The 904,574-nt window shown below is 39.9% G+C and overlaps 14 protein-coding genes and 1 non-coding gene across 31 annotated transcripts; 5 read left to right on the forward strand and 10 right to left on the reverse strand.

Annotated features, from left to right (window-relative positions):
* Positions 1-2,548: 2,548 nt before the first annotated feature.
* On the reverse strand, positions 2,549-6,661 carry FOXI1 (forkhead box I1). The gene is made up of 2 exons (XM_003210262.5): positions 5,202-6,661; positions 2,549-4,237 (listed from the first exon to the last, which is right to left on the reverse strand). The coding sequence occupies exons 1-2, from the start codon at positions 5,773-5,775 to the stop codon at positions 3,684-3,686; spliced, it is 1,128 nt and encodes a 375-aa protein (XP_003210310.1). The 5' UTR covers positions 5,776-6,661; the 3' UTR covers positions 2,549-3,683.
* A 9,763-nt stretch (positions 6,662-16,424) lies between these two features.
* Positions 16,425-175,174, reverse strand: DOCK2 (dedicator of cytokinesis 2). Its single transcript, XM_010718884.4, has 52 exons — positions 174,925-175,174; positions 166,269-166,352; positions 162,703-162,743; positions 162,067-162,122; positions 161,824-161,920; positions 159,468-159,616; positions 157,637-157,772; positions 155,328-155,482; positions 153,816-153,897; positions 153,228-153,363; positions 152,613-152,688; positions 151,533-151,609; positions 151,003-151,128; positions 149,990-150,114; positions 146,036-146,134; positions 145,240-145,312; positions 145,062-145,165; positions 143,977-144,160; positions 143,780-143,877; positions 142,636-142,725; positions 142,279-142,379; positions 138,458-138,592; positions 136,232-136,340; positions 134,040-134,110; positions 133,427-133,533; positions 121,932-122,074; positions 118,243-118,338; positions 83,609-83,707; positions 82,229-82,323; positions 69,571-69,649; positions 58,146-58,246; positions 57,984-58,042; positions 56,142-56,290; positions 48,372-48,457; positions 44,690-44,846; positions 42,992-43,032; positions 41,221-41,311; positions 40,058-40,177; positions 38,502-38,591; positions 38,037-38,141; positions 35,998-36,139; positions 34,608-34,689; positions 31,858-31,942; positions 30,852-30,938; positions 29,383-29,559; positions 27,951-28,034; positions 24,443-24,580; positions 22,777-22,904; positions 21,113-21,293; positions 19,700-19,820; positions 18,606-18,748; positions 16,425-17,243 (listed from the first exon to the last, which is right to left on the reverse strand). The coding sequence occupies exons 1-52, from the start codon at positions 174,962-174,964 to the stop codon at positions 17,169-17,171; spliced, it is 5,505 nt and encodes a 1,834-aa protein (XP_010717186.3). The 5' UTR covers positions 174,965-175,174; the 3' UTR covers positions 16,425-17,168.
* On the forward strand, positions 84,854-113,709 carry INSYN2B (inhibitory synaptic factor family member 2B). Its single transcript, XM_031555669.2, has 4 exons — positions 84,854-85,031; positions 103,543-105,666; positions 107,470-107,544; positions 111,605-113,709. The coding sequence occupies exons 2-4, from the start codon at positions 104,267-104,269 to the stop codon at positions 111,789-111,791; spliced, it is 1,662 nt and encodes a 553-aa protein (XP_031411529.2). The 5' UTR covers positions 84,854-85,031; positions 103,543-104,266; the 3' UTR covers positions 111,792-113,709.
* A 1,731-nt stretch (positions 175,175-176,905) lies between the features above and the next one.
* On the reverse strand, positions 176,906-196,999 carry SPDL1 (spindle apparatus coiled-coil protein 1). Of its 5 annotated transcripts, XM_085236756.1 has the most exons (13): positions 196,876-196,984; positions 195,341-195,504; positions 193,521-193,697; positions 191,299-191,475; positions 190,557-190,751; positions 190,153-190,302; positions 189,433-189,531; positions 188,516-188,626; positions 186,012-186,152; positions 185,138-185,247; positions 184,781-184,968; positions 183,707-184,052; positions 176,906-177,735 (listed from the first exon to the last, which is right to left on the reverse strand). In XM_085236756.1, exons 3-13 carry the CDS (start codon positions 193,677-193,679, stop codon positions 177,585-177,587), a joined length of 1,827 nt encoding a protein of 608 aa, XP_085092882.1. In that variant the 5' UTR covers positions 193,680-193,697; positions 195,341-195,504; positions 196,876-196,984; the 3' UTR covers positions 176,906-177,584. The 5 variants fall into 5 exon arrangements, with proteins under 5 accessions (XP_085092882.1, XP_085092878.1, XP_085092879.1 ...); XM_085236752.1 differs by lacking the exon at positions 176,906-177,735 and having other exon boundaries at positions 183,487-184,052; positions 196,876-196,986; XM_085236753.1 differs by lacking the exon at positions 176,906-177,735 and having other exon boundaries at positions 183,487-184,052; positions 195,341-195,501; positions 196,876-196,933.
* Positions 197,000-252,135: 55,136 nt separating this feature from the next.
* Positions 252,136-253,041, reverse strand: LOC146543320 (uncharacterized). Its single transcript, XM_085236883.1, has one exon. The coding sequence runs from the start codon at positions 253,039-253,041 to the stop codon at positions 252,136-252,138; it is 906 nt and encodes a 301-aa protein (XP_085093009.1).
* Positions 253,042-257,770: 4,729 nt separating this feature from the next.
* Positions 257,771-258,849, reverse strand: LOC146543321 (uncharacterized). Its single transcript, XM_085236855.1, has one exon. The coding sequence runs from the start codon at positions 258,847-258,849 to the stop codon at positions 257,944-257,946; it is 906 nt and encodes a 301-aa protein (XP_085092981.1). The 3' UTR covers positions 257,771-257,943.
* Positions 258,850-260,842: 1,993 nt separating this feature from the next.
* On the reverse strand, positions 260,843-261,748 carry LOC146543322 (uncharacterized). The gene has a single exon (XM_085236973.1). It carries the CDS (start codon positions 261,746-261,748, stop codon positions 260,843-260,845), a length of 906 nt encoding a protein of 301 aa, XP_085093099.1.
* Positions 261,749-263,750: 2,002 nt separating this feature from the next.
* LOC146543323 (uncharacterized) lies at positions 263,751-264,656 on the reverse strand. Its single transcript, XM_085236856.1, has one exon. It carries the CDS (start codon positions 264,654-264,656, stop codon positions 263,751-263,753), a length of 906 nt encoding a protein of 301 aa, XP_085092982.1.
* A 4,908-nt stretch (positions 264,657-269,564) lies between these two features.
* LOC146543324 (uncharacterized) lies at positions 269,565-270,470 on the reverse strand. The gene has a single exon (XM_085236936.1). The coding sequence runs from the start codon at positions 270,468-270,470 to the stop codon at positions 269,565-269,567; it is 906 nt and encodes a 301-aa protein (XP_085093062.1).
* Positions 270,471-281,641: 11,171 nt separating this feature from the next.
* SLIT3 (slit guidance ligand 3) lies at positions 281,642-765,856 on the forward strand. 5 transcript variants are annotated; one of them, XM_085236326.1, is made up of 37 exons: positions 281,642-282,008; positions 282,347-282,596; positions 310,037-310,108; positions 314,006-314,077; positions 338,046-338,117; positions 539,424-539,495; positions 563,524-563,595; positions 583,956-584,027; positions 588,318-588,481; positions 601,028-601,169; positions 614,352-614,423; positions 620,377-620,448; positions 630,409-630,480; positions 641,780-641,923; positions 644,191-644,354; positions 656,802-656,952; positions 657,866-657,940; positions 662,068-662,211; positions 665,251-665,394; positions 670,388-670,551; positions 672,714-672,846; positions 680,969-681,037; positions 682,354-682,425; positions 682,598-682,669; positions 688,583-688,654; positions 693,302-693,465; positions 698,048-698,172; positions 713,380-713,477; positions 719,931-720,070; positions 731,850-731,943; positions 736,517-736,654; positions 742,850-743,090; positions 743,639-743,769; positions 756,232-756,386; positions 758,786-759,071; positions 761,126-761,334; positions 762,140-762,387. In XM_085236326.1, exons 1-37 carry the CDS (start codon positions 281,711-281,713, stop codon positions 762,172-762,174), a joined length of 4,722 nt encoding a protein of 1,573 aa, XP_085092452.1. In that variant the 5' UTR covers positions 281,642-281,710; the 3' UTR covers positions 762,175-762,387. The 5 variants fall into 5 exon arrangements, with proteins under 5 accessions (XP_085092452.1, XP_085092451.1, XP_085092455.1 ...); XM_085236325.1 differs by lacking the exon at positions 762,140-762,387 and adding an exon at positions 762,421-765,856 and having other exon boundaries at positions 281,648-282,008; XM_085236329.1 differs by lacking the exon at positions 762,140-762,387 and adding an exon at positions 762,421-765,856 and having other exon boundaries at positions 281,865-282,246; positions 282,349-282,596.
* A 4,029-nt stretch (positions 765,857-769,885) lies between these two features.
* PANK3 (pantothenate kinase 3) lies at positions 769,886-784,646 on the forward strand. Of its 2 annotated transcripts, XM_085236563.1 has the most exons (8): positions 769,886-770,021; positions 771,981-772,333; positions 773,776-774,029; positions 774,627-774,803; positions 775,627-775,750; positions 777,442-777,567; positions 778,432-778,492; positions 781,958-784,646. In XM_085236563.1, exons 1-7 carry the CDS (start codon positions 769,994-769,996, stop codon positions 778,480-778,482), a joined length of 1,113 nt encoding a protein of 370 aa, XP_085092689.1. In that variant the 5' UTR covers positions 769,886-769,993; the 3' UTR covers positions 778,483-778,492; positions 781,958-784,646. The 2 variants fall into 2 exon arrangements, with proteins under 2 accessions (XP_085092689.1, XP_085092688.1); XM_085236562.1 differs by having other exon boundaries at positions 778,432-784,646.
* Positions 784,647-787,573: 2,927 nt separating this feature from the next.
* On the forward strand, positions 787,574-787,645 carry TRNAD-GUC (transfer RNA aspartic acid (anticodon GUC)). The gene has a single exon. It is a non-coding gene; the product is annotated as a tRNA-Asp (tRNA).
* Positions 787,646-794,634: 6,989 nt separating this feature from the next.
* On the forward strand, positions 794,635-828,650 carry LOC100540450 (rho GTPase-activating protein 7-like). Of its 6 annotated transcripts, none has more exons than XR_014886562.1 (12): positions 794,635-795,021; positions 813,759-813,830; positions 814,246-814,327; positions 814,907-814,970; positions 815,498-816,825; positions 817,485-817,655; positions 818,009-818,165; positions 818,389-818,587; positions 819,030-819,249; positions 820,487-820,601; positions 822,369-822,511; positions 822,791-828,650. XR_014886562.1 is itself a non-coding variant. In XM_085236701.1 (11 exons), the coding sequence occupies exons 1-11, from the start codon at positions 795,649-795,651 to the stop codon at positions 820,917-820,919; spliced, it is 2,442 nt and encodes an 813-aa protein (XP_085092827.1). In that variant the 5' UTR covers positions 795,568-795,648; the 3' UTR covers positions 820,920-822,508. The 6 variants fall into 6 exon arrangements, 1 of the variants encoding a protein (XP_085092827.1); XR_014886563.1 differs by lacking the exons at positions 794,635-795,021; positions 822,791-828,650 and adding exons at positions 795,568-795,664; positions 820,902-821,797 and having other exon boundaries at positions 822,369-822,508; XR_014886565.1 differs by lacking the exons at positions 794,635-795,021; positions 822,791-828,650 and adding exons at positions 795,568-795,664; positions 820,902-821,684 and having other exon boundaries at positions 822,369-822,508.
* On the reverse strand, positions 822,755-837,760 carry RARS1 (arginyl-tRNA synthetase 1). 2 transcript variants are annotated; one of them, XM_085236703.1, is made up of 16 exons: positions 837,623-837,723; positions 836,435-836,534; positions 833,967-834,101; positions 833,300-833,488; positions 830,106-830,217; positions 828,997-829,097; positions 828,476-828,597; positions 828,037-828,157; positions 827,656-827,785; positions 827,223-827,327; positions 826,090-826,268; positions 825,465-825,574; positions 824,631-824,736; positions 823,679-823,851; positions 823,183-823,430; positions 822,755-822,912 (listed from the first exon to the last, which is right to left on the reverse strand). In XM_085236703.1, exons 4-16 carry the CDS (start codon positions 833,450-833,452, stop codon positions 822,803-822,805), a joined length of 1,770 nt encoding a protein of 589 aa, XP_085092829.1. In that variant the 5' UTR covers positions 833,453-833,488; positions 833,967-834,101; positions 836,435-836,534; positions 837,623-837,723; the 3' UTR covers positions 822,755-822,802. The 2 variants fall into 2 exon arrangements, with proteins under 2 accessions (XP_085092829.1, XP_085092828.1); XM_085236702.1 differs by lacking the exon at positions 836,435-836,534 and having other exon boundaries at positions 837,623-837,760.
* An 85-nt stretch (positions 837,761-837,845) lies between these two features.
* WWC1 (WW and C2 domain containing 1) lies at positions 837,846-900,947 on the reverse strand. 2 transcript variants are annotated; one of them, XM_085236700.1, is made up of 23 exons: positions 900,808-900,947; positions 873,505-873,614; positions 868,565-868,768; positions 867,033-867,109; positions 866,050-866,129; positions 865,039-865,168; positions 864,394-864,540; positions 863,468-863,541; positions 858,718-858,960; positions 857,206-857,295; positions 854,389-854,927; positions 849,499-849,607; positions 847,708-847,788; positions 846,745-846,831; positions 845,715-845,907; positions 844,487-844,639; positions 843,775-843,875; positions 842,823-842,970; positions 841,208-841,372; positions 840,831-840,923; positions 840,104-840,334; positions 838,977-839,098; positions 837,846-838,477 (listed from the first exon to the last, which is right to left on the reverse strand). In XM_085236700.1, the coding sequence occupies exons 1-23, from the start codon at positions 900,924-900,926 to the stop codon at positions 838,411-838,413; spliced, it is 3,363 nt and encodes a 1,120-aa protein (XP_085092826.1). In that variant the 5' UTR covers positions 900,927-900,947; the 3' UTR covers positions 837,846-838,410. The 2 variants fall into 2 exon arrangements, with proteins under 2 accessions (XP_085092826.1, XP_085092825.1); XM_085236699.1 differs by lacking the exon at positions 900,808-900,947 and adding an exon at positions 899,255-899,421.
* Between the last annotated feature and the right edge of the window lie 3,627 nt (positions 900,948-904,574).

Consider the following 904,574-nt stretch of genomic DNA (forward strand, 5'->3'; position numbering starts at 1 on the left):
TATTTCCTGTATGTTGATGGTAACATGAGATTTGGCTGATCTCATTGTTAACAGCTCTCCATTCCTCATCGTTATGGCAAACTATCACTAATGCTGCTCCTCTGTCTTCAGAAGCCTCTTCTCCTACACTGTCTACAATTGTCTGATTATCTGAGCAATGACCTGGTTTGGATTTGGCAGATGAGTGAGTCTCTGATTTGCAGATTTGCATTACCTCATGACTTCATTTCATTTAGATCTAGTAGACTGCCTTTTTTTTTTTTTTTTTTTTAATGTTTACAAAGATTGTTCATTACAAAACATTTTTTCTGCTATATACATCAAATTGTAGGTGGGGCTCTACTGGACTGCTGGGGAATGGCACTGCTGGACTCTAGGGTTTGCAGTTGATCCCATGACAAGGTGAACAACACTTTCTGTGGGAAACCTCATTGCCCAGATTTCTGCTGTGAAGCCCCAAATCTTCAACATGATTTGCAGCTCAAGTCTATAATGAAAACGTGGAAATGAGAACTAATACTAGAGCAAACTAGAGCTGAAGTGTTGCAGACTGCAGATTCTCCTGCTGCAAATGCAGAACACAGAACCATGAAACTGCAATAAGAATCCAGGGAAGCTGTTTCTACCAAAGTGAATGAAGATGAAACTGCCCAAGTGGTTCAGCAGCTTTGGTATACCTCAACTATACCTCAACTAGGAACCTATTTCACATTACTCAAAGCACACTGTCTGCCACAGAAGGCTTCTGTCTTTGTAAAAGTTTTGTGATGACAGATGGAGGAGAAGTAAGAACTTATTCTGACCACTTCTGGCTGTGGTTTGGTGGGACAGGAGCAACCTTTAACAGCTAACATTTACACCATTAACAAATAATTGAAGAATCAAGGAACACAGTGCCCATATTGGAATGTGAAGATGGCTGCATTTCAAAACAAAACACAATTAGAAAATAGCAATCAATTAATCAGGAATCATCACAGACCAAACTAATGAGAGTCATTGAAGCCCAGATTATATTTTCAAGCAGCACCAATCAGTAAATGTTTGTACGATAGCATATAACAACACATGTTGGTAATATAGTGTAGTTAAAAACAACAACAAAGACAAAAACACTAAAGACAAACAACAGTAGAGATGCTTTTCATTCCAAACCCCATGTAATTACCATACTGGCAAAATACATGAATAGGAGCATTACCTTAAAAAGACCAGTGCTGCTGCTCATACAAGCACAACAGTTTCCTTGCAGGTGCTAGACTGATGTGCAGTAGCTCCGGGAACCTATCAGTGTGACTGGTTGTCAAAATCAGTTCCCTCTGAAAAAAAAAAAAAAAAAAAAGCAAAAATAAAAAAGAATGTGTATATTTTATGTTACAAAGATTTCTGCTTTTAGGAATAATAGTTCATGTGTGCCATGCAGATGTTTTTCCACTCCTTCCTTGAACAGCAGGTTCATCACCGGAGTTGGTGCATATCAACCTAGCTGGAGGGTCATCAGAGAGCTAACTAACCCCTGCATGTAGGGCATCCTGTAGGAAAAATACCTGTGCCTATGAAGAATCACCGTGTTAGAAGTACTTCCTCACTACTTATAGGCAAAAAGTGGTATTTGCTTAATAGCACCTGGGAAGCAATGAGGCACAAAGTCTTGTCCTGTTGGAACCACACATTAAACGCAACACAAAGTGACGAAGGAGCTGCTTCCTACCACCTGCTATCCAGCAATATCATTCTCCTTGGCACAATTTGCATTTCCTTTTTCCCACACTTTTGCTCCGTAAGTCTACAATGGAACATTTTGCATTTAAGGAGCAAAGAAATCACTTTCCTCTGTTTTCTGAACTGTGTATTCCACAGGAGTTGCAGTTTTGGGCAGTCTGTTGCATTTTTACTGGATCCCACACGTAACAGTGCTGACTCAAGGCATTTCTCAGTTGTCACATGAGCAAGTCTCTGCAACAAATGCTGCTGGCTGCTGACTTGCAGGGCATTCTAGGGCTCACCTGGGCTGGTACTCGTGGAACGGCTGTAAAATCCAGAGGGTGGAGGCTACAGCTCAGGCCTCAGTACAGCCTGACTTCAGAAAAACTTACAGTCATGGCAGAAGGGCACTGCCAGAAGGTTATTTTATTTTGTTATTCGAGCTGTTAGCCATGGATGGAGGTTTCAGCTTCCAAATGAGAACTCATAGTATTGAGTGAGCTCAGTGAACAGTCATAAGGACAAAATGATAAATGAGAATGTAGAAATGATTGCAGTCACTCTTTGGCTCATTAGCATGTGAAAATACAGTCTGGTTTCTGAAACGATTGGCACCACTTAGCTCCAATAGGGCAACTGTAAGGATTATTTTTCTTTAGTGAAAGTATTTTGCATAATAGCAGCCAATTGTATTCCTCAGGCATGCAAATTTTGATTCATTAGACATATACTGTCTCACTTTCTGACCTTACTTGAATATTTCACTAGGTTTTCCTCAAGCTAACTGGACAAGTCAAACTATTAAGGAGGCTTTTAAAGATGTAAGAAGTATAGTACGCACACATTTTTATATACAAATTCTTTATTAAAAATGTTTCTGGGATGGCCTGTAACAAAACTGTATCCATCTAGAGTTTAAAAAAAAAATAAATCAAGACAAAGCAGTAGCTATTACAGTGCATTAATATGTTTTCCATCATTCTGGAAGTCTGATCAGTGCACAGCAGTGTAAAAGCAAATACCAGTAAAACATGGTACCTACATATGTTGCAGGCTCTACAGTCTGAGGTATTATTTTACATAAATATGAAACTTGATTCAATTATTGGTTTGAAAAAACTTCATTTATTTTAATTTTTGTTTGTGGTTACAGTAGAATATAAAAAAATAAGAATTATTCCTAATATTTACACAATGACAAAACAATTGCATGGACTTCGTAACAAAAAGAAAGAAAATATATAGTACAGAGACATTTTCCACAAAATTTGACCCCATACTCAGAATTTAAAACACAAAGATCCAATTGCACCAGCAGAAGGCAACTCCATTATATTTTGTTATGCTTTGTTTCAGTTTCAAAATGAATGTTGTGTCCCTGATTATGCTAGCCTGCTTCACAACCACATTCCCCTTAGGGGTGAAACAGCATCAGAGTTGAGGCAACGTATGCTCTAGTACTAGAGAAATTTAAAGATGGCATTCACTCATCCCTGCTAGTTATTACTCACTATTTTGCTGTGGATCCTTCAGTGTCTCAGAATAGCTTTGTCCAAATAAGAATTTACCAATAATCTCTTATATAAGCAAGAGAGGTAATTTACAGATATTGCCAAATGCATATTAGTGCTTTAAAAAGCATCACAGCAAAATCAGTACCTTGCCAGAAAGTTTCATTCCTAAGGTAAACAGTAATTCCTCTCAAGGATGTCCATAGGGGACCATGGTTGGCAGCAGTACATACACAATCTCCAGCAGACCTCTTCACTATTCTTGCTATTAAAATCCCTCCATTTTTATATGGAGCTGCCAATGTGGAGTGCTTGTGACTTGAGTAAGGATAACAGCTAAAATGTTTGGGGCTCTCAGAAGGTAGGACACAATGCAGGTCCTAGAGACAACAGACTAACAGTAATCACCCACCCACCGGTCACTCCCTGTCATAAATAGCTATATATTGATGTCTTAAGATCTCTTATTTAAACCTCTGTCCCCTCCCTGGAAAACAGAGTGTTATTTGTGCTGATACTGCTGTAAAAATGGGTGTTAAACTGGTTGAGCACTGAGTTGCCATAGCCGAGGTGACTGGGAGGCATAGAATTGGACCACTCTCCCACAGCATGACTGGGGACGTTAGAGAGTGGAGAGTAGGAATTTAAGCCTACCATATTCTGTCCCATTTTGTCAGTGGGTTCAGCATTAAGTCCCAGTGGCACTGAGCGGCCCACTGAATTAGAGCCGTTAACGTATGCAGTCATACTGGAAATGAAATTATTAAGGCATGGACTGCTGGAAGATGGAGGCGGAGATCCTTTATCGGGTAGGTTGTCAGTCCCAGATGATGAGTTTTCCAAAAGATCCTGATGCTCTACAGCTTTGGGGCTGCCAGTCAAGGAACTGTCCTCGGATTTCTCAGATGTAAGATGGGCAGAACTAGCCCCAATATCAGATTTCCTTTTCCTCTTCCTGCGAAAGTTGCCATTGTCAAACATCTTTTCACAGTTTGGGTCCAGAGTCCAGTAATTCCCTTTGCCTGTCAAGGATGGACAAACACATATTTTCTCTTTTAAACTATGCCTGCAGTCAGCAAAGAACAGTTATCTTTGACTTTTCAATTATTTTCACAGAAACAGAAAATTTGTGTGAGCAAAAAATACACGTGTTTTGTAACCACACAAAAGCAGAAGTCTGCTGAATTCTGAAAAAATAATTAAGTTTTCTCTCATGTCCTGTAGCCCTGACTCTACACACAGCTAGAACTACAACTGGAGCCTCTAGAAGGACTAGTTAGTTTTGCTTTTTGTTCTTCTTGGTGGGGGAGTAAGGTTTTCACTAAATAACTGGTCCTCCAAATTTACAGCAATAAGTAATCAAATGCCATAATGGGTTGCTCCTGCAGATTCAGTGGGGTAGGATAGTTTACCAATGAGACAGAACCACATTTTTGGCTCACTCTGGCAACATAATTGAGCGGCTTATAAATGTCCCAAAAGGTTCTCAAGGGCTACTGACAGGGGAAAAAGAAAAAAAAGAGAAAAAAAAAAAAAAAAGGAAGAATCTGATGACATTTCACCAGTGGGTTGGAAACAGCCAAAGTGAGATTCCAAGCAAAACAGTGCTTGAAGTAAAACAAAAGCTGCCTGCTCTCCTCATGATAATTACTGTTGATTCCCTAAAGCTACTGGACTTCTGTGACTAGTCTGAATTTTCTTTATCCTCTTTCCATGAATCCTCAGTTAAGTTAGATATAATTCATATGCATTACACCAAATGATTTCTGAATATGACTTCCTCACGCTGATCCTGTGCTTGGTTCTGAGGAAGATTTAGCGCACTAAAGAATCTCTTTCTCTACAGAGATTTGATAAAGAATACTTAATCAGAACTCAGCTATGCATGCTTGCCTTCTAATGCAGCCCTGTGAAAAAAGAGAAGCTACTATGTGTATTAGATTAATCATGTTTAAATAGAGAGGAGAAAGGTAGGGGGAACTATACCTGGATCATCTTCATCTCTAGGCACCTTCTTGAAGCAATCATTGAGAGACAGGTTGTGCCGAATTGAGTTCTGCCATCCAGCTTTGCTTTTGTTGTAAAATGGGAAGTTGTCAGCCACGTACTGGTAGATCTGACTGAGAGTCAACCTCTTTTCTGGTGCTCCATGGATAGCCATGGCAATAAGCGCAGAGTAGGAGTAAGGTGGTCTAACCAACTTCATAAGCTCTTCTTGGGATGGAAGAGGAAGCCAGCCAAGATCAGTTCCTCCCAAGCCGTGCATGTTTGGCAGGAGCTGCCTTTGCATCCCATAAGACTGAGGAATGAAGGGACTGGCATTGGATCCTGGGAGATACGGCGGTGGAGTAATGGAAGGTCCGTTCAGCCAGAGGTAAGGATTGGGTGTGCTGTTGTAGTCCGTTGTCTCAAAGGTGCTCGGTCGCTGCGGACTAGGAATATTTTGTGGATGGAAGAAGTTCTCGTAGTAGATATTCATTTCTGGAGGTTCTTGACCAATATTTGGAAACTGTGGGCTGCAGCGTGGTGGAGAGTGCGTTTGTGGATCAAAGGAGCTCATGCTCTAACACAGGCAGCTGATAAGTTATGACACACCTGTGCTAGTGCTCCTTTCCTGAGACAGGTGCATCACCTGTGCCCTTCCCTACTTACTTATGCACCTGTAAGTGTTTTGGCTTGGACTGCAGGCTCCGCCCCATGGCCCTGAGTGGCTGCAGATTAGGATGATATCCCTTTTGGAATGCTGGCAGTCCCAGCCAGTCATTGATGTCACATCAACCAAACGTGAAATTTACAACTGTTTATCTTCTAAAATGAACAAAGGAATTTTCCACTAATGTGATGCACGTAAAGAAAGCCTAAGGTACCTTGCAGTTACAACCCCTAATCAGACATCCACCTCTTTTTACCTTTTACAACAAAGATTTAGCATGTAGCTTTTGTTTCTTTTTAAATAAAAGCAGTTTTGTTATCTTGCTAGTAGCACTTAATAGTGCAAAAGCTATTGTCATTTGTCAATGAAACAGCAGGCATACTTTAAAAGAAAAGAAAAGAAAAAAGAAAGGAAAGGGAAAGAAAAGGGAAAGAAAAGGGAAAGAAAAGAAAAGGGAAAGAAAAGGGAAAGAAAAGGGAAAGAAAAGAAAAGGGAAAGAAAAGGGAAAGAAAAGAAAAGGGAAAGAAAAGGGAAAGAAAAGAAAAGGGAAAGAAAAGGGAAAGAAAAGGGAAAGAAAAGAAAAGGTCAGACCTCCTTTTCCTTCTGTAACTTTAATTGCAACTTCCTTGTACTTCCCCCTAGGCAATCACAGTACTAGAGGCAAATTCTGCAACAGGGTACTCACGTGAGTAATCTTATTGATGTAAACGGATTAATATTATGAGAAAAAAAAGCAATCAAGCTTAATAATCAAACCTTTCATTAGAGCTTAAATAGGTGAACTGAAATGGGAAATCTTTTGTTTTTTTTTTTTTGTTTTTGCTGCTTCCTCCTTGCTGCAGGACTGGTACAAGAAAGTCACAAAACCACTTAGCAGAATTTCCAAGGAGGAAAGATGTAATGCTTTTCTCAGCTAATTTCCAACTTCATTCAAGCTACGTAGACAAAAGTAGTAAATACTAAAATAAGCAGTAATTAACAAGCAAAAACCTCCAGCCTTGCATGGCACCCAGCACTTACAAATGAGAAAAAGCAGAGATTCAACCTCATTAACATCTGCCTCAGAATGAGGGCAGCTCTTAGACTGTACAACTGCACAGAATGCTCCACCACAGTTAAAAGCATACCTGCAGCTCTCTTCAGACAGTAGAAGTGATATCTGTGGGGTTTTTTTCTGAATCTAAGTGTACATATATACATATATTTGGAACCTGACTCAGCCTCAATAACCAAAAAAAGTCCCCAAATGGCAAGAAAGTCTGTAAGATAGTTCTAGTCCCATAGATTCTGCAGAATTGTGAGCTCTGATCTGTAGATTTGAATCCCTGGCTGAATCAAGGACTTTTTTAATTTGTCACACATTCATCATTTCACTTAATGATTTGTGCTGCAGCACGAGATTCCACCAAGATTCCCTGCTCCCTGTGACAGTGCTGTCATGTTCATATTGTTACTTTGAAAGGCATGAATTACAACTGAAATATTTAGTACAGGATGACAGAGCCAATGTTCATGCTCAGAAATGCCTCTATAGCTGTTAATTAATACACACACTGCACGTGAAATCATATGCACTACAGGTATGAATGAACAAATTGGTATTAGTTTGTGAATGCTAACTAGGCTATGCAAATACACATTAAGGAGACAAAAACTTTGTGGAACATAGTGGTGATGATTTATTTTTATGTGGCAACCACTGAACAAAAAGTGTGGCTAGGACAAAAAAGAAACAATGATCATTTTTCAGGAAATAACAGTGCAAGCACCTCTTTTCTCCAAGCAGTCTGAAACCAGTTTTCTCTCTGTGAGAATCACAGTTACACACATGTGAAAGGCTGAGCAACACTGCATACAGCTTCATAATTAATGTACTAAGTAAAGGTATCTTTTAAAATTTTATCTGCAGTCCTCAAAATACTTTTATTATAAATATTGCTATTAAAAACAAAATCCAAAACACAAAAACCTTTCAGTATTTACAGAAGAGTCAGTGGAATAACATTTTTAAGAAAAACTCAAATGAGCAAAAGCAGGAGTCAGTTTTAGAGTGAGCTAAGATACACAAGGTGGTGTGAAAGAAAACGTAATAAAACATTGCCTTCTGAAGAAAATACGTTTTTGCCACCCCAGCTTCTAAAAAAGGAAAAAGGAAAATAAAATAAAAAGGAAAAGGAAAAAGAAAGAAACTTTGTTATTGCTTAGGGTTTATTTGTATCAAGAAGTAAAAATTCAGCACGGATTTTTAGTTGCATCATCCAAATTGCTATTATCAAAGCTGTTCTGCATGCTTTACATAAAGTTAAAATGCACTGAACTGGGAGCTGGGTAAATACTTTGGCAATATGATGGGCTTCACAAAACAATCACAGAATCATTGAATGGCCTGGGTTGAAAAGGACTTCAAACATCATCTAGTTTCAACCCCTTTACTATGAGCAGGGTCGCCAACCACTAGAAAAACAAAACAAAAAAATGCCATTTTTGCAACCAGAGATTAATGAAGGCTCTAAAACTTCCTCTGAAAATTAATCATTACAAAGTTTTGATGCTCTTCATTTTTCAGAGGTCAGCCCTTAACTGTGCTATGCCAGTGCCTGAGAATCTGCTACTACCAGACCTACCTTCATGTGATATTCGAGCAAAGTATAGCACAGAACTAAGAAAAGCAAGCCCTGGGGTGAAGAATGGCAAGTACTGCTTTTAGAGCAATGAAATACAATGACAGTTGTAAGGTTCTGCCTATGTAGCTCTGGAAGTGCAAAGGTCTGATCCCTCCCCAGCAAGTGCATGCTGGCACAGCTTCTGCACAGACGTGATTTCATGTGCAACATTTTTCTTCCAACTGACTGTGCCTGATTTACTCAGAAAGAAATATAAACAACACCTGTAAAAATGGTACTTTGTCAGTACTATGGGCACACCTTACTGCCTGAGAATCACTGCAGTATTGCACTTCAGGTGCAGATGTTCATATGCAGGCAAAAGGCAGCACGGAAAGAGTAAACTTTGTTCAAGCTATGATTGCTCTCAGCAGGGCTTGTCGGAAGTGGAGTCAGTTGACCATAGCCAGGAGCACTGCCCTGGGGTCCTCACCACTGGGCCTGCTGTTCTTGGCAGGGCTGAGACAGGGTGGCAGCAATTTCAGACGTAAGACGGGAGAATGAAACAGTGAGCCTTCCATGTAATGAAACTGGGAACAGGTAATATGCTGGCATAGGTATTCTAACAGAACATGCTTAGGGCTGAAAAACACTAAAAAGAAAGGTGATGTTGGAGTCGTAATTTAGTGATCATTACCTCTAAAGGTCACAATGCATTGGATTTGGGGAGGTCTTTGTAGGCAGGATGCATCATATTTTTAATATTTAATAATTTTTTACTACACTGCAGTACTGCACAGCCCAGTGTGCACATGACTATCAATCATCACTCTTGATCAAACAGATTGTTCTCAAGTCTTATGTTAAACATAGATTTTCTCCTCTAGATTTCTCCAAAATGCAAGATTGAGGCCAACCCTCTGCAGAACTCTTCTCTTTGCAGGTTTTTAAGTCAGCTCCTATGTACTCATTCTAACTGCCAAAAAAGGTTAAAAAATTCATAGTAGTGACTTCATCCTGACAAAATTTGTAACATACTGTGTACTACTTCTTCCTCCTATAGCCATTATAAAGCAGCCTATGACATCTACTGTAGCTAATTTTCCAAAAATTGTTCACAGTTGGTCCAGATCAAAGTACCTACTGCCAGATAATCCTCTACTGCACAAATGTATTAAACTTCAGGCTGTATTATTAATATCGTGTATAACCCCAATCCTGGTGTAGCATCAAACCTTAGTGAAGAAAAGTTGATGTAAACTATTCATGTGGACACAAAGAAGGGGAAAAACTCGATTTAAGAAAAAAGAGATTACATCTACAACTCATTAAACCTAGCAATGCAGCCTGTTTCAAACAATTCACATATTGAGTTCAGAAACAATTCAGTATCCATCAGTAAGACATTTTTATGTAAAGACACTTGTCCATATTCTTATTTGCCTCATAAAGGACTTGTAGAAGTTTTAAACTCTTACTCCAATAATCATTAGCCCAGTGTATGCACAAAATAAACCACACCATCAGGAGAAACAAGATGCATCAGAAAAATGACGCATTGAGACCATTAAAAAAAGAACAGGGAATGCCAAGCAGTATTTTGAACCAAGAGAACTGAGCTTAATTTCTAGAAATACTGACTGAATATTAAATTAATGGAAAAGGTGTTGTTTAGGTCAGTGCCATTAATGAAGTAATGCTAGAATGACCTTAAATTTTTAAAAACTTATAGAACAAACCCATGGTGGATTTTTCATGCAACTTTATAACTGGAATTTTAGAAGACTTTAAAGCTTGAAGTGCTACTAGCTCTTTTCTGACCATGAGGACTTTGATAATAAGAGTAGTCATAACTCCTGCTTCAACAAAGACCTTTCACCATCTTACCAATCTTACAATATGGTACAGGGTGTTAGGGATCACCTGATTAATGTATTATCCATAACAGGCAGCGGAGAGCAAGAAATGCAGGACCTCCATTCAGCTGCCTGTGGCTCCCTTACAATCTGCTGCATTTACATGCACAACTGTGAGGGAGAGATGCCATAAGTTTAACCAGAGATGGAGAGTTTTTGCAACTAAGTTGTCTCTCAATTTTGGGAAAATATTACAAAGAGATACTCCAAACCATCACATTTTGAAAACATCACTGTTCCTACCAGCTTCCAAACAGCTGAATGCTCACCTCTTTTAGATTATCTGCTTTTTTTCTATGCCTGTCACTCAAAATGTTTGTTTTTGTTACTAGAGGTAAATGGTCCTAAAATCCAATGAGATGTATGAACGTCAGCTGTGTTTACTGAGCAAATTAATCTGCACACTTTTCCAAAAGCTTTCAGAATTTAAATTCCTGTGCAAGAAAATATTAGTAACATCCTAAGCTAATTCTGGCGAGTGAGATTTCACCATCAATTTGTATAGATAAGGCAGCTTCCCCTCACTGAAAAAAACGTTTTGGAACCAGGGTTTGTTTTGTTTTGTTTTGTTTTGTTTTGTTTTTTAATATATATTCAATTTTTTAATGTTTTATTTGCAGTGTCCTCTATGCCTGTTGGTACTGGCACAGCACACACACTTGGGGAAAATTAATTAGCAACTAAAAGTGCTAAGTGAATCGGTACAAGTAAGTGCAGTGAAAAACTCTATGGACACACCCAGTTATAGATAAACTTTGTTTTAGTTTAACCGAGATTTAACTGCAGTAAACTAAGATCATCTAACCTGTGAATAGGATGGTTTACAGCGTTGTTAATCCTTGCACTTCCAGTTGCTCCACTTTGGTTTTCCGGCAGATCAATAGTTTGTTCTGACGTCCGGGCACAGTTTGCAGCCACCTGCTTCCCCCTAGTGACAAGTTTTGAGAATGTATTGAGTTTAGAAACTCTAGAAGCAGCTTTATATGTTTCTATACTGTGACCACTACCTGCTTAGCAGTATTACATAAACCTAGATTAATAATTCTGAGACCCATAAAACTAACAATTGGTAAATGTTTTCAAAAATTCCTATTAGCATTATTGACTTGTCTGGTGAAAGAAGTCTAAATGCACTTGTTGAGAAAGACGACAAATTCAAGCTTTATGCATTAGTACTGCAGCACGAATCAAAGAACTCTGAAGACTGCAAGCAAAAGAAGTCACGTTGTAAAGATTTCACTTTCCTAAATATCTGTTAGAGAACCGGGGGGCTCCAACTGGAATGTGCTTTATGGTGTGACAACCACACCCACTAAAAGAGCAGTATCTAAAGCAGCTTGATCCAAGATTGCTTTCTTATGTATAAAAACTTAGGAGCAAACTTCACGTGGAAAATCTTCCCTCCGACTCTGTCACACTTTTTTTTTTTTTTTTATTCTTGCTGTTACAAGAATGCGAGACCTCTACTTCATGTAAATGTCTGTTCTTTGGCTGCAGGCCTGGAAACTCATGGCACAGGCACCATAAAAGACTGATTTCCTATGAGTTTCCTGTGCCTTTTCAATCAACCACCTCTTAAATCCCTTCTAAAACCACCAATAGCCACCTACCATCAGCTGAACTAGTCAAGTATTTGAGTTTATGAGCAGGCCTGTAAGTGTTTCTTTCCTGTTAATGAGGTGGGTTTCTGATAGAGGCATGAAGAATCTGTTAGGAAAGGCAGGCTGAATATCCACATGCATAATGGTGTGTATGTGGCTGCAGCACACATTAACAATCATAAAAGAAATCTTTAACACACAAACAGTACTTATAAAAGCATGGACACTCACAATGGCTATTTAATTCTAGGGTCTGAAATCCATAAGATCACTCATGGCACAGAGGGCTTTCTGCTATCCTGGAAGACGGAAAAAAAAAAAGTGCATAGAAAGGAGATAATTCTATCCAAAACCCAATCAGATGAAATTATGATCACATTTATTTAACATTTTAAGGTTATGAAATTCACAATCACTGCAGATTTGTTTGCAGAACAGTTAGTTATTCCTTTACAGTGTTAATTTTTAGCACACACTGCATTATGATGGCAAATCAGAACAGAAATTTGCAGATTGAGTCAGTAAAACAGAACTACTCTCATCACCCTATAGCAGTAAATGCTGTCAGTGCTGAAGTCCTTATATCTCTTGGGCAGCCCCAGGCATGTTGCCCAGTGTTCTATCAGGACCTTGAATGCTCAAGAGCAAGTTGGAATCAGTTCAGGAAGCACAAGTAAATATTCTAATATCAGTGGCTACTTCCAGGAGTTAAGGACAGGAGATGGCTGGCAAGTATTTTTCATGGATTCTTCTGCATCCTTGGGAAGATAGAGATATGAACCTCCAAACCTTAACAAGATAAAGGATCCTTACATTATTTGTCCTCTCTGGTCGTAAGGAATTTTAAAAAAGAGATAACTCAAACGACAGATGGGTTTTAAATTAGCTGAATTCTGTTGATTTCTACATGAGAAGAAATGCGTTTGGATAAGTAATTCCTTTTACTTTCTTACAGTCTGTATAATTGATCTGGGACATCTTTACAGAGAATGGCCTAGGGCTATATCATTTGTATTGATGTCAGCACATACAGAACAAATTTTTGTAGTAAAATGGCTGCTGTCTTAAAACACTGAGGACAATATATCAGTTAGTGCTAAAAATTCCCCTTTACCATTCAGCTTACTTGCTTACAGATTGGGAGAAACTTACCAGTATTATTCCCTTACAGCTTCTGTGTCTCAGAGACTGTGGTCATAGATAGTCTCTGCATTTCAAATCTCATGGAATGCAGAATATTCCAATGTGTTGATTTTACTGAGCTCTGTTCTTCACAGGCCAGGATGATCAAGCAGTCATCAGGCACCAATTTAAACATGAAGTAAGACGTATTCCAGACTGTGTATTACTAAGGATATAGAGTTCATGACATTAATTAGTAAATACATCTAGGCAAACCTACTTACAGTCTTTTAATGTTTTTAGTTTAACATATTGTTCTAACTTAACTTGTTGATGATTGCTGTGTCCTTTTATCAACTGTGAACTGGCAAGAAAAGGAAAAAATATATATTCATTTAAAATTATGGACTTTTGAAATTATGAAAAAATCCAATCCTATTTCCTTACCTTGCAGGACTGTGGCATCCCAAGACAGACACTGAGAATCCTGAGTTAACAAGTATTAGGAGAAATGTCAAGGAATTGATTATACCAGTCTGACAATTAGAGTTAGAGCCAAAAGCCAGACCAAACAAGATCAACAAGGAAAATGAAACGAGAAGTCCAATGATACCTAATGTATCTGTGGACTCAGTAGTGAACAAGTGATATGGCACATTATGGCAATTCACACATTAACTCTTAGTTCAAGAAAAGAGTGTGTTCTTGGGGTCTGTAAAATCTTTAATAAAACAAATTCTCACTGTTCAGAAATGTGGCCCTTGCTGCCCTACATTCCGAACACCTTCTGCCACATTACCCCAGCTAATTGTTATTGACATTTCAAGAGCATTAAATTCCCAAAGAACATGAATAATTCAGCCATAATTAATAATGAGAACGTGGACAGAATCATTACATAGAGCAAAGAAGGGCAGATTGAACACCTAAGCTAGTGCCAAATCATTTAAAGAATATTCTGGATTATCTTGATATAGCAGAATGCAAACATTTCCCTTGTTAGACCAGACCTCATTTTCCATTGAAAGCAGCTCTTCTGGAGCCAGACCACTATGAAAATAGCATTGCATTCCGTAACAGATAAAGCTTAGGTGTCTGTGTCTAAAATTCAGACATCTAGTACCTAAACATAAGTGGCATGCAGCTTAAATGCATCTTACATGGTTTGCAGCATAACAGCTTTCTGCTGGCCTACACACAAAACCTTAGCTGTACATGCAGTCTTTTCTATCCCATGCTAAACAAGTTATTACAGACTCACATTACCCAATGGTTACCTTAGTGCCAAACAATCCTGAAAGCCAGGCTGTTACTGTCCAGACTATCTGAAGTGTCTGAGGGAAATGAAATGCACTCTGCTACGAGAAGTACATGCAAACCTTGTTGTCTAAAGAAATGCTTTTCTGACCTTGCATGTTGAGAGGTGGTGGAGCCATACAGGTTACAGGTGATGTTACACATGCTTCATTAATTCCTTGGGACAGCAGCCAAGGCCTGATCCTGTACTGGAGTTGGGTTCTACCTTTTGAGCTTCATTTCTAAACAAACCATCAAGTTGGGTTCAGTACCATCTGAGTACACCTTCCTCTGCATATGCAAGATAAAAGCCTGCTCAGATTGTGACAGAAATGACAATAGTTAGTGCTGATTTATGTTTTTTTTGTTGCCAGGTTGCTGCACTTGCACCTTATTATCCCATACCATCACTTGTTGTTTATTTGGACTAAATGTCAGTATATACAGTTTCTGGAAACTTATGAGCTCCTACATGTCAAAACAACATCTTTTAATCCCAGTTCCATGTATACTCCATTCTTTCTTGACAGTTATTTTTTCTTAGTTATTTTTTCTTTTCTGCTCAGAGTTGATTTACATTATTTCAAGCTTGGAAGGCATCCAGAATCAGACTAGCATAGAGTTTTGAATCTGTGATATTGGACAATTAATGTAAATTCACTAACACTTCATCAATTAAGAGTGAATCTAAAACCTTGATCACAAATTACACAAACTGAATCAAAACACAGCCATGAACCTTAAACCACTACTTAAACAGTCAGCATCAGAATTGATTTTGACATCATGCTTGTGCTTTGCTGGTATTTGTCTTTGTGCTCTTCATTTCTTTCTACTCTTCACCCATTTCTATTTTGAATCACTGTATTTACTGTTCATATAACAGCTTGAGCTAATAATCTGTTATTCCATTCTCACATACAAGCATAGCTACAGGATATAATAGGCAGAAGATAACATTTAGTGTCTTTGTAAAGAATAAATGGATACTGACTCATCCTTTCCTCATTCCTTAGAAGTATAACTAAACTTTTTCTTTAAAATAATTTGATTTTGTGATATCAGTATTTCTTTAATGTATCTACAAATAATAGTGAAGGACAACCTGGGCATCCTCTTCCTTCTTCCCTCGGGTTAGCAAGATGCAAAAGATGCACCCCTCAGCCTTTCACTTAATCCCACTGAGAGATAACAACTCTATTAAACTGAGCTTGATATTTTTCCTGTATGCTTCCTCAGAAGCATTATCCATCAAGTAGCTGTGAAAAGAAAATGAAGCCAAAACAATACATCCGATTTCCATGCCAACAAACCCTGTAGTTAGTGTTAAAGCTAGACCCATTTTGGTTTTCTGCCTTTGATCATTTTCATCACTTAGAAATCTAGTATTAATGAATCCTGCATTTTAGTGCAGCATTAGCTCCTATGGCAAATATTTCAAACTTTTCACAGAAAACAATTGCTAATTATTTCTGAAGAAAACAGCTTCACATTGACAATCTGCAGAGAGTCCAAATTAATTAAATTATTCATGTAGAACATAAAATTGTTTACAGGCACAGAACAAACTCAAGTTGCCTTTACACTGATTCCACCACTTAGCAAGGAATAATTTTTATCTCTTTTTCTTCCCATATCCACATAAATGGCAGTAAGACCAGCCTCCTATCCACAACACTATAAATGTTTCTATTTTTGACAGATGCCTGAAGTATCCAAGTGCATGTGAAGGAAATCAATTATTCTCCTTGAGAAATTTTTAATTTTGGACAAACTACTTACCTTTAGAAAGAACTGTCAGGTTATTAAAAAAGAAAAGTGAAATGCTGACCTGTGTTGCTGTATAACTTCATGCTGATTAGGCATTAACTTCCAACTCTACCTCATCAACTGTAACCACAGAAAACCTATTTGGGATGCAGAAGCCTTGGGCTTGGATAGTTCCACTTGCTGTCAGTAAGAAGCTATTGACATATGTAACAAATATAAATATTCCAGTGAGAAAGGTTCAAGGCAAGTAAGGTTTTAATATTTTATTGATAAACAGCAGAAAATGCAACTTTTGTTTATCACACCACTGGTTGTCACATCCACTTGTACACATCTGAGTAAACTTTTGCACAGCTTTAATATAATAGCTGCCATTCTGAAAATAACCTGATCATACAGTGGCACAAAGACTCAACTTTGAGAAAGATACGAGGACACAGGTCAGTGTGGTAGGAGCAGCAGAAGAACTTGAGGACTGTAAATCCAACAGCCACAGAGTATAATCTTAGTGACTGTTTTGAACTGAGCCATCTGTTGCCTTGACCACACTGCCAGCAGTAGTTTAAAGGTAACCAGAATGTGTCTATACAAGCTACAAGATAGCAGAACTCACATGCTCTTTGAAAAGAACAGGACTTAAATGATATATATGGTAAGCACTGCAGATGACCTTTTAGCATCTTTCTTACCATGAATGAGTTTTTTAGCACAGGGAAAACACAAGGCTCTTTGATTTGTATAACCAGAGGCTCAATAAACTCCTGTTCTGTATCCCAGTAAACCCATCCTGTAATATTTGCTTTAGATATTATTCCTGTACCTGTATGGTGTAACTGTTATCAGAGCCCATGAATAACTTTGTTCATACTCTCTAGTAGTCACCTATATTGTTGGTGCCCCTCTTTACAGTAGACAGTGGTCCAAAATAGGATATATACACATATGTATATATAATTATTTTTGTTTGAAAAGTGGTTATTTAACAGAATGCATTATAGGTCTGTAGATGAAGATTTGAAATGCTGCTCCACAGGCTGCTTTCCATCTTCTAGAACTCTGGAAATTCGCTGCAAAAAGAGAGGAACAGAGTAACAGGTGTTAAAATGATGATTATATTGGGTTCAGTAATACCAATTACTAGCTTGTGCCCATACTCTGTGGTTAGAGAAAAAAATCATTGACCAAATTTTCATAGTTTAAACTCATTTCTCTATCCTGCAGAACCATAAATCTATATTTAAACCTGTTCACAGTATTTCAGTGATACTGTGCAAGCAGTATATTAGTAAATTTTAAAAGCATTCTTATCAAGTGCTTTTTTAGATTTGAAAAAAAGGGACATTTTGTTCTAATTTCATATGCAGTTTACATTTGAACGTGTATGGATGAGGTCATGTTGAAGAGTTGTTACTCCTCAGCCTTAAAAGAACATTACCTGATAAATTGAACATTATTTACACTCTACAAGCTTCAAATTAGGAGTATTTTTGTCCATACCAGAAATAAATGAGTATGGAAACATCTAACTGCTGAATATACTAAATATTGTTCTGGAAGCATCTACTTTCATATATATCTATATATAAACTGCATGAATTAATGGATGGACATGAAACCTGTTCACCAGAAAAAAGAAAAAGAAAAAAAAAAGAAAAAAATCAACAAAATACAGAAATCAATCTTATTTGAAATATCAGTAGGGAGGTAACATGTAAAACATTACAGATGTCACAGAATGCTTAAGCACTATGTATGTCAATAGCCACAAGCATCTGTGTGTCATCCTCTCCTACCTAAAAATAATGGGATAACTCAAAAACCTTTGAATCTTGATATCTGCACTGCATACTTTTTCTTGTTTCTCTCACACACTGCATTAAATTCAGTGGTGTTTAATCTTCTGAAATTTCCACACAAGTCAGAGAAAAGTTTACTACTTAGAAGGAAGGGAAACTCTTTCCAGACACATTTACTCCAGCGTAAGCCTATTTCTTCTTTATAACAATTATCTCATACAGCAGAAACTAACTCACACTCCTCACATTTGCCATATATGCAATGATTACCTTACTCTGATGCTAGTGAAACTGCACAATGTAACTCAACTGAACAAGAAATTACTGGTTTTGCTAGTGTTATATATATAAGTCAGAGAAAATCAGCAGGTCAAATGTGACCTCTTGTGGTACAGGTGCAGAAGTGCACATCTGCGCCTTTATGTTAAACGTATCAAGTACATCCTAACTTCAAAAAGCAGTCAGAGGCAAATTTTTGCTTACCCATAGAGTTTCCACTTCTCTCTCTGATGAGAGAAGCAAAAAAGATAACGGTTTAACTTAAAGTCTCATGATGTTTTAAAATGACTTCATTTTCGTAGCTTAGAATTTTTAAAGAGGCAGCTCTTTTTACCATAAACACACAGAACTTACCATTGTTTTAAACAACTGATTCACCTTCTTTTTCTTGACGGTTTTCTTATCACCATCTGAAGTGGAAGGAAACACTGGCTGACTCAGCCTGTGTGATGCAATTGTTTCATCAGGTGCCACAGAGCTGACAGACAGAGTTAATCCTGAGAACAGACCGTTGTACAAAACAAAACAAAAAAGGAGAGTCAGAGAGACATAAAGCAGAATTTGAAATATCTAATGCAATTATTAGAGAGAAAAAAGACTTTTGTAATCTAAACTTACTCCTCAGAATACTGAGCTTCATTGCATTCTAAATGAACAGTGAAAAAAAAATCAATACATTTGATTCATAGATTGAGTCTGGATAGGAAACTACTGTTGTATTGTAATAAATGCCTGTTGTAGCCATATAGAAAAGATAGGGACAATGAGAGGGTTAGATGAAGTGCAAGCTAAGAAGCCAGATATGGTATGGAAGAAGCATGGGGCAAAGGACACTGAAATTTTGTCTGTATACTCTGGCCTAGAAATAAGTTTAAGTTATACTTTTCCCTTCTCTATTACACAGTCATAAGTTTTCCTGTGGGCAGTTGTGTTACTTCATTTCCCCTTCCTCTTTCTCAGAGGAAGGCTTATAAGATTATTCTCTAAAATGAATAGCAGAAGTTGACAACGTTACTATTGGGCAATCTCTGGGGAAATTCACCTGCCAAAGCAAGCTACAGAGCATTTCTTCCTGCATGAAACCCTCTGATACTGTGCTGACTGAAGACTAGAGAAGCCCTTGCTTCTGCAAGTGATGCCCTATAGATCAGAGAAGATGAATAAACATTGCCTTTTTGAACACAAGGGAATGCTCATACCATACAAGGAAGCAAGATCCTGAGCTCCAGAAAGATTTTTAGAACTTGTATGTTAGTACTAGGTAGTGGTGTTATCAAGCAATAGTCCAGCCTCACATGCACAATGCACACTTAAGATGTAATCTTTGTCTCAGAAGCTCAGGGCCACGCACAGATAGCTGCCTGCTTCTGCTCAGGGCAATCCCTTCATCATTTTCTTAAGTTGCCAAGAAGTGCAGAATGCTCACAGTCTTACCACAAGGAGCTTACCTGGAATTGTTGGCATAGAACGACTGACAGAGCTCATCTGCTTGAGAACAGATGTTTTCTGAGGTGCCACTGCATGTTCTGAGAGGTTGGTGTCGCTCATGAATTCGTATTTCCTTGACAGCTGTTTTAAAATAGTGTAATGCTATTAATAATGAAGTGGGATATAAGGAACAAAGATCCAAGCAAAATAATGTTTTGTGATAAGGATATGAGATATGTCTGAAAGGAGGTTCTGGCAAGGTGGGTATCACCTCTTCTACTTAACTAATGATAGGACTAGAAGCTTGTCCTGCTTCATTCAAAATTTTCTCAACTGTGAAATCAAATGTTGAACTTGATAGCCAATCAGCCAAAAGTCAACCATTCTGCAGTGAATCGAGTTTTTACCTTCCTTCCTTTTCTATCCTTAAGAAAGAATGGGTCAGTGTAACTTCCTGCAATGTACCTTTCCCCCTTATTCTTTTAGGGATCTTTGAACTCATAGGTCAATAAAAAGAGAGAAAACTTTTTCAGACGTGAATTTAACTGCTTGCTAGTTTCAAGTTAATATGTAAAGATAAAAAACCATCTCTCTAAGACTTGATTAGAATAGTTAGAAGAGCTCTGAACTAAGATACTCATCTCCCAAAAGAATCTTAGCTTTCTATTCAACTCACTTTCCCTTTGATGATTCCTCCAAAATTTTTTATCAAATGACTTGCACTCTTTTTCATTCAGCAGTCATGCAGTGCCTGATATTTTAATTTAGATAGGGCTTGTCTATCAAGAGGACATCTTTGAGATTTTTTAAATTCTTTTTACACTATATGAAGTCTCCTGAGGACTAAAGTATTAAAAAAAAACCTCAAACACTGTGTGCATTATATAAGACATTCAATGATCTATTAGTGTGATAAAGGCACTCAGATGATCTGTGAAGTGAGAGATACCAGTGCTTCCAAACTTCAGTCTGATACCATTTGAGGAACACTGTTTGCAGTCTTGCAGTTTTCTAACAGCTGCATGTTCCATAACAAAGTACAAGAACTACAGGACTCATCACTTTTGAAATAGCCCTGACTACAAGGAGCTGCCATGAAGTGTCAGCACAGTGAATTTCCTCTCAACAGGAAAGCATGTTTAACCCTCACAATATAGTACTCCATTTTAAGTTAAACAGACTTTGGAATTCTGCAGCTATAAAGCTATGCTATCTGTCATCATAAACATATAGAGAATATATCTGATTTTTCCACTGATTTGTTTCTTAGTATCTTACAAACCTCATTCACAGCAGGTCAGATTGCCTCTCTATCCTGTGTATTTCCTTTTATGACAGCTAGAGTTCTATGTGATATATATATTTTTTGGATAAGAAAAGGATTGATTTCCTCTTTTTATGGATTATAAAATATGACTGAATCAGTAACATACACATTTCATATCAGAGATGGAAATATCAGGTGCTGTCTTCTCATCAACAAACACCACACTGCTTCTTTTTGTTCTTTTTTTGGACCTTCTCATCTTAACTTCAGGGTTAGGATTAATTTGTGGAGCATTCTTCTCCAATTCTGACTTCACTGGTTTCGGTAGCGCTACTTCCAGATCAAAGCTGCACGAGCAAAGAAGAAAAAACAGAGAAGTTGCTGAATGATATTTTCAAAGCCACTTGTATTCTGACATAATTTCCCCGTGAAATATAAATGCAGGTCATCCTTTCCCTTGACTTTCTAACCACTGGCAGAAAGTACGTGATGTGTTTCAGCTAGCAACTGTAGATACTAATAAAGATGCCTGCCTTTCAGGAGGTATTACAATGTCTTCAAATGTTGTAAAGATTGTAAAACAGTAGTAAGAAGCACAGATCTCTTTTTGAACATGTGTGCATTAGCTCAAGTACTCCTAGAGAAGATGGGGTGAGATCTCATAAAGAGGATTTATGTGGGGTGATGGTGGTGCTGGAAGCAAGACCTGTTATTGAACACAGTGGAACAGGAGTAATACTGTCTCTAATCATGTTTTAAATGCATCCTCCTTTTTATTTCAGCATATGCGACAACAGTGCATGTAGTGATAAAATCTTCCTCCAACACTCTTAAAATCTTTATGATTTAAATATTGGGCTATTTTTAGTTTAATTAAAAAAAAATATGAAATGAATGCTAGCTTTATTCCCTCTCTGCTGATGAAATTGAACATGGGGGCTGATATTATTTTACAGCTTACAAACAGGTAAAGCAAAATACGTTACTTTGCTGAGCCATCTGAGAGACCATATCATGAGAAAGCACAACAGGTGCATGACTCAGCTGCTTAGATACAGTTTCCTGGTTACATATGAGGTGCCCAGCTTTGTTAGAGACATGAGTTGGTAGATACGACACAAATCATGGTTGTGTGCTACACACTTAGATATGAATGTTAGGAAAAAAACCTCATAAAGTGATACTATGCAACTTTGTTAGAAAACTCAAACCTGGGATCATTTAAAATTTAATTAAATTAAAAAGGGTTTAACACTGAACTGTCAGTCAAACATGCAAGAAGATAGGCAGATCTTAGGCAAATTGACTTCCAAGTTACTGTCATACACCTTTAGACCTTCTACTTTTCATAAGCCAAATTCTCAAAAAAAAGAGATCAGATGTTAAAAAACAATCACAAACACTGCACCATTTTATATATGCTTTGCTTGTGAAGAAACTCTGTGCCCAAAGGATCATTTTTTAAGCACTCAAAACAACTTGTGGATGAAAAACTAAACAAAGATATCTACAACTGTTCTTTGGAATTCCACAACTTTTTTTTCCAGAGTTGCAGTTAAAAAAGTATAGGAGGACACCCGTCCTTCTCCCCATTTCTTTATGTTTTTCAATTAATTATTTTGTCATTCAGGTTGTTCTGAAGAAATGTCTTCCTGAGTGAGACTCGAGTGTTGTTTGGAGGAAATGATAACGAAAGTTTAAATAATTTCTGCATAGCCTGAAGAGACTGCTAGTGGGCTTTAACCTTGAATGCCTCTTTATTCTTCTAGTAAATCTTTTAGTTTCATCCCATAAAACTGGCTTAAAAACAGGACTCAAAGAATGACCAACCTTTCTGGAGCAATTTTGTTTGGAGTGGTGCAGTCTGAATTCATGGAAGTCATTGAAATAACCGACAGCTGGCGATAGGATCTCAGCATTGATCTTGGCCGTCCCACTCTCTTGTCATCAAAATCTGGCTATAAGATGAATAGAGGAATATTTTCTATCAAGCACGTTTGGGTCAACCTTATTTCATCCCTTTTCTCTAGGTTTAAAGACAGCACAGATGTTTTAACAGTTGGTATAAGTGAAGTTATTTGCTACCATTAATTACTGTGATTGTTTCCTCTTCCTGGATACACTCCTAGGGTCTTAACCTAAGACCTCTCAAGATCTAAGTTACAGTGAGTAGCTAAACAAAATGCAATTTATAGCTTTAGTTTGTCCTTCCTAGAAGACTTTAATCATGCTCTGTCTTCAATACAACAGCTTCTGCCATCACTGCACATTAATATAGCCTTTTTCATTATATGTTTGCTGACGAAGACAAAATTGTTATTTCCCAAATAGCCAGACAGGAAGAACAGGAGGATTCTCCATGTTCTCATGTATCCATCTTGTACAAAATCATATGTTACACCACATCTCTCTGCAAAGCATGAAAATATTAATCAGCTTGATGTTGACAATTATTTATACTTTGCAGCCTGATACCAAATTAACTGAAAAAAATCTGATATATTTCCAAATGCTTTCTTGTTCCTCATTGCTAACAAAGCAGGGACAAGAACAGCACTTCTAGAATTGTTTTCTTTCTTCAGGACTGACCTCTGGGATGCAGAATTATAGTGTGCTCTGTTCATTTCTTGGTCATATATTTCTGAGATGAGCATGGCAGCCTTTGGCTCATCACTGCATCATGAAATAAGCCAGATTTTTGAGCATTTCCCAGTGCACAAATACCATAAGTTACTTTTCCAGGCTACTACAGTTGATCACAATTTAAACATATCTACTACATTTTAAAAACATTTCAGACTAAAACACAGGCTTTTTTTTTTTTTTTCTCCTCATTATTCAGAAAGTATTTGGCTTTCCACATTGTTTGTATCAAGACTGATCTTCACAAGATTTGGAAACATATTCAGTGCCAAGAACTATTTTCAAGGTTTTTTTTTTTTCTGCAGAGCTTTCGTGCATTACTTTTCCTTCTCTTTTAATAAAAAAAAAACTTGCCAGCTATCAAAGAGAAGTAGACATGGCAAAATGGCAGTAATGCCACTATTCTCCCGTATTTCTTTTTAGTATCAACTAATTTTTTTTAGTGTTACTTACATTATAGATTCTACTTCACAATACAGCTGAAGTAGTTAGCACAGGAAAACGAATTTCAGATCAAAGCTCTAAGATACTGTGAAAAACTAAAAATCTGAGAAGCACAAGAATTTGCTTTTACTTCCTTGTAAGGAAGTAGAAATACTATAAGGAAGCAGAAAAGAATTGTCATTTTAATATAAATAATAACATACTCCAAATCTTTCAAAATGAGGAATGCTTAATAGGTCAGATGATTCATCAACTATCTGGCTAAAAAAACTCAGGTCTTATTACCTTCAGATCACAAGATAACTCATGAGAAACAAAAATTTAGTACATGCTTTTGTTTAGAAGAGAAGAACATGATATGTACTAAGTAAAGAAAGTGGAAGAAAGGAGTTAAAAAGGACACCAATACCAATTCTCTGGCTCCGTATTGTTTTTCCACTTTCGCTTTTAAATGCTTGAAACATTCCTCCATTCTGTCATGGAAAGGACGAAGGTTTTCGGAAACTCTTCTTTCATGAATTTTAATTCCAGCCCCCAGGAAGGGTATCTTGAAGAGGGCAAAAGGAAGAAAAAAGTGAGAATATCAACTGAGTCTGACAGGTCCTCTAACTCTATTTCGATTATCTGCTAAATGAACTACAAAGCTGTTACTGTGATTGATGGATAGATTTATTAGCTGACGCTGAGGTGACCAGGAGTGATGTTGCTGTACAGGAGCAGCAAAGAGGCAAATCAGTACCAGCTGGAAAGGGCTCTAGAAAGTGGACTTGTTCAGTCATAGTGAATTTTTTTTTCTGTACTTTGCATTTAATGTTAAAGTCTTATGAAATGAAACATGTGAGTTTAAAATAAGTAAGAAAATCTTTAGATACCTGCTCTTGAAGATGCCTGCCGTGGTTTATAAGAAATATGGCAGGGATGAAAATTATCCACATGGTCTCTCAGCAAGTCATTTCAAACTCTTTCAAATAGAGGAATAAGTGGCTCACTGAAATCAGTTACTGGAGGCTTAAGTGTGTGATCATTTTGACAATTTTTGCAGCAATTTAGCATGCTAATGCCTCATTACTGAAAGGTGACCTCTTCCTTTCTCCTGGAATTTATTCTGCAGATTTCCTTTGCATTATGCACATCTCAAAAATAAATCAGTAAGTTCTTCAGTACAGAAAGAACGACTCAAACCAGAAGCAGTTTTCACTAACCAAACTGACTACATTGTGTTACCCCTGTGCTTCCCTTTTCTCAAACTCATATTTCAGGAATGTTTTAGGAAAAAGTATTTCTGTATCAGCTAATGAAACAACTCCTTCTACTTGAAATTTCTTAAAAATCCTCGCCCTTTGCCAGATGGAACAGCTTGCTTGTCAAATAAAAAAATGAAGTAAATGTATAGTGAAGCAAGTATGATAGTTACAGTACTTTTCTGTTTTCTCTTCCCTAAAATTCCTTTCATTGCTTTTATATTGCTACTGATATCTCTGCTATATTAATAACATCCAGTTAAAAACAAATAAAAAGTATCTTTGAAGATGGTGGATGACATACTTTTACAGGCTGTTTAATAAGTGTACTCATGAAGACAAAATTGTGGTGTTTCTCTTTAAAATAGAATGACTTTTCATTACTCTTCAGTCCTTGAAAATGGTGATTCATGAGATTTGTGCAACAGACTTGTCTACCCTTCTGCAGGTAACACTTCCTAACTACTTTACTACAGAGCTTTAGCTACTTCCCAGTAAAATTTTTTCTTGTGTGTTTTGTTCTGTGCTTTTTTTTTCAAATCCACTTAGATTCCTTTTTGAGTATTGACCATATAAGTGCAATTAATATTGTATACATCACTCTTCATTAACCTCCTTGTTTTTTATTGTAGTTCAATTCAATGCACCTTTTAGAAACATGGTATTAAAAACTTATCTATTGAAGACAAAAGATCTATCTATACTCCCTAAGAGATTTACCAAGCCAGGTCCAGATTACTATTTTACTTCCTCATGCTACAACCATCAATTCATAGCACTGCATCCACTGAGTACTTCTGATGTTCAGAAAATGAGCCAGTGTTGGCCAGTGATACAGGAGAAAGCTGTTAAGGTTGGTGACTCAAAGAAATCACCAAACGGTGAGGAATTAAAATGAGATGGGAAGAAGCATCAAAAACTTTAAGAGAATAGTAAGAGATTCCTTTCAATTAATAAATTTTTCAAATAGTTTTTCAAGGCTGCAAGAGGAACAAAAGGTTTCTTGCTGTTACTAGTCCAAGTTTTTAAAAGGATGGCATCAGATTAAGCCAGCAAGAAGGATTTATTTTTTTTTTAAATGAGTCAGATACTACAAAGAAAGAGATATGGAACATAGAAATGAAATATGTTAGGCCATACACTTCTGATAGTAACATTCCAGATCTGCTCACATTATTTCATTACATGTCTCTTGCAAGGAGATCACTATATTTTAGTTTGATACAGCAATTGCTATGTATATTAATTTACACAGCAAACAGCTCTTTCTCATTTAAATCATCTAGGTTTCAGAAGACCTCAGAGTTTTCTTAACAAAATATGTTGTGCAAAAGTTAAAGTCTCCCCTCATAGTCATTCATTATGCCATGTATTGCTGTCAATAACTTCTGTTTGGATGAGATAATGCAAATAGAACTGAGAATTTATGAGGTCATGTTTTCTCTTCTCCATTATCATAGGAAATGCTCATGAGAAGAGTTTTTTCCCTTAATTCTAGCAGAAATAGAGTTTTTTTTCTTGCTACTACCTCGTGTAAGTACATTCTTATCTGCAAGGACAAAAGAGCTCTGCAGGTTAGTTGGCTTAAAAACAAAACAAGAAACAACCTCAGTGCTTCTAGTATAGGCAGAATATTTTGCTTTCCCCTGGAGATAAGATTTCAAAATATTCGCTAGCAGTATTCCATGCTGTTTGCCATAAAACAAACACGTAGCAACAATCTTGAATGGTCACTGAGTATGAAAATAAGTGCTATGAGCAACTAGCATTTCATTAAGATTTCTTAAGATTTCTCATGTAAAACAAACCAACCAATCCATAAACAAACAACAATAAAGAAAACCCCCCAAAAACAACAAAACAAAGCTGCCTCTAGGAAAGAGCTCAAGACAATTCATGCTTGCAAATGCTTGTTTTCCAATCACTTCATGCAGTCCTTAAATATACAACCTGAGTTTGAAGTCTTGAACCTTTTAACCACGAACATAGCCTATTATATATACATTTTGATAAACCATTCCAAATGGTATTTTCCACAAAGTACTTAAATTCTTTTCTGGCCCACTGCTTTCCCCAGGCCATAGGAAGCTGGTATAGGTAATTCCCCTGATTCTGGTAGCATTATCCTGAGGAAATAAGATGTAATTTTTGGAATTAAGCCATTTCTTCTATTTTTCAGATTAAAAAAAAACAAACAAATCTGAAGGACTGGGCAGTTTAGATCCCCAAGAGCATTGCAGCAATTTATGCTACATCACATGTTAAAGAATTACTGTCATGCTGTTTTATCAGTGATCTCAGGGGATTTGTAACAGAATTCATGCTTCCTACTGGGCTTTAAACTGAAAGGGTTTAAATCCTTTTCTCTTTTTAGCAGAAATCATTTGTATTTAAATAAGATAATAAATAGGTAATGCTTTTAGAACTAAACATATTCTGAAACAAAAGGTATAGAATTTCTAACCAGAATCTAATTCTTCTATTCCCTCCTCACAGTGGGGAGTGAAGAGTGAAGAAAAAAAAAAATCAAGTAAAAGTTTGGCATTGGTACAAAAACAGTAAAATTAACAAAGTCCTCTAAATGATGCTACACTGTCCTGCTAGAAAGTCATAGAAAGAAAAAAAAAAAAAAGCAGCTGAGGAAGCCTTAGTTAACTGCTGATAGAAAGATGTTACCTGCCAAGCAATTAGATCTTTAAGTCTATTTAGCTTTTCTTGATCATCTGGATGGTCTCTGATATATTCTTCTGTAAAGAAAGCCTGAGACAAACAAAAAATAATTCAGTCCATCATTTCAACAAATAAAGAGATCAGTGATTGGTTCAAAGACTCTAACAGGTTACCATAATATTTGTCGTTAAATTAAAAGACATATGCATGCTTCTTAACCAGGTGCTCCTATAATTAATTGCTATATAACTTGAGAACTGAGGAGCTCTGTTAAGATATTCATTGTTCATAAAACACTTCTCAGCTTGAGACACTTACTGTGGGAAAGAAATTATTGTTTGTTTCGTAAACTTGCATTGAAACTTAAAAATGCACAAATTTGGAGAGCCACATGATTAAAATCAGAAATTTATTGAAGTACCTTACACTAACATTATGTAATGTTATAAAGAAAATGTTGTCATACTTAAGCAGAGCTAGGTACTACATACATACTACCCTTTTCTGAACAAAAAACGACTTGTCTTCCACACCCCCACCCTCCAAGTATGAAGGAAGAATAGTTGTCTGTAACTGCCAACTATTTGAAGAAGTGATACTTTATGACTAACATGGCATAAGTCACAGTCCATCAGAGTAAATCATGCTTACTGAAAGTATTTTATGTGTGTGTTCATGTAAATATATATACCATCCATTCAGCATGCTTGCAGCCCATCTAGCATGCTGAGCTTACTGGCATATACGTTTCATCAGGAAATGGCAGGCAGAAATAATAAATCTCTACAGCTATGGAGTAGTTTTACATTCAATTTCATCGTAAACTTTAATAATTTAGAATTCAATCAAAAAATGAATATATGAATTATTAAACATTCCTGCCTTTTTTTCTTTCTTTTTTTTTTTTTTCCCTCAACAAAGTGGCCTCAGGGACAAACTTGCTACAGTTTAGTTCCTCAAGATGTCCAATTTTCCATGTATAGCAGAAAAAGATATATTTGTGTTCTAATTTTTAACAAATACTGCTCTGCAGAAAGACTGCAATTGCTCAGAAACACTAATAATAATGTAACACATCTAAAGCCTACAGCCCTACTGCTGCATAAACTTGATTTGCTTATTCCAGAGCAAACCTTTTGATGTGTGAAAGCCTTTTTCATTACATTTTGTAGAAAATGTACACACATATATAAAATATAGATTATTCTTTTAATTGCTATTAATATTGAGCTTATTACTCTCCCAGTATCTATGTTGGACCTACGCTACTTTCTGCTTTGAATGACTCCTGATCAGAGGTGACCAGCATACAAGAATCTTTTAACTGATGAAGTTGTGGCCTTCGTATTCCCAGCTGAGTCTTCACTGCTACTTGAGAGAAAGTGTACCACCATCAAGTAGGACCAGGATGTATACATCTAAAAATAATCTCTCCTACCTTCTCATATTTAGCAAAGCCACCCATAACAGCTGGATCAACAATTCCGTTCAGAAGCATCGAAAGTGGATTGATAGGAAGGTTTTCATCACTCTGGTATTGGTTAATCATCATCAGAATTTTTTCATTTGTCATGGACATAGTCTCAATAGCGTTCTCTAAAGGACTAATTGTAGTCTAAAAAGAAATAAAAAAGATGAAAGATATATATTAAATCTCGACATAGATTATTTCTAACTTTATCCAGATAAATAAATAGAATTGCACATTTAGATATGTTAGATATGTTACTTATGAAAATTAAAGTATTTTCAGCTGAAAATCTCTCATTTGTAAGAATTCATTTTTTGTAGTTTTTATGACTTGAATGTTACTTGTATTTCAGTAATCTGTTACACAAAGGAAATACAATTCAAAGACAAGTATTTGGTACTATGTCATTTTGACAGTTAAATCAAATCATTGCTATTGATTATGCCATTTAAGTTGTAGATAGTGTATTTCAATGCATAGAAATAGAACAAAGAGCCAGTTATCTTTATTTCCATCTTCTAGGCTAGAATTTGCATTAAAGACATCTTAGCTATGTATGTACAATAACAATTCCTATATACTTTCTTAAATGGCTCAGAAATTCAGCAGTAGAGTTTGGTTTGACACCACCATAATCATATTTCAGAATGAGGTGTAAATGGTCTTTGTGCACACAGAAGCACATCCTCTCTTGTGTCTGTGAAATGCTGCTCTAAGTGCAGGAGAGATGCTGTGAAGAGGCAATCCCCCAAATGCACCACCTGAACCAAGTGCAAGGAGCAGCAGACCATCCTTGGGTGTGTACCTGTCTGCTGTTCTGTGTTCTGATGCATTATAATATAAATAAATAAAATATAAATAAAGGCAAATAAAATGCCTGTCTCTTTATTCATTCAATGCCTAATTTAAACCAAGAGGTTATGAGAGCCAAGTGGATTTCTCTTCTAAAAGTTTTATGAGAAACTTGGATGAAGAGTCAATAAATTCATCTATGAATGAATGTATTCATATTCAAACGAATGTATTAATTCATTCAAATTAATTCAATTCAAATTAATTCAATAAAATGAAATGACAGTATCACTGTAACAGAGGAAATACCTAACCTCCGCTAATGACTTTTAAGCTCAGTACAGAGATAAAATGGTCTTTTTAGTTTTATAAAACTGTGTGTATGTGAATAACTTATAATTCAGTAGAACTATAGATTTTTTCAAATCTTTTAGGACTTGGTCGTAAAACCATAGATCAGATGAAAGTTATATTGATCAATATGTAACTATCACAGTTGTAAAAAAAAATAAACACTACCAGCTTGTACATATAAAAATAAGTGACAAGTCTGCCTTCTGTGACAAATTCACAAACTATTCTGAACACGATTATTCATTTATATTTACAGAAACAATGCAGTTTCTTAGCATGTTAATACACACCTGTGACATGGAGACAACTTCAAACCATCGTAAAATTCCAGGAAGTTTGTATGCTGTAATGAATGATGTTCTCTCAATCCACATAGACTATTAAAAAAAATATATAAGGGAGAAAATGATACTTCAGGATTTAAACTTTAATCTTTTCTGTCTTCTGAAACGTCAGATTGAAGATTCAAAACATGCATATTTATCTTTGCATGAAAAGACACTGCAAAATGAATCTATCATAGCTATTTAAACAAATTGTTTTCAGATTTCAAATTAGATCTTCTTCAAACATTAGGCCTGCACAAAGCACAGGAAAAAGAAAATTATCCTTTGGTCTTTTAGTATCTATTCCTTACTTTGCCATTACACATCAAATAACTGGGACTAAATGACCTCTACTTTCAAAATATGTTTTTGCAATTAAAAGCAGTAATAGCCCTAAAATAATATGCCAGCATCCTTACTTCCCCTTCATGCCTTCTGAAGAAGACTAGCTATCAGTATTTTAAAATGCCTCTACTGCATTTGCTCTACCACTCCTTATTTTAGCAATATCAGCTTAAATAACCTGCCACTAGTGAGAAATGTAACAATGAATGCAATAAAAATGTACTCCAACCACACTCATTTCCATATATCTGAAGTGAGCATGGACACTGTCTATTGTTATCAAGAATGAAGACATTAACCACTTAGTTATTTGTAAAACAATTTATAGAAATGTGTATAAATATTTTAAAAACTCTCCAGCTTGGAAAGGAGCCCAGTGCACACCACCGATGTTGATAATACAGCACATAGCTGGGATGTCAGGGTAGATCAGCATCTGAATTATTTAACAGTAGATAAGAAGCTCCTTACGTGAAACAATTGACACTACTGATCATCAGCATGCAAATAACATTTTTTTTTTGTGTATTTTTGCAAGGAATGTGTAGTATGAGGCTAAGAAAGGATCAGAATTCTGTCAGTCATATCTACCAGAAGTGCATCACTCTGTCATTTGCTTACTTACAGCAAATTCATTTTCAGGGTCAACAGATCCTTTTCTAACAGGTCTTGAATAGTGAAAACGGTGGACATTGTTGGACTTATAAAAGCTGAAAGATTTAAAAAAGAATTTTGTAAAATACAGAGTTCACATATTTATTTATCTTGTTATCACAGTGAATTATTACAGCTTGAATTAGTTTTAATTAAAAGGAAATTTAATGGGAAGAAAAAAACTCCATGACTGAAAATTCTTGAGACAGCTACTTTATCTATAAATGATGATTGAGTATTTTGCAAACAGGCTGCTTTAGCATGGGACTGGGTGCACTTCTGAGGTACGAAAATTCTACAACTTCTGTAACTTCCAGATTAATGTTAGAACCTCCAGAAGATGGCTTAGAGAAGATTTTTGCTTTCCTGTTCTGTTACTGTGACATACTCTCTGCTTTTCTTCTAAAAGGAGTATGCTTTTTAAAAAACAATTGAGTGAACAAAAAGAATATATTTACTTTGACAGAAATACACGTGATTTTTCATTCGTGTACCATCACAAATCATTTTAATCCATTTAATCTAAAAGTTCTACTCACAATACACAGTCATTCAATAAGCTAAATATCTGAGGCCATAACTAATAATTTATTGTGGCAGATAAGAAAATGTATATAAACACCTTTAGAAGCAGACATTAATATAAAGAAATCTATGCTATGGTCTATCCTATTTAGTTAATGCATCATTTCAATCACTGTGCACGTGCATTCCCATATAACCAGTCACTCTTTAGCACTTGCTACAGTTTAGGCTAAGTGTTCTGCTTCAATATAACCTCTCTCTGGTTTCCAGTAGTATGATCAATTTCAAGCAATATAAAACAAAAGGTAATTTTGCAGAGCAAAACATGTCTCAGAAAGCCATGTTTTGGAAGCCTGAAGGAAACAGACCAATAGAGACCCAACCAGCTGAGATATTCAAATTAACAAGATTATCTTCATCAATAAATTAATGAAAGAGGAGAATAGTGCTGTACCTAGCTAGATCACTTTATGCCATCCCATCTGAAAGGGCAGATATTTTAAAGCTTTTTGATAGAATAAATGCATTGCCATCAACTTATGTAACAAACAATTAAATGCCTAATTAAGTGCACTTATAAAAATAAATATTTCCTCTAAGGCCAGATTAAATTAACAGCTTGGCAGAATTCTGCAGCTGAGACAAGCAATTACAAAATCTCCCATATGACAGAACATTGCACTTTATGTGGAGCACTTCACTAAATATATCTATTGTAAGTTCAAAATGTAGCTGGCACTACAGTGAAGTCAAGTCAAACATAGCAAGTTTTGTGAGATCATGATTTTAAAATGAGTTCCAGTTGAAATTGGGACCATATAATTTATTTTATTTTTTATATCATTTATTTTACACTACAAAACTTGTGTTTGTGCCTACTCTATTTATCTGGGCATGTGTTGTAAGTACTGGAGTTAAAGCAATAATTTATTATGTTTTAAAAATGTTTTTTGAAGTAAAATTAAATTGTGCTTGACTTCTTAAGTTTGGCAAGCTTGAAAAAAAAAATCCCAACAGCAATTTGAGGACAGATTCTGCAGATCAGGCTGCAGACAGAGGTGAAAGCTGGTTTGAATCCAACTGTGGAACAGTCAGGAATTAATTCATATCAGCTGATAAAAAAACAAGCCCCTCTATCTTCAGCCTCTTTTAGGAGGGCTGAAGCTGCGTGTTGTGAAAACATTTATATTTGCTTCTTATTTGTCTAAGTGTGGAGGCATTGCAAAGCTTCTGTTGGATTAAAAAAAATGCAGGTGCCACAGATTTGCTGGAAAACTTCTAGCTTAAGAGGCATGTTTCAGCTGATTTTAGTTAGGGAGATGAACCTTGCGCTTTCACAAGGTACTGACAAGAAAAGGTAGAAAATATGAGCTGCCTTTAATCACAGCCTATGTACTTCTTGCTGTCTTTATGTTACAAGCTAACAAACATTATCTTGAAATTTTCCACTGAGGTGCTTGTGATAAGCAACAGCTTTTATTAATTGTGTTTGCAAACATAAGAACCCTTATGTTCCTTCCATCATCTGACTAGGAAGCCTCCTCTGTTCTGCTTTTTTTCTGAGACTGCAAAATTTCATCAGCTTGAAGAGATTTCAAGCCAAAATCTCACAGCCAGTACTCCAGTAGGTACTATATGCAGTTTTGGCATGACCTACTGGAAGGAACCATCACTAGCCAAATGCTAGTCAAAACAATTAGAAGGATGAAGTATGTTGAACATGTTCAGCATTGAATTAAGAATTTGGAGGAGTTAGGCAATCATTTCTCAAAATATTTTGGACAATTCAATTCCCTTATTTCTTTACACAATTCTGATTGTACAACTACAACCAAGTTGCCAAAAAGCACTGTGCACTTTGCAAGTAAATCAAAGATTTTATGTGTGAGAGAGCCTTCAACTCAAAAATGCTCATACTGTCAGTTACTTCTAACTCTCCTCTCTTCACCACTTGTATTTGAAGCTGTGTTGAAAACTCCAGAACTTGAACCCAAAGCATGGATTCTCTCGTGCCTCATAACCACATGCCATTCCTTTAGCAACAGATGTTCTTTCATGAACTGCCTAAGAAATACATCAGTCAATGAACACAATAGAAGCTCTAAATCTTGGCAAATGGCTGAGTTCACAAAATAATTGTTGTAACTTCAGGAGTATGGACTGAATTCCACTCAATTATTACAGAAATTCACTTACTTTATAATTTGATCAGGTACTGCTTTATTTTTGAATCTAGGTTGCTCCTCCAAGACTGGTTGCACTGTAAAACACTGTATGTCTGAAATTGTGAGCGTCAAGGTCATATTATTAACAATCAGCATGAAATAGTTTATATGCTGCTGTGAAAGAAGAAAGATATCCTGATGAAAAATCTGCAGGGTTTGGGGTTTCATTTATGGAGCTTTCTTGGCAAAAAAAAAAAAAAGAAAAAAAGGAAAAAAACCTACTAGAGTACTAACTAGCAAAAATACATTAATTTTGAACTGGGCATTTTTATTATTTGCTGAACTTAAAAATTATTACCGTAATTTATCACACTGACTCATTAATTAAAATCTTAAAGGCAACTTACATAAATAACATCAACATCTGATGTAAACAATTTTACTATTCACCTTTAAGCATGGGCAATGTCATGATGTTTAACACTCTGTTTTAGAAATCTCACTGAGCAGCCCATCTACCTGATATTTTCTTTTTCTACTGAAGTGTTATGATTTAGTCTGGCGTGATCTGTAAATGTATCACATGCAAATAGGCTTCAGAAAATTCTACTTACAGAAAGGACTGAAACATATGATCCCCCCAAAATAAAATGTTTTAAGACATAATGAAATTTATGAAATCGTGACTCTCAAACATAACGTCAATTTTGGACAAGTTTGTAATGCTTCATACTTCAGCCCTTTGAGTGTGAAAAGAAAGCAGCACTCCTACAGTTGCACGAAAATTAACTCAAGAGAGCAAACAAAGCATTAGAAAATTTCCTTGAAAATTAATTAAGGAACAACAACAGTTGAACAAAATTCTGATACAATGAAGTGATCTCGTATCTGATCAGCCAGTCATAATTTGAGGCAGAATATGAAGAAAAAGATGTAATAATTTAGGGTATTCTAGAAGGTGTGGATGTGCCAATTTTCCTAGGAAAATTTCTAAGAAAATAAGCCATATTCTTGTTGAAAAGAAATACAGAAGTGCAGTTCCAGACAAAACAATGTTCAAGGAAGAAATTAACATCAAGTCACAAAAATGAGGAATGAGAAGTAATAGATAAGTTGCTGCTTTAACCTCAGCAAATTTACATGTTCTTCACTGATTTTGCCACTCAGAGACAGTAAAGTTAAACCATGCATGAAACTGAACAAATGGAGAAAGAGACAAACATCTTAGAATTGTTTAAGAAACAGGAGCAAACATCTTAGGAAAAGTCCATTAGAAACATTCAAGATATAATAAAACTGCAAACTGAACTGCTACTACAATAAGATTTAGAAAATGTTTGTTGCACACAGTTCAACTCTTGCTAGGAACAGGTTTCCCCAAACCACTTTCATTCCATGGCCTCCTTAGTGTTCAAGGATACATTGACCAGGAGAGTTTTTCACATCCTCTCCAGGAGCTGAGGTGGTGTTCATCTTCTCTGCACTGGGAAACTGACTCATCAGCTGAGCCTGAAAATCCTCTCTCCTCTCGTATTCCTTCCCACGATAGATAAATACTTTGTTCTGCAAGGAATAAATACCAGATTCCTTGAGCTGTATGATGCTGAGGCAGAAATTGCAGGTGTGTGTGTTTATCACTACGAGGATACCATAAGGTCACCAAATTTTTAAATGAGCGTTGCTGATACCTGAATACTAATAACTATAAAGAACAGCTGACTTTGTCCAGGTCATGAAGTAGTTTGCTGACTCTCCAGAGTCAATACTTTTGAGCATTAGAATGAAGATAAACTGGCATCATCACTGAGGATGCTCCTGGTAGAGTGTAATAAAATCAGAATGGATGGGTAAGTAACGCACTGAAATTTCTTTTCTTCTTGTCTCTCATGTGAAAGGATTTTCTTTCAAACATGATCTGGGTCCAAATTCCACAATTTCACAGCTTTCTAATAATAGTATATAGTTCTACTGTGCTTGCTCCTTCTTCTTGATGTAATAGAATGCCCTAATTTACAATAGAGTTTATCCCCAAGTGTGCTTCTTTGTGGTTCCTTTTACTTCACTTAACAGGATAGTTATGTAAAAGCAGAAGAAAAAGTTGCCACGTTAGCATGTCTTCCAATTCTTTCAAGGAACTTTGGCCTTCAAGGCCACAAAAGAGGAGTCTTCTATTTCTTTAATTTCCTTGAGCACTAAGAAAGCTACCACAGTCATTGTATTCAGTATGATTTTTTTTCTTCCTAAAGAAAAATATCAAATATTTGATTAATTCTCCTTTTTGAAGACAGTCACTACTGGAGTTAAAGCAATAATATATTATGTTTTAAAAATGTTTTTTGAAGTAAAATTAAATTGTGCTTGACTTCTTAAGTTTGGCAAACTTCTTCAAAAAAAAAACAACAGGCCCTCCAAGTTCTTGATTTTCTCACATGGTAGTCAAAAATGGAGAAAAATAAAAGAGAGAAAGTACGTTCAACAGCTGGAGGTCTGTTCAGTGGAAACAATATGAACTTGAGAAACTGTTCTAAGATATGTAAGTAGATGCTACAGGAAAAAAACAACAACAGTGTAATAGAAGATGGTTGGGATGAACATTTCAGCTCACTGAATATTAGAGATCTGAAATTCAAGAATTGAGTGAAAACAGGAAAACAAACAAGAAACATCAAAATCACAATGAATCCACATTCAAATGCTAGGTATACTCTTGTTCTGTTGTCCCATGAACTAGAAAATTTACAGCAAGGGAACCAGAATGTACAAAAATAAGGAAGGGCTCCTGTGGAAACAATATTTAAATGAACCAAATCTTTAAAAGAACAACCCATCATGAGTGGCATGAAGAAAATGATGAAAGAACAATTGTTCAATCACTCTCAGAAAGCAAGAACTAGTGCACAGAAATTACCAGGTGATCAGAAAAAGACAGCAGTAAATATCCAACACAGTGTTTTAATGATCACAGTATGTTTTGGGGGACAGTCATTCCGAAAAAAGATTGGAAACATTCATTGTAGAGTAATTCATCGTGTTCCAATAAAGAACAGTATAACCTCCAATACAGGAAACCCTTTATCAGCTACATAGGGAATATATACCAGATCAATAGCACCATACACACACCGTATATATCTTACTCTCTCTTACTCTAGCTCTCTATTATTTCTTGCTGTTAAAGACATAATGTTGGGTCACAGAGAGCATTGGTATGATGCAAAAAGTATATCTGTGATATACAATGGTTGCCACAAAAGTAATGCCTCCTATTTTATTACATTAGCCCTTGATGGCAGAAGCAGATGTTGGAGGGATGGCAGTAGATGTTGAACAACAATCCTGTATCCCAGCAGAATTAAATTCCAGTCAGATATCCCCAGTGACTTCTTTGCATTAATATACAGTACCATTTTATAAGCACATGAAAACAGATTGAAAAAAATTAAAAATGAAATAGTTTTACCCTTAGAAATGTAGGAAATCCTTGGCCATAATATCCAACAGCAAAATAATCTGGTTTAGGCCTCAGAATTTTCATGATGTTTTCATAGAACTTTGCTTGTTGAACCTAAAGGCAAAACCAGTCACAATAATTACTTCAGGTTTTTGGTTTTTTTTTATTACTACCTTCTGCAGTAGTACTATAGCCATTGATTTATACATCACATTTTGTTGCACAAAATAAGAACATGGTTATCTCATCTATAGTTTCAAAATACTGTAGTAAGTAAATGTCCATATAACTTTATGAAATAGTTATTTATGAATCTCTAGCACTGGAATTCTGTAATACAACAAAGCAACTCTTCAACAAATTAAATAAAAATCAATTGTGGACTACAAGTCATAAGTAGCTCTATATTTTTGATAGCTCTAAACTGCTAAATTCTGTGATGAAAATAATTTGAAGATTTGTATATAATCTTACCAGATTTTGACTTAAAAGCTCATAGTCGAAAACTTCCTTTTCATACTGCTCTGCAAGTTCTTTGCATAACGATATAGCTTCTTCCCACATCTGCAACGTACCCACATATTCAAAAAGTAAATCCAATACTAACAAACATGTCTTTAAAACATTACTGTTTAACTGTAATTGCACTGATGATGCCATCTTTAAATTGCAGTCATTTATCAACCGTATATTTAGAATGAAATAGCCCAGGAACCATAAACTTTAGGAAAGCAAATTAACATGGAGAATAAAAGTGTTTACAAAGATGATTTACAAAGGGAATAAATCTACTTTTTTCTTTGGCAATTTTCTATTGCCAAAAATCACCTGAAATTTCAGATATAATAATCAAGCAGTAAGTCATCAAGTTAGATAGCATCTAAGCACAGAGCAGCATATGAGGCAGGACCTCTCTCAAAACCAACATTTCAATTTTCAAAAAATTCAAAAACATACATTTTTCACAAACAACCTGGCATTGACAGCTTTCCTGGTTAGCTAAAAACTTACAACGCTTAGACTTAAATTACTCCTTGCTTGGAAACACAGCTTGTTTCTTTCCACACTACCTAACAGCTACCTCCAAAAATTACTGTAAGGAATTACAAAACTGCACTGAAAAACTAGGACTACTTTTCTCTGCTAAAGGCATTTTCTGGTTTGCAGCACAAGAGTGGTCCTAAAGCAAATAGATATTCCCACTCCTGAGGATATTTCTCAAATTCTACAAGTCTTGTCTCTATTCAGAATAAAGGAGACAAAATAGTTTTTCTGAGCCTAACTCTTTACTGATGTAAGGTTACTACTGGTCATATGCATTATCATCATTTTTACAGAGTGCTATGTACCCCTAGGCTAAGTAGCTCTGAATTTGAGAGGGGCACTCAGCTGCCTGCAAACCTTCTCTGCTCTATGTAAGGAGAACCAGAAGGCTAGGCATAATAGAAATCATGAGGATTTGGTTATTCTTATACTCTGGGGGGTAACTGCTATATCATAGTTATTTCCAATGCAAATTAATAAAACAGGACCTTATGTTAAATGACACTACGTTTCCTGCACAGATTTTAAAGAAACTGAACTAGATCCAGGTGTTGAACATCAAACTACTAGTTTTTTAATTTTAGGATGTAATTCTAAGACTTCTCTGTAAAAATGTGCCCAGTTTGAACTCTGTTTTTTGGGGGAGATAATGACTGAATAGTCTAGAAATACAATCTGTGGTGTCCTTATTATTTCCCTAGCAAGGGAAAGTACACTCAACATTTATTTTATTACTGCCTGACAGATACTTGTAATTACTGACCTCTTTCTTTGCAAATGTGGTTATTGAAAGAACATGTTCATACACAACAGATGTACCCTGTGAACAAGCCTTCAGGACAGAATTTTTAGTTGACCCACATTTCAAGTAGTATTTCCTACACAATAACGAAACAAACATTTTCTATGGAGAATAGTCATTAAATGTTACTATACAAAATAACACAGTAAGAGATTTTTTGACAGAGAGAACCCCACAACTCTACCTTTCCTTTGTCAAAGTATTCTATGATTTTCTCATACAGATTCTCTTTCAAGTGTCGATAGGTCTGTGAACACTGGAACTCCGTTGACATGACCTGGGGTGCACACTGCTCATCTGACCACTGAGGATTAAAACACATTAAAATAAGCCCTGAATTTGGAGTTCAACATCTTGATCCTCAACCTCCACCAAACCTGAGCTATTCCAAGTTGTTTTTTTCTACTTTTTTTTTATCCTTCCGCAGTGATAATAGAAAAGGCACTGGGAACATTTTCAGCATCACTTCAAACAATGCTGTACTTCATGTGATAAACAGGAATAGACATAACATTTTTTAACCATCTTCCTCCCTGCTCCTCAGCCCAACAGGCTATAGAAAAAAATCTAAGGGGGCAAATTGGTTGATTTTATTTCAGTGGTGACATCTTGACTGATATGTTCTTGATTTTTGTATTAAAACATATGCATAAAAAATTATTTTTGTCTACACAAACATACAAGAAGTACCTTGAAATTTGGCATGACCAGAAAAGTCAAAAGGAAGGTTAATTAAAACAGCAACATGAAAGGCACAGTTTAGAGGGTTCTACCCAAAAAAACAAACCAAACCAAAACAAAAAACAAAAACCCTCAAGGAATTGCACACATTTTTCCTTTTAAATTTTGAATTTTTCCTTGAAATGGAAAAGCATGTTACTGGCCATTTCTACTGCTATTGTCAGTTACAGTGAGAAACATTAGCTGTAGTGAAAACAATTACCAAATATGAAAGAAAGGAAGCATAATTTGGAGTGTGATACATACTACTTAAAATGGAAAGTTCGATGGAAATTTTGATACTTATTTATATTTGTGATAGGAAGAAAGTAGCATAACAAAAAACACAAGGAAGCTGAATGGCTTCTCCCTACTAAGTAAAACTATTTTTGCAACAATATTTTGAGCTTTACCAGCACGTGACATTGAATCATTCATTGAAAAAAAAAAATCCACGTTTAGAGTTAATTTTTTATTACCTACCACAGTAATTGCAAGTATGAACTTGAATATCTCTAAAGAAAATAACTAATATGCAGTAAATTGGAGATTAAGATTAGCACTTCTTATTTAAAAATTTGAATTTTGCAAAGGCTTACTTATTTATTAAAGTTAGGAAAATCTGACCTTCAAGAGCCAAGTATGGAGTAGAAGGGTGTAGGCAGCTTCTGTGTAATTCTCACAGTCCAAATGAAGATCTCGCAATTTATACAAATATCTGTTAGAACAGAGGACAGAAGTTAGTCTAGATGCTGAAATGACTTGAATTCTGTGTTATAAGCATTCTAGATAAACTCTAGATAATGGAAACTTGAAAGATGTTATGCAGTCACTACTAAAAGAGTCTTCAAGGACAGTGAGTGAGGTTAAAGCACTGTACATTTACTAAGACTTTTTCTGTATTTTTGTATATTGGAACATTGTGCACAAAAGGAGGAGAAAGACCTAACCTACTTCTGTGAACTGCTGTTAACTCCACTTTTAGGAGGAGCAAGAGCTACTACTCCAACTTGAGTTCTAAGTCAGACCACTGCATTCACTATTTCTGACAGTTACTGTCAGTTTTGTGCCTCTCACTACAAGGATACTGAGGTGCATAAGCATATGCAGGTAAGAGCAACAAAGCTGCTGAAAGAACTAGAAATGATACACACAAGGAGTGGTTGAGGGAACTGGGTTTGCTTAGTCTGGAAAAAAGGAAGCTAAGGAGAGAACTCATCACTCTCTACAAGTACAAAGAAGGAGGTTGTACTAAGAAGGGTGTCACTCTCTTTTCTCAAGTGAAAAATGATAAGACATGAGGAAATGGCCTCAAGTTTCATGAAAGGAAGTTTAGATTGGATGTGAAGAATTTATTTAAGGCAAAAGAGAAAAGGGTAATAGCGGCCCAGAAAGACAAACCAGGTCCCTATACATCTTGACAAGGTGATAAGGGAGGAAGAGCTGTTTTACATTGTCAGTATTCTTCTTGATCCCTAGAACATCATTGCTGTTATCATCCCTGTCACTGATCACTACATGACTTAAGTCACGTCTCTTCCACCAATCAGAGAGAAGAAGGCATTCCAACCCCTTCCATTCAACAGGGACTTTTGACAGAGAACTAAGACATACCCTGCTGAAGCATTTCAAGCTGTTACTATTCCTAGATCTAAATCCTAGTTAAAATGTAACTCCCCCAGCAATACCATTCAGAGAGAGCATTATTTGTCCCCATCCACTTTAGCTCACAGCTCCACACTTAGCAGTGTAGCACCTTCAGTGCCCAGCTCAGCTGAGATGCTGGTCTTTGCACTCTAGAAGATAAGGTGAAGGTGGTTCTACAGTTTTTGCAGAATGGTAAGAGAGGCAGGAAATAGTTAATTCTTGAACAGAAGATTTGCTATAGCCCATGTGCAAAATCCTTAGAGACAGTAAGAGGCCATGTCAAACAAGAAAGAATTTACCAGGATAGCTATAGCTCTTAGGGAAGAATGCTTTACTAGTAATTCTGTATTGCATGTAGTGTTGCATATTTAAAGAGACTTAGGAGACTGCACAATTCTAGATAACCTCCTTTTTCATGCCATTCTAAATGTATGATGCAACCCCTACCAAACCTCAAGTCTAGCTACATTTTCTTTATTTTGAAAAATAAACAGCGTTGAGTGATTTGATCAGTTAGAAGTTGATGCTTGGGGAAGAAAATGCAGTTTATTAAAGCATATGATAAACTCAAAATTGCTGAAAGCTAAGTGAAAAATGGATTGTAAATATGAGGCCAGGACGACAACAGAATCATTGTGGATGGTAAACTACCATTAAGCAATAGAAATTCAAGTACAATGATGAAAGCAGAATTTTTTAAAGAAGTATTATTGTCCTCTCCTAAACACATTCAACAGAGCATCTGCCATACCTGATATACATTCCTTCACGGTTAATGTCCTTGTAGAAGTTCTAGGGACATAAACATTTATAAGTTATTTCCTAATTTCTTTCAGTAAAACATAGCTTAAAAATAGATATGCTGAGATATTGTTTTTCTTGTACAAGCAATATCTAATAAACAACGAGGGCTGCTCCAAAAGTAATGTCTCCTATATGTTGGTCCATAATAATATGTCCTATTATGTTGGTCCATAACATCAGAGGCAGGATTTGGTGGGATGGCAGTATTGAATTTTCCTGCCAATATTCCATTACATTTTATTTCTGTAAGACAGATGGCAGCAGAGGTGTAGACTGACAAAATGGGGTGGGACATGAAGTGCACATGGAGCAAAGGAGGAACTGAATTTAATTTCTTAATGTGGGAAAAAGTGACATTCAACAGTGCTTGCTGAGTATTCATGGGGACCAAGCAGTGGCTGTGAGCACAGTGAGGTGGTGGGTGGTTTGCTTCAGCAGTGGTGAAATATCGATTGCACTGGGGCAGATTTTTGTGAGTGCAGCATATGCAGGCTATTGGTCTTGGCTGGAAGAAATGCATACCTAATGGTGGTGACTATGTTGAAAAATGCTGTTTTGTAGCTAAGAATTTTCTCTATCAAACAGTGTTCTTGTGCTCATTGTATCCAATGTAGTTTTCACGGGGGGGGAAAAAACAGGAGGTATTACTTTTGGAAGAACCCACATACCTTAAGTTTAAATTTGACTATACCACTGCTTTAATTAATATTTTAATTAGTTACTACTGCTTTTACTTCACATACACAATATATATATACATTCTTAGTTCATTAATGAAGTCATTTGTGACTTTTTTTTTTCCTGGAGGAAAAGAGGTAAATATGGATATCCAAATGCATTAACATAAACTACATATTCTGTCTACATATGGTGCCCAGAGAAGAATCTGTTATTTAGTGAATTTGGTATAGGCAGCATTGTTACTCAGCATCTCTAGAGGGGATCAATATAGGAATAAAATTCGTTTTTCTCACTATGAGGCTTTAGCATGTATATGAGGTGCTAAGCTGTGCAAAACATGCCTCAAGAATTGCCTCCTTGAGGGTTGCAAAAATTTATACAACATTGCACAGTGATTACTGAGGAACAGAGAATATGTGCATGTAGATATTTATCATGCTTTCTTTTCCACGCTTAAATTTCATAAAGGTTACTCTGCTCCTCAAAGGAAATTTCCTGGTGGTAAAATATCTTCGATCTATGTGGTATTCCTCATAACAAAAGAGTAATAGAAAAAAGATAGCCAGAGACTTAAAAATTTTTAGCAGCCCACTCCAAGCATATCTTTTATGCTTCTTCTCCAGATTTAAAAATCAGAACCGCAGCGTTGGTAAAGTAGCAAGCGGGTTTGTTTCTTGAGCAAAACTTTATTCTGTAAAAGCCAATTGTTACAGTAAGCCTACCAAAACATACACTGTATGAGTAGTGGACTACATAATTTATCCACAAAATCAAACGGGATAAAATATACAAGTAAAACCAAAGAACCGAGTGGATGTTGCTTTCAGGTTTATGCATATATCCATGCAAATGGATGCAAAAATCTATTGCCTCAGGCTCTGAATTATTTTTCAAGCATTGCAAACTAGTCCCTTCATTTTTGGTAAGTGAAATTCTCACACAAGAACTACAAGACAGAACATACCAGTAAGTTCACCGTGCAGCTCATGCGATTGTCCTTGCTTTCATCATTCATTACAGTTCGGTAATCCAGCAGCTTCTCCAAGAGACCTTTAACTAGGCTGACAAAGCTTTCTATGAGGTTAAAAATGGCAGGATACTGACTTGCACACTCCATAAGACTGCAAACAGAACAAATAGATTTTATGGTACTATCAAAATCAGTGTCCCATCAGCTGAAGGTCTGTTAGGAGCCAAGGCAAAAATTACATCAGAGCTAAAGTAACTACGGAATGAATTGTAAGTTACCTATGTAGGTTGGCAATCTTGGCAGACAGAAAAAAGATGAGATATAACTCAAATATATAAATACATACATACACACACTTTACTTTTCTCGCCCAACAATTATTGCAAATACAAAGGAATAGCCAGAATTTCCAAATCAAGTAGAAGTACATCTGTGATACGGCATGAACTCAAATCTCTTTAGCGCCACACTGTTTCAATAAACATAGAATTCACTTTCCTCTATTACCATGGAAGATAAAACATGATTATTCCCTTCTCTTTGTACCATTCTACATGCCAGTAGAATGTTCAGAACAACAAATCCAGATTTTAAGTCAAAAAGGAAATTCACTAACAAGACCTCACCAGAGCAATTTTCCCTTTAGAAATAAGTAAAACCAAACAAACTTTCTGCAAGTTCCAAAAAAAGCAGTCGTCTTTTGATTAAAAAAAGATATATATATCTTTTAGATAATAAAAAAAAGATATAGATATAGATAGATATAGATATAGATATAGATATAGATAATAAAAAAAGATATATATACCCTTTTTATATTTATCTTTCCCTATATATCCTATATATATATAGGGAAGTGAGTTTCTATAATATCAGCATATTCCTACTTATATTAACAAAATATTAGCATAAGCTGAGTAAAAACACACCTAATATTTATTACTTTTATTGTATGGGTCCAAGATAGAGTTATTTTCCTGAAAAGGCAATGATGGGGAACTGGAAAGCTTCCAAATGGTCTTCTTCTTCTGTGCCTACATCAGTAAATAAAGGTAGGCCAGTGTTCATTATCTGAGCTCGAGGATGAGTAGTGCAGCACTTGAATTCACACAGCTAAGTTCACCCCCATTTCCCAAAAGCAGTGTCTATTCTGCTGATAAAGAACCACCTCTCAGCTGTTCCATATTATCCCAGCTCTCCACAGACATAACTGGGTTAGCACTGTGCATGCTAACATTCAGGGTTACAGACAGCAGCAATAAGGCAGTATTTAAATTTCTGCTGGCCCTGTTTAGTTTACTTGGTGTTGGCAAGTTTCCAGAAACTAACCCATGTGGGTAAATGTTGGTTGCAGCAGTGAGCACCAACACATAAGCCAATTACTGGGTTCTGCTGAAAATGTGCCTTTTGGGTGAGAACTAGAATAGTTACAAGGAAATTATCTGATAAGAAAAAGACCAAAGGAACATCTAGAGCACAGTTTAACTAGGTTTGTATCCAGTGGGAACAGGAAGCTGGGGACAGAGGTTTGAAGCAGATGTGAAGACAGGAAAATTAAAATAAAAGGGGCGAACAGGGTCCCACCACAGATAGGTCACAAACTTCTGCTTCAACTCTCTCTCAAGAAGCATCATTAGAAAATTTCAAGGGTGGAATAAAAAAACTGAAGACAGTATGAAGTGACATCTGTAGAGTTTTAGAAATCTTTAAGCATCTGAAAGTATTATAGTGTGTGAGAGAGTAAAGTGGAAAATAAAACCAGAAAATTCTTTAAATGGTGGATCAAAAAGAAAGAAAGGTAATTTGGAAAAGCAGGAAGGTCAAATGTTATGTAATATATGTCTGATGAGACTTATCAACTCCATTGCTGAAAAACTGAGCGTAACTGGACAGCCACCAGTTCTCTAGAAAAAAATATTTGAAAGTAGGAGTAAAGTGCAAACATTAAAAACAATTTTACACAGCTCAGAAAAAGTAAATAGTTGTCAAAAGTCTAACAAATGAGATACAAAGAAATATTTTTCTCTCAGTATTTCTAATGCCTCAGTTTGAGTACTCTCTCCAGCTCTAAGGCACTGTAGTATTTTTAAACAGCTGTAGATGTTTTTGGAATGTCCAGAAAACATGGCATATGATAAAGTGAAATATGGGGGCTGCTTAACCTGAAGAGAAGACTGAAGGAAACTTGGCATCAACCTTCAATTCTTCTAAAATCTTCTACAAAAAGAAACAGAGTAAATGGTTCTTTATGTCCCCTGTGGCTACAACAAGAAATAACCAGCTTAGACTGAGGCAAGGAAGATTTAGTAGAGATATTTGGAAGAAAGCTTACTAGCAGCAAAGAAAGTTAAGCACTGCAATAAATGTCCCCTGTGTCTGCTGAATCCCCAGTATTAGAGATGATGAATTGTAGCAACAGTTTAGGGAGGCAGCACAGTTCAGCTTTTGCTGCACTGTGCTCGAGAAAACTATCCACTTGCAGAGCTGTTCTTGGTCATACTGAGAGCTAGCCTGTATATCTCCTAAGACTAGCAGACAAAGAGTAAACATTCAAACTCAAACAATAATTTATGGCTTTCTGTTCACACAGTCATTGTATGTTAGGAAGTGAAAGTGACATTTTAAAAACATCTTTCCTTGTCAACAGGTGTATCAGTGTAGTTTTACGTTGCTCAAAGAAGTGTTAGCACTGTTTTAAAGTCTGCCTCTCCACCCTTTATCTTTCTCTTCATAGTAGACAAAGTAAACTAATCTAAATGTCCAAACGATATTTTGTTTAAATGAAGATTCCATCAAATTAGATTATAATTAATTATTCTTTAATATTTACATTTTATTTGCTTAAATAACACAGTATTCTTTAGAAAACTGAATACAGATTTTTTCCTGTTGTGGTGCACACAAGAATTTAATGCACCACTGAAAGGGATGTGAATCTGTGAAGACTGCTATGCCACTACACAAAAATACAATTACAAATTAGCAGGCTTTGAGAGCCTTTCTCTCTATTACACTCTGTAATCACAAGGCCGTGAACTAAGTCTCAGATCCTAGTGGCACAAGGGCACTACCACAGCCCATCAGATCAGAGCTCCTAAAGAAGATACACAGCTATTATACCTGAGAAGAAAAAAGAACAACATGGCTGGCCAAGAGGAAGATGCTCTATTTTATAAATTCTTTAAAATATTTTTCTTAAATTGTAGCACTTCACAATATTGTCACAGCTTTGCAGGGTAGTCACCTTATGTGAGTTATAAAATAATCTGGAGTCCAGTCTAGACACTGAGAAAAGCAAGACAGACCATTGAAAATGCTTTTATTCCTATTAGTGTAACACATAAAACCAAGAAAGGTTACAATGAAAAATGGGGAAAAGAAAAAGGTTGGATTATCTTTGCTTTGAAGTTGGGTAGTGAAAAGTAAGTTAAGTATAATTTCTTTGTAATGTAGATGCAATACAAAGTACAGAAAAGCAGCCATGCAAATACTTTCAGTGGGCATAACTACAATTCAAACCAGATTTAATGAAACAGCATGCTATTTCCAATCCCTTGATGAAAAAAAAAAGCTGCTTCAATTTGACTGTATTTTAAAATAAACTCAGCAATTTGAGAAGCAGGAACAATAAGATAAAAACACATCCTGAAGGCATTTATTCTCATGCACTACTTACATTGACTCGAACAACTGCATGTAGAGTTCATCTCCACGTCCTCCTTCCACCTCATGGTCCAACTTCAAAATGATTTCATTTTCAAACTAAGAAAGGAAAAACAAATCTAAACACGGAGAAGATATCTAGAGGTCAAACACATTTCAAACTGGCATCAGAAAGATATATTTGCATAGCTATATCACAAACACCCAAAAGTTAAACGTTTGAATATATTCCAGTTGAATAATAAGACTATCTCCAGATACAAACTGATGAAATAATCCGAAGAAATAGACCTACAGTTTCTGTACTGAGTTTTCATAGGACACCTCAGATGTGAAATGTGAGATATCAGAATGAAATCAAATTACTTTCACCCACACAAAATATGAATGAAGATGCAGTGCCTTATCTAACTGCTGTTTGTTAGGTCTAGCTATATCCTAATTAGGAAGCAGTGACATATAAACTATCAAAGATAGCAAACCAGGGATTTCTGTAGCTAAGCCCAATTCCTTCCCCTCTAGTGAACCATTTCTTCAGTTTCAATTTACAGTTATGACACTTTCATTGGGAGCTGCCAGCAGCCTTATTTCTTTGCCTGTAAAGTCAAAAGTACCTTTTTCAGCTCTCTGACTTGAAAAATCTACACGTGTAAAAAAGAGAAAAAAACCTGTTAATATTTCTCTGCTGGTTACACCTTGTTATCTGTCACTCATCAGCCTGCCTTCAAAACTCAAAGTGTTCTAAGTTTCCTTCTACCTCAAACAGCTTTCAAATAAGTATTCCATCCAAGTCTGCACAGTTAACATTCTAACTTCAAGCTATCTACTAGGCTCAGGCATTGCTAAAATAAATTCATTGAAGCTGGACATCTGAAGCTGTTACCTACATTATTTACTCTTTTTTCCTCTAAAATCTCACGTATATTCATCAGGTAGCTTTACATAATTAAGCAAAGGATCATTATCTTTCATGATGTTTAAAAAAAAAAAAAAAAGATGAAAAACATGCTTTCACAGGTTTTCACATAGATAAATAAAATTATATCTGGAAAACTAGTGATAACTTGTAAATGCATTGTTACAAATCTGTACTCAAATTGCCAGAGCTGCGGCTTGCCAACTCTGAAGTACCATTACCTCCAACAAAATCTCTGGAGAATTTCTTAGTCAGCAGTACACTGTTATCTCTTAAAGAAAGGGATGTGTCAGATTATACTTTAATCCAGCCTTTGCTGGTCATACTTTAATTACACAAAGCCTCTTTAAATGGCATTGTATTGTTTCAATATGAATATATAATTGTGAATTGTCATTTCAAAGTCATTGCAATAGGTTATACACAGAAAACTGCCTTATGATTTTGAAAGGGTTAATCCAGTCTAACTCATCTTTACATGAGAATTTGGAATTATTTTTTCAGGCCTTTGCCATATATTGCATAATATTGTATTGAGAGCATATGATACATGTATATGACTTAACTGGTTTTTTCCCTCCTCTCCAAGCATATTAAAATATTAAGATTTACATGTTCAAAAAATATCCTCAGAAGTTTATATTTATGTATCACACTTGCAAGAGAGATGAAAAAGATAAAACTCCTCTATGTGTATGATTGTGAAAATGAAAAATACTAGTGGATTTACTATTTTTTTAATGTAACTTATGTGTGGAAACACGCTGGGAGAGCATTTAAAGAAAAATGTACCACTGTTAATACAGTTCTGTGTAGACTCTGGTGTCTTGTACAAAATTGCTGAGTGCAGTGGCTCACTGATGTCCTTCAGACACGATCTAAAACAATTCAAATAAGATTAAGTGCTCCAAAATGCTGGGGAATTTAAAATAACTTTACTGATATATGAATCTGGGAAAACAGAAGACTAATTGTAATTAATGTAATACATAATACTACATGGCAGAAGATAATTCAGTAAGCTTAGCAAAAAGATATAATATTAAAATACTACAAGGTTCTCAGTTATTTATTAATATATATATATATATATATATAAAAATCACTAAAAGCCAGTATATTTGTACGATTTTTCCCAGGCCTCAATATTGTAATGAAACAGGTACCTTTTTGCACCTGTAGGCTGAAAAGTTTGCACAAATGTGAGTGTGTGGCCAAAGGAAATCCTCTTCAGGGAGAACCCTCCCTTTATTAAGCAATTTCTAACTAGATTTAATTGCAAAGGGAATACTTTTTATATTCTCTAATTACCAAAGTTGGTTTGATCTGGTTTTGTGTGTTCCTTCCTACTAAGACTCCTTCATGACTTTCCTTTGATTCTTCATTCTTTGACACTGTTTTGTCTTGTTATATTAAAACCTTAGAACTTATAGAAGCATTCCAAGATTCACTGCCATGATTAATAGTCTGAGCTTTTAGCTGAAAGCCTCCACATACCCTCTCACTAAGCTTCTGCTGCATTTGTGTATGCCCTCTGAAAGGTGTGAGACATTAATATCAGCTCTTCTATGATCATTCTTTGTTCTCACCCAACTAACTGCGTTATGTTCAGGTATCATGTGAGAAAACAACCTAATATAAATTTATAAAGAATCTGTTAGAGAATTACAAGTTTTATAATGCTTGTAAAAAACTTTTCTAAAATGGGTGTAAATGTCCTGTTTACACAGTCACTTCTTTCAGTTTCCTCATACCAGAGTTTTCCTAAAATTTTTGAAAATCAAATGAATAAATTATCAGATCTGGCAAAAATTCATTTCGAATATTAGATAGCCCTCCTTTTTTTCTCCTGAGATTCAGTTGAACAGGACCAGTTAATGGCAAATATCAAAGTCATTCCAGAATATAAGCCAATCAAGTGATTCTGTCTATAAAAATGAAGACATACAATTATATTAAAATAACTTCTTAGAAAGGAACAGGCTGATTAAACTACATAAGACATACAAATCTCTATTTGAACATCCTTAGAACTGCCCTTGAGGACATCAGAAAATCAACTTCCTATTCAAATTTAAATTTTAAGCTAATGTAAAAATGTCACATGCTCACTACCTACTTACTGTGGAATTTAACTGGTTTCACTTCCCCAAAGCAACAAGTACAATCCCATTTCTACTGAGACAGTAGAAACAGCAGGATTACTCAAGCAGTATTCATCAAAACGGCAGCAGGAAGCCATGCAGCCAGCCACAGATCAGCTGGTCTGATTCTGCAGACTCTGGGGACATAAGATTGAAGTGGGCTGTTGCTTCTCTCTAGGAGCTTTGAAACAATGTATTGAGTGGCCTGTCTTCTACACTCATCGTGCAAAAAACAAAGTACAGAAAATTAGGCAGTACAAATGTATGCCTCTTTTCTTTGAGAAGGCAGTAGGGGAAGGAGGAATTTAAATGCTTCATAACAGACAAAGGGAAACCAACAAAACCACAGTTAAAAACACGTGAAACCAAAATTATGGTATCTAATGCAGCATCTGACAGACACGCTTTAAATAGAAATATTTAAACACTTTAGAAGGAGTTGATGTGATTCGCAAGAACTTGGATATATAGATATAGATATATATATATATATACTATGTACAAACTGCACAATGCCACAAACAGGCAACATCACCAGCTCAGCACCAGATATAGCAAATTTTGAGATGACTGAGGAGAAATGTAATGCTCATGAGAACGTGAATTTCACTGTTCAAGTTGCACTTCTATATGACGCAGTTAAAACAATCTGGATGAAGGCAGCAAAGAAAAGGTAAAACTGAGAAAATACATTGCTATGTACAGTCAGTGAAATCTTTATATAAAAAAGGTCATGGCTGGATATGAATTCACAAACATGCATAGTATTTGTATAGCAGCCCAGAACTAGCTCCAGGAGAAACGAGCAGCATACAGCCATCCAGTGTCACAGCACAAGTTGGAGTAAATATTTAATCTCTACAGCATACTGAAAAGGCTATGCTGCTTCCCAAAATAATTAATGACTTCAGAACTCAGAGGCTCCATTTAAGAGTTACTTGCCCTACGGTTCTCACAGAAAATGGAAAGAGTTTTGGTTTGTTATGAGTATCAACACAGTGTGATTCAGAAACAATCATTTGACCTCTCTGTTACTGGTAGGTTTTGCTATTCTCAGCTCTTTAAACATCATTCACCTCTTAAATCTTTCCTCAGTACTTATTCAGCAGGCAGGGAATTGATGACTTCTCTAGAAGGTAATAATCTCACAGATTCTGGACCTGAACAAAAACCCCTTTCTATGCATTTTTTTTCCTGCAGTTTGTCAACTGCAGCTGACTGCATGAACCAGCAGAAATTAAAAAGCTGGCAGAAATATGGAAGAAAGTTGTAATGAGTCTGTGACAAAATTCAGCCCTAGTAGGCATATTTCTCATCTAATTTAAACAATGTGCCTAATTGTAATTAGTATTAATTTTGCTTTAAAATCACTTGCTTATCTATCTAGTAGACTGAATAAATCCTCATAAAGTGTCAATACCAAACACACACTCAATTTTTTCTGCATGGATTGGTCTGAAGAACTAAGCCATCTAAAGCTGATTCCTGCCAGTGGAAGCATTTCATGCCTCTGAAATCCTTGAGCATAATACATTTTCAAAATTTCAAGGAAGAAATATGGATAGGAACATCAATTACAAAGCACATGTGCCAGAGGAGCTTGCTAAGAACACTTCCACTCACTCATTTAGTAACCTCTTACAGCAGTTAGCTCAGAAAGCTGCATGACTCTAACAAGTCCACGTAGAATAAACATTTATCCTGTAAACTTATCAAAAACTATGAAAGCACAAGAACACAATCAATCTGCACTATTTGCTCTTTTCAACAAAGGTCAGGAGGGAAAGTAATTATAGAATACCTCCCCAGATGGCTTCAGCAATTGGTAAAACTAAAAGGAGGTATTTTCACTTTAAAATCAAGCATGAATAGAATTATTTATTTGAAAAGAAATCTAAACACAGATGAATTAATCTTTCCTAATCCAAGCTAAAATCCTTAAGAGAACATGAATCCATGTTTATTTAAATAGTAATTTATTTACTCTTAAAAGAGCTAGTCTTTAACTATTTTTTTTTTAAGTTAGCCTTTTCTAACATTTTGCCTCAAATTTTCAGTCAGAGCAAACAAAAGTACTTTGCTTGATGCTTGATAAGATGTACAACCTAATATTTCAGGGAAAAATGGGCAATCAATACTTGCAGGATGAGATTCTTTTAACTTCATGTGCCCAACAGACACACAACTAGCTTCCCTTTGTAGATGAAGGAGAAGGGAATATATCTGAAGGCCCAAATCTATCCATAGACACCTCATGTAAGTTGGATAAACAGCCTTTCCCAGAGATCAGATCCCCTATCTAATGCTAGACAAAACCCTGATGCTTAAAATTACAAGCTTATATAACACTTCTCCTGAATGAATGGAAGTTATATGTGCAAAGTAAAAAGAAGAATCAAAAAGAAAATTCCTCAGTATGCCATATATCTCCATATTTATTGCTATTAAATGTAAGCATAGTAGAATGCTATTTTTGAGATAAACAGAGGTGGAATTTTGTTTTCTCTGGGGCTAGCTGATTTCCTAGAAATAGCAAAAATAAAGTAAAACTCCTGATTAATAAATTTGAATAACTTCATATTTTTTTCCTCATTTGGTGTATACATTTTGAAAAGAGATGAATAAAAGCACATATACTGTATATGTAATGCAGAACACAGTCTCTTGAGACAGCCTAACACATATGCACACACAAAGAAGTGCTGTCACACATCTCAGCACAATACCACATCAAGCTAATGAAATCAATAACTTGGGGAAATCTTATTAAATGATTTAGCAGGCACCACTAAAGCTCTAGTTCCACTGCCAATGCAGACTACTAATAAAGCTGTCTGTGCTTTTTTCCCTTTCTCTCATCAGAAGTGATCACAATTCATCACAATTATGTTTTCAACTGAACATCAGTGTCAGTCCAAGCTCCTACGTAAGGCAATGTTGAACTGAAACATAGTAATTTTGAAAAATTTATGCTAAAGCTTTATAAAAATATTCCTCATAAAACAAAATGCTGATTTGAATATCAGAAATGTCAGCTAGCAAAAGGTGGAGTTTACATTTACACCAATATTTCATTCATATTAATTCTTTGCCTTTTCTAAATAACATGGTAACAATTTTAAGTAATATGACTAAACGTGTATTTCTTTATACAAAGCTTGCCAGAATTGCTAGACACAGAGAAGCAATTTTAGAAATTTATCTTAATTACCTCATCCAGAGGAGTGGAGAAAATTAATATCTGAGTTCTTGACTGGAAACAGTCCAAAACAGAATATTGTAATCTAATGACACTCAACTGTTAAATTATGAAAATGTTTAAGTGCCATCTGATAAAAATTAACTATTATTCTTACACTGTAATAAAATGAATACCCCTGATCCTCAGCACTGAAAATTTATAACCTGAAACTAATCTATATTAGCATAACGAGTGATTCAAGGGTCAGCAAAGTATCTAGCATCATTGAGGCACTTAAGCTGCTATTCTTGTCTAATCAGCCAGTTTGGCTGATGAGTTTCCAGGATTTTTGGTTTGTACAGATCTCTGCATCCCTCCCAAGAGATGCAGTATAAGCCAAGAACAGAAAAATATTTTTAAGAAGGCAAATGTAGAACTACTAGAATATGTAAGGAACAGATGCAGAGAAGCAAGTGGTTTTTAATCTTGGCCTTGAACCAAAAGCTTTATATTCTGGAATGCAGATCAAAATCAAAATTCCATCTGCTAGTTTGTTCCACACTTAGTTGACACAGAAATGCCCCATATGATTTAAAGTATTAAACATAGCTGAGTTTGAGTGACAGATTTGTATTTACTTTTCTACGAATGTCTAAATTATGACTTTTTTTTTGTCACTTACTGTTACACAGATGGTTTGGAATTAACTACTTGTGCAATTACAGAGCCTGAAGCTCCAAGTTAAAATCTACTGTGAAAGGCAGTGTGCAAACATAGAATAAGACAAAATTGTGCCCAAAAGAGCCTGCAGAGAAAAGTGAGGTGGGAGAGAAACTGATAGATGCCAACTGTTTGACTACACACTGCAAGCAGTGGCAGGAGATCTAGTTTAAATCACACTCCCAAGTGTCCTATACTATTTCTTTTCTGTCAAGGGTATGGAATACTTCTGATTTAAAAATCCATTTTGTTTGCAAAATTCCTATAGAAAACCTTTTTGAATGCCAGCTCTTCTTAAAGATTATTTTTTCACAAAGCAGATATTTAGAAAAGTTTCCTGAAAAATCTAATAATGTGCAATTAACTTCAAGCTATTAACTGAAACTTCTGTTGGATAGTATGTATTAAAAGTTAAAATTTCTAATGTATAAAGATCTATGCCACATAAGGGTTTTGTGAAAGATTAGTATTAGAAGAGACCCCTAGAAGACCCATCTAATTGTACTCCTACTTAACAGGGTTGACTTCAATGTCATGTCTTTTGTTCAGGACTTTGTTCAGTAAGATTCTAAAAATATTCATAAAAATTCTCTATCTCTCTGGGCTCCTGTTCCAGTGCCTTATAGCTGTCATTGTGAAGGATGTTTTTCTCAAACCCAACTAAAACACTTAATGCCTACACTCTCCTGTGTAGGAACCCTTTTTTTGTTCTTATTCTTTTGGATTTTACTTTCTGAAAGCATAGAAATCCACACAACAAATGTTTACCAAAAATAAACTGGTTACAAGACCAATGAATTTTCCAACAGTATTTTTAATTACCTTTTTGAATTCTCCTGTCCTTTGGTATTCACACAGTATCATGTCAAAAAATATTGGAATTGTAGCTTTTCGCAGTTCAACCTCTGGAATGAGAGTCATTTCCAAGATGGGTCCAACCATCCCTGGTATAAAGCAGATTTTATTCTGGCCTAAAACAGAATGACAAATTAGATACTTCAGAAGAGAAAAAAAATTGTTAGGAAAACATTTAGGGCAGGCAGTATTTTAAAGCAGTGTTTTAAATACCTATGCTGGTAACAGTCTTAGAATTTAGACATTTATCCCCACTCCTTCTCAAAACCTAAAAGAATGTTAATAAATATGCTCTCATATCAAGAGGCCAGCATTCAGTGCCAGAAATACAAATGCATATCAGCTGAGTTAACATTTTCAGTCATTATTTCAGTTTTTCAGCTTTAGACATCTCCTCTCAAAAATTCTGAGAAGAAAGCAATCAGAAACACTAATAATCCCCCAAATTATCTCAGTAGGACAGTGCCAAGAGATGCTTTCTAGATTTTAAAGGAGAAACACATTACTTGCTATCAACTATGAATAACATCAAACATTGTAACCAGTAAATCAAAGTAATCAATGCACCAACCCTTGCAACCAGTAATAGAAACAACGCCTAAAACCCCACAATATCATCTTGTAGCACAACAGTTGTGCACCTGTGAAAGAGCCTTCAAGTCTGCAAAAAACTTCAGCTAGGTTTGAGGTATTCTTCAAACACTGCTTGTTTCTGAGCAAAAAGAAAAAAGTTTGATATGTGGTCAGATTACCATCCAAGTCCAATGAATCTGCCTCAGAATGTCAATACTGCTGGTAGCTTGTAAGGAGATTAAAATATTATCATAAACAAATATGACTAGATTTGTTTCATTAAATAAAAGTAATCTGATTCTGTTTTTCCCCTCATCTGGCTGCCATAATGTTGTAACTTTAAGCATAACTGAACAACTTCAATAGTTTTACGCAACATTACTTTTTCTTCCAGTCGTTTTGATTAAAAATATTACTAATCCTAGAAATATCAGTAATATCAATAAGATTCAAAAGACTCTTACAGTGACTGAATCACTTCCAATATTTATAGGCATAAGACCCTAAAGATCTGAAATTAAAACAAAAACAAACAAAAAAAAAAAAAAACAAAGGAATTAATGTACTATGTAAATATTTTTTCACCTCTAAAAATGTTCATTCTCCGACAGAAGGCTCTTATGCAAGTAAAAAATAAGAGAGACTTTCAGCTAAATGATTTAAATACATACTGCTCCACCGATATAATTAAAATGAAAACTTTGAAAATTTCTGCCTAATAATATAAAGAGAAACTTCCTCAATCAACTCACATACAAAATGATTGTCACGTAAAACCTGTTTCACTTGTATGCAGTTATCTGCCAAGCAGATGCTTAAGTTCAATAAACTGAGTAATAAGCAGAACATGAAGAACTGCACAGTGGCACTCTGGGATAAATATTTTGCCTTTACCTTCACATCCAGCCAATCACATTAAATCTTGCCTTATGCTCCTGAAGATCCCTTTGGGAGGGATGTAAACAGCTGCAATAGCTTGACATTCCAGTTTCAAAGCACCTACTGTATGTTCAGTAACCAAAAGAGTTTGTCATGACTATTCTCTACCTTTAAGATACACACCCTTAACATGAATCGGAAGCCACCTATTCTTGGAAAATTTACCTGGTTCTCAATTTCTGCATAATAAAGTTCAACCATCTCTAAATTTTAGAGAAGTTTCATATCAGATATTTCCCAGTGAGACATGCAGTGTGCGACGCATTCAGCTGTAATTAAATTCATTTGCCTACTTACCAAGTTTGTACCACATGTCACGGATAGCAAAGCCAATTAAACGTCTCATATCTCCATATCTAGTTAAAAATAATAAAGTTCAGGTACTTTTAATCATTATTTCGTTATAAAATTATATTGTTAAAAAATTAGACAAAAGCTGAAGTATACGTTTTTGCTTACTTGCTCTGGATCTTGTTGTACTTTGCATGGGAAAAATTTTCTAGTTGTAGTGAGTCTTGGGTAATAAAAGCCACAGCCAAATGAAAATAGTTGTTCCATAGCTGTAAATTGAGAATAAGGAAATTATAACAGTTGCCAGCAAAGCTGGAGTAGTACTAAAGCATGCATAATACTGAATTATTTATGAAACCAAATGATGCAAGCAATTTGAGATCTTTATATTAAGCTATGTTGTACATCATTAGTATTATGCAATTAGGAGAAAAGCAAGGAAGATGAATTTTAATAATCACTACTACACATTTGTTCTTAATAATACAGCAGTTGAATAAATATTACTAGGATGAATTTATATGAAATTCATTAGCTTACAACATTAAATCACGAACCATAGCAGGACAAGTGGAATACATTACAAGCCAGTTAATCTTAACAACTTGGAGCTAAAGGCACCCGATGTAATTGCATTTTATTTGACACCTTCAAAAAGTATCTACTGCCTTCTAAGTTCTAACTCAACAACAATTTGTGTGAAATTCCAGCGTATTTTCTTAAGAGCTGTCTTCATTAAACAAGGACAAAATACTGCCTTGAATGGTTACTGTTATTACTTAGTCATGCTCTAGAACTGAGAGAATAAGGCTTTTATTTGCAGCTCGCAGCCCTGCCTTTCTGAAAGCAGATTGCTTGTCCTCTAGGTGATCAAAATAAAATACTTCTCTCATTCTAGAGATGGGAGGGAAAAAAGAAAACACAGTAGGAAACAAATTCAAGGAAGTAAATACTACCTCAGGGAGCTTCTTAACAGTTAGCAGTAGTTACAGATACTTCTTTAAAAACATATTTACAACTAAAAATATGTATATCAGTGAGATAGTAAAAAGGAAACAGTAGAGGTATTCAGCAGTAGTTTAAAGGACAGAAATAAAACATTATTTAAAAAATTCTAAAAAGCGATTACAGAGCTTTTGATTACTTTTGCATGTGAAACACAATCCTATTTTGGGAAGCCACACTATTGCTCTTAAAATCTAATGTCTTCTCAAAAACTTAAGAGATGTCTGTTCTTTAGACTTTGAAAAATCCTCTTGCACTCTAGTAACCATACAGAATAGATACCAACACACAAAAATACACACAAAACCACAGGTGATTAATAAATAAAAATCTCAAATATCCTCCTTAAGGCCAAGTATCCTGTGTTAAGTTTATTCCTCACTTAGGGGCCCACCTAAAGCTCTCCCTAGCAGACCTGCTTATCCAAAAGCCCTTAGGAAGGCTGTTGCTGTCTTTAAGTATTTGTGGTCCACAGAATCGAATTTCAGAAGAGCTGGGGTACGTGGGGAAATGGCCTCAAGTTGCACCAGAGTAAGTTGGATATCAGGAAACACTTCTTTACAGAAAGGGTTGTTAAGCAGTGGAATAGGCTCCCCAAAGAGGTGGTTGAGTCACATGCCTGGATGTCTTTAAAAACCGTTTGGATGTGGTGCTCAGGGCCACGATTGAGCAGAGGGCTGTTAGAGTTAGGGTAGGATGGTGAGGTTGCAGTTGGACTCGATGATCTTTAAGGACTTTTTCAACCTGAGCAATTCTATGATTCTATGCACAGACTCAAATGAAATTTTATTGGAGATGTTTGTTAACTTGTTATATTTTGTACAATTTAAAGATGGTCTGAATTCATCCAAAACAATCACAGCCATATTAAAAATCAGGCTTGAATATTAGCACTTGTAAGGCAGTAGCGTTTTTCTCCCTTACTACAAATATTTAAGCTATATTTATATCTAATATTTGATAGTACACTAATACCACATGCTAAGTCATAGTATTTTTCCCAAGGATAAATGTTATTTGTGCTCTGAAAAGTCTCTACTTCCCTTTGCCAAAGATTATTAAGGATAAATTTGATCCATTTAGAGTCCATCAGTTTGCATATGTCAATTACACCTGCAAAATGGAAAACTTCTCAAATCACTCCTAATTATAGAGAGAAAAAGGAAGCGTTATTACTGTAGTTAATGGTCTATTTATTCACATAAAAATTCCAAGCTCGATGCTACCTTTTTCTGAAATGTAACCTAAGGAATTAATCCTTATTTAAGAAAGAAATTTCCTTTCTTCCACAGAATACTTAATGATTGCTGAAAAATTATGACCCTCAAATTATGACAGTGTAGCAAGACAAGAACACACAAATAACAGTTTCAAATAACAAAACTAACATTAAAACCCTGTGGAGCAAAGTAGCGTCTCAGTAATGTAAACGACACACACGTTTAGATTAAAAATGAATGCAAAAAAAGTTATTTATAAGACAAGCTTTAATTTCTTTTAAACACACAACAACATTCCAAGATGTGCTGTATTCAAACATCAAGCTATCTAGGAGGTGGCAAGGCTGAAGAAGCACAGAGAAGAGGATCAGAGCTGCTGTGCTGAGCAGGAATGCTCATGCTTTGCTGCTTCCTGTTGACATGAACTTCAGTGATGAGCTGCTGGCAGGGGACAGCAGCTTGGAGACAAAGCAAGAGCTGAGAAATGTCTCTTCTCCATAATTAGTCATCATTTTTCATTGCAAATTCATACTGACATGCAGCATGTGACTGCAAGAGTATAAACCAACTTGGTGTATTTTAACACTGCAAATTATGGCAACTGAACAGGCTGAGCATGGCATTAATCGCACACACTGAGAGGGCTTCAGAAGCAACAACACCCTTGTGTATATAAGGGCTAAGATAATTAACTTAAAAGATTTCTCATTCCCCTAGAAAATGTGACAGCTGCCATTTTGGAAAATGTGGAATTAACTTAGCAAGAGATTTCTAAGGATTTCACAAGGATGAGATCTGGATGATCTTCTCAGGACAGTTACCAGAAGTAAACTGAACCCTGCTGCCTCTTCCTGCATACATGCCTTTGAAATCAATGACTCTTTTTCATTGATGTCTACCTTTTAGTCATTGCTTCCTCTATGGACTTTTTTTTTTTATAATACAGCCGGGGCATGGAGTCTTTGGAAGATGAATTTCTGATAAATTATGACACATAAATTGTTTTCCAACATTTCTGAAAGTTCAACAGATAAGACTGCAGTTTTTTTGTACTTTTTTTTCCTTTAGAATATTATGACAAAAGAAAGCCCAGCCCCTTGAGACCAGGAGACATAATACATAGCAGATAGACACTGGCTTCATTGCTTTGACTTTGTAGAGAAACAGTCACAGCTGTTGTGCTAAGTTAGCTAAAAATAAGCTTCTTTAATTTTAAATTAATATTTGTAAGGAAAGTTTAATTTACTTTCAGGATTTATGATATAACAAAAATGAGATAATTTCATCCAATATCATTCCCTTTCACATACTAAAACACATTTCTTCATAACTTAAAACTAATTCACTGAGAACAAATTCCTATTTTTATTATTTTTGCGAGTCATGTGAGTTCTAGCAGATTTAAACACATGAACAGCAAATTGTGTGTGTTTTCAAATAAATAGCTCAACTGCATACCACAATGCACAGATAATAACATTCAATTACTTGCCCCAAGAAGATAAAGTACTACAGGATTCCATATTTTGTTTAGAATTATATGCAAAAAAAATCAAAGAAAATTAAAAATTCACTGTAGGAAAAAAAAAAAAAAAGGAGTATATTTGATTGGGAAGGGAAATACGAGAAATTTTTCATTAATCTTCCCTAAAATAAGTTAATACTCACAAGCACATCAAGCAGCACAAGAATCCAAGCCTGCATTTATGAAAATTATTCTGCCCTTATTGTAGAATATCACACTAACAAACCTGCTGAGCAGTGGCCTGAGGAGAACGTGAAAGATAAAATTCAGAATGACTCACCAACTGATAAGAACTGGGTGAAGCAAGCATTCTCTTCTGCTCAAGTAGAGTCTCAAAAAATAGCAACTTTAGACTTACAACTCACTCATAAATTCTGTAAGTTGCAAGTACAATTAGTAAGGGCTTATTCCTACAGTACGCAGACTGGTTCATAAAAGGTACTGTGCTTCTTCTGAGGTGAAGAAGAGAACATTATGTAATTCTAGGTAAAAAAATACTTTTGGGGTCTCTGCCAACTGTTCTTTGCAATGATGATGTATTACAGAAGGACAGAACAAAAGTAGAATATTTTCAGGTTAATGAAAATAAGTTTAAAGAAGCTCTGATGAAACATATTATGTCCTTTTGTTGTTTTAACAACAAAGGACTATTGTTCATTTTTAATGTTAAAGATTTTCACATCATTATTTCATTCCATTCTTTTGTCGTACGCTCGTAGAATGAAGTAATTTATGTGAAATTCTTGCACACGTTTTCTAGTCCAAGTATCTAACATTCCTGCATTAGAAAACATGCCAAACTTTCGAAATAGCACTCTCAAATCTAGAAAATGTTAGGTTTATTTGTGTCACATTTTTGAAAACTTATTTTCTGCATATTTCTTTCCATCCTGAGCAATGAGTCCAATCTCCAAAACAATCTAGATGAATGTAAAAAAATAAATAAATACATCAATATCTTAGCATTGGTCTACACTAATACATAGCAATATCTTAGAATCAGAGAATGGTTTGGGTTGGAAGGGACCTCTGAGATCATTTAGTTCCAACATGCCTGCTATAGGCAGCGACACCTCCCAGCACAGCAGGTTGCTCACAGGCAGATCCAGTCTGGTCCTGAACACCTTCAGGCTGGGGGCACTCACAGCTTCTCTGGGCAACCTTTTTCTACATCTCATCATTCTCAAGCAGAAGACGGATCAAAGAGGAAGAATATGACAATATATCTAATATTTAATTAATATGAATTTAATATAAATATAGCAGGCGTAGTTAATAGAAATAGAGAACTTTCTTAACAGTTACTAAAATGAAGCACTAGTGCCTTTTCTCACCTCTTTAGTATCAAACAATTTTCAAGGTTTTCTGCAATGTCTATATTATGTATATTTTTGCACAATATAACATGCATTTATTCCTGTATATTTGTAATGCAGTGAAGCTTTTGATTTTGGAGTTTCTAACTGAGTATTTAAAGATAAAAAAGAATAAGCACACAATTTCACTAGTGATGCTAAAATACATTTCATAGTGCTGAGTTGATAATGGTGCTTAGTGCACTAAAGAAAGGCAGGGAAAAATGAAAAGATTAGCTTTTTTTCTTTTTTTTTTTTTTTAAGTCAGACTGCCATTATAACACTGTGGGGACTATGTCTTTTGCAAAAAAATTGTGCAGTAGGTATATAGATGAGTAATACGAAATTATAATTGCTTTAACAGTACAGATTTAGCAATATAATCCTTTCTAAAGCCCCATTAAAACATACCATGAACAGAGGGGAAGGATAGGAAGGAACAGAAACCAACATTCCACAAAACAGAACTTAGGATAGCTATGCTTGAGTATACCACAATAAAGCATTTCTATGTCTTTAATCTTCCCTGTCCCTAATACATCAGAAGCTGACATTTCCAGATGGAAACATTACAAAAGCCATGTTGGACAAAACCATCACTTCATGGAATTAAGTGGCATTAATTGTGGCAATGGATGCTGACCACATTTTTTCCTATAATAAAAACTGATGGAAAAAATTTAACTAAAAGTTTGAAAGGAACCATTAGAAATAATTACTGTTATCTTTATTTTACTGTTACTGGAAGACTGGCTTATGTTTTATCTAAACTAAATTAAATGAAGAATGAAAAAAAATATGACTTACAATGTAGAAAAGGAATTTCTGCTGAAGTAAACAAAACAAGACAAAAACCATCAATTTTTTCCCTTGTCTTCAGTGATAAAAATGAGTAAACTGCTGACAGTTGAGACATGCCTGATAACTAGGAATGTCGTTTTATTTCTTTCGACTAGGAACAAAAAAAATGTTAACTTGCATTTGAACTTACTTTTTTCCTATACCTGCATCTCTGTACCTGTATGGACAGATAATGTTTTGTATCAATACTGAACTACTTTCAAATATTTGCTTTCTTTAAGATCGCTGTGAATCATAACTGTCAAATCTAACTAGCTGCATGTTAATTGCTATAAAACAGAAACTGGCAGACTTGTTTGATAAAGGCATTTAGACTGCTTGTGGAAAGTCATCTTATTCCCTTATTATTCAGACTTGAAAACCCTGGACGTTACCTTTGAGATAGGCATGTAGTATCTGGTTTTGAAACACAGAGGTTTTCAATCGAACAAAATTAGCAAGTTTTGATTAAGATTGCATAGTTACCATAGAAGGTAAATGAGAAGTGTACTGAAAACTCCCCATATTCTCCCATTACCACAACTGAAATAAACATTCCAGACATGTTTTGAGGGTATCATAAATACATATTTTGCATAACTACAGAGCCATACACAATTTTTGCTAAAATTCAATTTAAGAAACCAGGCTGCCTTTTCAAAATTTGTTCTGTAATTTTTTTCTTCATTAAATTTCTTCTGAAGTGCTGATCGCTATCTGTCCTAAATCCAATGCATACACAATATTACAGAAAGGGAAGTGGTGTACTGTTCTTATACCTGCAAAAGTCCAGCTATGAAACAGTGATTTGTACAGGCTGTCTAATCACCACATTTTAAATTGGCAAGTCCTTAAAAAGTTAATACTCAATGGAAAACACCTGCAATGGCTGTCTTTCCAAAGAGAAATTGTCTTTTCTAGCAGAAGCTGGTTATCAAAATGAAAAAGAGCAATCCCCTGCCCACAAAAGAAAACAGAGATGCAAATCACAACTACATCACATGGTGAGCACAAATATGGCAAGATGGTTGGCTCGTGAGACAGTTCTGCATTCTGTTAAGAAAATCCTTATGAATATGGAGGCAGTTTTCAACTCTGCTGGAAACAGCACCCCCTGAGCTGCAGAAAATATGACAGTTTACCCAGTATTCACCTTTAGGATAGAAAGTTACCCTGGTGTCTTAACATTTCTTTCCCTAACCCCTCTTTTGCTTACACGGCAGTGTCCTGGTGCCATGCTCTAAACCACAGCTGTCCTGCAGTCAAAAATAATACTCCCTATAAATTTTCCTCCTAGTGAGAAGTAAAACAGTCCAGAAACAGAACTGAAAACATGAGAGGACACTTAATCTAGGCAGTAATTTGCAAGTTATTCTGAATTTATGTTTTATATATATAGTCCAAAGAAAGAATGTACATAGAGGCAATCTAAAAGCAATGGATATGAAGTTTGCAGAGGATATATTTATTTGTCACAGAACGGCCTTAAATTTACACCTCAGTAGTCACACTGGAGATTAAAAAATAAAAGAATGATTCATTTTAGAAATGTATTTAAAAGAAGTGAGAATTCAGGCAGTATTCTCCACTGAAGAGAGAGTCCAGTGACTGAAAGCTATGGGTAATGCAGGAACAGAATCAACCAAAGGGAAACAAAGCTGTTTTTCAGAAGTATTTCAACTTCCACTGTTGTCTGCCTCACTGTCAGCGTATGTTCTGCTGCTCTTTTAGACAAGACATGCTAAATAATCTCATTTTGCAAAAGGCAAAACGGATCATTAATCACAAAAGATTCACTTTGAGAAAAGGATCAGAAAAATCTATACTTGAGCTAGCATTGCTTTATTTCTTATTTGGCTTTGTATGCCTGTGACTGACCAACAAATCTCCAACACAGAAGGAAGCTCAGAGGAGACAGGCAAGCACGACCTCCTCATGAAGCTCAGGGGATCAAAGCATAACTGAGCAGAACCATCGTGAAGGAAGCTGACTTTACCTTACCACAAAGGGGACCAGAGCACAGCTTCTGCTTGGGATAAATAACTATCAGATGAATGGGTCAATGACTGTATTAACTGGTAGTGTAAATATTTTGCCCTTGAGTTCATGAAAAGAATTTGAATGTCTACCTGAGAATGCCAAAGCAGCATAGGGACTACAAACGTGGCTCAGCTCAAAGTTGAACATAAAATCTAAACCATTTAGAAAAGAATTCTCAAAAGAGCAACAAACCTGAGCTTTCATCCTGCAGATTCCTTCTTGAAGACAACAAGCTGGGAACGCCCAGCTTTATGACTGTGAGTGTATTACAGAAAATGGTACTGGAAATCACGTTGGTATTGCAATTTAACAGCAATTGCTGTAGTTCCTTAGTAAAACGTCCATTTTTACTGTTTCCAGTTTTGCTGTGCGAAGTGAAAAACCTCATGTAACACTGTCAATCTTCAAATAAGTAAATTTGATATTAAATGTTACACCCTCTGCATGTGGAGTTAAAAACCTGGCCAGAGGGTACAGAACTCTGACAAAGCATTTATTGGTTTTATTTAACAAACCAATTTACTTTGTAGGAAGTCTGCAGGCAATGGCTTTACATTGAAGAACATTAGCACAAAGTACATTATCCAAGAGTTATTACACAGGTTAAAATGAATATTTAGATCTTCTAATGCATTGAAATGTACACTCTAAAATAATAAATGACATAAAAATGAGAAATTAGCATAAGTTTGTTTAGTTTCAATTCAGTCTAACCTACAAGTAATCCCTGATGAAAGCATATCCAACCTAAAAGATTCCTCTTTGTGCACCACAGTTGGTTTTTTGTTGTCTTTTCTTTTCAAAAATATACATACAAAAAAGATTTAAAGACTGTTAAGAATTCATTAAATTTCTGAGCTACCAGTGATCTAAATAAGTACAGATAGTAGTGGGTAAGGAAATTTTAATTTTTTAATGAAATAAGAGCACAATAGTAAATATTCTGTAACAAATGCCTCTTAGTAATTTCTTCCTTTATTCTAGGTTATGTTCATTATCAAATGGATCAACATCTCTTGCATGCAGCCTCTACTTTTGATTCTTTTACTGGGAGTGCTTAAAATACTTTTGAATACATCCAGCACATAACCTCTTAAGCAAAACTCAAAACCAAACAAATCACCAACTCCCCATGCTGGCCTACAATCTCAGCCATCACATTACTTCTTCAGTTACCTCTAAGAGTCTTATATGATGATTCTCAAAACAAACATCAGCCCTGGCATTTCCTGCCTTACCACTGCCAATCACACTCAGGTTATTCAGACGTACTGTAGGTGTGAGAGCATTGAAATTTTAAAAAGGGCTTTCAACATAAATGGACCCCATAGACCCCAACATGTTACAGGATAAGGCAGAAAATTTATGTTGAACAGCATATTGCTGCTGTTCTGTACATAGTTTTTGTATGTGTCTCTAAGGTATGTAACAGCTTTACCATTGAATCTGAGGTTTTACACTTAAGAACATTTAAGTTTTAAAGATTAGAACTACTGTTCTTCAGATATATCACAACCTCTCATGGCTCCTAAATGATACCTATTATTTCCTTTCTGCTTAGCTCACACAACGAGTAAAAAAACAATTCCGCTTCAGAAGGAAGAAAAAGGCTAGGCGCCTCTTATCCTCCATCTAAAAAACTTCAACAGACTAGCAAAAATTTCCACACTGCTTTTGCTCTAGATGTATTATTTATTATTTACTCAATTACTTCACAGTCTACTTGTTTTGTTTAGTTAGGTTGTTTGCTACACAGTCATGTCATCACTCTGCCAAGTGAAAAATACTCAGATACACTCCTGTTTGATTTAAATGACTTCAACTGCTACTTCTAAAGTAATATTTATCTTCAAAAGATAGTAGTCAGATTCTGCGCATAAGAAAATACAACCCTACAAGCAGTATAAATCATTCACTCATTTACTAAGAATTAAGGCTGTAATATTATGTATTTTTAATTTTTAACAATGTGCATCTTTATCTTTCCCGTCCCAGCATACTCCATTCCTATATTTTAAAATACCCTTTCTCAGAAATATTAAAACAATTGCCTTTGTTTCAGCTTCTACATTCATCAGACGTTGTTCTCAATGCATATTCTCTATAAGGATCTGAACTGTAAACATCTCTTGTTCTTTGAAACTAGAAATCACTGCTACGTATATCCATAACATGAGAAAATTTAGCCCAAAGGCTGCTGCATAATGAGTCACTGACCCTTGAAAGTCTTTGTTTTGGGCTTTTTTTTGCTCATCTTTTTTGAGGAGAAACCATTTGTTTCACATAAACTGTGAACATAAAAATTTAATGAAGTTTTTACATCTGTAGTCACTAATGCAATATAGCATTCAGCTTCTTTCAAAAGTTTGATATGCAATATAAATCAAGAATACATGAACGTACTGCTTGTTTTCTCAAAACAAATGTTACTCTAAAATTCCTAAATTTTATTTGAAATATGGACACCTCAAAGATATCCCAAACATTTTCACCCCCATGAAGGAAAGGCACTTCAAATTTTAACTCCAGTTTCAGGACCGTCCAGTCACGAAAGTCTGAAAAGAGGTAATGGTTAAATAATAACAAAAGAAAGCTTGATTTAGAATTTTCGTTTGCAAAACAGCAAGTAAAACAAAAGCTCCCTGACACTAATCTACTTGTACCTTAATAGCTAAAATAAAAATATACAAGCACTGCAACAGCTACACAGGATTGCTTGTTTGTTTTTTAACTAAAATACTCCAAAACAAAAGAGGAAAACCAAATACTAAATCTAGAAATATTAACAGTTTTAGAAGGAAACTCTAAAGGGAACTATTTTATGAATTGTGGAAGTATCCCATTTATTTTGTTAGTCACTGCTCATGCTTGCTTACAGCCAAGACATATTGATACTAAAAAGTTTGAAAAGTACTCTTTTTTTCTTGCATTAACTCATTTCCTAAAAATAATGAGATTTTTTTTTTGTAATTGTGGCAAATATGTCCATCACCTTCACTATCTTTGATACCCACGCCAGCTCTCTATGCTGTAAGTATCTGCAATCCACATGAGAAGTGCCACCCCAAAGAGGAATCTTCCAGTAGTCAGAAATAGGAGACATGGACTTCCACAGCAGAGCAGGAAGATTAAAGCTATGGCATGAAGTAAAAAGGTTCTTTTTCAGAAAGAAAAAAGATCGTATTTCTCTTCGCACTCCTTAGTATTTCTACTCCTTGTTCCTATTCATTATGCCTTAACACTTTAAAGCATTTTAAGAAAATTTTGTAATTTTAAAGATAACCTGATGCATTTCAGAAGACGACATCAAAGCTTTTGAATAGTGAGGCATATTTTTTGTTAGAAGTATTTTGGAAAAAGTTTGTCCACTGAAAATGAAGAAGGTCCACTTAGTCTTTGCAGACTGGGTAGCTGCAATACAATTAATCTATATGTAAACATTTTTTCAAAAAATGTAAATATGAAAAACTGAAAATAGCCTAATCCTGCAAAACTTAAATCAATAGTACTTCTGTTACTGATAAAGTATCAGAAGGGGCTTTGACAATCCAGAACAGAAGGCCAGAATGCATGAACTACTTTATTTAACTCAAAAGCTTAACACTTACTTGTACTTCAAAATTCATATTCTCCAGAAATTTTTGGTTCATTGTTTCTGCAAATTTGTTGATGGCTCTCAAGAATACTCTGGAAAAAAAAAGAGAAAAAAAAAGCGATATTGATTAATGCATGTATTCTTTGGGATTCTTTTCCAGCCCTGTGTGGTATTGAAAACATATTTTAACACTGGGCAAGCTAGAAGAATCCAAGTTTACACATATATGAACAAATTACTTTGTATAATGTCATGTTACTTATGCATCACCAATTTTAAGCATAACTGTCAGTGTCCTGATCTTCACTGAAAATTCACACAATGTAAGTTTCTTTTTTTTTCCTCCAGTGCACAATACATTATGTTCTTGAAAAAACATACTGTGTTTTTAAACACAATTTCACCTTCTGTGTGACAAAGTGGTTCATTTATAAGTATGTTACTGCCTCCTCCTCATGGGTTTGACAGTTGAAAATTCCTGCACTTACTAGTTAGAAGCTGACACTTCATTTTCCCAATTAAAAGAAAGCTTTTTAGTTTTCTCACAGGTGGCTGAGGATGAAGACGACATCTCTGACACCTCAAGTGGGTTATTAAAATGCACTCAAAGCTGAATTAATACAGTTATTTGTTCCAAGTGGAAGAGTGTAAACATTTAGCTTGAAAAGCAGCATATATTGATGCTCATTACTAAAGCAGCAAGATTAAATGACATTTATAAGTCAGACTTCTTTGTCTATCTTTGCAACAGTGTACATTTGCAAAACTAAAATCAGTGGTATTTTTGCACATTTATTAAGTTTATTAAATAATTTAGTTTCATTGCATTTACTATTCAGAAAATAAATCATCCATATTCCTCTACTTCGTAGGTAAAATTAATGAAGTTTTATGTTGAAATACTTTGTGGACAAATATTATTGCAATCTCAAAGACATGAACACAAGTTGAAAAATAATCCTAAATGCTCAGGTACACTCACTAGCTGTTACTGGTGAAACAAGGAAAGAGCAATGCTAAGTACTCAAGCACAACTGTTACCAATCAGGAAAAAGATCTAATACTTGCAAGAAATGAGTGAAAAAAAATCCATAAAATTCTATAAAATATAATCCTAAATAAGCAATGTAGGTTACCCTGAATGCAATGCTTCCTATTCATTTACATGGAAACTACAACAGATACAAAGAGGACAGTAACACTACCTGTTAGAGCAAATTCTCAGCTACAAAACATAATTTTTCAACACACCATCATTAGTTATTAGCATTTTCACCAGCAACGAACAAGAGCCTGCATGTCATGCTCATAAAAATCTGCACCACTGGAGGTGACCCACTATTTCACAGTTGCTAAGATGGCATCATTGTTAGGAAAATACTGCCTGCTGCAGTCCATTTTTCAGTGGCCCAAAAGATGGAAATCAGAAAGTGCCAAATCCAGACTGTGTGGTGGATTGTGATAGGACACTCCAGCTGAGACTGACTGCAAAACAGGGCCTGGTGTTATTGTGTTGCAAGAGAAAAACTGTCATCATCTCTGGCCTGACTGTGGAAGTTTGAACCTTCATCTTTGTCAGCATTGCAATGTAATGGTCAGTTGATGGTATGTCCAGGTCCAGAAGGACCACCCCTTTCCTAAATCCCAAAATACAGTGCACTTTACCCACAGAGGGCTACATCTTGAACTGATGTTTTGACTCTGGCATGTAGTGGCAACATCACATTTTGCCACAGGAAAAGGTCACTTTCAGCTTCATATTGGTTCAATAGGTCCTGACAAACTTGCATACGGTGTTCTTTCACTTTCTGCCTGAGCATTTTTGGAACTCACCTTGCACAAACTTTGCAATATTCCAAGATTGCCACCACCTCTTCTAACACATTGAAGCCAACATTCAGCTCCACACACAGTTCCCTGGTCATACCCCATCTATTCACGAGGATGAGCTGATTCAAACACTCTTCATTTCCTGGTGTGAGAGCTGTGCGTAGCCATCCAGAACGTGGCTTGTCTTTCATGTTGCTGTTATCACTACTGAAACATACCACCACCCCTCACTGTGCTCACATTTACTGTTTGGTCTCCAAAAATGTTCAGCAAGTGTCAATGAATGTCAGTGTGTGCAATTTTTTCTACATGGAACTCAATCCCACCACTTTACTACATACACACTTCCATGTCAGAAGTCATTTTGTCTGATTGCCCCTTGCTGACACCTGTCACAGGGCAACAAAATGTAAGAGACTACTGGTGGGGAGATTCAACCTCTGTTGCTTTTGCACCTCTGTATCAACATCTGCCTCTGACATTGTGGGTCAGCATAATAAAATAGTAGGCATTACTTTGTAGCAGCTTTCGTATCTTCTGTGAGTATCTCTTTCATTCCCACAGATATTTTTATCTGACATACTGGAATTACACATTTTCAAGAAGCATGCAATACTTCCTGACTGTCAGGTTCCAAGTATTTCCATGCATTTGTATTTTGCCTAGAGGATGTAACTATTCCTGTCAAGTCTGTAAGTCAGTCAGGCAGTAGGCTTGAATTCTATTCCTGGCGCCTGTCAATGCCATGCTGTCCTACCTCAGTGACTTGATATCTATATGCTTCAGTTTTCTCCTTCAGAAGAAGGGCATATTAACTAGCCACACATATGAAGCATAACAGGTGCCTAGAAATAGATAGATTTTGATGAAAATAATATGAAGCATAATATTTATTACTGCTGACAGAATAATCCTAAAGAAATAAATATTGCTCTAAGAGGAGAAACTTGAAGTTTCTTGAGTGCAGAAACCATTCTCGTTACATGATTATTCATAATGTAAGTTAGCCACTGTAACAAACATAATGGAGAAGATATAGATAGAAAAGAGATTGTAAAAACACTGGACTCCAGAATGGTTCTGAAAAATGCAGTATGTACTACCCAATTGAGTAAGAAGTTATTTAGAAAAATTACTGAAATAGCTTCTCACAGCATATTTTCCCCTTACTTCCATAGTTGATCACTGGAGTTTACCTTTTTGTGGACCTTTGGGAGATATGCTCAGTTCTATTTTGCAAGTCGAGACTGATCTAGGCTGATCTAAGGACAGGATCCTGGTTTCTCATACTGATTATGCTATTGGACAACTGTTTTTTTCCAACTGAATTTCTCTTGTCATATTTTCTCTAAACTTTCAAAACTACACAGGGCAACTAATATTCTGTTTTAGGTGTTCAATTACAAAAAGTCCTCTAGAATTACCTGAGTAATATGGAATCTAGTTTTGTATTGGTTGAAATAATTTTGATCTAAAATTGATTAAATTTCTCTCCCCACAATAATTTCCATTATATTTTCTGAGTTTGTATCTCCCTACAATAATTTTCATGATATTTTCTGAGTTTACAGTCATTGATTCTTCTAATTTACCAGACTCTTGGGCCTGAAGATTCATACATAATATTGAAGACCAAAGTCTCTCAGCTTAATCTGAGTACAGAAAGGCAAAGTTTAGGCTTAGAACAGCAAAAGGATTGTCATGGTTCATCTCCTGCTATTTCCTTTACCCTTCTCAGTGTGGTACTGCTTTTGCTTTCCTTTACTGTACTAACAAAGAAATTGCTTCCTATTTTTCACTTGCACTATTAATAAAAATTATTTATATTAAAATGCATAGAACAGAATCCTACACAACTGAAATGCAAGTACTTGTATATTTTAAGGCTAGAATGGTACAAATATACAAATGATCTAAGGCAAAAAAATGTTGAAAACTTATATCAGGCTAAGATAAAGATCTGATTTCAAACTGTCAGGTAAATTAAAACAGAGAGACTGAGCTGGAGAGAAGATGTTAGCATCATGACGTTAATCAGAGTAAGATTCCAAGGCTATTCTTTAGAAGATGGTGACTCTCTATTTAAGTTACATAACCACAGGTCTGCACATTGTCCTTGCTTTAAAAGTGCAAATAGGTGATAAACCTAAAATACAGATCTCCAACTCCAAGTTATTTTTAGCAAACAAGTTAGAATTAGTGCATGAGCTCCTTGCAGCATGAAACAAAGAGATAATTACCTTAAAATATAATAAGGTGGACTTTAGCTGACTTTGTACATGGAGGTGAAGCCACAGGAAACTCTGCATTAAAAAAATATTTTTAAATAATGGCTGCCAACTGCAATCTATCAGCTTAAATTGGCATTGTCTGTTCTTCTGTGGCTTTGCAAAAGCTGGTCTTTCTCTGCACTTAATTTCAGACACAGAACACTGCAGCCAACACAGCTGCAAACAGTAGTCTAATGCCCCTTTGTTTTTAAACCATGAATAGATAAAAGGGCTTCAATTTGCAAAAAAAGCTGAGCACTCAGTACCTCTCCTTCACATTTTAAACTGGCTCTTCACTTAGCCCTCCACATACAATGTTTTGAGTACCTAACCTAAAGAAAAAATAAGTCTGGAACCACACAATTTTTTGTAAGAGGTCTCAATCAAGTGGACAGTTATAAACCATAAGCATGAGTGCATATTCCTCCTGACTCTCACACGAATTCTTCTAAACCAAAGGTCCAACAGCAAGGAGATCCTCTTTAGTGTCTTTTCAAGTTCGTAATACTATGAAAAATTTGGATGTTTATCTTTCAACTCTAAGGTGGAGTTCAATTCTTGCACTTAGGTATCTGTGAGCATGAACTCAAACTCATGTTTGCTGAGACTTCTAAAGCTGTGATTACACTGCAAAGACAGTAACATCTGCAAAGAATTAATCAGTTACAGACAACTGGATAATCAGACAGAAAAAGAAAATAAGAAAAAACAAGCTTGAAAACATTAGCTCCTATGCTGCCAAAATTCTTAATCCAAGAAAATATTAAAAGCTGGATTTTTAGTACCATATCTGAAAAACAATGAAGACTTGAAGAGACTTAAAATTCAGTATTCTTCCCAAAAATCCTAAGTGCTTTTCCTTCAGAGAATTTGGCCCACAAACTAAAGTCAGGAGGAGCTGCACTAACTTCATCTTGGCAGGTTTCTTTCTGTAATCTACAAAGGTTGGACAATCAGCACTTTCATTAGTGAACTCTATACTGGAGCAGATGAGGAACATGAAAGGAATTATTTCAAAGTCTAGGAGATGCATCAATCTGTTCTGACTTCTGACAGTCATAGTCTTGCCATTATACAAATTGCATGAAAACTTGGGTTGGAGATAACAGAATCAAAGTAATGGTTCAGCTTAGTTTATGACTACACTTGACAGAAGCATCCTCATAGAAACACTCTGCAGAAGATACTTTGTTTTTTTAACATGAAGCAAGTACAAAGGAGAAGCAGCTACTAAAGTCAACTGATTAATTCGTGGGCCTCTGTAATCTTTCCTCTGCCTTCATGTGTGCAGAGCATATGAATTGGCATATGAAATCAAGAATAGACTTGCAAAGTGGGTCAGATCCAATGTCAAATGCTGATCATTGTCAGTGACTGAAATAATGGCCAGCAATTATAAACTGCAGGTGGAAGATGTAAAACATAGAAAAGAAATCAGATAAGGAATCAGCGTGACACAAGAGATTAAAAACACACATTCACTCTTTTAGTGACCAAAACAGCAGCAGGGAAAGCCTAAGAAAACAAGTGAAGAGATAAAAACACAAAATCTTCACAGATTAACAGTACAAATATCTGCTAATAAAGAGACAAACTATCACTGATTTAGAAATGGAGGGCAATGCAAATGAAAATACCACTTAAAAATTTTGTAGCCAGTGAAACCTTCTTCTTAAGAACATAATTATGGCAACACTTAGGAAGCAATTCACTTCCACAGTAACTGGAAAAATACAACTAGTGGTGCAAGGAAAGTAGAATAATTTAATCATATTTCTCTTTGTCTCAGTTCAGTATCACTACAGACTGAAGCATCTTTTTTTTCCATTCAGATTAAGTTCTAATAATATAGCAATTTTCATTTTCCTAAAATCTTTTTTAATGTATAACAAGAATATGCAAACAGCATGGTCAGAAAACAACTGCTTTAATGTAGCTGTTATTCAGCTGTTATTTTCTTATTGTTTTGTACAATTAATTTTCTTTATTAGTAGAGTGCTTGTTATTTGAAAATTGACATTGAATAGCTATGCCAAGCATACAAAAAAAACTAGGTGCTACCATATACCAGAGGTAATTTGACAGTAATACAAAAGCAACACCTAGAGAAGTAGTAATTGCCTTGCTGCTATAAAATGGCAAAAAATAATAATTTCATTCATATCTCTTGATTTTGCTAGCAGCCTGTTTATCTGCAGCTTTTCATCCAGCATCCATAAAAGCATGTTTTAAAGACTGCCTACCTCTCATCTAAGATACAAAATACATTCTTGAAATTGAATATTAATTATACATTTATGCTGAACTCTTCTGAAAATAAGCAGGTAATTCCATAACATGGTTAACAACAGGCAACATACAGAGACAGTACAAGCAAACATACTGCAGTGTTAGTAGGAAGATGTGAGTGATTGACTGGAACAAGCTCGAAAGATGGGCCCATGTCAGTCTACTGAGGTTCAACAAGGCCAAGTGCAAGGTGCTGCACCTGGGTCGGCGCAGTCCTGGATATGTATGCTGACTGAGAGAATAACCTATCGAGAGCAGCCCTGCAAAGAAGGGCTTGGCAGTTCTTGTAGATGAAAAACTTAACATGAGCCAGCAGTATGCACTTGAGGCCTGAAAAGCCAACAGTATTCTGGGCTGCATCAAAAGAGGGGTGGCCAGCAGGGACAGGGAGGTGATTCTTCCTCTCTACTCTGTCCATACGAGGCCCCATTGGGAGAACTGTGTCCAGGTCAGGGGCCCCCAGCGCAAGAAAGATGTTGAGCTGTTGGAGCAGGTCCAAAGGAGGACCAAGATGTTCAGAGGGCTGGTGCATCTATTCTATGAAGACAGGCTGAGGCAGCTTGGTTTGTTTGCCCTAGAGAAGAGAAGGCTTCAGGGAGACCTGATAGTGGCCTTCCAGTTGTTTAAGGGAACTTATAAACAGGAGATAAATCAATTTTCTACATGTGTAGATAGCGATAGCACAATGTGGAATGGTTTTAAACTAAAACAGGGGAGACAGATTACATGTCAGGGGGAAATTATTCTCTGAGAGGGTAACGAGGTGCAGGCACAGGCTGCCCAGAGAACTTATGAATGCCCCATCCCCTGGAGGTGCTCAAGGCTGGGCTGGATGGGCTCCTGGACAGCCTATCTAGTGGTTGGAGACCCTGTCTGTGGCAGTGGGGTTGGAACCTTATAATCTTTGAGGTCCGTTCCAACCCAAGCCATTCTATGAAATGGCTCAGTTGGCCACATCAGCTGCAGCTGTAAGTGTACCTTTCCATAGAAATTATTATAAAACCCACAGTGAAACAACTGACCCTAGTCTTTATTTACCTTATCCTTTTTTCCCAGACAAACCTTGTTCTATTTCCCTATTACAAGTAATCAATTCTGTGAGAATTTGGAAAGCCATCTAGAAAACACATGCCTAGATTTAATGGAAAGAATGTGCAAATCTGTGAACCTCGTGACACTGTGCAGCAATTAACCCACCAAGAAGAAAAATATATTAACAAAAAGTATGTTCTTACTCTCTGGAAGGATCTTTTTATATATTATGTTTATGTTATCCATACATATAAATACACTCATGGGGAACTGCATTTAAACAAGGACATTTTTAGTCTTATAGAAAAACATACCATCTGAGCTCACATCTTGTTATTATACCTGACTGTCTGAACTTGTTATATTCCATTTACCTTTCTGTTTACGTATGCATAAAGGGGTATTTTCATTAGACATTTGTACTTGTTCTTAGAATAATTTGTCCACAAATTTAATTAAATAAGTTCAGCAATATACCATGAACAAGTGTGTAATTGGTTTCTGACATCTTGAAAATTCAAGCACTTGAAAAAAACAATCACATTTCTATCAAGCCTGCTGAGGCCAGAGGTTTCCACAGGAAAATGAGAAAAAATTACTCATACAACAGATCAACCTTCCAAATTGTCTTATTTGTTTAAAGTAAGCCACAACACTGCCATCCATTTTAGTTAAGTAAATTAAACCTAACACCTGATATATTTGAAAAGAGCAAAAACTAACCTAAACTGCTAAACTGCAGTTTTTCCCCTCTCAGGAATAAATAAATAAATGCCCTTCCTTTCAGTTGCTAGCCACCCTAATCCTTTCTTTAACTCTTTGAATCTCAATCCTTGTGCAGCTCGTGATGACAGTGAGGTATGGCAATCTCCTGTAAGGAATTATGTGTCTCTAAATTAAAGATATGAATAAAAAAGACAAACAGGCCATGTGGTATTAGCTAAGCCTGAAAATCATTTCCCTACAAATGCCATACACCTAGAAATTACTGCTTTTAATAAGCTAATACCCAATAATCTACGTACCACAAATGGAATAAAGTACACACACAAGCAGTGGCAACAAGCAAGTAGTGTGCAGTAAGCAACTCTCATCAGAAGTTAATTAAATCTCTTATGAAGGATCACAAAAATAACTCAGATATTATATTCTCATGACCTCGGTAAGGATTTTACTATTTCCCAAAGTGTTCTGTTGCATCTAGCGTGACATGAAAACGAGCATCCTTCCCACTTTGTTGTTAATGGAAGATAGAAAGAAAAATAAAATAAAAGAGAAAAACAAAAGTACTCTGTTTCTGATTCTCAGTTGCTAGTGGAACAGTTCAGCTTTGTCTCCTTCACATTCTGATGGGCTTTGGAAATAAGAACATGCTTTGAAAGCACGCAATACATCAATTTTAATACTGATTTAAGAAATTTGAGTTGGACTATTCCATCCTGATGTAGGTACAGTCTGACTAAGTTTACTCAATTAAATTTCTACTCCCACTCTATGAACTTTCTTGCAACAGTTTAACCTGGGCATAGAATCACAGAATTGCTTAGGTTAGGAAAAAAACCCATAGGATCATAAATCCAGCCGTCATGTAACAGGATTTAATACTATGGCTTACTCTGAGCATAATTTGAATTGCATTACCTTACGATTTTTCACATTCTCTGCATTAGCAGAATGTGTCCATTCTCCCTTTCTTTGGACAAAGGCTTCTCCTTTCCCAGAAAATGCTCTTAAAAAATGTTTTCCTCTTACAATTTTCCAGTACCTTTTTAGTTCTCATCCACTATTTTCCCATTATCTGCACCAGACATACATCGTTTAGTCAAAATATCCCCATCATAACTCTGACCTGTTTATGTAGAAGAACAATTATTGTGTCCTGCTCATCAGGAACACCTAATGCCTACAAACAGGACTGATTTTGTGGTACTGGTTGTTCTGTTCACTTTCTCCTGCCTCTATTTGCACTCCAATTTTACTTTTCTGTAGTGCAATATATCCTGCAGTGAAATCCATCCAATGTCTACTTCCCTGCAAGGTACAAAATGCAGGAGAGCATCTGGGGGAGATTGTGAGGGTTTGTTGAATGCCCATGTGGAAGAAGTGCCAACCACATTCTGCCATTGGCTGTGTTACACTATGGAGATGCCTTACAGCTTGCTTCTTATGTTTTTGCAAATTCAAGAAGGGGAAATTCTTAAGGTAAAACACGACCCTCAGGGCTTAAAGAGAGCCTGCATATAATTCTGCTCAGAAGAAGGGAAATTAAAAGTGCAAACTTTTAGCTGTACTAACAATTTTTTTGTATATATATTTTTTCTCCTATACAGGGAACTCCAGTCTGATCTCTTCTTTTTCTTTGTTACTTTTCTGGTAAAGCATGTCAATAAGACATCTAAAAATCTAATTTAGGCTTCAATTTAATTCAGAGAACAAGTGACCCCTCAAAAAAAATTCCATAATGACTAATAACAAAAATCCCTCCCCTCCCTGATATTGATATAACATAAAATGAAAGCATTAAAGTAAGACTCATAACTCATCTTACTTACTTAACCTTAGGAAAAGCAAAGGTGCCAAGTCAGTTTAGGTAACCAGTGTGTTTACATATTACTGTTAAGTCACTTAGAATCATTTTCTTAATGCAAGATACTGCTGGATAAACCCCCAAACCCATAAATCATCTTTTCTGAACAGGATTGATGGTTCTTTTCCACTCTTTGTAGTTAAAAATCCTCTACTTGTGAATAAAACAACTGTTAATAGGAATTTATAGATTTTGAAATTATTTTTTACACACACACACACATAAGAGGTTTGGTATGTGTACATATATAACAGAAGTCTGTTAAGTTACTACACTACTAAACATGTTTTTTAAGAATCATCATCAGTACATTAAAAAAACTTGCAAATTTCAACAGCAGCTTAACAACCTACACTGAAATAGATCTTATCTTTCTAGGCCAAAGACTGACTCAGATAGGGGATCTGGGTTGAAACTGCTATTACTTACACAATAGTACACGAAAAGTTACCTTAAATGAACACATCAACCAGTATATATGCCCCTGTCCCCCTCAGAAGAGGGATTAGAGATCCCTTTAAAAATTAGTGTACACAAGTGACATAAAGTGACGGTTAGGCATTCAGGCATTTGAGGCCTCACTGCCATAATCACTACCCACTAGAGCAATAATCCTAACTTTGAATCATAGAACACACAAAAAAATCTTTTTGTTAATGTTGTTTCATTCAAATCAACAAAAAACAAAATACATCCAACATCCAAACAGTATAGTTTGATATCATAATGCTGCAAATTTTCTAATGAATCTTTTCCTTAAGACTAACAACTCAAAGGTGATTATCAACATCATTACATATTTGTTCTCTTCTTGCAATCCAATACTAGAGGATTAAAATTACTTAATTGTGGAATATTTCAAATTAACATCATCTATCGACACGTGAGTTAGTTGGAACTTTGAGAGTTAGTTGTTACTATAGTCTCTATGATTTCTAGAAAATGAAAGTTTATTTTCTCTCTACAAAATAAAAATAATGACAGCACGTTATCAAAATCTAGCTCTCCAGAAGAACTCTTGCTGGGGAAAAAAAAACAAAGCACATACACTTCATAATTCTTAATTCAATTTAACATGGAACACTGTGGTAGCAATGGTAATGGGAGGATGATTGGACTAGATGATCTTGCAGGTCCTTTCCAATCTTGTGATTCTATGGTTCTTAATGTGTTTGTTGTCAAGAGACATTTTCCCCAAAATCCAGACCCCATGTTAGTGAGATTTATAGCAACAGCTTCAACTAAATTGTGTGAAAGGGAGGAAAATCCAGCAAATAGTAAAATCCATGAGATAAGATGGTCACATGCTCACAGCTCAATTTTTGTTCAATTTCACCTACAAATGCAGATAGTCTTGATGCCTCTAATGCTCAAATTTTGAGGAATCTCTTCCTCACCTGCACGTTCTGTAGTCAGACACAAGAACCAACAATGCAATAAGCAATCATATTTTACTTTGCAGTCCTTAGACTGACACAAAAAGAGTATCTCAGAATGGCTAAAAAAAGTTTTTAGAAAATAAATCCTCTCATATTCCACCCTGCACACTTATATACTAGACTTTCCTTATTGCCAAAAACTTTCAGTTGTAACTGATGCCCATAATAAACAACAAGGCTCACAACTCAAGGGAAAAATATTCCTTTCTTCTTCAAACAAGCGGTATTTCAAGGATACTCAGGAAATTCATGTGTGATACCTTGAACCAAACTAACTCTCCAGACCTGCTATCAGTGTGCAGGTACACAAACATAACTTTTCTTCTTTCCAATTCCATATCACATGAAATCAAGCTACAAATTGAAAAGAATTCATGTGGTATCAAAATCTATGTGATGTGACATTTCACTTTCACAGTGTGAAATCCTACTATCAAGATCACAGTCATCCTATGGCTTAACAAATATTGACCAACACCTTGTTTATCTCATCATCATTTATTCTGATAAATTATAGGATGGGGTTAAGGTGTACAATTTGCACAGTTTAAGTCCACAAGGTATTTCCTTTAGTCAGTTTAATCATGTAGGAGCACTCAAAGATTTTTTTTTATTAATAGCAAGCTCTCAGAGTAAATAATAGCAAGTATGATAAATGTGAATGTATGAGCTTTTGGTTAGATACTGTCTTCATCGAGAGAGATAACAAACCTGTCTCAACTAATCAATCATGAACAGATGATGCATACTATAGCTATAGCAATACACTTCCTCAAGTACATGAGCTATAGTAAGCATCTTGTACTCGGCCCTCTCCTACAAATATAGAGATGTACTCAAAGACATGGTCTTCATCATTTTTCAGCTCAGGAAGAAAATGGCATTTGCTAACTTGCATCACAGTGAACTCACTGAGGATGTTCTAAATCTGTGTAGAAACTGTGCTGTTAAGATTTAACAAGACTTTTGCTTCTTTTGACTGTCAACATACAGACTAAGTATATAGTTCCACTTTAGGGTTATTTTTTTCCCTTTCTTTTATAAATGGACTTACTGCATAAGCAGATAAACTATTTAATGAATTATTTTAGATGTTGACTTTTTGGCATCAAGCAAGTTGGAATTATATTGTCATCTTAGCTGGAAGGGCAAAAGTTCACTTTTTAGTAAGATATGAAACGAGTTCCCTTTTCACAAGCACACTGAATATGAGCACCTTTTTACCTGTTCTGCACCATGCTCATAGCCATCCAGTCTGAAGGGTAAACATTCTTTCCAATGAGATCTTTGAACATTATGAATGTTTCCATCAAGAAATCCTGGAACAACAAAACACAATAAAACTGTGACTGCTAACACAAAGTTTAAGTGCACCTGGTATTTCAAGTATACTGCATACATGCAGTTTTAACCTTGAATTTCTAAGCAAGTCAGCTAAAAGTGCATGAGGCTAGTGAGCTGAAATGTCATCATTTATTACCAAAATCTAGCAAGCAGCTCTCTGAAAAGACTGTACTTTGTCAAATTACTTAAAGAGAAAGAAATGCTCTCCACAGTACTGAGAACAAATCTTTATCATCTTCAGACATATACTTGTACTCCTGAAAAAACGACAAGTCAACAAACCAGTACCTCTATAAACAGAAAAAAAAAAACAACAACCATGGTGTATTTTGTTGTTTTTGTTTAATTTTCTCTGAAGAACTGTTCAGGCAGACGAAGTATTCTGCACTTGATAGTTTTCACTAAAACTTCTATTATTTTCCATTATTATATTATCTAGGATCAAGTACCCAAATTTCTTGGAAACTGAAATTATTTTGAAAATACTCATATGTTTTCAAATAAATTCAAGCAGATGAAGAACTGCAAAAGCTACCCATGATTTGATCTGTTAGCATTTCAATTATAGCACAGCACTGACTATACTAAAGAAAGTAAAGCAGACAAACCTTCCCAAGTAAAAATATTACTTCCATGCAGAAACTGTAGATTATGTAATGAAAACCTTACCCTACACCCAGCTTATTTTGGAGTTATGTCACAAGTACAGATAAGGGACAAAACCAGTGATTACTGATACAAATGAGAAAAATACGGCAAATATTCTTCATTTATGCCAGGAACAACTGACACAGTACGCAGCATCAGAAGAGTAAGGCATTTAACTGCATTTAGCGTGTAACATTATCTTGACCAGCAGTGAAAAGTGGAAACTGATCACCATGTGCAAAATGGGAATGGAAGGTTTGATTAATTAAGGGTTGTTTTGTTGTTGCTGATTTTCTGTTTTGTTGATGTATTTTAACTTGTTTCTCCTCAAAACAGTACATAACGAAGATCCTCTTACTTAATTCTTGATTTCTAAATTATCACCTAAAGGTTAGATGACCTCAATCAGATCACAGGTTTCAGATCACAGTATATTGTCCAAGGACACCAGCAGAAGAGGGAGGAAATAAAATGACCTAGAGGCAAAAAATTTGCAGAAATAGACTTCATGCTAGGAAGAACCAGGCAAAATACTAAACAACGCTACCAATGATTCATAGCTTATAAAATACTAAAAATTATTTATCATATCCATGTTTATTTTATACTCACCACTAGTTCTGAACTCGTCTGAAAAGTTTCAATGTAAACTGAGTAATGCTGATCATTCATCTGGTTTAAGATGGCTGTCATGCATGCAACAAAATGACTCTGAAAGAAAACAGAAAGCAATCAATAGAAAGGTAACAGATCTAGATTACTTTAGATATTGGATTGTAGTCTAGATCTGAACTGCTCCAAATGCCTAATAAATCTTTTTATGGATGTTAAAATAAAATCAAACGCAAACATTCACAAACTCAGATGAAAGAAACATACTGTGAAATCAGAGTTCAAAAACCACCCTGGTAGTAGGCCATCTCTGGAGAAAAAAAGTGGCATCATTTATAAAAAAGTACTTGGAAGCACATAGTCTGAGCTGTACTTACATATAAAGCGCAACTAAATATTACCCAAAAACTCCTGAAAAGCAGGTGATATTTCCTAGGATTCTACCATTATGAATTCAGAGGAAGAAAAGAATATTGTGATCAAAAATTTCTAATCACTGTAGAAATAAAGGCTATGGTATTGTACAGGAAGAAATACTGCAAGAAAGGATGAATTTTATAGGCACTGAAGGAACTATTACTGAACTCTAAATCTTTGGTTGAATACTTTTCTCTCTCATAACTTCTCTCAAACTTCCTCACAAGTAAATGTTTTATTTCCCTCTATTTCTAAAGCTGAAACAATGCAATATATAAAATTGATTCATAAGCCTGGGTTTTCACTGCCACTGACTGAGACTGACAAAGATATTTCTTATCTCTCAGTAATTATGCATGCTTAATTATTGTTCGTTTTCCTTTAAGACAGTGAAGAATCCTCCTTACGGATACCTTTTAATTTTCTTAATTACTGTTTTAGGAGTGAATCTGCTTACATGCTTTGATTCTACTAAAATAAGAGAATCTGAAGGAAGTGAGCATGCAAAATAGTTTTCTAGATTGATTTGACTTTGATTCTTTTCATCATGCAGGCTTAGAAGTGTCAGCAGTGACTCCCCACAGTCCCTCTGATTAGAAGCTCATTTCTCCTTCAGGTCAGATTCTCTGTTGAACTCTGCTTTGCTTTACATTTCTGCTGTGTCAGAAAGTCAACAAATACATACCTTACCGAAGTATCAAACATGCAGACTGCTGTCCACAACCATTTTGTCTACTAAAGAAGGGAAACCTCCTTTAACTTCAGGTTATGGCCACTAGAGGTCTTTTACTTTCATGTTAGCTGCTGTTCAGTTTGTACTGCCTTTTTTTTATTTATTTATTCCTGCGTGAGCAGATCTAGTACACTTCTTGCATATAAACAGTGACAATTACAATATAAAAGACCTATTATACTTTATCTTGGAGTAACATTAGAGCTAGTGAGAGGCTTATCTACTTTGTAAGACTAAGAAGACATTTCCTGTGGGTACACTCAAAGATTTCAGGTAAGGTATCGTGTGTTCTCGGGTATTGATGCTTTTTTAAAAGGAATGCTGATTTTCCTGCAGTAGAAGTTCACGTTAACAGTTGTGAATCAGAAAAATGTTTCCTGTGATGTTAAATTTATAAGAGGAAATAATAATGAATTGCAAAGGATGCAGAAATGAAACTGTCATTTTTTTCTTTTCGATGTCTTGATTTTGGAAAAAAAAACACAAACAAAAAACCTGACAGAAGTTAGAGAATATTGTACATTTAAAACAACCTTTATTTTTATTAAACTTACACAAAATGCCTTTCTATACTCATATTAAATAATCATTTATTGAAATAAGTAGGATTTCTTTACAAGCCTTGAATAGATCTGTTATGTTGCTTAAAGACATAAAGACATGAAGAAGGTTATTTTTTGTTGCTCTTGTAACCAACTTCTGAAATGTGTCTAGCTATATCTGTTATTATGGTACAACATGAATGCCTAATCTTAATCGTCATGTATTGTCATTTTATAAGTAATGATCATATGTTTTGATTACTAAAAAAAGCCAGAAACAAAGATCACACATTACTATACAGGTACTTTGCACCCACCTATCAAATTCATATTAGTGTGACTTAATGCTACATTATAAATAAAAAGGTGACAGCTGGTTTGCTACTAAAACTTACTCCATCATTTCCAGACATCTGTAAAGCACAAAAATATACCAATACAAATTAATCTCTAATATTTTTCTTGCCCACAATCTCAGCTATTAGAAATTAATTGCCTGCTCCTTCCCAGGTTAAATGCATGCCCCTCCCCTTCTAAAACTGAAACACCAGCAATAAACATTCACTTCTCAGATGCAGCCTCGGATTATTCAAGTATTCATGCTCTCTCAGCTTCACCATGAAAACAGCCTCATTTAGGAATATAGAGAGCTGTGATCAAATCTGCAAATCTCTATGCTCTTAAATTCTCCCATGCTGTTTAAGTACCTGCTACTAAAATATGCAAAGAATATGAAATGCTTGAAAAAAGCTATTTTCAGTTCTGCACAGTAACTACCTCTCACACTTTGAATGAAGAATGCAAGCTCACTAGATAGAAGGCATTTGGAATCAAGCACAGCCTACAAAAACAATAGTCTAATGCTGAGGATTTAAAAGTTTATTTAATGAAATCATGTATTATGTGTACAGATTGAATGGTGTAAAAAAGAAAAGAAAAAAAAAGGTTGCACAAAACAAGATGAAGTTCAAGCAGAAGCCTAGAAAGTCATTTCATCTGTGTTTAGGATTTATCCAAGGAATTAAAGCAGAGAGGCTGCTTAAAACTAGGTCAAATGTGTTAAAAAAAAAAATCAAACACTCCGTTGATGAGAGAATACTAAGAATAATAAGAAAAATTATCACAAACAACACTGGAATATACTGTACTTCTTCAAAGAGATACAATAAGAAGGATGTTTTCCAATTTTAAAACATTCATACACATTTAGATATAAAAGAATCCAGGAACAGAAGCAGGACTGAATTCTAATTTTGAATTAATAAATCAGTTGATATGCTTTCAAAAAGCAATTAAAGAAAAAATACGAGTAAAGAAATAGATGAGGAAATAAATAACATTTCGAGCTGGAGTAGGAATGCAAAGTAAATGGGAAGTCAAATGAAAATAAGACACAGGAGAAAATGTCTCAGGAAATAATAAAATTTCCTGTCCACTGAAAAAAAAAATAAGAAGCAGCAGCATTATTTCATTAAATTCATCAAATTTTAATGAATTATAATGCTGGCTTCCTTTACTGTAAGTACTGGAAAAGTTTAGCTAAAGTAAAAGAAATTGGTTCTTAAGGTGAATATGTGAATATTAGCTCTGGATACAACGTGCACAGAAGAAGCATCAGAAAAATATTAGGGTCATATGAGTGAGACAACAAACTTCAACACCTAGCAACTAAATCCCAGCATACTTTATAATAGCAAATGGTGACAGGTTGCCGTAGTAACTTCAGATAATACCAGCACCACAAGAATAAATACAGTAAATGCACCAGGAAAACAAACAGCAACAGAAGCATGGTAGAATGAAGCTCCACTTCAGTACTAATGTAAAAGTGCTTCAGTGGCTATTCTGAGAGTAATTTTTGTGTAGGTGGACTTCTGCAGTGATGAAGGAAGACAGTGATTAAAACACACTGGATGATATTTACGGTCACTAACAGAGAGATTTACCAACACAGAGTGTAAAGACATAACCCTCATCATTAAAAAGCAAACAAAATGTAAACATGAATAATTTCTAATAATTCAAGTGCTTTTGATGGCCAAAGAAATTGCAGTTATATTTACACCTGCTTTTTAAGGAAGCTTGATGCTTAAGTGTTCATTTTGCTTACATGGTGTTTTCTTTGTTCAATTATGTTCTTCATTCATATAATGTAGCCAAAAGGACATGCAACCGTGTAAGTAGTAGGTTATCAGATGGAAAAGTGCAGGAAAATTTTGTAACACAAGGAAATGGTAACAGCACTGCTCTGTAAGATTTAACAGGGAGTAAGCTAGACAATCAGGGCAGCTCTGAAATTATTTCATTTGACTTTCTCAAACATATATAAAAGCACTGAGACAAAGTTTTATGGCATGACAGCAGCGCGATGTTTTTAGAACATACATCCTTCAGCATTTTGCTTTTACTCTTTTTCAAAAACATTTTGTTGATTTCCCAACAATATTCAAAAATAAAATTAATTCCATACAGTTCTTTCACTGCAGCTGCAATTTGTTTCTGCAAATCCAACCCAGAATTTCTACAGTCCATAGCTAGAATAGACTGCAATTGATTGATCCTATGACTAAGTCTGTATTGAAAGTACAGGATTGTAAAATTTACTGCTTTTCCCAGACAGTATTACACAAAAACATCTAAAACACACACAAAATACAAGCTGTCAAAGAATAAGATGAGCAATATTAAGTTTTTTTCACATTCAGAAAAAAATTATTTATTGTACTAAAGTTTGGTTGGCCTTTTGCAATTGGTAAAAGGATTGAAACAAATAAAACAATGCCTGGGCTGTGCAGGATCTAGTGCTCTAGAAATGTAACAGCAGGAAAAAAAAACAAAAACAAAAACAAAAACCAGTAACAGGGTATTTCCAATTGTGCAGTACTACAAAATAAAGCACACAGTCTGCAGTGGAGATCGACAACGAGGCCTAGAAGATATGGCTTGAATTAAGCAATTTATTCCAGCGTGTACAAAAAGTTAAGCAGAGAAAGAGCAATAACATCTTCTATTTCTAAATCTTTAAATCTACACATTTTGAGAAGACAGATGTCTTAAACTGGTGATTCACTTCTTTAAAACAGAATAGAGCCAGCTCATCTGTTCCCAGAACTCAGCCACCCTTTAATTCATTTTGTTCCTTTTCAGCTGAACATAAGACAAGAACAGAAAAATTAAATTTAAAACCTCAACTGCACAATCACAGATGATGGTACTACAATGTATTTTTGAATGGTTAAAGTAAGGCTTTATCAGAAAAGTTACCCTTAACATTGTTAGAAACTTCAAAAACTTGCCTCTTGCTTTAAAATAATCTTACAGAGAAAATCAGGCTCAATGAAAATAGCTCTCCAACAACACCTAAGCATTATATTAACAAATCTAGAAACTTGCACATAATTACAATTAATAAATAGCAAATTTCTAAGAAATGCACTAATACATATTATTGTTAATTAAATAAGGTGGGTTTTTTAACCATATTCAGTAACACTAATTCAGTAAAAGTACAGCTCTACTTGAGCTTCCTAAGTGCAACAATTTTTATCAAAAGTCCATGAGAATCACACCAAATCCTGAAGCCATTAATGGAAAGAGACTTGAAGTCTGTATAACAGCATACATTACAGCTGAAGAAAAAATCTTAGTTTTCCCGAGGTACACAAACCAGTAATGAAACATTAGCAGTCACCAATATTTAGGTTTCTATTAGGCTGGGATTAAAAACAGCACTGCCTTCCTTGCTTGGATTAATCCTTTTGCTAGATCACAGTCTGCCTTTGTAAAGTCTAGTGCTGTTTTGTCATTAGGTATAGCTAAACTAGCAAGAAGAATCCACGCTACTCCTTTTCTTTTTTTCTTTTTTTTTTTTTTAGCAGCTGAAACACGGAGATAAAGTCAAACTGCTGTAGTGAGGAGCCTGGTGCTAGTTCCTGATATTTATGTGTATGCTGCTGTCAAAGTGCTTTCAGTTTGGCAGCTCTAATTGTCATTTGTCCCTTTCCAAATTAAGAACACTGAACTGGTACTCTGGTAACCAGTTTAACTTTGTAAAATGAGCAATAAAACCAGGTTAGAAATTGAAAGAGGTATAACACCATTGTCTTTATTGTTTTTGTTAAAGAAGGAACATTTGTCTTTATCTCCATATTTGTTACGCCTCTGATACTATCTGCATGTGTCTCCTGAACAGTTTTACAAGGATTTTTTTTTTATGGTTGGTTGCTGCAATAAACAATGTGTGGGAACATCAGTATATATCTAACAAAACGTACAAAAGGAGGGCTTTTGAACTACTGCAACCTACACCTCCACTAAACACAATTCCAAATACTATCAACTCCAGTATCAGTTTCAGAACTAAACTACTGAAATTTGTCATGGTATATAGGATGTAGAAGTTACATCTGAAGCTATGTCTGAGGAAATAAAGTAATAATTTTAAATTAAAAAAAAAAAAGCCTATAATTTTGTGAATATAACCTCAGAGTCACTAATGTGATGTACTGCTTGTAAGGCATAAGGAGTAAAGGAAATAACTGCTATAAAATTACTGGCAATGCTATGAAGCCCCCCAGGAAGACATCCCAGAGATACAAAATACAATAAAGGTGTTCTTCATTCCTGAAACACCAAAGTAGGGCTGGCCATATTACATACAACACCTTCACTTAATATGCAGACTGCTCTTCTCAGACTCACTAACGATGCCACAATCATGTGAAATACTCATTGCATAGGCTGTTCTGTATTGTCTTTAGAGGAGTCTTGGAAAGCATAGAGAAAGAGATTTTAAGACAGTTACTTAAAGTGATTAACTTACAGACTACTTTTTAGGGATTTGCCATCCTATGAGGAACACGATTCTCAGTTTATTTGTAGACTTTACTAAGTATATGCTATCTTCCTGTCTCCTTTGAAGTTTATTGCCTTCCCACGTGGAAAATTCATTTCAGACTACAAGGTATTTTTGAAAACACTTATTTCCACACAGTTGTTGAGTATGCATATTTCAATCTTCACAACTCCTGGACACCTTCAAAATGTGAGCCTCAGAACAGTCTGAATTTCAAAACAAACAACACTGAAAGACAAATCAGTGCCCCAACAACTCAGGGCAGTGCAGATTTACTACAGAAATGTTTATCAGTAATTACCTTCTCTAAAAATAACTTTGTTAACTAAAGCAAAATTTGCATTCATACCAGTTATAAAAGCAGATGTAAGCTATCTGATATGAGGCAAAGAAGTTGTGGTGGTTTGGGATGAGTGTTTTTGCCCTTGACATCACTTGGACATTTGCTTATGTTGCCCAGATAAATTACATGTTAACTTCTTCAGCAAGACTCAGTGACCTTTTTGTTTATAGGTTTTAATCTCTCCTTTAGTGACCACATCAGTAAATTATAAAAGTGTGATCGATATCCTTTGTGTTCTGTCACCTCAGAAATGCATTATCAAGACAACAGTAAAATGCTCATCTACACTTCTGTGATTTTTTTTAAAAATCAGATTGCAGCTCTCCTCTCTTAAAGGACTTGAAGACAGACTAGGCACAAGGCCTGCTTGATTCTAGCTGCCTTCAAAAACACATATTGAAGTATCATCTCACCTTCTTCCTGCCATTATACTGTCTTCTTCTTAGTTTTCTTACAGAATTTATCATCTTGTTAAATGCACCAGAAACAACTCATTATCTTACTGCACTTTATCCTCCTAAAGTATGCAGCTGTACCTTTTCTTCCTCTTGCTTCTGTAGGCATAGTACATAGCATGCTGAAAGATCCATAGTTACTGAGTTTCTGCCTCAGCTTTAGAGCTCTCTCATCTCAATGAGATTCTCTAACTGTAGTCTCCCTTTATTTATGTCAGCATTCTAAAACTAATATTAAGAGATTTTGCAAAAACTATCAAGATTCAGAGCTGAACGCATCGCACCACTTCGTTCACAAGCAGAGGTACAGAGCAGGCAGAAAACCTGTAAATCCACCTTCGTAGTGTGTTTTTCACCTTGTCACCCTCCGCACTTCAGTCATTAAGAGCCTTTGGGTTCCAGCCGAATGCCCAGCCCTGTTCGACTTGTGCCTTTTTCATCTTACTGAATTCACAAATTAAAAAGCTGTCAATAAAAATAAGCATATTTTTTCCTAAATATCATGGGGCAAAGCACTTATTTTTGTACACTTAGAAATTGTTAGAACTGACACAATTTAAAACTCTCCTTACCTGAGTCAGCAGAAATCAAAGGATAAAAGAATAGTATTTTATTAAAGTGTGAAAAACAAATCATCCACTTGTCTTACCCCAGTGGGACCGAATATGAAAGATTTGCCATCCTGCTGCTTTGAAGAATTAACAATACTTAGCCATAAATATTTTGAAATAATGCTGCACATGGCAATAATGCTATAACTTGGAATTCATACCTCTAGCAAACTGAGTTGCAGCACAGCTTACGTTCAGCGCCTGGGGCTCTTAATAGTGGGTGTGCTGGAAAGCATACAGAGCAATTGCAAGGCTGCAGTACTTTCTGGCTGCAAAGAATTAACTGTAGTGCTTTATTTTCAAGTCTTCTCCTACCAAATATTAAGTAATCGGGAGAACAGCTTCTCTCTACCTTTAGAAAAGATAGCTAGGCAATAACTACAATTTATTTTTAAAGGGACTTGTACTGCATAATCTGGACACCTCACAAGCAACGTTGAACTATATATAGGACATTAAAATAAAAAGGACAGAAGTAGGCTATAAAATGACAGAATAAAATCACAGAGAACTGAAGATACCAGCTGGTGAACAAAACTGAAAGCATGACTGTAAAAATTTGTCTTCAGAGTTCTCCTGAAAGCCTACACCATGGACAGCATGAAATAGATATTGAAATCTGCAAATGCAAAACCAAAGGAAGGGAGTTACTAAGGGCAAATAAACAAGTAACAGCAACGAGTTTTCTATTACGTATTGCTTGTTATTTAACTGTATCCATCATCATATATGCCAAAATCATCACATTGGTGCATCTTGAGGTAAAATAACTCATAGCAGATGCAGACAATAAGGAAAGGTTTCCCTCTTGCTTTCTGTTCTCTCCAATTCCTCTCAAGATTGGATAATTCCGGCTTATGATAGTTGAGTGAAACGAAACAGAAGTTTTACATGAATCCCAGCTGACAATTACATCAACACTTGTATCACTTATTCATTTCACAAAAATTGAAAGAGAAGGCATTCCAGATCACTAGATTGTTTTAGCAGGCTGCACTAAGATGGATAAAACTTGAGAAGAGATTCCTCTGATACTGAAAAGCAGCCATGATCATAATTGATACCAGATTTTCTTGGGAGGCCTTCTCCACCTGCAGCTTTTCTCATCAAATAATAGAGAGGCTAACAGGAAATGCCCTTCTCTGTATATACCTGCCAAAGTCAATCAGTATAATTTCCATACCTCCAGCAGTAACTGTCAGCCAATTTCTGGTAATCCAGTCTCTAAACTGCCATAATTCAATTCCCTTACACTGAAATATTTTTCAGAACCAGAAGGTTAGAAAGATCTACAGCAAGGTATATTTAGCCTAGTACTTAAAAACTGCAACTAATGAGAGCAAAACATACTGTCATTTGCATTTCTGATGTCACCCACCAGCCTACATGAGTGGAGGTAAAAAAGCCTCAAGATGCAGACTTGAAATTCCAGGTGTGTTACCGCGATAAGACACAAACTTTCTGCACAGGTTTCAATTCTTTCACAGGAAACCCAGAGTTGTGGGAGAATGTATATGTTATATTATATAATATTATATATTATAATGAATGTTTAAGCAAGAACCTGCATGCTTTTTTCTCTTACCATCTCCCATATGCGGGATGTTTAATATGTATGTGACAGTTGTCTCTTCCATATGGTTCACTGATGGCAAAAAAATACTGTAATGACAGAAACAATTAAGTGCAGAAGTAAGACCAGCAACTTCCTTCTCTTTTTAAATGACTTAAGTTAGAAATAGTCTTTCCTCAAATTCAAATTTCATGCATGCATCCCACATATGTATAGTTCAATATACATAGTAGAAATATGCAGTTTCATTATGGTCTTTTCAAAATCCTGATGCGCAGCAATGACAATTCTGTAAAGTTTTCATAGAAGGAGGCTTTTTTTTTTCTTTCTTTTTTTTGTTACATACTTTGCCTTACTGCATTCTGCATGGTTATCTTTTCTCAAGGGCACATAATCACTCTCATAACCATTAATTAACTGAAATTTAACATAATATGCAATATTATTTTCCTACTATTTGAATTTTAGTTTTAGAGAACCGTATATATTCCTACCTAAAGGTTCTGCAGCTCATAAATAAACACAAAAGAATCCTATTCAGTACATACAAGTGGGACAGAGATCATGTTTCCTTTTTGTAAAAGGAACTTTACATACATCAAGATAAAAATAATCCCATTAAGGGAATAATGGTTTCTGTTTGTCCAAATCAGCAAGACTGAAACCAAGAGACACCTACTCTCAGTGTGCAAAGAAAAGGAATTCAAATTTAAATAAATGTTGCTAAAGTTCAACTGAATGGATATACTATGCAACAACAATCTGAGTTTTTGTTTATCTGCCTCTATGCAGCTGGACTTTCAGTGAACATTTACCAACTACGTGTTGAGCCATTTTACGTTACCCCTGCATGCTACAGCCAACATGCAGATCTAAAGGTGGGCTGTAAGAAAGGACAGATTCTTCAGCACGGTCTGTTGCAATTGCATTAGGGGAAATGGTTTCAAACTAAAAGAGGAGAGATTTAGACTGGATATAAGGAGGACATTTTTTACAGTAAAGGTGATGAGACATTGGAACAGACTGCCCAGAAGTGTGGGGATTCAAAGTCAGGCTGGATGGGGCTCTGAGAAACTGGATCGAGCTGTAGGTGTCCCTGTTCACTGCAGGGAAGTTAGGCTAGGTAGCATTTAAAGGTCACTTCCAACTCAATTCTAGGATGATACAGATCTCTGCAAAACACAAGATTCTCATGTTAAATGAATCCCTGAAAAGATCAGTGTGTAACAAGGACTCTGAAGAAACATGAATTTCTTAATGAAGTTATCCATTGTAAGAAAAAGTTCATCAATTTTTGTTGCTCTGAGGATAGTAAAAAAAAATCCAGAGGAATGATGGGAAGGGACTGTGCTACAGAACCAGCATAAGACACTTGAGATGGATTGGGTTTACTCTTCCCCTGTCTAGAAAAGTTGTAGACTAAGTAAACAAGTTTTGCAGACACTTTATAGGAAGAAGTTCAGAACAGAAATGAAGGAATGTTAACCTTAGGAAATAAAGTTTTGAATAAAACAAGCTCAAAAATTCAGATGAACTTATGACTTTGCAAGATGCTGCTATCTTTTGTTTAATACTCCACTAGTTGAAACAACACACACTAGACTGGCAGGGAAATAAAAAACTACAAAAACCACAGGAGATATAGAGAAAATCATTTGGTAATACATGAGAAACTAATATTTGAAAGAACAGCTAGACCTCAGAAGTTATCAATTAAGGTAGTGGATATGAGGAGAAAGGTGCCAAAGCCTTTTATTCAATACATTATATACATAGGTCAAAAGTAAACCAAAGACTGCCTCTGTTCAGTATATGCTGAAAGAACTAGGTACTGCTTATTTTGTAGGCTCAAAAGGCAGGGAAAATCACTGCAGAGTGTTTGTCTAAGTGGTCAAAATGAGACTAAAAATCTCCTGAACATTAAAAAGTAAAGCCTCCTATTTATTTCCATGGAAAATGCAACAAAGAATGCAATAACATTAATTGATAAAGAACATTCTCACCTACAACAAAACACTCTTTTTCAACAGTCACCACTATTAGCTATGCATTTTTTGCCAGTGATGAACAAGAGCCTGTGTGCTGCACTCATAAAAATCTGCACCTGTGGAAGTGAACCACAGTTGCAACAGCTGAAACACACTACTCACCTCCTCTCTGTGCTCACATCTACTGCTTGGTCTCCACAAATGTTCAACAAACACTGATGAATGCCAGTGGGTACCATTTTTTCCACATGGAGGAATTCAATTTCACCTCTTTGATTCACATGGACTTCCACGTCAGAAACTACTGTCTCAGACTGCCCCTCTCTTCCATCTGTTGCACACCATCAAAATGGAATACTGGAGGGAAGGTTCAACCTCTACTGTCATCCCACCAATATCCATCTCTGACACAGTGAGCCAACAGAATAAAACAGGGTGTTTCCTTTGGAGAAGGCAAACTGTGACCTCTTTTAAGTGTAGTTTTAGATTGCTGCTCAGGAGATGTACTAAGTTTAGTTTCTGGATTGCTTGTTAAAGCTACCCACTGAAGAAAAAGGTCAAAAGACAAACGTTATTAATGACAGTGGCTCTAATCAAAGTATTGAGGTCTGCAAAGCAATAATCTCTGAGGTGCATGTCTACCTACACACAGGCTATCTGTACACCTATGTCTACATACAGATACACATATGTTGGTGTTTTATAAAGCCTGGATGTAAATGTACAGTAATTTAAGGTGTAATACGTATGTCTACACTTTTACACAAACAGAAAGTATTTCTAAATATTTTTTCAATGAACAAGAAAATAGTAGAATATCATATTTATACAAGAAAAAGCAGTGGAATTTTATGATATGAACCAGCTATTTGGGCACTTTCCAACTCACCAACCTGTCACATTGGATAACTTCCATCTCCCCGTAAGCACTCAAGCATTTCTTCAAGAGAAATTTCTGAGTTTTAAGTACAACTACCTCTGAAAACACTGCCAAAAAAAAAAAAAAAAAAAAGGCTCCTAAGCTGTTTATGTAGGACTGAATTTATTCACTTGTTATCAGTAAAACTTTGTTTAGATAATCTCCCTACAATAAATTTTGAATTGACAACTACTAATATACGCTCCAAAAGAGCTTTTTATAATCTATGAAATCTGTGATTTTTATAATCTATGAAATCTTTTATTCCAAAACACCCAATGGGTTCTATCATCTCACGTATTCAGACGAGGCAGGTTTGATATTTTTTCTTTTTTTTTTTTTTTTTAAGTAAAAAACAGAATTTCAAGTAACATAGTAATGAAAATTATCTTAACAAATAAATGAAAATCCTGTTTTTATTTTTCACTGCATCTTCAACACTTCATGCAGAAAGGCATCACGTCATCTCAAGTAAAGTATGGCCAAGCCAGAGCCCATTTGTATTCCTAAAACTTGCTCAGCCAAGACCAATTTTTTTTTCCAAGGGTAAACACCATAGCACCTTCCCTACCTTGTCTCACCAGTCTGAAGTAATCTTCAAACCTTGCTGTTTTATTCCTCAGAGACAAAATCCTATAATCTTTCCCACTGCTAAAAGCTTCTTTTTGAAGTTAGATAGTTGCATCATGTATTACTGATCTATAGTAAATTCTTTTCTATATGCATCCCAATCCCATCTTCAGGTGGTTCACAAAACCTGCTAGCAGGATTTGAATAAATAAATAAATAAAACTGCAGTCTTCGGTGCTCAGGTAAAGTTTGTTCAGCATTACTGAAACCACTGCAGAAGGGAACCTTTACACATATACAGGAATACAAGCAGAGATCTGTGGCATTGCTCACAGTCAGAACTAGATTTTCTATGTATTCATCAAAAAGAATAAATAATAAAATACTACCCAAGACAACATATGCACTGGAGAAATCTCCAGACACAAATTATTTCATCTCTCTCAATAACAAATGTATTCACCTTCATAGACAGCATTTTGCTTTATTCTGCAAGACTCAAAGAAATAAGACTCCTTGCTTGACTGATGAACATTCCTGTACACGTAGAGGTCATTTAAAAAAAATCACTCTAGGCAGCTTCATGTTTCCTCCTTTCTGCCAGCTTTTTCCGGTATTTCATCACAGTAGGCAATTTCGTACTGTAGGGAAATTGTTTTTAATTTGTAGGCTCTGCACCTTTCATACATTTTCAGTTGAAAATACTTCCCTCACAAGCCTGCTTGCAGCTTGTCAGTACTCTCAGTACATCTTCATCCATGTTCTTATGGAAGAAGCTATGTAAAATATTTGTTAAAACTTCTATTCTTAAAGGCTTTTTCGGGAGAGAATTTCAATTTCAATTCAGAATTTCAAGAGAATTCTTTTGTTTCGATCCCAATGAGATACTGCAAGCAAATGTTGTGAAAGCATTAAGATCTGCATACAAAGTTACTCACTGCATGACAGACATGACCTGGTCATGTGTAATTTTTGCAAGCAACAAATATTTGCTTTCCACATGCTGTCTTTGAGTATTAACACCACAAAAGAAGGAAATTAAGTCTAACTTGAGACTCTAATTTCCTCAGCAGCTTTTGAACGCCTGCAATTTGAAGGAAAATTATGACTGGAAAATAATGAGACAGGGATATTTCATGTTAACATCAGTCCTTAAAGGTGGTGACTGCCTCTGTTCAGTATATGCTGAAAGAACTAGGTACTGCTTATTTTGTAGGCTAGAAAGGCAGGGAAAATCACTGCAGAGTGTTTGTCTAAGTGGTCAAAATAAGACTAAAAAATCTCCTGAACATTAAAAAGTTGTCATTTCAGAATTCTGCCATTTTGGAATTAAGACTGAAGCTCTAACTGAATAAATATGGGTAACTTTTAAAACATTAAATTAATTGATATACTGTGAATAAAATCACTACAGAAACATAGAATCACTATATTTAGGGAGGCTACATCAAGGAAACTAAAGTTGCCTTTGGCTGTAATTTGCAGGGTTCAGAGGCTTTTCTGAAAATGCTGATGTTCTGGCTTTGTATGTGTGATTTCCAAAAGCGAAGCTATCAAGCACAGCAACACAAAAGGAGGCCACAAACGTTCTTTGGCTTTCACTAAAATTCCCAGTCCTACTTCCTTTATAGTTTTTAAGAAAGTTCTATGAAACTCCTAGAATTTGTACTGATGTTAGAGACACCTCCTGACAACAGTGCTTGTTCCACCATTTCCTCTCTTCTTCTGACCAAAGAGAAATAAATTCCAATCAGTATAAGCCTTTTTTTTTGTCCCTTGCTAATTTCACAAACAAATTACTCTGCTAAAAGATCAAGTCAAGCATTTTGCTTAAGCAACAGAAAGCAAATAGATCCTTGAACAACCTGAAAGCATCACTAAAGTCTTTCAGAAGATCAAACAAAATAATGAAGTTAACAAGCCAAAGATGCCCCTATCTGAAAGGAATGGCTTAGCTGAGAAATTTGCAGTACAACGATAACAAATTAATACAACTAAGAGTCAACTTGACTTTCACCATTAGCTTTAGTAACTATTAAATATATTTAAACTACCTTAAGGAATATAACTCCTATGGCAGGTAACTGTGAAGTACTTTGTCCCTTTTTCTTTTTTTTTCCAAACTATAAATGAATGTTCTCAGGCATGACAGAATTTGTCTAATAGTACCTTCCAGCAAATTCTGGAGTAAACTTTCCAACAGAATTGTAACACTGGACTTGAACAGCACCCTACATAGCTAGGCAGCTAACAGCTTATACCTGAAGAGAGATATTTCAGCTTGGGTCGGTACTCAAGCTGATCCAAGTCCATGAAAAAACAAATAGGAAAAAAAAATTAATCACACTAGTTTAAATTACTAATTTAATTTATTAGTAGTTAGAAGTCCCAACCAGTGTTCATCCCGTTATACTGCTTGTACCCTAACTACTTGCATTGTGTGCACATAGTTAGGGTACAACTCTTTGCCTAAAACATCAAAATCCACCACTTGATTTTAACCATCCCGTAAAAAACATATGATGCAATCCGTCATAAAGAAAACAAATATTCTTTTCCCAGATATTTATCCACCAAGAAAAGCCCTTCTAATGAAGATCAGTATTGTCACATACTTGCAGCTGCAGGTTTTCACCAGTATCCTAATATAACAGGATCAATCAAAACGAACAAGTCTCTTACACATTATAAAGCATTCTGTATAAAACATCAATGTTGCGACTTCACACTCTTTCAAAAAGTTTTACTATTCAGATGGGTACATTTCACACAAAATGTGGTGTTACACACTAATGACATGCTCAGCCCGATCCAGTCAAGTTCTACATAGAACAACTGCATGGAGAGTTCTTCCTAAACCCTAATCGAGTCTAAGTGGAAACCTGGCAGTGAGGTGTTTAACTGAGCCAACAGGTCCTTTCATCAAGCCATGAGCAAGTCCCAGCTCCAGCTGAATATACACAAACACTTTTTCACATCTTAGCACATAAATGCTTCAAGAAAGCACTATTTCCTAAAATCCTATGAAATTCCCTTTGAAAAGATGGTAAGATTCAGACAAGAAGAGGATGAAAAGTAACACATCAAGGAAAAGATGAAGCACATTTCTTACACTTCTGGAATGCCTGTGGTGCTAAAAGGGGCACTGAGAACATGAAAAAAATAACAGGAGCATTAGTGTTTCTGAGTGCTGAAACCAGGGATTGTAATACATGATCTGACAGTTCTTGTGGCTACAAAATGTTGCAGCATCCATAACTGGGAAAAAAGTACACTCAGATATCTGAGGTCAGCATTTATTTTCAAAATACTTGACAGCTGTTTGTTGTTGTTTTTTTTCTTGTATAATTTGCAGAGATTGCTACAAGATGTTCACATAATGACTTCTATTATTCTATTCTAGCCTTGCAAAATCTCCTGGTAACCTGATGCTACTATAAAAGAGCCTGCTATAAACATGAAAATGACATTAAATTAGAGGTGAAACTATTAAAAATAATTCTGCAGCCCACTGGACTGTGATGAATTTGTCTCTGCCCCTTACTGAACATAAAAATGCTAAAAAAATAATAGCACCATAAACTCCACTGGGGTTTCTTATGTAATAAAAATTAAATCTGTTCATTAAAATTCATCCTAGAATGACTTACTACAACTGTTGCCCTGTTACCTTTGAGAGAAATCTAAAAAAAGAAAAAATGGAACAACATTAAGAACTTGGAAAATTAAATAACGACTAACTTTCATAGGCTGCTCCAAAAGTAATGCCTCATATTTTTTTCCATGGAAAATGCAACAAAGAATGCAATAACATTAATTGATAAAGAACATTCTCACCTACAACAAAACATTCTTTTTCAACAGTCACCACCATTAGCTATGCATTTTTTGCCAGTGATGAACAAGAGCCTGTGTGCTGCACTCATAAAAATCTGCACCTGTGGAAGTGAACCACAGTTGCAACAGCTGAAACACACTACTCACCTCCTCACTGTGCTCACATCTACTGCTTGGTCTCCACAAATGTTCAACAAACACTGATGAATGCCAGTGGGTGCCATTTTTTCCACATGGAGGAATTCAATTTCACCTCTTTGATTCACATGGACTTCCATGTCAGAAACTACTGTCTCAGACTGCCCCTCTGCTGCCTTCTGCCACACAGCAACACAATGCAATGGAATACTGGCAGGAAGGTTTGGTTCAACCTCTACTGCTATACAACCAACATAATAAAACCGGAGACATTACATTCAGAGCAGCCCTTGTGCTTTGTACTTTTAGATTTAAAATTTTAATTATACTTTGGATAAAGGATTTTTCATCGAGCTCTGAGATTTTAATGTAATAAAGTGATGAAGCAAACAAAAATATTCCTCTAGCAGTATATTACAGAAAATAGGTTTTACACAGGATTAAAAAAATCAAATATGACAAAGTCACTCAGTCACTACAGCTCTGTCAAGTATCATTGTATCGGAAATGCTTAAATTCGTCTGTTTAATCTTTGGTAGGTAGACCATCTCAAAATGGCAAAATAATCTAGAGTGAACAAGAAAGTTTGAAGTGCTGGTGCTCAGAAGGAGGATGATTATACTAATCATTTTCTTGCCCTCATAAAATGCTTTTAGCCTAGTGATTTACTTTGCTTCTTAAGAAAGTCTTTTGAGATTCCTTTTCCAACAAACACTATAGTAGAATACTACTGTCACACTGTCATTAAAAGAAATAAAAAATATTTTTTAAAAAGAAGTCAAGCAAAATGGAAAATTAAGGTGTCAAACTATAAATGAAAGAATTTAAAAACCAGATAAAATATTTTAGTTTTCCCTCAAACTGCAGCCAGTGAATGAAGAGATTGGAAGAAATCCACTGTTGATTCAGGAAAAAAAAAAAAAAAAAAAAAAAAAAAAAAAAAAAAACAGAAAACCACCAAACAATTCAATTCAAAGGCATTTCCCGAGATCTGATGAGCAGCTACCTGAGGAAGGGAAGGAATAGGAGAGCTGAATGCAAGCTCAGTCATGAAAACCTGGCATCCATTAATTTAATTGGGAATTAAAGTAGTCTCACATTAAAGTAGTCTATCTGCCTGGAGCAGCTGTGGTGGGATGTAGGGAATGTTACTGCAATATTTGGATAGATTCTCAAATAAAATTGTAAAAAGGGGCCAGTAATTATAAACAATATGAGAATTCAGATCTTGGCACTAAACTTTGTTTGCAAACTTGATGTTTTTATTGCATTAACTTGTTTAAACTGAATAAGCAGCATGGCAATTTAAGGTACTTGGTATCATGAAAGTATAACTTGTATTAATGTACATATTTGTTTACTGATATCTTATGTGACATTTGTCTCTGCACTGAAATCATCTGATACTTTCACTTTCTTCTAATGCTTCATAATAGAATGGTATTGTATTATTAATTTGCTTAAATTATATTGCTTGAATTTACGTGGGGCTACATAAATTTGTTGATTACACTGTAATAAAATACCTTTCCCAATACATCCAGCTCATTAAGTCCCCTGTATGGGGCTGCTGAATCACAGCCTGAACCTTTGATTGATCACCTGAGGCGAGCAATGAGTCAGCCACAGGAGCACAGGTGAAGGCAATTCACCTGTGCTGCAGGAAGGGGTGGAGCCTGGCTGCACCTCTCCTAGACCCATTTAAGAGCTGACTGCCAGTGGGGAAGGATCTCTCTGGAGATCTGTTCCATCAGGAGTTAATCTTGTGAGCCCTGGGACAGGGTGAGTGACTTTCTCTCATTTCTCCAATATAAATTATATTAGCCAAGCTCCTGGAGATAGATAGATAGACAGACATATACACACACCATCTGTATACCCATTGATTATACAGTCCCCTAAATTAAAGATGGTAAAGTTTGTGCAATGCTTAAAGAAAACATTACACTAAGACAATAAAAGTACAGGTAATTTAACCACCAGTTGGACACAAACATAATTTCATGCTGGAATTTAGACACAATATTAAGCATCTCTGTAATTATGGAAGTAAATCTCATTGGATTATTAGAAATCCTGTGGTATATTTCCCACATTTTGCACAAATTTATTTTATTAGCCCAATTCTATTCTATTCCAGCAGCTAGGTTAACAGTCCATCATTGTTTGTTGCATATTCTGAATTTCAGCCCAAAATGTTGTGGAGAACTCACATTTAAGAGTAAGTCCATAGCACACATTATTTTGGTGAGAATCAGCAACAGCTGGAGTGAAAAAGTGCCGACTAATAAGCATACAAGTTAAATATACATATTTTGATCAAGACAATATATGGTATACACTCACCTGTATGTTCTAATTCAGGGAGCCATCACGATTCTACATTTGTAACAATAGGGTTGCCAGCAAAATTCTATCAAATTATCTTACATTGCTAAAAATATTCAAGTAACAAGATTCCTCATGGCCTACATGATTGCCAGCTATATGTGAAAGTGTCTGCACACGGAATGAAAAGTGCAAGATAGTTTTTATGGTGGGTGCCTTTATGTTCCCTTACTTCAGCACTAATACATCACACATTCATTAGCAATGCTGTTTTACGTGCATTTCTCATACCATAATGCACCACACATCAGTCACCTCCTCTTAATACATGGCTCACGTTCTTGGAAGGAAACAATACTCTGCATCCCTTCAGCCACTGAAGCATGTATCATTGGTGTATTATAGTGTGACTGACTAAAAGGAAACATGAGTGTTTTGTATCCATTTTTGGTTGTTTTATGACCTTTTATATGAGGTGCTCCAAACTAAAAAAAAAAAATTCAGTTTCTATTATAAATCTCACTGTTAACGTTACAAAACTACAGGAGGTTGAGTTGTTAGAGACAGTAGAACAAGATCATATCTGGTGATTGTTCATCTACAACTGTTGTCTTTCTACTTTCAGGAAATATTTCATGCTATTCTGCATTTGCTGGTTATTCAGATTGGACCATCTTCTGATGTCAAAGTATTTACAAGATTTTCTCAAATGACACAATACCTCAGATACAGTTGGCCTCCTGTTCGCATGGACTGAAGTAACAACTACACATAGTAATGCTATGTTTTTATCTGGTCACAAGTGGCTACGTTATTTTGAAATGTTAATTTAACTTTCAACAGTAAAAACACGGCTGAAGAAGAAAACTTTCTTAAGAAAGCAATTCAGTTTGTTATTAATTAATATAATTTCATCAGTAAAACTATGCATTGGAAATGAAAGTGCCCCCAAAAGTTGCAATGTCTGTTTAGTCAGGACGCATTTAAGATGTGTGACTGATCTGTCATATAAAAAAAAGCTGGATTGCTAATGGAGAGGTGACTGACAAATAAGAGCCATCGGGAAAGCCATAAGACACAGTGTGACCTTTAAATGAGTTAACTGTAAGCATAGCTGTCTACTGCAATTCTGTAAAATGAAGAATCATGTTTGCTTCAGAAGACTTTCTGCATTTTCCAGCTACAATAAATCTTTCTTTACATTTTATATTTAATATCTTTACCTTAGTGTTCAGTCTAACGAGCAATTAAATTTGAAAAAGAACAACAAGAAGAATGAAATGCTTATCTTGTTCATTAGCAAGGTGTTCATTTGAATCTAAGGTATACAATCATATGACAGAGTTCAAATGACAAATGTAATGTGCTTCTTTGCGACCCATTACTTGCAGACTTTAAATTGTGATTCAATGGCCCAGCAAAACATGAAAATGCGCCCGGTGCTACTGAAGAGAAACAGTCTGGATTCATTTGATTTTATGAGACAGCCACATCACCGCAGAAGCAAATCTCAGCAAGTTCGTTTCAAGGATGATGGTATCAACACAAAGACAGTGGATGTCACTGAACTGGATAATAATCCTGCCCAAGATATTGCATTAATGATAGAAAATACAGAAATATCTCAACAACACAAATTTTTGTTACAACCTTCATCTTTTCCAAAGGCTCAGAAGGGGCTTCAGAATATTGCCATACAAACATCTCCTAGCCTCAGGAAACACTTCCCTGTTTTTAGAAGAAAAAAACTGTTGGTAAGCAAATCACTAACAGAAATGCCAAGTGAGCCTAAAGACTGCATTCCAGTAAATGACAGTCTTTCTGAACAAGACATTATGTCTTCAGACTTCTGTTACTTAAGAATAAGTAGCCATTTGGAAGATGGATTCAGGAATATTCAGGTGGATGGTCAGTCAAGTCAAAGACTGCCAGAAGCACAGAGAAATGGACATATCCAAATCCATGATTCCTCAGTAACAGAAAAGACAACTGCTTCTACACAGGTGCCTGAATACATTCATGTGAATTTTCCACAAAACACTGATACTTCCGTGGATGCATCAGACACGAACATGAATTTAAGTAATTTACTGCATTCTTCTAATTCTTCTACTATCATAAATAGTAATGAAAACAATGAAACCAGCATGCTGTCACCTATTTCTGAAAAAATATGCCCTTGCCTAAGTGATTCCACTAATGGCAAAGATTGTAATCCTCATTCTGACTCTTGTGAAACAGCTAACAGTGATTCTGAGTTGCTTGTAGTCAGCAAAGATACAAACAGTAAAGAAACTACTCCATTATCACCTCCATCAAATCAAAGTTCATCTCCTTATTTCCTCAGAAACTACTTACAGACAGTAGAGAATAAAACAGATTCCAGCTGTGTGACAGTAACAAATGATGATCACACAGTAATGTCATCGACCAGCAGTAATGCTTCAAAATCTGTTTCTTCAGTTAGTACTGAAACTGAGAAAAATTCTACTCTGTCTGATGTTTCCCAATGTAATGGCTCTTTAGAAGGATTTCACACGGAGTCTTATCTGCCAAGGAATGAAATAAAACCACACATCAACAAAGAGATTAGTGAAATAAATCAAATTCATTTGACACATGGTGAACTATGTGCTCTACAAGGCAAGCTGCAGTCTGTAGAGGAGTCGTTGCTGTCAAACCAGGAGAAGATTAAAGTCCTTTTGAATGTAATTCAAGACCTTGAAAAATCCAGAGCCCTCAGTGAAGGGTATGGTGCATTTTAATATCACTAATTCATCAAAAACCTGAAGCAGATGTTATCGCTCTTTTAACCTTTGCTACTATATTTTTTTCTGTGAAATACTCAAAGATGAGTTCGCAAAAATAATCTCATTCAGTTTTTGAGGAGTTTGAGCCTTTACAGAAAAGCAAGTCTCTTTATGGGTTGCTTTAATTATCACTGCCTTTAGTAAACTGAGCGAGAGACATACTTTATTAGCACTCTTTGTTATTTAGATTTATGTTATCAGTTACAATGCCAACACACAGCTGACAGTCTCCATCTAGCTAAAATCTCTCTGCAGCTGAACAACAAAACCCAACAGTCTAATGTACTAAGTAATATAACAAATCTATGGCAAGTCAGCTTTCTCTATCAAGGTCAGATATGCATTTAGTGCCAGAACAGACCTACTGCTGAAACAGTTCATATCAGCAAAACCATGCTTCTGTTCAATATTAATTCTGCTTTAGTGAGTGAGCAAAAAAATTAGTGGCCAGTGCACAACATCTGCAGGCTTTCATTGTTGGGACTATGTTATTGGTTACGTTTCGTTGTATCACTTATAACACATCCACTTAAGGGGAATGCCTTTAGAATGGAAAAAGGCAAAAGACCACATTAATTTTTTGAATTAATTTTATTAATTTAATCTTCAGTGTGTCAAGAAATCTTTGCAGGAAGTGAAGGTCAGGGCTTAAAAGTTATTAAAGCTATGAACATAGAGCATATGAAGATTGTTAGCAAGACTCCTAGGAGTCTCATATTTTAGAATGACTGCTTTCTTCAGTATCAGTAAGAATGCATGATCTGTATTGAGTTTTAATGAACAGTCTCATATCTATTAGCCAAAGTCACAAGATTATTTATGTAACATATTCACAAACTATAAATAATATCCATACTACCCACACAACTCATGCCGGAAGACTCAGGAGCAGATATATTCATATGACAAAATACAATATTAAATATTTCTGTGGTCAAATTACATATTAAAAATATACTATTAATGCTCTCCAAACCATTAACAACAGTTTCAGCTTACAGTAAATGTATCCTAGATGCATTTTAAAGTTGTCTTTTATGGTAATGTAGTATTTCCATCAAAGAATTTTTATTTTAGGGAAAAAAAAAATAAAACAGCCAATGTATCTTTCAAAGAAACAAGCAAACAAGAATTTTGTTTGCTTTTTAAATAAAACAGTGTGCAGTCTAGGTTATCACACATATAGTTTTAGACACAACATAACTGGCTTAATGTGCTGTGCCTGGATGGGATGGAATTAACTTTTCCCACAACATCTCTTATATTGCATAAAACAGCAGCACTTAGACACGTAAAGTAAATCATTTGTGCACAACTGGCTTGTGCATAAAACTGGATCCCTCATGTTAGCATTGCATTGTGTGCATCAATAGTATTTCCTGACTACAACCTGGTAAGCTTATTTTTGTCTGCAACATGACAAAAAGGCTGCCTTGAGATATTTGTGCAGGTTCAATTGCACATAACAGTCCGGAACATGACAAGGACTTACCCACTTGACGACAACCCAGGTCTTTGCACACATTTTCATGTGGGTAGAACAGGTTTGTGTGGCTATTCAAAAACTTAGCAGGATATGACTGATTGTGGTGACAATCACATATGTCAAAATTTTCTTACAAGAAAAAAAAAAGCTATTTTCAAAGAATGCTTGAAGGTTTCTTAATGCCTGGAAATATTTTATCAAGAAGTCTGTCAATGTACTTACCAACACACATTACATGAACAACTGTTTGTTACAGGCGCAACTTCTACCACACTGGTCAAGACCTCAACAACTGCAGCACGTGTCAGAACACCGCGTGTATAATTTACAGGTACCATGCCTTGCACAATTTTCTATTGACTGTATATCTCTCACAAATGTACAATACAATGTCCTGCTCACAGCTGTAAAAGGTCTGTTATCATTAACCCTGTTTTTTAAAAAAGAAAAGGGAATATGAAAGGAGCTTTTGTTGTTTCTTTTCTCCCCAGGTAAAGAGCAATTAGCACTGGTGTTATCAGAAGATACTGCACTTTTGGAAATTCAAACAGAAACTTCCATCAAGGTTTCATAGCATTACTATTATTATCATGCTTTGAAAACCTTTGAAGCTGTTTCTAATTATGAAATTCCCTGTATTAGATTTTTTGAGATAAAATTTCTGTCATAAATTTGGATCTTGGAAAACATAAGCACAACATTCTCCAAATACCATTATGCACCAGTTCTTGTCTGCGTGATGCAGAACAATGAACATATCCCCCTTCTTACTTCAGCAAAGGCTTATTTATTATTATTTTGAGACAAAGTACTTTGAGTCTAAATTACTTTAACATAAACTACACATGAATTTGTACTCGGATGAACTTGGTAGTACTGTGTTCTAGAAACTATACCAATTCCAAGTGTTACATTCACATTAACACAGAAAGTCTTTGGTTTTCTGCCCATTAGCAAAAAGCGAGGAAGTACAAAGTCTCTGTAATACTGCACAAGTAGCTGGTCCTCTCAGCAATGGATTTTCTAGGATCTCAATCAATTGGTAAACACACTATCCAGTCAATGCAAGCTCTATTATAAATCAGAATACAAATCTTAAGTTGATTCCATAATATTGCATGGACTCTTCAAAGAATGCTGAACAATTGCAGCGTAATCAGACTGGGAGCCCACATTTCACCATTCCAGACTCCCAGTACTGATATACTTTGTAGACAGAAGAGAATGAAAAGTAAGATGTGTGTATAGTCAAAATTTACCATATTATTTTTTAGGCCTCAAATGAAAAGATAACAAGTATGTATTCAAATCAAATTTAGTGGAAAAATTACAATGCCACTATTTTAATCCTGTATTTTGCATTTATTTTTGTTGTTTAAGGGGCATTTTAAAGCATGTAGCAGCTGATCAGCTAATGAGACAATGGCACTCTACTGAAAGCACATGCCAATTTTACTTTTTTTTCCTTCATAATAAAAAAAAAGCTTTGATACACACATCACATTATGGCATGTTGTGATGTTTTTAAAATTCATTTAAAACAAGAGAAAATAGTGGAAGAAGAATTTGCCAGAAATTTATTATGAAGATCAAGAGTTGAAGTCATACAAGACACAAGTTAACAAGCAAACTTGATTTGAAAGATCTCCCAGCATTTCCTTCTCTTTAAAGATATTCCTGTGTTCCAGTGGTTCTACATATTTGCTTGTTTTCATTTAAAGAAATAAAAGGTATTCTGTTTATTTCAAAGAGTATTGCAGGCTTTAGCTTTTGCCACCTTGTGAGCACTATGCTTTAACTTTTTTTATGGATATAAGCAGTAAATTATACCCACATTGATGTGTTTTTCACACCACATTTTCTACATAAACCCAATGTATTAAAGAGCTTTATTTATTAAAGAGTTTAATATGCTTGTTCCATAAAGTCAGAATTGGACACAGCATTGGAAATTATTGCTCAAAATATAGTTCACTTGTGTGCTGAAGCCTTAAACCTTTGGTAGTAAGTTTAATATTTGCTTTTCTCAAAGCACTTGACATTTCACAAATACCACAACTCTTCTGAGATAAAAATTTCCAGTGTTCTCCACTGTACACGTTGTTCCAGGAAGTTACATGCATTATCCAACAATATGGACTCACTCTGTATAAAAAGGAATAATCAGAACAATAAAGACTTCCTTTATTAGATCAGTGCCTTTGAACACCCCTGAGCTGACAGAAGATACAACTTTTTGTTGGATTCTGCAGGAACACACATTACATAGAAATTCTGTAGAATTAATATAGAAATATCCCTTTACCACAGGACATCTTCTCTCTGCAGGAGAATAAACTATGCTTCTTATGCTGCCTTTTCAGTTTACACAGTTGCAATACAGGAAAGATCTTGAGTAAGAAGCACAAATATATGAAGTAAAGAACAGAAGAAACAGTTGAACATTGATGTGTCTTTTGGTTTAGTAGGTACTTCTTAATGCTAAGATTGCCTGGAGGCTTATAGAACAACACTTAGAAGAACACTAGCAAGAACACAGATCCTGCCTTTGAAGAATTATTGGTTTTAAGAGAGAACATAAAACAATAAAGAAATGTAATCATTTCCATTCTCATAGAAACGTCTTATAAGAAGCAGTTACAAAAAAATTTCTGAGTAACTAATATCTGATGTTCATTACATTCTGAAGGAAGTATTTGCGTTTATCAGGTTTATTCTAAACAAATCCGTGCAATGGGTTTTGTGTAATCTAGAAAAATTCCATATATGTATTTTTTCTATTTGCAGCATGACTGTTGTCTTTGAATATAGAACTAAATGTTTCATCTTGTGCTCTCTTCTCCTGCTCTTCAGCAACCTAAGTCAGTAGTGATTCAAACACAGCACAATGATGTGTTAGTGTCACTGAATCTTCCTTATCATACACAGCCTAAGGCAGTCAGTACTAATCTGTATCTGTTAAAGAGTTGATTATATGAGTTACTGAAGGAATGAAGAACTTTTCAGTCTTACAGCAGAAGCAAATTTAGACCAGACTGTAAGTTTACCTTCATTACCTAATCAGCAGGGTTAGGTGAAGTACCCTGGGACTTCCAATCTAGATCATATCACACAAATGTTTTTATTATAATAAACACAGGTGGGACTGAAAACAAGCAGTTACCTCAAAAAAAAAAAAAAAAAAAAAAAAATCAAGGAAAGTTATTAAATAGAGACTGAATTGATCTCTAGAGACAGTTTCTCCAAAATACAAATCTGAAACCCTGAAGCAGGGAAGGAAAAAGGAACAGAGACTTTCCCTTTTTTTTTGTTTGTTTGTTTTGGTATTTGTTTTTATAAAATACCATTTCCTTCTCTGGCGTTCCTGACTTGTGACTAGTGAATAATACTATGTTTCAGCCCAAACCTGATAAAACTGAACAGATGCATCTGATAATATTTTTTTCCTCTAAAAATGCTTGTATTATGAAAAATAAAACGAAAGGCCAGTTTCTTCTTGCTTTCCACTCCTCCAGCAAAAATCTATACTGCAGATAGAGCTGATATAAATCTCATTCCTCTTCCTAGAAAATGTGGAGATAATAAAGAAAAAGCACAGAGCGCTGACTCCTTTTTTGTTTGTTTGTTAAATTATACTGGTTGCATCAAAATCCTCTTTTCCACATTGATACTTTTGAGCCTTACTTTTCTTTCTGTGCATATACTTGCTCTTATCATCTTAACTCTCATTTTACATCAATAATAGTTATGGGCTTCCATACAGACATTGTGAGTAGAGTTCTACTTCCTATTTCTTCCATAATTCATACCACTTATCTCAAAGACTTATGTATTTATGTTATTTCATACATATTTTAGTACTTACTGGAGATGAACTTGTCACATTTAAGATGTGAATGTTTTGAATTCATGACAGATACATGATTGAGTTAGGTAACAGAATTGAAATCTGAACATTTAATAAAATGCACTGAAAGATCAACAATATTGGAGTTCTTATCTCATGTAAAGAAAGAGGATTTCTTCAGAAAATATTAATAAATAATCTTATATTCAAGGCAGCAAAATACACTGCATTTTAACCAGGCTCTCATATTGAATGCCACATTATAACAGAACCACAGAATCATAGAGGTTGGAAGGGACTTCTGGAGATCATCTAGCCCTATCCCCCCCCTGCTAACACAGGTCCCAGGTTGCAGAGGAAAGTGTCGAGGAGGGTTTTGAGCATTTCCAGAGAAGGAAACCGCAACTTCTTTGGGCAGCGTGTTCCACTTTTCTGTCACCCTCAAAGTAAAAAAGTTCTAATGAAGAAACAATCTGTTCTAATGAAGTAAGCATTTAAAAAGGGAATTATTCACTTATTAGCTCACATCTCTTCATTTTTCTAGCGTAGAATATGACTTCAGACAACAGGAAGGAAGATTTCAACAGATTTTGAAAAGGCTGGATCATGCAGAGCAAAATCCAGCTTCAGCTTCGCCTCAGAAGCCATCATTTGATCATCCTCTTCCCGAGAAAAAGGAGTTAAGGAAGAAAACAAAAAAGGTGAAAAAAAAATGCTTCTGGTGGATTTGACTTCCTTACAGATCTTAAACTAAAACAATTTTTATATTTCAAAAGACAATAGAGCAAAAAGAGGTTTGGAAGCACAGAACTGAAAATACACTATTATGAAATCACTAAACTAAAGAATATTTAATTGAGTATCAAATCAGAAGAATTGATTTAAATTATATCACTGAATAAAGACACATGAAGAGACTGTTTCTGAAAACGAAATTTAAGTTTTCTTTTTTCTTCTTTTTTTTTTTTGCTCCGGTGATCCTCACATTCTTTGTAAAGACATTTTTGTTCAAGTTTCAAAAAAAAAAAAAAAAAAAAGACAATGGTAGTCAAACCTGCAGACTTCATTTCATATTCTTAAGCAACATGAACTAAAAAGAACTTCACTGATCTTTGAACAGACTGCATAATCAAATAAAAGTTCAGGGGAATCTCCTCAGAGGAGCTAATTACAATTATTTCACATCTCCAGTGAAATATATTGGTTGTTGTCATCTACGATTTAACCATAATGAAGAATTTCAGGTTCAAGTTTTATTCTGTTCTTATATCAGTTCAATTTGAAAATGAATTATTTCGAAGTTTCTCATTTAATAGACTTTTGTTAAGTATCTTAAAATTTAAAGGAAAAAAAAAGGATATCATAGTAATTCTAGATCTAATTTCCTTCCTAAATGAGGTCCAATTAGATCTTTTTTAGTTTTAAGCATCTCCAGTGATGGAGAATTCATAACATCCAAGGGCGGCGCTTTCCAGCATTTGTCCATCTCCACAATGAAAAGAACATCTGATTAGATTTTACTGAATTCTGACTTGTACTCATTACATCTTGCTCTATCCCAATGCACCTTACCCTGATGAATAGAGAGGAATAGCCACTTTTGCCTCTGTACTACTAAAACACTCACCTAATTCTTCCTCATTGCATTTAATATCTGTATTGCTAAATCAAAACATTCTAAGGTGTTTGTTTATTTGTTTTGGTTTGGTTTTTTTGCTTTAGGAGGGTAAATGACTTTATTAAATACAACATAGATAAGTGAATATTAAAAAAATTTGTTCTGCAGAATTTTTCTTAAACTCTGGTTAAACAGTTCAAATGATGCCAGGGTCTTCAACAGATTTACCTTTAGATCCTCCTTTTTTATACCATATATTATTAGTTCTGTAATATTAGTTAAAAATGTCTATTCTTTTTGTACACTTCTGTGTTTCTCCAGTGCTTAGGGTTAACCAGACATTTGAAAACACCTTAAAAACAATTATGCATAGATGTCAGAAAAGACCAAAGATTACAAAAACCAGTCTTCATTTACAGTGATGCTATGTCATATGGCTTAATCATGATTATCATGATATTAAAGGACAACAGTTTTAAAAATAATGTTAAGTACAATCCATATGGAATTGACAGACATAGAATTATCATTACTTTAAAGACCTTTTGAAGGGAAAGCTGTACATGCAATGTTACTAGCAAAGTATATGCCTTTAGTGAGCCAGAAAAGTTTGTCAATAATGGTTTGTGGATATAGTAGGCACCAGAATTTATTAGATAAGAGTATGTAATTTTATCACACCCATCTACACATACTGCTTATGCTGGCATTCCAACAGCATTCCTATTTTGCATTACTGTAATTGATACACTGAAGATCTATTAGTGTGCAAAGGTTTCTTGTGTATTAAAATATCACTTTAAGATGAATATCTCTGGGGGACAAAGGTACAATAATAAGCAATACCAATAAAAGCAATACCAGCAAACCAGTAAGTTTTTTCTTGTACTAAGCTGATTTTTAATGACCTGCTATTATGTGAAAGTCATCTGTTTGTCCTTTTTCTTAAATAAGTACAACAAGGCTCATTTTAATGTCTGATTTTGTTTTTGCATGTATCCCTTCAATAAAGACAAATTATTGAATTTAAACCGATCACAACATTTTGATTTTCCACATCACACCAATCAATTCCTGGAGTAAGTAAAACTGCACAAGAACACAAATATGCTATTTACTTTAAGAAAGTCCGTTCAAAGAAGAAGGGCACTAAATCCTTTCTTATGACCTGAACAGACACAAATAATTCTAAAAAAATGAAATATACTATTTCAAATGGTTTCTGTTTTTTTTTTTGTTTGTTTGTTTTTATATTTTAGTGTCTTATTTTGATGAAATTAAGAACTACAGACAATTTTTATCATTAATCTCCCAGTCAAAATGAGTCTTTCCATATTTCTTACTCAGTTATTTGTTTCTCCCTCAATTAAAAAAAAAATGCTTTATGTATCCATGAACATGAAAATCTCCTTGTAACATCATGCAGAGCAGGAGGTAGAGAAGCACTTAAACTACCCAGGCCAACTGGCTCTCAGCTCTCAATGCTGCAACTTAAAAATATGAACGTGTCTTTCAGACTACCTCTATGCAGCACTTTCAAAGTCACTTCCTTTATGACACCTATTTACATGGAAAGAAAATATGAAATCAAGAGTTCACCTAAAGCACTGTCCTTCATAATGCTGAGTTGGCCCAGAGTTGTCAAGAAAGCTTATTTTAATAAATAAATAAATGAACACAAAGCATAACATAAGAATGCGGATAAGGTAAGAAACCATGTGCTATGAGAGTCAGCAGGAGCCACTTAAAGAACTTCCTACCCAAACAGCTTCTAGAAACGTGCATGGACAGAACTCATCTGGCTTCCAGAAGCTCTGATACTATGAACAAAAAGCCCACAACAATTTACTTAAAATGAAGTAAAGTATGTTAGAAATAAATTATTTGTACAAAAGATTAAGCATCATAGTTTCACAATAAAACCACATATACCAAAGGCAAGAGGTTATTACAGTGAGTTTTCTCACTATATCACACAACAGACTTAGCACAGAAAATTTTAAAAACAACATTGGAGCAAAAAAAAAAACAAAAACCCTACTGGTTAAATTAAACAGTAATAGTGAGAAGACATCAGCACAGCATGATAGCAGGATTGGAAAAGCAATGGAAAGGGTAGATAAGCAAATAATAATGGCTAAAGGAATTTTCCTGACTTAATAATAGTGTAATGCCTGAAACCATCACCAGAGTAGGAATTAAATGTTAAAAATCAGAATAAATAAATTAAAAAAAAAAAACAAACCACAGCTAGGTGATAACGCTTGCATACAAAATACTTAAGGTTTTTCTGAAGACGTTTAATCAACAACTACAATATGCAATGTATGAAATACTGTACAGCACATATATTCTAGAACTACTTTAGTTCAAATTGCTGTTTTATGGAGTCAACCTAACTTTCCTTAAAAATTCGAAATGTATGAGAGGAGTAATGATTGCTTTCTGTCATGTACTGTCAGGTCATGCAGGGTTTTTTGTAGTTTCATGTAGCTCTTCTGAAAAAGTCACAATACTTAGTAATTATGCTATTTTAGATTCAGAATATCTTTCTAATGAAATATATCACCAAATGTATGTTTTGTAAATCTTTATGTTCTTTAAATGGGGTGCCATCTTTTAAAATAAAATCTTTTTCTTAGGTTTCAAGAGTTGATAAATAACAAACAATATTTTGATTTCAAAAGAAGTGAACAGTTGTTCTTTGGAAAGAAAAAAAAAGGGAAATGAATAAATGTTTTTTTCACAAAATCACTTTGCTGTTTTTCTAGGTAGAGAAAATGTCTGAATCTGAAAACTGAACAAAAAAGAGGCTTTAGCCAGTCCAATTTTAATATATCATTTTTTCTAAACATGTCAGCTCCATAAAATGGTTTTTCTGGTCATGATCTCCTAAAAGAGTAGTTCTGGTTATTAAAGCACTGTGGATTTTTTGTTTGTTTTGTTGTTTGTTTGGTTTTTTTAATCCTGGGAATTTCCTTTGAAATGTTCGTTGTTTACATCCAGAAACTTTACTTTTATTCATGTCCACGGCAGAAAAGTAATAAATATAAATCTCTGCCTGATTGTTTTTTTATTTTCCAGCAAAGTCTTGATTTGTACAGTATCTTATACTAATGTTGTCAAACTTTTCTTACTAACAATTAAACCCTCTTGACCTTTGCTTAAACTAACAACGTGATGAAGATAAGCTTTGGACTACCAATAGTGACCTTTAAAATGTCTACCATGCAAACAACACAAAAACAATGTTTTGTTTCTATAAACAAGCTGATACAGAATTAAGTACTTCCCTATTCTACATGCTTCTCTATATTTTGCTTCTTTAGTTACGTCCATGGAACTTCATTGCACCACTGTGTCCTTTAAGTAAAAGTCGAGATTCACATCAAGAGTCCAGTACAGAATGAAGAGTTAATCTCACAAATAAACTCCTCCTTCCTTATTACAAACTTAAAAGCACTTCAGTGATAATCACTAAGGAGACTTTTTGTTTGTTTCTTTTTCATATTTTAACTAGTGGAAACAAAGCAAGACACCATGATAGCCTTTAACCACCAAAACATCAAAACAAAGCCTTCAGTGCCATTTAAGTGTCTTCCCTGCAGTAGCTGCAGAGAGCTGAATTACTTACCCATTACAGCCAACTTCTCCTGAAGAGATCATGTCCTTCTTAGTCTGACCCTTTCCAGTAATTGCATGAACAAAGCTCACAGCACCTTGTTACCCGCTGTGCACAACGAAGAGCCTTCCCCGTGGTCAAATGGTGTTGTAGCAAGCAAAGATCAAAGCTAGAAGTTCTAAGCCAAAAATCCATAGCTCCCTCTCTGCTAACAATCTAGAAGGTTACAAAAACCTCCTCATCTCTGACAGAAGGCAAATAAATTTTAGCAGATTTAACAGCTGCAATTATTTAAACTTGCAAAGAATTACAGGTCTTGTAAACTGTAAACCTTGTCCAGCTGCAGCTATTCTGTGTCCCACCTACACTGACAGAGCACATCATGCTTTTAGCTACTTGAGCTCACCTAAGCATTCTGCAGAAAGCCACACTTCCTGACTATCTGCCTCGTTTCTGAAAGATTGATCAGTTAGGCTTTAAAGAAGTTCTGCCTATCAAGAGTTTTGCCCATTAAAGCTAACCTGCAAAATAAGTAACTGAACTGAAGGCAGTATGCAGAACATGAAATGAGCTTGTTTTCACTTGTGCTCCATTTCTGACTGCAGAGATTAATTTGTTCTTCACAAAAAAAGAATAATATATACAAAAGATTATCCCATTATCCCATTATGAGGTCTTGCCTCAGCTCTAAAAAATCCTTCATTTTTGCTCTGAGAAACCTCTATAACGTGATACACACATACACATAGGTGATGGTGAGCATTATTACCATTCAGACATCCGCATGCCTAATCAAATTACAGAAGATGTCAAAAAAACCCTAAAATACGTTAGTTGACTGTAAGCAGCTTGTTTCTTAGTGTTTACTAAGTATTATGATATTTTTTGTAGGATTAAAACAGTTTTATTTTGCTTCTGCATTTACTATTCATGGTATGCATAAATACTACTCAGTGGATTGCTTATGTCATCCATAAAACTCTCATGATGTTTTCTTTGTAAGTACAGAAAACATTTTCAAACACTAGAAAACTGACAGGTTCATTGTCTTCTCATTCAAAGCCTCCTCCTGTTATGACTACATAAACAGAACAGAACAGAATTCTGATGCACAGAGAATAAGATTTCTGAAACTTGCAGATGTAACACTTGGGTATTTCAAGCAACCATTGGCAAATATCCCTGAAGAACTCAGCTATTAGGAGGCTGATTATTAGGAGAAAATTACACTCTGAATGGCTCAAAAACTGCTATTTTGATTTTCGAGATCAAGAAAATACAGAACTCTTCCAAAGACATGCAACACATCTCTTAAGCTGAAACAATCAAGTAAACGCTGTTGATGATTTTGCAGAATAATGCAATTCTCTAAGATTAAGATACAATACATATCTTCTCTTCAGTGCACAATCTGAAGGACAAGTTCCAGAGTTTCTGCAGAACACAACTGGCTTGCATTCTCAGAAGTAGTCTAAGTCAAGAGAACTACTTGTGATGTAGGTACCTAAATCTAAATAAGTTGTAGAATCTATCCTGGAATATAAGCCACAGAATACCTGCAAATATCTCATGCAACTGCTCTGTTTGAGCACATCTCCACATATTTTTCCTGTGTGCATTAGGTATCAACAGGAAGAAATGGAGCATCCAATTGAACTGTTTATATAGGAAAGCAATTAACTTTAGATGTAGAGGTTTTTGGCTTTGATTTCATTTGTTTGTTTTTTAAAGCTCTAAGCTCACCTGTCAGTGCTCAACTAAAATTTGGAAGACAGTAAAGTTGAACAGTGGAATCAAAAAGAGAGCAAAGCTTTTAGATCTTTCATTTTAAATCTCAAAAATTCCACAAATAAGGTCTCTGCAAACATTGTATTTGTATTTTTACAGGATAATTATTAAATAATCTTGAAAATATTAAAAAAAACATTAAAATATTACTCACAATTAAGGAATCATCTCGTCTCATTGTAATAACAGTTTTGTTCACTGTGCGTAATAACTGTACCATTATTTCTTGAATATGGTGATAAGTTGATGCCTGAAAACAACAAAAAGTAGTTTTCCAGTTAAACTCATATGTCTTGTAAAACATGAGACCAATTATTTCCATATTGACAGTTATTTAACTACACCGTGGAAGGAATAATACTAACTTCTTGTTCCAGTAATGTCAGTGGAATATTTATTTCAAATGGTGCAATTCAGTTTTAGCCCTATCCATTACAAACCCTACTTGGTTTGAAATTGTCACTTTCCATCTCTCATCAAGGAACCTGTGTGTTTTCCCAATGAGTTGTCTATAGCTTAATAGCAAAGCCCTGGCAACAGGTGATTGAAGTGAACTGTGACACTCTTCACATCTGTCAGTGGCCCTCAGTACTGTTTAGACCTCAAGAATAATCTCAGCTTGCACTCACAAAGTATATAATTACTAATGGAAAAAGTTCATTTCACTTTACTGCTTTATGAAGACACAAAAAGAGGTCTCCATTGCCTAAGTACTGGTCAATTGGGCTGGGACTACATAGAGACCCACTACAGGTCCGTACCTTGTTTTACCAACCATTCACCGACTTGAATCAAGTGACAGGTAGCTTTGCCTACCTATTCTGCCAGGGCAAAAAACTTCACAAACTAAAAATGGTGTTTACCTTCAGACAGTGTTCTAACACTACAGCTCAGAGCATATCATTTGCAAAGAATACTTTCTTTTCACCCAGAAAAGATTACCTTGTGACAACTACAACACTTAAATAGTTTCTTGGTTAGAACCCTATTCCTGCAGCTATCAAATGTAGAGATCAAAACTGGCAAGTCAGTTGGAACTGTTACTTACTGTGCTGCAATAAATATTCTATTATTTGGCCTCTTTTGCAATGTTTTCTTTAATCGTATTATCTTATGATACTTCCAGTATAAAAAAAGTGCAGAGTTGTAAAATGTCTCACTTAAATCACAGTCATCCTTTCGTGAAAAAAATACAGCTTTAAATTTAAATACCTTTAGAATGAATTAAGTATTATAATTGCTTGAAGACGTCAAGACAATACAGAGATGCTTGGATGTACTAATGAGCAACCCTTTAAGCAACTCTACAGTTTCTACTGGATCTGCTTTTAAAATCATTATTATTTCTTCATTTCTACATGGAATTGTTAAGCATTTTTCTAAAATGCTTTCTTTCATGGAATTCTTAAGTATACTCTCAATCTCATTTCCTGGAGACCTCTAAACTAATTTTCCAACCCAATTTAGTAGCTTTCATTAAATTACTAGGGCTTGAGTACATGCCATGTTTCCAAGAACTGTACCAACAGTTTTATCAAATTTCAATCTTGCTTAATTGCTTGACATGTTTATCCTGTATAAAAATAAGTTCAGTTTAATTTTTCATGCCTCAAGAAAAACATACAAGGTATGTAGAAACTACTAGAAATCACGTGAGATATTTTCCTGCTATATTCATGATGTATCCATGCCTTTTGTCACTGTTTGCTCCTAGCCTCAATTGTAACTTACTTTACTTTTTAGAAGGCACATTATTTTTTTTCCTTGAACAATAAACACAGTACATTTGTTGAAACATTAACGCTGTACAGTATCACAAGGCCATGTCTAACAGCCTATTGTATAGTTCCATCTTAACCACACACTTTACTACAAATAGAAATTTTCTTTGTCATTTGGAAAAAAAAAAAAGTTACCTTCAAGTTACTAGATTTTTTTTTTTTTTGAGAATCTCATGAAATGGTTACATAAACACTTCAGTCTATGTAAACCAGAGCAGGATATAGAACCAGTTATGCTTTTTGTTATTAACTGCATATGGAAACTAGAAAACTGGCAGAGCAACATCAAGACAAGAACTGCTTAAAGATATTTTTAATTCAGTTCAGCAGAGTTGAAATCTGGAAGTAAGAAATAACATTTCTTACATTTCTAAATGTATTTAGAGTACCCTGAACATACACAAAAGAATAAACAGCCCCGAACTGTCAAATATGTAGCAGCACTTTGCACACTTTCACACTTCCCTTTGTCACAGGGAATTCACTTGTTTACTAGCTCACTTTTATTGTTTTGTTTTTTTTTTGCTTCAACCCAAAGACAAAGGATCTTATAATCCATGATCTCTTTTTTTCCATGTTTTGGTATATGCTGTACCTTAATTACAGTTCAGACTATTATATCATGGTTTCAAAATTAACCATAACTCCATCATTAAAGATGAATTCTATTCCGAGTTCACAAATAGTGCATAACATACCTTTCCTGGGAAAAGGAAAAACATATGCTCAAGTATTTAAAGATTATTTTCCACTAAGTCTTTGAATTTGCAGGGACACGTTAGCACATGCATTAAAACAGTCCATCACATTTCTACATCATTCAGGATATCTCAATTCCTACTCTTGGAATTCCTACTCTAAACAATATACAAGCTACACAACAGCCTTCAGGCTGCACTGAACCACATATATGCATACCAAGCAGCAAGACTTTGATTTCTTCAAATTGTTCTGCATGCAGCAATTCTTGTTCACTCATGGAAACATGAGCTACGGACCCAAACTTCCAGGAGCAGCTTTGACAATGAACAGTAACCGCAAGATTGAAAATAATGTATGTCGTGCACATGCAGCAAGTATTAATCTATAGCTCATCATATACATTAAAGGATCACCAGGGAGATGGCCTGTGCAAACAGACAGGACTTTTCAGTTGTAACTCACAAAAAAAATTAAGAAGTCACACACCACACTGCAATGATTTCATTATTAGAAAAAGTATGCAATGACCCATAGCAAAAGCTGGAATAAAATGAACTTGCCTTTATCCAGAGCCTTCAAAGTTTGAAGAAATACAAAGCCCAGAATAAAATAAGCATCTGTTCGTGGGAGGAACTACAATTTGGCTAATGCCATTATGAGCTCTTCTCAGAAAAGCTCCTCAACTGATCGTGAAACTTTATTGAATAACTTTCTACTCATTAAAGGATGAAGGACTGAAAAGTCAACTAGATATTCTCTCAAATAAGGAAAGCAATCACTCAAACCACAATTTCTACAGTGCTCCAAATTACAGGAGCCGAAGTGAAAAATTACAGTCTCAAAATGAAGTAGAGTAAAGAGTAATGTTCTATACACACACTGCTGAAAGCAGAAAGCAAAAGTTGCAATATTTGTGCACTGAAAAACATTTCTCTTGAGGAACAACAAGATTTTTTATAAAAGGAAACAACATGAAATTTGAAAATTATTCCAAGTACCTATAAGAACACTCCATTTCAGTAGTTACACCATGGAACTTTACCAGCCCAAACTAGACAGAAGCTCTGCTAGGATAAAATCAATGCTACCTCTGCTTCTAATCATACTATGGTGATTTACAACTGCTGGCTACCTAAGGAATATAAAATTCGGAAAGAAAAGAGACAGCGTAGATGTCAGCATTTCACCTTTAATACATCAACTGCTCTAAATGAAGTTTGTGAAAAATAGGAAAATAGTTCAATTTGACACTAGCTTGTATTAAAAATTTAAATTAGATTCATCTGCATCAATAATTTACCACTTGATCAGCTCATCCTTACTGCAGATGTGAGCCACCTACATCATCATCAATACTTACAGAGTCTTGACAGCTCAGAACCTCCAGGATGCTATTGAGTAATTCAACACAGTACTTCTTCTCTTGGACCTGCTGATCATCTTTCTGTTCCAGTAATTCCTTCAGTTCTTTAGTAATGACAGGAAGCAGGATGTCCCTGCATTCTGAAAGAAAGAAAAAAAAAAAAGTGTCTTAAGAGCAAATATAAATCAAATACTGCTTGCAAATAGATCTTCCTCCAAACAATGAAGCAAATACCTTTAACAACCAATTGCAATGTGGAACAGTGTCTCAGGGTTACTCTTAAACTTGTGTGATATTTTTCCTAGTTACCAATATTTCTTACATAAAAAAACAAAATTTTGATCAATATAAATTGCATCACTGAATACTGAACACTGCTTAAGTAGTCCCAAACAACTAATGACAAATGATTCAATTTCTACACAAAGGGACTAGAAATACTCTATTTTTAAGTAGTGACATGACTTTAATGAATAAAAATAATTTTAAAATTATCATGTCAGAAAATAAGATGCAAAATAACAATTATTCTGTATGCATCGTTTTGAAGCATGACTTCTAAGAACACATAAAAACGCAGATAGCAAAAAGATTCTTATGAAAGGATTTTAATGCCTACAAAGAGCAAGAACTATGCATACATGTGTTCTTGATTAAATATAAGGAAGATGACAAACTAATTACACTGTAGTCTTACATATATTGAGATAGAGATCCTTATTGAAATGCTAAGGGGACAAAATGCACAAATTTTAAATAACTTCAGAGAAGGCACTGACTATCAAGGAACAAAAGGTAAATTTTTTTTTTTTTTTTGAAATGTATGGACATACTGTGAAGTGATTTAAGTAGCACTTTATTTGTACATTATGCAATTAAAGAATACAAGGTGACAGCATGAATAATTCTGAGCAAATACTTCTAAAACTTCATATATTTATGAAAGAAAAAAAAAAAAACTGAGAGAAAAGCAGAGCTAAATGCAGACTGAAAGTTTCCACTTCAGAATAAAAGGCATTTCCAGCAACATATTCAATTAAGAAAACATTCTAGTGACTGCTAGACAGCTAAGGTTCTTACTCCCATAACTTGATTGAAACCTTATTGCTTAAAACAGTCTACTTGTTGTAAGCATTATGGAAAAATATACACCATCAATTGGTTACTATTTTCTATCAAAACCACATAACTAGAAAATTTCTCTATTTCTATAAGCAAGAACATTCATTTAAGAATTATTTTAAAAATCCACACCCAGATATTCAGTATTGTAATACACTGACAAACACAGTGTGAGCCACAGCAGTATATACAGTGAGATTTAGAATCAAGCCAGGGACACAGAATCCTCATTATGAGAGTGTCAGTAACAAGAGGGGAACAGGGAAAGAAATTAAAGGGTGAAAAAAAATTGGAAGATTTTTAATTGCTGAGTTTTGTAGATGAAACAAGAGAGATTATCATTGCAGATTATTTTTATTTCAATTAACAGCTCCTAGCCATATAAGCCAGCAGGATTTAATTGTGTCTTAGGGGCAGATTCATTTCTTTCCTAAGAAACTACTTCTCTACTATTGATAATGGCACGACATGAATAAAAAGCAATGGATCTCATATTCCAATAACAGTTCTTCCAAGCTACAAGAGACATTTAATTTGGTGAGTACAGTACAAACCCAAAAGTAACACAGAACACTGTATTTCCTGTTCAGAGAGTAACACAGAGAATTTATGCAACTTGTGTTTCAGGGGGAAGATTTCCACTGAGGGGGAGGTGAGGAGCAGGCACAAGTTGCCTGGTGAGGCTGTGGATGCCCCACAGGTGAAGGTGTTCAAGTGCAGGTTGGATGGGGTCCCCTAATTTAGTGGTTGGCAACCCCGCCTGTGGCAGGGGGATTGGAATTTGATGATCCTTGAGGTCCCTTTTCAATACAAGCCATCCTATGATTTTATGATTTCCACCCAACTGCAACAGCCTTTAAAGACAACTCAACACAGATGGTAAGGAGATGGCAGGAAGGATGGCAGTTTTAAATGCTAGCTTTTTTTCTGCTTGACAAATGAGGTAATGGGATGGACTGCCAGCAAAAAACAGACATACTCTTTCTTAACATTAAAATCTGTGAAAAAGAAACAAAAACAAGAACTGCTTAACATTTTACTGCCTTCTACTTTTTAGAAACCAGAATAAAACATATGTTGCCTCAAACTGTATGTGAACACGATACATCACCATACAGTGTGAACCTCTTGCATTTATTTCATCAGCATCTCCCAGAATAATGTTCTACATACAGATTAGCCCCAAATTCCAGCACACTTCTCAGAGGGAAGTTCCCTGGTAAGAGCTTAATGAATAAGGTTCATTCAGGTAAAAGATTAAGTATAGCTGCATGTAATTTTGAAACTCCTCTTTCATCATATTCTTCATATTTAATTATTTCTCCTGTGTCAGGTAAGTGAAATTCAAATTTCAGGTCATTAATGCAATAATGTCATTAGAAAAGACATTTGGGTCTCCTTCAGCAAAAACCACAGATGTGCTTCATTCCTGACTGCCTCGTATGTGCAGCCAAAATGGTAATAAAAATTTAACACCACTTTTGTCTCCCTTAGGAAACACTACTCTTGATTACCTGGCAAGACTACAGTCCCAGCCATCTGTTAGGATTGTTTCATGCCCACTTACACTGGCATGCCAAATTAGTGAGGACATAGATGTCATCTGAATATAGATTTAGAGCAAAGCCTTAAAAATAAAATCAGTGAACAACATCCTTTCAACAAAGAGAGACTTCTGATGGCAGTCAGTACACAGTTTTGGTGCCATGCTTCTTCACAAAGCACATCTGTTCATAACTGCATGCATCTTTCTACTAGCAGTCTTCCCTCTCCATTATTTGACATCTAAATCTTTGTTAAAAGAGGGATGAAGTTAAAATTCTATATATCTTTTTCACAGGCAAATCCAAATTTCACAGAAGAGCCAAAGAGCAGAGAGGTGCTGTAGGGTCACCTACAGACTGACAGCACTCTAAGTGACAAAGCCTTTGTGTGTCTGTAATTCAAAAACTTACACAGGAAGAAATACGGTGGTGGATCTTATGAAATCAGCACATATCACTGTATCATATCAAGCTGGTCATTCAAAACAAATGTCAGCAAGAAAGGTTAGATGGCAGAATAGATACAGTCTTAATGGTCACAGCACACCATCAACTCCAAGCATAAATACAGTGGAATGCAACCACTTCCCCACTTCAAGGGATATCTTCAACTTTCTTGAAGGAGCTGAGTAATATCACTTACTGGAAGGCAGCCAGAGCAGCAACTAACACTACTATTGCTGTAGCCAAAACAACATTCTGAGCTCTCAGTGTCTTTTCCAGTTTGCAGTCACTGCAGTCTGCCAGCCTGACACAAATGCTTGTCAGCATGTCCTCTCTGGCAGATTTAAAAGTTTGCTTTCTGTTTGAACAGTGGAATATTTACGAATTCTAACATTTTGTTTTATTGATACACCAAATTTTGCTAAAATAAGCAGTAGCTTTGTGCTGACTTCTGTTATATATCTTTCTTCTCTGTATTCCACTTAAAGGAGTTAGAAAAAAAAAAATCAGTATTTTAAAATGTAAATTTGTAAGTTAACTGTTAAAACTAGTTCACCTAGCTAGATTTGGATTTCCCTCCATATGACATAGATTTCATAAGTATAGTTTTTATTCTTAAAAACCTATTAAAGGAGGTCAAGACTAGGAGAAGGTTACAAGTAACAAATACTTAAGGAAATGTCCAGCGCATTACATATTCCTCAATAAACGGAAGAAGTTAAAGGCTTTAATCCTGGTGTGTCACCACAAATGCATGAGAACAAATGCCTGTAGGTGCACATATGCCTTCCTTGTCCACATCAAGCTACTTCAGGAATAAAACTGGGAAGAAGTGAATACAGTATTTGAAAAGTGATGCTTTAAGGGTAACATAACACTAAAACTACTACTGAATATTAACAAAACGAAGAAAGGAAAAAAAACACAGAAGTATTTCTTAAAAGAACTTTTTTTAAAACTAGAGTAATCAGCATAAAAATGGATCTACTGGAAATGCTTTGTTTCACTACAGAGCCATTTTTAAGGGGTTTATGAAAAGTGAATGTTTTCAGGTTTTTCCCAGTAGCTAAAAATGGGAGAGTGAGGTGCATTATCAAACTCCTACAATTATGCATTTTAAAATGTTGGAAGTTGTGCCAAACAGTGCAGGAAAACAGCCACAGAAAATGAAAAACAGAAGTTCTGCTTAAGTACTCATATCAATAGGAATATAAGTTGTTGTGAAAATAGTTTAAATTTTTATTCATAACTCAAACTCTGGCAATAATAAAACAGAAAGATGTTTATGTCAAATTACTATTAATAGTTCTACTTTTCTTTAATGTGCATTATTTATTAAAAAATAAATCTCAGATCTGACTTAAATCTTTTCTAGATCACTAATTAACACTGCATTTAACATTAGCATTTAACACTGATACTTTTTGAGCAGTAAAATGAAAACTTCAGAACATTCCAACAACACCAAAATTTGTAATATTCACATTAATATTAGGAAACCTATCTAACTGTTGACATATGCAAATACACATTTTGTTTAAACAAAGTGTACAGTAGAAAGACCCCTTCCATTAGAAAAACAACTACTATCATTTCAGCATTCCTTCTGGCATTTGGCAGATTAACCACTACAGATAACATATGTCTCTAGCTGCTGCTCTTCCAGAAATCAGCAAGTCGTTTGCATATGCTGAACATGCAGTAGCTGTGTCTACAGCTAGTGATCAGAGGCTCTGGATTTTGGGCTAAGAGACAGAGGCTCTATTCCCAGCCCTGCTGGTGACCATCTGTGTGACCTACTTAGAGTTTATATTCTTTGGAGTAGATCTCATGGTGTTTTGCTACAGAATAAACTCTTAATCAGGAGTGGACCTCTAGAGAATACAAAGACAAAAGCAGCAGTGTGAATACAGACACACTGTATTATTCTTCTAAGCACTCCATATCGATTTCACACCAATAAAAAAGCAACTCTCCAAGGCTGATTTACAAACTTCAACAAAATGTCAGTGAATACTACATGATTAGCTTAGAAAAAAAAAAATCTATTTCCAAATATTATAAGCTCATAAGTAGTAACATTATCAAAAAATGCAAGCAATTTGTAAACAACTACATCTAAAAATGGTGACTCTCAGAAACAGGCGTTTTGAGGGAAGAGAGATTATGGTAACATTCATCCTATCGTGTCATAGGACCATGTATCCTACCTGACAAAAGCACTCAGTTTTATGACCAACAAGAGAGAAAAGTTTTGAAAGCCTAGAATTAAATACCAGTGCATTCACCTTAATCTCAAGGCTTCCAACTTCAGGCTCATATGTAATTTAATAGAACCAAATTTCACAGATTCTTTTTTTTTAGTTTTTGAAAACATATTTCACTGTTTTCCCAATTCTACTTCCTTAGGAAACATTATGAAAGTCAATGGATAAAGGAAGAGAAATACCAGTATATGAAATCTAATTAAATTTAAGATCTATAGACAACACCACTGAGAGTAGAAGTAAATGAACTTAACTAGAATTCTAATGAACTACATGGAAAAAGATTAAGTGCTAAAGCCTTGAGGAAAAAAGGATAATCTGAAACATACAAATTAATATACTTCACTGTAATTGGCAATTTAGTTAAGTATATTCCATATTCACAGAAGAACACTACTTCTAGATAAACGTGAACTTTAGTTAATGATATTGCTAATTATCATGTGGATCCTATTTTGCGATACACTACATATGCTTCTATTCTTGTTAATTACCTTCCACATCGCTGCTTCAAGTAATGAATTAGACATTGCCTATACCCTGCAAACGTTGTGGTAAACATGGTTAATTTTAGAATGAATTGTATTTGGTGCAGACCACTAAAAGATGGTTTGGGGAGTTTTATTTCTTTTTTAAACCAAGTAATACACATGGAGATGGATTTGTTAGCTCTCTCTGTGCACTGTAAAGAAATATTTTTCATGCTTCTGTAATATCAGTCAGAGATAAATCATTTTGTATTGGTCTTTTCACATTTTGCAGAGCAGGTAATTAAGCATGCTGGGGACTTTTCCTTTCTACAACTTGCAGGTTAAACCCAAACAATGTGAAACCACAACATACTGCAAGTATTAAAATATCAGTTACAAATAAAAACATCCTGCGGTTACATCAAGATCGATTTTCTGCCAGTAGAAACTTACAGGCAGATCAGGTGAAAAAAAACTTTAGAAAGAAAACCATAATATATTTAGGTAATACTATTGGAGCAATACTGACTTTGTTAGCTAACCACAGTCAGAGGGATGACAATTTCTCCACATAATGGACTCACAGAAAATAAAACCTATTTGGGAGAGCACCTCATTGGACTTTATCAAGGACAGTGAAAAGGTATGTCCCCCCTTCTCCCTCAGAGAAGGGAAATGGTGAGGTCTGGATACATCCAGGTTTTGAACTCTACAAAAATGGCAAGAAGTTTTATTCTCTCACTTAATCAAAATATTGAAATACAAAACCTTTTGATTAATATTCTTTAGTTAAAGCAAATATTATCTGATTAGCAAGATAATGCTAAGATAAGGAAGATAACAGTGCACATCTTAGCTTTCTTTTAAAAGGGCATCTACCTCATTTCTCTGTTTTAGCAAAGTTTCTTCAGAATATTATCTTTCATTTTAAACTAATAATTAAACACATAGGTTGGTATTTCCTGAGGCTCCTCTACAAACAATATAATCTAAGCATTGTTATATAATAATATATTGCATATTGGTAACATCATCTTAATGTAGATCTTGCATGTCATCAAATGGTTTGGGGTGGAAGAGACCTTTAAGATCACCTAGTTCCAACTCCCTGCTACAGGCAGGGACACCTCCTTCCAGACCAGGTTGCTCACAGCCCCATCCAGCCTGGCCTGAAATGCCTCCAGGGAGGAGGTATCCACAGCCCCACTGGGCGATCTGTTCCAGGTGTCTCACCACCCTCACAGTAAAGAATTTTTTCTAATATCTAGTCTAAACCATCATATTTAGACAAGCTATTACTTTACATATTAAAAATGCACAGGCTTTTGCTCTCAATTATTGGAACAAGTTTGAATCAGTGACTTACTCTGCAGATATGCAAGATTTTAATCACCAGTGTAAAGACGCTAGGCTAGTAAATAGCTTAAATAAGTACTAAATGCTATATTTATGGTCTTAGCTGACTAGTTTTCCTGTTAAGTGTTTTATATTAGCAAAAATTGCACATTGAGATTTTGTACATTAAATTTATAACTAGAATTCAGTGAATCCAGTAACTACTCATCTAGGAAAAAATAAAATGCACCAATCATCTGATCAGCAGTACAACACAGCACTATTTGTCATTTTTTATAAAAGTTCCTCAGTATTAGAAATCTTTTTAGCAAAACTTCCTACTCATTATTACTCTGTAAACTTCAAAATAGAAAATACATGCCCTTTTAACAGTTTGCAACATAATCTGAAGTTGACATTTTGTATCATATACCAGCAACGTATTTCAAGACTTCAGACAAGCAGCATTTAAAATCAAGCAGCAATCTATTACTATTATCTGCAAGCAGTAAAAAAAATGAAGAACTAGGCATTAACAGACTGTAGCTAAAGCAAAGGCTTGTTAAACCCATGAAAGAAATCCCTCCCTAAACACACAATAATGATAACTTACTTTGAATCTCACTAATGGTTGAAGAAAGACAACCTTAACAACTGGGAAAACACTGGTTTTGCTTCTGAAAACTTAGCAGCAAATTATCAAGAAAAAGTGTAAAAACAGCCAAGCATCAAATTCAGTTGCTTCCTTATCACATGGTAAGTAAACCTGTGCCTCCTGCTTTGAGGACCATGCAGAATGGAAGGTTCCTCTTATTTGGAGCTGGCAGTAAGAAAACTACAAACAGGGTTTGGGAAAGGAATAAGACCAAAAACTGAAGGGAGAGGAGGTGTTGGTTTTGAGATGATAAAGAGCTAAGTCAAACATTCAGTTCTGACTGCTGCCGCTAAAGAGCTCTTGGAAATTAAAATTCTTTATTACCTGTTCAAAATCAGCTGAATTGCATTACATACAGCTTCTTTATGGACTGTTGCAGATTGCTTGAATATGTATGACAATACTAGTTAATCATATGCAAAAACAAATGGCGCTGCCCAAAGTATGTACTTCAAAACAAAAATTTCCTGGTATGATGTTTATGTTTAAAGTCAACCTAAGTTGTGAGTCTTAAACATTCTTATCACAGTGATTTTGATATCTCTAATATAAAGAAACACACAAATATTCATTTGCAACAAGACATTAGCACTGCTTCATTATCATCTGTATGAGTGCTTTTGAAGTGACCTGATTTTCAGCTAATGTGATGACATCACACTGGGGACTGTTGCCAAACATCTTCTACAGACCTTAAGCTGAATTCCAAAGCTATGCTTAGAATGAGATGATGTTCATATAGCTATCAAATAGATACATCCAAACGAGGTAAAGTAAATACAGGACATTTTAAATTTAACTTGGATAAAACAAGAAGGAAAAAAGAGCTGCCAATCTCTATTCCTTTCAAATAGAAGCAATTACTTAAATAATTAAGTAATAAATAATTCTACAGTGGTTGCTCGAGACAGAATAAATTCAGAAATGACCTATTAGAATATCACCTAGGGTGAAGGACTCCCATTGAATTAAAAAACCTCAAAGTTTGCAGAATGGTTGGATTCCCCGGAGAAACACATTTCTGAGATGTTAACATATTTTTCAGTATCGAGCTGAGAAAAAAAAATATACTTCTACACACTCAGATAAAAGATACAGGTACTTTTACAATACAGTACCACTTCAGAACCAAATAAGACATTTAAGAAAAAAGGGCAAGTATATCTTCGGACAAACTGCAGATTTGGAGGGAGAAAAAACAAGCAGCATGCAGCCTGACGATAAAAGTGTGATATAAAAAAAGCAAGTAGCTGTAAGAATTGGCAAGGATGACTGAATCACTAAAGACTCACCTAGAAGAACCATAAATTGTCAACTGCACTGATTAAGGGGGACATCTGGTTTTGTCTAGCCAAAATTCTATTTTTGTCCCCAATTCTTCCCCCCCTATATGCCATACATTCCATTTCCCTTTTTCTCTCCTGCAGATGACCATTTAGTTATGCACTTGATGCCAGTTTATTTCCAGTTTAAATTCAATTTTAGCAAATCAAGTCAGAAAAATATATATATATATATGCAACTCAGTGGATCCTAAACTCAAGGCCCACTGGCACCAGACTGTTAGCTTAAAACAAAATATTTCCATATCCCTTTCAAAAACATACAGTTTGTGAAGTTAGACCTAAGGCAAAACTTTGGTTAATAACCAGCTTTGAAAGTATTAAATATTGAGCATTTATGAAGGAAAAGATAAACCATACTCAAATGGCAGCTGCAACCTTAGGCAATACTGTGCCTGTGTCACACTACTGCCTAATGGGAGGAGGCTCTCAAGCAGGATGATGCTCCTAGAACTTGTCCTCTGACAATTAGCACCAGCTTACAGAATGCTCCCAATTTCACATAGTACCTCAAATATTCTATATTTCAAGTGCTACATGGATATGTTAAGATTACCACATACATTCAAGACCACTTTTGTGGTCTCTATATGCATGCTTACACTTCTGTCACAAACACTCCATACTATGAATTTGCTCAAAATAAATGTTCTGTTTTGAGAACCAGACACTGCCTTCAGATCCAGATCCATAATATTTGCACGCTCTCTGAACAATTCTTTGTGAGAATGGTGTTCTCAATACTGGATTAGAATCCATCTTCTAGTTCTTTAACAATTGTGTACAAAAATCTATTACAAGAAAAATTACCATGTTGTTTCATCTCCAAAATAAATGCTTCTACATATGGTCTTATCATGTTGTAAATGCACTCATGATAGCATCTACCCCTGGGGTAAATTAAATATCTCCCATTACCACATAACATAAATAACAAAAAGACACAGATAACTCTTCACCCTGCAGCCATTTCTGGAAACACATGCACTTACAGAGACTACATTAGGAAGAGAACAGCTCTTCTGTCAATTTCATCTGTCTCCAAGTACCGCAAAGGGAATCTTAACCCTCCAGTTCAAATCCACGTATCCAACTCCAATATTTACTATTACTTGATGTGAACACCCCTCTTGCTGGTAAATTTTGTTTTTCAGTAATTAACTGAAGTCACATATTTCTAACAACAGCAAGATCGTAGTCGTTCACGTTTGTCAGTAAAGATGTTGACTAAATAACCAAATTAAGAAACAAAGTCCCAATCTTCAGTAAGAGGAGTATCAGCATAAAAGTCACAGCATTTTTACTGTATCCTTCTCTGTAACTATATTGCAGTACTACCTGCTACCACTGTTGCAACTGTTGAGTTTCCAGAATTGCTATCTGTGAACTGTTGCTAAGCTACATGACAGCGCACTTACAATTTTTCCTACCCTAGGTAAAAGTCTCACATATCATCAGTTGTCTTCACAGGATTTCACTTTATATTCCTACTTCACTAGAGTGCTTACAGAGGGGTTCAAAGAATAGATATATATACCATTATTTTAGGGGAAAAATATAAAATTCTTTCTCTGAAATCCATGTTCCTTCTTCTTTGGCAGTACAGATGCTTTGCACAATTGCCATGAGATAAAAGACTCGAAACCCTCTCCATAGGTCAGGGTTCTGGAACTCACGCTCCCTTAGAGAATAGGTTTATTATCCTTGTCATTTGAAGTGCTTAGAAAAACAGTTAAGAAAATTTAAGAAAGGAATAGTAACCCCCTGGTTACTTCCTAGAACATAATATTTCTTCAGAAGTTGAATAAACAAACGTTGACTTTACCGTTAATCTTGATCAGTTCAAGAGAGACCCATCATGGAGCAGAAAACCCCAGGCATGCTCAAGCTAAACTTAAAAACCAGAGCCACGAATTTATTTTTCATATTGATGGAAAGGTTTTTACAAATGGGAAAAGTGTCAGCCTTGAAAAGGCACATTAACAGGGACATTATTCTGTTGCAACGTTTCTGCTTGAGTTTACAAATATTTATGTGTGACAGCTGAAGTACAGTTACCTAAACAAGTTGTTTGAAGACACACAGAAAACACTAAACCAGATTTTCTCCCACAAAGCCAACAGCTCACTCTAACCACTGGTCACAGCTATGACTTAAGAGGACCCAGCAGTTTCTTTTTGAAGATCTGAAGATTCTGATGGCAAATCATGGGGATTGTTAGTTCTACTAAGTTTCAAACATGAATTACACAAAACAGAAGTCAACATTTTCACTCTCGTTTATTTTAAGCCCTGAAGGCAATCAGTACTTACCTTGCTTTTTAAAAAGGTTGCTGCGCACTATTTCCTTCATGGACTGCACCTTCTGCTTCTGGAGTTTCACTGGCGGAATACAAGTGTAAAACTCATAGAGCAGTTGGCTGCATGTAAAGGATAAGTGTCATAAATACATGTGCCACAGTTTAATAAAAAAATAGTAAGAGCAAAGTGCTATATAGTTCTAAACATTTATTTCTTTTTAAGATTTTGACTTATTTCTCATGTCACGATCACTTAGAGCAGTGTGAAGTTAGAAAGATTATTTTTTTCTCCCAATGCAATAAAGATGTTTTTTTAATGTATTGGAGGCAATTCATCTTTGACAAATAAAGGTAATCATTTCAAGCTGCTAAAATGAGATTTGGTTCTCTTGAATAGAATTTATTCAAGGAGAAAAAAAAAAACCAAACTGATAAGTTATTCCACTTGGACATTTCATTGAGTTATTTCTTAAGAATTGTACCTCAATATTATAAACCAATTAAATAAAAAAATCAATTCATAGTAATTTATTCCAGGTAAGAAAAGTAAGAATTAGCATTACGTTGTATACCATGTTTACACATGACCATGTGATACATTTAGGAAAGGTTCAAAATCAGCTCACCTCAGTAACTTGGCATCAAACACCATTTCAACATCATGAAGAACGGATGGTATGTACTTCAAGGCAGCAACCTGAATCAAAATACAGATTGTGTTAATTTTGTAGGTTTATCTGTGTGTAGAGCAAACACAATACAAAGCACTGAATAAAAGCACTGAAACAGAAACACATAAAACAAAGTGACAAATTCAGACTTCTGTCAGGCTGAAATTTTGCATGACAATTTAATACAATGTCATCATGAAGTGCTTTTTATTTTTTAAACAAAGATTCAGTCACAATGCAATAGTTGGTTGACAAGAGAAACACCAAGAGATAGTCCTTTCTCTGAAACAAATCAGCTGTTTTCTGTCCCTACTTCAGATGAAAACTGGAATTTCTTCCTGCCACGTGCATTTGTGACTATCAAAAATAAGTCCACAGTATGAATTTTTTGCTTACTGGGTAAAAGCTACAGCTAGTCTGTGCTGCCATTATGAACTTCTGCTTGCAGCCTGGTCTAGTACTAAATGTGGAGCTTGGTGGCCCTTCCTGAGACAGGGGGCTTGGAGCTTGATGATCCTTGAGGTGCCTTCCAATCCAAGTTATTCTATGATTCAAGAAAATGCCTACAAATAATAAATCACATTTGCATGCTGCTATAAAGTGAAGTGAAGAAAATTAAGTACATTAAGTTTTTGTTCTATTAATCTCTGCCTGGTTCAGAGTAAAAGAATTATAAAACTAATAGCAGCTTCAGTTCATTACACAACTCAAAGGTGTAACTTACAACTAACATTCTGCTGGGAACTAAGTTACTGAACAGTTTGTTTCTGATATAGCTTTAATTTTTTATAACAGGCCAGTTCCACCTTTGGTATATCCTGGTTTGTTAAATGAAGTAGGAACAAATTCCAAAAATGTGGATTATGTGAAGTCTTACTGTCTTTTCTTCTAGGTAATATGGCGTACCCAAAAGACAGATTAAACATATTATCTAGAAAATGCATGCTGAAATTGTGTGTTTTACTTTACTGAGAATAGTGGAGTTTATTGCCTACCTTGCTAATAGACACAACTCTTGCTTTAGGTAGTTTGTTTATACCTAACATAAGAAGTAACTCAAGAAGGCACTTTCAGCTTTACACAAAACCCAGATACATTTCATTAATGCCAAACAGGAGGGTTTCCATTAGGTCCTGAAGTCCACACATACCTGAACTACAACAATTTACAAACTGAATTAACTAAAAAAAAAAAGTTTTTAAATAATGAACTACTACCACACATCAAAGGTAGTCTCAAAACACTGTAAACAAGGAACCAATGGAATCTTGACTATTTAAGTCTCTTAAACTCAGTGTAAGGTAATTGAAATACAATCAAAGTAGCATTTATGCTTAGTTCTTTTGCAGGCACATATAATTCCAGGCAAAGTGTCAGAGAATACAACTCTCCAAAAGCTCAGCCACCTGGAACATTTATTCAGAGCAGAAAAAAATCCACTGCCTTCTACTTCCTAGTAGGTCTCAAAACAAAAGGAATCAAACCATAAACTCAAAAGGAAAATTCAAGCCCAATACAACCTGCTCATAGCAAAGAATGTATGAAGCACCAATATTGCAGTTATCCAGTAAGATCTGCTTTCTACTTGAAGTGCACAGCTCTGACAATTTCCTATTTGAATGCAGAACTACATATCAACTATTTGATAATTAATGGCCCTAGTAGCTCCTCCTCTTCCTGTTTTCTTAAAGCATCCGCTGCAAAAATTGAGAATAAATAGATCTGACATGATCCTGTTTTCAGATGGTTAAATCACATATCTTCAAAATGTCAACACCATGATCTTTACTTTTCACACTACAATGGAAGAAATTCCTGTTTAGCACTACCTGAAGAAACTCTCAGTGGAGGCCACACCTTCCTAGATTCCTCAAGAAGTCCTAACATCCACATGTTCGTTTTTTTCACTCCAGGACTGTGTGCTAAAAATGATGTAAATGTATCTTCTCTTGGCCTTTTGTGCATCAACTTTATTAAGAAATTTTGTCTTTTGGTAAAGGACAGTTACAGAAGAGAGACAGACAATAAATTTACCTAACAGTGTCTTACCCTCAATTTTGATAAACAAACAATGATCAAAATACTGTAAAAGAACATATTATAAAAATCATAAACAGATTTAATTTGTTTCAAGTACGCACACCAACCTGCAACAAAATGGTAGTTTTATGTTGGCTTTTCATCAAGTTGTTTATGGATTCAAACAGTCTCCTCATAGATTCTTCAAATTCTGTTTGTTCTTTGCCTTCATATAATCTGTTGAGACAGACACTAGGTTATCATTTCAGAATTTAAAAAAAAAAAAATAAAAAAATCATAGCTCCAAACGTGCCAGGTTCAATATTAACTTAAAAATACTTTTTAGAAGTCGGTATAATATTACATATATTGATATTTCAGCCACGGGTTTTAACTGTTATCTGCTGTATTGAGTAGGTGTTCTTCAGCTTGAGCACAACATAATAACATTTTCAAAAAGTTGTGTGTATTTTTTGTTATTTGTGTTGTTTTTTTTTAAAAACGGCTGTAAAGAATGAAACCTCTCAGATTTGAAGTCTCTAAAAAAGGTAAAAAGAGTTCATTTCACTTACCAAGAGAAAATCTATATTAGCTCTATTAATTCAAAATATTTATCTCTGAGATGTCTTCTCTCAGTCTTTGACAATTAATTACTTCAATTCTAAATACTAACTCTTCATGGGAAGAAATTAAATTAATCCATTTCTTCCAGATTTCCTTCATTTCCACTCACTAGTCAGATGCTCTTGAAAAGTTCAATCACAACAGCTAGAAATGGGTATACAACATCAAATGAGAGTGTTTACTGTTTTCCTGGTTTAGTCGATAGCTAAAGCTAAACAAGAGCATTTACTGTGTATACTAATAATTGTCGGACTGAACTTGGAGTTTCAGACCTTCAGTTAAGGTAGTTACAAGGCAAACTAGAAGGTGTAAACATGTATGGCTAAACAATGGAATATGCACCATATTGCAGTAACCTGGTTACCCACAGACTGTTCAATGTACGCATTTATGCTGCTTGCTAATACTAAAAATTAAGATGGAGACTAAAGCTTTCCAAGCAAAAACAAACATACAAACAACTCTGGCTTCTGTCCTTCAGCCTTGCAACAATAGTCCCATTACCTACAAAACACTTCCTCTCACAAGGCTCTCAATACCTGTTTTTTCTAGGACATCTATTTAAAAAAAAAAAAAGAAAAAGTTTTGGAACTACTTTTAAACTTCTATTCTCAGGAGCACCATTTGTTTTGTTTATACAGCTTCGCATCTTGTTTGCGTGGATCCAGTTAGAAATAGGAAGTTCTTATGGTCAAGAATATTTCCAAGGGACTACATACCTGCAGCCCATCTCTTTTAAATCCACTATTTTGGCCAAAATTTCACAGTCCATCGCACAACATAATTAATTTCACAAGACAACAAACTTACATGGATTTTTTGAAAAAATGAGCATTAGAATAACAGAAAAGCTGTATTAGAGCTCCCATTGATCAAAAGGCAGATAAAAATGGCACAGATCTCCATTCTGTTGGCTGCCAATCACGAGCATAAGACCAACCACTGGGTTACCCACAAACTTGATTTTGCCATTACATATCATCTGGCATTGCATACCTTTGGCACATGTCAGGGGGGTAACGGAACGAGTTGTATGGGGAAAGCAGCTGAACATAAGTGGAAAGAGCAGAAATGAAGTGAGAAAAGAAGACGTAGAAGGGATCTGCGGGATATGGATACAGATTACAGACTGTAAGGGCTAGTGGAGGAAGTAGAGTTTATCAATATACTGTGGTGTAAGTTTTCTACTTCCACTTCCTTTATTCTTCTCTGCTCTCTTTTTCCTATGCCTAAATAAAACTCATAAACAATATGCTTCATCTATTTGCTTGAGTCTTTCCTATAAATTCCAAATTGACTCCAAATTACATTCAGTTGTACAATAATTACTGAAAATTACCTTGTACTATGCACAGTCTGAGCTGCTGAACACAGTTATCTCAAGAATAAACATCCAGCTTTAAGTTATCTGTCACAACATTTGGCCATCCATTGGTGTTAGGCCAACACATCTGATACAATAATCAGCCTTTCAAACTGGCTGTTACTACATACCTCTGGGACTTACACTATATCAGACAGCAATTATTTGAGGGTTGCCACTCCAAAAAAAAATGTTATTTCATCAAAGCCTGTGTCTCAGGCCAGTCACAGCATCAGAAAGTTTTTGTGGTTTACTTGCAAAAAATGAAAACTATAGTTCTATTTCCCAGTCACCTTTTTCTGATTGATAAGTCTGTTATTCTGTGATATTGTACTGATAGTTACATGGCAGTAGCTTGCGTACTTACTGTGAAAATAACGTTCTGGATCTAACAATGAATTTGAAAACATATTCTAGTGCCTTCAGAGTTCTTAAGATAGGTTCACATTGCTCTCCACGGCTAGAAATATCCAAGTAAGTCTTCAGAACACTCATCAGTTTCCTGTAGTTAAGAAAAACTTTTTAAAATAACCTCTTTTGACAACTCTGTGAATATTTATGCTTAAGCTAGCACACACATAACATTTATTTTTATGTTTATGTCACAGAAATTATATCAGTACAGAAGAAATAAGGAGGAAATTCTTAACTGCACAAACAAGAAAGCAATCTGAAATCTCATACCAGCAGCATAATTCAAACAATCCTGGAAGCATCTTTAAAAATGCTTTAAATGATGTAATCTTAATTCTAATGTGGCAATAAGAAGGACTGAAATAATAGCCATAGTTGTTGTTCTGTTGGTTTAATTTTTCCCCATAGATCAATAAAGGGATGGGAACATACTATTCCCTACCATAAATAAACAAAAACAACAACAACAAAAAAAATCAAACTAACACTTGCTTCTTGAAAAATTTAACAGTTCACCAGCTCTGCTGATGAAACTTCATGAAGTGAATTACTGTATTTTGACATTTTCACATGGAAATAACAACTCCAATAAAGCCTAGCTAATGCAAAGAATGTACATATATACATGCATTTATGTGTATATAACAGTTAGACACAACCTCAGCCCCAGTGCACCATCTTATCTCCAGCTGCAGGACTAAAGTTTCATAATCTCAGCCTTTCGGGCAACTGTAGCACAATATCCATTGTATTTTTCTATTTATTCCTCTGTATTGCTTCTCCGAATTCACAGCTCTGTACTGAGTTAGAATAAAATTTATCTGGCTTATGTGCAATGTCAGTCCACGCAGGTTTCCTCAATTCTCAATGTTAAGTCATCCCAGAACTCTATAAACAAGGTACAAATGGATGACTAAACATAAACAGAAAGAAGATATCACAGTTTGGCCATAAGATTGTATCATCTCATTGTCTGTTTTTTTGGCTCAAAGTTTGCTTTCCAAGGCATTTCTTGCAATAAGACTCTGACTTAACTAGGAGATGAGTAGTGGATGTTGCTGTGTGGCAGTTGAACATCATTGTGTGGACAGTTCTACATTTGAAAGCATTTCTTTGAAGCTGCTTGCCTCCGGAAGAGAGTGCTCAGGGCTGTTTACTGGTGGAAGATCTGGTCTGCAACCAAATAATTCTGGCTTGCTATGGAGAGTGGGGAATGATACCATTGTATCCTGTGAAGGCAAGATACAAGTTGGCACCTCCATGCTCCCTCTTATCTGCTGGCAGGGCCCAAGGAGCTGTCACTCCAAAAGGAGCTGACTCAACAGCTTTGGACTTTGTACTGCCTGTGGAAAGAGTCTCCATCATCGCTGTCAACCAAACAACAATCCCTGACAACACATCACTACTGAAGATTAATGTCTGAACTATGAACCACATTGTTCATAGGACCCATTGTGTTGACTATCTCTCTCTTGCTTCCTACAAAGACTCCTTGCTTTTATTTCCTCTCTTTTCTATCGCCTGTCTTCCCTTCCCCATCTCCTGGAACAACTAGGATTTGTAATAAACTGGTTGGGCTAACATCTGACCCATTGTGTCTTAATCTTGCCATCAGGCATACATCTGTTAAAAGAAGCTCCTCTCCCTCCTATAAATTGGAGCGAGACACTCTTGGAGTCAAAAAACTTATTTAGGAATGACTTTCAACAGAACTTCCTTTCTTGGCTGAATGAGAGGTTTAACTTGTCTAATCAGTAGCACCTGACAAGGGGTCTGTAGACACTGGGTTCTGACTACAAGCTATGACAAAACTCTTCGAGTTACTCTAAAGTGAAGATAATTAGCAATGAATCATTGCTAGCAGCAGAAAATGCCTCGATGACAACTACTTCTGTAGGAAAGCTACTGATCAAAGTTAATCTGTTGCTGAACTGGCAACATATTTCCACCTACTATCAGCTGTCCTACCTCACATCCAAAGCTTTTCACTATCTGCTCAAATCTCTAGAGGCATAAAGCTCTATAAGATCTTGTGTTTCATTTGGACACTGGGCATGAATGACCAGTAAGGAAAATCTGAGACAAGGAGAGCTAGTCCTTTGTTGATAATACTTCACATAAAGTGCTCCTATAAAAATCATCAGATCCATGTTTGATCACAAAATAATTATCTACTGTCTAGATCCAAACAACTGTAGCTACAAACCACCGGGGATAAAAGTAGTGTCCTACAGTCAATTTCTTCCCACAAATCTAGGGACACATTCACACAGAAGAAAATGCAGTTGTTGTATATCTGAGGCACAGTGTCTCCTTTCTAACTATGAATTAGGTCATATACAGTTATCTCTATGTCATAAATTCTGTTTTAAAAACAATTTATCTTCCACATGTGAGGAACCAGTGATGCCAAGGAAACTCAAGATTTTTGGAACAATCATAATATGATTTTAACTCCATAACTTTGATTAAATCATAAGAAAATACCAGCTGGAAAGTCTTATGTGTACGTTAAACAAATTAGGCTGACCTGAGAAGTTCCATATCCAACCTCCTCTACTTCCACAACAGTAGAAAGCATTAAATTGCATATGCTACTTACAAATTATATATAGAACAAAAGACAAGTAAAGACCATGTAGTTTGTTGCTTGAGCTTTCTAAAACCAATAAAGCTGACCCCAGCTTTCCTAGAATGTGAGAAAGGAGTGATTGTGCACGGCAAGCAATCTTATGTTCCAATATAACATCTGAGGCACGTTTCATTCTGAATTGGAACTGCTGAATATCCAGCACAGAACAGAACAATATGTTCTCAACTATTCCAAGCTTTCAGCTAAGATCTTTCATCTATTATTCAAATCCTCAATTAGAGTTCTGTTTCAATCTGTCACCCCAGTGAATAGTCAGAACAAGACTTCAGGCAGATGAAAAATATCTATCTATTCATCCATCCTGGTAGCACTTCCCAGAGATGAACAGAAACTTATGGCATCATCTTGCTTCATAAGACAAAGGAATTTTATCCTATCATCACCTGAAAAAGCATAATTAGACAAAGGAATCTAGTATTAAATTTACTGCATAATGTATGTCTACTGTTTCTGATCTCTACTAATATTAGTCTTCCCCTTTGAGTATTGTCTAGAAGCTCCATAAAATCCACAAAATTCTGTCCCTGACTCTACTTCCCACTGGCATAACCACAGTAAGACCTTCAGTTCACAACAGACAATGTAGCAAAAAAATAAAAAAATAAAAAAATTCCATTTCACTGTGGCTAAGAATTTCTGGTGCAATACTGGACAGTGAATTGCATATGAAGAATTGACAGTTCACAAACATTTTTTTTCCCTATGGGTTTGTTTGCTGTAAGACAAGATGTGGAAACACACCTAAGTGGATAAAGACATTCCTCACTTAAAACACTTCAGATTACAAACAGGAATGCAAATGGAGAGGACCTATAGCACAGCATCTTTTGACAAATTTCACAGGATATAAGGGAAGTACAGACATAGCAACACAATCCAGACAAGAGAAAAATGAACCTCAAAAAATTATTTAACTCCAAGCTCATCTTTTTGTTAATTAATTTTACTTATAATCTGTAACTATTTATCATAGCCTTTCTGTTTCCAGATAAGCAAACAGCAGTATCAATATAACTGTTACAACTGCATCAGAAAATCCACAAATAGGATTTACTCTCCTTAATTTGATTGCAGAGATTTTAGAAGAAATAAAAAGGAAAACGAAAACCAAAACAACTTACTTGTATGCCAAGGTTGCACTAAAATGCTGTTGAATATATGCTTCCAAAACAGTGTTAAAATGTTGAAACTTACGGTCTGCAATGAGTCCTATGATATATATCTAAGTAGAAGGAGATACAATTAGCATTTTCCGTAAAGTTACAGTTTAAATGAAAACATGAAGTCTCCTGAAGCATTTGTGATAATCCACCATTTTAAAAGTTTCATAGTTTAAAAGAATTGTTTACCAAATAGTAATATCCTGTTATCTTGTTGAGAATTTAAGGCCAATTTCTTGAGATAAGTAATTTGATATTCATTCACATTCATAGAGTTTTTTACTTTGACAGCTTAAATCTTTCATTGTCGGTTCTTACCAGTGCATCAAAGACAAGGATATCATACTCATTACTGTGGGAATGCTCCATCATGATGTTAAACAAGGCATCCAGAGTATCCTGGAGAAACTATAAAAAACATTAAATCATAAACTGACAACCAGTTCAGCTTGAAAAATGCAAAACTGAATTCATAGACAGGCAATTTTGTGTTCCCCAAGTCGGAATTTTTAGAGAGCTTTGCTGAAACACCAGATAAATTCAGAACACACTTCTGAAGATTTTGGCTCTAGTTTCTTTAAATGATAAACTTAAATCCTCAGACGTGAACAAGCAAGAATACACACTTAGCTCAAAGCTTATGGAATTCAGCTAAAAATATTATATGAACTACATATAGTTACCTAAAACAGCATTCCTACTTCCTTAATGGTACAAATTAGTAGTTGCTATTGTTACCTACAGAAGGTGATTAAAAACCACACTTCTAACTTCTGTGGCCTGATTCAAAAGCCTTTAAATCAAAGGAAGGCTCCTCAGTGATTGGACAACCAAATGTTTATCGGTTTTTGTTTTTGGCAGGTTTTTTTCTGGGGTGGAGAGGGATAATTTGTGGGTTTTTGTTTGTTTTGTTTGTTTCTTCTGAAGTAAATTCACCTTCCTCCTAAAGAAACTCAAGAGAGATGTCTGCTGCTTTTATTTAAAAAAAACAAAAAAACAAAAAAACCAATACTCCTAATCTGAACACTACATTCCTAGTTAGTTTGATTAAATCTAACAAGGACTACTTATTTGTTCCTATCTCATTTCAGATTTGAGAGCAAAACTCTCCTTTCAAATTTATCTTATAATCAATTTTGGTCATTTTGGAAACTGCTGTTTCTTTTTCTTCCTCTATCAGAATGGGGAATTTATCTTAAATAGGATCATTTACTCCTGTTTCAGAAATGTTTAGCGTATTTCACAGCAGAATACAATTGATGCTGTCTTGTGGCAAAAGTCTGTCTTTATCAGTACAATGTAAGCTTGTGATCATGTGTTTATACATACACATCCACATACAGAGCATAAAACACTAGAGTAAGTTAAAGAAAGAGCAGAAAGCTAATATAAGCATTCAGAAAGGAATCCAGTATTGCACTGTTGCCCAGTATTTGCAAAATACCAACAACAAAAGATATACTTTCACAACTTCTTCTCCATCCACAATCTTCAGTTTTTCCAGGTTCTCCTGCAGCAGCTCTGGCTTCATGCGCCACTTCAATAGACCTAGTAAGCCCACTATCAAAAAATAATTGACAAACATTGAAATTCAAGATGTGATTTTTCATTTGTGCAGAAATGTTCTTCCTAAAATTTCTACCTTTAGAAGATACATACCATTCTGAGTTAACTTTGTAGAACAAACAAGAGTTGAAATATAAAACGCATCTCGTGAGCTTACTGAGAGCCCACCTACAATACTTGAGTTTCTCCCTAGGGTTGCTGCTTTATTCTCTATATGTAGACGTGTAGAAGGCAAGGTCAAATATGCACTAGCATCCTCCATTTTTTTACTGTCACCCTGAAAAATAACATAGCTTTTATCACATATTTAATGCCATTGAATTTAAAAATAAACTTACTTTGTACTTCCTGCAAAAGTAAACAAAAAGTAGGTTTCTATGGCCTTAATTAAAAAAAAAAAATTATGCAGGAATTAATTAGATGAAGCTTCGTAACCAACATTAACTAGTCATACAATATGGTTACCACACTACTTTGGTCTAAATATTTGCCAATTTGATCTGTAAAAAGCAAGTAAATAACTGTATACTAGCATTATTTTTTGTTGGAGTATGTAAACAACTTTCAGTTGTATGCATCTCACTTGCTATTTGGTATGGCAAACTAAGTTACCGAGAACAACCTAATCCATATTAAAAAAATCATGTATATTAGCACCAATCCTTGGTTATTAATTCCCACTTCTGCAACAAAAACAAACAAAAAAAAAAAAAAAAAACACGAAGTAAGAAAGAATCTCAAAACATCTGCTCCTTGTTTCAAATTACAAAATCAGAAATGCTACCTCTGTTCAATCAGGGTTACTCAAAACAATATTCTTCATGTCAAAATCAAAGCAATTTCAAACCATTCCCTAAGATTATGTTCCATGAAGGGAGGAATCCAGGTACTTCCAGGTACTAAGTTTTCATATGACTTTCTTTTTAATTCAGAAGGTCAAAATCAGATAAAATCCAATAAAAATAGAAGGAAGAGTGTCTCCCATTGTTCTTCCATAAACTCTTTGCAATTAAAACACAGTATCATGTTTAATAGCCGCAGGAGTTGCACTACTTTTGTTTTTAACAGATAAAGAATGTTTTTGTCTTAGATAGAATAATAAAATGCAGTCAAAGACAATGTATTTTTAAAATAGTCTCAGTCAGGAAGAAAGGAGAAAAAAAAAAAGAATTCAATACCTTTAGGACCGACAAATCGTGGATGCCATCTTGAAGAGTTGTTCCATCCTCCTTCATTAGCCTTATGTAGGCCATTGCAAAATTCTTTTCTCCTTTATCTTTAGCTGCAAAACCAATATTTGCAGTTGACTATCAATCAGTTAATCACACCTCACAAAAGTAAAAAGTCCCTACTTACACTCTTGAGATGACCTGTGTCTGAACATGAAGCGCAGATGCACCCTTTGCATGTCTTCAATAGGAACTGCTACCTTTAATAAAAGCAGAAAATAAATTGTGATCAAATTTTTCCATACCCTTGAGTAGAATCTCAGAATGACTGCCTTATTTTTTAATTACCATTCCTACTTATGACAACAAAATACGCAACAAGATGCCAATTCTTAAAATAATACTAATACTATCAAGCTAATAATGCTAAAACTTCAGACTTGCACTCCACTGTGCTTATTTACAACTCAATTTCCCTTTAAAACTCTGACTAAATAACATTCTTCACATCAACCACGCTTTCCGAGGGGATCTACTGTTAGTGATTCGACATAACCTATTTCATATAAGGGCGGAAACACAGATTTCAACGTCTTTCTATCCAAAAAATACTTCCATTCCCTCCTCATGCTCAACAGCGCAGACAGCTGTAACAGCAGGCTCGCTGAACATGGCAATATCACCTTCAGCAGATGTCTTTAAAAAGTCATCATGCTTGCTATCAAGCCTCAGACATGCTTTTTAAGAACTTCTAGAAGTCTCTGGGCATTTTCTAGTTAAAGGTACTAAAGCTAGATTTGATAACTATTAGCCGATACTTAAGAGATGCAAGAGGGTTTTTGGTTTTTTTCTGTTGTTGTGGTTCAAAAGAATATTTTTTAGTTCATTATTATTTCCCATGCAGCTGAAGTTTTTGCCCCTGTTTTATCCTCACACGAGGCAGCACCAAGCGAAGGTGCACAGCGGGAATGTCTGTGCTCTACCTTTAAGGTCTCCATCCAGCGCGGCTGTTTGACCTGGTAGTAAAGAACCGATCGATATTCACTCACGGGTTTGTCCCCTGCTCCCAGGCAAACAGCGTTCTGACAAAAAGGAGGAAACAAACACTCTTTAGCGGCTCGTTAATTTCTGTAAATCACTGTGACTCGTGCAAAACCAACGAACCAACCAATCCGCCGAGAGAAAACCTCTCCTCGCATCCCGCTTCCGGGCAGCAGCTTTTACCTCAGCGCGAGGCGGGAACGGGCGCGAGACCAGCGGCCATGGTCCGCCCTGCAGCCCGCGCTGGGCGCGCTTCCCGCCCACAGCCACGGCGCCTTCCGTGCCTCTCTGGAGTTCAGCGTGAGGAGTCAAGATGAACCCTTACCCACTGAGCAGACTCCATGGTTAGGGCTAGGCCGCCCCAAAACGCTGTTGGGCTCCAGCTTGAAGCCTTTTGGAGCCTGGAAAATGCAGTTCGTGAATGCTTCATGTACAGGACTGGCATTGGTCACGGGGCAAGAGGGACCGTCTTAAAAAGAGCATTGAATTTGGGCCTGGTGTCATTCACAAATTAATGATGACATTGCCAACAGAAAGGAAGCCTTGACAGGAAATAATGTTTTCCAAGCCTCCAAACGCAAGAAAAACAAAAGTTTCCCATCTTTATACTGGCCCTACCACTTGATGGCACTATACAGGGTTACGCCATGTGAGAGCAGCGAGGTAACAAACAGAGCCTGCGTTTCTCTCCCAGCCAATGAGCTTAAGTAATGAAGGTGTTCATCTCTGTTATCAGGGGAGGTACACAACGCAACAACATCCCAGCTTTAATTTTTCCATTGAGTTCTCCCCTGATTTTAAAATACTCAATTCTAGCAGAATCACAGAAGTATTTGTCTGTGTACCAAAGGTGATTTCTCAACTAGAAGTTGTAGATGCACCAATAGATGTTTTAATTTTTTTTTTCCCCTTTCAGCCTAATTTCTACATTTCCTTTCCCTATAGCCTATTCTAGATCTCTTTGCCAAAAAAGAAAAGAAACAAAAAAAAAAAAAAAAACACAACCACTTTAAAGACACCTACCCTCTGTATTTTCACTTGCAATTCATCCCGTTTAGCTGCTCATTTTGATAGAATCCCCAAAGATCCCCAAATTGGAAGAGATCAACAAGGATCACTGAGTCTAGCTCTTTGGCTCCACACAGAACCACCCAGAATTCAAAAACTGTGCCTAAGAGCATTATCCAGGCATTCCTTTCGGCAGCTCAAGGCCATGCTCACTGCCTGGGGAGCCTGTCCCATGTCCAACCACCCTCAGGTGAAGTTTTCCTAACACCCATCCTGACCCTCCCTGACACTACTCCATTTCTCATCTGGTCAAACTCCACAGCACAGATTACTCTGCTCTAATGACTGTCAGAACCAGTACAAACCCAATTTAACTTCCTATCAAGTTTAAAAGGGAATCTGTGAAGAGTCTCAATGTACTTCCATCTTCCCTGACTGATTGCACGTGCAGAATAATCACTAATGGTGATAACATAGGAAGCATGACCATTGACATCTCACAAGCAATCGTATGTGAAACCTCCTGACAGAAGCAAATGCGCTGACTTTGTTACTGAGAGCACAGATGAAGCTAACCTTACAAAGGATACACTAATGCAAAGTTGAAACTTTGGTGCTAAAGGTTTGATGAATGTTGTAAATCTTCAAACACCAGGGAAGACATCTGGTGACAAGAAAAGAAATGTGCAATTCTGATACAGGAAGGTTTCTAAGGCCTGGTTTCTGCAACTTAACTATAAGTCTCATCTCCACAAAGGGAGATTTTTCTAGGTTTATGTACCCACTTGTTCAAATGTGTTCTGTGACATTTACTTAGTACAAGAGGCCTTTTATTCATAACAGTAAATGTCCTTCCAGCCCTCTCAATTGAAATTAATTTGATGCATAAACAGAGCCCACAAATTCCATGTTTAATGAACATAAATTTGTTTTTGTCTGAATGATAGATAACAACAATAAGAAATATTGAAGTTTTTATAAATTCATAGATTTGGAAGTTTACTGTTACACATTTCATTTTGGAGGCTAAAACAGAACAACAGCTGCTTTCTTTATTACTTGTATTTATGGTATTTCAATCAACCCTGGAAAACTTGCTTAAACATGTGTGATGCGTATTGCCTCCAGAAAAGAGGCATTTTTTGAACATCAGTCAGTTCTCAGACAAAGGGACAACTATATTTTCTGCTAGCATTTGGAGAAAAAGTCCACCTATGGAACTAAACGTACATAACACTGAACTGCAAGATTTAATGCATGGTATTTAAAGCATATTTTCTGTGACTGCAACCAATAGAATTTAATGAAGTCTATTTCACAGCAGTAATCTCCTGTACATGCAAGTTCTATAATAGAATGGCTTAGGTTGGAGGGGACCCTAAAGATCATCCAGTTCCAACCCTCTGCCATGGGCAGAGTTGCCAGCCACTAGATCACACTGCCCAGGATCCCACCCAGCCTGGCCTTGAATGCTTCCAGAGATGGAGCATCCATGTTTTGGTGCAACATGTTCCAGCACATCACTACCCTATGAGTAAAAAAATTTTTTTCCTAACACCTTGCCTCAATCTGCCCTCTTTTAGTCTAAAGCCATTCCCCCCCAGGTCCTGTCACTATTAGACTGTGTGGAGTCATTCCCTTCTGCTTATAAGCACCCTTCAAGTGCTGAAAGACCACAATGAGGTTTCCCCGGAGCCTTCTCTTCTCCAAGCCTGACCTTATTTAGTGCCTGACTCCCTCAACCTTTCTTCATAGTGGAGGTTCTGCAGCCCTCCTCTGGACCCACTCCAACAGCTCAACATGCTGCCTGTGCTGGGTAGTTCAGGCTTGGGTATATTACTCCAGGTGGAACCTTAAAAGGGCAGAGTAGATGTGGACAATCACCATCTCTCTGCTAGCCATCTTTCTTTTGATGCAGCCCAGGATACCATTGGCTTTCTGGGCTGCAAGATCACACTGCTGGCTCATTCCAGCTTTTCATCCACTAGGACCCCCAAGCCTTTCTCCATAGGGCTGATGGCTAGGTGTTCTCAGAGGTATGCTTTGTGATCAGGGTTACTAGTTCTTGTGTGGATCCTAGGTAGTACATGTGTTTAGGATTTTCTTTATTCAAGCTTTGAAGCTACTTTTTAGGTCAAATGTTTAGCTGTAATTCATAAACACATCGACATTTCAGCAACTCATGAAGTACAACGAGCTTTTCTAGCTTTATTTTATCTCAGGAAGTGTCAGTATGATTTCACCCTCATGATTTAAAGAACAGTATGAAGCTCATAAGGTCGAAAATTCCCCTGAATACTGAACAGGTGTTAAACTGTCTTTAGGAAAAGACAAAAATTCATAAAAACAGAAATAGACTAACAAGAAGACACTGTAAACATTCATGCTGTGCATGTGACCTGTCCACACTGCTCTGTTCTCACTTCTTTTTTTATTTGCCACATACTTCACTTCACAAGGAGCAGTTTTCCTGGCACAAATCCAGGGTTTGTGGAAAAAAATGGTACTTCACACATTTAAATGCACAAATATATTCCCTCCATGAATTCCCACCAAAAAAAAAACCCCTAGGAGTTATAATGTAGTAATTGTCAGAAACAGCTTTTAATCTGTTTGCTCATTAGTCATAGCTAAAATAGGTCATTCATATTTACTTCTCTCCAGCAGTTTTACAGTGTTATGCAAGACATTTATAGGATTTGAATAGATCTGTTACAGTCAACATCATAAAGTTCACCTATTGAAAGATGTCAAGTGTGGGAATAAAGTTTTTGTATAATGGTATTTCTTAAGAATTTGTAAGACTTATTTCTTTTTAAGGCTTACTTCCCTAAAGTACTTCATGTTTATATGTCTATCATACAGGGAATAAACACAAAAGAACTTACTGGTATGGTTTTCCCTTCTTCATCACAAACACACATTATTACTTCCACACTTCTCTGAGTTGTTTTATTGTATTTATCAAAATCTCCATACAGCAGTGTAATATAAATGTCATTTCTTATGTCTCCTAAAAAAGAAACAAAAAAGTTATGAATGAGAATGCTGTGAGAACATAGAATCAAATGACCTTCACAATAATTTTTCAACAGTAAAACGTGCTTCCATAGAAAACGTCTTATTTTCCATCGGAACTTAAATTTTCAGCCCTTTTATTCTTAGCTAAGATAGTACAATGAGCTATGTGACGGACTGAAAACAGCATTCCTAAAAGCGGCTTCAATTTACTCTCGTCCTGCACTGACACCTGCTGGTGAGATGACAGCAGGATGCCATTGCTGAATTCTGGCCGAGTACACTGATGTCATTCTAGAAGGAACTTCATATTTTAATTGTTTTATGTGAAGAAATTTAATGTTCTCCTGTTAACAAGATTTAAAAGTACCTACATGTGAACATGGTTTGGAGGTTTGTCCTGTTAGGGAGTTAAATTGGTTTGGTGGTTTTTTTTGTTTGTTTGTTAATTTTTTAGCACTGTGGATAGTGAATTTAATTGGCAACTATATAGTCACAAATCGACAACCAAGAGTATGTTATCTTATTTTTTTCTAGTATTATGAATAAAATACAGTGAGAAGTTACAATAAAACTGAAGTTAATTTAAGATTCAAGTAATCATACACAGCAATCTATTTAGCAAACAAAAAATCTATGTTGAAGAAACTCAGATTATCCTTTTCTATCTTTTTTTTTCTGTTTAAGTATTCTGTAACACTTTCCAAAGATTTCACTGTTTTACATAAACCTCTAGTTTTGAGACAAATTCAACATGTAGAGTGAATTTTAGAGACTGAGTTACCTATTACAGGTATCAGTAATTAAATAGTTGATGTTCATTAACGTAATGACCAAAAAAAATAAATAAATAAACTCCCTTATAGAACAAAGAACCTCCTACCTGGCATGATTATTTCAGGAAATCCTAGCTTTCTAGCAACAACTGTTGTTCTGTCTACAAGATGTGGATAGTCCTTCCTTGTTTGAATCACATCTCCAACAAGCATTTTCACAGTTACCCAGAGACCTATTAGGAGGGAGAGGAAAAAAAGAAAAAACAATAAAAAAAGTAAAAGACTGCATTTATACTAAAGGAAAGGAAAACAACAAAACTACAAACCCACCTATATTCAGATTATGTTCTCTTCTATTGACCAAAATAATAAGAATTCACTTCTCCCACTTTCCTTCACTGGAAATAAATGCTTATAATCCAAAACACTATCTATTAATTTAATAGATTAATCTCCTACAATCTCAACACAGTCATGATTCTTCCCCACCAGCTTGAAAGTTCACAATATCCATGGTGTTACAGTGATAACATAGAATCATAGAACATAAAAGCCTTACTCTAAAATCTAAACAGTATAAAATGAAGTGCCACTGAAATCACTTGTTACTTGATTTAAAAAAAAAATTGTACTTCACCTTGACCACCACTGTCTCCTTTTGATGCTGTGATTTTGCTTAGGAGACTGTGAAGAAAGTCACTCTCTGCCACTACCCTGCAGGAATAAAAACAGTGACTACTAGGAGTTAAGCAATATATGTCAGAACATAGATGAAGAACAGCCTCAGTTCTCTTTGCTGTATCTGACATTATTATGACACATTCTGTAATTTCATCATCTCTCAGACCGAGTTACAGAGACCATTCATTCTAAACATATAAGTCAACTAAAGTGAAAAAAGATGAAATCAACAACCTGAGGGACTGTGGTTTGTGGCATGCTGACCAAATATGAAAGCCTGTCCTTTTGTAGCACAACACGATCTTAATGCACACAGCAATATGCATGCCTAGCCCAGTTTCCATAATGAAGAACCTGACAAATACACTTCAAATTGATTTAAGTGACTACTGAAATTATGAGCAAATTCTCACATAACAAACAACTTGGATCAAATTATAAACGAGTGAACTAGGCTGGAAGTTTGACAAGCTGATTTATTTTCAGAATTAAATTTATTCTCCATAGCACATAACAGTGCAAATACATTTCCAGTGAATACTGACATCCATCCATTTAATTTATGAGTATCACATTTTTAGGCAGCTGGTGTCTGCCTATAATCCCCAAATATTTCTTTCAAGATAGCTAATGTATGACCATCCCACTGCTTTACTTCACAACTCTTACTATAATTTTTCACAAATTTAAAACAGAATCAAGCACATAAATTACTAATTATTCAAACTTGTAAAGATTACTGCACTGGATATGTAACAATTTAGCTTTTGTTGTTGTTGTTTTTGTTAAACAAGACATGAGACCAGCTGACTCACAGAGAGCATTTGTAGCAATCTAGGTTTATTTAACTTGCTACAAGACTCTGTCAAGTCTTAAATGCCTTTTAAAGTGATACTTAAATAATTAACATTACCACAGCATGAAAACATTAAAGGGGGAAATTATTTTCTCTTGAGGCATTTCACAGGTCATTTTGCAGCCAAAGATACGTTTTAAGTTTTTGTGTACAGCAATAGAATACTTATGACTATCTTACGGATGAAAAGGTATGAAATGTTGCTTTTCTTCATCACTTTCCGCTTTTCCTTTTATGATATCTGTAATATCCATGACTAGAAAAGTAAAAGAAAATTATCAAAACATAGAACGGCATTGCTAAATATCTTCTCCTGTCCATTAATACAGTATGTTATACATTCTTGTTTCTCAGAGTAGATATAGATTTTCATTAGCAAGCAGTGTAAACAAATAGGGGTAAAATTGTGGAGCAGAGCTTCTAATGCAATGTGCACTCTACAAACATGAGACTATGTGAGGACAGAATTACTTCAGTTCTAGTCTGATCCTGTGAACCATGTGTGTGCACATTCACTTCAGTGGTGCTGTTGGCACATCATCAGCGGTTTTATTTCATCCACTCATTTCATCTTACTACTACTCTAGTACTTAGGAAATTAAATTCAAAAGCACAGTTCTGACATGGACTAAAATGCTAATGTAGATTCAGCCTTTTGAGACTTCAGCCATTAAGGATGGAAGATAGTTGATGTGGCTATTTTAGATTCTGGAGTGCTGTGGTAGATTCTACTGCCCAAGTCTAATAATTATCAATTAACTCCTCTTCAGACAGAGCACACAAGACTTCATTCACCTGCCACTCCAAAAGGCCTCCTTAGTCCTTGTGTGTACTTCTTTGAGTTACTATCTTTAAGATCCATCGTTCCAACTCGGACTATTTGACAAACCAAATAAACTTTATCTCTGCTAAGGTCTTTATTTCCAAGATCCTAAGATTTAAAAAGAAAAAAAAAAAGAGAGGGAGATAAAGTATTATTTGGAGAAGAATTAGATTGCAAAATTTAAGAAGGACCTTCAGTAATCACGAGTCTAAATAATCAGAGGAAAAAAATAACACCACAACAACATGAGTTCACAGAAAGGATGAAAAAGTCTGACACACTAAAATTTAAAGCAAATGTAAACTAAGATAAATAAAGAAGCAAACAGTAGCTATAGCAGATAAAATATCAAATACATCAGTAAATTAATGAGGCAGACATTAGAGAAAATGTACAAACAAAGGACAAAGTCGCTGTCATAAAGCACTCAATGACTGGTCATTTTGCTCTAAGATAACTTCTGTTTCCTTCATCATCTTGCACAATCTTCTGATAGCAACCACAGAAAAGAGACAGTCTGATTTGAAAATAAAATATAAGGAAATCTGAAAAGCACTTACTGTAAACACTACTTTCAGATTGTTGAGCATATCAATTTCCTTTGGAAAACCTTTACTCCCCCATCTCACCAAGTAGTTCTCACTGTTGTGAAGAAAAGTTTCTTATTATCATGCGATTTTAAAAGTCTTCAAAGTATGTTAAAAAGTCATGTAACAGACAATAGCATGTGGTGATTGTTTGAAGCTAAAACCAGACTAAAAGACAGTAGTACTGTACAAAACACCACCAGTAAACTTTGAAAATTGAAAATAACTTGAACATTAGACAAAATAGCACCCTTTTTTGAGGAAACAGACACTATGAGCTGTTTGATAGAGATCATCAGCAATTCTTATACTTCCTTTTAATGTATGTATTCTTCACGTTTTTATCTCTCACCTCAATTTTCAGCACTTTATTTCACATACAACCCAACATTCCCCCCATCAAGAAACTTAAGTGATCAATCCAGTGACATCCTAAGTCATTCTTCCAGTCACCTATTGTTATAGATGAAAACGGTTTTCATTATTGTCATCTGTACAGATTGTCTGCCAAAACAAATCAAGATTCCAGACTCAGACCTGGAACTGACAGTTGCCAGAAGACAGTTTCAATCTATGACTACTTCCTCCTCATAGAGCCAAGGAAGGTTACAGTACTTCCCAAGTACACATAGAGGCTATTGAATCTCCATCTTTGGTAAAATTGCCATGACTGGACAAGGCCTTGAACAATCTGATCTAAGACAGCCCTGCTTTGCTAGGCAAGTTGGACTAGGTGCCTCCAGAGATTCCTCCAATCTAATTCATTCCACTTTATGGAGCTATATAATAGGAACGACAATCCAGTTTTGTATTCTGGCACACTAGTGCACTTTCACATGAATTATTAAGGAAGCAATCATACTATATTTAGAAAGGCATGTTTCCACAAAAGAAGGATCCCCATCAATTTCTCAAGACAATCTCAAGGTTACCTTTCAGTTACCAACAAGGACAGTCATCTCTGGAGTTTGCATATTTCCCTCTTTCACTTCTCCTTTTAAAACCAATTTAACAACCGCCTCAGACTCTGCCTAATATGACTGCTTTTGGCTGGATTGGCAGTCTTATAAACCTCAACATGTGATGGCTCAGTTGCTATAACTACCATGTGAAGTTTCTTTCTCCTAAAATCTGTAAAAGCTTTAGAGGAAAAAAAAAAAAAACATTGTCTTTACTTGTAATAAAAATCCCACCAACAGTACTGCAATAATAAGTATTATTTCTAATTTAGAAGTCTGACAATTCTCCAAAACTCTGAAATGCTTATTCCAGAAATTGGCTTTCAAAATATCTGGGATCCCTTACCTCAGAGTCTTTGAGCAACCAGCAGCTAAATCTGTCCACACTTTCCCTTTTTTCCCCCTGATTTTCTTCCTTTTATTTATATATCCTTTTCATTATTGACATGCTGGCAACTATTGTGCTTCTTGGTGGACAGCTTCTATCACTATTATTTTTTCTTACATTAAAAAAAAGAAAACTTACCTTATAATTGTTAATTTCTGTGGATCATATAGTGACATAAAGAGCTCTGCATCCTCTCCAATTCGGCAAACAAAATTCCGCACAAAGACATATAGACTATGAGTGGGGGATGAAGACATCCGGGAATATGATGCATAATCTGGTTGATCCTTTGACTACTCGAAAGAAGAAAAATCATTAGCTAGATCCACAAGTTGAAGTGATAAGATACTAAAAGCAATTACGATTTACAGAGTTACAATTACATGCAGCAGTTGGTCTTCAAAAATCAGCACATTCTGCTCACTTAAAGAGCACCAGACAATGGTATTTGAATTAAAAATGCTCGTCTTGTACCAAAAACAAACAAACAAACAAACAAAAAAAAAAAACCCACTATCCTATATACTCCAGAGAGAGTTTTCTTAACAACACAAAAATGACCAGCAAACTAGTTTCTGATACTTCTCAGTATTTTACCACCAAATCAAAATCCTTTTGTACAATGAATCAAGAAAGCTAGCAGGTTAGTTAGAATGTGTAGAAGTAACATAGATATGGAAGATTCCTTGCATCCCATTCTTCCCCAGAGTCTTCAATGTATGTAAGAAGATCAAGAGTTCAGACTGAGTTCCTCAAAACACTGATCAGCCTAGGGAGCTATCTCAGTGTGCAAATAATGAAAAATCTGACTACAGAGTTTCCTTAAGAACACCTTTTGCAAGACTTGGAGGACTTAGTGGGAAACTCCTTGTATCAGATTCTAAACCTACCCTTTCCAAAAGTGCACCTACTTGGAAATGGAACAAGTCTCAATTTATTTTACGAATATTTCCAAGGAACACAACAGTTATGCTGTTTCTCTTTCCTTTTTCCTTCACATCCAGAAATCTCCATCTTGAAAATTTTATACTTAATTTCACAGAGGAAATAAGTGCCAGATTAAATTCCTCTTCTATGTATCAGTATATTCAAAACCTTAGCTAACAAGAAATCAGGTTGCTTTCAATGAAGCTGTTCTGAAGTCCTTTACTAAAATTTTAGTAAACCATGCCCATTAACCACGCCCAAAGGATTTCAGAATATTTTTATACGGTTGTAAGAACATAAACTCCTTTAAGAAAAAAAGAGTAACTTGACTTCAATACCCAATGCCAATTCTTTAGCCACAAGGCAATGATATAATATATAAAACATTACTGCCACTTCTTAAAAGCAGATGAGAAAATATCAAGCTTTCACTACAGAGGCAAACAAATCTGCACAAGATGAGTTTTGAACATGACAGCATACAGCAGAAGACCAGCTGTCTGCAGCTGCTAGAACATTAGGAAGACAAGTACAAGTAAAAAACAAAAATAAAACAAGGGCATATGCAGAGATCAGGACATATCTGAGAAGGATTGCCATCTCAAAAATAGGTACGTAAGTTCCAACCACATCTTGTTTTAACCACCAAAAACACCCATTGAACAGATGATGGCCGAAAGCTCTTTCTACCTATAAGTCAACATATTCTATTGCAGAAAACCAAGTTTTATTTTATATGTATCATCATTTAATTACATGTTCATATCTAGAAAGCAAGATCTATTTAATAATGTTGATGAGAACAACTGATAAGGTGATTTCCAACACAGGCATTGTTAAAGTGTCATTGTGGTAAAACTTCTTTTGTCGGATGTTTTATTTCCTTTATAGTTATTTACTTTCTCATAAATGAAGACTCAGGTCTCTAAACAGACTTAATATTTAAGAGGAAAAGGAAGTATAGTCTCTTGCATTGCGTTTTAAAAGATAAAACCTACATGCCCTTTTAGCCCTTTGCTTAGACATGCTAGATATTGGTGACCACAATTCTGACCAAACTTCATTAGTAAGTTTAAATTCTTCAGATTCTCCAAAATAACTAACAAGCTGCAATTTAGAGCTAGCAACCTGTATTTTCAGAAGATGGTCTAAAAAGATGTTTGGTTAGTCACAGTGTACTCCTAGTATCTAACTACTCACTATGCAAATCAGCCTATTGAGTAGACCGTAGGTGGGTTTAGGAGGTTTTTTTATTTTATTTAGACATCTGAGAATTGATTTAGAACCAGCTTTAGACATGGGCTTTCAGTCTAGCTGACAGATTAAATCCAAAGCACAGATACAACTAACTCAATTCAAGGTTTCACCATATTTATAACACATGAATGTGAATCCAATATTGTTAGGGGCAAAAGTTTTCACCATCTTTTTTTTGGTAAGTTGTGTCCTTCAATATGTTTTTTTTTTTTTAATGTTGATTTTTAGCAAAGGAAGCGTTAAGTTTGTCCCATCATTCCTACCATTTCCTCTTTAATTCGCTCAGTGATCTTGTTAGTTGCTTCTTCATGTGCATGAAATAGGCTGATGACACTGGTTTTATCTGGATCCAGGATATTTCCATCTTCATCTCTAACTATCAGATCTAGCTCAAGTATCCTGTGGAAACAGACAGATCTGGTAGTTTTATCAAGTTTCCTTCTATAAAAACACAGTTTAGAAACGTAATTCACAAGGATTTTCTTCAAGTTTTAAAGTAGTAAACTTAAATAGATACAATAATATTTAATTGAAAAAAAAAAATAATCCAAATCTACAATTACATTTCAAGCTGTAGTTCAATATTTACCACCACTTCCTTAAAACAGATAATGTCAAAGCATTAATAGATTTGAGTGTAACCCCCCTGCATTCCATACATTCTTATAGGGTGGCAAGGTGTCAGTCAATAGGTATTACTTGTCTATCCAGGATCTCACTACTACATCTCCCTCTAACACTGATCTACTTCATCTCAGACTATGCCTGTTTCTAAAACATCTACCCTTGTGTCACTGCAAGCATTGTTTGAATCAATCTGTACCACCACTCAACATCTTGTGTCATCTTTCCATAACCTCTCCCATTTTGGTGTTGAACCTCCTCTCTCACAATGATCACTCAGCTTTTATTCTCATTCCCTTTCTTCTTTCCACACAGTTTCCTTCATGTATCACAGCTCTTAGCACCACACTTGCAGCTGCTTACAAATAGTTCCCACCTGGCACTCTACCTCCATCCAGTTCCAAGCCATTTTAAACCCCCTCTATCCTTATTCCTCTCAGCTTAGAGTAAAGCAGCTTAGTGTCTCATAGTCTGACAGCAAAGAAATGTTAATGTTCTTTTGGACACAGCTGAGATGCTTTGACTGAAGCATTTCAAAGTCAACATTTATCCTGGAATGACCACTCAGTTTCTACACAGCATGTCAAGATATGTGAATTCCCATAGCATGTTCAGTAGGAATACAACTTATCAGAAATCTGTGGATTCAGATCAGTGAACAAGATAAGAATTTCACAACATCTCAGGTCATTGCTTGTGTCTAAGCCATGAGTAACTGAAGCCTTTCAACTGCGTGTGGGCTTCTGTGCCACAATAGCAACTCATTTTCAGTAGCTTAGTACAGATCATTAGCAGATCCCACTGCATGTAAAATGCCTACAGTGAAGGCTGGTTTATCAAGCTTTCCTCTCTTTATCAACCCGCATAGCAGCATTTTTGCCAAAAAACATGTTGTTCTGCAATAACTTTTCATCAGCAAGTAAGACATTTTGTCTATTAACTATTCAACCTACAGTAGTTTCACTTCTATTACCAGAACTAAATTTTGCGTGGAAATTCCCTAGTAAGTTTGAAAAGAATTGCCTTTAACAATGGCACTGTACACTTCAGACTTCTGCTATTTATACACCAGGTCTTTCAACACCACTGCTCAAGTGGTTGCATAACACTACTAGAAGTTGGCTGTGTTTATCAAGGGATAGATGAGGTTCTGGGCATGAATACACTGATATTAAACCAATATAAAGACTACTCTAATCCAACCTCAAGTGATTACAGTTGACAAGTTGATACTTCCATAATTTACAAATAAATTAATATTTTGAAAATGGTATTTGGCATGAAAAGTCTCAACGTGATATTTATTATTACTACAACAGTAACAGAAGTTTGCAAAGAATGATTTACAATTTCCACATCAAGTATTAGCAACCTAAAAAACTGCAACGAGGAAAAAATTCTCATAATCTTTTTTCTAGCTGTGCACTTCAAAATAAATCATGTTTTTCAGAAGCAATGTAGGCTACTTACTTGTTACCATAGTCAATTTTGGAAGTGACTTTCTGTTTGAGTTCTTTAAGCTCATCTTTTGGCAGAGTCCCAGACAGAAGCTGTGATCTCCACTCCATTAAGTCATACATCATAGACTGTACCTGCTGAAACCTCTCTTTCTTATTTGTCTGAAGTATAGAAGAAGAAAATAGTTTTTAGGCTTTGTAGAAAGCTGAAGTGAAATATTGGCTTTGATAATTAAAGGATGCCTTATGTCATGCTGAACAACTGCAGGAGCAAAAATGAGAAAAAGTACCCTGCTAATCAAAGTTCTCATCTTTAGTTCTGTTCATTTCTCCACAAATCTTTCCAGACAGTCTAAAATCACTAAACCTGAATTGCTTCCTGCTCTGATTCAAGAATTTTTTTAGGGCAGAATCTCCAGTGTGACTGCAAAAGAACAACGTGAAATTTAAGCATTTTGTATGGGAGTAGACACATGATTTTGGTTTTATGTAATAATACTGTTTTGTGGACTGAAATTCATAAAGTCTCATCTAAAGAAATGGTTAGAGAGAGGTAATTCATTTTTGTATAATACACTGACAAAAGCATGCTGAGAAAAACATTTGACAGTGGTATTAATACATTTAAAACAAAGCTGAGATAACACGCAGAAGTCACTTGAGCAGTTCCAGCGTCATCCACTGAAACAAAAAATATTGTGAGGAAGATGGAAGTAACTGCTTTCAGAAAATGAATGTATTAGCATGGAAAAACTACACAGTAACATTGGTTTCTTTGCAAGGAAAAATAAAAATTCAGTAGTAAGGAACCTGGAATAACTCAGTCAGTGCAAATTGTTGTAACAGGTTGTCCACTAGAAGAGACTACTCCGGTACGGGAGAATTCACCATATTTTGATGTGTTTCTTGTCAAATCTTTATGAATTCTTGGCAACCAGGTTAAAAGTATCACTGGCATCAGTAGAGATGGTTGTTGTGTTACAACATGCAAATATCTATGACTTCACAAACGTGCAAATTAGCCTGCTATGCTTAAAATTCAGGCTTTATATCTAAGTGTCTTATAGGCATTCTGCTCCCTTCCCACCCACCCCTCTGCAACTTGCTGACAATATTCTAGGTTATGCTGGCTCTCTGGGTCCACACATACTTCTTCTCTATAGAGCTCAAATCCCACCAATCATCAGCACAGGTAAAAAATTATAAGAAATATTTGGCCTCTATATAAAGGGTAGTTGAACCTGCCAGAATATTTCAGGTTCAAATAAAAAAAAATCAAATTTATGAATCACTTCTACAGTTCTACTGATTTTCCCTCCTAAACTAAACATTAGCTTTCTTGTAACAGAGCATTACAAAGTGGACATAAGAGTACCATCTCTAATAGTAGCTTTTTTTTTTTCCTGCAAGGAACAGATGCTGCAGTGACTATTCTGACCTATTTCTCTGAAATCATTATGACTATAAGGCACTTATCTCTAAGAAATGTACAGTTAAGACACTGAAAGTGAGGAATAGGCTTCTGAAAATTGTTAGTTGTTAATAGCTACACACTTCCAGTAGAATTCTAGCATCCCAGTAATATATTGAAGCTTTTTCTAATGCATCTTAGTTACATTTAGTACTCCTGTCTTGAAACTTGTACAATCCACAGAGAACAAGAATCTATAAAGTACATGACACTGAGAGTTGAAACTAAACGCATGAAATGATGCCACTCTTCAGTTTTAAGTGAAAGTTTTTGAAATAAAGCCATTGAAGAAAGTGGTGTGATGTATTCAGCCATGAGGCAGTCATTTAACAATCCTCCCAAATCCTGCCCTACATCTATGAAAAGACACTACTTTGAAGAAGACCTCAGTATACACCAACAAGACTAAATGCAAGGGCAGCTCCAAAAGCAATGCCTCCTATTTTATTATGTCAGCCCAAGATATCAGAGGTGGAATGGCAGTAAAGGATGAACCTTCCCTCCAATTACATTTTATTGCTGTGTGACAGATGGCAGCAAAGGATCTGTCTGACAAAACTGCATCTGACATGGAGGCACGTAAGAAGTAAAAAATGGCACTCACTGGCATTCATTACTGCTTGCTGAACACTTATGGAGACCACACAGTGGTGCATCTCAGCAGTGCATCACTTCCACTGGTGCATTTTTACAAGTGTGTCATGCAGCTCTTGTTTATCTGGTGAACTGGTGAAAACACAGCCAATGGTGATGACTATGTTGAAAAACAGGGCTTTGTAGCGGAGGATTTGATCTATCAGAGTTACTGTGCTCTTTGTATCTATTGTAGTTTCCATGGAAATAAATAGCAGGCATTACTTTTGCGGCAGGCCACACACATCACACCAAAATGTCATACCACATAGAGCTGTTTCCAGATGCTTCCCCATTCCCAGAGTGTAGTGGTAACTTCTTGAACTAAGGGAATTTCAGCAGGTATTACATTTTCTGTATGTCTAAGAAATGGAAGAAATTAAAACAACAAAAATTTACCAGTTTTTCGTAAGTTTATATTATAGTTACTGTGTTTAAGGCATATAAAATGTGTTATAACTCATCATTTAGCAGACAAGATGCTTAACATAAAAATTAAATTCAGTACCTTTTCTTTTCAACAGTAACTTCCTTGATGCAAATAAAAGATTTAGGAAATATTCCCTGTAGATAGAGGGGAAAAAAAAATTACAATGCAGTCTGTTATCATTTTCAGTATCTGATGTGTCCTGGCTGTACTACAGCTAAAACATTTTTATTCATCCTAAAGAAATATTTGATTATCAATCAAATAATTATCAATCATGGCAAACCTTATGTGAACTAACATATATAGGCTTAATAATTGAGCTAAGATAAATTTTTCTCTATGCAGTAACTGAAATTCATTCGTGGTACAAAGCCTGGGATTAAATGTAGCCTTGAAGGCCTTTATGAAAAAAGTGCAGAAAGATTTTGCAGTAAATTAACTCAAACGTTATTTCAAGTGATATTTTGAGCAGCCCGTTAACCTGAAGGCATAGCTCTTATTTTTTCAACACTTTGTTTCAAACAATGCTTATTTCTAATATTTACCGCCATTGTTCAGTATAAACACTGTTCTATTCATCTTGAAAGGAAAGAGGATAGAGATGGCAGACTTCACTGATCAGAACAGAATCTGGTAAGACATGCTAAAAAGAAGTATCACTTAGTCAGTTGATTCCTTAAGAACAGTCTCACAGGAGTGAATAGTGGAACTTACCTCTGATCCTTTATGTCTTACTAAATATCCCTTGTACCAGTCTAAAAGAAGGGAAGAAAGAGTACACTCAGTATGATAGAGCACGTACTTTAAGAAACATACAAGCCTTTATTTTTTTCCCTCCATGTGAAAGCTATCTGGCACAGGATGTTTAAAAAAAAAAAAAAAAAAAAAGGTTATTTCCAAAAAATTCAGAAAGACAAATGAGTAGCAGGAAATAGTCAGCAAGGCTTATACACGGGCAAGTATGATCTGCTTTCAAGTCTTGCACAGAAGGAACAAATGTTCTTATGCAGAATATAACACCCCCACACTTGCACAAAAAAAGAGGATAAGTATTTTTACCTTATGTATGTAAAGGTTTATACACTTATATAAGTTGATAAAGTTTGATAAAAGAATACTTGTTATATTGAATAGCTCTTTAAGCTCTGCTGATTGTGTTCTAGGTGTTAAGCCAAAGTAATACATGGCTTAACTTACACATACAACTTGCCAAGTCTGGGAAGAAAAAACATCTTTATGCCACAAGGAACATCAGCTTTTGGACTCAACTCAAATAAGAAGCTTCCTATTGCAAAGTTCAAATAGAACCTCATAAATAAATGAAGAACTATTATAGGGCTCTGGATCATCAACTAGAAATCTCTATTGAAAAAAGAAAAAACAGTATTGCAGCAGTGGTAATTAGAACACTAATTCAGGCTATGTTCCACTTGTGCCTGCTAAATCACAATAAAATTCTATAAAGATGATAAAATCAAGAGTTCAACCTTACTAGATTAAAAGCTAAATTAGAAGCTATGTTCACTGTATACACATTCCGTCATCACATCTTACCTGCACAGCAGAATTATTGAACTTTGTATTGGCAACTATTTCATTCCTAAGAAAGCTTTTCAAAACCAAAAGCTTACTTTTTCTGACTGTAATTTCTTCAGGAGATTTTAACTCTTCCCTATCACAAATGTCCACAAAGAAAATTAGAAGATTCAGATAAACAATTGACCTCAAAGAAACACTTGGGATAGACTTGGTTTCTCTATTTTTTTAGCACTAGGAATTTTTACTAGCATCTTCTCAAAAATAATAGTTCCAAATCACTTCTAGAGTGGAATTATTTCCACATCATCACCAATTTTCAGCAAAATGTGTAAGATTTACTTCATTCTGTTTTCTGTGACTACATACAAGCTCTACATGCGTGTTTTGCATGTGCGAAACAAAAATGGCACAAAGTGTGCCTAGAAAAAACAACTACCATTATTCTTCAGCTGCAGCTGGCAGCATCTTTTTAAGGCATCTAATAGAAGATCTGCTTCCTCTTGCCACTTGATGGCAAGATGAAAGTTGCCACTTCTTCACTGGTAAACATAATTCATAAAGCAAGCTATGACATATCTTAAGACCAGAAAATATGTAACAGACATTTAGATTAAAAAAATGACCCTGTAAAATTACCACTTCCTTTGCCAGACTGTAATGACAACTTCTCTACGACTTCAGCATATTCCAGGTCAGAAACCTGAGATGGTGGTTATTTCTGCAGTTAAGAGAGGCCAAAACATACTGAGTCTAAAAAATTACATAGATTTTTTAATTTTTTAAAGACTGCAAGAATTGTTACAGATAGCTTTGAGAGATGCATCTATTGACTGTTAAACTAATGACTTTTTTTTTTTTTTTTACAGCAGTGCTCATAGAGAGTGGATTTCTCTTACAAATCCAAAAACCCCACAGTTCTTGTGCTCCAAAACATCAGAGATGCATTTTCTCAGATGCTCTTTTCTCAAAAAACTTGCTGTTTCCAAAAAGTGTAGAGGTCTGTGCAGTAGAACAGACAGGGCTCAGCTAGTCTTTTTGCAAACTGATGTTATCTCCAATATTATTGCATTTAATAAGATACAACCTATAGTGCAAAAAGGATGAAGATAGTATTATAATTAGGTTTGCAAAGAGGCAATTCATATTTTTAAGGATAATTTTGATGTTTTACCTCATCTACTATATTGTTGACAAAATAGGAAGGGGATACGATCTAGAGAGACCTGGACATGCTTGAAAAGTGGGCACACAAGAATCTAATGAGGTTAAACAAGGATGATTGCAAGGTGTTAAACTTGAGTCAAGGCAAGAACACATTGAGAATAGCCCAGCAGAAAAGGATTTGGGAGTCCCGGTGGATGAAAAGCTGGACATGAGCAGCAGTGTGATCTTGCAGCTCAGAAAGCCAATGGTATCCTGGGCTGCATCAAAAGAAAGATGGCTAGCAGAGAGAGAGAGGTGATTATTCTCGTCTACTCCGTCCTTTTAAGGCTCCATCTGGAGCACCATGTCCAACCCTGGGTTCTCCATGACAGGAAGGATGCAGAGCTGTTGGAACAGATCCAGAGGAGGGCCATTAGGATGAACAGAGGGCTGCAGAACCTCCACTATGAAGAAAGATTGAAGGAGTCAGGCTTATTTAGCTTGGAGAAGAGAAGGCTCCAGGGAAACCTCATTGTGGTCTTTCAGCACTTGAAGGGCGCTTATAAGCAGAAAGGGGAATGGCTCCATCTCTGGAAGCATTCAAGGCCAGGCTGGGTGGGATCCTGGGCAGTGTGATCTAGTGGCTGGCAACTCTGCCCATGGCAGAGGGTTGGAATTGGATGATTTTTAGAGTCCTCTCAAGCCTAAGCCATTCTATGATTGTATGAACTATATGACTGCAGATTGTAAACAAAAATAAATCAATGATTTTTGAAAAGACAACCAACTTTTAATAATTGCAACACTGTTGCTTTATACTAGATGAAAACTTCAATCAGTTTGATGGATGCAGTATATAATGCAGTCAAAACATGAAGTGTAAACCAATAAGAACAAATATACTATTACATTACATATACATTACATCAATGAAATCAGCTTTACAAATCTACAGAGTTGATGTTCTCTTATTCTTCTGCTACTTGTATTTATTTTATATTTATAGCAGATGGTCAGATATGTCAGCTCTGTAATCCTAGGTCACCATGTTGAATATTTATCATGCAATACTCAACTTGGACTTCTACTTTTTAACATATTCAATAAGTTGGATGATTTTCAGAAGTGTTTCTATCGTGCTGACCTAAAGAACATTTTGAACAGCTAGATTTCCTTTTCGTACTGTAGGAATACAGCAGTGCCGAATAAAAACCATTATGTAGCATCAGTACCAAATGTCTAGCAATAAATGTTTAGATTAGAAGCAAAATCATAATCCCCTAAGGTTTGCATCAAATGTAGTGTAGCTTCGATCAGGTGCAGCCTGACATGAACTTCACAAATGATATTTACCTTGATGGTTTCCTCAGTTTGTAATGGCTTCTCAAGGAAACCACACGTCCTGTAAATTTTCTGCTTTTGGCTTTCCAAAAATGAGTAAGTTCTTTCTTAAAAAAGTAGAACACTGTCACCAATAATACAAATATATACCAAAAACATAATTAGACAGCTACTTATGTAACATAGGCAACCGGTATGTAATAAAGGATTAAATTATTTAAACAAAGGAAACTATACCTTTAAGTCCACTGGCTTACCTTCACAGGACTCCAAGATGTGGACCACATCACCAATTTGCAGAGGTAGCTGTTGTATTCCTGAGCCTTTGAAATTGTATATTGCTGAAAATTTAGAGGGCAAAAATACTGATTTTCAATACAGCCATACATTATATTTGACTGATAAATAGGCACTTATTTGAATGCTGATACTAGATAAATAGACATGAATAAATAAAGAAATACATGGAGCTGTAATTCCATCAGTGAGCTTCATCTACTCTCATTACTTTGGCTCTTCTGAAAATGCACTTGTGCTGAAAAAAGTGCAGGAAGAAAACTAAGCCATTTATAGCAATTACTCTACTATTACATGGAATCATAGAATTATTAAAAACACCAAAAAAACCACCGAGATCATCAAGTCCAAACGTCAACCTCATATTTAAATGCAGATCATACATATATACACACACACAGATACATGTATATGTTTGCTGTCATGTGGATTTGTTAGTCTGCTGGTCTGAATGAGCACACAATTTACATGAAGTAGTTGTGATGCCAGGGAGAATGGGCACAGAGATTTGTGCAATGTCAATTTACCAAATTTTTCTGAAGATACTTCATCTTAACATGAAATGTTTCATTTGGAACCAGTAAAAAAAATTCTTATTTTTCGATATTTAATTACTCTGAAAAAGAGAAGTGGCAAATTTCAGAAGTCTTCTAATCAGAAGCTTATCTGTATGTTGTTTGAGAGAGAAAACAAGAAAAATGAGCTTCTTTACTTGTTCTTATATTCTCCGGCTGCAGGATGTGGGCTGCTATGGTAAGCATTTGTTTCTGTATTTTTTTCTTTGTGTGCTTGTTTATAGACTTCCACAATAGTGTTAAAGATTAGAAGTGGTTACTGGATCTATTATCACTCAGGGAAACTATTTAAGATATGTAAACCTAAAACCACAATTAAGCAGTACAAGTAGGAACAGCACATTAACTGCGACCTCTGTTGTGCCATAAGGGTGGTAGTGTACAGGGCTCTCTTCCTTTCTTCCCAATCCATCCATCCATCAAAAGCATCCAAACATGCAGTATTTTGAGCCATAAAAATTCTTCTAGAAAGGTCAGTTTCCAGTCAGCATATTCCTATGTATTTTTGGTACCCTTCTCCCTGGGGCTTCTAAAGCTGCATGTTGATTTCTGCTAGGCCAAAATGTTTGTCAACGACACATTTTGCTTTAACATTTAATTTAAAATTACATTTAAAGTCTCAAATGAGCTTTTCAAGTTTATGTCCAAGGTAGAAGCATAGAGCTAAAATATTTCCCATTTATCTTCCACTGATTGTTTCTTGTTAGTCTATACTTCATTACACTTTTACAACAAATTTGTAGGAAATTAGGAGCCTTATTTAACCAAAAAAAAGTTCTTTTTTCTCCTGGTTGTATAGATGAGAAATTCAATTAATAAACACAAAGAAGAAAAATAGCAAACCAAATAAACAAGTTGAAGAGACTCTGCTTTGCAGATTAAGCCATTAATTCAACCAAATCTTGCTGAACTGACCCAGCTAAACACAAAATTAAAGTAGTGGATGTATGACTATGTTTAGATTAGCTGTCTTTTATAATCTTGAAAGAGAATTCAGTAAGTTAAGATGGCAAGTAACCCTCGTAAGTACATAAAATATCCTTACATTTACAAGTACTTGCCATTTGTTTCCATCAGAGTGTGTGTGAGGGCTGTGGAGCAGAGGCTATTGCTGTTTTCCTGAAAGATCCACACAGATTCAGATGAGTGTTGACTAAAATACACTTCATATTTCAAAACTTGCACTACTCTACTTCCATTTGCATTTCTCTCAAAATGTAGATGCAAATTACTGAGTCATATATTTACAGTGCACATTGCTTTTGCTCTCTGCTAATAACACCACTTAATAACAATTTATATATTGAAAAATGCAACAACTAACTGACAAAAGGAAGTGGCTTTACCAGCTAAGACTTTTCTATATGACTAAGTAGCAAATTGATTGGCTTTTACTGTAGCGTTCAAACTTTTTTTTGGTAGGAAGTACTTAACAAACTCCTATTAAAGGTTTTGAACTATAACATAGGGGCTGGAGGACACAAGGAATTGAGAGCAGACAGAAAGAGGACAGCTGACCTAAACTGGCCAAAGGGTTATTCCTTCCCATCTTGTGGGGAAAAAAAACAACAAACAACAAAACTGAGGGGAGTTGGCTGGGGAGCAGCTCTGAAAGATACTGTCCCATTTCAAAGCAGGACTCTGAAGCGGTAGAATAAAAGAGTCACAAAATGAGCCATGCCAGCAGTAGGTCAGTGTGTGGTGAGCAATTGTTTTGTGCATCTCTTGTTTTGTAAATATATATTATTATCATTACTATTGTTTCCTTTTATCTTCCTTTTCAGTCTTAGTAAATAGTGTTGTATCTTAACCAACAAGTTCTACTTCATTGTTTTTTCCTGATTCTCTTCTACCACGGGGAAGGGAGAGTGAATGAATGTGTGGTGCTGAGCTGCCTGCTGGGATAAAGCACAGCATAAATACAAGTATATCTGCTGTTAACTTCAATTAATATCATTCCTATCCAAGTGTGACTCTCTTTCCTTAGATCACTTCGCAGTTCACCAGCCAAGATTCCTTCCCCTCCACCTTTAAGATCTTCATATGTGCACGAATATTTTATGTTTTATTTTGCTTTTAAAAAGTAAAATAATGTTAAAAAACAAAACTGCATGGATTTGAAAATTATTTACCTAACATTTACATAAGAATGATTACAATGGGATTTTAAAAAATATACTCTCGGAAACTGAGGTCCCTTCAAATCACTCTGAAGAATGCTGTCCTCTCCACTCACTGGCATCCTTCATGCCAGTCATAGAAGGTGGCCTGCTTGGAGAACTCCATGTTCATTCAAAAACACAGTATCAAGCCCAGAAAATACCAGGTCAGAGTGCTGACATGAACATTTTTCCAAATTTAACTCTGTTCAAGTACAAGTGGGCATCTTTGGAGCCTGTCCAGATTATCCTTTCTTATCATACAATATAACACACCCTGTAAAGACAGTCTAAGAAGTCAGTGTCAATTCTGACATCACTCTCCCACATTCAAGCACTCAGAGAACAAGTAAAGATATCTAATGGTGTCCACTCCAGTATCAAAGAAAAAAAAATGATGTGAAGGATAAATAAAATATCCACGTGTCTATTAAAGTCAGAGCTGTTGAGTATGTTATTCCACATAAATGGCAGTGTGCGACATATGAACATTCCTCCAACTGGATATATATAGACAATACATGCATATGCTACTGTAAATATATGTATATGGCTGTACAATGACATATGTATGTACGTGTACCAAAACAACCACGTGACTCTGTACAAAACTTCATTTACTTACAAAAAGGTAAATAAATTACCTTACAAAAAGGTAAATGAAGCAGGTGCTTTTTGTTCACAGTAGGATTCCTGTTTAAATATAAATTCCAGGAACAGCTGATTGACACAGGGACAAGATAACATTATTGAAATTAGATTACATTCTCAGTTTCAAAGATGAGCAGCCAAGTACTTGAAAAGCCCACGTCTTTGGTATTCACACAATTAGACTGTAAGCTAAGGCAAGGCAGGATTGGTAAGAAAGGAGTAGTCCATGAACCTGCAACACTGAAGCCATTTATTAACCTAATCTTCCTGTCTGTCCTCCTACTTATTTTCCTTCGCATGAACTCCTGCTCTTTAAAAGAAACGTTTCGATTAAATTGCTTCATTTGTGAGTACCACTTTTTACTAACAGCCTTCTTGGTTGATTTTCTTGGCTTGACTTTCCTCTCTGCCATTTAAAAAGAATTTGAAAATAATTTCTCACGTACAGTTTTACTGAATCAGCTCTTAATTTCACTTTACCATAGTGGAATTATCTGCAATATCTATGTCCTAAATCGTGGAGCTCTGCTGCATATTCCAACAGCCTTAGTGGATAGCCTCAGCCATCCCTTGCCATTTTATTTTGGGGGATATTACAACTCTACTTTTATGAGAGGTAATGTTAAAGTATCACCTTCTCTCCTGACAGATCTATTACTTGTGCTCAGCTACCACTTTTTTCCTCATAAAAGCCAGTATGAAATTACTCAGCTAGGACACTGACAAACCTTGTATAAAAGTATTACACAGTCCTAGCACGTGTGACTTGTGCAAAGAAACCTGTAAATTTTGTGTTCTAGTATCCTGAGCAAGGGATCAGTCTTTAACTCCCACAGAACAGGTCTGCTATAATAAATGAAACATGGATGAAGTTCTAATAAAGATTCCATAGGTCCAAGGTACTTAACAAACCTCAAGGATTGGTTTGGCCAAATTGACTTACGAGCTACTGCAAAGTAAAGGTGTGTGAATGTACATTTTTTCACGTATTTTATAGCCAGATTGATTTTTTAGGTGACTTATTTTTTTAGAAGTCGTTATGAAGAGAAGTATTGGGCCAGGCTTTATCATTTTCTTGAAAGATTAAGAGATTGCCTTCTCAGCTTATTTTTCATCTTGTTTCAGTTTGCTTTTTATGGAGAGCTATACTAGATTGCTGTTTCCCAAGCAGCTGCAGCACTCTGCTGTGTTCAAGGTCTGCATTTCACAGAGCAAGCAACATGTTCTTTTTTCTTATACGTGAAGCTTGTTCTTATAGCATGCCTAGCATAAATGTGCACTACTTCTGGCTGGAAGTCAGCTATCTGGCATATGCTACTTAATTCACTAAAATAGCAAGTGGACAGGAATCTCAACCAAGACTTGGGGATCTTCCAGATGTATTCAGAGCACTACTGCTGGCTCCAAAGCAGGCTGGACAAAACAGTCCTGAGCTGAAACTCCTGACTGGGCAATGAACTGCAAACTGTTAGGGATGCTGTTAATAAAAGGCTTAGAAATTCAATATGACAATCATTCCCCAGAGACTTGAAAACAAAGGCTTCTGAAAACACAGAAAACAAAATAGTCTGAAGTGGTCAAAAAGCTTTGTCTTTATAACTTGGGATCTTCGCCAGCTTTAATGCACTTGGTCTCTGTGACTCAGTTGGTCTGTTTTTCTTGATTTATAGAGACTACAGAAATATGCTTACAACACAGCTGTTAAATTCCGAAAGCACTTTGTGACTGCACTTATCCTTAGCCCACATCCTAGGCTTCAGCTCTGCTTTAGCTTCCCACTGGTAAATTTCAGTAGCTACACTATTTTCTATTCAATCTGTAAAAGCATAAATGTTATTTAATTTTCAAACACTTTTCTCAACACTCTTCCAAAGAAAAAAATGCCTGTACCTAAATCCTCAGTGTGACCATTTCCCTGATTATTTTTTCTTGTTTGTTTTGTTGCTGAGCAGGTTTTAAAAACTGTTTGGAGTCTATTCTCATCTAGTTACGTTATGAAAGAAATAAAAGAAAATACATTTTTAGTTTCCCATGTAAATTAAGGAAAACCAAATAAGCTGCGAGTCAACAGCTAGCATGGCTAAGAAAAGGAAGTTCTGTATATAAGCTGCAGTTCTTTTTCAGCCTTGCTGACCTTCCTTGAATGTGCAGTTTTCTATTAACTTAAAGTAATTGTGTGACAGCAGAAACTGTGAATAAGACCAACAAGAAAAGATTACATGCATTTAACTGGTATTTCATTATTGTTGGAACATCCATTTGACTATTGTATTCATTTTTCCTGTTCTGTTCTGTAACAGAATAGATTCAGACATGGATATTGTCACTGTTTGTGACATACAACCTTAGAAATCCTTCATGTCATGGTGTCTTTAAGATCTGATATCTGCCAGCAATAAATGTTACAGACTCAAATTTAAGGTAAGCCCCCAGAGATACAAAACTTTAAATAGTAGGTTTATTTCTCTGTTGGCTCATTGATAGTCCAGCTCAGACAAAGCCACAGAATTTTTTCTTGAGCAAGTTAGTCTGTAGCTAACTAGGTTTACTTCTTTCTGCCCTACCAAATGTATGTACCAAAAAATTCCTGAGGTACCATCCTCAGGGATTATGATAGTGCCAAGCATAAGTCAGACTGCTTCTTCACAAACTTGGCACATAATTTCAATAACATTTATCAAAATTATCAATCTGTTGTCTGGTTTTGAACACAAACAAAGTTCCTTAAAAGTATGACATAATTCACTGCACCATTTCCCATTATGCACACCCCCTCATCCCTTTTCACTGTTCCTGTGTTCCGTTGAGTTTTAGACCAACATTAGCTGACTGATCCTTGAACTAAACTCAACAGCAGTTCAAGTGCTAACTGACTTCTAAATTGGCAGCAGGAAATTTGCAAATAGAAGGAAATACAAATGTTTGCTTTGTCCTCATCTTCACTCTTTCTGACATGATGCTACCTTCAATGACCTGAACACTTGTACGAGAGCAAGTCAGTCTTCCCTTAGTGCTGACTGCTACCTGACAAGCTATGTTGGATTGTTGGCACTTGAAAATTTCCCAAGTTCTGAAGACTCTCGTCCACCTTACGATAGAACAGATTGCAGCATTCATGGGACTAATATGAGTAAGACAAACTGTGTCTTTAGCACATCAGCTAAAGACTTCTTATGGTAATAAATCATTTTCATACTTTCCTGGCTCTGTTTTAAACCTCAGTTATCAGATTCGAGGAGACAGCAGTTACCAGGGAGATGGGTGGGAGGAGTAGCAGCAATATTTCTAGCACACATTTCAGAAAATGGCACCTGCATATAACTGTAATTGCATTGATAGTGCCCTATGAGCTGCACACAGTCTGTACTCTAAAAAGGGTGTGCCATGGTTAGAGCTGATGACCACTGAGAAGGCAGCAAGAGCACAGTTCCACTGCTAGGTGCAGTAAAACCAGCCCTTCTGAGTTTTACAATCCCCCACTGTTTTCTCCATAGTTGAAACAATGTTGAAATGCTGTATGTGTCTTCTGTTACTTGATTGATTCTTATGGACCAAAACTAAAACACGCTAAGTGATTTTAGCTCATCTTGCTATTTTGAATTAAATAGTCTGAAACCAGAGATAGATTGGACTACTGCTATACAAAACTGCTTATTCTGAATACTGAATTTTAAGCAAAGTAGCATTCAATCAACATGCATTGTTAGCCTTTATGAAAACAAACATCTCTGCATCTAATTACTAGTTTATGAAATAAAAAAGTTTGTGAAAGACATTAGGTGTTCTTTACTGCAGCTCTCAGATATCACAAGGACTATAAGGTCATACCAGCTTTTTATATACTCGGCGATCACACTGGCTGTGAAGTGGTAAACTGGCAAACTCTCCCTGCTACCAAAGCCCAGCAGAGTGACCATGGCACAAACGTCAGCCATCAGAAGTGCAGACCTCCTCAGGAAATGTGCCAGGCTGCTGCACTGGGGCAGTGTGCACACAAAAATCACTGAATCACACTGAACATTGTCAGGCTACATAATGGTTTCCCGTTCTGTTAAAAACCAGTGCAAGAAGAGCTAGACTTTTCTGTAATTATGTAAATCATTCCAACCCAAAAATAACTCCCTGTAAAAAGCCCCTAGAAATGAAACTTGTTTTATATTATCCTTACATAGAGCTCAGTATACAGTACTCCATCCACATTCAAGATACTCCATCGCTAGTAGACAGACACAGATACCACATCCAACAAATCCATAGTCCTTCAGGTCAGTAACTTTTAGGAAAAAAGTGCTGAATTACATGAAGTACGTGATATTATTTGTAAAACTCAGAAGAGCTTTACACACATTCATTTTCATATACTGCCAACCAGAACAAGCTACTTCTGTTTCACAGTTTTGTCACTGCTGCACATGGTAGCTGAACAGGAAGACATTCTTTTCCTCTTATTAATTCCTTGATTCATTTTATTTCATGAAGCCATTCTGCTCATGGTTTTAATGCATATCAAGATATTACATCCTCCTTTAAATGAAAAGATTTTAGAGTAATTTGGGGATTCCAGGCTAGTAACTACACACTAGCATGTAACAAACTGTAGAAGTATAAGCTAAACTATGTTCCGTACTGGAAACCTACAGTTAACTTCAGCAAAGAATTAGCTTCGAGTGCTTCAGTGCTGACTGCTAATTTTAAAGCCTTTTTTTTTGTTTTTTAACTGCAATTCAGTCCTTTATGCAAATTAACATTATTAATTTTATGGAAAACTGCTATTGGAAAAAGACACTCCTTCCAAGAAGTATTAACTAACTCGTATGCACGTTTTTCAGTAATGCTAACCCCAAATGACAGACTTAATGATCTCTGAGGAGAACTGCAGGATTCCCCTTTCCTGACATCTGTCCACTGTACCCTCAAGCTGCTCCTTATTGAATGAGCAGCACATTGTTCCATGTGTTTCTAAAACACAGAGGTAGGAAAAGCTGCATCACTGTGGTAGTTCAATATTTTAGAGCAGTGAGAGCATGGTAGGGCAGTATCTCTCCAAACTGGCATTCACACGCTTCTTGTTGTTCTCTTCGGAAAATTAAAATTTGGTATGAAATTGATCATTTCAGTTAAACCACCGTAGTAAAGTGGAGGGTGTTCTCACACCAGAGATAACACCTACCCACATCCTGCTCAGAAGTTATGAGGACAAAACTCAGAAGGCAGCTCACTAAGTTACATACCCACGCCGCTCTTCTCTGTCTTGTGCCACGTTGCCATCATGCATCAGTCTGCGTGGCTCCGCACGACGCCCAATGCCGAGGAAAACGAGGTTTGTACAGTGCAGGTTTTAAGATGGACAACCAAAAAAAGGAGCTGGAAGCAAATCTGTTTCTTAGCTGCTGTTACTGATGACGAGGACAAGACTGAAGCTGGTCGAGGCAGCTGTATGGGTTCTGCGAGATTTGCTGCTCTTCTGAGCTTCCTTCCTCTTTTCTCAACTTGAGATATTGTACCAAGTGCTGTGGGGGAGGGGAAACCCATACTGGGTGTTTCTGCTGCATGACACTGGCTGTAACACATCAGCAAGCAAAAAGAAACAAAACCACCACACTTCTCTCCTGCATGACGCCTAAGCTCGCATTTCAGTGGAGGGGTACTGTGAGCAAAGCCCCGCCACCAGAACAATACCTTCATGCTGCCAAGGAGCTCTCGTCTTCAACTAAATCAGAAACATTTGAAATCATCCGACTCTACAAGACATCTTAAAAACTACTTTCTTTTAACCTGCTCTGGAAAGAGGTTTAGTTTTTATGTTACAGCCACGTTTTCACATGAGAAAAGAGGCGAAGACAAAGCCACATTTCAAACTCCACCCGTCCCATCTTGCAATGTTACATTTGCAGAGTTTGTCTTTATTCTGTGAACAAAACAGCACTAAAGACTCATTATCTAAACAAAATTTTAACTAGTTTAATACAAATATTTACAGCCTCTACTTTCACACAGGCTGCCATGAAAGGTAACCTACATAATGACATTTTGGGTATGCAGAGATGAAGTACAGTTGTTCACTGTCTGGATTACATACAACATACAGGATAAGAGATATGACATTCATTCATGTTCTTTACTTGCAGTTTAAAACATGTGAAAACAAGAAAATACTTATATTTTCTTTCTCTCCTGCATGGTACAACAAACCCATATGACCATCCTACCCTCAGGCTATTACAGAATCGCAGACCTGTATTGTTTGCAGGGATCTCCAGAGGTCCCCTAAACCAACCCCCTGCTAAAGCAGTTCCCTGCAGCAGGGAGTGCAGCCAGGTGCCCAGACAGCTCTGGGCAACCTGTTCCAGAGCTCCATCACCCACACAAGAAAGAAGTTCTTTGTATCACAACAGCTTCACAATTGTTCTTTAGATGAACAGTTTTAAAACTGCTGTGCTACATCTGTCAGAAAATTTTTGATAACACAACATGCCAGTTCTCAGTTTTAATCAGCAGTCAGTAGAAGCCCCAGCTGCCAGATTTCTTCTCTGTTACACAAGGTACCCCAAAATACATTTCTAGGGAGAATAAAAAAGCCTTCATGATGCGTAGTAGAAGGATTTGCTAGTAATCTATGAGAAAAAAATAACTTGCTAAATAAATGCATGCTCAAAATAAACTGCAGCAGGGAAAGTAAAGCAACACTTTTTCGGGGTAACTGGATGATCCTATGCAGTTTGAGCCATTTGTTGAAATAACATCATCGTTTTGCTTGTGACACTAACAAGTTACTTCAGTTTATGGACTCAGCTGTCACATGCTCAGTAGTTCAATGTAAAAGTAACTGCCCTGCATCAATCTACAGTGCAATATGCCCACTTAAGGCACACACATGCACAACCTACTTAAGGTTTCCTCTAATTGAAGCTACCAAGTACTCTACTTATTTTATGTTAATAGCATCTCAGTGTGTAGTAACAGTAACCAAAATTAATCCTTTAACCATGTGGAAAGAAATGTTTTCTTCTTGTACTACGAGAAGCACAGTCTCCTCCACACGGTGTTCATACGTGCAGCCAACATCAAAAAGAAAGAACTCTTCCCTGGGTATCTGCTTACCTGCTGGAAAAAGATTATCAAGAACTAAGATTCTCAGATTACACAGACATCATAGATAAGGCTGAATGTAACAGTTCGTTTCCTAAGAATAAAGACACGGCACACACATCATGATTTATCAGCTTTTATTAAGTTGTATTTCTTAAACAAAATGCTTGCTATCAAATCTCTCTCAAAGAAATGGCAGTTTCAGAAAAAAATATTTTGTCTCCAAAGCAACAGATCAACTTTTGGAAGGAATAAAAAGTAAAAGTTTATTTTTACTGATAATTAAAATAAAGTTTCAAAATAATACCATCTCACAAAATGCGTAAAGAGAGTTTCCACACATTCAGCTCTCAGACCTCACTGTGAAGGTGCAGATACATATATTAGGGGGGAAAAAACAGTAAGAAATCTGAATCCAGGAAATGGAAGAAATTCAGGAGTAATTACAGTTTTGCTTTCTTCTAGTCACCATTGTCTACCAGGTATTGCTTGGGGTTAACCCTCATTTATCACAGTAGGTGACTTCCATAGCAAGTACTTATCTTTCAGAATGGCACTGACTCAAACAAACAAGAACCAACAAGTGCTCAGAGTCTTAGCACCACGCAAGACTTCAGGTCACGCTGCTGGGGAACTTAGCAGGGTCCTCTGGGAAGTGAAGTCAGCAGATGTGCACATCCATTAATGCAGCCATACTGTTCATTAAACAAGGCAGATCAGTATCAGGAACCTGCATTTATGTGCAAGAAGTATTTCCTGCTGAAGCAGGACTCCAAATTATTCAGATTCCTTCCAGAAAGTTTTATTGCTGAGCACACTGCGTTTCAGGAGTTGGCTTAGAAGACACATACAATGTAGTGTATTTTTTCTTTTGTGTTTTCTTCTTGGTCGTGATTACATTTTCCTTCTTATCTTCGGTTTCTGTAGCTTCAAATCTGGATTCAGTTGTTAACCTATAGGCAAAGCAACCATTCTAAATACATATTTACTTAATAAAAAACAGAGCTAAAATAAAAGATTAAAGCAAAAATGAGCAAGCCAACCAGGATAGAGAGCATCCACATGCAAATACAGAGCAAGCAGAAAACAAGAGGGGAAAATATTGTTTATATAATTCCTTCTCATTTGGTAACTTTTTTTTTTTTTTTTTTTGCGCCTCTTGTCTGTTACAGTATCTGGCAAATAAAGCTTACTGAAAGTGGTGAGTGGTTGGGATCAGCCTTCAAGAAAAACACACTAATTGTGCCACGTATGCAAAGGAAATCACATCACATGAACAAATCTCCAAGTGAAAACAAGTGCCAGCAACATCACACAGTGATAAAGTTGAGCTTTTGTATTAACAATACAAAAAAAGAATTCACAAAAAGCAACATCCTGGTTTCCAACCAAGGTTTGCATTACTACCACTTTATCTTTGTTCCTGAAGATCTGAAAACACGAAGTGGGAAGTTTATCTTCAGGCTCAACATTGCATCATTTGTCCAGTGATTTGTTTTAATTCTGTTATGAATGTAGGTGGGAATACAATGGCAATTGCCACAATGCTGTTTGAGAGTTAAAAAGCATTCAGACCTCAAAACTATTTGACGCTTTAGTTAATAGGCATACAAATGTCATTAAAACTAATTTGTAGCAATATTTTCTCAATCTCCTACAAACAATTGGCTATTATTGTTTCAAAAGCAAAACAATTTAAGGAAAGTCACAAATTAAACATCACTTTACATGTCAGTACAAATCTAACTTCTCATCCCTGCACATTATTTTCTATAAGCACTGTCTCAATACAAAGCAACTATGGTTTGTTGTGCATCTCCCCTAAACCAGCTGTTTGCTCTGGGACTTACGTTGTAAGAAGCCCACACCTGTAATTCTGATGGGTAACCCATCTATTGTCCATAATCAGCTTTCCACCAGCTGCACTCCATTTTAGATGCGCTGCAACTTGCAAGTGGCCAACTAAGTCACGACCACAACAAGAGCCTCCAGTTCAAGGAAGGAGGAGTAAGCAGAAAACATACCCTGAGTAATTATCTCTTGGTTAGTGTTGAATCTGCACTTCAGTCTGTGCTGTGCATTTTAGACTGTACTACGGTCTAGCATCTGTATTCAGAGATAGGTACTTTCTGACCAACCCCATTCCTATGGTAGGTGCTCTTCATTTGCCACTCCTCTCTTCCACCTGGAAGGATCTCTGCCCAAAGCCCACCTCCCACCTTCCCCAAGCTGTCTAGCCATCAGAATTTCTAGCAAGAAACCCCTATAAGAGGAAAAAAATCCCCAAAACCAACTACCATGCAAATCAAGTCTTCAAGCAAATAAAAAGGCCATATAAAAACAGAACTGTAAATAGGTTCCAAAGCTGCACAACAGGATTTTAACAGAATTGTCTAATAAATGCAGATGGAGTGAAATAACTTTGGAAATCCAATTCACAATGAAAACATCATACTGCCTCACAATAACACTGAACAGCTGCTTGTTTGAACAGGAGAGAAAAATGCAGCTATTTATACTTAAAATGCTCAGCTACATGCACAAACAAGTTGTAATAGATATGTCTATGGGCAGTACAGATCGTGAGAAACAATGATTAAATGTATTCAGTTAAATTCCAAAACTAACCAAATAACAACACTCAGCTGTTAAGGCTTATGGAGTTAGAAAAAAAAAAAAAAAAGCTATTTTTTAATTTTTTTTTATTATTATTAAAAAAAAAAAAAAAAGCTTTGTTTTTTCCCCCAGCAATCTTCCAAGTGTAACATTTCACACCACCATCCCTTTGGGGACTCCCAGCTTCAGCATTTTTGTTTGTATTTGAAAGAGGAAAAAAAAAAAAATAAAAAAAAAAACAACTACAGCCTCACCACCCGATGTTCTCAGAGGGTCAGAATCCCTTTTTAGGGTTTGGAAACAGAAACCAAGCAGCTAGGTCAATTCCCCCATGTGGTTCACTGCAATGCCAATGCAACATCAAGCCATTACAGTGTCTGAAGCAATGACTACCCAGACTGGCAGTGATATTGGAAAAGGTACTTTTGCAAGGAACATAAAGAACATGAAGACAACACCAGTAAATATCTCTGGCATCCCAGAAAAGTCCCCTACTCTTTCGATACACTGAACCATGACTGCTACCTAGCATAGAAACACCTCTACTGCTGTTACCAGGAGCCTAAAATACGTTTAAAAACCGTATTTGATACTTTTGAAGTCCTCCACTGAATACCTCACTTAAGTCTACACTGAAGACACATCTAGGAATATACTTCAGTCAGAGAACAAGTAGGGCACGACGTTATGTATTCATCACAGAAATCCATCCATTGTTACAGGCAATTACAGGCAAGAGTTTTTTTCTCCACTAGAGGTGGAAAAAAAAATTTATAGGAATTGCATTAATTCAGATTTCAAGGGATATCATCTTCATGGATAGAACTCTTAATAGCAACATTCTCATTTTAATGCCTTGACATTACTTCTACACAGATACTCTATGTTCCTATGGTAAATATTAGAAAGCCATTTAAAACAACCTTGAAACACACTTGCTAAGATGAAAAGCAAATGAAACGCAGTTTAAGAACAACCATTCAAAATTATGTAACCTACCAAAGTAGAGACTTCGCATTCCCTTAACCAAGCCCCTGTTATACCAGGATACACGGAATGAGATTGAGATTTTTAACCTAAAGTTTTAGAGAAAGCTAATGCTCTCTGTAACCTGGGGAACAGCTGATGTCAGTTCAAAGTTACTATTCTGTTCTCAGTTTTCCTGAAGATACAAACACAACTGCGCATTCACATGCAATGAGCCGATAAAAAGTAACACTACTCAGCATATGCTCTCCTGTACTTCTCACCTGGACTGTTCTGCTGGCTGCTCAAGTCACCAAATGCATTGGGAATTTGGCCTAGCAGCTTCTCAGGAGCATAACAAGACATCTCTTATTTTTCAGTTCTAACATACAGTCCAATTCTTGTGCTCGAGTACAGAATTCAGTGTTCCTCCCCCACACTTCCCTCAAGAAAGCTCGAGTCATATTCTGAAGATTATCTGGTACCACAGCAGTTTAGCTGCAAGTTTCACAACTGAGTCACAGGCCGACTGAAGTTTATACTTAAAGTGTTACAGCATAACATTTTATTTCACAAACCACTATAGTAGGTGTCACGGTTTTGTGTTTTTTGGTTTTCAGTATTCCACATCATAACATCATGTAGTGCACTGGGAGTTAAAGTGTTAATGCTCCAATTCCAGAACTCCATTCCATGCAGCTGTAACACACACTGCCACATTATTGCACAAAAAGGTCTGCCCACACTTTTTGCCCCCTTCCATTTAGCAATGACCCCATGTAGGGTTTTACCCACATGCATCACATAACAGCCCAGGGATTCTTTATTTAAGAAACTAGCTTCTCAAATACCCAGATTTTATCAAGGTTTCCTACTTAATATAGCATAAAATGTTAGGGTTTAGGAAATCCTCGATGGTAACTTATCAAGATGATTAGTTGAGGATTTGCTATTTTATTGATATGACGTCAAACATGCCCAGAATCTTCTTTCTTGATTTATCCTTTACTCACTCCACTATCATTTCAAAACAAGATGTGGAGGTGGATTTATGGAGGGTTGGAAAGGTGTTTCCCCCTCCCCTATTACATTTTATTCTTTACGTGTGCAAGATTAAAACCTTTGTCTGAACTATAGCTTCATCCTCTTGCACTTCTCCTATACTTCCAAAACATCAGTGCCATAAAACATTTTCCTTTCCTCAACCTCCCTCCAGCTCAGAAGAGGTTTACCTCCTCAGTCCACCTAACCCTTTTCCAACAATTTACTGCTTGCAGACATTTCATCTTCTTCAGAAAAATATGCAAAAATAAGGTTACATTTTCCTGCCCAGTTCACACAATTGTTCCTTTATGCATACAGAACACCATAAATCTCTCCTCTCAACATTTTGCACCCATGCCTGACCTCTCTGCTCTTTCCTCCTCAGGAAGGGTCCCTGCATACACTGTTGTAGCTAATTCAACTGCTGGTTCACTCACAGTTTATGCAGACTGCTACAGAAGACTACAGTGTGCAGTTCCTTTAAACCACTTAACTACATCCAACCGCCATGAGCAATTGATCTGAGTCAAAATAATCAACTACATCTGAATGCAACTTTGGATCTACTCTGCAGAACTCAGGCAGCAAGCTTTTCTCCATCTTGGAAGCTGCTGTCAATCTAGATTCCACTGGTCTGAAAGGTATTTGTTGATATGACCTGAAATGTTATTCACATGAACATTTTCCCCTCAACATAAGATACAGTCCTACCCTAAACAATCTTTTAACTTTCTTCAGTTTTGTTTCAAAACTGAAACACGTTTCAAACCATGTTTCAGGCTGTTCTGGAACAAACGCCCTCTGAATGTTGAGTATCAGGACACCGTCTCTCTCAATCGACATTTAAACCCCAACTCAAGTTACACTGCTATTTTTAAGAATGTTAGGAAACAGTTTCTGTTAATACTGTTAAGCATCTCCAGTTTGTCCCCTAACAAGTCACCTATCAAGAAAGCTTTTTGTATACTAAACACAAACTTAGTATCTATAAACAAATAGATGAGGCACATCTCGGCCTCACTGGAAGGTTCATGAAATCTAGCGAGTAAAAAAGCTACTGCTATGGAGAACTCAGTAAGGAATCTTGTAAACAACAGCCAAAATACACATTAAAGGAGGGAGACAAAAAAAACCCAAACAAACAAAGAGTGGAAGCTTGATTGTGTGGGACAGACAGATAAAACAGAATTCTAGACTGGGATGTTTTAGGCTTCAAGACACTCTAGATTTTCAAGTAATTCTTTTATCTCCAGCCTTGTATTGGTGTTACATGAAAAGCCAAAGAAAATGAACCATAAGGAAGCTGCATGAAAGGACCTTTTTTTTTTTTCTTCTTTTATTTATCAGTGTATTCCTGATGAACATTCTATTGCTTTCTCCCTGAATGATAACTTAAAGTTCTTATGTGCTCACATTAGAGATGCACAATGACAACTTAAAAGTTGAAAAAAGCTAGGGAGAAAAGGGGTAGGAAACAAGGGAAGCACACAAGTGTTATTTTTGCTACCAAATATTATCATTTCATAAGCTCAAATTATCTAAAGTATCCCAGAAATTACCCTCAGAGTACAATGATGTCTACAAATTGGAGACAAGAATTGACAGGGAAAAAGAAACAGCATTCCTTCTATCAGAATTTAGATGTTCACTAATTACTGCCTAAAGTCACTTTAACAAAAAGTAACCTTTTTCTCCATTTATAAAACAAACTTAATCTTAGTTTTAACAGTTACATTTCAAGTTATTATGCATCCAGGTTAGCAAAGTCAGTGACCTGCTAATATGAACTCATAGCACAATTTATATATAATCTTGCATACAGCAAATTCCGTTAGCTTTATTTGGATTAAGAATTACTCTTTTTTTTTTTTTTTTTTTTTTTTAGGCTTTTATCTCAATCTGAAATTGAAGAAGGCTGGAATAAGGTATGAAACTGAAGCATGATACCTATTGTTTGGGTTTTTTTAAACCTTAAGATGCAATGCAGTTATATGACAAAACAGTCTGACTTTCAAAAGAAAAGCAAAACAACTGACTTGTAACAATATTTACACACCTTTAACCTTAACATTATTTCAAGAACGGTTACAGTTTCAAGAGTCCTTTTCATAAGCCACCATTTTAATCTTTCTAAAAGGTTTTGAGAGGTTGAAGGTAGGCAGCCGAAGCTTAGGAATTACACTGCATGCAACACTGAGGAAACAGATAAACAAGTGGATAGCATAGTTCATGCAGCGAAAGAAAAGAGATGCAGGTCTGTGCTGATTGCCTTGACCATACACAGAAGCTGACACTGACCTGGGGGCACTTGAAGTCAAAAAATTACTTCCGCTTCTGCTGTATGATGTGCAGGTGTCAAGACTGTCATCTTTAGTTTTAACTCTCTTTCTTTCTCTTTCAGGTTCTACTGCTTTGTCCATTGATTGAAGAGCTACATTTATTGGTGATGCTTCAAGCGCTTGTTTTTTGGATGAAGAATCAATTTGCTCCAAGTTATGTGAAGTCATCTTAGCTTCCTCCTTACTTGGAAGATGAGTGAGAGGAGCCTCATTTCCTGAAGTATTTTTGCTGTCTAAATATTCACAAGCAGCATCCACTGGAATCTTCTCCCTTTTCTTTTTAATTTTAGTGACTTTAAGTAGCTCTAAGGGAAAAAAATAGAAGAGCTGTATTTTATGTCCACAAACAAAGAGAACTTGTGGCTAACTTGTCTAACATGACATTCCTAACAGCCATTAAAGCCAGTAAAGAACATTTCACCTGACTTGAGACCTCACAACAATTCTCAAGAGACAACATACATCCCTTCCAAAGAATGCATTCTCTTAGTAATATTACATTACAATGCAGAGCAACAGAAGTAGGCTTGCAAAACACCAGATCTACTGTTCTGGAGGCTGCTGACATAAGCTTCCACAAATACAATAAAAATTAAAGCCTTTGGGTTTGGACAAGTGTACTAAAACAATTTGTCCAGCCAACTCCTCACTCATGTTCCTCCAGAGACTACAAGTCCTTTGTTTCTGCAGAAAGGCAGGCATCAGATGTTTTTTCAGGTGGGCCTCTTGTCAAAGCTTCATCTATAGTAACTTACACTCCTGAACAGCTTTCCCACCAAGAGTTTCACATACATTACAAAGCTCAGATTAGCTGCCTGCATTGAGCAAGCTGATACTTCTCATCAACAGATACCTACAACTACTGCTGTACATGTATCATAGGATCATAGATCATCCAGTTTTGGACCAGGCTATCAAAAGGCTACTATTTAAAGAGTAGTGTTTTACTTCCACGTATAAACAATATTGGACAGGATGGTTAAGAAAACCAAGTTGTTTTTTTTTTTCCTCTGTATGGAAAATAACTTTTTACCTTCAGGTTCATATTTCATTTTTAATTCATCCAGCATAACTCGCAAATTCATGTTCTCACTCTGACAAGCTTGCAAATGCCTCTCATTTGTAAAGAGTTTTCTTTCAACTTCCAGAACCCTTTGGCTCTCATACAAAGCTTTCATCCTCTGCAAAGATAGTTCATTTTTCAAGGTTTCAGTTTCCTTGCTGGATGGGGAGAAAATATAGTCATTTAGACATTCTTTTTCAGGCAGCAGGTACAGAGTCAAGTACACATTCAACTGCTTCAAATAAAATTCAGATTTAAAATTCACCAGTAGGAAGACAAAAAGGTATCTTCCAGTGCTATTAAAGTTTCTACCTCAATTTGACTTACTTTGAGTTGTCGAGTTTCATTTGCAGCAAGTCAGCGTAGTAACCGTCTTCAGACTCTCCTCCTTTTGAGCTGCTACTAGCTCTACATTCTTCCATATTCTCATATAAAGTCTCATAAAATGAAAACAACAAGCTGTTAACTAGTGAACTTTCAGAAGTACATTAGCTTAGTCCTTGGGTCAAACTCTCTGTGCATCTCTCTATTGAGGCCTCATTGTAGAAACATTTAAACACGCAAGAATGCTCAGAAGAACTTGCTACAAGTGTCAAACTGCATTGAAACTAGTAGTTCTCTCTCACAATGAAAGGAGAGGAAAAAAATTAAGCAAGCTCCCAAATCCGAAAGGTTTCCAAATAGAATTGTAAAACAGCATCGCATCTTCCTCTTTTACTTGAAAACACAGAACATTTAGTTTACCCTTGAAAAATCTGCTTCAAGTCTTTATTTCTATGCTTCAACAGCTGGACACTCAAAGGTAAAGGACAAACCATGTTACCCAATAGCCAAAGTCATTTACAATTTTTACATGAACGCTTTACATCACACTGAAGACATTACAGGTGCAGCAAGTGTTCAATAACATACATCAGTATTATGTTACATTAGGCTCACCTCTTTTTTGCTATTTGAAAATGCTACTCAGATTTAAAACTGTCCCTCTACACATCTGAAGATCTAAAACAAATCTCAGAAGCCCTTATCAGTCAACAGATACAAGTACTTGATAGCTATTTGAAACAATCTTTTTCTTTCCTGACGATTTATAGTACAGAAAAAAATAAATACCTATCAAGTTTACATATGACATTTTTTCATAGTTATTCTCATATGTTACTCCCAATTGTGTGACTTCACTTAATCACAGACCACATACCTTGAATTTTTCTAGTTGCCTCACTTTCACAAGAAGATCTTCTATTTCACCATTCTTTTGCTCCAACATTGACTGTAAGCGTTCCAGCTGCTCAAATTCTGCCTGAGAACCTTTCATCTGTAGCAGGGTCGCCATTTGCAGCTGGAAAAAAGGGTAATAAATCCTCAGAACAAGCATTGGGTTAAGTGACAGAAAATATTATCCTCTTTCCCTGAAAGCTTAGGATAGCCAAGCCCTGTGCTGCTAAGTGTGAATACAGAACAGCACTGGATGCTTAAATGCACCTCTGACAATTAAACAGTGCCAACCTAAGACAATGCAAATACTAACAGTTTTCCAGACAGAAAAGGCCTTCCTGAAATCATTATGGTCCCAAGGTGTTCTATCTTCCTCCTCAACTACTAAGGAGTCCATAAATATGCTACCAAAGTTGTACACAAGACATTTCACAGCAAACTTAAAGTTCATGGTAAGAAAAACCCCACTACAGCCCAGCCTCTTGAGAGCTAAACATGTCTATGAAGAATTTCTCACTTAAAATACTTCAACACCCCAAAAAGTGAAGAAAAAGCAAACAAAAAAGAACATAACTCTTTTTTTGCATTTCTAATTCTGAGGAATAGATGGTAATTTAAGTTTATATTCTGTAATACTTATCCCAAAATGTAACCCTTCCAAGTACAGAAATATCCTTTCATTACAAAAGGAAAAGCATATCCAACTCTCATATTTACAGCAGATTATTCTGACACTTAGTATCACAGCATCACGATATAAGGTCCTTAACACAGTCAGTAATAAATGGCACAACAGGAATTCAAACAGGAAAAGCACATGCAGGCATGTACACATGCAACACGGCGTTACTGGGAACTGCAGCATTCTCACCAGACAAGTCAACGTGGATAGAACAACACTGAAAGACCTTTGAGAGAAGTCCCAGGGAAAGGATCAACTGAAGCAAGTTAGATTGCAGATTAACAAAGAAAACTGCAGAACATTTACCCTACACCATCCTCTACATTTCAAATAGAAAATAAAGGATATTAACGGTTACATGTTCAAACTGCAATGAAAAACAATTCTATCTCCTCCTTGTAACTTGTACAAGAGGAAAGGGGAAACAACATTTTAGTTCCCACTGGCTCACTAGAAGCATACTTATTTTCTGCCAAAGATGTAGAATCGTGATGTTTCCTCTTCACTTAAGTGCTCATTTGCTAACTGTCAAAATTGACACCTGCAGTTCATCTACAGAAAAAAACAACGAGAAAAACTAAGAAACTGGAAGGGCTACTGCAAGTTATGGGAACACTCCAGACATGAGGAAACCTCTATGGGATTAGCATTTGCAGATCCTAAGTCAGATCCTCACAAGCTATCAGCCAATACCACATTCAAATACTCTGACAACAAAGGCTCAAACAACACAATTAACTACAATATTGGAGTCAGCTACTGAACAAGTAGAAATCAGCTAATTCAACACTGAGTTTTAACACAGCAGCACAATGCAATGCAAAACAGAAGAGATACTAAAAGGGATCTAAGAAGGCAGCTTGAGCCATTGAAATTACAAATACCAACATTAAGAGAACAGGGATACCACTTTACTTCAGTTCCAGATAAAGCCTTTGAGAATATAATGTTCATAACTGGCTGACTGGTTGTCTCCCATACCACACAAGGAGGAAGAGAGATTCTAAATAACTGATCTTACTCAGACATTTTACTTACTTTCAACTTCAGTTAAGCTACACAGCTATGCAGTGCTACTCATTATCATCACTTATGTTTCAGCACTGTTCTCAGACAAGATGCATGATCAAACTTGAAGAATCCACTCCTGTACTGTGAGATTAGAAAGCCAACATGAGAACAGATGGCAGTTTTACAAGATAATGTAAATGGGATGCTGCAAAACAGCTTCTGCTAACTAGCTTTCTCAACAATATTTATTAACTTACAAGCTGCCAACCTAAGAAAACAGGCTAACTGAAACAGTTGTGAGAAAAACTTAAAACTCTTGCTCTTGCATTGAGTATAGGGAAAAGTAGGAAGAAAACAACCAAGAAAGCAACTCAGAGGGAAAAAGGTGTGATCACAGGAGGAAGTGAAGTTTGCTTACTCCTAATAACCTCAATTAAAACACAAATAAAGTTATTGACATACTAACAAACAAAAAACAAAGCAACAGGCAAGACAAACTGAAAGCTGGTTTGAGTGACAGAAACTGTTACGCTTTACCCAGTAAACAACTACTGCTCAAGTAAGCACAGCTTCTTCAGTGCTTGGCATTCTAGAATAAAGTAGTGGCACTGGAAAAAGACTGATGCACTCTACTTGAGTTGAGTAGCAATGACATGTCTTCTGTTCCTGCCCACCCATCCACCCAGACTGATGTTACCACACTTGAAAGAGAATCAGACCTCCTAGCCTACATTCTAAAGCATTGTCTTTTCAGACCCCAAGGAAACCCTGGAGCATTACAGTGATAATCATACCTTCATTCTTTGCAATTGTTCTCTAGTGAATGCATGCTGTTTTTGTAGTGACTGATATTTTATTTTCACACTGATCAGCTGTCGTTCCATTTCTGCCCTACGGTCCTCCACCTACAGAACATTTTTCACAATTATTACTATGAAAACAATAACATATTGTCATTTGGATTCTAAGTTTCAAGAGAAGGTGCCTAGAAATTGATGTTGGTCTGAAAATACTGCTTTCACATCAGCAGTGTGCTATTAGCATCAATTTTGTGATAAACAGTGAGCAGATAGTGCTGCAAGCAGCTGAAGGCCATTGGTAAAGTATAAGAGATTTCTTTGAGCTTTTGATACTGGAATAATATTTTAAAAGCATCAGCTTTACTACAGATTTGTTCTGATTTAAATTGGAACAAGCAATTTAAAATAAATATGAACAGTGCATCAACTCAAGCCATTCACTGAGCACAGTAAGAAAAAGCTGGCATTCAATACCAGCTCGACTCTTACTCAAAGGCTAGTTCACAAACCCTGCCAAACGCTCCAACACCCAGCCATTTCTCAACAGCTTTAAAAAAAAAAACAAAAACCACAGTATTTACGTTTTTCAACATTTATCTTCTGCATTAAAGAAAGATTACCAGCTGAATAAAACTCTTCAGAGCCAAGAGCTGCAGACTGCCGTCTGTCATCTTGACAACCAGTCAACTTTAATGACTTCACTCCCCAACCTTAGAAAATGCATAAAAATTCTTTTCTACAGGCATTCCCAGACAATTCAATACTGAAGGATTATTTGAAGAACAGATACTTGTGCCAGACAGATCAGTTAAAAATAATCAGGTGTTGCACTGAAAACAAGTTCCTATTCTTATGATGAATTTTATCTTCCATCCTCTGAATATTCTCAGATACCCATGGCATAGCTGTACCTCAGCAAAGAGAGAATTGCCTTTACTTGTAGGGTCCAAAGATTGCTGCACCACATGATCCAGCTGAACCTGAAGCTCTTGATTAACTTCACGAGCTTTCTAGATTTAAGCAAAGAGAGCATTACTTTAATATGCAATACATCAGATCCATAATAATTTAATCAAGTTGTTTTAATATGTTAATTTCTTAGGCATTTAGCACAAGTTACCTCATATCGCAGCATTTAGTTGTATATGTAGTTCTAGACACAAAGACTGTGGAAGTTGTTTCACTAGAAGGCCTAATATTCCACTTGCTCTTCCAGACAAGAGCTTCACTAAACCCTTGATAGAAAGACTCAGACCTTTTTCAGTTGGAATGATGATGCAGATACCAGCCTTTCTGTGATACTGAGTCACATACCTTCTGCCCCCTAGGCATTCAGCAGGAATGTGAAATAGAAATGGAGATATGTGACCTGTTACAAGTTCCTCTTATGAGGCAGAATATTGTAGTGCAAAGGATCTTCACAGATAGCCTTCCACAAGAGAACATCAGTATAGAAATAACTTATTGACAGGTAACATTGATCTACTAAGCATGATTAAGCCAATACATCCTCTCTCTTTCCTCCCCCCTCTCAGAACTCCCCTCAAGGCTCCTCATCCTATTTCTGTGACAATCTAGCACCAGCTACTCGCTGAACTCAGGGATTATTCAGCACAATTGAATAAAATTACCTCTAGTGCATTACAGTAAGAAACAACTTCTTTTTCCCTCTCTTCTTTTTCTGCTTGTAGACGCTCCAGCTGATTACGTAAGTTACTATTGATGAGTTCTAGTTGTTCTTTGCTGTACTGCAGTTCATTCAGCTTTTCTTCAACACTGGCCTAAACACAAAAATCAAGCATGAAATAAAAAACTTAAACAGTTTTAAGAAAAGTAGGCCAACGAGCCAAACAGGTTTGTTGCTAATAACTACCATTAATGCAAAAATATTATGTTGAAGGGATTGTATTAAAATATACTTAAGGCTATCGTGCTTTTTTTGTGGATAATTTCTTACTACAAGGTCAATCCAACTAGCAAAATATACACAGCAATAGCTTACATCCCTGTTGATCAATTGCTAAATCACAAATACCTTCACACTTTCTAGTTCTGTGAGCTCCATCTGAAGATTGAGCATTTCTGAAGACATGGTTTCATGCACACGTTCAGACATCATGTGTAGCTCTTCTGTTTTGGCAGCAATTATTTCCTTCTGATGGTCCACTTTGTGTCTCAGTTGCTTTTCAGATAGCCGAGTTTCATCTAGTTCTGCCTTCAGGTTCTCCAACTTAAAGACATTTAACAACTAAGTGAACTCTTTTATAATAAAATAGTCAAAAGCACAATGCTTCTGGCTTACGTTCTAATTGTAGAAATGCCTTATAAGTACAACTTAAGGATCAGCTCTTAAAAATAAGCCTTAAAATCAGATGCAATTCAGTGTAGCTATGTTGATTTGTTTGTTACACATCAACTAAACGAGCTCTCATCTTAATGCCAATAGTTTAGTTCTGTGGCAACATTCTTTGACAAGTTGAAGAATGCATTTACTCCGCTCTTTAATCAACAACTTCAGCCTTATTTTCCTGAAGTGTTTACTCAAGTTTTGATTTGAATAAAAGTCATCATGATAATTTTAACTCTTTTGTAACAGAAGCTGAAAATAAAGCATAAGCTCAATTCAGAGTTTAACTGCTGAACTTACATGGCAAACTAAAGCATGACTACACAATACAACTGTTAAATTCGTCTGTCCACAAGTACACACTCATGAGTATAATACTTCTTTTCCAAGTGCTATTAGCAACATTTTCTCCGTATATTAGATACCAAACCTTGTATTTAAGGTCATTGACTTCTTGTCCATGAACTCTGGTAAGTTGTTCTTTCTGTTTATCCAGTTGCACATTTTGCTGTTGTTTGAGGGCATCACATTCAAAACTCAGGCTTTCCAACATCCTATTCTTAAGTTCGATTTCTCTCTGAAGAGAATATTTCTCTTGTTCAAATTTCTGAAAGAAATAATGCGCTAATAAGTCTAGACAAAATGTTAATGTAGAACAATTCATTGAGTAAAGGTTCTACATCAAGACCCCAGCTACCAAAAGCCCATAATTCACTCAACCTTTTGTTGAAGTTCCATTTAGGGAATTCTCATGCCCTACTACCAAGGAGTAGCAAAACTCAACCCCCCACTCTGAATTTTTATAATTGAATCGGTAGTGGATTATGTAATATTCTCTCCTCTGTGGAAAGTGTGTTTCTTCCTACTCAAAATAGTCTCAAAAACTTTGTAGTTTTATTTTTGGGAGGGTGGGGGGAAGAGAGGGAGAGGCTTAAACAGAAAACTTTAAGTTCACATGTTGTATTTCTACCACTGATGGAATCCAACTGCATTAAGAGCTGTTATGCTACACTGAATGTTCCCCCTGCTGCAGAAGAGCTGGGTTCTATGCCTGGTAAAGACAAGATTTCCTAGTGTTATAAATGTGATAATAAATAGTGATAAGTCCTATGAGCCTGTCCAGATTGAAAAATGCCTTCCTAATTGCCTTCCACCTCTATGCAAGTTACAAATATCTCCTTCAATGTACTCTTCCTTCAGCTAGCCATTAAGCAGGAGGAGAAGAAGACACTAACGTAGAAAAGATAAATCACCAAGAGAGTCTGCAAGTGCAGTATGTTTTATTAATAAATAAAGCTTAAAGACAAATAACAGAAGATAGAAGAACATAAAACTGAGACCTGTCAGGTATGAAATCATCTCTGCACCCTAGACACCTGCTTATCAAGGACAGATTTAACTTGAATACATAGAACAAGCTTCAACAAAGACAAAGTGTTTGGCAATGCACTGTAGTGCAGACCCATGGAAAGCAAGAAGTCTACTGTTATCAAATACCTAAATGGACTTGTGCAGAAGTGCATGCAAACTTTTTGAAGAATCTTGTAGCTATTGTTAAAATTCACATTTGTATCCATAAATGTTGTTTTGGTTCTCAGCTTCCATGGGTAAACGCAGAAATCATTCACTAAATTATCTGTTGGATAACCACAACTTTCACACATTTTTGTGCAGTATAAAAGCAAACAATTTCCTTCTTCAGCCCTTGAAATTGAAGTCCCCTATTGATCTAGTTCACACAAGCCTAGCTCAAATTTGCTCAAGTCTATAGTGGTGGAATGCAACCCACAGGTGCAGCTTCACAACAGAGCACTACCACAGCAGCCTGCCTGCACAGAAGGATCATCCTGTCATGCCTTCTTTATCACTTGTAATTTCCAACTGCCTCTCTTGCACTAAGCAGGCTAATGGCAAACCAATCAAAATGAGTTATTAGTCTCCTCCACAACAGCAGGGTGCTACAAGACAACAGTTGGCCTAGAGATAAATACACATTTTAGCTCTAGCACAAGGGAAGAGACAGCAATGCACAGCTAGGAGCAAATAAAGACAAACAGAAGATTTGAAGTTTAGGCTGAGAATAAACAAGCCAAAAGTAAACCGTTTAACAAAGTGGAAAAAGATTCCTTACACTTCAATTTTCTCTCACAATTAAGACTGGAAGAGTAATTAATATTGCTATATTTTAACATTTAGCTACTTCTAAGCTGTAAAGAAATGTACTAAAATTCAGAGTCCTTCCGTATTTAGAAAAGTGTGTACAGCAAACAAAACCAACTTCATCACCTTGCTGATCCAAAGCCTTCTTTACAGCTTTAAGCAACACAAAGATTGCAAGGCGAGCATAACATAAATCAACTGTTAAACAGACCCAACACACACTCACTTCAGCGACTACTATTCATTTTAATAAGAGGTAATTAATTCTACGTGGTACTGAGCCCTTGATGCAGAACGAGCTCTGAAACCATGCCCAGCTAGATAAAATTGTGCTCAGTATCTTAAAGCAACGATCAAAAACCCTCCCAATACTTAAAATAAGGAGTTTAGTTAAAACCCATCTGGAAATTCTAGAAAGCATTTAAAACACTTGTGACTTTCAGAAAATAGAAGTGACTTCTTAGTCTTTCCCTTAAAAGTTAAAAGCTTCACCTCAGTCTTCTCCGTTAATTCCCGACGCATTTGATCCAACTGATTTTGAATTTCATTTTGAGACTCCAACAAGTGTAAGCCATATTGCGCAGCCTTCCTTCGCTCGTTCTCCGCTTCTTTGAGTTGTTGTCTAAGATTTAAAATGGTCTCTGTCTCCATTTTTTCTTCCTTTTATTACTTCAATTTGAAAAGAAAAAATAATTACAATAACAGCAAGCTGCTACAGCAGTTCAACTGAACAAAGTTACTGTATTTCCATGCTTTATTAGGTGTATGTTTGCATCAGTACAAGACAAAAACTATTCAGATTTCTAATAAGCAGTCCTGTGAACAATAAAGTGATTAGTTTGTCAACTTGGTCATGACTACAGAGCAGGAATAGCATATGGTGGAACAAGCCCTGCATACCCTAGGGCAGTTCCTGACAACACAGCAACTTCAGCAGTATCAGAGATACCCAACACATAGCTATCTTGACAGAGAAGGCTAAAAACAATTATTCATGTGATTGATGTCTTCCACATTATCATAAATAAAACCATGTGCACACAATAACACTTAAGACACATGCAGGCAGTTGTATTCGTAAATGTTTTACTCCTAATGACATCAAGTAGGACGTAGAAATAGGCAGAGGCAGTTGAAGGAAAGTAAAAAGTAAAGTCCAGATTAAAATGTATGGAATTTTAACACAAAGATTTTTATTTAAGTGCTTAATTTTGTCTCTCATGACTGTTATTAGCTTTAAACTGAAGTTATTTCAGGTAACTTACTTTTACTAACCATCTGTCACAAGTTTCAGAAAATTCATTTACTTTTTATCTTCATATCAAAACATAAGAGATAAGTAAAGGACTATTTTTCAGGAAGAAAAAAAATGAATCCAAGCAAAATATTTAAAAAACAAAGTTCAGTTCAAACTTGCACCAATTGCTTGCATGACTGCTTACTCCTAAGCCTACTAAATCCATGCAGTACAAAACAATCCCATTAAAACAGAAATCTCTAAGTAACTCGAGCTTCTGAACCATGTAAGCTAAGCATTTTCTCAGAAAGCACACAGTAACAATAATACAAAAACTACAGTCAATTTCGCAGAGCCAACGTTCCTGATTTTTATGTCACTTTTAAAAAGGCATATTGTCCTTCATTCCTATTGGCTGACATTCACAAAGATATTCTATGGTCTTTATGTAGAGCAAATTTCACTTGTGAATACAGTAAAGACTATAGTTAAGTTTTCAGTGTAATGTCTTCATTCTTTGCAAGCTGTACCAAAAATAATCCCACTAAAGTTCCTCAGCTTCCCTTATAAGATACCATTTTAACAGACAGAAAACCACTGCATCAAAACCCTGTGAGTTCCTTTCACAAGAACAAGATGGAAATCAGTGTTAATTTTTCCTGATTTCTTTTTTACGTTAAACTCAGAAACTAAGTTTTCATGTCTACTTATTCCACACGTCTACTTGAAATAGTTCCACACCCTTAACCTGAAATAAATCTTAAAAGATACAGATTTGACACACGCATAATAGGTAAGAAGAACCTGTAACACTCTATAACACTGTAAGCACAAAGACACACACACTGCCTAGAATTTAATCTTTAAGTAATTCGTGTAAAAGGCAAGAAGGTAGCATAAGTAAAACTAGACAAAACTCCCTGCAGGCATTTGCACCAAAGGGCACTAATTAATTCTTACCTAATAAACAGAAATTAAAAAAATAACTTATTTGCTCCAACAGAAACATGTGAAGATTAGAGATAATTTAATTGCCCATGGCTTACATTAAATTTCAGTAATATTTTTAACTCACCTTCAAAAGTCCATTTAAGCTTTGCTTAACCTTTATACCCTGGAGAACAAACAACAAACGCAGCTGTCCAGTCCAGATAAAGTACAAATTGCTGATACCTTCACAGCAGTCCTTGTCTTAAGAGCTCAATGACCGCGGCTGTCTCATGGAAATGAGATCACCTGCTAAAACCCCATAGAAAGGCAAATCTTACTCAAACCTTTGTTGAGACAGCTGTCAGATAGTAGAAGAACAGCTAAATCAGGCACTGCTGCTGAAGGAAAGACACACTGCAATTGTTTTCCCAAGTTGGGAAGCAGGGCTACACTCAGGGCTACCTTTTTTCAGCACCAATGGTATTTCTAGGGATCACATGTGAATTTGCTTTGCTACCATCCATTTCTTCAGTCTCTCCTCTGATATTTCCTGCTTCAAAGTTTCAAAGACAATTTCTTTTGGTTGTCAATAGATCATTTACTGAATAACACCAGAAGGATGTCATGAAATTAAAAAATGTTCTAACTGAAGCTTAAAAAAAAAAAAAAACAAACAACATTTGTTCCCTATTCACAAATTTCTTGCTGAGTACAAGGAAGAAAAATAAGCATGTCTTCGGGATAACAAGGAACCTCAACTTTTCACTGTCTTATTTGGGATGAACTCAGCTGGACCAGGAATTGTTGTTCATAAGGCTATAGTGTGGTACGGGGAATAGACTGCTACTTCATGTTCTACATGAGGTTAAGGGAATTGATCTGAAAAGATTTTCAAATTGAATCAATAATTAACACAGTGGGCAGGCAAGAAGGAACAACAGATCAGTCCCCATTTACAACCTTACAGGAGTCACTTACTTTTGGCTACATTTTATTACAGATTCAGTGTGGAAGTGTCCAGACACCCATTATTCAGCCATTTAACCACTCCTTACAAGAAATAACAGGTAAGAGACAAAAAGGCACTTTCCTGGCACTTAAACTTTTCTCTTCCCTTCTGTATCTTCCTTCTATTTTCACTGTTAACCCCACGACTCACACACAGCAGCCACCTAAGCACATACCCAATCAGAAGTACTGATGGGTGTTGGACCACAGCTGTAAGATCCAAGGCAATTTCTTGCCTGTGAGGTCTTCCCCTTACAGATCTTCCAGGTCTTCCCCTTACAGATTGCTTTGGTTATATGAACAACTCTACTTCACCATCCACCAAGCTATTCGCAGGGCTGTGCTGGCTTCTGCCATACACATTGCTGGGCAGACAAGTATTACGAAGACAAAAGATAGATCAGACTGCAATCTGACCTTTGAGCCGGTCAGCACCCGGCTCCACGAACACATCACCTCAGCGACCGGCCCACCTCAGCGCTGTCTCAGCTCTCTTAACTCAGGCCGTTACGTTACGTTACGTTACGTTACGCTAACTATACAGGCAGCGCGCAGCTCCGTTCACTCAGCATCCCCGGAGCCGCCGGAGAACGCAGAAGGAGAATAACAAACAGACAGCAAAAGTCTCACATAAAATGACAGCCCCGCACCCTGCCGCTCCCCTCCGGCTACCTCAGCCCCGCGCCGCCACAGCTGCCACCATTCAAACTCGCCTCCGTCGCCCCGCCTCAAGTATCGCGAGAGCCGCCCCCCCCCCAGCCACGCTCTGCAGAGAGCGCGCGTGCGCGCTGCCGCCTGTCCGCTGAGGGCAGCTGCGCTTTGCGCCTGAGCGGGCGCGTGCCCGCGGCGACCGTTATGAGTAGCGTGGGCGGGAAAGCGTCTGTGAGGGAGTGGGTGGTATCTGCGCAGAAGTGCATTTGCGCAGACGGAGTGGGAGGTTCTGAGAAGTTAACAGCCCTGTGGTTCTTTAGCTGTGCATAGCTGTACAGTATCCCTGTGGCTCGTATTCACCTTCAAAGCTCCATGTGGCAGTGCCTCGTTTAAAGAGCACAGAGTAAGTGGTGAGATACACAAACCGCTGCAAATCATCTAGGAGTGCTGCGAAGTAGAGGAGCAATCTGTTCTACCTCGCAGTATTTTAGAAGGGAGTTTTTGGTCTTGACTGCAGAGCACATGAAGAATCTCCTCTGGACCTTGTTAAGAAGATGCCATTCTTCACCAGGGACTGCTGTCCTGAGGAAATGCTACAGCCTTCTAATTAACTAAACTGTGCTTTCCCCTCTGTGGAACTTATCCTCAAAATTCCTCTGAAGTCTGAGCAGCAAGTGGCAGAGCTTATAGCACAGGCATTAACTACACTTGTCCTGCTTGTTCCTTTCTCCCTAGCATGTACTGGGGTCTGCTCATCTTCCTTTGCTCCACCAGACAAGGATGCCAGGCAGGCATTTCATAGTGGTAGGTTGCCTAGAATTCATAATTGTGACTAATGTCCACAAAAGAGCAAAACTCATTAGCTGGACTGTTCCATTGTGTGCATTTCTGTTGGTTGAGTCGAAGCAGCAACAGTAAAACATGGGCATCAGAGCCATTTCCTTTGCTCTAAAAGGAAGCCTGAGGAATGTTCATCTTTAAAGCAGTGGTTAAATGATAAATTCATATATGCTTGTATCCCCTCTAACAACATCAGTGTGTATGGAAGATGTGTTCTCATATCTAACGTAACATACACAAAAAAACCACTACATAGGAACACACTGAAGCAAATTCTGCCTTTAGGGATCTACGCCTCATGTAACATAAAGCTAAATTCAAGCAACAGGCTGTAAGTAGGTGCATGGGTAACAATCCTATTTGCAGGAACCGAGACAAAAATAGATGTCTTATGATAACTGGGGCTTGGAAAATAAGCATATGGTACAGAACTCTACAGAAGATGGCAGTAAAAATGAAACAATCAGAACCATATATTACTATATATACTTCTACTGTTTAATCAAAGCATGTGGGTCTAGCTTCTGTCAATAGAAATGGGATTAATAGTTAAATACAGAATGGTCTAGAGAGGCAAGAATGCCAAGTTGATTAGAGCGGGGTCAGGAAGCAAGAGATTCCTCTGTTCTAATCCTGATTCTGCTGCATTGGTTGTGTGATTAGCCACTCCAAATACCTATGGCTCACCCCCCTTGTTTTAGAACAAGGATAACAGTGACTGAATTAACAAGTCCATATAGTTCTCCTGGCAGTTATTTGAGTACAGCCTTGAAAAATACAGAATGCTACATATTAATATGATTACTCCATCACATCAATTATCCAACATTAAATGCTAAATCACCAAACAATTGAAATAGATGCTGCTTCTCCCTCATTTCAGTCCCACAGCTATGCTTAGCAGCTGATATTTAAAACAGACACGGACCCTATATAAAAAATCATTTCAAACATTCAATTACTATCAGAACTTCTCTTTTCCATGTTGAATTAGCACCAACTAGGATACTGTTTGATTCTGTTTTACAAATCACATCTATTAGTTATGAATATAAAACACTTGCACCAGTTTGTTGCTAATAAGTTTCTTGTAATACGGATTTGTCAAATGGCACAAAATTTTTGTCATAATACTGCAAGATTTTTCACCAGCATTATAAAGGATCTAATAGCTGCATAATAACAGTATTTAGAGCTTGGCTACATACAAAGATTCCTTGAAATGTGGGAGTACTTAGCTTGTAGGAAACTAGATTTTACTTGTAAGTGGTTGTAGAAGAGCATAGAAAGACAAGGTCAGAGAGTTTATCTTTTGTAGTGCATATAGTTTGATAGATTCAAATACTTTTGTCCCACTTCGCTATGAATTGAAATTGTACACTACTGAATGTATAAAATGTAAATGCATGTCTTCTAAGTCTTATCTATGGAAGCAGGTAAGTATTCTGTGTTAAATAATGAAGTAATTACAAAAATTGTTTATTCTGAAGAGGAGGCTTTATGCCTTTATAAAAACAAATCAGGTTAAATATGCCTTAATCTTTACCTACTAATTGCTTAGTGAATCTCAACAATATAATGTGAGCTGACAACTGTTTTGCTTCTATGCTCAAGATCCTGAATGCTATGGGAAACAAGTGACTAATAGCAGCCTACTGAGAATTTGATTAGTAGCTGCTTAATTCATTTTGGGGGGTTAAGCAACGTAAGCATGAGGATTGCTTTTTTGTTTGTTGACATATTTCTACTCCTCATTTCAGAACCCTATATTTTGTACAATCTGAAGACACATTATGCTTGCTGGTGCAACATCTAAAAGAGGAATTTAAATCCTGTGTTTGTAAGTTGATATCTATTACTAAAGTGTTCTGCTTTTCTTTTTTTTCTTTTTGAGATGAGGCACTTTCACCTTTAAGTGTATAGAATTCACAGTCTCTGGGTTATTACTCTGAATTCCAAGTACAGCGGTGCTTCAGTTCTGTTGCAAAGAACTCACGTAGTTCAGTAATTACAGCAACAGATTGAGGGCCAGTAACATGCTGTTTCTAATCCACTCTGAGCTATTAGTGGCTGACCTCATCCAAATCACTTCATCACTGTTTCAGACATGTTAGCTAAACAAAGACATCTTTTGCAGTTTTCTTGCTAATTTCATGTTAACTAGCCTTTGGAGGCTTTGCATGGTTACTTGCGGAACATAAATAGGTAATCTATCGAGAGTCTATTTTAAATACAAGATACTCCTGTATAAAAGCTGGTATTTTCCATTACTTTTATTTAGATTTGTCACATTGTATGCTATTTATTCAATGGTCTGGGAGATTTAGAATGAAATTCCTAGATACATGTAATGGGTAGGGATCCAGTTATGGAGATGTACAGACTCCAATGGAGATAGGTGAAGAAGTTCAGAACTGAACTGTGGTGAAAGTCACACCATAAGTAGGCTAGCATCTTGTAAGCCATGTTGCCTTCTCTTACTTTTCATTCTTACTTTAAAACTTCAAGTCAAATGGCATGTTTCTTTTAAGCCTTCCAAACATCTACAATTAAAACGATAATTACAAAATAGCAAATGACAAAAATTGCCAGCTGGTAGCTCAAAATTTACAGCTGGTAGCCCAAAATTTCTGTCACTCTCATAATGACTATCAAAATCCTCATCAACTCACTGTTTAACAGAACAAAACAGTGTTCTGCAGCTCTAATTTCATCTTTTTTGTTTTGAGCGGCACCAAGAGAAATCACTTGTACTTTAATATCAATTTAAGTAACCATTACGTTGAACATGTAATTGAACACTGGTCCTGAACCTTTTTTAAATTATTTTTACACACATTATGAATTAGTTATGTGACATTAGTTTTTGTTTAAATCGTTGCACTGATATTTAATTAATGCAATATTTCAGTACTACTCTACATTTAACAAGAAAACAGTTCAGTAATAGTATCAAATAAATATCAAACTTTATGTTTTGTGACATGAGAATATACAAATATTGTCATTAGCATTACCAACTGCCCCATAACCTTTTTGTAACTGCTACTTTTTGTAACTCATGCTTTAATGGACATATTTATCAACAACAGTTGCTGTCTTTAAAAACAAAGATGCTAGGAGAGCTGGCTGCTCTTCAGTGACGCCTTCCTGAGAGCACAAGAATTCTCCATCCCTCTGAATAAGAAAGTGGGCAGAAGAGGTAGGAAGCCAGTGTGGCTCAGTAAGGACCTACTGGGTGTGCTAGGGGTGAAGAAAGGTGCATATGAGCTCTGGAAACAAGGGCATGTCACCTGGGAAGAATACAGGGATGCCGTCCAGACTTGCAGATGTGGGATCAGGAACACCAAGGCGCAAGCGGAACTGAACTTGGCGAGGGACGTGAAAAACAATAGGAAGACTTTCTGTGGTACACTGGCCAGAAGAGACAGGCCAAAAAGAGTGTACCTCCTTTGGAAAATGTAAAAGGAGAACTGGCTTCAATGGACAAAGAGAAGGTTCTGAATGAGTTCCCCTACAAAGACAGGCTGAGGAAGCTGGGCTTGTTCAGCCTGGAGAAAAGAAGGCTGCAGGGAGACCTCATTGCAGCATTTCAATACCTAAAGGGAGCCTACAGAGGGGAGGGGAATCAACTCTTTGAAAGGGTTGATAACTGCAGGACAAGGGGAAATGATTGCAAGTTGAGGGAGGGCAGATTGAGGTTGGATGTCAGGAGAAAGTTCTTTACAAAGAGAGTGGTGAGGTGCTGGAACAGCTGCCCAGAGATGTTGTGGATGCCCCGTCTCTGGAGCTGTTCAAGGTGGGATTGGATGGGGCCCTGAGCAGCCTGGTCTAGCATTGAATGGGGAGGTTGGTGGCCCTGCATGTGCCAGGGGCGTTGGAGATTCATGATCCTTGAGGTCCCTTCCAACCCTGGTCATTCTGTGATTCTGTAACAGTACTGTCTTAATGCAACCGTGTCCTTTCAAGCATCTGTACCGCCGCGATAGTTACATAACACAGCGTTCTCCAGCAGCGTTGCTTTTGCAACTTTTTCAAAACTCCTCGCACGGCTGTCGCTCGTTGCCCGGGAGCCGTGAGCCACCAGCACCACCTCGTGGCTGCCTGCCTGACTTACCACTTACCACTGCTCTCTGTTATTGCAGCTCTACGAATCTCTTCCGTGATAAACAAAGCTCAGATAATAACTTTTAAATGTTAAAACAGTTTTGTTTAATGGAGCTTCGTTTTGAAAGAAGATATAAGATTCAAGAATAGATTATCAGAATAGGCTATAGATTTTCTGAACAGGAATTATAGTACTGTTACTGTGCATTTCAAGTAGTATAATCAGCATTCCAAGCTGGAAGTCATTAGCTTTCTCACAATCAAAGCCAATTTAGCTTTCACCTAAACCCCGTTTCAGGCCTACTGTAAAACACCTTTTTTTTTTTTTTTTTTTTTTTGTCAATGTAAATGTTGATCATCAATGCTAATCCTTGTACCTTCCCTTTTTGAAAAGTAAGCAATTAAATGGTTAGCCAGTTTGTGGTGAAGTTAATTGGTAAATTTTTATATTGTTTGAGGTTAAGCAAGCTTACTCTGAATTTAGGGGTGTATAATGTGACATGAAACTATAGGAATTGGATAAAAACTAATTTTTTTTGAAAGTTCATCAAATTAGCAGTATGTGATACCTCCCAGCTAAAAGGCAGAATCTAGAAACACTTCTAGATTCAAGGAGCTTTTAGTTACTTCATGCAGTAACAGATTTTCTTTTTTCAGCTGCCTGCCTGCTTTCCAGTTTACAACTGTATCATCAATGGCAACAAACAACTTCATTCTACGACTGGGAGGCCGCAGAGTATTTACCTGCAGAAATCTACGTATCAAGCAGTCACAACGCATTATCTAAAACCTCTGAAAAAGGTTAGTAAATTTTTTTTTGTTTGTTCTCTGATCCAGTGAGCATTGGATTTCTCCTTTGGAATTGTTTGGTCTGACCAGCTGAATACGTTCTTTGCATACCTGCATACCATAACCTGATAATATGCTTTGACATTTCTAGTTCCCATTTTTATTTGCTACATAATTATGATAGTTGATAGTTTTAATTGCAAATCCACAGCTTAGAGCCTACTTTCAATTCTTAAGTTCTAAAAATAATTGAATTGTATATCAGCGTTAATATTTGTGCTGTATCTCGGTATATAAGAACTGCTTAAGTTTTGAGTGCAAAATCTCACAAAAGGCCTCAATGTGAGCCTTGGTGAACTGTAACCATTTTTTCTGCTTTTTGTTTGTAGTTATAGTGTCTTTAACAATACAATAAATCTTTTTACTCAAATTACATTGAAAAATGACTTGAAAGGTTGTCAGTAGTTACAGTGTTTCTTCAGCCAAAATTAGTCTAGATGTTCTATTCCAGCTTAGGCAAATTCATCTTTTATCTTGTTTTTTAGGTTCAAACATATCTATTCAGAAAGACTATATCTCTATGTAAAAATTACAATATCATGCTAAAATATCAATATTATGTATATGTGAGCGTGTGTGTATATAGTTAAAGTTGTGTGTGATGAAATTCAGTGTGATGTAAAACAGTAGTTTGTCTTGAAATGTTCTCAGTCATAATAGAATCATTTGAATTGGAAGGACCCTTAAAGGTCATCTAGTCCAACTCTCCTTCAGTGAGCAGGGACACCTACATTACATCAGGTGCTCCTCAGAGCCCCGTGCAGGCTGATCTTGAGCGTATCCATGTATGGAGCATCCACCACCTTTCTGAGCAACCAGAGTGCCTCACCATCCTTATTGTAAAAACTTCTTCCTTATATCCAATCTAACTCTCCCCTGTTTTAGTCTGAAACCATTTCCCCTTGTTCTGTCATAGCAGACCCCACTAAAGAGTCTGTCCCCTTCCTTCTTACAGTCCCTTTAGATACTGACAGGCTGCTGTCAGCTTTCCCCAGGACTTTCTCTTTTCCATGCTGTACGGCCGCAGCTCTCAGCCTGTCCTCACAGGAGCGGTGTTTCATCCTTTGGATCATTTTTATGATCCTCTGGATGTGCTCCAACAGGTCTACATCTCTTCTGTGTTGAGCACTCCACATCTGGATGCAGTATTCCAGGTGAGGTGTCTCAGCTCAGAGCCAGAGAGACAGATCCCCTCCCTGCCCACTGTCCACGCTGTGTTAGATGCAGCCCACAATACAGTTGACTCTGTGGGTTGTAGGGGCACATTGCTGGCTTATGTCCAGCTTACCATCCACCACTACCCCCAAGTCCTTTTCAACAGGACTGTGCTCTATCCCCCTAGCTTGCACTGATAGCAGAGTTTGCCTTGGCTGAGGTGCAAGACCTTGCACTTGGCTTTGTTGAACCCCATGAAATTTACTCCGTCCCACTGCTCAGCCTGTCTAGGTCTCTCTGGATGGCATCCTGACCCTTGAGTGTGTCAACCACACTACACAGCTTGGGGTCATCCGCAGAATTGCTGAGGATGCACTACTGCTGATGTCATGGATGAGGGTGTTACAGAGCACTGCAACCTCTGAGAGACACCAGTGACAGGGAAGCTAAAAACATAACTCAGATCAGTTGTGTTGTTTGCTTTTTTTTCTGTTTGATTCACTTAATGTCCTGATTCGCATGGGTTATCCTGTTCTCTTTATCAGGGAGGATTTTTTGTGTAGCTAAACAATTCATATATTCGTATATTTTTTCATATAATACATACACATGAAATTTAAAGCAGGAGTTATCATAGACTGTTATGTAGGTTTCATTAAATAGGCATTTCTTCTTGATCGTAGCAAGGGAATACAGATAACTTCTGTTAAGACTTTGCAATCAAATGCTCTGTACTTTGTGTTAGAAGTTTTATTTGTTTCTCACAATGATAGTACTGAAGAATAGCAATACCAAGATTGCAATAAACCTGTTGATTTGTTTCTCTATATCCTGTGGTATGCTAAATGACCATATGATGTCTCAGGGCCTGTTTTAAATTGTGTGCACTGGCTTCAGCAGCTGGGATCTAGATTTGGTTTTAATTTAATAGGACTTAACAAATATGTCCAAAAGCAGCTATTTAGAAGTATGCCACTGATTAAGTAATGTACCACTGGATATCACTGTCTTTCTCCAAGTGCAAAGCTCAATTATTTTTTTTTAATTTTTATTTTTTAATAAAGTAAGCAATTAGAGTTTTACTCCTGCCATAAGCATGACTTTAAGCACAAAGGGGCTGTGAAAAGACAGTATGGTTATAATGGTTACAGGCAAGGTGTCTCAGTTAAAATACTGAAGAACTGTTTGTATTCTCTGACCTGATGTGCTCAATATATAGCACTTCATTAGGAGACTAGAGTCTGTGTAACGAATAGTGGGACATATTCCTATTACAAGCCAGACTCCTAAACTGAAGCTTACCTGCCTCCATTTTTCATATAAGCAATCTACAAATAGAATGTGATTACCACTCTGTTTCACTGTCTGCTGAAAACTTAGTTATATTTTATCATTAATATTTTTGCATATATTCAGTTCATAATGAGGTTTGCACTCAGCCTATCTACTTAAAATTTTTAGTGTCTTTTAAAACCTTATTATTTGTCACATGTTTGAGACTATTTAAGTTAACTAACTTATGTCAAGTTTGTGTTTTGCCTACACGTTTAATTTTATTTTGTTCAATTATTCAAGGTTGAACAGTGGAAATACTGCATTCTGTCCGTGTGCTATTATGCTGCTCAGTTTTGTAGAATGAAAATTTCTCGTAATAAAATCCTGCATAGGCAGCCTGTAGATAGAAATGAAGTCAAATCTTTTCCCAATAAGTTAGAAATGTATCTTATTTGATAACACTAAGAAATTGCAATCTGAAGTCTTATTACAGTTTAAGTGCAGACGAAACAGAAATAATTATGTAGGATGCTGTATGGGGCTGCTGAGTCATGGCCTGGACCTCTGAGTAATCACATGAGGTGAGCAGTGAGTTAGCCACAGGAGCACAGGTGAAGGCAATTCACCTGTGCTGCAGGAAGGGGTGGAGCCTGGCTGCACCTCTCCTAGACCCATTTAAGAGCTGACTGCCAGTGGGGAAGGATCTCTCTGGAGATCTGCTCCATCGGAGTCTATTTCGTGAGCCCAGGATAGAGTGAGTGTTTTCCTTTTACTACTCCAATGTAATAGTTACATCAGCCAAGCTCCTGAATATGCCATACCATCTGTATATTCATTGATTGTACACTGCTATACCATAACATTAGTATATTTGTAAATTCTACAGATGCATCAGATGTGCTGTTATTTTTCTACAAAGTATTTTGTGCTAGATACTGAAACAGATGTGTTTTACTCAGATTTCAGTGAGGTTTGGCATATGTTGAACTTCAAGCCGGAGATACTATTTGTTCTCAGCTATGAAAGTATGACTGAGGTCACTGGGATGAAGTTTAACAAGACTAAGTGCCAGGTCCTGCCTCAACAACCCCTAACTTGAGGTAGTGGCTGAAAGACTGTGGAAAAAATGGGCCTTGGAATGTTGGTCAGTACTCAGCTAAACATGAGCTGGCAGTGTGCTGAGGTGGCCAAGAAGGCCGATAGCTTCCTGGCTTATAACAGAAATAGTACAGCCAGCAAAAGCAGGGAGGTGACCACTTCCTTGTACTTATCTCTGGTGAGCCTGCACCTTTGGGCTCAGGTTTGGTCCCCTCACTATGAGAAATACATGGAGCACCTGGAGCATGTCCAGAGAAGGGTAATGAGGCTGATGAGGGGTCTGAAGCAGAAGTCTTAAGAGCAGCAGCTTAGGGAGCTGGGATTATTTCCTCTGGAGAAGAGGAGGTGCAGGGGAGACCTTATAGCTCTCCACAGCTACCTGAAGGGAGGTTGTGGTGAGACGGAGGTTGGCCTCTTCTCCCATGTAACTAGCAATAGGGTGAGAGGGAATGGCCTCAAGTTGCCATCTCCAAGGGGAGATTCAGGTTGGACATTAAGAAATACTACCTCTCCAGAAGAGTGGTCAGGTGCTGGAATGGGCTGCATAGGGAGGCGGTGGAGTCACTGTCCCTAGAGGTGTCCAAGAAATGTTTAGATGTTGTACTGAGTGACATGATTTAGTGGGAAGCTATCAGTAGTGGGTGGATGGTTGGACTGGATGATTTTGGTGGTTTCGTCCAACCTTGGTGATCCTATGATTCTGTGACAATGTGAATTAGTAGAACTGGTACCATGTCTTGAACCCGCTTAATTATGTTCTATCAATTACATTTATCTCCATTAATCTTGCGTACTTTCTGTAAGCACTGCTTAGCTTCATTAGTGTAACTATCTTTTAGCCTGCATTTTGTGTGTGTGTGTGTGTGTGTGTGTGTGTGTGTGTGTGTGTGTTTATACATATATATATATACACACACACATATATATACATATATATACTTATACATACATAGGAATAAATGTGTAATAAATGCAATTTGGATTGTATTCATGTTCTCTGATCAGCAGCCAGCATATTCCATCTGTCCATAGTTGTTTTTTGATTTTTTTTTTTCTTTTCTGGATCCTTTTAGATGCCAACAACTGCAGATACAAAGCCATGTGATTTGCATGAACAACAAAATTCATGAACTTCTATTTCCTGTGTGTTGATGATTCCTTATAATCTTTCTCTTTTTACTGGTCTGCTCACTGTGGCTGTAGTTGTCTGTAGTCAGTAGATAAGGTGGGGGAAGTACAAATGCTCACGCTGTGATTCTGTGAGCAGTTTAATTCAGCATAAGACAGTGATGCAACTGAAAGGTTTTTTTTTTTTTTTTTTTTTTTCCCCTTTCCCTGCCTGCTGCTTCAACAATGCTACTAAAAATGTTTCTATAGCTTTGGTGAAATTAGTTACATTAACACTAATCTGGCCTGAAGTGGTAAGCATGACATAGTGTCATTTTCTAGGTAATTGTAATGACTCCTTTTTTTTCCTGATTAAATGACTAATTGCAAAGATTAAGTCTTTCTGGCTAATGCCTTTTTAAGTTGTACCTTCACTGCGTTATGATTTAGACTTAATTAAAAGACTTGTGGGAATTCAGAAGAATGCAGTCCACATGGTACATATTAAATAACTCCATATTAACTTATTGGAAAACTTTCCTTTGATTTTTATATTCTAAAAACGTTTTGAGTGAATACAGGCTTCAACAACAGAAGATCAAAGCTATTCCATACAGGGTCTGTATTCTCTGTTAATCCAAGATGTGCAGAATAACTTCCCTCAGCCATTATTCGCAAGTACTCTGTATGAACTGAGTAATGTTCAGTGTAGTGTAGCAGAAAATTATTTCCTGCTGTGATGTTGGAGCTTTTATGAAACTGAACTGCATCTTATCAGTTGAAGAGATTTGTTTACAGTTAAGTTTTGCCATTCCAATATGCTCACTCGTTCAAAGAGCAAACAGATGTGCATGAGAGTCTAAATTAACCAGAGTAGAACCAGTCCTTTATGAGAGTAAATTTCTCCATAGACCAAACCTTTTAAATAAAGTTGACTTGAACTTCAGCTGTATAGAATTACATATGGTTCAGAGTTCTGGAAAGGTAAGTTCTTAACTTTTTTTCCTGTAAAGGCAGGAATCTGCGGAGTTTAAAAAAAAAAAACAAAAACAAAACAAAAAAACCCAACTGTATTCATGTCCTTACAAAATACTTGAAAACTTATTATTCATTAGCGCAGAATGTTCTCTAAGTAAGCTACTTATATTAAAACTAAGTTCCATGTCAAATTTTGATGGCTTCAGCCAAGCAAATAGGGTGTAGTTTTACTATAGTCTAGAATGGTACCACTGATCTTTCTTAAACTTTTCTTTCAGTCTGACCAATGTAACACATTATCTAGTGAGATTTTTCCTTCTATTCTGGAAGTAGAAGGGTATCGGTATAGGATGCTTGCTTGATCCAAGCTTTTGAACACGGGTTGTTTTAAAATAATCCCTTTGCTCCATGTTTATGGTTAGAATTGGAAATAATTGCTGCAAATACTGTCAAAATGGGAAATGAAGAACACTACATGAGTTTACTTTCAATATCTAGGATAAAAAACTCAGCAATATTCTCCTTTAAAATTATGTAGGACTGGAAGGGACTGGTGAAGATCATTGATTCCAACCACCCTGCTAAAGCAGATTGCCTGCAGTAGATTGCACAGGAAAGTGTCCAGGCAGGTCCTGAATATCTCCAGAGAAGGAGACTCCACAAACTCTCTGGGCATCCTGTTCCAGTGCTCTTTCACTTGCACAATAAAGAAGTTGTTCTTGTGTTAGTATGTAAGTTCCTATGCTCCAGTTTCTACCCCTTGTTCTTTTCCTGCATGCCACCAAAAACCATCTGCTCCATCAACGTGGCTCCTGTACTTTGGATATTTATAAACAATGGTGAGATCCCCTCTCAGCCTCTTCTTCCCCAGACTGAAGAGTCCTAGTTCTCTCAGCCTTTCCTCCTACAGAATGTGCTCTAGCCCTAGTCATCCTTGTGACCCTCTGCTGGGCTCTCGAAGATCTGTCTTTTTTGAACTGGAGACCCCGGAACTGGACACCATATTCCAGATATGGCCTTATCAGGGCAGATTAGAGGGGGTGGATCACCTCCCTCGCTCTACTGGCTCTTCTTGATGCACCCTAGTATAGCATTAGCTCTCTTGGCCACAAGGGCACACTGCTGGCTCATGCTGCTGTAACCACCAGGACTCCTAAGTTCTTCTCTTCAGAGCTCATTCCCATGAGGCCATCCCCTAATCTCTACTGGCGCATACTGTTGTTCCTCCCCAGGTGAATACACTTGTTCTTTTAATATTACATTGTCTTGAGGTCTTTACTTCATCTAATGAAAGCTGATAGATTTTTGCTTTAAGTTTTTCAGCAAGTGACTATTGAAGTATACAACAGTTTACTTGGCATAAAGGTACATTTGTTCATTAGCTTCACTATGTAACTCGTAGTTGCACCATATATTGGGCTGGCTGTGCCTTTTGTCTTGCTGTGTGTAATTTCCTCCAAGGTGTCCAATTTCCTCTTTCTGTCATTACTTTCAGCATGTTGTCAACCCTTTTGCTCTCAGCAAAATCTATTTTCCTATTGGTAAGTTGTCCTTTTTAAAATCTTAAACGCTTTTGTTATTATCCATTCTAACAAGTCTTTGCACGTTTTCAGTATTTGACCTTAGCAGATCTTCTATCCAGAACTTTCTTACTATTCAAAAGTAATTATTAACACAGAACCTGTAACTCTGAATTTAAAGGAAACTTCAGCAAAAAAGCAGATATATAGATGCATATACTTTTCACTGTTAAGGTGTGTAGTCTGACAAATTTATTTGCAACTGACTTATTCCAAAGTTCAATTTTCTCAGGCTACTGTGGTCTGCTTTTTTGAATTGCAAGAGTGCAGTAAAGAGTATGAGAGGGGAAAAATGCACCCTGTATTAAACAACTACTACGTTTTTTATCATTTCAGAAACACTTCATAGCAAAGCTTTCTTCCTAGTGAAATAATGCATTTGTTGCTTTGAGGTTTGTTCAATGATATCAAGTATTACTGTTTTCTGAACTAAAAAGCAACGTAATAATGCTTCAAATCTTTGATTTTTATTATTTCCAGACCTCAAAATGAGTCTTTAGTATGCGTCTCCTATGAAACTGAGCTCTAACATGTTTCTTTAGAGGTTTGCTCAATCCTAGAATACTAATCTCTGAGGTCAGTCAACCCTGTGTGAAACTGATCAAGTGGAGATTTGATGTATGGTTCCCACTTATGTCCTGTTGTGTCAATGCCCTACCAAATAAAAGAATAATGTTAACTGCTTAACTCTGAAGTGAACTCTGAATGTCACTTAAATCCTACCTTAAATTTAACAGATTGCTCGATCTCAGGTCGTTTGCAGAAAGGGCTTTTAAATTATTTTTTTAAAAAACCACACCCTTCTAGCACATAGTGTTTTGGCAGTCACTTCTAGAACGCAAACTCCAATTAAGGCTTTTCTTTAGGCAAACTTCAAATGTGATGGGAGGAGTAGGAGGAATCATCCACTGACTCAGTTGCTTACCACAGGTTTTATTTTATTTCAGTGTGTTTACATTGACTTGTTATATACCTTTGCAATGATAGTTGCTTTACTCTTTTCCTTCAGGGGAATAGAATGAAATGTGTTTAATTTTTAGGTGTAAAACTGGCAAAAAATTATGTAACTTGTACTCCTTCCAGCAGGTTGAGGTAAAATGGATTTGAGCACATTGGGTTGAATATTTTTGGCTGGCATCTTCAAATATGGAGTGCTAAGTGGTTATGCGTTGAGCACCTGCCTCTCCTCAGAAGCTCTGAAGATCTAGCATTCAGCATACTCATGACAGATCCTGACATATCTTGTTTGCTAGGCAATTTGTTGTTTTCTGATCTTTACTAACCTAGATCCTGGAACTCATATTAGCTCTCAGAGCTGTGTGCTCCTTTGTCTTTGCATTTAGACATCCAGTTTCTGGAACTGCAGGTGAGTGAAGGAAATTGGATAAGTACAATGTGAAAAGCAGCCATTAGTGGTGGATAGACTAGCTTTATTAGAAACTTTCTTTCCCTTGGGAGTAGGTCCATTGAGGACATTTATCTCAAAATTATTTAATACAGCATTCTTGTAAAAGGCATTTAGATCATTAGTTGAGAATGAGCAAGAGAAGAATTTGTACTTAAATTACCATTCACAATATGTTATACTGTTGGGGTATTTTGTTTTGTTTTTTTTTCAGTTACAGAATTTTTTGTTGCATTAGCACAGTTTGGAACAAAGTTATTTGAAGTGACTGAGATCTCCTTTAGACTGTAGACATTTGGGACAGTACTGAGAATGATCTGAATGTGGTGTGGTGTAACTTCAATAGTAACCTGGGAAATAATGTGCTTAAATGATGTAAAGCATAAGTTGGTCTGATGACGAGTGTGTTCACACAATAATTTCCACAATAGAAAGTGAAATACTTCCTAGTGAACAAGGAAATAGTCATCAGCTGCCCAGCTGTTTTCAGTCAGTCTGTAATTCACTGTCTATTCTATAGAAAGTGGTATTGTTGTAGCAACTAATATTAAATTAAAAGTCCTGTAGAACTTTATACTTTGATCAGACTTTCCTAAATACCTGATTTAAAAACATCTATCAATACTAAAAGTGCAAGCAAGGCAGTTATTTTAAGAAGACAAAAGAGACCATTTTGTGGCCAGTAGCATTGAGCCGCTATTTCCTTTTTGTTTTTAATTCTTTACCTCCAGATGAAATATCTTTGTCACATATTTGCGTGCTCTATTGCTCTCTACTCACTCTGATTTAGTTATGGAAAGTAGAAGTCTAAATCTGAAAGTGATATCTGTTATTGTGTGATATGTGATGTCATATTTGCTCATCATATTCTGAATATGCAGATAGTGCAGTAACAAAATTTTAGTACCATTTCATTTTTTCACCAAATGATATGAATAAAAATCAAATTAAAATGTTCAGAAAGCTTTCTTATTCTTTTTTTTTCTTTTGTTGTAAAGTGGCGGCTGTCTGCCAAGTGAGACCTTATTTTATTAAATGTTATGAATCTGCTAAAAAGAATCAGTTGTTAAAGAAGGTAGGAGAGGAGTGGTAAAACTGATGTGATGGTCACTCTTCCTCTCTATCTGCATGCCCTCCTTTAGCAGTAAAGCATAACATCTTCACTGCACAGCAGAACCTGATCTCTTGATTTCAGGAAATGAAATAAAAATATCCATGCTATATTTTTAACTATTTTCAATGAAGTTATCTGATTTGGAAAGATGCACAGGACTCCTGGAAGGCAGAATAAGCGCTAAAAGAGTTCAGACGTTTCTTATCAAGATAGGTTGCTTTTTATCCCTGGGCATTTTTACATGGAATGTTATGTTCTGTGTCAAGCGTGGCCATGTTAACTGACTCGCCCTATCTATTCATATAACAGTGTTACAGTGGTATTGGATGAAGCATGCCTTAATGTCTTAGGATATTCCTTGAATCCTTTATGGTCATCCATGTATGCGTTATGAGAACTTAAGAGGGTCATTTCATTTGTGTCTCTCCAGTAAGGGGAAGACTGTTTTTTCCCAAAGCTGTCAGTATCGTCTGAGGACCTCTTCAAACATGTTTCTTTTTGGTTATCTTGAATTTGGCTTCTTCAGCAGGAGGCCAGCAAGAGCCACTGAGTTTTGTCATTGATAAGTTTCTGACCTATCTAAATAAGGGTAGCCAAATTCCTGTCTCAGTTGAAATAAGCTTGAATGCTGAGCAGCAATTGCTTCCTAAATACAAGAGAATTCAGTCACAGTGGACAAGTTGTCATCATGTTTGCACATCTAATAATAATACTGACCATAAATATGAAGAGGAAAGAGAGATGGTATATCCTACATCATTCCTGAGAATATTCTGTTCAAGGTGTTCAGAGACTTGTTTTACTGTTATATATCATTAGAGAATTTGTGAGAAGAAAGTGGTAAAATCACTTCAGATATGGGAGATAAAACAGAAAAGCCTCACTTTTTTTGTTACCATCATGATGCGATTTCTCCTTGGTTCCATGAAGTGTAGTTTCCAAACTAGAACATAATTACAAAGAACGTCGACCTCTGTGTGGTGTAACTGAAAAATAAATCACTAACAGCTAGGTTTCTTAGCTGTTGCTTTGAAATTCTTTAATTGGATTATTAGCAGATGGTGCCATTTTTGTTGTCTTTTCTCACAGCAGTCTTTTCTGAAAAAGGAATTAAAAAGCACTTTTATGCCTAATTAGTGGACTGTTTCATCTGGAAAATGTTGCCTTTAGTAATATGCTTCATTGCTATTGTCAGATAATTGTAGATGAGATAATTCCACTGATTCATAGATCTTAGAGAATAAGTATTGTAACCTGTTTAGAGTGAGAATTAAACCAGATGGCACCTTTAAGAAGTTATGTTTCTCAAACCCATATTTGCACTGAAGACCCTTTTGACTTCTTTGACTAAAATTTGAAATATTATATTCACTTTATTCAGTGACAATCTATTGTCACAATGAGGTTTGTATCATTTATATTTTTTTCATTTACTGCACTAACAAGTGAAAACATGCTTTTGGGTGTTGAGGCATAAGCTATGTGCCAAATTCAGTCAGGAAATAGTTTAAACAATTTCTGCTTCAAATTATTTACAGGCAGGAGTTCTACTTGTTACTCTTTAACTGTTCACCTTGTCAAGTTCATGAATTTTCCTGAATGCTATTTAACTAATCATTTGTTGCTGGCCTATAAAGAATCAGTTCTAGCAAGCAGAGCGTAACTTTGCAATAGAACCTGGTTATATCCTGGGATATAAAGGAACTTAGTTTTCATAGGACAGGAGCAAACAAGCAAAAATTTGGCCCTAAAGTAATTGAATTGACTTAACTCTAAATCATATTTAAATACAATATTAACTGATCAGTTTAATTCACTTTGCCCCGTAAGGTCTGATTACTAAACGTCCAGGTCTAGTCCAGGTCCAGGTCTAGTCCAGGTCTAGTCCAGGTCCAGTATTTTGCTGTAAATGTCTAGACTCTAAGACTCCATTTAGAGATCAGCTTAAGGATCAATTATGGGAGGAAAATTTTCCTGTCCTTGTGTGAACTTCTTGTAAATTCTAGGAGAATCTCACCTTTGTGGGAAAAGTTTCCTAAAATTTCATCAGAGACAGGAGACGAAGATTTACAAGAGAGGGCTCATAGTTGCCACCTAGCGGAATAAAGTGCGAGCTGCACTCTTGCCCAAATCTAAAGCTGTCAAATTATATATGTTTACTAACTGTTAAGGTTTCTAACAATAAAAATTACTATCTGATGAGTGTCTGTCCAGTAATGTATGTAAATGGAGCCTCTGGAGTCTTCATGGCATGTAGCAATTTACTATCTGTCTTGTCTAAGCCACTTAAGGATTTACAACATTCAGGTGCCTATTCCAGCATAAACTGTGTGCAGTGTGACCTTACTATACGAAAGTTTGTGGTTGCACCTATTCTTAGTTACAAAATAGCTTGGATAATGAATACAGATTTTTAGGCAGCTCACCTAAAGTTGCTTCTGATTAATTTGGAGATTTGACACAGCTGTTTTCTGAAGAGAATCATTTTAAAGTAATTTCGTGTTTAGGCATTAACCACTTCCGATTGTATTTGCTCACCAAAACAGTTAACTAAAAGATGCAAATATTTGCACAGAGTTGTATTTCTTAAATCTAAGGACTTGAACCCACTATTGAATGGTTAAAGTGTACCCACAATATTTTAGACTCGTATACAGTTTGAATTTTCTTTAATATATAGGAAAGACATCTTTTAATCATGTCTTTTTTTATATTACTTGTGTAGTTATATGTTGCAATGGAAAATCCAATGTTTCAAGTTGAATTTGTTTTCTGAATAATGAAAGCATCTGTGATAAATGGAAGAATTGTAGGAAGAGGAAGAGTGGTAGTAAAATTAACCTTATTAGAAGTGTATCAAGCAGTTTGCCATCTGTGGTATTAACCAATAAATAATGAAATCTTTTTTAGGATTTGTTACAGACTCCCAACATCTCATCCTATACTCTCTAAAGGAATCATGACTATTTCTTTGTTAATTACTTTCCTGAGGTCCCTGAACTATTTAGTCTCAGTATAAGTGATAAAATAGCAATTACTGTCTGTACTCTGGTTTTCACTGTAGAGAGATAGTGGTGTCATGTAAATTTTCTTTTTTGCCTTCTACAAGGAGATCTTACAACAAGAGATATGCTTCCTCAAAAGCTTTCTTATGTCTTGCCTCCATATGTAGCTGGATCACAGGGCCTAATCTATGCAACATATACATTATTGGGAATGTACTTGGCTGAGTCGATTAGCAACAATACTGAACATGATAGTAATAGTGCTCAGAATGATTGAGGCAGAATGATGAAATGCCACATAGTTTCGCCTAAGGAAGGCAACAGAACTTTGAAACCAAAGATTTAGAACTCAGATAAAAATTACTTAGCTGTTTGTTGTTGTGAGGTTTTCACTGTTTTGACTTAAGAGCTGCCCTAGTTTTGTGGTGTCACCTGGTCACTTTTGAAGGAAACATTTGTTTTGGACAGCTGTAATAGTGATATCATTGCTACAGGTGTTTGTACAAATAGACTTGAAACCTATTATGAGGTTTTTATGCCTTGGTTAACTATGTGAAAGGGTACAATGGGTTTCTCTACGGGAAAAAAATCAATCTCAAGTTTTTCAAGTTATCCAACAAAACCACAACTAGGAGTTTTCTATTAATCTGTGAAACAAATCACTTTAGTCTGTGTAGGGCATTACCTCCTTTTTGCAAAGCAGTTGTCAAAGTTCATGTATCCCTGGCATTTTTCATTTAGAAAACTTTTCTTCAGAGTTGCAGCTAAGAATTTTATTTCTTCCACAAATGATTTTAGTCATGTGCGTTTGAGCATATTAGAGCTAGTAGTTCCCAGCAGAATATTTAACTTGTACATACATGGATGTTCTGTATAAAAATAATATCTTTAGCAAGCTACCTTGTTAAATATTTCTTATGACTATTAGTCATTATGAAGTGTCAGTGTGTATGTGCTGTGTTAAAGGTTTCTCATGTCGGTTCCTGCTAGGAGGTCTGAAGCTCAGAACAAATACCATTAAAAGAAATATAGCTTTGCCATTGTGTCCACACGTCTTCATTGTGTGGACACAATTAAAGAAGTGATCTTTGTACCATTTTGGAGCACTGTCTCTTCAGCCCCCCAGTAGCTAGTGGTTTGAGGGCCACTTGCACTATTTCTCCTCTCTGTACAGATAGTCTTAATTTGTCTTGGCATTTAAAAATATAGAAGATCCTTGCCAAAAAAATCAACCAGTTTTACTGAGTCACTAACAATCAGAGGAGCAAAAACAGCGACTTTAATCTGATGTGGTACTATTTAGACTTTCACCATGAAGAGATTGTGTCCAGGAAGATCTCCTATGTATGTATTAAGACAAGCATTTAGTTGTACCCTAGTTATTCTCCTTATGGCCATATCTTTAAGGCACATTCATCCATCTTAGTTGTTGCAGGACTGAACACCTTCCTAAATGTGTTCATGTGACACACAGTGTATGATTAAGCTGATAATCAAGTTCCTGGTATATACGGAATTTGTTTGTTTGTTTATTTTTCTGCTGCAGCAAGTTGTGAAGTAGCTTTCTAGTTTCGTTAAAGGGTTAGGTAGCCACCGGGACTGAAGACCAATGTGACACGCTACTGCAAGCATTGCTAATAACATATAACTGAATTGAAATAGCCTTCTGAGCATTTCAACTTCATAAGCAGATTGTATGCTTACATAAGGGCCAGAACAGGAAAATGTTGTTCAACTGATAGAGTGAATGGGTTGTCAAGATATCTGTCTCATACCTTAGCTAATGAGTTTATTGTCTCAGCTGCTTACTTTAGATACTAGTATAAACATTTCAAGGGTTTGGCTTTTTTTGTTTTTGTTTGTTTGGTTGGGTTTTTTTTTTTTTTTTTTGGAGCATTAAAACAGAACTTCAAAGAGTTTAAAAAAAAAAATAATAATACATTTGTTATTCTTTATAGCTGTTGGCATGAAACACATCCTAAATCTCCCAGAGTTGTTCTAATATATCAGTCTGCTGTAGCGGTGTCTGTGCTGGTTCAGGGTCAGCTTAGTTTCCTGGACTAGAAGAAATACAGCTGAATCACGCTGGCTCTATTTCTCCTATGCAGTGTGAATAACTAGTACACGATTATGACTGACGTTATTTCTGTATAGCTGTTCCTGGACCATGTAAATACATCAGTTTTGGACTCCTCAGTTTTCAGGAAAGACAGGGAACTACTAGAGAGAGTCCAGTGGAGTGGTACAAGGATGATCAGGGGCCTGGAGCATCTCTCTGAGGAAGGGCTAAAAGACCTGGAATTGTTTAGCCTGGAGATAAGACTGAGAGGGGATCTTATATCAACACTTAGAAATATCTAATTTTCAAGAGGATGGGACCAGGCTCTTTTCAGTGGCAGCCAGCAACAGGCCAAGGGGCAACAGACACAAACTGGAATAGAAGAAGATTCATACGAATATGAGAGAGAACTTCTTGACTATGAAAGTGACAGACCACTGGGACAAGCTGCCTGGAGAGGTTGTGGACTTTGCTTTTCTGAAGGTCTTCAAAACCTCTTGGATGCTTTCCTGTGCAACCAACTCCAGCAGAGTTGCATTAGCAGGAAGTTGGACTCCACAGCCTCTAGTGGTCCCTTCCAAACCCTGTGATTCTGTGCCCAGGCCTTCTAAATCTTCATTTCAGAAACATTTCATGTTTTGTAAGGATCCAACAGTCCTGATTTGACCTGATAGAACTGGCTGTCTATTCTTGACAGTTCACTTCATTATGTCTGGTATCCTTTACTGAGTCTGATATAGATCTGGTGTAGATATTAAGGGGTTGAAGTCTTTTTGCCTGGGGGTTTTCAGTTATTTGAGCCCTTAATGTGGTGGATTTTTTTGAGATATCCGTACGATAAGTGCTGGCAGGTGAATATTAGACAAGTTGCAATTTCTAAGACAAAGACAGGTAAAGATAAAAAGTTCTAAGACAAAGGCAGGTCAAGATATGAATATGTGCTGAAGTGGAAAATTCTGCTTAAAGCTAATCTTTTAGCTTCTGTTCAACGAAATTCTGCCAGTAACTTGTAGACAATGAAAGCTAATCTTCCAGCAATGAAGTCATATTACTATCCTCTGGAAAAAATTACTACTTCAAGATTCTGGAAGTAGTACTTATTATGCTGCTAAGTTACTGAAAAGCTGACATTGCAAAAGTAAGGTGTAATAATTGATCAAGTAGTTCATTTACCACATCCTGAACTGAATAAAAGTGTTCATGTCAGCTCTTTCAGTAGTTGTCTTGTTTGCAAGCATGTGTAGTTATGGAGAAGCTGTTAGTGTAGAAAAATGTGAAGATGACATTGCTAGCAGAAAAATTCCTTGTAATTGTATAGGTACTGTTTGTTTATGTGGGATGCCAAATATCTGACAGTATTTTTAAAGTTAAACGAAGACTGAATCAGTACTATTTAAATAATTGCTGATGCATCAGCAAATATCTCCTATGCTTGCCCTACACTCTGTGCTTCTCTGTGATTTTCTTTTTTTCTTACCACAATCTTTTTCATTCAAGTGAAATTCACAAAAAATGGTGAACTAGTTAACAAGTCAGTTTATGCTGTTATTATAATTACTAAGTTTTGTCACTTAATTATAATCTTAGATCACTTATAACTGTTAAAAGGAGATCTTTAGCAGTTCTGGAAAGTTCTGCTTCTCTTGTTTTTTTAGACAGTATTCTTGCTTTCTGATCACTTTTTCATGTGATCAATATGTGATGATGTGAATGCCCTTCACACCTGGTCCTTGCAGGTGTTCAAGGCCAGACTGGATGGGGCCCTGGGCAGCCTGGTCTGGTATTCGATATGGAGGTTGGTGACTCTGCATGCAGCAGGGGGGTTGGAGCTTCATGATCCTTGAGGTCTCTTCCAACCCAAGCCATCCTGTGATTCTACAAAACTGTTGTGCAGAGTATGAAAAGGCAAGCTGGAGACACAAGGTCTTCTGTGCATCTGAACTTTGTTTTAAAGTAAGACTTGATAGATAGCAATAGTTATGCTTTTGCTGCTTTCTCTTGCCCAGTTTTGATTGGGAAAGATAAATTATTATTTTTCAATGCCAGAGATCCAGTGACTTCATTCTCTAGGAGTTAGGGGGAGTTTTTCTAATTCTTTTCAGAGTTTTTACTCATAACAAGTGAAAGTCTCAAATATGATACAGAAGTGTTCTAATGCTTATGAAATTTTAAAGAATTTGCCTGTGAGTATGCAGCTATGTTTGTCATCTCCTGAGTTTTCATACAGTTTTCCTTTACTGTTAGTGGGGGAGGTCCAAATCCATTTGCCTCTGTATATCTGTGAAAGAATGCTTCCATTAGAGTTGGTAGCTCCCAGTTATGTTGTGTAAGACTGAAGCTTTGAACACATGCAGAATTCATGCCATACCTCTGGACAGGACAGTGATGTAAAGCAGTGATTTTTAGGAGCAGTTGGAAAATGGAGAGGTATCCTGGTGATAGGAAGATGAGAAAAAATGAGAATTAAAAATCATCACTGAGAGTAGTAGGAATTGTGCAAAGCTGATAACAAGTCCTTTGTCTCAGAACCGTACGAGGAATTTCTCATCAGTTCTCCAATTTCTATTATTCCAAACTGGGCGCATGCAACTAAGTATCAAAATACACGTCATGTACCTCAGTGTAATTACTTTAAAACCATGTCTTCTGATTGTGTTTATTCAAGGCAAGTTTTTCTTGTTTATCAAGAGTGGATTTGTACATGGGGAAAGTAGTTAAAAATAGGCAATTGATGAAATAGTTCAGCACATTATGTGTGTCCTCTTAAGTATGTGCCAATGTGACAAGATCTTTTAAGATAGATAGATTACATTACTCTTTACGTAAACTCAAACAAGCTAAGTTTTTTCCTGAGTTTCTGTTTCAGGCAATGAAATGGATATCTCTAGTTCTTTAACAAATATTAAACTCCATGAAGGAGCAAAATTTCTTTTCATCTATTTAATATCTGTACAATGAGCTTGAAATCTTGCTAGTACTTACCTACCAGTCTTGAAAGTATTCAGACTCTCAGCTGCTGTGTATAGCTTTCTTAACAGGTGTGACTCACTGGCATGATGGATGAGGTTAAAATAGATTGAAACTTTAAAGGCTTGCTGTTAAGATAATAAGTTAAAATCTTGTGTTGTTAAAAGTCAGTAATTTGAACATAAGAAAGGAATGTATTATAAGAAACAGCAGACAGTTGAGAAACAGTGGAAGAAAATAAGGACATTAGTATTTCCACTGGATATTGTCAGATATGAATTATTGATGTCCTGTACAACACCATAATGATTAATGCTGTTCTTACAGTTCCTTGCCAAGTTTTGTTCTCAAGCTAGGATTAATGAGAGTGCCACCAAGAACTGTAGAGATTAAGCAAAGTAATTAACCTAATTCTCTTTTACAGATGTGATGGAACTACAAATGTCTTTTTTTTTTTTTTTAGCTTTATGAATTCATTGCCCTGACTGTAAGCCACCTGTTTTCCTTTTCTTTGTACTGAGAAAACCAGGATGGGAGGGTTTTTTTCTTTTTAAGGATGGAAGTGCTAGAAATGGTTGGTTTCATTAGTGTCTTGCTTCTTTGTTTCTGTTCAAAATCTCAAATCTCTTATGCTTCACATATGCTTTCTCTTTGCTATCCCTAGGTGTATCTTGTAGGCAAGGTAACCAACCCAAAAGCTTGTTATTGCTTTCATTTTCTAAGCAGAGCAAACTGAAGCATGATCAGTAAGGGCACTGGCTACTGTCTACAAGTACTTGAGTGAAATGAGGGAAGAAAGGCATAAAGTCTATATCATGTGGATATAAACTGTCCATCATGTGGATATAAACAAAAAAACTTAACGTTATGAGATGATTTAGAGTAGACAACTTTTTAAACCTCCAATATGACTTTTGGGATTCAGACACAGGATGAATGAATTATGTATACGTCTATAATCTGTTGGTAATCTTCAATGTTGGGAAAATAACTAAAGAAAAATGAATTTCATTTAAACTCAGTTTTGTGCCTAGTTTCACTAGAATTTTTATATAACTTTCCTTCAGCTAGACTGATCAGCTGTTTTTAAGTTTGCTCTGATATTTGCAAGATTTTTTTTTAGTTCTGCCAAGTTTTCCCGCACTGGATATACATATAAAATGAGTGTTGTGGCTTAATTACCTATGACTGAGTCATGACAAAAACTAAGTTTATATTAGGTGGATTGGACTCTTGCAGCATGTCTACACAGCACCGCTGGCACTGAGGAGGAGGGTGAGTCACTGGTGGTGTATAATGAATCCTATCAGCCAAATGATTATAACTAAGTTGCTTTAATAAAATTGTAGAGTTACTTTGATCTAAAGTTAAGCCATATTTCTAAATGAAATTGTTTTATCCAGGCATTTTGTTAAACATAAGTCAATGAATCATCTTTATTGCTTTTCTTATAAAGAGGTAGATTTCTAATTTGAAAGAGAAAGTTCAGTCATGGGTGGTAGGGAGCAGTTCTTTATAGCCTCTTGCCTGATGTGTTGCTGGTCTCAATAAGCTGAGCTTTTTTTTTCTTAATCATGGCATGCTAGTGTGAATAACAGAATGTGGACAAGTGTGCTTAATGAGGACAGTTCCTACCTACTGATAGGAACCTTAAGACAACATTGGTCTTATAGTGAGAGCCTCAATGACATAACATCTCTACATTACTCAAGAAAAATATATTCCGAAATAATGTAGCTGACGTATGCCTGACATCTTTACTGTGCAGAACTTGTTGACCATGATCAAGATTTTAAAGCATGGGGTACCTCAAATCAGGATATTCAAGGAACTGTTTAACTGTTTTTTGACAGTTATCCTTTATTATGAAGTTTTTGCAAAATACCAGTTAAATCACAATCCAGACTGTCTGATATATGATACAAGATCTGAATTTCAAATGTAAGGCGCTGAGCTTATTTTTTCATTTGTTCTAATTAAAGTCTCCAAATCCATATCTGGAAAATAATCATAAAAGTACTTGTGCACAGCTAGCTGGACTTTGTGAAGAGTTTTGTTATGGATAGATGTTATCTAATATACCAAAGTACCTTATCTGAAACTGGTGTATGTTTTACTTCCCACTTGGCAGATAAACTTGGGATAGTTAATAGCTAATTGCTTTAGTTCTACTCTTCAATTTTTAACACCTGTCTTCCTCCTGCCAAAAGAGATATTCTACTTTAAACTTCTTGTTGATTCCAGTACTGGAGGACTGATCCCAAATTATTTGTAAACATGACTTAATTGAGAGTTGAACTTGCTTAGGGACAAAAGAAAATTGAGGGTGTAATTTTTCAGCTGCATTGTCAAGAGGAATTTGCAATTCAGAGAAATATTTTTCTTTAATCTTTCTTGCCTCAACATGTGCCTTATTCTCACCACCCCCATCCCCACCATCAACTTTTGTAACCCTGATATATGTAATAGAGTAAGCTGTTAATGCGTTGAAGTTCTGATGAAAGGAACTCGTGCACATAACAATTTGTTTTGGCAAGTGTGTCAGAAGTAAACCTTTCCTTGATGTGTCAATGTAGAAATAAACACTAGGAGGAAAATGCTGTAGAAACAAATACAGATAGAGATTGGACATAGAAACTCTAGGTTTACAAATAGAGTCTTGATGTTTGCTTGATAGAAATTAAACCCAAACAAACAAAGTTTCTCAAATACTTAAAAGGTCTCCCTAATAAGCCTTAAAGTAAAACAGAAGATATAGAACTGAAGTGATGAGGTGATTGCTTCCCTTCACAATTTACCTTCTTTTAAGGCTCTAAAATATGAGAATTCTTCACACTGAGGTGGCAGGTCTTTGGGATCCCGTTTAATTTTTGGCCCCAGTAGTAACTGGAAACACAGCGATCAAAATCTTTCTGTCTTGACCAGGCATTAAGTAACACTTTGATTTGTGGAATACTTGGAAGACATGATTTGGCTGCTTCATATCACATCAAGCCTTGACCTCATACGTACATAGCTTTCTGAGACTGAGTGTCTAGTCAATGAGAAGTAGTAGCTTCCAGGACACAGAATTACTCAGATCACATGAGGCTGTCTGTCACCAGATCAACCGATTTGCCTGGAGCAATCTTAGTGCAGGAGGTTGTCAGGAAGTGATCACTGTCTGAATTATTCTGTGGTAAGCCAAACTGAACCGTGGTCTGAATGTCCTCATCTGCCTTATGCTTCACAATTTTCATGTATATGGAGCATTCTTCTAGCATGAACTATAGCAGAAAACAGTGCCTCTGATCATTATCTGTCTTGGGTTGGAATGCACTGTGTACTATTTAGATCCTATTCTATTCTATGATTCCATGGCAGATGACTAGGTGAAATGCTAATAGAAGTCTGCCCTACTTAGGACAATAGAAAATACAAGAAGTAAAATTTTATACCTTGCTTTCTACTATGCAGCAATTTTGGAAAAGACTAAGTTTTCTAGGTGTTGATTCCTTGTATTTAAAGATTTTTTTATCTATCAGAATTGTGCCATAAATAAAACTGAATAACCATTCCACTTCTTTAGGTGCTTACTAATTTACTGCTTAGTTTAAAAAAAAAAAACAACAAAAAAACAACTGAAAGATACAGAAATTGCCTGTAATTTAAGCACTATGGGTATATGGATTTTTTTTTTAAATAACTAGAAAGTAGATAATCTACTGGATCAGCAGATTTTATTTCCTTGTTTATTGGATTTATTTCTTACAGGAACTAAAACAAACACTCATTAGCAAACTAGTTTTCTCTGTGAGAAAAGTCCAGAAGCTGCCCCGTCTTAGAGAAGAGCCGTTTCCAATCAGCTCAAAATTAACCCTACTGAAGCTGCTGAGGTTGAAACTCATAGAGTCTGAGAGTCTGAGAGTCATAATCAGGTTTTTAATGGAAAATAGTTGTTTTCTGTGCTTTGGTTTAAAACATATGAAGCTAACTTACTCTGAAGGTACAGAATGAAGGCTGATATAAAGGAAACTATTACAGAGAAATTGATGAAAAACACATTGGTATTGGAGTAGAATAACTTCTGGATCTTCTGAGTATTTCTTTCTTTTTTTATTTACTTTCCTTTAAAAATTTTTTTAGTAGTACGCCCATTCCCAGTCATCCTAGACTTGGTCTTGCAGTGGTGATAGTGCTCTGGGATGTGCTCAGCACTTGAATTCTTTGCTAATTTCTTTACATTTATTCTCGATTCAGTAGGGAGAAAGCTCTACTGCTATTGCTAATAAAAACAAGAGAATGGTGCTTATTACAGGAGAGATAAGCAACTTGACCATAATGATTTGTTTTCTCCACAGAAATAGTGCTCTAACATGAAACCAATAAGAAGTAGTTAAATTTAATTTGCCTAACAAATATACTGAAAATTGTTGTATCCTATATAATTTTTTTAATATGATGCCAATTTTTCCAACTTTGAACAAATAATTACTAAAAAAAATATTGAATCTTTAAAGCAATGTAAAATGCAATTTTTTCTTAAGACCAAAAAATAAGAAGATTGCTTTTTGTCCATACATTGCTTGTGCAGTGCTATAACATGACTGAATTGGCCCTGGCTCAAATTAGGAAAATCACTTGTTAAGCATTTGTTTATTTCTCAAATGCTTTGAACATCTCTTTAACTCCAGCATTTACAGCATGTTATCCTTTTTGGACAGGCACAATAAGTAGTATTAACTGCTAGATGGCCATCATCCTTAAGAGATTGGATGTTTTCCTTTGCAGATCAGTTTTTATTAAAGCGATTGCAGGTATATAATAGAGATCCATTCACCTCTGTAGTTCAAGGAATTGACAGGTTTGACACTGCTTCTTCCCACCTGTAGTGTTATGTTTGTTGTTGTTTTTTTTTTTTTTGTGAGGGAGTGGAGAGTGGGTGGAAGGGTAGAAAAGCTCTGCCTTTGTTCTACACGTTTATTTTGATGATCCTGTTTAAGCCACCACTCGTTTCTGCTTGAGAGGAATGTTTAAGATGTTCTCACTGTACTGCTTTTAGGGTATGCACTGCTTTTAGGGTAATTATATTTCTAGGAAATGAATCAGGCTGTTTAGCTAATTTAGATACATGGCTCCTTGGCTTACTTCTTTTTGAAAGTGACTGCATATTTAGGTGCTCTCTTCTGATCAATACCACTGAAATTGTTTCTCTTTCCTTAGGATCTGTATGACATGCAGAACTTAGAACAACAGGACCTTCAGGTATAAACTTCTGTGGATGTTTAAAAAAAAAACTTACATGAATTGTTGTTATCACTGAGCAAGGGAGAAATTGGTACTTGAGGGTTTTGTATGCATTCTTGCATAACAAATCACAAAGCAGTTAGCATGTCTCTCCCTGAAAAAAACTGAACTCAAATGATTCAGTGAAGAGAATGCAACTGCAACAGTGGAACCCTTGAGGACATTCATTCTGGGAGGTACTATGTCAACAGAAGAGATGCGAGGTTAACAGGAAAAACTGTGGCAGTGAGGGGCCCCCAGGATGGATCCAGCAGCCCATAATCACACCTCAAGCAAAGCTTTTCAGTGTAACCTTCCTTCTCCACCCTTACAGCACTTCTCTGTGCCAAAAATAAGAGTTTTTTGGTTCAATATCTTAGTAGAAGTGGTTTGGAACTGTAAATAAAGATTGCCCTTTATGATTTCCCCTATGTTTAGGGAAATATAATAGTGCACTATAATTATAAACAAAGAAGGTGGCATCAAAGATGCCAGACTCCATTATCTTCCTAGTTGGAACAATGTGTAGGCCCTGCAGTTCTTGGCTTAGTGGGTTAAAAGTGTAGTGTCTTGCATAAAATCTTAGCCTAAGGAGTTCTTGTTCCTTCTGATAATCAGTAATTTAATTAACTCAAATATCTGAAAACTGATGAAAACCAAACAGATCTATTTAATTTGCCACTCCTTTAACTGGTGTAATTGGAGCACACTTAGTTCCGTTGCAAGATGGAACATGTTGACTTGGGCTATGTAAAGAAAGCAATCATTGTTTTAGATTAATGAGAATCTTTCAGCAGGATAACAGTCCAAGGATTTATCCAGTGATGACAGTGAGAAAAATAAATAATACACCTGTTAAAGCATGTAATTTCTCTTTTTAAAGTTTTTATCTAGAATCAGTCTTGTGCTGTTATGGGACTCCTATTGAAATTAAAATAACAGTTGACCTAAAAGCTGTCAACAACTGACTGGACAGATTTACATTTGAATGGATTTTCCTATAACAGCTGGGTACTGGCTTATTATAAAACAGTGATTTACTCAATTTGAAGAGTTTTTCTGTTTCTGATAAAACCGCGAATGATAAAAGGAGATTTGAGATGATGCATGTGAAAGAATAGGCTTGAATTACTCCAGTCATTGACTTGTGGAAAAGTAAGACAGATTTTTGCTTATTTTTGGTTTTATTTTGAAAGTCGCTATATTAAAAGTTCCTGATGCTTCAACATACTTCTATACTTGCAAAGTTATCTTTTCAGCAATGGAAAGAAAATCTATGAACTTTGTCCATTAGATATTATAGTTTGATTTAAAATGCTCAAGAATTATGGTTTTGAAAACTGAAGTTCTTGTTTTCCCTTAAGTATTGAGCATAATAAAATGAAGACAGATAACATTACAGAAAGATAGCAGTTGGATAATAGAAATTATCCTACTTGGCTCAATTAGTTGCTTTTTTGTCTGAAAATTGACCATTCACTGATCTTACCAAATCATTATTATTATTTAAAGTCTTTTTAATGTTTATTAAACATTTATGTGCATGGAATATACATGTACATAATTATGTTCCAGAATGTGCCATTGACTAGATCAGATATCTTTGTTTTACAAGGCCAAGATTTATATTTTTGCACTAAAAATTAACTAATCTGCACTGGAGTTAGTTTCTGAAGATATCTGCTATAAAAATGAGATGTTATTGACTGCTTCTGTTATGTCTGCATAACTGAAACTTCTTTGTGGAAAGCATAGGAAGGGATGATTTAGTTCTACCATCCCTACCTACCTCCTTTTCATCTGTGCTGGTGTCGTTTATAATTATAGTGCACTATTGTATTTCCCTAAACATAGCAGAAATCAAGAAGGGCAATCCTTATTTACAGTTCCAAACCACTTCTAATAAGATATTGAACCAGAAAACTCTTACTTTTGGCAGTGAGGAGTGCTGTAAGGGTGGAGATGGAAGGTTACACTGAAGAGCTTTGCTTGAGGTGTGGCAAATGTTCCCCTTTCCTCTTCGCAACTAAAACAGCATCTGTGTATTCCTTTATTTTTAGGCTTCCACATAACATTCAGCACTGGATCTTTATCTATTACAACGCATGTCTCACAAATGGAGGAAAAAAAAAAAAAGTTGTGAAAAATGGCATAGAAGCATTTTATAGTGGAGTTAAGGCTTTAAAAAATTCTATCATAGGAAGTTATTCTGTGAAACTAGCAGTACAGTTTAGGAATTATGAAGCCTAACTTTTAATGCTGAAAGTAATAAGTGACTATAAGTCTCTACATCAGCTGCACTCAATAAGTTGGGTGAAATCATAGAATCGTGGAATCAGCAAGGTTGGAAAAGACCTCCAAGATCATCCAGTCCAACTGCCTACCTGTCACCAACAGTTCCCACTAAACCATGTCGTCCCTCAGGATATCTAAATGTTTCTTGAACACCTCGAGAGTCAGTGACTCCACCACTTCCCAGGGCAGCCTGTTCCAGCACCTGACCACTGTCTTGGAGAAGTAGTATTTCCTAATGTCCAACCTGAATCTCCCTTGGAGATGGCAACTTGAGGCCATTCCCTCTCACCCTATTGCTAGTTACATGGGAGAAGAAGCCAACCTCCATCTCACCACAACCTCCCTCCAGGCAGCTGTGGAGAGCTGTAAGGTTTGTCCCAAGCCTCCTCTTCTCTAGAGGAAACATGGGAAGCAACTGATGGAGCTGGGATTAAGACTTGTGCTCCAGACCCCTCACCAGCTTCACTGCCCTTCTGGACACGCTGCAGAGCCTTCATGTAGTGAGGGGCCCCACACTGAACACAGAACTCGAAGTGCAGCCTCATCAGAGCTGAGTACAGAGAGATGATCACTTCCCTCCTCCTGCTGGCTGCACTATTTCTGTTACAAGCCAGGATGCCATTGGCCCTCTTGGCCACCTGGGCACACTGGTGGCTCATATTCAGCTGACATCAACCAATACCCCCAGGTCCGTTTCCTCTGCACAGTGTTCTGGCCACTCTGCCCCAAGCCAGTAGTGCTGCCTGGAGTTGTTGTGGCCAATGTAAACAATTATTTTTTTTATAGATTCTCTAGGGGTAAATCATCCTCACATATCCCCAGAGTACTTACTGATGAAATTGGTTTTTCTACTTGATCAAAACCAAAACATTTCAGTCAATTTTCAGGGAAGTATTTATGGACTATATACCACATGTATTGTATTCACGGATTATAACACTGGCAACTCTCATGTCATAGAAGTTTCAAATAGTGATCCCTCAAGGAGTCTGCCACTGCTGGCTCCTGGCAGCATCCCTCGATTCCAGTACTGAGGACTATGCTTCTCTGCAAAAGGGTTGTTTGCAGTCTTGTCTTCCTTCATCACCTTCAACAAAATAACTTCTGTTCCAGGATTTTGGCTGTGCTTCATGGTTGTGTCTATTTGTTTTCTTACAGTCTGCCACTCAAATATGTAGCACTTAATACAATTTTTAAAAATGGCAGAAAGAAAAATACTGTATGTGAAAAGTAGGTAGACTTAGCAAAGGTTGAAAAACTAAGCTGAGCAGATTCTAAACTGAATGTATATAACTGCCAGCAGTGACTTGAATAAATACTAGGGATCTGAACTAGTACTGAAAGCTGAACTTTCCCTTTGGACAGTTCTTACAAGGTATATTTGAATGATAGGCTCATTAGAAGAAACCAGGAATGTTCTTATCTGTCCAGATGTGAGTGTTTCTGCAATGTCAGGGCATTCAGATTTGTTTAGGAAAACTGGGAAAATTCTCATTTTCTATGATTTTTTTTTTACGTGCCGTACTTCCTTACAGATTAAGGAAAAGCTGTGTCTTTGAAGATTAAGTGCTTAGCATAAATATTTTCATTTACTTCATTGTTTTACCATGTTTAAATCAAGCTTGTCACAACTTAGAGCATAAGAACAAAACAAATTTTTTTAAGCAATTTCAATCCAGTTTATCATAAAAATTCCAAGTTAATTCCAATACACTTCACCAATGTTGTAGCTCTTGAAACAGAGATGTGGTGTGAAATAACAGAAACAATAATCTTGCTTATCTAAGGTTTATAAGATTGTGCTTGTCCTGCTTCAATTTGCAGGACTATTAAAACAAAAATGATAACTACTCCTTTTCTTGTAGCTTCAGAGAGTTCATGTTTTGTTATTTTAAAGATGAATGGGGTGGAGTTGAAGCCCTCTGTACAACATGAAGACTGCAGCAAAATAACTTTAAGGTTGTTTTTTTGTGTGTGTGCATTTAAAAGCATCTGCAAAATATCACTGCAAGGTGGGCAGTGGAAAGGCTGTTTTCTTCAGCACTAAGCCACACTGACATACTCAGATGTCTTAAAAACATTATTGCACCCAGTTCTGCAACAGAAGCATGGTAAGAATCAAACGTATTATGATTTTATGGCAAAAGGGGAAAATAACTTTCAGTATAATAAATTGTAAATTAAGAAAGAGTAGGGGCTTTAGCGATGGCAAATCACTCAAATCAAACAAATGTAGTTATTTATTTTCTTAAATGCGAGTCAAGAAACCGGCTCTCAGAAAGCTAGATCTTTCTGATAGCTGAGATCCTGCTCCTTCTACTTCTATTATGAGTATTTCTTTCAGTGAGGGGCATTCTTAGATGTCTCTCCCACTCCTGTAACTACTTTGATGGGAAATCAAATTTTCCTGTCCTATAAAGTTACGCTACAAATTTTTTTTGACTTCTAATTTAGTGATCAGGTTTTAATCCATATTGGAACTCCAAATTGTATGCGCTTACTCCCTTCTGGGCATTGGTACTATTACAAATCAAGGTGAAGACTCCATGATTCTGTTTGTTAAAGATGAAGTTCATCTTTCCTTACCCTTTGAGATATAATATTGCAGTCAATACCAAGGCAGAGAAGTAGTGACTCAAATGAAACAGACATAGGTAGGTTAAGAAATTACTTTAAGATAACTTGGATATGAAGAACAATCTGAAATGTTTTCTTTGTAGGATCAGATATCCTGATTTCTCAGGTTGAAAACTCATGTAGCTCAAGTTTATCAAGATCTTACTGTATGATGGTGATTGAGAATAGATGCAGAAAGCTGAAGTATGAAATAGGAAGTCTGATGCTCAGACATCACTGTAGTTGAGATTTCTGTTCAAGACCTCAGACAAAGCTGCTAATTCCCTGGGTTTCAAACTGCTTGATTTAGTAAAAATGAACGTCTGTTTTTGCTCTTTGAATAGTGGTGCTGTTGTAATCCTCCTTGCTTTGGTGTTAAACGATCTCATGTACTGAGGAAAGCAATTTCAGATAGCACGTAACGTGCTGTCTGCTGTGGCATTCAACTCTGGAAACTCTGACGTTTGGTTATCACTTAATAAGGCCATCTAGTGATCAAAGCCTACCAGCAGCCCTGCTGCAGTGACAATCTCCAAGTGAATGGGCTTTATGGAAGGCGCACATTCATGGAGGGTCTAGTTCTGTTAGATGTCTACAAACCTAGAAGTTACCATAGATTGTGATAGTGTCTTAACATTAATAGTACCTGGTCTAGCTAAAATAAGAAAATTGTCACAGAAATGTATTAGGAACTCTTCTAGTAGCAGTGGAAAGCAAGCTGCGTACTCTGTCTTGTTTTTCCTCCTTTATGTTGATGTTTCATGATTTTGGTTTTGGACTGGGGAGAGATTTGCTGCTGTAATCAGAAAGTTAAAAATATACCTTCTGCTGCTGTAAAATGTGCAGATGCTTGCAGTACTACAGAAATGGCCTATGCTTAAACTGATTTCCTTTTTTTTTTTTTTTTTTTCCTTGTCTACATCCATAAACCAGAAGTTGCTGAATAGTTAACAAAAAGAGATTATTTGAGAAATCAGCTATGAAAGGTTTTGCATACTTATTTCATGGTCTCCAGCTGGTGGAGACTATGTTATGTTTGGATCATTTAAAATCTGCTTTTAAGCCAAAGTGGTTAAGTGTGATTCAGTAGATATGAAGTGCAAGCTGTATAGTAAATGGGTAGAGGCACTTCCGGAGGAAATTGGCCTGAAAATGGATAAGAGTTCGTCACTCAGCTTGATCTCTGTGTAGGCTTTTGTGATCTGTCTGTTGTCTTGAGTGGAAGCTATGTAGCCATGGGTAGCACAAATCTGAAAACAGATCAGCTTTGCTCACAAACCCTGTTTGTGCTTGTTAGCTGTGCTTGGTGTTGTATTAGCTGCAGTTAAGCAGCCTTTTCTTGAGTCAGATCAGAAACTGAGCTCAGCAGAAGATGAGATACGAACTGAAATAATTTGCTTAATTGAAAGTTAAATTTCAAAATGCATTTGAGTATCTGGGACTAGTTAAAAGAGATTTGCAAAGATACATAGGAGTCCAGAGAGAGGCTTTTAACTATCTTTGTAAACATAAAATTTCTAGTATGGAAAACTAAATGCTTAGCAGCTTTCAAGAAAACTTTACAACCACAGTGTTTGAAAACTCAGTTTCAGCATGGTGTGATTGTCTCATATGAGAGCTGACACATTAAGGAACCAAATTTCTTTTGCTATGATAGGTTACATACATGCATGGTGTGGCATTCAACTTTTTTCTTTCTGTGGTATTAAAGACTCAGTGACTTAATGAATGAAATATAACAGCCAGTACTAAACACAGAGAATTATGAGCCTTTGCTTTTTATAAATAATGGATAATATTTGAAAAGCTAATTTTTAATCCACTGAATGTTGGTGCTAGTAATATTAATTGGAGTTATTGTCTTTATTAAAATAAAATTAATGGTGAAAACCATTTGATCTGTATATATTACCCTGGCAGAAAAAAGGTTATTAACTAATCCCCATCGTTGTTTTTTAAATTATCCTTATGTTGTTAAGAGCTTCTATGCTTGCATTAGTTTGATCTTACCAGTTATTTTAAGATAAATAGAAAGCAAGAACTCTTTTATGAGACTTAGCTGAAATGAATGGATTGCCCTGAACTATGGGCAGCTTAAAAGGCACCAACTGAGGCCTTACAGTATCTAGCTAATGCAGCTTTTAATTCAAATGTCATTTGACCTAGACCTGCACAGTTGTTGAAGTAACGGACCTGCTTCATTGAATAAAAATGTTTAAATCAAGAACTTCTCATAGACTGGAATTCTATTAATTCTATATTTGGAAAACAAACAAACAACTCTTGAACCCTAACCATGCTATATGTGGGATTTTGCCAAATACACATGGCTACATGGGTTGGGCTGTCTTCGAGATGACTTCAGGTCCCCTTTATTAGCACCTTGTGCTAATACCTTATTGGAAGTATTTACCAATCCACTCTCAATCTGAGTGTACAGGAGAAGGTTCAAACATACTGCTTAAGTTTCTATCTACCAGTGCTGCCGCGTGTATCAACAGCTCAGAATTGTCACCAGGATTGTAGGTTAAGGTGACCTCGTGAGATCACACCCAGTGGTATATATGCCTTGTTATGGTGACATAAAAGAAACACTTTTTAATTAATTAGTAGATGCATTACATTTGACTATTCTCATGGGTTTATCAATTCTTCATGTTAAATATTTAGGATTTATAAGCTGCAAATAAGCTGGTGAGATTTTGTAGAGATCGACAGTATTTTACAATAAATTTTCATCTGAGATGCATCACTTTCTAACTTGTATTTTCACATTTTTGTAGATTTTTTTTCAGTTCTCTCTGACTGATATTTACTATTTCATTCTGCCATATCAGAATAGCTATGTATGTACAAGAAGGGAGCTTTGCTCATCTGCACGATGAGATTTTGTATCTTGACCTGACATGGCCTAGCAGCTGTACACTACCTGCAGAATTCTGAGTAATTTGGCTGCATTCTCTTCTGGCTTTCTTGTAAATAATCCTTGATTAAAAAATGCTTAACCTTTTCTTCACGGGTCCAATACTCAGACCAATTATCCTATTCATAATGTCCTCTAATAGGGCAGTCTCCAGTTTAAGACAGCAGTAGCTATCAATTAAGATTCCTGTATCTGCACGTGACATTGTGTCATTACAGCAAAGATGTAAATACTGTGCTTGAAATCTGTCAGATCAATCCCATTTAGCAAAGCAAAGTGTCCACAAAATAGTTACTAGCATAGTAGAATAGATCACAAAGTTAATACAGATCAAATTTCAAAATATTATCAAATTATTTAACTTAGGATTTGGTAAGCAATGTGAATAAGTAGCTAGCAAATGCTGTGCCAGAGCTGCTTTTTTCATCTGCTGTGGAGATTGTTTTTTAATTTGCTTTTCCATCTTCCATTCTCAAAAAGACTTTATTGTAACTATCACTGATGTAAACGATGACCTAAGACTTTGAAATGAATGTTAAAATATAAAAGTTAAAGCATCACTAAAGAATAACAAAGCCCAACCATTTCTGATGGCTAAACCAGGCTCCACTTAGGAGATAACAGATGTTTTTTTCATCTACCATAATTTCAATTTTTGGTAAGACTCCAGGAAGAACAAACTACGTGTCTAACTTCTATCTGCCAGAGATGAAAAACTGCTTTGAAATTGTGCCAGGAAATTCAAAACTAGTTTGTACGACACATGGATTCTATGGGTAAAAATTACATGGTGCAGCCATGGTTTTTGGACCTTATTTCCTTTAGCTTTGATTCTACTTGTTTATCTGTGCATAAATGTACACAGTGCCACTTGGGAGGTCTGATTCCAGCTTTATCTCAGAAGGTTTTAGGTAGGTTTTTCTGAACTTAAAATGCAAGCCAAATGTTTCATTAAAAAAATACTTGGCCACTTCAAATACCAGCCTTTTTTTCCCATGTTGATGTTAAATTCTGGATGTTAGGGGAAGACAAAGAATAAACTTAACATTAATTACTGCCTATATAAAAATGACCTATGAGGAGGGGCAAATTGGTCTTACAAGTAGTAGAGTGTTTAATTCAGCTGAATTAACCAGGTTGCTCCAAAAGTAATGCCTCCTATTTACAACATAATGGCTGTTGTAACAGTCATTGATACATTGTCAATGACAGTCGAGAATGGGCTTTCCTCCCTTTCCTCTTCATGTTCCGTCAATATTTAAAGTTCAGTATGACTGTTCTTTTTCTCATTAATCATTATTAATGTTCACATTTGAAATGCTGTCAAACTTCACTATACATCAGTGGCTGGCCATGAAATATTTTGCAACCATCTATCTGCTACTGTCTGTTTTTGATGGTTACTGACACAACTAGTAACCTTGCTCACATGTCTGCCAATAGTCATGTTTCTGCAAATAGACTAAATATCTTCCAAAAAAATTTTAGTGATTGAAGAATAAGAAGGGATAAACTCACAAGGTGACTTTCCCAGATTGATTTTTATTTTTAAATTCTAAGTATCTAAAACAGTTTACAAATGTAAACATAAACATGCTGTCACTTTTGAGGTCCCAGGATTTTGGTGAGTCTGCCTGGATTAGAACAGAATTGACTACCAAGTCAACTAAGAACTGCTGATTTGTTTAGATTAGCTAATCCAGAAATACTTGATGTTATTACTGCTTTGAGCAGAGACCACAAGAAATGGATATCTGAACGTACCTTAAGTTGTCTATGAAAAAACAATTTGTTAATCTTTTTATATTTGTTTCTATCAATTGACACAAATCCTACATCACAATAGTGAGCCAATAACTCATTAATGGCTTAATTTATTTTGGTGTAGTTGTTTTTGTTAGTGACAATGCATTAATACAAATGAAAAGAATTATTTAATATTTTCAGATCTCTCAGCTGTGTCGGAGTGAATCTGTGACTCCATAGGGTGATACTGCTGCACATGGTAAAAATGTCTGATGATGCTCTGTTTATTCAAAAGCAATTAATTTTCGAGACAACAAAACGAAGTTGTAAACTCAAAATGAATGAAAGTATTGAATAACTGAATAAAAGGTGGTTAAGTGATTTTGTTATATAGCAAGAGCAAAAAATGTATGTGCATGCACACATACATCTCAAAACAAGTATTAAATTAAGTAGTTAAGGAAGTTAAGACAAAGTGTTGGAAGACAAGTGAAATTGCTGCAGCAAGCTGGCATGTATCAGGGAGGAAGGAAACAATTGGCCTAGGATCAAAGTTTCTGAAAAACTGTTACCCTAAACTGTCAAAGAGCCACAGGAAAAAATAAAGTGTGTGAATACCTTCAGGATTTAATATTTTTAGTTGCTTTCTTATTTTTCTTGACTTTGTAGAATTATTATCCTGGAATTGATATAAAATCAAACTGCACTCTGGTTGCTATTTTTGGACATAGGATTGCTCTGTTTTTGTTGCTGGAAAAATGTCTCCCAGTGTGGAGAAATGGTCTGTAACATATGTGTATGTCAGTCAAAAGATAGCATATTTAAGTTAGGTGTACCTGTGTAGAAATCTATATTTTTAGCTAATGTTTTACTCTTAAAAAAGCCATCATTTTTTTCATCCCTGTGGAACATAAGTTTCATGCATCTGACTTGGAACAGCAGCTTATGAGTTCAGAGCTGAATAAAGGAGGGCATCTTGTTAAATTCCCAATTACAGTAACAGGTAAGGAAGCATACATCTTTACAACATTAGATGGTCTTTACTTCACAATTACTACAAAAACCAAAATCACTATGTCTATTTGAATGAGAACTAAACTGACTGTTCACATCAGTGCAAGAAGATCCCATGCTGATCTCTGAATCAGCAGTGGGTGTTAGCTGTGATGTAGTAGCTCAATTCTCAAACAATTAACACGGAATTTTCATTTTTGTTCAGTGAAAACTAGGAAGCTAACAAACAAAAATAATTGAAATTTAGACTTTGTCACTTGTTACTCCTGATAATTTTGTGTTTCAAAATTGGGTCGTAATTGTTTTAATCAAGGTTACTTTTTAAAATTTCTGTAGGAAATTGCTTTTGGTTGTGATGTTAAACTGTCACTGATTTTCTACTTTAGCACTCCATAAAGGAAGTAAATGTTTGTCTTGTAACAACTAGCGCGAGTTTGTGAATGCCAGCTGGCTCTTCTGGGAGCTCCTCAGAAAGGAAAGGGAACTTAAAAGAAACAAGACAATTTTATTTATTTATTTATTTTTTAAACCAAGATGTACCGGTAACAAGCTTGCCAGTAATTAAAGGAATGTAATGATCTGCGAAGTTCACTATTTCACCTTATCACTAAAGGTGACAAGAATGGTAGATATCTCGAAGGTATTTCCAGTTTATGAAAGAACTAATGTAATGACCATTTCCATTGAACTGTAAATGAGAAACAAGAATACAAAAACTACCAAAAGAAACTGACACGCTGTGAAAGCATGAATCTGGTTAATACCAGCATCAGTAATGATGAGCTAAACCCATGTGCTACCATGCTTTCTAAAAACTGTTAGAGTATCCATTCTTAAAGAAGGTGCTCCAATTTTTTTCTGACAGACTGCGTGATGTGTGACTGAAATGTAGCCTCCAAAATCAAACTATGGTGGCTGAGGAGAAAGTGTAGGAGCAAATCTAAATACCAATCTGTCAGGTACATATCAGTCTATTTTAGTAGCATTCAAGAGTCATGACCATTCTATGACAGTAAGGCTTCAGGTGTAGGGAATTAAATTTATTTTTTTATTGGAATTCCTTTTGGGAAATTCAGATGTAGTTATAGTGTATATATATTTATATATATACAGTATATATAGTGTATATATATTTATATATATTTATTTATATATATATATTTATATATATATTATATAGTTATATATAACTATATAACTATAATACTATAACTGTAATAGACAAAGGGGAGGAGCAGGCATGGTGTGAAGTGCTAGGCTGGGATTTAAGTGCAACATCTTATGGCCATTGCTTCTAATATGGGACACATCTTACAAGCCAGTCATGGTTCTGGGATGTTAGCCAGTCCATGAAGCCACGTGCAGACCTGTCGGACATGATGTGAAGCAGGAGTTTTTCAATCTGGGAGCTCCTAAGCTGTACAGGCTTAGCCAGAAGAGAGAAGAAAGTCTGAGTCAAGTGATAAGCGAAGAGAAACCTCTGAAAGGGCTGTGCCAGTCAGCTATCAACTTGCATGCAGAAGATGTATTTTGCTAACACCAAATTTGGATTCTTCTGGGTAAAAGTCGAATTTCATTTCTTATTATAAAGGTGAGAGTAGAAGCACAGAATGCCCAAGAAGGAGACTTAATTTTGAAACAGATCATCGGGTGTTTGAATTAGGTACAAACATAAATATGTAAAATACATATAAATATGTATAAGAATCTTAAATATATAATCATAATATGCAGAACACATCGGCACCCACTTTTCATGTCTTGTATCACTGTCACCAGCTGCTGTAATCTCTGATTTCAGCATCTCCGGAAATTTGGGTCTGGAATTTTTTGGGGCTTCTATCTCTCCTTATTTTCATTACAGGTGTATTTTTCTGGCACTGCTTACAGATAGAATAGACAGCTATTAATGATGTTACTAGTAAGAACTGAATGAGTACTCTCAATCTTGGAGCAGTAGCTCTTGCTGTCGCTTTTCTTTACAACCTTTTGGCATAATTTCTCTTAATCAGTACACTGTGAAAGCTTATTGATAGTACCCATCATTTATCACTTATTTAGGTACAATTAGATGTTTTGAAAGAAGTAGCTGCTTTCCCTACTAATTAGAATGTATTTAAATCTTAAAATGGAGGTTTATTAAGGTTATGTGTCCAGCAGCGTGGCAAGGTATTACTGATGCTGTAAGCAACATCCAGTCTACAGTAATCTCACTGGTTTTAATTTGAAGATGAAATTTTAGTGTATTAAAGCTCTGAAAATATAAAGGCATGCCAAAGATGCACTTGACTGTTCACATAGATGTCTTTCCTTAAACAGTGCATCTCTCTCCACCAATATGACAAGAGTAAAACTATTATTTATTAAGTACACAAAGTATTTTCTGGTGCAAGAAGGGACAAATTCTTAATGAACATCTAATATAACCATATGTTCCAATGGTGGTGGTAGCAAATGATCTGACATTTTTCACAATATTTCACACAGGAAATGTTATGCGTTAACAAGAAAGCATGAGAACAGCGTGGTTTTTTTTTTTTCAGGATAAGAAATATGGATTATCACGTAAGTGTATGTTGCATAGACTTTGAAATAATTGTTTTGACTTAGTGCGATTATAGGCCAAGACACATGCAAGATAAGAAATGTTTCCCATCCCTCAACTCCTTTTAATAACAAAACCTAAGACGATGCAAACACAGTTTCTATTTAAATATATTTCATGATTTTGAATGAGCTGTTTTAGGGGATGAAGTCTGTTACCTTAGTGGCTTAATAACTGGCTTCAAAAGGAAAGTCAAAATATTCTGACAAGTTTGTCCTTTGCATAGCAAATGTGTGTACCCTCTTCTTCCTGACAATGTATATTTTCTGTCTACTTCATGGGGATGTTCCTGGAATGCTTCCCAGTCTTGTCCTTCTGATACGCCTGTGGGTTGTCAGTAACAATTGAGATTTCATGTATATTGTTAAGTCTCATCGGAATTGCAAGTCTTGTTTTGATTGTGCCAAATAGTCATTTATGACTAGGAAAAAAAAGTCACATCTGAAATTAGAGAAAAGGAGGGAAAAACTTTTAAGTCAGGTATAGTGTATGAAGTACAGTAGCGGCAGAATTGATTTTTTGTAGCTAGCTATTGGCCACGTACTGGAATATAACTGTGATTTAGCAGTTTCAATTTCTGGTAGCCAAACTCAGTACAAAAGAGTTATGTATAATAGCACAACTGAGAGCAGCAGGACTTCTGCAGTTCCATCTAGTAGCTTTGATCTAAGTCAACACCAGAACTGATGTTCTTCCTAACACTGGCTATTTTAGTGGCAATAATATTGTCTCACAAAAAGGTGACAAGTTGCCATAAAGTGTTGAACACAAGAAGTTATTTCCAGGAAAAGTGCACAAACTCAAACGTTATTGAACTAAAAGAGTGCCTCATGGGTTTGTCAAAGCTGCAGGTTTTTCTTTTACTTGCATATTAACTCAAATTTTACAAACTTGAAAGCTAGATAGTAGGGTAACAAAAAACCAAAACGACTCACCCCTCAACCTCTCTTTTGGTGTAAAGTTTTCTTCCCTGATAAAAGCAAGACACTTTTTTCAGGTGCCAATGAATATTCAGGACAAGAGGAAATGGTTTTAAGTTGAGGGAGGGAAGATGTAGGTTGGATGTCATGGGGAAGTTCTTTATTTCAAGGGGAGAGTGGTGAGATGCTGGAACAGCTGCCCAGGGAGGCTGTGGATGCCCCGTCCTTGGAGGTGTTCAAGGCCAAGTTGGATGGGACCCTGGGCAGCCTGGTCTGGTATTAAATGTGGAGGTTGGTGGCCCTGCATGTGTCAGCAGGGTTGGAGATTCATAATCCTTGAGGTCCCTTCCAACCCTGGCCATTCTGTGATGCAGGGCATTTTACACATTATTGATGGCTCTGTGTAGAAAAATTCCTGGTGGTTTAGCAAGTAGCTTCTGGTGGAATACTTGGCTGTGCTGCAACTATAACTTCAGATTTATGCTTCAACTTGAACCTCATAGACTGTGCTTGAGAGTGAGCTGATACTGCTGTTTTAAAGGCTTTCTAAAATTCAACAATTTGATTGAATTCATGAGCAAAGACAGGGAGAGGTGCGTGTGGTCCAACTCTGTAAAGTTTATAAATTTAAACTTTGAAGTGGCTGAGCAGGAGGCCTGATCCAAAATAAAGGTAAAATCACAGAATCACAGAATTGTAGGGGTTGGAAGGGACCTCTAGAGATCATCGAGACCAACCCCCCTGCCAAAGCAGGTTCCCTACACCAGGTCGCACAGGTAGGTGTCCAGGCGAGACTTGAATATCTCCAGAGAAGGAGACTCCACAACCTCCCTGGGCAGCCTGTTCCAGTGCTCCGTCACCCTCACCGTGAAGAAGTTCTTACGCACATTCGTGCGAAACTTCCTATGCTGCAGCTTATGTCTGTTTCCCCTCGTCCTGTCTCCACATACCACTGAAAAGAGACTGGCCTCACCGCTATGGCCGCCACACCTCAGATATTTATAAACCTGGATCAGGTCCCCTCTCAGTCTTCTTTTCTCAAGGCTAAACAGACCCAGTTCACTTAGCCTTTCTTCATAGGGGAGATGCTCCAGGCCCTTCACCATCTTTGTGGCCCTCCGCTGGACTCCTTCCAAGAGATCCCTGTCTTTTTTGTACTGGGGAGCCCAGAACTGGACACAGTACTCCAGATGAGGCCTTACCAGGGCAGAGTAGAGGGGGAGGATCACCTCCCTCGACCTGCTGGCCCCGCTCTTTTTAATGCACCCAGAATGCCATTGGCCTTTTTGGCCACGAGGGCACACTGCTGGCTCACGGCCAACCTGTCGTCCACCAGGACGCCCAGGTCCCTCTCTGCAGAGCTCCTCTCCAGCAGCTCATCCCCCAGCCTGTATTGGTGCATGCAATTATTCCTCCCTAGGTGTAAGACCCTACACTTGCTTTTGTTGAACCTCATCTGGTTTCTTACTGCCCAGCTCTCCAGCCTGTCCAGGTCTTGCTGAATGGCAGCACAGCCTTCAGGCGTGTCAGCCAATCCTCCCAACTTCGTATCATCAGCAAACTTGCTGAGGGTGGCCGCTATCCCCTCATCAAGGTCATTGATGAAGATGTTGAACAAGACTGGACCCAGCACAGACCCCTGGGGGACACCACTGGTTACAGGTCTCCAGCCAGACTCTGCACCACCGACGACGACGCTCTGCCAGTCAGCCAGTTCTCAACCCACCTCACTGTCCACTCGTCTATCCCACACTTCCTCAGCTTTGTTCTAAGGATGTTGTGGGAGACAGTATCAAATGCCTTTCTAAAATCAAGGTAGACTACATCTACTGCTCTTCCCCCATCTACTCAGCATGTGACAGCATCATAGAAGGCCACCAGGTTGATCGAGAACGACCTCCCCTTGGTGAACCCATGCTGACTACTCCTGATAACCTCCTTTTCTCCCAGTTGTCTGGAGATGGTATCCAGCACAAGCTGTTCCATCACCTTTCCAGGGACAGAGGTGAGGCTGACAGGCCTATAATTACCCGGATCTTCCTTCTTGCCCTTTTTGAAGACTGGAGTGACATTGGCTATCCTCCAGTCTTCAGGGACCTCCCCTGTTATCCAAGACCTCTCAAAAATGATGGAGAGCAGTTCGGCAGTGACCTCCGCCAGCTCCCTCAGCACACGTGGATGCACCCCATCAGGTCCCATGGACTTGTGGACCTTAGTACTTTCAAGTGCAGTTAAATGCTGTCTTACAGAGAATCTTGTAAGACAGATGTTCTCAGAAAATGAATGAATTTGCTAGTCTCTTGTGCTCATTTATTATATTTGGAGAAAAAGTTGTAACTGTACTCATTTCACTTACCACAGTGAATTCAGCATGCCACCATAGGGGTTTTCTAGTATTAGCTGGAAGCAAACATATCATGGGTCTGTACTATATGTTTTAATATAAAACATTTTGCAGTGCAAAGAAGAAAAAAAATCTTTGAATCCTTTCTTGGTGGAAGAGATTTTTATTATTATTGGTTACTACCATTGTTTTGTCTTTCTTAGTATGGGAATGTGGCCTCCCTAGATTTGTTGATATCATCTTGTGTCTGACACTTCTCATAATATTTTCTGTAGTCTTCTATTGAATTCAGTCCTATCAAGTTACTATGTGCTTGTGTGCATAGCTTTTTTGCTCTCGTTCTCAGGTAGGGAACCATATCTCTTCTCAGCAGAAAAGACTGTCCTTTTTCTGTGATTATGCTCTTCCTCATAAAAATCAACTATTCAAGCAATTTGATTATTTCCTTATGGGAATGTTTTGGAGGTTATGTTGTCCCTCTTTGTGAAAATTAAAAAAGTGATTGTTCTTTAATCCTCCGTTCTCTCTACTTGTAACTGGGTTTTTTTTATGCAAGTGAAGTATTATCCTCATACCTCTTTGCCATTTTCTACTTATTCTTAAAGTTTTCTGCTAGTTAGTTATCTTGCACATAGAGCACTGTATGCACAAAGTTTCAAGATTAAACGTTTATCTTAATACTGAATATAAAATGATGGCATAAAAGAAAACAGCACTCTGCTATGAAAACAAGCAAAAATGAAATATTTCCACTAGCATAGAAAATATCTGTGCTGTGTCAAACCTGTTTAAAAGTCTAATGGTTGCTACAGCTTCAACTTCAGTGACTTTTCTTGAACATTTCAACTTCTCTTGTCCTCTGATACAATGCTAACTTTGAATAAATGAGATTTAACAGTGAGTTTGCATATACTGCAGAAGTCAACTACAAAGCAACTATTTTTGAATTTCTGGACAAACATATAATAAATAATTGAGAGAAAATATAGTATTTTCTTTTTCCTAGATGTAACTTAAGATATTATTGTCATGACATTGATTAATTTTTGAAACTGTTGACTGACTTTAAGATTACTGAAAAATCTGTAGCGAGTTTCATATTTTTATTCCTGTTGAGAAATAGACCACACTGTCATTACAGAAAATGAGTTCATTGTAGATCATTAATTACTTTGTGTTTTGTTTTTCAGCAGCACAGAATAAGGCACAGAAGTTACCTTCAGATACCAAAGTTATAGCTTTTCTTTAATCAAATTGAATTCACTGTTTCTCACTTCTGGGAAGTTAGCGTCTCAAGATGATTGTCAGGAAGCTGTTTCAGAGCAGCAATGTTTATTGATGTTAAAAATTCCTTGTGGTCCTTTCTTCTTGTGAGTTATTGTTCGCAATAACTTCTCAATCTAATTTGCAACTGGCAAAACCTGAAAGTAAGTCGGATATTAAGCCATTTAAAGCCTGCTCTGGAGGTTAGATGAAAAAATTACTAACTGTACTATTTTGAATATCTTAGAGAAAACTGATTTTCAAATATGCAAAAATGGTTTTTGAGTAGCAATGCTGCCTGCTTCCTGTCAGCAGGGGTAGCTTTTTGAAATTTTTTAGCAAAGACAATTGTTTAAGTTAATAGAGATGTTCCAGTGGCCCTGAGAAGTCCTCTGCTGTGAGTTTTCCCTTACTCTTGTTTTTGTTTCCTTAGTTTAAATACAGCAATATTTTTTTTCTGTGTTGACAGATTAGTTGTCTTAAAACGAAAGCATAAATTGGAGCATAAGGTGGGTTATTTTATTCATAATACCTCTCTTTGGAGTAGTCCTCACAGTGTGCTTTTCATTTTGCCACATAGTCCAATCTTCAATAACTTTTTTTTTAAAGTACTATTATTGCAAATTATAGAATGAAACAAGGGATGGATGGAAACTAAGAGTTTTTAGTCAGGCACTAACTACACATGAGCCCCTGACTACCTGAGTTGAATCTTTTACTAGATAATGGCTTTAAATGCACAGCTTATAAAGCAGATAATAGCTGCGATAGCACTAGTTAATCTACTGCATGAGATGTTGACCAGGAGAATGAGTATTTCTGAAAATTCCCTTCTAAAATGGCATCACTGCAAGCCTCTCCTAGTGCTGGTGGCGATAGAGGTAAACATACAGGGAAGGAAACCTTGGGGTCAGATGGGCTACACCCTTGGGGGCTGAGAGAGATGGTGGGGGTGATTGCTGAGCCCCTCTCAGCCATCTATCAGTGCTCCCGGTTAACTAGAGAGGTCCTGGAGGATTGGAGGCTTGCTGATGTGACTCCTATCTTCAAGAAGGGCCGTAAAGAGGATCTGGGGAACTATAGGCCTGTTAACCTGACCTCGATACCGGGGAAAGTAATGGAGCAAATCACCTCGGGTGAGATCGCACAGCACGTGCATGGTGTCCAGGAGATCAGGCCCAGTGGGCATGAGTTCATGAAGGGCAGGTCGTGCTTGACCAAACTCATCTCCTTCTATGACTGGGTGACCAGTCTGGTAGATGAGGGAAGAGCTGTTGATGTAGTCTACCTAGACTTCAGCAAAGTCTTTGACACGGTCTCTCACAGGCTTCTTCTGAGGAAAATGGCTGCCCGTGGTCTGGACAGGTATACACTTCTTTGGATAAGGAGCTGGCTAGAGGGCTGTGCCCAACAGTTAGTGGTTAATGGAGTTAAGTCCAGATGGTGACCCATTACAAGTGGTGTTCCCCAGGGGTTGCTACTGGGGCCATCTTGTTTAATATATTTATTGACGACCTAGATGAGGGGATTGAGTGCACCCTCAGTAAGTTTGCAGATGACACTAAGTTGGGAGGTGGTGTGGATCTGCCTGAGGGTAGAGAGGCCTTACAGAAGGATCTAGATAAGCTGGATCACTGGGCTGAGATGAATGGGATGAGTTTCAACAAGGCCAAGTGTCAGGTCCTGCACTTTGGCCGCAAGAATCCCAAGCAGCATTATGGTCTTGGGGACGAGTGGCTAGATGACTGTGAAGAAGAAAGAGACCTGGGGGTGTTGGTTGATGCTTGGCATCAACAGTGTGCCTGGATGGCCAAGAGGGCCAACGGCATCCTGGCTTGCATTAGAAACAGTGTGGCCAGCAGGAGCAGGGAGGTGATCATCCCCCTCTACTCAGTATTGGTGAGGCCGCACCTGGAGTATTGTGTTCAGTTTTGTGCTCCTCACTACAGGAAAGATGTTGAGGCCCTGGAGCGTGTCCAGAAAAGGGCAACGAAACTGGTGAAGGGTCTGGAGCACAAGTCTTACAAGGAGTGGCTGAGGGAGCTGAGATTGTTTAGTCTGGAGAAGACGAGGATAAGGGGAGTCCTCACTGCGCTCCACAACTTCCTGAAGGGAGGTTAGGGTGAGAGGGGTTTGGCCTCTTATCCCAGGCAACAAACAGGACCTGGGGAAATGGCCACAAGTTGTACCAGAGGAGGATTAGGTTAGGCACGACGAAAAACTTTTTCTCTCAGAGATTCTCCCTGGAATGGCTGCCCAGGGAGGTGGTTGAGTTGCCGTCCCTGGCAGTTCAAGAGGCGTCTGGATGAGGAGCTGCGAGATATGGCTTAGTAGCTTGTGGTAGAAGTGGTAATGAGAAGATGGTTGGATCAGATGATCTTATAGGTAATTTCCCACCTTGTGATTCTATGATTCATGCAAAATATATAAATTTCAGCTGTGGAAATTAGAGAGAGATAAGCAGACATCCAGATGCAATCTTTATTCTGTATATATGATGCAGATGGAGGAAACAGCATAGGATGGGACAAAATCCACATCATTTCCACATCTGCACTAGCTATTCTTGTGTTATATCGTGCTCCTAACTGGTGTGCTAAAGAAGAAATGCCAATACAAAAAAAAAATAATCCTCAGTGAAGCAGCAGGTGAGGGCATCTGCATTGTGCTTGCTAGAAGAAGCCCACACGTGTTTTGTTTATGCCAGTTTATGGTGGTGGAAATAACGTAGTGATTCTACATCCTGCCACGGGACCAGAAGAGGGAGAAAGCAGCATGGGTAGGGATAGGAACACCAACACCCTTGTCAATAACACGGAGACTTTTTTTTTTTTCGGAATGTATTTTTATTTTCTCTCCAAAGAGCAGGCTGGGAGGCAGATGTTGGCCTCCCAGCCTACCGGAGGCGTGCTTTGATGGCAGTGGGATGACGGCCTAGCGCCGCCGTCGGGGCCGCCTCTTGCGGGGTGGGGGTGAATCCTGGGGGCTGCTGCAGGTCTTCCTCTTTGGGGCGCGCCGGGGCCTCCCACACGAGCGGTCTCTGCTCTGGATGGAAGGGCCCGCTGCTGCTGCCTGCCCTGGCTCTTCCTGCGGCTCCTCTGCTGCGGTCGCAGTGGCGGTGCTGGGGTGCCCAGATCCCCCAGTGGAGCTGCCGAGCAGCTCCTCAGTGCCAGAGGCAGGAGGATCCAGATGGGAGGTGCTGATGCTGGGGCTGGCTGCAGGGCCGTCCTCCTGCCCTCCTGCAGCATGGCCGTCCCGCTGGTCCAGCTGGCGTTGGATCAGGGGGCCATACAGGGCTGCGGCGATGCTGATGAGGCGCTGCACGAGGGGCACCATGTTGCTGTTGGTCATCGCCTCCAGCTCCTGTACCAAGGCTGCCTGGTCGAGCCCGTGCTCACAGATGAGGTTCACAGTGGCCCACAGTCCCAATTGCACCTCCCACCAGTTGTCGCCGGACATTGCCCGGAACTCTTCCTGCAGGCAGAGGAGCAGGGGTGCGAGGTCTTCCGGATGTTGTTTGAAAAATGCAGCCCAGACCTCGGCGGGGAAGCTGTGCTCAGGTGGAACGAGCACCGTCTCTGCAGGCCCCTGCTCGTCCTGCAGGCCATCATCTGAGTGTCCCGTGGGCTGCGCGATGGAACACTCAAGATAATCGTCATCCGCCCTCATGGAGTAGCGGATGCTGAATATTTTGTGCCCACATACGGCACAACTGGGCTGCTTCTTGGCCCACCAGATGGCACAGCCGTAGCAGAGCCGGTGTTGGCAGGGGGTCACATAGGTGACATCCTCCCGACCTTGCCCGCAGACGGGGCAGGTCCAGTTGGATGGCACGTCCATGGTCCCGGGCTCTACGGTGGGCTGGGGAGAGCTGAGGTCGGGAAGCTGCTCCCCTCACTGGTTCTGCAGCAGGCAGAAGGTATTACAAACTGCAAAAGAGAAAGAGAGGCCACGGTCGCTTGCTGCCCCAGGGGCAGGCAGGCAGCAGTGATGCCCCCCACCCCCCCATCCCTCAGCAAGAAACCCTCCCCCTCCTCTTGTTTTGCAGAGCGGGCTCTGGGGCCTACTGCTAGTCCCCCGCTGGATGCAGTGGAAACAAAACTGGTGGCAGCATGGCATGGTGTTTGCTACGCTGTCCCAGTTCTCCAGGCATATAGGGCAGTGGGTGCCTAAAACTGCTTCCACACTTCCACCAGTTGCAGTGGGAATGGAGGAGTGGGAGATGACAATTCGCTCCCCGACACTGATGCAGTGGCAGCAGGTGTCGCATTGGAACAGGACAAGAGACTCCACGGGCCTGGGCCAACGTGGGGAGGGTTCCTCAAGAAGCATCCCCCCAGCTGCCAGCGTGAGGCATAGCCACGCTGCCTACCTGCCCTGCTGCACGCGACTCTGCGCAATGTCCCGTCTGCCTGCTCCCAGCAGGGTCAGGGTACAACACAAGTGGCTCTGAGACGGCGCTGAGAGCTGCGCTAGCAGCACCCAGAGCACGTTCCAGCTCCAAACTCGCCCTGTCCACACTCCAATCCTCGCACACACGCTCGGTCGGAGGCCAGGCACGAACTGATCGGCTGGGCTGCCGCACCCGCGTTAAAGCAGGGTGGCCCGAGCAGTCACAATCCATCGCACACTGATGTCACAAACATCGCTTGGCCAGTCCTCGCCTTCACTCTGGGTCATCACCACCCGTCCCACAGTGATGCCGCCATCCATGGCTTGGTCATCACAATGAGCTGGCCTCACGTGCTACACGTGTGCCAGCAGCACTCAAGCCCCAGCACCTCTGCTTGTTCCATTCCTCCCCACATCTCATGTGCTTGGCATCAGTGTTTCACACCAATCACCGGTGCCTGGGACGTGTCTTCCCACGAGCTCCTTCGGGTTGCCCAGGCCATGGCACGCAGCCCCGGGCATGTACAACAAGAAGGTTTATTCAATAAAAGGTCACGCTTCCCTCTGTCTCTTGGACTAGATGATTGTGGAGGTCTTTTCCAGCTTTAATGACTCTAAGAGGTTTGGCCTCTTCTCCCAGGCAACGAACAGGACCCGGGGAAATGGCCACAAGTTGTACCAGAGGAGGTTTAGGTTAGATATGAGGAAAAACTTTTTCTCTCAGAGAGTGGTCAGGCACTGGAATGGCTGCCCAGGGAGGTGGTTGAGTCGCTGTCCCTGGCAGTGTTCAAGAGGTGTCTGGATGAGGAGCTGCGAGATATGGTTTAGTAGCTTGTGGTAGAAGTGGTAATGAGAAGATGGTTGGATCAGGTGACCTTATAGGTCGTTTCCCACCTTGTGATTCTATGATTCTATGATTCATGCAAAATATATAAATTTCAGCTGTGGAAATTAGAGAGAGATAAGCAGACATCCAGATGCAATCTTTATTCCGTATATATGATGCAGATGGAGGAAACAGCATAGGATGGGACAAAATCCACATCATTTCCACATCTGCACTAGCTATTCTTGTGTTATATCGTGCTCCTAATTGGTGTGCTAAAGAAGAAATGCCAATACAAAAAAAAATAATCCTCAGTGAAGCAGCAGGTGAGGGCATCTGCATTGTGCTTGCTAGAAGAAGCCTACACGTGTTTTGTTAGTGCTGTTGTGAGTGCCAGTTTATGGTGGTGGAAATAACGTAGTGATTCTACATCCTGCCACGGGACCAGAAGAGGGAGGAAGCAGCATGGGTAGGGATAGGAACACCAACACCCTTGTCAATAACACGGAGACTTTTTTTTTTTTTCGGAACTTATTTTTATTTTCTCTCCAAAGAGCAGGCTGGGAGACAGATGTTGGCCTCCCAGCCTACCGGAGGCGTGCTCTGATGGCAGTGGGATGACGGCCTAGCGCCGCCGTCGGGGCCGCCTCTTGCGGGGTGGGGGTGAATCCTGGGGGCTGCTGCAGGTCTTCCTCTTTGGGGCGCGCCGGGGCCTCCCACACGAGCGGTCTCTGCTCTGGATGGAAGGGCCCGCTGCTGCTGCCTGCCCTGGCTCTTCCTGCAGCTCTTCTGCTGCGGTCGCAGTGGCGGTGCTGGGGTGCCCAGTCCCCCAGTGGAGCTGCCGAGCAGCTCCTCGGTGCCAGAGGCAGGAGGATCCAGATGGGAGGTGCTGATGCTGGGGCTGGCTGCAGGGCCGTCCTCCCGCCCTCCTGCAGCATGGCCGTCCCGCTGGTCCAGCTGGCGTTGGATCAGGGGGCCATACAGGGCTGCGGCGATGCTGATGAGGCGCTGCACGAGGGGCACCATGTTGCTGTTGGTCATCGCCTCCAGCTCCTGTACCAAGGCTGCCTGGTCGAGCCCGTGCTCACAGATGAGGTTCACAGTGGCCCACAGTCCCAATTGCACCTCCCACCAGTTGTCGCCGGACATTGCCCGGAACTCTTCCTGCAGGCAGAGGAGCAGGGGTGCGAGGTCTTCCGGATGTTGTTTGAAAAATGCAGCCCAGACCTCGGCGGGGAAGCTGTGCTCAGGTGGAACGAGCACCGTCTCTGCAGGCCCCTGCTCGTCCTGCAGGCCATCATCTGAGTGTCCCGTGGGCTGCGGGATGGAACACTCAAGATAATCGTCATCCGCCCTCATGGAGTAGCGGATGCTGAATATTTTGTGCCCACATACGGCACAACTCGGCTGCTTCTTGGCCCACCAGATGGCACAGCCGTAGCAGAGCCGGTGTTGGCAGGGGGTCACATAGGTGACATCCTCCCGACCTTGCCCGCAGACGGGGCAGGTCCAGTTGGATGGCACGTCCATGGTCCCGGGCTCTACGGTGGGCTGGGGAGAGCTGAGGTCGGGAAGCTGCTCCCCTCACTGGTTCTGCAGCAGGCAGAAGGTATTACAAACTGCAAAAGAGAAAGAGAGGCCACGGTCGCTTGCTGCCCCAGGGACAGGCAGGCAGCAGTGATGCCCCCCACCCCTCCATGCCTTAGCAAGAAACCCTCCCCCTCCTCTTGTTTTGCAGAGCGGGCTCTGGGGCCTACTGCTAGTCCCCCGCTGGATGCAGTGGAAACAAAACTGGTGGCAGCATGGCATGGTGTTTGCTACGCTGTCCCAGTTCTCCAGGCATATAGGGCAGTGGGTGCCTAAAACTGCTTCCACACTTCCACCAGTTGCAGTGGGAATGGAGGAGTGGGAGATGACAATTCGCTCCCCGACACTGATGCAGTGGCAGCAGGTGTCGCATTGGAACAGGACAAGAGACTCCACGGGCCTGGGCCAACGTGGGGAGGGTTCCTCAAGAAGCATCCCCCCAGCTGCCAGCGTGAGGCATTGCCACGCTGCCTACCTGCCCTGCTGCACGCGACTCTGCGCAATGTCCCGTCTGCCTGCTCCCAGCAGGGTCAGGGTACAACACAAGTGGCTCTGAGACGGCGCTGAGAGCTGCGCTAGCAGCACCCAGAGCACGTTCCAGCTCCAAACTCGCCCTGTCCACACTCCAATCCTCGCACACACGCTCGGTCGGAGGCCAGGCACGAACTGATCGGCTGGGCTGCCGCACCCGCGTTAAAGCAGGGTGGCCCGAGCAGTCACAATCCATCGCACACTGATGTCACAAACATCGCTTGGCCAGTCCTCGCCTTCACTCTGGGTCATCACCACCCGTCCCACAGTGATGCCGCCATCCATGGCTTGGTCATCACAATGAGCTGGCCTCACGTGCTACACGTGTGCCAGCAGCACTCAAGCCCCAGCACCTCTGCTTGTTCCATTCCTCCCCACATCTCATGTGCTTGGCATCAGTGTTTCACACCAATCACCGGTGCCTGGGACGTGTCTTCCCACGAGCTCCTTCGGGTTGCCCAGGCCATGGCACGCAGCCCCGGGCATGTACAACAAGAAGGTTTATTCAATAAAAGGTCACGCTTCCCTCTGTCTCTTGGACTAGATGATTGTGGAGGTCTTTTCCAGCTTTAATGACTCTAAGAGGTTTGGCCTCTTCTCCCAGGCAACGAACAGGACCCGGGGAAATGGCCACAAGTTGTACCAGAGGAGGTTTAGGTTAGATATGAGGAAAAACTTTTTCTCTCAGAGAGTGGTCAGGCACTGGAATGGCTGCCCAGGGAGGTGGTTGAGTTGCTGTCCCTGGCAGTGTTCAAGAGGTGTCTGGATGAGGAGCTGCGAGATATGGTTTAGTAGCTTGTGGTAGAAGTGGTAATGAGAAGATGGTTGGATCAGGTGACCTTATAGGTCGTTTCCCACCTTGTGATTCTATGATTCTATGATTCATGCAAAATATATAAATTTCAGCTGTGGAAATTAGAGAGAGATAAGCAGACATCCAGATGCAATCTTTATTCTGTATATATGATGCAGATGGAGGAAACAGCATAGGATGGGACAAAATCCACATCATTTCCACATCTGCACTAGCTATTCTTGTGTTATATCGTGCTCCTAACTGGTGTGCTAAAGAAGAAATGCCAATACAAAAAAAAATAATCCTCAGTGAAGCAGCAGGTGAGGGTATCTGCATTGTGCTTGCTAGAAGAAGCCTACACGTGTTTTGTTAGTGCTGTTGTGAGTGCCAGTTTATGGTGGTGGAAATAACGTAGTGATTCTACATCCTGCCACGGGACCAGAAGAGGGAGAAAGCAGCATGGGTAGGGATAGGAACACCAACACCCTTGTCAATAACACGGAGACTTTTTTTTTTTTTCGGAACTTATTTTTATTTTCTCTCCAAAGAGCAGGCTGGGAGGCAGATGTTGGCCTCCCAGCCTACCGGAGGCGTGCTCTGATGGCAGTGGGATGACGGCCTAGCGCCGCCGTCGGGGCCGCCTCTTGCGGGGTGGGGGTGAATCCTGGGGGCTGCTGCAGGTCTTCCTCTTTGGGGCGCGCCGGGGCCTCCCACACGAGCGGTCTCTGCTCTGGATGGAAGGGCCCGCTGCTGCTGCCTGCCCTGGCTCTTCCTGCGGCTCCTCTGCTGCGGTCGCAGTGGCGGTGCTGGGGTGCCCAGATCCCCCAGTGGAGCTGCCGAGCAGCTCCTCGGTGCCAGAGGCAGGAGGATCCAGATGGGAGGTGCTGATGCTGGGGCTGGCTGCAGGGCCGTCCTCCCGCCCTCCTGCAGCATGGCCGTCCCGCTGGTCCAGCTGGCGTTGGATCAGGGGGCCATACAGGGCTGCGGCGATGCTGATGAGGCGCTGCACGAGGGGCACCATGTTGCTGTTGGTCATCGCCTCCAGCTCCTGTACCAAGGCTGCCTGGTCGAGCCCGTGCTCACAGATGAGGTTCACAGTGGCCCACAGTCCCAATTGCACCTCCCACCAGTTGTCGCCGGACATTGCCCGGAACTCTTCCTGCAGGCAGAGGAGCAGGGGTGCGAGGTCTTCCGGATGTTGTTTGAAAAATGCAGCCCAGACCTCGGCGGGGAAGCTGTGCTCAGGTGGAACGAGCACCGTCTCTGCAGGCCCCTGCTCGTCCTGCAGGCCATCATCTGAGTGTCCCGTGGGCTGCGCGATGGAACACTCAAGATAATCGTCATCCGCCCTCATGGAGTAGCGGATGCTGAATATTTTGTGCCCACATACGGCACAACTCGGCTGCTTCTTGGCCCACCAGATGGCACAGCCGTAGCAGAGCCGGTGTTGGCAGGGGGTCACATAGGTGACATCCTCCCGACCTTGCCCGCAGACGGGGCAGGTCCAGTTGGATGGCACGTCCATGGTCCCGGGCTCTACGGTGGGCTGGGGAGAGCTGAGGTCGGGAAGCTGCTCCCCTCACTGGTTCTGCAGCAGGCAGAAGGTATTACAAACTGCAAAAGAGAAAGAGAGGCCACGGTCGCTTGCTGCCCCAGGGACAGGCAGGCAGCAGTGATGCCCCCCACCCCCCCATCCCTCAGCAAGAAACCCTCCCCCTCCTCTTGTTTTGCAGAGCGGGCTCTGGGGCCTACTGCTAGTCCCCCGCTGGATGCAGTGGAAACAAAACTGGTGGCAGCATGGCATGGTGTTTGCTACGCTGTCCCAGTTCTCCAGGCATATAGGGCAGTGGGTGCCTAAAACTGCTTCCACACTTCCACCAGTTGCAGTGGGAATGGAGGAGTGGGAGATGACAATTCGCTCCCCGACACTGATGCAGTGGCAGCAGGTGTCGCATTGGAACAGGACAAGAGACTCCACGGGCCTGGGCCAATGTGGGGAGGGTTCCTCAAGAAGCATCCCCCCAGCTGCCAGCGTGAGGCATTGCCACGCTGCCTACCTGCACTGCTGCACGCGACTCTGCGCAATGTCCCGTCTGCCTGCTCCCAGCAGGGTCAGGGTACAACACAAGTGGCTCTGAGACGGCGCTGAGAGCTGCGCTAGCAGCACCCAGAGCACGTTCCAGCTCCAAACTCGCCCTGTCCACACTCCAATCCTCGCACACACGCTCGGTCGGAGGCCAGGCACGAACTGATCGGCTGGGCTGCCGCACCCGCGTTAAAGCAGGGTGGCCCGAGCGGTCACAATCCATCGCACACTGATGTCACAAACATTGCTTGGCCAGTCCTCGCCTTCACTCTGGGTCATCACCACCCGTCCCACAGTGATGCCGCCATCCATGGCTTGGTCATCACAATGAGCTGGCCTCACGTGCTACACGTGTGCCAGCAGCACTCAAGCCCCAGCACCTCTGCTTGTTCCATTCCTCCCCACATCTCATGTGCTTGGCATCAGTGTTTCACACCAATCACCGGTGCCTGGGACGTGTCTTCCCACGAGCTCCTTCGGGTTGCCCAGGCCATGGCACGCAGCCCCGGGCATGTACAACAAGAAGGTTTATTCAATAAAAGGTCACGCTTCCCTCTGTCTCTTGGACTAGATGATTGTGGAGGTCTTTTCCAGCTTTAATGACTCTAAGAGGTTTGGCCTCTTCTCCCAGGCAACGAACAGGACCCGGGGAAATGGCCACAAGTTGTACCAGAGGAGGTTTAGGTTAGATATGAGGAAAAACTTTTTCTCTCAGAGAGTGGTCAGGCACTGGAATGGCTGCCCAGGGAGGTGGTTGAGTCGCTGTCCCTGGCAGTGTTCAAGAGGTGTCTGGATGAGGAGCTGCGAGATATGGTTTAGTAGCTTGTGGTAGAAGTGGTAATGAGAAGATGGTTGGATCAGGTGACCTTATAGGTCGTTTCCCACCTTGTGATTCTATGATTCTATGATTCATGCAAAATATATAAATTTCAGCTGTGGAAATTAGAGAGAGATAAGCAGACATCCAGATGCAATCTTTATTCCGTATATATGATGCAGATGGAGGAAACAGCATAGGATGGGACAAAATCCACATCATTTCCACATCTGCACTAGCTATTCTTGTGTTATATCGTGCTCCTAATTGGTGTGCTAAAGAAGAAATGCCAATACAAAAAAAAATAATCCTCAGTGAAGCAGCAGGTGAGGGCATCTGCATTGTGCTTGCTAGAAGAAGCCTACACGTGTTTTGTTAGTGCTGTTGTGAGTGCCAGTTTATGGTGGTGGAAATAACGTAGTGATTCTACATCCTGCCACGGGACCAGAAGAGGAAGGAAGCAGCATGGGTAGGGATAGGAACACCAACACCCTTGTCAATAACACGGAGACTTTTTTTTTTTTTCGGAACTTATTTTTATTTTCTCTCCAAAGAGCAGGCTGGGAGACAGATGTTGGCCTCCCAGCCTACCGGAGGCGTGCTCTGATGGCAGTGGGATGACGGCCTAGCGCCGCCGTCGGGGCCGCCTCTTGCGGGGTGGGGGTGAATCCTGGGGGCTGCTGCAGGTCTTCCTCTTTGGGGCGCGCCGGGGCCTCCCACACGAGCGGTCTCTGCTCTGGATGGAAGGGCCCGCTGCTGCTGCCTGCCCTGGCTCTTCCTGCAGCTCTTCTGCTGCGGTCGCAGTGGCGGTGCTGGGGTGCCCAGGTCCCCCAGTGGAGCTGCCGAGCAGCTCCTCGGTGCCAGAGGCAGGAGGATCCAGATGGGAGGTGCTGATGCTGGGGCTGGCTGCAGGGCCGTCCTCCCGCCCTCCTGCAGCATGGCCGTCCCGCTGGTCCAGCTGGCGTTGGATCAGGGGGCCATACAGGGCTGCGGCGATGCTGATGAGGCGCTGCACGAGGGGCACCATGTTGCTGTTGGTCATCGCCTCCAGCTCCTGTACCAAGGCTGCCTGGTCGAGCCCGTGCTCACAGATGAGGTTCACAGTGGCCCACAGTCCCAATTGCACCTCCCACCAGTTGTCGCCGGACATTGCCCGGAACTCTTCCTGCAGGCAGAGGAGCAGGGGTGCGAGGTCTTCCGGATGTTGTTTGAAAAATGCAGCCCAGACCTCGGCGGGGAAGCTGTGCTCAGGTGGAACGAGCACCGTCTCTGCAGGCCCCTGCTCGTCCTGCAGGCCATCATCTGAGTGTCCCGTGGGCTGCGGGATGGAACACTCAAGATAATCGTCATCCGCCCTCATGGAGTAGCGGATGCTGAATATTTTGTGCCCACATACGGCACAACTCGGCTGCTTCTTGGCCCACCAGATGGCACAGCCGTAGCAGAGCCGGTGTTGGCAGGGGGTCACATAGGTGACATCCTCCCGACCTTGCCCGCAGACGGGGCAGGTCCAGTTGGATGGCACGTCCATGGTCCCGGGCTCTACGGTGGGCTGGGGAGAGCTGAGGTCGGGAAGCTGCTCCCCTCACTGGTTCTGCAGCAGGCAGAAGGTATTACAAACTGCAAAAGAGAAAGAGAGGCCACGGTCGCTTGCTGCCCCAGGGACAGGCAGGCAGCAGTGATGCCCCCCACCCCCCCATCCCTCAGCAAGAATCCCTCCCCCTCCTCTTGTTTTGCAGAGCGGGCTCTGGGGCCTACTGCTAGTCCCCCGCTGGATGCAGTGGAAACAAAACTGGTGGCAGCATGGCATGGTGTTTGCTACGCTGTCCCAGTTCTCCAGGCATATAGGGCAGTGGGTGCCTAAAACTGCTTCCACACTTCCACCAGTTGCAGTGGGAATGGAGGAGTGGGAGATGACAATTCGCTCCCCGACACTGATGCAGTGGCAGCAGGTGTCGCATTGGAACAGGACAAGAGACTCCACGGGCCTGGGCCAACGTGGGGAGGGTTCCTCAAGAAGCATCCCCCCAGCTGCCAGCGTGAGGCATTGCCACGCTGCCTACCTGCCCTGCTGCACGCGACTCTGCGCAATGTCCCGTCTGCCTGCTCCCAGCAGGGTCAGGGTACAACACAAGTGGCTCTGAGACGGCGCTGAGAGCTGCGCTAGCAGCACCCAGAGCACGTTCCAGCTCCAAACTCGCCCTGTCCACACTCCAATCCTCGCACACACGCTCGGTCGGAGGCCAGGCACGAACTGATCGGCTGGGCTGCCGCACCCGCGTTAAAGCAGGGTGGCCCGAGCAGTCACAATCCATCGCACACTGATGTCACAAACATCGCTTGGCCAGTCCTCGCCTTCACTCTGGGTCATCACCACCCGTCCCACAGTGATGCCGCCATCCATGGCTTGGTCATCACAATGAGCTGGCCTCACGTGCTACACGTGTGCCAGCAGCACTCAAGCCCCAGCACCTCTGCTTGTTCCATTCCTCCCCACATCTCATGTGCTTGGCATCAGTGTTTCACACCAATCACCGGTGCCTGGGACGTGTCTTCCCACGAGCTCCTTCGGGTTGCCCAGGCCATGGCACGCAGCCCCGGGCATGTACAACAAGAAGGTTTATTCAATAAAAGGTCACGCTTCCCTCTGTCTCTTGGACTAGATGATTGTGGAGGTCTTTTCCAGCTTTAATGACTCTAAGAGGTTTGGCCTCTTCTCCCAGGCAACGAACAGGACCCGGGGAAATGGCCACAAGTTGTACCAGAGGAGGTTTAGGTTAGATATGAGGAAAAACTTTTTCTCTCAGAGAGTGGTCAGGCACTGGAATGGCTGCCCAGGGAGGTGGTTGAGTTGCTGTCCCTGGCAGTGTTCAAGAGGTGTCTGGATGAGGAGCTGCGAGATATGGTTTAGTAGCTTGTGGTAGAAGTGGTAATGAGAAGATGGTTGGATCAGGTGACCTTATAGGTCGTTTCCCACCTTGTGATTCTATGATTCTATGATTCATGCAAAATATATAAATTTCAGCTGTGGAAATTAGAGAGAGATAAGCAGACATCCAGATGCAATCTTTATTCTGTATATATGATGCAGATGGAGGAAACAGCATAGGATGGGACAAAATCCACATCATTTCCACATCTGCACTAGCTATTCTTGTGTTATATCGTGCTCCTAACTGGTGTGCTAAAGAAGAAATGCCAATACAAAAAAAAAAAAATCCTCAGTGAAGTAGCAGGTGAAGGCATCTGCATTGTGCTTGCTAGAAGAAGCCCACACGTGTTTTGTTTTATGCCAGTTTATGGTGGTGGAAATAACGTAGTGATTCTACATCCTGCCACGGGACCAGAAGAGGGAGGAAGCAGCATGGGTAGGGATAGGAACACCAACACCCTTGTCAATAACACGGAGACTTTTTTTTTTTTTCGGAACTTATTTTTATTTTCTCTCCAAAGAGCAGGCTGGGAGACAGATGTTGGCCTCCCAGCCTACCGGAGGCGTGCTCTGATGGCAGTGGGATGACGGCCTAGCGCCGCCGTCGGGGCCGCCTCTTGCGGGGTGGGGGTGAATCCTGGGGGCTGCTGCAGGTCTTCCTCTTTGGGGCGCGCCGGGGCCTCCCACACGAGCGGTCTCTGCTCTGGATGGAAGGGCCCGCTGCTGCTGCCTGCCCTGGCTCTTCCTGCAGCTCTTCTGCTGCGGTCGCAGTGGCGGTGCTGGGGTGCCCAGATCCCCCAGTGGAGCTGCCGAGCAGCTCCTCGGTGCCAGAGGCAGGAGGATCCAGATGGGAGGTGCTGATGCTGGGGCTGGCTGCAGGGCCGTCCTCCCGCCCTCCTGCAGCATGGCCGTCCCGCTGGTCCAGCTGGCGTTGGATCAGGGGGCCATACAGGGCTGCGGCGATGCTGATGAGGCGCTGCACGAGGGGCACCATGTTGCTGTTGGTCATCGCCTCCAGCTCCTGTACCAAGGCTGCCTGGTCGAGCCCGTGCTCACAGATGAGGTTCACAGTGGCCCACAGTCCCAATTGCACCTCCCACCAGTTGTCGCCGGACATTGCCCGGAACTCTTCCTGCAGGCAGAGGAGCAGGGGTGCGAGGTCTTCCGGATGTTGTTTGAAAAATGCAGCCCAGACCTCGGCGGGGAAGCTGTGCTCAGGTGGAACGAGCACCGTCTCTGCAGGCCCCTGCTCGTCCTGCAGGCCATCATCTGAGTGTCCCGTGGGCTGCGGGATGGAACACTCAAGATAATCGTCATCCGCCCTCATGGAGTAGCGGATGCTGAATATTTTGTGCCCACATACGGCACAACTCGGCTGCTTCTTGGCCCACCAGATGGCACAGCCGTAGCAGAGCCGGTGTTGGCAGGGGGTCACATAGGTGACATCCTCCCGACCTTGCCCGCAGACGGGGCAGGTCCAGTTGGATGGCACGTCCATGGTCCCGGGCTCTACGGTGGGCTGGGGAGAGCTGAGGTCGGGAAGCTGCTCCCCTCACTGGTTCTGCAGCAGGCAGAAGGTATTACAAACTGCAAAAGAGAAAGAGAGGCCACGGTCGCTTGCTGCCCCAGGGCAGGCAGGCAGCAGTGATGCCCCCCACCCCCCCATGCCTCAGCAAGAAACCCTCCCCCTCCTCTTGTTTTGCAGAGCGGGCTCTGGGGCCTACTGCTAGTCCCCCGCTGGATGCAGTGGAAACAAAACTGGTGGCAGCATGGCATGGTGTTTGCTACGCTGTCCCAGTTCTCCAGGCATATAGGGCAGTGGGTGCCTAAAACTGCTTCCACACTTCCACCAGTTGCAGTGGGAATGGAGGAGTGGGAGATGACAATTCGCTCCCCGACACTGATGCAGTGGCAGCAGGTGTCGCATTGGAACAGGACAAGAGACTCCACGGGCCTGGGCCAACGTGGGGAGGGTTCCTCAAGAAGCATCCCCCCAGCTGCCAGCGTGAGGCATATGCCACGCTGCCTACCTGCCCTGCTGCACGCGACTCTGCGCAATGTCCCGTCTGCCTGCTCCCAGCAGGGTCAGGGTACAACACAAGTGGCTCTGAGACGGCGCTGAGAGCTGCGCTAGCAGCACCCAGAGCACGTTCCAGCTCCAAACTCGCCCTGTCCACACTCCAATCCTCGCACACACGCTCGGTCGGAGGCCAGGCACGAACTGATCGGCTGGGCTGCCGCACCCGCGTTAAAGCAGGGTGGCCCGAGCAGTCACAATCCATCGCACACTGATGTCACAAACATCGCTTGGCCAGTCCTCGCCTTCACTCTGGGTCATCACCACCCGTCCCACAGTGATGCCGCCATCCATGGCTTGGTCATCACAATGAGCTGGCCTCACGTGCTACACGTGTGCCAGCAGCACTCAAGCCCCAGCACCTCTGCTTGTTCCATTCCTCCCCACATCTCATGTGCTTGGCATCAGTGTTTCACACCAATCACCGGTGCCTGGGACGTGTCTTCCCACGAGCTCCTTCGGGTTGCCCAGGCCATGGCACGCAGCCCCGGGCATGTACAACAAGAAGGTTTATTCAATAAAAGGTCACGCTTCCCTCTGTCTCTTGGACTAGATGATTGTGGAGGTCTTTTCCAGCTTTAATGACTCTAAGAGGTTTGGCCTCTTCTCCCAGGCAACGAACAGGACCCGGGGAAATGGCCACAAGTTGTACCAGAGGAGGTTTAGGTTAGATATGAGGAAAAACTTTTTCTCTCAGAGAGTGGTCAGGCACTGGAATGGCTGCCCAGGGAGGTGGTTGAGTTGCTGTCCCTGGCAGTGTTCAAGAGGTGTCTGGATGAGGAGCTGCGAGATATGGTTTAGTAGCTTGTGGTAGAAGTGGTAATGAGAAGATGGTTGGATCAGGTGACCTTATAGGTCGTTTCCCACCTTGTGATTCTATGATTCTATGATTCATGCAAAATATATAAATTTCAGCTGTGGAAATTAGAGAGAGATAAGCAGACATCCAGATGCAATCTTTATTCTGTATATATGATGCAGATGGAGGAAACAGCATAGGATGGGACAAAATCCACATCATTTCCACATCTGCACTAGCTATTCTTGTGTTATATCGTGCTCCTAACTGGTGTGCTAAAGAAGAAATGCCAATACAAAAAAAAATAATCCTCAGTGAAGCAGCAGGTGAGGGCATCTGCATTGTGCTTGCTAGAAGAAGCCTACACGTGTTTTGTTTGAGTGCCAGTTTATGGTGGTGGAAATAACGTAGTGATTCTACATCCTGCCACGGGACCAGAAGAGGGAGGAAGCAGCATGGGTAGGGATAGGAACACCAACACCCTTGTCAATAACACGGAGACTTTTTTTTTTTTTCGGAACTTATTTTTATTTTCTCTCCAAAGAGCAGGCTGGGAGGCAGATGTTGGCCTCCCAGCCTACCGGAGGCGTGCTCTCATGGCAGTGGGATGACGGCCTAGCGCCGCCGTCGGGGCCGCCTCTTGCGGGGTGGGGGTGAATCCTGGGGGCTGCTGCAGGTCTTCCTCTTTGGGGCGCGCCGGGGCCTCCCACACGAGCGGTCTCTGCTCTGGATGGAAGGGCCCGCTGCTGCTGCCTGCCCTGGCTCTTCCTGCAGCTCCTCTGCTGCGGTCGCAGTGGCGGTGCTGGGGTGCCCAGATCCCCCAGTGGAGCTGCCGAGCAGCTCCTCGGTGCCAGAGGCAGGAGGATCCAGATGGGAGGTGCTGATGCTGGGGCTGGCTGCAGGGCCGTCCTCCCGCCCTCCTGCAGCATGGCCGTCCCGCTGGTCCAGCTGGCGTTGGATCAGGGGGCCATACAGGGCTGCGGCGATGCTGATGAGGCGCTGCACGAGGGGCACCATGTTGCTGTTGGTCATCGCCTCCAGCTCCTGTACCAAGGCTGCCTGGTCGAGCCCGTGCTCACAGATGAGGTTCACAGTGGCCCACAGTCCCAATTGCACCTCCCACCAGTTGTCGCCGGACATTGCCCGGAACTCTTCCTGCAGGCAGAGGAGCAGGGGTGCGAGGTCTTCCGGATGTTGTTTGAAAAATGCAGCCCAGACCTCGGCGGGGAAGCTGTGCTCAGGTGGAACGAGCACCGTCTCTGCAGGCCCCTGCTCGTCCTGCAGGCCATCATCTGAGTGTCCCGTGGGCTGCGGGATGGAACACTCAAGATAATCGTCATCCGCCCTCATGGAGTAGCGGATGCTGAATATTTTGTGCCCACATACGGCACAACTGGGCTGCTTCTTGGCCCACCAGATGGCACAGCCGTAGCAGAGCCGGTGTTGGCAGGGGGTCACATAGGTGACATCCTCCCGACCTTGCCCGCAGACGGGGCAGGTCCAGTTGGATGGCACGTCCATGGTCCCGGGCTCTACGGTGGGCTGGGGAGAGCTGAGGTCGGGAAGCTGCTCCCCTCACTGGTTCTGCAGCAGGCAGAAGGTATTACAAACTGCAAAAGAGAAAGAGAGGCCACGGTCGCTTGCTGCCCCAGGGACAGGCAGGCAGCAGTGATGCCCCCCACCCTCCCATGCCTTAGCAAGAAACCCTCCCCCTCTCTTGTTTTGCAGAGCGGGCTCTGGGGCCTACTGCTAGTCCCCCGCTGGATGCAGTGGAAACAAAACTGGTGGCAGCATGGCATGGTGTTTGCTACGCTGTCCCAGTTCTCCAGGCATATGGGGCAGTGGGTGCCTAAAACTGCTTCCACACTTCCACCAGTTGCAGTGGGAATGGAGGAGTGGGAGATGACAATTCGCTCCCCGACACTGATGCAGTGGCAGCAGGTGTCGCATTGGAACAGGACAAGAGACTCCACGGGCCTGGGCCAACGTGGGGAGGGTTCCTCAAGAAGCATCCCCCCAGCTGCCAGCGTGAGGCATTGCCACGCTGCCTACCTGCCCTGCTGCACGCGACTCTGCGCAATGTCCCGTCTGCCTGCTCCCAGCAGGGTCAGGGTACAACACAAGTGGCTCTGAGACGGCGCTGAGAGCTGCGCTAGCAGCACCCAGAGCACGTTCCAGCTCCAAACTCGCCCTGTCCACACTCCAATCCTCGCACACACGCTCGGTCGGAGGCCAGGCACGAACTGATCGGCTGGGCTGCCGCACCCGCGTTAAAGCAGGGTGGCCCGAGCAGTCACAATCCATCGCACACTGATGTCACAAACATCGCTTGGCCAGTCCTCGCCTTCACTCTGGGTCATCACCACCCGTCCCACAGTGATGCCGCCATCCATGGCTTGGTCATCACAATGAGCTGGCCTCACGTGCTACACGTGTGCCAGCAGCACTCAAGCCCCAGCACCTCTGCTTGTTCCATTCCTCCCCACATCTCATGTGCTTGGCATCAGTGTTTCACACCAATCACCGGTGCCTGGGACGTGTCTTCCCACGGGCTCCTTCGGGTTGCCCAGGCCATGGCACGCAGCCCCGGGCATGTACAACAAGAAGGTTTATTCAATAAAAGGTCACGCTTCCCTCTGTCTCTTGGACTAGATGATTGTGGAGGTCTTTTCCAGCTTTAATGACTCTAAGAGGTTTGGCCTCTTCTCCCAGGCAACGAACAGGACCCGGGGAAATGGCCACAAGTTGTACCAGAGGAGGTTTAGGTTAGATATGAGGAAAAACTTTTTCTCTCAGAGAGTGGTCAGGCACTGGAATGGCTGCCCAGGGAGGTGGTTGAGTTGCTGTCCCTGGCAGTGTTCAAGAGGTGTCTGGATGAGGAGCTGCGAGATATGGTTTAGTAGCTTGTGGTAGAAGTGGTAATGAGAAGATGGTTGGATCAGGTGACCTTATAGGTCGTTTCCCACCTTGTGATTCTATGATTCTATGATTCATGCAAAATATATAAATTTCAGCTGTGGAAATTAGAGAGAGATAAGCAGACATCCAGATGCAATCTTTATTCTGTATATATGATGCAGATGGAGGAAACAGCATAGGATGGGACAAAATCCACATCATTTCCACATCTGCACTAGCTATTCTTGTGTTATATCGTGCTCCTAACTGGTGTGCTAAAGAAGAAATGCCAATACAAAAAAAAATAATCCTCAGTGAAGCAGCAGGTGAGGGTATCTGCATTGTGCTTGCTAGAAGAAGCCTACACGTGTTTTGTTAGTGCTGTTGTGAGTGCCAGTTTATGGTGGTGGAAATAACGTAGTGATTCTACATCCTGCCACGGGACCAGAAGAGGGAGAAAGCAGCATGGGTAGGGATAGGAACACCAACACCCTTGTCAATAACACGGAGACTTTTTTTTTTTTTCGGAACTTATTTTTATTTTCTCTCCAAAGAGCAGGCTGGGAGGCAGATGTTGGCCTCCCAGCCTACCGGAGGCGTGCTCTGATGGCAGTGGGATGACGGCCTAGCGCCGCCGTCGGGGCCGCCTCTTGCGGGGTGGGGGTGAATCCTGGGGGCTGCTGCAGGTCTTCCTCTTTGGGGCGCGCCGGGGCCTCCCACACGAGCGGTCTCTGCTCTGGATGGAAGGGCCCGCTGCTGCTGCCTGCCCTGGCTCTTCCTGCGGCTCCTCTGCTGCGGTCGCAGTGGCGGTGCTGGGGTGCCCAGATCCCCCAGTGGAGCTGCCGAGCAGCTCCTCGGTGCCAGAGGCAGGAGGATCCAGATGGGAGGTGCTGATGCTGGGGCTGGCTGCAGGGCCGTCCTCCCGCCCTCCTGCAGCATGGCCGTCCCGCTGGTCCAGCTGGCGTTGGATCAGGGGGCCATACAGGGCTGCGGCGATGCTGATGAGGCGCTGCACGAGGGGCACCATGTTGCTGTTGGTCATCGCCTCCAGCTCCTGTACCAAGGCTGCCTGGTCGAGCCCGTGCTCACAGATGAGGTTCACAGTGGCCCACAGTCCCAATTGCACCTCCCACCAGTTGTCGCCGGACATTGCCCGGAACTCTTCCTGCAGGCAGAGGAGCAGGGGTGCGAGGTCTTCCGGATGTTGTTTGAAAAATGCAGCCCAGACCTCGGCGGGGAAGCTGTGCTCAGGTGGAACGAGCACCGTCTCTGCAGGCCCCTGCTCGTCCTGCAGGCCATCATCTGAGTGTCCCGTGGGCTGCGGGATGGAACACTCAAGATAATCGTCATCCGCCCTCATGGAGTAGCGGATGCTGAATATTTTGTGCCCACATACGGCACAACTGGGCTGCTTCTTGGCCCACCAGATGGCACAGCCGTAGCAGAGCCGGTGTTGGCAGGGGGTCACATAGGTGACATCCTCCCGACCTTGCCCGCAGACGGGGCAGGTCCAGTTGGATGGCACGTCCATGGTCCCGGGCTCTACGGTGGGCTGGGGAGAGCTGAGGTCGGGAAGCTGCTCCCCTCACTGGTTCTGCAGCAGGCAGAAGGTATTACAAACTGCAAAAGAGAAAGAGAGGCCACGGTCGCTTGCTGCCCCAGGGACAGGCAGGCAGCAGTGATGCCCCCCCCCCCCATGCCTTAGCAAGAAACCCTCCCCCTCTCTTGTTTTGCAGAGCGGGCTCTGGGGCCTACTGCTAGTCCCCCGCTGGATGCAGTGGAAACAAAACTGGTGGCAGCATGGCATGGTGTTTGCTACGCTGTCCCAGTTCTCCAGGCATATGGGGCAGTGGGTGCCTAAAACTGCTTCCACACTTCCACCAGTTGCAGTGGGAATGGAGGAGTGGGAGATGACAATTCGCTCCCCGACACTGATGCAGTGGCAGCAGGTGTCGCATTGGAACAGGACAAGAGACTCCACGGGCCTGGGCCAACGTGGGGAGGGTTCCTCAAGAAGCATCCCCCCAGCTGCCAGCGTGAGGCATTGCCACGCTGCCTACCTGCCCTGCTGCACGCGACTCTGCGCAATGTCCCGTCTGCCTGCTCCCAGCAGGGTCAGGGTACAACACAAGTGGCTCTGAGACGGCGCTGAGAGCTGCGCTAGCAGCACCCAGAGCACGTTCCAGCTCCAAACTCGCCCTGTCCACACTCCAATCCTCGCACACACGCTCGGTCGGAGGCCAGGCACGAACTGATCGGCTGGGCTGCCGCACCCGCGTTAAAGCAGGGTGGCCCGAGCAGTCACAATCCATCGCACACTGATGTCACAAACATCGCTTGGCCAGTCCTCGCCTTCACTCTGGGTCATCACCACCCGTCCCACAGTGATGCCGCCATCCATGGCTTGGTCATCACAATGAGCTGGCCTCACGTGCTACACGTGTGCCAGCAGCACTCAAGCCCCAGCACCTCTGCTTGTTCCATTCCTCCCCACATCTCATGTGCTTGGCATCAGTGTTTCACACCAATCACCGGTGCCTGGGACGTGTCTTCCCACGGGCTCCTTCGGGTTGCCCAGGCCATGGCACGCAGCCCCGGGCATGTACAACAAGAAGGTTTATTCAATAAAAGGTCACGCTTCCCTCTGTCTCTTGGACTAGATGATTGTGGAGGTCTTTTCCAGCTTTAATGACTCTAAGAGGTTTGGCCTCTTCTCCCAGGCAACGAACAGGACCCGGGGAAATGGCCACAAGTTGTACCAGAGGAGGTTTAGGTTAGATATGAGGAAAAACTTTTTCTCTCAGAGAGTGGTCAGGCACTGGAATGGCTGCCCAGGGAGGTGGTTGAGTTGCTGTCCCTGGCAGTGTTCAAGAGGTGTCTGGATGAGGAGCTGCGAGATATGGTTTAGTAGCTTGTGGTAGAAGTGGTAATGAGAAGATGGTTGGATCAGGTGACCTTATAGGTCGTTTCCCACCTTGTGATTCTATGATTCTATGATTCATGCAAAATATATAAATTTCAGCTGTGGAAATTAGAGAGAGATAAGCAGACATCCAGATGCAATCTTTATTCTGTATATATGATGCAGATGGAGGAAACAGCATAGGATGGGACAAAATCCACATCATTTCCACATCTGCACTAGCTATTCTTGTGTTATATCGTGCTCCTAACTGGTGTGCTAAAGAAGAAATGCCAATACAAAAAAAAATAATCCTCAGTGAAGCAGCAGGTGAAGGTATCTGCATTGTGCTTGCTAGAAGAAGCCTACACGTGTTTTGTTAGTGCTGTTGTGAGTGCCAGTTTATGGTGGTGGAAATAACGTAGTGATTCTACATCCTGCCACGGGACCAGAAGAGGGAGAAAGCAGCATGGGTAGGGATAGGAACACCAACACCCTTGTCAATAACACGGAGACTTTTTTTTTTTTTCGGAACTTATTTTTATTTTCTCTCCAAAGAGCAGGCTGGGAGGCAGATGTTGGCCTCCCAGCCTACCGGAGGCGTGCTTTGATGGCAGTGGGATGACGGCCTAGCGCCGCCGTCGGGGCCGCCTCTTGCGGGGTGGGGGTGAATCCTGGGGGCTGCTGCAGGTCTTCCTCTTTGGGGCGCGCCGGGGCCTCCCACACGAGCGGTCTCTGCTCTGGATGGAAGGGCCCGCTGCTGCTGCCTGCCCTGGCTCTTCCTGCGGCTCCTCTGCTGCGGTCGCAGTGGCGGTGCTGGGGTGCCCAGATCCCCCAGTGGAGCTGCCGAGCAGCTCCTCGGTGCCAGAGGCAGGAGGATCCAGATGGGAGGTGCTGATGCTGGGGCTGGCTGCAGGGCCGTCCTCTGCCCCTCCTGCAGCATGGCCGTCCCGCTGGTCCAGCTGGCGTTGGATCAGGGGGCCATACAGGGCTGCGGCGATGCTGATGAGGCGCTGCACGAGGGGCACCATGTTGCTGTTGGTCATCGCCTCCAGCTCCTGTACCAAGGCTGCCTGGTTGAGCCCGTGCTCACAGATGAGGTTCACAGTGGCCCACAGTCCCAATTGCACCTCCCACCAGTTGTCGCCGGACATTGCCCGGAACTCTTCCTGCAGGCAGAGGAGCAGGGGTGCGAGGTCTTCCGGATGTTGTTTGAAAAATGCAGCCCAGACCTCGGCGGGGAAGCTGTGCTCAGGTGGAACGAGCACCGTCTCTGCAGGCCCCTGCTCGTCCTGCAGGCCATCATCTGAGTGTCCCGTGGGCTGCGGGATGGAACACTCAAGATAATCGTCATCCGCCCTCATGGAGTAGCGGATGCTGAATATTTTGTGCCCACATACGGCACAACTGGGCTGCTTCTTGGCCCACCAGATGGCACAGCCGTAGCAGAGCCGGTGTTGGCAGGGGGTCACATAGGTGACATCCTCCCGACCTTGCCCGCAGACGGGGCAGGTCCAGTTGGATGGCACGTCCATGGTCCCGGGCTCTACGGTGGGCTGGGGAGAGCTGAGGTCGGGAAGCTGCTCCCCTCACTGGTTCTGCAGCAGGCAGAAGGTATTACAAACTGCAAAAGAGAAAGAGAGGCCACGGTCGCTTGCTGCCCCAGGGACAGGCAGGCAGCAGTGATGCCCCCCACCCCTCCATGCCTTAGCAAGAAACCCTCCCCCTCTCTTGTTTTGCAGAGCGGGCTCTGGGGCCTACTGCTAGTCCCCCGCTGGATGCAGTGGAAACAAAACTGGTGGCAGCATGGCATGGTGTTTGCTACGCTGTCCCAGTTCTCCAGGCATATGGGGCAGTGGGTGCCTAAAACTGCTTCCACACTTCCACCAGTTGCAGTGGGAATGGAGGAGTGGGAGATGACAATTCGCTCCCCGACACTGATGCAGTGGCAGCAGGTGTCGCATTGGAACAGGACAAGAGACTCCACGGGCCTGGGCCAACGTGGGGAGGGTTCCTCAAGAAGCATCCCCCCAGCTGCCAGCGTGAGGCATTGCCACGCTGCCTACCTGCCCTGCTGCACGCGACTCTGCGCAATGTCCCGTCTGCCTGCTCCCAGCAGGGTCAGGGTACAACACAAGTGGCTCTGAGACGGCGCTGAGAGCTGCGCTAGCAGCACCCAGAGCACGTTCCAGCTCCAAACTCGCCCTGTCCACACTCCAATCCTCGCACACACGCTCGGTCGGAGGCCAGGCACGAACTGATCGGCTGGGCTGCCGCACCCGCGTTAAAGCAGGGTGGCCCGAGCAGTCACAATCCATCGCACACTGATGTCACAAACATCGCTTGGCCAGTCCTCGCCTTCACTCTGGGTCATCACCACCCGTCCCACAGTGATGCCGCCATCCATGGCTTGGTCATCACAATGAGCTGGCCTCACGTGCTACACGTGTGCCAGCAGCACTCAAGCCCCAGCACCTCTGCTTGTTCCATTCCTCCCCACATCTCATGTGCTTGGCATCAGTGTTTCACACCAATCACCGGTGCCTGGGACGTGTCTTCCCACGGGCTCCTTCGGGTTGCCCAGGCCATGGCACGCAGCCCCGGGCATGTACAACAAGAAGGTTTATTCAATAAAAGGTCACGCTTCCCTCTGTCTCTTGGACTAGATGATTGTGGAGGTCTTTTCCAGCTTTAATGACTCTAAGAGGTTTGGCCTCTTCTCCCAGGCAACGAACAGGACCCGGGGAAATGGCCACAAGTTGTACCAGAGGAGGTTTAGGTTAGATATGAGGAAAAACTTTTTCTCTCAGAGAGTGGTCAGGCACTGGAATGGCTGCCCAGGGAGGTGGTTGAGTTGCTGTCCCTGGCAGTGTTCAAGAGGTGTCTGGATGAGGAGCTGCGAGATATGGTTTAGTAGCTTGTGGTAGAAGTGGTAATGAGAAGATGGTTGGATCAGGTGACCTTATAGGTCGTTTCCCACCTTGTGATTCTATGATTCTATGATTCATGCAAAATATATAAATTTCAGCTGTGGAAATTAGAGAGAGATAAGCAGACATCCAGATGCAATCTTTATTCTGTATATATGATGCAGATGGAGGAAACAGCATAGGATGGGACAAAATCCACATCATTTCCACATCTGCACTAGCTATTCTTGTGTTATATCGTGCTCCTAACTGGTGTGCTAAAGAAGAAATGCCAATACAAAAAAAAATAATCCTCAGTGAAGCAGCAGGTGAGGGTATCTGCATTGTGCTTGCTAGAAGAAGCCTACACGTGTTTTGTTAGTGCTGTTGTGAGTGCCAGTTTATGGTGGTGGAAATAACGTAGTGATTCTACATCCTGCCACGGGACCAGAAGAGGGAGAAAGCAGCATGGGTAGGGATAGGAACACCAACACCCTTGTCAATAACACGGAGACTTTTTTTTTTTTTCGGAACTTATTTTTATTTTCTCTCCAAAGAGCAGGCTGGGAGGCAGATGTTGGCCTCCCAGCCTACCGGAGGCGTGCTTTGATGGCAGTGGGATGACGGCCTAGCGCCGCCGTCGGGGCCGCCTCTTGCGGGGTGGGGGTGAATCCTGGGGGCTGCTGCAGGTCTTCCTCTTTGGGGCGCGCCGGGGCCTCCCACACGAGCGGTCTCTGCTCTGGATGGAAGGGCCCGCTGCTGCTGCCTGCCCTGGCTCTTCCTGCGGCTCCTCTGCTGCGGTCGCAGTGGCGGTGCTGGGGTGCCCAGATCCCCCAGTGGAGCTGCCGAGCAGCTCCTCGGTGCCAGAGGCAGGAGGATCCAGATGGGAGGTGCTGATGCTGGGGCTGGCTGCAGGGCCGTCCTCCCGCCCTCCTGCAGCATGGCCGTCCCGCTGGTCCAGCTGGCGTTGGATCAGGGGGCCATACAGGGCTGCGGCGATGCTGATGAGGCGCTGCACGAGGGGCACCATGTTGCTGTTGGTCATCGCCTCCAGCTCCTGTACCAAGGCTGCCTGGTTGAGCCCGTGCTCACAGATGAGGTTCACAGTGGCCCACAGTCCCAATTGCACCTCCCACCAGTTGTCGCCGGACATTGCCCGGAACTCTTCCTGCAGGCAGAGGAGCAGGGGTGCGAGGTCTTCCGGATGTTGTTTGAAAAATGCAGCCCAGACCTCGGCGGGGAAGCTGTGCTCAGGTGGAACGAGCACCGTCTCTGCAGGCCCCTGCTCGTCCTGCAGGCCATCATCTGAGTGTCCCGTGGGCTGCGGGATGGAACACTCAAGATAATCGTCATCCGCCCTCATGGAGTAGCGGATGCTGAATATTTTGTGCCCACATACGGCACAACTGGGCTGCTTCTTGGCCCACCAGATGGCACAGCCGTAGCAGAGCCGGTGTTGGCAGGGGGTCACATAGGTGACATCCTCCCGACCTTGCCCGCAGACGGGGCAGGTCCAGTTGGATGGCACGTCCATGGTCCCGGGCTCTACGGTGGGCTGGGGAGAGCTGAGGTCGGGAAGCTGCTCCCCTCACTGGTTCTGCAGCAGGCAGAAGGTATTACAAACTGCAAAAGAGAAAGAGAGGCCACGGTCGCTTGCTGCCCCAGGGACAGGCAGGCAGCAGTGATGCCCCCCACCCCTCCATGCCTTAGCAAGAAACCCTCCCCCTCCTCTTGTTTTGCAGAGCGGGCTCTGGGGCCTACTGCTAGTCCCCCGCTGGATGCAGTGGAAACAAAACTGGTGGCAGCATGGCATGGTGTTTGCTACGCTGTCCCAGTTCTCCAGGCATATGGGGCAGTGGGTGCCTAAAACTGCTTCCACACTTCCACCAGTTGCAGTGGGAATGGAGGAGTGGGAGATGACAATTCGCTCCCCGACACTGATGCAGTGGCAGCAGGTGTCGCATTGGAACAGGACAAGAGACTCCACGGGCCTGGGCCAACGTGGGGAGGGTTCCTCAAGAAGCATCCCCCCAGCTGCCAGGGTGAGGCATTGCCACGCTGCCTACCTGCACTGCTGCACGCGACTCTGCGCAATGTCCCGTCTGCCTGCTCCCAGCAGGGTCAGGGTACAACACAAGTGGCTCTGAGACGGCGCTGAGAGCTGCGCTAGCAGCACCCAGAGCACGTTCCAGCTCCAAACTCGCCCTGTCCACACTCCAATCCTCGCACACACGCTCGGTCGGAGGCCAGGCACGAACTGATCGGCTGGGCTGCCGCACCCGCGTTAAAGCAGGGTGGCCCGAGCAGTCACAATCCATCGCACACTGATGTCACAAACATCGCTTGGCCAGTCCTCGCCTTCACTCTGGGTCATCACCACCCGTCCCACAGTGATGCCGCCATCCATGGCTTGGTCATCACAATGAGCTGGCCTCACGTGCTACACGTGTGCCAGCAGCACTCAAGCCCCAGCACCTCTGCTTGTTCCATTCCTCCCCACATCTCATGTGCTTGGCATCAGTGTTTCACACCAATCACCGGTGCCTGGGACGTGTCTTCCCACGAGCTCCTTCGGGTTGCCCAGGCCATGGCACGCAGCCCCGGGCATGTACAACAAGAAGGTTTATTCAATAAAAGGTCACGCTTCCCTCTGTCTCTTGGACTAGATGATTGTGGAGGTCTTTTCCAGCTTTAATGACTCTAAGAGGTTTGGCCTCTTCTCCCAGGCAACAAACAGGACCCGAGGAAATGGCCACAAGTTGTACCAGAGGAGGTTTAGGTTAGATATGAGGAAAAACTTTTTCTCTCAGAGAGTGGTCAGGCACTGGAATGGCTGCCCAGGAGGTGGTTCAGTCGCCGTCTCTGGCAGTGTTCAAGAGGCGTCTGGATGAGGAGCTGCGAGATATGGTTTAGTAGCTTGTGGTAGAAGTGGTAATGAGAAGATGGTTGAATCAGGTGACCTTATAGGTCGTTTCCCACCTTATGATTCTATGATTCTATTAAACCTTACTGTGAAACTTAGGCAAGTGCTGCCTCAAAGTACGCATACCTATAAAAGTCACATTTATTGCTGTCTTTGGATATGGAAAATTTTACACTGCAAAGATGTGATGGTATTAAAATACAAAATTGAATGTTAAGCTCTAGAGATTATGATCTTTACCAATCACAAGTCTACTTGTGACTAAAAGCATGCTTAAGAGAAGGCCATTGCTGCAATACCAACCAGATTCTATAGCAGTTTGAACGTGTCCAGTCTATTGTGTATAATTTTAAAATTACTATGTATTTTGTACATATTTTAGAAGTGATGTTGTTAGCTGATAACTGGAAGTGTAATATGCTAAACGTAAGTGAAGATGATTTTTAATAATGGAAGTTGGTAATATAACATTGAAAATTAATAGCCAGATTTCTTGGCTATTTATAGTAGGACAGTAATGATTTAATTTTTAAAGAATAGGCTCAAGGTGTAAATAACCTAATAAGGCTCCATTCATGATCATAGTAAAGAAATATTCTAGCAAACTATGTCACTTCTGGAAAACAAACAAACAAAAAAAATCTGTTCTGTGACAGCCTTTTACCCTGCATGTTTGTTCTGCTGAACTGTGGTGGAGTGTATGGGAACTGCTGAGTCCTGGCCTGACCCACTGATTCAGCACCTGGGGAAAGGATCCGGTCAGCCCTGGGAGCACAAGTGAAGGCAATTCAGCTGTGTGATAGGAAGGGCTGCAACCTGGCTGCACCTCTCTTAGACCTCATTTAAGAGCTGACTGCCAGTTGGGACAGATTTTTGATTGGAGATCCCTTCCTTGCAGAGTTTTCCCTGTGTGTCTAGATTTTCTGAGATAGGTGAGCACTTTTCCTTTCTAACACCCTAGCTTGTATTTTGTACTCACCACCTGGTGCAGAAAACTGGCAAAGCTGTTTTGGCACAAATAAGCCTAACCCTGAAGCTGCTTAGCATCCTTCTGAAGAGAACTTTTTGCATAGATGTCGATCTCATTTGACTTTCAGTCCCTTTTCTTACTCTCAACTTATTATAGATATGGAAAAGTGCTGTTATAAATACTTATCTGGATGATCATACAAGTATGTGTCCAGTATTCAAACTACAGAAGATTCAAAATTGTTTTCTTCCCTTTTAAATACTATACTCACTAAAGACATCCAAAAGAAAAAAAAAAAAAAAAAAAATCAATCCAGACCATGACAGAGGCGTTGGAACTAGATGGTCTTTAAGGTCCCTTCCAATCTAATCCATTCTATGATTCTAATGTCAGAGATGCCAGGAAGTTATATTATGAAAAATACTATTTATAAAACACTTCAAAAAGCTTCTAGTGTTTGATAAGTAAATGCAGATTTCAGCTTAGACTGGAAGTAGTACTTGAAACATTCTTTGTAAATCTCACATTGCTGTATAACCTTGTGTATATTGTAAATCTTTATGAACTAATAAGTGGAGACTGGAAGGTTGAGTTGCCAAGGTCAGAGCCCATAAGTAACACAGAAACAAAACTCAGGTTTTCTTGTTTCTACTTTAAGCACCAGTTATTTCCTCACTGTAGTCAAAAGAATTGTGTAACGTTAGTTGTTGACATGATGGGGATTTAGCTGCCTAAGCTTTACATTTAATGTTTTTAAGCTTTGGAGATGTTAGTGAAAACCTGTGTCATCAGAGCTAAGTAAACTACTATACTTTGGGTAGATGAAGACATGACCTCTGATGCCAGCACATGCTAAATGATATTTGATTTCTTGTACTGCATCTTTGAAGAAAAAAGTCTAAGAAATGACTTATGTTTCAAAACAAGTTCTATTTTGATTCATGTAGCTATGTGAACTGCACTTGAGATAATGAAATATGTTGCATTCTGGAAACAACATTGCTTATTCTACATGCAAGTGTTAACAATGTGCAAAGAAAATACCGAATCTAAAAATTGTTAGTAACAGCTTTGAATGCTTTCTATCTGCTGCCAAGTCTTTCAGATTAGCTTATTCACACAAGAAATCAAAATATTTCCTTTTTGAAAACACTTCATTTCAGCTAATAGGTGAATATTGTCTCATCCTTCTGATTTTGGGTTCCACACTAGGAACTAGTAAAAACCTGGAGACTTTAAATTGTTTTTAGTTTATGAAGATGATGATCTTTTCCTACATAATAGTTTTGTCTCAAAATATCACAGAATCATAAAATGGCTACTCTGGGAGAGAACTAAAAGACCATCTAGTTCTGTGGGTAGGGTAAGGTGGCCATCCATTAGATGAGACTGCCCAGGGCCCCATCCAACCTGCTAACAAACACTTCCAGTGATGTGGCATTCATAAATTTTGTGCAGCCTGTTCCAAGAGCCTCACCACTTTCTAAACAAATAGTTTCCACCTAGCACCTAATGTCAATCTGCCCTCTTTGAGTTTAAAGCCATTCTCTCTTGGCCATGTAAAAAGCTGGTCTCTGTCCTGTTTATAAGCTCCCCTCAAGTACTGGAAGGCTGCAGTGAGGTCTCCCTGGAGGAGTTATGTGGAGTTGTTGGACTGTGTGCAAAGGAAGTATTCAATCGTGAGCCTATTGCTCTGAAAACATTTGCGTTTCATCCACTCCTAAGACTGTTCTAGAAACCTGTGTTTGGATTTCTTTATTTTCTCAGGCACTTTCTCCCTTACTTCCCAAATACTTCCTGGGGGTGTTGGAATGGATTTGAATTTTCTTAACAGGAATCTATTTTTCTAACAGGAGATTTTTTTTTTCAGATCTCTGTGCAAGTAGTCCTGAAATGTAAGAAATTATTATTATTTTTTTTTAATGTAGCAAGATTGTATTGTTGTGAATAGTGCTCTTTGTGCTTATTTGTCCAATGACCTGTGTCCTAAAATGTAACATTTTTAATCCTGTTCCACTGCTGAAACCACTGTGTGTTGTTGCATATATGTAGAGGCTCTTAATTCTCTTGTCTGCTTAACTGTAAAGAGAGAAAGTATTCTTATACCAGAAACTTGCAATGCCTGCTGTATGAAAACAGTTTTTCTAGACTAGTGTTTAGACTAGCAGTGAAAGTAAATTGTAGCTATGTACCCAAATAATTATCCCTCGAATAAAAGAAAACTAAGCTGCTTCTAATACAGAGTCTCTTGAAATTGCTTTGTGACAGATTCTGGCTGCAGCAAGACAAAAGAAAATATTTTAAAATTGTTTTATAAACCACTGAAGGCCACGTGTTATACATTTTGACACTTCAGTCTGTCCTGGTAACCAGTACTGATTCCTGCTGTGCCTTGCATTATCATGGAAACACCAAGATTGGAAAAGACCTCCAAGATCATCCAGTCCAGCTGTCCACCTATTGCCAATATTTCCCTCTAAACCATGTCCCTCAGAACAACTTCTAAATACTGTGACTCAACCATCTCCCTGGGTAGCCCATTCTGGTGCCTAACTGCTCTTTTGGAGAATAATTTTTTCCTAATGTCTAACCTGAAACTTCCCTGTTGCAACTTGAGGACGTTCCCTTTGGTCCTATCACCAGCCACCGTGGTGTAGAGGCTGACCCCCACCTTGCCACAACCTTTTTTCAGAGAGTTGTAGGGAGATACAAAGTTTTCCCCTGATTCTCTCCAGCCCAGAATGTCCTAGCTCCTCATAAGACTTGTGCTCCAGATCCCTCACCAGCTTTGTTGCCCTTCCCAGGGCCTCCATGTCTTCCTTGTAGTAAGCAGCACAAACCTGAACACAGCACGTGAGGTGTGGCCTCCCCAGGGCTGAGTACACAGAGATGATCACTTCTCTGCTCCTGCTGGCTGCACTATTTCTCACATGTTGAAAGTAAAGCTCTGAAGGCTGGAATGATGCTATGCTGTTCTGTCCTGATCTTTTCAAACATTCCACAACTTATTTAAATGATTCAAATTTTCCAGCTCTTCAGTACTCTTACATGCTGTGCCTCAGAAACTGAATGAAATATGTTGAAGATTGCTGCTATGTGCAAGCTGTGTTCAAATTGATTACAGAGCTTAATTTAAGAACAAAGTGCCCCTCCTTAGGTATCTTTTAGGCACCGGAAGTATATAACTAGTCTATTTTGGATTTTTCTTTCTTTTTCTCTAATATTTATTTAAACAGGAAAAAAAAGAAAACCAATCTATAAAGAGCTGTATATGGGTGTAAACATATAATACAAAGGTAAACCAAAAGTTGATGGAATATACACCAGAATAGCAGAGAGAATATAACGTGGGGGATTTCTAGGTTGTTTCTGTTGTATGAGAAAAATCTAATACAGCAGAGCCTAATTTAGTTTTCAGAACTCTTAGTAGAACTACTTTTGTTTTCTTCATAAGCTGTAATTTAAAATTCTTGAACACATTTAAAATGGTGTAGAGGCATGAGCCATACTTGAAGTTAGCCAGTTATCTTTCTGCTGCTTTCCAGTTTGTCTTAACTAGCAGAGCAGAGGTAGATTAGGAAGGAGTATAAAACCAAATCATTTGCTATTAGAATTGAGAGAACAAGCTAATTCTAAATTTCAAGAACAACTGAAATACCATCTCTGAATCTTGTCAAGATTGCAAATGTATGGTTTATTAACATTCATTTATTGTTTTCAGCATTTTTATTATCAATGAGATTGCCCAGTGTTAGTGATAGAAATTGTTTGAATTCTTTGCTGCTCCAAGTTATTGCTCTTTGTGCACACTGTGCAGTAAATTATAGTATTCCAGGTAAAATAGCAACATAAGCTTTCTTGCATAGACTGATCTTCCTCACTCCCAAGTAGCAGAATAGGAATGAATTTGTGAGTAAATGTGTGCAGATTGGTAGTTTTGAGGTTTCTATTCTGATTGAGGGGAATGTAAGGCTAACTTCAGTTGCTAGACTACTTAATCTACCTGCTGTTTCATACCAAGCAGTAGACTATATGTCAGACCTCAGGATTGCTTTTGTTTTGTAGCTGGACTGTATTAAAAGCAGGTAGTACTTTTTCAAGCATGGTCTTCAAACATGATATTTAAAACCTAATGCACTGGTAGAAATATACTCTGCTTATCCCAGACTGCTCTCAACAAAGAAAACATTGCTTTTTAGCTGTCTGTCTAAAAGTTAATGTCTAGAATTTAGTGCTTATTTTTTCCTGTGAAATGGACACTGAACTGGGCATCAACTGATGTGGTGACCAGCTGCAACTTGGACAGTATCACCTTGCTATTGATTTTAGCTCTAGCTTTGACATCTTATGAATTTGTAATTTTTTAAAATCACAGGTTCAAAAAGTATTTAACCTCTAGAAATGAGCTATGTGCTGGAGATGATGAAGCCTTCAGCTTAAGATTCGTGCAGGAGACATTCAGGAGGCTGCAGCGTCTGTTCAGGACCCTGCGGGAGCTCAACAGCCACAAGAGGGCATCGTGACACAATTTAGGCTCTGTTTAGGGAAGCAGCACTGAAGTCCCATTAGTGCCTTTAAAATAGGTGTCTTCTAGTATGTGCACTGGCTATGGGGAGCAAAACTGAGTACTTTGATGTTATTTTCCCAGGGGAAAAAAAAAAAAGCCACAGTATTGCCATCAGTCATGTTAAACCTATGTTCTATTTCTAGTTTCTAGCAAAAATCAAGTTCAAATTCCTTACCATTGACAGGGCTGTCAAGCGTTAGCTTTGTGTCCTTTTTAGGCAATGTACTGAGATACTTTATATAACTTGGTATATGTCATTGCTTCCCAAATGATTGCATCAGTGACTTTAAATTAGGTGGAATTTGAACTTAGCATCTTTAAAATGCACACATCAGCTTGATCCCTTGGCAAAGTATTCTCCTCAGTGGTGGATGTGTTGAAGAGCTCCTCTTCAAGCTGTTCAGGGAGCCTTGTCAGTTAAATGATAAGATTCAGGCCTCCATTCTTTTGAAGTGACCAGAATTGCTAATTTCCTTTCCCCTCTTCTGCTTTACTGCTGGTGGTGGTAGTGACTTTTGTCTGTTGTGCAAGCAGTCCTGCAGTATGAGGTTTTGCGGTGGACGTTTGTTACCTGAACCAGAGGACTATATTCTTGGATTTCTTAAACCAGTCTTATTTTTGTGCCTGTAAACTTTCAGATTTCAAGACTTCAGCCAGAAGAACAGACCTCGCTACAGTTCTGCCAGGCTTCTAGATGCACTACTGTGCATGGAATAAACAGCATTTGGGAGGCATCAGGTTTACTACATATGTGAGAGCCACCAGCACAAAGCAAATGCAGTGAATGCCGTGTTTCTCAGACATATCAGTGTGCATCTGTATATCTACCCAGGACACGCCTGACAAGAAATATGGTGACATTTTGTAGCATGTCTTGAAATTAACTCTAAAACACTTCCAGTGCTTGTGTATTTAGTGAAGAGTATTGAAATGTCAAAATTGCCTAGAGAAGTGATTTTTCTCTTTCTTCCCCTTCTCCGAGTAGCTGCCGCAATCGTCTGGTTTTGTTCACCGTGCCTTTCCACTGTTCCCAGGACTCAGTGCTTTTCCTCTAGCTCGTAAATGGTATTAAAAGTACTTCTGCAAGGAGTGGAGGGGTAGTCATGGAGTCTCAGTTTCGGATGGCAGGTTGAAGGGAAGCAGCTGAGGTGACAGCACCACTTGAATGTGAATGTAATCTGAACAGCTGTTCAGTGAATGTTCTTCCATCTTAGAAGAAGAAAACCATTTATTTTTTTTTCTTGCTTAGTGTTTTTTTCCTGTTTATTTTCATGTGTTGAATAGTCAATTTCCTAACTGGTATAAAGATGTTCTAGATATGTCAAACTACTCATTTCCTAAGAGAAAGGACTGTATTTCATATTGCAGAAGCAGCAGGCAAGATTTAAATTCCTGCTGGATAGGCAGCACACCTTCGATAACCTTTGTGAAGCGCTTTGCATGTATGAAAATGTTGATCATTTCAAATGCTTGGGAAAAAGTATGTATGAAAACTGTCCATCTTTAGATAGCTTCATGAAAGTAACTTAAATATCTTAGTATAAATACAAAACAGGGTCAAACAGGAGACATTTTGTAGATCCACATTCAGAAGATATTCCATTATCTGTATTGTTTTGTGCCTTTTTGTGTAACGCATGCCATACCCTGTGCCAGCCATATGCTAAGAGATGAAGTGACTGGTTTGCCAGCTTGTAGCAGTTGCCAAGATCAGGAAGGCATAGTAGATATGTGAAAGGAAAAAAGCAGAGCCAACACTCTGCTTCTCTGTGGTGTGACTTGATAATATGTGACTGTCTCCTCTAAGTGCTGTTTTAACTGGAATGTAAACATGCCTCAGTTTTTATAACAATGAAATATATTTGAAGATTAGGCTTGGCTTTCAGTTCAGCTTGCTTTCTGCCATTTCGTCTGGTGCACCTTTCTATTCAGGGAGATTTTGTTGTGAGAGAGAAAGAGCGAAGCATGGAATACGCTGATTGCTGTGGATGATATGAGAAGACATTCCAGGGAGTTTTTCAGCATTTCTTAGAATTGGAAGTCCTGCAGAGCTGAATATTAGAGTAACTTAAAAATAAGTATTGCTTAGGACAGTTGTGCTTCCATTGTCTATGGTTGTATTAATAATTAGTATCCAACAACTCCCATGTGTCCATCCTGAGGCGAGGGATGTATGACTCTCCAAAAGCCCATAGCTAGAAAGAGATTTGCAAGTTAAACAGAGCAGGAAATCTTTCTTTGGAATGATGTTGCCTGGCTGCCAAGGCAAGTTAGGTTCCAACGAAAGTATTTTTGCTGCTTGAACGAACTAAGGATGTATACCTTCAGTCTGTGTTGGGGAGACACCAGAGCTTTCAGAGTACTTTGTCTTGCTAAGCAGTGTAATTTCTGTCATCTGGCTGAACCAGCTGTTCTGTGTTCAAGAGCTGATCTCTTGAACTAATGCTTGATGGAGGGCGCTTGCCTCAGAATAGATAGCGATGAGTGTCAGTGACATGCCTGGAGCTGGCTGTGCTTTTGCCCTCTCAAGAGGGTAAAGGGGAGGGGTGTGGTTCAAGCTCCTACAGTTGTTGCTGCCCCGTGATGCTGTATGGTGAAGCTGGAGAGGGGTTTGCTAGGCTTTGCTCTTCAATTGGTCTGTTAATGAGGGAGGTTAAAGTCATCTTCGTTGCCTCTACTCCAGGAAAGCCGAGGTTTATTTGAGAATCCAGATGAAGTTAAGTACACCTTCCCAAACCTTTTCCTCTTGTAGATTGGAGAGAGGTGGGAGAACAGCATTTTCTAATCTTTTCTGAAGTAGCATAAAGCAGCCACTTAAAGAGGTGACAGCTGAGTCTCCGTACATTTTCAATCCTTGTGTGACTTGTCACTGAGCCTTCTCCTGTTGGATACTGCTATACAAGGACTGATTAAATGAGTTTTGAGTCTAGTCATGTAAGCAGTCCAGGTGTAAGTCTTGATCAAAATGGGTTCTGTAGGGAAAAAAAAAAAAAAAAAAAGACCAAATAATTCACTAAAAAATGAGAAAAACACTATTTCTTGTTTTGCTTTGTCAAAGACCAGAAAAGGAGAGGTGAAAGTTAATCTGTGATCTTACACGTGCTGTTGGCAAATTGGTCTTTACTGGGAAATGTTCTATAGTGTCAAATGTTTCCCTGTTAGAGAGGGCAGTAGACAAGTAGCTGCCCTGCTGGCTGTGGAGTTAGAGGTAAAACTGGCTGTCGAAGTGACAGGAACACCAGTTTAGGTGCACATGTTGGAATCCATGTCTGATGGTGAATATCTTAGTGTTTGTGGTTATTATTATTTTTTTTTTTTTCCTGGAAACTTTTCCATTTAAAATTTTATGTTTGTTGAAAAAAACATTTTGAGCACAAACCCAACGTAACATAGCATTCCCAGTCTTTGTTGGAGATGTCTGTGGCAGTTTCAGGGCAGTCTCATCAGGCTCCTTGTTGGACAGGTGGAAGGAAAACTTTTCCCTTCACAGAAGACCAGAATCTTGAGTCCATACTCGTGGACCAAGACCTTGTGATGTAGACACAGAGCACGTTTTCTGTGTGCATCAGCTCAGTGAGCAATGTTTTGTGCATCAGTGTGCTTCTGCATGGTCTTCAGGTGTGCCAAGTAAGGGACTGAGTGTTCTGGAACAGTTTTTCATGTCATGTGCATACCAGCTTTGTTCTTCATCTTGATTACCTTTTGACCTGGCTTAAACTTAAAAAGATGCTCTACTTGCATCTCCCTCGGGCCTCTCCATTTTCCAAGTCATCTCTAAATATTTAAAGATTTCTAAGGCACCCCGTGTTTGGCTCGTTCTTTTAATAAACTTCAGCTAAAACGTTCGGAGCTCCAACCTCCGTCAGACCGGCACACGACCGTCACGTGGATGCTTTCCGCTTCCCCGATTTACAGCACGTTTCCCCGCCGGCCGCCCTCTCGGTGAATTCGTAGCCCGCGGCGCACGGGCGCTCCCGGGAGGGGCAGCTCGGGGTGAGCGGGGCCGGGCCGCTTCCCACCGCCAGAGGGTACTCGGGGAGTGCGCACGGCCCGAACAAAAGGCGCCCGGTTCCCCCCGGAGGGAAACTCGAGACCGACACCGCTTCGGCAGGAGCCGGGCCGTCCCTGCCACGGCCCGCGCGTGACTTTCCGAAACGCGAAGCGGGCGGGGGGCTCCGAGAGCCGCGTCCCGGGGCGCGGATGGGGCTGAGGGTCCCCGCGTCCCCTCGCCGCCGCGCGGAGCGGCCCCAAACTTTCGCCCTCCCTCCGCTCCAAAAGTTCGGCGTTTGGGTGACGTCAGACGCCGCGCGGCCAATGGGCGCGGCGGCTGATATTTTGGGAGGGGGGAGGGGTGGCACCGTGCCGCGGGCTCTCGCCCGGCTGCCATGCCCAGTGAATGGAGAGCGGCGGGCGGGCGCGGCAGCGCCGCGGGTGGGAGCGCCGCCGCCACTCGTCCGCCCCTCGCCGCCTCCCGGTCCCGGCTCCGCCGGCCGTCAGCGCGCGGGTGCCGGCCCACGGCGGCAGCGGCCGAACGGCGGCGGGCAGCGCCTGAGGAGCTCGCGGAGCTTTGAGTTGCCGCCCGGCGCCTCCGCGGGTCACCTGCCCGGCCCAGGTGGGGCGATGCGGAGCGGAGGAGGCTGCTTGGGAGATTGCCGCCGCTTCTGATGGATGTTTTGTGTGTATTTATCTTCGCTCCCGGTTTCTCTTTCATCTGAAGACGCATCTGGCTCGAGCTCTGTTAAACTATCTGCCTTCTGGTACCGCTCGTAGATAACAGAAGGAAACCTGAGCCCGAAAGGCAATCCCCCACCTTCTTCCACCTAACGTAACCCTTTCAGGCGCCTTTGAAGGTTTGCTGGTGCTCCGGCGATGGTGGCAGTGGTGGGTTCCCTTGGGCTGTACTAAGAGCCTCTTTTTTTTTTTTTTTTTTTTTTTTTTTTTCCTTCGTAGAGGCATTTCATCTTGAAGGGCTGGCTGCTCACACACACTTTTATACCCGCTGGAGTGATCAAGAAATCATGTCTGGTGGAAGAAGTGCGTTTCTGTGCCTTGGAATGATCTTGGGCTTTTGGAGCTCCATGAATTGGATGCCTGTTGGAGGATGCCCTCATAAATGTACGTGCATTGCTTCCAACGTGGATTGTCATGGACTAGGACTCAAAACTGTACCGAGGGATATTCCCAGGAATGCTGAGAGACTGTAAGTAGTAAACGTTAAGGGCTCCTCAAGTACTTATAGAAACATCTGGCATGAATTTCTCAACACCTGCCTATCAGTGTGGAGTACATAGTAACAGCAGCTTAAGTAATGAAACACGAATTAATGTTTTCAGGAGGGAAGGGGAGGAGCTTTTCAGAAGTTACAGGTATCCTGCTGCTGCTCTCGCTTAAAAAAAAAAGAAAAAGAAAAAGAAAAGGCATTTTTAGAGCTTCCTGGTGTTTTCCAGACCATACTAGCAGATGGGGGTCTTGTTGATTTGGTTTTGCACTGACTTGCTTCTAACTTGCTTAGAACTCTATGTGGAATGTTCCCAGGAAATAATCATTGTCAATGAGAACGCCAATTTAAAATGCAATTGGAAACCTGGGTATCTTCACCTGGAGGCTGGCAGCAGTTTCTCCTTGCTTAGTTTTCCCAATGTGGTGACTTCATCACCGTGGAAAAATCGACTACTGACATAAACTAATGCAAATGGATAAGAAGTCACATTAAAGCGGTCTCTAATTTCTGTCTTAAATTGCCTAAGTTGGTGTTAAGGAGTGGGAAGCTTGTTATTTAGTTTTTAATCTGCTTCAGGGTTTATGATAGTGTAATACTGTGAGATGTTTCCACTCTCAGTACAGGAGAATGTTATAAGTATGTGGGGAGTGTATCTTCTGTATTATAACCTCTTAAGAGTTTTTTTTGGTTGAGTCTTACATAGCAAGTTCCGAAGGGTAAAGTTGAAAGCTAACTTCAGACCTCTGATACAGTTTTGACACTGACTTGGTGCAGAGGGCAGCATCTCTTGACTAATGCATCTCTTGACTGCTGCTAATACATAGCACATGGCTTATTGCAGAGAATACCCAATGCTAGATGTCCAGAAGATGTCCAGAATGGAATGTTAAACAGAGCTTCTGCACGGCTCTGTGCTGGGCTCCACTGATGACTCTAGGAGAAGTGCAGTTAGTTGTGCTTTATGTGGATTAACTGACAACTTGAAGTGTTGAAACTCACTGGCAAAAACTGCAGATTCAGTGGGCTGACTTCCTGTTTTATTTCCTTTTGGATCATAGAGTTTGGGGAAACTTCAAACTCTCAAGCAGTTTTTCCCTAAGAAAGCTAAATGAGGTTACTAAGGAAACCAAGCTTTCATGTATAGAGGCCTTTTAAAAGCTAAGTTCTGTCCCAGAATGAAATTTTATAACATCCTTGAATGTTTCTAAATTTGTTTTATAGTGCTAGGAGACCTTTTACTAGACTATTCCACCATCTTTAATGTTCTGTAGCTCTATCAGCCTTCTTTTTAACCCCAGCTGCTTGAACAATAGTTTTCAGATGTCTGTTACTGAAAGCTTTCCTTCTGTCCGTGAAACTATGTACGTTCTAAAACTGGCAACCTGGCAATCTGGGCACTGATAAACGAACAGAACTCTCAAGCCAACTGAAAAACACCCCTCCTAACCTGGTAGGATAGCGAGCCAGCAAGGGTAGGTGTAGCTGTGTGATAACACAACTATTGGTATCCTTCATTTCTGAGGTGTGCTCAGTGTAAGAGTTAGGGGCTGGAATAAAACATCTGGATTTCAGGTTAAAATGATTCACAAATGCACGGTTAGCTCGCCACCTGAGAAGCATTTGAAGAGCAGTGTAGTGATTAGTTATTGCCTAGGTTTTAGGGAGGCTGAGTTCACTTTATTGTTAGGTTTCCTTTTTGAGAATGTACTTAATAGAGATGTTGGCTTCCCTTGCCTTTTGTAAGAAGCCAGGCTGAAAGAGTAAGTTTCTTGATCTTGGTATGTTAAGCTTTAAAAAGAATGCAAGTGCATGCAATCACTGCGTTCTTAGTTCTGATAATTTTTGGTGTAGCTTACAGATTTAAGTTTTAGATTAATGGCTGCATGATGAGCAATCGTAGCTATTTCACAATATTCAGTTTGAATCTTTAACCTCAGAGATGCGCTGCTGATGAATAGGCTCTATAGCTGTGTTACAGCTTTTTAGTTTGTTTTGAAAATAGTGTATTACTGGAGCATTTAATGACTAAAATATGGTGAAATAACACAGGATTCCATAATAATGCACTCTATCGTTTTATGTACTACTTCACTGTGAGCATTTCACTATTTTTTTTATGCTGTTCACTGTCATCTTCATTGCAGCAGTTGTTTAAAGCCTGTGTAACTTCTTTTAAATCTAGATTTCTAGTCGTTGAACTAACTTGAGTTTTCTAATTGGATCAGTAAAGGGAAAGACCTTATTCCCTTCCTCTTAGGTGAAACGTTAGTCAACCACTGGATGTATCAAAGGGCCTCCTTTTCTTCGCAGCCCATGACATTCTGTACCTATGATGTAACAGTGGGTTGATGTTTAGTCTTTAACTGGTTTGTTCGACTTGTAATCAGTTTTTGTCATTTTGAGGTAAATAGAGACAGGTTCTTTTTATCTTGGAAAAATGTTTATGTCCCAGTGTGCGGTCATCAAAAAGCTTCCCTGTGTTATTTTCCCAGCAGATTTTTGTAGTCAGCATATGAAAATGTCATCTTCTTTCTGCACTCTTTTGAGCTAAAGAAATCTACATGTTGCTTTAAGTTGGAAACTTTTGCCTTAATTAATGAGAGATCTAACAGCATCACTTACATTATTTTGCCACTAAGCTTGTAGAGAGTTACATTTTTATGAATGTTACAGAATGTTTTGGCTACAGGAGCCAAGTTAAATATTATGTAAATTTGCATCAATATGAAACCCAAGGAAAACTGCAAATGTAACCCTAAGAAAAGATGATAAAAATCTTTAGGAGGAAAACATCTCTTGTTGAGAAGTTCTATTAAATAAACTAATAAATGTCTTCTGATATTACAAGAAACAAACATCACCAGAGCTTTTATTACTCATTTCCCATAGTAAACATGATACATGCTTTTTCTAGCATTATTTTCTTTTTAGTGCTTTGAAGACACAGTTTTTGTAAAGAGTTGTACCTGTGATTTCTGTCTTCAGGGGGATTCACAAATTAACCAATAATCTCACAAATGGCCATATGAGTAGCCTAAAATTTTCCTTATACAGTTTCATCTTTAATGGTAGCTTTACAATTATAGCAAGTAGTGTTAGGTTTGTGCTGCATTTTACCTTGTTATTATGCTCTATGGTAGTCTTCTAATTGTCTGGTGTAGACTGAAGTTTTTGCTAAGTTGGTTCTCATGAAGAGCTAAAAAGAGAGGGAAATGTTTGTGCAGTTCAGAAATATTCTGTCTGGAGGTGGTGAAGCAAATACTTTACATTTCCAAAGAATAAACCCCATTTATATTTGTGCTAGAGAAGGAATCCCCAGGATAGCCCACTATTCATGAAAGAAGAGATTTGCATGAAATTAGGTCCAAGATATGCATGTCTGATTGCAACAGTTACATACCTGACTTTTGGGCTTGTTAGTAGTTATTGATCCATTTGTCAGGTAACTTAGCATCCTACCAACAGGATTAGAGTTAACGTTTAGGGGTGGGCACAGGGATTGTTTTATCCAAACTGTTCAGCTGATAAGGTGCTCTCTGCAAATAATTGAGGCAGAAGTTAAGAGTTTTAAAATTAGGGATATTCAAGATTTTTATGGATCTATTTATATATTTTATCTTTCCAAACTGTTTCTTAGGGCTCCTGCTTCAAGAGAATTCTCCCATCAGAGTTTGCTTAGCAACACTTCAGTTCTTCTGTGATTCTGTATTTATGTGATTTTCTTCAGTAGAAATGTTTTCTGTATGTGTAAAATATTATACTTGTCATTTTTTGCAACACTTAGTAATGCTGACAGTCAAGTTTAGTTTGAAATGGTGTAAATGTAGCGAGCAGATCAAAGCTACCTCAGTGATGGTGACTGTGTCCTTCAGCTCTGAAAGGAACAAGTGATACACAGAAACTACTGCCTTATGGGTCAATATAACTTTCATACTCAAGCAGAGAGTATATGCCTCTGCATTTTTCCTTTTGATTAATGTCTTTTTTTCTCCCTGTTAGCAGCATGTTGTGTCTGTCTGTATGTCAGAATTCAGGAATGTTGATTTGTTGATCAATTTATACTTGATGGCTTATAATCTGGTTTAATATATAGCTCTAGCTTTATCTTGTTTTGTCTTTACAATGTGGAGGATTCTTTACCTTTCTGAATTGCTAAAGCTTGCAGGAATAATCAGTTCTGTGCTTTGCTTGAGTAGCTAAATTGAGCATGTCCACATTTAGGTGCAATTTAGAAGCTTAGTCATCTGCTTGCTATAGAGTTTTCATGTGGTCTGGGGTTTGCTATACAAATATATTATTATGGTGTTTTTGGCCTAGGTACATGTAGCTGCTGAAGTTGCGTTGGTTTATAATGTCTACAACTTCCTCCATTTTTGTCTCTGAATTAAATCTTAACTACTGTCTTGAATGCTGTCAAATTATTGCAGAACACAGTGTTAAATACATGCAAATCATATTGACTCTTACATTCACATTGTGCTTTTTTAGGATTCTCCCCACTAAGGATTACCGCTTGTTTCTGTAGTGTTTGTCTCCAAAACTCTGCACGAGGCCTTTCTTTCTCTCTAGATAATGTAGCAATAAATGGACATATATGACTTTGGCTTTGAAGAGGCAAATGGTACTGATCAAAGGTTCTGATCCTGGGGAAACCTGACTGAGTTGCTGAATTTGATTTGGCTAATTTCCATTTAATAACTTAACACTGTGTTTGACTGAATGTGTCCAGCTATACTGGATCAGAGTCTTGCACTATTAAATTTGTTATGTTGCCTTGAAGTGATGAAAGCAGGAAAGAGGATGAAAGTAGCTGTTATAATTCTGGCAGCTACATAAGCAAATAATGGTATGAAGGCCATCATCATGTTGTCTGTAGGTTGTACAAATTTGGTTAAGATTGAAGAGGATCAGATTTCTTACTTGAGTATTTTTCTAATAAATGAAGCTGCTAGCTTTCTTACGCTCTTACTTTTGTTGTGAAGTATTGATTCACACAAAAGAATTAAATGAATGGAGAATTTCCCCTTAAAGGAATAGCTGTCTTATTTTTAGGTAGTCCTAAAATACAGAGAATGTATGCTGCTTTTTTCTGGAATTTATGTATTTGGCAGTAAAGTGTGTGCCAAAGTCAGCGTAGCTCACGTATCTATATGGATGATTATATTGAAAATAAAAAATCCGAATACTCTTATTTCTGCAGTTATCTGTATAAAAATCCCTGTGCTGTCCTCTGTTTGTCACTTGTAAGTTGATTGCTGTGAAGCCATTTGACCTTCATAGCCATGGAGAATGGAAGCTATCACTTAAATATTGCATTTCTGTTGACTTATGCTTTATCCACTAGGGATGAAAGGAAAACAGTTTTGCTCTTTTGTGTCAGCATCCTTTCCTGTTCGTAGTTCTCATTTGGTGCCTGTTGAAGTCATGTAATTTTCAAGGTGTTTTCCTGAGAACTGAGCTTGAATCGAGCTTTCTTTGCCATCTGAGGACTGAGATCATTCAAGTAATATTTAAGCAAACTTAACAATTTCACTTGTGTATTTATTTTTTAAATTTGAAAAACAAATTTCCCCCTCAATAAATTCTCATTTCCTTTATCCATTTGTTGTTTCCTTATTTACTTCCTTTCCTGAATTTGAACTGACATCGTATAACTAAATCTTTGAAGTGACTTAAATAAATCCAGTTTGGAATGAACATCAACTGCAAGTTGTGCAGCCTCCTATCTTTAGAAGTGCCTGCAGCCTCATAAGGTGTTACATTATGACAAATTTGTGTTTAAATGGCTGATTCCTCTTTATTAAGTGAGCTTGGAACTCCTGAAGTTCCGAGGAGGTTAGCTGCTGAATGTAAACACAACGATGTCACCTAACGCTACAACTACTGAACTCACCTGTTGTGTTAATCTTCGGCAGAGGCTGTGGAAAGTTCTCCCTAAGTAACCTGGTACCTCTTAGTCCTTTTTTCTTTGCTCTCTTTAATTACAGATATGGATTAGGTAAAGAATTTTGGTAGCACTGTGTTGAATGCCTTTCAGTAGCTGGGGAAAAAGTCTGCCTTTGTGCAAGACTACTTCTCCAGCACTAGCAGGAGATGTATTAACTTTAAGTGGAGTCAGCTTCCTGGTTTTGTCATGAAGATCACAGCTGCAGTAGCCAGCACATACATCCTCTGTTGTCTTGTTGAATGACTCCCTAATGGGGAGCTCTCTTTTCATTCTTCATCTTAATTTCCAGACCTGCAAGACAAAGCAATGTTTTGTTATCATCAAGTTGAGACAAAGTGAGTTTCTGGCTTCAGATGAGGAAAGGAGTCAAGATAACTGAGGGGAGGAACTAATGTTAACTTCAAATGGTAAAACTATTTGAAGAAAAATGGTAGAATGACTAGAAGTAATATGTGACAATTCCTCTGGTGATTATATCCATGTATTCACTTTAAAGGGATGTGTAGATGAGTAAGCAGTCTTGTTCAGAAAATGTTATCATGGTAGGGGTAAATTCTGTGTACCATCCTCTAATGAATTCTTTGAGATAAATTTGTAATATGTGGCTTGTCTCCTTTTTGCTCCTTGGATGACAGGAAGCTTCTATCACTGTTGTTGATTCAGCTACGTTATTATAGTTTAATGTGGATTTAGGCTTAGAGGCTGTTGTTGTCATTCCCATCCGTTTTAGGTTCAATAACAGGTTTTGCTTGCCAATATCTGGTTGTATAAATTTGACTTCTTTTGGTTTATTTTTTTAAGTAATTCTTAAGAAAGAGATGGGTTCTGGTAATATTCTGGATGGGTTCTTGTAATATTCTGATTGCGACATAGCCCAAGCAGATTTGTTTTGATTTTTTTCAAGTCTTTTCTCCAGAGTTCCATTTACTTAATCTTCAAATCTCCTTTCAGTGTTGTTCAGTCAGATGTGTTTTTTCAGATGTTGAATGGCTCACAGGAATGGGAAGAACTTTTCCACTGAAAAATGGCCTTGTAAGCAATTTACGTTCTTTTGTAATGGTACTGAATACATGGGTTGCTCCAAAAGTAATGCCATGGAAACTACATTGTACACAAAAAGCATAATAACACTATTTGATAGAGCAAATTCTCAGCTACAAAGCACTATTTTTAAACATAGTCACCACCATTAGCTGTGCATTTTCTCCAGTGATAAACAAGAGCCTGCATGCACTGCTCATACAAATCTGCACCTGTGGAGGTGCCCCACTGTTTCACGATTGCTATGATGCTATGGTCTTTAGATTGGTATGGGGCTTGGCATTATCGTGTTCCAAGAGAAAAATTGTCATCTTTTCTGGCCTGACTTGAGCTTTCAGCTTAGCTTTGTGATGTAGCAGTCAGATAGCTTGTTCAGATTCCAGGAAATCCAGTGGGATCCCCTTTCATATCCCAGAAGTTAGTGCACATCACTTTGGCTGCCGAGAGCTGTGTCTGAAACATTTTCTTTTATGTGGAATTCATGCTTCACCATCCCACAGACAGCCATTTTAATTTTGGCTTTTACTTGTGACACCATCACATCACTGGTAATGACGTGATCCAGGAAGCAGTCACCTTCAGCCTCATATGGGTCTAATAGGACTTGACTAGATTGCAAATGATGTTTATTCCATTTGTGTGTGAATACCTGGCACAAATGTTGTGATACTCCAATGTTGCCACTATTGTTTCCAAGGCATTGAAGCTGATGTTCAGCTCCTTACGCAGTTCCCTGGTTGTAATCCACCTACTCATGTGAGTGAGCTGGCAAAGACGCTGTTAGTGATGTGACAGCTGTGCATGGCTATCTAGGATGTCTTGCACTCATTATTGCAACTGGTGTAACGCACCGTCCATCACACCTCACTGTGCTCAAATCCACTGTTTGATCTCTGTAAATGTTCAACAAATATCAATGAATGTCAGTAGGTACCATTTTTTCCACAGGGAGAAATTCAATCCCATGCCTTTGCTTAATAAGCACTTCCATGTCAGATGCCATTTTGTCACACTGCTCCTCTGCTGCCCTCTGTTGCACAGCAACAAAATGGAATGGAATGTTGGTGGGAAGGTTCAACCTCTACTGCTGTCCCACCAATGTTCACCTCTGATGTCATGGGCCAACAAGATAAAATAGGAAGCACTGCTTTCAGAGCAGCCCTCATACACAAGAGGTCTGCTCTCTGCCTTTATATTTAAGGTGAACACGTTTGTGGTCTTGCACTCACTAAGTTTTGCAGGCCGTATCTGCAGAGAAGTTAGAGGAGAGGTATGATTTAAGGGGTTGATTCTTACCTCTCTGCCAGTTGCTTTCAGTGTGGTTTTTATTTAATTTTTTTTTTCCCTTAACTGAATCTGGTCTGTAAGTTGTCTCTGTCAGAATAAATGTCTTATATTTCAGTTTTATACCATCTGTTTGGTGCTGCAGTATGTGTTTTTAATTCTGAGATTGATAGATTTCTGGAGCTTTTAATTAGAATTTTACCTTTCTGACTAGGAGTTGCTGCTTTTTCTGAGACCTTAATCTAATTTTGTCCCTCATGGGGGAAACCTTATCTGATGGTTATACTGATCATTATATTCTTCCCTTCCTTGTCACTGATGAAGGGAGCATTCTTAATGAAGGTCTGTTATGCTAAGATGAAGAAAAAACCTTGCTGTTTTAAAGCTGGTGTTGTCTTGATTTTTTTCCACCACATGCGTTTTAATTAGGTTTCTGTATTTCTTGATCTTATCTGAAATTTCAGAATTGATTTCAGAATTTGTCTTGCTTCCAAACTCATATTTACTTATGGTTTTTGTGAAAATCTGTGATGCCTCTGCAGAAGTAATTCTTATGTCAGTGAGGCTTTTGTGGAGAATCCTCTTTGCCCCTTGCATAGAGGTCAGTAGAATTACTTTCCTGTTGAACTGTATATTGAATAATGAACATAGCCTGTATAGTGTCAGGTTACTAATGAAGTTCCTGAAACACCTATTAAATCTATTTAAAGACCAAGGAATGCAGACAATTTGAGTAGATAGCATTCTTACAGTTGATACCTCATTGGCTGCAACTTCTATCTCTGTTCAATCTGAGGTGCAAGGCTGCTAGCAGTGATGCTATCTTTAGGAGTTTAATTGGAGAGACTAAACCTCTTCTGTTGTGTGGGGTTACTGTAGTCTCTTTATGCTATGCCTGCAAATAGAGGCAATCAGCCCAAATGAACAAGACAAATCAGCTGCCTGTAACTTTTTAGGATGTTTTCTCAGTGTACACAATTGTTATTGCCCATACAAATGGAAGATCAGATCTTCTATTTCAGACAGGGCTCCATAGTATTACAAGGTGACGGTGTTGGTTATTTTGGCTGTTGATGAACTCTGTTTTTAGATGTATTTTTTTTCTTCTGTTTTGGTGCTCTTACTTTGGAGGAAATGTTCCCTCCTTTAGAAATGAAAAGTGGTTTTGAGAAATTTTAAATTCGCTATAATTTTCATGATGTTGGGTGAAACTTTTTAATTTGAGTTAGTCTGCTGTTGAGTCAAGGTCAGTGCCTGCTGTACGGACCTTACTGACCTTTACCACTGTGTTCTTTTCTCCATCTCTTCACTTTTTCCCTTCTTTTCCCTTCTTTTCCCTTCTTTTCCCTTCTTTTCCCTTCTTTTCCCTTCTTTTCCCTTCTTTTCCCTTCTTTTCCCTTCTTTTCCCTTCTTTTCCCTTCTTTTCCCTTCTTTTCCCTTCTTTTCCCTTCTTTTCCCTTCTTTTCCCTTTCTTTTCCCTTCTTTTCCCTTCTTTTCCCTTCTTTTCCCTTCTTTTCCCTTCTTTTCCCTTCTTTTCCCTTCCCCTCTTTTCTTTTTGTCTTTAAAAGCTCTTTTTGGGGCTTCTTTGTAGAAAACTTAACATAAGAGATCTTGAATGGTTATAAGGGTCCTTGTAATGAGAATATAAGTGGTATTAAATTTAATATTACTGAATATGAGGTGCTCATATCCCAAATCACAGCACTATAAAAGATGTTTTTTTAATGTCTTGCTCTGAATTGTTTCTCCAACAGATGAATTAAAATTGTCCGCTTGACTTGCAGGGAGAAAGAGAGAGAGAGTATTTTGTCCTGTGAATGAACATTCTCATGAAATGTTTCAATAGATAGGCACTTAACTAGTATGGAAATTATATGCTGAAAGCAGAGACATTAGTGCATTCTTGTGCATACTAGTAATTAAGTAACTATTTCTTAATTCCCATTCTTTTGCTTGGTCTTATTCCTTTGTTTCTGTGGCTGATAAAGAATGTGATAGTGAGATTGTACAAAGTAGATGTATTAGATTGCAAAGCAGCACTGGCATGTGTGGTGATAGGCACACTGATGAGTAAATTTGACAGTTAAGAAAAGTTACAAAAGGTAAGCTGTAAAAATCATAAAATGTTTTAAATCGGCTCAAACTGCCCTTCTGTATTGAGGTTGTCACTGCAGTCTTTCTCTGGGTATGTACTGAATTCTGGTGAATTCTATTTTAGCAACTTTAAAGTTGAGGAAATTTACTTGGCATAATGGCTATTAGCGGTAGGTAAAGCAGATAGTTACAGGTACTGTGTGACATCAGCCTAATGCAAGAACTTGGAAAAGGCTTTTCTGCAAAGTTTGTCCCAAAGTAGAAAAGATTCCAAGTCCTAACTTCAGTTTGTCTTTAAATTTAAAAAAAAGATGACTCTAAAATAGAAGGAATTTCCATGAAATTTAGTAGTTCTGTTCATTGTGATGTGCAGTTTTTTTAAGCGTGGATGACCAAATAATCACAGAATCATAGAATGGCCTGGGTTGAAAAGGACCACAATGATCATCGAGTTTCAACCTCCCCCTGCTATGTGCAGGGTCACCAAAATAGGAATGAATGTAATTTCACTTCATGTTAGTTTTCTTTCCCTTACTATAGAAAATCACAAAATGCATAGGTTAGTTTCCTGCCAAAGATTTGATTGTCTAATCTGTTTGTTTTGGGATATCATCTACAACATAAAACTCTTCTAACAGATGCAGTCACATGACATAAAGCCTATTAAAATGTATCACTGTGTATGTGTCATCCACAGATATGGAGACACTAATGTTTAATTAAAATGGTTATTCTGTTCAAACATCACTCAGAGGGTTTTCGCAAGGCAAGGCTGCGTCCTGAAAGTAGTTCAAATGTTCTGTTAGCCATGATGCATGTTTTGCCTGGACTTCAATAGGACTTTAATTTAAGATTTTTTTCTCCTATATGTCTTTTGTCTGTGTAGTGGTACTGTTTTGATTGGAACAAGCATTGTACTGAGCTTGTGTTTTGAAATGCTGACTTCAGAAAATGCTGGATGAAACACATTTGCTTGGTGAGGATGGCAGTGATTACAACATCACTTAGTAAGGTGGGAACTTCTAGGTTACAAGCTTTGAAATAGCTGTAGAGTGCCAGCTTTAGATATTAGCATTCTCATGGAGTGGAAGAGCTGGTTAGAGATGGTCATTTAATAATATAGCTGGAGAGCAAAGAAAACTCATTAGTAGGAAATAGTACAGGGAAGTAGCATTCGTGCATTTATGAAATGCATAAATTCAGTAGGGTGGTAAGCTGAGGAGAAGAATATAGAGATGAAACAAGTCGCAGAATTCAACTTCCTAAGCAAAGAAAGTTGGTTTTCCAGAAGTGGAAGTGGATATTAAGAGGAAAAGCCTTAAGGCAAAGCCTGCTTCTTCAGATTGAGAAACACATCTGGATATAAGTTTCTCAGATAAGAATGTGAAAGTATAAGAAACAGGCTAGCCATCCTTTTGTGCAGTGATTTCTAACAGCTAACAGATGAAAATGCAGGGAAACTCCAGGGAAGTTCTTTAGCTAATTGCTCATGAAGATGATTAGAAATTGGAAATGAATTATCCCCAGTTGATGTTAACTTTGTTTTATATAATAAATATTTTCTAAGTTCAGTCTTCCACAGTCCTGAAGTAAGTGACTTAGTGCAAAATGATTTTATAAGCATGAGTAGTTTCAGCAAGTCAAAGTATCAAATAAATATGCCTCGCCTTCTTCAGAAACACTATGAAAGCAATTTTGCTTTGCTCCATCTTGTGTTGAAAACCTAAAGCTAGATAAGAACAAAGGAAATAAAAGGTGGGAATCTACTTAAGAATGATGAAGATTGCTAGTGATCGTAACATCTGGATGCTAACTTTGTCAAGTAAATGCACAACATCCTTCAAATGGCTTTTTATGTATCAAAGCAACCCTGCTTATTCTATGGTGACTTCTTGGCTTAATCTGCTACTTAGTGGCTACAGCAGACACCTTCACCCAGTGTGCTTCTTCTTTGTGGCAATAGAGCTTGTGAAACTGCATGCTTGTTAAATTAAAAAGAAAGGGAAAAAAAATTTCAACCTCTTTACATTTCCAGAAAAAGGTCTACTAGGAAGAGTTTGTAGTCTGTGTGTGTCTGAAAGTGGGGAGAAAAAGGGAGATGAAATCAAGTTTTTGTTTTCATTTCAGGCCTCGCCAAGCTCACTTGTTTGTCAGTAAAACTTTTTCCCGAGCTGTGAAGTCTTACAGCAGCCAATTGTATTATTGAACAGCAACTGAACAGATGCCTGTTTCTTCATTAATCATCCAGTCTGACCCTCCTGTTAAAGCAGGTTCCCTGCAGTAGGTTACACAAGAGAGTGTCCAGGTGGGTTTTGAATATTTCCAGAGGAGGCACCGCAGCCTCTCTGGGCAGCCTGTTCCAGTGCTCTATCACCCTCAAAATAAAGAAGTTCTTTCTCATGTTTATATGGAACTTGGTCTGTTCCAGTTTGTGTCCATTGCCCCTTGTCCTGTCTCTGTGTGCCACTGAAGAGAGCCTGGCCTCATCCTCTTGGTTGCTGCCCATTTGATATTTGTATACCTTGAAAAGATCCTTTCTCAGTATCTTCTTCTCCAGGCTGAACAGTCCCAGATCTCTCAGCCTTGCCTTGTAATGGAGATGCTCAATCCATTCCCTCATCATCTTTATGACCCTCCGCTGTACTCTATCCACCAGTTCCCTGTCTGTCCTGAACCAGGAAGCCCAGAACTGAACACAGTTCTGAATTCCAGATGTGGCCTTACCAGGACAGTATAGAGGGGGAGGGTAAACTCCCTTGACATGCTGGCCATGTTCTTTTTAGTGCATCCCAGAATGGGAATTAATTTGTGACAGAGAGAGAGAGAAAGATACCTTTGAAGTCCAAATGGGATGAAGAGCCAAGTGTGGATATATCTATTTATGTTCTGATGAGATTGACCATTTATAGTTGAATGAAAATGTATCCTAAACAGTTTGACATTCTGTTTTCTACCTGTGTACTGTTTGGTCTTTGGAATAGCACTGGACTAATGTAATTACCTTTCATATCCAATCAGCTGGTACATGTTGAATATGAAAGATGAGGTAGGGTTATAGAAGTTGAATTCATTTAACTAATCATTTCTGTTCAAGAACTGGAAAGAAATAACATGAGACATAATGTGTTTTTTTGTGTGTGTGTGTGTGTGTCCAAGAGTGACTGTACTTTCTCTTTACAGTGTGCACACATCCTGGTTTCTGTAGCAACTGTTTTGACTATTTTCCATATTTTTATGTGTGCTTCATTTTTAAAGCTTTCTGTTAACCCTTCTACCTCGCCCCAAATATAGAGGAACAAATAAAAATTTTACTCTCTTCTGTGTGGAAAGCAGACTTAGAATCATTAAGGATGGAAGGGACCTTGGGGGTGGGCTCCTAGTCCAACCTCTGCTCAAAGTGAGCTCGTGAAATTCAGGCTGGGCTACTTAGGACTTTGTCCATTTGAGTCTTGAAAACCGCAGCACCTTTGTGCAACTTGTTCCACAGCTTAACTGTTTTTCTATTAATGCTTTTATAAATAAACAGATGGAACTTCCATGTCCTGGTTTCAGCCGAAGTAGCATTAATAGCACACCAATGTCTTGGTCATTGCTGGGTGATGGGAGCATGCCCAGGGGTGGAATGGACTGCTCAGCAGGGAAGAGCTGCTGCCTTTATAGTCTGGCAGCAGGGAATGAGGCAGAGCCAGGACAGTTGGCCTGAATTAGGCCAAGGGTTATTCCATACCACATGACATCACATGAAAGGCCATAAAGCTGTGGGGAGTTGGCTGCTTGGGTGTTGCTGGGTGTCACTTGGTGGTGAGACCTTGTGTTGCTGGCAGGTCATTGCTCAGCAGGCACTTTTATAGTTATCATTGCATTTTTGTTCCATTTTCCTCTTCTGCCTTAGTAAATAGTTTTCTATCTCAACCCACAAGTTCTGTTTCGTTTTCAGTTCTCATCCTCATTTGGAGGGTGTCATGGTTTCATGATTTTTCGTTATCAGTATTCCACATCATAACATCATGCAATACACTGGGGGTTTGACTGCTGATGCTCAAGTTCTGGTGCCTGTCCGGAGGAGAAGAAGAGCTACATTTCCCCAGGTGGCTTTGTGGTCAGCGAGGAGATATAACTCCCGGCAAGGTCACCTGATGTTCGCTTCTCTGCCTGTGCTTCTCTGGACTGCACTTCTCATCTCAGCGTTGTGGTGAGGCCAATCCACCTTCAATTTCACACACTCTCTCTCTCTCTCCTTATAAAATTCTGCTGATATCATATTTAGTAAATTAGTTTATTCCACCTCAGATTGTTGCTACTGTTTTCAATTATTTCGGGGTCCCCTATTTTCCTTTTCTGGGGGCGCGGATCCACAGATCCCTCCGCCCTTCTAGTCACGGAACCGGGCCGAACCAGCCCGTAAACCGTTGACAGAGGGGTGCAAGCAAGCAGCTGTGTGCTGCTCAGCTGATTGCCTGGTTAAACCACAACGCTCCCGTTTCAATTGATAATCATTATGTCTTTCTCATCCTGTGTACCTCTATTAAAAACTCTTGCTCCATCTTCTGAGCAACTTCTCTTTAGTTATTGGAAGACTGCTATTCAGTCACCCTGAAGCCTGCCCTTCCCCCAGATAAACAAGCTTCCTCAGACTCATCTTACATCGTAAAGACCATTTCAGTGGTCTTTTGCTGGATTTGATCAAGTTTTTTAGAATCCTTCTTGGACTGAGGAGCCCCAGATTGAACATGGCATTCCAGATGCACTCAGAAAAGACTTTGTTCACTGTTCTCCCTCCCTCTTCACATAAGTGGCTACAGCTTATTGTTCAGGCAGATTGTTCAAGGGTGATTTCACCTTGGATAAATCTGTTGGCTATTTCCAGTCATCTTCTCTGTGCCTAGAAATTGCTTCTAATAGTGTTTACTCTGTGACTTTTCCATGAGACAAAGAAGCGAGTCTGATATTGACCAGCCTGTTCCTTGCTGTATCATTCTTTTTGAAGACAAATGCACTACTTACCTGTTCTATTTATCAGATATTTTTAGTACTTATGAATGATGTCACTGTGAGGGTGCGCTTTTTCAGACAGATCTTGCTGTTCCAGATGCATCTTATCTGATCCTACAGGTTAGGAATTCTTAGGAGATGCTCATCTTGATTCTTCCTTGAAACTCGTCTTTAGTTGTGAAGGCTGGCAAGTCTCTGTCAGGGAAGACTTAATAAAACAAAGACTTAATAAAACAAAGGCAATGAGCACCTCAGTCTGTCACTAAACCATCGTACTTTCCATATTTATTCTTTTACAGCTAATATACTGCTGGAAGCTTTTCTTAATGCCCATTAGCAGTTTAAACTTTAGCATAGCTGTGATTTTGCTAATATCGTCCCTTTGTGTCTGGCAATGGTTCTGCACCTCTGTGTACCATACCTTCTCTTCTGCACTGCAGCTCAGTTGCAAGATGCCTCTGAAGCCCAAGTGGTGTTCTGACACACCTGCTTGTTTTTACTCAGCATCTGGATGGAGCTATAGTTATTTCAGACAGTTTTGTGGAGGATAAATCCTGCAAGTCTCCTGAATTCTGAAAAATTAAGCTTTTCTGAAATCCAAGCCTATGTGCAGCTACTTACCACCCTTGCACTTCTCTGTGTTTTGAATGTCATTGCTTTGTGGCAATGCTACTTATTGTCATACCCCAATTACTTTCTCACATGTAAGTGGCAGATCAGGAAATCAACCCCTTAGTTGGCCCATCTAGCATCTTGTTATGTCTGGCACCATCTGGAAACTTCCCAAGTCATTTGCCTACTCTGTGCTGCCTATCTGGCAAGTATCAGGGAGGTTCAAGTCCCTCTTAGGAACCGAAGTGTGTGATTGGAGGCTTCCTCTCATTGCTTGAAGAACAGTGTGTGCCCTCCTTCCTCCTGCGTGAGTGGTTGTAGTGAACTTCCACCATGATGACTCTATCACTGACCTCTTCTCTGACCCAGACCAGCCCAATCTCAATGATCCTCTCATCCAGTCTATAGAAAAGCTCCAGACATTTGAGCTGATCCTATACATGAAGAGAAACCTCTTCTTTTCTTCTTCCTCCTTGTATGTCTTTGAGAGCCCTGTATGCAGCCATCATCAGACATGGGCTGACAACTTAAGCAATCCCACCATGTGGTTATTTCAAAATTGTTGTCTTTCCGCCTTTGCAATAAGAACTTCAGCTCTTCCTGCTTGTTTCATAAGGTCTGTATTTGTGTTGTGGCACTTGAAGTTGGGCCCCTTTAATCCTATTTTATCGTTCCTGCAGACTTTGTCTGTCTTGCACAGATGGCAAGGCCACATTAGATCTTGAGTAGAAGAGTAGCCTACAAAACTTTGAGGGCAAAGTTGAAAGGCACGAGAGTGCGAAATGCACTACTAGAACATCATTTGGCCAACATAACCTAATGAAAACTGCAAGGTATAGTGATTAGTCAGGAATTTCTGCAGGCTGAAACAAACATGTATTTCCTTGAAGAAATAGTACTTAAATTACTTGTCCATTATGGTGCTTTCTGCAGGCCTCAGGTCTGACTTTAAACAACAATCCCCTTAATGGGAAATTTAGCTTCTGCAGGAGTTTCAAAAAGCAATTTTTCCTTGGTGTTTTTAGCACCTACAGTTGCCAAGTTCTTTTTTTTTTTTTTCTTCTTTTTTTAAAAACGAAGATGAGGACAGAACTGTGTTGCCTGCAAGCAGTTCCAGATCAACTGGGCACTTAATGTGGACCATTAACCAAGCTACTGTAGTTGGCTTGGAAATGGCTAGTTTATTCTCAGGATTTAGATACCTCTTAAGATCAATTTTCTCTTATTTCTCTCAGACAAGAAGAAAACACTGAGTCATATCCAAGAACCTTCTATAATCTGAAGGAGCTGTCTAATTTTTTCAAATTAAAAGCTGTATTGTGTTAAAATACAATGGACAATGGACTGCAGCATAGAATTTGTACTTTCTAGCTATTGTGTAGCAATCTAATAATTTATTGTTATTTTGGCTTAACATGACTTTCAAAATTACCTGATCCTGATACTGTGGTATTAATATACTTTGTGCAGTGCTGATGCTGGTGAAGCTATGCAGAATATTTCTGAGTCCTTTTGGGACCTGGTGTTTCTGGCAGGACTTGTTTTTCTCTACAATGTTCATTCGTATATTATTCCCTCTTTCTGTAGAGCAGAGACAGGGGTCTGTATTCTCCTGTCCTGCTACCTTCTTTGTAGTTAAAGGCTGCAGTAAAATCTTCCCAGAATCCTATATTTAAGTTTGACAGATGCAGCTTTTTCAGCCTATATTCATATTGTATGTTTCAATATTTCAGCTGCCTGATCATTGCTATGGCCCTCTATTTTACTCTCTCCACTTTGTCAGCCTGTTTTTGTGCTTTTGAGTCTGTAAGAGTAGATCAGATGAATTTTCAAAGTGCTGAATACAAGAGGTGTTAGTCAAGTCTTGCACACTGCTGGTTCTTGCTCGTGTCTGGTCTATGGTGGCCTTCACTGCTCAAAGGGCTTACTGCTGACAGTTTTGTGGCCCTCTGGGACTTTGAGGTCCTTTTTCCCAAAGCAGCTTCTTGGTCAGTCAGAGCCTGGCTGTAATTGTTGCAGGGCTTGCTTTCTTGTATGTACATGACTTTTTTTTTTTCTTTTTTTTTTTCCCTTTTGAACTTTTTAAGGTTTCTGTCAGCCTAATTTTCTGACCTTTTTATAGTACACCTCACCTTTTAGTGTACTGGCTGCACCTGTTTATTTGATGCTGTCTGTGAAGTTAAGCATGCACTCCGATATTCTAGTCTTTAATAAAGGCATTAAACAATATTGGCCCTACCATCGATTTCAAAGGGAGAATACTAGGAGCCAGCTGCTGATCACCTTGCATGCTCAGAGGTCCAGCCAGTTTGCACCCAGACTGTTTGTTTACCTAGCCCATATCTGATCAGTTTGGGTCTGAAGAGAGTATGGGACAGCAGTGCCAAGGTCTTGCTGAAATCAGTGTGAGGATATCCTCTCTTCACTTGTACTCTGTATAGCTGGTCATCTCATCGCACAAAGGCATGATTAAGTATGGTTCTATCAGTTGACACTGTCTCCTCCCAGTAACTTTATTCTTTGTGTTCTTCGCATGTTTGAGTATGAAAAGCATGGATAAAAGTGACTTATGGACTATGGAAAACACGGACTAACAGTGACCTAAAATTGAGCTCTTACATATTTAAAATTGGCCCCCTGGAAACAGCTAGCAAGAGGGCAAGCTCTCTCTCTAGCTGTTTGAGCTATACAGGATATTTCTTAAGTAAATTGAAAACATGTATGTTCTTCATGTTCTGTCTAAAATTAGTTTGAAGATGTAGAACATCTTTACAATTAGTTGTATTGTGGAATATTTAGAGAGTACCAGTCTTCCCAGAAGTCAGTAAAGAAATATTTTTCTCATGCTAATTTGAGAAGTCAACTGTTTCTAGTTTAAGAAGCAAAGAACAACTTGTCTTTTTATATAGAGGTGGGGTGTATTATTTTCTCTTTAATGGAATGAGTTGATTTTTTTGTTTTTCTTTACAACTGAAGTTCGTACTTGCCCAAGTGTTTTGTGAACTAATGGAATCTGTTTGTTTCATAAAATATGATCCCAGGTCTTTATTTCCTGCATTGCCTAAGTTGAGTTGAAAATACGTTAAATCTGAAGATGTGCAGATTGTGCTGCCAGAGGGCTTCAGGGTAATGTTATAACTCAGTAGTTTATCATAGTAACTTTGAAGCTCTTGGACTGAAGGCACAAGAGAATTGCCAAGTGCCTTCCATAGGGAATTATAGTCATTTAAGGCTAAGAGGCTAGTGGCACTCTGTATCCATTAAAGGCAAATTAACCCCATAGAAGAAATTCTGGAAAATAGTTAACAGAACAGATAGTGAGACTAGCCAAAAACAGACATACTGAAGTGAATACATCGACATGAGAAAAGACATGTCTCTTGAATGAGCATGGCGTTAGCGTGTTCTCATTCTGTGAATGAAAGTGTTCACAGAGAGGGGCTTCACTGAAGAACCTTGTGCAAAGGCAGCTTTCAGAAACACTGAGAACTCCTCTTGGTTTTAAGCTTCTAGAGTGCAGCAGGCATTCAAGTCAATGGTTAACTTACCTTGTGAAAATGCAAGTTTTCTCTAGTTCACCTGTGTGTGTTTGTGTTCATGGTTACCTTGCAAAGTGAGTGGGGGTTGGGCAGACAAATGAAAGAGGCAGATTTTCAGGGGATGACTCAGCCGTCGTTCCAGCAGGTGGCTTGGATCGACCAAGTCCTCTAACAGTGTAATGGCAAAACAATAAAAGCCTTGTTTCTTCAGACTGCTGCTTGAGTTATTTGGAGGTATTGGGTCCTGTTAGGTATCTGTAACACTTTAGGATCAGGAATCTGGATTGAATTGTTATCAGTTGGTTTTAGCTTTTGTATTTTGATTTTGTATCTGTTACTACCAAGTTGATTTATCATTAAAAAAAAAATTATTTAGATTGCATGATTTTTTTTTCATTTATAATAAGGAATACATCTCTATCCCCCAAACTGTCACAATTTAGTTCATATAGAAATTATTTTTCTTCTACTCTTAATGAACTTTTGGAACTTCTCTACAATGTGTCCTAGTTGAAGTTTGCCTTGATGTGAGATGTAGATGATGCATTGACTCCTTACCTGTTTGCTTCTTAGGAAAGTTCATTTTATAAACTTTGAATTACGTAGGATGTTAGTTTAATGCAATTTGTTTTGAGAGTAATGACTGTCTTGATGATTTGTTTATCACAAGTGTGACTTAAATGCATATAGTTTGGAGCTGGTACATGGCAGATACTTAGCTCCTGTTCTCAGGTATTCTAAATTGTGTACTTGAGATTCTATGTCTAAAAATATCTATGTATGAAGAAGCTGGACAAAAAACAATCTTAGTACTGTGTAACTTGTGTAAGAGAGGTCTTTTGAAGTATGTGATAATTATTTTTTCTTAATATAGAGTATGCATTTTTTCTACTGCTTTTATTGAATTCTTTATTAATTTAAAAGGGAGAACATCTGAGGACTTGAAGTTGAAACTGTTGCTCTAGTGTCCCTTCTCTATGGATTGCAAGTTTTTTTCCCTTTATATAATTTCTTTTTCATGTAATGTCTTTTTAGACTAAAGACAAATTGATTAATAAGTGTTTTCATAAATAGCACCCAGATAGGACCTGTGGTATTGAACACTGAGATGCAAAATCAGCTACTGATATCAAGTTATGGGTGTCAGAGATGATCTTCATTTTTGTTGTTCAGAATGCCACTATTTGCCAGTCTGGTACCCCAGAAAAAAAAAGGGAGGCAGACTTCTTCACGCTAGAAAATTCATGGACAATGAATAGCTTTAATCAAATGAAATAATTGGGTTTCTTTCAGGAAGAGAATTAACTTTAAGCAGCTTCTTTTCTGACCAAAAGCTAACAGGATTAAGCCTGGAATTTGGTGCTTTTCCAAATCAGCAGAAATTGCAGCTTAGAAAAATCCTTTAAGTAGAAGCTTGTCTTAAAGCAAATATTCCACTTGCAGTTGTAATGATCAGGCCAAGTGGCTTTTGCATACCTCTGAACTTGTGTAGTGCCAGCCTCACAGGCTTAGTAAAAACAACAGCAAAATGACAACAACAGCAACAAAGAGCAAAAAATCTGGGAAGGAGTTGCACTGAGAGCTGCCTACCCAGGAGGCATAGCTAGGGAGTCAGAACTAGCTCCAAAATGGGTCCCTGATTAGAATAAATAAGTAGTATTTATATGTAGTCTGGAAAAAGGTTGGGGAATTAAGTTAGGGATTCACCTATGTTATGCTCATCTCTTACTGTAGTTGTACATCTTGAAATTTTGAATTACCGCAGACTGAAGCGCTCAATATTTCATCAAGTAGCAAATTGATGATTGAGTAATAAAAGCTTATTGAAATAGGGCTGTTTAGTGCTTTTTTAAAGAATTTTTTGCATCCTTGTGTATGTAAGCATTTGAATTTTCTATAAGGATTTTGTATTTATACATGCGAGTATTAAATTATTATTTTGAAATGATTACAAGAGTTCAGCATCAGATTGCCTTTGATTATTGGCTTTTTTAAATAATAATCTGAATGTTCTTGTTGTCAATCTCAATTCTGACCTTATATATGTAAGAATTACAGGTTCAGATTGTCCTGGTGTATGTGTTCTCTGAGATACAGGAGTCCAGAAGTGTAGAGCACTAATACAATGTGTCTGTGGCAACTGGATTTATGGATTTACTCAAAGATTTATAAACTTAATGAAGTTCAAGGAAGAGAGCGGTCATCAAGTAGAACTCTGGATACTTGGAGAGTGTTGGGTGCTCAGAAGAGTAATTGTCACCTGAAGTGGTGTAACAGGATGTCTGTCTAGCTCTTATGGTGTGGCTTGGATCTGCATAGTGGAATGCTCCGGAGAATTTTGGAGATGCTTTAAAATATTTAAATTGTTTTTAAGGTTCAGTAGATTGCCTTGAAAGAAGACATACTTATGCTAAAAAGAAAAACAGACTGACAATAGGGAATTAGTATCAAAAGCTTTACTAAAACTGGTGTTGATGACTGTTCCAGGTTCTTCTCATTTTAATGAATGCTTTCAACGGAGGTGTTGATGGATCAAAATAAACCTATCTTCCACAGTGGTGTTTTGTTCATTTCTTTGGGACAGTATTTATCTGAACATGAAGCGACCAAGAGTTGTAGCTGGGCCTGTGCATGCTTGGGGCAGGATGGGTGTTCTGAGTCAGAATGAAGATCCATTTGGCCTCACACAATATGCAAAGTGCAGGAATTTCATGCAATAGAAATTTCGTGTTGAGCGAATGTTTCTGCAGATAGAAATTTGTTGAAGCTAAATATAAATTAAATTCACTGTGACCTTATAATTTTCTTTGTGTCTTTGATCCAGTTTCTTTTCAAAGCTGCTTGTGTGTTTGCTTCCAACAATTCTTATGAGCCACGATGTATTTGAAAGTCAACCAAGATCAGATGTTAAGGTTTTTAGCTTTTTGTAGTTGAAACCCACTAGTGGGCTCATAATCAGCTGTCAGACTTTTTATAAGGGAAATATAAAATATTAAGTTGCCCACAAATACCAGCTGTAAACCGCTGAAGTCTGCAACAGTTCAATAACTTTACAGTAACAAAGTTTAGTTGAGTAAGGGGGTAACCTGTGGCAATGGGCTTTTTTGCAGCAGTGCTAGACCTACTCTGAACAGGAGGAGGAAGTGTTACATAGTAGTTTGTCAAGGTTTTAGTCTATTTTACTTCAAATGGCAGCCGAGCCTTGAGGGAAAGCTTGCTTGGACAGGTAGGTGTTCAGAAGGTAAATATTGCTTTTTTTAATGCAGAGGAAGCATTATCAATAAAATCCAAAGGGTTTAAGGTAAGTTTACTTCATGAAGAAGGGTTGTCTTACAGCTTAGGGTGCTGTCCAAGTAGCTTTACTTGATGAAATGGAAGCTTTAACTTAGCTACTACTGTTCAGGATGATTTAATAGGATGATTGATCTTATGTATGCAGTGTAGGTTGTGCCATTCTACAGGGGTAGAGGAAAAAGCAATCTAAGGATGTGTGTTGATCAAAGAGCATTCAAGAAAGTCTTTCTCAGTACAGAGTGCTGCAGAACTTGCTGTGAGGATAGTGCAGAATAGTGGGAATGTTCCTGGGGCTGAAGGAAGAGAGGAATGAAGTTGATGCATGGGATTGGTCTGACAGACTTGAAAGGGGGGGAAAAAAAAAAGCTTTTCTTTATGTATGACAGGAATGGAAGTCTGTGTACACCTGTTCATACTGAGAGAATGTGTTGTGCTGAGAATTAAGGCTTGTCACAATGGGCAAAACAAGGGGATAGTGACTCTTTGCTTTGTGTGCCCCTCAGCTGACTAAGTTGACTCGGGAGAATTCTGATCTGCCGATTGCTGTGCTTTGGTAGAACTTTTGTTAGACACAGACAAGGGAACACCTTCAAAGGAATGGCATAAAAAGCAGATGGGAAACAACATGCAAATAGAACACCAAACTATTTATGCGTTGTTTGCTCCAGAGTTAATTCTTCCCAGTGCCTTTGCAGTCAGGTCACCTGGCATGCCAGTGCCAGTTAATGATGCACCAGGGTCAAAAAACTGAACTGCAAACACAGAGGAAATGAAGCTGGAAAATCTGAAAAAATGTAGGCCATGCCTCAAAGGTATTCCTTGAGAAGAGCATGATTCAGTGGCTGTTACATACTGTGGAAATGCCCTGTTGTTGTTTTGTGTGGTGTGGTTGTATTTTCTTTTTTGTTGTTGTTGATGCTGTTTTGTGGGCATTTTTAAATGTATTTGTTTTGTTTTTTACTTTAATTATTCTTAAATATAGTTGACCTACCTGTCTGTATCAAGGATCACCTATTTCTTCAACTTACAGTTAAAATGTAGGGATTCCTTTCCACCTACATCTTATTATCATTATCCCTTGTTTTTGATAAGGGAACAGAATAACTTCTTTCTTCTATTATAAAAGTATGTAGTGTCTTAACATGCATAAACCAACTCAACAGTTTATTCTGTTTTTCTAAACCATTTCATGGCTTAAGATTTTTGTTACCAATAACTGTAAGAAATGCATTTCAATGTTACAGACCAAATAGTTGTTACTAGTTGTTGGTAATAGTGTATCTTACATACTGTTTCATTTCTGGTAATGTTTTGCTTATGCCTTAGGTTGAAAATATAAGAACACTATATGGCTTCCATTTTTAATAGCAAAAATCAGTGAAAATTTTACCATTATGGAAAATGTAGAATAATTGGACTTGCATCTTAGGACTTGAGTTTTTTAAACAATCCATAATATATTCTTTCTTTATGAAGTCTCTGGCAAATTAAGCTGCAGGGGTAAAAGATGAAGATCTCACACTGTGGCTTCCTTTGACCCTGGCACAAATCTTGTAGACAGGCCAGAGTGAGTTTCTTTTTGTTTTTTTTTGGTTTGTTTGTTTTGGTCATTGTAAACTCCAAGCTTAATCATCATTATTGCTGATATCTGAGTGCCAGACTGCGCTCAGTTGTGGTGAGATCTCTACAGAACTGCGTGTAGGTTTTTGTTTTCTTCATTTAACCTTTCAGTTACCGTAAGTGAATGCACCAGCATGTTAAAATGATATTAAAAGGAGCTTAATTCCAAATTGGTTTGCAGATGAGGTTTAGGGAACACATGAGAAAATGATTATATGTGTTTACCAATTTGAAGAGTCGTTTCCTCCGACGAATGAGTGCAGTTACCCATACTCATCCATGTATTTAACATTTTGTTTAATTAAGGATGACATTCATATTAGAAGAAACTCTGTTCTCATGTTTAGAAGCACTTGGGGAACATGGCAATTATGCTAAGAAATCAGTGTATTTCTTTGAATGTTGAAAATAAAATATACCTTTTCACAAGCATAAACTTCAACATATCCAACTGCTTCTTTGACAACCTGAGTTACACTTGAAAAATGAAATTAGAGACTATGGCAAGTGCTTTTTATTTAATGCTGTAGAAGAATATGCTGCTTCTCATCAAAAAACAAATGCTTTTGATTCAATGTAAATTATTTTAAGCATTTCTTGAACACTTGCATATTTCTTAGTAGTAGTACATCTATTCTGCTGACAGAGTCTGATGTGAGGTGGAAAAAAAGACTGGTTTAAATAGCTGCTGTACTGTAGGCTTGTATGGAATTGCATGATAAAAAAATTATTAAATTGTGCTAGCCGGGTCAACATTGCCAAATTTTCTTACTTGTATCTGATTAAAGGATCAAAGATTATTTTTCCTAGTTATTTATGCATCAACATTTTAACACTGTTGTGTTTTTTTTGTTTGTTTGTTTGTTTTCCTCTGTAGAATAGTATATGGAAGATTTCATATGATTTAACTGTTCTATTTTGAAAGCTTTCATATTCCCTTTGCAGTAAAGTGTGAGGCACTTAGAGGCCATTCAGTGTTAGCCAGCCCAGGCAGCATTTCTCAGAATGCAGAGGGGACACCTGAAGCATTCCTAGAAGTTCCGAGCTGTACCCCTTCCTTGGATTCCTTTTTGTACCTGAAGAAATATTCAACTTGAAACACTCACCTTTTTTTTTTAGGAATTATTTCAGGGTCAAGGTTTCAGATGGTTGCCAAATGTGCATAAAAATAGGACTGTTAGTTTCCTTTATCTTGTTGAGTTTTATTAGAAATGGAAAAGAAATGGAGCCTTTGTACGTATAGTAGAGTACATGTTAATGCAGGAACTATGATAAGATTTAATTTCACAGGACAATTCTCTACTTTCTCTTGTAAATTTATGATCTCGTTGTCTTTTAGGAAATGTCAAGCCTCATGACTGATTTTTCATATCAGACTGTTTTTATCCATAGACAACAAAACTTGTTGGCATGTGTTTACAATCTTGTGATCTTCAGAAAAATACTGTCTTCTATTGACATAATTATTAACCCAAGAGCTTGCATGTTTGTATTTTTTAATTATGTTTAGTGACATTTTACCAGGCATAAAATATGAATCAGATGGAAAAAAAAAAATACTCCAATATTAAGTTGTTGGTTTTTTTTTTTTTTTTGAAGTAATTTTGTATCTAGGAAACTGACAAAATATACTTGTGGTGTGAAATTGAAGAAATATACCTGCTTTAAAGTTAAGTTTGCTGGGTTTTGCTTATGCAGGAGTAAGCATGACTGAGTACTAGGGATAAAACCTAGCTGTTTCTTGTTCCTGGTGATTAGCGCTAAGTCACATAGAACAGTCTCTGGGCAGGAAAAAAAAGAAAATCAACAGAAGATGTTCAACCAGGAGGACTTCTGGAGGTGCCTGGTAAGGGCAAATCCAAAGGAAAGAAACAGCACAGAACCTACGGTACACCCATGTCAGCAGTTGCTGCTTTGAAGATGACACCTCTGAAATGACAGAAAGACTCTGCGTTGGGAAACGAGGTGTTATTCTGCAGTTACACTGCAGTTTAGTGTACTGAGAGCAAGCTTTAAGTAAGATTTTTAAGAGTAGGATTGATTTATGGGTTCCTTCATTTTTAATTTGATGTATTTTAGACTTAAATAGAATTTGACTCAAGCTGAAGAGTGTTTTGTTTTAATGTCTATTAAGATACGTTTTAGATATGAAATTCTTTTGTGTTTTTGGTGTGCTCGTTACAAAAAAATTGGACAGCCCAAGATCTGGTTGCAGTGGGTTTTCCTTGTTGTAGGTATGATGCAAGTTTTTTATTAATTTGGAATGTAGAGCATAAATTATCACAGACTGAAACAGTGCAGGAAATAATATTTGGTATGTGACTACATGAGGAAAATGTGTTGACACATAACAGATGTGTTAGAAAATACAGAATTCAAGTGAAAATAGAAGATGCAAATTGGCAAGTTGTGATAAGCATGGGCAACAGGTCGGTGTTATTAACAGTATCTTCTGATAACTGGCATTTCCAAAAAATGGGTTGGAGAGCCTGCCTAGTTAGGATGCTGAGAGGGAGCAGATCTGTAACTACAGATCTTTAATTTGTGAGAGTAGCCCTATGCTTTCTAGTTTTCCCATCAAATGTAGTTAGCCAAACTTTGTGCATCAGGCTGTGTGCATCAGGCATCACTTGGGCTTGGAATAACTCCAGAGTTGAGTGTTCATTTGGGGGCAGAGTACTGCGTTTCAGCTGTATCATAAAAATCAGGTCTTGAATCTATTTTTGGCTCTCAAAAGTTTGTTGTCTTGAGGGAGATGTAAAAGTATAGCATATGAGGACCAATATAGAAGTAGAAAAAACTTCTTGTGAGAGAGCAGTGAAGTTTAAGAGGAAGAAGCAGGACAAAGGAACCACTTTTTCAGATTTCAGTGGAAATATTAGTTTGTACAATTTGAGTAGCCAATAGATACTGCACTGATGGGGATGCTTTTTCCTATCAGAACTTTGGATGTCAGTTACAATGTCTCAGTGCTGTGTTGTTTTTTTCTCTTACAGTGATCTAGAAAAAAATAATATAACGAGAATTACAAAGATGGACTTCTCAGGACTGAAGAATCTCCGTGTCTTGTGAGTATAACATGAAACTCATCCCTCCTGAAAAGATTATCTTGGGCTGCTTGTACTAAGGATGCTGATAATTGTAGAGATCAAATGTTAATAACTTCTGCACACTACTGAGTTAGTGGTAGTATTTTAGATTAGGGAACTGGAACGGTTTGTGACATGAAGTTAGTTTCATTTCTATGTTCAAGGCTGAATGTAGTCTCAGAGCTGTTTGATTCTTTGGGCTTCTTAATGGCTTTTAACAAATACTGCTGTAAGAGTTTTGGTCCATCTCACAATTAGCTTATGCATAAATAAATTATATTGAAACATGAGAAAATTGGACTTTCAGATTTGTTAACTTCAGTACTTTTGCATAAGATTAAGAGTAACTTCAGAGCAGTTATTAGCTGTGGAAGTTGTACACAAGGAAACCTGAGTTCTTTTTTTTTTTTTTTTTTTTAATATGAAGTAATAAATACAAAAAAATTAGGGGGTCTCTTGATCTAGAAGTATCAGTCAGGAGTAGAGCTTTAGTTCCAAATGGACCTTGGACAACAGAAGGTGAAACATTAATCTTTTTTCTAAAACCAGCTTGTTTAAAGCCAATTAGTTCTTAACTTCCTTGTTTTGGTTTTATGAACTTCAAAAAGGACCATGCAGTTAGTGATGAAATATAAAACTACTTCATAGATATCTATTATAGCTATACATAGATTTTTTTTATTTTTTATTTTTTACATCTTGGATCAAACGAACAGGAAATACATTTGATGCTTTGTCATTAGCTTCTTATTTCTCCTTAGTTACTTAAGAACTATGGCGTATTTATGCTAGTTTTTGAATGAGGTGGGAATGTCATATCTGGGGTTAATTAGCAAGGTGTGTCATTAAGGTGTCTTTGAATATCATGGAGAGTATATGAGCATTTACCTTAGAGCTTCAGTAAACTTAAGCATACAAGCAAGTAATCAATTTTTATTTCCATTAATGGTGGATAGAAATAAATGTTTCAGTTCTTCCAGGAAAAGTCAGAGGTTCTTTCTGTTTGAAGGAAATTCATTTGTCCCTTGAATCTTCTCTGATTGACTTTCTGAATTACGTCAAACAATCTAGATTTCCTCCAGATCAGTATAGAGGCAGACATAGATGTTGGTGTCTCCCCATAAATACAGAGGGAATCTACTATTTCCTTGTGAAAAGCAAGTTCTATGCATTACTTTCATATAGAGATCTGAATATATGGATTTTATTGTTTGTGCACCTATGAAGGGGGAGAAAAAGCTAGATGAGAGCAACAGTATTGAAAGCAATGTAATGAGTTAAGGTTAAGCTGCAAGTTCCTGGATGTTTCCAGAGCTCTCTTCATGTACCTATGGCTTTCTGCCTACATGTAGCTTGTATTTGGGCACTGAGTGCTACTGTAGAAATGCAAATTTGCAAGTGTTAGTGAGGAACATTGCAAACATCAGAGAAGGTCTGATGTGTTAATGTGTATTTAAAAACTATGACTAAGATGTTTTTTTGAAAATGTTTCTGAAATATGATTCTTTTTCTTTCTGCTAACAGTAACCGAGGGGATAAAATTCAAATTTTTCACTTTCATATTAGTTTTCTGAAAGAATTACCTGGTTCTGCCCTTATCAAATGACTACATGCTGTGTATGTCATCTACTTCACTGGAAGCAGTTTATAAACTGTTGTACCTAATTCCTAGTTTTAGTAATCAAGGCAGGAACCTAATTTTGAGTCCCAGTGCTGATAGAACCAGTTTGGTTTTCATGTTCTTGTTAACTCCTTTCCTGAAACAGCTCTCAGAAGTTAAACACATAGATCTGCCAGCACCCCTTCAAAACTTCTGTTTGATTGCCCTCTGCAGTTGGTCTTTTCCTTTGATTGCCTTTTAAAATAAGTCATTAAAACTGCTGCTTTAAATTATTGATAATTCAATTGGTAAATTAATTGAAATCTGCCAGGGAAAAGGCAAGTTTTTTCTGCTTCTAAGTACTATTGAACCAAGAGGTCATTTCTGACCTAGCAGTGGAGTCATTTAGATTTCCTTGGCTCCTATTGCAGTGGTCAATACCAGCAAGGCTGGCAGTCTGCATTATAGTACTGTTTACACGTACAGTAGATGGTTTTGTTGCCTTTTTCTACTGTCTATAGTTAGGTGCTACCTAATGCCACTGCAGACACTTAAACTGAACATCCTTAACAAAAAGCAAAATATGCAATTGCCAATCTTGATTTGAATTTTTTGTTTTGTGCTTGTTTTAGGTTTGTGTAACATGTTTAGCCATTCTGAATGGTGTCTGGTGTTTTTGTCATAAGAGTCATCAGGAATAAAAGCAGAACATGCCTATTAGAAACTCCATAATTTCTAATGGTTTTGTCTTCTGACAAAAGTCTTATGACTATCTGTAACCCAGGATATGCTATTTCGGTGTTTGCTAATCTGTTCTTTGTAGGTCTTTGTCATGTATTTCACTTTTTCATGTCCCTGACATATCTAATATGTGGTTGGGGTTTTTCTTCCACTTTGTACTGCTGAACTTTGGGTCTTCAGAAGTCCTTCACATTTTCCTTCATTTTACTTAGCTAGAGTTAGGAAGGCCGTAAGAGAAAGCTATTCTCCCTTATTAACAACCCGTTCTTTCCCTCTTTTTTGCTCCATGTGTGATGGGGATATATTGGGAGGAGCAAAAATAGGAAACTTGTTTCAGTGCTTAGACAGGTGGTCTAGTCTTTAGAGATTTCATGATGAGGAGAACAAATAAATGACCCAGAAATCTGGTAGAGTGGTACAATACAAGAAAGCTGCCAGTCTCAAACTGACAACAAAGATGGAAAATATTCCTTTTTTTTTTTTTTTTTTTTGTATCTTATAACTTCATATTTTTTTCTCCATCTTTCTTTTAGGAATAGACTTCATCTGCTTGCATTTCTTTTTGATTTTTTTTTTCTATTGGTTTTCATTGCTGTGGACTTGTCTTTTGCTGTCTTTCTTCACAATCACTGTTCAGTTAAGAATCCTAGGATTGGGTGCAGAGGAGTGGCTACTGCAGAGAGGAGTGCATTTTCACTTATTACATTCTGGTCTGAAGCCAAGCTTACTATGAATTACATTCTTCCTTCCTATTATCTTAGCTAAAGCCATGTACAATATTCAGAGGGCCTGGAGTCCATACTGTTATCTGAGTGCTTTTACGGAAGCAGAACTCAGTGTGTGCTGGAAGTCAGCACTGTGAGAGAAGGTTAGCTTAAATGATGTATCTGCTGCTTGGCTTACACGTTACCTGTGAAGAGCACTTATGCTGTGTGAATGAGTAGTCATTTCCTTCACAGTGTAAATCAAAGAGAAGTTGGTTTCCGTTGTTTATTACTTATCCTTGCCTCAGAGGGTGAAGAAAAGCAAGGTCCCCACACTGGGAATAGTGGAAATCTGGGAATTTTCTCTTATTTTTCACACTGATGTACAGACTGTGTACTGTTGTCAAACATAACTGGTATGGCTGCAAGAGACCAAACTGCTTTGGACTGCTTACAAATAGCTTACTCTGTGGTAAGCCTGAAATCTTTGCAGAACATGAAGACTGGATAAAAAATTTTTACCTTGATTTTTCTGCTATTGTCTGTAGGATTCAGTCATCTTTCTCAGTAATATTAGGTAAGCTAAAGGTATGTACTTGAGAATGTAACAGTCTCTAAACCAACATCTTTCTGAACATGATGGTTACAAATGTTTTTGGAACAAAAACGGTTACTGAATCTGATAGTCAGGAAGCAAATTTTTAATCCATTTTCTGCTAGTGACCTAAAGAGCTTGAACTGTTACTTCTGTGAACAGCTATTTTATAACACGTATGAAACGGGGGAACGGTTATACTGCATTAACATTAATTGATATTTCTGGAATTGCAGACACTTGGAAGAAAATCAGATCAGTGTGATAGAACGCGGAGCATTTCAGGATCTAAAGCAACTTGAACGACTGTAAGTATCTCATGTTCAATACTTATACATAGTCTGGCATTTTTCTACCACACTTCTAATGATTGCTTATATTTCATGATTAAAAACAAACTCTTAAAAAAAAAAAAAAAAAGACAGAAAAAGACCAAAATGAAATGGTACCTTCCTGAATTAAAGATACTCTTAAACAAAATTGACTTGATATTATATGATAGATCATGCTTGGAAGAAAATGTACAACCACTCAACAAGGAAATCAGAACCACCATTGACACTGGAGTCTGGACAACATTTTTGAAAGAACTTTATCTTGGCAACTTTTATAACTAGTATGTACATGAAGAAAGATTTGTTTATAATCCTTATTTATAAAGTTAAATAAAATTTAATTAGATTAGATTCTAATGGAAGTTATAATTGTTCTCCCTGAGAACCAGAGTATTTCTAGAATTGCCTTTGGTCATGATTTTCTTTTTAGCTTCATTTCATTTAAGGTTGCATAGTGCCACTGATAGATACCAGTAGATTCCAGGGTGTTGTGCTGGATTTGGTGGAGGAAAGTAGACAGTTAGATTTCTTCTGCTTTTGATGGCAATCAAAATAATACAATTTATTAATTTAAAAACCATCTTAATGCAAAATCGAGCTTGTAGGAAACTACAAGTCTTGCAGGAGAGTGAAGTTAAATATCAGTAAATGCAAAAGTAATACTTTTTCAAATTGCTACTCTTATTTGGGTCATGAAGCACTATCATGAAGCTAGGTTAATTTTGTTTGCTTATGATAGGAGAAGAACTGAATTTCTGTAATACTGAAGTACTTCTGGGAATTACTCTTTGTAGGTGACTATAAAGAAATAGCATGCTGGTTTGGAATGCTTTTTTGATAATTGAAGAAGCAGATTTCTTTTATGCTTGATAATCTGTAAGGCATTTGTTGGACTTTTCTAAATGATTTTCTCTCCAACATAGCTTTAAAGAGTTAAGTTCACACTAGCAATTGTTGAAGAGAACTTTGGAGTATTGAGCATATGCTGGGCTAAAGCTGTTTCGCATGGTTTCAGGATTAGGCTTCTATTTAAGTTGTTTAATTGTTGCACTGATCTTTTCAAAATGAATTAACTCAGGGTTTTTTCTTCATTTACAAAGCTCACTTTATTAACAGTAAAGGGGATGAGTTTTAAATTCTAATTACAGGCCACTTTTTCAATTCCTGGCCCTATATTCCAGGGCAAGAGTTCTGTCATGACTGATTCATTTCACACTTCTTGGAGGTAGGGAGACAAAATAAATAAATATTTATATACATATTTCTTAATTTTCCAAAATTGAGCACAGCCTGATGTTGCAGAAAACAGCTTGTTCAGGTTATACCTTGTCTGTGACAGTCAGTACCCTACTACCAAGTTTCAGTTTAACGTAATTATCATACATTTAATTCAGATAAATTTAGTTAAATTATGAAATGAATTATGAAAAAAAATCTGGGAGTCAGACTTGCTATCAGGAACCAGAAATGATAAATACTAAAGCGTTCTCTTAATGTGTTGCTTTTCTGTAGAGCATGCTCTCTTACCAGATGAACGTAATGCATCTTGTGAAACCAGAAGTTAGGAAATATGATACCTTTAATAGCATCTGCTTGAGTATGTGATGTTGGAAAGTCTCTCTCTCGCTCTCTCTCCTTTTCTTTCTTTCTTTTTTTTTCATTTGAACTCTTTAACTTGGCCTGTTAAACACACTCTCTCTGCTTCTCTTTTAAGATTGCCTGTCATTAAAATATTTCCTAAATGAATGTAGTACGAAAGGGAGGCCTGGAAACTCACAACTTTTTGTCGGTGTTTTAGCTTAAATCATTTTTAAGACAGAACTATAAATCTGATATATATATTCTTTTATTTTATTTTTTTGCTATGACTCAGTAGGCTTAGGAGAATGAACTGTGGAAAATTTGGCATAACTTATAAAGGCTAAATTGCAACATTTTAGGTAATATTAAAGCTATTTTGTTTAGTATTGTCAAACATTGCAAAATGTTAATGAAGAAAGTATGATGGTTGAATTAAAAAAAAATTGGCTTTTTTCCATTTAATTTCTTTCAAATAACAAATAAAAATTGCATATATTGCTTCAATTCTGGAATAACATTCGTTTTTGATCTATTGAAATGGATGCAAAAAGTAACCATTAAGTTTTTTTTGAAACAAAGCAGCTGCACTGACTCTGACTTTAAAACAGGAGTAATTTTGATATATGGTATTTTGCCAGGAATAAAAGTTTTTTTTATTCAAAGTAACAGTTGAATTATATTGTTCCCACACTCCTTTGTGGAAGTGATTGAAAGAGCACAGACCATAACCTTAGGTGGATATTATTTTAGATTGGTGTAGTTTCACATGTGTGGATATTGAAACGAATTCATCAGCATTAATGAAGTAAATGAGCAGTTTTGTTTGCGAAATGTGTTGTATGGCATGGCTCTGCATAACAGTAAGTATATTTTGGATAAAATATCTCTATAGTTGTTCACTATTGCTCCCCAAAACACCATAATGATGTCTCTCCACTTACTTGGGTCTTACTGTTTATAACATGTTCTAATTTTTTTAAACGGGAGATTAATACTTACAATACTGATGGAGCACCTAAAGGCATGATTTAAGTAACAGAAGGCAAGATATTGTACGAAATCAAATTCTTAATAAAGTCTGGCAGTGTTGGTTCAAGGAAGCACGTAGTGTGGCAAAAGAACAGAGAAATTGTGTGTGGAAGATAGAAGCCATCGCTTACACTGATTCTTCTTTAGTTTTACAGGGGAAAGCTGAAAAATAAGCAGTGATTGCTTATTGCTTGTTTTGGTTTCTTCTACCATTGCCTCATATAGAAATTTGTTGGTTTGTTGTGTAAGTTGTTCTTTTGAATTCTAAGATTCAGAATTATTGAATTATTATCCACTGCTGCTCAGCACATTGGAAAACCAGGAATGCTTTATTCCAAGTAATTTCAGTAGTTGTGCTGTAAAACACACAGGTTAGCTAGTGATGTAGCTGACCATAAAATGTTTGTCAATTAGTATACAATATTAATAGATTTAATTCGTTCAAACATCTTACTGTCTTTTATTTATTGTGGCAGTGTTGAACGTCAAACAAGCTGACAGTGCTCTTGTGCAGTGTAATATCAATTCAGACAATCTATAATACTTCTAGACGTTACATGCTAATGCAGGCTTATATGTCTGAGGTGCTAGAATGACTTCAGGATGTCTCCTCCAAGGCTTGTTAGCTGCTTTTCTAGCTGTCAGCTTTTATTTGGCTCCAGAGTGCTGCTTTAGAAAAGGTATGACAAAGTAACATTGACGGATAGACTTTGCAGGGCAGACGTATGCATATGTTCAATAAGCCTTTAAGTCATGGAGATACTTTGCTAAAACTTAGATGTGCCAGCTGTAAATTTGGCATCTGCCCTCCTTGCCGGTAATTATTTTAGAGCATCACTTGTTGATGTACAGAAGGTTTCAGATTCTAATTCTTTTTTAACTTGTTCCATTCTGCAGTTTTTTCCTAGTAGTTAAGTGGAAAAGGTCTGACTTTGATCTTTTCTGGTTTTGTTTTCTGTGGTTTGAAATAGTGTGCATATGCCCATACGAACGTAGTTCGGTACTGACAATGAATTATACCCAAATTTATTTTGAATTTTGACATGTTGGCTATATGCTGTGGTTTTAATGTGTGTAAAATGTGAAGATAAAATTATTACAAAATTTCATATGCAAAGAGGAGCAAGAGGAAAGAGGCACACTGGTGAGCCTAAAAGATGAACTGAAATTTCTTTCAGAGCCAGATGTCGCACATTTATGTGAAAAATGATGCAGGATCTAAGACACCAGCTGATCCTGAGTTTTCCATAGCCAACTGCCAGAAATTGTCACGTAGCTGTATTATCTTCAAAAGGCTGGACTTTGGCTGATGGCTGGTTCTTTCTACTCAAATCAATGTCTTTAGCTAGCATAAAAGATCTCAACATCTGAAAACACTAAAACCATGTTTTTGTTGTTTAAAGGAGTGGGGAAAATGTATAAGCACGGCCAAATCAAATTTTTTCAAAGTTGGGAAAATTAATTAGCTTTAAAAAAACACACACAAAAAAAACTAAAACCAAATTTTAACCCTAGCATATATGTATATGGTTTTGGTTTTGTATGTGCTAAGACCAAAGTCAGAATGGCAATTGTATTTGACAGCAGAGACACCACTGTGTTTTGGATCTCTGTAAGCTGCTTCCTAAGTGCTTGATTAAGGGTACTGAAGTCAGTTTGTTTGGTGTAGTACTGTCAAATTTGTATTAGTGACCAAAGATGCTAAGGAGAACAATTGTAATGAGATGCTTCACAATCTGGATTTAATATATTGAGATTGAGTAGGCTTTAAATAAATCATGTAATACAAAAAGCATCTTCCATAATTAACGGGAAGAGTGGAAGTTTGCTAAGTGCTTCAGAGCAGGCAAAACAATAAAAGCATTGGACAGTTCTCTGCTGTTGTAAACAAAAGCTTATTGCAAATCTTTGGCAGCAAGATGAATCTATGGTGTTTATACAAGGTTTGCAGTGTGTGCAGTTTAGAAGAATTTCTGGAATTGCACACGAGTCTTTTTTCATTTATGAAGCCATATGGATTTGTAAATACGAAAGACGGTTTGAATGTAACCTTTCAGAAGGAAGCTTTGTTTTCTGTCTGCATTTCCCTATGACATTTTGGATAACATATCCAGTTTGCGATCGGTAATCATGAAATGTTTATCTGGAAATGCAGGAGATTAAAGTTGCAGTCAAATGGATTTAGAGCTGTGATATTTCATCAATTTCATTATTCACATACTTCCTTCTTCCTTCTCAAACTGCTGTGTGTAAGCTGGGTTGTACTTGGTTTGCTACCGAACTACTCAGGTGCATGAGGTGCTCCAGGAGTGCAAAACAACACCCTCCTTTCTGTGCTCTGCTCTTGGGACTGCTCTTCACACAGGGTCTTTTCCCTTCAGATGAGGACAGAAATGGTAATCCAGATCAGCTGAGGCATCTTGAAAGTTGCCTTCTTTGCATTTGGGAGGAATGGATTTCATTCCTGTCATCCATGTAGTAATAACTAAGATTTCCCCCTGGCTTATAAAGAAGTGTGTACAGCAAGTGTCAAAACCTGCATTTATCTTTCACACTGGGAGGAGCTATTGCGGCGACAGTGCATCACCAGTAGGGTGAGATGAATCTATACTATCTAATTCTGTGTGTCAACAAAGTAAACTGTAAATGGCAGAAATCAGTTTCTAAGACCAGTTGTAAGCTTAACAACTCTTTGATAGAGCTGAGAAAGAATAAATAAAATGATATTCAGTTTTTGGCATCTTCAGACATGATGTTCTCCTGATTTGAAGAATAGCTAGCACTTGTGTTTTATGTTGCCTGCATCTTTGAGCTGGTAATACGTAGCTCCTGGTGCCGCTGGCCTCCTGACTGCAAGTTCAAGCCATATTTTTTGATGCTTATTCATGTTTTTGCCCTTAACATCTGAAAAATTGTCTGGGTTGAGAGGGGTGGGAAATCTATAACAGACATCTGAAAAGGCACTTTTTAATCTTGCATTTTCAAGAGAAGTCTCCTGTTGTCCCAGACACACTCCAGTAAATGGCTGTTGACACTGGGAATTCCAGTGTGATGAGGTAGAATGTTTGGGTGCAATATCTGAAGATGTGTTACTGGTCTTCTTTGATGCCACTGACACAGTTGTGGAGAATGGAGCACGCTGTACTGCAGGATCTTCCTAGGATAGAGTCACTGCCATTTTTGGTTACTCACCAGTATTTAGTATTTGGCCTGAAGTTTTCTTTCCAGACAGTCCCTCTGAAAATACATGGGAAAATGACAGATTTATTTCGAGTGACTGTTTGATTTAACTTGCATAGGTATAGTGTTAATGCCTGTTCTAAGAATTGTAGTGTTGTTTTTTTTTTCTTTGATAGTGGGTCTTCCAAGTGGCCAAGATGTTGTTTTTACCACTTAAGTGGTGACAACATTACTCCATCTGCATGATGGTTGGACCTTGATTAGTAATAAGGAATCAGCAGATATTCACATTCAGCTTTCTAAGTTCATGAAGTACTTCATTAAGCTTCTGCACAGTTCCGTAATTTGATCCTGCTTCAGAACCCTAAGGCTAGAGGAAGGAAAAGTCTCCACAGTATCATTAATGCTATTTACAGGTATGCACATGCTCTTTCTACAGATTACAGGAAATTGTACTCCCTGTCTCTGCCTTTTGTCTTAATCTTGGAAAAGTGCTTTCCCGCAGTGATGTAATGAGAGTTGCATTAGAGTTTCTGTTTAGCTTTGGTGGCAGAAGCAAAGCAAAAGTTCTCAGTCTTTAATGTTCACCTGAAATAAAATATAAGCTCCCTGAATATGTCAAAACTATGTGCAAGTTCATCAGGAATGTGCTGCATCTTTGAGTGGCACTGTGCAGCTCTTTGAATGTCTGTTGATGTGCTGCCTTGCATTTCTTTTTGGGGCTTGGTTTCATACAGGTTTTACTGGTCTTTGTTGTTACCTTTTCTCATTATTCGTCCATGTTTATTGCACCACGCCATGTTAGTCTGCGTGCTACAATCTCCTACCTTGTCCCATCTTTTCAGTAGACCAAAAAGAGTGATTTGTTGTTCCTCATTGTGTGATTTGCAGTAAGTCAGAGCTCTCCTGCATTTTCTGTCTGTAGCTAAGTCACATTCTGTCTTTCCCAATACTTTCCTTTCTTGAAAGGGGAAAGAATTGTCTCTGTGCTTGTGGGATGAGTAACACCTTCACTTTAAAAATGGAATGACTATGACTCATTTTTATCAGTTTTCTAAGCCACAGATGCAATTTCCAGACAAAACTTTTTAGAACTGGCTTGATTAGGACCAAGACTTCCAGGCTTGTCCCTTCCTTCTTAGAGAAGTCGTATGAATTTGCCACTCAGTGCTGTTAGATGTATCAGTAAATCAACCTGCATGGTAAAGATCAAGTCAGCTAGCAGAGTTGCTGAGATCTAGTCATGCATCTCCATCATGCTTAATCTAGTCTAGTCTTCCAAAAAACTGTTTCATGGGCAGGCTTAATCCACACTGAGGACCTTGTGAAGTTGAGTGACTCTGGAATGATGTAGTAGTTACCATTCAGAGTTGATCAATGGGGAAAAATGGGGAAAATATCAAAAAATGTTAAAACTTATAAAGAATAAAATAGAAATTCACAGATGTCCAGCAGAAGACTGGCTGGGTTTGTGAAGCAAGACAGATCTGTTGAGGTCTCATAAAAATGCAAAACCTTTATCAGCTAAGTGTAGCTGAAAAAAGTCGAAAGCAAAGCTAGTAGAGGAGTATCATGCATGCCCTCATAGTTTATGCCTCCGCATACATCTGCATGTTGCTACTGCTGGAAACAAGATACTGATCTGGATGGACTATAAGTCTGACTCAGCCAAGCTGTTACGTTACTGGTGTTTTTTGTTTTTCATCTATTGCAAGAATCTAAACTGTTGGTCATCTTTTTCAAATTGTATTTTGCTTGTACTGATCTAGCTGCCTAGGACTGAGGAATTAGGAATACCTTCTCCTTCAGTGGACAGATTTAAGACATTTCAGGAAGTTTCACTGTTTTTTCATGTCTAGAGCAGGGGGTATTTAACATCTGCCCCTCACCACCTCACTAAGAAGCTCATTTTAGAAATCTGACTTGAAAAGAATGCTGTCAAATCACCTGTAAGGAAATCCTGTTTCCTATAAGACTTACTTAGCAAAAACATGGGCAAAGCTGGTAGCTTTCCTGAGAGATGTGCTAGTCCAAAAAAATTGTTCTTGTTGGAAAGGAACGTTATAAAATTTTCACTTATTTATATTTCCATATAGAGTCAAGCTTCTCACAACAGTTAAAAACTGAAGAAAATACTGAAGTATGGTTTATGTAATGCAGATTCCCAGAATAGTAATAACATAATGTTTTCTGTAATTTATATTGTTTACAAGCACTATATCTCTACTAATGAAACTGTACAGAAATTGTACTGTACAGAAATAGTCAACTTTCACATATTGGTTGAGTAGAAAGTGCACATCCCAAAACTTGGAACTTTTTGAAGCACCTTATTATTTTGGAAGTCCTAAATACATTGATATTTTCCCTTTGAATTTTGGTGCTTTCATATTTAGCACAACTTCTAATTTTAGTCTTTTGTTGAAAATTCTCAGCTTTTAGTGGTGTCCAGCAAAACGTAGTGTTGATTAGCATGGCCCTAGTCCATTCAAGCATTCTATTAAGTAGTAGTTAGCTCCCCTAAATGGTAGTACAATTTCTTGCAACTTGAAAAAGATATCTGGTCCCAAGTGCGAGTAAGGATAATGTATGTTCTAAAAAATGCATTTGTGTAGCAATAATGGAGCCAGAATCTTGAAAAGTGATTAAAGTTTTATAAAAACTCCTTGATTTTCTTCAGTAGATGTACCATAGACATGAGTTATTGCTAAAACTTTGAAAGTAAACAAGCTATTTTTCAGGGGCAAAATAGAAGATGTTTTTTTGGTGACTGGTAAAATCCTAAGGATACATTAGGCTCGAGAATAGAATTTGATGTGTATAATTGTAGAACAGTGAGCACGCTGTATATGCACTTCTGTTTTGTCCGTGTTTTCAGAGACATGGTGGTTCAGAAGTAAACACAGATCTCTAGTGCAGGAAGGCTGTACTGGGGGGAAAAATACAATAACAACCTAGTAGGTTTGAAGAAATTTGTAGAAGCTAAACCTTGTCTACATTCTGCTTATACCAGAAGTCAGTGTCCTGCTCATTGTCCTAATACAGCTGGCAGCATTTATATTTCAAAGACTTTAAGTAGTTTCAACCACATTCTGAAAAGATTGGATAATTCTAAGAAATGTCACTGGGAAACTATAAAAGGGTAAGAAAAACTTAATCCTGAGAAAAACTGTTAGAGGCTTTTCTGGAGGCATACTTCGTTGATGTTGTACACTGGAAAAAACACAGCATTTCTTAGCCATGTAAAGTACTCTGACCATGGTGTTACCTCAGGGATAAGAGACATCTGGATCTTGATGTTTTTACATTTTTTCTTAAAGCACAGAACTTACATTAGCTTTTCTTGAAATTAGATCAAGCATTGGAATTTGTAGTTGTCTTTTTGCACAAATGAACTGGGTTTGTGATAGATGCAAGTTGTGTTTGGAAATAATTGAGATTTCTCATGGTCATTTGAGAGAAGTAAAAATTGTCTTGTCCTTTTGTACTGTGCCATTAAAAATATGGCAGGATGTCATTTTGTCATAAGATCTTGTGATTTCTGTTCTTGAAGTTCTAGGGCTGAATAAATAGTTGCAGATGAATTCAGGAAAAAAGGCCAACATCAACATGGTAAAACTTGCTCCATAACTGTTAACGGTAGGTTTAATACTATGTGCATCCTGGCAGAAGAGAAAGACACCTTTCTTACAAATGGTATTTTTTAAATATGGTAGCATTCTCTTTTCTAGACTATTCAATGAATGAAGTAGATTTCTCTGAAATGAGAAATTGTATGAGAGACCATTTATCTTTATTTGAAGACGTATAAATTTGCTGCTTTTTTGGTGTTTTTTTGGGTGCATCCAGTTGAGAAAATTATAGTGCCCATTTACTACATTCTGTGGAGTCCTAGAGGGCACTAATATCCTCAAATTTCAGGTTACTATGTCTGTTTGTAGCATGTAATTACAATTACATATTACTCAGCCACTGCTGGCAGGCAAACTTGTTATTGCTGATCAAGGGTGAACCTTTCCTTTCTTTTGTAAACATTTAAAAAATAATAATAAATTTAAAAAGGCACCTCTTCTCTTGAGGAAACTATTAGCAGCTCTCTCAACAGGTCTGCACAGGAGGGATCCAAATACAGGAAAAGTGCAAGAGAGGCAAAGGACAGCCAGCAAGAATGCAGGATGCATGCTTCAGTGAATTGGGTTTGGTTTGCATTGGTACTTCTGACCAGGTCTGCACAGCAACGAGGTTTATTTTAACAATATGATAATAAATGAGCCTGGTTTCATCTAAAACATTTTCATAGTAGGTCACTGATCTATAAGAACTCATGCAAAAGCAAATTTGGGTCTCATTTATATATGTAAGAGGTTCTGTAACCACAGAATTCTTAAGCTTCTGAAAGAATGGTTACAAAGCAAATGGAATAATGACACTCCATTACAGCGTGACCATAATTTGCTTGGAATAGCTGATTACCATTTAACGTTACTTCAGAAGTTTTAAACATTAAAACTTCTGTGGCTTGTTTGTTTGATTTTAGCACTTTTTTTTTAATATCTGATGAAGATTTATAGGGGTATTTGCTTAAGCAAAACACTTGCAGATTTAGAATTGATTTCTTCAGGGACTGTAGGAAATACTTCAAGGTTTGTGTTGCTGTTGGGTAAGAACTGCTTTGTCAGTGGTCTGGAATAATTTGGATGAGCTTTGTTTATCTTAAATAATTTTATCAAAAGGGAATGCTTTTGTGAGTTTTCTCATATTTGAATGATTATACTGCATGTGGTCTTAGAAATTCCATGAATGTTATTGGCTTAATTTCATGCTGTCAAGCACAGCAGCCTTTAAATAATCCCATTTCTGAATAATGATGATTTCAAAGTACTTAACATCTCTCTTCCCTCTCCCTCCCACCCTTTGGAAATATATATATGAATATGTAGATCCTGCAGCCTTTCTGTCATTGGTCATAAGAATATACCTTGTTCCTCTGGCCCAGTTCCAAATTATCCATATCCACTTAGCTGGGGCTCAACTCAAGCTTCAGCCTTCCATATAGAATAGAACTAACTAATTCATGTTGGCTTATGGTTAACTCTAGCATTATGTTTATTATGTTTCCAGTTGTTTACAGATGATCTCCAGTTATTCCTTTTTTTTCTTTTTTTTTCTCTCTGGGTGTTGTAGTATGAGAATCACATGGAAAAAAGAGATTTCTAGGGTTCTTACATGTGCTCTGGGTATTAAGTGTCCATTTGATTTCAATCATTCTGAATAGGATGGGTGTGATGCAGTGTATTAGGCACATGAGATAAATACAAACTGTAGGTACTGAGGTATATCAGGAAAAACTGACCCCTGCAGTTGATAACTTGTTGGGAAAATGAAAATGAATCGGAGGTAATTATCAGAGAAAGTGGGTATTTTTAGATAAGAGTCTCTGTTACAACTGTGGATTTTTGTGGCCAGTTACTCATTATGGCTTAATAGTGATGAAAATATTATTTGAATAATTTCAAATAAGTCATTCCCATAGGCTTGTGATAAAGCACTTGAATTTATGTTGAATATGCAGCGTGTTCTTTGTTCCACTTAATTATTTCCCTGTCTTCATTCTGTTAGCTTTGGAAGATGCATCCTTTGTTAAGCATCCAGTTTAATTTCAGGCAAAAGATGATTATGGTTGTCTTCGTATTTTAATAGTTCTGCTTGGCATATAGCCCCAGGGAGGAAGAAGCAACACGTTGCCACAGAAGCATTCTTTACTATATATGGAGAGGCGTGGTGAGCTGGGCTGGTATCGAGTTTTTGAGCAGATAAATAGGAATACTGTTCTGTTTCTTCTGATAAAAATTGCAACGGTAGCTCTACTTGCAAGTTTAGCTAATTATTCACAGCTATTTCTGACTTCTGGAAATGGTTAGTTTGATTAATATGAGCTTTTAAGTCTTGTTAACAGGGGTAACACAGCTTGGGGATGTGCACACTAGAATTTGCATTTTGCTTTCTTCATAGATTTGCAGTGCTGGGCTGGAGAGATTACTCATTAGTGTAGGATAATATCTTCAGCATGTTTATCTTACTGACTTCACAAAATCTGTTTGAATATAAACAGTGTTGAACAGCAAGGGATATTACAATAGATTCTATAGGTTCCTTGGATAAAGTCCGATTATTCTCACATAAGCTTTGGAACAATAATTAAAAAGTAACTACTTTTTTTCCACTTAATGTTAGAGTTTTGAAGATATAAAAGTTCAAAGATTTTGTGTAAACTTCTAATTTTTTTTTTAAGATTTGAAATAAGAGGGCATGATCATTAAACTTTAGAGCACTGCAGAAATTGAGAAGTGGCTATCTTCTGCAATATCTTATGCAGTGTCTCTGTTTCAAAGTGACCAAGCCTTTTTGCATTTATTTGAATGACTATTTAAAGACAGTATGGAATGTTACATGTCAGGGTCTGGGACAGTCAGATATAAACTGCCACCCTGAATGCATGTAGTTGGGTTTTACAAATACATGCTACTGAGATAAGGGATTGTCTGTTAGCTGACATCTGCTGCTTCTGTGTTTATGGGCTTGCCCATTGGATTGGCACTGCCATCAATAAACATTCTCTGTTAGTAAGATTCTCTGTTCCTCCTTCAGTTAGTTTGGTGCTAACCCTTAAGCCCCTTTCTCTATGATGCAGAGAGCTGACCTCAGACCTTAATGCATGTATGAATGATATTGAATCTTTTTTTTTAATCATGTTGTCTTTGGGAAAATGTTGAAATTTAAAACCTGTTCCTCATACTTATTTTTGCTTGTTAACAATTTGTTCCCAGACAAAGGAAACCTGTGTATAATGTTTATACACAACAGCTTTATCATTCGTCTTGTAACACATTTTTCCACATAAAAAGATTTTGAAAGAAAAGTAAGGATTCTTATATGGAGAACTGAAAACTTGAGTTACCAGTTTGTATGCTGCTTCTTCCTGCAAAGAGAAATGTAGTCTGCTTCTGATAGAGGATGGATAATCTTTTTAGTCTAATGAAAAGTTACTAGTGGAGCTTATTGCTTTTGACAGCTTTGAAAATGTGAACCAGGACCACCCAGTCTGCTATGTTTGTAATAAGAAATCTCAAAGTTGTAACTGTTGTAAACAGTTTTCTTTCTAAAAAACATAATCTTAGCAACATGCAGTGCTGACTTTCACAGTTCTTGGAAAAGCTTCTGTACTACCATCTCATGTAAATAAAATTTGTGTATTTGAAACCATGATCCTGTAAAATTGCAGTGGACTTCCTTATAGTAACCTTATTGAAATTCCGTTTTAAATCATCTGGCTTTATTTCCTTGTTTGTTAGTATAAAGAGATGTTGAGCAAAAGTAATGGACAAAGTTGACTTTTGTGTGTGTGTGTGTGTGTGTGTGTGTGTGTATGCGGTGTCTTACAAAAATAAGTGTTAGAAAACAAGTGAAGAAGTTACATTAATGACAGCAACATATTTCTTGATGATGGCAGGATTTTCTGATGAAACTATTGAATGAAATTGGCTTTGTTCTTACTTCACTGTTTCCTAAGTCAGTATACTTTAAAAAAGAAAATTTAGAAACTTCTTAGAATTCAATAACTCCCGTCTTTCTGCCTGAGACTGCTTTATGCCTGATTTCATTTTTATTGCTTCTTGGTTACACCCAAGCTTGTGATGTAACCGCTTCTCTCTTAAAGGAAGTCTTAGAAACTGCTTCAACTACATCATTTTCCCCGAGGCTCTTCTCCAAGGACAATGCTATAGAGCTCTTTATAACAAAGGAGGAAAAAAAACGGCTTGTTTATAGCCAAATGAGACCCAGATGCTTTGAGTGTGAAACAGAATAAATGACCAAATTGGAGAGTGAACCCAATGGTACTTGGATAATTACCGAGTGTTAAAAGCTGGACTGCTCCATTAAAACTAGCCCTTTTAAAAATTTAAAAGCAGAGTACCTCTGTCTTTGAAGAATGAGCTGAATATTATGTAGTAATAAGAATACAGATCTCGAATCAAGTTTGAAAGATGTTGAACTTGCGAAGGAAGGAATGGAGTACCACTAATATCTTGACAAACTTGTAATGCTTTGATTTTGCAGTAAAGCTGTTGATGCTCGGTAGAAAAGCAGATGTGTAATCCAGAGGTTGGTAGATATTGCTGTTTTCCAGGGGTAAAAACTAGCTAACTATTATATATTAAAAAGAAAACACACACACAAAAAAACCTAGGTCGTTATTGTAATCTAAAAACCTAAGTAACTACAAGGCCCAGTAGCAGAGCTGACAGTTTATATCATTCTCTCTGAACTTTCTAAAATCTTCCATTAGTTATTCAGGCTTTGAGAACAAAGAGATATTGAGCAAGTAAGTGACAAACAACAGCATGATCATTGAAATGGGATTCTTCTTTGTAATTTGTAATAGACAACAATGTAATTTCAATTCTTTTTGAACTAAAAACTGAAATGATCGACTGAGAATGATAAGTTTTTATGCGTGACTATTAAAATAGTCATTTTATGATATAGAAAACTGTTTCCCATGTCTGAACAGCTACAGACCTATGAAGTTGATGGCTCTTGCTTGTAATATGCATGACATCTTGCTATGTATAGTTGTATTTATGTATTGAACTTCTTATTTTCCACTCCTCCTACTGATCATGCCTTTTAATTTAGGTTAGCTGTAGCTTCTGTTCGCTTTCATTGTGAGTGGAACTCCATGAGACAGCAATCTCTGATCTAGAACCGACTCTTCCTATTGTGTAAATACAAGAGATCCAGTTAAGTCCATACTCCAGAGGAAGCATCCCCTCCAAGAAAACGTGACCACTGATGTGAAAACAATTTAAAAATTCTCTTATCCAAATTGAGATACTTCTACTCCTACAGAATTTGTCCAAAAAATAAAATTAAAAAAAAAAAAGGAAATAAGCATAAAAACCCATATAGTTCTAGATTTTTTTTCTCTTCTATTTCATTGTGATAAACTTCTTCAAACTATTGCTAGGTTGGCAGCATTCTCTCTTTCTAACCTCCACTGGCCGTTTCTTTTTTAACAGTCAGAGGGATCTTAATAGTTAAGTTTCTCTTATCCCAGCTTCAGACAGAGAAAGAAATATTATTAGCCTGGTTGGAGCCAGGAAGGTAGGAATTTCACAGTTAATAACTTCTCCATTGTTGTTTTAAGAGCCCTTGATAGTCAGTGATTGACATTGACCTATAGTTGCTGTTTTTTCCCTCCTACCCTTGCCTTCAGGACATGGGACCCTCAGATGGGTGAGGGGCTGAGGGAGGAAGGGGAATACCTGGCTCTTGTTGAGATCTGCTCTGAAAGTTACGCCTCCTATTTTATTGTGTCTGCCCACAATGTCAAAGGCAGATGTTGGTGGGATGGCAGTAGAGGTTGAACCTCCCACCAATATTCCATTACTTTTTGTTGCTGTGCAACAAATGGGAGCAGAGGGGCAGTCTGATGGAATGGCGTCTAACATGGAAGTGCTTATGAAGTAAAGGCATGGGATTGAATTCCTCCTTGTGGAAAAAATGGCTCCCACTGACTTTGATTGACAGTGAACATTTATGGAGATTGAAAGTGGATGAGAGTACAGTGGGGTGGTGGATGGTGCGCTTCAGCAGTGGCAACAGAAATGTGAAAGATATTTCAGATGGCCATGCACAGCTGTCACATCATGAAGTTAATATCTCGATCAGCTCATCCATGCAAATTGTTGGATTATGACATGGGAACTGTGTATGGAGCTGAATATCTGCTTTGGCTCCTTGGAAATGGAGACAGTGTTGGAATATCATCAAGTTTGTTCTAGGTGAATCCTATAATTGCATACCAAGGAGCATAGTGAACACTGAATACAAGTTTGTATACAAATACAAGTTTGTATATCTATTGAACCAATGTGAGGCTGAAGATGCCAGTTTCCTGGATTTTATTATTGGTGACAAGATGTGACAGTGGCATAAACACTGTGATCTGCAGTCAAAATGGCAGTCCGTGGGTTGGTCTCATGTAAATTCTCCATCAAAGAAAAAGTTCAAGATGCAACCCTCAGCAGGTAAAGTGATGTGACTGTCTTTTGGGATAGAGAGGCAGTGATCCTTCTGGACTTTCTGGAACCTAAGCAAACCATCAATTCTGTCCACTACATCACAGTGCTGACTAAGCTGAAGTCTTGAGCTTCCAGAGTCAAGTCAGAGAAGAGAGTCTTTCTCTTGTAAGGCAATAATGCCAGTCCCCAAAGCATTTTGAAGACTGAGGGGCACATTGCCAGTCTTGGCTGGAGTGAACCGCATCCACTGTGTAGTCTGGATTTGGTGCCTTCTGACTTTCTTTTCTTTGGGCTGCTCAAAGATGGACTGAGTGGGCCACATTTTCCTAGCAATAATGATATGAAATAGTGGGTCACCTCTTCTGGTGTAAATTTTTATGATCACAGCATTGCAGACTTTTTATGGACTCTCATTTACAGACTCTCCTTAATGGAGAAAGTATGTAGCTGATGGTGGTGTCTGTTGAAAAACAGGGCTTTGTAGCTAAGAATTTTTTCTATCAAATAGTAATATTGTGCTCTTTGTGTCTGTTGTAGTTTCCATGGAAATAAATAAGAGACATGACTTTCTAAGGGACTGAAGTATATAAGCAAAACATTTTTGGTAGGGGAAAGGGAGTGTGACTTTTGTTGAAACAGTAAAGAGCTATATGTGGCCCATCTCAAAACAACAAAAAAAGAAACACTACAATGAGCCAAAAGTACATTGGAAGATGTATTCTGGTCACTTTTAAAATTCACAAATTCTTTAAACATCTTTTTTAGTCTATCTGAATCATGAAGTAGGAAGATGCAGAAAGATATGAAATAATGTATCTATTTTTATTATGTGAGAATAATATTTGAGAACAGAAATCTGCATCTAAATATATCTTTGAGGAGCAAAAGGGGCTTACTGGAGGCATGTGAAGATGTCCAGAGTTGGAACACAAGGGATTTCAGTGAAGTAAATTGAAATGAAAAAAGTCATGTTCATATAGACATAATTGGTATAAACATACACACCCTGTACAGACATACCTGTCTCTTGGTTGCAACTCTGATTATGTATGTCTTGCTTTGCTTCTTGCAGTTCAATATTTTTTAAGCCTTACATTGGGAACACTTTCAGTTTGCGCAGCAGACCAACTTCATCATCTGAAAAAGCTTTGCAGTTCTTTGAATACATACTTAAAATCTGCATTTGTATTGCTTAGCATATGTTAACATTTTTTGTACTGAATTTTATTCCTGATAAACTGAATGGAAAACAGAAAATGTACCAAAAGCAAGAAGTTAATATCTGTAGTAGCTTAGACCCACTGTACAAGTAAGGCACTATTAGATCTCTAGTTGAAACTCTAAGAGCAAATGAAGAAAGCACATAAATGATATTTCTATGGAAAACACTCTAAGCTTGATGTTTCTTGTGGCAGAGATCACAGGAATCATCAGTTGAACTTTTGTCATTAATATTACTTAATATTTTTCTTAGTTGCCTGTCGCTTATATAAACATACAAACTAGCACTAATGGTATACAACCAGTTGCTGTGCAAAATAACTGACTGTTGCACAGAAAAATAAACATTTATTCTTTTAAGCTATCATCAATAGCATTGGATGCTTCTAAATTTTTCTTTTATTACAAAATTGTCTTTCTCCAAACCTTATATGACCATTCTTGAAATGGAAATTCTAAGTTTTCAGTCTTCAACGTGTAGATACACAGTGGCTTTAAGAGAATAAACCTGCCATCTAGCAGGCTTCTGATAATTTCTAACACTTGAAAAATCTCTGTACAGTAAGTAAGTTGACGTTTTCATGGATGTACTTTCTGAAAAGTGACTTCTGGGTTGGATACTATTGCAATTGTTAAGTTGGAACTTAACAAACAAAGAAACATTTTCAAGTTTAACTTGCAATGAGTTATATGGTATTTTGCCATTCAGGCACTGAATGCCACTAGCTCTTTCTGGAGTTTATAATCAACCTTCACTTTGTATTACTAAGGGAAGAAAAACACACTCCACACTTGCGTATTTTTAGGTTACCTGTAACAGTATGCTGAGCAGTTTGGCTCTGTGTAGAGGTCCTTGTTTGCTGCCAGTGGAGACCTTGATGCTCTTCCTTTTTAAAAATCCAAATATGTATTCGTGCAGGGATTATGTCACAGAGTTCTTTTGGAGTACATTCTGTGGTGCCTACAAATATTTTAATCTTTCAAATACTCATTTATTTCTTAATGAGTTTTTTGATATTCATGAAGGTCTGCTTTTCAAAGTTAAACCAAGGAATCCAATACAGTGACATTTCCATTCTCATAGTCAGGGCCTCAGAGTGTAATACAAGAACCAGATCTTGTGCATGTTTTTGATAGATTATTTTCTTGTGCATTCTGTTATTATGGCTCTGTGAAGCACTCATTTGTGGTATCTTAAAATATAATTTTGACACCATACTCTGATGTGACAATTTGACGTTTTACATGGGGCCAGCAGCTCAGTATCTCAATAGAACTGGGGTACAACTTTGAAAAGACAAAATATTTTTTATTTCTTTTTTGCTTACAAGTGTAATGTAATTTTGATTTTTAAAGATAGATTTTTTAATTGGTAATAAATATTGTGATACCTGTCTTGAAAGCACAAGAGGCTTTATTTCAATAACTTGAAAAACTATGTGAAATTAAGCATGATTTTTCTGGAAGGAGAGAGAAGAAAAAGCACTGCAGTACTATTTTTTTCTCTTCTACTATTTTGCCTTCATCACACATGTTTTCAATTAATTCTAACAGGTGATAGCTTCAGCAGTTGCACCTGAGATCTTCCTAGTCATGCATTTACTTATTTCTTTATTTTTCTTTTGAGAAAGATGCACCTTATAGTAGCCATAGCTGAATCAGGATCCCAAACTACTGACACTGTTGTGCAGTGTTTCTGGAGGAATTGTTACCTCATACCTACTTGCCTGTCTGTGTTGACAAGGTCTGTGACTATCTCAGAGAACAGTCTACTGCTTTTAATGCTCAAATAGCTGCTGGAGTCAGTGTGAGTAGCTGCAGCTGACCCCTGTAATACAGACTTTCACTCATCTCAGTATCAGCTGATTGAGGTTGCTTGTATCAAGTAAAAGACTTAAAAAGTAGAGGAAGGGTTAAAAATCATTTTCATATGCCTGGCCCAAAATTACAGCCCAGCACCTGTAAAATCTTGAGTGACCAGCTGCAATGAATAGCCCCTGCCAATGCTGTAGAAAACTGTGAGGAAGAACAGGCAAGTCTATCTTTGAGTTTATTTTAATTTTGTTTCCTGGTTTGTGTATTTTGTAAGTTTTCTCCTTAAGCTTTTTTTTCTCTTTTTCTTCCTTTTTTTTTTTTTCTTTTGTATTTTTAAATGGCTTAGTCTACTCTGTTTAAGAAAAGTAGATTTCTTCTCCAGATCAATACGAGCAGGTGAGTCTTTCTCAGAGCACAGCTCATGACTTCCTTATTTTAAAGGTATATTGAATTATTCCTTGGAGATGCACTATCATTGTAATTAATTTGTTGTTGTTGTTCCTACCTTATTTTATATCTGCCTTGAAAACAGTTTCTTGCAATATCCAGAATAAATCAACAAGTAACCTAAGATATGTATGTTAGGAAGCAATAGTAGCGTGTCTTGCTGTCTGTAGTGCTGAAGGGAGGGCTTATTCTTCTCTTAAAACTTCATGGGCACATCTAATAACAGGCTGACTTTTTTACATAAACCTACCATTCAAGACTACTGTAGTGGACAGAGATATGCATATATATATATATAAAACACACTATGAATGTTATTGTATGTTAAGTGTTAGACATTTTATAGAAGTACATGTATCTCAGTTCTTCAAACTCTGTTTATCCTTGTGTTCCTATGTAAGGTGATTAGGAGAGTTGATTGCTCATATGCCTGGCTTTTTATGAATGATTTTAATAGGAGGAAATAACACTGTATCCAAGCACAGGAAGTTGGTACCCTTGAATGAGTTTTCCCATTTACTAAGCAATTTTTTTTTTTTTTTTTTTTTTGTGAGAAGTGTGGCAATGCCTTGTAGTAATTTCAGAAGAAACAGTAGTTCACTTCTGTTGTAAATTCCAGCATACAGAAATAAAGGTTTTTGTAGCCATTACTATTTCTTGCTCCCAAGACATACTCCAACAGACATACAGGTGAACATTTGTTCCTTGTGAGGGGTGGTTGTGCTGTATTGGTGTGGTGGTCTCATACAAAGGTGATGTATGGACTCATGGGGACACACTAATTGTGTGTTGAGTACTACTGAGTAAAGCTGGTGATCAGTTGTCTTTTGTAGGTTATGCATGGGGACTTGAAGAGCAGAACAGTTCAGTATGTGTGAACTCACATTTCCCATGTGCAGTAGTGTTAAAGATAATTTGGATGACGGAGGGCCTTGCAGTGCGTGGATGTTGTTGGCTATACAGTCAGCATGCATTAGATCAGACTTACTGCCTGACTCAATGCAGGTATTGCCAGCACCTATGTGACTCTTGGGAGGGTCTCTCTGCATAGTTCTTCAGCTTCCAGGAGATTTTATTAGTTTGAGCTCCATGCTGTGTGCATCCACAGAGCAGCTTCTAGTCCAACTCTGGAGCTAATCTGTTCTGTGGCAGGAGGTGATTATGTATCTCTCTCCCCAGTGCATTGCATTCCCTGAACTTTGCAGGTCTTATTAGCTCTAAAACATCCCATTCAAAATAATTCAGAGACTGAACAACTGCATTTTCATCCAGCAGTCTCTGGTCAAATAAACTGAACCTGGTCTTCTCTGGCTGTGTAATCAGATTCCTTCCTTCCCCTAGGCATACCTCGGTATTGGTACAGTGATGGTGATGAGCGGGTGCGGATTGTGCAGCCAACGTGTTTCTAACATGAGAGGACAGATGAATGATTTCATTTGTAGTGTGCTGTGAGTCCCAGGTTGTGCTCTCACTTCGAGCAATGCAAAGGAGTTGGTGTGGCAGTAACATTTTGACCTCTCCAAAAAATCTTTACATAAACTTAGCAAATTTTGTTTATGATCTTCTTTTCTATTAATTTTTGTTTTACTGGAATAAATGGCTTAAAGTTTTTCAAGATATTTATTATAAAATGAGAAACACTGCTGTATATAGAGTTAACCTCTTGATAGGGTCAAGATTTGTGATGATATGGAGATGAAAGGCTGCAATAGGTAAAAGTCTCATGCAAGCACAGGGTATTTCAGTATTGCTCTTGTGATTTTCATTTATTTTTTTTAATTTTTTCCTGTGTGAAGATGCTGCTGCCAAACTGGTTCCTTAAAGCACATTTAGCTAGTGCATTGAAGTTCTGCTTGAGAGCGCTCCATTAGAGCTTGCCCTGCCTTGTGCTGGCATTACTAGTGCTTGCTTCACTTTGCACTTGACGTTTATTTCTGTGTCATTGGGTTTACTGGTGGATGAGGATAAAATCAAGTTCCCATAAAATGATGCATGAGGAGCTGTTCCACTACATTTCATTCATGCTTGGCACTTGCCATCGAACCGAAGGAAAAAGGGCTTACTGGTGACCATGCAGAGGTTTTTTTTTTGTTTGTTAAAATAGTTTAGAACTCTTCAGTGTTTCTTTTATGAGGTTTAAAAGAATCTTGTCCAGTAGTTTGATACTTCTATGTTAAGAACTTCCTTAACAAACTTTCTCTCAGTCCCGGGAAGAGAAATAAGTGTAATTGGGATTTTTCTTAGGCTGTTGGTGGTGTACTGGTATAAAGCAATTGTGACTGTATTTAGCATATAAAATATCTAAGTTTATAAGGGCTGATCCAGTCTTTGGTGAATATTGAATTATGATCTGTTTACATGCTGTGTGTGGTGTTGAAGAGATACAATACCCTGCTAGTCTCCCCTGAGGATCAAAGTGTGAATAAAATGACTTTAGCAGAAATTACAACCTGAAGCAAGTCTTAGGAAGTGATGGAAATGGTCGTGGAGTCCCGAAACAGTTTCTCGTAGTTATCAGTACTTGCACCTCTGTGACTCACCAGCTGTAAGCCCAGTTTGGCTGTGATAATGTAATACTGTATGCTTGCAGTATACTGAGGACAGCATCACGTGCTTATCACATCTAGGAGCACTAATGTGTGGATGAGTTGTTTTGAAAATCAAGCTTATGCATGAGTTGAGGCAAACTTACAATGACTTAATGGTACTGGTCTTTGACAGGAGGCTTTAGTTTGCTTACTGCTGCAGTATGAAAAAGTCAACTCTTCATTTCTAACAGTACTGTGTTAAAATTTTACAACATGTTTAGACCAACGTGAAATGTTTTCTATCCTTGAACAGCAGGTTGTAATGTGAAGCTGTATTCTCACAAATATTTTTTTCATTGTATTTTAAGACTTTTTTTTCTCTATGAAATATATATATTTAACTGAAAATGTGAATTTGCGGAGGGTGAAGTTGCACACTCTCAGCTTCAAAGAGAAGGCAAGCTTGATTCAATATAGAAGTGTGAAATTTCACACTGCTAAAGGAATCCAGTTGGAAAACTCCTATATGTACTTTCCCAAATACAGACGGGTGCTTCGTGTTTCCTATGTTTATGTTTAGCGTTTCATTTACTGATTTGTTCAAAATTAAATTGCTTACTTGGTAAAAGTGATGTGAAATAACCAATTTCTATATCTGCTTACATCAGCAAGCAGCATGCCTAATGCATACGTGTTTAGGCTTTGTAAGCAAGCTTGCATATCCAGCCTTTGATCTGTCATAGGTGTTAGAAAGAGGAGTAGATAATTCCCCTTTCCCTTACTGCTGCTTTCTCTTGCAAGACTTGTTCATATGGTTGCCATATGAAGACTGCGCTTCTAACTCCACAAGGTTAGAGTGATCTCTGAGGAAGGCCTTTCAATTCAAAAAGAATTTTGACTTCTGAGAGCGAAATAACTCAGTTGCAAGGAAACTGGGCACCAGATATTGAGTGCTAAGTATCAGTAGGTTCTGAAAGTTCCAGTTTTCTTCTGTGATCAAAATTCTAGCAAATAGACATCTGTTATCAAGGTGAAATTTAAGTTAGATTGGGAAAAAGAGAGGGAAGAAGACAGTAATACAAAGGCACGTGGAAGAAGCCATCTTTAGATGGTGTAGCTGTATGAAATTGTAATGTCCACTTCAACATGCAAATAACATTCATTAGGACTGTGAAAGCAATTAGCTGTTTTTGTTGGTGATGGAAAAAAAACACTGAGAGGAAAAAAAAGAAACCATTGCCAATGAAACTTCTTTTAGGTCTTGCAGGGCTGTGTTTTACCAAGGAGAGAAAGTTTGGGTGGGTTTTTTTTGTTTTTTTTTTCTTGTTGCTATTGAGCTGGAAGAATTTGTAATGTGGCAGATTTCTTCAAAATTGATAATATTTGCTCATCAGCATAAATTTTTTTTCAAAGTGAAATGGGCTAGCATATGAACACTTTTATTCTTCCAGAAATGATTCAGAGAACAGCTTAAAGGTAGTAATTCAAAACTCCAAGTGTTTGTCTGGTCATCTGTGTTTTCATATGTTCTTCAACACTGCTCGTATTTTCAAAGTGGAGATTTAAGAAATTTCTGAATGAATATAATTGTCATGTGTGCATACTGGAGAACTAATAGCTAATCTGAAAATGAACTTGTTTATTCAGGTTATTTAAATTACTGTGCTGTGATGTTTATAAAGCAAACGAGAAATCCAGATAACTCCTGCTAATTATTCCTCAGAGCACTGCAAGCTGAATATGGGAGCCATACGTTTCACTACTGGAAGGCATCCAGAGCAAAACTGAAGATAAATAAATGTGTACTCATCCATATTAAAACATTCAAACTTTCTGGTGATTGTCACTTGACTCCCTATCTCAAGAATGTAGGCAGGTGGTCTACAGATGCCACGATCTGTTTAGCTCATCTATGATTAATGTACCTAAAGCATTCTGTGTTGTATTCATAACATAAGCTTTAATACAATAGGAGCTTCTTGTGTTTATGCTTAATAGAATGGGCTTTTAAAATGAGATGGCAATGTAATTTTTGTTCTGATTCTAACATTTTAGGCGTCTGAACAAGAACAAATTGCAAGTTCTTCCAGAGCTCCTTTTTCAGAACACACAGAAGTTAACCAGATTGTAAGTATAATCCAGTTTATATTTCTATTGAATGTTCCTTATCCTTACGTGGATTTGCATGTTTGTATTTTGACTGTGGTGAGAGGTTTCATGGTATTAAAACTACTAGGTTGTAAAGGTTTTTAGGGTGCTGTGTTTTCTTTGCGTGTACTGGTAGTTCAGTAGGTTGTAAATACAAAAGGGATTTCAAGAATTATTATTCTCAACTCTCTGTGTATAGATATAGAAATTGAGAAAAGTGGCAGCTTATAGTCTAGATGCCCATGAGAAGGCTGCATGCTTCTGTTATCTAAAAACGTGTTGACATAGTGCAGGTTGTTTTTATTTTTTTCTAAATATTTTTCTCATCTTACTGAAATAAAAAAGAAAACCAAACACCCCTGTTAGATGTTTTGATGGCAGCAGTTTCAGCCTAAACAGAGAGGAGACAAATGTAAGCTTTGCATCATTGTTTTTTGAAGGGAAAAGGGAAATGTTAATACAGTCACCTGTTGGAGGAAAAGGAAGAGTGTATAGAAATCAAATGGGGGAGGTGCCTGCACTGTTACTAGCAAGAAAAGGATAATCTACCTTTTGAAAGAAGTAGTCAAAAGCTCTTTGAAAGAAACTTTGCCAGGATCTAAGAAGTTAGCTTATGATCCAGTCTGCTTTTCTGAAGAATGAGTTACATTTTAAAACTTCTGTTTAAAATTTCTGTTTTAGGCTTTAGTGTTTGTTTATGGAACATGTTTGTAAGGTTTAGGATTTGGCTAGTGACATTGAAAAGTTACTGTGGGTGAAAAATTGCTGCGTCCATGTGGATGCATTCTAATACCTTCAGTATGTGAGCAAACAAATCATTGAGGCAGTATGGTATACTTTTTCTCCTGTGGAAATGCAAAATGTGTGGTGATGGTGAAGATGAATTTTGAAATCAGTTGAATTCTTAAAGCATGTCTCTTTGCTGAAGGTTTGAAAGCAGACAAGTTGAGCAGCATTGTGCAGTGACGCGTATTTGGAGAATTTCTCTAATGAACTTTTTTGGTGTCAGAACTTGAGAAATTTACTGTACAAGCAAGTGAGCCTCATTGTTCTGGAGAGAATAAATAAGAAAAATTACAAGCTAAAGCTGTTCTTTGGTCTCAGAATTTGGATTTTTGAATAATTCAACATTTTCCTACCTTTTAAGTGCACTGGAAAATATTTGCCAAACGGATTTGCTAAGAATGAATAATTTAGTTTTATTTCCTAATGGTCTTTGCTTATTTCTAAAATTCTCTATATTTAAACTTCTCTTGAGTGTAAAGCATGAGCTGGTACATACTTGTGGATACCATTATCAGCTCTCCAGAAGATGCTGGTCATAATTATTTCATAAAAGACTTGCTTCATGGAGATTTCCTAAAGTGATGGTGATGCTTTAAAGCTTAAAATAAAACAGTAAAAAAAGAATTAGAGTTTACACATACCCACTAATATGAATGCCTATTGAGCATGCTGAACTTCATCTGTGAGTAATATGACTATTATAAGGTTGAAAAACTTCCTGGTCATGTGGTTCCAAAGGGAAGTTGGTTGTTGATCACTTGTGTTGTTCTTGAGGAGTTTTGCACAAAAAAATCTATGAGAAAGTAATTCACCTTTTCCAATACCAGAATGTATTTTTTTTTTTTAAATTGTATAATCATGATACATTATCGTCTTTAAAAGCAAGAGTGATTTTGCTTTTAGCATTAAAAGATTGTAATAAAATTGCATAAAATACGATTATTAATATGAGTGCTGTATTCTGGAATGCTTCCCAATGGATGCTTTTGAAACACTTGCCTTTATTCACTGTGGTTCATTCAAAGTCTTCTTGCCACTTAATAGTGTTCAAGATGGATTGCTGTTGCAGTGTTTGTGAGTATAAATTTGCTTTTTCTTTTGAAGATCCAAGAGTTCAAATATAATGTACATTTAAGTAAAATAGATCTTAGTAAATTGAATAGTTATGATTCCAAATGCAGTTGGATTGTATGTTTTTTGTTGATGAAATAGGAATGAGTGATTTGCTACTTACTGGAATGGATTTTAGACAGATGTACGTGTACATATGTGTATATACTTGGACACTGTGGAAACTATACAGCTAAGATCAGAGAATGATTTGAATTGGAGTGGAGATGATTAAGTTCCACCCCCCTGCTACACCTCCCTCTAGACCAGGTTGCTCACAGCTCCATCCAGCCTGGCCTGAAATGCCTCCGGGAGGGGGCATCCACAGCCTCTCTGGGCAGCCTGTTGCAGTCTGTCACCATCCTCACAATAAAGAACTACTAAATCTACCTTCATGCAGTTTTGTATCCACGGAGTATCTTCAGTCTTGTTGCTGCTACTGGAAATTGAATTATAGATCACTGTTTTCCTGTCAGTGATATACTTGTAAGACTGGGGTAGAAATCTGTCTGGATACTCTCTTTTCTTCTGCAAGCACACACTTTGTGTAGTTTAGGACAGATGTCCATTTGGCCCTGTTCATTTCTTCATTTGTCACCAGAGTACACTGAGGTCACTGTGCATTGTCACTGAGATTTTGTCTTTATGATAACTAATAAAATTTGAGTAAGGAGGTAGATACTAACTTACAAGGCTTCTAAATAAATCTCTACACTTCAGGTACCTTTGTTTTTTTTTTTTTCTACAACTTTATTCCAAAGTTCCAACATACACGGTATCTTCCCATCTTTTACAGTGTTGCTTAGCTTTGTTGTCATATTTAGTGGACACGAGGTGCAGAAATACGTGTTTACATATGGAAATAAACCATAGATGGAATATGAGACATCTCACAAAATTAATTTCTCGTAAACTTTTGAGCCTTTTATTCTAGAAAGCATGGCTTTGAGACTTGTAGATTTTATTTGCTCTAGTTTAGGTAAGAGTTTTAAGGTAGCTGGTGAATGAACCCTTTGTTGAAATCTCTAGTGGAAGTGTCTGACATTGCTCTGTTGCTTTGACTTCCTAGGTTTTAAGCTTCTTAATTGTTTTATCTAGGATAAGTAATTCAGTATCTAATAATTCAAACTGCAAATGTTTTTAATGAGAAATCTGAATAACAGAAAGGCACTTTTGATATTTCCAGAAATGGAGAAAAAATTGTATAGCTTTAGGTACTGTTTACTCATATTGAGCCATTGAGGGGAAAAAAGCAAGAATTATAATTATAGAAGTGATTAAATGTGGCAAAGAAGTATTGTAAACCAAAGTATGTAATGCAGCAGTTCTATTAAGAGGCTTTGATCATCAGGTTATTATTTTCTGATATTAAAATGAAGCGTCAAATTTGTTCATGAAGTTTATAAACATAGCTGTGTGTGTACTTGAATAGTGAGTTTCCTAGTTTATTATGAGGTAAATAACTAATATCACTGTAAAAAGTAAAATAACTGGGATTTTGATAACTGGAAAAGTGTCAGCAAATATTCAGTGTCTCTTTGACTTTTGTTGTTTTTAAAGGGAACCTAGAAGCAAGAAAGCATGCACACACCCTACCAGGCCAAGTGGGAGACGTGTACTGTTGTGTGCATGTGTATTTGAAAGCAATTTTAATGATAAAATTACTGGATGCTGACAGCCTATGCAAACTCATTGTTCATCATATTAACTTTAAATTATATTTTTGTACATAAGTATTGTCCATTTCTTTTTACAAACAAAATCATGTGACTCTTTGATTTTTAGTGTTTGTGCATTGTGTATATTTGGTTATGTCTAGGTAGCTTTATCAGGTGATCCCTGCTAAGAGTAGCTGGAACTTCACGGCTCCTGCCTTGCTCAGGGAGCTGTCCTTGATAAATAGTGTACTTCTAGGTTCACTGTGCAGGGCTGTCATCCTATTGCACAATGTGCCTGGAATCAGAAGTTAGCTCAGGTAAGTCAGCGTCTTCTGGTTTGAATTGGGCAGGTGTGGATTAGATTGTACTGAATTCTGCTTTCCCTTGAGCCCTCTTGCAGCTAAGATCTTCATTGTTGCTACGAGATTTGCGTGTTTGATTTGTGCAAAACTTGATCATGACCTTTTAGAACTGCATCTTCTAAACCCTCCTTTCCAGTCTGACCCTTAGCAAGCTGTGAGCATGGAATCACAGAATCATGTCATCTGATCAAATTCAGAATCTTTTCTTTAATGGGTGTCTTCAGAAGCCATGTTTGGAAAAGGGACCAGTTGATAAATTTCCTTAGTGTTTATTTTTGTTTGTTCTCTTTTTGGAAGGAGATATGGATCTCTGACTCGCAGCTGCATTATCATTTCATATTAAAGCAGGATCCTGACAATTCAGCTTTTATATCAGGTTGAGTTATGGTGTTGCCATGACAAAATAGCTCAGGCTACAACAGCATATTTTTTTGTGGTTTTTCCACATACAATAACTGTAGTTTTACTCTATATATAAATTGCAATGGGTCTTTTGAGAAGACAGTAAATAATTACAGTAAGTGTTTGCTGGTCTCTGGGGTGCATTTCTGGTTTGAGAATGATGTGCATTAGGTCAGAGATCTTTGCTGCAGATAGCTGGAATGCATTTACACCATTTATCAACCTGAAGTCATTTTATATCTTCCTTTTGGCTCTGGTTGCAAATAATGTATTTAGCAGGCTTTTTTAATATATAGACACATCAGTTCTATGGGACATAGACAGATTTTTTTTCTGCCTAAATTAGTGCAAAAGGCTACTTTTGTTTTTTTTTTTTTAATTTGAAAAAAAAAGAAATTCTGTGAGAGAAGAAAACAAATGAAAACCTGTCAAAAGGCTCCATCCTCATTGCGGCTCTTCACCCTCTGTAAAATCGATTATTTAAAATTATATTGACCAAAAACCTCGTTTTCCCTTCTAAGGGAAGTAAGCATAGTTGGAGTAGAAAGAGTGCCCTTTGGGAAAGTTGTTTTAGTGATAACTTTTTTTCTAAGAAGATGTATATTGTCAATTTGTGTGAGCAAGTGGTTTATGGCAAAGGATTTTAGACGAGTGATGTATTTTTATTGCTTTTAAAAAACAGATGTAGTATTTTGGTTCGTGTTCAGCCCAAGAATTCAGGGGATTCACAATTAGATTAATTTGCCACTTACTGATATGGTAGCCTTATCCTGTTCCTCGGTTTCCATTTTTCTAGATGCAGCTTTTATTAGAAGCACTCTCTAAAAGCACACTATAAGTCTGAGAGATAATATATTACATAAAATTGTACCGTTACTGTCTAATTAACGTAGTCCTAAACTGGAGAATGCTTTGTGTATTTTTCTAACACTAAGATTAGCCTTGTGAACCTTTTAAGTTCAACAAAGGAGGTTCACATTGTCAGTGCTATTTACTATTATAAATAGTTTATAATGTTCCTTAAAATTCTTCCTACTCTTAATGTCAGTAAAATTCAGTATGTAGTCACATTATCTAATTAGGTATTAATCCCACCAGAAATGTTTCTTATCTCCAGAATAATGAGGAATATCATAGGATCTTTTGAATTGGAAGAGACCCTTAAAGGTTGTCTTGTCCAGCTCCCCTGCAATGAACAAGAATACCTACACTACATCAGGTGCTCAGAGCCCCGTCCAGCCTGACTTGAGTGTCTACAGGGATGGGGCATCCACCACCTCCCTGGGCAACCCGTCCCAGGGCCTCACTGCTCTTATTGGAGATGCTTCTTCCTTACATCCAATCTAAATATCTTCCATTTAGTTTGAAACCACACCACACACCCTGCTAAAGAGTTTGTCCCCTTCCTTCTCACAGCCCCTCTACATACCAATAGGCTACTATATAGGTCTCTCCGCCCTCTCTTCTCCATGCTGCAAAGCCCCAGCTCTTAGCCCCTCCTCTAGGAGAGGCGTTCCACCCCAGGGATAGTTTTTGTGGCCCTCCAGCCACACTGCTGGACCTGCTGCACTCCAGCAGGTCCACATCTGTCCTGTGCTGAGGGCTCCATTTCTAGACACAGCACTCCAGTGAAGTCTCACCACTGCAGAGCAGAGGGACACAATCCCCTCCCTCAACTTGCTGACCTTGCTTCCTGGAGATGTATAGAAAAATATGACTTTTCAGAACTTCTGCAGTCTATTGATATTTTTCTTCTAGAGAACATTTGTTTTCCTTGCTTACAAGTGTACATTAAAAGAAAAAAAAAATAAAATTGCAGAACTGTTGTGTTGATAAGCTGAAGAAGCTTACAGGTGGTTTTCTCTTCCAGAAAGAACGGGTGACTTTTGCAGTAGCATGCAATTCCTAGTTTCAACCATTTCTGACACTGAGTAACTGCTTATTTATTTCTGGGGCTGAGTAGAATGGTGGAATTGAATGTCTCAGAAGGGAAGTTGTAGAAGAAAGGGTGTGGACAAATGTCTTCCTTGGGTGGAAGAAAGTGAGCATTAAGTTTTTACGAAATCTCACATGAGAGCATTCATTGGCTTTATATGAGGGCAGCTCTGAAAAGAATGCCTCCTATTTTATCTTGTTGGTCCATGAAATCAGAAGTGGATGTTGGTGGGAGGGCAGTAGAGGCTGTGCCATCCCTCCAGTATTCCATTATGTTGTGTTGCTGTGTAACAGATGGCAGCAGAGGGGCTGTTTGTGATTTCTGTATCCTGCTCAGTGAGAACTACATCTTCAAGGCCCTTTTATAAGAGATGTGAAGAGCATTGACTTGCAGTAATTTTACTTGAAGATGATAGATAGAGTTCAAATTCCTTTTAACAGCTGTTGGTGGGACAGGCCATTTTGCTGCTTTTATGCAACTACAGGATTTGTCAGAATGCCATGGTTATTCGTCAGCTGGATGGCTGGAGGCATGGTTTGTGAAGGTGATGGTGTATGCTCTGCCAGTCTGAAATGCATCTTTATTAACAGGCTTCAACTTCTGCGTTTAGAGTAGAAAACCTAAAACTGAGGGCAAAACATAGTCACGTGAAAGCCATCGTAACAAGAAGTAGAGTCACTAAAAGCCATTACAGAACTCATGAAATACGATAACTGTGGGTGGATATTTCTGGCTTACCATTTTCTGGTGTTTGACTTCAGAACTTCAGTCTTTTGCTTTTGTTAGCACAATTCAAGCATTGCTCAGTTGAGGTAGTGTGGTTCCTCTGCATTGCTTCATAGTAAAGGTGTGTTTGGGGAGGCATTCCTCACAGTGACCTCTGCAGAGTGGGGGCATGCATTAAAGCCATGGGCTGCTTTGCTAAACTCAGAGGGTCGAAAAGCCTGGTGGGTTGCAGTATGGCCAAAGACTAGTTAGATTACATCGGTGAATGTATTATTTCTGTACGTAGTCTGACCTACAGTGGTCTGCTGGCTCCTTCTTTACAGAAGCTGATTGGCCATGTTGGTCTGACTGCCTGCTAGAAGGAGTGTGGTGTGTCAGATTCACTTCATTTGCTTTGTTAACGTGCTGTTTTGGTCTCTGCACCACAGCTAGTCTGCAAACATCAGCACATCATGGTGTACTTGTTCATAATTTATTGCTGTATGGATATTGCTTTTGTTTAAAAACATGTTTTTTAGTTAATTCCTATGTGAATTTTGTTTGAACTTTCCTCCTTGGCTGAGCATTTAGAACAGCTGAAAAGTATTTTGCTGAATGCTTGGCTTAGTGAAAGGTCCAGTACTACTTGAGGTTCCTGGCCATAGTTAAAATGAGCACTTGCAAATTCCCTTGTAAATTTTCATTCTTGCAACTTGGTGAAAGTAGAGAACAGATACAGCTTTGTTGGTTAACCAGGTGATAGGAATGTTTAACATCCTTTTTGTATTTGAGGCCATTTTTTCCTTAAGTGAAGTGACTGTACGAATGAATTAGTGGCCTGAAGCACAGACATCTCATCTGCTTAACAGGAAAAATGTAGTAATGATAATGTAAATACTTCCATCGCTTTCCACAATAGGCTGTCATCCTGAGGTTAAAGATGAGATTAAATTCCACGTTTTATAAAAGTCCTTGCAAATACTCTGGAAATAGCTTGCAAATAATAAGTGCTGCTTTTGGTGTTCATGTGGATAGTAGTAGGCAACTCAGTCACTGCCAAGGTACGAGAGGGATAACTTCTGCTGCTCAGGGGTCTGGATTTTAATCTATGACTTCAAAAGTGAAAAGCCTTTTTCCATCAGTGGCTTTCTGGTACCTCAGTCTCCTGTTTGCTTTTAGACAGCAGCAGAACTCAACTTTACCTGCGGAGATTTATGGTGACTTCAGAGTGCTCTGTGTGTAAATGTTATTGTGGGCAAAATGACTCAAACCAAATGCTACCTTGTTTTAATTCTTAGTCTGTTTTATTCTTGAAAGCTGCAGTGTGTACAATGGGAAGCTGCACTTAGGCTTTCTGGAATTTTTCAGTATGTTTCCTGGGATTGTAGGCCATGTCTATTTCAAATGTTTCAGACGCAAAAAGGTCAGCAAAATGAATACTGCTATAACTTGTAAATGTTCTGTGGTTCCTATTGAAATACAATCATGAGTGATCCAGGATTTCATTTTAATTCAAATCTCCTTCAGCTGAGAGAAGTAGTGGGATTTCAGCCTGAAGCATGTGTCTGTGCAACACTGCTTTTCAGAAGGGTCAACCTGAAGCTGATCTGGAGGGATTTCATCGAGACTGTGTGAGGTGGTTTCATGTCACGATTGCAGCCTACATTGTAAACTTGCACAAGTTATTTAAATTTTACTTCTTAAGGAGTTGCTACTCTTGCAAGTCATGAAATGTTACACTGTTACAGAAATAGATCAGCAAGGGAGGTTTATTATCTTCTTAGTCTTATGACTAAGAGGAGGATGTGATACAGGGTGTGCCTTTGAGCAGCTCTTGTTTCGTAGCTCTGTGTAACATACTGGAAACGGAGGCTCATGACAGTGTGTTAAAAGATTCTAAGAGCTGGTTTTAGCATGTTTCTTCTTACATAATGCTTTGGAGCTTAAAGGGCTAATTCAAATATACAGTAATTCCACTGTTGAAGTTTGAGATTTCCTGCAATAAAAATGCAAATACCATTCAGGAATTGTATGAAGCATATTTGAAATTAAATACTTGTCTTTTGCTTTGCTTAACTTCATAGAATCATACAATTGTATGGGTTGGAAAGGACCTTTAAGATCATCTAGTTCCAATCCCCTGCTATAGGCAGGAACACCTCCCTCTAGACCAGGTTGCCGAAATCCCCATCCAGCCTGGTCTGGAATGCCTCCAGGGAGGGGGAATCCACAGATTCAGGACAGGCTGTTCTTACTACCCTCACAGTAAAGAATTTCTTCCTAATATCTAGTGTAAATCTACCATCTTCCAGTTTAAAGCCATTTCCCCTCATCCTGTCGCTTCCTGCCTTTATAAAAAGTCCCTTCCTAGCTTTCCTGTAGGCACCCTTCAGGTACTGACTGGCCACTATAAGGTCCCCCCAGAGCCTTCTCTTCTCCAGGCTGAAGAGCCCCAACTCCCTCAGCCTGTCCTTGTAGGGGTGATCACTCTGATTGAAGCCTGCCTTTGGACCTACTTAAGTTGAGGGCCTCAGAACTGGATGCAGTACTCCAGGTGGGGTCTCGTGAGAGCAGAGGGGCAGAATCACCTCCCTTGACCTGCTGGTGTTTCTTCTCTTGATGTAACTCAGGATACGGTTGGCCTTCTGGGCTACAAGTGCACATTGCCAGCTCTTGTTGAGCCTTTCATCAAATGACACCCCCAAATCTTTCTCCTTTGGGCTCCTCTCAAACTATTCTCTCTCCAACCTGTATTTGTGCTTGGGATTGCCCTGACCCACGTGCAGGACTTTGCACTTGGCCTTGTTGAGCGATTGGTATGGGCCCACCTCTCAATCCTGCCCAGGTCCCTCTGGATGGCATCCCTTCCTTCTAGCATGTCAGCTGCACCACTCAGCTTGGTGTCATCTGCAAACTTGCTGAGGAAGAAACTCAATCCCACTGTCTGTGTCACCTACAAAAATAGGTTAAATAGCACCAATCCCTGAGGAATGCCACTTGTCACCAGTCTCCACTTGAACATTCTTCTGTTGACTGGTACTCTCTGAGTGTGACCATCCAGACAATTCCTTATCCAGTGAGTGGTCCATCTGGTAAGTTCATTTTTCTTTGCTTTGGCAACAAAGATGTGTGGGACAGGTAGATGATGTCAGTTGCTCTTCCTTTATCCACCGATGCTGTAATTCCATCATAAAAGTCCTCCAAGTTTGTCAGGCGTGACTTGTCTTTAATGAAGCCATGTTAGTTACCACCAGCCACCTCATCTTTATTTTCAGTGTGCCTTTGTAGGGCCTACAACAGGACCTGCTCCATGATCTTGCCAGGAACAGAGTTGAGACTGACTGGCCTGTAGTTCCCTGGATCTTCTTTTTTTTTCCTTCTTGAAAATGAGAGTTGTGTTTCCCCTTTTCCAGTCAGTGGGAACTTCACCAGACTGCCATGGACTTTCAAATGTGATGGATTGTGACTAATGCACTGATAGGCTGTTTGAGAACACATCCACTAAAGTATTTTTTCAGGAACCAGCTGGTATGAAATTACTTAATCCCTATTGTTGTGTGCAGGTATGTTAAGTTCTGAGTGGTTTATGTGCAAGATGCCATGACAGTTACTGAACTGTGTATGTGGAAAATGTTGGAAAGTGAGTCAATCAATACGATGGCATACAAATGTTATCCTTTTACAGTTAAGTTTCTCATGTGAAGAAAATAATCTTGCATCCTGTCTCACCATCGTGTAAAGCAAGTGGTTTATTGTGTTAGTTCTGATAAAATCACTGTGCCAGTCCTGCTGCAACATGTTTTCTGTGCTTCTGGAAGTGCAGAGGGGCTGCTGAGTGAACTGGAACATTATCAGTCTTCCAGACTGAAACTGATTTTTCTACATCTAGCATGCATGCGACTAGTAAACATATGTAAGGGTGAGAATTTGCTTTTTTCCTGGATTCGTTTGTACTCGCATTTTCATATTGCACACTTTCTCAATTATTGCTAGATTATTCCCATACTTTACATTCCCCTATTGGGAGCAGAGCTAACTTAGTATTATGCTTACTTTCTGCTAGTTGCTGGTGCTTTTTCTTCAGAACTGGCAGCTGTTTTAGTCTCCAATTCTTAATCATTTTTGTTCTGGTCACTTGCTGGTCAGTTGGAGGTATGTTGCTTGACTTGCCTGCCTTTAATCTAGAGAGATATTTCTTCTGCTGTGGTGTGTGTTTTTATTGCTGCCAAAACTTGAAATAGCAGCATTATAAGAGTGGCTGCCATAAGACATGTAAATCTAGCTATGCATTTTACTGGGTTTATTTTGAGGATGTGGTGGCACATCCTCAGCTGAATAAGAATAGTGCTGCATTAGCCAGTAACACCACAAGTTATCTACTGAAGCTCCATGCGTGTTTCGTTTTGTTCTGTTCATTCTATTAGCTACATTATGAGAACTGCTTGGTACTGTATTTCCATTTCTATTAGTTGTGCGTGTAATGAGATTGAGTTAGTTTAGCATTGAACAGTTAGTCTGCTTGGTTTTGATTTTTTTGCTACTTTTTACTTTTTTTTCCAAATGGCATTACTGCATGTTCAGAATGAGGATTTACCTCATTCTCACAGCTGCAATTTGTTGTGGCTCCTGCTCAATGAGAGGATCCAATTTCTTTGTGCTTTAAGTGCATGTACCAAGAATCTGTCACTATATTGGTCTGTGGGATGCAGTGATGTGTGACAGGCTTTGAGACTGATGTCAGACTTTAAAGTTAAAAATAAATAATCATGAGCTTGTTTTCCTCTTTGGACATTGTAGTTGAAGTTTCAGATACTCATACCTAAAACAAGCTTCTTCAATTACCAGTGAATGTTAAATGCTGGAGAAGGGCTAGGGATGCTAAAGATACTGGTGTCTGTGCTGAATTTCTGTGGAGTTGGATAGCCACTGACATTGATGTGTAACATCAAACTGCATGGTTTGAATTAGTCAACAGATGCTTGTCAGGCTTGTCAGAGAAACTTTCACCCATTTCAGCTGCTTTCACCTGTACAGACTGTGTGGGGATTAGTTGTAGACATAGAGGTCATGGCTTGTCTTGGATCAGCCATTATTAGGTTGGGTTTTTTTTCCAACTGGCATCTGATTTTTAAGGTTTCTTATCTAGTATTATGTTGTCAAGGTCATTTGTCCCTTTTATTTCCCTGTAGACACACTGTTCTGGATTTCTTCCTGTCAGTTAGTAGCCATATCTGGCTTGGAAGCTGGTTATGCTGTGAGTGGAAAGTTGAACCAGATGACCTCCACAGATCCCCTATGACCTGAGCTATCATGTGGGTTAATACAAGGGCTGCTCTGAAAGTAACACCTTCTATTTTATCTTGTTGGGCCATGACATCAGAGGTAATTGTTGGTGAGATGGTAGTAGAGGCTGAACCTTTCCTCCAGTTTCCCATTACACGTTGCCGTGTGACAGATGGCAGCAGAAGGGCAGGCTGACACAATGGCATCTGACATGGAAGCATGTATGAAGCAAAGGGATGTAACTGAATTCCTCCATGTGGAAAAAATGGCACCCATTGACATTCATCAGCATTTGCTGAACGTTTGTGGAAACCAAACAGTGGCTGTGAGCACAGTGAGGTGCTGGTAGGGCGTTTCAGCAGTGCTGTCTGTGGGTCACCTCTGCTTGTGCAGATGTTTACAAGTGCAGCATGCAGGCACTTGTTCATTGCTGGTGAACACAGCTAATGGTGGTGACTATGTGAAAAAATAGTGTTATCGTGCTCTTTTTTTCAGTTTCCATGGAAACACATAGGAGGCATTACTTTCAGAGCATCCAATGTACATTACTTGCCATATGAGGTGTTACCTTATGGAAATGTTGAGATTTGACAGTTGTTGTGGATGGGTTACTAGATTGTACATTTCTCCCCCTCTTTTTTTTTTTTTTTTTTTTTTTTTTTTGTTTTGGTTTTGTTTTGGTTTTTGTTTTTTACTATTCCAAATTAAAGATTGAGTGTAGCAGAGAGGATTTTGTGGGTGCTGGAAGATAACTGTGCCTAAGGTTGTGCTTATAACCAGCATCTTGTGTGAGTGTGAGCTGAGGATTCTCAACTCCCTCAAAATTTGAAAGTTAATGAAGTTAGAAGAGCTCTTGGTAAAGAATTTCTTTTTTAACTGTCTTTTGCTCCAAATTGTGCTGTTCGGATCTGCTTGTAAGGTTTATTTTAGTATCCTTTTCAGAGGTAGAAGCACCTTGGTGTGGACTGTTTGTATGTTCTACATTGTAACATCTCCCTGTAGGAAAGAGTTGATAGTTGCATCCATTTCCCCAGTGCAACCTGACTCTTCGAACCACCTTTTAAGAATGAGATGACCTGCCTGGTAGGCTGTGTGAGAATTATTATGTAACATACATGTATGGGTGATTCCAGGAGGTTGGTCCTAGAAAATGAAATAATGATGTTTCCCTTTCAGAGGCTTCTGTTCTGGGAGCCTTTTCGTAGTGGGATTGGCAGAGAGCTTCCTATGGGGAAGGACACTTCCAGTTGAGTTTTTTCTTTTCTTCTGGCTGATCCAAGTTTTCCTGCCTTGTTCAAGATGAAAAACTATGAGATCCCCTCAAAGATGTCATCTGGAGCGCTGTGCTATGGCCTGTACTGCAGGGCTATGGCGTGAGCTGGCTCCCAGGACCCACAGTGAGCTTTCCTGGCTGTCCTGCTTTCAGCTGGCATAGAGCTGGTTTTCTTCACAGTGGCTGGATTTAGTGATTTGGATTTAGGAGAAGAACAGTGTTAATAATACTGTTACACAGTGGTGTTTTTGTTTTGTTTTCTTTTTTTGTGTGTGTATGTGTGTTGTTTTTTTGTCCTTTTTTAATACAAAATAATAAAAAAAAAAATAGATTCAATTTGTGAATTTGCTCCCTCCCACCAAAGACAAGTGGTTATTGTTCAAGGTGGTTGGTTGGAGGCTTTGTTATCTCGCTTTTCTCATAGGCATACATGCAAAGTGCCTTTAAAAAAAATAATAGAGTAGGCCAGTTCAAATGTTATTTAGCAAATTTTTTCTTCTTGTTGCTCCCTGTTACAGGATTTAATGTTCCTGTTAAGGACATGGATTGAAAGTCAAAGAACTTTTTTTTTTTTTTTTTTTTTTTTTTTTTTTTTTTTTTTTTTTTCCTTATGTGAACTACTAACTATTGAAAATGAATGGTTTTGGTCATTTTAGAAACTTGAGTCAATGTTAATTTTATATTAAATATTTTCAGGTAACAACTACTTTTATTTAATTTTTAAATTATTTGTTACTTTGAAGGTGTTCCAATGTTGAATCCTTATTCTCTGTCAAGCAACTCTTTTTGTGAATGTGTGCATCCCAGTTTTAATTACAGAGCTATGATTCTTACTGAAAACACCACATTTCAGTGCCATTGAGAAAGGAGATCATTGACGTACATTGCAGGGTAATGCATTTTATACTTCCAAAGGGAAAATACAGAAACTGCCTTTGAGGTGCATTGCCTTTATTTCTTTCAGTTATCCCTGGAGTTTTTCAGTGTGTGAATAAAAGGATGGGAAATGTATTTTCAACGTATTGTCAACTCTCATCACTTAATAAAAATATGCTTAGAGACTACTTCTGGGAATTGAAGTTGTTTTTTGGATTTCCCCTCGTGATTTTATGCAGGTATAAGCTAATTGGCTGCTTTTATTTCACTTGTGGTACCTAGCCATAAAAATATGAGAGGAGGAAAGAGTGGGAGGCTGAGTGATCCCTGTTCTGTCTGGCAGTCTGAGAGGGACAGTCATAGGAGGATCTTCTGGCACAGATTTTATTCCAATATTCAAGCTATCTAATAGCCAGCAGGAGCCAGCTCTGCTGGATTTCTGCATAGGCAGCTCTCTGTAGTGTGGGTTGGTGTGGTTGCTGGTCTGCATCGTGCCTGCTGATTTACTGCAGCCCTGTGCTTGTGGGTCACACTGTCAACTAATATGAAAGCATATATTTCTTAAGCACCTGAAGTCAAAAATAGCATTCAGTGCTAACATAGTTCAGAATGTTTAAAGACACTTCAAGCAAATAAAAGCCAAGACAAATAATTTCTTGTCTTGTTGTTTTGCACAGCCCAGATAGAATCCACAATGTAAATATCCTTAGTTATGAAGAGCAATTTGGACTTAATGCTCCTATTCTGCAGATGCACGTTTCTATTTGCATATTAGATTACCTGTCCTTGCACTGAATTTGATTTAGGTGTCTGCACAGTCCATCTGCTGTAAATCTGCATTGTTCTGCTCAGCATTTCTAACTGCACTACCTCACAGCTTGTGAAAACGCAGATATTATGTGGAAAATCTATTTCTTCAGAATCTACCAGTGACAGCTGGGCAGCTCACACACATTTTTCAAGTCATATTGGCAAATAAAAATTAGCAGGTACAGAGAAGGACAGAGAATTTTGAACATTCTAAGGAGGACTCAGTGTTGTGATAGGAACTTTCAGCTGCTGAAGCAGGCGCTCCATGTGAACTGCTTGTGTTCGAAGAACTGGAGGTCATTTTTAATTGAGCACTACCTGCGGATTATCTCAGAGTTGGATGGTGCTGGTGCTAAAAGTTGGTCAGTTTTATTTACTTCTTTATTTTTAAGTACTCACACATCTTTCTTTGGTGCCTTCGCACGTGTGGATATTTTCCTGGCTCTTTGTGGCTGTTTCCATCACTGACATTCCATGCTGTGCTGATACGGAGTTGCTCTTAAAAACTGTGTGTGTATGTGTGTGTATATATGTGTGTGTGTGTGTGTAGTTGCTGCTGTAGTTTTCAATAAAACATTATGGTGAAGTTCCCATTCACTTTAGGATCACTGTAGCTAAGATAAATAGTTTTTGAGATGCTTGGAGTTTTTAATGAATGCTTTTTGAATTGTCTTAAATTTTTGGAAAATAAGTATAAGTAAAATAAGTAATTTTAGAAGATTAAATTTGTTTCATTCCTGTTCTTGAAGTTCAGACGTTTTTCATCAGTTGTAAATCCTAGTTTTAAACAGTATTAAATACTCTATAGACAGGAAGCAGAGGGTTTAGCTGTGCCATTCCTTGGAAGCTGGGGAAATTATTGGTTAAATGCAGGGAACTGGTCAAACCTGAAAGAGTGATCTAAGCAACATTAAATTTAATTGTAATTTTCTTCAGAACTACTAGCTCTGTCCACTTCTTAAAGTGCAATAGAAACTAATGGACAGATCAGAAACTGGATTGTCTTAGCCATAGTTCCTGATGCAGCAGGGGAGAATCAGATCACCCATAGCTGTTACCATACATTGCCAAAGGGAGCGTTTGGTGGCTGATCCTGGAGCAGCCAGCGTGCTGCATAGAAGCAGCCTTTGGTCTGTTAACTTGAGAAGGAGATTGCAAATTATTATTTGTTTGTGAACCAAGAGTATGTTTTATACATTTAAGCTTCAATATTAAGTGTATGATTTGCTTTTAAAGTGTGTCAGGAAGGAGCACCTGCTACTTCTGCTGTGAGGAAAAGCAGCTCTGAAGAAGGAGCTGCTTTCCCAAGGGAGCATTTAGCTCTCATTGTGGGTCAGTGGAAGGTGTGGGAGGGCTGCAGCCTGGCCAGGAGGCTGGGGCAGGGCAGCTGTGAGTGACAGCCCAAGGACACAACAAATAGTTTCAGTATGGCTTGGCTAGCAGAGCTAAGAGGGCAAGTTCTGGAGAATTTCAGCAATGTTATGGGAAATGGCCACAGCCAGACTTGTGATTAGCAGTGGAGTGCAAATCCTCTGGGTCGTTGCCAGGGTTCAGGAGGGCAAAACACTGCTGGGCTATCGAATTGTTGCCATACTTTGGTTTTGGCTTTTGTCACATTCCTTTTTTATATCAAGCATGCCATCATTTTAATGCTGTGTGTCCACACATCCCAAACAATGTTTGGGGACAGAGGTGGACTGGAATAATTTATATATCAATACTGACAGTGAGAAAATACAAGAAATCAGTCTCTACTCAGCTGCATTTTCTTCGGATTAAAAGAATTGTCCCATGAATCTGCTTTGACTCCTGTTGTATAAGATTTACCCACAGCAAAGGGATGTTTTATGTGCAATTCCAGTTTGATTTCAGATTGTTTCTTCCACTTCACAATTTAGAATAAAAACAATGTGGCATATTGAGAAGACAGAGGAAAGTATGTTAACTTTTAATTTTGGTCAAATATCGATGGGCGTTTTGCAAGGACACTGGCTATAATTGTAGGTGAAAGCAGAACTGAAACCTAATCTCAGTACACTAAAATGCCTTGTTTTTTAATGATTTTTGTTCCTGGTGTGAAGTAAGCTGTTGTAAATACCGGCTATATTGGTCAGACCTGCTGTGGGTGTGATTTGTGAGTGCACTCAAGCAGAAGTTTTCCAAGTCAAACCTCTTTATTCATTCACATTAGTTAAGTAAACAGAAGCATTTTGTTTTACTCTTCTGCGGTTGCTTCTCAAACCACAGGGCTGTGTGCCTTGGCACAGCTCTTCTGCAGAGGCACGGGTGGAGCGAGGCTGTGTCACTTGGGCAGGAAGGTGGTGGCTGTGGCCAGGTCCTTGCCGCAGTCAAAGCCATCCATTTAGTCCTCACCCCATTTCTCTGGTACTTCTGAATTTCTCTGGGAACAGACTGTAGGTTAGATTAATTGCACTAGCTTATTTCACCATCAAAGCCCACAGCCCGAGTTAGGCCTTTCTTGGGTCACTTCTTTGAAGAAAGATGTGTGGGTGCTCTCTGTTAAGTTGTCCCCAGGGGAGCAGAGCTGTAGCCTTATGGGCACTCCTTGCAGCCTGAGATGTGAGACTGAGTGACCCTTTCTGTGCCCTCGCTACCAGTGAGTGAGCCTGGCATGTTACATGGTGGCTTGGTCTCAGTGGCTGTGTGCTGACCGAGATGCCAGTATCTGATAATGGAACTTATGGAACTTGTTCCTCGGCATGACAACCAGGTGGAATTGGCTGGAGTGAAAAATAAATTCAAGAAATGAAATATGCCTTTTTACATGGGTTAACTCTTAAGTCTTGCAATCTTGTTCCTAATTCAAATACGGGCAGGACGTGACAGCTTCTGCCATCACGGCAAGGCAAGGGCAGCTGAAACGATGATGCTGGCTGAGCCAGACCTGCAACTGAAAGGGCAATCATCTAACTGCATCCTAAGAGCCTTAGCTGTGGGCCTTACATAGAATTGAGATTTATTTGCTTTTGGCTGGACTCCTTTTTATTTCTCACTCCTTCCCCTCACAATACTAATGGCATTTTTAGTGGATCTTTGGTTTTTCATTTCCTTCCACGTTTCAGCTTTCGTATTTTGGTAAATATCGTTCCTTGTGCTTTCCTGATGTGAAAGTAACAAGAAACATAACCTAGCAATGAGTCCTTGCAGTTTATGTATCAGCAGTTGTTTTGCTGTACTAATCTGATTATATGAATTAATCTCTCCAGCCATTTCTTTTGGTAATTGCAGAACATTCAGTGTTTAACATTTCAGGAGAATTAGCAGAGTTTTGCAGACTTCTGTGCAAAACGCTGTCTAAATCTTGGAGCTTTCCTGCAGACAGATGTCAGTCCACCCTCCTCTCTACAGAACAGTGAGGAACAGCAGGATCATAAATGACTCAAGATGCTGAGTTTGATATTTGCTGCAGAAGGTCTGAGGTTGTTTGCCCCAGCCCCGCTGTTCAAGAAGAAAGCACTGAGCAGCTGAGAGCTCTAGTGAGTACTCAGGAAGTGCTGTGCTGGAGGACGCACTTGAAAAGTTTATGCAGTGTAATGCTGTTGCACTTGCATTGCTTAAAGGAAACAAACCTGTGAAAGTGTAACTAGTATATAAAAAAATATTCTGAGTCTGTGTTGATTTTCACTTAATATTTTTGCAGGGTTAGGATGAAGTAAGCAGCAGTGTAATACTAGTGCAGCCAAGGCAGGTTTGTTAGCAGCTGGGATTCATATGAGTTTTCTCTTGAAAAATATCTGTTTCCTAATGTTTTTATTTAAACTAAGAAGTATTTTCTGATGACCAACAGCTGCTGAGTCCCTGGTTTGGAGACTTTCCCTTACTTGGACTTGGGCATGTATCATTCCTGAAGGGTAAACAAAATTGTTAAGTGCAATATGCAGATCTGTGTTGACAGCAGTGTTCTCCAATGTGGACTGTGCTTGCACAGACAGGTATGCAGCAGGATCTGGAAGATCTTTCAGAAGATATCTTAACATCTTAGTGGAGGCATTGAGAGGTCACCACAAGAACCTTTAGCCACGTGATTCTGCAGTCAGAGGATAAGACAGTGCTGTACTGCAGTGGAGAGTAAGTTCCAGAATAATGAAGTGACAAAACGTGCTCGTGCTTCTGGCAAGTGTTTGAGATGTGAGGGAAGAAGAGGTAGAAACTGCAGGGCAGCCTTCAAATGGTGGGGAGCTAACAGAGTTGTCTGGAAATATATAGTAATAGCTTCAAGTTTTCTGCATTCTTAAGATGAAAGCATAAAAATTCTCAGATGCGTGCAAGACATTTATAATTTAAATGTATGAATACCATGATGATTGGCACAGACAGTGACTTTGAAGTATGTTTTTAATTATATTGTTTTCATGTAAGACTGCATGTGAAATGTTTTGAGCTCGCATTGGAAGAAGAGTTAGGTCCATAATAGCGGGGTGAATAGTACAAGAGAGCTATTTAGGGTATTTCTGTGCCTGGAGAAACTGGTAATATACCCTGTCATCAACTCAGATGAGAAAAGGAAATGCACAACTGCTGAAAGTTGTGCAAAGAATAGGGTAGGAAATCTTCTGTCTTTGAAGATCTCCATATGTAAAATACTCATGTGCATGTTTTGAAGATGACTTGATTCTTGGGATCCCTGAAGGTATTTAGGAGGAATGAGACAGTATATGCAGCAGACATGTCTTTGGCAAGAGTTTAGTAGCACAAGGCAATCCATTAAGCAAGTGCATGAATACGGTAAGTTATTGTCTCTGTCAAAACCTAGCAGTTATTAAACTCTGTCCAATTGCATTTTGTGATCTGTGTGGTCTGTCTTTTGGCAGCCAGCATAGTGGAAGTGTAGAAGCTGATGTTCTAGCAAATGTTTCTGTAAATAATTGTCTTAAATCCTGATGGGTAAGGTTTGTGTTGCCTGGGATCAGATCATGTTTTTCTGACAGCAGAGCATGTGTGTTTTAACTATTGGCTGCCTTTTTATGGTGAGTCTGAAATTCCAGATCAGTGTCTTCAAAGAAATGAGATTACTGAAATTCGGCTGCTGGAGGGAGAGGTGTGCTTAAGGAACTATTTGATATGAAAATACATGGTTTAAAACCAATGATAAGTTGAAAAAGAGAATCAGAAGGAGAGACTGCTTCACAAAAGGAGATAGGCTATAAATTGCAACTTTAATGAAACTGCCTGCTGGGCTCAGAACTAGACTGGAACACAGAGTGTACCACTTAACAAATAAGAAAAATCTGCTTCTGCTTAAACACAGTCTTACTTCAGCATAGTAACCTTGGTGTAACTGCAGTTGTGCCATGCAGCACTTCCCAGGCTGTCTTCTCATTAGGCTGGTTGTCTGTCTGTTAGTGCCCATCATGGAAACCCTGCATTTCTATGGTGCGTTCATTCAAATACTCAGGATTTCTCATCTGCATTTCTGGAAATATGTAAAGCACATTGTTGCATTTCATGATCTACTTCCACGTATAATGTGCTAAAGATAATTAATTTTCAATAGTAGCTGCTACAAGACATGGGAACTTTTTTGCATGTACGACTTTAAGGAAATGCATAAACAGTGAAGATGAAAAGAAAAATATTCCACCCACCCCCATGCCACCCCAAGAGAGAAACCACCAAACCACAAACCAACAATATCACAGAAGGAACTTAAAATTTGGGAGGAGGCTAGAGTCGCCTTCTGTTTTGAGATCAGAGGAATCATCTCAGCACTACAGAATGAGCATGGAGACCCAAGTAATAGTGACCGTGGTTGTGTTTGCACCACTATGCTCTTCTAAAGTGCTGGACACCTTGTTAGCCAGGGAGTTGAGTGGTGTTCTTTGAATGGGATGCACTAGGTAGATTTTTCATACCCTTAATTGTTTTATCCTCTTGATTTTTTTGGGACTGGTTTGTTTGGTGTTTCTTGTTTTGCACCTTATTCTTTAGGGCACACTTGTCTGAATTGCTGGCTGTGGTTTCTGCCTTGTCACTGCAGCAGAACAGTGCAGGTTGGCAAATCCAAGCTCCAGCCAAGTGCAGCCAGCACATGGGGAGAGCCAATGGTAGGAATCTGACAGACAAGAGCAGGAGAACTTAGCACTCAGATGGCTCTCAGCTCTCTCCACAAAGTCCAAAGTAGAGTTTTCTCTCTGGAGATTAACTCTCTCCAAAACGAGGGCTGAGAACGTTGAAATAAGAGAAGTCTGCAGCTTTTACATCAAGACACAACATGGATGTAGAAAATATTCATGTGAATTAAAGACTGAGTGGTACTTGGCATAGAGAGTGAAGTGAACTGGATTATTCCAGGTAGGAATTCTCAGTGGGATAAATTTGTGTTTACCTTTGATGTCTAGGGCATTACTTAAATCTTGTAGTGAGAAGTACTTAAGGTTTTAGTCTTGTTTTCAGAGAAGCAGGAAACTTGTAATGATAATAAACATTTGCAAAGAACTGAATAGAATAATATTAAATCCCATAAGATGATCTGCTTTATGTAAGAAACAGTTGCAATGCATTTTTAATAAGATTGTTGATTAAGTGTTGGGAATTACTCCAGTGTATCTATTAAGTCTCAATTTGATTTTATTGATGTAACCCATTACCTCTTATGTTGATCTATTTGAAAGATTTTATGCTTGGAAAATCAATTCATATTTATCCTAGTACATTTCTTGCAATGCAGTGCATACAGTACAAGTACAATAGAAGTTAGGTTTAATAATACAAGAAAGAAGCATGCCTGGTTTAAAAGCAATTATTACAATTATGCTTTCAATATTAATATATAGAAATGCTATTTCAGGTATATAGATACACTATTTCAGGTTGGGCTTGCTTTTTGAGTCAAACATGTTATGCTTGCATCCACATCATCCAGACCATAGTATTTTGACATTGTGCAGGCAGCTTATAGTGGTCTCATGGTGACATTTGTTCTATAGTATCTCACCTCTGGCTTTTGGAGACCGTGCAGCTTTCATTTTCACTGCTTAATTTTTAAGTAGTCAGTGACCTTACCATTTTCCTTTGTACGTGCAGAACATATTAATTATACAGAAAATATTATAGATCTGTGTTGAATCAATTCTATATAGACTGTTACTTGCTTAGTCTGACTTTTCAAATAAGATTTTTTTAACTGCATCCAGCAGAAGGCTACATTGGGAATCACTGCAGTTTTAGATGCAGACTGCACTGATAGAAAAAACTATTAGCTTGCTACAAACAAACAAAAAAAAAAAATTAAATAAAAAGGAGGAGTAAAATAAAAAGCTTAAAAAGGAGGTGAGCTGACAGTTCTGTGATGCTTAGTCATTATAGTCAGAGGACAGCTCATCGGCTTTACCTCAGGATGGATTTATGCTATTGAAGGTGAGATGTAGAAGGATTTCAGTCCATCTTTAAACAGGGAAGAGCATAGAGCTCTTTGTTTTTCTTTATCCCCCAAAAGCAGACAGACTTTAAAGCCTAGTTCTTCATCTTCTCTCTTGTTTGCTGAAGTATCAGAGGGATGGATAAGAACCAGTTTTGTCTATGGTTGGTAGTGACTCTTGCATTCTGCTTTTTAGCATACATGCCCTTTTAAAAATAGCTAATCCATTTTATTTGTGATTTGATTTGTGCTGAAATTAAAATGGTAAGAATTCCAATAGAACTACACCAATTGTGTAAAATAAAAATATTCCTACAAGTGCTTATAAGCAATGAACATCTTTCCTCTTCCTGCGTCAGCTGAACAGTGGGGATGAATTATCTTGTCCTACTAAGGGTTAAACAAATGTGCAGAAAATGGCCAGTGTTCAAAGCCAGAAAAGAAGTGCAGAGATGAGTGTAAAACAGTGGCATCCAAGAGTAGTGAGGAGAACAGTGATAATGACCATTCCTGAGAGGTGACTGGAGCCGTGGAGCCGTGTAATGTAAATGTTCTGAATGCTTGATGTTGGAAACCGATGTATTTCCTTTTTTTTTTTTTTTTTTTTTTTTCTTCTTAAATTCAGTTGACTGTACAACCCAAACAGTTTTCTCGTATGTACTTAGGCAGGTAACCATCTGTTATGTTTGCCTATATCAGAGAATTTAGAAGAATAAATATTTTGCAGACTTTTCTTCTGAAGTACAAACTTAAGTTAAAAACCGATTCCTTCTAACTGCTAAGTTAGCCTTACCTTTGTTTATAGATTGACAATTTCTAATTGAATAACTGCCTCATTACAGGACTTCTAATTTAGCAGCTCAGAGTGAATCAATGATAATTATAACCTTAGGGCAGAAGCGTTTGATTAAATGTAATTATTTTGAGTGTGAAGATGCATAAACTTTTACTGATAACAGAGAGCAGAAAAACAGTCGTGCCTAGGCGACTTCTTGGTAGCTCTTAGTTCTGTGCCTTCCTTTCCTGTGCAAAAGCTCCAACTTCTGCCACCTTCTGATGTCATGCTGATCTTTCACAAGTGAAAAAGGAATTTGTTTGGATGATTATGTGGTACCCATGCTTTGTACCGTGGTGTGCTGCAGCCTGCTGAAGGACAGGATGTGCTTTGCTTTGTCCCTTCTCTACACATTTTGGAGGAGATGGGGAAAAGAATAGTTGTGAAATCTGACTTGGCATTTGTGAAGTTGTCCTGATGTTTCAGCCTGAACACCTTTGCTAAAACGGGTGGCTGATCAGAATTGGTGGGTGCTGTTTCTTTTGGCAGGTAGTAACTACAGCTGCTTGTCTAATTGCTGTTTCACAGAGTACTGACGCATACATTTCTAATCAGCAATATGCCACAGCTTAGGGACTACAGCATGCAGGCACATCAAATAGGAGAAATAAGAGAATCTGGAATAGATAAGCAACAAATGCAACAGATCTGAATTCACAAAGTTGTAAACTGTAAACAGGAAACTAGTTGAAAAGAGTTAGTAAAATAATACCTGCTAAGCTAAGTATTCTTGGCTTAAAAATAGGTACTTTCTACATTTATGGAGCTGTTTTGGCTGTCAGCAGCAGGTGCTGTTATCTAAATACTTAAATCTCTTTTTGCCATGGAAGATTTCTCTTGCTTCTTGTCTGGGGCTTTTGCAGGTATTATGGTAGTAAAACAAAAATTTTTTTTTTTAAATTGCCATGTTGCTCAATCATTTACCAGAAATGTCAGAGTGCTCAGCAGCTTAATATTGTCAGCTCTATCCCACAGCAAACAGATGATGCTGGATGTGACTTCAGATGTTCAAAGTTGAAAAAGATTCTAAATCCTCTAACAAACAGAATGAAAATGTAGAGGGGATGGAGCAGGTGGCATGGAAAAATTGCTCTGCTCATTTGCTTCTGATAGTAGTTACAAACGTGTGTTTAACTCTGATAGGCTTTTGGGTTCCTTTGTATCTTCAAGACTTGTATTACCTGCACAAATGTAGGCAAGTTTAGTCTTACTGGTGAATTTCTCATTTTTTCATTATTTTTAATTTAATTTACTGTAATTAGCAACTAGTTCCTCTGGGCCTTTTTTTCTTCCTGATTCTGTGTTTATTTTATGGTGAGAGGCATTCACTTTGCTCTTTGTTGCTATATCAGCTTCTAGCCAGAGTTTTAGTTGCAAGTGTACTTAGCTATGCACCCGAGTCCCATTAAGGAGATTGGGACCTTTCTGTGTAACCTCACACAAGATGAAATGAATACTAGCCACTTTAGTTGATTGTGTTCAATTTACATTAGTTCTTGATGTATAAGCTTCCTTGCCCTTGGATAAATCACTGGAGCAGGAAGAACAATTTCTAATGTATAACTGCTTCAGCAAACTGTGTTTAATGTTATGTTTTTTTTCCCCCTTGAGTTTACTGTTTGCTTTAAAAAAAAAAAAAACTAAATTGTAAGACAGATCTGAATTGTGAGGTCAGACACGTTGTAACTGCTTATTTTTACAAAATCTCACGTATGTGAAGCCACTTGTCTTTGTTTCTGCAACTGCAATCATTAGAAAATTTCATAAATGCAGTCAGAAGATGAATTTTCAGATATTCCAGAAGACTTTGGAGTCCGTTCAGCCATAGTGAAAAATCTTCCTTTCATACAAGTTATCAGTGAAATTCATGAACTGACACTAACTGAGACAAACCCATGAATAAGTCGTCACAGCTGAAAGTCCCCTTGTAATGGCAGTTTGGCTGTCAGTGAGATAGACTTGCATTTAAGGAAATAGCGCTGGTCAGTAGACTTATTGTTTGTAAGTACTTTTCTAATTCAACTGAAGACTAATTTTTGTTATTTTTCTTCTTTTTCCTTCATGTTTCACAAATAGTATTCTCTGTTAATACAGTCCTTTTTTTTTTTTTTTTTTTTTTCTTGCTTGATAGAGTTCTTACTGAAACTACCTTGTACTTCAGGAGCTGGTTCTAGCCCTCATCCTTATGGCTAAATCAATTCATGCTTTTGCAAAACATAAGTTACGGCTGCATACTAAGGTCTCTAAGGTATGGACTCAGATTTTCAGGTATCCCAGTTCAGAAACACAGCATAGAATAGAGGAAGTTTAGATATGTAGAAATGCTGCTTTCTTATGGCTGCAAATTGCATAATGACATTTCTTTCTGTGTCATGGAAGTTCCAGCTCTCTGCCGTTCAGAATCTAAGCCATTTCCAGGTTTCCAACTGTTGCTCAGCTGCTTGTTAAATTAAGTGAGATTCTGCACTTGTGCATGATTAGTTGCAATTAAAACTGCCTTTTCTTTGCTCAGAGAACTGTGAATATAATACTGTCATTTGGTATCTTGGAAATTTAAATTCTAATTGAGTGAACAAAAACAGTAGTGAGATTTTTTTCCACTTCTCTATAGGTTATTCATAAAAGAGTACAAGGAAGCAAAAATAGAAGGAGAAAATGATGAATGAATGACTTGGTTTATGTTATTCCCATCCTTTTTGAAATAAGGCTGTTCTCAGTAATCACTGGAATAGATCAGAAGGAACTTGGAAGTGACTAGTCTTAACCTGTTTTGTTTATTGCAATCAATTTTAGAAAACAAAACAAGATTAAAAATAAAAACAACTAAAACTACAACAAAAAAACAAACCCGTAATGGAAAATAATTTCTGCATGACTTTCTCATCTGGGCCCTGTGCTGCATACACTTAACTAACATTTTTTCAATCTCATCTGTTACAGTTATGGACGCTGCAATTTCTGAATACCTTTAAGAATCTATGCATTAGTTTGTTTTTCAATGTCTGATAGAAGTCTTTGGAAATGAAAGAATCCGCTCTTTGGAAAGAGTGGATGCATGCATTTTCAGAGAGCCATGCAATTAACAATGAAAAATTATGATTCTTGATGAAGTTTTAAACTGAATGAATGGAAATTGAGAGTTCATGACTTCTTGTAAACACTGCAAATTCTTGCAAACATTGTGAAACTCCTGGATGTGAATTTTGCCAACTACAAACTCTGTTCAGCAGTTTAGTTGAACTTAACTACCTACATCAGTAAAAAAACAATTCAAATACAGCCTTAGGGGTGTGGAGGGGAGTGCTTCAAAAGAATATTTTTTTCTGATCTTTATGACTAACTAAAACTTGAATGAAAACTTTATTTCTCAGAGGAGGAGAGAAAAGGGAAGAGTAACTGGTAACAGTAAGTCAACAGAGTGCAGAAATACAGTGCCCTTTTTGCATTTCTTCTCCATTTGAGGGATGGTGAAACCTAAGAAACACTTGGCCATCAATGTAACGACAGTTTGAGAATCATCCTACCCTAAAATCACTTGCTCTTTTAACACAAAAACAGTTCTGAGATCACAGAATCACATAATTGTAGGGGTTGGAAGGGACCTCTAGAGATCATCGAGACCAACCCCCCTGCCAAAGCAGGTTCCCTACACCAGGTCGCACACGTAGGCGTCCAGGCGAGACTTGAATATCTCCAGAGAAGGAGACTCCACAACCTCCCTGGGCAGCCTGTTCCAGTGCTCCGTCACCCTCACCATGAAGAAGTTCTTACGCACATTCGTGCGAAACTTCCTGTGCTGCAGCTGATGTCCGTTTCCCCTCGTCCTGTCTCCACGTACCACTGAAAAGAGACTGGCCTCACCGCTATGGCCGCCACATCTCAGATATTTGTAAACCTGGATCAGGTCCCCTCTCAGACGTCTTTTCTCAAGGCTAAACAGACCCAGCTCACTTAGCCTTTCTTCATAGGGGAGATGCTCCAGGCCCTTCACCATCTTTGTGGCCCTCTGCTGGACTCTTTCCAAGAGATCCCTGTCTTTTTTGTACTGGGGAGCCCAGAACTGGACACAGTACTCCAGATGAGGCCTTACCAGGGCAGAGTAGAGGGGGAGGATCACCTCCCTCGACCTGCTGGACACGCTCTTTTTAATGCACCCCAGAATGCCATTGGCCTTTTTGGCCACGAGGGCACACTGCTGGCTCACGGCCAACCTGTCGTCCACCAGGAGTCCCAGGTCCCTCTCTGCAGAGCTCCTCTCCAGCAGCTCATCCCCCAGCCTGTATTGATGCATGCAATTATTCCTCCCTAGGTGTAAGACCCTACACTTGCTTTTGTTGCACCTCATCCTGTTTCTTACTGCCCAGCTCTCCAGCCTGTCCGGGTCTCGCTGAATGGCAGCACAGCCTTCAGGCATGTCAGCCAATCCTCCCAACTTCGTATCATCAGCAAACTTGCTGAGGGTGGCCACTATACCCTCATCAAGGTCATTGATGAAGATGTTGAACAAGACCGGACCCAGCACAGACCCCTGGGGGACACCACTGGTTACAGGTCTCCAATTGGCATCTCTTAAACTATTACACAGCGCATGATAGTTAAGCTTTCTCGCCATGTTACGTATACTTCTTGACAGAATCATAGAATGGCCTGGGTTTGAGGAAATTTCTCTGATCATCTAGTTCCAAACTCTATGCGACAGGCAGGGTTGCCAACTGCTGGTTCAGGCACTAGGTCAAGCTGCACAGGGCCCCATCCAGTTAGGCCTTGAACACCTCCAGGACCAGCATATCCACAGCTGTTCTGGCAGCCTATGCCAGCTTCTCACCACCCTTTTAGTGAAAAACTTCTCCTTGATATCTAATCTAAATCTCCTTTATTTTAGTTTAAACCCATTTCCTCTCATCCTATCACTATCTTCACACATAAGAAGTCGATTTCCCTCTTGTTTATAAGCTCTCTTTAAGTATTGGAGCATCACTACCAGGTCTCCTTAGAGCCTTCTCTTCCTCAGACAGAACAAGCCCAAAAATTCCCTTAGCCTCTCTGCATAGGAGAGGTGCTCCAGCCCTCTGATCATCCTTGGGGCCTTCCTCTGGACCCTCTCCAAAAGCTCCACAGATACCATCCAGATAGAAAAGATGAATAACAAATAATTACAGCGAACACCACTGAGTGGTCTTGCCTCTGTATCAGAGACACAGCAGAACTGGAAGAAGAGTTTGTCTACTATCTGGAGTTCAGAGTATGCTTTTCAAGATTTGCATGTTTGTAATGTTTGCCATAGGAATTCCTTCTGTGTTAGAACTGGTGGATGAATGCAAAATCATAGTTATCTGAAATATGTGACAAATTTTCTTTAAAGAAATTGTATCAAACTCATTAACTTCTGCGTACTTACAGTTTTTAAGGATTAGATACTGTATTGGATTCTCCAAAGGAAAAAATGCTATTCACTATTAGGCTTTCTAGTGCTACTGTGTAATAACAGCTGCAGAAGAAAAATGGCCCTTCAAGTTTTACAAACAGCTGTTATGATTGTCTTGGCAACACCATGACTTGCTTGGAGCCATGACCTCTTTGATCTTCTTTGCTGATGCATTGTGAAGGTTTCACTTCAGATGAGTTGTGATTATATTTGAAAGTTTTCTTAAAATATGTATTACTGGAGATGAAATGATTACATTGGCATCATAGTTTGAATGCAGTGAGTAAAGCTGGCAAACTCTTGTTATAGAAAATGAAATAAAAGCTTTCTTTTTTTTTAAAAAAAAGACATTTGTTTCTAACTTAGCTATATTTATAGTATAGGTAAATCAGCTTTCATGTATAAAGTTTTAAAGAAAATACTTGAATTGAGAAGAAAAATGCTGGAGTGCCAGAGGCAGTCTGTATATGAAGATACCATCGATGCTTACATTGAATGATAGAATGGTTTTGGTTGGAAGAGACTGCTGAAGATCATCTGTTCCAACCTCCTACTCTTGAACAGCATTGACAGAGGGGCACTGCTGTAGTCCTGAAGTTAGGGTAAGGGAAATTTGGAATTATTCAGAAATGGTAACCAAAGTCTTGATAATGTGCAAGAAACAAGTCACTTTGCTTAGTGCTGTCAAAGTCAGTGGTACGATGCATTTTACTCACTGTTGCATGACATATCAGATGATAATCTGACAAGATCTTCTTGGTAGTTCTGAAGAGATGAAATAATCTGAATTCAAGGACGTGTAAGAAAAATACTTGAAAAAAGAAGAATCTCTGGAGATGAGAACTAATTGTTCAAAAAAATTAATGTGTTTAATTAGTAGATGAATATTTTCTGTGTATAGTTCAATAAGTTAATGCTTTCCATGTTTTATATTCAAAAAAAAGAAGAAAGAAAAAACATAATGTGTATTATGTGTATTCTTAGCAGCATCTTGACGAGGGCTAGTCCCATTTCTGTCGTTAACGAGGGATAATGTCTGGAGTGGCAAACGTCCAGGAAAAGCAATCCACTATAAAGGCATATTTACTTCAGGCAGAGAATTTGAGCTGTGGTTAGAATATCAATATTAGCTTAAGAAAGTATTTGGCAGAGAAGGAGTCCAAAACACAAATGGTTACTTTACTTTGCATGTGTGTGTTCAGGCGTTTTTCGCTGGTCATCACAAAGTCACTTTTAAGCATATGGATATGTATCTTAATCTCTTCAGCCTGCAAATATTATATCCAGCTCTATAGAAGAGGTGTCTTAACAATTATTTTTGCACAGCTCTGGTGCTTATGATCCACGCTATCCAGTGTTGTGCTGCTGCAGCGGTTGGTGTAGAGGAGAAGCTGGCTCCCACACAGTTAGCAGTACATGGCTTTCCAGTTCCTCCTGCTGTGAGATCACCTGAGTTCGCTCACTCACTGGTGGCACACAGTTTCACAGCCTGACCGTTGGTCTCTCTTGGTAATGCTCCTCTTTGGTGATGGTGGGTTTCTTGTAAATGCAAAGGTTTAACACACATGCGTGAACTGTTACTGTATTTCTGGAAGGATTCTTTTTTGTTAAGATGCTGGTGTAGCAAGTTTCAGGCTATCAACACTCTTTCTCCCCCTCCACCATATAGATGTCAGTAAAACAGAGCAACAGGAACACCCTCAGTAGTAAAGTGGGCAACCAAAGAGCCTTTGAGGGTGACTCAGGAGATATGAATATGTATAAGTATTGATCGGATAGAAAGCTTAATTTCAGTGGCACCTTTGAGTATCATTCTGGAGGGGAACCGCATTATTCTTGATGTGGCCTAAGCCATGTCCATTGTCAGCATTATTCATTTTCTATGGATGTGTCTTTAGTTTCTCCAGTCTTTTAACCAAGTTTTGCTTTATTAGTTAGCTGCAAGAGTGCTTGTGCATTTTCCCTCACTGTAAAGTTCAAACCATTCCTATCTGACCTGTACTCAAACATTTTCATATGCACTGTTCTGACAGACCCTTTGATATTTTCTACTTAGAAAACTGAGCTGCAAAAAAATTCTCTTGTTAATAGTTTATATATAGTCTGAAACAGATGATGTGAGAATAATTGGAATTGCGCTTCAGTGACACAGGATGAGCGTCATGTGTCTGTCCTCACCTTGTAATTCTCAGGAGTTGATTCTGTGGTGAAAAGTCAAGAAAGGTTAATCTTTCCTTGAATGAGATTAAGACCAGGCAGTAACATGATTCAGATTCTGAGCATAATTAGTGGTAAATGCACAAAATGAGGATTACTTACTTTGGCTGTGAAGAGTAAGGTTGGTTCCCCATCCCTCCCTGACCTCCCCCCCCCCCTTTTTTTTTGGGGGGGGGGGGGGGGGAAGTAGGATGAATGCAAACTTGGGAATGTATTCCAACACAAAAATGCTCTGAGTAAAGTTAAAACCAAGTGCTAATTTGGTCATATTTTGCAATAATTAACTAAATTTGCTTTCTATATGGATGGATCTATGAGTTTGGGGGTGGGGTTTTTCTTCTCTGAATCTTTTCTCTGAGGATTTGACACTTTTGTTGGTTTTTGGTTTTGTTTTCCTTGAGTAAGGGTTATTTATAAATTTCAAGATCGTTATTACTATTTACATGAATGTAAAGTTGTTTATTTAAGTACTTCCTATTAATTACAAATATTGGTATGAAATATTTTTGACATAGATATTAAAAATGCATTCAGTGTTTGAGTACCTGGAAGGAAACAATGTTTTAATAGGAATTTTTTGGAAACAATATCAAGGTCAGCAGATATGTCATGTATTTTCCACCTGTATATGCAATGATGCCTGAATCTCTTTTCAGTTTCAAGAATTATAGGGTTACCCAATTCAATTTGCAGTGAATATTTTGTGATAAACTGCTCAGGCATTTTCTACATTCTTCCTTCCCAAAGTAAAGTAGTCTGAAAAACTTCTGTATTCATAATAAACATTGTGCCTCAGAATTGAAGATAAAGGTCCATTATAAGTAGGAAATAAAATGTCAATTTGTTTGAACAGCTTGTGTTGTTTCAGTACAAATTGTTTGGTGAGTACACAAGGCTCTGGTTCCATCTGAATAGCATTAAATTGTGCTGAACTAATTATATTCTTGCTTTTTGTAATGTGACATTTAATTACAGAAATTAAATTGTGTGAACACCTTACCTTGTGATGACATGATGTGCAGCTCTGTTTTGTTTAGCTATTTTTCACCAGGTTTATCATGCCAACTTCTTATCTGTAATTTCTATGACAGATTTCACCTGAGATGTTGCCTTCAAGTTGCACTTCAGCCATGTAAACAATTGACATAGATGTCAGTTTTTCTAAATTTTTGAAGTGTGTCAGTCTTTACTAATGCAGCATTGAATTCTTTCCAAGAAATTGTGATTTGACCTTTTTTGTTCTCCATGGAAACCATGGTTTTACTGACACTACTGTTTTCCAGCAGCTATTGCATATATCTGAATCCATAAGCAGTTGTTAAAACAAGCCAACAAATGCTCCCTACCCTCAGCTATATCACTTTTATTTTTGTTCTAAATTGTGCTTGTGTTTTCAAGTTGGAAAGTCTGGATGAATCATTTGATGGAATGGTAAATGTATGAGTTGAAGCCCTTATCTAAAGCAGAGATAGGTGAGACTGAATGGAGCAGACGGCTAGCAATCCTCTGATTGCTGCACCTGCAAAACCTCCCATGACTTGGCACCCAAAGCAGTGAGATACCGTGCTGTCTTGCATGAAAAAGCATCACCAATTGCTCAAGCTAAAAGTTGCAAAGCATGATATATTAAAGCTGGACGCTGGTAGCTCTGGCATTGCCTGTTGGATCTTGCCCTGGCAGGAGATCTCCTGCAGATGGTGGCTCTGGGCCTGATTTGCCCTGGCAGCCTGCAGCTAAGGGGTGAATGCTGCTAGGCAGTACAACTTGAGCCAGGACACAACTGTGCCAACGTGGTTTTATTATTATTATTATTATTCTTAAAGCTATAAAACAGAAGGTATCACTGAGATTTTTTTTCATTTCTCCAGGTAAATGCTGTGATCCAGCAACTTTCTCTCAAAATATCTGTGGTTCTGGTGCATGGCACACTCAGAGCTTAGAGCCCATGCAAAGACAGCAACATACTTGGGTCTGTGACAAGAGTGTAACGGGGCTCTGCTGAAAGGCAGCTTTGTGCAGTTCTGTCATTAGACAGGTAGTATTTCTTGGTACCTTTTCTTTAAGACTCAACTGAAGTATCTTTAAAGCAAAAAGTTGACATAGTCAAAAACAATAAACAAGTCAACTTACTAAATTAAACACATAGCAGGCTTAAATGTGTCAAAATGTAACCAGATTAGTAGGAGACAAGTTCAGGCTTTTATAATGTAAGGTGTTACATACTATTTCAAGTGCGGTAATTCATTCCCTCAAAAGTCTTTCGTAAAATTAAAGCTCTTAATCTTTATTTTTATGCTTCATTTTCTTTTGCAATATTAAACTCTAGATTAAATGTTTTAGCTAGAATAAGGCTACAAAGTGTATCTGGGGATCTGTGTGGCACATGTACTCTGTTTGTACCTGGGATCAGTTTACAGTATGGTCATAATCTTGGCAGGGAGGTGAGTCTTGCCTGACCTCACTTTGCTTTTCTGGCTGATGGAGCACGGTTTTTGGAGCTGTCACAGATTCTCTTGCATTTGTTTGATAACTCCCATGCGTAATTATATGAAAATGATTATTTTTGTTGCGTGATTGTTAAGCTAATTACATGATAATCATGCGTTTAGGTAGATACTGGTGCTTAAAAAGGTAGATAGGTGCTTAAAAACCTACTGATGCTCTCTAGCTTTGAGCTGCTATTAAATTTATGGGTGACAAATGATGAGAGAGTGTATGTTGGTGTTTTTTCAGATTAGCATGAGATGTGCAACTTGCTTTTTCAGTGTAATCCTGTTTTTATGCCGTACAGATAAGCTAACATATGAAGTGTCATGCAAATTAGGTAAGCAAAAGAAGTGTCTGATTTCTCATTTGGTCTGTCACTCTGCTGTTTAAGGAATTATATGTTGTTTTCATATTGTGATGATTTTGGATCACTGTCAAAGGAAGTCCAAAACTGATGTTCACAAGAAAATAGCATTGCTCCAGATTTCTGTTGTTTGAAACTGCAGGAAAATGAACTTTCTTTTTTCCAAGTGGCAAAGTGTGATGAACGCGCAGAATGGGGACTGAGCTGTTGGTCTGATCAGCCCTCTTGTTTATGCATTAAATAATGAAATTGTCACAGCATCACAAGCCTTATTTGGTTGTCAGTCAATATATCAATGCATTGGTAGTTGCAAGATCATGCCTTAAAAAGTAGCTGTTCACATTATAGCTGCTGCTGTAGGATGTTCCTATTGGTTGCAAGGAAATGAAAAGTGTATCTGCCATTTGCATAAAAGCTGGAGCATTTTATTCTCTTTTAAGAGTTCTATTTCAGAGAGAAGCTTTTGCATAATCTCTTATGTTCAAAATCATTCTAATTATTTTTTGCTCTGAGGCAGAAGCAAAAAAAAAAAAGTTGTTTTTTTTTTTTTTTTTTTTTTTTGCCAGAGCTAGAGTTAACTTTTCTTCTTGTCTAACTGTGGAATCTAAAGAAAATGAAGTATTCATGATGTAATTTATTGCCAACTAAAATAATCTCTATATCATGTTACTGACTACTTAGGCCAATCATAGTTTGAAGTCTGTACCGTATTGTGTCAAAACCGTGCTCTTTAGAGTGTGTAAAGTGGTTGAGTGTTTTTTAAGCCTTATCTTTTTATGGACTCAAGATCTTTTACATTTTGGGAGGAAGATTGTGCTCCCAAAAGTGAGAAACCTGGAATGCACTAATGCTGAAAGTCTGTTTTCATTAGGCTATAGCAAGTTAGAGAATAACCTGAAAGTAGAGTGGCCGCAAAAACAGTGTGAAGTAATTATGGGCATAAGTTTAATTTGTAACATGCATTGATTACAGCATCTCAATGTGATACACAGTGATCTTTATGCTGAGCTGCTCTCTTGTATGTTTTTCACTGATTTGACATAAGTGTAAAAGATCTTGAAGCCTTTTTGTACTTTGTTGACGAGACTGAAATTCTTTTGACAGTTATTAATTGTGCAACACAAAATTGGCAGCAGCAAACATCCAGGTCTTTTACATATTGTTGTGTTTGTGAATGTGGAATGTCAGAAGGCACTGATGTTTGAATGGATGTGTTTGTGTTATGGATTGAATGTGTCAAGAAATGCAGCTATAGCTAAGGGGAACCTTAACTGTACTTAGCCACCCAGAGTGACGTGGTTATTCCAGAAGGCCAATTGGAGAGTGCTTAGAGAGTAGTGGATTGACATAGCTGTGTTGCAGATACACGTTGTTAAATTGTGGGAAAAGCTGAAAAGTGAAAATGGTGATCTATGTTCCAGTAGAGCTGGATTTTTGAATTGAAACGTACCTTCTGCAAAAAGTAGACATTCAACTATTAAGGAATTTGTAAAGTCAGCAAGTTACCTGCAGGCATGAAACTTGACTTCATAGCCCTGCTTCTTAACTTGGCCTGTTTTCCTATGGATGGTGAAAGGCCAGAGGACGCATGTGCTAAGGCCAAGGCAAGACTTTGATGTCCATTTAGGTGGTATTTCACAGGCAACTACGCATTTGCATTGCCCCTGGTTGAAGCACAACATATTGATTGCCCTGAGCACTGCAATAGCTGCACAATTTGTAATGGACTTTTTCTGTAAATAATGACAGTTATTTTAGCTATAATTGTATCTAGTTAGAAACATTGTGTGCAATTGCCTTCATAATGCTCCCTACTATGTGCTAGCTTAAACCCCTTAAGAGTAACTAGCTAACATAATTAAGTTTAACTTGGTGATATGAATATGAACAATCTTCTTACATCAAGAAGAATAGGAAATAATGAGAGAAATATTGACTAACTCGAAAACAGCACAAGTTTACTGAACTATTAAGATTCTACTTTGGGGATTTATAAATTTCTGGGGTCTATTAAAAATAAACAACGACTGACCTCAAACCTACAACATTTTAAAACAGAATTCTGTAACAATAATCAAATATGGCATCTATGTCCTTATTCTGTTGTGTGGGCTACTTTTAATAAGAGGGTTCTCTCTCTCTCTCTCTCTCTTTTTTTTTTTTTTTTTTTGGTGTGGCTTCAATTAGAAGGTTTTCTTGTGCTGAAGATTGGATAGGGGGGATATAGATCACTAGAGCTCTTCAGTTCAAGTTACAAAACATACAAGGCAATTCAGTAATTACGTTTCCTGGAGCTGCAGTCTGCAGTTGATGAGGAGGTTGGTGTAGAATAAAAGTACTCTTGAAAACCAATATCCTTAAAATGTAGAAATGTAACAATCCAGTGCCTCATGTTGAAAGGGGGCTAGCAGAGAATGAAGTTCACTCTAGAGATAAGATGTTTATACGTTATTTATTTCTGAGGAAAAAGTACTGAAGTGCCTACACAGTTCTCAGATCTGAATCTTGACCAAGAGGTGTTGTAACTTTCCTATGTTAGCAATTTCAATTACTATTACAAAAATCAATGAAAGATACTACAGTACTTAAGAGATATGGAAGTTATGGCAGAGCACTGAGCTTGTTGATAGAGAATAAGTGTTTCTGTGCTTAGAGTACTACTTTTATGCACAGCATATCTCAGTTCTGAAGTTGATTTTAAAATAAGGCTTCCTGACAGAGCCTTCCAACATTTCCAGCAATTTAAAAAGAAACTAAGTTCTGAAAAATATAGTGTTGTTTTTTCTGTGAATAGTTTTTCAAACTATTTGGTAGAATGTAGGAAGATCTTATAGATGTGCTTTTGCAGTGACTCTTTCGTAATTTAAAAATAAAATCATGTTCTTCAGATATACTCAAGTTGATAAGAATCTTAGTGTATTTCCAACAGTCGTGAGAAATCCCAAATGTAATTGGTTTGGCTAGAAGAAAAAAAAAACTTATTTCAGTAGAAGAATTTTAAGTAAGTAGCTACACGCATTATTATAATATCAGGAATGTCTAGGTTACACATTTTAGTAATAGAATCTGGTGCTTAAATTTAAAATTGTGTGGTATGATGTAGTACTGGACATAAATATTAGACCCCATAGGAAATTTGAGTGGCTGATAAACTCATGGAAGAGGTGGGAGTCGAAGGAACAAAGTTCTTGATGCTGTAGCCTAGGGAGAACTTGGTTTGGAAGGTCAGAAAAGGTGAGGGATCAAGTCACTTGATGTAAAAATATATATATGTGTGTGTGTGTGTGTGTGTGTGTATATATACATATACATATGTGTGTGTGTATATATATGTATGTATATATATAAATAAGGTGGAACCGTCTCCATTTTACCATACTTTTGTGCCTCACTTGCTTGCAGCTTCCTCAGATGTCATCTTTACTATCTAGAGATTTTCTGTGATCCCAGGCAGAATGGCACATCTTTGTGTCAAGCAGGCACAAAGGCACCTTGTCCAATGGCCAGATTTAAAGTGATGAGAGAAAATAGAAAGCATGCCGGAACAAAGAAGTAAAGTTACAAAAGCTAAAGTTAGAGGTCTGACTTGTCCAACTGAGCTGATTTTTTTTTTTTTTTCCTAATTCTACTTTTTTAATTAGTTTGGAGATTTGCAAGGCAATGTTATCTTTTTTTTTTTTTTTTTGGCTAGTTTTTGTGAACCAAATACTGTTTATTTTTTTGTTTGTTATATGAATTTACCAATGACATGAATACAACCTGTGCTGGTTCAGAGAACCTGTAAGCTGCAAGGCATACTAGTGCTTTTCTTGCTTCCACTTCTACAAGTTAACTACCCTTTCTTTACATGGCTGGGAGTGTCAACTAAAACACTTTGGTATCATTCAAACACCTAATTTCCAACGTGTTAATGTGAAATTTAAGATATGAGTTCTTTCGATGCATTTTATGTTGCCTTGAGTTTCAGAAACTTAAGAATACTGCACTGAGTGAGAAAACTGAAGCTTAAGTGATGTTAGAAATGTTAGTTATAAAAACATACAGTGATACAGAGATCTTTGGGTGATTAAGATTATGCCGTTAATGTGCCAGATATTTGGCAACTGTAAGTAACAATATCAAATATGGGAATAGAATTCAGAGGATATTTTGTGTGAAGACAGTTGCTTGTGAAGAAGTAAGTACATATTTCAGGCTGACTTAAGAGCTCAGATGATGCTAAATAAGAGATATGAAACGTAATGGTATAAATCTAACCTTCTGTGAGAACGGTCATCTCTCAAGAGAGTGCTGTTCAGTGTCTGTATGCTTTGTGATTTTATAGTGCCTAAAGTACTATTTAAATATATTCATTTCAATTTAGGCGTATGCCATGCCCTTAAAATTTAGCTGGATCCCACTTAACTGAACCCTAATCTACCTCAGGCTCAGTTAAATGTTTTATCAACCAGGAAAAATAAGCTTATGCCAGAGTCAGAGACAGATGCATGAAACAGTGAGATCTTGGAGACTTCCATAGAAAGCTCTATGTCATCTGTGAACACGGTATATCTTCCGTTACTGAAAGAGCAACGATGAAGACTGGCCCAAGCATTATTTTGCAGGTAGGTATTTATGCCAGAAACTGTGCCCACTCTCTCTATGGGACTAAGTTTGCTCCAATCATCTGACAAATGACACCATTATCACTTATTTTATCTGAAAGCAGTGATCAACATTTTCCAGGATCCTGTCAAGAGTTGTGGTTGATTTTTAGTATTAAAGAAAAAAGTTTCATCTAGTTAGGCTTCAAGAGGAGGAAAAGTGTATCACTTCTTTTCTAGATGATCCACCATACTTTGAAGTCTCAAAGTATGTCGTGTGTTTATAGCCCTGTGTGAAAGCAGGCAGGCAAGTGTTGACAATTAACTGTAATGCTGAACACTTAATTGTACCATGCTTCGCCACAGGGCTGTTCTATGTTAAATAGTTGGTTCTGGGTTCTGTAAACAAGTTTACATTCATGAGAAGTTCATTAGCAGCCTTTTAGCCTTTTACTATGTGGGATGGTTATTTACCTCTTTCTCTTCTGGGTCAAACAGAAGAAGTAACACTGTGTCCGTAGCTAGTGTTTGTGATAGGAGTAATCAATGCTGAGAATAAGTCTTCTTTGGTGTAATATGCTTATATGCGTATATTTCAAAGCTCTTTTTTTTTTTTTTTTTTTTTTTTTTGAAGGCAGCGGTGTTTATACCAAAATAGATAACTAGATATCGATCCCAGTGCAATTGTTAAGAAATATCATAAAAATAAGTTCAATTTGTGCATTAAGTTCTTTCATTCCATTGAGAAACAATTCCTATTAGATATCTTGGTGTACTGACATACATTAAGGAACCCTGCTGTATGCTTGCATCTCAAATGATGAGCACTGATGTTCATAATAACATTTAAGGTCATGAGGGTTTTCTCAAGTGGTCTCAACTTCCTCTTGATGTTCAGTCGAGGATTCTGGCTGTAAAGTGGTGGAAGAAAACACAAATCCAAAGTTTGGATTGTGGGAGGACAGACGTTCTGCTGGAAAATTCCTTTGATAATGTTATCTGCCATGGTTTTAACAGTGACAGTTCTTGGGAATATTCCATTCCATGTGGCTGTGCATCTCTTTTCCTTTTTTTTTTTTTTTTTTTTCTTCTCCTTTCTCTCTTTGTGTTTTGTATACCAGTCAGCAGGTAATATGGTAGATTCTGGTTTTACTTTCTTTACATGACAACATGCTTTCTTCATTTATCTTGTTAAGCACAGTTCCAGACTGTGAGGAAAGGTTGCTCATGCAAAAAGTATGCTGAAGTGAGAATCTGGACATATTCAGATTGCTGGTGGATTCATTTTGCTCCAGCTTTCAATTGATTTTAAGGTATGAAAACCTGGGCTTTTATCCAACTGGCCAGACCTTTTACACCATCTGCTTTTGCAGATATTGCACCTTCCTTTGAATCTGCTAGTGGTATATTTAAGGTATTCACAGGCGCTGTGGTGCTAGGCACGGTTTCGGATGTCATCGGTGATGAGGCAGTGGGAAAGCTGATTTGAATCATGTTGGATCTGCTTAGGTGAGGTGTGACTGAGATTGGTCATTGAGCCAAACCCTAAAGAAAGGGATGCTTTAGTTCCTCATTAGGATAAAATGTGGCACTAACAGCTCTAAGTGTGGGGTAATATATATATTATATTAATAACGTAAGTATTTCTGTAGTGTTAGGTAGGCTGTTACTGTTTTATAAAAAGTAAGCAGTATTTATTAACAAATACATAAGAATAACAGCAAAAAAAAAAAAAAAAAAAAAAAACCACAAACAGGAGCTGCATCAGATTGATCAGTTCCTCATTTGGGCTCCTTAATGTGCTCTCGGGTGAAGAATTTGGAGTCTGCTGGTTTTGGTTGCTTAGGTGAGTTCTGTAGAACTTGTGCAGTGGTCTCAATGAGAGGTGTCTTTAAATTTTGGATCTGTGCATGCAACTGTGTATTTTGGGTGTGATGTGATGAGGAACTGTTTCATTTCAGTTGCCTCACAACCCCTGCACTTAAATGGTGAATACAGTTAGCTATTTTTATATTTGAAGGAATGTATATTTAGAATGAGTTCTCCGCACATGGACATGTGGTTCACATGGTTACAAAATAAAATGTTTTCTTCCAAGGAGTTTTACATCCTGTAATATAAAACTACCTTCAAAACAAAGCTCTGGCTTACTTGCTTGGGAAATCCTTGTCGAATCAGCCTGTGTGCAGCATGGATAGGAAGCATGCAAGCCATAGAACAGAAGTTCAGAGATTCAGTCCTAGAGATCCTTCAGTTTTACTTATTGGCTGACTGAATTGTGTCCAAGGATGCAATTTCTTGAATGCTGGCTTCAGAGCGAGAAAATGCTTTCCTGCATCATAGTCCTTCTTTTTGTTTTCCCATTTCTGTGATGCTAGCACTGCCCACTCAGCAGAGCTGAGCTGTGATGCATGGGCAGGAGCAAGGCAGCAGGGTTCCTGCCCTGTGTGCTTACAACGTGATTTTGCTACCTTTTTAACAGTAGCACCACTACTTCCTCTGTGACCGTGGAGTTTATAGTGGAGTTTCACAATTGGCTGTAAGTGACACACAATTGCTGTAAGTGCAGACTTCTATGCTACAAAGTCTTGAAGCAGTGGAACAGCAAGATTAAGTCCAGGAGCTTTTGCCATGTTCCATGGTTGTGATCTCCAGTTTGACTTGTTTTTTTTTTTCAATGGAGTATCAATTGATCAGGGGAAGCCCTTCAGTGCCAGGAGGAATTTCTCCATCTGTGAGAGCAAATGGGCTACGTAATGGAGAGCAGTTTCCAGCTGTAGCAAGAGATGACACCATCAACAAAAAAAAGCCCAACTACAAGAACATAAGAGCAGGAGCTTCTCGGAATAACTACTTTCAGTAGTTCTGGCCAATCAAACACCATATATTTGAAGGAATGAATATGTAGGGAATTTCTAAAATACGTTTATTGAAAAATTCGGCATACTGGCTATATAAATAAATATTCAAATCAGATTTTTTCCCTCTAGGGGTTTAAGTTGAAAGAAATTGGAAATGCAGATTTTCATATATGTGAGAGCAAAAGTGGTGTTAGGTAATCTTAACTGAAGCAAGTACTTCATCAGTGAGCTCTCTAGGCTGAAAAGAACACTGTATGACCGCTCATGTAGAAACAAACATGAGCAACAGCAATTTAAGAGATAGGTACACGAGGAGTAGATCTATTAACTCTGTTTAAGTGGGCAAACTAATTTTCATATTCTCTTTAGTTGAATTTGTGCTATTTAAGTAGCAGATGGTATTTCATACAGGCGTCAGGATGGGCCAGTGCTTTGCTCATGTACAGCCTTTAATGTCAAATAACTAAGCAAGTTGCTTACATATACCAGCAAGTATTTTTCTATGTAGACAATAAAGTACATGTACTCTTCCTTAAGTATTTACAGACACCTTTGAAAAAGGGAGTCAGGATGTATACATCTAAATCATTCCCAGATACCGTGAGCTACTTTTGATTTCTTTAGTATTTATTAAAATGCAGAACAGTTTTAACATCAGACATCAATTAAATTTGGAAATAAATGCTATTAATGAATGGGTAATAACTATACTTAGACCAATTTGTTAGATAAGGTAAAATGAAATACCGGATGTAATGGGCTTTATTTCACCAACATTTTTCTCCTTCAGAAAGGAATGTTGATGATGGACACTTCAATATCACCACATGGCCATGTTTTGACATTCTTATCAGCTAAGTGCTGTTTGGATGGTTGTTTGCTTTTAAATGCTGGTGCTCTTGAAGGGTTGTTTCATTTAAATGTACTTCTATTTTAGGATTTTGTAAGATTTCAAAACATACAGATTTCATTTCTGCTTAAACAAAGGTTCATTTCAAAATATTGAAATCATCTGCTGAATGGAATTTCTTTCTGCCATAGGAGATTACAATATATTTTTCCCTAAATGATATGGGGGAATGATGCTTTTTCCTTGTAACTGATAAGAGCAAACTTCACATGGATTTCTGGAATTGAAATTTGTTCTCATTTATGCTTTTTCAGCTAAATCATTGTGAGCTCTTGAATAGTTAATGAATTCTAAAATGAATTTTAAGTATTCTGCATATGAAATTATCATATTTTAACATCTAGAAAAGCTAAAGAACTATTTTAAAAATAGGAAGAGATATTAAAACTTTTTGAGGGAGTGATTGATTAATTAGAAACATTCATTGTTTTTCACATGTGCAAGTTTCTTTGAATTTTAATCTATTCTTTCAACAAAGGGAAAAGCAGGTCTGTTAAATGAGTTTCAGAAACTGATTCCAGTCCTGATTTCTTCAAGCAAGGGTTTGGTATGGAAGGAATGCAGTTATCCTACATTCTGTGGCCTGGAAGCCTCACGAGGATTATATAGTCAGAGGATACTTTCTTTTTTCTATTTTTCTTATTAAAAAAAAAAAATAAAATGCACTTCTTATTTTGTTTAGTGATTAATATTGGAAAAAGCTATTTATTTGCAGATACTAATTTATTCTGCTTTGATGCATTGGCTATTAACTTGATTCCTCATGTATATGGCTTGCTGTGTTAATGGCCTGCTTATGTGAATTTCATAGCCTTAAATTTCTCTGTATTTGTCTTGTTCATCTTAAATTAGGATAATCTACAAAATTTCATGAGAATATCCCAGATAATCTTTAGAAATTATGGAATATTTGCCAAAATGGACAATGAAACATTCAGATTGACTCTTATATTTTGCAAAATTACTTAACAAAGAGGGTTACTTAACGAAGATGGGTTTTGTGTTCTTGAGACTCGAGTCTGAAGAGAAAAAGGCTTCCAAAATACTACACCAAACTTCAAAGCAATCTTGTTGTAATTTTAGTGGTTGAAATAATAACCAAGTAAAGAGCATAAAATAGGCAGTCTGAGTTGAGCAGGGCAGATTGTGGGGTTAAGCCTCCACTTCTGTAATCAAAGCGTGCCATAGAACTCAAGTGTACACTAATTTATACTTATGTCAGCCTTCGTTTTATATTCTATTTAAGAGAATCTGTATCTGAAAACGTGTAACAGTCTAGCCCCCTGAAAAACAAACTTCAGATGTAGTGCTGTTTTGCAGTTTGCTCCTCAACCAGCCTAATCAAAAGCTGTAAATCCATAGGAAAATAGGATATGCCACTAATTCTCCAATCAGATCTCAGCATGTTTGGTGCAAAAAAATCCCCCACTTGTTGAAGGTATCTTTTTGACTTAGATGTTTAAAAGACAGATCTGTTTTTAGGAGGAAAATTTATGTAAATGGTATGAAATTTATTTCTAACTTGAGTACAGTGACGTATCACTAACTGAAATCAAATGTTTGTGAAAACGTCTGGGATAAATCTAATCCAATCTGATTTCTATTAATTGATTTGTTTTGCGATTTAATGGCTGTCGAATTTGGTTGCTGATGCCAAAATCACAGTTAGCCTACGTCATAACCAAGCTATCAAAACAGGCAGTGTTCTTGGTAAGTAAGATCTGGCAGAAGGTTCACTTACGCTGTGCCTTAAACCAGCTCCAGTCTGTATTTCATGCATCAGTGTGAATTCCTTACTGCGTACCACCTGTCAGGAATTAACCATATTGTAATGCACGAATACCAAGTTCTATGAAAATTGAAAAGCCACCTGGAATTCAGTTATGTGGCATGTAGAATGGAGCCGCAAGTACCTGCTGATGCTTAGTACTTGACAGCATTAATAGGCTTTATAAATGACAAATATAAATGAAGTATTTAAGAAACTACCAAATAAACATCCTTTTTATTTCATAGCTAGTACTTAAGTTATTTGTTATTCTGTGATGTTTTAGTACCTACATCTAGCTGTTAATTAGAACTTCTAACGTGCACCCCTGCAAGGGTGATCTTTGTAGAAATCATTATAGTATTTTCACTTTCTAATCACTATTTATATCTTCCTAGTTTAGATATTTGCATATAAACTGCTATTCTGATGTACATTCTTCCTGAGTTGCTTCATAAGTCTTCGAGGTTGTTCCACAAGAACATGAAATCTAAATAAGGAAACTGATGCACGTGTTGGAAAGAATCTCTGGGAAAGAGCAAGCTTTAGGAGAAGTATGAAGTTCTGTGAGGTGCTGAGTTATTCTTCCACTTATTTAAGTTCTAGTGTGAACATTTCACATATTCTTCTTTTACTCTGCACTGGTGGATTTTTCTATTTGGAATAGATGTTACGTCCATATTTGCTTTGGTTAGATGTCAGCATCTGACGATACAGAAGAGATGTCAGAAGCTCTGATGCTCAATATACAGCATATCCCAAGATGCATCTGGGTACTTAAGTTCTCCAAGGAACTAACTGTATAATTTTAATCATAATAAAACAAATGTTAAAAGCAATATAAAGAGTATTCTGATTTGACAAATGTCAATTCAGGTTGATGAATAGCTGGAGTCTACAAAGCCTTATGCTCAGTAATGTTCTAACAAAATACCAAGTTTGCCTTCCTTTCCAACTGTGTTTGCACATCTAAAAATCCCTCATTCTGTTATTTCTTGTTCTGCCTCCCTCACCAAAGGGTGAAGAACTTGAGCTATTTGTGAATGATTGATGAGAAGCGTTAAGTATTGATCTGTTGTAATCACAGAGTTCCCCTCTCCAGGGAGCTTCTGATTTTTCAGGGATTCTTTAGTAAGGGATAAATTTCTTCTGTGTGTATATACTGTGTGTATAATATATGCTTAATGAAAGCACTTCACTTGCTGGAATCTCTGTCCCGTCTCTAACTAGGCCATTCCTTATAGTGGTTACTTACAGCCAATATCCTTCAGCAAACAGTGGATACAGTGCTTGAGTGCCATGGGAGATGTCTCCTTTGCTGTTGGGGCAATTTGCTGAGGTGGAAAATGGTACTTGGCTCCTGGTTTGAAGCGCTTATTCAGGGCTCATGGTGTGATTATTTCAGTAAGTAATACAACTATTTTTTTTTTTTTTTTGCCTAAAATCACTTTTGAATATGACAAAGATTCTGCAGATAGACACAAGTGTAGTACTGCAAAAATGTGTATTACAATGATGACTTTTTGTAAAATAGATAATGTAATGTTCGTCAAGAAAGGGAAGAAACTGGCTCGACACAAGACTGTTACAGGCTTTTTGTTTGTTCTTGTTTTCTCTACCTCTGCTGTGTTCTGTGACACTGACAGTCAGCGATGCTTTCTCCTTTTGTGACTTGGCCGTGTGATGTGTTAACTAGCTCATTGTACCTCATCTTATGGATTACTCATGTTATTTTTAGAAGTTCTATTTGAAAGATGTAAAATACAGCATAGTATGTGTTGACATAGTTTGTAACCTGAGTCTCACAGAATCGCAGAATTATTGAGGTTGGAAGGGACCTCTGGAGATCACGTCCAGCCTCCTGCTGAAGCAGGTTCCCCATAGCAGGTTGCACAGTTGATTTGTGTCGGTCAGTGTATGCTAGTAGGGCAGCATGTGAAATCAGGCACACCATCTAAAATGTCACAGTTAGCTGCTACAAGAAGAAAGAGCACCTGAACTGCAGCCTGGCTTGCTTGTGCTGAGCACTGCGTAGTCCACTGAGCTTGCTTTCCCTTACAGCAAGGATTCTTCAAGTGTTTCATTCTTCTGCTTTTGATAAAAATGATTCTTCAATTTGTATAGCTATTATGCAACCCAGACCTTTTAAATGAATATTGTTTATTAAGAGGAAGGAGGCAGCTGTTTCTTGTAAGATTTTTTTTCCAGTGCTATGTAATGTAAAAACACTAAATATTTTACTTAGTGCTGTAGTCCATGTGAAGTTGTTCTCTCTATAACTGAATGTGAACTGCTTACTTCACCAGTTGCTTGGATTCTTCATTGAGAAAATCAGAAGTTAGCTCAGTGCTGTTATGAACACCAATAGAGAATGCTGAAGAACAGCCTGAAGGATTTTGAACAGTCATCTAGCCTATGCTGTTGTGTAGCCAAATAATAGTTATTTCTCACGTGCCCCCTGCCAATGCTTGTATTATCCTGGAAAACACAGGATAGTTAATCTTGAGTTGCAAAATTGAAAAAGGACAAAGTCTGCAGCAGTTTTAGGAAAAAAAAAAAAATAAATTCCAAAACATTAAATGGCTCTTGCAAAACTTAACACCATTTTCTCTGGGAGAATGATAGGAGCATTTGCAATACACATCTGCGTTGTTGTTACAGGCTCCTTGTCCCCCTCCTGATGAACCTAGTTTATTGTAATGCCTGTTGCACAGATAGGCAGTGAGTTAGAAGCTAAACGTGTGCTCAGAGGTGCAGAATGAAGATGCTGCTAGCCTAGTGAAATAAGCTTGCCACGTGTTTTAGCCACTTATTTTAGTCCTGGCATTTTAGGGTGGATGACTGCTTAATTGGTAGAACTTGGCTGGAAAATTGCCATATCAGTCTTTTGAAGAGTGCCAGTGGCTGTGGTTGCCAGTTGTCATGTCAGTGGCTTAATCAGGGCTTTGCATCTCTGTACATCTGGGAGATGTTCATTTGTTTTTAGTCTCCTTTCCAGGTGGTTAGGCAAACAACCAAGCTGCCTACAATCAGAAACCACACGTATAAAAATGCCTGCAAACACTGATAGTTTGTTCCCTTTATTGTTCAGTCACCAAGCAAGAGTAGTTAGAGGCAAAGTCTATTTCTGGCATATCAAGGATATAATTTGGAGGAAGAAACTTTCACTGTATGTTCCAGCCATTTTTTGAAATGCAATTTCATGTTTCCCTTAAATATGACATGAGATCTTAAGCTCTGGCAGAAGATGAATGCTGTGTTCTTCTAAACAACTTCAGATACATATGCATCCCCGGATGTGGTAAAACTCAGATTTCCTCCCAAAAATTTCTTCTTAGCAAGAGAGTGTACAGAGTAGGAAGTGAAAAATATCTTCCAGTGAAAGATTCCTGACATCTTTCTTGCTGCTGGTGCAAAAAGAGGAATAATCTTCAGTCGCTGTACTACTTGTTCATAATGTAGCCAACACAGGAGCCATGATGCTCAGAATGATTTATAGGTAAAAAGAAGAGAAAATATTCTATATTCTGCTGCCAAAATAGAGAAGTCCTGAGGACATAGCATTGCAAGATGACTACAGCTATGCATTTCTGACTATGAATATAAATCTAAAATATAAAAAAGTAAATGAATGAATACTTAGAAGTAAGGGTATGAATGATTGCACAGCTTATCAATTTCTCCTTATTTTTGGAATCTGTAATTGTTCAGAATTTGGTGAATATATTGAAAATATGTCGCAGAATGTACAGATTGTTTCATATTGGTAGATATTTCAAGTTTTATAGTATTAATTTTAAACAATTTATTTTCTTTATGCATTTTGTTTTGCTTGTGGTTGTGTCCCTTTTGTGAATTACTGTGTTTTGTACACTAACAAATCAGCAAGACTTGATGCAAAAAAGAAATTGGCATTTTGTGTATATCTCATTAAATATCTCTGTGATAACTACCTGCTAAACTTCTTGATATATGCTTCTTAGTCCAACTGAAGTATTTGATATAGCCAACAATTTTGTTACAACGTTTTGAGAAAGAGGTGAGAGATAGTTTAGAGAGAGATACAGAATATAAGTAAGTTTACTTTATTGAAGTTGTCAGAATAGGAAAGATGAATACATCAGGCTGTAATGCCATCAGCTTTGGAGAGCATGCGACAGCAAGGTGAAGTGCTCTGTACAACATCTCCAAACTGCTGATGTTTGGTGATGTTATGATGAGCTGTAGTGCTGAGCCTGAGTCACCATTTTGAGAAAGCAAAATGGATGCTTCTCATGAAGTATGACTAATTTTCTAGTCGTTTGTAAGCTCTCCTTCCAAGCAGCCGTCACGGGTTGCGGTTTGAGAAGTAGCCCGTCTGTTGGGCTGAGCTTTGCAGAGCAGCCTTCCTGCAATGGCCAGTTGTTTGCAGCAGGCCCAGAGCTAAGCCCAGGCAGGCTGCCTGCTTACCTGCAGCAGCCCTTCCGAGTGCCTGTGGCAAGCCACTGTACATTTTTGACAGATTGCTAGGATGTCTTCATTTTCCATATGTGCTATTTTGCTTCACTTGACTCCGGCGGCTAGCATTCAGCACTCCTTTTTATGCCTCCTGAAGTAATAAAAAAGAAATTTATCATAGGACAGAGTATTCAGTTATGGGATTTCCTTTCTCATTTGTTATAAGAATTGTAAGACAACTTTGAACCCAAATCCTCTCGGAGCGAAGGAACAATTTGTTGGCTTGTAGATTTTGGAATGAAGCTGAAGGGCCTAACTTCTGAAATTAAAAAGAAAATTCAGTGATTTAAGTAATTTATAGCCACATAGAGATCTCTGAAAAAACTTAGTCAAAATGCAAGTCTGATATGAACAGCCATTCTTTAGTAACTTTGTTATAGCTGATCTTCATGTTCCTGTTGAGAAAACAGAGATCAAGAAATTAACAAAATGTTGATTGACCGTCTGTCTTCACGTAATTTAAGGCAGATGTTCACGAGGAATATCTGAAGTCTCAAAATCAAGAATTTTCTCTTGCACGCAGGCAAATTGTGTGTTGATGATGTGTGTGAATTGCATTCAGCATCAATTACAGTTCTGTCTCACTGTAAAACTCTGCTCTGTTTGGAGTGAGAGCTCTCTGCTGTGCTGCCACAGCACAGCTGTCCCCATTTTGGGCAGACTTCCCACATGTATGGATGAGTCTGGAGCTTTTGAATGGCAGAACCAAGATTCTGAGCTTTGTACTTAGTTCCTGATAGAGGGAATTAGCAACTGTAGAATTCTTTAGTTTATTGTTTTTAATAACCCATTGGTAAAACCTTTGGGGATTTTATATTGCCTTGGTCTAGCTTTAGATTGCATTTAGTATTCTGTGCAGACAAAGATTTTTTTTTAAAGTGAATTCCTGGAGAGTTTTGTGGGGGTCTATGTTTTGTTTTGCCTAATGATGCGCTGTCCTATGTAGGTACGGGTAGTTTGGTTTCTAGGAAGAAAATGCATCTGCTGGAGGAGACATTGCCCAGAGAACTTTCTCTGAAGGAACACAAGAGGAAGGAGAGAGAATATTACATCTTTTCCAGAGAATATTACATCTTTTCCAGACATGCTTGCACCACTTTCTGAGACATGTTTTATTTCATAGTAGTTGGGGTTGGGATGTTTTTTTTTCCAGAATTTTTGTTTTTTCATCTCCTTTCTGCTTTTTCTTAGTTTTCATCATTTCTCCTCTGTAGACTGCAAGTACAGTGAAAGTTCAATTTTAGTTTTCAATACTGCTATATTCAAGTGAGTGTAAAATTAGGAAAAATAAATGTTTTGGAAAAATGTGTTGGGCATTCCTGTATTGTAGGCTTCTTGCAGAAACAGAGAATAAATTTGGCCTACAGGTTGAAAGATGAAAATAAAATAGTAGCTATGAAGCAGACTGTCCACGAGGTCCAGACAAGAAGACTTCAAGTGGCTGCTTTTCGCTAGAACAAGACATCATTCACAGGTAGAAGTGCCAGAGCGAGTGGCTGATTTTGGTAGTGCGCTAATTGCTGAGATCTAATCCTCTCAATTCAGTTGCGGAAAGTAATTTATGGACTTTGGTACAGCTGTTTATGTGTATTTGGTGAAACAAATCTTCCCCTAAAACCGCAACAGGCAAGTTACCGAAAAAAAAAAAAAACAAAAAGAGTTCCTAGGGGTGACTTTTCTGTATTTGCAGAAAACAGAATACTTTTCAGAAAAATTTTTCTGTATTTTTTTCTTGTAGCTGTTGACTATTGTGGATAGCAGTTAGCTTGCTTGATTGTTGGTCTCTGAAAGAAAGCACAACGTTTGTTTGTAGACCAAATTTGGCAGAACTTCACTGAGAAATACTATCACTGTTGAACAAGTCTGTCCCTTTAGGAGAGCTAGATATGTAGGTCACTCCAAAAGTAGTGCCTCTTATATGTTTACATGGAAAATAAATCAGAAAAAAAGAGCACAACAACATTATTTGTTTCTCAACTACAAAACACCATTTTTCAGCATAGTCATCACCATTAGCTATGCATTTTTGCCAGTAGTGAACCAAAGCCTGCATGCCGTGCCCACAGAAATCTGACCCGCTCTTACTACTGTTGGAACACACCACGCACTGCCTCACTGTGCTATCCACTCTATGGTCTCCATAAAAGTGAAGCCCAATCCAAGCATTGATGAATGTCAGTGGATACCATTTCTTCCACGTGGAGGAATTCAATTCCATGATTTTGCTTCATCCACTCTTCCATGTCAGACGCCATTGTGTCAGGCTGCTCCTCTGCAACCATCTGTCGCATTGCAATACAGTGTAATGGAAGATTGGTGAGAAGGTTCAGCCTCTACCACTGTCATACCAACATCCACCTCTGACACTGGGGGGTTAGCATAAAAAAGGAAGCATTACTTTCAGAGCAGCCCTTGTACAATTGGAAATTTTAGCAGATATTTGTATTTACCTGCAGAGATTAAATCTGTGTACAGGATGTCTTTAGTGCAAGATCATCTTAATTTAATAAATGCTTGAAGCTTAATAAAAACGTAAAGGTGAGGTAGTTTTTTTTTTTTTTTTTTATTTCATTTCATGCAAAGGATGAAAAAAATGTAACCAGATTTAGTAGTCAATTATTTCTTTGTCACTTTACTTTTGCAAATTAAAATAATGGGTAAGAGTCTTTGTAATTATTTATTGTTTCCCTCATAGCATCTTCACTCTTATGAGTGAACTCTTATGAGTAGAACTCTTATGTGTGGAAAAGCAATTCAACAAACTGGGTGTTAAAGGCTGCAAAATGAATGATGGCAATGAAAAGCAGCATGTATAATAGCTGAATTAAGCACAACGTAGTGTTCTATAGTAAGGTTAGTTTTATTTTAGAAGAAAATCTTGAAGAAACAATTTATGTGGCAAGTTACAAAGACTGTCGTTTATAATTCAGACTTTACTCTGAAGTAAAGTCTGAATTATCATAAAAATGCTGAAGTGTTAGTTGTATCCAGTTCTGAAGACTGTGCACATGGGTTTATGGAGGAAAACTTTGCCTTTTCCCTCATCTTTCTTTTGTTTATATTTGTCAGAACTAAACTGGTTCAGCAAAAAATATATGGAATGTCATTTGTTGGGGTAACTTATCACTTCCTTCTGAAATTAACCTGCTCAAAGCTCACTTCTGCAGAAAAGGAGACAGTATGTGTGCATCTGGGCTGTCCTGGAATTGCACAGTTTACTTTGAGCCTTCCATTTGAAGAAGAAAGCAAAATACAGCAGCCACTTCACCCTGAGCAAATAAGCCTTCATAAGCCTCAAAGGAAGTAGTTAGAAGTGGGATGGCATGAGAGTTTGTTTTTCCTGGAAAAAATGGCGTAAAGAAGGATAGCAAGGCAGTAAGTACATTGCAGTCTTCCCCTCCCATTTTTTTAGTAAGATAGGGAGGAAGGGGGAGAGCATTTATACAGATTTCATTAATAGTTCAGATATACTTTTGTATTCTCATTGTCACAGTTGTGGACCCTAGGAATTTTTATTTGCTACAAACTCAGGGAATAGTCATCTTTAAAAGTTTGCAGTTCTTTGGCAATGTGCTCTTTAGTAGTGAACCAGGAACTGTTCACTACTGAGGCTGTTTTTGGGTACGTAGATTGTGGGGGTCTTTGGTTTCCATCTGACTCCTAAGGAAGGATTTTGAGCTTCCTGCTGTCAGAGACCTGTAGAAAAAAAACAAAAGCAGAAACAAAACCAACAACCCTACATTTTTTTCTTTCAAACAAAATAGTAGGATAGGAAATTGAATCTAGGATCTCTCTCAATGTTATTTCATTGTTTGCACTGCGCAGGTAGCTGCTCCCACAGATGAGCTTTACTCCAGGCGCTGCCTTTATAACTCTGATGCTCTCTATTGTATTGTCAATTCAATTACTTATCTAGATGACAGAGAGCTTTATTTTTTATAATTTAAAAAGAGTCTGTAATGTGGATATTCCTGCTGTTTCATAGTTCCTTAAGCTGCTTGAAAGTATAACAGAATTGTTTCAGCTTGACAAGATTTAAACTGCAGTGCTGCCAGAGGAGTTGTTGGTAGCTGGCTTAACTAAATAAGGTTATGCTGTAAAAAAACAAACAAACAAACAAAAAAAAACAAACAAAAAACAAAAACAAAAAAAAAAAACCAAAAACTTCTGTCCTTCAGAAACAGCAGTGAAAAGTTAGCCATAGACTGAGTGACAGTTCTTTTGCAAAGGTGCTAATGATTACTGAATGTTGTTGAAAATAAGTAATTGTACTGAGAAATCACCTAGCGTAAACGTTGTGGTGGTAAAGGGAAATAGTAAACTATACCTCATAACATCTTTCCAGATCTTTTTGTGTTCTCCCTGGGCAGTAGCAGGGTTTTTATTTTCTTCTGGTGGTGCTAAGTTGAGTTCACAGAAATCTGTGAAGGAAGAATGCTATCTGCGGTGACTCATTCTGTCGTATTCTAGGCCTTACTGATGACTGAGTATGCCATGAATTTAGAAAATCTGCAACCCTGGAGAAGTGGCTATTTGCTTTCTGGTTTACTTCCGTGTTCCTGTGTGTGTCAAGCTTGCCTCTTGACCTTTTCTGCACCGAGCATCTCTTGAGCTGCAGAGCAGTGGCACAGGTGCCTGCTTTCAGGCAGGAACGCAGCCTGTCAGGGCTATGGTCCTGTGAAATTCTCCTGCTTTCCTCCCTTTGCGTTCAGAAGTATGAGCTACTGATATTTTAGTTTTTTTCCCCACATAGATTGTATTAGCTTGGAGAGTTCAAGTACTTGATAAACCTTTAAAATACCATCTGCAGACAGAGGGAGAAATAAAAAGTATTTATAATGTGGGTTTTTAAATATATTTGTATTTATATATTTGTATTATTGTATGTTTGTATTATTTAAATTCTGTTTGTTAATTGGAAATCACGTTTGCTGAGATGTGGATGCAAGTATGCTAGGTTTGTTTCCTTATCAGTGCAATTCAACAGTTAGTGAAGCAGAGTATAAATTACGAGTTTGCATATTTGTTCTGCACTGCTAGCTAGACCTCCCAAACACTGTACCCTAAGGGCAGTTCAATGGCTGTTGAATAATTATAGTTATGTACCTCATGATCGTTACTGGTTATCAGACCCAACATGGCATTCATCTGTGGGCTGCGAAATTTAGATGCATCAGTGAACTGATTCATAGCTGATTAAAAAGAATTAAAATATGAAATATTTTAGTGGTGCCAGAATGAACGTTTGCTGGAAGGAGAAATTAAAAGCAAAGCCTTCTTTCCTGCTGCATCTGACCTAATGCTTTCATCCCTTCCCTTCCTTGGAAACGGATCCATTCAGTTCCACATGACCGAAATCAGTGCCCAGGAAGCCTCCCTCATCCTGACCTTCTCACAGAGCTGCTGGAGGAGCTGATGGTTCTGCCCGTCAGGCAGCTAACTGGCTGACTGCTGTGCTCTGGGGATACGTGCAGCTTCTCAGGCTGGCATCCCAAAACCCAACACCAGCCTGTGGGGTGCAGAGAGAAGGCTTTCTTGGTCTAACCTGTAATATGTAGGCAAGTAAACAGACACTGTGTGGCAGGAAAGCCTCCTGCTCCACTCTAAAGTTTTGGTTTTCCTAATAGTCCAAGGAATTGCATTACCACAGTCCCCAAACCAATGACCTGGGTGCTAAACTCCATGCAGACCTTTGATAAAATCCCTATTTTGTTGTGCACGATACGATATGCGTAAGTGCTTTATGAATGGTCCTTCAGCAATGCTAGGCTGAGTGCCAATGCAGCAATGGCTGCACAATTCAGTTGATTTGCTTCCTTCTTTTCTTTTGACTGAGGCAACTAGACAGCAACTGGTTCACTGGCAGTAGTGAGATTCAGCACTGTGAAACTCTCCTGTTAAACATCTGACGCTAGGTAATGAGAGTAGGAGAGGGAAGCACTGCTGCAGAGACGCTGCTAATGGCCATGATGTCTGCAGTTTTAAAATGAACTAACTTGCAGATCTGTATTTAAAATATGTATATATATCATTGCATAAAAATGGGCTTTGTTTGGAGTCTTTGTTATCTTTGCTCGGGGTAATTGTCTACAGCTGATAAGATATGGGACGGGAACGTTTTCATTTTTTATTAATTTTAAGTGATGCCATCAAAGTAGTAATTACTTTTCTCTGGGCTAATTCTGTGGAACCTCAGTCTGGAGATATCTTTTGTCTTCTTTCACACTCAGCTATTTGTGTACAGGAAATACTTTCTGAACCTCTTAGTATTTTGCTGTTGTTGGTTTTGCTGCTGAATTTCAGATTAATTTATCTGTAGATTTGGGAATATTTGTTTCTCATTTGTAGCATGCAGGTTTTTTTGTGTGTTGTGTGTGTTTGGTTTTTTTTTTTTTACTTTACACGAACTTGTAGAAAAAACAAACAAAAACAAAAAAAATCCCCAACCACAAACTTTAGGACTGTACCTGATTCCACCCCATGCAGCTCCCAAAAATATGTACTCACTAAATACTTCTGTGGTGCTGGAGTGTTGCTGTCTGCTGCTAAATTAATCAGTGCTTTTTTTTTTTTTTTTTTTTTTTTTTTTGCAAGTTCAGTGCAATTCTTTTAAGTTCATCCTTTGTTTTATGTGAAATTCTGCTGTTATTTTATCAAGTAAGAAGAAACCTGAGTCACTGCTTTCCTTTGGTACACGTTTGTTATATTGCAAGTAGGAATTCTGGTATTAATGGAAATCTTGCAGCTTCACAACAAGGAATGAGATATCAGGCTGGTGAGCAGCAGAGCCGAGTGAGCCTGCCCAGCCTCAGAGCTGTGTTCTCCTGGTCCCCGGAATACTTCAGTACAATCTTGTCAGTGTTTTGTCTTCCCTGCTGTGCCCAAATTCAGCACACACAGATGGGCAATTAAACTTAGAACCAGTAAACACATTTGAGAAGCTGCTGTTTTGAAGAGCAGGAGATCGCAAGCTTTTCCCATTAGCTGCTCAGGCAGCTTAATGTGGAGTGTTAACTAAGACTAAGCTCCCTTTGCCATCCACCAACTTGATGTGTGATGAGTATGCACATCACATAAGAATACATTTTTATCCCTTTTTTTCTTAAGTAGGGTGTAATTTATTAAAGTTTTTGTATTGAATTGCGTGGGGTGATCTCTACTGTAACGGAATATCCTCCGTCTTCAATCCCAGAGAAGAATCCTGAGATATCTTTGTGTTTTAGCAAAGATTCTGAAACAAAATTTGCCAAGATTATTGCCTCTAAGTTCTCTCAGTGGAACACATACCCTTCTACTACCTTATCTTTGGATATAATTGAGAGCAAAACAGAAAAAAAAAATGAATATAACCCATACATTTTTGATACCCATGTCACTACTTTAATCATACAAATAAAGTTTTACATAAAAGAAAACGTTACCTTACAGACCCTTCAGCATTCTGTATTGAAGCAGATGGTCTGCCATCCCAAGCTCTACCTCCAATATGTTTTCTACAATATTGTCATGTTAAAAGAGTAATTGCACAGCAATAGTTCCTGCATGGGTAGTAAAGTACATTTTCAAACATGTGTATGTGTACACAGTGTGTATGCGTGTGTATTGTACAAATATATGCACATCCCCAGCATAGAGGTGATAACCTCTGGCTGAAAATATCAGTGCTGAACTCAGTCTGCTCAGTCAAAAATATTTTTGGATCCTAGTGGTGAATTTTTATTTACTATTTTGAAGTTCGAGGTAGAGGAGAGGTTTTGTATTATTCAGTGTCAGGAAGGTAGTTTTCTGAATAATACATAGACCTGTCAGAATTTTTTTCATCTACCTCAGAAATATATTGTAGAAAGAAATGCCTTTATGGGCCTTTATGGATTAACGTGTGCTTCCTGCTGACTTTGTAAAGAAATATGAGGGTACGTAGTAAATTTTTATTAAGAATTAATAGTTTCCTGGCTCACATTTACTGTGTATCACTAAGAATAATCTCTTTGTTCTAACACAGCTCCATTGGCTTATATACTTTCTTCTTTTACGTTCTGTGATTATTTTTTTTTTTTTCATTCAGTAAGAAATAAACTATATCCCTAGGGAGAACATAAGAGCAAAAGTTAAAGTTCAGAACCAGAAAATTGTTTTCTTGTATGGGACAACACCTGGCTGACCCTCTGCTGTTGAATGTGGCCTGAAATTCTTTGTCACTTGTGTAAAACCGATGCCTTTGCCCTCGGGCAATTAGCAAGTCAGCACGGAGCTTGAGATTTTTGTTTGAGAAAATGAATGAGAGAGTGGTGGTGGCTGCAGTTGTCCTCGATGTTGCGCATCTGGGTGAGAAGCAGACTGGCCACATCAGGTAGATTAGAGGGACAAGAATTACCGGGTTGAAGATTGTCCTGGTGCAATGCCCTGTGTTCCCCTGATTGCAGGAGTGCCTTTTTGACTGCTGCACCTTCAGAACAGTTGGTTCACTGGAAGGGTTGATTCAACTGCAGATATCTGTTTGCTTGCTGCGTGGTGGACATAATCGTCTAATGTCTGAAGTGGAATGAGAGAATTTCGTAGGCCAACCAAGTGACTTTCTTTCCATTTTTTAACTTAAAAGCAAGATGTGACATCCTAATGCCCGAAGACTTCATCTCTGAGCAACTTTTTTCGGACCAGTAATTTACTGGTAAACAGTAATTAACCTGAAATAAAAACAAATTCATTTTATCTCCATATATGTCAAATTATGAATACTGCAGACAAAAAAAATCAGCACTTACTTGAAAATTAATATTTTCAAAGATCTGTGTAAGAAAACTCATCCAACCAGGGTTTTAGATGTATAAGCATTTTAAAGTTTTTTTTGTTTTGTTTTGTTCTTTTTAATACAGTGTTACTTTGTTGAAATGGCAGTGGGCACTCGGATGAAGGTTTGGAGTTCTTCAGATTTTTGTGAAAGTGATCAGCATGCAGCTTCAGTTACAATTCCTTTGTTATTGTTTGGAGTTAACCTGTTAGTTTAATGTTGCTTTCTTCTTTCATAACCCAAACGGAGGGCAAACATACTGCTACTTGTCAAGAATCAGGAACTTGCAAAAGTGAATCACTAAACATCTGAAATTCAAGATTTTAAGAACCAGTTATTGAGTGTACAGGGGAAACTAACCCACTATTCTCCAGCTGGCTTTGGGGATAATAGGAAGGTTGTCCTGGAAGCAAAAAGAGTGTATTCAGAACATGGAGGTTAGTGAGACATTTTAGCTTTTAAAATATCAGCTATTAAGAGCTTGAAATTGAAGATAAGATTTCTAAGACAGTATTTGTACCGCTTTATAGGGCTGTATGTAATGCAACTGGGCCATCCTTGGGTTTTGTTCTTTCAAGTTGTTGGAAGTCTGGTGTACAAGCAGGGTGTATGAAGACATTAATAAAACAGCTGAAATTTTTGTCTGCTCACATTTTAAACACAGAGATCAAGAATAAAATGGTAGTGGGACCTGGGGACCCTCCTTTCCCAAGCTATTTATAAAATATTAGGTTTGTATTATGCAGCTGAAGGAATTCACAAAACATTAAAGCTTTGACTAGAACCAGTCAGGGTTTTCCCCTTTGGTGCTCAGGAGAAATGGGAGTTGAGGGAGCTGACAATGAAACATTGAAAGTTTTTTCTGCAGAAATATAGCTAGGAATTGATTTTTTTAAATGAGGCAAAAGGGAATTAAACCCAAACTATAATGCCATTACCCAAGCAAAATGCATGGAATGCATTACTTGGGGAAAACTCCTTCCTTCTTGTCCTCACTTCATCATCCAGTCCTGCTCAGCTGCAGCTCTGCAGAGGTAAAGCTGGGAAGGATGGCAGGAAAAAGCCAGAGCTGGAAACTCTGAAGAAAGGCCTTTGAAAGAAGATCAGGTTAGTTCTCAAGGCCACACAGAATTAGGTATTTCCATAACAGCGAAAGAATTTACAATGTGCAGCCTGCGCATAACTAGCTCTCATAGCCTGTAAAACTCAGTGCGTTTTTCCAGTAGCCGGGTGGTTCCTGCTTCTCCCACAGGTATCGCTGCTTGTGCTGCCTGGGATGTGGCACTGCCATGGTTGTGGTGATTGCAGCAGGGCTCCTGCTGTGCTGCACCCTTGTGCTGGTGTATGGGTTGCAAGAATTAGTTTTGAGCTGTGACAGATTGGCAAGGACAGTATCAAATTAGCACTAAATTATTTGGATGTGCGTGTAACGCTGTGCTTCACTGTAACGTAGGCCTCTTCTTAAACCCAAGCCCAGCAGTGCTATCCATTCTCAGTTTAAACGCAGTGTTTATTCTTTTGTTTAAATAAATGGGTGTGTTTTGGTAACTGAGGAATGTGTTCAGTAGGATAAAATTGTTGTATTTTTAAATAAAAAATAATTATTGAAACAGCCAAGCAATTAATAGAAGCCATGATAATAAATTATCCCTGATTGCGGTGGCGTTTCCAAGAATGAGTTAAAGCTAGAAAGCATTTGAGGTGAACATGTGTCCTTCAGTTTATAGAACAAAATTGCAGTCCAGATTTCAGATCTACTCTGCGATCCTCTGCTTCTGATGACAATAGTGATGTCAACTGCTGGGAAATCAGAATGTTATTGGTCGGAAAGGTTGTAGTGGTCATGAAGATCTACTGACATAGCTGGCTATATAACCTGCAGGCTTATTTCCAGAGCTCCGTTTAACTTGGGGAACAAGGTCTTCTCCTGCTGTCACTATTGTTATTCTTTTGTGTGCAACCAGTGGTCAGTCCTATCTCTTCAGCAGTTTCAGGTTGGCCAAGGATGGAGAGAGCCAGCTGGGGGCTGAGCTGCACCAAAACGTTTGTGCTCTGTCACACTTCCTGGCTGTGCCCTTCCGTGACTGCATAAGATTGGCTGTGCCTTGCCTCTCCTGCAAGGATCCACTGAGCTGGAATATGGAAGCCAAGAGCTTTTGCTTTCTGCTGGCTGGGTCTAGCTCTTCCCTCTACTTAAACAGAAGACCACCACAAATAAATAAAGGGTCATAGCCTCTTCTCATGCACTTGCTACTTGAACATAACAAAACAAATTATACTTAATAACCATATATTGGAGATGGTAATATACTGCAGGACTATTGTCTCTTTTTAATGATGGAGTGAAACAGGAAAGATTACCCTTTCAGATAAGTGTTAGTTGCTCACTTTTTGATTAAGTGGATCAAAGCCTTGTCTTTTTAGATATACTATGTAATTTGGATAGACCTAAAAGACGTGTAGATTATTCAGCTCAACAAAATACAGAGGTCAGAACATTTTTGAGCTGTTCAGCTGTTTAAATGCTTTGTAGTGAACTGTAACTCTGTGGTTTCAGAACAGAGAAGTTATTCAAGTTTAGTAACATGAAAAGAGTTGAGTATAAGGAAGCATTTCCAAATTATGCCAGGAAGGCACATGTAATTACTTTCGAGTGCATTCTCAAAAAATTCATTTGGAACACAGATTGGTAGATATTTTTTTCAAAACAGCACCGTTCTGAAATAAAAGTGCAGCAAGTTGTTTCAGTGATTAAATCTCTGAATTGCTCAAAGGCTCTGGAATGACTTTGTATTAGGAAAAATAACAGTCGTGCATGGGTAGGTTCCTGCCTGCTCATAAAGCGTGTTTTGGATTGCTCATATTGATAGCTTCATTAGCTTTACTGTTGGTAGTAATTTGACTACAACAAATGCCAACTTGAACGATGTTGAAACTCCTGAAAGCATTGAATCCGTTTACAGGATTGTGGTGCTGGTTGTTTGGAAGGCAGAAAGCTTTGTTGTGCTTAAGAGCACTTGGTGCTTTGGAAAGACACTGGTGTAATGGCTGTTAAAGGTGAATATCTAGTAATATGTATTACAATTACTAATGTTTTTAAAAGGTTTTTGATTTTCCAGTCTTTGGGGAGTTTCTAATTGAAGAAAGACTGAATTTAAATATTAGCACTTTCTAGTTATTTTAAAGAGATAGTATTCCATAGTCCACAGGAAATGAGGCTGCGGATATGGCTTCTTTTGTAGTAAAATTAATTAAGAACACAGTCTTTAGTTTCCCCATACCCTAGTGAATTTTTCAGTGGAGACAGAAGCTAAAAATGAGTGATGTCCTGTCACGTTCCCTTTTGTTGCAGAAAAGTGTACAGAAGTTCTTCTATGATTCAATAAGTAAAAATGGTGTATGTATAATTACATTTCAGCTTTTGGCATTTAATTACATAAGAGGTATTAAAAACATTGCCTTGGCATTATCAGTCTGTCTGATTTGAATCAAAGCAGTCCTATTTGCAGTTAGAGCACGTTGGAAAGGAAAAAGGAGATAAATCTGAGTTCAGGATATCTGATCCTGCCATTAAATGTGCTTAAGTGATGCAATCATCTTTAAGCATGATCTTCTCATGGTTTTTGTCTTGAGATTTATTTTTCAAACGCTAAAGCTATTCCAGATGCTGTGAGTGTCACACAGACAAAGCAGTGATTCAAATTGACCCAAATTCAGATTATTGATTTAAGGGGTCAATAGCAGTATAAAAATACATAACATCTCTAATGTGTGAACTGACATCTAAAGTCTTTGAGTTATATTATTTTGGTGATGGGCAAACTATTTAGCATTGAATTAAAAACCTGTCAAATTTTAAGCTCAGGTAGATAGAAGTGTTTGTGAATGTGAGTTTTAAAAAGAAATCAGAAGGGATTGTTTGTCAGATTTTGTTACAAGGATTTGGACTGTAAGAACATGTCCAAGAATCTCAGTTTTGCAAATGTCACTGTGTTGTTTCTGAATAGGAGAAATTATGATTCATCTGGCAACCTAGGATGGATGATATGTATTTTGTATTCAAACAGTAATAATTATATTTGAAAGAATCACTGAAAGTTGTGTATTAGCATCTGAACCATAATTGTAATATCAATTCATGGAAACATCAAAAATGTTTTGGTCTGATTTTTTTTTTTTTATATAAAGTTTAACTTTTGAAATCTTAACCTTACCTTTTAATTTTAACGAAGCTGTGGCCTTCTAAAAGCAGGCTTTCATCATGCAAATGACTGGTGCTATCTGCACTGCACTGTAACAATGTCAGGAGTCTTGCATCCTGAAATACAAGGTAGGAGACGAATCAGTACTGGCATTTGGAAAACTTGCTTTGTGTATGCTTTGCTGGTGTTGAGCTGTTGTGACAGGCAAGAAGTAGTATTACTAATAGTTGTTCCATCAGTATTTGGTATTCTGTTGAATACACTAGTGCAGAGCATTTCTTTAGCTTATGTAAACTTTTGTAACTAGTTTTGGTGTAATAAAAATTGTGACCACTGGCAGCATATACTGAGTACAAAACAGTGCAAGTTGGTGCAAAGCTTTTCTGTTGGAATACGGGAGAATACCTGGAAGCGAAGATTTGCTTGTGTGAATAGCACAGAATTGGCTCTATACTGCTGCCTAGACTTGAAAATAAAGCATTCTCATATTTGTTGCATCAAAGATGCAGTGCTTATTCAGTTCTTTTATTAGAAACTAAGGGAAAGCTAAATTAACTCTGCATTAGAGCTTTTTAATCTAGTTTTAATTAACTTTTGAGGGTCATTAAACACCTAGTGTAGTTTTTTTGGGTATGTGGCAGTTGCTTATTTGTCAAATGAAGTAGAATGGAAAAACATTAAATAGTCCAGGAAGGTATTGTAACTTTGATAGGTGCAGAAAGAAGTGTATTAAATTCATTTTAAGGAAGGGGTTTGTAAAGTGCTTGTTGCACCCCAAAATGGAAATTTTGCATTAGAGGTGCTATATTGAACTTACACTTTACTCTTTGACTGCAGTTATAACAAAATCTTTAAATAAATCCTTTCAGTATGTGTATGTTTGTGTAACACAGTTTTATTCTTCAATTCTTTGGCCACGTGGTAGCTTGGGAGTGGGGGGAACGTTTTTAGAAAATGATGAATATTTCCTGAGTCAAAATGAGATGTTGGGAATGTATAGAAAAGACAGACTAAATCTCTTCTGTTTCCAGCATACTGTCGACTGTACTGAGTAATAAATTCTTCAGTCAACAGTAATTCTACGAATGCTGGGAACAGAAATGTTGAAGTCTTGTACTGAGCGTAAAGAAGCTGAGAGTTGTAAGTGAACTGAAAGGACTATGATTCATTAAATCTGAGTGAAGTAGAGGTCCACAGGTGAGAACAATATCCTCTTGTCATGTGCCCTTTCAGCACAGCATAGTCATTCATCACTCTGCTCGTAGCTCCTAACACACTGGTTACAGCAATGTTTTCCTTCAGGGCATCTTTTTTTTTCTTCTTTTTTTTTTTCTTTTTTTTCCTTTCCCAAACCAAAAATAGCAATATAACTTTTCTTAGATATTTACTCCTACTTTTCTTGTTGAATCTTTCATAAATCTTTTCTCTGTCAAGTCAATTAGAAAGCATTACTGAAATAATTCATTATAGGCTTCAGTAAAGTTAATGTTGTTAAATTGTGAACAACTGCACGTTGTTTTTCTTAAAATTTTCCTCTTGGTTGGCAGAGCAGCATGGATGGGCCACTGGGGCTAGAGAAAGAGCAGAACTGAAATGGTGTTGGTGATTTTCTAACTTAGCACTTGTTCAGCATTTATTTGTTACACTGCTAGTGCAGCAAGCCAGCATGAGTGCGTTGTGTGTGACATACTGATAATTACATTTCTCCTATTTTCTTTCTCTTCATACATTAAAAACAAAACGACGACGTTTTTCTGTCTCTTGTTAAGTGAAAGGTTTTCTTAAAGCAAGATTTATTGTAGTTTTACAGGCACAAGGGGAATGGTGCTTCCCAGATTTGCTGGCAAAAATTTTCCAAGTACACAGTTCACTGGCTTGTGTGACCTAAGAGAAATAAACCGCGACTCTTCTTGAAGATTGTCTTTTAATTAGCTTTAAAAGGAATCCCATTGACTTCTTCTGCATGAGTACTACTCTATTAGCTCATTACTGTGATTTAAAAGCAGCTAATCGTGATCATAGCTAAATAATTGCATTCAGGTATTTCAGCACATTTTACTTCCCATATTGGTTTCCAGATAGGGACCTCTCACTTGTCTCTCTTTATAAGCTTTTTAAATATGAGGCGGTAGTAACCTAAATGTCTTCCTCTCTATAAAACAGAAGTAAAATCAATATTGTCATCCATAAAGAATATAAGTGTATCAGCACTGAGAATGAGGTAATGAGTGTGAAATTTGTTCTTGTCTCTTTCTGAATGAACGTAATACTTTCCTGTAGCAATTGATATATTGGGATTTCTGAAATGAAAGCCAAGAAACAAAATGATATGTTAGTATTGAGTGCTAGTTTCTCATGTTCCCAAGTCTCTGTGTTACAGAATGGCAAACCAAGGCAAATCTCTTGTTTTCATATTACGGACTGTAGATAACTCAACATTAATTCCAAAGCAGAGCTGACAGTGGTTTTATTTTCAATGTGATTACTACTGCAAGTTCAATAACAGATTAGCATGGTTGCCAGAGAAACATGGTAGTTGAGCAAGGAGTCGTTTGCTGGCCAGTAGAAATGTGTGAATTTGCAAGGAAGTTTTGGTACTATGGGAGGAAATTGGTCTTTCTCAGGTAAGCTGGACAGCAGGATAAAGGGTGCCGTCTGGGGCATGGAAGCCTTACTCGTACAGCTCCCTGCCCTGCTGCTTCGCCTTCCATGCGCTGGGCCTCAGGCTCCTGAGAACAGCAGTGCTGAGCTGGTGGAGCCTGCAGGGTTTCTGAGAATAATTGCTGTGAGAGTTTTACTTCTTTTGAGATCTAGAAGGGTGGAAATTCAGTGCTGGTTACTTCAGGTTAATAAACCTCTCCCTATTCCAACTTCCCCGATGTGCCTAGAGATAGCATTTTTAGATGGGTACTGAGTGCTGGTGTTGACATATTTTAGGTGTATAATTCTTTGATAGGAGATGTGATAGTGATTTAAAATATACTCTCTCAAGTCTCTTTTGTGTTCACTGTAATTTTAGTATGGGAACTTTTCCAGCATATGAAGGTGAAAACTTAGAAGGCTTGACCTGGAAAAACCCAAACCTTTGCAAACTGTGATTGGGATCAGTTAATATTAAAACTGTAACATTTCATATTAATTTATAGAATGATTTTTTGTTCCATATGTTTAAGACTATGCTCCTGAAAAGCTGCACCTGTGTGAATACAGTATTTCCTTAGCTGTTTGAGGAGGTTCTTAAATCTTAAGCAAACCACTGATAGGTTGCAAATGTCTCCGGATGATTTTCAATTAATGAGGAAATAATAGTTGTTGTAACTGAGATACGTATCCTACTGCTGTGCTGAAAATCACTTGGGTTTTTGTACCAATTTTATGGATGACAAAGCGATAGTGAAGGTTTATAATGTGCCGCATCTCCTGCATTGCTGGAGCTGCTCTGCACTTGCAGCCCAGGAATGTATGCAGTGGGAGTGGGGCAAGCTTCACCTCTCACACTCCAGCTTTCTAAATCCTGATTTATGTTGTTGACTCTGTGCTCAGAACGTCCTGCTAAAACACAGAAAGAACAGGCTGGGTTTATATATGGTTGAGAAAGACACTGCTTGCTATCATCAGATGCAAATTTTCCTTTCAGTTCAAGCAGTTAGAGTGATGATTTCAGGTAAGGGATGAGTGGCTTAGATTGCCTAGTGGTCAGTTTTCCTAACAAGCTTCCAGAGAGATTGATCATTGTTTTTCCCCTTTTAAAAGTGTGATCTAACAGCAAGAAGTGGTACTGGAGGGTGAAGGGATTCAAGTATTCCTCTGCATGTGCTCAGGGTATTGGAGGACTTGGCCTAACTAGTGTGACAAATAGCAAGGGAACAGCAGGTATTGGAACTCAGACTTCCATATTTATTTCACTAAAATCTTACTGAGTAGAAGCAGAATAGTTTGCGGTGCTTGCACGTGAGTTCTCACTGTAAAGAGGAGGCACGTGAGTTCCTGAGTTTTTCATTTGGGACATATGCTGCAGTGCATTTCCACAGTGGTTTATGTAGAGTTATTTTTCAAAACACCAAATCATAATGCCATAGAATATGCCACGTGTTTTTTCACATTGTTGTTGCTGTAGTATCAACATGCATGGCTTCCAGTGGTAGCGTAAGCATTTTTGTATGTTGAAAGTTTTAACATGTTTTCATTTTGTGAACATAACTCCTTTACCCCTTGTCACATCAGAAGGAAAATGATATCATCTTGAAAATTGTTCAATATTTTTTTAAGAATGAAGGCAATTGTTTATGAAACTTGGATAAATTATGCCTAGCATATTGAATTAATAGTGCTTCTTTTAAGATAGTACTCAGTTTTAACGCCTTTCTTTTCATTGTAGCTCTTTAAAAAACATTGCCAGCCTATTAAAACATTGTCTAAGTCCTCAAATATTTAAATAGAGTACACCTTTTCTAGTTTACAGAACGAGTTGAAATTAAACTACAATTTCTTATTACCTTACATCATTATTAATATTTATTAATTAATTAATGGTCTCTCTACAATCCCAGTAGGATTTTTGGTCTGCCCTTCACTGGCATAAGCTTCCATGACAGCTTGCTCCAAAAGTAATGCCTCCTACTTTATTATGTTGGCCCACAGAGACAGAGGTGGATGTTGGCACAATAGTGGTAGAGGTTGAACCTTACCACCATTACTCCATTCCATTGTGTTGCCATGTAACAGTTGGCAAAAAGGTGTCCGGTATGGAAGTGCGTGTGAAGCAAAAATGTGGGATTGAATTGCTTCATGGGGAAAAAATGGCACAAGAATGTTTCGTAGCTGAATTTTTCTTCTATCAAATGTTGTTACTGTGCTTTTTGTATTTGTTTTAGTTTCCATGGAAATAAATAGGAGGCATTACTTTCCAAGTGACACTCGTACAATAGGCGCTATGAATGTACTGCCTTTTGCTGGTAGATAATAATTAAAAAGGTGCCTCAGAGTATTTCTGGAGTTAAATTTCAAGCGATTTTCTTAATTTTAGCATGCACTTTTCTATTTTTGGATGAGCTGTACATCCTTGTTCTGCTCACAGCAGTTAAGAATGTGGTCTGCTAAGAACAGATGGTGTCATTTAAGTTTTATACTGATTCTACTTAAACTTTTAAATGAAGTCCTTATGCTTTTAAATGTTTAGTTAAGACTTACTGATTGTTAGCAAATTGAGAAAAGTTGCTCACAACTGATTACCTGTTTAGAGACTGAAAGGGGTAATTGTCTCAATTTCTAAAACTTTGTAGTCATTAACATCATTAGTGGATTCCTGTCACCTTCCAAAGGAAATAGTGAAGTTGGTTCATAAACTTGGGATCGTAGGTAGATTTAGGCTTCACTAAAAGGCAGGAAGTGGTAAAACATGCATGTGGTTTTCTTTAGTTAGGAAATTAACTCTGATTCTCTATCAGCAGAGCTGATACAAATAAGGAATCACCAGTTATGTGTTCTATTGTGACACTGTGTAGCAGATTATTTGAAAGTTCAGTAATGATATGTTTTTCTCAGCTGTTTCATTCCCTTTGCGCAGCTACAGAAGTTTTTGTTTGTGTAAACTGCCTTGCACATATTGCCAGGGTTTTGAAGTTACTGGAGAATATTTTTTGTGGTTTACACTCAATATTTGCTCAACTACTGAATAATTGAGTGTAATTCAGTTAGTTTAATTTTTATTCAGATATATATGAAATATATTTTAAAAACTAAAAAAAGAAAAAACAGACACAAAATCCACAAACTAAAGTATGGAATCCTGGGTGAAAAATTCCTTTGAATTTTTTTGCACTCAGATTTGCCCAAGAATGAAAAAGCATGGTATAAATCTCCACAGTATCTACACATTCCCCAAAGCAATGCAGTATACACCCTATTTTTTTTTGCTGGGGGTTTGCTGGTAGTAAATCTTGTGAGGAAAAGAAAAAGAGAAATGCTTGCCAATAGTAGCTCTTGTTCTTCTAATGCAGTAAGAATGTTTGGGTGTTTTTTTGGTGGTTTTTTGTTTTTTTTTTTTTTGGGGGGGGGGGGGGTTCCCCTCAAGTATATCCATCACAATCACATTATCATTTGCTTCCCATGCCAGGCTTGAGGGAAGCAGGGCTACTTTGTGTCTTCCCTACTGTGCTTCCCTGAAAGCCAGCTGATGGACTGGGCTTGAACAAACTGGGGCTGCTGAGAGCTCACAGGATCTTTTTTGCTTTTGGGGCTGTAGTTGATGTCAGGGGAGAAAGGACAGTATATCTAACTGCACCAAAGAGATCAGGTGCTCGGTTCCTCCTGTCATTATGTATGAATTTGTACTTCAGCTTCTTTCCTAACTCACAGAACTACAGAGGAATTCAGGGATAGCCTTGGAATCTCCTTGGTCGATGAGATCTATCTGCAGGCCCAGCTCTCTTTGCCCCTGACTGCAAGGCTGCTGCTCAAAAGCTTTCAACTGCAGTGCGTGTGTGTCGTTGCTTGGCTATCACAGCTGGTGAGGAATGCTACTAGCAGTTTAGTTTTGTGGAGTTTTATGTTTGCTTTTTTTCCCCTCCACTGCTCATTATGATTTTGATAATCTTAGGTTTGGATGAAAAATGCCTTAGCAACAACCGTTCAGTTACGCTGTCACTGAGTGGAAACGTGTTTTGATTGTAGAATGATAGAATCCTTAGAGTTGGAAGGGACCTTCAAAGGTCACTAGTCCTATTGCCCTGCAGAGAACATGGACACACTCAGCGCAGTCAGGATGCCCAGGGCTTGATCCTGCCCCGCCTTGGAAGTGGACAGGGACAGGGATGTATTACCTGAGAAGCTTTCAAATTTATCTGCTGCTTCGCAAAATGTTCACAACCCTAGAAAATTTGGATATCTAATAGTAAGTATTGAGTTTATTTCAGCAAGAGGTAGGAATATTATTTCAAGTAGCAGAATATGAACCACTGCACTGCCGTTAGCGCTGTGTGATTTTTCCTAATAAATGGTCTTCAGTTACTTGGGTGTAAGTTTCCCAGCAGTACGGGGAGTGCTTGTGTACCAGATTCAGTTCAGCCTGATAAGAACTGGAGGCTCTGCTGCTTACTGGAGATGGTTCCACTTCAGGAGATGCAGATATACAGTGAAGCCTCTGTGGAGCCGAGTGCTCAACGTGTTTGTATAGATAGAAATTGGGCTCTTTTTGAAATAACTGAATAAATTTGATCAGCTTCAGGCAACTAATGAATGGACACTAAAAACTGGGGTAGAAATATTGATTCAATCACTAATGAGAAAAAAATTAATAATGAATTTAGTTTTCTATTAATGTGCAAATTAAAAGCAGGTGCTGTAGATGAATGCATGAATTAATATTGTTTTTATTGTCAGAATTTATGTTGATGGAAAATGGAGGAAACGTATCCTTACAGAAATATTTTGTAGTGGTTGTTAACACCTTATATTCTTTCTAATGTTTTACTGTTTCATGGACTGTAGTAGAAATGTGTAAGCTGTTAACAGCAGGATGAACATTCAGCAAGTTGAACAACCACCTGTTCCCATGACAAAATCATTATTTAAATTCCCTCTGCATTTCACAGGTTTGAACACTGACAGGAATTCAGATTTACAATGCAAGACATCACACGCAAAGCTTTCGATGCCATGCTCTGCTTCTTGCATGCCATATGTATCCAGTTCGTGGCTGTAAGTGGGATTTAGTGTAAAATGAAGAATCCAAAGCAGCATGCAGCAGGACTGGGTGTCAAAAGGAACAGATAGTAGCAATCCTGCCAGAGTCATCAGTACTTAAAGGGGGAGGAAATCTCCCCTCATGCTGCGGTCCAGGAGAGCATTTGTAGGAGCAAGAAAGCTATTCTAGGAACGTGAAGTCGTGCTAAGGCTGAGTCCTGCCCACTGGAATCAGCTCTTGAGTTTTGCAGTTAGTGCTGATTATCTTTCCAAAACGAGGTGTTTGTTACTTTAAGTAGGTACAGCCTGTAAGTAAGTAGTTTTAACTTTACAAAGCAGGAAATACATAAGTACCAGAATAAAATTGAAATATAGACTGATTAAAATGAAAACAAACAACCCTGAACTGATTTAAAATATTTGTTTGATGTAAAAGTTATTTAAAGCTTCAAAGCACTGGGGTTAACAAGATTCTTTGTCAGTAGTCTCTTGAATACAACTGTGGTTTAATGCCATTTGCGATGCATAGCCATCTGCACAGCGGGTACCACTCTTTCAAGGGTTTAGCTACTTGGGACTTCTGTGAATGGGGCTGTTGAGCATTATGTATATTTAGCAGCTCCAAATTTGCTAGTTTTATGGGAAAGGATATATTTTCCATTCAATTTTTTTAAATATTTTTCATATTAATTTCTATACATTGAGAGCCATAAACTGACCGTTATCTTCTGTTAGTTTATATATATTCCTATGGTTTGAGTGTGGTGTCAATGGCTGTTCAGTGGTAGCGAGCCTGCTGTGTCTTGCTTTTTAACTTGTTATTTAATTGGCAGAAGCTGACTCAAAAATGAAAGTAGGCAATGAGTAAATAATTAGTTGCGTGTTGCCATGAATAACCAGGTAGAGACATGAATAGTTAATGTTGTGGTTGAGCTATAGCTAATAGAATAACACAGTGTGCACAGAAGAATTCTGTGATTATTAAAGCACGCTGTGAAAACTTTGTTTTTTTAACCTTCTTTCAGGCCTTTGCATATAGGTAAGGAGAAGGCGTCTGGCTCTGGCTGGCTGATGAGTGCATCACTAAGCTGAGAGTGTCATTTTTCTCTTTCTGAGCACAGAGTGCCATTACTGTGGTTTTGGTAGAGCAGCTTCTTTCTACACCGCTTTCACATCATGGCTCTGAGAGCTCCTAATCCTGGTATTGGAGTTAAGCATTTTTCAGCAATAGTCCCAGGATGCTCTAGATTGCAGCTTTTGCCATCAATCCATCTTTCATGGAGAAAATATGCACTTAGAAGGAATGTGGCCTGTATGTATTTTATTTCAGGCTGACTGGACTTGGGGAATATTTAGAGATAACAAAATTAGATCTCATTGTGCGTAGGGTAAACATTTGTCTGATTTACTAATCCACCGAGAAAAAAAATAGCGTCTAGGCTAGGATTTGTCAGACCAAAAGCATGTAGAAATTGGATTTGCCAAATGAGCATGATTCTTCTTTCCTGACGGGTGAGAGTGGGTGCAGGGAGATGATCCACCAATCATCATGGATGTTAGCATGCAAGCAGGTTTTCTTCTCTTTCCTGTTCTTAATAAGAACTGCTCAGTGAGTTTAGGATTGCCACACTAAATGCTGATGTCTTACATTTGCACATTTGTTTTCTAAGATAGGTGTGAGCTGCTGGTTCATTGCTTTCCGTCTTCTTCCTGCCAACTCTCTGTGCAGTCCCAGTTAGCTCTTTAGATGGAATGTTGCTCATCACATCTTCCTGCTGGGCTCTGTGCCTGAGAAGTGAGTTTAACTTCACTGTCAGAGATATCTTATCCTTCCCTGAAGAACGTGTTTTCTCTCACGCATTCCCTAACCAGCTGAGGGAACTGCTGTATGCGTTCTTCTAGGCTGCTGTCTCTAGCAGTTGTCTTTGTGTAAAACTGTGATCTCATCAGTGGAGATGAACATATTAGGAGGCTGATACTGGTGTGGTATGGCTGAGCCTGATGTGTCCTTGACTGTTCTTTGTCCTGAGCTTCAGTTAATATGGGACAAGGCAGAAATAGTTGAGAGAAACTTTATCCCAAAAGAAGGAGTAAGAATGGGATTAAGTGAAAAAACAACAGACAAGCTCTGAAATCCTGAGAATCCTGGCAATCTTTAACTGTTGATTGATTTACTTTATATGTTTCTAAAACACGTAGCTGACATATTAATGCTGAGATTAAAAGAATTTTTAAGAGATGTAATTTAGGACATGTGATCTTTATAATGTTAATCACAGTAATCTGTAAGAATGTAAACTGTATACACTTGAATCACAGGTAATCATGTAGTTTGTGACTCTTCATTCTTGAGCTATTTTCTCCTAAGTTTCAGAGGAACTACAGAAATCATGTTTTTGTTTAGTTGTATTGCTTTTATTAAAACAGTATTTAGAGACTCCAATGAAGTATGGAGTACCGTATGTATTCCATAAAGATATGGGTTGTGTATCAAAGAAACAATTTAGGAAACAAGTCCAAAATTCTGTCATAAGCCCTCACACCAGCAGCTTCGATGAGAAGGTTATTGTGCCTTTTGGCTTTAGCCTTTGATCCCAAGTTCATCCTGTTGAATTAAGTGGTAGTGGGTGATTTTTCAAGCTGCAGACCTTCAATTCAAAGCAGTCCTCTTTTAGATGGAACCCTTGAAAAATGGGCCAGGTAGGAGTACTTAGCAGTAGTGCTTTGGCGAAGTTGTGCTAGACATTTCGCTCACGTAGTGCTAGATCAACCCTCTTTCTGGCCTTCCAGGAAATATCAGGACATTCAGTTTTACTCTTACTAGGAGATTCTGCCTGTATTCTTCTTTACAGCCATTTTTCTTGCATAAAATGACTAAAATAATTTTGCCAATTTTCGAATGTTTAACTTACTTTATGTTAGTGATTGCTCACACTATGTGGATTCACAATAATAAAAAACATGGCTCATCTAACTCAGTGTTTTTCTAGCTTTTTCTTGAAAGCAGAACTTTCTCCATTAACAGCTTGTGTGATTTCTTCTGTCAGTAACAGCTCAGTTCCTCCAGAATGAAATACCAATGCAATTATGGGCTACAGATACAAATGCCCCTTGCCTTGGGAAAAACAGGCTTCATCCATCAATTAAAGGCATTTAACAGTTCCCAAGGTAATTTAAACATTTGCAGGCAGTAACGACACCTAATTCTCACTCTTCTAGTCTGAAGGAGCAGTGGTACTGCTCACCCCATAAGTCTCTTCACATCTCTTCAGGTGGTCGTGCCCTGTAATGCTGACCTAGGCAGTTGCAGTGCTATGCCAAGAGGTATTCAGTTATAGTTAAACTGTGCTTTGTTGGAACTAGCTTGTCTTTATTATCCATAACACATTCATACTTGCACTTGCTGTAATAATAAAACACTTCATATTAATCCTTTCCAGCTAATGGAAACCAACTATAGAAATAGCTCCAAGTTTTATATCTTACATGGCATGATGGCTAATACAAAAATGTGTATGCTGCTAAGGTGCAAGTGTTGATTGAAACCATTTGTAACAGTGGAACAATAGTTTTTATAAGTTGATTTACACCCATTAAGTTCAAATATCTCATTTAGTAAAATAGAAAACTACTGCAATGTGTTAGAAGTATGAAAATAACACAAAAAGTACCCTTTATTCATAACCTACAAGTGTTATGTTTCTTTCTTTTTGTTTATTTAATGTAGATATGCTTTTAATAAACGATGAAGAGTAAAATGACAGGACATTCCCTTAGTCTTGCTTTGATGTAGGAGTAGATCATTGTTTCAAAAGCCATCTTGAATTCTTATTTTTAAAGCTCTTAAATTCACTCTGTGTGACTTTCAACCCAGCTGTAGTTCTCTGCTGCCTCGCTACCTCCTTAATCTCTCCTCTGTTTATAGTTGAGCTTGTATTATTTGGAACTGGTAATGTAGAATTATTGAAAAAATTATTTTTCATGTACTTTTTTTTGTTAACGTAAAGCCTGAACTGATGATGGTGGAAGATTTCCCTGGAAAATTAACCCACAATCATACAGACAGTCTGAACTCACTTATTTTCAAGTTAATGTGGTTTGTACTTGCAGTGGTTGCTCTTTGGAAGTATGCAAGCATCAGTCAGCATCACCGATGTGCATGAATATCAGCCAAGAGATCATACTGGTTATGCCAGTGCTTAACGAGAGTCTTGAGAAGTGTCCAGCTCTCTGCTTCATTTGCTAGAAGTTTAAGACAGTAGTGAGGTGATGAAATCTATTCAGTGTTATTACATACCTTGCACAGTTGGTGCTATTATGTCTCCTGTGTAGGCAAGTCTTTTGGTTACACATCTGAGTCTTCTCTTGGCAAAAGATGTTTCTGCGTGTTGATGAATTAGTTGATGTGGGAATGTGAACAAAAATTAAGCTAGATTTCCAAAGAAATGTAATGCTGTAATGTCTAGTTTACATTCAGATATTACTGTTGTGTAGACAGAGTTCTTTTTTTAAAGAGATGTGCTAAGTACAACATTTCTTTTGAAGATCATAAACTTTTTTTTTTTTTTTTTTTTTTTTTTTTTTAAGTATTAGTATGGGTGTGGTAATTCTAATATTTTATATACAAAGAAAGTCAAGAGAGGGTATGGACCTTCATTAGATCATGTAATGGATTGTTCTGACCAGTGCACTCAGAAATTTGACATCAGGCCAGACTCCATGCAATTTGGGAGTGGGTACCTTTTCTAAGGAAGAGGTAGTGCAACTCCTCATGTGTTCTGCAGACTTGCATGACCTGCTGCACTGCAGTTTGATGTTGTTACTGAAAATATAACCATTTTCAGAATTTTGCATGAAGTAGTAAGGAGAGGTGAATTTTCAAGAAAAGCCTCAAGAACGCTAGATGGACTGGTGTTTGGTCAGGGTGTCTACAAAGTGTCTGGACTTCTCTCCTGAGGCAACTATTCTAATACGTAGTAGTAGAGAAACATAAAGCATTCCAGTTGATACGCAACCCCAGTGCACTGGGAGATCGAGTTCTCAAAGTGCAAATTTGTATCACTGATTCTTCTTTGGAATTAAAGTTTAATTGCAGTGTGCGCACGGCTTTGAGTCTGTTAGCTGGAAAAAGTCCCATTTCTTGCATTGGCTAACTGACTATCATCATTAACCTCGATATCTGAGTGAGCTGGCTGTAGCATGTTGGCTGGAACAACACCATCAGGCAATCAACAGCACTGACCTGACTGCTCCATGACGGGCTTGATAGCTTAGCACTGTCAGGTGCACACCCTCAGAAAGCAGACCTGTGGTTGTGAGGAGGAAGACGTTGCTTTTCCTTCATTTAAGAGGTCTTTTAATAACTTCAGTCTCTGTAAGAAATGTTTGTTTGCAGAGGGGTTGACTAGTTCATATTGACAATAATGAACAGAATGTCTGTTTCCTTTCCTTTTGTTACACGTTCTTCCACTAAAGAGGTTAACTGAAAGCCTCCCACCTTGAAGGGCTTAACTGAATTTCACAAAGATCTGAGGTGGAAGAAACAATGATTTGAATCTGTGCATTTAATTGGTTAGGTTAAGTTTAATGGGAAGGATGATGGCTTGTAGATGTCTACAGTCTTTATATTAATCTGCTAAATCTGATTTGACCCCCTTAGAAAAATAAAGAAAAAACCGGTGCTGTCTTAGAGATATTTGTTGTAGTTTGGAGTATGAAGACATTGCAATAAAACATCTGGCATTCATTTCACTCCCTAAAGGAGTGGAGGGAAGAGACAAAAGCATTTGGCCAAAGGTTAATTTACTCCCTTTTGTATTGTATTGGGTTTAAAAGGCGAAGAAAAAATTGTCTTCTGTAACTCAAGTTCATTTTGTATTCTTAAAGAAACTAAGATGCCTCTTCTTGTAGGTGCATTATTTGTCTTACTATTGTATTGAAAAAGATTTCTCAATTTCGTGTATAAGGTTATGCAGAAGGGATTTTACATCCGGTATAACTGTGTGCCAATATGTGCCAAGAAGAAGGTAACAGTACTATGGGTAGTACTGTATTTTTCTGCAGGATTTTTTGGTGCGATCCGTCTAGGAGGCATTTCTGTGTTCAGTTTAACACCTGAATGTGTATTGTTCCAACATGGTGTTCCAGGACACTGTTAATCTTTGGCATCCAGATCCAAGATAATGCACTGGGTCATGAGGTGGGAGGCAGAGGGCCTGCTGCTGAGCTATAGGTGCAGGAGGAAGGGATGCTCCAGACATGACTGTTCAAATGGGTGTCCCGCCTGATTCATCTTTTAAAATGTAGAAAATCTTTGGGATTTCATTCCTTTTTCATCCTGAGGCATATTACCTCTTTTGAAACTGCAGTGAATTTCAGCCTTAGGTGTACAATAAAGTTGCAGCTGGGCATAATTAAAATTATCACTGGCAGGGATTTCAGACCTAACCTTTTCTTTTCATTCTGTGAAAAAATTGGATCAAGGATTTACTATAAACTATTCTGGGAGCCTAATTTCTCATTTTATTACTTTGATCAGTTTAACATTGATTTAATTTGTAATGACTGTTTTCTTTATTGCTAGATTGGAAGCTAAGTGTTGCCAAATTATCTTTATTTGAGTGTTAAATTGGAATTTTAGAGATGCTTGGCATTCCTTTGTAGGGAAGGTTTGTCACATGCCACTGTAAGTTGTTAACAGATAGCTTATTTTAAGAACTGATGGGCCTGTTGCCTTGCCCTGCCTGATTATTCCTGTGCCCCCTTAACTGCTGTGTATTGATTCCAATTAACGTGACTGACATCCATGGCTGGGGGTGAAGTTAATCAACTAGAGGAGCCCCTGTTGTGAATTCATTTCCTTCTCCAAGCTTGTACTGCTCAGCTGAGCATTTAAAGAGACTAAAGCAGATACTGCACAGACAGGTCCAGTCTGTACAGCAAGTCTAAGCCTGGTGCTCAGAAACAAAAATAGCTTTATCAAAGCTGCCCTAGCCAAGCAAGGTGATGCACTTTTGAAAGGTCAAGCAAACCACCTTTTCCTTCTGCCTTGATTATTGATTGCTGGAAAAGGTCATCAGGCTTGGTCAAATTTAATCAAATACGTATTTCAACTAAGAATTACTTGGAATGAAACAATGGGAGATTTTGGTGTTGGCGATGGTATTTATTTTTCTATTTGTGGCTTGGATAAGTTTCATAGGTAATTGTTTTTGGGGTAGTATCATAGAATGGCCTGGGTTGAAAAGGACCTCAAAGATTATCTAGTTTCAACCCCCCTGCTATGTGCAGGCTCGCCAGCCACCAGACCAGGCTGCCCAGAGCCACATTCAGCCTGGCCTTGAATGTCTCCAGGGATGGGGCATCCACAACCTCCTTGGGCAACCTGTCCCAGTGCATCACCACCCTCTGTGTGAAAAACTAGAAACGTAAATGTTTAAAAAGTGGAGACTTTCCTAGCTTCGTATTACTTGTGATAGACAAAGCATTTACATTTATAATCTGTAGTTGGTGACTGTAGTTGAAGTGAGTGAATATGCTGCTGAGAGTACAGACCGGTTCCTGCTGGGAGCAGTTACGTGTCAACACGTGTTCGACTTAGCTGAAGAATCAGCTGTCCCTGCTAAGATCGCTACGTTTGGCTGTAGCCTTAGCTATGAAAATTAGCAACCTAGACAAAATGTCTACAACACTGACTTAAGTAGTTAAGATAGAAATAGAGGAGGAGCTGGAGTAATAATAGTGAATTGATAACTATCTTTGTTTCCCATACCACTTCAGCAATTTGTAGCTGTTAAGATGTGAGCTACCATCTGGCTTTATAGATGTTTATCTTATACAAAATTACCATGACTTGTCCAGTTCTGTACTGAAAGTTTGTAATTGTGACAAGCCCCCAGACAAGGTTGCTGCTCCTCTCTGGAGGATAAAATTGCTGGGCTTTTGCAGTTTCCTGTTTAACTGCTCACAAAGTGAAGCTCCATGTATAAACTAGCATCTGCAATGTTTTTCTATCTGCGTAATTTTAGTATCTTTATGTAGGAGTGATGGTCACTGGTATGGGACTGATCTGTCAATGAAAATGCTGTCTTCAAGTGGCCTTCCTTTACCTTACTTGATCACTTTCATAAATCTTGAGTTGAGTGGCACTGTGTGGAACAGCGAACCAAGATGTTATCATCACTGTGGTTTAATGTTTTAATTTGCCATGTCTGCTTTGCTTTTGTCTTTCCATCACATCATGACATCCACAACAGCAACAAGAACAGTAGATTTACTTGGGGTTGTTTTTCTTCTTCACCAAACTGGGTATAACAGGGATCCAGTGAAGTATTGTGCAAGTATCACCCAGACTTCTTTATGCACTGTCTCCAAACTTGCTAGCCAGTTCTTCGGTCCTGTCTTCTGTCTGCTTACAAAGTTGCTGTAAAACAAAAGATTTATTACCTACACCTCCATCTGTCTCTAACTTCAGGCTGCAACATAAGGGCTATTGAAATCGTCACTTGTTTTCCCATGACCTGCTAAAATTCAAGGTGAATTGTTTACTCTGTTTAAGTGCAGTCTCACATAAATTTTAAATTTTCTTCTTTCTAGTTTAGAACAGGAATTCAACTGAATGGAGATTTTGTCTTGAAATCAGATTTTTGCCTAACCTTTAATGGTTATTGCCTCAGCGTTTATGAATTAAATGCGGTGTTGGGAGATAGAAAGCTTTGCTATTCCTGAATGTCAAGCTCTATGTAGGTATAGCAGAATGTAGAGCCTAGGGAAATTCGGATATTGTACTCTTGGTTAGTACAAACTTAAGAGAAAATGTATCTCTCAGAGAATAGATAAATATGTACGCGCTTTTCATTTCTCCCTTTATCTTTGCACACTTATTTACGGGCTATATTTAAATTGAAATTGTATTTTATAAAAACTTTAGAGTCTTCTGTCATTGTTGCATTCCTAACATTACTTTGTCAGTAATTACTAGGAAATTGAATTATTAAAATAAGTACTTTGTGCATGTATCTCCAAATTAGCAAGCCTTAATTTGTCAGACAAGTTTCCATGTTGACTATATTGCTGCTCTGTTTTAAAGATAGTTTATTGCTCTGTACAAACACATTGTATTGCATTGGGACCTTCAGCTTAATGGTTAATCCCTGCTAAATAACGGATACGACAGGAATTGTCACAGTGAAGACTTGCTATTTGGTTTCAGAGGTTTCAATGTTTCCTAAATAGAAGAATAAAGAGACCTTTATTATCGTCGCCGTTTCCTGCAGCTCAGGTTGGTTTTTCTCCTACTCATGTTTGCTATGTTATCAGCGCCTATAACAGATGATGTAACGTTGTCACAGTGGCATTGGATACTGACTTAGAGAGACTGTGCTTGAGGTATCTGACTTACAGAAAGAGTATTTTCTATTTTTTGATGAATGGCTTCAGATTTCGTCTGGTTTCCCATAGTTACTGGAAGCAACGGTGCAGTTAGCAAAATAGTGAGGGTTGTGACTTGTGTTATTTATAGGTCCAAAGCCTCATACTAAAGCTTTATATCAGAATATTTTACAGTGACTTTCAGAAGGCAAACACGGAAGGTGGGATATTACAGGAGCCTAGCAATCTGTTCTCATATGCCTACAGCTAGAGGTGATTTTAAAAGAAGAGAGAAGACTGAGGAGAGACTTAAGTCAAGTTGAGTAAAGAATATCTTTTTTAAGAGGAATCAAAAAGTGTGGTAGATATTGCGAGAGCGTATGGTCTTATAAAGAGAAGTTGTGTTCCTTGGTTGTATAGAATGTATATATATGTATATATACATAAAGAGAATCCTTAGACCAGGAGTCTAAGATAAACTTATTGTGATCTGATCAGGAAAAAAAATAATCAAATGCTAATCTTTCTTTTTGTGGTTCCTTTATTTCATCCTCCATTTGAGTATAGTGGTTTAAATGTGGCTTATTTTTTTTTGAATTTCACTTACTGTCAGGTGATCATGGGAAGCAGGAGTGAAGTATGGTACAGAAACTCAAGGCTCTTACATCCTCTTTGGTTCTTTGCTTTCTGAGAAGAGGCTTAAGGATCAGCTTTATTCCATAATCCTTCTTGTTCGTACATGAGCGTCACGCAGAGTGCAGGGCATACATAGCATAGCAGGGGGAGAAATTGTTGCGGGTGGGGGGAGGTGACTTTCTACTTTCAGACTTACCTTTGTGCTCAGTATTGGTCTTCTGGAACTGATCTGAAACCACAGAAAAGTGTGTTTTGATTACATCTGTTGGGAGTGTAAAGTTTATTTGGTGTGTTTCAGGCCATTGGATTGGAATGGGGATGGAATGGAATGTAATGTAATGGTTTCTACCTAAAATTTAAAGAAACAGGAACATTGTTACACTTAGGCAAATCATTTGTTAAAGTTATTAAGCTTCCTGCGGCCATGTAGACGTAAGTCTACATTTGGATAAAAATAAACTTAAAATGATCGTAAGCATTACAACAGCTGCAATTATAGCAGATGGGCACTGCGTGATAGAAAGACTCCTTTTAGTTCATGTGCCTTTGATAACCCTAATGCAGAGAGTCAACCCTGTGAAATAAATTGATCTTTCAAGCAATGATTTTAATAATGCAAATGAGAACTTTTTTGTTATGTAGAACAGTTCTTCCTGATCTCAGCTTTGATGATTAAATTCATTTTTCATGAATTCACAGTGCCTAAGGCTCCTGTGAAACCTCCCTTAGCTTCTGAGATTCTTTTTTTTTTTGTCCTGTGTGAGGAGAATTGTGTAAAGTCCTTCCATAATCAGAAAGGTAATTTGGGCTTTTTCTGACCCTTTTTTCGCCCCTTCCTCTGAAGAGGGAAGTTTCAATAGAGTTGGAAAATCTCCAAAAAACTCTTATACGACTGGTTCATTCTGCTTTAACATAATGCAATCCTTCCACATCTTCTGTTTTTCCCTAATTAAGGGGTGGATGGAAGGGTGTTAGATTCCATTTCACAGAAGGGTTTTATGCAACTACAGAAGACAGTGTGAAAAAAACAGAACAAACTTTGCAGGCAGTAATATTTTGAGGAGTTGACTGCATTCTAGCACAGCAGTGTATTCCTGCTGCATATTATAGAGAACTGCTGGAGGCACTTGTGATTTCAGTGATCTTGCTGTCTCTGTTAAGGGTTGCCTAAAATAAACAAAACTTTTCTGTGGCTTGTTAACTAGGGCCTTTCCCTGCTACACAGTGGAATTGGTCTGTGCCAATCTCCCATTACTGAGCTGAGGCTGCAGTATTGCTGCACTGCAGCTTTGGACCCACGCTTGTTTAAGGAGGAAACCTTCCAACTTGTGAAGTGTAGGCACATTAACAGACAGGTGCAAACGGGGAAAAAAATGTTGCTTTGAACTTTCTATAAAGATCTATGTATGTATAGCAATGTATAGCTACAAATGCAAGGGAAATGGTTGGAAATTAGAGAAAGTAAGATTTTGTGAAGCTATGAAACATCAGGAAAGGGGATATTTGACAGCTTTAACAGATGCAAGGCATAGAAAAAGAGTTGAGGGGGAGGGAAAATAAGAGAGGATGGGTATAATTTTAAGTTGTTTTTTCTTTAAAGGGATTGAGTAGTTTGTAGAGCTTAATTGGTGAAGGCGAATATGTGTCTGAATGTCTTTTTGTTCTGCAAAGAATAAATTGTGGTAAGAAATGTTAGCTAGATTACCACTACTATCTTCCTGTGCAAAGCAGAGGTCTGTTAGTTGCATAACTGGGTGTTTCTAGATGTAGCTCTTCTATGTCTGTAGGCAACCAGAATATGTAAAACAAAAATCTCAGCTGGAAGCTGGAAGTGAGGAGTCTCAGCATAAACTTATTCTAGTGATTATACTGAAGTCAAGTAGTTAAGTGAGCGAATGTATGCTCATGGAAATCTTCCATTTCTGTGCAGGACTCTCTAGTGGTGTGGTACAGATTTGCTCTCCTTTAACAGAATGTTCTTGTCTGTGCTTCTAATCTTGCCTCAAAGCTCCAAGGGATCTTATCTTTGTGTATAAATATGTGGTGAGGTGGGGTAAAGCAGATGGAGCCAGACTCTTCGCAGTGGCTTCCTGTTGCCGAACAAGTGGGCACACACTGAATCACATGAAGATCCATTTGAACATAAAGGATGTTTCCACCTATGAGTGTGGCAGAATGCTGGATAACCAGCAGTGCAAAGAAGTGTCAGGGATCACCTTGGGGTCCTCAAAACAGGAGTGGGAGTGGTGCTGAGCAGTGTGCTGCAGCATCCCTTGGAGCCAGGGGAAGGGACAGGTGCCTTGCAGTGAGTCTGCACAGATACTGGGCAGAAATAAGAAGAGGGAGAATGTGATGTGCACAACAGGAAATTATTGATTAAAAGTTGGGCATTTGCAGGTGTTTGTTGGACATTTTTAAGAAAGAGCTTCAATATTTTCTTGGCACACAGACAGTGAAGGTGTTTTGCATTTGGGTACCCTTTATTCTCAGTGTGGCTGGCTGGCTGGTTGATGACTTGGCTGTGGAATGTGGTTTTTGGACAGCCCAAGTTTAAAAACATACAGCTTTTGAAAACTACAATGCAAGAGGCTTGTAGTTCTGGGAATTAGGAAGAGCTGACTTCTGACTGAGAGTAATGGAACAGTACTTCTTGAAATAATTAAAATAGGCCTAGTCTGTCTGCAGTACTTCTGTCTGCCATGTTGTGATGGGTATGTGTGGTGGTGAGTGCTGCTGGTTCATAACAGATGATCTGTTTGTGGTGTGGCAAACAGTGCCACGAGCCACTGAGCACTGTGAGGGGGTGTGCCTGTGGTGCAGGGGTGCAGGACTATAGGAAGAGGTGGTGAAAACATGATTATTTGTTTTCATCTTTGTTAAAACAACAACAACAAAATGCACATATCTTACTGTTTCATAAAGTTTAGCTATTTCATAAATTCTATGAATTCAATATCAAAACCAAACAAACAGATAAAAACTCAGTTTCCTTTCTAATGCTTTTTTTTTTTCTGTAAAATGCAACTCCTGAGACTGGGCAGAAGTGTAACACGTAGCACCCATGAGATAATTCATGGAAGTTTTGAAGGGTCTTGGCAGATTTTTTATTTCTTTACTTTTTTTTAATCTCACACCTTTGTGCAAAGCTCAGTACTTCAATGGAGACTTTGCCCGTACGGAAGAGAGAAGCAGTGGAGGTGCTCCACCAGCTGCACTACAGATGAAGAATGTGCTGAGAACTTAATCACAGTCATGTTCTACCCTAAACATTCATCTTCTGTCTCAAAGTGTGCAGGCATGACGGTGTTAAGAGAAAGGAGGCATGGCGTGGAGAGAATGTGTATGCCTACCATAACAGGCTGTGACTGCATGAGCAAGATCAAACAGCTCAGTTGCAAACTATTTTTTTCAGTTTAATTTATTTTGAAACTTGTAAATATTTGTACCATTCATCATCCGCATAGGTTCCAACATTAAGTGTGCTTGAAACTTGGGTGTATTATTTTGGGATGGAAGGCTAACATTCTTATTTAGATTAACTACTGTTTTATTAAGCTAGTATACAGAGATGGTGGAGGTATACACAAACTAAAAGAAATGTCTATTTTGTTAAACGAAGCTGACGAGCCATGATTACAGCTCGTCTATTTTTGTGATGCAAACTGGAAATTAATAGAAGCAGTGTGGGCCAAGGCAGGCTTATGTTTTGCTTGTTTTGATAGCCGTGTGGAAGAGGAATCTCTGTAAATCAGGTTCAAGATTTATTCAATGATGTCCTGTGAAAATGGTCCAAGTCGAGTCACCATTCCCTTCTGAACATGTAACATTTTGATCTGTTCCTTTATATGAAAGAATACTATAGAAGCTTGTGTAAATTGTTGAATGTGATGCAGTATTTACTGTGTATTTAAAAAAAAAAAAAGTGTTCCTTGAACATTGCATCAGATAACAGATAAAATGACTTCCAGATAAGTAGAGTGGGCAAACTTTTTGACAGCAGCATGAGACGTTCCGTGGTATTTACAGCTAAAACAGGCTGCTAATATGCATCTGAGCTCAAGAGATATTAAACTATATATAGTTTTTGCTATTCCTAACAGATTGTTGAGATACCTGACACATTTTTTTTGATGTTACATGTATTCAGAAGAGTTTAGCTTTACATAATTTGTGGTTAGTGTTAGTTATGTGAAAACATTAAAATGAATGGCCTAGTTAGAAAACTACTTTGTCACATATGTAAAAAAGCAGGTTTGAATATTTCTGCTAGAAATGCATAAACTTCCTTGGCGGATGGCATTCTTTTCTTTATTTTTCTTTTGACTTTGTTGTGCTGCAAAGTGCAGTGAGGTGATCTGTTGTTGTGGTGTGGCCATCAGTGGGACAAGAGCAGCTGGAGATAGTTTCCTGTCTGCAAACAGTGCCTGTATGACCAGTGATGCCACAGCTCTGATGCGCACTGGAGGAGAGAGCAGGAGGGCCAGGGCCCAGGAATTACGTGTCATCATGGGAGAAACTGTTCATTTTATCAGCCTTTGGTTTGGCTGCTGGCAAATCCCCAGTATGGGAACGTGTTCACTGACATCTTTTTGAGGCTCAGCTATTCCTTGTATCTGCTAAAAGAAAGAATGATGCTGAGGCAGGGATTCAATCAGATTTTATACTTTGGAATTCAACATAAGGTGTTAAATGGACTTGGAGTGTGTTGGGGTATGAATGTGCACTCTTAATATGGCTGATGCAGTATGTGCTTTTTCTTCATGTGATTCTTTTGGAATGCCTGCACAAGTCCAGCTGGCTCATGGTGAAAAACTAGTGGAATAATGCGTCATATGAACAAAATATTTCTCTGCAGCAACCTTCTGCAAAATTGTGGGATCACTTTTGCTGGAGCTTTTGGCTTATGTTGCAAAAAGATAAGCAACTGCAAATAGGGTTATCTTATTCAAATATTGAGCATTGTCCCTTATCTGCATTACTATCAACATTGTCTATACTTTCCTGTATTTTACGAACAAGGGCTAGTAGATCAGGTTTTTAATATTTTCTTTAGAACTGCCTAATAGGATTCTGCTTGCAGCTCAACAGATCTCTTTGGGTTTTGTCTTCCCAGAACTGACTTTCCTTTTCTCTTCAGATATTTGCTTGCATGTCTTTATTAGGTGACGTGGTAGGTCATGTGCTATTTCTAGTTTTTTATGTCTTTCTGCTACTCCTAAATGCTAGCTTGGTTCTCCTTTCCTTTTCACCAGAGCAGTGAATCACAGAGGTGTAGATATAGCTTTTAGTACAAAGATAAGAGTGTTCCATATTTTCCTTACTTCCAGGAAAGTGGAGGCAAGTGCCTGTAGTCACTAGAGGAGACATTACTGAAGTAAATGGAGCTTTGCTTTTTTCTCCTGGCAGGCTGTCTGTAAGAAGTGCATCCAGAGAAACTGCTATTTGTCTTGTGTTGACCTTTCCTTTTGTACGTCCATTTACAGTTTTTGGATGTGTATGTTTTCTGGTTCTTCAGCTAGGCTTCGCTCAGATTAACATTAACTGCTGCTGAGGCCTTTAGTCATCCTGTCTTTTACTCTGTGGAGCAAAGTCAGTCAGTTCACTCTTGAAGAGCACCTGACTCAATCACAAAATGGTGCACTGGTGATGATGTAACTGTGACAGCAATCTGCTGTTAGTGGCTTACAAATGCACAAAATGAGGCATGCGTGTTGCAAGGCAAGGAAACAAGGCAGATCTTCCAGATAGAGCAGTGCTGGGAAAAAAATAGCTCCTTAGTGAAGTGACACCCTGAATTGGGAATGGCTTTTAGCTAGAAGCCAATACAAAACAACATAGTCACTGCCATGCCTGCTGTTACAGTTTGTCTTTTAGCTGGACAAACCCTTTATTTGTGGTGTTAGATGGGTTTCAGACTGTTCTTAATTTTTGTTTCCGCATCCTGAGAGGAAAGGAAAACTTTATAGTGAAAATAAGTGCTTGAAAGGAGAGAACAGACACTTAGTCATGCAAAACTGATCTTCAGAATTGTGACTGGCTTGGCTTTGAGTACTTTGCATCCAAAAAGACTTTTCCTCTGTATTTAAGTCTTTGTTAAGTAAAGCCTGTACTGATTATTACACCAAATGTAAGCCACCTGAGAATATTTTGGGCTGGATCTCTGTCTGGTGGTTCAAGATGCATTTGCTGTACAAAGCTTCTGCAAATAATGGAGAGTAATTATAAAGGCACGATATAGAAGCTTATGCAGGCAAACAGCCCCAGTCCTTTTGTAGTATCGATATTACAGGAGACTTGTTCAATTGTAGCCACCACAAAAACTGAAGTACCAGAAAGTAGGAATTGCACAAGGTATTTTTGACAGAGAATGCCTTTGATTTACTAGCAGTGCTTTAAAACCAAACAGCAGTAATTGCAAGCCTTGAGGAAATCATTTAATTCCTAATTGTTTACAAATGTGTCACATTTGGGAGCAGATGACGCTGAGGCTGGGACAATGTGATTTTTATATGAGTGGCTGCTTAGGGAAGCAAATGGTAAGCAGAAGTCTGTAGGAGTGACCATGGAAGCTACCAGAGAGCTGCAGTGTGTGCAAGTGGAGGAACTGCACACTGACTGCTGCATGGTACAGCGTAAAGCTACTTTATGGCATTAAAAAAAAGAAAAGGCTTAAACTTGTGTAGAGAACCAATCTGACTGCCCTGGGGAAGTTTTTCTGCATCTCCTCAAGGCTGATGTGTGATACAGGGGCAGAGAGGAACTGCAGGTCTCAGTGTGAGGGATATGGGAGCCTTTTCACCTGCCCAATAGCTCCTCTCCTCCATAGAGACATATTTCAGTCCTCCACGGAGTCCTGTGTTAGGGGAAGAGATGGTGACAGATGGATGACGCTGTAAATCCTGATCTTCTTCACCTGACTGATGCTGCTTTGGTTAATATTTGGACTCAAAGTTGTTTCATTTGCCAGCAGTGAACAGATGGAGGTGTGGCTGAGGCAATAGTATGCTTACCTTTGCTTTCATATACTCTGGATTGTCATCTCTAAGTCTTTCTCTAATCTACATTTCTCATTGAAACCACAACGCAGCAGTGGGAGTTGCAGCTCCAATTTCAGAGCTGGACAACTCCCTGATGGGCAGAGTTTCTCCAGGAGCCAATGTAAAACGGTTGTTGAAGAGGCTATAAAGTAAGAACAAATCTGTGCACAAAGTTGTACCCACGCACTCCCCCTGCAATAATCCAGGGCAGAGAGCAGCGGAGCCAGTGCTCAGTGCTAGGCAGCCTCACAGTGCTGTGTGCAGCCCAGGTACAGCTGTCTGAAGAGTGTCTGTGGCTGTGTGCTTACTTGGAGCACGAAGCACCAGGGTGGGTCTGGGCCCACTGCATCTCAGAACAGTACCTGTATGCAGTGCAACAAGTTCAGAGGGGGTGTACTGCTCAAACTCTTGCTTTTGCCTTCTGCCCAGCCTGAATATGCTCGTGAAATATTACACAATCTGTTTTATGGGTCCGTTTTAACAGGGAAAAAGTTGCCCTGGCAGCTTGCTATTTGCAGCTAGCAGTAGTTTGTTTGATGTTCTGTGGTAACTGCAATTGCCTTCTGCTCAGTCTATTGATGTGTTTGTAGGGCCAGAGGCCTGCAAATGGCTTCCTGTTCCAGTTATGGGCATCTCCTTGAAGACCAGTACACGCTCACTGCAGGCATTAAGCTCTGCTCAGATGCAGTTTATGGAAAATGCTCATATTGTATTTCATGTTGTGTAGGATGTAGCTTCTCCTTGAGAAATACTCTCAGAAGCAAAGTAAGCCTTGTACAGACTCCCAGGATTAGGAGGTCTACCTTAATCTTAGGACTGGGAATGCGTGGCTTCCAGCACCCCCAGATCTTTTGTGAGGGTACAGCAGTTAGTGAGGCAGTGCTTGGGTTTCTACTGCTTCTGAGCAGTGTTCAACTGTACCTGAAGCAGTAAAGAGATGGTAATAAACTGAATTTATTTTGAATGACAAAAACTGTGTATAATTAAAGAAACTTGATATGGAGGAGATAGCCAAGAAAAGACACGCCTGCCAAAATATCCCATGATTCTTCAAGGAAATCAAACATAAGAATTGAGTTATAACCTATTGCATCTTTAATCCCTGCTTAACATTTCAATAAAATGAGCATTGCTCTATTGAGAAATTAAAAGCTCTGTATTTACACTTTCCTTATGAAATGGGAAGGAATGAAGTCATTTCACTGCATTCTTTTTTGCTTGATTGACATTTGAATTCACGCTCTTTAGTCAGCTCTGAAGTTGTATTTTCCATAATAAAAACAGATTTGTTTTTCCCTGCATGTGTAAAACCTATTGCTTCCCTTGGATCTTTAGCCAAGGGCAGGCTGTTTATTGGGTTTGGGTTTTATTTCTTTTTTTCTTATCAATTTATGGTTTGGGTTTTTGTTGTTGTTGTCCCTTTTAATTTTTTTTTATTTTCAATTTTTTCAGCCAACCTTTTTTTATTTTTTTCATAGTCTTGAGTCAAACTGTGCACCAAGTGTTGTTTTGAGAGAGATTAAAACTGCCATTTTTGAATTATCGGAGCACAAAGAGATCATAAGCAGATGTTCTAAAGCACTTTGATCTCTATTATGCCAAGAAATTTGTTATGGTGATCCAGGCAAGGTCTCTGAGAGGCCTGTGATGCATAGTTTTGAAATAGTTTGGAGTCCATGAATTTACAGCATCAGTCTGGGAGGCAACTGCATTTGGGGCTGGGAAACCCCACCCGGTTCTCTTTTTTCCCCTCCAAGGAAGTATTTTCAGTCTGTCCTTATGTTACAGGGATGTTTCATCTACTATTGCAGATCTGAACTGGGGCAGGCACAACAGTGTACAGCCAAAAGTTTCTACATCAGAGATCTTTTTTGGTGTTTGTTCTTTTTTTTTTTTTTTTTTGACTGAAACACTATAGCACTGAACATCAGATAAGTGTGTTCCTAAGATGTACCAAATGTTCCATCCACAACACCCTTAATTTGATTTTTGAATGGTAAGGAGGCCAGAAGTGAAAGCCCTTAATCCCACTCTAAGAACTGTTAATTCCTGTTGACATAAATGAGCAGGGAGGGTTCTCAGCAGCACGGAGCAGAGCAGAACAACACTGTGGCCAGAGGCCAACTTTAAACAACTTTATTCTATTCCTACTTATGTCTCAATCCTGGAATTTGGATAGAAGCTTGTTGTTGTTTCATAAAACCTACTTAAGGAGGTTTGCTTGTTCCTGATTGATCTAATCTTCATGTTTGCCATCTTCACAGGGGCTTCAGCAAGCTTTCTCCTGGCTGAGTCTGGGTGATTTCAGAGCGTTTTATAGTCCCTTCCTCTGCTGTAGCAGGCTAACAATAACCTCGGCCTCTTGAAGAAACTTTATTCAAAGTAAATGGTTAATGACTATAGAATCATTTAGTTGTTGTTTCACTGACAGAGAGTTGCAGTTGTCCTACACTTAGAAACTGTACGAAGAAGCTAAAGATGAAGAGGTAGAAAGTGAGAAGAATAAGTAGATCTGACAACCAGCATTCATGCACTAGGAGAAGGATTGTAGCTTTTTCATTTTCTGAAGTTATGTACTGCAAAGTATGCAAAGAATTGAGTAGAAAATCTTTTCCCTGTGTTCACTTGTTGAGACTATAACCCATCCCTTTGAATTAAAATACTTACTGTACATTAAAATAGATTTGATACCACTGTAAAGTACCATTAATTGATTTTCTTCAGTGCATCCATGTTTGTAAACCTACACAATAGAAGAGACTCCATGATGTGGGTCCTGTTTTCATGGAGGAGGTTCATGTAGTCATGTTTTTTATAGACCTTGCATGCAGAAATACAAAAGCAGAAAAATGGAATGTTAGTGCTGGTATGTGGACAGAGTCCTCAGTGCAGCAGAAGTGCAATGTAGCAGAGGCTTAGGGGCCAGCAACTGAGCTGTTTATTTTCAGAGCTTATTGCAGAATCCGTAAGCACTGGGAGGAGAAGCCCCAAGTAAAGTAAGCTGCTTGCATTTATAGCTGTCATAGAACAGCCAAAAAAGCACCTGCTTGGTGGGATGGAATTTTTTTTTCTTATTTTAATAGAATTTTGTCAGATCTGTGGATCAGATTTGGCCAGATCTTCTTGTTTAAAAGAAAGTAGTATAATATACTATCCAGAAATCTAGCTGAATAATTGTGCTGTCTTTGCACAGATGAAAATATATCTGCAATACAAAAGATTCCTGTTACAAATACTAATAAAATTCTAAAAGTACTTTGAAACATCTTTTTCATAATTTTTGTTTGAATGGCATGAGTAGAAAATACACTGCAAATACTGTGTTTAAATAGAAAGTCTCAGTATGAGGTGGGTTCTTGGAAGCAAGAAGCCCTGCTTCTCTGGCTGATCCTCTGGTCTTCAAGCAGAAGCTTTCTCTGAGAGCTTTGTTCTCGTAATGGAGTAGCAAGATCTGATGTCAACTCTTAGTTTTGCAGAGCAATCGCTTTACTTCTCTTTCCCTCAAATATTACTTTTAAATTATGTAATAGAACACGTTTTATATGTTTTTTGGCAAAATTGCAAGAAGTAATCGTTCAATCTGAGTTAAGAAATGGAAGTGGAAGGTGCTCAAGGCTCCTCATTTCATTGCCTGGAGTTGTAATGGGATAAAAAGGTTTGATTTTGTGTGAGAAATTTTCTAATCATTCAGATAATGCTTTGAATTATTTCATCCCCCTAAATCCGTGGTGGGAGAATGGAAACACAGGAGCAGAATGGCAGTAGTGTTAGGGTGTGCTCACTGCTTCAGTTGGCTTTGAAATGAGTTCTGCTTTTTGTCTCTTTGCTATTTTCTTTTGATCCTTCCACGGAATTTAGGATGTGCGTTCTGATCTCTAGGCACAAATGCTTTGCATTTTGGCATTAAGTGTGAAATGGCTGTTTAATTTCTGTAAGCCCAGTTACTCAGCCTTGCTGACATCTCTCCATTTTCTCTCTCTAACACACCCTGCTTTCTCCAGCAGACTGCCTGCTCTTTGCTAACAATGGGGACAGGGCAGCAATCTGTGCTTTGCAGGAGGTCCCATCAGTATCTGTGTGCTCGGTTTGTGCCCACTTGGGGAATCCATGCCCACGCTGGAGCCGCTGCCCGCAGAGAGCTGGGCGGGTCTGCACAGCTTCTGTGGTGGGATGCAGGAGCAGGAACAACCATACTTTGGTTGAAACTTCTGTTTAAGGGTTGAAACAATCTGAAATCCAAATTGCACTGCAATTTGAGAGCCTGTAAACAGCAATTTCTGTTCTGAAACAGTCTAACGTTGTAGGTCCGAACTGTGCCAGTATCCTTGGTCATATTATTGCTCTTGATTACTAGATGTTGTGCCGATTTTATCTCTAAGTAAGCAAGCAGGATTGTTTTTGTTTTTTGTTTTTAAATAAGATAGTATCTACTTTTCATTTATTTCAGAAGAAAAAGCTGCTGAAATTGGATGTGACATGAACGCCTCCTGTTCAGCCAGCACAGGAGATCCAGCAGCACTTCGCACTGCCACGAAGAGAGCAGTTGTAGGAAATGAGGATGAACCGTTCAGTGGGAACCCTTGTGCAGGGGTTGTGTTGTACAGCAGCACATCCAGAAATGGCCCTTTTACGTATTTGTATTCATTGCAGCACTGGCTGTGATAATATCATCAGTTCATAGATTTATGGAGCTTAGTTAGTAATGGTGCATTGCATTTCTGGTGTGCTCAGCAGCGGATGGGATTTACAGACACAAAAGACGACAGAGATTGTTTTTTCTTTTAAACTGTTTTTAGTTTGGGTCCTGAAATGCAGCGGAGTTCTCTTTTTCCTTATTTTAATTTCTAATTTGATCTGTGTGCCAGGTGCTCGTCCACTCTCCCTGCCCTGCCAAGAGAACTCGGTGTCCATGTGACAGACCACCCTGCCCGTGGGCGAGGTGTGCGATTTCTTCTCAGAGCAGAGATCCCAAGCAGAGACTGCTCATTATACCGGAGTGCATGTGGTTTTTTGACAGGAGTTACTTGGCAGTCCAGAGAAAATATTAAACTCCACTTAACTTGGAAAGAGCAGGGGAACTTATATGCATAGTAAAAAATGTCTGTTTTTCATTTCATCTCCTTGGTTCCTGGATAGAAAAGTCTTGATGGTGAAGAAAGATGTTGCCTTGCTCTGCAGCGTGTCCTCATGTTTGAGCCTACCCACCTGTGTCAGGGATGGCTGCTGGCATTTGTGAAAGAATTCTTTTTTTTCTTTTTTTCTTTTTGTTTGTTCTTCTGATTACCTGCTGAATTTATGAATGGGAATTGAAGTGACTGGTTGTGAAAAGCAAAGAAAGCCAGAAACCAAACCATTCAGAGCTGGAAATTTCTGCAGTCCGTTCTCTATTTTCACTGACGACTCTTGGGCATAGCTTCTGCTGCACAATTTGTAAAACATCTCTGGATTTAGAAGCATGTTTTTTTTCAGCAGCAGTATTAGCATTAGTCATTATGAAAGGCTTATTTTTTTCATCCAGTAACTTCTATTTAAGGTCATAAGTTACAGTTTTTCTTCCATGGAAAACTAATACAACTTTTAAAACAAATTAAAACAAATTCTTAATTATTGGAAATCATTTGCTGCTATGTCTTAAGGGTGTCTTTCCTTTTAGAATGTGTTCTCTGATCAAGCTTGCTACTGACACAATGTCAGTAGTGCAAACACTTTGACAAAATTAAATGCTGAATGATTATTTTTCTGACTCTATGCTTTTTCTTGAGCATATTGATATCAGAATCTCATTTGAAAAAGTGTTCAGTGTTGGCAGTCTTTGCAAGCTTAATTGTACCATTGTGCTCTGAATAGTTGTGAGAAGGCAATGCCTGTTTACGTTCCCATTTCTGCCCCATCACTGTGCTGCAAACTGATAAGAAAGGAATTGGGGTTTGCACCTGTGTACACGCCTGCTCATCACAAGGAGGTGCCAATTAGACAGGCCGAGATGGGATGTTTGTGTGATGGGTAGGGGGAGATAATTCACTTCACATAGGTGTAACAAAACATGAAAGTGAAGGAAGGGCCAGGGAGGTGTCAGACGGATCTTCTGGTATAAATACCCCAGCAGCTCCCAAGGAGTTCACAACTACTGAGTTAAACAAAGTAATTACAGGAGTAATTCCTGCACATTCTTGCTAGTATTGCATTAGTAGCCTGTTATTCAACAACTGCTTTCTGTGTTACCTTTCCCTGTGTGCCTGGAAAGAAGTCTTAATTGTTATCTCTAATTGTTTAGAGCAACATTTCTATTTGATGCATCTGCAAAACAAATAAACGAAACCCGTTCGAATTACTGGATATCAATAAAGTTTCTTGGTAACCAGGTTACCGCGGAGTTTCTGTTGAAATGATTTACTTGCCTCATGCCACGATTAGGTGGTTATATTTTTTGTTGTTGTTATTGCATTTCTTTAGTAAGTTCTTTCCTTGCCAGCCAGATGTTGCAATATTTCCCCTCACAGAGCAGTAGTAGCAGACAGGGCTCTCTGAAGCTCGCTGTTGGGGCTCAGTGTTTACAGCTTCAGAGCCTTTGGAGCAGGTATGGTTACAGCATGCGGAAGGTTTAAGAAGAGAGAACTCATGACCAAAGTGCTGTTGTGTTTCAGAGCTCTTTAGAGACAAACTAAGCAGGGAACTGAATTCTGAATCCCAAGATTCAGATAGGAAAAACAGCTGCAAAATTTCCGAGCATGCTTTTCAAAATGAAAAATCATCATTTCATCAAAACCATACAGAAATGACTTGTTAAGCACTGAAAATAAAATATTTTTCTTTTATTTCTTATTCCCTTTTTTTGTTATTTAGTTCAGTTTTCAGCCTTACTATGTTAAAAGAAAAACAACAACAGAAAACCCTCAATAAAAACAACAACAAAATATTGATCTGAAAATGAAAGCCAGCAATTTCATGTGAGTGCATGACTCCAGGAACTGAAATTTTATGCCATGCTGTAAGATTGCAGTAGGAATGCTGTATGTAACCAGCAGATCTTGGTGCCTGCAGCCTTGGCTGAGTGCTGTTCCTACTTTAGTTGAATCAATCCCAATTCATTTGAACTGTTAAATAGCAGGCAACTTCAAGATACATTATAAAGCCAACACAGTGTAGCCCAGGAATTGAAATAAGTACCAAGCAGTTCAGCTTTGGTGTACCTAGATATGCCTGTAAGAATTTACAACTGCCTCTGAGTTCTTTTTAATCTGTTGTAGATATTTGAACTTTAGTAACAGCCTAAATATTTGTGTCTTGTATTTTAACTATCCTGTTTTCACTGGATTTTGGATTAGACATTTTCCTATAAAGTGTTTGAATATAAACTGCAGTTATATTCTTGCCATGTTGATTGCAAAATGAATTTACAATCTGGCATAGGAATAATGATGTGTCCAGATGTAGACATCAAATACTTTTGAACTCTGGCAGGATTATACAAACTCAGAGCTCAAGTGCCATTATAGAAATGGGAAGCTCTGTGTCTGCAAACCAGGCTATTCCTTCCCCTTTGCCTGCCAGGGTTGCGCAATGGATGCACTCATTGCATCGTGCTGGTGCTGCTCATCCTACCAATGACCAATGCCCACGGGAAAAGCCCCTGGTACGCTCGGTAGGATGCTTACAGATGGAGGAGTGCAGCAAGAGAAGCTGTGTTTTTATGTTGAAATGGTGACTTATATTACCTGTGCACCTGAATTCAAGACTTGGATCTGCACCTAACTTCTGAACCTCTCCTCTAAGCAACCAAAACCCTCTGGGCAGCTTTGGAGTATGCACATGTGGAAAAATCCTTATTAAAAGAAACCCCTTTATCCAGAGCGTTAGTAGATTGTGTTTTGGGATGGGCTTGCGCTTGTTAGGGAGTAATGGTAACTTTGTCAAGAGGCACACTATGTGCAATGGGGAGAATGTTAACCTACATGGATTCCCCATGGTCCTAACAGCCACAGGCTGCTAGTGTCCTCATCTTACACAGACCCAGTGAAGTCAGTCCTGGTCTGCTGCCATCAACATTATTTCACAAGGACCTGTTTGCTTTATTCTTCAAATTAGTATTCATGGGCGTTAATGAAAACTCTTCCGCAAAGTAGGGCGTTGTATAATGTGGGTGGTCTGACACCAAGGTGTATGATTTTTAACTCTTCCTGGGTGAACTAGCATTGAACGTGGTGCTATTTGCTTTAAAGATATTTTGCTTAGGATTGATTTAGGTGTTGAATTTGTTATGGTTATACTGCTACACAGTGTTGGAGAATTCCAGCCAACTGCTGTGTTTGCAGAGGTGTGTTTTTTGTTGGAGTAGAATTTTATTAAATTTACAGAATAAATTTAATTAAAGCCAGTAATTTCTAGCATCTTATTTACACTGAGTGTACAGATTTCATGCATTGATAGCTTTGCATGTTTACTTGGCAATTTGTTAAAGTCATTTGCTATGTAATTATTTCATGATTGCTAACGCTTTGGTGCCATGCCACTTTCTGTTAAGTCAAAATGTTATTGTAGGCTTTATGGCTCTCTGATCTTTGTGATCTTCATACTCCTTTTGTGTCTGATAGCTCTTCATACCAATTCTCCTGTCTTTGACTTTGTTCTAACTTACTGTGCTCCACTTCTGCCTGTTCCTGACGTGCCTGTGTGTGGTTAGTATCTGTTTCTCAAGATGCCCTGTTGGCTGGACAGTGCAGCTGCACCCCGGTACCTTGCTACACAGATACACCATTCCCTGTGTGGTAGGTCCTTCCCAACTACTTGTGAAGAGAAGAATTTAGTCCTCAGAATGTTCCTAGTCAGTAAGATGAGCAGAAGCAGAAACGATGTCCACTGCAGCAAATCGCTTGAGTGAATCAAGGCATGTGTTACAGCTGTCACGGCTCCTTCTCTCTCTGACAAACCCTATTCTCAGCCCCTAACAATTAATTCCCCTCATCTTTATCCCACTTGTTGGGTTTTTCTTTACCTCATTCTTTGGTTCTTTATGCAGCAGCTTCTTCTGCCTTAAGCTGCAGTTGTGGTAGGTACTGGATTAGTCCTTTGTGGTGCATCAGGAGAGAGCTGATGGAAAGGATTACACACGTGCTCTTGCAGTGAAATGAGGCCTAGCTGAGCACTGAAGTAGGGCCAGATGGAAGTGCTGTTAAATATCCCTGGTAGCCCAAGTCTTAAAAGCTCTGTTTTCTTTGTAAAGCTTTCCCGCAATTCACTCAGCTCGGGGAATGTATCCCACAGCGTTATTTAGGGCAGCCCCACAGAACAGATGAAGTGTTGCAGCATGGCGCTGCGCTCTGCTTCTCAGCACTGACGTGTTTGTGCGCACTTTTGATGAAGAAGCATTTTTTCCCGTGTGAGACAAATGAGGAGTGTCATTCGGGCAGCCCTGGGACTTCTCAGTGCTCCTTACCTCAGATAGCACATTCTGAACCTGGGCTGCCCTGTGTTTATCTGTGGGCTCGCAGGGTGCTTTTAGCTACTGTGCCTGCTGCTCGTCTGTGAGGAGCACTTGAAGGGATGCTGCTTGGTTTGCCTTTGACTCTCACTTCCTTGTTATTCTTAAACATACTTCAGAAAACTGCTAGAAGCCTCCTACAGCCCTGCAGTGTTTTGCGTGGTGATCTGGGATGTGTACTTTACTTAAGTGTGTGAGATACCTCCTTGCCCATTCTCTGCTAGATGTAAAGTTACAGCATGAAAAACTGCTGCTGATGGCAGTTTGTAACAGCCTCTGTGCAATTTATGATAGAGAAAGCAGAGGACTGAGCAAGGCTAAAGCCTCCCTGTCTGTTGCTCTGTTTTAAGCACTGTGGGATAACCTAGCATGTGCGTAGTCAGTCACTGCTTCAAACGGAGAAGTAATTTAACTTTGATAGCTAATGTCTTTAGCAGACAGATTAGATAACACTGCCATGTGAGAGGTGTGTGCATGCTTACATTGGCTATGTCTGCAGGAGAGCAGACTGATGCCTGGTGGTGGTTCTGTGCTGTTGAATGTGGATTGATTGTTTTCTTGGTAACGTGTGGGATTTGCTCCCGTTCCCTGGTGTTCTGGTTGCTGTGGGGTGGCAGGGCAGGTTGGACATCTTGGGGTTCACTCCTTACCCTGCCATGGGCCCCACTCTCTCCTGCTGTGGCAAAACCAAGGCAGGGCTCAGTTGGGCGCTCAGTTGAGGCCCCTGCATGCCCAGCTTGTTACTGCCTGCTGCTCCTGTCCCTGTTGTCAGAGCAGCATGGAGTCACAGCCGCGGTCAGCACTGCTGCAGTGGTGGCAGCTCTCAGCTCCTCTGCCTGTCCCAGCACTCAGTGCCTGTCTTTGGGTGCACTGCATCCCTCTGTGGTTGCACCGTGACGTCTCACCTTGCAGTGATGTACAGGGCCTGGCTCGTGTGGGAGCTGCCTGGGGGCTCTGTGTGACCTCTTCCCTTCCTTCAGCCTGAGAGGAAAGCAAATGTGCTTGTATCTCCTCTGTGATCACTGCTGCCGAGAGCTGTTGACCTCTGCATTAGCTCAGTTTACAACATTGAAATCTCATTCCATGGGTTATTGCTTTCCTATTAATATTGTTGTAATATATTAAACACAGAGTTGCTGTTGTGGTGATTTACGAGATAAATTGCTGGTGTAATACCTGGAGATTTAGTTTCTCAGTTTATGAATCTGCTTATTCCCTGTTTGTTAAATTACTGCTTTCTTTGAGTAGAAGCATCTGAAAGGCAGTATGTTTTATTGTGTCTTACACCATTTTGACAGACTTATCAATGTAGTTCAAAGAATGACGTTTATACCTAAATAATACAGATGTGTTTGTTCAACTTTATGTTTAATAGTCCTGGTTTCTTTCAAGTTCCTGACCAGCCTTGCCTCAGATCTAAATATTTTGTGTTCCAAACATGGGGGGAGAGTAAGTGGAAGAATAAGGGTTTCTGTACTGACAGAGGCCGCCCTCGGGGCCCGCACCTCCACGCTGGTGCTGCAGGTACTTGGCTGCAGAAATGCCACATTCTGTACATGGTGAAGTTCACTGAATTATACAGCTGCACAGCTGATAGATAAATGTTTTTTCTCTTTCTCTTTTTAAAAATATTTTAATTTTGTGATGGGGAAAACCTGTTATTGAGTTTGGATAATTTTGATAATAAGACTAGGATAGAGTTGAGGTCTAGATTGGGAAAATGCTCTGATATAGTGGATACCTGAGATCATAGAACTATTTTAAGTCTATTTTTTCTACCAGAGTTGTCAATGTCTTTTATTCTTGCTCATCTAGTACAACCATTTAAGAATCTGCACTTTTGTAAAATCATTCCAAGTATTTTCCTCTTGCTTATGTTTATCAGACTTCTTGTTAGCTTGTTAGCTTCTTAATCTTGTTTCAGAATTCAAGTGGCATGTGACTTTCTTGGAAGTCAAATGCCAGGTAAATAGCATTGCTCTGGTAATTAAATTAAATCAATTAAAAATATGCTGCAGCAGGAACACAGACATTTTTTAAAGAACTTGGGAATACTGTGCACCAAATAGATATGTACAGTTTGCTGGGAGTTTCTGTCATAGGAGTTATCTGATGTGTTTTCTTGATGGGTTAGTATGTCAGTTAGTGTGCAGGTACTTTGCTTTATTATTGTCTTTTAGTATTTTCCATGTTTTTGCCATGACTTAGAAGCCTATGTTATAAAAAAAGCTACTGATGGGTGCAGGCTAGCTTGCAATTTGGTTTGGAGAAAGGAACTAGGCTTGTTGACTTGGCAAACTGCAAGTAGTGCTTTACTACCCATGAGGTTGAAATGCTCAAAAACTAAAAGACAAAGTGATTATTTAATTTCATCTGAGGGTATACAGTTTTGTAGTGCCTAACTCTTGTGAGAGTAATTTCTCGCCTATCCAGAGAGGAGAGGACCTAACATGTGTCAGCGTACAGCTTGTGCCAGCTGCCAGCATAAATGCTGTGGTCTGGGATCTTGGTCTGCTACTGGAATAGCAGCTTCATCTTTCTCTATTTGTGATGAAGTTGCTGGTGCATTTTGATGGCAATTCAGGAATGGATAAGGGTATGGGGGGATGTATTAGAAGCCTGAAACGAGTGCCAGTTTGGGAATAAGACATGAGTGAATGGAGTAATGTATTTCAATTGACAATACACAGACTGAAGAAGTAAGAAATGACTATGCATAAAATAATACAGGAAGAATGGCCCAAAAAATGTTTTCCTGGTAGAGCTTTAGAGGTCTACTATAGATGGGCCTGTGTAGAGCTGTTTCTCACCTAGTTAAAAAAAGCTTTGCCAGAAGCACGGAGCTTTGTAAGAACAGCAAAGGGTAACTTTGGCCCAGCCAATAATGAGTGCAGCAACAAACAGCGCTCTTAAAATCAGCAAGATGAATCAAAGCAGGAGGAAGCTTTGAGGAATTTTGCTGAGCTGTGAACGATGTCACAGAAAGAAGCTCCTCACTCTTATCACTGGGGGTTGATCCAGCCTATGGGAAAGGAAATATATCTAAGATGATCTCTGAAGTTTTCCATTTAAAGGTATAGATGTAGATGAAGTGTAGAAAGGTATGATGTAATGAAGCAAATTAGCTGGTGAACCTAAGAAGCTGTCAGAAGTGGTATTTCTCAGTTTGAGAGGTTTAAAGAAAAGCAGAAAGTCTGTAGCAAAGGACTTTAGACTTAAATCTTAGTTAGTACCTGGTCAGAGCCTTTGTAATAGGAACAGGCTAAGAAGCTGATGCACTCTGGGAAGTTTGGTATTGTCATCATAGGAACTTCAGCATTTAACATTTCTAATGTATCTTCAAAATAACAGAGCATAGCAATAAACTAGTTAACTAAGGTCTAAGGTGAGCTGTTAATCTTCCCAGAAGCATTTTCACTTCAGCTTATTCTGCCGTCATTTTGTCACATCACTTTATATTTGTTACAGCAAAACTACCTGCTTCTGTAAAGAAAACTGAATTCCTTATATGCTGGTCATCAACAACACCAATAACATGAAGCTCAGAACTGGCATAAGTTTTTGCCCCGAGTCACGTATTTAGTAAACATTTAATTCAATTTGGGTATTCACCTAGGGAGGAGATTAAATGAGAGAGGTCAAGCAGCTGCTGAGTGTTGAGTAATTCAATACTTTGGACATGTTGAGATTTTAATAAACATCAAGGTAGATGGTTTGAAATTGGAGCTGGGAGTTGAGACTCCACAAAGAAGGGTTCGTCTTTCAGCTTTAATTACGAAACCAAAGAGACCTCTGTCTTCAAGTTTTGCACAGTGTAGGAAGATCTAATGAGCTGTGTTCAGCTTTGATTCTGTATGTGAGAATATCCTTCAGGTACAGATTAAAAAGACATGTATCTAAAAATACAAAAAAAGAAAGTGTTTTGGAGGCCACTGACCTACTTCTATAAAAAGCGTGCAGTGTAAGTGGTACGTGTTCAGGATTTATAGACTGGCTGTGTTACCAAGCCAAAAGCAGAGAGTGAGCAAGACTTGCACCGCATCTCTTTTTTTTTTTTTTTTTTTTTTTTCCTAATTATTTCTGTATATTATCTCTAAACTCAACTTCTTATTTAGGTTCACATCGATTTGGACAGGTAATTCCCGAACTTTACTGTTGAGTATTTTGTTTTTCTTGAGCCGAAGAATAATGTCTTGCTTTTTCATGGCAATCCTGAGTGCTGCTGCAAAGGTCACTTTCAAGATTTTTTTTTACTTTCAATGTGACAATTTGTTTGCTGTGACAAGAAAGTGGAGTCCTTGGAAGCATGTGATGCGGAAGCTGTTTGTCTTCAGCTCAGAACCCATCCTCAAAACCAAGGGAGCAATCAATCATCCACTTGGCTTGTGATAAGAATTTTGTTCTCCTTCATTTTTGAGATGCTTTGACACCTCCGGGTTTTTTTCACTTTGCCTTATATTGCAAAGGCATCCCCAGTAAGCACCAGCAGAGCCCCTTCATTTCAGTCCTTCGTATCTGTCCTTAAAATTCTTTCTTGCTGTGTTTCCTGACAAAAATGTCTGTGCAGCTGTCTGTTAACATGCTAACAGCACTTCCTGTCACACTGAACTGTATTTGTTGCTTCCTTAGAAGTCCCTCAGCTACCTTCAAGTACACGTTTGATCTGCCTTTTTCACTTGCATGGTAAGCCTTTTGGCAGTCAGAATATTGCCTCTGTCTCTTTTTATCTTTAGCTGCTTGGATCTCGCTGTGTAATTTACGATTTTTAAGTTACGGTGATGGTGGATAGCTTTGCAACTCAGATCCCTGAGATCAGAATGGTGCCAAAATAAAGACCAATATGAAAATCATTTATTCTCATTTTCCTCCACATCACAAGATGTGTGGGCACTGCTAAGGTTTACAGCATCAGGCTCATGTAACCGTCAAGTGGAAAGCAAGTCTTCTTTGATTCACAGTTCAACATTGAAGTAAAACTTTATTGTATTCTAGGATATTTAGGATAACTCAACTTGTTAAGAAAAATATATATATATATTTTTAAGTGAGGTTTCTTTTGTTATATGTTTTTCTTTTTTGTCACTTACAAACCTGCTGTATAGGTGATGTGCAAGTGAGAAAAATCATACAGAAGTTTTTCCTTGCTCTGTATTACATGTAAAATGTAGGCAGAAAAGATGTTTGCTAGGTGAAATCCTTGTGTATTTTGTGCTCTTAAAAAAACCTTCAGAACATATCTAGAATACTTGCTTCCTTGAATAAGCGGTATAAAAACATTTTCCTAAATTTACAAAATCTTCTACAAATGCTGCCTTTAAAATGTAATTGTGATTCACACCTCAAAGTATGCCTTAATCAGCAAGAGATTTGAACATTATTTTGTTTTGCTAAATTGGTCCTGTTAAAATCTTTCTCTCAGGGATGGTTTATGTGGCTAAGCCTTTATTGGGCAAACTGAGCTGGAGGAGTGACCAGGCGGTTGGAGCCAAGATCGTTCTGGGCCAATGAGCCGCAAGTCAAACAGAGGAGTGAGCCACGTGTTTGCCCGGCCAGTACGCTTACTGGCATCCCCAAATATGATGCTCACAGCTAGTACCTGCAAGTTGTCTCATTTTGTTCTAGATGTCATTAGGATGCTGCTTCCCCACAAATGTTGGCTTTCCTGGGTTAGAGAAAAAGTATAATGTATTACTATTTGCATAAGGTTTTCTGGTGAGAAGTTCCATGTTACTATATGCTATATGAACTTTTGCTTTTACAACATCAATAAAATTGGACTCTGACAGAATGGTGCAGTGCTGCTGGCTGAAATGTCCCTCAGTCAAAGAAATTATTTCAGTGGTTGGAAACTTCAGGACATACTATTTTAGGACACCAGGTGCTTAGAGTCAATTAAAAACTGTACAGTTACCTATTTAGATCATTTTGTGACCATGTCTTTTTTATTTCACTGAACAGAATTATCTTAAAAATATCATTTTGCAAGGACTAGAGGGAATGGCCTCAAGTTGTGCCAGGGGAGATTCAGGCTGGACATTAGGAAATACTACTTTTCTGAAAGAGTGGTCAGGCACTGGAATGGGCTGCCCAGGGAGGTGGTGGAGTCACGGACCCTGGAGATGTTCAAGGAACGTTTGGACGTTGTGTTGAGGGACATGGTTTAGTGAGAATATTGGTGATAGGTGGATGATTGGACTGGATGATCTTGTAGGTCTTTTCCAACCTTGGTGATTCTACAATTCTATTATTCTAATGGCATGTATGTACTTATATAGGCTATATCAGTATAGTGTGTGCAGATTTGAGGCTTGCTTGCCAACAGGTGAGTAGACCATGCTACCTGCAAGTTCAGAGCTCTGGAAAGCATCTGTAGGGTTCAGCTCTGGGCTGTTCTTCCACTGACCAAATTAAACCACTTTAAAGCTAGTTTGAAGCAAGCTGCACTACTTGGTTCAGTGCATTCTGTTGATACTTTTGCTTTAAAAATAAATGCTTAAAAATATTTTCAGATGTTTTTACCTTCCTGAAACTCAAAGTGAAACTTTGTATATTCATGTGTCTCTTCCTTTAAAAGTTACTTGTTCCCTGGGTTTCTAGCTAGAGCTTGTCTCATTCGAGTGCTCTGTTATTACCTGTTGACCTTTGCTAAGGTCGGATTAGTTTGTTCCTAATATCCCCTAAGCTGGAGGAGGTTGTGTTTCTGCAATGCATTCTAGCTCAGGTAAAGTTCCATTGCTGTGTTATAGTTTATTTTCAACTCAGCAATAAGGATTTGTTTGCCCATCAGGTAAATAAGGTCAACAGCTGAGTTTCCTAAGCAGCATAGTTATAATTTTCCTTGTTACTAGCCAATCGTGGTGTGTTCTTACATCTTAGTGCTCTAACCATCTCTGATCACCTTTTGAAAGCAGAAGCTTGTGTCCTCCTGTGCTATTGTTTTTGTATTGGCTGGTGACTAAAGCCCCAAACGTGGCAGCTAAGAGCAATAGCCATTTCCCCCTGATCTCAGGTGGGCAACTGGCTGTAACGAGACATGAAGCTGTTGTGTTATTCTTACAATAGTTATCTGCACAGACCCCATGAAATGGCCTAAAGACAGATTTCAGTTTTCACTATGGAGGGGAAAGGTGTTTTCTGATTCCTATAGGATTACAAATTTCTCCATGGTCCCCTGGTGTGTATAAGGCAAATGTCTGCAATAATTGCTAAAACAGTTGTATCAAGGTTATTAATTGCATAATTAGAATGCATAAATAAAACTTGCCACATGACTTTGATTCTCTTGCTGAAATTTTAACATATGATGATGTGTGAAAGTAGCATGCCGTAGTAAAAGCAACAATTGAACCATCAGACCACAGTTTCCTACTAACATATATTCCTTATAATTATATTTTTCCATGTATTAAGAGAGAACTCACAAGGGGACAGTCTCACTCTTTGCATGACTTGCTGCATCATAAATCACAGTCAGCATTTTAGCTCAGGGCTTGTCAACCAAGCGAGCTTATTGTCTCTTAGTGGGTGTCCAAGGTACAGAACAGATGATGAACAAAAAAAAAAAGTAGTCTAACAAGGTTGTGCTTTTTCTGGAAACCACAAGCTATGAAGATTTTCTAGACTCTATGGCTTTGAGGTTTGTTTGTGTTTCCGGTTCACTCAGCAAACTTGCACAGTAGAACATGGGCAGAGCATTAAACTTTGTGCAGCATCCCTAGATAGCTAAGGTTTCATAACTAATTTATAAAGGTACTCTTTCTGACCTTCTATGTACAATATGTATTAGCAGGATTTTAAATGGATACAAGAACTCAATTATTCTTGGCTTATGTGAGATGTAGGAATGATAGGATGCCAGGGAGGAGAGGCTGAGTAGCTGTGCCTGTCCAGCCCAGAGAAGAGTTTTGGGGCCCAAAGAGCTGTCTGCTGCTCCCTGAGACAGGAGCAGAGCTCATGCAGTGGTCATGAATTGAAATAGGGGAGATTTGAATTGAACACAGAGCAGGAAATGTTGCAGTGAGGTTAATGAAGCTGGAGCAGTCTGTTCCAAGCCCTATAAAGACCTTGGAAAATGAAAGTCAACAAAAAGACAGAAGCCCAGCAATAACATACCTGTTAAAAAAAAAAAAAAAAGCAACAGTGAAACTCATTAAGTTTTTTATTGTGACATAAATATCTAATGGCAGGTATTGGATCTGTCAATGAAAATATTTTATATCCAATCAGTAATAAAAATGCCTTTCACTGCAACTCAACTTGCAAGCCTCCTAGAAGAGCAGTAATGCAGTAATAAATATTTAATAATACAGGAATGTTATTTCTCTAAGTGGTGAATGTTTGTTTTTTAGTTCTTCTACTTATGGGAGCAGGTGAGCTTTAGTGATCTCTCTCCAGCTTTAAAGATAAATATTGTTTTGGATTGAAAATCAATTGAGAATTTTTCTGTACATAAAAATATATCAGAGCTGATTAGGAGAAGGTTATGATGAGTGGAAGTGAAAACTAGCATAGAAATCCATGTACACTGTTGCCCAAAACAGTTACTGATTTATTTGATGGAAAATCACTGATATCTGCTACTTCATTTACAAATGTATCCTGTAAACTGTAGTTTATTTTCTGGATTAGTCAGTGTTCTATACTGAAATCTGAAAAGACTTATTTATTATTCTCCCTTGTTGAAGCAGCAGAAAAATACTTAATGGTGAATGAAGTCATGTTTATTATGGTTTTGTATTTATTAAATATTTAGACTCAAGCTCTTTGTTTTGGCCATTGGCACCCACGCCTGCAGGGAAGTGTTTTTCTAAATATCTCTTTAGTGCCACAGGTGAGTTTGGATGGTTGAGTGGATACAAATATAGAATGAATAGGAGGAATGCTGCTTCCTTGGGAGGCAAGACTACTTTATTTTACTTTTTTATTTTTATTATATGATTTTTAAGTCACTTGAAAGCATTTCTGCTGAAGGGAACAATCTGATCATTTTCAGAATTGTTACGCGGAAGTTCTGGGAAAAAAATTAAGCTGAAGAGCATAAGTGAGGATGTGCACTGTAAAGTGGTTAGAAGTATAGTAACGTAAAAGAATTCAGGAAGGGATGTCTGAAGTTGCTGTAACGGCAACTTCGTGTGCCGCTGAAATGTTTAAATGCCAAAATAATCTTTGGAGTTAATGCACAGGATGGGATTTATGGACCTGCTTTTGTGCTTGGTGCTTTCCCATGGGCAGAGCACACTTGGGCCCAGCATGTGGCTGGGCTTCCAGCCTCGGGACTGCCTGTGTGGGGCAGCACTCAGCACTTCGGGGCTGGCAGGGACTGGCTGAGGCCCTGTTTTGCCAGCTTGCACAGCCCTATGAAGAGCTTGAGTTGTCCAAAGCAGGGCCTCAGGCAGATTTCATCAGCTCCCGTGCTCTCCTTTTAACAGAAATCTTGTTTTTAAGCATCTCATTCCATATGTTGTGCTATTGTATTTTTAAAATACTTTTTCTACCTACTTAGATGTATGCTGTCCTTTACCAACTGGGGTGTGAAGGCAGTGCTTCCAGCGGGATCTGAAAGGGATTTCAGTTTGCTGCCACCATAGCCTGTAGTTGAGTGTCTGCCTATAGACTGGTGTGGGATGTGCAAGCCTCTAGCAGCACTGTTGCACACTTCTAGTGAGGCAGTTGTACAGACCTTATGTCTTTTTTGTAGGACTTGAAGGCTGAAAGCTCACGGTTGATGGTGGGTTAGAATTGAATTGAATCACCCTATAAATTTTATGTGAGCCTTTGTGAGTTTGCACAGTGTCAGTCTCTTCAGTAATGAAATTTGAACAAAGTTGTATAAAGAGTCTTTTATTTCAATTGGTGGTTTCATTGATAAGTAGTTATTGTCAGAAATATGTAATTCTGGTCCATTATAGCAGAAGACAGTCATTAGTGAATCTGAAACCACAGCTTATGCAGAAAAAACAAAGGCTTTGAATACGAATTTAGAGAAGCGTGATTTATGTTTCCTCTTCTTTTCCTGCTTCCAGTAGTTCCTTTGCTTTATTAAAGAGATCAGCGATTCACTCAGCATATGGCTGCAAGTCTGTTCAATTGGTTATCTGTATTAAAGCAGTGGCAATTTCCAAATGTTAGATTGTAATTTATGAAGAAAGTGTGTTTCCCTTTCTTGTGATAGATATATAAAGCTGTATCAGTAAAAGAATGCTTCACTTTGTCTTTAACTTATTCTGTCTCAGTGCATTGCTGGAGCAATACATCTAACAGAAATCAACTCTGGCACATGTGCTTTGCTTGTGGCTGAGTAATGTGTCCACATTTTGGTGTGCTCTCTGATCTTCAGCTGGCAAATGCTGTTTATGTGAAACTAATTTAATTTAGCTTCTGGACTATGGATTTTGGAGGAATAACAGAATAAACACTTCATGAAATATTTGAATTTCAGCATTTGAAGCAATATGTTGTGGATCCTAAGGTGATCCAAGGTTGGTTTTGTTGTTGTTTGTTTTTGTTTTAGGAATACTTACTGCAGCCTTTTAATGGTAAGCCACAAGTGCTAAGCTGCAGGACAGGGTTTGAACTCTGATACTCACATTACTGAGCCTTTGGAATTGCAGAAACCTATTTCAACATATGTTTATGTGCAGTTAAAATAATCTTGTACTGAGAGTTCTGAAGTTGTAATTATTTCCAAGTAAAAACAGAGAAAAGCATCTCCTTGATATCAGGTAATGAGACCAGAGTCAGCAGAAAGTTCCTAAATTGAATACTCCTGCAATAAAACAGATGTGATGGAGTTCTCACAATCCCATATCCCTGATTTTAGAAATAGCCCCGCTCTCTTGCCAGGAATACCACTGCTACACAGTCTTTGTCCATTGCTGGCTACAGAAGGAAGAGCAAGCAGCAGCCAGTGCTCCTGTGTGTCACCGGGGTCGGTGTCTCCTTAGGGCCGAGTTCCATTCTGCTGCTGCTGGCTGTGTGATGTGCTTCAGCCCAGGAGATGCAATGCATGCTGAGCCCTGGCATCTGCTCTAGGTAGAGTGGAAAAGGAGAGTGAATTCTAAAAGCCGTTTGGGCATCTTAACTCCAATCTCACAGAAGTAGTTTTTGTAAAACTCTTGTTGCTGGAATCAAAGCGTTACTCATGAATAAGGATTTTGTATTAAAGCTCTAGGGGATGTGAGAATCTCAAAAACCTGAAGGTTTAAACATGCCAAGACAGAAAAATAATTTCATGAATAAGATGTGCACTGAAAATCAATAGTAAGGATTTTTCTGAGAGGCCTGGCTAATAATTTTTCAGTCCTGCGCTTGATATCACTGAACTATGGGGTGATTATTATTATTTCTGATAAACAACACCCAAAGCAAGGCCCCTTTTGTGGCACTTCAGAGATTCTTATACAAATACTTCCTAATATCGACAAGATGGGATTGGAAAGACCTCTAGGAGAAACATTTGCTAGACACAAATGTCCAGTTATCAGAACTTTCAATGTGATTTTAAGGCATTCTTGAAGTTTCTTTTGCAGTTTTTCTTCTGTTTCATTCATAAAGCTTTCTCTAAAATATTGATTGCCTGGCTTTCTGTGCTAATTCTGGTTTTTTATTTTTCCTGTGTGGGATGAAGTCTAAAGGTGACTTAATCCTCAAAAGCTGCAAGGAATGTTGGATCTGGCACCAAGAGGGAAAACAGTTGGTTTTCAGTTGGAATGGTATGGAAACCAAGCACTTCTAATGCTTCCTAAAAGAAGAAAAATGAGCAGCTGATGCTGATGACTTGCAACTTCACTTTAAAAATTTTATCGTAAATAACTTAATAAAAGTGCTCGAGTTTTTTTTTTTTTGTGTGTGCGTCAGCCATTTCACTATAAATTGGGGCTATTACTGCTATAACACATCACTAGATTAGTTCACTTCTATGCAGAAAAAACACAGTTTGGCAGGTAATAAAAACACTGACAACGTTTGGGAATGTGTGCCCTCATGATTATTAGTGGACATAACACCAGCATTTCAGTATGTAAACCCATGAAGCCATGTTGTGTTCTGAATAGACAGCTGCTCCTCTTCGCATGTGGCCATGCCATCACTGTGTACACGTCTCAGTGCAAAAAGCCTGCAAGCAGCCATGTTCCAGAACTCCCGGAGTTCTGGGGTCCAGCAGAGAAAACAGAAGTCACTAGATTCAAGCAGGGAAGGTGCAGTGGAAGATAGCTTTTTGTAATGAGAGCACCAGGCAAACAATTTCAAGCTTTAGCATAGCTTTTGGCAAGATCCTTTCCTGTAAGGATCTGCTACATTAAAGCAGGGTTTAGAGGAATGAGTATTTTCAATTCATTTTCTGCAAAATATAGATGTTCCTATACAGAGTTCTTTTAGATAGCATCACAAGTCCTGTGAATTAGCAGTTCTGTATAAAATTGGTCTGGTTGGCTCCCATGTTTTTATACACTTATGATAGGATTTGGTATGGCTTAAACATATGTTTGACATTTGTGGTAAATCCAATTGATGGTTACTGTTTTTATGGTAGATATCCCAATGTATTTTAGACCAAAATTTAATGCTACTCTGTATACATCCTTTCTAATCTCACTTTTGTACTCATGCAGTATTATATGGGTTATGATTAGGGCACTTCCTGAAGCTGGAATTGTTACAGGCTTTGTGGAAAGAGACTGATCCCTGCTATTCTTGCGTTATTATTTGGGCTTCTGCACCACTGGCTGCATAACGTATTAAATCTTTTTCTTCCATAGCTATATACGGTGTTTTTTATTCCTACTAGAAAAGTAATGAGAAGATATATTTTTTTAATATATGAAAAAATGATTAATGTTATCCTAGTTAAGTGTTGTTATGTTATAACTGTCATAGTCTAAAAATGCAAGCGGGGAAGCTGGTACAGCTGGGAAAAGCAGTTTTGAGCTTCAGATAGTTTGAAGGATAAAAGTGTTTTTTTTTTTTTTTTTTTTTTTTTTTTCCCCAGTTGTGTCAGTTACTAAGTAAAATATTGTATTTTCCTACAGACCTGGCTGCAATGAAATGTTATTTTAAACCATAATTAAAATGTAACCAGCAGGAGCTCTCTGCATAGTCCCTCCCCAGTGCAAGGTGTGACATGGAGGAAGCCCTGCAAGAGGCAGCGGGTGGGGGCCAGGGAGCTCCTGCCTGAGGAAGGCAAAGAAATGAATGTTTTCTGAATTAAAGATGGAACAGAACAATCTAAAGAAACACATGTAATATCTGCTTGGTTTTATGTTATTTTTCATTGAAAAGAGCCAGCGCTTCTTTTAAGAGCTGAGCTAAGATGTACATGATGAACTATTAACTATGAAATAATTTATCTAAAATGATAAAAATTGCAATTTTTCTGTAATTGATTGGTAGACTGCTGCCATTTCTGCCAACTCCCCCTGCTCTTCAGTGTGAATTAAGTTACGGCATGTGCTTCACCCTAGTCTAGTATCTCTTATCCTTACCCATTGAAGACTGTGGCAGAGGTGCTGGAAATGGGTTGTGGGCTGACACAGTGTGTTTGTGGCTGAATGGTAAATGGCTTTGCTGCTAGGAAAATGTTAGCTCTTTGATGTAGAGTGGTGAACATCACTGAGCAGCTACTTACTCTGTAGCTTTTATTTCAGACTTGAGTATTTGAAAGAGACTGTATTTCAATTCAAAAGAAGAAGAGAAGTTCAGATTTCAGATGATAAGAATAGGTAGGCTATGAGTGAGACAGCTTAGTATTTCTGTCACTATGGGCCATCGTTCTGATTTTCAATTGGGATCCTTCTGCTCTTGTTTGCTTGTGTGTCCTTAATACAACCAACATCAATGGTAAATGTTTCCAATGATGTTGTTATATAGCTTTGTTCTCTCTAGTAATATTGTTCTTTCTTTTTTAGGTGTCAAAGCTCATGCTTATCACATTACTTCAGGCAAAATGTAAAAATGGAATTTTCATGTGATGTCTGCTAACCCTGTTTGTTTGATAGAGGCCTGATCTGATAACATTCCATGCCTATAATTTACAGTAGTAACAGTGGGATGAGTTTGGGCTGGAGTGTGGCAAGTGAAATAGAGGTGTTGAAGTGACTCTGAAGGGCAGTTGAAAAGTAATTCATTAACAAAATATAGGATGCATTTACCAAAAATGAGGAGATCACAGAGCTGGTCAGGCTCCAGAGATCTCCGGGAGGTCATTGGGCCCAGCCCTGCTTCTCTTCTCTTTCTCTTGTTGGCCACAGTCTCAGTACTGAGGCTGGGCTCAGAGTAGCACAATAGCCACAGTGAGAAAGAAACATTTCAAGAAACGGAATTTTGCAGTGCAGAAATGAGTCAATCTTCCCCAGATCTGTAGTCCAGCAGTTCTGTTAAAGCATGGAGTGGTTATGGGCTGCTGTGGCTTTGTGGCTTAGAGCTGGGTGCGAGAGCTGCAAGAGGAGCCCTGCAGAGAGGGACCACTCCTCGGTCCCCACAAGGCTGAGGGGCCAGGCCTGTGCTGGGTGCTGGTCTGACACCAGTTTGTTCCTGGAAAATGAAGTTTTTCATGTTTACCCTTGTTATATCTGGCTAGAAGCCTTGAGAAATCCCCTGTTGGTGCTGCTCGGCTCCAGTATCTCTCTCATTCCTTTGACTGATTTGAGCACTCAGGCCATGGGCCCAAAGCCAGACCGAGCCATTTTCTCAACAGCAAAGCACGAGACTGGAAAAAAAGGTACAGTCAGCTGTTCAGCTGCTCGCTATGTCTGTGTGTAAATCAGTGTGCTCTCCTCACACAGCGATGTTCTAAGTCCCCACTGAATGTCAATTAAATAAATGATCTTTCTCAAAATTTCCTAAATTGTTGTTAAGTGGAACAAAAATTACACCTTTGCTTTGGAATGATGAAATGGTTTCAAGATGATCTGTAGAAAATTCTGGGTTATGGTTTGGATGTTTAATAATTTCTGTAGAAAAAATATATATGTTATCATTATTTTTCCATCTGCTTTTCCTAGAAGGTGGGTAGAGTTTCCAGCATTTCTTTTCAAGAATTTAGTACAAGTTAAGAAATCAAATTGCAGAAGAAAGGGGGAATGAGAACTCAGTGACACACACAGTTCTCATGTAACTCATGGCCCAGTTCGTTTGGCAGCTCTGTACTTCACAGTGCTGAGCTAATGCTGTCACTCTGCAATCACTTCATATAAATATTGATTTTTAACATGTTTCTGATTGATTTTCACCAGAATTGGTGAAACTCAGGTATAAGTTATATAGGTGTGGAAATAGAGTCGTTTTGCAGTCCTGGGTTACATCTGCAGGCATGTGTCATTCAAAGAGTATTATCAGTCAAAATCCAGCCAACTCAGCTGTCTGACATCAGTTTCTCCATGTGAGAAAATTCCTTTTTGTTCTTTTCTTTTCAAAGCAAAAATGTGTTCAACAAGCTTTCAACTCATTTTTAACTCATTGTTTATTTATTTTTTTTAGAACCTATTTCTAAAGTCAAATAAACTCAACACGTAGTTTTCAGTTTCACTTTCTCATGTAAATTGTCAGTGTTTTAATTATCTTGAGTATAGCCGAGCTGAATCTCTTCCATTTGAGCTTAAAATCTGCCCCAGTTGGCTTAAGCTGCTTGCCACCATGATGTTTGGTATCTTCTTCCCTAGAATCTCCCAGCTTCATCCTTTCCTGTCTTGCATCTTATTCCTGGATGACAGTTTCAGAAGTAACATAAGAACACAGATGGCATTAAAAAATAATGGGAGTCTGCTACGAAATCATACAAGATTCTTTGCTAGTACTATCTTATTCTGCTCACTGAGTCCTCCTTTATGTAATACAAATTATCTCAGATTTAGTGAATGTGTCTTCTGCCATCACTTTATATAGACCTCTCTTGTTCCCCTCACCCTAAAATTAGGCTTGAAAGCACTGCTGAGAGCATCAGGAAGATTGTAAATGTAAGTCCCTTTTGTAAGTGAAGATCTTATGCTGAGTTTCTTATCATTAGCGTCGTGTCTATGAACTCTGACTTGTTTCTCTGGGTCTGAACCTATTGTGACAGGGAAAATAGAATGTGACAATGCCTAGAAACATGATTTTGGGTCCTTTTTAAAATCTCAATATCCTTTAAATATTTGCTTAGAGTTTGTCTTTATGATAGTTAGTTAGAGGAGAGGAGAGTGTCGTGTGCCTCGTTATAAATTAAGGTTGATTTTATTTAGCCATTCTTGCTATTCTTCATTTTTCTTTAGACATTCTTGCTTCTTCATTTGTAATGCTACCAGATCACAGGAACATTCAAGTGACAGTTCTGTCCAGGTCAGATGGAGCTGTTAATGTAGGGCAGTCTTTGTTAACGCTGCTTCTCTAAGTAAGCCTCAGTGTTTCAGAGCAGTAAGATAAGGCTGTAAGATATTTTATTTATCCTTTCTGCATTTTGTCCAGTCAAATGTGTTAAGCAGTAGCAACCACTGCAGTCACTGACTTTGTTGACTGCTATGTAGGAGCAGCTCAGCTTTGGGCAGCGCTTTGCCAGGCCCAGTGCTGTATTTCTAGTTGAACTTGCAGCAGCTGCCCAGACATATGTAGAAGTCTGCAGTCCCCAATACATCCCAGACTCACGGAGATAGCAAGGCTGTTACAGCTGTGAATAGTTCCATGGTCATTTTGTTCCGTTAGTTTAACCAGGTTCTGTTTGAATTATGGCAACTTATGGCATCTACTGCTTTCAGAGAGAAGCTGTTAGAGCTTCGCCATGTTTGAAAAGCCATCTACATTGCCTCTTTAAACTCCTTTTTGAGCAGTTTTCTTACTTTCCTTCAGTTTGTTTTTGAAATTAAACCAGAAATCCACTGTTCTGCATTCTTGCTGTTCCTACATGAAGGTTGGATTTGAGTTTGCTATGCAGACTGCAGAGCAGTTCCTAGATGCTAACCTTTAACCAGGTCTCAACACTGCTAAGTGAAATGTGTTTCTGTTTCCTGCCTAGCTGCCCAGTGAAGTTACTGCTGAACATCTCCTTAGCTATTGGCTTTGAAGCCTCCTGATGTGTCGTTACCTAGTTGCCATGGTGGTAAAGGAAGGCTCCCATTACTGTTGTGTTTTCATCTTTTACAACGTTTCTGATTTCTTCCTGTATCTACTTACATGCTTCTATTTCTGTACTTACTGTTGCCACCATTGGCATGGTGATACCACATTTTTTTCTTTCAAGAATCCATAGAAAACCGTCTAAGACTTGAAGCTCTGCTGCAACCTCTGGTTGCATTTCAAGGAGCTTTTGAAAGATTCAAGGAAGATATGCTGCATGTGAATTAAAGTTAAATTATAGGACACATTTGTACATAGTTACTTTATAACTTGTAGTCTCAACACTGTTTTTTTCCTCTTCTCCCTAGCATAGGAAATAGGAGATATATTTAATTCATTTCTTAATAATGATTGCTGCTGTGCTTCTCCTGTCTCATTTCTACTTCTGTTACATGTCCATCTACATCATACTTTGAAAAGTGCTGTCATTGCTTGTCAATCAGCATTATCCCGTGCTGCAACTGTCAGCAAGTGTTTCCCGGAGCACCACCCCTCAGGAGCATGGGGGGGCACGTGGGAGTTGTCTCCTTCCTTTTATGTCTTGTGGCAAGCTGTGGGTGATGTGATGGCAGGCTGGCTGTGAGCACTTGTATGTGTTATGTGTCTACATGGTAATAGAATCGTGGTGCAGGAAAAAAATGAGGATGAGGAGGGAGATGAATGGGGGAGGAGAGCAATCTCCCCAGAGTACAGGGCCACCTCCTGCCTGTGCCAGACCTCATTCATGTGTGAGTATTGTGTTCAGCAGAGCTTATCCCCCGTGCCAGGGAGGAGGAAATCTTTTATGATACAGAATATAGCATAACTGGCCTGTTATTTAATAAAGTTGATGTTTTCCCTGCTTATTCATACTTGTAATGCTGTGTATAGATTTTGACTTCTCTTTGGTAACTCTCTTTTTGTGACAGCCCACTTTGCTCTGCCATGTTCTTACTCAAGTGACGTGGTAGGTCTCACTCGCAGAGAAACTGGCACATTACAAAAACTAAAAGAGTATGTAGATAGCTGGAGGACAGGTTTCAGAGCTGATCACTGAGCTGAAGAAGGATAACGTTATCTGTATTAAGAGCTCTGTTCTCTTAAGCAACAGGGAGTCTACTTCATGAATGTTATATCTTGCTGAAAAAAGTTGAAGACTGTCTCTCTAACATAACAAAACCAGTGAAGAGGAACACATTCATGGCAAATAGGTATTTTTACTTCTGTTACGATAATTTGCTGCCTTTACTTCTACTTTTTTCCTCTTCAGTAGATGGGACTTGTAATTTGGATTATTTCTCTCTGCTGTCTCTATCTGTTCCTGACGTTGGAGAAAATTCAAGAGGGGCAAATTAAGAAACACAATCTGAACATGGGTTTACTCCCATGGACAGATTAAGGAAGCAAGGAATGTAATTAGCAATTAAAACCAAAATGTATATTGTTAGTTCTTGGTGAGCTCTGCTTTGTATTTTGTTTTGAAATGTTTCCTTAGAAAGAAGAGCAAATCTACAATGATAATTTCTTATACAACATAATTGCTTTTAACTGATTCTGAAGAGGCGAATGCTGCAGTCTCGTGTGGTTACTGCTGTTGCACTTGCCTGTCTTCACTGTGTGAAGACAGTGTGAATGGGAGGGAGCAGAACTCGGATAGCTTTACTGATTAATAAAATCAGTATCTTGAATCTCAAGTGCAACATCAAGGTTTTGTTAAAGAAAAGTAAAACACAAGCAAGAAAGGAGCCTAAAAATTGAAACTCATACTGAAGATGCCCGAACATCTCATTCATTTTAATAATATGAATCTTTTATGTTTGTGATTTTTTTTTGCATCAAATTTGTTGCAAAATGGGATTTTCCTTAACGCTACTAATATGCTGATTAGCTCTCTAAGTGTGAAACGTATTTTGTTATTACATGATTTTTCAGGCATGTTTTAATGCTGTTAATGTAGTTTGTTTGATCTACTGAGGTAGAAGCAAGATGAAAAATGTGAAAGAAGAGTTGGTATTTTAATCTTCTTTGCTACTGAATGCTCAATTTGCCCTAACTGTGCTTTTATTATGAACATCTCCAGAAGTACTCTGCTTGGGAAAAAAAAAAAAAAAAAAAGTAATAAAGAAGTGCAATAATAGAGTTCCTGGAAGCGTCTCTGCCTCCTTAAGCTTCTTTATTCTCTCTCTCTCTTTTTTTTTTTTTTCTCAACAATTAATATATGAATTGTGTAAACTTCGGCAGCTTTTGTTCCACCCATCTAGAGCTTTTTATTTATCTTTTTTTTTTTTTTTTTGCCCAACATACATTTATAACAGCCCTTTCTTCTCCTTTCATCTGAGATCTTTTTCTGAAAGTACACTAGTAAGTTTGGAGAGAAGTGCTGTTTCTAAAACAGCAGTATTTACTTGCTTTATTTTTAATGTTTTTTTGGAAATGAGAGCAAATTGTTCAGGGCATTCAGGAGCAGTTGGCTGGAGGGAAAGGTATTAGAGGAGAAAAAAGAAGGAAAGATGCAATTAAACATGACTTTTTCTTGAGCTGCATATAGCAATTTCTTGGAAATCATTTATGTTTTCATTCTTTTTTGAATGTCTAGCTGATTTAAGAGAGAGAAATATCTAATTAGGGATTAATGAAAGGCTCTTTTATAGTACAAATGAACGTGCCTTCAAGCTAATTTCCTCCATTAAGAATCCCACAATGCGGAACTTTTAATTAAAAATTTCTAAATAAGTAAAATAAGTGAATGCTTTCTAAATATTTATCTGTAGACTCTGCACCTTTACCATCCTATTTTAGTAGAGTTATTATGGATATTCTTCAGTGAATTTCTGCTACATCTAGCTTTTCTTTCAACTCGCTGGAGTCAAATGAAGGGACCTTTTATCTTAGCTTTGAAATGTTTGTCTTGTTTTGTGAAGTTCTTTCCGTAAGTCTAGCTCCGAGTTTAGAAGCCACCCTAATTTTGCTTCGTGTTGTCCTCAATGACCTCCATGTTTATCTCAAAGGGCCATTTGGGAAGACCAAAAGTCCTAGCTTGTCCCTTCGACCCTCCCCGCTTCTTGGAGCCCAAGGAAGGACAACTTATGAATCAAATCAGCAACACTCAGCAACTGTGCATTGATTTCCATTTTGCCAATCTTTTCTTGAGATGATCAAAGCAGCTGTCATTTACTCTACGGGGCCAGCTGAAGTCAGACTTTCAATCGCACGTCTTTGCTGTTTTCTCCCACATGTCTTTCTCTTTGTTTGATGTTGAACAGCAATGGGAATTTGAATTCCAGTGAATCCTATATCACTGAGAAAGAATTTCAAAAGAATTTTTTTAATAGTTGAAAGAGCATTCCACAGCATGTGAGCTGTGATTGTATGCATGCGTAAGCACTGTTCACAGCCCTCGTCTTCATCGGTCTCTGGAGGAATATAAGTAAACCTCAGCAAGCTCATTAGTTAATTCTCTCCATACTAGCATTTATTTTCCCTGCCCCCTTCTCTCTCTCTCTCTGGTTGGTAGGGAAAGCCTGAGATCTGACAGTGAACTTTTGGTCTCAATAAAGCAGTTATACAGAGTTTGGGTGGAATTTCTGTGAACTTCTCTAAGAGGGAGAAAATGTGGAAAATGCTTCCTCCAAGCAAAATATGAACAAAATGTTGTGATTCATTAAACTCCTTCCTATTTGCCTGCAAGTGAGAGCCTCACAGTTATTCAGCCGAATAGTGCGTGGCCCCGAGGGGGCAGAGCCAAACGAAAAAGAGATGGCATTGGTCCAAAGAGCAAAATGCATGTTTTCAGGAAAACTAGGAAATTTTGCTGCAGGCACATCCCAATTTGAACAGTGAGTTTATTATATTGGAATTTTATATTACTGTTTACTTTGGTTTTAAATAAAAAACAAACATTGCTTTTTAGTGCTACATGATACCTGGAGAGTGCTCCACAGACCAAACCATCTGCTTTGTTGCATATATATTTAAGTTTTCTAGTTGAAGTGTTTCAAGTTAGGTTGAATGGTCCGTGTACCAGGTACTTCTGTTAGTTTTGGAATAAGTTTGTATCCACTTCCTAATACTATAATTTCTTTGTTTCTGAAGTACAAAGTACCATTGTTTGATATTAGTCATTTGATTTTCTTCTATCTTGTTTGTGTAATTTTGCTTAGAAAATCCAAATCTTGAGCTATTCCAGCAGAAAAAAAAAATGCTAAAACTGATGGTGGAAGTGCGAGGACGTGTGGCTAAAGTGCTTGCAGGAGGGAGCAGAAGTGCTGTGCACAGGTGTTGGGCACTGCCCTGCCCAGCAGGCATCCCTGAGCCAGTTTGTGCTGCCCTTGGGTACAGGCAAAGAAGTGGGCCTTTATATGGTCATGTTTAAGACGTGCATGTGGAAACAGAAGCCCAGCACTTCTCTTCTTTCAGCACAATTAAAACCCTTTCATGGCTGAGATCTACCTGAGTACCTTACAGTTTTGTACACAGGTAGTTTTGTACCTTATAGTTTGCCACTTTAATACTAGTTAGCATGCTGTACTTATGTTGCACCTGTGTGAGAGTCCAAGCTGACAGAACGTGGTATTGGTGTTAGCTGGGACCAGGAGGTATCTGCAGCCAGGGGCTTGACCTGCACACAGCTGTTCCACAGCCTGTAATAATACTTTTCCTTGCATCTATTGCATGCATGCTGCTATGCTATGTTGTTTACAGTGCATTTCTAGATAGGATTTCCTTTTCAACTTACTGTCCTGCATTTGCAAACACAAATTTTGTTTTTTATTGAATTTCTGGTCACCTTTGATGCAGCATGTTCCATTGCCCATTGGTTGTACAAATCATGTGATCTCCCTAGAACTGTCTTTCAGAGGAAAAGGTTATAGAAACATGTGCCTACTGCTGGCCAACAGGAAGGCTTCTGTTGGCATGTCTCTTCCAACCTAAACACACAGACACCCTGGAAACTATCTATCGCCCTGTGTCTGTGTGCATGGTAAATACTGCTGAGCTGTAATTGTTTTTCCACCACAGAGGATCTGATTGCTCAGTGCCATTCATATTATGCAGGTGCTGGATACGTGGAATACTTTACATAATTTCACATCTTGCTGCCTCACATATACAGTCTGTGTTATCTCTTAGACAAATAATGGAAATTACAAAGTTATTCATTTTCCTTTTGTTGTGGTCTTAACTGCCTGAATGCAACTGCAGACCATAATGGTAAGGAGAAACCTGGGGAATGTGACATGGGTTAGAGATAAGTGGTTAAAAAGATAATCTGTGAGCTTAATACCTGTAACTAATCAACAAAATCAGGGCTATGGTCACCCTTTGTGCTCTCAGCTTTCTCTGGTGGGGGGCTGAGGCACCACAGCTGGGGAGCCAGCTGAAGAGGCAGTCCTTGTAAACCACGGTGTCTGGGGGGGGAATGCTCTGTACCATAAGACTCTCACTGGCTCCCTGCTCTTTGCTTTGTCTTCATGCTGCTGCCTATGCATGTGAGATGACAGTGCAGAGCTGTGGTGCATTCAGCTCCAGGGCCCTCTCAATCTGCCATGGCTCCATCTGGAAGGTGCTCTTCTGCCCTCTGTTCACCTGAGGCACGTGAGCAAACGAACAAATGTAACAACCAAGATGAGCTTTGTCCTTATTTGAGGAAAGACTGTTTCTTGAGAAAACCCTCTATTTGTTTTACGTAAGGTTTTCAGCTGTTTCAGAAATTCAGCTGTGTACAGATGAAAGTGATAAATTCCAAAAAAACACACAGAAAAGATTCTACAGATATCACCACATAGAGATTCTACACAAAACGTTAGAAACCAAAGCTACTGGCTGCTGAGAGGAAATAGAAAAAATAAGTTCTGATGCCACATGAATCAATTCTGCTTTGTGGGAAGAACGTTGTCTTAGCCCCAGATCATGAAGAGAAAAAGCTGTGAGCACTCCAGGAGCTGTGGGGCTGAGGGAAAGAATTTATAGCAGCCCCTGGGAGATGGTTTGGGTAAGGAGGGCAACATGCTGCCCTGTGCTGTGTAAGGAAAGCCTGGGCAGCCTGCAGCTACACATAGTATTCTAGTGTCTCTTTCCACTGGGAGATGTGTGATAGGAGCTGTTTGCCTTCCAAGGCCTTAAGAAGCAAATAGCAAAATCCATTTTTTTAACTTCTTGTGTGTCTGCAGGTACTGTCCGTGGACATGTCTATGAGAAGTGTCCGGAGCCAGGTCATCAGACTACTCACAGTCACAGTAGATAGAAGCCCTTAAATTATTTTAAGCTTTTGTTTTCCTAGACAAAAATAATTGCTCAGTGAGTTTAGCTCAGAGCTTTAAAATGACTTGTCTTGAGCACATTACAGCACCCACATCCTATTGAATCACACTGTGTGTAGGCTCTTGGCAGGAGTGACTTCACATCTGTTTTAAAATTTTTGAATCTCTTTTAATATAATAAAGATAAAGTTTATGAGTCTTTAAAACTGTGGTGTGGGAAAGGGTCGGCTGACTGCTGAAAAGCTGGTGTGGTGATCAAAATGAAGTAACAAGAATAGACATGGTCTATATTATAAAAACATGTCTGACATGAAAACAATGGCTTCTTCTAATCCTGCTGTGACTTTGGTTTTTCCTGTAGCTGCCTTCAACTTCATTTAACTTTGGCTTGGAAAGGGTAAGACTTTTTGTATAAATACAAATAGTTGATCTTTGGTGGAACGGCTTATGGTGCTGTGCTCCTATCAAAAGAAATGAGCAACCAAGAGTATAGCTATAGGGCAACTTCTCAGCACTACAACTGGAACAACTGCGTGCGTGTGTGTGTGTGTGTGTGTGGACATTGTTGATGGAGCAGTTAATCAAGTAGATGAGATGAAGACAGTAACCTAGAGATTCAGAGTAGAGTGAAACAATCATCGTCAGATCATTTCACTACGGTTTTCTGAATGTAAACTCATGGTTGTGGATTAAGTACAAGGTATTATCTATGGCCTTCTATGCTGATGTGAATGACAAAAACATTAAATGAGTAGTGCAAAAACAGATTGGTAAAATTATCACGCAGCCAGATTTTGCTAAGATACATGAAGTAGTTATGTAGCTTAGTAAAGCTAAACAGTTGTGTTGTTCAATAACAATTCTAGCAATTCTTCCTCTTAATATTGAAATCTCTTTATGTTCTGAGTTACACTTTCAAGAAACCATGTTGGGAAAACTTCATTTACAAGGGCTGTTCCAGAAGTAATACCTTCTGTGTTGTTACACTGGCCAGTGATGTCAGAGGTGGGTGTTGGTGGGATGGCAGTAGAGGTTGAATCTTCCTGTCAGTATTCCATTGCATTTTGCTGCTGTGTGACAGATGGCAGCAGAGGGGCAGTCTGACAAAATGGTGTCTGACACAGAAGTACATGTGAAACAAATACATATGAAGCAAAAGTATACAAATCAGTTCCTCCATGTGGAAGAAGTTGTACCCATTGACATTCATCAGTGCTTGCTGAATGTTTATGGGGACCAAACAGTGGATGTGAGCTCAGTGAGCTGGTGGATGGTACATTTCAGCAGTGGTGACAGTGATGACCAAGCAAAGCTGTCAACCATAAGATGAAGAGTGTCTCGATCAGCTCAATCACATGGATAGGTGGGTTAGAACCAGGGAACTGTGTAGAGAGCTGAGTATTAGTTTCAGCGCATTGGAAACAAGGGTGATGACGTTGAAATATTGCAAAGTTTCTGCCCGTGACTCCTACAAATGCTCACTCAGAAGGAGAAAGAAAATCCTGTCAAGTTTGTCAGGGCCTATTGAACCAATATGAGGCTGCAGTCCAGGGAGTGGTAACACATGAATTCCCCACTGAAGAAAATAAGTTCAAGACGCAGCCTTCAGCAGGTAAAGTGATGTGCACTGTCTGTTGGGATTGGGAAGGGCTGTCCTTCTAGATTTCCTGGAACTTGGGCAAACCATCAACTCTGTCCACTACATTGTGATACTGACTAAGCTGAAGACTCAAGCTTCCACAGTCAGGCTGGATAAGAACACAATCTCTTGCAATACAATAATGCCAGACCCCGTACCAGTCTGAAGACCATGGAGCATCATGTTGCCAGTCTTGACTGGACTGTCCAACCACATCCACTGGATAATCAGGATTTGGGGCCTCCCAACTTCCGTCTGTTTCAGCCAATGAAAGGTGGACTGTGCAGATATTTTCCTAGCAATGATACCATCATAACAGATGTGAAAGTGGATCACCTCCGCTGGTGCAGATTTTTACAGGCACAGAATACAGGCTCTTGTTCATCACTAGTGAAAATACATAGCTAATTGTGGTTAGCTATGTTAGAAAATAATTCTTTGTAGCTGAGAATGTGCTCTATCAAATAGTGTTGTTTTGCTGTTTTTGTCTCCTGTAGTTTCCATGGAAATAAGTAGGAGGCATTACTTTTGGAGTGACCTATGTACATTGGCTGACTGTCCTCTGTTAATATGCCTGTTTGCTGTATTTCAGTTCTCTAGTGCTGCAGGGTGTCAGGAGCGCTTGCTTTCTCGTAAGTTAATTAAATAACTGTCAACGGTTTACGGGCTGGTTCGGCCCGGTTCCGTGACTAGAAGGGCGGAGGGATCCGCGGATCCGCGCCCCCGGAAAAAAAAGAAAATAAGGGACCCCGAAATAATTGAAAACAGTGGCAACAATCTGAGGTAAAACAAAGTAATTTACTAAATATGGTATCAACAGAATTTTATAAGGAGAGAGAATGTGAAATTGATGGTGGATGGCCTTACCACAACGCTGAGATGAGAAGCGCAGGCAGAGAAGCGCAGGCGAGAAGCGCAGGCAGAGAAGCGCAAGCGAAGCAGCGCAGGCAGAGAAGCGCAAGCGAAGCAGCGCAGGCAGAGAAGAGAGCATCAGGTGACCTTGCCGGGAGTTATATCTCCTCGCTGACCGCAAAGCCCCCTGGGGAAACGTAGCTGCTCTTCTCCGCTGGACAGGCACCCGGAACTTGAGCATCAGCAGTCAAACCCCCAGTACATTGCATGATGTTATGATGTGGAATACCGATAATGAAAAATCATGAAACCATGACATTCCACCCCTTATTCCACATCACTACATCATGCTTAATATAGACAAACAAAATATAAACACACGCACTAGGAATTACTGACTGCACTCCCTCAACATCAAGTTCCCTTGCGGTACACATTGAACATCCCCGTTTTCCTGCATCACCCACCAAGTGGACCCAGGTCCCTGGGCAAAAACAGTTCCACGAAGAGGTTTGTCCTTCTCAGAGGCTGGAATAACCCAAACTGCCTTTCCCAACATATTCTTCACATGTACAACAGGGACTTTATCTCCCTCTACGGTATGTAGGGAGCTGGACTGGGTTGGACCACCACGATTGATAGATCCTCTGGTATTGACTAACCAGGTGGCTTCTGCCAAATGCTTCTCCCAGTGCTTAAATGTACCGCCTCCCATTGCTTTCAGCATAGTTTTTAACAACCCATTGTATCGTTCAATCTTACCTGAGGCCGGTGCATGGTAGGGAATATGGTAAATCCACTCAATACCATGACCTTTAGCCCAGGTACCTACAAGAGAATTTTTAAAATGAGTCCCATTATCTGACTCAATTCTTTCTGGGGTACCATGTCGCCACAGGACTTGTGTCTCAAGACCTAGTATGGTATTTCGGGCGGTAGCGTGGGGTACTGCATAGGTTTCAAGCCACCCAGTTGTTGCCTCCACCATGGTGAGCACATAACGCTTACCATTACGAGATCGTGGCAAGGTGATATAATCAACCTGCCATGCCTCCCCATATTTGTACTTTTGCCATCGCCCTTCCTCCCAGAGAGGTTTCATTCTCTTGGCTTGTTTAATTGTGGCACACGTGTCACAGTCGTGAATGATTTGCGCAATAGCATCCATAGTTAAATCCACCCCTCGGTCTCTAGCCCACTTATATGTCGCATCTCTCCCTTGATGGCCTGAGGTCTCATGGGCCCATCGGGCTAGAAATAATTCACCCTTGTTCTGCCAGTCCAGATCTATTTGGGCCACCTCAATTCTGGCAGCTCTGTCTACCTGATGGTTATTTTGCTGCTCTTCAGTAGCCCTATTCTTGGGCACATGGGCATCTACGTGACGCACCTTTATAACCATATTCTTTATTCGGGCAGCAATATCTTTCCACAGGTCAGCAGCCCAAATAGGTTTACCCTTTCTTTGCCAGTTGTTTTGCTCCCACTGCTGTAACCACCCCCATAGAGCATTTGCCACCATCCACGAGTCAGTGTAAACATAAAGCATTGGCCACCTCTCCCGTTCAGCAACATCCAAGGCCAGTTGGACAGCCTTTACCTCTGCAAATTGGCTCGATTCTCCTTTTCCTTCAGTGGCCTCTGCAACTTGTCGTGTGGGGCTCCACACAGCGGCTTTCCATCTGCGGTGTTTCCCCACAATACAACACGATCCATCTGTGAATAGGGCGTATGTCTTCTCATTTTCGGGTAGTTCATTATATGGTGGGGCCTCTTTAGCACGTGATATATCTTCTGCTGGCGGTGTTCCAAACTTTTTGCCTTCAGGCCAGTCCATGATCACCTCTAGGATTCCTGGACGGTTGAGATTCCCCATCCGCGCTCGCTGCGTAATCAGCGCAATCCACTTACTCCAAGTGGCATCAGTAGCATGATGGGTGGAGGGACCCTTTCCCTTGAACATCCAGTTCAGCACTGGCAGTCGAGGTGCCAGAAGGAGCTGTGTTTCTGTACCGATTACTTCGGAAGCAGCCCGAACCCCCTCATACGCGGCTAAGATCTCCTTCTCAGTTGGAGTGTAGCACTCTTCAGACCCTCTGTATGCCCGACTCCAGAATCCCAGGGGTCGGCCTCGGGTCTCTCCTGAGGCTCTTTGCCACAAACTCCAAGTGGGACCTTTCTCTCCAGCAGCAGTGTAGAGGATGTTCTTCGCATCCTGTTCCATCCGTACTGGCCCCAGGGCCACGGCACGGGCTATCTCTTGTTTAATCTGCTCAAAAGCCTGCTGCTGCTCAGGACCCCACATAAAATCATTCTTCTTCCGTGTCACCTGATAAAGGGGGCTTACAATGAGGCTGTAGTTTGGAACATGCATTCTCCAAAAACCCACTACACCCAGGAACGATTGTGTCTCTTTCTTATTAGTGGGTGGAGACATGGCACTGATTTTGTTGATCACATCTGTTGGGATGTGACGACGGCCATCTTGCCACTTTATACCTAGGAACTGAATTTCCTGGGCAGGCCCTTTCACTTTGCTTCGTTTAATAGCGAAACCAGCACGCAGAAGGATCTGGATTATTTGCTCTCCTTTCTCAAAAACTTCCTTTGCTGTGTTGCCCCACACGATGATGTCATCAATATACTGTAAGTGCTCAGGAGCACCTCCCTGTTCCAGTGCAGCTTGGATCAACCCATGGCAAATGGTTGGGCTATGTTTCCACCCCTGGGGCAAACGATTCCAGGTATACTGAATGCCCCTCCAGGTGAAAGCAAACTGTGGCCTAGATTCTTTGGTCAAAGGAATGGAGAAAAAGGCGTTAGCAATATCAATGGTGGCGTACCATTTGGCTGCCTTTGACTCCAATTCATATTGGAGTTCTAACATATCTGGCACAGCAGCACTCAATGGGGGTGTGACTTCATTCAGGCCACGGTAGTCCACCGTCAGCCTCCATTCTCCACTGGCTTTACGCACTGGCCATATGGGGCTGTTAAAAGGTGAGTGAGTCTTGCTAATCACTCCCTGATTCTCTAGTTGGTGAATCAGCTTCTGAATGGGGAGCAAGGAATCCCTGTTGGTGCGGTACTGCCGTCTGTGCACCGTTTTTGTAGCAATCGGTACTTGTTGCTCTTTCACTCGTAGCAACCCCACGGCAGATGGATCTTCTGACAGGCCAGGCAAAATAGACAACTGCTTAACACCTTCTGTGTCTACAGCAGCTATTCCAAAGGCCCATCGATACCCTTTGGGATCCTTAAAATATCCCCTTCTGAGGTAATCAATACCAAGTATGCATGGAGCCCCTGGGCCAGTCACAATAGGGTGCTTTTGCCAGTCTTTACCAGTGAGGCTGATTTCGGCCTCCAACATAGTTAGCTCTTGGGAACCTCCAGTCACCCCATGAATATAAATTGATTTTGTCCCTTGGTGACTCGAGGGCATTAGAGTGCACTGTGCACCAGTATCCACCAGGGCCTTATATTTTCGTGATTCTGATGTGCCAGGCCATCTAATCCACACAGTCCAATAAACTCTATTATCCCTTTCCCCCCCCTGGCTGGGGGCAGGGCCCCTCTATTTGTTACCTTCATTGTCTGCAGCAACTGGAGCAATCACCTTTTTGGAGAAGTTCACCTTGGTGGTTGATTTGTCTTGTAACTCTCTTACCCGTGCTTGAAGTACAGGAGTAGGTTGTTTATGCCACTCCTTCATATCTTCTCCATGGTCACGTAGGTAATGCCACAAGGCAAAACGTGATGTGGTCTTACTGTTGTCACTTGCTCGAGCAGGAGAACGTCTTCTTTTGATGGCTGAGACATTAGATGCCACCGGCTGGGAGGAAATCAAGTTGATGAGCCCCTCCAATAGGCTGTTTTGGGAATTCTGGTCCCCATTTGATGTATCCGTTACCTCCACGGATTTATCAGCTTCAGGCACGGTTGATAGTTTGTCTATTATATCTTCTTGTTTGTTTTCCATTCTGTCCAGCTTTTCAGCTACCTTTGTAATGGCTGAAACACAAGCTCGCAGAGGGCTTAAATGTAACTCAAAGTCTTGAAGTTTATTAACCAATTCACTTATAAGGGGTCTTCTTTCCCCTCTGCCATACATTGCTGCAAATGTGCTGGCGTACCTTTCTGGTGCGGTCTTTGTGAATGTACGCCACATGTTTGGTGTACACCTGACTCTCTCGGGATCATGCTCTTGGTCTGGCTCGTCAGGAATGAAATCGGGGCTATGTAGCATTTCCACCACAGCATATTCTCTTAAATAACAGATGCCTTCTTCCATATCAGCCCATTTCTTTTTCTCAGGCATCAGATCATCTTTGAAGGGGTATCTTTCTTTTACAGCTAACAACATCCGCTTCCAGAGGGTAAAGGCCTGGTTCTGGCATGTACTAATACCTCTGTCAATGGCTGAGTCCCTGGCAATGCCACCCAGTTGGCGAGCTTCTCTACTATCCAGCCACACACTGTTGGCCCCATTGTCCCAACATCGAAGTAACCAAGTGGCAATAGGCTCATTTGGGTGACGTGAAAAGTCTTTTCTCAGACTTCGAATTTCATTCATTTTCAGAGATCGATCAACAATAGTAACGATATCTTGCTCACCTCTTACTCTTTCGGGACTTCTTGTTGCCCTCATTGGCGCCGGTGACCGTGGTCTTACTGAGGGCCCCTCCCCTGGACTTAGGGGTGCTTCTTGTGGATCTTGGAGCCACTCCTCTGGACCTCTCTCCTCTTCTTTCTTCTCTTCTAACTGAGTCGAGATTCGTTTCATTTTCCGTCCTCTTACAGGGGCAAGTGACATCAATTGTGGTGCTTCTTGTAGTTGATCAGGTTGGTCAGTTCCAATGCTCTCATCCTCCAGTTCAGCTCGGAGCCTGTCTCGTTCGATTATGAGAGTATCTAGCTCAGATTGGAGGGTGTCTTGTTGAGATTGAAGACTGTTGAGTTTGGATTGCAGGGAGTCTCTCTCAATTCGGAGGGCATCTCTCTCAGATTGGAGGCTGTTTCTCTCGACCAGGAGACTCTCTCGCTCATTTTGCACTGTTTCCCTGAGACTCTCCTTTTCAATTTCACAAACTCTCTCCCTCTCCAGGATAGTATTGAATAAGGCCCGGTAAGCATTAGCCAGGCCCCAAATAATTTGGGCCTCCTCAGATCTTCCCGAACCGCGACATTCCTGTCTCAAATATCTGTTTAAATTTTCAGGGTCTTTCAGGTGTTCTGGAGTAAAGTTCCATGACACCGAAGATTTCCATCTCTCTAAAGTCTCCCCCAGGCCTCTCCACATTCCCTGCCACTCAGTATTTACTGGTTTTGGGGCAGACTTCCTCAAAATATAATAAATACTAATAATAAGTGAAATGGTGAGCAGTACATTCACGGAGATTAATAACGTGACCAGGTGAGCATTGAAAATCCGCATAAAGAATTCAAAGGAGAGGCTGGAAACCTGCTTAAGAATCCCCAACCTTGTAAAATTAGCAGCTCCCTCTGGAATGGTATGCCACATAATATGCAGATGCCACATAGTTATTTCCATCCATGTTTTCAATTGGCTATATATACCTATTGCTCCATAGAGCAAAGTGGTGAACTTAATTAAGGCCCAGTATGTTTTTAGCATTAAGAAAGAAGAGACAGTGGCATGCAGCCCCTTAAAAGGCAGTTTCAGTAGAGAAAGCATTTTTTTTTTCTCTTTTTTTTTTTCTTTTACAGAAACAAGATAGCAAGGCTCAAAGTTTACAAATATCCTAGAGTATTGGCCGTCCGCCTGGACTTTTCAAGGTCACGCTTTCAGACAGTACTGGTGAAACAGATAAACTTTCCCAATGAAGCTGTCTGAGAGCGGAGAGAGAGATTTGTTCAAAAAGCTAAAAAGCAACTGGTGCCCGCATTCTCCACCAAGAATGTCAACGGTTTACGGGCTGGTTCGGCCCGGTTCCGTGACTAGAAGGGCGGAGGGATCCGCGGATCCGCGCCCCCGGAAAAAAAGAAAATAAGGGACCCCGAAATAATTGAAAACAGTGGCAACAATCTGAGGTAAAACAAAGTAATTTACTAAATATGGTATCAACAGAATTTTATAAGGAGAGAGAATGTGAAATTGATGGTGGATGGCCTTACCACAACGCTGAGATGAGAAGCGCAGGCAGAGAAGCGCAGGCGAGAAGCGCAGGCAGAGAAGCGCAAGCGAAGCAGCGCAGGCAGAGAAGCGCAAGCGAAGCAGCGCAGGCAGAGAAGAGAGCATCAGGTGACCTTGCCGGGAGTTATATCTCCTCGCTGACCGCAAAGCCCCCTGGGGAAACGTAGCTGCTCTTCTCCGCTGGACAGGCACCCGGAACTTGAGCATCAGCAGTCAAACCCCCAGTACATTGCATGATGTTATGATGTGGAATACCGATAATGAAAAATCATGAAACCATGACAATAACTAAGTTACATCTATACAAAAGGGACTTTTCTTTGAAAGCAATATTTCATAAAGGAAATTGAGACATCTTTTCCAATAAGAGGAAAGTGGTATGTTTTTGTTGGGAAGTAACGTTCAATAAAATTGCTTTAACATACTAATATCTCAGTCCGGATCCATGTAGTTTTACCAAGGGTTTTCAATAGCAGTAAAACTGAGTATTTGCTGGAGCACGTTTGGCTGTTGAAAATCACTGCCAGATCTTTTCAAGTTGTGAGCTTTTAGGCTCAGTCTCTAATGGTTACCAGGCTGCTGAAGCAACAAAGTTTCTGGAGGGGGCTTAGGGAACAGTTCTTCAGTTTTCTTTATTGAGAATCTCCAGCAAATCTACAAACAAACAAACAAACAAACAAAACACAGCATAAAATATGTTTTTTCTCTACAATTGTTGGAGGTTTCTGTCTCCTCCCTGCATAAGTAGGTTGGCACATGTCATGGAAGGATTTTCCCTCAGAGAAGTGGGAGCTGTTTTCACAAACAACTTTTTTTTTTTTAATTATTATTTTCATAGGTTTTTTTTTTTTCCTAACAATGTATAAAAGATTTAAGATTAAGGCTCTGGATTAAAAAAAAAAAAAAAAAAAACAGAACAAAACTGTGTCAAGAAAGCTGTCAGAATAGTTTGCCTCAAAAATACAGTTTTAAATATGTATTTTTTCCTAAAGTAAAAACAAAATGTGGATCTGAAAATACTAATTGGATCACGTGATCCTCAAAAGTAATTTTCACTCTCTGGTTTCACAGTCAGTACTTTGGTGCCTGTGAAGCATTTAGCTCGGTGTGTTGGCTATTTGTGTAGGTGTACGTGTGTGAACTGAGGAACAGATCTGACACGTTCTCTGAAAACACTGGTGGAACCATATCCAGAGCTAAGCGTGTTTTCTGTCAGGCATTTTCCACAAATACGGTTCACACTTGGATGTTATTTTCTTACCCTTCTGAGGAGTTAAGATGGAGTACTGTAATTATTGTAGCTCTCTAATTATTGTTGAGTACTGTAATTATTAGAGGCTATAAGGGGTCAAGATTCCATTATAAGCATACTACGATCAGAAAACCTATTTGTTTATAGCAGTATCATGAGAATGATCTCAGCTGTAAACAAATAAAACCAAATCTCTGAGGTTAGCCTGAGGCTTGGAGTCATCACTTTTCCTTAGGATTGCCCTAACTGTTTGGTAAATGTAATGTTCTTTCATGTTATTGGGTCAGTAGAGAAGTTGAGAAATGTGAAACCAGAGAGATGTTTATATTCTTGACATGGTAAATGATACACCTCAAAGCCAAGCCAATTTTAAGGTAGCAATTGTGCTCATGTAATAACTGATTGCTTTCTGCTGGCATGCCGGTAAAGGGATACTTGGTGCTTCCACAAGTCAATGTCCAGTGCTGTGTTCAATAGTAGAGTCTTTTATGCCACACTACGACTGTTTCCAGAATTTATGGCGTAGAATCATCAGTTGCTGATTCCAATGGAAAAGATACCATTTGTGTTTGCCGTGTAAAACACTGCACATATCAGGAGCAAGCTCCCTCTTTCCAGAGGGGCCCAGTAGAGATATCCATACCTGTCAAGTGAGAAATGTTCCTAATTAACAGGTAGTCTCCAACATTTGTAGTTGTTGCTGGTCAGGTGGAGTGTTGCCCACATTGTGCCATGGACCACTGTGTGCTGGAATGAGGAGGTAAAACCAACAGAAATGTATTTTATTTTTTTTTCCTAGTGATGGCAATAGCCTCACTAAATAAATATTGAAGGAAATGAGACACTAATACTTCCCTGCGTGGAGACCAAAAGCTAATGTTTTGTTTGTTCAATTCAGTTAATAAATAATTCTTGGTCAGCTTTGAAAATTTCTTCATGCGTTTGCAGTGGAAGTTGCTCTGAAGATCTGTGTTTCAGTCACTGACCAGAAATTTCCATTGTTCGTGAACATTACTCATTTTTTGGCCTCTGGACATGAAATATCTCCTTCAGAATATGATAAGCAGGGGAGGACTGAAGCCCTGTGCACAGGGGAGTGGGGCTCTGGTGGAGCTGGACGCTCCCCTTGCCATGGCCATGGAGCAGGGCAGTGCTGCCGCCTGGAAGGGACTGAGCATTGGAGCTTGCTGCTTCAGTGCTTTACTAGTTTGCCCCGAACACTTAACATCATGTGAAGTTGTGTAAAGGTAAAACTTCTAATGCAGAAATCTCAGTTAAAAATGATGATGATGACTTTTCTGGGGGGAGGAAGAAAATGGGTGGGAGGTTGAATTAAACACACCTGCATCATCAAAGAAAAACTTCTTTGAAACCTAGAAAGTACATATCTTAAACATGTTTTGAGCCTTTCAACTATTTGATTTCTGCTTTCCACTGATGTTCTCTAAGAGTGACATCCAAAATTTAAGATAATGACTTAGAACCATTTTGCTATTGTATTGTTTGTGCATTTTAGTTTTTCTGTTATAAGCTCTCTTTCACTTGTGGCATACGTTGTCTAACTTTGATTCAAACATACATAGCTGTATCACTACAGGAATACTTGTGTGATATTTGAAGTTGAACCAATTCATGATTATAGGACTATTTGTAAATTATAGTAGTGGCAGAAAAATCAATTAGATACTTGTTGCAAAAATCATGACTTCTTTTTAATTTTCTTTCTGTTGCTTAATACAGAACTGAGATGACATGAATATCATGTTATCACTGTCATTGCTTTCTCTGGGAATAGTAATTTGGTACCAAATTCATGATAGTATTCACAGTTTCATTATATTACATGACAGTATGTGCAGCCAAATGAAACAGCTATGAGTACTGTGAATTTATGGCCAAGGCTTCATAATATCTTACTCTATTTTAATATTTTATTCATTCTAAAATGCTGAGTGTTTCTAAGTTTTGGGAGCTGGGGGGGAGAGGAGGAGGGAAACAACAAGCTGCTATATCTTTCTTTGGGTATTATGTGTTTTAACATCTCAAAATTGAAAGGAAGCTGGAAGGCTGTTTAATCACATTTATAATATCTACAAACATATTTTACACATGCATATAAATGAATATATGAATTATATTGATTAGTAGGATGGTAATAACCACATATTTCTGACTTTTTTTTTCCTATCCTTCCCCTTGGTGCTGGTACAGAATTGTGATTCTTTGGCTGAATCATCAGTAGGGATGATATTCATTAGGGAACACTATTCTAAGTGGCATTAAAATCCCCTGGGTATGTGCTGGGTACTTCTTGTTCATGCATTTAGGGATAGACAGATGTAACAGACGTGGGATTTTTATCCTGCATGAAGCAGGTTAAATAGGCCCAAATATAAAGAGGTTAAATAGGTCCAAATTATTGCTAGTTTAGCTCTTTTTATTACACCAACTGTGCTCAATCTCAGATCTGGCATGCAAAGACTAACAAGATAAGATTATCTTAGTTGTCTTCAAGTGGTAGATAACCTTTTGTAAGCAGTATAGTATGGGTATAATCAGATGTCAAGAAGCAGTCTTGACTTCAGAATCAAGAATTTCTGAATTTTGCTACAAAAATGAACTAATCTTCAGGGTCTGTCTGTTTCTCTGTACGATATACCCTGCGTACTGGTATCTGGATATTAGAAAAAAATAGTGTTCCATGAGGACAGCTGAGCAGTGGCTCCGGTTACCCACAAAGGTTGTGCAGCCTCTGTCCTAAAGCCACGAGAAACCAGGTCTGACCTCAGAGCTGAGCCAGGTTGGGACCGGAGACATCCAGCCTCAGTTATCCTGGGACTCTAAAGGTCTGGGGTGAAGATCAAGGAGAGACAGATACCCAATTTCTATCTCTGAGAGCTCCAGTATGCACAAGATAATGCTCTTAACACTCAGACATTTGTTCTGGTAAAACTTTTTCATTAGCCCTAAATAGTTTTCCCATATACTCCTTGTGATTTGGTATTATTTCTGTCTCAGTGAGTACTCTCAGTTGAAAGTCATGCAATTAACTGAGTCATCTGTGTTAGTCACTCCATTTTTGTTGTATGAAGACTTCCATACATTATCCCTGGCTCATTTTGTTGTGACTCTCCTGAAATGACACATTTTCTTTGTGAGAGAAACACAGAAATGACCAGTGAACCTGCACTTATAGTGCACTGTTTTTCAAATTAGTTCTGAACTCAGAAACTGATTTCCAAAGAAATCCATCTCTGTACCAAGGCATTCTGTCTTGCTTTCTCAGTGTGTTTGGCTTTCATTGTGAAACTGGAGATCTAACTTTTTAATCTAAACCTAGTAGGTCAATGGCTTTTTTTTTTTCTTCTAAGTTTACTTTCCAGAATAAATGCCATTGTTTGCATGACTTGTCTACATCTGTTTTGTGAAACTTGGTTGGAAGAAATTACTCAAGTGCATGATGCTTATCTGTTATGACTGAGTCGGTATCAAACACACAGAAGGAACTCTTGAGCTTGAGATTACCACATTTGCATGGCATGTTTGTGTGCTCACATACAGCATGCAGACTTTGCACTTAATGCTGCGATCGTTATCCGCAGCAGTACAGTGTGTCTCTTATAAAACATATCAGTCATTTGAAATTCAAACAGGTATCTAATTTAGTGGTTGTGTTTAAGTGTAGATAAACAACTGCAGGCATTACAATATTGATGAAGTCTTGTTTGCATGCTCACCATTTCCAGTGGGATTAAATGGAACAGAGGTGTATGAATTTGTCATACAGAGGTCAGATTCTTGTATGTTAATGAGTCAGCTTAAATATTTCTTCTATAATTGCACTCACTTTAAAAAATATTATTGATATTTATTATGCTGCCATCTGGTACATTAGATGAAATGGTAAAATTTAACTTTGTATAATGGCAGAACTAATGTTCTAAAAATGGGATTTCTTTGGAGTGGATATTTTGTTGGTGGAGGCTTTGTTGTTTTACTTTCCTCTTTCTTTCCATTTCTTTTTCTTTCTTACCTTAGGATGATTAAGGTACACCCACAGGAACCCCTCTTTGAGTTTTATTCAGGTTCACAGGGCAGCAAGGTTTTCACTTTCTTTCAGGCATCATGGTTGGATGATAACATAACACTGCTGCTATCAGCATTGGCTGTGCAAGCAGCCATTTGCATGGGGTAAATCCCTTCAAGCTGTGTGGACTAAAGCTTTGCACAGTGTAGATGCAGTTAGTATTTCTGGCCACCTCTGAGCCATGGTGCAGTGCTCATCTGAAAGTGGAGTTGAATATAGCATTAAAAATATCAGGGATTGTACACTGTGTATGCTGCATGTGTGAGTGGTGACTTATTATAGAACATCTCCCCTTTTGAAAGGCTCAGAGGAGATACACTGTAGTAGTGTGCACTAGCAGGAGATAAATCCAGCCTATTCAACTAGGGATCAGACTTCAGGAACACAGCAGTCCGTTCTGGTCTGAACACTCAGGAGAGAATTGCTCTGTTTCTTTTTTCTTTTTCTTTTTCTTTTTCTTTTTTTTTTTTTTTGTCACACATCTGAATTTTGACTTAAATCACATTAGCGTTTGTTCTCCTTTTTCCTGCCCCTTGTAACCAGAGAGTTCTTGCACTAATATTCAGCTTAGCCAACTATTTATAATGCGAGGGAAAATTAGTTTCATTCGCTTGTGCTAATGGAAAAAATCATTCATGTCACAGATCCTGCTGTGAAACAGGGCTGGGGGCTCCACTCAGCTCTGCAGTGGATCAGATGGGCAGGAGGACGTTTGTCCCCACGTGTCCTTTCCTTTTGTCCTTTGCCTGGAGGGATGGCAGAGGCTGGAAAGGCATGTCATAGTGAAAACAGAACTTCTCTTTTGTAGTCTCCTCAATACAAAAGATTTTTTCTAGCCCCCTTTCCTTTCTCTCCTCTTGGTATAACATTAAAATGTCATGACCTGAAAGTGTTGAGTATTTCCATGGATTGAAATTAGGCTGTGTTGCATCTCTGGCCCAGAGGCTGAGAATTGACTGCTGCTGTGCTGCAGGGATGTGGAGGACGAGGTTTTTGTTGATTTTTTTTTAAATCAGCACTAGCTCCTGAAACACACAGTTTTCTGTTTTGTGCTTGCCTATTAGACAATATGATTTTGTAGTGGCTTCTAAAATAATTCCTCTTTGAAAAATAAAAACTTCAGCGTTTTTCCAGTCAATCAGAAGTACGTGGGGATGATGGATGCACCTGGATAAGTCCGTGTCCTCCCTGTGCTGCCTCAGAAGTCCCATTTGGGAAGCTTGATTTAGATTTGTATTAACAGCATCTTAGTGACGTTAACAGTCGATGTGTCAGGTCCTTCCAGGGCTCTGATTACCTCTGAATTTCTTTGAACTGAGAACATGTGGTTTGCCCCTTGGAGCGTGGGGCTTATCGGAGGAAATCAGCCATGTGCCAAGAGCACCTCAGCAACTTGCTCGGCCGCTCACCTCAGCAGCCTTGCTGCATGTGTGTGTGTTGTTGTACGTCCCCATAAATATTTCTATGCAGATGTAAGCGTCTCGTGTATATTGCACTGGGAGTAATTCACAGATGTCTGCTAGATCCATTTACTTTGTAGCCCCATATACTCTTTCACCAGATGACTGAAAGCTTGTTTTCAAAGTGATGCTCCAGTACGCAAAACAGAGGGAAGCCACTTGCTGCGTGGCTTGTATCAGTAGAAAGAAACAAATGTATTTCTGGTTACTTACAAATACATAACTGTTTGAAGAGTGAATTTCCAAGGAGAGGAAAGTTGCATATGGGGATAATGGGTTACACAGACTTCTGGCTGGAAGCCATTGTATTCTTATTTTCCTTCAGGTGCAATGAGTGGAATTTAGAGCTTTATTTTTTGCATTTCTTTTTCTGGAGTATAGTGTACTGAGTTAATTGAAAATGAATCTGAGTAATATTTTCTGAATCTGCCACTGAGATATTGCTAAATCTGTTAAAGATCAGTGCAAACATTAAGAAGAAGCTATGGATTAAAACAAATCGAAAGCTATGTATCAAAAGAAAATCCAGCAGGTTTCCTTTAGATTAAAAACAAAACAAAGCAAAACAAAAAAACAAGCAAACACCTGAACTTGTTCCACAAAGATTTTTCATTAAAAATTCAATAATAAAAGATGAGATACCATTCACTATGAAAATGCATTGACCTTAAATGGCAAAGGATCAAGCTGGTGGAGTACCAATCCTAGAATTCAACTGAAGGAAAAATAGCCTGGACAAAGCATCCTTTTATTGCTCAGAATGATTATCTTAACCATTGCTGGAAAGAAATCTTGCCAAGTGTGTTGTTGTGATTCCCGTGTCTTCTCCACCCAGAGCCTAAAAAGAAACATAAAAACCCCAAAGTAAATAAGAAGAAGGTTTGGAAAAAAAAACATTTGTGTAGCCCAGGACATCAGCAATGCACGATGTTGTCAAGAATGGCATTCTGTAGCAGATGTGTTGAAAGCCATCTGTTCTAGGGGCAGATAGATGTTTAAACATCTTATCATAGAGTTGAATTCTCAGAATAGAAGATCTCCAGATAAAATAATGCAAAAATCTCTTAATGATGTTGCCCTCAATTTAATAAAAGTGGACAGCATGCTCTGTTGTTGAAACGGAACTATTTTTTGCAGTTTGTCTATACATAAAGATGGTGCCTCACAGCTTTGCTGCAGGAGAACACAGAAGGGATTGGTGTTCAGTACCGTGTTAGGAGTATTTTGTTACATAATGATAAAGAAAGAGAATGTAAGCAGCCTTGCACACAAATTGTCCAGTGATTTTAGGGTTATTGACTGCTGTAATTGTGGTCTTTGTAAAACTTAGTATGGAACCGTCTTAGAGCCCATACAGAAAGAAATATTTTTAGCTGCACCACTCTTTAAGTACACATTTTCCTCTTATTATTTTGGTTTTGACATGGGTTCTCTTTGTGTCTTACAAGTAAATTTCCTACAATTAAAGAAGTGGGAAAAGGAAGGGCAGGGCAGCAGATTTTAAAATGAATTTTTGGGGAATCCCTGTCTTTGCAAATAATTTCATGGAGTCTGAAGTTAGACTAAACAGTGTCTTAGAAACGTGTCATCATATGGAAGAGTGCTTCTGCTTGGTAAACAGAATGGGGATAGAGGAGCTCTTTGTTTGATGTACCTTCTAGCTTCATACAGTGCATTTATTTCTTCCTAGAAATTGCCCTTACTAATACAGCTCTTCTGAAGAATTTCTTCAATGTGATTACTGGGCAAAGGACCTCACTTCCTGCTGTTGTATAAAGCAAGCACAACATTTATCCTCTGTTTCTCCTCTGTGTAACAATTCAGAGCACATTATGGTTTTATTGGCTGACTGCAATCGTAAGTCCTTTCCCTTCTGCTGCCGTCACTTCTTGTTTTCCTGTGATGTTCATGCACCACCACAGTCCTCATGGGAATGAGTCCAGGGGGCAATGTTGTGGGGAGCTCTGGGGTAAGATCCTGCAGGGAAGGAAAGGGGATTTTGTACTGATAGCAAAGAGGGTCTCAGGCAGCAGTTTGGGGGGAGAGTTAAAAGATTAGACAATAAATTTACTTAACAGAGACTAATCTATTGGGACTGAACTTCATATCCTGTTTGGGGATAATATATTTCCTTCTGTGCTCTGGAATGAATCTGTCATCTCAAGTCTAATAATGAGAGGCAGAGGATTTTTAATCTCTGACCCCCTTCCATATAATTTAATAAAGGCTGGTTTCTTTATCTTATTTGGAAACTAGCTGTTGCTGAACCGGCTTCTTACTATTTCAGAAAGCGCAATTTAGGATTTTGCATTTTTAAGTTTTAAAAAAGAGATTTTTATTTAAGTCGGAAAACAATGTACAATGTATTTGTTGTAGTCCTTATTTTCAGAGTGCAGTTGTTTATCTCAGCATCTCTGTTGAAACTGGGAGATGAGAAGCAGGCATGCTGTTTGCACATTCTTGGCTGTGCATCATCACCAGATTCCATCCAACTGGAGTAGACAGGGGTGGGAGACCTAAAGTTGGTGTGTGACTTTCTGTAGCAGGGAATGATTGTTATGTGGGAAGCTGAGTGGGGTTTGAAATGTGGCAACCACATGCATAATTAGGTCTAAAATCACAGAAGTTGTCCTCCTCCCTCCAACTGAGTGCTGCTCATTTGGCAGTGATTCTGGCAGCTGCAGATGTGTGGTGCCACTGACTGGACACGCTGACTTTGCCAAGCCACAATCCTTGCCATTGCTGGCAGCAGCTCCCAGGAGCCCTAAAACATGATTTGACTGTGGGCTCGAACATCAGTGTGAAAAGTGGTCACTCCCAAGGAAGATGGTGCAGGTCGTGTTGAGATCCCTCTTTCTATACCCCACTAGGAAGAGTCAGTAAGGTATATCAGAACACAGGGCTGCACTTCTGACTGCAAAATTAGAAACAAAATAAATGCATAAAGGAAAAATCCTCTTTTCTCAAGTTCTGATTGAAATTTAGATCTGTCTTGAGGACTGGCATCTCCTAAGGCTCTCCATCCAAAGGACAGCAGCCCAACTCTTTCTGTACAAACTCAGCAGTCTCTGCAAGTCTCAGATATGTTATTTGTGGTATTCAAAGCACTTTGGAGATCCTGCTTCCTTCGTAAGCCTGTGCACCACACACTTTCTGTAAATAGCCTTTGAATATCTTTTATTTCTAACTTTGGAGTTCTTACTTGTTTATTTTGTTTTTGTGTTACAAAAGGACCAAAGGTGAGTAGGGATGAATTCCACAATTGCAACAGTGCATTTTAGACAGTGGATTATAGGCATTAGTGCTTGTAAATAGCCATGCAACCGTATTCTTAGATACTTGTAAATTAGTATAGTCTTGACAGTGATTAAGGAATTATTTTCACATTTCATGATCAAATCTCAGCAGGCATCTGTGGTTGCTTCAGTCTTCTAGGTAGCTGTTTCCTGCATTCACTATATGTTATAGACACTTACATTTGCTTTGCAGATAATGCTGAGATGTGGGAAATGGAATTACCTGCAACGTGACTGTACAAGACTTTTCTATCTGAAGTTTACAGTGTAATTCAGTCCACTTCAACGAAATGCTAGAAAACACGGGCATAATTAATGTAGTACATGTGTAATGTAAGGGACAATTAATAGTGTTAACACAGAGGGCAGTCCTTTCTCTCTGAAAAGGTGGCAGCGCAAATGCTGTGTACTCATCCACAGGATGCAGAAGCTCAGCAGGGCAGAGGAGGCTGTGTGAGTGCATTGCACACACATGAGGCAGCGTTCCTCAGCAGGGAACTGACAGTGTTTGTGGTGGGTGTTGGATTAGTAGGTTGGCAAAATCTCGGATTTAAAAATAGAACTGATTTAGGGATGTCAGTCTTTTAGAAAACATGGTTAAGATGTGAATATTTTGTTATGATCATTCATTTCCATAGTAACGGCAAGTCACAGACTCATCAGATTCCCAAATCTCTTTTACATCCTACTGTTACCTCGTTGAACAGTTTTCCTCTTCAGAACAAAACCCAATAACTCTTATTTTCTATTAGCTGTAAGAGGTCTGGTAATTAGAACAATAAATTTTTCCTGGTAAATAGAGCATGTACGTAGAGCTGGTTTTACAGCAGAAGAAAAATGGTGACAGTGGCAGTTTTGGAATAGAGTCTGATAGAAGATGTTCTTAAAATGTAAAGAACCATTATGAAGAAATACTGTTTTGCTTCACCTTGATAAGTTAGATTATGGATACCTCTATCATATGGTATTTTGTCTTTGGAGAGACTTTTGCTAAAATGTTTCATATACAAAGCGTGTACATGCCTTTATTTTGGTTGTGTAAGGGGAAGAAAAAGAGGATGGATCAAAATGGGCTGCTCGTGAGTGGTGATGGGAACAAAAGTGCAGACTGAAAGGAAGATGGAGTTGTTTTCAGTGGGAAAGGTGATTTTCTGTAGCGTAGAGACAGGAACACTGGATTAGAACATCTGGAATGTTTGGTTTATCCCCATTAATCTGGAAAGTCAATCTTGTGACTTCTGTGGATTTATTTTTCCCCCCTTTTTAGCACTCTGAGTCATTAAATTGTCTGCTTCATTATATGCATTAGTACATCACACTCCATAAATCTAAACATTAACTACTGTTCTCATGAATGTAGCTATTATTTCTGGGATTGCTGCCTGTGTGTGCGAATTCGTGTTCTATTTTTTAGGTTTTTTTAAGGTTCTTAAGCTGTTATCTGTTTGCGTAGTGATGAAGACCTCAAGCCACATCAGCGACTTCATGGAGGTCTGATGGTCTACTGAAAGTGGGCAGACTTTGAAATCACATTTTTCAAGAGTTCTTTGAACTGCTAACTGATGTTGGATGGTAAATTTGCTTTTCTCCCACCCCTTTTTTTTTTTTTTTAATATAAAAAGTTACAGGTGGAATGGGATTAGCAAATGAGGTGCCTTTGGTTTCTGGGGAAGTGCTGGTACAGCTGATGCCTGTTTTGTGAGTAAATAAACAGCTTCAGTCTCCAGGACTGTCTCCAATGCCTTCCACCAACACTGTAAGTTCTTATTCAGACAAAATCAAAAAGCTACTTCTGATAGAAAAGTAGGAGTTTTGTTTCCTTTTCTTTCTTTCATTCTTTAAAAGCAAAATAATTAAAAAATTCAAGCTAAATTTCTTAAAAATGGCAGATTTTCCTGCTCCTCTTTATTTTCTTCTGTTAATAATAGGCATGCCATACTGGAGTGCACATTTTGTTTGAAGAGAGAAACAAACGGAGGTGACTTGGCATTCGTGATGAACCCTACAAACATATGGAGGGCTGAAGCAAGGTGTAGTTTGCACTGTGTTTCCTTAAAATAGGATGTAATTTTGGCATTAAGAAGGCCTATTTGACTGATTCTAGAGCAGGAGGAGAGACCAAAGTGGTTTATGATTCAAGGTTTTCCCCTTGCTAGGAAGTAGAAAAAGTGGGATAGGCTGATGTCTTCCTGATGCTAGATGTCACTTTGCTGCAAGGAACTTTTTTTTTTTTCTCTGCAAGGGCCATTTTTGGGCTATTCTTTTCTAGATGTTCAAGTTAGCAAAACTGCTTAAGTAGAAATAAATAATTGCTCAGCCTGGCCAGAATTGAAAGAGGTCATGGGCTATAACTGCAAGTACTGGAATGGTAAACTATTTTGAATATCTTTACAAACATTTCCTTCCAAAGCTTATATTTGTTGTATTCTGGGTGTTTTACTGCTGAAGAGGTTTCAGCATTTTGATCGCTAAGTCCAGAGTTTTAAATAAATCTAAAAGACTGGGAAGGTTTGGAACTCATTGCACTTGTGCTGTTTGGGAAGGATTTCTAGCAGTAGTTACAATCCACACAGTGTAATGTAGCCTCTGTGGATTAGAGAGCTCCAGTGAGCTTTGTGTCTTGGCCTTGACAAAGTTACCTAAGAGAACGAGCTTCCACACCAAACCACTCATATTATTCTCTGGCAGTGTGGAGTAGCAGGAAACCAGTCCTCCAAAGCAGGGATTTTTTTATGCAATTGCCACATTTGAAGAGGCAGCTGCTGAATATTCACTGTCTAGGAGTCAAAATAATAATAACAAAAAAGTAGTGCTGGTGGTCTCTTCTGCAGAGATGGCTCTGTCCAACATTTCTCAAAGTGCAAAGGTACTCAGTATGTTTTAAGGGAAAAGCCAGTCACCTTTTGAAGGGTCTTTCATCTGCATCAGGGCAATGTGTAAAGCATGGTCTGAAATGATCTTAAGTGGGGCTGATTTGCTCTGCACCCATTCACGTGTTTGTGACACAGGTAGTTCAGATGTTTAAATTGAGCATGAATAGTGCCTCTCACATCATGAGCACTGTAAACAATTGAATTCAAAGCATCTTACTTATAAATGTATAATATTTATAATTTTTTATGTATAGAATAAATGTTGCAGGGTTGTTTTGTTTTGCTTTGTTCAGTAGGTGAATAGGGAGCATGAACAATCAGTGTTGCACACAACAGGCTTTCTCATCCTCATGCTGTGTTGCTTGAGTTTCTCATCCCAACCTGAAGAGCTCTCCCTGAGCTCTTCTAATGTCAGATAAAGGCAGAGGCAGCTGTAAATTTGCAAAGTACTGGGAGACAAAACTCATTTTTGCCTGTGCTCTCAGTGAGACAGTCCATCTTTGCTTGCTTCATCAAACTTTTCTTCTAAAACCTATCTGGAAGCTCTGCATGGAATTGATTTAAGTTGCTGTTGTTAAAGCATGTTTATATTAATGGTGGGAAACATCCTGCAGACTGTAAGTGACAACCTAGATAAGGGAAGGAAAATGCTTGAAGAAGTTATGGGCAGGAGCACACGGCAGGCAGAATGAATGTCATCTTGGTCTAAAGAAATTAGAATTAGAGAAGAAAGGAAGTCAACACGAGTAGCTTGCAGCTTAAATGAGTCACTGGAGGTGTTAGATTATTTCAGCAGTGATCATGTAATGAACAGTGAGACTGTTCTCTGAAATTATCTGAAATATATTTCACTCATAAGGTGTATTTGAGTTATTAGTACAAATGAGATGCTTTAAGTTGTTTTAACGTTGGAAAAAAATTGTGTTTGTTTCATATCTTGACTGTTATTGGGGTTGATAACAGCTGAAAAACTTGATCTAAACTTTCCCATTATGGTTCACCTTCAAGTATAAAAAATGGAACTGATGACCAAAGCAGTACTTTTTATCAAGTTTGGATAATGTGGCATCTGTGTCAGAGGGAAGGTTGCAACACATCCATCTCCAACTCTTCCATGGAGTTTCGTAGAGCTGCAGTTGATCTATTAGAAACTATAGATGCTGGAAAAGCTATGAAAACATTAGCTAATGTTTTACAGACTTGAGTTCATTTTTCCAAGGACTTCAGCTATCATTTGTCCCAGAACTTCTCTTTTAGAAACAGGGTGGTGAAAGTATCACGGTGCCTTTGCACCATTGCACCCAGCTTCCTCCGAAATGTGGGACGCACAAAGAAATGTTTGGGCTCTGACTCATAAAACAAGTGGGGATGTCATCCCACACAAGCTGTGCTTGGTGTCTTCTCAGTGCTGGTGTCCAAACAGTTACACTGAGGCTGAGTTTCCCTCCATCGTAAAAAGAGAGTGGGCAGCCAACAATTTAAATTGTATTGCGATGATTTAATAAAGTGCTCAATCAGAATAAAGTGGTAGTTTTGTCTGAGCCAGCCCACCTCCTTCACTGCCAGAACCAAAAATAGTAGGAGATGAATCTAAGCAGAAATTTGCATACACCATGTTTTAAGTGAGAGTCTCATATATTTATTTGCAAGAAGCATGTATTTTTTCCCTTTGGCATGGCAAGGCAAATCATTGCCTGTGACACCCGAGTGCTGTCAAAGTGTTCAGGTAGTGTAGGAAACAAATGTGTTTTGTTCAGTGAGATTTATAATAGCAAAAAATTGTCTATCTATCACAGTGTAGAGAAATTGTTATGCTTCTTTTTTTTTTTTTTTTAATAGCTGACAGGAGAAAGGGTTCATGTGAAACAGTTTTTTAACCATAACCAACGTGGTGTAGAATCCTTAATTTGATAGTTAGAAAAAAAAGCCCTCACTTTATCCAAGCATTTGTAGACTAACATTTTTACTATACTTGACCCACAGTAAAATACCTCAGTACAAATACTATAGAATTTCCAAATGTGATTATTTACAGTGAGAGCCTGGCTCTAAGGGAGGTGGTCACATTCTTGCCTATGGACCTATGTCCTCAGGTATCAGCCAGAATTGTCTATGGATTTGATTATTAATATTTTAAGCACTTGATGAACAACATTTAGCAGTATCAGTGTCAAAACATTATTTATGGAACATAATTGGCAATTTTTTTGCATTTGATATTCTGGGCTTGTGAAAATGAAATACATCAGAAAATCTATGTTATCGTTGCTCACAGGCGTCTTCATAACCCATGGCAATGGAAGCATTCACTCTTGAGACTGGAGGAGTCCAGTCATCGTAGTGCTGAGTCTGCAGGACTGGTGAATGTAACCATGAACGTGGTGCCTTATGTTTTGGCTGCATAGCTTCAGGAAGAAGAACGGTCTGAAGAGTGAGGCCTTAGAAGTGTGTAGAGTAATATCTCAAAAGACATTAAAAAAACCCCAAACAACAACAAAAAAGCCTTAAAAAAAATTTTAGACATTAAAAGTATGTTGTCCCATGGCTTTTGGGTTTAGTTTGCTTTAGTTCATGGGCCATGAACTGTGGGGATGGATCTGCCCATGTTTCGGCAGTGGCTGAAAGCCGTGTGCCCCGGGTTCACGAGCTGACCTCAGCAGCCTAACAGAGCCTTAGCGAGGCTCCATCCCAAACACTGCCAGGCGAGAGCCCGGCGCTGTGCCGGCAGAGATGCAGTGAGCGGGGAGACCGTCCGTCCGTCTGCCTTTCCATCGGTCGACGGCTGCGGGAGGCCGACGCGGCTCCGGGCCCACGCAGCCACGTCCCAGCATTAGGCTCCGGGCCGTAGAGCCCGCCTTTGCTCTGCGGCATCCCCAGGTGAGGCCGAGCGGCGAAGCACGGCCGGTGCCCGCCGCCCCTTGCCCTGGCGGCAGCGCCGGTGCCGTCCGGCTGCGGCGGGCGGCGGGCAGCAGAGGGCAGCAGAGGGCAGCACTCCCCGCCGGCACGGCGCTGCCTCAGGGCGGCGGCACCGCCGTCATCCCCAGCTGACTGAAGTTCTGCGCTGCTGATGCTGCGTGCTTTGCTCTCGGGTTGTTGGATAGCAAAGGGAAGCGGTTTCAATCTGGTGGTATATTCTTAAAAAGAATGTGTCAGGTGAAATATCTCCTGAGTAGATGCTGCGGGACTCCTGACTCTATTTATGGCATCTGAAAGCTCATATGAACAAGCTCTGTGATGTTAGACTATATGTGAGATTATTAAAATTCGGACACCAAGTAGGAAAAAAAGCAGCTCTACATTTTTCCTTTTTTTTTTTTTTTTTTAATTTTTATTTCCCTAAAGTGAACCAACAGGAGATGCTTACTGGGAGGGCAAGTGTGGCATTCATTTCACAGCCCCACAGCTGGCACATGGAGGAGAGCATCCAAGAATCAATGAACAACTCATGGCTTCTTTTCCTCTCGTGGAATAACAAGATGTCCTCAGTTCCCTCCTGCTATTGCTGCAGTCTGTACACATCCTTAACCAAAATAAATGATTGTTGTGGTAGAACAACACGTTGGATCTTTTTTTAGAGCAAGTGGGTAGAGAAACTATGGATATCAACCATATTTTTCAAAATATAAAAGTTCGCATTAATGTTAGTACCAGAGTGCATCACCCCACGTAATTTCTCAAGCTTTTTATAGCATTACTAATGATGTTCTCCTTTCTTCTGTAATCTGTCACAGCCCAACACATTAAATTCAGCGATGACTTTGCAGAAAACAGAACATAATGCTGACAGGATTCCCTTCCCCAGGGATACAAGGCGTGGGAGGTGGGAAGGGGCAGGCAGTTTGTCCTGGTGGTGGTTCAGTGCATTTTTACATTTGTTGTGACTCTCAGAATGCCTTTTATTTAGTTTTTACATGAAACACCGCTTGTTTTTCTTTCTGTAATTGCTGAAAATTGAGAGCACTTTGTATCCTCAGAGAGTTTACATTTTTTAGCTAATGTGTGTCAGCATGGCAGAATTTAATAGTATGTATGACAGAGGGTGTACAGGCTCTGGGAGATTAGCAGCTCATTCTGGGAGAGCAAGATTAGGGTATCGGATGTTAATCTGGCTACTGGTAGAGGAACAGAGCAGTCGGTATTCGCTTTTTCTGAGGACGATTTAAAAAAAAAAGAAGGAAGAAGTCATTTTATATGCGAGACAAATGTGTGTGTTTTATTTTGACGCGTTGTCATGGAAATGTTTGAAGAGAGCAAACTTATTAATAATACATGATGTTTCAGATAATGCAGCAGGTAAATCATAGTTACACAGGTCAGTGAACTGAAACCGGTGTTGGAAAGAACTGAACAGAAAATTAATAATTTAAGCAGTACTGTATGTCTTTTCTGAAGCTGAAGATAGGCAGAAGAGATGGATAAATACAGTATGATGGATAGAAGGAAACAGAGATACACATGGTTTGTGTAATTCATCCAGCTGTCACTTACAGCGAATATGAAAATCTGCTTTCTGTCCTTCTTTGCTTATAGGTTGGCTTCATTGTCTGCTCTGCCTTTTATTCCTCTCAAAAGATTTTGAGCGGGTTAAAGCCTGAGGACTTTAAAATCCACATGTTAACGAGGAGCTTTTAAATAACTTTTGTGTTCAGCTCTGGGAAGTACACCTCGTCAGCCTTCCTCCCTTTGCTGCTGTCACTTGAGGAACTATTTGTCAGCAGAGTAGCATGGGTTGATGTGTGCACTTTGAGCATCATGTTCTGTGTTGCTGCTGGAGAAAACTGAATGCAAACTGACTCCTGGCTTTGGAGGGGTTCTGAAGTTTGAAATTCCTCGTGCTTGTGACACTGGCCTAGCAGTTGGATGGCAAGTTGAAGGCTACATAAAGTCTTACATTCTATAACGCTGGTCTTGAAGCAGCCAAGTACTTTGCATCTGTAGTACAGTTTCCAGATTTAACCTGAAACAATCTTATTTGTTCTTCTCTGACTGCTCTGAACAGAAGTCAGTGACTGAAATAAGAAAATTGCTTGAGCTGCAAATGCATAACCCTCATATAAATGATTAAAAAAATAGTATTTGTCTACCTATGCAGCCAGGCCATTGAAGAGTTGCCCAATGAAATCAAACCATGATTCAGGTAACTGAGGAACCACAACATCCCTCAGCAGATCCACATGGAGCAGATGGGGTGGCAAACATTACTTTTCAGAAAGATTCTGTGAAGCAGCTACAGGGTGTTAAATCTTACAGGTCTTAGTTTAGAAGTAGTGGATTAGATAAGCGCTGAGATGCTTTCTGCTGTTGTCTGCATACCACATCTGAATGACAGAGATCAAAGTAAGAATGACTTCCTGGCTTCCCAAGAGCCATGTGTTACCTTTCGTAACAGAACATCAGTAATAGGCATTCCAGGCCAGGCTAGATGGGGCAGTAAGCAGCCTGATCAAGTCAGAGTTGCCCCTGCCTATACTGGAAGTGGAACTAGGTGACCTCAAAGGTCCCTTCCAACCCAAACCAGTCTATGATTCTATAACCCTTGTTGATGTTTGTGCTGTCGCACTTCCCCTAGCAGAAATCATGCGGACTAGCCTGGAAAAGAAATGCAGTGCAATGATCTGTTTTTGTGTTTGTTTTGAGTTGTTGGCCACTCACCTATTAATGAATGAGAAAATATTCCTGTTGTGCTTTTCAGCAAATGAATATCAGAGCACCCATACTGTATTTTTTTTTTTTTCTATACTCTCTACTTTTCTATACTCAGTTTTTTTTCTTCTGCAGTACAGTTGTCTTTCCTGGCTGGAGGTGGGACTCCATCTGTGGTATTGATGAAATAGTATGTATGGTGGTAATGTGGAAGGAAAAGTCAAGACAGCATCTGGTATGGAAAAAAAACGTATGTTTGTTCAGAGAGGCAATCTTGCAGTGTAGGTGTGTATGTCCTAGACTTGCAGAGAATGTAAGTACACTTAAACCTCCTCAAGCTCACACTGCAGTAATGATGCACATCACTGTAGTTTTCCCAAAGATGACCCTCTCCATGTCCTGAGCTGCTGTGCATTCTCTCCCTTTCAGTAATGGACTGCATCAAGTGTCCCAAACCTCCCCATGGTATTCCAACCTCACTGCTCATCTGAAGTTCAGTTTTAACTCTGGCCTCTTATGCCTTTCTGTTAAAGTCTTCTGGACTCTCAAAACCAGCCAAAACCTCAGAGTTACGTTAAAGATTTTATGTGAAAAGGTGTTTTGTTTAGCATCCCCAGAATTGGTATTATTTACTAAATGCCTATTATTCAGATAGCTGAGGTGAGGAGATGAGTCATGCCTCTCTCTGCTGAAGTCCAGTGGCTCATTAGAAGGAAATCTCAGCAGCAGCTTGGGCACAGACTTCAGGATCTGTTCTTGCTTATGCTTGCCAGTAAGTTGTGAATAATCCACCAGCCCTCCTGGTCAAAGGGCAGAGCACATAGAAGTGTTGAAAACTCTTCGCTAAAGGCAAACATTTTAGATTTTGTCAGCAAGCTTGTTCAAATGGTATTAATTATTAAGAAGAGTATGACTTCAATATGTTTTATGGCATCTATGAACTTGAAAACTAATAGGCAGGGAACTTAGTTTTATAAGAAATCAACACCAGAGTTTCAGACCTGTTGGCCAAGTCAGGTGTTCTCCAGCAATAGCATTTCTACCCTGCACCCTAATATGGCTGGCCCCAATAAAATGGAAAAAAGCCTGACAAGATGCAGATCAGCATACAGCAGTAAGCTGCATACTGCAGTTTTCCTTATAACCAGGTGCCAGAAAATGGAAGAGACTTGATTATTTGGCAAGTGTAGCTTAACACTGTGTTCAAATTTTAAATTCAGATTCTAGAAACTTCCCACAGGTGTCACTTGTAAGTAGTGTGTTTCTGAAGTACAACTGCAAGTAGTTCTGCTAAATATTTTTTCTCATTTGTGGTTATTGTACATTTGAATAACGTAAAAATATCCCTGTAAACTGATAGGCCAGCAGTATCAGAACTTGGAATCTGAAGTTGACAGACAAGCAGATCAGTTTCTGCATGTGTTTTTGGAAAGGTTTAAGGAATTTGAAAGTTAGTGGAAACAGCATCTGTCAGCTATTATTGTAGTGTTGCTCTTCCTCGTTTAGCAAGCTGTCAAACAGCAAGTTGTCAGAAGATCAGGCAAATGTACTTCTGTATATAGGCCTTGTCAAGCACTGGAGGCCCATTTGTTTCTTGGCAATGACATTGTAGGGTCATGTAAAAAAAAAACAACAACTCTAAGCAGCTTATTATTTCACTTTTTCATTAGGCTGAAAGACACTGAATTAGAACAACTTAGAAAACTTGCTTTCTGCTATAATAAATATTTAATAACTCTACTGTAAATAAGAAACAGTAGGAAAGCAGAATTTAGTAGCAGTACACTTCACATTTCTCTGAAGCGAGTTAAATGCTCCTAACAGTCAGGACTCTACAGATGTCAGCTGAGGAGAACAAGTATTTTCATTATTTATCACAAGTGAAAGCTGATTCGCTCCTTGTTCAGATATGCATTACTTTCATTTAAATCTCCATCACGTCTGCTTCAAAGAAAAATAATAACCTGAGACTTTTTTTTCACAGAAGGAGGAATCCTTCTCAGTAGTCTTTATAAAAGAGGACCTAAGAAAGGAAATTGTAGTGTCCATATGAAAAACATTTCCCAGAAATACTTTTTTTTTTCTTCCCCCCATTAATTTGCTTTTGATTTAGTTAGTAACTTAGAAGTACAACAGAAAGGTATGTTTGTGTATATATCTCCTTCAGAGATTTCTGAACTTCTATTTTAGGACACAATGTGAGTGAGAAATACTTTCAAACCTACTGAAGAGGAGGAGCTATCTTTTGGACTAACTGTTTTAGTACATCTTTGCAGAGCTTTTCTATCATGTATTTTTAAATTTGGGGCTTCAAGAATAAGTGAAGATTTCCTGCTAAGTGTGGGATTGTAGGAGAGACCTCTTGTAAAGGAGAGGGGGAGTGGGGAATACCAAGTCCAAACACTTCCACACTCTTTTGTCCCATTCTAAGATTGACTTGATACTACAATGAAATTGCTTTTTGAATGTAATGCTTACTTCAGGATTATATGTCTAAGAAATGCCCCTTCCCCACACCCTGTTTGTTGTCATGTTTTTAAGATCATTCAGCTGCTAGATTGTGCTTTGCACTGTTTGAAAAGCAGCAGAAATTGCAAGATAAGATCAATTGCTCACCTGGGGAGGCTTACACAAGTTTCATATTTGAAGCACATGTTTCAAGCGCTAGTCAGGGTGGATAGCACTAAACTCTTACATCTGGTGTAGAACTGCTTGCTTTTATGTTTTTTTTTCCTTGCTTTATTGTTTAGAAGGATAATAAAACCTCACAATAATATCTCATAATCAGTATAGCATATCTCCAGGCACATTTTGCATGTTATATTTGCCAAGGAGAACATACGTTGTAGTATATTTTGCCTGCAGAAATGTTGAAGGTTTGCATCTGGATCCCTTTCAAAATTAATTTATGATCTGTACCAGTGCAAAGAAGGAAGAAAATATTCATAGAATCCTAGAATGGTTTGGGTTGGGAGGGACATTTATGTTCAGGTAGTTCCAAACCCCTGCTATAGGCAGGGACACTTCCCACTAGACCAGGTTGCTCATAACTCTGTCCAGCCTGGCCCTGAATGGTTCCAGGGAGGGGGCATCTACAGCCTCTCTGGGCAACCTGTTGCAGTGTCTCACCACCATCACATTAAAGAATTTCTTCCTAATATCTAGGCTAAATCTAAGCTCTTGCAGTTTAAAACCATTTCCCCTTGTCCTGTAGCTACATGCCCTTATAAAAAGTCCCTCCCCAGTTTTCCTGTAGGCCCCCTTCAAGTACTGGAAGGCTGCTGTAAGGTTCCCTCTCAGCCTTCCAGCAGCAGTTGGGAACAGCCCCAACTCCCTCAGCCTGTCCCCACAGGGGAGGTGCTCCGGCTGCCTGATCATCTTCATGGCCCTCCTCTGATCTGCTCCAAAAGCTCCATATCCTTGTGTTCAGGCTCCAGAACTGAGACCAGGTGGGTCTCACGAGAGCAGAGTCGAGGGGCAGAATCACCTCCCTTGCCCTGCTGGGCACACTTCTCTTGATGCAACCCACGATATAGGGCCTTTTGGGCTGCAAGCACACATTACTGGTTCATGTGGAGTCTTTCATCAACCAACACCCCAAACCCTTCTCAGGGTTATTCCACCTTGGATAAATATATAATGATTAATTATATCTGGGTGATAAACAAAATTAATTATCTAAACAACAGATTACCTTTCGGCTTGGCTTCAGCTGCTGCATTTTGCTATAAATGTTTCAGAGGCCGGTTGCTAGCTATTTTCCTTTAGCACTGGTATTTTTTCACTGATGTAAGTTAGTCCTGAGTATGAAGGATGAAATAGCATGATGAAATAGAGAATAAACCCCAAATCTACCTTAAAATAGGTTGAAACTCCAACTTTTAAAGTTTTTCAGTGTAGTTTAAAGAATTTATGCTGTGCTACCATAGTGTTTAAAACCACTTCTTTTTAGAATTGTAAGGAATGTACCAGGAACAAGGAAAAGAGACCAAGAGTGGTCAGGTGTCTTCACAAGAGTTTTTTCAGCATTTTTTCTGAATCGATCCGCTTTGTTTCTCTTAATGTTATTCTTCAATCTAATTACATCACGTTGACATTCGCGGGCAATAAAATCCATGCTTTTTTCTTACCCACACATGCGTATTAGTTGGGTAAGTAAGTATCACTGCAGGTGTGCCTATCTGTGTGACTCTAGATATCCTCTGTGGGTTCCACTCTCCTCTGGGACAGATATTTTAGCCTCTAAAGCTTCTTCTGACTCGGTACTTCCCTGGCTATTTTTCATCTATCTGTTTTCATGGCTTTTGAATTAGATTTGTTTCACCTGTTCACATTCTTTCATATTTTTTAAAAGCAATTGTTTCCACAGGAACCTGGGGGGATCCAGCAGCCTTGTGCCTCTGGAAAATACCAGTCAAATTGCTTCTGGTTTGTGATTCTTGGGTCTTGCCTTTTCTCCAGATATCTTATGATGGCTGGGATTAGTCTTTTCGCATAGCTGCTCTTCAGTCCTGCCATTAGTCTGCTGTGGCTAATTTTAGCCGTCTCTAAGGGAAAAAGCTCTTCTGAAGGTGTTGGAACAGCATTCCATAAATTCTAGTTGGTGTTTTCAGTAGGAGGAAAGCTATGTTTGACTAGTGCTATTGGTTGCATTTATGTGTTCTGTGCTTTACTGAACAATAAATTGGACAGTGGCTACGTGGACTTTGCTTCCCTGCATGCGGCACCTTTTGTGGCCTGTTCAGAATGTGGCTAATGTAAGTGCTTTATGTGATTTATTTCCCTCAGACTTGCAGCTTCTATCAGCTTTGATGATCTGATCTAACCTCCTGGAACAGTTATGTGCTCTTTGATTTTTATTACTGGATTATAAACTTGTCCACATTACCAAGCTTTTTTCACTCTTACAATTATCTATCTGCAAAAGGTGCTATGAATATGCGGCTTTTCCTAACAGAATTCTGATCACTGAGCAGTTTATTTTTTTGCAATGAGCAAATGAAAATTTGCTTACTAATACAATGAACCATTTTAAGAGGGTTTAAGTCCTTTCTTCTTCTGTAAGTATTGCTTATAATGAGTTGTCTGACTCAGTCCCATAACTCCATGCAAATGGTTCTCATCAGATCATTTTTAAACTATTGCAATGCTAAATCCAGTTAATTGTTTATAGACTGCTCTGCAGTGTAGTTATGGAGACAATTTTGATAAATCAGGTAGCTATAACTAAAGGACACAAACGTATTACTGCACCAACATATATCATATAAATCAACAGTGTCACTTTGAAAAGTACAAGCCTCAGTTAAAGACATGAGCAAATTTTAGGGGAAAACAAAAATATTTTTAGCATTGGTTTAATTTAAAAGTTAATGATGAAAGGTATATAGTTGAAACAAATTTATTTTCTTTATATTGCATCCACTGATGACTGTCATGAGAGCAATAGGCTAGACAGGGGATTAAAGTTGTGTAGTTAAGTAATTTACCCATTGCCATGCTGCAAATCTGCTCTTTCTTTAAGTCACTGGCTTGAGGCATAGAGTTGAGAATTCTTACACCTTTAAGACATTCCATTAAACAGAATAATTTAATATTGGAAGTTACAGAATGGAAACTATAGGCGTTGCAGTACTTACAATATTTCAAGCTTTGAATTTAATATAAAATGCAATCTTTCATAGAAACACATAGATTGAATCCTTAAAAAAAACACTTTCACACTAAATTTTATGATACAGACATTTTTATCAAACATGCTCCAAAGAGATAAGGCGTGAATAAGGGTCCTAAACCAGGTTTAATTTGCCAGGAAAAGCTGTTAGCTGACTGTAAATTATGTGTTTGCTTATGCTAAATAAATCCGAGATTAAATCTGGGCAGGTCATTATGGAAATTAAACATGAGTTTAATTCCATTGTTTTCCAACATTATAGATAGGCACATCTTCAACTTGCAGTAGATTGAAACATTTCAGACTGAAAATGCTGACAGCCAAATCTGGTTCTTTTTCTGTGGATATTTAGATGTAGGAGCTTTCACCAAGCTGCCTGCAAGACCCCATGAGGAATGTTTGCATATTGGCCGGCCTTTTTACATCCTGATCTTGAATATTGCTCGTGTTACATATCAGAAACTCTTGATTATAAAACCTTGTCCGTGTCTAAATAGTTTTGAATCAAGGCAGTATGTGTTGCTCTTCCTGGTGTGGTCACCTCAAGTCCAGTGGAGAAGCACATCTGGTCCCGTTTGTGGCTGATACAGAATTCCATCGGTGCCTGAAGTACTTCCTTAATGAGGAGCTAGTCACACTTTACAAGGGCTTCCGTCTGCCATACATTGATTTGATGGATGTACATTCAGAACTTGTGTAATGTTTCAGTCAGCAGAAAAAGGAATCTAATAGGAATAATTTTTTTAGTTTTGATTTCAGTCTCCTACTTCCTATGTTATCTGATTTTCTTATTTCAGTCTTAATTGATCAAACAAACAAATGTGATTATTTTTAAAATTTTGCATTGAAATTATTCCAAAGAATCGTACTCGTATTGAAAAAGATTGGACCTGGAGACATGATTTGTATCTGTTAAACACTGCATTGCAAAGCGCATCAACTAGCTTCCTTGAACTTTGCGATTTATGACCAGTGAGTTTATGAAGAGTTTGTGAAGAAGTAGAAGCTGTGTTCTTGTTTCACAACATACAATTGTCTTCTGAACTTGTTCAGTTACAGTAGCAAACTTCAGTCCTGCTTTTGAAGAAGGTTGTATTTGGGAGTTCAGTGACACTTACAGATAAAGAAAAAACCCTCTCAGTGCTAAGTTTACTTTTGTTTGAAATATTTTTAGGTGAATTTTTCTTGGCGATTCACCACAGAAGTTAAAATCATTCATTTAGGTCAGAAAATGGCTTTACTTTGAGATTCTTGTAATTTTGTGTCTGAACAACAGAAAGGAAACCCTAATGTTTGGTATAAGTGAGCTTGATAGAATACTTCTAGGATGTTATTAATAAGTTAAAATCACCTGGCAATGCTGATAGATAGTTATTGAGTGGCTGAAGAACTAACGTGTGTCTCATGCATCAGAGTTGACAATGCTGGCAATTTTGTGTTTGCACGCAACAACTCTTCAAAAGTTGGTTTTTCTCTTTTCTGCAGTGAAGCTATCTGTTGAAAGAAGACATTTCGTGTGGACTGTTTGACTTTTCTCACATATTTAGAAACAAAGAACGATCTTGGTCATGATTTTTTCAAAACCATCTCATCTTTTGAAACTTGCTTTTCTGAATTGGTATTTTTCTTTTGCTGTTAGAGGTGTTTGATAATTGAATTTTCTAGGAGTGCTGAAAGTAAAAAGCCTGGAATTATGGTTCTTATTTTTGTTCAGATTTGACCAACCAAAGCAAGAGTTAAACAGTCCTTGAAAAATTTTAAGTAAAACCACGTGCCATTGTTTCCAAAGTGAAAGCCATGAGAGAACAGATCACAAATCACTGTGTTCCTAGAAGATTAAATCTTTACTATTTATTATTTACACACCATTTTGAGTTGCCAATAAGGAAGCTTGTTGTTGGGATAAACAGTGTGATACCAGTGACAACATTCTTGGGTATGCAGCATCCACCATGGATGGTTCTCTTAGATCAACTGGGAGAAAAGTGTTCTGTTAATGTGTTTTCAAATAGGTGAATGTCTGTCTTTCTTCTGGCTAACTATGTATGAGCCATAGAAAGAAACAGGAGAAGAAAAGGGAGTTGTTGAAGTTCAAGGAAAAATATGCTTCTTTTTTCTCTTGTATTCCTTAATAACAAAGAAGAATAAAGATTATTTTTTTTTAGATAAAATCTTTAGAGCCATCTTTTCACATATGTCTATATAAAGCATGTATAAGTATGCTTTGTGTATGTATTTATGTATACATCTTTCCATTCAAGTGTCTTAGAGGACTGGCTGGAGCCAAACAATTGAAGGCAGACAGAGGAGGAGCTTTTCCACTGTACCTCTGTCTAGACCCACACTCATTCTTGCTCAGTCCTCCAAATCCTCTGGGCAGAGGCTGCCAGTTTGAAAAAGTGGCTCTGCACGTACACTTCTCAGTATGTAAAATGTATAGGTTTTTACATATCTAAAAGATTTCTGAGTGATCTGAGAAGACTTTAAAGGTTTTCATAAGATCACCTATTGGATTGTAGTCTGTTTCAGATACCAGCTTTTTCATTGCAAGCTGCTGACACTGCAGATTAGCTCAGATTGCCAGTTAGTTGTGGCTTAGTCCTCTCATGCTATACATTTATGGCATTGAAAATTAATTTGGTATTCAGGCTCATTGTAGTCACTGAAGAACAGGCTGTTATTTCATGATGTTAAAGTGTGTGGATCTGTGAAGCATGTTTAGCAATTGGGAAAATAGTGGCTGTGTTCTCAGCATGTCTGGACCTTCAATAGAAGGTGACATATGGGCAGGTGACATTGCACAACACGTTTTTTAAATTACAGTGGCTATTCTGAGATCTATTGGCTGTCCGCTTTTTCTGGTTTTTATTTTCTTTTTATTTACAAGTTTTTAATAAGAAAGGGAGCTTTTACTTAGCATGATATAGTATGATACTCCGTCCACAGTTACTTGATGTGGTTAAGCTACAAGTAAAACTCGTAGCTTTTCCTTCTTTGTTTAAGAAAGGCTGAAATAATGTAACAGCTTTGCTTAAACTCTTAGTCCATCCTTCCGTGTTTATGCTGAGTTGCTTCATCTGTCTGCATTTCTGTTTGTTTTGTGTATAAAGTGGGAATAACAATTCTGGCACTTTCATTCAAAGAAAGTAAAAATTTACTCATGAAAATCAATATTGAAAAATCTCTGTGTATGAACTAGGCGCATTCCCTGTTCTCTTTCTCTAAGTAAGTTGTCTTGAGAGTTTTTTTAACTTGGATAAATATCAGATATCTTGTTGTCAAGACAGTAAACAGTGTTGTCTGAACTGAAGAGATTTTGTACATTTCAGAGACAAAAAACATTGCTTTAAGAGCTTTCTGAGAGCCATGTGATTTCTCTCAGTAGGAAGGGGGAGAGAAATGTATTTGTTTTCTGACCACATTGATGGAAGTTTTTCTTTCCATACATAATAATGATTTTTGGCCAGAAAGCACTTTTTTTTTTTTCTATATCCCATAATTCTGTATCTCATTAGCATGGATGGTTTTCTCAGTAAGCTTTTGTAAAACACAATGAAGCAAATCCTTGGTACAGAAAGTTTGGTGCTAGGAATTCATTCTCTGGAATTTCCAATACATCTCCATCTAGCATGGCTGCCTACTGACAGCACAATTCCAGTGAACTGTGTCAAAGATGAATGTGAAAGCATATGAACTGCAGCAAATATGAGGAGCGGAGGACACGATGAATAGCTCCTGAGGGTGCACAACACACAGGGAGACAAAGGAGATAGCACTCCGGCTCACAGAGAAGAGGCATCATTTCTCAGCATGATGAAGTGCTTCTGCAGAGCTGCAGCAGCTCCAACTGCACTTACATCTGGTAACTTCACTGCTAGAGAATGCTTTTGCCAGATTTTTTAGTGTTTCAGTGAACATGTATGTTTATATAGGAGAAAGGAGTTTGCTTTAATGTCATTCCTTCCGAGGCGTGCTTGGTAATAAACAACTCTGGATCATGGCTTGCATGTTTGCATCAGCAGTGAACTCCAAACATTACGCTGACTCTCAGACTGATGCTGTTTAGAGATGGAGAACACACCTGGGGATTTTGAAGAATGTCAATCCCCATGCAGCTTTAATGTGTGCAACATTCAGGTGCCTGCAGTTCTTATTTCTTAATTTTAGTCTCTTTTTGGTTTTGTCACTGAAGTGATCAGAGTTGAATGAAGCTTCATGTGTACAGGTTAGGGAATGTGAGGAATTGGTGCCATGTGTTTCCTATTGCAGGAACCTTTATGATATCATCGTCGGAGAACATGCTCAATATGCCTTCCAGACTTGGCATGCTCTTTAGATTGCATGATTGCTTAGGACTGTGTCAGTACAGAAATCACATTCCCATGGGTGTACAAATATTAAAATATTTAAAACACTTAATCTGTAGAAGGAGAACTTTTTTTAAGGAGCAAAAAGAAAGAACATTTGTATTCCAGATTAAAATGTATACAGTGAATCATTTAACACCTTGACTTAATTTTGCTCTGAGGTCTGTACGAAGCTTCCTATTCAGTGGACCACTAATTACTGCCTGTCCATCCTCAGGTACTCACAGAAAAACACATTCTGGGTCCAGGTTGCTAGAAACAAAGCCCTTCTGTCAGCATATGGATAACAGCTGTCATTACTGCTAGCCAGTTATATTGTCTGCTGGCCCAGTTCTTTATCTGTCCAACTCCAGACGCTAATTCAGAAAATAAGAATAAATAATCAAGGCATGTGGAACTGAGGCCAAGGTTTTTTTATTCACAACACCTGTTGCCTTTTATAGGTTTGGCCCAGTTAATGGAAGCCACAGCGACTTTCTAGATTTCTTGATAACTGGACACATTTCAGAAAGTGTCTTTTCAGGTTTTTTGAGTAACTCTTACATTTTACTTTCATCAAAAGGCTAAAAATAAAACAGAAATATCACCGTGCATCTACTGCAAAGCAACAGGGGGTAGAAAAGTTCGGAATAGGTCAGAACTGCTCGCAATTTTGTGTTCCAAGTTGAAATGACTGCATTCAGTTATGTAATACTGTGGTTTCCCTGTCTCTGCTGATGCCTGTGCCAAGGCAGGGGACATTAAACACCTCCTAGAACTGTCCAGGTTGTCTTTCTTCTCCCCCACCTCACTGATTTGTGTGCTTAGTACAGTTCTCATTCAATACAACTGGACTTTCTTTCAAAATTTACTACTTGTTGTGTTTATATATATGTATATGTTAAAAAATGCCTGTCTTCCTATTGCCTCAGCAGTTTGAAAAGTTTCAATTGATTTCTTAATTTCTGCTTTGTGAAGCCTTATCAGTATAAGCTGATGTGTTCTGGTGTTTCAAACTTGGCAGAAGTAGAGCTGGTAGGGCTGGAAGAAGTAGACAGACCTCACAGAACTCAGACCCTTCTTCGTGTCAGACAATTATCTCCCGTTTATTTTATTATTAAAAATAACTGATTTTCTTAGATCTGCATTCTGAACAGAGTATCTATGGAGGCAGCTGTTAATCACTTGTTTGATTTTGTTTGTTTTTTTTTTTTAAATCATTTTTAGAAAGATACTGCATTTCATGCACTTTGTTACGTATATAGTGTGAATATAATATCTATCTATAAGCATATGTATTATTGTTAAAAGCAAAATCCATTGAAAAAACATTTGTATGAAATACCCAACTTAAAAATGAGCACAACTGTAGCTGAAATTGATTCAGTGCAGCCCAAGCCAGCACCCATTGCAGTGCTGCCAGGCTGGGAGCTGCTCAAGCACAAGGAGGGAAGTTGGACACTGAAGGTGTCACAGAAGATTGAAAACATTATTGATCTAGAAAACAAAGCTGAGCAGCCTGTTCCAGTTCAAAATTCCTTTTATGGTTAAGCAGTTGGCATTTTCTTCAAATATTGATTATTTTAATGTTGGCAATAGAAAACAAAGTGGCTACTGTGCTTTTTACACCTGTAATTTCAATATATTATATGAAAAGGATGCTTCTTCTTAGATAAAAGTTTGCAAAGGGAAAAATGGTTGGAGAAGAATTGTCAGCAAATAAGCACAATTATGTTGTATAGAAAGAAGAAAAATACACATTCTCTAAAATGTACTGTTTTGGCAGTACACGTACAGCTTTAGAAGCCATGCCAGAGACAATGTCACTGTGTTGTAATTCCTTCTTTAAAACTGCATGTCAAAATGAAACAGAAAACACCTGTATGTTCTGACTTGTCTTTTCAAAGATCATTTGTGCCTCTAAGTGGCAGGAATAAACAGAGCATCAAAGCTAAAACTTCATGTAGAGCACTCCAAATGACATTAAACTTAACAGATCTGTGCTGAGAAGATCTCTCCTTTTGTAATTCCTTGCACTGGAATTACCTGATTTTAGACAAATAAATAAAACTGTATCAACAGTGACGTGAACACAAGGAGATGCTGCAGCTTTATCAGTGCGGTCTTCTTGACCCTCTGTTTTTCAAGATTTCCTCAAACTCTGACCCATTTTTAGCGACTCCGCATAAGGAATCACATCTGTGTTTTTCAGTGCCTCTAGAAATATTCAGATTATTTGACCTTCAGACTCCATGATAGATCTGAACAAAATCTATTAGCAAAGCTATTAACCTTTCAGGTGTTAAAATTTGTCTTAATTTACGGCCCTACTTTCTGTTCAGCAAATTTTCTGTAACAGGCAGCCCATGTGGGAGTTTATCACTGAACTCAAGTCCTTGAAAATATTTGTGGGCTCAGTAATTGTTACCTTAACGGCATCCATTTCAATATGAGCAAGTTTCTGGGTCCAGGGTCCTTTTGATTTCTGTTTATAGCACAGCCAAGTCCTCGCCCTTTGCTGAGGCTCCAAGCCCCTGCCATAATGCAAACACTTGGTTTGGTGATGGGATTAATGCTCTTGTGTTGATGTCATGATTTCATCTCTTAGTGCCGCCAAATCCAACCTTCTTCAACAGTCACAAGCCCACCCCAAAGAGACAGTCCTCTTTTGATGGTATGACAGCCATCCTAGAAAAAAGTGTCCCATTCTCTGTAGTTTTGCTAGTGCCTTTAATGGATGTCTTCACTTAAAGAACAGCTGTACTGAATGCCTACAGGGACAGGAGAAGAATAAATTTTTCTATAATAAATTTAGGTTTGTTGTCTTCTTGATATGAACATTCCCCATGCTCTGTCCCTGACTTCCTTTTTTTGGCCTTATAAGAAAATCCTAATGATTTATTCCTGCTACACACTTTTCCTTTTGCTCTGTAAATTTCATTCAGTGTTGCTATTAAATGGCAGTGTGAAACAAGTATTTTCCAATTATCTGAGACAGTTTAACCATTTAAATAATAATACATTATTTTAACCAGTACAGAAGCTGTATTCTATTTAGTGACAAATTTTACTCCAACCCCCAAAATATTCTGAGCTTTGGTTTTCATTAACAACAGGAATGGAGGATTCCCTCAGGTTTTAGAACTCTATTTAAAATAAAATATTATTTTACATGTTCTCAATTAGTGTGAAAATGTGCAAATGTCACAGATAGTTAATTACTCGTAACTAGAAATATTGAAGAAGGAAAGGAGACCCTGTAACTTTTCTTTGATGTGGACTCGGCTTCAGAGGAAGGCAGCTCCTCGTAACTCAGTGCTGAGCAGAGCTGGGAGCGTCTCCCAGGTGATAAATTGTGCTCTGTTGCCTGGAATATATTTTGAGCTGTGGAAGCTGGGATATTGGCCATAAGGTCAGTTTAGGAAAGTGCTGCCAGCGAAACGGTTATCTGGGCCTGGTACTACCAGCGTGATAGAATTAAATATATTTTTTGGCTAGCATATCAGCGTGGGAGTTGGACGTAGGGTTGTGAGAGTGGGGCTAGCACTGCCAAACAGCCAGGCTGTCAGGTCAGCCCTTCTATTAGCATTCTTCTTATTTAAAAAGAATGAAAAAGATTTGCTCGTGTTGTCATTACCTCTTGAAGAAAGGTCTTAGAAAGAATGACGCTTAGAGGAGAAGGTAGGAGGGCAAGAGAGGGCCGCATGGCAGGGGAAGATTGATCCTTGAGAGGCTCAGGGAGTGGGGGGAAACACGTTACAAATGGTAATAAGGCAAGTTAAGAAAAATGATACCAGATGTGGCTGTAATGCCAACAATCAGCAAAAAATGTAAACATATATAAGGCTGTAGTAATAAAGCTGTTACAGCTGTAACGTTCAGGATGGAAAGAAAAATGAGGTCTCTCTTTTTAACTTAAGCTATATCAGGCTCTGGCTTCTGCTTATATTTATTTTTCTCCTTGTCCATTTCATCCTTTTAGAATAGTGATCCATCTTCCGTAAAATTTGTTAGAGGCCATTTCCAACATTTTGTATAAAAATAAAATATAATACTGCCAACATCTTTCACAATAAATGATTTTATTTATAACAAAGAGCACTTTTGAACTCTTTGGCATATTTCACAACCAATTAAATTTCTAAGTGCATGGAAGTATTTGAAAATTCATCCCATTTAATTAGAGAAAATGTGAAGCATAAGACTAGACCTGTCTTCCTGTACGCCCCTGCAAACACATGTGCATGCATGTGCTGTCTCTCCTCTTCCACCATATAAAAATGTCTTGAGCTGCTGCGTCCAGTGCTGCTGGTGGATTATCTGTGGGCCGCCCAAGAGGCTCCTGTCTGCCAGTGCATCTCGCTGTGATGGGTTTGGGCTCTGCTAGTCTACCTGGCCAATACTTTTAATTGCTCGCAATTGTAATTTTTCAGAAGGCCACAGGATCATTGTGTTCGTAAAGCATAGGGAGTGATCCATGCTTGCAGAAAGTTGTGCTTTTCACTGATTACAGACTTAGTGATTCTAGTGGTCATTTGTGTTTGTTTTCTATTGATTCCAGGACTGTTCCTAGCTTCCATCTGGGTGAAAAACATCTGGATTATTACTAATTATAAAAAATTTCAGGAGTAATTGTTCTCTGATAAACAACCTTTGGGGACTCTAGTTATTACACACGGGCCTGGTGCATTAGTGCAATCCTAGTATATCCTGAATGTGACTGAAATGTCCTCTGGCTGTTGTAAGAGCTGGAAATTGTGCACACAAGTGTGCAATAAAGGTTCTCTTCTGTTTTGTGGGCTTGATTCACTAAATTTACATTACATTTCTCCGACTTTATGGGCTCTTTTGTATATAATTAAAGGGAAACATTGTAATCAGGTGCTTTGTAAAACTATACTCTCAACTTACAGAGAGAGTACATCGCAATAGTGTGTGGAGTTTTCAGTCCTGATTATCATACCATGTTGTTCAGCCCTTGCCTTATTTAGTAAGGAATCTCATCAGATTGTTATCTGACAGATGTTATTGCAGTCAGCCTCAGCATTTCAATCTTATGCATTCTTCCAGTCCTTACCATGTCACAGGTACTTCCTAATTTCTCTTGTTCTGATTTGTTGACAGCGTTCTTTACTCACGTTCAAGTGGGAAATATCCTAATGTACAGCAAAATATTCTGGTTGTTTCCATCAGAAGGGATTCAGCTTTGATTTTGGCAAGATTAACTGAGATGGCCATACACTGTTTGCAGGATTTCATTCCTGTTGTATATGAGAAGTGTTGCTGTCAAGAAGAGCTGCAGGCAGCAGCAAAGTCATGGGTGTTTACATGTGTGTGTTAGCTCTTGCTTTTGCCTGTGACAGTTTGATTTGCTGTGGCACATAACCATGCAGTCACCATTGCTGAGATGTATCTGACTTTCAGGTGTATGAGTAAACTGGTTGAAGTAGATGTCTATTCTAACTCTTCTGCACCAATTACATGAAACACATTCAGTGATTCACATTTTTGAATCATGCTTCAAATATTGCTTTTCTTATCAGTGATTTGAGATTCCTTACTATTACTGCTTCATGCATAACAAAAACAGCAATTCTGCCTGGGAAACGTTCCAATCCCTTGTGTTCATTTCTGATTCCTAAACTACATGGAAGAGGCAGACTTAAAACAAGCAAGATGGTGATCTTCAGGAGAAGCAAAGGCTTTTGCATGTTGCTGCTACAGCAGTGAGAAGCGCAGCCTGTTGTGTAGCTGCTGCTGTTTGTAAACATCCATCTTTCAGTATCATCCCCATCATGCTCCTGTGAGAGGTAAGAGTTGCAGCACTGTCCACTGGCTCCAGTTGATGCTCTTGTTGGTGTGCTTGCACAAATCCTGTCTGCCATTGTGTAAAGCAGCTTAAGCAGCAGCATAAAAGTGACCTGAAGTGTTGATCATTGAGCTCTAAAAGAAGTTGATGGTCTGGAATTTCAAAATGGTGAATTTCTGTAGAGATGGAATAGCAAAATAATCATATAAGAGAGAAGGGGAAAAATGGTTATAGAACTGTAATGAACCACTTCTCTTGAGTGCAAAAATACTTTCTCCAGAACAGTTATGAGATGAAAGAAATAAAGGCTCCTGAGAGCCGTTTGATACTCATCTGAAAGTAGAAAAAAAATTAAATTCTTTATGCAAAACCCCAGAAACAATATAGCTTTGAGCTATTGACAGCAAATGAAATCAGGAAAAAGGAAACTGCTGTTGTCAACTTACTACTGAGCAATTCTGTCTTTTTGGTTATCAGATTTATAGTAACTGAAGATAAACGTTTCAGATGACAGTGTGTTATCACAGGTACCGCAGCAACTCTTTGGAATGCCAAAATACTTGTTGAAGATCTATGGTTTATTTTTGGAATATTAGATCTTTTTGCTAGGGCCACCCACTGAGAAACGCATTTGCAGTGGATAGCTGGAACTGCACAGTCAGTCTTTTATTTCTAGTGCACAGAAGGCTATGGAAGCTGCTACTGCCCCACTGGAGCACTCAAGCAGTGCCGACTGCAAGCGTGCCCTGTGGGGAGAGCACTGTGGAGATGCCCATCTCTGGTGATGCTGCTTGTCTTCCTGTACCGCAGCAGAGGAAATGGGGCATTGCTCAGCGCAGGCAGGAATGCTCTGCAGCACTCTGCCCTGAAGATATGGATGGATAAATAAATAGCGATGCTGTGGTCAGGTTGTTCAGAGGGAGCCGAGAAGTCAAGTGTGGGAGTTGAGAAGCCAGCACAGATGGGGAGAAGGCAAGGGGAATGTGTGGGAGTCATCTATTTCTTTGTTCAGTGCATAATTAAGTTTGCATTTTCACTCTGTAATTAACACAAACTACAGAGATTTCCAAAGGGAGCTTTTGATCCCTAAAAACTTTTTGAAAATCTCACTTTTTTGAGCAGTTTTATTGTTTTAGTTCAAAATAACGCTTTAATTCCACCTGTGGCTCTTTATTTCCTTTTAAGCAAAATACATGTTTTTGTTACAAGAATTTTATACCTGTAGTGAGCAATGTTTACGATGTTCACAACTAACCATAAGAATATAAATATTCATGCACTTGTCTTTTGGATGCGGAACGGTGCGTGGTGACTTCAGCAGTGCCACTCCTCAGCTGAGCCCCGGGTGCTCAGATCTATGGGCAATAGTGGAGAGCCCGAATGTTAAGGAGTTACTTCTGCACAGTGAATTAGATGCATGGGAGGGCAGGAGTCCAGGTGTGCCGGGCAGGAGCTGCTCACAGCTCATCTCCGCTGCCTCCGAGTACTTGAGGAAACGCAACACCCTCTGCTCGTCCTGCCTCTCCCCCAGATGTCACTGTTGGTCCACACGAGTGAGGATCGGCTCTACCTTCTCTGGTGGACCTGTGCATGTGGCATGGATATGGACTTTAGGGCACTCAGTTTATTAATATATTGGTTGGTATCAGGTGAATTTTGCAGAAATATTATGGTCTATTTTGTTATACGCTTGAAATAACGCTCTCCTTCTTATCATTAACATGTTACTTTTCATTCATAAATACTTCCAATGTCCATCTGTCCCAGTTTCCCTCAGGAGCAGCTGAGGGCTGTGGTGACCCCTCAGTACCGGCAGGAGTCCCCTGCTTAAACCTCACCTGCCACCCTAATGGAATAATTACAGAATGGCAGGCTGTTATCCAATTACTCTGACGTTTTACCGTTCTTTGCCGTTAAGTGGATTGAGCTCATTGTAAAGAGATTAGCCATGGAGCAGGACTGAGCGCAACGGAGCGCGGCGTCTGTCTGTGCCGGCTGGTGGGGATGGCGGGCCCTGTGCTGTGGCTCCTTGCACGGAGTAACACATGGCGTAGGGAGCGGGTCGGTGCTCCGGAGCATTGCATGTTCTCAGGATAGATTTCTGTAGTAAATAATTCAGCAGTGGAAAAGAGAAGGGTGTGTCTAATTGTTTTTTCTCTTCACAACTGCTGCCTGTTGCCGTCTGCATGGCCACCACAGTTAACGTCCATTAATGGGGTATCCCAACCTTTCAGCATTTGCAGTCTTCAAATTCTTTTTGCATATACTGGTTGGTGCAATGCTGTCTTCTCTCTGAAAGATGGTTCTGAGAAATATTAGAGTGATTAGTCATTAGTTTGGGTTTCATTACCCAAATGCAGGTTTGGTATGTCTATCGTGCAGCTCTTCACTTGCATTTTTTTAAGTGAAACTGTGTAATTCAGCTGGTCTCTTTCCTGCCCTCTTGTATTCTAACTTAAGTCAATGGGATCTTTGCTACAGAATTAAATAAGGACAAAATGGAGCTTTGCAAATGTTGCTCCCTTGGATTTTCCTACCCCTTCCTAAAATGGTTTTCTTCCTTTAAAAAAAAAAAAAAAAAAAAATTAAAAAATTAAAAAAATTACAAATGTGTTTATTTTAAGCATGACTGTTTCCCAATCAATGTCAGCATAATCATCTGGAGTCATATTTAGTGACTGTAATTATAGTATCTTTTTTCATGTTTGGGGTTATTTACTCTAAAACATTAAATCTAATTTGTTTTAGTTCTGGCTAAGATTTACCACTGTGTAGGAAATACTGGATGATTTTAACTACATTAATTATTTCAGTATCTTATGAAGAATTATACTTTGTAAAAGAAAGGCAAACAGCTGCACAAGAGACTTCAGCATTGGTATCAGAGCCGGGTTTGCCAGCCTGCAGCACTCCTTCAAAACCTAGATCTAAGTGGATTTATTTCAAAGGACTGTTACCTGAGGTCTGGCTGATGAAAAAATGCTGTCTTAAGGTTTCCTTGGATTTGATTCATTAAAACAAATTGTATGCTTTGTTTTGTATGAGATTTAGACATTTTCTAACTTTCCTTCAATGCATGTGATCTTCTGGGAAATATTCTAAGAAGATTTTAACAGAGCCACAACGCTTATTTTGTTGGTTTGTGTTTGTTTGTTTGCTAAAATGAAGGTATTCCTGTCATATTTTAAATAGGAAGCTTATCCTGTTAAGAAGATCTGGGGTATGCATTTCAGTTTTCCTATTTCTGCAATGGAGCCACAATTCAAACTGAATAACACTCAAACATTTGGTCTCTCAATGCGGCTTGGTCGGTCAAATTTTGGAATTTGTAAAACTTACTGAGAAACTGCAGCTCCTGCTTGTGATTTAGTTAAGCAAGCTTGTTTTCTGACCAAAGCCGATCAGCTGATAATGTGCTGGTAATTAATTTATTATTTATTTTTGATATCACATGAACTTCTGAAGCAATGAAAGCTTGTTTTCTTTTAGCTTCACTAATAGAATATGCACAGGAAATAAGAAGTGTAGATAGCTTTCTTAGAAAGTTCTAGATTCAGCACCTGATATTCCTTGAAAGTGACAGCTATCGCATGCTGCCTTTTACCATTGCATGCAAAACAACCTTGACGTAAAGCCAGTTTTGCCAAATTCTTCCCCACGGTGCCAACCAATGATCAGCTGTAGTCTTTCCAAGCAGGTTACACTTCACCCTTCAGTAACTTTTTTCTTCCATCTCTCCCTACCTTTTCTCTGCCATCATCTTGTGACATTATGGGTCCTGTCTTCCCCATTTCCTAATTATGTCCATGAAACTTGATCATTATATGAGTAATTGGAGTTCTGATACAGGCTTACAGCATGCATTACAATGTAATATGAAATGTAGACACTTCTGTTCTAAGTGGAAGTGACAGATCAGAGCTTACAAATTGCATTCATTCACTTAAGAACCGCCTGGGACCTCTAAATTGATCACATGTGTTGTATGGATTATGTAATATTAATTAGGGCAGTATCCAATAGTGCAGCTGTGGTCCTTTTGATGGTTCTATTAAATCTCTGTTTTCAGTGGGTTGTAATTCAGTTTTGCAAGGCTTTTATTTCAAGGGAGGAAAACTTGGAGCATAATTCTTCATTCAGTGAAACTGAGAAGGGTTAGCATAGGTATATTTAGATTTGAGTGGATCAAAGAAAAACAGTGTTCGGGAGGTCTCTGAACTTTCAGGTACTTTTGCACCTATCCTCAATTTTTATGTGTTTACAATGAACATTTTTCATCTGAAATCTGAATATTTTATGGTTTTATTACAAACAGTGATGTATTTTACTGCTCTGCTACTATAGCATTAGCTTTTAGCATATGCTGCCGATAACCTTGTTTTTCTTGAAGTATGATGACAATTGTTATGGTATTTATGACATATATATGTAACATACAGAATTTGTGATCAATTTATGTGACCATTATTAAGAAAGAACTAAAAATGTGTAGGTGGAGCACTGTTTCTCTAGACAGTATGAAAAGTTAAAAAGCTGAGAGTAAGGCCAGATCTCATTCCTCTGCTCAGTCGTCTTAGCTTCAACTTCCAGCTGTATTGATTTGATGACACAATATTTTTATGAGGATGTGAAGATGCTGCAATTACTTTCTGTAATGTGTTCAGTTGTTCCTGGGTTGGATGCTTATACTGATCTATTTTTGATGGTAATGTTTTGAAGTTAATTAGATTTACTCACAAACTTTGCTCTAAAAGTTAATTTCCACTAAAACTCAGAGGCAGCATTCCGGGGCTGATTTAATTGGCAAGATGAGCACTCTGTCTTCTGATTTCACACCGTTAAGCTCCAGTCTTTCTCACACGAGCTAATACTGAGTAGTCATAAAACAAAGACATTATAGGGCTGTATTAATGTCCCACGGATTATATTAAGGATTTAAAAATGACATGAGAGCTCTGTGGACCAGTGAGCCCAACTGGGTGTTGGTGATTTCATCCGCACTGTGACAAATCCTAGAAATTCATGGGTATGACCTTCTTCCCTTCATATATAATTTTCAATTTGGAGCAACAACAGAGTGCATCAGGCAGGCTGCTTCTGGCATTCCCAGGCTGCTGGAGTACTGAGACTCGTCAGTATTGTCTTGCAGCATGATTGATTTGTGCTGTTTTCCCCAAAGACGTTCTGTAAACCTTATTATGTAAGGCCTGCATAAATGCAATTTATATATTAAGAGCTGTTCTATTTTAGTACATAGTTAGAAAAACTCATCATTAAGGAGTTTCTTGGGATTCCTTTTATATATTTTTGTCAAAGGTATTAAGATTCATGTTGAAATTACGTGCTGTGAGTGCGATGTCACTGTTTGCATAATGTTTTAAAGGAACACTAGCCCCTATCTCTTATTTGTCCTTTTCTGATTTTATTCAGTGTTATGTTTGCTCTGAAGCTTACAACTTGTTACAAAGCAGCTGTTTTCCTTCTTGCTGTTCCAGTTCTTTCAGCCCTAAGGAGCAGCAGTCCAGAGCCCAAACCCATGTGCACATGACATTTCTTTCTTGAGTAGCACTTATCTCCTTGAAGACGCGATGCTTTTTAAGCCCACAAAAGCACTGCAAAGCAACGTTCAAGACTAGATGTATTGATCTTTCCATATTGGCATAAAAATAAGGGTGTTTTTTTTTTTCTTTTGTGTGACCTTATGTTCCATTACATATAATGTCATGAATAATAGGATTTAATCTCTTTGGTTTTAAAAATACACAAGAACTCTTTGGACTGATCACTAGAGTGGGAAAAAGGTAAGAGCTTTCCACTGACATCACCAAACTTTCATCACATTCAAAGATACTTGGTGGCAGGATACCTGAGGTGATATGTATGTTATTGGTTAGTCATCGAATCTCTCGATGGCAGCAACATCAAAAATATGTATTATGGATACATATGCCTTTTTAGGGGATCTTTGTTATTTTGAGGACTGTATCTGTGCATTGATGTACATATTTCTCTTGACAATCTTTGCAGTAGATCTAGAAAACTAATTTTATTTTAATCTTTTTTTGGAATGTGGCTTATTACTGCATTAGAAGGAGCTCCTTGATTGTGAACTGTGAATCATGTAAATGTTTTAAAAGTTAATTGCAAGTAGAATGAGGTTTTACCATCTTTTAGTCTTCATATGTGGCCTCATTTATTTTGACTTAGTTTTCTTTTATATACAAACAAACACCACCTTTGGCTTAGAGAAAATAATTTAGAAAAAAAAAACTTTGAAAGTACTTAAAATAATCATTATAAATTTTGCAGCAATGTTGTTGGCTGTAGGAAAGCATTCCTTCTGCGTGGGAATGCCAAATATACCCTTCACTTACTTAAGAGGGTTTTCCAGGGCTGCTTTTGGTTGAGGATTTACCTAAAGGAGTTTATTTAATACAATCACTACATCTCACTGCTTCTGTAAGCAGCTGTAAGTCTGAATTCTGTTTGGTACGTCCTGGATATGAAATGTGATTATTATTATTATTGTTTTTAGTCTTCTCTGCTGAAAAACACAGAGTAGCTTTTATTATTCCTACAATAAATTATAAAATGCTGTCCCAATGCTGTCTGTAACTGTGAGTGAATATCTGAAGGCTATGGATTGCAAATCATTTAGAGCAGGATTTTTTCACCTTCCCAGTAGCATGAGGCTTTGTGCTTGTGTGAAAGCAGGCTGTTGTGGCTGGGCAGCTGCAGGATGGCTGTCACTCCTGCACCATGGCTGGGCTTTGATAAAGGCCTCCTCAGCTCCGTCCCACATGGTGGCATTTTCTGGCTTGTGCGAGCAGCACTCTTTGGGATGCTTAGCTAAGGGGCTGTGAGGTGAAGGTCCTGGTCAGGGGGAAGCCTGCTTCTTGCTTCTCACGTGGCTTTTGCCCAGCTCAGTGGGATGTGGGAAGGCAGGGGTAGTTGTCTTCAATAGTATTGGTACTATTAGTATTCAGCTGCTATGTATCAGGTAGTTTCCTCTCTACTTTTGGTAACTTCCCATCTTTCTTCCATTCATTTCTTCGAGAAACAGCCTTTTGTAAAGCTGTGAGATGGACAAAGTGGGTGGTGGCATCTTGCAGTTATCAGTATGTGCTGTGCAGTCTGTGAAAATGTGGAAAACCCTTTCTCCATCAGGAGAGCACTTGTGGACAGGCCGTCTTATCTAATACAATGACTGACCCTCTTGGTTCCTAGCATAATGTCAGTGCAGCATTTTGCATTACTTCTGTATGTGCTGTTTGTCTGTAGCTTTTCCTTCAACTTTTTTTATATTCAGCTTTTCCCTAAATTTTAAAGCAATGAACGTTTAGCAGGATGCCTAATTTGCTGTTTTTTGCCTCGCAAAGCAGTGCCCAGGCTTGCAGCAGGTCGCCTGTCTTGCTGCCCAACCACAGCTGTTGGTGGAGAAGGGCACCAGGCTGCTTTCCTGGCAGTCACCCACAGAGGTGATACAAAGGAAAAATATCCTACCCTGTTCTAAGCTTTACTTTGTTGCTGATTTAGCTGCTGGTGCTAAAGCAGACTTGCCATAAAATCTGGTAGATATGAACATATTTTAATCATCTGAATTAATGGGAGGCTCTTGTATTAAATACACTGCATGGCTGAGCGTTTGTATGTACTGCTGGAAAATCCATCTCTAATGAGATTTCATTGGAAGTTAACAGAGTATAAAGAAATGAAAGAAGAGGGTAATTTAACTACCTACTGTTTATATGAAATCAAGATTTTTTGGAAGAGCAAAGTCATTTAGCTTGAAATGCTGAAATCAGAGAAGTGGCTCAAGTATCCTTTTATTACCAACAATTTTACTTAATCCTATTTGGTATCTTGACAACTTCATGTTTCATGAAACTTTTCCTTTATTGTTAAACACCGAATCAATGCACTTCATTTTTTTCTACATAAGGGACTTTTGGGGGTATTGTTGAAAGAAGAAAAATACGGATTATGAGGTGTCAATTGGTAGTTTACCTGGTTTGTAGAGTCTTACCTTCAGAATCACATACTTAAGAAGAAGCTCTGAAATGCTTTAGAAGACACTAATTTATTTTTCTTAAAATAATAGAGAAAACTTGATAGATTTAGTTAAGGCCAAGTCATCTTTGGGTCAGTTTTATTTTGTATACCAACAGGTTTCTTTCAGTATAGAATACTGAATATCTGTACAGTGAAAATAATTTCCTTCAAACATTTGTTAAAATGCATTTTTTAATAATTAAACCAACAAATAATACTTATTACCACTGTCAACTAATTATAGTTTTTATATAAAATAATACAAAATGTATTCATGTTACAGTAACAGTAGAAATGAAATTTTTCGTATGGAAAAATGGCATCTTTGGCAAGCATAGACATCCTTGATTATCTAAGCAAAAAAAATTATTTCAGAGTCTTCTGATAGAATGAAACCTAGGCATGTTGGCCATTCGGAAACTTAGGTCAGAAGTCAATTCTCCAAATCACTTCTGCTTAGCCCAAGAACAGCACTGCAATAGCACTCCTATGACGTCTGAGCTTTCCTTCTAGTGCAGGCTTTAGTGTTAAACATCATCAATTAAATTAATGAAGATGAATGGTTTTCAATTTTGAGTATGGCAAAGAGCACAGAATCTGAACTCTCACTTGTAACTCAGACTGTCCCATTTAAGGACTACTAAGTGTGCTGCATGGATTCCCCTGAAATAAAGGTGTGTTGCAGTAAATACTGCTCTGCATATCTTCCAGTGCTCTCCTGAGCAGTGGAGACTGCTTTAGGTAACAAATTTCAGTGAAGCTCTGCATATTAATGAGTGTATTACAACTGAAAGACCTTTTTTTTTTTTTTTTTGCTAAAGTGAACATTTGAAAAGGTAGGTTTTGTATTTTCAGAAACACATCCTCTTCTTTTCAGTGAACTATCAAATGTCTCTGGATGAGAGCCCTTTGCAGTGTAGGGGAGAGCAGAAATTTGGGCAGGTGAAAGGTTTATTCTTCGCTTTTTTATCCCTCACCATTTTCTGAAAACTGTGCAAGTTGTGACATGAAATTTCTAGAAAATGTCACAAGCAGAGAGGAAATGACAGAAAAGCATAGTGCATTGATGCAAGCATTGAAGTTGCTGCAGTGTGGTCGTCTCTGGTCTCCTTGCTGCTGCCCAGGCGAGCTGTGCTGTGTGTACCATGCAGCATGCTCTGCTCAAGGGCCTGAGTGTATCCACAGCCTGCACACCGTCTGGCTCCTGGAGGACGGAAGCTGGTAAAAAACAAAGGATGTTTGAAAACACGGCACATTTCAAGTTACCAGAAGTGGAAAAACAGTTAGAGGACAACTGCGGCTAAGGTCCTTTTTCCCTTAGGGCGCTCATAGTGCAGTTGTGTTTTTAAGGCAGATGAGCATAAAATAATGATTGTTACTTAAGAGTTGCGAAGTGTTTTCACAGATATTATGGAAAATATGCTTTACCATGTCAAGTTTGTGATAACCATCTGAGTGTTGTGTATGAGTTGGGCAGCTCCCAGCAGAGAGCCTGATTGCCGCAGGGGCTGTACGGTACCCAGCAGGTGATGCTCGGTGTGTGTAGAACTGGTCAAAGAGCTGTCGGGACCAGCGCATCCACAAAACATCACTGTATTCATTGCAGCTCCCAGGCAGCCCTGGGCTTGCCCCATATGAGGAGCCCGATCTGCCCCATATTTCAGAGAACCTCTGGATCTGTGTGCTGTGCCCCAGAGTGAGTGTAGCTCTGACACCTCGCCAATTTCCCCCTCCTCACCAAGCACAGAAAGCAGAGCCCCTCCTTTATTATAACCAAGCTCTCGGAGAACAGCTTTTGTTCCTGAGTGCAGCATTTCCTCCAGGAGTAGTTTTTGCAAAATCTCCATTATATGAGGCATTGAAGAAAAGAAATTAAGAAAAACGGTAAAGTGACGTCAACTACACAAATTATTGGACTCTCTATATTTCTTTTCTGTCACGTTCAGACTATTGCAAACTCATTTTTGATGGAAGAGTAAGCACCTAGCCAACTATGTTGAGAGAAAATCGTGCTTTCCCGTTTCTTGTGCTTTCAGGAGTGTGATACATCTGTGCATATGGCTGTGCTTACAGGGAGTGCTGCAGAAACCCCAGTCCTTCTTCTCAAAAGACCACATACCTGCAGCTCTGCAGTGGTGCTGCTTCACACCATGCTCATTCCTCTTTGCTGTGGCACTGCAGGGCTGGAGGGGCTTTCAGGGCAGGGGAATGTGTATGAGACGAACTATTTTTGCAGTGTCCACCTCACTCTCTGGATTACAATGGGACTATGCAGGCTTAAGATTTTCCATCCTGATGTCATGATTTAAGACTGTACTGAATCAAGAAACAAAAACTGCGTTCAAAGGGATATTAGATGAATTTAGTATACGGAAGGGATTTTTTTGCCTGATATTCTTGTGGGAACAGGTCACAGCCAACTCTGTTCCTGGCATCTCAGAGATGAAGCTGTGTTAGTAGCTGTACATACTTATTTGGAATCCTAAGTGAGGTCTGTCAATGTAGACAATTTTTTTTGTTAATGTGATGAGGGAAAACATTTTAAAAAATCAGTGCTGGATTTTGAGGAGCCAAGACTGCAAAGTACTTTACTACACCTGCCAGCACATTGGTGTGCTGTCACTGGTAATATGAAGAATAATTCCCATGAATACCATAAAGTTTATTTTAATGTTATTACAATATTTGAACTCCTTAAATGAGTTGCCTAGGAAGGCAAGGCATTATAATTACAATATTTTAATTCTTGCATATCCATACACTGGAGAAATCCCTATTAACAGACACAGCCTTGTAGTAAATAGCACTGGAGAGTTGCAGAGAAAGCAGATGCAATAGCAGGAGTGCCAATGTAATTATATTTTGTTCTTCTGTGCAGTTACTCCTAGGGGAGAAGGAAGTCAGTAATTGAAATGATTAGCTACCAATGTTACTGTGGTATTAGCTGGCACACAGCAGAACTCAAAGCTTTGTCACTGTATAGTGGAGCTTTCTATATGATTCTCTCAAGGTAGAATTATTTAGAGTAATTAAGGGAAATAAGAGCTTAGCTGCTTGTGAGCAATAATAAATATAGAAGAAGTAGCAATAGCAACAATAATTTGAGACACTTGCTGACAATCTGGCTCTCCCTTTATTTCTATGAGGATATGGTTACAGTCCTTGCTAGTTTTGAACTCAACTGTATTATTTCTGTAACTGACAGATTTTATGCAGTCAAGTATAGCCAGGCTTAACCTCTGGGTTGTATTTGCCCTTATTTTTTTTAATGACCTTGAGTAAATGATTGTCATTTTATGTTCTAGCCAAGGTCCTTGAAACGTTCCTCTCCAGAAAAGAACTCAATATTGCTGTTCTGTTCCCAGAAGATTGCTGGGTACTGTGAGGGTGGAAACCATTTGCTATTACTTAATGAAAAAATGTCCTCCATAAATCACCTCTTCAAGTGGAGCCCACAGTGAAACAGCATGAGTCTTTAGCACTGCCAGCACTCTAATAGACTTATATATCCTGGGTACTCATTATTCACTGGCTGTTAATTATAGAGTGTGTTTAAGACAGGAAATCTGGTGTGCTTCTTAAGGAAAAAGCAGCATGCCCTATGCTACTCTTAAAAGGGAGAGGGAACCAGTGAAGGAGGAGAAGGAAATGTCTTTTATATTAATTTAAAGGAGTAGACCGTGTACTTCACCTACAGTGAAACACATCTGATGTTTTAATGCATGTAACTGGCTGGGTTTTTATTCTTTCACCCTGAAAATTGATGCTAAAGGGTTTTAAGACTTCTAGAGGTTACTGCTGGGGTGATTTGGGTGCATCTTACAGAGTTGTTGTTTGTCATTATGGTAACAAGTCCCTCAGGGTATGTATTTGAAGGATTTCCCTGGAGGAAGAAAACTGGAGCTTTAAGATCTTTGTGCAGCTCCCTGCTTATTAGATCAGTTAATCTAATTAAGTGGTTTACTCTGACTTCACGCAGGCATACATCAGAAGTAATTCATCTTGAAAGTCAGCTGTATGAAATCATTGTACTGGTAGTGGGAGAGGAAGGCTGAACTCACTGCCTGTGAGACCACCGGCTGCTGCCCTGTGCCAGGAGCCCACTTTTGTGTGCATGTCATTGGGTAAAGCATGTAGCAGCTTCACAGCAAGCATTGGCAGCCCAGGAATGGCATTACCATACCTATGGAGTAAAAGAAGTAGTTGTAACGAAAGAGATTTCTCTTGATCGGTTTCCTAGCTAGTAGTTTACATTTGTCAAAATGTGGGATGGAGAAGGAGCATTCCTTTCTTCACTAAAAGTCTTTTTGTATCTTAATTTCTAATAATATATGCACAAATTGTCCAGTGAATCTTGACTCAATTTAATTCAGTATGTTATTGGCTGCTCTGAACTATCATTAAGCATGGAAGATTATGTTTGAAGACTAGCTTCATTCTGCTGGAGTAATCTTTGCATCCTGTCTGATCAGTGTTTTGCCTTGCAGCAGAAAGGAACTGGTGAAAAACTGAGGGCACTGTCTCTATGGACAGATATGTGTACTTTCATGCAAAATGAGGGCTGTACCTGCTCAAATTGTTGCACTACACCTGGAAAACATTTGCAAAAGTAGGGGTTATGGCTTGAGTGCTGAAGACAGTGTAGTAAGTTCTTCCATGACTTATTGCATGTAATCTATAAGATCTGGTCCCTGATTACTGTGACACCTGCACAAGACATGGACTTAATGGGGAGTTGAGCAAGTTGCCACAGTACTGCTGAAGGGCTTTGGAGCCTCTGACAAAGGGGGAGAGGCTGAGGGAGGTGGAACTGCTTGGCCTGGAGATGAGAAACCGGGGAGTGGGGCGGGAGTGTAATTCATCATTTTCAAATAACCAATGGGAGAGAGTAAAGGTGACAAAGCTGGGCCCTTCTTAGTAGTGCCGAGTGAAAGGACAAGGGGCACAAATTGAAATGGAGCTATTTGGAAACTTCACAAGCTGTTCTTGCTGACCTTACTTTAAGAAGGAAGTAGTACTGAATGATCTTTAGAAGGCCTTTCAAACTTGACTGTTTGGAAAATTTCATCTTGCATTGCTATTTTTAGACAGAAAAATGCATTGAAATCATGTTCTGGCTTAAGGCTATGGTAGCACAGTGCTAGTCAGAGTTCATTCATATCTTCTACCTTGAGAGCTTGTTTTTCTATGGAGTACTCCAATGTTTGCATTGCATGTGGCCTTGGTCAAGAGTGGGCAAGCTTGGCATGTTTCATAACAAGTCAAGAAGAATGTGGCAAATTTATGAAGGTCTGAATTGCTATAAATCAAGTTGAAAATTCTGGCAGAAGATTCCTAATGCTGAGGATGACAGTAGGGCTGTTGTGTATGCTATTAATTCATACCTCTGTATTTGTTACTTCAATGAGAGTTATTCAGATCTATGCCTTCGCAATGATCTTTCATATGATTAAGAGAATTGCTCTGCAACATGCATCACCAGGATTGCTGCAGGACATCATAATGTTGTGCAAGGAGGGCTGCCTAAACCTGTGAACTCTGGCAGTGCCCTCAGCACATTAGTTAGAGGCAGGAGGTGGTGACAGCCTGCCCGGCTGTTGTGTGGCTGGAGCTGTACGGGTCAGGGGCCACCTGCGTTTGGAAAGCTCTGTCTAATTGTTGGCAATCCATAATTGTCTCATAAAGCAATCCTTTTTGTGGTGTTTGTGAAGGGACTGTTATTTACAGTCCGATTTCCTGAAGGCATGCTGAAGATAAGGAGGCCTGAAAATCAGATGGCATAGGGAGCAGCAAAAAATAAAGTCGACTTTCTACTGAGCTTAGAATATGGCAAGGAGAGGCCAAGCCAGGACTTGAAAACACTGCAGGGAGAGATGGTGGAGCAGCCCTGCTGGGTGCACACGCTGGCGTACCCCGACTGCTGTGCTCTGCTTCCATCCCAACAGCTGCCAAGGAGCTGCTTACCATCATGGACTGGGTACGTTATGAAGTTGAAGTGTTTCAACAATAACAGTTTGGTTTTCAGCATATTTTCTGTGTACAGAGATAACGTTTATAAAAGCATCTACACAGATAGCAAGTATGGTTCCTCTTCTTCCACTGTCTTTCCAAGGAAAAGCTGAGAGGTGGCACTGCAGCGCGGGCTCTGGGCAGTGAAATCCTTGGCCACGGATCGCCACAAGGAGGCCCAGGGCCCTTCCTTTTCCTGCGGTTGGCATCTGCCACGGCCCTCAGATGAGGAGTGAGTACATCTGGTGTGGCATGTGAGAGCTCCCTGCAAGCACCACCTGCAGATGCAAGCCAGTTTTCTTGTCAGGACTGTCCTGGCAAACTGTGTGTTCTAATATATAAACTAGATGTGTACTGAACATCAGCTCAAGTCCAGCAGACTTAAATACTGATTCTTCTTTCAAAATTTTCCTTAGAACAAGAACATATCAAAAGATCTTTTCCTTTTTTTTTTTTTTTTTCTTCCCTCAGTGAAGCAGAGATTAGAAAAAAAACCCTTTTTCTTTTTCCATAAATTCTTCCTGAAACGTGCTTGAAGCATTGGAAATACTACTGGGTTGTGATAAACCGGCCACAAGCTGCAGATGCAGTAATCTGTGTGCCTTTCTAAATAACTCTTAAGGGGAACTTTTATGTCCTTATTTCTTAGCTAGTGTGGTTGTCAGAAGAGCTTTGTACAGTGGCATATATCACCCTTTTATTTAATTAAACACATCTCTAAGAAGAGATTGTAAAAATGTAGCTAGAGGGATTTTATAGAGTTTGAACTTGGGGTCGTTTTGTTCTATCCATCTCTTCTGCACTCAGTAGCTTCTTCACATTCCCTGTGAGCAAAGGGTACTAGGGCAAAGGATGCTGGCATGGGTAAAGATCAGGATTTTTGCAAGGCAGCAGTTTCTATTTCAGGGGATTTCTTTGTAACATGACTTCTACACAATATTCTATAATCTTTTCCAGAGTAAGAGTGGCAATTTATTTTAGGAACTTTGCCGATTTATTTTCCAAAAGAGACTCACGTATTCTCCCACACATCTTTGGTTTACAAGATTTGTCCCTCCTTTCCCTCATGAGAATTCCACATGGTGTTCTCAGACACCAAAGGGTACAGTTCTGGTTTCAGCCTTTATATTTCTTGAATTACCTTTTAAACCTGTTTTCTATTCTATCCTTTAGTAGTGAAGAGGAAGATGAGTGAAGGGCTCAGTTCCTAAGTTACCTTGCAGGCAGAGCTGAGGACAGTAGTTTCAGTGCAAGGCAATATTAAAGTAGATAGGTATAACGGGTTTTAGTGGAAGGAGCATACACAAGGAGATACGTGAGAAAATATATTAAATGGACTTGTGTCAGGATTCATTTGTTATATTTACTGGGGATTTGTCTGCTTGCTACACAAGCATTGTGTATTACTGTATTGAATTTAAATAACATCTACTCCTGGGAAAGATATTTCTTCCTTTTGTGTGCTGCAATTTACTTTTTATTATCTTCCATCTAATATCAAAACCCAAAATGAAATAACTCATTATCAGTGTAGTGGTACTGCTGATGAAGAAGGTGTTGCAGTGCAGTGACTTCTGAATTGTATATTAGTTATCTGGCTGCCTCCATTGGAGAAAACCAAATAACATTTTATGGTAAGATTGTTGACGGACATTTGTGGGTTGGATTTAATAGGGCTGAAAAGAGTTGCTCCACTGGAATTTTTAAATGAATCATCTAAATTATTTATACTGTTCTTTCATGTAGGACGCAGCTGTTTATGTTGCTAAGTTTAGTAGAGAAACTACAGACCTTACTTTAGCCTTTCTAACAATTCTTGCAAAAGATACCAAATGGTTATTGCTGAGGTGTGAGCTATGTGTTGGCCCCAACTTACTTGTAGGTTCACTTAAACACAGGCAAGAGAAGGTTTTTTCAAACTGCATTGGCTTGGTTTGACTTCATAGGGCTTTTATGGTTCTAAGACTGAGATCAGCTGCTTGCTGGAAAAGAAGCCTCAATCTGACATATGTTTGAGCTGATTTCTAAGTTTGCAAATTACAAAACATATTTTAAAAGCGTTTTGGGTGGAGTTGTACAGTACATATAAGCCAAAATGATATACATTTTTCAACTGCAGATATCTTTCCAACCCATATTATTTCAGTTACTTCGTACTATAAAATCTAGGAAAAATGCAGAAAAGGATGAAGTTATACGTTAGTGGTATGATCTATTGTGCTGCTGAGCATTTCATTCTAAGCGTTGGTTTGTGTGATGGTAATGATAGTCCTGTTTTGTTTTGCACCCCAGCAAAACTGAATAAAACCCATACTGGATCATCCCCAGCTCATAGTATCAGTGTAACTCTCAGCAGAGGCACTTTTCTGTGAGGAAAGCAAAGCACAGCTGTGTGTTCAGTGTTTCAGTTGGTTTATATTGCCCCTCACAGTGTATACAGTGCACATTGTTTCACTGATTCACTCTTCCATTTTCCCTCAGGTACGTGGCCACTTCTTGCCAATCTGTATGAAAAGAGATTGAAAATACAAAGAATTTCCAATAGCACAAACTGAAAAGTAGTGAGTTCTCCTCAACCATTAGTACTTTTGTTGATGCAGGCTTCTCTTGCATTGGGTTAATAGTGCACATCACAGTACTTCTATCATTCTGTGCTTCATTTAGCTTCTGTTAGCAACACTGTTGGACTCCTACATTGCTTTTGTCTTAGTATAATAAATAAATAAATAAACTGTTCATTAAACTGTATTAGCATCTGTAATGAGCCCAAGCATCCCTTTTCTCTCTTCTTTTGCCTGTAATCAAGAAGCCTCTGTAGGCCAGTTGGATATGAGCATTAAGCACACAGCAAAGCAGTTAAATGCAGAATTTTGTTCTAAGAAATGGCATGATAAAATTTTCATTAATCTTGTCATTCATTGGGATCCTTTGGCAGAAACAGGATCCCTTGTGTTGGAATGTTTACTCCTATGTGGATTTATTTAAAGACACTGCTTCCATGAGAAACTAAAGTATTTTTGACTTAGTAGGCTAAAATGCACAGATATGATAAAGGCAGCAGCATATCAGTTCTCATGTTTGGAATCTCTCTGTGACTCAAATATTGAACTATTTTATGTATTTTAACATGTCTTAATTTTTCTTTCCTGTCATCACCTGATTTCATGTGAAAATTTCTTCATGTGGTTGTCTTTCTCTTAATTCATTAGATTTGGCATGGCTGTTTATTGTATCAGCTTGGCATCTGGCTAATCTAGCTCACTTGAAGAAAACAATATGCTTGTGCAAGCCCCAATACAATTAACCCTTATCATCGAAACAAACCTCTACTGATACAGTATAGCTGGAGTTCTTGCTCTGTAAAAATTATTCAGCCAACTGAAAACATGCATTTCTCTGATCTTTTTTTTTTAATCTTTTCCCATCTAATGGGTGAAATAACAGCATTTTCAAAACATTTTTAAAAGCAGTAATGTTACATTCTATTGTTGGAAGAAATTTCACTCTTACACTGAAGGAAAGAGAAAAAAAGCAGTGAAGAGAACTTTGCAGATCTGCAATATGAATAAAGCTGTTTCAGGATTCTGTTTGGGGAAGCTGTAAATCCCTCTGCTATAACTTACAGTTCTAGGGGAAGTTATAAATCCTTCTGCAATTGCTGACACTCTAAGCGTAACCCAAACAGGTCAGGCTTCTGAATATAATGTAGAGGAAAGTAATATGATCATGCAGAAATGCATTATCCAGAATTGTTTATCACAATGATCAAAAGCCGGAAGCACAAATGTAACAGACCTTGGGTTAAACAAGTTTAAGGAGTAAAGATAATGACTACAAAAAGGCTATTTGGTTTGGTTGTAGCTTCCACCAGAAGGGCTGCAATTTGACAGGTGAGCAATGAGGAATAACTCCAGGCTGTGAATGTCCTCTGAATTATCACACTCTGTGTTGTGCTCTCTGCTTGCACGTTGTTATTTGGCTTTCAAATGAGCAAAAAGAACTATGCCAGTAGTATTCTATGGTTGTAGCACAGAAAGTACTGCATGTGTAACCTGGTGCCCTCTCTATGAATGCCTTAAGCAATGTGTCAGCCTACAGCTGGGCTGACTGACCAGTCAGAACTGCAGATAGTACTGAGATTTTTTTCCCTCCATCTATTTCTAGAACTTGCCTTCTTTTCTTTTTGTAATTCAGTCTTTTTCCTCATCTAGTCTTCTGGCATTGGTAAAGTTTCTCTTCCTAATTTGTTCTTGAGCTGGCAGTGTCAGCTATAGTGGCTTCATGCTCCATCAGAGGATCCATTCAGTGCTTTCCCACTCCTCTGCTTCCCTTCTCCAGAGCTGAGAGTTTATTAATAAAAGGTATCTTTTTTTGAAGGGAAAATCACCCTCGTTAATTGCTTTTGATAGCTACTCGATATTATGTAGTTTCTGTTTGTCACAAAAATTTCTTCTCATATTGCTTTTTTCTAGGGCAGAAAGCGCATAATTCTGTAGCCCTGTTCAGTTCTTCCTCCTTCCCTGCCTTACGGAAAATCAGTTCCTCTCTACAGTAATAGGAAGTTCTAAAATATTTAAGACAACAGTTCATTTTGTATGTCATCAAAACCAGTGCTTGCAAGGACCATGAGTTGAGTTCCCGTGCTGGAGCAGAGGATGCGCTGCTCACTGCTGGTGCCCCAAGTCTGTCCAGTGCAGCAGCTGAGCAGACATGTTAGGGAAAATTTTGTTGTTGCTTAGTTTATCTTTTACTTTCTCTGTCCATATGTCTTCCTCCTAACTCTCTGAATTCAAATGCTATTTATTCTGTTTGAGGAGAACTGTGGAGTTATTCTTAATGACTTACAGCTGTTCTGTGTGAGGAGGGAGAGACACGCAAACTAAACTTACAGAATATATATTCATTAATATCAAAATGCCAAAGAGTGTTACAGTGCTGTTATAATACCTGTGCTCCCACCAGAGTCTTAATGCATATGGATGATAGAAGACCAACACGTGGGAGTACCATGACCATGGGGGAGAGAAAATGAATATTGATAAAACATGTCACAGACTACGAGTAGCACACAGGAAATTTATAATCTTAGTGGGTACGCTTAATTGAAGCAGATTAAAATCTAAATCCATAGAGCTGATAATGTCTTTATCTTGAAAAGTCAACTGGGTTTTTGACACTCTTAGTTGCACCAGAAACCAACATGAAGGACATGGGGCAGCATGTCTTCAATACATTTTATTTAGAGTAGATGTCTATGACTGGTCGTTGACCTTGAGATTCCATTAGCAGTAATGAAGGGCAGTCAGTAATGCTTTTGCTGAGTATAGTAAATGATGCATATACGCAGATGAGCACAGACCCCACTGCTCCATGCTGTGTTGGGATCTGCCATGGCACTGTCACTGCTTTGTAGTTCCAGTTCGATGAGAGGAAGGAGTGACAGTGGGACTGCTTTGGAAAGATTTTTAGTTTACAGGTGTTGGATTTCTACTTCTCTTCTTCCTTCCTCTCACCTTATCACCTCTCATTGGTACAGTGCAAGCCAAAATTTGTAATTCTCCACAGTGAAGAGGACAAAACCTGTTTGTCTGTTCACATAAGGAATTTAGTTGACTATTGTCATAAGGAGAAATTATCAAGAAATAAAATACAATAAAACATTTCAACTCCAGTTAATCAAAAGATTTCAGACTGGCTCCAGGTGACATTTAATGTAGCTAGAAGTGTGTTGATTCAGGATTCATCTTCTCCAAGCTCAAATTTTCTATCCCAGAGAGCTGGAATTTATGCAAGGGCAGTGAGTGGGAATAAGGATACTTGTGACAAAACTCATACGTGAAAAAGAACCATAAAGGCATGAAGGCAGGGAAAGGCAACCAGAGAGGAACATACAGATACTGTCTGTGTGTGTAGAGATGGGATTAGGAGAGCTGGAGCCCACACTGGAATAAGGACGTGGAGGAAGACTTTTATTGGTTCAGCAGCTGCAAAAAGTATACTGGGAAAAATGTGCACATGCTACTAAACAGATGGCAAAAATATTAGTAATAAAACCTCAACACTGAAATTTCATTGAGCCTTGGATGGAGATTTTAAAGGTTATTTTGGATAAATGTTACTTTTTAATGTAAATTCAGCTGAAAAACAATCATTTGCATGAAGAAAAGCAAACATGATTTTGGAAATGAGGCTTAACTTCCTTTGCCATTAAATCAAGCTGACCCCATCATCCTCACAGATGTGGGATGAGGCAGGCTGGCTCTAAGGCAGCTCCTGTGGGGCTGCTTGCCTCTCAGCCTTCTCTCATGGAAGGAGCCCAACCTGCAGACGGGACTTTCTGCTTATCTCTAGGAGTTGTTGAAGGAAGGATGTCAGTAACAACCAGATGTGTCTGTCTGGTATTTGGCAGTTTCTTTTAATAATTCTCTCTCAAAAAATTGACAAGTTGAATTTTAAGTTGCCTGGAATATACTGCATATTGACTAAAACTGTGCTTACACAACTGCCTCCATTTCAAATGCTGAAAGTTCCCATTGTAAGTAGGAAATAAAAATTGCTGTCCACGTTCTAGACATGCCATGCAGGTTCTGGTAGAATGGGCTCCCTTCAAACATTGCTACTCTTTCTCACACGGGTGGGAAAGGCTTTAACCCATGTCATACATGGGGAAAATCTCTGGCACATGCTGTGACCAGCCCCACAGTGGAGCTGGAGCTTATTTGTGCAATCTCCTCTTCCATCTTACGTTTGTAAGAATTAAATCATCCCCTTATCCTATAGACATTGATTGTAAGCATCCTTGGCTTATTTAGATTATCTGATTTCAATAAAAAGGACATATTTGGTATTGTTATGCATTAAAGCTATTTTCTTAGTTATAGGCAATATTTATAATGTTTTCTTTCAGCCTAAAGAACCACAGTTAGAATGAAATAATAATAGACTGTTATATGCCAACATTTCATATATTAGAGGCTTTGTCTTTGTCTTCTGTATAATAACACACTTAGCTTTGAAGAAACATCCTTATTTTAAATGTAAATACATTCACAACAACGAGATACATATTCTTTATTTTCCCTTGCTAAGTACATTTTTATTAATAATTTGGCATTTAACTAGAATATACATCTTCATCTTGTGAATCTGACAGTAATAATTAAAGCTGTTATTCTGTTCTATTTGAAGAGCAGTTTTTTGTTGCTTGTTTGGTGTTTTTTTTGTTTTGTTTTTTTTTTTTGGAATGCATGATAAGCCCAATTTTAAAGTAAATTTATCTTGGCCTTTGGATATAAAATTAAAATGTTCCTTTCCAAGCTCTTAACTTAGAGTTTACTGCAGCAGAGTTGTTGAGAGACATGAGCACTGGGGTACTGGGAAGCCAGCGAGACCTGGGGAAGCAGCTTGCAAACTGAGTATCATTTTCTTTTTCTAGATCTGTTTTAATAGCAACAGATCAGTATTTTTTAATCTATTGCTGATGCTTGCAATTACAAGTGAGAGCATTGTGACATGTTTGACAGACTGGAACAGATTCTTCTCCAAAGAAGTTCTTTAGATGCTTTTGCAGCAAGTGACAATAGTGGATTTCAGTGTTACAACAAAACTGCGTTTCCTGCAACTTGTCATTTGTGGACAACATTTCCTTTGTGATATTGGCGTCAAGTATTATGAAATCTAAGTAATTGAGTTTCACAGTGAGGTCATGTCCACCATTTAAATTGCCCATAAAAGCTCTGCCTTTTTTCTTTCTTTCTTTCTTTTTTTTTTAAATTAAAAAAAAAAAGAAAAATCCAGAGCAACTTCTCTAGTAATGGGAAAATGTGCTCATTAGGGCATTCCAGCTTTGATTCTGTAGTTTCTGTGAGTTGGAGTCAGTTACCCAAATCTTGGGTCTCATTAGCGCTGAGGTTAAAAAAGAAACATCAACAAACAACAACAACAACAAAAAAAAAAAAAAAAAAAAAAACAAGAAGCAAACCCAGTCTCTCAAATGACTGTGTGTAATCAGTCAAACATTGAAATGCTCTAATGTGACTTTCTTATTAGGGATGACTGATGGCTGACGGTTTGGTTCTGCATAAGGTCTTTTGATTAGATGGTTTGCTTTGTTTCGAAAACATGTACCTCTTTATGCATCCTTTTCCAAGAAGAACACAGTGTATCTGATAAGAAATGAGGTAGCTGGCTTAGGCTGAATACTGTGAAGAGAAATGAATTTTACTCTTCCGTAACCAGTCAAATCCCCTCCATTATTATGTACATGTGGAACACTTCATTAATTATCAGGGGTTTTCAACTTCACTTTGTAGTACTTCCTAACTTGAAACCAATGCTGATTTTCAGTCTTGGTGAATGGAAAACATGGGAAATAAATACCTGTTTAAAAGTTGCATGAAACCCATTGCTTTTTTATATTCTGTTTCACTATTTCCTCAGTTCTGGCTTTCCCTAGGAATCAGTGCAGATGAAAAAAAGAAAAAAAAAAAAAAAAAGGACTTCTGAATTGAATCTGCGTGGTCTGAGTGGTCTGAGTTTGGGAAGCAGCTTTTTAAGTGGTATATTAGGGACTAAATTCAACCATTACATGAACAAAATGTATCTATATTTTCCTTTCTCAATCATGAATTGTATTATATACAAATGGTATGAATGAAAGTTTTGCTTTTCTTTTTTTTTTTTTTTGACTTGCCCCAAACCTCCAGTAACGGTAGCTCACAAACTCTGGTGCTTTTGGCACATGTAATGGCAAATGATGAATTTTGGTCATTTGTTAAGTTCTGCATTTAGCTGGGCAAGTAGATTATCAGAAAGCCTTTCTTCATCAATAAAGAAAGCAAAATCACCTTAAAGCAAACAAAGGCGTATGGCATTTCTAATACTGCACTCTGACTTCTGGTGAGGTGTAGAACAATGTGGGCTTGTACACCTTCACATAATACAGTAATGAAGAGAGTGCTTATAGAGATGTTGTAACAGATCACTGACAGGGCTTCAGCTTTTTTGTATTGTAATGTCTTGCTTGGGCCACGAGCTGACTGCAGTGGGTTATTTTTTCATGAAATATAATTTATTAGATAGAAAGTTAGAAATGAATTAGGAATTAATATAGCATATCTTTAGCTAGCTGTGCCTGTTGACTACTGCAATGCTGCAATGAAATGGTTAGCTCAGGTGTTTAGGTCGTAACAGAACAATCTAACTGGAATAATGTAATTTCAACAGAAAACAAATGGTTGTTGATCAACTGCATAAAGAAAACAGCGGGTACCCTAATTAAGTAAGAAATGAAATAAGCAATTATTTAGTATCTTACTTAAATAATGGCACTGTGATATGTCATAAACATTATTGTAAAGACAAAAAATCCTGTTGCGTTAGCCAACTGAAAACCAGTTTACAATGTTTGAGGGCTGCTCTGAAAGTAATGCCCCCTATTTTATCCTGTTGGCCCACAGCAGTACAGGCAGATGCTGGTGGGATGGCAGCAGCGGCTGAGCCTTCCCCCAGTACTCCATCACGTTGTGTTGCTGTGTGACAGATGGCAGCAGAGGGGCAGGCTGACACAAACGTGTCTGACGTGGAAGTGCAGATGAAGCACAGAGGTGGAACTGAATTCCTCCCTGCAGAAAAGTTGGCACCTATGGACATTCAAGAATGCTTGCTGAACATTTGTGGAGACCAAACAGTGGATGTGAGCACGGTGAGGGCTGAGGGGTGATTTCAGCAGTGGTGACAGCAACAGTGCTGGTTTATGAGCGCAGCATGCAGGCTCTTGTTCATCGCTGGTGAAAATTCAGAGCTAATGATGGTGACTGTTGGAAAAATAGTGCTTTGTAGCAGAGAATTTTCTTTACCAAATAGTGTTATTGTACTCTTTGTATTTGTTGTCGTTTCCATGGAAATAAATAGAAGGCATTACTTTCAGAGCAGCCTGTAAATATTTGTAAGAATAGTGGAGTGAGGTAGGATAAGGCTTGTACAGATTAGTCCTTTCTTGACATTTTAGCCATCATTCTTATTATTTTTTAACCTAAAAAATTGATTTATTTCAAGGAGTTTATCCTTCACTGTCACAGAAGATACTGCTGTGGAATTCAGCTAAAGAAATTGATTTAATGGTTTGACAAAGGAGAAAAATTAGATTGACATTACAGAGAGACATTTAATAAGGGTAAGAAATAAAGTCAAAGCACTTGTAATGCATGTCTCTTACTGCTGTTCAAGTGAATCATTTAAAATACTATTGGTAGCTTTAGAGTGAGGAAGGACTGAGGAAGTTGGCTATAAGGAGAGTGGTGGTTAACAGAAGAATAGGGCTGCTACATTTCTTTTTTCTGAATGAATTCTCTCAAATTGTACCTGATTTTTAATTGCAATCCAGCATGGACTTCTGCAAAACCAAGTGTTGGCAAAAGCTGCCAACAGGAGTGTAACATACAGAAACCTGAAACTGGAGTTATTCAAAGATTTAAGCTAGTCATAATTTTTTATTAAAACAAAAAAAACAATAAATGTTGTACTTTACTTAGATCTTTGTATGTGTCCCTTCTCCCCCTCTCCCCCCCAGTGCTTTTTGCTATCTTCAGTATTTCTGTATCTGTTACCAGGCAATGATAGGAACACACACCAACAGAACTTTCTCATTAGTCTGCTCTTAGCAAAGGAAGTGGCATTTTGTGTTGCCTGGTCACCTTGCAGCCCTGCTGGAGCAGTCTGCTAGCAATTACAGGCATTTTTGTAGCACTTTTCACTTGGAAATACACATGCACTTTTACATGTGAGTTGGGTACACCTCACGATAAAGGTATGTGCCCCTTGCCATATACCAGAGAACTGAATCACTGAGACATATGATGACTTTGCCAAGGTTGCAAAAGTGCATTTAGGACAGAGCCAATAATTATGCCAGAAATTGCAGCATCCCATAATTTCTTTATTCCCTAGATGAAAGTTGTCCATCTTTCTAACTGCAGAAGACATTTGCTTTGGTTATGTCTTTTTCTAAGGTCGTGTTGTATAGTTTTGTACTTTCGAGCTGGAAACCTGCAGATTGGAGCTCATTGCTCTAGGGTTTGCAATACAGTGGTATTTCTGATCAACATTACTTACATTTCCCTTTAATTAGGAAACCAGAGAGCCAGTGAGACCTGAGGAGGCAGCTTGCACATTGAATATAATTTTGGAGATATGTTATAAAAGCAGTGAGTTAGAATTTTATTTAAAATGTTTAATATATATTTGATTGATACCTACAATTGCAAGTAGAACACTGTGAAATGTTAAAGGACTGGAACAGATTCTTCTCCAAAATAAATCTTTTGATGCTTCAGTACTTCAGGTATGGGCTAGATTTTAGCAAGTTACGTTTGGTCAGAGATGTCCCATGCAAAATTAAAGCAAGTCCAGAGTAAGAGCAGAAGTCACAGCTATTTGCAGGGTGGGATCCATGCATCAGCAGGCATTCTGCTGCCGTAGTTCAGAAAAGAAGTCCTTACAGTAACTACATGCCTGGATAGAAATGTTTTATTTCTTTCAAACTCGGAGGATAAGAATAATAGTGAGCCTGAAAGGGGAAAAAGATGTACAATCGTTTAGGTTGAAGTGCTTCTTAATTCAAGTGGTATGCTACTTAGAGAATTTGATAAGAAGGATTAGAACTGGAAAAGGAAGACATTTTTAAAAGCAAAGCTATTACAGGGTTCATTACTTTATTTATATGTTCTCCAAAATCACATGAATGAAGGAAAAAAATGAGAGAAAAAAATACTGGCTTCAGTTCAGAATGTCAATTACTACTTTTTTAATCCTCTTTTCACAATTTATTTGACATCTTGAACAGTAGCCAAAAAAGCTATTATAACTATAAAACGTATTCATTGGTATAAATCTCATTAAGTTGAGCAATTTAATTAAGGTATTGACATGCTTAATTGATACGTGCAAGGAGAGACCATTTTCATATCTAATTTCCATACGCTTTCTGCTTTTAAAAAAACCAGCTCCGTAAAAATGTTATAGATTCAGCTAAGCCCTGTCATCCCAAAGGAGCACTTGCTACCATTTACCTTGATTTAGAGCCAACTACTCTTCTAAGTGGAGCTCCATTAAATGGATCTGATGTATGCCTGACTCAAACATGCGTCAGCTTCTCTTATGATCAATAGTGGAATATTTATATTAATAAAGCACCAAGTTAATTAAATAAAATAGTCTTCTGGGTAAACTTAAGATACTAGGGGTTGGGCAGAGAATCAATATATTCTGCCATTTGAACATTAACTATGTGCTCTGAAATTTTATGTTATCTCACCAAAGATGATTGCGATATGGAAGTCTCAGCTACACAGAAACTCCCAATGCATCCTCTGCAGGATTTGTGCACCAAGTTAGTGATAAAAAGGGAAAAAAATATATTAATTCACTATTAATAGATTATTCAATTAGCTTGGAAATTGTTCTGAGTGAAACTGCGCCATCCCTGGAGGTGTTCAAGACGAGGAAGGGGCCTTGGGCAGCCTGATCCTAGTGGGTGGCAGGGGGGTGGAAGTGGGTGATCTTCAGGGTCCCTTCCATCCCAAGCCATTCCATGATGCTATGAAACTGTTAGCCCCGATTTAGCAGGAGCAACGAGGCAAAACAGCCCTGGTGCAGAGGTGGGCAGCTGCATGTGCTATTGCCCATGCACTGTGCCAGCTGTGGGCACATTCCTTGTGCTTCTCGAGGTCAGTTTGAAGATAGAGTTAAATGCGAGGGAGTTAGACTATATACCCTACATATTTCTTTGGGCCTTCCTTCTCATTTTTGCAAACTTAACTGTGCCAAACTGACAGGCAGTTGCTGCTGAGCAGGAGCTAGTTTCTGAATGCCTTGTGAACATAATACGGGCTCGGCATCTGAATGGGGGATGTCAGAGGGAGACCAGTCTGTGACTGTTCTATGAGAGATGCTATCTATTCTATGAACTGAACCAAATCCTAATGCAGACCCTAATGCAAGGGAGGTAGCACGTGGATTAAAGTGCAGTAAGAGTAGTTCTGGTAGAGTGCAACAGGGCACTGGAGTTTTCCTGTGATGATTTTTCACTTGGTTAAAATATTTCTAATTACCAGACACAGTGGAAAAGCTGAAGGAAAAGTCTCTTCTCTATTTTAATGAATTCTGTGCTCCACTAGTCATGTTACAGATGAAAATTCTAATTATTTAATTCGATATAAAACTATGCTTGTGCTGTATTACTGTTTTTGGTAAAGTACTGGTAATACATTCCACCCATTTACTCTGTTTTGTCTTTCTTTATTCATATCATTCTTTTGTTATATGATTTAGAAAGACTGAACAAAGAGTGCAAGCTAGAAACAATATTGAAACCATGTGTACTGTAGTTGTACATAATCCATATCATAATCATATAAGTTTAACAGGGTGGGATAGGTTCAGCTAGAAATCTCCTTTCTGGGTTAGACGTAGTTCCTCAGTATTTACGGTTTTCTTTCCAGAAATAAACTGTTTTCAGAAAAAGCGATTGCACCTGAGGTGGGATAAAACCAGACTCCACTGCAAACCAAACCCAACCTGTGTGAATGGAAATACAGTGCAGAAATTGATGTGTCTTGACTGACTTCTAGGTTCTGCCTCTTTATTGTTGCTCTTATATCTGTGCATCTGGAAGTAATGATGTGAGGAAATGGTACTAGAATGTAAACTTTCCAAGCTGTAAAATTGAGTTAAATTTGTTATTTGATAAGATAGAACTATTTGCATCATATGAAAAACTTTCCAGTTTTATAGTATCAAATACAAGATTTAAGGAGAAATCATAAATTATTTAAAACATGCAAGAAGGTGTAGTGTAGAACAACTATTATACAAGATGGCATCTGTCCTTGTTCAGCGTTTAATTTCAGAGCTTCTTGGGCAGTCGATTTGCTTCTGAGTTGTTAATTGATTCTTTTTCCCACTTTGGTGGTGTGCATTGATCTTATTCAAAATAATAATTGTAGATGCCCATTTCTTGGCCAGAAGGTTGGTCATATCCATGAAAGAAGAAATGGAAAATAAAAGTAAAAATAGGAAAATGCCATGATCTAGCATTATCGCATGCACTGTTCATCTTACAGTAACGATTTGAATCCAGTATACCATCTGAAGCCTCAAGTACAGTTTTCCACTGCTTAGGCAATGCAAGTTCTCTGTCTATTCATTTGTATGTGATTTGTTCCAAAAGTGGCGCTGAATTTTCAAGGTAAAGCAGTGCATTTTTACCATCAAAAGTGCTCCTGCCAATCACTGTGTTCTTGGTGTTATGTATGCATGACACCTGAGGGCCACTTGTTTTTCAAAAGCTTGTTGAAGTAGTTGAACAGCTGGGTCATAAATTGAAGAAAGTTTAGGATAATTACAAGACATGTTGCCAGACATAGTTTCTTCCAAAGACTCAAACAACTGCAGTGGACTTGAGAAGAAGTCGTCATTCTTCCCAGCAACGATGAAGTCAAATCACTCTGGAATTTTATATCCTTTCATTTGAGAGTGCTTCAGAGGTAAACGAGCAATGTGCAGACTTTTTGTTGCTTCCCTTTGGAGTCCGTTGTGCAAGGAGCCCTCCTCCCTCTTTTCAGCCTGCTATCAGCTTTTCTTAAATTTAATTTAATTTTCTGAGCTGACATTGTTGATCTGAAATTCGGTAACATGCTTGGCAGTGACTCAGAGGAAAGCCAAGTTCATTTTTGGAAGTGGCTTTATGCAAATCAACTCTCTTGTAGATCAGCGAAGTGAGGCATTTGCTGATGAATCAGAGTAGTGCCCTTGTTCCTTGTCTTCTTCAGGGATAAAGCTCCCAACTTGCCACAAGAATCTTTATGGGTTAATTTTAAACAAAGGGAAATGCCCACATCTCCCTATGAGTATTTTCTGTGTTTTGGAGTCATAAGATGAATCTGTTTTCAAAGGAAGATCTGAGACTTTTTACTCTGGTAAATAGTGATAGGATAAGGGGAAATGGTTTTAAGCTTAATGAAGAAAGTTTTATATTGGATGTCAGGGGGAAGTTCTTTACAGAGAGTGGTGAGGTCCTGGCACAGGCTGCCCAGAGAGGTTATGGATGCCCCATCCCTGGAGGTGTTCAAGACCAGGCTGAATGGGGCGCTGGCAACCTGGTCTAGTATTAGATATGGAATGGCTTGAGGTTCCTTCCAACCCAAACCATTCTATGATTCCATGATTTCAGAGTGCAGGGTTCAATTGGACTCGCAGAACTCACTTCTTAATTTATACAGACTTGCTTGTAAGTGGCAGTGCAGTTTTAGGGAGGCTGTTACATCTTCTGAATTCTCATGGTTTTAACTTTGTCTTCAGTAATGCCTCAGATGCATGGTAGGTGGTCTGCCAGAACACTGAAGTAACAAAGCACTCCATCAGATGAGTGACGTGATTACAAATTCAGCTTCTTTTGGAGAACTTTATTCTTCTACGCGTGCCTGTTAGCTGAAAAGTTAATTGGGCTTAGTGCTACGTTACATTAACTAGCATGCTCATTCTACTAGCAAACTTAGATTTTATTTTCTGTATATATAAAATCTGTCTTCTGTTTAGATTACTTTTTTTAAAACCTGGCAGTATTGAATGATAAAATTTTTGTACATGAGAGGGGGTTCTTGAAGGTGTTTGGCTCTTCAGCCTTTCAAAAATGAAATGATTTGGTTATGCTTCAGTGAATCGTTTCTTTTATATATGTATAAAGTAGCGGAATGAGGTTTGGAGATATCATGCAGCTGTGATGGTCAGGGCAGATCTGCTCAGAAATAATTGAATAGCTTGTGGGTATGAGGAGCCTACCGTAAAAGGGAGATGCGAGGATTGCTTAAACAGGTGTGTCTTACATGAATATCCCCAGTAGAGTTAACTGCTTTATGGTATTACATCTTGGTCTAATAAATCTAAATATCGTATCCACATAGGAAAATGAATTAAGGATACAAATCAGTCTGAAGCGTATCTTCTTACATCTGCAGTGTTTCACGGTGGCTTTCGGGGATTAAACTATTCATAGAAGGAAAGATATATAAATGTAGAGTCACGGAGTCACAATAGAAGCTAAAATATTGTGAAAGAAGGGACAAGATGTGTAAAACTGTTTTCTCCATTGTCTAAGGCTTCTGTAACTGTTAATGGAGTACAGACTGCTGAGTATCTCTGCAGTAAATGTTACTGGCCCAGAATTATAATTTAATTTTGAAAACTATTACAGCTAGAGCAGTAGCATACCCCTCTTACACAGGTATGCTTTTTACCACAGAATTGTAATGTCGCGATAACCAGGGTTTAGCTATACCAGAATGTTGCTTTTTCTCACTGCAGTGAGAATAATTTGCAGTTCACTTCTGCCTCACCAGAGTGAATGAAATATCACTGTAGTTGGTTTGACTGTCTATAGACTGTTTAATTTTTATTATTTTTAATAGTCAAAGAAATGCCTGTGTTGATTATACAAACAAATTAGATAGTTGCCTCTTTCTAGACAAGTTTGTAACAAATAAAGCCTACACCTTCACAACTGCAGTTGCTGCCTGCTCCTCTGCAAATAATCTGTTTCCATAGCTGAGGTACGGGATCTCAGCATGGATTAAATAATTACTATTATCACAGTGATTTTTATTCTGCTGTGTGATGTTTAGGTGCACCAGAATGTAAGTGATCAGTAAGGTATTTCTCTGAGGATATCAATAGTGAAAAATTACTTGCTTATAGAAATGCTCAATTAACAAAGGTGAGATTAGGTCAGAGGAGATCATTTGAGAACAAGCCTTCCTCCAAATCTTGATTGCTTATTCCCTGATGGCACAGTTTACTAGCTCATGCTTTATTCTTTATGATTGCATATATTTATCTCCTGAAAGTAAAGACTCACCTTTTTTTTTTTTTTTTTTTTTTTTTTTTACCATTTCCAGTAAACTGCAAATAACTTTTTGCTAAGCAATCATACTGTGCTTAAACAAGGCCGAGAGTCTGGGCTGTGGAGATCAGAAGAGGGTCATACTGCCTACTGGTTTTTGTTTTGTATTTGCAAATGCATAGGATTTCTTTCCTGCCACTGATGTCAGCACTTTGCTCCCAACTACTGGAGGTATACAAGATCACTTTGGTGTCTCTGTGCTGGAATCTCATCAGGGTAGAGCAAAGCCTACCCTACCTTGGTAGTGCCTTGGTAGAATAAATGTGGTTCTGGATAAAGCCACAGTTAAAAAGGTTTATCTATCAAAACAGATTCTCTTAAGTACATTGTTAAAACTGTGTGTGCTGTTTCTTTGCTGACAGGCCATCTTACCATGTGTGTAAAGACTTAGGGTATAAATTGTATAAAACAGGATACTGATTGTATTTGACTTCCAAGTATTTTTCCAGTCTCTTCCCACCCCATGGTAGAGCATCTTGCTCTAGTCCCATGCTGTCTCCAGGTCTGTTGGCCAATCTGTATAAAGGAAGGATTAATTTTCTTGATACTGCTTAGTAAAGCACTAAAGACCTGCATTAAATGCTGCTAATAAAGAAGCATTACTGTCATTTATTAGAAGCTCTGTTGTGTTTCTTGAGGAGTGCATCTCATCCTCATATGCTTCCTCTGAGTCCAGTTGCTTACTTGTCAATCCCCACTCCTGGGCATACCCAAAGTAGGACATGAAGATATTGAGGTACAATCTGATTTTTGTGCATATATTCTGAAAGACACAACAAGTGTTGCTTTCTAAAAGAAAAAATCTGATCTGTCTCAAGGTGATGGGCTTTAAAAGAAGAGTCCCCAATATACTGTCTGATCAGCATTTGGTCAGTATTTAGGAAATGGCAAGAGGGAGGAAAGATTTGTCCTTAAATGAGCACTGACACATAGATTATTGTTCATTTAGAATTATACAAAAATAGTTGCTAAGGGGGATTCTGGTGGATGTAATTTTCTGGTTTTGTTTTGGGTACAATGACAGCTGAATGTAGCACTGGGTTTCATTTAGATAATCTGAGGGCTTTTGTTCGGTTGAAGTGACTGCATTTTTTTCACCTTCCCACAAAGAGCACACAAATGTGCGCTCTCTGTCCTCTTAAGCATGTAGAACAATTTCACAGTGTGCTGAGCAACTCTTGTAACTGCAGCGGACAGAAGTCATGAACCTCTCAAAGAAGAATAGTTTTAACAGATGGTTTTAAATTTGGTCTTGGAGAAGGAGGAGGATTATGCTAAAATGATTATCTACTGTTGAGATCTTTTCCTTCCTCAATCACTTAGCTAGCACCCTTCCTCTGCATTAGGACAGCCTACACCCATGTCCTTGTCTTCACACACTCTGTGTCCATCTCTGCCGTGGTGTAGTTGGGCTCCTGGAGGCTTTGGGTGCCCAGTGAAGTACAGAGGTGTAGAGCTGCCTTCTGTCCCCTCACAGTACAACCCCACCAACAGAGAAATTGCAGTGCTTGTCTTTTGGCATCTTGGCAATAGTGTGGGGCTGTGTGAAAGTACAGAAGACTGGTTTGGTTGGAATTTTGCACCTAAATTCCCTTCCTTTGTAACAAAGCAAACCAAACCTGAAAGATCTTCTCAGCAGCTTCCCAGGGTATGAAGTGCTATTCAGCTGTACTGTTCGGTGAAAACACAATCACCTGGAATTGCTTAGGGTACAAAACATCTGTATGACCTGCTCTCGTTTCACTGAACTTGGATGTTGTCAACATCCACACTTTTATTGCAGTAGTAGCAGCAAGATATTTTTTTCCCTTCAGAAAACAAGCAGGGATGTCAAGTTTCAGCTGAATAATGCTGTGCAGTGCTGTTATTCTTAAGCTCTGCCTTTGTAGCCCATTGGCAGCAGTGCATGTAAATTTTGCCTTTTGGACAGAGAGTGATAACTGCTGCTTTATGAAAGGGAAATGCTATCTTTTACAGTGAACACAGGAGAGAAATCCTTGCCTCACAGTGTGCATAAGGCCCCTCCTGAGCAGAGGTGCTGATGTGAGCACTGGCCTTGCCACAGCTTGTTCTTGTTACTGGGGTGATTTGGTCAATGCTTTTCCCACCTGGAAGATGATAAATATCTTAAATACGTCATGCGTATTTACAGGGTTCAAAGATATTGAATTGTCCTCAGCAATGGACTCAGTTATTGTTAATTCAGCTATAGGATAGGAAAAACACTAATATTGAACAACTTTGCAAATACTAGGGCAATAGCTAATAGATAGGAATAGTAGTTAGCTGTTGGAAGTATCAGACAGTACCTTAACCATTAAAAACAGGCACACTTTTGGCAGAGCAGGATAAAAAACACGTTTTCTCTACTGCAAATGAAACAACAGTTTAATATGATACAAAGATACATACATACCTCTCCTGACTCCATCTTCTTAACAACAGCAGCCTTTGCAAGTGCATGCATATTAAAAAGAAGAAAGATCCACATCCATTTCCACTGCTTCCTGGCACTAAGTGGCTGGAGCTGTGTGGGAGGATGTGACCAGATGAGCTGCAGCATTGCTCACATCTTGAAGGGACATTTTATTAATGGGCAAGAAGAATCTGTAGCAATTAGAAGAGAATCTATGCTACAGTCTTTCTGATCCTGGCTGTGCTGCGCTTGAAGCTGAGCAGGGCTTGAGGCATTGCCAGTTGCTGTGGGTTGTAATAGAAACTTTGGGAGACAACAAAACACCCTTGGGAATGGCAAAACAAAAAGTCTCTGCCCATATTAATATTCTGTGCTGGCTTTGCTATAATTCAGTTAACTTTTTTTCCCCCTATGGGTTTACTCTTTCTCTTCACATGTTGTTCCATTCTGTCCCTTAGTAAGCACTGGTCCCTTTGCCCTCCCTTTTTGCCCTTGGAAGTTATCTTCTTTTTTCTGCATGAAAAAGCTGACTTGCTTATCCTTTCTTAGGTGATACTTGAAGAGATACCTCTTCTCTCTCGATTATCCTCTCTATTACTCCCCACTCCGGAATTGTTCAATTCAGTTAAACGCTGTAGTTTAGAGTTTGTGTTTAACATACTGTTCAAATTAAAATTACTCCAAAGAGACAAATTGCAGTGACCAGTTTGTGTTAGAGCACGTCCTTCTGCAGAGCAGTTCTGTCTTCAGTCTGGTTGTAAAGACGTTGGCTTGAGGAATAGTTACTAACCTTTAACAGTACACAAAGTTTCAAGAACACCTACTTTATTTAATTTTGATAAATGCATAAGACTGAAATGCTTTTAACTCAGAAATCCTGTTTGGTAAAAGACTGCAAGCAAGTTACAAGCACGGCTTAAGTAAAGCTCATTTTTCTGAGCCGTGCACGTTGTAACTGGAGTGAACCTCGGGTCTGTATGTTTTAGCACTGGCAGTAGCTGGCACTTACAATCAGCACTCATACCTTTCCATTGTTTGCTATACAAAATAAAGCTAACTAATGCAAACTCTCTGCTGTGTGAGGCAGAGGTTGCAGGAAGCAGTAGGTTGCAGTGGAATCAGTCAGCGTTTGTCATGTGGCTGTGCTTTGTGTGAGCTCCCTGGAGGATTCCTAGAACACCACTGAACTGGGGATGGGCTGAAAGGCACCTGGAGGAACCATGGCAGTTAGACCAGCTTTTCTTTTATTTGTTAGCTGAATATTGGGTCCATGTGCTAATGGTTAACTCTGTGAGGTTTCTGCTTTATTCTGGGATCAGCAGACAACAGTGTGCTGGGAAAGATGCGTGCTGGGCTGTGGCTGTGAGCCATTTGCCTTTGATGACCGTGTTTTACATCTTCAACTCAGCCATTCTAGGCAAGTCTGCAATGGGTTTTTATTGGGTAACACCAAACAATGATTTGTTCCTTAGCCCATTTGAGCAGGAGATATAAGAAAATGGTGTTCAAGCTCAATAAATATCTCTCAAACAAGCTGCTTTTCAGGCAGTTCTTCATTTAAAAATAATCTTTTTGAACTTCAGAATCTGTACACCAAAAAGATCTGGAAAATAATTGGTAAATATGCAAAGGATCTTTTTAGTTTTTCTTTTGTTCCCTTCTTGAAAAGAGAGACAACCTAAGCATCATGCTATTAGTGTGTATGTTCATATGCTGCACTTAATTCCTAGTACCACTGTAACTTTGTGAGCTGTACTAACGTAGCTATTTGAGTGTTTTAGATCTGTAGTTCAAGTGAAGACTCTGTGTTCCAATTAAGTGGTTTATGTTCTGTCACTGGCAAATTTAAAAAAAATGCATTTTATTGCTGTATTAGACAGCTGATGTTTCACTTAGGATGCAGCAGGCAGCATTAAAGCAGGAAGCTCAAACCCAGCGTTGTAGTGGACTACTGAGGCACTTAGAAAATGTCAGTGGTTTTGGTTTTTCCTTCCCAACCCTTCTATCAGTGAGGCTCTTGCAATTTCCATTTGAAGATCAGCAAAACAACATTATACTTGCAGAGGGAGTTAATCTATGTCCAAAGCATTTTAGTCAAAATAGAAACTAAAATATCTATTGACTTGTGAGCTGTGCAGTGTGGGCATGTCAGCAGCAGCTGCTGCATTTTGTTAGCTCCTTCATCTCTGATTCATGCAAACTTCAAGCCCAAGACCCCTAATGTCTCTGGCTGTGTTTCCCCACCTCTGAAATGTGTCCCTTCCCTGTGGCCATCCTCACACACACTGCTGGCTCTGGGAGCTGCTGGTTGCAGGTCCAGCATCCTCCCCAGCTGCTGTGCTCCCCAGCAGCCTCCAGCAGGCAGGAGTCTGTGCCAGGGATGGGGATGTGCCCATGGAACTGCAACACTGGAGCCACTGGCTGGCTCCAAAACCTCCTTCAGGTGTCCCTGTTGTAGCTGCAGGACGGTATCAGTGCCCAAGGAGGGATTTTGGTGAACTTCAAGAACAAGTTTCTTTCCCCAGCATCCTTCTTTCTGAGGGCTGTGCATGCTCAGATAAGCCTTTAGCTGAGGACTGAGTCTTTGCTAAACAGCTTTTCCTTTCCCGCCGTTGATTGCCTGCATGTGTTCCACAAGGTGCTGGGCTCGCTGGTGTCTGTATGAGAGGAAGCTCTGTGAGCAGCAGTGAGCAGGAGGTGCTGCTGGCATATGGCACATTTTGGTTTGTCCTTACATCAAGTGCTTCCCTTCAGTGCTCACTAATCTTGCTTACTAAAACAAGGATTTGGGGAATGTGTGTTTCTCTAAAGCTGGATTCGTTTCACTGATCTCTTCCTCAAGGCTCCATTCATTACGCATAGGGGCATTGAACTTGTCCTCTGTTATGGATATACACAGCTTAAAACCTTTCTCTAATAGGAAATACGTTAGTAATCATCATTTATTTATTTTTCTTCAGATTCATTGTTTATTTTTTCTTGCATATCACAATTCTTTTCTGTCTGTTTGTTTAATGTTTTGTTTTGATTTGCTTTGGCGTTTTTGGCCTCACGTGAGTTTATCTGGTCTTCTGCAGCTTTTATTAATAACTAATATTTCTTTTACATACCGTCAGGGACTGCTTCCCATTATGTCTGTTAGGAGGAATAGGGATTGCAGAGCTGGAGCTCTAAAACAACCACAGAGGACAAGCAACTCCTGCTGGCTCCTGGCACACTTTGGGATGGGCCTGGGCTGAGCCTGCCCAGGGCTTGCTTGCGTTTGGAGGATGCCTAACAAAAGTTTGGCACATTGTTAGGAAGAGGTGAATTCTTCCCCTATCCATCTCAAAAAGCCACAGTCATACTTGTGAGAGAGCAGCTATGGAAAATGAGGCATGCAGTTGTGAATTCCATCCATGCTGCATCACCAGTACCCTGCAGGCTGTCCCTATTCCAGACTGCTACATTTATTTATGAAATCAGTGCACGGGCCTGGAGACACAGAGAGGGAGTGTTGTTAGCTAAAGAGTGCCTAAATGGGAAATAAAATTAATACAATTTATGAGGAGGCTGTCATAGAAAATGGACAAATTTCTTCCAGTCTCCTATTTTTGCCTTACTCAGGGGAGATCCAAGCATAAAGAGAAAGCAGAAAGCAATAATATAAATTATCTTTTTTGGACCATGATAATATTAGAAAAAATAAAGGTTCTTTTTAAACCTGGTTTGAAGTAATGCACAATAAAATTCTGGACAAGTATAACTTGAGGTGTTGGTGGGTCTGATGCATATTTAATTTAAACTTGCAGTTCTACTTTTTCAAGCCCTTTCTGCTGCAGTTAATATGTTTTTTTGCCCCCAGATCTTGCTAATTTTTGCCCCCCCTAGGCAATTTTGTCACGTTTTTACCATTGGCCAGAGCCTGCTGTGCCTCGCTGTCGCACCAAAGTGATTCCCTGCCCTCCAATCTGTCTTCAGTGTAAGACTGCCTTTTTACAGGTCTGAAATGCACTTGCTTTCCACTCTTACGCTTGCAGGTTGCCTGATCGTTTCTCTGGGTAGAAGATCTGTCTTTAAAGAACTAATATTTTGTTGCTGGCAAAAGAAAGGGGAGGTGAAGGAAGGGTCACGGTGTGGATCAGTGTTAAACAAATTGTGAAGGTCACAAAGAATTTTAATCTGGTTTGAAAAAGAGACTTGTATCCAGCAGCACCTTTTTGTTTGTGATAGTCTGAATGAACAATTGTGGCTACTTTGAGAATTTGGTGTAGACTGCATGACTGGTATAAATTGAATTAGTCTCATGACAAGGACATAGTCCCCTTTTTCTCTCTCTGTCTGATGGAAAACAGAAGAAAGCCCTGCATGACACGTCTTGACCTGCAGTGTCAATGTGGGCTTTTGTGACAGGCAGTGATTTCTGGCCTTTCATTTGATAAAGGCAATTTGGTTGGAGACTGGAAAGGAGGTTTGCTGCTTACAGAAAAGTATCTGGTGGACGGTACGGATGAGTGCCTTTCTGTCCTAGCAGCCACCAGAAAGCCAGACTTTTCCTTCCGAAAATGGGGTAAAGCCTTGGGTTTGTTTAACAAAGTGACACAATCATACCAAATGACACACACCATAACGTCCTGTCCTGTGCTATCACTGTTCTGGGTCCTTTCTTCCAGCCATCCTTGTGCCCACCATTTCTGCCTTAGCTTATTTCTTCCATTTTTCTCTCCTCGTCTTCTGCCTTCTTTTTGTCTCCCTACATTTAATGCTTCCCCCAGTTTTGCCCCCTGAACTGAACCAAAATCTTCCCTCCTATCCCAGGCTGATGTGCACCAGCAAAGTGCTCCTCTTCCTTAGTGTGACAGCATCCCAATTTTCCAATTCCTTTTCTCTTTCCTTCCTGTTCCCAGTGCCTGCTCTTCTCCCCCCACTGTGGCTGATAGGGGTTTGCAAAATTGAAAAATTCTGCTTGAAATACTTACAGTGTGTAAGTATTAAAGAGAAAAGCAACTGTCTGCAGCTTATGTAACAGCACTGGAACTGCAGTGCTCATTGCTCCACCTGTCCTCACAATGCAGATGTAATGATTTAACCTCGAGCATTTCATAGCATTTGAAGTACTACGAAGTCATTCTGAATTGCAAATTTTTAAATATTCAAGTAATTTTAAATAGTTTTTAAAACAAGCTCAAAATTTCTGTTATTCCCACTGATGCACAGTACAGTGTGTTTGTTTATTTGTTTGTTTTATTGTGTTGTATCAATCTTTTTTTGCCATAAACTTGCAAAACAATAGAAGGGAATAATTGTCACTTTTTTCTTGAATATTAATTTAAAAGCAGAGGCTATAATCTGAGCACGGATAAGCCAATGCTGTTATAGCTGTTAACAGAATCACAATGAGGAACATTTCTATTTACGCTATAAGGCTGCAGTATTGAGGTATGAGATTTATCTGTAGAAATTCTGCCACTGAATCACGGAGTTGTGCACATCGTGCACAGCTGAGTGATATTTTCTGAACATTTGCTCATTTTTATCTCAAACTCTGGTAGTTCTGGTTGGAGAGTTATTTCAGCTCATGCCACAGACCTCTAAGAAGACAAAGGGAAGTGGTATGGTGTAACAGACCCAGAAACGTCTCCTTTTCCAAGCAACCTTTGTTCCATTATGTCATGTAGATTTGAGAAGTATATTCCCTTTGTTAACAAAAATGCTTTTTCTTTTTTTTTTTCTTTTCCCTTATTCAGAGACCTCAGTGAAAACCAGATAAAAGGAATCCCTAGAAAGGCCTTTCGAGGAATCATTGATGTGAAGAACTTGTAAGTAACAACTTCATTAGTATTTGTGGTGCAGAAGTTCTCCCTCGTTACCTCTGGCTGTTGCTGCTTGTTTGAGCACACCATGGTCAGTGTGTGCTGCACAGAGGGCCCTGCTGTGTGCTGTGTGCTCCTGCATGCTGCTTTGCCCCACACGTAGTGTACAAAACACCCAGGAAAGTTCTGAGCAAAGAAAGTAGAGTACTTAAAGGTTTCTCCTTCTCCCTGAAGTATTCTGCTGCAAAATCTGGTGAAATCATGATCCAAACCTTGAAGAAGATATGCATAGGAAATTATATTTAGAATTTGGGAGTGAAGTCGAATTATTTCACTTAGCTGAAATATCTCGTGCTACCACTCTGTTTTTAGGAAGCAAATATGGCACACAGACACAGGAGCTGAGCACAGATTTCCAGAGATGAAAAGGCATATGAGAAGTTAGCTGTTCATCCTTTGACAGTCAGTATTGAAAAACAAAATAATTTTTAAAAGCAATTAAAGGATGAACAGTGGGCTTTACTGTTGGTGCTAACAAATCTTAACTTGGCATAGTTATATAAATGTGTAAACAAAGACTTTCAGTTGTACGATTCCAGGTTACTTTTATGTTACATACCAGAAATGCACACCTGCACACACACACAAGTGCATCATTACAGTCAACATACAGTAAATTGAAAAAGGAAATAACAGGCAGCACATTGGCAGAAACCCAGGGTTTCCTGAGAAAACAGAGCCACTCTCAGAGCCATTTCAGAACCATCAGTATTAGTAGTGTTACCACACTCACAGTCCAGCTGAAGTCTGAGCCATGTCAAATGCAGTAAGCACAGGGTAAATAGTGTGATTTTATTTTTTTTTTTAGTTTACATAGTATAAAAATCTGCTGGAGATGTAAAAGGAAACACTTCCAATGGACATTCCTGTGACATACTTATGCTTTGTCTTCATTTCTTTGCCCAGTTAACCTCTTAAATGCCCAGATGATTTTTTTTTCTATGGGCGGCACAGAAACCATTAAGGGCAGTGGATGTGAATCAGAGCATCACGTCTGCATCCAAGGGCAAAGTGCAGTTCTGGCACTTCATCTGGTAATGATTATATCATATCATGGGGATAGTGGAAAGGAGACCGTATTACAAGACAAAAGCTGCACCTTACCTCCCCCAGACTGGAAAAAATAGGCACAGGAGCAATGTTGTGAGACACTCCATCTCTCTGAGCCTTGTGTAAGGTTCCTACACATATGTTGGCACAAGGAGAGTGTGAGGATTTCTACATCATGTAACTAACGGCTGTTTCTGCAGGTATTGGGCATGTCAGGCTTATGATTCTTCAGTGTTTGTTAGTTGTCTCTGTGCGGAAGGGAGTTTAGCTACCCATGCACGGTGGCTTTTTTTCCTGAAACTCATCAAGAGAAATCATATCATAAGAAGTAGGCTACATTCATCTAAGCCATGGCTTTAGTGTTCCTCCTCAGTGGGTGAGCATCAGAGGACCTATGTGAATGGATCTGATTTTTAAGGCACAGTAAAGGAGGAGAGAAAACACTGGAAAATATTGTTTTTAGGGGGAAGAAGTGAGTGGATTTTAGACAGAAGCATGGCACTTTTGTCATGTTAGCATGAACTTTACTTTGTGTAATCTAGAGAAACAATAGATAGTGTTTTGTTTCAGAAAGTCTAGCTTTCCCAGCCATAATTCACTGTTAGTTCTCTAACTTCATTTAAAATAGCAAAGTTCACATTCAGAGTTGATTTACTCCTCTCTGGTGAGATGTCAGAAAAATCACAGGTGTTCTTTGATTTACACACCCAGCCCCGGCACAGGAGGAATCAGGGTCTCACCTTTCCTCGAGCTGATATCAAGGGATGGCTGGCTGCAGTACTTAGAGGCACTCTATAAATGTCAGGATCTAAAGCTTTAATAAAAATTGTGATTGTCAAGTTAGGCAGTATCTATTATTTTGCTTTAGAAGACACGGAATCAGACTTGCTTTCTTGTAGTCACACTTTCCATCTTTCAGGAATACAGATGTTGTCATGGTTGGGAGCTGCCTCTGGAGGTCATTTTGTTCAACCTCCAGCTCAGCAGAGCCCAATGCTCATTGGATCCCCAGTCCTGTTTGTTACAATGGGAAGCAGACTTCTTCACAGCTTCACTAAGATCTATACTCACTTTTCTTGACAATTAACATATGAATTTAGTGTCCAGGATGGTTCACTAGATGACTGTTGCTTCCAACCATATACCAGTCGCCTATGAGTAGCTGAGAAAAATGTGACAAAATCTTGGGCCAACTCACTCCTGAAACACGTTAACGTTTCTGCAGCAGTAACTGTGAGGCTGTGATGCAAGCTGAACCAAGTTAATATTTAAAGCTGTAAGCAGAAAGCTTCAACGTGCCAATTCCCATTCTCCATCTCAGTTTGGCAGCCAAAATGCTCCCTTTGGAGCTGCAGAAATGACCATGCCAATGAGCATGACGGCTTGAGCACCTGGTGGGAGAGAGTAGGCCTCTGTCCCTCAGTGCCACTCAGCTGTTCCAGCACCTGTACTGGGAGCCTCTCTGACACAGATGCTCTGATGTGATAGCAGCAGGCTTGGCTGTTTCTATGGCTATCACTTTGCAGATTTATTGCTCTGTCTCAGAGTTCATTCAGCCTTTGAGACATGTTTTTGAGGGATCTTGGAGACTTAGACATGAGAAGCAGAGTCGCATATTCTTTCACACTGCCCTTTCCAATCAATCTTTAAAACTCATGTAGGAAAAGATTGGCTCTGAACTGTCTCTGTTTTCATGCCTTAACGTTTAACATGGCCTCAAGTTCTTCTGGATTCTTTGAAAATGAAAAAGTGCCAACATTATACAGAAACAATACCTTTGTAGATACTGCAGTAAGAACACAGCAATTGATGGACCATTAAAATATTCCAATTAACACTGTTTTTAAGAGCAGTTTGGAGAGTTTCCACTCGCAGACAGTTGTAGAGAAGTTGTTATGGGAGCCTGAGGCAGGGCACGAAGTCCCTTTGGATATAGGCTCTGAAATACACAGTGCAAGGGCTCACTATAAATTAGGGTGAGTGCTATTTACAAGCCCAGCAAGAACTGCCCTGTCTCAGCGTGGCCATTGCAACAGGCAGCACAAATGGCAGGTGTTTCCATCTGGAGCATACTGATGTAAAAATAAATGACTGAACAAATACCAAATAAATGCTGCTGCATGTGCTGGAGAATGAAGTGAGACGGTGAGGCTAGGTTCCTCTAGCAGCAGCACTGGTACAGTACAATATGATTTGGCCATTAAAAAATAAAATCTAAAATGATAGGAAATATAAAATGAAATGTTGGAGAAGGCAGTTTTCAGGATGTTTTTCACCATGCATTTCATTTTAAATGGTTAAAGCTTTTCATCTCATTCTCTTAGCAGTGCAGAGAGCCCAGAAGTAGTCTTACTAAAGTCCATGCTAAAGAAGAGCTTTTTCGTGTCACAGAGGGCAATGTTTTGCACAAGACAAAGCAGCTTCTGGTGAAGTGATGTTAAAATTCCCAAGAGGGCCATATTTAGTTGTGTGAATTATTTTCATATGAAGTGTTTTCTGCTGTTTAACTATGAAATACCAAGGAAGAATCTGCACACAGCGAGAATAAGTTAGCAAGTCTCAGGAACACACAATGTCCATTACAAACAGTGCATTTATATAGGAATTTGGAGTGAATTGACACTTTGAAAGTATTGTAGAATCGATGCATAAATTGTGCTCACTGCTCTGATAAAGAACTGAAGGAGAGAGGGCAGGAGAGGGCCAGGCTGCAGAGCACACCTGTGTTCAATTTCTGTTAGCTATCACCTAGAGAGCAGGAAATGTTTCTTGCAGGACTCTAGCCCTGAGTAAGCACGCTTATTTCTAGAATTAAAGCATGTGGATCTGGGTCTTGTTGAGCTTTGGGCTAATGCAGCACTATCAGCTGCTCCTTCCTTTACAAAAATATATTAAGCCGCTGCCTGAGTTTCTGCTTGTATCATATCTTGGCATCCAGACGAGCATTCCTCCGCTGAGACATTCTTGCATTCCCGCAATAGGAATAGGGTGGCTCAGACACAGGTTCCCAGCAGCAGTGCCTGTGTTGCCAAGTGTTGCCTGTACCTGCAGGCCGCGTGCTCCTGCTTCTCCCTGCTCTGTGCTCTTGTTGGGCTGCGAGCTGTGTGGGGTCACAAAGCACTGTAGAAACGTGGTTCCTGGAGAAATGGTGGTACTGGGAGTTGGTACTGCCCCGTAAGAAATGTGCAGGGCAGGTTTAGCAGATCCTAACAAGTCGCTGCCCTTTTGTTATCTCCTGACAGAAGTTTGTTCCTCTGTTTGCAGCACTGCGGTAGGGAAAATCAATAGATTTACCCGCAAGCAGAGAACTGTCTGAATCTGAAACAGCAGCAGACCGACTGCGTGCTTCCCAAAGACTTTGCTCCTGTGCCACCCATTCTGATCCTGCACCTTTCAGGATGAAGGAAAAGCCACTTCTATAACCAGGGACAGTGCAGAGGGGCATCCTGGACAACAGAGTGCGTTTACTTGCGGTCAGTGGCTGTGTCTGTGCAGCCCCCATGCGCCGCATCAGGGAGCTGCTGCAGGGCCAGGTAGGGCAGCTCAAACTCTGCTGTGTGAGGTGCCCTTCTGCATGTCAGCATCTTCCTCCAAGCAAGACTGTCTGCACTCCTGAAAGGAAAGTCAGTGTACACATACGCTGTAGGGGAGAATGCCTGCAGCTGAGTGCAGGGGAGCTGGGGCCACCCTCACCCACCAACTGGGTCATGCACTTCTTTGAGGAGGAACTGCTGTAATTTCTTGTTATTGAGTCAATAGAAAGTAGTGCTGTGCATTCCCAACTTCTGTCTTTTTCCTTTTTTAGGCTTTTACTAAAAGGCAGAATTTTGTAGCAGTGGGATGCAGAAAAACACAAGCTGACAGGTTCATCTATCATGTTAATATGGGCTCATTGCATGTGTCTAAATATTTCACAGTTGTACATTGCATAATAGTTCATGTTACTGGGCCTGGAGGCTGCTTTCCTTCTACCCTGGGATCGCTTGAGAAATTGGGGATAATCTGCTTCATAGCCCTAACGGTTCCATTTGAGGACAAAATTCAGCATTTAGTATTTCTACAATACGCAGATATATGTGAGCACATTGCATTGACCATCTCTGTACATCTATTTATTTTCCAAGTACTTACATTACCTATGCAACATAAAAATTGGAGTCATGTGAGTACTGTAAAATACTATTGTGACTATTGCTAAATGGCTTTTCTTGGAAGATGCCCTCAATTCTGCCTGCATCTGCTATTACCATTGATCCATGTGACTTTTACAGAAATTAAACATCTAGATTGCACATTCAGGTTTTGGAAAAAGCTGAATTTGCTCTTTATGTTGAGAGGTATTTTGCATTCACCTACACAAACCAAAAATGTTCGACTGCAACCCCGCACTGCAGATCATATTTCTCATATTCACTAGTCAGCTACAGGATAGAAATAATTAAATATACCTGTCAAATTAGTTAAAATAATGAATAAGCCTAAGGAAATGATGATTGATGTGTGTAGCCATTTCCCTAGTAGAAAGTGATGGTGAATTATTTGCTGTATGCAAATACACAAGATATATCAATGAAAAATGACACTAGAAGCTTAACCAGCTTTGGACTGGGTTCCCAAAGGAAACCATTGTCCTGAGTCCTCCAAAATTCCTGGCTCTGCTTTCAAGACATTTGTGTAAAGTCTCAGTTTTACTGTTGCTGTTTGCAATAAAGCAAAATTAAAGGAGGGAGATAAAAAGTTGGCAAGATTTTCCACTTGTTTGGTGTAAATTCTGCAATGAGTCTACTGCAGTCTGTGCTTAACCTCAGTCAAAGCAGTGAATGGCAGGAGGAGAATCAACTGTTGATGTTGGATTGCTTACGTGTCATTGAATGGGCTGAGCAGCAGGCATTGGTACCTGATGATGTGCCCGATGATGTGAAGGAGGTACAGGATATTTTTAAAATCTATACATAAATATTTTTTTAGAAGGATAAAACTCTCTTTTGGAACAAATTTCAGGTTGCTTTGATCTCAGTGGGTATTTTTGAGTGTTTTCAGAGCTGGCATAACAGTTCAGAGGTATTGAAGCACCATCAGCAATTTGGAAGTACTTGTCAGAGTCAGGCTCTTTGCACTCTGTAGAGGGTGAGAAGATCGCATTACCTCAACCAGAATAATTTGTAAACAATTTTCGTCCTCCTTATTTGTAAATTCGCACCGTGCTCAATGTATTCCAGCAGTGTCCTCCTTTCTATCTCCTGTAATTGGTATTCATTGTGATAGTGACTGTAATGAATTCAGGCGGTATCGCTGCGGCCATCGCCTTCGCTTTCCTAGAAGTTGCATTGTGATGCAATATTATTACAACATTAAAATAACACGTTACCAACTTTCCACTTTCTGTGGAGAAACATCACCTACAGCGTAAGTTAATTTTATGAATAGATTAGATTGAGCCTTTGCCATCTGTTCTACCCCTTATAATGAATGCAAAATGCATATATTTCACAATTATCTCATTTAAAAGAGATGATTGATTGAAATGCATGCACATGTTCGCTCCACAACGCAGAATGCACTTAAGGTGAGATATGCAAAACCAACCAAGCAGAGATTCTGAGTCGGGATGCTTTATGCTCACGATGTTTATCTCTGCTCGGTCCCATGCACAGGGCCATCCTCAGGCAGGCCTCGTGTCCCCAGAGCTGTGCCCATCTTTGCAGGGACTGACCCCTGCTGCTAGCACAGTGTTGCTTGGGGAACCGCTGCTCGCTGTACTGCCTGAGGGCAGCTTGACACACAGGGCTTTCCTCTCTTCCAGCTTATTCCATTCTGAATCACTAACCTTTAAAATCTACCTGCCCTGATCTTTCTAAATAACTTCTCTTGTCCTACATTATAGTAAAACTTGGAGACAAAAAGTGAAGAGAATCTGAACGCTGTGCAGCCTGACTTGTGGCAGGCAGGAGATGGAGGGAGGAAGTGCATTGCTGTGTCAGTCCCCAGCTGAAGCTGCCGTACTGCCTGCCCTGTCCCATTTACATCAGAGGCATCAAAGCTGCTTCTGAAGAGTGCCTTCTAAATAGCTGTGCTTTCTACCAGATTATTGTGATGGCCAAGCAGTATTATTTTTTCCAAGTGCCGTTACAATCTTGGCACGTTTGCTAGCATCTCTTTTCACACCATAAGGGCTCATCATTCTTCAGAACTGCCTCTTGGGGAGAAGTTTTGTGGGGTTTTTGCACTGTCCACTGGCACGAAGAGGTGCTGGTTCAGCAGTAGTCTTGGACCTGGTGAGTTATTTCACTTGTGAGAGACCATTTCTGTGCAGGCTGTGCAGCAGTGCTTGGTCATCTCTCCACGTGTGGAGCTGCAGGGGCCAATCCCACACTGCAGGACACTCCTGTGAGCAGGGCTGCCCAAGGGGATGCTGTGCTTTCCCTGCTCCTGAAGAATTTGAGATGGTCCCAAGTGCACAAAGGCGCAATGGCAGAAATGTCTGCAGAGCAATAAGCTGCAAGCTCTGCAACATTCCTGATCAGCACTGGAAAACTCCAGATCCATTTCATGAAGTATTTAAACGTATGTTGCATTTGGTAGTGTGATCAGACAGAGCTTGCATTTTTTTAAAACACATTTTAGGTTATGTAATCCCCTTTCCCATGTCTCTAGCTAATAAATAAAACACCAGGTGGATGCGCCATCACAGAATGATCTGAAATCTGTTGAATGCGCTAAACTACCATTTGTACCTCACTTGAGATTGATTTCACAGATTGGAAAACACACCAGTGATGTTTTGTAAATGAAAACACCTGCATTAGGTGGGGTGGCTGTTGGCTCTGTTCTGCTGTGCCATTGCAGTTCAGGTGTCTTTGTTCTGTGGATGCCCACAGTTGTGGGCTCGAGCAGCCATGAGGGATCTGTCACCAACAACTCCTGAAAGCCAAAGCGTCGCTCCCAAGAAACAAATTTCCTCACTCTAAAGGTTGCTTTCCCCTTAGTAAAATGCCAGATAAACAAAAGCTGAAATGCCTCCTAAGTGTGCTCTACCGATAAAATAGAAGTACCTGAGCCTATGATACATCACAGCCTAGGAAATGGTATTTAATTGATGGCATTTAACATGATGATATTTAATATTTTTCAAAAATGAATATTTTGATGATAATCAGAGCGGAACACCTCCAATACAGCTGCATGTCATTTTGATTCACTCAACTTTTGTGTGCAGCATTTTCACTGTAACAGACATCAATTTTAGGCAAAGCGCAGATGTTTAATTATTCCTTATCAGCTTCAGACAAGCATAAATAGCAATCTTATTTTTTATTTTCGAGAAATTTTTAAACATCATCTGAAGGCTGCGCCTTTCCTTCTTCATATGGTAAAATCCTAATGCTACTCGCAAGACAGACAAGCATACCATACAGACCTAAGCAGAGCAGAATCTACTTCAGATTCAGTTCTGGTCATTCCAATGCTTTGTGTTTTGTGTACTGCATTGCCTTCTCCTGCAGCAGTTGGTCTCACAGTGCTGCAGGTGGCTCAGCAGCAGCGGGGCTCCGTGTGGCAGCCACCAGCAAAGCTGTGCCTACAGCTCAGCAGTAGGATCAGACTCCTTGCTGCTGGGTGAGGAGCTCAGTCTCAGCCCTGAGCCGGGGTGAGGTCTGTGATCAAGGCTGGGGTCAGCCACCAAAAGCCAATGTGGCTGTGGATGCTTCCAGGGACCATTTGCACACTTTGCTGAGCTCTGCGCGCCGTTTTCTGGGCTTGTTGTTCTTTATCCTAAGAAAGCATAGATAAATTTTTGATGCAGCACCCAATGCTGCAATGCTGCTTTCTGATGGAGAATAATGGATAGCAGATTTGGCCCTTTTTTGTTTTAATGCTCTTATAGAAGTCTCTTTGACAGAAATCAACTCCAGAAAATACCGCGATTTAAAAGCGGGCTATGTGGTATTCTTACTGTCCTTTTGATATAAAACTTGATTAAAATGGGATGTGACATCAGTTGAAAAAGGATGAAAATCAAATTTTCTTTATTTTGTACTTTTTTAGGCTAACCTACACCTACCGTTTATCTTTGGGTAATTTATGCTGTCTTTGTGCCATTTCTTAATTCTGAATACATTTGTTGAAAATTTCCTGTAGCATTCATCTATGATTGTCAAAGGAGCTTTTATTCTGGAAAAAAAAAAAAAAAAAAAAAGTGCTGGTTTTAATTATAATCCCAAATAGCTTCATAACCACTGTGAACTCTGAATTTACATCATTTTTATGATAGCCACACCACTCCAGGTTTATTGATTTTGTCATCTGCTTCATTACATTTAATGCAAACCTTTTGTGTTGAATTATTCTGGTGCAGTGCTGGGTACACCGGGGTCAGCGCGTGTCGTCTCTAAGCCAAAGCAGCACAGCAACAGCATTGCAGGGCTGCACCCGTGAATAAATGGGGGCTCTGAATACCATCCACCACCAGAATAAAGTTTGTATTCTCCTCTTGACCCTTCCAGTCGGACAGAAGGTGAAGCCATAATCTGAGTCTTCTTCTCCTCTTCACCCAGCACAAGTTTTGGTGCAGGGAGGGCAGGGCTGCTGCTGCAGGAACCCTCCTGTGCAGGACAAGGAGTGCAGGGCTGCTGCTTGCAGGCGGTGGGAAAGGCAGTGGTTTGGGTTTTGAGACAGAGATGCTGCAGGTGTCCCTGCTCTGAAGCTGTTTTACCATTTTGTTGGGATTAGGTTTTGATTTTTCATCTTGTAAACAGGCAATAGTACTCATAGATTTATTGCACCTTTCAGGGTGAATAAAACTCCCTTGATTCTTAAAGCTCCCGCATCACTTTTCTGGATAATACAGATGTTATTTGTGTAAATTTCAGTGATGAAAACCTGGTGCAAACTGGTCGATGAATTCTTGTTTTCCCCAGGAGGCTCTGACTTAGGTTCAAAAATTAATTCCAGTAATTGATCAGGGAAGTAGAGGCCCCGTTCCTCCTTGGCTATGGAATGAGATGGATGCTCCCCCTGCCCCAGCATGGCTGCTGCTGTGCTGCTGTCACAGCTTCCCCCACTGCAGCCCCTGTGTGCAAGCAGGCCAGGGCTGCAAACAACAGCAGCGCCTGTGCAATTTCTTGCCATATAGGAAACACAGAAGGGAATGCTTATGCTTCTGGTTTAGTATGGTACGTGGCTTCACCATTCACGTAGTGCACTTGGGTGGATCCATGAGATAAAGGGGCCTTAGGAAAACAAAGCCATCTGCAATTCAGTTCAGTCTGAGATTGTCGTGCCTTGAAAGGAAAACGTTTTTGGAGGAAAACAAAACTTCAACTGTAACGGCATAATTTTATTTTAAAGACTTTTATTTTTGGGGGGGGTGACGGGGTATACATATGTTTATACAGCAAGTGTTGATACATGGTTGTGTGCAGCTGAGATTGTGTAAATCACATTGAATCATAGAATCGCTTGAGTTGGAAGAGTCCTTTATAGGTCATCTAGTCCAATGCCCTGCAGTGAACTAGGACCCCTACACTGGGTCAGGTTGCTCACGCATGGATATTGTGGAGAGCCAGTGGAGGATTCTTCTTTTATTTAATTTTTAAAAAAGCATTTGTGCTTGGGATCTGCAGTGTTTTCAATACGTCCAATGTAAAATAAGGATTTAGCTTGAACAAAGTATAGAAGGAATCCTCAGACACTCAAATGGGTTTGGAGGTTAATAGAAGTAATGTAATGTTGATTGTCTAGGTTTAAATCTGATATTAGCCTTAATGAAATACCTCTGAGGAAGGTAACAATAAAAATTATTTTCTTTAAGATCAGATGGAAAAAAAGTAGGCTAGCAGCACTGGGAATGGCCCTGAGATAATGGTCCCATTTGCACAGCTGATTTTTGCCACAGAATGCCATTCTCCTCTACTATTTTTTCCTAACAAAAGCCTGTGGGATCTAATTTTGCTTTTGTTTACCCTTTGCTAGTTCCATAAATGTCAGAGGAACAAATGAGAGAATTCTGTCTTCATATGGAAGTAAACTCCACTCCAGTTCTCCGTACTGTTTGGAGTTATTTTTTCAACTGGTTTCCAACAGTAGAGCAATAACTCTGAGGTAATGTGCACACAGCTCTTGTTCATTAGTTTCACACCTGGAGTTCTTCCTTTCTTTTGTTTTACCAGAGGAAGTGAGGATCTCAAACCTCCTTTGGAAGGAACATGAGACATTCAACAGAGATCAAGATAATTTCACTGTATAAGTCCATCTCAATATCCTGTCTGTCAAAAGGTGCTTATACAGCAGCCACAATGCAGTAGACCAGAATACAAAATGGTTCTTTTCCCCAGAAAAAGAAGTCATAAATTAACTCTCATTTAAGCAGATAACTTAACGTGCTCCCGTAGAGCTCTGGCGTGGTGCACAAGGGCTGTGCATGCAGAGGGTTTGTGCTCAGTCCTGCAGCATTCCTGCAGCATTCCCAAACCCAGTCCACTTCTCAATGCAGCCAACCTTGCCATTTTTTGTGCATATTAAAAACAGTTTCATGTGACGTGTGGTAGGAAAAGGATCCTTCAGCCGTGAGAGGCAGTATTAAATAGAGGTTGAGTTCTTCCTAATTTTGTGGCCCCTTGGTATCCCCATACACAAGTTTTACCCTTGCTTTCCTTTACATTTTATTTATATACTTCAGCTCAGCTCCTGTGCAGCATCAGCTGTGTTCCGTCCTGCCTTTAAAGCCAGGCTTGGCTGGAAGGTGGCTGCTGCAAGGAGGTTATGTGGGTTGCTTTGGTTGGTTCCCTGAAACCCAGGGCTCGCAGTTGGCCGAGCAGTTTTGTTGGAGGGGTATATTGGGGGGCGGGGGGGGGTGCTACTTGCTTTTAGCTCTCAGCGTTGTGCTGCTGCCTGCTGGGAGCCGTGACTCTCCCAGTCCTCGTGCAGCAGCTGGTGGGCGTCACTAGGGGTTACTGAGGGGCACGCACCAGGCTGTCACAAGTGGGTGTGCAGCACTCAGGAGTGACTGAGAAGGATGGGAGAGGTGAAGTGGAGCCAGGGTTGTGCAGGTACCCTCTTTACCTACTTATAGAAGATGTGTTGCTTTGATTGCGAGGGAGAAAGCTTGGGCTTCTCTGTTTTGCGTGCTTTCACGTTTCAAAGTGAATTAGATGTTTGAGATTTCTTTAAGGGGTCAGTTAAGGCAATGGTATGCTCATTTCATCCTAAACTGCTGTCTGATCTTACTTAAGAGTGAAAGCTGTCTTGCACAAGACTTCCTTCTTGTTGCTGCAGTCCTGGCAGAGGAAGCAGCTGTCTGCTATGAACAGATATATGGATTACAATCAGGAGAAAAAAAACAACACAAACCATGCCACTCAGCACAAAAGTTTCAAAGTTTGAATGGATCAAGTTTACTTTTAGGTCTCTGTTAATGACTTCAGTTTTGCTGGCTTTGTAAAATCATTATTCAGAAGCTACCAAGTAAATGTGAGTGAACAGCTTAGACATGCGGCCATTTATTTTTAAGAAATCACAATGTCTAATGTGACCTGGAGGTTGATGTGATTACTTTTTAAAATGAAATATTTTTCTTTAAAAGAAACACACAACGACTAGCATATGTTCAGACAAAAATGCTGAAGTCTGTAACTTCTAGGGTTTTATATAAGCTGTAAAAAATTAGTTTGATGTGCTGACTATATTTCTAATGATAAACCATCACCTTTTAAAATTTGAATGAGGGATGGTTATTTCATTATGCTGACTTTGCTGGTTTTAATTGGAATAACTTTCACATTTCTGCTCGTGCATTCATAGTCAAATGCTGACTTTAAAGTCAACTTACCAGAGCCTCCTGCAAGGTGGAATGAAGCCCTCTGGAGGTGACCTATTGTCTCATTTTGGCAGCATGTGTTGTATTGCAGACTGTCCCTTTGTACCAGACTTCTAAACTGTGGAGTTTTAGATCCGGAGTTAAGCTATTTGTTGCCCAGCAGTTCATTTCTCCTGGCTAACAGGGATCCAGCAGGAAATCTAGGAGCAAAGCTTCTTTCCCTGGCTACTTTTCCATTCTATCCAAGATCCAAGTGTGCAGGATGATATCAGGTACCAGTAGGGTTTTTGAGGGTATTTTTACTTTCAAGCACTGCAATTCGGTAAAAGGTCAGTGCTGTTAGACATATTTTACCTATATATTTATCAGTTTGGCATGCACCAATAGTAACATTATCAATAGTTATCCATTGCACTAAGTGACATTCAGCACTTCTGATAGAAACTTACCCCGTTCTCTCCTTTGGGTTGGTATTTTACATGTCCTGAGGCTGGGGAAAAACATTTTAATTTAGAAATGATGTAGGTAAGTAGAACTGGAAGCAGTGCACTCAGTTCCTGAAATTTTATAAAACCTCATTGTGCTGCTGACAGCTGTGCGTCTGCAGGGAGAATGAATAAATGTATTAAAGAGTGAGGCACTCCAGTACTACAGCGATCACATAAATGCCAAAAATAGATGAATACCATTTGCTTTAGTGAATTAAATCAATAGTCCTATGGTTTCTTGTAGGAGGAAAGAAACACTCCCTAGTGAGAATGTGGAAGGCTTGTCACATATGCTCTGTGCCCTGCTCCTGCAGGATGTATAGTAGTGCCACACTGCTTTGGTTAAACATTGTTGTGGAAGTTAAAGATCTGCTAACAAAAACTGAACGTAGTGCTCCAAACACACCGGATGCTTATGGATGTTCAAATAGGAACATTTATTCCAAAGCGCTTGTAAACATCAATCTGCTGGATGGATTGTTGTCCTTACCCTGGGTGATACACATTTCTCAGATGACATAAATTTGGCTGGCTTGGAAACGATAAAACAAAATGGCTTTTTGTGTCAACTATGATACAGTTTGCGGCGTATTTTCATAGCACTTTGCTAAGTATTTCAAAATTGATGTGATTGCTGGGTCCCAAGATGAGTAAGAGCAACATTATTTTTAGGTCCCATTTAATATATCAGGTCATTTATTTGCTTTCCTTTCTTAACATCTTCTCCAGGTTTCCTTTTGATTAGCTTTTCTTTAACATTCTTTCTGACTAGAAACTGGTTGCTTTTCTTAACTTTTATTGTTCTGTATATGCCCTGTTAACCAGGCTTTTGTTTGTTGTGCTGCTGGGAATGTGTTGCACAAAAGTTCCAGATTTGGTGGATTTGGGCCGAGCGGTGGGTAGCAGCAGAGGACTCACCTCACCAAGGCACAGTTTGTGTGACACTTTCTTTACCTGTGTCGTGAGATGATTAAACTCAGCCTGGGTTGGTACTGGAAAAAGATGGATAGATCTTTAGATTCATATGTCACTGCTCAATAAATATTGCATTTTTGTGAGTGGACTCTGGCACTGCTGATAATGAGTTGGGTGGGACTGGTCAGGCTCTGGATGTAGACAGAAATGAGGTTTCCTCCCCTGTGGACCTCACTGTCAGGACATGGCAACACGCATATCTGAAATAAGAGCTTTTGAGCTTGGAGAGCAGAGTCCAACAGCTGAATGTGTATAGTGTTACAGCCCAGTGCAGCCTCCAGTTAAATGTTCTTCGTCCTTCAGTTGCTCATAGCTTACCCCCTTCACAGAAACAATTTCTTAATGTTTTGGGGTCTGTGTGATAAAAGGGCCTCCTGCACTCCTCTGCTACTTGTGGGTAAGGAGGAGCACAGCCTTTCCCTTAGTCACTGCTTTTTGGAGACAGAACATCAACATCTCTCACTCAGGAGTGCTGGCTTCTTTGTACTGTTGTGTTTGCAGACAATGCTCACTTTCTAACAACAGCAAAGGAGCAAGTTTAGTGCTTGCTTGCACCTTTATCAGCATCCCCAGGGTAACAGACCTGAATATGAGTTCCAGTGGGAATTTCACTGAGTACTCATTGCCTTGAGTAGTGAGAATAAAGTTGATGTAAATGTCTTAAAAGCTCAGGAGCTTCAGAATAAATTCTAATGTGTTTTCTACCTTTAGTGCTACCTCACCTAAACTTGCCCATATGCTTATTTGGTATTGATTGCAAATCAGCTATGGGTCTGACTTGCAAAGTACATCACTAAGAACTAACTTCCTTAGGAAGGAAGACACTTAAAGCCAGAGGATCAGGAAGTTGTGTGTGCAGTGAAGCAACTGCTACACAACAAATCTCAAGTATTTTTATAGTACCCATTGCTGGTTTTGTTTTATACCAGTAAGAAAGCAATGGACCTAAGAGCAGAGTTGCATATGCACATGGGTCTTCTTCGTCTGTTTCAGCAGGCCTGAGAATCACAGAGTAAGGTGTAACTAGAGTGAGGAGTCAGAATTTGGAGCTCCCTTTGTAGCTCAGCCATTTAGGAGCACTTGCAAGTAAAATCCCAAACCTCTGACTTTGCTAATGCCCAGACAAGTGGGCAGTGAGCAGAAGAAAGCTGCAGCTAAGCCAGGTGGCTCCTTGTCTTAATGTAATCAAAACCTCTTACTTTTCTTTGACTATTTTTAGTGGCCTATAACAGAATTTCCTAGAATAATTTTCATGCCTCAAAGACAGGGTTGCTGTTGCCTGATCAGTGTGAGCAACGACTGTGTCTGATGGAGGCATAAAAAGCTTAAAAACAAACAAAAATGGAAGCAGAGCACCCCCATACCCTCATCACCCGAAGTGCCGCTTATCCCAAAATCAAAGCCCACACAAAGATGAAACAGCCTGCCTTTTCTAGCCCCATAGCAAAATTGGGAACCTGTGCAATGCAAGATCAGGACTGGAAGGCCCTACCTGAGTCATTTAAAACTGATGTAGCATCTTGAAAAACGTGGTGTTGGTAAACTGTGACCAAGTGGCTGTGGGGTTAGTTATTATTCTAGCACTTCTTGCATGTTGAAAAACTGAGTTCAATCATGACAAAATAAATCAATAAATAGCAAAACACCCAAAACTCAAGATGGAGCACCTAGATTTGTTCTTCCCTCTGTGGGATCAGCTGGCTATTTTTTGTCTTTGAAGGCACTGCGATCAACCAGCATTTCTTACCAAAATGTTCTGTAACAGAAGTCCAGAGGATTTGTTATAAAAGATCTGATTGACAAATTTGTTGGTGTGTTATGCTGAGATTCCACAGTTCATAAATGCAAGATGCTCCCTGTTTGGATATTCATCCTCTAGGTCTTTATACTCATTTCCCATTTAAAATTAAGCTATCAAATTACAAGAATTTCTGCTGCTTTGCCCAAATTTTCCAACCACGGAACAAGGTCGACACTGTTGTGTCTTTATTCACATCTCCCTGTTCTGACATTATTTATTGCTGATTTTTGTCTGAAGATCTAGAAGACATCTCAAGTTGTTGTATGACTGCAGGTGATAGAATTAATCTAATGTAATATGTGTTAGTAGAGGGGACAGATGTCTGGAGATCAAATGTCAAGATTCCTTTGTGTTCTGTCATTTTCCTAACCATGTATAAGAGGTGCTTCTGGTGTCTGGGCCTTGAGTGAGTTTACCTTCTCCTAATTGCTAAGGTCTATTGCATTTGCTCTCTTCCACAGCCGCTATCTCATCATGTAATTTTCATGTTTGCTAAAAACATCTAAGCCTCTTAAAGGCACGAGAGCCCTAGTTTTCCTCTCAAAACTGCATTTAGTAAATTATTGATAACAAGGATGTGTAAACAAGCAAACGGCAGATTCGACATGGTTTTCAGAAAGCACCTTGTTATAACACCTTGCTTTGTTGCATCCCACTTATATGGGCACCCCTCCCTGCGCTCCGGTGGGACGGAGCCAGATGTGCAGCTGGGAGCCCTTGGTGCATCCCTGTGCCCAGAGCATCCCTTGTGCCATGGGGAGGAGCCCATGGAGCCAGAGCCCTCCTTGCTGCTCTGCTCTCCAGAATTCCTGCAGTTCTCTGGCCTGCTGGAGAAACAGCCCCAGACAGCTTTGTCTGTCTGACAGCTGATATTATATTGAGGATTGAAGCATCCGATGTCTTTCATTTTTAAAAGTTTTGGCTCTGTAATGGATTTGTTGCTATACTGAACATGCATAGAGTCTGTTTCAAAGAAAATAAAACCCAAAGCCAGTGGCATGCTGCTGTATCTATGTGCTGTAACAGCAGCCTGTGGAGGCTTGTTTGTGCTCCTGCAAAATGAGCAGACTAATGCACCACTAGATCTGTAGCAGTGCCATGATGTACATGGGCCTATACAAACACTGATCCCATGTATAATCCCTGTCTCAGCATGCCTCAGGGTGGTCAGGCCTGCCCCAGGGTGCTGCCATCCTCGAGAAGGATGTGGGCGGCCTGCATCCCCCTTGGGCACAGGGATGGAGGAGGGGCCCATGGTTCAGCAGCTACGGCCCAGGAGGTGAGGGAGCTCCTGGCCATGCTGCGGGCTGAGGCAGCTGCAGAGGGACCCTGCTCCAGCCACAGCAGTCAGGGGGTGCTGACCTCCTCACCTCCTCTGCCCCATGCTCTTACATTATAAATTTCTACTAATTACTGAAATTAAATTTCTCTAGCTATTTTTTTCTCCATTAAGTGCTTTAGTTCCAGATTTTCCACAGTTTCATAATAACATTCTAATGAGGTGGTCTCCTTTTAATATTCCTAATACAATTCCCTGTATGGTTTGCCATTCGTAAGGTGAATGATTGGTAACATTTTGGAGTTACAGCTTTTCTTTGTCTGCGGTACTCCATACTTGTCAACTGAAAGCAAGAAAAAAAAAAGATGTAAGTAACTGCAAACCTTATTTACTGCAGTAAATAACTTTCATATTCTCTAACACCCATTTTATCTTCCTCAATTCTTCCCCTTCTCCCCTTTGGGGCTGTGGCAGAGCAGAACAACAGATGGTTATCAGTCAGGAGTAACTAGGGAAACACAGAACCTGCCCCAATTGCTATGGAGACAGCCATTTGTGTGCTGGGTATGCACCATTTGTTGCATCAGCAACCAGAGGGAGGGGTTTTTTAATAGAAAAAAATTGTTCTAAAGCCCCTGATATTGAAAGGAAACCTTGGTTTATGTGTACTTATCTAGGTTGGAAGAGGCAGGGCTCTACCTGTTCGTTTGTCACCTAGGTTTGCATTAAGCTAATACTTGTTTTGGACAGCAACATTTTGAATTGTGAATTGATGTGATTAACTTAGAGCAAATACTTGTACTTTTGCACAGCCTGCAGAGCAAATATTCATAAGCAGTTCTTCTTCCCATCAGCCCTTCCTCCCTTCCTGACCCATAGGTGTGGGAGGGCTGACACCCAGAGCCGTTCCTGTGCCTGATGCTGCCATGCACATGGCTTGTTTCTGTGCAGTGCTTCAGCTGGAGCTGTTGGCATAACCAGAGCACTGCAGCTCTGTCCTCTGTGTTCTGCACCACCAATTTACTCACTTGAGAATTACGTTAACACTGAACTTAATGTAGCAATTCTTCTATTTTTCTAATGCAAGTAAGCTTTTATAAAATTATTCTAGTAATGCTTCAGTGAAGAGTACAAATTATAAATGAAAAATGCACTAGAAGTGGCTTTCAAATAACTTTATGCCAATTTAATTCAAATTCAATATTAGTTCAGAGTAGCATCTGTTACCATTTGTAGTGCTTCATTATCAGCTGAAGGAGTAGTCCTTTAGTTTGGTATGGGAGAAATTTTACCTACATGTATCAGGTCACTTGTTTCAATTTTTGGCATTCTCAGGTATTCATGTAAGAAATACCTTGGATATTGGGCAGTAAATGTCATAGAGCACCTTTCTAATACTTACCGTTTATTGAATACTACCAAGTAGGTAGTATAACTACATATAGCTAGGGTACAACTTTTACAGTGTTTGCATAGACTGGGCAGTTTTTATTAGAAAAGAAATGGAAAAACTGGGAGGAAAATGTCCAAACTGAGGCTCCATTGGAGACTTAATTAACAAAATCCAATTCTTTTCCATCTACAATTCTGTATGTTGCAGTGGATTTACATTCTGCTGGAATGGCTATTGAAAAGTCATCTGTTTTAAATACGTTTGCAGCGTGATGTTTAACGTGGATACTCCTGGATAAATGTGCAATATAGTATTTTACTAACCGGGAAATGCTGAAGCTCAGATCTAGAACAGCAGATATGTAGAACTTTACATTACTAGTCGTAATCTCCCATCTGTGACAGTAGGACTTTCTGAAATACACAAGTAGTCTATAGCACTTCTTTGTATGGTAAACTTCTAAAATATGATAAACAAAAGCATCTGAAAGGTATTCATCACATTGCTGGTTAATGTGAGCTTTTATTTAGAAGTTAACTAGATTCTGGAGAAAACATACAAAGAAGTTATATTAATTAAATTACTGTCACGATGTAATTAAAAACAAGACGAGTGCTTGATCTCTGCAGTGCATCAGAAAGAAAACAACCAACCAGCCAACAAAAAGAAACCCACGCTGAAATGAAGTACAAAGCACTGATCTCACCTCTCACTGTTGGGACGTTTAGTGTTTGGTACTTGAAGGATTTCTCCAGGTATCAGAGTATGGCAAACTGCTGAAAAAACACCATGTTAGGTTACCTGGTGTTACGTGAGTACCAGCTGCTAGGTACACATCTGTGTAGACTTTTAGTGGGAAATGCTGGCGATAGGTGGATGGTTGGACTGGATGATCTTACAGGTCTTTTCCAGCTTTGGTGATGATGCTATGATTCTGTGATTTTTAAGCATTAACTAACTTTCAATGTTAGTAAAAGATGAGATAATTTCAGTTTGGGATGTTTTTACTTTATATCTTTATTTATATATCTATATCTTTAATATTTTATAGCAGTTTGGATTGTTTGTTGTTTTTTGTTTTTTTTTTAATTCAGTACCATGATAAAAATTACTTTGCTGTTGATTTTTCTTTCTCAAAGACATTTGAAAACTAAATGCTCTTATTGTTGAGAGCGAAAATTCTAAATCTTCCTATTTAAAGGATTGTTTCAAATGGCAAAAATAATATCAGCATTGTAGAACCCTATTCCTTCCAAATGTTATTTGAAATGTAACTCTTCAGTATGACAAATAACATTCAAATCTAAATGGCTAAGCCAGAGTGTTACACAGGGGAACGGTATTTTAGCAGTTAGAGCAGTGTCTTGCCTAAAACACAGAGCATCTTGTGAAAGAAATCTGCTGGGGTGCAGCACTACTTTTCATTTCATGGAGAGGTGATATCTCATTTTTAGCTTGAAACCTTTTTTTTTTTTCTTCTCTCTAAAATATAAATTTTAAGGATAGATAATGATTTATTGCATGAAATTCAGTCATGTGGTTATCATAACTTTTTAATAGATACAGAGATAAGCTTTGTAGTCATGAAGCTGGATACACATGGCATTATTACTGTATCTCTACCAGATGAACGGAGCCTTTTTCTCTAGACCATTTTATACATTCAAGCATTATTTGCAAGCATTTGTGTCACATGTCATGTAAACCCCACATGCCCTCTAAATGTTTTCTTTCCTGATGTGTTTGCTCCACTCTCTGGGGTTCCTGCCATTGTTCTTTGTAGCTGTTGCACTCTCTGCTGCCCATTTGCCCCTGCTGGGCTCAGGTTGGGAAACCGTGTGTGTGTGTGTGTGTGTGTGTGTGTGTGCTGGCCTGCCAGGATCCCAGCGCTGGGCTTCATGTGTGAGAGGTTCAGCACTGGCACCCAAACACGTGCTTTCACCCAGAGAAAAGTTAGAGATCCATCTAACCCAGAGAAAAGTTAGAAGCAGAAAGTTTGGCCATGTTTTCTTGTTCATCCCCTGCCTTGCAGCTCTAACAACGTGCCAGCCATGCTGTCTGGCTGTCTCTCACAGCTCCGTCTTCGTGGCTTCATTCATTGCACACACTCTTGTAACACTTTTTCAGCATGAGAACATGTGTTTCCTTTAGAGGTAGTTGAATGACTTGGTAGTTATAGATAAAGCCTGAGATGAGAGCTGGATTCCTGCAAAAGGCAGTAAGAGAGCAAAGATAGAAAACTTAACCTTGTCCAATGAAAAATGGTGACTAAAATCTGAGCTAGTTTCATCTGGCTTCTCTTTTTGGCCACTGCGTTACACCACTGCATACATGACAAATACTGAAGAGACAAAATTATTTTATAGAGAGTAAGAGCTCTGACAAATCGAAGTAATGTTTAAATCTGAATAAATGCTTCTGCTGGCTGAGACCATTTTTTTCAATGTCTATGAGACCAGAGCAGCTGACCCAGTCTCTGTAATATGGTGCTTGGGAGGGGTGAGTGCCATGCAGAAGGCAGTGATGAGGGAACGGGAGTGGTGTTGCACATTCCTCAAGGAAATGCATGTCCAGCTGCTCTTGAATGCTGACTTTTACATTTTTCTGAAGTTGAATTTCTACATTCTCTGCATATCATTAGTTCTTCTCAGTGGATGTTGAACACTCTGCTCTGGGCATTGAAGAGCACAGCAAACCCAGCTTGAATATGCGGTCTGGCTGCTGGCCCATGTCATGTGCGTTTTATTCTATCTTCATGGATATACAAGGATATGCTGAACACCCACCTTTGGCTTTCTGTAGGGCTGTACGTGAGGTTTTTCCCAAACTTTGAACTAACATGTTGTCTTGGTAGGAAGCCATTGTTCAGACTCTGAACTCTAAAGCTCAGCCTCTCACAGGCTGCTATGTGTATGCAAAGAAACTGAACTTCTACTTTTACACACAGAGAAATGCATTAGCAGGTAAAGGGTCTTAAACATAGACATACTTAATTTCAAGATAACTAATAGTTCCTTTCCTTCTGCAAGGAAATTCTCATGCTTAAAGTTAAGCACAGAACTGAGTGCTTGGTTGTAGTGGGTGTCAGGAGTCAGGAGCCCTGCTCCTCGCAGGGAGCATTACACATGTGGGTGCCTTCCAGAGACATAGATTTAATTTATGGAGTAGAAGAACCAGGCTGTATTGAGTGTCAGGTGACATCTATAATGAGTATTTTCCTAATTTACTGAGCATCCTGCTACGTTCAGGTATTGTGCTGTATCTAGAGGTTTCTCTTACAGTAGTCCTGTGGATTATTTACATAGGCTAAACTTCATTGTTAGCATTAGCATGATTGGGCCTATAGGAACATGATTAAGGTTATTGTGCTTTTTCAACAAAAATCAATCTATGAGAGGAGCATTTTTTAGGAAAGCAGTGCACAGCATATGAAGCTTCTTAATAGAAGGCCTTGTGAGTAGCATGCCGGGTTTATTTGCTTGTTTTAGTGTATCTGGCAGAAAAATCAATATTATAGTGTAACTCAAATAAAAATAGGCAATATATAATACTTCTTGTAGAAGGAAAGAGAGAGGTGGTTCTCAAATTGCTCCTGCTTTCTCTTCATCTTTCTAGCATGTGCCAGCTTTATGCTTAATAAAGTATGCTTAATAAAGCCAACTGAAGTGTAAAGTACTTAGTCATGCAACCAGAGTTATATTTAACTCATCCTAAGTTCATTCCTCCTGAAATCCAGCATTCTTTCCATCTGAACAAAAAAATGCTAACGACCCACCAATTAAACAGCAATCTTGGAAGAAGTCACTGAAGCCACTCGGCAGCCACTTGGTTGTCTCAGCAGTCGGATGCACATAGCTGTTGTCACCTTGTGACACTGTTGTCACCCAACAAGGTGGTGGGAGAGGCAGAGCAAACATAAATAAATAAGTATGTATATAGTTACATAAATACATATTTAAAATATGCATGAACTGTCATGCTACAGAATCCCTTCTGGATGATTTTACATCCGGGTGTATGTCGGTATAGGAGATATTGCTGGAAGTTTTGCCAAATTCAGCATGTTCTCCAAAGATATGAGAGCGATGAGAAATCTTAGCTGCCTTTATGCCTGCTATGCTTTTTAGCAGACCTTCTATGCTACTTCATGCACTTAAATCATAAAAATCCCAATGTTCATTGGGACCAGACCAAGGGCAACTTCCCTTTGGTCTTCAGACACAAACTCATACCTGGGTCACTCAGTGTCAGCGGAGCAAACAGAGCCAGGAGTTTGCTCCGGTTTTTGTCTGTGATGCAGGCATTGTGCTTCCACATGAGTAGGTGCACGGGTGTATTTCTGTAGGTGTAACATTCAAGAGATCAGATGTCTGAAAATGTAAGCGCTAAATTTTACATTACCACTTACAACTGTAATTTTCTAACAAGAGAGGCAGATGCACCTGTACCGCTGCATCCCCACCTATTGTAATGCATATGCACGGGCAGGGAAACAAATGGGAGAAGCCCGCACTCCAGATATTAAATGAGACATTAGGAAGCAGCGTGGTGCTGTGAGTGTCCGTGTGCGGATGCTCCGTGTGGCGGCCGCACTCCCTGATGCAGTTAGGCAGGCTTTGCATTCGCTCAGATGTCTTTCAATAGAATGGGCTACCAGATGGGACCGGTAACAATGCGCGGAGGCATCGAACCACCACAGACATTTGGTGCTTAGAATAATAAAAAGACTATAAAATTAGATTAGTTGAGTCTAATTTGGAACTGGTGTATTCCCTGTTTGCTCTCACAGCTCTCGGGCAGATAAAGCTGAGAGATTTAGTACTGTCAGGACAGAGGACTCCAACTTCCAGTAAAAGAAGAAAAGGCATTGTGGGAGGTCACGGAGGGCAGCCCGGTGACCTCCAATGATTTACAGGCCTTTAGCTTAATGAAATTGTTTCACTGACATGACGGTAAAAGCTCATAATGGATTGGATGCCCTAATGTAATGAAATTACTCCCTTCTGCCTTTAAAAAAAAAAAAAAAAAAGGCGCAATTAATATTTACTGAGACCTGCCAGGCTCCGGCGCAGCGTGCGGCGCTGGCACAGCCACAGAGCCCCGCACCGCCTCGGGGACACCCGGCCCCGCTCCGGGCGGCTCTGCCCTCCCTCACCCTCTCCCTTCCTCTCCGCAGGCAGCTGGACAACAACCAGATCAGCTGCATCGAGGATGGAGCTTTCCGCGCCCTGCGCGACTTGGAGATCCTGTGAGTCGGGGCTGTGCGGGGCGCCGGGGGGTGGGGGGCTGTTAGTGCTGCAGTGCTGGGGGAGCGGGCTGGGGCGGCCGCAGCGCGGGGAGCGGAGCGGCACCGCTGGGGGCACCGCAACGGGCGGCACCGCGGATCCGCGCCGGCGGTCGGAGCGCTGAGCGGCGGCCCGGGGGACGCGGGGCCGGGGCCGGGGAGGGGAACGGGTTCGCATGGAGCGATGTCTGACAGCGGACACGGACAAATAGCTGCTGAAAGGTGTCGGTGTGCGGGAGGGAGGATGGCGGGGGCTCGGTTGGGTCGCTCGGTGCTGGCGCCGGCTTCTGGGGAGGAACCTGCTCCGAGGGCTGAAATACAGGCACGCTGAGCTCGGGGCTGCTGCAAACTTTACACGTTGACTGCTAAAGCTGCAAACAGAAAAGAAAAAAGAAAAAAGAAAAAAAAAGATTTGACAACGAAATCTGCCTCTGTCAGAGAAAAAACGTGAGATTTACAGCGCTGTTGTCATGTGAAACCCTGCGTTACCAGAGCTCTGTATCGAGCAGGTAACTTGCTCATTGTTAACAGGTACTTGTTCACATACAGACCTCTTCTGCGTTACAGTTTGAGCAGAGGAATGGATAAAGGCTTTTCTGAAAGTTGATGCTGCAAAGCTGAAAGTGTTAATGCCAGAGAGGACCCAGTTCTGAGGCAGAAGGGATGGGAGCTGGGGCAGGGGGACGGGAGCATTCCTGGGGTCAGACCTTTCCATCAGAGTGATGCTGGTGCTGCCCCAGAGCCGAATGGCCTGTGCTAAATGCTGTGGGGAAGGCTGCTCAGACTGCTGCCAGCACTGCCCTAAAGTGGTACGAGATAGCAGGGGGGTTAAGGTGTGTGCATCACACAGACCTGGCACCTACAGGCACCAGGGCCGGCACAGTGCCCGTGGCTGCCGTGTACCAGCAGCACTAAGGCCATAGTGATGGCGTTGTGCAGTGCACCAAAGCTCTTTCGAATGTTTGTGGGATAATAAAGGGAATTCTGCCCCATGGGCTCTGGCCACCACGGACAGAGGCTCAAAGGATGATTTCTGCCTTCAGTGCCAGCAGATGTGGGTTCAGTTGCTGCTGTACTGGGGAGCTGTGCCCGTGCCTGTCTGCCATAACAACCCCAGTACCTGTGGTCCCGCTCTCCCAGGCTGGGACATCTTTATCAGTCAGAGACTGTGTGTTGCTCATATCAAGATAACAGGAGGACCTGAGGAGTATCATTCAAATTCTATATTAGCAGCCCTTTTTAAGGAAAACCAATGAGTTAAAAGCAGTGAATAACGTTTTCTCTGCCTATATCATAGAATGAAAGGAAGAAAAAAAATGGCTCGTTTGTTTGTTTGTTTGTTGTGATGGACTGCTTTTCCATATCCAGGAAGGGCAAATCAGTCCTCCAGTGACTGCAGCCTGTGCTAGAACTCTACTACAACAGGCTGGGCGGTACTTGGAACCTTTGTTCGTACTACACCAAGTTCTGTAGGCTCTGAAATAGTTGCTGGGAACACATTCCTTCTCAAGGATGTCAAGTTAGTTTATTTACTCCTCTGTTTGCAATTGGCTACTTCCATACCATATACTTGTGGGTGGGAGAAGAGAAGGCTTTCTGTTTACTCTATAAAATACATCATCGTCAGATCTTGAATGCATCTTTAATTTTCAGCACGCACATACTGCTACAGGAAAAATCAATCTCATTCTAAATAAGATGAGAAAATAGATTGATAGTATCTAGTTATTTTTCTCAGTCACAAAATTTGAGTAGAGTACTTCAAACTTAATTTGAAGTGTTGTTTTTTTTTTCCCAAGGCATTTAAATCTCTAGCAAAAGACATTTGCCTAATGCACTAGAGGATATCACATCTTCAGTTGTAAAACAGACATAAATGCTAAAAAATTAGAGCAATTTGAGCCATCAAAGAATATCACCAAGCGAAACCAAAAGACATCAAGATAACATTTCAGAGAAGAGCTTGCCACTGTATTTTATGGAGAAATATTTTGACTCATAATGCAATGCGTAGAAAATATCATTCTGGCAAAAAAAAAAAGAAAGAAAGAAAGAAAAGTTATCTGTCTGAGCAGTTCGCAAGGGCACCCAATTATTTACTTCTTTATCTTCCTGAAATCATGTGACCTTTATGATATCAAACATATTTCTGCACCTTTCGTCTGCATTCCTACCGGTCTGCAGAATTCTGCAGTTCTGTAGATTACCTAGGGAAGAGCTAGAATGCATAATATTACCCAGAAAATACATAAACACCTTTAAAAGCACTTCAGTTTCCAGTTTAAATTTCTCATTCCACTTGAATTCCTCAGAAAACGTGACTGTAAGGATCTTAGTGATTTGGTAAACGTAGCAACAGAAGGAAATTGCATTTTTTCTTTAAAGTAGAGAGCACTCTGTGGTCCATTTTATTTATGTCCACTTCTCAAGCAAGCAGTCTTCACTTACAGCTTCTATTGTATTTTTTCCTGGGTTCTAAGTTCCTATACCGACAAATAGTACTGAGGCAGAGATTCAGAAATTCATGACTAATTTCAGTACTTTAAGCAGGGCACTGAGCTGCTGACTTCACCTGCTTGCTGGGTCAGGGCCAGGTACTGGCACCCCACGTTAGCACTCTTCTGATCACATCTCTTTGACCTTCAGTGTTTCAGAGGTCCCGAAAGGTGTCTCTGATCCTAGGATCTGACCTATGTAGACCATAACACACGCTAAGTGTTATTGGTGACTGTGAGTTGGGGATTAAAAAGCTGTGAAAATGTTGCAGTAAAATGCTTTCTGCTTTCTGCTGGTTGTCTTTGCCTCTGCAGCAAGGTGAAGATGGTGTCTGAGAAATGGCAACCGACTTAAACGTTTCTTCATAGTCGTGGATAGGGACTGGTTTTATTCCTTTTTGCATCAGATCTTCTGTGTAGCTCCCCACAAAGGTTTTGTTTCCAATATGTTGACAAGTAGGGATTTCTCCTGTTGACATCCCTCCTTTTCCTCCTTACAGTAATAGGGTTAAACATACTTCACTGGGCTTGTTCTCACATTCACACAGAAAAGGTGTGTGCAGCCAACAAACAGCAACAGCATGTAGAAGGGGGAACACGGGTTATTAATTAACGAAATAGCCTGCAGAAAAGTTGAAGAAAATTGGTGTGAAACTTTCAAATATTTAAGTGTTGGTTTTAGAAGAAGACTTTCTGCTGTGTTCAATTTTTAGTTGCGTCCTGCGGCAAGATCTGCAATAACCACGTTGTTGAGAAATGTTTGTCAGTGTAGCTGAAAGCAAGTTAAGATTATTTTTTTAAAAGAATAATTGCCCAGTATTCCTTATGGGATGTGGCAGTGAGATATCCTTTGTAGATTAGAAATTTGTTACTCTATATCTTCATATCCAAATGTTCAGCATTACCATGCATAAAAGATAAAAGTTCCTCCAGAACTCAGAACTTCCCCCTTTCCCTTCAGTCCTATTGGATTTGTGGATAAGAGGAGGTAATTTCTGGGTGGTTCAGAAAGCCCAGTCAAACTGGATAAGCCATTAAGACTGAGCAAATGGCCATGCTACCGTCATTAGGCTGGAGGCTGGAAGTGCTGAGCACTACGTGGTTATTAGGATCCATTTCTCAGTAAGATACAGAACTCAATTTAGCAAAAAACAAAACCAAACAAAACAAACAAACAAAAAAAAAACAGAAACCACCAATTTTTAATTTATTTCTTGTTGGTTGTCCTCACTGGAATGGCTTGAAAACAGTGTGGTGACAGAGTATTAATGCTATTGAGCAGGATAGAAGGAATTGAGTCATTGTTGACAATTTACCTGGAGTGTTTTCCTGGTTTTGTACTGTAAAAGCTGTTGTTTTTCCTGCTTTATGATGACTGCTAAAAAGGACTCGAGCCTGAACATGCTTTTTCATTGCAGTTCTTCAGCAAAAAAAATCACAAACCAAAAATGTTACCAGAGCAAGAGCTAATCTGAAGAGGATTGCTGACACAGTTTTATTAAAGAAGACAAATAAGTTCTTGCTGGATGGAGCTAGTACAGAGGAACTTGGAGTTTTACTTGTTGTCAGTCACAACGTTTTGGGTCTTTTATATCTTCCATAGCTTGAAAAATCACCTTCCCAAAATTTCACTTGCTTTTTGAAGTGAATGAGCATTGACTCAGCCTTTAAGAGTCCACAGCAACAAACCGTGCTTGTAGGAATCCATCAGTCAACTCTGGGCACTGTAGTGGGAAAAATCGTGGTGATTCACTTACAGGTAAAACTGAAGAAGTTCGGATGCAGTCATCCATATGTCAGCAATGGTTTGAAACCGTGCCTTAAATTCCAAGTGAGTCCTAAATATTTGATTTAAAAACAAATAAATAAATGGTTGTAATGAAAACACCTCACCTTCCATCTCTGAGATCTTAAAACAAAGACAATCAGAGTCTTAGAAATTACAGTGCTGTATCAGCCCTTGAGTACATCCTTTCCCCCCAAGCCGCGCTGTGTGGGACGCGTGTGATCCGTATAAAACTCCATTCCTAGCAAGCACCTTACAGTGCTCAGTCATGCTTTTATTGTCTCTCCCATGCATTCCTGTTATAAAGGATTGTGTTTCATAAAAACTTTAGTCATCATTGAAATTTCAGATAAAATTGCCATAGATGTGTGTGCTTATAATACACACTGCTTTTTGTCCTAGCAAGCTTTTCAGAACCTTTATAAAAATGAATCGTTATTTTGTGTTACAGACAGGCTTTAATTGTTTCCTCTTGTTGTCTTCTGTGTGCCGAACTCAGTTATAGGATCAGTTTTACTTATTCCCGAAATGCTATTTTGGGCATGTCTTAACTAGGTAGAAGATCTTTATTTGCTTTCCCAACATGGAGAGTCAGGGAGCTAAAGTCATGACATAATTCTAAATATATGAGATGTCATTGCTTAATGAAAGCCTGAAAATGCCACACAAATGTGATTTCCTTCTATTCTCCTGGAAATTATGATTTGTTGAAGCAATCAGGATCAAATCTGAACTCTGTAAGTGGTGTTCGTATAGCTGATACTGAAATACCTAAATATAATAATGAAAATAGGAATTTAAATGAAATGTTGTGCATAGCTGTTTTATTCATTCGTAGCTGAGTAGAGTAAAATTAGAATGATTAGATTGTTTGGTCTTTTTTTTTTTTTTTAACCTAAGGATATATGTTAGCTTAAATATATATAAATTAATAAAACAAATTAAAAATCTTTACTTATTTCCTCAGTCAGCATGTACCTAATGTGTGCTAAAAACCAAATTGAAATAGTTATTGGCTACATGTGAATAATTGAATTGTCTGCCCAGCGGTAGAAATCCCCGAAACACAGAATGGAGCTTGGATTTTCTAAGAGTATCCCCAGTTTCCTGTGTGCAGGTTGTACCACAGGAGGTCACGTTATGTCAGAGGAAGAAGAAAAGTCGCTTTGGCAATCGAGAAAGGGTTCACCCAAAGTACAGAGGTATCAGTGGACAAAGGATAATTTCCAGTTTTCTTTACTCCATTCTTCATCCAACTGTCCAGTGTTCTGTATCCTTCCCATTCTTCCTGGCTCCTGTGTCGCTATACATCTATATAGGAATGAGAAAGGTTCCTGATGTACTTAGCTGTTATTTTCAGTTTTCTTTTATATAAATAAGTTGAAGATAAAGATTAGCTATAGAAAGGCCTTTTTCTGGAGAACTTTTAGAAAGTACTGCACCCAACGGACCCTGAAGAAATGAGATAAATAGTTAACATGGATAGATGTGGAAAGATGGGGTGCTTACACAGTTGCTGGATAAGAAATGTTTTTATTTGCTGATCTATTTCAGTGGGAGATCTGGCATCATTGCTCAAGATATGGAAATGAAATCTGAGATAACCTCTGTTCTACAGCATATTACAAAATGTGAGGTTGGAAGTACAGCATAGTGAACAGAACACTATCCAGATGGCACCATGGTGACAGGCTTTATATCAAAGACCAGCTGAGATAAAATAAGAGCGGGCAATCAAGGGCCTCTGAAAATCACTGATGCCTGTTACAGATGTAATGTAACTCTCTCTATAAGGGGAGAATATATTTGCATAAATTCATTGATCTATGATTTTGCTAATCCTGCAGTATGTGCTGGGCATGCCCCAGCAAATTGATGAACATTTCTATCAGACCTCAGTGTGGATGCTATATTATATTACATATTTAGAAAAGTGATGTTTCCCTCCTGGAGCATATGTAGTATTCGAATGCTCTGCTTGTTCTCCCTTCCTGCTCCCATTAGGTTGGAGTTGTTTTTTTTTTTTCTTTGAGAATAGCCTGGAGCCCTGCAGACTGCAGAACTTATCAAGATAAGAGCAGTGCCAGGTTAGAATTATTAGATTCATGAATCACTGACCAATATGCTTTTTGAGAAAGCCCAGGTTTACGGCTTGCCTTGTGTAAGTCCTTTATTGGTGCTGCAGTCACTGATCTGAGAGACGCCAAAGTCAAAACTCCAGGAGACACAGGGATTTCTGGCAAACCTTTCCTCCATGGTATTAATTGATTCATTTGCATGCTCTGCTCATTTTGTGACCTGCCCTGCCTCCCCTTTGACTAATACAGTTCCTTTGTCAGTAATATAAAAGATGTAGAACAAGCATTTTGACTGCTGAAAGTCAAATGAATGTGAACGACTTAATCCCGAAGACACTCAACTGTGTATTTAATGCAGATATGCAGCCAAACACCTTATCCAGAAGCTAAGCAGAAGACTGTGATGGGAACAAAGCTCCTTGCAGATAAAATTGAGCTGATAATGGAGTTACGAAGGGAAGTAACAAATTCCAGAGAGATGACTAGGCACTTTATGCCATAACTTGCAATTCGTTCTTTGCATGGCTCCCCAAAGAAGCTGAATGACCATACTATGATAGCTGGCTCTTGCTGGCATTAATAAGGCATTTTGGTGGGGAGAGGAAACTGAATGCCCGTGTGGCACAGCCTTTGGCACACCAACTCCAAAGATACCAGGGTGTCCCCAGCCCTTCCAAGACACTGAGCCCAAAGCTGGTGGTGAATGATGGAACTGCTGCTGATCTGGGATCAGTCGACACAATAACAATTAAAAAAAAAATAATAATAGCATGCAAAGATGGTCTTCTTTTGTTCTCTATGCAGTTAAAGGTGTGTTTTATGACCTATAGGGGAATGAATGGTTTGCTTGTTTCAGAGGCTACATTTGCCTCTTGTGCTGGTAGAACAAAGAGAACTGAGCTCTATCAGTCTTTATACAGGAGAGGGCTCAAGAACACAGTTTCTCTGGAAATGGAGAGTGCAGTTTTGATGAGAGCTCTGTGTACCAAATTGTTAGTATGCCACGTTGTCTAATGTGTAACCTTGAAATGCAGTTACTGGGACCAGGGTAGTATGCGTTACTTATTATTAGTGTTTTCCAGCATTTTTAGTTTGGGCAGTAATATTGTATCTGTAGTAAACTGGAATGATATGTAGATGTCTGGCTTGGAAATAAAGTAGATAATTATGTTAGCATCTAAAAAGTACATACATAGAAACTTCTGTCCTAAAACCAAATAGTGCATTTTTTTCTTGCCATTCATAAGGTTATGCATAAAATACAGTTACATATTGTGAATGTGCAACACGCACAGGTTGAAAAGAACATATATGTTTTAATTAGACTTGGTTATTGTGGTTATATATATGGAAAATAATTTTCAAAACTTGAAAGGTCTATATTTAGACTTTTTTGTATATCGTTTCCAGTTCTGCTTAACAAACAAGAAAATTTAAGAGTTGCATAAAGAATAAAACTGTGAAATGATTTTAAAGTACTTTGGAGTCAAATAATCCCAATTTCTATGTTATTTGTGTTATCATAAATGAAGCAACTTTACGCTAAGTGATTTGATGCTTCTGAAGTTGCATTGCATTTGTTGGGTTTCTGTTTTGGGTGGGCGATCTGGGGGTGTTTCAGTACATAGGCGTGATGCTGGCCACGCTGAGGCCATCTGCAGTGCCTAAGTAGCAAGATATTTTCAAACACTGTAACGGTGCCCAGGAATCTTTTGTTGTAACGTAGCATGTTGCTTTTGAGTAGTTCGGAGATACCTCAGAAATGAGTGTGGTCACTTGAAAGGGTCAAGTGAGGTGACCTCATAAAGCCACAGAGGGAAATAAGGAACACTAGTGCCTTTTAAAAATGGCGCACGTCGCTTCACGGTGGTGGCCGGTGCGGGCTGTCAGCGCTTTGAATGGCAGACAGCAGCTGAATGTGGAGGATAGGTTGATGGAACGGCCGTGAGGAAGATACTGGAGCATACACCAAACAAGGTCTTTGATCACCAAATTGGCTCAGGTTTGCCGTTGCATCTTTTGCCACCACGATTGTAGATAGCGTGTGTCACCAAAGTGCTGCGTTGGTGGTGCAGGGAGAAAGGAGGGTGGGGAGGCAGCTCTCACTCGTGGCTTCCAGCCTTGGACTTGCTCCCGTGATGGCGGAACTGCCGCATTGCAGCAGCCCCGCGCCTGAAGGCCGCCCGCAGCCTGCTGCTGCGAGGGGCTGCAGCTGGGCGGGCTCTGGGAGGGGGGGCCCACGAGCACCCCCCGGCTGCTGACTGGCTCCTTGGGCAATTCCAGCCATGTCTTAAAAGGCTTGGGTCTCCCCATCTGCGGCTAGGGCGTCAGAAACCCGGCGAGGAGCCTCAGCTGATACTTAGGCTGAAATAGTTAGGGCAGACCATCCGCAATGGTCTTTTATTTGGTATGGGTACAGATATTCCAGGGTAACACTCATATATGGGGAGCAGTTAACTCCTTTTATTTAGCTGCTGTAGAACGCGCTTGTAGAATGTTCCCGAACAGACCACGAGCGCTTTGAATTTTTTTCGTGTCTGTTTTATTTTGCACTTTTTCACTCAATGGACAGAACGCCATTGTCACACTGTGAGTATTTGATATTCAAATTGTTATGGTTTCTTACCTTGATTGTGTATGCATGCATGAATATAAGCAGGTATTGTTGCTCCTCATGGGCAGGTGGTGTTTGGGAGAAGTTTAAAAGTTTGAAAGGTAGATGTTTTTAAACAAATGGATGTTTTCTTGTGCAACCCACAGAAATGCTGTCTAATGTTTTATTAAAAGAAAAACTTGATGTTTAATTCCTGATGGAAAGCAGATCCCTTTCCAGCTTCAGCAAGAGATATGTAACTGCCCTTGTCTAGGAACTACGTGTTGGCTTTGTTCTTTCAAAACCTTTCTTTTATCTATAAAAGGTAATTTTTGGTGAACAGTTGTTCATGCATGCTGGTCTGAGTCCACAGAATGTGTATATCACACATTCCCTATTTCATTCACCAGGATTTATATTAGACTGTATATTAATCCTAACTTTCACCACGTATGAGTTGCAGTTAGGGGCATTGTGTACTGTTAGCATCTAAAATTATTCTGCTAATGCGTATCTGCGTCTCTCCCATTTTGGGGTGGGGATTTTGGTAGTAGAGATGTAAGTTCCTTCTTTGAAATATTTGCTTCTTTTCCTTCCTCTGATGGCTGTTGGAAGAGGAGATGGGCTGTGCAGCCCCTCGCAGCCCTCTGTCATGTTATTGGTGCTCTTACGGGTCTCCTCATGCTGCCCTCGCAGTGCTACTGGCCATGGGGTGGAGATGGCGGGTGCAGGAACCAGGGGCAGCTCTGGCAAGGTGTGAGGGGTGTCAAGTCCATGCAGGATCTGTAGTCTGCCACTACAGGCCCACAGAAACGTGGGGTTCTGGTAGCCCATGTCCCATGGATGCTAGACACCTGCTTTCTAAGAGGCTCTTGTAAAGTCTTTTGCATTGACACCAAACTGCTACCAGTGCCATTTCTACTCACTGCTATACGTGTACCTCCTGAGCACATGAGCACACTGAGGGTCCCTCCCCCGGTCCTAGTGGCCAGCATGGGACTTGCAGGGAGCCGCAGTGCCGCATTGCGGCAGTTCACCAAGTGACACCAGGCTGGTACAGCGGGAATCCCACAGATAGGATGTTGTCACATGGCCCCTTTCACTGGATTCACGAGTCCTTTTTCTTGTCGCTTTCTCTACATATGAGCAGACAACCATTGTAGGTCCATTGAACTGTCTTTTCTGTTTCTGGGTATGTTATGTTTGCTATAGTAGGGAAACGTATCCACTTCAGTTAAAATACAGGAGTGATACTGTTTTTTTCTGATCCAAATTTGATCCATTTTGTAAGAATTTCTTTCAGTGGAGGTCCTGTAAGGAAACCACAGCAATCAGCCGACTCAGTGCTGAAACCTTCTACCTTGGTGATAGCAATCTCCATCATCAAATGCCTTCAGCCTGAACAAATGGCAAAAGTTACTTGCTTCTTTCATATTGTAGAGTTGGATAGTGTTAGTTTGAATTAGCCTATGTGTATAAAGCTGCTCTAGCATCAGAAAGGACTAACTAGAAGCAACTGATCCAGGAGGAAGCTAGAAATTTGTTTTATTTTGCCAAAGTGCAGATGCATTAAACTCTGTCTTGATTCTTTTTCATCATTTCCGTAAATACGCACCAGTAGGCTTGCAAAATTCTATATGCATAAAGAACCAATCCAGTTTCCATTGATTTTGACACAGAACCTATAAAATGCAGTATCTGACAAGCATGCGGTTGTGCAAAACTAAGATCCATATTTAATAAGAGATCTTTGTATAGCCTGAAAAAAGTATCCATTTAAACACTAATTTCTATTACAAGTATATGTTTCTGTTATTATTTTAATTATACTAATTCGTCAAGCAATGGATTTTCAAATGAACTACAAATTCTAGGTGCTAAAATTGATTTGATATTGAATGCAGTTATATTTTTGATCCCTGTAGCTCTGATGAAAATCTGTGTCTAGCAGACTAAGTGGACTGCAAGAACTAGATTCAGAACATGCTAAAATCAGCACTCAGTCAGTGGTCGTTGATCACAGAATTGTTGAATGGCCTGGGTTGAAAAGGACCTCAAAGAACATGTAGTTTCAACCCCTGCCATGGGCAGAGTTGCCAACCATCAGACCAGGCTGCCCAGAGCCACATCCAGCCTGGTTCTTCATATTGTGATATTTGGATTTATTTCCCGTGTATCAGTCGTGTAAATCAAAACCACCCTGATGTTGTAGAGCATTTATTCACTGTTTGAAGAAAATGGTAGAGGTAGCTGTGGCTTAGAGCCACTGTCATCATTCCCAATACGATGCAATGAAAAATGTGTAGGCTTTGGGCAAACACTTGAGAAAATTTTCTGATTCAAAAAATAAGTAAAGGCAGTATTTCTTGTGTCATTTTTTACTCTAGAAAAATAGTCCATTGGAGAATGCTCAATTTAAAATAAAACAGTGGCTGAGTAGTTTTAGCTTGTGTTCTTTTGTCTTTGCTTGTTTTGATATTTTTACAAGAAAAAAATCCATTCAGGCTGTATTGAATCTGTATTTCCTGTGTAGAATTCAAAGATGCTGCAAAAGATTGAAAAGCTGATTGAAATTACTGTGAAAAGCTTTTTCAACCCTCACTTAAGAATGGGAATTAGAAGGAATCGGGATGCAAGTGGTACCTGCATTTTGAACAACTAATAGAGGTGATTTGATTATGTGGAAAAATGGGTATGTCCTTCTCTTCATAGAAACAGAAACCTCATTAAGGGGAAGTGAGAAGATGTCTCTTGTAAGACCATGTGAGTGACAGTTCTGGTCTTGACATCTAGCCAAGTCCACAATGAACTGTCTCCCCTCATTGTATGTGTAACCTTTCTTATATTTTAATTTACCTTATCTTGGTTTATCTCAGCTTATTTTACTTTATTCTACTATTCTATGGTCTACTTCATCTTGTTTTAGCATACTTTATTTATTTGGGTTTTGGTGTAAGTAAATGCATGTTTAATGATATGTATGTACACATAAAACAAAAATGCAGGATTTAAGACACAAGAAAGGTTTCAGCATCAGTCACCAGACATTGTCTCAGGAACATTCAGTTTTGCTCCCACTTGTGTACATATGACACTGCAATCTTGGATTGTACAGACACATATGATTCACTTCTTTTCTCTTTTATCCATTTACACTGACTCCCAGTCCCAGCTTTCTTACACAAGCTGTTTGCCCAACCAGTTGTTCAGCTGCAGCCCTTATCCTTCTCTACTCTCAGTCCTGGCTCCTGGCATCACCAGCCCCAGAAGCTCCAGCCAGGCCATGGCCTTGTCTCCAGGGAGAGCTAGAGCACTGACAGTACACTTCAGTTAACATGACCTAATGCTATTGCTGTAGATGAACATGGTTGGTTTCTTGCAGGGTGACTAAATGCTAAACCATTGCAGGACAGATGGAAGTTCAGTGCTTGGGGATATAACAGAGCATTTTGTAAGAAAAAGTTTATTTCTAAAACTGTTTGCCCAAAGTCTGATGTTTTTAAAAGTAATCTTGCTCCTTCAAGGGAAAAAAAAAAAAAAAAAAAAAAAAAAAAGCAATGTGCCACAAACATCTGGCCTTTTTAATAAGCTTAAATAGCTAAAATCTGAAAGTTATACACACATGAAAATCAGCCATAGAATGGGAAGAGTCACAGAACTGTAGCAATAAATGTTGCTGGCAGTTTTGTCTGTACTTCCATGCAAAGCTCATTTATTTTATTTTTTTCATGCATTTCCAAAAAGAACATTTTCTTTTCTCAGTATCCTCAAACTAGTCATGTTTCTGATGTCAGCTTCCCAAGTTAATGATGCTAGAGCCTCTCATGTTGCTGTGATGAGAACATTTGAGAGCACACTGGTGAAAGATTAATACTGGAACAGAAACCACAGATTGGCAACTAGTTATTTTTATATATTTCTGTGGATCTCGCATGTCACCTGGAGACTATTTAGAAGATTATTTTCCTGGGCTAACATTGTGTTTAAAAATAGCACTTGTATAGTGCCAACTCATTTTAGAGTTGGGTACAAATATTGAGACAAAATCCCAGCTGTTACTGCTTTTGCTGCTAATTTGAGGTGTCAGATCAGAGCTCTACTGCTGTATGTCAGTGAATAAGGCCCCTTGTGAGATCATTATGTTTTCTAACAGTTCAGAGTAATGGATTAATCAGTGCAGCATCAGTTGCTTTCATTATATGCTCGCACGGTAGTTGTGGGCTTTAATTTAAACAGACTGTGGGGAGATCAGAGGACTGAGTCAAAGAGGGGCCCAGGGCTCAGCAGACTGATGGATCCAGTGGAGCTTTGCCTCGTGCCTAGGAAGAGCAAATCCTGGATGCTCGGAGCTGAGGGATCAAGTGCCAAAGCCATTTTGCTTTTTCATCAGAGGCCATGAGAAGTAGTAAATATTTAATTTAATGCAAATTCCTCCTGACCTAAATAGCTGTAAATAGCTCTTTACAACTTTTGAAAGTATAGCTCCTTACTCTCTACAGTCTCTGAGTTAATTACAAGCATTAATCAAGTCTTAGTTTTGTTACTAAATATAGCTTAGATTCAGTTTTTGGAATTGTTAAACTGCCCATGCTGTTAGTTCTACTAAATGGTGTTTCAAGGCTGTCAGGACTCTGAAGCTGTCATCGTGTCCCAACCCAAAGCAGGGGCACCCAGTTCATGCTGTTCCAGCACTCTGCTCCTCCACAAAGCTCAGAAATTGTCACAGAATCATAAAATCATTTGAGTTGGAAGGGACCTTCAAAGGTTATCCAGTACAACTTCCTGCAATGAACAGGGACACCTGCATTCCATCAGGTGCTCAGAGTCTCATCCAGCCTGACCTTGAGTGTCTCCAGGTATGTGACATCCACCGCCTCTCTGGGTAGCCTGTGGCAATGCCTCACCACCATTGCTGTAAAAATTTCTTCCTTATATCCAATCTAAATCTCCTCTCCTTTATCCTGAAACCATTTCCCCTTGTCCTGTCACAGCAGACCCCACTAAAGGGTCCGTCCCCTTCTTTCATACAGCCCCTCTAGATACTGACAGGCTGCTAGCACGTCACCTTGCAGCCTTCTCTTCTCCAGCTGCACAGTCCTAGCTCTCAGCCTGTCCTTGTAGGAGAGGTGTTCCATCCCTTGGATTATTTTTGTGCCCCTCCTCTGGATGCACTCCAGCAGATCAATGTTTCTCCTGTATGAGCACTCCACATCTGGACGCAGTGCTCCAGGTGAGGTCTCACAGTGCAGAGCAGAAGGGCAGATCCCCTCCCTCACCCTGCTGGCCACACTGTGGTGTTTATGCAGCCCAGGATACAGTTGGCTTTCTGGGCTGTGAGGGCACATTGCTGGCTCGTGTCCAGCTTACTATCCACTTGTGCCCCAAGTCCTTTTTGGCAGGGCTGTGCTCTATCATCTTTACGTCCCCCACCTTGTACTGATAGCAGGTGCCAGACTTGGCTCCTCATGAGGTTCCCTGGGCCCACTGCTCAGCCTGTCTAGGTTCTCTGGATGGCATCATGTCCCTCCGGTGTGTCAGCTGCACCACACAGCTTGATGTCATCCACAGACTTGCTGAGGGTGTCCTGCTGTCACAACCTGTCACAGCACCACTATGTTCCCTTCCCATCTTCACTGGCAATCTGGGGCGAGCTGCTCAATCTTTCTTTTTTGCATCAGTTCACCCACTATTGAACAGAAATGACATTATCATGAAAACTATTTACATGAGAGGTTTAATTATGCCTGGAGATGCCTTGGTTAAATCTTAATAAATTTTCCAGTCTCATTTACTGGATGTATAGTTGCACAGGGGATAGGAAGCCTGTAAACCATGGCAGTTATGGGAGAAGTAGTACTTGTGGAGTATGACAGTAATTCACTCTTGGGAATGTTATAAGCCTGCGGATACGCCATTTGTAGCTATCCGTTGCATGCACATAGATAATAATCTTACATTAGGCCCAATTACATGGTGTTATGGACACACAACACACGGATTACATACACAGCCAACGAGCACACTGTGATAAAGCCGTGCTGTAATTGAAGGAGACAGAAGGAAACGTTAGACTTGTTAGCTACCAGCACTGCACTGCCTGACGCGGCTGCTCCCACCCAGCCTGCCTGCCTTGCTTGTCTGCGCCAGGCTCACAGCCCACATCTCACAGGCTCACTTTCACAATAAGGGTTTATCTCACAGCGAGGTAGCTCAGCACCTTATTCTTTCTGCAGCACGTTGTTGTTTGCTTAGCACAAAGCCCACATATACGCCACTGCCAAACGAGGGTTGTTGTTTGCAGGATTCCTGCTATCAAATGATGTGTTTTAGAAACCTGTCTCCTAAGGGTAGAAGTTGGAAAACAAAAACACAATAAACAATCTGGCTCCTTCTCAGATCTTTTTCCTTTTACCTATCACATTACTTGGCAGTGTATAGCACAGTGCTAGATGTGATTGTATGCATATTGGCTTGAGTAACTTGAGATTTTCTTTCTCTGCTGGGTATGAGCATCTGTGGGCCTGATTATTTCTTGCTGGCTGAGAATTTTGGAAATGCTGCAAACTGTGACCCGGCAGAATTCTGGTGTGTATCAAAAACCTGAATGGCCAGCACAGCGACCTCTGGTAACTGTGGAAGATGCTTGTGGACGGCGTGGACAAAAGTGTTAATCAGAAATTTAATCTACCGTATAATTTCTCAATTTGATTAGCTGCTTGTGCTAATCAGCTGCCGAAATGGAATATGAGAGCAAATCAGTCTCTGCTGGAGTCAAAAACCACAGGATGTCTTCGGTTCTGCCCTAATATGACAGGTTTTCCCTATCCCTTTAATTCGAATTCAGTTCAGACTGCAAACAGGAAGCATCGCTGTAGGTGTTGTACTGATGCTCACAAATATGCCTTGAGCTTAGGGAACCTGATATTTGTATAACTTTTTGTTTAATTTTTTGTATAATTTTTACCTTTTGTCAGTGACAAAATAGGACAACGTAACTTTTTTTAGACTGAGATGCATCGATGCATCAGGTATTGTTACTGTCATCAGTGTTATGTGCTTGAGAAAAGAAACCAACTCTTCTACATGTTTTCCACTTGAAATGTGACTGGAGAATGATAATGTGCATTCTACTTATTGAAGTACTAATTGAAGAAATGAAATAGTTAACATTTCAGGTAATTCTGTTATGTTATTTAACATTTTTCTGACATCACTGCCAGAAGATGCTTCTCTAGTATTTAACTGGAACAGAGTGGGAGATGTACTGTAATGAAAGTATTATTATTCCAGATGAATAAGTCAGCAGTCATTCTGATATTCATTATATGCTCTTAATTATATCACTAATTGAATTTCAAGTAAGAGAAACAAAATCTCTGTGTACTCTGTAATTTAAAGAACTGAGCATGTGTGACTGTTGGTCTGACAGCCAGGGATTTCTCTCTGAATTACTCTAAGGGGTGCTTACTGTTCCTGAGGAGTTTAAATAAGATATTTGTATTATTAGTGGGATTCAAAATGTAAATCCTTTCTTTTTCTTTCTTTTTTTTTTCCTTTCCAAACTATCTTTTTTTTCTCTCATTTAGACCTCCTGTATTCCTATTCAAGAGTGTGGAGGGAGGAGTAAAAACTCATCACAGAACCATATAATCCCTAGAGTTGGAAGGGACCTTTAACGGTCATCTAGTCCAACTGCCCTGTCACGAACAGGGACAATGTACCCATGTTATTTAAAAACAAACAAAAGCAGCAATCCACACATGAGAGACATTTCTGTGAGTTGACGATTTTGATTTAATTACACTTAGTATAGAATTAATGACTCTTTGACAGTGAACTACTGTGGTGCATGTGAATTTGGAGCAAGGCAGAAGACAACAGAACTGCAGCTGCATGCTGTTAAATTTGAACAAGGAGTTTGTGAAAGGAGACAGGTAATTGTTATCAAGTCATGGTGGGATTGCAAACTGAACATTCTTTCCTTTACAAAAACCAGATTAGTCAGGGCTATAAATCAGCTTTGTTCTTCAGATGGAAGAACGCAGCACTGTGCGTGCTTCTATCCAGTTTGGGCTACTGGCAGAGAAGTGAGTTAGGAAAGGAGCTCCTCTGGGGTTGTAAATTGAAATCAGTGGGACTATGACAGTACGTACTGCTGGAGGATGTACCACCTCAGAGGCTGCTGATCTCACGTTATGTGTCTTCCAAGTAGTCCTTGGAGGACCCTTAGGACTGCTGCAGTCTGCTTCTGCTTAGCTGGCATGATCTGACAAGGATCACGGCTCAAGGTGGGAAGTTTGCTGGCATAAATAATATTTTATATAACCTCAGTTTCCTGATTCAGCATTTTGGATGCAAATGGTTTACAGGGAGAGGACTTCTAAATAACAGGACAGTGCAAGGGACAAGAGCATTTGGCCTGCGGAAGAGGCAGAAGGCACAAGGCTGGGGAGAACCCCGCAGCATACAAGTTTTGGAGGAAGTTTAGGAGGAAGTTTTTCACTCCGAGGGTGATGAAGCACTGGAACAGGTTGCCCAAGGAGGTTGTGGATGTCCCATCCCTGGAGGCATTCAAGGCCAGGCTGGATGTGACTCTGGGCAGCCTGGTCTGCTGGTTGGTGACCCTGCACATAGCAGGGGGGTTGAAACTAGCTGATCTTTGAGGTCCTTTTCAACCCAGGCCATTCTATGATTCTATAATTCTATGATTCCCCAAACAACACTGAAGGACTCAAGAGATTCTGGTAGTTTTCTTTTTTTTCATAGCTTCCAGATATTTGTGCATCTTTTCTGATAGAATTGAATCTTAGTGGGATAGAAATGAGAGCGGGGCCTTGAAGCTGCTAACAAATGAATGGAGCAGAATTTATTTTTCCTTTCACATTAAGCATGCTGCTCTAGTGTGTGCTTTCCCATCAGGATGCCATTAAAATTGTTACTGGGAAAGCTTCATGTGCATGACAGAAAGCTTTGCAAAATGCCTCTGGAGCACTCCTCTCCCTGATATGTCCCTGTTCATAAGCCAAAGAGTTCTCCCTGTGCTGGGGCAATGCCTGCTGTGCAACCAGCAGCACATTACATTCCTTCAGCTGCAGCTCAGCTGTAGTGCCAGCAGTTCACTGTCAATTAGTGCCCTTTGCAGCATTTGGCCTTTTTGTACTGAAATAATTGCTGTTATCATTGGTACTTTATTGCCTTCATTATATTTAACATTTAAATATCAATGAAATAATATATTAATAAGTCATCTGAGCAGTAGTTATCTGTTAGATTAATCTTTGAAATTTTTGTTAAAGGAGTATATAAATTCAGGATTCTTAGAAGGAGGGTTATGTATTTGTTGATGAATTATGGGATCCCTTTGCATGCTGGGGGCAAAGACTAAGCCTCCTTCATCTAATATTTTGCAAGCAGAAATGCTGTATGTGATTAAAATAATGCTTTGTCTATTAAGCAGAAATATTTTAAGAAATTTAAAAATATTTCTGAATCATTACACCATACTAAAGACGGTGACCTTTCCACACGCAGATGAAGAATTGTGCTGGGAGACAGGGATATGTTCTGTGCCCTTGGCAGGGCAGAGCTCTCTGCCACATCGTGTTCTGCCTGAATCCAGCCTGCATCCTGAAATCACTGCAAAGTCTTTGAATTCCTATGGCTTCCACTGATTCCTGTAGTGCCGTATGTGACCTACTGGAACATCAGCTATGTGTGTGTGATTTAATTTTTGTAAGGTGACTTTACACGCTGCTGTTGTTTATCGGCGCATACCTGAAATCTTCTGACCAAGTGCATAGCTCAATTTTATGTATCAGGCAGCTGCGGCAGGGGGTGAACTACACGTTTATGTTTGCAGAAAATACTGATTCAGTTAGAAATTGCATTTGTGAGTCCCATTTGAACTTTCAAACATGGATGTGATACAAATGGCAAATAAATATGTTGAGGGTTGGGTGTGCTGTACACATGAATGTATCCTTGCTCACGTGCAGAAGTTCTGTTGTATGTGCTTGTTTTGGCTGACTGTCCGCAAAAAGCATTCATCCCACATCATTAGCCAAACAAAGTAATCAAGTGATAGTGAAGGCAGGGTGATATAATCTAATTTAACTTTAATCTGCTAATGTTGTAGACAACGGTTTTGCCAAGGGATTTCTGGGCAGAATTTTGAAATGTTTTTAGCTTGGCACGTGACCAAGAAGGCTAGCTGAGTTCTGAAAACCTTTTCAAGAGCTTTTGGTTAAACTAAGTAAATGCGTATTGTCAGAACAGCAGAATAGTTCAGGGAAGGGTTAGTAGCGTGGTGCTTCAGCAGATCTTCCTTCACCTCATGCACAGACACACCGAAGCACTGCCTCCAACCCAGTGGTGCTGCAGAGCACTGGGCCGTTCCCAACAGAGCAGGGCCTGCTGCGTGCCGCCACACTGTGTGGACACGCGTTCATCTGGGCAGCTGCAGCAGCACAGGGGCTGGGGCCTGCTGACATCTCTCGTGGCAAACGGGCTCTGTGTTTGCACATTTGAAGCCCCGAGCATGGCAATTATGCCTTGTTGGAGTGCTTTCCATTTCCTGTGCCATCTTGATCAACTTTATAGCTTCTAATTTGCTAGAGAGTCATTGATATAATTAGGAGCTACGTAAATGGGAGCAGCACACACAGCTGATGATAATGTAGTCAGTTCATTTTTCATAAGAAGCATTAAGGGGGTCCCTACCAGCAGCTTGAGATCATTTTCTCTTCGAGCTCTATCTCTTTAAGCTCTGCTTTGACAGAGAAGCAGAAATCCTTACGCGCCTGGGTCATGGCATGCTTTATTACAGTCCTTCCTGCTTCCCACATATTTTTTTCATAAGGAAACCAGAGAGATGTACCCATCCGCCTGTGTGTTTTCAGAAAGTCCATTTGAGCTGTCTGGCTGGGTGAGCCAGCTACATTAACAAGCTGTGCGAGGCAGCAGCTCTCATTTTGAGTAAGAGCACTTCAAGTCCAAAGCTTTCATTTTGTGGCATACAAGTTTGACGTGTCTCCAATCAGCTAGCCCCAGATTTTCCAGCAGGGTAGCAGCTTAAAATGTCTGGGTCTGTTTTCAGAGTAGGTAGAATCTTGTTTCCTGTACTCCCTAGTGCTTGGATGTGGTTAATAGTAGCCCTCATCCATTTTTATAGTTATTTGTTATTTGCTCTGAAAATATCTTTCTTGACATGTCACAAATAGTCTGATGTACTGGTCAGCACTGCTTACTGCTGGTGTCAAGCAGATTTGTTGTATGAGTTGAAGCAGCTTGTTTCTGTGAATGGCGTGTTGGTGCAGAGATGTAAATAATTGATCGATCTGTGATTCAATTTTATTTTCTTTTTTCCCCAACAGTACTCTCAACAACAACAACATCACCCGCATTCCTGTTACCAGTTTCAATCACATGCCAAAGATCAGGACTCTGTGAGTAATATCTTTGAATATAATTATAATGGGCTAAGCCAGCACTTGGAGTATTTGTCATCATGTGAGGGCCAGGGCCAGGCCTCAACCTGCAGCGTGGCCCCACTCAGGCTGGCCAGAAAATCAGTTTTTCTACAGCTGATCATCATTCCATTGGAAAATCTCTGATTGGATTAACTGGAAGAAAATAGAAAGACTATAAAATCAGACTGTGTGTATCTCTGGAATTTAGCCATAGCATTTTCTTTAGATAGATTATTCCTTTAGGAAACACACAGCTTCAGAATAAAAGCTTAAAGGAAGTAACTTTGTTTTGACCTCCAAAATCTGAAACCAAACAAGATGCATTTATTCTTAAAAGTAAAGAAAAGGTAATAATAACTAATAACTAGATGAGTTATTTTCGTGCAACTGAAAAATAAAATGAGGCCACGTATGTATATCTAAAGTCATGAGAGGAAAATTAACTGAGTTGAAGGAAATGCCTCTTACTCGTGTCACTCTGTGAAGAATAGCCTCTCATTTACATTTACTTTCATAGAAATTAATGTAAGTATTTAAATGAGAACTACTTTTTTTTTTTTTTTTTTTAGAGTAGAATGGATAAAACAGATAAAGGTAGGGTTAAGGTTCTTGTGCTTTTGCCTTTTCTTCTTCAACCATGGTGGTCCAGCAAATTTGCTTGACTTCTTCAGATCAATCAGTCTTGTCTGTTACCAGAGCTCAATGTGTTCTGCCATTTTCCTTTTAGTTTAATTTCGGAGATGGCTTTGTATATAGCTCCCTGGAGGCTTACACTGACTAATCCTTCTCTGCTGTAATTAAGGGAAGAAGAAAAAAAAATAGAGAAAAAAAAAAGGAAAAAAAAAAAGGAAGGAAGTCATAAATAGGATTTATAAAGGGAAGCTTTTATATTGAATTCTGAGAGCCACATTTTATAGAACATGAATGCTGACCCACTCTAAAAGGATTTGCTGGAAATTTAATTTAGGGTCTGTGGCTAAAAGGGCACCTTTACAAACTTGCATTTGTATTCATTCACCTTATGTTCTGTGAAGGTAGTTTCATCAATATTGAGTGGCATGTTTTAGTCTCCGAAGACTGCCAAATAACATGCAGCATCCTTTCCAGGAGTACAGTGTAAGGATTAAAAAACCAGCATAGGTAGGTGGAAATACAATAAAAAGCTTTAATTTTCTGTATTTCCTTCCATCTGTCTCAACAGAGTCAGAGAAAAGTCATCAAAATAGTAATTAATGTAATACAAGCAAAGGAGTCAAATAGCACTTCCTAATTTCTTCTGCTTCTTCCTATTTAAAATTTTTCTCTCTCTCTGAATCATCACATCTTACAAATAATATTTTATTAATTATAATCATTGATAAGGCAAGTTTGCATAGCTATGTAATACTTTCTGAATATCTTCTGTTCCAATTTTAGGCTAATACTGTTTAGATTTAACACAACCAAATTGTGTTCAAATGGATAGTAACAAAGCTAATGTGGATCTGAGCAGGCATAAAACTGATCAACTTTTGTTCACCAATGAAAAATATTTATATGAAGATTTTTGGGGGAGGGGAAGTTAAAACTGTAGTATTTTCTCTACTTTCCTGGGCCTTATTTCTCTTAGTAACTTTTTCTCCCAGATTAATACACAGCCTCAAGGAACAGTTTCCATGAAATGAAATACCTATCTGAAGCACAATGGCTGAACAACATCCATTGTTTAATCTCTTGGTTGTGGATTCAGGTCAAATGGGTCATTACAGTTCTGCAATTTCCTTAAATAATTATCCAATTTTCTGCTTTCTCAGAAAGCTTCATATTTAGACATAGTTTTAGAAGATCTTATAGGGAACCCTAGCCTGAGTGTTCCTCAAGCAGGGACAAGCCCTCTCTAGCTAAGGCCCAGCACGGTGCAGATGGTGTTTTCCCTCTATATCTCTGTTACATGTTATGGGATCCATTAGCAGGATGTTTGGGGCTGCCTGTGCCATGGCTGCCTTTGCCATGGTGGTTTTGTGGATAAACAGCTTTTTTGTCATAGCACTCAAAACGATCTGCTCATTTAAGAACAGAGCAGGAAAAATAAAGACCGTATTCAACTTGAATGTGACCTCTCAGGAGAAAAAGAAATAATAATTAAAAAAAGCTAGTAAGATTTGAAGCACTTGAAGAATTGTTTAAGAGAATCAACTCTCCTGTGCAACCTTTTTCATTGTCTTGTCTTTCCTTCTGCTAAGCTTCATTGATCTTTTAACTTTGATTGGAAGTGACAGGAATTAGTTTTTATTGATCTGCTTTCCTTTGCTTGAAACAGCTTTATTTATATTAAAGCATGTCCCTCATACTTATTTGCTTAATGGTAAATATCCCATTATCTCTGCACTTTGACTGCTGAGATAGGTTATTTATTTATTTTTTTCATTATTTTTATTAAAGGGTAAACTGAATTTGTCCTGAATCACTTCATCGCTTTTCATGCTTGCAGAGAATCAGTGTATCAAACTACTTGTGGCTATTAATTATTAATTAATTAATTATTGATAATTTAACTATTAATTATCAAAAAACATATTCCCGTATGCCCTGTTAAGCTTGATGGTCTGAGCTCCTCTCAAAAGCAGGCTGTGGAAAAGTTGAATGATCAAAACGGTAGAGCTCTGCTGATGCCCTCACCAGTGGAGCTGGTTAGGGGGTGACAGTTCACACCACTAACACTGGGAAACCCAAAAACTAATTATACACATTTAATGAGAGGAAAAATAAAACAAACCTCACCAACTCACTGATTTGGGAAGATGCCCCTTTTGTGAAAAGCAAATGTAATATTCCCTCCTGCCTACCATACCCGGGATGCAGGGAATGGGCCAGACTCCAGCTGCTGAAGGAGGGTCATTCACACCATCATAGCTGACTGCCATGGCCATGGGAAGGGACAACACTCTGAGCATGTAAATGCAATGCTTTCTTTAACAATTAGAGCAGAATTGCTGTACGTAGGATAATTTCTGACTAGATGTTATTTGCTTCCCTTTCTTTGTAAATGTATTTATTTGCTTTCAATCGACACAAAGTGTTCCAGACAGATTAATAACAATACATTTTACTAGAAATCTAACTTACTGCAGTGTTGATTAAATAGCTTTATAATCTCTAAAAAACCCAATGTTTTGTAGCCATCCTTCTAAAACGATTACACTTCACAGCCCTCCCAGGAGGTGCTTTCCATCTCCACAGAGCAAACTCAGTCCCAGGTCTGCACCCGCCAGCCATGGCTGCCCACCCCAGCATACAGACTGGGAGCCACACCAGAGCTGGCAGCAGGAAGGGCTCACAGACAGACAGACACCTTCCCTGCTGGACAGACAAGGCTAAATCCAGCAACACCAATTGGGGTTGTCTTTTTTGTGTGTAATGCCTGTAATACCAGTGAATAATGCTTTGTCTAACCATTTCTGACAGATCTGTTTTATCATTTCAGCTTTGCTGTAATACTGCAAATATATGAGTCATTACAAAGGATGAAATAATTAACATCTTGGGCCTTTGTTTTGACCTAAACTTTGGTAGCTATTAAAAATACCAAATTCACTCTCTGAACGCATCATAATGTGGCAGACTTATTTTTTCCCAGTGTGATCATGCTTCTGGAAGTGTGCAGTGCCAGGCATGAGGCGTGTGGAAGGGAGCACTGCTGAGGGCCCTTCTTCATCACGAGCCCTGTGTGGAATCTAAATACTTGTCTTAAATTGCCAGAGTAAAAAGAGCATTGGTGAATTCATATAGGCAACACAGGAACATGCAAGGGATCAATAGAGCCTCTGCAGATCTTTGATTAGGTTTTATTTGATTACTATTTCTCGTTTATTTAAAAAGGAGAGAGGAGAGAAGAATTACTTATCATCTGTTTTTTCAGCCTGGTCCTCTTATTTGTTTAAAGGATGCCTTTAAATTCACTCAATTCCATCTCATTCATGCAGTTACTTCTGAAATGAAGTCATAGGCAAAATGATTACTTGGAGGCCTCTAAAGTTCAGTATTTTCTTTTCTCCAGAATGGTTGTGATTACACAGTTATGAAAAACAGTTGAATTTTTATGCGGATGTTTCTGTGTATGTTATGGCAGAGTAGACAGCTGAGACCTGGCTGAGCTGGAGCCAGTAACCTTCATTGATCCCTGTTACACTGCGGAGAAGAGGCAGGCAGCCTCGTACTTGTTTGCTGTGCTTTGTGCCTTCCGTTATAACACCGCTGGTAACTCTGGGGCGCTTCCCTGTGTTGTAGGCGGCTGCATTCCAACTTCCTGCACTGCGACTGCCACCTGGCCTGGCTGTCCGACTGGCTGCGGCAGCGACGCACCATCGGGCAGTTCACCTTCTGCCTGGCGCCGGTCAGCCTGCGGGGCTTCCTTGTGGCCGAGGTGCAGAAAAAGGACTTCGTCTGCTCTGGTAATGATACCAATTTGTTTCTCTATCAGCAGACGGCTTTGTATTGATACTAGCATAAAAACAGGGAATGGAAAATGATTGTGTTGTATCTGAATGCCGCTCTGTAGCACTGCTGTTTTATTTTTATCGTAGCTAAACTGTGTAATAATAGATCAAGTTGTTGTTTTTCTCAGCTTTATGTGAATTATTGGATTTCAGTTAATAATTCAGTTCTCAAATTATTATTTTTTTCCTTCAGTATTGGCAATGATATCAACAAAAGTAATCAGCTAAGTGGAGATAATTTGGCTTTTCGCAGGAGAAGAGCTGTACAGCTGACTGGAATATAAAGGAAAGGAAATAGAAAATGCTAATCTGAATCTGTTGATAAATGATTGGATTATGGAATGGCGGGGGCAGATTTTATCCCTGGGACCGAAGGAGGATTCTTCAGGAGCCAAAGCATTTCACTGTCTACAAGTTTCCTTGTATATAAATGAAGCTGATGGCCAATTTGCAAATTATGTGTCTATATATTAGGCCCATTCATCAAGCCTCCAGATCTGCACTTGACTTTTGTGATAGAAATGCGTGTTACGCAAGAAAAAAAACATGTAGAAAAATTGGAAAAAAATCTCTAGATTCGACTGAAAAGTTCTGGCAGAGGAAAGACATAAGAGCATGTATGCTGTGAAAAAAAGTTAAGATATCAGACACAATTTTGGAGATAATCTGGCAGACAAAATGGTAAAATTTGCAGGTCTACAGCCTGGTGTGTTAGACTGCAGTGTTACAAGATGCACAGAAGCATACAGCACTTGTATGTTATCCAGGCCTACTGGTGGTGACAGCAGTCACGCTAGCCAAACACACTGTGGGCCTAAGAGATAAGCCAAACACACAAAAGCAGTATGAAACAGGAAAGGAAGAGGTACAGCTATGGTCACTTCTTTCATTAGAAATTACAGTTGGGAATACTGACCTGAATCAGGCAGGAAGCAAGCATGGAGATGTAGCAGGTCAGCACTCAGCAGCTGTATTAGTGCCAAGCCCGTATGTGTCTGAAGAAGATAGGTCCCTCCTATTGCATATTTTAAATTAAAGGCCTGTAGATCAGCCAAACAAAATAAATTAAAGGAACATAGCATACAGTAAGCTTTAGCATAATAAGTCCCAAGGCCCCTGAACTCACCTTAGATGTTTGAGTTGAAGAAGACAGAGTTTGTTTGTAGGGAAGTTGCATTGTACTTAAATGTACCTTACCTGACATTACAGTAAAACACCAATATATTTTGATACCTGCCTTGGCTTGCCTAGTTAGATATGTTTGTAAACATGAAAGTTTTTCTAAAGAGAGTAAATACAAAAACTGCATAACAGGTGTCTCAAGGATTCCTTCTGCTGTTTTGTACTTGTGTTTGCTTATTTGTCAGTCGCCATCTGTGAGTCCACTCCCTAAAGCATCTCTTGATGCATGCCTTGACTCTTTTGTATGTAAGTTCATTTACATGCAACAAAGAGAGAAATGGTTCTACTTTGAGAAGAGATGTTTGATCCCAAGCTTGACAATATCATAGCTGGTAAATTAATGTCCAGCCCTGGAGGTTGCAGGAAGTGTTGTGGGCACATGGAAAATGAAGTTGTGCACCAGTGATTTTTGTGGCATGATTTTTAGGAGGGCTGAGCTTCTTCTGTGCAGTTGAGGAGATCTGAAAATGCCCAGAATATCTGAAAAACAAACAAAACACATCAAAAGCTTGGCAAAAAGAAAAATTTAGAGATCTGACAATCTTGGCAGAGGAAGTATAAAAATAAGAGGATAATTGATTGAGCTATTAGCAGAATCTCATTTTACCAAAGATGTAACTTGAGCATGTCTGTCCTGCAAAATGAAGTTTCAGATGGAGGGTGAGTTCAGTTATTTGGATTTATGATTTAGTGATCTGAAAGGAAAAAAAATTGGTTTAAATCAGGAGAGGAGACAATAATTGCTGAATGTGAAATCTAACATGGACAGAACTCATCAAAATGGAGTTTTCTGTGCAGCCTTTTACTTCCAAAGGAAAAAAGATTAACAGCTGCATGTTGGACCAAGAATGTAAAAGAGAACTCTCAAAATTGCCCTGCTTTTTATTAAAGCATAAATTAATAAAAACTAAAGGAAAGAAACTTCCGGTGAGACTGTTCATACACTGCATCCCTTAGCCTTCATCTGGGAAATCACACATTCTGATAAAGCAGTACATTTGAAGAGCTTGTTTTAGTGGAGGATTTAGCAGAGAACTCAGTATCTGCTGCTTTCACAAAAAACCTACATGGATCGTCAGTTTAAAGAGATTATAAATCTTCTCTGCTTCTTATTACAGGTCTTACTGCTGATTTTACAGCTTCATTTGTTCCTGTTTGACTATGAAGTCACACTAGAACAGGAGGTGAATGGTGGACTGAACTTGTCCCTCTGCAAAGGAACTTTATACTGTTTAAGATTATATGAATCACTGTAACTACCCTCTAGCTGGCAGTGAAAGCTTCTTTGCATCATACTTACGAAGTGCTGAAATACAGTGTACTGAACTACTTTGTTTTAATACACGCTCAGAATTTCAAGTACTTGTATTTTTATGGCAGTGGGAATACATTACAGAAGAAGAAAAATCTCAACTTTTCCTCCACTATAAAATGGGCTTTATCAGAGTACTCCAGTTCAAAGCTTGTACTGCTGCATATTTCAGAATAGAAAGAGGAGAATTAGATAATGTAGGGAAGGTAGAAAAATAACCCTGTTCAACAACTTCTGGTTGTTTTTTGAATCCTGTGCAAAAATACTTTTTTGTTAAATCCTTTTATGACAAACACTGCTTCTGAAACAAATTTTGAATGCTTCATAGCAAAGAGTAATGTAAACTGGAGAAGAAGAGGTGAAACCTGACAGAGATGTGCTATAACCAGAACCCAAGTTTATTGTTTCCTTCTGGACACAGTGCTGTCTGTCCTGTACAGTCAGGTTTATTAGCACTGTGTACAAGGTCTCTCAACATAACACTGCTGAAATCAGAGATATGTGCCAATATACCTGTATAAACTGAAGCTATTTTTTTTTTTTTTCAAAAAATACCTGTCAGCTTGAGCATGTAAATTATAAAAATATTAATTCAAATGGCACTTGCAGGCAAGTGGTGAGTAGTAGGAAAGCTATTCCAGATCTCACTTGCTCGTGCCCATGAGCACTTGACTGAGAATTGTAGGTTAATGTGTAGGATTAAATAATGTGCAGTTGCCTGGAGAAAGGTTTGCAAATATGTCAAATTGGATTTGTGTTTCTGATGAGGCAGGGGAAGGGTCATTAACAGAACCGAGCAGGGTTGGGACTGGCTGGCCTCTCAGCACTGGGGAGAGCACTGCGTACTTCTGGCAGTCCTGTCACCCACCAGAATCTTCTGGGTGGCTCTTCAGCAAACTGTCTCCTCTTTGTACAGGAATCTCTCCTCCTGAGCCACCCTGACAGAGCAGCCTGCCTGGATCTGGGCCTTAAAACTATCTGTTCCAAAAGAAATCTTCAAGGATACCCTAGCCCTATGCAGCTTTGATTCAAAGAACTCAGAAGTGTGTGATTCTGCAGCTCCTAAAAAAAGCCAAAATGTTGTGGAAGGGGCTAATTTGGCACCAGAGCTTGAGTGTCTCAGCCGATGAGCTGCAAATAGGAGGGGATGTATCTCCACTCTCTCTCTTCACTATAACCTTGCAATTCACTTCCATGTTGCTGTGACAGGAGAGAGGGGAGCAAAGATTTGATGACAGTTGAAATACTACCTGCACTGTGATGCCTGGGAACTGTTTATATTCCCTTAACTAGCAGAGAAGCATCTGTGTGTGTGCTGTCATATCCTCAGTAAACCTCAGAGCCTTCCAGTCTTTGCTTGGATCAAACCATGTTTCCTTTCCATGTTCAGATTTTTCATGGCCTCTTTCTTGGCTCTTTCTCTCTGTCTATTTGTCCTTCTCTGCACCCTCTCTTCCAAGCTCCCTTAGGATAATGTTTCTATTTTATTTTGCTCTCTCGTGAGTTGTATTATTGCTCCTTGATTTTTCTTCTACCTGCTCTTCTTGATGCTGAAATTAATCTAGATCTTGATCAGTTATGTCAGGTCATGTAGTGTTTTCTCACTCACATTAGCACATCTGTAAAGCTTTGCAAACTGAAGTAGAGGGTTCATGAAGTCACACCATCAATAGCACCTTATTTCTTAATTTTGCATTAAATCAGTGAAAGTTCACTAGGAGTTGCACCAGAAGTTGAGGCAAGGGAGTAATAAAGAGCCAAATGTACAGTGATTTCTGTCTAAATAAACTGATACTGAATTTAAGAAAATACTGGGCAGATCCGAATCTTGGTTGAAGATCTAGTTTCTGTATTATACTCTGAAACTGCAGCTGAGATACAAAATAATGAAAATATGTTAGCTTCCTGTCACTTAATGCAGACGAGAAGCTGGAAGGAGGAAGCAGATTTATTTGTTTAGGTGAGGTCAGATGGTCTTAAAATATAGTTGTTACTATCTGGCCCACAACACAAAACTCAATGGACTATCTTTCTCCATCTTACTCTTAATAACTTCATAGCATATTGTTGAGGAGAAAACCAACAACGAGTAACTAATAAAATATCACTCCTCAAGCTTAGTGTCTTAATGAGAACATTCAGAAGATGCCAAAGGAAAAGTGTGTGGAGAGGGGAACTCCTCCCCATCTGTTCCTATTTAAAAAGCTGCACAATGGTATATCTGCATAATTAGCAGTGGGTCTGTTTCTTTCAGCATGGGATGTAGAGGTACTGCCAGCATGAAAGACTGGCGCTTCCTGGAAACTAAAAAGCAGGGAGGAATGTTTCCTAATGATTCAAGCTTTGCCAGCGCAGGGCAGCAGTTACTGCTCCTGAGGGAGCAGGGTGATTTCTCCCCATGCAGCATACCCTAGATCTTGAAGAGTAGGGCTGCTAATGGCCCTTAGGCTTAGTGGTCACAAGAAGCTGAAGAAACAAAGTAGGAAGAGGAGGCCTTTTTCGGTGTGTGTCTGAATTCTCATCTTTTGCCTTGTGGACATCCTCATTGTACAGCTGTTCTATTGCTTTTAAATGTGAGCTGAAGCATTTTGTCTGGATCTGACCTCTTTCCCAAAGAGTGACCTGTGAGTTGTATTAGACAAATATCATCTTTTTTTCTCACTGTTGTTTTAGGTTTTAGGAATCCAGCAGAGATTCAGTAAGTGCTCTTTACAATGGGGTCTCAGAACTTTCAGTACTGTGTGACTTCTAAAGACTTTTGGGGGAAAAAAAAAAAGAAAAAAAAAAGCAACAAAACAAAAGCTTTATATTCTTAGAAACTTTTTGTGGAACTCTGATTGAATTTTTATCTCCTGTTATAATTTGGCAGCACAAACTAACATTGAGATCTAGTCTAAAGAAACATTTCAATGCCGTGCATTCATTAGCTGCTCTAGAAGTGAGAACCTGCAGGAGGTTTGCAGAGATACTCATCACTATTTACCTGACTTTGTTGCCTGATTACACTGAGTTTCCCATTACTGACTTAAATTTACTGTAGCATTAGCAGTTACATGAGTTTATACTCTAAGAACCTACTTCTTGCATTGCTTCATGGGCAAGATACCACATATGGTGTTATTTATGCAAATCTGAGGGTAAAATTCATATTTATTCAGGCACTTAATATATCTTTGAAGACCAAAGCTTAAAATTGGCTTTAAATTACAGTAAATTTAGTTTTACAGTCACACAATTATGTCTGTACCTTTTTAGTATGACTACCTCTGTTCTGGAATTCTCTTTCCCCAGAGCAGTATGTGTAGTTCTTAAATGCTTGTTTAAAACTGGCAGATTCAGGTATAATTATTCATCCACTTGGCTTTTGAACTGTTGCTCTAAGAATAATAATGTGATTAGGTTTCATGTTTACATGCAGAAATAGTGGCTTGTTTTATTAGTAGTGCAATAATGCTATTTTGGAGTTCAGTGGGAGCGCACCATGATGCTCAGTGCTGAGTTGGGTGGATACCATGAGCTGTGGCACAGGTCACAGCAGCAGAAAGGCGCTGGGGAACCCTACAGAAACCTATCTGTATAAACCCAGAGAACCAAATACATGCTAGCAACTTTCCTCAGGGCATGATAGTCAGAACGGTAGGTTCTGGCTGCTGCTAGGAAAGTAGATCTACGTTGTCAGGACAGAGAAAGATATTCAAAGAACAGCTTTGTCACAGTTTTGTAATGACTTCAATTGTCTCACAGATTCTGTTGCAGTTTTATTAATCCCTCAGAAGAAGAAATTACCCATTAGACCTCGGTTGTTGCAAGTGAACTTGCTTTTTGTTCTACTTTATTACATTTCATTTAGAAATACTGCATGCAGTTTGAGGGTTATCGTTGTTAATGAAATAATTGCAAATAGTGTCCTTAGGGTAAAACACTATGATGTGAGGTCTATTTTCAGTGGTCTCACTTTATCAGGGCATCTCAAAACATCCAAAATAGGACTTTTGTAGAAGAGGCTTTGATTATTACACAAAGGAAAGCCTTCCTTTCACTTCCTTTAGATATTTTCTTCTTTATTATTCAATATTTATTTGTAAACCAATTAGTACTGAGTGTGCCTACAGAAGAGTTACATTCTCTTGCCATGAATTTTTAACAGATAAACTTACTGTTTGGGAATGTTCAACAAAACAGTGAACTTGAATCCAATAATGAATATTCACAAGCTGTTTTTTGCAGACAGTGAAGTTGGTGGTATCAACATCATCAGTTGAGGCCTAAGTCACTAATCATAAATTCTTAATGCTGTGCTCAGTGAAAATCGGTTGAACCAAGGATGAAAATATTTGCATAAACCATTTATTGTACATTCCTATAGAATAAACATCCAGCTTTTTCCTCCATTATGGGGTATTTGCCATTGTTAAAGAAGGGGAAAAATTGGAGATAGTTGTGATTGTCTTTCTCATATCTGTCTGCAGGACTATGCATGTTCAGTTGTATTTGAATGCTGGGTTGTAAGCACTATTCAAAGCAATACATCTGTTTTAGGTATCTTTTAGAGGTTTTGTTAGTGAAGCCCAGTGAAAGCTCTTGTAGTAGTAATTGATTTCAGATGTCCCAGTATTGTAATAAGTTATTTAATTACACCACAAAAGGTCATAACATACCCGCAGATCTGCAATACTTGTACTGTTTTGTTTATTGATCAATAGTTTAATGTCTGCCATACTTAAAAGGATTTAAAGTCACCACAGACTTCTAACCATTAAATCCTGTCAGATTTTCTTGAAATCCATCAATACTTTCTTACTAATAACTAGAATTTTTCTGTTAGAAGAGAGCTGCTGCAAGGGCATTGGATAGGTGAGGAGGTAATAAAGCATACTACTTAGCATGCCGTAAATGGGTGTCAGTGCAAATGAGATTTAGTTTATTTAGTCATTGCAAAATTTATTTTAAAGCCTTGTGACATTTAAACTCTTCATTTCTACTCCATAATCATTCTGTGCTAATTGTAATATCAGTCTATTTGCTGGTCTTAAAAGGCTAGAGGCCAATGAGACACTTACTTGAAAAGAGCACTTAATTCCTCCATAAACTGCAGAGTTCTGAGTCTCTCCCCATCTCTGCTCTCTCTCTAACCTGAAGGATGAAAATGTAATGTAAAGCATTGCGGGCTGATGAAATGCCAAATATCAAACTACCCTCTCATGGAGATGCCAGCCCATTACATCAAGCACAAAAAGCATAGTAATTTTTGTCAATAGCGTTCCTCTTCTAACTTCCACATTCTGATAGGGTAATTTTTATATAACAACATGTATAACTGTGTTGATGATTTATAAGAATTAGAGAAAAATATAGCTACGATGGCAAATTAGTGCTTCTGTGAAATTGAGAAAAAAAAATCTGAAACGATAAGGTGACAGCAAGACCTTTGGAAAGCAAATGGCATAAATGCAACTGACTTGTCCATTGCTGTTTCCACCACAGCTGTGAAGAACACAAACAGGATTCCTGAAATACTTACGATTTTCCCAGGTCTTTTCTTTTCAGGAAGTATTGGCAGCAAAAGGAAAATGCAGTTTTAGATTTCAGATATTCTTTTTATTGCATTGAGGTCATCAATATGTCATTATTCTCATCCTCTAGTAGCTATAGAATTCAAATCCAAATTTTAATTTTCTGAACTTCAAACTCCATAGCCTACATAGACTTGTTTTTTACCATCTCTCTACATGTATGCAAACATTAAACTAATTAAACTCTCTTCGATTTTTTGGTGCTTTAATTCAGTAGATCTACTGTGTCGCTAAGCCAAGATCCTAATTTAGTGGAATCAGCTAAATAAAATATTAAATGCTGTTTACAGCATTATTAATGAGATCTTTTCTTTATCAGTTTAATGATTTAGTAAAAGCTGATGTAATAAGGGCTAGATCCCTGCTCAGTGTGCATCCATAATACGTATTTTGGCCTTTGCAAAAGAAAAACATCAATAAAACCACTGGATGCTACAGATTGACAGTTTGTTCAAAAGTCTTTTTATTCTGTTAAAATGTTCAGAAGTCTACAATCTAGATGTATTTTTGCTTCTGAAGGAGGAATTTCAGTGACTGTACAGGGTTGCATTCAGTATGGATCAAAGTATTTTTACACTGAGCATAAAATGTCAGTGAGCAGTGACAGGAGTACTAGATATTTTGAGGCTCTCCAATAATTCAGGTTTATAATAAGAAATTAAGTTTATAAAAACAGTCATTTTTCCATGCTTTTTAAAGTAAAATTAAAAAAAAATAAAAATAAAAAAAAGGAATCACTCATTATATGTGGGGAATAGAGCCACATGAATACAGCCTTTCTTCACTTTTTGCTTCACTTTTTTCAGCAGAAGTTAGATCCTGTAACATTACGCATCTTCAGTGCTATTTTATCCAATTTCAGCTCCACATGCACTAGGAATAAACTTGTTACATGGCTTTCTCTCTTTCTTTTGGCTCAGTGTACCTCTATGGCTAACTAATTGGTGGCTTTGCTTTTGGTTTGGTTTGGTTTTGCACACTAGCCCTAGATCAGCATTTTGTTCACATTGCACTTCCTCTTTCCTAGTGGAAAAGCAGCAGTAAATGGTCTTAGCTCCAAATGCAGGGTAAATTAAAAGACTCCCAGTGGCTTCAGTCAGCGATCCTTCTTTGTCAGGTCCTTCTTTGGAGAGGATGTGGAAGGTGTAGCAGCCAGCACAAATAGCTTAGCTTATCACCTTCCATTCAAACATTTTCTGGAAAGCTCTGAGATACTGTAATGGGACGTTCATTAGCACCTTGTCACTGATGCTACTTGTTTTCTGTGTAAGGAAGATTGGTTTTTCTTCTGTTTTGTCATGCTCTTCAGAGCATCTAATATAATAACCTCCTTTCAAAGTGTTCCATTAGCACACAGCACTCAGCAGTACTGTGGTGCACAAAATATGGAGGTGATGAGCTGAGCTCTGCTGAGTCTTGTACTAGATCCTGATTTAAATACAGCAGAGTTGGGAACAGGCTCTTAAAACTCCAACTGGCAGTAATTCAGGGTTTTCTTGACATTGTGCCCTGATGAAAAGGGAGTTTATTAAAGCTTCTGTAACCCACAGCAGTATGTTGTAGTGGTATAACTGCAAAATGCCTTTTCCTCTCTTTACAAATCTCTTCAGCAAGCATAGTTATTGTGTGTGATAGAAGTTGTGTAGAAGACTTGACCTTGCTGCCAATTTTCCTTTTGCCTTCTGGAGAGCAAGGGTTGTTCTGAAGTGTTCCTTCCCACTCCGAGGATTTCTCCCAGTCTGGAAAGGCTTGATGTGTTTAGTTTGCACTTTTCATTGTTCCTTTTGTTTTGGACAGCACACCACAATGTAGACAGACAAAGGAAACAAGTAAAAATTGTGTGGTGAGGTTGTAAAAACAAAGCTCCTGTTCCTATGTGGAGATAGCAGAGGCTCCTGTGCATTTTGAAATGCTATAATCCACTTCTGGAAGCATTCACAGTTAAAATCTTACAGAAACCTTGGACATAGTGAAAGGCAGAGCTGGCAGTGCTTTTGGTGATATGCAGCAGAGCTCCATTAATTTTTGAAGGAATTCTATTAATTCACAATGATGATATGTCTGCCCTGCATTTTTATGGCCAGAAGACAGGCCCAGTAGAGCTGCTTGTCTTGTCTGCTGTACATGTATGTTTTTAACTAGTGAAGCGTAGGGATTTTTTTTATTCAAGTAGCTAGAATTTAAGCACTGTATTACACACATGCTCACATATTTGGACTGTGTTTAGACAGTGTCTATTAAGATTTTGGAACTGAAACTTGTCAATGTTCAGGTTGTCCGATAAAAAATATGAAGTTGATTCCTTGAGCATATGCACCAGAATTTAGATTTTAATTACACTACTGAATTATTTTTATACTCTGTTTTTGCCTAACTGGTTCTGCAGGGTGAAGCTGTTCTAGGATTCAAACCATCTGTGTGTTGAGATAAAGGCTGTTGCTTGTAAACTGCTTATCTGTAGCTGTCAGAAAAGTTGGAAAGTGGATTGTGAGTGCAACAGGGTATTTTAGCAAAGAGAAGGCATCATCTCATGATGAAAGCTCCACACTCTCACGGAGGATGAATGTGACTCCTACCCATACCACAGATGTCCTCTGACGTTTTTTTTTTAAGATGGTCACTACCATTGAAAATTCAATTTTTAGACTCCTGAACTGGAGTTCTAAGGGCTGGTCTGCCAAACAAGAGTCACTCACAGGTCTCATAAGCATCAAAAAAAAAGATGTATTTAAAACATACAGTGCTTTGAAACTTAACTTTTTCTTTTGCTGTCCTGACTGTAAGTCCACTGATGATGCATTAAAAAGAAATTTCAAATGCAATACTACAATTCTGCAACATTTCTTACAAAATTGAAATCACAGAATACCTTGGCTGGGAAGGACCTTAAAGCTCACCTAGTTCCACCCCATTGCTGTGGGCAGGGTTGCCACTCCTTAGACCTGGCTGCCTGGAGCTTCTTGCTCTTCCAGGAACACACACTGGGACCAGCTCTGCTTCTGGTATTGTCACAAGCAGCATTTCAGAAAACAGTAGATAGTCTGCCAGCAACATCTGAACAGCAGTGTTAAGATCGTGTTCTTCCCCATGTGCACAAAGCCTTCTAGCTGCTACTCTTCAAAAGCAGTTCTTACATATTATGTTTTCCAAATATCTTGGCTACTTATCAGATATTTATGTCATACTCAGATTTTGATGAATATATGCATATGTACATTTGCTTTACAATGAGTTGACTTTGCTGTGCACAATTAAGGGGTAAACCAGAGGATATTTAGGCATAAATCAACACAGTTTGTAAGAATGTTGCAATGTGTACACGTACATAAAATATTTTAATTGACACAATAATATACCCTGCAGTTACATTTTATGAGTGTCCATCATGTGCCTTTTCCAAGACAAACCCCAGGCACTGTGTGTAGCTTGCCATGTTTTCACATTATTTGTGATACCACAGTTAAGGTGATTATAATCTACATCATCTAGGAAAGTACCAGTTTTTCTGATTTCTCTTATCATTTTGTCACATCTTACCACCAGAAGCATTTGTATTCAGTCCTTTGTGTCTGGTCACAGCTCAAAAAGATACTCGAGGTTTCTTTTGTTATATGCAGCTTGGAAGTGTGACTTACCATAATTACATCAGTAGCTGCTTCATCTTGATAAAATTAATTAGAGTGGCAAAACCTTTTTCTTTGTGTGTGTGTACATTAAAATTTAAAAAATTTTAGATGTAAGAATCATAAACACAAGAAAAATCTGTATTATTGCGACAGTTTTGAAAATGTTATTGACAATGAAACTTGAATCTAATGAACTGATCAGAATGTATATAGAACAATATCCTCATGCTAAACATTTGCTTTCCAGTTTCTTATCTTTCCATGAAATCATTAGATTGAGCAGGGATATGAAGTGTAGAACTTACATTTTATAATTCTGTGTTTGTTTCCATTATCTGCGTTGTCTAATCTTGAGAAAACTAGCTTTCTATTTCTAGTCTTTGATCCGTAACAGCTTACGTCATTTCAAAGACATAAGTAATTGTTGATGACATTCTTCTCTCACTATGTAAAAGTTGGTGTAGTGGAAACTTTTAGGCAGAGACAACTTTTGGAGATGCTCCTTGATGTTTAGGCTTATTTTCAAAATCTTTGAATAAATTAATTTGGTTGATTGTAGAGAGGACCAAAGAATTGTCTGTGAAGAAAAACTGGTTGAATAGAGACTGAGGAAGAATAAGAGCACAGTAACCTTTTATATATTTTCTCTACAGTTAATTTATAGCACATTATATTCACTGAATCAAAATAAATCATTGCTTAATATGGTAGAAGGATCTGGAAAACTTGGAGGGTGGTGAATTTTATTGTCAAAATCTCAGGCAATCATTTTTCAAAACTATCATGTAATGATTTCATTATGTCACAGGTTCCCAATCTGAACCACCATCATGCAGTGCCAGTTCCATCACTTGCCCATCTGCCTGCACCTGCAGCAACAATGTAGTGGATTGTCGAGGAAGGGGCTTAACAGAAATTCCAGCTAACCTACCGGAGGACATTTGGGAAATGTAAGTGCCAATGTAGTGCATCATTCTTTGTCATTTCTCTCCATTTTTAATCCTTGTTATGTGAAAGAAAGTCATGTGTTTTGAAAACTGTGTTCTGAGTAGTTAGCTGATTATTGTACTTGTCCTCTTTGCCTACCCTTTGATTAAGGGCTCAAACCATTCATTGATACGTACCTTGATTCTGTTTGAAGTATCCCTACCTCACACTAAGGTGAAGTTCCTGTCAGATTATGTGAAGACTGTGTTTACATCTCACAAGTCTGGGATTACAATTATATACTCAAGAAAAACACAGTTCCTTTTTGTTTTTGTTTTCGTCAAGTCAGATTGTTCTATCTTTTGTTGGTGGATTCCCCAAGAAGTGGAGGGATCTCATATCAGTTTCACAGGTTACATTTGTGAAGAAGTGAGATATGACATCAGAACAGATTGTCCCTGCTGATTTTACCTCCAATTTCTGTATCCCACATTTCATTACTCCCAATTCTTTAACATTTTTCTTAATTATGTGTTGAAAGATCAAATGCAGACTTGTTTCTTATTACCACTTTTAAGATTGGTAATCATCTATTTTTGCGTCCATAGCTTCTGCCATGATCCTGAAATACTCTTAGAGAAAACTAAATTGCTTTTGTTTAGTTTGTAAGGAATGCAGATCAATTCTTTTCCTGTTTAGGAGATTGTAGTGCAGTGATTACCAATATCCAACCAGCTTTTACAGACTACATAGTATGGATTTAAATATTTTTATAGTCAGTGGACAGCTTTTAATTGCTGTAGAAAAACTGCTACATTCCAAAATTCAGTGGAATAAAGGATAAGTTGGTGAGGCTACACATAAGCAATTCTGACTGCCAGGAACGTAAGGGTTATGGCCAGTGAAGGCAATGTGCTCCATAGCTTGCTGATGATCTGCTCTACAGTACTGTTCCTCTGACTTCATCAGTTGCTTTTATTATTTTTCTCCTCAAAATTGTTTGGATTATTATCTCAGCATAACAATTAGAGGTGGCTTATTATGTTTGATTATTTCCTATTGAGGTATAAAATATTAGCACAGTGAATGCAGAAAATAAACATCTTAAAATTACCATTGTTGAGCATGTATGTAGAGCCCTTAAAACATTTACAGGAAGTATAAACCCATACACAAGCTGTTCTGAGTGCCTATTTACTTGCCTCCTGACAAAATTCAGAACATATTTGTTGTGCTGGTGTCCGCTTACACTGTCACATATAAAATGCATGTGTAATACTTGATTTTCTATCTATGGAAGTTAGCTTAAAAATATCCTAAAAATATGAATTTTGTTTAGTGTGCTAAGAAAAGTCAGAGTTTAATCTTGTTTTCAATTCTGCCAGATACGGGACAAGCAAGTTTGCAGGAGTGACTGGAACAGTTTTTTATAATAGGCAGAGAAGAGACTTGGTTTCAGACTTGCTCCCAAATTAGGGTTGGGTTTAGAGAATTGTAAAATGTTACTTGGTAATGTTAACAATACTAGCAGAAATCAGGTCAGCTTTGTGGCCCTATGCTGAAGTCACATGGACAGCAATGTCTGCAGGAAGACTGAAATTGGTGTGCTCCAGCAATTCCCTGCAGCAGTGTGGCTAGAGTCAGAGCAAGTGAAAATATTGGTCCTTAGCGTGGTCACAGTAGCACTGAATATTCTGTCTCCTTTCTAGTATCTCTCTTGCAGCTATGACTTGTGAAAGCAATTTAGGAGGGCAGAAAGTGGAGGTAAACTTGGAGAGTTTAAGGTAGATGATGAGATAGCCAGTCAAGATGCAGGTAACATTTTGAGAAACTTTCATGACCTGCAGGTTATAAAACTCTAACTCCATAGAACACTGCCTGAAGCTCGTTAGTGATTTGCATGTCAGACTTCTTGCATTTTAGGCCGTGCTTGTTTGAGTCTTTGCCTATTGATAATCCTTTTATATCACATTAATCCTGTGCATATATCCTTTACGAATTCACTGTCATTTCCGGAGGGAGTATTTCTGCAGAAGAAATACTGGTGAGTAGTATGTTCAGAGTGTAATGTGAGTTAACCCTCGTATAAACTTCATTGCTGACTTTATAATGGAGTCAATGCTGAGAAGTTTACTTTTTTAATGAAACGTATCTTAAGAAATTCAAGTATTTCTATCAGAATGAGTGACATCAGTGACATTGCCATTACCACCTACCATTCTTTTTCTTTTGGCAGAGCAGTTTTTTTTTGCTTTGTCGAAGTACTGGTAAGAAAGAATAATCAGTTAACCTAAAATCCAAGGGCAAAGCATTACACATTCTCACATCTAGTTTGAGTAGAGGATATTCTCACAGAATAAAATGTTTCTAGAAGGATGGAAGATTGCTGCTGCAATGTTTTGTCAGAAAAATCCTGGCGTAAATTCCTTTGACCAAGAAAACCATTCTGTTTTATGAGAAGTTTATTGTACTGCTCAGAAATTCAGTTTGGCTGAGTCTACTCCACACTTATTCAATAAAAATCCATCCAAAGGTCAGGTTCCAGCTGTACATGGAATAATGACTGTCTTTTGATTTGATACAATAGGCAGAAATAATGTTCTCTTGCTGTAATGCAGCTATGGAACCAAGCAAACTCTCCCTATGTGCAGCAGCCCACATCTCTCAGCACGGACAGTTGTGAGGTTATGTGTTGGCTGGTATTTTTTTTTCCCTTTGGGGTTGTTCCCTTTTGTTGGTGATGAGTCACACCCTTTGCATAAAGGGCAGCTGTGTAGTGGTGGTGCCTGAACACTTATTTCTGTACCCTGTTATCCTGTGGTCTGATTCTGATTATCTTTTAGAGATCTGTCTCTTACTGGCGATGAAATTCCTCTTTTGGAATACGTGGTATGGACAAACTACTTTGCTGGGTTACTATTGCATACACCATATTTCAAAATTCCTATGGGATATTACTTGAGGTGGTGTATTTTTCATTTATCTGTTTCTACCTAGCATTGTAAATACACATTCCATGTAAAAAAAAAAAAAAAAATTTCCTCTGTAGACTGTAGTCTATTCAGAATATTTATATGTTAGTATTAAAATGCTGTGCTTACTCCTCCACCTGGGGCATTTCCAAGTTCCTTTGCTTATTAGTTACATTCAATTACAGCTTTCTACTTGTATTTCCTCTTAACTCCGTCTTTCTTCATAAGCCAAACTGTGCCAGATAAGAACCCTTGACTGAGTTCTTGCAGAACTGAAACACACAGCTGTTACTGTAACCAGATCATTAAAGATGAAGAACATTTTTACTCTATGTTTCAGTATTAATTAAGGATCTTTTACTCTGCCTTCTTCCTCCTTTCTTTTTTCATTAATAATAGAAAGGCAGAACCTTCCTAGCAAAGCTTCCAAAAACTCTTACCTTTGTTTTTGTTGATAAAAAACTATCACAAAAGAGACACTTCCCTTGTCACAGGACGTAAAACAGACAACATATAATACTCATTTTCCCTTACTTCTGTCCTCTGCCACATGTGACTTGGAAGTTTGTCGTGTTGCTGTATTATACTTTTCCTTTCAGTGCATTATCCTGAAGGCCCTCATTACAAGCTTGTTCATTAGTAAATAAAGGAATTTAGGAAAGCTAGAAAGCTGTGTGCTGGGCTTACTTCTTTATGATTTCATAAAATAGATAGCTAGAATGTACAAAATGCAATTCCTTTTCTGTAAAGTTGCTTGTTCAGTCAGGAGCTGACAATAGCAGCCAAATTAACTGAGGAAAAATGAGTTACAAGAAACTAAAGCTAAGGATTAGACGAAGGCTGTTGTGTGATATAAAAGATCCCCTCCTTACAAAGCGATTCCCCTCTGTATTTCAGAGAAAAAAATGACCAGTGTATGTTATAGAGAAACTGAAGAGAATAGCTATGGAACAGTTCTGCATGAATGCTCTGCTGAAAGAAAAAATCATTAAGCACCTGGAAATTTACTAAAAGAGAAATACCAAAACAAATATGCCTTCATTGTTTGCTGGTAAATGAGTGATGTGATCACATCATGACATTGGCATGGTATATACAATAAAAGGAGAAGTTTACATGTGTCTAGGAAGGGTAAGAGAAAATGATTGTAAGATAAAACAGAGAGATAGCATAATGGGTTGGAAACGTGCAGAATGGACTCGGCCTTGGAGAAAAGGGCTGACGTAGGAACCGGGGAAGAGATGAAGTCTCCAAACAGTCCATTTTCTGATCAGACTTGATCTTATCAGGCACTGCTGCTCTGAAGGACCTTCTGAGGGTGTAAGAGGAGGATCTGATTAATCGCCAAGGATTGCAGTGTGTGTTGGGACAGACTCTTGAGAGAATAAAGACGGGCTTTGCTCTGTATCGAAATTGTTGGGGTAAAGAAAGCTGAACAAGAAACAGCAAAACATGTGATGATGAGAAAGACTGGGAACAAAGTAAATTGTGACAGACTGATAGAAGTCTGAGGAAGTGAGGAATGTCTGGGGATAAAGCCTGTAATTGTCAGTAGTGAGCCTGGGGCACAGATCACTGAGTGGGCTTTGGGGATGTGGCAGGCAGGCTGGGATGGCAGGGTGACAGACAGAGAGGGTGGAACAGGCTGCCAGGCCACAACAGAGCAGTGTGGGTGAAGCTGGAGCCAGTGCAGTTCAGCAGAGATGGAAACACTGCCTTCCTGATGTGTCACCATGAGCATTTGAAACCCAACAACAGTTAAACAACACAGCCATTAACTATATTAACTGTTGTTATTTCTTCCAGTTAAATACTAGTTCAGAGGTGTTGACTCTGTACTTTTCTTGCACATGATTCCTTTTGCTGGAACTGGTTATGGCATCTTTTGATTTTGAGCTCACTAAGTAGAGAAAGACATGAAAATACTTAAGGATTCAGGTTGAAGCAGTAAAGAAAATTTTATATATATGTGTGTGTTTGTATGGAATCTGGTGCAGAAACAGGAAAATTCTAAAACGAGGGCATTGGAGGAGATCATCTTATGAGTCCTGTTCAGATTCGGTTGTATGTCCTTTTGCCTGTGGGTTAATTGATTGATTCTGAGCAAATGAGTTGCACAGACTTCCATGGGTGGTCACTAATGATGTAATCCTTTTCTGGCTGACTTAACTGAGACACTCAGAAGCACTTGAGGACTCACAGCTGCAGTAAAAGTCGGTAGGACTGCTTTGAACGTGCAGTGTTGCTCTACACTGATTACTCTGTAAAGCCAAGTCCCCATCCTCTGCAGACTGGAGACTACAAACACATGAATCTAGACACATTTAATGACAGATCTGGTGAGATGGTATCCACAGCTTCTAGTTTGGCTTCTGAGCGGAGAGTAAGAGAGTGAAATAGGCTGGCAGTCCTGCTACCAGTAGCTAGCTAAGGCTTAAGGTCAGTTTTGAGTCACTTCCCTTTAGTGATTTATTTTATCATTCTCTCTGTTGATAGCTGATCATTGAATTGATGGCTAAGAGTTTCTAGGCATGAATAGCGCTGGATTTTGGAACACAATTTCTACACTTAGGGATAATGCTACAATTTTATCGTTAAGAAAAAATCTAATACATTTGGCTGTTATTTTTTTTGTGTGTGATTCTGTCAAAATGAAAACAAACCTACATTTCTGCAAGAAAATCACTTTGAAATGAAATGTTGTACTTATTCCATCTTTAATCAATGCATTTCTGACAAATTTAATATTCTGAGAATTGCTGTCATGGGACTAACACTGTGTTGGGAAGTCTTGAAGGATGGACATACTTTCTCAGCTTCACGAAGACAAAAGTTTTTTGCATTTCTCAAGAATATAGGTGTGTGGACACTACACATTTGAGGGTAGAGGAAAGACAGTTATGAATTTAACATTATTCTCCCTCCTAAAAGAAATTTATATTAATTTTCCCAGGCTTCCAGTAAATACTGGAGCTGAAGCCAGCACAGTATTTTTGAACACCATAATAAATGTTCCATAATTGCCTCTGGTGGCAAGTTCTCTGGGTAGGGAATCAGGTTGGCTCCTGTAGTTGACTCATATAATATGATTTTCATTCACTGCTGTAAATTGGCTCTGGACAGTTTCACATGTCAAATTTGACTACTGTTTTCTGGATTTCACAAGGCAAACTGTATTATTGGCTCCTTACATTCAGCATCAAAATGAGATTTCTACTGTCAGGCCAGAAATAGATAGATGACCTTCTACTGCATGATAGCAAGACCCAAAAATAAGGATGAAATAATAAAATATTTTAGGTTGACCGTCAGCAGAAAAAAGTACAGAATTATGGGAAATGTCAAGAAGGTGCTTTGTTTGCTGGGGTTGCTGAAGAGAAACAATTTGTAATACAAGCAGTAACTGCAGAGAGTTTCTGCTTTAAGACCAAGGCAGGATTTATCTCTTACATCTGTGTACGTATCTAATGTCACCCCTAAGCGTTATAAGGTGTTTTTGTTTTGATAAATCTAGACTTCATACACCAATAATGATATTCATTCTTTTGGCTGCATGATTTTTACCATGTTCTCTCTTTTTACAATTGTGAAATTTACACTTAAAAAAAATTAATTAAAAAAAAGTTTTGTACAGGTGAAATTTACTAAGGCAAGCTCTGCAGGAGTTACTGTTCTTACAGGCTGTTGGCTTTTTTTGTTGGTTACTTTTTGCTCCAGAGACATCACTTCACCAGGAACGTGTATTTAGCCTTGTTAATAAGAAATGAATGGTAAGGCCAAAGAGGGCAACATGTAGTAGTACCACATAATCAAATTTGTTAACTGAATATCTTTCAACAAAAAGTAGGAGATTCAGATTGACAAAACTTCCTAATAGAAATGTCCTTCAAAACCTTTTGCCAAGTCTGGTTTGTTGAAAACCACTGCTTCTTGTTTACATTTGTGAAATGTAACAGTAGGCCAAGTATTGATTGCTCGTATGCACTGTAGAGATCGTGCATCTCCCATGCATAGACTTGAAGCTTCAGATTTCAAAACAAAACAAAACAAAACAAAACCAAAGCAACAACAATAAAAACCAGCCACAACAAAACACACTCAGCAGAGATCTGAGCCTGTGTTCTTGAAAAGTAGCTGAGAGAACCTCATCCTCATGTAGCACCTCATGAAGCACCCTGCAGGCCAGTCTCCTTGGAGCAATCTGAACTCTCAGCTGGAACCATGGGGGGACACAGCAATCTGGAAGTGAGATTGAAGTTTCTGCTGTTGTTACCACACCAAAGGATCTTGGAAACCCAAACCTGCAGGAGTACACATCTGCTGGTTGAATGAAGCACACATCTGGGCTGTGTTTCTTTAGAGGGAAGCTGGAGGTGGCTGATTCTCTGCAGACGAAGGACTCATTCTGTCCCATGGTTCTCCTCACAGCCATCTGTAGGCAGATCCCAGAGAGAATCTTCCTGCAAATACAGATCCCAAGTCCATGGGAGCCACGGAAGTCTGCTAAGAAGGGAAATGATCTCCATCTAATGCTAGCTCAGGTCCTTCTAAGGTACAGCAGTGATCCTAAATATCAAATGATGGAAAGTAGCAAAAGAAGAGTGAGAGGATATTTTCTATTTTACTCCTAAAAAAGACTGCATTTAGCCTTAGCATCCTCACTGATTGTACTTACTGCTGATGGCTTGCAGGCAAGGAAGGGTCACTTGAAATCGCTGCTTTTTACCTCTGGGCACAGCCTGCAAAAAGGTCTCACAGATGTGAACTGCAAGGTGAGCAAGCAGAGGGACCAACATCGTGCTCAGTGGGTGCTGCACCCCCTCCGAAGATGGAGCAGGGAAATGCAATCAGTGGGACTGGCAGGAGAAAGTAATACTTCAGTATGATGAGAAAAGCCAAAAATACCACCTGGGAAGATGGAGTATTGCAGTGATAGACAGAGAAGCCTTGAGGTCTGGCAGTATCTTACTGCATACTGTGTTTGTATAGATAGAAACATTGGTATCATGTCAAAAACTGTTTTGCAAAATAGCCAACTACAGATTTGTCTGATATATTCCTGTCTGTCTTGGCACAAAATTAAAATACCACAACAGAGCCAGTGGGTTTCCAATGTGACCACCATTATAAATTCACTGCTTACGCTGGGACCTGGGTCAGCTTAAACAAAAGTATGCCAGAAAATCCAATATTGCTAGCATTACTTTTAGATGAACACCATGGTATGGGAGAGCACAATCAAAGAAGTGGTTTCATTCTGGCGGATGCCTTTTGGTTAGTGGAGTTAACTATGTAACTTCCTAGCTAGATTTATATTGAAATGTCACTTCATTCTTGGTGAGATTTGTCCACTGAGGATTTGCCCTTAGTTGAATACCTAAGAAGCATGGGGAGCTTGACTGCTGGACCCTGAAAATCAACACCAAACATCAGTATAAAAAGGGGAACTCTACTTGTCACCTTGTATTAATATAGGTGGACAGTTCATTGGCTCTCACTTCTCTAATTCCTAACACAGGCAGACTCAATGAGAGAGCTTTTCTTAATAGATATTAATTTTATTTGGAAGTTATTCAGGCACTGTAATGAAAGGTAGAATTATAAGTCTTGGAGAACTGTGTGTGTTTATAGTGGCAAACTTCGGCTAAGGTAGAGACTAAAGGTTTTAGCTATCTTAGTTAAAACAAAAAGCAAGCACTGAGATATTTATTTCTTGTTAGTGTAGATCTGTAAACACTTTGTAAAGCAACAGAACTGCAGGATTTTTGCCTCATGCTTTGCAGAGAAGTGCCCTGTGCAGTGCTGCAGTTTAAAGAGCAGGAACTGTGCGATATCTGCTTCTCACTGCAGAGTAAGCTGCAAGTGCTGACAGCGTGACTGCAGGACAGGCTTCCTCCCTACCCCCTGAAGGTTTCCCCTGTGCAGTGCTGTCTTTGGGTGAATCCCTCAGTGCAGCTGCCTGAGCCTGCTGTGGGTGGAGGAGGAAAGGGGTCAGGACGGCGTTCGGCTCTAGCCCATACTTGCTGTAATACAACCAGATTTTAAGTATGATCTATTCCTATTAAATGCTGAAAATAAATTTGTGAACTTTTCCTCATTGAATACTAAAATGCATGATAAGATATGCAAGTCCAGAGTGTGAGATAAATGGCAAATAATAGTCCAAGCAACTTTTGTGATCCAGTTGTTCTCTCCCCTTGGCAAGGACAAGCATGCTATCTGCTGTTTAAGAAGTTTCATCCTCCGTAATAGAAAGCATTGAGTGAACATGTGGGTTATTTCTCCCGGATAGCCCTTGACCGGCACTTGAAAATCCCTTTATAGGGCAGGAGGGAAGAAAGCATTTTGCCCTTCCCAAGAACATTCACAGAGGCTGTGCATCCTGCCAGAAACCAGCACTAATAGTCAGTGCTACACACTAATCCAATCTCATGCTGTCTCTCTCCTGGAGATCGCTTTCAGTTCTCAGCTGCCTGGGTGATGTGAGCCCCGGTGAGCCCCACAGCATGGCTGGCAGCATGATGCGGGGAGCAGCCCGGCTCATGCACTCGTTTGCTGTCTCCCAGCAGGGAGCTCATGGCTGCTGGATGCAGAGGGACGTTTCTGACACATCTCAGGCAAGAGCTCGATGGCACTGTTAATAGAGCATGGCTGTCTCATTTGTAGGCTCTATTCATCTGACAGCTGAGAATTATCGGTACTGATGCTTCACTCCCTCTCTCTTTTTCTCTAAGCTAGTGATTTGTCTATGTTATGGGTAGGCAAGCTTGACAAAACATTACACATTAGCAGCTGAGACGGCATTTGAAATGGGAAAATTGCTAGCAAACTGCTCCATTAGAGACCAAGTAACAAATTCTTTCTTTCCTTCATTGAAAGAGAGATAGTTAAGGTCCAAATTAATACAACTGTCTCCCCCACTCTGCAGGGGAAATCATTCTTCAAGACAAATGGCTTCGTCACCCCTGGGAGCTGAGCTAGCTCTGCAAGACTGCCTTAGGGAGAGCTTCTAACCTTTGTGTTTTGCCATCCTGGGTGTGAGCAGTACAGGCGCCAGCTGAGGAGGTGATGAAAAGATTTGCACCTCAGTGAACTCTGAGATGGATTAGCATGGGAATTTGAGTGCTTATTCTTTGCTCTGGGATCATTTGTCATATCTAACTACATAGTTGCCTGTTTTCTTTTTTCTCCGATATGTTTACTTTTTGCTTTATTGCTGCAAAGTTATTCAGAAAGAGTGAGAAAAAGGAAGACTTTATCCTATCTAGCATCGTGTTGTTACAAGAAAAATGTATCTGAATCCATTGGATCCTCACACTCTCCAATCTCTGATAACATATTAGAGAGGGGAAAGGAAATTGTCCTTGTCCTTTGATGTTGTTGTCGAAGGCAATAAAATAAAGCTTCAAGAGGCAGACAGCACTGCTGCATGTCAGGAGGGGGGAGGTATGCTTCAATTCATCCAAACGATGCAGCTGGCAGCAGGCGACAGGCACAGTGAAATGGGTAACTGAAAGGAGGAACAAAAGCCCCTGAGAGGTTTGAACATGGCCAATTTATTTTATCAGCCTTGTGAATTCAACTTTTAAATGGATCTTATTATGAAATACCAGAGGAAAATTGAGTCAAATTTTATTGAGTTGTAAGAAATCTTTAATGTGGCAGACAATAGTTCAAATGATCAAAGTTTACTTTTTTAGGATTTCATCTCATGTACAGAGTTCTCAAATGTATTGTAAAACTAATTTATAGAGTATTCCAGTGATGCACAAAATAAATCATCTAGTTCCTTTGCACTAGTGCAGGTTGTTTTATAGTGTGTCAGTGCTTCATGGGATGCACGGACAGACCATGAAAGAAACAGTTTTCTGAGGCCATGTTTGGGTATAGCAGCTAGCTTCAAGTTCAGCTGCATTTTGTTCCCAGGTTGGAATCCACTTGAGAACAAGGGCTGGTGAGAGAGGCTCAGCCTGCCATACCACTTGTTGCTCCTGTGTGAGCATCTGCAAACTGCAGTCACACTGCACCAAGCAGAAACACCATGTGCAGCCTTTAGTCCTTCTTCGACAAAGGGCTTCGTACAGTGAGGTGTTAAGGTTGCAACGTAGCAGCAGATGACAGCAGCCTTGTTCATCTCTTGGCACCTGCTGCACATGTTCTAGGAAAGGGCAATGCAGGTAGTGCTGCGGAGCAGCCCTTCTGTGTTCCTCTTTGCCTTCTCTAGAAATTGGTCGTATCACTCCAAGTCTGACGCTACTCCAATTTTGGCTTTTTTTGCCCTTTGTGGGGTTATTTGGTGTAGATTTACATTTCCGAGTGACTGAAATGTCCTTGGAATTTGAAGCAGTTATAAAGCAGGGCCGTATTTCCCTCCTGGTGGTGTGTTTGGGTCGCACCATAAGGACAGCTCTGTGCCTGTGCGCCATTCCCATCCGTGGAGCAAGGAGCTGGGCAAGCGGGCCCTGCTTTGTTCCTAGAAGTGTCTACTTAGAAACATTTGGGCGGAGTTACCGAACTGGCAAGCTGACAAAAAGCCTTTATGAGAAGAGTGTACCGCTAATTCTGGTGACAAACACCCAACAATAGCAGTGTGCTGAGCGTGCAGTAATCTGCATGCACTGTGGGCTTGCCAGGAACGATGCCCGTTATATTTAGAGCAACTGGGAGGGAAATCTCAGATGCTAATTCAAATCACAAAACAAGGAAGAGAACTAACTCCAATTGCAGCCTTTAAAATAGACTACTACAGAAATAAAAAGGTCTGTGCAAATTGGCTGTACAAATATCTCAATGTTTATGGCTTAAATAGCTTCTCAAAGCGTAACGAGCTGGCAAAATACTGTGTTTTCAAGGGAATTTTTTGCCTGTTGAAAGCACAGATCAAAAGAAGGATATGCTGTGCGGTAAAGGGCTGATGGGCTGTACTCTTCTTCTCTGCCCCCTTCCATAGTCTTTAAAAACCTTCGTTCAGTTCTGCCTGTATCTCATTTTACCTCTGTTCCTGGTCTTTAATTTTTTCCTCCCCTCTGCTCTGCTGCAGCAACCCTAAATAACTCCAGTGGTTCCTTCCTTCACTACACTGTCTTCATATTTCAGTTCTTAAACATTTCCAACCACAGATTTCTGCTATTGTAACAGTTTCTTTTTATCACATTTTTGAAGAAAAAAAAAAAAAAAAAAAAAAACAGCAACACAACTTTTGAATAATAAGAACTAGGTAAAATCAAAGCATGCTTTCTATTCCTGCTGTATTTGCATGATTTTAACTGCCACGGACATTTGGTTTTGTTGTATGGGGGGTCTTGTTCTACATTTTTAAGTGAGATGCATATTTAGGGTTCGTGTGAGGAGAAAGCAGTCCTTCCTGCAGGTATTTGGAGATTTTGCTTCTGAGAAGGCACAGAATTGAATCATGTTAATGGTTACTGCATGCAATATCGTAATGCTGCTCACTTTTTGTTATTGGTACAAGCATTTATGTTACTTTATAAAGAATGTTTCTTTCCAAACAGAGCTCAGAAATGAAAACAGCAGCATGTTCACTTAGTCTGGACCGTATTTTATAACAATTTCAATATTTGTTAGTGAAAATTGAAGCACGTAGTCCTTTTTCCTCTGTTTTAAATAGATTTCCCCTCCCAAAAGAAAAGGAAGAAAGTTAAAAATCTGAATTTATATTGCAGTGGTTTCCACCCTGTTCTGCAGTAGTATTATTAATGCAAGTGGTGGATACGGGGCGGAACTTTGGCGCGTTCCCACAGATTGTTGCTCCTGAGTCACTCAGCTGGTATTATTAATCTGCTCATTAAGTTGTCACAAAATAGCATCACTTTCAGTTTGGTTACCTGCTATTTGCAGTGAGGGAAAGCATCTGTATTTACTACTTAATTTTGACTAAGTAGTAATACAATATACCTAGGATTTTCTTTAAGTAATTCCTTGTGCTTTAAAGTAGCATTTCTACAGCTTCTGACTTTTTTTTTTTTTTAAATACAAACTTAATGCAATCAACGAGATGAATTTCTTTTCTAAGAAATGTTATTTCCTCAGCATTTTTTCCACTTAGGGCTTTCAAAAGAAAAACTATTTAGTGTATAAAACTCTGTGAAATAATTGTGTATTTGTGCAACAAACAACAAACAAACAAACAAAAACCCAACAGTGTTAATGTTTATTGTTATTCCTGTCCTGTAATTGTGTATATAACATGTATATTTCTTTGTTTGTTTTCAGCCGTTTGGAACAAAACCTCATCAAAGTCATTCCCCCTGGAGCTTTTACCCAGTACAAGAAACTTAAGAGAATGTAAGTTCTAATAAGGCCAAAATGCAAGAGTAATTTTGAATCTTCTAGCTTCAAGTTCTGCAGCTTTATTTTAGAAACATATTGGCAATTTCTATGTTGAAATCACTGGGGATTGCACAAATCATCTCTTCATAGTGTGAGCAACAACAGAATTAGATTTAGGATGACTACCAATGCATGAAATCCTTTATAATGCTTAAATTCCCTTTCAAAGGATGTGAGCTAATTAGTTAGTCTGTTCAAACAAATCTGCTTACTCAGAAAAAATTTTGAATTCTGTATTTTTCTCTTACTCATTCTGGTTTTTGTTCACAACACTCCATTGTGTTGACCCTGTTACAGCAGGAGTACACATTCCTGCAGAGTAGTTAGGAATATTTATATTGCATTCAATTACTTGATTGTTTACAGGAAAACAAGCCTCGTGGAGCTCACTTTCTCAATTTCTCAATCACTGGTGGATACACAGACAATTCCTTCCTGATTAGCTCTTGTGTTGTCTCTGTGGATTTAACAATAAATTTTACAAAATTTGATTTGTAGCAGCAATGCATATAAGCTGGTCGGTCCTCTGGTTTGTCTTGCTTTATGAGAGACATTGTGACAGCAGAACTGTAATTCAGACAAGGATGAAACATGTTACTCCTGCCTCACCATTCTATCAGGACGTTGATGGGTACCACTGGACCAGCAGTTGTCCAGACTTTGTATTCAGTGCTAAGACTGCTTAAAAATGGTACCTCTTACAGCTGTTGTTTTCTAATGTGTACAGTGCTTTCTGGAATTAAGAAACTGTCAGCTGACTTGACAAAATGGTACTGAATCATCAGAATGCTAATACTTTCGGAATCTGAAATATGCTATACCATTGGATTTGAGAGTGAAATTACTGTTTGCTGGTCCAGAGTTATCAAGTTCCTAAAGCTGAAGAGCTGTAAATATGGATCTTAATATTTAACTGGTCAAATCATCAATCTTGCAGAGTCTCTGTTCTTCTGTCTCACTTTCAATATAGCTGTATGTATTTTTAAAGAAGTACTGTATTAGATAGCGAGATAGTAATTTCATTGAAAAATGACAGATCCCTTTTCAGTGACCTAACTTGTAACTTTTTCATGATTAAAGGCACTAGTTGAGTTCTTTCCAAGGTATAACTAATTTTAGATTTTGGCAGTGTTTTACTATCCTTTCATTTTTCATGATTGAGAAGTGATATGAGACTTGACCAAAAAAAAAAAAGTTCTGTAACTTCACTAACTCCTCCAACCCAGTGTGGCAGTTATTATTTGAAATGATTAATACTAGAATTTCAGAGCAGAATTCCATTAGCAAGTTGTGTTAACAGCTTTCTGGAGTATTACTGGCATCACCACTGGGATCTGAACTCACATAATGAGTTATCCTTCCAAATGATCTCTGTCAAAGCTTAATTAACATGTGGCTGTTTTGTGGAAGACCTTGGGATAGTTAGGCTGCAGAATGTCCCATCATGAAGATGACGATTTGAAATTTGGTTATCAACCTGTCTCCTTATTAAAGTTTTTTGTTGGTTTGTTTTTGTTTTTTTTTTGCTACTGGACAGTGAGACTTTAGACCAGGAGTTATTGTTACATGAAGTTTAAAACAATTTGTCCAATGATTTGAAGAGATAATTGGCATTATCTTTTCTGTGTGCAAGAATCCCAGCCTTCTTAACATAAGGTATACTAAAATATACTTTGGTCAAGAAATTCTCTCTTAAAGGCAAGAATTATCCATTCTTTCCCATAAAGGTAATACCAAGACATTCCTGATAACACTGAAGTCTCCATCCTTTCATGATCACACTGTCATTTCAGTGTGTGATGTAATAGCATGAAGATTATTTATTTTGTTAATTGATGCCCAGTCCTGGGTACAATAACTTTGTTATTCTTCTTATTATAGATATTACAAATAATATTTTCATAGAACTCAAGGGATAATATTAGCACAATATCATGAATCATATTATTTTGTTCTGCTCCTTCTGTTGGGCACATATGGTGGAATGCTAAGGAATACAGACTGCTCATTTGCAGCGCTCTCAGTATTTTGATTGTTTACTATTTCCTGCAAGATGATGCTATTTCCTTTTCTTAAATAATTAGATGAGTGGCACTGTTTTTTAGGTAGGAACCACTTTAATCTTTAAATGTCTTAATATCAGTAGGTTGAGATGATACCAGAAGATGTATGTAGATTAGTTCAACTTGTATATGCATCTAGCTAAATTCAGTTATTTAGAATGTCTCTTCAAGAGCTTCCAGTGTGACAGAGTGTTTGGTTTTTGGCAAAGGAGCTTAAAATGCTTTGTGTGACCTGGAATTCCCCTAATTGCCCACATCTTGTCAAACAGTAGATTATGTTAAGCTAAATGTAACTGCTTCAGAAGCAGATTTGACACTTGTAGGATTCAAATACGCAGTTGAATTTTATAATCCAGAATGATGGTTCCCCTGATTTTGGGGAGAATGTTACAACTCATTGCTCGCTGCTCAATCATTCAGGGGCTCTAGAAGAGTACGGAGGGGGCTTGAATGAGGTACATCCCATTTGTTTCAAGGGAAAGAAGTGATATCTTCACCCATACATGCCTTTTTGAATATATTTATGTATCAAACAGTTGTGCTAATATCATTCTTTAATCATTTCCTTGCATTTTGTCTTTGCTTTTCTGAGGCTTCTAGTAGACAAGTTTGTAGCATAAGGCTGAGTTAAGTAATTATCAACACTTTGAAAGATGTGGATGTACTTCTTTAGCTCTAGTGCTTGTAACGGCATTTCATGTTTTCAAATTCATTTTACTACATCTTAGCAGAAAACAAATTGAGATTTCACATTCTTCTCAGTAGCTCTGTGATGTTGATACTTTTTTAAACAGCTTTTAAAAACTAAACCACACACGACATGGATTTTTACTGAGTACTCTTGTTAAATGAGAATAGTCCACTTTAGACGTTAGAGATTTTCAGGTTATCTCTAATAATGCTAGTCAACAAAGAGAGTGTTCGTTCACTAATAGTTTTGCATTTGGCTGCATCTAAAAATAAATGTTTTGTTTCTAAACCTTTCATAGTAAAGACGTTTAAGTCTTTGCCATATAGTCATATGTTATATATACTATGATTCACAGGTACACTTTATTCCCTACTGCAAAGTCATCGGCAGTTTATGTATCTAACTGGTAACTGGGCACTGCCACCCACTGCCACCCTCCAAGGTGTGTTAAGCAGCCCTTTGAAGGCAGACAGTCTCTACTGTGCTGTCAGAGCTGCAGGGAAATGCGTGTGTGGTGACTAATGTATTCCCTGCCTGGGTGGAATCCTGATAAGTTTATTATATTTCCAGCCAAAGAGCCACAGTTCCACTGAGTGATTCAGCAATACCCTAAACTATGGAAATGAGCCCTACGAGACCTAAATTGACTTAATAGGTTAGAGAAACCCTTATCTCTTTGTCTTGATGTAAATCAAGCACAAAATAAGATGATTTTGTCGGACAGCAGCAGACCAAAGGAAGAGAGCAAAAGTACAATGACATAATTGAATCCCTTTGTCTCAGTCAAATCAGAAGGAGATGGAGCCTCCTCTTCCAACAGCAGTAGATCCTGGCTCTAATGGAAAGGAAATAATGTGTCTAATTATCTTCTAATGCTGATTGTAGTGCATCTGCATGAAGTGGTAAGTTTCATCACTCAGCATGGCATTTATGCACGTTCAGGCTCCATTCGTTACATACTCATTAGCATCTGGACATGGGGAGAGAGGAAGGATGGAAATGCTGAAATGTAGCAAGTCAATAAAATAGTGCTGAAATACTCCTTTCCAGTACTTGATTCCCCTTTTCAGATTCTCTGTTAAGCAAGCTGGTGATTTCATTCCCTTGTAGCAAATCCTATTGTGATCCCCAATACACAGCACAAATTCATACCAGACTTGTGCTTGTGAATTATAAGACAAAAAGCAGCAAGTGCTAGAGATTTCAAAAAAGACAGAAAACTAAATATACCTCTTTTCACTGTCACAAACTTGGCTGCTGTGAGTTGGGCCAAGAAACAAGAAACCTTCACTGAATGCTGTCTTTGTAGGCAGAATGCTGTGGCAGAAAACACTGGTAGGTTGCATAACAGTTATTCGTTGAACCAAAGAACTAAAGAAAATCCTGCTTTATGCAGCTAGATTTGAAAACAGTTCATTAAAATTGTATCCAACAGAATTTATACCTCGTGATACGTCTAGAATAGAAAGCATATTTATTTTCTGATTCCTGACTTTCTGTTCAAGTAGTTTTTATCGAGGATCTATCCAGGATTGTTAGCATCTGCCCTGGCAGAAGCTAGAGTAGAGATGTATAGGCTGAAAGGTTGCCTTACTCCAGCTTCAGCCATCATTTAAATTATTTGATACTGCTGATAAAAACTGATATGAACTATCAGTGAATGCAACAAAGTGGCTGAAAGTTATGCCCTTAGCTAAGCACCTGGTTGGACTGATTGACAGAGCGATTGGTTTGCAGTGACAGCAGTAGTAAGGCTCCCATATCTGAGCATCTGTAAATTTGGCACCACATATGAAGAAAGGGTATTGCAGCCTATAATTGATTGATATATACATGGTTAGTTATGATTAAAATTGAAGGTTGGTGTTTTGTTTTTTTTTTTTCAATCAAGGAACACGCTTTCCCTAGCAAATGACAGCATTGTATAACTGAATTCCACACACAACACAGCTGAAGTATTGGAGAAATCTCACTGAGGTTCCCAAATGGGGTCTGCACCAGTAGAGTGTAAGGCTTCATAGGTCTGTGATTTCCATTCAAATACTCACATCTTTTCCCTTCCATCTGAAAACTCAGTGCAGATCTGCCATTGCTGTGTCAATACTCTTCTTACCTACTGCACCAGATGAAGGTCCTAGCAGAATTTTACACTGCTTGTTTTCTCCAGGCCATTAGAAAACAAGCATAACTGGTACAAAGCTAAACTGTGTCACTATCACCTGCTTTGGGATCAGGAGGGGGGTAGTCTGTTTCTCATTCCTTCTCCTACAGGTAGCAAACTGAGTTTGGTGCAGGAAAAGTCCTACCACACAAGAATTTTGTCACCCTACAAATTACCACTATTGGTAGGGGTGCACTGAGACTAACCCTTAGTGTAATTTCCTAGGCTTTAAATGGGAATTTATTTTAACTATCCTACATGTTTCTCATGTTTCTCATATTTATAAAGATGCTCATCTTTACACCCCAGTTACCACAAAGTTTCTTTCTGTAGCCAAATCCTGTCTTGCTGCTTCAGAAGCCATTCCCCAGTGCCTGCACCATGCAGACAACATTAATCCCACCTTCTTCATTACTGTGTATCCTGACAGCACTTCCCAGTCACTTCAGAACATTTCCTCACTTTATCTATGATTTCACTTAAAATCAAAATATGGTCTGCTTACTATTATTAAGTTACCCTTCCAAGCCAATGTTTAAACATAAAAACCATCTTAGAGCTTTGGCATAGGCTGCCCCTCGTGCTTGAGGGACACCTTGCACAGTCATAGTGCCACCTCTACTATTAAAAGTTCTTAAGATGTTTTATAAACAGTTCTTATTCAGTGGGCCACTGCACTGTTGTTACTGTTAAAAGCTTTTCACAAAATTCTTTGTTTCAGTGCCCATAACATGATATACCTTAGATACAGGAAAGTTGCAGTGTGTTGAAGTTTCAGCTTGTCGTACAGCTGATGGTTTTTGTTTATTGCTGGAATTTTCCTGTCTGTGTCCCTGCATTGCATAATTCCTCTGAGGTACTATCATGTTTTAGTTGCATTTCTGTATCAAGCATCTTCTTCCAAAATATTGCAGTTACGTAAATATTCAAGCTAAAATATTTTCATCAGTTCCATTTTACAAATATTCTTTTAATCCTCCGTTCTTTTTACAGAGACATCAGCAAGAATCAGATATCTGACATTGCACCAGATGCCTTCAAAGGCTTGAAATCTCTCATTTCATTGTAAGTAGAAAATAGAACTGAAGTAGTATTTGTGGAGCGTATGTATGTAAGAGAAATGATAATGTGCTGTCTGGAAGAACTTGTGTTTCTGTGTGCAAGTGCCAGCTCGCATGAAGCATCTAATCTTTTGTAAATGAAAAATTGATCACAGAGGCTAGGAGGTCATGAAGGCTAGAAAAAGGAATGGTTTACACATCTCTAAGAAGTGTATTTATTTATATAATATAGTTGGACACCTCCAAAGTTACATACTTGTTCACTTCTTCAAAACCCATGCATTTCTTCATCTGCTGTACGTGTGTACCTGCAGGCTAATCCATACCCTCAGCTCGTCATGGCACACAAAAGCCATCACAGCTTAAATGTTTTTGATGGTATCAACCAGGGTAGATCAGGGGCCAATGCTTCCTTACCAAAGTTCTGTGTTGTACAAAACTGAGATCTGAGCTTTTGTGGGGTTTTTTTTCTGTGTTTTACTTTTGTTGTAGTTTCTTCAAACTAGCTAGGGAAGAACCTGAGCTCTTAACAAAAACTTCACATTTCTTAGGTGTAATTACTACATTATTAAGCTGGAAAGGGACTAAAATACTACTTTAATCAGAAACTAAGATGAAGGTAGGATTCCTGACAAGCACTCTTTATAGAACACAGAAACTGTTTGTAAGACCAGGCTGATTTCAAAATATTTCAACCTAGCTATTCACCTCACTGCTAAAACAGTGGAACTTTTTGTTGGTAAAAGAGTTTTAAAAAGTTCAGAAGCTGCACTAGGAGAATGAACTAGAACAGAGTATTGGGAAGAGACCTGAGTTGAGACAAGAGAATAAGCTCAACTGTGCCAATATTTACTTGCATTAAAGACAGTTTAGAAACATTTAACTCATTAATATTCATGTCATATAGCTTGGTTTTTAAGGCTGTAGTTTATTCCCAAAAGCTGCCATGGTTGTATTCTCTGAATGCTGGATAATTCTAACAACCTATAAAACTTGTTTTCTATATCTAATATTAGAAGGCTATTCAGAACTAAATTTGTGTTGCAAGAAAATTTTAAGGTGAATGCAGAAGGATGGGTGTTTCATTGTGCCCTGAATCCAGCTGGGAAAATGCCAGAAATATATATTAAGTGTTGCTAGCCTTTGTTGAATAGTTAGAGCACTGTTATTCAACCTACTGTGGAAGTGGCCAAATCCCTCAGTGCTGTCTGGAAATGATTCACTAAGAGAATGATATTTACTGAACACTACAGTTTTGGCATCACGTGATACTGCTGATGCTGCAGTGCTACAGCTTTCTGGGCTTGGCAGAGCTGGCTCGAGTAAACTAGGCAGGCAAGAGGCTACCACTGGGGCTGACTTCCCAACTCAGAAATGTTTCAGATTTAGCTGCAAATACTTCAGATACCCCCCAGGAGTGGGAGGAGTGACAGGAGTGGGACAGAACACATTGGATTGGAGAGAGATGAAGTGAGAATATAAACAGGGCAGGAAGTTCTAGTGGTACGACTTGTACAAAGAAACAAATGAAGTGATTCTGTATTCTCTGACCACTGACTCAAAACTGTATTTTCAGTAAATCAGGCCAAACTGGCTTGAATATGTTTATATCCAAGTGGATGAATTGTGCTCAAGGTAATGCTAGGAGATTACATACATACTGACTTCATGCTTGCCACTGGTTTTGCTTTCTTTTGAAGAGCTTTGCTCTTGCTGTTCATTGCAGGTAGGTCTTACGGATGCTTTGCCTGTGGCTGACAGGCAAGAGGTAGTTTAGTTCCCTTCTCTTTCACCCAGACCTCTGCCAGGTTCTTTTCTCCTGGTCACTGTTCTCGTTGTTCTCAGATTACTGCTCTGCTGATGTTCAGTATCTGGCTTTTCTGTCTTAGCCCTTCTCCAAACTAGAGGATGTAGTTTTATTTTCATCTGATCTCTAATACAGCCACCAGTTCAGTTCTGTCAACCACAAGAAGACAAGTGCAAGAGCAGATGACTCCTTTGAAGTGCCAGCCCTCCCAATGAAAATGCCAAAGGGGAAAGAATAGGGATGTAGAAATGAAGTAAGACAGTTTGCTAACTAGCATTTTCTCTTTTAAATGGCTGGTTTTGTGCCTGAGGCCCCACTAACCTTAGTCAGCTGCATGCCCTAAAGGAACACTGCTCTGCATATAATGCTTCTGCTCAGCTGAGAGAAACTGTTTTATTTTTTGTGTATATAAGCCAGCTGTGATTGGTGGCATACATTTTAATGAGACACCGTTGAGGTTTAACCCATGCACAAAGCAGCTGGATTTTTCACTTTGCTGAGTTAATGCAGTAGTAAAGGAGTGGGAAGTATGAAAGCGCAAATGAAAGTAACCAACTTTGTTTCCATTAAAAATGAAATAGTGCTGTACTTCCTAAAATCCATGCTTTTTTTCTCTCTGCATTATTCCCATTTTTTGCTCCTCCCTTTACTTCCAGATTGCATGCAATTGCAGTACTCCCTAGGGGTCCAAGAGAGTGAAAGTGCTCATCTGGAAGACAGCCAATATTGTTAGCCTAGCTGGCTAGTGGAGGCCTATGTATAGTGAGTTGCTGCTCTACTTTCTTCTGAAGTTAACCTAGGTTAGTAATTGTTTCTAAGAGTACTCTGCCTACCTAGGTAGAGATGGAAGAAAAAAACATGCATTATAATTTTAAAACACAGGAATGTTTCTTACATTATTAGAAGTGATTTCCTCTAAAAATACGTGTAACTTAAATCTTTTAGAACTGCTTAGTGACCCACATTCTAGCAGATCGTAAGTTTTTCTTTTAAATCCATGTATTTTCTCTATCAGGAAATCCATCAGTGGGAGTCAAACAGGTCACAAAAAGTTAACATTCCGAAAAAGCCATTTCTACCCTGGATTTTCTCTGCACTTAGCAAAAGAAAAGCAAGCTTGCTCCATAAGGATTCAGGGTCTCTTCATTCCATGCACAAAGGACAAAAAATTATTTTCTCCACATCCATTTTTCTGTAGGGTTTTGTTCCTTTATATGTACAACAGCTCTGTAGTATAAGGATTTTCTGTTCCATTTTTCTAATCAGAAATATTTGGGGATGTAGATTTTTTAATTCCTTCTCTAAGAACATTTTCAGTTCTTCCCAGAGCTTTGTTGCTTTTCCTTCTCCCTGCTGTGTCCTGTGCAGGATGGACTCTGTCAGTAACTGGTCACCTGTGAGTTCATTCTGCACATTCAATTCTATTACTGTTTCTGAAGTTCTCTTTCAATATTTAGGCACTGCAGTTGGGGTCTCTAGCATATTTTTGGTAGGGACTAAACTTTAATCATCTTTCTGGACAAAATCAAAAACAGAAGAAGGCCAAAACTCCAATGAAGTCTAGTTTTGTCAGAACAGGCCTGTGGAGTGCTAGCTATTATAGCTGTTGTTGAGGATGGAGGATGTTACAAGCCAAGATATGGAAAAAAGTGTCTGTAGTTTTAAAGAAGCCACTGTGGGATTTGGGAAGAAAAAGTTACGTTACATGACTTCTGTGGTAGCTGTTAGACAAGTATCCTGTTTGTACCAAAGTCTGCACTGCTGAAAAACTGAATACTGTGGTGTTTGGCACCCCATGGAGTATCCAAGATGAGAAACAAATAAGCAGTTAGAAAGAGTACACAGCAGGGATGTGAGTGAGCAGTGGTGATGTAGCCTCAGCTTTTGTGTTCTAGGACACATGTTATTGTTATCTAATACTCCTTTCCATAGAAACGTGAAAGCAAATAGTACACTTGCACTGAGAATTGGTCAATTGTAAAAAGAATGCAATATCTTAATTGTAAGCAAAAGTTTGAAAAATGCTCTATTTGTAATGTCTTGCATTTAAGGTTTCATAGGCTGAATTCCATTCTGCTGGAGTTGAAGTGGTTAATAACTCAGTGCAGAACATGGAGCTGGCTTATGAATAGTTTCATGTTTCAAGATTGCTGCATGCACTTTCTGAAGTAAATTAATTTTTCATTTAATCAAATCAAAATCAGTTTGTAATATTGGCAAGAGAATTGTTTCAGCATTTGCTTATTGTTAATAACATCAGAGATAAATGTTATTCTCAGGTCAGTAAACTTCCCACAAGGATACATTTGGAAGGCTATATCGAAACTATCAGGACAGTTTTTTTAAGCTGTGAATGAATACATTTCAGATTTATGTAGAGAGTGAGTTCCTCTGCTTTCATTCATGAACTTAATTAAGCCTGTAAACAGTTGAAAAACTTAGAGCAGCCTAGGCACAAAGATGAGGGACTGCTTAGGCTGTGGCACGGCAGCCCTGTTCCGACCATCACCTCCTGGCTGATGTATGCCATGTCATTCCCAGTGATTTGAAATCTGCAGTAAAGCACTGTCTATTGCACTAACTGCCAAACTTACTTTAAGGTAACAAATTGCTTTGGATAGCTTAACTGTGATTTATTTAGCCTAACTTGTTATGAAGACGTATGAAATAGTGCAGGAAAAAAAATATCACGTCTAAGTTTCTATCAGATATTAGGAATTTATTGCTGGTTTTACCTCTATCAATTCCTTCTCTTTTGAAAACTTGAATTCTTACTGAGCCTGTGCCATTGTATGCAGCTTGGGAAATATAATTCTTCCTAGCAAGAATTGTTTTCACAGTCTGAAGGAAAGTTAAAAGCATTTTGAGGACTGAAAAAGACATTGCATAAAGTGAAAATCTGACACTTCAGTAAGAATGTCTGAGCCAAGCCAAAATAAAGGAACAGTTAGCTGGAAACCAGATGGCCTGGAATGAGGGATTCTGTCCTAGGCTTTCATACCCAAAACAGCTCCAACTCAAATCCCAGGGAAAAATCTCAGGATTGTGGGATCTGACTTACCAAGTAGCTATGTCGCAACTGCACTTGCAAGTAAGATATGCCAAAGAACTGTAAAATAAGGACAACACAGCAATTTCTGTTTCAGGCACTTCGAAGTAGGTATGGTAAACTTCAATGCATGTGAAAGGCAACGTGTTTGTAGAGTCAGCAAATTCCTTAATTTTGAAATTGCCCAGGAGGTCAGAATGTCTCGAGACTGCGAACAATCACTGAAGCTTACACATTTCCAGATCGTGCTGCTGAAGGGCTCTGCCATGCCCAGATATTTTCTCACTAAGATGACACACTTGTTGCTAGGCATGAGATAGTGCTCCCAGTGCATCATCCTTTGTCTGATGCTTCCCAGACTTTTAGATGAAGTTATGCAGTGACTGCTTAATCTTTCACTACATAGAGCATCAGTTGAATTAATCTGCAAAATTTGAAGTTTAGTCTTAACCAGTAATTGTTTATTTGGTAATTAAAAGTATCTTGGAATAGATACACTTTATATGGCATATAAAAGTGCATTACCAGAATCAGGCTGAAAAATTATAATGACTTGTTATGACTTTATATATTTATGTCGTTTCCTACTGCAGATTTATGATATCTCTATAAAGGGGAATGGGTGAGGTTTTATAAAATGCAGTAGGTGTTGCACTTAGTTTCTGAGGAAACACTCATCTGCCATCACAATTTCCTACCAAATCTTAATCTCCTCTCTTTTTTCCTGGTATAAAAAATTAACTCTCTGTCCAGCTGCTGCTGAAATTGTTGTGGAGGAGCATTCAGGGATGATAAACTCCCACAGACTTTATCCAAGTAGGCAGCTGAGGGAGAAAAAGTATTTGTGTGATGCTGGGGGAAAGTGGGGCATGTTTGGGCACTACAGATTGCACATGGGAGCTCAGGCATCATAACTAACTTTACACACAGAGCTGCAAGTTTTAATTTAATGAGGGGTAAAATAAAGGTTTATAAGTTATTCAATTTTCCAGTTCTTTTAATTGAAAGCAACTAGTTGAGTCAGAAAAAAAAAAAAAAATTGTCCTATTTTTAGGGCACTTTTTGTGAAAAGCTGAATATACCTGGATTTTCAGCAAACACTTCCTCTTCAGCTAAATAGGGTGCTTCTTCTGGACAACTGCAGTGCAGCCAGGGGCTGTGCATTACATGCAGTGTCCTTGCCACTGTTAGGAAGGTTGATGGCGGCCCCAAAACTGCTGCAGGTTGTTTGCCAATCCGCCAGGTGCTTCTGAAGAATAGCAGCTTGTGGTTCTTGGCCACGCTGGAAGCATTTAGCTGTGAACTGACAAACTGATGCTCTTCATGCTGCTGAGAATCTGGCCCCTCCTGGCTCAGCAGCACCTCTGCCATAGCAGGAACCTGCTGATGGTAGAAGAGCCACATGCAAAAAACTGAGAAATGTTTGCTTAAATTAAAAATACCATGAACAATCCCTTATTCTAGGCATTCTGGGATGAGCTGTACCTGTGTGTGAAAAACACAAGAATAATCCTTATGCATTGGCAAGCCTAGCATTTTGACACATCTTTGTGACTGTTTTCTCCCTTCACATTGGTTTCCATCATTGTAATGGAGACTGTCATGTGTAGTGAGAAAAGGAAGAAAGGAACCGTAATAAAGACTGGTCTCTCCATTTATTTTGGCTTACTTTATACTTATTTTATATTTATATATATAATATCTCTATTTTATACTTTCAAAATTGGTATTGTGAATAGAGAGTCAGAGTATGTCAGGCTTATTATACCAAAGTGTACATCTTCTCCACCTGACAGTAAATGGCATTTATCAGACCTGTGGATCATTTGGTCTCCCAGCAAAGCTGAGGAGCAAGTGAACAATCAAGAGCACAGAACAAACATTTTAGTAATTATTTTAACATTCTAATAAATGTCATTTTGACATTTTTTAACTGGCAGCAGTTAGTAAGTTGTTTTTCTGGTATTATTAATGTTATTAGTTAATTAAACATATTTTTGGTCTAAATTTCCGATGCTAGGGAATAGAAGGAGGGTTATGTTTCCATACCAGACTTGTACAATAGCTGGTAAGCTATGTGTCCTGCAAAATATAACCAAAATACAAGAGAGATGCAAGTGAAAATGCATAATACTGTAGGCAGAGGTCTAAAATTTGTAGTCTACTAAAATTCAGTAAAAGAATTGGAAATGTAAATGAAGTTTACTGGATGGTTGAGTTCCTAATTACATGGCCTTTTCCTTATTTCCTTTATTGTTTTGTTTGATGTTCTGTTGTCTGTTGGCTTTTTTTCTCTCCTTTTCTACCTCCACCTTCCCAATGCTGCTGTCCAAAAACACTGCAGAGTTTTTCTGTGAGGTGAGCAGACAGGGCTCTATGGGATGTCCCCAGACTGGCCATTCTTTTTGGTAGGTGGGTACTATTCAGGGTGCTGCAGGTGATACATCCAGAACAAAAGCATCTTGAATCAAGAACCTGACAGTTATTCCTATCTGTGGGTGTGTTTTCCTGTCATAGAAAAAAACAAGAGCTCTGAGGAGAGTGAAAGTTTCTGTGTTTTCTGTTAGAGTAAATGGAAATAAGTAACTCAAGAACTGAAATGCAAGGTCTGATTGTGCATCTCCGCTCCCCTCAGCGTCACTTCTTTCTGTAGGACCGTTTGACTTCAGCTCTGGCACAGCAGGCAGACAATGGCATTAGCTAATTTGGCTCTGTGTATTGCTGAACATGAATATGAATTCGAGACAAGTGCCTGAGCTCTCATACTGACTTTTGTTTAGCTGTTAATTTGTTCGAATGCTAATCTGCCACAAGCACATAAGCCCAATTAGGTTTGAAAATTCTTATTTTCCTTTCATGGCTTCTAAAAGTGAAGCTTTGTTTTGTTTTTGAATGATTTTAATGAGCTTTATTTTGTTCAAGATAACAAAGAAGCTGTATAAACACATGCAAGGTTTCAAATTCAGTGGAACACAGCATTATGACCACCTGACTTTTAAAAAAGTAAAGGAAAAATTACTTTAACCAGAGTCATTGTTTGGTATTTGTATTTAGTAGTACCACAACTAACAACTACACTAGCTGCAAATACTCTAGAGCTTTATTTTACATTTTTACTGCTTCTGCAGCCAAAATAACCCTGAGTTCGGAATGGATATTTTTTTCCTTTTGTCCACGTACATTTGTAGGGCTTGGCTTCTGAACTCCTTCCTATGTTCTATAGTATTATGCATTGCTGATCAGCATTGGTTATCCTGCTGCTTCACAAAGATAAGATGATAATCTCGCCTCAGAAAGTTTGTCATCTGTATATAGACAAGGCACTTGCTAAAAAAAATACTGTTCACTAGATTCTGTAGACATGAACTTCATATTTTGACTGTAAAAAATCTATTTGCAAATGAAATTAGGGAAGAAATAGAAAAAAAAAATAGTGGGCATTCATTGCTCACCAAAAAATCACTGTATCAGCACATTAAAGCCAACTTCTTGATTCTGCAGTATGTGAATAGAAATTATTGGACTAGTTAATCTTAGAGGTTATCTCCAACTTTGATGATTCCATGATTTGTTTAAAGAAAATACAATGCTGTGATCATTAATTCCTTGAGTGGAAGTTCATTTCCTTCTAAACTACAAAAGTCATGAAAAATGAAGTTTCAAGTTTAGAATTTCATATCTAAGTTGTATTATTTTATTTATATTCATTTTATGTAGGCTCAGAAATGAGCTGATCTAGGAACTCTCCAACTCAGAGTTGATATTCTTCCAGTGACCGATGAAGAGAAAATGGAAGTGGCCATACTCTGGGAAGGCTGGAGAGTGTTGTAAATGGGCTGTTGTGCTAAATGTTTGTTTTTCAGTGTGTTCAACACACCATGGTATTTTAAGCGTTGAAAGACAGAGTTATCCAGGATTTGAGCCAGCGTCCGAGCCTCACATAGCTGTTTGATTCATTGCTTGCATGTTGTTGCACATTAAAAAGTTTGGGAATGAACCACTTCAGTGACACAAGCAGCACAGCTTTGGCATGAACCTGTTTGTAACTATCTATTGCATCCAGTGGAGTACCCACAAATAATCTAATTCTTGTTTTCCTCAATTTGATGCCTACTAAAATGGTCAAGGGGTAACATTCAGAGGGAGCCTGGACCTCTTCCCTTTTCCTGTGGCTCATATGAACTCGTAACTCACCTTCTGGTCTGGGCAAATTTTATCAACTTACAAAAATTGCTTGAGAAAGTGCTTTAAAGAAGTTTGAAGTCCTGCTTTATGATTTTGTTCTGATCCCTATGCAGCGTATTGTGTTGTAATGGTGGTTTTGTTTGTGTGGGTTTTTTTAGTTCAATTTCTGATGATAATATGTCTTCAGTTTTTCAATAAAAAAGGAAATATTTTTAATATTGAAATGAATCATAAATATGAGAGCATATATTTATGGTTGAAAAAATGAAAGCTTATACAGTGCCTTTTACTTGTGTATTTAATCTTTATTGTTGTTTTTTTTTTATACCTAAACTATACCTAAATTACTTCAGCGTTTCCAAAATGTATGACTATTCCCAGTTCAGACTTTTCCTTTATTTATTATTTTTGTATATATCAGCCAATTGAAACTGTAATAGCAGCTGGTGAAGCCGTAACATTTTATCCACTGATGCCTGAATCACATTTCTTGCCAATTATTATATCTGAAGAGGGTCAGTTATATGAAATTTTATCTGCAACTAGCTTCTGCTTTTAAATTCACTATCACTGAGCAGAATTCTAGGTTTTTGATTCCTGCAATGTGCTTTTCAATGGTTAAAATACTTCTATAAAGGATGAAAAAAACCTTGACAGAACGAAAAATATTTTAGATACACTTTCTGGATAATGTCCAGTTTCTACATTAGAAATGCTTTCCAACACCAGACGAAGCCTGAATCACAACGACTCATTTGATACCTTGTGCTCTCTGAAAAGAAAATGAGATCAGTAGTTAAATGAAATGCCCACAGATCCTGGGCATGGTACACAAGATCAATAAAGATGATAATGCTGAGATGTGGGAGGACACTAAACTGGTCTGTTATTTAAGATTTATTTTGCCTTCCCGTATCTTTCAGAGTGCTCTATGGAAACAAGATCACAGAGATTCCCCAGGGCCTTTTTGATGATCTTGTGTCTCTGCAGCTGCTGTAAGTATGATCTTTTCCTCTTCTTTATTTTACAGACTAACTAGATTTACTGATTTTTCAGCTTCTGACATTAATATAATCACCTTTTCCACTGAAAAGTCACTGGGACGTGCTAGTCTGTTGTTTCTGTGTTGGGCAAGGGGGAGGCAAGGATTAAAAAAAGAAAGGTAAGATGCCAACAATTTTATAGCACAGTGCAAGTCACAGATTATAAGAGACACAGAAGATTTAAGTGTGGGGAGGAAATGAGAGCCTCGGCAAAGTCCAAGAAAGGAAATTTGGTCAGTGGCTGATGTGAGGGCGGAGGTGCCATCTGATTGTTTTTATGCTTTTAGCATTTGTGGTTGAATGTCTAGATCCTTCAGGACTACTGTGTTGCAAGTACCTGCACATGCAAGCAAAATTGCATATGAAAGACCTTATTGTTATCAGCCATGCTCAGTATTTTATTCTTATTGCACCAAGTGTGGCTTAGTTGTAAGCGAAATCATTTCAGACTCAATTGTATATTGAAGTATTTTATGCCACGTGTGATTTAATACACTGTCATAATCAGGGGTATAACATGTACTCGTCAGTATTTATTAATGTGGCATAAAGAATTTCCTAAGCCAAATGTGAAATTCCGAATTGCACGCACTCATCTCCATAATCACACTGGAATCCATAACTCTTTCAGAGAGGGAAGTCAGCTACTATTGCAGCCAGTCAGTAGAGGGAGCAGAAGTGAAGTGAGTTTAACTTCCTAACATTCCTAATATCATCATGGATGATGCACTCAGAGAAGGTGATATATAAAACTAAGTGATTCTGACTTACACCACATGTACCCCCACCATCCTCAAATATTAAATGGCATAAAATATAAAATAAAAAAACATAGCATTTATTATATATGTTAACTCTTTCTGACTTAACCAGAAATGAAAATCTGAATTTTCACAATTACTCTTTAACGTCTGCCATTCTGACTGTGGTCTTTGATGCTGCTATATGCTATACAAAAATAAACATAGATTTAGTTTATAAATTCATGAGCAAAGCCAAAGAGCTAAAATGTAAAAATTATTTAAATTTTTCTATTTGTTAAGCAGAGGACTATTCTGATGTATCATTGAGCCATAAGATTTTATTTGCAGACATGGGCCACCTTATTCTAGAGAAAGACAAGCAAAAGCACACGTGGTTTGGTTACAACAAACCCTTGAGCTGCAGTGGTGGCACTGCATCCATCACTGTCCATCTTCTCCTGTAGACAGCCAATGATTTTGTCTCAGCTCTTTACACACACTTTTTCTGGCATCTTCTTTCTTCATTCCTGGCCCATATCTCGCCAGTCTGTTGTTACTGCAGTGCCCTCGTGATCAGCCTCTGCACTAGAAGGAAGACTGCATATCTGGGAGGGAGATAGTTTAACAGGCATGAGAACAGTAAGCATGGAAGTGACTTGGTGCGCGTTGCTGTGTCTGGCATGTTTGTTGCTGTTAGACTTGCGTTGTGTTTGGTACAGTGGGGATGCTGCAGGCAGAAGGAAAGCTAAAAATTTATTCATTGTTTTGAGCTCTGAGAAAGAAACCATTAAAAAAAATTAATTCTGATATAACTCTTCTGGTTTCCCCCCATCCAAAAGTATTTTGTTTTGTCATTGCAAGTTTGAAGTGATACGCAATTTCTCTTTCTAACCTAGGATGCTGTATAGGTGAAATTTCTCACAGTAGAAAGATCACCCATCTCATAACTCACCTTCTGAATAAAGCATTAAGCACCTTTCATGCTTTATACTACAGTCACTGTGTGCATGTAGTGCTGTGCTCCAAGGAGTTGCATTTCTAAGCCCAGATGCAGTAATTATCCTGTGTGCATTAATGCAGATTACACCTTTTTTTAGAGAGGCAAAACCTATATGCCAGACAACAGGGAACAGTGCTTTAATCATTCAACTGTTAGTAGGTAAGCCTTGAGAAGCTGCTTTCTTCATAGAATTCTCAGAGTACTCTGTGGCTCTTGAGGCTCTAGGGGACTTCTGAAAGTATTTGTATGTGAAGGAGCAGTTGGCGAGGAGAACATTGAGTGCTCACGCACACTTTTCAGGTCATGACCTTGAAGCAACTATTATGGCATTGCTTGTAGTATTTTAATGGACACTTAAACAGCATTTGCTGGTTTTAGACTTGCTGCTGAACAGTTGGAAAAGTGCTCCATGGTTAGATGTAATTTAGCGTTCAGTGGTCTCTAGATTGGATTTCTTCCTATTAGTCTGGGAGCATACTGGTAAGAAGGCTCTGATTAAAGTATCCTGGTAACCAGTATAATTTCCACAGCATAAGCTGGAACATTTTTTTAAATATAGTGATCTTATGGTAAGGAAGTCCATGCTCAGTAAATGGGAGTGGCAGTAGGTCCTATGCAAAAGTGTTCAGATTTTAATTAGAAGGAAACAAATGACATGGAATTACAGAGCAGATAATATTGTAATTTACTGTTTTGGATAAGACTCATTAGTGTTTCTCAGAAATGTCACTGTCCTTCTGTTTAAGTATACTGTCACTCTGTAGGCCCAAATTATTCCACCTTTGTTGAGGCAGAATTGTTTTGTGCAAGTACCCTACACCTTCAGGCAGTGCCACTGATGTCAGAAACACTACAGCTGGGTAAAGTAAAGCTCAGCTCAGCATGACAGCATCTTAAACTGTCCCATTTGTCTTTGGTGTATGGGAAATGAGGAATTTGGAACAAGTTCTAGATGACCCGAATAACATGAGAATTCTGTATTTCTGTCACACAAAACAAAGTAAGTGAATAACATATTTAGCAGGAAAGTAACCAGGAATGGCACAGCAGGATGGTTTTTAGTTCTTATTATTTTTTAATTTTACTCCTATTGGGTTAATTTAAATGCTGTTTCTGAAGTATTCATTATTAGCTATCTTATTTAAATAGTTAGCATTCTTCTGTAAATAATCACACAATTGGATTTGTTAAATTACTGATTTCACAAATCTTATATTTTCCTGAATATGCAACCTTAACCAACAGAGCACCAAAGGTTATTGTACAAGTCCAACTATATATCTGTATTGTGGAACTGAAGCTTTTCCTGGACCGTGTCATTTTCCTTATCCTGTTTGCAGTTTCCAGGAGAGAGGATTCTAGGAAGGTGCTGCAGCGTGACCCTCATACTTTTCATACATTCTTTTCAGCAATCTGGATCAAGTGCCTTCTGAGAATTTTAGGTCAATTTGGATTTGAGAGACCTATTCTTTTTTCCAGAAGTGGGCACAGCTGCAATCTGATTTTTTTTATTTTTTTTAATAGTAAACTGCACCTTTCATTTCACTGAGGTAGTAATCAGTCCAAGCTGTGGAGCAGCACGTGCTTGGTTACCCTTGTTTGTGTAACTGGCGCTCGAATGTCAGAAGAGTGGAAAGGATTTCAACTTAAGGTGGAAGTTTTCAAATAAATGCTAGCTGTTGGCAATTTGAATGCCTGTCCAGGAGGCCTTAAACTAATCTTAGTCTGTCTAGAAACTGGAATACATTTGAATGTCCTTCTCACCTGTCTTTCAACTTTCCTGGAATGTGGACAGGCTCTTTCATGAGCCCTTGTGCTTGCCAAGCTGTCTGCCAGTCACTGCACAGGGGGCACAACAAAACGCTGTGCAGCTCTTTCTTTTTCAGCAGCCCTGTGACAGATAAACCTGACAGTTGCTCCGCTTGCTCCCAAACGAGTGAACGTGCAGAGCAAGACAGCAGAGAAACGGAGTCAAGTGGCTCAAGGCAGTGAGCCGTGGATAATGGGCACCAAGTTTATTAACCACTATTTTTCATACCTAAATAATACGCTTTCCTCTCTGCAACCATATTAAAACAAACATTCTGGAGGTCTTTTTATTAGTAATACATTTTATGCAACAGAGCACTCTGCTTCCTGGAACCAAAAGTTATAAAATCTCTCCTGTTTCAAGAGATTATATAGCAAAATAAAATAAAAGGATGAAATCTCATTTTTCAGACGTCTGGCCAGTATCAGTTTTCAGTGAATCCTTTTTTCTTGAGGAAATTCAATTTGCATTGTCACTAGTCATACAAGTGCTCAGGTATTCTGTTGGTACATCTCATGCTTGAGATCCCCATGGGTTGCTGGGCAAGCTTTGCAAGCAAGAGGGAATCCCTTGCTGATTTTGTTTTAATGTTGCTTCAAGTAGATGTACTCCTGGTGCATATACACATTGAAAGCAGAGGTTTGTGGTGATGCCTAGAGTTTATCATGTTGGTAAAAAACTTCAAAAGTGATGAAAGATTAGTCTTCCAGATCCAGTCATCTGACCTGGATTAGAATTGGGACTAGATCTCATCTTGACAAGTCTGACTGACCTTTATTAAAAGTAGTTTTGTATGAAGAGGGAAGTTGTGTGTGTGTGCTGTTAGAATCTGCCACCACCAGTCTTCCCAAACTTCAACCAGTCAGATTATCTTTGAGTTATTCTCCTTCTTAGTGTACTTTTTATGCTGTTTCTCTTTGGATAAGTAGTACAATATTTGGTACTGTCTTAGTTTTTGCAGTTGCTTGGAAATTAGCTCCATGGTAAATCTGCCAAGTCTGAAGTACTCGTATTGAAGTGTAATTATAAAGTGAATCCCAGTACTTAGGAGCTTAAAATAGGATCTACAGTCTACCAAATATTTATTGCACGCTTTTGGAGCTTGTTAAAAGCTCAAAGAAAATCCAGTTAAGCACAAACCCATACAAAATATTAAAAAAAAAAAATACTCTAAAGAATGTACATCAATTACAATATTTTGTATTGTATACATTACACTGATATAAACAAAAGTATCATTAAACAGTGATGCAAACACCACATGAATGCCAGAATAAAGATTTGACTGTTTTCCATTTCCAAATTTCTTTCTCCTCATAGCAATCTCCTGCGTTGTTTAACAAGGGATGTTTAAAATCTTCTTGTTCTGTGGAGCTAATCATTTTTCTCATGGAGAACAGGAATGAAATGAGAACTACTGACTGGGTAGAGGTAGGGGGAAGCATTTTCATAATGGCGAGCCAAGCAGTGGAGCAGGTTACCCAGAGAAGTCGTGCAGCCTCTGTCCCTGAAGGTTTTTAAGACCATGCTGAATAGAGCTGTGAGCAAACAGGCCTGAACTCACAGCTCACCCTGCTTTGGGCAGTCTAACAGGACAGGAAACCTCTTGAGCTTCCTGCCATCATGAATTATCCTGTGAGCCGAGACAAGAATTATTTCTCATATAAAGCAAGTGTCTGCTAAAGGCCTCTACACTGACTCTGCTTTTAGTGAGGTTCTGACCAGATGACCTCCTGAGGTCTTTCACTGCGTATGTAGTTTCTGGATTTTGTGATTCTAAATTCTTAGCAAAATGACATAGGGACTTTTCCTTGATTACTCAGAATATCACTAGCTAACAACAGAGCCCACATCGTTCTACTCCAGGACAGAATACTCCCTGCACAGACCTGTTTAATAGCTTTAGAATTGTTTTCAAGCCTTTTGCCTCAAGCTTTTTTTTCTTTAGATTTCTGCATTTAGGCTGCCATTGTGATAATATTGCTAAACTCAATAACTGCAGTTAAAGTGAGGGAGGAGCATCTGCTAGACACAGAAATACAATTACAGTCGAGCACTAATGAAAGACTGCAGCAGCATCTGCCTTTCCTGTGTCAGTTCTGTAATCTGTCTGCATGCAGCTTCCCAAAACAACCGCTACTTTGTACGTCAGTGTGTAATTTATTAGCTCTTCTGACGCCAGTGCTCCAAGCTGGCTTCACCTGACAGAAGCTCTCCTAGTTATTATTGCACAAGAAACTAACGCCCTGGTAGTGCAGGAAGCTGAGAAAATGTGTTTATTCCCCTGTGCATCTGAATTATCATGTGGATATCTACAGGCATAAATTGGACAGTATTGAATTTGAATAGCTGGAGCCCAGATGCTGTGATACCATGTGCTGTAAAATTCTCCAGGTACACGAGTGCCACAGGACTGCTTTATGGATGTTGCAGTCTTTTGGATGAGGAATGAAATGAGGTCTTTAAAGTCTCTCTGAAGTGGGACTGTCAAGCTTGCTTTTTGACTCGTTATCAGCTCGTGACTTTTCCATTTTAATTTACTTTGAATAAATTTGTCATCGCCATCATCCATTTTCCTGAACTTGAAGAAACACTTGAAGCTGGTTCAAGCAAGCATGATGATGAGTTCACACTGGGTATTATCAACTGAAGTGCTGACAGACTCTTTGGTGGTCAGTCATCACATTAGAAAATGTAAATTTTAGTAGATGTCAAAGTATCATTATGCAGAGAGGCATTCAGATTGCTGTTCTACACTCCAGGCCATTCAGAAACTATCCTGGAACCTAATGGGATTATTTTGCCAATAAGTAAGCAGGGACACACAGCTCTGTCATTAAGCACAGCTTGTCAGTGTCTGCTGGGTTGGCTGTGTGGCTCTTTATATGACTCCATAGTTAGGATCAGCGAATGGCTTGGGTCAGAGGGGACCTTAAGGATTATTTAATTCCAGCTCTTAAGCCCCCACTACTGGTGCTTCTGCTGTTGTCCTGTAATGGATGGCTTTCCATTCCCTACAGATTTCAAGACAAAACAATGAAAAAACCATACTGAAGAAATATTTTGACAGGTCTGTTGTATTGTAACAAAATGCTGTAGCAGGTCTAAGGAATGCTTTTTGTCAAGCGCCCTTTCTTTGCTACCTTACAGTGCTTTGAATGTAGGTGAAGCTTTTGACTATTGATATTCTATGAAAGGCATGTGTATTGAATTTGTATTCTGCTCTTACTTGTGCAAATAACTTCAGCACTCTTCTCCTGTGCATTTTAAATTTGGCTTTTTCTGATGAATTCTCTTTTCCCCAGTGGAGTCTGGCCTGTGGGATGTGCCAGACAGTTCATGGGATTCATTTGCATCGTGTTGTCATCATTGCTAGAACACAAAGCTGGTGAAAGGAAAGAGAAGAAGTTTTCTAGTGGTTCGGTGCTGCATTTGTCCCACCCTTTCCTGTGGGGTGGTTACTGCACTTAGGATGATTTCTGGTCCATTGTACAGCAACAGAAACCAAGCTGCAGTCCCCAGCGTGTTAGTGTTGCTAGGCTGCTGTTTCAGTTTCTGAGTTATGTAGTTATTTGTTGATAGTTTGATTACGTGACTTCGCCGAGCCGAAAATACAAACGTTGTTACGGGTGAAAGCCAAATCAACATCCCCATTTGCACTTAAAAAACAATTTCTTCCATCATTTTGATTTTGGAGTTCAAAATGTTATTTAAATGTTAATCACTTGAAACTGTGCTTGGGCATATAATTCAATTATGGGACCATCTTAATTATGCAGATGGCGCTTACGAGCATCTGATCCAATTACCGTGCCAATTCAGTATGCGTTCATTCAGAGGGCTTAGCTGAGACATGTTATTATTTCAGTGTGTGGACAAATTCCCTCTTTCAGGAAATGGGATCATAGAATTGTGATACTGTGCTGCTCTGCTTGCCGCCTTCAATGGTGCGTAACCACAATGGCTTTCACCTTCCTCCTCTATTCTGTGGTGGTCCTGGACTTGCAAGAGAGTTTCTTTGTATTTATTAAATATCCAGAGGGATGAAAATTGAGAGTTAATGATCTCTCATTCCTCTAGGTAGCATGCAGTTTTACTGCTACTTGACTTTGTAACTTTTTTTTTTTTAATGGTGCACCACGTCTGGAAGCTGTCTGTAAACCTCATCTGATCAAGCAGATTAAAAAAACAAACAAACAAACAAACAGGAAAATTAGTAAAATTTACCTTCACAGTAAATTGGTGCAACACAGATACCATGCAATTATTGCAAAAATAAGACTCAACATTTAATCTTTCCTCTTATTTTGGTGCAAATCCAATGAAAACTAACGCATGATCTGTTTTACAACATAGTTCAGTGTTTAGACAGGTCAGCATTGCTGCTTGCTACAATACATGTTTTTCTCATTCACCTTTGTGGTTGTTGTTTTTTCTTTAATCTTATCATTTTAACTGTGGGATCAGCTTCATATATCTAATTAATAATTAGAGGTCTCTGAGGGCTGTGACATTTAAGAAGGAATCTATAAAAAGTTAGAATAATACCCATAGAGGATATTTTAAAATAATTGAGTGTTTCGAAGGAAGATATAAACCTGAATGCTTATGGCCAAAAGTCATCCTCTAACTCACAGTAAGGAGAAGAAAAGAAAAAAATGAGTGATTTATTCTGCTTTCTCATAGTTTTTCACTTTTGTTTCCCTTTCTTGCTGATTCTGGTCAGAAATTGGACATTAATCCATGTTATGATCCACCCAGTGTGGCCACATCTGGATTACCATTAAGCACACCATCTGCCTCTTTAGACTTAGGTACTGCACATATATTGTGTAGTTGAGAGATGGAATAGGTGTTGTCACCTTGGAAAAGCTTTGTAGTACCTGAATTCCCACTTCTAAACAGTCTGCAGAAGCACTTTCCTGTTACAAATTACTTTCTCTGATGCTTAAAGCAGAGTGTGTGCCTCTGTCTGTGTGACTGTGCAAAGGATCAGTTTTGCTCATTTTGGTATTTGGCTTATACAGGAATGTCACTGATTATATCGCCATGAATCTAGGCACTGAAAATTTATGCTAGGAAAACTTGTCACACCGTAAATTCTAATTCCCAGTGTTGGGTTTATTCATGTTTTGTTGAAAGACAGGATGAACTTGAATCCTAGGTTGGACTGCAGTTGCAGCTCAGCTTTGCTCTGAGGGGTTAGTAAGTGGGATCAGTGATGACCAGACTTGCTCTGCATGAGGGTGAACAGCACCAACACAGAATAATGCTGCTGTGTGCACTTCTTAAGCATTACAAACAGCCATGTTGGTTGTTCGCACATATAGAAACAACATTAGCTCAGTTTTAAATTCTCTTATTACTGAGATTATTGTTATTGTTGCTTTATGCTTTGTTAAAAGTACTGCTTGCAATGTAAGCTATTACTGTAATAATAGAAGAAGATAGCATAAAATAAAACAAAGTACATCGTAGCTTTCAGTTTTCTTCTTGTACAACTAAATACCATGCCGGTTGTGGAGCAACCAGTCTAAGTTAATGTTCAGTACCTAAAAACAATGTGGGACCAGTACCTGAAGACAGGGAGTAGATAGTGGAGGATTTGTAGCATTAAGTGTGTCTGGGGCTGTTGTTCAAAGCTCAGTAGCTGGTTCTGCCTTGCAATGACTCATTAACATGTTCTTTCTATAAAAGATAATGTTCAAGCATAAAAGAGAAATGCATAATGCATGAGAACTGAGATGGAATGAAGATTGCTTTGGTTTAGACATATGAATGGCTATAAGAATCAAGTGGTAAGGGATGACGTTGGTCTTTATTGTTGGAGCAGCACCTCAGAAGTCTAACACATCGCACTTCAGCCCTAATGCGGAAATTACACTTATTTCTGATGGAGTCAATGGAAGTTTGGATTAGGTGTCACATAATTAACAGTCACAGAAATACAGGCAGTAGAGGGGTCACACTAATGCTGGTTATAAAGGCTTAAAATAATTTTAGCAATTCCTTCATGCAGAATACATCTATATCTCTTGTTGCCTTTTTTGGGACCTTCTCTTATCTTACATCAAAATTCTTTCTGAAAGACTTATTGAGGAGAAAATTCAGGTGAATTATTATTGACTTTTCTGTTGGCTAGAGGTGAGTTCTGCTCTGACATCTCATTCCAAAGCACTACACTGCTTTTCTCCTTGAGAAAAGGAATCTAGGAAAATGTGTCCGTCTTCTGCATATTACTGTAGACTGTCAGTAAAGTAATATGGCTCTGCCACAACTTTGGTGGGAACACTGAGCTGTACTGAGTGTTCGAGAAGTTTCAGCAATGGAAAGGTATACTGCTGTGGAGAGGAAACACTTCCTGAAGTTATATTTTGGAGCAGAAGAAAGCATACTTTACTTGCCCAGTGGGTTGCCCTGTTGTGTAGAGTGCTGTGTACAGTTTCTTGAGAACTGAAGTTCCTTGTGCTTAGAGGTGTGTTTAAGACAACAAATTTACTTGCTGAGGAATGGAAAACATATTTTCCTTTCTATCTATAAATATACTTGTCTTCTGATTTGGTATTATGGTCACAATATTAAGCCCTTCAGACTCATCTACAAAGTAGCAAGAACTGCTGTGATGAAGACAGCTGGATTTATGCTATCCACTGTTTGCAGTGCACCATTTTTTCTCAGACTGACAGTGGTTGAAATATGTGGATTTGGGCTTCTGTAAGAACAGGTCCTTTCATGTCTATTTTCCATTTAAGTGTGAAATATCACATAGATAGATGACAGTGGTGATTGTCTCAGAAGGAGATCTAGCTTGTTGCTGGGGTTGTATATACTGTATGGTTGCCAGGACTCTGGCTGGATAACATAAGAGAACTTGTACAAGCATTGTCCAAGATTTTCTGACTGACCTGATTAATTCTACAACAGGTTGCTGTGTAAATGTGCAATCTCATAAATAAATAAAAGGATCTCAAAACATCTTTGTGCTGCTTTTCCAAAGTTGCACAGAAATCTGACATAACTGGAAGGCAGTGTTTTCAGAGAACTGTGAGACAGTGGAATTTGGAAGGAACTTCAGGCCAATCAAACTTAGAACCTTTGCTCTAAGCCAGGTCAGCTCACTAAGTCAGAGCAGGCTGCTCATATTGAAAACTTCCACTGATGGACTGCACTTCTCTGGTTAATCTGTCCCACTTCTTGACTGTCCTTATGCATGAAATGAGTTGCCTTTCTGTTAGCTTTAGTCCAGACCCTATGTTTCTCTCCTTTTGTCTCTGAGAAGAATCACATTTTCTGTTCTTCCATGATCAGATTAACCCTGCACTGCTTATCACAAGATGTCAACCTTCAGAAATTTCAGTTCGACTTAAGACAGCTGCTGGCTATAAGAAAATTGAAAAAAGGGTTCTTCTCAGTGAGGGCTTTGTGTGTGTGTGTGCACGGAGTAGCAAGGGGGGAAGTGTTTGCCATTTCTGCGTATATTAAGCTGAAGGCTTCTTTAAATATTTGTTTGGAATTTTGTGTACTAATGTTGCCAGTGTTTTTTTCAGCTCTGTAGTGTTACAGGCAAATGAAGATGTTTAAATGCGCAGTGGTTTTGGTGACCGTGTTAATATTTTTTAGATTTAACCCCAAAGTTCAGTCTATCTTTATTTGATTATTCTAAGATTAGTGAATTATAAATCTTTCCTCTCTTTTCAGGCTTCTCAATGCCAATAAGATCAACTGCCTGAGGGTAAACACGTTCCAAGGTCTGCATAATCTCAAACTGCTATCTCTTTATGACAACAAACTGCAGACCATCAGCAAGGGGCTTTTTGCACCTCTCCGATCGATTCAAACTCTGTGAGTATGCAAGCGTATTGGAAATGACAGCTCTCCCCTTTTCCCCAAAGATGTCACCTGTCTTTACAAAGACTCTGCATCTGACACTAAGATAATCTGGAAGAGACACCAAGGTAGTAGCTCCTTTTCTGACAGAAGCAAAAGGAACAGGAAAAAGAGAACTGTTGCATGAATTCAGCACAGATGCCCATCAACACAGCCTGCCCTGAGTGATCTAAATGTCATAAGTGTCTAAAGATACTGAATTCATTCATTCATTCATGCTGTTTGTTGGAAGATAATACACAAATTTCACTCTGCACAATATATGAACAGCAGATTCCATTAAAATCCTTGCCTACGAGTTCTTAGTGAGCTACTGAGTTGGTGTCTCTCTTCACTGGGACTGAGTTCTACTGTTCTACTCATGAATTCTGAAACCATATTTCAGCTGACATCCCATTTCAAGGGAAATAATGATTGTATTATTTAGTACATTAAGAAAATCCCCTAAACATTTTCTGAGACTCTTTGAATTGGGGTCATTAGGAGAAGAGCATTTGGAAGCAAAATTGGAAGCAAATAAATGGAAATGACTGGATAACTTTATGGAGGGTTTTGTACTTCATCAGAACTGAATTGCCAGCCTGATGTAAATGAAAAACAAGAAACAACCCCCTCAAATACAGTATTGTGTATGTCTGTTTAGATGTGTTAATTCCTGTATAGGTATAAATCTCTTTGTGTGTATATAGACATAGACAGAAAAGTAGGAGGGCTGCTCCGAAAGTAATGCCTCCTATTTTATTACATTGGCCAGCAACATCAGAAGTGGATGTTGGCGTCAGGTGGTGGTAGGGCTGAACCTTCCTACCAGTATTTCTTACATTCTGTTGCCACGTGACAGATGTCAGAGAAAATGGTGTCTGACCTGGAGGTGTGTCTAAAGCAAAGGTGTGGAATTGAATTACTCCACGTGCAAAAAAATGGCATCCACTTATGTTCATTGATTCTTGCTGCATGTTTATGGAGACCAAACAGTGGATGTAGCACAGGGAGGAGTGAGTAGTGCATTTCAGCAGTGGCGACAGTAACAGTCAGTCACCTCCACTGATGCAGATTTTGACAAGTTCAGCATGCATGCTCTTGTTCATCACTGGTCAAAATGCAGTGCTAATGGTGGTGACTCTGTTGAAAAATAGTGCTTTGTAGCTGAAAATTTGCTCTGTCAAATAGCGTTATTATGCTCTTTATAGCTGTTACTGTTTCCATGGAAATAAATAGGAGGCATTAATTTTGGTGTGACCTCTGTGTTTGTACAGGTGATAAAAATAGACTAGCAACAACAGAGCAAAGTTCTTGTGAGGACGTAACTTTATCCCTCTGTCCAAACCCACATTTAAACATTTCTCTTTTACAGTTTTTTGCAGTGATCAGAGAGCCTTGTCCTGCTCCTCTGTAAATTAGAGGGATGGGTGCAAGTTCATTTAACTGACATCAGAATCAAGCTCTGAGTAAAACCCAACAGATGCCCAGTTTACTGTTCAACTTTGTTAAGCGAAAAAAAAGTAATAATAACAACAGATAAATGTTTTTTTCTCCAAGGAAATTCAGAGGACTTCTATTAATGAAATATAACTGTCCAGTTAAAGCGTGATATGCTGCGTGTTCCTGTGGGAAATGTGCAAATTTTGGTGAAGGACAGAGCCAAGTCTTACTTTTTATAAACAATCCATTCTCAAAACCAGGCAGAAATACATGTAAGGAGAATACTATTAGGCACAGTGGTTATATGCAAGTATCAATTTCACTCTTGAGAAAAGCCCTCTGGATTACATCTGGCTTTGTCCACTGCTCCAGGGCACTTATTTACTCACCTTTTGATCCTTAGAAAACTGAGCTTGCCAATGAAATTTATTTTAAAGCAGACTACACGCTGATCTCTCAGCCCAGATGCGTATAGATGGGTGCATTTCCCTCGCAGTTCATCACACCAGGCTTTCAGGTGAAAGCACCAGACGTTGTACACAGTCGGTCTGTGTCCTTTAAAGCAGACTTTACTATATTAATTTTTGTTTCCTCCATGAACAAACTTACAACAGACTTAATAAGCTACAAAACGTGATAGCTCGCAGAGTTCTCCCATTCGTGTGAAGCTCTGTGGTTTCCTCCAGGCCCAGGTTTTTGGGAGCTTATTCAATTACTCTTCAGGTTTGCATTTGCGAAAAACAGTGATGGAGTACAGTGTCACAGGTCACTTCTGATTAAACATCCCATCCTTCTCTCAGACATTTAGCTCAGAATCCATTTGTGTGCGACTGCCATTTGAAGTGGCTGGCTGATTACCTGCAGGATAATCCGATAGAAACCAGCGGCGCTCGATGCAGCAATCCGCGTCGCCTTGCCAACAAACGAATCAGCCAGATCAAGAGCAAGAAGTTCCGCTGCTCAGGTAATTCATTTATCCAGGCTGTAGTGCACTTTCAATTCAGAAATAAGCAGGTCCAGAGAGCCCGCTAATCGAATCTGCAGGGCAGCATTTGCTATAATGGATATTATGGAGCATCTTTTAAAATTAAATTTGGAAAATTCAGTTAGTTCTTCAGAAAGCCAATTACCTTATGGATTTATAAGAGAAAAAGAAAAAAAGAAAAAAAAAAGGTAGTCTATCGCTGCCTTAAAACAGAAGGAAAAAGAGAAAACTTGTGATATTTATTTAATTTTAGAAGAATTTCTAAGTTATAAAATGTCTGAGGAAAACAAAGTTTTATAGGAATGTCATATTTTAAAGGGGTAAAAATGTCAATTGACATATTTTAGAGGAGTAGAACCGGTGTAGAATTTCACTTTGTATTCAGGTGGAACTCTTAATGACCCTAATCACAGCTCAGCTTAAGCTCTCTCTGAAAGGCTGAGAACAGCATGGGTGAGGTTTTATTCAACTGGCAGCAGGCTCCTGTGGCCTGGCATGTGGGTGAACCGGATTTAGGGGATGGTGTTGATTCATAAACTGTCATAAATTTTTGATATCCACAGGTATCTTGCATTAATTCACATAAAGCTCATCAAAGTTCGTAAGATTTCTGTCTCTATTAAGTTTTATATCGTGGCTTTTATCAGTTTGTGCAAAGATTTTTTTTTCTTGTGAGCCAGATGAAAAACTGTTTCCACTTGAAAATAACCTCCAAAGTAACATAAACACCTTTTACTCAACCCTGTCTGGTTTTTATTTATGGTCCAGCTATCAGTGAAAGGACATTTATTGCCTTATACAGCACAACCGAGCAGACTGCTTTTTCATGTATTTTTTTTCCACTGGTTGGTTTATATATATATTATGTTATTGCATTTCTTGTAAAGACAAGCAGGTTTCATTGAGGGAATCTATTAGTGTGTACTGAGAAGAAAAATGACTGTTATTGATGGAGTAACTTGCGGTGTTTTCTACAAAAATTACTGTGATTTTTGTCTTTTCCCTATGAAAAAAAACAAAACAAAACCAACAACCATGATTAATCGTGTTCCTGGTGCTAAAAGATTGATGACTCTAGATGGGGATGCAGCATGAAACCAAATGGCAGCAGCCCAAAACAAGCTATTGTGCTTTGGGTATCTCTGCAAGCAATATGCTGAGCTAAGCCTTCTTTTTATGGGGAAAATAAAATAAAGATAACTTCATCTGCAGTCAGATTGTCTTGGGCATGCTTGTTAAAGTCTTCAATCATTTGTGACTCAAGCCACAAAATTTATAACTAGAATTGAAATTATGACATACTTTCATTGAGGTTTTTGGGTTGTGTCTATCATAGTAACAAGTTATTTAGTCAGTAATATTTATCTTTAAACAAACTTGAAATAAAAATGCATAAATATAATTTAGAAAAGAAAGTAATCTGCAGAAACAGATCGGTATAAATCTGTACCCAATTTGCCATGGTTACCTTCTTCTGCCTTTATTAATAGAGAAATTTAGGTTATGTATGTGCATGCATGCCTCTAACAGTGGTGCAGTCTATTGGATAAGGCAAACACCATCTGATATCATTTATGAAAGGTCATAGCTGAGAAGAGCAACAGTACAGAACACTATACCTGGTGATGTTGAGAATAGTATTTTGTGAGATTTCTTATCTTGGGAGTCCTTTCCTTAAGGCATTAGGCTGTTTTTTCTCTTGCTCTCCAGTTCTATAAGTATATCAAAACCACATGGAAGAGGCATAAACCTGACTTATGAAAGAGGAGGGCAGGGATTGTACAGCTTCAGAACAAAGATTTCAACTGGATGAAAGCTAATTCTATTGAAAAGCTCAATAGAGGAGCTATCCTTGCTTGTAGAGTTTCCAGATGGCGTTGAGATACACTGAACCTGACTCACTGTCTGCTCGCATGGGATGGGAAACATATCAGGGTTTAGAGGAATCTTAGTTTGTAAATCAATCCAGAGAACAGACATCCTTGGCACCTCTTCTGCTCATATTGTCCCTTTGAATCACGGCTGTTTCAGATGTTGCATGCAGCAGGAATTTTCCATGTTTTATTTTGAGGAATATATTTGACCCAGGATTTAACACAGCACGTCTCTGTGCAGAAAAGTCCGTGAGGTATGAATCTTCATCATTCAGACAGGCTGTTGAGCAGTGCTTTCTGTTACCCAGGAATGATCCCCCACAATCCCACTGAGATGGCAATGCTTAGTAACTTGTCAGTGACCTCGATGGCTGTAGGATTCCCCATTGGTTTTACATCTTTTGCTCAGTGTTTAGGAGAAGAGTTTTTAGATTAAATCTTTTTGTAAATGTTCATCTCTTTGCTTAGAGGTTTCTTGTTTCAGGGTCTGATATTTTCATGCAATTTAATATGATTAATTAATGTTAATAGCAGAAGTTGGTCTTGTAGGGAAAAACTCAGTGAATATGTGAGTTAGTTAAGGAAGCAATGTGAGGGGTGTTAACCTGGACTAGTCTTTGGCCTAGGAGAGGTGATAAGGATGCACAGAAATTCTGTGAGAGTAAGGGTAGTGTGCCAGTGTGACCATCATGTCCATGAGTTACATCAGTGTGAAAAGATAACGACATACCAAGAAAATAAGGTCAAGAGTACGCCTTCAGCAGTGTGGATGGGCTAAACAGAATGGTATTTAATTAATTATGTGTAATTGTGAGGACAAAACTATGCAGCACAACAAAAAAGAAAAGAAAAATCTAGCAAACTTAGTTCTGCATATTGTTTCTTTCATGTTTTATTCCAACTTCCCACCATCCTTTAGATAGTCTTTAGCAAGAAGAACATGCTTTCCTCTTTAATTTATTATCAAGGCAGTTCTCCCAGATGCTGTTTCCTTTCTGAACATGACTCATGCTTTTACTGATAATGATGAAGCAACATCTGCAAAGGTTATGAATAGCCAAAGGAAGCAGATTCTGTGCAACAGGTAGGTAATGTACATAATTCCTTTTAAAATGAGAATTGGAAGCAATATAGCATGAAATGAAGGAACAGCAGGAAAAGGGACATGTTTTTGCCCAGGGCTGTGAGACTGGCAAAGCTGTTGGATATACTATCTGAAGTGTTTAAGCCTCAAATTGCAATAGATACTATTTCTTCTGTTTTTCTGCCTTCAATTGAATGTGATGCACCAAAATAGTAATAAACCTCCCTCTTGTTTAACTGTCTCCCCACAGTTATAGTATTTGAGACTAAAAAAAGGGGTTGTTTTTTGTTTGTTTGTTTTTTGCAAGAGGAGCTTTTTTTGTTTGTTTTTTGCAAGAGGAGCTGGAGAAATGAATGGTAATAAATTCTGTCTTCTGTTTTGAAGATGGAGATACTGTCATTTTTCAGTGGCAGCAGTAAAATTCTTACGATCATTTTTGTTTTGACTGTATCTGCCCACTGTGCCTTAAAGATCCAATGGGATTTTCTTGCCTTGGGTCACTGAAAGCTTCCATTTTTAGTAAGAACAAGAGAGAAGAACAACATTTTCTGACCAGTAGAATTGGGCTAAGTTTGCTGAACAACAGTTTTGTTTCCTAAAGTAGCGCTGGGCTTTAGGTGGAAGGGAAATGAATCTATGAGCAGATTGTGTTGTCTCTTTGGTAGCTTATTGTCACTTCAAGAGCTGGCAGGATTCTTGATTGCTGTGTGACACTGTATGAAATAGATTTTGCAGAGGGCTGCTCAACTATTCAGCTATGTATCTTTTGTTCCCTGCAACATATTTGTATTTTTCAGTGTGTTGGGTATTTAAAAAGTGATGAAAGTTCCACCTGCTGTACAAACAGACTATTTTTTATGAAGATCAAAGCATACACATGCCTACGAGCATCACATCACCAAAGTTTTTTATCTTCTAATTCTTAGCAATAGATATCTTAGAAACAAGGTTCCTATTAGAAGTACTAAGAATTAAACTGTCTTCTTGCTCCCTCTTGCATTAGGGCATAGCTCATATTTATCTGACTTTAAATGCTTCAGTTCTAGATAGTGTTGTACAAGTCAAAAGCACCTGGAGTAATAGGAGGAGGCCAACAAACCATCTGCCAGCACAGTTCTCTCCTTTTTGGATGCTGCCTCTTTTTAACCCAACCCCAATCAAAGTCAGCCTCTGCTGTCCATATGAATCTAGAGCTTTCATGTTTAGGGCTGGTGTTGTATCTCTTGCGGTATCCATTGTTACTGGATAGCAGTACAACAGAGTACGTATTGCTGTTTGTTCACTCCGAATTTTCAAAGGTATTTGGTAAACTCTCTTGCTAGGAATTGCAGCTTTCCCCCTAGTTCCTTAGTGTCTTTTCCAGTCTCTGTATTTATACATATTGATACCTCTGGGTTTACCTGTCTACACTGGATCAGAATTCCTATACTTGCAATCACCAGAAATGTCATTCTCTTTTTTTCTGCATTGTTTCAGCCTTAGAAGTGTAGCACTGCAGTGAACAGACTTTTCCCAGCCAGGAGAAAACAGGCTGCACATCAGGGCTTTCTGCCCAGGGTCACGTTTCCTGCCCCTTGTTCCCTCTAGGTTCTCCAGTTCTCTGCTGTTAACAATATGTCAACATTTAAGCTCTTGGAGCTCTCAAAACAAAATGGTGCAATGTATTGTTGCTCCTCAACTAGTCTTAAGTCAAGAAAGGCAAGTGAATTTCATCTAGCTCTTACATAAATAATTTATCTGATTGAAACACTCCATTGTTCCCATAATTTGCAAATCATTCTAATGACAGCTTTGCAAATTCCTTCCGTTTTTAGTAAGCAAATAGTCATTTACTGACTATGTAGGCGTATCGCTGTCCTTAGCATTTTCTGTTTGATGAAAAGCACTGATACGCACCTGCTCATCTGCTTTGCTGCAGTGCTGCAGTGACACATGCTCAGGGAATCACAATTTGGCCTGTCCCCAGCGTGCTGCTCTCCAGCAGCTCCTGCCTGAGTGCCCCTGGGCACTGAGCTGTGACGGCTCGGGGGTTTGTCCATGCTGGAGCTGAAGTGGTGGGCGCTGGCAATCCTGCACAGGATGCACAGGACAACTGAGGCCAAGCTCCAACACTTTTCCTCATTAGAGCTTTGGCTTGAGCATGAGTGGGTGGAATATGAATCACTTCTGATCTGGACAACTGGAAAATTAACAGCACTCAGATTTTACTTTTTTACTTTTTTTTTTTTTAATTCAGTTAAAGTAAGTTGTGTGTGATTTGGTTTTCTGGTTGCTTTTTTTTTTTTGGCGGGGGGAAGAGAGTCTTGCACTTAATTTGTTTTCTAAAAAGGCACAAAGACTCTGCAAAATCATCTTCAGAGTCTGAATATGGCAAAACTGAGGATATGTTGTGCATAAGGATAATTGTGTCTAATTGGAATGCTGTTTAACAGCGACAAATCACCTGCAGATTAAATCTTGTATTTAATTCATAATTATGAGCATGAAGTCTTCACTGTTCTCTGTGACTGAGTATATTTGAGCTTTGTTTTGCATGACATTTTTATGAAGCAGAAGTCATTGGGAATCAAACGTAACTGCTATGACTGGAAGTACAGAGCTAGGAGAAGGAAATGGCAAGGCACAGATGCATCCACGTCTCTTGGGCATGCAATAATGCAGCTGTTCTAAGTTCCCCATGTGTGGAATACAGAGCAATAGAGATTCCCATTTGAGATCTGAATTGTCTTCTGCTGATGCCTTTCCTAGCTGTGACAGAAGCTGAGTTGTTACAGCTTGTGCCCTTCTCCCCCTTACAAATGGTGCCTTCCGGTGGGTTTGGTTAGTGGGAAATGGGGCCAAAATCACATTGCCATTGGCATGTGTTGAGATTAAGTTGAGAGACACTCATCAGAGATGCTAAATTTAGCACTTTTTTGTGCCTTAACAGTCACTTAAATATGATAAAGAAAATAACTGGGGAGACACTGGCATGAAGAGAGCCAATCTGCTGCAACCATTGCTAGAATGCTTGAGCTTGCAAATAGACAATAAATTTGCCTCTGCCTGTTTGGAGACTACAGCAGTGTTCTGAAGTAGTATAACATTATGGGACAGTTAGAAATTGGGAATTTCTTTTTGAAATATTATTTATCGTGCCTAACACAAAATAGCGTGCTTCCGTGATTTCTACTCCATTTGCCAAAAAAAAGAAAGAATGAAAAAGAAGAAAAACTCTGTTCCTGCATATTTTTTTGCAGTAGTCTGCAACGTCCTGAGAGGCCAAAATATACTTGTGGAGAATTTCACCTTTCATGTCTTTTGGGGATGTAAATTAGGATTTTGGCAGACCACTCCTGGTGTGCTGTACCTCTAGCTCACTGCCATTGCTGATGAGCCTGCTGATGAATTTACTTGAAGAATGCCAGAATTGCTGCATTATTAAACAGGTGTAGGAATAAGGATATGAAACTCTGAGCCTTTCTTGGCTAGAGACTTTCAGAATTACTAGCAGAAATGCCAGTCTTATGACTAATTGCTAAATATATGGGGTATGGCTTCCAGTGTTATGGATGCTTTGAACAAATCATAGAAGCAAGTTAATAATAATGTCCATTGTGCCGTTCTGCATGGGTAACAAAAGAAAATTAATAATCCAACTTTTGCATCATTTCGGGCTGTGTCTACTTTGGCAGCTTGTGGGAAATGAAGGTTTATCTTTAGGTTCCCCCCAAAAGCTGCCAGTTTGACTTTCAGTGCCGTTAAGGAAACAAACCCACACATAAGGTGGCTGAGTTAACACTGTACATAGTTTCTGGAGTTTGATTGTGTGTTGTTGTTCTCTGCAGTAATGCTGGTTCACAGCAAAACGTACAAAATGAAGCAGAGCCCCTTGCTCTATTATCTGTCATCTCTGCCCAAGTACTCACATTGTTCTCTCTGTAGGCAGTGAATAATCTGCTCGATGCTGACTTTGTGCTTTGGACAGCACAAAGCCCTTACTAAGGAAAGTGGTGTTTTATGTTTTTAAGGCACAAGTGTTGACCTTCATTGAAGTCCATCAGAATGTTCTGAGCAGTTGCGGAGGACAGCCACTTCCTCTCATTCATGAAGCCTGCAAGAACATTTGAGATGTGACTTTCAGAAGCACTCATCACTGGCATAGCTCTGCAGACATTAAGTCAGTGGGACTTTTATTTCAGAGGGAGCAGTCAAGCCAAAACGGAATGCCCTACTTTCTGTATTAAAGCTTCAGGAATGAGTTACAACAAAGCTGTTTGAAATAATCAGGGTTGTAGAAAACACAACTTTTATGCCAAGAAGCAGAATAACAAAATACTCCTGTTTGCCTTAATATTTCTTCAGTGGCTTACGTGTGCTACCTTGTCTGCCATGCTACAAAGTACAGACAAAAAAAAAGCAAGGCAAAGCAGTGGTGATTACAGGTCATCAGTGTAAGTGCCACCTGCATGAAAGGCTGCTGGGAGCTGAGAGTGGCTCACAGGGAGCTTGGGGAGGGTTGACTGCCAGAGGTTCACCATCAGCTCAGAATCTACTCTTATTGATACAAGTTGTGGTATTTCTAAGGTTGGATTTAAATAAATGGGGAGAATTTGCACTGGGAGAAGGCACCATGAGCGTGTAAGTAGCTAATAAAGAGCAGCACAGCTCAGATCTTCATATGCAGTGGGAGATGCACATCGTTCCTGGAGAAATCTATTAGCAGTGCTTTGGTAGCAGTTTCTGTCATACTAGTTCTGTCTCTGAATTTGCCCGGGCTCTGTTCTTGTACACTAACCCCAATTGTGCTCCAGGGTGTTCTGCAGTTGTAGCATAAAGGATGACCTCTTGTATCCAGCACCTTTTTGCATGGGTGAAGTGGAGAGCAGCTCTCAGTGAACCTTCAGCTTGTGCTTCTCCATGCTGCTTCTTCTCAACGCTCTTCTCTCTTTGGCGCTGCCTAACTCTGACTCTGGCTGTCCATGGGGTTTTCCTTTGTGCTTGATCTAACCATGTGGTAGAACAATACAAATTGAACATGGTTCTGTCAAGCACCATGGAAGGCTGCATACTCCCTGCCGCATGGCATGCTGGGATACTTCTGCTGTTTTCAGAACCATCAAAAGGTGAGAGATTCCCCTTTTCTCACAGGAAAAGTCAAAAAGGTGATGTGTGTTGCTTAACCAGACTCCAGGCACCTGGGGGACTGCTGGGGGAACCCTGGTGACGTTGGGTCTGACTTTCCAGAGGGCTTGCATGCTGAATAACTGTTTCCAAGTAATTAATCTGTTTAGTTGCTCTTAGAAGGAAAAGGTAGGCATCCTGTTGGTGAATGAGATTCAAGGGTGGCTCCAGTCATACTTACAGAGATGAAAACTCTTTTTTGTCTACTTACCTTATGAATAATGCAAACTGCATCTCTCTATCTGAGCTGTCCTGTGAGTCCTTCTGCTTGAGGGACCTTTTGGATGCCGTGTTGTGTAATGAGATGTCTGATGCTTAACGTAATCTTGGACCTGATTTGAGCAATCTTACTGTGCTGGCATTTCATTATGAAGAAGTATGCTGCAGAAGAACTTTAACCTGCAGAAGACTCTGCAAAGCATTATATTTTATCATGAAATGACACGGGTAATGTGGCCTGTATGGAAGCAGTTATCCAATGATCACATAGCACAGAGCTGAATCAACATACTCTAATGAGCCCTTTTGGATCAGCCAGCATAGGTAAGACCTTTAATGTACTTCTTCCTAACTTTTCTACCAGAGATTATTACACATATTTCATAAAGTACTTTGAGGGCCTTGTGCAGAAGTTTTCTTGTAGAGAAATGCTGTGTAATTTCACAGAGCTGTTGCATACCTGTTGTGGAGCCATCAGAAAGAGGACATATGTGATTTTTAGATTTTCTCTGTAATTACAGATAAAAATTAATGCTTTGGATGGGAAATGATATAAAACAATGTACATCCTGTGTTTTTTTTCCTCTGAAAATGTATGAAAATTGTGATCAAGTGGTTAAGTAAAGAAGTAAGTGTCAGGATTCCTAGGGTTTTGGCCAAGTGTTAGATCCGTGATGTCCGTGATCTTATTTTTTGCCAAATTTCAGACAGTTGGATCCGTGTTTTATAGAAGGAGAATATCAGGTCAGTCATCATGCCTCTGAATAAAAATAGCTTGATTTTTTCCAGAGCGCATCATTCAGCACTCCTTTTGAGTCTTTTTGGAATTGCTCATTTTTAAAAACTGAAATCAGGTTTGCTAAGCAATTGCTTATAAGAGCAGAAAAAGATGTTTGTCTGTGCTGCTTAATTTCTCTGTGTGAGTAGAGCGAGGCCCCTGAAATATGTGAGTGCTTGGAAATGTAGTGTTTCTTTATCACAGTGCTGCTGTTCTATAAAATGGTATTTGGTGTTGCTCACTGATGCTGCATGAATTACAATGCAGTGATACCTGGTAGCAGTGTCACGTAGATTGTGAAATGAAAATGTTATCAGTGTAAGTAGCAATTCAGATAAATAGCATTACCCTCAATAAAATACATGCTTTGCTCTTGCCTTGGCTCCTCATAATACTGATATTAAAAATACTTCTTCCTTTTGGAAATTACTGAAAACTCCTGGTCATGTTTTACGTTCAGCCAGGCTTCACAGAGTTCTCATCTACACTGCACGTGTGCTTTCACATGTAATAGAATGACCAAATGGCTGCTCTGGAATAGTAAAATAAAGTCAAGTGCGTGCTCCGTGCACATACTGCATCTCTTTTCCATGGCTTTCCACAGGTGATTTTAGGAAACGCAAGAAGTACAACATGCATGGGTTGTTGATTGTGCTTCCTGATTCCTGTCATATCCACTCAGAGCCCTGTAGCAATACAGCAGTAAAGATAGCAATGGGTGTATGTACCTAACTACTTCTGCAAGCAGATGGCTCCATTTCGGATTAGTGTCTCAGATGGGAATATCTTAATAGAGCAGCCACCTGTCAAAGTGACCTCAAGGCTCAGGTCAAACAGTAAATTTTATTTAGTTGCTGGCAGACGATTCCTGCTTTCTCACGGCCTAATGGGTGACTAAGTACTTGCTGAGCATATTTGTGCCATTGAGTACTTCTGACTGTGCCTACCTGGGTAATTTGTATTCAAACCTTTATTTTATAAAATATTTTTATAAAGTTAAATAAAATACAACAAGGAAGGAAGGAAAGTCCTTCCTCTCTTGCTGAGCTGAGAGGGCTTTCCCCTGCTGTGTGGAGGCAGTGCACTGATGGCCGCATGACAACAGCTTCCCATGGCTGCTGCAGGCTGGAAAGTTATACATCATCAGGAGTGTCAGTATGATAAGTCAAAATATCCTTTATTGACTCTGCCAAAAAGCTTCTGTGAAAGAAAAAAAAACAAAAAACAAAAAAAACATCACCCTCTGATGTTATATACACTCTTTTCTCCTTCACAAAACATCCCACTTACCTTCTCCTCCTTCTCTGTTTTCCTTAGGAATATTAATCCTGTATCTGTAAGTTGACAAAAATGTATACTTAATAAAATCTTACCCTGTGTAACCTCATGATGGTTGTGATTATTCATTCAAAGAATGCTTGTACGATGAAAGTTAGAATTGCTTCTTCAAGGGTTAATTTGAGGAATTCCAAGACACTTTCTGATCACTGAAAAATTCTGTTGTTTTTTTTTTCAATGTGTACTATAACTGTAGCCAGTTTTAATAAACTGATCCTTGTAGCTGTTCATAGTTGGCATTGTTTTGAGGAATCATAAGCAGCCATAAGTACTACTTTATAAGTCTAAGCAAATACAGCTGTTTATGGAATCAAGAAATTGTACATTTGTCACTTGACATTTTATCCAGACTGCCAAGCCTGCAATTTTTAGGATGGGAAATCAGATGTGCTGCTTTTTTTTCCCTTCCCTCCCCCCCCCCCCGCCAAAAAAAAAAAAAAGCAATTTAAATTATGGTTGTAAGAAGAGATGTTAAGTATGTTAGAAATACTTCAAAATGCCCATTGCTCCTCATATTTTAAGTGCTGTGCCATCAGGCTATAAAACAGTAGTTCAGTCTCACTACAGATATATAATTTATAATTTACAAGAACCATGATAACCTGCAGGTGATTACCACCACAAAGGAGCTAGTGTACAAAGCTGCATGTAATGTTTGTCATAATCTAGCTTGGAATTGCAAAACCAAACCCGAGTGTGTCAGTGGAATCAAAATGTTAGATTGCTTGCAGAACTGCTTGCTGTCAGTGCATCACCCAATGCAGGTAATGTGTAACAGAAGTTAAAATAGTAGAAATTTTAGGTGATTCCTTTTTCCTTCTGAAAAAAATAAATTGTGTCCATTGATGAAATGAGTACTGGTGTAATTATCAGTCTGGAAGAGTGAAGCAGGTAAAAAATGTCGTCAAGTCTCTAAAACAAAATTTCAGCTGAAGTTTCCACTGCTGTTTTATGGTTCTTTACAAAATCTGAACATGCTCAAATCATTCCTGAGAAAGTGTTGAAATTGGCTTTTAGGACTCTGCAAAAGTTAAAACTATTTCTTGGTAGTTATGATTGCTGGACATTACACAGAATTCCTGAGACAATTCTGGAGTTTCCGTTGTGAAATATGAAGTGAGCGGGCAGGTATTGCATGGCGGGGTCTGTCTTGGCTTTGATTGCATACACATTTATTAATGCTGCTGGTTCCATGAAACACAGAGATCAAGTTTCAAACCTGCTGTTATTAAAAGAGAAAAACCAAATCAGAAAAGGATAGATTAGTTCACTGAGCCTAATTGGAAAAGCATTTCATTAGAATGGGTCAAAAAACCTAGTCAAAGAGGTCTGGCAATCATGGTATAATGGCACATGAGGGAGTGCTTCTCACTAAGTATGGTCTACTCGTTTTTTAATTAAAATGAAAATGATTTAAAGTGCTATTACTTTCTTCTGCTGTTTGTTTAATGTAGTTAATAAAGGTATCTAATTGTTGGAAATTGTTGACAAGGTACTCTTACACAGGGTTGCTCTCTAAGATAGCTCTAAGAGGTGAGGTTTGAAAATTTTGGTTTTTTTTAATGACTTCATTAGAAATTTTTTGTCATTTGAATGCATCAAAGTAACTCCTGCCTTCATGTGATCCCTCTTCCTACCTGCTGGAATCAGTGCAAAATCGGAAAAAATAACTTTGCTGGAGCTTCCTTGAAGCAAATCCCTCGGCTAGCTAGAGATGTAAAAAAAATGCCTTAACAGGTATGCTGGTTAGATAGACAAGAAATTAATTTGTCAAGGGAAGAATGAAAAAACAGGGACTAGTCTGGGAGAGTCATTTGAAAAATTGTTGAAAAAAACCTTTTGCAAATATTAAAATTGAGTGCAGCAGCTTGTAGCTGACAGGAGGCAGTGTTGAAAACCAGTTCCATAAGTCTCTGATTGCTGCAGTTATCAGGAACTGTTTGCTGGAATGTATTTTCCCTTTATTGCAGGGTCAGAGGATTACAGAAGTAAATTCACTGGGAAGTGTTTCATGGATCTTGTCTGTCCTGAGAAGTGTCGCTGCGAGGGAACAGTTGTGGACTGCTCCAACCAAAAGCTCACCCGGTTACCCAGCCACCTTCCTGAATATACCACTGATCTGTAAGTGCTGCCTCTCCAAGATGTGCTCAGTCAGGCATGTTGGTTTTCCTAGATCTTAAAGGCTGTATAAGGGCTCAGCAAATCAAGGCACCTTCTGCCTTCACCATGGCACCTTGCCATGTGAAACTGGGTAGGTTAATTTTATTCTGGAGGGAGCACCACAGCTTTCTTATTTCCTTAGCTCTCACACTAAATTCAGACATGAAAAAGGAGCCATGGCCCTGTGCATCAGCTGCTTCTCCATGTCTTCTTGACATAGTGCTTTGTCACGTGGCTCACACGAGCCATTTTCATGGTTCCTCTTCCTTTGACGCCTTTGTGTCAAATGTAATTGTCTTTTTCAAACATAATTGTCTTTTTTTGACCTTAAGAAACAGTATGTGAACTGTTGTTCTGAAGTTAAGATAGAAGAATATAGGAGAGTGATGTCCAGAAACACAGAAAAGTCTCTGTGTAGAAAAACTGAGCTCCATCAGAGAAAGGATTTGCATCCCAAGCCTGCCAGGATGGCAGCTTTTGCATTATTTTTGAAGATCAATGGAATTTTATGGAAAATAACTTGGTATCAAATTGCTTCTGTTTAAATGGACCAGATCTCCAAATGCATATCTCTTTTACAGGATGCACGAGGGAGGTTTAGACATGCAAACAAAGCCTTGTGATGGTGAAGGTTAATAATATCTTACTGTGTGCATTGAAAGCAGGCATTCTTACTCTGTCCTTTGGCATCACGCTCTTAAAGGCATCCTAAGCTTTTATATCTTTTTACGCTCCGGGAGTCTGAGACACATGGCAGATAGTATCTTATTTGCAAAGGTCATAATTCTCTCTTTGTGACAGTCCTGTATGTCACAGAGATATATCTAAAGAGATCTGTGAAGCATTAAATGTCTTTTTGTTTTTTTCCCATCAGGCGTTTGAATGACAATGATATTTCTGTTTTGGAAGCTATTGGACTCTTCAAGAAATTGCCCAACCTCAGAAAAATGTAAGTTCAAGTTATTTGCTTGTTAGAATACATGTTGTCTTGGACTTCAAGGAAGGAGGAAGGATTGAAGTTCTATAGTTTACTACTGTCATAGCAGAATTCGTTGTTTTTAATGTAAATTTAAGGAAACAGGATGAGTTACCTCTTAGATGGACAGGCCCAGTTAAACTACAGAGAGTAGTTTAGTAGTTGGTTTAATAAGCAGAACCTGAAGTTTCTTGAGGAGACAAAAGTCAGAATCGGCTGTTACCTGCTGTGTGTTCCCTAAGCATAAGTTTTGCCATGGCAATTGAGGTTGCAGTCTCCTGTCACTTATTATATAGAAATAGATTTTATTTAGTGGAAATGAAATTGTGGAATGTTGTGTGGGCTTATCACATGCCTCCTTTTTCAGTCATACCATCAATCTGCTCTACTGCATGAGTGTATGAATGTCACTGAGTATATTTCTCTGGCTGTCTGTAGTATTTAAGTCTTCTAGTGCCATCCTGTTCTAGAGAAGAACTCACTCTGTAAAAGCCAGCCAGATTTGTTACAAGCTGTAAAATACTCACTGTAAGCTTCATTTCTCCTCAAGAATGCAATAGCTTTGGGGTTCTCCTCCTAAACTATACTTTAAAACCCTATACACACCAACAGCCTGTTATATTCTAGGTAAAACTCCTCTCAGAACAGGCTGTTAGTATGTTAAAACAAAAATAAAAGAACCAAGCAGAGCTTTTGCAGTTGGGCTGCACTCTGGTGGTTGTGTTTGTGGTAATTTGGCGATGAACACCACAGTGAAATGTTAAAATTAACCCGGAAGGTATGGCAGGATGAATGGTTCTGTTAAGTCTGAGTAGCACCCAGCTTGTTCTGTGTTGAAGTAAGAAGATCAACAGAAATAATATTATTCTAAACTTTAGCCATAAGCTAGGTGAAATCTGACTGAAAAGTGAACTGTGTGAACAATCTCACCTTGAGAGCTTCCTAAATCTGTTCATTTCCTATTCATAGCAACACATAAAGTAAACCTTGGCCTTCTGAAATTTTCTTTTGACCTCTTCCCTAAAATAAATGTCTGGAAATAGGATTAAAATTTATCACTATGGTAAGTCAGGGAGTCCCTAAAGAAACAATAGCCCTCTAGAGTGACCAGGTTGACTACAGAATTGTAGAACGTAGAATGGCTGGAAGGTCACCTCCCACCAGATCAGATCAAATCTGTCCCTGGCCTTGAGCACCTCCACGGATGGAGCATCCACAGTTCCTCTGGACAGCATGTTCTAGGGTCTCTGAGTAAAGAATTTCCCCTTAATATTTAATCTAAATCTCCCTTCTTTTCCTTTAAAGCCATTCTCCCTTGCCCTATCACTATCAGACTGTGTTCTTTGGATCCTGCCAGAGGCCATAGGTACTTTGGGAAATACTCAGGACTCATTTTCTTTTCTACTGTCTTTCAGTATTTCAAGAACAGTTCCTGAGAGAAGCGTAGCACTGTGAGACCATGGGGTTTTTCTGTAATGGGGGTTTGCTGTAAAGCCTGTCAGAATTTTTCTCACAGAAAAAAAAAAGCTCCTTGTGAAGTGCTGCAGTCATCATCTAGGAAACATTATTTTAGTGCTGGGAAGGACAGACTGAAGCTCTCTTGAGTTGCAGAGCAGGCAAAAGTTCCACTGCTTTTATTTTTCAAGATTCGTATCAGCAGTTGATTATTTTTCTGGTAATTCTAGACTGCAAAGTATGTAATTTCTCATGTCTGTTATTCTAGTGGGTAAGGCCTTAGGGATGATATATTCACTCAGAAGAGTAATTGCTGTCATCTACCAACTTTTTGTTGCATTCTGATAAGTGAAACTTTAATTTGGGAAAACAAATAAAGAAATCTGTAATTGACAGTACTTCAAGTGGTATTATAGGACACTATCTTTTTTACCTATTGTAAATCTTTTCTCTTGCAACTTTGTTATACTATTTAATCTTGGATTTTCACATATCTTGCATGGGAGGAGTACATGTAATTGTAATTGGGCTTTTCTGCAACTGCTAGCTTATTTTTGGATGATTTTATGTAGTTGAAATAATGGGGCATTATTTACCTTAATGAATGAAGTCTCTTGTCTGCAGAGGTCCCTTACCAGCAAAGAAAACTGAGATGGTTTGGCTGGTGTAAAGGTGCCGATTCCTTGGCAAATTATGGCCAGCTTTCCTTTCCAATATTTGCATTTTTTGCCTTGAGTATATGATCATCCATTAAAATTGCACCCATTTTTAGGAAACGCAACTAAATATCTTTTAGATGGTAAAAAAATAACTAGTAAAACATTTAACTACAAATATAGGTCAGTTTGCAGTCTGTGAGTTGAAAGTCAAAAGTCTTTTAATAACTCATGCTCCTTTCTCACCACAAACATTTATTTAGTTATACATTTATTTTTGTACAAATGAGCATCATGGTGTGAACTTAACTATGAAAGGGATCGTTGGGAGCAATTATTTATGTCAGTATTCAAAAGAGATGCTGAGCTATAAACGTTTCTATTATAGAAATAGCTGAACCCCCAAATTAAATGCATATGTCAGAATATCCATCCCTGACTTGTTTTTAACTCACATTAAGTCTTTGTGTAAGTGTTAGCACAAAGTACAAACCCCTGGAAAGCAAAACCAGCATTTAAGTTTTCTATATACTTGTATATCATTTTTGGCTGATTGCTGGCATGCTCCTTTCTGGTCACAGAATGCACAAGAGGTGATGGACCACATGCTGGGCCCAGTGTCTGACAGTATTTCAGCAGACATAAACCAGCATACTCAAGTTTCCCACATGAAACATATCTCTGAGACTCAACATTTTTTAATTAAGTGATGACTTCTGAAAGAGCAAGACCCACATTATTCGTGTCTGAGGCCAGGCTGTCCTGTTGCCATGTCTTCTGTCGACTTTTATCCCAACAAGATTGCCTGTTCTTCTGAGCATTGTAGCCCAGGTGCTAAGCTGATACTTTGTCATTTGTTTTATATCACCTGGAATTGGATTTTGAAACCATTACTCATGCTGTGTGTAGTGGGATCATTTCTGGAATAAGATGCTGTTCAGTATTAGCAGTAGTGTTGGAATTTGGCATCTTCCTGGGAACAAGAGTGCATGTTTTACTTTATCTTTTTTATTGTAGACAGTAAAACAAAAATAGTGCTGCTTGTCAAAAGCCTAAACAAATAGGATTACTCACTACAGTCTGTACAGGACTTCATAAGGGTATGCTTGAAGGTCTGAGGCCCAAGGTTTTCATGTGTTTATGGCCTTTTAAATAAGTGTTTTAAATAATTAAAAGCCATTTATTTTTATGCATCTCTAAGGGCATTTTATCATTCAGAAGTTCTCTATTCACTGGGTTTTTCACAAATATGAAATATGCAGAAGATTCACTTTTCATTCCATCAGGACTTCATTTAACTTTCTAGACTGAAGTTCTCCAGCGTTGATCTTCAGCAAACATCTTGAGGCTGCAAAGGCAGAGTAAATATTTAGAAAATAATGTTGTGTATTGCAGTAGGTGTGAACTGAGAATTAAATGATACTCATTTCATTCTAAAAGATGGTATTAAATTTAAATGCCTAAGAGCTCATGAGTGCGCATGTTAAAATTTGTATCAGATGCATTCAGTCACACAGTTTTTTACATTTATACCAGTGGTCAGTTTAAAATAAAGACTGTGATTCGCTAAATAAACGTATTTCAGTATGGTGATCCCTGTTTCGGTGGTAGTAGTATTGTTTCTGCTGAGCACCCCGTCCCAAGCAGAATATGTAAATTCAAGGATGTTAATCTGTGTTAAAAAACCCTGTTTATAGCAGGTCTGAGACACTTATCTTCAATGAGATGAGGTATTAGAGCTGGTAATTCCATGGATTTAAATACTCTTGATAATCTGATCTGTATTTTTTATAAGTGGAATGAAGAGAGCTATTTGTAAGTACATTAAATACACTTTCTGAGCTGCTGTATCCTCTCCTTGCTGACTGCATGCTTTACTAGATAACCACTGAAAAGCATATAACTGTCCTTCTCCCTTCCAGTGTGATGATATATGTTTTGAATGAAACACTAATCCTTTTCTTATTGTGACTGGTTGTCTCTTTCCAGAAATCTGAGCAATAATAAGATCAAGGAGATTCGAGAAGGCACGTTTGATGGAGCTTCAGGAGTTCAGGAGCTGATTCTGACAGAGAATCAACTGGAATCAGTGCATGGACGAATGTTTAGAGGCCTCACGGGGCTGAAGACATTGTGAGTGCAAAGACCTCTCTTTTCTGCTGTATCTTGAGTGGGAACGCTCAAGTTCAGCAATGCTTGCTAAAATCTCTGTTACTAGACAACAAGCTCGAACGCAGTGTCTTGTTTCAGTGTGACGAACCTGCAGTAAATTGCTGAGTAAAGTCCTGAGTAGGTGAGAGATTGATGTACTTTCTGTAGAAGAAAATGGATTTTCAAAAGTTTCAGGAGCAACTTGATGGTGAACCTGTCATCAGCCAAATTTAGGTGCTTTTAATCATTTAATACTTACACTATTCCCTATAGAAACACAGCATGTGGGAATGTATTTGTTAGCTGTTAATTCATCTACCCACAACCCCCTCCATCCAAATTGGAATTGTTGGTCTGCATAAACCAAACCTCAAAGGAGAGGAGGAACCTAAGGGATTTTTAATATCCTATACGCTGTATGAAATCAGCAGGAAACCAAAGAAAGGCTTGAATTATGCCACCACCAAAAGTCGGTGTAGCTAAGCAATTTAAGGCGGGCCTAACCAAATTATTGCAGGTCCTGCTGGCAGAAGGTAGTTGCCCCACTCACTTTGCACCAGGAATAGCTGTCCATGAGCACACATGTGGCTTTGGGATGTCCAGATAGCCGCAAGTGCTATAAAACATACCTGCAGCTGTACTATTAACATGGTTGCGGTTGGGGACAGTGCATATGAGACACAGAGCACAAATGCATAAGAAATCAGTTTGGTGTTAATTTTGCACTTAGAACAACTTTGCAATTTACTTATTATAAGTATTGCTTCTCCATAAACTCATAGTAAGTAGCATTCATTTGCTTTCAAGTTAAAAAATATATTGGAAGAAGACTCAAAGACAGGATTTCAAGATGGCATCCTATCAACTCCTTTTCCCTATCCTGAGAGGCAGTCAGGCCTCTGGTGACCACAAAGATTCATGCCAGATGATGAGTATGATCTGCGTGTGAAAAATACCCACTTCTGCACAGTCTCCCTGCTGTGGAAAGAAAACACTTGATGAGGTGGCTGCTGTCATTAAGAAGACTCTAGGAATCGAAATGAAATTTAAAATCTGCAATGTATTCATTAGCAGCAAATGCATCTTATGTTGCACAATATCATGGCACGATTCCTTCAGTCCAAGTATGAAAAAAATATCCAGGCTTCACTTGGAGGACTTTGGCCTGTAATGACAAATAGGGATCTTTTCTTCTGTTATTCCTTAACATTATTTTCCTGTGGTTACAGCCATCTGTTCTTTAATGTAAGCATTTTACTAAGGGAATTTAAAATATTGTTCATAGATACTACATTAATTTTCATAATGTAAAGCAGGTTGTAGCCATACTCCTAAAGAGTATTCAGCATTTTTTAAATAAAAAGATACTTAATATTCAGGCTATCCTGCTGACCTGACCTACATTTCTCCCTAGCTGATAAAGCAGTCTAAATACACACAGCATGAAATGAGGATCTGTAAGTATAAGTTTTCATTCAGGAAGGGCACACAGTGCATGGTATACCATGGTATGAAAGCAAAGGTTTAAGCTTGAGGGACATATATGTCTATCCATTAATTAACTTGTTCTGAACACTAAAGTTGGGACCTTTTATGAAGAGGCCACGCTGGACAGAGTTGTAGTTCAATTCTTAATATACTTTTTCCTAAAATATAATAGATCACCATGAAATATATATTGTAATCCAACCACTTTTTAGAACTATTGTCTGATTATGTACAGCATTGAGAATATGTTTCCTACTGCTTCAATATATGAATTTCCTGAAGTGACCAAAGCCACTGAAGGCCTTATTTTTTGTATTTACGCTCACCTTTTGGAGCCTGGGACCTTGACCTGGCTTTCAAGCAGCTTAGTACTCCATGTACAAGGTGTGAGTCTCTGTGTCTGGGACTGTGGTGGCTGTGATGATTACTATATACAGAGAACAGTAATGCTAAAGCAGTGCAATATCCAGGTCTTACACTGAGTGTTTGTGATTACACTGTGATTTCTTCTCTGCTATATCTAATTCTCTTTGGTGTTTCTGAAGAGTCTACTGATCTAATACGTAAATGCCCAACTTGCAGGCAATTGCAGGCCAGACTTCTGACAGAGTCTGAATTTTCATTGTTCACTGCAAGAATCTGATCCCATAGAATGAACAGTCCTCAAGTCAGAGCATCAATCCACTGGAAGAGCAGCATGAGCTGCATGTATTCTGTGTATATCTGATTGTGTGCTTTAATTACTGAATAACTTTTCACCTAAGTAGAGATATTACAGTGGTGATGTTTACAGATCCAGCTGTTGAGTGGCATGATTTGTAACAAATACTCATAAGCCTTTTTTTGCTGTGGAGAGAAACAAGACACTACAATCTTTCAGATTAATTAGAAATTATCGTGGAGTTCATTGTTACCATAACAACTCAGAGAGAGATATCTTCTGAAACACAGCGTTGATTCATATGTTACAGAGAGCAAAAAATAAAACAGTTATGGAATGGTTACTGCTTTCTGTCCTGTCAGTGATACTACCAAGATTTCAGAGCTTGCTTTACATCTGGAAATCTTTCTTAAGCTATTCCTTCATTTCTGCTAAGGACTCTGTTTCCTTCCATGCTTTTGCATTGTGGATTACATCCATGATAGAAGCAATGCAGTTAGTGTTGCTGTCACACATTTCTGACAGCCTTTCTCAGTGCATCTCTGAAATGTGTTTTGCTCTCACTTACTAAATCAAGAGACTTGAGAGTATTTAATTCAAGTTTACCACTAGTGATAATTTTGATTCCAAGCTAATTTCACATGTCAGTTTCCAATAATTTCTAATGTTGTGTAGAAGAAATGTGTTTTAAATTCAGGAGACAATGTTTACCTGAGTTTAGCCCTCCTCTAGCTGTTTAGTCCTACAGCAGTCAATAAAAATGGAGCCTAGTGATTGCTAAACTATCTGTTGATGCCCTAGAAACAGAATATCCTAGCCTGAAACTGTACCCACTCCCAATATTTCTTAATTTCTTTCTTAAATCTTTTCAGAATGCTGAGGAGCAACTCCATCAGCTGCATAAACAATGACACCTTTGCTGGACTGAGCTCAGTGAGGCTTCTTTCTCTGTACGACAATCACATCAGCACCATCACACCTGGAGCCTTCAGCACATTAGTCTCTTTGTCTACAATGTAAGTTATCTTAAAATGTGAACATGTTGTGGTGTTTTTGTTCCATACTTTCTTTACAAGGAGACAGCATTTGAGTTTCAAAGTCAAAAGTCTTACTTATTCCTATTTGGAAAACTTCATTTAAAGAAAGAAAACCCTCTCTTGAAATCACTGGTTTGAAACCATCAGGGTATCATTCATAAAATCATTAGAACTGTTGCCAATTTTATGTTGCCAATTTCAGGCAGAATGACTGCATGTTTTGCCATGTTAGTACAGTGCACAGGAGGAGTTCATGTAAAGCAGCTTCTTCAGATTCAGAGCTGCATAGCTTATTTTACACTTGAGTTCCCCAAAGCTTCATTAGTTTCAGTGGAGTAATTTTGTAACAACAGCCTTCTTGGATTTCAGTCGAATAAGATAAATATCAGAAGAAAACAAGTAGCTAATGCTTAGATTTTCAGAAGAGCCTAATAAGACAAAATACACCAGTCCTACTGAAGGTGAATTTGAAATTTCTAATCTAAGCTTTTCTGATAATTGTCTTATATTTCTCAGTACTTCTTTGAAGCAGTTCCATTGCTGCTAAATATTCTTCCGTACTTCTTACAATGTGTCCATTTTAATAAAGTACAGATTGATAAATATGGAGAGAAAGTCTGCTCTTTGTTTCCAGCTGTGAATGTGGACCCTGATGTTGCTGTAAGTGGAAGTTGTCTGATTAATTCACTTCACACTGCCCTGAAAATAGACCCTAATTGTCCAATAAAAACAAACTATTGGAGCTATTGCATTTCAGGTTTTGAACCTAGATTTTGTTTTCATTTATTTTCTGTAGCCCCAAAAGCCCCCTTGAAACTGGTGGACAAAGAAATAAAGGCAACCAGATTATTTTTATTGACTGTTTTCAAGTCATGGGTCAAATCTAGTGGTAGTCACTGAAAGCTTGTTCTCTCAGTGCTGCAAGCAGTGCCTGCCTGCTTCTTGCACGATTGCATCTGTATTTCCTTCATAGCTGTAACTCTGAATCAGTCTGTAAAGTCCCTGCCTTGTTTGCACGGATGTGTCTTTGTCATATTTTGTTAGAAGATGCCCAGTTTCTTTTTTTCAGCTGCAGATGACGAATGTTAGAATTTATAGCAAGAGAAGCTAAAGCTGCTCATAATAAGACTGCATTGCTTTGGCCCTGCCTAAGAATCGTGTTGGTCGTGGCAGGTTCCTACTGGTATCTTGAAGAAAAGTTTTGTTCATTTTTACATTTTGTACATTTTTAGGTTGATTCACAAACAGTAAAGGCAGGAGGAGGTTTGACTTCTTGTGACACTGGGACCTAACAGGGCATAATGATCTTTCACAAATAAATCCAAAATGCAAATGTTTTCATTTCCTAGAAGCACTCTATTGTAGGTAGTTATATGAAATGACAACACTGTTGAAGATGTATACTATGACTGCTTTCCCCATTCAGCCCACACTTGTGAGTTAATTAGGATTTGCAATGACTCAACTCTGTATCTGTCATTGGGAGCCAGAACATACAAAATCTAACATTTCTTTCCTTTTTTTATCTTGGTGTATTTACAGCTCTTAAAAAAATATTGCTCCTTTTATTATTGCTTAGTGTAGCAGCCTCACTGATACTATCAAAACATGAACAGCTCTGAAAATAAAGTGCTAATGGTTTTCAGTAGTGGAGGAACATCAATTTTGTAAGTAATGGAGGAAAAAAATAGCACTTCTTATTAATTGTTACTAGTCAAAATATGTATTTAGCATCCTAATTGGAAGTTTACTTGTAGTTTTGTATACATGGTATTCGGTCGTATCTTTCAGTCTCTTTAGTGTCGATTGGGCATGTTTGTAAGCAGAACTGCCTCTTCATGACTTAAGCATGCAGCTATTCTCACATAAACTTAATTTCAACAATATCCAGATGCGTTTCAGCATGTTTTTCTAACAGGTCACCAGAATTCATTTAAAGGGTTAATATTCTATGCCTTCTTTGCAATTTTTAACAGAGACGCTTGTAGTAGGATATGAATATTTCATTCCTCAAGACTTCTATTCACCCTTGATTTTGAAAATATGTTTGTGTCCTTGAGGAAGCACTTATGAATTTAATGTTAGTAAGACATCTTTGCTAAAAGCGTGATTGCTTTGCTTCTGTTACAGTAGTTAAATATTGCATGTGGGAACTCTGATTACTAATTATGAATTTTTAAAACAATTTTCCCAATGTTTCTGTTTGTGATAAGTTCACTTGAACAGCCAGATTCCAAGATAAAATTATGAAAATAATTGGCTGCCCTAGACTTTCAGTTGCTTTTCAAGTCACGTAGGGGATCTCTTGTCCGATGTGACACTTCAGAGATCCTTAATCTCACAGTTTTGGCTTGGAAAGAGTATATATGTGCTCACGTCACCTTTATATTAAAACAAAGAAGAAAGAGGCCGGTCTTCAGTTGGACAAAGGGTGAAATTCGAATGCCACTAAAGTGGCAGTAGAACACATGTGATTGTGACGAGATATATCTTTAACATTTTTCCCTGTATTTATTTAAGTTTCAGAACAACAGATTTATTTCTCCACTCATTTAATATGTTGCTTAGTTGCTAGGAAAAGTATAATCCAAATGTAAGCCAAGGATTTAATATTTTTAATGATATGTTAACCTGTGTTTGCCAAGAAAAAAGATGAGGGTCTGTGGATAGTTGCTGCTGCTCAGCTAATGCGCAGTAACACATGAAGTTAAAGAAACCTCTATAAAATGGGCATAATTACTATTTTGATGCGAGTGATCTGTAGACTGACCATATGAATATTTCTGCAAGTCTTTCCTTACTTTCTAAACTGCAGGTTTTCCAGCAACCTGATTATGTACACCTGCTGCTTGTTTCCAATTGTGGGTGACTTCATTTTAAGGATTTGTGTCATGGAAGTTGTTCTGTGAATATGATCTCACTCGCTTCCATCAATGGAACAAATGATGTCTGAAGCAATGGTTCACTTAGCTTTGGCGATCTAAACTCTTGGTTTAAACACACTGTTCATGCCAAAGTATGTCTGTATGGAAAGTACATGAGGTGCCCTGCATGTGGACCCATTATGGAGAATAATTCAAAAAGAAAGTAACCAAAATTAGATGGATGCTTTTATTTCTGCATGTTCCAACTGAAAGCTTCTTCATAACCTGTTTATTTTTTTATCTTTATACAGCAAATTAGTTTTGCCACCAAATCCTAGTCAGTATGTAGTAGGTTGAGCGTTCTTATTATCAAGCATTCAGCTGAGTACTGTAGTCCCTGTTTCTCCCTCTACGTGTACAACAGTCTCTGCTGGCTCCCCATGTAATTACACATGCAGAGCTCCTGGCTGCTGCAGTGATTGTAGTGTGTAGTGACAGGAGTGTGCTTTTTTGACACGGAGAGCAGCTGTAACTCACGTTTTGCTTATGTCGTGTTAACCTAGAGCCTACATCATTTAGGAATTTGTTTGGATTTGTTTTCTTGTTGCTGCACCTTAGCTGTGCCAGATGTTTTCACCTTCAGCACTATTGCATTCCAAAGGATTTGCTTGGTTGCAAACCTAATGTGATCTTGGCTACACATTTAGGCTTCCAAAAATATGTTGAAATTGAAGATTTCCAAGGTCTTCAGCTACTGCACCTGTATTTGAAGTGTGTGTTTCTTTAGGAAACATTTTTTGTTTTAAGATACGGTGTGCTATAGAGGAATTTCATGATCATCTCTTTTTTCTGTTCTGTGAAAATGAGAAGCCTTGGACATACATATGATGTGAGAATTCCCTCAGTGTTAGTTCAGATACTGCATTTTCCATACGTGAGGCTCTGACGGTTCATTTTTCTTCAGTATGGAGCCTAAACTCAGGCTATTGATTCTCTCTGTTTTTGTACAGAAAAAGATTCAGCCTTCTCTTTTACCAGGACTATCAGCCTCTTGCCTTCAATTTAATTCTGAAACACACACAAATAACATATAGGAGTTTTGGTACAGAAAAAAAAATAAAATTTCCAGGATTCTCAACTCTAATTCTAGCTAGCTTAGAAAGATCCTTGTTCAAAATAAGTGTCACCTTACACTCATTTCAAGAAACACAGGCTATTAAGAAATGCATGTGAATAATTGCTTCTCTGTACCAGTATTTATATTACAGGTGTCCCAGTGAGAAATGGCTGTGACATCTATGCTTTTGTGGCCTGACAAGAGAATGGATAGGGCTTTCTTTTTTCAAACGCTTCTAAAACAAGCTGTGCTATAGATCCCTTCCTCTTAGAGAGGCTGTCAGTCTGTTTCTTTGGGTACTGCACACTACAGTGCTGTAGCAAAGCTGAAGCTGCTTTGGAAGGATATTCTGGAGCGGTAGCAAGATTTGATGCAGACCTCATGAAGTCCACAAAGCAGTAAATCATACGTTTTTCAGATAGTACTGAACACAGAAGGGAAACTTTATAAGGAGTGGCCCAAACTGACAGTGCTGCTTAATATATGTCTATGTGTACATATGTATGTGCATGCAGGCAACCTATATGCAACTGTTTCTGTAAGCAACCCAAAAGAAGATCCCGCCACACTGCACATGTGAGACAGTACTGTAGGTGATGCTAAGCTTTTGTGTGGCATCAGCTGGTCATCCCTCTGAAGATTGTACGTATGTGTGCCACTGTGTGAAGTGAGTTTAGGCTTGAATGTGGGCTATAGAGTTTAAATACACTTGTGACTAAAACCCTGTTGGCGATGCAAGTGCATCTAAATAATAGATACAGCAGTAAGTACTTTGGTTTTTAAACATATATTTATATGCATATATATTTTATTACAACCCTAGTTCCTATCAAACCTGCATAGCATGTGCCCTGTCTGTAGAACAGAACAGGATCTCACAGAAACAGATGGCAGGAAAGAGTCTGGACATGGAATCTGTCTTTTTTCACTACTTATTTAAGTATTTCTGTATGTTCTTTTTTTGATGCAATTATGTCTTGTTCCGTTTCAGCAATTTGCTGGCTAACTCCTTTAATTGTAACTGTCATTTGGCCTGGCTGGGAAAGTGGTTGAGGAAGAAGAGAATTGTCAGTGGAAATCCACGCTGCTTGAAACCCTTTTTCTTGAAGGATATTCCAATCCAAGATGTAGATACCCAGGATTTCACCTGTGAAGGTAAGAAAGTCCAGTTCAGTTTGGTGTCTATGGTAATGTTGGCTCTGTGTCAGGGCCTCTCTGCCTATCAGACAATAATTTATGGTGAACATTTCACTTTAATGATGATGAAGACAGCCTTCTACAGCTGAAGATCACTGTTCCGTATTAGTTTATTTCATTCTTGTTGTCCACATTCTGCATTTCCACTACCCTCACCTAAAGAACAAATTCATGAAAGACAAATGCTCTGATCTGTATGATCTCATTATAACCGTAGTTCTTCCTCCCACTTCCTTATTCATGCACGTAGTTAAAACTCTTTAAAGCCTGTGGGAGTGATCTTTGATTGGAAGTTATTCTATGTTTGGGGAACTGCTTGGTTTAACCATTAGCAAATGAATGCAGGGAAATAATAAAAAAAAATGTAGATAGTACTTTAAATACTCAGTGATGCTTAGTGCTTTGCTATGTTCATATATATAACAAATGAAAAAAGAAATTCCTTAAATGTCATTATTCTTCAGGTAGTTCTCATCTTTGTCTTATGATCAAGCCGAATCTAAGGAAAATAAGAAAAACTGACAGATGAATACGCTGCTAACTAACTTGTAGGCTGTGGTTGCCTTAAGGCTCAGATGTGTTGGAGCTGCAGGTACTCATACCTCTAAAGAGACTTTGAGAGTAATATGAGTTTCCTACTCGGAGCAGAAATGAACTTCTGCCCTAGTCAGGCAACCTGGCAGCAGGCCCAAATACTTTGGACTCAGAGCTCAAGGGAACCAAGTTTAGTCTTTTAGGAATAATTGGCTTTTAGTTAGGAAAGTAAAAATCCTGGTCAATGAAATGACATTCCACACTTCAGAGCTTTCTCCATTGCACAGGCAGTGAAACAGCTGTGGCGAATGAAATGTACATGGTGGCAGGATGTGAAAAACAGGGGAAAATGGAATATGCTGAATATGCAGAAAATACATTTTCTGCAGGTTTCTGAAAGGCTTTGAATTTTGTTTCCATCTGCAAAGCTCAACTGGAGAGAAAAAAAAAATAAAAATCCCTGTTCTTTTGTAAGCTAGTCATGCTTCTCCATCCCACTGAATACAAATGACTCCCTGCCCGTACATTTATGGGTAATTTTGTTATCTTGTAGCAGGAGTTCCACTCTTATTCTTTAATCTCAATGCTCTTGGGTACATCCAGCAGAGAGAAGGAAGAAACAGATCAGTCTCAATTAGTCCTTGCATCAGTTTTTAAAAACCGAAGGCACATAATGATGGCTGACTGTGCTCTTGGATTGCAGCCCTGTGTCTCAGCGCTGGTCCACTCAGGCTGCCTGTACTCTCAAACAGTTGTGTGGTTCCCTTCACTGTCATCTACAGAATGTGCCACTAAGTGTTTTCTTCCGTATACATCGTGATGCTGTACTATGCATTTGCTTCGTGTTTTGTAAAGCCTGTTGTTTTTGGGGAAAATCCATGCCTTAGTGTTCTTAACTTCAAAGAGTTGGTTTGTTCTGCAGAACCTATCGTTCTTCCATTATGGGATTTAATCTGTTGTTTATGGAACTTTGAATCCATTTTTGGAAAACGTAGATATTTTTATGTGTGCACAGATGGGCTGCCAGCAGTTGGAAGTATGCTGCTCAGTTTGTTGTTTGCCTAGTTATTCCTGTCAAAAGCAAAGAGACTTTCAATTCAAATGATAAATGAAGTGCCAGGCTGATGTTAGAAAATAAGAAATTAACATCTAAAAATTGAATTTATAGAAGAGTCTTCCTTGAACAGAGTAGATCGTGAATGTCATCTATCTAGATGAGTTTGAGGAGAACGTTCTTGTCATGTTATCCATTTCACCAAGTCCATCCTGGGGACAGGGGAAGGATTTAGGATTCATATAACTGATTTTACAATATTTGAAAGATTACAGAGAAGTAGATATTGCTTGGGGGAAAAAAAAATATATAATATATTTATTTAAAAATATGGCCATTCAGTTTTTCAACTGTTGCTCTTGTTGCCTGAAGAACTTCTGTGTTAATCCAAAGAGCAACTTCAAAATTCTGTGATGGTTAGCCTGCATTCAGGGATGTTCCTTACTGGTCCTTGTAAGAATCTGCTGTCAGAGTGCATCAGGCTGTGCTGAAAGCTGATTTCCCTTCTGAGCATCCCATTTCTCCTCTACAGGTAACGATGAAAGCAGCTGCTTGCTTTCTCCTCCTTGTCCTTCCCAGTGTACCTGCATGGACTCGGTGGTACGTTGCAGCAACAAAGGGCTGCGAGTAATGCCCAAAGGAATTCCCAAAGATGTGACTGAGCTGTAAGTTACATTTTACGTAGCTCCTTTCATGAGAAGTTCATGATATTACATTGTGGGGAAGCTTTGTGGGTCCTTTGGGGCTTTTACCTTTGACTTCAGTGACAGAGTGGCTGGTGTTTTGTGTTGTGGTGCTTTCTGTACGTTTTAACTCTTGTTATTGTTATGTTTATTTGTCCCTTGACCAACTGCATTGCTGTACAATGGGAACAGAGTTTATCTGTCCTTGCACTCATTAGTTTGTTGTTGGGAACAAGTGCATATATTAGTATCAAATGATTCTGTAGTGCTTCTGAGCTGCCTGAACTCACGATAGGCATTTTGAAAGGATGATGAAAATGTATCCCTGACTTCTGCAGCTGTGAGCTAATTATCCTCTAAGGAGACAGAGAGGAGGAAAAAAACCTGCCCTGTGATGGAAACAAACAATGAGTTTTCTCCAAGCCTCATGAAATGTCTAAAATAACTGGTAATTAGATTACATTGTAAAGTAAATACATCCTAGTTGAGAACCATCTTTCTAGGCTTCTTTTCAACTACTCCTTACTATTATACTGGATTTTGATTCTTTCCAAAGAAAGAAAATACCCTGGTGGCACTGCTTGGCTTAAACAGTTGGCAATGGAAATACAGAGCTTTTCTCCTATAGATCCTTATTCAAATCTATCCCAGGTGAATTGTTCCTGAAGCTTTTTACAAGCTCATCAATATTTCTGTATGAATGTAGTTGGCTGAGTTAGCTGTTGTGTTCACTGAATTTTGTAATGGATAAAAATCCATTTCTGCTTTACCCCATTCAGTAATGTGGCAACTGATGAGTGAAATACACATCCTTTTACTTCCTTTGCAGTTGAAGGGGGTTTGTGCTGTTTTTAGCTATGTTGTAATCAAATATATGGCCTTGTTGCTTTAATGGGGAGTGGACTGAGAATGTGCGTGGGAATTAAAAACAACGTGGATATTTTGCACTGATCCATGGGAACACTGGGTATGTTTGAAGTGGTTTGAATCCAAAGCCAAGTCCAGGCCTGTGAATTACCTTATATATTGCCATCCATGATAAAGAATCTATACAGTTTCTACTCTGTTCTTGTTCAGATCTTGTTCTTGTTCAAATATGACTTGCCAAGAATAAGATAGCACAGATTTTGCTTTGATTTCTACTGCCATGCTGAGGAATTTTTATCTTTAAATTTTGCATATCGGGTTTTACTGATACTATCCGATACACTGACAACATAACTTTCACAAAAAGAGTGAAGTTAATCTCACATTTTTGAAAACTGCTACATTTCTTAAGCTATTTCTTTGGCAATTGAGGCAGTAGCCTGGAATTGAGCAGTTTGAGTTCATAGAGGCTTACATGACTGTCTTATTCAGTAGGAGCCTCATGGCTGTGCAAGCTTCTAGTTCTGTTTTCAGCTTTCAATCCAGAAATGTGTCAGCAGAACACAGTCGGCCATGGACAGGCTGGCTCAGAATTGTTCATGTTCTGCAAATACAATCTTGAATCTGTCCCAACTGTCTCCCTGTTCAATCCTGATCACTTTTCTCTTAACCAACATAAATTGAACTCCTTATCTGTATCTATGCCAAAAAGGGAGCTGCAGTTACTGAAGCAAAAAAAAATTGTGAAAACAGTGAAAAGAACAAAATTTTAAAAATGAAATAAAATCAGTCATACTTGCCTTTCTTCTGCTTTCCAGATTAGCATACTAACCATAATCTAGAAGGCAATGTATCAAGTTAATAGCGTGTAGTTTTTACTGTTCTCTATTTGAGAATTGTCATAATTGCTGTGGCAATCAACATCTCCTGTGGGACTCCACCTCTTGCCTCACTTTGAGGACCACAGCTATTTGGCAGACTGAACCCAATAACTGTCTGGATGCAGTGGTTAATTTTGTTTAGTCATTTTATACTCCTCACACCAAAATGCCCTCCTTCCCACAGGGCAGTCCCAGATCCCTTCAGCTGTGTCTAGAGGCTGAAGTATGTTGCCAAAGATTGTCAAAGACACTAGGAACTGCACAGCACATGAGTTACCTGCTGCATCAGACATGATTTCACATGGCCAGGGAGAGCCATCACATTCTTCAGGGCAAGGATGCCTTCGCCTTTCCCACCAGTACAGCAGTCAGAGCTGCTCTGGGGAGAAAAAACCTTCTCCATGTTACCTCAGCTCATTCTGCCTTTCTCCCCTTCTGCACTGTCAGGTCAGCAACCTGCAGGCAGTGCATGGGCTGCCCATCCCTCCCCCATAGCACAAATCCACTAAGGACAGAGGTTGTGCCAGGGAAGGGACACTGCATGAAGAGCCTCTTGTCCTCAAAGCCCGCAGCTTGCCTTGTGGGTGGCCTGAAAGGTGATGGGATACAGGGGAGCTTTTCAGTGGGACTTTTATGAATGTGCCAGTCTGGCATTTATAAACTTCAATCTCTTACAAGGAACATTAGCTACAGTGCTTTCTATTAGACTGCAGTATGTTTTTATACAACATGATTAGAAAAAGAAAACACTGCCATGTATCTGGATAAACCAATCTGCTGAGGGTGAATACAACTTTCTCATGAAATCGTTTAAATTATTTTAGAGGTCTTAAAATAACCTTGAAGCAGGAATTCTTTCATTGTGTAAAACAGACATTAAATACCAATGTGAAAAGATGTACGTAGCTCTGATGTGGACAAGCAGGGAAAAAGTTAGTTAACCTTTGCTGGGTCTTGTTTCGCTGTGCTCAGCTGAAAGCACTGGCAATGTTTGTTGATATGGTGTACTGGAGATTTGGGTTCACCCCTTCCAGCTTCGTCCTGATTCTCTGTTCTGAATGTGGGCATCGACAGCAAATGGGAAATCCATTATCTCCTCCTGGAGTGGCAGGAGATGCACCTGTGTTTGGTTTGCAATCACTTGAGAGCAAGGATTGCCTTGGCAGGGAATGCTTCCACACAGAACAGAGCTGGAGAGACCACAGAGACTCCTACCTTTTAAATGGATGACAGTACAAGAAATCTGTATTTCCCAGTGCTTCTTTCACAGAACTCATCAGCATGGGGTCTTCAGTTTCCTAGGAATAGGGTAATACCATATTGTGTCTTCCAAATTCCTTTCATAAATACATATACACATACTGCCTGCATTTTTTTCCTACTTTTTACTTGCTCCGAAGAGAAAACTTCATTCTTTGACCATGGGCACTTTTCTAGACCAGCAATTCAATACATGTTTATGCAGTGAGCTTGTTTGGAACTTAACCTCACTCCTGCTTTGTGTTTTAGGCCTTCTTTTCTTTTTCTCTCTTTTTTTTAAGTCTTTTTGAACTAAGTTTCCCATGCTCTTTTTCCATCTACGCATTACTTCAGTGTGTGAGTGTTGGTCTTTTTTTCTGATAAACTCATGTTCTATTTCTAATACAGTCTTATCTGACAAGATCCTATTCCTTTTATAGACCCACAGGAAGTAACAATTTGCACTGAGGGAAGAAGCTGAAGGCAATCATGTGGACAGTGTCATCTCTAGACCCAGTGCTGTCATGACACGGTGCTATATGAGAGCAGTGATGGGATTCTCAGACATCAACCATACATCACTGCTTGTGATTTATATTAATACCTACTAATCTCTGCACTTGCTTTGGATGTTTCTCTCCTTACAAACCTCTCTCCTGTTTATGTTTTTTCCTTGACATGCTTTGTTTCTTTGCCTGCAAGCCTGGTCAGTCCCTTTTTGCACTGCAATTTTCAGCAGAGGCTGAGTGGTGAGGAATCCATCCAACTGCCTTTCAGCTCTTCATTGCCTGCCTCTGGGCTGCTGCCTGTTCCAGCAAAGCAAAGCTCTCCCACTTGAGGAAATGGATAGGCCTATAGAAGAATATTCTAGCTGCAGTTCAAATCTAGGACTAAAATCTGGAGCCATCTGTTTAGAACAGTTAAATAGATCAGCAGTCTCAAATGATATTTTGCATGAGTGAAGTTGGAGCGCATGTCAGAAAGGTGATTTTAGCAGTAAGAAAATAAAGTTAAGTGTAACTTCAGGCCTTCACTTCTGTCACAAACACGGTCACATTTCTATGTGTCAACAGTGTGGATTGTGGTCTGACATATCAGTGCAGCAAAATCCAGAGTCCAATTTTCCAAACTTTCGTAAATGTAAGATCCAGACTCGTACCTGAATCAGTGCTTGAATTGCGTTTCTTTGCAGGAAACTGTAACTGAAACTCTTAAAATTCATGTTTTGCGGATGTGTGATATCTTCATCTTTCATCTTCATCTTCATATTTCATCTTTTACACCTGTTCTATTCAAGGCCACCTTTTTCAGGAAATAAAACTTGCATCAAAATGTTAGGATACTGCATTCTGCATTAAAGGCTTTCAACTATAACTTTTAGAGCTGCATAAAATTGTCAAATCTCTTTTTTTTTTTTTAATGTAACAGTCTACATGGAATATATTGAAAGAAATTAAAGAAAAGGCTTTGTGCTGTGTCAGTTACTGCCTGATAACTGATTCCTCTCTCCAGTTTCTTCTTGTAGCACAGATTGCTGCTGTGAGCTCAGCTTTATGGCTCAATGGTCATTTCGGTAGAAAAAATGTCCAGGTGCTTCAGATGGTTACATGATGCTTTTATCATCCTTTTTTTTTTTTTTTTCCCCCTTTGTTATCTTTTATGCATAGCTCTAAATGTTTAATACACGAAGTCAGTGCTTGTGGAAGGTGCTGGGTGAGCCCCTGGAGGCTGTGGGCACTGGGCTCCAGGAACTGGTGTAGGTGGGGCAGGGGCAAGCAAGGCTTGGCTGTACCCACAGCACCAGCCCTCCTAGCCAGGCAGGTTTCTGCCTTTAGTGCTTCTGTGAGTTTTTAGGAATCTTTTCTGACACATGGTTGGTGTCGTTCTGTAAGAACATGAGCACTTGTTTTGTGTTTTTTTTCCTATTTTGACTCTGGTAGTTACTTGTTGGCTACAAGTTGTTATTCAGACTGCAGGATTCTCAGCAGCATTCATGGGATAAAAAACAATTTCCAATGTGATATATTAAACTGCAGAGTTTAGAGACTTTAGGAAGCAAAGGAGGTTGTTCTGAATACTAGACAGCATGTCTGTATTAAGGCACTGACACCCACTCTCCACTCTGTCTCTCTGTATTAATAACTTGACTCTGCGTGTTAAAATTAGATATAATTTTTTTCATTCATGCCAGAATTTCTTTGCACAAGATGCCATGTACATCATCTTACTTTGGCTAAGCATTAGAAATAATTAAAAATTACAATCTTTCCTCTACATTATCCTGTTGTTTTGTTGTTGTTGTTGTTTTTTTTTGTAACTTCCTCCATAGTTAGATGTACCCACAGAGAGTCTTATTACTGGGCTCTGCCCCTACACTCTCAGGAATAATTCTGTTATTCACTAGATCCAGTCCCAGCCCTCTTGCTGTTCCTGTAGATCACCTTTAGCCAAGCCCGGGGCAGAGCTGCCGCTCCGTATCTGCTCCTTGTTCTGATGGAGGCCTTGCTTGTTGAGGATGGCAGTTCATCTGCTGCCATTGTGCTCTTCAAATACTGCAGCTCAGACCTTTCCGGTTCTTGGCATCTTCTTTTGTCTGTAAGGCTCTGGTTATTTCAAATCCATTTCACTTAAGTACTTTCAAAATGAATGCCCATTGCTTAGAAAATATTGCCCTCCTTTGTATAACGTAGCAAAAGGTTTAATAGTGGTGAATTGATCTTCTGCATGTATGAGAAGTGTATGGTCAGTAATTTTTCAGTATACAATTGTGTTCAGAAATTATACCACCAGTGTAAGTACTGCAGCTGTTTGCAAGCGCATTTATGTAACCATCACATTGTCTGCAGTACAAATCCAGTGCTATTCAAAGCAGATCTTCTGTAGGAGTTTAACTGCAGGAGCCATCCTGTCTGTGTTAGTTGAAGGAGTGAAGCACTGGATTAAAATGCACACCATCAAGTTTTGATTCCACCAAAAAGGAAAATAGGCAAAAAAAAAAAAGTAAAAAACAGCTATCATCAGTTTGTTCAAATTGCATACCATTTAATATTGGGATAAACAACAGAATATCCTGAAAATCTATTTCTGAAGATTTCAATGCATTGCAAGAGTTGAGAATCCTTCCCTAAATGAAAATCATATATTGCCTCCAAATATATAATGCATGACCTGCTTTTGATTTCCTTTGGAAATCCTTTGGATTGTATGTGTGGAATAAACACTGGAGACTTAACTTAACCTCTTACATGACTGTAGGATTTACGGACATTGTAGGATAAATGGGAAGGCACGGACTCTCAGCAGCCCCATGCATCTATAGCAGACCACAACTGGGAAATGAGACACCATTTGCCCTGCTAAATAGTAACATATGTGGTTAAACTCTGAGGATCTTCTGTGTAACAATTTATGGTGTGAATTTACACTACACCAAGCCACTTGATTTTCAAAATATTTTTTATCAAATTCAGTTAAAATTAGCAGGTGACTTTACACTTGCTGATTATGAATATCCATGGAAAGTGTGAATGTGGCATAACTAATCCACATCGTGGTTTGGGATAACCTGCGGCACACTCACTGCTTTGCAAGGGTGAACTCTTTGCTGTATAATAGCAGCACTCGATCTTTGTAAATCTCAACAGGTTTTCATTAAGGAAGGATTTTGCTTCTGGTTAAAAATTCAAAAGCCCATAGTCCAGCTTGTCCAGCGGGGTCTGGGTCAGCTCCATCACGTGCTCCAATGTAACTCTGCCTTTACAGGACTCTGTGCACAGACAAAACAGAAAACCACAAGGCTGGGGACAGGAGAAAAGTGAGCTTTCCTCTTTACTCATTTCAGGGTGAGGATTTTCCCTTTTATGCTAGCAGGCTCCAGCATCCAGCATCTTGCAAGAAATTCTGCCTGGAGTAGCCCAGTTAAAAAGAGAGCTCAGGCAGCAAAAATGATGACAGGCCATTATATCAAAATTAAAGGGGAAAAATAAAACGTGACAGTTGCAAAATGTGTTATGTAAAAAATTCTGTTAGTGTTTATAGATTTTATTTTTGAACGATGTAAAATAAAAATAAAACTTGTGGGAAACATTTCTTGGATTTAGTTTACATAAATATCTCTGTGTTGTTACAGTTGGTGTAAGGAGGGAACATGCAGCACAGCAATGATCTGTTCTTATTGTTGTTTACTCTAGTAAATGCAGAATAAGGAGGTCTGCTGCCAAAGACAAGGAAATGGTGTGTGTGGGATGCAAGTTCTTGCCGTGGGTGCTGGCTTATGCTCTGAGCAGCAGAAGCAGAGCATGGAGTGTTCTGCTGTCTGTGGGCTCCATTTCCTGACCACGTGTGGTAACATTTCAAAGCATACCACAGCAGTGGCAGTGGTCTGCCTGCCTCAGGAACAATGCCGTGACGTGTTCTGAGAGGAAACTGTTCTATGTTTAATCCCCACCTGTGCATTCCTCCCACACTGCGCTTTCTGCAAAGGCCGATTTGTGGCCTGGTGGATGTGGCCTCGGGCAGGTTTCTGAAGGACAGTGCTGTGGCACGTTTCTGTTGCAGTCTCATTACTTTGATAACTATCAAAGATGCCCGGAGTAATAAACGTGGAATCAAAGTCATAGATATTTATGTTGACAATGGAACAAGCGAAACTTTTTGCTACACGGAGACCTGGAAGCACAGCTCTTCCTGTCTGTGTGAGGGATGTTCAGGCACATGACAACGCCTTTCCACAGGTTCAGTCAGCACTCAGTGTTCTCAACAATCTTATTAAAGCTAGCTCTCTGTAAAGGGCACAATCCATACAATCCTTCTCCCCTTACTTCTTCATTTGCTGTCTTAGGAGGACCAAGTGATCGCTTCCCTTTGCTGTGGGCCATATATTTTTTATTTGCTTCCAAGTTTTGAACAAAACCATCAGTAAGCTACCGTCATGTTTTGCATATGGGATAATTCACTTACAAAGGAAAAGTTCTTACAGTTTCAAAGCAGTGAATCCAAGACAATTTCCTTAGCAACTGACTTTAATTTGTATTTTCTTCATTCATGTTGGAGTCTGGGTGACCAGACTTGTTTTTAACATGTTTATGTAACTGTTAAATGTGGATTCTTTTTTTCAGATACCTGGAAGGAAACCACCTGACTGCTGTGCCAAAGGGACTCTCTGCCTTCAGGCACCTGACACTGATGTAAGATACGTGGTTCCAATGTCAAGAAACATAGATGACACTGTTTTGTAGACGGAACATGTGAAATTAGTGTGTAGGGGAAAAAAAACCAAAACACAGAAAACACGAACCTTCTGTAAATTGAATTGGAAAGGAATTTAGCTGTAGCAACTGCTGCCAGTGAATGTTCCTAAAGAGAGGAGAAAGAGCAAAGTGAAATGACTAAGGGCACCATGGACCATTCCTCTGCAGGAGCTTCCAGCATCTGCTGCAGGATAAACCTCTTGTGAATGTGCTGCTGTACCACTTGTCAGATTTATCTGTGCAAAGCAGGAAAGGTCATTAATAAAGGAGACAGCATTAATTTGTTCTAGTTGAGGCAGTATTTATAATTCTAAGGTAATGAAAATTTACATGGCTGTTTTTGCTATGAGTAATTGTACAGATAGAGGCACGGCTAGAGTTCACTGAGTAAACTGTTTCCTGGAATACACCGGAGCAAAATTTCTTAGCTGAAATATTTATCAGAATTTTTTTTCAATCACCTGTAGGTACTCAAATCAAATGGGCAGAACAATAACAGGCATATAGATATATAAAGTATAAAAAAAATATATATATAGGGAGTATATATATATATATGTAATATATATACACACACACTGTATTTATTTTATTTATATATGTTTTTTAAATATAATATATGTTATATTTTATATAATTATATATATTTTATATATTACATAAAATATTTTATTTGGAAACATCTCTAATTTTATTTTTCAAGGGAGAGCAACAACAAAATAAAATGTTCTATTTGAGCCTAAATGACTATTTTGAAATGAACAGTGCAATACCTTTTGTTTCTCACTGAAGCAATGCAAACTCCTTTCCCATCTTTTATTTAGTCAATTTATTCCAAAGTGAGCATTCTTTTTACACAGGGGTATTCTAGTAGCTGTCAATGTTAAGAGCATATGGAAATGCTATGCCTGTAATAAATTGAAAAGCAAACCAGTACATCAGATACTTACCCATTCTTGTATCATCTATTAATTTATCCTTCTTCTCTGAAAATTTTGCTTTTACTGTTGTTTTTTGTTGTTGTCGATTTTGGAATGCTGTGTGCTAGAAATATACCTTACTGAAAAGTCCTATACTTTTATTGCTTTTAGAGCTTAGTCCAAATCGGTTAGAAAATATTATATCATTTGCTAATGTTTGACTTCTCCATTGCCTCAATCATTTTGCTGTGAACATATTAGGTAACCTCCAAAAAAGACATGTATCTCTAAAGTCGTACACATAAATGATATTTTCTTTATTTATTCCTTCAGTGATTTGAGCAACAACAGCATAAGTGTATTGGCCAATTATACCTTCAGCAACATGACCCAGTTATCAACACTGTAAGTAACCCAATGTTTTTGAAATTTGAATTGCTTTTCAGATGCCATCCTAGATGTTAGTCTATACCTTGTGACCCAAGCATGTGGCTTTGCATGCTTCTTCATTGTTGAAGTAACAGTGGAATGATCAAAGAAAATACAGTGTTGTAACTGTGTTCTCTCATTCTCACAGCATCTTGAGCTACAATAGACTTCGGTGCATTCCAGTCCATGCGTTCAATGGGCTCAGGTCCCTTAGAGTGCTGTAAGTATTACTTTTTCAGTGCAGCTGAGTTGCAGCTTATTAGGATGCTGTTGATGGCAGGGAGGTATTCAATGAGCAGATGGCTTTCACTTGATTCAGTAGTCATAAATATTTTCATGCAATTAGCTTCAATGTACTTGTACTTAGGTGCAATATGTCCAGTAATGACTAGAGCAGGTGAACACTAAACCTTGAAAAGAAGCAGTTACATTTTTGCAGGATGAATGACTTTTCTCTGATAGGTCAGGGACAATAACTATCATGAAAACAGGCCTCCAAGAGGCTGCAGAGAGTCTGTCTCTTCTACTTCAAAAGTGTTTGAGTATCTCACAGGAAAGGACTTTTCTCTTTGCCTGTGAGAACCAATAATGTTTTAGACTGTAAATTTACATTAGATGCAAGAGCAAATGCTAGTGGAGGAAGTTTCACCTCATGGTGACAGGAGTGTGGGTGCACTGCAAAATGTATACGTGTGCTTTCTTTCTTTGGAGATCTTTTTCTCCTCTCTTCTTTTCTAGTGTAGCTGCATTCAGCAGCTTTTTATGGATTGAGTGGATTGAGCAATCTGCTTACAGACTCCTCTGAAAATTATCTTCTTTCCATGGTCTTCGAGTGTGGCTGTGAGCCTGTACCTTACAGAAAGCAGCCCTCCACTGCTTTTCTTAGGTATCTGCTAGAATAACTCCCACTTCTGTCTTCTTTTTACTGACGTCCCAGAAGCTCACCCCAAGTTCACTTTGCTTGGTTCTTTGTGTGGCTCTGTGACACCATGCACAGGTATTGGGGCAAGGTGGAGAAACCACCATCCTCCCCACTGCCCTGCAAAACAAGTGGGTTGTCATTACTTATATGATATCCTGGAAGCAAAAAATTTAAATAGTTCATCTGTGATGAGATTATTTGAAGTGCCAGAGGGGAAAGATTTGAACACTACATGGCCCAGAGGAGTTGAATAGTATTTCCCAAGTGCTTTGAAACTTCATATTCATGTTTTCTTTCTTTAAGTTAGGTTTCATGCACATACAGAAGCTTCTGTGAATTTAAAGAGCAATGGCTGCTGTACATTGAATTCCAAAGTGTGGAATCAAGCTGTTAACATGGGAGGTACCACAACTGGAAAAGATACAGGGCACTGCCCAGCAGGGCTCTTATACTGTGGTATAAGTGGTAAAATACATATCTAGGTTTCAGAGAGACAGATTTAGATTATCAGCTTTCATTGTTAAAGCAAGAAAGAGATGTGATTTGGATTTGTTACTTTAAGTTTGGCTTGGGACTCTGATTTCTACTACTGCAATAGGATGGTCACATTTGAGCTGTTACATGAATCCTGAAATTCAGCCACATATGAATGTATTCAGTTTCATGGCCAAATAAATTATTCCATATGGAGCTATCTTCTGGCTTGCTTCTTACATGCAAGCTAGCTTGATTAAAGCTAGCTTGGGATTCTCTACAACAAATTGGAGTGTAGATATTCCCTACCTCACTCTTTCTGATAGCTACAGTTTATCTTTTCACTTCCACTCTTGCAGACCACATATGGACAGAAACAAAGGACATTATTTTGAGTATCAGCTGTAATCTTTTGGCTTTCTTAAGCAATCTATGAATCAAATTGCAAAATATCTTCCTTCTCCAAGGGAAAAGCCCTGCTTGTCTTGCACAGAGCAGCGCGAGTGAAATGAAGCCTGAATGGGAATCTCTGAATGCTCATTGCATTTGGAAACCTCCAGATTGATTTGATTTATTATGGCCCACAAAATTCTGGTATCAGCTACAACTTTTGCCACATGTCATCTACATTGTTATTAAAAATCGATTCTCCAGGGGGAAAGTGGGCTTCCGAGTGATAGAGTGCAATCTGTTACTGTCAGTTATTTATTATCCATATTCTCAAAAGAATGTAAAAGAGAAAACATCAGCAATACAATTTTCACATTTTAATTTTTTTTTTTTTAATAAAAAGAATATAGATATCTCAATACCTTTGGCAGTGCTTGCCTTTGAAAGTTAACATGACCTTCTCATACAGACTTCAGTGTCTTCCAAATTCCTCATGTTTTCTTTACTTTTTGACTCTCTGTACTAAGTAAAATAAATACATATTTGAAAATCAGGCTAATCATAGAGGTATGATGAAACTGATCTCTGAATGATATCAGGTTCTGTCCTTTGTCTCTTACACTTTTCAGCACAAGCCCAGTTGAGAAAAGGGCAGAGTCAAAATGTTTATGTTTAAGCCTGAATATATATCAGTGTTTACATAACCACATATTTAGTCTTTGCCTGGCTGATCCATAATGGCAGCCAGAGTGTGCTGAGGAGCAATTTCAACATTTAAAATTATATAATGTCTTTTTTTAAAGGAAAAGTTTAAATTAGAGTTTTTTTCCACCAAAACTATTGCAATGAAAATTTGTGATTTTCTTCTCCAAAACTAAAGAAGCTTAATATTAGTAGGTTTTAAAAGCTGAGAGATTGAAACAAGGGAATTATAAATGTTAGAACTTTCTGGTTGTCCTGCACTGATTATTTTTATTGTTTGACAGTGTTGTAACTTACAATATTTTGTCCCTGTTTAATTAGGAGGGAAAGTCCAAAAATAGAAATACTTTACCAGATCACAAAACAATTTTCCATTTTGTATTCATGGAAAAATTTCTAAATGAGCTACAAAATATTCTACTAAAATGAGATGTTCCAGTTTTACTGAAAAATGATTAATTGTTTACTGCAGTTCAAGAGCACACATTTATTTAGAAAAGGGCTGTAGTTCAGAGCTCACACAAACACAGTAATATATGTGATGAGAAAGCTGCTGCACATACTCTTCAGACAAAACCTTGGAACCAATTTTTGCAGTATACTTCTGTGTTGGATGTTGCACTGATTTGACCTAAGAGAAATATTAATTGCCTTTGTTGTTGTTTGCGGTTTTTTTAGCATCACAGAATGACTGTTTGTAGCTATTCTGCAAGTTCAACCAAGTTTTTAGCCAAATTACTGTCTTTACAGAGTAGATTGTTCTTTACTAAATAAGTATGTTTATAGTTACCTAGTGTTACCAGACAACAGGTTGGGAGTAGGACTGGGGGACAGCTGGGGTTTTGTTATTGCTGTTGTGGTTTTTTTTAAAGAACAAACAAAAAACAAACCAAAACAGAAACCCAGGAGGATATGCTTAGTTGATTCCTTTATTTCAAGACTCAGAAATAAATTAGATTACACAAAGAAGAAAGTTTTTGTTTGATGAATTCAGGTGTTCTGTATTCTGAAAGGAGACCACCATCACCTTACATTCACACTCTTATGTTTACGGATGTTTACACAAGGAGATAACTGGAAGTTGTGCCTTTGGGGGTGAATGCATGCATGCATGTGCTTTAACTTTCCAAACGTTTGGGATTTTAATCAAGCTTTTGCTCAAATATAAAAATATTTGTGTCATTGATCCAACCGGAAAAAAAAATCATTGTTCTGCTGAATTCTCCTGTCACTGTTTTGTACTGAGGTTCTTACAGCTTCTTAGATATAATTTATCATTTCAGTTTAGCTGTATGGGTGGAGGTATTGCTGACATCATTTTTTCATTAAAATGCTGTCAGTGGCATCCATGCAGCATACCTCAGTGTTTGGGGTATGTAGTGAAGCCCTTCATTAAGCGTGGGTTTATGTTCTTGATATTTTTTACTTTCTTATAGATAAATGACTTTGTCATTCTTAAGCTTCTCTTGGAAAAGGATTCCAAGACATTTTGTTTAGGAAAGCAAATACACACATTCACAGAATAAAGACAATTGATATGACGTGAAGATAAACTGAAGTTCTGCTCTCTGTTTAGAGGGCACTTGCACATCTTTAAGTATAAAATATCAGAATATAAGTTAATTATAAGATTCTTATTTGAATAAAGGAAGGTGCATTTTTCTGATAATTTCTTGACTAGGCCTCATCTTCCATCCCCATGCCAACGTAAGTATTATCAGAGCTGTTTGGGTATGGCTTTGCCATTGTTCATTCTGTTCAGAATTGGAGAGTGTGCTTTATCTGGAGCTCCTGTATGGAACTTCACGTCCTTCCTGTTCCTGTTTGGAGGAATTACTTGGAGATCCATCCTTACTTACACATACCAATCATTACTAATAATAGCCAAACTAGATCTGCTTAGAAGACATTCAGGATGATGGAAAGGGAAGCTTTTGGTATTCTCATGTCAAGAGCTGTAAGAAACATCCCAGCAGGACAACTGTGCTGTAGCTTTTGCGGTTTCATGCCTCGTAGAACAATTTTGCATTAGAATCAGAAATAGAAACTGCAGCTGCAGTGAGCTGCTGGGAAATGTGATCATGGTAATATTGCTTGTCACATAGCTCACAGCCTCCCTAGAAGGGCCCAGGCTTCCAGAATGCAGGATAAGGGGCATCTTCACCTGGGGAGTATGGCCTTCCTCACTGTGTGTGTTTTGGTGGAAGGCAGCATGGAAGGGTTACATTCATAAAAGTTCTAAGGCATAAATCACATAGATCCTGATGAGGTTCATAGTGGTGTTAGGGTGCAGAAAGGAGACAAGGATGCAAAAAGAGATGCTTTTATTTTCATTTGGGGCTATTGTGTATTTCCATGAGCCCAGATATTTGGCCTTTTCACCATTTCAGGCATCTATACTGTCAAAAAATTCAAGATCACCAGGCAAACTCGAGAACTTGAGGGAAATTGCTGCTATAAACCTGGCACACAGCAAGTTTCTATGTTCTGCCCTCTTCTGCCACATCTAGAGCGTATACGGTACTGGTGGGTGCTGGGAAAAGGATGTAAAGCATACAGGAGTTTGCTATCAGTGATGCAGGTTGGGGGAGAATAGTAAAAAAAAAAACATATATATTGATGTGATTTTCCTTTGCAACTCTCTGCCAACTTTTGTTTGAGAAAAGGCTATTGAGATCCAGTGACACTGACTCCTTATGAGTTCTTTCTATACTGTGTGAAGTATTAAGCTTCCAGGCAGTGACATATGAAATAGAAAAGTTAGATAAATGTTACTGTACGCTTTATTTTGCCAGATAATTATCTTGTAAGGCAGAGGATGAGCAGTTAAACAGTTGTTTCTATTTATGTAAAAGACAAAATTTTACATGATCTTGTCTGGTGCACTTTCTAGACAGTTATTATATAACTATCACCTCCAGCATCCGCTCCCCTTCTGCAGTCTATCATAACCATCTATTCATGCTTGCCTGTGTAACATATGCATAAATGTATTTCTTAGAAAAGAGATAAAGTGTCTGCTGAAATTGTCCTGGGAGCAGTGGAGAACATTTTCACAAAGATCCTGAAAGCCTTGATAAGAAAATATTTGTTTCTTTATTCAGGATTATAACAACTAATTTCAAGTATTTTCACTGGTAACATAAATGTATTTGTCAAGCAGATTGTTAAAATACCACACAAAAAAGGCATTTCCAACTATAAGAATGGAAAACTCGAATGTGAAAGTGCAGATGTATTCGCCCTCATGGATCCTTGCTCTCTCCTAGGGTTTCTCTGAAGTCAGTATTTAATTTAACTCTTGCCTTTCTTATTTTCCCTCTTCTGTTTTCTTTGTGTTTCCAGCTAATGGGATTCTATAAAAGAATTACAGGTCTGTATGTGAGGGTCTGCTTGTCATCAATACACTTTTAATAGCATAGTGTATCACCTTTTTAGTTTAAAACATTAGTCACCAACAGTTCTGATCGTGTCATTGTTTTAAATGTCAACATCTAGAAGCAGCATGGAAGCTTGTGAGTTGTGAAGCTTGTAAAAACTCACAAGGAAGGAAAATTAAGTATCATTCTTAAGTACCAATTCCCTCACTTCTGAGGAGCAGAGTGGACTGTGGTTTGATACCTTCCTGCTTTTCCACTCTTTTAGGACACTCCATGGGAATGATATTTCCAGTGTTCCCGAAGGTTCATTCAACGACCTGGTGTCCCTGTCCCATCTGTAAGTACTTCTGTGTACTTTAGTTTCAGACTTGTAAAACACTACAGTTACTGCAAATTTATGATTGTATAGCTATTCTGTTCTTCCTGCGTACTTTCCATATTCTGCTCTGGATATTCACAGAGCAAATGTTCAAAGGAAATAAAATAAATATAAGAACCTGTTGTTATTAGTTACCAAAATATTTTCTTAAGGAAAACCAAATGAGCAAATGTGACAATTTCCTCTTCAGTGGACTTTGTGTTTAAGGTTTTCTTTCAGCATTGTCTAAGAGAAATGCAGAGTGTGTTATGGACTGAGACAGAGACAGGAAACCTCCCACAAAGAGCAAATATTAAGCAAATGTGAATACAGTGCTTAATAAGTGTCATATGTTTTGCATACTGAAATGTTGTCAGTATATGAATTTGATGAATCACTACCTCAGACTATATATTTAATCATAGGGAAATGGGTCAAATCACAGTATTAATACTCGTAATTTGTACAAAATAATTAAAAGTTACTAAAAGTTTCAGGTATTTCAAGAGATGATTTGGATTAGTGGAAGTCTAGGATCTTTTTAAACACAACTCAACTGATGAAAGAACTGTAAAAGACAAACAGCTGAAATGGTTAGGAAACAAACCTGGAGTTCCACGGTCAGTGCCAAAATAGCAAACAGAAAATGTTTGCTGAGATAATGTGTGATATTACACAAGATCCAAGTGCATGTGTACATTTAACATTATTTTATATCTGTTTCTTAAACTTTAAACATTCCCTCCAGAAAACTTACTGAACACAACAGCACTGTTATCCAGAAAATGTGCAAAACATAAATATTTACGGGGTAGCAAATTTGTCCTTGGGCTGTGATTTCCGTGCAAAGCTTTCTATCTCAGTCTTTTTATGGACAAAGAAGAATAAACATATCTCAGATTGGTACAGACAGAAATAATGTATGAGCAATTTAGGGAATTTCAGCTGAAACTGAGAAATAAATTCCCTGTTTCGAACTTACACCTTTGTGTCTAAGTCATAGAAAATACTCATTTTTGCACAAAATGTATCTCATTCTCATGTTCCCATAGCAAGGTAAAGTCGTTTTCTGTGTTGTTTTGGAGTGAAAGTCTGACAGAGCCGAAGCCCTGAATCACCTTTTGGAATGCAGTGACACCTTCCATACAGGGAGTCTGGCTTCTGAGGGTATTTTTAGAATGTATGAGATAAACATATCGTGCCCCATTTGTTTGGACTTTCCTCAGGGTTCACTTTAAATGAAGTGCAGACACAATTTTCCTGGGTAAACCATTCACCTTGGGGAATGATAAAAACCTCTTTGGTCCAATACAGTCACTGCAGTCTGTCTGTTTAGATGTATGTGCTGCCAGAAATGTAAAACACACAAAACACAAATGAAGAGTAATAAATAGGATCCATAAAATAAATAAGACCTGTCTGGGGTGTATTTTTGCACAGCTGAACAATTTAATTTTACAGGACAGTTGTGCTCTCCAATTTCTTAAAGAGGATGCGGTGTGATGATCTGAAACTTTCAGCAACCACAATGATCTTGCTAGATGTTAGGCTTTTCACAAGCCAGAAAAGGTGCTTATTCTAAGTCATATAGATTTGCAAATAAATTGTTTTTGAGTTCTCCTAGATCTCTGAGTAGAAAGCATATGCTTGGAATAATTTTTAGATGGCACGAGAAGCTGCTACTCATCAAACTTCTAACTCCAGGAGAACAGAACATGATGTTAAACGTAGCTGTATGGCTGTGGGTAGGACAGGTATGAAGGAAGCTGACTACCAGGGTACTGAGCTGGATATTATTCTAGAAGAGACAGAAGTATTGGTTTAGTCAGTCTTTTGTAGTAGATTTTAAATGGTTTGCAATTGGAAAAACAAAACTGACATTTAGATACTTTAATCACTTTTTCCATCGCTGTTTAAAGCTTAGGAGAAGATAACCTGAATTTCCTTTATGTTGTAAATATATTATCTGATTGTAGCTGTTATGACAAACTGTAACCTAAACCTCACTAAAAACAGAGAAAAGTTGATACGTGATATTACCATAAACTGTTCTGTTTGAATTTACAACTTTATTTAGTTGAATCACATAATTGTCTATTGAAGCCATGACTCTGCTAATTTGTTTAGTCCAGGATAATGTTAAAAATGTTAAAGTACTAATGAAGAATCATGTACATTAGTATCTAAAAAGAACTCAAAATCTGCTGGGGCAAAACTGAGAACTGCTCAGTTAGGTTAGTTCCCACATATGCTATCCTCTCATCTCTGTCCATTCAGTAATATACACAGCTCCGTAACCAGTTTGATTTGCCAAATACTGCCATGCTCCAGGGATTTCACAAAGAAACTCTTCTTAATTGTGTACAGCAGGTCTTTTTCTCGGACACGTTACTGATAAACAGCTCAGATGCCTGATTCTGTTGAATCATCTTGCCTTTACTCAATAGCTGTGTTAGTTATCAAGAAATGAAGTCAAATGAAATAAGCAGTCCTCCCATAGCACTCTGTATCTTTGCATTGTCTTAGTTAGTTATTCATAAAATAATAGAATGGCTTAGTTGGAAGGAACCATAAAGACCATCTGTGTCCAGCTCCATCCCCGTGCTGTGGGCTGGTGGCCATCCAAAATATCAAGCTACCCAGGGCCCCATCCAGCCTGGCCCAAATGCCCCCTGGGATCTGGCACCCACAGCTTCTGTGGGCAGCCTGTGCCAATGCCTCACCGCTCTCTGAGTGTAAAATTCCCCCCTTAACATCTAATCTAAACCTCCACTCTTTTATTTTAAAGCCAGTTTTCCTTGTCCTCTCCCTCCTGCTTTATAAGCTCCCCTCAAGTAGTGAAAAGCCACAATGAGGTCTCTCTGGAGCCTTCTCTTCTCCAAGCTTAACAAACCCAGCTCCTTCAACCTTTCTTTGTAAGAGTGGCACTCCTGTCTGCAGATTTTAATTGAATTTATTTTAAGTTCAAAAAAGTTGGCTGAACAGAAATATTTGCACCATGTTTTGAAAATGCTGCTGGAGATATTTTATTACAGCACAACATATTCTTACCTTCTTCAGATAGTGTGGTAGAGTGGGCAAAGAAATAGAGTGCATATGTCAGAGCACATGAATGAGAATACAATAATTCACAACAGATCTGAGGTATGGGGAAAAAAAATTAACAGCAAGATGCGTGCAATAATTTCTGTAGTTGTACAGTAATGTTATTGGTAATCAGTTCTAGTGACTATAGGGCAACTTTATTTCCAATGTACTTTATGAAGATTAATTAACACTGGTAACTGGGCTTCAATTATCCTCCCACTGCTGTTTTTATATTGCGCTTGCTCAATGCTGAAGTTAATTTCTAGGTCCAAATTTCACTGCTGTATTTTGTTTGACCTTGGACAAGTGAGCCGGTTGATCACAGTTACAGGGTCAAAAAGTCAAATGAGTCGTTTTTTTCCCATAGTAAGCAATAGAATCACAGAAAGAATGGATAGATATTTTTTAATACTGTGCTTTAGTACACATTTAATTTTGATGAATGAGCCCTAGACAGAGTTTGAACCTATGAACCCTCATTATGAATCTGTCTAGGGCACAGTGGGTTCATTAGTCACTCCAATAGAAATGTATCAACAAACTTACTGAGGTTTTTATCGTAATGTCCTGTCTGATATTTTTATTTGAAAGAAGATTATGTTTAAAATACCGTATTAAATATTGTTTTTAACATATGTAAAGTCTAAAACGCAATTTGAATTATTGGTTTCTTAAGTATCTTTTCCACGTGCTGATCTGTAACTATTTAGTTAATTATTTTCCTATTGCAGTTCAGGTGTTGCACAGTTAAAGCCTTTCAGCAAAATAAATGCAGTCTTCCAGCATACATTTCTTCACACGTCCAGAAATTAATAGTTTCTAGACTGAGATAGACTCCTTGCTTAAAATGACACTTGAGAAAGAAATAGTCTAAATGAGTCAAGACAGCACCTAAATTTAAGGTAAAAAGGGTTTTGTGTTTTGATTTTTTTTTTCTTTTGGATGGATCTCCATTCATAATGAAAAAGTTTTGTGAATTATAATGGCACTATTTGAACACATCTGCTTCAACCATGCGACGTCACTCAAGAGATGGGCTAACCTGCAGATGTGTTTTCAAAGCCGTAAACAAGCTTCACAGACACCAGATTGCAGTATTGAAAATAGGGGTATCCTCTGTATGCATGACTCATCCAATGAGTCATCAGATCCAATCTAAATAACACAGTTCAGTGGCTCATGAAGGCCAAAGAGTAAAATAAAAGAAACCAATCTGTAAAATTCTGTGGATGTAATATATGTCTCTCAACATTTCTCAAGCACAAGTTTGTGAAAAAGTGATTTATTGTTTGAAAAGGTGATTTATTGTTAACTATTTATACAACCTCCGTAACTAATGATGGAAAGAAAGAAGAGGAGGAGGAATACTGGGGGAGATAATTCTAGGAGACTCTGAATATTCAGAATATTTATTTCACACGTTTTGAAACAAAGCATTCTGGTACAAATGAGCATTCTGGTACATCCCATTGAGATAAGGGATGTTATCTTTAATTGCAAACCCAAATAACTGCTGTTTGTTTGTTTTTTTACTACTAGGGCTCTAGGTACCAACCCTTTACACTGTGACTGCAACCTCCGCTGGCTTTCCGAGTGGGTGAAGGCAGGGTACAAAGAGCCAGGAATAGCCCGCTGCAGCGGGCCAGAAGCCATGGTGGACAGGCTGCTGCTCACCACACCAACTCACCACTTCCAGTGCAAAGGTAGGCACAAGCAAACAGTTGTTTCCTATTGCTTTTCGTAGTACACAACTCTTTATTTTTATACTCTTGCAAGCTGCTTGGCATTAAAGTGAGTTTGGGAGAAGTTGCTTGGCCTTCGTTTAATGAAGCATCAGACTGCATTCGAGTTGCATTTTGAAGTGTTCTTCCACAGAGTTCAGTTAACTGCACCACGGGAAAGAAAAACAGCAACCCTCCAAAAAGTTAGTATTGCTGCTGTTGGCACCAGATTATGCAGGAGCAAATTAGCATAGAGGATATTGTGAGTTAGTTGAATAAATAAACTGTTATTGGCCTTCTACCTACAACAGGCAACTTTGGTAAAATAAGGGACATTTTAAAATGTAGACTTGTCTAGGTTTTATGTACATACATTTGAAAACTAAGAATTCATGTGGAAAGCAGATATTTACCGAAATTATATTTTTATTTGAAGATACGCAAACAACTTTATGTCCTCACCAGCTCTGTATCAGAAACTGTATATTATGGAAAATCTTTAATGTCTGAATTTAGTGTACTTTCAGGACAGCGCGGAGGTGCAGCTGTTAGCAATTAGGTGTAGTCATGGACAGGATTACTGCGCATTAGGGAGCAGTCAGTAAAAGATAAGGAGTACATTTTCTTGTGAAGAAAGTAAATAGTATATAGTTGAATGTAGGGTAGGTAAGACTCGTATTCTTATTGTAAAAGGAGCTTTGGAGGTTTGCGCAGGTTGCCACCAAGTATATGAATATCAGAAAATCACAGAGTATGCTGAGTTGGAAGGGACACACCTTGCCCATCAAATGCAGCTGCTGCCTCCACACAGGACCGCCCAAATCTGACGGCAGCTCGAGGCCATCCCACCGCCATTGGAGCTGTGCCGTGCCCACCATCCTCTGGGCAGAGCCTTTCCCTCACCCCCACACACCTCTCCCCTGACACAGCTCCACGCCATTCTCTGGCTCCTGTCACTGTTACACGGAACAGAGCTCAGCACTGCCCTTCGCTCCCTGTGAGGAGCCACAGCTGCCCTCAGCCCGCTCTGCTCTGGGCTGAGCAAACCCAATGCTCTTGGCCACTCCTCACACACTGTGCCCACAGACCCTTCCACATCTTTGCAGCCCTCCTTGGGCCACTCTGTAATAGCTTTATATCCTTGTGTTGTGGCACTCAGACTGCACTCAGTGCTCAAGGTGAGGACACTCCAGCACAGAGCAGAGCAGGAAGGCATTTTTATACTGTCCCACACACCATCAGTCCGGTGTGTATTGCCAACATTGATTAATAGTGATTACTTCAGAGGAAAATTGAAGTATTCTCATAACAGACGATGCTGGAACGAACCAAGTCATAGTCAAAGAAACTTCAGAATCTGCATATCCACTAGTGGGTTTGGATCGCTGATTGACAAGCCTGAGGTCAATTTTATGGCCTCTTATATGTATTTTTAATAACTGTAAACTTATAATTTAATTACTCTGAATGTCTTTCTCAAAACTATCAGAACTCTAATTACAATCATCATAACTTCAGGCTTTATAATGGTCCTTAAAATGTGAAATGCAATTATTCCCTAAATGTTAAAAATACCGAATAATGTACTTGTTCACACCAAGTCAAACGAAGAAAATGGTTGTGTGAAACAAGTTTAATGCAACAGGAGAAGGCCAATGAATTTTTCATTTTGAAAATGTCATGTATCAGTAATTAGATTCACTTTCTCTCTAAACAAAACATGCAAAAGATAAGTGAGTCCACAATTCTGCCTGTTAAAACAGCTGTATCATTTTTATATAAATACTAGTTAGGTCCACCAGAAAGCTGTTGGGTTTTCTACTGGCCTAGCTGTTTCCATCTCTGCTTTTATCTCAATAGGAAAGGAGAAAAAAAAGTTGTTTCAGAGGCAGTCTTTGTACAGGCAGATGTTGTTGATGGTATGAGTGCGTTTCAGTATATTCCAAGAAGCTCCACACCCTAGTAAAATTCATCCTTTTTCAATACAATGCATGTATTTTGAAAAGCAATGCACGATTTTGTAATCTGACAGTAACTGAACCTATTTCCCATGTGCACATTTATTATTGTACTCCTCATGCTGTTCCACTGGGACATCAGTGATGTTCATTAGTGGTAAAGTGACAGAATTTATTACAGTGTGAAGCACACATTTGCCCTTGGCCGGGAGACATTTACCCTGCACCACATGACAGGGATGGTGCATCCTCAGTTCATACTGCAGCTGCATGGTCTCTCAGCTAAAAATGCTGAGCTGTAGCTGTGGCACGAGCCTGTGGCAGGAGAATGACACTATCTGTGGGATAACACGGATTGTCCAATGGTATGTCCATACTTCTGACTGTGTAGATTCAGTCCTTTCCCCAACATTGCTCAGATGGGGCTCAGTGGTGGCTGAAATGTCACTCACCTCAAAAACGCTTGGGTCACTGCTGCAGATGTCATCCCACACTGAGCATAGTTGTGCATAGATATCCTCTGTGGCCTCCAGTAGCTTTTAAATTCATATATACATATATATATATATATATTATATATATATATATAAAGTAGTTCTTGTTAAAAATCACGTTTTTAGTATGTGACTGAGCAGAAGGTTACGTCTCAGCAGAGCCAATAAAATAAAAGTATGTGATGTGGAAGTCATGCAAACTCATCTCTGCTTTTTATTAAATTGCCCTCTTAGTGATGCAGTAGAGGAAAAGAATGTGCTAGACTGGGGGCATTGTGCTGTATGAATTTATAAACCAAATCCCCAAGGGCAAACTAATGAACTACTTAAGTGCTTGGAACTAACAGTGTTCTTATTAGCTCCTATATTGATTAGCTTTGATCTGTGCCATAGGAATAACTGGAAAATGTACGTTTGTGTATTATAAAATAAATAAATAATGAGTTCTGGCTCAGTAACCTCCAAATCGAGTTGAAGAGCAACACTGATGTTTCTCCTGAGCACCCTGCACAGCCACCTGCCTGCGTTCTGGGAGGAGCCAAAGGGTAGCAGCTCACATTTGTTGCACTTCACCACCGACAGTGTCAGAAATCCAAATGCTATTTCCTCTTCCTGTTTTAACTCCAAGTTAAAAATGCGTGACATTTAGTTAGACACAAAACCCAAAGGTAGAAGAGGAAGACAACAAACTTTTCTTTCATTTTTTGGATTTGTTACTTCTTGTTTATTTTTATATTATGTTGCATTTTGCTCTGCAATTAACTGTGCTGCTTTTATTAGCCATGTTGACCCTGCCATCATTCTGAGATCAGGATATAGCCTTTATACAGCAGGCACTTTTCAGCTGAGACTCCTTGGTACTGATTTCTCTGATGTTCTTAACCCCCTGTTGGTGCCATGCTGGTATTCAAAGTGAACAATGTGGGTTTGTATCTCACAGAGGACAGCCCAAAGCAAATTCCTGACTGAGAGGGAGATCTTTTCATCTTTGATCTTTGTAACCCTCTACAGCTCTACCTGCTCTCTAATGTCAGATGTAAGCTTATATTCTCCACTTTGAGGATGCATCACAACTTCCTCCTGATATCTCTTATCATTCAGTAACAGAAGGCTTGTGTCCACTCCGGATCACATGGGACCAATTTTAAGAGATTTTAAAATGTATTACCTTAAAAATGAGATAAAGTTGTTTTAGGTCTTTTACTGTCAGATGTAATTGAAGCCCCTTTGAAGTGCTCAGCTTTATTTTTTATGTGTAAAAGCTGTTAACTCATTAATATTTGAAATTTAGCCACTAAAAAATCACCATTTTCTTAACCATAAACTTAGCAGTCTGAATTAACTTTCTGTAACATATCAACAATAAAATATTTGTTGATTTGGTTTCCCAAATTATTTGATATTGTTTTAGTCTGTGTTCAGCTTCCTGCTTGTCCACAAGTATCACCAATCTCTTAAAAAATACGGCTTATTACGAGTTTTAAAAATGGGCGTGCATATTTACCTGCATGCATTTACGTATTTGTGTGTTTAACTTTGTTGCACTTTGCCAAGGTGTCTGAATGTTGGTGATCTTTCTTCTGGGTGGAACAGGAGGAAAATAAGTTTTAAACTCTATTAAAACTAAGGATGGTAGAAGACTTTGCACCTAAACAGTCCCATAAGCCTCTAACTGAATCTTCCTTACGCATGTTTTTCATTTCTACTGTTGCATCTGCACTTTCATTCTTGTTACCAGCCATAGAAATGACATGTTATAGTTCCCTAGGGATTGCTGTTGCAGAATTTCCAGCACTGAGAGAAGGAAGAATTGCTGAAAGCCGTATATATATAAGCCCATTCTCTGGAGATTTCCAGTGTGTTTTTTCAGAGCTGATGTTTCCATGTGCAGGAGAATATAAGCAATGTTGAGAGTTACCCAGCTCTTGCTTTAAGTGCTTAAAATCTTCATAATCCCTGGGAATCCCTCATGCTGTTGTGTAATGTTGCACCCACAGTATGTGCATGTGTACCAACACAGGGTGAATACTACATTAGGGAAAAATGTGAGCGTGGAAAGTATTAATTTTGTAATCCAGTTCTCTCTTAATACACTGTATTTTGCCCTTCCAGAGCCGGTAGATATCAGCGTTGTGTCCAAGTGTAACCCCTGCCTCTCCGATCCGTGTAAGAACAATGGGACATGCAGCAACGATCCAGTGGAGTTTTATCAGTGCACCTGCCCTTTTGGCTTCAAGGTATGACTACAAATGAACTACATGAAAAGCAATAAAGTATCCTTCATCCCTTCTGCTTTCTAATTGTTGTACCATGAGAAGTCAATTTTACAGGCAACTGAGTTCAACAGATGCCTTACTCAGACAGATTGCGTGTGACCTTTCAACTGTTCTCCAGATTTTTATCCTGTGTAATAGGAAAGGCATTTCTTTCTCCTTGTACCATGACTGTACAGATGTACCATGACCAATATGCTCTAGCTGACCTTGCTTTGAGCATGACTAGATGATCTCCAGAGATTCTTTCCAACCTTGGGCATTCTCTGGTTCTGTGATGTAGACATCCATATGAAATGGCCAGTTGATTTTATCTTCCTTTTCTTTATTTGCAAACACCAAGATAACTGTTTCATAGGCTACCTTGCTAAAGGGAATGCAGTTCAGATGAGAATTAAGGACCAGTTTCATCCATCCACAGTGACAGGGTGGGCTGCTTGCTAGCTTGCATCCATCTCACACAGACTGATTAGCAATAAAGTGGTAATTGATCAGAGACGTTGCTACAAGCCTCAACTGTCTCTGACTTCTGAGTATTGTGTGTATAGTGATCTGAAAATGTAGAATTCTGTAGGTGGAATTCTGTAGATGTAGTGTTGTGAGTGTGCAGTGTCAGTTTCTAGATAACAGCTACGAAAATTGGAAAACTATGCCATTGAGTAATGTCATTCCTTCAGTAGTGATATATAAATCCCTTTGTTAACACTGCACCATGAGAGCTTAAGGCTACCAAAACTTTTTTTCAGAATTGATAACTCTGGAAACCTAGCTCAATAGTAAGAAGCTGAGGGATTAAATATAAGTAATAAACAAGGCATATGATTGTTCACAGGCTCTAGATAGGACATTATGGGCAGAGAAGTAGGTTGCATCTTGTAAACTGTGATTATATTTACCTCATTGGATATTTCTTACAGAGTCTTAGTTAGTTAAAGCAGATGTTCATAAAACAGAGTAATGAGAACTATAGAAAAGAAAGGTTATAACCAGACATATATAAAGAAAGCAAGCACAAATCCCTTTGCATACATTCCAAGTAGGATTTGGGAATTAGTTGGAGCTGATGATATCGCCATTTCCCTTCTGTATCTACTTAGGGTACATTGCTGATCATAGATACATTGTGGTGGATCCCTGAAACACTGGATGAGAGAAGATGTAAAGCTCATTTCTTTTTCATTCTAATGCCCCCGTGTCTAGTACTCAAGAAAATACAAATTCTCTTAAAATGAAAAATCCATTGATAATTTCGTCTCCTTAAAAATCCTCCTATCTATTGGCATGTCAACCTGAAGTTTTTCCAGGACATTAAAGACCACACTGTCAAATATTCATTCATCTAAAACTAACTAGTCAGTAACAATTGATTTGTCTTTATGATGGGGAAGCTGTATCTGTTTAAACTCCGGAGGTTAATAGATTAATGGTCATTCTAATTTGATGTTTAACATGAACTAGGTTAAACTCTTCATATGGGGCTAAGCGACTGCTAGGATAACTTCAAAAGTAAGTTTTCTAAACTATCAGGAAAATATATAAATCTTTGTTTATCTCTTACTCTGTAATGCACACATGCTAGAAGAGATGCTAGGGTTATTCAGAGTAGAATTGTGTTGGCTAGGAGAATATCTTTCCTTTGCCCTTATTTTATCTTTTTAATGTATTCCTGTATTAGCAAATCCACTAGTATACATGCATTTATATTAATAGAAGACATGTTTATAAAGGAAGGATTTATTAGCAAAGAATAATCAAGAATAATCCTCTAGTTTTATTAGCAGTAATTTTCTAATGTACATTAGACCTCAGTACATCATTTTACTTAGAAAGGTTTTGATAAACTCTTGAACTCGGTTTAAACATCTCATAGAGCATCCAACTTTTCTCTCTCATGCACTTTCTTAAGTAATGTGCAGTGTGTGAATGCAAAACCCAAAACCACTTGTGTGTTTGTGAGCACCAGGTTATCATCCAAGCATGGCATGGAGCAAACAGACCCAGGCATGGCATTTAGCACAGAGTTTAAAAATAGAGACTGGATAACAGCATAGGGAGAATCGGGGGAAATTTAATAAGCAAAAATGAACTCTTTGTCTTTACCACAGGTTTTTGAGTAAAAATGAAATTTGACAGGTCCAAATGCAAACCATATGAAAGGAGCACTCTATCTACCACGCAGTTCTCCACCAGAGATTCATGCTAATTCAATAACAATACCTTGCTTCCTTCTCACCAGCCAGCAGCAAACAACTTTCTCCATCTGGAAGCCATTTCCCAAACCTTGATAAATTGCCCTAAATCTGCCCTCTCAGCATTTGTTTTTCCTTGTTTGATGTAGACTTTTAAAAAATCCTGTGTGGAGGAGTTTATATCAATAATGTGAAAAACCCACCTTTTTTTTTCTTTTTTCCAAATGTAAGCTCATTCAAATAAGATAAAGGCTTTACAATGTTCTCTGGGAAGGGATAGATAGCTACAGACTGTTCTCTGGGGTTCCTATCCTCATACAAGCCTTCAGAAAAAAACAGTTGGCCAGCTAGCAGTAAGCAGCTCAAGCGACCAGATACCAAACGAGTGCTTGATGGGGTCAGGAACTTCTGCCATTTACTGGGATAGCAAAAGTGGATAGCGCTATTTTTTTTACTGTTACACTGAAGATGGTCTGATCTCTTACTTTTCACGATCACAACATGTTTTTCCTATTGAATGTGTACTTTATGGGGGTTGTAGCACTGTGTAATGCTGCCTGTGATAGGTGTGAGTGAACATCAAAGTGAGGTAACTGATGGACCACCTGAGCTGAGAGGCCAGTGGCCAGGTGGTTCTGTCTGATGAGGACAGAAGAAACCGTTTGCTTTCTTAGGAAAGGGGCTGGCTATAGAAAAGCCATGGTCAAACAGTGTTTTTGTAGTTCTCCTTTGGGGACAGAGCCCCAGAGCTAGTAGGAGAGTGCCACATGAGGTGAGTGTGGGCTGTGCCACCTGGAGCCCCAGGGTGCTCTGGCAGGAAACGTCTGTTAGTGTTACCAAACCTGTGTTTTCAGATTAAACACAGGTGTAGGTGTAATTATCCAGTGTTGTGGTGTTTGTTTTTTTTTTTTCTCTCCATAGCTTTCTTTGAATGATTATTTAAATAATGCGTGTGGTTTAGGTTGTGTAGTATGATTACAAATGGAGAAGTGAAGCTTACTTTTGCTTTAAATGCTGCTGGCCATCTGCATCATGAGTGTATGTGTGCAGCTGGTGAATAGATAGCAGCACTGTGCTAATTCATTTATCCTCCAGCATGTGGTTTTTCTGTAACCTCAATGGTATTGTCAAGTATATGGATGTCAGAATTCAACAGAGTAATCAAACCTGCAATCAATAAGCCATTGAGAAAGGATTTACTTGAATAGCTACAGTAAAACCTAAGGTGAGCAAAACAAATGCGGTGTTTTGCCACTGTACTCAGAAAATTCCCTTTGGGTTTATTGTTTTGGTTTTTTTTTTTAATTCTTATTTTGGTGGAGGGGCTGATTTTTATGTTTTTCACACTTATTTTCTTAAAACATTGGTAACAACAAATGAAGGAAAGATATTTTCATTCTTCAAGATAGAATTACTTGTAGAAATGGGGAATGAAAGTTAAAAATACATCTGTGTTTTATCTGAAATGAAATGAAATGTTTGATCTGAAATGAAAAAACTTTGTCAACCTGGAACACGCCATGAATTGCCTGCCCAGGCATTGCCACAGCCTCTTTGGTTACTCAGATAAATGGGAGCCTGAGCTCCTGGGATGCAGAGATTTTTGTCATCTCTGGGTTCTGGTATTGCTGACAGCTGTCTGAAATCAGTATTTCACATGGTCCACACTTTGGGAAACAGATGCTGGTGTGTCTGTGGTAGAGCTGCTCTGTAAATTTCACCCAGCTCTCTTCTCTTCCTTGGTGAGTTCAGCCAGTGTCCTGGCTTCTCTAGCAGCACTGCAGTATCCTGAGGGTTCAACCAATTTCTCCAGTCATCCAGAGTGACAGATACAATTGAAAAAATTCTGGGTAAAGCTCTTGGGCTTTGGAAAGACAGTATGCATTGCAGCCAGACTCTTGTGGTGGGAGGCATTACAGCGAAGCCAGAATGATAGTGAGGAAGCTGGCTCCAAACTTCTGCTAGAAATTTGGCTCTTCTTCCCCCCAACCCTCTGCGCCAAGATTTTGTCCCTGAAAACAGGGTTAGAAATTGAGAATCTCAGAGTAGAAGAGTGTCTGTGGGATATGTGAGATTTGTGTCTGTCACATGCTGTACGCAGATAAGACTGAGGTGCCAGCAGACAGATGTAGCCAGGCAGAAGCTGTAACTGCTCAGCACAGGGTTGACAGGCAGATAACATCAGTACAGACCTGTCCTACTATTAGCATGGGCTCAGTGCTGCACTGGCCATGTCATTGTCTCATGAGGGTGCACATGGCCCTGCATTTGCTTGGAGCATGGGCAAGAAAAGTTTGCCGTACTTGTTCTTCACCCTGTTTTGACATAATGTGAATAACCTCTTGGAGTCCAAAGATAATGATTGTTTTAGTAATAACATAGAACGGGCTTTAAAATGTAGATAGCGTATGTTATTTCATGTCCAGCTGTTCTGGACAGCTCTTACACCACAAGGCTGAGGCAGTGCAAGTTTTTTCCAGTGGGTCAGTTTCTCAGTAATGCTGATTTGGTTGGGGTTCTATGAAACTGAGTGGAGGGTTTGGCTACTGATGCATGCCAGCTATGTGAGAGTCCATGTCAGCCCTTGTTTGTTAGGCTAATACTGGTTGGAAATGTATCTTCTTGCTTTTGTTTCTTTGGAGCTATTGTCGTATAACTCCCCATATACATCATTCAGTGCACAGATTAAAAACCACAAGTTGCAATTGCATATGGAGGGAAAATTGGAAGGAACTCATAAACCAGCCTGCCCTCATCTATGTGGGATGGGAGAACAAACATCTTTGCCTTCACGTATTGCTCAGTCCTGGCTCTTTTATTTCCCAATGTCAGGGCTGGGAGGACAGATGTAGGAATGTAAGCTCAGTGCCAAGTTTTCATATGAAGAAATCAACATGGCACAATACTGTTTTTGTGAGCTGATTCTGCCTTGAACTCTCATTGTGATAATTTCTCCTGGAGCGTGTGTTTGTGTGATCTGAGGTATTCTGCTTTTTATTTGTTTGTTCAAACCATATTTAAAATACTTCTTAATGAATGTTGAAGAAGCATTTTTCACTCTTGGTAAAATAATGCAGGAAGCCCTTGGGGATGTGAGGCAACGGGTGGCCATGTAAAATGAGTAGACCTGTATTTATGTATGAATTTTTAGGGCAAGGACCAGTGTCAGCAGTGGGTGGCTGTAATCTCATCTAATGCTCCCCAGGGGGTTGGGGGGAAAAACAGCAGAAATGGCAGTATTTTCCTGTGTGCCTCCTCCTTAAAACTTGCTGTGCATCAGACTTGTGTTTCTTTCTGTTTGCCCTTGCTATTTTAGTAGGTTTAAAGAGAATGGAGATATGCAGATATGAATTCAGAAGAGCATAAAAATGAAAGGCTTAAGGAGGGATTACTGCCTGGCTGAAGGCGGCAAGGCATGCTTACACCCACCGCAAACCCCGTAAAAAATGTAATAATGTATTCTGGCATGCCCTAATGAGGGCTCTTAATAATAAAGCCAACTCTAAAGAAGTATTTCCATTTGTGTTAGGGCAGCAAGAAAGCAGATGTTGAGCAGCTTCAGGCATTTCCTTTGCTTGTTCAGGAGAAGGAGCCAAGCAGTGAAGTTAAGCTGAATTGTAAGCCATACCCACCAGTGGGCATCATCATCTTCATTCCCTTGGCAGTGAGGATTATTCCTCCCACTTTGTTTTTACTACTGCTTTTTTGATCTAGTACAAATTGTCATGAGAGACCAGGCTTTCAGTTAATCTTTTCCCAGAGTACAGAACTTTTTACTGGCTTTTAGGCTAGATTTTAGGCTCTTCTTATGTTTGCCTGGTCCTGTTACACTAAATAACAGTTTTTCCTCCTCTGTGGCTTGCCTGTCATTCAGGTGATTACTGGTTGCTATAACTTTGCTTAATCAAGGTCTCTTTAACCAGCTCTTAATCTTCAGCATCCCACAATTTTTCCACGTAATTGAATCAGTTGAAGTAGTTGGTTACAGCTGAAAATCCTTGTTGTTGGATTTCCCTGTGATTGTCTGCCACCTGTCATCCTTGAGGCTTTCTTGAGATTGGCCATAGTAAGGATGTGAGAGATGATTCAGAGAACGTGAACGGAGGTTGCCCTGCCAGGCCGCTTGCCCTTTGGGGATGATGGAATTGGTGAAATTCCTGTAAACAGGCAAAGATGAAAAGAAAAGTTTCTTTATAGTGTAAGAGTAAACTCTTTCCTGTTAATTGAAATGATATAAATACCAGACTAGCTAGAGAATGATTTCTGTGTAGGGGTAAGTGCACTGCTGCTAGAGTCAGCACAGAGCTGTATGCTCTTGGTTCCTTCCAGCCAGTGCAGGGCAGCAATTATCCCCACAGCCTGGGAGTTCCTTCCCTGAGCTTCTGAGAGCCTCTGGAATATATGCTAGACGTGCTAGTGCTCATTTTCATGGTGGGTATGTTTGATTTCTTTAGTAATCTGAAAAAAAATTGTTTACATGTTTGTTTGCATTAGAAAACATTATTTTCTTCTCTCTGTTAGCATTAGTTCAGTCCACTGTCATAATTTGATTTATGGTTTGGTTTATTCCAGACAGGGTTGCTGGTACTTGTGGATGGGCATTCCTTGTAGGGGAAGCCTTACAAAGCTTTCACAAGCAAAACAAATTACAGTAATAAAAGGTCTCATACTGAAATACTGCTACAGAATTGTCCCACACCAAAATGCTGCATCCTGAAAAGATAGTGAAACACCAGCAAAGACTTCTCCTATGTGACTGTGGCTCTTCAAGTACCTTTATTTATTTCAGAAATTTACTGAGTGGTTTGGGGAGGTATTTTAATCACATAGGCCCTTCCTCACTGTAGCTTTCCTTGAGTTTCTGCATGTGATGTGCCCCTCATCTCTCAGGCACATTCTGTGTTCAGTTTCTTAAGAGTTAAGCACAGGTCCATTGCCATGAGTAGTAAGTTTAAAATACAACTACTGTGTTTTCTTTAATTCCCTATTTCTTATTCATATGGACTGTGTTTTCTATACAAATGCTTGGTTTTTATAGCTCTGTATCCAGTGTTCACGTTCACTGGCTTTTGATAGCCTGAGAAGAAGGATTTTATTGTCAGTGCAAAGTGTTTTAAAATAAATAAGCCCTTTGGTGTTCTAAAGGTACTGAAAACATTGTTCTCGTTCATGCGCGTGCACAAATTCTCAGTGTTGATAATTCTCTCCTTCATCTCCCAGCACATTCACACAGCGCATCAGACAGAGCTGATCTATCAACCTTAGAGGCTCTACCTGCTCCATCCAGTTTTATACCTCTGGACTAAGTTCAGATATGTGCTATGTGAATCAGCTCTGTGATAGATTGATGAAAACCCAAAAGACCATTGAAACCCAAATGTCAGTGTTAGGAGAGGTTTAGAAGGACAATCAGAATTTACATCAAAATTTGCAAAATAAACCTCGGATGTCCACTGAGAATGAACATTTGTAATTTTCGGAGAAGAGCCAGGGCTTTTAAAAAATAAGATGATGAATCTTTGCACTTTGACTTTGACAGGCATATTCTCAATTACTAGCTACTGAGGTAATGGGAGGTGTATTATATTCTGGAGGATCATAAATCTTACTGATTTAAATAAAATGAGGCTTAAGAGAGCAGAGTTCGCCTAATTTGCTATAAATTGACGATTGTGATTTATTAACAAGGACAAGTAAGTCACTAAGAAGTGCTGCTGCCATGCCCGATTATTGTTTAATCAGGTGCCAGATGAAGCTAGACTGGCAAAGATGATAACTATACAGTGCTGAAGATGATGGGATATAAGTAACTATTATCTGTATATTTACTTCAGATATTAATACTGGGAAAGTTTTCAGAGGCAGTTAAATCAGCCAAATGGTAGGGGGTGCAGCAACAAAAGTAATATCAGTATATCTTCTATTATCTAACTTCAGTATAATGTAGCAAATACTGTTTTTCACAATGCTTGTGGACAGTGTTTGGATTTGTCATATTTCTGGGTCAATGTGTAAATTTAGCAGTATAAAAACGGTAATGAATTTAAAAAAAAAGAAAACAGAATTGTGTAAATAAATTCAAATTCATTTTAATTTTTTTTTTTTTTCAAAATCAGAAATGGGTAAAATGTATTAATTTTTCAAGTTAAATTAATTGACTTGTAAACAGCAAATGCAAGAAGGGGCACTTTTATTACTGTATTGTGACAGAAGAATACAGAGAAATAGTAAATTCATAACCACTGTGAGTATGCTAAGCTAGAGGCATCTGCGGGGTGGATCTCTGTAGCAAGGTCTGCATTCAGAAAGGAGAGTCATAACCTCTCTGCAAACAACAGATGATCAAAATCTTTCTACTTCCACCTGGCAATCTAAGAGCAGTCTGATCCAAAATTACTGTGATATTACCCGTGTTTTGCCAAATAATTTGTGTATGTACCTAAGCAGATGGATGTAACATACACCCTGCCAGCTCTTGTAGTTGTTTGACCTTGCCAATGAGCGTCATCTGCATCTTTTCCAGATTGAGGCTTAGCCATTACATTCACAGCCAGAAAGAGCATAAATAAGGAAACAGTACCACCTGGATCAGCTGAAGAACTTCAGACTACTGTATGCAGATTATCACTGTGTGATGTCTACATATATCTTTATTTTAGTCAATCAATTAGGAATCAGTTTCAAGTGGTTTCATTGCTAAAATGGCAGTAGTGTGAATCCCAGTGCTGTGTTCCTGAGTCCTTCCTAAGACACAGTTAAAGACGCCACTAGGTAAAGACTGTAGCATGAGTTTATACCTTATTATATAGCTGAATGCCATAACTTCAAGAGAGCCTTTTATTTCAGTTCTCACTTTCTTATGCATGAAAGAAGCAAAACTCAAGTCAAAAAGCTATTCTAGATTTTAAACTGAATTTTTTGAGTGTCTGTGTCTCCTATTGTTTCTGAGTGTTCTCCCCTCTCTCTTCTCATTGCATTTCACCTCGTTCTTTTATACAAAGCACCAGGAATCAAGCCTTGCTTACATACCATGCTTAGCCCCTCATTCTGCTATTAGACCTCTGTAGGTCTGAATGTCTGAACAAGTGCCACTGACATATGCAGATGTTATTTCAACACTCAAACAGTCAATGTAAGTAATTAAAGTTTAAAAAAACACTTTTCAGTCTCTGTTAAAGCAGAACAAAGCTCTGTGTGTGGCTAGAAGTGTCCATTCTTTTTCACAATATTAAGAGGTTAACATTTTAAAGCTAGGAGGTTCTTCAAGTTTGAATAACATTTCTGAATGCACACACATAGAAGACGCTGTATATCTCAGTTTATCTTCTGAGAATTTTCCTTTTAAGCCCCTCATGAGGCACATCTATGCTATCTTTTCCCTTCAGTTAATGAGTACTTGTTAGCTTTTGTCCAGGACACCAATTGGACACGTATATTAATGTTTGCATGACAGAGAGTTGGGTAGGAATGTAAGGGATTAGGTTTGGCATACAGTATCTTTGTAGCTGGTCATTTTTTATTATTCCTTTCCCTAAAACTTTTAACCGTACCTTGAGCATGGTACTTCAGTTGTTTGTGAAAATGTTCTGCTGCTTCATTTGAAATCTCTATTAACTATTTAGTCTTGGTCTACTACTTTTACTAGACACATGAATGCTGCCATCCGCTCTCTGCTTATACCATCTAAATAACACTCTACTTACTGTTAACAACTTAAATGAATTCCAGTATTTTTTCTTCTACAGTTCTTTTTCCAGCATGCTTTAAAACACCAAAGTCATTGAACAAGGCTGTCATTACCTGCAAAGAGGTATCCCTGTTCTCAGATGGCTGCAGCCAGGTAGCCTTGTGCCCACCTGTGGGTGTCTCCTTCCTGGGCTGCATCATGTCTGTAGTGCAGCCAGTAGCAAGAGCCTTCTGTTCCAGGGAGCTTTGGCCCCACACCTGTGGCATGCTGTGTTGCTGCCTCTGTTCTGTGCTGGCTGCTGTTAGAAGGGGTGAAGGATCACTCCGAAGTGGGCAGAGCTCAGGTCTCTGCCGTGTGACCGTGAATGAAGATTTCAGCCTGCACAAAGCTGTCAGCTGTGAAAATTAATTTTAAAGAAGTCATTGCACCCAACTGAAATGGTATCAAGCTGTTTTTTAGTCATTTTATCCTTTGTTCTTTCTGCTGAGGTCCCAATTAGCTTTTGCTGCTGCTGCTTGGGTGTTTTGCTGATCGTGATGTAATGTTTTCCAGTACTGGGTACTTGTAAAGGCCAGAATTTGGCACAGCAGCAGCGAGCAACAGCTTGTACACACACTGGTGCCCAGTATGGCTAATTGCTGCTGAGTATGAAGGAGCTGACACTTTTCAAGCATGGTGGATTGCCTGTTCTCATTCACTGAAAATGCAGAGTTGGAGGAGCTCAGCTACAGCCTGAACCAGCTGAGGTACTTCAGATTTTAGAAGTCAGCTGGAATCAGAACATCCATGTCTCTGTTCAGTGGCAGAAGTCTTGTGTTTCACCACATAATGCTTTCCTTTTTTATGAAAAATGAAAGGAATTCTATTAAGTGTTTTGGATCTGATGCTTTCCTATCAAACTAGATAAAAATTTATCACAGCATAAGAAGCTAATTTCTAGAGAGAAATAAAATACTGCACCCAGAGGGACCTTCATCCTCTTCCTGTGGATTGCTGAAGCAGTCATGTTTTCTTTCCTGTCCTTGAAACACAGTCTGTGCCTATACTTCTGGTTCAGGCTTTATTAAGAGGCTCTTCAGCCTTGAAGCAAACATACAATATTCTCATTTGTAAGAACATTTCTTTCTAGGGAATGTATTCAAAGAGTTTTTTCCACTGCAGAGATAAATTAATTTTAGTGATGTTTGACGGTGATTCCACTTTTCCAGGAAGAACGTCCTTTATGTAAGTTGAGACTAGGGAACTGCATTATTCCGTTGAAAGATGTTTCTAAAATGTCTTTGGGCTCTTATGAGTAGTGTCAGTCTCATGCAGAAACAAAATGGCCTTGCTGTGCTATAGATTTACTAGTACCAATTTTTTCTGTAGATTCTCTGCTTTTGGAATCCTTTGGTTATCATAATCTCCAGTGTTAGAGAAACTGCAGTTGTTTTGTGGGCTCTCAAGGTGCTACTGATAAAGTCAACTGAGGGAAGAAGATCCTCAGTGAAGGATTAGGTGGCATTTGCTCATTTATTAGCATGAGTAAACTGAGTCAGAGACTCTTAATTTTCCTAAAGCCAGATAGCAAGTTAGTGTTGTAATTAAGTCTGATTCAGCAACACATTCTGTTTGGTTTCTGTGGTGCTTGAGGCACCAGAAGCCAATAATTCAGCCAAGTTCAGCAAAGAAATGAGAGCCTAGTCCAAGTCATCACAAATTTCACGTGTCAGCGAGAGACTGAAAATGTCTTGCTCTCATTTTAACATTTATTAAATTTTTACAAGAATATTCAAGATAGTCTGAAAAACTACCACAGAAATGATGGGACTGTTTTATACAGTGTTCGACTGTGTTATAAGCCTTCAGAAAAAAATGAATGCTGTGATTTCTTTTTGCTTTACTTCTTGCTTCATTTATCAGCAAAGGATTTAATATCTTAATGGTGGAGAGCTCATATGAAACAGAAGTGGCTGATGTTAATGAAGTATTATAAAACGATCAGTTCTTCAGGGATGCAATCTGAGAAATACAAAAGGTTGCATCTTCCAGCTCCGTGAGGATGGCTCAGTGAAGTAAGCACACACAGATGGACGGACACAGGCGCTGGTGCAGCGGGGTGGCCGCAGATCAGGGCTAATGCTGCGTGGCTCATGGCTGCCAAGTGCTGTGGGCCGCATGGTGCCAAAATAAAACCTGCGTGAGCTTCCCTCGACGCTTCCCAAATCTTCCCTGAGACGCTGGGGGGCTCGGGATTTCAAATGGAAAAGCACAGGCTGCTTGGCAAATGCAGTCCAAATGAAGCAGAACCTCCCTCTGCAAGGTCTTTGCGTGCAGCCTGCACGGCTGCAGTTGGGGAATGAACTTGGGGCAGGGGATTAGCCAGGTACTTCTGTTGTTGTTCGGAAGTGTTTCTCTTCTGATTTAACCAGGCAAAAGGATGTCCCTGTTTTTTTTTTGTATTTACACAAATTTTAAAATGCAAAGCTTGTCTCTCTGGGGAGTGCTGGGAGGAAGTGGTGGTTGACACAGAAAATACAGATTCTTCTACCATTTCTGTAACAAAGCCCCTCTGTGCTGTTGGACAAAGGTATAATTACTGTGTATTGCATTTTTTTCTCACAGTAAGTGGCAGTATGTCCTGCCCAACAGAATACTAAAGATTTCAGTAGTATTTGGGGAACTGAACTGTATGCGACATGGGGAGCCTGGCACTGTGTGTGGACAGACCTGAGCAAATGAACTCTCTAGAGCCGTTCATGCCTCACACTTAGTGGCTGTTGTGGTTTTGTTGTTTTTATGGGGTTTAATGAGGCCATACCAATTTCAAAATGAGTGCTCCAGAGACAAGATGGCTGCTATAATAATACTGAACAGAAAGCATGCACGGAGCATGAGATGTCACGGAACCAGCACAGTCCCTGTCCCAGCAGTTTGTCACCTGCAGACTGGACATGTCATTGGAAACAGGGACACCTATCAAGAGCTGAACATGAATTCCATCTGGTCACTATACAGTGTAAGAGAGAAGTGGCCAGTTATGACCTGTTAGTGTGATTTGACCAGCCTGCTTGGTCTTGGTTCGAAGGGATGAGCAAGAATTCCCAAACTGATACTCAGCCATAGACAAACTGATCAAATTTATCCTACTGTGGTTTTCATGAGAGAGCTACTCCCTTAAAATACACTAGGTCAGGCAGTTGGTCTTCACTCTGGGAGTTTTGAAACAAAGCTAGGGAACCTTTTCTTGTTCAGAATGGAATAAGCCTTTCAAGTAGCTTTGGCATAAGAACATGAGAAATGCCAGTCTGATCTGTGGTGTGCTTACCATAGCTCTCTCTCTGCCTGTAATGCAGGCAGCAGCATATTTTGATTTCTATGGTAAGGACACAAGCTTGGTCAGCACTTCTTTCCAGTTTCCCCACTACCCACCATTGTCCAACTAGGGATGCTGATGTTCGCTGACTGCCTTCCATATCTATTTTGGATCTGTTGTCTATGGATTTGTCTAATGGCTTTCATACTGTCTCACTTTACAGTCTTGTGTTAAAAAATTCCCAGAAGCTCTTATTTTGGCAAACTTTTTTTTTTTTTTTTTTTATCTGTAGTAAGTTTATCTTCTAACATCAGTGATTGCTCCTCTTCTGCTGAGGAGTGTACTGAGTGAGTAACAAATTCTGCATTTACCAGTTCCTTATTTTGTAAACCTCAGTCATATCATTCTCGTCAGCTTTTTTTCTCCAGATTATGTCCTGTTGTTTGTAGTATGTTCTTCTAAATATCTATCTTTTTAAACATTTTGATACTCCTTTTCTGTGCCTTTTCTAACCCCACTGTATCCATCCTGAGGCAAGCTAATCACTGTTAGATATCTGTCAAGTACACTGTTAGGCTTCTCAAAGTCCATTCGTAATTTGGATGTATAGTAAGTGAGAGCACTGAAGCCTCAAAGATGAAAACAGTACTCACAGTTGATGTCTCGGGTGCAGGTATATGGCTGAAGCATCGACACATTCAATTTCCACGACACAGCAATCTTACAAAAATTGAGAGTACAGAAATAATTATTTTAGTGCTCCCTGCTGCTGTACATACCAGGTATTCAAAGTCGGGGAACTGTTGGAAGCTATTGCAAAGGCAGTGGAGAAAGGAGTGGCTTTTGATTAGTGTTGTGAGCAAGGATGGTTGGCAATGGTAGTGTGGTGTTTGGTACTGATAAGTGAAGGCTACAACTGTTATGAATTGGTGTCCTAGGTTGACATCTGCCCTCTGTTTAGATTTCCAGATAGATATACCGTTGTTATTCTTCTAAAGTACAGTATATATAGTGGTTCCTAAACCAACGCTAAAAACCCCAGCAAAACTGACTGAATGAGTGTGTCTCCTTTGATATTTTTCTCATTTTGATTGCAATCATTTATCAGCTTTCCAGTAGATGAGCTGGCAGAGGGCAACTACTAATGGGATCTTCAATAGAAAAAGCAGAGATCTCTTGAACTTCTTGTGATTGCACAGATCCCTTGAGTGCTGTCAGACTTTCAGGTGTCTCTATTCCACCCTACTGTGACAGTAAATGAAAGAACAACCTCTTTGATGTACTTGCCAATTTTACAAATAGCTTTTTCTAATCAGTAGAATATAATGATCGGATAAATATGTCTAGGCTTTGAAAAGCCAAATAAAAAGTCAGTTGGCAGCAGTGGAAAATGTCCAAGCTGGTGAAGTTCAGTTGGAAATAATGTATGTTTTAGGGCAAGTTTTAGGGCAACTGATTCAGTGCTAATATCTCAAACAGGATTCAGTGTGTTCTGTAGATAAACAGCTCTCACAATAAAAATGGATTTCCCTCTTTTAGTTTTGACAATGTGTAGTAATGAGTATGGTGTACTGTTACAGTTTTTAACTGAGCACTTGGTAAATGAGGGTTGACTATGTGGTCCTGTGCTGACTGTGTGTGGCCTTCTGCTTACCTTTGGCCATGATTCAGTCCTTTCAGTGTAACTAATGTTGGGGATTAAAATGGGCTAAAGTAATGATAAAACCAGCTGTTTCCTTAAAATAATAAAATGAAAGAGTTAACCAATATCTTGAAACTTAAATGACACCAAGATACCCACTAGTCCCATTGTTTAGAAGAAATGCCCTGCCCAGATTCTCATTTAAGTGATAAATGTATCTGCCCATCAGTAAAGAACATATCTGAAGACCACAGTCCTCCTTTAAGAGGTGCCACACGTAAAGTAAGGGAGCAAAAGACTGTGATTCAGATGACATGCATTTTACTAACCTTTTTTTCTTTTAAATTTTCTCAAATAGGGTCGGGACTGCAGTGTGCCCATTAATTCTTGCATTCAAAATCCATGTCAGAATGGAGGGACCTGCCACCTCACCGAGGCAAATAAAGATGGATTCAGGTAGTAACACAAAGTTCATTTAAAACAAGATGATAAAATAGTTGTGTTTCTACTCTACATTAATGAAGTATAATGAGTACTTTGTAAAAGCTGCTGCATGTGACAGTTCTGTCTGCCAGACCAAAAATTTAATCTGGTTTCATTGGTGACATATTGTTTCCTCTGAAACAGATCTCCTTATTGTCTCATAATGGGTTATACTCTAAGAGCTATTTTGAGCAGTCTGCCTGATCTGTATTGTGTTATCTGTATGCTAATTTTCCTCAGGGCATATCAAACTCATGCATACCCCTTTTTCTATTTGTAAAATAAGCATCTGTTGCTTGACAACCAGATGCAAAATGTTTTCATACTGCATCTTGTAGGCAAACAGGGTTTAAAGAAACAATTAAAAAACGTGAAGAGATTGCTACATCTTGTTGAACATAATGCCTGCAACACAATAGCCTTTACAGCTGGACATCATGGGTTTCAGTTTTCCCATATAAGAAAGATGTAGCTTAGATCGGGAGACTCCAAGAGAAATCCATAAATTTTTCATGCTTTTAATGGGAGATTTGTGCACCCTGAAGTCCTGTTTTACAGCTATGAAATTACAGATTTCAGGTTTTGGCCACTAGTTGTCATTGAAGTTGCTAGAAACTGTCTTACAAAAAGCCATTTTTCAAATCTTTGATTTCCTCCTCAGTATTTATACTATTTCTTGCTCAAAATATGTGCAAAATTACACCATGATGTTGTTTCAACAGAATGTATGAAAGTCTCATCTCTAAATGCATGTATTCGTTACTCGTGCTGCTGCTGTGTCTTCTCCTATACACTGCTTCCTCTTAGTGACAACTGGAGGAAGACACAGTAATACAAGGTTTATAAATGGGGTAAACAGGAGTCACACCAGTGATTTTTTTTTTATTTTTTTTTTTTTAGTTCCAATTTGCTTTCAGCTGTAATTATGACTGTTCCAGATGTGGTTAACTGTTTGTTAACCAAGTCAGCAAACCCATATCCTCTTATCTCAGAAAATAGACATAGCCAGGTGAAAGACTGAGCGACTGAAAGGACATAGGGGCATCTGGAAATGCACCATCCAGCTCCCCAGCCAAAGGCTCAACACATTTTATTTTTCCAGCAAAGCACTGTGGCTTCTTTCTGATTTCCTAAATCCCTTGGATGGGAATGAGGCACAGAAGAGCTTCCATCTTGCCCTGTAGGTGGGATCAAGGCAACCTTCTTTGAGCAGCTAGGACAAAACTGTGAGCAGAGCAGCACATCGCATGGGTACAGATGCACGTGTAGAGTTGTGTTGGTGCATGGTGGTGGTGGGACAAGGAGATTCTGCAATTCATAGCACAGAAATGGTCACTTCTATTTTGAGAAAACCACTATCCTGCTCTGGTAATCCAATATCCTTCTTTTTGATTCAGATGTTAGCAGCCCCAGCAGGATTTGGAATACAACTGTAGATTCAGTTTTTCTGTTCAGAGGAATAATGGTCTGTTGGTCTTCAGTTCAGATTCCCTTTGGGTCACCCTCCTGTAATACTGGTTAGACAATTTTTAGCAGATTGTTCTATTGCAAAGTTGCATCATATTATGTCACTCAGTACTCATTTTGCAAAATTTATCTGATAGTAAAAATGTGCCAGTAAAGCATTTGATAGGATCTGTAACACTGGAGCAAAAAACTTCAGTTTGTATTTTGGTTCAGATTTTTGTCTAGCTTTTTGTTTCGTGCTATGGTAGAAAGTAAAAGGAATGCTTTGATTGACCCAAAATGAAAGCTGCTTCTGATTTTTTCTCATGAAGTTTCCATTTTCAGGGTCTTTGCTTCTGTTCCAGAAAGACGTAGTTTTCAATGTCCTTGGGAAACAGCAGAAGTGGTTGTGTTGCTTGACATTTGGGGCTTTGTAGGGAAGATTTCTGCTTTTATAGTTATTTATATAGTTTCAGTTGGTCTAATAAAAGACCTATAAAATCATATCTTGTCAAAATCTTGCTTCATAAAATTGAATATTCAGCTTATACACTGCTGTAGTTCCTCACCATGTTTGTAATGCAGTCAGCCCACTAAAGCATCCTTGGCCTCCTGCTGCTCTGAAGAGCAGAGCGTGGGGCTTGGGCATGTCTTAGAGAAGGTGTGAAGTGGGGATGAAACAGTGAAGGGGAAAAAAAAAAGCATTTTGAGATTTTATTTTTTTTTTTTTTTCTTCTTTTGTTGGGAAATCTCCTCTCCAGTGGATGGCAGCAGCTGGAGTTACATGCGTATAAATTGTGTTCATCAAGATGGGAAAATGTTGCCTTAGATTATAGGCTGTGAGGAAGTGGATGTCAAAAACATTTTCATGAGAGGCCTTCTTGGATTTTTCTGTTGTGTGGCCTGTAAAAGAAATTATATATTCTGTATATTCTCTTCCCTAGGGAAATATATTCATACACAAGCTCTGCTGCCAAACTTGTCAAATCTTTACTCTTTTAAAAAGGAAACTTAAGCCAAAACTCCCTGCCTATGAAATGCCAAGGAGTTTAACTCTCAAGTTTCTGTAGTTTTAGACAAGAAAATTACCTTTTAAATAATGCAAAGGTGGTGATGTTCACCAGGCAAGGACAGGAAATTCGTCGTTAGGACTGAGATTCCAGCCCAACTCACCCGCTGTGTCCGGGACCTGCCAGGGTTCCAGCAGCAGGGCACTGAGTCGCTCCGGCTGCTGCAGGATTGGGTCCTGCTGGGGCAACCAAAGGGCACAGGTTCAGCTGGAGTTCTTCAGTCTTTCTTGGCACTTTGTATTCTTGCACTTTTTAAAATCTGCAGTATTTTCTTTTTAATATTTTTCTTTTAAGATAGGGTCTTTTCCTGCATTAAAGATTAATTAAGTGGCACTGGGTGAGTCAGAGGATTAGAAACATGAAGTTCTTCCTCTCTTTACATTGCTCATTCTAATCTAATCTGTGTCTGCTGTGACAAAAGGTTGCCAAAAAAAGGTGCTTATTTGAGACCGATAAAACAAGATGGTCAATCAGACATGTCACACTCATTTAGCATGCCTGAAACTGAGACTTTGATGTAGGAGGCAGAGCTGTCAGCTCTGCCTTGGAGTTAGCTGCAGGCAGCCAGCTTATCTTTGCTAGCCTACGGTGTTGGGAAACAGCCTCTGCACTATTTTAACTTTTCTCCACGTATAAAGATCTCCATTGTACAGAGCATTTTCTTTAGTGTTTTCCCCAAACTTTAAGTTCCTTCATAAATGTAAAACCCTGGAACAGATTAACTGCCCAGTGGTAATTCTACCTAGTTCAAGAACTGTTGTGCTTCCAGGCTACTCTGTTGGCATGCAGATCTAGATAGGTTCTTTAGTAAGAAACTATAATATTCTTGAAAGAATTTACCATCTGTATTTAAAAGGTTTTTTGGTTTTTGTGTGTGTGTGTGTGTGTGCATTTTGTTATGTTTTTAAGCATGATACACTGTGTGTATGCCTCTTTTAATAAATAGATTCATGACAGTTTGGAAAAACATTGAATAGAGTTAACTTAAGAAACTGTCAACATACTGCAGCTCCAAAAGTTTACTCCCCAAAGAGTTGTCATTAATAGATTAATTGATTTCACCTTCAAGAGAATAATCATGATGTGAGATTTTATTTATTTGTTTTTAGGGGAGCACAACACTAAAACAAAATCCCTAAAAAAAAATCCCTAAAAAATCCCTAAACTGGATGGGAATTGGATCTTTATGAGGTTAGATCACAGATCACATTCTTTCTTCCATAGCTCCATTGTTTCCAAGGTCCAAATGAAAAGCTGTCTCACAGTGCCTCACTATTTAGTCAGCACACAGTTTTCATCATTGTCTCTGGAATTAATTTTCTCTCTTGGTCAGCTGGAACTCGAGTTTGATGACCTCCCAGTCACTCTGCAAACTTCATTTTTCTTCTAAACTTTTTCTGGGAAAATACATACAAACAGTCCCAAACTGCAGCTATTTCAACATATGGTTCAATCCAGGTCCCAAACTGTGTGTTTTATCATTTAATTTCAGTCCTCATATTTGGCACATTTGAATGCAAATCAAAATAAAGAATCGTACGTAAGCAATAATGTAAGGACTCTCTATAATAATTCAGGACCAGTAGCCAAATGTCATCAATTATGCTGACATCTCCTTCAGTATGGAATGTGTCCTAATACTAAGCAATTGTATGTTAACAGTTCCATATGCATTATTACTAATGGTAACTATTGAGTTGAATCATTTCTGTGATAGTATTTAATAATGTCATTTTTAATTGCATACATGCAAGCTATCCTAATCTTTTTGTGGAAGGAAAGTGGTGTTATATTCACATAAAAATAAAAAACACAAAGCCGCTCTTGTTGCTTTCCTTTAAATGGAGAGAAGAAATTGTGCTCCCAAACCAAGACCTTGGATGCCAACTTGCAGCCTGGAGCATATTTTTATAGCTGAGTTACAGGCCCCTGAAAATGGGGTGTTGTAATCAAAAAGGGTGACATGATGAATGTGCCACTGTATTTAGTTAGATGTCTTTACCCCTTCCCCTACAGTCTTGCTGCCACAAAAGATGCTGTGCCAGCTTTTCTTTCTTATCTGCCTTCTGTAGTCCTCAGCATCACTGCAGGGTCAGCAAGGAGATATTTTATTAGCAATAGTGAGATAGAGATTAGAAAAGAAAATATTTATTTGCTTCTTACATCCTGAATTGGATTGATTTGAGCAGTTTGGGTTTGGTTATTCATGGTGAGGAGTTTCTAACTCTCGTGACCTGTGAACGGTCAGCACAGGACTGAAGGAGAATAACTGTTGGCATGTGACCTGTGTGCCTGTCCTCTTTCCCTCTAAGAGGTCTTACTGTTGTGGTTGCTCAAGGCATGTTCCCTACCCTTTTTACTTCCTTTTTGTTATTCCCCGTGTTTCTGAGGTTGCCCAGAATCTGGCCTCATCCTCAGGGTCCAGCCTGCCATCTGCCACATGAGAAGTGCAGCACTTCTACCATTGCTTCCCAGGAGTCTGTGCTCTCTTCTGGGTGTGTGGCACACATGTGGAAGAAAAGCAAATGAAATGCTGAGTACAACCAGCTCAGTAGTGGTGCAGGTTTCCTGTACGGATTCTGAAGGCCTCCCATTTGTCCTGGGCATTCCCCAGCTCAACTCTATGCAGCTCACAGCAGGATAACTGCCCCATGTCCATTTATCCATCCAAGCTGAAAAAGTACCCTGCAGTTGTCTCTGCACTGGAAACTCTCCTGGTTTCAGGAAGCAGTGGCTGGCAATTAGTGTGACTGCTCTGGTGCTTTCTGTCTTTCATCCTCATCAATCAGCAGTGTTTAACATTTGTTCAGTGCCTTTTCTGCCACCAGAACTTGCATGGGAGAGGAAATGAACAGCTGAGTGAATGTGTAGTTTGGACTGGGACTTGAAGCAACCCTTCCGTTCTGCATACATGCTTTCTGTGACTAGCGAACAGCAATACTGACACTTCAGATATCACTGCTGGCTTCCTAGAAGCTACTGAAATGGCTGCAGCACTTAACACATGTTTTTAGACCCTCTTTTAGGAAACTGTGGCCACTATCTCTTCATCACTTACAGTTTAAAATACAAATGTTCTCTTAGCAACCATAACTTTTAGGTCTGGGGAGGAAACTGAGACTGAAAAAAAAATTAAATTCTTCAAGCACTTAGTTTCTTACACTCACTCTAGGGACCATACAACACAGTTTTGTGAGATAAAATATTTAGTGCAATTATTCCTCAATAGTGTCCACATCCTCACAGAACCGTTAGTAGCTCTGCCATTGTTTGTCTGTGTTTAGCTTTAGTTAAATCATCTAGGCATCATCAATTCTTCTACAAATAGATGTTGGAGGAGCTGTGGAAGTACTGAAACCTTATTGCACTCATAAAAGCAACCATTCCCAAACATTTCTTTTTTGGATAAATGACAAAGTGGTAATGAGAAGAAAATGTTCATGTCTGTAAATTCAGTTCAAGATGTTCTCCTTTAAAGAAGGAAAGCCATCTTAAAGCTGACACGTTGCCCTGTGAACATGTGGTCCTCAATAAGAAAGTATCCACATACTCACAAAGTCATTAGCAGAGAAGCCAAGGAGTTGAATACTGTGATGAGTGTTCACCCTCCTGCCTTGCAGCCGCTTCCTTCAGTTCTAGGGTTATCAACAAAGAAAGCAATGGGAAACACAACAAAGGCCATATATTGCTGATGCTTTTATGTCTCATGTAAATAATTACATGACCCCACGAACCATGAGATTTTATCCTTCACCAAACACATAGGGTTAAAGTGTTATGTGCTTCACAGCAGAAGTGAATTTGGCTCCAGTAACTCTCTTGTATGTATTTTAATTTCATTTTCTTTCCCACAACCTCCTGCCCCTTCTGATCCATGCTAACTTTTATTAATTTTTGTCTTTCTCCCAAGCTGTTCTTGCGTCCTTGGCTATGAGGGGGAGAGGTGTGAAATAAACCCAGATGACTGCGAAGATAATGACTGTGAGAATAACTCTACTTGTGTGGATGGGATCAACAATTATGTCTGTCTCTGTCCTCCTAATTACACAGGTAAGAAAGGTCCACAATTAAAGAACAGGAATCCATGAGGAGTCTCTGCATGCTGAAGGGGAAGGGTCTAATTGTGTTTACTTTGTCATAAATGCATAATTAAAAACAAAAAATTAGTCCCATTTCTAAGTTCCCTGTATGTCTTACTGATGAATGACTGGAAAGGTATCAGTTCTACCAATATTCAACACTTTTGCATTCACAAACACAACCACTTTTCTGAGTCAAATTGCTGATTCTTCATTGTAAAATATGCTCAAAAACGCTGAAGTTTTAAGTGTCCGTGAAATGTTTATTTCTTCATATGCATTCACTACATTTCAAAAATATTCCCAGTACTGAACTGAGTCTGATACACATCTGATATAAATCTTGAAAAACTGAAATAGCTCCAGTTTAAATTATGGTCGTTTTTTGGGCAAAGCTTTCACCGGAGATCTCAAAGGCATATATTAAATAAGTTGAGCCTGATAATTTGCTATTTAATTTCATTATCTCCATTTCACAAGCGGAGAACAAAGACTAAGAAACTGCAGGTTCAGTTGTATTTTTAAGAGCGCTCCTGTGGCAGTTAGCCCAGTTCAGCAGATGTGCAGTCACTTGCTAAGCCCACGGTGACAGAAGTTGGTAACTGAGTTAGAAATGGAATGACTATTTCCAGTGCCCACGTTGCATTTCAGAGAAGTTCCTTCCTAAAACTTCTGCAAGGCCAGAAACCTTCCTAACTGCAGTCTAAAAATGCTTTTTCTCAAATCGTTACTGAATTATACTATTGACTCATTCAAACAGTTAGCACAACCTTCCTGGCTCAGCATGGAGCAGTGAGGAAACACCTGCAATAGTTCCTACTTCCATCCTTTGAAATGGCTTTATTACCTTCTAAGCATGGAGAAGTAATGAAGGGCTTCTTGTATACAGGAATATATTGCATGTCAAGGGATTTAATGAGGATCAAGCTTGAGTGTCTGGGTGAGGTGGAGTAGGGGAAAGCTTCTAGAATTTCAAACTTAAAATACTTTTGTGGCTGATACAAAGGAGGCCCATGTAAATCTTTAGCTGAGAAAAGTCTTATGACTTGAATGTACATTTATTGGAGTTCTAAAATGATTTTTCTGCCAAAAACTGGAAAACTTCAACTTAGCAGAGTAAAGAGTTTTGCCTGTAAGCATGTTGAGCCAATTGTGCTTGCTTGTGCACTATTCATGTGAGCTATTCTTGGGTGGTTTCAAACAAAATTCTATACAAGGAGGCAGAGCCTTTACATTTACAAGAGGAAATATATTTGCCAAGCCAAGAAAAGATATATCTAGTAAGGAACTAAATCCACTATATATGCAAATGCTATTTCCTTTTCACTGGCTTATTGCAGATTATTTTGGTTATTGCAGAGAAGAAAGGCAGGAAAGAACTAGATTGGGATTTCTTCTTAAATAGCAATCTGGCTACAGGCCAGAGAATTCACATGATACTTAAGAATCAGTTTTGAAATGTTTTGAGTCAACTTCCATCTTATTTTTTTACCTGCATATTGTCTGTGCTTGTTTGGGGGAGTTTGTCAAATACTTGTGTGTTGTAACACTTCATGCTAGATCCCAGCCTTGCATGTACTACATGCCCAATTGTATATACCACACAGTAATGATTTGCTGTTAGAGTACAGGCAATAGCTTTGACTGCAGTTGAAACAGACTTAGTGAAGAAGAGCAGGAAATATTTCTGGAAAAATGTCATATAGATAGTGAAGTGAAGAAAGGCTGCAGAAATGGGAGGGTAGCTTAAGTTAGAAATCTGAAGAGTTTACGTGTTTCTTTAAAAGGAAGAGTTTAGTGAACTGTGAATTGCCAATTAAGAATTGCCTTAACCTGCTTCACCTCGTTTTTGGAGATGGATATTCCATCCAGCCTGACCAGTTACCTGGAAGGACTCACTGCAGTGCAGCTGGCTGGGCTGAAATATCCCTCTGAGATATGCTTGGCCCTGTCTGAGCAGAAAGGCATAAAGTAGCTGCAAGAACACAAACCGTCAGCCAAACAAATGTTACATACATGCCAAGGAATTTGAGCCATGATTTTGAGGGTTCCGTAAGAGTTGAATCCAAACACAAGAAATTGAACATCATTTGAAGTTGCTTGATTGAATGAACAGCAGCTATGGAAACTGTGGAAGTAAACAGGCAAGTCATGAAGAAGCACTTTAAAAGGGAGAGTGTGCATGACCTGTAAAGAGAAGGATCCATAAGCATAGAGTTTGACTGGAGTCTCCTATGAGATCCGGGGCATCTCTGTGAATATTCTCCTCAAATAAACTGTGGTGTAATGATACAAGACCTGAAGATAGTAAGGTAGTATCTTTAAAATGAAAATAATCATAATAAATAAATAGGTGCTGACAACTTTAATATTGTGTTTGAATATACTGAGAATGGTGAATGCTAACATTTCAAGATTGAGTGTGGTTTCACTGGGGGAGTCAGGAATACTTATTGCTGCTCTCATAACTCTGCGTTCAGCTCTCTGCATCCCTCTCGGGTGCTGACTCTGCTAACCATACTTTATGTGCTTCAGAGCTGCCAAGTGTATGGATTTTATCTGTATGTATGTGAACAAATAAAGATGGAGGATACTTTCAAAGGCAAAAGTAGCTTTTGTGCAAAGTAGTTTGGGGTATAATGGTATAATGGACTCACAGTGCCATGCTTTGCCAACAGGGGCAGTGATACCCATAGCTAGGGTGAAACCAGTAGGACAGGAAAACACAGGCAGGTATCTCTTTTTGTTGTGACCAACATTCACTAGGGACAAGCTGAGAGATGAGGAGGAGGATTAGAAATGATGCTTAAAAACCATTGGGAGGTTAAGAATAGGTCTTCAAGTTCTCAAGAAAAGTCATATTTGTCTTAAGAGAGTAGGCAGAGCAAGATTTTTCATACTTTACAAACGCCTATGTTGAAAACAGAAATTTCTGTAAAAGGTTGAGTGGCTGGATTTGGTGGCTGAACAAATCCAGACCATACGGTTTTATCCAAGAAATGTTGATTCTAAGTACAACATGGAAACCAGATTAGTTTAATACAAATTAAGTTAAGAATAGTCTAAATTATACTGGAGTTCAGACAAGGTGTTTCTGTTGTGATGTTTTCAGTAGCCTTCAGGCTGGTTGCTATAGATGCTCAGCTATTTCAGATTCTTCTTTTCTTGACTGTACAGAGAGGCAACGTCTTAATCCCTCATCACTCTTTTGTCTTGGGTGCTATAATACTTCGAAGACAATAATCATACTACACTAAATACTGGAAGAATAAATGCATTTTGTAATGTAAAGAATGGTGTGAGTACCTGGAGGAAGAAGATCCAAGAGCACGTTTGTTGTTCTCTAAGAACTGTTTTGCAATCTCCCCTGATTTGTTTGATTAATGTGTAAATCTTAATAGTAAATCTCATGTTCCTATGTGAAAAACAAATTAAAAATGCATGTGTTGGAGATGTTGGCTATTGACAGTATCCACGGTTTGGTTTTTTCCATACCTTAGTATTTTTGTGCTTTATCTCCTGTCTTTCAAGTTTGACTTGTTATAGCCTTTTTAGGAAAAAATATCCCAAATACTGATGCATACATTTTTCTTTCATTGGTTTTAATAATGAAAGCCAGAAATCTTTCTTCAATTAATAGTTTTTTGCAATGTTTTCCTTTAAAATTCTTTGACAATTTTTTCCCCACACAAAGTAGGTTGCAGATAAAAAAAAACAACCGATTTGGTAAGTGACTGCTGAAGGAAAGAATTTCCCACACTCCAGCCCCATTTCACTTTTATTTAATTTTTTTTTTCTTTAAGTGCAGTAACCTTCTTCCTAGTTTCTTTCCATCTAATCATTAATACAACATGCAAATACAAATGGATTGTATGAAATAGGAAAGCATAAGTCAAAGAGAACAAAATAGAGAGGGGAAAGTAGGCAGATAGCTGATTGCCATGCAAAGAAAGATTCTATGGCAGAAAAGGAGACTTGATTCTCCTTTATCAAACCTTTACTTGAACTACAAGTTTCCCTCACTGTTCTTCAACATTTTCCATGTTTGTTGTGTGCATTTATATAACTGAACCAACACTCACACTGCGTAGCAGAGTACTAACTGCCTTTGCCTGCCATTTGATAGGTTGTTTTTTCTTTGCCCAACTTCTTACTTTATTTCTGAAGCTAAATTAAAAACATGTATTTCCTCCAGGATAATCATAGCCCTAGTCTAGCCAGCTCTAAAGCTTGAGCACTTTATCAACTGTTTTACAACCTGGTCTGACCATTTGTTGGACTTACAGTTTTGTAGTCTTTCCTCTCCAAAAATGAAAATATATAGGAACATTAGAAGAGGAAGCTATGAATTAGTAACCCCAATCTTTTCTTTTTTGAGTTTTTCTAATATTTGTCCAATTCCATCATCTTACTGCTCTCTTAAATCTTCATCATTCTCTCGATCTCTTAACTTCCTTATCTTTATCTGAATCTGTAGCTTTACCATGCCCTATCTCTAGCTAATATCAACACGATCTCCCTAGCTTTTTGTTTTAGCAATGTAGACAAAATTGATACCATTTTTCCCCTTCCATTCCCATTTTCTTTTCTTTTTCATCCCAGACAATCTTGAGAGACTTCACTGATTTGTTTGTAGCTATAGATCAAATATATAGTTTTATACCTCCAAAAAGAGATCCTTTCTTCACTCTCACTATTGTCCGTGCTCTCACTTGAAGAAGTATTCCAACCTACATAAAGGACTGTCTATACCAAACATATACTGTGTAATTTGAGTTAGTTTATGCTTTATTTGCTACTTCACTTTGTCTTATTTGTGATTGCTGTGACTTCTGCTTCTTCCTGTCTGCCTGAGGCAGAAATACGTAGGTTTCATAAAATAAATAAATCAGTAAATATATCCATTTTTGCTAAGAATCCTAAAAAGCCTCAGCTAATGGCTTCACCTCTTTGTTCTGAAACCTAACAAAAAATAAAAAATCAGTGGCTTTTTATACTGAGAATGAGTTGGGTTTTTTTTTCCTGAAATCCACAGCATCCCATGGAGAGGATGAAAAAAGCAAGTTTTAAAATAGTTTGTTTCCCTGGGAAAAAAATGCAAGTAGTTTGTATCACAGGGAAAAAAAAAACTCAAAAGCAAAGCTAAAAACTATTTCTGGATTTATGTGTTTGGAAGACAAGACTAAGATGTATTTTACCTTAGGGGACCTTGCGGTGTGCTGTGGTAGATGGTATCTGAGATTTTTGCAGCTATGCTACTTTTAGACAGAACACTATTTGCTGTTAGTGATTATGGTCTCTTTTTCTGGCGTATCTGATTGTGGTCATGTTGCACAGCCAAAGCCGAGCACTTAGTGAAGCCAAATGACTCTGAAAGAAAGAAGTTCTGTGGGTGACTTGTGGCTGACACTCATTGCTGGAGCTCTCCAGCTTGTTCCCCTTAGCTTAGCATTGTGAGGTTGATTGGAAACAATCCTTGAGATGGGCATCAGTGGAAGCTGAACTGTGCTAAAGTGAAACCTTGTGCTGTAGGTTGGTTTTGCCCCTTGCGTGTTTTTAAGTATGCGTTGGACATAGGAGCAGGAAGTGTTTAGATAGCATGGTTCAGCCTTGTGGTTCTGCGGGGACCTAGGCTGTCTGATAAATACTTGAACAAGCATCTAACAATTGGTCTCTTAAAATTTTGGAACTTCAGCCATATTTCCTTGAGACAAACAAAATTATGGTCAAAGTTTGGTGCATTTTTTTCGGAATTCTGCCTTACATGGAAGTTTCTCAGCTGTAGTTACTTGGCAGTTGTAAAGTGTGTTTTTCTGTGCAAAAAAAATGAAAGAGCGCCTACATTTCCCACATGTATAACCATAAAGGAGAAGACCTGGAAGATCTGGAATTTCTCCCTCCTTGGAGGTATTCAAAAGCCATCTGACATTGTCCTGAATAGGTGGCCCCATGTGAGCAAGGGGTTAGACCAGATGAATCTAGAGGTCCCTTTCAGCCTCAGCTACTCTGTGTTTCCTAGCTTTGTTCAAAAGCGTACACCTACTTCAAGTGTCGCCTTCTTAAAAGAGAACCATGTCACTGTTATCAGACTGAACTCCCTTGTACTGTGACTGAAGAGTACAGAGCAGTGCTGCAGCCTCCACAATTCCTGCAGCACTCAGCTCCAGGATTTCTGCTGGTCAGATTCCATTTTGTAAAATGTCATATTTCATGTTTTAGGATGTAGATACACTGGAGGATTTCTTTGTTCATCAGGACCTTTGTATATCTCTTAAGAAAATGTAATTTCAGCTTCCCGTATATTCAGTTATCCATATACTTAGCTACTGCTGTCTTAATGGATTGATGCAGTGATTACCCACAAATGGGAGTCATGATTCATGAAATCCAGTTTGTGAAGAAATACATAAGAGGATTAGAAGTTAACCATGAGCCTACAACTGACCTGCTTTCCTGCAGCTGCTGCATACTGTGCAGTTACTGCAGCTGGCAGGTAGCCGGGGCGTTCAGCACTCCGATGCTGAGAAGGTGGCTATGTTAGCATTGCCAGTAGAAAATAAGGAAATCTTTCTGCATGTAAAGTATTTTTCAAAGACCTCTGCATTTAAAAATCTATTCTGAAGGATCGTATTCTTCATCATCTTCTTTCATCATCTTCATCTTCTTGTAAGACTTTTAGAGTTTGGATTAGAACTTTCAGGAAAAAAAGTGTGACTTCAGCATCTCTGTAACTTAACACTGATTAGTTAGAGGAGGACATGATTAACTGGAGAAAGTATTGTTAGTTCTCTAGCCAGGCCTTGCTATTTAATCAGTTATCGCCTTGTTTTATCTTGAGAGGCAATTGCTCCTCAGTTCTGATCAACAAGCCAATTTCTTGGGACATTGAATGTTGAGGCTAACTTGTAGCTACTGCTTAATAGGCCAAAACTTCATATGTGAACACTCAGAAATGAGTTTTCAAAGCATTAGTACAGAATAAAAAGCATAAATACGCTGTTAGTTTTTTGCCAGCTAAGTATTTTGGGCAGCGTTCATCAAGCCAGAGCAAGCTGCATTCATTATCCATACGGAGAATTCTGTTATAGTGGATTTCAGGTAATTTATTTTGTGTTTAACACAGTATTGGTGTTTAACATGGCAGCGGAGTGCATTTGCTACTGCTGGATTTTGACAGCATTTCTCTTTTCCTCATTGCAAGTTTAAACAGTTTGGAAGTAAAAAATCCGATTTTTATTTTCTAAGATGAGCCTCAAATCTTTTTCATCAAATATCAACAACATTCCTGACTTAGTTATTTTCTTGGCAGTGTCTCTACTAGTTTATTGGAGGGACATCCTGTGTCTGGTCCACCCAACCATTTTTAGGTTCTCTGTTCTCTTGAAATTTCCACTTGGCACTGACTTCTTTTTAATAACTAAAAAGAGAGAAAGGGAATAGAAAAATGCAAGAAAACATTTCTTCCGATATAAGTTATTAGATATCAAATGAGTAATCTCTTATGAGAATAACAGTTCAATGTTTTTTATTACCAGTAAAGGGAAGAGTTCTATTTCAATTCACCTGGCAAAGTTCAGAAAATTGCAACATACTATTTAACCACTCAAATACATATCATCTCACTGCACAAGCTGGAAAAGTTTGCTTTGCGGATAAAGGCCAGGTTTTCTCCATCATTTCATCACTGCAAGTTCTTTCCTTTTCTTGAGAAATATTGTGAAATTCTCGACAATATTTTTGCTTTTACTCCTCTTGGCCCACCATAAGGTTTTCTCAAATGACAGTGAGAGTATTTTCTAAGTTGCTTGATTGATTTCTTGAGTATCAAGAATGACAGAACAAAGGATAATCCAGCTGATGTGGGAAACAAAAGAAGATCATAGAGCTCATCAGTTGCAAATTGGTGGATTAGATGCTCTTTTCAGAACTGTAGTTTTACTTAAATACTACTTCCATCCAAATCTCTCTTTTAGTCATTAAGGAGAATAGTGTAACTTGGATCCTAGTTTTAAAAGTCTGATGTGGCATGAAATGAATAACTCTCTTGACATCTCAGAATGGAAAAAAAAAAAAAAAAAAGAAAGATGATTATTAAACTGTGTGTTAAAGTCTTCTTTATTGCTCTATTGTTGCCTTGGCTTCGTTCTGAGACATGTGGAAGGCTGCAGAAAAGCCTAAGCGTGTTTCTTGGCAGTTCTTCATAAGCAGTAAGCCCTGTGAAAAGTGAATATGGAAAGCCCCATGAAATTCTGGATTTTGCTGAAAAAATAAGAGCAGGGAAATGCTGCATGAGATAATAAATGTTTTGTTGTGGCTTTTTAAAAAGCAGTGAGCAGTGCTGGTGAAGGATACATGAGAAGTAGTTTCAAAGGGGCAAAGTACCTTTTCTGTTATACGAGGGGGTCATTTTTTTTTCATTTTTTTTAAAGCCCAGAGTGACAGCAGTAGGAGATCCACCTGTCAGTGCTCCTCCTGTCAGTACTATTTGGTTCTAATCTGAAAGTTGCATGTTTGTGGCAGATCACACTACTTTCTTCATCCGTTCAGATTGGAGGTCTGCTTTGAGGAGACAGAGAACAGAAGAAGATGGAAAGATTTACCACATTTAGGAAAGGATTATACTGAAGTTTCTGATGTTTTAGCATTGTCAAATATCTTCCACAAATAGAATTAATGCTGCTAGAATTTTGCCCGTGATTATTGTCCAGTTCACTTTCAGATTCACATAGCTATGCAGTGAGAAACTTGGACTAGATCTTTAATTTTTTCACAGAGGAACAGTCCTGTATGACACCAACAAAGGGAGTGGATCAGATTTTTCCTCTGATGCTGGCATTGAAGTGGCCAGTGAATATCGCACTCTCAGGTCTGATGGCAGATTTTTTGGCCCAGTTATTTTCTGAGCAAACGAAATAGAAGAATGTTTTTGTGTAGCTGGTGCCTTGGATTTTGCTTTCAGAAAGTGCTTTATTTCCTTGGCATGTTTTTTGCAACATCTAGTGAACTTTGTTGGAGTCTGAAATAATGTATCTAGAATTCTCTTCCTGAGATGATGCTGCTCTCCTTGCAAGGCATTCCCAAGTGAGCTCCTTAATGAGTGATAGATGGGAAAAATAACAGGAAGAGTCCTTAAACTTTCCAAGTTTTGCTGATAAATTTTTTGGATGCGGTGTTTGGTACCAAGCCTGGAATTCTCCTAAATTGTGATAGTGGAGCCTTCAGAATGACACAGTGAGTCATAATATTTGACATTTGGGGAGATTTTTACTGGATCTCTAAGCACTTGTCAAGATTGTTGAGAAGAATACTTTAAGAAGAATTATTATTTCCTTCGAGAGTTTATGAAACAGTTCTTTTTTTTAAAAAAAAAAAGCCCATTTCCTCTTCTTCAAAGCAAAAAGAGAAATAGAAATGTGAAAAGTCTGTACTGAAGATTTTCAGCAAAAAGATGGTTGAAGGCATCTGTCCACACTGTATTCAGTTAATAAATGGTCTTCAGAAAATATTTGCTGCTTTAGATCATTGCATTCTTTTAATGTCACCAGCCAGTTACACTTCATTCATGTTTATTTTCGCATAAGATTTGCAGTGCACTGCTAAGGGACGTGAGATATACCAAGAAGACAAACTGGCAATTCTCCAGACATTGCAGCAAGTTCTGACCAGCTCATGTTCATGTCTGCCCAAAGGCAGAGGCAGTCTGCCTCTTTGGCTCTTAATATCTGGGAGAGCTTGTGGGCTGTGAGTTTTGGGATTGCTAAGTAAACAGGCCTATCTCCAGTCCTTCTGCCTCAAAAATGTGTTAATGACTGTCCTCAATGGAGGCAACGTTCCTATCGGTAAGAACTGAACATCCCTAGTTGCTTTTGAGGAGTAACAAAGTACAGTGGCAAACCTCAAGTCCAGGGAATGAACTGTTTCCCTGGTTCCCATGGACTCACAGTATTCGATCTTATTGGCACGTCCCTTCCCTGAGCTGAATGCATTGATGACATTTGCTCAAGTTTTGTCCACAACTGTTAAAAGACTTGATAGCATTTAATAAGCAGTGGTTTCTTGGGATTCCGGGGCTCCAAATGGAATGGAAAGTTTGCACAAATAACAAACTCTGCCTACTGAGGATTGCCATGTTATGCTTCTCCAGTGTTGCCCAGCCCAACACAGTAAAAGTCATGGGGGTACATATGGCACATGAATGCAGTGGTTACATTGGTAGTCGCCCCTTCTGCCTTCAGGGCCTGCATTCCTGCTCCCTTTGTTCATTTTTGCTTGACAACTCTCAAAAGCAGATATATGTTCCTTGTTTTAAATTAAATTTCATTCTTCTTCCATTCTCATATGAAGAGCCAAATGAAGTCTTGTGTACCAACGTTGTAGTGTTGTAGTGTACAGAGGCTGGATATGTGGGAGAAATAGCTTGAAAGGGGGGAGCTGAGGATGTTAACAGCTTAACTCATATCTGCCACCACCAGAGTCCTTCTCAAAATTATACTCCCAGTTATCCCTGCCAGATCACAAGACTGATAAAAGGTGGTTCTGATTTGCATTTTCCATCTAATTTTTATATATGTGGTTCCCTTGGGTTGTATTTTCATGTATTTCTCTACAGCCACTACATTTAGAAATGCAACTATTATTGAAAATGGAGATTATTCTAAGACAAATAGACCTGCAGCTTCATGACAGTACTGCTGAAACGTTGCCAGCTCACCAATGCCACTCATGGTACCTTTTTTCCCACACTATCCACATGACCCGTTACCCATACAATGACATGTATCATGTATAGGCACGCAAAATATGCATAACCTTGAAACCCTGCAGATGTGGTCTTCTGATATAGCTGCATGGGGGACTTTGGGACTGTAGTTTTAAGGGTTTCCGTGTTGAGAGTACCTGACCTTTGCTTCTCCTAAAAGGCTTTGGGAGATGAGGGGCATGTTTCTGTTGGTTTCTTGGGAAGCCAAACATTTCTGTAGTCTTTGGCTGGATCTCAAATCCTGGGATACTGAAGTGTGACCTAATGATTTAGGACTGAGAGAAGGGGGTGTTTAAATAAACTATCTATTTTTGAGCATTCTATTAATTATTAAAATTTAAACAAATCCAGAGAGGTGCCTGGCATGTAACACACAATACCTAGAAACAGCTGAGCTGAGCTTACATGTGTTGGTTTTTTTTTTCTAAAAAGACATCATCTCCTGTGAGCACAATAGAGCTAGTGCTTTTCTTATAAATAGTGAATGTTTTATAATTATGTGCAGTCGTAAAGCTGGTTCCTATTATTGAGAGTCACAGAGGTTTGGGGGAGGGTTTGTGAGTTATCTTTCTTTTCTAGAATGATGCCTCATCGGCCTCTTTGGCAGCGTAGTGACTGTGGCTTGTATGCTTTGGTGTGAAAATGTCACAGTCTAATGAGTAACTTCGTTCTTGTGTCACTTTCTTCCTTTGATGCAAGAGGTCAAGAACTGACCATTCAGTCATTAGCCTGTCTCCAAGTGGGGTTTTCATGTCAGTGCTTTTTATACCAATCTTTCAGATTTGTATGATATAATCAGTACAGTCATTGTAGGTCAAAAGAACCCAGTTTAATGAAGTCTCATAGGATCTCACATGCAGTGTTGTCACTCCCTGCTGAACTACTGAGCTGTCTCCATTTAGGGAGATCTGCCATCACTGAACATCGTGATTGAAGCTCTTCAGGATTGTCCAAATTGTGTTACAGCTTTATTGCTTTTCTTTTGCCGTAGGTGAACTGTGCGATGAGGTAATTAACCACTGCATTCCTGAGCTAAATCCATGCCAGCATGAGTCCAAATGTGTTCCACTTGACAAAGGATCCAGGTGAGCATGTGTACACTTTGGTCAGCACACACTGGGTAGATCTGTTGGCTTTGAGTATTGGGAATGATACTGACTGCTTCACTGTTTTAAATGATAGTGAAACACCTGGCGATTTGTGGTTTGAGCTGTTTCGGGAGGTACATGGTAGCACCATTCATCATTTCTCTGAAGAGAGAATTTCAGAACAATGTAGCAAATAGCTAGACTTTTCAGTTGTCTGTCTCTGTATGAAAGCTTGTGGAGGAAAGATTTTTGAATTAAAACAGTGAGAAAGGAGAACAAATTCAAGAGGCCTTAGTGCAGCTGTGAGCTGTGTTCTGCACTTTCCTCTAAGGCTGTTTTCACAGTCACAGTGCTGTCCCAGAGACTCTCCATTTCCCTCCGGGAGGGAAGGCTGGAGTTTTGGTGAGGGACGCCTTCACCTAGCACACCCTATATGTCTGGGGAGGGGCAGTAGTGCTCTTTGGGCTTCCTGGTAACCTGCAGCTTTGGTCAGACTAAGCCCTGCGAAGCTGGGCTGTCAGAATAATGGACACTAAGACAAACAGAGCATTTCAGAATAGGTAAAAGAAAGTGAAAAAAAAATTCAGTGGTGCTGACTGTCTGAAAGGAAGCTGAATCTGTGCTAGACAGTCAGTCTGTACAGCTCAAGCCTTGCTTTCAGATGAAAAGTATCCAGATAGAAATGGTTCCAACTCTCAGGGAAGATGGAACTGTCAAATGATTAGGACAGTTCCTGAAATGATACACAGAGACTGGAAGAGTTGATGTGTGCTGATACACAGATAGTCTGTAGCATTTTTTCTTCCCTACCTAGCTAATGCAGAGTAGCTAAAGCGTGTTAAGGGTAAAGGCTTTTAACTCAGATTTCCTTCTATCATTGGATATATGTAAGGATGGAAATAATTGTGATCCTGAATGGTTTACCCTTATTGGAAGTATTTTTGTGCTTGCCACTCAAATGCTTTGAGGAAATAAGATACTTTTGCTTGCTTGCTCGCTAAAGAAGTGTCCTTCACAGCAGGGCTCTTAACTTTTGGGAGAAGCCTAAATAATCATGCCCATAAATATTTTCTACTACTGTTTGTTGTGTTTTTCTTCCCACTGTTGTTGAGTTATTCTTCCTACTGTTCAGGGAATGCTAAACAAAATTTCTTTGCTTGTTTGGTCCCATTTTGCTTTCTCACAAGCCAGACTTGAAAAGCAAGGGAGCCTTTCCAGCCTTGCAAGCAGATTTATCCCAGTGTTGCTTTTTTTTTGCATGCCTTAGTTGCACCAAACCATTCAGAAATAGCTGAGAACACTCAGCAGCTGTTGCGGCAATGTGTGGCTGCTGTTGGGTCTCATTCAAAACAACAAGCTCTGTTCCTGTGCTGTCACTGATTCCTTGAGCAGTTTGATCCCCTGACCCATGATGTGCAATATATTTAGTGTGTAATGGGGCAGCGTGAAAGTGCATGCAGTATGAGTCAGGCTCATGCGTCAGTCCTGTGCTCTGCTGACAGGGCAGGAAGGTTAATGGTGGGTTCAGCTTGTCCCTGAGCATCCAGTGGGCAGTCTGTGCCCTGGGCATGCAGTGGCACACACCAGTGAAGGATGTCACAGCAGCGGAGACTCCAGGCTGCCTGTCTGTCCTCTGTTCAGCTCTAGTCAGCCTGCAAGTCTACAGAGGGAGGGAAAGATGATAAAGAGAGAAAAAATAGGAAGCCAAGTTATATATTCATATGGGAAGGAAAATTCCATTGTGGCCTTGCAATAGAAGCTATGAGTCATCACTTTAATACAGTAGACATTGAGAGCATGCAGATGCAAATCCCCCTGGATAGGCCAACATTTTGAACACCACAAGACGTGTTTTTAGGCTCTCGGATACTGGGAATGTTGCCATCACTGCAAGGCTGTAGCAGAAAACAGGTTTTCAGTTGTTCTGATGTCGGATGGTCACTGAGAAAGAAATGAGATAAATGGGCTAATCATGTAGGTTGCCCTCTTAGCAGGACTTCAGCATGAACACTTATTTGCCTTCATCTTTACTGCATCATACTTTTACTGATGCACAGACACTTGCTAGTGCTGTGTGGGAGAGGGGTGGCACCGCGTTGTCATCGTTCTCTGAGGACAAGACTTTGAGTTCCTAGAAGGATGCTGGGTGAGGTGCTCCATGGCTGCTTCTCACTGCCAGATGCTATGCATGCATTTTTGGTAGCTTCAGCCCAGATGTAGCACCCTAAGGGCTCAGAGATGATGGACCCAAAAGAGATGTCATGTTTCTAAAGGAAAAGCCAGGTTTGGAAGCAAACTGGTCTATTCCAGTGTGTTCAGCTGCACAAAACTCTTTGCTTTTTAAGCTAAGATTGTAGGTGGATTTCCTCACTTCCAGCCTTCACATATTTACTGTGCTGTTACCAGAGAGGAGGAGGAGCTTTCTGTATGCCAGATGAAAAAAAAAAAAAAAAAAAAAAAACACAAAACATTTAACACAATGAAAAGACTTCAAAAAAATAACTTTAAGAAAGGAGCATGTTTTTCCATTCACTATAGAGATGATGGAGCATGGTATAAATATACTTTATTTTTCTAAAGCTTGGAATTATTACCTGACAACTTAAAATGCTGATTTAATGCAGCCCTGCAGAGAAAAGTGGTGGTTCTGTCATTACTGAGATAGCCAATACACATCATAAAATTGATGCATGGCAGCCCTGAATAAGGCATTGCACATCGTTCATTATTACATCACTTTATATTAGGACTGCAGGGATCAATAAAAAGCAACAGGATTAAATGCTGCCAATTCACCCCCTTCCACCCAAAGTCTTTTGATTGACATTGTTTGCTTGCAGGTGTGACTGAAATTGCCAAAAAGTGCTGCATACTTCTTATAGTTTGGAGAAATCACACTTTTAACTTTTTCCTCTGTACTGTCATCTCCTTTATGTTAATCACAGTATTCTCTGAGCCACCAAGGTGCAAAAAGGCAATTCAGACAAACAGAGCTGGAACATCAACCATCCTGTGTCTGCAGAGGGTCGTGGTGGGGGCCCTTCCCAGAGGAAGGATGGAAAAGGAAAGGCTGTACATCTACATAGCTTTACCTTTCTATAGCCCACGGGTTAACAGGCTCTGCCTTCTTTTGTCATTTTTTAGCCAGTCATTGTGAGCAAAATGGAGTCTGGGGGTCACATTCTTCTCAGTGCTGGAGCTGTGGCAGCTGTTCATCAGTCATTGCCCCACACAGAGATAACTCACTGCCTTGCCTGGGTGAGCTGGGGAGTGGCTGGCAGCCAGAACACACCACTCAGAACCAACTTCCACACAATTACTGTTGCCTGGAAAGGGGAAGTATCTTTTTCCTTGACAGCTCACAGGTGCCCAGTTCCTCTGAAGAGGTTTCCCACAAGGAGCTTCCACCTGTAGCCACGCTACCAGGCTGCCAGCAGGCAGGAGGAGCAGAAAGGCAGCAGAACAGATCAGTGGCACAGTGTATCTCTGCTGATGCCACCTCCCTTGACTTTATGATTTATGTGAGCTCTTCCAGCTCACAGTGACAAACTCACAGATCTAAACAAGGGGCTCTGGCAAGAGCACAGACCTCTTTTTTTTATTGCTGAAGTGCAGCTCTTCCCTTGTTTTGGTTTAAGTGATATGCCTTTTGTTTTCCAGATGTGCAGCAGAATCCAGCTGGGGGTAGTGAAATGTGCTTTGTGAACTAAAACGTGTTCATGACTAAACATTGTCTGCACCACAGACTCAAAAAGAGGCTGTTCAGCTATCCCAAAAAGTCTGTTGCAACTCAGAGACTTTGAGATGCATTTCTTATTGTCAGGTTGTAAATATCTGTGAGGCTTATAACAAAAATAGTGACATGACCTTCATATAACAAACCTGATCTAAAAGGTAATGCTTTTGAGAATGGCATTGCCCCACAAGGGGCAGGTGTGTGCCTGGTCTGAGTGTCCCCATTGTAAAGAGGACACTTCAGAGGTAACTTTCACCAGCTGAAGCAACGTTTACATCCATGCAGATGGATGACAGACAGGTGGAGAGCTCACAACTGATGGTCTTTTTCTTTGCATTTACTGAGCTTTATGGTTTGCTTGCAGATTGCTTCCATTTGGGAAGTGGAAGCTTACTACACTCTATGTAGTTGCACAGAGCCAATCTCAAACAGCAGTGTGGAAACAGGCAAAATTGTTTTGCACTCACATCGTCGGAGACATCAGAGCAACTGCCCTTGCAGAATATAGAGTCTGTAAGGTTAGGGGAATTGTTGCCATCTTTAACACCATAGGGAGACCACTATCCCATCACCCTTCTCCCCAGACTTGGCTGAGAAAAAAACAGTAGTATGGTATTTCTTTGCTTGGCTGGAACATAAGCAGATTGCAGAACCTCAGATGCAGACAGATGGGAGGCACCTGAGCGTTTCTGATGGCAGGAGTTGTGCTTGATGCTTCCAGGAATAATAGCTAACACCTTTCTGTCTCAAATCAGATTGGTGCTCTGTTGCCTGTGTGTGCTGCTGTTGTGAATGTTGAAACAAGCTATTAACAGCAATCTTCTTGTATTGCAGATGCGAATGCTTGCCTGGTTACAGTGGCAAACACTGTGAAATAGATGATGATGACTGTGTGGGCCATAAGTGTCGCCATGGAGCTGTCTGCGTAGATGCAGTCAATGGCTACACCTGCGTCTGTCCTCAGGGCTTCAGGTACGTGAGAGGCACCTCCTCCTCCACGCTGTCTTCTGTACATGGTTTTGAGGCGCTTTCTTTAATTGCCTTCATCCTCAGAGCTAATCAGCCTCTACATTTGGTATTGATGTGTCATTCCTGTGTGAATAGATAGCCCGGTGCTTCCTGTCTTGTAGCTGAAATAGATCTTAAAGAGTTAACTGAATAGGCAGCATTTGCTTCACAAACAGCAGTTTGCCTTTTGTGCAGTGCTGTGTCAATTTGCCTGCCTGCCTGTCCCAGCCTTTCCTGGTAAAGCAGTAGGTAATGCAATCACATAAATGATATGGAGATAAGTTTTGCACATGTGAGAGAGAGCAAAGGATAATAAAATTATATATATGAACCCTCAGACCAGGCTGGGAGAAAATAAGATTCTGAAGATGTTGTGCCAGTATCTCTGTGCCTGCTGGAGGACAGGCTCAGTACGATTTGGGCTGTAAATTTCCAGTCTCTGACAGCTGCCAATAAATCTGACTCCTGGAAATCTCACTGTCTGTCAAAGATAAGTGTGCTGCTCCAAATGGATTCACTAATCACGTTGCCTGAGGCTGGATACTGGTTTCCTTCCAGCTAAACTTTTCCTGTGTTTGAAATACACACATGAGACAAAGAGGAATACCTGAAAAGATCAGTCTTGACAAAGTCGAAATTACGTGAACACTTATAAATCCTTTATTCTGCCTTGTATCTGCAACTGTCCTCATTCTTCTTGCTTTCATCCTCTCTGGGTGTTTTTTCCTTTATTAACAAACATTTTTATTGCAAAGTAGACAGACTTTTCTGAATAGGTACTGATATATAACATGCTGTCAGCCCATCGTTACATAGAATCAGAATATTATATATAGGATACCAGAAATCCTCTTAATTTCAAGTTCATATCTTTTCAGTACGTTTCATCTGCTTTGATGGCCTTGGGGATCTTGCAAGTTGGTGACTGGCTAGGATAACAAAAGGAATAACAAGTGGAATTGCAAATGTTCAGTGTTATCTAATTGTTAAGAGAGCTGAGAAATGTGATTGCTAAACTGTATCAGGAGTCAAAGGTAGCTCATTCCTGTCATCAGATAGCAGTTACTGGAGACCTCTGCTGCAGGTGCCCTGGCATGTCAATTCTAGGCAGTGATCAACAAGAGGTGTTTGGATTTTTGGGGTGTAAGACACTATCACAGTGTTTGATAGAGGTGTGTTAAGTCAGGACACAAATTAGCTGAACAGTAGGGATAGGTGGGAGTCTGGTCTGGGTCATTCCTGCATCCCAGGTGGCTCTTCTGGCAGCTTGGGTTGGCTGTTGTCACAGCAGGGACTTCAGGGACAGAATCTGGAGCAACCCAACTCTCTCACATAAGGAGCTTTCATTCCACTGAAGTACTTCAAGAAGCAGCAACATCTTTCTCCACAAAGCTTCTAAACTCTTCTACTAGCTTAGACAGTGCTTCTTAGCCCAGGGTAGACTTGTGTGAGAAAGGTAACCCCACTGCCTTGCAACTGCAGAGCCAGGAATGACTCTGGTGGTGTCGTGTTTGCTTTCCTTTTGTGACACCCCTCCATGGCATCTCTCTAAATTTCATGTGCAAGACACAGGGGAGTTGAGGGTGTTTTATGAAGAAAGCGTCACAGTGGGCAATAACAGAATCTGTCTGTCAAGGCAGAGAACGAGCTGGAGCCCCTAGAGTTCCCATGCAGAACAGTTCCTGTTCTTGTTTGATTTCATGTTTAAAATTCTGCTAGCAAAATATGATCTGCTCATTATTCTTCCCATGACTCTGGCCTTTTGTGCTTTGAAGGCCTGCTGCTCTGAAAGGGTTTCTGATGTTTTTTTCCTTTCAAGATTGCAATTGCAAAGCTGGTGATTGACAGAGTTCAGACTTTGGATGGTGTAGGGTTATAGACTTGGCTGTTCACAATGTGCCTGAGGTGCTGTGCTGTGCAGCAAGGAGATAACTGCAACACCACAAGTGTTGGTGAGGAGAGAACACAGGAAGATGGTCTGCAGAAGGGAACTAGGAGACCTGTGGTTATGATGAATAAAGTTGGTTGGCTAAACTTCAAGAGTCATTTCCCAGCAGTGAGCTTACACAGTGACCTCCTCCCAGTTATCTGGAGCTTATGCTATTGTCGTAAATGCATAGACCTCCAGCGATTTTATGGTTGTTGCTATGCTGTACATCAAAGCCACTTGCAGATTGTTAAAAACTTAACATCCTCATACAGCTGAACAAATGGCACTCTCTGGTAATCCTTAGCAGTGGAGCGCCTCATATGCACAGTTACACACCTCCAATTACAGCCCCAAAAGCAGGAGCACCAACATGCACACACCTGCTTTTCCATTTTGGCATTTGCTATTCACTGTTCATTTGTAGCTATGCCCCATACCTTATCACTCAGCAACCTTTTGCAATTATATAATACATTTTCTTCCTGCAAAGTTTTCTGTTTTCTGTACAATTTGTTTACCTCCCACAGATGAAAACATGTTCAAGAATTTGTGAACCCATTGGTTAAAAGCTGACTTATCAAAGCTTCCCTCTAGCAATCGGCCTTGCAGTAGTGCTGTCCTGATAAATGTTGCAGTGGTAGGGAATCACACGTTAATGCTGCTGAGCTTGATATAGAGAACTGTTCCTCCATTGTGTAAATGCTCCTGAGTTCCCCACTGGGACAGTTTGCTGCAAGAAACTCAACTGTGATTATTTAAATAAAAGAGATGGTACTGGGCAGGGGGGAGCTGGCCAAGCTATGCCAGCAAAACTGTGCTCCACATTCCTCTGCTACAGAAATAAGTCATATTAATGATTTATAAAACTATTTTTAATATTTAAAATAGAAAAGGCCTTGACAGACACTTGTTCACTTGTTGCAAATGTAATGTCTGGATCCCAGCAGCAGGACAGCCACACTTGTGGAGCCACCCGCTGAAAGGGTTTCAGGGCAAGGAAAGGCTGCAGAAGAGCTGTATGGGAAGTCTGGGAAATCTTTCAGAGCAGCACCGAGCACAGACACGCTGGCTTCTTGCAACATTTGCTTTCTGTTAGCGGGGGCTGTTGTGGGCTGCATGTATTTTTCATTATTATTATTTTTAACTTCCATGAAATCAGAGTTATAAACACTGTCTTTCCTTCTGCTTTCTAGTTGTCTCTCACAGACAAAACAAAGTGATTGGTGTTAGGCAGAGCAAACCTAATGGGCTGGCTTAGCAGGGCTCCTTTCAGCTAGTCGTCTGTAGAACAAATTACACTTGACATCAGGTCAGTGGTGGCAGTCATCTGTGGGGTCAGCCCTTGTTTGTTCCCATTGTCAGACCTCTGACATGTTGGCCATCTCATTGCAAAGCTCTGTGCTGGGGAGGGAGATCACGCACTTAATGAAACCAGGCTTCAGGCAGGGAAGTGCTCCACTCAGCCCACCTGCGTGCCTGGCTGGCAATGTGGATGGAGCGCTGATGCTCTAAGCACAATGATCATCAGCTCTCGCTGGGTCTGGCTGCCAGGCTGGTAGGCAACCACTGTTGTAAGTAGCTTAAATTGGCAGGAATTGCTTTCTGCCTATCTGTCTTCTCCTGAGGTTGTTGCTGTTTTTTCACGTTCCCTTATTTTCTTGGAAAGGGGGATCTAAGCCACATCTTGGTGGGTCGTGCCACACCCTGCAGCACAGTGCTGCCCTCCAGGAGCAGGAGGCCTGTGGGGCTCTGCCAAGCTGCAGCAGCACACCATCAGGAAGGGAATGTCTCTTAGTCTGTGGCTAGTTCGTAGTTCAGAAAGTGATGTTCCCAAGAACAAATTTGCTTTGAGAATCATATCAGATGAAGCAAAGAGAACCATTTCTCATATGCAGTTATTCTCCCAAACCATACTGCCTTTCCTGTTCCCATTTCCACTGCTCCCTACAGCATGCTGAACTCTGTACTGACCCCTATACCTCTCCAAACACTCCTTGGAGCAAAAAGAATGGGGTTTATTGATTGCCAACAGTCTTGCCTGCCAAATTACCCTTCTGAGATAAGTTGTCTAGATTAATAGATTGGCTTGTCTCTATGCAAGAATATGCTTTCCTGATAGAGGATATTTACTGCTGACTGTGGTTTGGTGTTGTACTTGTTTTTTTCCCCCCAGTTCTTTGCTGAAAGCATTAGCAGTTTGTGACTGAGCCCACTCACAGCTCCAAGCGTCACCCCAGCAGGGGGGAGGCAGAGCAACTGCACTGGTTTTGGTGCAGTTCAGAGTTTATTCCATCTATATTTCATTGTGCATTTCTCTTTCTTGTGTACGATACAAAGAAAGTTGCTCAGAGGCAGACCAGAGGGCAGCATGGGTTGTGAGAATAGGGGCCAGGAGAGGGTTGGATGCCATGCCAACAGTTCTTTGCATAGGGCCATGGTACTCTGCAAAACTTACATCAGAAGATATGAAAAGGAAAACCAATTCTTTCTGTATCAGAAGCAGCAGGTCCCTATGGCTGAGCAAGATTGCTGTTTTATTTGCTGTTCTTGCACATCTAGTATTGGTACTATGTACTGCGGGATTATGTTTTAGGTTTCTGTTCTAAGATTGCCTAGAAATTCACCAAGCTTCCATGTCTCACCTGCTTTACTGGAGAGAAGTGAGGTTTTTGGCACCTTCTGCTTTGTTTTTCTAAGAGTGCTATTATTCCACAAAGTGCTCCCTTGAATGGCAGGAAATTCCTAGTGGGACAAGTGGGATTTCAGTGCTCCAAGACTGAGCTGAGGGGTTATTCACTGCAGGAATGTGTCTGCCACAATCCTCTCCTGGAAAGCTGCCTGTCCCAGTGCTAAGGAGCGTGGAGAGCCGGAGCCCGCAGCCACCCCGTGCTGCTCCCCAGCACCGCCTGACTCGCTCTCCCTGCTCCCCAGGCAGTGATTTTTCATCATTTTGTTGTCTGCACATTTTCAAGCAGTCACAGAATTCAATGCGAAGATTTTATGTTCTCTCAACAATACAAAATGGATTTGTTGGGTTTGGAAGGCGCCTTGTAAGGAGAAATGTCGGGGTGCCCCACAAGTGCAGGGTGTGTGTGCTGCCAGCCTGGCAGGGCCTGCAGGCTGTGGCAGCCCAATGGCTGTACTAGGGAACAGAGTTTCCCCATTACTTTTTGCAGTTCAGTGTGACGCATGATATCACTGTGAAAGATGACTGCAGCTTTTTACATTTTTTCCCTTTTCCCCACTCCTCCTAGGCTGATGTCAATATTTAACTGCAGTTGAGTCATTCCAGTCTATTGTAGAAAGCAAATAACCTGTGAAGTGTGCAGCCTGGGGACTGAGCCAGTGCTGCTCCTGGGAGCCTGGAGCTCAGAAGCTACTATATGTGGGTTTGGCTTGTATCGTAATGGTATAGCCTCTTGTATCATTAAGACCAAACCATAGCACTTTCCTCCAGGTCTGAATTCATCTTGTGTTCACAAGTTCTCAGACTGGGCACTTGGCTTTCCTGCCTCCGACTCTGGGAGGTCCTTTCCTTTTCATTTTTCTGGTCTGCGATGTAGCCAACCACAAACTCAGCTAAAATAAAGTTAATAATCCCACTGCTGTCAGAAACAACCATTGCAGGGAAACTGCCCAGAGAACAGCACAGTATTGGTGACTCTGAGAATTTTTAGCCATTGCCCATCTGTTGATTTTGTGCTCTCTGGTATGCAGTAAAGCAAGTGAGGAGGCTGTACGAGACGCTACAAATAGAGGATTTCCCTTAGTGTGCCACTTACAACACCAGCAATAGATTCAAGTCACAAAGCCTAAGACAGGGATTTTTGGCTGAGGAGTGCTGCACATTTTGTATAGCAGGGAGAGCAGGTGGGCCGAGCTCAGGTTTGGGTTTAAATGGCTGTGTTTGTGTGGGAACATCTGCACAGCACAGTGAGGTATGGAAGCTATTTGAGACAGACTGCTGTACCTTGCAGAGCTAGATAACCAGTGCAAAGTGCAGAACGAATTGTTTTCAGTATTTGAATTGGCTCATACAAACCCAGCATGGGGGTTTCTGTACAGCGTGATGCTGTACAGCTCTCACACAGTAAAGCTGGCACATGGTAGCTGAATCTTGGAGTCATTATACCACAGCAGTATTGTAATGTCAGCATCTGAAAACGCTTTCTTCCATACAAAAATATGGGATAAATGAGGCTGCTTTTTCTTCACTTAACTTTCTACAGTGGACTTTTCTGTGAAACTCCTCCACCGATGGTTCTGCTCCAGACAAGCCCATGTGATAACTACGAGTGCCAGAACGGGGCCCAGTGCATCGTTGCGCACCAGGAGCCCGTCTGCCGCTGTCTTGCTGGCTTTGCTGGGCAGAAGTGTGAGAAGCTCATCACGGTGAACTTTGTTGGAAAGGATTCCTATGTGGAGTTGCCATCAGCCAAAATTCGCCCCCAGGCAAACATTTCCCTCCAGGTATGTCATGCAGAGTATCTGTTGCTGGTTTTTGAGAAATAGCATGTCTACATCCACAAAGCGCGACAGCTGAAGGCTGTTCTATTCTCTCCTGACTCAAGATTTCCCATTCGAATGCAGCAGGACTTGCTAATAACTTGAGTTGACCTTCTTCATATTCATAGAAAGTATGTGATCTTGCTGAAATTCGTTGCAGCTGAAGGTGATTTTCTAAAATACCAGTTTATTGAGAAATACATTTATTTGTGTACCACCAAAAATACAGCTACAGTCCATCAGCAGGGTTCACATATATTGCAGCTTTCACTGGAAAACTCTTGCTCACTTGAGACAAGGGAGCCTTCCAACATGTTTGTGTATGAACTCAGTCATTGTCACCAAGACCTTTCTGTGTTTCATGGTTCTTGCTTTCATTGTTCCTCATATATATGCTCTATTTAATCACATTTGAATTGCATATATTATTTAGTTGCAATTTTTAATATAGGTTTATTGTTTCCATTTTAATCCTTCTCAAGAAACCTTACCTAGTTATTAATGTTATGCAGGTAGCAACAGACAAGGACAATGGCATCTTGTTATACAAAGGAGACAACGATCCTTTGGCTCTGGAGTTGTACCAAGGACATGTGAGACTCATCTATGACACACTAAATTCTCCACCTACCACAGTATATAGGTAAGAATCTAAGCTGTTTCAAGACAGTTTATTTCTGAAAAAAGATGGAAAGGCAGGATTTTTCTAAAAAGTAAGCATGAAAGAAGAATTCTTTATTTTACATCACTGCATCTCTTTAATATGCAAATAGATATGAAAATCAGAATAAAGCCTTAGTTGGAGGCTGCATGGTTAAAAATGGTCATTTGTAGGTAATGCCAATGGTATCATGTCTGATGGCAAATGCAGAAAATTGCTGTGATTTCTCATTTACTGTATGGATTTAGTATCTGATGAATGTTTTCCTTGAAATAGTTGCACGTGATCTCTTTCTCTGGCATTGATTTTGAGCATTAACTTTCCGTACTGGGACAGAACAGTAACTATGCAAGGGCAGAATGAGAGCATTTCAAAATAGGAGGAGAAGAGCTGAATTCCTCTACAAGGAAATGGTTTTAGAAGATCTCTTAACTGTATCAGTAGTAACAATGCAAACCATGAGAGAACACAAGTTACATAGCTAGATTATAGAGCATTTTCCCCTCAGACACTTGACTTCTGGGGATGCCAAATCCACAGTTTTTATTTTTTAGTCATGAGGAAAAAAAAAACAAATGTAAAAGCAAAGCCCACGCACCAAGGGAAAGAGAAGCATGCTACTCATGTCTTCCAGTGTACTTTTTAGCAGACTTCTCCCTAGGTTAACTGTCTTCTGATTATTTTTTAGCTGTGATGCTCCAGTTTATTCTCTGTAAACAAGTGGTTGTGTCCACACAGAGCCCATTTAGGTTCACTCCAGTTCCTTTGCAGTGTGCATGCAGAAGAGGTAGATTTCTTATCCCGCCTCTCTCTCTAGAGAAGACTATTCTATTAAAGTGAGTATATGGATGGCACTAAGACTGACCATGATTTGCCCTGTACTTCTTCTGAAAGTTTTCTCAGCCCTCAATAAAGCTTCAGTCCACCCAAGCATGGTAGCTGTGCAGAGTTTTCTTTAAGGAGAGCAGTGATATATTTAAGAAAACCTGACAATTCTTTATAATAACGAGTTGGATAATCCCAGTGCAGGATTGTCATCAGAAAGAACAATGGCTTGTCCACTGTAGGAATGAAGAAAGTGGTTTCTTAGTGACTTTGACTGGCTGGACAGGTATGAGAAATTTCCCTATGTGTGCCTGCTAATCCTAATTGATTTCATGTTAGAGCAAAGCCAAAGTTGTTAAACAGTTTTACACCACTAATTAGAACATAGAAAAGCTTATTGTGTGTGGGCAGCACATGAGGTGACAGACCAGCATGGATACTTGCTTTCTGTTGTCACGGGCAGAGCGTTGTGGTGACAAGAGCTGTTGCCACCATCAACGACGCCTTACAGATCTGCTGCCTTGTGGTGAAGCTCCCAGAGATGGCAAGTGGCAGTGTCCTCATTATTACTGCGCCCTTCTTATTGATCAAGGGGGAGGTCTCCATTCAGACTGACACCTCATTAACATAAGATTAATGGCCTGTTCACTGCATTTTGTACTGTGTGATCTGTTGAGATGGGAAAGTAGCTGCTTAATACGATGCCCTTTCTAAAATGTCACTCTAATCTTTTATTAGTTGAAGGAGTGGAGCAAAATGGGATTAGCATGGAGCTTGATGGGAAAAGATTAGGTCGATTGAGAAAAACTACAGCCAAAGAATGTCAAGAAGGGCCTCTAAATAGATTAAGAGACTTGTTTTCCTTAAGGACTGAGGAAGCAGGAGGAAAGCTGCTTCTCCCTTGGGACTTAAGGGTAGACGATATGAATGGATCTGGTTTGACATCCCTGTATATCCTGTTTGACTTTTACTATGGGCATAAGCTGTGTTTGACTACATAACTTCCAGCTTGGCCCCAAAATGGAAAGTCCCATATTTCTTTTAGCAGCTTGGACAATGGGCAGTCATTTCCATTATTCAGGCATTGGCCATCATTTCTAAATTGAGTTTCACTAATTCCTTCTGGATGTTTTAGAGGCTAAAATATCTGGTACTGGCTTTCATGAGTTCATCTGTACTTTTAATTGCAGTGAACTGAAATGAATATCTGATTCTGTGTGGTTCAGTTTATCTAAACCTTTGGAACCGAGCATCTCTTCTCGGCAACTTTTACATTTACTCTTTTTTTTCTTTTGTTCATTAAAAATAAGATTACTAGGGGAATCAGAAACTTTTAAATCTTAGTCTCACCACTGGTAAAACTGTTTGCCTTCTCTATTACCTCCACCTGGCTCTCTTGTTTAGATGCCATATCTAAATCTCATCCTCAGCAAAAGTGGACTGATTGTCTTTGAAGTTTGCTGAAAGACAATTAGATTCATTTTCTCAGGCAATATCAGAAGCTGCTGTTCTCCAAAGGGGTCCACTCACCAGAACAGATAAGCAGTGCTTTGGCTGTTGCTTGCCTCAGAAGTGCATGCCAAAAGAGTTAAAATACTGCCTGGTGGGAACTGTGCCAGTTAACAGCTGCAGGAAATCTCTTACTGACCTGATCCAGTGTTGTAACTGAGCTGTTTTACTGGTTACTTTAGGTACTCCTGTGATGGGATATGGGAAGTCACTGGCAAGCCACATTATCTGTAATTCTCCATCAGGGACTCTACTATGAGATGTATTAATAGTACTTAAGAACAGTAAAATTAGCAAAGTACTTGGCTAATTCACATGATATCATGTAGGGATAAGATTAAAACCTGCTACCAGATGGGTTTGGAAGCTAGCAGCAAGTATGGCATGTGTGGTGGCAGTTTTCAGTAGGGTTCAGTGAGGTGTGCTGGAAGGATGACGTACACAGTAGGACGTAGCCATGATGCAGTTCAGCACTATGTGCTCTGAACTTAACCTGCTGTAGTATATTCTGCAGTTGGCCTCCCTTTCCAAATTATTCTAAGAAAATGTTTGAGGACAGGGATGTGGCACAATGGTACATTCCTGGCGTGCCAAGAAGCAGTTGATGTTATCTGCTTGGTGAGGACAGGCTCCCTCTGGCTTTTGGAGCAGACTGGTTCCTGTGTCTTGGTTGCTCTTTTGAGCAGATTTAAGTAGAACTACAGGACGAAGTTAGTCTGGAAAAGCCCAAGGTTAATTTGCTCTATGTTGAGATTTACTTTACATATATTATTCGTGTTACGCTTGAATGGAAAGGTTACAGTTGACACTGGACTTTTAGCGTAGCAGTATGGCAAAAAGTTGAAAGAGACCTGCAAAGACCCTCTACTCCAAGTGCCTGACCTCTTGAGGGCTAACCAAATGTTAAAGCACGTTACTGAGGGCTGTCCAAGACTTCTTGAACACTGACAGGTGTGGGAGATCAACTACTTCACAAGGAAGCCTGCTCCAGTGTTTAACCACGTTTCCGTAAAAAAAGAAAAATCATTATATCTAGTCTGAACGTCCCCTGGCACAACTTTGTGCCATCCTATCAGCAGCAGTCATTCTTTCATTCTAGTCAGAATAAAGGTCAGCAAATGTCCAATGGGAAGGTTTACCTAAAATACATTCTCATTTATCAAGTCAGAAAGAAATACAAGTTCATGCATGACTATGCAGTGATTGAAAGTGCCCTTTTAAAAGGAAACATGACTGCTTTGTTACAGGAATTCCTCACTTGCAGGCTGTGTAATAAAGGCTTCCTAAAGCTCATAGCAAACACTTTATAGAAGATCCATTTTTAAAGTAGGATTTCTACTTCTTGTTTCTTTTATTCTGTTTAATCACTCACTTTATATATAATGAATTAACAAAAACCATGCAATTATGTACTTTTAGTTTTCAATCATTGATATTAGAATCTTCGTATCTTCTGTCAGCTTCCTTTTTCAGTCTCTTTTGCTACAACTGTTCCTTGAACCAAAAATAAAACCTTACCTGCAATGTTTTTTTCCCACTATAGGTTTTATGCTATCACACTATCAATCACATTGATTTGAATGCTAAATTGATCCTTCCTAATAGAAATGGGAAATAGAAATTTGACAGAAACTACCAAATCCCTCCAGAGTTCCTGGATTGCTATGTTGCATGCAGACTGTTGTAACTGCTAAAGGGAGAGATGCAAATATCTTTGGTGTAAAATCATGTTTTCATGCAGGCTTCCTGACAGCAGTAAAAAAGGAAGCAATCAGGAAAACACCAGAATTAATTGTGTTTGTCTTTCTGCAGAGCCTACACCCATATTACATCACATTTCTCTATAAAAGTATCCTTGCACAGTCTGTTTTCAAAAATACTGTATCACTAGAAATATTTCTTACAGATTGTATCATGCTGTTCTCATGGTCTGGCTAAATCCTACATAGCATAGACGGATGTTCTTGTGGTTAGAGCACAAAGTCTGAAGTCAGGGGAGTTTACTGTATCTGCCTCATACATGATGACTGTGGGATGACAAATTAAATCTGTTTCTTCGTGCACAGAAAGTACAGAAATGGGCAGAAGAAAGGAAGCGTTTCAGAAATGTGCTGTGTGTCCCCAGGGGATGAGATTCGGTCTCCACCAGGCTGTGGCTGAGCTCCCTAGCCCAGTATCTGCCACCTGCCTATCCTTTTCCACATCAGCTAGCCTCTGCAGGCAGCAGCTCGCTGCCCTGTGTCAGGTCCCTGAGCACACCACCCCAAAAACTGGGATTTTGACTCAATGATTTTGGCCCCGTATTCAGGTTTCATAGGCTTCTCCTCCGCTCTGCTGGTGCTGAGGTTGAACAGTTACCTGAGTGATGGAAGAGCTTCCACATCAACCAAAGAAGGGGGAGATGGGATTTTTCTGCAATCACCTCTCCGTAGCTGCAGTCACTTATCTGAAAAGAAGCCTTGGAGGCTTCAGCATTAATACACTGCCTTCTGGGGAGGGATGTGCTGGAGGAGTGAAAGCATTAATTCTTCTTTGAATCATTATTAGAGCTTGTCAACCCTTTTTTTTTTTAACCAAAAGTCTCTGCAGAGCTCACTGTACGATGGTCCTTTTCTTCCTAATACCTTCACAATCTGCAGCTTGTGCTATGCCTGTCCCTCATGGGATTCCTTTTTGGTATTTCTGGATGGTCTCTAAATAGTCTGTTTTTCAGAGATCTCTATGAGGCATTACTGAGCTCTTAATAATTATGGATATTTGCAATTCATTTTGTTCTTTCTATCACACACCTTATTTTTCTCATGTGCTCCTTAGGGATTTTTCATCAAATATAATGAACGAGACCAGCATTAACCTCAGACCTGCACAGCAAACGCTCTAAAATTTGAATGTAATATACATTTTGCATGAGCCAAGGCAAAGGACAGATGAATTCTTCTTTGCCTTTATAAAGGACTCTGGCGTATCTCAGCAGGACAAAAAAGACAAGTGTTTTTCTTAGTGGATTTCTATAGTTTTCCATGTTTTTTTGTGTAGTAGGACAAAGAAAATGTAAGGCCAAGATCTTTAAATATCATCCAACTTTTATCATTTGGTTCAGAATCAAATATTTGCTTTCATGAAATTCAGAAACTTTATTCTGCTGAAATGAAGCTTAAAATGTGTAAAGTTTTCTCCTCCAGGCTGCCTGGTGGCTTAGCAGGCAAATCTTATTAAACTGAATTAATTTTTTTTTGTTTCTAAAATCTCAACTATCTCTTGAAAGAATGATAGGATTTCTCTTCTCTCTCTCCTCCTATCTGCCTCCTTCTCTTTATCGTAATACACGGGACAGTTGGACTGGATGACCTTGTAAGTCTTTTCCAACCTTGATGATTCCATGACTGTAGTACCCAGGAACACTGTGCTGCACACCCACAGTTTAATTTCTAAACCATACACATAAAGTGGGTTCAGTGTGGGATGTTTTGCCAGCACCAGCACTGCTGCACTGCCAAAACAGTGGCTAAAGCAGAGCTTGTTCATGTCTTCCCCTCAGCACTCCCTGTTGAACTTTGGCAAAATTAAGCCAATTTGTGAAGGCAAGAAACACAGTAGGTGCTCTTATGCTACTGAGGGTTTCATGCCATTTGAAGTAATTATTTAAATTAACCTGTATTGCAACTATTGGAAGTGAAAGTAGATATGTCGTTGGGTTTTTTTTGCTCAGCAGCCTTTTAGAATGGGCTGTGCAAAACAGGACTGCAGTGCACACATGAGTATGTGAGTTTGCCATTATAATGCTGATTTCTTTCAGCATATAATAATAAAAATATAATAAAGTCAGCAAGATGCTGGAATTAATCCCAGGAAGAGATGAGAGGTGACAGGATAAGAGTGGTTCAGAACTAAACAAAAAGTAGGAGAAATCTGAAAGGAATCATCAACATGGTCAAGCAGCTTCTTATTAGAGTTAACTCTGCAGCACACTGCCACCTCATGCAGCTCCTCAATGCTCCTTGCTGTCATGGACACTTCAGAGGATTAAGCCCAAAAATGGGAAGCAAATCCATCATAGTTCTGACGTTTCACTCAGCAGCTGAGAGTATTGATCATTCTTCCTAAGTATTTTTAAGACCATCAAGGAGAGAGGAGTTTGCTCCTGGAAGCTGTTGGTGGAGCTCAGCACCTTGGAAGTACTTGTAGGTTTTTGTACTGGAGCAGTCCTGGCTTTATGTGAAGATGAATGGTGATGCCCAGAATTGTTTTCTAAAGTGACTTGACTGACTAAAATCAATAGTATAGTTTATCACCAAAAGAAAATTTGCTGCTGCAAATCCACATTAAAACTAAAGGTTTTCTGCATTTGTTAAAGTAAATAGCTGGCCTGACTTCAGACAGTTCAGTTCAACCCCTAAAACTACACAGCCCCATGCCGTTCCCTGGGCCTGTCACCGTCACACAGAGCAGAGCTCAGTGCTGCCCTCCGATCCCTGACCCTTCTGCATCTTCGCAGCCCTCCTTGGGCCTCTCTCTAATAGCTTTGCATCCTTGTGTTGTGACACTCAGTCCTGCTCGAGGTGAGGACACTCCAGCACAGAGCAGAGCAGGAAGGCATTTTCTTACTGTCCCACACACCGTCAGTCCGGTGTGTATTGCCAACATTGATTAATACTGATTACTTCAGAGGAAAGTTGAAGCAAAAAATGTAGCAAGCTAGCATAACAAATTTATTTCATTCCGACCATAAATTTCGTGTAAACATGATGAGTAACACGAAGTGTGTGTGTGTGCCATGTGTGATAGCTGTGTATGCTGCTTATTCCAAGCACCAGGCTCTGGATTCAATACACAGTCTCTGCTGGAAGACGTGCATGCAGAACTGGCACTGAGGATGGTCACGGAGGTGCAGCACAGTTCTGTGCACAATTATTTCAGTGCTTCTTCCCAGTATAGAAATGTGGCCCCCAGCTTTGCCAGCATATGCCAGTGCTGCTAGAAAAGGAAAGCAAAGCAACTGCCATTCCAGGTATTAGATAGCAATGGATTTTGTTTACTGTAGTGGAAGACGTGCACTGCTGTAGGTATGATGCCATAGATGGGATGGAAACAATTTCATTTCCTTACTGTTGTCAGGTTTCTGAATAGCCAGTTTTTTTCTTAGGGCTTAGCCTTGGATTTCAGATTTAAAAACTGATTCTCAGTCAGTTCAAATTGGAAACACTTTTACTTGTATTCTGTAGTGGCCCTGGACCTTGATGCTAAATGGCAGATACTTTGATATTTTCCAGAGCTGAAAAGAGGATAGATGGTGTAAAGTGTCCTGTCAGACAAAAATGACTTTGTGAAGATGCTTGATGGGTTTCCTCATCGGAAACAAACCCATGATAACCAGTAGAATGTCAGAGCTGCTGTCAGTAGCCCGTGGCCCTGGCGCTCCGGAGAAGCCCCAGCACCTGTTTGGTGCCAGGTCCAGGCAGCAAGCAGGGCTGCCACAGCCACATGTGTGGGACGGCTCTTGCCAAGAGAGATGGTGCTGGGTGCTGGGACTGGCCCTGCTGCTCTTTTTTAAGGGTAAATGATTTAATGAGTCCCAGTGGCATTGCAAAATCTATATGTAATCATTTTTACACTCTGTGCTTACTGGGCTTGTTATTTTACATGAGGCATGGTACAGAAGAGAGAAGCGGTAGCTCGTTGCAGTGCAGTGCACTGTGTGCCATCATGCACAAATTGTTGTGGTGGAGCCGGATGGGAAGGCATTAGCACTGTGACCCCCAGTTAGGGGGGCCTCAGACTTGCAGAGTTCACTCAAGCTATTTCTATTGCTCTTACGCCTGTGTTTAACAAACTCTCAGCTGGCAGAATGAAACATTCAGCTCTGCAGTGACATTGTGATCCTGCAGGAGACTGGTGCAGGATTCGGCCCCTCTGCCCACGTCAGGAGCACGGTGAGAATTTACTGCAAACAGGGAGCGCTTACACTGGCCACGAATCTGCCCCTTTAATGAATAGTCTATAGAAAGGGGTCAGGATTGCATTAATTGCGTGTTGCAGGAGTATAAAAAAGGTCCTTGCCTTTCCCTTAGAAGGTCTGTAATACAATAACTTTCACTGCTGGCAGGGGTGCTGCAGGAGTGGAATTATGACTGGAAATTAGATATGCATAGCCTGGCCAAATGATCATTAAGGGAGATATGGTAATCAGCTGCCAGTGTTTAAGGGCTGTAAACACCAGGAGGAGAAAGATGGCTTATTTGGGTGGTCTGCAGAGTTAGAAGTAAGAGAAAAGGTATAAAGCCAAGCACATGAGCATGGAGGTAGCAAGGAAAAATCTTAACCATTGAGTGCTCTCAGTTTAGGAGACCTAACACCCGAGTCACGTAGGTTGAACATAACAAAAGGGAGTGTATTTTAAGCTGGAAGTGAACTTGAGTGCTTTAATACATATTTTTCACCTCTTATTTCCCCGGTCTTGTGTTTCATTAGCATTTTTCGTGCTTTCTTCTCAACATGTGGTTTTTATTTGGCTTCCGGAGATGACAGTGCTTGAAGGGATGTGTTATTGTAAAAGTAGCACAAGCACTACTCAATTATGGTTTTGCCATTGTTGCCATGGAGTTTAAATCTGTTCTAAGCTGGGGACTGATTATAGCAGGAACCAAGGGCAGGAGGTAGCGTAGCTTGGAAAGGTGAAAGCCTATCACCACTGGCATGTGAAGTCATCCCAGCACAGGAGTTTCACAGCTCCCAAATCGTTAGTGTCTCCATGTATTTCCCTGCAGCTCTACCTGTTTCCTGATTTTAGTGCCTGTACTTCCCACGTGCTGAGTGCTCGTTGAGCTCTTTTGGACAGATCTTTGGTTATTCCCTTCTACTTTGGATGTTTTCAAAGACCGCCCAAGTTCAGTGTTCCCCATGGCCTTTGCTCCCCAGTCACTTACCGTTTTCTTGTTTGCTTTGTTCTGTGCTTCAGATGAGGCATGTCCCCATTAAGACTGAGGTCAAGAAAATCTGGAGACTGTAGCTAATGAATTGATGTTCTCATTTGCATAATTGATGGTTACGCATTTCCTTGGTGACATAGTTTGCTGTGATACTTAGAGCTATTTTTGTTTTGACTTCTCTGCCCTGCTGCTTCTGCTGCCTACACTAAAGGTATATTACATGTTAGAGAAAAGGATGAACCCCAAAGCCCAAACTTTACAAGTTGAAGCTTTAGTCCTTTAATGCATTTCTGTTCACAGGCGTATTTACAGTGGCTCGGCTGTAAACCTCTTGTGTATTAGAGCAGGGGGAGTCGTGTTTATAACATCTGTGCGTGCTTGGGAGCTGGAGGAGAGGAGAAAGCAAACAGGAGAGAAAGAAGATAAATATATAAAAGATGAGAGTAAGAATCGGGTCTTATATACATTCCCTGAGGATTTCTATATAACACACCTTTTTCCCTTCACTTCCTCGTGTTCTGATGTCTGAGCCCTGGCAGAGGCCATGTCCCTGTCTGTGTGCCATCCTGTTCAGTGCATCTTGCTGGAGTCACCGCACTGTGAAATGTCGCTGGCTCGTACAGACCCTCTCCTGGGGAGAGGTGCAGCCCTGAGCTCCCACCTGGGCACAGCCACCCAGACAGCAGAAACTAAAAGCCATATCCGGGGTTTATTTCAAATCTGATTTTCTCCTGTGGGCTCTTTCTCACTGGCTCTGGGACCCTTAGAGAAAGTAACAGTACAGTTCTGGCAGGTAAACAGCGACAAACAGCGACAAACGCTGCGAGCGGCGCCGCGAGGCCGCCCGGCCCAAGCCGTCACGGGGCAGCGCGAGGCCGCGCGCGTTCCGCGGGGCTGCGGCGCCCCCTCGTGGCGCCGTTACGGGGCCGCGTTGGCGGCGATCCCCATCCCCGAATCAGCGCTTCCACACCGCGAGCCATTGCGAGCTGTTGCTGAAGGATGAGCGCTGTACGCCCACCCGACCCCCGATGAGAATTCGGTTAAGATTTGAAGGAAGGCCTTGCAGAGAGCTGGGTCGGGCAGAAGCCTCCGGTAAAAGAGCCGAACGCTGCGAGTTTGTGCTGCGAGCAGCGTGTGGGGCTCTGCTCTGCGCCTATGGCTTTCTGCCCTTCATCTGCAGCCAAGCCACTGTCTCTGGCGGTCCCAGACGGCTAAGCAGGGCTCTGAGCTGAAGTCAGAACTGAGCAGCACTCGCCCATGTGTGCCCACGTGTGCCCAGAGGTGGGGACAAGCTCCATCCCAGCGAGCTCGCTGCCTGCACGTGCTGAGAGGCACAGCTCCACGCGGGACAGCTGCTGCTGCTGCCAGGACACACAGCCGTTTGTTTGCCTCTTGTCGGGGCTCTCCACACAATCTGGGAGAAGCACTCGCTGTGGAGGAGTGGTTGATAAATGCCTGTGAAATCCTGGCCTGGGGAACAGGCGGCGCTGCCGGATGTGATAGTACTGTCCTCTGACAAATGGCCACGGCGTGGCCCTGCTCAGATAGCGGCACAGCTCTGTGTGTTGGCCCCACACACCCATCCTGCCAGGACGCGGTCTGTCCTGCAGCCATCCATCCCAGCTGGAACATGTTGTCCTGCAGCCATCCATCCGTCTGGGGCTCAACTGTCACAGCGCAGGTTTGGGCTGTTCTGCCTCTCATTGGCACTGCTGCATAAAGTAACAGTTGTTAATGTGTGCTTCCATGTATCCAGCACCTTTCAGCTGCACTGAAAGTCCCAGTGCTTCATACACATGAATTAAGTATTGCGACACAGCAGTGAGGCGCGCAGGGAGTGCATGGGATCATCCAGTCAGCGCTGTTATTACACAGCTGTTCCTTGTAAGATGGCAGATATTTGCCAGATTCTTAGCAGAACTCAGGAATATCTGACTAGCAAGCTCAGACCAGCTTATTTCAAACATAACGGAGCTCAGTCCATGGAGCAGTGTTAGAGGGCTGGGCCCCAGCACAGCACACCCAGGTGTGTTCTGCAGGGTACACAGCCTGTGGCAGTACATCCCATATATGTCCTTGGCACTTACCTATATCCGTGCCACTGCTCCCTTACATATCTGTATGCAGCACGGGACCCTAAGGAAGGACAGCAGCATGTCAAATAGATTGGGAGGTGGATAGATCGACAAGGTGATTCCTCTTTAGAGGTGGGTCACTCCTGAGTGTTCTGTTCCTCTTCACTGATGGTAAAGAAAATCTGGCAAAGGAGCTCTGAGACCTGCACATCTGCACTGCAGGTTTGCAGAATACCTGAAAGGAATCTGACCTGTGAACTTAAAACACTGAGGGAGGATACTGAGCATGTGGGCCATTGGGATGAACAAAACCCATTCTTTAAACTTACTGTTTTTATTTTAATATGGTACATCCCACTTATGGAGCAATCTCAAATCTGGATTGGCAGCAAAGCAGTGTTGGATGTCTGAGTCCCACCTGGGAGACATTCAGGCAAGGGGCTCACAGGCCGAGCTTAGGGAGGGTTGGCACCACAGTGTGTGAGGGCAGTTTATTTCAGTTGAAGGATAGTTTGGCTCTGTAAGGAAGTTTCTGAAGCCCCTGCTGTCTCTTGCCCCAAACTGCAGTCCCTTGCTGTCTCTGCAAAATAATTTGAGTTTAAATTAACCATAGAAGAATAACTGGTCTTGCAGTGGAGCACCAAGCAGTGTGACAAAAGGGCAGCAAGCTATTACTAGAAAATGGGAACTTTTCATTAGCTTTGCCACCAAAGCCAATGTACCATGGGGCTACACTTCTGCTATTATGCCCTGGGAAACACAGCTGCAGTAGTTACTGTCCTGGCTTTGTGGGACTGTAGGCAGAGTTAATGGGTACAGTGCAAGTGGAACATGTGTAAGCACAAGTTTTTAATCAATTTCATGGGTGGACACAACCCTCAGATGCAGCAAGAAGCATTCCTCTTCAGTATTACATAGATATAGATACTCTGCCTTCTCAAATAAGACATCAGCAATGTTTAGAACTTGTACCTCGGTGTTCACGCTGGAAGAAATGTCGAGGATAATGGCAATAAAGGTAGTTGGAATGGGGGCTGTGCTTTGCAAGGTGTAACAGAAGCATAGACAGATCATTGTTAATACCATCTAATTCTCTCTTTTATTTTTAGTGTGGAAACTGTAAATGATGGGCAATTTCATAGTGTGGAACTCGTGATGCTGAATCAAACTCTGAACCTGGTGGTGGACAAGGGGACTCCCAAGAGTCTTGGAAAACTCCAGAAACAGTCTTCTGTCAGCCTCAACACACCGCTCTACATTGGAGGTACAATGAGTTGCTCTGGACTTTGACATGTTAAAAATCTTTTTGTTAAAAAAAAAGCAAAACAGAACAGAGGCTTGTTAAAAATAATAATAACAATTCTCAGAAGACTTAGTGAACTCTCTCAGAAGCACATTGTATTCCATCCCGTGGAAAGGACTTTCTGGCTGGGGAGAAACAAGAGGTTTTGTCTTTCTCCTCTGCCAGAGGTTGCTTTTCCATTTCATTCTTCATATTTCATTAGCATCCCACTGCATGGTCTGCACAAACCCACATGCCAAACCAGGGAAGTTAACCTAAACAGGGCACAAGCAGTCTCTGGTCAGTGGCCATTACTACAGTGACCAGTTGGTCATTTCTAAAGCTTTCAGAACTTGCTGGCAGTAAGATCTCATGGTGAAGAATATGATGGAATATTGCAGAGAGTCACTGCAGAAAAGCAAATCAAACATCAGTAGGTTTATACATACTATAAGTGAACTGTACTTCTGCTGTAAATTTTATAGAGGTTTAAAAGTTGGGGGGAGAAGAAAAGACTATATTCTCCAAACAGTATTAACACACAAGCTGACTGAAAACTTCTTGGCTAACAGTTTTCTCATTGGAAACTGATGCCAGAACAATGTTTGAAAGATTTTAGAATTGATCAAACTTCTGTTAAAAAGTTTTTTCGTATTCAGGATGTAATTTCTGGGGCCACATAGAGTGGAAAGCAGATGCTCAGAATCAGAGTCTCCCACTGATGAAGTGTCGGGGCATTAGAGACAATGACGCCTGTGCTCTGTCTGATGGATTTATTTGTGCCAGACCCCCACCAATTCCATTCTGGAATAAATGTTGAAATCTCCCATTTTCTGTGACATAGAGTTGTTGAGGTTTTTTGTTTGTTTGTTTGTTTGTTTGTTTGTTTTTAAGACAGCCTATTCTAAATGCAAAACTCAGCAGAATAAAAACAGACTAAAAAAATCTATTCTGTAAGCTTTTTCTGAGCAGATTATGTAAGTCAATAGTAGAAGCCACTTGGCCATTTGGTGCTGGTTAAGCCTTCTATAAACAATTCCTTTTAATAACCCTTTTCTAAAAGAACCCTGAATATTGCCCTTGTAAATCAGAAAACTGGCTGGACTTGCTTTTTACAGAGCTGAACTTTTATAATTGGTTTCTGTTAGGAATGTCACAGGTTATTAAAGAGCGCTGTGCATCAAAGATGATCTGCTATTGAGGCCATCATAATTTCTCTCTCTAATTCAGCTAAAGAGATTCCCACTTTGTTGCAATTTATACACAGGGAACCTAGGAAGTTTCCCCAGTGGGAAAAGTTTTACTAATGGATGAGCGCTGTAAATCACAACTAATTCTCAAAAGGTACCTACAGAGGACAAATCTGAGACTCAAAGTGAAGGATTCTATTGGATACCAGAATGCATGGAGCTCAGCAGAGACTTGTATTGCCCAGTGCATTTCTTCTTGAGTCTTTCTAAATCCTCACTCATGTACCACTTCGGTATATCTAGCATTGCCATAAATGCCAGCTGCCCTTCCATTTCAGACTGTTTAATGAAGTCATTAAATTAACCCCAGAACAATTCTTTCAGTAACCTTTAAGACAGACCTGAGGCTTCAGGTACCCAGAATCTTGGGTCTACATCTCTCCACTTGGTCTAGCAACCTTCCTCCTAAATCATTATTAAACAAAGATGTTGATCTGATTTCAACTTTAACGGTGGAGTTACTTACCAACAGCAAAATCCAGAGACCTTATACAGTTGAAAATGGAAGTACTGGCCTGTGCAAGTACAACTGAAGCAGATGCTAGTGAGGAGAGCATAACACGATGTCCAAAACAAGCTGTTGGCTCTCTGAGCTTGGGAACTCTTCAAGGGCTTGAACAAGATGAAGGGCACTCACCCCGAAGGTTTGACTGGCCTCCTGATATGTTCTCTGACTCTAGATTTCTTCTGAGCTAGTTTCTATGGGTTGCACTCCTTAACTTGATGGTTCAATCATGGTAACTATTTTCTTGTATCCCAGAGGTCATAGCTACTGGCTGACAAGTGAAAACATTCTCACCTTTCAGAAGGATAATTGCTATTGAACTGTAGGAAGAAGGAGCATTATCTAAGGACAGAATACACGACCATCCACCAAAGATCTGAGTTTCTTTTCCCCCCTTTTTTAATACTGTATGTATTTCCTACGTAAGCTGAACGAGTGATTTTATTTTTGTTCCTTTGCATTTCCAGAATGAGGACAATGCAGTTGCGCTGCCTTACAAAGTGCCATGCACATCACTTCTTTAAAGGTTACAAGGTGCTGAGGCAGAAGAAATGTTAGCTATTATAATTTATATACTATCATTGTAACTGTGAGCAAGCTTTCCCTTTTTCTTTTTTTATCTGAAGGGATCCCGACCTCTACTGGATTATCTTCACTGCGCCAGGGTGCAGATAAGACACCAAATGGCTTTCATGGATGTATTCACGATGTTCGCATCAATAACGAGCTACAGGATTTCAAGGATTTACCACAGCAGTCAATAGGAGTCCTTCCTGGCTGTAAATCCTGTAACATCTGCAAGCACGGCATTTGCCGATCCCTGGAAAAAACAAGTGTGGTTTGTGAATGTCACCCAGGCTGGACAGGCCCCCTGTGTGACCAGGAAATTGGAGACCCGTGTCTTAACCACAAGTAAGCTTGAGTGAATGCTGATGGGAGGGCAAAAGCTTTACAGCTATTGCATATTTTCGTTTCATCTCATAAAAACACATGTGACCATTTTTGGAGGTGCTGGATTCCCACATAAATTATTGATAGTGCGAGTCGGCGTCCATGGCACTGTTCAATTTTCATGTCTTGTTTTGATGCTGGTCACTCTCCAAGTGACCTCGTTCTCCTAGAGGAGCTAATGGTTTATACAGCAGGCTTTACTTTCAGCTATTACTTTACACATTAAAGTATGAAAACGTCTGTTAATGGCTGCACATTGCCTCTGAGGCAGTGAGTGCACATATGTATCCAGAGCAGAGCCAGCCACAAGAGAGATTTGCATTGTAGTGATATGCTCACAGCAGCTCCGGACAGGGAATTTGAGTTAACTCCCTGAAGACCATTATGCAGTCTGTTGTGAACAGTTTTGAATTTCCTAAATAGCTGAATGAAACATTACATTCTGAAACATCCCTTTAAAGTGCAAGTTTGAAGAGTAGCGTGGTGTTGCATGCAAAGGCAGTGTGACTATAAAGAACTCACAGTTCAAAGGCTCAATAATAACCACATCTCCGTCAGAAACACCGGATGAATAGCTTACTTATGGCAAGTACACAAGGAAACAGCCCAAGGCAGACCAGAAGACTGCGTGGTTCAGTGCTGTTTCATAGCAGATGGAAGTACTCTGGTTTTAGAAGCTGCTTTGGTTGCACTATCTTTGGAAGGGGCTTTTTAGAAGCACATACTTTTGACAGGTAAATTGACACAGTAAATAATCACTCTGGTCAGTGGGGGCCCAAATATAACTTGCAGAGGAACTGTTTTAAACTTGCTAATTCTGCAAACTACTATCCTGGAAGGCACTGAGAAGCATCTCACAGATTACAAACTGAGGTGACCCAAGTGAGGCTGTTGTGATTGCGCAGAGAAAAGTGAAGGAGTTCCAGATGTTTACATAATGAGAGATTGTTTCTCATGTGATCCACAGAATGTTACACAATAATGAATGTAGACCTTGCTAAGGAAAATAGCTGTGCATATTTAATACTCTCTTATTGCCTCACCTTACCATTAAGTCACTTTTGGAGTTACAAGCCCTTTGTGTCCAGGCTAGCTGACAGATCTCTGCTCCAACACTCACAGATTAACCTCAGTGAGGAAATGCAACCGTTAAGAACAGGTAATTGATAACAGCTGATACCCAAGTACACCTTTAGTTAGCAGGGCAGAAAATACTGCTTCATAGACTGTGATCCCCTTTATTTATTGTTTTGCATGTCTTGACTTGACTGATACTGTTTTACTATTTGTGTTTTCTATTTGCATAGATTAAAAATGAAATGTGTAAGGGTTCAACATAAGCAAGAGACAGTTTTAAAGGATGAAGAAATAAGAAAAGAGAGCCATTGGTTTATGTCAGTAAGACCTGACAGAATGAAGGCTATGAACCCTGAGCAGTTTTCTCTGAGCTGGACGTGTTGCCTTCTTCCCTGCCTGTTCCAAATCTGTCCTTCCAGAAGCAGGCACAGTGTCAGAGATCTTGCTAAGGATCACCACCCTACCCCTAACCCTCAGTTATACCAAAGCTTATGGCAAATCACATGCGCCAGGGAACCCTTCAGCTAGAACTGCCTGATTAAGTCTGTGTTTAGCTTTTCCACAGAAATCTTTATTTCTCATAATGTTTTTTATCACCTGATATTATTTGTAGAGTAGTTCTGCTAGGGAAGCCTGGGCATTGACTGCTGGCACTTTGTTCCACATAGCAGTGCTGACTCGCATGGATGCCAAGTATTGGTCCACACTCATGGAAGAGCCTGATGTTTTTCCAAGGGATCACTTTGGATTCCAAGTGTATTCTCTGAACGTTATTCACTATTCACCAAAAACTCATAGTTTCTTCAGTGTGTTTGACGCTGATCTGCTATTTCTTGGATTACTGTCCTGGCTTTAAGCATGCAGAAACAGCAAAATCCAAACTTATAAACATTCCTGGGAAGAGAAATTTCAGCCTCTAAATACTTTTCTTTCTCCAGGTGTCTGCATGGTAAGTGCATGGCAGCCAACGTTGCTTACACCTGTAAGTGCATGGAGGGCTACACAGGCATGTACTGTGAGAAGAAGAACAATTCCTCGAACCCGTGCAGGATTTTGAAATGCAACCATGGGCAGTGTAAGATTTCTGAGCATGGGGAACCCTACTGTGAATGTGATCCCAACTATAGCGGAGACCACTGTGACAGAGGTATGCTTGGCCACGGGGACCAGGATGTTGGTCTGCTGTGCTTCTTGTTTTACATCTTTCTTTTCGCCACTCTTCCATGTAATTTGTATTAGAGAGTAAATGGCAAATAATAAGAAAGATAAAGGTAAGTCAGCTTCTACAGAGCAACAGAGAAATGAGCCACTACAATCTAACATATGGAAAGGGGACATCTGTAGTGAAGGGTTTTGTTCTCTGTCTCCTGAATCTTCAAGGTTTGCTGCTCCCAAGATTCTGTAAGGTTGTTTAAAGTGGATGTTGTTGTGAGGCTTTCCTTGGATAAACAGTGATCAGTCAGTCAGCAGCGCTGGGAAAGGAGGTGTTACAGTGCATACCAAGGGCTTTTGTAGAGAACTAGACAAGGGACTAGAAGGCAGGAGGTCCTCTCTGAAGTGGCAGTGAAGATTCCTAGCTCGCTCCTGCTGGTGCATCTGGGCAGGTTTCCTGGGGTATCCCAGAGCTCATGTTGGAGTGTGCCTCTTCTGCCCTGACCTGAAAACACTCACTGGAAACTCTGTGAGTTCTAACTTCATCCCTTCTGCCTTCAGTCCTTCCTGTACAGAAGGAATGAGCTGGCTTGCATTATTGTTGTCCCTTTTCTGTGAACTACAGACTTTCCAAATTATACAGATCATATGCAGTCTCACTAAAATGGACCTTCCTGTGACAAAGTGACAGCACACCAGCATAGACATTTTCAGGTACCCTAGATGGCTGATGTCACACAGAGCAGGCTGACCTCTGATCCCGTGAAGCAGACATAGTAAAACTAATTTGCATTTTGCAGGAGTGTTGCAGGATTCAACACTCAGCATTCATTAAAGCCCTTCCAGAACTGCTGATCAAAGCCATCAGGCCTGCACGGCCTCTGCCTTGTGCCGGATATTGCACATTTGTGTAACACAGGCTCTGTTTTGATGGAAGGTACAAAGCGGCAAAAGATTACAGTTCTGCTCACGGCATCTGCTTGCCCTGAGTATCATTACGTGCACTGTCTGCTGATTCGTGGGGAATATCTAGCAAAAGAGTTACAACACTGCTTCCTTGACATCTCCGTTGTCTTACCAGAGAATCTCTGCCAAGGGGAGATCATTCGAGAAGTGGTCCGTAAGCAGCAGGGCTACACGACGTGCGTCACCGCCTCCAAAGTGCCCCGCATGGAATGTCGTGGCAGCTGCAGCAGCGGGCAGTGCTGCGTCCCACTGCGGAGCAAAAGGAGGAAATACTTCTTCCAGTGCGTGGATGGCTCCACCTTCACAGAGGAACTGGAGAGACACGTGGAGTGCGGCTGCTCAAAATGCTCATAAGCCATTCTCCAGCCTCTCGCCACTTTAATCGACTCAGAAGTGCTATCAAAATGGGACCTATTTACTTTCAGAGTGAAGAAGAAAAGAATTATTAAGTATATTGTAAAATAAACAAAAAATAGAACTTATTTTTATTATGGAAAGTGACTATTTTCATCTTTTATTATATAAAGTATCACACCACTTTGGGTATATGTATCATATAGTGAGTTATTTTTACCATGAAACTTTTTTAACAGTTGTAAGAAAAAAAAAATTAAAAAGTTAAAATTTAAAAAAATTATATAAAGAAAACATAGCCTAACAGGAGAAATGTTGGGGTGGGGTGGGGGGGACTTAATATGTATGCACAACAGACAAATGTAAAGGTGTTCCAAGGACCTGCTGCAGAACTGATATGGGCTGAAGAAATCTCCCAGGCTGTGGGCTGGGTCTGGTAGCAAAGCGGATCCCCGCACTGACAACGACCTGCCTGCCCACAGACCCTGAGCAGCCTCCCCTCGGTCCCCTGCTCTGCCTAACACTGCCGATGCTGCTTTGGTCCTGTATGGTGGCTCTGCTTGATATTCTTGAACTGGTTCCCTATAGCACGTAAGCACTGCCGTAGCTTAAGGCTAACTACATTATCTGACTATTGTAATGCTATAATACATTTTTGCTGTGTATGCTGTATTTATCTGTGTTCACAATATATTCTTCAGCAACTGTATCTATAGAGCACAGGCAGCTTTATCCAAAAGAAGGGGACAAAGGGAAAGAAAGTGGGGAAATATATGTTGCTTTGGGAAATTTGGGGGCAAGATGTGAAATAAGTGCTAAGTAATGCCTAATAAATGACATAATAGTTCTGTGTTAATTCCTCAGCTATGTTATTTCCCAGGTTTGTGCCTTCTTGCTCCCAGCCTTGAGCCCTTTTTTGTATATGAAATATAAGGGATGCACTGCTACTAAATTTATCATGCCTTGACATTGTATCGTGCAAAGGTCATAACGAGCATGAAAGTGGTGCAGGTGCCAGAACGTACCTGTGGCATAATGGCTTTGACTCTCACTGTCACTTCAGCCACGTGGATGTAAGCTGGTCTGTAGCTGCCTGTTCATCAGCACTGGTACCAAGCAGCTGGCTGCCTTTCCACAGCTTTTTGAATGAGCAGAAGTTGCACTACATGTTCCTTGTGAAGTTATTCAGCCAATATGTGTTGATTTTAGCAGCACTCTCTTCTCTGCATAGGGAGAGACATTTATAGCTACATCACATTCCATTCTCACATTTGGTGCAGACTGACCAATCCAGCCAAAGCTTTTCCATCTGCACTATTTTATATATCCTGCACTTGTTTCTCCCAAAGGGCTCCCAGTAACTTTAGCTGCGTTCAGAGCAAATGCTGAATAGAAAGCAAAGTCAATGCAGGGATAAATTCTCACTGTGAATGTGGAACAAAAAGTGACTCTTTGGGAGGAAGTTTGATTTTTGGAGGGTTTTTGGCAGGGCTACCTTTCAGGGTCAGTAAGTATGTGCAAAGAGTATCACAAATACCTTGAATTTTCTCTTACTATCAATTTCAAACATCTGTATCTGTAACTGTTCCATTATCAGTGTAATTTCCTTCTTTCCCTGGCATAACAAAGTATTACAGTGCTTTTTTCAATTTCTCTAAGAGAGGTAAAGTCAGAGGTGAATTCCAGCAGCCAAAAGCCCCTTTTGGGAACACTCAGTGGTCTCACCACAGAGATTTCAGCTCACGGGCTTCAGCAGCTGATTAGTAGAAGAGCTGAATGAAGCAAGTGGGGCTTTTGTTTCAATGAGTCTTCGAAAAGATCCACAAGACGGGATCCTGCCATGAAAAGTACAGATGTTTATTTCTTGCTAAAGAAAAATGATCCCGTAGCCATCACCCAACCAAAAAGCTGCAACATGCTTAACGCTCTTCTGCTAATGAAATCTTCCTTTAACTGCAGCAGTTCATCCGAATTTCTCTGTTACTACCAGAGCAGCTCGAGTAGAAGGGATATAATCAATAAAATAGCATTCTCTCAAAATAAGTACCAGTATGAGGGGCCTGCAATCATTAAAATACAAAACAATCTCTAGTTAATGTGCCAAAATCTGATTGAAACAGTCCAGTTCAAGAGCTATGGGAAAACTAACCCTGCTTGCAAATACCCTGGACTCCTTTTTATTTTGAGAATTGTGTCGGAATCTCAAAGCAGCTGGAGTTTGTGGTGTACAACAGAAATCAGCCAAACCTACAGGCTGCAGGTTTAAAACTTCATGCAGATAGCCGCAGATGGCTGCACAAAGATGTGCCTGCACACCACTACCATTAATGTTTCGTTCCTGCTTAATTCTTGTTAATGTTTCCTGCTTAATTCTTGTTAATGTTCATTTCTGACGAAGCAGCTGCTGTTATGCCATGCAGAAGCATACAGCTGGGCAGTGGTTACAAGGCTGCTGTGTGCTCCACAACTTGCAGCCACTAAGCAGCCAAGGCCTGCAGAAACGCTGCCCCTCTTGAACACCAACCATGCATGTGTTCGCTTTGTCCGGTGAGCAGCAGCACATATGAGAGAGAAGGTCACGTGTACTTGTGGCCTCACACCTGCTTGAGGGTGCTTTAGAGGAATAACCTTGCATGGCAAGGCAAAAGCCATCAATACCTTGTTACTGATCACTCTGGGATTTGTTTAATCAAGGCTTTGCAACAAAGGGACCAGCAACAGCTCAGCTGGCCTTGTTCCCAGCCCTTTTCTATCAGGGCATCTCAATGCTAAGTGTTGGGATAAAGAAATACCTATTTTGTAACCAAATGATGCAATTTTTGTATGCTTTTCAGTAGCACTTGCCATCGGATAGTGATGTTTTATGTCAATGATTCTGTGACTTGCTACAGAACTATTTTACGTTAAGAAGAAAATAAAAAGCATTCAGATTCAGTGCCAAAAAACGTGAGGTTAACTGAAGTGTAATTAGCTCTGAAAGCTCCTCTGTAACCTGCCTAATGTTACAATGGACTTCAACTACTGTGGGTACAGTGCAGTAGTTTTTACCTCTATAAAGTTTTAATATAAAGTGAAGAAAGATGCTAACCCTTAAAAACTGGCAATGCGGACTGGTGTGAACTGATGTATTTTATTAATAGATTCTCATTGTGATGTAAGTTTAAATAAATCGTTGGGTTATGGAAGATTGTAACATACCTTATGTTGTGATGCAGATTATTTCACTCTCCATTTGAGGTGCTGAGGGATCATTTGGAGTCTGGGAGTAGCAGCAGTGAGGCAGCTCAGAGAAAGTAGTGGGGGATGGCAAGTTATGGTGGGTAGCTGCAGTGTGAACACAGCTGCAGTTAGCTCAAACACTATCACAAGTGGTAACATCCTTGGATGTTTTTAGTAGTCTTAAACGCACAGATGAATTTAAGCCACGTTGTTTTTGAGCTTTTTTTTCAATGAAATGCTTGTTTTTATACTGTTCTTAAAAGGCCTGCAGCAAAGGCACGCTCATTAACTAAGAACAGGATAAAAGAAGAAATATTGGGAACTAAGGGTCAAAGAAGGTCTGGCTGAAGAAACAGAAACCACTCAGCCAACAGCGGGTGACAAGATCTTGTGATACATTCCAATTTGATGCTACATCTGTGTAGCTATTATGAGTAGTGACCCAGATGCAACAGAGCACTTCTGGTCATTACATTCCAACCTCAGTATACAATGAAAAGAATCTCCCACTCAGTCCTCAGCCCTCACTTGCCTGAACCCCACTTAATGTTGGGCTGCCTTTCTCAATTCATAAAAAAAAATGGTGACAGTATTCAGCCAAAAAAAAAAAAAAAAAAAAAACTACCATCAAATTAACAAGCATCATTGAGGCTGAACTATGAAGTATATCATTATATAATTGTAGCAGATGGTAGCATCTTCACCTGAAGAAAATCTGCCTGAGCCTACCAAAAAAAGGTAGCATGCACTATTCAGAAATACCCAGGTACTGCCTGGTTTGTACAGCAGTTATTTGAGATGACTCATGGCTTTGTGGTGCACAGGTATTTTGCCAAGCATTCACACAACTGTTGCCCAAGGCACTTTGTTTATGCTTCTGCTTGTACTGCTACCTTTAGGTATTGCTTTTTATCTATTGCTCTATGGCAAATAACACAAAGAAACAGTTTATCTATCTCACTTTCTTCTATCTTTGCCTTTTTTCTAGTTGGCAGGAACTGGTCAGATTGTGTTCCTGCACTGTTTTTCTCTGGGTCCTGTGACTTCTAGTTTCCGTGATATTTAAAGTTAGCTCCCAATTACTTAAGCCTCTGAAGCTTCTACAAAGACAGCTTCATAGTTCAACGTGCTAGACAGCTGGAATTGGCTTGGTATTGCTAAGCCTGGGGTATTCTTGAGTAATCTCTTTGTCTTAAGGCTGATGAGATGTCAGACTGCATCACTGACTTGCAAGTCCAATCTAAGCCAGAATGCTTTTCCAGGACATGCCTTACAGTTTTTGAGTACAACACAAATGAACATCCAACAGCGTGTCCCATACTACTGTTTGGGACCCACCACTCGAGCAGGAAGGGTGCCCAGACCTGGTATTGCCAGCCTCTGGTACAGGCCTTCAGATTTCATGGTGCACATCTCTTTTCACCTGGCTAGCCACTACCCAGCTCTTATCCACCCACCTACTCACCTTCACCATGTCTCTGCCCCATGCCAGATGTTGTGACAAATGCATTAATTCTTTTCAAAATGAGTCTTGGAGCCCAGGCTGAGCGGGAATGGCAATTTTCTGTAAAGCTGTTTTTACTGCAGGGCTGGTTACCTGGCTGCTTGCAGTGCACGGCCCGCTTCCTCTGTAGGGCAGGGCAATGCAGGGCATTTGTTACCAGCAGTGATGTACTCCCAGCTAGCAGGAACACATGTGCTACCTGTTGACTGTGCATGAAAACCCAGCTTCAGCCCTCAGAGAGCCCTACAGACAGCAAGGAACTCCTCAGCCAGATAGCTAAGCTGTAAAAGCAGTGTGTAGCAGCATGAGGAAGTTTGCACTTACACCATTACACATAGGGGGATCCCATAATTTCACAGGCAGAAGGAACATAAGTTACTGTAAGATTTGCATAGCTCTGTATCTTGCTCCTACATGAACTCTTGACCTTTTCCTTTCACTGGGCTCCTCTGCTTTCAGAATGAAGCGATCCTCAAGGCAGTCTGTGGATGACGCTGTCTCTTCCTACTGTCTCTGACTCTTGTCCCGATGGCCACTCCATTTCCATAGGAATAATCCTTTACAAATGCTACATCTTTTGTGGGGAGGAACAGTACAGGTCCTACCACAGAGATGGGTGGAAAGGAAGAAAGGGTGTTAAATGAGCCCCACAGTGGCTTTTGTGCTCAGGGACCAGCTCAAACCCAGACAACGGGATGTCACCTTCTTAGTGGCCTTCACAGGCTTTCAGCTAACATTCTGCCAGCAGCACTGAACCACTCAGATGCACCTCAGCCTCCTGCTGTGTTTCTCCTGCAGGGGACAGGGGGTCCAGACCCCGCATGCAGCTCCGGGCTGCTGGGATCCCATCCCTGTTCCTCTACCCAGTGCCTTCAGCCCTCAGCACTGCCTTGTCTCCAGCACTGAGACCTGCAGCCTACCAATCCTGGCACAGCTCAGTGCAGGAATCTCTACAGAGGCAGAAAAAGACAAAACTAAGATACATATTTCATCACACTGGCAAAATGTCAGCATCTGCTAGACAAGGGCAGGGCTCTTTTTCCTCAGCGTCATCAGTTGGAAACTGTTAGATCTGAAACATGAAAATAAGAAAGAAATACCACAAGGCAGATAACACATGAAATCTGCACTTGGCAAAGCTGAAACCTTGTGGAGTGACAAGTGACTGAACCCATGGTCTGCCGCTGGGAAGGACCAGTAATGACAGGCGAACAACTTAGCCCTGCCTCAGCCACTGCATGCAGAGCCAGCTTACAGGAACCAAATACCACACAGTAATTTACGTTGCGACTCCAAAGCATTCTAGATAGCATCATGCTTTCACTTCCCGTGTGATAACAGCACGCACAACTGGCAGCAACTACAAAGGAGTTTGAACTTTCTTAATTATACCCTGTTATATTTCTCCTCTCTTAAACCACCATGATTTCTGCTGGGAAAAGCACTCCTTGAATTGCTGGAGTGGTGGAATTTTCTTTTATTTCCTTTTTTCTTCTCTTTTTTTTAACTTCTTTTAATATATGTATTTCACTGTGCCGAGGTAAATGCCAAAATACGGTTTAAGGTGCAAAGACCACATTACAGTGCTTGTCTAGTCCTAAAACAGGACATGAGTGATGCTCATTTTGCTATAAAGTCCTCTCACATGGTTTAATTCCATGCAGACACTACAGCATTTTAGCAGGCGGCAGCTAAATTCACAACACGTATGTAAATGCTCGTGTTTAAAGCTTCAGTTGCAAGTTCTATCAGAACAGAAAACCACACCAGAATTCCCCCTCTGCACAAACAGCAGAGCGGAGTTTCCAGAGTTACACAGGAGTCGGAGGAAGGCTGAGCGCACAGCTGTGTCAATGCACGGCGCTCCCCCGGGGGAACCAGAGCTCAGCACTGAGAAGCCTTCAGAGCAAGCTCTCCAGATTCAGGCGCGGTATCGACAGGAGAATTTTACTTTATTTACGTGAAGAGAAAAAAAAAAAAAAAAAAGAACGCTTTCATGACGTTTTTCGGAACGAGACCCAACAGAACACCGGGGCTCCCAGCAGGCACCCCGCAGCGCACAGCCCCGCGAGCCGCAGCCGACCGGCCCGCAAAGCCGCCATCCCGAGACCACAGCATTCGAAGCCTCGTCCCGGAGCGGGCGCCGGCGGCGCTCTCCGATTGGCTGCACGGCCGTGGGGTGACGGCGGCTGAGGGCGGGCCGCGGCTCCCGGCGTGCGTGGCGCGGCGTGGCGTGGCGCGTGGCGCGGCGCGGGGGCGGGGCGGGCCGAGCGCTGCTGCAGCGCGGGGCGGGAGGCGCGGCGCCGCTCGGCCCCATTGTGTGGCGCGGCGGCGGCTGCCCGGGCCCGGCCGCCATCTTGTGCCGGAGGGCTCCGCGCCGCGCCGCCGCCGCCTCCGCCGCCGCCGCGGCCTCCTCAGGGGGCCGGCCCCGCCGCCCGGAAGCCGATGCCGGCGCGGGGCGAGGCGCCGCGCGGGGCCCGGCTCGGCCGCCGCCGCCGCTCCTGAGCCCGAGTCGGAAGAGCGAGGCCCGGCCCCGCCGCGCCGCTCCGCCGCCTCCGCCCCATCGGCAGAGGGGCAGGGCAGCCCGAGCCGCACCGCCCGCAGCCGCGCCATGAAGATCAAGGATGCCAAGAAGCCGTGTAAGGGCTGCGATCCGCGGGGACGGGGCGGCCGGCGGTGGTTTGTTTTTCTCTAAGAGCGGCTTTAAAGCTCGCCTTTAAATAGCACCGTCACGCGTTAAGGAGAAACGCCGACTGCTGCGGGCGGGGTGCTGGGAGGATCTTCGGTGCCGGTCGGGGCTGCGGGAGCAGCGCGGAGGTCGCGGGGCGAGGATGGGCCGTTCGGTTCGTCGTGAGTCAGTTCGTTAGGCAGTGAACTTCAGAGTCGTTGCGCAGATCTCTGCTCTCCTTGCTCGCGGTGCCTGAGGTGCAGCAGGCCTGCAGATGGAGCTTGGGGTCTGTGCTCAGATGAGCCTGAAAACCGAGTTGGGCTCGTAACAGCCTTTTAGCCAAATAATCTCTAATCAGACGCTGTGCGACAGCTAGAGGCTCTAATCAATAGGACTGTTGAGTCGGTATTTTCTTTTTAGAGGAAGCCATCGGAGCCAAATCTGATGCGGGGCAGAGCGGCTAACCACTGCTAAGCAGGAGGCTGTGGGCATGTTGATAGGAGCTTGACAGGAGCAGAGCTGAGAAGATTGACTGCCTATCTCTGCTTTCACCTGCACTGTTCAGCACTGGAACCAGAGTGACTCAGTGCTGGGTTTGTCCTAGCGTAGGGGTGGGCAGTTCGGAGGCATCTGCTGTATTTCTGTTCCTGATGCCGATCCAGTGCACGGGCACTTTGTTGTGGTCTTCCCTTAGAAGTCTTCACCTAGCTAATGCTGGTGCTGCTGCGTTGTTGTGCTGAGTTTGTGGAATTTGGCTTCTGAGGTGGGCTCTCTTGAAAGTGGATGGCAAAGAGCCATTTCAGTTTCCTTTGAAGGTGGTGGGAAGTGATAGGCATATTAAAGGAGGACAGCAGAAGTTCAAATGGGGAAGAACTTCTACTGAGTAGTTGATGTAACAGTAGGAGGAGGTTACGAACTTTCCATCACTGGAGTGTTCTTGAAGAACTTAAGAGGTTTTAAAGTGTTGGCTGGACAAAGCTGTAGTTAAGGCTTCAGTTACCATTGCCCAGGCAGTGTTCCTGCTAGCATGAATGAGGCTGGTCGAGGTGACCTCAGAGGTCCTTCCCAACAAGCACTTTCACGATCACCTTTCCAGGGAAGTCCGTATGAGGAAGAATGGCTGGCTCTTGTAAGAGGAACTTCCAAAGGTTATTTGGGGTGCAGGTGATAAATACGAGAGCAAAGCATCCTGCAGAACTGCCTTTGCTTGAGATCTGTCTAGAGAGAAAACGTCCCACAGAAGTGGCCCAAGCATTGTCCTCTTGCAGTTCTCCCTTCCTACCTGGTACAGAAGAGGGAATGGAACCTAGATATCTTGCTTGTAATTCATGATAAACCTTTTTCTGTCATTTGTATAATACAAAGCAAAGTTTCTACATTTATAATTGTAACTAGCTGTTTGTAACTTCAGTGGCATCTGTGAACAGCTCTCTTCATAAGTTGAGCATCTTAATTGTGCCAATTTTTAAACTATCTGCCAATTAATGTTTTCCTATCAGCTAGAGGAACGTGCTATGTGAGCAAGAGAAAATAATTTAGAGGATGACTGTGTTGTGCCACTGCTCTCAGTTACAATACGTAACCTGGTTTTCTCACGAGTGTGCACTACAGTTTTTATGCTAAAATGTGTCACAAGGACAGCTTTAGGAATGGAAGTTATGTTAATCCTTTGTTATCAGAAAAGAAAAATAGTTGAATCTTGTTTGGAGGAGCATGGAGGATACAGTGTGGTTTGGGGGAGTGTTTATTGAGCATGTGGCAGCATTTGAATGTGTAAATAGAGTTCCTTGTTCTGTTGTACCTTTGGTCAGAGGAGTACTGATTCTCCATTCCTGTAAGAATTTTTGTTCGTGTCTTCCTTGTTAAAAAGTACAATGCTGGTTTATTCTTTCACTGCCTCACAAAGCTAACCTGTCCGTTATCTCTGCAGCGTTTCCATGGTTTGGTATGGACATTGGGGGAACCTTGGTGAAACTGGCCTATTTCGAACCTATCGATATCACTGCAGAGGAGGAGCAGGAGGAAGTTGAAAGCTTGAAGAGCATCCGCAAGTATCTGACTTCCAACGTAGCCTATGGATCCACTGGCATTCGGGATGTCCACCTGGAGCTGAAAGACTTAACGATTTTCGGTCGGAGAGGAAACTTGCACTTTATTCGATTTCCAACTCATGATCTGCCTACTTTTATCCAAATGGGAAGGGATAAAAACTTCTCAACGCTGCATACGGTGCTCTGTGCCACGGGAGGCGGCGCTTACAAGTTTGAGGAAGACTTTCGCACAGTAGGTAGCCTGCCTTTCCCTCGTGCTGCTGCACCAGCAGGGAGGCACTGCTGGTGGCAGGTTGGAACAAGCAGGGTTTGGAAAGATGCAGGGAGTGCTTGGAGATTCTTAACTGTTAGTTTATTTTTCAGTTATTAGTATGGTCATTTGGAAATATGCTTTCTGACATAAAGGTACAGGTAGCCTTTTAGAGATTGGCCTTTTTCTAATCTGTAGTGGTTGTTTTTTTTCTGATGGGATAATGCTTAAACCACTGAGGTTTGGATTTTCTTTCTTATGCAGTTTGTGATGATAGGAATTTGGTGTTTATGGGTGTGTTGTAATGAATTTAGTCCAGTGTGTTTTGTTATAGAACTGTGACGAAATGAATATCTCTAAGGCAGTCTTTTTCAGCAGCAGAGGGGTTTGGGATTCTCTTGATGTGTTTTGGCTCATCTTCCCTTGACAGTCTAAATGGGTTATTTGTTTAGATGCAGTTTCTGCCTGAAGGCAGCTGTTCATTGCTGGGGGTCTCATCACGGCATCTGGTACAGCACATCCTGATTTCAGAATGGCTGCAGATCTCTTGTAGTGGATCAAAACTGCTTCATTATCTCAAACCCCACAAGAATATTTTGTTGGAGCACTCCCTGGTCTGCTCAAGAGTGAAGCTTCACAAACAGCCTTGCTAGGGCAAGAAAAGCTGAATTGAGCTTTGGGAAGAGAGGATGGCTGGCAGTGTTGTCATCTGGTACTGGTATTGGTCAGTGGCATGCGACCCAGTTGGTTGGCAGCTCCATGATTTGCACCCAGGTCTGAAAGTGAACTCATGCAGTTTGGAGATACACCCCGATGTCCTACAGAATCTCTCATCTGTTTTTTTTTTGTTTGTTTGTTTGTTTGTTTTAATAATCCTTGGTTTGCTAATAAAGATATGATAATGGTAGGATGCTATTTAGGTGTTTATCTTAGGCTTTGATCTGCTGATATTTAAGAATAACTCTTTCCCTTCTGAGGTGAGAGCGAGCCCACAAGCACTGGAGGTGTGCAGATGTGTGAGTTTCACAGCATGACATTTGGTAGGGCCTGCAGGGTGTTTGCTGCCTGTGTGGCGTTTTTGTTGTTGTTGTTTTAGGTTGGTGAAAAATGGTATGATTTTCTCAGTGGATGAATGTCTGAATACTCAAAAGTTAGTAAATCAGAAGTGTGACCAAAGCAGGTGTTTATACTGCCTGTCTTTAATGCGATCCTGAGACCTACATTTATAGGCTAATTTGTTGGTGGAGCTATTCAGAGTTTACCTTTTGAGTTCTTCATTGACATTGTAGTGGACTGGAAGTTTCTGAATTAGCCATCTGAGACAGCTTTTTGAAGCTAGGCAGTCCAAAGATATTCATGAATTGTGGCATATTTGAGTAATACTTGAACAGATTGACACTGTCTTTTTTTTTTTTTAAACACAGATTGGAAACCTCCAGCTGCACAAACTGGATGAGCTTGACTGCCTTGTCAAAGGCTTGCTGTACATAGACTCTGTCAGCTTCAACGGCCAGGCAGAGTGCTATTACTTTGAAAATGCCTCAGAACCTGAGCGATGCCAGAAGATGCCTTTTAACCTGGATGACCCGTATCCATTGCTGGTTGTTAACATTGGTTCAGGAGTCAGTATTTTATCAGTCCATTCCAAAGACAACTATAAGAGAGTAACTGGAACGAGGTAACTTAAATTCCCACGTTGGAGTGATTGCCCTACGGAACAGTGAATCTTCTGTTTTCAGAGTTTTTCTTCTCTGCCTGGCTCTGTCCGTCCTCCCTGCAGTACTGAAAATGCATACCTTTAATTTACAGCTGCATTCATTGCAGCCCTTACCTGTATTTCTGTTACTGAGGAGATGTAGCCCATATCTTATTTATTGTTAGCTGGTAGAACTGCTGCATGGTGAGTTCTATAGTTTATGTCCTAAGTTTTGTATCCTCTTCTCTTGCTCCATGGAAGAATAGATATGTTCGTATGTGTTTTACTGGAAACAGTCAAGGATCAGTCAGTGGCCTGGTGGCTTTTCAAGATGTTTCCTTCTCCGATTGCATCTTCCAGCAGATGTTTTGATAGTTTATGCCTATTTATTAGCTCTTCTTGTACAGCTAGCTTCTTGTAAATTTCTTAGATAATTGCTGAGTAATAACTGTTAATGTAATGGACTTTGAACAAAAAGGGAGGTGACTTGATGTCTTGCTTCAATGGCTTTGTTTTGTTACTCAGACATAGTCTCTGATGATAAAATAGTATTTAAAAGCAGCTGTTTTTCTTTATTAGTCTAGGTGGAGGAACCTTTCTTGGCTTATGCAGTTTGTTGACAGGCTGTGAAAGTTTTGAAGAAGCTTTGGAAATGGCATCCAAAGGAGACAGCACACATGCTGACAAGCTGGTTCGAGATATTTATGGGGGAGACTATGAAAGATTTGGCTTGCCAGGATGGGCTGTAGCATCCAGGTAAGCAACAGTTCCTTGATCGTTAGTTTTTGGGTTTTAATTTTTCCCTCTCTTGTAACACTGAAGTGATACAGTTGCAAATATAGGGCTTAAACTGTTGATGTGAAGAAAACTTCTTTTTGCAAAACTTACTGTAATCAAGTTACATTTGCTCTAAATTGAGGAGAATCATAATCAAAACATTTCTGACTTTGACCTGTCTTAGATCAGACACAGTAGTAAAACATGTAGCTATGGAGTCATCTTTTCCTTTTTTTTAATTAATGAGAAATTATTGCAGATAATAATGAGTATGTTCTTCTGATTTAGAACTCAGCATTTATACAACCTAAGTATCTCTCTGTCAGCTCTGTGTTTGGCTGCAGAGGATTCATAAAATAAGCTCGTCTCTGCTTTCTTTCCACGTTTAGAAGAGAGGATTGGATAAATACTGTGAATGAGGAAGCAAGCGAGAGAAGTTGGAGTATTCATCAGTCAGACTTAGGCATTGACTTCATTTACAGTGCCTAGGGGTGCAGAGTAGTTTTGCAGAAGGATGAGACTACTTCTTGCTGTATGTGCTTCTTTGTGGAAGTCAACTGTATACTAGGATTTTGCTGGGAGTTGTTACTGTAACAGCCCTCTAGTGTAAAGGAGTAAATACACATGCTGTAGTGGCAGCAGCAGTGTTACAAATTACTGTATGTAACAGGAACTTAAAAGACAGCTTCTTATAAACAAACAGGAGGCATAAGTTCTGTTGTAGCATAAAAACTATGTTCTGTAATTGCTTCAAGTGGACATGGATCACATTGTATTTACTGGGTTTTTTTTCTTGTTCTAGTTTTGGGAACATGATCTACAAAGAGAAGAGAGAGACTGTTAGTAAAGAAGATCTTGCCAGAGCCATATTGGTCACCATCACCAATAACATTGGGTCCATTGCCCGGATGTGTGCAGTGAATGAGGTAAAAACTTCCAATGAAGGTGTTTGGTTTTTTTTTAATTATAGTTCTATTATTTAGTTTCAGATTAAATGATTGCTAAAGTGATGCATCTTTTCAAACCTTTACATATGTTCTCAAATGAAACAAAGAAATTTGTGTAGTAAAGAACTCAGAATTGGTTCATAATATTTTGGCAGTCTCTGTAGAAGGCTTACATGAGTCTTCAAGCTCTGGAGTAGATACTGAGGAGTCTGCAGCAAGCCTGAAAAGAGGCTATAGTGACCCTCACTATCTAGAATGCAAGAAAGAGCAAATCACAGCCATGCACAGCAGGAGGATGGGAGGATGTGGCCACAGTTTGCAGCAAAGGGAAATCTGATTGGTATTAGTACTGAAATGTGGACTTGGAGACACTGCTTTGAGCAACTTGAAGTTAGACCTGCTTTAAGTGGTGGGTAGTAGCTGATGACTTCCAGCAGTTCCTTCAAGCTGAAATTATTCTCTGATAAAAGCTCCCAGAACACCTTACTTTTTGTTAAACATTGTTTTTAATTTTTACTAACGTGAGATTTGGAATTGTTTGGACACCTGTCTTCTCAGTGCTTGGTAGAGAGATGGTTTCTTGCCATCTTCAATTTCTCAAAGCTCAGTTTAATACAGCCAGCACAGACCTGTGAAAGAATACTGAATTTAAACATAGAATATATTTGGTGTGTCTAAACACCAGAGATTTCCTCACTAATTATCAACAAACTTTAAATGAGGCAAGGTTTAGTAACAGCTTTCTTAGCTAAGTTTGAGAGCAACTGTATTTAGAGCTCTGCTTAAAATCTGTGGAGTGATGGTCTTAGAAATCTCAACAGCCTTCTTAGCTGCTCTCATCATTTTATGTAGGAGATTTGGTGGATGTAGATCAACAAACTAGTATCATGAGCTGGTTATATGAAAAGATGAAAATTTGATTTAATTCATATTTCAGCTATAAGCAGAATTATGTCTGATTAGTTTACCTTAACAGAATGTTCTTGTCTTCACTTGTATCACTAATCAGGATAGCAAAAAAATAGTGGCATCTTAGTCTTCTGGCTGTATGTGGGTTGCCATACTGGTTTTTGTCACAGCCTGGATACGAGTGTTCATCTAACACCCTTAATGCAATTAAGTTTTCCTTGATTCTCATATCGTTAAATCAGTGTTTAATGTTGCTGCCACTTAATGTCAGATGTATTTCAGTGAATAGGGAGAAGCACGTGTTTTTTACATCCTTACATTTAATTTGATTAAAATTCACAGCTCATTTGCAGTATGTGTGTAAGTCTTAGCCTCATCTTACACTGACGTATATTGTGGTCTGAAGATGAAAAGAACATCTGTCCTGCTGCCTTCGGCTTCTTTACAGTGCTGCCTTGTTGCATATGGATCAAGCAGCATTGTACAGGGCTATGAAGGCACTGAGTCTTCTCTTCTAAATCCAAGTATTTTTGTCATTAAATTTCACTTCTGGTCTGCTGGTTCTTTGGCTTAGTTACACAGAATGCTCGCATAATTTGAAACACAGGTGCTACTCTGTAGGTTTAAGAGCTTTAATTCTTTAATGTTCTTTCTCTGCAGGTGTTTTAATTGTGGAACAGGTTTCTTGCCTGAGATAGTGTTGTTTCATAACTTCTGTGCTGAGCAGACTTAATCCTTTGCTGTTTTTCTGTTCTTTCTAGAAAATAAATAGAGTTGTGTTTGTTGGCAATTTTTTACGTGTGAATACTTTGTCAATGAAGCTTCTTGCATATGCACTGGATTACTGGTCGAAAGGCCAGCTGAAGGCCTTGTTCCTAGAGCATGAGGTATGCTGTAGTACATTGATTGTTTTTCCACTAATTAAAAGTGCATGTATTAAGCAGCTGCACACTTATGTGTGATATCCTGAGACACTTGAGTAAATGCTGAAAATCAGACAGGATTTCTCAGACTGCATTGATTCTATGGGAACAGCTTTTTCAGCCAGGGAAGGAAGTGCTTCAGTCTATGTGGGCCATTTTTGTTCATGCTACAGATTTCTCTGGGAAGGTACAAGAAACGTAAAGATTTGCACTGGGGTTCAACAGCCTTAAATTGTTTGGGTTTTTAGTAGTTTGTTCTCAATTAAACTTGAACAGTCCTGAAGTCCTGTTTGTTTTCTATCAAGACTGCTTTCATACCACCACAGATACTTGTTATGCTTTTTCTTCTAGTGATTCTGCTCTCTATGACTCATCTGCTTTGCAGCACCTTGTACAGTTAGATCAGTATATCATGCTGAAAGATCTGAACTGTGTTGGTTAACATACAGGCAGTTGGTGTACCTCACAGGTCTGACAGCTGGGACATACAGCTTCTTGGCAAGGGGTGGCAGTCTTTGTCCTCAATTTGCTGATCTGCCACAATTAGATTTCTACCTCTTTGGTCAGTTCTCACAACACTTTCATTTGTAGCTTATTGTGAGACTGACAGTGGATGGACTTCATGCCAGTATCTGCAGTAATAGCTCAATAATAAAGGTAGAATATTTGTTTCATAAAGCTCTAATGAGAAATGTGACAGATAATATACTGAGTGGATGTTGTTCTTTCTGTAGCACTGGTCCACCAGGTGCTTTGTTGTTATTGAAATATGTGAATGAAAGAGATGATGTCATGACTGACCCTGAAATTTGTGTTTGTTTTGAACAGGGCTACTTTGGAGCTGTTGGTGCTCTTCTTGGGCTGCCTAATTTCAGTTGAGATACAAGAGGTCACTACACTGAACTATTTTCCACCTGAATGACACTTATTTTTGGCAATGGGAACTAAATCTGGGGAGGGGAAAAGGAAATAACAGATTTTCTGTAACTTTTTAAATTGAAAAAGTGATGAGCTACTGAATATTGCCATTATAAGGAAGCAGTTTTTTACTCCGTTGGGCATTCAAAAGTGAAATATTTGGGGATACCATTTGTGTTCATTAATTCATGCAGCCAATATTGAACTTTCAGTATGCAATACATCCTTGGAAAACAAGCTTCTGGAAGAAGGAATGCCAGCCCTCCAAGTGCTTTGCACTAAAATATTGCCAGTTTCCTCCTGAGGCTTTAAGCCTATTTGTTTTGTATATCATTGAACAAAAAATGATTTTTATTGGTTATACTTCAGCATGAGTATAATTTCCCTTGAGTACACAACCTGAAAAACAGTATGGTAGTGTCAACAAAGTGAGACCATAGGCAATTGTTTCCCACAGTGACAATAGTAATTACGCTGCTTTTATGTGCAATGGAAGTATTATTAATGCTCTGTTTTTCAGTGGGAAGAGTAAAAACATAAAATCAGCCAAAGCAGCAGAGTAAGCAGTTGATATTTTAAAGGCTTTGTGAATATACATACCTGCCCTCTTCATTTATTTGAAGGTTTGCTTGATTTATTTTATTTTCCCTCTGGGATGTGACTTCCAAAAATAATGCTATCTGTTCTGGGGGGTTTTCTTGGTGGCTCATAAATTCTGATGTTGTACATCATAGCCTTTATAGGCATCACAAAGCCTGGGAGAGTTAAGTCCTCATAAAGTTGACTGAAAATGGAACATTACAATTCTGTTGCTTTGGCTCATCTATATGGAGATTAGGAAATTTTCTCTGCCATCCTACTGTACTGAAAATCTGATTCCTCTGTACTTTTGTGAGTTAATCAGCCTCTAATTAGACATTCAACATGGAACATTCCTTGGTTGTTTTTGGATTTGAGAGTCTGTGCTGAAAGTTGAAGACAGCATCCAAGGTTGTATTGCAATACTAGAAGTACAATATGTGGTGCACTCACAGTATGGAAACGTTCATCAAACTGTGGCCTTGGGATAAACTCCATACTCTGGAACTGATCTTTCAATATTTTTCCTGTGTACTTTTCAAATTTACAGTTGTTATTATTGCAATAAGCATAGTCCTGAAGCAGGGCATGAGATCTTAGACTTGAAAGGAGATTATTGTGGACTAAAAAAATACTCAAATTTATGATATGATTTTATAAGTCCATGGGGAGCAACCGAAGTAGAAGACATTTGTGTTGGGTTTCAGTGTGTTTTTAAAACTGATGATTGCTCAAGTATTCCACAGCATGGCTGCATTGTATTCACAGGCACACCCGCCCAGTACGTTTGACAGCTCAGTGTGCAGTTGTCCTTCATTTAATTTCAATGCCCCTTCATAACATTGCAAGGGGTTTTGTTGCTGTTTTTTTTGTGTTGCTTTTAAAAAGGAAACAAACTGTCTTCCTTTAGTGCAGTAACTTAGAGTGGCTGCTTTGTTAAGCCCGATGCCAATCTCAGATACAGCTCATCTGCTGTTGCTTTTCCTACTGCTCGTATCACGTTTCCATTGTGCTTGTTGTGATATTTCAAGCTGGATGTTAAAAAAATATGTATACTCACAGTTCAACAGATCTAATGCTCTCCAGAGCACTTCAGCAAATGGGTGAATATGGCTTTTGTAGTGTCTTATAAATACTATGCACCATTACTTTTAAGTTCTGATTGACTATAGAAAGTGACCCCAATTTGGCTGCAAAACTTAAAAAAAAAATTTCTGAATGTTTTGACAGCCTCCTGAAAATTTATTTTCCTTGCAAAGCAAAGTATTTTAAGGCACACTGGAGCTTGATTAAAAACAGTCCTTTTAAACTATTTGTTGCTGCTTCACTTCTCATGGCATTACTGAAGCAGTAATTGGAAGTATCTGTTATGTTTAACAAGAAGCACATGTAGGAAGGAGGTGGTTACTTAATGACCATGACCATGGTTAATTTAAACCATTTGAAACTGGTATGACCTAAAATACATTTTTAAGGTTAATTGGGCAATTACAGAATAAATTAATGGAGTAATTATTGAGTAGCAGTACTCTATAGAAAGCACTGTGAGAATGAGAAGGCATGCTCTGCCTTTGTTTTCCTTTCCTTGAGCTTGCGAAAAAACAATTGCTTCCTTTTGCTTGTTTTATCAGCACTCTTGTTACTTCATTCCTTCAGGTTTTCAAGCCTGGCTGTGAAGCCCAGGGATAGAAGCCACATCTTTTGATTTGTCTCATTTTCTCTCAACTTAGAACTTGTTACTGGAGTCTCCAAAGGTTGACTCTACCACCACCAGTAATGCTGGGCTTCATAAGTAGTTGCAAGATAAGCCTTAAAGTCATCTTACCTAAACTCTCTTCTAAATTAGCTGAAAAGGCTTGTATCTTTTATTGAAATAAGTAACTTGCTTTTCACCAGTCTTTGCTGTTTATTTTCATGCTTGCTATTTCTCTTCCACAAAGGTAACGTGTTCAAGCTGCTTTAAAGTGAATTGATTTAATGTACAGCAGTAGAGAATGTCTGGGGTTTTTTCAGGGCTACTTTTTTCAAGTAGAACTGCTTTAAAGGAAGACTGTCTGATACTTCTAAAGCAAAACATACAACTCATTTTGAATGTGTAATTGCTTTCAACTCAATCAGCCATGCAAGTGCCTTTTAAGTTGTTATTATAATGCCAATTTTGATGGTACTACTTAATCCATGTGATTTCTTGACCAGTGTTGCTTATCAGATAATTTTATCAGCCATGGAGATGATCCCTTCAATCCAGTGTAGCTAGAGATGCCAGGAAAACTGTGTCAGCTTTTGGGCTGCCCATCTCCATAGACCTTACCTTGGAGTAGTGCCTTTGCACTTCTGTCTCTCTCTAGCTTGACCTTTTTAACCACTCAACGCACAGTTTTATTCTACCTGTATCTCCCTGAAAATTGTACTGGTTTTTATCCAGATGAGAAAATATATTAGATTTTTTTTTCTGGCCAAAGAAGTTTTTGATATGAGACTATTCCAAGTTGATATGGCTGTTAATCTTAACCTTCTTCACCATTCCAGTTCTACAAAGGGTAACAGCATTTTGAACAAAAAGAGAACTTTTTCTACAATCCACTTTTAAATATTTAGTAAACATGAGTGAATATATCTTAGCAGAGGTTTAAGTGTAAGTACTGTTTCAATTTATTTTTTTTTTAATAAAGACTCAAAGTTAACAGTTCAGAGAGAAGCAACATTGGTGTAGTTAGTCTGGTTTGGTCCAGATTTTAAAGGGTATTTGGGTGTCTGCTGTACCTTCTGAAGATCTTTGCCTGTCTTTCCCTAGGGGTGAGCAAGCACCTGTGTGACTATACTGACACATCATAGCATACTTTCTTTTGTATTTCAGAGTTGAGACAGCAGGATCTCATTCCTTCAATGCCACACTTGCTCCCAGCCTGCACATTAAGAACAAAAGTTCAGTTCTGGCTTCTCATAGTGGAATAAATGTTCCTTCAGTATACTGTGAGATGTCTGCTTGCATTTGAGTGTATTTGCAAGGTGATTATATTGCCTTTAAGGATTAATTACTAACGCTTTGTCTCTATCCAGTATAGGTCTTCAGGAAATTTCTACTTTCAAGTAAGTTGCAGTAGCTTCTCATTCTTAAATGTTTCAGAATAACAGTGAGGTTCTAACATCTGAAACTAACCAGTATCTTTTTCTTTTCTGGAATAAATCTCTGCTTATTAAAGGCTAGATGGTATCTTACACATTCAGTCTGTAACTAATGCTAATGCCTACATTCATTCAAACCACATTTTAAACATCACTTTCACGATTCACAATCTGGAAACAGGTTGGCTGTAATTCTGAGGCAACAGTTTGCTTGAGTTCAGAGCTCAGGATCAGCGTAGTTCTATTTAGCTGGTCAGCTTTTTATCCCAAGTCCATTTGCACATATGCCAGGTTAGTTCTTTCCCTTGTCAGTGTCTTCCTAGTGCCAGGTATTTCTATATTTTTTGTCTAATTGTTACTATATGGGCTTAAAAGACACTGAGTGTGTAATAGAGCTGTTCTTAGGTTACAAACTAACCAGAAATACTGTGGGTCAGACTGGAAGTGTTTGACCAAGACCTGTTGATTACAGTGCAGAGCTAGGAAGACACTTGACACATCTAGTTACTGTTTGATTTTAGTATTTAACACTTAATACAGTGAGAGGGAGAATAGTTCAGATCATTGTAAATAAAATGGACAAATTATTTTAAGTCCTCAGATGTGACCACGGGAGACAAAAAAAAAAAACACACCCCACATTATTGCACAGCATGGAGGGATAATTGTTCACTTGCATTCTTTGAGTTTTATTAATATATTCCAAAGTACATTGCCAGTATTCTGCCATTTGAGATAGAATATTAGTAATTCCTTGTATTAAAGTCTGCAAAAAAAGCCTGTTTAGTTACTTTTGTTTACTTCACACATACAAAATATATTAAACCTTTGTAAAAATGTATTTCACGCTTTGTGAAAACATCTCAAAAGATGCTGTAATATAATTGTAATTATTTGTGTGCTAATGCAATTTGTTGGAGCAGTCTAAGTCAGCATAACTGAGTGCCAAGTCCTGCTCTCTTCAGTTACTGAAGTAGATAATTCTGTTAAGTTGGGGCTGTTTGAAATGAGTGAGCAGGATTTGGCCTCAAGGCGTCCTGCCTGGGGAACCCAGTCGTGCTACTTTGCACGTTCCTGCTGGTGCTACATCATTTGTTGAAAGAGAAAAATTCTAACTAGAAGTTGTCAATAAAGTATGCATAGCCTGGTCCTTCTGAGAGACTTAAAACAGACAGGGTTTAGCTTCCCGTGCTGCTTTCTGTAAGGCTCCTGACATTCCGGTTGTGTTACGGTACGGATCATTTTCATTGCAGGATTTCAGTGTTACCTTCAGGCTTCCTTAGTCATTGTAACCTGCTATAAGCAGATAGCACCAACTAGAACAGGATCAGCATTTGTTTTCTGCTAAAACATCTAGAAAATCAGACATTCCTTTTAGCATTTGGGAAAGTTTTTGAAGAAATGCAGAAATACCATTTGAAATGAAATGCATTAATTAGTCTCGTCTGTAAAATGAACTGGAATCTGGTGTATCAATTGCTATCCATGCTATAAAATCCTAGTGTTTCACAATTCCTCTAGCATCAGTTTGAGAGCATTGTAAATACAGACTTTGGAGGAGGTGTGTTAGTTCCAGGCTGTGCAGTACAAACAATAATTATAAGACTAGGGAACTAGTATTTTGAGAAATAATAAATTAACAGCATCTAGAACATGGAAATCAGTGTTTTGATGTTATAGGATATAGAGGGCTTTTGATAATCTGTGCTTTTTTACATTTCTGATGAGTTTTGGCATTTTAACACTTGAGTATTTGATTTTTCCATTGACTTTCCTGTCATACACAGGCCTGCTAATGACCAATTGCTGTCTTCAGGTGTTTGTTTTAGATGCTTAGCAAAATGAGCAGGCAGATTTGTAAAATGCAAATCCCTTGTAGGATGGAAGTTCTCTCAAGAGCCATTTCGTTAAGTTGCCTTATTCTATGACATTGCACTCATGTTATGTCTCCACTTTCTTTCTTGTTTACTGTTCTGACACTGAAGATGTGATAGAAAAATGTGCTACAAATTTTTATTCATAAATTACTGATTAATACCTTTGTGTCACCTGTTAATATAGCTCTTGTAAATGATACCTTTATGCCATCTGTAATGCAGCTCTTGTAAATGGTTTAAATTATTTCTTTTTATAGATTCTCATTATTGAATGTACAGATTAGACCCTTTATTATGTCACTGAATAATTTCATTGGGCCCTAAATGTGGCCAAGGCTGTAAACCATCCCATCAAAACTGTAAATAACTCCTTACTGCTTGTTTGCATGAATGAAGTTTGCATTTCATTTACTTTGTCATCAGCCAACTCCTCAGTGATGGGCCTCCTTTTTACAGTTCATTTTCCTGGTTTTATTAGCAGTCATTCTGTATGAATGTTGAAACAGTTCTTTGTCTTTTCCTAATAAATAACTTGAAATTGTTTGTTGTTTGTTGGTCTTTGTGGGGTTTCTGGGTGGGTTTTTTCTTCCCTTAGCACCTGGACTTGCTAAGATGGTTGATACCGAGGTCATTACATAACATTTCATGTCAAGGAAAGGGACTGGCATGGTTTTCATTGCTTCCTCTCCTTTAATAAAAGCATTCACTTTATATTTCTTAAATTTAGTTTGTTTTTAAAAACATTTCATGCCCTAAATAATTTTAGGCTTGCCTTCCAAATGAACTTGGGAGCACGTATTGTTACATGTACTCAGATCACTGAGAATTATATTTTCCTGTTGAATAAAATACACTGTGTCTTCATAAACTGTCATTTGGCCTCTCTTGAAATTTTCCTTTGTTTATGTTTTAATAAAGCCGAATTACACTGTCTTGAACAGGCAACAAGTTTTCAGGACTGAGGTTTGTGCCACAAAGCACTTTAGTAATTCACGTTGTGTTGGTCCTGGTGGGTCAGGGATTGTGCTTCAGGGTTCATTTTACAAAGCTTTGTGCTCTCCCAACTACGAGTCGTAAATTGCTAAGGGTGAAACACTGAAAATGCCACTTTGTATCTTGTCTCCATGGAGTCTGCCCTGGAGAACTCTGCACCAAAGCCATGCAGAGAGAGGCTTATAAGGAATACAGATTCTTTCACAAATTTGTGGTGTGTTGATTAGCCTGGAGTGCATTGTTTTGAATGCAGAAATGTGAAGTGCTTCTTTGCGTGTAGTACCCTAGGATTTTGTAGAAGCCAGTTGCATTTAGCTGGTGTCCTGAACCATGTTCTGGTGCAGCCTGTTGTGAGCTCAGGCCAGGCCTCCAGGTCAGCTCTGTCAGCTGCATCATTTCCATCTTATCTACTGGTGAGATAAATAATTTGTTTCTATGGAAAAAGTGATTTCCTCTTATTCAGCCAGCTGTACGGGATTCTTTTCTTGGACACAGAAACATCAACCTCTTATGTAAGAATCCTTTCAGTGTTTGTCTTTTTAGAAGCACAGATTAGAAATGAAGTTCATCTTAGTCTTGGAGTGAAAGTCCTTTGTTCTAAAGGTGTTTCCATCCGTCAACAGGTCTTTGTCAAGTAATCCATGCTACAGTATGAAGCATCTGGTAGCAGTTGCCTTGTTGTGCACAGCAGTGGGGGGCGTCCCCAGCTCGCAGCCAGGATCCAGCAGAGGAAGCAGCAGCGTGCAGCCAGCAGGGCTGCTCAGGCAGGTACGGCTGCAGGGCTGCTGCACCACCACTGCTGCGCTGTGTCTGCAGGCACAGCTGGGAGACAGCATTTATGCAGCTTTGGAGCGTGTGGCTGAGAGAGTTCATGTGGCAGCAGTGGATCAGTTTTAACCTTACAGAGTTTTGAGAGTGATTGCTTTCAGGAAGCTGCAGTGACTTGTTGGTGGGCCTCAGAAGCTGGCCAGCAAGTGACTGGTGGGAGCGTCTGTTACAGTGAAGTCACGAGCTGTTGCAGAAGAAACAGTATGAACTTTCTGTAGGTAAAAATCCCTCTTTCAACCAGTAAGGCTCTGCAGTTCCTGAAGGTGCCTTTTCCGCTAAGGATGTAAAACTGCCATGCAGAAAGGAAACTGTGTGCAGAGTGTTGAAGTTCTCATTAACGTGTTTGAGTTGATAAGCAGCTCAGCGAAGTGTGGGGCAGATGCCTCTGTGTGCCATGTGCTACACTTCACATTCTCCACCCTTTAGGTTCTGGCTTGAGCAGTGGTGACAGAGAAACTTCTAGCTGTGGTTTACTGCAGAGTTCTTCATTGTTTTTGTAATTCTAAAGGACACGTATCGCTTCTCTGCCCTAATACAGTGTATGCAATGAGCACTGCCTAAAGGAAGGTTGCAGCCTATTTTTGCATGTACAGACTCAAATGAAAGAGGATCAAAATGACAAACTGCACATTTCAAGCAGATAATGAAATAAATTCCATTGACTGTCAGGGAAAAAACACCAAGTCAGAGCAAATATTGGTCAGCAGGGAAAACACCTAAGGATCACACTTGCAAATTAAATTTTGAGTGTTTTCTATACTGCTAATCATGTCTGTTAGTCTGGTCAGTCTGTAAATTTTCTTCCTTCCATATTTCACCAGTTTACTTATAAGCAGACTGTGAGAGATGATGTCAAAGGCTTTTCTAAAGTCAAATGAGAACCTAAGGCAGAGAAGTACAGAGCACTTCATCTTCCCTGTGATTTTCGTTACTAGGGATCGCAGTTCAACAGAACCCACCCTATTTTGTTTATGAGAGCAGTACACTGAGGTGGGTGTTGTCAGGGTGAATGGATGGCCCTGAGCTTTGGCCAGAGAGCAGTTATCAGAAACTGGCAACAGCAGAGGAATACAGGACCGGAGGCAGCAGGGGAACAGGCATTGCTGGCAAGGGAACGGGAGGAGAGGAGCTGTGCAATGTGAACACCTTATGCTAAACTTAGTGGCATTAAACGTATGAGAGAGAGGAGTTATCTGGGAATGTGGTTGTAGCAAACCTAGTGGCTGTTTGAAAAAAATGTTTGTGTTATGACCTGGAACCAGTGCGGCCTGTTAACAGTAGAACTGATGTTACGTGTAGCATTTGGCTTTGTTTTGAGTTTATGGCCCATTATCAGCGTTCCATTGCAATCTATTAATTACAGCCTAGCATTTCACATGGATTTCCCAGCAAGGCCCTGCCTGAGAACGTGCTTCCCTTCCAGTCACCTAGCTTGTGAGAGCAGGAAGTGTGGTGCCCGGCAGTTTCTCATTTGGGTAAGTGGATCCTTCAGGGACAACCAATAATAGTCCACTCGCGTGTATGTCTGCAGCTTTGCAGGCATTGCGAGAAATAGCTTGTCACTTCGGGGTGAGCAGCCGAAGTGTCAGTGAGTCAGACCCCAAGGTGTCGGTGCAGCCAAAGAGTGACAGTACGGGGTTGTCCCTCACTCCTCGTTAGTATAGTGGTGAGTATCCCCGCCTGTCACGCGGGAGACCGGGGTTCGATTCCCCGACGGGGAGGAAAAAATAACGTTTTGCTGCGAGCAGCGTTGGTGTTCTCCAGTAACTTGAGTTACGGACTGGGGTTGGAGCAGACTTTTCTGGGTCAGAAGATGAAGCAATTCACCAAAATAAAACTTGGATGCAGAAAGCCCGCCGCCCCGTCATTGCTGCTGCTCTGAGGGGAAGTGCTGGAGGAAAAATAAAAAAAAAAACAAACACCGGGCAGTTCTAAAGAGGGTTCTTAACAGATCTGAAACTAGGCTTGTTGGGATAATACTTGCTGCTTCAACTGAAATTGTATTTTCAGTCTATTTTTATAGTATCACTCATGATTTCTTTCAAATATCTCTCTTGGCTGAAAGAATCCCAGACTGCAGCCTTGCCTGCCCTTTGTGTGTGTGCCCCATGGACGCAGCAAGGCTCAGCAGAGCCGTGTGTATGCTGGGTGCTTGTGGCAGCATGGAGCTTCCAGCCCTGCTGCAGTGCTCTGGTACAGCTGCAGCCCTGCTCCAGGTGACACTGGAAATCCCCCTCCCACCTGCAGGCCCTGCAGCAGAGCAGTGCCAGGCACAGTGCTGCCTTTATCCCTTCAGCTCAGGTCCCGTGGTGCAACCCCATGGCTCTGGGCACTGGGAATGCTGCCAGCTGGTGCTTGAAGGTAAATATTTGCCCTGTCACGTTTCCACCAGGCTGACTGCACAGCCAAATACTGAGTTCAGTACACTCTCGCTACTCCATGTTTATTATCACCTAAAGCTTAAGACAACTTGTAAATGCTTAAAATAGTGTGAAGATCCCTGTGCTGGCACAAGTCCCACCTTGCTGGGTGGCTTCTGCTCCTCTCCTTATGTGAGGGTTTTATATGTTCCACAGAGCAAGTATGGCAAAGTAAAATTTCAGATAACTACCCCATATGGCAGTTATCATGTAAAAAGAATTCCTTATCAAAATCACAAGTCGATAAAAAATTGGTTGCTGAGTAATCTGCTGTCCAGCAGGTGAGGCTTCACCAAACTATTCTAGTTCCACTGATAACAACAATTTTTCACAAACATCGTCCAGTGAAGCTTTGTGTGCATAACCAACAAACGTCTGAGCTACTGCCTGGGTCTGTGAGTTTGGCTGATGCTGGTCAGTCCTTTTTCAGCTGTGCAGTGTCCACGCACAGAAAAAAACCAGACGGGTTTGACTGCTATGTCGATGGCTTGGTCCTCGGTTGCTCCTGAAGCTCTCAGCCCATGTGTAGCACTTTGCCGGTTCCCGCCCTTTTTGTGACTGCAGCTCTCCACAGCTTTCTGCTGCTGTCTGCTGTTCTCCTGGTCTGGTGGCAGCAGGCGGCGTGCATTCTCCTGATGGTTTTGGAAATGAGGGATGTGAAACAGGAGATGCAGCACAGCCAGCGGCACGGGGACCTGCATGGGTGCGCATCCCCAAGTGCTGTGCATAAGCCACTGCTACGAGACTTCTACCTCATACTAATCCCATGATCTGTTAATTAATAAATTTAAATGTGCCAGATGCTTGCTTCCTCGCTTCCTTGCTCTCCTGCTCTGGCTGCCAGAGAGGGAGAAACATATCTTGTTTGGATGTGATATCTGGGTTAGTGTTTCCCGCAGGAGCTGGATTCAGTGTGTCTCTTATTGAGAGCTGCAAAATGTGGTTGTCACCACTCTCACGTACTCTGGTAACATCTTATCTCTCTGTCCATTTCGACCAGCAGACACCCTGACACCGCATCCTCTGCAGTCCATGCATGGCAAAGACTTCAGCAGGCCCATATCTGAGTGGGAGACATGCTCCTGGTCCTGCAGCATTTGGAAACCCCTGCTTGATTTTGTTTGAGCTCTTTTTGCTTCCAAGCTGGCTGCCTGGAGACTTTCATCCCTGAGAGGACCGTGTTTTTTCTCTCATGCTAATAAGTACTGTAATGTTAGAAACTCTTTAAGTTACAAGATCAGCAACACCACATGAATCCTAATTTCTCACTGTGCCATGCTGTGGGCATATCTTTGTACGGCTCTAAATATTGGTACTGTATGGAAGCAGCACTTGTAGCTTCATGGTTGAAAGAGCAGTCTGAAAATGTGGAGTGTGTTCCTGAAGGTGCGTGAAAGTATTCTGCAAATACCTCAGCCTTGCTTTGAAGTGAATATCTGAAGCCCCTCTGTAAACCATAAAGCCCTGAAGGTGTCGGGGTGGGAGCTGCAAGGCATCCAACAGCCCTGCTTTAGCCACAAGAGCCGAAGGATCCCAGCCCCTGAAAGCCTTTGGCTTTCTGTCTTTCAGCACAAGCACTCAGCACTCTGAGCACAGACAGGTGCTTAACTAAGGCTAAATTGGGAGTAACACGGATGTGGAGACAAATCAATGACTGCTAATTAGAAAGCACTATTCTGATATCTTTTTTATTTTTAATCTGCAATTACAAATGCAGCAAAACTCCCAAGACTTTGTCTCAATGCATATGTCCCAACAGAGGGACAGCCACTTCTGCTATGCCATATGGCATATATTGACAGATAAGCTGCTGCCTTTCACAATGCGCTGTTTGCTGAAGATAATTTATAGCGTGCTTCAGTTAAAACTGACAGCCTGATTCCAATGAGCACAGAGAACAATCAGATGTTGTAAAAATCTGTGACTCTTTCTCTCAGGTACAGTATTCAATCTTCAGTTGTTCATGGCTGAAAGCAGTGAAACAGAAACAGAGGTGAATAGCCTGTGTCTTTTGGCAAGTCCTCAGAAGAAACAATGCCCTGTCACTTCCTTCTTTTTTTTTCTCTTTCTTTTCTCTTTCTTCTTCCTTCCCTTCCCTTTCCCTTTTTCTTTTTCTAATAGAGCACATATGCTCACACACCCTTAAAATATTTCTGGGAGATAATGCAGAGCAGCAGTATCAAAATACATTGTAACTGAAGTACAGACTCACCCACCCACAGCTCACTTGGATGCAGATGAAATCCAGATGCGCAAACTCTCCAGTTCTCTGCAAGGGAAATGCTAAATGCTATGTGAGAATAGTTGTATCTTGACCTTTAATTCCATGGACACTGTCAGATTGCTTTTGCAGGGACTGCAGTAAGTAATTGTTGGCTTTTGTTGTTCAGATCTGATTCTTTCACATTCTGGAAAATTTAAGCAGGCCAAAGTTTGCTAAATGCATCTGCTGACAAAGGATGTTTGCTCCATCCCAGAATTGCCTTCTGCTGCTGGAAGCATTTCAGCCCTTGCAGCAGTCCAGGACAGAGATGTGAATGTGACAAGCTCCTAAGAAAGTGGAGCAGCCCTGCTGCTTTTCCCTAGCTGTAGCTTTATTTTTAGCTCGTATCCTGTTTTAGCTTAGGTCATGTCAGAGAGATAGCAGGAAGAGCTTCGGTTCCTTTTTGTGCAGTCTCATTTTTTGTTTTTCCTTTTGTTGTTGTTGTAGTTGTTTATTACACAGATTTTCTTTTTTACAGCTGTGATAACTTCATGAAATTGCAGGTGAATGCTCCAGACTCCCACCCACAGCAACCATGTTTTTTTTGTGGAGCTGCTTTCTGCAGGTGATCTCCATTTTTCTCTTCCACTTTTCTCTGCCCATCCCTAGACTTGGTCTCCCTCAGTCTCTGTGACTCCCCATTCTCTGAACCACATCCTAATTTTCTTTAGGGAGAGAAGTGTACAGCATCATCTCCAATGGGCCCGATGTAATTCCTGATGGGATACAGAACTGCTGGTTCAGCAGTTCCTAGTGCTGTACCTGGAACGTGCTGGCAAGGAACGCTTAGTTCTCATCACGTCACGTCTTTGAAATGAAGCATATGCTTCATGCTTTCTGTTGATCGTGATGCTGACTTTGAATATCTAATATTCCAAAAAACCATTGGTGTGTGTAGCTTTGTAATAGGCACATTGCTACACCTGGCTGAGAACTACTGCTCTCTGCAGGTCTGCAGCATGCGGCAGCCCTGAGGACAGGATGTGAAATGCTCCAGCTCACAACTTCTGCATGACTGCCATCCCTGCCAGCCACCATGCTGCAGCCCTCAGGTTCCCATCTGCTGAGAGACACTAATGAAGTCATCTTAATCAGAATGCAAGTTTGCAGCACGCAGCTGCAGCATTGGAAACAGGTTTAGAGATCCCTGCCCTGCTCCCAGGCAGGCTTGGTGCTTTGTGCTGGAGGAACACAGAGTGTTGCTGTGCTGAGCACTCTCCAGCAAATACCACAACTTATTCTGTAAGGCACCAGATGCGATAGAGGCTTCCCAGCCTTGTGCTGGTGCCCAACAGTGCCAGCCATGGTTCTGGAGTTTGTCCATAAGAAGTAGGAGCAGTTAGCAGAGAGCTGCACCTTCTAGAAGACTTTTTTCCTGTGTTTTCCAGCTTCAGATCCAGCCTGCCTTTCTGTATATAAATTGGGTCTGCAAGGCCCTAGGTTTATTTGCTTCCCCTTTATAGAGGCAGCAAGTACATCAGTGAGTGTGGCGAGCCCTCAGCAATCATGCCGAACCCCACGCAGCAATGCATGGGATGTCTGCTGGAGGAGTGTGAGGGAAAGCTGCCTTCAAGTTGGTCTGAGGAGCTGCAGTCCTGTGCTGATGGGAATGAGGCACCTGGACTGTGGTTCCAACTAAGGAATTAACATAGGCCTGCTTATGGGAAGCACGCTTGTTGTGAGTGCTGCTGCTTTGTGAGTTGTGCTGGCGTGGTGCATAGGGCGTTTGCCTGTGGGGAAGAGCTACGGCATTGTCCATACCGGAACGTCCTGGAACAGAAAATCCTGGAGTTGAGGGAACAGTAAATGGCATTTGCTGGCATTCCAGCATCAGCTGTGGTGTGTTCACAGTAATCCAGCACCCACTTGGTGGCATCTCCCAGCTCCCGTGCTCTTTCTGACTCCCTCTCCTTCCCCAGCAGCCAGCTGCCATGCCGCTGCCCGGATGGCTGGACCCAGATGTGCTGCTCTCTGTAAACAGGCTAAAAATATCCCTGCTGTTCCTGCGAGGGCCCTCAGGCTGGGAAGGAGGCCGGGATCAGGCGGCCTCAGGGGACGGCTCCGAGAGATGTGGGGGTGGGAAGCATCCAGACACAGTGCTGTGTGAGGAACCCAGGGTTTGTCACGGGAGGGCTGTAGGAGCTGGTGGGAAGGAACTGTTCCTCCTGAGGATCAGGAGGTGATGTGTGGAGGACAGCCTGGTGTCCCTCAAAGCCCAGGGCAGTGCTCTGCTCAGGCCAAGCAGAACAGGAGAGAGATATCTCCAGCTGCATTTTTCATCTGAAGGCAATAATTTGGTCCTCCTGCTCTTCTGTTTGCACTGCTGGACAGACTAGTGGAAGGCAATTATGAAGATAAATGTTTTTCCACCTCCCTGCAGTGCATTTGTGATTTAAAGAAAGGCTCAGCAGAGGTTACCACAGGCGGTTACAACAGTTCCTGATTGCTGGGCTGATTTCTGGACAGCACTGTTGCTCTGCTCAGACACACTGCTGAAGTTATTCAACCCAACAAGATGACAAGAAAAAAAGGGTCATTTTATAACGATGTAGAAAACTATCAGCAAAGCTCCATTCAGAGGATATTTTTGTCAGTCCTACATTTACTTCCTTCAAAGCACCTTAACCAGCTGTGCTCAAGTTGGCATGGCTGGGAAGGACCAAGGACCACATCTGTGTCACAGGGTTGTGGGCCAGCATCCTGCAACGCTGCCTGCTCTGGGACGTGCCACTGCCCAGTCAGATGGAGCCCTCTGAAGGTTTGTGTTCCCCTGATTTCTTCCTTCCTGTATCAGAAGGAATTAAAAGCTTGTGTTTAAGCAAGAAGAAGGGGGGAATACCTCTGGAAAATATTTTTCCAGCTCTCTCCAAGGTGTGAGACAGAGCCCCCAGTAATTGCCCCAACCAGCCCCCAGCATGACCCCAGCAGCACCCCACATCAAATGCATCAGTAGTGCTGTTGGAGAACAGCTAGCAGGACTCCTTAGTGGGAGGAAAGCCAGGAGTAAATTAAGGCACAGCATATGAACAGTACAACAATTCAGAGTCTCTACTTCTTGCAGGCTGCCAATCAGCTGCCTGTCCTGGAGCAGCACGTTGGGCTAGGGGAAGGAATAGATGGGAGGGGGCTTGCAGGCATCTGATTCCCCAAGCATCAGTTGATGGAAGCTTGATTTTACTTCTTTTAAAAAGGTAATGTTATTACAGCAGCTCAGTGTTAGTGTCAGGAGCCAAAATCAGTGCTAATGAGGTCCTGCAGGTGTACCCTGATAAAGGCTGATGCAGGGCAGCCGGCCATGGTTAGCAGGGCTGCTCCAGGTGCCTGGAAGATAAGATGGAAATAGGAGAGCTAAAGGCTTAAACAGCCTGTGAGAGAGCAGTGAGTTGGGAAATTGGCTTTGTTTTGTCTCTCATAGTTTGAAAAATGGCTATCGTTCTTTGATACCACGTCTCTTTAAATTGATTTTTAATGCAAATTATGCACAGCCAAGGTTTAACACAGAAAATCTTGAAGGAAAGGGGAATAGGTCCCAAACTGTGGGTAAGTAATAACTAATTCAGAGCACTGATGTGCTGCTGGCACCCCCGGGTCTGTCACAGCTGAGAGCCCAAGGAAAGCTGCAGGTGGCTGGACAGGCTGCTCCCCAGCACAGCCTCACACCTGCCCTTTGCTCCAGTGTGGGGCAGCACCCAACCAGGTGCATCTGATGGCTTGGTTTTTATTGGAAGGTAAATTCAAGCCGTGATCCAGTGGTTGCCCCATCCAGCCCCCAGCACAGCCCCAGCAGCACTAAAACCCCACATCAAATGTATTAGTAGTGCTGTTGGAGGACAGCTGGCAGGGAGCCTGTGTTCCATCCACTATGAATCCTTAGTGTGTGAAGCAGTGGAAGTATTACGTTTAGTTTATTTTTTCCCATTGCCTGTGGTAAGAATACAGCTGGGTATCAGGGTGCTGATCTCATTCAGCTGGGCCACTCTCCAGTTAAACGGGGATTTCTCAGTGTTGCAACTCCAGTGTTTCAAGTACCTCTACACAGTCATGCCTTTCTGTCCTGCAGCTGATCTAAACGATACGTTTCTTGCAATTATTTCCTGACGGCACAGGACCACGCGTTTGGCACTGCCATTCTCCATCCCCATTGCTAACCTGGCAGCAGCCAAAGGGGCTGCAAGCGACCGCCGGGGAAAGGAACCGCACGGCGAAGCCTGCGGGATGCACGCAGCTGCAGGGCCGTGACCCAGCTGCGCTCGCCCCGTTCCCAGCCGGGATTCTCCACCCCGCTGGGTGGGATCTCCCCGCTCCCCTTAAAGCGCAGCGGGCGGCAGGGCTCGGCTGCCCCACGAGTCGTTCGGAGGGACAGATATCTCTGTGCGTGGACGTGACACGGCTCTCGTCGTTCGTTCCATGGCAGGTAGGAGCAGCCTTTATTTTTTACCGTACTTACTTTGGTTTTTTTTCCAGTGTTGTTTCAGACAGTAGGGCGTGTTTGGGGGCGGCTTGGTTTGCTCCGGTGCGCGTTATAGATAGAAAGTGGAAAACTTTCTAGTGCTAGCAGTGTGGTGGCGGTAGGGGAAACAACCCGCAAAACCAACAAGCACAAAAAATCTGTTGTTAAAAAGTGCAAAGCGAGCATCTGAGAGACAGCGACCGCCTGACGCGGGGTGGCCGTGCTGGGCACGCGTCGCCTCCGGGGGGCAGCAGCTGCCCGCCCGGCGGGATGCGGGGACGCGGGGACTCGGCGTGCTCCGGCCGGGTTTCGAAAGCCATTGGCCGGGGCCGCTACGGGGGATGAAAGTGCATTCCGTGCCTCTCCGTAGAGTAAACCGAGCTGTATTTGTAGCCTTCTGCGTGCTGAGGCTCTCCGGCCAAGTTTGGAGTCCGTTTGCTTCTCGTCGCGTCGCGTCACTCGGGAGCGGGGAGGTGCTGGGGCCGGGCGGGGCGGCTCGCGGTTGCTTTAGGGCGTGCTTCGCTTTAGGGGGATATCGCTGGTCTTCGGGAATGAGTGCAGTGATGATGGTTGGAGCTACAATTCGTGAGAATGGCCGCGGTGCTAGGTGTGTGTTGGGAGGGGTCAGCGCAGGAATGCTTTGTATTGGAGAGCTGCCCCAGCGCAGGAAGGCTGCTTGTACGGGGATGGAATGCAGCCAGGATTCTCTTAAACGTGACCATCCTCTTAAACGTGACCTTCCCCGTGTTACACGTGGTGTTTGGCAGCTGCTCCTCTCATTGAACAGCCCGCAGCCCAGCCGTGCCCGATGGGGCCTTTCCCTTTGTTAGGCAAAGCCTATTGATTTAATTTCTGCATCATTGTTCAAGCTAACACTGAATATGTCACTTGTTGCGGTGCATGAAATTGAACAGCCTCCAGAAGGGCTGAAGCACGAGGCTGACAGGGTGATGCAGGCCAGGTGCTGCTGTAGGCAGTCATGGCTGTGAACTGGGGATATGACATGTAGCAAATGGCAGAGCCTCAGCACACATCACTTCTGTGGCTCGGGGTGTGCTGCTCTCTTCTGAGCTGAACGGCTAGTCGTTTGACAGCAGAGGAGAGCTAACTTTGCATGGTGTTTTGTTGAACGTTGTATTGAACTGTGGTGGAATGTATGCTTGGTTGGGTCTGGCCTGGCTTGTGATGGGATGTGAAGTCTTCTCCTAAACTTTGTGAAGTTATATTAAAAGTTGATATATGGCTGGAAGACTATATAGTATGTGGAGTGTCCAATGTGATGGGTTTGCTGAATAAGTGAATTTCAGTGTGAAAGTACAATGGCTGCTGTCTGCCTTGCACAAACCCTGCTTCCTTTCCCCCATGTCCAGCATTCAAGGCTCTTCCCGTGCTGTTTCTGCTTGTGTATTGCTTCATGATGAAGGTGCTCTCACGGAGCGTAGAGGTTTTCAAAAAGGATCCATAACTTAAAAACATTCCTAAAAATCCTGTGGATTTCAAAATTCAGAAAGAAAGCTTGTTTTGAACCTCAATGTGTGGCAGACTTGCTCTTGCTGTCGTTGTCCTGCTGGCGTTGTGGGCTCGGTGTCCCTTATCAGCACAGGGTTCTGTGTGTTCAGGGCTTTAGCTGAACACACTACTAATTACTGAAGCTAGAGAGCTATTTGAAGCAGCTTTAAGGAGAAACTGCAGGGATCTGCCTTGAGCTGCTTCCCAACCAGTCAAACATTAAATGAAGAACTTGGATAAATCTAAATGGCAGCTTGTGACCGGTGTGTCAGACGCTGTGCTGCAATGCACAGAGGGCATCGCTGCCCTGAAGCAGACCAGCAGACGGGGACAGCTGCAAACTACTCACCTCTATTAATTTTCACACTATGAGTCTTTCTGAGCAGTAATATGTTATAATTTTGCTTTGTCTGGGATTGCCTGGTTTTGGCTCCGGGAAATGGTGTGGCCTGTCTGGGTCTTGGAGAAACACGACTTCTGTTTGGTAGGGCTGGGAAGATGATGCTCGGGATGCATGCAGAGAGGAGGCAAAGTGAGCTGCATTGAACACCAGGGAAAACAGCAAAATCTTCCCTGGGCTGTCCCACTCAAGTTTGCTAAGCCCTAGCAAGGTCCTAGCAGAGGAGATAGAGGTTGATGGCTCTCAGTGACTGACGTGGGCAATGTTCTCCTTCCCTGGAAGAAATGCCTCAAATTGTCCAGAGCAATACAGAATGCAGCACCCCTGCATGTGTTGGAGCAGCCCTGAGCCACCAGGATCCAGAGCTGGTGGCTGGGGTTTGTGGGCCGGGGCACTGCTGCCAGTGGTGATGGCTGTGGCTGCAAGGTCTCCTCCTGCATAGAGACTGAAGTGACTTTGTAGTGTGGCATTTTCCAGCAGGTTTGCTTATTTGGGATGGTTATGGGACTTGGAAGGGGAAGTCTCTGGGGGGGGAAAAATCATGCAATTAATCTAAACCTAATTTTTTGCGGTTACCGCTAATCTTAAATTCTGCAGTGTGACTGAACTGTTGCAAGGCCCTCACACTAGCACTTTCTGTATATATACAGCACATATATGAAATGTAATTTCTAGACACATTAGGGCTTCTTAAGGAAAGTGCAGATAACCAGATTGGTGCTCTGCAGGGAAAGCATGTGGGCATAGAAAACTACAGATCCTTTCCTTTTGCTCATATGCTTTTCACTCTTGCGTATTTGATCTCAATATTTGATTTACTCCAGCAGAAGAGCTGAATTGAGAGCCTAGCAAGCCGATCCCTCTTGGCACCTCACATGCTCACGCAGCTCCCTCTGACTTGGCTGGCCAAAACCCCAAAAGAGTTTTGTGCCACGTAAAAGGAGGCACAAAAGGAGGAGCTGCCTAATATCTACCAGAAATAAGAATTTGGCCCACTGTCAGACCACAGGAGTCCATGGACATTCTTCCATAGATTGTGGTGGCTGTGAGGTGGCTCCTCCCTGACCTGATGACTGGACCAGCACCATCCCAGAGAAGCAGACTTGCTGGATGATGCTACCCTCCCAAGCACACAAGCAGTGCCAATGTCAATTGCAAGGTGAGGGATCCACCCCTCAGTGTGTCCTGGAGTCATTGTGGGAGTTGGCACTCGAGTTATGTTCTGGTGCCAGGAGAAGCGAGTACATGATGTTCAGGGAGAAGAGGTCAGCTCTCTTCCTGTTTAGATGTTTTCCAAAAATGTTTGAGCATCTGAGTGGAAAAATGACTGAGGGAACCATTCAAATTAGGAAACAGGAAATACTTCAAAACTGTAGATGCAGTTTTGGCAGCTGAAATGAGAAGTGAGATGTCAGGTAGGGCTGGTGAGTGCCCTGCTGGGCCAGCAGCTCACGGGTCTGGTTCTCATGCTTACACACAGGGACAGCTTGCCCCGCAGCTGCTGTTGCCCCTGTGCGAGGTCCGAGCCAAGGCACTGGGTGTATTGTATCAAAGCAGGGATGTTCAGTACTTCAAGATTAGAACTTCAGTATTTCCATTTTCAGAGAATGAAAATGATGACACTAAAACCAGAAGTTTTACACAGTATAAGTTAGTAGCAGACTTTCCAGTGCTAGGCTACCAGTGTGATGAAATAAGCTGTTCAGGCCAAATGTCAGCTCTGCTCTCGACTCTTTTTCCCTTTCAGCAGATCACTGAGCCTCCTTATGCCTTTTTCTAGCCATAGTTTAAGTTGATGTAATGTTACTTTTAAGCCTCTTCAATTACTCCTGCATCTGATTGTATGTGATATGCCTTGAGGGCTGTGCTTCGGGTTTGCCCATTGATTTGCTCTGTGACCGTGAGTGCCACATAAAATTAACCCTTACTGTTCAAAGGAATTGTGCTCGGTTATGCTCATGTTCATGCTATTCAGATTCCTGCTTTATACTCAACAGCGCAGACTTTCCAGGCAGAGTCTGCTTGCTTTTTATTGTTAAATTTGAGGTCAGAATCTAGTACAAAAGAGATTTGGGAGCTTTAAAGTTCTGTTAAATTCACCTCAAGCAAGTTTCAGTGGAACTTAGAGAGTGAACCAAATTTAGGTACTTCTGAAAATGTCACCCTAATTTCACTTCCAGGGCCTGACAGTACATGGGCACCTGACTTTCTAGCCAAATGCCTAATGCTTCTCCAACCTGACTGGTGCAACACATTAAGTATGTACAAATTTAATGTATGCTAATGCTAGAGGAGGGAAGAAGCCTGAAAGTGAAAACTATTGTGCATCAGAATGTGTTCTTCAAGACTTAGCTGTTTTATCTCTACTCTGAACTTAATGACAGCTTCCTCTGAGCTGCTGTGGAGCTGCTTTGGAGGGCTGCATTGTGCTGCTTTACTGCAGTCCCCTCCGCGTGGGAAAGATGGGGCATTCATTCAAGGAGTGGTATCGGCTCAAAGACAGGTCTCCTGAAGGATGAGTGCCCAGAGAAGAGGTGTGGGTGGCGCCTGTGATGTTGCTAGGATTGGCCCCTGGTTTTGATAATATTCTTAGTTTCCTCTTGTGTATAGTGAACAACTCTGTTTTTCCTTAACTTTGTCAGAAGGTTTCTGTGAAATAATACGGGCAAAAAAACAAACCCATTTTCTGAATATGTTAAGAACTTGCTGCTTAGTTTTGTGTGTTATTTGATGGCAAATACAGCTTAGAAAAGCAGCCAGGATGGGTTTGGCCCTAGAACCATTTCAGGAACATGCAAACGCAAATAAGCCTTTTCTAAAAACGTTCTTTGCAACCCCACCCTTGAGGAACGGCCCTCTCTGGCAAGGTGCAAATCCGGTCAACGCTGGAAGTGGAATGCTGAACTGTGGCTCTCCTCTGCACTCAGCACTTGCTTTTATATTACCGAGAGCTCCCTGGAGCCAGGGGGTGGGCTGCTGGGGAACCACGTACTGCACGGGATGGGCAGGGAGGCAGCGTCTGGCCGTGTGTCCTTGCGACCTGATGAAAAGGTGGGGACTGAGAGGCTGGAGCACGGCCTCAATGGCAGCAGCAGCAGGGTTTCACCCCTGCCCAGCGATCCTGTCTGTACACATACAGAATACAGAGTACCCATCTCTGAACCGGTGTTTAGTTCAACATCTGTGCACAGCAATTAATACAGCAGAGCGGTGAGCGGATAGTCTGAATGCCTGCAGCAGGAGCGCTGCCACGCGAGTTAGTTCCTGGAATTTGTGAAACATTTTGTGCTCCTTGCTTGTGAAACAACATAGAAATATGTTGTCCAATTTCTATGAATATCCTAACTTCTATGTAGCATGCCTTCAAACCACTGGAATAGTCATCTGACTTCAGCAAAGACGAGAGTGGAAATGGAATTGAATGGTTCCAAAAAGGAAAGCTATCAGACCTCAGCTGTGTTCTGATTATTTTTTTAAATTTGCTTCCTTTTCGTTGCTTTTTTTTTTTTTATATACAGAGACATAAATAATGTTAAATTCCAGATCACCCATGGGTCTGAAATCTAGCTGAAACAAGGACTCCTGCCAGTTTTTGCAAACATGAAAGAAAAATAGCTCATCCATAATAAATGCTCCTCCTGACCTATGTTATCCCTTTGCATTTAAGGTTGGCTATCTCTGAGAGGAGGGGGGAAAAAAAAAAAAAAGGAATATGCAGAGAGTCAGCTGCAATAACAAGCCAAACCTCTGCATGAAGATCTTCCCATCAGGATTTTGATTTTCAGACTGTTCACAGCTGCCAGTACATTTCTTTCTTTGGCCTGAATAACACAAATACTGGGCTATGTAGTGCTGTTCCTTATGCTGGTGTAAATCTAGGTCAGAGCTTAAACCATGACTTTTGAACATATACACGTTTTATCCCTGGGATCTCAGTGGGATGGCATGTGGTATAAAATTAATCACAAGTATAAATCTATGCAAGTCTTCTTCCCACTTCTGTGAATTTGACTTCAGATGACCTCAGAGTAGTGCCTTTGGAATTTAGTTTGTGCAACACAGGCAGATTTTGGCTTGGTGCTCTCTGCTGTACCTGTGATAGGGGCCGAGAGTGGCTGTTTAGTTACAGACGGATCATTCTGAAATTCTTCCAGTTTTCTTTTTTCTTAGTAATGTTTCTCTGTCCTGACAGAGAAAATGCCTGCAGGTTTTGTAATCAGTTTATTCTGCTGCTCATGCAATTGGAAGGGCTGAAGGAGGCATCCTTTTTTTGCAGGTATCTTCATCTTCTTTTTCTCACGTGAGAAGCATTGCAGTCCCTTCATCATCATAGCAACCTTTTGCTGAAGTGTTTCCAGTAGTTTCATGTCCCCCTGTGGAGTCACGGAACTGGATGTGGTTGTTCCATCATTGAAGCTTTACCAAGTTGATCAAGCATGACTTCTTGGTGATTCTAAACTGTCTACTTGTGATGATTTTCCCATTGCTCATATGTCTGGAAATGGTTTCCAGGACTAGCTGCTTCATCACCTTCCCTCTCCAATTAGAGGCTGACTGCCTTTAGTTTCCTGGGTCCTCTTGCCCTTGTGAGGCACTTCTCCCAGTCACAGTGGTCAGTCAGAGGTTGTTGAGTGGGTGCATTGACAACAGCCAGCTCTTCCTGAACCTGTGGGCTCATCCATCAGGGCACACGGATAAGGACTGCTCCTTGAGGCCAGTGTGTCTGTGCTCCCTCCTGCTGCTCTTTGGAGAGGGGTTTTGTTTTCTCTAAGGAGCGTGCAGCCCTGTGATGCTCACTGCTGTGTTGAGGAGGGGAAAAAATAGCTGAATTCCTCTTGATTCTTGAAATAAACTTGGAAAAACCTTTGAACTTCCTGTGCTGGAGGAATATGTTTACATGTTATTTTCATTACGTTTCTCTTCCTGAGAGTGTGAGAAAGGTGGCAGTGTGGATTCAGGAAGCGGATCTGGGGAGCGATGTGACCATCCCATCTCAAGAATATAAGATGTGTCAGTGTGCAGCCAGGTTGTAAATGGCTTCAGGAGTGCAATTCAACTTTGATGCGTATAATTTTATCATTAGAAAACAAACCCAAGGGGAAAATGGAACTTGACAAAAAAAAAAAAAAGCTTTATTTTTAATGAATTTCATTTTCAAGGTATTATCTACTGAAAATATATAGCTGATTCTATTGGCCTTTACAATTGTTCTTCTTTGAGATGATCACGTGCTGATATTATAATGTGCCACAAAGTCCATCTATTCCAAGTAACTATCGGAGGAATTATTGGAAAGAAATTATTTAAATTAATGCATTTTATATAAAGCTCATGATACAGTGGTGTGGCAAAAAAAACCCTCATTTTCTGTACTGTTTTACCTCTGCTCACAGTGTTGCAGGCCATTGGTGCTTGTACACTTCTAGGTGGATAGCAGGAGCTGATTCTGCAGCAGCTGTTTTCTAAGGCTGCACCATCACACCTTGCACTTGGGTATCTGTCTGCGGTTAGGATAGTCAGAAGAAACAAAGCTTTTCAGAAGAAAAAAGACAGCATATAAGGAATAACAGAGAAGACATTAGCTATATGCCAAAATTAAAATGCACGGCTTGATTAAATGGCCTTAGCTTTCTGCTCTGAGGCTGTGGTGCTAGGAGGTCTCACGGGTCTCATCACAGATACTTGTAATAATGTCACTATTTCCAGGACTCTTAACACAAGCAACGTGGCAGGGGAGGAATTGCTAAGGGTAGCTGACTGAGGATAATGGACAGTAGGATGAAATCGAGAGGAAAAACTTAATTGGAATTAACTAGCTGAGAAAAGCCTCTTGATTTGTCAGACAGTGAAATTGCCTCCCAGGAGCAATGGGATAGTCCCAACCACGTGGGCATTTAAAGCCAGTCTAATGTGTGTGATTCCCTGAGTTAACTGGAGTATCTCAATAATTGGAGCTGACACAAAGATTTATCTCCTTTGATTGACTCGCTTTCATGGAGGCTCATCTCTTTGTGGTAGGGCGCAGAGCTTTCAGGGCAGCTGTTTGCACTTAAACTGCCAGAAGCTGACAATACGTATCCATTTCAGCTCTTGGAATGCCTTCTTTGAGAAAACACTTAAATCACTGAAATAGACAGTGCTAATCAGTCTGCAGGAAAATGGAGCGTCCTTACCTGGGGCTCTGTGCCATAAATCTTCTTGTGGCAAAGCTCAGTTATCATACGGCACTAGAAAGCCATTTAGGTGCATTACTGCCAAATGCCCAATCAACCTGAAAAATTGGGCTGATTTTGGCCGAGCCCATAAAAGGAAAAAGTGTTCTGCCAAACGTATAAAAACAAATGGTCGGTATTTTGGCAGAAGATACCATTTGCAATAGAGATATTAATCACACTGAGATGATGGAAGTGATACCCCGTGCTGATTTGCAACAAGCTGATGTACTGCAGCAGGTTGGCCCTAAAGGGTGAGTTGTGCAAGGAGCTTTTGTGATCAGATGTGGCCAGCAGCAACCTCTGCTCTCTCACTTTGCTCTCTGTCAGCACAGCTCTCCAGATCAATGCCTTCTCCAGTACTCCAGTGCTTTTCAGAGCGTGCTGGTTTGTGTATGAGGTTTATGAAATATGCCCAAATCCATCAAGTTGGATAAGGAGGAAAAAGCTATTGCTATTGAAGTTGACGTCGGCTTGGAATGTGCTTCAGGTCACAGCTGGTGGCTGTCTGTTGATGTTTGCAAGGTTGTAGGATGACTGGCTCAACCTGACTTCCCAGCTGAGAGGTACAGCCTCCCAGAAGTGCACTGGCCTGTAAGCATACATTTCCATGGTGAAATTTGTTGTTGTTTTTTTTTTTTAATATTTTTTTTCCCCCTCTGTAACATTGTCAGATATTGCAGTATGAGGGCAATACTGCGATTTACTTTTAAAGAGTGAATGGTTTTAAAGGAACTTGCATTTCACTGAGACATCCTATTTCAAACTACTGTTTTTCCTGTAATGAGAAAGTTGGGTTAAATATATCTGTGTGAGTTCAGGGATAAAAAGTCTAAAATGTAAAGGGAGAACTGAGGAGAAGAGCTGGTGGGAAAAATGGAACATACAGAAGTTATTTAAAGATACAAAAAAAAAAAAGTTTAAAAATACCCCGTGAGAATCTTAGGCTTTGGTGATATCTGTAAAGCTGGTTTTGCTTCCAGCCCACCGTTCCCAGGCTGTTTTCTCTACTCTTGTTCTCTTTCAAAGAGTCCTTGAAGGGTGCTGGCCTGAAACTGCTCCCTTGTGTCACAATGCAGATAAATTGTCACTTTGCATGTTGTGTGAGAGTGCAAGTAAATAAATAACAGACTCTTGTTAAATCCAGCTAGCCTGCTTGGCTCTTAGTCATGTCAACCCTGAATTTCATGTCTGAACTAGACACAGTGCAGAGATGGATTTCCTTTGATATGTTCCTGAGTAACTCGCCATTTAATTTAACTGAGCAGTTCCTTGTTCTCCTGTTCTGGAATGATGGATTGTGAGATACACTCCTTTAAATTAATCCGGGCACTTGACTTCCGTCAGCAGAGTGATCTTTCTCAGCGGTATGCTAAGTATGCTTTTAGAAAGTATGCTGAATATGAATGCTATGTGCTTGGTCGATGATTTAAGCATTTACACTTTTTAGACTTCACAGAAATAACAAATACGGCTTAGCAGCATTTTTTATAACCTTTCAGAAGTGATCATTCAAGTAACTTCAAAGAGACTTAAATGGATTTCTAAATATGATGATGCAAATGAGGGCAACTCCCCTCTCATCAGAAAGCCATCAATTGGAACTGTGGCTGCGCAAAGCTTGTAAGACTTCTGATTGCAGGGCCTCCATAGATCATCCAGAAAGCTTTATATTGGAGCCATTAATGGTAAAATATTTAGTGTGGGTGCTGTCGCTGCTTATGCTGGCTTGGTGCTGGAAGGGAGCAGTGCCCTTTTTTTTCTTTTTTTTTTCTTTTTCCCTTTTTACTGTTCATTCTTCTTTAAAGATGAAGTATTTCTGGGGAGGAGGAAAGAAGGAGCGTAGGAATACTGTGTATTTCCATACCATCTCCTTTATAAGAACAGCAAGATTTGCAGTGAAGTTGAGTAACTAATATTGATGTAAACCGACTCACCAGCTCCTACCAGCCTGGGTGCTTCCTCACTCCAGAGATAAGGACTGTGTCACAGCAAGGGGTTTCACAGCATGCCCTGGGGCCAGCTGGAATCCCAGCACTCTTGAACATGGGAAAACATGATAAATGCTGCCGTTACTGAACTATGTCACAGTGTTTTCTGAGCAAAGGTAGATGACAGTAAACTTTTGGCAACACATGAACTGCAACACCTGCTCGTCCATCACTTCGTTCTTGGTGGGTTCGCGCCTATGGAGAATGATGCATCATTAGGCTGAAACCAGGTTCCTGCTTTGCACGTTTAGTTTGAATGTGTTAGAATTTGACTGGAATCAGAAGGCCCGACTCCTTTCACTTCACTACCAGTGGTGGTAGACATAGCAATGGTACCTACTTTGCAGAACAGACTGAGAAAGGTCTGTGTTGTACCAAACATGCTAAGTTAGTATTTTGGACAAAGTGAGAATGTGCACATGCTAACATCCCGGTATTGTCAGGATAACGTGTGTTTTTCTAGATCTTTCTAAAGACTTTTATGTATGGAATGTAAACTTTGTAAACTTGCTTCCTTAACTAGGTAGATGAGGAGCCTTCCAAATTTTACTCTGTACCAGCCTACGACATTTGTAATGCCACAAGTAAATGTTGTGTGTATTTGGTAATCAGAAGACACACACATTTTCTATGATACTGACTTAACCAGCTTTATCTGTCTTGTTGCTTCAAAATAAACTGAAGAATTGAAGCCCACTTCTTACTTTTTGTCAGCAGTCTCCCAGGGCAACACATACTGTTGTGATCTGCCAACTCCACGTCTTGAAACAGCATACACAGCCAACCCATCTAAGGAAAAATTATTTGGTTCAAGAATTGTGTCGTGCCTGGGCACAAATAAGACCTTAACCTCCTGTCATGATTAGGCTGACACCGAGCTCTAATTCACTCTTAAGGAAGGACTGAGTGGTAATGAAATCTGAAGGCAGCTAAGGCAAAATGTGATCTTTTGATCTGAAATGCTTTTGTTAATGGGTTTCAGTTGTTTGGTAGTTTTAGTCTCAGTATTTCTTCTCTGAGCATCATCCTCAAATCTGGAACGTGAAATAATGTTCTTTTGAGTTTGGAAGGTCTATAAAGACAAAGTAGTTTAATAACCAAGATGAAAGGCTTCGAAGTCTTTAAGCCTTACAGGCTCACGTGGATTTGTGGTGGAGTCTGGACAGTGGATGCATTTCATACCTGTCAGTTGGTAGTGGATACCTTGTGATCAACTGCAGGTGTTATGGAGGATGCAGCCATGTATCTTTAATGTACTTAAAAGAGACTTAAAATCCAGTGTAGCTTTTGTCTTGTCTCCACAATGCTGTGTGAGATAGCACCGGGGCTCAGGTTGTCACCAGATCTATGCCTGGATCTGGCAACGCTTTGTCAGCCAGAACAGGTACTGCCAGCCCTGCTGGGAGAGGAGCTGGGAAAGGACATTGCCAGCCATCCCAGAACCAAAGTTATGGCTTCAGTACTGGCTTCAGGTTCTTTGTTATCTCCTAAAACGAAAATCACAGCTAAACCACAATGAAGGCTCGGTGTCTCAGGCAGTTGCTCTTTAAGCATTTAGCGCTCCGTGCTGCAAATCCCATGTGAGACAAGCTAAGAGCTAGGATGCTTGCCAAGGGCTTTAAGCTGATATGAGCTGCAGCCACTTCATAAACTGCTTCGGTGCTGCGCCCATTTTGGGCCAACCCAGCTCGAGGAGTCTTGACATTTCTGGATGTCTTCTAACCATGTAATGCTGATAGAAATGTTTAAAAAGTTGTGAGTTATTTGACGCGCTGTGTTTAAATAAGCAGCCTTGTAATGCCTGACAGCTGGGTGAGACGAGCGCTTTGGGGAAGGAAGAGGTCAGCACGAGTTATGTGCAGAGCTTAAACTCTGACAAGGGACACGTTGGATCCACAGAACAGAGAGCAAAGCCCATGGAGTGCTGGGAGTGCAGTGCTAAAATGTTAGATGTTTAAAATGTTTGGAAAGCTGCAGTGGACTGTGTGCTCTTATTTGAGTAAGCGCTTAGTTGAGCATGAAGAGATTAAAACTGGTTACGAGGCATGGCTGAGATGCATTAGTGTGTTACAGAGCCTACCACCGCATTTGAATGTAGCTTTATGTTGCCTTTACGTTGATTTGAAGCCATCTCCAGACCTGTTGCAGGAACGAGATGTGTGGTTAGGGCACCAGTGTCCACCATCGTAGCAGTGCTTTTCCACTTCTACAAAATTGCTCCAAAGAAAGTTATCTTAAAGCAATGAGAATAGTGACCCACTTTTTGACTCTTGTCACAGTCCATATGGTGGCTGCAACTGGAGACCCTCAGTCTGCTTTGGACATTTGGAAAATGGATTTGCAAGTTGTTACTGCCATTTCACAGTTTGCCTTTCAGGTTCTGAGTGCAGTCTTTTTTTTTCTTTTTTCTCTTTATTTTTTATTTGCGTGCATCAGTTGCTTTATTTGTGTTTTCTTTAATGTCCTCTTCACATTCCAGTTTCCAAACTGGAAAGCCAAAACGCATCTCTGCTTCTCTGATCTCTGACACCCCAGAGAATATGTGTGTGTATAGATACGCACACGTGTATGTATATCTGTGTATATAAATATAGAAGCGTATTAGAAAAAATGCTGTTTTCTAGAAAGGTCTCAAAGATTTCAAAGATGTGTCTGTTGATGATGAGCTTGATCCAGGGTAATAGCAAATAACATGAATTATATCACAAAATCAGTTCCTGGTCTGCAATGACAGATTTGGCTGGGATTAAGCAGCACTCTTTTTTTCTTTCTTTCTTGTTGACACATTCTTGGAATAGAATGGCAAACAAACATCGAATACCACTGGAAGGAGTTTCAGCCTATGGGGGGAATGCAAGCTGATCAGTCACTAACGAACAAACATTAGCTGTTCGTAGAGACCAGAAAATTTCCTACCGATAAGGAGGAGCTGCTGGCCACAGGTTATCAATCTGAGCAAAACGGTGGGCTCACAAATGCTTGCAAATAACAAAGTAATGGTGTGAATGTGGCCAAACCAAACTACTGTAAAGAACTCAAGCATTTGCTAAACCTCTTCAGTCTGCATTCTATCAGGATTTCATTCAGCTTTTACTAGATTAATGATCTGTTTCATCAATTACTTATAACTGAAGTTTCTCTACTCCAGTGCTTCCTATTAAGGAGAACCACTGTACCTAGCTCTCCTGTAACAGGATTACAAGTTCCTTTGTACCACATTGCTCCCACTGGTGGCAAAACCCCACTAGTGGTAATAATGCTGCACCACCAATTCCAAAACACCAAGATTTGGGTGTCTTGTTAACTCTGACATTTGCTTAGATGGAAAAGGAGGTTGTTCGGGGAGACCAGATGATGTCATAGACAGTGACTCTCCAGCCTTTGTCTGTGGGAAAATACTTTTTCAATCAATGGATTTTATTTGTTTGGGAGCTTTTGGTTTTGTTAGACTTATTAATTTTATTTAATTACTTCCTACATTAAGTCATCATGTTTGTTCTTCCCCACTGCCTTGAATATCCATCTATCTCTTTTAACTGTTGTCTTAATGTATTACCCGTGTGTTCTGCATTGTATTATGTATTTCCTCCTATCAGTCTAACCTGAATCATGCAGCTTTTCTCTGACCGTCTGAAAAAGACAAATTATGAGCTCTTTTTATTAGGAAAGCAAAAGTGAAGCTCTCTATCTGTATGTATGCTTCCAAGTGGAAGCACTCAATTTTGAGGTGAAAGTTCATCTAGGAGAAAGAGATGCCTAAAACACTCAGCCAGGTTGTACACACCTTCTCAGACTCAGGACACCAAACTCAGCAGGTGAATGCAACTGCGGTAATATCAGTACATTTTCATCTTCATTGAGGTGAGCTAGGCACTACTCAGTGGAAGAAAGGATTTGGCAACTTTTAGCTATGCCAGTTGTTTTCATCCACTCCTTTTCATGGGAAACAGACTTCAAGATGCATGCCATTTTGCAACCCTCTTGCTGCATTTTCACTTTCCTAAAGCTGGCATTGAGGTGGGATCTACAGCCAAGTTGGAGTCTATTGCTTCTTGCATAGCTGTTTTGTTCCACTCTCAATTGTGGTGTTCTACATCTTGGCCAGAGTCAAAGCTGGCCATGTGAAAGCATCTGGAGACGGCAGCCTCCATGCCAAAAACTTCAGTATTAAGGCAGCTCTATACCCCTGTGAAGAAACCTTTTAATTTCTTTATGGCTCCTGTTATTAAGATATGCAAACATCTTTCCCTCTGGGAAGTAAAAGAAAGCATCCAGGATCTTTGTGTTGCGAAGACAAGAGCCTGGTCTCTTAATATTCCCTGCGTTAAAGAAATCTTCAAAAAGCACGGCTTAATTTGTTAAGGTTGGTCTTTGTTGAAATGAGGTCATTCCCTTAAGTGTGTGCTTACGTGTTTTCCACATAGGAAAACGTAACCTTCTGTTGTTTACTGGTGCTGCTCTCCTGTAGAGGTGCTGACTGTGGCACCAGGCTCCAAATCCTTATGCGTTTATTGTCACGTGCTACTGTTATTTTGCACATGTGTTGAGACCAGCTCTGGGCTTTATACTCTCATCTCCTTGGTAGTGGAAGATGCGAACTTGACAAAACTGCTCTGATTTTTCTTTCCCCACAAGCAATGAAATAGTCAAGAGAACCTGGAGACCTGAGTGTCTTCAAGATATTTTGCCTGTGCACAGCTATTTATTTTGCTGGCAGAAAAAGAAAATAGATGGAAATTATTTTGTTTCAGCAGCTCAGAAACAAAATATGAGGTTTCTTGTCCAGCTTCAGATTCCTCAGCCCACTTTAGGGCATTTCTTCTTGCAAAAGATTTCTCATTTCCATGAGCACCTCTGCTTACAGTCATTCCTCCTTTTGTTGTCATATAAAGTTTCTGTTATTTGCTTCCATCAGGAAAGAGTGGTTGTATTTCAGTTGCAATCAAATGTGGCTGTGCAGAGGGGAGCTTGTGGCTGCCTTCTAGAGACTACTGCATTTCTTTGGGGCCCAGGAAGAATTCTTGTTTTAACTAGAAAATTCTTGCTTATGTATTGCATTCAATCCATCTCCCTTTTTTTTTTTTTTTTTTCCCCCACATATATTATTTTAGTGTTCAGAATGCAAGAGCCTTAACATTGCACATCGTCCTACAGAGTTTTATAGACACTGGAGTGGTTCACAGAGTTTGAATCATCTTTTGGTCACTGTGGATTACTGCACCAATTCTACCTTATGTCTGTTCTATCTAACCGTAATGCCTAACAGTCCAGGAGCTATCAAATTAGTAGTGATTTAAGTTAACTTCCAGGGAAGTAACATTAAATGTTCTAATTTTTCTGAGACCAGCCTACACAGCGCTCTGTGTCTTGTTTCACTATCCCTGCACAAATGCTGTTCAGGTTGGAAAGGCTGTATGTTTGTATATGTATGGTTTGTATGTCTCAGCTTAAAAATCAGAACTAAGGAAAACCTAGTGTTATGCCATGACACAGCACAGGAAGATGCTTTTTTCACATTATTTACTTCTGCAATACAGGTTTATTGATGTTGGCCATGCTGAAAGCAAGCGATTACCCAAGCTGTTACCTATAGCTCCTCTTCAGTATTTCATGTGGAATTCATCTCAGTCCCTGTAAGACACCAGCCATACAGAATGCTGTACCTGCTGCTGTTGGACAGCATGCAGGAGCAAAGCGTGGAGAAGCACTGGGTCTGGGACCGCAGGGAGTTTTATCTCCAATCTGCTTGGAGAATACTGCTCAAGCGTGGTTTTAGAAATCCCCTAAAGTCGATGGGAGTTAGACACCTAATTTTGCTGAGTCCTTTGAAAATCACACGGAGCAAACAGTACTTCGTCTAACATGTAGAAGGAATTAAAAGATCAGCAAACGCTGACAAGCTAGTTAATGTGATCTGCAAAGAAAATGCCTTTAGACTTATCTGGGTCCCGGTAACTGACAAGGGAGGCTAATGACAAGGATCCGAGTAAAGATCTTAATGGTGGCTTGGGAGTCCCAGTAATCAGCTTGGGAAGCTAATGTTAAGGAGCTGGATAAAGATGCAATTAGACTCACTGCAGAGTCTGGGGATAGATTGCACTTCTCATCTGTGATAACTGAGGAGTTGGCTGTGATTCCAAAACAACAGCATGACAGTAAAGTAGGAAACAAAGGCCAGATATCTCACTGTTTTCATTTCCAGATGTACATATTTATTGTCTGTATAGAGCCTAAATTACCCTGGCAAAATTCCAAGCAAGGATGCTTTCGCTTTTTCTCTGGCAGGTTAATAAAGTGCAATTAGTCTTTGCTGTGTTACGCTGTATGGAGGACTGCTGGCTGTTGAGAAGGCTGAGCAGATCAATGGTTTGGGACTGCCGGAGGAGGGAGGCAGCGGCACTGGCTGGGCTGGGGAGCAGTCTGCTTTCATCTCCAATAAAACAGCCTTCAAAGGGGGGTGCCCAGGCGTTCTCTTGTGTTGCTGCTGTAGCAGGATTAACACTGTGTGGAAAAAATCTTCCCGTGTAATCAAAGACTGGGGAACAGCAGAATTCTTTGGACCTTTTTCCAGTTGCCTTCCAGATTCGGGTAATGTGTAACAATAATAATTAAAGGCAGAATCAGTCGTCTTGCCTGTTCTTCTGCCTGTGCTTGTATGGCATAGGGAGGAGCAGAAGTGCCTTGTGAACTTGCCTTGTTGAGCAAATCTGTTATTTCTCACAAGCACAGAACTGCAAAACCTGCAAAAAGCTGGAAAGTAGGGTGCTGGGGTAACTGATGGCAAGGTGCTGTCAGCAGTAAGAAACCTCTCCTTGGTATGGGTTTGGGGAGATTCAAATCCCTCTGAATTAAGACCTGACCACTGCTCAAGAATGGAAGACTGTACTGTGACGGGACAAGGGGAAATGATTTCAGATGAAAAGAGGGAGATTTAAATTGGGCATACGTAAGTTGTTCACAGTAAGGGTGGTGAGGCACTGACAGAGGCAGCCCAGAGAAGTGATGGATACTTTGTCCTTGGAGGCATTCCAGGTCAGGCTGGATGGGGTTCTAAGCAGCCTGACCCAGTGTAGGTGTCCCTGTTCTTTGCAGGGAGCTGGACTAGGTGACCAGTAAGGATTCCTTCCAATTCTAAGAATTCTTTGATTATCTGGAGGTGGAAGTATTACATCTACCACAACTTTTATAAATACCCTGAAAAATAAGTTCAAAGATAAGAGAGCAAGTCAGACCCCAATGTGAAAAAGAGCACATTCATGGCAAGGATTCCTACAGGGCTGGGCAGCCTGGCCCCATGCCTTGCCGCAAGTGTGCCCACCACTGCCCCTTCTTCCTATGGAAGAGACCACCTCTAGGTGTGAAAATATCATTGTATTTTCTGTCCTACTCATAGCTGGTGTCATTGCTAGCCACAAAATATTTGTTTGCCTCTTCTTGTTCTCGCCACGGCTTGGGTTTTGGTTTGCTCTAAAAAGTATCATCCATCTAGAGTGTTGGGGAGTAGCAAGCAGGGCTGAGCTTGAGACTGCTGGGCTTTATTTCCATGGACTGACCCATGTGCAAACCTCAGATTGCTGTGCTGTTATACCGGTCCTTCTCCTGGCTCCTGTCAGCAGGTCTGCTCTCTGTTGTGGTTTTCTCTGTGAGTGTACTGGTTGTGTTTTGTCGGTCCCCTGCCTTGGTATTCAGTAAGTGCTGCATTTTGGTAAAGATTGTGATAAGTTACAGTATTGGGTATAATAATAAATGTTAGTATAGTGTATATAGGCCATTAAGGAACATATCAGATTTGGTTCTGCCTTTTAAATGCGCTTTTATAACATTCCTTTGAAAGGAGCCCTTGCCTTTTGGTCCGTGTCTGTTGTGGCAAGTGCCGTAGCACGTGAGGATGTTAAAAAGTGTGCAGCATGGGATTCCTCTCCATCAACAGACCCAAGAGCTGCCAGTCTTTGCCAAGTCAGAGCCTTCTGGCATGCGCTCATGTAAACATGTTTATGTTTTTGAGGCATCTGTTGAGTGTTCTGTGAAGTTGCATTCTGCTCTTGCTCCTGTGGGAATGGTAAAGCATTGGCCATAGGGTTCTATGGATTGTCAGAAAGTGAGCAGTTAATTCTTGACATCTGCTATGCTGAAGTGACTGCCAAGTCGAGTGGGAAGTTGGCAAGGAAATAAATATTGATGGGCCCTAGCAACAGGTACTCCTGAGAACCCTTGTTCTGGGAATGCTCAGGCAGAGTCCACGTTATTAATGTTGTGATAGGATTTAAGGCCTATTTATAGGGTTTGTCTGTGTCTTATCAGCTCAGAGTGCACAAATGGTATTTGCTGTACGAGGGCCCTGGTGCATCTCAAGTACGTGCTTATAACTGAACTCTCGTGTTTGATGTCTATCCTATGTCAGAACCACTACCACAGAGATATGCGATGTAAACGCGTGGGATGCAGTAAATTCTTTCTCTTAGTAGTATACTGACGATACATTCCTATACAAGGTCCTTTGGGAATCCTCTGGATGAAACTTGCTTGTGTATTCTGTAAAAGCATTACTCGTGAGCCCTGTAAGTGAGCAGTATTATGTTCTCATTGCAGAACTTGAAGCCAGAGAAGCCTGTGCCTGGCTGCGGGCCGCCGGCTTTCCCCAGTATGCACAGCTGTTTGAAGGTATGATCCCAAAGAGCAGCTGATATGGAGCTTAAGTAGAACTGCTAATGGGAATAATCTTTCAGAACCTGGCACTTCTGATGGGAGCGCTTCCAAATTCTGCAGTATCTTCATGCAAGCATGCAGCGTGGCGCGTGTTCTTGCAGGAGTGATACCTTATCGAGGCTGGTGTGGCCTCAGGAGAATTCTGCAAAGGACCAGAGCTTTTCTGGTTGAGGTTAGAGTGTGACTTCTGCTTCTGTGATGTTCTGTTGATGTTCCAATTTTCTTGGTCTCTTCCTTGGAGCATTATTTATTGTCTGACACACAGAAAAATTGTTGAAATAGACTTTGATGTATTTAGCCTGCGCTAAACCTGTGGTAAAATTCCCTGCCATCATAATTCAAATTTCAGCTCCAACTTCTTTGTTTGCAGATATGCAGTTCCCTATTGACATAAGGATTGTGAGGAAAGACCATGAATTTTTAGATGGAGATGCAATCGAATCACTGTTCAGGTAAATGTTACTCCTGGATCATCTTTAACACCTGCAGGTTCCACAAGGTGTTTATCACTCAGCTGTTCCTGGCTTGGTTTGTGTCAGAGTATGACAATGTCACTTATGCTGTGACTGTACTGGGGCATAACTGACTCTGCAGGCTTTAATTGAAAGGCTGGATAAACTCCTTCCAAGGATTTAGCTTCACAGCCTCATTTTTCTTTCTTTTTTTTTTTTTTTTTATTCTTTGAAAAGTCAGCACAGTTTTCTTCCATTTTCAAAATCTTGAATCAGTTTTTCACAGTCAATCCTTAAAGCTCATTGTAAGATTTTTTTTTTTAAAAAAAACAAGTGCAGCTGATAAAGTACAGTCCTCTTTAGTTTTGAGATGGCAGAACTGGATCTGTGAATGTCACAGGTTAGTGTTGTCAAAGTTAGTGGGAACTGGTTGGGCCAAAACGTCTGGAGAACATCTGGCTGTGCACCAGTCGTTGGCACCAATAATGCTGACTCAGTTTAGAAGTTTGCTACTAGTTCGGTGCACGTTGGTTTTTGAGGAAAAAAAGATTAAATTCAACTCTTTTTCTTCTACCCTAGACGGCTGAACACATTGAATAAGTGTGCCTTGATGGAAGTGGAAATAAACTGTCAGAGGAACCAGGTATGTTTGTGAAATATGGTTAATTTTCTCAGTAAAAAGGTGATTAACTGTTATATTAAAATACTTTCTTCAAAGGTATATGAAGGATTGCTTGTTGCCAGGCACTCAATCGGCGTGCGGGCAACACAGCAAACATGGTACCTGGGGCAAATGGTTTGTGTGGTCTCCGAGAGGAGACTTTCTACCTGAAAGTTTTGGTCACTGAAGCATGAAGAAGTGTGTGATTTGTTTGTCTTTGGGTAAAAATACTTGGCCAAGTCCTCTGGCTTTGCTGCTGATGTTTTTCATGCGGAGATCAAATCTGCTGTCTTTTCCTGTGGTAAACTTAGTGGGCTTGTCAGCATGCTGGGCTGTAGTTTGTCACCATGTTTTTCAACTAATAGAGCAGACCTCAGGGTAGACCTTTGGTAATGGAATGTTTACATTTCCCATATGTAGGTTTTGGAGGTAGGCAGTCTCGTTTTGTTTACGCTTTTTGAATAACGTAATTTTTCAAAACTGCCCTTGAAATGTACTTTTCTTCCAAGAGTGACGACTCTGATGATGATGAACCTTGTGCAATAAGTAATAAATGGGCGTATGAGCGGTGCAGTCAGAAGTGGTTTCGCCTTGAGAGCCTAGAAGGTTCCACAGAAGGTGCTGGTGCATCCCTCCCAGGCAGCCCAATGCTGAAGAGCACTGGCAATGAAAACAGAGACCTTTTGGACCATGGTGACAAACACGATGCGTCGTCAGTTCACAGCACTAGCAGCGGTGACAGTGATGCTGTTAGCTCCCCGAAGTCTTTTGAAGACGTGGAAACCAGCCCGAGTTCCTCCAGTAGAGTTGCTTCACTGGAACCTGCCTTTAGTTGCTCACCTCCCTCCAGGGAATGTTTAAATGCCACCAACGAGAAGAAGCTTTGGGATAAGTCACTGTACAAAAAGAGGAAGAGCCTTCTAAAGAAAATGGAGAAGTTGCACTTACGGAGCAGCAACTTAAGGAGTGGTCAATCAAAGGCCAAGCCCATCATAAGTGAACCCTTCCTTCTGGAAGGACTTAATGAGGAGAAGATGAAGATGCTTAACTGTGTAAATATCGCCGACCTCCCTGGCATCCAAACAAAGAACAATTCTTCCTCTTCTCCTCCTAGCTGCAGTAGCAACAATAAATCTGAAAACAGCAGAACGGTGAGCACTGCCCGTCCTCTTAAAAAACCAGAAAGCTGCTGTGAAACAAAAGGGAGGTGTGCTGAGGACTTGGAGTCTGGCAAACTCCTGCTGTGGAGTGATGAATCTCAGGGAAAGCTAAACAATGAAGTAGAGTTACAAACGAACCAGATGTTTCAAGTACCACTTGGCCACAAACCTGGCACTTTCCCCAAAGCCCTTACGAAAAGTCCCATGTCTCCAGGAGATGACTCTCCCATCAGCTGGAGAACTGGTTGCAGAAGGAGCCGGAGCAGAAGCAAGTCCAAGGACTCCAAAGCCCCCAGCAGCCCCATCTCACGCATGGATAACAGGCTGAGTGTGTATGACAACATGCCTAATGTTGAATTGGATAAGCTGGAGGCAGCACAAGTTGGAGATGACGATGTTTTTTCAGAACTGAACAGTGTTATAGAAGATGTCAAGAGTCTCAGAAAGCTGGTTGATCAGTGGACAGAGAAGTTCTCAGATGATGGGTATTTGGACTTATCCAGTGACTTAACGGCTCTGTATCCATCCTCACCTAAAGAAATCTGTCTTGACACAGAGCACTCAGAAGTTAAGAGAGCAGCTGCGCTGTCCTCTGAAGGAGAGGACAGCTGTGATCTGGGCAAGGAGCTCAGCTCTACAGACCTGGTGTTCGTAACAGACCCTACAGCGACCAACAGGTCAGTCATCCTTGGGTTTCCCTATTAAAACACCCTTCTAGAAGCTTTCCCTGTTGATTCTCTCCACTGAAAATGTAATTGTTATTCCAGAACAAAATATACTGAAGGGAGGCTATTCTGGGAATTGGAGTCTGCACTGGTGGTGCCAAGCACTTCTGGGCTGTAGGCAGCACGAGGTCTACTTACGTCTGCTCTGGTGTTGTTGGAAGCAGGGCTCTCATGATCTCAGGTTGGGCAGTAGGAAGGAGTTCTTCTCAGGAAGAGTGGTAATGCAGGGACGCAGCTGCCCAGGGAGGTTGTGGGGTCACTGTCCTGGAGGTGTTCAAGAACTGTGGAGATGTGGCACTGAGTGACAAGGTGAGCATTGTAGGGATGGGTTGGTGTTCAGACTAGATGATCTTAGAGGTCTTTTCCAACCTTAATGATTTTATGACTCTAGCAGTACTCAGATATTTGGAGTGAGGCTTACGGCTGGCTTGCTGTGCTTCTTACTGAAACCTTTGGTACGGCCATAGAGAGTAGCACTTTGTAAGTGATTAACCACAAGTTCTATGGGAGCCATGGGTTGTGTTGAGTATTAGGGGTTTCACAGAAGCAAGCAGAAAGCTAAGAGGGACAATGGGAATAGTCCTTTGGTGTGACCAACACTTATCCTGTAGGCACAGGCAGCAACGTGAGTCTGTGGAAGACAGCAGGAACGTGGAGGGCTTTTCCGTGCAGGCTGACAGTCCGTCGGCCACCCAGCTGGCCAGGGCACAGAAGCTGGCATTGCTGAAACTCACTGCTGTCATGGACAGATACTCCCCTTCCAGTAAGCAGGGCTGGAACTGGTAAGTAGTCTGTTGTTAAAGCAAGCGGTGTTGGAAAGAGAGGATTTAAAGCAAGTGGGTGAATTCCTTGTCTGACTAGGTGGCATTGTCCACAGCGAAGAATTTCATCCTGCTAATTCAGTGCTGCTTTGTGCTTATTGCGGTGGCTCTGGCATTTCATCTGCTGTGGACAAAACTCCTGTTTGTCACTGGTCACTGGTTTCAGAGAACTTTGTAGTTGCTCTCTGAATCTTCCCATGTTTGGGGCTGTGATAGAGGTGCTTGGCAGAGACTACAGGACCGGAGACGAGTGTGGGCTGGGCAGAGCTGTGCTGGAGAGCTGCTAAGTTACGTGTGCTGGTTTTTGTTTTCAGGACTATACCAAAGTCAAAAAAAATAAACACCTCTGACTACAAGGACAAAAATGTCTTTGGGGTCCCCTTGCTGCTGAACGTTCAGCGAACAAATCACCCGCTGCCTATGGGCATCCTGCAGGCACTGGACTATTTAAGAAGCCACTTTCTTGACCAGGTATGACCTGAGAACGTGCCACTAAGCAGAGAGACAGCACTCTCAGTCATGGTATGCCTGGGGGATGAGCCATGCTGCTCTCATTGGTACCAGAACATGTTGGTGTTAAGTCCTGCTACCATAGGGTTTTCCCTATCAAAAGGAAAGGAAGGGGAGCAATGATTTCATGTTGAGGTTTGAGTCCTGATGACTTTGTCTTTAACATGTTCTTTTTTCCTTGTAGGTTGGCCTGTTCCGCAAATCTGGTGTTAGATCCAGGATTCTGTCCTTAAGAGAAATGAATGAAACCAGCTCGAACAGTGTGTGCTACGAAGGGCAGTCGGCCTTCGATGTGGCAGATATGGTGAAGCAGTATTTCCGAGACCTTCCTGAGCCCATATTTACCAGCAGGCTCTGTGAATCCTTCCTCCACATCTACCAATGTAGGTAACAAAAGCTTTGGCATTCCAATTCCTTGAGTATCTTAGGCTCCTAAAGCAAAAATATTTGGTTGTACAAAGCTGGACAGACTGGGGCTGGTGCTATGATGTTACCTTAGTGTCAGACAGTCAGATGAGTCAGGGCCTGAACTGAAAAAACAACTCGAGTGCTGTTATTTGGACTGCAATTAGAGCCAGCTCTGTAAGTCCACTGCCACAAAGTTGAAGAAAAACTACAAGGTGTGCACCAGTGTTGTGGAATGTGTGTATTGCCACGTGGTGGGCAAAAGCTGTACATATGCTGTGATGGTGATAGCAGCCTTCGTGCTGTGAGCTGGAATGAAAAGGCAATGCATGAACCTGCGCTTTCAGTGCCCTGCTTGGCATGCCTCTGTTGGTTGCTGCCCTGCAATCACGTGTGATTTCCATTGTTTTCTGTTTCCAGATGTGCCGAAGGACCAGCAGCTGCAGGCTGTCCAGGCTGCTATTCTCCTTCTGCCCAAGGAGAACCGGGAAGCCTTGAAAATTCTCCTCTTCTTCCTAAGAGATGTGGTCGCATGTGTTGAGGAAAACCAAATGACCCCAACCAACATCGCTGTCTGTCTCGCCCCATCGCTGTTTCACCTCAACACCCTCAGACGAGACAGTTCCTCCTCCTCCACTCGGTATTTCATACTACTGAGTATTGCTGCTTGCAGCAGCATTGTTCTGTGCTTCAGGGGGGCGAGTTGGGGTTGGGTGCAGATGTGCAAGTTGCCCTCAGTTCAGGCTCAGTGCAGGCACTGTGCTCCTCCTGTCCTGCTGCTGGTGAGGGCGTGAGCAAGGCAGCATGTCCATGGGACCCTGGGGTGCCCCCTCCTGCTGCCTGACTGTGCCTACTGCCTGTGGTACTGTGGCGTGTGCGGGGCCTGCAGACCCCTGGCAGCCTGCAGCAGTCACTTGTTCCTCTGGGCGATAAGGGATTGTTTCTGCCAAACAGAGCCAAGGGGATCCTGCACGTTTATCTCCTTAAGTAGAAGTTATGCTATCTGGGTTGCAAAACATCTCCTCCTCCTACGTGCGGAGAGGAAAGTGCTCTTGGGCCAAAGCAGGCAAATGGAATCTCAGAGAGCATTCAGCCTTATCTATGCTCCTGAGGCACAGCAGTTTGATCTGCTCTCTGCCCCTTTGTGTAGACAGACATGTCCCAGGGCACGGAGGCTTGAGGGGAGCACAATGCCTAGCAGCACAGTCACTTGTCACCCACAGGTGACCTAAAGATTGGGGCTGTTCTCAGAGAAAGGCAGGAGCACAGGGCAGCTGCTCCTCCCAGCTGCAGGTGCCTGTGAGCACCTCCTGCCTTCTCTTCAACATTCCTCTGAAATATCAGGATCAGAAGGAGAGTCTGAGCTTTCCCTTTGCTGTCACTGCACAGACGGGGTTCCTTTGAACTCTCAGCGTTGCTGTAGCCAGGCGTTAATGCTGCAGAGCAGGGTTCAGACTTCAAAGCACAGGGTGGGGAGGGCTGCCTTTGAGGCGCGTGGCTGAGGACTTGATTCCCCTGAGGGATTTTGGAGCCCTTTGGCAGGAATGCACATAGATAAGAAGTGGCAGAAGCCAGGATTAATTCTGTCATATAGTGAGTATGAAGTAGAGGGGACTGCTTTAGAAATGTGGACCATGTGGTCCTTGTGGATGTTGCAGGGTCTCAGATGAGCACAGCATCTGCAGGCTTCACAAAGAGCAGTTGGGTTATGGCTGTTTGTGGCTGTGTGCGATGTGAGCTGGGAAGTGAAGTGCTGTGCCCTGTCTCTCCTGAGCAGCTGGCCCTGCCTTGGTTGCAGTCATGCCATGTAAGCCTTGCAAGGCACTTCTGATCCCGCACAGCTTCTTGCTCATTACCTTTTCCTTTCCTATCCACAGATCGAGCCAGAGTAAGTGTAGCCTGGGCAAGCCGGACCAGAGGGAGCTGAGCGAGAACCTGGCAGCCACGCAGGGCTTGGCCCACATGATAACAGAGTGCAACAGGCTCTTCCAGGTATGGTGCCGGCTGGCACGCTGCAAAAGCAGGGGCAGGGGTTTGCTGCCCTGGGCTTGGGGCCAGCTTGGTGTCTGTGCAGTTGAGGGCTGCCCCCTTCCCACTGCTGCCTGTGGGGCAGAGGCTGCCGTAATGCTATGCGGGGAGGCCTCAGCCAGAGCGCTACTCCTCCCATCTTGAGGGAGCTGGCAAGGGATGAAGTTCTGTGCTGGAACCCTGGTTGCAGTGACAGCCATGCCTGTGTCTGGCCACAGCCCCTTCTCCTCCCCCCCATTAATTTGCATTTGGATCTTCCCACAGACTGACTTCCCAGCTTGATCTCGGGCCTTCCTTGTTATTATGGACTTTGCTGGCGCTCACTGGACTGGGACTTACACTGGCTGCTATCACTGAGCCTGAGCCTGCCCTGTTGGCTGCTACCCCACCTCCTGGCTCACTCAGCACTCCTCACCACAGTTGTGCCTGATGATCTGCACTTGGGGCTGACCCTGTTTTCCACTGTTGTCTGCCATACTCTCAGGTACTGGGTGGCTTGTCCTGCAGCCTTATCACAACTGATTCCCACCGCCCCCCCCCCCCCACCTTATCTCAGGGAGCCCTTGGTGGATCCCATCATTCAGCTCTGGTCTTCTTTCTTGCACATGGCTCTCAGCAGTATGGAGCTGCCTCCCCCATTCTTCCCCAGTGAGCACTGCAGCCCCCTGAACTCTCTCCTCTGGGCTCAGCCCCAACGCTGCTGCCTGCCCCAGAGCCCTTGGGCCAGCAGCCATCCTGCACCTTCCTGATATGACTTGTGCACTTTGAGGGGCTGTGACAACATCCTCTGCCTTTCTGGGGGAGGGCCTGGTGTTGGCACTTGGGGACAGCAAAGCCAGGGTTGTTCCTCTTCCTGATGTTCACAATGAATGGCCCCGGTGGAGCTCTACCTGCACGTGGACCTGCTCAGCCAGACTCAAGCCTTCATCACTGGACCACACCTGACCCTGGCTGCTGTCTCTAGACCAGACCCTGCGTGGCTTGGCCTTGTCATCAAAAAAAGCAGTTGGTGCTGGAACTTGTGCTCAGCTGCCAAGCACTGCTCAGGTACTGTGGGATGGCTATGGTGCCCAGCTCAGCCTTCTGAGGTGGGATGGCTCTGCCATAGGATGGGGGCAGCTGTAGAGGTGATACTCACTAACAGCTGTATCAGCAAGCAGGTAAGCCAAGTAAGACACCCACTCTCACAGTCCTTCCAGAGGATAGCACAGGGGGAATGGCTATCTCTGCTCCCAGCAGTGTTCAAAGTCCCCTGAATCCTCAAGCACCTTTGCTGGTTTATCTGTTCAATCTCATGCACCTGTGCTCTCCTTTTGCTTTGGGTTTTTTTTTTTGGAAGGTGCAGTAACAGGGAAAGCAGCATCGAGGTCCCATTTTGTGAGCTGTGAGGACTTTGCTAGTAGAACTGCCCAGGCTTGTGCAGTAGTGTGGCTGCATGCATGCAACTTAGCAGATGGGCTTTGAGGGCAGGAAGCCACCGCTTGGCTGGATCCTATTACAGGGCCCTTGCAAGGTACAGTGCTAAGAATGTGTGGTGTCCTTGCAGGTGGTATGCCTCACTGTCCTGCTAAGTGTTGATTCACAGCCCCCTGCTGTTTAAAGCTTTGTTAGAGAGGGGTTGGAGTCAAGGTGTCTTAGGAGGAGTAATGCAGTGATGCCATGTGAGCCTTGCACAGCACCTCTGATCCCACACAGTCTCTTACTCATTACTTTTTTCTTTCCCTTCCACAGACCGAGCCAGAGAAGAGTTTGACCTCCTCTGTAGCTACAAATGCATAGCCCTATCAGTTCACCAACACCTTCTGTGCAATGAGCGCCCTGAGCACTGACCCTGCACTGAGTTGAGGACTGTCAAAGACACCCTTGAACATCAGGTGTGCCTTGCAGCTTCCTTGTTTCTTATTTTTCAAACTCCAGGAGCAAGAGTACAGCCATGGGGATTCAGTTCCTGTAACTACAAATGCTCTTAGTTGTGCCCACAGCATTTGCTGCCTGCTCTGGACCTGAGTGCTTCTTCTCTCATGCTTCAGTTCCCTTCCCTTTCCCCCTCTGGTTGCTGCACCCCTACCACCTCTTCCCTTGCCCGAACCCCCTTCTGTCAGACTCGGACACAGGGAGTCAATCAGTCCTTTTTTTTTATTGTCACCCCACAGGGAACAAGTTAGTTACATCCTCTCCACAGGCTTAATTCCCAGGATGTCAAACCCTTTGGCCATGATGGTGGCGGTGGCCTCGCACAGCAGCAGCCTCCACATATTCACCTTGACAATCTGGCCTGCAAAACAACAATAGACCAACGTAGGACCTGAAGCCACTGCTCAGATGAACCACCACTGCCCTCTCTCTTGGGGCCCATCTGCCCCCATGCTGGCCCCAGGACTGGCTGGTCACAGCTTAACGCTACTGCTCTGCCACCCCCTTCAGCCTTTGCCCCTGGACAGCACTTGTTCTGCAGCCACCAGTAAGGCAACAACAGTCTTCCCCACACAGGGAAAGACCTTGCAGTACACAATTACATAGGCAGCACCCTTAGGCCAGCACTCACCGCTCTGCCTGTCCTTCTCAACACAGTAGCAGTTGTCGTAGAACTCAGTGAAGGTGGTGGCCAGCTCATAAAGGTAATCACAGAGCGTATGCAATAACAGATCATCCAGGATCTTCTGCAGAATCTCAGGGAACCTCAAGATGCACTTGCCCAGTTTCCACTCCTTCTCATGGTCAAGGACAAGTGCCTCCTCCCTGGCTGCCTTTCTCAGCATTTCCTCATCAATATTAGCCAGACGAGCAATAGCCCTGAAATGATACAGACCACAGTGTGCTTGTCATTACCAACAACTTCCACCATTGCAGAGCAGTACCCTGCTTCGCATACCCCAGGCAAACATCTCCAGTGGCAATGAGTGATGGAGCTGACTTCTCTTTCCCCTTACTCCTACCAGCACTGATTCAACAGAAGCCACTCCTTCCCCACCACTTACCTTTGCAGTGGAGACTCAGAGGTCATTGCATGATTGAAGTGACTCCCTCCACCCTCAACTCACCTGATACGTGTGAAGGCATACAGCAAATACGCAGCTGTATTTCCTCGGTCATCCAGCATCTTGTCGAAGGAGAACACGTAGTCATTCAGTCTGTTGTGGGAGAGATCTGCGTACTTAATGCACCCAAAAGCGACTGACACCTGGGCAGCCTTCAGCTCTTCTGGCGTGAGGACCTATTACAGTTTCAAAGCAGGTAATGATCAAAAGGAGGAAAGCTGCGGTGCATCAAAACGCCCAACAGCTTGCATGACAAGCTCAGGGGGTTTTACCCCCATCCATGCTCTCAGGCCTGCATGCACATAGTGTACCCTCTGTTCCTGCAGGCTTGCCTCCCACATAACATCTAACCATCTGCCACCATGCAGGTTGACTTTCGCACTGCGCTCCCACTTCTAACAACCTGTGCAGACAGAGAGTACACACTGTGCTCTGAAATGCCCTTACATAGCATTCTGGATCAGCCAAACACTCAAAGAGCGCCTCTATGGTACAACTGCAAGCTGTCAGCAAGGCCCAGTGGTTTGTACCTACGTTGTATGAGGCCGTGAGAGATCGTCGTCGTGTTTCCATTTGAAAGCGAGCTTTCAGCACAGCATGAAGAGCCATGCTTCCTGATTCCATTGCCTCAAACAGTGCTCAGACCATTTGATCCTTCTGTTCCATTCTGTGGCCTACCCTGTCCAGGTCTCCTCAGGCCATCAGAATCCAAGACAGAAGAAATGTTTTTAAGCAGTCTGCAGTTTGTACCTCGCTGCTATGTATCCAGGGTTGCTCTCCTTTTTCCAAGACAGCACCATGTCCAATTGTTCACAAGTAGCAGTACCAATTTTGTATTAAAGCCACAGCAACCCCCATGCAGCCTGGCTGCATCCATAGTCTCAGCACACATTCAAAATGCTGAAGTTATACACCTGTGAACAAATCTGTGTGGTTCCCTGGAAAGATTAGCTACCTTGTCCCGTTCCTTGTCTTTCAGCTTGTCCATAGCCCGTTTCAGCCCTTCTTCCAGAAGATCCATAAGACGTACTGCATCCCCTGAACGAGTTTTGAACTTCTTCCTGAAAACATACACAGCCAAAATGACCACTTACACATGAGGCAAAACACTCCCAGGAATTTTCACTGCCAACATCTCTGATCCATTAAAAAAAACACATACCCCCACATTGCTTTGTCCTGAAGTACTGGGCACCAGACGGCCAAACCTAATAAAAAGTGTAGGAATCTAACAATATACATGGGAAAAGGTGGGAGTGGAGGAGGGAAGGGTCCAACAGCCAGAACTGTCCCAACATCAAGCAGGACACAATGCCAGTGCAAGACTCGAATCCAGCAAGGCATCTTTGCTTCTGTAACAAGCACACAGCAAAACCCATGCAACACTATGTGACTGCAGTACACACTGGTTTAACTTAACTGAGTGCAACTTAACTGAGACACAAGACCAACTCTGCACACCAGAACACTGGTGTTCTTTTCCCAACTTGTATTCCATCTTCTTCAGGGCACACAGAAAATAAGGACATCATAGCCTCCACCATTGCCAGCTCCAGTGTTTGCATTACCTTCCTCTGCATTTCTACCAGCCAAGTCACAGCCCTCTCCCCAAATACGAGGCAGCAAAAGCCATACCTGACTTCACCACTACTGTCTATGTGTATCGAAGGGCCCTGATGTGCGAAATCACATACGTACTTGTCAATAAACAAGCAAAAGTCTTCTGCACTCAATCAAACATCCGCTTCAGAGCACGTTCAGAGGAAAAAACATACGTCTAGAGACTTACTTGTCTTCTCCCAACACCACTCCGAATGCAGCATGAGTGATTCTGGTTACTGTGGGGTCATACCAGCCAATCATCTGCCCAGCTGCAAACACGGTTTGCAAATGCACCGACTGCAAGGAAGAAATACCAACAACCAGTTCTCAACCCACTCTTCTGGGAATGGCTTTCTTGTCACTTTCACGGCCTTTAAAATGTTCCTTTGCAACGTGACTTTAAATGTATTTAGCTCCACAGAAACTTTCCCCTTCAGAAAGTTTAACCTGGCAGAACTTGCTGGGCTTACAAAAGCAGCAAACTTACATCACTGCTCAGATACGGCACTGACAATCCCGCATTTCCTCAGGTAAGAAGAGACATAGGTTATACACAGTGCATCTCTCTATGAGATTTAGGCTCAGCATATCTCCAGTGGTGACTGTGCTTCTCTCACCACTTCATTCCAGGGCTGTACGCAGAGGCCACCAGCCAGCACATCAGATTCACCATTACACCACTAAGGTCAAAAGCCCATACAGCACAGGGAAGACCCTACAGAGGAGTTCTATTTACCTTATTGTCGTGCTTGTTATTTACGAGATTTCTGATTAGCTGTATCAGCAGAGACAGGAGAGACTGACATACTCACCTGGCCACTGTCGACAACATAGATAAGGATATCGCCCTTCTCTTCAAGCAGCCTGTGTCTAAGTGCAGCCAAGTCAGACGTGTCGTATGTGTAACCTCCATCTGACTTCACGATTGTCAGCGGGACAGAGAAACCTGGCACAAAGACAACCTTCCGGCCATCATCCACCTGGACAAAGCCTAGGAAAGCAATGGAATACTGCACTGTGTCATATCTCATGGGGAGGCTGTGGGACACGATAGGCAGAAACGGCTCCTGTTCCGATGCTATCAGAACAAAAAGTCCATGCACGTGCATTAATAAATACTTAACATCTCAAAACATGAACAAAATCAAACACTAAGCCTAAATGAGAACTCCCTCAACAGCCAAGTCAGATTTTGTGTTGCACTTCCAGAACGCAAGACCAGGTACAAAAAGCAGATCTGTACCACTCTGGTTTTTCCAGAAGAGACTTAGTTGGATTTAAAACCCCACATCATTGGCATCCAGAGCTACCTTTGCAGCTGCAAAAATAGCATTACAAAGGAAGGCACAAAAGGCAATGGAAGCTCTACAGAGATGCACAATGTATTTAGAAAGTAAGGCTAGTTAGAACAATACAGATGGTGAGACTCAAGAAATGCAAAATCTAAATAGAAACACGTAAAATTCTAAACTCATTACAGTCCACTTGGCTTCCTGTGTGCATCTCAGCGTCAATGCGAACCAAAAGTGTCACTGCCTTCACAGAGAAAATTTCTCTGATGCAAAGTCTCCTACAGTCACAACACTAAAAAAGATACGCTGGTGAAAATAAAATGAACTTCAGTAGTGCTTCGTGCTATTTCCAACAAATATCCCCCACAAACTATTTTTGCTGTCAGCAGAAAAGATTTGATCTTTCTGGAGTGATATTGAGATATATATATATATATATATATATACATCTATAAAAAATAATGAGTTCTGCCCATGCCTCCTTGGGAGGAAATTCCACAAAAGACCCACTCCAAAATTCCTGCTGAGAAAAAGAGCAAAGTGCAGAGAACGTGCACCCCTCTGAACATCAGTTCCAAGCCTCAGAGGCTAGGAGTGAAGTTACCTCTTGTGCTGATCTGCACCATTGTTGATTCCAAGGCAAAAAGCCTCACCTTTATCTTCAAATTCTTTCACTATGTCTTTCATCATATCCTGGTAGAACGACTCCCCTCTCTCTGTGAGTGTGACGTCCAGGCAGTTGTAGATTTTCTGGAACTCTTCAGGAAGAAAACAAATAGAAAATAATTTCAATAAATCATACAGTGGAAATTTTAGTAGCATATATTTACTAACAAACACAGCAAATCCCTAAATATGTTTTCTATCTCTTGGTCAAGCTACTAGAGAAGGACTCAGACTAGACCCAGGAAACAATGGCTTTAGTTGAACTCCTCTGCAGACAGGCCAGTTCCTTGGCTGCTTTATCCTTTTTCTCTAAACTTGTTGCAGCATGGTGGCAGTGATTTCATTAAAAAAAAACTAGAGGATGGTGAGAAAAACCACACCATCCTAGTGCTGAGCTACGCCTGTGAATGTGGCGGTCACCTTTCCGAGACACGTCGCAGATCAGCTCCCACGCTTTAATGAAGTCAGGGTCTTTGCTCTGCAGCAGCACCACACATTGGTAGGCTCGCTTCTTAAATTCCTCCTCCGTGTCAAATCTCCTCTTGGATTCCTATGGTAAAACACGCCGCATGAAAAAAGCACCTGGTTTTTCCCTCAAAAAAAAGAGTAGAACACCCACAACGCACTCCCAAAGCACGATCATCTCAGAACACAGCACCTTCAATCATACTCCTCGTGGACAACTCGAGACCAGATACTGTAATTCATTCATTATCCACTGATAGGTAATTGCAATCATCTATTACCTGAACCTGCTTCTCAGCTGTTGACATAAATATCACAATTGTTTGCCACAAATACCTTGTAAAAAGCTTGGAGATCCCCAATGGGAGGAGAAACGGTTAAGTAATCTGGAAATTTGTCTTGCAGGTGAGCAATGAGCATTCCGAACTGGGTGCCCCAGTCTCCTAAATGGTTTAACCTTGAAGCAATTGAAGAGCACAACAGAAATGACTTCTCAGACATATGTTTTAAAACACGAACATTTTAAATACTATATTCTACATGAAAAAACACATAGTAAGAGAAACCAACACCAGGCAAGCTCTGCCCCTGCTTCAGCGAAGAGAAACTGCTCGACTCCTAACCTCACTACACTCGCTCTGTTTCCTACCTTGCTACACATCAAAGACTACTTTTTTACCTGCTTATTAAGAACATCATGCCGACTAAAGCACAGAGGCAGTTACTGTAGAAACGTAGCCAAAGAACCTTACCCCACCCAAAAAGCAACTCTCACCTCAACACATCGTAACCTGCAAACTCAAAGAGGCGGCACATACTTTCTCCAATGATGGTGGACCGCAGGTGACCAACATGCATCTCCTTTGCAATGTTAGGGGAGGAGAAATCCAGTATCACCTTACAGACGGTACAAAAGGAAAAAATGAATAAAGGCAACAGCCATTACCTCATCCCGTATGTTTCACGTGGATTTTGTTGGGTGGGCAGAGGGAGGCAGCACATGACAGCAGAGCGGCCCACGTGGAACCTCTGAGCAGGCTTCAACCCAGGTCTCCACTGCATCTGCCCCAGAGGGTCAGGGATCTGGGCACAACGTGCTGTCCCCAGGGAGCCCTGGAACACCCCTGCCCCTCAACCGCCGGCACCCCAGAGACCACAAGGTGGTACATATGGCCCACCCATGGTCCCCCCCGTCCTGAACTAGGGGAAGGGGCGGGACTTGAAAGCAGCCTACAGCCTAGCACGTGCTTCATCCGTATGGGTGCAAGATGCCCGTCTGCTTACTGCCATCCATACCCTTTTCCTTTTGCCAATAGCTGGTGGTTGAACTCCATTCACTAATAAACTGCTCAGCTGCTTTGATACGAAATCCTTCCGCAGATGGACGTTGATAAAACCTTTAGACGAGAAAACCAGCAATGAGTGTTGGAGCTTCTTAAGCGCCTTAAACCACGTTTCCTATTTTTCCCCCTTGGGTTTCTCTTTCCTCACACTAAGGACAAGAGCTTATGAGGTTATGTCGACTAAACAAAAATTTACTCCAGCAATAGCAGAACAAAGCTGTCCCTAGAAGACAGCTTCTGTACCCAGATTAAAAGAGCCTGTTTCACACAATGACGTCCCAATGATGCAGCAGAGTCTGCTTGACCACCCACAACTCCTTTTAGCACACTGTCACTCCGAGCTGAATTCACAAAAACTTTATTAGAAAACAAATAATCTTATCAGGGTTTGCAGAATACAAAAAATACTCCTAATATCTTTTCTTTTTTTTTTTTTAACTTTTAGTTAATATCCTAAAAAGTAGTTCCACCTGCCGTAATTCATGTTTGTAGAACAAGTGTTTTACTTCTAAGAGTTAATGAATGAATTGCCAAAGCCCCCTGCAGGCCTGTGCCACATTGTCTTTGTCTTTACACTTCTGCTCTAAGAAATATGAGTCCTCCCATTTCTTCCTAAGTCACAGGGACAAAACAGATGCAGCAGTTAGTAACTTCCATGCTCCTGCAGCACCTCACTGCCAAAAAGGCAAGGCTCCCCCCTTAGCCCTTTAAGAAACAGTAGACATGCCGGGTCTTGGATGAGAAGGACATACCCATTTTTGCAGTAATTTCATATGATTGTGACCCCATACCTGCCCACTGATATTCAAGGTGCAGCAAAACCGATCCTTTAAGTGAAAAAATTTCTGAAGGGGATAGGACCACACCAACCAATTTAAAACAGAGGGAGATCTGCTGCTGCTGTGGAAATGTAGGGGCTACGAAGCTCACCAAGCAGCAGCTAGTTCATCTCATAACATCAGCTGTAAATGACTAGTGAGTCAAACTCAACTCAGCTCCATCCAATATAAAACCACCCTTTCAGCTTTCTAACATAACAGCGTGTAACATGAAGTATCATACCAGGACCAGCAATTTCAACCTTCTCAATGCATTCGTTCGCAGGAATATGCTTTGTGATTTTCTCAGCGATCTCTCTCGGACTAACCTTCTGTTCCCTGGTTTTGAGCAGTATCTGAAAAACAAGAAGAGCCAGTAAAATTCAAGCCTCCACAGCATTCCACAACATGAAACAGAAAATGTAGATACTACTGTGTTAGAAGACCCTCATAATACAGGCACAAACACACCAAGGAAAACATCTCCAGCACCTTTTAAAGGTTAGATCAGCTCTTTCCACACAACAGAAGGCTAATTAGACCCAACACATTCAGCACACCCAAAGGCTGGACGTCAGAAGAAAATCTTTCAGGCTGTTAAGAGCTTGGGCAAATTTTAGTTTCTTTAAACTGATTTAACTCTTTAAAAATCAAAACAGCCAGCACATCCTTTGCGTTTCTGTGAAACCTTGTTAATCCATTTCACACCCATCTTCAGCTGTGCCAGGCCTCCTATCTGAAGAATTTAAGTTGTGCCTGCAAGGAATCCTGAGAGAATCACAGAATCATTGAATGACTTGGGTTGGAAGGGACCTCTAGGATCATCAAGCTCCAACCTCCCTGCCGTAGACGGGGCTTCCAACCTCCCCATTTAATGCTAGACCAGGCTGCCCAGGGCCCCATCCAACCTGGCCTTGAACACTTCCAGGGACGGGGCAACCACAGCCTCTCTGGGCAGCTGTTCCAGCACCTCACCACTCTCTGTAAAGAACTTCCCCCTGACATCCAACGAAAATCTCCTCTCCTTCAACTTAATACCATTTCCCCTTATCCTGCTATTATCTACCCTTTGAAAAAGTTGCCTCCCCTCCTGTACGTAGGCTCCCTCTAGGTACTGGAAGGCTGCAATGAGGTTACCCCATCGCCTTCTCTTCTCCGTGGTTTCTGATTTCTGATTACAAGCTACCAAAACAAAGGCATTCCGTTCTACCGTAGACTCAAACTGAATGAATAAATAAGTAATAAAAAGCAGAACCCAAGTACCAAGGACGGTCCTAATGCTGCCTGATTTTCTTTAGAGACCATCAGAAAAACTGCTTCTGAGGTAGCTCTCTTTTTCCCTCCAAACTTCCCACAGAAAGGAACTGCAGTAACACGACTCAGGTTCCTGTTCTGGGTTATTCCACAATTCACTTGTCCCTTCCCCAAACCTCTCATACAACTTTTTGCAGATCTTAGAAAAACACCCTTGAGGAGGATGCTGTGAGCTCTCCCCTTGCAAAATGCTACATTTGTACTATTTCCTATATTACTGCGACTACTCGTTTCTGAACATGGTTTTTTGTTCTTAACGTGCCACGTTTGAAAGCATTCTATCACCCCGCTCCACCAAAGTCAAAAAGAACATGTAGCTCTTGGTCAATTTAGAATCTAAGCTTGCTACTGCTTCTACGTGCTAACTTGCAGTCCGCTGCAAACTGTGACTTCTGCTTAGATGTCAGTCTGCAGATCAGATCTGCCACGCCGCTGATTATTACAAGATGGTTACGGCTTTGAATGGGCAACAAATGCAAACTTCTGCAGGGATCAAATTATGTTACCCAGAGTGCAGAGAACAAATGCAAAACCGGATGCTAAGCATGTTCCAGCGGATGACAGGCACGTCCTCTGAATCGCTCCAGAAACAGCCACAGCACTCCTACTGCTCTAAGGAACAGGCAGAGCTCCTTGCTCAAGCCCCTGGCATTAATATGCCAACAAGCTCAAAGGAAAACAATACACATTTGCGAGAGCTGTTTCCACATCAGCGCCTGGAAGGGAGAGGCTGCCGTCTGGCACGTAGTGGCTGCCCTCAGTCGGATGATTCCTGCTCCTCTTGTGGCGAGCAACGCTCCGGCTCCAAAGGTAACTGCGGCATGGTTAGATCCCTGACCTAACTCGCTGCTCTCACAGAAACGACTGCGCTGCATCCACTGGCTCTGCTGCTCTGATTACGCTGCGTGTGTCCCAAGCCCAGTGTGCTGGCACGCCTGCCAAGGAACAAACCCTACAGCCAAGCCCAGCACGAGGAACGTTTACTCACCAGTACTGCTGACAATGGCGAACTGGTCGGACACTGAGTTATGTGAACAATGCTGACACTGAGAAGCCAGGACGGCTCAAGAATTCTAACGGCGACTTAATTGGGGTAAAGCAGCGGTCAGAAAAATGGCAAAGCTCTGGAAGTCTGTGTCGGTGCAGTCACCCAGCGCAGCCCTCTGGCTGCAGCCCAGGCACAGTATGCTAGCAGCGTGCTAACAAGACCGAGGGCAGACATGTATTCGGAAGGCTGCTTCTGCCCTGGCACCGCAGCCCCAGAGCCTGCTGCCTGGCACGTATCGGTGCTGCCCGGGACACAGGCACAGGCACTGCAGAGGGCAGCCTGGGACTGCAGAACTTCACGTGCATTTAACTTAAGAATGACAGTCGCTTCTGTTGAGACTGCACACTGCAAAACCAAAGATCTCTAGTTACGAAGAGTTTATCTATTCCCCCCAAAGGCAGCGATGCATTGGAAGCGCGGACACTTGTTCCATCTAAACGAGGATGTGGCACCTTCTTCCTCACCTCCTCGTTTTACTTCGCTACAGTCCCTTCCTACTGAGCAATGCCTGAAGTGCCTCTTACTCTGGCTCCTCTTTGGCCGACACCTTCTACAAACCAGCAGTGCCCTAGTTTTCCAAGCAACGCTGCTGGTACTTGCCAGGATTAAAAACCCCACTGCTTCCTTGGGACACGCACCACAGGTGATCTGTGAACTGAAGCCATTGATACAGCTGCCCAAAAAACCTCCATGCGTATCGTAACAAAACAAACACGATTTCTAACTTCTGTTCCATAATTTAACAGAAAATACAGAAGTCATTAAGAAGGACTTAAGCATAAATAAAGGAATACAAATGATTTAAATCCTACAAACTTGCCAGTTATTCTGTGGCTACGTATAACTCAGATATTCTCGACTCATTACAGCCATCTAAAAAGAGACATAAAGATCTGCTCTGTAAAGGTCAATGCTTTCTACAATGCCATTAGATATTCCGTGAATCCTCATCCCAGAGGGCTTCAACAAGCCTTAATCAGGTCCAATACTGCAACTGTCACCAGGCCGTCTACCGTTTTGCTTCTAGCAGGCAACATTCCCACTTTCCTTCTCTTTGCAAGATCTCTCAGATTTACCTGTGTTATGCCCATGGCGCTGTTGCACTGATAATCCCCAAATTTGGGCTGCTGGCTCGGTGTCACCACCAGCGGAGGGTTTTCTAACTCTGGGTAGGCAGCCTGAATGGCAGCTCCGAAGATCTCCTGAAGACGGCTGTTGATATTAATCATGCTTTTCACCGTTTTACTTCGTTCCTCTTGAAGGCTCTGGACAAACAAAATACAGAAAGCTCAATTCACAGCACATATAGAACAGTCACATCCTGCTTTTCTGCTTGGCTGCCTGGCAAAGCGAGACTGAAAGATCTGGCCGACACTCCAGGTACAAGAGCAACATACACAGCATGGAATTCACGAGACTCAAGAGATACATCTCCCTTTGAATATCACAGCCCAGACACTTCCCCTGAACGCAGTGCTGCGTTTTATTTCTCGCACATCGTCAGAGATCCTGGTAAAGCAGCTGGGCTGCAGCTACACGACCGTTTGAGACAGCACAGCGGGGGCTCACAAACTGACATTCCTCATCAAGTCACCTTTTGTTCAAGGAACCAAGAAACATCAACAGTTAAGATGTTAGAACGCAGAATCACACACCTCTACCTGCAACAAACTGACATCACTTATGTACTCTCTTAATGAGAACAAAACCACGCAATACGCCTTAAGTTCTCTATTCCCTTACCTTCTGAAGGAAATTCAATCGATACTTAAGTTTCGCGTTTTCGTCTCGCAACCCTTCCAAACTTGGGGAGACTCCCAGGCACCCAAAGTTCTTCAGATGCTCAATTTCTGCAGTTAGTGACTTAATCTCGTTTTCCTGAAAAGCAAATGAGATGGACACACAGTGGGTCTCGGAGAAGTGGAACAGCAGGTGGGGAGTGCAGGACCTCAGGTATAGTCCTGCCTTATAAAGGTAACAATTCCAAACAACTGTTGTTTAAAGGTGGTCTCTATTTGTGCCAAAAACATGGGTCAGTGAGGTAATAATCACCTTACTAAGCTCACAACAGAAGCACGAGAAAGAGAACAAGTCAGGCTAAGAAAATATATTCTTAAAAAAAGCATTTCCTCCAGTTTTTCCTTTATAATTTAGCACAGACATCCAATGCTTCGATTCCAAATTCCCTGAAGCCTCCTTCAGGCATCAGCCAGTTCCACCACTTCTAAAGCCGAGCCGCATTTTCTCTCCCAGAGGATGAACCCACAACCACCGACTCAACCTGTGAGCTCACAGGGCAGCGTGAGGCTGGCCTGCAGTGTGTGCTGGCTCCCAGCTCATGGCGTTTCCTCCCCTACTGTCGCAGTGGCTTCTTCTCTTAAAACTGCCATGAGGTGCTTGGGAGAAATTTCAGGTGGACTTTTACCCTCCAAACAAACAAGCTCCGGCTTTCAGGTTTGTCCCTCACTTTTGTGCCCTCCACAGCCCAAGAACTCTTTGCAGTAGCAGCACCTACAGCTCCCCTCGCCCCCCCCGACCTCAAGCCCAGGTGTAACCACACAGCCCAGCAGCCCAATGCTGCTGCAGGGAGCAGCCGCTTCCCTCTCCCAGCCTCAAGGAACCCAGTTCTCATAAGCTTCTTCTCTGCTGTCCACCTCCGCTGTAACCTGCTCCACAAAGAGGAGTCAGGGTGCTGCTGGAAACACGTGGCAGATCTAGGAGGCAGCTCCCCATCCCGACCCCTTATCCGACCTCGGCAGGCTCTGGGCTACCAACATGCTCTCAGCAGGAAGCAGCTCGGGCTATTATTGCAGACAAATATGCTGCCAAACCTTATAAAAAGGGCTCGTTTGCTTTTTGCTCTTGGAACAATCAAAACATTTTTTAATTAAGGAAACAAAATCCAGGTCATCCAATCTTCTGGCCCAGTATCTTCACCTGAACAGCAGCTCCCACAGGTGCCAGCGTAGTAGATGTGGATGCTCAAAAGTTCAGAGCTGGGCCAAAGTGATCTTAAGCTTGCTCTGTCTGCAGAGCAAGCTGGAAAGCTTTTGAAAATTTTTGAGGTCATTTCTCATTTGCGCTTCAGCTTCAGTGCTTCCAGCACACCTCTTCTACAGCCCCGAGGTGTCCTCTGCCACCACGGGAGAACAAGCTGTGTCCTGCAGTATGATCCAAGTGATCCAAAACCAAAGCTATTGCTCAACCTGACCTGCTTCCAACAGCCCATCCCAGCTGGTCTTTGGTATCTAATTACTACTCTTTTGAAAACCAAGGTAGACCCTTTTGCTTTCACATACCTTTCCTCCCACTAATCCATGAGAAAATATGCTTTCCTTATTTAAAAATTTTCTTACTACCCTGACTTGGTGGTGTTCCCTATAACTTACAGATCTGCTCGACAAATTTCCAGACTGAACTTCACATTAAAATAGCTTGAGAGATTTCATCACATTACTTCATGGCTATTTCACTGCAAATTTCAGTAAGCACTATGGCAACAAGCGACTCAGAGCAATGCTGGAGCAGCAAAACAAATAATCTCACCTACACTCAAAAAACCCAGAAAGTCCTTAAAGAAAAACACAAAGATTACGTTCTGCTCTCAAGGTCACATTATCTGTTAAATCCTGCATCCACCAGCTCTCCGGCTGCCTACCCAAGCATTGCTGCTGCCATACAAATTTCCCTTTTTTGGCTCTTTAGCATCTAATGCAGAGGACGAATTGATCTCATTCAGAACCACTGGGCAGAAAGACTGAAAATCAGCCGGCGTTACATCGTGTTCCCAGAACAGAGGGGGGCAGGATGAGAAGGGCTGGGCTGGGCCAGCAGCACCACCGCACAGCCGTCATTAAGCTCACCTGAGAAAGTCATTGCACACACACATTACAAACACCCTTAATCACAACAACCTGCAATAAGGCTGCAAATCACCTGTGAATGCTGGGTATTGTTAAACAGACATAAACCCTGAAACCTTCCTAAAAAATAAATTACTACATTAAAGTACGGATACCCTTGTAGCTCCTTTCCCACAGTATATTCTGAGGGAGGGAGGGAGAGAACACAACAGCACTATGCCTCTGATCTGCAAAACAAGTAACTGAGGAAAGGAAGAGGAAAAGCTGCTGTTCCAGAAATAAAACTCCATCCCCTACTCTACCTGCACAGCCCTGGATGCATCACAACTTGTCAGTAAAGGGTCATACCTGATGACCACCTCACAAGAAGCTGCGGGAATTGCATGAAGCCATGCTGACATCTCCAAGGGCTCTTTGGTCAGCTGAGTACTAGCAATCTTCCCCTCACCTGTAAACACAAAAAAACTATAGCTTTTTCAAAGAGACCAAAATAATCCTTGTATTTTCCGTGAGCGTGTAATTCAGGCTCCACCGAATTATCACTGAACTTGTACATGCTTCAGTCTCTGGATAGACAGTTTAACTCCGCTGCATTAAAAAAATGAGAAAGCAAATGGCTGACAAAGCACGGCAGAGTTAGGAGCACCTCTCTCCCTTTCCCTTCTCGCCTCCCACATGGTTTTATTGCTCCTCCTGCCTGCCTGACCGGCTGCTGAGCCGGCTCAGCACAGTGGCTGAGCACACCGCTTTCTTTGCAGACTCGCTCTCTTGAAGAGCTGATGAAACCTGCTGGGCCCCAGGGGTCTCCGGAGCTGGGACAAGGGCTCAGCCCTGAGACGCCTTTCCTCTCTCAGCAGCTACAAAGGAAAACGCGAGGAGCTGCGCACGTTCAGCAACCAGATTTATTATCTCAGCGTTTTATGGCAGCGCTTCTCTTACGTTTAAACTGCGAGCTGAAAGCGTACTGAATCTTTGAGCACGCGCGTACGGCAGGGAGAACTCACAGCCCAGCTGTGCAGCAATCCCTCATGCCCAGGCACGTCCTGGGGCACCGTGAGCAGCACACCTGCAGAAGGATGCGACGTTTTCCTAAAGCTGCCCGTATACTCTACAGTCAACACCAGCAGCGCTAACGCTGTCTGGACAGCCTTTCATTTTTACATACAGCCTCCGATAACAGCTGGCTCCATCCTCCTTCCCCACCACAGCGCTCTAGGGCCGTCGCTCCCGTGCGGGAACACCCGGGGCTGCCGCCTCGCCAGGACCAACCGGCATCCCCGTTCTCCGGGCCCGGCCCGTGCAGAAGCTGCCCCGCTCCGCAGCAGCGCTTTGGCTCTGCTCGTGCCCCAGAAGCACGGCCGCGGGAGCGCCAAATACTCCGCCCGCTTTCTTCCTTCGGCTACGAAGCCCGCCCCACAGCCCGCGGCTGCACGGTTCTGCCCCCCTCCACCCGAGGATCTCCGCGCGCCTTCACCACCCCGGAGAACCGCCCGGCCGAGCCGCGCTGGGCGCTCCCGCTCCCGTCCCCGCCCCCACCTGCCGCGCCAGCCGGGCCGCCGCCTGCGCCACGCGTGCCTCCATCCTCCCGCTGCGGCAGCGGGCGGAAGCGGAAGTTCCAGAGCGGAAGCGGAAACGCCGAGGCGAGAGACAGCGCCCCCGGGCGGAGGGGAGGGCGCCGCGTGTCCGGGCCGCGGCGGGGCGGGGGGTGACGTCACGCAGCGCGGTACGCGGGAGACAAGAGCAGGCGAGGAGCCACGTGTGTGCACAACGGTTGCTTTATTCGAAAACCCCGCACGGAGCCGGGGGCCGCCACCCTCCGCCCGCGGCTTCAACGGGTGCTGCAGTCCCGCAGCCCTGCGGTGCACCGCGGCCCGTGGGCTCACGCTTCCCGTGCAGCACCTGCGTGCCTCACACGGCCCTCGGGCCTCGCTCACCGCACGCACGGCCGCCCCGCAGACAGGCAGCTGCTGCCGCACCGTTCCTCCACCGCCGCCGATTGCCGTCAGGCTGCTAAAAGGCTGAGCTGTACAAAAGGTTTACACGGCGTTATTTAAGAATAACAGCACCGGATGCTGCTTTTGTTCTTATTTAAAATTCTATTTCCCAAAAATACGTTCCTAAATATACAAACTATACAATCTTGTCATTTAATGCTGGTTTTTGTGATGATATACGTCAACCTGAAGTCCTTAAAACATCCACGCGCTGACAGAAGCTCTAACGTAAAAAGGCCTTGGTACCTTCATATACCACATAAATAACTTCAAAACAAACAGACAAACTGCAGTTGTAGAAGTGTCCCAAAAGCAAATACTTTATGGTGATCACACGTCATCCGCAGAGAGTGTTGGAATGTTGATCCTGGGCCGTGTGAAAAATGCCATTTTCTCTCTAGAAGAAGATGATCAGCTGTTAGTGCAATAGAGCTCTCGCCAGAAATGTGCATCATCTACATTAACACGTATCCCACCATCTGCCACCACCAGGAACAGCAGCACACCCTCTCTCGAGCTACACCTTTTACGCACACATCACAGATCCTGCAGCTAAGCCCACGATTGATCTAATTAAAAAAAAAAAAAAGCCAGTTCAGAAAGGATCATCATCGGCAGGATGAGCAACGTTACTTAAGGAAGCAAAGGACTGCTTCTGCATTAAAATAACGATTTGCATGTTTGGTGCCAGGCAGGGAATGATTTGGACTGTTTCTAGCTGCTTTGCAATCACTTGCAGTGCTGCAGTTACTTCTGACTTTCAATTGGATTTGAAAATTGAATTTGTTTAGCGGAACAGTTAACTGCTACTACAAAAAGTAGCCGTATCAGTACATTAATCATCCACAAAAAAGGTAGTCAGTTCTCACCCGCTTCACCAAACGATCCATAATTACCTGAATGACTGCACTTCCAAAGGCTCCTTCCGACTTTGCCCTCGGAGCCGGTGAACGTCCTTGGCAGCAGCTCTCATCATTTTATCAGCTTTGAGCTCACACTTGTGTTCTGTTTTTTCCACCTAACAAAACAAGAAAGCTGTTTGTGTTTCCGGGAGAAATTGCTCCATTTGAATAAATCTGTAAATACAGCAGTTTCACCTGCAGGTCTGAAGGGCCTGAGAAAACTGCTAACGCTGGAAGCAGAGGCCACAGAATATAAATTAAAAGTTTGTCAATAACCACTGTAACCGGGAGAGCTTTTTGTAAGGTCGTCTTCAAGCCCCTCGCCAAGAATTGTGGCTATCATCTATGTCTTCTTTGCATCACGATTCTATCACGATTCTTTCAGCTTATGCAAGAACATGGTAATTGTTTTCCAAGCTCTATCCCAGAGGGCTTTTATTTATTTATTTATTAAATCAACCACATGCTGTGCCATCAGAACTTAAAATATTTCTGCCAGAGGTGCTGCGATAAACTAGGAAAGCGGAGAATCAGCCCTACGTACTAGGGAAAGGAACTTGCAGATCGAGTAAGGTTAAGTGCTAACCGTTGCACCACCTGTAGCTTGGGAGGCTGAACTTTAGAGAACAGATGGGATTCGTGACTTTCCGTACTTGCACCTGAACTAAGACAGGAAACCCCTGTGCTGCACAGGTTCAGGAGTAACAGAATGCCACAAGGAAGCTAAAGAAGCAGGACAAACTCCGACGAGGCTAGGGGAGGACTCAGCTCAGGGGAGTTCATACATCCATGCTAGACAAACACTAACTAGGAATGATCATCATCTTAAGCTCATGATCATCACGCACAAGTTTTATCGAGCCATTATTTCTCTCAGGAGAGGCAGATTTAGATGCTATCCTCCTAACCTTTGTATTTGCAGGCAGGCAGACACAGACTCTGCAGTCTGTAAACGGAATCTGAGAACAGCAACTTCCATCATCGATAGCTTGCTTGATGGAATTGTAAGTACAAGACACGAGCGACCGCAGTGCTAAGGTTTAATTTCCAGGTTGTCTGAAATCCCATTTCTCAAATCGCACTTCTCAAATAAATAAAATCCAAAGGCAGGTATTACTTACTCGTTTTTCTACTAGCCTCAGCAGCAGTCGAAATCTCTCATCATCCTTCACCCACTGCGGTAACTCTTTCTCACCCTGACTCTGAGCTTGTTCTAACTGTTCCTTCAGTTCTCTCAGCACAGAGATCTCCTGAACTAGCCGATCGTGCCAGGTTTTTGAAGCCTGCAGGTCCAGCTCCAGGTCTAGTGAAGTGCGAATCAGGCGCTCTGTACCAACAGACTTAATTGAAGGCTGAAAAAAAAATTATGGACAAGAGTGAGAACTGCCCAGAGCTCACTGAAGACCCAATAATTTTATGTGATCCATTCTTGTTCTTGCAACACTTCTTAGTTAAAAAAAAATAAAAAAAAAAAATCTGTCCTGAGCATCTGAAGCTGCATTCTTTTCACCTTCTCCCCCAGCTCACCACAGTGCAAGCACTAAACGCTATTACAACAACATGGCAGAAAAATTTTTGCTACTCAACTCTAATACGATGGAAGATATCAGGAACAATTCTTCTAAAATGATTTCTCTAAGCAAGCTCTGAAGTTAATCAATCCTGTCACATTCTGGCATTTCAAGTAAATTATCCTTAAGAAAAGTTATCTCACATGCAAAGAAAAGTTTCCGAATGAAAACACTCGGCAACTGATTTGTGTTTACAAAACATTCTCCCTTTTAAACAGTTTTCATTTCTTTTCCTACACGTCTGTACAAGACAAAAAGTAAGCAGTGATGCTTTTACCCGTTTCACTCTGACGCTTCGTCTCTCCATTGCGTTTCGGACAAAGGGGGTTTTTTTGGATAGCGTTGAACTGTCACTGTCGCTGCGATTCAGCTGAAAAATGGAAGTGAAAAAACATCTGCCATCAAACATACGAGTACGTACTCACATTAGCGGCAACATCACAGTGTAAGCTGTGATGTAAGCAGAACTTTCAGGTTTCGTAAAGACTGCAGCAGACGCTGCCCCCCAAAAAGACTGAAACTGCTGAAGTCAAAGGGGAAGAGAAGAAAGCAGCGTCAGGACTCGGTAAGAAACTGAGACTACGCAAACACTGGTATCATTCTCTCATTAATGAAAAGCAGTATTTTATAGATCCAGGACTGCATTTTCCTTACCCGACACACATACTGACTTTGTGGTCCCGGTGAAAACGTTTTGGAGCGGATGATGGTGCTACCCCTGACGAACTGAGTTTGTGGTGGATTTGCTGGCCTTTTGTCTTTTGGACGAACTACAGCAGCAGATTGTGCAAGGCTCTCTGTGTTTGTCTCTTTATCCACCTGAAAGACAGATACTGCGGTGTAAAACGCCAGCTTGCCATCTTACCAGTGACATACCCTGAGCTGTCTGGCAGCCACCTGTGACAGATCTCTGCTTTCAGGCCAGAGGCATCGCGCTTAAAACCAGAGACTCTTTAGCCCTTTTCATACAGGGTGTTCTGACGCTTCACTCTGAACTCAGCAGCTGCTACATTAACTGTATTGCTCCCTAAGGGCTCCGTGTCCATTGATTGCTGCGCAACACAATCGAGTCCAATGAGCTTTGCCTGCTGGATCCAGTACATCAGTGTGAACCAGCAATTTTGCATACAGAAAGCGAGTTACAATTTTGAAGACCGCTCTTTTGCCTTTTGTGCATCTACAGCAAATACAGATATAAATAGCTGTACGTACATCTGCATAGAGAGCAGATCTAGAGCACGTTAATTATGCTTGTGAGAATGTAGTAACACTCAGAATTATATAAGGTCAAAGCCACAGCCACATATTAATGAAAACAGTTTCCATGAATAACAAAAGAAGGCGTGAAAATGCTTATTAACCACAGGAAAAAGTGGTCATGCAGTTATTTAATATTTCAGTTCGATAAGCATTTAAAAATCAATTATGAGCTTTCAAAAACTGCTGCAGCTCTGCTCAGCTCAACAGCAACCCAGTCAACTAAGCAGCAATTTCTCCCTTTAAACTGAAGCCTTAAATAAAAGAAGACTCCCTTAGCAGGAGACGAACAGAAAGAAATAGTAAAATGTTGACATCAGACAACAGAAAATATTCTAATAAAAACAACAATTTTTTTCAGTACCTAGAAGTCAGAAAATCTTTTGTTAGAAAGAAGAAAAAAGCACAGCTAAAAAAATACGCAGCCTTACATACAGTATCACAGGATAGACAATATTGGTTCAGCATAAAGGACTCTGGGGTAGCATTACACTTTACTCTTCAAAGGAAACATCTGGTGCAGACACAGACCACTCGCACCAGCAATGCCTTGCGGTTGTGTAAGTAAATCAGGTCGCTGCCAGGTGAAATATGAAAATGATTATTTTCAATACCAATCCATGAGAGTTTTTGGCAAGAGAAAGTCTGCGCAATCAAGCTAACCACACGAACTCATACCTGCTGAAAGAGTCAGTTTCCCAATGTAATTTGAGATTTGGCCTTAAACAGAATAAAAATCAAGTACAGATACCTCCTTACTGCAGAGGTGCAGAGGTCTGTGTCTTCAGTGTTCCTAATCAGTTCTCAATCATTGCCTCACCGAGGCTTTTTTTCCCCCTAGGGTTTATTCCTTTTGACATTTTAAAACTAGAGTGAAGCGTCAACACTGCACATGTGAGCACTTAAGAGAAAGGCAAAGAAAGATTTCATCCTCAAATTTTTGGATGGTGCAATCAAACGGGGCCGCTCAGAACACTGCATTAAACAACAGGAAGTTTAACTCAAGCTTTACCTTTACTGCCATATCCACGTGAGGATGGGAATTCAGACTTTCTTCTGTTTCCCACAGCAGTTTTCCAGCACAGAATTCTTCTTCCTCTTCTGCTTCATTTTCACTGATCTCATCCAGTTCTTCCTGCTCAGCAACCTCTTCATCTTGCCTGTTAAGAACAGCTTCTGTTATTGAACTGGCCTATTTTGTACAATATTCAGGTATTCCAGAAGGAGGTTACTTCCCGTAAGCTGCTGAACAGAAACTCATCCCTACGGCAGTCCGTTGCACCTGTTGCCAGTGGTTCTGTAGCAACCGAGATTACACACGTGAAGTTTTATATACAAGAGAATAAGGAAAACTACAGTGAAGCTGCAGTAGAGGATGACCATTGGCAACCAGAACCTTCCATTCACACTGATTTTGCTACAAATGGAGAAAGTTCAGGGTTCAGCCACGTAGTCTGAGCTTAAGATGAGTACGTTTCTTGGGATACAACTAATCTTAGTTTAAGAAGTGATACTGGAGATTATGGAAACACTTCTTTAAACATCTTTTCAGCTCCCTTGAACTCTCTGCTTCTCAATCAAGTCCGTTGGTCTGGCTTGCATTTTTATTTCAAACGCAAGGCTCCGTTAATAGAACTTGAAGCTGAACAGTGTAAGCAACCACCAAAACTAATACTGAAGCAAAACCATCCACCATGCAGCGGAGCTTTCAGAGGTTCACAGTACATTCTATCAAAGAACGAACACGGTGCTATCATATCTATTTTTAAGCTTTGAGCTTTGTTCTAATTTCCCAAGCACTACCTCCGTAACAGAAGAAATACAAAATTCACTGCAAGATGGAAGCAGCTTTCCACAGCTTGGTATCACCTGCTTTTTTTTCTCTGCACGTCAATTTTTAGTCTTGAATCCCCCAACGCTCTGATAATCCCATGAGAATGAGACAGTAGAACGCTGCTACCTACCAGCCCTCTCCACTAGTTAAAGCGGTTCTGCTTTTCTCCAGTTTCTTCTCCACAGCTTCCAGTTCAACAGCCGTCTGCTCTAAGAGTGCTGATACGGAGTCCTGAGGAGAGCAAGAGGTTTCTTTTAAAGGTACTACTCTGACAGCAACACGCCCAACATTTGGTCAGAACAGCCCTGCCAGCTTTCTTCTGGTAGCAGGAGAAAGTTGTAATCGCTACATCCACATTGCTCAAGCAGCTCATTACACGTCAGCGTACAGTCAGAACCACTAAGTATACCTGGTCCAGCTTTCGCCAGTTTTGCTATCTGCACAGCATGTGTGCAACTACCAGACTGAGCGTATTACGTTCATGCTGCATGCCACGCACACAGAAAGGTTAAGTGTGTATTTTTACTTGTTCAGCGAGTTTATTGCAGCAAGGTAATCCGTCTAGTGAGAAGAAAGGCAAAAGCTGACACATTGCTTACATCAGACCGCATACCGTAGTCCTCGTGCTCCACAAGGTGCAGATTTCAGTAAGCAGCCTGCCTGGGACAACAGCACATCTGTAATCGCTCTACTATTTTGCTGCATTTAGTAACGTTCTCTGTTCTAAACATAAACACGCCAGACTTTATTTCTCGTCTATTGTAAAAGGCCTTCCTTCAGCCACCCCAACAGTACTATTGAGAGGGTTTGTAAGAGATTTCTTTGATTTAAGGAGTTCTTACTGTTTTATCAGTGCAGGGTATTTCAGAATGAACGTTTCCTTGTTTACTTTTTCTGTTTTGCTTCTGCAGATACTTGGAACTAAGGAGGTTATACCAACGAGTTGATCTCTCTCCAGATCTACATATGTCAGCAAGGCTAATTTGTGCTCCACCCTATTCAGAGGGAAAAATAGTTTTAGTAAAATACTGAAATGCACTAGTACTATACCAGTAAGAGGAAAGCAAAAAGTCAGGACTACCCGAGTTTGGCAAGTTCACCAGAAAGAAAACTTGCCCCGTTTATCCCCATCATTTCAACAGCATGTGAGGAATTGCACTAGCAATGCTTTATGCTTAATGATTTTAACATTGGTTAAGACTTCCAATCCAAATATCAAGTGCCTTACTAAAGGTCCCGTGCACAAGTACTAACAATCTTGCTGCAGCTAGGATAACTTACAGCCACAGCTTCAAAACAAAAAGGAACAGGAGAAGACTCCTTACAAGAGACCTGCAAGGTTGACAAAAAATATCACTCTTTCAGACTGTGATGTTATAGTTCTGTAGATTCCGTACTTCATCTGCCTTCCCTTTTCCCCACCTCACATTTAATACACATATTTACAACCAAAATAAAGCTGTTCTGCAGTTTGTTTAATCGGTGTCTGAGCAGACTCCATTTCACAAGCACAGTTCAGCAGACTGCATGCTGAGCGCACGTCACGCGAGTTAATGCGGTCCCATCAGGAGCTCAAGTACAGTAAGACATTACGTGCTGCCAGAGAGGAGACCTCTATTTGGAAAACAGATCTTTCCCTCAACCCGGACTTGCTTTGCAAAGCAGGTGAAGGAAGAAACGCAGAAGCATCATAAAACATGTACTTCCTTCAACCTAAGACGACGTTACAGAACACTTGCGGGAGAAAAGAAATTCTGTTACTTAACTATTGCTTATATCCCAGTTCGACACACTCGACTCACGTTCTAGAGTACATTACTCCAGAAACAGTGGCGTTTAAATCAAGTTATCTGGTTAGCACTGAAAAAAAGGCTGGTCGAACAAGAAGGGGCTATGTGTCTAGGGGATGACAAGCACCCAAAACAACAGTTACGTGATTTTTAATAGCGAAGCTCAGGATTATAAAAAACAAGACTCTGAGAAGATGCCACAATTCAAAGTTTAAAAGTTTGTTCGATTTAGAAAGGAAAAATCAACACAGAAAATGGATTGAAATAGATGAATACTAACCAAACATTCTTCAAGGCGAGATTTATCTACAGTGCAAACATCAACTCTTAAAGTCTTCTGGCGTAAAGCTGGGTAAGAGATAGAAACCCAAAATACTTCATTGTACATGAGATTGTCTGAAACTTCCACCGGTCTTGTGCGAAACAAGCAGCTTGTGCTTTCCAAACAGGGCAGGACTGCCACGCGAATGTTCCTATTGCAAAAAACATGCTGCGGTCAGTACTGCTGAACAAGTCTGCAGTCACCTCCATTGCAAGAGCTCCCTAAATCTGTAAGCAAAATTCTTCCTAAGCACGGTGAACGTGACTGTCCTATCCTGCTCTTTGGAGTATTAGTAAACCGAGGAAAAAGGAACATCTCATCACAAAATCAGAGACAAGGTGGTGTGAGCTGCTGTAGATTTCATCTCTCTGAATCTTGTGATGGAAGATCACGGGATTGTTTCGCACAGTGGTTTACATCTGCATAGTCTATCACTAAACAGAAACTTATGTGACTAAGTTTAAACTTATGTGAAATACTAACAACGACCCTTTAATAGAAACAGCAGCGCAAAAATCAAACGAGCTTATGTCAGTTTACTCGCTATACAGCTGAATTCAAAAGTTACACCTCGAATGAGTCTAGCAGAGCCTGTGCATTTCCCTACACATGGATACATCTGTGCACGTTTCCAAGATGAGTTCTGCAATAGAATGACAGCCCTCTCTTCACTTGACACAGTTGCTGTGGGTGCTGCTACAGTTAAGAATCTTGGTGGCTGGTGTTAATCCCAGCAAAGTTTGCTCTTGTTAATACAGACCTTTGAGGAGAAAGCTGCATCTCGTTCCAGTTTGAGTACGGGCCTCATAAAGGATGTGACGTTATGAAACTTAGAAGCATTTCAAAAGGGGTACATTCTTTTGAATTGTATGTATTATTTATATACATATACACATACATATTTTAAAAGTGTGAGCAACGAATCAACATCTGTTTAACTCCTCCTGAAAATACAAGTACATCAAGTGTGTTCGTTTCACCCACTTACACTTTTTGGTCCTGTTGTAACAGCAGTGCTTGAACATTACTCAGCTGGATAACCAGTATTGCAAATTGCTTATTTTTCTCATCGTATCTGAATTGAAAAGACACAAAAAACCCATTAGAGAAAAGTCTGTCACAGATGCCACGAATGAGCATTCCACTTGTTTCAACAGTATTGGAAAAAGCATTACGCACTTAAGACAAAACCGTAATGGGAGCACGGCCTGCCCGTAGTTTATAACAGTATCAGTTTCACGTTACATGAAATTTTGCTAAAAGAATGTGCAGCATCACTTTAGAATTCGTAGATACAATAGACTATAGATTTGTTACCACACTGATTTTTTGGGGATCTACTTAATTGCTGTATTGAACTAAAACCTTTCGAAAGGCCTTCTATAATCAATCTAACACACAAAAAAGTTGCATGCAGAAATACTTGATGCAAGTATCGCAAAGACAGTATGGCTAACCGTTGTTTCACTGTTGATGGCCACGACATGGTAATTTTACGCTTCTTTTATTTCCTCCATTAATATGTCACCTTCTACTGAACCATTTAAGGACAACACCTCTGTGCCTACCCTCCTGTGCCTTACCTGCTTCTTGTGGGATTCAAGCGTGGCCAATGATTACCGCTTACCCTCATCAGCTTTTGCCCCCACAAAACTGCACGCTGAAGGAGACAGAGGGAACCGCAATGCTTCCTTCGGTCCAGCAACGTCAGTGCTCCAAATGCTACTTTGTACTGTCATACCACTATCGCCAATTGATTTCTACTGACATGAAAGAAGGCAACTGGGCCAAGGATCTCACAGAGATGAGCGCAGTTGTCAATGACAGTATAAAGAGAGTGTTTGTTAATACCAGTGGGATAAGGTAAATACGGTAAGTAAACAGAACAAAGCATAACCTTGAATATTCTTTCTGTAGGAAGGAAAATCCAATAAAAATACATTATGCTTACCTCATTGCAATTTGCACTTTAGCTGTCCTAACTGCTTCTGTATCATCATTGTCAAACACCATCACTTCTGATGCACACGGTCTGAGAGAAATCAAAGACAATTAAGGGCTTAACTTCCCTCTTATGGAAGGTGCTACCAGGCAAGCAATAGAAAAATCTTTTGCCTTCCATTCAGGAGTTGAGCGTATAGACTTTGTAAAACTAGCATCTAGAAGAAAGCCCAATTAAAGAAGTTCAGTCACCCTTAGAGGTATGTATTATGTATTGCAGTCCTTATCAGCAGAAAGTCATATGCCTTCCCCTTTCGCTGCCAAGAAAGCCCCATGACAAGCTGTGCAAAGAGAAAGCAGGGAGGGCTATTAAAGGGTTCCCTTGACAGGATTTTATTAAAGACAGCTGACTGCCCAACAACAGAAATAAGACTTAACAGTTAAAATCCTGTCCTGCACCACGACAGCAAACATTCTCAAGTTTGATTAAAGTCATTCCTTTGTTTCTTTAACAAATCAAACTTCTCTGAGAACATTAAAAATAACAGAGTACCTTGATAAGTATTCTTTAAAGTAGCCACCTGCATAGTTTTTCCTCCCAGTTCCTCCTCCAAACTTACGCGCTCTAAGTCCCAACAGCTATATTCCCCATTTAACTAGTTGAGAGACTACCCTGTAGCATATTAAGACAGGATTAGCATCAAAGCGTCTCCCATATTGCTTGGCAACCTTCTACATTTCCTCTACAGAGGACAACTGTATTGTTCATCCTACCCTCGCTATTTCTTATAGGAATCAAAACAATACTACAGCCATTACAAAGGTTGCCAAGTCAACAACCCGAACGTTAAGTAAGACATAAATTCGCGTGGGATGCATTCTCTGCTTCCACCCCCATTCTCTCTCCTTCCCTCCCTCCCCTTGCCACAGAGCTTCCTGCCCCATCGAGAGGGCACAACTGCCCTAAGATATCTCCCTGAGTGATTGTTTGACTTGAAACTACAAGGTCTAATTTACAAAGCATTCCACAAGGGAATGGTCCTGTGAACATTGATTACTCATCTCTCTGGAGAATTCATTAGTAAAATGGATGGGAGTAGAGATCAGCTATTTTTCACATCTACAGTCACGTACAGGAAAAAAAAGCCCCGTATCATATACCTCTGTCAATAAAAACAGTAAAAAAAGTCATCGTAGGTAGAATCAAAACAGGTATAAAAAAGAACAATATCTTTCAGTGTACTTTTTGTCAAACCCCACCAGATAGCTTTAGCAAGCACTAAGTCCAGAACCCCAAAAGAAGCAGTAGTGCACATATCATTCTTAAGGTAGGTACTAAGAGATAAATATCTGCACAAGTCACGTACTGAACTCAAAACACCCAGAAACTGCATCGCAGCTCAGATAGCTATATAAGGTGCTTCTGTGTCCCTCCACGGCATATCAAAGGCCTTTCAGGCTGAGGGCTGTCACTGCCACCAGTAGGGCTGGCTGGTGAGAGGGGAGCATTACACCTGCCGGATGGCTCTCTGCTGTCGCAGCTCACCAGTGGTTTCAGAAACTGATGAGCTGTTCAAGCAGTTCTCCATGAAGAGAGAAGCGAAAACCTTGTTTCCAGCAATGGGATACGCAAGTCACGTTTGTAATCCAGTAAGCAACCTGCTTACAGTATTGCTTTTTTCAGAAATATTACAGAGGCTGAGGTCGGGAATCTTAGTCATCTAATCACAAAAAACCAATCCAAGCAGCGTTGTTCCAGCCGAATCATTAGCTTCTTCCTAGAGAAAGATCTGATGTCTACCTTTGCACAGATGCTTCGTACACGCCGCTATCTCCAGCAACAGATTCATCAGACACTGCAGCTGACACACACGCCACCTTCAGCGCTGTCCCTCCGGCTGCATTTACACCTATCAGAAAAGCACAGAGGAAAACCAAAAACAGATGTTAATGAAAATGAACTGTATAGATCAGAAGCAGCTTTTTCCTCATTCTCCCCTTGAATTACATTTTTTTTCCCCACCTCTCTTCTGGTAAACAACAGCACGTTTCTGAACACAGACAGCACAAAGGCAGGGTGACCTGTGCTCATCAGCCAGAGCGGAGTTAGTACTTATGGAGAGTGCCAGACTGACTTGGAGGGCACACAGCTTTGAGACAACCAGAAGAACAGCGTGTGGCAGTGAGGAGAGCAGGAGTTGCACAGTCGATGCCCATTTAATACCTGGGTCCTGCAGCAGAGTGCCCGCAGACGAAAGCTACGTTACGCTGTCTGCAGTATCACGGCTGCCCCAAGTATCTCTGGGGATACGGGTCCTCACATGAGGGGCTTCAGAGCATTTGAAAGACAAGGAGGTATGCAGGACAAGAGGACAATGCGTAGAAGATATAGAGCTTCTAAACTCCAAAAAAAGTTACACATCAATAACCATTAAAAGAGCTTCCCCTGCAAGTGAGCCTTGAGCAGGTACTAGCCCTTCTGTCCTACCATCACAGACAGAAGCAAGGAAGGCAAATACTGCTAAGTGAGCTCTGGCCAGGAAGGGATTATTTGAGGGGTATATCCTAGCTGGAGAGCTTACACCACGTTCAGCTTCAAGGAGGGGGGAAAAGCAAGAAAATATACTCCCGTACTCCTAGACTAGGTTAGCGTACAAAAGACACAATATAAGTTTGGGATGATAAGGTTATCTAGATACACATGGGGAGAAAAGTTACAGGACTCGAGGCAGCAGACACAGAAACACAGAAAAGACAGAAGAGAAATGGAGAGAGGTAAAGCAAAAAGTTTTGCATATGGATGTTAAGTCTGCTGTATGGGAACCACAGACAGGATACACAGAAATGGTACAGAGCTGTGCCCAGGGAGGGTCAGACTGGACACGAGGAAAAATTTCTATGCAGCAAGGGTGGTCGAGCACTGAAACAGGCTTCCTGGAGCGGAGGCTGATGTCTCACACCGTCAGCATTCAAGAGGCATTTGGACAACGCCCTCATTAATATCCTTTAACATTTGGTTAGCTCTGGAGAAGTCACGCAGTTGGACTCAATGATCTTTGGTACGTTCCTTCTAACAACTATTCTATTCCATTTCTTGTGCTACAAAACAGGGAATGATGCACACTCAGAATTTTGGCAGATTTCGCAGACAGAAGCTCCAGCCACAGGTCTGAGAGTTGGGTGTGCCAAAGCAGCTAACGAGCACTGTGGCACGTCCAGCTCATCCCCCTCCAACACTGGCAGGGCCCAGGAACATCTGCTATGTGGGTGCGGACGCACCGTGTTGTCACGCAGAGAGCAACAAGCCCCACAGCAGAGGTGTGGGGACACACTCCTCCTGTGGGATTTTTGTCTTACCGAAGAGATCCCTTATGAGGACCCTGAATCAATCTATTGTTTCCATCCTGTGTTTTATTACCAAGCAGATTTTTTTTTTCCTGCACACAGTTACATAAAGGCCCATAATTAAAAACAGATTTGAAAAGCACCGGTGCAAGAAGTGTGCAAGTTCAACACAGGATTGTAGACTGATAAAAAGACTTGCTCTACAATTATCAGCAGAGGGTGCTGCAGGTAACACCAATATGTTGCTCATGTGTGCAAGAATTCAGGTCAACTCATCCTTTCCTGTTGACAGTAGCACCAAAGGATGTTTTTTTTTTTCCAAAACGCCCATAGAACTGCTGGACAGAAATTAATATCCAGACCTTTATCCCAGAGGTCAAACCACATGAGTAAACTTCGGCACCCATAACACAACGGATCAATCATTAACAGAAAGTAGTGGAGATGTTTCATACTGGCACTCAATTCACTCTCGCACCATGTGGGAGGGCCCGGGCCTTGTGCTCCCCACACCCTGGCTCTGGGTATGTGAGAGGCCAGGAGTATTTCCTCTTCCATCCGCACTGCTCTGTGCCCTTTCTTCCCCGGTTCCTCCCCTGCTTTCTGGTTGTTGGAGGTTTATGCATTGCTCCCTGAAATGCCAGTCCAGGAATCTTTTCGTATTAAGCTTCTTTATTGGGAAGAACGCTGCAAATCGGTCTCCACATGCTTAAGCTTTTTTTCTCCTTTGATTACCAATACTATTTAATCACTTCAATCTAGGAAGCCTTTGCTTTTGATAACTCCACCTGAGTATCTTGTGGTCAAGGGGAATGAACGAATCCTCTCAGTTTCCCAACGCACACTTCTGATCCTTGGACACATCTCAGATCTGCAACAGTTTGCAATCACTTCTTTTCCAGCCCCTTTTCGGCTTGCTAGCTTTGCAATTAAGGAAGCTTAAGCCTGCCGCTATTGGAGGCCTGTTTTGTTTTTTGCTGTTTTCTGCTATCTTTTTGGGACACCTTCACCCAGGGCAGGAGCCCCTGGCACAGGCTAAAGTGCAGAAAACTGATGGGTAAAGCTGATGGGTACCGAGATGTCGGTTTGGGCATCTCAGAAGCAGAGAGCTTCCCTGTTCGATGCTTCAGCTCCAGCCCTCAGCTCCAAGATACATGTAATCCCATAGGAAAAGGCCTCGGAAGAAACAGGAACTTGTGACAACTGGAACCTGCTGCGCCTTGTTGGCAAAGGTGCATTTAAAATGAAAGCAACGGGCAGAATTCTGACTCATCCTCATCCCAGTAAAAAACAGGGAATAGAGAGGACGCACAAACACCAAAAATACAGTGGGCATACAGACATCAGAATGCTGAAGTGTAAACCTGAATAAAGATGAAGGGGTTTCCTGAAAATGACACCACGCACCCACCCTTTCCCCCCCTCACGTTTCCTGTAAACCATTAAGACACTCAGCACTTTAAGACTCACACACGCACGCTAGACCTGGAACTTTTTCACGTAGCTAATTAATGCAAAGTTTGGGTTTCTTATTTTAAACTGCTTGTCTCTGAAGAGATATTAATCAGAAAAGCAAGTTAATGGAAGCTTATTGGTTCTACTCCCTTCTGTATTCACAGGGTGGCTGGTAATGCTTGCTATGTTTTTTCCTCAGCTTTTTTATTTAATTCATACAAATAATCACAAGTTTTCTTTTCATGCCATTTCCTCTTTCATGGGCTGTCACTGACACAGCATAACAAGAACTTGAAAATGCATGCTTTGGACTGTCCTCACATCCATGCCATCTCCTCAAAGAATGGGACACCACCAAATTCCAAGTTTTGCTATTAGTTTCACCTAAACCACTCAGTTGTCACTCAGGTAGTAGAAGAAACCTTACATTAGCTCAGAAGTGGCGGGGATTTTTTTTATTTTCCTTTTTAAGAGGAAACAAAAGCGAATCTTTCAGATCCACGCTGTTCAGCTCTTCTTAACAAGAACATGTGAGCATGCTTTTGCCACAAGGCCACGGACTGACCGGACAGCTGCAGCCACCTCAGTTTGGGTGTTATACCGAACTGCCCACAAAATGCCTGAGCAGTAAAATCTCGTCTCATTATTGCCCTGAAATAAACTACTTATGGTGATTATTTTGTCTGCTGACTGGGTAACAGTAATAATCGCTTAATCTGCTTAACACCTTAGCTTTCACTTCAACAGCCTCGACAAATCTTGAACAGCTAAAAAGGTTAGAACTAATCAGCGTCCTGTTCCAACAGGAATAATTACTGTTTCCTACTCAAACCTTGCTTATAGGAAAACAGTAACTTAAAGGGGAAGCTCTGCACTCGTGTCTTTTACTGTATTTTAAATAGCACCAGCTTTTCTAATGGCAACCATGACAGAAGGAAGTGATAACATGGTGCTAGTTCCCTCTATTCACGTAGGCTTTTTTTAATAATCCCATGCAAAACTGAAAAAACTGACCTGCCCTTTCATAAATCTATAGACAAGGAGTTCACACACTACCTTAAAGCTCTTCTTTGCTACACGCACAGCTCAAGCTCTTGGAGTTGTTTCCATTGGGTTTAACCTAGCTGCCAAGACACCAGCTTCAGACAGGCCCCAGCTCACGGCATTAACTGCCACTTCCTGCTGCCCCTCCACCACAGCGGGGCCATCACTCTAAAAATGGATGAATATTTCTCAACCACATATGAGCCATATGTATGCATCGGAACATTCACGCTCCTTAAATGTCTTATTTTATCACGCTTACAACCTAAGCACGTTTTTGTTGCTAAGAGACCACCCCCTCAAAACAGCAGAAACTTGAGCACAGCCTTGACATGCCTCTCAGCTAACATTAATGAATTCACTGCCACTGATTTACTGAGATCCAGAGTGAGCTGTCGTGCACGCTGAAGTGGCAGGGAAGGATTTTGATTATCATTTGTCTGCGGTTAAGCTGAACGGCCTTCAGAGTCATCCTCAGAACTCACCCAAAACATTTTCATCAGTATGGCATCACTGCCTCCTAATGTCATACCTAACACAATAGACCACACTCTGAGTAGTTAAGCACCTAATTAATCCAGACATCCCACCACTGAAATTTATATTTGTGTATACGTACAAGTCACTAAAAACAGTCTTCTGGATGAATCATCAAATTACTGGTAATTTTGTGCATAAATTAAAATACCAAGCCTTTCTCCCAAGCAGGATGTACAAAGGAATACACTTTCCAACGCAGATATCGAAATGAGGGACAGCTTTTGCGATACCTGCTTCTTAACGCAACGCTTCTAAACTACATTAAAATAAACCCATACACGTGCACAAAAATATTCTGTTATCGTACCTTGACCTAGATGTTTATCTCCTGCTCTCGGCTCTTCCAGTCTACAGTTGCCACTCCCAATGTTTAGGGTGAGTTCTGAGAGATTTGTACTTATCTCTGTATCATCAAAATCCATATGGCTTGAAAAGGCATCGCCAGTAAGGAGTGGGTCTATCACCAGTGGAGAGCAAGGGGGGGATGGAGAAGAGAGAGATGACCTTGGAGACAGCGATGTCATGGATTTTGGAGTACCAGACAGCGATCTCAAAGCCTGTATGCGACTGGTGGCATCTGCTTTGTGAGTTTTTGCTACTTCATTTTCATGAATAGTAGTGATACAGCCTGATGGCCGAAATCCAGTGGCTCCTTCCAAGAGCAAGTCAATCTTGTTTTGATAGTCAGAGTCCAGCTGCTCCAATTGCTCCATGTGCTCACAGTAGAGGTCAGTGAAGCTGGCAGAGGTGGATGAATCCTGACTGGAGGTGGCAAGAGATCCTCTACTAGATGCAAGAGAGCCAGGGCTGCTGCTTGAGGAGAGGGAAAGCATGCTGGCGGAGAGACTGAAGGAGACAAGTTAGAAAACAGTTATATTGTATTTCTTGATTTCTGAAATAAAATATCACCGAGTCTCCAAGCGCAGACAGTGCATTTTTCTTTGTCAGCTCAGGCCATATGCATTAGCTCCATCTACCCCAATCTAGAACCAAAGTCTAGCCAGTGGAAAAGTTAGGCCACTTTTTAATAAAAATAGAGTTCACGCACATTTTTGAACTCACCATTAACATTCTCCTAAGAACTCCTGTTCAGCCAAAGCAATACTAAAATAGTTTCGAAGCAATCAGAAATTAGTGACAACATTCTCCTCCCACTTCTGTTTGGAAAAATCTGTGGTAGCTGTTAACCTCCAAAGACCACCACATTAAAAAAAAAAAGAAAAAGCAAGGTCATGCAAGCAAATCAAGTGTCTGTCCATACAGAAGAAAGTTTCCATTCACCTCAATCTTGGAACTCAGCTCAAAAGGACAATACCAGCTGCCTGGAACTTGTCCTTAGACACGTGGCCCACACAACATGCAGCAGTTCCCAGAACACTGGAAGGATTTACCTACACGAAAGCCTGCTACATGGACTCCAGGGCCATAAGAGCAAAGTAAGAATTGGGGCTGAACTACAAAATTAGTCCTCACTAATTATTTTTCCTTGGAGACCCAATAACAAAATATAACAATAAAATTAATTTTGAGCAAGTGCTTAGACCTCTGGTACTGACTACGTATACCATCTTTAGAAATTCCATTTCAATCAATTCTGCTGCTTCAGACAGTAAATACCTTGTTTACTGCTGACTGTTTAAGGACCTCTTAATCGTTACTTTAGATATGGATTAGGTATTAAAAATACCTCTGTATACGTGTGAGTGGTTTAGGCTTAAGTTGTCTCACAGAAAAACAGTGAGGATGTTAATAAGCCTTATAATTCATTATTTATGGGAACAAGCTAGAAGCTTTGTCATAACATTATGCCTATGACCTTACAAGAAAAAGAATCCAGTATGATTTTGGCACAGAATGTCTACGTTTTTATGATAGATGTGCACTGCACCACATTTGTTAAAAAAAAACCTTTGAATGAAACGACTGAGATGTGATAAACATTTCTGCATTTTAGCAATATATGTAAATCTGTTAAAGGCTAATGAATCTAGAACTCTTCAGTACTTGTTCACAAAAATGGAGTGGGTTTGTTTGTTTGTTTCCGTTCTAAATTAACCTTGTCCTCATCAACCAACTGGGCTCGACTTCACTTTGCGCATACCTTTGAATGGCAGACATTTCGTATTATAGGGTTAATAGCAAAGGCTTATTCTTATGAAGGAGCATGCCAAGAACACTGAGAACATAGTTAAGAAAAATTAGTTTCACATGCTTCTTGGTCACCTCAAGAGATCCCTGATCAGCTAGAAGAAACCAAAATGATGCAGCTCCACTGCACAAGAACATCACAGATAGCTATTCTCCATGGTGGCTTATTTACAAATCAGTCTTGCACTATGATTTTTTTTTCCAGTCTTTTCGGTATCATCTTCACAACATGAAACAGAATCCAAGTGGAACAGAAGCTACAAACAGAATAAATTCAGTACAAATAGAAAAAAACCTCAACCAAAGAAAAAACCCCACCAAACACTCTTTCTAATCAAAAGGCTAAAGACATAGTTGCCACTTACAAAGATTTGACTTTACGGCTTACAGACATGCATTTGTCTCTGAAAAGGGTAATTCCACTGCTTCCAAGAACTACAACCTATATTAGCAGACTACGTTAAGATTACAGAAATATTTCTGTTAACCACAGCAGTTTTGGGGTAATACAATACACTGCCTACGTAGCAAGCAACAGCATACTTGGAATCATAACACAGTAACACGTAATTACATTTTTAAGATACATTTCACTTGCTGTGTTGATATTAAGCTGTATTTAACATGCATACTAATAAAATAGCTCCAAATATTTGCAAAAAAAAAAATCACTCCTAGCCACGATCACCTAAGAGTCATATGTCAGAAATAAAAGGGATTGCTGGAACTCACTTTGTTCTCAGAAGCACCATCACAAAGACACTTATTGCCTTCTAAATGCCTATCTAATTTGAGTGGGACACATAATCCTCAAGGTTCCTCTTTCTACTGACTACACGGGAATCCCAGGCATCTTAGGCAACTACTTACCGCAAGTCTTTAAAGATCGCTCAGCTGAGAGATGTTGTTAGCAGAGAAAGGGCAGTTACACCACGTGCAGTTAAAGAGCCTACAACTTCTGTTAAAGGTTACATACCTCTTCAGCTGGGTGTGCAACATGGCAACCAATCGTGTTGTTTCTTCCAGTTCTCGGACTAGCTGATTTCTTTTGCTATTCAACTTCAGTCTAAGAGAAAAGAAAAAAGATGATCTAAAACAGCATTTACAATTTAAAATGAAGAGTAAAGGGAAATTCTATTCCTCCAGTGAAATCCTACTAAAGTTAATGACTGTGTACAACATAAAGGACAGAACTCAGTTAGGATGTGCAGTGCTTACCAACTTCCAAACTCTTAGAATGAAGAGCTCAATCCTGAAAATATTCACAACAACAGAAAATTATGCATCATATTATGAAAGTTAATGTATCTTCGGATCAGGCCTCACAAGAAGTCTAACAGATTTTGCTTGCCGTATGATACTGTGTTCCTATACTTACTGTGCTAATAAAGAAGTGCTTTCACTGGCTTTCAGTAAGGCTTACACGATTCAGTTATCAACCATCTCATTATGACTTTACGTGAATTAAGGGAATTTAAGAACATCTCAGTTTTATTTCACACTTGGACTGTTTGAGGCACAATGTGCAGTTAGGTGCTTGTTCTCTAATTTAAGAGGCCTTCAGGCACGAAATCCTTCCCAAGAAACAACTTATTTCTTCAGCACACTTGAACAGAACAATATTCCTGAAAATCACAAATGAAAATGTTCATCTTACAGCAACGCAGAGAAACATTTGGTCAACCATAGATTTTTTCATGCCGGTGAAAATCCCGTAGCTGAGAGTCCGAGAATTTTTCCAATACGATAAAACCATAAAGAGACTACATAGAAAATTTGTGTAGTCCAGATACTGAGCATGTAGAGGAAATGAAAATAGAGACAGACAAATGAACGCGGTACTCTTATTCCATTTAAATTGAAGAGACCGCAACTAAAAATAGCATTGCCACCGGCACCCACATTAATACATCCAGAATGTAAAGCAGCTGTAGGCAGCACCTAACGCAGCATTCACCCTCAGTGTACATTCCTACTGCAACAAATCAAAATTAAGTAGGATAGCTCGTATTTCTTTCAGCTAGTTCAGATTCACAGGACAGTCCATCTATCTCCCACAGTCCTGTCAAGTACCAGTTCCTAGAGAAATCCCACACAAGGGTGTTATGAACTGAAATTTTTTAAAATTTTGAACCTTTATTTGTTGACATTTGCACGCTCCAGAGAGCAAAGCAACTGCAGCAGCTGCTGTGAGGAGCTGGCTGCACACAGGAACAAAGAGTAAGCTATCGTTATACAAAGCTATTTAGAGTATTTCTTACTCTTACACATAAGATCAATTTAGAGGAAGGTGCCCAAAGAAGGCCTCCCCACTGCAAATTAACAACTATAGTCAGTTTCTTTTGAAAGATGATTTCAGAAATGGCCTTATTCAAGCCTGAGAGCACAGTGCTATAGTGCTATTAGTAGCCAGCCAGGAGGTACTGCTGCTTGTTCCCGATTACCCCCATCCAACGAAGCAAGCTCTGTCCTACACCAAGCAACCTACCTCTCAGTTAGAGCTTTGCTCTGAGTGTCTCTAGCAGCCTGAAGATCTTCCTCTAAGCGCTTTCTCTCCGTCTCCAGTCTCTCTACCTCTCCTCGAGTCCATTTTCTAGGACTGATAAATCGCATTTCTTTTAAGAGCTCCTCTTTCTCATTAATTAATATTAACCGATCCCGCTCAGAATCCAGCACACCAGGCCAGGCCTCACTGTCAAGCTTTGCCAGTTGTATTTTCAGGTTTCCTATTCTGCAGGCAAAAGAAAAAAAGAAACCAAACAATTATTCCAGGAGGAGCATCTGAGCTGCTGTTCCATGGATGCACAAAGATGTAACATGATCAACCACATCTTCCATAACAGTGAAGAATCTGAGCTCAGGGACAACTGATCTCACTTTTATGCCCTCTTTATGGGGGTGTTGCCAAGCGTGGCTCTGACAGGGGGGCAATGTGCAGAATGGGATTTTAACACACGTTTACTTCCACTGGAAAGCCAAGGCTCTAGCTAACTAGGGGTTTCCATCAGTCAGGGAATAGCACTTAAAATTCCAAATTAAAATAAAAAAAGCTGTCAGATACATTCTAGAGGTGTCCCACGGACCTTCATGCCCTCACAGTGCTTAGTGTGGACAGCATCACGCAGTAAGTATCCGATGTTTACTTGGTTTTATTGGAGAGAATTCTACGCTCCCTACACTGAACTCAGACAAGCTGGTAAATATCTGGCTACTCAAGAGTTTAGAAACAAATTCTGATTTTACAATGCTGAAGTTAATCACGTGCATTTACTACTACAATAATACAATCACTGATTCAACACTAAGCTCGATGGAAGTATTTAATAGCTAGGCTTCTTCTGGCACAACACGATGCGAGAAGTCAGAGGCACTACAATCCCACCTAAATCCAGAATCACTTATTTGCATGAACACCAAAGTGCATTTTGATATAACGCATCGTTCCAGAGTTCAGGAAGAAGTCAACAGCAACACAGATCTGTCTGACGAAGCCGTTGTTAAGTTCCAGAAGAGGATAGCAGAGCTCACAGTGGCTGAGGCAGCGGCTCACCACAACTATCTGCCCATTCCCTGTTTCCCAAGTATCTAAGTTGCTCTAACAATCACCTGCTTTGCAGTGCAACAGAGGCAAGCAAAAAAAACCTGTGTGGGTCTGGGATCTGATAGAGTTACTGAACATAAATTGGGCACAACAAATAATTACCGTTACTAATCTGGATGATTCTTTCCAGAATATGCTTTATTCTACAGAAGCGCATAGGGTGATTCCAAAACCTAACAAACTCAGCCTAAAGCGATCTGAGTAACAAAACGCCGATCTGGGCAGCAGCAGCTACACAATGGCTGAACAACGGCCTTGAAGAATAAAGCTTTGTCTCCACATGCCAAGAGAAACTTAAGCCCTACGGCAGCCTGCAAAATCAAGGTGCAAAAATTAGGCTTGCCCAGACTGATCCGCCTCATCCATTACGGGAGATGAGCTAGAGATTACCTTTCTGAAGAGAAACCTCATTTTTTCCTGTCAACCCATCTCCCACAGCAGGTTACTTATTCTAATTAAATGTCCATAATTGTTAGATATTCAACTCAACTATTTTTATGTTTTCTTAGCAGCTATTCTATTTTTGAGTGCCTGATTAAGTGTAATACTGTGCTCCAATGAAGAATTAACAATGGCATTAATTCATAATCCAAGAATTCTTCTGTGCATTTTGAAGGGATATGAGTTTAAGAGGATTGGCTGGCATTAATCTGATCACTTCTGGCATACATTTGCATGGATATGGCTTTTCCACTGGAATTTGTTCTCTATGCACTTCTACGTCTAGCAGTTCTGTTACGCTAACCCCAGCTTTCACCCTGCTCTGTATATGGTCACTTTTCCTCCTTGTCGGTTTGTCTAGTCCAGAAAGACAGTAACATTACAAAAGAAATGCTTTGCAGATTGACATTTGACTGAAAACTTCACCCTTCAGCATCCCCTGACTGAGTCTGGACTACGTAACCCACGTGCCATGCCAGCTTTGCATTGGAAGGAAATCAGTAGTACTGGACTGAAGTCACTACATAATGTTTCTCTGTGGCTACTAGTATAAAGAACAAGAATAAACAAGAATAAAACTTCAGTTATTAAATGATTTATTCATTGTCCTATCAAGTGCCTTTAATTTATCCCTTTGGGAAAGCTGGTATCTTTATGTGTAATAGGCTTAATAACACGTAACATTTTTAGTCCTTTTGAAGACCACATGAAGCGCGTGCATCTCCAGAAATGTGCACGTTAATATACACATCCTCAGATCACTTCTTCAGAAAAATTCAAGTGGAAGGTGCACTCGAAAAAACTGGTTAGTGAAATATCCACACCATTGTTCCAATGCTTCAACTGACTTTAAAATATTCCAGTTTAGGAGAATACAGAGCGCACTTTTTAAAGTCCAGAGTTATCAACAATCACACAGCACCCAAAATGAAATTTTAGCTGCTGAAGGAATTAAAGCAGTGCACGGAGAGCAACCGATACACAACCGAGTTAATATGTTATGTCTGAAACTGCACAAAATCCGATGACGCCTATCCTTCCAGCACTGCTGCAGTAGCTGTCTCCTAGTCGAGACACAGCACTAACATGTATTTCAACGTAAGTCTATTATTAGTTTCCAAACCAATTAGCCTAGAAGTTTGTCACTGCAGTCGTCCCTAGTTCCTTCTGTGCATGTTTGACACTATCTACTTTAGGGCTCTCATTGTTTCACTGAGCCATGAAAGAAAAGGACTTCGTGGTAGATGAGGGAACACGCAATTGCACTCTAACTGCTCTGCCTGGAAAAGTTCAAAATACTCCCTTACATCTTGTGGCATTAGTCTGGATGCCTGGTAAAAGGTGTCTACTACTGTCTCTTTTCAAAATCATCAGGACCTTGTAAAATACCTAATATGACATCACCTTGATTGAAAGCCTTAAGTGTCACCTTTCCAGACAAAGCAGAGTTAATAGGACAGCGGTGTTCCTACCATCTTGTCTCCCTTCATAAAACCTGTATGAGTAAACTGCTCTCTCCTTTAGTTCTTGAAACATTTTAATATTCCATTTTGGAGATAGGAGATGCTAACACATAGTAAAGAGTAATCTTCATAGCAGCATAGTATTGTTTCATCTTAAAACCAGTTATGGTGTTTCTTTCTGCAGCTCCTAATGAAGACTTTGCCAAAACCACGCTGCTCTGACAGATGGAGACTCTTTCATTTCAGCATTAATTATTCATTCCCTTTCAGATCAATCTTTCCTCAATGCTTTTTTTAACAATGAAAAAAATCTATAAATTATCTAAGAGAGACATGAGGTATTAAACCTTTAAATGCAATGCTGTTGTACGTGCTGCTTCTTTACTTCAAATGAAGTATTAGCCTACCCTTATAATGTCATTTCTTTGTAAAGAGTATATTCATTTTCTCTTCATGTTCATTTTACTCGCTTGCTCCTTGGAAAAGATGCAGGCTTAAGTAACAGTGTTCCATCTCAATCTGAAGATATAAAGGCTGTAAATTAAACTGCAGTCGGGAGAAAAGCTTAAAAGTAAATAATGTTTAACACTGAAACATCCTGTTGCATCTGGAGGATTAATAATTTTACTGTTATTATTGATTTAAATCACGGAACGATTTTAATCTTATGGTAGGTGCTTAAGTTGGTTTGGCAAAACAGTCAGCTCTGACAAACTTACCCTATTTACAAAAAATAAAAGTTTCAGCTCCTGTCAACAGTGGCTGGTCACACACATTCTTTGACAACTACCACAGATACAGATCAAAATTTATGCTGCTGAGAAACATGCATGCCAGTATACTAAGATGAGAACACTATGAATATTCTCATCCTTAAGCCTTAGATCTGAACAGCAACTAGAGAAAAAATTATTCTCCTTGCAAATATTCCAAGTACCGATTGTTCCACACCTTTAAAGTTACTATTCTGGAATAGGCAAGTCCCTTCAGAGCAGTTAACATCAAAAACACTACTACTACTCTCAACAAGGACTAGCCCAGCCAAAGTCCACAGAAATAATATTGCTTCATGTTTTTTTTTTTCATTTAAGAGCGGTATCGATCCATAAAAAAAAAAAACAAAAAACCTCCTAATAAGCTGAATTAGCTCTTATCTGTACTAAAATAAGATACAGTCTAATTTTGGCAGAAGTTTTTTAAGTAGGTACAATTTTAAAAAGTCTATTATTCATTCATCTCAGATCAGAAAACAACAGTAAAAGCTTACATTTTTACAGATAAGCAGACAAGCACTCAAATTGTAGTCATTCAACCACGTCTTGGTATGCAAGGTGTGAACGCAATATTCATTTCTTCTTATCTGACCTGAAGCCATGCAAACATTCATTACATTTTGAATAAGGTAAGGAGATGCCTTTCAGTACAGCCTCCTTATTTGGAATGGAATGGGGAAGCATTGGCAATGGGCAGCAAAGCCACTTACTTATGTCCTCACAGGTGCGGCTAAACTGAGTTCTTGATGTATTAGTCACTCCTTGCTAATTTCTAGGATGGATATTTATTTCTTAAATGATAACGTAAGCCCAGAAAACGTGTTGCCTCCCTGGCTCAAAGATCAGCGTATTTATTTAGACTGAAACCCAGAGATACTGCTAAGTGGCATCTTTCCTAGTGAAATACAATTTCAAAATAAGCTGAATGACATTCCAAGGTAAAACAGACCACAGAATTACCTTCTCTTTGCTTCTTCATATCGAAGGCGCAATCTTACTTTCTCAGCCAACTGATTATTGCTGCCGGTAATAAACTAAGACAAAACAAAATCAGTAACTTAGTAACTACTCCTATTTTGACATTTTCTAATGACATTGACGCTGCAAGTTACACTTTCTCTTATCAAACTAACTCATCAGTTACCATAGTTATACCAATCACAGAATGGGAAAATATTTTCCACAAGATTCAGCAGCTCCTTTGCCTCATTCACCACAGCGGAGTTCCTACTGCATGCATCTCAGGCTCCTACTTTCATGCACACGCGAGTAGTTTTGAAATCCTAACGTGCTGTGACACATGTGGTTTTGGATGAAGTCTTACTTTTGCTGTCAAGTCTTGGAAACAAGTGATGTCTTACCATGGCCAAATCTGAAGAGCTTTAATCACATGTGAGGCCCTGATTGAAAATGGTCACAAACATTTAAGTAATGGCTGACAAGAGAGGCTTCTGTAATGTCTGACATAACACACAGTGCATTTAAAGCACTGCTCAAACCCTTGCTGAGACTGGCATAAGCTCTCATTAGAGTTTAGTCCATACATAGCTACGGAATGTTTCTTGTCTAGTAGCGTATCACTTATGAAGAGCTTCGGGAATATTCGTGTTTCATGAAGCTACACGTACAAAACAAAACCTTCTTTCCTTTTATTCCCACCTAGGTTGTTCTAGTAGGCGCAAAGCACAGGGAAACAGCAGGCTGCCTTTAGAGATGCATTAACACTGGGTGTGAAAATGAAGGTCACATGGAAGTTTAAAGCAGGAGATCATGATTTCATAGATACTCGCCTATGCTTGAAACTTTATTATGTTAGTATTATGGCAGTACTATTCCAGTTCAGAGGAACGCTTCCACATGCCGTTGGTTTCTCACTCGTTACTTACATTTCCTGAAACATCCGTCTGGGAGCTGACATCCAGATACTGCCTGGGTAACAAGGGGCTTGAGCTTTCTAAGGACACATTGCTGGCCCACAGGTCTGACTGTGATCCTCTGTCATTCACGAAGCTGTCTTTTAACCTGGCTAAACTCTGAAACCATAAAAATTCATCACATGAGTTCACTTTCACTTAAAATACCTTGCCAGCTATATGCCTTGGCTGAAACTGTGATTTAAGATCTGACTGTTCAGCGCATTCAGTCAGACCCTGCAAACATGAGAGCATTAGCACTCTCATGCCCACACGTTCTCTGCTGGGAGCCTGTTGGAGGAAACAGACCAAATGGGCCACTGTTTTTTTAAGGCTTCTGCATACTTGACAGTAATACAGACAAATACACTGGTTCATTCTTGATCAAGAAACACTAAGACCACAGCCCATCTCTAACCAAGTGTTCACTACTGCCAGCTATGCTATTTTGTATTTCTTATTTCCAAAATCTGAAGATTAAGATCATAGTCCAGCCACAATATAGAACTACTTTAGATTAATAAAAACTAAATGACGTCTGAAAATTGAAATAATTAATATTAAGTTAAATTTAAGTAATTTAATAGGGACAAAATGCTACAAAAGCTGTTTCAGTACCTGAATGAGGTCTTGCTTTTCCTTTTCCCCTGATGTGATGGCCTTCTTGAGAGCTTTCATTTCACTTAAAATGGCTTGTGCTTCATCAAGTTTGTAGCCACCTTGAGTATCAGACATTTTCATGTCAATACTGCATAGAAATTTGAGAAAACATACAGTAAGCTAACATTTTAAATTAACTGCATTATATAAATCACCCTAGATGCGTACATCTTGACAATCATTTTTAAGAAAACATTTAAGTATGACAAAAGACAAGCAGTGAAGATTGGAGTTCTTTGTTCCTTTTAAGCTACTTCACTCAGAAGTACATTAAACATCGAAACTCTGATTTTAGCCACGCAATTGCTTTCACTCTTTAGGGAGGGAAGACACGAGGAAAAAAAAAACACCAAAAAACCAGACAGACTGCTATTAATTACCTTGTTTCTATATCAGATAAGTTAACTGTACGCTAACGGCATTATTTAAGGCACAGACCTCACACACTGATATATTTAAGGGTACAAACTAATCACAAGCCACCTCATCCTTCCCTCTTCTGAAAGGACCGTTTACTGAAGTTGGCACTTGAGAAAAAAACTATTGGATACTAAATCAGTGACATTACTTAAAAATGCCATGTGTGTATTCACAGAGAGACAAGCACGTGAAGCTTGTCCCCATCCCAATTTTTTCTATTTTATCTATTTATCTTTTTCTATCTTTATCTATTACAATAGGCTGTACTGTATACATATTGACAAATACTGAGTACAACAGAATGAACCAAGATACTATCATTAAGTGTAAAAGTAATTTCCCCATGAAGTCAGTTCTCATCTAGCTAATCACATGTAGGCACAGAACTGAAGGAACTAACCCCATGGCTACGAGTCACTCACATGCCTAAAGATCTCAGCAGCAACATATTTCAGCTTATGTTCTTCAGGCAGCTATTTGTAAATGTAGAAGGGGATGTACTACAAGCCAGAAGTGTTACCACAAGTAAGACCTTCAGATCCAACTTACTTCTTCAGAGTTTGAAATCCGTGCTCTTTGTACTGGATTTCTTGCTTCATATGAGCTACCTCTCTCTTTAGTTTATTGACCTGTAGGAAGTTGTTACATGTTTAGAACAATACCTCACATGAGTATTTAGGCACAGAAGTATCCATTCAATTCAAAATTTTTTTTAGCGTAGACAATATTATCTGGACAAATTTTGCAGATAATCACTCCATCAGCAACTAACAGCTGACTGCATATTCTTCAGGACATTGTCAGTGTCTAGGGATTTATCCAACACCCAGATGCCACATCATTTAATCAGGGGCTCAAGAGAAGCTCCAACGTCATAAGCAGAAAAGGTGAGAAAAAAAAATCGTCAGGAATGAAACACATGCTGATTTTACTCACTGATGTTTAAAATCTTTCCAGTCATTAAAAAACGTTAAGTATCAGGACCGGAGTTACACTGCAATGATACAAACCGTCCTCCAAGATATCAAATTAAAAGGCCTCTCTGCACGAGTAACACAGCGGGCCGATAACACGTATTGTAAATCCACTGACCCTACAGCTTGTTTTATATTCCTCCACAGAGGCCAGACTGACCTACTTTACTTCAGTCCTTTCTTCTTCCCAAACCAAGCTCTGCATGAGGGAGCACACTGCCACTGCTAACAATCTGCACTGAGCTCTCCACAAAACAGCTGCCATTCTCTGGAGAGAGCTTGTAGCTCTCTGGTGCTGCAGCACACTGAGGAGAGAGCATGCAGTTAAATGGAGCAAAATGTATTATCAGCATACAAGGAAGTCTAAAGTCTATGAGGAAAACAATTGTTCCAGTCTAAGCCGGTAACATTTGAGAATTCTGATAGTTTATCTCCTAGATAACGAATGGCAAATTAGCTCTTTCAACCACTTTTAAGTCACCTTTCCATGTTTTTCATGAGGCTTGGAAATATTTGAAGTTTGCCTGTGGTAAGTGAAAATCCACTTGCACTTCTTACCCTGGATTTCGTAGTAGCAATCTCTGCTTTGAGGATCTCTGGGTCATACTTGGAACTTGATGATGAGCCAGACAGCACTAGAGCAAAACAAACACTAAATTTAGCAGCTTCACTATCCTCGCCTACTCTTCTATGAGCCCCACACTACGAATCAAGTTTACTAGAGTCTCTCTTCTCACCTCTCGCATTTCCAAAAGCATTTAGCAGAACTGAAGGGAAACAGATCCCTTCAACGAGCAGAAGGATTTTTTTTTTTTTTTTTTTTTTTTTTTTTTTTTACACTTTCTTGCTGTATAATAATCCCCCGAATATTCAGAAACAAAGGAACGCGAAGAAGAAAGGTGATGCCAGCCTTCTCACAGGCTTGAGGACATAACCAATCATCCAATGTGTCACACTGGATTAAATCAGTGCCCCATTAAGAGCAGAACTCTCTTCTCAGCAGCAGTTAAAACTCTTATGCTTCAGAAAGTACAGAAGTTCCCCAGTGTGCAATGTTGTTAGAATTAGCTGTAGGCAAGGGAGTTACTTTCATCCTTGCAGCCATCATCTTATGCCACACAAAATATGGGAAAACATTACTAGCTCTTTGGTTATGTTTTTACAAATAGCACCACACTAATCCAATTCAAATTTGTAACTTATTGCTTTAATACACCAGTCAGTACTTAGGTGGAGACCAAAAAAGACCAAAAACTTCATTTCAGACATGACAGAACCCTATTCAAATGTTAAGAACCCTTCAACGACAAGGCTACTTAAATACTTTCTGACATCAGGCACAAGATTCACCACCTTTAATATATAACCCAGTGATAGTGAAAAGACAGCAGGGCAGGGCAGGGGGCTGGTTTTTGATGTGGTTGTCGAAAACAAATACACTTTACAATAGTAAGGATTATGAAAAAAAAATTCATTGCAGGAAATACATCCTCCTCTGGACATTTTCCAGTTCCTAACTAGTAACAGCAAGCAGAATCTTGGCCTTCTATAAACTTCTCTGCGTTTTTTTTTTTTTTTTTTTTTAAGCAATAGGCATTGATGTTTCCTGCTGTGACAGAGAATACAGAGTAGAAAGCAATGTTCTTCATACAGAAATACTTCACCAGTGCTTCCTTTCACTTCATATATTATACAGAATCCTGAGCTTCCTGAGACAGTCACTAAACTACCTGGGATGTTAAACTGAGAGTGCTGCCCAAGAGTAGCCTTCTGGCCTTGTTTCTGTATTTTGGACAGGTGGATCAAGGAACACAACACGGAATCTCATTTTATCTTCCCCCCCCCACTTGTTGAAGGCCATGCTTAAAATCTGTACACCACATCCAGTCACCAGGAAAACCACAGTAATAGTGCTCATAATACTATCCTTTAGCAAACAGGTGTTAAACAACTATTGCTTAGTTTCAAAAGCAAACACACAAGTAACTTGACACAGCATAACATACCAAAGGGCTTTATTAGGGAACCAGCTTCAAGCATTTTACTCTCCTAGTAAGATCTGACTGAGAAAATCACTTGATAATACTCACAGCTGGTCTGAGAGCCCAGTTTGTGCTCCCAAACATCATGCAGCTGCCGGTATTCTTGCTGGGCCAATTCAAGCCTCTGCTGTTTCACTTGATAGATCTCCTTCTGTGCAGCAATTGCCTCTTGGGCCAGGATAAGATAGTCCTTCAGCATATGTTCCTGCTCCCGTCGCCATTGCACACGAGGATCTTCTATCTGTGTGGTTTCTTTAAGAGAAAACAGAAGGAGGCAAGATTAATTAAAAAAACAGGTTTGTATTGCTGCTTGGACAAGCTCCACCATCTATGGCAATATTTAAAAAATGCCTGTGCCCCTTCTCCAGCAAAAAAGATTGTAATAAGGACACTTATGTTTTCTTTTTGTCCCCTTAGAAGTGATCACTGATTCACAATGCACTGTGATGATTTCTGCTATTCTGACTTGTTGTACAGAAGAATACAAGCTGAAATCAACACGCAACTCACCACCACATCTGCTGTCGATGGCAACATGTTTCAGCCTCTTGAAACACCCATGCAGGCATACGCCCACGCAGGCACTAGAACACTGACATTGAATGCAAGGCTTATCTTTGTTGTACCTGGTTTATAACATTTCTAATGATAGAAAAATTTTCTGAAAACTTCATTGCCACGTGACTGTAATTGCTTTCATGTCTTGTTTGTCTGGAAGGTATCTGTTATTAATAAGAGGGAAGAAAGTCTTCACACTCACATTCTATAGGTAAGTACAAAGTATTCTTAAGTCACAGAACACGTGTGAAAGCACCTCATGCTACGTTATATAAACAGCACCTCAGGAGGAGAGTAAACATTTCCCTCACTGAAAGAGAGCACAGCAGTAAATCGCTGCAGAATATACGAGGTAGAGTTTGAGATAGAGTTTTTTTTGGTAACACAGGCAGTGCAGTCATGGATAGCTACATCACCTTCATCTCCGTTACCCCAAAACAACCAACGTTTTTTAAGATTTTTAATCAGTGAAGAAGCATAAGGGCACAGACATGTAGCTTAACCCTAATACCAATACAGCAAATTTGGTATTTGCTTCTATTGTGAAGAAGTGCCCCAAATATTTTCCATTTCTCTTTCAAGGTTATTCCATATTCTTGCTTGGTACAAGTTCCAACGTTCATGTGACTAAGTGCTATAAGCTGTCTGAACTACAGCGCATGAATAAGCATACCTAGTCACCACTCCATGAATAACAAATGAATAGCTGCTTGAAACTATCAGGGAATCTAATATGCATATCTTAAGAGCCTCTTTAAATATGTAGTTAGAGCAGTCACGGTGGAAGCTAGGAGAAATTCTTCAGTGAGTCAGACATAATACTAACACTGCAATTTGCAGGACTTAAGCAAGACAACATTTTGACAATAACCCTAGAAGCAGGAATCAAGATGAAGAATTCTACACAAAGGACGGACACTCAACCACATTTTCACAAGCTTGTCCACGGAGCGGAAAATTAACAGGACATTTCAACAACATTTCAAATTACATAGCACAATCTAAACAAAAGCTGCAAAAGGTGGTTAGAGGAACAGAAAACCCAAAACTTTCAGGAAACTAACACTATAGCTCATAGAATTGTTTCAGCAAAACATTGTTACAGATCCTGCTAACAAGCAGGATCTTTCACTCATTGTAAATACTGAAGAGACACCTGGAAAAAAAAAAGCTCCAAAATAACTTGAGGAAAAAAAACAACTGCTTTTATCAGTCGAATGTGTTAGTACCCTCCCAGGAGGGAGGCTGTGGTCTTGCTTAGAGGAAGCAAAGGAGAAGTCAGGGAGACGCAGCAGCGTATCAGAGGTAGGAGTCTCAAAAATCACATACTCCTGTCTCTGTTCTTGCCCACAAAAACCACATTTTCCAGATAGTCATTACATACATCTCGAAATGGAGTAACTCCCTTCTCTCCGTAGTTAAGCAGAAGGTGAAGCCTGCTGCAAGTTACCCAGAAATGACTGCATACCCCAAATCCTGACAGGCAGCTTCCCCAGACCAGACTGCATCAATGATCATCAGGAACCACAAGGCAGGACTCTTTATTTCAAGCTTAACCAATATGATGGCGAAGTATCCACGAGTCTTCAGACCTGATTCAGGACACATGATCCTGAGTCTACCTGTACCTGTGGCTTCTTCAAGTTTGATAATGTCCAGTTTTTCCCTTGAACTAGCAGCCTGTTCTTCCTGTAATTACAAGAAGGGCAGTGGAAGTTGCTGCAGGGAAATCCCTCCTTATAAGCCACCTGGATGAAGACTGTTCAAGTCTGCTGCCTCATCCTCCACCCCTGCATCTCTCAAAAAGCCAGCAGCTTCACTCAGTACATGGTACAGCCTGCCTGATACAAAGACCGCATGCACACACAAAAATAAGTACAGTACTGTTCATCACAACAGCAAGGGCAGGAAGCAGAAAACTCTAACTTGTCTGGATCTACGTGCTACACGTCTGTGTGTTCTTCTTCCACACCTTACTCCTAAGCTGATACTGCCACAGCTCTCTGCTCACAGGCAGTAATGTTCATGCAACTCCACAATGAGCCATCCAAGAGAAAGCGTTGCCCAAAGGCACGTACCCTCTGACAAAGCAAGTGCCTGGCAGCCAGCTCAGAGAGGATGGAAGCACTTTTATGTCATCAAATGGCTTTATTCCCATTTTTCCAAATATTCACCTCTTCTTTCTTAATAATCACTAAATGTATCCCTCAGTGGTAGCATCAAGATCTGCGACTCTGTGTTTGAAAAGCCATCCATGAGCATGGTGGCCAAGAGCTCTTAGCTTGCTCTCAGCTAACAAGAAATGCAAAAGACAGTTGTAAGTCAGATGCAAGAGCTACAGAAGTAAAGGTCATTATATCATTGGATGTCTTGAGAATTTTTAATTTAGTGTTGACCTTGTCATAAACAAGTCTTCATATTTTAAGAATGTAACCTCAATATGCTCTTATCTGCGACTAGAAAGAATCTTCTCTTTGGACAAATCAAATTCCAAAGAAGTTCTACGAGGATCTGAGATACCCAAGGCTATGCACCAATACTGTCTTACAAATATTCTGAATACTCAATTTAATTACATTTATTTCGCCTCCGAGAGAAGGCTAGGAGTCTTCTCCATTTCACTTTAAAGGGTTCCTAGCTTTTGATTTAAACTCAGATCTGTCCTTGAGCTTGTTTCTGATAATTAGGTTCAAATACATCAGTTCTAAAACAAGAACCGATATGCCTCCATCCCCTGCTGCTCCTTCCTGCACAGGAAAAGCCTTAGAGAGGAGTAAGGTTTTGGACACTCTCCAGAGACTATTTAACACAAACCACAAAGATGAGCCTCTTGATTAACTGAAGGTAAGAGGATATGGTTTGCTTTATCATGATTTGGATTAGAGCTGGCTTGAAAAATAGGGCAATGATTTTGTTTCTGTTCATCTTAACTTTTTAAATGAAGTTCTAGTTCAAGTACTGCAGCCTCTGGCATCTTCAAGGAGTGGAACAGCAACTGCTGTTAAGCAGGTATCAGCATCATTTGAAGCTGTAACTGCACACCCTTGGAGCTTGTGGTTTCAAGTAACATGGGTCAGGGATAACTGTCCTGGATGGACCAGACAGAACTCAAACCTGCAGCCCAATCTTTATGCATTCACAGTGAAGTCAACTCAAATGCACAAAATAGATCTTACCCTGTTTGTCCTAACTACATACTGAAGCTTGTTATCTGCAAGACTCAAGAGGTCTAACAGGTATTTAAAAGCATGTAGATATTGTGCTACTGGGATGACATAAGTTTTAAATAAAAATACTTGTGTCACCATTAGATCTGTAGATGCTTAACCTTTGTACTGCAGATGGTAGTTAGTGCTTTTTGAGAATACGCTATTTCCATTTTACACTTTTAATACTCTGAAGTTGGTATAACCTGGAATATGCAGTCTCGGCAAGATGGAAGTATGGCCCCTCAGAAAGGAAGGGAGAGTATAAAAATAGCTAAGAAACAAGGTGGACCTCCATAATTTTAGTTAAAAGATCGTGTAGCTTGCTTAAAAAACAGAACACCAAAACCTGAAGTTCTCAGTTGCAGTCACAGAAGCAGATTTTTATTTATTTTTAAATATTTTAAATGTAAAGATACTTTTTTTTTTTTTTTAGAAGTTTCTCTTCTCATTAGTTACAATAATCTACTTTTGAAAGGGACTGTGCAGGGCTCTGCTGTGAACCTCTGGACTGCAATCACAGCCCTTCTCTAAGAGGAGCAAAAGTCACCGATTTTGGTTGCGACTTTTTCAGGGCATTTATTCTGGCACAACACATTCCTTAACAACATCTGTAAGGACACAATCAAGTTCTGAGTTTTTTTTTACAGGTAACTTCAATGAGCTGCAAAGCATAACATTTTTGGTCTATCAAGCAATCTAACAAAGACAGTTAAGTAGTGGCTTAGTTTTACCATACAGGATAAGATGTCACAAGCTTGAATTTAACACTTTTCTTACCTACACACAATTCAGGATACCTCAAGTTTGAGAATTTCCTCCCTAGTAAAAGGGATGTGAACTCTAGCAGCTCAGAGAAAGCACCACTAACCATACCAGCAGTCATTCAGTTTATCCCCGTCAGGGAAATCAACACAGGACCTTTGCACTGCTTCTGATGGTCTTGTCACAAAGACAAATTCCAAGGTAAGAACAAACTCCAGACCACTGCTGCCTAGTCGGACTCTTCAGTACAGCCAAATCTTAGAGAGGTGTGTCCACATTATCAGCTTGAACACAACTGTTGATCTGAAGGCTGCAAACAAACAGGTCTCAAATCCTTGTTTTACAGGGGGAGAGTAGCTCCCAATATGCAGAAGGGCAGACAACTTTGTGATTTTCCATTCAGCGCATTTTAAAGGTACAAAACAATGTCTCTGCAAAGTGCAATAACACGTCACTTACTGGTGTTGTGGTCTATGTAATAAACTCCAACCTGTGGGTCGTACGCTTCTTCCCATCCTAGTGGCAATTCATCGCTAATGCAGTCTGCAAACGTTAGTGGTTTAGTATACCTGAAATGCAAAATATTTAGGATTAAAAAAAGAACACTCCCACATGTCAATTCCAAGAAGAAACCAAGACCCTTTTTGGTATAAAACACTGAAGAAGTTGAAAACTATTTTAAAGCTTCTGATGTTACTTAATAACATTCCCCAAACTCTTCCCTTTCTTCATCTGAAGTTACAGCTAGATGAATTCACTGTGACAGAACTCCCGAGCCTTCCTGGCTCAGGCAGTACTATTCAAAGGAACACGAAAAACTTTGCCAGAAACAATCCCAGTCTCTTCACTTGAAAGAACAAGATTGTTCACAGGCAAGTCCCGTTTCCAAATAAGTAGACAAGAAGAGAAGAAGCAAGATGAGAAATATAATTTGCATAGCATGAATAATTAAGACTACACAATCAATAGCAAGTGCTGAGGACTGCGGGACCACTCCGGTCATTTGCATTGCAATATGTTCTGTTTCAATACTGACAAACTAGAACAGTTTCTCTGTATCATAAAAACAAGTAATCCACTCAGTCCAAACAAGAATCATTTCCACAAAATTGCTCTGATGAGTTTCAGCACAGGCAGCAGCTCTCTGAAGGCTTGTACAGCTAAAGCAAAGCTCACTTCTGAGCACAGCCTTACAGACTTCAATTACTGAAGCCGCGCTCCTTCCTTCCTTTTGACTCTGAGCTCACAAGGTTCAGCCCATGCCAACAAGGTGAGCTGAGAGGCAGGGCCTTGGGGCAGCAGGCACAGGATGCAAAGCAAAGCACCAAGCACCTTCTCCAGCTGTTATGCTGCACACACCATGAGCAGTGCAGCCAGAAGAGTCTGAGCAGGTCTGTGGGAAGTCCTTCAGACCCAAAAATAATTCAGCAGGACTGAGAGCTGTATAAGTTGTAGAATTCTGAGCACACTTGAACAGAGCTTATCTGGAGTCGCTACGCAGTGAACCAGGAATCCACGTTAATATCTGAGAACCATGCGTCAGCAGAAGAGGGCATTCTAGGAACGAGCCTCTAGCTGTTGGAGGTTCAACATAAAACTAGCATTTAAGATGACTAATGCACGTCCCCAAAACATGACCTGGAAATCTGGTACACGGCAAGACCAAGGTAGAAACACGTCCAGGAAAGCTGCATAAGCCAGTAACCTCTCTACAGTTATCCGCCTTTGCACTTCTTTGAACACGCTGCCTTTGCCATATGAAGCAGTGCATAACCACCAGTCTCTCAAATGGAAAACGCGAAGCATTAAATCACAAAAAGAAGAAAATCAGAACTTCCCAACACAGAACTGCTGAAAGTCCCTTTATCAGTCAAGTTCCACTGAAAGGTTTATTGCTTTTACTTTTTAAGAAGATTATCGAGACTGTTATAAGTATCATAAAACATCCATACAGAAAATGGATTACTCTGAACAGTCTCTGTATTGCTGACAGCTAGATTTGCATGTTCAGGATGCCTTCTTCCCAAATGCCAAGCATGTACTTCAGCCACTCAGTTCTTTCAGCTGGAATCCTGGAGAAGGCAAAAAAGATGGGATCACTCTAATCAAGCAAGGACAGGAGCCAGCTCAGTTCTGCCGGGAGACCTGCCAGCAGGTACTGGGGCTCAGAAGCACAGAGTCACTATTAAGGCTCAGAACATCTCCCAAGAAGCACCCACCACCACCAAGACTAATGTTGGCTCACGTTGCTGATAGCAAACTTGCAACTATCCCATTTATGCAGTTAAGGAATTATTCATTAAAGGAAAAACTTGTCATTCAACTAGCAAACAAAGAGGTAATTAGCCTTAGAATTAACATAATTTCATCTGTAACAGACAACATATGTTATATAGCTGTTTCCCCAAATAATTGCAGCTTTAGAACCAAATCATGCTTCTAAACTCCTTCCTTTGGTGCTGCAGAAAGAAACTGGCACATATCAAAGAAACAATGCTACAATGACAGATGAAAGACATGCAATATGGTGCACAGCCAGATTAATGAATAAACAATAACAAGGAAAGGGAGATTCCTTTAAGATAGTGTGATTTGTGCAATTGTTATGAAGTCAAATATTTCAACTTCCAACAGGAGCCCAAAAAATTAGGTGTCTCCCTAAGCACACCCACAATGCAGCACAATCTATTAAGGTTGGAAAAGGAAAGCTTTTCTCATACAGCAAGTCACAATTCAGTCAGAGCATAATTTCTGCAAAAACAGCAGAGTTTCTGCATACGGAAAATTAAAGCCAGGACACATCTGCAGAACTACTTCTTTTGAAACATCTCATTTGCAATTCACAAAGCTTCCTCACAGCCTCGGAAAAATCTCATCAACTCAGTCAAATATATTATCACGTAATTGGCCTTCGCTGTAGCTAGACTCAACTGTCTAGAAGAATTGACTCCTTTTATCCACTGTGCATGCACTACAAGGAAAAGAACCTACAGAAGTATTTATGCATTCCTCACTGTCCTTGGATAGAGAACCTCCAGACACATTCATCCAAGCTTCCCAGGGAAAGCAGCACAGGTAGAAGTTCATAAGGTCCTGACTACGCATGACTTCTGGTCTCCAAAGAGGAAACCAGCATATGTGTGGGGGTTGCTCACACATCAAACAACTTTTTTTAAACCCAAGCTAGTCTAGTTAGAAGTGACACACTTTTACGCACATCTTCCAGATGCACTAGGTTTGCCCTAACACCTTGCCCGTGGCTGCCTTTTCCCTTCTCAGAGTACAGAACATTTATCCAACAAACTTCAATCAAGTTTTTTTTTTTTTTTTTTTTTTAAGATCATTTAGAAACACAGCACATCAGCTTAGTTTTATCAATTCACAACACCTAAGCTTTTAATGCGTTACTTTTTCATTTGATCTTATTCAGGAAATTCAGCTTTAACTTCCAGCAAGCGTAATGGATCATTAAGGTACCTGGAAACTAGGTGCCCTTAGCAACCAACACCCAGCAGCAAGCCAAGGGCACTGCTTCAAAAACCAATCCTGATAACAGAGGTAAAAGATAACAGCCCCACACGACGTGCTAACCTGAGAAGTATCATTTCGTCTTAAGGGAGAGACAGGAGAGGGAAGGCCTTAGTCCAAACTCCCACCCATCACCCTGTAAATGCATGGAGATGCTTCCACCTCTATGAAACGTTTGCCCATAATAACTCCAGTATTCGTACATCAAATGATTTTCAAATTTCTCTTCCACAGCAGGAAATAGTTTCCTATCTCTGACTTGCAAAGTCATGCCATTTTTAATGAGAGGTTTCTCTATTTCTTATGATTTTTTATGTATCACCTCCAGCTCCTCTCCTAGTACAGATAAAACTGTAAGCCAGCATTATCGTGCACAAACACTTAAATTCAACCCTGCTCATCTCGGTTTAGGAAAGCGTTTTTACCATCTCCAATTCCGCTCTTGTCAACCAAAAGCCTTATTATAGAGGAAACTGAAGGCAAATAAGTCTTGTATAACAAGATTTTGATTGACAGTCAGCTTGTTAAACACAGCTGTAACATCACAAAGGTTTCTTACTGAAGTAGCAAACAGGTGAACTGTGCCATTTACAAATTTGAACTTAATACTATAAAGGTATAAGAAATCAATTCCTGTAAAAATAACGTTACATGTTAGCTTCAGCTGCTGGATTTCAGCGTCAACTACAAGCCTCCAACAATCTGACAGAATCGTGGTGCTTTTCAGTTTAGCTGTGTGTACAGACATGTATTCATATGCACACACACACACGCAGGAAACAGCGTGCTTCGGTCACAAAGCCAGTTTATCAACCAAGAAGGGACTGCCAAGTTCCTGCGTAGTACTTAAACCCACTTAATCCCCATATTTGCAGGGCTCCTCAAACCACCACAGCAAAGTAAAGGCATTCCAAGAGTAGAGCTTTATTTCAATCAGTTCCATACAGATCACATGGCCTTACACAGAAATCCTTCATGACTCTCCATGGGTAAAACTACAGAGTTGGGGATTACCAACAGCACCACAGTGATTGCAGAGCTCAATGCACAACGAGGTGAGGCAGCTCCTTGCAGGCAGCAGATCCTTGCAGCCACCGCAATGTCCACCACAGATGGGCAATTGCAACAGCTGCCTTCAGTTTTTTCTTCCTACAAGCACACAGCTTCATGGACAAGTACCACCTCAGGTTGGGTATTAGGAAAAATTTCTTCTCCAAAGGAGCGGTCAGCTGCTGAACAGGCTGCCAGGGAGGTGGTTGAGTCACCATCCTTGGAGATATTCAAAAAATATTTATATGTTGTACTAAGGCACATGGTTTAGCGGGCAAGCATTGGTGGTACGTGGATGGTTGGAGGTCTTTTCCAACCTTGGTGATTCTATGAAACAACATAAGAAATTACCAGTTCTGGTAAATAAATCTGTAAATAAATCTGGCAAATATTTCAATTCATAACATTTATTTTACAGGATCAGTTTCTGAACCCAACAATTTGTGGGAGAAGCTTGAAGTCAGGTTTTATTTTTATAGAATGATAGAATGGTTAAAAGGGGCCTCGGATCATCTAGTTCCAACCCCCATGCAATGGGCAGGGTTGTCAACTCTTAGTTCAAGCGCTAGGTCAGGCTGCACAGGGCTCCATCCAGTCAGGACCAGCCCATCTCCATAACCACTCTGAGCAGCCTGTGCCAGCACTTCACTGCATTCTCAGTGAAAAACCTCCCCTGGCATCTAATTTGATCTCCCCTCTGTTAGTTTAAAACCATCCCCCGTCCTGTTACTATCTACTTGTAAAAAGCTAATTTCCCTCCTGTTTGTAAGTTCCCTTTAAACACTGGAAGACTGTAATAAGGTCTCCCTGGAGCCTTTTTTTCTCCAGGCTGAACAAGCCCAGCTCCCTCAGCCTGTCCTTGCAGGAGAGGTGCTCAGGCCCTCTGATCATCCTCATGGTCCTCTTCCAGACCCCTTCCAAAAACTCCACATCTTTCCTGTGGTGGGGGCCCAGGTCTGGATGCCAGATGGGTCCTCGCAATGGCAGAGAAGAGGGGGACAATCCCCTCCCTCTCCCTGCTGACCACCCCTTGTTTGATGCAGCACAGGATACCGTTGGCCTATCGGGTGGCAATTACACACTGCTAGTCCACATTAAGTTTTTCACCTACCAGGACCCCTAGGTCCTCTATGGGGCTACTCTTAATCATTTTCAACTGCTTTACTTGAATAAACTCTGTGTCTTGAATAAACATTTCTCTGTGTCGCATCTGCCTGACATCCCCTGCTGGCAGCACGGCAGCCCACACCATGCAAACTGGACTGGAGCAATCCAAGAGCCCAGCAGCAGCTCCTGGCGGCACACATTCCCCGTGGGCAGTGCAGAGGTAAGGCGCTGCAGTGAAGGCTGCTGCCACTCAGAGGGCTGCTCTGCTGCCAGGAGCCTCACCACGACGGCATACAGGAGCCTTTGTTTTTAATGAGGTCATCCTGTTCTCAAGACAGACGATGATTATTTTTACACTCGAGCATTAAAAATAAAATCTGTCACATTTCTGACAAGTTTTCTAGGACTGGAGCAATCTACTCCTTACAAGAGCTTTTAAAAATAGACTCCCACACATTTATTAGTCAAATCTGCAATCCAGCCCTCAAACACACTGGGCTATTCGTCTCTATAGTAACTCCATTTTCCCCTCAGAGCATCTCCTCTAGCTGCATAGAGGATTACCTTTGGAGGCCAAAGGTGTGGTAGCGGGGAGGCCCTTGTTTTGGGATCTTGCTGGCAAACCTTTCCTCACCCACCACCCCGAGCACTGTGAAACACTCCCCTGCATTTTGCTCCAGCTGCAACGCAGGGAAAGGTGTTGACAACAGCTCATCCCTGACAGCCAGCCCCTGAGACATGACAACGGACAGCTCTGAGCCGCTGCAACCCTCAGCTCCCCAACTCTGTGACATTTTTATCGAGGGAAGTCTCCCCACCCATGGAGCAGAAAGCAGCCACTAAGAGCCACCAAAAGCTATGAAGAATTGCAAATGGTAAAGTGCTTCCCAGGTAACAGTGAGCAACCTTGAAGAAGCAAGCACTAATTTTAAAACATTAGTAGTTCCACCCAGTCTTAGATGCCGGATGTTACAAGACTAACACAAAGGCTTAGCCCCCCCCCCCAGAATTTCTGTACATCCAGAGGAGATGTCACTGCGATGACTATCAGCACTTCAGGTGCTTCTGCCTGGTCCCTGTTTTTGCTGGGATAATAGGATAAACAGGAACAGAATTATATCCCTCACATAAAAGCATAGTGATATGACAAAACAAAAAGCTTATTAAGTTGTTGCTCTAAACTAAATACATTTGCCTAAGCCTCAACTCAAACCTCACCAAAAGCAATGTAGTGACGAAAAAAAAAAAAGCCAGCACATCACACACCATCTCAAGCAACTCAGACTGAAGGTTGTGTTCTTTTCAGAAGGATTTCCTTTATCATAATGGTTAGCGAGCATCTTCACTTCACGTTGTGCCAAGGGAGATTTGGGCTGGGCGTTAGGAAATACTACTTTTCTGAAAGAGTGGTCAGGCACTGGAATGTGCTGCCCAGGGAGGTGGTGGAGTCACGGACCCTGGAGGTGTTCAAGGAACGGTTGGAATTTGTATTGAGGGACATGGTTTACTGAGTACTATTGGTGATAGGTGGATGGTTGGACTGGATGATCTTGAAGGTCTTTCCCAACCTTGGTGATTCTGTGATTCACAGCCCCCCAAAGACTTACCTCATCCTTTCTCTCTTCCCAACTTGAGAAACTCCATGCATCGAATCACCTCTGGAAGAAGCTTATTTTCCAAAGTATATTCATTTTAAACAGTTTCATTGACACCCAATAATTCAGCTATGGCCTCTCCTACTCTTTAACCAAGACATGAAAATACACCAAATAGCTCATTAAGGTGAACCTGTTGTACCTAAATTGCTAACTTTCAAATTCTTTTATTCTTCTACAGAAATCAGCTGTGTTAGCATCTAGCTGGGCAGCACACAAAGCACCAAGGACTTGCAAGGACTCCAGGAATCTGGCTACACCCAGTATTCCAAGCATTCCAAATAGATGAGGGCTGGAACTTCGAGACGATCTTTGAGGTCCCTCCCAACCCAAGCCATTCTATGGTTCTATGAAATACATTTATACATTCAGTAGTAATATTAGATTTATATTACTCAAACAAATTAATAGAAGTATCAAAGTACACAATTTAACACCCCACTAACCCCAGCAAGCATCCCAGTATGTATCAGTCTACTGCTTCAGAGTTGCTTGCTCATTCTACCCATTTTTGAAAAAGCCTTGCACATTCACAAGTTCTGCTTTGCACAGTGACAGTACTTGTCTATGCATTTCTTCTCCACACAGATTATTCACCTTTGGAAACAGAAAACTACTAAGTTATTTGTGTGGAAAATACTATCAGAAACCAGTTACAGGTTTTAGATCACCCCTAGAGATTAACACACTGGCTCAGCTAGCAGGAGAGAGGCAGGTGGTCCGTCATACTCTCTTAATCACTCAAATGCAAAATTCCTGAGATAGTTCAAGGTTAAAAGTCAGGAAATGGGAGTTAGGGCTTCTCACAACATTAACTTGCCTGCCAGCCTGTATATCCTGCATGCTTTCCAGAACTGATTAAACAGAAAAGATATAAAAGTGTAAGGTACAAGTCTGAGAACAGTGCAGCACTACCACACTTAAAGCATGCAAGAGTTTGAGTTTAACCATGCAAGTCATTCAAGCATCTTTGGTTTTAAACAGTTAAGGCTGGTTTTTCTTGTTATTTTCTTCATCCCCAAAGGAATTTGACTTCAGTTCTTCCAAGATCAGAAGCAGCCTTCCCACCTGCAAAGCCTGAATAGATTAATTAAAATCAAGTCAGGTCTCCCTTTCACTCAGAAGTTCAGCCACTTTGGAAGAAAGGGACTCTTCACTTCACAGCAACGGGTCAATTGTCTACCAAGTATCCAGACTGAGTAGTCCGACTAGCTTCTCGATGTATTTTGGAGATTAGGAACTGGAAGGTTTGTTTCTGTTCTTGCAGCCTGCACTCCTTCTCTGAAAGGCTGCCTACAGAGTGTGGGCACAACAGTTTACACGGGCAAGATGCCTCGGAGATAAAGAGGAGTACAGGACACCCTTTCCTGCTCATCTTCAGTTTGTACAGCAGGAAGCCAATAGCTACTTTCTAAAATAAATATATATATTTGAGACTTTGGCAACATGGAAAACACTAAGCAATCGTGCACTCAGAACTCAGTAGTGGCAGCAGAGTAGGCACTGAGCTGCCCATTTGGAAGTGATTTTTGGTTCACCCTGCAAACAGACATTGGCAGGCACTCTGAATTTTCACTTCATACAGTACTATTTGGCAACTAAAAACATGAATTCTTCAAGGAACAGCACACATTGCCTCATTTCTACCAGCATGTTCTATCCCTACTGAGGAAAGAAAGTACAGAATGATAATGAATGATTCCTACTCCTTCACTTGATAGGGTCTTGGCAGCTCTGAAGTTCTGTCCAGGCAGGTTCAGCAATGGATCCTAACAAGCCACAGGAGCCCCAGAGAGATCAAGGGCAGTTAGAGGAGGACTATTACTCCTTTAATGTCTCCACGACCTCAGCACTGCTAGATGGGAGCCACAGTATTTCTGTCAGCCTCTAAGAACCAGAGAGGGTTGGTCAGGGTAGTCTTGGAGCAATGGAAAACACCTAAGAATAAAAAACTTCTAGTTGGAAAGCCATCCTGAATTGAAGATATGGAACACAATAGTTAAGCATAAACATTACCCTGGGAACTGCAATACGCGCCATTCTGCTCAAGAAAGGCAAACCAAAACTACCTCAACAGGCCCACATAAACAATTCCTAAGAGCATTGCTGCAGAGCTTCCTGGGGTATTTCTTCAAGAAGTTAGTTTTTAAGTTAAGAAGGTTACCAGTAACACAATGCATTATGTCAACAAAGGAAAAGCACTGAGACAGCTACATTGGAACCGGAAGAAGCTTCCAAGAAAAGCAGAACACTTCAGCAACGCTAAGATCAAGAATGGAACATTGCCTACCATATTACACATGGAGCATTCAGCACTCCCAGTTTCCAAGATTTCTCATACAAGAAGCAGCCATTCTCACACCTGCCCATGAGCCTACGAGGCAGCAGCACAGCCTCAGACAGTATGATCACAACAGTACGACCCCAAAAACGTTACTGAGAACAGTGACTGCTGCTTCTGGTGCTGACGCAATTTCTTGATTCCTGTAAAGTCATACAGCAGAAATGTCAAAGAGCAGATGTCTAACAGTACCATGGGAGAGTGAATCTTCAGGGGATGAATAAGAAGCCTAAGATAAAAGCAACAGGGTAAGAATAGATTTATCACTGTTTTCATCCTGGGAAGCACAGGAACATTTACCAAGTAGTTATGCCTAGTAAGAAACAGAAAGAAACAACTCCGAGCCACACTTAGTGCCATGAATGGTACAAAACCCAAAACACGGCTCTACTTCTATTGCAATAGAGTCAATACAGATCAACAGCTACAGAAGTTTACCTGCTCATTTGAGGACAGTAAAAGTGAGGTTTGCATTAACAAGTTTGCATTTAAGTGAGTTGAACTGACTTACTCTTCTAAAACATTATTAATTTTGAATAACCCATTATCTGTTTTGCCAACAGACTGGGACTGTGTTAAGGTAGAAGCTAGAACACTCCTCCTCTCACTCCCCTCGAAAGCCTCCTGCCATCCTTCTGCCCCACGTTCCAAGAAGCACAAGAAGAAGAATCAAGTCCCGGTGCACAGACCAAAGAACCACAGCTCAGACAAACAGGAGCAGGACAATAGCTTGGGTGCTGCGTATGTTCTAGACTCCACAGCAGTGCCACAGTTTTTATATTGGTGTAGAAGACTGAGAAAGACGACAATATTCCTGAATTTAGTACAACTTTCGCTGTATTTTGAATTGCACCTTGTCTCCTGACTGGGATGAGCAGTCTGCTCACATTCAACATTTAGAGTATTTTAAGACGAGATACAGAAGCAACATATGTTATTTTTTCAGAATTCAAGGGAAAACTCCTTATGAAAATTACATTTCCCCAAACCATTTCCAACTCAAGTATTGTTGCAGGGAGTATTATCTGAGGCTTTTTATGAGCACAACGTTATGGATTTAATCTGTATCAATTGTTCAAAGAGGATGGGAATAGAAAGGCTCAGCAGTTAAGTACAAGCAATAAACCAGACCGTGACAAATTGTAACCGGGTGCCAAAAATGCAAGGTGGCATCTTTAAAGTGTGTGTGCCTGTGCATGTGGGTGTTAAATTGTCATCTGTTTGGAATGGGAAACTGACACCGTTATTTTGCTGCAGAAATGAGAATGCTGCATGCTTTGGCCTCAAGCAATTAACCAGGTTTGTACCTAATGAAGTGTGTCCCAAATTTATTTATTTTTAAGCGCCTGGTCTCCAACTGCACTTCACAAAGCTACCCACAATCAAAGCTTTTTTTAGCTACTCCTCAGAAATGCACAGCTCTTCTTATCAGCAAGATGCTCACACTCCAAACTATGGCTATGCACTGAGCACATCCACGCGGCCACATAAGCACTGTACTGCCTATATACCACTTCAGAAAGCAGTGCTAGTGCCCTGTGTGTAACCGCAGGCTGTGCAGCAGGGGAAGTACATTGCCCGAAACTGAGATATACACTGAAGACTAGACATAATCTAACTGCACCCGAAATGCAGGCAGCATCTATCAGTAGTTAATTTTCCCGTGCCACCTGCCTGCCCTGTAGTACTGCAGATACTTGTGGGATCGTGCAACCTGGTGTTATTTCCATTTCTTTTTATCTGCTGCATCTGACCTCCTGAAAGGAAGGCAGTGCCCCCACCACTTAGCAGCACTGACATCCATTTCCCACATTAATATTTTCTTTTTTAAAGGGAACATTTCTACCTAGTGCTAGCTTCCTACTCTCATTACTGAATTCCTGCCTGGTAGCTGGTGGTTAACCAGCAAGAGCAAGAGTATCTCCATTGCTGTGAGCAGAGGCCACACTTGGCAGTACCAGCTGAAAACAGAATTCTGAAGATCATTAGCACATATCCAAATTCCTAGCACACATCAGATCTCTAAAATGGAAAGTCTGATAACTGAGAAAACATTTCTGACCAAATGCTGTAAGAGAAGCATTTATAAACAAGTCATCTAAGACAATAGCAAACACCTCAATTCCTTTAATGGAAGATAAGCAGCACGGAAGTTCACATACCAGAAGAAAGACATTACTATTCTGTCCCTGTACAGAAAACAAATTGAGTTTAAGTATCTTCTCCCAAAGTTGCAGCAGCCTCAGTTCTGGAAGTACCACAGTCACAGGCTGCAATGGAACTACGGTCCCTTCAGGAATGCAGCATTTATCATTTCATAGCACCTATTCATAGTAATAAGTGTTAATTTCTTTTTTGTACTACAAGTATTGTTTTACTGGACTGTGAAGCTATTTATTTTTCTGGGATGTGCTCCAGGATTAAATGCAACAAAAAAGCATTTCAGAACAGAATCTGTCTGTTCTTAGGCAGTGCAATTCCTTTAACCAAGCACTCCATGCGACTGTACAAGAACACACACTGGTAGAGGGGAGGAAGGGAGAATCTACAGCACAAATACACTGACAACTGAGCCAGGCAAATAGTTGCTGCCACAAAAAGCAGCTCTCTCACCTTCCAACCCGCAAACCCTGCCCTTGGCTCTGGTTCCTTCCTGCAGCTCTGCCCTCCCCTATCATATCCCACAAGTTGCTCCCAGTCAGTGACACAGCAGAATTCCTAGATTTTAATGAGAGCCAATTCGCCCCTGAGTTACTGGGGCTCTCAGCAGTCAGCTGCACACCAGAAACAGTGAGGGCTGTAGGGAAAAGAGTGCAGCCCTCGCTTCTGGTGAGGACCTGGTGAGATGTCTGACTGCTCAGCAGGTGCTGGTAACCCAGCTCTTAAATGTGCTTCATCTGCCACAGCACTGTAATTTAAGTTGCTCCTCCCGAGTGGCCCATCTACCCCAGCTGCCAGATCCAGCCACACTAATGCATCTACACTCATTATTACTTATAAGCGAAGAGCACAGTTGTCAGCTTTAGCAGCAGGTCCCCCAGATCCCTGCACACCAGCAGGAGCTGGCTGTGCTGCAGGGACAGCTGTGCTCCCGGCAGTGACACGCTGCAGGACACAAGGAGCTGTCTTGTTGCAGCCCTGGGCAGCCAAGCAGCCCACTGCACACGGCTGGCAAAGAACGCACTTGCTGGCTGCACCTTTTCATCTCGATAAGGATTTTCAAGGTCATGTTTGTTTCCCTCCTGGCTCTGGTGAAATCCCAGGCACGCAGCCCGCAGCTGCAGCACATTCCCACCCCGCATGTCTCCTAGGTACCAGCACAACCTGTCACATTCCTCCACACCAGCACACCCCATCTCGTCAGATGGCTCCCTGGGCTCAGTAACACCTTACTGACTATATCCTTTTCTCCTGGGAGTGAGTGGCTGCAGCACCTTGCCCCAGGGCTGGAAGTGGTGTGGAAGGCATCAGCCTGAGAGCCTCCCTCTGCGCAGCACTCATCCCTGCACACGCAGCAGGACCACAGGCCTTCGCTGTGCCAGGCAGGATTCCTAGGTAGCTTCCAAACAAACCTTATGTGCTGCCTGCTCACAGGGAGAGCTAATTATACAAGCTGTTAGGCATGTATGCATGCACCACAGTGCTCTGAGTCATTAGAGCATGGGATTTATACTTCACTGCACGCATCTTGCTCTTTGTGACCATGTGCCTAGATACAGCCAGAACGAACACAACTATCTGGAATGTCTGCAGCTCGCCAACCAGCCTATCTGAATGCAAAGCTGGGCCGCCCCTGAGCCTGACTGGCTGCATGTGACCCGGCTGCACATCCAGCTTTCCCAATACTGTTTAGAACCCCTATTCCTTACCCCCTCCCCCCCACCATTTGAGAACAGAGCGCAGTGCAACATTTAAGTCGTGATCTTTTCTTGTGTTATAAAAGCAACTCGAGTGCTGGGGAAAGTCAGGCAGTTTGGGTGATCCCAGAGATGAACATGGGAAGCCCCCCCCAGGCTCACAGACCCGTTCCTATGGCAGCAGCCGATCTTCAGCTGATGGCAATCCCCCCCATTCAAAGGCACCGGACACCCAACGCCACAGCATGCCTGCCAGAGCAGGCATGTTTCTGTCCTTCAGTCACTCGGCTTTCATTTACAGGAGCCCAATCTGGTCCCCAGTGAGCTCAGGACAGCAGCCCGCAGCACTACATCCCGCAGCGCAGGGCCGGGTCTGCAGGGTGATGCCCACTGCCACTTCCAGCTAATTGCCACAGTCAATAGGAAGTGGCATAGAGTAGGACAGTGTGTGTTCAGCACTTTGGTTTGGTTCTCATTTTACTCCTGTGCTCATTAACAAAGCATCAGGGTGTATTCTACGTAAAAACAAATAGCAATAGCTATGTTTTACGTGGATTAGATGTTGTTTCTGACATTTCTCATCTTCAAAAGAACTTCTGCTAAGGATCTCACTTCACCTTCTCAGATCTCCACGCATCTGACATTACCTCTAAACAAGCTCTGTCCCCCTCATCCAGTCTGCCTCAGCCCCATAGCATGGCTCCATCCTACAGACATCCCTTTCCTAAAGGGATTATACTCTGACATCTCATGCTATACTCACACACAGGACTTCTCCCCGGGCCACCAGAAGCAGCCCATACAGCAGTGGCAGGGCTCACAGCTCAGCCCAGACCTTCAGCACCAGTGCAAGTTGCAACTCCGACACCAGTTACTTTTAACTCCTCACCCAAACACTGATCTACACCGTCAACGCATACTTAGCTACATGCATACATTAATTTTCTTCAATCAATTCAGCTAAGAGAATTACCATTCTTAGTCCATGTAGTCTACAAAGACCAAGTTGAAGCCCTCTAGCAAATCAAATACTCCTGCTGACCTTGCCTTGCATATCTAAGCAAACCTACGTATTGATTCAGAGAACCAAAATCAGTGATGAATGCACATAACTAATAAAAACACAGACCTTACCAGCAGAGGTCTTTGAGCACTCCTCCTTTCTTCCATTAATCTTGTCCTTTATTCAATGTCCTTCTAATAACTGCCAAATCAACGGCAGGAACACGTGCTTCTACTGTTCCACACTCAAGATGACAAAGGATATTGCAGAAACTGCAGCGTCCAGGATGAATGAAATCGCTGTGAAATCCTAACAACTTTTTTCCACTGAACTGCTCTGCAGAGTTCCTAAGCAGCAGCACTGAGTCCAGCCAACATGCAGAACAGTGCCTTCCAGATCTGCACGCAGCAGATCCAGGAAGGACATGCCGAAAGAAGCCAGCATCCCGTCAGGTGTCACCTTCACAGTGTCACAGCAGATGGAATTACAGCCTGCAGCACAGCACTAAGACAGCATCCATCTCTGATATTTAAGCTGTCTGCCCTGAAAGGCAAACCGGAAGTGGCATTGCTGCCCGTGGTGCCAGCTCAGTGCCTCACACCAAGTCAGGCTTTCCCAAGGAAGCATGCTGTGGGGGAAGGCTCTACTGCTGCAGTGCCCAACCCCATGTCACCTTGGTTACTGCAGCAGCAGAAACGGAGCCCTGAAAGCACAGAGCAGGGTTGGGGCACAGCAAGGTGAGGGACCCACACCTCCCAGGCCGCAGCAGTAGAGGGGCAGGAGGCCACGATGCCCCACAGTCATGACAGGCTCTGGGACAAAGCTGTCCAGCCCTTCCACCTGCAAGTAAGTGCACAAGTGGCCTGCACATCATAAGCTATCATCTGCTGCACTCTCAAGGTGAATCCAGAGGCAAACACCTACCCTGTCAGGATAGAAGGAAAAGAACCTAAATCCACATCCCATCCAGCCTCTATCTTTACTCAATAGAATGATGCAGCAAGTCTAGTAAGTGAGATCAGGGCCTAACACAAAGCTGTCAGGAGTAAAATAAGAAGCAGTGCTCACTATTAAAAAAAAAAAAGTGAGATTTGTAAATAAGTTAATGCCTTCTATTCTTCTTCACTAACATACAATAAAAATATTCTTAGAAAAATAAAATGCAGAGCTTCACAGCAACTAGAAGTGCTGCATTTCTTCACACATCAGCCATTCCCCTATCTGTACCCAAACCACTTGATGCGCTAAATGCCCACCTCATAAAGTCAACAAGTCATCCCTTAGGATTCAGCCTCAGAAGGACCGGATTTGTTTACCACAGTTTTGTCCTTTCTTTAAGGCTAAATAAAGGACTTAATGCTCTTCAAGTGCAGAGAGCTGCATGTTGGTCCCCCGTGCGTCCAGTCACCAGCTCGGGTGCAGCGATGCTCTGACATGGCAGACGGCAACGAATTCTCAGCACTCATTGTAAATGCAACAACTTTCCAGTTACCTAGAAACCTTATTTCAAATCAACACAAGTTCCGCTCTGTTCAGCGGAGCCTCCAGGCACCAAAGGGACATCACCTCTGCTGTCTGCCTCTTTGCTTACAATATGAGACAGCAAGGGGAACTTCTCTGAGCATCAAGCAAGAGAACCTACCTGTGACCGGCTAAGAAAACAAGTAAACAGGACTAAGAGGGCAATTTGCTACAGCTGTGCAAGCCAGAAAAATGAATACGTAGTCCTCAGTGAATTGAGTGCATTGCCTTGTTTTTTTGTTCAGTTGAATCAAGGCATCCCAGAAGCAGGCTGCAAGAGAGCAGGAAAGCTAAATTGAACAACACAGCTTTCAAGAAAGAACTCAGTGGGGAGGAAAGAACATGGAAACTCTGCTAGCTTTTCCCATCCAACATAGATGCATTTTATATTCTCCCCAACACAGAACTAAAGAGCAAAGGAGAAAGAACTCAAACATCAGTAAGGAGAAGCAATTCCAAGATGAGCTGTCAGAACACCGGGGAAGGGTGCAGTAAGCAACACACAAGAAGTACACACAGAGCCCTGGAGCTGACTGTTGCAATACAGGAACATGTCCCTCCATTTTTATGCACAGGATATAAAAGTTTAGACCATTATATTTGTTATTAAAATCAGTTGAGAAAAACATCTTAACAAGTTTCCATGCCTTTCTTAGCATGTTAAGGTTCATAATGCTTCTTGCAGTTCTCTGCTTCACATGTTTTGTTCAAGGCTTACTGATTATCCTAATAAAATAACACACAAAAGCGCACGAAAAACCCTCTTATAGTGAAAATTAGAGCATCGGATCTATTACACCACTCAGCCTTTCACCTCAGCTGGAGGAGCATTAGAGCCTTTGGACATCTCATTTCAATGAGAAGGTTATTTAGTTCTGGAGAGTTTGCAGCAAAGTATTTAATCGCTAAAGGATTTGCAAATGATACATGAATATGCATGCAGCACTTCTCACCATGATATAAATCCTATTGTATATTTATGAATGGATTGCTTTGCCTCTAGCATCTACATGTATATAAACACAGGTTTTATTCTTCCTCCCTTCTTTTTAAGGAGGTGCTTGAACAAATTTGCATTTTTTGAAATCTACCTACAATGCATTTCTTGCTTCTCCCCTGTAAAAAAAAAAAACAACAACTCTCTACATCTCCTCCTTCCATAAGGGAAAACACATACTGTATGAGAGGTTTTAAACACCCTTTAAGCATGTCCCCGAGAGAGAGCTAAGCAACAGTGGCACACAACTTGAGAGAGAAAACAGGAATGACAACAGCCAGAGAGAGGGGGAAAAAGTATTCAGAACATCTGAGTAGGGAATAAAGGTGTGAAGTGACAGGTCAATAGCTTGCTTTCGATTGCAAAAATTCTAGCTAAAGGGAAGTAAATCCTCCACAGGCATCTAGGAAGCAACATAAATACTAAGTCTCCTAATGCAAAAACCTTGTACCACTGATGGAACTCCATTATTCCTTTCATCAGGCACCCGGGCTGCTCACGAAGCAGCATTTTTAGCCTGTCTTCAACAGCGTTTGGCACGATGCGTTACCGCCCTTCAGGAGGGTGTTGCCACACACCTGCCTAACGACCGCAGAGAAGTAATTTCAGCAATGCCTTAAAGATACTTGTTGGAATGATTTAATTTAGGTTATTTCATTGCAAATCTATTCTGTAATAAACCTGTTGGCAAAGAAGCACTCGCCAACATACAGCACTCCATCAGAATCAAGTTTCACAGCAGACTTCCAAGCAGAATGATTACAGGTGTGAATTACCACCACTTGCACTGCTTTCATTCCTGTTAAGACACAGCAGAACTCTCAGCATTGAAAAGTTAAGCACCTCAGCTGTCCTCCTCCTTCAAGGACTTGGCATCTCTTGGCTCTGCATGGGAAACAGAAGCAGCCCCCAGATTACAGCCACCCCCTTCTGCAAAGGGGAGACCCACGGCAGGGAGCAGAAGGGCTGATCCAGCAGCCATAGGAGCACAACAGAACACGATCAATACACGACAAGTTCCTTCTTCTCCCAAATAATCATTGCCTGTTCACACATCTACTCCAGGTTGCAAACTGCAACACACTCAGCTTAAGTCGTGTCTTAAGACTTAAGAGAAAAAGATCCTCAAGAAGGAAGAAATGTATAGAGTGCCCTGAATCCAAATCCACAGCAGCCATGCCTGGACCAGACCACCTAAGTTACTGAAGATGCAACAATACCATCAGAACTACAGGAGAACCACTATCCAAAGCTGCAGCAGCCTGTCCCAGGGAAGCAGACAGAAAGAAAACCAGGATGCAATAAGGGTATTAGCTACAGCCTACTGGACAAATAGGGAGTAAAGATGAGAAAACTCAACAAAAAACATCTGTTGTAGGGCTAAGAGTGGCATTTACAAAAGCAGTGTGAAAGCAAACCTGAATGAAAGATGTCACTAAGTGTGAGCTGCTCAGCCGCAAATCGATCTCGGCGAATAATTTCAATCTGCAACTCTCCTGCAAATAATCCAGGCAGGTTCCTAAGCCATATATCCCTCCCTGCCATCCCACACATTCTTCCTCTAAAAGTGAAGGGAAGCTTAAAGAAGAAGGAGAAACTAATGCCCAACTATGTTTGTTTCTCTGATCTTACATGTCTTAAGTATTTGGGCTCAGAACATGCCTCTCTTAGCATCGAGCAATGAAAGACCATGACAGCAGATACCTTCCGCACTTAAACATTAGAGAGCCAGCTGCATGAGGAACTAGCAGTGCTATCAGATCTTCTCTGAAGAATTAACAGATGGCCTATGACAACACATTTACCTTTACTCAGAATTACAGACTGTTTCAGCTGCCCACGTAGCAAACCATCCCCACTCTAACCAAGCTGAGAGCTGCACAGTCTACTGCAGAGCGCACCAGGTGCAGCTGCTCTTCACCAGAAGTACATGCCAAATAAAGTAGCAAAATGTTAAGATGGAAGATTGCAGAAGGTTCTTTAAAAGACAGAACAAACTGGGGAGAGCTGTTAAAGATTAACCCTTAAAACTGACTTCCCATCCTTTAGTCAGAAGTGCTTCACCAAAAATACGCACTTAACTGGAACACCTTCTTAGATCTGATGCTGTCTCTCACCAAAACAGCACAGAAAGAGTGCGCCCCTGTGCAATAAATAGCTTGCAGGAGGTGACACCGGGAGCCTCAGCTTTGCTGCTCTACTCCCCTGCTAGCAGTCTATCAGCAATCAAATACTGTGACAAAGGAAGGGAGCAGCAGATGAAGACGGTGCAAAACAGCAGGAGAAACAATGAAAAAGATACAGGAGAGCTAAGAGCCTGAAAGTTACTCACCAGAAGTCAAGGAGGCTTAGAGACCTAACGGCAGCTTTTTTTGGTTATCGCTCACATCTTTGCAGTATCACATTTCTGTCTCGGCTTCACAGATTGAAGGAACTGCAGTTTATTAGGCAGTATGAGAGACTTTGGAGAAAGAGCAGAAAGCAGAGAGATAGGCTCCATTCACAGACAGCACGAAAGGAAGGGCATTCTAACATTCAGAGCAGTGGGTTAGAGGAAAGCTATCAGAAGTTGAGGAGATGCAGCTCACAAATCACACAGAACTGAAATAGGGGAATGACATCCATAATAACTGGAAAGGCATCACACATTTTACAAAGTTCAAGATAAATTCTGAAGCTCCTATACTCAAAATTTAAAAGCAAAAAAAAGAAGTCTAAAGCATCTTATAAAAGCCTAGTGTCACAGAAAGCCACAGGATATGGTTAACAGGCATGACATTGCCCCTCCCTGCACACACAGGTTAACATACAGACAGAACAACGCTCGTGGAGAAAATGGAAGATCTCTTCCGTGGACAAATCTGCCTATTTCTGTCTTACTGGAAAACCTCCTGACAGAGATGCACCTGTTAGGCAGCCCAAAGCACTCTACATAAGCTTCCAGATAAGAATTAAAAAGTGAGCATCCTTCCAAGGCAACAGATTATTTTACCCTTGCTGCTTACATCTTCTGCGGTGCGAAACACGGCCGACAAAAGAAAGGACAAACAGCAAGTGTGACTCACTGCCCTACTGACTGAGAAGCCATTTGGGGCAGCTGATGTGGAGAGTTTTGAGGAATTTTGGAAGAAATCTGAACAAGTGGGTGAAGTGACAGCTGAGGTGAAGAGAAATGAGATGCTGAAACACGCTGACCAGCATAAAGCGGAGTGCTTTAACCTCCCCGTCCTCCGCAGGGTGAACATGCTGCTAATCAAATACACCCAAGCATCACCACTAACACCTTCCAACAAAACTTTTGTATAAGGTGCTGATTTCATTTTCGGTTTAACCACCACAAAAATCCACACTACAAAAGTGTTATTCATGTTGAGACTTTTTTTTTTTTTTTTTTTTTTTTGAAGTGACAGCCTCATCCAGAACACTACATCCAGTGCTGATCATCCCAAATTAGGCAAGTCATACAATTTTATCTTTGAAAGGCTTCCTTCAGTTCTCCCTCTCTGCTTTGCAGGGAACTCATTCAGAACACCAGCAGGCCACAAAGCTTCATGGTTCCCTCCAGCATCGCTCCATCAATCCTAGGCTGCACCTGGAGAAGCACTACCAACACAGAAGCAGCTGCCAGCAGTATCTTCCTGAAAAGCAGGGTCTCTGGACAGCTGAGACATCGTCTTCCCAACAACAGCTCAAGTCCTGCATAGCCACCAGAAGACTGTGCTAACAGGTGTCAAGGAATCAAAGCAGCACCAGTGTGAACAAAGGCTGGACTGCAACAGCCAGGGCCTGCCTGAACAGCAGCCACCCAGCAGTTAAGAATGAGAGGAGCATCGCTTCTAAAGCACAGACCAAACCTGAAGCAGCACTCTCAAGATGCCCTTCCAGATCAGTGACATAAGATGCAGAAGCACAATACATGCATGTGCCCAACAGGCTCAAAGTGAATCTTTAGAACTACAGAAGCAAAATTGGCCAAAAACTTCCCCATGCACCAACCTGCAGTGAAGCAAGCAGTGGTTCCAGCTTTAGAGCACCAAAACTCTCAAACACGGAACAGATATGAATGACTGCCTCCTGCAAATCAATACTGCTCATTGGGTACTTTAAATCAATAAAGCTTTTCTCCACAGAGTAAATTCTCCTGAAACAGCGATTAGACATTTTAGGAGAAACTAAGTAGTTTCATTAAACAATACCATTAGTCCTGAAACATCAGCTTGACATCTCAGCCAGAAAGCACTCCATCAGAACTAATTAATCCCCACAGCACCTCCATAAGACTGAGAGCACCATTCATCTATTTTTAAATGTGCTGGGCATTTCTGTTACAGAACACAGAGGTGGGGTGGAAGTCATAAGCACCAGAACAAACAGAGCAAGCTGAGCCAGCAGAAAACATCCAACAGCATGAGAAAGCAGGAGAACACTGACAGCTGTAAGACTTGGCTTCTCTGCATCTTCCTGCTGCAGACCAAACCTCCTGTGAATACCCAGAGTCTTCCAGATGTCACCTGACTGGATGAGTGGCAGTGAAAAATGGTTATTATTCCACTGGGAGCAGTTTTGTCTGTTGTTTGCTCAGCAAATTATCTATGCATGCAGCTTGAAGTGTGTGTGTGTTGTGTGTGTGTGTGTGTGTGTGTGTGTGTGTGTGTGTGTGTGTGGAGGGGGTAGCGGGGGGGAGCAGTAACCTCAGGCTCTGTGAATGAGAACTTTGGGTTTTATTGGAGCAGTTAAAGCTAAGTTCTCATTACCACAAGCAAAGCACATAACCTTACTGAACAGGTATCATTAATGGCAAGCAGCCAGTAGAGAAGGTATTTCCCTCTGAGGAAGTGGCTGATCTACACAGCTCCTGGACGCGTGCACGTGGCAGCAGCAGCCCGCACACCCCAGCCCCTGCCATCCACCAGCCCTGGGCCACTTGTTCGGCTGCCACGTGCCTTGCCAGGGGCATCAGCAGGGCACCTGGGCTGAGCCAGCCAGCCACAGCACCGAGCAATGCGAGGAGGACTTTCCACTGACACATACACAATTTCTCCCTCTGTATGGCAAGGGCATGCAATTCTCCCAGACTTGACACAGCCAAGTGCCACGCCAAGCCCAGGACAGCCCAGCCCTGACACAGAGCACCACCAACCACACCTCTGTACTGTGGGCAGCACCACTCCTGCACGCTGAGCAGAGAGCACGGTGCCTCAGCACCTCACCGACACCTGCTGGAACAGGGGACACAATCGTCTACCAACAGACTCCTCAGTCACTTCAACGAGAGTTCAGCAGCAGGTCAGCCACAGAACCTCCCTGTGCTGCCGGCACAGACTGCTTTGTCTTCAGGGTATTCCATTAACAGTTATTTTTATGGACCAACCTTTCTGGGTCTTACAATATATTTTCTTGCACAACCTAGAAGAATTCAAATCAGATTCAGACACCATTACGTTTGTCACCAGCTCCTCTTTCCACAGCTGCACTGTGAATAAAGTGTCAGTGACAGCTCCAGGACACTCTGTGCCACATGGCAGGGTTCACTCGGGCTCTGCTACAGAATGTGCCCTACCTACAGAACGTGCCCTACCTACAGAACGCAATCAGAAGCTACTGGCAGAGCTGGCACCCCCAGCTCTGGGCACAGCCAGCCCAGGCCACAGCTGCCAACATGTCCTTGCGGCACTCCTGGGCTGAGCGCAGCCACCACAACCTCCTGCCTGGCACCACCTGTGCCAACACAGCTCCCACACTGCCATACAGGACCTGGATCAGCTGCTGCTGTTAAACAAATCCAGACAATGAGACATTCACCAACCAGAGCATGTTCTGGATCAGGCTTCCTGCATTGCTACAGAATTCCATTCCAACAGCAGCAGCTCCAGCTGTCCCAGCCAGCAGTGCCACCGAGCCCCAGCACAACAGCACAGGGATAACCACCTACACGTTCACCGTACTCGCATCTTCATCATTTACAAGTTGGTTCTCAGTACAACTACTTCGCTATGAGAACAGATGACTTGCACAGGAGGAAGCTGCTGATTCCCTTGTCAAGTGAGCTGCAGTCGGAGGCAGCTTCACAACTTCACAAGCTGGCAGCCCTTCTGATGCACAATTTAAGCCCTCCCCCCAAGAAAGGCAACCTTGCAGAGCAGAAGATGAAGCTCAACCTAAACTATGGAAACCCAGCAGTGGATGTGAACACAGTGAGGGGCGGGTGCTGCATTTCTGCAGTGGTGACAGTGGGTCACCTCTGCTGGTACATTTACAAGCACAGCATGCAGGCTCTCGTTCATTGCTGGTGAAAATGCACAGCTACTGGTGGTGACTGTGTTGGAAAATAGTATTTTATAGCTGAAAAGTGGTTCTATCAAACAGTGTTCTTGTGCTCTTTGTATCTGTTGTAGTTTTCACGGAAATAAATAGGAGGCATTACTTTCAGAGTAACCTATGCATTAGCACTGATATTAACTTCCACTTAGTGCAGGGGGAGAAAAAACTAAAAGAACAGTACAAATCCTACACACTGAGACACCTGCTCCCAAAGACAGCATTTGAAGTGATTACAAAGACTGCATTTCTGTCACTCAACTGTGTGCTTATAGAAAATGGCTTTTACAGACACACGTGGAACTGCCTGTTCTTTATAATAAAAGAATCAGCTATTTGGGGGAACGTAAACATGAGAAAGATGCAGATCCACATACACCTGATGGGGCATTAGGGGAACTAGCAGTAACAAGAGGTAACAGCAGGCCAGCCAGCAGCACGCCGTGGTGCTGCCAGTGATAAAGAAATGCAGAGAAAAGAAATGCTGGATTTTGGATTTTGTCTTCTCCTGACACTGATTTTCACCTGCAGGAAAACACAGCTTCCTTTCTTCTCAATGCTTTTGAGTGCTCTCCCTTCAAGTCTTTTTATTCTTAAGAATTCCTACAATTTAGGCAGCTAAATTTCACTTTATTCCAATGACTACCGTTACGTTAATAGGCAAATAATCTAAGTAGCAGGTATTTACATATGAAGTTTTACCAAGATGCTCACACTTGATTCTTTCATACAAGCTTGGAGATCAAGTGTGCAGAGCAGACTGGGTGTGAGAAGCTTCATGAGCAGAATAACAGAAGAAATACAGCACACTGCAGCACCTCATAGAGCCTGGCAGGGAGGCTTAATGGGGGCACAGCAAGATGATTATGCTATATATATAACGTTAGCTGGTCTTCATCAAGATCCTCAGGCTCTTTAACATTCACAAGTAAACAGGTGGCACTAGCTTTAATAGCACAAAGTATGCTACATGTGACAATATACACTGACATATATTGGCCCTGAACCCTGGCACATCTCTCCCCTACTTGTCTTTACCAGAACTTTGCAGGTTCAGAGTGGAAGAAGTCTCTATATGGAGTATGAAGTTGTCAGAGAGACACTGCAGAATCTGAGCTTTCTTTTAGTAAGCGTCTCCAACATGCACATCACCAAGAGCCTTTGAAAAATGAAGGCACCAACTGAGGCACTGCTGCCTCCCAGAAATGCAAGCACCTTCCGTGGTTCAGTAGCTTCCCCAGGCTGACCTGAGCAGCGCTCTGGGTTTGCCATCTTTCACACTCAACAGAAGCCCAGTGAGTGGGACAAGCAGAGGTCAGCCAGCTCCATCTACAACAGCTAGAAAAACCCACATACACCAACAGACCAGGAGCATGAGAACACAAGACCCAGAGAATAGGACATGTTTACCAGGCACCTTCAGGAAGCTTCAAGGTAGAAAACCCTCTTACAAGACAGTTTGGGGGCAGATTAAGAGGTTTCCCTACACACTGCTGAGAACCCAAGGACAGCATACATACCGGTATCCAGATACCTCTAACCCCGACGTCTGATGAAAGCAAAGCCTCATTTGAGGCACTATGTTGGTGCAATTCCTGCTCTTAAACATCACTGCGAGTCAGACAGCAGCTGGGGCTGATGTTTCTGAGACGCACTTACCTCTGATTTGCTAATCAGCACAGCAGATTACAGAGCAGGTGCATCCCCTGCATTAAGGAAGCAGCTGGGACAGCACTCTGATATGCTTTACCACATGCTGGTGGATGCCTAGAAAATCATGCTTGCCTTTAGAACTAGGAATAACAAACTGATTTTTCTCTCAGCTCAGTAAGGCTGAGTCACCTATCACAATGCATCCAAGTCCAGAATTACCTAGCTCAGGACAAACTGAGAACTAAAAAAAAAAAAGTCAGTTATTTCTGCACCCTTTTATATAGACAAAAAAAAAGATCTATTTTTCCCCATCTGCCCACAAGAAGTGCCTCGCAGCTTTTTAACCCGAAACCTTGCCTACAGGATACCCAATTCCTCTGTTACACTGTAGCACGGTAATGGTCACATTACAAAATTCCTCTCTGGATGATTTCCCTAAACACTCTAAAATCCACGGGCTCCCCAGGACTCCTCATCTGGAAAAGCCCTACATGGTGCAAGGTAGGAAGCACTCCAGCACACAGCAGGACCAGCCAAGCTGTCAGAGCATCACTCAGGTCACCGCAGGACAGCGACTCGCCCAGGTCACAGTGACTCTGTACCACCTGAAGTGCAATGGCCCCTCTTACCAAAAGCCCATCTGAAGAGCTGGTGCAATGAGCTACAGGAGAGCAGGCAAACCTGCAGGGATGGCGGTGCCAACCCAAGTGCAAACCCAACATCAGCTGCTATCCCAAGTGTAATGGGCAAGCCTGTGCCCTGAAGCTAGATGGTGTCCCTGCTTATGGCTTTTTCCACTAAATTAAGCTGGAACGAAAGACTTAAGGAGGTTTAAAACCTGCATGCCATTTTCTATTTAGTGAGCAACCAGTTGTTGCTCGCTAAATAAACCAACCAGGTATTGTAAAAGCACAGACACAATGAGATCTCACCACTGAGAGGCAATGGGGTTCAGAATGAGCCTTCAAACATAAATCTTGCCCCACTTTCCCAAAGTCTGCAGTTTTACAATCACACTTCCCAGTATCTACTGCTTCCTCCTGGATCAAAGACAGCATACGTAAGCAGAGCACAGAGAGCACTGCAGCAAGCACACACAACCACCTCTCAGCTGCAGCTAATTCACACACCACTTCCAGGCAGAGAAATGCTGAACACACACCGTCAGATGCACAGTACCTAAAGCCAACCCCACTATGGCAGGGACAGTTATGGCTGAGCTGCTCAGAAACTCCCATCACTTGGTGTCCACAGAGAGCTGTCATCAGCTGAAAGAGAAACTTATTCTTACAAGTACAGCAGACCATGTCCCAGACTCATTCAAACACGTGGTTCCCCATGTGACAGGTAAATGTTTTAACACTGAAGTTGTTCAGCAGTGGACCAATGAGCTCTTCCAACCTCGCTGGTGTTCCGAGGCAGGAGGAGTGCCCAACAGCCTGAGTTCACAGCAGCCTGGCCACACTGCTGGAAGATGACTCAGAAGCAAAGCCCGTCAGGGCCATGTGTATTCAGGTGTATTACTACGTGCACAACAAACCCGTCCTGTGATAGGGCCTGTTGGTGGTGAATGCTCTCCTTTAACAGCAGTGAGCAGTCAGCCCTCATGGATAAGGCAGCCTTCAGCTGCTGCTGTGTCTGACTCACAACCACAGACACATCGGAACTGCTGTAAGCCGCCATCAGCCCTAACAGATTTCTCACTTACCTTCACCAAAAAAAAAGATGCTAAGAAAGTATCCTCAATTTCAGCTCATATCAACTTTAATCAAGGTTAAAAGCCACACTGAGGCACAAACGTGCTCTTTCAGTTCTTTCAATCACTTCACTGAAACATCGGCTTAAAACATGTTCCAAACCTTCAGCAGTCCAACAGGTTACACGTTTGTCACCGGGATGCACAAGGATTACTCCTGGAATGCAGAACACTCCTTAAAATCCTGTAAAACTGCACAACTCACTTCCTGAAACATCAGCTGAGCTACGCAGCACCGGGATAAGGCACAGCGCCGGCATCCCACATGGGATCCCGCAACGGGAGCCCCGCAAAGAGCAGGGGCTGAGCAGGGGGAGAGGGAAGCCAGCGGGGTGCGAGAAATACTTAATGACACGGAGGAAAGCCCGCAAGGTGCGCCCACAGCACACGCCGACCGCGTTCAACGGTCGGAATTTCCAGCTCATCAAGACAGAAGTCCGAGCCGCGTGCCCGGGATTCCCGACACGGCACCCGAGGCGGGAAGCGCTCGGATCCCGCAGCGCCCCAACGCTCGGGGCTCCCCGCGCCCACTCGCAGCGGCCGCCCGACGCGGCGCCGGGACAAAGAGCCGCCGGGACGCGGCCCGAGCGCGGGGCGGCCCGCTTCGCTCCCGTGGCCCTTCAAAGTGAACGACACTGGGAAAGAACCCCTCGGGAACGCGGAGAGTCGAGCGGAGCGCCCCGGGAAGCGGCGACCCGCGCGTCCCACCGCCCACCACCCACCGCCCGGCGCCGAACTCGGAGGGCCGCGGCACCGCCCGACCCGCGCCGCTCCGCCCGGCAGCCGCTCAGGGCCGCGCGCCGAGGCGGGACGCGCCGCAGGTACGGCCGCTCCGGAACGAAGGAGGGCGGCAGCGCTGCAGGTGAGGGCGGGCCCGGCCCGCGGCGGAACGGCACGGAGAGGCCGGGCCCGGCGCCGAGCCCCGCCGCGCGGCCGCTCCCCGAGCAGACGGCCGTCCCCGCCCCCCACCGCCCACCTGTCGCGGGGGTCGATCCAGCTGGTGGTGCGGCTGCCGTGGTCGATGTAATACACCTTCCCGTCGTAGTCCCGCGCCTCCTCCCAGCCCGCGGGCAGCGGCAGCTCCTTCCGCGGCATCGTCCCCAGCGCCGGCCACACCGCCCCATGCAGCGCCCCGCTCCGCGGCGGTGGCCGACCCCGGGTTAGGGCCGAGCCGGGCGGGCGGCGAGGAACGGAGCGGTGTGGAGCGGGGCCGCGCCGGCCCAGCCGCACACAGAAGCGCCCCGGGCGGCGGCGGCTTCTCGCATGCCGGCCCCGCGGCGGGGGCGGGGCCTGGCGGGGGCGGGACCCGAAGGGGCGGGGCGGGAGAGCCCTCGGAACGCGCTGCGGCGGGACGCGGCCCCTCGCGGCCCCGCTCCCGCGCCGCTCCGCCGCCTCGGGCCGCCCCCACTCCCCCGGCCGGGAACACCGCCCTCGCGGCCCCGCCCCTCCGCGCGGCACCGGCGGGGCGGACAGCGCCCCCTGCTGGAGGGGCGGAGGCCCGGCGGAGCCGGAACGGGGGCGTGGCCCCGGGGCGGGAGGGGCGGCCCGCGGAATGCCCGCTCGTGCCCGGCAGCCGGCGTCTGCGGTTCGGCAGCGAGCGGCCGTCCGTCTTTTGACGGCCGTTTGTGCGTGGCACGAGTCTCCCCGGACGCGCGTGCATGCGGCTTCGACTGACCTGAGAGACCGCCCCCCGTGTTACCCTTCTCGGTCTTACCCCGCCCGCCACAGCAGAGCTACGGCACGACGCCGTTGCAACGCCCTGCGTTGTCCGGGAATCTACAATCACGGCATGCCTGGGCTCGGCACGGATCTTACAGCCCCCGGCTGCACGCCCTGATCGCCGCCCACGGGTTACGGCTGCGCCGGGCGCGTCCAACGCAGCCCTGAACGCATCGGTACGGCTCCGTGCCGAACGAGCCCTGCACGGAGTCCCCGCAGCCAGTAACATCGATGGCTGTACTCAGACCCAACGGAGGTCTCTGACAAAGAGGAAAGTTTAATTCGGCCTTCTCCTGTCAGAGCCTTGGATAGGCGATCCCGGATTTGATTCTGATGTTAAATGTCTAACGGCCTTTCCCACAGTCAGTAAACATAACGCACTTCTTCACGCTACCCTCAGCGCTGAGAAAAGGAGTAGAATCCCTTGGATGAAGCGATTTACTCACTTTTATGAGCTGCTTACAGCAGCACGGAGCTTCGCCCGGCCCCGCTGCCAGCCGACCGAGCTCAGGGTGCGAGCAGCGCGTGGGACGCACGTGGGGGCCGGGGCACAACACGCCCGCAGCGAGGCAATGACCACCTGTCACCGCCCTCGGCGTGCTGCGAGATTTTTTTCCTTCAACCAAATCAAGGTTTTATGTTTGTTTGTTTTTTCCGAACGACCGTACTGCGCGTGCTGCCGCGCGTTCTGTCGGGCGCGCAGTACCGTGCCCCTGCAGCACGGCTCGGTACAGCCCGGCACAGCCAGCCCTGCCCGCCTGCCGCCTCCGCGCTGGGACGCACCTGTGTGCCGCACACCCGGACCGCCGCGGGCCGCAGCACGGAGGAGCCGCGCAGGCGCAGATCGCCGCTGATCTCAGCCCCTGCTGTGCTGCGGCCCGCGGTGGGGCCGGGTGCTGTGGCAGCTGTGCCGGCGCGTTGTAACGGCCTGTCTTCCTCACCTGGGCAGAGACCACGCGTTAAGGTGGGGGTGGCATCAAAAGTGTCCTTACAGCCCACAGAAGCAAGCAGGTTTCTCCTTTCTACTTCTGATACGAATTTTTGACTGATGGAAAGGCCTGGTTTATCTGATAGTACTGATTTATAGCATTAGATGATGCTTATTGAAATTCTATTTTCATTTATATGTTTTCTTCACTTAACGAAGCACACTATGTGTGCCTGTTTGTAACAGCAAAGAGACCTGAGCTGCAGCCAGCATGATTCCAGCAGATTTCCATACTCAATTACAAAATTAGGCTAGAACCCGCCAGGAGTTGTTGTCTGAGATATAAAACTTCTGTAAATATGGTTTCTCCAATAGCAGTGCTGCTGAGCCGCTGTAACAGCACAGGCAGCATTTTGGCACGTTATCCTTTTGTACTCATGATGACCAAGCTGCCACTTCCATTGTAAATCCTACTTGCTGAGGGTTCATACGCTGGCTACGTTCTCTTGCCTCTCTCCAAAAGTTGGCATGCAACTCTCTCCCACAGAGTTTTCACCATTTCAGTATTGCTTTTTCAGTTCTCGGCTCCAGCTCTGCAGCAGAAGCCTGACTTCAGCCCCAGAACAGTTCTCAGCAGAGGTCAGGACACTACACGTATCTTAACAAACAACAAAATAAGGAGAAGCCTGATTTATTTTCATCTGATATGGATTTTGAACAAGTGCTGCAGAGCTTCTGGGAAGAGGACGAGTGGAAACGGAACCATTGGCAACATGTGACCTGCAGGTCCCCTCACAGATCTCCTGCAGGGAGTCTGGGCAGGGCTGTGCCACCAGGAGCTCACCGTGGGTGCTGAGCTGCACACAGGGCTCAGGGAAATGACCTCCAGCACAAAGTTGTTTGCATCTAGGAGCTCAAATGCGTTGCTGGGGACCTGTGCTTTGGAAACCACTCACAGATGGGGATAAATGGTCTCCGAGTATTAGCTACGTGACTGGACCAGGTCCAAAAGTTGTTTAAGAGTACCCTGATGATGCACATATTATTTGCAGAGGAACTTGTCTTTCTGAGTGCTTCCCCTGCAAATCTGTCCCCAGGAAGTAATATCACAAGTGGTGCTTCGCTTTAGTTTCCTTCTGCAGAGGATAAAGAGAAGTAGCAAAATTAAGTCTGAACAGTTTCAGCTTTAGGACATTGGTAAGAGAACAAAGGAAACACAAGGCTGTGCAGCAAGTTCTCATTTCCAGCTGCAAGAAAACTTCTTATTTAAAAAAATGACCTAAAAAGCTCACCAGTACAGATCAGAGCATTCAGGAAAACGGTGACAGTGAGAAGTGCTTCCACCTTGGGATTTCATGATTTAAGTTTACACCAAAAGTAACAAACAACAAAGTAAGCTCCATAAATACCCACCTAATATTTCACTTGTTTAATAAAGTTTCACTTCTAGACAAGTCTGATAACAGCACTTCACATCTATCAGCACAGAGTAACATCTGCAGCGAGGGACATATAGGACTTTCTCTGGAAATGTACCCGGATTCATCCTTCTGAGAGAGAGAACAGGGCCTGGAGTTCTGGCACATGCAGTGCACGGGGAGCACACAGGTGCAACGCTGCGATCGGAACGAGATGGGTTCTGTTTGCTCAGCAAAACTCAGATGGGCTCTGAGTGTGATAGGTGCTGCATAGCACTGCCACCAAGCTGTTCTGCTTTAAACGTGCCCTGGAGTGAATTAATGCCCGTAATCAATTCAAACATCTCTGCTGATACCATGAATCATTAAAAACCTCATCTGCAACCCCAAAAGCAAGACTGCTCTCAAAATTAAGTGGTGCTTTCTGACTACATACTTAAACGAGATAAAAGCAGCAGGGCTCTCGCTGATGCATGGTTCCCTTTTAACATCATCAAGAGTGACTGTTAGCTCAGGAGAGGGTCTTTGATCTTACCTCCCATTTGTAAATGCGGTAGAAATAAGCAATCTCACAAAGAAGACAGATTGCACGGGGGCTCCGGGGCTCACAGCAAGTCCTTCCATCTTCCATTTAATACCACGTTACTGCATTTTCAAACAGTCTGGAAGTTTCTTTGG

This window comes from Meleagris gallopavo, chromosome 15 (assembly GCF_905368555.1).
Source record: "Meleagris gallopavo chromosome 15, MGAL_WU_HG_1.1, whole genome shotgun sequence".
Lineage (NCBI taxonomy): Eukaryota > Metazoa > Chordata > Aves > Galliformes > Phasianidae > Meleagris > Meleagris gallopavo.

Bases quoted from the DNA above. Each gene is read 5' to 3' on its own strand.
- FOXI1 (XM_003210262.5), bottom strand. From the start codon at position 5,775: ATGAGCTCCTTTGATCCACAAACGCACTCTCCACCACGCTGCAGCCCA. The intron at 4,238-5,201 runs GTATAGTTCCCC...CATCCTTGACAG, and splicing joins TAGAGATGAAGATGATCCAG to GCAAAGGGAATTACTGGACT.
- LOC146543322 (XM_085236973.1), bottom strand. From the start codon at position 261,748: ATGGACGTGCCATCCAACTGGACCTGCCCCGTCTGCGGGCAAGGTCGG.
- LOC146543320 (XM_085236883.1), bottom strand. From the start codon at position 253,041: ATGGACGTGCCATCCAACTGGACCTGCCCCGTCTGCGGGCAAGGTCGG.
- RARS1 (XM_085236702.1), bottom strand. From the start codon at position 837,667: ATGGAGGCACGCGTGGCGCAGGCGGCGGCCCGGCTGGCGCGGCAG. The intron at 830,218-833,299 runs GTAAATCTGAGA...CTTGTTTTTCAG, and splicing joins GCGCCATGGGCATAACACAG to ATACTGCTCAAAACCAGGGA. The intron at 827,786-828,036 runs GTATTTGTGGCA...GTTTTACCATAG, and splicing joins ATCTCCAAGCTTTTTACAAG to GAATCCAAGAGGAGATTTGA.
- LOC146543323 (XM_085236856.1), bottom strand. From the start codon at position 264,656: ATGGACGTGCCATCCAACTGGACCTGCCCCGTCTGCGGGCAAGGTCGG.
- LOC146543321 (XM_085236855.1), bottom strand. From the start codon at position 258,849: ATGGACGTGCCATCCAACTGGACCTGCCCCGTCTGCGGGCAAGGTCGG.
- LOC146543324 (XM_085236936.1), bottom strand. From the start codon at position 270,470: ATGGACGTGCCATCCAACTGGACCTGCCCCGTCTGCGGGCAAGGTCGG.
- LOC100540450 (XM_085236701.1), top strand. The intron at 816,826-817,484 runs GTCAGTCATCCT...CTTATCCTGTAG, and splicing joins GACCCTACAGCGACCAACAG to GCACAGGCAGCAACGTGAGT. The intron at 818,588-819,029 runs GTAGGTAACAAA...TTCTGTTTCCAG, and splicing joins CTTCCTCCACATCTACCAAT to ATGTGCCGAAGGACCAGCAG.
- PANK3 (XM_085236562.1), top strand. From the start codon at position 769,994: ATGAAGATCAAGGATGCCAAGAAGCCGT. The intron at 772,334-773,775 runs GTAGGTAGCCTG...TTTTAAACACAG, and splicing joins TTGAGGAAGACTTTCGCACA to ATTGGAAACCTCCAGCTGCA. The intron at 774,804-775,626 runs GTAAGCAACAGT...TTCTTGTTCTAG, and splicing joins GGATGGGCTGTAGCATCCAG to TTTTGGGAACATGATCTACA.
- SPDL1 (XM_085236754.1), bottom strand. From the start codon at position 193,679: ATGGAGACAGAGACCATTTTAAATCTTAGACAACAACTCAAAGAAGCG. The intron at 185,248-186,011 runs GTATGTGGTCTG...TCATTTTATGAG, and splicing joins GGCAACTAGAAAAATTCAAG to ACTTTATATGAGAATATGGA. The intron at 184,969-185,137 runs GTAAGTCAAATT...CTCCCCATCCAG, and splicing joins ATGAAACTCGACAACTCAAA to CAAGGAAACTGAAACCTTGA.
- DOCK2 (XM_010718884.4), bottom strand. From the start codon at position 174,964: ATGATGGCAACGTGGCACAAGACAGAGAAGAGCGGCGTGG. The intron at 30,939-31,857 runs GTAAGTAAGCAA...TTTTTTTAATAG, and splicing joins ACCCTGAAAATGAATTTGCT to TCTATGTGGATTGAGAGAAC. The intron at 18,749-19,699 runs GTAAGCTCCTTG...GTCTGTTCTCAG, and splicing joins TTCTATGCCAACAATTCCAG to GATTAACTCTGTCTGTCAGC.
- INSYN2B (XM_031555669.2), top strand. From the start codon at position 104,267: ATGACAAATGTAATGTGCTTCTTTGCGACCCATTACTTGCAGACTTTA. The intron at 105,667-107,469 runs GTATGGTGCATT...TGTTTGTTACAG, and splicing joins TCCAGAGCCCTCAGTGAAGG to GCGCAACTTCTACCACACTG. The intron at 107,545-111,604 runs GTACCATGCCTT...TCATTTTTCTAG, and splicing joins ACCGCGTGTATAATTTACAG to CGTAGAATATGACTTCAGAC.
- WWC1 (XM_085236699.1), bottom strand. From the start codon at position 899,382: ATGGTCTGCTGTACTTGTAAGAATAAGTTTCTCTTTCAGCTGATGACA. The intron at 863,542-864,393 runs GTAAGTAACGAG...GTTTTGTCTTAG, and splicing joins AGACGGATGTTTCAGGAAAT to TTTATTACCGGCAGCAATAA. The intron at 838,478-838,976 runs GTAATTATGGAT...ATCTTCTTCTAG, and splicing joins TTGGAAGTGCAGTCATTCAG to AGAGAAAATGGCATTTTTCA.
- SLIT3 (XM_085236325.1), top strand. From the start codon at position 281,711: ATGGGCGCGGCGGCTGATATTTTGGGAGGGGGGAGGGGTGGCACCGTG. The intron at 584,028-588,317 runs GTGAGTAATATC...CCTGTGTTGTAG, and splicing joins ATGCCAAAGATCAGGACTCT to GCGGCTGCATTCCAACTTCC. The intron at 713,478-719,930 runs GTAGTAACACAA...CTTTCTCCCAAG, and splicing joins GCAAATAAAGATGGATTCAG to CTGTTCTTGCGTCCTTGGCT.